Source organism: Homo sapiens, chromosome 16, assembly GCF_000001405.40.
Source record: "Homo sapiens chromosome 16, GRCh38.p14 Primary Assembly".
In the NCBI taxonomy this organism is placed as follows: domain Eukaryota; kingdom Metazoa; phylum Chordata; class Mammalia; order Primates; family Hominidae; genus Homo; species Homo sapiens.
The window spans coordinates 53,534,833-54,688,265 of NC_000016.10; the positions used below are offsets into that span (position 1 = coordinate 53,534,833).

General features: G+C 42.2%; 3 protein-coding genes and 9 long non-coding RNA genes across 70 annotated transcripts, besides 41 other annotated features; 5 read left to right on the forward strand and 7 right to left on the reverse strand.

Annotated features, from left to right (window-relative positions):
- Positions 309 to 468: an enhancer, noted in NCBI's record as "active region_10846". NCBI's record gives its function as "activates an Ori minimal core promoter by ATAC-STARR-seq in GM12878 lymphoblastoid cells {active_cell/tissue: GM12878}" and the evidence as "EXISTENCE:reporter gene assay evidence [ECO:0000049][PMID:35858748]".
- Positions 9,506 to 25,627, reverse strand: LOC105371269 (uncharacterized). The gene is made up of 8 exons (XR_933588.4): positions 25,401 to 25,627; positions 24,351 to 24,510; positions 19,895 to 19,950; positions 13,592 to 13,765; positions 13,434 to 13,490; positions 12,053 to 12,122; positions 10,652 to 10,856; positions 9,506 to 10,326 (listed from the first exon to the last, which is right to left on the reverse strand). It is a non-coding gene; the product is annotated as an uncharacterized LOC105371269 (long non-coding RNA).
- Positions 12,083 to 12,584: an enhancer, noted in NCBI's record as "NANOG hESC enhancer chr16:53580827-53581328 (GRCh37/hg19 assembly coordinates)". NCBI's record gives its function as "activates a minimal SCP1, AML or CMV promoter by ChIP-STARR-seq in primed H9 embryonic stem cells {active_cell/tissue: H9 hESC(primed)}" and the evidence as "EXISTENCE:reporter gene assay evidence [ECO:0000049][PMID:30033119]".
- Positions 12,142 to 12,321: a silencer, noted in NCBI's record as "silent region_7501". NCBI's record gives its function as "represses an Ori minimal core promoter by ATAC-STARR-seq in GM12878 lymphoblastoid cells {active_cell/tissue: GM12878}" and the evidence as "EXISTENCE:reporter gene assay evidence [ECO:0000049][PMID:35858748]".
- Positions 25,999 to 26,621: an enhancer, noted in NCBI's record as "OCT4-NANOG-H3K27ac hESC enhancer chr16:53594743-53595365 (GRCh37/hg19 assembly coordinates)". NCBI's record gives its function as "activates a minimal SCP1, AML or CMV promoter by ChIP-STARR-seq in naive H9 embryonic stem cells {active_cell/tissue: H9 hESC(naive)}" and the evidence as "EXISTENCE:reporter gene assay evidence [ECO:0000049][PMID:30033119]".
- Positions 26,622 to 27,244: an enhancer, noted in NCBI's record as "OCT4-NANOG-H3K27ac hESC enhancer chr16:53595366-53595988 (GRCh37/hg19 assembly coordinates)". NCBI's record gives its function as "activates a minimal SCP1, AML or CMV promoter by ChIP-STARR-seq in naive H9 embryonic stem cells {active_cell/tissue: H9 hESC(naive)}" and the evidence as "EXISTENCE:reporter gene assay evidence [ECO:0000049][PMID:30033119]".
- Positions 41,907 to 42,129: a silencer, noted in NCBI's record as "fragment chr16:53610651-53610873 (GRCh37/hg19 assembly coordinates)". NCBI's record gives its function as "represses an EF-1alpha promoter that drives an FKBP-Casp9 reporter gene in an ReSE screen in phorbol 12-myristate 13-acetate-treated (for megakaryocytic differentiation) K562 erythroleukemia cells {active_cell/tissue: K562(+PMA)}" and the evidence as "EXISTENCE:reporter gene assay evidence [ECO:0000049][PMID:32094911]".
- RPGRIP1L (RPGRIP1 like) lies at positions 63,321 to 169,027 on the reverse strand. Of its 32 annotated transcripts, XM_047433869.1 has the most exons (28): positions 168,723 to 169,027; positions 165,807 to 165,898; positions 161,319 to 161,463; positions 157,234 to 157,532; positions 153,031 to 153,133; positions 151,601 to 151,744; positions 140,185 to 140,290; positions 138,038 to 138,184; positions 136,678 to 136,751; positions 130,038 to 130,177; positions 124,383 to 124,394; positions 123,940 to 124,046; positions 123,582 to 123,632; positions 122,621 to 122,800; positions 121,640 to 121,757; positions 117,703 to 118,155; positions 114,132 to 114,283; positions 110,793 to 111,171; positions 106,453 to 106,643; positions 106,201 to 106,284; positions 103,478 to 103,579; positions 102,863 to 103,022; positions 101,607 to 101,680; positions 87,387 to 87,524; positions 84,193 to 84,376; positions 76,135 to 76,219; positions 70,649 to 70,782; positions 63,321 to 67,356 (listed from the first exon to the last, which is right to left on the reverse strand). In XM_047433869.1, the coding sequence occupies exons 2-28, from the start codon at positions 165,889 to 165,891 to the stop codon at positions 67,244 to 67,246; spliced, it is 3,960 nt and encodes a 1,319-aa protein (XP_047289825.1). In that variant the 5' UTR covers positions 165,892 to 165,898; positions 168,723 to 169,027; the 3' UTR covers positions 63,321 to 67,243. The 32 variants fall into 32 exon arrangements, 28 of the variants coding, with proteins under 28 accessions (XP_047289825.1, NP_056087.2, XP_005255925.1 ...); NM_015272.5 differs by lacking the exon at positions 124,383 to 124,394 and having other exon boundaries at positions 168,971 to 169,027; XM_005255868.3 differs by lacking the exon at positions 87,387 to 87,524 and having other exon boundaries at positions 168,971 to 169,027.
- Positions 90,871 to 91,389: an enhancer, noted in NCBI's record as "NANOG hESC enhancer chr16:53659615-53660133 (GRCh37/hg19 assembly coordinates)". NCBI's record gives its function as "activates a minimal SCP1, AML or CMV promoter by ChIP-STARR-seq in naive H9 embryonic stem cells {active_cell/tissue: H9 hESC(naive)}" and the evidence as "EXISTENCE:reporter gene assay evidence [ECO:0000049][PMID:30033119]".
- Positions 157,572 to 158,812: an enhancer, noted in NCBI's record as "VISTA enhancer hs59". NCBI's record gives its function as "enhancer in: branchial arch[8/8] | eye[8/8] | nose[8/8]" and the evidence as "EXISTENCE:transgenic organism evidence [ECO:0001131][PMID:17130149]".
- Positions 168,937 to 168,986: a silencer, noted in NCBI's record as "silent region_7502". NCBI's record gives its function as "represses an Ori minimal core promoter by ATAC-STARR-seq in GM12878 lymphoblastoid cells {active_cell/tissue: GM12878}" and the evidence as "EXISTENCE:reporter gene assay evidence [ECO:0000049][PMID:35858748]".
- Positions 169,022 to 169,522: an enhancer, noted in NCBI's record as "H3K27ac hESC enhancer chr16:53737766-53738266 (GRCh37/hg19 assembly coordinates)". NCBI's record gives its function as "activates a minimal SCP1, AML or CMV promoter by ChIP-STARR-seq in primed H9 embryonic stem cells {active_cell/tissue: H9 hESC(primed)}" and the evidence as "EXISTENCE:reporter gene assay evidence [ECO:0000049][PMID:30033119]".
- Positions 169,022 to 169,546: a biological region, named in NCBI's record as "H3K27ac hESC enhancer GRCh37_chr16:53737766-53738266".
- FTO (FTO alpha-ketoglutarate dependent dioxygenase) lies at positions 169,131 to 587,109 on the forward strand. Of its 25 annotated transcripts, none has more exons than XM_047434608.1 (10): positions 169,131 to 169,397; positions 275,308 to 275,385; positions 291,032 to 291,689; positions 309,323 to 309,466; positions 338,954 to 339,033; positions 345,012 to 345,155; positions 354,000 to 354,119; positions 399,153 to 399,277; positions 402,417 to 402,462; positions 402,877 to 403,058. In XM_047434608.1, exons 1-9 carry the CDS (start codon positions 169,353 to 169,355, stop codon positions 402,424 to 402,426), a joined length of 1,404 nt encoding a protein of 467 aa, XP_047290564.1. In that variant the 5' UTR covers positions 169,131 to 169,352; the 3' UTR covers positions 402,427 to 402,462; positions 402,877 to 403,058. The 25 variants fall into 25 exon arrangements, 23 of the variants coding, with proteins under 23 accessions (XP_047290564.1, XP_047290562.1, XP_011521616.1 ...); NM_001363905.2 differs by lacking the exons at positions 402,417 to 402,462; positions 402,877 to 403,058 and adding exons at positions 279,838 to 280,016; positions 576,930 to 579,635 and having other exon boundaries at positions 169,324 to 169,397; positions 291,032 to 291,659; NM_001363894.2 differs by lacking the exons at positions 402,417 to 402,462; positions 402,877 to 403,058 and adding exons at positions 365,808 to 365,870; positions 576,930 to 579,635 and having other exon boundaries at positions 169,324 to 169,397; positions 291,032 to 291,659.
- Positions 169,137 to 169,546: an enhancer, noted in NCBI's record as "active region_10847". NCBI's record gives its function as "activates an Ori minimal core promoter by ATAC-STARR-seq in GM12878 lymphoblastoid cells {active_cell/tissue: GM12878}" and the evidence as "EXISTENCE:reporter gene assay evidence [ECO:0000049][PMID:35858748]".
- LOC124903691 (uncharacterized) lies at positions 206,720 to 233,895 on the reverse strand. The gene is made up of 3 exons (XR_007065070.1): positions 233,677 to 233,895; positions 210,531 to 210,609; positions 206,720 to 206,920 (listed from the first exon to the last, which is right to left on the reverse strand). It is a non-coding gene; the product is annotated as an uncharacterized LOC124903691 (long non-coding RNA).
- Positions 292,786 to 293,463: an enhancer, noted in NCBI's record as "OCT4-NANOG hESC enhancer chr16:53861530-53862207 (GRCh37/hg19 assembly coordinates)". NCBI's record gives its function as "activates a minimal SCP1, AML or CMV promoter by ChIP-STARR-seq in naive H9 embryonic stem cells {active_cell/tissue: H9 hESC(naive)}" and the evidence as "EXISTENCE:reporter gene assay evidence [ECO:0000049][PMID:30033119]".
- Positions 346,645 to 346,939: an enhancer, noted in NCBI's record as "tiled region #10092; HepG2 Activating DNase matched - State 5:Enh, and K562 Activating non-DNase unmatched - State 11:FaireW". NCBI's record gives its function as "activates a minimal TATA promoter and a strong SV40 promoter by Sharpr-MPRA in HepG2 and K562 cells {active_cell/tissue: HepG2 | K562}" and the evidence as "EXISTENCE:reporter gene assay evidence [ECO:0000049][PMID:27701403]".
- Positions 379,457 to 381,102: an enhancer, noted in NCBI's record as "VISTA enhancer hs155". NCBI's record gives its function as "enhancer in: hindbrain (rhombencephalon)[3/5]" and the evidence as "EXISTENCE:transgenic organism evidence [ECO:0001131][PMID:17130149]".
- Positions 411,125 to 411,419: an enhancer, noted in NCBI's record as "tiled region #7594; K562 Activating DNase unmatched - State 12:CtcfO, and HepG2 Activating DNase unmatched - State 8:EnhW". NCBI's record gives its function as "activates a minimal TATA promoter and a strong SV40 promoter by Sharpr-MPRA in K562 cells, with weaker activity in HepG2 cells {active_cell/tissue: K562 | HepG2}" and the evidence as "EXISTENCE:reporter gene assay evidence [ECO:0000049][PMID:27701403]".
- Positions 417,886 to 419,449: an enhancer, noted in NCBI's record as "VISTA enhancer hs157". NCBI's record gives its function as "enhancer in: eye[4/10]" and the evidence as "EXISTENCE:transgenic organism evidence [ECO:0001131][PMID:17130149]".
- Positions 425,314 to 427,199: an enhancer, noted in NCBI's record as "VISTA enhancer hs156". NCBI's record gives its function as "enhancer in: branchial arch[4/5] | nose[4/5]" and the evidence as "EXISTENCE:transgenic organism evidence [ECO:0001131][PMID:17130149]".
- On the forward strand, positions 504,561 to 505,541 carry FTO-IT1 (FTO intronic transcript 1). Its single transcript, NR_103838.1, has 2 exons — positions 504,561 to 504,602; positions 504,714 to 505,541. It is a non-coding gene; the product is annotated as an FTO intronic transcript 1 (long non-coding RNA).
- Positions 505,705 to 505,999: a silencer, noted in NCBI's record as "tiled region #2551; K562 Repressive non-DNase unmatched - State 24:Quies". NCBI's record gives its function as "represses a minimal TATA promoter and a strong SV40 promoter by Sharpr-MPRA in K562 cells {active_cell/tissue: K562}" and the evidence as "EXISTENCE:reporter gene assay evidence [ECO:0000049][PMID:27701403]".
- Positions 513,315 to 537,705, forward strand: LOC105371271 (uncharacterized). Its single transcript, XR_933590.3, has 3 exons — positions 513,315 to 521,406; positions 521,762 to 529,110; positions 537,467 to 537,705. It is a non-coding gene; the product is annotated as an uncharacterized LOC105371271 (long non-coding RNA).
- Positions 513,979 to 514,913: an enhancer, noted in NCBI's record as "NANOG-H3K27ac hESC enhancer chr16:54082723-54083657 (GRCh37/hg19 assembly coordinates)". NCBI's record gives its function as "activates a minimal SCP1, AML or CMV promoter by ChIP-STARR-seq in naive H9 embryonic stem cells {active_cell/tissue: H9 hESC(naive)}" and the evidence as "EXISTENCE:reporter gene assay evidence [ECO:0000049][PMID:30033119]".
- Positions 514,914 to 515,847: an enhancer, noted in NCBI's record as "OCT4-NANOG-H3K27ac hESC enhancer chr16:54083658-54084591 (GRCh37/hg19 assembly coordinates)". NCBI's record gives its function as "activates a minimal SCP1, AML or CMV promoter by ChIP-STARR-seq in naive H9 embryonic stem cells {active_cell/tissue: H9 hESC(naive)}" and the evidence as "EXISTENCE:reporter gene assay evidence [ECO:0000049][PMID:30033119]".
- Positions 575,110 to 576,123: an enhancer, noted in NCBI's record as "VISTA enhancer hs52". NCBI's record gives its function as "enhancer in: dorsal root ganglion[3/5] | trigeminal V (ganglion, cranial)[3/5]" and the evidence as "EXISTENCE:transgenic organism evidence [ECO:0001131][PMID:17130149]".
- Positions 658,845 to 659,139: an enhancer, noted in NCBI's record as "tiled region #5065; HepG2 Activating DNase unmatched - State 8:EnhW, and K562 Activating DNase matched - State 8:EnhW". NCBI's record gives its function as "activates a minimal TATA promoter and a strong SV40 promoter by Sharpr-MPRA in HepG2 and K562 cells {active_cell/tissue: HepG2 | K562}" and the evidence as "EXISTENCE:reporter gene assay evidence [ECO:0000049][PMID:27701403]".
- Positions 659,343 to 660,235: an enhancer, noted in NCBI's record as "H3K27ac-H3K4me1 hESC enhancer chr16:54228087-54228979 (GRCh37/hg19 assembly coordinates)". NCBI's record gives its function as "activates a minimal SCP1, AML or CMV promoter by ChIP-STARR-seq in primed H9 embryonic stem cells {active_cell/tissue: H9 hESC(primed)}" and the evidence as "EXISTENCE:reporter gene assay evidence [ECO:0000049][PMID:30033119]".
- Positions 664,725 to 665,019: a silencer, noted in NCBI's record as "tiled region #10961; K562 Repressive non-DNase unmatched - State 22:ReprW". NCBI's record gives its function as "represses a minimal TATA promoter and a strong SV40 promoter by Sharpr-MPRA in K562 cells {active_cell/tissue: K562}" and the evidence as "EXISTENCE:reporter gene assay evidence [ECO:0000049][PMID:27701403]".
- LINC02169 (long intergenic non-protein coding RNA 2169) lies at positions 710,712 to 736,047 on the reverse strand. Its single transcript, NR_126340.1, has 3 exons — positions 735,683 to 736,047; positions 712,007 to 712,130; positions 710,712 to 710,969 (listed from the first exon to the last, which is right to left on the reverse strand). It is a non-coding gene; the product is annotated as a long intergenic non-protein coding RNA 2169 (long non-coding RNA).
- Positions 736,048 to 748,471: 12,424 nt separating this feature from the next.
- IRX3 (iroquois homeobox 3) lies at positions 748,472 to 751,955 on the reverse strand. 2 transcript variants are annotated; one of them, NM_024336.3, is made up of 4 exons: positions 750,952 to 751,955; positions 749,665 to 750,781; positions 749,414 to 749,480; positions 748,472 to 748,908 (listed from the first exon to the last, which is right to left on the reverse strand). In NM_024336.3, exons 1-4 carry the CDS (start codon positions 751,216 to 751,218, stop codon positions 748,854 to 748,856), a joined length of 1,506 nt encoding a protein of 501 aa, NP_077312.2. In that variant the 5' UTR covers positions 751,219 to 751,955; the 3' UTR covers positions 748,472 to 748,853. The 2 variants fall into 2 exon arrangements, with proteins under 2 accessions (NP_077312.2, XP_005256196.1); XM_005256139.4 differs by having other exon boundaries at positions 748,472 to 749,104.
- Positions 750,051 to 750,970: an enhancer, noted in NCBI's record as "H3K27ac-H3K4me1 hESC enhancer chr16:54318795-54319714 (GRCh37/hg19 assembly coordinates)". NCBI's record gives its function as "activates a minimal SCP1, AML or CMV promoter by ChIP-STARR-seq in naive H9 embryonic stem cells {active_cell/tissue: H9 hESC(naive)}" and the evidence as "EXISTENCE:reporter gene assay evidence [ECO:0000049][PMID:30033119]".
- Positions 750,971 to 751,890: an enhancer, noted in NCBI's record as "H3K27ac-H3K4me1 hESC enhancer chr16:54319715-54320634 (GRCh37/hg19 assembly coordinates)". NCBI's record gives its function as "activates a minimal SCP1, AML or CMV promoter by ChIP-STARR-seq in naive and primed H9 embryonic stem cells {active_cell/tissue: H9 hESC(naive and primed)}" and the evidence as "EXISTENCE:reporter gene assay evidence [ECO:0000049][PMID:30033119]".
- Positions 752,024 to 752,524: an enhancer, noted in NCBI's record as "H3K27ac hESC enhancer chr16:54320768-54321268 (GRCh37/hg19 assembly coordinates)". NCBI's record gives its function as "activates a minimal SCP1, AML or CMV promoter by ChIP-STARR-seq in naive and primed H9 embryonic stem cells {active_cell/tissue: H9 hESC(naive and primed)}" and the evidence as "EXISTENCE:reporter gene assay evidence [ECO:0000049][PMID:30033119]".
- Positions 752,525 to 753,025: an enhancer, noted in NCBI's record as "H3K27ac hESC enhancer chr16:54321269-54321769 (GRCh37/hg19 assembly coordinates)". NCBI's record gives its function as "activates a minimal SCP1, AML or CMV promoter by ChIP-STARR-seq in primed H9 embryonic stem cells {active_cell/tissue: H9 hESC(primed)}" and the evidence as "EXISTENCE:reporter gene assay evidence [ECO:0000049][PMID:30033119]".
- Positions 754,676 to 755,592: an enhancer, noted in NCBI's record as "VISTA enhancer hs51". NCBI's record gives its function as "enhancer in: dorsal root ganglion[5/5]" and the evidence as "EXISTENCE:transgenic organism evidence [ECO:0001131][PMID:17130149]".
- Positions 756,340 to 757,221: an enhancer, noted in NCBI's record as "H3K4me1 hESC enhancer chr16:54325084-54325965 (GRCh37/hg19 assembly coordinates)". NCBI's record gives its function as "activates a minimal SCP1, AML or CMV promoter by ChIP-STARR-seq in naive H9 embryonic stem cells {active_cell/tissue: H9 hESC(naive)}" and the evidence as "EXISTENCE:reporter gene assay evidence [ECO:0000049][PMID:30033119]".
- Positions 796,215 to 796,924: an enhancer, noted in NCBI's record as "OCT4-NANOG-H3K27ac-H3K4me1 hESC enhancer chr16:54364959-54365668 (GRCh37/hg19 assembly coordinates)". NCBI's record gives its function as "activates a minimal SCP1, AML or CMV promoter by ChIP-STARR-seq in naive H9 embryonic stem cells {active_cell/tissue: H9 hESC(naive)}" and the evidence as "EXISTENCE:reporter gene assay evidence [ECO:0000049][PMID:30033119]".
- Positions 827,669 to 828,172: an enhancer, noted in NCBI's record as "H3K4me1 hESC enhancer chr16:54396413-54396916 (GRCh37/hg19 assembly coordinates)". NCBI's record gives its function as "activates a minimal SCP1, AML or CMV promoter by ChIP-STARR-seq in naive H9 embryonic stem cells {active_cell/tissue: H9 hESC(naive)}" and the evidence as "EXISTENCE:reporter gene assay evidence [ECO:0000049][PMID:30033119]".
- LINC02140 (long intergenic non-protein coding RNA 2140) lies at positions 831,175 to 835,867 on the reverse strand. 3 transcript variants are annotated; one of them, NR_134923.1, is made up of 2 exons: positions 835,734 to 835,867; positions 831,175 to 832,827 (listed from the first exon to the last, which is right to left on the reverse strand). It is a non-coding gene; the product is annotated as a long intergenic non-protein coding RNA 2140 (long non-coding RNA). The 3 variants fall into 3 exon arrangements; NR_134924.1 differs by lacking the exon at positions 835,734 to 835,867 and adding an exon at positions 835,560 to 835,626; NR_134922.1 differs by lacking the exon at positions 835,734 to 835,867 and adding an exon at positions 835,470 to 835,626.
- On the forward strand, positions 835,415 to 839,896 carry LOC105371272 (uncharacterized). Its single transcript, XR_933591.4, has 3 exons — positions 835,415 to 835,665; positions 835,752 to 835,838; positions 839,153 to 839,896. It is a non-coding gene; the product is annotated as an uncharacterized LOC105371272 (long non-coding RNA).
- Positions 891,042 to 891,550: an enhancer, noted in NCBI's record as "NANOG hESC enhancer chr16:54459786-54460294 (GRCh37/hg19 assembly coordinates)". NCBI's record gives its function as "activates a minimal SCP1, AML or CMV promoter by ChIP-STARR-seq in primed H9 embryonic stem cells {active_cell/tissue: H9 hESC(primed)}" and the evidence as "EXISTENCE:reporter gene assay evidence [ECO:0000049][PMID:30033119]".
- Positions 895,497 to 896,061: an enhancer, noted in NCBI's record as "NANOG hESC enhancer chr16:54464241-54464805 (GRCh37/hg19 assembly coordinates)". NCBI's record gives its function as "activates a minimal SCP1, AML or CMV promoter by ChIP-STARR-seq in naive H9 embryonic stem cells {active_cell/tissue: H9 hESC(naive)}" and the evidence as "EXISTENCE:reporter gene assay evidence [ECO:0000049][PMID:30033119]".
- Positions 954,314 to 954,517: a silencer, noted in NCBI's record as "fragment chr16:54523058-54523261 (GRCh37/hg19 assembly coordinates)". NCBI's record gives its function as "represses an EF-1alpha promoter that drives an FKBP-Casp9 reporter gene in an ReSE screen in K562 erythroleukemia cells {active_cell/tissue: K562}" and the evidence as "EXISTENCE:reporter gene assay evidence [ECO:0000049][PMID:32094911]".
- Positions 1,007,134 to 1,009,181: an enhancer, noted in NCBI's record as "VISTA enhancer hs43". NCBI's record gives its function as "enhancer in: midbrain (mesencephalon)[6/6] | nose[5/6] | tail[5/6]" and the evidence as "EXISTENCE:transgenic organism evidence [ECO:0001131][PMID:17130149]".
- Positions 1,010,864 to 1,024,246, reverse strand: LINC02183 (long intergenic non-protein coding RNA 2183). The gene is made up of 3 exons (XR_933595.3): positions 1,024,214 to 1,024,246; positions 1,021,175 to 1,021,343; positions 1,010,864 to 1,011,301 (listed from the first exon to the last, which is right to left on the reverse strand). It is a non-coding gene; the product is annotated as a long intergenic non-protein coding RNA 2183 (long non-coding RNA).
- Positions 1,047,632 to 1,048,540: an enhancer, noted in NCBI's record as "H3K4me1 hESC enhancer chr16:54616376-54617284 (GRCh37/hg19 assembly coordinates)". NCBI's record gives its function as "activates a minimal SCP1, AML or CMV promoter by ChIP-STARR-seq in naive H9 embryonic stem cells {active_cell/tissue: H9 hESC(naive)}" and the evidence as "EXISTENCE:reporter gene assay evidence [ECO:0000049][PMID:30033119]".
- Positions 1,050,165 to 1,050,709: an enhancer, noted in NCBI's record as "OCT4-NANOG hESC enhancer chr16:54618909-54619453 (GRCh37/hg19 assembly coordinates)". NCBI's record gives its function as "activates a minimal SCP1, AML or CMV promoter by ChIP-STARR-seq in naive and primed H9 embryonic stem cells {active_cell/tissue: H9 hESC(naive and primed)}" and the evidence as "EXISTENCE:reporter gene assay evidence [ECO:0000049][PMID:30033119]".
- Positions 1,081,854 to 1,083,138: an enhancer, noted in NCBI's record as "VISTA enhancer hs37". NCBI's record gives its function as "enhancer in: forebrain[5/5]" and the evidence as "EXISTENCE:transgenic organism evidence [ECO:0001131][PMID:17130149]".
- Positions 1,090,087 to 1,090,333: a silencer, noted in NCBI's record as "fragment chr16:54658831-54659077 (GRCh37/hg19 assembly coordinates)". NCBI's record gives its function as "represses an EF-1alpha promoter that drives an FKBP-Casp9 reporter gene in an ReSE screen in HepG2 liver carcinoma cells {active_cell/tissue: HepG2}" and the evidence as "EXISTENCE:reporter gene assay evidence [ECO:0000049][PMID:32094911]".
- On the forward strand, positions 1,099,237 to 1,117,377 carry LOC105371274 (uncharacterized). Its single transcript, XR_933596.3, has 3 exons — positions 1,099,237 to 1,099,676; positions 1,101,255 to 1,101,924; positions 1,116,743 to 1,117,377. It is a non-coding gene; the product is annotated as an uncharacterized LOC105371274 (long non-coding RNA).
- Positions 1,117,378 to 1,153,433: the final 36,056 nt, after the last annotated feature.

The following is a 1,153,433-nucleotide window of genomic DNA, read 5'->3' on the forward strand; positions in this document are numbered from 1 at the left end:
AAAACTTGAAAGACAGCACAACAGCCTGTTGTAGAAGTTGTAACTGCCTACTCGGGAGGCTGAGGCAGGAGAATCGCTTGAACCCGGGAGGTGGAGGTTGTAGTGAGCTGAGATCGCACCACTGCACTCCAGCCTGGGCAACAGAGGGAGTTTCCGTCTCAAAAAAAAAAAAAAAAAAATTTACAACTGTGTCTCTGTCTTACTTCTAGGGAAAGTCCTGTGGTTCTTCACAAATGCACCTCATCCTTGGCACTTTGTGAGGTGGAAGAGACAGAGCATGCCACTCACAGTACTTGTTATTCACATTACTCATTATTCACATTTCTGGAAGCAAAATGTACTATTGTATTGAGTCAGCTGCTGAAAGAGAAGTGTCCTGTGACATAGCACAAGCTGTGACAGGCAGTGAGATAGCAGGGACTGGGGTGATCCATGCGGGGTTGCACAGCCAGAGTCCTGTGCTGGTTCTCCCACTGACACCTGTGTTTCCCCAGACTCTCAACACTTCATTCATTCATTCATTCATTCATTCATTCATTCATTTTTGAGACAGAAACTCACTCTATTACCCAGGCTGGAGTGCAGTGGCACCATCTTGGCTCACTGCAACTTCTGCCTCCCGGGTTCGAGTGATTCTTGTGCCTCAGCCTCCCAAGTAGCTGAGATTACAGGTGTGCACCACCACACCTGGCTAATTTTTCTTTTTTTTTTTTTTTTTTTAGTAGAGACTGGGTTTCACCATGTTGGTCAGGCTGGTCTTAACTCCTGACCTCAGATGATCCACCCACCTTGGCCTCCCAAAGTGCTGGGATTCCAGGCATGAGCCTTCGCACCTGGCCGCAGACCCTCAACACTTCAGAGCCTCAGTTTCCCTCACCTGCTAAAGTTGCGCCTAGGATCTCTAAGGTCCCTTCCATCTATAAATTGTTAGTCATCATTCTGTGATGACATACTACTTCTTGTGTGACAAGTTGGGAGCTCCCTCAATCCCTGAAGCACATGCCCACGCCTCTCCCAGGGTCATTTGGATACCACCTATGTGATTTATGCCACATCTGCTGGCCACCTGCTCTACTGGTCGTTTATCCTGTTCCTTCAAACGAACTCACTTTTTAAAACAAATTTAAATGGGTTTATTTTAAAAGTAAACTTTTGACAGGGCACAGTAGCTCATGCCTATAATCCCAGCACTTTCGGAGGCCAAGGTGGGTGGATCACTTGAGCCCAGGAGTTTGAGACCAGCCTGGGAACATAGTAAGACCATGTCTCTACAAAAAATAAACACACACACACACACACACACACACACACACGCCAGGGATGGTGGCGCATGCCTGTAGTCCCAGCTACTTGAGGGGGCAGAGATGAGAGGATTGCTTGAGCCTGGAAGGTTGAGGCTGCAGTGAGCTGTGACTGCACCACTGTGCTCCAGCCTGGGTGACAGAGAAGGACTGTGTCTCAAAAATAAATAAACAATAGTAAGTTTTTTTTTTTTTTTGAGACAGAGTCTCACTCTGTCACCCAGGCTGGAGTTCAGTGGTGTGACATCAGCTCGCCGAAACCTTGGCCTCCTGAGTTCAAGGGATTATCCTACCCCAGCCTCCCGAGTAGCTGGGATTACAGGCATGCACCACCATGCCTGGCTAGCTTTTTTATTTTTAATAGAGACGGGGTTTCACCATATTGGTCAGGATGGTCTCAAAGTCCTGGCCTCAAGTGATCCACCTGCCTCAGCCTCCCAAAGTGTTAGGATTACAGGCATGAGCCACCACGCCTGGCCTAGAAGTAAACTTTATATCACAGTGATAAATGGGGAAAAAATATCAGTGAGACCAGCTAATTAGAAGCCAACTAAAAAATAAATACCATGAAAGCAGAGCAATGTTGCCAATTTCTGGTTTGATACTATTACAGCTGGAGACTTGAGTCTGTCTGCTTGCTTTTTTTTTTTTTTAAAAGGAGGTGTGATTGAAGAGAGGTGTTAAAGACTTATTAGCTCCAAACTAAGACTTTCTGCTTGCTTTCTCTGAAGGCTTAAAAGATAATTGAAAAGGGAATAACTTTGTCCTTTGGTGACTCAGTGTTGTTAATGCCGTGTCTACCTAATACAATTTCCCATTACATACAGGTACACCTCCCACACTTTGAGAAACATCAAATTTGGCGTGCATTGTAATAATTTATATAGGAGCTGGTTCCTTTGCTTCCCCTGACTGAACTCCCAGAGGCCAGGTGCATTCTGGTTTCTCTATCTCTGCAGCCCTACCAGACGTCCCTTCTGACCTCCTGGCAGAGGGCTTGGCGGCATCTAGAGCAGGTCAAGCCTTATGGAGGTGTGATAAGAGTGAGTCAGGGAACGAAGCAGGGGCAGCCACCATCACCAGCAAGAGGAGATCTCAGTCCTGGTTGCTGTTGCACAAAATTAATGAGCTTTGTCTGACGTTCTAAAGAGTGGGGAAAGGGGCACAGCAAAGGAGGAGTCAGGCCTAAGTTCAAGTGCTGTTTTGCGATGATTTTCAGAGACACTCAAGTCTCTCAGTGGGTATAAGTCTACAAAACAGTAATTACAGAACGAATGCTTAAAATAAGTAAACGTTTTAGAGAATTTTTTAAATGAAAAAACACGAGGTTTAGCGTCTCTCATACTTTTTTCATGAAAAATTAGAGCCGAGCCACCCCTGCAATGGGACAAATGGAGGCCCTACCTGGACAGCTCATAGCAGACACCCTGGGGGTGCAGCTGGCCTCCATAGTTTAAAACCTCCCCTGGTGATTCTGACAGGCAGCCAAGGCTGAGAACACTGGATCAGAAAATTCACAAATAAAGAGAAAAACTTGGCCCAGATGAATGTGTTTGCTCATTACCACATCGGCCCCCTCTGTACCAGATAACTCCTTGTGCCCCAAAACACACATCTCATCTCCATTTTGTGGCCTTTGAAAATAAGTCAGCTATACTCTCAACGTCATTCGCCATTAGGGAAATGCTAATTAAAACCACAATGAGGTGCCACTTCACACCCAGTAGAATGATTATTATCAAAAAATGAAAAATAACAAGTGTTGGCAAAGATGTGAAGAAATTGGAACCCTCGGGCATTGCTGATGGGAACGTAAATGGTGTAGCTGTGATGGAAAATGTGGTGGTTCCTCAAAAAGCTAAATGTAGAATTATCATATGACCCTGCAATTTCACACCTACGTATATCCAGAAGAATTGAAAACAGGGACCCAGGCAAGTACCTGTACACACACAGTAGCCAAGTGGTAGGAACAATTCAAGTGTCCATCCACAAATGAGTGGATAAACAAAGTGGTGTACACATATACAATTATTCAGCCACAAAAAGGAATTGAGCATTATTCAGCCATAAAAAGAAACGCAATTCTGAGAATCCTACAAATGAGCAAATTTTGAAAACATTATGCTAAGTGAAATAAGCCAGACCCAAAAGGAAAAATATTGTACAATACCCCTTACAGGAGATATGTAGAATAAGCAAATTCATAGAGAAGTAGAATAGGTTAGCAGGGGCTGGGAGAGGTTGGTGTCTAATGGGTCCAGAGTTTCAGTTTGGAATGATGAAAAAGTTCTGGAAATAGGTAGTGGTAATAGTTACATGAAATCGTAAATGTGCTTGTAGGAGTCCATTCTACATTGCTATAAAGAAAAAGCTCTCCCTCTCCCTCCTCTCCCTCCTCTCCCTCCTCTCCCTCCTCTCCCTCCTCTCCCTCTCCCTCTCTTTCCACGGTCTCCCTCTCCCTCTCTTTCCATGGTCTCCCTCTGATGCCGAGCAGAAGCTGCACTGTACTGCTGCCATCTCGGCTCACTGCAACCTCCCTGCCTGATTCTCCTGCCTCAGCCTGCCGAGTGCCTGTGATTGCAGGCGCGTGCCGCCACACCTGACTGGTTTTCGTATTTTTTTGGTGGAGACGGGGTTTCGCTGTGTTGGCCGAGCTGGTCTCCAGCTCCTAACCGCGAGTGATCTGCCAGCCTCGGCCTCCCGAGGTGCCGGGATTGCAGACGGAGTCTGGTTTACTCAGTGCTCAATGGTGCCCAGGCTGGAGTGCAGAGGCGTGATCTCGGCTCGCTACAACCTCCACCTCCCAGCCGCCTGCCTTGGCCTCCCAAAGTGCCGAGATTGCAGCCTCTGCCCGGCCGCCACCCCGTCTGGGAAGTGAGGAGCGTCTCTGCCTGGCCGCCCATCGTCTGGGACGTGAGGAGCCCCTCTGCCTGGCTGCCCAGTCTGGAAAGTGAGGAGCATCTCTGCCTGGCCGCCATCCCATCTAGGAAGTGAGGAGCGCCTCTTCCCGGCCGCCATCCCATCTAGGAAGTGAGGAACGTCTCTGCCCGGCTGCCCATCGTCTGAGATGTGGGGAGCGCCTCTGCCCCACCGCCCCGTCTGGGATGTGAGGAGCGCCTCTACCCGGCCGCGACCCCGTCTGGGAGGTGAGGAGCGTCTCTGCCCGGCCGCCCCGTCTGAGAAGTGAGGAGACCCTCCGCCTGGCAACCGCCCCGTCTGAGAAGTGAGGAGCCCCTCTGCCCAGCAGCCGCCCCGTCTGAGAAGTGAGGAGCCCCTCTGCCCGGCAGCCGCCCCGTCTGAGAAGTGAGGAGCCTCTCCGCCCGGCAGCCACCCCGTCTGGGAAGTGAGGAGCATCTCTGCCCAGCAGCCACCCCGTCCGGGAGGGAGGTGGGGGGGTCAGCCCCCCGCCCGGCCAGCCGCCCCGTCCGGGAGGGAGGTGAGGGGGTCAGCCCCCCGCCCGGCCAGCCACCCCGTCCGGGAGGGAGGTGGGGGGGTCAGCCCCCCGCCCAGCCAGCCGCCCCGTCCGGGAGGGAGGTGGGGGGGTCAGCCCCCCTCCCGGCCAGCCGCCCCTACTGGGAAGTGAGGAGCCCCTCTGCCCGGCCACCACCCCGTCTGGGAGGTGTACCCAACAGCTCATTCAGAGCGGGCCATGATGACAATGGCAGTTTTGTGGAATAGAAAGGGAGGAAAGGTGGGGAAAAGATTGAGAAATCGGATGGTTGCCGTGTCTGTGTAGAAAGAGGTGGACATGGGAGACTTTTCGTTTTGTTCTGTAGTAGGAAAAATTCTTATCCTGTTGATCTGTGACCTTGCCCCCAACCCTGTGCTCTCTGAAACATGTGCTCTGTCCACTCAGGGTTAAATGGATTAAGGGTGGTGCAAGATGTGCTTTGTTAAACAGATGCTTGAAGGCAGCATGCTCGTTAAGAGTCATCACCACTCCCTAATCTCGAGTACCCAGGGACACAAACACTGCGGAAGGCCGCAGGGTCCTCTGCCTAGGAAAACCAGAGACCTTTGTTCACTTGTTTATCTGCTGACCTTCCCTCCACTATTGTCCTATGACCCTGCCAAATCCCCCTCTGCGAGAAACACCCAAGAATGATCAATTAAAAAAATAAATAAATAAAATAAATAAATAAATAAATAAATAAATAAATAAAAAGAAAAAGCTCTGGAAATGGGTAGTGGTGATACTTACATGAAATTGTAAATGTGCTTGTATGGGTCCCTTCTTGCTTTGCTATAAAGAAACCTGAGACTGGGTAATTTATAAAGGAAAGAGGTTTAATTGACTCACAGTTCCACAGGCTGTACAGGAAGCATGGCTGGGGAGGCCTCAGGAAACTTACAATCCTGGCAGAAGGCGAAGGGAAGCAGGCACGTCCTACACAGCCAGGCAAGGAGAAAGAGAATGAAGGTGGAGGTACTACACACTTTTAAACAACTAGATTGTGTAAGAACTCACTCACTATCACAAGAACAGCAAGGGGGAGATCAGCCCCCAAGATCCGATAACTTCCCACCAGGCCCCTCCTCCAACATTGGGGATTACAATTTGACATGAGATTTGGGCGGGGACACAGATCAAACCATATCACTGCTTAATGCCACATAATTGTACACTTAAAAAGATCGAAATGATAAGTCTTATGTTATATACATTTTAATCACAATCTTTAAAAAAACAAACAAACTAATAAACTGGAAAAAAGAAAAGCCAGCTACAATGGGCCTCTCTAGGCATAGGGAGATCTTTCTAAACTCTACAGGGAACAGACCCATAAAGTCAGCGGAGAGACCCATAGAGTCAGTACGCATCTCCTGGGATCAAACCCCATGGATGCAGGCTTCTCTCTCGATCTCTGTGCCTCCGTTCTCTTAATAAAGTGAGGATACCAACATTGCTCACCTATTTGGTATGTAACAAGACTGAGTGAAATATGTATTCATATTGCATGAACAGGCATACGTATGAACAGGCATATGTAAAGCATTCAGCACAGTGGCCGGTATACAGTAAGTGCTCAATGATATTAATAGCTACTGATACCACTATCATCATCACCCATGCATACAGGGAAGTGTCTACCTTGACCCTGATCTCCATTCCAAAGGCGGGATGTATTTTGAGGGTGATGAAAATATTCTGGAATTAGTGGTGATGGTGGCACGACCTTCTGAATATACTAAAACCCACTGAATTGTAGTATGCTTTAAAATGGTGGATTTTGTAGTACATAAGTTATATCTGTTTTTCCAAAGGAAGATTATACAGTCACATAAAGTTTTCTGTGATGTAGACAGAATTGTGTGTAGGCGGTACATATTTGCTAAGCCTCAAAGTCATGGACACCACACACAAGGGCGATTTGCCAGCATAGCAGAGAAAGGCTTGCGTGCTGCTGATAGTTTGTAAGAGCTCCCCTGGGGGTGTCGGTAAGCAGCCCGGCTCAGACCCTGGGAGGCCCAGTCACCTCTGTTCTCTCAGAAAAACAAGAAGCCGCAGCATGGACCCATCATCTTGCAACACGTGTGATAACCTCCTCTGAACCTCCAGGCCTGGCGTGAAGGATGTCACGCCTGTTTAGCCACCCGTGGGGGTCGATACCTGCCACACATGCAATTGGCTGGGAAGGTGGCCAGCCTGAGTCTGAGGTCTCCCCTTGACCAGGCAGCAACATTAGCATCCACAGCGGTGTCAACACCTGCCTCCCAGCAGGTACCATGCATGATAGGTGGCTTGTCTTCATGGACAAACTCTGAAGACCGGGGACCACTCACCTCCTGACCTTGCCTGTTTCCACCACAGCCTCGGGGCCAGCCATACCTGGCTCTTTAGTTACCTACTGAAAGGGAGGAGTGGAATCGGACCTTCCGGTGGCAAAATCCAACAAAAACCCCTGGCGTGTGGGGTATCCCGCTGAAATGGAATCAGGCTCACCAACATCCCAAATCCATAATCTCCCTGCCCCTTCCACCTTCACACACACCGCCTCCAGCTTTTGCCCTGCCTTGTCCCTAGAATCCCTTCTTACCTTGGTTCGTAAGATAAACTTGCAGGGCAAGAGGGATGGAGGAAGATCAGCCACGAACCAGCAATCCCAGCCTCACTTGTAAGCAGGGATAACACCGGCCTTGAAAGACAGCTCGAGCAGAAGGTGGGACGATGCCGATCACCTTGGAGAGGTCTCGGCCATCTTGAAGGAAATGCTCAGAAGGGGCACCTGCTTCACGGTGTTAACAAGAATGGGCAGCACCTGCTTCGGCGCCACGGGGTCAGCATCCGCGCGGGCCGCGCCCCGCACCTGGCAGCTGCTGACACAGCACCGGGACGCATTTCCTGCCTGGGTCACTCAGAGGCGCTCAAGCCTAGGATCCAAGCTGGAGGGCTGGGTGCGGAGAGTATTTGGCAGGTGTTGTGGGAAGGCGGGAGGTGTGAGCAGGGGACGGATTCAAAGTTTTCTTGTAACCCGGAGACTGGAATTTTGTGAATAAGTTGGAACTATTTCCTTCTGGGACAGGAGAGACAATTCCTGCTCATACTGTTTGTGTGATAAGACAGAAATCTAGCAACACCCAACCCGAATCCATCAAGAGAAGAGTTGGAAAATGTGTGGGCTCTCGGGACAGAGGAAGACAGAACAACAACCAACATTTCAGTCTGGAGGATAATCTCCAAGGCTCAAATATAGGTATTCAGGGAAACATTGCCCCACACACGAAAACTTCAATGCTACTATGATTATTTAGGAAAGATATCATGCTTAAATATTCACAGTGTATTGTCTGCCAATCATACCTCAATAAAGCACATGAAAATTTAAAAGATATTAGCCGGGCGTATTGGCTCACGCCTGTAATCCCAGCACTTTGGGAGGCCGAGGCGGGTGGATCACGAGGTCAGGAGTTTGAGACCAGCTTAGCCAACATGGTGAAACTCCATCTCTACTAAAAATACAAAAAATTAGCTGGGTGTGGTGGCAGGTGCCTGTAATCCCAGCTACTCGGGAGGTCGAGGCAGGAGAATCGCTTGAACCCAGGACGTGGAGGTTGCAGTGAGCTGAGATCACGCCACTGCACTCCAGCCTGGGCAACAGAGTGAGACTCTGTCTCAAAAAAAAAAAAAAAAAAAAAGTTAGATATTATTAGCGACCTGCCCCTTGAAGTTTAGGTATCAGGTCTCATTGACTTCTTGAACAGGGAGGAAGGGCAGGTGTGACCCACACTGTGGGGCGGAGGCTTCTGGTGTTCAGGTGATTTGTTGGAGGTCGGACAGGCAGAGTGGTGGAACTGGGCCTCTGCTAAGTTTCCACGAACATTTATGAGCTTGTTGTGGGCTGCTTGGTGGGAAAAGTGTCAGGGAAATATTACAGGGAGTGTTAAGAGAGAGTTCCTATTCAGGAGTTGCCCCTGACTCGCTGTGTAACTGAGCAGCTGATGTCTCTCTGGGCCTCAGTTTCTTTATCTGTAAAAGGGCTGCGAAAGGTCTCTGAGACCCCTTTTTGCTCTGGGAAGCCAAAGGTGATCTGTGAATAGTTTTTCTAACTTAAAAGCAACGTGTCAGGTGCAGTGGTTCATGCCTGTAATCCCAGTGCTTTGGGAGGCCAAGGTGGGCAGATCACTTGAGGTCAGGAGTTCGAGACCAGCCTGTCCAACATGGTAAAACCCTGTCTCTACGAAAAATACAAAAAAATTAGCCAGGCATGGTGGCACATGCCTGTAATCCCAGCTACTTGGGAGGCTGAGGCAGGAGAATTGCTTGAACCCGGGAGGTGAAGGTTGCAGTGGGCCGAGATCGCACCACTGCATTCCAGCCTGGGCAACAGAACGAGACTCTGCCTCAAAAAAAAAAAAAAAAAAAAAAAGCAATGTAACCTCTCCATCCCACCCAAATATTGAAAAGAAGGACCCATCTCCTTTCCCAAATTAAGCAGCAGTTGTCTTTCTAATTATAACTTTGATTCTGCTCTGAAATCGGCAGAGCAGCTTCAAACTTTAGGATCTCTCACTGAGGATCCTAAAGTTATGAGTTATCTAACTCCAATGTCTTAGTCATTAAAGTGCCAGCGAATTATGTGTATGTGAATCAAAGCATACTTTTGGGTTTAAGACTAAAAGGTTCGAATATCTGGGGTGTGTGTGTAAGAAAAACGACGAATATCAGCCATTAGAAAAATCAGCTCACTTTGAGACCTCCATGCCATTATTGCCTCCTTTAATATTGCTGACAGTCTCTTGCAAATGTATCACAAGTTGGCATTTATTAGTGCGAGGCACAAGTAAGGGGCATGTTATTTGATTTGAATAACAGCTTGGAGCTACAGTTTGAGTCCAGAAATATATTAGTCAGAAACAATCTCATTTAATAACACAGAAACTAATAAAAGAAAAGTATTCCAACTGATTCAGAATTGAATTTATGAATATTGCTTTAGCAGGATTAATGATCAAAACCCCAACCTGTTTGTCACGTTATAACTGACTTTTCCATTTAAATGCAAAACCAGAAGTCAATGAGTCCAAAAGATTGTATATTGCTTTGAAGAAAACCAGTTCATTTTACATGTAAGCTTCCAAATTGGCAATAAACTTTAATTACAGGGTCAGATAATCAAATTATAATCAAATAGCCTCACATAAAAATCTATGTTTGAAATTAACAAGACACAAGCCTGCCACTTGGTATCATTGCACCTCTGTAACTTACTAACAGACATTTCATTTTCATTTAAAAGTCACCTTAAGGACTTTCTCCTCAATTTCCACCGTGTAGCTTAATTTTATTTAGAAAACATTTCATTCTTAGACCATGCAGTCCTTCAGATTTTCATATTCAGCTCTACATTCCCCCGCCCCTTCTCACCTTGGGGAGGTCTGTTTTACAATTGATGATGGGATTTCCAAATTGGGATGATTGTAACCCTTTCCAACTGAGAGGTGTCTATACTGGGAAGAACCCTTGATCTGGTGTCAGGTATCATTGGACAGAGGCAGCATCCACACCATGGGACTGAGTGGCCTGGAAAATTTTGCCAGAGGAAAAAAATGTGTATAGCAAGCTTGTCCAACCTGTGGCACAGGATGGCTTTGAATGCAGCCCAAAAGAAATTTGTAAACTTTCTTAAAACATTATGAGACTTTTTTTGCAATTTTTTTTCTTTCTTTCTTTTCTTTTTTTAGCTTATCAACTATTGTTAGTGTTAGTGTATTTTATGTGTGGCCCAAGACAATTCTTCTTCCAATGTGGCCCAGGGAAGCCAAAGATTGGACACCCCTGGTGTATAGCTTAGAAATACTTAAGTTATTTTGAAATCAGCAAATGCATTGGCAAATGAATGGCATACCTGCTTCACTGTCTCATGAGATCCGAACAAGCAGAATGCGAAGTAATGCTTCAAAACCTCTTTTTATCTTTAAAAGTGGTTTCTTTGTCTTCTTCAGTAACAGCAGCGTTTTTTGTCGGCATGATGAAGAGCCGGCTGCCGAGCTTCCTCTTCCTGGCAAGCAGGCGAGTGGTGGCCACATGAAAAGAATGAGGAGCTGAGCAGCCTGCGGAGGGGAATCTAAGATGTGCACACTTCTACCATGGCACACTTTCTTCCTCTAAGGATTATACTTTTCTCCTAGCTCTCCCATAGAATAAAATAAATGGAGTGCAAAGCATCCGACAGGGTCACCAGATAAAAATATATTTTTTGTATATCCCAAATATTGCATGGGATATACTAAAAATAAACATCATTCCTTGTTTATCTGAAATACAAATTTAAGTGGACATCCTATATTTTTATTAGCTAAACTGGCAATCCTGGCCTGCAATAAGAATGGCAATAAATGCTTCTTTAAGTGTTCAGAGCTTGACATCTTCTGAAGCATTGAAGGATTTCATGGTGATTAACTTAACATTTCCCAAACTTGCCAATGATCACCCAATCATAAGAATCAGCTGGGAGCCTTATAAAACTATAGATGCCCAGCCGGCATGCTGGCTTACACCTGTAATCCCAGTACTTTGGGAGGCCGAGGCGGGTGAATCGCCTGAGGTCAGGAGTTCGAGACCAGCCTGGCCAACATGATGAAACCCCATCTCTACTAAAAAATACAAAAAATTAGCTGGGCGTCGTGGCGGGTGCCTGTAATCCCAGCTACTCGGGAGGCTGAGGCAGGAGAATCACTTGAACCTGGGAGGCAGAGGTTGCAGCAAGCCGAGATTGTGCCACTGCATTCCAGGCTGGCCAACAAGAGCGAAACTCCATCTCAAAATAAATAAATAAAACTACAGATGCCCAGGCCCATCCTACAATTACTTATTCAGTAAGACCAGGGTTTAGGCTGGAAGTCTGTATTTGGACAAGTTTCCCAGGTGCTTCTTGGCATCAGAAAAGTCTGGAAAACACTGCAAATATTGCAAATATCTCTTGTCTTGTCACTGCATCCCTGAGAAGCAAGTGGTGATGGGGTTTGAGAGTTGGGGCAAAATTATTAACTTTCACTTCCAGCTGGGGAAATAATGGCTTAGAAAAGTGCTCAGCTGTATTTGTAACTTGGACCGACTGAAATGCCAGCCTCAAAATATTTTATTTCATTGCCACATAAAGTAAAAGATCATATGGTTAAGAGATGGACAGACAGGAGGCATCTGACCCTGTAAGTTACTTCTATCAGCATAATTATGATCTTTGCTGTGTTGTCTGGTGTGCTCAAGGGTCCCACTGTGAGCTATTAAAGAATGAGGTATTGATTACCTCTGCCTTGGGTTTTTTATCTGCAGTAAGGAGATCCTCCCTGCCTCAAGCTTTCTCCATGTTTTTAACCCTGGAACAAAAAAAATAGAGTGCGGTGGACCAAAAACCCATGAGAAGTTCCATCCATCAGTGCATGGAGGGTGGAGGGAAGGTGCTATGCAGGTGAGCAACTCTGTCCCCTGGCGGCCACTTTAGCCCCTGTCCCATTGAACATCCATGGGCCCCAGACACACAGGGAAGGCGGGGACAAGTAGGAAAAACAGAACTCCCAAGACAGTCATTTGCACTCTCAGCATGACACACGTGCATTAAAGGGAAACTGCAAGGATGTCAGGGTGATGAGAACATTCAATACAAACAGAGAGGCCCCAGGGTTATGTCCACCCTCCCCCACTCTGCGCAGTTACTGCCAGGGCAGGAAAACTGGGTTTCAAGTCAACAATTTGTCTCCTTCTCCTGAGAGGTGTTTGCCTGCAGAAAGATGAATCAGAGAAAAGATTGAGGTCTGATTTCACCCTCCATGTTCTGCCTTACCATGGCCAAGCACGCAAGGGAACACATGGTGGGAAATTGTTTCTTCCCAAGAGACTCCAGCCTCTAGTAGGAGCCCTGCTGCTGGTTCCCCTTATGCAGTTGAGTGTCTTCTTGCTCTCTAACAACTAAGGCAGTCACATTTTACTTCTGTAGTTAAGTCACCCTCTTTTAAAATGATCACTGAGCCAGTAGGCAGAAAGGCAGCTTACACCCACCTCTTACCGTGACCATGACCTTGGGCAGCCCTTGTCTCTGCCTCAACTTCCAATAACGCTAGTTACATTAGGTGCTAACTTTATGGGATTCTCTGCCGACATTCTTCCTTTGTGTGTGACTGATGGGACATTGTCTACTAGGCACACAGTAAAATCAAAGCTTCTCTTTCCAAAATTAACCCAAAACTGACTTTTGCTGTGCAATCATACTCTTGTAAAATCTGCTTTTCATATCCCTTGAGTTGTTGCCACAACTCTATATAAACATATGGAAAATGTTTCAGTTCCAAAGAAAAAAGCTCAAGTCTTCCCTAAGTCAGTGTATTGAGTCCTTAGACCACATCTCACATCTGAGAGGGGCCAGGGTTTTTTCTAACACCCACTGGATGTAGTTACCACAGCTCTGTGACCTCAGAGGAACCCAGCTTCACCTTATAAGACATGGAGGAGAGGAAAGGGCAAAGTATCTGTGGGCACAAACTGTGGACAGAATGTGGGAACAGGAAAAATAAGCCAGGGGTGATATTAACCATGACAAGTGGTGAGGTTTGGGTGATGAAGATACATTAAAATAATCCTGTCTTTCTTAATCTCCTGAGCCCTTGGTAATGCTCTATTGACTAAATACTTACCAGGTTAAAAACATGTCTTGCTTCCTGCTTTCCTGGAGGCACTCCAGTCTAAATCATCTACAAGGTAAAGAATTTATCAAAAACCATTCTGATAACTTTGACTACCTCCAGCTGGGATGCCCTGCAAAGCTTCCCGAACACCAAGGATCACCACTTACCATCACACTCTTTCTGGAACTGTGAATGCTCTGGGCTCCTGAAGTTAGATTTTGGTTTCAGATGCGATGTTAAATTCTAGGAGGTTGACCCTGGATGGCAACTTGATATATGTCTCAGAGGCCTTGAAGGTACATGCCCTCTTTGATCCAGAAGTTCCAGAGCTAAGAGTGTATCTTAAGAAATGTCATCAGTACAAACCTTATCATTGTTAAAAGTCAGTAATCATGTGTGGCATAAGTAAATTATGGTATGCTCATATGAAAGAATACTCTGTAGCCATTCAAAATCATATAGAGGAATATGCAGTGACATGAAAGAAAGTTCCTCTCCTATGGGTTAATGAAAATTATAGTACCATGTAAAGTTAACAGTGGTCATCTTTGGTTGATAGGATTATAACTGAGATTTTTAAATTCCTTTTTGTCTTGTTTTCCAAATTTTCTGCACAAAGCAAATATTATTTATTTATTTTCAGCGACAGGGTCTTGCTCTGTTGCCCAGGCTGGAGTGCAGTGGTGTGATCATAGCTCACTACAATCTTGAACTCCTGGGCTCAAGCAATCCTTCCGCCTCAGCCTCCCAAATAGCTGGGACTACAGGCATGTGCCATCACACCCAGCTATTTAAAAATATTTTTTGGTAGAGACAGGGTCTTACTATGTTGCCTGGGCTGATCTCAAACTCCTGGGCTAAAGGGATCCTCCCACCCAAACCTCCCAAAGTGTTGGGATTACAGGCATGAGCCACTGCACCCAGGCTGTTGGTGCAGTGGTGTGATCTTGGCTCACTGCAGCCTCAACCTCCCAGGCTCAAGCGATCCGCCCACCTCAGCCTCCCAAGTAGTTGGGACTACAGGTGTGCGCCACCACACATGGCTAATTTTTGTATTTTTGTAGAGATGGGGCTCTCCCGATGTTGCCCAGGAAGGTCTTGAACTACTGGGTGCAAGCAATCTGCCCACCTCGATCCCCGAAAATGCTGGGATTACCGCACCTGACTTCAGCTGGTAACTTTTTAAGTAGGAAAAAACTAATTCCACTTCTGAGTAGGAAAAAAATAATAGAACAGGATAAAAATCTTACTGGCCTTTATGGGACTGACTTCCAGCTTCCACTTTGTCATGAAAAGATTCTATGTTCCTTGTGTTTCTAACTTGTCCCAAACACTATATTCACAGGTTGTCTCGGTTCTTCCTCTCTCACTATTCCTGTGGAAATGTTCCAGACATAAAGGACAAGTAGCAAAAATACCCTCTGATGAGTAAATAATAGGATGCATTCAGATCTGACTTAATTATTGCACTTAACACAGAGCCAGACACGCAGTAGGTGCTAATTAGCTGTTGAATGAATGAAAGAAAATGCAATCTTAGTATTTTAAGGGCTTTTATTTTTTCCATTGTTAAAATAGGGAAAATGTGTTAAAAAAAAAAAAGACATTTAACTCAATTCATAACAAACAGTGGTTTAAAATAGAAATTCCAAACCAATTTTGGCTAAAAGGATGCTAGTATATTCTGAACAGCTGCTGTTGTAGACACAGTCTGAAATAAATAACTTCCAGTGTGGTTCCAAGTCTGTGTTGAATAAACAGCACAGATACAGGAACGAGCTTTATTAGCGTTAATTGCAATGAGTCTGCGCAGCTCAAAGGCCGGATTCTTGCTCACGGCGAAATCTAGCAGTGATGATCCTTCCTCCGGCTGTAGATGGAGCCATAACATTACTAAATACGATCCCAGCACGTGCGTTGGGGGTTTTGTGCTGTAAAAGCCAGATGTTTGGAACTTTTCTGGCTTTAGTTTCTGAGTGTGAACAACCAGAAAACTCAGACCTCTATTTTCTCTGACGCTGACTGGGCTTGGAGAAGCCAAGAGACTCGCTGGGGTGGCTTCAGCTTTCATTCTCCCAGCAATTATCACCTCCTCTCACCTTCTTCTCTGACAATTTCTCTGCTTGAGGGCATCCCGGGGCTGTCAGTCCTGCCTCAGCTGGTGACTTTGTTTAGAAAAATCAGACCTGAATCCAACTTTTCCTCCCATTCTCTTGCCTTCTTTTCACAAAAGCCACTCACAAGCAAGGCGCCTGGGGCTCTCCAGACTTCCTGGGCCAGAGAAGTTCAGGATGGGTTTTCACACCCACAAACGGGGGCCTCTGCGAGCTGGGCGGGCGCAAACTCCACTGTCTCCCCACATCTGTTCTTTCTCCCCCTTCCTGCTCCATCTCTCCTCTTTCTGCACCACCCCAACCTCCCTCACTTCTTTCTTCCCCGTCTCCTCCCTCTTCTCTTCCCCCCTCCTCCACACACACAGCCCTGTAGCCAGAGTCTTGAGACAAAGGCCGTTTCTACATGTGTCTCTGCATGACTCCCCACTGGCCTGCGGCATCTCATCGTGTCACTCCTTCCTCCAAAATATTCCACAGCTTCCTCCCTGCCCTCATTCTGGGGAAGTCCAACCTCCTTGGTTGAGGTTCTAGGGTATAGATCTCCCTTCTGCCTTCCCCAATCCCAGGCTGGGGAGATGAGGCCGACCCAAGCTACCCTGATGCTTCATGCCTCGGGTCCCATTCCTCCTCCACCAGCTGAGATTTTACTCATCTCCCGAGGCCAGGTTACATGCCCCTGCCTCCTTCAAGCAGCCCTCTTTGCTTGCCTCCGGTGGGAATTTCTTTCTCTCTCCTATGGAAGGACTTTGTGATGGCACTTGATGGCATTCTAGATTCGCCTTGGATTCTGATTACTTGGGTGCACATCTGGGTGATGAAATGACGATTTGAAGGTTTCCCCATATGTCCTTCTGCACTGCAGTCTTTCCCGTTCACTCAGCGCATTCTTGCGAGGCTCACTGTTACAAGAGAAGGGAGCAAGGAATTTATACCATGGACAAAGTCTTCTCTTCCCTGGCCTTGGAGCTGCCAAAGTGACTCCATATAGCTTTAGGTGACTGTGTGCCTTGAAAGAGGATGTCGGGCCTGGTGCAGTGGCTCACGCCTATAATTCCAGCACTTTGGGAGGCCGAGGCAGGCAGATCGCTTGAGGTCAGGAGTTCAAGACCAGCCTGGCCAACATGGTGAAACCCTGTCTCTACTAAAAATACAAAAATTAACTGGGCATGGTGCCGTACACCTGTAATCCCAGTTACTGGGGAGGCTGAGACTGGAGAATTGCTTGAACCCGGGAGGCAGAGGTTGTAGTGAGCTGAGATCACACCAGTGCGCTCTAGCCGAGGCAACAGAGTGAGACCCTATCTCAAAAAAAAAAAAAAAAAAAAAAAAGAAAGAAAAGAAAAGGAAGAGAAAAGAAAAGAAAGAGGATGTCTTCACATCCTTGGGCTGGCTAGGAGGAGGGCAGAGGGTGAGTTGAAGAGGATAGGAGTGCAGATGCTGCTGGGTCCTGGAGAAGGTGCCCTGTACATGCCCCACAGACCTAAACCTGGGGGCACTGGGTTGGGAAACCACTGATTCCCAGACAACTTTGTTGGATCTGAGTAGCAAGCTCTGGAGTCTTGCTTCCTGGGTAGGGCTTGGAGAGGTGAACAGAGTCTCGAGGCAACCCAGCTACCGGATGGGTCTGGGTAAAAAAGGCCTTAGCTTCACAGAGTTTCCATCTCCCATGCTGGCACAGAGGGACTCAGGGACACAGAGTCAGGCCTTGTAGTAGAGGCAGGAGGTCCCACCAGCCCCCATGGCCCTGGGGCTGTGATTTCTCCTTGCTGGCTGGCTTGACATCAGCTGCCAGCACCCAGGTCTGTCTGCCAGAGAGGTTTCTCTAGTTGCCAGGGCCGGCCCTGCCCAAGCATGTGGCAGGGCAAAGTGTTGAGAAATTGATGGAACAACGGCCCTAATCCAATGACCGGTGGGAGTTGGTGTATAAATACCCCAGCTCTCTCACTCCTCTTGTGGGATAACTCTGAGATGCACGCACGCTCTGCAGTGTTTTCCAGAGCTCCCCCAAGAGATTATGCTCAGCTGGCCACAGGTAACTTGCTGAATAACACTCTCTCTGCCGGCTCTTCCTTCCCTTCTCTGTCTCACACCCCTGCTCGTTTGGGGGATCACTTCCTTGTAAACTATCTCATGCTATGTATGGTTCAAACTGATACAAACTCAAAAGAGGTTCCTGGAGAGGAACCAAGAGTGCTGCCATCGGAACCCATGGGGACTGACGACAGGGTGGGAGCGGAACTCTCTCAGCTGATTTCGTCACAGACAGATAATGATTGGGACCAGCTATGCCCCAGTTCCCAGAGCTCGCATCTGGTAAGCCCTCAAAAAATCTTCAGAACAACCAGAGAGAAAGGGAATGAGGGCATGTGCTTTAAATTAAGTTGACTTGTGGAAAGAGGAAACTTGTGCTTTAAAAAATCAGAGTTTGTGGGTGCCTCCTCCATCCATTGCTCTCTTCATCTTGCCCTCTCTTTTAGCTGCTTGAGGGCAGGGAATGGGCCTGGCTCAGTCTGTGGCCTCCCATACACCAGTGTCTCCCATGGGAGTTGAGCCAAGTTCAGCCCACCTGGCAATGGGACAAGGCAGGCAGATGGTCTTAAGGAGCTGAGAGTCCCCCACCCGCCCCCGCCAGCTGACCACCAGCAAGGAGACGGGACCCCAGCCCTACACTGGCAAGGAGCTGAAATCTGCCAGCAACCTGAGTGAGCACGGAGGCGGCTTCTTCCCAGAGTCTCCAGTTAAGAACCCAGGCTGGCCAACACCTCGCTTTTGGCACTGGGGAACCCTAAGCCGAGAAGCCAGGCAAGCCCAAACAGCATTCCGACCTACAGGACTGCGAGATCATGAATGTGGGCTCTTTTAAGCCACCAAGTTTGGAGTAACTTGTTATGGCAGCAATAAGAAACTAATAAACAGGTGGTTAGGGCCAGTGAGGGCCACTATTTGTGGCAACTTTGATTAAAATATTGAAATGCAAGCTCTAGAAATGCGCTTTCTATTTCTGTCCATCCTAAAAAGCACGTAGGTCAGTTATGGAGAACTTCCTATCAGGACAGCTTACTGAGAGTAACGAATAAGGCAGGGCACAGTGGCTTGAGCCTGTAATACCAGAGCTTTGGGAGACTGAGGCAGGTGCATCCCTTGAGGCCAGGAGTTTAAGACCAGCTGGGGCAACATGGTAAGACCATCTCTACAAAAAGTAATAATTAAAAAATTTAGCAGGGCATGGTGGTGCCTGCCTGTCATCTTAGCTATTCAGGAGGCTGAGGCAAGAGGATCACTTGAGTGCTCCAAGATTGGAGGGCTGAAGGGTTAGAGTTTGAGGCTGCAGTGAGCTATGACGGTGCCACTGCACTCTAGCTTGGGCGACAGAGTGAGACTGTCTCTAAAGAAACAAACGTAAAGAAGAATGAAGAAAGTTGACTCCTTTTGGATCTTAAGGGGAGAGAGATGGCTACATATCTAAGATGGCTTTAGGTAGGTTTGGTGTGATCTGGAGGTGAGGTGGGGATGAGGTGATCACTGGGATGACTTTTGCATCGCAGAGTTTGATGAATACCACCACGACTGACTACCCAGTGGCTTTTGGCAGATGCGGGCCCTGGGATTTGCCAGGAAGTCTGGTCGTGTGCACACAGGCAGCCTTCCATGAGCATGTTTGACAGTGCCCTGTCCTGTTTGTTTCTCAGTCTGGGTGGTGTGATGGGGCCGAGGTGCAGCTTCAGGCTCACTAATGCTCTTTTGCTCCTCTTCATCCAAGCAAAGGGTACTTGGAACTCAGGTTTGGAATTTGCTTTTCCTCCTCAATAAAACTTTTCTGTTTCAACAGATTTCAAGCTAATGGTAGCTACAGCTGCCAACTGGAGCTGTTCATATGCATCCTGGGGGTTGTGGTAGGGACAGGATTTCACACTTTGATCTTTGCAATGAGGATAAATAGCATTTTCCAGTCCCCAAAATGGAGGAAGTGGGAGCTGGTTTCCTGTCCTAATCACAGAGCTCTGTGGAATCTACTTGTCTGGGATGGAAAACTCTTGTACTGAGGCTTGACTTTCATGTCTCTCACTGGTCAATATAGAAAGATGGTGAACTGGGAAAGTAACCAAATATTCTGCTTTCTGTTGTGGAGAATGTCAACCCTATACAAAGACACAGCATGGAAATAATAACTGCCATGCACCGGTTACTCAGCCCCAATGATGATCAGCTCATAGCCAGTCTCATTTCGTCTGTATCCCCACCTACTCACCTATCTTCTACATTCTTTTAAAGTGAATCCAAGACATCACATTATTTCATCCACAAATATTCAATAAAGCATATATCAATTTTATAGTTAGAAATAAAAAGAATTACCTGACTCATCCTGAAACTGCATACCCCACACTCTCCTGTAGAAGCACCAGAACAGCCTGGAAATAAAATGTAGCTCTTCATCTTTGGGGGATTTCGAAGAAACGTGTTCTCTGCCCATGTTTGTTAACAATGTTTAGGCCAGGTGCGGTGGCTCATGCCTGTAATCCCAGCACTTTGGGAGGCCGAGCTGGGCAGATCACTTGAGGCCAGGAGTTCAAGACAGCCTGGCTAACACGGTGAAACCCTGTCTCTACTAAAAATACAAAAAATTAGCTGGGTGTGGTGGCACATGCTTATAGTTCCAGCTACTCGGGAGGCTGAGGCAGGAGAATCGTTTGAACAGGGGAGGCGGAGGTATTGGTGAGCTGAGATTGCACCACTGCACTCCAGCCTGGGTGACAGAGCAAGACTCCATCTCAAAAAAAAAAAAAAACAAAAAAACAAAAAAAACAGGCTGGGCACAGTGGCTCATGCCTGTAATCACAGCATTTTGGGAGGCCAAGGCGGGTGGATCATGAGGTCAGGAGATTGAGACCATCCTGGCTAACACGGTGAAACCCCATCTCTACTAAAAATACAAAAAATTAGCAGGGCATGGTGGCAGGCGCCTGTAGTCCCAGCTACTTGGGAGGCTGAGGCAGGAGAATGGTGTGAACCCGGGAGGCGGAGCTTGCAGTGAGCCCAGATCAGGCCACTGCACTCCGGCCTGGGAGACAGCGAGACTCCGTCTCAAAAAACCAAAAAAAAAAAAGCAAAAAAACCAAAAAAAACCCCACAACAACAACAAAACAAAACAAAAAATTAGCGGGGTGCGGTGGCACATGCCTGTAGTCCCAGCTACTGGGGAGGCTGAGGCATGAGAATCTCTTGAACTCGGGAGGCAGAGGCTGCAGTGAGCCAAGATTGTGCTGCTGCACTCCAGCCTGGGTAACAGCACGAGACTCCATCTCAAAAAAAAAAAAAAAAAAGTTTAATCCAAAGGAAAGAATCTCTAACAGTGGAATTGCCAATCTCTATGGGATGGGCTGTATTTTGGAGCAGTGAATAGGGGAATATGGTCAGTTACTCCTCCGGGCAATTCCAGTCCTGGTAGGAAAATTGCAATTCATTTTCTTCCCCCAAACCTTCTTGTACCTCAAATGCAAAATCCCTTAGTAAGTACTGGGAAAATTATTTCGAATGATCTCTCAGGAGTTCACCAGCCTCTATCCCCTCGTTAAACAGTGGAAAGGTTTGGCATTCCCATGGGTACAGCATGCCATCCCCCTCATCAAATTGTGCTCAGGCAATGTCCACTGGACTCACGGCCCTATCTGTTGCCCACTGGGCTCTCTCTTCGACTTAATATCAGGCCTGAATTGTCCTCCTGCTTTGTCCATTTGGATTAGAAACCCCATGCTGTTCAACTGGGCTTACATTTTCCTTTCCCTTTTTGAAACAATAAAAATGTTTTGGAGAGATTCTGGAGTGCATTAGAGAATCATTTTCAATTTTCATGGGAGACATGTGGAAAGACTCACCTTCACCTACAGCTCATCCCCGGAGATGGTCTGGCTGACATCTGATCACTACCAAATGGAAAAGACCTTCCTGGCAGTCGGTGTTTAAGTACATCTCCCACCTTCATCCTGCATTGACCTCAGCACAGTTGGGGTTCACAGGAACGCGGGACTTTAGCTGAGGATCCAGGCCATGGAACCTTTCAGGCCTGGGGCGCCCCCTCCTCACTGAGGCTGGTGCTCACAAAAACTCTACAAAATGAGATGGGGCCTGAATTTGGGGGGTGGGGGAGGGCATGGCGATGGTGCAGGTGTTTCTTTTGGTGGACAGAGAAAGACCACCAGGATTTGTTGGATTTGGCTGTGGTACTCGTTTTTGTCCACTTGAGTTAATGGAAAAAAGCCATTAAATGCTGTCTACCAGGCGCACTATATTTTCCTTGCAAATACAAATGTAAATTACACTAGCACAGAGAGTTTTAATGGCTGAGTAAATGTTTGACCTTCAGTAAGATTCCAGAATTGAGGTGTTTGCATCATTAGAAAACATGCGCTTGCACATTGACAAGTGACAGAGGTAAAGACAGACGAGATCATTCACACGGGCGCGGAGTCACAGGGTGGGGAGCTGGAAAATTGGGTGTCTGCTCTTGAGGGGTTCATGAGCCTTTTGTATGGGGATTAGGATTAGCTGCAGAAGGGCCTGCAGTAGAGAGATTTTAAAGGAATTTTTCAAATGAAGGAAAGAATGGAAGCAGACCCTGCTCTCTGACCAGGGGGTGGGGGTGGTTTGAGAGTGTGCATACAGCAGGGATGTCTAATCTTTGGGCTTCCCTGGACCACATTGGAAGAAGAATTGTCCTGGGCCACACATAAAATACATGAGCACTAACAATAGCTGATGAGCTTAAAAATAATCACAAATAAATCTCATAATTTTTTTTTTTGAGACGGAGTCTCAGTCTGTTTCTAAGACTGGAGTGCAGAGGCATGATCTCAGCTCGCTGCAACCTCCTCCTCCTGGGTTCAAGCAATTCTCCTGCCTCAGCCTCCCGAGTAGCTGGGATTACAGGTGCACACCACCACGCCCAGCTAATTTTTGTATTTTTAGTAGAGATGGGGTTTTGCCATGTTGGCCAGGCTGGTCTCGAACTCCTGACCTCAAGTGATCCACTCACCTCAGCCTCCCAAAGTACTGAGATTACAGGGGCGAGCCACTGCACCCGGCCTGGCCAAATCACATCATGTTTTAAGAAAGTTTACGAATTTGTGTTGGGCTGCATTCAAAGCCATCCTGGGCTGCATGTGGTCCACGGGCCATGGGTTGGACAAACTTGGTGTAGAGAGAAGATAAAAAAGAGACTTAAGGTTGTCTTGGAGTGTGGGGACTCAGGAGAAGATCGTGGCAGGATGAGAGAGACAGAGGAATGACTGTTGACACATTTTGCTGTAGAAAAGCCTGGAATCTTTGGGTGTCTCCCCAGGGACTCCTGTTGAGAGGGGTCTTCTCCATTGCTCGCAGTTGCCATAGTGACACTGACTGACTGTGATGCCGATGGAAGCCTGAGGTGGTCCAGATATATTTGGGTTACAGAAGATGTGCTGGCACACCCTTCTTGAAGAAGGGAGGAGAAAAGCAAAATGCAGCCTTGGTAGATTGGAATGGTTTTCACTAAGAGATGAACTGTGGGGCCAGGCACGGTGGCTCATGCCTGTAAACCCAGCACTTTGGGAGACCGAGGTGGGCAGATCACTTGAGCCCAGGAGTTCCAGACCAGCCTAGGCAACATGGTGAAACCCTAGCTCTACAAAAAAAAAAAAAAAAAAAAAGTGGCCTGGAACGGTGGCTTGCGCCTGTAATCCCAGCACTTTGGGGTGCCAAGGTGGGTGGATCACGAGGTCAAGAGATTGAGACCATCCTGGCCAACATGGTGAAACCCCATTTCTACTAAAAATACAAAAAATTAGCCAGGCGTGGTGGCGGGTGCCTGTAGTCCCAGCTACTCGGGAGGCTGAGGCAGGAGAATCACTTGAACCCAGGAGGCAGAGCTTGCAGTGAGCCGAGATTGCACCACTGCACTCCGGTCTGGTGATGGAGTGAGACTCTGTCTCAAAAAAAAAAAAAAAAGCAAATATTAGCCGGGCATGGTGGTGCGCAGCTGTGGTCCCAGCTACTCAGGAGGCTGAGGTGGGAAGATCACTTGAACCTGGGAGGTGGAGGCTGCAGTGAACCGAGATTGTGCCACTGCACTCCAGCCTGGGTGACAGAGCCAGATACTGTCTCCAAAAGAGAAAAGAAGAAAGAAATGAACTGTGGCCTTTGGTTGGAAGAGTAGAGCCCTCTTTCCTTTCTGATGAGGAGTAGGTCACAGGCCCTCTCATCCAGCTCCTGGCACTTGGATCCAGGACCACACAGCACATTCCGAGCAGCCTTTGGAGACCTGGCCCTGTAGGAAAGCACTGGTCCTTTGGAGCTGGTTTGTCCAGCCTAGTGCTGAGCATTGTGTAGATCCAGCCAGCTATGCCAAGACACAGTATAGCACGCAGGCAGGGAAAGGGAGGTGGAGAGCAGAGCAATGAAAGACGAAGGCACATGTCAGCAAGTCCTCCATCCCTTCAGTCCCGGGGACTTGGCGGGCCAGCCAGAGTTTCCTGGCATTTGGTTCTGAAGTAGGTGAGGCCAGCTGGCTCTGGAGTTTTGTAGAGCTTATGTCAGACTGCGTATTGGGGTCTTGTTTGCTGCCTGGGAGGTGATGATGTTGGCTGGCTGAGTCCCAGCAGTTCCTTGGGGGGCCCATATGGAGGCTCTGGACCCTGATAGGTTCTTTCAAGCCAGTAAAGGAAGGGGTACAGGAAGGTAGGTCTGGGGATGGAAAGTAGAGAGGATCTAACAGCCAGAGCTGGGCTTCAGGGCTTAAGCTCGTCATTGGCTGTTGCAAGAAGGAATTCTTACTGACCTGGCGGCTAGACAGGGAACGTTGCTTCTTCCCTTCCTACTGTGAAGGATTCTGCATGCATCTTAGGCCCTTCCTTGCGGGGACGGGGCTCTTCCCCATGGGTGTGATGCGTGCTTTGAAAAGGCCTTCATGACCCCAGTAGCCCCACAAAGCCTTCTTCCTGGAAATAAAAAAAAAAAAATGCACCAAAGCCCAAGTTTAATGCAAACCCTGAAGCAGGCAGTCTTTCTGCCTCTTTATATTACTATCTCTTCAACACACTCCACTCCAGACCCGGCCTCTGGGGAGAGAGCTTGGGGTTTGCCTCTGAAGCCATGGATCTGTTTCCAGCGATGTTTGTGTACTCTTGACTCCCATTGCTCAGGCCTTAAAGGTAACTTGCATGTAAAGTTTCTCCTTCTTTGGAGCAAAGAGATCTTTTTCCAGGGGCCTCCAATTCCTCTAATGCTACCGGGAATGAAAACACCCAAGGCAACCAAGAGTGAATCACAGAGTCCTCAGCTCAGTGTCTCAGACACACTAAGACAATCTGCCACTGTCTGCCTTCTCTATGCTGAAAGATAAACACCCCACAGGCCACGAGGAAATGAGAGTGGCTGATGTCCACTGAATGCTTATCATGTGCCAGGCACTCTTCTAAGTGCCTTGCATGTCATATCTAATTTAACCCTCATAACAGTAACCACTGGAGATTGTATTTTTTATGATCCTACTCCAGGGAGGAAGAAACTGAGGCCTGGAGAGACTAACACACAGGGTTGTGCTGCAAGGGAGCAGGGATTTTTCTTTTCTATTCTTTTTCTTTTTAAAACAAAACAAAACACAGGGCCTCAGTCTGTTGCCCAGCCTGGAGTGCAGTGACACCATTACAACTCACAGCAGCCTCAAGCTCCTGGGCTCTGTAAGATTCTCCCCGGGGCCTGAAAGCTTAAGGAGATGAGTAACTCCTCCCTTCTCAGGCCCAGGCCCAAGGCGCAAGACCACTTGCTTCGGCAGCGTGTGTCAGCAAGATAGCAGAAGCGGGAGGAGAGCTGGACAGAAGACACCCACCCTCGCTGGAAGACACGGACCCCTGAAGATCGAGAAAGAGGCCATCCGGGTGCAACGTAGCAATTACGTCAGACTAGGGCACTTCCCGTTTACAGAAGACTATAAAACCTTTGCCCTGTCCTCACTTGGGGCTGACGCCATTTTAGGCCTCAGCCCGCCAGCACCCAGTGCGTCTGCTCATTAAAACGGCATGTTGCTCCACACCGCCTCGTGTTGTCTGTTGGCTCAGTCTTGGGGTTAGAACCGTTACAAGAACCGTACAGGCTCAAGCAATCTTCCTTCCTCAGCCTCCTAAGTAGCTGGGATTACAGGTGCACACCACCATGCCTGGCTAATTTTTACTTTTTTTTTTTTTTTTTTTAAATAGAGACAAGGGTCTCACTATGTTGCCCAGGCTGGAAAATCCTGACCTCAAGTGATCCTCCCACCTCAGTCTCCTAGAGTGCTGGGATTATAAGCTTAAGTCACCAAGCCTGGCCAGGGAACAAGGATTTGTCAACAGAAAAATCAAATTCTGTAAAATATTTAAAGAGGTTTATTCTGAGCCAGCATGAGTGACCACGGCCTGGAGAACAGTCTCAAGAGGCCCTGAGAAAGTGTGCCCCAGGCGGCTGGGTTACTTTGGCTTTATAAATTTTAGGGAGACAGAAGTTACAGGTAAAGACATAAATCAGTACATATAAGGTATACATTGGTTCAGCTGGAAAGGTGGGACATCTTGAAAGTGAGGGGGAGTTAGTGGGGTAGAAGGTGAGGGGGTGGTGTTTAGAGGTCATAGGTTGATTCAAAGATTTTCTTTTCTTTTTTCTTTTTTTTTTTTTGAGACAGAGTCTCGTGCTGTTGCCCAGGCTGGAGTGCAGTGGCGCAATCTTGGCTCACTGCAATCTCTGCCTCCTGGATTCAAGTCATTCTCAGCCTCCCGAGTAGCTGGGATTACAGGCGTGTGCCACCATGCCCATGATTTAAAGATTTTCTGATTGGCAATTGGTTGAAAGAGTTAAGCTTTGTCTGAAGACTTGAAATCAATGGGAAAAAATGCCTGAGTTAAGATAAGGGGGCATGTGGAGGCGAGGTTCTTGTGATGTAGATGAAGCTTCCAGGTAGCAGCCTTCAGAGAGAATAGATGGTAAATGTCTCTTTTCAGATCTTAAAAGGTGTCAGACTCTTAGGTCATCTCTCTTAGATCCAGGAAAGACCTAGAAAGAAAAGCCGTGGCTGTGTTAATGGAGATTTTCTACAGATGCATGTTTCCTCAACAGAAGATGACTTTGAGGGCCATTTCAAAAGATGTCAAAGGAATAAATTTTGTGGCAAAATATTCTGATTTCCTTCAGGGTCTGCTATCTGTCATGTGATGCTATACCAGAGTCAGGTTGGAATTTGGTATCTTATTGCCACAAAGAGTCTGTTTTGTCAGTCTTAGGATGGATCTCTATTTTAATGTTAATGCTGGTCAGCTGTGCTTAACCTCCAAAAGGGAGGGAATATATAACAAGGTGTGTCCCATCACAGCCAGGAATTCAGTTTTTCGGGTTTCTCAGGGGTCCTCTTGGCCCACAGGGGGTCCATTTAGTTGGTTGTTGTGCTTAGGATTTTATTTTTGGTTTATAGATTCCAACCCAGGCTCTTCCTGCTTCTCTCCCCACCTCAGCAAACTCAGGGGCTTTGGTTTTGTGCTGTGGAATCAGGAGCATCTTCTGGGGAGGAGTCTCAGTGTGGTGGTTAATGGGGGTCTGGGGCACCAGCATACTCAGGCAGGATGGAGTAGAACGAGATTCTTCCTGGAAGGCCTTTGGGGCTCTGGAACCAAACAACTCAGAATGAGCCACATCATAGCTGTATGCCTGTCCATAATCTCCCACTCCATTACTGTCCCCTAGGCCACCCCACTGACCCACCCCTAGCAATGATGGATGTGGCAGCTTTGAGCATCTTCACCCAGCAATTTCTCTGTGCCAGGCCCAGCTCTCAGGCCTGAGGATGAAGATGAAAAAGACACAGCTCTTACAACTGGTGACCTTAGGACCTGTGCACAGGTGACTAAATCCTGTATGTGATAGGGAGGGAGAAGAGGGTTTGCGTTAAAGTGCAGCAGTTGCTGACAGTTGGCTTTGTTGCAAAATTCCACAGAAAGAGGGTCTCCTATATTTGGAGAGAGACTTTTTTTTTTTTTTTTTTGAAACAGGATCTCATCTATCACCCAGGCTGGAATGTAGTGGGTGGAATCATGGCTCACTGTAGCCTTGACCTCCTGGGCTCAGGTGATCCTCCCCCCTCAGCCTACCAAGTAGTTGGGACTACAGGTATGTGCTACCATGCCCAGGTAATTTTTATAATTTTTTTTTGTAGAGGCGGGGTTCACCATGATGCCCAAGCTGGTCTTGAACTCCTGGGTTCAAGTGATCTGCCTACCTTGGTCTCCCAAAGTGCGGGGATTATAGACGTGAGCCACCACACACAGCCTGGAGAGACCTTTTTAATGGGCCTGCTTGACTAAGAGAGGCATATGGCCCATGGGCATGACCCAGAGGAAGAAATTTAGATAAAGAGGTGTTCAATTATGCATTATGGAAAAGAGAAAGAACCTCTGGAATTATCTGCATAGACCTTGAGATGGGGTTTGAGGTCCCGGAAAAAAAAGATAGGAGTGAAGGGTTCCTCAGTATTGTCTTATGTTATTAGAATGTTGATGAAAAGAGCCACACTCTGTAAAACATTTAAAGGGATTTATCCTGAGACAAGTATGAGGGACCAATGGCCTGTAACACGGCCCCAGGAGGTTCTGAGAACATGTACCTAGGGTGGTCAGGCTACGGCTTGGTTTTATACATTTTAGGGAGACATAAGTGGGGGTTGCTTCCAGGTCATAGGTACATTAAAAGATTTTCTACTTATTTATTTTTGAGAGGGAGTCTTGCTCTGTCCACCCAGGCTGGAGTGCAGTAGTGCAATCTTGGCTCACTGCAACCTCTGCCTCCTGGGCTCAAGCAATTCTCCTCCCTCAGTCTCCCAAGTAACTGGGATTACAGACACCCACCACCACACCTGGCTAATTTTTATATTTTTAGTAGAGACGGGGTTTCACCATGTTGGCCAGGCTGGTCTCGAACTGACCTCAAGTGATCCACCAGTCTTGGCCTCCCAAAGTGCTGGGATTACAGGTGTGAGCCATCATGTCTGGCCCATTGAAATATTTTTCTGATTGGCAATTGGTTGAATGTTCATCAGAAGACCTGGCATCAATAGAAAGGAGTGGTGTCCGGGTTAAGACAAGGGATTGTGGAGACCAAGGTTCTTATTATGCAGATGAAGCCTCCAGGTGGCAAGCTTCAGAAAGAATAGACTGCAAATGTTTCTTATCAGACTGAAAGAGTCTGTTCTATCTGCCGTAATTCTCTGTTTTAATGTCAGTGCTGGTCAACTGTGCCTGAATTCCAAAGGGAGGAGGGTATCATGAGGCGTGTCCAACCCCCACTTCCCATCATGGCCTAAACTCGTGTTTCAGGTTAACTTTAGAATGGCCTTGGCTGAGGAGGGTCCATCTGTCAGTTGAAGGGCTTGGAGTTTTATTTTTGGTTTACAAGGAGGGAGCCGTTGGCTAATAAGATCTAGGAGAGGACTAGAAGCTTGCAACTAAAGCTGTTCCCTGCTAGCACAGCAATTATTTAGTATAGTCACCCACTGCCTTCCTGATCTCCACCCCAAGGATCTGAAGTACAAGTCAGTCATATGCAGTCATGTGCACTGGAGTTGATGGTGAAGTCCAGGCAGTGATGGGCATAGGAGGCCTGAGACAGGGCCAGGCAAGATGGTTAGGAGATAAATAACAGTAGAGGAAAAGGAACAGTGCCCACAGAGTGAGGAACAGATCTGTAACAAGCCCTGTCTTCCTCCACTGCCCTGGAAAGGTGAATCTTGAAAATGTAGGGTGGGGTGTGGTGGCTCACACCTGTAATCCCAGCACGTTGGGAGGCCAAGGCAGGCGGATCATCTGAGGTCAGGAGTTTGAGACCAGCCTGGCCAACATGGTGAAACCCTGTCTCTATGAAAAATACAAAAATTAGCCAGGCATGATGGTGGGTGCCCGTAATCCCAGCTACTCAGGAGGCTGAGGTGGGAGAATCACTTGAACCTGGGAGGCGGAGGTTGCAGTGAGCCGAGATCCATTGCACTCCAGCCCGGGCAACAGAGTGAGACTCTGTCTTAGGAAAAAACAAACAAACAGACACCAGAAGAAAGAAAGTGTGGGATGGAGGAGGGGAAGCTAGATCCTTTTAGTGTGTGTTGCGGTGCTGGGAGTAGGGGAGGAAACGAGGCACTTGCCTCAGGCACAACGTTTTGGGTTGTGCCAAAAAACTCATGCAGCAAGATGATCCTATTTTCATGCAATATTTTTTTAAAAAATGCCAAAACAACCCGTGATAAACCATCAAAATGTTAAATAAAGAGAGGACTGGCATTAATAATTTTTCCTTTTACCTCAGGTTCCAGGATAGCTGAGCCATGCTCTAAATCCTGTCTTTATTTAATGTTCTGATAGTTTATGCATTATGGTGTTTTGTGTTAATTTTGGTCTTTAAAATATTGCAGTACGACATGATTTAGCTTGATTGCCGAGTTTTGGGCCACACCCCTAAATATTGCGTCTCACTTGTCTCACCCTAGTTCTGGCCCTGCATTGGGACTCAACACATTTTATTTGACTATAAAGAAAAGAGTAATAGGGGCTGGGAGCAGTGGTTCACACCTGTAATCCTAGCACTTTGGGAGGCCAAGGTGGGCAGATCACCTGAGATCAGGAGTTTGAGACCAGCTTGACCAACATGGTAAAACCCCTTCTCTACTAAAAATACAAAAATCAGCTGGGCATGGTGGCACGTGCCTGTAATCCCAGCTACCCGGGAGGCCGAGGCAGGAGAATCGCTGGAACCTGGGAGGCAGAGGTTGCAGTGAGCCAAGATTGCGCCGCTGCAGTGAGCTGAGATTGCGCCACTGCACTCCAGCCTGGGCAACAGACAGAGACTCTGTCTCAAAAAAGAAAGAAAGAAAGAAAGAAAAAGAAAATCCTTGAGCCAGTAGGTTTGTGGGGATGGGCAGATACCTGAGTGAAGACACTTTCACAGAATACCTTCAGAGACCCTATATCACCTTTGACAAAATATGTCTCTCTTCCTGCCGGTGAGTGCCCTGACTGGGAACAAGCCCTGTGTTCACACATCACTGCAGGCAGCAATGCTGGGGCCTTATTGGGATTCTGGACCCAGATGGTGGGCACAGCGCCAAAGTACCCACTGGTCCAGGAGGGAAGTGTTTGGGGGGTGGCGGGTTGATTTGATTTTGTCTCAATGGGAACTTTCTTTGGATCTCTCTCCCTGACTTCACTGTACATTTCAAAACAACATTCTTTTATGAACAAGCACCAGGACATCAAATACTTCCACACCCTGTGCTAGAAGCGCTTCAGGCCATGTTGTTCTTTTTCTTTTAAAGGCGTCCATGTAAAATCAGATGTTAACTCTCTGAATAAACCCGAGTGGAACGGCTTTTTTTTTCTTTATTAACACCAATGACAATCAGAACAGTTGGGAAAAATATGTGCCTCCTACCAAACAACGTACAATAGTTTAGAAGGAAAACACTACGTAGTTACATGTGTAACAAACAGTTCTTATTTACTGATGGTGAGAAAAATGAACAACAAAGCTTCAAGGGAAACCAGCAGGAAATATATTAGCAGGGAGAATGATTTATTTCTTTGAACGAGGCCTATTTCTTTTATAAATGAGTTTTGTTTTGCATCTTGGTCAATGTCAGCATCCCCTCTCTTTTTATTTATTAAAGTTTATGTTGGGTCCATCATGTATTACAGTCAGAAAACCACAAAACAGACAAAAGAACTAGCATGTGGGACTTAAATGATGTGCGTGGACTCCCTGGAATTCCAAAATTATAGAATGCTGGGCTGCATGGTGTCTTGGAAGACGACTGGTCCAACGTTACAATTCCCACCTTGACCACATCTATATCCGTCCCCATTTTGTTGGGAGGAAAATGAGACTCAAGGGAAAAGGATTAAAGCCAGAATCACACAGTTGGCTGGTGGTGAAAATGGATCATTTTTCAAAGAGATGCTTTGTAGGGGGAGACTCAAAACCTAGAGTTCTGGTCTTTGTTCTTTCCTTTAATTTTTTTTCCTCAAGTACTGCATAAAAGATCAATTTCATTCATTGTTATTGATTATAGTATATGTGGCTTACCCAGAAGCAATCAAATCTTTGTCTCCCTCCAAGGATTACCTTATTCAAGTTAGTGTTCTATTATATTTTTCTTTTCCTCTCTTTTTGTTGAGAGACTCCAGCTCTGTCACCCAGGCTGGAGTGCAGTGGTGTGATCTTTCATTTTCAAACACTTGAAGTGCACACAGAGGGCTGAAAGGGGCCTTAAGAAGAACTCTAATTGTTGCTAATGGTGATCCAAGTGGATGATAAAATGCTGCATACTGGCTGGGCGCAGTGGCTCCCAGCACTTTGGGAGGTAGAGGGGGGAGGGTCGTGTGCTCATGAGTTATAGACCAGCCTAAGCACGTGACTGTCCCAGCTACTAGGGAGGCTGACGTGGAAGGATCACTTGTGCCCAGGAGTTGGAGGCTGCAGTGAGCTATAATTGCTCCACTGCACTCCAGCCCAGGCAACAGAGCAAGATCCTGTCTCAATTTTTAAAAAATGCTGCATACTGCTAAAAGGCAAGATGAAGCAGGAAGACTATCTTTCTGTCTGCAGCCCTGGGCCTGACAGAGCTCCAAAAATATTTGTCTTGAATATTGTTGAGTCTTGAAAATTTCATGCTAAGCAACTGCTTCCTGTTGCAATAACAAATATTCTTCTCTGAGTGAATACACAGGACCAGAGGAAAAAAAGTTCCTACTTGTATTCTTAGAATTCTCCCATGCTCTGAGGGGTGGCCTTCAGTGCCCACCAGGCGATTCAGCATATCATGGTTTTCTGCCTTTTTCCTAGACAGTGTTCATTTGATTCCTGCGTTTCCAGACTTCTTCCCCTTCCTATCTTTTGTTGTTGGGCTTGTTTTGTTTTAAAAACTTTTATTTCACAAATAAGATGTATTCATTTTAGAGCCAGAAAACACAGAAAAAGGAAGTAAAGAAATAGAAATCAGCCATAATCCTAGAGTAGTCAGTCAACTTTGACATTTTGAAATATTATTTCTAGCCTTTCGGTATTAATTTGTACACACTAAAGGTCTATGTTCTCTTTCTTTCCTTCTCTCTTTCTTTTTCTTTTTTTTGAGACAAAGTCTCACTCTTGTCCCCCAGGCTGGAGTGCAATGGTGCAATCTTGGCTCACTGCAACCTCCGCCTCCCGGGTTCAAGTGATTCTCCTGCTTCAGCCTCCTGAGTAGCTGGGATTACAGGTGACTGCCACCATGCTCGACTAATTTTTGTATTTTTAGTAGAGACAGGGTTTCACCATGTTAGCCAGGCTGGTCTTGAACTCCTGACCTTAGGTGATCCGCCTGCCTTGGCCTCCTGGGATTACAGGCGTGAGCCACCTCGCCTTCTGTCTTTCTTCCCCCACCCCCTTTTTTTTTGAGACTAAGTTATGCTCTTGTCGCCCAGGCTAGAGTGCAACGTCGCGATCTCAGCTCACTGCAACCTCCACCTCCTGGGTTCAAGCGATTCTCCTGCCTCAGCCTCCCTAGCAGCTGGGACTACAGGTGTGCCTCACCATGTCCAGCTAATTTTTTTGTATTTTTAGTAGAGATGGGGTTTTGCCATGTTGGCCAGGCTGGTCTGGAACTCCTGACCTCAAGTGATCTCCTCTCCTCTCTTTTCTTTTTCTTTTTTCTTTTCCTTTTTTCTTCTTTTCTTTCTTCAATAGCCCTTGTCCTAATGCAGGGGTGTATCTTTTCAACAACAAAGATGGGATTATCCTGTGCCCACTGTTGCACCGCTGTTCTTTTCACAGACTGTAACCTTGATTCAGAATCTGCCAGTATTGGCAATGGCTCTTCTCTCTGGGCTAGGCTTTTAATTTGCTTCAATACAAACAGAGTGAGGTTTCCACATACAAGAGTCAGAGACCCATCAAGTAGATTTTCTTCTACACTTTGCCCTTGGTAGGGGCCAAAATAAAATTTTCCCTTTGCCCTCTAAAGTTTCACTGAAAACATCAACTCACAAAAAGCAGACTCATTGGAGAAAAGGCATGTGAACCTATTTAATGTGTACACATGGGAGCCTTCAGAATTAAGACCCAAAGATACAGTGTCCATTTTTTTTGCATAGGTTCAACGAAGTCTGGACGGCCATACAGAAATACACTTGGACCAAAGAGCACTAGTCTGTTAGTCTAGTGCTAACAGACCGCGTGGGGAAGCCCAGCAAGGCATGTCTGAATTCTTCTTGGCCTCTCTGAGCATGCATTTCTTCCTTCTGGGTGTAGGGGAGGACCTTCTCTGGAATGGGGTCTTATGACCTACAGTCAAATAAGGAAGGTCAGATAACATCTTTATGGCCAGTTTTTACATAGATAGGCAGAGAGAAAGTTAAAGTAGTAATTTTAGGTTTCATGGCTGGCTTTGGGGAAAAGCGATTCTGGTTTCTATGACCCGCCTTGGAGAAGAGGAATTCAGTTTCTATGGCTAGCCTCAGGGGAGAATGAGACTGGGAGAGAGCAGGGCAGAGGATGATCAGAGAAAAACTTTAGCTTCTGAGGACTTCATTTGGGGTATTGTTTTTTGAGCCCTTAATGCCCTATTTATGACAATGCAAAGCATTGTTTTCAACCTTGTGCTGAAAGTGGGATTATATCCAACCTTGAGCAGCCATAGATATTCACACAGTCCTGGATCTTCCACTGCCTCCACTCTATCAGTACTAAGGGAAAACATAGTATAGTTTGCCCACCACTCCCAGCCACACTCTATGAATGTGACTGGATAAACTATCAGAGGCATTTGAACCAGAGCAACTTCATCTTGAGTAGGGACTGGGTAAAATAAGGCTAAGACCTGAGGGGCTATATTCCCAGGAGGTTAAGCCATTCTTAATCACAGGATGAGATAGAAAGTCAGCACAAGATACAGGTCATAAAGATGTTGCTGATAAAACAGTTTGTTTTTAACAGCAGTAGAAAAGCTGGCCAAAACCCACCAAAACCAAGATGGCAACGAGAGTGACCTCTGGTCATCCTCACTGCTACACTCCCACCAGTGCCATGACAGTTTACAAATGCCATGGCAACGTCAGGAAGTGACCCTATATGGTCTAAAAAGGGGAGGCATGAATAGCATAATCAATAAATGCTTGTTTAGCATATAATCAATAAATAACCATAAAAATGGGAAACTAGCAGCCCACAGGGCTGCTTTGTCTGTGGAGTAGCCATTCTTTATTCCTTTACTTTCTTTATTTTTGAGAGATGGAGTTTCACTCATCGCCCAGGCTGAAGTGCAACGGCGTGATCTTGGCTCACTGCAATCTCTGCCTCCCGAGTTCAAGTGATTCTTTTGCCTCAACCTCCCGAGTAGCTGGTTATAGGAGCCTGCCACCATGCCCAGCTAATTTTTGTATTTTTAGTAGAGATGGGGTTCCACCATGTTGGCCAGGCTGGTCTTGAACTCCTGACCTCAGGTGATCTGCCCACCTCAGCCTCCCAAAGTGCTGGGATTACAGGCATGAGCCACTGTGCCTGGCTCCTTTACTTTCTTAATAAACTTTCTTTCACTTTACTCTATGGACTCGTCCTGAATTCTTTCTTGTGCCGAGATCCAAGACCCCTCTCTTGGGGTCTGGATCAGGACCCCTTTCTGGTAACAAAATGACCCAAGGAGGGAGTATTTAGTGCCTCTTTTTGTGGCCAGAATGGTTTGGCTTCTGCTGCAGTAACAAACCTCCAAATCTCAGTGTCTTAAGAAAGGCTTATCCCTCATGTCCATCATGCTGTACATGCTCTGACTTTGGAACACATGTTGGTAGCACATTCACTATCTTGAACATTGCCTGCTGGATTCCATGTCAGGAGGAAAAAGAGTTTTCATTGGGTGAATTTTCTGTCTTCCAAGTTATCTAGGAGTTATCACCTTCCAAGTTTTACCAAGTTTTGCCACTGCAAACCTGGATCATCGACCTTCCAGGCACCAATAGAAGTCTCCATGAAGTTGGATGCCTGCGTTTAAGCCTGTGCCATCTATTTTCTTTTCTTGTTGTCACCATTTTCTAGGTACTCATCTTGGTATCAGTCAGGATAGCCTAAGTTATGCTGTGGGAAAAAACAAGTCCCCAAACTCACTCAGACTATGCTCATTGAAGGTTGGCTGGGTCTATGCTGTCTCTGTGCGTTCATAATTGCGATGGTTGATTATATGTGACAATTTTACTAGGCCATAGGGTGCCCAGGTTAAATGTTATTTCTGAATGTGCCTGTGAGGGAGGGTCATTCTGGATGAGATTAGCATTTGAATCAGTGGGCTCAATGAAGTAGGTGGCCCTACACAAGGTGGGTGGGTATCATCCAATCTTTTGAGGACCTGAATAGAACAAAAGGTGGAAGAAGGAGAAATTTCCCCCACTTTTTCCTGCTTCACTGCTTGAGCTGGGATATCTCATCTCATCCCCTTCTGACCTTGGATACAAATTTACACCATTTCCTCTAGGCCTTTAGATTCAGAATGAATTATATCACTGGATTTCTGTGTCTCCAGCTTGCCAATGACAGATCATGGGCCTTCTCAGACTTCATCGTTGCATTAGCCACTTCCTTATAATATCTCTCTCTCTCTCTCTCTCTCTCTCTCCTCTCCTCTCTCTCTTTCAGCTTTTTGCCTGAAGTCAGGCTTCAATCAGCCACCACACAGGTGACTAAAGCGGAGAAACCCTTAGCCTAAGAGGCACGAATAAGCAGAGGAGTTTAGGGTAACCACAGCAGCTGGAAAAAAAAGGAAGGGGGGAAATATGACAAAAGAGATGCATAGATGGAGAGCCCTAAATTCGGTGTATATACTGGCTGTCCCCTGACCTACACATTCTTAGGGAAGATTTCAAGAAGTGCAACATGAGGAGAAAAGAACCGAACTGAGATTTCAGTTGCTGCCCACCACAGAGGAGATAGAGTTTGGAGTTTGACTACACCCAAGTTAACTGCTCATTAAACAAACAAAAAAAGTCAATAATCTTCAAAAAATATAATGAATCCAGAGTCTTACAACATATCATTCCTAGTATCTAGGATATTATCCAAAATTACTAGACATAGAAACACACAGGAAGACAAGATCCATACATAAGAGAGAAGGTCACCAATGGAGACTAACCCCAGGATGACCTGGATGCTGGAACTGGTAGACAGGATTTTTAATACAGCTACTATAACTGTGCTCAATGATATGAAGAAAATATGCTTGCAATGAATGACCAGATAGGAAATCTCAGCAGAGAAACAGAAACAATTAAAAAGAACCAACTGAAAATTTTAGAACCAAAAAATGGCATGTCTGGAAGATGCATCAGGAGAAACTAACCTAAAGAGTACAGAGAAAAAAAGATTTTAAAAATGAACAGATCCTGAGTGATCAGGGGGAAAATACAATAAGGTCTGATATACATGTAATTGGAATTCTAAAAAGAGGAGAGATATGATGGAGCTGGGAAAAAATGTTTCAAGAAAGCAAAAAGGGATAAGAACAAAGTAAACCATAGTTAGCCACATCCCAGTCAACCTGCTGAAAACCAAAGACAAAGAGCAGCCAAAGGGAAATGACATCACATATAGGGAGCACTGCCACAAATGACTTCATCATTAGAAACCATAGAGGCAGGGAGATACTGGAAACATATATTTTAAATTCTGAAAGGAAAAAAAAACCTGTCAGTGCATAATTCTATACCCAGCAAAAATACCTTTCAAGAGTGAGACAAAATGAAAACACTTTCTATAAATAAACAGTAAGAGAATTTGTTGCTGCAAACCTGCATTACAAAAAGTGCTAAAGAAAGTTCTTCAGGCTGAAGGGAAACAACACTGGATAGAAACTCCATTAAACCTGCCACTAATAAGGTAAAAGATTTACGAATGAATATCCCTGTGGGCCCATTTCTTTGCCTATTCAGGTAGTAAAGTGTGAGGTAATCACTAGTGCTGTTCACCAAAGATGTCTGGTTTTCCTTCTTTCAGGCATATAGTAGAATTGCCACTCCACTTACTGGGGTGGGGCATGGCCATATGATTGCTTTAGTAAATGAGACGTGGCAGAAACTTTATCAGAGGGTGCAATTTGCCTCATTACCTTTTTTTTTTTTTTTTTTTCTGGCTTTAAAAATCATTGTATTCGGGTTCTCCAGAGAAACAGAACCAATAAGAGAGTTGGGGCTCGGAAACCAATACCCCCAAAATATGGCATTTTGACCTGTTGACCTGAAGAAGAATCCCCCAGGTCTCTCTGACCTCTGCCTACTCCTGTTTCAATTCTCTGTCTCTCCCAAAGTACAGGATGAAATGGTTCTCTGAAGTTCTCTTATCTGCCTAATGTCTGGACCTGCCAAAGAAGAAAACAGTTACCTCTGGTCACTTTCCTGATCATTAACTAAAGTCACATCTCAGGAAGAAAGACTGAAATCTGTCAACACACCTGGACAGACTTGTTGCAAATTATTGTCTGTTCTTTTGGCCCAGCAGACTTTGTTTCAGGCCACTGTATGTTCTTCAAGCCCATTGAATTCCCCTAAAAATCATTTAGTATCCCCCTAAGATCATCCATACTTCCCTATCTTCCTCTCCCCTAAGAAGAAGGGTATATGCCATCTGTACCCCATTGTGTGGTGGGGCAATGACTCTGTGATTCTCCCCTGCGCATGTTAATGCATTTGTATGCCTTTTTTTCTATCAATCTGCCTTTTGTCAGTTGATTTTCAGTGAACCTTCAGAGGGCAAATGTGAAGTTTTCTTCTATTTTGTAAAAATCTTCTTCACGTATCTTTGGTTCTAGCTGTGTCCCTTCAGAATATCCACAGTGAATCATTCATTTGAGTCTTCCATACTGGGGAGAAATCTGGCCTTGAGAACCTCTCTATGTGAATCACATGGACCTTCCATCAGCTCTGGACCCTTCTTCTGTGAAGGACAGAATACCCCCAAGTTTGCTGCCTGAAGTCTCCTGATTCTGAATACATTTTTTTGCATAAGTCTCTGGGCCTGCAATATCTTTCTTCCTGTTTATTCAGTTCAAGTCACTACCTGACTTCCAAAGTTATGCTCCCTCTAGCATCATTGGGTCCACTGTGACAATAGTCTTGAAAACTTACCACTTTATCACTATGGAAATAAAAATGGAAAATGAAAATAAATGAATCATATTTTCAAGGTGGAAGTGGTCCAATATTCTCATATTCACATTGAGGTGCAAGATCCAAGGAAGCTGGCCTAATTATGGACATGCACTTAGTTAGCAGTGAACCTCAATCAGTGGACTCAGCTGTTTCAAACTCTTTTTATATGGTTTGAATTCACATGTTTCTACTGTCACCCAAGAATCTTATATGAAAGAGCTTTTTAACATCCAAACAGCTTCAGTGCTTCAAAGAGGAGGCATGTGAGGACATATGTAAAGCTCTTCCGTAGTTCTTTTTTGTTTTTGTTTTTGTTTTTAATAGACTTTGTTTTTTACAGCAGTTTTAAGTTTGTAACCAGGAGTGGTAGCTCACACCTAGAATCCCAGCACACTGGGAGGCCGAGGCAGGTGGATCACCTGAGGTCAGGAGATCAAGACCAGTCTGGGCAACATGGTGAAACCCTATTTTCACAAAAAATACAAAAATTGGCTAGATGTGGTGGCACGTGCCTGTAGTCCCAGCTATTCAGGAGGCTGAGGTGGGAGGATGGCTTGAGCCTGGGAGGTCGAGGCTACGGTGAACCATGATTGCACCACTGCACTCCAGCCTAGGTGACAGGGCAAGACTTTGCTTCATAAAAAAAGAAAGTACAAAAGTACATAGAATTCCCATAAACTTTCTGCCCTCACCCATGCACAACCTCCCCCACTGTCAACATGCGACACCAGAGTGGTACATTGGTTACAACTGGTGAATCTACACCGACACATCGTTATCATTCAAAGTCCGTAATTTACATTAGGGTTCACTCTTGGTGTATGTGTACGCACTATGATAGTATCATATGGAATAGTTTCACTGCCTTAAAATGCCTCTTTTCCCCTAACTCCTGGCAACCCCTGATCTTTTAACTGTCTCCATAGTTTTGCCTTTTCCAGAATGTCAAGTAGTTGGAATCATACAATATGTAGCCTTTTCAGATTGACTTCTTTCACCTGGTAATAGGCATTTAAGGTTTCTCATGTCTTTTCATTGCTGGATAGCTCTTCTCTTTTTATTTTTATTTATTTATTTTGAGAGGCAGTCTCACTCTGTCACCCAGGCTGGTGTGCAGTGGCATGATCTCAGCTTGCTGCAACCTCTGCTTCCCAGGTTCAAGTGATTCTCATGCCTCAGCCTCCCAAGTAGCTGGGATTACAGGCGCCCACCATCACACTCAGCTAATTTTAGTATTTTCAGTAGAGACAGGGTTTCACCATGTTGGCCAGGCTGGTCTCGAACTCCTGGCCTCAAGTGATCCACCCGCCTTAGCATCCCAAAGTGCTGGGATTACAGGTGTGAGCCACCGCATCCAACTGCTCTTCTCTTTTTAGTGCTGAATAATATGCCGTTGTCTGGGTATGCCACAGTTTATCCACTTACCCACTGAAGGACATCGTGGTTGCTTCTAAGTAGTGACAATCATAGATAAAGCTGCTATAAGCATCCATGTGCAGGTTTTTGTGTGGACATAATTTTTCACCTTCTTTGGGTAAATATTTAATACCAAGGAGTATGATTGCTAGATCAGATGATAAGAGTATATTAATTTTGCAAACTGTCTTCTATAGTGGCTGTACAATTTTGTATTCCCACCAGCAATGAACGAGAGTTTCTGTTGTTCCACATCCTCACCAGCATTTGGGGTTTTAGATTTTCTCCATTTTAAAAGGGGTGTAGTAGTATCTCATTATTTTTTTTATTTTTAGTTTATTTATTTATTTTTTTGAGATGGAGTCTCACTCTGTTGCCCAGGCTGGAGTGCAGTGGCATGATCTCGGCTCACTGCAACTTCCACCTCCCGGGTTCAACTGATTCTCCAGCCTCAGCCTCCTGAGCAGCTGGGATTACAGGCATGCACCACCATGCCCAGCTAATTTTTGTATTTTTAGTAGAGACGGGGTTTCACCATGCTGGTCAGGCTGGTCTCGAACTCCTGACCTCATGATCTGCCCACCTCAGCCTCCCTAAGTGCTGAGGTTAAGGCATGAGCCACTGCGCCTGGCCTTATTTTTATTTTTTGTAGAGACAGAATTTCACCATGTTGCCTAGGCTTGTCTCGAACTCCTGGGCTCAAGAGAGCCACCCTACTTGGTAACCCCAAAGTGCTGGGGTTACAAGCATGAGCCACCATGTTTGGCCTTGTTTTTTATTTTTTAATTTGCATTTCCCTGATGACATATGTTTGTTGAGCATCTTTTCATATGCGAGTTTGCCATCTTATATCTTCTTTGGCGAGATGTCTGTTCAGTTCTTTTGCCTATTTTCAGTCAGGTTGTTCATTTTCTTATTGTTGAGTTTTAAGAGTGTTTTGTCTATTTTGGATAATAGCTCTTTATCAGATACCTCTTTTGTAAGTGTTTTTTCTCTGTCTATGGCTCATCTTCTCATTCTCTTGACAGTATCTTTTACAGAGCAGGAGCTTTTAATTTTAATGGAGTTCAGCTTATCAATTATTTCTTTCATGAATCCTGGTTTTGCTGTTGTATAGTTGATTCCAATAACAAAAACAATGACAATAACAAAACTGACCCAAAGTGGGATGTTAATTGCCTCAAAAGCAGTCATTTGGTATCAACCTGAGTTTTGTGGTAATGTTTTATTTGGCATGTAAAGATCCTTTTATGCAAATCATTTCCATGGACCCATAATATAAAAACATAAGTATTTCCAATTACTTTATCAGTGTAGCTATTCCAAATGAAATGTCTGCAGTAGCAACAGAGCAGACTGCATATGTCAGTCCTGACTGGAGACTAGCAGGCAGCAACCACTCCTCAAGCTGCTTCTCCTGACATCTTGCTTGACTCAAAGCCAGGAATGATCAACAAAGGCGTTTTTCCATCCCGTGGGAGTCTAGTAATGGTGTTCTATAGAAGAAGCAGCGGAGACTACTGCTGCTAATGACTGTAGACATGTTGAACATTAGAATTTGTAGCAGGAGTTGCCCTGCCATAGCAAGAAATGACAATGAGCAGACCAAGACGGTCATGCTCCAGGCAGGTGGACTCCAGTGAAACATGACTCAGGAGACCTTTGGGAAAGGGGACTGGCAGCCTTGTTTTAGAGATACCACTTCAGGCTGGGCGCACTGGCTTACATCTGTAATCCCAGCACTTTGGGAGACCAAGGCAGATGGATCACCTGAGGTCAGGAGGTCAAGACCAGCCTGGCCAACATGGCAAAACCCCATCTCTACTAAAAATACAAAAAAAAAAAAAAAAATTAACAGGGTGTGGTGGCAGGCGCTTGTAATCCCAGCTACTTAGGAGGCTGAGGCAGGAGAATTGCTTGAACCCAGGGGTGGAGCTTGCAGTGAGCCGAGATCACACCATTGTACTCCAGCCTGGGTGACAGAGTGAGCTCTGTCTCAAAAAAATAAAACAACAACAAGAAAAAGAGATACCACTTCATTCTGTTGATCTGAGGCCTGTGTGTTTGTCAGCCAATATGCTCAGATGGGCAGGTAACTGCAAAGGAACTGAAAGGAAATGGGGGACTTCTTGAGGGCTACGCCAGGAGTTGTCATAGCATCACTTCCACTGTATTCTCTTGGTCAGAGCAGCCACACAGCACAGATTCAAGGCGGAGGGAACGCAGATCCCACCTCTTGTCGGGTGCAGTGACAAATAATTTGTGGCCATGTGTAATCCACTGCCTGCAGAAATTCTTTTATTCTTTTCTTTTTTTACCTATTGCTCCATTGGCATGAGGAGTCCAATGAACACACGCTCGTTGTGACTTTGGTAGCTCTTGGGTGAAATGGCTCTCCTATCAGAGACCAGGACCTTACAGAACCTATGATTGTGGGGACGGGAAGCACATATTCTGCAAGTAACTCACTAGGAGTGGTGGTAAAAGGGGCATTCCTTTCAACTTTTGGTTTCTGGACCCATATATTTTAGTTACTGGAGACAAAGCACCTTACCAGCTATAGACTTAGCACAAAACTTGCATCCTGGTGGCAACTGACCAGTGCCTCAACTTGCTCAGTTGTATCTGAGCAGGCATTTCAACTGAGCCTGTAATGGGCCATTCCACCATTGTCTTTTTTTTTTTTTTTTTTTTTTTTGAGACAGAGTCTCACTCTGTTGCCCAGGTTGGAGTGCAGTAGGCTTATCACAGCTCATTGCAGTCTTGACCTCCTGGGCTCAAGTGATCCTCCCACCTCAGCCTCCCAAGTAGCTGGGAGTACAGGTGTGTGCCACCATGCCCAGCTGATTTTTAATTTTTTTTTTAGCTCACTATTTTGCTCAGGCTGGTCTTGAACTCCTGGTTTCAAGCAATCCTCTTGCCTGGGCCTCCCAAAATGTTGGGATTACAGGCATTAACCAACATGCCCAGCCCATTTCTTTTCTTTTTTGAGACAGAATCTTGCTCTGTCACCCAGGCTGGAGTACAATGGTGTGATTTCGGCTCACTGCAGCCTCCGCCTCCCGGGTTCAAGTGATTCTCCTGCCTCAGCCTCCTGAGTGGCTGAGACTCCAGGCACACAACACCACACCCAGCTAATTTTTGTATTTTTAGTAGAGACAGGTTTTCACCGTGTTGACCAGGCTGGCCTCGAACACCTGACCTCAAGTGATCTGCCTCAGCCTCTCAAAGTGCTGGGATTACAGTCATGAGCCACTGTGCCCGCCCAAGCCCATTTCATCATTTTATTAGGGTGGCTGCTTTGGGCATGGCAGTGTAGGGTAGAACCAATCACATGTTCTCTTTCATAACAGGGGTCCAGTGATCTGAGGCAATGTTACATGGGATCTCATTGGGTAAATCAAGCCTTTGTTATCCCTCTAATGGTAGTATTGCTAGAGGCATTCTGGACCAGGAAGGCAAACATATCCAGAGGAGGTATCAATTCCAGTAAGAACAAATTACTGCTTTCTACAGAGTAGAAGGAGTCCAGTGTAATTAACTTGGCATCAGATGGCTGGCTGATCTCCTTGAGGAGTGGTACCATAACAAGCAAGGACTTAGTGTTAGTTGAGTTACGCTGGGCATTCAGCAGTGCAGTAGTTAGGACCAGCCTTGGGAGAGGGAGTCCATCATATTGGGCCATGCATGTCTTCCAGCTGTGCTACCATGGGCACTCCATTCACGGGCTTGTTGAGTTAGCACTAGAGTGGCCAAAGAAAGAGACAAATTAGACCAGTCATCCCATCTACTGGATTGCTGAGGGCCTACTTCTGGTGAGCATGGACACCAGACACAAAAATAGGTGTTCTTTGTGCCCCTTCCCATGCTTCTTCTCCAGACCTCTTTGTTTGGAGGTCTGCCTATTTGTTTCCCATTCTGCCTCTTCCAGGTCCTTGACCAATCAACCAGCCATCTGTCACTCTCTAGGAGTCTGTGTACCTCAGGCCACTTCTTCCTCCAGCAGAGTGAATGACCAAGGGTGCTACTCACAGATCTGCCCACTGGTCTCCACTCCCTCCCATCACTGTCCTTTGGAGCCATCCTTGAGTGAGGCTGTTGTGTGTTGCAATCCATTTTCAACTTACACCAACAAATCAAGACTATGGATCCGTAAACAAAGCCTGAATTTTTCTTCCTCTGATATTTGGATGTGGGTAATACCTTTCCTGTCCCATGAGACCACAGGTGTGAGCTGAGAAAATGGAATTGGTATAACACAGTCGGGTGGCATGGCAGTGTGAGCCATCTGCTTGTTGATCTTACCAGCGCTCTTTGGATTTCTCTCTGGATTGGGCTGTTAGACCTGATCCTGACTGTTCCATTTCCATCACATAATAGCTGGCTGTGGCATGTGTACAGGCTGAGTAAACTCCTACTGTTGTGCATAGCTTCAGAGAAGTCCTAGTGTAGAAAGCAAAGTACACAGTATGCACCTGAGGCAAGATGTTGTTAGAGTGAAGTAAATGGACACTTTTGCAGAACTGGCCACCAAACCCACAGCAGGAATCTGAGATGTGGCAGAGGGGATGAAGTAGGCCCCTGGCAGTACCTAACATATCCCCCATCTCCTTCGGTTCTATTGTTGCGGGATCTTTGGGTGTTGCTTTTCTGGCTGGAAACCTCTGTGGCTGGTGGTGCCTTTGCCCAAGTTCTTGTTTTGTGTCTAGGAAGAATGAAGTATGCAGACAAGTGGAGGGTGAGCAAGACGAAGAGGAGCTTTATTGAGGTTAAAACAGCCCAGAGGAGACCTGCAGTGGGTAGCTCCTCTCTGTAGGCAGGTCGTCCTGTCAAGTGTTCAGCTCTCAGCAGAGAGGAGGTCTGGAGTGGGTGGCTCCTCTCTGCAGACAGGTCATCCCAACAAGTGTTCAGCTCTCAGCAGAGAGGGTAGCTCCTCTCTGTAGCTGGTCATTCTGATGTCAGCTGCTCCCAGGAGAGAGGAGGCCCTGGAGAGGGTAACTCCTCTCTGTAGCTGGTCATCCCAATGTCTGTTCTGCTTTGGCTGAGTCTGGAAACTTCATGGTCTTCAGAGGAGGGAGGTGCGTGCTGCCATCGGTGGGCCCAGGAAAAAGCAACAGAGTTCCCTCTTCAGTCTGCAGGAATGGCAGCCCGGCCTCCAGGCTTCAGGCCTTCCCCCTGAAGGTGGGGCTTCAGTGGGCACCTGCCCCCTTCTGCCCAAGAGCCTGTCTGCCTCCTGCTGCAGTCCATGGTACCTAGGCTGCTTGGGCCAAGAGGCACCTGCAGGCCACCGCTGACCTGCCTTCAGCACTCCCAACCCCCAGCTTCCCTCCCATGCTTGTTGGTACCCAGAGTCCAGACGGGGCTGAGGCAGCAGGGGGCTAGCATGTCAGCACTGCCCTGAGCATGTGTCCACCTGGCCAGGCTGCGACAATACCTGGGCTCAGCCGTACCCTTGCTCCACAATCAGAGCGAGCTCCGTGAGCAGGGAGAGGCCAGGCAGTGGCAGCAGGCACTTCTGAGCCCATAAGGGGTAGGGGGACCTTCTGGGGCCCCCAAGAGCACCAACATGCCCTGGTCCACAGCTGGACTTAGGCAGCTGCAGCAGCACCCAGGGAGGGCAGGGCTCCTGCCTGCTGTGCTTTGCTCTGTGGTGCAGGAGCCTGGGCCGTGCCACCCTGCTGCAGCCGGCATCTCGGCAGCAGCCACTCTAGATGGGTTGCTGCTTTCATCACTATTATCCAAAACTGGTTTAGATTCTCTGCCCTCATTCTCTTACAGGTTTTGGAGGAAACACAATGATCAGAGTGGGAAGCAGAGCGAGAGATCTTGACAGATCTTTAGGACCACATGACAGTATCTAGACCGCACCCTCTGTTAAAACACTTGACATTGAGTTTTACTTTGCTGTTTGTGGCTCCCTGCTTTTAGGGCTATTCTTTCTATACATATGCCCAGTTTACCCCTTTCTGTATCCCTATAAAATGATTTCAAAGCTTCAAATTGTACTTTTTAAAGTTCCTATGAATTTTTTTAAATTGAACAATCTGTTCCATTTATTGTATATCATTATATTTATCAGTATATTATTATATATTATCCAATATAAGCCAATGAATATTCAGAGGGTTCTTGACATCAATGTCCAACTCTCCAATTCCTCATTCTTAAGAAACTGATATCACTGCTGTTTGTTTGGTTGGCTAAAAAACTAAAAAGCAGTCTGAGTGCGGTGGCTCACATCTGTAATCCCAGCACTCTGGGAGGCTGAGGAGGGCGGATCACCTGAGGTCAAGAGTTCAAGACTAGCGTGGACAACATGGTGAAACCCTGTATCTACTAAAAATACAAAAATTAGCCAGGCATGGTGGTGGGAGCCTGTCATCTCAGTTACTCGGGAGGCTGAGGCTGGAGAATTGCTTGAATCTGGGAAGCAGGGGTTGCAGTGAGCAGAGATCATGCCACTGCACTCCAGCCTGGGCGACAGAGTGAGACTCTGTCTCAAAAAAAAAAAGAAAGAAAAAACAAAGAAACTGATAAAACTCTAAACCTGTGTTACCAGGAGATTGGTTATGCATCTTCCTTTAGTGTATCTCACGTTGGCCTCAGTGTATTCAATGTATGCTAGAATGTGTCCTGCTTTCAGGGCTTAATTGCTGAGTCCTCAGTTGATATTTTAATTAATGCATCACTGTTTTACTTCCTCCCCCTTACCTGCCCCGTGTGTTCCCTCCACCCTTCCAAACCATTGTTAGCACTCTTATATGCATCCTTCCATACATGTCTCCATGCTCATACAACCATCTTTCATTTATGTGTACATGGTGTCTGGCAGTCTTCCCATTCCTCCTTGCTAGCAGAATCCTGATTTGGAATGCAATGTGCTTAGCCCTGGCAATGGGTCATGACTGGGTTCAAGTCAGTAATGATAATTTGTACCCCATATTTCCTGGCCTATTCTGCAGCTAGTGGTAGCCATGTGACCCAGTTTTGGCCAATGAAATATCAGTGGAAGTTAGCTGAGTGGACATTTTTGCTGACTCATTTAGCAGGGTCTCTTGCCCTTCGCTCTTCTTCCTGCCTAGAATGCATAGATGATGCTTAGTTGGTGCTGCAGGCAGCGTGTAACCATGAAAGGACAAACCAATACATTAAGGATGGTGGAGTCAAAATACAAAAAGAATCTGAGTCTTTCAGGGTCCTACTGAGCTGCTGAACCAGTAGCAGAAACAGAAGAAATCTTTAGGGTACCAATAATAGGAAAAAACCCCTATTTGTTCATACCACTGTTAGTGTGGTTTACTATTATTTTGTATCCAAAAGCACTTATAACTGATACAAAATGCATATGAATGCACACACACAAGTTTTCTGGTGTTCAGTTTACAAAAATACAGCCATATTACTCTTATTATATTTTTATATATTTGTCTCTATAGTACCTTGCTTCAGATTATAATTTGTAATGGAAATCTCTCCAAGTCAGTGAGTATAGCTCTAATTTATTATTTAAACAATGTTTTATTGATTGTCTTGGATAGGTAATACCAGAACATGGTTTAAAATTCAAAATGTATAAATGGAAAGTGGTGCGGCCACTTTGGAAAACTGTTTGGCAGCTCCTTAGAAATTTAAACATAGAGTTACCATATAATCCAGAAATTTTATGTGTAGGTATATACCCAAGAGTAATGAAAACACATTACTTCACACAAAAATTTGTATAAAATGTTTATCAGTTTCATTAATAACGCCCAAAAAGTAGAAAAACTTAAAATATCTATCCACTGATGAACGGATAAACAGGTTGTGGTATATTCATATAATGGAATATTATTAAACAATAAAAAAGAATGAAATACTGATGAATGCTACAGTATAAATGAACAATGAAAACATTATGCTAAGTGTGATGGTTAATATTGAGTGTCAACTGGATTGGATTGATGGATGCCAAATATTGTTCCTGGGTGTGTCTGTGAGGGTGTTGCCAAAGGAGATTAACATTTGAGTTGGTGGACTGGGAGAAGCAGACCCACCCTCAGTCTGGGTGGGCACCATCTAATCAGCTGCCAGTGCAGCTAGAATAAAGCAGGCAGAGGAACGTGGAAGGACTAGACTGGCTAAGTCTTCTGGCCTCCATCTTTCTCCCATGCTGGATGCTTCCTGCCCTGGAACATTGAGCTCCAAGTTCTTAAGCTTTTGGACTCTTGGAGCTACACCGCACCAGTGATTTTCCAGGGGCCCTCGGGCCTTCCGCCACAGACTGAAGGCTGCACTTTCAGCTTCCCTACTTTTGGGGTTTTGGGACTCAGACTCGCTTCCTTGCTCCTCAGCTTGCAGACGGCCTATTGTGGGACTTCACCTTGTGATCGTGTGAGTCAATACTCCTTAATAAACTCCCCTTCCTATATACATCTATCCTGTTAGTTCTGTGCCTTTAGAGAACCCTGACTAAGACACTAAGTACAAGAATTCAGTCACAAAAACCACATACTGTATAATTCTATTCATGTGAAATGTCCAGAATAGGCGAATCCATACAGACAGAAAGATTAGTGGCTACCTGGGGCTGGGGGTTGGGAGTTGGGAATGGAGAATGACTGCTAATGTGTTTGTGGTTTCTTTTTGGATTGTTGAAAATGTTCTAAAATTAGATTTTGGTAATGGTTGCGAAAGTCTGTGAATACATTAAAAACCACTGAACTGTACATTTAAATGGGTGGATTTTATGGTATGTGAAATATATCTCAATAAAGCTGTAAAAAAGGTTTAAATGGAAATGCAGTAAAAAGTAAGTTTCTCTTCTACCTCTTCCCCTACCTACCCAGTTCCCTTTTCCAGAGGCGATCACTTACCAACTTCTTGGTATGCTTTCAGAAGTATTTTATTTATATTCACGCACATGCTCATAGGTGGTTTTACGTACTTTCTTACATATACCATTCACCATTTTTTCCCTTACTTTTTCACTTAAAAATATATCTTGGAGACACACACAGACAGAGAGGAGAACGCCCTGTGAAGATGGAGGTCAATTGGAGTGATGGCTCTAAATCAAGGAGTGCAAAGGACTTACCAGTAAGCATCAGAGCTGGAAGACAGGCCTGGAACAGATCCTCCCCTCGGCCTTCAGAGGGAACGGCCCCGTGACACCTTGATGTTGTACGTCTAGCCTCCAGAATTGTGAGAGAATAAATTTCTGTCATTTAAAGCCAAACAACAAGCAGACAAAAATGTATCTTAAATATTATTCCATATCAGCACATTTAAGGTGGATATCTTCAATAGCTGCATAGTTTCATGATTGTTACATAATTTATTTGATGAGTTCCTTATTGGATATTTGGGGTGTTTCCAATGTTTGCTTTTTCAAACAATGCTGAAATAATAACCTTGTCCATGCATAATTTCTTACCTTGGCAAGTATACTTTCAGGACAAACTCTTGGAGGTAGAATTGTTGGATTAAAAGATAATTATATTTCTAGGCTGGGCGTGGTGGCTCACGCCTATAATCCCAGCACTTTGGGAGGCTGAGGCGGACAGATCACTTGAGGTCACGAGTTTGAGACCAGCCTGGCCAACATGGTGAAACCCCTTCTCTTTCAAAAATACAAAATTTAGCCAGGCGTGGTGGTTCATGCCTGTAATCCCACCCTACTCGGGAGGTTGAGGCAGGAGAATCACTTGAATCCAGGAGGCAGGGGTTGCAGTGAGCTGAGGTTGTGCTACTGCACTCTAGCCTGGCCGAAGAGTGAGACTCTGTCTCAAAAAAAAAGAAAAAAAGTTAATTGTATTTATTATTTTAATTGTCAAATTGATCTCCATAGTGTTTGTAGGAAATTACCCTTCCACCAGCAATGTATGAGTATTCCTGTTTGCCCACTGCTGTGCGAATACCATATGTCATATAATTTTTGATCCTGTCAGTCAGGTAGTTGAAAATTCTATATCATTGTGGATTTAATTTGTATTTTTCTTATTAGGAGCATGTTAAGCATCTTTTGTATATTTTCATAACATCGATCATTATCATCATACTCAATAGTATTAATGTCACATTAACTTCATTAAGTCATTTGAATTTTCTTTTCTGAACTTTTTTTCATATCCTTTACCCATTTTTCTGTGAGTTGTTGCTCTTTTTCTTATTGTTTTCTTTAGGAGCTCACTACATATTAAGAAAATTAGGTTTTGTTCCAATTTTAGCAAATATTTTATCAAGATTTTTGTTTTTTGACTTTATAATTTCTTTTTTTTTGCCATGAAGAAGATTTCATTTTTGTGCAGTCAAATTTAATACTATTTTCCTTTATTGCTTCTGGATTTTTTCTTATACTTAAGTCATCCTCACTTGAGACTGTAAAGAATTATGTTTATTTCTAGGGCTTTTATGGTTTCATTTTTTACATACAAATCTTTATAAAATTTATTTTGCGTTGTTATGGGGTAGAGATCAAATTTGTTTTTTTCTAGGTGTCTTTTTAATGGTTCCAGCACCATTATTGGGTAGTCTACTTCTCCCCACTAATTTGATATGCCACTTTTCCAATTTCCTGTATGCATTTGCATCTGTTTCTAGACTTTCTGGGCCACGCAGTTTGCATTCCTAAAATAAACACCTCTTAATCATAATGTATTCTATTTTTAGTGAGGTGTTCAATTCTATTTGTTAATATTTTACTTAGGATTTCTGCTTCAATATTCACAAATGAGTTTAGTCTATAGATTTATTTTGTGTATGTATGTGTAGTGTTTATTGGGTTTTCAAATCAATGATATAGTCATTTTATTAAAAGGTTATAGAATCTAGCCTGAACAACATAGTGAGATACTTGTCTCTTAAAAATATCTATCTGTTGTTTAAAAGCCTGTTAGAATTCCCCTAAAAAATCATCTGGGCCTGGTGTTTTTTTGGGATTATCTCATTAATATCTTTCTATCTTCCATGGAAACTGATCTTTTAGATTTTCTATCTCTTTTAGGGTCAGTTTTGGTAAGCTGTATAGAACTGTATAACTGAGACATATGATATTTTAGAATATCCTCTGATTCAATGGTTACTCTCCTATTATCATGTTTTTTTTGTTTGTTTTGCTTTTTTTTGTGTGTGTGTGACAGAGTCCTACTCTGTCACCCAGACTGGAATGCAGTGGCATGATCTCAGCTCACTGCAAACTCTACGTCCCGGGCTCAAGTGATTCTCATTTCTCAGCCTCCCAAGTAGCTGGGATTACAGGCACATGCCACCACACCCAGCTAATTTTTGTATTTTTTAGTAGAGATGGGTTTCACTGTGTTGGCCAGGCTGGTCTTGAACAACTAGCCTCAAGTGATCCACCCGCCTCAGCCTCCCAAAGTGCTGGGATTACAGGCATGAGCCACCAGGCCTGGCTCCATTATCATGTTTTAATTTGTGTGTGTCCTCTCTTTTATAATGATTAGATCTATTATTTTGATTATTTAAAAGAATTTTTTTTTAGTTATAAGTTCTATTATGTGCTTTTTAACTCAATTAACTTCGATTTTTTATTACTTTCTTCTCTCCACTTTCATTGGATTTACTTTTTGTTCTTTTTCTGACTTCTGAGATAGATGCTTAATTCATCTATTGTCACACTTTCATGTTTATTTTTATAAATATTCTATGTATTTTCTTTTAACCTTTGCTTTTTAAAGTTTTAATGTTTAATTTTTTGAGATGGGGTCTCACTGTGTTGCCCAGGCTGGTCTCAAACTCCTGGGCTCAAGTGATCCTCCTGCCTCAGCCTCCTGAGTAGCTGGAATTATAGGCACACACCACCACACTCAGCTGAAACCTATGCTTTAACCATATGTCAAGATTCTGATATGTATAATCATTATCTTTGAAAGAAATTATACAATTTCACATCTTTGACTAAAGAGTTGCTTAATAATTTAAAAAATTTCCAGATGGAAAAGACTTCTCACCTTTTAACTTAATTTTATTGCATTGTGATAAAACGATGTTTGCTTTATTTCTACTTAATTGAAATTATTAAAGTTTTCTTGATTACCTCATATATGACTAATTTTCATGTATTTGAAAAGCAAATATATTCTCTTTGATAAGGCTGAAGAGTTCAATATATAGCCATAAGATCTACTTTGGGGTTATGTTGCTTATGTTTTTTATTTCCCCATTTGCCCTGTCTTGAACTGAGGGTGGATCTTAGTCTTCCCTAATTAATGTACTTCCACGTGTTTCTCTTCTTATCACCTGTATTTATACTTTATGAAGGTTGCTGCTGTGTTGATGCATAATTATTAATTATGGTGTGTTATTTGATGCATAATTATTAATAACTTTAATATTTTCACTATGAATTATGGACTTTAGTAGTATAAAGTATCCTTCTTTGTCTCATTAAGGACTTTTTTTCATCCATGAATATTTCAACTTGTCAGATATCAAGTTCACAATACCTGCTTTCTTTATGTGTTTTTGCCTGGTATAATTTTATACTTTCTTTTAATTGTATTTATCTTTGTTTTGGGAATGTCTCTTAGAGTACAAAGTTGGATTTTGTCTTGTAAGCCAATCTGAAAATCTTTTTTCTTCTCATAAGTTAGTTAAGACCATTTACATTTATTGCTACAAATTAAATGCCTGGTCTTAGATATGTTCTATTATTCTATGTTATATTTACTATGCATGTGAAATTTACCATGTGTTTTTCACTCTGTAGTCTGGGTTTTTTTTTCCTTTGCTTCTTTTAATTGAAAAAAATTTTGGTGACTAGAATGATTTGTGTTTTTGTCTTAGTAATTATCATTCCACTAATGTATTTATATAATGCTGACATTTTCTTTACTTAGGCTCCTATGATATGGTTTGTCTGCTTTAAATGAGACATTTGACTCTCACCTATGGTTTATGTGAAATCAGTGAATATATTCAATTTCCCATTTCTTTTTTCTTTTCCCCTCATTTAAAAATTTATGTTGTTTCTACTTTGTCAGAGTACACAACTACAATCTTTTCTTTCACCCTTACCCCCATCTTTGATTTGTTTAAGATCTATAGTTAAAATAGTCAATGCTCGCTACCAGACCAGTCCTTTTAAGTTTCCTCATTCATCTCTTAGTTGGATGAAGTTCAACCTCTAGTGAATGTTGTAGGAAGGACTTATTAGAACAATATACACTGAATTTTTTCATGTTTCAATTTTTTTAAAAAAATTATTTTTCTATGGCTAAGCACATGACAAGATGCTCAACATCATTAGTCATTAGGGAACTACAAATCAAAATCACATGAGATACCACTTCACACGCATAACAATGACTATTTTTTAAAAAACAGAAAATAAGTGCTGCAAGCACGTGTTGAAATTGGAACTCTCATACATTGCTAGTGGGAATGTAAGATGGTTTAATTCCTATGGAAAACAGTTTGGTGGTTCCTCAAAAAGTTAAATATAGAATTGTCACGTGACCCAGAAATTCCATTTCTAGATATATACCCCTAAGAGTTGAAAACAGGTACTTAACCAAATCATTGTACTCAAATTTTCATAGCAGCACTATTCATAATAGCCTAAAGGCAGAAACAACCCAAATGTTCATTAGTGTGTGAATAAACAGATTGTGGTATATTCATACAATGGAATATTATTCAGCCATAAAAAGGAATGAAGTGCTATTACATGCTACAATGTGGATGAACTTTGAAAACGCTATGCTAAGTGAAAGAAACCAGAGGTCATATATTGAATGATTCATGTGTATGAAATTTCTAGAATAGATAAATAGAGAAAAACAGGTAACAGGTTGGTAATTACCAAGGGCCGAAGGGAGAGGAGATAGGCAGTACATGCTTAATGTTTATGGGGTTTCATTTTGAAGTGATGAAAATGTTTTGGAACTAGATAGATACACGTGAAGTTTGCACAACATTGTGAATGAAGTCGATGCCACCAAATTGATTTTAAAAGCTGTTTTAAAATAGTTAATTTTATGTTACCTGAACTTCATAACAAAAATTGTTTTTCTATACTCTTAATATTTGAAGGATAGTTGAGTTAGATAAAAAACTCTTTCTTCACATTTTTTGACAAGATTGTTTCACTACTGTCTTGCTTTGTAAGTTACTCTTGAGGAATCTAATGCTCACCTGATTTTATTTTCTTTATAAATGTCTTGATCTTTTGTCTTTTTATCTTTTCTTAAACTGTAATGTCTAGTAGTAGTTTTAATAGGTTGTTTCAGAGTTGATTGCTTTGAAGCAATTTTCCTACATGGTGGGCCTTTTAAATATATAGGTTCAGGTTTTCTTTTATTTCAGGAAAATTTTCTTGAATTATAGTTTTATATATTAGTTCTATTTCAGTGTTTTTTTCTCTTAAGCATCTCCAATTATATTATGTTTTGTCTGACTACTATATCTATCATTTTCTTACTGATTCTTTCTACCTCTTTCTTTAATTTCATTTTCTTGGCTTTTTTTTTCCCACTTCTATCCACTGTCTTCCTTCTTCCTCAGTCTACTTTTGATCATACTTACTTTCTCTTAAGCACCTTACACTTTAATAATTTCAAGGTTATTTATTTATTTATTTTTGAGGCAGAGTCTCACTCTGTTGTCCAGGCTGGAGTGCAATGGTGTGATCTTGGCTCACTGCAACCTCTGCCTCCTGGGTTCAAGTGATTCTCCTGCCTCAGCCTCTCGAGTAGCTGGGATTACAGGCACCCACCACCACACCTGATTAAATTTTTGTATCTTTAGTAGAGAAGGAGTTTCACCATGTTGGTCAGGCTGGTCTCGAACTCCTGACCTCAGGTGATCCACCCGTGTCAGCCTCCCAAAATGCCGGGATTAAAGGCATGAGCCACCATGCCCGGCCAAGGTTATTTATTTCTTTTTCTTCAGCTTCTTTCCTAAAATCAGTTTCCCACTTTATAAGTTCTAGTTTGTCCATTTCTATTTTGAGTTTTAAAATCCCTGATGTGTTTTTCCCCAGTGCAACTGCTTAATTTTATTTAGTTCATTTTGGAATACTGTGTTACATTTTCTTTTCCATAAGGGCTGGTTTTATTTCTTCTGGAGTTTCTTATCTACTGAAAAGTTTATTTTTATTTTTTAGAGACAGGGTCTTGTTCTGTCACCCAGGCTCCATGGAGTGCAATAGCATGATCATAGCTCACTGCAGCCTCAAACTCCTGGGCTCAAGTGACCCATGTCAGCCTCCTGAGTAGCCTGGACTACAGGCATGTGCTGTCATGCCTGGATAATTTTTTTATTCTTATTTTTGTAGAAATGGGGTCTCATTATGATGCCTAGGCTGGTCTTGAACTCCTGGCCTCAAACAATCCTCCTGCCTTGGTCTCCCAAAGTGCTGGGATTATAGGTATAAACCACAACAACCTGCCAAGTTTTTTTAAACTTAAAAAAAATTGAAGTATAATAAATTCAGAAAAGCAAATAGCTGATAACGCAGAGCTTCTTTCCCCCTGCATTTATTATACCTTACCATTTATCAATCTTCCACCATTAAGAATCTAACACATGACAGGGTTTAATCTCAACACCACTTACCATAAATAATGTCATTCTTTTTTTTTTTTTTGCCATCTGATTAGTGAGTGACCCAGTTTCGAGTCCCATTTTGATGTCTACTTTCTAGGGCTATTCCTGATTATCTACTCTCTTAGCCTGGGCTTCCTGAAAGCAGAGCCTGAAACAAGGGCTTGCATGCAGGTGGCTTATTTGGGAAATGATTCTAGAAAGAGTGAGGGACTGGGAAGAAGAAAACAGAATAGATGGAAAAGCCAACAGGAACCTGTATTACCAAGTTGATCATCTCTGTGAGTGAGTGTGGCTTAATCCTGCTAGACCCTCTGAATAGCTATACAGAATGCACCTCAATTTTCCATTAGAGGATGGAAAGGAAGAGTATTTATCCACTGGCTCCTGGTTTCATGGGTGAAGAGGATCCCTGGGGTGTTTTCTCTGTTGTGTTTGGATAAAGATGGGGAAGGGGGATGTGAGGTAGTGTCCAAGAGGTGTTTCATACTATTTTCTAATGGCTTCCATTGTTGCAGTTAAGAAGTCAGCTCTTGGGCCTGGCACGGTGGCTCATGCCTGTAGTCCCAGCACTTTGGGAGGCCGAGGTGGGTGGATCACCTGAGGTCAGGAGTTCGAGACCAGCCTGACCAACATGGCGAAACCCCGTCTCTACTAAAAAATACAAAAATTAGCTGGGCATGGTGGCAGGTGCCTGTAATCCCAGTTACTCAGGAGTTCAGGCACGAGAATTGCTTGAACCTGGGAAGTGGAGGTTGCTGTGAGCCAAGATTGTGCCACTGTGCTCCAGCCTGGGCGACAGAGCAAGATTCCATCTCAAAAACAAAAAACAAAAAACAAAAAAAAAACCCAGAAATTTCCACCTGGATCTTTAAAAAAATAATGTCCAATTTGATGTAAAATTTCTGAAGTTTGTCTTTGAATTCCATAAACATATCAAACATATCAAACAAAACATTGTTATTTTGAAGTTCATAGACAATGACTATTATCTGAATTACTAACGGATGTTTCACTTGTCTGTTATCTTAGTCTTCATTCATGTGATCTTGTCTCCTTATGTGCCTAGTTATAGTTAAAATGTGTAGCAAACATCATACATTAGTGTAGTGAGAATTTGAAGGCCTGGATATCTTCTTCTAGAGGAGATTTGTCTTTGCTTCTGACAGATGGCTAGGCTAGTTGTTCTAGCAGTCTCAGATCACCTTAATCCATTCAGAGATTGAGAAGGTTCAGAACAGGGCTTCAGTGTCAGTGAGTGCTAGTCTATTTCCTATTCACCGTTATTCTCACGGTTTAGCCTTTCAAAGTCACAACTTAAAGCCTGGGCGGTTTACTGGGGTCTCCACCTTTGGTGTGCCTTAAATTCCAATCTTGTCCCTCAAAGTCCCATGAGTCTGTGGAAAGCTCTATTCAGCTTCTCTCACCCTTGCTTTCAGATTGGCAGAGCCTCAAAGGGAAAATCAGCCTAAGTATCTGGCTCACCCTCTGGGCTTTCTTTGTTCCTAGATCTTGTTCCTGCAATTTACTACTGACTTAAATAGCTTGTGGGCATTCACACCGTTCTATATATAATGTGTATTCTGGTTCTTCTAGTTGTTTTCAACAGGAAAGCTGGTTCAAACCATCACATTTACCATTACTGAGGGAGAGCTCCAAACTGCTGAAAAGGTTTTTCTTTCTTTTTAAAAAGAAACATGGACTAATTTATTGTAGAAATTGTGAGACATTGGGAACAACGGTACATTTCAAAAACATTGCTTAAAAAATTGAGTGAAAAAAGGCCGGGTGTGGTGGCTCATGCCTGTAATCCTAGCACTTCGGGAGGCCGAGGCAGGCAGATGACCTGAGGTCAGAAGTTCAAGACCAGCCTGGGCAAGATGGTCAAACCCTGTCTCTACTAAAAATACAAAAATTAGCTGGGTGTGGTGGTGCATGCTTGTAGTCCCAGTTACTTGGGAGGCCAAGGCATGAGAATCGCTTGAACCCAGGTGGCAGAGGTTGCAGTCAGCTGAGATTGCGCCGCTGCACTCCGCACTCCAGCCTGGGCGACACAGTGAGACTGTCTCAAAACCAAGAATGAAAAAATGCAAGTTGTATAAATAATGCCTACAGCCTGACATTTATATAAATAAAAAACAAAACAATTCTATGAATATTCTGTGGGTACATGTATATACACAGAATGGTAAACTCTTGGTGGGGAGCAGATCTGGATTAAGGGTGGTATTATTCAAGGGGATTTTAACCATCTGCATTATTCTGATTTTTAGTGAAAACAGGGTCATGTATTACTTGCTATTTTCTTTTATTAAAAACATCATTATTATTAGAGACAGAGTCTCACTATGTTGCCCAGAGTGCAATACAATGGCTAGTAACAGGTGTGATCATAGTGCACTACAGCTTTGAACTTCTGGGCTCCAGTGATCTTCCTGCCTTAAACTTCTGGGCTTCAGTGATCTTCCTGCCTCAGCCCCCCAGTAGCTGGGAATACAAGTGCATGTGCCTAGCTACTTGTGTTATTTTAAAAAATGTTACTTGCACATAAGAAAAAGACAGGAAGCAAGCATGCCAGATGTTAATGACTAATTCTGGATGGTGGGGTTATGGGGGTAACTTTTTTTTCTTTTTCTTTCTTTTTTTTTTTTAAGATGGAGTCTCAGTCTGTCTCCCAGGCTGGAGTGTAGTGGTGTGATCTCAGCTCACTGCAACCTCCGCCTCCCAAGTTCAAGTGATTCTCCTGCCTCAGCCTCCCGAGTAGCTAGGATTACAGGCATGTGTCACCATGCCTGGCTAATTTTTGTATTTTTAGTAGAGATGAGGTTTTACCATGTTGACCAGGTTGGTCTCAAACTCCTGACCTCAGGTTATCCGCCTGCCTCAGCCTTCCAAAGTGTTGGGATTACAGGCATGAGCCACTGCACCCAGCCAATTTTCTTACATAGCTTTATTGAAATATAACTGACAACTGCTGAAAAGTTTTGACCTTCGTTTTGTTTTCTTACAGAATATGGATGTAGGATTCTCTTTTTATTGAAACTTATTTGTTTTGGATTTTTCTGGACCAGGTCAGATATCACATGGGTGATGGAGGGATTTGGGTGGCTTACAAGTTTCTTTGTTTCTTTTTTTGACAGAGCCTTGCTGCATTGCCCAGGCTGGAGTGCAATGGTACGATCTCCGCTCACTGCAACCTCCACCTCCTGGGTTCAAGCAATTCTCCTGCCTCAGCTTCCCAAGTAGCTGGGATTATGGGTACCTACCACCATGCCCAGCTAATGCTTTGTATTTTTAGTGGAGATGGGGTTTTGCCATGTTGGCCAGTCTGGTCTTGAACTCCTGACCTCAGGTGATCCACCTGCCTCAGCCTCCCAAAGTGCTGGGATTACAGGTGTGAGGCACCTCCCCTGGCCAAGAGGCTTACAAGTTTCTTAGCTCAACAGTGTCCTCTGCTGTTGTTAGTAAAGGGCCATTTCCTTTAATAAAAAATTGTATTTATTTTATTATTTATTTACTTTTAAAAATAGGTTTATGGGGGAACAAGTGGTATTTGGTTACTTGAATAAGTTATTTAGTGGTGATTTCTGAGATTTTGGTACACCCATCACCCAAGCATTTTACACTGTGCCCAATGTGTAATCTTTTATCAATCACCCACCTCCCACCCTGATATGGTCTGGCTCTGTGTCCTCACCCAAATCTCATCTTTAATTGTAATCCAAATTGTAATCCCCATGTGTTGAGGGAGGGACCTCGTGAGAGGTGATCAGATTATGCAGACTGTTCCTCCATGCTGTTCTCATGATAATGTTTGAGTCTCGTGGAATCTGATGGTTTTATAAGGGGCTTTCCCCTCTTCATTCTGCACTTCTATTTCCTGCTGCCATGTGAAGAATGTTTGCTTTCCCTTCTGCCATGATTATAAGTTTCCTGAGGCCTCCCCAGCCATGAGGAACTGTGATTCTATTAAACCTCTTTCCTTTATAAATTACCCAGTCTCAGGTATTTCTTCATAGCAGTGTGATAACATACACCCTTTCTCCTGAGTCCCCAAAGTCCATTACATCATTCTTATGCCTTTACATCCTCATAGCTTAGCTCCCACTTATGAGTGAGAACATACAATGTTGGGTTTTCCATTCCTGAGTTACTTCAGTTAAAATAATGGTCTCTAATTCCATCCAGGTTGCTGTGAATGCCAATATCTCATTCCTCTTTATGGCTAAATAGTATTCCATGGTGTACACATACAATACAGGCACACACACATACACACACACACACCCCACAATTTCTTTATCCACTCCTTAATTGATCGGCATTCGGGCTGGTTCCATATTTTCACAATTGTGAATTGTGCTGCTATCTTGTGAATTGTGTGTGTACAAGTATCTTTTTCCTATAATGGGTTCTTTTTCTCTGGGTGGATACCCAGTAGTGCAACTGGTGGATCAAATGGTAGTTCTATTTTTAGTTCTTTAAGGATTCTCCATACTGTTTTCCATAGTGGTTGTATTAGTTTACATTCCCATCTGCAGTTTAAAAGTGGTCCTTTTTCCACCACATCCATAGCAACAGCTATTATTTTTTGATCATGGCCATTTTTGTAGGAGTAGGGTGGCACTGCATTGTGGTTTTGATTTGCATTTCCCTGATTATTAGTGATGTTGAGATTTTTTCATAGGTTTGTTGGCCATTTGTACATTTTCTTTTGAGAATTGTCTATTCATGTCGTTAGCCCACTTTTTGATGGGATTGTGTTTTTCTTGCTGATTTGAGTTCCTTGTAGATTCTGGATATTAGTCCTTTGTTAGATGTATAGATTGCGAAGATTTTCTCCCACTCTAGGGGTTGTCTGTTTACTCTGCTGACTGTTCCTTTCGCCATGCAAAAGCTCTTTAGTTTAAGTCTCACCTATTTATCTTTGTTTTGTTGTGTTTGCTTTTGGGTTCTTGGTCATGAAGTCTTTGCTTAAGCCAACAGCTAGAAGGGTTTTTCCCAATGTTATATTCTAGAATCTTTATTGTTTCAGGTCTTAAAGTCTTTGATCCATCTTGAGTTAATTATTTGTATAAGGTGAGAGATGACGATCCAGTTTAATTCTTCTACATGTGTTTTGCCAATTATCCCAGCACCATTTGTTGAATAGTGTCCTTTCCCCACTTTGTTTTTGTTTGCATTGTCGAAGATCAGTTGGCTGTAAGTATTTGGCTTCATTTCTGGGTTCTCTATTCTGTTCCACTGGTCTATGTGCCTATTTTTATACAAGTACCATGCTGTTTTGGTGACTATGGCCTTATAGTATAGTTTGAAGTCACGTAATATGATGCTTCCAGATTTGTTCTTTTTGCTTAGTCTTGCTTTGGCTATGTGGGCTCTTTTTTGGTTCCGTATGAATTTTAGGATTGTTTTTTCTACTTCTGTGAAGAATGATGGTGATGTTTTGATGGGAATTGCATTCAATTTGTAGATTGCTTTTAGCAGTATGGTCATTTTCACAACATTGATTCTGCCCATCCTTGAGCATGGGATGTGTTTCCATTACTTTGTGTTGTCTATGATTTCTTTCACCAGTGTTTTGTAGTTTTCCTTGTAGAGGTCTTTCACTTCCTTGGTTAGGTGTACTCCTAAGTATTTTATATTTTTTTGTAGCTCTTGTAAAAGGGGTTGAGTTCTTGATTTGATTCTCAGCTTGGTCACTGTTGGTGTATGGCAGACCTACTGATTTGTGTACATTAATTTTGTATCCTAAAACTTGCTGAATTCATTTATCAATTCCAGGAACTTTTTGGAGAAACCTTTAGGGTTTTCTAGGCCTATGATCATATCATCAACAAATAGTAACAGTTTGACTTCCTCTTGACCAATTTGGAGCCCTTTATTTCTTTCTCTTGTCTGATTGCTCTGCCTAGGGCCATTTTCTTAATAAATGGCCTTTTATTGATATTGATACCACTTGATATTGTCTTGTTGCACTGGGGCCCATAGTTTCAGGTGGTTCCTTCTTTCATTTCACTACCATGTCTCCAAGAGATAGATTCACCTTCTAAAATGCCCCCTTTTTCTTCCAGAAGTGCCTTTCCAAAGCTGCCACCTCTGGTCCTAATCTATCTTTCAATCCCCTTCCTTTTACTTCCCCTGTAGCTAATGCTCTGGTCCACCAGCCCTCAGATCAGTTCTCAGTATTTCCCCACTCAGAGTGGCCCTTCTCCTTCTGTGGGCACCTTAGTTGATATTATTTGTGTTCTGCCATAACTAGAATGCTGCCACACTCTCCCCTTATGCTCAATCCTTACCTTGCCTCCCCATCTGGTGTGGGCTTCTGAGCTGATGTGTATTTCCCCCACTTACACATAACGCTTATAGAATTTTGTCTCCTAGTTATGTTGTAGGAGAGGGCTATTTCTTGTCCTATTAGGACCCAGAATAGTAATAATACATCCATAAATATATATAATTTTTATCAACTAAGAATATAAAACACAAATATTTTTAACTTTTAGGCATGATTGTTTTAGCTATCCTCTTTTGCTATTGATTTCTAATTTTGTTGCATTTTGCTTAGAGAAATATATATTGTAAGATTTCAATTCTTTGGAAATTGAGACTTCCTCTGTGGCTGAATACATAGTTGATTTTTTCTTTCCATGTTCCATGTGCATCCCATATTCATTTTAGTAATCATGTTAAGCAAATCTAGACTTTTTCTTACATTTTTGATCTGCCACTGACAGTGAAAAGCTATTACTAAAATGGATGTAGCCGTAGTATTTTTCCATAGTTCTGTCAGTTGTTGCTTCATGTATTTTGAGGCTATACTGTTTGGTGTATATAAGTTTACATCCATATATCTTTAACTTGTTCTTCCCTCTAACAGCATAAAATATCCTTCTTTGTCACTTTTTTTGACCTTGAGTTTTGTCTGACATTAAAATGGTTACCCTGTCTTAATCTTTACATAGTCAATATGCCTTTGCTTTAAAGCTGTCTTTCCTCTCTGTTAGTAAAGTCTTCCCAACCTCTAGGTTGTATGTACAGTCTCTTACATTTTCTTCTAAAATTTCTCTTTTTTTTCCACCAACCTGATGAACAAAATTAAAAAATAAGTAAAAAATTTCTCTTATTTTCATTGTCGTTAATGATGATATGTGTAACTATGACAAAACATTTGCATCAAATCTAGCTGGATTTTAATGACATATATCCTTGAATTTTTAAAAAACTTCCTTATGCTTCAGTTCCTTACCAGTGATTCCTGAGAGCTTTCTGAGTTCCAGCCTCTGTTACTTCACTATAAAAACGTATAAGAAGCAAAGATACAAAAATTAGCTTGCTGTTTCCTCAGTTTCATAATGGCTAAGAGTGCCCCTGTCATGTTAAATTAAGACAAATCTTAACACAAAGGAACGTTTTGGGAAGGCCACTGGTCACAGATGTCGGTATCTCAAGAAGTGGCTGTCTCACCAAGAAAAGAAACAGTAAAGAGAAAGGAAAAAAACAGCAAAGAGGAAGGAAAAAAAATGTGCTTTGACTAGATAAAAATAAGCAGGAGAATAGACAGATGGGAGGAGATGTTCAGTTGAATATAGATGTGAACAAATTAGATAGTAGGAATATAAAAATCAAGATGTTAAATTTTATTTAAAAAGAAAACAAATGGTGCACAGTGAAGACAGAGGTAATGCTGTTCTAGGGATGAAAAAGGTGACTCTCAATAGAGTGAGAAGAGGCAAAAAGCAGAAAAGTCAAACAGCATCTACCTCAGAAAACAGGTCATGATCGAAGTCTAAGAGTACCAGATTGCACTTCCAAAAGCCTGAAGGAAAAACATAGCTTGATATATTAGTGAATGTCATATGGAAAATGAAAGGGCAAGAACAAAAGGTATAAGAATACCAGTAATATGGGTCCAATTTTCCAGGCGGTCAGGCTGGAGGGTGCAGTCCACTGGTGGCACTTTGAAATGGAAGTGAAAATTCTACCTTGTAAGATAAAAGAGATTAGGATGAGGAGATGTTTTCTAATTCTATATTTTTAGTTTTAAAAACACTTGTTTCTCTTGCTTTGATATTTTCTAGCTTTCTGGTTGACCTAGAGGTTGTTTTTGTTCTGAACAAAGGGGATGTAAATCTGTTTGTTCCCATTCATGGATTTAATTAGGCATGTTGCCCAATCTCTAATAAATCACGGGTTTAGTTTTTCTTTGTTAAGGTAGTCAGAGGCCTTCAGGCATGAGTGACTTATTAAAATGTACTCTGATAGTTGGGGATGAATTATCATCCTGATATTGTCAATCACTTGATAATTTTTATCCCAAAATCTCTCTCCTGGTTGTTTTGTCCTACACAAAGATGACATTTTATTCTCATATTTGTTCACAGACATGATTCACATTTTTCTATCTAGTGCATAAGGAAATCATTCTACATTCAGCAATAGTGCCAGTTTGACTAAAAAAAAAATTTTCCATATCCACAAAAATGTTAATCAGATTCTTGTTAGAACATGTGTAAGAACTGGTTTTCATTTTCACAGCTCTTGATGTCAGATTACTAAAATAATTTATGTTTTGTTGTGGGAACATGAGTGCACGCAAAACCTCTCCAATCACATGACCACTTCTCAGCCCACATGTCTTCATAACACATAGAAATTATTTGTGTTTTGTGGTAACGAATGAATGGCAGGAACAGCAGAATTTCAGTGTGGCCTTTCTTTATTTGATTAAACATATTCTTTATGTATTTTTAAAAAAACTAATTTAAGTTAAATGGCAGTAAACCATGATAATTTAGAAAACATGGTGAAACTGAGAGTGAAGAGAAATGTTCTTTACGTAAACCACACTGTAAACCATAAAACTTATTTTTGTCAACTGCTTTTCATGACAGTGGCTGGGAATTTGACATTTCTACTACAGTAGGCAAAAATACATGTAAAATACACTCTCCCACATACCACATCACATCTCTATTTGTATTTCCAAACTAAAAGCATTACAGCCCAAAAAAGTGCTGCGTGCACTGGTCTAGTTACACCAAGAAGTGTATGTTCACACCAGCAACACCTTAAGCTGGTATCTGTGTGGCAAGGCCACTGCTGGTGGCCCCTGACGCCAAGCCCTCTTCAATGGATCCAGTTTGGCTCACCAAGAGAAATCCACTGCTCTTTAACCCAAAAGGTGGTAAGCTTTTCAATGGCCTCCAGTTACCACAAGATAAAACAAACAAAATTCTCAAACAGATTATGAAACCCAACTGAAGTATCCACATGACAGCGTTCAATACTACCTCGCCACTTCAAAATGTGTCAGCAGCAATTAGCTATGAAAATGAGTGTTGTGAAAATTCGCAATAGTTTGAAACTGAATATTTTAAAACTAGATATCTTTAATATGACAGTAAACAATGTGACAGAAACATGGCTGTTTCTCTCATCTTGTCTGAGATATACATTCCATACAGGTGACTGGGTCCCATAAGTTTTCTAAGAAAAACTTTTCCTTTCCACTTAATGATCCTAAGAAGTCAGTGCAATCTGGTTCTTCTCCCTGCAGAAGGGTTATTTAGTTTGGGATGTAACATTTTACAACAATAATACAAACCTCCTGGGAGAATACCACAATAAATGTCTCAAAAACCACTCAGTTAATCCCAGGGTATAATCTGGCTGTTTTAAATTACTGCAGGGAATATTATGGGCCTTAATGACACTGTAACTGCATAAAGCCAAAGAAAGCTAGAAAAAGGGGCCAAAAAAATGAGCTCAGAGCCAGCCGAAGTGACAACAAACATGTGGTTGTTTACTAGGACTGGAGAGGTTTAGTCTGCAGATGTTTGTGGTCTCCAGAAGGTTCCAGAGGAACGAGTTGTTATGAAGATTTGCAGAGTTGGATGAGAGCAAGATTCTTCTCGGAGATGGCAGGCCCCAGGACAGGGAGGCCCAGTGGTATAGACAGAATTTATAGATTTCTGTGGTCAGATCATACTCTACTGGTCCCACAATGTACATCAACAAATTAATATTGTACGGATGTCATTTCAAAGCCTTCTAAAGACGAGAGTCATTATTGAAGCCATTAGAGCACAGATGGTTCAAACTATATGCAGATATTCATACTTGCATTTTTGCATTATAGCTGCTTTTTTTTTCTATTGAACTGTAATGAATTGTCTCATAATCTATTCCATCTTCTTGCCATTAGCAGGCTTTGAATGTTCACAAATAGGAGCAAAGAACTCATTTTCCAGAGCTTTAATCACACAAAGAGGGAATGCCTAATTCTCTAAATGAAATGGTCTGTGATCACTGAAGCAGAGATTTAATATATCACGGCAAATTAGGTAGATTTTAATAAATTACTTATCTCCCTGAATACTTTACATATGCTTAAGAAGGAACATAGCCTGTTTGCAAACAGTGAAAACCCACAGCCTATAAAAATCCTTTGAAGAAAATGACAAATAAAAAAGTAAATTAAAAAATGAAATGCATTATATCCTAGACCTCTAGAGACAATTCCTTTGCAGCATTGATTCACAGCTCCATTAAAAATATCAATTAAATCCTTCAGTGAGATTGGGTAAAAGCTAGAAAATTAACTTTCAGAGCTGCTTTTCGAGGATCTGGTTACCCAGATACACCCTGGCACTGTACTGGCTTGATGTAAATTTAAAAAATGATAAAAAGATACTCCTTTCACGTCTAACTAAGCATATCAGAATTTGAGTTATACTTTTCATAATTTCTTTCTGTGTCATATACTAAGTTTTCAACGTGTAAATTTCACATCTATCTATATAACTATCTCCTTTTTATATATACATCCCTGGGTCACCATTACAAATGTATGAAAATAATACAAATAGAATGAACTTTTAAGAAAGAAAGACAAAAAACTTGCAGTCATTGAATAAGTTGGTGCTAAGTTTCATTCTTTATATTTAATTGATAGAAACTGCATGCATCAAAGAAAATGCATACTGAGCTTTAATGTGCATAAAATGGATATTAGCATTTTAAAGAGGAAGATTAACACATTAATCCAAGTAATTTTCATATATTGCTTCTAATAAAATCTTCACAGTATAAAACTCTTAATGAAGCTAATCATAGGCATTCCATTTAGTGGGACGATTAGGGATAACATAAAAGTATTTCTTTTTCATAGGTTTTCTAAGATTTATGCTTTTGCTTATTAAAAATAAAAATGGGAATTGCATTTCGGTTCTTCCTAAGAAAATGTTGAAAATGCAAATAGACTTTCTCACGCTATCACGTAGGTATAAATTATTGAGAAGGTACTGCCCATTATGGAGAACTTAAGTCCTGAGGGGTGGCAGTTATGAGAAGGAGGGAATAGAGAAATAAACAAATGAAAAAGTATACAAAACTTCAACACTTCAAACCCAGGTCTCCCCGCTCCCAGCTTCCCATGAATTATAGATTATATACACCAGAGTAATTACAAAAATCTCATGTAGGAACTTTCATGTGAGCATTTACTGAGGAGTAGGAGATGCCTCTGGAGCATTTGCTTTCAAGCCTCCAAGTCATCTCTGTATTGCTTGTAGACAGACTGGAGGGCATGGAGAGCTTCGACTGTTACCCTGAGCTTGCCAATACCTTCACCATCTGCTCGTGCATCAAAAACTAGGGAGAAAAGAGCAGGAAAGTGTTAATATCATTCAACAGATTTTTCTTTGGAAAGGCTCGCAGACAGAAACAGTAGTTGAAAAGATGAAAATAGTTCTACAGAAGTCCAAAGTTCACTGGCATCTTGGGTATCTAAAGAATAAACCTTGTCACGTGTGCATGGAGATGTGCATTTGAGACGTACCGCATGGACCTGTACATATTGTTTGTGGAGCTAAAACTAATAAGCTAATCCTGAAGTTTACCTAGTGAAAGCGTCTAGGATAATGACCCTCACACACAATCAGAATTTTTAAGCTACTGGACGGGCATGGTGGCTCATGCCTGTAATCTCAGCACTTTGGGAGGCCGAGGTGAGGTGATCACCTGAGGTTGAGAGTTTGAAACTAGCCTGACCAACATGGAGAAACCCTGTCTCTACTAAAAATACAAAATTAGCCGAGCATGGTGGTGCATGCCTGTAGTCCCAGCTACTCAGAGGCTGAGGCAGGAGAATCGCCTGAACTCGGGAGGTGGAGGTTGCGGTGAGCCGAGATCATGCCACTGCACGCCAGCCTGAGAGACAAGAGCGAGACTCCTCAAAGAAAAAAAAAAAAAAGAATTTTTAAGCTAGTAAGGAGTAAGTCTAAAGGGAATTTATGATAATCTATACAGTGTTTCAGAATGGCAAACCACTGTACAGATGTTACATGATCATAGCTTGAATTAGTTATTTAACTTTCTGAGGAAAACATTTCATTTAAAATAGATTTTATGTGAAATTAGAAAAGATTAAAATGGCAGACCCAAGAATCTTAAGATCTGTGGGTTTGAGTATATGTAGGATTTTCTTGGAAGAGGGACCACTACTTTCAGTGGTGTCCCAAAGGTAGATCTTGGGCTCAAGTGATTCCCCCACTGTGGCCTCCCCAAGTGTTAGGATTAGAGGCCTGAGCCACTGCACCCAGCCCCGAAGGTAGACTATTTGGCTGGAGCCATGGGCATTCTCTGAGCTCAGTGGTGGAAGCCAAATGGGATGCCGATTCAATACCTGAGACTCCATCCCTCTGTGGACAATGATAATGGCTAGTGACTCAAGGCCAGAAACCTGGATTTTTGTAAGTCTGATAGCACTTATCACTTATGAGTCTTCATATAGTTTCTGTTTTTTTCTTTTAGACAGTATCTGGCTCTGTCACCCAGGCTGGAGTGCAGTGGTGCAATCTGGGCTCGCTGAAACCTCTGCCTCCAAGGGTCAAGCCAACCACCCATCTTAGCCTCCTGAGTAGCTGGGACTACAGTTGGGCACCATCATGCCCAGCTAACTTATATATTTTCTTGTAGAGATGGGGTTTCACCATGTTGCCCAGGTTGGTCTTAAAACTCCTGAGCTCAAGCAGTCCACCTGCCTTGGTCTCCCAAAGTGCTGGGATTACAGGTGTAAGCCACCACACCTGGCTTAGTTTCCAATTTATAATTCCTTATGGTTTTCCTTGAACTTTAATGTGTGTGTGTGTGTGTGTGTGTGTGTGTGTGTGTTTAATTCCAAGAAAATTTGTTAGAAAGCCTTAAAACTTGATACACAAAGAGTTAGGTGCAGAAACTGAGCATTGGGTAAGTGAAAATGGCATGAGTGGTCCCCAGCTCATTCCCTGGAGCTGTCATCTCTGCTTTGGGACTTCTCACTTCTATGGTTGCTGCAGAACAAAGCATTAAAATCCCAACCTCACTTATACCTAATCTTTTGGCTCTTTCCCAAAACATGGCCACAATAGCTGATTATGTCAGATCAGTGGGTCATATGCGGTCTCTCAGAAGAAGATGGGTTGCTAAACAGCCATTTGGAAAAAATACGAAGAATATAAAGCAAAGATAATTTTGGTATTTTTGTCAGACTTTCTTGGTCCTGGTAGTCTTTAAAAGGGTTCAGGTTAATATTTCAATCCTCTCATCTTTTTCTCTGTGCCAAAGTTGTGACCAACTGCCACGTGGTTAGAAATGTATAGTTTATAAAGATTTCCCAGAAGAAGTTTTTAATTTGGTTATTTGGTCTAATTTGGTTAATTATCTGGCTTGAGCCTGACTTTTCAGCACTTGACACATACCTAGGACAAGCAGCTTGACAATGAACCAGGGCTGAACTACAGCGTAAGCAGAATGCCTGGCACATAAGAGGTGCTCCCTTCAGTGTTTGTTGAATGCACAAGTGAATATGTAAACAAGTCATGCACATTTTTCCAAAGATGGCTCTGCTAACTTAACAAATGGGACTAGGAATCAGCCTTATTTCTCTATTTACTACATAAAGCCTAGGCCATCCCTGATTATGATTTTTAAAAGTCTGATTAATAAAACAATTTAGCACGTTCTAAATACAGAAGAATAGAGAGTAGAAATTAAGCATTGTTGGGAATCACAACTAGTAAGTTAAAAATCCAGGACAGCACATTTGTCAGGAACAGATCAAATGTCATTACTCCTCACAAAATCCTGGTGGGAAATAAAGGATCAAAGCTACTTCCTTGCTTTGACTGTATCACTACATTGCAACACTGAATTAAAGAGAAGCCTTGAGAAAGACATTATCAGGATCACTCAGAATAACATGCTTAAGGTTAAGTACCTTAACAGAAATAAGGCTTCCATAAACATTAACAGAATAACATCCTGAAGGTTAAGTCTTAGCTGAAATGTGGCTTCCATAAACAACCCTAGAAAAACATGTGGCCAGGCGTGGTGGCTCACGCCTGTAGTCCGGGCATTTTGGGAGGCCTAGGTGGGCAGATCACTTGAGCCCAGGAGTTCGAGACCAGCCTGGGCAACATGATGAAACCCTGTCTCTATAAAAAATACCAAAAAAATTAGCCGGGCATGGTGATGCACGCCTGTAGTCCCAGATACCTGGGAGGCTGAGGTGGGAGAATTGCTTGAGCCTAGGAAGTCGAGGCTGCAGTGAGCCAAGACTGCACTCCAACTTGGGTGACAGAGCAAAACTCTGTCTCAGAAAAAAAAAAAATCCAATGGCCAACTTTTTTTCACGCCTTCACTCAATACTAACAAATGAATAATTCCTTGTGAAGCTAAATTAATTATTTTACAATTGCTGTTGATTCAAAGGAAAGCAGGGGGGAGGACAGGAAAAGGATATAGGAAGACGCTTCAGCTTCACCAAAGCGTCAACTTGAGTTGTAAAGGATTCAAGTAACGTGTGACTCAGCACCCTTGGAGCCAGCAAAAAGAAGGTTTTAATAAAGAGTTTGGAGTTCAGCAATTGTTGGTTGCACAAACTGAGCAACACTTTCACCCATACCATCGATATTTTGCTCAATGAGGTCCCTCCCTTCCTGAAACATGTCGGCAAGGTCGACGTGAGCCACGCCAATGTCCTCACACTCCAGGTCCTGCTCGTCCTCTGGAGGGTCACTGACCACGGTGAAGCGAAGGCTGGTAAGGCAGAGATCAGAGAAAGTCACCACCAAGTGAGAAGAAATCACCACGAGACAAAACTCCCAAATGGGGTGTTATCACTAGGTATAAAATGTTAAAGTTTCCAATTATCCCAATAAAAAGAAAGGTACACTAGGCTAGATAAGTTATTATATGAACTATTAGAATTGTTATAAAACACCCAACCTTCAAATGAACACTAATCCACTTTCTAAGCACTGATTAACATTTATCTCTATAATCTGAGAAAATTACTAGGCAAAGAGAAGGACCAGATGTTCACTCAATTACATACTATCTGATTATATTTTGACACCTCTACTTTTAAGGCTAAAAGGATGAAGTGAATAAAGACCATGGAGGTTAAATGGTCAGCATTTTCCATAGAAACGTAACATTTCCTATAGAAACACACAACTCTGGAGTTGCTACTAAGGAATTTAACAAAACTGTATGTGTTCTACAAAATGCAGAGATCATGCTCCCAGGGTAACATTTTGAATCATGTTAGATAAATGTTGTAACTCTGCCCAACAGCTATATCAAATGTTTGTATTACTTGAGCAATCTTTAACTTACAATCATAGCATCCAAGTTTTATTTTACTTTAAGACATATAATTGTAGGGTTCTGATGGAACTGATTTGAATTAGTGGCTTGTGCGGAGGCCAAATGCACTTGGATTGACCAAATGACAGGAATTTACAGTTAAGTACTCTTTTGATATGTCTTGGCAGCATAGCTTAAACCATAGATGCTTGTAAACTTTACCATTTTAAACTTTTCAAAATGTATCCATCCCAAATCAGAAACAAAACAAGAAACATAAAAATCTACATCTCTGAGAAATCATGCCTTGAAAAACACAAATAAAATCCTTTCCAAATGCTTATAGGTAAACATGACAATACATTTAACCAACTTGCTGAAAGTAAGTATTCTATATTGAATTCCTTTACTAAGTCTCTGTTTTTAGCTAGCAATAAGAATTTTTTTGTTTGTTGTGTTTTTTTTGAGATGGAGTCTCGCTCTGTCACCCAGGCTGGAGTGAAGTGGCGCAATCTTGGCTCACTGCAACCTCTGCCTCCTGGGTTCAAGCAATTCTCCTGCCTCAGCCTCCCGAGTAGCTGGGATTACAGGTGCCCGCCACCACATCTGGCTAATTTTTGTATTTTTAGTAGAGATGAGGTTTCACTACGTTGGCCAGGCTGGTCTCCAACTCCTGATTTCAGGTGATCTGCCCACCTCGGCCTCCCAAAGTAATGGGATTACAGGCGTGAGTCACTGCGCCCAGCCTGCAATAAATTTTTATTAGAAAATAGAAATCCTTTAGGTCAAAATCAAAGTTAACGCCTACTCACAAAATAATTATAAAGAGTACAGATCTTGGCCTTCAAGGTGGTACGAAGGAATTTTTATAACATGTATAAGATGGAGGGATTAAGATGGAGTGGTTAAGGGCATTCATTCTGGGCTCAAATTCCTGCTTTCCTACTGCTTAGCTGTGTGACCTTAGACAAGTTACTTTAACCTCTCTCATCTCAGTTTCCTTACCAGTGGAATGGGGATAATTATACTTATCTTACAGGGCTCTTGTGAAGATCAAATGAGATGATACAAGTGAACAGTTGCCTGGAACACAGTAAGCACTGAGTAAATGTTTGCTCTTCTTTTTAGTAGTATTTTTAATATAGATAGAGTTGCTTATGCTTCTACATTTCTAAGGGGAGAGAAAAACTTGGCATCGGAAAAGCTTGTTTCAATTGAAAATTTAGTTAGATTCCCAAATTATACATTGACTATATCATTCAATTAAGTAAGAGGAATGATTATGAAAGAAGTTTTCCTAAAATGAATTAGGAAAAGAGGAAGAATTAAAACTGCTTGGAAGAGGAGGAATTAAAAGTAACATATAATGCACATATTATAACACAAGACTTACAGAAAAGACTGAGGCTATGCAGACTGTAATAATAATGTTAAGTGTTATCTTCATACAGTGTCTCATATCTAAGGATCATGTCTGTATCACTTTACAAATGCAGACAATTACCTCCACTGAATATATGAGAATTCTGTGGCAAAAGAAAGCCTTCTAAATGCCAGAGAAAGAACTCGAAATTTAAAAATGCAATATTTCTGGCTTTAAATTCTATATAGAGAAAAATGAGATGTCAAAAACAAAATTAAGAAACCAGAAAGTTAAGCTGAAAAGGGAGGAAAAGTACACTAAAATCATTTAAGAATTAAAAGTAATTTTTAAAAAATAACGAAAAGACACACACACAAATCTTTTATCTTACTTTCAACACTGCCAAAACAAAAAGGCCAACTTTGTCCCATGTCTGGAAGAACGCTTACAGTCTAGTCTGAGGACCTGGATGGACACAGGGGGCAGATGTCAAGCACTCAGGTGGAAGGAAGAACAGGAAGTGCTACCTGAGCTACTCCTGCCTCCTCTTCCCACCTCTTTCTCCTGCCACTCTCTACTTCTCAGTGAGACCAGCCTTGCTAACCACCTCTGCCTGGTCCTGGAACACATCTCTCTATACTCCTTCATGCCTGGAGTTCCCTTTGCCCGAAATGATCTTCTCTGAGCTTTTTGTGACTTGACTGAGTCCTCTTATCCTTCATGAACCAGCTTACGTGTCACCTCCTCAGATTCACTACTGAGGATTCACTGAATTTGATTCAGCTTTCACTGTTACTTTCTATTTTGGCATTTAACTTTTTGATTTTCTCTTAGTCTTTGTAGATGTAATTCATTTATCTGTCTATTATCATCATCTGTCTTCCTCAGGGGTGGATCTGTTCAACAGAACACTGTTAACAAGAAAAAACTGAATCCAAAAAAGGACCTTAAGTCAGTGTTAAACTATGACTTCAAATAAATACTGTTTGAAGGCACATTTCAATATGTTACCTCCCTTTTAAAGTGACACGTGTATATTTGCAAATATAGCATGGGGTGGCATGCAAAGGTACTATATATAATTTATTATACAATGTCTATAACTTTAGACATGTCGGGGAAGATACATCAAACTTCTCTAACTGTCGCTTTGTAGGTTATCACCAATATTCAACAGGGTTGCTGTCTGAGAAAATGGATTCTCATAAACTAGGAGCTACTTTAAATAATGTGACCTCTGAGTATTTAAAAAAGGTGAGAACATTTGCTGGAATAACAATTGGCTTTTGGCTGTGGAAAAACATACATGTAAACGCCTCTTTCCCTTAGGACAATGATACTGTTGAGGGAGAACAGTCAATGGGGCCATCCACTCCCATGGTTGTTCGAGGAGTGCATGGCCAGCACTGAAACACTCATCCATGGTTGGAAGCCCTGAGCCAGTCACTTGGCACCTGCAATACCTCTCTATCTTTCTCAAAAATGACATGAACATTTGTTTCTTTGGGGGGTGTTTGCAGAAACAACCATGGGAGAGTGGGAGTCATTATAGTTACTGTGGACTTTTCTCTTTTTTTGAGACAGGGTCTTGCTCTCTCACCCAGGTTGGAGTACAGTGGCACAACCATTGCTCACTGCAAGCTCGAACTCCTGGGCTCAAGCGGTCCTTCCTCCTCAACCTTCATAGTAGCTGGGACTACTGGTGCATGCCACCATGCCTGGCTAATTTTTTCTTTTTTAATTTTTAGTAGAGATGGGGAGTCTCACTATGTTGCTCAGGCCAGTCTCTAACTTCTGGGCACCAGGGATCCTTTTGCCTTGGCCTCCCAAAGTGCTGGGATTACAGGTATGAGCCACCACACCTGGCCTTTTTAAATTTCTTAATCTATTCTGGTACAAATAAGTGGGTCCTCTGAGGAAAGGCAGGTCTAACACAAAAGCAGAACTTGATTTTAAATTTTTTAAATAAACACTTTTGGGGTAAAAAAATGTTGTCTCCCAATATGATCTCACATTTCAGAAACAAAGCGAACACAGAGGCAGACAAATAAGACTGAATAGGCTACTGAATCGCAGCCCAGGACTTGTCCATGGGAACTGAGCTCCATCCTAGACAGCCATGGCGCAGCTTGCTGACTGGAGGGAAGCAGATGCCATGGCCAGTGCTGTTTATTCCCTCGTCACTCATGACCTGGGATAACCCTGGGGGACTGGTGGCTTTGAAGGGGGCCCTGAAAGAAGCTGAAGCAAGTCAAACCTGAGTGATTACCATCCTGGGAAAAGTAGAGCCTCAGAAAGCTAGTGAAAGAATAGTGATAAAGCTATATTATCAGATCCTGAGAGCTAAGCATTCCAGTCTCTCTTCTTCAAACAGAAGATAAAATGCTAGTTTGGAAGCTCTTTTGAAAAATATGTCTTTAACATTCACTTTATGGCCCTCTGGAAAGGAAAGAACTTGAGTCTCCTAAGGCGGCAGAGTCAGCACTGTTTTTGAGGCAGTGAGAGGCTGTGTCATCAGTAGGTCATAAGGCAAGGAGAAGTGGGCAATGGAGACAGAAAAGGGGTACTCAAGCCGAGGGAGGACGGCCAGCAAGGGGCACTGGAGAAACCAGTTTGCGGTTAATAAGCAGCACAGAGGTAACTCCTCAAACTCTGCGGCAGAAGCTCACACAGAAGCACTAACTTTTTAAGATCAGTTTTTTTTTCTTTCTTCTGAAAATTATATACATGTATTTTCTCTACTGAACCAGAATTGCAAGGTATCCTATTTAAATTAGAAAAAAAATGCCTTCAAAAAATAATAATGAAATGATGGCTTATTAAACAGTGATAGTAAGATACAAATTAGTCTGAAAGGCTGATGAGCCATTACAAACAATAATATTAATGTCACTACTTACAATGATTGCAATTAACACTCACTGTGTGCTATGTGTCAGGTACTATACTATCTGTGTTACATATATTATCTCATTTAATCCTCACACCAACCCTCTATGGTGTTATCATCTCCATTTTAAAGTTGAAGGAAGAGAGGTGCAAGAAGGTTAGGTAACTTGTCTGAGGTCAGTCAGCTAGTAAGCAATAAGACAAGAATTTATACCCAAGGCATGTGACTCCAGAGTGTACCCACCTTTCAACCTGTTACAGTCTTTACAACTACAGGAGTGGCAATAGGATACTTTATACATGTTGTCCAGTCTTTGGTGTTCCAAGTCCTATAGGATCATTACAATTACTTTGTATAGTAGGAAGGACCATTAAATTTCTAGGAGGAAGGCGATCTACAGAGATCCCGTACTCATTCGAGGGTACAGAGTGAGTCAGAGAACCCCGATGTTCGGCTTCCTCATCTTGTGCCTTTTATTTTAACCATGTCCTGCTACAGAGATCTACTTTATGTAAACCATTAGATTATTTGGACTGCCAAAACATACCTTCTATTAGGCATCTCTTGTTTTTGTAGTATAGCTTTTAAGATGTCTCTCTTTGCTTTGTTGTTTTCTTTATCCACGTAGATCACTATACCAAAAGAAAAAAAAATGCCAAAAAGGAAGTCACTCAGGAATAGGCTACATTAGTACCATTCTGTATTTTTAAAAATACCTGTTTTTAAAGACACAAGTCATGCCACCTCACTTGCATGCCTGGGAAAAGAAAACAGCTCCAGAAACCAGAATCAAATCTGAGTAGTCATGTGATCTAATGTCATGTCACTGGCAGGTTTATGTGCACACTGTCAGAAAAGATACAAGCAACATCTAAGAGTGCCACATCACCGTCACTGCCTGTTAATGGCACTGGCAGTCATGACAGTAAAAGTCAACGGTCTTTATTGCTTTGTATTTGAGGGATTTACTGCATTTTCTTTCACCCAAGAAGCAAGTGATAATGATAATGTATGGCAGACTGCTTGTCCTTCCTGACAGCCTCAGTAATTTAATCCTTCTCTTCTGCCACAACATGCAATAAAAGAGGCATCTAGTGTATTGGGTTGAGGAAATCCGCAGGCTGACGCCTGCTGGGGAGGGGTATGGGAGAGAAACGTGCAGGGAGAGAAAGGCTTTTTAGGGTGTGAGGTTTTTGGTTTTAAAGGCACATGCTGGCATCGAGGAATGTGGCCAGACTTCACTGGGCTGAAGCATGAGATTAGATAACTGACCTCAAGTCTCAACAGAAAGAAGACGGTGAACACTTGACATTGTAAGTAAGCATCTGCACTTTGGGAAAATGGCATTTCAATGTGCGAACAGTACAATTTTCATCCTGATTATTTGTTCTCAGTTCGGCAGACTTTCAGCCATGCATCAGCTTCTGAAGACATTTCTTTTTCATAGGCCATTTTGGATGTAAAGGCTCCCCTGTGACCAGATCTCAACTTAGAGATTATTCCTGGCCAAAAGCATGCAATGGGTGAAAGATATCACGATAGTTCTAAAGCCAGTTCTCCTTAGGCTCTGCCAGGAACAAACATCTTTTATGTTGAAAATGTTTCCCTGAACAATTTTAGTTCAATTCCAAATTATGATGCTATCAACTCATTTGTTTGGCTCAGTTGAGCAAATATTAACTGAGGGCCAAAGGCACTGAGTAGGCACAAGGCGGGAGAGACATAAAGGTGGCGGGAGAGACATAAAGGTACCGGTATAGGGGTGGGTTAGTGGTTTCAGAGAAGAATCATCCAAGACATAATAACCAAGTTAATAATCAACTCTGGATAGCCAAAGTCAAACACCAGCTCCTAGCTTACTGCTCTTTGCATGAAACCATATTAGTAAATGTGGCTAGTTATATAGGTTACTGAAGTTTATAGAAATCAATACAGATTCAAAGGTTCAGAGTATTTTTTTTAATTTATCAATGCCAAAAAGTCATGCTAACAGATCACTGGAAGATAGACTTCGTTTTTTAGAGGCTGCCAGTACACAACGCTAAAGGGGAACTTTTTTTCCAAATGGGATTTTTTTTTTTTTTTTTTGCTGTTAATTACCAATTCAAGATGTGGCACACCATATTGTTTTTGACTTCAGAGTTGTAAAGCTTTTATGTCGTACTGGCTTCCATAGTTTGAAGACAAGGGTAATCTCAGTGGTTAAAAAAAAAAGACTGAATTTCAAATGCCAGCATCCAAATAAAGGGTCTTCCAATTAAACCTAGACCAGATTTGATAAATTTCAATAGCTTAAATCATTTTTTTATTGTGGTAAAATACACATAACATAAAATTTACCATCCTAAATTAACAATTAATATTTAAGTATTCAGTTTAGTGGCATTAAATATCTACATATTGTGGTACAATGATCACCACTATCCATTTCCAGAACTTCTTCATCTTCCCAAACTGAAACTCCATACTCATTAATCAATAACTTTCCATTCTTCCCTCTTCTCAGCCCCTGGTAACCACCATTCCATTTTTTGTCTGTATGAATCTGACTCCCCGAAGTATGTCATATAAGTGGAATCATACAGTATTTGTCCTTTTGTGTCCAGTTTATTTCATTTAGCATTGGTGTTCTCAAGATTCATACATCTTGTAGCATATGTCAAATTTCATTCCTTCTTAAGGCTGTATAATATTTCATCATATGTATATACCACATTTTGTTTATCCACTTATCCTGTGATAGACATTTGGATTGTTTCCACCTTTGACTATTATGGATAATGCTGCTCTAAACATGGGCATACAAATATCTGAGTTCTTGATTTCAATTCTTTTTGGTATATACCCAGAAGTGAAATTGCTAGACCATACGGGTCATTCTAAATTTACCTTTTTTTTTTTTCTTAGAGATGGGGGGCCTTGCTCTGTTACCCAGGCTGGAGTGCAGTGGTGTGATCATAGCTCACTGCAGCCTCGAACTCCTGGGCTCAACTGATCCTCCCACCTTAGCCCTTAGCCTCCCCCTGGTAGCTGGGACTACAGGTGAGCACCACTATGTCCACCTAATTTTTAGTTTTTGTAGAGATGGAGTCTCACTATGTTGCCCAGGCTGATCTTGAACTCCTGGCCTCAAGTGATCCTACTGTCTTGGCTTCCCAAAGTGCTGGAATTACAGGAGTAAGCCACCATGACTGGCCCAATCTTTTCTTTTTCTTTTTTAAACATCCTTACCATTGAAATTGGTTTTAAAAAGTGGTGTCGTTGGGGATTCCCTGTGCTTCTGCTTTATCGAGTTGGCCAACATGCTATATTTCCTATTCTCTTAATAAAGACAAAAATGATTGCCACTATTTACTGGGTACTATTTATGTGCTAGGTACTACACTAAATACTTTTACTGTCATCATGCAGGTTAAGTACCTGACCCACATTTTACAGATGATTAAATAGATCCAGAGAAGGTTAGGAGTTTGCCCAAGACCACCTACTTAGAATGTGGCAGAGCCAGAATTTGAATCCAGCAATGTTAGCCTCAAGAGTCTGCTCTCTTAACCTCCATGTTACATAACCTCTCCTCCTTCCATATGAAGCCAAAGTTTTCCTGTTTAAGCTGTAGTTATTTTGTTAACACAAGACCAGAAGGTAAGAGAATGTTCCATAACAATATCAAGGGAAGTCACCTCATTTTCTTTTGTTTCATAAAGGAATAATTGCTTAGATATACCTAGTCTAGGTGTGTCAAATCATATTTCTTGGCAGAAAACTTTCAAAATACTCTTTTTGAAAATACTCCAGCTACTTACCAATAAGCTTAGTTCTCCAAAAGTGTACCAAGTTGGAACTATGGCTCTCCTGCTTCCACAAACAAGGCCTAGATTGGGCATCTTTATCTAGCCCAGTGGTTCTCAGTCTTTATTGTGTATCACAACCCCTTAAAAGGCTTGTTAAAATGCAGATTATTGAGTTGTATTCCCAGAGTTTCTGGTTCAGTAGCTCTGGGTTAGGGCCTGAGAATTTGTAATTCTAACATGTTTCCAGTTGATATTGCTGCTGGTGGTGGGGGTTCTACACATTGAGAAACATTGTTTGGCCCAACATTCATTTGCCAAATTTTTAAATGGGATCAGGAGCTAGTGAACACTTTTGGGTTGAATACCGTGGGAAACAGGAACACTTTGGCTGCCTCTGATTATGTCATGATATCCTATGACTAACCATGGTTCATTTAGTATTCTAAAACCCTAGATGGTTAAAAAAACTCACAATTTCAAAACTTGAAATACATCCTATAAAAAGTGACTCTAGTGATTATTAAAAGTATCAGAACTCTCCAAAAGTTAAGGTATTTACCTTTCATTCTCCTCAGAAATCACATTTGTTTAGGACTTGTATGATTTTGACATAAACTTACTGAAAGCATATGTCTCAAAAAGGATACAAACTGGTAGTCCAAATACTTTAGTTGATCTTCAGTCATCTACCATTAAAAACATATCCTTTACTTCTGCAAGCTGGATAAATCCTTATATTCTGTTATCAATGTCATATGGCAGAAGAAATGCAGATGGCTTAATTATAAGGAGTCGATAACCCTGAATCTCAGATAATGTTTGTATTAAAGAGTAATCATCTGTATCATCCTTATCTTTGCCAAATTTCTCCTCCTATTAGTCACAAAATCTGATGTTTCACATCATCTTCATCTTTTGAATTAAACTTCAATTGTTCCAAAAGACAGACTGTTCCATCCCTAGAGGCTAAGGGTCCAGACATGTATAAGTCTCATAAAAACTTTGGATGATTTCATTAATCTTTTTCCTTCCACTGTCAATTCCACTGTAGGCTTTATTCAGCCCAGACAACATTCTTCAGACCTACCATTAATCTTATTTTTTCCCAAACTATTTTCTTGCTTTCTCAGCATTCTCTGAGCAAAATTTTCAGGCCCAATAAAATACAAATGTTTTGTTCCTGCTACCACTGTCTGGCAAGTAAATTCAATTTTAGTTTTTCAGTGTTGGTATTTCTAAGAATATATATATATATATATATATTTTTTTTTTTTTTTTTTTGAGATGGAGTCTCGCTCTGTCACCCAGTCTGGAGTGCAGTGGCGCGATCTTGGCTCGCTGCAACCTCCGCCTCCTGGGTTCAAGCGATTCTCCTGCCTCAGCCTCCTGAGTAGCTGGGATTACAGGCGCCTGCCACCATGCCCATCTAATTTTTGTATTTTTAGTAGAGATGGGGTTTCACCATGTTGGTCAGGCTGGTCTCAAACTCATGATCTGCCCACCTCCGCCTCCCAAAGTGCTGGGATTTCAGGTGTGAGCCACTATGCCAGGACGACTTTTGTATTTTTAGTAGAGGTGGGGTTTCACCATGTTGGCCAGGCTGGTCTCAAACTCCCAACCTCAGGATCTGTCCACCTCAGCCTCCCAAAGTGCTGGGATTACAGGTGTGAGCCACCACGCCCAGCCAGGAGATATATATTTTTGTGTATGTAGGTTATACTGGTTTTAACACCTCTTAATAAAGACTGAATTCAATTATGAATAATCTAGGGAATCACTAGTCTGCATCTCTCATTTTATGTACCTAATTTGGGCCTGAACATACAAGTCTCTTTTGTACAGATTCAAGTCACAATGCAGGGTAAAATCATTGCTAGGTTCAGCTAACCTCTCTACTGCATGCTGTTCAAACAGGAGACAGCATGTACTAATTGTCCTCTAAATTATCCATTTGAATTAAAAAGTCAGTTTGGAAATAAAATTACTTCCATTAATATTTAATGAGATTTGGAAGATGTAAGTCTACATTATATTGACCTTCTGTATCAGGTAACGAGTGAATGGTAAATCATTACAATAATATACAAGAGATAGTTACTTATTAACCAAAGACTCAAGGAGATCCCCCTGCAATGGAGATGCAAATATAATAATTTTAAAATAAACATTTTCATTATGTCATACTTAAATGAAAAATGAAGCATTCAACCAGGTTAATATTAATTATTTCTCAAATTTGCTGATGACCTAGGAGCTCATTTTTTCAGATATAACAGATATAAAACAACATTAGTTTGCTTCTAAGCACGGAGTACATTCCTTTCCCCTCCTCCCAGAAAAATATCCTTAAAATTATTTTCAATTAATCTTGAAAATTCTACACAGTCAAATTTCATTAGATAGGAAGAGAAGCTAAAAAAAGTATAGTAAACAGTTTTACTGAATTCATTTCTAATAGATTACTGGTTTTCTTGCTGCTATCAAATGATTGATTCATTAAAAACATAACTGTTAACATACCAATTAGACAATAAAATACCCTGCAGTAAAGGGAAAAAACAAACCAAAATGCACAACCAGGCTGGGCATGGTGGCTCGCACCTGTAATACCAGCACTTTGGGAGGCTGAGGCAGGTGGATCACTTGAGGTCAGGAGTTTGAGACCAGCCTCGGCAACATGGTGAAATCTCGTCTCTACCAAAAATACAAAAATTAGCTGGGTGTGGCTGCGTGTCCCTGTAATCCCAGCTACTTGGGGGGCTGAGGTGAAAGGATCGCTTAAACCCAGGAAGTGGAGGTTGCAGTAAGCCAAGATTGTGCCACTGCACTCCAGCCTGGGCAATAGCACCAGACCTTGCATCACAAAAAAAAAAAAAAAAAAAAAAAAAAGCACAACTAACAAAACACCCCAAACAGACCTAGAGGTAACCATGTGAGAATGCACAAAATTTGGGCCACTTGAGCATATATCACAGTTTGAGCTAAAGAAAGATTTGTATTGCTCTTCAAGCAAATGGAAACATCTACTCCTTGACATGGCCAAGTTTCTCAATAGACAATTAATCTCTAAAAAACAATGTTGTTGCCAGTCCAACCAAATATTCTACTCCTGACCTTTACAAAGAATAATACAAAAGCCAAAGAGTTTGTCATTTTTCTTGGGGTATCTTTCTTAAAATTAGTTGAATGCAACTATTAATAATATTTTGATATGGTTTTCTTTTCTGGTACTCTGCAACTGATGATTTCCAAGAAGCCTGAGAAAATACTTTTGGAAATGTTTTCTTTATACCAAGTGCATGAAATGAAGGAGGAATCAGATTCTTGTCCTGTCCACACTACTTATTTCACATGTGATTTCTTAACACACCTGTTATTGTAGAATTTAAGCTGAAGTAGATCTTAGAAAGCACCTTACTTTTCAAATAAGAAAACAAGGAATCATGAAATTTAAACATCTTGCCTTAGTTCACATAACAGTAAAAATTGGGGATAAAGGGAGGACTAGACCACTAGGCCAGATCTCTGGATACTTAAGATTACTGTCTTGAGGAATGAACGTATTTCTAAAAATGCCAGATGGGGGAAAAAAAAGGTAACTGTGAGCATTTGTAATCCTGCTGATACAACAGCATGGTTATACATGTTGATTAAAATGCAATTTCTAAGATTAGTGAGGAAAAAAATAGTAGTGATGAACTAGCATGAGATGGCCCATTTTGCTAAAAATAACACAACACTCCATTTTTATGGTTTGTTTTAATGTAGAGCTCTAGGAGAACATACTAAGCTGTTTTAGCTTAGGGTCATGGTAGCCTGATATTATTTTTTATTCCTCTCCAATTATATACTAACAATCACACAATAAAGTTGATTGATCTCAGAATTTATAGGGTGTCTATTGGGTCTGTGCTGGTCCAGTAAACTTACATGTCAACTGGCTGCTAGATCAAGCCCTAAGACAGAAAACCTGCCTGCTGCTATGAATGGATGTGTGTGCTATATGATGAAAGGTGTAGTAAGAACTTATGCTTCACTCAATTAAAATCTTGAACATCTAGACACTGAGAGAGATATATACACGTATTGTAAAAACATCCATGTGATGACATTGATCAGAAAGGTAGACAATAAATAGAACATTGAAAGCTTCGAATCATATGATTAAAAAATGACTTCTTTGAAAGATATTTCTTTGAAATATCATATATTTAAATTAAATTCCTAATTATAGACCTAGCTGACATTTTTCTGTTGAACTATGACATAGCAGGACCATCTTAGAAATATTTTTTCACATTGTTTTGTTTTCTCTTAACTGTGGTATTACTTCAACTTTCTCTTCTTTTTTGAGACAGGGTCTCACTTTGCCACTCAAGCAAGAGTGCGGTGGCAAGATCAGAGCTCACTGCAGGCTCACCCTCCCAGGCTCAAGCAATCCTCCTGCCTCAGCCTCCTGAGTAGCTGGGACTACAGGAGCGCAACACCATGCCCGGCTAATTTTTGTATTTTTTTTTGTAGAGACGAGGTTTTGCCGTGTAGCCCAGGCTGGTCTGGAACTCCAGAGCTCAAGCGATCCACCCGTCTCGGTCTCCCAAAGTGCTAGGATTACAGGTGTGAGCCACTGTGCCTGGCCCAACTTTATTTTCTTAATCTTTATGCTACTGGTTTGACTTTTATTAATCAATTCTGACAAGACTTCCATGAATTTATGTGAATATTAGAGAAATAAACTTTCTCTCTGTTCTTTCCACTTCTTTCATAAATAAAAAAGACAAACATAAAAGTCTATATTACAAATGAATCATACATACCATTGCTATAGTTATAGTAGACCCACTGCCCACTCTTGGGTTTTGGAAGTGACACGGGTGTCTCTTCAGCAGGAAGACTGTAGAATCGACACTCAACAAACAGCCGTTGGATAGTGTCATCCATGGTTACTTGAGAATCATTAAGGCTTAGAGCTATGATCTCAATCCGAATTTTTTCTGATGGCTGTTTAAAGAGCAAAAACAAAAAACAACAAAGAAATAAAATAATTGAACAAAAAGATCCACTATTACTTTCCACTATCAATTTTAAATAAAACACGAAGGCCAATGGGCTTCTTTTCTTGAATGCAATGTACACTACTGTATGTTACACATGATAGATTATTCATGACAGAGACACAGAATGAGATGCTAATGCCCCAGGGTTTGAAGTTAACAGTGTCATGGCAATAGTCTCCTGATTTACATTTGAGGCTATAAATACCCCACTAGTAGTCTATCAGGAGTGAAGATTATGAGATCTTCATCTCCGATTGCTTTCAGAATGACAAGTTGGCCTTGTTTCAAACTATGTAATGAAGTACATGTTTATCACTGCCTTTACTTAATCTACAGTACCTGAGAAAGTTTCAGTTATTCGGAGATCAAAGCCTGTTGAACACTTTATAGGTATTATGCTAATATATGTAGCTATATGAATCAATATTAACTAGAGCAGAAACTACAGTTCATTCTCTTATATTCTGTCATAATATACTTTGTTGAATAAATAATACATTTTCAAGCAAAAGAAACAATTTTATGTCTAATTTGAACATTTTCTCATAATTTATCTTTAATTTTATTTTTACAAAATTAACAACTAAAATGGTGTTTGTTTAATTTTCACCTCAATCCTTGCTTAATAGATTTTGGTGTCATAGACATTATCACAGGAATTACAAATGTTTCCTTGAGTAATGATTTCAAATAATTAATAGACTAGGATTAGAAATTATATCACACCAAGGTAACTCCTCAGTTAAATCTGTTTTTTACAATTTAAAGTTTGTCCTTTAGTATCAAAATCCTATTTTACTAAATTCAGAGACATGCTATAAATTATATAACTTCAAATAATAATTAGAAAAACCTGAAAATAAGACCTGTTTATATGACCAGCTTTTAGGAATTCATTGTTAAATTTAAATCAGTGTGTAAATTCACCATAGTGGTTACTTAGATATTTCAAAGCATATAATATAATTAATCAAATTGAAAAGCATAAGTATCCTATTGTAAAAATATTCCCATAAAGAACAATTTCCATTGCTGTCAAACCCTCTCAATATTTGATGAAGTAATTTTACCCCCTTCTTTCAAAAGACATTTTCTTTTATTATGTATTCTAAGACACTTTAACTAAAAACCCAAATCTGAATATTTCAATAAGGTTATTTTATTATTCAGTAGATTCATGGAAATTTTACTAGGATGACAGAGAAAATTCCACACCATTCTGTCTCCACTAATACAGGTACAAGGCTGCAGCTGGCAATATTACTAGGATTAGCATAGTATGATGAAATATTTAAAGGAAAATTTTTTCTAAAACCTAATAAATCAAATGACTGCCAAATGTCATTAAAGTGATGGTCTTTGACTTGAATATGCTTTTCATATTCAAATTTGAAAAGAAAGAGATGAAAGCCTGGAAAGGTTACTCGGTTTCAACTAATAACCTCAAGCCCTCTCCGTTCACGTGCATAAAAAATGAAGTTGGCTCTATTGTCTAATCTCACTTCAGAAAACCCCTTCTCTGCTCGCTGAAGACTACATGGTAAAGAAAATATTTTAAATGATATTTTTTTTCCTTAAAATGTATCGTGGTAGTGAAAATACTGTAATACATATATTTTATAATTCTGCTCCAACTGTAGCATAATGTATAGTTAAGTCTTCTACATAAGTTGGAATTTGACAAACTTAGAATTATAGCAATAACATCTTATACAACATTTATGTTTCTGCACAAAAGAATTAAAGGAAAATAGCTATAAAAAGAAAAAAGTGCTATACATACTTATTTCTACTCTGTGAAAAGAGGAATTTAAAATTGTTTATCACAGAACCTAATGAAGAAGTAAATGAACTTGTAAATAGCAGGGGAATCAAATTTATCTAAGTGGTTATTTTATTAATAATATATTAGCTCTACAATCCCCATATGAAAACTTGCATTATTGTAAGAACCAATTTAGACTGTCAAATATGACTACATGCAACTCTTTAAAGTTTAAAATACAATCCTAGATAAAACTATTCACTTGGATCCTAGCCAAAACACAGAAACAAAATAACAAAACCCCAAACACCAAAACAACAAAAAAGAAAACTCACTGTATTATCAAAAAAATAAAATAACTTTAAAATTCTTTTTATGATGTCTATCTTATTTCTGGTCAATTTTTTTTTTTTTTTTTTGGATCTCTACACTACTGCCATTACTTCGATCAAATGTCCTTTTTAATTCTCTGACCAATACACCTGGCAGAAATGATCAGTTATTGTTTCTTCATTCATTTAATGCTACATGAATCAACTTGAAATAAATCCTAAAAGGGGTACATTTTAAGCAGCTTTTATCTAAGAAAGTAAGCTCTAAATAAAGAATTTTCCAAACATAAATTTTGACAAATGATGCTAGACAATTTATTTTTCAATGCTGGAACAATTCTGGTTGTGTTCAAGCCCCTCTGATTAAAAAGTTCAACTAGGCCGGGCGCAGTGGCTCACGCCTGTAATCCCAGCACTTTGGGAGGCTGAGGTGGGCGGATCACGAGGTCAGGAGATCGAGACCATCCTGGCTAAATATGGTGAAACCCCGTCTCTACTAAAAATACAAAAAATCAATCGGGTGTGGTGGCGGGCACCTGTAGTCCCAGCTACTCGGGAGGCTGAGGCAGGGGAATGGCGTGAACCCAGGGGGCGGAGCTTGCAGTGAGCCGAGATTGCGTTACTGCACTCCAGCCTGGCAGACAGAGCAAGACTCCGTCTCAAAAAAAAAAAAAAAAAAAAAAAAAAGTTCAACTAGATTTTGTATAAAGATCTGAAGATTGGCCCGGCGCAGTGGCTCATGCCTGTAATCCCAGCACTTTGGGAGGCAGAGGTGGGCGGATCATGAGGTCGGGAGTTTGAGACCAGCATGGCCAACATAGTGAAACCCCGTCTCTGCTAAAATTACAAAAAATTACCTGGGTGTGGTGGCAGGCACCTGTAATCCCATCTACTTGGGAGGCTGAGGCAGGAAAATCGCTGGAACCCGGGAGGCGGAAGTTGCAGTGAGCTGAGATCGCGCTACTGCACCCCAGCCCGGGAGACAATGCGAGACTCTGTCTCAAAAAAAAAAAAAAAATCTTAAGATTAAGAAGCACATTAAATGCATAATAGACAACTTCATCTCAGCATGTCAGAAATGAACTCATTCCCTCTCCTCTCCCCCAATCCTATTCATACTGTGTTATTTCCTATCTCAGCCGATGACATCACCATCCACCTAGTCCCCTACAACCAGAAGACATAGCAGCATCCTTGCCTTTCCATTTTTTTCACACCCACTATATCCTAAAGGTCACCCATTCCTGCTCATTTTACTTCCTAAATATCGCCACAATTGGCCAGGTGCAGTGGCTCATGCTTGTAAATTCCAGCACTTTGGGAGGCTGAGGAGGGGCAGATTGCTTAAGCCCAGGAGCCCAAGAGCCCAGGAGTTGGAGACCAGCCTGAGCAACATGGTGAAAACACGTCTCTCCAAAAAATAAAACAAAACAAAAACCACACACACACACACACACACACACACACACACACACACACACACAAATAGCCAGGCCTTGGAGTGGCATGTGCCTGTGGTCCCAGCTACCTGGGAGGCTGAGGTTGGAGGATTGCTTGAGCCTGAGAGGTTGGGGCTGTAGGGAGCCATGATCTTGCCACTGCACTCTATGCACTGTAGCCTGGGTGACAGGGTGAGACCCTGTCTCAAAACAAAGAAACAAACAAAAAAACCACTCAATGATTCACTGAATTGTTGAAAGCATATATTTCAGACATTGTTTTAACTGTTGGGGAGATAAAGAAAAATAAGATGTTGTTTCTTTTCCATTTTTTATCTCTAGAGAAAATACTAAGTTCTCATGGGGGTAACTAATACAATAGCTTCCTAGTTATCAGAAGGTAGCAATTTGACAGAACAAGGAGGGAGAAAATAGAAGGAACTGACGTAAGAGATTTGAGAGCGAACTGGTAGCCGATTGATGAGCGTTATGAGACTGTAAGCTCAGTGACAGTAGGGACTATTAGATTGCTCATTGCGTTATGTAGTACACAATAAATGAGTGGATCTACTCTCATGACAGAGAGAGGTGAGGCACTCATCTCTAATCTCTTGTCTGCAGTCCCAACCATTCTCCTTATTGTAGCAGAATTCTCTTCCTAAAAACCAATCAAATATCATCTTTCCGCCTGAAAATATTCCTATTGCCTTACACTCTAGCCACTCCTTTAAACTCATGGTGTGCTGTTTTATATTGCTCAGTTTTTGCATCTGTTATTTATTGTGTGAAATCTTTTCCATCAGAATTCCACTCCTGTGAGGCCCTGAACCACACATCCTCTCCTTTATGACAGCAATACTGATCTCTAAGAGCAAGTTGGTTGTTTCCTCCTCTGGGCCTTTACTGCACTTCTCCATCACATTGTACTACATGGAACTGTTCACATATTTGCCTCTGTCTATAGACTCTGGGCTTCAGGAGGGCAGGACCAATATCTTACTCATTTTTTGCTACTTCACATCCTCCCCAACATAGACTGTCAATAAATATTTAATGAAATAGTGGAGACTGTGTATCTTTTATATATTCAGAATATCTTTTTTTATTTTTCTTCAGGTTCTTGCTTTGTTGTCCAGGCTGAAGTGCAGTGGCAAGATGACAACTCACTGCAGCCTCAATCTCCCAGGCTCGAGTGATCCTCCCATCTCAGCCCCCTGAGTAGCTGGGACTAGAGGAGCATGCCAACATACCCAGATATTTTTTAAATTTTTTGTAGAGACGGGGTTTCACTATGTTGCCCGGACTGGTCTCAAACTCCTGGCCTCAAGCAATCCTCCCACCTCGACCTCTCAAAGTGCCAGGATCACAGGTGTGAACCACAGTGCCCAGCCTAGAATATCTTTTATTTATTGCCAGAACTATGTGAAGCTGCAGGTATTATTGCCTTCTCATTTAAAAAATATTTATTATGGCTGGGCGCACTGGCTCATGCCTGTAATCCCAGCACTTTGGGAGGCAGAGGCAGGCAGATCATGAGGTCAGGAGATCGAGACCATCCTGGCTAACACGGTGAAACCCTGTTTCTATTAAAAATACAAAAAAATTAGCCGGGCGTGGTGGCACGCGCCTGGTACTCGGGAGGCTGAGGCAGAAGAATCACTTGAACCCGGCAGGTGGAGGTTGCAGTGAGCTGAGATTGCGCCACTGCACTCCAGTCTAGGTGACAGAGCGAGACTCCACCTAAAAAAAAAAAAGGAAATTATGTGCTACTAAGTTTTGGGGAGTGGTTATTATTAACTGCCGAGAAATATATAGAACTCTTGCTGTTATAGATTTTAATGAAATAAGACTATCTCAAGACAGGTGAATATTGTTGAATCTAGGTGGTAGGGTACTATTATTTCTACTTTTCTGCATGTTTGAAATTTTTCATCATAAGAAAATGGGAGTCCCTCCCCCTCCCCCTCCCCCTCCCCCTCGTCTCAGTCTCCTGCTTTCCACGGTCTCCCTCTGTTGCCCAGGCTGGACTGTACTGCCGCGATCTCGGCTCGCTGCAACCTCCCTGCCTGATTCTCCTGCCTCAGCCTGCCGAGTGCCTGGGATTGCAGGCGTGCGCCACCACGCCTGACTGGTTTTTGTATTTTTGGTGGAGACAGGGTTTGGCCGTGTTGGCCAGGCTGGTATCCAGCTCCTGACCTCGAGTGATCTGCCCACCTTGGCCTCCCCAGGTGCCGGGATTGCAGACGGAGTCTCGCTCACTCAGTGCTCAATGTTGCCCAGGCTGGAGTGCAGTGGCGTGATCTTGGCTCGCTACAACCTCCACCTCCCAGCCGCCTGCCTTGGCCTCCCAAAGTGCCGAGACTGCAGCCTCTGCCCGGCCGCCACCCCGTCTAGGAAGTGAGGAGCGTCTCTGCCTGGCCACCCATTGTCTGGGAAGTGAGGAGCCCCTCTGCCCGGCAGCCCAGTCTGGGAAGTGAGGAGCGTCTCTGCCAGCCGCCCATCGTCTGGGATGTGGGGAGCGCCTCCGCGGCTGCCCCATCTGGGTGGTGGGGAGCGCCTCCGCCCGGCCGCCACCCCGTCTGGGAACTGGGGGGGGCGCCTCAGCCTGGCGGCCGCCCCGTCTGGGGGGTGGGGTGGGGGGTGCCTCCACCCGGCAGCCGCCCCATCTGGGGGCTGGGGGGGGCGCGCCTCCGCCCAGCGGCCGCCCCGTCTAGGGGGTGAGGGGGGGGCGCCTCCGCCCGGCAGCCACCCCGTCTTGGGGGTGGGGGGGCCCCTCTGCCCAGCCGCCATGTCTGGGAAGTGAGGAGCCCCTCTGCCCAGCCGCCACCCCGTCTGGGACGTGTACCCAACGGCTCATTGAGAACGGGCCATGATGAGGATGGCGGTTTTGTCGAATAGAAAAGGGGGAAATGTGGGGAAAAGAAAGAGAGATCAGATTGTTACTGTGTCTGTGCAGAAAGAAGAAGACATAGGAGACTCCATTTTGTTCTGTACTAAGAAAAATTCTTCTGCCTTGGGATGCTGTTAATCTATAACCTCACCCCCAACCCCGTGCTCTCTGAAACATGTGCTGTGTCAACTCAGGGTTAAATGGATTAAGGGCGGTGCAAGATGTGCTTTGTTAAACAGATGCTTGAAGGCAGCATGCTCGTTAAGAGTCATCACCACTCCCTAATCTCAAGTACCCAGGGACACAAACACTGCGGAAGGCTGCAGGGTCCTCTGCCTAGGAAAACCAGAGACCTTTGTTCACGGGTTTATCTGCTGACCTTCTCTCCACTATTGTCCTATGACCCTGTCAAATCCCCCTCTCCGAGAAACAACCAAGAATGATCAATAAATACTAAAAAAAAAAAAAAAAAAAAAAAGAAAATGGGAAAAAGTCTCAATCAGGTGAATTGGAAGATGTCCTAAATAATATACTGATTCAAATGACAGTAATTGAAGCAAAGGCTTTTAAAGAGATGAATAATAATTGTTCAGAATTACTAGAGCAACATGACCGGTCATTCCTCTGCAGGCTACCAGCATCCTTTGATACAGGAAATTGGCCAGACAGCACAGGCTTTAGACTTTTCCTGTTTTGTTTCCCCTCTACGTGTATGAATTTTTGTTACCAGGTAAGATGCTTCTTCTCAGTTCTTTTTTTCTTGTTCACCAATTACCCTATTAGCATCCTCAGTATCACCATGTAAAAAGAACATTTATAAATTTTGATTGTGGGCTGGCCGTGGGGACTCACGCCTGTAATCCCAGCACTTTGGGAGGCTGAGGCAAGTGGATCACTTGAGACCATGACTTCAAGACCAGCCTGGCCAACATGGTGAAACCCCTTCTCTACTAAAGATACAAAAATTAGCCAGGTGTGGTGGTGTGTGACTGTAATCCCGGCTACTCGGGAGGCTGAGGCAGGAGAATCGCTTGAACATGGGAGGCAGAGGTTTCAGTGAGGTGAGACTGCACTACTACACTCCACCCTGGGTGACAGAGTGAGACCCTGTCTCTCAAAAAAAAAAAAAAAAAAAATTTTTTTTGTGGTGAACAGAAGTCATTCAAATCAGAACTCCATGCAACTTATTTTTAGTTGTCTGTATAGATGGACACTATGTGTTATGTGATTAAATGATCTAGAAATGTGATGACAGCTTGTATTGCTCTAAAAAAATAAATTATAGCTCTCGTGATTTTGGCTCAATTCCACTATTGCTTCCTGACTGATGATAATTCATACTTTGGATCATATTTTTCTATGTGATCTAAAGTGTTTACTTAGGCTTATTATTGGCATGCTTAAAATTTTCACATCCTACTTCACAGGATTGTGCTGAATTCTTCCTCTGGTTTCAGCCACTACACGCAGCCATACTGGAGTTGAATTGTTGGGCTTCTGAAAACTAATTCAACCTGACAACCCTTAAAAATAGTACTGCATAATTGAGAATGGCCTATGATAAAGGTCTTGCAACTTGTTTCAGTCAGTTACATTTAAATCTAATTATGGTGAGATTACAGGTGAGCTTAATTTTATTCCAAGTTTCTAAAATGAATAGGCATTTCTTTAATTTTTTATTATAAAACATTTCAAACATGATAAAGTACAGAAAATAATTTGGCATATTCAATTCAACTAGTCAGCCATCTCAAACAGATGTTACCATTTTTCTATAACCAACTTAAGTCTTTTTATTGTTGTTTTTGAAGAAATAAAATATTTCAGATACAGGTAAAACTACCAGCTGCCAAATCCTTTCCCCTCCCTTCCTCATTCCCCCATGGTTACCACTATCTTGAAGTTGGTTGTATCATTCCCAAACATGCCTTTATATTTTCTACTGCATGTGTGTATATCTATAAACAACATACAGTATTATTTTCTGTTTTTTGGTTTTATATTTGTGGTATCATATTCTTATTAATCATTCTGCAATTTCTGTTTTTTTATACTCAATACTATATTTTTGAGATTTATCACATTTATTTTTCAAATCCAATTTATTCATATTAACTGTTGTACAGAATCCTATTTATATTGCATATATAATCTATAGTACATTTATTTACCTGCTGATGAACAATTATGTTGTTTACCATTTTTTGCTATTACAATGCTGCATTAAATATCCTTTTATGTTACATTGTTTACAATTTTTTGCTATTGCAAACAATGTTGCATTAAATATCCTTTTATGTTTTCTTGTATACATGCATGATTCCCTTAGGAGCAGAACTGCTGGGTAATAGGTAAGAGAATTTCAACCATAAAGTATTATCAAATTAATCTCCAGATAATTATAAATTGGTATTATTTATAAAAATACTGTGTGTGTGTGTGTGTGTGTGTGTGTACATAGATACAAATAAAGCCTACCTGTAGGAGCCACAGTATGTAGAACTTGTTACTTTGTAACAAAACAACAGAGACAAAATGGAAATAGAAGGCCAAGATCTATGTCAATGCTTTTGAAGAGTACAAATTTTAATTGGGGTGAGCTCTAAGACAAGCTCAAAACAGTTGGTTAAAACAATCAGACTCAACCACTGGTATTGACAGAGCCATATGTAAGTAGGGTAGGAATGCATATTAATTAATGGTGATTCTTACAAGTTCCCTTCTTCAGGCTGGGCATGGGCAGAGACATCCTCTCAAAGACTCAAAAAAATCCCCTTCAGTCCTTCACATCAGGCTCCAAAGCTTCCTCTTACATTGTGCATCAAATCCACTCCTCATACAAGTTCTGATTAAAGCATTTTGATTGTTTAATAACTGTTTAACTGTTTATTTTAACAACTGTTGATTATTTAAAATAATAATAATAAGTACATACAAAGGTGATGTCTCCAGAATCTCAAGCTGTCAAGGTAATAAGGTTTTTAACAAACAAAAGAAAACCACCCAGTTTTCGTCCGTGGCAGTAATCTATCTTTTCTAACATGTTCTGTTAAAATGTACTATATTAAACAAATAAGGTAAACGTTGCAAACTTCAGTGATGGGGATCAAAACAGTGCTAGCTTTAACAGTACTTATTTTTAGAACATTGTCACGGTGTCCTTATATGCCCTATAAATTACTATGTCCTTGCAGTGATTTGGATTATTTTTTTCCTGCCCTAATATCAAATTAATCTCCAAATAATTATGCCAAATAATTATAAATTGGTATTATTTCATCACCATAGAAATGGTGTGTGTGTGTGTATAAATGTGTATAAATAGATACAAACCTGAGGGATATGACACATTGCAGCAATGTGAAGCAAGGAGAATTTTAAAAATCACCCTCAATTTCAGGTGATTTTGATATGCTACTCTCCTTTCACCATCACTGAGAACAGATGTTGCAGTGCAGTGGTTCTTGATTTTGGCTGCACATTAGAATCACCAGGGGAGCTATAAACAAAATTCTGACTTAATTTATCTAGGTGGAGCCTGGGCCCTGGCATTTAACAATGCTCCCCAGACGATTCTCATGTGCAGCCAAGGGTGAAAAGTACCACTTTTTTCTAAAGCTATGGTTCTTGCATTTTAGCATACCCCAGAATCACTTGATAAAACACGGATTGGTGGACTCCATAGAACTTCTAATTCATTAGGTCTCTGGTGGGGCCAAGGATTTGCATCTCTTACAAATTCTCAGGTGATGCAGATGCTGATGCTGAACTCTGGGGATCACACTTTGAGAAATATTGCTCTAAACCAAAAAAGATTCATCTTCCATCCATGGAGACTTCTAACATCTTTATAGAAAAGCTTTCACAATATTCATGTTAAACAGTTCTTTTGCTATTATTCAACATTTTAGTACAGAATTAGCTAACTACTTCCTTTTTTGAGTCAATCGATGCTCACCATTAAAAATAATCCAACAATATAAATTACCAAATGTCAAATATGAAAGTTCCTTGTTTCATTCTACCACCTAACTCATGAGTTGGCAATTTTTTTTTCTGTAAAAGGATGAATACAAATGTTTTTGGCATTGCAGCTATATGGTATTCAACTGTGCCCTTGTGGAGTGAAAGCAGCAATAGATAATATGTAAACGAACGGGTGGCTGGGTTCCAATAACAGTAGAGGGCTGGATTTGGCACAGGGGCCATTGTTTGCTGACTCCTGCCCTAGAGATATTCACTGCTAACGCTGTCAGATGTACATTTTCCCAAACATTTTCTTTGCTTACATAAACCTAAATGTCATGTCTGTATGTGCAAATAAAAATATATATATAGACCTTTTTGTATTTCTTTTGTGTGTGTGTGTGTTGCAGCGACAGGTTCTCCTCTGTCACACAGGCTGGAGTGCAGTGGTATGATCCCAGCTCTGCAGCCCTGAACTCCTGGGCTCAAGCGATCCTCCAACCTCAGCCTTCAGAGTAGCTAGGACTACAAGCATGTGTCACCAGGCTTGGCCAATGTAAAAAAATTGTTTTTGTAGAGATGGGGGTCTTGTTACATTGCCCAGGCTGGTCCTGAACTGCTATCCTCAAACAATCCTCTTGCCTTGGACTTCCTCAAGTGTTAGGATTACAGCTGTCAGCCACCACATCTGGCCCCATTTGTTTCTTTTTAAATGAAATCATCACTAAGGCAAAATTTATTCATTAGTTTGGCAAAGAGTGTAATAGGAGAAAACATGAATTTTCAAACATTGTTATATATAATAATGTTCATCTTAAGCAGATATATTTGTATTAGCAAAAAATCATAGAAACACTTAAGGGTCCATCAAAAGGGGCTTATTTAAATAAATATAGTATAGCCATATAATGGAATATTATAGGTATGTTGAAAGAAATAGAGTATACTGTTATGGAAAAATGTTGATGGTATATTAGTAAGAGTTAGTTAAATTGCAAAGCATAAAAAATAGTTTTAAAAGCAATTTCTACTAGGAGAGTATGTCAACATTTCCAGTTTGACATAAAATATATTTTATTTTTATTTATTTATTTTTGTGACAGAGTCTTGCTCTGTTGCCCAGGCTGGAGTGCAGTGGTGCAATCTCGACTCACTGCAACCTCTGCCTCCCAGGCTCAAGGACTGTCTTGCCTCCCCTCCCGAGTAGCTGGAATTACAGGTGCCCGCCAACACGCCCGGCTAATTTTTGTATTTTTAGTAGAGACAGGGTTTCACCATGTTGGTTGGGCTGGTCTAGAACTCCTGACCTCAGGTAATCTGCCCACCTCAGCCTCCCAAAGTGCTGGGATTACAGGTGTGAGCCACCGCACCCGGCCAAGTAAAATATATTTTAAAACCTACTCTCTATCTAGCTTAAGCTTCCACATGTAAAACATTGAGAGTGGCTTATTTTATCCACTGATAAGATATCATATTTGATTCCTAAGTGATTTAATAATTTTTCATATGCGAATTCTAAAGCGAGTGAATTGATTTCTGCATTGTGCCTTTCAAAGTTTTAAACATACTTTGCTGAACATCGTTATTGTAATCACCTGGGAATGCCAGCTCATTGTTCAGAGAACCTAGTTTCCAGGTGGAACTGCAATTTAGTCCAATTGAATATGGCAGTTTTCACACAACTGCTAGGAGTAGGAACAGAGAAAGAGAATGATGTAAATATGCACTGCACAGAAGAGTCCATTGCTCTTTCAGCCTGTAATTTCCCGTTCTCACCTGTGGGCACATTTTAAGACAGCTGTGAGTTCATGGCAATACATTTTGTTGTGAAAAATGAAAGCTGCACTATTGAATGATAAAATTAGAAATAATGCAAAAGATGGATTGTTAATTTTTTTTAATGCCATGGCAGATGCAAATGTTCAGTTTTGATGTCTGTTTTGAGGACCTGAAACAAGGCTTTTAATCAATGTATTATACATCAAATTTATACTGTTAACTTCTGATTATTCAAATTAATAAAATATTCATAGAGAAATGTCCAAAGTTTTACATCTCTCAGAATTCTGTCCCCCCACACTCGCCATTAATTATCATGCCTAGAAGCTTTTTAGTAAAAGCAGCAGTTGTCAGGCTGACGGAATCTGACAGGCCAGCAAGGCCCAATTACACTTGCGCTATGTGGCACTTTGATGTCCGGGAAACGAAGAAAGATAGGGGCAAATTGGGTGGCACATTATGTTAATGACTTGATTTAATCCAGCCACTAAACTTTATGTAGCCTGTTAAAAAAGATGCTAACACTAATTACGCCACTTTGGAAAGGAAAGGAGGGGACAAGCATTTCATACTGACAAAGTGAAGCTCATAAATGTTGTAAATGAAATGAAACAAAATGAAGTAATCTATGATTAATTATACATCACAGACATGAAGAAAAGAGAAAGAACCAAGTAATACGTAGAAGTACTGGGAAATCTGTTAGATTCCTTTTAAGGATCAACATTTCTAAGAAATAACTAGGAACTGTCAGATTCTGTAACATGAAGAAAAGAAACTGATCTTAAATTGCTTACACAGTATATCAGATAATTCAAATTCACAGTGTAACTGGCATAAATGATACTTATCTAGGACACTACTTCTAGTCCTAATTTTGTGACATTATAAAATAGAGGCAATTTTTTAAAAAGTAGGGATAACTATAGAGTAGGGTTATCTAATTCCTTTCTAACTAGTTTGTGCCTCTAATCTGTTTTTTACATTATTGACAGCATGATCTTTCAAAATGTGATCAAGCATGCAAACTCCTTAAGATCAGGAGCTTAATTTTTTGTATTCGTGGATCTATTCCCAGTCCCTAGAACAAGGCTAGGAACACAGCAAATGCCCACTACATATATATCTGTTTAATGAATGGGTGATCTTCTATCCCCATTCCTTAAAAATCTCAGAGGCCTCAACGCTCTGGATTATGCCTCCCTTTTCAGCCTATTCTCCTGGGCTCCCTAAGCATACCATAATAGGCTTGGCCCATCCTGAAACCATTCTGAATTCCAGAACAAGCCATGCACTACGTTCTCTCAGATTCTCATGCTTTTCATTCCTTTGGCCTATGATTTTCTCACCCTTTTCATGAACTCCTAATCATCTTCAACACTGGCTCCAGCTTTACTGACTCTAGGAAGTCATCCTTGATGAAGGGAAGACCCCTCATGCTGACTTAGGGACCCCTTCTGAATGCTCCCATAGCACCCCATGCATTCCATTCTCCTGGTGCAGACCACTATGCATTTTAATTGTGTTTCCCCTACAGACTATGAATTCTTTGAGGGAAAGAACTGCTTCTTTTATGCCTGCCTGACACACGATGGATGCTAATAAATAAAGAATTGTTGTGAGGAAATATTAACATAGGATGTACTTAGCACATAACAGGCATTCAGTAATACATTCCTTCCTATGAAAGCTATGTTTCACTGTTCTGAGATTTTTACCAGAAGCAGTTCTTAGAGAAGACAAAAGAAAAAACTAATGAACCACAAGTATTTTTAAGCTTACAAAAGGATTTATGAAACAACACTTCAACCAAAGTTAACACCATCAATAATTAGGCAAAATGACATTTTCTACCTCCTGATATGATGCAATGAAGAGCACACAGTATCGCTTCTGTATTCCTACCAAAATGCATAACTGGAATCTGATCTTGAGGAAACACCAGACAAATCCAATGAAGAATATGTTACAATGTAAATGGCCTGTATTAAAGAGTATCACTGTTATAAAACACTACAAGAAAGCCTGAAGAAGCATTACAGATTAATGCAGGCTAAAGAGGCATGAAAACGAAATGCAATGTGTGATCTGGATTGGATCTTGGACCATATGAATAAGATGCTATAAATGGTATTACTAGGACAACTGGCAAAATTCTAATGAAAACCGTAGATTAGATAACAATATTATATAATTGTTCTGAAGTGTTTAGAATTAAAGGGGCATGATTTCTGCAACACTCAAATGGTTCATAACAATTATGTATGAAAGAATGTATGTTTATAAGTAAATACCTAAGTATGTGCACTATATGCATATATAGGAGAGAGACTAGAAATGATAAAACAAATAGAGTAAAGACTTAAAATCTATGAATCCAGGTAAGGAATATACAGAAGTTCTTTGTACCACTTTTGCAATCTTTAAAGAGAAAGGTTCTATTATTCATATTAAATGATTTGCTAAAGTAGTACACACAAAAACTGGTAAAATCAATAGAAAATCCTGTATTTCACTGTCTTAGTCCATTTGTGCTGCTACAACAAAGTATCACAGACTGGGTAATTTATGAATAATAGAAATTTATTTCTCAGAGTTCTGGAGACTGGGAAGTCCAAGATCAAGGTGTCAGCAGGTTTGGTGTTTAGTGAGGGCTGCTCTCTGTTTCCAAGATGGTGCCTTGTTGCTGCATCCTCTTCAGAGGAGGAATGCTGTGTTCTTACATGGCAGAAGAGCAAGATAACTTCTCTTCAATATCAAGCCCTTTCAAAAGGGTGCTAATCCCATTCACGAGAGCTCTGTCCTCATGACTTAATCAACTCCTGAAGGCCATATTTCTTAATAATGTTGCATTGGGGATTAAGTTTCAACATAAATTTTGGAGGGGACACCTTCATTCAAATTACATCATTAGCCATTATGATTTCTTGAGTTTTGTTCCCAGGCTTTCAGATGATACCATTTTACTAAATTTGGTATATAATTTACCAAGATTAAATTTCACCTGTTAACAATATGCTATGGTATGAATATGGTTTGTTCGTCTCCACCAAGGTCATGTTAAAATTTAATCCGCAGTGTGGCAGTGTGGGGAGGTGGAGTCTATTGGGAGGTGTTTGGGTCATGGGAGCAAATCCCACACGAATAGATTAATGCCCTCACTCTGTTAGTTCCCTTGAGAGCTGATTGTTATAAAGAACCTGGCAACTCTCACCTCTCTCTCTCCTCCTTCCTCTCTTGCCATGTGATCTACACATGCTCTAGCTCCCCTTATCCTTATGCCATGAGTGGAAGCAGCTTGAGGCCCTCACCAAATGCAGATGCCAGTGCCATGCTTCTTGTACAGCCTGCAGAACTGTGAGCCAAATAAACCACTTTTCTTTGTAAATTACCCAGCCTCAGGTATACCTTTATAGTAACACAAAACAAACTAAGGAAACATAGGATGCTGGTCAGTGACTGCTGCTGAAAATAGAATTTTTTAAAGCCCATGGGAGCTGAAGCATGAAGAACTGCTTGCTTTAAATGATGTTCACATTTGAGATAGCATCTGAAACCATTATAGGAAATCAAATTTTGGAATGGTAGTGAAGACCGTATCAGGCTGTAGCAAAGTAAGACAAATTATTTTCCCTTAGGTAATGAGAAAAAAATCCAGTTTATTAGAAAGAAAAAATATATATGTACATTAGAATTATTGGAATATTTAGAGAAACAGTTATTTATTTTGCTAAACTTCTTTGTTAAATTAAAGTTTATTCTACCTTAGTTAAGAGCAATGTACAACTTCACTGAGATGCTAGCCACGTTGCCAACATACACATGGTTCTATTGCAGGTCTAAGTAGGAGTTTTCATAGATTGGATGCTGTTATTGTAATTAATAAATATATAATAATAATGATAAAACTTTGGACAGATAAAATGTTCTATTTGTATTTATCAAGAACAGAAACGATGGGTATCTCTATTTCATGGAGGAATCTGTGACAACAACTGAAATGTTCTGTTCTATTGTTTTGCTTTATTTCTTTATTTTTTGAGAGACAGAATCTCACTCTGTCACCCAGACTGCAGTGCAGTGGTGCAGTCATAGCTCACTGCAGCCTTGAACTCCTGTGCTCACATGATCCTCCTGCCTTGGCTTCCCAGAGTGTTGGGATTTCAGGTGTGAAGCACTGTGCCTGGTCTGTGGTTTTGTTTTAAAGAGAGATTAAACTAAGAATGTGTGAAGGAAGAGTTAAAAGAAATATTCCAATTCTTATCAATAAACTAAAAATTCTACAAAAGTACAATTAATCACTTAAGAAAAATTAACATAGATGAATAGAAAAAGCTAGAGCTTTTTACTCTACTTACATTTACTTTATAAAAACTTTTTCCCTCTTACAATAAAAAATGCTCTGGTAAACAGTATACTTCCCATATATATTTTAAAAAATATAATTTTCTTCTCAAAATTTCAATTTACATACTACTTTTCAGCCATGTGCTCTAAGAAAAGCAAAGTATACCGGCACAAGATTAATTGCTTTCTAAGAAGGCTTCACTTGTTTTGGCAGAAATGAAATAACTGTAACATATTATCAGTGGATATATCTAGGTAAGAGTAGTCTATGAATTCACATAGGCAAACTATTATAGTTTCAAAGAGCATCTCACATTTTGAATTCTTTAAAGTTCAAATCTTCTTCAACACATCTTGGTATGCTAGTCTTGAAAAGGAGTCAAGAAGTCAGCTAGTTTCAGCAAGTAGCTATTGGAGGTACAGATTTAAGGTACTCTTTGTGAAAATAATACTTACATGTTATAGTCCATTACATAATGAAACCATACATAAAAATTTCTTGTAGTAGATGACTACTTGGTTAAGATTATGATAAACATTAAAGTTTTTCCAGAAATAGTTTTCCTTAAGATTTTTATATATGAAGACTACATATGTACTGTGAATGAAAGGCAGCCTTATTTCAGAACATTTCTAGTTGGCATCAAGTTACTGACCTGTTTGATATTCTTGGAGATAGGACCTGGAATAATACAGTCATCACTGTCAGAAGCTGACATGTCCTCTTCAACTGTTTAAAAAATAAAAGGGTAACATTTACACAAGTTAAACCAATTCTACTTATACCCTGTAAAATAAAGAGAAACAAGCACACACCATAAGATAACCTTAAGAAACATGGTAATTATACCTAGATCTTTTTTAGTAGCAAATTTGTTTACAGACACATTACATTTTAGGGAAAAAAAAGACTAAAAATTTCAAGGTTAATTTTGGTAGAAGCAAAGGAAATGCCAATAAAAATACAGCTTATTGTGAAATTTAAGAAAAAAATTTTAAAAAGAGAACCATAGGGTAATAGATGTTTTTTAACAGTCTGACCAGTAATGTTATGTAAGTCAATGCTATTCTTATTATTTTAAAGTTTTAAAATTTTTATTGCTTTGTTGAAATAAAACTGACAGACAATAAACTACACACAATTAAACTGCAATATTTGACACACACACACACACACACACACACACACACACACACACACACACTCTTTAATTACTTTTAGAGACAGGGTCTTGCTATGTTACCCAGGCTGGGGTACAGTGGCTATTCACAGGCACCATCATAGCACACTGCAGCCTCGAAGTCCTGGGCTCAAGTAATCTTCCCTTCTCAGCCTCCCAAGTAGCTGGGACCACAGATGTGCAACACTATGCCTGGCTAAAATTAGATGTTTTGACGTAAGTGTAACTGTGAAACCAACACCACAGTTAAGACAGTGAACATGTCCATCACCTCAAAAAATCTCCTCAGGTCCCTCTGTAATCTCTTCCCTTCTGCCCCTCCCCATTCCTATTCTTACAGATTGTTTGCTTTTACCAGATTTTAAAAAATACAGTAAGTGGTCATTTTTGGCTGGATTTCAATTTTTAAAAAGTCAAGACCTCTACGCTAATGCAAATAATAATACTGAACTCAAAGAGAACACAAAACTGTTTAAAACATAAATTGGGAACATGGTCAGCAATAACACTTGTATTCTATTGTGGAGCTCCAAGTTGAAATAAGAAGAGATACAACAATTCCACCTAACTACAACTAAGAAGATGGAACTATATTCTATCATTTCTGTCAAGAAACAGGTATCGTGAAGTAGACGCTACCATTAAATGAAGATGTTCTATGATGCATACTCTAACAGATAAAACAAAGCACAGGGTTAACTAAACAATGTTAGTTTAAATAAGAAAGTCACCTTCTGGTTCCAAGTCCTCTGTTATTTCTGTTTCATCTTCAGAAGATGCCAAGCTTTGTTCTGCAAGCTGACCTTCAGATAGTAAAGACACATCATCTTTTCCTTGCTGCATTTTCTCAGTATTCTCTTTTACCTCATCTACACTGCCTTCTTGTGAAACCTGAAGAAATCAAAGCACACTGGTATATTTATAATTGCTTAGATCACATTTTATAGCATTATTGCTGGAACAGTTGAATAATAAAGCATGTAAATTTGAGACTTAAATATACAGATATGTAATATGTATGAGACTCAGAAAACAACCACTTCAATTTGTACAAATGATAATATATAGATAAATGGAAATCTGAATATGTACTAAGAATAAAAAATGTATTAATCTCAAAATGAATTTTACATTAAGACTTTAATTCAAATATTCATATATTACCTGTCAATAGCAGTATAATTATGGCTGTTACCCTTGTCATATTTTTGACTTTCTATTCCAAGGAAGTCATATATAAAAATAGGGGAAATGCTATGACTTCCTGAGTCATGTCAAAACTTATAAGACAAAGTATTTAAGAACCAAATTAAACCTTCCAAAATAATTTTAACACAAATGCATACCTTGGGAACATGTGGAACAGTCAGCATATTAATTTCTATTTCTGGTATATGCTCTACCTCTGGTGAAATTTCCTTCCTATCTTCAGGAGGAGGAGAAGTCTCCTTATATTAATGTGAAAACACGCATGTATGTCATTTTTTATTTATTACTAAATCCCAAATCATTCTATCATATACATATTGAACTACTAAAAATTGGCAGCAAATGTAACAGTTACTCATATGACACTGAATTTACTTAGTATATTTCAATAAAATGGTATTTATATTCTTTAAAATATAAATATATATGTAATTTAAGAACTGCAAGTTTAGTTCATTGAAGCACTGTTTACAATAGCAAAAAAAAACTGAGAGCAATGCAAATGTTCAACAGGGCATTAGTTAAATAAAATATGCTATATCCAAATACCTGAGTTCTGTGTAACTGTGAAAAAAAAATGATGTAGACCTGTGTTTATTAACATTACAGAGAATACATAACATAGTGTTGAGTAAAAAAGCTACTTATAGAACTATATATATAGTTGTATTATGTTTGATTAAAATACAAACAAGCAAGCAAACACACATATGTGTGTATTTCCATGGGAAAAAGTATGAAAGGAAATTCATCCAAACAGTATCTCTGAGTTTTAGATTTGGGAACATTAACTTTTATTTTCACTGTTTTTTTTTTCTTCTTTGTATTTTCTAATATTTCTATGATGATTATAAACTACTCATGTGATTTTAAAAATGTCATATGCTAGCATAGGTATGTATTCCTTAAAATCAATGTCATCTTTTTATTTCATCAAATATGAATTTATAGTTAGCTATTATTCCTGGGTTAACAAACGAATGTTTAGTTTTAAAATACAGCTTATGACTTTTACTATTTTTAAAAGTAAACATGGCCAATATAGGAAATGTAAAAGATAAATATAAAATAAATCAATATAAATCTAGTACTCAATGGTAATACCTATTAAACTTCTTAGATTTCTATTTCTTTAAAACTAATTTTTGATGGAAATAAAAATTTTGGTTACACAATAATAACTGCATTATAAATACAATATATCCTGTTGCATTTAAAAAATTTAATATCATAACATAAATATTTTCTCCTGATATGAAACTTAGAAAAACATAATTTTAAATGACAATAGAATATTATATTCATGGGTGTGCCATGGCTTAATGAACCATTTTACTATTGTTGGACATTTAACTAGTTCACAGTTTTTAGGTATCATGACTAACATTGCAACAAACACCTCTATGTTTATGTCTTTTTAATGTTAGTGGTCATTTACTTAGGAATCAGGCTACTGTGTTCAAATCCCAGTTCTAATACTTGGGCCATGAACAAGTTACTTAACCTCTCTAAACATCACTTTCCCTATCTTTAAACGGGAATAATTCTAGTATCAACTACATAGGGTTGTTGTGAGGATTAAATGAGTCCAATGTATATAAAGCACATAACAAGCACTCCATAAATACTAGTGATAAAACATCTACTGAATTATAATTATTGAATTCATTATTTATCACATACATATTAAATGCTCTGTATGTGCCAGGTATTATTTTAAGCTCTGGAGAGACAGAATATTTTGATGTGGGTGGTAGTTACACAGGTGTATACATATTTAAAAATCCATTGAGCTCTATGCTTAAGATTGATGTCCTTTACTATGTAAGTTATATGTGAATTACAAAGAAGATATATTTTCTAAAAAGTCCACCACAGAGAATGGTAAAAATCTGAATACAGTATATATTTTTAAAGTACAGCTGACACCTTTTGTGGATGACCTGGGTGTAGGGGTGAGAAAAAAGAGGAGTCAAGAGGATGCCTCCAAAATTTCATGCCTGTGCAATCAAGTGAATGATTATGTCATTTACAGAGAATGGGAAACAGTGAAAGAGGCAAAAATTTTGGAAGAGGGTTGGTATAATCAGGAGTTTGGTTTCTGACATGTTAAGTTTAAATTCCCATTAAACATTCATTGCACATTAAATAGGTAGTAAGAAAATGAATATGAAATTCAGCAGTGAGGTCTAGACTAAAGATTATAAATATGAAAGTGTCAGCGTATAGATGCTTTTTTAAAGCCATGTGACTGTATAAGGTCTCTTAATGTAGATATGGATTGAGAAGACGTCTGAGGATTGACTGCAGAGGCACGACGATATTTAAACATATGATCAAGGAGCATGAGAAGTATAACAGTAAAGTTGGAGGCAAGCTAGGAAGGCATGGTGTCCCAGAGGCCAAGAGAAGAGAGGCCCATATTTCACTGTCAAATGCTCCTGGGAGATGAAGACAGGCACTGAGAATTGACTACTGTATATGGCAGAGAGAAAGTCGCTGTGACCTTAGTAAGAGTAGTTTTATGAGGATAAAAGCTTGAATGAAGTGAGTCCAAGAAACAATGTGAAGTGAAGGAGACAGAATTTAGACAATTTTTTGAAGACTTAAAAAAAAAATAGGAGCAGAGGATTGGGGCAGAAGCTAGAGAGAGGTAAGGGCCCAAAAAAGGGTTTAGATAAAAAATTTGAACAGTTAACACTTATATATAGTGCCGAAACACAAAGCAATCACTTTAATGGGAAAAGACATACTTTATTCACCTGTTTCCATTTAAATCAGGTAGGGAATAATATGCCTATATAATTTATTTCAAATATTTGTTATGAAAAAATCAGTATTTTCAGTGTCTACTACTTACATCACTCTGATGTGGCATGATATCCACGAAAGATACCTTCTTATCTACAGGTGTTAAACGTTGTCTTGGTTTAGGTCTTGGTGCCTAAGACAAACCAACCAATGTGTCAGACTGAGTATGATGACCATTAGATTTCAGATAAGACTTTAGCTATTATTATTATTTTTTTTTGGTGGGGGTGGCAGCTTAGTTCTTAAGCTTTATATTCAAAATTTTATACTTGTAAAAAAATTAAAAGTCACTGATACTCACTAAAACTAGTGTGCTAACAGAGGATGCTGGAGGAAGTCTTTGAACAACTTCTGGCTCTTCGCTGCGAATGAAATTTCCTAAGTCTTCAGTTGTTATTGATCCACTTGGTGGAAGGTAAGCAAATTTCCATTTCAATATAACATGGATGGTGCCAGCAGGATGCTTTTGATGGTCTGTTAACTCAAATATTCCTGTCAAATTACAATAATTTTAATTAATGCTAGAGTGAAGTTTTATTACTGTAAGAATTAAAGAACAAAGAACTACTCCCTACTTTAAGAGACTCATGCTCTACCATGTGAACTAGCCAGGTGGTTGTACCCCCTACTTTAAAAATAATTTTGGCTTTCACTCAGAATTCAGATGGCTTAGAGAGTAAAATAAAGACAAAATGATCTATGACAGGCTCATCTCTCAAGTAGATCTCCTTCAGAAGTTAAGACCTCAAAGATAATACTGATTCAAAGATGAGACAATTAATTTATAAATAACTTAATTCACTGAAATTAAATTCAGACATTATTCAGAATTCTTAGCCTTCCTTCGTGAAGGCTCAAGTATCCTCCATTTTGACTTGAAAGTTTTTGTAAGTCTTTTGGCTTGTCTCTAAAGAAAAATATATTAATACTTTAAAATTTCAAATAATTTACACATTTAAAGGAAACTGTATGTTACCATATAATTCTATTATAATTTTAAATATATTTTGTTGGGATTTGTTAAATCACTCCAAATTAATAGTAGCACAGAAAAAGCCCATAAAATAAATGGACCATCTACAACAAATAGCAGTAACAAAAGAAACTTGAATCTGTTATATTGAGTCTCAAATTTTAACAGTTGCACTGGATTTTTGGGTATAAAAAAATCTCTGACTTAAACAAAATCTATATATCTTTTTATTTTTTTTTTTAAATAGACAGGTTCTCACTACGTTGCCCAGGCTGGAGTGCAGTGATTATTCACAGATGCGATCATAGCACACTGGCCACCTTGAACTCCTGGCCTCAAGCCATCCGCCTACTCAGCCTCCGGAGTAGCTGGGACTACAGGCACCGGCTCAAACCTAAATTTCAGGCATTAGCTTTTGCTTAAGAGTATCCTTTACTTTGCTCTCAAGTGTTGATACTCCTTTTAATGGCTGGCTGGAAAAAAAAAAAACCTCCCAAACTCTAGACTTTGGGTAGGATAAAAGGACATAAGTAGAACATGAGGTGATAAACTTTTATAGGCATAGCAAGACTTCCAGAATGGCTAAGTAAAAAGCTCAGCAAATCTTCTCTAAAAAAATGATAAAACTGGACAAAATGGTCAGAAACAACCATTTAAGGAGTCTGGAAATTGATCAAAGATACTGGATAAATTGAGAAGCATTTACTCAAGAAAATCAACTGCACCTCAGTAAGAACAGTAGGAATCTGTGGGACTGCTCTCATCTTACCCTTTCTCCCCCACTCCCATTTTGGAGAATTTCTGCCAGTCTAGGATAGGCTAAGAGGACTGGCAGCCTCTGTTGTAGGGTGCTGACTATATGTGGAGCAAAATATAGATAATTTCATGCCCAGAGGCATCGTTAAAAACAACAGCAACCTCAATGGCAAACAATCAGAGAAGGTCAACATCACAGACAGCCTGAGGTCTCAATACTGGTTGGGGCAAGCCAAAACACCAGAAGGCCAGCCAACAATTTAAAAGGGAAATCCAAGGAATAAGATATCAGAAGTGGGCGTTGGCTGGGTGCGGTGGCTTACCCCTGCAATCCCAGCACTTTGGGAGCTGAGGCAGGTGGATCACTTGAGGTCAGGAGTTTGAGACCAGCCTGGCCAACTGGCCAACATGGTGGTGAAACCTTGTCTCTACTAAAAATACAAAAATTAGCCAGGTGTGGTGGCGGGTGCCTGTAATCCCAGCTACTTGGGAGGCTGAGGCAGGAGAATTGCTAGAACGTGGGAAGAGGAGGTTGCTGTGAGCCCAGGTGGCACCACTGCATTCCAGCCTGGGCGACAGAGCAAGACTCCATCTAAAAAAAAAAAAAAAAAAGAAGTGGGCCTTGACAAGAGCCTATTTATAGCTCATGATGTGGAAGGCTATGGGCACACACACAAAACTGTGTAAATGCTCAGGAGAAATCAAAGAGGACCCTGGTAAGCTATCTGTCCCTGGGTGAATGAGAGGTCTAGTCAATTCGGAAAGTAAAAGCTGAGGCAGGCTTGTAGACTGAACTTTGATTTGAATGCATCCTCCATGCCACACACTGACCCATAGGCAAAAGGTGGAAACCTACTGGCTCAAGGTGTTTAAGCACACCTTTGAACAATCACTGACTGACCACTAAGCTATGCTGACCTATGGTTAAAAGTGAAACAAAAAGAAAAAAAGAAACAAAACTTAGCTGAAACATCAGTGGCTATACACAGCAGAGGAAATAGATTCTACAGAAATAGTCCAGGCAAGTCACCAAGCAAAAATAGCAACAATAACCACCTAGGAAATGACGTTACAATATATTATCCAAAAATGTCCAGTTTTCTACAAAATACTTATGAGACATGCAAAGAAATAGGAAAATGTACTGCATACACAGCAAAAAAACCCATCAATAGACAGTTTTTAAGGATGACCACATGTTAGACTTGGCAAAGATCTCAAAGCAGCTATTATCCATATGTTCAAAGAACTAAAAGAAAGTGTGTTTAAATAATTAAAAGGAAAGTATAATGATAATGTTTTATCAAATAGGGAATATAGTAAGAGATTATAATGTTTGGGTGCGGTAGCATGTGCCTGTAGTTTTAGCTGCTCAGGAGGCTGAGGCAGGAGGATCACTTGAGCCTAGGAGTTGAAGTCCAGCCTGGGCAACATAGCGAGACCCCTAATTCTGGAGTTGAAAAGTATAATTACTGCAATGAAAAAATTCAATAGAGGGTTCAGTAGGAAATCTGAACTGGTAGAAGAAAGAATTAATGGACTTGCAGGTTGATTAGAACAGATTATTCAATCTGAAGAATGGGAGGAAAAATGAACAAAAATGAATAGAGCCTCAGAGACCTGTGGGGAAACCATCAAACATACCAGCATATGGTACATGTACTGGAAGTTCAAGAAGGAGAAGAAAAAAAGAGGAGAAAAAAATAACTGAAAAAATAATGGCAGTAAACTCCCCAAATGTGGTGCATAACATTACACTACACACAGGAAGCTCAATAAATTCTAAGTAGGATAAATGCAAAAGGATCCACATTTAGACACATCAGTAGAACTGTTGAAAGCCAAAACAAATAGAAAAACCTGGAAAACAACATCAAGTATGAGAGAACCACAATAAAATTAACAACTGATTTCTTATCTGAAACAATGGATGCCAGAAGTAAGTGGTCTGATGTACTCAAAGTGCAGAAAGTTAAAAACTAAACTGTTGACCAAAAATATTATATACAGCAAGACCATCCTTCAAAAAACAAAATCAAAATAAAAACATTCCCAGATAACAGAATCCTCCCAGACTGAGAGAATTCACTACCAGTAGACCTAACTTACAAGACATGTCATAGGAAGTTCTTCAGGCTGAAGGAAAGAGACAGGAAATGGTAACTCAAATCCACACAAAGGAATAGAGACCAATAAAGGTAATTACATAGGTAATTACAAAACACAGTATAAATATACATTTTATCTTTTCTCCTCTTAACTGATTTAAAAGATAACTGCATACAACAATAATTGTTGGGCTCATAACATAGGAAGACCAAATATATGGTGACAGCACAAAGGAGGGGAAGGAAATGGAGCTATATTGGAATAAGAAACTGATATCAGACAGTAACTCAAGTCTACAGGAAGAAATAAAGAATATCAAAAATGCAAATATGTACGTAAATATCAAAGTCTTCTATAATTATATATTTTCTCTCTTCTCTTACTTCTCTTAACCTCTTTAAAGAATATAAGATTTTATAAAGCAATGATTATAACATTGTACTGTTGGTATATAATACATAGAGATGCATACTATATACATATATACAATAATAATTGCAAAAAGGAGATGAGAGAATGAAATTATATTAGATTTTCTATATTTTAATTGAATTAAATATTTAATTAAATACCTTAAGTATTTAATTCCATTAAGTTAGTATTAATTTTAACTTAATACTGGGATAAGATGCACATAGAGCGACTAGTAAGAAAATAATTTTTAAAATATAGTAATATAGGCCTAAAGTTTAAAGACTGAGAAGAGGTTAGGGTGATTAGTTATAAACGAATCATATCCATAACACTAAGGTATAATTTTGTTTTGTTTTTACAATTTTATAGATTCAAAAACATAGGCTTACCTGAGATACACCTGTCATGTGCCAACGAAATCAGAGGCACATTGACTTTTCCTATGTAAATATTCTCCTGGGTATCACTATCATCAAAAACATAAAAACTCAGAGACTCTGACTTAAGGTATCGATCCAAGTCCATATTCATTGGCACTGGGAAATACATATGATCATCAAACTGTGGATCATTGCTACTGGGAATGATAGCTGTATCATGGTCTGCAAAATCAAAAAACTTGTACACAACATATGGGTGTGGCTGCAGGTGGCTTGCTCGGGACTGCAGGTGGTTGCAACATCTTATTGTAATGTGAAGTTCATTTAAGTTGCCATCTGTGGAATCTGTAGAACTGAGTTGAGCAGTTTTGGGTGCTTGCTGACTTAACTGGAAAAACATACATATTTATATTAAGGAAATAACACAGTTAAAAGATGAACAGCAGCTGCCAAGCCCCAAATAAGATAATTTTGTCAATGACAAAAGCTGCATATTTTCACTTCATAATTTCTCAGTAAAATAAACTTTTATTCTAATGGAAAATCAATATTCCCTAGAACATGTATGAATAGATGATCCTGTTATTAGCAATAAACCTTGGAGACTGAGCATACATGTAGCGATTGGTGCTAAAATCAAATAAAACCAAGAAAAATGTTAATCTGATGTTCTTCAATTCTGTTAGATAACTAAAGACTATAGTGAGCAATGGGTAGATAGACGAATGTCCTAACTAAAATACATTCACCCGCCCACCCAGAGTAATGATTCTGTTATATTTGGGTTGGCCCTCATCCTGAAACTGTTGGGATTTGAGGAAGCAGATACCTGAGGCCAAATTAGCCAGTATAACAAAGTCTAACTGTTACGAGAAAATGAGAACAGAGTCAGAGACAAACCTTGAAGGGAAAAAGAGCCAGGACCGGGAGGATACTTCAGGAGAGAGATGAACAAAAGGAGTTATTAGGTAGAGTTGGAAACTACTCTACGGTTCCTTTGGAACTATTATGGAGATGGACGGCACACAGATATTTTAGAAAAGTATTGTGCTGACTGTTAAATCTTCCATGGCTGATGTAATCTGGAACAAAGAAAATGCTAGTGTTTCTGTGCTTTGTTTGGTTTAGTGCTGGAGTCTCTACATTCCACAAAGGCATCCCTCTGCATTTCTGAATCTGGATTGAGCATCTGGGACCCTGACTCCATGAGAAGTTTATTGGAGGAGGAAAAAATAAAGCTGTTGTCATAATCTCCTTAGTGGACAAATCTGGTGTGTGGAGAGGAGAAATCTAAGACGTGAATCACAATATTGCTTTCCCAGGGCTAGTTTGCCCTCAGCAATAGAAGGCTGAGAGGAATGACTGAAAAAGTACCTCCACTTCTCCCCTTCAATCTACACACCAGAGCTGAAATTCCACCAGGAAACAACTTATTCAAGTCAGAATCTGGGAGTCTAAAAAGCTTTAAACTACAAAACCAAACAATGTGGTCTCCTTATCTCTAACTCCCATCCCCATAACAGCATTTCCCAAAGTATGTTGTAAGGAATACTGGCCAGAAAGATGGTCTCTGGAAGCAGGTGCACTCTTTCTTAAGTTTGGGAATCAGTGTGATATTAGTCACGCTTCTTTAACTGAAAGTCATAGAAACTAATTCTATTTAGCAAAAACAACAAAAAAGGGACTTTAAGGTTACAGGCATATTTCACGGAATACATAGTAGAAATATGGCTGGACCTTCGGAAGGCAGTGGCCTAGAAACCAGCAGAATGTCCTCTCCATCTGATCTCCATTTTTTTCTGTATGTTTGTTCATTACTCTCTTTCTTCAGACTCATTGTGTTACCTTCGCTGTTTAACATGGTAGATGATGGCTGCCTACAGCCCCCAATTTTACGTGTCCAGATATGTCTTGCTTTCTCCTGATCTCAGAGGGCAGAATCTGATTGGCTCAACTGGGGTCAAGTGGGTATTCCCAAATCATTAGTTATAATAGGGTGGGGAGTGAAAGAAAATGGGATCTGCTAACGCAAACCTGGCCACTGGGAGCCCAGCTCCATGGATTGGAGGTGAAGGAGTTCCAAATAAAAAAAGAGGTAAGATAATTATGACTTGAACAGACATACCAAATGTTTCTACTATATCTTATCCCTCTGTTACTCAATGTGAGTGCATACTTTACATTGCCTACTAAAATTCATGTTATATAGACTGGCTGCGGTGGCTCATGCCTGTAATCCCAGTACTTTGGGAGGCTGAGGCGGGTGGATCACGAGGTCAGGAGATCAAGACCATCCTGCCTAACACAGTGAAACCCCGTCTCTACTAAAAATACAAAAATTTAGCCGGCTGTAGTGGCAGGTGCCTGTAGCCTCAGCTACTTGGGAGGCTGAGGCAGGAGAATGCATGAACCCGGGAGGCGGAGCTTGCAGTGAGCAGAGATCACGCCACTGCACTCCAGCCTGGGTGACAGAGCAAGACTCCGTCTCAAAAAAAAAAAAAAAAAAAAAAAAGATTCATGTTATATATGAGAACTCCTAAAGTAAAGAATCCTATTTAACCTTGCTCAATTCAAGGCCTTCTGCATTTATTGGATCATGGAACTAATATGAAAATATGGTCATTAAGACTCCATGAAACATTGGGAAATGCCACCCTGAGGAATTGCATTTAAATTCCAAGTTCCCAGAAAGAGAATATTAATTTTGTATCCTACTTTGCAGTTCAGAAACTTAACATGAGGAAATAATTTGGAAGCACAATAACTGATAGTCCAATAACGGCTGTTTATTTCCTTAACAGTAGAAATTTTTAACAAAAGTCTTTTGATGTGTGACAGCAGTATTGTGATGATTAATTTTTCAAAAGTGTCCTGAATAGCACGGGGCAGTTTCTTTGTGTTGATGGAACAGCTCTGTATTTTGGTTGTGGTGGTAGTTATATGAATCTATACATGTGATAAAACTGCAAAGAATAATTGCACATATACGTACGCGCGTGCGCGCGCGCGCGCACACACACACACACACACACACACACACACAAAAGTGCATGTAAAAACTGACGAAATCTGAGTAAGGTATGTAGCCTAATTAATAGTATTGTCCCGATTTTGAAATTATTCTATAGTTATGCAAGACGTTACAATTAGGAGAAATTGGGTTAAGGTTACAGGGGATCTCTTTGTACTATTTTTACCACTTCCTGTGAGTATATGATTACTTCAAAATAAAAGTTAAAAAAAGACACTTGATGGCTGTGAAAATGATTTTAGTTTAAAGCACGACACATAAATAAATATTATAAAATTTCTATGTCATAAAAGGGTCTTAAAGCCAAATGAGCTTACCGACTGCATATGCTCTGGCCCCTTAAAATTTGATGTTATATACCCCAAAGCCTTTGCCCTTTCTCGATAAAGTCGAATTGCTTGATCCATGGGAACTCTTAATCGGAACCAGTATTCCACTGTGCCAAAATTTGGGATGTCTCCTTTTGTTCCTACAAATCAGTACATAACCCAAGGTTAAAATAGTTTCATACATTAAAATAGATAGCAGTAAAAATACATCAATGGCATTATGCATTAAAACTATACATTTTATGCTGAGTAAAATAATATGACTTGCACAAATGATGTGAGATTGGCAAATAACAGATGAAGAAAATAGTTACTTCTGAAGTATGAGTTTCATTGTATATTAAATATTATTAAAGAACTACATCAAACTATGTTTGAGATATTCCAATTTGTACTATTTCATTCCTTCTGAAATATATTTTAAAAATCTAAACATTGGATCAAATACTCCACAGATTCTTTTTGATGCTATAGTATAATACTTTTTTTAAACAAGTTGCACTCAATGTTGTCTGACATTTACAATATGAAACCTCAAAAGTATAAATATGACATTCCACATTCTAATTCAAGTTTCAAGACATCTTTGGCACCTTCCCATTTCTAGACTATCTCACAAGCATAAGGGAAAATGTCATAGCTATGCCAAATACATGTCCCATGCAGTACACCCTTGCACGATGTTTGCCCTGCACACCCTCAGTACTCCTCTCAACTCAGGCAGCTCTTCATCTCTCTTCCATGGGGAAGACTTTCTGTGTGGCTCCCAGGAGAGTAGAGCCCTGTGCCTCCTTCATGGACATCGTATGTCCTTGTTAGGGCACTGACTTCTTTGGCCCGTCTGTTTACCAGCCTATTTCTCTAATACGCCATAAGTTTCTTGAGAGCAAGGGCCATAATTTCCACCAATATACTCCTACTACAGGGACTAGTATATAAAGGCTACTTAATATTTGTCAAATAGAGAATATTCTATACATAAACTTTCCTGAACACACCAGATTATTACAAATATTACCCCTACTCTCTCCTACTTTATCAATTTTTTCCCTGCTAATGGATCATTCTCATCAGCATACAAATGTGACTTACTATCTGCCTGCTATAGTTTGAATGTTTGTACCCTCCAAGAATCATGCTGAAATTTAATTATCATTGTTAAGAGTATTACGAGTAGGACCTTTAAGAGGTGATGAGGCCACGAGGGATCCACCCTCATGAGTAGGATTGGTGCCATTATAACAGGCCGAGATTGACCCCTTCTTGCTCGCTCCCACCCTCTAACCTTCTGCCATGTTGCAGCAAGAAGGCCCTTACCAGATGTGAACACCTTGATATTGGACTTAGGTATTCTGTTACAGCAGCACAAGACACACTATGACAGAAGTCATCATTTAAAAATAAGTCCTAAAAGAATAATATTAATGTAATATATATTTGCTTGTATATGCATAAAAGATCTTTCAAGCTGGGTGTAGTGGCTCATGCCTGTAATCCCAGCACTTTGGGAGACTGAAGTGTGGGCACTGCTTGAGTCCAGGAGCTCGAGACCAGCCTGGGCAACAGAGTGAGACCCTGGCTTAATGAAAAAACACCCCAAACAAACAAACAAAAATCTTTGAAAGAATCTGCAGCCTTTGGTGAGGGGACCCAGGGTGGCTAAGGAAAAGGGGAGGGAGGTAGACATTGAAGTCTTTTTGATTTTTGAGTCATGTGAATATATTACCTCAATCAATCACTCAATTAATAAAATAAAATCCGTCCTGAGACCCTAAGTCACCCTCCTTCCTTCTTCAAATACTTTCTTCACTTGGTCTCTGGGGTACCACAGACTCGTTTTCCTCCTACATCACTGGCCACTCCTCAGTTTCTTTTGCTGGCTTTTCCTCCTCTTCCTGAAGCCTTAATTTTGGAGTTTCCCAAGGCTTGGTCCTTGGCTACCTTCTTTCCTTTATTTACATTCACTCTCTATGTGATTTTATCTATGCTCATGGCTTAAAATATATTCTATATGCTAACAACTCCCACTTTTATATCTCTATCCCTTACTTTCAGATTGGTGTGTCCAGCCACCAGCCTGACATCACCACTTGGATGTCTAATAGGCGGGTCAGTCTTAACTTGTCCAAACAGAATTCTTGATTTTCTTTATCAGATGTGCTCCTTTCCCAGTTTTCCCTATCTCAGTAAATGGCATCACTATTCTTCTAGCTGCTCATGCCAGAAATTCTTACTTCATCCATTTCCCTCATTATCACACATTCAAGTGATAAGCAAGTCTTGAAGGAGAAGTTAATAAAATATGTACTGAATATGACTACTTTTTATCGCCACTTTCATTACCATCTTAATCCAAGCCACCATCGTCTTTCCTTGATCAATACAATAGCCTGAGAACGGTCCTATTTTCCCTCTTGCCTGCTTCAGACTATTCTTTCCACAGCACTCAGGGTGATTTTTCTAAAAGCTCAGAAAATCCAAACTCCTCACTCTGACCTACAAGGCTCTGCAATATGATCTGGCCCCGCCTATCACTTGAATCCCCCCTTTGCTGCAGGCACTGGGCTTACTGCTGTTCCTCCCACTGTCAGGCTTGCTCCTCCCTCAGGTTTTTGCACTTGCTATTGCCTCTGCCTGAAACATTCTTTCCCTGGATCCTGGCATGGATCTTCATTCTTTACCCCCTCAGAGAAGCCCTTACCTGAATTTGCAACCTGCCATTTCTCCCTTTAGCCTCTTTCTCTGATTAACTGTTCTGTATTGCCTGTATTCCTCTCTAGAAGGTAAGCTACAGGGGGTAGTTTTGTCTGTCTTATTTACCACTGACCACCATATTCCCAGTGCCTACTAACAGTGATAACATAAGGTCTTAAAAAATTAATAATTTCATAAATAGCTTATATTATTATTTATAATAGTTATAACTATTAAACCATAAATAATTTAAACTATTATTATGAACTTAAATTACAGTTCAATACATAAATTAATTTATTTATAAATAAATTACATAATTTAGCCAAAAAGAGTATCAATACAATAAACATCTGAAGTTACAAGTTTTAAAAAATTAATAGCCATTGTACTGACATCATCAATGACATTTTTTTTTTGAGATGGAAGAGCGAAAGCTCTTGTTATCCAGGCTGGAGTGCAGTGGCGCCATCTCAGCTCACTGTAACCTCTGCCTCTCGGGTTCAAGCAATTCTGCCTCAGCCTCCCAAGTAGCTGGGATTACAGGCATGCACCACCACACCTGGCTAATTTTTGTATTTTTACTAGAGACGGGGTTTTGCTGTATTTGTCAGGCTGGTCTTGAACTCCTGGCCTCAAGTGCTTCACCTGCCTCGGCCTCCCAAAGTGCTGGGATTAAAGGAGTGAGCCACTGTGCTCGGCATCAGTGACGTTTAAGATAGTCCAATTAACTGTGGGTAAAGAATGTTGTCCTTGCTCTAAAGGCACCTTTAATATACAAGAAAAGATAGTAATGTAGAGTACCATAACGATATATAAACCAAATTAGTAATTCAAACACCCAAGGCTTATACATTGTACTTACCAATCAAACTTGCTGTACAAAATATTCGGCCGCTTTTTTCAAGAATTTCGTGAAATTTTAATTGACATGCTGCAATTGTTTCATATTCTGTGCTATAAGCCTGGTGGACCTCAAGGGTGATAGTATTCTTCTGAATATATTGCAAAAATAAGTCATTAACATGAACAAGATATTGAGAAGTGAAGTTATATTCGGGATGAAGGCCTCGCACTACGGGAGTTGTCTGTAGTTCAAAATCATAGAAAGCATAGGTACAGAAAGTGACAGGCTCTTTATCTCCAGATGCCTGTAAAACTTCAGAAGAAAAGGTTACTTTGTTGATATGGATTTCAAATAGATTTTCGCCTCGTTCTAAGTGGATGGTTTCATCAAATTCATCAACAGAGTCATCTGGCATGATTTCTGGTTTAAATTTGTACTGCTTGGTGCCATAGGCAATATCCTTTAATTGGGCTGCAAGAGAAGACACACAGTTTAGAGATTTCAAAATATTGACATGAGAAAATGAAAACTGGCTTTTGAAGTGTAAGAATGAGTACTTCTGGTGAACAGTCTCTATTTTAAATTCTATGACTACACTGTTTTTCTGTAAATAATACTTTATCGTACAAAAATTTATCATTTCTGTTTTGACATCACTTATTAGGCAGCAACAAAATTGCAACTTCAGTTTTAATATAGCCTAAGCCAGGAAAAAGGGGAGAAAAATATCAAAAGAAGAAAAGCGCTCTTAATGAACAGCTGAGATAACTACCTGGATTTCACCTGCTTCCCTGTCTCTGCTCCACCCATTGTCTTCACTCCTATAAAGTCAGTCTCTCTTTCTGCTGCCTCCTTTCCTTTAACTTATTAAGATTTATACTTTTCTTCTTCGTGGGGTGATGGATAAGTTTATTATCCTGATCATGATGATGGTTTCACCGTTATATACAGAGGCCAACCAAATATCACCAACGTGAATATCTGCCTTGCTTTTCTGTGAAACTGCTCCAGAAAAAGCCAACAATAATCAATTAATTGCTAGACGCAATGAACGCTGGTCCTTGTATTACTTGATTTCTTTACTACATTTGACACTGATGACAATCTCCCATTAGTGAACTCTGTCTAACCTGGACTTCCATGTATGTCATCATCTTCTCTGCTTCTCCTCCTATCCTTCTTCTCATTCTTTTGGGATTTCTCTTCGTCTGCTAGTTTTCTGGGCTTCTGTTTTTAATTATTTTCTTAGTCTACATATTCTCATGAGTGATCTCATCAACTTTTATGACTTTTGTCATTATTAATATGCTAAAGGCTTCCATATTACTATTTTAAATTCATATTTATCTTCTCAACTCCATTCCTATATTTCTAAAGTTTTGTTTAACCCTCTATGTATCTAGATATCCCACACAACATATTCAAAACAGAATGTATCATACTGTCTTGTTTTTTTGTATGTTTTGAGACAGATTCTCACTCTGTCACCCAGGCTGGAGTGCAGTGGCGGAATCTCGGCTCACTGCAACCTCTGCTTCCCAGGTTCAAACGATTCTCCTGACTCAGCCTCCCGAGTAGCTGGGATTACAGGCACCTGCCACCACACTCGGCTAATTTTTAAAATATTTTTAGTAGATGGGGTTTTGCCATGTTGGCCATGCTGGTCTTGAACTCCTAGCCTCAAGTAATCCATCCGCCTTGGCTCTTCAGGTTAATAAGCTTCTACCTCATCAATCAGGGTGAAAACAGGGCCTTCACAATTTTGTTCCTTATAGCTTTCTCTCCAGGTTCTCCTCCTTTTTTTGACTTTCCTGAATTCCAGTTGGATGGATCTACAGTGCAGTTTCTCAAATGTACTGCAATACGTCATATTTAGGGCATCTTTCCCTGCTTTACTTACTGCCTGGAATGCCTTATATTACTTTTACTTAGTAGTGAATTCTGTCATCTTTAAAGACTCCATACCTACTGTGTGAAGTCTTGCCTGAATCTTGAGGTAGAAATAGGCATTCTCTCCTCAATGTTTCCTTGATACCTTTAGATTTTCTTAGCTTTACACTCTTCATAGTAAAACATAACCATTTATTTACTTGTCAACATCTTAGGAGTTCCATGAGGGTAGTGCCTCAGTTTTTCCTATTTGTATTCTCCCTGCCCAGCACTTTGCTTAGGATGCATTAGGGGCTTGATCATGTTTATGGAGTCAATCAATGAATTGAGGGGACAGATAAAATATGATGGTTAAAATTTAGTAAAACTTGAAAGGAATGAAAATCCCAAACACTGTGACCTCCCTTTTAACCAAGAAAATTCCATTAAACAAATTTTTATTGAGTACTACTTGGAATAAAAGGTACACATTGCTCCTTGACTTTTGGAAAACCCTGCTTCGTCAGATAAAGATATTTATTGAGCTCTTCTGCCCAGATCAGAGTTTCTGAAAGTGTGGTTTGGAAACCCCTGATGGTCTCTGAAACCATTTTGGGGATCTGTGAGGTCACAACTATTTTTATAATAATGGTAAAGTGTAATCTGCCCTTTTCATTTTTATCCTCTCACAAGTGTATAATGGAGTTTCTTGGAGGTTACATGATGTGTGATATCACAACAGATTAAATGCAGAAGCAGATATAAAAATCCAGCTGTTTTCTATTAAGCCAGTCTCTAAGAAGATTTGCGAAATGTTAAAAATTTAAAAAATTTTAAACAATGTCCCTCTTCTTGAAGTATTTTTTTGTTTTGGAAAATATAACTTAAAAAAGGTACTTTAATTTATGTTAACACGCAATAAGTTTATTATTATTTTAACAAATTAAAAATATTTAAACATTTTTTTCACTTTTGTTATGATAAATATCAATTAAGTATAACTCATGAATAAAGGCCTTCTCGAACCTCAATAAGTTTTAAGAGTGTAAAATTACTGCTGGCATAGACCACTGAAGTAAATATGGTACGTAGTGGACGTGGACGTGAAAGAGAGACAAAGAACTTATCACTGTAGAACTTACATTTTGGTTATGGAGAATATGCAAAACTCCAACAGCTGAAGAACACTTATATGCTCCCCAAACTTACAGCTTCTGAGTGCATGAGAAGAAAACTGGGTTGGTAAGTGCTGAGCTAGTTTTTTTCAACATGTAGTCTTGCACCTCCATCTGAATAGCTTGCAGTTATTTCTAAATACAATATAAAAAAGCATGGGCCCCAGAACCTCTAGGGGTAGGGCCCAGGAAACTACATTTTAAACGAGTTCCTCAAGTGATTTTCCTACTTGCTAAAGTCTAAAAATCACTGTAAGGACATTTCAAGTAGAGGGATCGCTAGGAATAATTAGAACCAGCTTCCTAGCACAGGTGAGTATTATGTTAGGTTTCAAAGCAGGGAAGCGTGTATCTTGGAATCATGGTAGAAAGGAGGTTTAGGCAGAGCAAACAGCAAGAACAAAGGCATGGCAGTGGGCCTGAGCATGACATATCTGCAAAGAGCAGGTGGAGGACCTGTTTGGCTGAGGTGCACAGGTTGCTTAGAAGAGAAATTAAAAAGTGGTAGTAAATTTGAGTTTGTAGTAATTTATGAAGTAATTTGAAATCTTGCTTGCAACACTGAATTTAAAAAGCAGTAGGGAATTACTAAAAATTCTTGAGTAGAAAAGAATCAAGGCTTGGTGCAGTGTCTCACGCCTGTAATCCCAATACTTTGAGAGGCCGAGGCGGGAGGACGATTTGAGCCCAGGAGTTTGAGATGAGCCTGGGCAACATAGGCTCTACAAAAAAATTAAAAATTAGGAATACTGCTGGAACCCAGGAGGTCAAAGCTGCATTCATGAGCTAGCTATGAATTAGGCGTAAACACAGCAAAAATACACTGTAAGTGCAGATTTGGATGACATTATCAACTGTTATAAAATCCATTCCTCTAGTTACTGTGGACCAAAAAATCGTATATGTTGTACCTTCTAGTTTATGGATACGTGCAGCCCTGATATCAAGAAGATGAACATACTGTTCCACTTTGAGTTCATAATCTTGCTGCAAATTTTCCATCTTACGGGTCACTGCCTCAACCTCCATCTACAAAATAAGGGAAAATAAGTTTTAATACTTATGATTAGTTCTATTTTCATTATTCAAAGCAACTATGATTCAAGCATTTTCTAGATCCTGGAAATAGTAGGAGCTATGAACCATGGTTTCCTGACCTCAAGTAGCTTACACTTTAGAAAATTATGCTTGGCAATATTCACAAATCAGAAGAAAGATAAAACTCCAGATTCCCTTTTATGGAGATGTGTTTTCATTTTGTTAAAAGCTAAGACAATACAGTTATGGCATGACTTCAGGATAACTATAACTCACTCGCAGAATGTGCTAAAGCTAACAAAGGTGATTTCATTGCCACTACTCATTCCCTAAAATCAGGGACTTTAAAAACATTATTTGTGGCAGGGCATGGTGGCTCAGGCCTGTAATCCCAGCACTTTGGGAGGCCGAGGTGGGTGGATCACTTGAGGTCAGAGTTAGAGACCAGTCTGGCTAACATGGTGAATCCCCATCTCTACTAAAAATATAAAAATTAGCTGGGCATGGTGGCGGCACCTGTAATCTCAGCTACTTGGGAGGCTGAGGCAAGAGAATCACTTGAACCTGGGAGGCGGAGGTTGCAGTGAGCCACGATTGCGCCACTGGATTCCAGCCTGGGTGACAACAGCAAAACTCTGTCTCAAAAAAAAAACCAAAAAAACCCCACATTATTTGTTTTAAAACTATTTATTCTAACTAAGTACCTAGTTATAAGGCTACATTCCAGAGATGTGATATGTTAGTAGATTACAATAGATGTTAATAGATAACAGGTGATAACATACAGTATTTAGAAAATAAATCATCAGAATATTATAGAAAACTTACTTTCCCCATTTAGTGTATTACATTACCTGATAATCTTTATTAATTTTGTGTTGCATAATTAGCATGTTTCTTGTCTTTTCCAGCTCTTGCACCGTTTCTGCATGAGTTGCTTGCAGCTCTCTCATAGAGCGTTCTAGATCTTTATTAATTTCACTATCTACTTTCACTAAAAAGGAAAGGTCTCCATTTTTTTGTTCTTTTTGAGCCTAAAATAAAAAACATGTTTTATGACTGAAACAAAAATTTCTAAGATGTGATTTTATGAATTAATATAGATGTATCAATAAATAATTCATTGATTGATCAATTTTCAATTTCATTAATTGAAAACAGACAAAGGAAGTCCTGATATATATATCAGGACTGCTTCATTCCTGATGGAAAAAATGAAATTTACCTGTTAATCAAATTTGAATATTTGGATAGACAATTGGAACAGTTATAGAGAAATCAAAAAATAGTTACTTTATGACATATAAAAGAATCATGTACATTTATTTTTATTTCATTTGATTAAAATCTATGCTGTGATGTAAAAGAAGTGTTTTTTTGTGTCTTATAAATAACAGAATATTCTAGAATTAAAAATTATCTTCTTGAGATATTTATAATTCAATATTTTACTTAGGGTGTGCATCAAGGTCTCTTAGGGCAGAAAATCGATGAGTTAAATAGTGAAGCAGATAAAAGTAAAACGTTTGTTATAATTAAAGAAAGTGCTTTAAATGAGAGTTTTTGAGGTCTGGTTTAATGTAACTTTGATGTCATTATGAAATATGTATATGCTATAACTAAATGTCACCTGATCACTTTCCTGAGTCTTAGTAGTGTTGACATGTTACATACATATTTGTAAAGGATGTACTAAGTTTCAGAAGATGCAAGAATAATTCATTCTCCAAATGTAAGGGTTACAGATAAGGGTCATCATTATGCTGAAACAGTTGTATGCAGACATGAAAATCACGATGAAGTTCAGAACCTTACCTTTATAAGTAGGAGAGCTTCACTCAATTCATCAGCATTAATATCATTCTCCTGCAATAGATTAAGTAAAAGCTCACAATGAGTTATGAATGGAAAATACAAGAGACATTCCAAGTATTCAAATTATCCCCATGAAACATAAACTGACTGATGCCATGAACTAACAAACTAAGTCTACAAGACATTCCAGTGCTTCAAAATGTCCCTATGGAACATAAACTACCTGATAGCATGAGTTAATAAACTGAGTAATTAATATATCTGTATGCTTTCGCTTTGTAGTATAGTGCTTTCTCTATGCATAAAATATTGAGATAAAAATTCTGAGTTTTATTTCTTAAATAAGGAAATAATTCACCTGGTTGTACAATTTTATGCGTTTTTTAAGTTCATCAAGTTGTTGCTTTTGTTCCAGATACTGTAACTGTAGTTCTCTATTCTCTTGAACGAGTTTTTCATTTTGATCTTAAAAATAAAGTCCACACAATTGGAAAGGTAAGTAAAAATCAGGTTTAAGGACACATTTCAAATTACTTTAATTCCTGTTCCACACCAGTCTTGATCTAGTATTGTTCTGGTCAGAAAGGAAACTGAGCTAGCACCTCGACAAAGACAGCAGGGGAATGAGGAATAAATGAACACTATCATGTGTCTACCATATGATTCACTTGCTCATCAAAAACCCAAGACATAAGTTCACAGTATTAATATAAGGAAATTGTGGCCTCTGGGACTTCAAAGGAATGTTCTATTTAAAATACCTGAGAAAATGTGTTTCAAAATCTGTGATTTTTTACTTACTTATTAAGGCTCCTGAAAAGCATGTGGAAAAAAAATTGTCTTTTAGTTTTTTAATTGACATCTTTGAATTTTATTTTCCCAACTTAGCATATAGTATTTTTATTAAAACAAGGTAATTTCCAGAACATGGTAGGGGGGTGAGGGATGAGAAATTACCTGTTGGGTATAATGTACATTATTCGAGTGATGGTTACACTGAAAGGCCAGACTTCATCACTACCTAATATACCCATGTGCACTTGTACCCTCTAAATCCATAATAAAAAAATTAAAAAGTAAGGAAATTCTGAATCTGTATTTAGTCAACCATACTTCCAACAGGTCTATTACATTAGGAGGACTGGATTCTTAAGCCATGCATGGTGGTATCAATAATAATTCATATGGGTTGGGCATCGTGGCTTATGCCTATAATCTCAGCACTTTGGGAGGCTGAGGCAGGAGGATCCCTTAAGTCCAGGAGTTTTGAGATCAGCCTGGGCAACACAGGGAGATCTCATCTCTTAAAAAAAAAATTAAAACAAAATTAGCTGGGCATGCTTGTAGTCCCATCTACTTGGGAGGCTGAGGTGGGAGGATCTGTTGAGCCTGGGGAGTTGAGGCTGCAGTGAGCCATGATTGTGCCACTGCATTCCAGCCTGGGCGACAGAGCAAGACTCTGTCCCCCCAAAATAAATAAATTCATATGTGTTCTTTATTCACTGAGTTCATGCTACTAATCAGTCGGAATGGACTTGGAGCTAGTGCTAAGAAATGGAATAATGGTTATGCTTGTCTAGGTACTCAGTTGCTATGACCCACAAGCAGGAGGGTAGAGTAGAATTTAGAAGATAGCAAATTCATAAAGAGACTAATTTTTCACTCCCTGCATTAAACATGTTTAGCTTTTTTTAAAAAAAGCATAATAGCTAGCGAACAAATCCACAGTATTTGATAATCTCACGTACTTAAGTGTACTCTTTGCTAGAGCTCACTGTCACACTCAGGTATCCTCCTTTGTTGACTCCCTGTGGACTAACTCTAAGCCATGTCATCTAAAGTATCTCTACCAATTTCATCCTGCTCTCAACCATTTATGTTTATCATAAGTCTTCAATTTATGTTGTACATTTTTGTTTCCTTTTCTTAAAAAAATGAACACATTTGCCAAGAATTCTTTGCACAAAGGCATTTGCATACTGACTGCATTTTAAACAAAAATATGTTTCTGACTTTTATAAGGCATTGTGTTCTCAAGCTATAAATACTACATATAAATAAAAATGTTAAATTACACAGTTAGGAATAAATTTGGATGTTTTTAATGTCATATAATTCTTGGCAGTCTAAAAAGTAAAAAAATAAAAAAATAAAAAAAAAAAACCTGTGATCCTAGGCAATACAGAGACATTTTACATCAAGGCTGGCGCAGTGGCTCATGCCTGTAATCCCAGCACTTTGGGAGGCTGAGGCAGGTGGATCGCGAGGTCAGGAGTTCGAGACCAGCCTGACCAACATGGTGAACCCCGTCTCTACTAAAAATACAAAAATTAGCTGGGCATGGTGGCACGTGCCTGTAATCCCAGCTACTCAGGAGGCTGAGGCAGGAGAATTGCTTGAACCCAGGAGGCAGAGGTTGCTGTGAGCCGAGATTGCGCCACTGCACTCCAGCCTGGGCAATAGAGTGAGACTACATCTAAAAAAAAAAAAAAAAAATCAAATATACTGTATAAACACTTTTGTCTTATTGATAGAAGGTTACAAGGTTATCCTAGAGTATAAATTGCTTATATCTAGTTTACTAAAGAAAAGAATATCCAGGCCGGGCACGATGGCTCACGCCTGTAATCCCAGCACTTTGGGAGGCAGAGGTGGGTGGATTATGAGGTCAGGAGTTCAAGACCAGCCTAGTCAACATGGTGAAACCCCATCTCTACTAAAAATACAAGAATTAGCTGGGCATGGTGGTGCATGCCTGTAGTCCCAGCTACTCAGGAGGCTGAGACAGGATAAGAATTGCTTGAACCTGGGAGGCGGAGGTTGTGGTGAGCCGAGATCGCACCACTGCACTCCAGCCTGGGCAACAGAGCGACACTCCATTTCAAAAAAAAAAAAAAAGAATATCCAAATGTGAACAATACTTAAAAATTTTGAAGGTATAGGTTAAATACTTGTCTTTAAACTAAAAATTCAGATGAATAATAAATATGGATTTATATGAGATAAACTTTTTTGTTAGAGAATAGAATAAGTAAGTGGGACTCTGTATGTTGATTAAATTAAAACAACATCTAGATAGAATGGTTAGGTAACAAAAAGAAGGCAAATATAGTCCGAAGTATGTAAAAACAAAGGTACTGAGGATAATATAATTTTATTCTCTGGCCAGTAAAACATTTTAGGGTTTCTAAGGGTGAGCTAAAGTGTAAAGGGCATGACTGTTCCATCTTTATCCAGACACACTGTATTTTGATTATCATTTCTATGTTCTGGTTTTCCTTTTCTTTCAATTTTTCAGAGCAGGGTTCCTATATGTTATTAGGTAGAAATAAACTTATTTATTTAAATGTTTCCAGCCTTTCCTAACTGTTGTTTCAACAACGATATCTCCATTCACTGATATTTTTTAAACAAGGGCATTATTAGTGGAAAAATAACTTAGTGTGAGAAGACATTACTGAGTACCTGTAACTTACCTTCTACTGAATTTTATTTAGAATTATCCACTACATTTTTCCTTTCTCAAACTGTTTATTTGGGACATAACTCCTGGGTCTTTAAAAAGTACTGAAATGCTATAGTTCAAAGAGGAAATATACTTGCTGAATTATAATAGGCAAAATCAAAGCACTCTGTACAAGATGAAAAATAACCTCCTTACCTTATGATTTGACAAAAAGCAGGTCAAGCTAAACAGCATTTTATTCAAATGAGATAACATTTCACTCTTTTAAAATTATGTTCTTCCAGCACACCATTAATAAGCAGACTGCAGAGAACAATTCAACTAAACAATTTTCAGAGCGCCTTTGTGCTAATATCTTCAGCTGTGATCAATATAACCATATGCATTATGCTGAATTATGCATTTCAGCTAAAGATAGAAAGGAACTTTCAAAAGCAAGCCCTTAAACACATGCAGTTAATTTAAGCATTAACCAAATGCAAACTGCATTTACATATCCTTCCCCCACATATTCACACAATCTGAAACTAATTTGTACCTTGAATAAAGAGGTGAGTATTCTTTAAAAATAATTTGCCAGTTAGATGAATGACTACAAGAAGCCAGGGAAACATCTTCTGGCAAAGAACACTTGATACATGAGAAGGTAAATGTATGAAGACACTTCAAAGTAAAATTAAACAGTTTCAAAATCTGTAATACAAAATGGAGCTTTCTAAATATTAAAAGATTTTCTTAAATAGACAGTTTCGGTTTTTTTGTGTATTATTTCCTTGGAAGAAATGGTTAAAGGCTGTAATATTTTTCTTATAACCCATTGTAACATTCCCACAAAGAAACGAAAACTTAAATCCTTAGACTTGCAAATCTGAGGTATTCAAACAAAAATAACTGGAAAGTAATAGTTGCATTAAAAGTAAGGATTCAGTTCTAGCAATTTTTCTTTAGAAAATAATCGGATAAATGTGTAAAAATTTGTGTGGAAAGATACTGTTTTATGATACTTAAACTGAAGCTATTTAAATATTCAATAGAAGATTGTTAAATAATCCATGGTACATACACACACTGGAAAACTGTAACAGCCATTATAAATGATTGTGATGTAGATTTATATTAAGGAATGATTTTACAATATAGCAAAAAAAGCACATTGTAAAACTACATCTATCATTTAGAAATAACTCTGAAAGGACATAAATCAAATATTAGCAGTGATTATTTTGCTAATATTTTGTGGGTTGTGGGATTGATTTTTCTAATTTACATACTGGACTTTTTCATAATGTACATGAGTTATGTTTATTATTAAAAAAAATTCCCAAATGATAAAAAAGCCACTAAAAAAGATGAGGAATAAATTAGATAAATTAAAATAAGAACTGTAATACTTAGTAAGAACCCTCAGAATTAATTCAACGACAATAAACAGGTCTAACAAAAAAACCAAGATTTTACCCCCCTTAAGAAAAGCTTCTTTGCAAAGATCAGTTCAGATATCCAAAAGATAACAGCTTTAGGATTCTTGATATCTAAGTAAACACAGAAAGCACAGAAATAAAAATGGTTTATTTCATTTCCTTTCCGTTTAAGAATGGGCAATTTATCTGCTCTTGGAAAAGAGAGAGGGAATATAGAGCACTTCCACATTTTTACCTAAACAATAATTTATTGAGCAATTACTAAGGCAAAGCACTCTGTTAGGTATTTGATACTGCACGTTAAAATCAGGAACTGTATGTATTTCTGACATGAAAACTTAAAAAAATCCACCAGGTCAGAAAACCTGTCATCACCATTTTATTCCACTCACAGTCTTCTAAAGAAAAAGTCATAAAAAAAATCTATCATCAAATGTAGTCACTTGGTGAATAAACATTGCCCTAGTGTGTTTCATTGAAATTAAGACTCCATTGATTATGTGTTCCAATTTCAGACTTGCTAAAATGTGAAAAAAAGGTCACACTGAAATTTAAAAATGCCATCACTTATAAGATGCAACTCAATATTAGAGATGTTAAAATATGAAAAGATAATGTTCCTTATAGTCAGTGAAATATGGCATTGTGGTCTAAATAAAAACATAAGAATACTAACTAGAAACGTAACTGTTTTTTAGTGAGTATGTATTAAACTTTTAAACATTCTCATGCAACTGAATTGCAAGTTTTCAAAAGCAGCAACCTTCTTAGCACATGACTCGGTTTATCTAGGGCATGAGCAAACAGATATAACAACACTTAAAGCAAATAATTCATTTCCCCTATTGTGCATTTGTGTGTATATCTATGTGTGTGTAACACAGTAAAATTCAGACTTCTTTAATTATAATTCTTTTACTTCTATGAGATCTGTTACTTATACTGAAACTTATTAGTGATTATTATTTTAGCATGGGGCACAAAACTTTCTGGTATTTAAGGTCACTGTCACAAAGTAGAATTAGACATCTCATCAGAGATTTTCCCTATTCGAACTCTCAAAAACGGCAAGCTACTATTTCTGCCACTCTCTGTCATCTTACACTAGTTTTTGTGCCATTACACTTGCCACCACCTCACGTATTACATATTTATTTAATTGTTGTTAGTTTCTCCCTATTAAATTCATATTTCATGAGGGAAAGACTTTTGTTTCTATTCATTGCTGTATCCCCAGAAATTAGAACAGTACCTAGCACTAACTGGTGCTCAATAAATACTTCTCAACTGTTGAGTAAAGAAAGGCTCAGAATTTAGGAAAATTGAACAATTAAAAACAACCTAAATAAGAATAGCTATGAGAAAAAGCAATTCTTTTGGCATATACACTAAGCTGAGTATGAGAAATTTTGAGCAACCACTGAATTCATGAGAGTGGATGACTGTGTCTGTCCCTCATACATTGCGGGGATACTGGCAAACAGTAGGCACCAGAGTAAGTACTGACTGATTCAATGAAGAAACATTAGATGTCTGAAATGAGTAAGGCAGTGGTTATTTCAAATGTACCTCTTTCAGTTTTTAATCTGTCAAGGATTTCAGTTTTGTCTGTTAAGTCAGACTTCAAGGCAGTCTCGAGCTGAGCAATCTGCACTTTCAGCTGTTGCTCCTTTAACTTCCATTGCTCTTCATGGGCAGCACTGAAGGCACTGCAAAACACACGTGACATGCAAGGAAAGCTTGGAAATCAGCTTCAACCGAAAATAATAAAGAGAAAAGCTTTTAGTGGCGCAGAGACCACTGTCATCATGTCTTAGGAATTAAGTAAACATATGCTGGTCTGCTGCTGTTGAAACCAAGGCGCCTTTCTCAGGCTGCGGTTAGGGAACATGAAAGAGTTTGTGGGATGAGCAAAGGAACTGGCCTTAATTTAGAGCTCTAAAGTCAGAAAAGTTGGCAGTATGCAGCTTTTGTGGGACTAGTAAAGGAATTCAGATACTGTACATACTCCAGAGGAATCCACAATTCCAAAACTCAGCAATTGACATCGGACAAAACCATTCTCTCCCACATACAAACCTCTTAATACAGAGAAAATGGACTTTCCACCTGATCTTTAATTCTGTGAAACTTTTAAAGAGTCTGTGATAATAACACGTTCACAAAATATTGGCCACAAAATGATAGCATATTGAACCACCAGACAATACCTCCGATATTGATTAAGAAGTAGTGATAATATAGTTTTTGTTAAAAAACAAAAAACAATAGGCTAAAAACAGTTTTAGATGTAACACGATTGGAATGAAAACCAGTGCTCTGTGCCTGATAAGAATGACGAAAATAGAATTACTATTCCTCAATAAAAGTACAGCAGTTTAAACCATGGTTAAAATTTGCTAATAATCAAGACCCAGCATATCAGAAGAAAGAACTGGTTGAAAAATAACTAGACAACGTACAGAAAGTGTACAATCAACATTCGTTTATGCCAGTGGTTCCTAAACGCTGACCTAAATACTGGTAGTAGGCCAGCTGCTACGTAAGGACACTTAGGGAGATTTTAAAATGAAGATCCCAGGGCCCAGGTATTCATATTTTTAGAAAGCTCCCCAGATGATAGCCAGGTTTTGGAAAAACTGATCTTGATCTGAATTTCAGCAGAAAACCATTATCTATGAAGCTTGATATGACTGAATAATCATCAGCAGCTTTGACCATTCTATGTATTTTAAGCCCAGTAAATACAACAAAAACTTATAAAATCTTGTTTTATACGATGATGAAGTAAATGGAAAAGAAACATATTACTGGAAATTGCCCTTAATGTTGCTCCCAACTAGTCTTCAGTTTTTATCCCAAAAAAGATACTTTTCTGGGAGGCATAGCTTCTCAAAAGAGAAACATTGTGTATTCATTTCACATTTTGAATATTTTACTGCCTTTAAGATAACATGACCTTGAAAATAAATGGAATTATGGAAGCTTCTCTAAATATGACATCTGTTTCTTCTATTAGTGTTCTCATTTCACTTATGGAAACTTAACAAAATATAGGATCTATATATCAATTATTTAAGTTGATTTTATCAAAGGTACAATGACCAAGACTTTAATGAAATCCAAATAAAATATGTATTTTAAATACTAAATAATATTCCTTTTTATGTTTGTTTTTAAAATAAAGAACAAATATAATTTCTATGTATGGCCAAATTGTATATATCAAACACATCCACATATATGCATGAATGTGAGTACATCTATGTGTGTGTGTGTGTGTGTGTGTGTGTATATATATATATATGTATGTATGTATGTATATGCATGTGTCTTATTTTATTAAAAACATGTACCACCCGGAAAAAAAAATTAGCATGATGAAATAGGCACAACATACATTATATCAGATGCCAAAAATTAGAAACAGTAGTGTTCCAATAGCATTAGTACCAGCAAAAAGATCACCAACAGCTAATCTGGCAGAAACATCAGAAGCTGTATGTGTTTAAATTAAGAACAATTTAGCGGCCTGGGTTTTCCAAACCCACAAAATACTAGTGTAAATCAGCATAAGTCAATCTGAATTTAGTCCACTGCTATCTTCCCTCTAAATTTAGGATTACATTCCACTGGAGTTTCATGAGAAATTCCTTTTGAATTTACTGTATTCCGCTATGCTTAGAGCCATCTGTGTAACTATAAATGGTGAACCACATCTGGCTCCATTTTCTTTGTAAGGGCTGTACACATGATTAAATCTGCATATGAGAACAGTCTTTGAGAACTTTTTATTCATGAAAATGTTTTTGTATATTGCCTATAGTGACAACTGAAGGGGGATCATAGTTAGTCTTTGTACACATTTCACTGTTACATGATGTTGCAGGACTGATCAAATGTCAGCCTGCAGTGGAATGCCCATTGCTGCTTGTGGTCACCGGCATGTCCACTGGCAGACATGGGTCAGCAAACTGTAAATACACACCCTTGACCAAAAACATGATAAAGATCTAAATAAAGCCAAAGAGTTCATCTGCTTCCTAAGATCTTTCCTTCTACAGAAGAAACTCCATTTGTTCAATGTTCAAGGGCATCCTAATGTGAGAGACAGGAAAGAATATACTCTAAATCATCCATAAAGAAATCCACAGTGGCTGGGTACAGCGGCTCATGCCTGTAATCCCAATGCTTTGGGAGGCTGAGGCAGGAGGATGGCTTGAGCCCAGGAGTTCAAGACCAGCCTAGGAAACATAGAGAGATCCCATCTCTATAAAAAATAAAATTGAAGACCCAGTGTGGTGGCTTGTGCCTGTAATCCCAGCACTTTGGGAGGCCGAGGTGGGCAGATCACTTGAGGTCAGGAGTTCGAGACCAGCCTGGCTAACATGGGGAAACCCCACCTCTACTAAAAATACAAAAATTAGGCAGGTGTGGTGACAAACACATGTAATCCCAGCTACTCAGGAGGCTGAGACAGAAGAATCGCTTGAACCTGGGAGGCAGGGGTTGCAGTGAGCCAAGACCATGCCACTATGCTCCAGCCTGGGTGACAGGGTGAGATTCTGTCTCAAAAAAAAAATTAAAAAATAATAATAAAATTAAAAATTAGACAGGTCTTGTGGCACATGCCTGTAGTCCTAGCTACTTGGGAGGCTGAGGTGGGAGGATTGCTTGAGTCCAGGAGGTCGAGATTGCAGTGAGCTATGATTGCGCCACTGCCCTCTAGCCTGGACAACAGAGCAAGATCCTGTCTCTCTGTCTCCTTTTTTTTTTTTAAATCATAGGTACTTTATTTAGGGCCTAATGAAAATTAAATTCATATTTACATCAGGATATTTCACTTACTGAAAGAAGATGATGCCCCAAATGTACTTGGAGTTTGATTTCTGGGAAGCATAAGCTGCTCATATTTGATCACATGAGATTTTATGGTTTCTAGAAGGTTACAGGGCACAGATGCTCACTTTACAGAAACAGAACACAGAGCATCTATGGGTGTCAGTAGTGCTCTTTTACATTTTGAGAAGTAGATGACTATCACATAATAAAAACTTGATCCACCCAATTCTTAAAAAGGTTAATATCATCTTAAAAACTAGATGAATACCTTTTAAAAACAGACATTAGTGTCTCTCAAGGAGTTAATACCTCAAAATCACATTCAACAGATTTTTTTGGACCCAGTCTCAAATTAACTGAATCAGAGTTGGATGGTATGGGGGCAGAGGGAGGGGTGCAGATGGATAGGCGAAGAAGCTCTGAAGAGGTGGTGAAATCTACATTTTAATAAGTTTTCCAGGTTATTTGCATACATTATAGTTTAGGAACCATTGCATTTATCAGTTACATGGCCCCAACACTAACTAACTTCAAAAGTGAAGCACAGCATTACTAAATTATAGCATACTAATATAATACTGTATTACATACCACAGTATAGAGTTTCTCTCTGACCCAACAGAAAGATATAATTGCAAAAAATGTATTCTCAACTTTTAAATTGAACATTTATTAAAGTTATACTTACTTCTTGGCAGTGTATCAAAAGTGTTTTAGCATATTAAAAAATGCTCATACTAAAAAGTAACATGAGGGTTTTATCTTCCCACATGATTCTCTAATATGTCATATGTCAAGTAATAAACACATTCAAAATTTATTTGAAAAAGAAAGATGAGAATGCAAACTGCAAATCATATTTTTCTCCTGAAAACTAGTCAATTTTGAATAACAAACAAATGCTGTCCTTTTAAAAACATGTTATCATTATGACTAAGCAAACAGGGAGTATGTGCAGTTTTTGATGAACATTAGTTGTTGGCAATAACGAATAACAGTGTCATGAAACAAAAGAGCTGTAAAGAATCTGAGAGACAATGTAGACTTTTGTCGAATTTCTCCAACTATACTTCTAAAATGTATCATATATTTCAAAAACATTATATTAGAGAATTCTGTAGTTCTGTTGACTATTATGTGTGTTTGCTGGGTTTTGTGCTTATGTTACATTAATTTTTCTTTTGACATTAAATGTTTTGACACTCATTACACACATTTACTTCCATATATCTCACATAAACTTCACGTGTGAGCAGCATAACGAAGTCTGCTTTTAGTGTGACAGGAAAAAAATGTTAGTGCAAGCATAAAACATTGAAAAAAAAAAACCCTTCAAATTTATACTCTTAGATCATCTTCTAATATGGAAAGATAAAGTTTTATGGTGGGAAAGTAAATATGAGAAAAACATGACTTTCTCAAAATTTCGTTTATACATTATTCCCAGGTAAGTTTGATTTTTTTTATTCCAAGTAAGTATGTTCAGCAAATTTTCAAACTGGGGAGAAGTAGAAAATTTGGAAGTAATGGCCATATGGCACTATTTTCTTCTATTTAGACTGTGTAAATTATTTGAAATTACAAGATACTGAAGACATATGTAAATCAGTAAGAATTTCTGGATGTATAACAGTTCTGTTATTCCATGAATGTTTCCCTTCCACATATGCAATTTTCCAATGCAATTAAAATCAGATAGTGAAGCATAACAAAAAAAGAATTCAAGTTTTAGAGTTTAAAAAAATCTGGGTTTTAGTTCTAAACTAGAGTCTCAGCAATGCTGTGTGACTCTGCACAAGTCTTAATTTTTCTGGAATCCCAATTTCCTCATTTATAAAAGAGGGATGATATCTTCTCTAATAGGGTACTGTGCAATTTGTATACTGACATTTAAACTTTTCAAACACACATATGATTTTAACTGGTGTCTGAACCTACTGTTGGTAACCCTTAATATAATCAGTCACTGTACAAAGATAGTCCCAAGTAGGTAAATAACATAGATGATACAAACTACTGAAATAATGCCTATGTTAATTTAGGTAACTTTCCAGAAGTAAATCAAAATAAAAGCCTATCCCCACACTCCTTGGGTATAATTTGTTTAATTTACAAAATGTAAATTTAATTTATAAAAAATAAGACAAAGAGCTAAAAAGTTAAAGATGCACTTGTAGCTCAAATGGTTATTTTCTGAGGTTTCAGCACATGACCAGAAGTAGTAGCTGTTGAATATCAGCTATAACATATGTATTTAAGTATATATTACATTTGCTTTCATGTAAACCTGTATTTATCATTTATCAGTATCATATACTAAAAAGACTTAAAATTACACACACAGACACACACACACACAGATATCTGTATCACTTAACCAAACTTAGATGTGGGGTATAATTTTGTTTCTAATACTACCAGAAGGGATTAATTTCTAAAATACCATAATTATGAAGTAGATTAAGAAACAAAATTGAAGCAGCCCTTTAAAATGTATCTTGAGATAAAGATGCTTGTGTTTCTCTTTATAAGGAACAGAGACAATTGTAAGTGGACACCTTTGCTTTTCCCTAACAGAATAACTCTCAGTTAATAAGCTGGGGAGTCTAAGAAAGAGACCAAAAGAGGTTCAAACACAAGCTCTATTACTTTATACATTTAAAAGGTATGGGCTGGGCGCAGTGGCTCACCCCTGTAATCTCAGCACTTTCGGAGGCTGAGGCAGGAGGATCACTTGAGCCCAGGAGTTCAAGATCAGCCTGAGCAACATAGAAAGAACTCGTCACTACCAAAAAATTAAAAAAATTAGTCTGACATGGTGGCATGTGCCTGTGGTCCCAGTTGCTCAGGCTGCTGAGGTGGGAGGATTGTTTGAGCCCAGGAAGTTGAGGCTGCAGTGAGCCATGATTGTGCCACTGCACTCCAGCTTGGGTGACTGAGACACTGTCTCAAAAAAAAGAGGTGGGAAGTGCCTCTTAATGTTACTTAATTTTGCTTCATCTTCCTTGTCTGCAAAATGGGAATTTGTAATACATACATTTCAGGGTGCTGTGAACAATTTATAACAATAAATGTAGAGTATCTAGCATGGTGTCTGTTAGTTTATAGTTAGTGTTCAATAAATGATAGCAGTTTACTGGCAACAAAGTGATATGGTTTTCTTAGTAGTGATAGGCTACTGCTCAGGTTAAATAACTTATTACAATGCCTTTAAAAAGCTTGTATTTCCTTTATACAGTTTGCATATTTCTTGCTATCATTTGTTGCTAATTCTTTGATCAACATGATCTATTCTGACAACAGCAAATGCTTACATATAAAAGAGCTCAAACAAGACAATGAAAGAACACATGGAATCACGATTTACCTGTCATAAAGTTTATCATAGTTTTCCTTTAAAAGTTCCCGTTCCTTTTCTAAATCATTAATTCTATCCTGCAGCTAAAATGAAAATAAAATTACATATTAAGTAAATATTATATAAAACCACTTGGGGGTAAAAAAAAACATTAAAAAACTCTATATGAGAGAAGGTTAACATGTTTTAATCTCGATTGCTAAATGGTAGCTGCTAACCAGACCACTTATATTGTCTGCATTTAAGTCAGCATTGATTTTTCCCAAGTTGTTAAATAAACGTGAAATTAATATTCCTGTTTTAATTTAGTAGAAACGTATGCACTGCTTTATGCAACATGTGCCAGAAGTCATTAAAGAATATGTTAAGAGCTTGCTAAGTCCCGGGAAACATAGTATTTTTTACTTTTCACCATGATAACTTCTGTCATTATATTCATTTTGTATTAATTTACAATTAGCCCATAAAGAATTAAAAGAGTTAACTTTTTTTTAGGTTCATGGTTCAAATTGTGTTGTTAATCACAATTTACTCTGAAGATACAATTTCTCACATTATCTGAAATTTATAAATAGCTACTAGCACCTTTTGTGAATAAATGAATAAACAAACTTACATACTGTTTTAGCCCATGAACAGTATTTTCAGAAATAAACGGAGTAATAATTACATCCCTATGGCTAAAATGTAGATTTCTGTACTCTAGTATTTATTTTTAAGTTTTATTCATAAGTATATTTTGCAGTCACAACTTTTTCCTGTGGATCAGATTACTCTTTATTTCCATTTTCAGAATTCTCTTTTGATGCTAGTATGAGACAGTAAAAGATTCTCCCAAGATCAGAACAGAATGCAGGCATCTTATTTCACTTCCATTCTCCTTGGGAACAAACTTAACAGGCTACATAAAATACTACGATAATAGGAAGATGAGTTTTCAAAGAACTCTCTAAAAAAATTAGATAATTTCACAAAATTACTGATAATGCAGAATACAACAGCCATCTCCTCAGAAACAGATACAGTCCTGTTATTTTGTTTCAGTATCTCAAATGATTAATAAGCTGTTACAGTTGAGAAAGTTAAGTTCCATAGGTAATCTGGCATCAGTTTCAAAATGCTGGTTTCATTTTACTCAAGGATCTTTAATCCTTTGGGTAAACAGTGGATCTTGCCACATTTGCAAGTACAGTTAAACACTGATTTGCCATTCATATATTAACAACTATATTTTGCTGTGCTCAAAACACCATGTACATAACTTATAATTTTAAATAAGTACAATTTTGAAATATCTCTATTTTACTTTTTCAAAACAGTTACCAAGAAGTTGTAATGCAACAGATGGCTAAACTCTTTGGGAGCTTACCTCTTCTATTCTTCTTTCAGAAAACTTCATAGAATGTAATTGTTTCTCAAGACTGCAGCATTTTAAACGCTGCTCTTTAAGTTGCATGTTTAATTCATCCCCATTTGCCATCAAAGCATCGTGGCTGATTCTGAGAGTTCTTTGCTTCTAAAAGATAAAAAGAACATCTTTCAAACATTATTTTTGACTAAATGATTAAATTTGACTAAATGATTTGACTAAATGATTACAATTCTATAAATGAATTTACTCCCGAAGTTCACCTTATACAGATTATTTTTTACATAACAAATGATGTATACGTGCTACTTATCCGTAGGAGACGCTCTGAACATGTGTGTGACATGAGGAAGAAAATACAGGGTTATCTTAGCATAGAGTCACATATTTTATTTCCTCCTAGTTTTTGACTTATTGATGGTGACCAGCAAGTAAATTCATTTTAACAATAACTTTTTTTCTTTTTGCTGTGGTTACATTGGTTGGACATGCTGTCTAAAAATGCTGTAGCATGGGTCAAAAATGCTGACCACAGATATTCGAACTGAAGGGATTCGCTGCCACATCGTATAAACAGCCTTGGATGGTCAGCTTTTAATTTGCATACAATTAAGTTAAAATTTCCAATTTAGTAAAAGTTATGAACTTTTCTTAATTTTTCAAAAATGGTCTATTTATGACCATGCTGTAAATTCAATTTTATATACTTTAATGTCACATAGTTTTTTTTTAAAATAAAAAAAGGTAAAGTCTTTTCATATAGACCATATAACCATAGCATGCAATGCCTCACCTGCTAACTTAAATCTCTCAAGTCCCACTGAAGTTTTTTTTCACTCATTTAAATGACACATGGCTATTGAGCCATTCAGGTCAATTTTCGTTTATCTTGGTATTATTATAGAACAGTATCTTCAGCCACCTTTTTCTAGGCTCCACACTTCACTGAGGCTGTTGGGCTTAACCTCTCAATTTTTTACCCTATGTCAACTTCCAAAAGAGCTGCCTGTACTACAGCAGACACCTGTTATTGTTGGTATTTAAACTAATACCTGGGTTCACTGTTAAATAGAAATCAAAATTGTCAAAGTGATAAGAGAATGTAAAATCATTTTTCAATTCCTTTCTTAATTCTTAATCTTAGAAATGGCTTTCAACTACAGGGATTTTTAAAATTTCCTTCTTCTAACATCTGTAGATAGCACTATCATTCTCACTCTCTCATCAGTCTCCTTTTACAAACTCTCATATTTATGCAGAAGTAATTACCACTTGGCATTTAAAGAGGTTCCTGCAGGATGGAAAACAAAATCCCCAGAGCATGGCTGAAAAATATTTAACTATTGAATTCAACAGTGAATTTAGGCTTCAGATGACCCTTTGCTTTGCATCAATCTACTGCCCTCCTTGTCTCGGGACTTCAAAGAAAGTGTTACTTCACATAAATTCTGCTCAACTGGAATGTCTTGGAGTTCATTAATTCCAGAACCTATGTTAATTATGCAGTGCCAACAAATAGAAGCCCTCAGATGGCATATTCCTGTGGGGTCACAGTCCTTGTTAAAACAACCATGGGCATAAAGAATCCCAAGTATTGTCAACCTGAAGGGTTAAGGTTTAAAATAAATACACTGATAGTTGACGTTAAGAGTAATCAAATATTTTCAGGTAATGGTAGTGACCAAAAAAGAAAAAAAAATTCAAATAAAAGAAAGTTTTAACAGAACATGATTACTGACCTATTCATTACTTTGGTCTATTGCCAATAATTTTATAAATGCTTAAAATTGAAGATATATGCAAATATGGCAAAACTTCAGTGCTATGTGTCCATAATAAATTCAGATAAAAGGAGTTAAAAATAAATTTCCTTGGTAGAAGATAATTTATAATAAATATGGTTATTATTTTAAGATGACACAGATATTTATAAAAAGTCCAAGCAGTTAATTATTTCTTTAGTGCTTGAGTTATAAATAATAAACAATATATTAAGGGAAATGATACACATTTGTGAATACAAAGAACAATCCTTCAAAATTATGTTCTAGTGTTATGATAATTCCATGTTAAAAAAACAACTTGAATACTACTTTTGAATCCTTTGCATCTCTGTAACATTGTAATAAAATAAATTATCACTGTACCTCTTGAAGCTGAATAAATTTTCCTTCCATTGCTGAAAGAGCATTGCTTTTCTCTACTAGCTGTTTATGAAGCTTAATCATTTCTACATTGTCCCGAATATTTGACCTTCAGAGTTGTGTTTAAGAAAAAGAGAGACAGAAGTAAAAAACGCAAGTTAGAAGAAAATCTATGGTGGAATCACAATTTTTCAACTAATGTTACATAGAAAATATTTATATACTTGTACATCAGTCAATGAGGTTTTTGGATTATTATAAATGCAGGACAGATTAATTATTTAAAACAAACCAATAATCATTCCTGAACTTTCATAACCTTGAACTCACAAAGTTTGAAGGGAGCCCCCAAACTTCATGACTATGTCACCTCTACAATTGATAATATGGATTTAAAATCATTTTATAGTATCCTGAAAGATGGCACAGAAACACAATAGTTTTTAGTATAGCAATGGTACCATTACCGAACTTCACACTTATTTTAAGGAGGACTATCACGCTACTTTTCCCTAAATGAAAAATATGCAATACAGCCATTCATCTTTCTACAACTCTCTCGACGCAAATGGCATCATAAGATTACCATTTATTGGAGTTTCCTCTTGGAGTTTTAAACTTTTCAAAATATTTGCAAAAAAAGTGACTTAGCATTTTATACTAACAATGTCCAAAGCTGGCATTTAAATATGTTGCAGATGTGCCTTTAGCTGTAAGAGATCACTTGATGTCCACAGGGTATATAGAAACCTTATATGTTACAATACTATTTTGTATTTTTCCTACTGAGATTAAAGCAAATGTAGAATTTAACAGGAAGATCTTGTTAAAGGTTAATCATAGATCTAAATGAGTACCTGTTTTCAAAAGGCATTTATTTTCTTGACAGAGAAAAGTTCCTTAATTTAATACATTTTATATTAAAAAATATTTTGTTAATTTTGAAGCTTCATTTCAGAGTTCACTTTTAGGAAAAATAAATGTAAAAAATTTAAAATCAGAGTTCAATATTTAAAGTAAGAGATTTTACTTTTAAAACTTATCTAGTGTACACATATTGGAAAAATTGTCATAATGCCCTACTGGAACCAGAAAATGGACTACAAAGCTCACACATCTGTAAACCAGCTGAGGACTTGAAATACTTAATTTTCCTCTTTGATATTTGAAAGTTCATTGTATTTTGGCATTGGACAGTTAGTTGTCCTCACACAGAAGATAAACAAAACCATGAATCCAAATTTTGCCCAGGGTACAGTCTTAACACAATGTTAAAATAATTATATGTCTAAAACATGTTATCTAGTAGTTCTGAGCACATATTCAACAATATACTCACTAATATTCACTCAGTATTACCTTTAGCCACTAAAAATACATATATATATAATATAAAGAGAAAAATACATCTTAAAGTCTAAAGAAAATATTCTTTTTTTCATATTTAGAAGCCAAAATATAATTTACTTATTTGCCCCAGAATTACCTGGTTTGACCACTCAGCAGTGAATGACATTTATTGATATGTAAGGACAGAATGTGATTCAAATAATTTAAAATCTTTTCATATATTTCCAGTTGTCTCTGATATTTTATTTTTGTTTTAAAGTATGATAATTTATTTATTTATTTTTTTTTGAGACGGAGACTTGCTCTGTCACCCAGGCTGGAGTGTAGTGGCGCGATCTCGGCTACTGCAACCTCCGCCTCCTGGTTTCAAGCGATTCTCCTGCCTCAGCTTCCTGAGTAGCAGGGACTACAGGCGCGTGCCACCATGCACAGCTGATTTTTTTGTATTTTTAGTAGAGACGGGTTTTCACTGTGTTAGCCAGGATGGTTTCGATCTCCTGACCTCATAATCCACCCGCCTCGGCCTCCCAAAGTGCTGGGATTACAGGTGTGAGCCACTGTACCCGGCCGCAGTATGTTGATACTTTTAAGAAAATTAAGATATATTTGAATAATAACCATTAATTACAGTAACACAATTAAATCTCTATAATCCATTCGGGCACATAGGGTGATAGAAATAACAGTTTTTAATTTTAAATTTTTTTGTAAGGCAGAAACCAGTAAGCATATGTCAAAAACTTTCAGTGGTTTAATCGGTGGGTGCTTTCCTGAATATTTTCCTAAACTCCTTGGAGTTTAAACTTTTCAAAATACTGCCAAAAACAGTGACAGGGCATTTTAAACTGGTAATGGCCAACAGGTAGGTATAAATACAACTTACGTAGTATTTAGACAACAGCAGTAATGTACTTTAAACAATACCTTAAGTAACAACGTGGTATAATAATGTTGTACTTCAAATAAAAAGTCAGTTTGCTGCAGAGTACACCTTTCCTGGGACAATGCTAAACTTGTAAGTCTTTAATAATTACTTTTACGTATCAGTTTTAGGGACTTTATTATTATGACTTTATTTTTTTTTCATGTAACAATGAGAAGAGGAGGATAATCTGTTAAACTAAAAGTGCTAGGTCAGTGATAACATAAAAGTTCAAATCAGCAATGTGATAAATGTGGTCTAGCCTTTAAGAAGATGTGCAATAAAAATTACTTCAAACCTGACAATCAACTCAACATTTTTATATAGACGAAATATGGTACAAGAATAATGGGAGGAAGTAAGAGAGAAAGAGGGAGAGAGATGTCACAAAAAGATGACAAGAAATGTGAGAAGGATGTTGTAGGCAACACGGAGCTAGGGTGTTTAGCTAAGTGACCAGTCCTAGACCTCTGTGCTTGTGGAGCAAGGCCTCAGGTTGGTATTTGAAGAATAGACTTAGGGCTAATTTTATGAGTAATATTTTAAGTGACCTCCACACAATATTTTTTTGCCCTCTTCTACACACTATGACAGGAATACCAAATCTTCAGGATGATGACATTCTAACAGAAAGAATAATGCATGGTAAAAACATTCAGACATTCGGATGAACTCTGACAGTCATGGACCAAATCACACATGCTGCATTACACATGGTGAAATGATCTGCAAACAGATATCAAGCATACTAATTAAGTGCTTTGTAAAAATAAATTTCTCAAAATTTTCATCAAGGATTTTGAAAAAGTCAGGAATGATTAAGTTGGAAAATGCAGTTTCTTTTCTCTTTCCTTTTTTTTTTTAAAAAAACCATGATTTTAAATTATGATCAAATCTTATAAAACTATGAGAAGAGTTGCTGGCCCATCTCTAGATTAAGAACAAACTGAAATAAATTAGATTTCATGTCCAAAAAAAAGTAATCCAGCTCAACAACCTGTGTGCCAAGTTTCTCTCATATAATTTGAAACAGTCAAGCAATAAACTCTGAAAAAGGAATTTCTAATGGAAGCCTTGAAAACACTTGACTCCAGCTTTGCTACTGGGTGCCATAATAAATCCAGAAACCTAAAACCTCAGATACACTGGAGAAGTAAAAACTTTCAGCGGAGCTATGTAATGTATAGTCTAATATGAAAGCTTAAGAAGCAAAAACTTTGCTCCAGTGAAAGTTTCATATACTTTATTCCCCAGGCATTCAATTCCCCTCCCCCACCCTTTGCCAACATTTCATTCCTTGCTACCATATTATGAAAGCTAAAAAAAAGCTTCCTGAATTTTTGAGATAAAAATGTCATAGTATTTAACGTCATTTAGAAGAGAAGGCTTTAAAACACAAAAGCTAGGCTATGAGATTCGGGGAAGTAGTTAGGTCAAATATTTACGACACAGAATGGAGAGACTGTTTTGAGTAATAGTTACAGGCTGACCAAATTTGGGGCATAAGGTTGAAAACAACCTTAGGGTTAAAAAAAGCACTCTAGATTTTCTTTTCAAACAGTGGCAGACATTCTGTAGCTGTATTGTTGAAGGAAATGTAGGTCATTCATAGTTTTTATTAGGGATACACAGATAACAATCAGCAGCAAGGCTATCCCCTATGACTAGGGCTACAGAAGGCTGCTAGTAAACTGAATAGAATAAGCTTCACTAAAATAGCTGAGGAAAGTCTATTTGAAAGATAATGATTTTGCTCAAAATTGCTACTTGACTTCATAGGTGAAAACAGTGCTCTCTGATTTAAGATTGCTCAAAGGAAAAAAACTGTCTGTGTATATTTATTTGCCTCTGAATCATTACTTTCCTGTGGTGTTGGGTCAAACTATAAATCAGAACTCAGTATTTTCTTACTCTTACCACCCACAGGAATGGAGGGGACAGTTTTGTCAGCTCTCTACATGCATAAAATCACACTCAGTGGAAGGGTACTCCCAAAGGCTGGTTGGGAACAGGAAGAACTCAAATCCTGGCTCATCTTCTTATAGGGACCATTTTTACGGTCAAGTTTAATGGATTCCAACTTGAGATTTACAGTAAAAGAAATGGGAATCTGATTTTTTTTTCCTTTTTTTTTTAGATGGAGTCTCACTCTGTCACCGACGATGGAGTGCAGTGTCGTGATCTCGGCTCACTGCACCCTCTGCCTCCTGGTTCAAGTGATTCTCCTGCCTCAGCCTCCGGAGTAGCTGGGACTACAGGCATGTGCCACCACACCTGGCAGGAATCTGAACCTTACAGTCAATATTTCAGAAAGCCCAATAAGAAACATACATTTACTGGCAATGAAGTTGCAAAACTGAACTAATGGTTTTGTGTTGTTTTCATTTCTTGATAGAATTGTGCCAATCCAGTGTCATAACGCAGGTTATTTAACAATTAGCAGAAGGAGGGATTGGCATGATACAGGTCTCTTTGAGGAATACAAACAGCTAATTTAGTAGGCCAAATCTTTCTGAACACAAGGTCCCTAGAGAGAAAAACAGCTGTTGTTTAAAGGCAGGGAATCATTTACCCATTTCAATCTAATCATTTTACAGTTCAGGTGGTTAACTGAGGCTCACAGAAGTAAAGAATTTGGCCAGAGACCTTAAGTAATGGAAACAACACTCAAATCTCGCTCTAAGAGTTAAATTCTTCCCACTCTTCAAAGTTAAATTCTTCCCACTCTTCTAAGTTTTTTCCTCTAAGATCTTCCTAAGTTTTAACTTTCCCTCCACTATCATGCATACACTCATATACTAGTAACTATTATCTGTGACAATTTCTGTGGTTTGTATAAAGTGGCAGGAGGCTATGTTAAGTCACTATCAAGGAAATATCTTAATGTTAATAATAAAAACATGAGGATAAAAGAAATGGTATTTCAGTGTGAAAATTTTCATTGGGTGAATTCTAAACTGTTCAAAATAACAGTCAGAGCATGGTGAATATATTTTAAAAAATGACAGATCACTCCCCTGTGTAACAAGGTCTGCATGGCTATCCCTGGTCCCAGTTACCCCTCCATCAGAGAACCAGATGTGCCCTTTAAATTAGGGGGTTGGGCAATCAGGCAAATCCAAACTGAGGGACATTCTGCATACAACTGTCAATGGGCTATAAAAGAGTGGGGGACCATTTGAGAACAAAGGATATTTAGAAGACATGATAACTAAATGCAACAACACGTGACCCTCGACTGGATCCTAGATCAAAAGAAAATAAAACAACAACAGCTATTACAAAAAGACCAAGCTGCAAAAGACATTATTGGGACAATTGGGGAAATTTGGATATGGACTGTGTATTAGATGCTGTGGCTGTATCATTCATTGTTAAGTGTTCTGAATGTGATAGCTGTATTGTGGTTATGTAGGAGGATGTCCTTGTTCCTAGAAGATACTTACCCGTAACTGTACAGAGGGTGAAGTGATGTATGCACCTAATGGGAGTAAGGAAGGGAGAGAGGTGAAGAGAAGGGAAGTGAGGAATGAGTGAAGAGAAGAGAGAGAGGGAGGGAGAAGGAGAAATAGGAGGGAAGAGGAGATGAGAGATGTTGAGAGAAGAAAACAGGCTGAGTGAAAGAAGGCTTAAGCAAGAGCAGGCCGAGTGCAAAAACAGGCTTGTTGTACCATTCAAAAAATATGCTAAGGGGTGAAAGGTTATGTGAGTGCTCACTCAACTATTCTTTCCATTTTTCTGAAGGTTTGCAATTTCTCAAAATGAAAAGTTGGGCATAACCTAGAGTGCTAGAAAGTAATCTTGTATCTGTGCAGAGGGGAAAGAGTGAGCCCTGAAAGCCAAGGCATGGCGCAAAAGGCCTCTCTGTTGCGAGATTTGACAGTCGGCTGTCCGCCAAAGGGAAGGCAAGTCAGAGTGTCTGAGATACTTATGGGTTAAATTTCCTCCACTGGGACATTATGGCAGTTACATGATTTCTAATTAAGAAGGTAAACACCCTAACATTTATTTTAAAAAAACACTTAGTACAAACTAGTTACACATTTGTAAGAGTATAAATATTTTTGGAGTTGAAAAAGGTCAGTAAATGGTAAAATCATTCTGATTTTAACGTTCATGTACATGTGTTCACTGGTTACTGCTTTGAATTTAATTTAAGACGGCCTTTTTAATAAGCAGAAAATGTGCATTTTTATATTGTTTAAATTTAATATGGATTTTTCTTCAAAACAACACAGACATTCAGGCTACTTGTAAATGATATAAGATTTTTTGCTAATGAGGCATTATGTAGAACATATGCAAAAATCACAACTCACTCTCCCAAAATAGACCACAACAACAGGAAAAAACATGATTTTAATAAAAAAGAGCAGCACTGGGCTTTGACTTCAAAGCAATTAAGGGCTTTGGATAACCAAAAGTTTATGTCAAGCTGATGCCAAACCAAACTGGTCTATTAAACACATACTATGAAGAGTTTCTGTAATATTCTATGAAAAGGCTCTTTGCCATAAATATCAAGCACTGCCACTCTGAAGATTACAACTACGTTAGGTTCATGTTTGAGAACAAGGAGTCCAACATCCAGATCAGACTTCTAGAATTTCAAATCTGAAATAATGTATCCGTGAAAGAAAAGTTTAAATATGTTTCCCATTTTGTGATTTTTCTCTACAGTAAATTATACCAAGTTTTATATTCTCCCTAACATTTTTTTCAATAGTTTTCCATTAGTCTCAAAAAAATTGCTGTTACATATAAAATTATAAGCTATGTGTAAACATTTAAAAAAGGCATTGAACATCCTTATTTTAAGCTATTTCCTCAATTTCAACAACTGTATTTCAAGCAACAATATGCTATTCACTATAGGTATCTTTCCTTCTAAGCAAATAACATGTAAATTTTCAATTTTATAAGATCAAGTGAGGTAGGGTACACACTGATTTATTTCTCTGGTCTCTGCAATAAAAGTTCCTTTGCCTGTAATAGCCATTTTGTCTCTGCTTTAATTCTTGATGTGACAAAAATAGACTGCTACAGAGTAAATAATATAGCCCCCTAAGGAGGGACTTACCTCTTCTATGTATACATGTTGGTGTCTCTTGTTGGTAATATTTATAGTAGGAAAGTATGTACCCTTGTCTATCACTCTATTTCTTCTGTTGCTCTAGTTTCAGGATTGAAGGACTTTTGGGTTTCCCTTTCAGTTAACACTAGCTCCTAAATGATTACATCCCTTTGGAAAAGGGAATGGCCAATACAGTGTCCACCTTACACTAAACTTGAGAAATGTAACAGGGAAAGCAATCCTTGATAACCTTGTACTCAGTGGTTCAGTAAAGATGGGGACTGCCCCAAGCTTGAGCTTGGCCCCTATATGAATTTTTATATTCAGACAATGTCTTAAACATGGCTGTTGGCATTTACTAAGATCACCATATTCAGTGTTGAGAGGTCTGGTCCTTTAGCACTGTTTCTCACAAGGAACCATTCTTGGTTTTTAAAGTAGGCCAAATCTAAATCTTCTTCCTACAGAAATATGAATAACTCATAGGTATTCAAGCTTATGCTTTAGCCAGAGTTCAAATTATATCCCCTAATTTAAATATGATTCTCAAAAATATTCATGTTTCTTTTGTCTTGCACTTAGAAGGGTATATAATGTCACTAGACATATAGGATTTCTCATATAATTTAATTTTACACATAGTTTTTTAGGAATAGAATTTTTAGAGATAACACTAATCTGATAAATCTATGAAATATAAAGCTTCTTATATATTTTTAGCCCACTTTTTTTTTAACAAGTCTGATATTAAGCATCCTTTCTTAGCTTCTTCATACATTACCACATAAGTTTAGTTTGTTAAAAGATGAATAAACTCTGAATCTGAAATGAAAAGCCAGAAAATCTTACTTGGTTTTTCTAATAAGAACCTAGGCATACAAGTATGATATCAAACTTGTTGGAAAGGAGAAAAGTAAGTACAGCAACTAGGTCTGGTTTAAAAAAAAAATCCAGGGAAATAAAAGAGACATAATAACCAAATGCTATGTGTAGAACTTATTTGGATTCCAATTCAAATGAACAGTAGAAGGACATCTTCACAGAAGTTTGAATATAAACCAGTTATTAGACGATATCAAAGAACTACTGTGATTTTTGTTAGGTGTGATAATGGCATGGTAGGTATGTTTTTAAAAATTCCTTTTCAGACAGAAATAGAGGTTGAAGTATTTATCAGTGAGGTGACATGATATCTGGCTGGGGATAATTCGAAAAATAAATGTGAGGGGATAGATGAAACAAGATTGGTAAGATGTTAATAGTTGTTAAAGCTGAGTGATGTGTATGTGGGGGTTCAATATACTATTCTCTACTTTTGAGTACACTTAGTTCAAAAAAAAAAAAAAGAAAAAAATCCAGAAAGGGAAAAAATAATTCAAGAAAGAATATTTAAAAAGATAAAGTATTGTTGAAAGCACAATGTCAAAGCAGAAAATGAATGAACAGGTACTAGGAACCAAAAAATGGCAAAGAAGAATGGGAAATAAAATATCGTACATTATAAAATGTCAGAGATGACAAAAACAAGCAATCCCTATTTAATAAGTGGTGCTGGAAGAACTGGCTAGCCATATGCAGAAAATTGAAAACGGGCCCCTTTCTTACAACTTATACAAAAATCAACTCAAGATGGATTTAAGGATTTAAATGTAAAACCCGAAACTACAAAAACTCTAGAAGAAAACCTAGGTGATATCCAGTTAGAATGGTGATCACTAAAAATTCAGGAAACAACAGATGCTGGAGAGGATGTGGAGAAATAGGAACACTTTTACACTGTTGGTGGGACTGGAAACTAGTTCAACCATTGTGGAAGTCAGTGTGGCAATTCCTCAGGGATCTAGAACTAGAAATACCATTTGACCCAGCCATCCCATTACTGGGTATATACCCAAAGGATTATAAATCATGCTGCTATAAAGACACATGCACACGTATGTTTATTGTGGCACTATTCACAATAGCAAAGACTTGGAATCAACCCAAATGTCCAACAATGATAGACTGGATTAAGAAAATGTGGCACATATACACCATGGAATACTATGCAGCCTTAAAAAATGATGAGTTCATGTCCTTTGTAGGGACATGGATGAAGTTGGAAACCATCATTCTCAGCAAACTATCGCAAGGACAAAAAACCAAACACCGCATGTTCTCACTCATAGGTGGGAATTGAACAATGAGAACACATGGACACAGGAAGGGGAACATGACACACCAGGGACTGTTATGGGTGGGGGTTGGGGGGAGGGATAACATTAGGAGATATACCTAATGCTAAATGACGAGTTAATGGGTGCAGCACACCAACATCGCACATGTATACAATGTAACAAACCTGCACGTTGTGCACATGTACCCTAAAACTTAAAGTATAATAATAATAAAATTAAAAAAAAAAAAGAAAACCTAGGTGATATCATTCAGCATATAGGCATGGGCAAAGTTTTCACAACGAAGATGCCAAAAGCAATTGCAGCAAAAGCAAAATTGACAAATGGGATCTAATTAAACTAAAGAGTTTCTGCACAGCAAAAGAAACTATGAACAGAGTAAACAGACAACCTATAGAATGGGAGAAAATTTCTGCAATCTATCCATCTGACAAAGGTATAATATCCAGCATCTATAAGGAACTTAAACAAATTTACAAGAAAAAAAAGCCAAACAACCCCATTACAAAGTGGGCAAAGGACATGAACAGACACTTCTCAAAAGAAGACATCATGTGGCCAAAAAAACATAAAAAAAAAGCTCAACATCACTGATCATTAGAGAAATGCAAGCCAAAACCACAATGAGATACCATCTCACACCAGTGAGACTGGCGAGTCAAAAAACAACAGATGTTGGTAAGGTTATGGAGAAAAAGGAACACTTTTACACTGTTGGTGGGAGTGTAATTTGGTTCAACCATTGTGTAAGACTGTGTGGTGATTCCGCAAAGACCTACAGGCAGAAATACCATTCGACAAGGAAATCCCATTACTGGGTATATACCTAAAGGAATATAAATCATTCTATTATAAAGACACATGCACACGTATGTTCATTGAGTACCAGTCACAATAGCAAAGACATGAAATTGACCTAAATGCCCATCAATGATAGGCTAGATAAAGATAATGTGGTACATACATACCATGGAATACTATGCAGCCATAAAAAGGAATGAGATCATGACCTTTGCAGGGACATGGATGGAGCCAGAGGCCACTATCCTTCACAAACTAATGCAGAAACAGAAAACCAAACACTGCGTGTTCTCACTTTAAGTGAGAGCTAAATGATAAGAACACATGGACACATAGGGTGGGGGGAACAACACACACTGGGGCCTGTCGGAGGGTGAGGGGTGGGAGGAGGGAAAGCATCAGGAAGAACAGCTAGTGGACGCTGGGTTTAATATCTGGGTGACGGGATTATCTGTGCAGCAAACCACCATGGTACACATTTATCTATGTAACAAACCTACACATCCTGTACATGTACCCCTGAACTTAAAAGTTGGAAATTATAACAAAAAAAGTTTTTTAATGTCATAGATGAAAAGGCAGCAAGGAGACTATCTACAGGACCAACTGTAATCTTATCACAGCCAACAGATTGCAATCCAAACTTGGAATATTAGGGATCTTTTTGGGATTACAAACTGGTACCATATTATGGAATTTACTATCTTTTAAGGTTGAAAAAAGTAATGCTGGACTTATGTACAAGATATGCCAACAGTTGAGTTCTTGTCACCCATATTTCTCTCAGTAGTTATAATCAAATGGTATCAGAACTTCCTGCAATCTTGGCAAATGGGGTAAATGAACATAGAAAACAAGATGAGGGTGATTTCCACGCATCAGAAGCTGCTTAAAAGCACAGCAGGTTAGGGAAAACTGTCTTTAGACTAGAGTTCTTGACAGCAGTTAGTAGGTCGAGCATAGGCTTATATGAAGAATGTTAAGTAAAAACATGATTTTTAAATAGACTAGATAAACTTATCCTTTTATGGCACATGATAAAGTATTTTAAACTAATTTTGACCTTATCAAAGTGATATTTCTGTTTTAACATACCTTTGATCTGTAGCTTGCTGTTCTCGAAGCTGAAGAAGAGATAACTCAATTTCATTTTCTTTTCTCCTCAACTGAGTTTTCAGGATCTCAGCCAAGTGCTCTAACTCCTCTATCTGGCCTCTTTGTGACTGAATAACGTTTTCTCTGAAATAAAGAGCCTCTGTAAGAACTTGTAGTTTGAGGAAAATTTTTCAATAGTTAAGATCAGTGCAAAGAAAGTTCTTCATGAAAAAGAGCAAGCAGAAGTTAAAAAATTTAGCTTAAGTGCCTCTGCACACAGTGAAATAGTAGCAGATTAAATGTGATGACTTGGAAATACATACGGAACAATGCAAGATACTGCTTTTTATAAGATAATGTCCTAGGCAATGGATTGGACTTTGGTTTGATTCAATTGAGTAAGTATTTATTGTGGAGTACACCTACTATGTATGCCACAATCTGGTCTTCAGAATATTTATATGTCTTTGTTCTTTCATATATGCACATCTGCTTATAACACCCAAATTAACACTTCAGAGAGAGAGGGCAGGAAATTTGCCAAATATAACTTAGTGGTCTCTGGCATGCATTTATCTCTATCATGTCTGGCAGCATCACACTGTAATGAGTCTCAGGAACCGGTATAAACGTTGGCTTTTCAGGTGATCATCAGGTAACAAGGTTATGTCTAGTCTTTTATTTTCCTGCAGGCTAATCATTACTGTAGCTGCTATTTAAAATATTCAAAAGGAAACATTTGAAGACCATATTATTCTTAAGCAACTATCTTAAGTATGATACTGTGCGCCATGTTTTCTTTTCTCATGAAGTATTGTTACTTTTTGATGATCCAGGTGAAGGCTTAAAGTGGAACCTTACCTTCATTTGTGTAACTCACAGACACTGAAACCATGAGGCTTGGATTAACTAGAAAAGTAAGCTAAATGTGGCAGAAGTAACTTTTTTGAAACCATATGATGAAGAATGCAGTGCCATAGAATCATACGAAAACAAAATCTGAAATCCATATGTATCTGATAACTCCAAACTTTTATGCCACTCCCCAATTCTTTATTTATTTTTTTTAACCAAGAAAAGGGCTAATTGATTCAGGATCTAAAAAAATTACCTGTGATTTTCTGGGAATAAAAATGTTGCCTCTAAATCTTACACTATTCTAACTGACTGGACTTTATGCCATTCCTCTGAGGGTCAAATTATAATAAAGAAGACTATTACATAAATCCTTCCATTGAGGCAGCTGGATAAGTTCTTCATTTTCCTTTTTCTGAGAACATGTTATATAACATCTGTTGTTACCCTACAGAACATAGCTGTATTTCAGTGGAGCAAACTGTTTACATATAAATAAAGGAAAGGGAAGGATAAAAAAAAAAGACATTATCAATAACCAAAGTTCTCAAATTACCACAAAAAAGAACACATACAAATTTCTTATTTCTCCTCTGGCTTCTTCAAGTAAACTGTTGCCATATTTTGTAAACATGGGATGTGGAGTTTCTGCTACATCTGCATCTTGGAATTTTATACCTAAAAACAAAGTAATAAAATATGATTACAGAATTGAAGTTAGAAAAGAAGGATCTTTGATTTGCTATAATAAGGATATTTATAATAAAATCTCTTAAGTATTAAGAGGTATGTGTTTTATAGTACACAGAATTATAAATACACTGCCAAAGGGAATATGTGATCTCAGCCACCAGTAGGCATTAAATAAAACACAGCAGCAAGTATTGCTCATTTTACAAATCTACTGTAGAAATCAAATTACCTAGAAATAATTTTATTCAACTTAAGATTTAGACTCCTGCAGTAATTTCTGAAATAAATCAGTCTTCTATTCAAGTTTTAACAATGTAAATAGGTTATAAAAACCTGATTTTTTCCCCAGTGTTTGTGATAAGGGTTTTTTAAATTTTTAAATTATTCATATTCCTTGCCCTTAAATGTTTAAGTAAAAATGTTTTCTGTATTTTGATTTATTCCACCCCAATAACAAAATCCCTATTTATGAAAAGGTACTTTGAGAATGGATCATCGCAAGAATTCCTTTAAATAAAACATTTCCCTGCTGCACTTAAAATATAATTTTTCTTATAGAAATCTGTAGAATTTTACAAAGACAGTCCCATTGTTTAAAATAAGGCATATTCTTAATTATGTGAGTTATTTTACATTTATAGAATAACTAAATATTAGAGTTTAAGGTAGATAAAGCATCACAGATGATTAAGGTTTTTAAATGGAGAACAAAACAACAAATTTATTCCTTTAGAAAAGTTAACTTTTTAAACGTGAGATTTCATTGCTCTGCATATTCTCAGTAAAGAGAAAATTTAAATAAAGAAAAAAGAGAATTTTAACTAGAACAATGGAACTATTACTCGCTCTTTCCAAAGTAGTCAATATCTATTGCTGTAATCCAGAAGAATAGAAAAGGCTCTGCCTAAAACATTAAAATAGTTTACTGTGTTAGAATTTGCCAATTGTATTATTTTGGCAGTAATGCTAATTCTTACGCTTTTCCTACATATACCATGAAAAAATTCAACATTACTAGTGGAAATAAAAAATAATCAAAACATATCTTAAAACTTACAGTCTCATGGTGATTTGCCAATGGCTATATATATATATATGTTATATATATGTTATATATATATATAAAACCTTTTAAAGATTGATACATAATATTTGTACATATCACTGGGGTACATGTGGTATTTTGATGCATGCATACAATGTGTAATGATCCAATCAGGGTATTTAGGATATCCATCACCTTGACCATTTATCATTTGTGTTGGGAATATTTCAAATCTCTTCTGGATATTTTTAAATATTCAGTATGCTGTTGTTGCCTATACAGTCTACTGTGCTATAAAACACTAGAACTTTTTCTTATTTTTTCTATCTAACTGTATCTATGTGCCCATTAACCAACCTCCTTTCATCCTCCCCAGCGCCCCATACTCTTCCCAGCCTCTAGTAACTATCATTCTACTCTCTACCAATGGTTACATTTCAAAACCTTTGCTTTACAAAAATCTTTGTTCCGTTGTTTCCTCATAATAAGTATTGTTTCTATATTACATTGATCACACATTTAGCCAGTGCTTTCCATCCTTTATCCTGACAAGGCACAAACAGAAAACAGTAGTATTTGTATAGCACCTTGATGGTAAAGGTTGCTTGTGGCCAGAGAGGGGTTTTAGGGTTCTTAGCCAGCCATCCCAGGCTGAGATATTTTCCTGACAAGTCTCGCCTGTCTCAGCCTCAAAGGTAGTCCTGGAGAGCCTGTTAAAGTGTCAGTTTTGGTAATGATGCTTCAGGTTTACTCATAAAGACGGATTAAGAAAGTATTCATCACTACTTAATGCTTTGTGTCACTTCCATGTCCTGAACTCTATCCTGAACAGTGAGAAAGGTCTGAATCACCAAGAGAGTACAAATGTAAGGAGAAATTAAAGTATGTAGTCATGTTTTTAAGAGTCTGCTGATCTGTGGCTCTTAATTTCGCTATAGGGAGAAACTTCCAGCAAACTCTCCTGTCTGAACAGCAATTTATAGCACTAGATTAGCTTGCCATTTTAATTAACATTGACAATATTATGATTTTATCAAAGAGAAAGTCAAAACTTATTTTTCTCTTCCTAAAGACACTTAAAAGCATGAATAATACAGAAACAAAACTTTTTTTGTGTTAAATGATCTAATTAGACTTCAGTTTAGATTTAATGTAAAATCTGGGCATTATAGACTTATTTATTTATTTTTGAGACTTAGTCTCCTCTGTCGCCCAGGTTGGAGTGCAATGGTGCAATCTTGGCTCACTGCAAACTCCGCCTCCTGGGTTCAAGTGATTCTCCTGCCTCGGCTTCCCAAGTAGCTGGGATTACAGGTGCGTGCCACCAAGCCCAGCTAATTTTTTGTATTTTTAGTAGAGATGGGGTTTCACCGTGTTGGCCAGGATGGTCTCCATCTCCTGACCTTGTGATCCACCTGCCTTGACCTCCCAAAGTGCTGGGATTATAGGCGTGAGTCACTGCGCCCAGCCTAGACTCACTTATTTTTAGAGACTGTGTCTCACTACGTCGCCCAGGCTAGACTCAAACTCCTGGGCTCAAGTAATCTTCCCACCTCAGCTTCTCGAGGACTTTAGGTGTACACCATTGTGCCTAGCTTGAACATTATTTTTATTTAGTATAAAAGATCTTGCAGACTTTAGAGATCATCTTGCCCAGTTCCAGTTCCAGATGGCAAAACTAAGGTTCAGAGAGGATAGGTCACTTTAAAGGTAAAATATATTATTGTGGGAGCCACCATCTCCTGATCTCTTATCTAAGCTGGATTATTACCACTCCATTTTATAGATGGGGAAAATGAGGCTGAGGTCAGTATTATCTTCCATGTAAAACAGTTACTCAGTGGCAGAATGTACTTTCTAATTTATAATTCATTATGCTTACTTTAGTTGTATTCAGAGTCTACTGCCAATCTCACATAGCTAGGAGTAGCCAAGCCCTTTCATCCTGCAGCTGCCTCCTGCCTGTGTGGAGGCCTTATTGACTTCAAAGGAACTCTATCTAGGGAAAAGATAGTGCTAACATTTTGGCTTCAAGAGCGAACTACAACAAATTTTTCTCCCTTTCTGTTCATAGTGGTTTTTCGTTTTTTTTTTTTTAATTCCTCAAAGAATTGAAACTAAAGTTTTACATGCTACTTTACATCCCTAAAAATGTTTGGTCTTTATGTAAAGTATAGTCTAAACAAAAACCAATTAGAGCTAAAACCTAATTTCCTTTCCTACTAGTTGAAATTTTAAAAACGTTACTTAAGATATTTATTGAATTGTGGTTCCATTATAATAAAGTTTCTCTGTGGGTGAAGAGAATTGAAAATTTTTATTAGAAATATTTATGTTCTATATTGAGTCTTGTCTACACAATTTAATTACTTTGCAACTTGGGTACATTTTAGGTTATTAATTTTTAAAGTGAACAAAGTGATTGGCCTATGATCATTTTTAGAGATGGAAGAGACCTTTATCCTTACTTGTTTCAATCCTTTTACTTTACATGTAAAGAAAACTCAGGGTCAGATTGATTAGGAGACTTGTCTAAGGTCACCAGCCAGTAAGTGTAGAAATAAGGACCCAACTTTTTAAACCCCTGGTTACATGCACATGCCATGTCATGCTACCGCCATCCAATGAGAAAGATTTCAACACTTTTGCAAATTTCGAAAAGGTCTTTGGATGAAGAACTTAAATGTGATCATTCATTACAGTAAATGTGGTCATATGTAAGCAAACTAGCTAGTTTCCCCACCTGCCTGAGTACAGTGGGTTTAACCAACCCAAACGCAATTCAACTCATTTTACTTAGTTTCACACATCTCTTACATTAAGGTTATGTGGAATGTTTTTACTAAACAAATTTGAGACTGATCTAGTGATTCTTAAATAATCTTCACTGACAATATTATTTTATCAAAGTAAAAAATTATTTTTCTCTTCCTAAAGACACTTAAAAGCATGCGTAATACAGAAGTAAAACTTTGTGTTTTTTTTGTGTTAAACAATCTAATAAGACTTCAGTTTAGATTTAACGTAAGCTTTGTTTTACCTTTCCTGGGGCATTCCTGTAAACCAGCATTTTCATTTGCTTTTCTACGCCCAGTGTTAATACGAGATTGTACATTATTGTATGGAGTTTGCCTGTAACCCTGGGTTTGAAGTTGCTGTTTGGCTGAAATCAGTCTGTTTTTGAGGGTTTCATTTTGTTTTTCAAGCTCATGAACTTTCTCTTGCAGCTGCTCAATCATTTCTTCCATTTCCACATCTCGTCCCAGCCGCTTGGGGCCGCCACCAACCCGCTCATATCTTTTCTTGTCATTAACTAGCCGTATTAACTTGGTGGCCATTCTGGGGAAATAATAAAAAGATGAAAAGGAATGTGAGAAGTCAGCATAAAATCCATTCTGTTGAAAGGAACATAATCACTGTGAAGACTTCAGTGCAGAACCTGAATAATAAATTTCAGGTTTTGATGTAACTATTACTGCCTGTGAAGAATCCTTTGATGATAATTGAAACCACTGGGCAACAATCTGCTTTATAGCACTGACAAATAACAGTTTCCTAAGGCTTATCATTTAAGGTTAGTAAAGAGAGGACACATATTTACTCCATATGTTCCTGAAACGCAATTTTTAACGCATGACCTTATATAGGAATGCTGTACGCACTTAAGTGTAGTTACAGATTGTGGATGTGGTGGGTTATATCTGCAATCCACAGTAAGTTAAAACTTTTGAAAAGTGTGTTAAGACTGTGCAGCATTTAGGTAATATATTGTTTTCAGTTTCTCCAGGATTAAGACACACTATAAATATAAAAATGTTAGAATGCATAAATGCACACATATAAAGCCCAATGAAAAATTCAAAAGAAACCAAAATGCACCAATAAATGTTGCTTAGTGCTCAAGAAACACTTGTGTTTAATGGTAAAAAATAATTAGATGCAAAAGTATCATTTTAATGCTATCTTTAAATTTGGACATAAATTGTGCTTTTGACATCTCAGGAGTTTATACCTTTGATTCTTTTAAGTTTTGATAAAAACTGGTTAGAAAGAACAAAAGACAGAAAGGGCACATGGGGGTGATGTAATATACACGTACGGAAAACATGCCTGACAGTGAATGGAAAAATCTTGGCAGGACAAGAAAGAAAAGGTGGCTTTGATGAGAGACACAAGTTCAAGACTTTACAAAATTGGTCGCACATCTTCAATAGCTGATTCTAGTTTATAGTGAATCTATTTTTATAAAGACCCAGACAGGAGATTGAAAATAAAAACACACTTCATTTTTCTTTAAATGGGTTTTGCTTTATTTTAGCGTGGTTATGGACAGAAGCTTTTACTTAAGGGAACAAAAGTGAAATAAAAAAACCTTTAATAGCTTTGGGATGTCATAGAACAACCTTTTTTCTGCCCTAAGCAGAGTCCGCTGTAAATGCGGTAGTAATACATGTCTATCCACACTCTGGCTACTCGGCCTACAGCATGTGGCATCAGGGAGAGCTATGCATAACATAATCAGTTAAGATTGTTTTCTCTTTCCCTTGAGGCACATCCATTAAGCATGCTTTATAAAGGATACAGGATAATAAAAACCAAGATCCAAGAGTACCACAAACACTCTAGTAAAATAATCAATGGATTAGTTCCTTTTCCACCTAATTCCGAGAATGATATATCACTGGGAAATTTGGCCAGGTATCACAGTCCAAGAGGGCCACACACTCTACCTGGCCCTTTAATGAGTTTAGGGTCCTAAGCCCCACCCAATGGCCTGTGCACAAAAGTAAGGTTGTCATATGAATGAGACGTCAACCTAAATATCTGAATTTTCTGTTACAGAGAGACTTTCACACAGAGATGTAGATTACATTCAAAAGAAAGACACAGATTTAATATAAAAAGGCAGTTAACACCCAGGTAAAAATAAATGACCCTAATTTTTAAGGCAGGGTATCTTTAAATTCTTCAAATGATATTCAAATAAACTTTGTCAAGAAACATGATTGCATCTGTTTGTCTCGTAATAGCCATACATTCCATTTGCTGGATTTGATTATTTTATCATATTAATGAATCATACGTGATCTGGCAAAGTCTGAGTGCTTATTTAAAAAGGTAGTTTTGGCTAGACGAGGTGGCTCATGGCTGTAATCCCAACACTTTGGGAGGCCAAGGCAGACGGATCACCTGAGGTCTGGAGTTCATTTGAGACCAGCCTGGCCAACATGGTGAAACCCCGTCTCTACTAAAACATAAAAATTAGCCAGGTATGGTGGCAGGCGCCTGTGATCCCAGCTACTCGGGAGGCTGAGGCAGGAGAATCACTTGAACCCGGGAGGCGAAGGTTGCAGTGAGCCGAGATCTTACCACTGCACTCCAGCCTGGGCAACAAAGACTTCCTCTCAAAAAAAAAAAAAAAAAAAATTAAAAAATAAAAAGGTAGTTTATAAAATCTACATTTATAGAAAATAAACTATTTACTTTTTTGTTTTGTTTTGTTTTTTAGACAGAGTTTCGCTCTTATTGCCCAAGCTCAGTCCAATGGCGCGATCTTGGCTCTGCAACCTCTGCCTCCCGGGTTCAAGCAATTTTCCTGCCTCAACCTCCGAGTAGCTAGGATTACAGGCTTGTGCCACCATGCCCAGCTAATTTTTTGTATTTTTAGTAGAAATGGGGTTTCATCATGTTAGCCAGGCTGGTCTTGAACTCCTGACCTCAAGTGATCCGCCCGCCTCAGCCTCCCAAAGTGCTGGGATTACAGGCGTGAGCCACTGTGCCTGGCCTATTTACTTCTAAAAGATAAATTTAAAGACAGTTCTACCCATGTATCTAGGTCACAGTCAGTGGTGTGAGATCGAGAGGCATTTAGAGCTTTTGGGTCATAGTGTTCATTGGATCATTATTCTCGTAGCTAAAGTAAAACGAACTTTCAGGAGGTTAAATGGCTTGAACATACATACCACAGGCTAGTGGCAGAGAGATAACAGAATGCATACATACAACTTGATTCCTAGCTCAGTCCTTTTCCCATTAAACTACATGGCTCATTATTCAGTTGTTTTTTATTTTCTGGCTATGACAAATTACTAATGAGGTCAAGGATGTGAATTCGATTCTTTTACTGACCAATTAGGCTTACAAAGAAAAAAATTGTTAGGTGGTCATAGCAGACTACATGCCTCATTCTGACTGGCTGATGTGTGTGGGATAATGGTCAGAAAAGGAATCAGGCAAGTGAGTCACAAATCTTGAAAACAGCCATCATCATGACTAAAACCCAACTCAAAGTAAAAGGCCTGCACATAGCATGCCAGTGGGTTGTTGAAGTCCACAGAGTAGAAACTGAACTGGAACCACCTCCTTAGGATGGATTCTAAGCAGAAAAACCCTATTTTCATTCTTCAATGGTTGTCTCACCTTTTCTTTGAACCTAGAACATAAATATGAATACAGACCTGCTCATGATTACACATCTGAACACACTTTGTTTTTAATGCCTTCCCCTCAGAAAATAGGCACAGCATTTCTGAATAAAAAAGAATGAAAGAGTATCTACTCTTAAGAAATCATTTTTGCCAAGATTTTTTGCACATAAATCAAAAGTGACAATACTGTTTCTTCAGAAACAGTAGAGACTCTTTGAAATCAATATAGAATCTAGTATAACCCAAGCAAAGTTAAATATGTTCCAGAGACTGAAGTGATGTTTTCATTAGTAAACCCCAAATCTTAAGGGAATGTGCATTCTAACAAGTTAGAATAGTTAGTTACTTTTTAAAACTTTCATTTTAAAATCAAGACATTTAAAAAACAGATGCTTTGGCCATTTGCTTATTAAACTATAAATATTAAACCAAAAGTTATTTATAGGTATGATATACTAACGGCACTCTATTAGCTTTTTTCATTTAAATAGCAAATTCAGACATAATAAACACTCATAATCTTTTTGGTTTATTATTCTAGTTTGCAAGATTTTCCATTTTTAAAAATTGTACTTATTTACATCCTGCCTTGTTCCAAACAAGATTCAAGGTGGGGTATTCAATTAAGTTTATAAAATACCATACCCTCCAAATTTTACTGAGTCAAGAAAAAAAGCTAAAAGCTTTTTATCATAACCTTTTAATTTTATCCTCCTGCTTGCGGGCATGCTGTTTAAGTAAAATGTTCTCATCATGCAAACGCAAAAATCTGTCTTCCAGTTCCTCACGACTGACACGTGACACTGCCTGGCGAGACTTCATTGTCCGTGTTGTTGAAGTTTCTGCAAAAATGCCAAGATAATTAATTGTGAGGTTACTTAAAATAGTCTCTAGAAACTCTTGATATTAATATAATCTCTGATGCACTCATCTGAGATTTTTTCCTTTGTGACCTACAGTTAAGATTGCTTTAGAAAATGTTGTACCATTGTTTACATCAATTATTTAAGGTGAGAATAAAAATCTTTGCTATTAATACTTTATATACAGTTTTAGGAATTTGAATAACAATAGTATCCATTCAAAAATGTATTCAAGTGCCGTTCTTTAAGAATATAAGATGGAATTCTGATTCAATAAAGACTTTTGAATTTACCTGCTGAATGTTGTGACAACTAAAAGAGTATCCGAAGCTTATTTTTTTACAAAGGCAAGAGTAAGAGTAATTTGGTAAACATAATATAACTAAGATATTTTTCTGTGCTATGAGTGTCTTAGAAAACAAACTATAAAAGTTGTAAGACCAAATCAAAAAACCCCTAAATTTAAAAATTTTCATTTAAAAGCTTCACAAATAATTTCTCTTTACACTACCTTATATAAATTTTAAGAACGTTTATACTCTTTAGCATGTGTTTATGATTTCTTTTTACAGACGCTTAAATTTGGTATTTTCCGAGCCAGGCTTGGTGGCTCACGCCTGTAATCTCAGCACTTTGGGGGGCTGGGGCGGGTGGATCACCTGAGGTCGGGAGTTCAAGACCAGCCTGGCCAACATGGTGAAACCCCGTCTCTACTAAAAATACGAAACTTAGCTGGGCATGGTGGCGGACACCTGTAGTCCCAGCTACTCAGGAGGCTAAGTCTGGACAATCGCCCAGGAGGCGGAGGTTGCAGTGAGCTGAGATTGTGCCACTGCACTCCAGCCTGGGTGAGAGAGCGAGACTCTGTCTCAAAAAAAAAAAAGAAAGAAAAGAAAGAAAAAAGATGACTCAATAAAAAATGAGCAAGCTGCTTGAACAGGAACATCACTGACAGAAAATTCATATGATCATTAAACATATGAAAAGTTTATCAATCTCCCTCTCCCTCTCCCTCTCCCTCTCCCCACGGTCTCCCTCTCCCCACGGTCTCCCTCTCCCTCTCCCTCTCTTTCCACGGTCTCCCTCTGATGCCAAGCCGAAGCTGGACTGTGCTGCTGCCATCTCGGCTCACTGCAACCTCCCTGCCTGATTCTCCTGCCTCAGCCTGCCGAGTGCCTGCGATTGCAGGCGCACGCCGCCACGCCTGGCTGGTTTTCGTATTTTTTTGGTGGAGACGGGGTTTCGCTGTGTTGGCCGGGCTGGTCTCCAGCTCCTGACCGCGAGTGATCCACCAGCCTCGGCCTCTGGAGGTGCCGGGATTGCAGACGGTGTCTGGTTCACTCAGTGCTCAATGGTGCCCAGGCTGGAGTGCAGTGGCGTGATCTCGGCTCGCTACAACCTCCACCTCCCAGCCGCCTGCCTTGGCCTCCCAAAGTGCCCAGAGTGCAGCCTCTGCCCGGCCGCCACCCCGTCTAGGAAGTGAGGAGCGTCTCTGCCTGGCCGCCCATCGTCTGGGATGTGAAGAGCCCCTCTGCCTGGCTGCCCAGTCTGGAAAGTGAGGAGCGTCTCTGCCCGGCCGCCATCCCATCTAGGAAGTGAGGAGCGCCTCTTCCCGGCCGCCATCCCATCTAGGAAGTGAGGAGCGTCTCTGCCCGGCCGCCCATCGTCTGAGATGTGGGGAGCGCCTTTGCCCTGCCGCCCCGTCTGGGATGTGAGGAGTGCCTCTGCCCGGCCGCAACCCTGTCTGGGAGGTGAGGAGCATCTCTGCCCAGCCACCCCATCTGAGAAGGGAGGAGACCCTCCGCCCGGCAACCGCCCCGTCTGAGAAGTGAGGAGCCCCTCCGCCCGGCAGCCGCCCCGTCTGAGAAGTGAGGAGCCCCTCCGCCCGGCAGCCACCCCGTCTGGGAAGTGAGGAGCCTCTCCGCCCGGCAGCCGACCCGTCCGGGAGGGAGGTGGGGGGTCAGCCCCCGCCAGGCCAGCCGCCCCGTCCGGGAGGGAGGTGGGGGGGTCAGCCCCCCGCCCGGCCAGCCACCCCGTCCGGGAGGGAGGTGGGGGGTCAGCCCCCCGCCCGGCCAGCCGTCCTGTCTGGGAGATGAGGGGCGCCTCTGCCCGGCCACTCCTACTGGGAAGTGAGGGGCCTCTCTGCCCGGCCAGCCGCCCCGTCCAGGAGGGAGGTTGGGGGGTCAGCCTCCCGCCCGGCCAGCCGCCCCGTCTGGGAGGGAGGTGGAGGGGTCAGCCCCCCGCCCGGCCAGCCGCCTCGTCCAGGAGGTGAGGGGCGCCTCTGCCCGGCCGCCCCTACTGGGAAGTGAGGAGCCCCTCTGCCCGGCCAGCCGCCCCGTCGGGAGGGAGGTGGGGGGGTCAGCCCCCCGCCCGGCCAGCCGCACCGCCCGGGAGGGAGGTGGGGGGGTCAGCACCCCGCCCGGCCAGCCGCCCCGTCTGGGAGGGAGGTGGGGGGGTCAGCCCCCCACCCGGCCAGCCGCCTCGTCCGGGAGGTGAGGGGCGCCTCTGCCCGGCCGCCCCTACTGGGAAGTGAGGACCCCTCTGCCCAGCCACCACCCCGTCTGGGAGGTGTGCCCAACAGCTCATTGAGAATGGGCCATGATGACAATGGTGGTTTTGTGGAATAGAAAGCGGGGAAAGGTGGGGAAAAGATTGAGAAATCGGATGGTTGCCGTGTCTGTGTGGAAAGAAGTAGACATGGGAGACTTTTCATTTTGTTCTGTACTAAGAAAAATTCTTCTGCCTTGGGATCCTGTTGATCTGTGACCTTACCCCGCAACCCTGTGCTCTCTGAAACATGTGCTGTGTCCACTCAGGGTTAAATGGATTAAGGGCAGTGCAAGATGTGCTTTGTTAAACAGATGCTTGAAGGCAGCATGCTCGTTAAGAGTCATCACCACTCCCTAATCTCAAGTACCCAGGGACACAAACACTGAGGAAGGCCTCAGGGTCCTCTGCCTAGGAAAACCAGAGACCTTTGTTCACTTGTTTATCTGCTGACCTTCCCTCCACTATTGTCCTATGACCCTGCCAAATCCCCCTCTGTGAGAAACACCCAAGAATGATCAATAAAAAAAAAAAAAAAAAAAAAAAAATTGGTATTTTCCATATCATTGTGAAGAAGGTCGATTTTCAACAATTCTCCAATAGAAACAAAGAACAACTGATAGAGACTAAGGTCCTGTGATAGGTTACTGAGCACAAGAATTGAACTTATAGAGTATCAAAACCCAATAAATCACTTTGCACACTTACAAGTTATTTGTATAATACTTGATACTCCCTGAAAGATCTGCAGAGCAAAGCTTACACATACTTTTTACTTCTAACAATAAAATCTGTGTAGCCAAAAATTAGCCGGCATGGCGGCGAACACCTGTAAACCCAGCTACATGGCAGGCTGAGGCAGGAGAATCGCTTAAATCCGGGAGGCGGAGGTTGTAGTGAGCGGAGGTCGCGCCACTGCACTCCAGCCTGGGCGACAGAGCGAGACTTCGTCTCAAAAAAAAAAAAAAAAAAAAAAATTTCTGTGTAGCCAAATTTTATCTTTTTCAATAAACAATACATTGACCACTTTTCTGGTTTTCACAGTGGCCATTTACACTGTTCTGATTGAAAAGTGTATGTAGATTCCTAAATGGAATGTATCTTAAATCCCTAGCCTTCTCAGGCTAGAGGGGGATTTTACGTTTTCTATGAGCTGTTGATAATCGATACATGCATGACAGCATAGCTGACACAATGGACACACAAAGATAAACACAGCTCTCTGTTCTAAATTGTTCTTTAAAGTAGTGCTTTTCTTTCTCAATTTGAAAGTGCTTTTTAGCTCTACAGCAACTACTAAGTGATAAAAGGATAAAGAAAACCTTTAATCCATATTAATTCGATAAAAAAGTCACTATCATGTGAGATATTCCACTTAAAAGGCAAAACACTTAAAATACGGCCTTTCCTCCCATATAAAATTTAAACACAAAGAAATGTTTTAACACTGAATGTAATTTAAACCAGGCAATTCAGTTTGGAGGCTTGATACTCTCTATGTAGTTTCTACTGATGTGAGGAATTTTAAAAAGATGATTTATGTTAATTCTTTATCAGAACAGAGGGGGGACTGTACATTTTCTATGAGCTGTTGATAACTGATGCATGTAGTAAAATACCATATGTGTTCTAAACTCTCCATCTTTTTGTTTAGTCCAATCAAGGACTATATAGTTACTTAAATGGTTTGGTTTGTATGAGTATAAGAAATACTTTAAATTAAAAGTAGTCAGTGATCAAAGTTCATAACTGTAATAAATAACAGCTGGCCATACCTTGTAACCCTCCCATTCCAAAGAGGTTTAGACCTGTATCTTTCACAGGCAAGTCTCCTGCAGTCTCATCAGTTGGACCAGACATGGCCTAGCTGTGGAAAAAAGAAAATTCAAATAAACTCTTTCCAAATTATTACATTAACTATGCAATGGAATGAACCAAATAAAACGAAAAAGGGACTAGAACTTTAATGGGCATCTTATTGTCCACATGTGCTGCTTGGAGAAGATGAAAGCTTCTATTCTAATAGTACTACTACATTCAGTCATGGAGACAGTGTTCCTTTCAACAGTGTATTTCCTATAGTTTGCTTAGGAAATGAAGTAAGATTATCATTTAAGAAATACCTCCTCTCCATCCCTTTCCTCTCCCCAGCCTCCAAAAGAAAGCAGATATCTTGGAAAAAACTCAGGTCAGGAACTTGATTCAAATGGTTGCTCTATCATTAACAAACTAGTCAAGCCACCTAAACTCTCTGAGTTTCAGTCTCTCAGTTTTAAAAATGGAGAAAATAATACCTATCTCAGAGAGTTATTCTAAGGGTAAATGGGATGAGTAAATTAAAAGCACTGATCACATGTGCCTGGGATGTCAATATTACTCAAATATTGTCTGCTTGATGTACAAATGAGTGGGCAGTTCTGTGCATTTTGTGAGTTTTGTGAAAGAGGTTTCGTTGCATAAATTTACCAACTGGGTTTGTGTTTTTTTGTGTGTGTGTCTTGCCTTTGTTGCCATGAGGCCTAGGTCTCACCCAGGGTTCAACTACTTCAACATATAGGCTCTCTAGCTAATTCTAGTATTTTTGTAGTTTCTATTCTTTACAGAAATACACCATAGTAACTCTATTTTGAGTATGGATGTGAGTGGTCCACACAATATCTAGTATGCAAAAATAAAGGATTTTATATTTTCATTTCAATCTACCTAGTAAGCTACATGCAAACTGTGAATGAAGATACTCTAAAGGGCAGAGTTCTTAAGCTCTAGGATATTGGTTCTAGAATGTAAAGACCAAGACAGTAGCAAGCTTCATTGTCTTGTTCAGCTCTGTATTCTTGGAGGCTAGCATAGAGCGTGGTGCATTCTGAGAGCAGGCATTCATTAAATAGTTGTTGAGTGAGTGAATGGAGTCCATGGGGTTTCAGGGTCTGTGAACCCAGAGATGGTTTACCAAATTTTGTATGTATATGTATATATGCAATATCTTTTAAAGAGGGTTCATAACTTTTATTACAACTCGCAAATGGTGGAGAACCATTGCATTTTGCTTTTACAGAAACAGCTAACAGACAAATCCTTGGGAGATCATCTACTTCTTTTGGAAGTACTCCTATAGAAAAGGTCAATTTTTAGGATCCTGTTGACACATAGGCCCGTGTATGAAAATGATTAGTTTTCCATGACAGAGTTAAGGTCACTTTAAAAATAATAATGATGATGATGATGATGATGGTGTTAACATTCATTGAACGCTTACTATGTGCCAGGTACTGTTCTAAGTGTTCTGTTATAGGAATGAAGTGTCTCACCATATCCTTGTGAGGCTGTTACTCAAATGATTCCTGCTTTACAAATGAGGAAGCTGAGACACAGATTAGTTAACTCACTTAAGGTGGTAGTTGAAAGTATTAATAGTTGTGTCTGGTGATATTTTTGGTTGTCACAACAAGGAAGCGGGATGCTACTGGCATCTAGTGAGTAGAGGCCATGGATGATGCTAAATATCTTACAGTGCTTAGGAGACATAATAATGAATTATCCAGCCCAAAATGTTAATAATAGTGTAGAAGCTGAAAAACCCTGCACAATGCTGCAATGCCTCTCCAACACCATCTTATGTTATCCTTCTTTGCTCACTATGCTTCACTTACATTATTCTTTACTTTCCTCGAACCCCCCATACCCTTGTCTTGCTCAAGGCCTTTGTATTAGCTGGTTCCTTAATCTTTGGAGCTCAGTTCACTTCCTCAGACAGGTTTTCCCTGACCATCCTATGTTAGAGTAGTCTTCCTTACATTTCTTCACTGTTTATTTCTTTTCTTTTCTTTTTTTTTTTTTTGAGACAGGGTCTTGCTATGTTGCCCGGGCTGGCCTTGAATTCATGGGTTCAAGTGATCCTCCCACCTCAGCCTCCCGAGTAGCTGGAACTACATGTGCGTGCCACCAAGCATGGCTTGTATCTCTTATAGCAACTGCCTCTATCTGAAGTTATCAGATAAAATTATTGTTTGTCTCCACTAAAAAAGGATAAACATCTTGAGACGGGTATTAGTCTTGTTCACAACTGTTCAGGAACAGTGCCTGGTACAGGGTGGGAACCAACATTAATATTTATTGAATGATTGGCTGTGCGTGGTGGCTCACACCTGTAATCCCAGCACTTTGCGAGGCCGAGACGGGCGGCTGACTTCAGGCCAGGAGTTCGAGACCAGCCTGGCCAACATGATGAAACCCTGTCTCTACTAAAAATACAAAAATTAGCTGGGTGTGGTGGCACACGCCTGTAATCCCAGCTACTCGGGAGGCTGAGGCAGAAGAATCGCTTGAACCTGGGAGGAGGAGTTTGCAGTAAGCTGAGGTCTTACCACTGCACTCCAGCCTGGGCAACGGAGCAAGAACCTGTCACACACACAAAAAAAAGAATAAAGAAAAAATATTTATTGAATGAATAAATGAATATCAGGTACTGAGATTAAAATGGCAAGCAAAACCCCCGCCTTTATGAAGCTAGCAAGTTATGGAGGTAATCACATGATAAACAAATAATATATAATTAAGCAAACAATAGACCACTCAGGAGGTTTAGGGTCTACCAACCAACTCCTAATCCAGGGCAAATGAGCAAACTGTGTTAGGGACCTACAACTTGCAGGATCTGGATAGAGATGGCAATTAGCAGCATCAACTCTCACCTTCATGGCTGGGATATAACATTTCAAATTGGTCCTGGACGTGGGGATAAAGGGCGGCCTGTGATTCAGGCCTGAGGATGTGGAGGTGTCTTGGGCTGGGCTGCTTTCACGCCAGCAGAACTCCAGGGCCAACTCCAGGGCCTTCTCCAGGCGGCAGAGCGGACCCTAGGACCCCGGCCCGCGCTGCAGTGGGGAGGGTCAGCAACCTCCACCCACCCTCATCCTCCCCCATCCTCCCGGGTACTCACCGTGCCACTGGCCCTGCAGCTAGCTACCGTTGCTATAGCGCCGACAGCGTGGCGGGCGGCTGGCCGAGAGGAGCACGGGAGAAACATGGCAGGCTCCCGTAGCCTCCTGGGAAATGTAGTTCTCCTTGGACTCTAGCCTGTTTGCTCGCGGGGTAGCGGACTACGCTCTTCCAGCTGTCGGACCTGGGAAATTCTCCTGTGCTAAATCCCGTGGCGCTCGCGGGTGTCGCCGCGGTGCATCCTGGGAGTTGTAGTTTTTTCTACTCAGAGGGAGAATAGCTCCAGACGGGAGCAGGACGCTGAGAGAACTACATGCAGGAGGCGGGGTCCAGGGCGAGGGATCTACGCAGCTTGCGGTGGCGAAGGCGGCTTTAGTGGCAGCATGAAGCGCACCCCGACTGCCGAGGAACGAGAGCGCGAAGCTAAGGTATGTCGGGCTCCCGGGGCCTGGAGATCTTCGTGCGCTGTGAGCAAGGATCAGGGAACCGGAAGGGCTTGGTTTGATGGCGAGCGGATGCGCGGTGTTAAACTAAGGGATGACAGGGCCTTGTCAGCAAGGGACCTGGAGATATTAGAGGGGATGTTACAAATTCGTGCTCTTCAGGATGCAGGCCGAGTCTTGTTGGATCGGCTCAAAAATGAGAAGCAAGATACCCATTTCCTTGTCCTTCTTCTGCATCTATTCCTTGGTTAAATTTGTCGCCATCCCTGTGCCTCAGTTTACCGGATTCTCAGATGACTGTGATCATACCAGCTGTGCTTTCTCATAATGGTCTCTGAGGACTGAGATCGGCTTAGATGAAATATCTGTGCAGTCAGCTGTGTTTCTTTGGAACAATTGTCTCCGTGACCGGCTGATAACAGTTTGTGTCTTTTAGCGCTGTGGATATGAATCTTTAACTACATTGCTCCTCTCTACCTTTGATGTTCAGCTTCTGGTAGTTGCCATTCCATGGGATGACCATAATAATGGCAACAGAGATTTTAAAAAGCATTTATTGTGGGTCAGGCACTGTATTAAGTGCATAATATTTAAATTATTTCATATCATTGTCACAGCAGATTGCAAGATAGATATTATACAGATGGAGTATAAATAACAGCCCAGCTTCACAGATGAAGAACTGAGGCTCAGAAGCATTGAGTGTTTTCCTTTCTCTCATTCCCAAACTCAGATCCTGTTGATTTGTCTACGTATATTGGGAATATGCCCACTTTTTTTTTTTTTCATCTCCACTACCTTGGACCAAGCTACCATTATCTTTTTAATAGACTGTTGGAATAGCCTATTGATTGGCCTACACTCACTCTACACCCTAACTTAACTCTTCTTCCACCTTCTCTCCCTTCCCTCAACTACCATTCTCTTCTGCACACCATAGAGTAAGATCTTCGTGAAATGCAAATATAATTATGTCCCTTTCCTTTCTCCTTACTCTGCCAACCACCTGTTTAAAAATATTCCATGGCTTTCTGTTGCTCTTAGGATAAAGGCAAAACTTCACATTGCCTACAAGATCCTGCATGATCTGGACCCTACCTGCTTTCACAACCCCATTGGATATGACACTCTGCTCTCTGCCTACCAGTCACTTTGGCCTTCTTAAAAGTCACTCTTCACTATACTTTATCGGGCTTCAGGGCCTTTGCACATGTCATTTGCTGCCTACTCTATGTTAGGCAAATATTGGCAGTGAATAACAGTGTTAAATAACGTAGACACAGTTCTTGCTTTCATAGAATTTCATCTTACACGTGAGTCTGTTTAGGGCAATACACCTAAGGATTTAAAATATAAAATCTGCTCTATATTGACCTGAGTTATTGCAGTATTTCGTAAGGGACCAGAAGTTTTCATGCTTGAGTCTGCATATGATGTGGATAATATATTAAAGATAAGCACAAAGAGGGCGACCCTTCTGCTTTAGTCTACACAGTGCAAAGAAACAAATGTCACCTCATGGTGTTGTGCATGATGTCTTTCTCATCTTTCAGGTTTATTTTTAAAGTATTTCATTTATTCTGTGAAGATTTGTTGAGCACCTATTATTTGCCATAAGTTGGGATTATAATTTTGGCTGAAATAGAATCACTGCACCAAAGAAGCTCTTACTCTATTGAAACCATAACCATTGCCTGTGAGGGAGTTACTAGTGTCATCCATATTTTAGAGATTTAGAAACTGAGACTTGTAGGTAAATCGTGACTTGCCCAAGGCCACTTGGTTGCTAGGTGAAACTAGTGCTCTGAGCCAGGTCTTCTGACTCCAAATTCAAGGCTTTTCCCATTTTCTGCTTGTGAAACATGTTGAATTAGTAGAGCAAATTGTCTTCCTTTTTTCTTTAAAAAATTGGCTGTTCATTTAAAATTTGTTTGCTTAATATTATTTGTTAGAACAAAGTATAAGTAGTTGTTTTAAATCTTAAATGTAAAGTGTCCAATGGCTCATGAATTATCTTCTCTTTTTCTAATCAATTTTATTGAGGTATAATTTACATACAGTCATTTGCAACCATTTTTGTGTACAATTTGATGCCTTTTGACAAATGTATATACCTGCAAAACCACCACAGTTGGCATAGCGAACATTTCTCTCCTAAGTTCCCTCTCGTTAATTTGTGGTTAGTCTGTCCCTCCACCTTGGCCCCCAAACAACCACTGATATGTTTTTTGTCTCTGTAGATGCATCTGTATTTTCTAGATTTCATATAAATGGAAGCATACAGTGTATACTTTTGGGTCTTTTTTTCATTCAGCGTAATGATTTTTTTTTCAAAATAGAGATGGTGTCTTGCTGTGTTGCCCAAGTTGGTCTGGAACTCCTGGGCTGAAGCCGTCCTCCTGCCTCTGCTACCCAAAGTACTGGGATTATAGGCGTGAGCCACTGTGCCTGGCCAGCATAATGGTTTTTGAGATTAATCCATGTTGTTGTATGTATCCATAATTTGTTCCTTTTTATCGCAAATTAGTGGCCCACTGTATGGAGATACCACATGTTGTTTATTCATTCACTTGTTGCTGGACATTAGGATTGTTTCTGGTTTTGGACTCTTATGAAAAAAGCTGTTTTTACCATTCATGTATGAGTCTTTCCATTTTCATTTCTGTCAAAAAAAGCTGCTATGACCATTCACCTAAGAGTCTTTACATTTTTATTTCTGTCGGGTAATGCCCAGGAGTAGAATTGCTTAGTTATAGGGGAGTTCTTTGTTTAACCTTATGAAGAAATTACCAGTTTTCCGAAGTGATTTGACCATTTGTTTTAGTTTCTTATGGCTGCTGCAACAAGTTACCACAAACTTGGTGGCTTAAAACAACAGAAATTTATTATCTTACAGTTCTGGAGATGAGGCATTGAAATCAAGGCATCAATAGGGCCATACTCCCTTTGAAGGACTCTAGGGGAAACTCCTTCCTTGCCTCTTCCAGCTTCTAGTGTCCCTGGTGTTCCTTGGCTTGTGGTAGCATCACTTCATAACTTCTCTGCTTCCATCTTCACATGGCCTTCTCTCTGTTTCTGTGTCTCAAATCTCTCTCTCCTTTCTGTTAAAAGGATGCCAGTCATTGGATTAGGACCCGTCCTAAATCCAGGATGATCCTGAGATCCTTAAGAGCCTCAACTTAATTACATTTGCAAGGACACTTTTTCCAAATAAGGTTACATTCACACGTGCCGGGTTTTTGGATTCGGACATATCTTTTTGGGGAACAATATTCAAATGCACTGCACCCTTTTACATTCCTACCAACTGTTAGTAGGAATGTAAAATGAGAGTTCTACTTGTTTCATATCTTTTCATCGCTTGTCAGTCTTTTACATTTTAACCATTCTAGTAGGTGTGCAGTGATATTTGATTTTAATTTGCATTTCAGTGATGACTAATGAGGTTGCATATCTCTCTTTTTGTAAATCTTTATTGAGTGAGGTATAATTTACATACCATAAAATTCACCTGTTTTCAGTGTAGGACTCAATGGTTGGTAGCATATTTGCAGAGTCGTGTAACTGTCACCACCGTCTTATTTTAGAACAGTTCCATTCCAGAAGAAACTTTGTATTCATTTGCAGTTATTTCTCAATTCTACTTCCTCCCTAGGGAACCACGAATCTACTCTGTTCTTTAGATTTGCCTTTTCTGGACATTTTTATATAGATGGACTCATACAATATGTGGTCTTCTTTCACCCAGGATGTTTTTGAGGTTCATCCATGTTGTAGCATATATTGGTACTTTGTTCCTTTTTATTACACAGTGGATAGAATTCCAGTGTCAGGCCGAGCATGGTGGCTCATGCCTGTAATCCCAGCACTTTGGGAGGCCAAGGCAGGTGGATCACCTGAGGTCAGGATAACTTAGATCAAGACCAGCCTGGCCAACATGGTGAAACCCTGTCTCTACTAAAAATACTAAAATTAGCCAGGAGTGGTGGCACATGCCTGTAATTCTAGCTACTCGGGAGGCTGAGGCATGAGAATCACCTAACCTGGAAGGCAGAGGTTGCAGAGAGCCCAGATTGTGCCACTGCATTCCAGCCTGGGTGACAGAGTGAGACTGTGTCTCAAAAAAAAAAAAAGAATTCCAGTGTCAGGATATACCATATTTTGTTTATCTGTTCACCAGTTGATGGACATTTGATTTGTTTCTACATTTTGACTATTATGGAAAATGCTACTGTGAACATTTGCACCCTAGTTTTTGTGTGGACGTGTTTTCATTCCTCTTTGGTAGATACTTAGGAGTGGAATTACAGGACTTATGGTAAATCTATGTTTAACATTTTAAGAAACTGACAAACTGTTTACTTGTGTGGCTACACCATTTTACATTTCCCATCAGCCATTTTGAGGGTTACAATTTTGTCACATCCTTGTCAACACTTGTTGTTGTCTGTCTTTTCTATTGTAGCCGTTATAGTGGGTGTGAAGTAGTATCTCATTGTGGTTTGATTTGCATTTCTCTGATGGGTAATAATGTTATGCATCTTCTCATGTGCTTATTGGACATGTGTATATCTTCTTTTGTGAAGTGTCTGTTCAAAATCTTTGCCCATTTTTTTGTTGGATTGTTTGTGTTCCTATTATTAAGTTTTATGAGTTCTTTATATTTTCTAGATATAAATCCTTTGTTTACTATGTGTGTTGCAAACATTATCTTCCATTCATCTAGGTTACTTAATAGTTTTTAAGAAAGGTCCACTTTATCAATGTTTATTTTTATGATTCATGCTTTTTGTGTCATATCTATGCAGTCTTTATCCCAAAGTCACAAAGATTTCTTTTTTGCTTTTTAAATTAAACTTTGTCATCCCCATAATGGGCACTTAGTTTTTATTTTTCTTTTCTCTTTGAAATAACTTAGATCATATTTTCTCTCTTGTGATTGCTTATGCTATGGACTTTTATGCTGTTTCCAAGTCTGGAGGGTGAATAAGAAGGTTGGACCACATAGCTTTCTACGATTAACATTTATTTAATTTGTGTTAAGCACATGAGAATACTATACGGTATTCATGCATTTTTAAAATGAACTTTTCTTCTAAGGCATATAATAGAACAGTCCAGATAAGTATTTGATGGTTTGAGTTAGAACCATGGCGTCTACTATTTCCTTACTGTAGGGATAGGGGATTCATACCCCGTGCCTCAGTTTCTCCAGTCATTAATGAGGTTAAGAATAGCTGCTTCTGTGGGTTGGTGTGAGGACCCAGTGTGATGAGGTCTAGCTACTATTCCAGGGGTAGAGTAGCATGCCCTTGATTGAGTTTGGTGGCCTGAGGGGTCCTCTGCTGGGGTGGGGCTGGCCCTATGCATTTTTTCCCAGATGTTATAATTTATTATTTTGAAATGATTTAAAACTTATTGAAGAGCAAGAGTAGAACCTAGAGCTCTCATAGACCTGTTTGTCCATATTCACAGGTTAACATCTTGCTGTGTTCACTTTATTGCTCTCTTTCTCGCCATATATATCCACATGAACAATTTTTTTAATGAACCATTGCAGAGTAAGTCGGAGACATCAGTCCTCTTTACCCCTAAATAGTTCAGCATATATTTCCTAAGAACATGGACATTCTCTTGCATACAAATATAAACACAATCAATTGTTAATTTCAGAAAAAGTTAACATTGATATAATGCTATTATTTCATCCAAAGTCCATATTCAAATTTTGCTAATTGTCCTAATAATGAATTTTATAGCATTTTTTTCCTGGTCCAGGTTCCATCTGGATTGCATATTACCTTTCATTGTCAGGTCCCTTTGGTCTCTTCTCCTTTAATCTGGTGTCCTTTCATGTCCTTTAAATTGGTTCCTCATCCTTTTTCTTTCAAGACATTGACATTTGTGATGTGTGCAAGCTATCTTTTATTTATTTATTTATTTATTTATTTAATTTTTTTGTAGAATGGCCCTGTATTCTTATTTGTCTTATGTTTCCTTATGATTAGATTCAGATTTTGCCTTTTTTTTTTTTTTTTTGAGACCAAGTCTCGCTCTGTTGCCCAGGCTGGAGTGCAGTGGCGCGATCTCAGCTCACTGCAACCTCCACCTCCCGAGTTCAAGCGATTCTTCTGCCTCAGCCTCCTGAGTAGCTCAGACTACAGACACGTGCCACCACACCCAGCTAATTTTTGTATTTTTAGTAGAGATGGGTTTCACCATGTTGGCCAGCCTGATCTCGAACTCCTGACCTCGTGATTCACCTGCCTCGGCCTCCCAAAGCGTTGGGATTACAGGCGTGAGCCACCGTGCGCAGCCCAGATTTTGCATTTTTGCATGTATATTTTTGAGGAAAGATGGGGCCTCTAGAGGTCACATATTTATAATCCACATATGCCTCCTGGCTGTAGGTAAGTTTTATTTGGCCCAAACAAACTAAAAGTTGTTTCAGAATTATTTTCTAATATTTAAAAGTTGAGGGATTTCACATAAAGATCTGGGTGTCTGACTCTCTTGAAAAACTTAAGTATCTGGTAACAGTGGGCATGCATTTTCCTAACTAGAATTGAATAGTGGCTTCCCTTTTAGGTGGGAAATGTGCTTTCCATTTTGCTGTCATCCAGTTTTGCCCCTTAAGTTACAATATAGTGGTGTAGTGTGGAGCTTTAGATGCAGACTCCTGAGATTGAATTCTGCTCCCTCATTTACTTGCGCAAGCAATTTAACTTCTCTGAGCCTCCATTTCCTCATCTATCAAATAGGAGTGATATGGTTCTGGTAGGGATTGAGATATTATATAGCACATAAAACATTGCTGGCATACAGTAAAAATAAACATTGTTATCATCATCATTATCACCATCATCACCACCACCTTCACTACTGCCTATCTGACCCCAGTAGATATATATTCTGTATGTATATATATATATATGTATTCTGATCCCAGGACGTTTATTCTGTAAACTTATGTTGAGTGTCTAGTCAAGTGGATTTTCTCAAATGGGGTTCCATTAACTTATTTCCCATGCAGCCAGAATGGTACTAGTTTTGTACCACCTTTCAGAAAATTGAGAATATAGTCACTCAAACCATTTTCTGTGTTCTGTGGTTCAGATAAGGAACCTGATTAAGTGTCGAGTAGTGTACTCAGCACCAGGGTAAAGATGGCAGACACAGTCCCATGGAACTGGCTGGCTGTCCATGGAAGGTAAGTAAGTACCAACAGCAGAGTGGTGAGTTTTATCACGGGAGGACACGGTAGCAAAGAGGATCTAACATGGCCTAGTAGTCATGGAATTCCTTCCTTAGAAGATCTGTTTAAAGGTGTATCCTTATGAGAGGCCTGGGATTCCTTACGGGGTTTTTCAGAAACATTAAAACTGTTTCATTAGTCATGGAATAAAAAGCTATGGATGTTGAAATCCAAGTTAGCTTCAAAGACTCTTATGCTGGCTTAGGTTAGATAATCTTTTAAACTATTAAAAATAGAACTAGTTTATTATGGAAATGGTTATATACCTAAGAACATTTAATAATTTTGTTTGAGTAATGTACATTTTTATCAATGAAGGAAAATATCCAGAATATGTAACCTACCGTTTTAAGTAACATGATTTAAAAACTCTTCTGCTTTTGGTGATAGTTGTCTTATCAACTTTAAATGATAAGGTTTATTGAGTTATAAAAATAATAACTTGGCCAAATGCAGTGGCTTATACCTGTAATCCCAATGCTTTGTGAGGCCAAGGTGGAGGAGGCTCACTTGAGACCAGGAGTTGGAGGTTACAGTGAGCTGTGATTATGCCACTGCACTCCAGGCTGGGCAACAGAGTGAGACCCTGTCTCTAAATAATAATAACAATAACTCAACAAAAGAAAGTTTGTTATTTATGTTTTTACTGACTGGGTATTTTTACCTTATTTTATATTTCAAATTTGGCATTTTATTGAGGTCCTGAGAAGGTTCTTTTGGAGTCTACTTTTATTATGGGCCATTCTAGATTATGTCACCAGTTTATCTAAAGTGGACACTAAATATAGGACAGTTTTGGTGTTAGGCCAAAGACCAGGGGACTTGAAAAATGAAAACCTCACCTGACAGATTCTACTCTGTTTTTTTTCCTTCTTCCCGAAATCCATTATTATTTTTTGCTTAATCTCTCCTTCAATATATGGGTAAGCCTTTAATCACTGTTTCGGAGGTTTAGTTGACTTCTGTAAATAGAAGAAGAGTTAGTGTATTTGATCATAGTTTCCAAACCACTTTTAATACTGTACCTTACTTGAAAATTAACCAGCTAAACTATCGAGTAACAGTGAGTTCTTGTTGCTTTCTGTTATTTCCAGGCTGTTTCCTAACCCTCCTAGTACTGGTTTTGAAAACTAAATTAGCCATTCAAAAAAACTCTTAGACACTTTGAGCAAACAGTAGCTTCCTTGAAGATAGCATTTGTGTCTAATTCATCTTTTCATCTCTCCATTGTACCTGGCAGGATGTCTTCCACAAAGGAGACATTAATAAGTATCTGGTGAAGAAAGATTAAATGGTTGAGAGAGTCCAGCATCTGTTATGTGATATATGTGACCCTTCATAATTATGATTCTGGATCCTTGGCTGCTAATGAGATTTACTGTGGCTGAGTTTAGTGATACAGATTTTGGCATGTAGATGATAGTCTCCAAAAAAGTAGAGATCATGTTTTTTTTTTTTTTTCCGTTTTGTCATTCACCATTTTATCCCTAGCCCTTAAGATTTTGCCAGACACATGGTAGATATTCCATACTTGTCAAACAATGAATGAATGAATTCCCAAGAGCATCACTTGTTATTGGTCAGTAGACTTTCTAATAGTGAGAGATGGAACCGGAATTTGAAAGAAGTAATGGAAAATGGTTAAGTACCTTATGAATTTTAAATTAATATACCATAGGTGTGGGCATTAATTTTGAGAAACAAGACTCTTCTGTTCAACACATACTTTAGCAACTGTCAACACTTGTTTTCAAGTGTTCTCTTCCAATTTTAAAATGCCAGTTTACCTTTCAGATTTAGAGTATTTTGTTGTTGTTAGTTTATTATGGCAGTTTTCTTGCTAAAGTTATATTTAAAGTGTGACTTTCTAACTTCTAGAGGAGAGGAACTTTTGTTAAGGTGGTACTTTTGGAACCTTAATGAAAAACACACCTTAGAGAAGGTGAATTTAGAGTTCTGCTAAGCACATTCATTTACTCTTCTATTATAAACTGGTTTTGTAATATTTTATAAAATTGTCTCACTGGTTGATTTCACAATGTAAACTGGGAGGATTCTTAGGATTCCTTGGGTTGGATTAGAACAGGTTCAAGAGATGAAGATTTGTGTTGGTAGGGGCTTGTTTCCAAACGTTTGTCCTTGGCATGCTCTTTGTTAAGCCATCACATGTTTGAAAGTTAAACCTTGAATTGGTGCCATGGTTTGCATTTAAAAAAATGTATTTTATTATGGTAAGAACACAACATAAGATCTACTCTCTTACCACATTTTTAAGTGTACAATAAAGTATTGTAAACTGTAGGTACAATGTTGTATAGCAGATCTCTGGCACTGATTCATCTTGTATAATTGAAACTTTATGCCGCTTGATTAGCTCTTTCCCATCCTCCCAGCCCTGGTCATCATCTTTCTACTCTCTGATTCTATGAGTTTGACTATTAGACGTACATTTTTGTTTTTGCTATAAGCATCTGTCCTGTTGCTATGCTGATCATTTATTTACTCTGTAGTTTTGGAAATGACCTGCTTACAAGATAACCATGCCTCCCCTTATGTTAAAAAACTGCCATATGGATAAAGGGCAGTTAAGACCTTTACAACTGGTAGAAACCAAGTAGAAAATTCAGTTTGAAGGACCAAATTATGTTGCAGCTGCTCTGAGGAGGAGATTTGTTGCCAGAGCATGAGTGTTTTCATAATTGTTTGTGATCAGAAAATTCAGAGCTCTGATTTCTGCATTAGCCCTAAGTCTGCCCTTTGGCACCTTCATTTAGTGATTGGATCATTCAAGGCTGAGCCTCAAGGGCCAGCATTTCTCCAGTAATAATATAAAATGGGCTGATGTTGCAACCTTAACTCACTCTGCTGAATTGGGCATGATTAAAGTCTCAAGGCTGCATTAATATGGATTTTCTATTTCTATGTACAGCCGTCCATTATCTCACTATTTTCCAGTTTGCCATTTTTTGAAAACAAAGATGGAAAATTCTGCTGATGAAATTTTTTTTTTGTCTGTCAGCACAACAGCATTTTTTGGGCTTAAGAATATGAGAATAGCACCGGGCAAATGAATGCAAACATTACAGTTTATGTGGACTCTAGCCTGTTGTCATGTCAATCTTGTTATTTAGGTAAATAGTGTGCAATTTTTCACCAAATCAGCAGCCAATATGCTGCGAGCCATTTTTGTTTTAGTTACATTATTGGCTGGTAACACTATTAATGAGACAATAATTGGGAAATAGTAGTCATTGTTCTCATAAAACACGATCCTTGTGTTGGAACCACAGCCAGGCAGAGGAGTTGCATATGCAGACTGCAAGGGAGGAAAGGATGAGTAGCCAGTGTTCCCAGCTTTTAAAATCATCAGACCCCTGCTGCTTAAATTGCCCCAGCTGTTAATGCTGGAACCATTACAGTAATGGACTCAGCAAATGAAGGAGAACGAAGACACGCACACTTTATTACCAGAGGGGCAATTTTCTCTTCATATGTAATAGCAGCGGTGCCTCATATTGATCAGACCATCAAGATACTAATCCTCTGTAAAATTACTTTTTATAACTGAAAATGTGTTAATCCAAATCAGTCTGTGTCCTGACTGTCTACTTACTATTGAATACGGACTATTAGATGCTTTATTTTTCATGATTTAAAGGCTTTGCCCTGAAAATGGTTGGCTTTTCCCTTGCAACACTGAGTGCTTAATCTTAGCTATAGCCCAGGGTTGTCTTTTTGTTTTAAACAGAACATCACCCACTTAATTAAGGAGTGAGTGTCTGTCTTGCTGAGTTATGCTGGTGTTTTATGTTCCTCTGGATTTATTAAGCATCTTGTTTTACATTCAGTCTGCGGTTTGTGCTGTAAATAAAAATAGGCCCATCTTGCACATATTAGAAATTTGCAGGTAGCAAATGTCAATAAGTACCAGGGATGTAAGGTTCTTTGATTTATACTTCAGGCACCAGGTTGTGGTTTGTCGATTGAACCCATAGGCAGGATGCATCTTGGTGTCTTCTGTGGAGCAGATGTGTTTTTGCATCGTTGTCTGAGAAAGTTTATGTTTATTTCTGCATCCTTGGTTCAGTAGATTGCTTTTCAGACAATGAGGCATATCCGCTCCGCCTCTTATGTCTTGTGAGAAATGACTACAGCTAAACATTATTATGAGAAGACCCATTAAAAACTGATTTCTATCTTCCTGAATATTTGGAATTTTGGGAACTTTGTAAAATTCCCATTTTTTTCATTATAATCTCTTTCCACATACCTTATATGTTTATTTGTATATAGACTCAGGTGCCCTCTTGGCAGTATATTTATTCTAATATGTTGTTATAGCTGAAAGCATTTGTGTGACATTCTCTGTAGAGTTCATTCAGAAATACTTAATTAGTGTACCCTTTGTGTACCAGGACTTGGATTACAGGCTGGAGACTTGAGGAAGTGTAAGATATAATCTTTGCTATTGAGGACCTCAGTTTAGGAGGAAGACAGGCATGTAAACAAATAATTATAATAATGCAGTATAGTAAATACTAGTCTACTGTGAATGTGTACTTCTTGGGAGCATGGGCGCAATAGTAAAATCAGCCTCATTGGTTTTTTTTGCTGTGTTATCAAAAGCAGAATTCTGACATCCACTTTGAGACTTGTTTCTGAATGACTCGTAGCTGTTTGAAAGAAATCTCTTCCTTCCTCACTGGAGACATGTTTACCACCCTAGGGGGATAGTCAAAGGAAAGTTTTCCAAAAATGTTTTGATCAATGATCACATCTTTGGATATGTATAGAGTTTCCCAAGGAGGCTACTTGAAAGGAGATAGTGCTTATGTTGTTTATGTTCTGGCATTTATGTATAAATCAGTCTTATTGCTTTAGAGTATAGTTTATGAGGAGAAACTGTAGCCTGTGGTGGTTAAGAACGTGGAATCCTTTAGCTCTATTTACTGGCTGAGTGATCTTGGGCAAGTCACCTATTCTCCTTGAGCCTCAATCTTCATCTGTAAAATGGGGATCATAATAGTTGTGAAGATTAAATGATTTAATATATGTAAAGCATTTAGAATATTGTTGGGGTAAGTGCTATATAAGGTTATTATTATTATGCGTGTGACTATTAATGAAATTATTTTTCATATGTAGCTTATGAAAGTCAGCTTCGTAAATATAGAACCACACTGTATATATAAGTATATGGTATGTGAGATAGAGAAGCATTTCTTAAATTTCTTAATGAAATTTTTTTTCTGATTACATAATAATTTTTTATTTTAGAAAAACTAACAAATATGGAAAAATATGAGGCAGAAAAAAGTCTCATACTCTTCAGAGATAAATACTGTTACTTTATATTAGTGTATTGCTTAGAATATTGTTATTATGCTTATATATAATATATACAGTATGACTAATTTTAAATATATTTATGATCTATATTTATATAAGATATATTTTAAACAAAAATTAGAAAGATAACTTGCATATTTTTTACTCTGCTTTTTTTTACCATCCAGTATATTATATTTTTTTCATATAATTCCAATTGTATAGTATTTTATGGATTTTTTTCCATCCTATCATAGGTTATCCTTTAGTGAACATTCTTGTACATAAATCTCTGCAAATCTTTGGAATGTTTCATAGGGTAAATTAAAAGGAGAATTGTATGGGCTAACTTTTGTTAAGATTTTTGGTTCTCATTGTCAAGTTGCCACCTGGGGAGGTAATGCCAGTTTCCAATTTAAAGAAGCAATATGTCAGAATGCTTATTGGTACATCCACTCTAACACTGGGAATTATCAGAAAACAAAAATGTTTGCTGATTTGGAGGAGAAGTAGGAACTTGTAGAACTAATTTGTATTTTCCTAATTATTATATTTGGTTGAATTTCCTCCCACCATTTATATTGGCCAAATATAGTTCTTTTGTGATTTGTTTATTCATATAGGCTTTGTTCATTTTGCTAACGTGTTCGTCTTTTCTTACTGATTTGGAAAAATATTTTGTAGATTAGGGATGTTATTTACTAATCATGTGATAGAAATATTTTTCCAGTTTGTTTATTGCCTGACTTTTATATTTTTGTTATTCAAAAGTTTTCCTTTGTTTTTAATTAGAAAAACATTTTCCCTGTCAGTATTAGATTAACAGTCATGCATTCTTCTGGTTATTAATATTTTATGTTTTTTTCATGTAATTGTTAAAATGTGTCTAGAATTTAGTTGGTGTTATGGTATGGAGTAGATGTGGAAATTTTTCTTCCCCAAGGCCAATCAGATATCGCTGCCTGCATTTATTGACTTATCTTTTACGTACTGATTTGAATGCTTAAATAATCAGATCTGCTTTTTATCCTGTTTGTTTTTACTTTGACACATCATTTTAATTGCCATCGATTTATAATATCTTTCTAAATTTGGCAGCATGAGGCCCCTATAATTAGTCTTTACTTTCAAAAATTCTGTGGCTCATCTCTTGCTTTGAGAAGACAACCTAAATTTTTTCCCAGGTAAATTTAAAAATCACCTTTTCAAGGTCCCCCATGTGCCCCACCAGTCTTTTGGTATTTTAATTGTTATTGCATTAAATTTATACATTAATTTGGAAATAACTGAAATATTTGTGGTAAATCATTTTTCTCATTCAATAATTATCTGTCTCTACATTTATTTAAGTTTTATGATCTTCAGAAAGCTTTGTAATTTTGTTCAATTGGGCACCATTTATTACTTTATGTAAAATACGTGGGTATTTTATATTTTTGATTACTATTTTTTGGTTACTATTGAAAATGGGATATTTAAAAATTGTGTTTTTTAAATGATACTTAAGAAAGTTTTTTATGTGTTTGCTATTTTTGTATTTGGCCACAATACAGAATGCATTCTTATCATTCTAATAGTTTTGGATGATTTTCTTGGGTTTTCTGGATATTTACGAGGTTGATAATCTACTTATCTGCAAATATAATTTGTTTTTTCCTCTTTCAGTAATTATACTCTCCTCTCCTTTTTTTTTCTTCTATTATTACCTTGTCTAGAACCTCCAGTTGGTAGTGGTTATAGCAGATAGTCATGTCTTCAACAGTTATACTTCGGGATTCTAGTATTAAGTAAAGTGGTAGTTGTTGGCAGTTATCTTTGATTCTTACTTTGTTTTTTTCAGGGACTGAGGTTGAATTTTATTGAATTTTAGGAACATTTTTTGGACATCTCTTTAGATGGTAGTATCTTTACTTCTACTGATAAAATGTAATTTATTAGACTTTCTAATAATGGTTCCTTGGGATAAAGCCTACTTGGTTATATTATATAGGTCTTTTAATATATTGCTGAATTCAACATTTTAGTATATTTCAATTAGGAAAGTAAGATGGGTCAGTATCAGGGATTCTTATGGAAACCGCAGAGTGGTACTCCAGGGGTTGAGGGTATATCAGAATCTTTGAATGGGGCATATATAACATACATGTTGAACATAATTCAAGCTACAGTTTGTAAAGCCTAATAAAGCATTTTTGGCTGATGGGGATAAGATCACAGTAGAAGAAGGTAAAGTGAATAAAAATATTGAGAAACTCCTTTTTGTGCTTTCTTTTGTCAAATTTGGTATCGTATTATGCTAGTATCATAAAATGACTTGCAGAGTTTTCCTCCTCCCTGTCTTCTTGGGAACCATTTACAAAGCATTAGGATTATTTGCCTGTTGGAAGTTTGAACTTTACTTCTTCTTCTTCTTTTTCTTCTTCTTCTTTTTTTTTTTTTTTTTTTTTTGAGCAGAGTCTTGCTGTGTCACCCAGGCTCACTGCAGCCTCTGCCTCCCGGGCTCAAACAGTTCTCCTGCTTCAGCCCCCCGAGTAGCTGGGATTACAGGCGTGCACCACCATGCCTGGCTATTGTCTATTTAGTTTTCTTCTTGAGTAAATTTTGGTCATTATATCTTAGAATGGGAGAGTTTTACATTTATTGACATGGCATTGAGCATAACATTCTCTGGTTTACTAGGGTAGAATTGTGTATAGTTTTATAATTTAAAAAATTCCATATTCACTTTTTCCATCTTCTTTTAAATTATAACTTTGTACATTCTTGTCTTCTCTTTAAAAATTGACTATATTTGCTGGTAGTCTGTTTTTTTTTTTTTTTTTTAAACAAGCTCTTGAATTTGTTTATGCTCTAATTCATTAATTTCTACCTTTGTTTTTATTGTTTTCTTTGTCCTGCATTGCCTAAGCTTCTTTTGGCAACATCTTGAGATGAATGCTTACTTATTCATTTTTATTCTTTTTTGTTTAATATGGAAAGTATTTCAAAATCTTAAAATAGTTTTATCTTTTTGGTTTCTGTAGCAATTTGTGCATGTTTTTGTAGCACTTATTCAGTATTCTAATGATTTTTTTCATTTTCTTTCTCATACCTTAGTTATATAGACTATACTTTATTTTTCTTTGTACCCCAATGTCCGCAGAGTCTTGAACACAATAGGTACTGAACTAATGTTTCCTAAATGAATACCCTGAATTCCCCCATTCCCCTTTCACTCCACACAAATAGTAAGTAGCCTGCTATAGTTAGTGGAAGTTTAGCTCTCCAACTACCAGTGCACATCACTGGTGGTTGGAGGGCTAAACTTGTAGTCTCACATTCCAACTACCAGTGCACATCACTAGTAGTTGGAAGGCTAAACTTGGAGTTTCACATATGCCACTTACTACGTATTACCTTGTATGAGTCCTCCAATCTCTGTGATGTTTCATCTGTAAAATGGGGATAATAACTCCCTTCCCTGCTTCATCTGAGATGTCATCAATAAGATAATAAATGTAAAAGAACTTTGAATACTAACAATGTTATGTAGATATAAATATGATTTAAAATAGGTTTTTAGCATTCTTATCTCATCCACCACTTCTCCCCCTCCCCACCATGTAGAAATTATCAAGTTCTTAGGAACAGAAACTTATTTTGAAATAGACAATATTGTACATATTCATGGAGTACATAGTGATGTTTTGATACATATCGTGTATAGTGATAAGATCAGGATAATTAGCATTTTAATCATCTCAAACATTTATTATTTCTTTGTATTAGGAACACAGAAACTTAAAAAGATATATATATATCTTTTATATATATAAAATATATATATATCTTTTATATATATATAAAAGATATATATATATCTGTGTCTTCCGAAGTATCTAGCACAGAACTTTGTTGACAGATATACAGTAAATATTTGTTGACTGGATGTTTTCTGAGATGTACTTTTCTTTTTCTTTTTCTTTTTTTCTTTGAGACAGAGTCCTGGGTCCTGCTCTGTCACCCAGGCTGGAGTACAGTGGCACAGTCATAACTTACTGCAGCCTCGACCTCCTAGGCTCAAGCAGTCCTCCCACCCCAGGCTCCTCAGTAGCTGAGACTACAGGTTTGTGCCACCAAGCCTGGCTAATTTTTGTACATTTTGTAGAGACTGGGTCTCACTATGTTGCTCAGGCTGGTTTCAAACCCTTGGGCTCAAGCTATCTGCCTGCCTTGGTCTCCCAAAGTCCTAGGATTACAGGTATGAGCCACTGCACCTGGCCTGAGACCTACTTTTCAAACATGAAGTACTAAGTGATCCTCAATTGGACCAAGACTTAGGAGCCCTGCCCCAATCACGTTGCTTCTCCCAGTTTACTCGGGGTGACCTAGACAGCTACATCAACACACAGTCTGGTGAAATGCACATGCGTAACTTGAGGATGTCAACCTTTTGGCACAGTCTCATTTCCTCTGCAGAAGAGCGGCTAGAGACATTATACTCTGTTCCCGAAGTATATAGACTAATAAAATAGTGGAGTTGATTTAGATTGATAACAAATTATAAAATTGATAAAAAATATTTTCTATTTTTATACCATTTAGAACAGCTATTAATATTTTTAAAATTTTTTTCTCAATTGGATGAAAAATAAATGTATGATTATTCCTTCCCTTTCAATTGCAGTTACATTACATTTTCATTGTTTCTCTTGCACTGAGATTTATTTTTTATTTTTAGTTTATTTTGTTCATTGCTATGGAAGGGTGATAATTGTATCAAGTAAGTCTCTTTTACTTACCTGAGAGTTCCCATGTTCTTTGGGGAAATAAATGTCATCATATAAGTCAGTCTTAGGTTAACAGGTTGTTTTAAAATTGCTAACCACTATCCAAATGCAGAGTGATAGTATTTTCTGGGTAGGTATTTCATACTCTCTTTTCGAATATTGGTCACCGAAGGATTTCACAAACCACTGACATTTCAGCATTATGACAGTGCAATGTGCTCCTGTCACCCTCTGACCCCATATTTTTTTTAAACCATTCATTTCAATCGGAAAAAGTATAATTTTTTGAAAAAACAGAGATACTTACCCTTTGCGCTGCTTTTAAAGATTACTGGGAGACTTCATATCTCAGATAATTGATGGTAAATTCTGCTTGGTTGTTTATAAGCTCAAACTTTGGAGATCTACAAAAAGAGTTTCATCTGAGAAATAAAAACTATTTTAATGATTGTATGATCCACCAGACTGTGAGGTCTTTTCTTCAGTCCCTCCTCTTTCATGAAGCGTTTGAGGATTATTCCATTCATCTCTTTCCTTACCGACTTTATTTCCTGTGTCAAAAAGTATGATACTAACGGTAAGTTTGTGTATGGTACATTTACTGGTGTATGGTACCGTATGTGGTTGACGTTAGGTCATATTAAATTTTACATTTTGAGATTGCTTATACATAGTAGTGTTTTATACACAGTAATTCTCTTTTCCCTATGGGGATTATAAGATCCCTCTGGCTGACAACACTGCTATAAATTTGTTTTTTGTGTCTAGTAAGATGCTACAAATGTGGTTGACTCTCAGCATTTCTTGTCAAATGGAAACATGTATAGATTGGAAGTTAAGCTTTTTGTTTTTTGTTTTTTTTTACTTTACTGAACAGTTATTTAACCTTAACTCTTAATCTGCTCTCCATCACCAGTAGAAAATATTTTGTTTAGAAAATGTTTTGTGTAGGCTAGGTGTGGTGACTCACGCCTGTAGTCCCAGCACTTTGGGAGGACGAGGCAGGTGGATCACAAGATCATGAGTTTGAGACCAGCCTGGCCAACATGGTGAAACCCCGTCTCTACTAAAGATACAAAAAATTAGCCGGGTGTGGTGGTGTGTGCTTATAATACCAGCTACTCGGGAAGCTGAGGCGGGAGAATCGCTTGAACCCGGGAGGCGGAGGTTGTAGTGAGCTGAGGTTGCACCACTGCACTCCAGCCTGGATGACAGGGTGAGACGCCACCTCAAAAAAAAAAAAAAATGTTTTGTGTAAAACCATATGACAGAATAGATCTGAGGAAACTGCATTTGTAGCCATAGGAGAAATCATAGATTTTGGTGGCTCTTTACCTATCACTGTGTTTTTTAAAAGAGTTATGTCTGAACCACCTATGTGTCCCGATTCATTTTGCCATTTCATCTACTGCTCTTCCTCCTGTTTTTATTTAAGACTATGAAGTTACTTTAGTGTAACTGCTGCTGTCACCTTTGCCCTTAGCTAATCAAATAGTTTACCTTGAGGGAAGCATTTATCTCCCACTTTCATTATTATTATTTTTGTAGCTGTAAAGATATATATTTTATGTCTGCAGAAGGCTGTAACAGTGAAACGAGGTATTGATCTGCTGTATTTAGCAATTTCTTTCCACCTTGCCATCAATAGCATGTCAGCATCTGTCTGTACCGTGGTTGACCTCACAAATAGCTCTTTATGCTCCCATTGGATTCAAATGATATAGTATGCTGAAAACTAAATCAATGAATGATTATAAAGTTTTTAGTATTATTTCATGACCTGGAGGCAACTGGTACTCCTTGCACTGACAGTTCAGTGTACAATGAATATGGTAAAATGAGTGTGTCTGGCCTTTGTTCTACTGAAAGGAGGAAAACGGGTCACCTGGTTGGGTCAGCTCATACTTCTAATGATCTCAAAGCACTTAGGCACTTCAGTTAAACATCTCACTTTACAGAATCAGGCAGAGAGAAGAGCAAGACTCCTATTTAACTTTATTCCCCATGCCTCATCACAAGTATGTAGCAAATGTTTCTAAAATTATTTGAGCTATAATCATATAGGCTTTTGCCTTCATTTATAAAAGAAAGACAAAAACCCAAAACTAGATGCTTTGTCACTGTCACCAAGGACCTAACGAAAAGGCACATGGTGGAAGGAGGGAGAGTGGTAACCTAGGTTTAGGTCTAAGGGGACTCTTGCTTGCTGTCAGCACCTGGTACAAATACCAAGATAGGGTTTTTGGGGCCACATTTTCCATTTGAGGGAGTTCCTACTCACCTCCACTGATCTGTGGAACACTGAAATAGCAGGAGTCACTAATTTGCCTGCTTTTGGATGTTGCTGAATTCAGCATCGTCTTGAAAAGTTCTTGCCGAATCATACATTCAGATGAAAGATGTTTTAGATATTAAACTTGACATTTGGGATATATGGAAAGATAGAACCAGGTGATGGTGGGTGAACAGGGAAAGTAGAACCCAGCAGTTGTCATCCTGATCTTTTGAGGATATGAATCAAATCTATTTATTTCTAAGAAATGCCATCCTGATGTACTCCTTTGTCCATCAGCCCAGTAGGAAGTTTGACAAGGAGTATTGGGGAGTTCACATACTAATTCATTCCCCAGACATTTGTTGGATGAATAATGTCTGAAAAATAGGGTATCTTGGCTGTATTCCTTACAGATGACGGGTTATCTCCTTTCCCCAGGGTCACTTAAGGAAGAGTGGATGATAGTGATCAGAGCTTAAAGGTGTTGGTCTACACCAGTGCTGCCACGAAGTCAGGAGTTTGAGACCAGTCTATAGTGCTGGTGTAGACCAACACCTGTATATAATGTTTATTTTCAAGTTCATTTGTACCACTAAATACTGTCTCTGATGGGGGCCACTAGGGCTCTATTTGTGATTAGAAATCCTATTGTTGAGAATTATTACTGTGTCCTGGGTTAGAGAGAATAGATATGAGGGCTAGCTCCTCCTCTTGAATGTTCATGGGAAACTGTCATGCTTGGCTTTAGCAAATCCAGAATGTGTCTACCTGCCTTTTTTGGCCAATTGCCATTATTCCCCCCAGTAAGATATTTGAATAGGGGAAATAATGGGTGGATTTTATGACCATTTCATGTCTGGTCAGTTTCTTTTCCTACATGAAAGGATGAAGTGGGGACTCTTCATGTAAAGCCACAGAGTCGGAAGCCCCGAGGAAGAAATTCAGCTTGGTCCTCTGAATCTGGGATTGAGAACAACAAACTGAGGCACCATACCCTCTATTTCCTGTAGTATAGGAAATTGCTGATAATTAATAATTTTAGCATTGAACTTATTCAAGTCCAGTAAAATTTTCTTAGGATCTGCTCAGGGATCTGCCTCTCCTAAATTCTTGGGTTACTTTTGTTATTCATTATGGATATGTGACTGATTAATCAGCTAAGCTGTTTTTGAAGTCATTTTAACTTTTGTTCTGTATTATCCTTTAGGAATATGAGTACCATTAGTACTTTGTGATGTCTACAGGAGTACTTCCTTTTCATTTGTCCTGTGGTGTCTGAAGGAGAACTTTCTTTTATCTTTCCTGTATTAGTTCACGTTATACTGTGAGGTTTGCAACTCAGGTCTAAATACAGGATTTGGGAAAGATGTTCCTGTCTCTCAATTCAGTCTTTGTGATTTTATGTACATATATGCCTGAATATTAGATAAGGAATTTTCCCACTCAGATTATGCTGCTGGAAAGAGAAGTCACTTCATATTCAAATCTTTCTCAAGTCTTTTGTATTGTAGAATGATCTTCATTGTGAACGGCATTATTTGGTCAGCTATCCAAATAGTATGTGAGTGTGTACTTATGGCTTGGAATATTTTTCTGGATCAAAACTATATGTAGTAATCTGGATTTATGCACCATAATTTCTATTTTTTGCCTAAGAGTGGAAGGTTGCTACATGCTCATATAGTACTTAAAATAATTTATGTTTTGCTGTCTGCAGATATATATTAGAAACTAGCTATATTCTTGTTGGTAGAGAATAGGGCAATTAGTTGACCTTTGTTCATATAAGCTTTGATAGTGGGATGTCTTGGCTTTGTTCCTTGTAGATGATGGGTTATTTCCTCTCCCCAGGCTCACTTAAGGATGGGTGGGTGGTAGTGATCAGGAATTAAAGAGTGACTAGTGTTGCCTCTGGTGTAGACCCACACTTTTATATAAAATCATTTTCAAGTTCAAACCTCTAAAGGCTGTGTCTGATGAGGGCCACTTAAGGCTCTGTTTCTTAGAAATCCTATTGTTGATGAAAAGGCTGTAAGAAGACCTGTCCAACTTAATTCTTGATCCTAGCTAGTCACTTAATGACAATCATGTGGCCTGTAAATGAGATAAGACATTTCTTTTTACTCAATTAAGATAAAGAAGAAACCTCTTTACAGGTTATATGTTAATGCACACACATCTTAATACAATCATGTATTTCTACTACATAGAAAAGCAATAAGAGCCCGAACTTAGAATTGTATAAGGAGGTATTTGTGTCATATACTGGACTCTGAATCATTTGTGGACTACGATTTTATAAACACTCTAAAAAAATATAAAACGTGTCGATGAACTACTGTGTACCTAAAGTTACATTATTTTTCATTAAATAAAATTCTATATACACACACTAATATTCACAGTTCTCATAATAGTATGGTTATATTATGTTGAAACTCGTCCTTCTTAAAGATTATTTTGTTTTGTAGACATGTAGGAACTTTCCTAGAAAATCTGTATCCAGTTTTTTTCTGTGCCATTTTGAATTAGAAACTCCCTAAAGAAGAATAAATTAACTTTGCATTTTCTTTCATTTTTTTAGGATCTGAGAATGTGTATGTGTCTGAGGCTACCTCTGTGTCTAAAAGCAGAGCATGCTTAAAACCATGGCTGAGGAGTTATGCTTAACGGTATACTTTGCATGCATTTGTGATTTGAAATAGGAAAAAAAGTCAAATTTGAGACAGCTTGAATGGCATGCTGTCAGTTTGGAGCTTCATGAATTGGCAATGGTCTCATTTAGGACCTTCAGATGTGTCTCTGCCTGGACAGAATGAGAACATTTTGCATGTTCAGAAGGAGACAGCCACTCCTTGCTGCTTCACAATAGGCAGTGGTGCATGACAGTTGCCCTTCATTGCTGGCTTCTTGGAGCTTAACCTCTGACCCTCCACTTAGTCACTGTGCAGCAGTTGGAGCAGGTTGGAGATGTTGGTGAATGACAGGCATTGGCCTGCAACATGCTTGTCATTATTTGACTGTCAAAAGGAGCCTGCCATTGGTTTCCATCAAGGTTTGAAACCTCTGTGCAGCAGTCCATATTACTTAACTTCCAAGGCTGTCAACAGGATGATCAAATGTGCATAAAAAAATCAGAGTGCTGAATATATCTTCAATCAGGAGAAAGAAGTTTCCCCTCTTCTTTTCTTTCTTTCTTTCTCTCTTTCTCTTTTTATTTTTCTTTTGGCTAAATATATTCAGATGACTTTCACAGGGCCAAGAGGTTGAATCTGTTGCTCCAGTGAGAAAAGTGAACTGTTGTCTCAAGTGGTCTAAGTTTCAAATAGCACAATTTAAATCTGAGCAGCTCTGCTGGCTAAATTCTCTGACTTGTCTGGCATATTCTATCAGCTTTCAGCTGTTAGTTTAAGGGACTAGATGCTAGTCCAGTGGTGCCTGGTGTTAGCTCACAGGATAAAACGTTTACTTTGGTCTCTATGTAGTGTTGCAAAGGGATGCAGACGTCTGTGTATGTGACTGCGAATGAAAGGGATGATTTTGGATGTATGATTACTATCTCATTTAAGACTCTTTTTTCCACATGGTAGGGTTCAAACTGGAATTTTAAGTGATCTGATCAAGTCTTAGAAACTTAACAGGTCAGTCTTATGCAATTTATTTTTTAGACATAGAAAAATATGACAGCAAAAGCCATTTTTTTTCTTGTAAATTTGAAACTTTGGTTTGAAAAGCATCTTGAAGTGGAAGAGGATGAACCTAACAGTATTCTGGAAGTGTATGGAAAGTGTTGGTTTGCTTCTAACATTGTGCAGTGGATGGTGTGGGAGTCACGAGACCTGAGTTTTAGTTTTGCTTCTGCCATTTTCCAGCAGTGTCACTGTGTGTAAGTCACTGAACCCCTTAGTCTCAGTTCTTCATATGGAAAAATAGAGATACTAATATGGTGAGGATGGAAGGAGGTACTGTTTGTAAAGTACTTGCTTTTGTTAAGTACTGTAGTCACTCAGTAGGCATTCCCTGATCTCCTTTTTATCCTTTTCTTTTACATCCAGTGTTAGCAGGAAAGACATCAAACAGTAGTAAGGGGCCAGGTACAGTGGTTCATGCCTGTAATTCCAGTGCTTTGGGGGGCTGAGGTGGGAGGATTTGAGGCTGGAAGTTCTACACCAGCCTGGGTAACATAGTGAGACCCTGTCTCTACATGAAATTAAAAAATTAGTCAGGTGTGGTGGTGTGCACCTGTAGTCCTAGCTACTTGGGAGGCTGAGGCAGGGGGATCCCTTGAGCCCAGGAGTTTGAGGTTACAGTGAGCTATGATCACGCCATTGCACTCCAGCCTGGGCAACAGTGCTAGACCCTGTCTCTTAAAAAAAAAAGTCAGAAGACAATACTTGAGCTGAATAAACATTCCAGAGCCTGACACAGTCAATCGTTGTGTTCCAACTCTTTTCTTCTCCCATAGTTCTGATTCTTGCTTATGACATCACGTTTTAGTCAAGCACTCAAACTACCAATCTGAGTAGGCTGCCTGCCTTCCTTTTTTCTCCTTCCCTTCCTTCCATTCATTCATTCACTCAACAGATATTTATAGAGCTCCTACTATGTGCCAGGCCCTGGTCTAAGTTCTAGGATACAGCCATGAACTAGATAGGTATCATTTGGCTATCATTAGGTATCTGGAGAGAGAGACAAAAAATAAACAAACAAATAATGACTTTTTGATAGTTCTAAATACTATTAAAAAATTAGTGTAAGAGGATAAAGAGTTATTTTGGTTGGTCACAGAAGAGCTTTCACTGTAGAGTTCTTTCCAGCAGAGAACTGTTTGAAGGAAGGAGAGGGCCCTGGGAAGATGGGGACAGTCTTCCAGACAAAAGGGGACCATACTTCTTTTTTTTTTTTTTTTGTCAGGGAGTCTCGCTCTGTCACCCAGACTGAAGTGCAGTGGTGTGATCTTGGCTTATAGCAACATCTGCCTCCTGGGTTCAAGTGATTCTCCTGCCTCAGCCTCCAAGTAGCTGGGACTACAGATGCCCACCATCATGACTGGTTTTTTTTTTTGTATTTTTAGTAGAGACAGGGTTTCACCATGTTGGCCAGGCTGGTCTCGAACTCCCGACCTCAAGTGATCCGCCCACCTTGGCCTCCCAAAGTGCTAGGATTACAGGTGTGAGCCACTGTGCCTGGCCAGGAGGCTGCACTTCTGTCTCCTGCTCCTCATCCAGTTAGTCACCTTTGTCCTAATGTCTTTCCTTCTTTCATCTCTTCATCTTCAGGCCACTGCTGTGTTCAGCCCCTTTAGATTTCCGTAGGCTCTTGGCCTGTTTCCATTCCACCCACTTCTACCTTGCCATCTTAAAAAATGTAAAATGGGCCAGGAGCCGTGGCTCATGCCTGTAATCCTAGCACTTTGGGAGGCCGAGGTGGGCAGATCACAAGGTCAGGAGATGGAGACCATCCTGGCCAACATGGTGAAACCCTGTCTGTATTAAAATACAAAAAATTAGCTGGGCTTGGTGGTGCGTGCCTGTATTCTAGCTACTCGGGAGGCAGAGGCAGGCTTGAACCTGGGAGGTGGAGATCTCGCCACTGCACTCCAGCCTGCGTGACAGACTGAGACTCCGTATCGGGGGGAAAAAAAAAGTAAAATGACCGTGTCACTCCACTGTTCACAATTTCGTGGAGATTTGCCACTGGCTGCATGTTAAAATTCAGACTCCTGGGCTTGCTGTATAGGTTCCTGTTTTTTCAGCCTTATTTATTGTCAGCTGGTAACCACGCCCCCAACCCCCAGCTTTCACCCCCATAATTTATACCTTATACTCCTACTGTTGGAAAGTGGTGACCCCTGAACATATGCCTCTGTCCTTTTCTCTTTCTAGACTCTTCTCCTCCCTTCTCATTGGCACCTAGAGAATGATGTATCTTTCAACAATGTCCACAAATGCCACCTCTTCTGAGACTTCTGTGATTCTGCCATCCTCAATGTTGTGTACACTTCCTTAGCTTTCCCCTCACTATAGCTGTTTGTCCATTACTTTCTCAGTCCCTGAGCTCTTTGAAGGCAAGAACTGCGCTTTTATTCCTCTCTTGTAATTGCAATATCTGGCTGAGTGTCTGGCATACAACAAGCACTTTATAAACTGTCACCTGTGATAGCCTAATCTTTAGAAATATTTAGGGATAGATTTATCATGGACTTCAAATGTAGATATAATCAGATTGGACAGTATACATTTTGAAGAGCTCTTCAGTCAAAATATTCCATGATTGATAGAGAGACTTCTTTCCTTAGGCCTAATTTAAATAAATATCATATTGAAAGGAGAGTGATGCATGAAAACATTAGAAACTAATAGAAATATTATATATACTAACTTCCCAAGAACACCAGGATATAGTGTCACTGAGCAAGTTAGCTTCAGATAAACTTTTATGTTGCTTTTTTTTTCTATAATCCAACATGTGATGTATCTTTTTTCAAAGAAGATAGTATTAAATTTTGTATTTCAATTCAGTAAGTAAATTTCATATTTTTTCTATCCATCCATTTATCTCTACATTTTTCCAATTATACTGTATAGCATTGTCATGATTTTTTTTGTAGTTTTCATTATTTTAGAAGGCTTTTTTTTTTGAGACAGGGTCTCACTCTCCTTGCCTAGGCTGAAGTGCAGTGGCACGATCATGGCTCACTGCAGCCTCAACTTCCCAGGCTCAGGTGATCCTCCCAACACAGCCTCGTGAGTAGCTGGGACTACAGGTGTGCACCACCATGCCCGGCTAATTTTTTGTATTTTTAGTAGAGACTTGGTTTCGCTATTATTGCCCAGGTTGGTCTTGAACTCCTGGGCTCAAGCGATCTGCCTGCCTTGGCCTCCCAAAGTGCTTGGATTACAGGCATGAGCCACCGAGCCCAGCCTATTAGAAGCAATTTAATGCCAAACCACAGTAGATTTGTCATATGAATAGAATAATTTATTTAAATAGTTTCCTCTATTGTTGACCAATTAGCTTGTTTCATTTATTTTATCAGCATAAATAATGCTGTGTTGAGTCAGTGGGTTTAAACATTTGTATGTGCATTTTTAAATGAATAAATTCCTAGAAACAGAACAACGGAGTTAAAGATAGGGATTTTTTAAGGCTCTTGATGCATATTGCCAAGTTGCCTTATGGAAAAGGTGTCCAGATGTTTGTAGAGATAGGTTGTAAAAAGGATCCTGCATTAGAATGTGTTTCTTAGATTACTTGTATGTGAATTTGGGATCTAACTGGGAATTTTATATTTGAGAGGACATTGGAGAGTTCAGTAATGGGCATAAAGAGAAGAAAGAGATAGAAGGAAAGGAAGAACAAAATCTAGTTTTGAACTTCTCAAATGGTGTGTAGGCTGTGGTTTAGTGATTTTCAGACTGTGTCCTGGCTACCTATAGGGATCTGCTTCTCCAGGTGGGGGCCTGAGAACAGCTTAGCTTCTGTTGATGTATTTGTTTATACTTTTGGATAAAAGTTCCTTCATATTAATACTTCCAAATTTGAAAAGTTTGAAAGCCACTTGGTAGGTCTCTATGTTTACTACTATCATTTTCAGACACATGATTCAAAAGGGAATTATCTTGTTCATGCCTCTGTTGTTTGAGATGTCAGCCTCCTAGTTCATTGTTACCTTCTTTTTTTAAAATTTAATTTAATTTAATTTAAATTTTTTGACATGGAGTCTCACTCTGTAGCCCAGGCTGGAGTGCGGTGGCATATCGGCTCACTGCAACCTCCGCCTGCCGGGTTCAAGTGATTCTCATGCCTCAGCCTCCCGAGTAGCTGGGACTACAGGACTACAGGCCTGCGCCACCACGCCCAACTAATGTTTGTACTTTTTTTTTTTTTTTTTGAGACGGAGTCTCCCTCTTTTGCCCAGGCTGGACTGCAGTGGCACTATCTCGGCTCACTGCAAGCTCCTCCTCCTGGGTTCACGCCATTCTCCTGCCTCAGCCTCCCGAGTAGCTGGGACTACAGGCTGTTTGTACTTTTTGTAGAGACAGGGTTTCACCATGTTGGCCCGGCTGGTCTCAAACTCCTAACCTTAGATAAACCGCCCACCTCGGCCTCCCAAAGTGCTGGGATTACAGGCGTGAGCCACCGCGCCCCAGCCCTCATTGTGGCCTTATTTTTTTTTTTTTTTTTTTTTTTTTGAGACGGAGTCTCGCTCTGTCGCCCAGGCTGGAGTGCAGTGGTGCGATCCCGGCTCACTGCAAGCTCTGCCTCCGGGCTTCATGCCATTCTCCTGCCTCAGCCTCCTGAGTAGCTGGGACTACAGGCGCCCGCCACCACGCCCGGCTAATTTCTTTTTGTATTTTTAGTAGAGACAGGGTTTCACCATGTTAGCCAGCATGGTCTCGATCTCCTGACCTCGTGATCCACCTGTGTTGGCCTCCCAAAGTGCTGGGATTACAAGCATGAGCCACCATGCCTGGCCCATTGTGGTCTTCTTAAAGGAACCATGTTGCTAACCCGAATGAGAGAGGAGTAACCTCCTGAATTAGGAGTTGTTACTGCACTTTACAAATATCCTGTTACCTCCTTCACCTCTGTATGGTTAAGGAAATGTGGTATCAAGTCACTTTCCAGTTCCTACTTCAGTGTGGGAACTGTGAAGTATCTTTTAGGCAAAGTAGAGGTTAAGGCACCTTAAGGGCAGGAACTTCTTATCTTGCTTTTATTAGCAGTCGTGTCAACATGCACTAAAATGTGATGACCCACTTTCCCTTCTGATAAAAGGAGAATGACCTGCTTGGCATGGATGGAGAGAGGTGCCTGAGGCAGATTACATTGTTACCGCTCATAATAACAGTAGGCATAAAGGAGGGGGGTGGTGGAAAGGCCAGCAGATTTCTGTTTACCCATGGAAATGTTTGACGTTTTTGGCTTCTGATGAAATGTGCTAAGAAGAGGGGGAAAAAGGAGCATTGTAGCAGGGGAAGGAATGAATGAGTAAGGAAAAGAAGGAATCTGGCATCAGGGAAGGAATGAATGAGTAAGGAAAAAAGGGAATCTGGTGTCATGTGAGACATGTGAAGCCACGAAGGGCCTTAAATCCCAGCCCTGTAGCCATCTATTGGCAGAGCCTTAAGACCTCAAACCATAGAGGGAGCCCCCCTTTTCTGTCTTTTTAAATTTAACCTATATTTGTTTAGAGCCAAGATCTCTGACATGGCTTGGCTGACTTTTCTAAAGATGAACTGAGGCCAGGCACAGTGGCTCACGCCTGTTATCCCAGCACTTTGGGAGGCCGAGGCGGGAGGATCACCTGAGGTCAGGAGTTCGAGACTAGCCTGCCAAACATGGCGAAACCCCTGTCTCTACTAAAGATACGAAAAATTAGCCAGGTGTGGTGGTGGGTGCCTGTAATCTCAGCTACTCGGGAGGTTGAGGCATGAGAATCACTTGAACCTGAGAGGCGGAGGTTGCAGTGAGCCGAGATCGCACAACTGCATTCCAGCCTGGGTAACAAGAGCAAAACTCCGTCTCCAAAAAAAGAAAAAATAAAAAAGAAGAAGAAGATGAGCTGAATACAGGGCGACCTGTACAGTTGATAGGCTCTGAGGAGATATCAACACGGAAAATTAGGGACGTAATTACCCACTCCTCAATGAAGGAGGATTCTTCTCAGTTAAGTTTATTTACTTACTTGGCTTTGAGACCAGAGTCTGATAACTCTGGGAAAAAGTTGTAGTTATTTTGAGATGGTCGATATAATTTAAGGCTTTTTTAAGAGAGTAATTGTGTGGTTTAACCTGTCATCTTGAAATATGAATTATACAGAGATAACATTAAAAAAGGTTATATGTGACATTTCTAGGTGTCTCAGAAAAAGATTTGAGTTTGTCTCATGTCTACCATGGCAACACTCTTGAGTTATTATAAAGAACATTATATAAGGATTTCCTCTAGAATTTTTAAATCTTAAAATGTAACTTACTTTAGCCAGAATAAAAAGAGGTTTAAATTAATGGAAAACTGACTGGAAGGAAGATATAAAACAAGAAACAATAACACAACAAAACTTCACTAAAGTACACAATTCTACAAATTATGCACACAAGCACACACATTTTACAAATTGAGGGTATTTGTAGAAATTCAACTCTCATTTGAATCAACTCATGACAAAACGTATTTACAAAGTAAGTAGAATGGAAAAGTACCAAAAAAGCATTTCTTGGGTTAATGGTATTACCCAGGTCAAATCCATTAAGGAAATTCTCTGCCAGACCTTTTCTTTTTTCTTAAGACATGAAGTTTTGCACTTGTTAGTATAATTTGGGAGTGGTCAAGAAGCTAGGTGATAGAACAACTTCAGATTCTGGATTTCTGGTCTATTATTTGGTTTTTTTTATGAATAAGAGATTCACTCTTTTCTTTAAAGGAAGTAATTTAGATTCCTAGCACTGTCATTTCTGTTCTGAATGTTATAAACTCTCTGTACAAAATTTGAAAGGAACAGACATGCTCTGATGATGTACAGAATCTTAATGTTTCAAAAACGATAGTTCTCTTCCCCTAGAATAGAAAAGTATAGCGTTCACCTGATTGCAGATCCCAAATGTCTACATCTGTGGTTGGGTGGCCAATATCACATGAAAGAGTTTTGTGCCTTTTTGCTCAATATATAAGTTTGAAAAATGTTGGCTGCAAGTAACAGAATTTCCATGTAACAGTGGATTAAACAGTAATGACATGACTTTTCCCACATCATAAGCTGTCTGGAAGGAGGAAGTTCTCATGGAACAGTGGCTTAATGATACAGTCAAATGCAGGTACTTTCCAGTTTTCTGCTCTGCCATTCTTCAGCACGTTGGCTTTTTCGTCTTTTGACTTGTAACCTAGTGATCACTGGGTTATAACAGTGCCAGGTATCATGTCCTCATGTAACTGTGTTCAGGGTAGGAAGAAGAGGATGGGAAGATAAAAGAGAGTTTTTATATTAGGAGGGAAATCCTTCCTGTAAGTCCCCTAGCACACTCCTTATTATGTCCTATTGGCCAGATCTGGATTTGTTGGTCATTCCTAGTTGCAAGGGAGACTGGGAAAAGAAGTGTCTGGCAAAAGGGAATGCGATTCCTACGCTTGGCTTAGAGAGCTCATGATCCATTCCTTGGAACTGGGCTCATGGCTGCCCCTGTTAGCAGGGAAGCAGAATGAATAGCTGTTGAGTAGGCAGCCAATGGCTTCTGCCATACTCAATTAATGTGTGACTGGAAATGAGATTTTTATCTTTTGTTCCACACTGGCCAAGGGATATGGCCTCTGTTACCATGTAATATAACCCTTTGAGACAAATACATTTAAGACCAGAATTGGAACTTTGAATTATCCATCCAATACATTTAATTAGCACTGACAGTGTTCTAGGTTATTGCTAGACACAGGAGATACTGCAGTGAATAAGATGGACAGTCTCTGAACTCATAGGGTTGATAGTCTAGTAGGACTGAGAGATTAGGAAGTAGTTTCAGTAGATATGGGGAAGGCACAGTTTGCTGTGCGGTGAATGCAAATCAGCTAACATGGACTCGGAGAGTCAGGGAGGGCCTCTTGGAGGAGGCTACATCCTCGCTGACTCCAGAGACACAGGATTCAGCTAATCTCAGAAAATGATGAGTTGATCACCCTCCTTTTTTAGGTATTCTTGGAAATCCAAGCAAAAACAAATCTGCTCTTAATGTGGAAACTGTGGCAACTTGAGAATTTTATGTGCTTCACGGAGTGAGTAATTCCAGCAGCAGCTCAGGAAGCAGCATAGCAGAGTGTAAATGGCATTGTCTTTGAAGCCTAGTTGGATAAGCTTTCTGCCTCAATCTATCTGTGTAAGGAACAGGGTTTCTCTGAAGGTATCTTTGAAATACTCTACCATCAGTTCATATTTCTACTTTCACCTAAGTCAATATTGAATCCTCTTTGGAAATCTTGGGGTCATCCTTCCTTTCTGTCACCTTCTATCTTCAGTCACCAAGTCTTTCTGTCTGTTAGCAGCTCTAAAATCTGACCCTTCCTTCTCCTTCTTACTGCCTCTGCTTTAGTTTCTTACTCTATAAAATGGAGATAATATATCACTGTGTAGATGCCATAATACAAATAGCAAGCTCTTATGGCACTAATAATTTTTTAATACATGTTAACCATATGAATAGGTCTTATTATTATTATGTCCATTTTATGGATGGAGAGGTTAAGTAATGTGTTCAAACTGCTCCAGCTAGCAGCTGGTAGAGTTGAGGGTTTGAATATAGGCTGAACATCTGGCTCCTGAATCTGTCCTCTGCATTGTACTGAGAACCCTGTATCGTACCGAGGTACGTCATCTGTGTTCTTCTGTACTCTCCTATTTTGGGCTAAACCAGGTCAAACTCCTATCTTAGTGTCTTTGAAATGCTCAAACCTGCACGTTGTGCACATGTACCCTAGGACTTAAAGTATAATTAAAAAAAAAAAAAAAGCTCCACCATCAATCTGTAGTTTCTGCCCTCACCCAAGTCAATATCGAGTTCTCTCTGGAAATCTCGGGGTCATCCTTCCTTTCTGTCACCTATCTTCTGTCACTCACCAAGTCTTTCAATCTGTCAGCAGATCTGAAATCTGACCCCTCCTTCTCATTTCCACTGCCTCTGCTTAAGTTTAGGGTGTCTCAAAATACCTCCTTCCAGCACAGTTGCAATAGTCTCAGAACTAATGTTCTTGCCTCTATTTTTCCCTTCTCCCCAACATCCTCTCTTTTTGCCAATTTCTGTTTCACATTGCTGACAAGTGGTTTTTCTTATTATTTAACTCTGGTTTGACTTTGATTCAATGTAGGTCTTAAATGTATCCCTTTTGGCTGTAGGATAAAAGGCCAAGTGCCACAGGTTTCCAGAGCACTATCTGACGTAACCAGCGTCTCCTCCCAGTTCTGACACTTTCCATCTCCCCGCTACCAGCTCCATCTATTTGCTGTGTAGTTTGTCAGGGATGCTGTCTTCCATACTCATTCCCCTCCCCCAGATTTATGTGGGGGAACTCCTTTTTAAGATTTAGCTCTAAAGTTTCTGCCTCTGCAAATCCTTCCCTTCCATTGTGCCCATTTATCACTTCAGCTTCTGGTCACTTTGTACTTGGCCATTGCGTTGGTATACTTGGTGTCTCTTTGATGGTGAGTCCTTGGAAGGCAGGAACCCTGTGTGCGCCTGTTTCTGCAGAGCACAGTGCAGTTTCTGCTAACAGAGGGCCTATCATAATACTTATGGAAGGGTTGATTGATGTCCTGAGAGTATGTTTTTAATTTTGCATGGTGGACACATTTTATATATTTATCTGTGGGAAGGAGATTCATGAATAAGTGTGTATATATCTCTATATACATACACACATATACAATCATGCATTGCTTAATGACAAGGATACATTCTGAGAAATGCATTGTTAGGCAGTTTCATCATGTGAACGTCATAGAGTGCACTTACACAAACCTAGATATGGTATAGCCTATTCTCTACTGCATCAGTACAGTTGCTGTTTCGTACAGTAACTTGCTATACAAGTAACTTGCTATACATTACTGTACTGAATACTGTAGGCAATTGTAGCACAATGGTAAGTATTTGTGTATCTAAACATATAAAAGGTGCAGTCAAAATACATTATTGTAATCTTATGGAAGTACTGTTGTATATGCGGTCCGTTGTTGTCTGAAATACCATTCTGCAATGCAAGACTGTGCATATGTGGATGTAAGAAGGATGCTCCTTGTCACCCAGCAGTAATATGAGCCATCACTTATTTTGCCTGTATAGTGCCCTCTTGGGAAACATGTTTATTGGCTCCCTTAGATTAACTTTATGACGAGAGAGTATGTACCCTTCACTCTACTCCTCCCCCCAGCCTACCCAATTAAAGATGACTAGTCTTTTAAAAATAGCGTTATTGAGATATAACTTACATCATATAAATGGAATCATACCGTGTGTGGTCTTTGTGACTGGCTTCTTCCACTTAGCATGATGTTTTCAAGGTTCATCTATGTTGTAGAATGTATAAGTTCTTTCTTTCTTTTTTTTCTTTTTTGAGACAAGGTTTCGCTCTGTCACCCAGGTTAGAATGCAGTTGCACAATCGTAGCTTTTTTTTTTTTTTTTTGAGATGGAGTTTTGCTCTTGTTGCCCAGGCTGGAGTGCAATGGCGTGATCTCAGCTCACAGCAACCTCCGCCTCCTGGGTTCAAGCGATTCTGCCTCAGCCTTCCGGGTAGCTGGGATTACAAGCATGCGCCACCACGCCCAGCTAATTTTGTATTTTTAGTAGAGACGGGGTTTCTCCATGTTGGTCAGGCTGGTCTCGAACTCCCCACCTCAGGTGATCTGCCCACCTCAGCTTCCCAAAGTGTTGGGATTACAGACATGAATTTCTTTTAACTTTTTATAGAGATGAGGTCTGGCTATGTTGCCTAGGCTGTTCTTGAACTCCTGGTGTCAGGCAGTCCTCCCTCCTCGGCCTCCCAAAGTGCACGGATTACAGGCAATACTTTATTTATTTTTATGGCTGAATAATATTCCATTATATGGACACATCCCACGTTATCTCATTCATTAGTTGATGGACATTGGGTTGTTTCCACTTTTTGGCTATTATGAAAAACGCTTCTATAAACATTTGTAAGGAGGTTTTTGTGTGGCCATATGTTTTCATTTCTCTTGAGCATATACCTGGAAGTGGAATTGCTGGGTCATATGGTAAGTCTATGTTTGGCAGTTTTTGAGGAACTGCCAAACTGTTTTCCAGAGTGACATTCCCACTAGAAATGTATTAGAGTTCCATTTTCTCTACACCCTTGCCAACACTTGTTATTGTCTATATAACACCATGTCACATTCCCACTGGCAGTGTATTAGAGTTCCAGTTTCTCTACATCTTTGCCAATACTTGTTATTGCCTATTTAAAAAAAATTTTTTTTTTGAGATAGGGTCTCACTCTGTCACCCAGGCTGGAGTGCAGTGGCAAGATCATGATTCACTGGAGCCTCAACCTCCGGGGCTCAAGCAGTCTTTCCACCTCAGCCTCCTGAGTAGCTGTAACCACAGGTGTGCTTTTAAAAAATTTTTTGTAGAGATAGGGTCTCCCCATATGTTGCCCAAACTGGTCTCAAACTCCTGGGCTCAAGTGATCCTCCAGCCTCGGCTGCCCAAACTGCTGGGATTACAAGTGTGAGCCATCGCAATCTGGCCCTTGTCTGTCTTTTTAATCTTTCTCATTTGATTCTTATAATTCTATTAGCCAAAGAAAAATATTCTTACTATTACTATTTATTTATTTATTTATTTGAGACGGAGTCTCGCTCTGTCGCCCAGGCTGGAGTGCAATGGCACGATGTCGGCTCACTGCAAGCTCTGCCTCCTGGGTTCACACCATTCTCCTGCTTCAGCCTCCCCAGTAGCTGGGACTATAGGCGCCCGCCACCACACCTGGCTGTTTTTTTTTTTTTTTTCTATTTTTAGTAGAGATGGGGTTTTACCGTGTTAGCCAGGATGGTCTTGATCTCCTGACCTTGTGATCCGCCCGCCTTGGCCTCCCAAAGTGCTGGGATTACAGGTGTGAGCCACTGTGCCTGGCCTACTATTACTTTTTAGATGAAAACCCCAAGGCAACAGACAGATTAAATGAGATGCCTCATATATGTGTGAATGGAAAGAAAGAAGTGGTGTGGATAATTCAAAACCACAGATTATCCAAAAGTAATTTAAAAGTTTTTGAATCAAACACTAAAGTATGTTTGATGTTGGAGATCATATTTCCCACTCCCACGTTAAAAGACAATTAGTATGATTGTATCTTTTTTGTCTGTGTTTTTTTTTAATCATTGAGGTATAATTCTCCTAATATAAAATGAACCATTTTAAAGTGTTTGAAATGATTACTCTGAGGATGCCTATTTTTTAGTGATTGTAATAGTTATATTGTCTTCAAAAATATTTGCATGTACTTAAAAACACTTAAAAAATAGAAGCAGTATAAAGTTTGATCTCCCAAGGAGCCATCATAGATCTATAGAGGGAACAAGAATAGAAGTACCACGAGGCAAACTGGAAGTCACTTGTTTTAAAGTAATTAAGATAACCATGTTGACTTTTATCCATACTTTATGTATAGCCTTTTCAAAATTAGAAGGCTGTGTCTTCCTTGTTATTCTGACATGAATATTTAGCAGTGCCATCTGTAACCCTAGGATCATATGGTAAATGTTAACAAGAAGCACCAGAACTTGTGTTTTCCCTGTCCTATTGTTTTTCTACAAGAATGCTGACAGCTAGAGTGGCTTTGTGACATTGTGCCCACAAAGCTGAATATTACATGTGTAGTTACCTGGGTAGGTGTAGAGTGTATTTTTTTTAAAGAGCAGGACATAGTGACTGGATGTCATCAGTTACATCTGTTTTATCGTACTAAAAATTTTACGTATATTTTGAAAACAGTTGCAAATTAGAATTTTCTAACTTGTATCTTCATGTTACGTTCCTGCTAAGTGAAGAAAATATTTTCTGAAAATATGAAACTTGTAATGTGCATACAGGATTGAAAATGTGCTGATAGAATATTTTCTGGTTTTTCTTGCCTTTCTGCTCAGTGTGTCATAATCTTATTTTTTGAGGGAAAACATGCACATTTTACAGTAGGTTCTCCCCATCTGTTTCAATTCTTCATCTTGTAATGCTTCCTTTCAAATAGCTACATGATTACCTTCCAGTTTAGGGGCACTGAAAATGTTATCTCTGGCTCAGTTGACAGTTTTTATTGATGATCTGGTGGGAACCAGGTCTGTGGCTTTTTCAGCACATTTCAATGTCCCAATACCACACAAGAAGCTTTTCTCTCTCCCCTGCACACCCCAGATGAATACAACTTTACTGTATATTCTAATAATAAAATACATAACCATAAATTAAGACAAGGCTGAAAGGTTTAAAGAAGAAAGTAAAAGTCAACCTTAATTTTACTTTCCAAACAACATAATCACTCCGGACATTTTGGCCTGTAACAGGGGTCAGCAAACTATTGTCTGTGGGCCACATCTGGCCTGCCACTTGTTTTTTAATCGACCTTGAGCTGAGAATGGTATTTACATTTTTGAATAGTTGAAAAACATTAAAGTAACAGTAACATTTTGTCACATGAGAAAATTGATATGAAATTTAAAATTGTTTCCCCAAATAAAGTTTTATTGAAACATAGCCATGCTCATTCATTTACATATTATCTAGACTGCTTTCATGCTAAAATGGCAGGTTTAGTAGTTAGTTATAGGCCTTCAAAGCCTGACGTGTTCATTATTACTATCTGGACCTTTATAGAAAAAAAATCTGCTGACCCTTGGTCTATACCCTTCAAGACTTTTTCTGTGCATTTGCGTGTGTGTGTTTACATTTTGAAACAATGAGGTTATTCTATGTGCTTTTGTAATTTACCCTTTTTGCTGAATAGTGTTTACAAGTAACTTCTATTGCATTGTTTGTTTATTCCATTGGATTATAATCTGTGAACCACTCTGTTGCTCTTTTATTTGTATTGTACAAACCCATTAGATGTTACCTAGGAACAGTAATAATAATAGTAGTAGTAGTAGTACTTACTATATGAATTAAAATTGATTTTAATTGTTTAATGAAATAAAACTTTATTTTTTTCACATAATCTGAATCATGACCTAGGTAGTGGTCAAGCTGCCCAAGAAGGTCATTGAGGAACCAGGATCTTTCCAGTGTCCTCTTCTGCCATTCTCAGCATGCAATTTCATAGAGAGAGGGTGACTAAACTCTGTTATTGTTGTGTATCAAGTTACCACAAGTCTTAGCAATCTGAAACGACAAATATTAATTACCTTACAATTTCTATGGGTCATGAGTCCAGATACAGCTTAGCTAGTTGTCTCTGGCTCAGGGTCTCACAAAGCTGTTGGCTGGGAAATCGCTTATTTCAAGACTTGACTGGGGTGGAGGGGATCTGATTCCAAGCTCACTCATGTAGGTTTTGGGAAGTGACAGACCCATACTGGCTGTTGGCTGGAGAATCAATTCCTTGCCACGTTTCTGTCTCCATAGGGCAGCTCACAACATGTTTGTTAGTTTCTCCCAGAGTATCTGGGGAGAGTGGGGGGTAGGTTACAGACTTTTTGTAACCTACTCTGGGAAGTAATATTCCATAACTTCTGCGGTATTCTGTTTGTTAGAAGTGAATTTCTAGGTCCAGCCTATACTGAAGGGGAGGAATTCCAGGAGGGTGGGAATATCAGGAGGCAGGGATTATTGAGGGTCTTCTTGGAGGCTGCTTTACTATGTGGTTTCATTTAAATGTGGTGGGTAGACCTTCAGGCATTGGCCTGGCAGGAAGGGTCAATACCAGCCCTTCCAGTTTTTCAATTAGAACTATGCCATATGGCCACCCCTAGCTGCAAGAAAGTCTGGGAAGGCAAGTTTTTTTTGGTGACACATTGTTGCCCAGGTCAAAATCAGGATTTTGTTGATAAGAAAAATTTCGATAATAGACACTGGGTGGACAACAGAAGGTATCTACTATCCCTGCCTTCTAAGGTGGTTATAAAGGTTCAGTGAGGCAATCCAGCACTGGTCTGGCTTATAATATTCACTCAGTTAAACAGGAGCTATGATTATTGCTGTTACTTAAAATCACATAATATAGCTTTGTAAATTAGCTTGTGACAAAACAGGATCCCTATGTGTTGATACTAAAAGAAGTAGCATAAAAGGAAGAAAAAAATACATTGATTGGGTGCATAGTATGTACCAGGCATTTTATTTACATGCAGTATCTGAGTTAATCTTCATCATAAACCTAACTGGGTATTGTTTGCCACACTTTATAGATAAAGAAAAGAAAGCCCAATAAGATTAACTAGGTTGTTGAAGGAGCGCTTTCCACTAGTGTGCCTTGAGTGGGTTATAGTTTGTGGAGATATTGGTTCCTTTAGTTCTTGGAATGGGCAGATGGGGACAGGGGTAACTGGAGCCCCTGGTCTCTTCATCTCTAACTCTGGGCAGCCTCTTCTGATTACTCCAGTGTGCCTTAAAAAATATAATTTTCTGCACACTCCATGATGTGGAAAAGGTTAGAGTGTATAACTCTATCCATGAGTAAGTGAATCCAGGTATGTATAATTCCAGCTGCCTGTCTCCTTTCCACTGTCAGGCTCTCAACAATCTATAGAAGCCTTGAATTTTCGTTAGCCTAAAATTTGAAATGCCCCTTCATTTGCTACAAAAATATTATATTTCTACATTTTCTTGGATTATAAAGTGATTTAAGTTAACATGATTTGAAGCTTCACTGTGGTCGGAATGAAAGCTTGCTTGGCCACTAGGTGGCTCCTTTTGGTTCTTTCTCCCAGTCGATGGTTGTGGCTTTGTCCTGTGCCACCTCTTAGAAGGAACCTAAATTGGACATAAGGAAGCCTAGACAACAAGGAGATCTGAAATGAATGGGACATGCACTCTGATGATTGCAGTTACCTTTTCATCCTTTACTTTCCACTCCTGTTCCTCCTGTGCTCATACGCTGATGTTTAGGTAACAGATCTAGTCCCTGGAGCCTCAGATGAGTCTTTGATATCTCTTTCTCACTTATAAAAGTGGGAAAGTGGGGTAAAGAACTTTTGTCCTCATCTAGTATGTTAGGTAATAAAATAATTGTAACATGTTTGCAGATAATTTTAGGCACAATTTTTAATACAGCTTATTATCGTGGGAATACTTGTGTTACTACGCAGATAATGATTGCACTATTAATATTAATTTCCCTATTCTTTAATTTAATAATACAAGCTTTAACTTACATGTATTATCTCCTATAATCCTCATAGGAACCCTGCCTAGTTACCATTTTTTTCCCCCTGATTTTAGAGATGAGGCAATTGAAGCTTAGAGAGATAGGTTAATTTGCTCCAAGTTTAATAGAGTTTGGTTGCTTTCAGATTTTTTCCTCTCCGTTTGGAAGTTGTTAATTCATTATAGTTGTGGGCAGAGTTTTGACTTAAGTCAATATATTTAAAATTCCTATGAAATAATTCAGTAGAAAGTACTTCTGGAACCATAGTTTGGTTGCAAGTACAGACATCATTTTCTCCAGTCGTCTTGTAGAAGTGAGCAGTAGCTGGAAGTGGGCTCCCTTCAGGAAGGCTACAGGCTCTTTGCAGAATTACAAATTGTATACACTCAGGGATCACTTCCTTTCTCTTGCCTACAAATGCAGCACCCATTATCATAGAAACTGCAGGGCATTTGACAGCTTAGGTTCAGACTCGGAGCTCATAGAATGGAACATTCTTCTTCTTCAATTAGAGACACACTAAAAAGATGGGAAGGCACCTAGGCCTAGGGTTTTCTTTGAGACTGCTGACTGATGTGTTCTCTTTTACCCAAATTTAGATTCTGCATTAATTTCCAAATTTCTCTGGTTGCCTTGAAAAAATAAATCGGCTCATGCTAGGTTTTCTTTAGTCACGAATAATTTAACTGTGCTTAGTATCTCTAGTTGACTCCCCAGTTGTGGTGGTGATTTCTGCAGACCATAGGAAAATGTATAACAAATGTGAGATGAGAGAGCCTTGTCAGGCAGGGGGCACTTACTCTGGGAAGTCAGAGCTGGCAGTGGGAGCAGTCCCCAGCACTAACAGGTACACCCACAAGATCTGCCTCCTACACTGTCACTTCTACCTCTTTGTTCCCCTTCCTGACTCACTTCCTGCCAGTGATTTGTGACATATTTCGTAGCTGATCAAATGAGCCCCTGACACCTGATTGCCGAGTGCTTCTTGTTTACAGTTGCTTTCCAAGGACACCTAGACAAGATGGAAAGCTTAACGTGAAGTAATTAAATTTGCATCTGCTCTGTGACAGGACTCTAAGGACTTTTCTTCCCCCCCCCCATATATGAATCTCATTGTAGAGCTCCTACCGTCTTTGACCATACAACATCTAAAAAAGGGAGGATGTGGACAGGTAAACAAACATTGGTTCAGTCTACTGCCTGTCATTATCATGATAAATATTAAATAAGATCACTGATATCCCTTTCTTATTTGGCTTTCTACTCTTTACCTACTTGTTTTGCCAGATTGGTAACTGATTTTCAACATAAGAACTGTAGCTTGGAGGTGATTTAAAAAGATATTTTTAAAGGAAAGCAAATATTGCCAAACAATCTGGTTTGGTTTAACACCCTTTGGATTGTACATTTCTCACAAATGCTTATGAATAATTCAGCAAAGCCAAATGCAATCTGCTGGTGGTATCTAGTGTTATTCACACTTGCTAATGAATAATTCCCTTTGGCTTTTATAGGGCGGCTCTAAGGAATGACTTCTGAGACTCAGATGAGTTATTATTGGGCTATTTGTCAGTGTCCTTGGGGCATTGCGAGCCAAAGCCCAACTTGGCTACCCACTCCACATACCTTCTGCAATTCTTCTGGGAAACATGCAGCTCTCTCTGTCCCAGCTTTTTAGCCCCAGAACGTTGCTATGAAAGAGACTCTAACAGAAGAGGAAATAAAAATGACAGAATTCAGCTCCACTGTGATTGCATTGGTTCAGTTCCTTCATTGTTTCATTCATATAAAGAAATGTTTATTGAGCACCTTAAAAGCATTGTATGTCCACAAAGATAAGATAGATTTTTATGTGCAATGTCCTCAAATAAACTAGAAAGTGTAGGGTGTATAGGAGAGGCATAGGATCCCAGAGGAGGATGGTCAGGGTCTTTTGTCAAAGTGATCAGTTACCATTTTCTCATCATGTTCTCAGGTATGCACTTAAATGCATATTTGCCATTTGTGGTGTTGGGTGAGGGTTCCGTTGCTTTGGATAAACCTAAGATTTGACTAATCTTGAAACTGCTTAAAGGATAAGCCCTATAATGTGATCCCAGATATGACTAAGTGGCCGTTGTTCATTTCTGTTGCTCTGAAGTCAGGAATGTGGTATGACCTGGCTTTACCAGCCTGGGCAATCTAAGGATGGTGAACGTGGATTTATTTATGCTTGGGTGGTTATATACTTATACCTTAGCAATCATACTGCATAATGTATAACCCTGAGGTCAGTGAGTGCATTCAGCCTTGGTGAGGTTGTTTCTGGCAGCCTGTATCCATTTCAGTTTTCTCTATGCAACTCCTAAGTTTTCCTCTAGAGGAGTGTAATCTTCCTCTGAGCACACTGGAAGATTACAGTTCCCAGCTTCCTTGCAGTTAGGTAGGATCATGTGATTAGTTCTAGCCAATGACGTGGAAGTGATGGGTATTATTTCCTGGTCAAGACATTAGGAGCTAGTGTGCCACTTGCATTCTTTCCCTTTCCCTGCCACAGTGACTTTGGGGGCCTTGTGTTTCAGATGGTGGGGTCTCCATTGGGCTGATCCAGGAAGGACTGAGTGGAGTAGAGTCCATTCCCTTCCCCCATCAACATATTAGACAGGTAACTTGAGCAAGACAAAGACCTTTGTTGCATTAAGTCCCTGAGATTTGGGGGTTTATTTATTACCACAGTGTAGCCTGGACCATTGTCACTAATATAGAGGGATTAGTACAGGAATAGCTGTGTGCTTGTTATTCAACATGATTTAGCCAGCTTTAGAGAATGTAGTTTCTTTTTTTTAAATCATTTTTTATTGTAAATTGCCAAATCATAGTTGTAAATATTATGGGATGCAAAGTGATGTTATAATTTATGAAAACAATGTGGAATAATTAACATATATATCAGGTCAAATACTTACCATTCCTTTGTGGTTAGAACATTTTAAATGAACTCTTGGTGATTTTGAAATATATAATATGTTATTATTTACTATATTCATCACACTGCAGTATATCTAAAGTAGAAAAAACCTCCCAAACTTACTCCTCCTGTCTAATTGAGGCTTTGTACCTTTTGGCCATCATCTCCCCAATCTTCTAACACTCCTAGCCTTGGGTACCCACCATTCTATTCTTTGCTTCTTTGAGTTCAGTTGTTTTTGATTCCACATGTAAGTGAGAATATGCAGTATTTGTCCTTCTGTACCTGGCTTATTTCACTTAGCATAATGTTCTCTCATTCCATCCAATGTTGCTGCAAATGACAAAATTTCTTTCTTTTTAAAGGCTGAGTGGTATTTACGGGCTGTGTATATATGTCACATTTTCTTTGTCCATTCATCTGTTGATGAACACTTTGGTTGATTCCATAAGTTGAATAGTGCATAGTGCTGCAGTGAACATGGGAGTGCAGACATCTCTTTGACATACCAATTTCAAGTATCCTGGGTAAATATCCAGAAGTGAAATTGCTGGATCATATGGTAATTCTATTGTTAGTTTTTTTGAGAACTCCATAATTGCTGTACTGATTCACATTCCCACCAACAGATTGCAGGGGTTCCCTTTTCTCAACATCCTCACTAAAACTTATTTTTATCTCTTTGACAGTAGTCCTTCTGGCTGGTGTGAGGGGATATCTCATTGTGGTTTTAATTTGCATTTCTTTAATGATTAGTAATGTTGAGCATTTTTTTCATGTATCTGGTGGCCATTTGTCTTCTTTTGAGAAATGTCTATTCAGGTACCTTCCCCATTTTTTAACTGGGTTATTAAATTTTTAATGTAGAGGTATTTGAGTTTAGATATTAATCAGATGTATAGCTTATAAATGTTTTCTCCCAATCTGTAGGTTGTCTCTTCACTTTTTTAATTGTTTCCTTTCTTGTGCAGAAGCTTTTTATTTTGATGTAATCCCATTTGTCTATTTTGCTTTTGTTGCCTTTGTTTTTAGGGGTCAGATATAAAAATAATTGCTCAGACGAATGTCCTGTAGTTTATCTACTATGTTGTCTTCTAGTAGTTTTGTAGTTTCAGGTCTTATGTTTAAGTCTGTAGTCCATTTGAGTTGATTTTAGTATATGGTGTGAGATAAGGGTTCAATTTTATTCTTTTGCATATGGATATCCAGTTTTCTCAACACCGTTTATTGAAGTGACTGTCCTTTCCCCAAAGTATATACTTGGCACGTTTGTCAAACCCACATACATGCATGGGTTCATTTCTGGGCTCTATTCTGTTCATTGGTTGATGAGCCCATTTTTCACTAGTACCATGCTGTTTTAATTACTATTGCTTTGTAATATGGTTGGAAATAAGGTAGTGTGATGCCTCCAGCTTTGTTCTTTTTGTGCATGATTATCTTGGATATTCAGGGTTTTTTCTTGTGTGTGTGGTTCCATATGAATTTTAGGATTATATTTTCTATTTGTATGAAAAATGACATTGGAATGTTGATAGGGATTGAATTGAATGTGTAGATTGCTTTGGGTAGTATGGACATTTTAACAATATTAATTCTTCTAGTCTATGACATGGGATATCATTTACTTAGTTGTATCATCTTCAGTATCTTTCATTAATGTTTTATTGTTTTCAGTGTATAGGTCTTTTACCTCCTTGGTATTAAATTTATTCCTAAGTATTATTTTTTCACAACTCACTCTTCATAGAACTATTTTTTATAGCTATTTTATTTATTTATTTATTTAGAGACAGAGTCTTTCTCTGTCACCCAGGCAGGAGTGCAGTGATGTGATCTTGGCTCACTGCAGCTTCCACCTCCTAGGTTCAAGCAATTCTCGTGCCTCAGCCTCCTGAGTAGCTGGGCCTACAGGTGTGCACCACCATGCCTGGCTAATTTTTTGTATATTTAGTACAGACAGGGTATCGCCATGTTGGCCAGGCTGGTCTTGAACTCCTGACGTCAGGTGATCCACCCACCTTGGCTGGGATTACAGGTGTGAGCCACTGTGCCTGGCCTGTAGCTATTTTATTTTATTATTTTATTTTATTTTTTTGAAACGGATTCTTGCTCTGTTGCCCAGGCTGGAGTGCAGTGGTGCGATTTCAGCTTACTGCAACCTCCGTCTCCTGAGTTCCAGCAATTCTCCAGCCTCAGCCTCCCCAGTAGCTGGGACTACAGGTACATGCCACCGTGCCCGGCCAACTTTTTTGTATTTTTAGTAGAGACGAGGTTTCACCATGTGGGCCAGGCTGGTCTCAAACTCCTGACCTCAGGTGATCCACCCGCCTCGGCTTCCCAAAGTGCTGGGATTACAGGCATGAGCCACCGTGCCCAGCCTTGTAGCTATTTTAAATGGGATTGTTTTCTTGATTTCTTTTTTATATAGTTCACTGTTAGCATATAGAAAGACTACTGATTTTTGTGTGTTGATTTTGTATCCTGCAGCTTAATTGTATTCATTTATTAGTTCTAACAGTATTTTGGTGGAATTTGTAGGGTTTTTAATATGTAGTGTAAGAGCATATCATCAGCAAACAGCAATAGTTTTACTTCTTCCTTTCCTATTTGGATGCTTTTTTTCTCTTTTTCTTGCCTGATTGCTCTGGCAATACTCTAATACTATATTCCACTTCTGTACTGAATAGAAGTGGCAAGAGTGGGTATCTTTGTCTTATTCTGAATCTTGGAGGAAAAGATTTTAATTCTTTTTTTCTTTTTTTTTTTTTTGAGACGAAGTCTTCGCTCTGTGGCCCACGCGGGAGTGCAGTGGCGCAATCTCGGGTCACTGCAAGCTCCGCCTCCCGGGTTCATGCCATTCTCCTGCCTCAGCCTCCCGAGTAGCTGGGACTACAGGCGCCCGCCATCACGCCCGGCCAATTTTTTTGTATTTTTAGTAGAGACGGGGTTTCACCGTGTTAGCCAGGATGGTCTCGATCTCCTGACCTCGTGATCCGCCCGCCTCGGCCTCCCAAAGTGCTGGGATCACAAGCGTGAGCCACTGCGCCCGGCCAAGATTTTAATTCTTTACCATTGAGTATAATGGTAGCTGTGGGCTTATGTATGGCCTTTATTGTGTTGAGGCACATTCCTTTTATACCTAAGGTATTGAGTGTTTTTATCATGAGAGGATATTGAATTCTCTCAAATGCTTTTTCTGCATCTAATGAGATGACCATCTGGTTTTTGTCCTTCATGTAGAATGTAATTTCAATTGGGAATCAAATGGCAGATCTAATTTAGGGGCAGAAAGAGAGTTTGTTTCATCAGTTATCAAAGAATCTGTGCAAGAAATAACATTGGTGAAAACAGAGTCATGGAAGTAAAAGAATAAGTAGTAAGAAGAGACAGAGTTGAATTGAGGCTATCATAACTGATATTAATGAATTTTAAATTGCATTTGGCATGTTTAATTGGTAAGATTATGAACCTGTAATTTTTCTCTTTGCTTATAACTTATATCAAAGTCTGGCCCTTGAGCTAAGAATGGCTTTTTTCTTTTTCTTTTTCTTTTCTTTTCTTTTTTTTTTGAGGCAGAGTCTCACTCTGTTTCCCAGGCTGGAGTGCAGTGGTGCGATCTTGGCTCACTGCAACCTCTGCCTCCCAGGTTCAAGCAATTCTCCTGCCTCAGCCTCCTGAGTAACTGGGATTACAGGTGCACGCCACCACACCTGGCGAATTTTTTGTATTTTTAGTAGAGATGGGGTTTTGCCATGTTGGTCAGGCTGTTCTCAAACTCCTGACCTCAGGTCATCTGCCCTCCTTGGCCTCCCAAAGTGCTGGGATTACAGGCATGAGCCACTGTGCTCGGCCAATAATGGCTTTTAAATTTTTAAAAGATTATAAAGAAAAACAAAGAAGAAGAAGAATATTTAATAGGGGCCATATGTGGCCTGCAAAGCCTGAAATGTTACTAGTTAGTCCTTTACAGAAGAAGTTTGCTGACCTTGGTAAGTTTGCTTACCATCTCTACAAACTATTATCAAAAAGGATCACACTTAACCAAAATGTGAGTTCCTGGAGAATTGGGAACTCATTGCTTTTATTAATCTCTGTGTCTTTCAGTCTAGCATGGTACATGGCAACACAGTAGAAGATCACAGCAATTTTACTTGATTGAATTGCACACAGAACATGGGCAATATGGAAGACAGTTTAGAGGATGAAAACCAAAAACAAATTACGAAGGTTGTAGGTCTAAAGAAATAGAACTGTTCTTCCTCTGTGCTTGTGGGTGGTGACATTCCTGGTTTGTTTAAACCTAAGTATGGACGTTTATTTAATTTTCATATTCATCTTCAAATAAAAGGAAGGTTTTAAAACAGATGTGTCCAATCTTTTGGCTTCCCTGGGCCACAATGGAAGAATTGTCCTGGGCCACACATAAAATACACTAACACTGGTCAGGAGTGGTGGCTCACACCTGTAATCCCAGCACTTTGGGAGGCCAAGGCGAGAGATCACTTGAGCTCAGGAGTTCGAGACCAGCCCAGGCAACATAGTGAGACCCTCTCTCTATTAAAAAAAAATTTACCATCCTGGCTAACACGGTGAAACCCCGTCTCTACTAAAAATACAAAAAATTAGCCGGGCGTGGTGGCCGGTGCCTGTAGTCCCAGCTATTTGGGAGGCTGAGGCAGGAGAATGGCATGAACCCGGGAGGCGAAGCTTGCAGTGAGCTGAGATCATGCCACTGCACTCCAGCCTGGGCTACAGAGCGAGACTCCATCTCAAAAAAAAAAATTTAAAAAGAATGAAGTATTGGCACATGCTACACCATGGACTAATGTTGAAAACATTATTCTAAGTGAAAGCCAGATATGGAAGACTAATATTATATGGTTCCATTTATATAAAATGTCTATAACAGGCAAATCTATGAAGATGGGAAGTAGGTGAGTGATTGCCCAGGGGTGGGGTGAGAATCAGGAGTGAGGGCTGATCGGTGCAGGGGTTTCTTTTTGGAGTGATAACAAAGTTCTAAACTTAGAATATGGTGATTGTTGAACAACTCTGTGGATATACTAAAAACCATTGAATCATATACTATAAGTTGGTGAATTTTATGTTACGTGAATTACATCTCAAAGATACTAACAAAAATAATGATGCAGTGGATTGCCTATTTCCTAGTGATGTTGCTGGTTATTTTTCTCTCTGATTCAAGCTGCAGTCAGGATTTGAATCGCTTACATTTTACCTTCTTGAAGTAAGATCTTCTAAAAACAAAATTGACTTATAGTCAAATCCTCTTTGACCCAGCTATGTTCTACTTACATGAATTTGCTCCATTTTTTGTACTGGCACATGGGCACAAAGACATATGTATAAGAATATTCATTGTGGCATTATTTGTAGTGGCAGAACACGAGCAATCTAAGTATCCATCAGTAGGGAACAGTTTAAATACATTAAGGGAGATGAAGCTAGTGAAGATGAAACTGTCTTCAAGACAATTAAAAGAACAAGGTGTAGAATACTGTTACTATTTGTGTAAAATGCTTGCATATAGACAGAATATGTTGTAAAGATTCAACAGTGGCTACCTCTTTGGGAGGCAAAGATTGGGCTGATCTAGTAATAGGAGAGGGACAGCCTATTGCAGGGTTGCACTTTAAAAAAAAATTATACTTTCTTTTCATGGAAGCATTATTCATAATTAAAAAGTGGAACCAATGCAAATGTCCACCAGCTGATGAATGGATAAACCAAATATGGTATAGCCATCCAGTCACGTAAGTAGGGTCAAAGGGGATTTGAATATAAATCAATTTCATTTTGAGGAAATCTTAATTCAAAAGGGTAGTGTTCAAATATTATCTTTAAAATTAAAAAAGTTGACTCCTAGACTATATCTCAGCAATCAATCTTGCATATCTTTTTGCATACTTCTTTTCAATCCATATGGAATAATTTGTCTTAAGACTCATCCCTTCAATTCACCCTCCAACCACTAATGATGCAGCAATTATGTGGTTCCACTGTAATTTTAACACTGTCTTCTAACCCAGCTGTGTGGCAGCAGTGTATCTGCAGGGCAAGAATGTGGCTTGCAAGGGTCAATATCACACTGCCCACAATTATTTTAATGTCTCCTCTGAAATGATAAATGAACTTTATAGTTATAATAAAAAGTAAACCCATTCCCCCTAAGGTATAAAGGGTGTACAATTTACATAGTCAGATATGACTGCCTTTTTTTTTTTTTTTAAAGAATCCTTCGTTGAGGGCTTTAAAAAAAAACAGGGTTAGGGATAGGAATAGGTGGCTCATGCCTGTAGTTCCAGCACTTTGGGAGGCTGAGGCAAGTGGATCACTTGAGCCCAGGAGTTTGAGACCAGCCTGGGCAACATGGTGAAACCTTGTCTCTACAAAATATTTGCTGTGCATGATGGCGTGCACATGTAGTCCCAGCTACTCAGGAGGCTGAGGTGGGAGGATCACCTGAGCCTAGGGAGTTGAGGTTGCAGTGAGCCGTGATCGCATCACTGCATTCCAGCATGGGCAACAGAGAGAGACCCTGTCTCAAAAAAAAAAAAAAAACAAAACAAAACAAAATGCAAAACCAGAAAAACCAGGGATGGGTTTTCAGTGTGGGCATTTATTTGATCCAGCCCAATAAACATGATTAAAATATGAAAATGTTATAGGATTTATAGCTGCTCCTCTAGGAACTTACACTTTTTTTTTTTTTGCTGTTGTTGGCATAATTGGAAGAAATTCTTCCAAGTTTTGCATCTGCATTGCTTGTCTTATAACACTAACTTCATGTAACTTACAAAATATTTGCTGGAAGTTTTCCTGGCCCTAGGAGGACCCATAATTTATAACTCCTGCTTTTTATTATTTGGTGCCACTTGTGGCTCGTGTCCTTCCTAATTATTGCAAATCCTCTAGCCTGCCCCCACATTCACTCAGTAAGACTGCCACCTTGAGACATGAGCTGTTGGTGTTTGCAGTATTTAACATAGCATCTACTACCATCATTTAGCTATCTCTGACAAAGAGCTCATTGGGCCCTCTTGCACCATTTCCTCAGCTGGGAAGTGTGGGATTGTAGAAGCTGCTTCCCTTCTCCCCACATCTGAAGCTTTGTCCTATCACATGAAGCTAGGATTTCCACGCTTTCTTTCTAGCTGCAGGAGAACTGGCTGCTCAGGGGTGCTGCGTTTTCTACCTTCTGACCCACAGCCAGAGGCAGCTCCCACTGCACTTTTTCATTTGCATTAGATGGCACTTTGCTTTATACAATTGACGTCTCCATTTAATTTTTATATCTTGCCTGTATCGTTAGAGAACGGGGTTTGGAGGTGTTCATGACTTATAGAAGCCCCACAGTTAGCCCTTTTATGATCCCTCTTTTAGCTAGGCCCTATTTACAAATTTTGTAAATTTAGATGGCTTCTTATTAAATGATGTAAACCCATCCATTTGTACTGTTAAAGCTGTCATGAATGGTATGGCATTTTTGAGTCAGGCCGTCCTATAGCACAGCTGAAGCACACTGAGGCCCAGAGAGTTTATTGGCTTCTTCAAGATTACAAAGCTACTTAATTACAGAGCTGAATTTGGAATTTAGAATTCCAGGTCCAGAACTTTTTCCATAAACTGAACTGAAGTAAAAGCTCCAGGCTGGGCGCGGTGGCTCACGCCTGTAATCCCAGCACTTTGGGAGGCTAAGGTGGGTGGATTACTTGAGCTTAGGAGTTCAAGATCAGTCTGGCCAACCTGGCGAAACCCCATCTCTACTAAAAATGCAAAAATTGGCCGGGCACGGTGGCGGATGCCTATAATCCCAGCTATTCGGGAGGCTGAGTCAGGAGAATCACTTGAACCCGGAAGGTGGCAGTTGCAGTGAGCTGAGATCGCACCACTGCACTCCAGCCTGGATGACAGAGCGAGACTTCGTCTCAAAAAAAAAAGCTCCATGATACCTTGAATTTAAGGGAAAATTAATGGTGAGTTAGGAAAGGCATGATACACAATGCACCAAACAACACTCCATGAAAATACCTCAACAACGAAGTACTTTGGAAAGAGATGACGCTGAGGTATTTAAAATTTTATTTACTTTCATGATTATCCAAGAAGTAACAAATCTTTTTTTAGATTATTTCTGATAGTCTTTACATGTTCTTCCAGGTACTTCTGTAGCAACTTAACAGATCGTATGACAATATGCTGATAGTGATTCTTCCTTTTGATAACGGTATTAGAGAAGACAGACAGTGCTAGGACAACTGTACAAACACCATTTCTCATCGCTATAGGCAAGCCAGAAGCCACATGTTTCCTAGGGAAAAGGGCTGACCTGTTACCATTGCTAGTTGTGTGTAAAACATGTGTTAGAAGAAGTAATTATGTTTAGCTGACTGACTATGACCAAGATTAATAGCTCTTGAAAGGGCTGTAATGAAAGGCTGCCCCAACTGGCTTCCACATTATTCTTTATTTATCCCGCTCTCATCCCTGTCACCTTTGGGCACCAGCCAAATGTCATTTATGTGAGATTTGCCCCTTGGATGTGAAAGGCCTCTCTTTCTTAATGATGGGAGGCGATTGGGCTGCAGGGCTGGAGAGCTTGGACGGTTGACATGACCCAGAGGAGATGCTCCAGGTCTGTGGGAGTCAGAGGCCTAGGACTCTCCCTCCTGAGGGAGAAAGAACATGAGGATATTCAGCTGTCTGATCCCGTCCATTGAGGTGTACTTGAGGGATTACAGGGAGTACTTCAAACACTCTGTTGTCAAGTCCATATATTTCGGTGGCTCTTCAGTTTGGAGCACTTGGAAGTTTCTTATTTTGAAGACCATTTGTTTGAATGAAATCATCAATCATTTCTAGTTTCGTAAAACTTGGAAGTCTCCTTGTGGTAGAGACTGCACAGATCCCTTCTTGCTTCTTTGAGTCATGGACTTTTCAGGCTGGACTGCTGCCCAAAATGCAGATTGCATTTCCCCAGCCTCCCCTGCAACGGGGTGTGGCCATGTGACTGAGAGAAGGTGTACTATGGGAGTCTCTGAGGTGTTTCTTTAAGAGAAAGCTGGTGTATGCCCTTTGCCCTTTGCTTCTTAGGCCCTTGCTTCTGTCCCGCTGCCTGGAATGTACATGCTGGACTTGGATCTTGAAGGTGAAGCCCAAGCCTTATGGGCTAAAAGGGGCCGGGCCTCTGAGAACTTCAGGAGAACCACTGTCCCAGCCTGGTTAAGCCACTGTTATTTTGGATTTTTTGTCACTTGTAGGCAAATCTAAACTTAGATAATACACTGTTTCTACACTTGCAGAAGATGAAAACGCCAAACCCTTGGATTGCCTTTTCCCTTCCTAAGTATTAATATCAAAACTTAAACAGGTTCCTTTCCCCTTCTTTCAACTCCTCTAAATTAAAACAACCTACAAAAAGATCATGCAGTAATTTATTTAAAAACTAAAGACATGAGAGAGATCTCAGTAAGAGAGATATATGAGAGGGAGATTAACAAGAAGGCTAGAAAGGAAAATAACACATTTAGGAAAATGATAACGAGGACTGGTCTTCATGGCCTTCTGTAATAGGTCAGGGAGCTCTCACTCCCTTCCAGTGTTGGTGGCAGCAACAGCTTCTTTTCTTAGATTATTAGAGGCCCTAGGGATTCGATTTCACCTGCTTTGTTAAGGCCATAGGAAGCTTTTTAAAATTTCAGATTTCAAATGTCAAGTCTCTATTCAGTGCTTTTGGGCCCCTTGCATCAGAGTGTTTATATTTTGCCTGACTCTTTGGTTTCCGGCCATAAAGTTTGCATGTTGTCATCTTTTCTCTAACATTATGTGTATTAGATAACATGTACTACAATAGCTATAGTGGGTTACAAAAGATTCTTAACACAACCCTTTTAAAAGAGTTGCAGAGATGCGTAATTATTTTTCATGATTTTCAAAACTTTTGAAAGAGAAAAGCAGCTGTTTGGTTCACTGTTCTCATTAGCATTTATATAGTAAACTAAGAGAGAGGTTTTCTGTGCAGTGTTTTTCCTTGCTGTTTCTTGCCTTTTAATTTGAAGAATAGCAGGATCTTGTCTTTTGTTCACATGAGTAGAAGTCCATTCAGCTGGAAAAAGAACAGTGCACTCTTTGTGTACTCAGAGCATTTGAATGCTTTTGGTCACACACTAGTTGCTGTTTAACTACAATAAAATTGTGACCAAAGGAGATAAACATTTAAAGGATAAATGACAGGCCTGTTAATCTGAAAGCAAGTTTTGTAGCGTTGTTGTTTTTAGCTAATAGGTGTATAGCCAGGAGTCACGGTGATGACTTTTAAATCTGAAACTGAGTGAAGTCTGTGTTTTCAACCAGTTTAAAAAATGTTGCCACTGGACCTTTTTAAAAAAATATTTTTAAAAATACGACAAAAATTTTATGTATTTATGGTATATACTATGATATTTTGACATGTATACATTGTAGAATGGCTAGATCAACCTAATTAACATATGCATTATCTCACATACTTTTTTGTGGTGAGAACACTTAAAATCTACTTTCTTAGCAATTTTCAAGTATATAATACATTGTTATTAACTGTAGTCACCATGTTGTACAAGAGATCTCTTGAACATCACTGAACATATTTATGGCTGATCATTTTGTGTTTTAACAATCATTTGAACATGTCTAAACTGTCTTTAGAAACTGGTAGGGATTTCCTTGCTGTGTTTGCTAAGCTTGGCCATGTCATCCACATAAATATCTGAATATATTCATATATGAATACATACTGTATATAATATGTGTGTATATATGAATACATAATACCTATATTTATATATAATATGTGTGTATATATGAATACATAATACCTATATTTATATATATAATATGTGCATATATAAAATGCCCAAGTATATTATCTAAGAAAAGAGCCACTGGGGCTTTTATAAGTCTATGATTTCAGAACTATGTCCATCTTTACACCTCTAAAGCGTTATGATTTACCTGATTTGGTGGAGGAAAGGTATTTTTGGTAATTTTCTGTCCCTATGGGAATTCAAAGGATAAATTTCAATCTCTTTTTCTTTCTTTCTCTCTCTGTCCATCTTATGCAGCTGAAAACTGGCATATGACTCTTTGAGAAGAGCTCAAACAGTTGTGGTAAGGGTGCTTAGATGTTGAGTGCTATCTGTTTTCTGGGGTGTGAAACATACAGGGTTTTACCAGTCTGTTGTTGCAGAGTGCTGGGTGTATTTTGCTTTAGCTGACTGTTCCGTTGGAGTATTCAGCCTTTCTTTAGGATAACAAAAAATAAAATTAATCAAAGGCATAATCAAGGACGTTTTCCTTTTGTACAGTCACATCTCATTATACAACATTAGTCTTAAGCTTTGCCCACCTGCCAGATAGGTGTAAGATGATTAATGAAAGCTGAAACTCTCAGTCTAGAGGAGACAGCAGGGACTGGTGGTGCTAGTGGTGAAGTAAGAAGTACATATGCTGCCTAAAGGGACTCTGGTTCAGTGTGTGAATGTCAGCCCAGTGTTGCAAATATTCTGACTTTTCAAAAGAAGCAGGACATCTAGATTTTTATTTGAAATCTCTTTATTTTAATAAGCCATCGACTAATTGAAATTTAAAACCTGTGTAGTCCAAATAGACCATATCTACAGGCTGGAAGGAATAGAGGGCCTGCCTTTTGTGACCTCTGTTGTTTGGGGAGGTTATGTAACCATTGTAACCAGGGAAGGATACATGAGGATTCCTCTTCAGGGAAGCTGACCAGCCCAATAAAAAATATATAGGTTGACATTTGGAGATATCTTAAAAGACGGCCAGGTTTCCATCATATCGCTCTGTAGTGAGGCCCACCAGTTGACAAACTAAGCTTCTGCACATTCAGCTTCTGATCTGTTTCATATTCCCTCACTGGAAATTATGAACTGATGGGCAAAGATCATTGAACATCCAGGAATGCCTCAAATAGGAATGACAAAATACAGAGCACAGAAACAGAAGAAAAGGAACCCAGAGGAACAGGAAAATGTGGAGAGCAGAAAACAATTTCAAAACAAATTATAATTAATATTCCCAGAGAGATGAGAGAAAATACACGAAACAGGAACAAGATGCTAATAAAAAGGAACCTTCACACTGTTAATTTTGTTAGTTGTGATAATGTATTGTTATACATTTTTAAAAATCTTATACATTTAAAAAAAAGTTGTCCTTAGTTATTAGAGATTTATGCTAAATAATTACAATTTGAATATTGTGATGTCTGGGATGTGATTTGAAATAATTCAGAAAAAAGGATAGAGTCGTGTGGGAGATAGATAAAATGAGATTGGCAAAATGTTGGTAATTGTTGAAGCATGCTGCGTAATGGGCGCATAGGGGTTCATTATATTATTATTTGTACTTTTGTGTGTTTGAAATTTTCCATTATACAACCTTAAAGAAAGGATCATTTAGAAAGCAAGAAAGAGCTTGCAAATTGAAAATATGATAGCAGAAATTAAATTTTCAACAGAAGTATTAGAAAATACAGTTGAAGACATTTGTCCAGAAATTAGCCCAAAACAAAGCAATGGAAAATAAGAAAGGAAAAATATGAAATTAGAGGATCAGTCCAGGTGGTCCAGTATTTAACTCTGGGAGTTACAGAATGAGAACCAAAATATCAGAAGGAAAGAGATTATCAAAGAAATAATACAGGCTGGGCACAGTGGCTCATGCCTGTAATCCCAGCACTTTGGGAGGCCCAGGCAGGAGGATCAGCTGAGGTCAAGAGTTCGAGACCAGCCTGGCCAACATGGCAAAACCCCATCTCTATTAAAAGTACAAAAATTAGCTGGGCATGGTGGTGGGCACCTGTAATCCCAGCTGCTTGGGAGGCTGAGGCAGGAGAATCACTTGAACCCAGGAGGTGGAGGCTGCAGTGAGCCGAGATCGTGCCACTGCACTCCAGCCTGGGTGACCGAAAAAGACTCCTTCTCAAAAAAAAAAAAAAAAAAAAAAAGAAAAAAGAAATAATACAGGGTCATTTCCTTGACCTAAAAGACATGAGTTTCCAGATCAAAAGAGCCCAGTGACCGCCCAGCACAACAGATGAAAAATGATCCCACTATGGCATTTTATCATGAAATTTCCTAACCCCAGAGGAAAAGAGAAGATTCTAAGAGCTCTCATTTGCATCCTGAGCTGGTCTAGGATCCAGGGTTTCCTTGGGCCAATGCTTCAGATAGTTAAACTCATCTTTTGCTTGGTCAGGGATGTGGTGGTTGCCTGGCTGTTGGGATTGAGAGAAAGAATCTAGGGTCTAACCTCTGCTCTTGACTTCCAACTAGTCTTCCTGTTTTCAGCTTCATGGTTGAAATGCACCTTCCTTCAGAAGTTCCTGGTTATTGTATTCCTGAGCCTTTCTGTAGATGGTGGCATGGGAGCTCACTTCTTATTGGTCTTCCCCTTTTCTCCCTCAATCCTGTCTACCAGTTAGTCTTCAGCTTTGGTGTGTGTGTGTGTGTGTGTGTGTGTGTGTGTGTGTGTGTGTGTGTGTGTGTGTGTTTTTTGGAGACAGGGTCTCACTTTGTCACCCAGGCTGGTGCAGTGGTGCGATCTTGGGTCACTGCAGCCTTGACCTCTGAGGTTCAAAATCCTCCTGCCTCAGCCTCCCAAATAGCTGGGACTACAGGTATGTACCACCATGCCCAGCTGATTTTTGTATTTTTTGTAGGGATGGGGTTTTGCCATGTTGCCCAGGTTGGTCTCAAACTCCTGGACTCAAGCCGTCTGCCCGCACTGGCCTCCCAAAGTACTGGGATTACAGGCGTGAGCCACCACACCTGGCTTTAGGATTCAGGTTTTGCTGTTACATTACTTGCCATTCCTTTTTCATCTTTTAACATCTCTCATCTGCTTGCTTTCTTTTTTTTTTTTTTTTTTTTCCTGAGACTGAGTCTGGCTCTGTTGCCCAGACTGGAGTGTAGTGGCATGATCTCAGCTCACTGCAACCTCCGCCTCCCAGGTTCAAGCGATTCTCCTGCCTCAGCCTCCCAAATAGCTAGGATTACAGGTATGCACCGCTATGCCCAGCTAGTTTTTGTATTTTTAGTAGAGACAGGGTTTCACCATGTTGGCCAGGCTGGTCTGAAACTCCTGACCTCAAGTGATCCACCTGCCTTGGCCTCCCAAAGTGCTGGGATTACAGGCGTGAGCCACTGCGCCTCATCTGCTCTTATCTTTCACATTGACTTTGACGATTTATTTTTATTGTTGTTATTGTTGTCTCCTTTTCTTTTTTCTTTTCTTTTCTTTCCTTTCTTTCCCTTTCCCTTTCCTTCTCCCTTCCTCCCTCCCTCCCTTCCTTTCTTCCTTCCTCGGTTCCTTTTCTTCCTTTTCTTTCTTTTCTTTTTTTCTGGAGACAGGGTCTTGCTCTGTTGCCCAGTCTGGTGTGCAGTGGCACAATCATAGCTCACTGCAGCATAAAACTCCTGGGCTGAAGGGATCCTCCTGCCTCAGCTTCCCAAGTAACTGGGACATCAGGCGCACACCACCACACCCAGCTCATTTTTTTTTTTTCAGTTTTGTAGAGATGGCACCTTATTATGTTTCCCAGGCTTGTTTCCAACTCCTGGGCTCAAGAGATTCTCCCACCTTGGCCTCCCAAAGTGCTGGGATTGCAGGTGTGAACCACTGCACCCAGTATATTGTTTTAATTTCTTTACAGGCGTTCCAGTGAGGTTTTGGGAAGGAGCCAAGTGCATGTTTTGAATCCACCATGTTAGAATGGAAGTTAATTTGTTGTGTTAATCATTAATTTGTATGTCAGAGTTTCTTTTCCTGAGGTTTATTTGAAAATCAACGTAAGAAAACAAAATTTAATATGGAGAAAATAATTTCCTCCTTCTTAAAGTCTCCTTTGACTATCCTCACGGAAATTGGTTTGTTTCTACTTTCTCTGAAATACTGTGGCCCTGGGAGACTCCTGCTCAGTTTAGCAAAGAATTCTCTACTGTTTTGGGTCTTAATCTAAGCACTGGATGTGTGCTTTTCACCCAACTAGATTATGGAGTCTCTGTGAACCTAGGGAGATATCTTAGTCTGCTCATTGATTACCTTACGGCTCCTTATGGATATGAATTGAATAAATACTTTGCTGATCAAAGTATACTACTCAAATTTGTATTACTTTATTTTTATATGTGTTATATGTGATTCTTTTAATGCCTTCTCAGCCTGTTGCTCAGAGATTAGTGGGAAGGAATAAATGTAACAAGTAGACTTTGGGGGTAATACTGATAAGTTAAAAATGTCATTGGTTTATAGCTTCAAGGGTATTTTACTGAAATTGCAAATGTTCTATTATATTTAGAAAGAGAAGGAATGGAAACCTGACTAGTCATTATACTGAGGTTGGGAAATCTGGAACTTGAGTTCTGAATCAGTTTTCTGTAGATAGCCTGTTTCACAGTGGATTTGCTTAATGTTTTACCGGTAAACAGGCACTCCTGTTTATTTTCAGCTCTTGCCTTTCAGCACAGGATAGCTACAATTGTTCAGAGTATGCCTCTCTTGTATAAATAACAATACTGTCATTTTCTCTAAAGTCATCCTTTTTATTAAAGAAACCCTTTAATAGTCCCACATATTCTGTAGTTATGCATTTCTGTGAGTGCTTACTGACCCCAGCACAGTGTTTAATAAATTATTGAACTTTGAAGAACCTTTGAGAAGCAAGGGCTTTATGTGACTGAGCAGCAGACATGAAAAAACGTTATCCTCCAGAGTATCTAACAGACAGAAATAGAGGCTTGATCAGACAATATAAGCACCGAGTGAATGATGGTAATACCATGAAATATTTACACCCATAGAGCATGCGAGGGTGGGGAGGAGAGTGTGGGTTTTTATCCTTTTGGGTTGAACCTGATGCCATACAACTCACCACTCTATGATCTTAAAAGCAAAACAGAAAGAGAATGAGAGAAAGAAAGGAAGAAAGGAAAAGGAAAATAAAGAAATGATGAATATTGATTTGGTGATATTTTGTTGTTTGCATTATCTTATCACAAAAGCAAGGCTCCTTTTGTAGACAGGAACCTTACTAAGAGTCAAGTTTTAATCAGTCCTTAACAGAAACTGAAGATATCTGAAGTGATTTCTTGCCACTACAAGTTTAAAGTTTTAATTTAATCAATATCTCATGATTTACCATGCCTCAAAAGCTGTCATTTTATTATCTGTAATAAATAGAGATTTGAAGAGTAAAGAACTGAATATAGCCTGATACGATCTTACTTTTAAACAGAAGATGCAATTTATTTATTTTTTCATGGGATGCTATTTTAAAGTGACTTGTGATTTCTTTAATAATGATCCACAGAGAAAATTAACATAAAGGAAGAAGTGTCTAATTATTTAGGAAAGGTTTGGAAGATGTTTATCCCGGCTAATATAGATAGAGAGTGTCTAATATCTTACAGCATAGAAAGGGGCTAAAACAAATGTGCCAACCAATTTGTTTTGCCCCTGTGCCCAGTATTTTATATATCCATTTTTTTAAATAAGGATGAACCTTTTAAGATTTCATGGTGTCATCTAACATTATTAAAAGTAATTATTGTTGATGATAAATAAAGGTTGACAATGATGTGCTTTATTGAATTTAATTTTACTCGTGGTTTATTTTAAAAACCCGCAGATTGTGTTTGGGAGATATTTTAATGTAGTATGTCTGTTTTTTGCTTTCTAGTTGTGGAAGAAAGAATCAAATTATGTATTAATAAGGAGGCTCAGATTGACCATAGACATTGGCCTTTCAAGGGGATCATCTGGTTTTAGAGGCTTTAGTCTCCTTTGAGTACCCTGGATGTTTGCTATGTATTATGCTAAACTAACGCATGATTACATTGACCCTATGATTATAGTGACCTAAATTGGCAAGTTTCTGTCACTTATAAAGTCAAGGTAGTAATGTTGGAAGGGAAACTGTAGTGAGACTCTCCTTTGCAACTGTAATGTTTTGTCTGTAGATTGCAAATGAGGGAATTTTATAAAGGCTTTATTATTTGTAATGTAGGAACCCATTGCATACAAAGAAATTTTTAGTCTAAGGACCCAGTATTAGTGAAATGTGACATAGATCTATTTGTGAAAGGGTGTACCCAGTTGAAACAGCAGGGGCAAGATTTTATTTGTATGTTTATTATTTTTGTTACCAAAGCGATGCCCTGGAAAGAATCGGGATTTTTGAGTGAGTGATGTGATGTGGATTTAAATCCTGTCTTTGCCACTTAGTTCTTTCACTTCCAGCAAGTCCTGAACCTAAGACTCAATTTTTTCTCTCAAAATGGGGCTCATGATGATTTACTTCGCAGATTTGTTAAAGCTTGTAAGCATTCAGCACGGCACCCAGAGTGTGGGAGGCACTCAATGAATATTAGCTCCTTTCTCCTTCCTTTTCAGCTAAACCAAAAAGGCTTTATCTAGGAGGTGAGACTTGTAGAAACTCTTGATTGATGGAAGGAATGAGTCAGTGAACTAGAAGAAGGGTATTCGAGGCCTGTGGATAACCATGTGAGAAGGTGAGAAGTGAGTGTGTAGTGATGGGAGAGTGTGGCTGGACAGATGGACAGATAAAGAAAAGAGGGTGTGGCTGGGCGCGGTGGCTCATGCCTGTAATCCCAGCACTTTGGGAGGCCGAGGCGGGCGGATCACTAGGTCAGGAGATCAAAACCATCCTGGCTAACATGGTGAAACCCCATCTCTACTAAAAATACAAAAAAAAAAAAAAAAGAAAAGAGGGGCTGAATTAACTGACTTGTAGAGGCAAATGTGATATTGGTGTTGGGACACATCATCTGAACTTCCACTGTCATTATCTGCTTCTCAAAATTGGAGTTGAGAGCATGTGCGAACTTGAGAATTTATTCTTCTTGTCTACTTGAACATCTCTCTTTTAAAAAATGCAAAATGTTAGAAATGTTTGATCCAATATAGGGCAAATAAAAATTGGTCTGTTCTTTTTTTTTAAATTTTTTTTTGAGACACAGTTTCACTGTAGCCCAGGCTGGAGTACAGTGGCATGATCTTGGTTCACTGCAACCTCTGCCTCCAGGGTTCAAGCAATTCTTGTGCCTCAGCCTCCCGAATAGCTGGGATTACAGGCGCATGTCACCATGCCTGGCTAATTTTTGTATTTTTAGTAGAGACAGGGTTTCACCATGTTGGCCAGGCTGGTCTCGATTTCCTGACCTCAAATGATCTGCCCGCTTCGGCCTCCCAAAGTGCTGGGATTACAGGCATGAGCCACCATGCCCAACCTGTCTGTTGTTAAATTCTACCTCTGATCGTAATACTTCGATGGAGAATACATTGCTATTACTTTTAGCATGATGGGTACCAATATGAGATTTCCAGTTGCTTCCCGCATGTTCATTTTGCAGATTTTAACTGAGGCTTATATATGCTCAGGGCTGTACTGTACTCTGGGGATTCAGTAGTAACAGACGAGAGTCCCTCTTCTCATGGAGATTAATATTCTATTAGAGGAAGAATGCTAGTAAATAAGTAAACAGTGGCTGGGCATGGTGGCTCATGCCTGTAATCCTAGCACTTTGGAAGGCCAAGGCAGGTGGATCACCTGAGGTCAGGAGTTCGAGACCAGCCTGGGCAATATGGTGAAACCCGGTCTACTAAAAATACAAAAATTAGCTGGGGGTGGTGGCAGGTGCCTGTAATCCCAGCTACTCGGGAGGCTGAAGCAGGAGAATCGCTTGATCCTGGGAGGCAGAGGTTGCAGTGAGCCGAGAGATCACGCCATTGCACTCCAGCCTGGGCAACAAGAGCGAAACTCCGTCTCAAAAAAAAAAAAAAAGAAAGTAAACATATTTAAGGTCGTAAATAAGGCCATGTCTAATAGTGATAAACAGTATGTTGTGTTAATGACTGAGGGGAGGGGACTGCTTTAGATACAGTGGTCTGAGGTCACCTTTGATGTGAACTCCAAAGGATGACAAGGGCATACATTTCAGCCTCAGAGACAAAGCTCTGAGGTGCTAAAGAGCTTAGCATGTAGAAGGAACAGAGGTGGTCAGTGGCCAGAACTTAAAGAGAAGGAAACGAAAGGGCAAAGGAATGAGGCCAGATCATGAGGGTAGGGACTTTAGACTGCGGTAGATTTCGATTTTATTCCAAGTCCCATTGGAAATCACTGGAGTGTTTTAAGGTAGGGAGCGTGTGTGTGGAGTGACTTACTCTGATTTGATTTCTATAAAGATCACTGTGGCTCTGCGTGAGGAATATTGGAAGGCCAGAGTAGAATTAGGGAGAAATATTGGGAAAGGAATGTTCTGATGGCTTGGCCCAGTTGGTGACTGTGCAGATAGACTGAAGGGGAAGGATTTAAGATACATTTTGTAGGCAAAGCTGCCAGGATTTACTTTTAGACAGCATAAGAAGTTTGAAAGAAAAGAACAATCAAGGAAAATTTCCAGGCTTTTAGCTTGAGTAACTAGATTGGTTTTGTTTGCTTGTTGTTTCTTTTTGGAGATGGGGTCTCACTCTGTTGCCCAGGCCGGAGTGCAGTGGCGCGATCGTGGCTCACTGCAGCCTTGACCTCCCAGGCTTCAGCGATCCTCTCACCTTAGTCTCCTGAGTAGCTGTGACTACAGGCGTACATCACTACTCCTGGCTAATTTTTTCGTTATCCGTGAAGATGCCTCACTGCATTGCCCAGGCTGGTCTCCAACTCCTGGGCTCAAGTGATTTACCCATTTCAGTGCTCCAAAGTGCTGGGATTACAGGTGTGAGCCTCTGCCCTGGCCTGAGCAACTAGATTGTGACCATTTACTGAGATAAGAAAACTGAGGACGAAGCAGGTCTGGGGTGAATCAGGTGCTATCCCTTTGGACAGTCACATGACTGGTGTCTGTTCAGCACCCAAGGGACCATCAAAGAGGCTGTTGTGGAGAGGGAATCCGAAGGTCAGGGCCAGAGATAGAAATCTGGGGAGTCATCCACTATATAGGTGATGGGTTAAAGCCTTAGAACTCTTCTTTTCATGAATCATTGTTGTTCTTTAGGTTGTAATGAAGTTTTAGGCCTCAGCTTCCCTGAACTGGAGTGTTTTTCCTTCACCTTTTCCGGTCTCTGGGTTGCATCGCCAGACTGTCTCTAAGCCCAACAAACGCGTTCCTTCCAGGCAAAAGCAGGAGATGACACACACCATGAGCCAGATTTTCCATGGCAGACTTGTAAGGAACAAGATAATCTCATTGTTCCTCCTGCTACTTAAAATAAAGGTAATATTGATTTTATAGTAGCAGTTCAGGTCCTAAGGCATGATATTGATTAAGTGTCTGATGAGAATTTGTAGGGTAGTCTCCCAGACCTGCAGCTACAGGGCATCTCCCCACTGGGCCAGGCCTCTGTGCTGACCTCCACTGTTATAAGTGGTGTTTTTCTTAGGAATCCTTAGCCCTGTTTAGTCTACGCACTGTCCAGAAGCATTTATTTAACCTGATGGATGGCTCAATCCAACCCATCACCTTAATCTGACCTTAAAGATGGGAACCTAATGTTTTTGTTCTTAGTAAATGTGAAGACTAATTTTGACACTGTTTAGAATTATTTTCTTATTAGTAGCAGTAGATTTCATGAATTTTCTGCTGTGAAATTTCCTATTAAAATACTATAATCTAATGTTAAATGACGAGTTAATGGGTGCAGCACACCAGCATGGCACATGTATACATATGTAACTAACCTGCACGTTGTGCACATGTACCCTAAAACTTAAAGTATAATAAAAAAAATAAAAAATAAATAAAATACTATAATCTGACTTTTTTATTTTTACTTTTTTACTTTGGAGCCTGGCTTTATGAATTTTTTTTTTAAACAGGGGAAGGTACCTCTTTTCAAGGTGTCATTATTAAGCCCATGGGACTCTTCAATTTTAATGTTATATCAAAGAGAGTAAATTTCTTGTGATTATTGTGATATGATGCATTCAACTTGCAGGTCAGGTTTTATATCATTTATAGATCAGATTCTGAAGATATCTTCAGTCAAATTTAATAACAATCAAGGAATATATTATTCACCGGCCTGAAGTATAGAAAGAGTTCCCAGAAATCATCTAAAAATAACTGTTTCATATAAAACATTTTGACTTTCTATTGTAATAAGATTAATATATTTTTCTCCCATGTCTAATTCTGGCTGGATTGTTCATGGGGTTGATGTGAGGATTCAGTGAGTTAATATAGGCTAAGGTGCATAATATAATGCCTGACACATAGTAGATGCTCAATTTATGTTAACTACTGTTAGCTGCTTTAGCCTGTTGTTAACTGCAAACTCCTTTTACATTACCTAGCACAGGCCTGGGCACAAGTATGATATTTAAGTAGATGCTTAGTGACTGATTGATGTCTCCAAACATTTGGGATTTCCTTCCACATTTGCCATAGCACAGCTTGTTTTATGTCTTTTCTAAAATGGTCTAGGTACCTGACATCCTTTGATCCTTCATATGGTTACACTCAAAAGGAGCCATATGAATTTTGACCATTTGCACATCTGCCTGTCTTTTTGGTTAGCTGCCAGATAGAGCTCAGGTTTTAAATCCTTTGCAGTTAAAAGAGATAATAAATGTTAACATTCCTAGTACAGTGCCTGGCACAGAATGTGTAAATATCATTTGATTCGGAAACATGACTGCTGGTCAATTCGGCCTCCAGGGAGACAAAACTAAGGGGTGGGGTTGTGGCTTTTTTTGAGGTAGGGGATGGAATAGATATTTCTTACCCGAGTAGAAGATGATGCCGGGGGATCTAATGCTTCTTTTAAATTTCCCTTTTGATGCACAAAGGGGCAACTCCGTGTAGCAGGACCTTGGTGGGATGGATAGGCAGCTTTGTAAGTGGAGAAATGGCCTCTGTTTAGCTTATGAGCACAGAGTCATTTTGGGGGTGGTTTATGAGTCATCTGAAATATGCATTTAATCTAGATTTGTGGCCTGCTTGGTGAGGCTGCTGCTTTTTTATGATCTCAAGTGTCTTGTCCATGTCAAAACTTGCCTTGTTTTTTTGTTTACTTTGAATCAGAAAAATGTTCACAACCACCCTTGGAATTCCTCCTCAAGTGTGCGTTTGGTCACATCACCCCTGGCTACCACCAGTACATGACTGTTTATTTTGGATGTCCTTTTCTGATGTTCAGCTAATTTAACCCACAATGAAGTTAATCCTTGCTTCTTTGGAAAAGTACAGATTTACTTATTAGCTGCCTTCCAGAGACATTTGCATTTTCATGAAAGCGAGTATATAATTACATTGACTTTTGGACTCATCTACCCACATATGTGGTGGGCGCCTTTTGAAAGTCAGGATTCAGAGTAAATCAGAACTGTCTTGAGTTAGCTGAAGTTCTCTTTAAGGTTAACAATAAATGTATCTATGACAAACATGGGGATGTGGTATTGCATATTCGATTATGTCCATTTATCTTTCCTTCTTCTGGGTGAGAGGGGAGATGAAAATGGAGCTACCTTGGAGTTCATGTTTTCACCTTGATTCTCCGCATTTATAGCATACTGATTGAAAGCATGGCTGCCAGAACCATATTACTTGGGCTTGAGTACTAGCTCTGTCACTTACTCATTGTTTAACTTTGGGCGGGGTACTTAATTTCTCTGTACCTCAGTTTCATAATCTGTCAAGTGGGGATAATTATGGTAACCACCACTGAGCATTGTTATGAAGATCAAATAAGTTAATTCATGTAAAATATTTAGAGCAGAACTTAGTATATAGCAACTGCGATACAAGTGTTAGATATCATTTTTATTAGGGTTTAGTAATTGCATAAATAAAAGAGATGAAAGTCTAAATTATTAATCAGGGCCATTTATCTATGAGACACTACAGGCATTGTGTCTAGCCCTGTGGGTTTACATTAGTTAGGGTAGGTTATTGCTGCAACGTACCCTAACTTGATATGATTTTTGCTGCAAAAATCATATCAAAATAGTCTATAATGGCTTAAACATAATAAAATGCATTTCTTGTTTATGTAACAGTAATGAGTAGGTAAACAGGGTGGTAGGACATTTTCCTCTCTGTATTCATTTAGGGATCTAAGCTGAAGGAGGCTCTGCCATCTTCCACACAAGGTTTCTAAGGTCACCTTAGGTTATCTCTATTCCAGCCAGCAAGAAGGGGAAAAGAGCTGCAGAAATGTGTTTAGGGGTTTTTTATGGGCCAGACCTGGAAGTGGCACTCATCACTTCTGTTCACATTCCATTGGCCAGAACTCAGCAGGAAGAGGAGGAAAACAGCTGCCACTCATCTCAGCCACAGAGTTTTTCAGGGGTCTCTAAAAATGTATGAGACTTGAAAAAAATGTATTGACTCCAAACTCCAGACATAAAATTGCAGAATTGAAATGAATAAATGTTTAACTAAATGCTTATAAAATGGAGCCTTATATCAGCTTCCAAAGTTGTTACAGTTTGTATGGAAAAAAATGTAATTTCTTCCTAACGAACCTCCTTGCTTCTTTCCCTGCCTTCTCTACTATATTTGAAAAGATTTTGTAAGTTGGAATTTGGAATTTCCAAGAATTCCCAAGTACTATCCAGTGATTGCTGAGAAATTATAATTAGTCATAAATGAGTTTCTCAAGGCCAAATAAATTCAAACGAAAAATCTTCTCAAATTATTTTGCATTGCAGAGAAACCTTTTAATGTGAAATATGAATACAATTTAATATGTTTATTTTGATGTTGAGTGAGGCCTTCAAAAGTAGCAGGATCATGGCCTACAGAGGTCTTAACATTCCTATTGTATGCAGACACATTTCAATTGCTTTGAAAAGGTGTATGTTGAAGGTAACTAAACACATTTTGCATTTCAAGCTCAGAAAATTTCCCCTTTAGATTCCCTTTTCTTTTCTCCTTTTATTTTCTAATAAAATATTTACTGCTGTGATATCCAAGAACATGAATGATACTGCATTGAATAACCCAGGTGCTTGGTCTGGTGGATGCCAGTGCCAGAGAAGAAAAGTGCCCTATTTTTTCAGTTATCATGTTTGAAGGCGAGGCTTTGGTCTGCCTTCTGAGTCATTCTTGGCTTCTTGGATGATAGATTTCTTAAATTCTTCTATTCTCCTAACTCAAGGCACTTCTGAATGGGTGTTTGCGAGACGTTGTTTGAAAAACCACTTATCGTGATGGATTTTTGTTCTTCTATTTTTTGCTCTCTTACACACTTTGCTGTTGTCCTGCCAATTGGAATTTGATTTGTTAATTACAAAAGCAAACTATCCAGGATGGCTCTAAAGGGACTTCGCTATAGGTTGGGGCTATGATAGAGACTTTCGCGAAAGGGATTGGCAATTAAGAAATATAGCAACTGCTTCTGATGATTAAACATTTCAAGCAACTCTGAAGGTAGAATGTGGGGAATCTCCAGAGAAGGAAGGAAATAGAGAGGGAACTAATATTTATAGTTACTCCTATAGTCATCTCCATCTCAGTACAGGACATCTTCATCCTTCCAGTTGTTCAGACCAAAAACCCTGGAAACATCCTTGACTTCGTCTTTCCCATTCCACATTTCACCCATCAGCAAATTCTGTTGCATCTGTCTTCAGAATATATTCAGAATCCAACCACTTCTTACAACGTCTCCTTCTGCCATCCTTCTCCAAGCCACTAGCATCACTCTCCTGGATCATCGCAATTTCTTCCTATCTAGTCTCCTTGCTTCTTTCCTTGCCTTTCCCTACATAGCAATCAAAGTTTAGTCTTCAAAACACAACAAAACAAATCTCTTTTCTGTTCAAACTCTTTTATGTTTCCTCAAAATGTTATACGTAGAGTTACCATATAACCCGGCAATTCCACTCCTAGTTACCCAAGAGAAATGACAATGTATGTCCACACAAAACCTGTACATGAATGTTCACAGCAGCGTTATTCATGATAGCCAAAAGTGGAAAAAACCCAAACGCCCATCAATGATGAATGTACAATTAAAATGTGGCATAACCATACAATGGAATATTATTTGTCAATAAAAAGAATGAAGTACTGGTACCATGCTATAAAATGGTTGAACTTTGAAACCATATGCTCCGTAAAAGAAGCCAGTGACAAAAGGCCACATATTACATGATTCCATGTACAGAATAGACAAATCCATAGAGACTGGAAATAGATTAGTGATTGCCAGGAGCTGGGGAGAGAGGAATGGGGAGTGACTGCTAATGGATGCAGGGTTTCTTTTTCTTTTGTGGTAGTGAAAATGTTCTGAAATTAAGTAGTGGTGACGATTGCATAACTCTATGAATATACTTTCTGGCTTGTATACTTTTTTGAAGGGGAAAATTGTGTGGTATGTTAACGATATCTCAATAAAGCTGCTATTACAACAAAAACAACTTCTTTGGCTTTCTTTCTGATCTTTTTCCCTGAATCGTTTCTGACCTCTTCCCCTACTCTTCTTCTCTTTCTTTTTAACCCACTCAGACTGGCCCCTATTTTGTTCCTCTAACAGGGCAAGTGCTTCCTGCCATGGGCCTTTGTATTTTCTCTTCTCTCTTTTTGTAGAACTTTCTTCCCCCAGGTATCTGCGTGGCTGGTTCACTTGCTTCCTTTAGCTCTCTATTTAAACATCCTATTCTCAGGAGACTTTCTCTGATTACCCGAAAATAGTACTCCCTACTTCATGGCCTGCTGGCGTTCTCTGTTTCTTTCATCCTGTTTTATTTTTCTCTGTATCATCAACATGTGATACACTGTTTTCTTGTTTGTTTTTTATCTGTCTTCCAACATTAAAATGTAAACTCCATGAGGCAGTAACTAGGCTTTGTTTGTGACTGTATCTGCAGTAATACATACCACACCTCTTTTCACTAGACCATTAGCTTGAGGAAGACATGGATTTCCTTGGCACTGGTGTTGAATTGGGACTAACTGTATTTGCAGGAGGAATATTCAGTGTGTCTATTAGATGCTACATTAGAAATCATCAGCTTGGAAGCAGTCTCCATGGGAAAAGTAATTTTGATTCAAAGGGTAGAATGGAACTACTCAGGTTACATGGTCTTTTATTGTCATATAAATCTTTGTACAGAGTTCCTACTTTTTAAACCATTAGCATTATGCTAATATACAAAGTTTGCTACTTTTCATATTTGTCTTACAGATTCAAAGCCTTTAGTTCTTTTCAGTCTTAATTTACCACCTGTCTGCTCTCTCCTTTTCTCCCTTGGAATGTTCTTAAGATTTAATTTTGAAGGAACTTTCTGTCAGATGATTATTGGTAAAGTAAAATGTATTTCTGGGAAGCAGCTGATTACTTGGGCCTTTGATTTATTTATTTATTTTTTTTTTTGAGGAGTTCATATTGCGATATACCTATTTGGTGGTTATTTAGAAAGGCCAAGGTAGGGAGAAAAAGGAAAGAATAAAATATATGTATGCTTTAAAAAAAAGCAAGCATTTAGTTTGGGGAGCCCTCCAAATGTGATTTCTTCTACTCCTGTTTTCCTGCTTCCAAGCATAGGTGGAAGATATTGTCAGTTTCTCTGAACTCCTAAGTTGAAATGTGCAAGTCACTAGGTGGCACTGAAGTATCATTCTCCACACAGCCACGCCATAGAACACTTTTGTTATCTTGCTCCAGCTGACTGGATTTCTAGGTGTCAGGGAAATTGTTTTATTGGTACAGGGCATAGTGTAATATATTCCTCTCCACCCTAGGCAGCTACTTAACGCCCTGAAACATGCACCTCTTGTGGTCATGGCCTGTTAACTATGCTTATTTGGTGTAATAATTAGCAGAATTTCTCACTAACAGGGGTACTTACCAACACCTCACATCTTCACTGTGTTTTTGTACGTGATGGATTGTACATTCTGTGGAGAAAGTTGGGAAGGTCAAAGCTTAACCTCTGCCTAACAGGACTAGTTTTCGCACATTTGTTCAGAATAGGTTTATATTAACTGGCTTTTGAGCTTCTTCAGACCAGAATTGTGTGTAACGTAAACATATTTGAGCTTTTATGTAAGGACCTAGTGAAGGTTTGTAAACACAACACTGTTAATTTTCCAACTCATAGAATGACAGAAAAATAAATGAATAGCTGCTGGAATAATTGGACGACACTTGTTACTCAGAACTGTGAGTGTTGGAAGCGTGTCATAGGAACAGTGGGCCTGCCACAAGCACCACATTTTAGGTTAAAATCGGAGAAGAAAATTACACATGGAATTTTAATTTTTTCCATGGTCGTAAGTTCGGCCCCATTTAATTCTTTGTGGTTTTTACAAGCCCTCTTAGGCTCCTAATATTTCTATAGCAACAATTTCAACGTTTATTTTAGAATGTGGTCAGAATTAACCGACAGAAGACCAAACAGGATAAAATAGGTTTAAAGCAGGAAATACTTTAGCTGGACCACTAACTTACCCTCTATGACCTTAGGCAAACTGTTTGCCGTCTCTGTGCTTTGATTCTCTCATTTCTTAAAATGGAGATTATAATACGCACCCTTGTGTGTCTCCTCCACCAGGTAAAAGTGAAACAATAACTTCTCAATATACCTTTGCTTATATTCAAAGCTCCAGGTAAATATAAGATGTTGCTATAATTACCTAAGAAAGCTAGGAAGATTTTTCTTTGTTGATTCCAAGGTGAGTTGTAGAAATTCCAGAAGATGGATTAATGTAGTCTGAGGGCTCAGACTTCTGCATCTGTGTAGATAGTACCTATTTTCATATACTGTGGCCTGGCTCTGTTTCTGGCCTGGCTCTGTTTCCAAGGTTTAAGTTCCATTCTTTTAACTGTGTATCAACTATTTTCACTTGGTTGTTCTACTTTTACTTAAACCCTTTATATATGTCTGGATTTAGTTGTAGGAAACAGAAACTATGTGAGATAGGGAAATAGGTTGATATAAAGTCATCAGGAGGACCAGAGAAATGGGCTGAAGGTGGAGCCTCCAGAGATGGGCTTCTGAAACAATATTACAGATTGGCTTGCCAGGGTAGCCGCTCATCTGTCACACTCGGGAAGGGCTAAGAATCAGGAGTCATTCCTAGAACTGTTGATTTGTAAGAACACACAACCATAGTTGTAGTTGGGATCAGGAAGGTACCACCATTACAACTGGCATTTGAGAACTACAAAGTGAATGGCCAGATTCTGGAATGTTATTGCCTCATGACTATGTTGCCTGCAGAAAAAGTTGAAACAGCAAGGTGATGGCCTCCATTTTATTTTTGACTTCTGATTCTCACATGCCGCCATTAAATTGGTGAAGCTTATTTCTCATCCAGAACTCCTAGCTGCAAAAGGGTCTGAGAAATAATAGTGTTTACCTTTTCATCCTCTGCACCATAGGAAGGCACAATAAGAGGAGATTGGAAGGGTGCTGAGTGCCACCATATCTACCTCTTCCCCCAGCATGTTTAAAATAAAATATCTTTACCTCCAACTCATATTGCATTTTCTGTCCAGCACAGCAACTAGCTTAGTGGGCCCTCAGTAGATGTGTTAATGACATTGACTTCCTTATTTCTTATATGGCCCCACCTTTCCTAGTCACGTGTCTTGGTACTATGTGAGATTTCAGATCCACCTGCCTACCTGTAACTCTTGATTCCTTTTCATTTCCATTGCTGTCTCCTTGTTCAGGTCCAGCTCCTGTCTGCCTGGGCTTTTGCAGTAGTCTCCTTATCTGGCTTTTGGTTTCTTTCACCGTAACCATATTATAAGTAGATTGGTGTTTAAAAATCAGAACAACAAATAACAAACATCCTTCCACTGTGCTCCTGTCCTTCTCAAAAGCTTTCTGAGGCTCCTCATTACATGCAGGATAGAATCCAGACTCCTTAGCTTGACTTTCAGGACCTTCCATAATCAGGGTGCAATCTATCATTCCAGGCTTATCTTTCATTTTCCCCCTGCTGGAACTGAATTTTAGCCAAAAGGTCTAATCACTGATGTCAGAGTGTCTTGTCCTTTACTAACTTTTCAGCTCTGCTATCCTTTTGCCTGCTTTTAATAGTCTGTTTTCTTTCTCATTTGTTTATTCCTTTGATCACTTAGGCACAGAGTTTTTTTCTCCTTTCTTCATACTTATAGCATGGTTTACTAAGGCATTTTAATTTTATTACCTATATCGTTAGTTTTCTTTTTATGACTATATACTCTCCGCTCCTTTTTATGTCGACAATGTAAATATTTGTTGTGGATTGATTTGTTGATTTTTCATGGTTTAGACATCTACTTGCTTGGGAAAAAGGGGATGGTGGAGGGTCAATCTGGGGGCTGAAGCGGTACTCTAGCTGTGTGATTTTGTCTTTTTGATTACTACTGAAATTAACTATTTGCTTTGAGCAAACTAATGCTGAGTTTTGTGGATTTAGTGTTTGAAAAGGGCCCTGAGAGGGAAAACCCTGGAGTTGAGCTCCTTATCCCCGTTTGCCAGGCTGGATGAGCTCCATGTCCATACCACTGCATTGCAGTTTGCTGAAGTGTGTGTTGTGAAATAGCAATGGAATTTGTCTGTGGTTTCTTGCCAGCGAGGAGGAGGAAGAAGGATTCTGAGTAAATCAGACATGTAAATTAGTAAGGCCCATGGGCCTTAAGCGAATTACACAATAAAGCCCAAAGAAATTCACTTTGGCTTCTTTCTGCTTTTTGTGTGTGTGAGAAGGCAGCTATTATGTGTTTGCTTTAGGCCAGAGGTTCACAAATTTTTTGGCTTCAGAACCCTTTTATACTCCTAAAAATTGTTGAGGACTCAAAAAGCTTTTGTTTATATGGGTTAAACCTATCAATATTTACTGTACTGGGAACTAAAACAGGAACTTTTAAAAGCCTTTATTGATTTAAAAATAGCAAAACCCCTTCATTACAAGTTAATGTAACATTTTTTATGAAAAATAACTCTTTTCCAATGTAAAAAATTAGCAAGAAGTGTGCCATTGTTTTACTTTTCTGCACATCTCTTTACTGTCTAGCTTGATGCTTGATTCTTATACTTTTTTGTTTAGTTGTTGAAATATGTTGTTTTGGTTGAAGTATATGAACAAAATCTGGCCTCAGACATTAATGGAAAAAGGGAGTATTTTAATTGCTTCTTCAGCTATTAAATGTAGATATTCTTCTTTGATATTATTCCAAAACTTGTCAAGTGATAGCTTCTATTTTAAAACATTTTTGTTTTTAATTGACAATAATTATCTATATTTATGGGGCATGCTGTGATGTTCCATGTACACATTGTGGCATGATTAAATCAAGCTAATTAACATATCTGTCACCACACATACTTATTATTTCTTTGTGGTGAGAATACTTAAAATCTACTATTTTAGCAAATTTGAAATATACATTACTGTTTACTAGTCAGCATGCTGTGCAACAGATCACTAGAACTTAGGTCTCCTGTCAAACTGAATTTTTTACCCTTTGACTAACATCTCCCCTTTCTCTGCTCTATCCCACCAAACTCTGGCAATTACTGTTCTGCTCTCTACTTCTATGAGTTTGACTTTTTTAGATTCCATATTTTAGGGAGATCTGTACCTGGCTTATTTCACTTAGCATAATGCCCTCTAGATTCAAGATTCATCCATGTTGTCACAGATGACAGAATTTCCTTTTGTAAGGCTGAATATTATTCCATTTTCTTTAGACAAGTGATAATATCTTAAAGCTTACTTGCAGTGTGGAATCCGAAGCTATCTCAATTAACTTTTCTTACTTTGTTATATTAAAATCTGTTGATCTCTTTTGCACTTTGAATGCATCTTTTACATTCAAATGATTTTGTAACATTACGTTTTGATCATTTGGAAAATTATCATGTCACTGAGTTATACAGATCTTCCAAATGTTGATGCATTTCATTATACAGTGTAAAAAAAGGTCACACTCATCAGTATCACCACTGATCTTATACAAGTTTTTAAGTATTGAAAAGCCCCAAGCTCAAGGTAGCAAATACAAATTTTCTAAATTTCTGATTTTTCTTGACAACCTGAAGTTTATCATTGGCAGCAAATATGGTCAGTTGTTTTTCTTGAAGTGGCAAGCTCACTTGATTAATTGTTGAGAAAAAGTCTGCCAAATACTCAAGTCCGATTAACCAGAAAAATGTCAGTCAGCTATTTTTTCAAGTAAAAATGGTGTTCCATGGGGCAAATTCAGCCCAGAACTCAAATCACACATGTACTTTTGTTTGAGACAACCATTTTACTTTAGTATTTATCAGAAGTACTTTATGTATGTTTACTATTTTGTCACACAGTATAGTAAAAAGATAGCTACTTAAAGCTCAAGATTTAATAGAATTAATAATTTTTCCTGCTTCACCAAGGACATGCTTAAGTGAAACTAACTTCCTTTTTCTTTCTCTTTTAAATGGAATGCATGGTAAAGAACATAGCAACTAGTAAGTTTTTGAGGTCTATTAAAACAGCCTGCTCACTATAGTTAATAATAATGTATATTTCAAAATTGCTAAAATGGTAGATTTTAAATGCTTTCACCACAAAGTATGTGAGGTGATGGATAAGTTAATTAGCTTGATTTAATCATTCCACAATGTATACAAATGTCAAAACATCACATTGTACTCCATAAATATGTATTACTTGTCAATTAAAAATAGATGTTAAAAAAACTGAATACTAGTTTAGTTTGGTACCGCTGGCTTGATTAGTGACAAGGCACCTGCAGTTTTACCCAGCATTCTTTAAACCGTCAGTGGAAATGTCCACACGGTGAAAAAAGCAAGTAATAGTATTATTCTGAAAATAGTATTGATCTTGTGGAACCTTTGCCAATCTACTGCACTATGCCAATTAGGAAGATTTGAGTAGCTAAAAATTCCAAGAGTGGAATAATAGTTTTATTAGTTATATCTTGAAGGCCAATTTCCTTTTTTACCCTGGAACTTAGGCTAAGTGAGGCAACCTGGAGGAGAAAATTTCTCTCCTGTCCTGAGATTGCTGTTAGCCCAGGGTCGGAATTCCTGGGGCCTGATTTTTTGAGTTTAAGAAGCACAGGGAGGATTTTTTTTTAACCTGCCTTTGGTGATAATAAATGTTTAACCTAAATCAATGTGATTGTGGATTTTTTTTTTTTTTTTGAATTGTTGTTTCTGTTAGAAAAATAATGAATGACAAGTGCCGCAGAGATCAGTTGTTTGTGAGATGACTGAGAAGGTAATAGGACCTCCTATTTGGGACATTAAGGAAAGCCTTCTCTAAAAAAAGAACCCATTTTGAGCAACATGCGAAAATTCTTTGAGTCAGTTGGCCTCATTTGTAAGCCTTTGATTGCTTTATTTGTTTGTTTGCTTGCTTGTTTATTTATTTATATTTGGAAGGCAATCTTTCTGCTTCCTGACTGGCTGTCAGATCTCCCAAATAACATCATCCCTTTGCTGGTGTGAATATAGCCTAGACTTGAGGCAGCAATTAACTGATCATGTAATAGAAGAATCCCAATCTTCCAGTTTCTTTTTTTAACTTCTTGGGTGGTTGGGGCACATCATTGCAACAATTATTACATTTACTCAAGAGTTTGTCTTTTCTATTAAAAAAAAAATTCCATCTAAGTGCCTTACGGTGAAGAGGAGGAGATTGTGTAACTGGAGTCTCCCCTTAACTGGTCTTTATTGTTAAAGAAGAGTGATCCCTTTGTGTTTCAGCTTGGCACACAGAAACTGTTTTAATTTAACAGTCCAGCTCCTTTAATAGATCAATTCTCTATTGTGGTTTGAATTTGGTGCACTCCCAATTTACTCTAAACTTCTACGGGCTTCCTTGGAGAAACTGGGGCAGAGATGCCGAAGACTCATTTCGGGTACAATTTAGAGTTTGTTTATTTATATAAATGTAAGGGGTACCAGTGCAGTTTTGTTACATGGATATATTGTGTAGTGGTAAAGTCTGGGTCAGCTTTTAGTGTAACTCATCTGAATAATGCACATTATATCCATTAATTTATAGTTTTATCTCAAACCTCTTATTAATTAATGCTAGCCATGGAAGCTAGCTAGCGCTTGTAAATGCCTGCTGTGTGTTAGATGCTCTAGTAGGTGTTTTAGACACCCTCATCTAATCTTCATGGTGATTTTCTGATATATCCTGAACCTGTACAATTTTCTCCACTTCTGTCACTACTACTACAGGCCAAGCCACCATCATTTCTTGCACAGACTTCTGCACCCTCAATGTGGCCTCCCTACTTCAAGTTTTAACAGTCTTCTCCCTCTCATAATCCACTTTCCAGACATAAGTTGGATTTATTTTAAAAATATATATCAAGTGATGTCACCTCACTGCCTATAAGACTCTTCAGTGACTTAATGACAAACAGAATGAGATCCTTCTCCTGCTCTGGCTGACAAGACCAGAACAACCTGGGTTCTATAGCTCTGAGAGCTCACCAGCCACTCTGTCCTTGCTCGTTCACTGTGCTCCAGACTCACTGGCTTGCTTTCTGTCCCTGGAAGCCACCAGACTGGTTCTTCCTTAGGGCCTTTGTACCAGCTGTTCTTCCTGCTTGGGACACTCTCTCCCCAGATCTTTAGTCTGGGCCTGGCTTCTTGTGATTTGTGTCTTGCCTAAAATGACACCCACTCAATGTGCCTTCCCTGACCAGCTGAGCTACAGCGGTTTCCCTCTACCGCATCACTAGATTTTACTTTCTTTCTTTTTGTTTGAGATGGAGTTTTGCTCTTGTTGCCCAGGCTGGAGTGCAGTGGCATGATCTGGGCTCACTGTAACCACCTCCTGGGTTCAAGCGATTTTCCCACCTGTAGAGACGGGGTTTTGCCATATTGGTCAGGCTGGTCTTGAACTCCTGACCTCAGGTGATTCACCCACCTCGGCCTCCCAAAGTGCTAGGATTACAGGCAGGAGCCACTGAGCCACCACATTCAGCCTAGATTTTATTTTCATTAAATCGCTTGATGCAGTGCAGAGTGAGTTTCTGCTATTAGACTGTCTGGATTTCAATCATGGCCTCGTCATTTACTGGCTGTGTGATTTTGGAGAAGTTACTTAACTTTTCAGGACTTTCATCTTCTTCTTTATAAAATGGAAATATTATTATATCCCTCCATTGTAAGAATTGAATAAGGTAGTACTTAGCATCTTTTATGGTTTCTGACACATTGTACATAATCAAAAAATGTTAAATATTGCTATTTTAATGTAATGTTATTAAAATCATTGCATATTTTATAGCTTATTTATTTGGCTATTTTTCTGTCTCTTCTACCAGGAATATAAGCTTTATGAGGGAAAGAATCTTATGTGTCACATTCCCAACTGTGCCCCTAGAGCTTAGAACAGTGCTTAGCACATAGTAGGCATTCACTAAATCTTTGCTGATTATTAAAATCTGAGATATAATTATCCCTATTTTTCCAATTGAGTAATCAGGGTTCAGAGAGGTAAAGTAACTTACCCAAGGCTACGCAGCTACTAAATGCTAGTAGTTCCTGGTATTTGTACTGAATGCTGATTACAAAGACCATGTTCTTTCTGTTATGCCACAATACATAAGTGGATCTTTATTTCAGATTCTGTCATTTATAGCAGATGATTTTCAGGTTGCCTTTTTATGTAAATGTAACATGACTCATGAAATGTAAACAGCCATTTGTGTGAACATGAAAGGTCAGAGCCAAGAGTTAGGCCACAGGCAAGTTAGGAAAGTGAGATATAGCACACCCACCACATTCAGTGGTGGAAGAAAAGTTACCTGATTCCTGCCTTGGAGATGTGTAGGGTAGTGACCTTGGGGTTGGGCTGCCTGAGGAGGTTCCTATGCTTTGATTTCTGAATGGACAGGATCCCTAAAGTCATCGACCCTAGTTTGGGCTCTTGTACTTCTTCTATCATCTTATTCTAGTTGGTGGAGGCAGAGGTTGAAAAATCAAAATGTTGGCTCCTTCAGCCTCTAAAAAGTAATAGGCTTGAATTTGCTTTTGTCACTAACATGATTATGGTGCTTGGTCTGTGGGGGCTTCACTGATGCATTCTTTTTAACAGCCCTGTTTGTTTGTTTGTTTGTTTGTTTATAAGTGAGCATAGCACAGAGGAAAAAATATAGGTTTTGGAGACTGGCACATCAGGGTTCAGATTTCTGCTGTGCTACTTCTTGGCTGTGTTTTGGCACGTGAACTTCTCTACACCTCAGTTTCTTTGTTTATGTAATGGGGATTCATATGACAATTAAAGAGAGAGCTTGTCTAAAGTGTCTTATGTAGTAGTATCCCCAGTTTGACCCTTTTGAGAATCTGATGACAGTTATGGAACCCTCTCCCCAGACAAGTGCCCGTATACCCAGAACTTTGTATTTAATTTCATGGGGTTCATGAAGCCTCTGAAACTCAGCTTAAGAGTCCATACCAACCAAGGTCCTTATAGGAAGAGCTTGTGTTTTTGTTTTGTTTTGGCTTTCTGCAGTCTCTTAATAATGTTTATTGAATGAGAGAATTTAACTAATTTCCGGTTTCCATAATCACTTTAAACTCGGTATTTGATTTCCTTTTCCCTGGGACCTGTGACAGTGCCAGCTTCATAGCCTAGTCTAGGCATGCCAGTTGCCCACTGTGGCAATCAATATCTGAGCCTGTGGTTTTTGCCTTAGGTAAACTGTAGAGATGGACTCATGGAATGCTTGGAAAATTTTTCAGTTTATGATAATGTGTAAATGTCGAGAGCCAATTATTGAGGAATGGCACCTCAAAGTATTTGGGTACTCTAGATCAGACATGACCATCTTGGTGTGTGAAATTTTGCTAATGCATCTTTCCTAATAGAATATACAATCTCAGGGCTAGAAAGTCTTAGAGATCATTTAATTTAATTCCTCCAGATTGATTAAGTGGTTTGTCCAAGGTCATTCAACTGGTATAGTGGCAGAGCTCAGGCTGTACAAATCAGGTGAGTATTCTTCAGCTCCTCAGAAGCCAGTAACTTCCACTCACTTGTGTGTGTCTGAAATTCATTAAACCTTCGACACAAAGTGCAGCCATTTTAATGCTGAATGATATTCATCACTGTCTGAAATGGGCTTATTTATGTACGAATGTTTATTCCTATCTCTTCCTCCATTCTCCCAAAATGTAAACCCCATAAGAACAGGAATCTTGTCTGTCTTAGTCACACTCAGTATCCTTAGAGCCTTGTGTGTAGTAGGTGTGTAGTGAATTTTGGTTGAATGAGTGGCAGTTCTAATAATGTCAGAAGAATTGGAATTTCTTTACAGAAATCTTTATCAGTAATTTAACAAACATCGATTGAACCTATTATGTATCAGGCACTATACCAGGCACAGGTACGAATGAGATATGGTGCTCAGCTTCAAGGAGTTACAGTCTAAATACCAAAATAACAGAATCAAGAGCAGCAGACTAAATTGGGCCCACTGTATTTTTTAAAAATTTAATTTGACTGCTGGGTGCGGTGGCTCACTCCTGTAATCCCAGCACTTCGGGAGCCTGAGGTGGGTGAATCATGAGGTCAGGAGTCCGAGACCAACCCGGCCAAGTTGGTGAAACACTGTCTCTACTAAAAAAAAATACAGGCCAGGTGTGGTGGCTCACGCCTATAATCCCAGCGCTTTGGGAGGCCGAGGCGGGCGGGTCACGAGGAGATCGAGGCCATCCTGGCTAACACGGTGAAACCCCGTCTCTACTAAAAATACAAAAAATTAGCCAGGGCGTGGTGGCGGGCGCCTGTAGTCCCAGCTACTCGAGAGGCTGAGGCAAGAGAATGGCGTGAACCCGGGAGGCGGAGCTTGCAGTGAAACGAGGTTGCGCCACGGCACTCCAGCCTGGGTGACAGAGCAAGACTCCATAAAAAAAAAAAAAAAAAAAAAAAGTAAAAGAAAATTAGCCGGGCGTGGTGGCACGTGCCTATAATCCCAGCTACTCGGGAGGCTGAGGCAGGAGAATCACTTGAACCCGAAAGGTGGAGGTTGCAGTGAGCTGAGATCGCGCCACTGCACTCCGGCCTGGGTGACAGAGTGAGACTTTGTCTCGGAAAAAAAAAAAATTAATTTGAATGCATGCTCCATTATATCCTATGTCTTTTACCTTCCTGCTTTGCTCATTTAACTGCCTGATTTCTGATGACATTTAAGTTCAGGTCTTAGGTTCTGTAGATCAGTGGTTTCTAAACCTGGTTGATCATCACCTCACCTCACTGGCCTTAGAAACAATACAGACCCTACTTCTGGAGATTCTAAACCAGGGCTGAGATGGGCCCTTGGAAACTGTATTGAAAAACAGTAACTCTATAGTCACTTACAATGAGCAGCCAAATCTAGCTAGATGCCCCTGCTTTATGGGTGAGTGTTGAGCATGAGGGTTTCGTCTTAAAACCTGGACTTGATATTCTATATTCATAGCATCTTTCATATCCTTAAAGATTCTATGTACTTTTCAGCACATTGTTCTGTTTCAAGGGGCTCTGCAAAGTATACTTGCTGTCTGTACATTTCCACTGTGAAAACTCCTTGAAATCATGTAGACAAATGAAAGCTAAACATCAAATAAATAACCTAAACTGGTAATACTCCCATTTGGCTCTCCTTGTGTCTTTTCATGTGGGTTAGCTCTTCAACCAGATTCAGCATATAAATTGAGTATGTATGGTTATATGGTGACTTTCAAAAGTAAATACTTTTTCTGTGGAACAAAAGAGATGGATTTGTGGTTTTCCAGGATTCCTTTTCCCTGACTTGGTAGAAAGATAGCCAGGCATAGCTCAGCAGACCTGAAAATAGGTGAGCTGTCAAGGTGTTGGCAGGGAGAGGCTCCTCTGGGTGGGACTTGGGGCATCCTACCAGCGAAAAAGAGACTAAGTTTAAGTGATTTCACATTTGGGCTTTACTTACTATAATTGCTGAAGTGCTAAATTGAGTGTGACAAATCTAACAGGTAATTGCCAAGTAGGTTTCATTACCAGTCATTGCATAGATAAATGATGTTCCTTATGTTAAAAAATAAAACCAAACTAAAGAAAAAAAATTGGACTATATTTGGAGGTAGAATTCAGATATTGCAGATATGTTCATATACATCAAAGCTGTTTCAATGTGTCAACGAACTCAGTTCATTTACCTCTGCCAAGGTGGTATAGTGTATGTGGGAGTGCAGAGTGGGGGAAAGTGAGGAGGGGTTGTGATTTATGAGAAACTGTAAAAGAGGTTAGAATTGGGAAACAAGTTTTTTTCTTAGAGGAGTGGCAAATAGTAAGTAGCATTTGGACCTCACTCAGCTCTAATAGTTAAAGCTAAGCTTTTTGACATTATCATTATATATTAATAATATATATGTGTGACCAGCCTCAATAGATTTTATTCATTAGTAACTTGGTTGATTTAATGAAAATAGTTTTAAAAGGCATACTGAAGCACAGTAAAACCTAAGGCTCACATCACTGTCTGGGGAGTCAGTGAGGAACAGGGCAGAGTGCCAGTGCATATGAAGAGGGATTTTTTTGCCTTCTTGGTTCACTGCATATTCCCAGTAATTGGAACAATGCCTGACATGAAGTAGACATAAAATAATTACTGAATGAAAGTGGAAAGGAAAGTATACTTAGTCTCTGCTTTCATGGAGCTTATATGCTAGTGGGAGAGAGACAAAAATTAAGTACAAATAAATAAACAGAATATATGATAGCAACTAGGGTGAGAGTGCTGTTTTTGATAGGATGGCAGGGATTGGGCCATTTGGGGAATGAATTGATGAGAAAGAGAAAGTTGTGCAAAGCTGGGAGAGGAAACATCATTTGAAGGACAGAAAGAAGGCCTACATGATTTGAGAATGGTGGAGAGAGAGATTTGAGGGACAGACTTGCTATGATTAAGAAAGATAGCTGGGCGCGGTGGCTCATGCCTGTAATCCCAGCACTTTGGGAGGATGAGGCGGGTGGATCATGAGGTCAAGAGATCAAGACCATCCTGACCAACATGGTGAAACCCGGTCTCTACTAAAAATACAAAAATTAGCTGGGCGTGGTGACATGCGCCTGTAGTCCCAGCTACTCGGGAGGCTGAGGCAGGAGAATTGCTTGAACCCGGGAGGCGGAGGTTGCAGTTAGCCGAGATTCCGCCGCTGCACTCCAGCCTGGTGACAGAGCGAGACTCCATCTCAAAAAGAAAAAAAAAAAAAAAAGAAAGTCATGATAAAGAGTGTGGATTTTATTTTACGCAAAGTGGGAGCTCATTAAGAAGGTAAAAGTTTTTAAGCAAGGGAATGACATGATTTGACCTACTTTTTAAAGGAGGTTGCTCTGACGGCTGTAGAGGATAGACCATAGGCAGGGGACAATAGAGAGACCAGGAGGAGGCTGTTGGAGTGTGTTAGGCGAGATATGGTGAGTGGTTTCAGAGGCTTGTGTGAGAAAGTTGATACACTGCCCCTACCCCATGCAAACACACACTTTCTTTTCTTATGATGACCTTTCTTTAAAAGCATTTGTTGGAATATGAGATTATAGGCCATAAGTGAGAAAACAACTCTTTTTGAGCTGTGAGGAATACTAGGAGAGGAGAAAGTGAGCTGTGTGTGCTGCCCATGGTGGTACGCTGCTATGGTTCTACAGTTCCAGTCATTTTTGACAGCATGGATTCAATGCAAAATGGCAACACACACTCTGTATCTTTTGGCAGATCAGAACATAATGAAAATAAAATAAAAAAATTCAAAACTGGCTCTTGAATGAAATAGGATTCAGAAGAGATGATCTCAAATCTACTTTATGAGATAATGTCCTTTTTAAAAATAAACACTAACATCAGTTATGCATTTAGAATGTCTGAATTATTATTCTAGGTTCCTTGCGACTGCTGTGAATTTTGTGATGCACTTGGATAGTCTCTGTTACTCTAAAGTTTTAATAGGTAACAGTCAGAAATGGAGTGGGAGAGCATAAAAGCAAACTGAAATGCAAATAGCTGGTACCCTGAAGCCATTAACTTTAAGCTGGTTATTCCTGACCTACTGTTTGGACATAAGATGGTAGAGAGGCTGAGTGTGACTTGAACATTTGTTCCTTAGAAACACCATCCTTGGGCTGGGCGCAGTGGCTCACGCCTGTGTTTCCAGGACTTTGGGAGGCTGAGGCGGGCAGATCATGAGGTCAATAGATCGAAACTATCCTGGCTAACACGGTGAAATCCCATCTCTACTAAAAATACAAAAAATTAGCCAGGTGTGGTGGCGGGTGCCTGTAGTCCCAGCTACTCGGGAGGCTGAGGCAGGAGAATTGCTTGAACCCAGGAGGCAGAGGTTGCAGTGAGCCAAGGTCGCACCACTGCACTCTAGCCTGGGCAACAGAGTGAGACTCCTTCTCAAAAAAAAAAAAAAAAAAAAAAAAAAAAAAAAGAAAAAGAAACACCATCCTTGTAAAGAGAGCGCATACACCTTCAATTTCTAGGGCAGCAGCGTTTGCTTTACAACTTCTATGTCTTGGTGGGAGTAGCACTATCTATCACCTTATGGGCCAAAGGGAAAAAGTCCAGTGAAAATGGCTCTGATGTTGTTGGAAGTGGGAAAGCAGGTTAATAGGTTCTTCTTAATGGAAAATGCAGCCAATATTGGCCAACTTACTTTGATTTCGGTAGTCATAACACCACCCTGGAAGGCACCCTAGATAGAGGTCACTTGCTACCACTCATTTTACAGATCAGGATACTAAGGATTTTCCTGATTTTAAGCATTAAGTATGGATATCCCTGTTGGTTGAAGTTAAATTGGTCAACTAGAATTTAAAAGCAAAAATTAAAAAAAAATTATTTTGTATTAGGTTTCAAAGGAATTGTTGTCAGTAGGAGAAGCCTGATTGTTCCTTTTACGCTGACTCATACAGTTTCAGCAGATTACATTTGAGGCCTAATGTTGAAATCTCATCTGTAAGTCTGGTATATCTAACTAATCATATAAACATCTTTCATCTTAGACTGTGTAGCATGTCCCTAGTAGACCAGGTGGGCCAAATGACATTATAGTTAAATCAAGCCAATAAATATATGAGAAAGAAGGCAAATGAGCGTAGACTCCATAGTGAATGATGGAGGTTCCGACGAGTCAAAGACACTGAACTATTCATTGCTATTGGTTTATGGAAGAGCAAACCCAGATATGTGTTATGCTGATTCTGTGTGATTGGCTACTTCCAGGATTGACCCTGTTCTCCTGTCCTGCTCAAGTCTCCTTCCTTCACTTAACCATATATTGTGGGTACTCAGAAATGCCATGCTTTTGTTTAGAGTAGCAGGATTGGTGTTGAAGATCAACAAGAAAAAGCAAAATGGGCTTGTCTGTCCCATCAAGTGATGTGCTGTCAACATATGTAGAATATGTGCCCTGAATTAGGAGAAAAAAGTAGAGATTCCTGAGTTTAGGAAATTATAATCTGATGCATCTTCTTCAGACTCAAGCCTTACCTAAAGTTTGTAAATTCTTTCTCTTTCGTCTTTATTCTTTCTCTACTCTTAACATTTTTTTCCCCCACCTCTTTGGCTATATGCTGTTCTGCTTTTGATACAGAATTGACCTTATTTGGCCAGATGGGGTGGCTCATGCCTGTAATCCCAGCACTTTGGGACGCTGAGGTGGGCGGCTCACTTGAGGCCAGGAGTACGAGACCAGCCTGGCCAACATGGTGAAACTCCGTCTCTACTAAAAATACAAAAATTAGCCGGACATGGTGGTGGGCGCCTGTAATCCCATCTACTAAGGAGGCTGAGGCAGGAGAATTGCTTGAACCCGGGAGGTGGAAATTGCAGTGAGCTGAGATCAGGCCACTGCACTCCAGCCTGGGCGACAGAGCTAGACTCTGTCTCAAAAAAAAAAAAAAAAAAAAAATTGACCTTTTTCATGCCCAACCTCTATCTCCATTATCTCCTAGCTTTTTGGAAAATATTTAGTACTGGCATTTCTTCTTCACTGATTTTTCATTCTACCTGTCTTTAGTATCATAGGGGTAGTTACCTCAGCGGGGGTAGGGAGACCTTGGGTGTCTCTTACTTGTACATACTCTGTCCTCTATAAGTAAGTGTGTAAATACACTGTATTTTCCCATTCAGACATATTGTGTAAGTAATAGGAACCAGGTGTTTGAATAAATTAACCAAGTGCCAAATTTCATTTTGGAAATGAAATATTTTAGTTTAAGACTCTAGGACATTTATAAAGCTGAAATACATTGCAAAGTGATGAAAGCTTTCTTAAATTCTGTTATAGTCATGCACCTTAAAATTATTCATTGTTACTTATAGTTATTATCTGTCTGTATATGCTCATCTACATATGTAAAACATGAAGATATTCTCTCAAGTGAGGACTTCATGTGCCAGATTTTTCAGCCTGGATTGAATTTTATGGATGAGAGAGATACCCTGGAAATGGAACCATTGGCATAACCTTGTGTCTAATATAATAACAGAGCTCTAATGAACTGCAACATGAGCTCAGATCTGCAAAATATTCAGAGGATATAGGCAAAGAGCAGTTTTTTCCTCCTTATGAGCTAGGTTGTTCTCCAAAAGCAACAAGTACTACTTGTCTTTTCAGAGCGCTGTCATGGAGCTGTAAGTCTCTTTGTGGTTTAGACTTAATGTGAGTAAGATTCCTCTGCATTCTCAGCCTAGAAAAACTTGACCGTTCTCTTGGAATTTGGTGAAAGTTTCCTAACTTTGAAGCTAGAGAATACTCTCATTTCAGATTAGGCAATTATTAACATTTTTTTCTGTTCTAATTTCATGATGCCAAAAAATCATGTATGGTTGATCTATTTGGAGAACAATATGTAGCCTCAGACACTTAAGATCATATGTAGTTTAGAAATAATGTCAATTGCATATGAATGTTTTGATGTTTTTCCCCCAGCCTTTCTGAATTTTTTGATTTCTTCAAATTGTACCTGGTTTTTTATTTTTGTTTCTGTTTTTGTTTTTGACTTTCACATAAACTGTTTATAGTGTCTGGAACATACATATATATATATATACACACACACACACATATATGTATGTATGTATACATGTGTACATGTATATAAACATGTATATGTATGTATATTCCAGACAAATTATATAAATGTATGTATATATATACAAATTATATATACATATACGTATATATATACAAATTATATATATACATATACGTATATACACAAAAATTATAACACAAATTATATATACATATATTTTGTACATATACAAATATATAATATGTTTGTGTATGTATAGTTATATATACACATAAATATTTTGTATTTTGTATATATGTATACATATACATTTTGTAATATATACGTATATATTACTATATGTATTTTTAATTGTAAAATACACATAGGATAAAATTTATAATTTTAGTCCTTAGCCATTTTTTTTAACCATTTAACAAGTGGTATTAAGTTCATCCTCATTATTGTGGAACCCATCACCACTATCCATCTTCAAAACTTTTCCAGCAGCCCATACTGAAACTGTACCAATTAAACAATAACTCCTTGTTTCTAGCTTCCCCCAGCCCCTGGCAACCACCATTCTATTTTCTGTCTCTACAAATTCAACTATTTCAGGTAACACATATAAGTAGAATCATACAGTATTTGTCCTTTTGTGGCTGGCTAGTGACGACATTAAGATTAAAATCAGGAGAAACAGGGTGGGCATGTTGGCTCACACCTGTAATCCCAGCACTTTGGGAGCCTGAGGCAGGAGGATTGCTTGAGCCTAGGAGTTTGAGACCAGCCTGGGCAACAGAGTAAGACCCCCATCTCTATAAAGAAAACAAAACCAAAATAAAGCAAAAAAAAAAAAAAAAAAAAAGGAGAAACAGATTTAAGACAGTCAGGAAAGAAAAATATTGACTTTGATTTTGGTCTTATTGAATCTTAGGTGCTGGCAGGTGAGGACTTTCATGTTGTAATATCCTGAAGACAGTTTCAAATATAGGTTTGGAATGGAGATGAGGACTTCAGAGTTATCGGTAATGAACTCATTTTAAGAAGATGAGATTGCCTAAAGGAAGAATGTTTTGTAGAGTTAGAAGAGTGGGATTTACCTGATGATCTTAGGAATTCTGGACATTTATCTTAAATTGCTCTTTAGGAAGTTTAGTAGAAAAAGAAAGGATGCAGATAGTGTCTGCTATTAAAGGCAGAGGAAGAAAGACCTGAAACAGAGACAGAGAAGAAGGGAGCTTAGGTTATAGGAATAAAAGGGAGAGGATGTCATAGAAACGAAGGGAAATGAGGATTTTGAGAAAGAGATGCAAGTGACTGTGCCCAGTGTTTCCCTAATGACCAAGAGGATAGTTCTGGGTTTTAGCAAGTATGAGTTGGCCATTGGCCTTGGGAAGAATAGTTTCAGCAGAATGGTAGTGGTTGAAGCCAGATCCTCATAGGGGTTAGGGCCAAAAGAAACAGTAGGAATTCTAGGCATTTATCTGAAATTGCTCTTTAGGAAGTTTGGTGGGGAAAGAAAGGATGCAGATAGGGAATCTCAGGCACATAGAGGTTAAGTAACTTGCTCAAGGTCACACAGTAACCTTAAGTAGGCAGGATAAGCTCTGGTTCTGGAGCTGGTGCTCTTCATCATTATTTTAGGCTGTACTCTCCCACCTTTTTTTCTTTGTGGTTGTAGGTGGTTGTAGGCTACTTAAAGAGATACCTATACACCTGCAGTTAAAATCCAAGTAACTCAGTGGAGAGCCTGGTCCTTCGTTATTATGTCTCAGATTGAAGTTTTATATTTTACAGCATGATGAAATTACATATATGATGGTTAGGTTAGGTTGCAAGTCTTGGAATATATGCAGAGGAATAACTTTATTACAATGACTATTTACTTTTTATAAGACAATCCAGCAATGGTAATTTTTCATTAGTGATATAATTGCAAGAGGAAACTTGAGAACAGAAAATGGACATATTGAAATAAGATTAAATACATGCTGATGAAGTTACAGAGTTTTATGCAACGTTTCAATCAAGAAAGCATGATAATAAAGCGTGTATAGGCCGGGCGCGGTGGCTCACGCTTGTAATCCCAGCACTTTGGGAGGCCGAGGCGGGCGGATCACGAGGTCAGGAGATCGAGACCATCCTGGCTAACACGGTGAAAACCCCGTCTCTACTAAAAATACAAAAAAAATTATCCGGGCGTGATGGCGGGCGCCTGTAGTCCCAGCTACTCGGGAGGCTGAGGCAGGAGAATGGCGTGAACCCTGGAGGCGGAGCTTGCAGTGAGCCGAGATTGCGCCACTGCACTCCCGCCTGGGCCACAGAGCGAGACTTCGTCTCAAAAAAAAAAAAAAAAAATAAAAATAAAAAAAATAAAGCGTGTATATTGACTTTCCAGAATCTTGAGAATGGATAAATGGAAACAAAGAGAAATACCTATTTTGTATTATAAACCTCTAAAATAGTTACTAAATAAGTTATTCTTTTAGGTATTTTTCTTTCACTTTTCATCGCTATTAGGCAAAACTGATAGTCGATGTAGCTGTGTCAGTAGCTAAGGGATTTTTGTTGTTGTTGTTAAACTAACATGTCATATCTTGTATAATTCAGCTGTGACTATACAGGGGAAAGTATTTAATGTCTGATGATTATACAGCCTGTGCTTTGGAAACAGCCGAAAGCCAGACAGCGACAGTAGAGGGCAAAGGATTATTAAATGGATAGTCACTGAGGTCACTTATAGTGACTTTACTGCAACACCGTGTGCATCTCCTTTCCCATGGCAGGTTGTTTGATCATGGCTTAATGGCTAAAGCTTTGTAAAATTATAAAAAAAGCCAGAAATCCTGCTGATCTCAAGTGTTATTTACAGTTGGATGCTTGGCAGGAAAGTGCTAAGTCTGATCATACTAATGCTAAGTCAGGCAGAACACGTGGTGAAATCTCATGGAGCTCTATCCTCTGAACCTTGAGAAGACTACCAAAGTATAAGATTTCAGGGTGGAAAGTATGCTGCAATATGATTGAGAGAATTTGGCTTTTTCATCTGAACAGGTGTGGCCAAGTGGAGGAGTTTCTCCTCTTGGAAATGTCAAGGGGTGTATCATTAGGTCCTTGGAGCTAGAATGTAGGTAGAATGGCAAGGAAGGAATTTTAATTAGTTCTGTTATCTTTCTTTTATGGTTTGGAATGGTATTTTCTTTGGTCATCTATTCACTTACAAAATTATGGACAGTATTTGATTGTGAGGAAGAATCTTGGGTAAGTGTTATCTTTGTTTTCAGTAGAATTACTTGGAGCTGGCTCAAGGAAATTATATTAGTAGTTTGCAAGTGAGTTACAGCTAATGGAGTCAAAAGAAGTTTGAAAAGGGTCAAAAGAAGTTAGAATTGTTCCATCTGAGTCTTTGGCCCTTAGTAAAGGATCCAGCATTTTGTTTTGTTTTTGCTTATGTCTTTGATATTAATATATTTTTCAGAATATTATAAACCACCCTTCCCCAAAGTTTTATTTCCGCAATCACTCCCTAATCTTTATTTCTTTTTTGCTTCGCATCATATACATTTTTCTCTTCAGGACACCTTCTTTTCCCTTTTGAAACTTGGACTATGTTCTTAAAATTGACGATTATAGGTAAGAAGACCAAGTTTGTGAGACAAATAGAATTTGATATTCAAATTATCTGAAGAACTGAAGTACATTATTTTGTACTTGTTTTTATTTATTAAAAAAAATTTCCCTTGGAAAAGAAATTGGTGAGATTAAGGAATGCTATAGCTAACTTTGTAGGATATTTGGAAAACTATGAGTTATAGTGAAAGGTGCTGTCTTAGGGAGTACATTTTAAAAGTGCTAGAAAATATAATATTACAGCTTGAATCAAGAGAAGTGAACTCTGCTAGGGACTAAGTACTTTGTTAGAAAGGTGCTCATAATAGAATGGCGTGAACGCGGGAGACGGAGCTTTCAGTGAGCCGAGAGCGAGACTCCGTCTCAAAACAAACAAACAAACAAACAAACAAAAATAAAATAGAAAGGTGCTCATAATAAAATGAGAAATAAAAAAAATTCTAACTGATCAAATGGGACAAAACCCAGATTCACGGTCTTTATATGCAAATAAAGTATAGATTCTTAGATTCAGAACAGTAAAAGAAAAATACCTAGAAAACAATAAACAAAAGGCATGAACAGGCATTTCACAAAAGAGCTACTGCAAAGTCACAAACATATTAAAAGTTACTCATCCTAACTAACAATCAAATAAATGTAAATTAGAGCAAGCAAACTTGTTTTTCCATTTATGAACTTGCCAAAGATTTAAAAGTTTGATAATAATGAATGTTTGAGTATATGAAGAACTGGGTATTATTTGTTGATGGACATGTACCATAGCATTTTTCTGGAGCGTAATTTCACAATGTGAATCAGAAGTCTTAATAGTGCATACGTTTTGACCTAGTGAATCTCCTGCTAAGACTTTTTATCCTAAAGAAGTCATCTGTGCCTTCTTGTCAAGATGGTACTGTAAGCTCACAGTTTGTACATACCTTCTGCTCTAAATTCATAGGAATGGCAGATATAATGCATTAAAAGAATTAAAGAAAAAAGTCGTAGCTGGGCTTACAGACAAGATAGTGTTGTAGACCCGAAAGCTAACTAAACATAAAGGGCTAGTAAGCTGGATTGAAGCGATGGTGCTGCAGAGGCTCTGGATGGAGAAACAGAAAGCTAGATTTAGCTCCCATAGAGTGCTAGGACTGAAAGTTTACCACTTGAAATGGGACCATAACTAAGCTCACTGCTTAAAGCCAGGGGCAGGGATGAAGTTGTCAATCCTATAAAAGGAAACTAAATAAAGGCTCCACATGGAGGCTCCAGTTTATATGGAGCTGTGGGTCTTGAGGGGCAGGAGGAGATAGATTCAATTTCAAGAATAGCAACTGAATCAGGCTGACTGTGAGGAGACAATAATGAGAAAATGTGGTGTTCCATGTTACAATTATGAGGTTTGGTCCTGGACAGTAGCACAGGGATCCTGGTGGAGGCAGCTGCAGAAACACTATGGAGGGAAAGGTGAGCACAGGTGGAGAGAAAGGGGAGTAAGAGAAGCAAAGAAGAAAAGCCTTTCACTTAGAATTAGCCTTCAAAATGCAATACCAAAATACTGGAAGAAAATAAATACCAAGAAAGATAGCTAACAAAATCAACAATGAGAACAAAAATTTATCCCAGATGAGATGAATTTTTACAGAAAAGTCAGTCAAAAATTAAAAGAATCATGTTCAGAATACTCAAGGGGATAAATAAAGGCATTACATTGATGAAAAATGATGTTTAAAAATACTCCCAAGATATGCAGAAATGGAAGAGGAACAACGACATGAAAAAGAACCAGTTACAAATTTTGGAAATGAAAAATATGGTCATAGAAATAATAAACTTAATAGAGGGGATGGACTTTAGACCTCACACAATTAAAAAGAGAATTGATGAATTAGAAGAGAATACTAAGGAATTCATTCAGAATGTATCATAAAGAGACAAAAGATTTTTTAAAAGGCATTTAGGAGATTTGAAGGATAGATGGAGTTCCAACATATGTCTAATAAGAGAACACAGCCTTGAACTTTTGGCCTCAAGTGATCTTCCTGCCTCAGCCTCCTGAGTAGCTGGGACTACAGGCACATGACACCAGACCCTGCTAATACATTTGTGTGTGTGTGTGTGTGCGTGCGTGTGTGTGTGTGTAGAGACCAGATTCTCGCGATGTTGCCCAGGCTGGTCTCAAACTCCTAGGCTCAAGCCATCCACCTGAGGTCTCAGCCTCCCACAAGTGTTGGGATTACAGGCATGAGCCTCTATACCTGGCCAAGAAGCAAAATGTAAAGAGCCAAGAATTGAGAATTTTCCTATTTAAAGAATGATGAGTTTAGATATATTGAGTAGTATCATCATGTTGACGTTGTAGAATTTAAGGGATATAGAGGAAAAAACATTTTTGAGATACAAAACAAAAAAATGCCAATTACCTACGAAAGAAAGATTAGCAACAATAGATGCTAGAAGACAGGAGAATAATATACTAATATATTCAAAATGCTAAGGGGAAGTTATAGTTAATTTTGATTTTTAAACCCAGTTAGTCTTTGATTCAAAAGTGAAGGAAAAATACAGATACTTTCAGATATAAAGAAAGACCAAGAGAGTTACCATCCATGGAATCTCACCAGGGAAACTGTTAAATGCTGCTCTTTAGCAAGAAGAAAAGTGAAACCAGAAGTAAGGTTTTGTTTTTTTTCTTTCTTTCTTTCTTTTTTTTTTTTTTTTGGAGACGGAGTCTCACTCTGTTGTGTAGGCTGGAGTGCAATGGCGCAATGCTGACTGCAACCTCCGCCTCCCAGGTTCAAGTGATTCTCCTGCCTCAGCCTCCCGAGTAGCTGGGATTACAGACATGTGCCACCATGCCCAGCTAATTTTGAATTTTTAGTAGAGATGGGGTTTTGCAATGTCGGCCAGGCTAATCTGGAACTCCTGACCTCAGGTGATCGGCCCGCATTGGCCTCCCAAAGTGCCGGGACTGTAGGAGCGAGCCACTGCTCCTGGCCTAGTTTTTAATTAAAACAAGTGAACAAACAAAGGTGGGCATAGAGATTGATAAAGTGTATTGGAAAATTCACTAAGTTATTGGTTTAAATACTACTTTTTGTTCTAAAATGAATATAAAGCTAAAACTCTGGAGAATGATGAGAATGTAAGAAGGGAGAAGTAAATTATGTGTGATCCAATATTAGGGACACAAAAAGGGACATACTACATGAATTACTAATATCTAAGAAAATATGATACATTTGAGAACTTAGATGAAGTTGATACATACCTAGAAAGATAGGCATTACTTAAATTGCTTCAAGAAGTAGAAAATCTGAATAAAACAATGAACGAAATTGAATGATAATGAAAAGTCCATCTGTCAAATGACAGCAGGCCCAGTTTTATAGGCACGTTAAACCAAATTTAAGTAATCCTTACTTACTCTTCTTCCCTTTTTAAAGAGTTTTATTGGGGTATAATTGATATAGAATAAACTGCACATATTTAAAGTTTTGACATACGTATATACTGGTTAAACCACCAAAATCAAGATTAGGAGACATGTTCATTATCACTCCTAATTTGTGTCCCTCAGAAATCCTTTTCTCCTTCTCTCCCCTAGTGGTTCTGGGCAGCTACTAATCTGCTTTCTGTCACTATTGACTAGTTGGCATTTTCTCGAATTTTGCATAAATGGAATCAATCAAACAGTATGTGCTTTTGCACTCGCTCTCTCTTTCTCTCTCCCTTTTAAAAAATAGATTCTGGTTTTTTAGAGTAGGTTTAGGTTCTGGCAAAATTGTGAGACAGGCACAGAGATTTCCCATATACTCCCTACCTCCACACATGCTCTGTTACACACACTCCACTATTATCAATATCTGCCATTAGAGTGGTACATCTGCTACACATCATTATCACCTAATGTCCATAAGTTTAATAAACCATTAGGGTTTACTTTTGGTGGTATATATTGTTGCTTGGGACAAATGTATAGTGACATGTACTTACCACTGTGTTATAGTATCACACAAAGCAGTTTCACTGCCCTAAAGATTCTCTGCACTGTGTGCTCTTTTTTGGAGGTTTAGGGGGAGGCCTGTCTTCCGTCACTCAGCATTGTGATTTTGAGATCCATCATGTTGTTGTATGCTTCACTAATTCATTCCTTTTTATTGCTGATTGGTGAGTTATTATATGGATATACCATAATTTCTTTTTCTTTTTTTCAATATACTGCGATTTCTTTATCTGTGCACTTGTTGATGGACATTTGGGTTGTTTCCAGTTTTGGGTAATTACAAATGAAGCTGCTGTGAACATTCATGTGCAGATTTTTATGTAGACATGTGCAATCATGTTGTAGGTGTTTAATATATATATTTTTATGAAAGTTCCAGATTGTCTTCCAAAGTAGTTGACCATTTTGTTTTCATGAGAGCAGTGTATAAGAGTTCTAGTTTTGAGAGCAGATTTTCTTAAATTTCATGAAGTTTATCCTTTTTTTCTTTTATGGATTTTACTTCTGGGTTCATTTCTCTGAAATCTCTGCCTTGTGTAACTTAAATACTAAAAGAGTTTCGTATGTTTTCTAATACTAGTTTTATAGTTTTAAGGTTTTATATTAGGTTTTATATTGATGTATTTATTAATTTTGAGATATTTTTGTGTATGCACAAGGTGTGGATTGGAGTTCTTTAAAAGATATAGATATCTAATTCTTCAAGTACTATTTGTTAGGACTCTTCTTTCTCCATTTGAATCTTTGTCAAAAATCAATGAAACATAAATATCTGGGTCTATTGTGGACCTCTATTTTGTTCCATTTATCTGTTTGTTTAGTATTATATCAATACAGCACTGTCTTGATTTCTGTAGTTTTATACTAAGTCTTGAAGTTAGGTAGTGAAGTCCTTCAACTTTATTTTACTTTTTCAAAGATGTTTTGTCACTTTAAGTCTTTGCGTTTCTAAGTGAATTTTAGAAATAGAATGTCAATTTTTACAAAAAAAACCTGCAGGGATCTTAGTTTGAGATTGCATCAATTTGGGGACAGTGAAATATTTTATCGAGTCTTCCAGTCCACTAACATGGCATATCTCTTTGTTTAATTTCGGTAGTGTTTTTTAAATTTTCTTTGTATAAGTGTGGAAAACCTTTTGTCCAGTTTATCTCTGAGTACTTTATAATTTTTGTTAAGGTACATGGTATTTAAAAAAACTTCAATTTCAGATTGTTGGTTGCTAGCATATAAAAATAATTTTTGTATATTGATATTGCAGTGTAGCTAAACTTATTTATTAGCTCTAATAGCTGTTTTGCAAATTCTGTAGAATTTTCTACATAGATGCTTATGTCGTATTTAAATAATGACATTTTTACCTTTTAAAAATTTATTCTCAATCCGGATACTTTTCACTTCTTTTTCTTGCCTTGTTGCACGGGCTAGAACCTTCAGTACAATCTGGCATAGAGGGGGTGATGGGAAACATCCTTGGCTTTTTTCCTCATTTTAGGGTAAAATCATTCACTCTTTTACCACTAGGTAGGGTTTCATTGATTCCTTTATTAAGATGAAGAAATTCCGTAGTTTACCGAGTGTGTTTATCAGGGTCATTGTTGGGTATTGTCTAATGCTCTTACATCTATTCAGGTGACCCTCTAGTTTTTCTTTCTTAGCCTGATAATATGATGGATTTATGTAGATTTTTGAATGTTAAACCAACCTGGCGTTCTGGGGGTAACACTTGGTTATTATATATTGTCCTTTTTATGTGTTGTTGGATTCAGTCTGCTAACATTTTGTTAATACTTTTTACATTTATATGCATGAGGGATATTGGTCTGTAGTTTTCTTGTAATATTTCTGCTTGCCTTTGGGATTGAAAGCCATTAATTTTCTGGATTAATTTATGTAGAATTATTATTATTTCTTTCTTAAATGCTTTGTAGACTTTATCAGTGAAGGCTTTGGATTTGGAGTTTTGTTTGTGGGAAGTTTTTGAAATACAAATTCAATTTCATTAATAGATATAGGACTATCTATGTCTACTAAAAAGGGGCTATCCTTTTCTTTTTCTTTTTTTTCTTTGAGAGCAAGGCCTATGTCTTGATCACCATTTTGTTCCAAGCATATCCCTGGCATATAGTGGGTCAGGAGTAAATGTTTGGTGAATGGATGAATGAATGAGGCAAACTCAGGGAGAGGAAGTGGGGACTGTGTCTGTTCTTGGCCCAGTGTGGGGTTGTTTGTGGATGACATCTCATTCTCATCCTGTAGTAGAGGGATAACACAAAAGTATGGAGTCTCAGGGCTCCAGAGTCCTCATCCTCTGAGCTACATCTCCTACTTAGCCGAGGTCTTTTCACTCTCTGGGCAAGTCTCCTCACTTTGCTGAAATGGCAGCGTTCCTGGTACATGCCCGGTTTAGCCTAGGCTAACCTCTTCTTGAGTGAACCTAGGTAATTTGTGTCTTTCAAGGAATTTGTCTATTTTATCTAAGTTCTAGAATTTATTAGCATAAAGTTTATAACATCCCCTTATTATCCTTTTAATTGGTATGTTGAAACTTCTGTGTGTATTTTTAAATCATTCTGGCTAGGGATTTTAAATTTTCTTTTCTCAAAGAACTAGCTTTTGGCTTCATTTTTTTTTAACTTTTCTGTTTTCTATTTCATTGATTTCTGTTGTGGTCTTTTATTATTTTCTCCTGTGTATTGTATTTGTTCTTCTTTTTCGAGTTTCTCCAAGTGGAAGCTAAGGTAATTGATTTGTGACCATTTTTCTTTTTTATTATAGGCATTCAGTGCCATAAATTTCCCTCAGTTTACTAGTTTAGGTGCATCCTACAAATTTTGAAATTTGTATTTTCATTTTTGTTCAACTTAAAATACTTTCTCATTTCTCGATTGTTTTCTTCTTTGACTCATGTATTATTTAGGAATCAATTATTTAGTTTTCAAATATTTGGGGATTTTCTAGATGTATATCTGTTATTATTTTAAGTTTAACTCCATTTTATCACAGAATATATTTTTTATGATTTCAATCCTTATAAATGTATTGAGACCCAGAGATGGTCTGTCTTAGCAAATATTGTATGTGTATTTGAAACAAATGTCTATTTTGCTGTTGTTTGGTGGAGTGCTATCTACATGTCAGTTAGTTCAAGCTGGTTGATGGTGTTGTTCAAATCTCTTATGGTGCTTTTGTCTACTTGTTCTACCAGTTATTAAGACAAGGATATTGAAATCTTAGACTATTAATTATGGAATTACCTATTTCTTTTTGTTCTTTCAGTTTTTGCTGCATGTTTGAAGACCTGTTATTAGGTGTATATATGTTTAAGATTTTTATGTTCTTGATGATTTGACTCCTTTATCATTATGAAATGACTTTTTCTCTTGTAATATTTTTTGTTCTGAATTCCATTTTGTCTGATATCAATATAGCCACTTCAACTTTCTTTTAATTAGTATTACTGGGTAAATTTTTTTCCAACTTTTTACTTCTTTACAAATCTTTTTTTATTGCAGTAGAATGTACATAACATATAATTTATCATTTTAACCATTTTAAAGTATACACTTATGTGGCATTAAATACAATTTCACAATGTCTTGTCCATCCTTTTACTTTAAATCAATTTGTTTCTTTACATTTGAAGAATATTTTTTATAGGCAACCTATGGTTGCATACTGCTTTTAAAAAAATCCAATTTGACAGTTTCTCCCCTTTAATTGGGTTATTTAGATCATTTACAGTTATTGTGATTGTTTCTATGGTTGGATTTAATTCTACCACTTTTGTCTATTCTTTGATCCCTTTTTTTCTTGATTTCTGCCTTTTTTGGATTTTTTTATAATTCCATTTTATCTCTTTTGTTGGCTTATTACTTGTAATTTTTTGGTTTTTTTTTTATGTTGGTTTTAGGGTTTCTGGTATCCATCTTTATCGTATCGGAATCTTTCTTGAAGTATTACTGTGCTTCACATGTAGCATAAAAATTTTTACCACAATATACTTTTCATATCTCTTTGGCCATTGTGATGTTGCTATCATACATTTTATTTCTACATATGTTATGAATCCCAGAATGTACTACTCTTGTTTTTGCTTTAGTCAATTATCTTTTATAAAGACTTAGTGAGAAGTCTTTTATATTTCCCATATAGTTACCATTTCTGATACTCTTCATTCTCTTAAGTATTCAGATTTTTATCTATTGTCCTTTTCTTTCCACCTGAAGATCTTCCATTATCAGTTCTTATCTTGAAGATCTGCTGGTGTTGAATTCTTTCTGCTTTTGTGTGTCTGAAAAAATATTTATTTCTCCTTTATTGTTGAAATACATTATAGCATTTCCCCACTGTCTTCTGTCTTCCGGCAACCATTTTTTTTTTTTTTACAATGAGCTATTTGGTGTTATTCTTTTTTTTCTTTTTTTGAAACAGAGTCTGACTCAGTCACCCAGGCTGGAGTGCAGTGGTGTGAACTCGGCTCACTGCAACCTCCACCTCCCAGGTTCAAGTGATTATTGTGCCTCAGCCTCCCCAGTAGCTGGGATTACAGGTGTGCGCCACCACACCCAGCTAATTTTTGTATTTTTAGTATAGACGAGGTTTCGCCATGTTGGCCAGGCTGGTCTTGAACTCCTGGCCTCAAGTTATCCACCCGCCCACCTCGGCCTCCCAAAGTGCTGGGATTACAGGTGTGAGCCACCACACGCAGTCTTATTTGGTTTTATTTTTATAGTTTTTTTGGGTACATAGTACCTTCATCTCTTGCTATCTGTGGGGGATTGGTTCCAGGACCCCTGCAAATATAAAAATTCATGGATTCTCAAGTCACTTATATAAAATGGCATGTCGCATTTGCATATAACCTATGCACATCTTCCTATGTACTTTAAATCATCTTTAGATTACTTATAGTACCTAATACAATATAAATGCTATATAAATAGTTGTTATATTTCATTGTTTAGGGAATAATGATAAGAAAAAAGTCTGCACATGTTTGGTATAGCTGCAACCATCCATTTTTTTTTTCAGCAATATTTTTTATCTGACATTGTTTGAATCCATAAATGGGAAACCCATATATATGGAGGGCCAACTGTATTTTCTTTTGTCTGACTGCTTTTAAGACTTTATCTTTTTCACTGGATTTAAGTAATTCGATTATGTTGCGTTTTAGTGTTATTTCCTCTTGATTTTTGTGATTGAAGTCCTTTGAACATCTTAAATCTGTGGATTGATGGTTTTCATCAAATTTGGAAAATATTTGGCCACTTCTTTTTCTGTCTTCCAATCTCTCTCCTTTCCTTTGGTAACTCCAATTACATGTATTAATCTGCTTAAAATCATCCCATAGCTCACTGATGCTCTGTTAACCTTTTTCTCCTGTCTTTTTCCTCTCTGTATTTCATTTTGGATAATTTGCCTTGCTGTGTCTTCAGGTTCATTATTCTTTTCTTCTATTATAACTAATTTGTGTTGAATTATTATTATCCAGTGTATCTTGCCTCTCAGATATTGTGGATTTACTCTAGAAGCTTGATTTAACGTTATTTCTGTTTCTCTACTTACCATGCTCAATCTTTTCTCAACTTTTTGAACTTGTGAACTATAGCTATACTTACTGTTTCAGTGTACTTGTCTACTCATTTCATCATCTGTTCTGTTTTTGCACCAGTTTCAATTAGTTGATTTTTCTCTTCATTATCAGTCATATTGTCTTGCCTTGTAGTATTCTCTTAGAAACTTCCATGCCTTGTTGCTTTTGATTGGATGACAAACATTGTAAATTTTTAACATTTAAGTGCTGGATTTTGTGCTTGCTGTTCCTTTAAGTAACTCATTTATGTTACTTGGAAACAGTTGAATCTTTTCAGGTGTTGCATTTAATTAGAAAGGAACAGTGTGACATTGAGTCTAGGGCTATCGCACCACTGCTGAGGTGAAGTCCTTCTGAGTGTTCTTCCTGATGTTTTCTAAATTATGACATTTTCTATCCAGGCTAGATTTTTTTGTATGTTGTAGTGTTGGCTCCCATTATTGGAAACAGAACAAGACTTGCTAAGTATTAATTAAAAAGATCTCTTTTGAAAGCCTTGTGGAGCTACCAAAGCAGCCAGGACTTGAGGGTCCAAGAGCAGTGGCTGTAAGTATTGGTTTTAAAAATTTATAAGTAGGATTGATTTTAATTAAAAACTTTTAAAAAAATGTTGTGTATGTTGTTTTTCAGTTAAAAATTAAACAATTCTTAAGAGAGATGATTTCTCTTGCCTCAGGGATGGTGTGGTGTAGTGGGTGTGGCCTTGTACCTGGGAACTAAGAATGTGAGTTGTGATTCTTTCATAAGCAGCAGTATAGTCTCTTGCCAGTCACTTCATAGCTCTGGATGGGCCTTAGTTTCTTTATATGTTCTAAAATTATGCAATTTTGTCATATTAAAAAGTAGGTGATCACCACAACATAGTTAATTGACACATTTTATATATGTAAACTTTTATGGGAAGTTTTTATACATTTCTCCTGTAGATCACTGAGGCTAATTAATATCTGGATTCTTATTAATCCAGTGGCATTAATCTGTGGCCTAAAGTATAATTTGATGTGGTACACATAGATTCCTGTATAAGTAATTTATAACTAGGAAATAAAACTGTCCTTTCCAGACATGAGTAAATAACAACAACGAATGGTTGCCAAAATGTATTGAGGGGCTGTTTATGTGCCAGACACTGTTCTTAGAGCTTTATGTATTAATATCATTTACATCTCACAGGGAGATAAGAAACTAGTTGCAAATCATGCACCTAGACTGGTAGAACTGGCATTGGAATTCAAGAGTTTGGCTCCTTAGGCTATACACACATAACAAAGGAGTTTGCTTTGTTATACAGACCCCTGCCTCACTGTTTGAATGCTATTTGCCTAATATCTGCATAGTTTATAGTTTGCAAAAGGCACTAATATGTATGAATAATTTTATTTTATCATCACAACTCTATGAAACAGTGTCCTTACAGATGAGGAAATTGAGAATGAGCGAGTTTGCTTCCGATGTGGTACCGCATCGAGGAAGTGAAAGAGTCTCCATTCAAAATTCTACTTTCGCCTCCAAATCCAGTTTACTTTTACTGTGCCATATTTTCATGGAGAGGGAAGTTTTTCGTAGGACAAGGAATGCTAAATTTGTTGAAATGGTTGAAATACTTTTTTTCTTCTTATCTAAAGCAAATATGGTATATGTGAAATATTTACACTTTTTTGGTTTAGCTACTTCTTATTGATCTTTTTTTTTTTTTTTTTTGAGAAAGAACCATGCTGTGTCACCATGCAGCGGTGACTCACTGCAACCTCCATCTGCCAGGTTCAAGCGATTCTCTTGCCTCAGCCACCCTAGAAGCTGGAATTACAGGTGTGCGCCACCATGGCCGGCTAATTTTTGTATTTTTGGTAGAGACGGGGTTCCCTTTGATGGCCAGGCTGGTCTTGAACTCCTGGCCTCAAGTGATCCGTCTTCCTTGGCCTCCCATAGTGCTGGGCTTACAGGTGTGAGCCACCGCGCCTGGCTCTTAATGATCTTTCTAGTGTTAGTTTAGATATGTCTTCCTTGCCCACCAAGCACCCTGCTTAAGGACTAGGTCATTTTCCCACTTAAAACCCTCATAAGATCATGCAGTTATTTTCACAATGAACATTCATTAGCCATTATTCATCACTGTATTTTGAAAAGACTCAGGTAACAAAATTAAATTTTTACTGAACCTGACACAATAGGATGCATAGTTGAAGAAGTATTATGTGGAAAATGATAAATGGATAAAGAATAAGTGTCATTAGCAGCATAATCTTGACACGGCTGAAGAGTCAGGAGTGGGATGAAAAATACACTTCATTTGTAGGTGAGATACACCCTTACATGATGAGTCATAATCCACTTAATCTTTTTATGTAATTACTGTAAGACTCTCAAACCATATCTCTATGTGACAAGATATACAAGCTCAGATACAGCTTAACTTTTTCACAGTAAAGCAGAGGCTTAGGGCTGGTGTAGTTTCTGATATCTAACTTTAAACCCTTATGAGTTTGAGTTGTGGTTTTTTTTTTTTTTTTTTTTGAGACAGAGAGTCTTATTCTGTCACACAGGCTGGAGTGCAGTGGCGTGATCTCGGCTCACTGCAACCTCTGCCTCCCAGGCTCAAGTGGATCCTCCTACCTCAGCCTCCTGAGTTGCTGGGACTGCAAGTGCACACCACCACGCCTGGCTAGTTTTTGTATTTTTTCGTAGAGACGGGTTTTTACCATTTTCCCCAAGCTGGTCTCGAACTCCTGAGCTCAGGTGATCGTCCTGCCTCCACCTCCCAAAGTGCTGGGATTACAGGTGTGAGCCACTGCAACTGGCTGTGGTGTGTTTCACATAGGTCTTTTGTCCTCTTTTACTTTGCTAGAGCTGTGGAAATGGGTGGTAGCCTGTGTGCAGGGGTCTTCATCTGCCCCTCCTGCCAGGTAGGAGAGCTGAGGCTTCACGCTCTCTCTGGCTCTCCGTGTGGCATTTGTGAGCAGCTTGATGTATTTGACACAAGTGTGACAGCAAAGAAGTGTGTGAGCAGAGCAGTGTGCTGCAGGGCCCAGCTGTGTGGATTTATCTGTACATCAGGCTGAGGAGCAGCAGTTAGCCAGATCTGACAGTCAAACGTGAGCTCCTTCTACCTGTGCTCCAGAGCGCATTTTAATGTTGTGTGTTTTTACTGTGGTTGGCATTTGACACAAAGAAAATTGTCAGAGCTGTTTTTTTCCTCTCCTCTTTAGTGTGCTAGTCTGCAATAGTTTTCCAAATAAATACTTCATTGTACATGGACAAAAGAAGGCACTTTCTAAAACAATGCCAAAAATCATGTTGTCTTCATCTTTATACTGAATTTCATGTGAGGAATTAGTAGGTTAGATGTTTGAATTGGTAATAGGTAAGACGTTTACATAGTGCAAAAATCAAAACAATATAAAATGGAATATTTTGAGTAGTCTTGGCTCTGCCTTGCTCCTTTCTAGTCATTTCCCACCTCTATTGACAGATAATCACTTTAATAGTCTGTCATTTATCCTTTGTGTTTCTGTATGCAAATACAAGCAGAGTTTTGTGCCTTGCTTTTTACTTCCCAATATCTTCTGGAGAGCTTTTTAGTTCATAAACAGAGAGCGTCCTTGTTTTTGTTTACTGTTGCTTTATACTTCATCATGTGGATGTCCTGTAGTTTATTCCACTGTCCCCTGTGGCTGGAGATTTGCATTGTTTCTAATCTTATTGTTTTATTGAGATAATAATTTCCATATCATAAAATTCACCATTTTAAAGTGTACAGTTCAGTGGTTTTTAGTGTGATTCCAAGCTTTTTTTCTACAAGTAATGATGTAATGAGTATCCTCATGCATATATTCTTCTGAACATGGTACAAGTGTATTAGAAGGATAAATCAGAAGTAGGATCACTGGCTCACATGGGAAATGCATTTGAATTTTGAAAGGAGTTGACTGGTTACCCTCTCTAAGTATGGTTTTGTTTTGCCCTCCTGACAGCAGAGAATGAAAGGGCCTGTTTCTCTTAGTCTTGCCCATAGTGACCTCGCTTTTCATAAAGCAATCTTAATATTTGTTTTTTTATAAAGCAGTTAAGAATTTTTAATTTTGATGTTTATGAGCTACCAATTTACTATTGATATCTGATTGATTTCACCGATGTAAGCATGACCAAAACTTCTCTTTATGTTTGTAAATATTGTTATTTAATACTTGATCTTGTCAGTTACTTCGTAAAATTGCAAGTACTGAGTGTTGGTGTTCAGAGCAGATTTTTATCTGTAGGGTCTTAAGCTGGATGATTTTCTGGTCCCCATTCTCTGCTGTCATGTAGATACAACAGTACTCACAGGATTAAAATGAAAATTCCTAGTGGAAGATCAATTATATGCTGCTTGCTCTAGAGTAGGAAAAATCTTGTCAAATTTTATCCTTTTGATACAGCCTTATAAGTTACAATGTTTTATACCTGTCTGATGCTCAGTTCCGAAATGAACTGAGAAGTGGTGGTTGTTACAAGAATTTAGCTGAAGCATTAATTATAAGCAGAGGTTCAGCCTACATTGGCACTTGTCGACCTATGGGACAGGTCTGTTGCTGTTTCATCTGATTTAGGTGGAGTATGTAATTACTTTTGGGAATCCATGCTTTTGTGCTCCTCTTTATATGTAGATTAGCTTTACTGATGGACTCTCATGAAGAGATCTTAAGGTGGTGTTTGCAAGGTGGAGACATTTCAAGGTTTGAGAAATGTGTGTTTGAATTATTCAAGGCTTACCTTTTTTGGCATTTATAAATATTCTGGCACTTTGTGTCTATAAAAAAGACTAAGAATTGATAAAATATTCATAGGAAAATGGAGGCTTTTCTGAGCTTGAAGTAAAAATTGAGGTATAGATTTTGATTAAATTTATGATGGAGTGGAGAAATGTACAAGTATGGCATGGAAATATCATTGGTTCTTTCTATGGCCCAAATAATAGTTAATACTGAAAAATAGATAAATCAATTAACCAATAGTGAATTATCCAAACTGGTTTGTCGATTATCTGTAATGGTGTGTGTTACATTAGTATTATAACTATAAAAGTATCATAATTTAGGCCAGGTATGGTAGCTCACTTCTGTAATCCCAGCACTTTGGGAGGCCAAGGCGGGCAGATCATTTGAGGCCAAGGCGGGCAGATCATTTGAGCCCAGGGGTTTGAGACCAGCCTGGGGAACATACTGAGGCCTCATCTCTACAAAAAAAGTAAAACAAAACTAGCCAGGCATGGTGGCATTGCACCTTTAGTCCCAGCTACTTGCGAGGCTGAGTTGGGAGAATCATCTGAGCCCAGGAAGTCAAGGCTGCAGTGAGCTGTGATTGGGCCACTACACTTCAGCCTGTGGGACAGAATGAAACCCTGTCTCCAAAAAAAAAAAAAATTTCTTTGTTTAACTGGTAAGTCAACCTTTTCGTTGTAAATGAGAAAACACCTATAGTCAAAACAAAGGCTTTGACTAAATAAATATAATAGAATTATGCCTAAGAGTAGAATTTGGTTTTGTGTCTCTCAGGGTCAATTGGTTGCTATACTTCTATTCCCTTTCTCTTTCCTCACTTTTAGGTAATGATACAAAAAAGGTCCAGAAAGAATTTGTGTTTTACCCAAAAGGAAGTTTCCTCTGACTACTCTGATTGTGATGGGTTTGTGAGAGAAGGCTGCTATTTGGGGTGGGAGAGGGTAGTATGCAGGGCTGCCACATCTGGTTAAGTAGGTTGTGCACTTTATAAAGACATTGGGCATTGGAGCAGGTGGAGCCTGAAATCCAGTTTGTGTTTACCAAGCTATATTCTTATTGAGTGGGACTATATCGGCCCAGAGCAAAGTGTACCGTTATCTAATTTTTATAAATGTGACTTACTGGCTGACAGTAGCTTTGGTGATGCATTTAATTGCATTTTTATTTGAAACCCAGTTGTTTCTGCTGTTTTTGCTTTCTTTCTTACAGATAATGTCTGTTGTATGTACCTGTCTATGTGTATATGTGTCTGTGAGTGTATATGCACATTTATGCCTTTTATATGCCACGTACACACGAAAACTCCATATATTCTTGAATGTAAGGTCAGATATTCTTTGAAAAATATCCCTCAGAAGGACGGAGGTGCCCTATATGTATCTGATTTCTTATAAGATACTTTATAATATGAGATCGTCTTTCAGTTACTTTGTTTGAATAGCACAGTACTGTTTGGGGAAAACATAGTCTCTTGAAACAGCCTCAGACAATGCTGGCTTTGAGTGCTTAAAAAGGCTGCTTCATGGAATTGGAAAAGAGAAGAAACAAAGATGTTTAACACAGATTTATTAATTATTGTAGAGATGATAGATCACTCTAAAAAAGCAATACCGTAAGTGGATATGATCTCAAATAAATGTTTACAAGATGAATAACTCTTCCACATATGCTGACATTATGCAAATGGATACTTGTGGCTTGGTTTGGTATTTCCAGTGATAGTACCATAAAAGGATTTACAAGCTACTATGTCTCAAGCAGATTATACAGACAGGCGTTTGCTCTGGAAAACTGTGTTGGATGAGTTGTAAGCTGACTCTAGTGATGAAAAAGACCCGGTTGTCAACAATACATGTGAAGAGTGAATCAAATTGTCTCATGAAATGTGAGAGTGAATAAAATTATTTCTAAATTTATGCTTCATACCGTGTGTAATTTAGTATATATGTAATTGACTGGGTGCCATGACTCATGCCTGTAATCCCAGCACTGTAGGAGGCCAAGGTGGGAGGATTGCTTGAGGCCAGAAGTTTGAGACCAGCCTGGGCAACATAGCGAGACCTTGTCCCTACTAAAAATAAAGACAATTATCCAAGCATGGTGGCACCGCTGTAGTCCCAGCTACTTGGGAGGATGAGATGGGAGGATCACTTGAGCCCAGGAGTTTGATGTTATAGTGAGTTGTGATCACACCACTGTATTCCAGCCAAGGTGACAGAGCGAGACTCTGTCTCTAAAAGAAAAGAAAAAAAAAGATGTATGTAATTTAATTAATATATTTTATAATTGAGATTTGACTAATTTCTATCTCTAAAAGATTATAAATTCAAAGTTGGCTAAAATTTGTTTGTATTCTCTTATTGGAAAAATAAGAGAGTGTCTTACTTTGGGTTATTGCATATTCACTTATATGTAATTATTATTTTCAAACAGAAACTGAGGCTTCTTGAAGAGCTTGAAGACACTTGGCTCCCTTATCTGACCCCCAAAGATGATGAATTCTATCAGCAGGTAAGGTATTTTAATATTTTTATCAGTTTCAGTGATGTGTTCTGATCAACCTTATTTTACCTATGAGGAAGCTGGGCTAGAGAGGTTAAATGACAGGTGAAAAGGTCAAATTAGATCACCCATGACTTCTCATGGCCTACAGAGCATGTACATTTCTTCAGAATCGGCTTTTTGCTGTGAATTTAATGCTTTAGCATAGTGACTGTTTTTATTTCCTCGGACATTCCACACTTCCTTGCCTCTGCTCATGCTGTTTCTTCTGCCTAGCTCCTCCTCCTTCCTTTTGCTCCTTATCCTGTTGCAGATGGCTAATTCTTCAAGAGTTCAGTTAAACATCACCTCCTTTGTGAACATTTTCCCAGCTTACCCTACCTACAAGTCAAGTTGATTGCACTCCCGGTAAATAACTCTATACCACCTAGCACATGGTATTGCAATTACAGAATTCCGTGTCTCTGTCTCTGAATTAGACACCACTGTTTCAATTACAAATGACAAAAACCCAAATCAAACTCACAGTGGCAAAAAATAAGGGGAATTTATTGACTTGCCTTAGAAGTCTAGGAGTACATGGCTAAATCCAACTTTACAAAAGATGTCACCCGATCACTGTTTTTTCCTATTTTTCTTGGCTTAGCTTTCCTCAGTGTGATCTCATGCTCAATAGGCTCTCATCTGAGAGCATAGCAGGACTCTGACAGCCCAAGGGGTATGTGGCCTTTGGCATCTGGGATCTTAGAAAAAGTTAGTGAGTTCTTTTTCCCTGGTTCCATCAAATTATCCAGGAAGTAATCCTGTTGGCCTGGTTGGAGTCATGTGCTTATTACTGAACTAGTCATCATGTTCAGGAGAGTCAAATGCTCCTGTTTGCCCAGCCTAGTTCATGCACCTACTCTTGGAGTGGGGTTGGAGTGAGAGTACTCCCACCAAACTGTATGCACTATGTGAGTTAGACATGGGTGGCTCTCCCAAAGGAAAATCAGAGTCCTGTTTCCAAAGAAGGAAGAGTAGGCCCTCTGGGCATGTAAAAATAATAAATTTTCACCTCTTTTTTCCTACTACAATGTGAAGTCTTGAAGCAGAGGGTTGCCGTGAAAATCAGAATAGGAATTAGGTCACAGCATCTTTGTATCTCTAGCACCTGCATGTACATAGCTGACCATCAGTAACCAAGGAAGGAAGAGAGGAAGGAAGGACTTTACCCATCTAGAATCCAGGTCAATATGATTTCTGTGACTTCTAGCTCAATATTATTTCTAGGCCACTGTCTCTTATCTCCATTCCCATTTGATCTGCACCATCTTTCCTCTTCACTGTCAGTCCTCTTATAGGTCTGTCTAGTTTTCCTCTTTGCCCCCCTTCATCCTTGAAGCTATAGTATTTTCTAACCAAGATGTAAATCTGAGCATGGCAACCCTCTGCTTCAAATCCCACATCATTGACTGGCTCCTACATTTTCAGCCTCATCTCCCCTGCTCTTACACCTTTTATCCACACTGGATTTTTGCAGTACTTTAAATTTGCTATGAGTTTCATCTTTGGGGCCTTCTTGCTACGTCCTCTGCTGACGTACCTCCTTCTCTTTATCTGTCTCTTCTTTTTTTTTATTTTTTGACAGAGGATCTCACTCTGTCACCCAGACTGGAATGCAGTGGTGTAATCTGGATTCACTGCAACCTCTGCCCCCTGGGCCCATGCGATTCTCCCACCTCAGCCTCCCAAGTAGCTGAGACCACTGGCATGTGCCACCACGCCTGGCTAATTTTTTGTATTTTTGTAGAGACAGGGTTTCACCATGCTGCCCAGACTGGTCTTGAACTCCTGAGCTCAAGCGATCCACACACCTTGGGCTCACAAAGTGCTGGGGTTACAGGCATGACCCACCATGCCCAGCCTGTCTCTTGTTTCCTTGGTGAACTTCTGTGTTACCTGTTAGTAACAGCTCATATGTCATCTCCTGTAGGAAGCTTCCCTGACACCTCTACAACCAGAGAGTTGTCTCTGCTTCCTCTCATACTTTATCTATACCTTTATCAGCACTTAATCTCACTTAATTTTTTTTTTTTTTTGAGATAGAGTCTAGCTGTGTTGTGTGCAGGCTGGAGTGCAGTGGCGCGATCTGAGCTCACTGCACCCTCTGCCTCCTGGGTTCAAGCAAGTGCATCTGGCTAATTTTTATATTTTTAGTAGAGACATGGTTTCACCATGTTGGCCAGGCTGGTCTCGAACTCCTGACCTCAAGTGATTTGGCGTCCCAAAGTGCTAGGATTACAGGCATGAGCCATCACATCTGGCATTAATCTCACTTAATTGTAATGAATTTTTGTGTGTGCTGGCTTCCCTTATCCTCTGTACTTCGTTCAGTGCCGGGTACCTATCAGGTGCTGAATGAGTTTGCTTCAATGCATGCACCCAATAGTTAATTTGGAAAACCAGTTATATATAATAATAATGAGTTTAGTATGATTTGAATTTTGCTTCTACACACGTACACACTTCCCCAGGGATTTGGCATCTGGAAAGATTTGACAGATGTGTACAGAAATGTCATACTGCATAGTGATAGGGTGGGTGTTCTCTTTTGAACTTTCCCAGTTTTCCAGATTATCTGCAGTGAAGGTATATTCTTTTGCAATCAGGGAAAAAATAATTTTTAAAAGTACCCTTAAGACAGGTAAACCCACAAAAATGCAATTAGTTCTGAAATGCTTACTAAATTTTCATAGCTATAAGCCTTCTGGTGCATGATTACATGCATTGTCACAAAGCAACTGCCAAGCCATTTCAGCTTTTGTCGTGTGAAAATGGTACAGGAAGAATGAGATACAAAAGGTTATCAGCCCACTGTGCTCTGAACCAGCCATCCACTGAGGGATAAAAGGAAACCCAAATGCAAACAGAACAACTATCAAGACTTCTCTGTTATCTTTCCAAGGCCCGCAACAAACCCTGATACTAATATCTAATCACTCTAAGTGCACCTTGCTGTTTTTCTTTTCTTTTTTTTTTTTTGAGACAGCATCTCACTCTGTTGCCCAGGCTGGAGTGCAGTGGTGCAATATCAGCTCACTGCAACCTCTGCCTCCCAGATTCAAGCGATTCTCCTGCCTCAGCCTCCTGAGTAGCTGGGATTACAGGCACCTGCCACCATGCCTGCCTAATTTTTGTAAGTTTAGTAGAGATGGGGTTTCACCATGTTGGCCAGGCTGGTCTCAAACTCCTGACCTCACATTATCCACCTGCCTCGGCCTCCCAAAGTGCTGGGATTAGAGGTGTGAGCCACTGCGCCTGGCCAAAGTACACCTTCTAGGAAGGCTTAGTACTTCAATAAAACCTTAGTAAAAGTAAACCTCTTCTCTTAAAAGATGAAGTGAAAATACTTTTTAATGACATGAGTAAATAGAAAGTTCAGACCTGACACTGGGTCCCTTAAACAGGCCCTCACCACAGGAATGCCAATCCAGCTGCCAGTCATAAACACAGGAGTCTGTTCAGCTTCCATTTTGGGTCTGTCGATTGATCCTTACAGTGTGCTAGGCTTTGTGCTACATGTTTTATGCATGCTCTCACATGCAATCCCCACAACAGCCTCATTCATTGTATTCAGCAACTACTTTTCTTCAGGCTTGAGGTACTTGAGGTAGGTATTTCTGTTTTAGAAATCAAGAGAGGAACCAGGCACAACTGTAAGTTCCACCTACTTGGGAGGCTGAGGTGGGAGGATCATTTGAGCCCAGGAATTGGAGTTCAGCCTGCCTCTCATAACAAGATTAAAAAAGGAGGAAATCAGGAGAGACTAAGTTAGTTATCTGAGTGGGAGAGCTGGAGTTCAGCCCATATTTGTCTGACTCTGAAGGCCCATGCTCTTTCTGCTGTATTGTCCACCTCTTGGTCTACCATGCTCCAATTCAAAACACCTTCAGAGAAGTTTTGCAGTTTCTTTTAATAGGACCGTAGAGAAAAGCAAAACCAAACCACCAAGGGTCAAAGCAGAAAAGCAGAGAGAACTTCTGTTAGCTCATCATGGAACACAAGGAAACGAGGAATTACATAGTCAGAAAACAAACTCTGACTTCCAGAAATATGAATGCAGCCCCTTTTATCCAAAGAAAATGAGACCATCCTCAGTAACCCCCTTGCTGTCACTGATTGTGTGCTAGCTGTGTGCCAGGTTGTTCTGCTGCTACTTTAAGTGCATTACACGTGTGAGCTCACTGAAATCTTGCTATATGCTTCTGAGACAGGTGTTACTAAAACCCTATTTTAGAGATGAGGAAACCGAGGGACAGAGAGGTTCAAAAATTTGTTTAAGACTTATGTGCAGGATATGTTGGGACTAGGATTTAAGTCTGGGCTGTTGGCTTTTGGGTCTCCACTCTTAAGTCCTATACTGCTTCTCTCTTCCCTTGTGTCTCTTCATCCTTCTGAGATAACTCTGCTCTTGTCTCAAAGGTTCCAGACCTCTGTCCCCATCCCAGCTCTCCCTGTGACCTCCAGCTCTCCACTTCCAACTGCCTACGGAGTGGCTCTACCTGAAAGTCTTCCAGCTACATCTAACTCAACATGATTCATATTCATTAAGTTACTTACTCCATTAAACAAATGGATTTCACTCCCCGACTCTGTGCCAGGTACTGTTTTAGGCATTAGAAATGAAGTTGTGAAAACTGACAAGAGATTCGTGTCTTCTTTGAGCTTATTTCTTGTGGGGCAGGTGATGTAGGAGCAAGCCATGTAGATACTTGTTGGAAGAATGTTCTGGGCCTACAGAACAGCAAAGCCTCAGGTATACTTGACAGGAAAAGCACCCGAGGCCAACATACCTGGAGCAGAGGGAGACAGCTGGTGAGAGCAGGGGAGACGGTCAGAGAGAGAGAGAGAGAGAGAGAGAGGCCCGGTTATACGAGAACTTATAGTCTGTAAGTTCTGTAAGAAGAGCATTGGCGGTTACTCTGAGATGAGGAGGCATGAGAAGGCTTGGAGCAAAGCGTGACAGGATGTCACTTACATTTTAATAAGGATTCTTTCTACAAGGCTCTTCCCATTCAGCCTCTTCTCTAACGGTATCCCCTAGTCCCATTCTTGAGATTAGAAAGCTCACCACCCTCAACTTCTATCCATTGCTTTCTTCCCTCATTTAGTCACTGGGTCCCTGGTGGTTTTACCTCTTTAGAATCTCTCAAATTGTTTTTTCTTTTTCCATCCCACAGACACTGCCTCAACTATGTAGGCCACATTGATCACTTTCTGCCTCCGCAGTTTTAGCATCCTCCTGATTAGCGTTCCTCATGCCCTCCCCAGTGCCATCAGAACTGACTTGTACCTCCTTGTTTTATAAATTTTGTTGAGTCGCCTTTGCTTCCAAGATCAAGTTCAAATTCCTCAGCATATCCACCCTATAAGGCCATTGACTTTCTTGTTTTTTTTTTTTTTTTTTTTTTTTTTTTTTGAGACAGAGTCCCGCTCTGTCACCCAGACTGGAATGTAGTGGTGCGGTCTTGGCTCACTGTAACCTCCGCTTCCCAGGTTCAAGCGATTCTCCTGCCTCAGCCTCCCGAATAGCTGGGACTACAGGCGCGCGTCACCATGCCTGGCCAATTTTTGTATTTTTAGTAGAAACAGGGTTTCGCCTTGTTGGCCAGGCTGGTCTCAAACTCCTGACCTCAAGTGATCCGCCTGCCTCGGCCTCCCAAAGTGCTGGGATTACAGGTGTGAGCCACTGCACCCAGCTGCCATTGACTTTCTGACCCTAAACTACCTCTCTGGTGTAATCTCATCCCATGGCCTAAAATGGCGCCCAATCATAAACTCTCGTCATAGGGAGTTCTTGGTTCCACCCTGACTCTGCTGTGCCCTCTTATCCTTCCTTGCCTTTGTGCCCACTAGTACTCTCTTCCCTTTTCTGTCTGGTGAGCATCTACTCTTAAAGACTTTACTTAAACACTACATGTTCTGTGAAGGCTTCAGAAAATCCCTTCTGTTCTAAAATGTATGAAAAATCTGACTGCTTCTCACCACCTCTGCTTCTTACACCGTGGCCAAAACTGCCATCATCTCTGTTGCAACAGCCTCCTGACTGGTTCTGCCTCCTTCCCCTGGTCTAGTTTAACACAGCATCCGGAATGATCTTTGAAAACATAAATCAGCTCATTACACTTTCTTGCTCAAAGCCCTTGAATAGCTTCCCATCAGCCTAGGACCTGACATGCACCCACAAAGCTCTACATGCTTGGGTTCCTAACTGCTTCCCTCACCTCATTTCCTGCCCCTGCCCACTCCCCACCCCCCCTCACACTTTTCTTCCTATTCTGGCACTTTACTCTTCCTGGAATAAACCAAGCTCACTCCTGCCCCAAGGCCTTTGCACTGAATGTTCCCTCAACCTGGAACTCTCTCATCCCCCCAGGCATCTGCAGATATTGTATCCTTGTTTCTTGCTTTCTTCTGCTCTGATGTCACTGTATCTAGAGGCCTTCCCTTACCACCCTGTGGAAAGTAGGCATACTTACCCCAGCACTCCCTATCCTACTTTCTCGGCTTTATTTTTCCCCGTAGACTTATCATCATCTAAAATACCGTATATTTTACTTATTTATATGCTTATTGTCTGGCTCACCTTGCTAGGACATGAGCTTCTAGAGAGAAAATAGACGTTTCGCTCTCTTCCATATTCTCAGCACCCAAGTGCTTTGCAAATAGTATGTGCTCAATACATATGTATTCAGTACCTAAGGGTTTTCCAGCTTTTCCTTCCCAATTATTCCCTGCTCCCACAGCAGTATACTCACACTTCTATTGTAGGACATTCTTCTCTTTTGGTTTCCATTTTGGTTTATACTGTTAAATTATGAGATGCTGTCAAATAGGACCTATCTTCTTTTAATCCTTGTATGTCTGGCACTTTATACAGTGCCTGGTACATAGGAAGTATTTGAGAAATGTTAAATAAACAAAATGAAATGAAGTATTGAATGAATGAATGAATGAATGAACGAGGATCTCTGTGTCATTTTGTAGCAAAGCACATGTTACCTCAAGTCTTGTGATAGCTGTGGCAGAGTCTGAACAGTGACTCCAGAAGTGTATCCCTTCTGGAGCTCTAGTTTGCATCATGCAGGCAGAGTCTGGGTCAGACGAGTGTTTAGCCCGTTAGTCATCGGATGGCTGCCAAGTCGCAAGCATTTTACAACAAAAATTATATAGAAAATGAGTGATAGGGTGCAAATTGCTGAGTGCAAAATAGAAAGTGTTAGGAGCAAAATCTATTAACAGCTAGATTAGAAATACAGTCCTCTAAAATCAGAATATTCTAGTACTTCTAAGTGAAGGGTATTTCCCAAGTTACTTGAATATTTAAATTTTTTTTTTCTCTCTACCCAAGGTTGAGTTCCACTGGGCTTCATTTAAGTGAGCCTCTGGTAAACTGGTATCTTACTTGTTTAAAAACCATATCTGACTTCCCTGTGTGATGAAATCTTTCAGAAGCATCTCTTGATATGGGAGGAAAAGGTAGAATTTTTATATAATGGCTTAAAATAGACAGAAAATGAAGCCTGATCTCCAGAGAGCTTAGCTTTCCACATCTTTCAGCCATTGACAAAGGCCTGGCATGCTGGCATTTTATATCTAAAATACCTTTCCAAATACTTATTAAACTATATAATCATCATTTATGCCACAGGATCATTTGTGAATCTCAAGAAATACAGTATGTGACCAGACAACTGCTAATATAAATTTCATGACTGCATACTCATTGGAAAAAACTCTAATGGGATTAAATGAAAAAAAGCCTAACATATTTGAAAATCTGCCAACAGCTGTTCCAAATTATTGTGTGATATCTGATGTTCTACATGTACCTGTCCAAAATGGAAAGTGAACTTATTTGTTTGACAGAATGAATTAATATTAAATTACTTAATGTTCACTTCTTCTCCAAAGTTACTTGTTCTTTTTTTTTTTTTTTAAAGAAAAATTGAACAAATGCTTCATAGTACGTTTATGTGTCAGGCACTAATTTAATTACTCTATAAACAATAAAAGAGGGCATTTAGGTTGAGATTTTTTTCTCTTACATTTTCTTTGAGATAGTGACAAAATTAGCCAGTTATTATTATTTGTTTTCACTGTGGTAGACTGAAAATTCCTCAGTCTTGAACAACAGATTTAAATAGTACCAGAAGTTCTCTTGAAGATTTTTGACCATTTAGAGCCATCAGAAAGAATCTCTTGGCAAATATAAGAAATGTCATGAAAATTAAGAATTTTTTTAGTGCAGCATCTTCACTCTGATTTTTCTGATTAAAAATATTTTACATTTATATTGGGAAATTTGAAAATAATATAGATGTCTAAAGAAGAAAATCAAAATGATGCTCAAGTACATTACTCAGGGATAACCACCATAAACTTTTGGCTATCTTTTTATCCAATTTTTTTTTTTTTTTCTGTGAGCTTTTACATATGTACTGTTTTTCTTTTAATGAAACTGAGATCTCTTGTCTATCTTGTTACTAATTTCTTCTATGAGTATAGTTTCCTACTGACTTCCAAACAGTTAAGTTTGTTACTTTAATATTCCATCACGTGGTTGTACCATTTTCCCTTCTAAACCCTTCTTGGGCATTTTGGTGGTTTTCAGTTTTTAATTATTATCAATAGCAGTATGATGAATATTCTTATAATCTTGGTGTGTTTAATAACTTCCTTATGACAAATTCCTAAAAGTAGAATAACTGCATGAAAAGATATGGGCATATTTAGGTTCTGATAGATCTTGTCCAATTGGCCTTAAGCAACATTGTAATAATTTGCATTCCTAATTGCACGCTATCAGAATATTGAATTTTGCCATTATCAACAATATGTATTACTATTATAAAATGTTTTAATGCAAATTTGATAGACAGTAACTAATTTAAGTATAATACAAATTATATATTTTCCAACTTTGATACAGTTAATATTTATTTATTTATCTATCTTTGAAATGGGGTCTCACTCTGTGGCCCAGGCTTAGGCTCACTTCAGCTTCCACTTCCTGGGCTCAAGCCATCCTTCCACCTCAGCTGCCCAAGTAGCTGGGACCACAGGTGCATGCCACCACACCTGGCTAATTTTTTTGTATTGTTAGTAGAGAGGGGATTTCACCTTGTTGCCCAGGCTAGTCTCGAGCTCGTCAGCTCAAGCAATACACCCGCCTGAGTCTCCCAAAGTGCTGGGATTACAGGTGTGAGCCACCACGCCCAGGCAGTTAATTTTTTTATGTGCTAAGAGGCTTCTCTATTAATTTGCTTGTGAATGGGTGTGTGTGTGTGTATTTAAATTTTTAATGGTTCTGCATTAATGTTTCTGCATTCCTGCCATATAGGTTGTACTTTTTTTTTCCAGTTTGTTTGCCTTTTAATTTTATGATTTATTTTATACAAAAATTTAAATTTTCAGATATTCACATCTATCAATCTTCTTTTTCAAAAAGTTTATTGATTAACTGTATATGTGTATAATTTACATACCATAAAATGCACGTTTTGAAATTGTACAATTCAGTGATTTTTGGTAAATTTCCAGAGGCATACAACCATCATCACAGTAGTTTTAGAACATTTTTAGCACCCCAAAAAGATCTCTCATGCCTCTTTACATTTAGTTTTCTTTCCTGCCCCAGCCAAGATCTCCACTCATCTGCTTCAGTCTTTTAAAGCTTTTATTCTTAGAAAGGAGTCTTGAGCACTTATGTGGAACCAAGTGATGTGGCTATAACAGATACTAATGCTATTTTCTTCTTCTTCTTTTTTTTTTTTTTTGAGATGGAGTCTTGCTCTGTCACCCAGGCTGGAGTGCAGTGGTGTGATCTCGGCTCACTGTAACCTCTACCTCCCGGGTTCAGGTGATTCTCCTGCTTCAGCCTCCTGAGTAGCTGGGATTACAGATGCCCGCCACCACGCCCAGCTAGTTTTTGTATTTTTAGTAGAAACAGGGTTTTACCTTGTTGGCCAGGTTGGTCTCGAGCTCCTGACATCAGATGATCCAGCTGCCTCGGCCTCCCAAAGTGCTGGGATTACAGGTGTAAGCCACCGCTCCAGGCCACTAGTACTATCTTCTTTTAGGAGCTTGTGATCTTACAGGACAGATTATTAAACTAATAATAGTTTAAATAAATATAGTTACAAATAGATAAGTGCTACAAAAGAGAAGTAAAGCGTGGGGAGTGATAACAGAGGGCACCTATTTGAGGGTGGAGATTCAGGAAAGGTTTCCTTTTTTTTTTTATTATACTTTAAGTTTTAGGGTACATGTGCACATTGTGCAGGTTAGTTACATATGTATACATGTGCCATGCTGGTGCGCTGCACCCACTAACTCATCATCTAGCTTTAGGTATATCTCCTGATGCTATCCCTCCCCCTCCCCCCACCCCACAACAGTCCCCAGAGTGTAATATTCCCCTTCCTGTGTCCATGTGATCTCATTGTTCAATTCCCACCTATGAGTGAGAATATGCGGTGTTTGGTTTTTTGTTCTTGCGATAGTTTACTGAGAATGATGATTTCCAGTTTCATCCATGTCCAGGAAAGGTTTCTATAAGAAAATGACCCAGGGATGGGAAGGACCATCCAGGTGTGGAGTTGGGGGAGGAGCCTGGGGGAAGTATTTAAGAGCTGGACACTTGAGGACTGCAGGAATAGAAGCACATATGGTCAGAGAGAAAGGGGACATGATCTGAGTGGGAAAAAAATGGAATATTTTCCCATGCCATTATTTTCTTTTTATGCTGTTTTTTATGTCAAGGTATTTACAGATGATATTTATGTGGTTATATGTTTTTCCTGGTCTATAGGGTTATAATTTCCCCATATTAAATATATCTTATGCAGTGTTGAGACCCAGTGTATGTTGAATAAGGGCAGCAGAATTTTAATGGGGGGTGGGCAGGCGTTTGTGCATATGAGTGCATTATTTTCAGTATTCCTTTCTTAGTCCCAGAGGGGAGTGTGTTCAGAAACAGAGTTCTTGGGAATTACCATACTTTTCTTTATTGTTTTATACTAAGGACCATTCAGAGAGTACTGGAGGTGTTAAGACAGTGTGAAGAAATTACCTTCTTCATCACTTCTTCATCATTGCTTTGAGTATACTGGGGCCTCAGGGACTTGCTAAGAAAGTAACCAGTATAGTGATAGAATTAGAGTTGCTGCTCATGGCTTCAGAATATTTGGTCTCTGCTTACAGGATTGCATTGCTTTCTTCATAAGCTATGTAAATAGAAAGTACGATATCACTGTTTCTGTTTTCCAATGGGGATAACTAAAATATGGAAACTCAATCCTTAATGGATCCCTGACAATCTCAATGACAATCCATAGTGGTATGCCACATGACTCTTCTCTTTGTCACTTTCAATTCATGGTCAACACCTCAGATAGGCATTTTGAGAAGCAGGGCAGTCCTACCACACTTACCTAGTAAAGTCATTTTTTCACATTCAGACTTGACTCATTCATTTTTCTTCTGCATACTTCCTCCCACTTTCTGCATGTCTTCTATAATATCTCCTGCACTCTGCCTCATTCAGAACAGGCTAGATTATGCTATAGTAACTGATAACTCTCAAATCTCAGTGGCTCCACACAATAATATTTCTTGTCCATTTTATGTATCATTTGTGGGTTGGCACAGAGTCACTACCCATTAAAGTAGCTCAGAGATCCAAGCAGCCACCAGCTGGTTGCTGTGGCAGAGGGGTGCAGAGTATGCTGGAGGGTCTTGCAGTGACAATGACATGTTCCAGGCTGGAAGGGATGGCCATCATTTTTCACTGGACAGAAGTAATCCCATGTTTCATCCATCCTGAGGGGACCAGGAAGTGTAATTTTACACTGGGCCCAAAAAGCTGGGTGGCAGAGGAGGAATCCAGAACTATTTGGCAAACAGCTCTAATGACCAGCATACATTCTTAGCTAGTGATTCACCTTAACTTCATTGAGAAAGTCAGAGCATTCTCTAACTACCACCCCTCCAAAAGAAACCCTAGAACGTACTCATCTGCCTACTATTATTACATTTATCATCCTATCTGAATTCATACCTTCTTTTTCCTTCTAGCCTATTCCAATATAAGAAGTATCTTCTCTCCTATCCACATATTTTTGATCACATACTCTTATCAGTAGATAAGCACATACAGTGACATCCTAGAAAGTGTTTAACAAGTGGCCTGTAGGGGGAAAGAACCAGCCTTGATTTTTAGTGTTTTTTGATTTCCGCAGTGTAAATACTCTCACTGTGGACAGTTTCAAGCCACCGTCACGGTGTTACTGAATGTGCAGTTGGAAAGAGATGCACACAGTGGGCTCTCATGAGCCAGTGTGGACTGACTCCAGCACACCACCAGTAGTGTGCTGGTGGTAGTACTCATGTACTCGTGTCTGTTTTATAATAATATTCATATTAAACCTATTTGTGTGTATATGTGTGTGTGTATATATATATATGCATACATATTTTAATAATGCTTGAGTTCTTTCATTTTATATTAAAAATAAAGCAGTTCTACCTCTCCCCTGTGCCCCACCACTCTTCCAGATGGCCTTACAAAGCCTTGCATACCTGACTTGGGGGCTACTGCTCTAGACACTCAAGGTCTCGACTTCTTTGGTTATTCACTCTCTCTGCATCGTCAGCCTCTTTCTCTTGTATCATTCTCATGAGTGTACTGAGAAACTCTGGTGTTCTCTAGCGTCTTCCATCATTAGAGATTGTCCCTTAGTCTAGCCTTCTTCTTTATCAAAAGCTCCATTTTTCTACTCCCCTTCATAGCAGAACCATTCAGAGACATCTCTACATGCCATCTCACTTCCTCCTCTTTCATTCCATCTTCGCCTACTCCAATCTGACTTTCACCCCCAGCACTCTACTGAGATTGCTCGTGTCATTGCCATCAGTGATTTTCATGCTGCCAAATCTACTGGATCATCTGTCTTCATCTCACTTGGCCTCTCAGTGTCAGGTGACATAGTTGAGTACCCCGCCCTTCTAGAAATGCTCTCCTCTTTTAGCTTCTGCAATAATACACTCTGCTGGTTCTCCTTTGTTGAGGCTTCTGCTGCGACTCAGGAAATAGCTTTGGTCTCCTTTTGATATTTGTACTGTTTCCCTAGGTGATCTCATTCATTTCTAGGCCTTTAAAACCAAGCTGTGTGCTGATCACTCCCACATTGCGTTCCTCTGCCCTGCTTTCTCTTCTGAGCTCCAGATGTGTACATCCAATTCCCCTCCCCCCGCCCACCATATTTTCACCTGGAGGTTTCATAGGTATCTTCAAGGCTGCAGCTCTACAGTGAACTCTTCATTTCCCCCTTTTCTTCTTTCTACTATTTCTCTTTTGCCTCAGTTTTCCTTATTTCACAGAATAGTAAATTGTTTATTTAGTTGTTAAATCCAGAAATCTGGAATGTATTCTTAACTTCTATCCTGAGCAACAGGGAGAAACCCCGTCTCTACTAAAAATACAAAATTAGCCAGGTGTGGTGGCGCATGCCTGTAATCTCAGCTACTCGGGCGGCTGAGGCAGGAGAATCACTTGAACCCAGGAGTGGAGGTTGCAGTGAGCCAAGATCATGCCATTGCACTCTAGCCTGGGCAACAAGAGCGAAACGCCATCTCAAAAAAACCCAAAAAACCCCAAAAGACTTATATCTTTTTTTATCCCTTACATCTAATTCATAAGCACATCCTTTAGTTCTACCTACAACGTATGTATTTCATCTGTCCACTTATCTTTGTCTCTATTTTAGTCCAGACCATCACTTTTCTTCCAGATGATTGTAATAGCACATTCCACGCTCACATGTGCCTCTTTCCAATCTGTGCCTGATATTATAACTAAGAGCGATTGTATAAGATGTAAATCAAGTTATTTTTCTCCCTTCTACATCCTCCAGTGCATCTAGAGTTAGCTTCAGATTCCTTACCACGACCTCTAGGGCTATGTGTGATCTGGCCTCCGCCTTCCTCTGCCTCCTCGTAGCATGCCACTCTGTCTTTGGCTCTTGTGCTCTAGTAAAACAAGCCTTTTTTTGTCCCTAGAATAGGTTGGTCTTTTTCCTGAGTGCCTTTGGCTTCTCTGGTCTGTCTTTCTGGGAAGCACTTTCTCTGGCTTGTCATATTTCTGGTGCCTTCTTTTCCTGAAGATCTCAGCTTAAATCCCGTCTCCTTAGAGAATTCTTCCTGTTCTAATAAGATTTCCTGCTGGTTTGTTTCTGTCTTAGTACTTAACACAATTTGGGGTTGCTTTTCTTTATTTATTTACTTGATTTGGTAGAAAGCTTTGTGAGAACAGGGACCTTGTTTCCATCTGGTGGTAGGTGCTCAATAAACAGATGCTGCATGAAAAAAAAAACGTTTGGAAGAATACTGGTCTTGCCCTGCCTATCATGTGAATGGTAATTACTAAATGAAGACAGAGAAGGAAGGTATCTTAACAATGGTGGGCAACACAATACAGGGAGGACAGGTTAATGTGTTGATCATGTCTGACTCTTTCTTTAAGACAGCCTAAAACTAGGGAGGAACAAATCAGATCAAACGTTACAGAGGTAAATGTAAAATCCTGTGATTTGGTTACAAATAAATCAGTTGCATTTTACAGAATCAGGAAACTCCAGTCTGACACCGATTCACATGCCAAGTCCTAAGGAAAGTGGTAGCCGAAAAGCTAATGCAGCCCTAACCTACATTAATCATTCCATGTATTTCTGTATTAGGGAAGGGAATTGACCAATATTACTCTCCTCCAGTGACACCAGTAGAATTATTAGAATTTTGTAGAATTACAATGTAATAATACCTCATTCATCCATGCACAAATCCATTTATTCATTCCTTTACCATTTACTGAGTAAATTCTGGGCACTCATATTATAGTCATGAGCAAAATTGCCATGGCTTTTGTGTTCATGGAACTTAATGTCTAACTCCTGAAGAGAAGTGAGTTCTCTTTTTGTGAAAGTGTTAAGCAGAAACCAGTTTGTCATTTATTGAGACAATGCATTCTCATGGTTAAGAACTCGTGCCCTGGAAGCCAGGGGTTGGTGTCCAGGGGCTTTAAATTCCAGCTCCAGTATTTGCCAGCTGTGTGACTTTGGGCAAATTAATGTCTTTGGTCAGATTAATGTCTCTGTGTTTCAGTGGTCTCATCTATAAACTGGAGATAATAATACTATGCCTAGAGTTAAAATGAGCTAATGCACACAAGTAACTTACAACAGTACCTGGTACGTAGTAAGCACTTAATAAATATTTTAGATAATAAGCAGTTAATAAAATGGTGTTGAGATTTAGGGTGAGAAAAAGTGGTCACAGAATAATCCTGGTGTATCAGGACACACATTATTATTTTTTGTTTTTTATTAAAGATTGTTAGTAATTTGAGCTTGAACTTGAAAATCTTGACTTTAGAGTTTGATGACATTTGTTTTATTTGGTTTTCTGTTTTGGGCTAGGAAGATGTGACTCCTATTTAGAAATAGCCACCAGGTAGTCCCCCCACAACTCCCCAAATGCTTACAAAGAAACACACCTTTGGAAATAATACAATTGTAGCTATATATCAACGTCTGTTTTTGCTTTGGTTTTGTTTTAGTGGCAGCTGAAATATCCTAAACTAATTCTCCGAGAAGCCAGCAGTGTATCTGAGGAGCTCCATAAAGAGGTTCAAGAAGCCTTTCTCACACTGCACAAGCATGGCTGCTTATTTCGGGACCTGGTTAGGATCCAAGGCAAAGATCTGCTCACTCCGGTATCTCGCATCCTCATTGGTAATCCAGGCTGCACCTACAAGTACCTGAACACCAGGCTCTTTACGGTCCCCTGGCCAGTGAAAGGGTCTAATATAAAACACACCGAGGCTGAAATAGCCGCTGCTTGTGAGACCTTCCTCAAGCTCAATGACTACCTGCAGATAGAAACCATCCAGGCTTTGGAAGAACTTGCTGCCAAAGAGAAGGCTAATGAGGATGCTGTGCCATTGTGTATGTCTGCAGATTTCCCCAGGGTTGGGATGGGTTCATCCTACAACGGACAAGATGAAGTGGACATTAAGAGCAGAGCAGCATACAACGTAACTTTGCTGAATTTCATGGATCCTCAGAAAATGCCATACCTGAAAGAGGAACCTTATTTTGGCATGGGGAAAATGGCAGTGAGCTGGCATCATGATGAAAATCTGGTGGACAGGTCAGCGGTGGCAGTGTACAGTTATAGCTGTGAAGGTACAGTCTGCTCTTGGAAAAAGCAGCCCTGTATGTAATAATATGACCCGAGTTGTTTAGGCTCTGGAGATACACACGCATATACATGAACATGTTTGCATGTGTGCTTGCGTGTGTACATGCACATGCGTGTGTGTGTATCATGTGTCCTTTTTAGTCTTGTCACACCTGTATGTCTGCAGAATATGCCTCTTTCTCATCTGGCCATGCTAGCTGGCTCATTGTTATACTGTACTCAGAATATTTTCGCACGTAAGCACTGCTGTCATTTGTCTCTCTTGTGCCCAGGAGAGCAGCCTCTTGGTTTCATACAGCCGACTGTCTTCTCTACAGCTCAGAGGAGATTGTACAGTTGCTATAATTAACTTGCTGATAAAGAGCTGGGAAAACAAAAATCTGTCAAATCTTTCCAGGTTCCCACAGGTGCACATTTCCAGACCTGCCAAAATATTTTATTATGGTTGACATCACTATCTTGATGGGTGTGATTTGTCAAATATGGACTTGTTCTTGGCTTCCTATAGTTTGTAACTACTGTCCTTCCTTGCCAGAAGCAGTTGAGGTAGGTTTTGTAAGCAGACAGTCCTCTATTTTCAGGAAACTCCCTAGCTCTTTACCCAATTCTGCAGTTTTAGACCTTGTTGGGTGGCTGTGGTAGACTTGTTCTTGCATTTTCTGATGTATAATCCCCTTGAAACAGATCGTAGGCTACCTCTTAGTAGCCCACCCACATTTCTCTTCTTCTATTATTGTTTCTGTGTGTTTATGGCCCTCATTTTTCCTTAGAATAGAATTACAAAAATGGTAGTTGAACAGATGGAGGAGAGCATGACCTCTGTTGACTTTCTTTTGTGTCTGATTATTTGGCAAAGGGATACAAGACATAGTATTAGCTCTCCTGTCTGATTTACTGAAAGATGTTTGGAAAACCAGAATTCTGGATATCCCATCAGGGAATGACTGGAACTTTCCAGGGTCATTATTTTCTGACAACTCTAGTTATTTGATTGGATTTTTGTTTGTTGTTGTTATTTGTTTACTAAAATTACTGTTTTGGAAAAGAGATTTAAGAAAAAAAAGATCTTTAAAGTACTCTTTAAATTTCTTACAATTTCCCAGTCTCAAAAATTTCCTCAGAACTACTAATATTTTTTCTAACTTTATCTTATGTCTTCAGTCTGAAACAAGGAACTAGTTTAGCATTTGGAAATTTCACCACTTTCTCTGGCATCTCAAATAATGATGCTGACCTAAGAAAATCGCTTGAAGGGATTTAACGCTGTCCTAATGGAAAGAACGGAGATCCTCTGATCTTTAATAAGGACTTGCCAGGGATTTAAGAACTATCACATCCAAGAACTCTGATGTGAACGAACAATGGAGTTAGTTTCTTTCTTAAGGAGACAACTCTCCAAACCTGAAGCAGTGGTATGTGATAGTACAAAGCTCTACAAAGATGTCTTTGTGCTCCCAATTACTCTGAGCCCTCCAGTTTAATAGTCCTATTGTACTCCCTTCCCGTGGGTGATCAAGTAGTTTTTGAAACCTAGAATATCTTTCAGAAAGGAATTTAAATGTCTAATGAATAGTTTCTATGCTCAGGAGTAATTAAGACTGACAAAGTATACAAATATAAATTACATATAAATATAGAAATGTTGGTACTTAAAGAGGGAACTGTAGAATTTGAATCTGTAAGAGCGGTGTGCAAACTCCTTTGTTCTCTTTTTTTTCTTTTTTTCTTTTGAGACGGGGTCTCGCTCTGTCGCCCAGGCTGGAGTGCAGTGGTGCGATCTCCACTCACTGCAAGCTCCGCCTCCCAGGTTCACGCCATTCTTCTGCCTCAGCCTCCCAAGTAGCTGGGGCTACAGGCGCCCGCCACCACGCCCGGCTAATTTTTTGTATTTTTAGTAGAGACGGGGTTTCACCGTGGTCTCAATCTTCTGATCTCATGATCCGCCCACCTCGGCCTCCCAAAGTGCTGGGATTACAGGCTTGAGCCACCATGCCCGGCCTCCTTTGTTCTCTTAACTGCAGAAATTCTCAGAACTCCATCTAATAATAATAGCAATACTGGGAATGCTCATTTATTGAGCACCTACTACGTGCTACATGCTGTTATAAGCATTTTACATGCATTAACTCATTTTGTCTTCCCAACAATTCAAAGAACAAAATAGTAATGAAGTACTATTGCTATCCTCATTTTACAGATGAGGAAACTGAGTCACAGAAGGTTGATTAACTTGTTCATGGTGATGCAGCAAGTAATTAGCAGAGTTAGGATTTGAGGACAAATATCCAGGCTTCAGAATCTTAACACCTAAGGCTATGTGCATTATGAGCAGGTATTTCTTATCCCAGCAGTGTAGCCGTCTCAGGGATTTTATTTTATTATTTTACTTTTTTAATTTTTTGAGACAGAGTGTTGCTCTATCTCCCAGGCCGGAGTGCAGTGGCACGATCTCGGCTCACTGCAACCTCCGCCTCCTGGGTTCAAGTGATTCTCCTGCCTCAGCTTCCCGAGTAGCTGGGATTACAGGCATGCACCACTACTCCCAGCTAATTTTTTATAATTTTAGTAGAGACGGGGTTTCACCATGCTAGCCAGGCTGGTCTCAAACTCCTGACCTCGTGATCTGCATGCCTTGGTCTCCCAAAGTGCTGAGATTACAGGTGTGAGCCACTGCGCCTGGCCAGGGACTTGGATTTTTAAAATGTCCACCTTCTGGAAAGGTTAAGGGGACATTCCACTTGCTTTTTCTTTCAGGTCCTGGTGTCTTCCTTTCTCCAGCTTTACTTCTCACCCACATCTGCTGTAGCTTTCCAGCACATACTCTCAGATGATTGGAATGCATCAGATTATCTTATTCGATGAAACAGAACCTTTCTGTAGGTGTCTGGCTGTGTGTCAGACGGCATACAAAGCATGTGGCTCTGGGTCAGATGGTGTACAAAGCATGTGCCTTGAAACTCTATGGTGGGCGCATGTCTTCTAAGTGACAAGTGATATCTGTTTAGTTTTCTGGTCTTATAATCCTTGGCAGAATGCCAGAACTATGGCAAAGGTGGACTTGAAGAGAATCATTTGGTTTAAAATTTTGGTTGAGGTTGAGAAGGGCTTAAGGAGGTCATAGAGAGTGGACACTTCAGAGAATTGTATTTTTTTCTGTGTCCTTGAACTTGTTTGTCAATGAGCTGTTCTAGACAGTATGGGAACTCCAAAGATAAATCAATGGCTTTCTCACTTTGAGGTAATAGGGAGGTAATAGGTGGGCTCTCGTGATTATAATTATGAAATGATGAAACATTGGGTTTGAAAGAGACTTTTGAAATCACTTGATTCTAGCCTTTCATTTTACAAATGAAAACACCGAGAAGGGAAGTGGCTTGGCCAAGGTCACATTGCTACTTAGTGATAAGAGCAGGGATTTAAGTTGGAAAGTGTTCCTTGCCACTGGAGAGGTTCACGTAAAATGCACTGGGAATTCAGATACAGAAGTGATTGCTTCCTGCTGAAATTAAATTCAGTTGAAGCTTAAGATCTTTCAAGACTCTGCTCTCAATACCTTTTCCCAGGGAAATCTTCTTGTAGATTTATAATGAGCCAGTCATCCCTCTTTGGTTTATTTTCATGAGTAGAGGTCATTGAGAAGTAATTTGTATAGGATACGTGTAATTATATACTAAATTCATTGGCTTTCACATGCCGTTCTAGTTAATAGATATCTCCAGTAGGAAGATTGAAATGGTACAATTTTTAATCAGGAATGGCTTCGGGGAACCATATGTAAATAGGCAGAATATTTGATTTTCCTATTCCAGCTTTGCTGGCAATTGCTTGTTACTCCTAGCTATAAAAAACGAACTTTAGCGGGGAAGGCATTAAAAACCCAATGTTTAATATGGTCCAGCACCTTGTTCTTTGACTGGAACACCTTCAGAAACATCACTTAGATCAACAGTAACTATTGGCTACCATTTTTGTTTCTTTGTCTGGAAGGAAACATTTTCTGTGAAATTGTCTTTCTAGAAAGAAAAGCAATTCTTAAGATTTTAAACTAGTGCCAAGTATTGCATATTCTTGACATTATTTTCCAGACCTCCCACAAGGAGCCAGGAAGGCAGCTGGGCGCGGAGGCTCACAACTGTAATCCCAGCACTTTGGGAGACCAAGGCAGGTGGATCACAAGGTCAGGAGTTCAAGACCAGCCTGGCCAACATGGTGAAACCTTGTCTCTTAGAAATAGAAAAATAAGCTGGGCATGGTGGTGCGCACCTGTAGTCCCAGCTACTCGGGAGGCTGAGGCAGTAGAATTGCTTGAACCTGGGAGGCAGAGGTTGCAGTGAGCTGAGATTGCGCCACTGTACTCCAGCCCGGGCGACAGAGTGAGATTCCGTCTCAAAACAAACAAAGAAACAAACAAAAATCCAAAACCCAGGAAGGCTCACAAAAGGAAGAAACCGATCCATGTTTCCTGTTGAGCATGTGATAGGCTGGAAAGTAGAGACTTTGCAATAATGTTCTTGGAATTCTAGGATTTCCATTCATGTCTTTGATTTGGGAAAAATTGCATCCCCTTAAGGATGGAAATTTGTTCCCGTAATTCTTGAATCTCTATTTTAACATGACTTGCTCTATATTTCTCAGCTCATCACTGAGACCATGAAAAGCTAGTTTATAATTACAGCTTGGAGTTTTGGAGTATTCATAAAAACGCTGTGATGTTTAATGTTATCTTAGCGTCCCAGCATCCCTGTCTAAAATCTCAAAGCTTATTTGACCTAGCTTTTTTTTATTGTATCATGCTATGCCTTGTCAGTGATTTTTGAAATCACTTATACTGCTCAGTAAAACTTGTTTGGTCTTATAAGTCACATTTTTGGGGGTGACCATCCAGTTATTTATTCATCTAACAATAAGGTCTCCCATGAAGAGCCAAGAAGGCTCACAAGAAGACCAAAGGGGGGGAAAAAACTTATTTGATCTACAAAGTTACATTTTTTTCATGCCTATGCAATTATTTTTTCATTTAACAATAAGCATCTACTATTTGCTAGTCAGTTGTCTAGATGCTGAGCATGTATCAGTGAACAAAACAGACAAAAATCCCTGCCCTCATCAAGCTCACATTCTAGCAAGGGAAAACAGAAAATAAAAGTAGATTGTGTAACAAGGGTGAGGGATAATCTTACAATTTTAGGTAGGAGAGCCAGGCAAGGCCTTGTTAAAGGGGTAACATTTAAGCAGATTGGACGGAGAGAATGAGCCACTGAGAAATTTGAAGCGGGAGCACATAGGCGGGAAGATAGAACATGATTGGGATGTTTCAGAAGCAACAAGTGTGGATGGAATAGAGTGAGAGAAGAGGAAATGAAATGAAGACAAAGGGACAAGTAAATGGGTGGCAGAAGGTAGGGCTTTGTCATGTTAGAATACAAAGTAGTAGGTTTGGATTTGGAGTGAGATGGGGAGCCACTGAGGAGTAGAAGAAGGGAAGCAACACCAGAAACAGGAGAGCTCACAGAGGTGACCAAAGTAATCCAGACTAGGGATATGATGGTCCAGATCAGAAGAGGCAGAGCAGGGGAGAAATGTGTAAATACAGTCCTGTAACTTTTTACCAACAAAGAGAGTGGCAGTGTTTCAGCACCAGTGAGAAAGGATAACCAGCAGTGGCATCTCCCATTTGTCAAGAGAAGGCTAAGCCTGTAAGAATGGCTACATTTTCTCCCCTCTGTGAATGGCTTTATTCGGGAATAACTGACATACAATAAGCTATACATATTGAACATTTATAGTTTTATAAGTTTCAACACACCTGTGAAACTATCCCCACTATCAAGATAATGAACATACCCATTATTCCAGAAGTTTCCTTGTGCCCCTTTGCAATTCCTCTTCCTGACATATCTGTTTTCTTTTTTTATTGTTTTTTATTTGTTTGTAGAGACTGGGTCTCAATATGTTTCCCAGGCTGATCTTGAAATCCTGGCCTGAAGAGATCCTCCTTGCTCAGCCTCCCAAAGAGCTGGAATTACAGGTGTGAGCCACTGTGTCAGCCTGGATTTGTTTTCTGTCACTAGATGAGTTGGCATTTTCTAGAATTTTAACCAGATGGAATTATATATGTGCACGGTTTTTTTGTCTGGATTCTTTAACTTAGCATAGTTATTTTGAGATTCATCCATGTTGTTATGTATATCAGTAGCTCATTCCCTTGTATCCTTTTTTATTTCAATAAAATATACATAAAATTAATCATTATAACCATATTAACTGTACAGTTGAGTGGCATTAAGCATCATCCCACACCAAATCTCTGTACCCATTTAAACAATTACTCCCCATTTCTCCTTCCCTCATTTCCTGGTAACCACTGTTCTGCTTTCTGTCTGTATTATATTTGACTATTCTAGGTACCTCATGTAAGTGGAATCATACAATATTTGACCTTTTGTGTCTAGATTATTGATATGGTTCAGCTGTGTCCCTGGGCAAATATCAACTTGAATTGTATCTCCCAGAATTCGCACATGTTGTGGGAGGGACCAAAGAGGAACTGGTTGAATCATGAGGCCGGTCTTTCCCGTGCTATTCTCATGATAGTGAATAAGTCTCACGAGATCTGGTGGGTTCATCAGGGGTTTCCGCTTTTGCTTCCTCCTCATTTTCTCTTGCCACTGCCATGTAAGAAGTGCCTTTTGCCTCCTGCCATGATTCAGAGGCCTCTCAGCTATGTGGTACTGTAAGTCCAATTAATCCTCTTTTTGTTTCCGGTTTCGGATATGTCTTTATGAGCAGCATGAAAACAAACTAATACAACTATTTTACTTAACATAGTGTCCTCAAGATTCATCCATGTTATGGCATGTATCAGAATTTAATTCCTTTTTAAAGATGACTAATATTCCATTGTATGAATATACCACATTTTGTTGATTGATTCATCCATCGGCTATTCATAATAGCCATCTTTTGGCTATGGTGGATAAAGTTGCTGTGAACAAATATCTCTGTATACAAATATCTGTGGGAATCTCCGCTTTCAGTACTTTTGTGTGTATACTTTTTTTGTGTATATACTTTTGTGTATGTACTTTTGCGTAGGATTGCTGGATCAAATGATAGGTCTATGTTGACATTTTTGAGGAACTGCTGTACTGTTTTCTACAGCGACTGAACTGTTTTATATTCTCGCTGGCAATGCGCAAGGGCTCTAATTTCTCCACATCTACGCCAACACTTACTGTTTCCTGTTTTTTGATAACAGCCATCATAATGGGTATGAAGTGGTATCTCCTTGTGGTTTTGATACACATTTTCCTAATAATTAATGATGTTGAACATCTTTTCATGTTCTTAGCCATTTATATATCTTCTTTGGAGACATGTCTATTCAAGTTGTTTGCCCATTTTTGAATTTGGCTGGTTTTTAGTTGTTGAGTTTTGTGAGTTCCTTATGTATTCTAGATATTAATTCCTTATCAGATATATGACTTGCAATATTTTCTTCAAGGATAGCTGAACTTTTTTTTTTTATTTTTTTTGAGACGGAGTCTCGGTCTGTCACCCAGGCTGGAGTGCAGTGGCGCGATCTCAGCTCCCTGCAAGCTCCACCTCCCAGGTTCACGCCATTCTCCTGTCTCAGCCCCCTGAGTAGCTGGGACTACAGGCGCCCACCACCACACCCGGCAAATTTTTTGTATTTTTAGTAGAGGTGGAGTTTTACCATGTTAGCCAGGATGGTCTTGATCTCCTGACCTTGTGATCCACCTGTCTCGGCCTCCCAAAGTGCTGGGATTATAGGCGTGAGCCACCGCGCCCGGCCTGAACTTTTGATGATATATTAATGTGATGAGCACGGGATCAGAGAACAGTGGAATAGACTTTACTGTCCATGACATTGATGAGGCACTTAAATTCTATACTACTGAATGACATCATTCATATTGGTATTAATTAGCTATGGGACCTTAAGCAAGTTACTTAAATTCTTTGTGACTCAGTTTTCTCATCTGTAAAATAGTGATCAGAGCTGTATCCACCTCAAGATTGTGAGAATTAAACACTTGTAAAGTGCCAAGAACATAACAGCAGTAATTAGCACATAGTAAGCATTCAATACTGTGTTATTTTTAGTTTTTATCAAAATTATTCATTCATATCATTTTTACAAGTCAAATATTTTTATAAGGTTTGCTAAGGAAAAAAAAGCAGGAGTTTTTACACCTTTTCTTCCCATTTTCATTTCCACAGGCAATCATTTCTACTCTTTTCTTTCAGGTAATGCTTTTGGTAGTTGATAACATACTTACATTGTTTTGAACATTATATATTGGCTTCCTGATATGGAAGGTGAAGATTTACCTAGCTCTCTTCTTTCTCCCTGCCTGCCTACACATGTACACGCTTCTGATTCCCATTATAGATTTACTGTAATTTTGATTATATCACTATTCAGCCTTTATAGTTATCATATATATACATGAGAATGCCTTCCAAAACCTGTGATCTGTTATCCTTTTCTTTTCAACTTTTTTCTTGCATTAATGGTAGTCTTGCTTTTTGTGTATTTGTATAGTTTTCTATGTAGTTATGACTAATTAAATCCCTTGCTATCTACCACATCTCCTCTTAAGAGCTTCAGAACCATCAGATATTCTGTCCATTTCATTTTCTTGGAGCACTGTCTTCCAGAGTCTTCTTGTCTGCTCCAATCTGGTGTTCTATGCCTGATGCATGGGGATCCCTTTCTGTGACCTCTTCATTGTAATCCAGCGGATTCCTTTACTTCTCTCTTTTGTGAACTCCTCACGTTCCTGCATCCTGGCCTTGCTCTTTCCTGACTGTTTTCTTATTTTGGTGGAGCATGTCCTACAATGTTTTCTTCAGAAAGATGCTTAGGAGGTAAATTTTTAAGACCTTAAATGTCTTCAATCATCTTTATTCCACCTTGGTATATGTAGGTTCTTCCAGTATGAAAACCTTGTTAGGAAATAATATTTTTTTTCAGAATCGTAGTGACATTGCATTACTGTCTTTTATCTTACAGTGTTCATTTTAAGAGTTCTGAATTTTTCTTCAGCTTTTATGTCGCTTTTTTTGTTGGATCTTTTTTTGAATGTTTTACAATTTCACAGTGATATTTTTCACTCATTTTACTGTCATTGTGTAGGGCTTTCAATCATGCCCTTCAGTTGTTGGACATTTTCTTGAATTGCTTTGTTAGTTATTTCTTCCTCTCCAGTTTTCTCATCTCTTTGGAATCCATATGATTTAGTTAACCTTCTGGACTCTTCCTCTAGTTTTCTTGTTTATTCCCTTATTTTCAATCTTTATGTTTGTTTTTTAGTCTAATATCTGGGAGATTTTATTAACTTCCAACCTGTCTATTGATTTTTTTTTTTTTTTTGAGATGGAGTTTTGCTCTTGTCACCCAGGCTGGTGTGCAATGGCACAATCTCAGTTCACTGCAACCTCTGCCTCCCAGGTTCAAGTGATTCTTCTGCCACAGCCTCCTGAGTAGCTGGGATTACAGGCGCGGGCCACCATGCCCAGCAAATTTTTGTATTTTTAGTAGAGACAAGGTTTCACCATATTGGCCAGGCTGGTCTCGAATTCCTGACTTCAGGTGATCTGCCCGCCTCAGCTTCCCAAAGTGCTGAGATTACAGGCATGAGCCACTGCGCCTGGCCTGTCTGTTGAATTTTCAGTATTGAAATATGACATATATCATAAACATACAGCTTGAAGAATTGCTGTAAACATATCTGTGTACCTAGCACCCTGGTCAAGAAATGAAACATATCAGCGTCCTAGAAGTGCTCCCTTCCAGTGTCTGCTTCCCCACAACAGTAAACACTCTCCTGACTTCTAAGGCCATAAATAGTTTTATGTGTGTTTGAATTAGACTTGTAAACTTGTAAGCTCCTAAAAGAAGTAATTTGTGTCTTCATCCTTCTTTGTATCCGTATATAGTGGCAAATGAGTATTTTTTGCCCCAAATCTGTTAAGTATTTGTTGTTCTTGAGGAGCTTGTACTATTCAGTTACATTGTGGCCACTGTTCAGTAACTCTTTGATTTCTGCAACTGCAGTCTCTGTTTAGTAATAGGATTCTTTTGATAGCAAATAATAATTCCAGACCCAAAGAGGCTTAATTTAAAAAGGTAAGGAATTCTCTCACTTCATCCTAAGAACTGGCGTCTCACTGGCTTCAAGTGGACCTTGTTCCAACAGTAATGATGTGATCAGTTTCAAATTTCTTCCCCTTCCTCTTTTGGCCATTCTAAAGCTCATGGCCCCCAAATGACTGCCCCCAGCTTTTGTGGCCACTCTCTCTTTCTTTTTCCTGAGCTTTGGGGAGGAGAGAAACTGGGTATTGGGTGTGTACTTTGAACTCTGGATCAAGCTTTACCTGAAGCTAGATGAACAAATAATGACCCTCTTTTGATTAACCCAGTTCGGTTCTGGTTTCTGTGTTATTTACAACGTAAGGGTTTCCTGTGAGTCTCCACAACTCTCTTTATACCTTCCTGAGGTTACCCAAGGAATTGAAACCTCTACTGTTAGAAGCTCTGGTTTGGAGAATATTGTTTGAGAAGTATCTCTGCTTCCTTACCTGATTTCATATTTTACTTCAGATAATATAGTGATTTTGAAGCTTTAGCTAATGGCCCGCATAGCAGTTTTTCTCTCCTTTTCATACTTTCAATTTTTCTCCCAAGTCCGTGAAACATGATGTAATGAGGTTCTCCTCTGTAATGTAAATATTTTTATCTTAAATTTTTTCCCCAAATGCTTAATCTGAAAGCTGACAGAGCCAGACATGATGTTGAAGGGCTTTAGATTTTTCTGTAAAGAGTTTTCAATATTTCACCTGAAATCCTAGAAAACTTATAATTAATTTTACAATTTATCTGTGTCAAGGGACTATGTTTGTCTTGAATTGCTTGTTTCGAGGCATCTGAGAGCGGCTTCTTGTTATAGATTCTGAGCTGGGAATGATTAGTTTGTTTTTTTTTCTCACCCCTTCAGACTTTTCTAAATTCTCCATTTTTTCAGACCATTCATTGCTCCGTGGCTGAGAAGGAGTATGTGCTGTGTCAGCAGCAAGCTTTTCTTGCAACCCGTCAAGGAAAGCATTTCTAAACTCTAGAACTCTGGCAGGGAGGCTTCTCCTTGGCTAATCTTTCTTTCCTAGTGATGTAGTCCATCAGCTGTGTTTCCTAAATGCTCTCTGGCTTATACAGTACCCATTTGTTGCTACGCTGGGAACGTGTCTAGAAAAAGTGTAGTAATTATGCACGAAGAAGCTGGTACCTTCTAGAGAGATCATTCTGAAAACAGATCTGACTGGTGAAAAAGGCTTTAGTGTCTGTCAGTAGTCTCAGTGTAAGTTCTAGATTCTTTCCTATGGTTCATAAACCCATGTCCTGGTCTCCACCCACCTCTCCAGGCTCTTCTCTTGCAAGTCCATGCCATTCATGTGACACTATTGCAGCTGGGAATTGATTGTGCTCTTATACACACACCATGCCATTTCCCTCCTAGAATGTGCCTTCCCTATGTCACACTTTCCCCTTTTGCCTTCTGTCTCCTTTCGTTCTACAAAATGGATTTCCCATCCCAGACATGGGAATGTCGAAGATCAGCACTGGACAGATGAGGCATCATTAGACTCCATGGTACCAGCTGGCCATCTACAACTTGTGAGTTTCTCCTGCCTCAAGATCTGTGACATGGATAGCAAGGGACCAGCCTTTTAAAGCTCCTCCAGGTGTGGAGTTAAGGAAACAGAGGAAGTAATCACAAGGGTGGGAATCTTCTTTTTTGAGATGGAGTCTTGCTCTGTCACCCAGGCTAGAGTGCAGTGGCACTATCTTGGCTTACTGCAACCTCTGCCTCCCAGGTTCAAGTGATTCTCCTGCCTCAGCCTTCTGAGTAGCTGGGATTACAGGCATGTGCCACCACACCCGGCTAATTTTTGTATTTTTAGTAGAGACGGGATTTCACCATGTTGGCCAGGCTGGTCTTGAACTCCTGACTTCAAGTGGTCTGCCTGCCTCAGCCTCCCAAAGTGCTGGGATTACAAGTGTGAACCACCACACCAAGCTGAGAATCTTTTGTATCTTAGCTCTTGGCTAAGGAAATAGAAAGTAGAGAATAAGAAATAGGGCTGTTTTTAACAAAAAATTAGCCACGTGTGGTGGCACATGCCTGTAATCCCCACCACTCAGGAGGCTGAGACAGGAGAATCACTTGGACCTGGGAGGTGGAGGTTGCAGTGAGCCAAGATCACGACACTGCACTCCAGCCTGGGCAACAGAGCGAGACTCTAGTCTCAAAAAGAAAGAAAGAGGGCTATTTAAATGTATGGTGATGATGAATATGTACTGAACCTGTGAGGGAAGTTCTTGACATACACTATTATGTATGTTATTAAATATGGTACAAAATTTTTTGTGATATATTTTATTTGAGTATCACTGTAATCTCTACTGTCATACTCTGGCTTCTGTCTTTGTTTCCTGTAGAGCCGTGGTTATAATTAGAAATGTAAACAAAGTATTTTGTGCTTTATTAAATAGAATTTTTTCTCAAAAACTAGCTGGCATAAAACATTGAATGGGTTAATTTTGGGGGGAAGTTTTGGACAATTTAAACTTGACTTTTAAACTTAACAGTCTTTTGTATGTTGTCACATCTTCTACTTATTTAACAGTTTGGTTAGTGGGAGCTGGGAGCTGGGAGTGCACCAAACACACTGAGGTACTTAAAATCTTTTCAATTTTATTGAGGCTTAAAGGCAAGTAAGAACCTGTTGCCTCTGCTTGTTGCCAAAATAACATGGGGCAAGAGTAATCAGTTACAGTTGCTATAGGTAATTACAAGTTGATTTCACTGAGAAGTAAGAACACTATATTTAACAATAAAAAGTTTATCAGACGTGAAACTTTCCTCCTCCCTACACAGCCTAAGGAGGGGAAAAACTCTCACCAAACTATCATTTTACTGAGCAGATTTCAAAGGTGTTGGATTTTTGGGAGACATCGAGAAAGACTAATTGCAATTATTGTCTCTAATTGTCTTTATTGATGCCAGCTTGAGAAGAGTACCAGGATGAAAGTTAGAAGGGAAAGTAGTCAAGCAGACTGTTACCCTATGAAGATTCCCACTTATTAGACTGTCCACACGCAGTGGCATTAAAACTTCATAAAAACTGTTCCTTACAGTTTGAAAATTATTTTTTTCAAGTCATTATAATTGGTTTTCTTTTTTTTTATTTATTTATTTATTTATTTATTTATTTATTTATTTATTTATTTTAAGGTGCAGTGTCACTATGTCACCAGGCTGGAGTGCAGTGGCGCGATCTCGGCTCACTGCAACCTCTGCCTCCTGGATTCAAGCGATTCTCCTGCCTCAGCCTCCTGAGTAGCTGGGATTACAGGCACGCACCACCACACCCAGCTAATTTTTGCATTTTTAGTAGAGATGGGGTTTCACCATGTTGGCCAGGATGGTCTCAATCTCCTGACCTCGTGATCCACCCACCTCAGCCTCCCAATGTGCTGGGATTACAGGTGTGAGCCACCACACCTGGGCCTTTTTATTTCTTTTTAATTTTGTGTGGACTTCAATGGTAGAAGTTATAGTTGATTTGACCAGAAAGGGACATGTGAAAAACCTTCCTAAAATATTTCCTTTTTTTTTCTTGTGCTGTTTGCTCTATCTGTAATCATTAGTGCCCCCCTAGAATGAAGCAGCCAAGTCTTGGGTTATCACAAATATAAACATAATTTTTATATCATATTCTTTTGCTAAGGTGATCTGGATATCAATTAATTTAGCATTAATTATTATACTGTATGCTGTCATTAGTCATGTTACATTATTAGGTATTAGTCACATTACATCATAATTATTTTATGCAGCCTCAACTTCTTTACTAAAATGTGCAGTAGACATCAGATCACAAATATCAAGACTTTCGAACAGGTGTTGGCAAATTTTTTTTGTAAAGGGCCAGAAACAAGTACTTTTGGCTTTGTGGGTTTTATAGTCTGTGTCTTATCTACTCAACCTTGCTGTCTGTGTGAAAGCAGCCATTTATGTAAATGAATGGGCATGACTGTGTTCTAGTTAAACTTTATTTTGCAAAAGCAGGTCACGGGACTGATTTGCCTGTGATCTCTGCAACCCAGCTCTTGAGTAAGGGTCACAGACTTTGCTGTGGTTAGGCAGGTACCTCAAATGAGTAAAGTGAAGTGGCTGTGGGGACTGCGACTAGCAAAGGTCACGTCCTTGTCTAAAATGGGCAGCTACTTCTTCCCTATAGCCACTGTGACTGGCTCAGTGATACCAGATCTTGTAATTCAAGGGTAGCTGGGAATTTGGATTTTTAGGCAAAGTCCTTTTATCAGTTGGCAACTCATTTAGATTTGTTAAGGAAATATGGTTGAGGTCAAGCTACACACCTTCGTGAGTTCTTTTCTGGTCCATGAACTCCAGTTTAGCAAATTCTGGTATTTTCAAGTGTAACAGTATATTATGTATGAATAAGAAGTGCCTGTAGAATGTCATCAGACATCGATAGCAACTATCTAATGCTGGTGCTGCCACTCACTAACCCTTGTAGTGCCCATGACAGACATCAGTAATTGATCATAACACTCTTTCCTGCTGAGCTAGGAGAAAGTTTCAGATTTCTTCTCCACTAGGGCTCTAAAAAGCCGCAACCAGCCAATCAGTCATGTCCCCTGATATAAAGGTATTTATCATTCTCATTCTAGAAGGTTTATAAAAAATGTTTTTTTAATTAACCTAGGAAATGGCTTTGGACTTTTATTGTTATTCTGTTAAAAAAACCTAATTAAAAGATGTTCTTAATTAAAAAGTACTGGAGAAAACATGTATTAGAATGGCAGGTATGAAAAAAGGTAAGATACTGTTAATATGGCAGTGTTAGATTTCAGACCAAACTTAGGGGAAAGAGTATCCAAAGTCAGATGTATCCTTAAAAGTCACTTAGCAGCATTCCTTCCTTGCAGAGACCATGAACTTGGCTTTCTGATGTGTTCATTTTCACCATGCCTAGTGCAAATTAATGTGAATGAATAGTTACAAAGGGGAGTTTCTTTTTTTCCTTCCTTTCACTGCCTTTGACCCTTCTGCACATTTGGCGGTAGAGTACGACATTCAGAATTTAGGGATTCTGTGTGTGCCATCTGGGATGCATGTATTTTTTAAATTGTTTATGTGATATATACATGATACAGCCCAGGGAAAACATGCTTTATTGTGCATTTTGAAAGCTTTGCATCTTTTTGTCTTCCTGCATTACTTCTCATTTTACCCTCTGCCAGTCTAAACACTGTTGTCTTTCACGTTTGACCTTCTCTAAGAGTTCTGCTCTAGTTCTGTCGTTGAACCTCTCTCCTCTCTAAACTTCTTTAGTACTGAGGACTGTACTAGTTTAGCAGCAATGCCATGCTTTCTTATGTCCTTTGGTTGTAAATTTGAGGCATTTTTGTTTTTTTCTTCCAAATTAACATTTTCTTTCCCTGCCATCTAGCACAAGGACTGTGAATGGAGTGAACTAAAAGAACATTTTGTTTAAGCAAGCCATGGTGTTCATTGAATGCCTTCTCTGTGCCAGTCACTAGGGCTATAATTGTGGATGAAATAGAAAAACAGACTCTGCCCTGGAAGATCAGAGTCTAGTACAGCAGTTTAAAGTGTGATGGAATTTCAATTTAAAATGTCCCCTTCATGGTAATCAGTGATGCACATTTACAGCTCCACTAAAAGGAGAAGCTCCAGTGGGGCATAGCTCTTTGTTTCAGTCACTGACATATCCCACATGCCTGGTGCAATGACCAGTAAATAGTAAGTGCTCAATAAATAATTATTAAATTAACTTTTAAAAGTTTTTATGTAGAGTTATTCCTGCAGGGCTGTGATTATAGGCAAATCATAGTGTGTATACCTTCTACCTTTTTTAGTGTATCTCCCACTCTTGTACCCCAGAAAAACTAGTCTTGAGTATCCTTCCAGAAATGTTGTATTCCAGTCTTGTGTATCCTTCCAGAAGTATTATAAATATTATATTATTATCCTTCCAGAAAAATCAGTCTTGAGTATCCTTCCAGAAATACTATATGTGCTTGATATTTATTTATTTATATTTATTTTGAGGCAGGGCCTCACTCTGTTGCCCAGAATGGAGTGCACTGGTGCTATCACAACTCACTGCAGCCTCCACCTCCCAGGCTCCAGCAATCCTCCCACCTCAGCCTCCTGAGTAGCTGGAGCCACAGGCACGTGCCACCATGCCCCACTCATTTCTTTTACTTTTTGTAGAGGTAGGGTTTCACCATGTTGTCCTGGCTGGCCTCGAACTTCTGAGCTCAAGCAATCTTCCTCCCTTGGCCTCCCAAAGTGCTGGGATTAGAGGTGTGAGCCACTGCGCCCAGTCTGTACTTTGTTTTCTATATGAGTATAGCCTATTTATTTTTTTCTCTGAAAATATATTAGATAGTTCCATATCTGTATATAGTCATATTATTTTTGGTGACTACATAGTATTTTATTGTCTGGAGAGATCATAATTTATTTAACCAGAAACCTACTGATGAACATTTGAGTAATTTCTGATCTTTTGCTCTTACAAGCAATACTACAATAAATATACTTGCTCAACAGTCATTTTACAACCCCTGAATGTAGGACTTTTAGTATACATTCTTAAAAGTGTAATTTCTATAAGAGTCAAAGAGCTTATGCGTTTGTAATTTTGATAGTATTGCCAAATTGTCCTCTACAGAGAGTGTGAGTGTGCCATTTTACTGTACTCTTACTAACACTGTGTTGTTTTCAAACTGATGTTTTCTGTTTTGATAGGTGAAAAAATTTCTCTCTTTTGGCTTTAACATGCATTTCTTTTATGTGAATAAATTGGAACATATTTTTATATGTTTATGAGCTAGTTTTATTTCCTTTTATGTATTGTGCCTTTATAACATGCTCAGTTTTAAATTTGTCTATTGGCCTTTATCTTACTGATGTATAGTTGCTCTTTATATATTTAGAAAAACATTCCTTGGCTGTTCTTGCTTGTTTATATTTCCATGTGTATTATAGAAACAGCTTTTCTAGTTACTAACCCCATTCATCTAAAAAATGATCCCTTTGGTCTTTTTATTTATATTATGTCCAATTTCTAGATGAATTTAGAAAGTACTGACATTTCTGTGATGTTCAGTCTTATTTCCTAAGAACATAATTTCTCTTTACATCTGTTTTTTATTTTTAAAAAGTAATTTTTTTTTTTAATAGAGATGGGGGTCTTGATTTCTTGCCCAGGCTGGTCTTGAATGCCCGACTTTAAGTGATCTACCACCTTGGTCTCCCAAAGTGCTGGGATTATAGGCGTGAGCCTCTACACCTGGCCTATTTAAGGTTTCTTGATGAAAAAATTAATGACATGTTAAAAATAACCTAGAATATCTTTTTAAAAATATGACATAAAGGGAAGATATATTTCATTTAATATTCATATTTTATTAAAATATCAATTCTTTCTAAAATAACAATTATAAAATTCAGAAGCTTAGATTAAACATTTCCTTTCTGATCATTTTCTTCTCTTTTGGCAGGCCCTGAAGAGGAAAGTGAGGATGACTCTCATCTCGAAGGCAGGGATCCTGATATTTGGCATGTTGGTTTTAAGATCTCATGGGACATAGAGACACCTGGTTTGGCGATACCCCTTCACCAAGGAGACTGCTATTTCATGCTTGGTAATCTTTGGAAAATCAAAATTATATTGAAACTCTAGTGTCTAAATTTAGATTATAGGATTTATATTTTGAGTATGTCTTATGAAATAAACTTTTGGAGTATTTTATATTAAGAGCGAAACTTCTTTATAAGAACATGTAACTAGGTTTTTCTTTTTTGAGATATTGCTGATTTTTTGAGATGGAGCTTCACTCTTGTTGCCCAGGCTGGAGTGCAGTGGCACAATCTCTGCTCATTGCCGTTTCCACCTCCTGGATTCAAGCAATTCTCCTTCCTCAGCCTCCCAAGTAGCTGGGATTACAGGCACACACCAACACACCCAGTTAATATTTTGTATTTTTAGTAGAGATGGGTTTCACCACGTTGGCCAAGCTGGTCTCAAACTCCTGACCTCAGGTGATCCACCTGCCTCGGTCCCCCAAAGTGCTGAGATTTACAGGACCATGCCCGGCCCAATTAAAAGTTGTTTTTCTTTTTATTCTACATAGATGCAGAGTTCCTCAAATATGCTAAACAATTTTCTGGATTCTTTATCAGAGATATTAAATCATCCAAGTCAAATTATAACTTTAAAAAATACTTTCCTGTCCGTATTAGTTTTTAGTAGTGAGAGTTTTTTTTTTTTTTCTTCTAGTTTTGAATGTTGTTTCTTCTCAGGAACAGCTGACCTGACAATGGGGCCTTTCTCTCGACTTGTCATTTAGTTCTTTGGGAAGCAGTTTCTCAGTTGTGGTTAGGCCAACTGAAGCTGTGGAGTTTGTGAGGCTTTGTTTTTTTCTTCTTTGCTGTAAGTTTTTAATTTTATTTTTGGACTTTCTACTTGTTTTCTAATGCGCAATGTGTAAACAGTATCATTTTTTACTCACAAAGCTTCTCAGGGTTTATTCTCTACTTGGCTCTTGTTCCTGATTATTTGGGGTTTATCTCACTCCTATCTACCTGGAGAAATCTACTCATATGTTGCTTTTGGAGCCAGGAAGAACCAGGGCTGAAGCCCAGTATTTATGATAACAGTTGATTCCCAGTTAATTGGGTATTTTAGAGTCTACTATGTTCCAGGTACTGTGTAAGGTTCCAGGGGAGATATTGGAGGTGGATGAATCTTGGTTCTTGCCTTTTGGGAATTCGGAGTACAGAATAGCTCTTTAGGCCATTCTGCCACTAAGCATTTTCCAAATTTTAGCTCATTGCCTATGAACTTCAAGGTTTTGGTCACAATCATGTACTTCTGCCTAAATAAAGTAACTTTTAATCTTTCACTGAATTGAATTTATTTTAAAAGGAGATTTTACATCACTATCTTAAATGGGAATCCAGTATCACTAGGTATAATTAGAAGGGCTTTAGAAATATAAATATAGAGAAACCAAAACAGTACTAAGGGCCTGCTACTTTTGTTTGCCGGAGATCCTGAGTCTGAGTCCTATTCTGTGTTTGTTAAAAGAGGAGATTAGTAACAGAGAGGTGTTAACTGTATAGTGGTACCAGTCTGAGACTTTCTCCTTAATGTCTGCAGGAGGATTGGGAGATCATTATGTAGGGTCTCTTTCAAATAGTGTGATTTAATGGCACTTAATGTGATGTCCCTTTACCTCTTAAATTCTTCTCATGGGGAGATTCCTGCATTTCTTGAACACTGATCTAAGTATGCCCTTCATCTCTTGCCTTCCATGTGAACATTGCTTTGCAGTTTACACATCAGTTTCACACAAGCAGCCCCAATCTCCTGTCAGCTTTGTGAGGGAGATGGCAGAGATTGTTCTTTTTTTAAGTGATCTTCCTAAAGTCACTTAGTTATGAGGTAGAACAGGGACCAGAATGGGTGGCAGGCATCTTATGCAGTGCTTTTCCTACTCTAAATGGGGCTATTTCAACCTGATCCCAATATACTGAAATCTCTATGTGGGAATGTTTTCAGTGTTAAGGTTCTCTCTTCCCCACTGTCTCTCCTGCCTGATCTCAGGAAGTAAGTTTATTTTTTAAAGTCCCTACCCCATCATTGAGTGTCATTTGTAGGTAAACATTGTTTCATTTTTTTTTGTACCACGCAAATACAGATATTTGGCCTGAGTCTTAATAGATGTTAGTATCAGCCAGTAAATCACTTTCCTTTGGATACTTTGTTCAGAAGTTTCTATTAGCAATGTATATCTTTCAAAGAAATAAGAGCCAGAATGTTATCTTTTAAAATAGCTTTTACTTTTTAAAAATATAAAAGTGGCTGGGTGCTATGGCTCACACCTCTAATCCCAGCACTTTGGGAGGCCGAGGCAGGTGGATCACCTGAGGTCAGGAGTTCAAGACCAGCCTGGCCAACTTGATGAAACCCCCCGTCTCCACTAAAAATAAAAAATTAGCTGGGTGTGGTGGCACGTGCCTGTAATCCCAGCTACTGGGGAGGCTGAGGCATGAGAATTGCTTGAACCCGGGAGGTGGAAGTTGCAGGGAGCTGAGATTGCACCACTGCACTCCGGCTTGAGCAACAGAGCAAGACTCAGTCTCAAAAAAAAAAAAAAAAAAAAAGTAAATAAGTACTCTAAAAATTCAGCTATATTCCATATATTTAATAACATCTTGTGTGTTCTTTTCTGATTAAAAAAGCAATATGTGCTTATTTGAGAGAAAAGAAACTCTGGAAAAAAGAGTCTGAAATGAAGAAAGAATATAAAAATCAGGTTAATGCCTGATTTAATATATTTCTTTTCAGTCTTTTTCTGTATATGTATGTCTGGAATTATAGTAGTAATATGAATAAAACCAGATTTACTGGGAATTAATGACAAACATTCTTTTAATCTTCTCAGCAATCCTGAGAAACAAATATTAGCTATACTGCAAAAGAGGAAATTGAGGTTAAATTTATGTAGTTACTTAACCGTGGCTGCACAGCTAGTAAGAAGCATGGATTGTATCTTGTCATCTTATCCCACTCGGGGTCTGACATCCCATGTCAGGCCAGCCCTCCTTCTCCCGTAGGGATGCCCTCCTCACCCTACTCAGCGCTGAACGCTGCTCAGGGTTCCTGTGCCTTCTTCTTCCCACCTGGCATGATGCCTCCGCCTCACCTAATGGCTTTAAGACTAAATTGTTCAGGAAGGGAAGAAAAGAAGTTAATGATATTCTGTTTGTTTCTTTTCTGTTCTTCTTAAGGTTATGGGTTTCTCAGGGTTTAAGAACTGGATTATAGGCCAGGCGCAGTGGCTCACACCTGTAATCCCTGCACTTTGGGAGGCTGAGGTGGGCGGATCACCTGAGGTCAAGAGTTTGAGACCAGCCTGGCCAACATGGTGGGACCCTGTCACTACTAAAAATACAAAAATTAGCCGGGTGTGGTGGTGGATGCCTGTAATCCCAGCTACTCTGGAAGCTGAGGCAGGAGAACTACTTGAACCCGGGAGGCAGAGGTTGCAATGAGCCGAGATCACGCCATTGCACTCCAGTCTGGGCAAGAAGAGGGAAATTCCATCTCAAAAAAAAAAAAAGCGCTGTATTTTAATGAAAATATTAAATAATGACATTATTCATTGGATTTTGGTGTTATAATGAGTATACACTGTAAAATATACATTGGGTCCCTTGAGCTATTGTACATGATAAACAGAAGAAGTTAGCATTATTTTATAGGAGCTGATATCCAAGACATAATATAAAATCTACTCTTGATTTCCCATGTCTTATTTTTAGATGTAGGTGATATAGTTGGTATCCTACTGAACTGTGCCAAACACAGCACAATATATCCCAAAGTCTGCACTTAGAATATATATTTTTATTAGGATTTATTATTTTTATTTTATTTGATTTCTGAAATGAATCTTCCTTCATCTCTTTTTTTTAAAAAGTCAAAAGTAAAAGCAACCATGGTCTAATGCTGCCTTTTCTCTTTACTTTTAAATCCAAATAGCACAAGGAGCCCCGTAGAGGGAGGGACTTCGGCCCCGTGCTGATATCTGAAATCTGAACTTCATAGCACTTATGAAAAGGAAACAGTTTAGCTCAATTTATAATAATATATTGGTCTGCAGAGGAAGTGCAGGCTGAACCCTGCTGTCTCAAGTAAATACTCCAGGGGTGTCTGATGGGGAACGTGTCGGGTGCCTGTAATAAATCCACTGCCCATGGAAGTGAGTGAAGGCCTTGTTGGCAGTGCCTGAGGACATGCTTAACTAAGGTTGTCACGGTTTTACTTTTAAATTGGAATCTTTGCCCTAATCTCAGAGTTAGACATGACCAGATTTGCAAACAGATTTACAATTTTCACTAATTTTCCAACCAGGACTTCAAAACACACTCAGAGAAAAAAAAATACACTCTGGTCTTTCTCAGAGTAGGATGATTTACTTTGCCACAGATGTTTTCCATAGACTGAATGTAACCAGGGAGTTAGGGACTTAAAAGTGGCTTGGAGACAAACCATGGGTTTGTTTTTTGTGGAACAGATTATACAGTTCAAGGGACATCAACACAATTATGTTTATTAACCAGGAGCTGGGTGTGGAGGTGGGATGTTTCAGGACAAAGGTGAGTGCTAGGTAAACATTTGGGGCAAAAACCCTCTCTTCCTCCCTTAATTTGTTATTGTTATTCTTTACATGTCACCATTCATGACTCTGTTCTCTCTGCTCTATTTACATTTGTTTCTTAAGCACAACTAAATCTCACTTTCAAGTATTTGTTGTTACTATACCAATCAGCAGTTTCAAAACTTAAGTTGCCAGGTAAAAATTCCACTGCAAAAAAAGAAAACTGCAATAGAAATGTAAATGCATAGCCCTTCTTTTTTGGTTTTTCTTTACCTTGTCAACAGTTTAGGGTAGAGTTGTGAAAGGACCATAGGATTTCTATCAGGTAACCAGGTCCCAGACTCACCGCATTGTCAATTGCCTGTGTATTGCTAGTGCCTCTCTTAGTCTCTGCCTTCACTGTAAAATGGGAGCTTAATGATACTTCCTTCTCAGAGTTTTTGGGAGTACAAATAAGAAAATGTATGGGAATAGGCTTTGCAAGCTATAATTTGTAAGTGCAGACTTGTGAAGAGTGGGAACTGGACCATGGCATATTGGAGAACCAGTGAGACGACTGGGTGATAGAAGAATGCTGAATGCTGTGTTCGTATCCTGCTTCATGCCCAGAGTTTTGTCACCTTCACAAAATACCATTCCATACGTATATTTGCTACATATAGGAACTACAAGAAAGGGAAGTTTTACCAATGGATTCTTGAGGGTGAGGAGAATTAATATCTGGTCCATTGGTTATCAGAGCCCTGTAGTAATCAGTCTTACTTTGGTGGAGGCCAGCTTTACTTTTAGAGCCTGGCCAGTAGTTTTTTATAGATTAAGTTCACCTTCCTTGAAATACCTATGGCTTAGAGGCAGCAAGACCCAGAGCACAGAAATATTTGATGTGGTCTAAACTGTAAATTGCCATGCTTCTGTTTTTTGACTCAACATGGCCACTCCCACTGGAGTCTGTAGCCCTGTGAGCAGGAAGAACAGAGGTCTCCAGGAGTTTAGACTCTTAAGCGGGGGCTCCCTTGGGACTGAACATGGAAACTGTGGTATCTTTGTAAATCCTCCAGGTGTCCCTCAGTTTTGCCCTGATTTAGACATTTTATTCAAAGGAAAAAGCTTTTGTTATTTCTTTCTCTGACCCCATTCCCTTCCTCACCAACCTCTGAATGACCAGCTAAAGTAAAAAGTACACATAATTTATGGCTTAATCATAAATTTAAAATAATTATACTTTATTACCTCTCATGGGTCTTGAAATGTAGGTGCTATGTTCTGCTTTCTGCCGAGGCAAGGGAATAATACAGAAACCAGTAATAAATTATAACTTCAGGCTGCAGTTGGTAAGCTGGAGGAATTGCTATTTAAGTGGAAAGTGCTTGAACAGCCAAATGAGCACCTGTCATGTTTATTTTCACTTTGAAAAGTAGAAACATGACAGTATAGTTTCCACTGCCTATCCAATATGAACTTCTGGCATTCTTGTTATCTTCTCAGGAACTGCACTGTTTGCTTCTTGTGTTCAATTTTTTTTTTTTTCCAGGGATGAGGATGTATCTCTCCTCCTGAAACTTTCACTCTAAAATATGCCCCCAAATACTGACATTTTCAAGCTTGTGCTTTTTTACTTGATATCTGATTTTTTTTAAATTTTTATTTAATAGGGAGAAGGTCATGACTTATGGAATTTACTCTAAGGATAGGGATCTGAGCAGGTTCCTGAGTACTTGAAAGGCTTTATTTACCTCTTACACTTTTTTGTTACATCCAGGTTTTTGCTCATTTCTCTATCATTTGTGTCTTGAACTTTACCTGAAATGCATGTCTTGAGTGCCTACTAAGGTCCAGGCATTGTGCTGGCAGATTTGATATATTTTTGTTTATTCCTTATTACAGGACTATTACATAGTAGACTCTCATTCTGACACTCACTTTTTTTTTCCAGAAAAAAAAATTAATGGAGATTGATTGCTAATGGGTACAGGGCTGCTTTTAAGGCTATGAAAATGCTCTAAAATTAGTTTGTGGTGATGGTTGCACATCTCTGAACGTACTAAAATACATTGAATTATATACTTTCTTTTTTCTTCGTTTTGCAGCTTTTGCTCAAAGGAGAATTAGATATTTAAAATGAGTGAATTGTATGGTACATGAATTAGATCTCAATAAAACTATTTTAAAAAAAGAAACTAAAGCTTAGAGAAGTATAATATCTTGTTCAATATGACACTACCTGGTAAAGCTTTTGTCCAAATTTTTCTGAGACCAAAGCTATTCTTTCTTCCACTGACGCATGCTATCTCTACTAATTATATAGCCACGGTATCCTTTTTCTTTAAAAATGTAGGAAAAAATGGCTGGGTGCGGTGGCTCACGCCTGTAATCCCAGCACTTTGGGAGGCCAAGGCGGACGGATCTCTTGAGGTCAGGAGTTTGAGACCAGCCTGGCCAACATGGTGATACCCCACCTCTACTAAAAAAAAAAAAAAAAAAAAAAAATTAGCCAGGTGTGGTGGCGTGCACCTGTAATCCCAGCTACTCGGGAGGCTGAGGCATGATAATCACTTGAACCTGGGAGGCAGAGGTTGCAGCGAGTCAAGATTGCACCACTGCACTCCAGCCTGGGCAACAGAGTGAGACTCCGTCTCAAAAAAAAAAAAAGGAAAAAAAATAATTGGAGAAATAATACATGAACACACATGTATTCTCATTCAAACTTTGTGGAACTATATGAAATAAAATGTAGACATTCTCTTTCCCCTTGCTTTCCCATCTGGTCCTTTGTAAGTGTTAGCGTAAAGATAGTTATGTTGACATATTTAAATATATGTTGCTGCTGCTGTATTTTTAAAAAACATAAATGATACTTTATTATAAATATTACTCTAGTGTTTGTTTTTTGTACATAATATGTGCTGGAAATTTTTTTATGTCAGTATGTCATTCATATTATTATTGTTATTATAAAAATACTACATGCACAAGGAAATAAAAATTGAAAGATTTAAAATGGAAAGTTGAGGAAGATCTAAAATGGAAAGTGAAAAACTCCACCTATCCCCAAGTTCCATCCCTTAGAGGTAACTGCTTTTCACTGTATTTGCGTTTTATTCTTTGATTACCTCCCTAACCCTTAAACATATATATACTTGTACTTTTATTTCTTTAATAACTTTAAGCATTCTTGGTTGTTGATCAGTTAAGAATGACAGAAACAGGCAGATTGCTGGAGCCCGGAAGTTTGAGTCCAGCCTGGGCAACATGGCAAAACTCTGTCTCTACAAAAAATACAAAAAAAAAAAAAAAAAAAGCCAGGTAAGCCAGGTATGGTGGCAAACACCCGTGGTCACAACTACTTGGGAGGTTGAAGTGGGAGGATCAGCTGAGCTCGGGAGGTTGAGCCTAAAGGGAACTGTGATCGCGCCACTGCACTCCAGGCTGGGTGACAGAGCAAGACCTTGTCTCAAAAAAAAAGAAAAGAAAAAGAAAAAAGAATTATGGAATTAGTGCTCTGATACTACCTCTCACTCTTGCCAAATTTGGCTAGTTAACCTTTACTTTTAGGGGTTTATTTCCTTAATTACTTTCCTTAGAACCAGTTTATAGATACTTTCTCTTGAATTTTAGTGTGTAATGTGGGGAATTAAAGTTCTCTTTCAGCCATGTCATTACTTTGACATGATTGAGGTTTACAACTTTACATACAGATCTGTAATTTTGATAAGACAAGCACGCTTATAAGTTGATCTGAAATTAGAAAGCCAGTACATAATGATGTTGATGTAAGTGTTGTTTATTGCAAAATGAGATAGAGTGATGGAATTAATAGGTAGAAAATGTAATCTACTGTAACTATCCAACCTGCGCCAATGAATGAAGAATACTGCACATGTCAGGTCAAGATTTTATACTTAATCAAAAGCTCAAAATTATGTACATTTTAGCTTGCTTTGTATTTGAATCATGACTTTGTTGCATAGTTTCCCTCTCCCCCTGGAGACTTATATTCGTCTTTTTTTTTACTCTTACTGATAGAAGAAGCATGCTATAATGATTGCTCAATATCACTAGATGTTTCGTCATGTGACTTGTTCAGTGTTTGATAAACACTGGCTTCTTCATACCCCACCTACCACAGTTATCATACTGGGATTTCTTCTCATTGGACACCTTTGCCAATTCCATTAAAAAATCATTTTAGGCTAGGTGCGGTGGCTCACGCCTGTAATCCCAACACTTTGGGAGGCTGAGGCGGGCGGATCACCTGAGGTTGGGAGTTTGAGACCAGCCTGGCCAACATGGCGAAACCCCATCTCTACTAAAAATACAAAAATTAGCCAGGTGTCGTGGCAGGCACCCGTAGTCCTAGTGCCTGTTTTAGTTACTGGGGAGGCCGAGGCCAGAGAATCCCTTGAACCTGTTAGGCGGTGGTTGCAGTGAGCCAAGATCGCACCATTGCACTCTAGCCTGGGTGACAGAGCAGGACTTTGTCTCAAGAAAAAAAAATGTATTTTAAATTTCAGTAGCCTTAGGGATATAAGCAGTTTTTGGTTCCATGGATGATTTGTATAGTGTTGAAGTCTGGTATTTTAATGTACCTGTCACCTGAGTAGTATACATCTGATAAGTGTTTTGTTTTTTTTTTCATCCATCACCCCCCTCCCATCCTCCTCTCTTCTGAATCTCCAGTGTCCATTGTACCACTCTCTACACCTTCATGTGCCCATAGCTTAGTGCCCACTTACAAGTGAGAACATGCAATATTTGTTTGTCCATTCCTGAGTTACTTCACTTAGAATAATGGCCTTCAGTTTCATCCACGTTGCTGCAAAAGACATGATTTCATTTTTTTTAATGACTGAGTAGTATTTCATGGTATATATACATGCCACATTTTCTTTATCTACTCAACAGTTGTTGGGCACTTTGGTTGATTCCATATCTTTGCAATTGTGAAATGTGCTGCAATAAACATATGCGTGCAGATATCTTTTTGATATAATGACTTCTTTTTCAGGTAGATACCCAGCAGTGGATTGTTGGGTCAAATGGTAGAGTTACTTTTAGTTCTTTGAGAAATCTCCATACTGTTTTCCATGGAGGTTGTAGTAATTTACATTTCCACCCCCAGTGTATAAGCACTCCCTTTTCACTACATTTCTAGCAACATCTATTATTTTTTGACTTTTTAATAATGGTCATTCTGGCTAGGATAAGGTGATATCTCATTGTGGTTTTAATTTGCATTTCTTTGATGATATGTGATATTGAGCATTTTTTCATATGTTTATTGGCCATTTGTATATTTTCTTTTGAGAAATGTCTATTCATGTCATTTGCCCACTTTTTAGTGGGATTATTTGTTTTTTTTCTTGCTGATTTGTTTGGATTCCTTATAGGTTCTTTGTCAGATGCATAGCTTGCAAATATTTTCTCCCATTCTGTAGGTTGTCTGTTTACTCTGATAATTATTTATTTTGTTGTGCAGAAGCTTTTTAGTTTAAGTAGGTCCCGTTTATTTATTTTTTGTTGCATTTGCTTTTGGGGTCCTATTCATAAATTCTTGCCTAGCCCAATGTCTAGAAAGAGTTTTCTTCTAGAATTTTTATGGGCTCAGGTCTTAGATTTAAGTCTTTAATCCATGTTGAGTTAATTTTTGTATATGGTGAGACACAGGGATCCAGTTTCATTCTTCTACATGTGGCTATCCAATGTTCCCGCACTGTTTTGAATAGGGTGTCCCTTTTCCAGTATATCCTTTGTCGAAGATCAGTTAGTTGTAAGTATTTGGCTTTATTTATGGCTTCTCCATTTTGTTCCATCAGTCTGTGTATCTACTTTTATACCAGTACCATGCTGTTTTAGTTACTACAGCTTTGTGGTATAATTTTAAGACAGATAATGTGATGCCTCCAGATTTGTTCTATTTGTTTAGGATTCATTGGCTATTCAGGCTCTTTTTTGGTTCTGTATGAATTTTAGGATTATTTTTTTCTAATTCTGTGACAAATTACATTGGTATTTTGATAGGAATTGCATCAAGTCTGTAAATTTGTTTGGGCAGTATGGTCATTTTCATGATATTGATTCTTCCAATCCGTGAGTATGGGATGTATTTCTATTCATTTGTGTCATCTATGATTTCTTTCATCAGTGTTTTATAGTTCTCTTTGTAGAGATCTTCTACTACCTTGGTCAAGTTTATTTCTAGGTACTTTATTATTATTATTTTTTTTAGCTATTATCAAAGGGATTGAGTTCTTGATTTGATTCTCAGCTTGGTCATTGTTAGTGCATTGCAGTGCTACTGATTTGTGTACATTGATTTTGTAACCCAAAACTTTACTGAATTTGTTTTTCAAATCTAGGAGTCCTTGGAAGTGTTGTTAGGATTTTCTACCTACACAATCATATTACTGGCAAACAGAGATAGTTTGACTTCCTCTTTTCAATTTGGATGCCCTTTATTTCTTTCCTTTGCCTGGTTGCTCTGGCTGGGACTTCCTGCCAATTCCACTTTTACTTGGATCATTTGTATTTCTCTTTCTTAGAATTTTCTAAAAATTCTGTTATATTTAAATTTTCTAAAAATTATACCATATTTTAGATTCTTCCAGGCAAGGACTGTTTTAGCTTTGTATCCTGTACAGCACCTAACACAGTACTTTGAATATGGCTGGTGCTTACTAAGTATTTGTTGAACTAATAAGTGAATGAATGAACCAAGAACTGGCTTTTTTTTTTCATTTCATGGTAGTGTGTCTTGGTTATACAAGCAAAAGGAAGTATTAATTCTATCCTTGAAAGCCCCTGCCTGGGAAAGGTTTTGAAATTCCTTCTCAAACAGATGGCCATTCACCTAATGCTTGGAGATTACCAGAGACAGAATTTAGAATCTTCCATGGCAGCCTATTCTTTTTCACAGTAACTCATGCTTCTTTTCCTTACATCTAGTCTAACTAACCACGTGACATCACAGAACTTTCTAAAGAGACACAGTATCTGGATCCATCTGTACATTCCCTTCTAAATTTTTTTATAAGAAAACCATCAAAGATAAAAATAATGTGTTGGTTTCTTTTAGGCTGAGGAGGAATGTTTTACTATGCATTTTGAAATTTTTTTGTTCTCTCATATTTCATTCAATTAGAGTCACCCTGTTTTGGGGTAATTCTGCATCTGAGTTTGGTGGTGGAATTTTTCCCATTGGCTAACAGTCTTCATATGCCCTCTTTGGCCACCTGTCTATTGAACATAATTCCCAAAGGCATGAGCTATAGAAAATTTTTTTTTTTAGGCCTTTATGTAGGTTGTATATCCTGTGTGTGTTATTTGCCACTCCTGTAAAGACAGTGGAAGAATGACTGTGAATGATGCCATTATTTTTTTCAGTCGATCTTTATTGAAGGTTCGAATTTAGGACTAGGCCGGGAATGAGTTTGACTTTCCTCATCTAGTCAGTCCCAGCAGCACGTTTCAAGGTCAGACTATATACCTCATGCTGGAAGGTTCCTTAGACTTTGTAATCTAAGCCCAATAAACATCTTTTTTTTTTTTTGGGGGGGGATATTTATTTACCAAATAAATAGGACAGCACACAGCCATCCGTGAAGGTGATAAGAGCTTTGACTAGTTTTATAAATCTTCCCCTAAATATAATTTTCTATGGGAGTGAAAACTCTTTTATAAAAACAATTGAGAGACCGAGGCAGGTGGATCACTTGAGGTCAGGAGTTCGAGACCAGCCTGGGCAACATGGTGAAAGGCTGTCTCTACTAAAAATACAAAAATTAGCTGAGTGTGGTGGCGTGTGCCTGTAATCCCAGCTACTCGAGAGGCTGAGGCAGGAGAATCACTTGAACCCAGGAGGCAGAGGTTGCAGTGAGCTGAGATCGCGCCACTACACTCCAGCCTGGGTGACAGAGCCAGACTCCATCTCAAAAAAAAAAACAAGCATGGAGGTGAAGATGATCTCAAGGTACATAAGATACATACCTAAAGGTACAAAGATATAAATCATAGTCCTTGGTCAATTCATTATAGTGGTTTTGTAGTCTGTCCTACAGTTGGTTGGGGTAACAACCTCTTTTCTTATTTTTGTTCACACTGCTCTCTCTACCCCCTCATCTAGGTATGTGTATAGCTCATTTATTTAGGGGTGATGTTAAAAAATTGAATGCCCTTAATGGCAAGGGAACCAACCAATCAATGTGGATGCCACAACTTTTTCCCCTGTTGACTGTTGTTATTGGTATGGAAGTATTTTTTTTTTCTCCCAGCTTTTATTTCAGGTTCAAGGGATACATATGCAGGTTTGTTACATGGGTAAATTGCATATTGTAGGGGTTTAGTATACAGATTATTTCATCACCCAGGTAATAAGCGTAGTACCTGATAGATAATTTTTCGATCCTTACCCTCCTCCCACCTTCCACCCTCAAGTGGGCCCTAGTGTCTGTTGTTCCTTTCTTTGTGTCCATGTTTACTCAGTGTTTAGCTCCCACTTATAAGAGAGAACGTGCAGTATTTGGTTTTCTTTTCCTGCGTGAATTCACTTAGGATAAGGGCTTCTAGCTGCTTATGTCACCTACTTATGTCACCTACTACTACTAAGCTTTTTGAGAACCTGGTCTCTCTCTCTCTCTCTCTCTCTCTCTTTCTATATATATATAGGAAGTCCTGGATTCTGGGGCTTCGAGGGCTGACCTGGAGCCTGAGTCCACAAGGGCATACCTGGTGCTAGAGTAGGCTTGGAGCCTTCGTCTTTGGAGGCCACCCTATCACTGGGGTTCACTGGGGTGGACCTCTGCTTGGTTTACAGAGAAGTTGGGTACTCACTTCATTCTCCTTCCCCCACACAAAGGGTATCCCTCTTGACACTGTGCTGCTCAGGCTTCAGGGAGAGGTGACGTAGGTAATTTGAAACTGTTCTTCCTACTCATCAATGTGTCTTTTCTTATTTCTGTGCTCCATCCAGGCAATGTAATCTTTAACCTGGATTCCTTTGCTCTTATAAAGGTATTCTGTGCATGGATAGTTATTCAAATTGATGTTTCTACAAGGAGACAAGTGCTATTCTGACATCTTGCTTGAAAGTAAGGGATTAATTTTTAAACCAGTTTTTAACAATTATTTTCAAGAACTGTTTAGTGATAAGAAAACAATGCTCAAAATATAAAAGTATCAGGGAAAAAAGATGCAAAATGTTTGTACAACATGATATTAATTTTATATAAACAAAGGATAAACATATTACTAAGTATAAAAAAAAACTAGAAGGAATTAGACCAAATAATTATAAATAATATTTTCTCTTCTTTACACTTTTCTATAGTTTGCAAATTCTCTACAATGAGCATGTACCCTAATTCATCAGTTCCAAGGTAGACATTTTTTCTTCATATTTAACATCTCTGAAATTGGAATCCATCTTAAACTGATGCCTTCTTTGACTGGATGATATATTATTACTTTTAAATTAAGCAATACAAACTTTAAAAATAAGTATCCTTATGTTTTAAAGCTTCAAACGGAAATGTTCAATAAAGAGATTCTCAGGAAAGAGGTATTCATTCACCAAATAAATAGGACAGTAAACAGTGATCAGTGAAATTGGTAAGAGCTTTGGCTAGTTTTGTAAATCTTCCCCAAAATAAAATTTTTCCATGGAAGTGAAAAGTCTTTCAACAAAACAAGTATAGAGATAAAGATAATCTCAAGGTACATAACTTCCCCTCTCCTTCTCCCCTTTTTTTAGAATTAACTTTTATGGAATGCTCAGTTTGTTGATGGGTTTTGAAGAGAATAGATTCTTGAGGTTAATAATTGATTTTTGCTTTGCTTTCTTTTCTTTTTTTTTCCTTTTTGTGAGACGGGGTCTTGATCTGTCACCCAGGCTGGAGGGCAGTGGTGGGATCTCGGCTCACTGCAACCTCCGCCTCCTGGGTTCAAATGATTCTCCTGCCTCAATCTCCTGAGCGGCTGGGACTATAGGCTCGTGCCACCACGCCCAGCTGATTTTTGTATTTTTACTAGAGACGGGGTTTCACCATGTTGGCCAGGATAGTCTCGATCTCTTGACCTCATGATCCGCCCACCTCGGCCTCCCAAAGTGCTGGGATTACAGGCATGAGCCACCTTGCCTGGCCGATTTTTGCTTTCTAAATAAGCAAAAAGATCTTTAATCCACTTTAGCCAGGGCTACCTTTCTCCTTTATTCTTCCAAGTTGTAACTCTTCCCAGGAGACTGCAGAGTATAGCGAGTTGGGGAAAAGGAAAGATGAGAAGGGAGAGAGGTTAGATTGACAGAAAAGATAATTAAATGGTTTTCTCCATTTTCCCCTTTGTATGTGCAGAGCCCATCACTTCTGCCCACAGTTCCACTAAACTGTGAAGACCAGAATCTCTCAAAGTTAATGAATGAAACAGAAGAAGCCACTTCAACCTCCAATTTCTGTTTCTATGTCTTCTGACCTCCTTCTTTACACATCCTATCTCATATCCAATTTTCCATTAGCAATTAAGAAGGATAGCTATGGTTTCTGGCTAATACCTGGGGAGAGAAAAAGGATGTTCTCTCCAAATATGTGGTAAGTTTCTAGTATGTGCAAGGTTCTACATGCTGTGTGTAGTATAAAAATATATATCACTATATATCATATCAATGATATATATATTTCATTATATGATTTATATATCATATAAATATATATCACTGTATATTAAATATATTTTAATGATATTTATATATATATCATATATAACTCATAAAACTCAATAGCAGGTTAACAAGTAACCTGACCTAAAAACGAGCAAAGGACTTGAATAGACATTTCTGAAAAGGAGACATATGAATGCTCAACATGTATATGAAAATGTGCTCAACATCTAGTCATCAGTGAAATCTAAATCAAAACCACAATGAGATATTACTTCACACTTGTTACAATAACTATTATACAATAGACAATAGATAACAAGTGTTGGTGAGGATGTGGAGAGAAGGGAACCCTTGTACACCATTGGTGGGAGTGTAAATTGGTATAGCCATTGTGGAAAACTGCATGGAGGTTTCTCAAACAGTTAAAAATAGAACTTTCATATGACCCAGCGATTCTACTTTGGTATACATATCCAAAGGAAATGAAATCAGTATCTCAAAGAGATATCTTCATTCCCATGTTCATTGCTGCATTATTCACAAAAGCCATGATTTAGAAACAACCTAAATATCTGTTAACAGATGATTGAATAAAGAAAATGCAGTAGGTATATCTATATCTATATCTACACACACATACCCACACATATCCACACATAATGAAATATTACTCAGTCTTAAAAAAGAAGGAAATCGTGTCATGTGTGACAGTGTGGAATATGTTATGCTAAGTGAAATAAGCAAGGCACAGAAAGACAAATACCACATGATCTTACTTATATGTGGAATCTAACAATGTTATACTCATAAATGCACAGAGTTGAATGTGGTTTCCAAGGGTTTGAGGGATGTTGGGTAGATGTTGGTCAAAAGGTACCAAGTTTTGTTTATGCAGAATGAATAAGCTCTAGAGACCTAATGTACAGCATAGTAACTGTATTAGTCTGTCACATTGCTGTGAAGAAATACCTGAGACTGGGTAATTTATAAAGAAGTTTCATTGGTTCACAGTTCCCCAGGCTGTTCAGGAAGTAGGACGCTGGCATCTGCTTGGCTTCTAGGGAGGCCTCATAAAATTATGTTGGAAAGCAAAAAGGGGGAGCCAGCCCTTCACATGCCCGGAGCAGGAGGAAGAGAGAGTGAGGGGGGATGTGCCACACACTTTTAAACCACCTGATCTTGTGAGAACTCACTGTCATGAGAACAGCACTGAGAGGATGGTGCTAAACCATTCATGAGAAACCGCCATGATCCAATCACCTCCCACCAGAACTCATCTCCAACACTGGGGATTACAGTATGACATCAGATTTTGTGGGGACACAGATCCAAACAATATCAGTAATTATATTTATTAATACTGTATTACATATGTGAAATTAGCTAAGAGAGTAGATCTTAAATGTTTTTAACACACACACACACACACACACACACACACACACACGTTTACTGTGAGGTCATGGGTATATTAATTAGATTGGTTTTAGAAGTCATTTCACAATGTATATGTATATTAAAACGTTACATTTTACATTGTAGATATATAAAATGTTTGTCAATTATACTTCAGTAAAGTTCAGAAAATGTTTTAAATCACAAAATAATCTTCTACTTTGGTTATTCAAGTTTTTTGATATTATATATATTGCTACAGTGAACATCTTTGTACATATATCTTTATTTCCATAGGAAAAATTGCTAGAAGTTGAATGCCTTGGTGAGGTATTATGGTGTGGACATTTACACAGTACATACTCTGTTGTCAGACTGTTACTTAGAGAGATTTTCATTTTCATTCCTACCTGCAATGTATGAAATGTGATCATCAGTTACTTCCACCAACCTCCTTTACCCTACTGTATACAGTGCTAAGTGTTCCAATTTACAAATATTTTTGCCGATTTGATGGGTGAAAATATGCTATTATTTTAAATGTCATTTATTTATTCATGAGGTTGAACACTTTGTATTTTTGTTGGCCATTCTTCTTTCTGTTATTCATTGGCTGATCGTATTTTGCTCATTTTTCTGTTGAGGTGTTAGTGTTTTTCTTAACATTTACTTTATCCCTTCTGCCTTTAACTTTATTGCTTTAACCCTTCTGCCCACTTCCCAGATATTTTCTTATACCCAATTTTCAATTTTGTATTTAGATTTTTAATATTTATTTTAGGTGAAACATCTTTCCATTTAAGTCTTAATCGCAATAGTTGCATTAAATTAAATAACAATATTTGAAATTATTTAACTGCGTTTATGCTTACTGCTAGCCTTTTTGTACTGTGATTTAAAAAAAATTCTTGATTGTTCTCTTGGTCAGCCAAAATGTAGTTTCTAATAATATTTATGAAGACTAATGGCAGGGGAGTGGTCGTGGCATATTCTTTGAGTCTTTGCATTATAGAAGAGTGACTTCCTATCCTTTCACTTGTGAATATCTGCTTGATTGGCTATAGGATTCTTAAGTATCAAACTTCCCCCTTAAAACTCTGTAGAGGCTGGGTGCAGTGGCTCATCCGTGTAATCCCAGCACTTTGGGAGGTCGAGGTGGGCAGATCAGGAGGTCAGGATTTCAAGACCAGCCTGGCCAACACAGCAAAACATCATCTACTGAAAATACAACAATTAGCCAGGTGTGATGGCACATGCCTGTAATCCCAGCTACTCAGGAGGCTGAGGCAGGAGAATCACTTGAACCCAGCAGGCAGAGGTTGCAGTGAGCTGAGATTGTGCCACTGCACTCCAGCCTGGGCGATTAGTGAGACTTCATCTCAAAAAACAAACAAACAAACAAAAAAACCACCACCAACAACTCTATGGATATCGTTCTGTGACCTCTGATATTTGATGTTGGGAGATGTCTGAGGTGATCTACATTATGGTTTCATTTTGGTAAGCTGTATTTTCTGTTTGGACATTTGTAGTATTTTATATTTAATTTTTTAACAGAATATGTTTATGTCCTTGCTCAACCATTTTATAGTGCAGACTCTGGTCTTTTCACAACCTTGGAAAACATTCTTCTAGTGTTTCTTTGATTATTCTTATATCTTTCTGTATCTTACTTTTTTTTTTTTTTTTCAAGATGGAGTCTCTCTGTCGCCCAGGCTGGAGTACATTGGTGTGATCTCGGCTCACTGCAACCTCTGCCTCCCAGGTTCAAGCAATTCTCCTGCCTCTGCCTCCCGAGTAGTTGGGATTACAGGCGCCTGCCACCACACCCAGCTAATTTTTTTTTTGTATTTTTAGTAGAGACAGTGTTTCACCATGTTGGCAGGGCTGATCTTGAACTCCTGACTGGCCTTAAGTAATCCATCTGCCTTGGACTCCCAAAGTGCTGGGATTACCGGTGTGAGCCACCATGCCCAGCCTGTATTTTACTTCCATTCTGTGATTCCTGTTAAGTACATTTGGATCTCCAGGATCTGTTCCTCATGTCTAAGGTTTTCCATCACTCATTTCTTGTATTTTCCCTGAGTTATAGGAGAATCTCTTGAGTTCACTCATCCAGCTCAGTAATTTGGTTTTTCTGCAGCATGTTTTCTGCTGTTCACTCCATCTATTGCCGTGTTAAATGAAGAAATGCTATTAAAAAAGTCAGTTGCCAGTGGTTTTTTCTGATCTCATACTGTTTCAGCTTCATGTCTGCTTACCGTATTTTCACAGATGCAGTGCCTTCTTGAATCAAGTGTCTTCTTGAAAAACTGAGAATTTTCTAAAATTTTATCATGTCAGTTCGAGTAAACTTTTTTCAGAAAAGACAGTTTTGATCAAAGTGCCTCCATTCCTTTGAACTGTAGTAATTTTGCATAGTTCTGGCAATTACTCCTTGCCTCTTTATCCTCATAGAAAGTAGACTAGTACTGGCTGATAGGCAAGTAGCTGAGATTGGTTCTGTGAGAGATTAGTATGGATTCCTGGCCAAATCCTTTACTTGAAGGTGGAAGAAGATGTGTCCTTACACAGTCATGTAGAGATTTTATAAATTGGAGTGTGCTTAAGAACTTGTTTTTGTCTTTATGTGGATGCTTGCAGTATGAGCAAACCATGGTAGGTTTTGGCCCACTCCTATCATTGCTGATTGCTCCAGTTCCTTGTTTCTGCAATGCCTGGTACTCAGAGTCATGGCTTATAACAGCAGCACATCCAGGGGTCTGTGAGTATCACAGGTTATGTGCACAGAATTCTGGCTACAGTGAGTATCACAGGTTGTGTGCATAGAATGCTCGCTACAGAGGCAAGAGCCTTGCTCTCTGAGTGCCCTGTAAGCTTCTCTTGCCCTCCTGCTCTTTGCTTTCTGAGTTAAGAGGTGAGCATTTTGCTCAGGATTTGATTGGTATATTTATCAGGCTCGCTGCTCTTTTGGAGAGACAATCACCTGTCAGCCTTCTTTGCCCTTCTTTAATCTAATTCCACCTATACTATATTCAGCGCAATCATTTGCACTTCTGGCATATTGAGCACCTTTCTCTAATATATAGTGCCAAAAGAGGTTTTGATCCATTTTTATGTTCCATTGATTGTCTCATTGAGAATCTAGGAATGGGACGGGGCCTGTGTCTATACTGGCATCTTGCCAGGAACCTTCCCCTCCCCCTTTCATTGGCTATCAAATTCTGAAAATGTTTTCAGCCATGGGTGGCCCACATCTAGGAAAAACAAGGTCATAAATATTAAGATTGAGAGATGAGAATGGACAGGTAAGTAAGAATGAAAAGCTTCAGTGATTGTTTGAAGCTGGGAAGACTGGATTTCAGTACTGGGCTTATTTACCCCAAGAGTGCCTTTAGCAAAAGTCATGATTGTTTCTCTAAGAAATTTGGGTGAAATGGCCCTGGTAATGTACGTGACAGCAAACCCAAGGAAGTAAGGGCTGGGGTAAATTTAGGGTGACCAACTGTCCTTTTCGAAAAGTCTGTGGGCAAGGGGATCTCAGGATGCAGGACTTTCAGTATTAAAACCAGGAAAGTCGTGAACATGAATTGGTTACCCTAGCATAAATTATAGCATTGCTTCTGTGGTCTTTTATATATGAAATGAGATTTCATGCTACAGTGAATGTCCAGAGCTCTCTTCTCCACTGCCAGGGCACGCAGCATTCAGCCAGCAAAGAGTGAGAGCGTCTTTTCTTTTTGTGTGTGTGTTGTCACATCATCTACAAACTCTTACTCCAGTTGGATACAGTGTCAGTCAAGTTTCAGCTGTATTCTGAGATAGCTGTGGTAAATAGACATTCTTTAATTTATTTTTTCTAAAAATTATTAGGAATAATCTTTTAAAGCTGGGAGGGTCTTAAGTATATCCTTTGAGATGCACAATCCATGAAGCTTGTGTCGCTTTTATAGATGGAGTTTTCGATAAATTAGAAGCTCTTAAATGAAAATTACAAGTTTCTTTTTTTAAAGTCATAAAGGATTAGATACAGTTGGAAGCAATTTCAAAAGAATTGTTTGATTAGAGAGTTGCCAAGGATTTAAATGAAGGTGGAAGCCTCAAAGTATACCTTCTAGTGTTGTGTTTGCCATTTGGCCTGAGTCACTAGGTGACTCAGTGTTCCCCTCAGTGGAACAAAAGCACTTAACAAACCTACTCATTAAGGTGGTGATTTTTCCCCTAATTATGACTGTGGGTCCCAGTATTAATAGCATAGGAGTAATAAGGCTTTTATTTGGGTAGATGAGACTGGCATTTATGTATTTCCTAGACATTGTCCCAGTCTTTTATGGGAATTTATCCTGGGAAGCCCCCTTCAAACTCCACTTTTTATTATTTTGCTTGACTCTGAAACCTCCTTTAGGCAACATAGTCAGGATCAACCAAAACTGCTCAGGAATGTCCTCAGAGATGGCAAACGGGAAGAGAGAATGGCCACTTAGCCTTCCTCATTAGGCCTTACAGCCACACTTCTGCTTTTTATCCTCTATATTGTTGTGTTTATATTTGGATTTAAAACTCCAAATGTATCACTGATGTTTTCATCCTCACCTCTAATTGCATTTTGTAGTTATTATTTTGCAATGTCCTAAGGTTTTGTGACTTATTCACCTTCAGTCAGTTGTTGCTGTGAAAACCCCAAGAGTTGTTCTTGAGTTTATTTTTTCCTGACTTGACTCATCCAGTTCATTAGCATGTCCTATTGTCTTTTCCTAGAACATTCTGAATCTGTTGTCTGCTTATCGTCTCCTCCCCTGTCTCTGTAGTTCAAGTCACTGTTAACTCCTGCATGACTTACTGCAACAGCTTCCTGACTGGCCTTCTGCTGCCATTCTTGTTTCCCCTTTAGTTCTTCCTCTTTCCTATGAAACTGCCAGTCAGATTAGATTATTGATTCTTTTGAATTTGCTACACAGACAATAATATAATCTGTGAACAAACATACTCTAATTGTTTCCTTCTCTATTTGTATACCTTTTGTTTTCTTTTCCTGTCTTACTGTGTCAGCCAGGTCTTCCAATATGATACTGAAAAGGAATGTTGAGAGGAGACATCCTTGTCTTTTTCTTACTCTGAGCAGAAAAGTTTCTAGTTTCATACCGCTAAGTATGATATTTGCTGCAGGTTTCCTTACACATTCTTTATATGTTGAGGAAGTTCTTCTCTATTTCTAGTTTACTGAGAATTTTTTATCATGAATGGGTATCACATTTTGTCAAATGTTTTTCTGTACCTATTGGTATGATCATATTTTTTTTCTTTGTAGCTTGTTGGTGTGATAGATTATATTAGTTGATTTTTGTATGTTGAATCAGTTTTTTATACCTGTGATAAATCTCACTTGGTCGTGGTGTAATTCTTTTTATACATTGTTACATTCAATTTGCTAATATTTTGATGTGGATTTTTGCATCTATGCTTATGAGAGAATACTGGTCTTTAGTTTTCCTTTTTGTAAGGTCTGTCTGGGCAATGCTGGCCGCAAAGAATGAGTTTGGAAGTATTCCCTGTGTTACCTTCTAGTAAAGAATGTTAAGAATTAGTATAATTTCTTCCTTAAATGTTTGGTAGAACTCAACAGTGAACATATTTGGGCCTGGCGCTTTGGAAACATGTTAATTATTGATTCAATTTCTTTAATAGAGATAGGCCTATTCATATTATTCATTTCTTCTTGTAAGAGTTTTGGCAGATTTTATTTCTCAAGGAATTGGTTCATTTTTTATAGGTTTTCAGATTTTTGGGTAAATAACTATTGACATCATTTTAAAATTATCCTTTTAATGTCCATGGGATCTGTAGTGATGTCATCTCTTTCATTTCTGACATTAGTAATATGTTTCTTGTCTCTTTTTTCTTAGTCTGCCTAGAGGTTTATCAATTTTATTGATCTTTTAAAAGAACCAACTTTTGCTTTCATTAAGTTTCTTTATTAGTTTTCTGTTTTTTATCTCATCGAGGTGCATTAACTTTTATTGTTTCTTTTCTTCTGCTTTGGATTAATTTGTTCTTTTTCTTTAATTTCACAAAGTAGAAGCTTAGCTTATTGATTTTAGATCTTTCTTCTTCTAATATAAGCAGAATGCTATATTAATGCTATACATTTGTGGCATTTAATGCTATAAATTCTCCTCTAAGCAGTGCTAATGTTGCTTCCAACAAATTTTGGTAAGTTGTGTTTTCACTTTCATTTAGTTCCTTTTTTTTAAGATTTTTTTGACCCACAGATTATTAGAAGTATATTGTTCTATCTCCAAGTATTTGGGAATTTTCCAACTATCTTTCTGTTATTATTTTCTAGTTTAATTCCATTCTGGACTGAGGTCAAATATTTTTTAAAAAAATGTTTCAGACAAATAAAAATTCAGGGAATTTGTTGCTAGTAGACGTGTATTGCAGGAAATTTGTCAGAAGAAGAATGATATAGATCAGAAACTCAGATCTACATAAAGAAAGGAAGAGATTTTGAGATGGAATAAGTGAAGGTAAAATAAAAACCATTATTTTTCTTACCCTTAATTGATAGAAGAGATAACAATTTATTCACAATAATAACAACAATGTATTCAATTATGTACGCCACATATGTGTGTGTGTGTGTGTGTGTGTGTGTGTGTGTGTTTGTGTGTACCTATGTATGCTTATTTGTAAGTGAAAGTAATGATAACATTCTCTTAAATTTGGTAATACGTGTTTTATCGCCCAGAATGTGGTCTGTTTTGGGGAATGCTCCATGTGAGCTTGATACTAGTGTGTATTCTGCTGTTGTTGAATGAAATAGTCTATGTATGTCAGTTATATTCAATTGACTGATGGTATTGCTCAGTTCAACTATGTCCTTAATGATTTTCTGCCTGCTGTATCTGTCGTTTTCTGATAGAGGGATGTTGACATCTCCAGTTATAGTAGTGGATTTGTCTGTTTTTCCTTGCAGTTCTATCAGTTTTTGCCTTATACATTTTGATGCTCTACTATTAGGTGCATACTGTTATATCTTCTGGGAGAATTTACCACTTTATCATTATGTACTACCCCTTTTTCTCTGTGATAATTTATCTTTGCTCTGAAATCTGCTCTGTCTGAAATTAATATAGGCACTCCAGCTTTCTTTAGATTAATGTTAGCATAGTATATCTGTCTTCTTTGTTTCTTTAAGTTTAATCTGTGTGTTTCTTTGTATTTGAATTGAGTTTCTTGTAGATAGCATATGCCTTGTTTTTTATCTATTCTGATAATCTCTTATTTTTTAATGTGTGTATTTAGACCATGGGCATTTAAAGTGATTATTGATACACTTGGATTAATATCTACCATATTTGTTAATGTTTTCTATATTTTGTCTTGTTTTTTCCCCTGTTTTTGTCTTCCACTCTTTTTCTGCTTTTATAGTTTTGAGTATTTCATGATTTCATTTCATCTCCTTTCTTAGCATATCAATTACATATGTATTTTTTTACTTTTTAAGTAGTGACCTAGAGGTTGCAGTATACATTTACAGCTGTTCCAAGTCCACTTTCAAATAACACTATACTGTTACACAGATAGTGCAAGTACAGTAAAATAAAATATTCCTAATTTTTTTCTCTCATCTCTTATACTCATTGCTATCATTAATTTCACTTACAAATAAGCATAGATAGGCACACATACATATATATATATGTGGCATACATAATTGAATACATTGTTGTTATTATTGTGAATAAATTGTTATCTCTTCTATCAATTAAGGGTAAGAAAAATAATGGTTTTTATTTTACCTTCACTTATTCCTTCTCAAAGTCTCTTCCTTTCTTTATGCAGATCTGAGTTTCTGATCTATATCATTTTTCTTCTGACAAATTTCTTGCAATACAAGTCTACTAGCAACAAATTCCCTGAATTTTTATTTGTCTGAAACATTTTTTTAAAAAATCCTTTCTTTCTTTCTTTTTGTTTTTTTGAGACAGAGTTTCACTCTGTCTCCCAGGCTGGAGTGCAGTGGCGTGATCTTGGCTCACTGCAACCTCCGCCTCCCGGGTTCAAGCGATTTTCCTGCTTCAGCTTCCCAAGTAGCTGGGATTACAGGTGTGTGCCACTGCGCCCACCTGATTTTTGTATTTTTAGTATAGACAGGGTTTTACCATGTTGGTCAGGCTGGTCTTGAACTACTGACCTCAAGCGATTCACCTGCCTTGGTCTCCCAAAGTGCTTGGATTACAGACATGAGCCACCACACCTGGTCTGTTTCTCCTTTACTTTTAAAGGGTAGTTTTGTAGGATCCACAATTCTAGGTTGCTGTTTTTTTTTCCTCTCAACACCTTAAGTATTTCACTTCACTTTTGTATTGCTTGCCTCGTTTCTGAGGAAACGTCAGATAGCTTTTTTTTTGCTCCGTTATAGATAAGCTGTTTTTTCCTTCTGGCTTTTTCAATATTCTTTATCTTTGACTTTCTGCAGTTTGAATATAATATGCCTAAGTGTAGGTTTTTTTCCTGAGCTTCCCGAGTCTCTAGTTTGGTGTCTAACATTAATTTAAGAATATTCTTAGTTATTATTGCTTCTAATTTTCTTCTGTTCCTTTCCCTCTTTCTTCGCCTTCTGTTATTCCATTATACATATATTACACCTATTGCAGTTGTCCCATAGTTCTGTTTTTTTTTTTTTTTCAGTCTTTTTTCTCTTTGCTTTTCAGTTTTGGAAGTTTCTCTTAATATATCCTCATGCTCAGAGATCTTTCATCTGCCTTGCCCAGTTCTCTAATGAGCCCATTAAAGGCATTCTTCATTTGTGTTACAGTGTTATTGATTTCCAGCATTTTGTTTTTGATTCTTTCTTAGAATTTCCATCCCTCTGCTTACGTTCCCCATCAGTTCTTGCATGTCGTCTACGTTGTCCTTTAGGGTCCTTAGAATAGTAATCATAGTTTCAAAAACATTTCTGATAATTAATTTCTGCCATTTCTGACTCTGGGTCTGATTTTTGCTCAGTTTTTTCAAATTGTGTTTTTTTGCCATTTAGAAGGCCTTGTACTTTTTTCTTGATAGGCAGATGGGATGCACTGGATAAGAGGAACTGCAGTAATAATGTGGTGGTAAGGTATGTTGGGAGGGGAAGCATTCTATAATCTTATGGTTAAGCCTCAGTCTTTTAGTGAGTTTATGCCTGTGAATTGTGAACCTCACAAGTGCTTCTCATTTTCTTTTTTCTCATTCTTAGTTCCAATAGGATGGCTAGCAGGGGCTAGGAGTTCTAGGTGGCATTGAAGTATGTTCATGCCACTACACTCCAGCCTGGATGACAAGTGAGACCCTGTCTCCTGAGAAAATAAATAAATAAATAAATAAATAAAGTCGCTATTTTTTCCCTTCCTTCTGCCAGAAGCATGAGAAGATGTTTTTGGATCTTCACTGTGAGAACCTGTTAGAGCTTTTGGAGATAAAACTCACAAAAGTGTGGGAGTTCCCTAAGATGGAGCTCCCCTGGACTTTTTAACTCTCAGTCCCGTCTACGTTGAATCTCCAGCAATTCAGTAGTTACAGTTACGGTTTTTCTATCCTGGAACTGGTTCCCATGTGTGTTTCTGCTTCTTGTTTTTTACTCTGATAAATTGTCATCTCTGTTTCCAGTGTGTCTCTCTCTCCAGAGTGAGGAATGACAAAATTACATCTCATTGAAAGCCACTGCTCTTGGTTTTATAATATCTTTACATCTTTGATTTACCACAATGTAACTTTGAATGTTGTACCACTTTTCCTTCCATCCTCTTTTGTGCTTTTTCATGTGTTTTACGTCTGCATATGTTATAAACCTCAGAATACATTGTTATTATTTTGGATTTAAAAAGGCATTTATTCTTTCATGATATTTGTTACTTATGTTACTTTTTATTCCTTTGAGCAGATCTAAATTCCTTCTGACATTATTTTTCTTTTGCCTGTAGAATTTCATAACTATTCTTATAGTGTAAATCTACTGAATATAAATTGTTTCATTTTCTTTCTGAAAAGTCTTTATTTCACTTTTATTTTGGAAAGGGTGTTCACTATGTATAGAATAGTAGATTGACAGTTTTTTCCTTTAGTATTTTGTCACCAGTTGTCTTCTGAGTTTTATAACTTCTGATGAGAAGTCTGCTGTCATTCTAATCTTTGTCCCTCTGTATTTAATGTCTCTTTTTCTGACTGCCTTTAACCTTTCCACTTTATTACTGATTTTAAGACATTTCATTATGACATGCTTTAGTTTAGTCTTATATCTTTTTTTGCTTAGAATTCGTTGAGCTTATTGGATCTCTGGGTTTATAGTTTTCATGAAATTTGGTGAATTTTGGCCATTGTTTCTATAAAAATGTGTGTGTTTTTGTCACTCTTTCTTCCCTAGAATTCAAATTAAATTTTCATTAAATGGCTTAATATTGTCCTGGCTGTCACTCATGCCCTTTCATATTTTTGTAGTCTTTTTTGTTTAGCCACTTTATTTTGCATAGTTTTTATTTTTCATGTGTTCTAGTTCACTGATCTTTTCTTCTGCAGTTTGTAAATTGCTGTTCATCTCACTTAGTGTGAGTTTTGTTTCAGATACTGCATGTTTAACCTTTAGAAGCTTCACTTATATATATATATGAAAGGGCAGATATGTACATTTAGAAGAAAAGAGAGATGTGACTACCTCGCATATTTTGTGTGTGTGTATGTATCTTTCATTTCTCTGTTACTTTTTGAATGGATGTTGGGTATTGCACATCGTATTTGTTGGGTGCCTGATTTTGTTATATACTTTTACATACTTTTGGCTTTTGCTCTAATGAATAATTAAATTACTAAGAAGTTGGATCCTTTTTTTTTTTAAATTTTGAGATGGAGTTTCACTCTCGTTTCCCAGGCTGCAGTGCAATGGCGCAATCTCGGCTCACTGCAACCTCTGCCTCCTGTGTTCAAGCAATTCTCCTGCCTCAGCCTCCTGAGTAGCTGGGATTACAAGCACCTGCCACCATGCCCAGCGAATTTTTGTATTTTTAGTAGAGACAGGGTTTCACCATGTTGGCCAGGCTGGTCTCGAACTCCTGACCTCAGGTAATCCACCCACTTCGGCCTCCCAAAGTACTGAGATTCCAGGCATGAGCCACTGTGCCTGGCCAGAAGTTGGATCCTTTTGAGGCTTAGTTTTAAGCCTTGCTAGGTGGGACTAGAGCAGCCTTTAACCTAGGACTCATTTAGCCCTACTTCTGCAGTGATGCTTTCCTAAGGATTTTCTAGTATCTCATGTAGTGGGAGCCATTTTGGCTGCTGGGATCATAGAATACTCCTGGCTGTGTGTGAAATCTGAAATTGGTTCCACCTGCTGCATTCTGGTGCTTCTTTTTTTGGCCCTTGGGAAATTTTTATTCATACATGCACAGGTCAGTGCTCTTCCAAATACTTGAGGGAACCTTCCTGCAGTCTGTTTGCTGTCTCTCTGTATAGCTGTTTCTGTTCCAGCATTCTGCCTTTCGAGGCCCTGTGGCCTTGGCCTCCCTATACTCCAGTCTTTGTCTTCTCAACTTGGCAAGAAAGAAACAGAGACTCTGGGTTTTGACTTCCTCTTCTCTATTCTGTGGCATTGAAACTGTTTCCATGGAGTAAGTTAGGGCAATTGTAGGCATCTCTCACCTATTTTGTTTCTCTTCTCCATGGGATTATATCTTGCTGAAACCTTTGATTCATATTTTTGGCTTGTTTTGTAGTTGTTTAAGACAGAAGGGTAAATCTTGTCACTGTTACTTCACAATATTCATAAGCAGAAATCCTGTCTTAATATCTTGCATTTCTTTTCTATGTTTAGAGATGATATTGTAGGTTGTTTTTGCTGATACATAAGGGGCCTGGTGGCATTTGCCTCTTGGTTTAAGTCATTATCTTTTTTGGTATCTTGATAAAAATCTTGTGTTGCCTGTATAGGATGCCATTGCTGGAAACATTACAACTCTCTTTTTTTGTAATAGAGGAAGTCATGTCCTGAGCAGAGGTTGTATAGATTTTGCCTGACTTGTGGTATCATTTCTTAGGATATATAACAACTTGGTCATTGGTTTTTCTCCCACTGCTTGTGGTTTTAGGAATATTCTTCAACTGATGAATTCACCACCTACTTCATTCTTGGGTTGTGAATCCCTACACTTGAGTTCTGTTCTAAGAGCCAAACATGCAACATGCTGAGTTGGTTGGTTTATTGCCTGGAAAATTGTTAGGGCAAAATTGATACTTTGATTATGGAGGGAAAGAGGCAGATTTTTCAGATGAAAGGTGTGCAACTCCAAATTCTGGTTTATTCTAAAGATAAGGGTAGAAGTAGATGTGTCATGAGAAAGTGAAAGAAGCTCAATTCATATATAGTGAATTTTATAGTGGGTGGGCATAATAGGACCACAAATAAGTAGAGTGACCCTATATCTCATTTGCTGAGGACAGTCCTGGTTTATACTTGTTGTTCTGGAATAATTGTTAATAGCATCCCCTTTCACTCTTCAAAGTGTCATACTTTGTATGATAGAATATATACATATTTAGTTATATACATATGATTATATATATCTACTTATATATACTTGCATATGTATAAGTATATATAAGTATATCATATTTATTGTATACTTATATTTATATTATTATACTTGTTATGTATCTACATATATATAATGTCTACTTATAAGTAGATACGCATATAATGGAATATATATATATGTAGTCACCTACTTATAAGGGATTGATTAAAGAATACAAGGTAAGTATTGATTCCTTGGTTATTGTTATTTCTTGGAAGATAGATTTACTGTTTACTTTGTGTTTTAGTTAAATAATATATAGTATATACTGACTAATAAATATGGTTTTATACATTTCTGGTGTTTTTCCTGTAGATGATCTCAATGCCACCCACCAACACTGTGTTTTGGCCGGTTCACAACCTCGGTTTAGTTCCACCCACCGAGTGGCAGAGGTAAGTGTAAATAAAAATGTGATTCACACCTAATTGGATGTGACAGAAGTGGTTGAATGAGCAATTTACTATAGAGCTTTGGAAGAGTATTTGATGGGAAAATTGCTTCCATCTAACTTGACTTTCGTCTCTGTTTACTTGCTTTTTGAGCTTTGGATTGTGTTGGATACAGTTTTAGAAAGCATATTCATGCCATGGGATAAGTGTGTTTTGCTTCTTGGGGTTATGTTTCTTGGAGAAGGAAAATGCCGTTGACAAGTGTTTATAGTTAGAGGTTTATTTAGAGGGTTGTATCTGTCAAGGTCAAGGGCAGGAGATGACCAGAAGAATTGGGGCAGATTTTTATGCTTGTGCATGTGTTAGCTGTGGCTGGGTTCAGATGTTGAGAATTTTCATTTCCCTTAACTTTTTGGTCAGACTTCTGGGCATGTGAATGTAAAGAGAAAGTTACAGGGTTGCCAAGGAGTTTCTGAGCTCCACAGTTGTGTTCATAACCCAGACTTTATTGCTAAATTCTGCCACCACTTGCAATGGCCCATGGTTAGCTGTTCAGACTAGTTCAGAATGGAAAACTAAGAAATGAGAAAAACTCATATTAGTCATGTTGGGGTCCCATGTACTCAGTTAAGAGGGGTTCCAGAGAGCAAGGCATGAAAGGGATTACAAGTGACCTTCTACCTAAGCTTGCTATCCATGCTTTGCTTTATAGCTTGACCTTTCATGGAACTACAGGGGACAAGTGTGAGAAAATTGGGCGGAAGTGGTACAACAAAGTGAGAGGTACAGGTGCAAGGTCTTCCAGTGGCAGTACTGCGTGAGTCTATACGGCAGTGTTGTGTCTTTTGGTCATTAAGTAGCTTTACCAGTGGAACGATCATATTGCTGTGTGGCAGAGAGAGAATGAATGAGTATTTAAACCAAGATGCCAGCAAGCCCATCCAGCACCTCTTTCTTCCTTTCTCCCCTTTCTTCTCTTTTCCATTCACTCATTCATTTAAATATTTGAGTGCCTGTTATGTGTCCAAAACTGTAGGCCTGGGAGATAGAGCCGTCAACATGCCCATGATGCCCACCACTTTTGTGAACTTTAGTTGGGGGGGACAAATTTTAAACAAATAAACACAGAAATAATTGTCTTAGAGACCTAAAGGGAGTTCTGTTAGAAAAGAGGGAAGCGAGGGAGGAAGGTAGGTAAGGACGAACAGAGGAAGAAAAGAAGGGAGGGAGGGAGGAAGGAAGAGAGGGAGGGAGGAAGGGAGGAGCAAGTATTTATAGAGCATCTAATATGTGCCTTGTATTATACACAAGGATTTCATTTCCCCAGTTATAGGCATCTGTCTTTCTAGCTATAACCCTCCTAAGAATCCCTTTCTTGTGGATCACTTGAGTATATGGCTACTTAAGTGCGCCCTTCTACGTCTTTCCTAATCTAATCCAGAAGAGTGGACAGTCTCATTAGTGCTGGGTTCAAAGGGCTGTACAAAATGATAAATAAAAAGCTTGGGAAATATGTTCATGGGGATAAGAATCGTACCTAATCGTAGTGTTCTTATGAGGATTAAATTAGTTAATACATGTAAGTCTTTTTAGAACAGTGACTGGTATACATTCAAAGAAGTTTGCCACTACTATTATTAAATTACTTCTACTGCTACTACTGTCTTTTCATTTTATTCTGTTGAAAAACTAATAGGAGATGGGAACAACTAAAGTTCACTGTGTGGAAGGTTATTCTGTCTTCATTTGTACACTACAGTGTACATAATAAAGCAAGAGAGATTAAATCATCAGCAAGTTTTGATTGTAGGAACTACTATTCAGAAGGGATTTCAGTTTGTTCTCTCTTCAAACTTTTATTGAACTTTATAGTGTTCAAGGTATTCTTGTAGGGACTTGTGAACAGGAATGGTTATATTCAGTGTCTTCAAGATGCTTATGGTCTAAAGAGTATGTACAGTGCAGAATAGAATGTAGCAGATAGCCCGGCTAAATTTTGTATTTTTAATGGAGATGGGGCTTTGCCATATTGGCCAGGCTGGTCTTGAACTCCTGACCTCAGTCGATCCACCCACCTCGGCCTCCCAAAGTGCTGGGATTACAGGCGTGAGCCAATGCTCCCGGCCTAGATTTTAGTTTTTGATAATTGTGTCAGAATATTCTTGGGATTCAATACAGAATGTCTTTTTAAAGAAATTTACATTTTATGAATAATTATATTTTGAATAGGTAGTTAATGCAAATGGTTCAAAATTAAAAAAAATACCTAAAGGTATACAGTTAAAGTCTCTTTCTCCTCAGGCCAACCAGCCCCTCATTCCCAGAGGCAACCAATGTTTAAAGGTTCTTGTTACTCTTTTGGTGATATTTAATATATAAGTAAAAATGTATGTAATTTCAAAAATATTTTTAAATATAAATGGTAGCCTACTATATATATGGTTCTGTAGTTTTGTTTCAGTAAACTTTGGTAATAATTACTCATCAATATATAGCACTTAGCGAGGAGTAGGTAATGGCTTTTTAGATATGACATCAAAAGCATAAACAACTGAAGAAAAAAACAGATAAATTGGCCTTCATCAAAGTTAAAAACTTTTGTACTTCAAAGGGTACCATAAAGAAAGTGTAGAGGACCCATGGAATGGGAGAAAATATCTGCAAATCATATATCTCATAAAGCACTTGTGTCTCAAATATTCCAAGAATTCTTAGAACTCAATAATTCAAAAGAGAAATGATCCAATTTAAAATGGCAAAGGAATCGAATTAACATGTCACAGGCTGGGTGCAGTGGCTCATGCCTGTAATCCCAGCACTTTAGGAGGCCGAGGTGAGTGGATCACTTGAGGCCAGGAGTTCAAGACCAGCCTGGCCAACATGGTAAAACCCCGTCTTTACTAAAAATTCAAAAATTAGCCAGGTGTGGTGCCACATGCCTGTAATCCCAGCTATTCAGCAGGCTGAGGCAGGAGAATCGCTTAAACCTGGGAGGTGGAGGTTGCAGTGAGGCAAGATTGCACCACTGCACTCCAGCCTGAGCAATAGAGCAAGACTCCGTCTTCACACACACACAAAAAGAAGGTATACAAATGGCCAATAGACAAATGAAAAATGCTGAACGTCATTAGTCACTAGGGAAATACAAATCAAAACCACGACGGGATAACATTTCACACTCACTAGGATAGCTAGAATAAAAAAGACAGTGACAAGTGTTGGTGAGGACATGCAGGAAGTGGCACCCATGTGCACTGCCAGAGGGAATGGACAGTGGTGCAGCCACTTTGGGAAACAGTCTGGCACATCTTCAGAAGGTTAAATCCAAAGGTACCCTATGACACAGCAATTCCATGCCTAGGTAGTTTCCCAAGAGTGATGGAAACTTCTACAGGAATGTTCATAATCACCAAAAAGTGGAAACAACCCAAAGGTTCATCACTTAATGAATGGATAAATAAAACGTGGCATATCCATACAGTTGAATATTATTGGGCATTGAAATGGAATACAGTAATGATGCATGCTACAACATGAATAACTCTTGAAAACATACGAAATGGAAGCAACCAGTCACAAAAGATACATATTATATAATTCATTTATATGAAGTGTCTAGAATAGGTCTCTCTATGGACATAGAAAGTAGATTAGTGGTTGCCTAGGGTTGGAAATGTTGGTAGAAATCAGTTGGGGTTGGGGGTGACTGCCAAATGGCACAGGGTTTCTTTTTGGGGTGATGAAAATGCTCTAAAATTAATTGTAGTGATATTTGTATAACTCTGTGACTATACGAAACAACATTGCATTATATGCTTTAAATGCTTGAATTTTATGACGTGAATTATAGCTCAATAAAGCTGTTACCAAAAAAAAAAAACCTATCTCAAACTAGGCCTGATTATAGATTATTTACATAAAACAAAACACTATACATCCAGAAAAAAATTATTCCACATCCCACCCCTCTCTCTTTTTGTTTTCTGCAACCATACGTCATTAAACTAGTTTTCCTATTGTTAAGAAATTTAGGTTGTTTCTAATCTTGCATGAAAATGCAATTAATAACCTATGTAGCTCACTCCATACTTGGGAAAGTAAAGGTGCAAGTAGGGAAACTTTCTAGATAGAAGTCATTTTAAAAAGATGTTGTAGGCTGGGTGCAGTGGCTCATGCCTGTAATCCCAGCACTTTGGGAGGCTGAGGGGGGTGGATCACTTGAGGTCAGGAGTTCGAGACCAGCCTGTCCAATATGGTAAAACCAGTCTCTACTAAAAATACAAAAATTAGCTGGGCGTGGTGGTGCACATCTTTAATCCCAGCTACTTGGGAGGCTGAGGCAGGAGAATTGCTTGAGCCTAGGAGGCAGAGGTTGCGGTGAGCCAAGATCATGCCACGCCACTGTACTCTGGTCTGGGCCAGAGAGTGAGACCCCGTCTCAAAAAAAAAAAGTGTTGTTGTAGAGGTTGCTGTGGGACAAAAATGAGTGGTCATTCACCTTTATTCTTTGTGGGGTTTTTTTTGGCAGGAAATTGGAGCTGCCTGCCCTTATGCACCCAGCACTCTGGGATCTTCATATTAAAATACATTTTAGTCAAGCTTCTGTTTCTTGGCACAGAAACTTTGTTTTTCCCAGGCTTGTTGATGTCGCATTGTATAAAATGGCAGTAAATGTGCAAGGAAATTTTATATCAGAGGATTAGCCTTCAAGGTTATTTACAAGGGCTCAGTTTAAATTATAAATAATAAAACCAAAATATTTTAGGGATACATTTTCCTCATTGGGACTGAAGGGTATTTATAGCTGACTTTTTATTATTCTAGGAAATCATTTTAATATCAAAACAGGCAGATGCACTGCCCATGTGCATTGGCCTCTTTTCCAACATATGATCATTTATAAAAAGGAGTTTGTCCATTTGACCTCTGTTTTGCTCCCACGGACTCAGAGAGGGATGAACTAGTTATCTGTGTCCTTGCTGAGGCCCAGGTACTAAGTTATGCCTTTGAATGTGCCTTGAGGGCTTAAGCCAAATATTCTCCATTATTTGAAGAATCTATTCTGCCAAGGACTGCCACTGCCTAGTGTATGCTTTTTGCAGAAAAGAGAAATGAGTTCTTTGCCTTGTGATTATAACTGCATTTTTCCCCGCTGTCATTATAGAACCATTTATTGTGCTTTTGAACCAGCTTTGCAGCCTGGTTACCTTTCTTTCCTATCTTTAGTCTCAGGGCATTTGAGATAAAAAGTCAGTGTCCTTGACTTCTTGGTTAACCAGTTATTCATCCAATAATTATTTATTAAATTTCTTCCAGTTTTCAGACTCAGTTCTAGATGTTGTAGTATATATAGAAAATGTATTTAACATATATAAATAGGGCGTTAGCCTCCGGGACCCAAATGTTTAGTTAGAGATATGAGGCCCACGTAAAAGAAAACCAGCAAACTAAGTGGCCCAAGTGAGGCCAAACTGGCAGCACAGAGCCCAGTGGAACAGGCCACTCTAGTAATTCTTGAGTTCGTGAGTATAGGCCGGGCACAGTGACTCACACCTGTAATCCCAGCACTTTTGGAGGCTGAAGTGGGAGGACTGCCTGAACCCAGGAGTTTGAGACCAGCTTGGATAATATAGCAAGATCCTGTCTCTCTCTACAAAATAAAAATTTAGAAAAATTAGCTGGGCAGAGTAGTGCCTGCCTGTGGTACCAGCTATTCAGGAAGGTGAGGTGGGAGGATTGCATGAGCCCCAGAGGTTGAGGCTGCAGTGAAACATTATTACACCACTATACTCCAGCTTGGGTGACACAGCAAGACCCTATCTCAAAATTAAAAAAAAAAAAAAAAAAAAAAGGAGTATAGACTGAGCCATGGGGCAACAGGTGAATTCACAGCCAGGGACAAATATGAACAATCCTAGGAAGGATGGTAGAGTAAACTTAGATTTTGCCCATAATTGTGATTGCTGGTTCTGTCTCAACAGTGCTCAACAGGAACCTTGGATTATATTTTACAACGCTGTCAGTTGGCTCTGCAGAATGTCTGTGACGATGTGGACAATGATGATGTCTCTTTGAAATCCTTTGAGCCTGCAGTTTTGAAACAAGGAGAAGAAATTCATAATGAGGTAAGGACTTTCTTTTTTTTTTTTTGAGATGGAGTCTCGCTCTGTCACCCAGGCTGGAGTGCAGCGGCATGACCTCGGCTCACTACAACCTCCATCTCCCAGGTTCAAGTGATCCTCCTGTCTCAAGCTCCCGAATAGGTGGGACTACAGGTGCATGCGCCACCACTCCTGGCTGATTTTGATATTTTTAGTAGAGACGAGGTTTCACCACGTTGGCCAGGCTGGTCTCGAACTCCTGACCTCAAGTGATCTGCCCGCCTCAGCCTCCTGAAGTGCTGGGATTACAGTCATGAGCCACTGTGCCTGGCAAGACTTTCAAGAATTGTGAAAGATCTGAGATTCTACCCTACTTGCAAGCTAACAAGTTAATCTGCCACAATTTCATATTGTTATAAGACGTGAGACTCTTAGGTCACAGATGGAGGACAGGTTATTACGTATATCAATAGCAGTCACCAGAGTCTCCGTATTTTTGTGTTAGTTCACGAACTTATTCTGTTCAGGCTGCAGTAACAAAATTGCATAAACCAAGTTGCTTCTAAACAACAGAAATTTATCCTCACTGTTCTGGAAGGTAGCAAGTTCAAGATCAGATGGCATCAAGTTCAAGATTTGATGTCTGCTGAAGACTTGTTTCGTGATTCATAGATGGCACCCTCTCACTTTCCTTAGACGGTGCAAGGGCCAGGCAAGCTCCCTGTGGTCTCTTTTATAAGGCTACTAAAGTCTTTTATGAAAGCAGAGCTTCGTGATCTCTCACCTCTGAAAAGCCCCACCTCTTAATGCCATTGCCTCGGATGTTAGGATTTCAACATAAGAATTTTGGAGGGACATGGCCGGGTGTGGTGGCTCACGCCTATAATCCCAGCACTTTGGGAGGCTGAGGCAGGCGGATCACGATCAAAAGATCGAGACCATCCTGGCTAACACAGTGAAACCCCGTCTCTACTAAAAAAAAAAAAAAAAAAAAAAAAAATACAAAAAATTAGCTGGGCATGGTGGCGGGTGCCTGTAGTACCAGTTACTCGGGAGGCTGAAGCAGGAGAATGGCATGAACCTGCGAGGCGGAGCTTGCAGTGAGCCAAGATCGCGTGACTGCACTCCAGCCTGGGCAACAGAGTGAGACTCCGTCTCAAAATAAATAAATAAATAAATAAATAAATAAAAATAAAATAAAAAAGAATTTTGGAGGGACATACACATACAGACCATAGCATTCTCCCAGCTTCTGTTTCTATAGGGCAATGCAAAGGAGGCTAGATAACATGTACATATTGAGGAGTTACATTATAGGAGAGGAACCATGAGCTATGGGAACCTAGTCTTTTTCAAAGGATAGTAAGCATGCCTGTCTTTTGCTGTAGGTCAAGACACTGTCTTCATCTTCCAAGCCTATATGCACACCTGCCCTTTGTTCTAGAGGGAGAAACTCTCTCTGTCAAGGTTGTTGCTATGTAAACATCCTTGCAATGAGAGTCTGTAACACAGGACAGTCATTGCTTACTCACAAGACACGCAGAAGCACAAGAGACTCATGAAGAATAGTCTCCCAGCAAAGACTGCTGGGAATTGAGGGTAGGCCCTGGGAGCAAGTGTCACTGCCTTGCTTTTCACTGATGAAATCAGTTGCAATTCTGCAGTCTGTGAGACCAGCAGGTCTGGATCCCATGGGTCAAAGTTTCGCAAACTCTACTTTTCCCACTAATACCCTCTCAATATTTGCTTTATCTTTGGACTACATACATTGTTTAGTTACTTAATATTTTACTTTAAATCAACTCTTTTTTAACATGTATACATTTCTTTAAAAAGGGAGCTTTATATTGCTACTTTAAGTGGAAATCCAGTATCATTAGCCAAAAGAAAAAGTATCCAGAAAAATAGATCCAATGAAAACAGAGTAATGTTATTACATTCCAGCAGATATTCTTGTCTGGAGGAGGCTCTGAGCCTCAAGTTTCCTTTCTTCATGTTAAGAAGGGAGATTAGTGGTAATGGTTGCACAGCTTTATACATTTTCTAATAATTATTGGATTCTGCACTTACAATGTGTGAATTTTATGGCTGATAAATTATACCTCAAAAAAAACCATTAAAAGAAAAAAAGGAGACACTAAAATGTGGTTGAGAACTGAAGTTCATTCACCAATCTGAGACTTTCTTTTTGATATAATAAGAAGGATTGATGGGGAATTTGGAGTTAAAAAATGTTCTCATGCATCCTTTCTATAATTAATTACTGAGCACGTGCCAGACACTCTTCTGGGCGCTTTAGAATATATTGGTAAATAAAATAGACATTCTAGTACAGGGAGATGATGGTAAGTAATACACTTAACACACTGGTAAATTATACAGTATGTTAGAAGTTGATAAGTGCTACAGGAAAAAAAAAAAAAAACAGAGCAAGATGATAGAAATTGAGAGAACTAGAGAGCCTCCCTGTTGAAAAGATGTCCTTTGAGCAGAGAATTGAAGGACATGAGAAACAGCCATGTGGATATCTGGGGAATTGCATTTTGGGCATAAGGAGCAGCCACTGCAAAGGCTGTGTGGTGGGGGAATGCCTGGAGTCCGTGGAACAGTCCAGGAACAGTATGTTTGAGTGAAGGGAGTAAGGCTGCTACTTGTAGGAGAAGAGGTCATAGAGGTAGTTCCATGAGACTGGGGAGCAGCAGATTGTATAGGTCCTTGGAGGCCCTTGTAAGGACAAGGCCTTTCCTTTTTACTCTGCAGGAAATGGGGACCCATTGAAGAGTTTTGAGCAAAAGGAGAAATAATGTCGTCTCCCATGGCAACATATAATATCTTTTCAATGCCTTTATAAGTTATTTAATATCTTGTGAGCTGCTCCACACTTTGTGAAACATTGTCATAATCTCCAGAACCACAGGGGAAGCAATTCTGCCTTTCAGGGGAGTAGTAACCACTTTTGATGCTGAGCTCAAGTCTGACTTGCTGCCCTTCATTGTGCCTGATGGGTGTTCTACTTTCTCTCTTATTAGTCCCTGCTGGAGACATTGCTGATAGCCAGAACTTCAGGAAAGAATACATTTATGGGCCTGATGACCTCCCTGAATTAGAGCAAAGTTATGTCTTTCTCCATATTTATAGTATAGAAATTCTAATCTCAAAATGTAGTTATTTCCTTCGCAAAAAATCTCACAATTTTCAGTGTCAGACTAGCAGAATGGGTGCTTTCTTTAACATGCATATGGGCTGTTGTATTTCCCTATCCTTTCTCATCTCTTGTGACTGACTGTGATGTTTTTTACCATCAATGGATGGGAGAAATCTGTAAAATCACACTGTGTATATAACAGAATATCGTCATCTAAGTCTGTCTGCTTCAGGCTGGGTGCGGTGGCTCACGCGTGTAATCCCAGCACTTTGGGAGGCCGAGGCGGTGGATCACCTGAGGTCAGGAGTTCGAGACCAGCCTGGCCAACATGGTGAAACCCCGTTTCTACTAAAAATACAAAAAGTTAGCCAGGTGTGGTGGCGGGCGCCTGTAATCCCAGCTACTTGGGAGGCTGAGGCAGGAGAATCGCTTGAACCCGGGAGGCAGAAGTTGCAGTGAGCCGAGATTGTGCCATTGCACTCCAGCCTGGGCAACAAGGGCGAAACTCTATCTCAAAAAAAAAAAAACAAAAAAAAAAAAACAAATTTGTCTGCTTCAGAAAGTGACTGGCTGCTTTTGATATTATGTGTTAGGGAGGTGGGGCAGAGATGTACTGTATCAGAAACCTCGGCCCCCTGGGGTTGAATAGAGAGATTGATCTTGAATTTAAATAGCGTGTGTGCCAGTCTTCACCATCCCCCCAATCTCTGATTCTTCAAGGTCATCTCCTTACTTTCACAATTAATTCCATATGTCAGGGCACATTGTCAGATATTGTTCTTTTGCCATACAAGTTGGCCTGGGATTTAGCAGTTGCATGCTCGCTCTCTACTTTGTCCTGTTGTTCAATGAAAGCCCACGTGTCTGTAAGAGTTCTCCCAGTTTCTTTCTTGCTTGCCTCTTTCTGCAAGGCCATGTGTCTTTTCTGGACAAATCACAGGATGAAGCCCTTGGTTTTACATACTGCAAGCTCTCAGTCTGTGTGGGTTGAAAAGTGGTTTGTTTTCCTTGTCTAGGATGGTTTCTAACTAAGCAGTTTCGGAAGTTTGGGCATATGTTTTGGAGTACCTTATGGGAGATAGTTTTTCCAATTTAAGATGCTTAGGAAAGGTTCTTGTTTAATTATAAGCAGAATCTTCTTCCATGTTATTAAATGGCCCACTTTCCTTTTTAAAGATAGTAAAATGTGGAATTCAGCCTCTTCTCTTAGTAAATGTCCCCTAGAAGAATGGAATGTTTGATGGTATTGTTTGGCTCTCATTTTCTTCTGATCAGACCTGTGGCTTCCTTATAACTACTGCAAAAGGGCCTTCATAGGGTATCTCTTTGTAGGCAGAGCCTTACCATGTCTTCCTGGTCTAATTTCTTTCTCAGTGAAGTAACTTCTTTCCGTTATTACAGTGAGACATTAATCCCAAGGGGCGCAGTCACACATCTCATAAGGGAGCTCTATGGCTGACTTGGGACCAAATCAAGAGCCTAAATAAACTTGGTAGAAGAAAAGTAGGTGACGTTTGCTGACCCGTTGGAATGATGGATATGATTTACAACTATATGGTGATAAAGTGGCTCAGAAATATTCTTTTGAAGTCTTATTAGCTTTGCTCTCCAATGCCTAAGTGCCCAATGACTGAAGTCCAGATATGTGGGTTGATTCCATTTCTTTCTCCTCTTCTAGGCTTATTTCCATTAAGTGCATGTTCAAAATCAGGGAGTTTGGTTTGTAAGTATCATGAAAACTTTGAGAGAACCCTGAGAGCTCCTGCAGGTTGTTTCCCTGCTATTGAGGTCTTCAGGGATGTGTCACCCGTGGAATGTTCCTTGGCCCCAAGTCAGCATTTGTCCTCCTGACGGCTTGCCTCTTATTTCTGCTGTGTTAGCTATGAGCATCCTTTGGCGGCCTACAACTCTGGAGAAGGGAGGAAGACCCAACTCCTGTCATGGTTACCACTTCATCAGTCAGTCAATATGGTTAGACATTGATGTTTGTTTGGTTTTTTAGCCCCAAAGTAATAAGGACTCACTGTATTTTGCGTTCTGACTCTTTGGTTTTGTGCAGTGTCCATGCTGTAGCTTTCCTTCCTAATTTCCAGAGTTTATTACCTCAGACTCTGAATCAAGCAGGTGGAGATTTTTTTTGCCTTCTTAATTAAGTTTAAGGAGAGAGTCAGCTACTTCTTTCTCTTGGCAGTGGGGAAACTGGTAAACGTGGCATTTGATTAAAATCCTGTAATAGTTTTTACCCACAACATTGAAATGAAAAAGTCAGGTCATGGAGTTGAATAGAAGGCATGCCAGTGGACTTGATGTCCAGAGATTGTATCTCATGGGCAGTACTTCAACTCATGAATAAAATTGTGTTGGGAGAAGGTCTTCAGTGCTGTTGAACGTTTCTGACTGGCATTAGTGGGAAAGGGTGGGCATGAATTGACAAGGACATTAAAACTTTTCCTGGTCAGAAAATTGGTAAGATTGTGAGATGCTTGAGGACAGGAAGTCCAAAGCCTTGTGGTCTTGTTTAGTATGCATTCTTGACATCTAGCAAGTGCCTAACAGATAGTAGGCAGTAATTGTTTCTGTCTTACAGATGACATAGCTATTCTGTAGTGGTACCCACTTTTGAACTGACTCCAGAACCCATATTCCTTTTTTCTTTTAGAGACATGGCCTCACTGTGTTGCCCAGACTGGAGTTTAGTGGCGCGATCATGGCTCACTGCAGCCTGGACCTCCTGGCTCAAGTGATCCTCCTGCCTCAGCCATCTAAGTAGCTGGGAGCACAGGCGCGTGCCACCACAACCATCTAACTTTGTTTATTTGTTTATTTTGTAGAGATGAGGTCTCACTATGTTGCCCAGGCTAGTTTCAAACTCCTGGGCTCAAGTGATTCTCCTGCCATGGCCTCTTAAAGTGCTGGGATTATAGGTCAGAGCCCTTATTTTTAACCATGATACTATCTGCCTCAAAACATGGTTGGGCATCCAAGGGAAGATGAAGGCATTATTTATTAAAATAGCCAGGGCTCTCTCTTTGCTCTCTTGTCCAATAGCAGAGCCCCTAGATATAGCCTTCTCCTTGCTTCCAAGTTTTAATTTACTGAAATCCAGTTTCTAGTGTACCCTGATAGACTGGATAAACTAATTACATATGATAATCTATTTCCAGAGTCACCATGGTTGGCGAGCCTTATCCATTCTGTCCTCTTCAACAGGCATAACCAGCCCAAAGACTGGAAAATCTTTTAAACCTTTTCAACTCTTTCTAACATAGGGCTTGATGTTTTGCTAACAGGCTCTTTCCATAGTGTGAACAAATTTTATGTGAAATCCATCAAAAAGAACTCATTTTTTTCTTGAAGTAAGTATGTTGTTAAACCAGTATCTTCACAGAAGTTGAACCACACTTGTATTAATTCTTCTTTCAAAGTACTCAAGGTTACATCTGTTAACCACTGTCTTTTAATAGCACAGATAAGTTTTAGCAACTGTTGTTTTAATATTGTCTACATTCCTTTTTTGTTTTGTTTTGTTTTGTTTAAACAACTTTAACTGAAATCAGTCCTACATAGCAAACAAACATTTAGTTAATGTAAACTAAAACCTTTTCATACAACTTGGTATTCTCAGGTTACTTATTTGAGCCATTTCCACCATCGTTAAATCTTCACAAGTTGCTTTTGTTTGCCTCATGAAAGTTCAATATGGATAAACACACAAAAAAATTCTTTGCGGTAACAGGTGAAGATTATAATAGCTCCATGTCTATATATGGAACATGATCACCTTAGCAAAGCCAGACAATCCAGCCTGAAGCTGTGGTGGCTCCACGTTTCTTTAGCGGGCAGTGGTAAAAAGAGTATTTAAGATCGGTAGCATTGTACCTTGATTTTCAAGTTGATGAATGATAGAAGACTTAGAAAATGGATAGAAAACAATTTTATATATTTCCATAGGTTAACTCAGCCTCTCATCTAAATATGTTGGGATTATTTTAGTTGCAAGGGGCAAAACGTTCAACCTGAACTAGCTTAAGTAAGAACAGCTTCAGGAATAGTTCGATCAAGGGTCAGTTGATGTCATCAGGATGTGGTTTTTGTCTTTTCATCTTGCAGCTACCCCTACTATGTTGGCTCCATTCTTCCCATTGCTGGCAAAATAGCTGCAGAGTCTTCTTCCTGTAGTTTCTGATAGTCTTGAGACTCATTCTGATGGGACATATTCCTATTCCTCTCAATCCTAGTTCTGTGACTAGAGAATCTAGTGGGCTGATTGGCTTAGACCTGGGTTGCATATTCCACCCCTGGCATTGGAGCTGGAGCCTCCTCAGACCACATGGGCTGTTTGGGGGAAGGGATGGGTGGGATTTGTCTGGAATAGGAGGACTGCCAAGGTGGCAAACAGTTGAAGTTTACCATAGTAGATTCATCGGAAGGAAAGTCAAGTTACTTGAGTATTTCTGATCTGAAAATCTGAAATCTGAGGTGCTCCAATATTCAAGGCTTTTTGAGCATAAACATGATGCTCAAAGGAAATGTTTATTGGAGCATTTCAGATTTTGGATTTGAAATGCTTGGCCAATAAGTATATAACACAAATATTCTAAAATCAGAAATACTTTTGGTCTCAAGCATTTCAGATAAGAGATATTCAGCTTGTACTAATATGATTGCTACTCTTGTTTTTAACCTATTGTCACCTGCCCTGAGTTGACAAGTGACAATTTGAATGGCTTTGTCGGTTTAATGTATGCCTCCATAATTAGTTTTATATATATAGGTTAAGATTATCACCAGCTCCTCCTGGCCCATGGGTAAGTTATTTTAATTTATTGTAATTTAAGAAACTTATAATTAATATTTCCTAATATATATTGGTGTTTTGCTTGTAATACCAGCCTTAAATAAAGACATTTAATAAAAACGTATTCAGTTTATGCCTTTCCCATCAAACATAGTACAGCCTGCTTTATAATTAGGATCTCAGTATTTGTTGTTGATTGACTTATAGTTTCCTCACATCTGACTAATAAATGTGTTTGAAAACCCCTCTCTGGCGTGAGCTGGGTTGTGTAAGAGAATTTCAGCTTTTTAATTGTTTTATTTTATTTTATTTTGACACAGAGACTCTTGCTCTGTTGCCCAGGCTGGAATGCAGTGGCACAATTATAGCTCACTGCAGCCTCAAACTCCTAGGCTCAGGGAATCCTCTTGCCTCAGCCTCCCAAGCAGCCAGGACGACCAGCACACACCACTGCCAATTTATTTTTAAAAATAAAAATAAATTGGCCAATTTATTATTAAAAATAAAAATAAATTGGCCAATTTATTAGTAGCTTGGCCAATTTATTTTTAATTGTTTTATTAGTAGCTTGGCCAATTTATTTTTAATTGTTTTGTAGAGACAGCATCTTGCAATGTTGCCCAGGCTGGGCTTAAACTCCTGGCCTCAAGAGATCCTCACGTCTCAGCCTGCCAATCTATTAGGATTATAGGCATGAACCAACACGTCTGGCCAGACCTCAGTTTTAAGACTACTCTTTTCTTAGCTTTGCAGATATGCTCTGGAGATGCCAGCTTACACTGGGAACTGGTTAGGCTGACCTTTCTCACCTTTTCTCATCCTATGGCCATCAAGTTACTGGAGGAGAATTAAGAGACGAAGTCATTGTCCTCGCTTGTCTATCACAAGGGTATTAAAACCACCATCTTCTCTTTATGGTCCACAGGTCGAGTTTGAGTGGCTGAGGCAGTTTTGGTTTCAAGGCAATCGATACAGAAAGTGCACTGACTGGTGGTGTCAACCCATGGCTCAACTGGAAGCACTGTGGAAGAAGATGGAGGGTGTGGTAAGTCCATCAGACCTGGGACCGTGTTTTCTGGGCTGCTGTGTTATACAAATCCTCCACTGCCTCATTTGCTTAGGCAAATGTAGATTTAATTATTCCTAATTATCAAGTTAGATTCTTCTTGGTAAGGTGATGGGTATAGCCAGGATTTTGTCAGTACAACCTCAGTTTAGTTCAATAAGCATTTATTGAGTATTTTCTCCTCATAGGGCATGTGCTGGACATATACTATGAAGTGGTGATAAGAGGATAACAATTCGAAAATAATATTTAACATTCATTTGCATTTTTATATGCATCAGGTGCTACTCTGTTTTCTCAGTATTAACTTTAAAAAATTTTTACAGCAATGCTAAGAGGTATAGAAACTTTTCCAGGCCTTAATTTGTGGATGTGAAAACTGAGGGGCAGGGAAATGAAGGGCCTCCCCCAGGGTCACTGAGTAAGTGGCACAGCAAGGTGGAAACTCAGGCAGGCTGGCTCCACAGCTTATGCTCTCAACCACTGTGTCCCAACAGTTGAACAAGGAGAGGGGCACGAATATCACCAGGTATGACATTAGCTAAATTGAAATCTGGTAATAGATGTGAAACGTTAAAAGAAAATCATAGTTCCAGAGGAGGGAGTATTACATTCAGACCACTTGAGCCGGCTGGGATGGTGGTGAAATGGCAGATGTGGTTTTTGGGGCCCTTGGATGCTGAGGAGTATGATGGGATGGGGGATCTGGGGAAGAACATTAGAATCCAGAAACTAAAAACAAGGCCAGAAGTCAGGTGTGACCAGAGCAAGTAGTGCAGATGATGTGGGAGGAAATGTAGCTGGAAGGCAGGTTGAAGCCACATGGAGGTCTTGCATTAAGTCTTAATTTAAATAATAGTAATAATAATAATAATAACAAACACTTACATAATACTTATTAAGTACCAGACATTATTCTAGGTGTTTTCTGTAAAACTTCTTTAACTTTTATGACAACCCACAACATAGGTGTAATATATTCCCCATTTTTCTAACGAGGAGACCAAAACACAAAGGGTTTGTGTAACTTCCTCGAGGTCACCCAGCTAATAGGTGAGGGAGCTGGAATCTGAACTCTAGAAGGCTGCCTCTGGGGTCCTTGCCCTTCACCACCTCACTGTTCTGCCTTCAAACAATTGGATTTGGAATGTAGTAGAAAAGTGGTAAAAGCCTGCAAACTCTGGAGATAGTACCTCTGCACAGAATTTGAAATGTACTGGAAACAATGAACTAATCTGCAAAAATGGATAGCTATTGCTAATCCCTATTTTATTTTTTTAAAGCCATTTTATTGGGGTATGATTGCCCTACAAAAAGCTGTACGTATTTAATGTGTACAACCTGAGTTTAGAGATACATGTACCTTCATGAAACCATCACAGCAGTCTATGCCATAAACCTATCCATCACCTCCAAAAGTTTTCTTCTGTCTTATTTATTATAATTATTATTATTGTGATAAGAACACTTAACATAGGATCTACCCTAATTCCTACTTTATAATAATGAAAATGTCAAGTCACAACTTTGAAGGCCCCAGTTTAAAAGTCTGGATCAGAATCCAAAAGTCCTTGCTTTCCAGACATCTCAAATCTTTAAATCATACCTTTTCATGGATATACGTCTGGGGAAGGAATGTTATAATCCTTTTAATGTATTAATAGTATCACAAAAATTGATTTCTCCAAAGACCTGAATCGATGCAAAACTGAGCATTGTGAAACTGAATTGGAGTTAATGAAAAGTCTGTGCCTAAATCTCCTTAGTCAGTTCTGTTCCTAAACTAAGCCTGTTATGAGTACTCTCCATTTTTATGGGCTGCTTATATAAAGGCAGCTTCAATTTCAGGGCAACATTTTTTCCCCCTACTGTGTAATTCTGATTTTGTCCATTTACATATGAGTTAGAACCTCTTAACTTGATGAACCTTGGCTCTAAGACATCAGCTTGACTTTGAAGTTGTAATTTGACAACTCTGTGAATTAGAGTTGAAGAGCAAATAAGAAAGGAGCTCTTATTGATTTTTTTTTTTTTTTGAGACGGAGTCTTGCTCTGTTGCCCAGGCTGGAGTGCGATGGCGCGATCTCAGCTCACTGCAACCTCCGCCTCCCGAGTTCAAGTGATTCTCCTGCCTCAGCCTCCCTAGTAGCTGGGATAACAGGGGCCCGCCACCATGCCTGGCTAATTTTGGTATTTTTTAGTAGAGATGGGGTTTCACCATGTTGGCCAGGCTGGTCTCCAACTCCTGACCTCAGGTGATCCACCTGCCTCAGCCTCCCAGAGTGTTGGGATTACAGGCGTGAACCACCATGCCTAGCCCTTGATTTTGTTTTTTAAAAACCAAATTAAAAAAAAATTGTTTTTGTTCAAGAGCTTTTTTTTTTTTATTTTTTTTAAGTAAAATCTGGCCCAGCATGGTGGCTAATGCCTGTCTTCTCAGCACTTTGGGAAGCCAAGTTGGGAGGATTGCTTGATCCCAGGAGTTTGAGACTAGCCTGGGCAACATAGTGAGACTTTGTCTCTACTAAATTAAAAAAAATTATCCATGTGTGGTGGTGCATGTCTATGGTCTGAGCTACTTGGGAAGCTGAGGTGGGAGGATCATTGGAGCCCAGGAGTTCAAGGCTACAGTGAGCTGTGATCGCGTTACTGCACTCTAGCCTGGGTGACAGAGTGAGACCTTGTCTCACGTACACACACACAAATAAAAAATAAAATATTTGGTATTGTGAGCTTACAAGTGATATTCATTATGAATTCATTTAAGGAATTTAGTTATATCTATGTAAATTTGTGTATAAATAATTTGAAGGTGGTGGCACATGCGTTAAGAGGAAATATCTGTTATTTGTTTTGTCGCTCTTGTATAAAAAATACTAAAAGGAAAAGCAATTCTGCGAACTCTCTGGTGCTGGTTTCCCAGAAGTTGGCGTGTCATTTCTAAGTGTTCTGAGGGAGATCAGTGGCCTCAGTGTCTCTCCTCAGCGTGTCTTGGGATGATCTTTATCAGCAGAGTGAAGATTTAGGTCCAGATAAAAGGGATGTTTCTTCCAAATTAAATGTAAGCATTGCTTCAAGCCTTTTACAGTGACTTTTTACAAATTCATAGTGATTTCTTTTTTCTATTGGACAAGACAGAACAGAATAATTGTTGGATGAATCTACGGTTCTGTGGTTCTGTTCGTTTAGTACCATCTGGTATTTGTATACTCGGGTGGAATTGGCAGTGGCTGGTTAGATTTCTACTTGGTACCAGCCCACCTCATATTTTCTCAGTTGCAAGCAGTAGGGGGCAATGTTGAGCTACCAGATTGAGGCCCCAAGATGTTAGCCTTTCAGGAAAACGCATACAAAAATACCATTAACTGTCAAGAATTATCCCTGTTGCTTCAAGTTAGCTGTAATCTCCAAGATTCCATAGCACAGGATATCAGTTGTGGGTTAACAAATTCAACAGCAATTTAACATAAAAAGTACAGTGTTTGGTGCACATTTGGATTCTATAGCATTAGACTAATCCAAATGGAATTTCTGAGTGTCCTCACTTTGCTTCCAGGGACTATCTTACTCAAAATTATTATCATTTTAGACAAATGATTCTTTTTTATCTTTATACTTTTTTTTGAATTGTAAAATCGTGCGTGTTGTGGAAGGATTTCTTTAAATCAATGCATTTTGTCTGTTCTGCAAAATAACATCGATCTCTTTTGCTGAGAAAATAAAAAACCTCAGGGAATATGTGCATTACTTTTCCCCTTTTGCTTATGAGTAAAGCAACCTTTATCGGCCCTCGTACCAGGGAAGAGACTTGCGCTGTGATTTCTGTCTTTGTGCTCTTTTTTCACTTTGTGGCTGCAAGGTGTAGTCTCAGGAAGGATATAGAAGAATGGAAAATGAGCTTTGAAATCGCTTTTCTTCCATTAATGGTAATTGCTTCACATGTCATAACCAGTCACATATTTCAAAAAGTTTAGTCAGCTGTCTCTAAAACTCCCCCATCCTCCACTTCCCATTTCCTGTCCCAGAAAACACCATTTTTATCACACTGTTTATTCTTGCCATTTTTTCTCCCAGCGGATAGTTTTACTCCATCCATGCTCTTGTGATGTAAATGTTAAACCTTATATTTGAATGACATTCTGATAAAATATCACATTTTCCCTGAATATTACCTCATGAATTTATGAGCCATTAAGCCCAAAGCAACATAACCCTTTCTTATAACCCAGGAATTTAGTCTGGCCTTTCCCCTCCTCTTTGCTCCCTATTGAGGATGGCATTATAACACTATAATACTATTCAAATATTTGTTTTTTATTTTAATTTTTTTAAAACCCGATGCACTTCCTACCCCCACCGCCCCTGCCATCCAAGATGATTGTATTATGAGAAGACTCTTCAGGATAAGAGAGAGTTACCATTTGAAAGAAACTGTACAGCTGCTTTGCTTTCTGGGTAAAGAGAAATATGAAAAGCTGAAGTCTCCTGTGAGGTGGGCAAGTCTTGCTGTAGCCAGAGATTCAATGGATAGGCCATTTGTCTCTCAGGGTCTGGTATCGCTCTTTGCAAAACTGACATTTATTTTACCTATAAAAATGTTTTAACACTATCAAATTCACAATGATACAGAAAAGAATGCTAGGTGCGAAATCCTCTAAATTGATGACATTTATTCATTTCCTATTGACCTTAAAAAAAAAAAAGGTCAATTTGGTATAATCCAGTGGAAATATTCGACAATCGTTTCCAGAGTAAACATTTTCGAAAGTAGTGATGATTTCGATACTGGAGAGAAATTCTTCTTGCTGTTTTCCTTGGTTTTTTCTTTTAGAATAAAAAGTAGATCCTGATGGTTTTGAATGTTTTGAATTGCGTTTCCTGTTCTGACAATTCCTTGTGCTGTTATAGCAATGCATTTATATGGCAGTTGGCCTTAATAACCTTTATTGACTTTAGTGGGTAGGAGCCAAGACTGGATTATTTTAATGTATCCGTTTGGAAACAGTGTAAAACACAACATATAATTATGTTAGGTAAGCTATAGGCTACATTTAATTCTATCCATTTATGTTAAAATTTGGCACAGGAGAGCAGAGACATGTGGAAAATGAGTAGGTGTTTTATTTAATAATGTAACCAGTTTCTTGTTGTTAAAGTTTTAAGAGAGAAATGTACTTAAGAAGGTAAAGGTTGTGCCTGACAAGTTAGTTATAATAGTTTAATTTTAAGATGAGTCATGCCTTTTCCCCTGCTATTTTGGCCTATGTAAATCATCTGGGAAGGCCCTTGCCAGGAGCCTGCCCATGGCTGTGTGGATGAGTCTTCCTCAGCATAGGTTACACTTCATGTAGTTTACATAGTCATAGGGAATGACTGAGCCGAGCAGTAGTTTGTTTATTTTTGGAGAGATTAATGAAGTTCTCATCACAGTGCTTTAGATTAAATTCTTTAAAACTGAATACAGGAACAAGGCTGCTTTTTCATTTACTGAAATTTTTACTGAGTATACTGGTATTTGCTATTGTATTATAGTTCAATTAGCTAAGTTTATTTTAAACTTCCTTCTAGGATTGAAGATTTTTGGGGATGTGCAGAAGAAAGTGATGGAAATATAAATATCGAATTTTTTTGTTTGCATTAATGGGAAAGTCACCAATTTTTGTGTGTGTGTGTGTGTATAATTTTTTTCACCCTTCTTTTCAGTGTTAATGTGCACATTAAGTTACATCAGCCAACATAATCCAGTCTCCCATTTTTCAGGGTTAGCATTTCTGATTTAAGAGCAGAGTATATTATAGTAATTTAGGATCAGATGTGAGATGTCTAGTGGTTTTAAATTAAAATGTAAATTCTCTTTTTTGACTGGGGCAGTGCTGAGTGACTCAAGATAAGCACAGATTAGAGGTGGATAAAGAGTCATAAGCATCCAAAAATTCAGTTTCTGAAACTGGTGTGCAGGCACTGAGTTTTAGGACCTTTACGTTTAGCTTTGAAAATCTGGAAAAACGAAAAAGTCACTTGCAGCTGGAGCAGCTTAAAATCTTTGGTTTAAATCTTTGGTTTTTGGTTATCTTAAAGGTGTTCAGGGAAGCTCGGTTCTTTCCATTCTCCTTCCTACCCACCCACTCTAATTCCCCACCCACTCCAATTCCCCACAGCTATATTGTTCTATTAAAAGTAAAACATCTGGGGAGAAATTTTACATGTAATTTAGCAGTGAATTTCTTATAAGTTTTTATTCCTTTTTTGATTATCTTATGAATTTCAGAGTTTTCCATTTTTTTCCCTGAGTGTCTGTACCTTTAGTAAGGAATTTTACAAGAAAGTGTTGTGTATCCTGTCTTTTTGGGAAAAAAGAATATACAATTCCAAGAGAATTCAGGCTTAAGCCTCAAAAACACAGTGTGCTTCGAAAGCACAAAGGACTGTGTTTATGATTCTCTTTGAAGTGTTTTTGCAACTGGATAAGGAAAATTTTAGAAACCGTCTGATAGTGTTCAGGGTAAATACTTAAACCCCTTTAGAGAATTTCACACACAGATACTGTGCAGCAGAAAAAAGGGATACTTATGTTTCTTAAAGCTGCTACAGCCTACAGCTTTGTACTTAAAGACAGAGGTGTTGAATAGAATTCTACTGAGGATACATCCAGTGACAGTATCTCCAGGAACATCAGAGCAAACCAGTGGGTAGGACTTTCTGTTTTTAACCCTTACATGAGCTGTGTGAGAGTTGAGCTTTACTGGTACCAAGTCCTAGGATGTGCCTGGTACATCTCAGGAATGTTAAGAGGATCGTTCCTAGTGCCTCTGCTCTGCACACAATAGGAACAACACTAAAAATGCTGAAGATGCTGAGACAAAGTGACAGGAGCTAGGAAATTCCAAGTGACAGCCTTGCCATCTCTCTTAACTCTTAGTGTGTGGAGAGAAAAACTGGAGTAAACAGCCAGGGTTTGTGTTTTAACCTTGTTTCTGTAGGATTTGGCTAAATTTTGACAACCTTCGTTAAATATACACACGCACATGTGCACACACACACATACACACATTTCACACATTCTATATGTAAAGAAAAAAAAGATGAATTCTGCTGCTTTAAATAGTTTTAACCACCCTGAAATTCAAATTGATGTAAAGGTGTGAAGATCCTGCTATTTTCCCTGGGGTGCTATTTTAGCCTTGGCTGCTAGAATTCATTTTGGATTGCTTTGACTAGCAGACTATCATAGCATTTCAGATATGAATTAAGAAACCCTGGTGCAAGATTGGAATGTCAGAAATTTCTCTTTTTCCTGGAAAAGATATAACATAAAACAAATTATGTAACTTATTTCATCTAGGGTTTTTTTTTTTTTGTGGGGAGCATGGTAGAGGGATTAAATTCAGCTCTAGTCTGTTATTTACTTTATTATAATTACCTCTGAAATATCCTAGAAGAATCTCAGTCTAGAAGAATGAAGTAGTGTACAAAATAATAATAATAATCACCAGACCTACAGATTTGAAAGGAAAACAAGATTTCCAAAGGATGTCGTGCCATTTATTTGGAATATTATCAAGATGTTAGAATCTTTTTCCCCCAAGTTGGTTAATGAATAATCACTAAAACTGTTGCCTCTTGAAAAATATTGTTATGATGATCCAATGAGAAAGTTTGTAAAATATAAAACATACATAAATGCAAGGTATCACCAGTATTGATTTTAAAAGGAAGCGTGGAGAGTCTTCAACTGAGGAATCCTTACTTCGAGGCCGGTTGACCGAGTCTTCCTTATTGACAGCATCCCTTTCCTTTCCTAATTTTCCTTCCTCTGGAGCTGGGGTTCAGTCCAGGAGCTAAAGGGACTCACAACAATTTGGAACTCAGCGCTCCTCTTGCAATGCGTCTATCCACTGTGGGTTAAATACTTTGAGAGGCTGGGCTGGGAATCTTTCCATATTGTACAGAAATGTCTCTATGGAGAAATGTACTCCCAGTGCCAAAAAATGACTTACAGAGAGCCCCGGGAACACATTAAGTTGGCCCTTCCGTGCCTTATGGTAACATAACCACCATCCTGCTCCCTCCTCATTGACATCTGCAAAATAATGACCCTTTTTTAACCAAAGGGAACTGTGATCTATTTTTTTTCTGTATTCCTGAAAGGATCTCTGTGATTATTTGTAGATGATATTTTTAATAGCATGTTTTCCCTAACAAGTTAAATGTGATTGACATTTTTTTTTGCATTTTCTTTGCATGATCTCAGTCCATCTGGAACCACCTGTGACAGTCTCAATTGTAAATTTTTCCTTCATATGTATAAAAATCTCAGGCAGATCATCTCCTACTTGTTTCTTTTAATACCGCTCAATAAATCTCCTACTTGTTTTTGATTGACAAAATTAGCTTTCAACTAAAAATCTGGAGTCTTCGGGCACTATTCATAATTAAATTTTAATGTTTTAGACATATCTGCATAGCCATATCTGCATTGGTTATAAAGACTTAGAGCTGGTGGTAGCTTGAGCATATATAGCCCTCTTATTAAATATTATTAATTGAAATGACAAATTATGAAATATCCAGAATTATGCGTCAGATGTTCTTTAACAGATGTTGGGGGATTAAGAGGTTTCAAATTTTACTTGATGACATAAACTTTTCATGCAGTTAGCAGTGACATTTTTTAAAGGATGGGAGTGGTGGCATATACCAATGCTTGTAATACATTAATATGTTCTTGATACTGAAGTCTCATGTCCTGGATACCTGAACATTGTTTGGGAAGGGTGGGCAGTATTCAGCCATCCAGTAATAAATATCTCAAAGGTACCAAATCCAAAACCCAAGTTTTGATTTCTGTAGTCCCTAGTGTTTCACAGTTCAGTAATTTGAACTGTCCAGTTGCCCAGACTAAAACCTTGGAGTCTTCTTGATGTATCTCTTGATTTATCAGTGAATCCAGTTAGCTCTACTTTCAAAATATACTCATGACCTGACTACCCTTCACTACCTCCTGTGCTACCACCTTGGTAAAAACTACCATCGTTTATAAAATAGCCTCTCAACCAGCTTTCCTGCTTCTACTACCCTATGTCCATCCCAGTCAGAATGTTCCTTTGAGATACAAGTCAGGTCGTCGTTTCACTCCCCTGTTTCAAACCTACTATCATGTTTAGAAATCCACCTTCCTTGCAGTGGCCTAATGCCCTGCAGGATCTGTCCATTCCTCGACCTCCATCAGTGCTCCCCCTCTTTCCCTCCCCTAATGTCTGCCTTACTATGTCTAGAACATGCCCAGCCCACTCTTGCCCAGGATTTTTGCATGTGCCGCTGCCTTTGTCTGGAATGTCTGTCCTTCTGTAATTTACATGACTCTCTCCCTCATTTCATTCAGATCTCTGCTCATGTCACTTTCTTGGAGAGAGTTGCTCTGACCAAGCACTCTCTCATTGTAGCAGGGCCTTACTCTTTTCTACTGTACTCTTAACACTTTCCACCAACTGCAATTATCCTATATATCCATTTGTTGTCTGCCTCTACCTGAAATAATCTCCATGAGGGCAGCAGGGACTTGGTCTGTTTTAGTCACTCTTATTTCCCCAGCCTCTAGAACAGCATCTACTGCATAGGAGGTACTCGACACATGTTTGTTAAAAGAAAGAGTTCACGTGAGGTCTGTGTTCTAGTCCTGCCTTTTCCTCCCACCCATGTTGATCAGTGTGGCCTTAAATCTTTTTTTGGGACGGTCTTACTCTGTTGCCTAGGCTAGAGTACAGTGGTGTGATCATAGCTCACTGTAGCCTCAAACTCCTGGGCTCAAGTGATTTGCCCACCTCAGCCTCCTGAGTTGCTGGAACTACAAGCCATCATGCCTGACTAATTTATTTTTATTTTTGCAGAGACAGGTTCTTGCTGTGTTGACCAGGCTGGTCTTGAACTCCTGGCCTTAAGTCATCCTCTCACCTTGGCCTCACAGAGTGCTGGGATTACAGGTGTGAATAACAGCACCTGGCCAATAAATTCTTTTTAACTTTATACATTTTCCTAAAATATTACCTCTTATTACCTGCTTCACAGGAATATTTTTGGGTTAGTTTTATTCTTAAACAAACATAACTCTCACAATAATACCCCAAAACGTCTTTAACTTCTTTTTAAAAACAAAATAATACTGAGGGCACAGAGGACAGTCTTGTTTTATGCCTCTGGCATTTATAGCTGAGAAGATTGAGCAATCACAGGCAAACAACTTATGCAAATATGGAAAATCTTTTTTTTTTTTTAATGAGAGGCTTAAGTAGGTTATTAGTTTCCCAGAGTACCAGTGTTGCTAAAAGTTAGAATCATAGTGTTTTGTCTTATTTGTGATCATCCTTCATATTTTAGATTTCCCTCTTCTGGAAAAACTTAGTAAATTGTCACAAAATTAAATGACTTCTCCAACAAAGCTTGGACTTTCTTGTTACAAATTTTCAAAATTATATAGAGAAAGCAGCATGGACTGGACAGGTTTTGGGCACAGGACTAGGGAAGTCCCTGAGGAGTAAACTGACTTCCTCTAGACAAGCTGAAAACTGATTAAAATATTTATCATCCTTTGGGTATGCAATAGCTTTTGATGATGGAAGGCATATTAATATTCATCTTTGCTGCTTGTCTACACTTCAGACAGATCCCAGGAAAGGATGTTCAGATGACCAGTTTTCTTTCCTCACCAGGAGTCCTTGAGAAACCAGTACAGCTTGGAACCAAGAAATGCCTTGTGATGTGGATTGAGCTTTTCCTTTGGGGGACGGGAATAGGGGAATACAAACCAGGGGAGACCTTTGGACTGGAAAGCTTTAAAGGATGACTGCTTTCACACAGGAAGTCTTTTGCTAGAACAAAGGAAAAAGTTTGGTTGTAATTCTATAAGCAGCAGAACTATTATTGCTTATCTGAATACATGAAGCTGACTTCATTCCTTAGGTAAAGTCGGAAGATTGAAGCCTTATAAAAGATTTTGATGTGAATGCCACTGGGGGCTGAAGATTTTTCTTCCTCCCCACCAACCCACCCCACCACTTTGTTGTAGGAGAGAAATCAGTTGTGTTTGTAGCCGATGCTCAGGTCTTCTGACTGGTTCTAGAGTGCCCCATCTCCCTTTTGTCCTGAGACAGAATTCGAATGCATATGGCATCCACATAGCCTGGCATAAGTAGCACAGGGTGGCCTTCTGGGATTCTCAGGATCTGTCTTTTAATTTTTTTTTCTTTAATGTGAGAAAGAGTCTGGCTTTATTAGTTGAGTTAATTAAGCAGTGTTGTTTTTTGTCTAGGTTGAAATAGCCTTGATTACATTTTTGGATGCAAATAAGACCTCTGAAAGAACTCGATCTTTATATGAGCAGTCTGAAAAATCTGAAAGTTAAATAGAATATTCTCAAAAAAAGGGCAATGTGTTAAGACTCTTGGTTTCCGTCTTTTAAATCTGAAAATTCAGAATCCTCTTCTCTTGCATTTCAGTTTTTATTATTCCACACTACTGAGATATTTTGATGAAAGCTAGCCTTAAACATTGGATAATAATTATATTTGAAATCTATTTTAATATAGTGACATCAGAAGTGCTCTTTCTTCATCCCAGTCATTTAATCATTCATCTGCTCCTTTTTTTTTTTTTTTTTTTTTTTTTTTGCAGATAAGTGTGGAGTTATACAAAGAGCTAGGACTTATGTCTCCCAGGTTGATAAGGCACAAGGCAGTAAGTAATTCAGAGGAAGAAAAAGGAGAAGAGCAGATTCTGACAGAGGCCTTTGGGAATACGAAGGATTTTGATAGATGGAGATGGGTGGAGAATATTCAAAGATGGCAGAAGCAGGGCCATCGCAGTGGGAAAACACAGACCTGCTCGCAAACTTGATTAGACTGGATGGAGTTTGGTTTGTGTGAGTCCAGCAGCTAGAGATAAGATTAGGAAGATTAGCAAGGACCTTTTTTTCTCTAATGCATTTCTTTGCAAGGTATGGCACTTTCACCCCTTAATGACTGGCTTCCTATCAAAGTCATGGGAAGCAAAGTGCTAAACATGTGCAACTAAAAATAAAATGAAAACCGTTTGATTATCTTGCACTTGCAAAGGTTTTACTTTGAAAGCAAGTCAAATTCAGTTATTTGCACTACTTTCAAGACCTGTCTGCTTTGTGAGTACAGCAAACAAGCAACACCATACATTTTTAGAATGAGAATTACAAATGAGATTAGGTAATTTTTCTACCAAGATTCTTTGTTTTTCTCTGATAAATTGAATACCAGCTTAATAATTTTGGACTTTGGTCAGAAGCAGGTCTTCCCATGTATGAACCACTTATGATTCTCTTCCTTGTTAGGAACCCTAAGTGTATTTCATTTGATCTTTTGCTATTAGAGTTGTGGTTTGGAAGAAATGACATCTTCATTGCCTCTTGTCCAGGTGACAGTCTTGTGAACTCAATACTTGCATAAAAATTATTTTGAAATAAAGCCAAAGTGTCATTCATGAGCTATTTGATTTGGTTCAAGAGAGTGGATGTGGTCTTCTCTCACTTCCACTGCTGAAATAGAGTGGTTTCTTTCCCACACATACCTCTCCACTCCTTGGCTAACAGTCCCACATTAGTGATTGTGCACTCTCTGCTGTCTCTATTTGCCATTGCACTTCAGCTTGTCAGTCACACCAATTGAAAGACTGAGTAAATGTTCAGAACGTAAATGGCCGTTGTTCACTCTGGTCTTTCCCACCTTTGCACATAAATTTCTGCTAGACCCTCATGTTTTCCCTCTCTATGTGATGCTGTTATTTTCCAATGACTGGTTTTATTACTTCTAAGGCACAAGATGTTAATTGTTGAGTGAGTAATAACTCTCAGTTTGTTCTTCAAACGTGGGCTTCTGAAAGATTGCCTTTACTTTGATTCTGCTTAGGAATCTAGGGTCTTGGGGTAAATTTAGAGGCCACTATTCTCCTTAAATGATAGTGACATAGAGAAATGATACTATGGGACTACTGTTTCATTTTACCAAAGAAACTGAAGAAAGTCACACCAGAGGGTCATTGCTCCCCTAGAGAACAAATGGGCTTCAGGCTTTTTAGAATGCCTTCTTCTTTGATATCTCATTATTGCTCATAATGCCAGAGAAACAGGTAACGTCGGCATAGTGATATTGGGCATTGCTTAATTTCTTTCAAGGCCTGAAACATTTATCCTCTCTTCTTTATATATTAGGTATTCACCCTAATGGTACTCAAACTGCTAGGCTCTGACAAGCTGAGGTCCAAGTGCCATGGCATTCAGGAATGTCAATGTTGGAAGGGACCTGAGAGGTGATCATCTTCTCTTCCTTTTTGGAAAGGAAGGACTCAGAAGGATGTAGGCTTTTCTGGAGGGCATAGAGCCAGATAATATAGAACCCCAGATTTCCCAGTTCCCAGTTCAGTGCTTTCTACTACTCCCTAAATATCCATGGCTGTGCTTGGGATATTTCTCTGATGCATTCGCCAACTTTCAACGGTGTGCCAATAGCAAAATAAGATAAACTGAGTGTTTCTCTGGAACTTTTTCTCTACCCTGTGTTTGGACCTGGCATATCAAAATGAGGCTCTCTGGTGTTGAGATGGACACTGTTTTTGCTCACCCAGCATTCATTCCTCCTTCTCTGGCAGCATCCTCATGTTGCCTTGTGGAGCCATTTTCTTCATTGGCTAGAGGGTGAGGTGCATTGTCTTATTCTGGCTACTCCATGAGCATATGACCTGAGCCAGATCTTTCACATGAGCTTTCTCAGAGCTGTTTGCTTATAAATATACATACAATATCATAGACACAGGATGCAGAATTCAAAAGTTATCAACGTGGCCGGGCATGGTGGCTCATTCCTGTAATTCTAGCTCTTAGAGAGACTGAGGGGCGAGGATCACTTCAGACTAAGAGTTCAAGACCAGCAACATAGCAAGACCTTGCCTCTACAAAAAATGCAAAAGACTTAGCCAGGCGTAGTGGCACATGCCCGTAGTTCCAGCTACTCGGGAGGGTGGGGCAGGAGGATCACTTGAGTCTAGGAGTTGGAGGTTACAGTGAGCTGTGGTAGCACCACTGTGCTCTAGCCTGGGTGACAGAGTGAGACCCTGTCTCTTACAAAATAAAAATAAAAACAAAGTTATAAAAGCCTATGCTGTGAAAAGTGTGTTTCTGTCCCCTCAATCCTCCAGCCACTCATTCCCTTCCCAAGAGGCTAGCACTATTCTTAGTTCTTTCCATACCTTTCTAGGGATATTCTAGTTTTTTTTTTTTTTTTCCTTGAGACGGAGTCTTCCTCTGTTGCCCAGGCTGGAGTGCAATGGTGCAATCTAGGCTCATTGCAACCTTTGCCTCCTGGGTCCAAGCGATTCTCCTGCCTCAGCCTCCCGAGTCGCTGGGATTCCAGGTGCTCGCCACCACACCAAGCTAATTTTTGTATTTTTAGTAGAGACAGGGTTTTGTTATGTTGGCTAGACTAGTCTCAAACTCCTGACCTCAAGTGATCTGGCCGCCTCAGCCTCCCAAAGTGCTGGGATTACAGGCGTGAGCCACTGTGCCCAGCTAAGATATTCTATGTAGTTACAAACGTTTATGTGTTTTTTCCCCACATGGATAACACTATGTCTTAGAGATTGTTCCAAATTTGTATGTTCTTTTAAATTACTGTGTAGCTTTTTATTGTATGGTTCCATAACTTATGTAACCAGACTTCTACTGTCTTTAGTCTTCTGCTTTTACAAATAATATTGTAGTGAGTATCCTAATACATAACGTTTTTCACAAGTGAGATCTATGGTAATTAATACCTAGGAGTAAAATTGTTGGATCAAAGGATGTGTGCATTTTTAATTTTAAGAGAGATGGTCAAATGCCTTCCATAGAGTTTGTAGCAGAGTTTATATGTGTGTGTGTGTAAATGTGTGTATTTGTAGATATATATACTATCTATATGTATGTATGTAGAGTTTATATACATATATAAATGTGTATATTTACATATAGATTAGTTTATTTACATATATAAACATAGACAATATACATATATGTTATCTATATACATGTGTATATGTATCTATATTTACATATAGATATATGTATATACATATACATATATGTACATGTGTACATATGTGTCCATATAATGCCAGTTTCCCAACATCCTCACCAGTGCAGTGTATCATCAGACTTTTTTGCAAGAATGATTGGTGAAAAATGGTGCCCCATTTCCATTTGCATTTCTCTCATTCCTGTTTTACTGAGAAAGAAACTAAGGCTCAGATGTATGAAAAGATTTGTCAGGTCATAGGAGTAGGGAGCAACAGAGCTGGGGTTTGCACTGAGGTGGGAGCAACTGTTCTCTTAATTGCTATAATAATCTTTACCCAGGCTCCATTCTGTTACTGCAACTGAAGAATCCCAATACATATAGCGGTTCCCATGAGGAACACCCATCTGTCCTTGACTGGTAAATGTGGGAAGGTTGTTCTCTTTCACCATGGACTTGTGCGTCAAATCAACTGATCAGTCTGGGTGATGGGTGCGGTTAGCGTGACATGCAGTGATGTTATTACGTGGTGGAACTGAGTTCCACACGGGATGTAGGTGGCCCTTTATGTACCCTGCTGAGTTCTAGGCCTTTGTGCTATAACTATTTTTGGCAATGGAAGGTGAAGGGAGGGCTCCCCATCCCTGGAAACATGGCACTTTGCCTGATTTTCTGTTTAAAGTTATGTTCCTGTTGGAATCTGTTCAGGTCTGAGTTTCAGTTGTCACCTTCTGATATGATGAGCCTCCTTGGCCTCTCCTGCTCGCCTCGTTCTTCCTCCACCTGTCAGTCTTCATTAGGATCATTTAAACACTGACTCATTCTCTGCTCTGGGCCTTTTCCTGCTTGGCTATGGAACTGCAGGTTGAAGCCTTTACCTTGCACACATAGTTTGTTAGGTAAGAGTTTTATTTCAAGAAGACTTTGCGGGGAACTGTGATGACTGGGGAGTGGTTAGAACAATATTTTCTAATAAAGACAAGGACGAAAAGAGATCTCAGCAGGGGAGGAGAGCTTTCTTTGACCCCTTACTATATTTGAGTGGGTGGACACTAATTCTCAGGAGTTGGGGGCCTTACTAGACCACATCTCTTGCTGTGTTATCTCATGCTATGTTGTAAAGTGAGCATCTGTTGCTGGCTGTATGACCCATGTGATCAGCCACTCCATCACCTTTGAAGTGGTCAGGCTTAGATATTCTTGGGTTAAGAGCTTTAGCTTTCAAGTTAATCAAACTGGGGTTTGGGCCCTGACTTCATCATTTTGTTGTGTATGACAGTGGCAGTCATATGGAGAGTCTCAAGTTTCTTCATTTGTAAAATGGGGATAATAATAGTATCTCCCTTAGCAGATGGTTGTGAGATTTGCCTGAGATAATACATGTAGTGTTTTGTCCATTGCCTGGCATCTTTTGCATTTTTGCTTTGAATCTACTTCTTTTATTCCTCCCGCCATCCTGCTAATTTGGTGACCCCTTAACTTTCACCTGAGTTCCTGTTGCTCCTTAGACTCTCATCTTAGGTTTGTGCATATGTATAATCCATGCTTTCCATTCAGTTCTCTGTTCAAAAGTCACCTCACAGTGGCCCTTTCTCTTTTTACCATGTTTTATTTTTTTCCTGAGAGTATTTATCACTGTCCGAAATTATGTTTTATGTGTTCACCTATTACCTGTGCTATTCTATAAGCACCTTGAGAGCAGGGACTCTGTCTCACATACTGCTGTGTTCTTGGTGCCTGAAACAAAGTCATAACACAACACATATTGGATGAACAAGTGAAGAAGCAAATGTTTCATGGGTGTACGCTCTCTCTGAGGTGCACCCTTTTATGCTAGTGGTGCTTTGTTTGTGATATTTGTTGAATGCCTTGCTCTTCCTTCTTTTTGGCGTAATCCATTTGAAAAACTCCCTTATTTTAAAAGATTCAATAATTATCCATTACTAACTGCAGAAATCTTATCTTTTTCACCTTCTCTGGAATGTAATTTCTCTGCATTAGACTCTGTCAACATTAGCATCTATATCAAAGACACTTCATGCAACTTTTTAAAGACATAAGCACCAGCTCCAGGCATCGGGGTTCAGTAGCCATAGCTCTCGATCTTGGCTGCATATTTGAAACACCTAGGACAATTTTTAAAATTTTTCATCAGTTAGGTCCCACCTCCAGAGATACAGATTTAATTGGTCTAAGCTGTGGGTCCCATGTGATTCTAATGTTTCACCAAGTTGCAGTATGGTTCAAAACCTCCCAAGTAATCCTGACATGTGTTTAGGGTTGATAATTACTGTTCAACAGGCACCTGACTTCTCACCAAGTTAGATTTGATTGAACGGACGAATATATGAACAGATTAGCGAATGAACAGGAAGGCTCCCTCACTTTAAACGAACAGAGAGGTATTGAGTGCCTGCTGTGTTTCCTTCATTCTGTGGGGGACTCGGGAGGGAAACAGCTATGTTTATGATTCTTATGTAAGGTGGAAGATGATGTTGATAACTATAGTAGAAACAGACTATGAAAGCTTGGAAGATGGTAGGATACATTTAGGTGGATCCGATTTCAAAGCTTCACAGTGAAGCATTTTGAGTTGATTCTTATAGAATGGAGAGAATTTTAACAGGAGGATGGACATGAGAAAAGAGTGGCTATTTCCTATGGAGAGAATAACGTGTAGAGTGGTAGAAGCAGGAAGATGCAGGTTATATAAGGCTTCTAAAGTGGACCAGTGGCTGTCCGTTCCCCCAAACTAGCCCCCTTCTAGAGTTCCCTAACTGAAGAAGCAGCACCACTCCACATCCAGGTCTTCATGCCAGAAGGAGAGGAATCCTTCTTGAAACTTCCCTCTCTCCACCCCAGGTACCCTGTGGGAGAACTCTTACCTTTGAAATACCTCTCAAAGTTGTCTGCTTTTCATCTCTCCTGCTACCAGCCTTCCTCTGGGCTATTGCAGTAGCTTACTCTATGGTCTCCTATACTCTTCACACAGCAGCCAGGGTAATATTATCATATGCAAATCTAATCATACTCCTCTCTGTGTAAACTCATTAATGGGTTCCACTTGCTCTTAGGATAAAGACTAAAATATAGATGCTCCTCAACTTACGATGGGTCTGTGTCCTGATATACCCATTGAAAGTTGAAAATATTGTTAAGTTGAAATTGCATTCAATATACCTAACCTACCCAACATCATAGATTAGCCTAGAGTGACTTAAACATGCTCAGAACGCATTAGCCTACCCTTGGCAAGATCATCTAAGACACAGCCTATTTTATAATAAAGTGTTGGATATCTCATGTAATTTATTGAATACAGTACACTGTAGAGTACAGTATTGGTGGTTTGCCCTCATGGTAGCTTGGCTGACGGGGAGCACAAACTCTCTGCCACAGCCCAGCATCGTGAGAGAGTATGGGACTGTGTGTCGCTAACCTGGCCAATGATAGAAATGCAAAATTCAAAGTATGGTTTCTACTGTGTGCATATAGCTTTTGCACCCTAGTAAAGTTGAAAAATTGTAAGTCAGACAAACCATCATAAGTCAAACTGTCATAAGTCAGGGACTGTCTGTCCTTTATCCTCAGCCCATCTTTTCCTCCTCACCTTTCCTCCAACCCCTTCACTCCCTGTATTCCTACCACAATGGCCCTTTCTCAATCAGTCTAATCACATCATGCTCCCTTCTTCTTCAGGGCCTTTGCACACGTCATTTGTTCTTCCTGGAATGTCTTCTCTCACCAAGAGAGGAATATATTTCTACTCACTTTTAAGATACCAGCTCAATTACTCCTTCCTCAGTCCAGACTCCCTTGATCTGTCTGACTAGATCAGGTCCCTGCACTATACTTTACCATTACTCTCATGAAAGCCATGCTTGAGAGCTCAAGCTTTATTCTGGAGGCACTGAGATTCTATGGCAGATAGAGTTTGAGAGTACTTACCTGTTTCGTGAAGGTCCAGTGCTGCTAGAGACATTAAAGTTGCTGAAGTGGTTTTTGGTCATATAATTTGTGAATCTTATTAACCATCCCTTGACAAAGAACTGAGAATTGTTGATCATATTGTAAAATAGAATGTAAATGGCCATGCAGTTTCTTTGTATAGATTCTCCAAATTATTGGAATATGAGCCAATTCCATGGGATTAATTTAGGTCCTATTATCTGCAATAAGACATCCCTTGTCAGATTTTCGTTGTCAGGGGCAAGTCTAAAATGTCCAACCATTGCATGCAAACTCGTAGTAAAGCCATTGTCTAGTTATTAACAAATGATGAGCAGGTGAGTGAATTGACAGGAATTATTCTTTTGGGATGTTGCCTCTGGCAGAACCTCAGTTATGGCCTCTGTCATTCTCCCTTCCTAATTTCATTATCTTCCAAATATTATTGACCTCAGATGTTAAGAAAGGTCCAGGTTCCTGGGGGTCGGCACATCGTTCCTTCTTTTGCCAGATATAAGAAACTTTGGGGACCTTGGCTACCAGCCTTTTCCTGTCAGGAAGGTCTGGTGCCATCCTCTTTGATATTGCCCTGTGCCTGTCTAGGTTGGCAGTCTTGTGACAAATCAGTACCTGTCATGGCCCGTGGGTACTTTGGCACTTCAGAGCCATGCAGAATGTGGACAGTGGGTTTGGAATTGTCATTGAGATGCCACTTTCTTATTCTTCTTGTGTTGGTGCCTAGAGTCACAATCCGGCCTGAAGGGCCAGGAGGTTTTCTGGCCCAGGGTAGATCCCCCTTGGCCCACGTACAAGAATCTTCATGCTGACTGAGTTGGAATCTCCTGGTGAGAAGTGATTTGTTGTCCTGATGAGAATGTAAACACTTGCTAAAGTTGAGTATCGTTTCTCATGTGAGTTCTATTATAGCCTTCTGTGTTTATAAACATGTCTTGAGCATGAGGGAGAAATGTGGTAACCTTTGAGTCCCCAAGAAAATGTTCATTTGTTTTCTCTGTGGGCTGAAATTAAGATAACTCAGCATCCTTCTCTGAGCATCCCATATCCCTCTTGCTTTTCCTAGCAGGCCTGGGATGATGCCCAGTTTGCCATTTCCTAATTGTTCCATCCTCTTCCAGTAGAGTCTGTTATCTTTTGAAAAAGTACAGTTCATATTCAGCAGGCATCTACCAGCGGGGCTCAAAGTCCAGGGAAGTCCTCAGTCCAGTCTAACAAACTGTTATTAAATTTTTTTAAAGGTTTAAGGTGTCGAACATTTGAGAAAACAGAGTTGCTGCCCTTGTGCTGCTCACATGTGTGTTAGCACATGTAACAGACATATACATGAATAAGGCATGATGTGCAGTGGCAAATGAGGGGGTAGAAAATACATGTTCTGAGGGTGCTGCAGAGAACAGAAGTCAGATTCAGAAAACTGGGCAAGACTTTATGGAAGAGGAGTGCCTTTCAATTGTGCCTTGAAAGGTGAATTAGATTTTAACAGGCAGAGATTTGGTGGGTGAAAAAGAGGGACAGAGAGCCCCGCCTTTTTTTTTTTTTTTTTTTTTTTTTTTTTTGAGACAGAGCCTTTTTTTTGAGACAGAGTCTCACTCTGTCACCCAGGCTGGAGTGCAGTGGTGCAATCATGGCTCACTGCAGCCTCCGCCTCCCAGGTTCAAGCGATTCTTCTGCCTCAGCTTCCCAAGTAGCTGGGATTACAGGTGCCCGCCACCACGCTCGGCTAATTTTTGTATTTTTGGTAGAGACAGGGTTTCACCATGTTGGCCAGGCTGGTCTCGAACTCCTGACCTCAGGTGATCCGCCCGCATTGGCTTTCCAGAGTGCTGGGATTACAGGTGTGAGCCACCACGCCCAGCTGAGAGCCTCTTTTTTTAAACAATTTTTTTTAAGGGACAGGATCTTGCTCTGTCATTTAGACTAGAGTACAGTGGTATAATCATAGCTTACTGCAGCCTCGAACTCCTGGGCTCAAGCGCTCCTCCTGCCTCAGCCTCCCAAATAGCTGGAAGTATAGCTCTACCACCACACAGTCTAGCTACTATGCCCGGCTAATTTATTATTTGTGGAGATGGGGTCTCACTTTGTTCCCCAGGTTGGGACGGAGCCCATTTTAGACAGTACAAACAATAGGCACAAGAGGGATGGCTCTGTAACGTTAGTAGGGCATATTTGCAGAAAAGTATGTGGTGCCTTGTAACCAGTACTTCCGGTACCTAGGTGGGGTAGAACTAGAGAACAAGTAGAGGGGGGAGAATGGGGCCAGCTGATGAAGAGCTTTGAATGATACACTTAGAAATTTGGCCTTTGTTCTGGAGACAGTGGTTGGAGCTGGATTCAAAGATTTTTGAGTAGGAAAGTGATCCAATCGACCCATTCTTCAAAATTAGAACTGGTAGCAGCATTGTGGATAGACTAGAGAGGAGAGGCTGGAGGCATGGGGACCTGCTGCAAAAATTTTGCTGCAAAATTATGAGGTTCTGAACCAGGGCAATAATTGGAGGGAATTAAAAGGGGTGGTAAATTCAGAGTTTTTGTTGATTGTTAGTTTGAGACTCAGTCTTACTGTGTCACTTAGGCTGGAGTGCAGTGGTGTGATCTCTGCTCACTGCAACCTCCGCCTCCCAGGTTCAAGTAATCCTCCTGCCTCAGCCTCCCAAGTAGTGGTATTACAGATGCGCACCACCATGCTTGGCTAATTTTCGTAATTTTAGTAGAGACGAGGTTTCGCCATGTTGGCCAGGCTAGTGTCAAACTCCTGACCTCAGGGGATCCGCCTGCCTCGACGTCCCAAAGTGCTGGGATTACAGGTGTGAGCCACTGCACCCAGCCTGTTTTGTTTTTAGATAGGTACATAGAATTCACCATCAGTCTGGATGACAGAGCTGAGAGATGATGAAGTCACAGGCAATTTTACAAGATTTCTTCTAGTCTTAGTTATTAGATGGATGGTGATACCATTTACTGAGCTACACCCAAGAAGGAAGTTTAGGGGCAAATGAGTTTGAGCAGCCGGTATACCGAACATCTCAGAAGAGCTGAAAATACCAGTTTGGAACTTGGTAGAGACGTCAGAGCCAAGCGTAGATTTGGGAGTTTGATTTATGTCTGCAGTAGGCATTCCTTTCATGCCTATCATGTGCCAGGCAGTGTTCTCTCATATGTTAACTCAGGCTTGAAAGCACTTAGCACATGGCAGGCATCTCCACAGAGACAGTGGCTGAGCGATTGGAGTGAGTAAGAGAGAATGTAGTTTCAAGAGTAAAGGAGAACAAAGTAGGGTGACCTAGTCTGAAGGACAGGCGCAGAACAGTCAGTGGAACAGCCAGAGATAGCAGCGAGAGAGGTGAGAAGAGGACCAGGAGTAGGTGGTAGAATGGAGTGGAGGAAAGTCAGCGAATGTAATAGTGTCGAACCCTGCAGGGAAGTTAAGAAGTGGCCATACCGTTGCATTCATCATGGGAAGAATTTCAGTAGAATGGTAAGGACAGGAGGACAAGGTGGGGGAAGATAGGTGAATCTATAGATGCATTTGTGTCATCTGATCTGAGGAGACATTTCTCAGAAACCATTCTGTGTGGCACTGATGTTTACAGGTCAACCTGGAGGTTCCTGAGAGGAAGTGCACTGTAGCCAGACATGTGGTATCCCAGCTAGCTTTACTCTGTTCTCCAGAAATCAGCCTGTAAACATTCAGTTGCCTGGTAGCTGACTAAATACAGGCTAACCTAAAGCCTTAAACATTTTAATTTGCAAAACCTTTGTTGTATTAAATCACAAATGGGAGGCAATTTAGCAATGCATCTCTAAAATTGCACTGGGCTCTGGCCGTGGTTTTGCAATTTATGTTGAAAACGAAAATTGAACTCTGTGGCATAAAAACAGATTGTTGATTTTGTGATTAATTTGGTCTCTAAGGCCAAGGAAACTGTTAATGCTGTATATCAGTTATAAAGTTGTGGTAGTATTTGTGGAGCAAAATGAAAAATCAATATCGTAACTACAGGATAGCTCTTTTAAAATCCAAGGTGCATTTTGTTGCAAATTGCATGGAAGAAACTGTCCCCCAAAGGGACAAACATACCTTCCTTATTTCACAAGTGTGTGTCTGTTGTGGAAAAACAGAGGAAAATGGTTGGGCATTATTACAGTATAGCTGGGGGTACTAGGAGAAGGATCAAATTGTTCAATTTAGAGTAAAACCTCACTTACAGTTACCTGTGTCCTAAGGCAACCTCCAGGAGTAATCTCTAGGAGGGTTGTGAGTCAGAAGTCCAGATACCTGGGTAACACTTTAGCCTCTGCTAATCACTTGCTGGTATCAGATGAGCCTCTTCCCCTCCCTGGCGTGTTTTGTGGTTTTATGTGTTAACTTCAGAGATGCACTGACATGCGTCAGTGAAAAAGGAGTGTCTTCCATTAGCATCATTATGAATACTACACCAAAGGGGTTTGTTTATGTTTTCCATTCCTAGAAGTGAATAGACTTCTTTTCTATTAAGCTTGTGTATTTAGAGAGGAGTGTGGGGAAATTCTTTCTTGTTTTGCCTTTTGTTTTGATAAAAGCAAATGGTTCCCACTCGCCGTAGAATCATCATCAACAGATTGCATGGGGAATGTTGAGGTTGGAGCCTCTTCTTAATGGGGATTTTGAGAACCAGGACATGACTTGTTCACCGGTTCATTTCTGCTGGCCATGATGCTTAGATGAGAAGTAGATCTCTCAACATCCAGGCACATTTGTTCTGCGATTCCACCTACCATTTTCCTGGGTAGTGCTGGGATTAATTAAGTCTGATACGCCATCCAGTTGAAATTTACTACCAGCTTCTTAGCCTAGTATATATTATCCTTACAAGTCAGGCCTCACCTTGAGGTCAGAAGAAGATGCAGCTTGTTCAAGAAAGAAGTGTTAGTGGAAATACGAAGAGTTCCTTCCAGTGAACTGTGCCTCAAGTGGCCTTTGTAAACTGCTTCTGTTCTGTGTGACTTATAATTATCTGAGAGCTGGGGGTTTTGTGGTAGATTTTCTTTGATGTATGGGCAGTGGTGGTAATTTGTTTCTTTCTTCCCCCTTCTATTTTGCTTTGCCTCATTTCAACTTAAGCAATGAATTGTGTGGTCTTTTATAATATAGAGATTAGTGTAGCCATTTTTAGCCAGTTTTTATCATCTCCCTTAGGAGCTGACTCTATGCAAAAGAAACACTTCTGTCTTGTCAGAATGACGGTGATTACCCCACAGTTTGGATCATCTCCAGCAGCTTTGTTCCCTGAAAAGCGAATTTGATTTGATGAATAAAAGTTTGGTGTATTTGATGAGTCAGAGGGCAGGAGAATGTCCTTGTCTCTGATGAGGCTCTTACAGTCAGACACATTGAACATCAGGGATAAAATAAACCTTAATCTCTGAAGGAAAAACCCTGGAGCATGAAACTGTTCCCACTAGAAATGCTGTAAATCTTGCAAACCATGTAGGTTTTCTGTTGGGGGCAACATCAAAGCCCAGTGACTTTAGAGATTAAAGTGTATTTGACAAGCAAAACTTTCCCTGTGCCTTGCTCTTTATGAGATTTGGCCTGTCTCTTGCCTTTGTTTCACCTCGCTATGACTTCCTTTCTTCCTGAGAAGTAGGAAGTATCACCTCAAGTCTGGGGTAGGCGGCCATGGTTTGTTCATTTAAAGCCACTCGTAGACCTGGCGCAGTGGCTCATGCCTGTAATCCTAGCACTTTGGGAGTCTGAGGTGGGTGGATCACCTGAGGTCAGGAGTTCAAGACCAGCTTGGCCAACATGGTGAAACCCTATCTCTACTAAAAATACAAAAATTAGCTGGGTGTGGTGGCGCATGCCTGTAATCCCAGCTACCCAGGAGGCTGAGGCAGGAGAATTGCTGGAACCCTGGGGGCGGAGGCTGCTGTGAGCCGAGACCACACCACTGCACTCCGGCTTGGGCGGCAGAGTGAGGCTCTGTCTCAAAAAAAGAAAAAAAAAAAAAAAAGCTGGTCATAGGCCCTGGCCACAGTCCCTCGGCCTTCTCGCATTGTCCTGCCCCAGTGGAGGACAGCGTCTTCTCACGATCACTTCCCAGGGACTCTCTTATTTGTGGAAGAGTTTCAGAGCCTTTTGCTGACTCGAAGAAGATCAAAAGACAGGAAGACAGTGGTTTGCCTCAGCTTGGACTTTAGCATTTCTGTTTCTTTTAAAACCATCTCCTGTGATGTCTTAGAAGAAATACTTCTTCTTTCTTTCTTTTTTCTTTTTTTTTTTGTCCTGTTTCAAATTCTGTTTCGGAGTTCTCAGTGCTTTCTCTTTCACACATTGGAAATAAATGACTGCATTTTTGTTGAAATAATTTTTTTTTTGCAGATAAATAATTGTTTAACAGAATAGAAACTTTTCTTCAGTAACGTCTTTTTTTGGAAAGTAAGTTACAAGATTTTGCTTTAAAAATACAAACTATTTTTAAAGAATTGTACTCTCTAAAGTCAAACATTCCTGCCTCCTGTCAAGTCCCTATAAGATCTGGTCTGTGGCAACTTCTCAGGGTGGTCAGATAGCAAGAGGAGGACAGATTGGGAAGGCAAAATGGCTTTAAGGGTAAACCCCACAGCGTAAAATCTCATTACTGGAAAAGCGCTTTGTGTTTAAGGATAGGTATTCCCGTGTGGAAGGACGGCCATGGCGAATGCTTAAGGGACTCACTAAAATATCTTAAATTGTCTCCGTTAAACATGTAGCATCCTTAGAGGTCAGACAGAGCTGAAACTTGAACAGCTGTACAACAAGCATCTGAGATTGTTTTTAATTGTGTTTCCTTTCTCTAACAGCAGTAATTCTTGTTTATATTGTCAAGAACCTTTCCACTGAGCACAAGCGCACCATACTTGAAGGTCAAATGCTTAACCCTTCTGCATGGTTACAATGAAAATGGACCCTTTTGTTTTCATTAATGTATACCCCAGCCATGTCTACAGGGAGAATGGGGGCCCCAAGCGTTCACCAAGCTGAAGCAACTTATTGTAAAAGAGCCACAAAGAGAGCATATTTTTGTTTCCATACAACAGTTGTTTAGCTTTTGCCTTGTGCACCCAACCATAAGACGGTATGCTTACTTATCAATGGGCAGAATTTTGGGGGACCATTTTGTTCCTTTGACCTGTGTTACTTTTTACTGACCCAACCAAATTGCTTAAAAATTTTCCCTTTCTGCTGTCAGTGTTTAAAGCTGCTTAATGTCTCTGAAGTGATCCCTTCTTTCTTTTTAACACTTTACATTCCTGTTTATCACAGCACCTGTTACTATAGTGAACCATGAAATCACAAATGCTATGCAGCTCTTATTGACCAATAATACTTTATTAAATATAAATAGAGTATCCTCCCAGCTTCTGTATGGTGTATAAAGGTCTCAGTATATGAAGACAAATGCACATATGTCCATAGGTGCACATGTATTGTTTGGTGGGCAACAATCGGGAAAGGAGGATGTTTTATTTATTTGTCAGGCAAGAAATGTTTCTTTTTCTGCTCCTTAAGAGTTAACCAAAACTAAAGGGGCCAGTTCAGCAAACACTAAATGTGAGCCTCCAACATGAAGGCATCTTTGTTACTGAAACAAAAATACCACAGCAGGTGGTAGACTCGAACACAGGAGGGAGGAGGAGGTTCAGTTGTTGCCCATTTTTCTAATCCTTTCAGAATACCCATTGTCTGAACCCCAAAGTTAACATGTTCCTGCTCAGTCTCATGGAGACAATTTCAGCGTGAAAGGGCTGTGCCCATCACTGGTTTTCGACAACAGTTTAATCTTTGGGTATGGAATGTGTAACCACTCAACAAGGCAGGAGAGGCAATTGTCTGTCTGAGATGAGCCAATAATATCTGCTTATCAAAGCATAAAACTATTCTGGATGTGGCAAGTCAGAGTTAAGTAGGAATTCATGCCAACCGCAGCAGTAGTTTGCAGGTTTTAGACTGTATTAATCAAGACAGAAACATGACTTTTGTTGTCCTTGGGGCAGCTCAAAGCAACTTTGTGGCAACCACACTGGCTTTCTAAAGCTAAGGCTAAACTCTGCACAGTCTGCATCTATTTATATCAAGGTGCTTCAGTGGGGATATAGCTTTTAAAATGGATTCATAATTGAAGTTGGAATATTGTTTTCATTCCCTAAAACTGAATGAAATGTAGTTTATAACTCTGGACCTCAGAGTGCCCTACCTAAGTGGGAGGCATTAAAAGATGAGTTAAGGGGCAAAGGCGGGCTAGCAGACTGATGCCTATTACTGCTTATGATGAAGGGTACCACTATCCGGTTCATATGCTTGGGTCTCTCTGTGTTCTCATTGAGCCATCCACAATCGTTTCTTTTATTCTAAATCACCGTTGGAATGATATAAGAAAATGAATGCAGTATAATGAGAATTAAAAAAATAAATTTGTAAGAAGTATAGAGTTGGAAATCTTGTTCCTATAAACGTAAGACACAAATTCTAATGAGCTTATAGATGGTCCGTAAATCACGTTTTGCTCATGTGAACATTGAACATTGGGTATTCTTTCCTAACCAGAGAGAAGCTACGATTCTGCTGCCTATGCCACACTTTAGATGGAATGATGGCCTCTTTTAGTGGCACTAAATGTATACACAGAGCACTAAACATATACACAGAGCAGTATCTGCAAACTTAAGGACTTGTGTGATCTTCTGGATAATACTAGCACTCAGAAGTTAACATTTCATCTGACGCATTCCTTTCATATGTAGTATTCATAAATGTGAAAATAGCCTTAAATCATTATTTTCACCCTTGACCTGGGACACTATAGCTAGGGAGAATCTCTGGGATATCTGGAGGGGAGCTAAGGCTCATCAACTATTTGGTGGTTGTCTTTCTGAGTTTAAAAAATGATGCTGTTTACTGTGACCTCAGGTGTCTGTCTGTGTGTCCAAGTGAGACTGTAGTCGGGGAGAGTCCCTGATTGGAGTCTCAGTCACCAGAAGTCCAGTCACCACTTCTTCCACCAGTGGAGACTGTCTGTGAACCCTAGTCTGTCAGTGAAACCATGGTCAAGGGCGTAGCATCATTAACCCCAATTCTGCCAGCCATCCTTACTCTGCTACCCCATGAGAATCTGGGCCACTCATTGAACACTCCAAGCCTGGATTCCTTCACTTGGAAAATGAGTTTGCTGAAGATACCAACCTGCCGTGTCAGTTTGTTAAAGGGAATACATGAGATGCTGCATTCCTGCCTCACAGAAAGTTCCTTATAGTTTGTCATTTCATAGTTTAGGAGGTAAGAGAGTGAACTCTACTACCCACTGGGTTTAACTCTTGTCCCCACTACTTATCAGCTCTGTGATCTGAGGCAAGTTACTTAATATCTTTGTGCTTTGATTTTCTTTTCTGTAAGCTGGGATAATAATAAAACCGATTTCACTGAATTGTTATAAGGATTTAAATTGGGGTTACATGAAAAGTGATTAGGACAGGGCTTGGCACACGGTAAGTGTAAAATAAGTAATAGTTATTGTTATGTTTTTGTTATTGTTGTTGACACATTTCTGATTATGTGTTTTAGGTAGTCATTGTGATGGGTTTTTTTTTCATGGCTACTATTAATATGTTAATAAATGCACTGATATTTCCAGTTAATAGGTCCTGAATTCCTATTTGAGAGCCATACCACAAAATTGAGTGAGTGTGTGTGTGTGTGTGTGTGTGTGTGTGTGTGTCCATCTGTCCATCCGTCGTCCATCTCCTCTGGGTAAATATGTGCCGAGTAGCAGGTAGTTCTGACATTGAAGACTCTGTAGACAGTGGCGTTTAGGCAGGGACTGCATTTGTCTTAGGTAGATATTATCTAAGGACAAGTACAGCAACTCTGCCCGTGTGATTTTCACTGAATTATCCTTTTCTACCAGATTGTTATTTTATTTAAGTTTTAATCGTTACAATGTCAGTAGCATGAGCTTAGTGAGACATAGCTTTGACCTCAGGAATCTTAAGAAAAATAAGATTATTCTTATCTTAATAATAATAGAAAAATAAGTTTATTAAGAGTGGGCCGGGTTTGTGGTGATATTTGTTAGTTATATCTTTGTTCCTACAGGTCTACATTTTAGTTCCATTGTCTCAAAATGAAAAGATAATAGCACAGTCATGTGTTGCTTAATGATGGGGATATTTTCCGGGAAATGTCTCATTAGGTGATGTTGTTGTTGTGTGAACATCATAGAGTGTACTTACACAAACCTAGAAGGTAGAGCCTACTACACACCTAGGCTATATGGTGTAGTCTGTTGCCCCCAGGCTATAAACCTGTACAGCATGTTACTGTACTGCACACTGTAGGCAACTGTGACACAATGATAAGTATTTGTGTATCTAGAGATATCGAAACATAGAAAAGGCAGAGTAAAAATATGGCATGATAATCTTATGAGACCACTGTCATATATGTGATCTGTCATTGACTGGAACATCATTATATGACACACAACTCTATTTAGCGAATCAGTATTAAATGATAACATGAAGATTATGATAGGCAAGGAACAGGACATTCTAGTAGAGCAGAGTAACTATTTTATAAATCAAAATCAACCCTAAAAGCTTAATCAAATTTAACAGTTATTTTATGTCCCCCTTGGTCATCCTCCACCCTGTGTATATGTTGTATTTCCCAGCATAGATTGTAAGCTCCTAGTGGCCAGGTATTGTGACCTTCTGGATGTCTTCTGTATAGCAGAGACTCAAATGTCATTGATTGGTTTATCACATGGCAGTTTACCTTCAGTATGTTCCATTCCATATGTTCTGTATAAACCGTGCTGGGCCTGGAGTTAGAACACCTGGTTTCTAGTCTGAGCTCAACTTCTTTACAAACTTTGATATTAAAGAGTTACTTAATTTAGCTAAGCCTCAGTTTCCTTGTCTATAAAAATGTGATTAATACTTGCTCTACCCAACACACATAGTTAGTATGAGGATCAAATGAGATGAAGTTAATGAAAGCACTTTCCGAACTTTGTCAGTTTACGTATATGTTAGTTTTGGGCACAGGCGCCTGATGTCTGGGTTAGATTTGGCTCTGTTGCTTACTAATGATATAAAATTTGACAAATTACTTAACCTTTCTGAGTCTCAGTTTTTTCATTTGCAAAATGGAAATGATAATACCTTTATCTTATAGACTTATTTTTAGGATTCAGTAACATAGTATATGTGAGCAGCACCTGGCATATAGAAAGCACCCAATAATGTTGGCTGCTGTATCATTATCATCATTATCATGAGTCAGAAAGTGTCGAGGTTAAGAGATATCAGCTTACCTGATATCAGTGCACTCTGCTACCCCATGAGACCCTGGGGTAAGACTGAATAGGGGTTGGAAAACAGTGTGGAGATGCCTTAAAGAACTAAAGGTAGAACTACCATTTGATCCAGCAGTCCCACTACTGGGTGTCTACCCAAAGGAAAAGAATTCATTATACAAAAAAAGATACTTTCACATGCATGTTTATAGCAGCACAATTTACAATTGCAGCAATACGGAACCAGTCCAAATGCCCATCAGCCAACAAGCGGATAAAGAAATTGTGGTATATGTATATATGTATACCAAATGGAATACTATTCAGCCATAAAAAGAAACAAAATAATGGCATTCACAGCAACCTGGATGGAATTGGAGACCATTGTTCTAACTGAAGTAACTCAGGAATGGAAAACCAACCATCGCATGTTCTCACTCGTAAGTGGGAGCTAAGCTGTGAGGAGGCAAAGGCATAAGAATGATACAATGGACTTTGGGGACTTGGGGAAAAGGGTGGGAAGGAGGTGAGGGATAAAAGACTACACATTGGGTACAGTGTACACTGCTCAGGTGATGAGTGCACCAAAATCTCAGGAATCACCACTAAAGAATTTATTCATGTAACCAAACACCACCTGTTTCCCAAAACCTACTGAAATAATAATAATTTTAAAAAGACTAAATGGGGGAAAGAGAGGAATAAAGAAAGGCTTCATTTTTATGACTCATTTTAGTAGATTTAATGTGACTCTGACTGGCTGGTACTTTAGATTTATCCTAAATCTCAGTAGCAAAATTCTAGGGAGAAAAAGGAGCTAACACTTACAGACTGGCTGCCATGTGTCAGGTACTATGGTAAGGGCCTTATGTGTAAAAACTAAATCCTGTGAGCTCTCTGAAGTAGCTGCTATAAATATCCTCATTTTACACATGAGGAAACTGAGGTCCAGAGAGGATAAGTAACTTGCCTGTGGCCAGCTTGGTCGCTAAGTTGGCCTTCAGGGCCTTGGTTCTTCCTTCCTGTGCTAAAGTCCTCAAGTACAAGGGAGACCTCCTGAATCACCAAAAATAATTTTTTCTTCATTGCAGCCAAAAGCAGAGAAGTTTATGCATCAGCTTTGCTCTAATTTGAGTTTTTGTACTGTCCAGATCGCAGCCTACATAGGGCACATATAAAGTGTAGAATTTGTGTGTGTGTATATATAATTTTCCCAAATCTTTCATTTTTAGCTATACATTTCTCTCATGTTCCAAAATGCTGTCTGCTTAATGTTCCAAAGCATCTCCAACTCCATGTGTCTAGTATGGAACGCGTCCCTTGTGACTTTGCAGTGGCAGGGGTTGGCATGAGGGATATACTGTCTTTGTGCCTCAGTTTTTTCATCTTTAAAATGGAGATGCTTGATATATGGTGATTGCTGGATGAAGTGAGATAATGTTGATGGAATGGTTGTTGGCATGGCAGGTCGTAAGCACTAAATAAACATAGCTGTTGTTCTTATTGCCACTCTGGGGGGACCAGTTCTCTAGGCCTGGGGGCAGTAGTAAGGTCTCAGTAGGACCTTCTGGCTTCACTCTCCTGAGCAGATAAAATTTCCACTAGGGCTTTGGTTTGGGTATTGCTGAAAGAGGAGTTGGGTGGGTAGGTGGGTGGGGGTAGATATATACAAAGGAGTGAATTATAACAAAGAGCCTTTTCTGCTTCAATTCTTGTGTAGAAAACATATGTTCAGTGATGCAGGCAGCAGTTGGGTTAAAGACACACTGTAGGGCCGCAGACAAAAGGCCTGTGCCCTTCCTGCATTCACAATGTTTCCAAACATATTCACTTGTCTCACTTGTTAGGGACTGAGCTGTCAGCTGGATCCTCTTGCAAGTGTGATTTCTTTTTCCCGTCCCCTTTCAAAGGCCATCCCTCCCTTCCCCTCTCCCCCAGTGTTTTACACTTCATATAATCCAGTGTGCCCGACAGACCACTTCAGCCTTTGTGCTGCTGATGTTTAGGGGAAGGAGAGAATTGATCTGATGGAGATCTTGGGTAACTTTTCACTTGTCCAAGGATCGGAAAGTGCTAAGCCACTTTTAGGCCAAACATCATCAGTGGCTCAATTATTTCGTACTTGGTATAGTTAGCCGTTCTTCACCTTCAATTAACAGTTAGGACAACGAACAGATTAGTGCAGTGGAATTCTTAGAAGTAGCGTCTGGGAATTAGGGGCATGTGTGTGTTGTGGTGGGGTTGGGAGAGTTCTTGCTTTTATTTATAAAGTTAATAGTTTTTGATAAAAAGATAAAGATAAGGCAAGGCACCGTGGAAGTATTTGGAGAGAAGTCAGCTGTCATTCTAGTATTAATTATGTGAAATGTACAGGTATGTCCATGTTTAATTCTAGATTCAGGTAGTATTGCTATGTGCCATGGCTGCAGTTTGAGCATTTTCATTTTCTTTATTGAAGGTTTTGTGGCTCTGATGGTTTTATTTTCATCAGTGAGACTTTAAAAAGATATATTTATGTATATTACTTTTTGTGATATATATATATAGCATAACAGTATTAGGTATAATACTTTTATGTATAATCTACCAACACTACTATTGAGGTAACAGCGAGCTAGAGATTTAAAGAATTAGCATGCTAAGTACTTCCATCACTGATTACTCTTGGGCATTTCACCCTCCCAAAATGGACAAGTGAAAATCTGCAAAATGGGAATTACATGATCATCATACTTTATAAAGCGTACCATAGTAAAATAAAAACAGTTTTATCGATGATGGTCAACAACAACAATTTTCTTGTCTTTGTAGAGATCTTGGATTGTGTCTTCATTCCCATATCATTGAGTCAGTTTTAATGCTCTCATTTCCTTTTTTTCCCCAAGAGTTTTGCTCTTGCTTTCTGTTTCATGCTATTGTTTATTAGTTGGGTTGCTCATCCTGAAAAGCAGCAGCATATCCCAAGGAAGGAGAGGCAGTAGGCAGGCAGAGAATTTCCCATTGGCTTAAAGCTGTAAATGGGTTGTTAGCTCATTTTAGCAGTGGAGCAATTATAATCCTGCTAATGAATACGCAGGCAAGTGGAGTTTCCCATATATGGTGTCTTCTGGTGTGAGGATAATTTCAACACCTAAAAATCCACAGACAAAAAAAAATGTCATATAAGTATTTTTTAACAGAAAATGCCAACAAAGTCATCCTCCCAATACGTGTCAGAACCGACAAAGGAAACTACTGATGGTGTTATAACTTTTAGTACTGTCATCTGAAAAATCCTTGAAAGGAAAACACTGTGGTAACGCATACATATTCCCCTCAGACTGAAAGTAACAGCCTGCAAAGATCTTAGTAGTGGGTGAAGCTAATAGACTGCAAGTTGGGATGAATTGCACCTAAGGTGGCACCTTTCTCTTGTGCCTGGAGTGGAATGTCACCCAGAACCAACAGTAGAACAACTGGGAAATAAGTTGATATTCTTTCCAACATCGAATGGATTCATTTCACAGAGTTGGGGAGGAAGTGAGGGTAATAAGAGTGTGTTTCTGAGGCTCTTCCTTCCAGCAGATAGGTTTTGTTTTCTTGGTTGTAAAAGAGGCTAATGCTTCAGAAGCTAGAGTGATTCCTGGACTCTCTTGGTAAGACTAATTATGCTGTTTCCTGCTCCCGTCTGTGAATCAGCTTTGTTACATAGAATGCACGTAATAGTGACGAAGAGTAGACTCTACTGAAGCAAACCAATCTATTAGGCTGCTTGGAAAACAGAGGGAGAAAGAAGAACAATGATTTTGTAAACTCCATAAAGGCCAAAAAAAGGCTTTCAGTAAGTATGCAGAGACTAGAAATCAAATCCCATTTCCTATCATAAGAAGCCTGTTGTTTCAGCCGTAGTAGTTAATGTACTGTATGTGAAAGATTTAAGACTGGTTGGAAAGCTCTGCTTCTGTTTTATTAGGCTGCTATTGAAAAGCCAACAGCATAACTTCGACTAGGTGCTTTGAGATTTCTTAATGGGCTGTCAGGGGCAAGACACCAGGGCTGTGCTATACTAGCTCTTTCCTGTACATTAAAACAACAGGGGCCAAACGATCACATACAGAAGTATGAATTACTTGATGCTTTCTCTGTTCCATATGGCCAGCCATGTCTTTGGCAATTAATCATGTACAAAATCAGTCGAGTGCTCTCTGAAGCATTGAAGTCAACATTTAGTTGTACCTGTGCCAGTAGGGGCAGTGGGGTTGCAGGCGTAAAATAGCAGGATGAGGGGCTGCTGGCGCCAAGGCCCAAGCAGCTGGCTTCTATAAACAACACTTTTTTTTCCTCTTTACCTTTCTCCCCCACTTTTTCTTTCTTTCTATTTTTTTTTTTCTTTCCTTGACAAGTACATGGGGCTGTTTTTCACCATCATCTGAAACACCAGCGTTGCCAACTGGAGCTCTGAGGTCTAGCTTTCGTACATTGCCCCAGCATCCGAGCTTAAACGTATGGGGCAGGCCATCTTTTCCCACAGCAGCCTGAACATTCCAGCGGTCGCCCACATGACTGTCCCCGAGAGTTTCTGCAGTGGCAGGCAGGCTGCTGTGGCTCCATGGCTTTTTGTCAAACAGAGGAGGCAGAGTGATTTCTCTACTCGTAGAAGGAGAGAGATGGGAGATATGGTGTAAGTGCTTTGGGGAAAAAACAAAAATAAGTAGTCATTCATAGTCATGGCTGTGATATTTTAGGATTTTGGGTTTTGTAAATCAATATCCATATCTTTTCTTCTGTGATATTTCCCCCAAGACTTCATACACATAATGCTGCTGCCAATAGTCCTAATACCAATTTCTAACATTTATCAAGCATTTTGTGTATGCTGAGCACTGTGCTAAGCACTTTACATGGATTATTTCATTTACTCTTCACAAGAGCTTCACGAGTTCGGTGCTATTACTTATACCCCTTTATGGATGAGGAAACTGATCAAAGAAACATTTTCCCTGAATTCTTTCCTCATAGACATTCTTGATTACTCTCAGCTAGCCCCCTTAGCTCAATAGTACATGATGGAAAAACACTAAAATATGTCTTACTGGCACATTTTTGAGGAGTCATGTGGTGAACTCTGCGGAGATGTTCAGTCAAATAAAGTGGGTCTTTGAGATGAACTGAACCAAGTGTGTCTTTAAGGTGGGAATGAAAGCCTGCTTTGTTGGCAGCCTCTTGAAGACTTCTGCCTTTGTGCCTTCCTTTCAAGACAGTGGAGTTTATCTCCTGCTTTCCTGGGTGAGTAGACTATGAAGGGCGGGGGAGGGGAAGGAAGGATGAAGACAGCAGCCTTAAGTAGTCCAGTAGACGTGGCACCCAGTGGTGACTTGGTGTTATCTCTTAGCCGAGGTCATCCAGGATGCGTTTTCTCAAATTCAGGAAACAGGGGAAAGAAAGTTTTAACATTGTGTAAACATTGGCACCCCCAAAACCTCCTCCGGGAGATAAGGTAGGCAGAAGGGCTGGGAGGAATGTTTATTTGTTCTGCCACGCTGTGGATCCAAGCATGCTGGAAATCTTTGGTGGTGCCCAGTCCAGTTTAGAAAATGTGAAGGCATCACTCAGCATTGAGCCAAAGAGGCCTCACAAAAGAGCCATCTTAAACTGACAATCACTAAATGAAGGAAGACCTGAGATCGACCTTTCTTTGATGGGACTAAGGCTATCTCAGTGGGTTCTGTGCCTTTCTTCTTTTTTTTCTTTCTTTCTTTTTTTTGTAAAAAAAAAAAAAAAAGGAAGGAGAGAAAAAAAGTGTTCCTGGACTTTTGAAGAGGGGAGCCCTGGTTGGGGCTTTTGACAGCCTGTGGCAATGTTGATGTGAGGAAATAGCTTTCCCAGCTGATAACATCTTAAACCAAGTTTCTTCACAAGTTGAACCTTTAGCCCTCATTATCAGTCAGAGCATATCTTTGTAATTTGTGTGTGCAGAGGGGAAATACAGCCCTAACATGAGACAGCTATGTATATAAAAAGTGTTGGGGGTGACATTTTTCCCGTAATGACAGTATTACTTCTGTGGTGGTAGTGAGGATGGGTAGATGGGGAGGTCAGAAAGGTACGCAGTTCTGGGATCCTGGTGTTTAAATGCCTTTTGAAATTGCAAGAACAGTAGTAGATTTTTTTTTTAATGAACTCTGAAGAGGGATTACCAGCCATATTTGTAGAATGCCATCCTGTTTCCATGCATTTCCTTAGACAACATTCTTTGATTTGTAAGACGGAGAGATTAAGTCTGAGTTTTGGGGTTACAGGCCTATCAGAAGCCGTTGCATCATATCAGAGAGGAACCAAAAGGATTAAAGACTTGTATAGAATTATTAGTAAAGAGTAAATGGTGTAAGTCTCCTTTTAAATTTCAGAGTGGTTCCTCTCTGAAAACCCTACATGCAACAAATTCTGCTATGATACAGTGGAATTAGGACATACTGAAAGTTACTGACTGTAGCAATATGCCCCACAAGAATTAGGTGAATTGCTGAGTTTTAATTGAATCCGTTCAGAATTGGGAGACTTTTTCCAAGAAAGACAGGAAACTTAAGCATAAAATTCAAGGCTCCTTAGAGTTCTTGGCTTTTCTTTTCTAATTTGCATTCAGTCTCTCTCTCTGTCTCTCTCTGGCTGTGGATTTTTTGCTTTGGTTTTATACATGAAGTTTTGAGCCAGGAGAAATGAAAGACTCTGGGAAATTCTTAGGGGTCCTTAATATGCTGTGTGTTGCCAGAATCCAAACTAGTTTTCTCTACTGAAATGGAGAAAGTGGGACTTCTTCCTCCTATACATAACCTCATATTAGGAGGGTATATTTTTAGGCACGTCCATCCAAATGAGTATTGTCCTTTTAAGTAGTCACCTACCAAGGGCATATACTCATTTTTCTTGATTCTGTTACTTAAAAATAGTTTTTCCGACCCCGTTCTTAGACTCATCTTCAGGAATAGTTTGAATCAAATCACAGATGGTTTCACATACTGTTTTTGACCTTGAATAGTGCTCTCTGGCCTGATCATTAGCTTCACTCCCCAGACATGTTTCAGCATGTCATTTGGCTTCATTTATTCCAAAGTATCCATCAGGAGTCCACTTCCGTGGCATGTTGCCATATTAGGCACCTTGGAGATTATTAAGAAATGGTCATGGACCCTTCTGGTCTAATGGAGCCCACACTCTGGAAGAGAAAAATTTAAATGAATATGTAAGTGCAATGGAGTACGACATGGTGGTGCATAAAGAGAATGATCAGCTCCATCTAATTTGGTGGAAGGACGTAGTTTGTGGAAGACTTCACAGAGGAGGTGTTTTTGAGATGTTTCTTGAAGAGTGAGTAGTTACTGGAAAGTTATATGGCAAAGGTACAAATCGAAGTATAGTATAGAATAGCCATGTGTTTTTAGGGAATTACAGTTTTATATGAAACAGAAGATGATAGAAGATAAAATATGAGAAGTAAGCAGGACCTGTATCAAAAGGGTTTTTTTTTTCCCCAGGCTAAGGAATTTGGATTTAAAAAAAAAAATCATTTTTTGTGTGTGTCCTCCAAATGCCAATAACCGAAGCATATATAAACAAAGGTGCTCTGGTTTAGGTGGGATTTTGAAGCCAAAGCTCCTTGTCTCCTTGGTGACCCTAAGAAACTTCGTGGAAGCACTGGGGCTTCATGACGAAAGCCTAAAAACCACTATTATAGGTGATGCTGAATTATTTAAGAGGAAGTAACATGTTTGGACATATACTTTTAAAAGATCACTCTTGAAGCAGGAAAATTAATGAAAGGGGTGAGATGGACACAGACAGATCAGTTTGGAGGCCATTACATGGTCCAGAAGAGAGATGGGCCTGAACTAAGCCTATGGCAGTGGGGAAGGGGTAAGTTTCAGTCATATTGAAGAGAGAAGAATCACAGGATTTTTTATGTTTAGGTATAGGCAGTGCAGGAAAGGAAAGGGAAGAAGATTAGGGTGATTCTTAGGGTTCTAGTTTGGGTTATTGCATTGATAGTAGTGCAGTCACCACTCTAGGGAAATACGGTGGAAGGAGAGCAAAAATAGTTCAAATGTGGACAGGTGAAGGTCAAATCTTATGTTTGAGGCAGTGTGTTTAAGGAAGATAGTCAGTTGTTGGCTGTATGGGACCAGAGCTTAGTGGAAAGGTCCGCTTGAAGGTAGAAGCGTAGAGATGTCCGCAGTCTACAGGGAACCCTTAAAGCCATTGGAAGGGCAGATCACCCAGAGAGAGAGCAAACCGAAGAGATGAGAGGAGGATGAAAGGTATGACCTTGGGATAACAACAGTTCCTCATCCTAGAATGAGGAAAGGCATACAGGAGACTGAGAAGGACCAGCTTAGTGTCGGGCACTGGCCCAGGAGAGAGAGGTGTCCACTAATGGAGAGAGATCAAGTGAAATCAGAACTTGTTCTAAAAATAAAACCCACCCTCAAAGGATAAAGAGATAAAGATTTTCCACCACTAGGGATATGCAAAAAGATATGCCTCTGGCTTCTGGTACATAAAAATTTTATGGTTGTGATTGTTCAGTGGTTGCCTGATTTCCTTTAAAGTTTTTCCACTTAAAGTAATAGACATTTTCAGGAATCCCTTTGTTAAACTAGCATAACCTAGCACAAGGTAGATTGGCAGAGTTTAAGATGAAAGTAAACAATAATAATCATGATGGCATATGTACCAGGCAACTAATACAAGAATTGTGGAGAGGTTCTGTTATTATCACCATTTGGAGTTATGGGAAAGACCCACAGCTAGGAGGTGACAGCGGGGATTTGAGCAGCCAGCACTCTAAAGAATATATTAATACTTAGTTCTTTCTGATCTGGCCTGCATTTCCATAGATTTCTATTGAAAAAAAGTACTAATAAAATGAAATTTAGCCACCAGGACACGTTTCCTAATGAAATGAAATTTAGCCACCAGTGCACGTTTCCTAAACCTGTGGGGGTTTTCTCCTGTATTTTGGGAGGAGGGGAGGGAGAATGTGTTTTTGGTAATAGGAGACTGTTTAAAAATTGTTACTTGTTTGAAGACAGTTCTATGTTACTACTAATGGGAAAATGGTCTATAAACATTTCCTGGGGAAGTCAACCCTTGAAAAGCCGACACTATTATAAGGAGTAAAAATATCACATTAATTGCCCTGTAAAAAGAATGCTCTTTTGACACTGAAATTTCCTTTTGTGCAATGATTTCTTTTCACCCTAAATTTTAGAGTTTGAATGTTCAAAGTTCACCCTTCCTTTTCTAATATTAAAATAGTTTTTTGTAACAGAATTTGTTTTTGTCGTTAAGTTATATTTCTTTATATTTTTACTACTTATTTGCTAGATGTGTTTACTTGAAACTTGTTTTCTGCATTCTTTCTTGTTTTAAAAATGTGATGCAAATGAAGTTTTTGAGTTAAATTAAATTTTATAAAATTTACATACAATAAAATTGGCCTTATTTTGGTATACAACCCTATAGGTTTTTTATGGTTTTTATTTGTTTGTTTGGGTTTTTTTTTGAAATGGAGTCTGCTCTGTTGCCCAGGCTGGAGTGCAGTGGCATGATCCCGGCTCACTACAACCTATGCCTCCTGGGTTCAAGCGATTCTCCTGCCTCAGCCTCCCGAGTAGCTGGGATTACAGAAGTATGCCACCACACCTGGCTAATTTTTGTATTTTAGTAGAGACAGGGTTTTGCCATGTTGGTCAGGCTGATCTCAAACTACTGATCTCAGATGATCTACCTGCCTCGGCCTCCCAAAGTGCTGGGATTACAGGCATGAGCCACATGTCCTATGAGTTTTAACATCTGTATAAACTCACGTAACCACCACCACAATCAAGGTACAGAATGGTTCCATCATGCTCAAAAATTCCCTTATGCTGCGTCTTGCCCAACCGAATCCCTAGCAACCAATGTTATGTTCTCTGTCCCTACAGTATTGCCTGTTCCAGAATGTCAAACAAGTGGTTTTGTTCACTGAGCATAATGTCTTTGAGATGCTGAGTGATGGCATACATCAGTTGCTCAGCCCTTTTTATTGCTGTAGTGGTGTTCTGTTGTATGGATGTACCACCGTGTATTTATCCATTTACCCTTTAAGGAACATTTAGATTGTTTCCAGTTTTTGGTGATTATGAAGAAAGTTGCCATAAACATTTGTGTACATGTTTTTGTTTGAACATAAGTTATCATTTTTTTAGATAAATCCCTGTAAATGAAATTGCTAGGTCATATGCTAAACGTATGTTTAACTTTATAAGAAATTGCCAAACCGTTTGTCAGAATGGTAGTATTTTGCATTCCTCCTAGTAGTGTCTCAACTTTTAAAAACTTAAATGCTATTTTAGATGCTCTTGGGTTGGGGTTGGCAAATTGTGTTTCGCAGTGCCTTGGGGCTTTGAGAAGATGCCCCAAAACAAAGGGAGGACTTCTAGGTCCTCCATACCAGCTTCAAAGAGAACTGTTCCAGTTTTGTTTGTTGTATATATTGGGAGTTGCATGTAAGGATACATTTGGGGAGAAAAGAGTTTTATCTGCAAAGTGTTTAAAAACCATTGCAGTAGGGAAGTGCACCCACAATGTGAGATGTGGACCACAGGTGATACAGGGTGATGCTAGGTGGCACTTGGGGACTCTGCACATGAGGACCACACTGTGAGGCAGTGATTCTCTCTTCAGCTCCATCTGTTTATGTGATTATGTCAAGGAAGTCTTCATTTAAATCTGCTGCATCGTTATTCTCCACCACTTGTTAATATCTTCCTTTACAAAGAGGGAGCATGCTTTAGTCTCAGAGCCCTCAGCAAGCAACAGTATCTCTCTAGAATGAAATAAATATATAGTTTTGTTTATATTTACTTTTATGATTATCTTCTTTTTTTTTTTTTTTTTTTTTTTTTTGAGACAGAGTCTCGCTCCCAGGCTGGAGTGAAGTGGCGCGATCTTGGCTCACTGCAAGCTCTGCCTCCCGGGTTCATGCCATTCTCCTGCCTCAGCCTCCTGAGTAGCTGGGACTACGGGCACCTGCCACCACGCCCGGCTAATTTTTTGTGTTTTTAGTAGAGACGGGGTTTCACCGTGTTAGCCAGGATGGTCTCGATCTCCTGATCTTGTGATCCACCCATCTGGGCCTCCCAAAATGCTGGGATTACAGGCCTGAGCCACCGCGCCAGGCCAATTATCTTCTCATTTATAAGTACCATTTTTCTTTTGAAGTGAACTTATAGTTTTAAAAAATGAGCCAATTATCATAGTATCATTTTTTCTTTTTTTACTTTTATCTAGAAATTACTACGAAAAATGAGTCAATTTAAAGAAAAATATTAAATACTGTATTACATAGTTCATATACAAATGTGGCAAGAATTATGAGGATGTGCTAGAATAACTGAAGTTTAGGAAACTCTTGAACTTCTAGAGGATCTGGTTATTTAAAGAAACCTTAGAGTGAATCCTTTTGTGAAGTGAAGAGCTCCTTGATAAAGCACATAACTATTTCTTAGTTTATCCATTTTATGAGTTTATAATTTATGTAATAGTTCTTAAAAGAAGATAGCCTTCATTGTTCTTTGTTTTTGTAATACTTATTTTTCAAGTCCCTTCTTTATTCACTGATTTGACAGATATTTTGTGGGCAATGGGGATACGGTGTTGAACTAAACAGGCGACATCCCCTTTCTTTGTGAAACTTTCTTTCTTACATCCTTCCCCTCTTAGAGGCTGTTCAGAGCCTATGGAAAACAAGGGCCCCTGGATAAAATGTAAATGATATGAAAGGCAAGGAAGAGGTAAATGACTTTAAAAAATAAACATTTTAATAGATTCACAGGGGGGAAAAATTTTGTTTTGATCATGTTAGCTAGCTAGATGTCTACTTTGTCTTTCATTTGATGCATTTTTGCATTTTGGTAAAATAATATGTATCCACAGATATAACCACAAACTATGTGACTTTTTTTTTTTTTTTTTTTTTTTTTAAGACAGAGGTTCACTCTTGTTGCCCAGGTTGGAGTGCAATGGCGCGATCTTGGCTCACTGCAACCTCCGCCTCCTGGGTTCAAGCAATTCTCCTGCCTCAGCCTCCCGAATAGCTGGGATTATAGACGCCTGCCACCACACCCAGCTAATTTTCTATATTTTCAGTAGAGACGGGGTTTCACCATGTTGGCCAGGCTGGTCTTGAATTACTAACCTCAGGTGATCCACTCACCTTGGTGTCCTAAAGTGCTGGGATTACAGGTGTGAGCCACTGCACCTGGCCGATAAAGTACTTGACTTTTTGAGGTTCCTTTCAACTTTAAGAACATGAAGTAGGGTGTCACAGACAAGGAGTAGTACCGTTGTTAGAATACCCGCTAATGCTCAGACCTCTCTGAAATTAGACATCTTTTAGATTAGAGATCACAAATTGGTAGCTGCCTAAGTTCTATTCAGCCCATTGGTGTTTCTCATTTGACCCACATGGTATTTTTTTAAAAAATTTTAATGAGTTTACAAGATTTACAAAAATCAGTTTTTACATTAAACACACACACACACACACACACACACACACACACACGCACATACCAGATTTCTTGTTTATTTTGAAAATTCATGAATCTAGCATCAGTGAGCCAGCTTTTCTGAATGTCAGAGCTGGCTGGATCTGAATAGTGCGTGCCTTTTTTAGGCAGAACATGTGCTGTCTTTCAGTAACCTCTGCTTAACTCATTCATGTTATGTGCCTGGCCCAGTGAGTATTTGAATTTGCAACCTGTGGATCCTGGGTTTCATGCACTGGAATTACCTAGAGAAGCTGAACATTCCTCCTTGTGCTGGAGGGCTGAAAATGTTGTTGCCACAGAAGCTGCTTGAGTGTCCAACTGGGCATATCTTCCAGCACAGTAGATGGAATACTGGGATAGGAGGCAGAATCAGGGTCCTTTTCCTGGCTAGTGTCAGGTGGATTATCCAGGCTTCTTCACAATGGAGGTACTATTTTCTGACTTACCTGTTTGTATCAGTTAACATTTTTGATAGCAACAGAAACAGATTCTGATGTGGTTTTTTTTTTTTTTTGAGATGGAACCTCACTCTGTTGCCCAGGCTAGAGTACAGTGGTGTGATCTCAGCTCATGCAAACTCCATCTCCCAGATTTCAAGCAATTCTCCTGCCTCAGCCTCCTGAGTAGCTGTTATTATATGTGCACGCCACCACGCCTGGCAAATTTTTGTATTTTTAGTAGAGATGGGGTTTTGCCATGTTAGGGAGGCTGATTTCGAACTCCTGACCTCAAGCAATCTGCCTGCCTCAGCCTCCCAAAATGCTGGGATTACAGGCATGAACCACTGCACTCAGCCCTGGTGAATTTAAACAAAATGGGACTTTATTGAAAGGATATTGGGTGACTGACACTATCAAAGGAAAAGCGAATGATCTGGCCTCGGAAAGTTCTGGAAACTAGAGATACTCTGAGGACCATGGGTGGAAGGAATTAAGGGAATTGATAAATTGCCTCAGCATTTTCCCCCGTTTCTTTATCATTCCTCTCAAGAGTCTGAAATCCTGGAAAAGAATCAATTTGGTCTGGCCCACATCCTTCATAGGGGAAGATAGGACACCTTGGTTGACAGTCCCTCTAAGACTTTATACCATGAAAGAAAAGACTTTGTAAGAAGAGATTTAGGTGATGTTGCCAGACAAAGGGGATGAGGTATGGATTTAAGCAATAGAAACAACAAATGTTCACTACTCCTCTTCTCAAGGTTGTCATGAAGATATTAAATATGCGCTGTCAAATGCTATCAAAGAGTAAGGGAGTAGTGTTTCAAGTTACAGGAGAACCAGGTTATGGGTATGCTCTTTAAGTAAACAAATATATTGGCGTCTGTTAGATAAGGAATATATTGAATGACTTAGAACACAGACAATTTCATTGAAATTGTAGTGGCAATTTCATTCCTTTTAGCAATTGCTTTGGTTATAAAATCTCCAAAGAAGCCACACTAACTTTAAATTATAAAACAACATCTATAAAAATCTAAAGATGTTCTTTGAGATACTCATTCAAAGAAATGGTCTTTCTGATTTTTGTGTTCCCATTTTTTTCTTTGCAAGATCTTGATTTGCAACAGGCAAGGAAAATGAGTGAATCTTCCCCCTTCTTCCCCCACAAAACATTGCTGGCATGGGTAGAAATTTAAAGTAATGATTCAAATAAGAGAGGCAGAGAAAGCCTCAGCTGGGTGGCAGGAAACAAGAGAGTGAAAGTCAGAGGCTGCTCTTTTTTAAAAAGGCAAAACAAACAACTCACAGTGAAGTGTACGTGAAAATCATTTCTAATAATAGCTCATGGTAGGCAATTCCCAGGAAAAAAAAAATCGTTGGTGTGCTGAGAAAATTAGAGTAAGAATGCGCAGTATCTTGATGTGTTACTTAAGGCAATGGAGCTTTAGAGTTTACCTTATGTGCCATGTACATTGATTAAATACAAAATATATGCCGGCCATTTTTGGCCATCATTTACTGCATTGATTTGTTAGCAGGGGAACTGTAATAAAAAAGCCATTGATTTACTGTCCTTATTTGCTTATGGGCTTTTTTTTATTATTAATTTTTCACTTTTTCTTTCTCTGTTTTGGATCATTTCTTGTAGACAAATGCTGTGCTTCATGAAGTTAAAAGAGAGGGGCTCCCCGTGGAACAAAGGAATGAAATCTTGACTGCCATCCTTGCCTCGCTCACTGCACGCCAGAACCTGAGGAGAGAATGGCATGCCAGGTTAGTTCTGTTGTGAAATGGGATTTGTTGTTCTTGACAAACAAGAACTATATTTGGCCAAGCCCTTCCTTATGGCTGGCCTCATCCCTTTCCTTTGAGGGCCCATGAAAAATAAGCACGTTTAAGATGCTTTCAGCTAAAGTTAGCTTTCCTGCCCACGGCACCTACATTAATTGTAATGATCCATTGACGTCATCAGTATATTTACACAATTTGTTCCCAAATATAACATTTAGCATAAGTGTTTGCATTTTGAGCATAATGTAATATAAGTACCTGATGCTGAAGAACCCTTTTTAATCAACAGTGTAAAAGACTAGCATTGCTATTTCATTAGAGCAGATGTCTGAGAAATCCATATAGTGCTCCTATATCACTCTATGCAGGGCAGATTACTTGAAAGTATAGTCATGCATCCCTTAATGATGGGGATAGGTTCTGAGAAATGTGTTCTTAGGTGATTTTGCCATTGTGTGAACCCCGCAAACCTTGATGACATAGCCTACTATACACCTAGGCTATATGGTGTCGTCTGTTGCTCGGGGGCTGCAAACCTGTACAGCATGTTGCTGTACTGAATATTATAGGCAGTTGTAACACAACAATAAGTATTAGTGTATCTAAGCATAGCTAAGTATAGAAAAGGTACTATAAAAATATGGTGTTATAATCTTATGGGACGGGACCACTGACATATATAAGGTTCGCCGTTGACCAAAACCTCAAAATGTTGTTACGTGGCGATGACTGTAGCCTATTTATCAACCCGATTTTTAGGGTTGACCAACTAGGAATGACTCTTGTTTCAACCTGGTCTCTTTCCATAGAGTTGCCTGTGCTTAGAAACGGTGTTACTGGTGAAAACTTTCTTTAAATCATCAGTTTTTACAGAACTGATGCTTGCATAGTAAATATCATGTGGTCCTATTCTGTTTTGAAAAACAGTTGATATGTGGGAGGCTAGAACTAGTTCTCGCAAATGTTAGGATTATCTTTTAGATCTGTAGTTTGTAAAAATTATTGAATTGTCATCCGTCTCTAAGCCAGAGGGAGAGGAATCAGGAAGCGTATGGCATATTTTGTCTCAGAGTCTTATTTGGTGCTTAAAAATTCTATGTGCCTGGAAGTCAAGAACATTTATTGATAGACATAATATTCTCCAAATGACTTCATGCAACAGAATTTATAATAATTGATAGCTTTACTAGTAATAATTATCATAAAAATAAGTTTGTCTGAACAAGGCTGAAGATGAGCATTTTCCAAGAAAGGAGACAGTATGAGTATTTATTCTCATTGGATATCAGAAAGCTGCTTTTTCAAATATGTATTATCTTTAAATTCAGACTTGTATTTAAACAGTAATTTAAAAATTCCCAATGATATTCACCCTCCCCTTCCCCCATCTTTTTGGTGGTGTGGTCGGAGTAAATGGCAGACAGTTTCTTTTTTTTCTTTTTAGAAAAAAATGTTTATAAAAATAGACACAGGATCTTGTCATGTTGCCCAGGCTGGTCTTAAACTCCTTGCCTCAAGCGATCCTCTTGCCTTGACCTCCCAAAGTGCTGAGATTACAGGCGCGAGCCACCATGCCTGCCCAGTGGCAGACGGTTTCAACTAAAGTAATGACTAAATGATTTCCAATTTACCTTTCAATAATTAATTTTAAAATTTTCTCTGTATTATAAGTTAAGCATGTATATTCATTAAAGTATACATAGTAAGGAATGGAATATCAGTTTGTGGACATCTAAGGGGTTTCTTTGTCTCTGTTTGATGTCTTATGTCGCCCTCACGATGATTCCAATTAAATAGAAAGGGAGGAAGAAAGAATTTCCCTGTAATATCTCCTCTGCTTCCCTTCCGTCCAAAGACCGTGTGGCCCAGTGAGAGCATAAATGGATGTCTTTTGTTGAGTGCATTTGGTTTGTTAACAATAATTTTTTAATACACCAAATCATTAGACAACATGGTCAAAGTGGCCTGTTTAAAAGGAATCTGCTTTCAGCATTTCTGGCCCTTACTGCTAACAATTTAATCAGGAGCTGGAGCCAGTGTTGAAGTTGATGTAGTCTAGCAACTGAAACAAAAATTCTCAAGTCCTTTGTGTTAAGGGAGGAGGAAAGAAAGAGCTTAACAGCTGACACTGTGCAGACCCCCTTAAAACTAAACACCTGAAAGAAAATTTCAAGAGGCTGGTGTCTTGAGATCTCAGAAGGAAAAGTGTCCTCAGAGTATTAAATAACCATAATCCTTCTCCCCACCACTTCTCCACCTCCATTTGATGTTTCCCATCTTAGTGACCTATCTACAGACTCATCCATGCGATCCGTATAAACAGACGGTTACCATACACCTTTCTTTTCCTCATCAAAGTGTCATCTGGCTGTCTGGAATTGGGCATTGCCTCGAGTAGCCGTCAAATGGGTGGTGGTGAAAGTTATAAAACATCCACTGCAGTGCTTACTAAGCAGCCTGTGTTTTAGAGATTGGCCTATTGTGTACTTCGGAATTACACAAGGAAAAATGTGCTTTGACAGAAAATAATTAGCACTCACCAAAGGCCAAGCAATAGGTTACAGTATTTTACTTTCATCAAAGCTATCAGGGGATCAGTTAGATTAGATAATAGAAATTTTTTTCCTCTGAAAGTTAAATACACATGACTCTAATTACCTTATATTGCACATTAGAGAGTGCATTATGAATTGTACAACTTCAAGAAATTTAGGTCAACGGAGCCGCCGCAGCTGGCAGTAACTTTAGTATAAGTCTTTTGTAATAAAGGTTTTTACCTCTCTTTAGCAGGTTCATTTGCGATCATATTAGGGAGAATTTTTAAAGTAAAACTTGTAACCTGGTTGTAAAATATTTGTCTGTCTCTCAGGTCAGGCGCCAAGCCATTGTTTGGGACTCACTGAAGTCTCTTAAACTGAAGCATATGTTCCTTGTAATTTAGCTTTTTGAGGAAAGTGTCAATTTTGCATGACTTGGGGTAACCGAGTTTGTCACAGTGTCACACAACCCAGCGACTCTAGAGGCACATCTGAGTGCTGTGGGTTTCCTTCTCCAAGCTTCGTAATCCCATAAACAACCCTCTCCAAATAGGCTTATTAGGGCTGTCTATTCACTTCCCCAGAGTTGAATGATCCAAAGGACATCGGGAGAAGCTGTGTGAATGCAGGGTAAGTGTTAACAGAAGTGGGACAGAATTTCTGAAGATTCGCCTTTGTTTATCCAGTCCCCTCTGCCTGATGGACAGCTTGTTATAGCTTTTAAAGAACTGGGCGAGCCCTCTGATCTGACCCCTTCTTGACCTGCGTAGCCCAAAGGTCAGTCTGCAGCTAATAAACTCTGAGGTTCTTAGGGTCTACTGTAGGAAAAGGCAGAAAAAGAGCAGCTGCAAGGACCGGGTGTCCCAGGATAGGCTACTTTAGGGTCACTCTCTGATAATGAAAATGATTACCAAATTATATGGAAGTTTAACTGCAATCGTGAGTGAGAGGAGGGTGGGGCCCGGCGTATTAGGTTTGATAAATGAACTGTGAAGAGGCCCATCTGGCTCTCAACATCTTTTCTCCCCCTCTTTCCCTACCAAGGGGAAACATTTTAAAATAACAGCAGTACATATAGACTCAATGACCCATGCAAGGAGCTGGAATGGATTAAGATTTAATGGTGACAGTGGAAGAAATTATCATTTGAAAAGTGCTCCAAAGAAAAGGTACAGTTCAATGTCCACACCCGAGTTGTCTTTCTAAATAAAATATAATAAAAATCAGCGCCTTGTTTATTTTCTACAAAGCCCTGGCGTCTTTCCTAGATGGCTGAAAATTTTGAGGGTGTTGTTTATTATGGGATAATTATTCATAGTTTAGCTTCAGGAACGGAATGGGCTTCCTTTGCCTTGAAGAAGTCAGAATGAGAATCAAAGATTTTGTTCTGCCTGCCTGCTTCATTTCAGTGATGTAGGTAAATCAAGTGTTAGAGAAAATGCTTTTCCAAAAAAAGTGTGTCCATGTCAGCATCTGACCACTGATTATTGTGCACTCTTTAGTACTAAATATATGTGTGACTCTTGAACAGAGTCTTATTCCTACTACAACCTGGCAGTTTTTCTGTAAATATAAGAAGAAAGCACATAATGTTAACTGAGTAGTTACGTTTGGTTCTTTCTTTGTTCCTTTTTTCAAAGAAACATCATGGTGATGCTAATTATTGCCAACAATGGATGGGGTCACTATACGCTATTCGTCTATTTATTTATCGCTAATTGATAAGATTAGTCTATTTAAAGCTCTCCCCCAGTTTCTCATGAACATAGAGTCTTGATTTCAGACCAGTGATGATGGAGGCCATGTAGCTCTGTTCTTTTGCAGAGATGAGTGGCACATGCCATGAGTCCACTTTCTGAAGGGAGAATGATTTCATTCAGTGAGCATCTTTTTGTGTATTTTGTATACCTACTGCATGAGATGCTGTGCATAATAGGGAGTGAGCTAAGTGGCCAATTTCAGGGTTTATCTGGGGATGAGAATGTAGAAAGTTCCTAGAAAGAGGCTGTGGAAGGCAGTGGCAGGGAAAGCAGTGGAACCATCGTTACCACAACAGAGCGGCAAGTTCTCTGACCCACTCAGGAAAGTATTTAATGGTAGATGTCTTGGAAGACTAGAATTGTTGTGTTACTGAAAACCCTTTGGCTGGGCATGGTGGCTCACGCCTGTAATCCCAGCACTTTGGGAGGCCTAGACGGGCGGATCATGAGGTCAGGAGATGCTGACCATCCTGGCTAACACGGTGAAACCCTGTCTCTACTAAAAATACAAAAAAAAAAAAAAATTAGCCGGGCTTGGTGGCGGGTGCCTGTAGTCCCAGCTACTCGGAAGGCTGAGGCAGGAGAATGGCATGAACCCGGGAGGCGGAGCTTGCAGTGAGCCGAGATGACGCCACTGCACTCCAGCCTGGGAGCGAGACTCTGTCTCAAAATAAAAAAAGAAAACCCTTTATATTGAACTATACTGACTCGTAATACAGGCCTCACCCAGACAATAATTATGTTAAAAAATCAAAACAGAAGGCTTCTAAACATTATCCAAAGTTAGCATATTTTTCATCAAGGTTTTGGCTTGACTATCTATGTCTGGGGGCATTTCGAGTGAGCAGAAAGCCAGGTAGAGGATAATTCAGGGAGATGGCAAATACTTTGAGAATCAATTGTGCTTTTTAACTTTAAAGCCATGGCCCTAAATTTTTGCTAAGTGAGGTGTAAATACAAAAAGCAAACCAAAAAAAGAGATGAAAGCAAGGTCATTAGGGTTTTTAAAAAATTGAGGTACAAGTCATATATAACGTAAAATTGCATATAACAAAATTTATCGTTTTAAAGTGTACAGTTAAGTGATTTTTTAGTATATGCACGAGATTGTGCAACTGTTACCACTATCCAATTCCAGAGCATCTTCCTTCCCCAGAAATGAAACCCGGCATCTGTTAACAGCCACCCTCCATTCCCCCTTCTCCCCACAGTCCTGAGCAACCACCAGTCTACTTTTTATCTCTACAGATTTGCCTATTTATAACATTTCTTATAAATGAAATCATACAATACGTGACCTTTTATGTCTGGCTTCTTTCATTTGGCATACTGATTGTAGGATGCATCCATGTTATAGCATATAAGTACTTCATTCTTTTTTACTGCTGAATAATATTCCACTATATCGATGTGCCACATTTTATTTATCCAGTAATCAACTGATGGGCAGTTGGGTTGTTGGACAGTAATAAATTGATGGACATTTGGGTGGGTTGACTTTCTGGCTATCATGAATAATGCTGCTGTAAACATTCATGTACAAGTTTTTGAGTGACATATTTTCAGTTCTCTTGGGTATATACCTAGGAATGGAATTGCTGGGTCATATGGTAATTCTGTGTCTAACTTTTTGAAGAACTGTCAGGCTGTTTTTCATGTCTGTTACACCATCTTATGTTCCCACCAAGAACGCACAAAGTTTCCCATTTTTCTATGTCCTTGTCGTTACCTGTTATTTTCATTTTTTTGGACTGTAGATATCCTAGTGGTATATTATTGTGGTTTTGAATTGCATTTCCCTATTGACTAATGGTGTCGAGCATCTTTTCCTGTGCTTTTTGAAAACTATTGCTTTTTCAATCGGACATTTTAAAACATGGCGGACTTAAGGACTTACCCCTCTTGTTGGTGATAAAGAGCTCAGAAGCCTGTTAAGAATATTTGGCTTGTAGAAGAGGTGAGGTTCCAAATGGGGCTGTCATTAAATTGCAGCAGTGCACGTTTCCCCGTTACCATGGTCAGGCCTGGCTCTTTATTTATTTGCATGTGGCCCCACTTATTTTTTTCTAGAGATTACCTACTTATTTCTCCTACCATTCTCTTACATTTCATTCAACATTGCACACTGGATAGGAATGTAGCCTGATTAAATGGAAACTCGGTACCTTTATAGCTCTTTAGCTTTTAGGCTCAAACAGGAGTTACTGTACTCCCATAGGAGACAACTTCATTTGGGTCGAAGGAGCCTTAAAAATGGTGCTGAGATTCATTTCAACTAATGTTTATGGAAGTTTCTTCGAAAAGCTTTTAGAACTACTTGCTTCTACTTAAAAGTGACTCTCTTAAGATCCAGATAACTTTATGTAAAAATATCTTCCTCATATTGGTCTAAGTTCCCATTTTTTTCTGGACTGGTAAAACAACGGTCTTATTATTAGTCATCTTTCTATTCTCTGTGACCCCAGCCATCCCATCACCACCTACCCCCAGAATGGATCCACTCTGGACATCTTTGTTAAGGCTGTAAAATCTGGTTGTTGGAACCTAGAATGTGTAATGAATAGGATTTACTATTCCAAGTTAATCAGCTTTAGAACTTTGATCGGGGCTCAACAAGTATAACACTTTGTATAAGTTACTTATATGGATCAACTAGCACACTGAGGTGTTCTCCACCGGTATCTGTCTCCCCTTCTGCCTCCTAGCTAGTCACGGATTATATGCAAAACCGACAAGTCGGCACCGTCCAGTTTAGCAATTAACTATTATTTATTGAGTGTTTGTTAGGTGCAAGTAACTGTGCTAGACACTGTGGGGAATATCAAGATGAGTATGACGTGAGTCTCAACTGTGGAATAATTTACTTTAATGTGGAGGTGGTAGTTAATAAGAATACAATGGCTAGCACACACCCTTTAACTCTTTTTTCTATGAGGCACTGTGAAACCATAAGGTAATTTAGCAATGGGGTCTGCCCTAAGGGAACTTATATTTTGATAGAAGCTTAAAAAATGAAGTAACCTGACATTAATTATATATGGACTTGATTCTGTGTTTACATTTTTATCTCTCCTACCAGAATGAAAGTTTTATGAGGATTGGACGTTTGTTTGTTTACCAGCCGTAAAACATACACCTCAGGCCAGGTGCAGTGGCTCAGGCCTGTAATCCCAACTCTTTGGGAGGCTGAGGCGGGCAGATTGCTTGAGCTCAGGAGTTCGAGAACAGCCAGGGCAACATGGTAAAACCCCATCTCTGCAAAAAGTGCAAACAACTAGCCAGGCACGGTGGCGCACACCTGTAGTCCCAGCTACTTGGGAGGCTGAGGTAGGGGGAAGCACTTGAGCCCAGGAGGCAGAGGTTGCAGTGAGCCGATTGCATCACTACACTCCAGCCTGGGTGACAGAGCAAGACCCTGTTTCAAAACAAAAGAACAAATTTGCACCCCAGATCTTTGTAACATTAAGCTATCTCTTCCATTTGAATAATGCCCTCTATCAAAGGACCTCATTGCCTGTTTACCACATATCCCTGGCATCTAGAAGAATGCCTGACACTCAGATTTGTGAAATACCTTTCCTCTCAATCTATTCCAGTGTTTATAAGTACTTTGTCTGCTTTATTAATTTTGAAGAGGAATGACCACTTGTGATATTGGCCTGTTGCTTTTTTTGCTCTTTTTCTCAACCTTGCCTGGTGTGGAAATCTTGAAATTCGAAGTCAGGATGGATCTCTGATATTGGAAGTAAGCACTGGTTATTCATCTAACCTTGCCAGGGGTGGAAGCCTTGAAACTGGAAGTAAGGAGAAATCTCTACTATGCAGTTCTCTGGTGTTTAAGCCCCAACATGGTACCACAGGCCCTTATTCCAGCATGAGCAAAGAGGGATGCCATGTGCACAGGCTGACTCCAGTGTACTTGAGGAAGAGAACACCATGGGACTGGGCTAAGACCAGGACAAAAAGACATGGTCTCCTCCCTGAGCCACCATTCCTAATTTGTTGACTTTCCTAGAAGTGAAATGGAGCTGGGTGAGAAGAGGAAGAACTGGCATGGCGAGGAAGAAGAGAGTTATAAAGACAGCCCTGGGACATGCCTCTGAATAAAGGGATGGGTTTTAGTTCAGTAGGGATAGGAACAAAGCTGAGGCTAATATGGCTTCCAGTCTGTAGGCAGCTGTTTTTTCCTGGTCACCTGCTAATGTCCTCGTCTGCTTTAGTGATATCAGCACAGTTATGAACTTTAGCGTTGGTGATTCGGCATGTGGACTAGAACTTGGAGCTGTGTTCACAAAAAGTGGAGCTCCTCACCTTGAGGATGGGCTGTGGGATAATGAGACTGATGCAGTTATCTGCTGAGACAACCTGTGATTGTGTCATCGGACCACGTCAGCTGCTATCATTCATGCTAAAGAGACTGGCTGCTTACTCCGGCACAGCTGGTTAGTTGGAAACTAGAAGTTGTGGCATCTGTAGTTCGGTAGCTGTCAGTTGCTACTAGGTAAACTTGTTTGCAGTGTTGGGGTGGGCATGAGGAATAAATGGAAGAGATTCCAGGGAGAAGCAGGGAGGCACTGGCCTGCTAGTTGCCATCCGGGTCTTTTTTAAGACATCTGTCCCTTCGCTTTTAATAATTACAGTCTCTGCTTTTTGCTGCCCTTAGCAGAAGAAAGTTCTTTGTGTTTCTGATCCAGATTACTCCATAAAACCTGATAACTCCATAAAACCTCCTCAAAAATGTGTAGGAATTGAAACATTGTATAAATTTAGAGCAAAGATTAAATGAGTCTAGAGATAGGGTTACTTTTTTCCCCCAAGATACAGCAACTTATCTTAAGGAGGCAAGTGTTGTTAATGTTATTACCATTGTTACTGTCATTATTTGAACAGTTTTATGGGGGACAAAAGCCAATTGACTTCTGTGCATCTTATTTATAAAATCAACACATGGGCTTTAGCATGAACTCTGTTTCTGGCAGGTTTCTGACTGTGATCAGTTGCTGGCTGGCTGTTTCTTAGGGGCAGTGCTTCTTAAACTTTTTGAGAAAACATTGATTCATTTATTTATCCAACATACATTTATTAAGTGTCTATTGTTTTCTAAGCACTGTTCCAGGTTCACAGCAGTGAACAGAACTGATGACAGTTCTTTCATGGAGCTTATATTCTAGTGGAATGACAGATATGAACTCTTTTCCTAAGCGGAACTCTGAAAATTTCTTTTATAAAATGTGCATATAGTTGCTATGCCCTGTATATTCACCAGCACTCAACAGTGACCAAAATAAAGTCATTCAGTTGAGATAAAGATACACAGTTCTCTTTTCTGAGCTTTGTTATAAAGTAATCACTTGTTATAAAATTTACATTTCAAGTTGCAGTGGGTCATATTTGGGAAGTAGCCGTGGGATGCCAGTTTTCTGAGGAACACCATCCTAGGGAATCCGTAACATAAATTCTCCTTCAATTATCCGTACCGTGGTTCCCATTTACTTTTCCAAGACCTGCGTCACTTTAAAGGTCTTCATTTGAAGGAAGGCTTAAATTCAGGCCACATTATATTGACAAATCTCTCTGAAGAGAGAATGGGCAAAGCCATACCTATCTCATAGGTGTTGGGGGATTACCTGTGATAATGCACTCAAGTACTTCATAAATGCTGGGTTTTGTTGTTGGGAGTGATCTGTCAGTCATGCGTTGGTTCTGCAAATATTTCTTAAGTGCCTACCTGGTATGAGGAGCTATCTTAGGTCCTGAGGTTGTAGAGATGAGTAACATTTGATTAGGGGAAATGTATTACACAATGTAGAATCATAAATACTATGGAAGAGATTGAGTCATGATTCCATAGAAACCCACATCCCAGGGAAGAAGACAGGCTCTCCTTAAGTGTTCTCATAAGACTCTCATTATGTGCCCAGCGACAGTGAGAAATACTGCTCCATTCCCCAATTGTGTTGGCTACCAGTAGATAGGTAGCTATTTGTCTCAAAGCATGAGTGAGAAATAGGAGAGAAATTTATACGTGAGGATAGGTCATTGTATAAAAGTTGTGCTACCTTCTTTCCATTGTATAAAGTTTGTGGAGGAAAAATGGTTTTCTTTCAGAGTAAATTTAATTAATATGTTTGGGGGCATAGATTCTGAATCAGATTGCCTGGGTTTGAATCTTGGATCCACTTCTATAACTCCAGGCAAGTTACAATTGTGGATTGTAACTAGATGAGTTACTTAACCCCTCTGAGCCTCAATTTTCTCGTTTGTTATTTGCCTAGGGGATGATAATAATAGAACCCATTTCATAGGGTTGATTAAGTGATTAAATGTAAAACACCCAGAGCAAGTACCTGTAACGTATTAGGTGTTCAATAAAAATGACCTATCATGATCTTCAGATCAAAACAATAAAGCCAGGAATAAACCCAGCCACCCTTATCCAAATTGGCCTCTCCTTTGAGAGAATGCCTCATGAAGTAAATATCCTAGCCTCCTGGTAGGGGCCTGATATTGCAAAATTGGTGCAGGGAAGAACACTAGACAGAGTTGGTGCTCTGTGCTCAGCAGTGTCACACAGAATTGACAGGTGGAGGGCTGGACTCCAGTTTGAATCCCATCATTAGTGACTATAGGACTCTGGGCATGTCACAGACACTCTACGCCTTAGCAACTTTATGTAAGAAAGAAGCGACTTGATCTCGATCGCCCCAAAAGTGGGAGGCATCTTCCAGCTCTCACAAGGAGTGGCTCCATACGTGAGATCCCCGGGAGCAGGGAAAAGTGGATGTTACTCCTGATGGGTTTCACTCCTCTACTTCCACTTTCCCTGAAGTCTGCAATTGTACTAATTTTAACAACAATAGCAGCTGACATTTATTGAGAAGTCACTGTGTTCCAGACAGAGTTTTAAATGTTTTATATGATGAGAAAACCGAGGCACAGAGGTGCAGAGTAACTTGCCCAAGGCAACAGCTAGTAAGTAGTGAAGATGGAATTTAAGCCAAGACGGCCCAGGTTGGCCAAGAGCAATAACAAAGCTTTAGTTTTTAATCAACCACTGATACGATTCACTTAGTATTTTAGAGACCTTCTAGGATCCTTCTCAGTGTGGAGATAGGCAGGTATGTATCTTTACATATTTATTTCCTCTGGTACCTAACATGTTTTACACTTTTTAGTTGTGGGTGCATCTCTATAAGGAAATAGTATCCAGCTAATGCATTATCAATCTCCCTGCCATGGATCTTTTAAAGGAAAGTTATCACCTTTATATGCTCTGTCATTTCTTTTATATTGGTTACAGTCTTTTAGAAGGTGGGAGAGTAGGGGTGAAAATTAGAACACCAAAGTTTAGCCTCCAAGAATCTGTAAATCTCTGTAAATCCTCTAAGTCAAGTAATTTTGGGGCTGCGTTAGTCAAGGCTGATTTCAGTGGGTGCCCTTAAGGTGAAAGGGTAGCAATTTATCTACTCCATAATGGGTTAATCACCAGCTGTACAGTTTGTTTATATCTAGGAAACAATTTACCACACATGAAGAGTAGTAATTTTATTCTATCTCAGGGGTATCCCCAGTGTATTTTACAAATTTACTCTGTAATGTTATAGATAAAAGTTTAACTCTGGCTTTCAGTTGAGGAAGTCATGGTGGAGGAGGATGGGGGAAGGGGAAGGAACAGCTCTACTGGCCTGTAGGGGACACTGTTGCATCATTTATTAGAATTTTCCAGTCTATTGTCCCAGGACAAAAAAAACAAAACCAAACAAATCAGAAAACAAAAAAAAATAGTTGAATCACCTTGAAAATGCTTATTAGAATTATTTGAATCGTTCCAATGTGTTTAGAATGTTCAGGACTTCTCAGGTATTGGTCAGACTGTTCAGTATCCATGCGTGAAAGAAATAGGTTAGTGGTTCTTTCTGAGACAGGAGTGTTTGATGGGACTCTTCTGATTACCTTTCTCTCCATAGTCAACTTTGGATAGGGTGCTCAGGACGTTACTTTTTAGTTTAATAAACCTTTAGGTTTAGTTAACCATCTTCATTTTTTATTAAGATATGCTCATATTAAGTTGTTTTGCTTCCAGAATGTATGCTAAATAAATGTCCCAATCCTTGGAAGGGCGTTTTGGAAGTTCCTATTGTCTTCTTTTTATTCTTATATTTTTTTTCACTGAAAAAGTTGCTGTTTACTGAAAAAATGAAGTCATATCTACAAGGAAGGCTTATGTAGGGCCTGGTCTGAACTCCAGGAAGCATATGACCAGATGCTGTGCTACGGCTCTCTTTCCAGACTGTTGACAGCCATTGTATCTGTCCAGGTACCCCATGGCCTGGCCAGCAAAACCTCCACCCCTCTGCCCAGCTCTGGCCTCTTTCCTACCAGAATACGGGCCTGGGAGGCAACTGCAATGAACCCTCGGAAAGCATAGGTTTTGCTAAGGCAGCCTGCACAGTAATGATATTGTTAGCTTGCTTCATTTCCAGTTTCACCATCAATTACGCCATGTGTTTCATCCAGTTGGTGCTACCCTCCCAGTGTTAATTATAACCTACAAGACTGTTACAGTTAATTTTATGGCAAGCATATTGTCTCTTCAAGGCTCCAGAGCAGCTCATAAATTATCTTGAAGGTAAAATGTAACTTGGGGAACTAGTTATGAAAATTCCATCCATCTCGCTTAGGAGCTGCAGCTGCTACTGTCAGCTGCCTTGCTGCTGCACTGTGAAGGAATTATGGTGGGTCAAGTTTAAGAGGGTAGGCCCAGGCTGTCACTGAGGAGAAAGGCTGTCCTGGCCCTGTCAGACAAGTACCTTCTGCCAATCCCTGGTGGTTTCACTTTGCAGGCAGGAAGAGGCAGGCAGCGCAGGTGGATGGTCCCCAAGCTGTCTGTATTCATTACTTTACAGAAACTTGTTGTAGGTAGGCAGGTCCAGAGACCTTTCCTCTTCTCTGTTGTCATGATGTTAGGCATCATCTGCAAAGTGTGAGATAGATAACTCTATAACTAACTCTGGGCTTGGTTCAGGAGAGGAGGAGAATAAGGGGGCGGAAGCTATTAGTGGCAGCACTTCCCAGCCACCCCTTACTGGTCTCCTACTTGGTAATTTCTATCTTGCAAAAGCCCCTGGCTTGAACGAGCATTTTATTTGTGGTGGTGATTTTTCATATAATCTGATAAAGCGAGATTTCACTGTGGACGAATGTACTCGAAAATTGCCTACTAAATAAATTAACAGGTTATCTTATTGGGATAATAAACACACTCCTTTTCTATTTCCTCACACGAAGTCTAAGCTTTACATTTCAGCCCTCGGGGCTTTAGCATTATTATTTTTAATGACTGAACACAAGTCTTTCATTTAGCTTGTTTGTATAGTTACTGTAAATGATCTTTCTGCTGTTGGTACTTCATTTGAAATTCTGCATGTTATGCTAGCTTTAAAAGCTTTGAGGGGGCCTTGGAGAATTGGGAAGCTGTATTAAGCACAGCATCTTCTAGTGGCATTGGAAACGGGCTATGGCAGAAAAGTCAGAGAGGGTGTGTTAAGAAAGTACGCCTGCATGTATAAATCAAAGTCTGAGTTTGAGTGACGCGTACACAAACAGTGGTGGTTTCGGTGGCAGGTTGAGAACTCGCCATTGTAAAGTAAGAGAGCCATTCCCTTAGCTGGTGATTTCTCCTTGTGTGTTTCTGAGCACTTTTATTGCATTCACACATCTACTAGTTTTTGTACGAAGAGTGCCTCAGATCATTACACTGCGGCTGTATAAGAGACCTGGTTTGGAGGGATTTGAAGGACACATGGAATAGTGAATTCATGTCCAAAGAGGCACCGGGCTTTCTGAAGGAAGTATTCGTCTGAGCTTTTGATGATGGGGGCATGAGAGTTGGATATTTGTGAGTTTTCTAGTGAATGCTAGTGAACTCAGACCAGGGATTGCAGATTCAGATGTCTGTAGGCCATGGTAATCATGTATGTAGATAAAGCCAGAGAGGTGAGACACTGTTAAGTTCAAGGCAAAACACACGTGTGTGTGTATGCCAGAATCTGCATAGAGTAGAACAATGTTACAAGGTCACAGAGGCAATACCCAGATTGTCTTCTGGTCTCCTGGCCAGCGGACATTCACACTTTGTCTCAAGTGGGCAGCCAGGCAGCTGCTATCCAGCCTTGCGAGGAGGCAGGATCTATGTTAGTAGGTCTTCCACATTTTCAACAGAAGTGGAACATTCATATTGTATGTGTATGCTTCCGAAGTCTCACAGTGATTTAAATGTTAGCATGAATTCAAATATTTGTAACTGTTAGGCTAATCAAAACATGTGTGGAGCCTGGACATTGTGGGCAGGATTCTGCTATAGAATGAAAGTCCTGACTGCTTTGAATTAAAAACCTTCTCCATCTTCTCACACTTCTCAAGAATAGAAGGAATGACCCTGGCTGGGAGACCAGTACACAATCTGTGTATTGCCTCTGTGACCTTGTGACCTTGTAACATTGCATTATTCCATGTAGGTTCTTGCGCGTGAGTGTGTATGTGTGTACGTGTGTGTTGCCTTGAACTTGGCACTATTTCATCTTTCCTTTTATAAACAAAGTATATGAGAGTTTCCAAAAGTGAATGAGGTGTATATGGTGCTCATTGTCACCATAAAAAGGTGTCCACAAAAATGTTGGCAGTTTTGAATTTGATAAAGGGTTTAATTCTCAGAAAGGAAGGACTGGGACTTATTGCTAGTGAATCACCATTTCTCCTGTTACACCCTTGAGCTCCTGCTTTAGCTCCCATCTCCTCCATGGGGGAACCCAGCTGTTCTTTCACTGTAGAAGTGAAGCTTGAACAAAGATGTCATGTGGCCAGAATCATCTTTTAGTCTCACCACTCCACACTGATGGTCACATAGAGGTGTGAGTTGGGAAGTTGTTAAATACAAGAGGGTTTGAGCTTCTGGAGAAGAGGAAAATGTAAAAATATTTTTTCCTTTAAGAAAGATAAAAAGGTAAGCCTAAACCTTGGCGGCCACCGAAGTCAGCTGTTACGCATGTGTAGTTAAATTTCACTGTAAATATTTCATAAGGGTTCTTAGAATGGAGCCAGGTTGACATCACAGCCCCAACTGTACCAAAGGAACCATTTCATTAAAATAAGCCAACATTTCCAAAGAAACACGAATGTCTATGGCAGAGTTAACATAAGGTCAGAAAATCCTCTGGAAGAAATTTCGGTATCAATGTTTATAATCTCTGCATTTATGGATTTGCAGTTTGTGCAAAAAAAAAAAAAAAAACCCAGTGAGACTTTATTTTGGTTAAATAAGACTAGCTTGTGAAATAGTCTGTATATCCAGATCCATCCTAACCCAATGCCTTGGCAGCCTTTTGGATAAATAATGTCTTTTCCAAAATGTGTGTATTTGAAAAAGGAAGAGGAAAATTAAGTGGCAAACTGTGTCTCTGGGTTGCCATAAACGAACAGAATCCAGAAACAGAAAGCAAAGACTGACAGTTCATTCGTTCTTTAAACAAATTACATAGCTGTACGTTTATTTACTGATGCATGAAGGGTTGCAGTGAAGAGCAAAATGTTTACCCTAACTACTTTCATTTTCTTTTTTTGGGGGGGGAAAGTAAAGGTTTATTTAAACATTTTTTTTTTTTTGGTGTGTAACACAAAATCTATATGAGGTTTAGAGGCATTTGGCAGGAAAAAAAAAGATATTCACATTTGTAAAAAAAAAAAAAAAAAAAAAAAACTTAATCCATGCTCACAGATGGTCCTGTTCAGGTGCTATTTTAATTATGAGGTAAAAAAACAGCCCCACACAGTAGGAAGTCGTCTTAATAAATGGACTGGAGCTTTTGTCTTCAAGCGTCAAAAAGCCTCGTTACTGAGAAATTTAAATACTTTGTATTATAGGGGAGAGTCTCAAAATGACCAGGATACTTGGAGAAAGCAAAATGATGGATTCTTCTAAAGATCAAATGAGTATACGAGAAATGTTTTACAATTGTATAGCTTTGAGCTTCCTTAGTATTGGTCATTTTAGTGATATTTTTTCCAGTGATAAATGTCGTAGATATATTCATGCAGCCAGAGGAAAAATAAACAGAACAAATTACAAATACATTTAAAAAATTTTAATCCACGTGGAAGTATTTCTTTCCTGTTCTTAAGCGCAAAGGGCTGCTTTGCCCTTCATGTGAGAGAGTGCCCAGAAGAACTAATAGTAATTCAAATGATGCGGTAACTTACAGCTTGCATTAATAACACACAAATAGAACAGTCTTCTTACTAAATATTAGTAATATAATAATGTTTTACTGTCTTTCCCATAGTGGGGAATTATGAGGACCTCATGTTAGGACCTCAGTGTCCTGACATAGTTAATTATCCGTGGATAATGGCTTCAGCCACCAGAGTTCTCAGTGAGGCAGCTTTGTTGTTGAGGGCTTATTAAGTGTTTGCAGACTCAGGTGCGGTGCACCTAGGCTCTTTCCTACAGAAGCAAACAGCTGTGTTGGCTTTACCGTATTATACATCACATAAAGCATCTCATTTATTATAACGAAGCTAATGATGCTAGTGGAAACCTTTATGTCCCGTTCTATATAGTGATAATATATTTGCTGTAAAGTTGTTAGCTTGTTTTTCGTAAGTAATTAATCTTTTCTTATACCAAATGTATCACATGAAAATGGGTTAGCACAGGGTCAAAATACATTTAAACCAGTCTGCAGAGATTGGATAAGACCTTTGAATAGAGCATCACTTTTTTTCTTTCACAAGGACCTCACCCCGTCTCCAAGCTACCCCCCAACACAATGCTCACATTACTAGGAACTTAGGCTAATAACAGGGAACTGCTTTCAGTTTTTTAGTGCTGAGATAGGATTCAGACCTGAATGTGTACTAAGCCAAGTAAGCTTAGTGACAGTCATCCATGTTCAGTCCCTTAACAAGGCTGTGTATTGTCCATGTGGATAATTTTGGTGGTGGGTTTCTGTCTAATCTACAGTGACTTTGAGTTTGTGCCTAGGGAGACTCTAGTGAAATGTGCCAAGGCCTAGTTCAGAGAGTCCTGAAGTAGTGCGCTGTGCGTGGCACACAAGATGATTCTGTGAGACACTGATGAATACTTTTTATTTGAAAATTTATATGCTTTGCTTTTTGTGTATATAGGGAGACATTTGAAATTCACTCTCAGCAATTTTGAAATCATGCACTCTATTATTATTAACTGTGTTACACTGCTATGCAATATATCTCAAAAACTGATTCCTCCTGTCTAACTGAATATATTTTACGTTAGGTTAGAAAAGCATAATTAGAATATTGGATCCATGGTTTTCAACTAATATTATTGAGGACAAGACTCAAATCAATCTTGTTTTTTTTTTTAAGTTGATTTAAAGAAAAATGCTAGAAATGCAATAATGTGGGTGGTTCATGGATATGGCTAAAATCATGATAGTGGATCACATCATCAAAGTTTATAAAATGCTGGCCTTATAAACTGGAGGGGTGCAGAAACATATGTTTCAATCATAATTATGCTATTGATTATGAAGAAGATGCTGATCATCATCATCATCATAATAATAGCAGCTAACCTCCACTGAGTCTTTACTGTATGCCAGGTACTATTCTACGTGTTTTGCCCATATTCCTTACTTACTCCTCACACCAACCCAGTGAAGTAGTTTTGTTTTGTTTTCTTTCATTTTATAGTTAAGGTGACTAAGACCCAGAGAGGTTAGGGAATTTACTCAGGATAGCACAGGTTGTCAGTGGTCAAGCCAGGATTTGAGCCCAGGCAGTCAGCTTCTGGTGTCTTCTTCTTAATCTACTTCCTTTTGTGATAGATTAAGAAATATTATTCTCTCTCTGTTCTCTAAAGAAGAAAGGTGGAGAAGCAACATGGAAACATGCAACATAGCATATGATAATGCCATGATTATCCATGTTTTCTGAAGGGCTCTAACCTGTGCAGCTGACTGGACCCTGCTGAGCCTTTGGCTTCCTTATGTAGCATCCTGGATGTGTACTAGAGCAGATGACAAGGGTCAGTGGAGCAAAAAAAATCTTTGGCAACTTCCCATATTTTCGTACTTAGAAAAGTATCATAATTCTTTTCCCCAGTCACTTTAAATATATGCAAGCAGTATCTAATCTTGTGGGAAACTGAAAGTGAAACTCTCTAGCAAAGAGCATGGTTATATTCCAAGGCAGAAGAGACAGAGTTAACCTATGAAAATTAACCTTGACTGTCAACAAATGTGCTGAAATGGGTGGAAGAATACAGCCCACAAGACTGAGATGTGGGTGGGAATTGGATCTGCCAGGTCCCAGAGCTAGACCTAATGCACATGTTTGAAGTTCTTCTGTGACTCTCGATTAACCTTGATTTAAAGTTCCAGAAAAATGCTCAAGCAGGTGAGAATTCTCATACTGTCTTTCTCATTTGATATTTTTCTGAGCCAAAGTGCCTACTTTTTTTGAGCGGTATTTATGACTAGTTACATTGCACAAGGAAACTTGACTTGGGTGAGGTGTTAAGGTATGGAGAAATGGATAATTGGGAAACTTAGAAAACCCGTCCAATGAACGTTTCCAAGTCACCCTCCCCACGGGCCTAGAGTCATCATGAACAATTACTTGAGAATTGTGAAGGGCTCAAAGAGGAAAACTGCAGAACAAAATGGGTTGAAAGAATGTATACTTTTGTCATTTCGACTTGAAGCCAGGGGCTAAAACTCATGTCTTACACCATTGTAGTCTACAACCATTTAATTTGCTAACAAGACTTAACTGATCAGGATCTGCAACCTCCTTCTCCAGTATAATCAAAACAAGAAGCATTTGGCTCTGGAAAGTAAACGTTGTCTATCTTTTATTGTCTGGCCCCACCATTTTCTTTCTGGCAGGCTGAGATGAAACAGAAAGCTGATATTTGGAGCCACTGGAATTGTAGGCCTTGTAATTTAGAAATATCCATTTTATCCCGTGTAATTTCTTCCCTAAGATTCCTCAGTCTAAATCTGATACAGGTAGGAGCCAAGACAAACAGTAACCATTTATAGTCACCCAGACCAGTTTGAATTTCACTCTAATGTAAAGCAAAAAGAGTTTTTGGCTTCATTTCAGGTGTGTAACAGGGGTAGAAAATGCATTTAAAATTTAGCAGCAAATGTTACCATATGTTTCCATAACAACTGCAAACTTTTATGTTAGAAAAGCAATAATATAAACACGTAGGAATCTTGGAACAGCAAACTATTAATTTACCAAATATAAAAAAATCCAGCATGAAGGGGCTTTTATAGCCACAGAAGCCATGAGGGGCCCAGCATCCTGTGAATTTCTCCATTATGTGGCAGAAAATGCTGCTGGTTCATTTAAATGAGCAAATCTTTTAAAATTATAGGTACAGTGTCCATTCTCCACAGTGCATTTTTGTGAAACAATGTGTGGTGATGCCAGCTATGGCTGAATTCTTCTTACCATATTGAACTAGTAAAATACGCTTCGGAAGCTACTCCCAATGTATATCTGTAAAACAACAGCATTTTCTACCTTCACTTATAGCTTCAAACTTAATGACGAAGGCTAGGGTCCTGCAGAAAGTGTAGTGCCCAGTAGTTGGCCCTAATGCTTGGCAAGGAGTAGATGTTCATAGATTGTTGATAGATATGAACAAGGTTCTCAGTTTTCTCACCTACCCATTTTGAAATATAAAAAGACAAGGGGAAAAGGGGAAAGGTGGATCTATTTAAGCACATCTCGAGAATGAGGAGTTAGTAAGAGTTGTTGAAATCAAATTCTCTGTTCTCTGATTTCCCTGTGGAACAAAGAAATAATCTTCTTTTAACATGGCTACCTGTGGATGGGCCTTTCATTTAAAAGGAGGCAGAACTTTTTTTTTCCCTAGACCTACCTCAGAGGGTACATAGGGTTTTGAATCTTTACTACAATAAAACCAACAATGTTACCTTGTCATTTAAGGCAGATGGCGTACCTTGACTATTCCTGAAACTTGGGTTCATGATGTCACTATCATTAAACATATACCAATCAATGAAGGGTAAGTAAAGTCAAAGAGAAAAGAAGGTCAAAGGGAAGTGGCTGACATAAAACTTAGGTGCAGAACTCTGGGTGCACAGGGGATGCATTCAGGAAGGGTGCTGGTGTGGCTGCAGGGTAGAGAGAAGGGTGAAATCTTCAGAACTTTAGAAGGCAGAGTAAAGAGACGACGGTTTCAGCTGTGGCAGGGTTTTCACCTTGGCCCCTCTTTAGCTTTCACAGTAGAGCCCATGGGCTGTTGAGCCGGAAGTGGTGCAGCAGGGGCATTGGTTAGGAAGGCTCACGTCGTTAGTGGGCCAAAGGAGATGGACGCTAATGTTTAAGGAGCCTGAATGGATCTGAGAAAACGTGGCCAAGCAGAAGCAAGAGTGAGTGGCATGATTTAGAGTAGCAGAGATGGGACTGGCAAAAGAAGAGCTGCTTTGTGAAGACCTGATTCATTCCCAACTCTTTGGTGGACCTCTATTTTTAGAGCAGAAACCTAATTTCACCCAAGTTACCACCGTCTCTAATTAGACCAGTAAGAAAGTTTCTCCTGTTTCTGTCAGTGCTTGACCACTTCTGGAGTGTTTTATCCCATAAAGCATTCTTTAAGCATTAGTGCCATTGGAGTCTAGCATTGACCATATGGGTCCTTAATTTGTATCTGAGTATCCAGTTGCATGAAGATGGATGGTTAAGAAAAAAACCAAGAGCTATTCATTTATTCCACAAATATTTACTGAACACCTAACAGTGTCCCTGGAACTGGGTATACAAGAGTGAACAAAAAAACCACAGCCTGTTTCTTGTGCTGGTAGAGCTTACAGTCTAGTGGCAGGAGGCTGACTAAAAATAAGCAAGCAAGTAAAAAAGAGGATGTCAGATAATGACATGCACTATGGAGAAAGGCAACAGGTAGGCAATTGGGGAGGGGAATGGAACTTTTTAGGGAAGCCTCATTTAAGCTGAGATGAGGGGGAAGAGAAGGAACCAGTCAATATGACAGAGGGAGAAGTAAGTGAGATGGGATGAGAGAGGAAGGAGGGGTCACATTTTAGGGTTGGAGTAAAGACTTCATCATGGAGTTTGCTGACAGATGAAACATAAATCCAAATTCTATTTACAAAGTATACGGAAAGTTTCCACTGTGTGGCCAGTGCTGTGTTAGGTGCTGTGGAAAACACAGTTCCTCTAATCAAGGTTATAGTTTAGTTGTTGGGAAAGAGACATAATTGATTGTGAGATAAATGCCAAGTTAAATAACATTGACCATAAGTACATCATGAGCTCTTTGAAATAAGTAGTCAGTGTGAATTGGGGAAGTCTTTATGGAGAGAAAGAGGGCATCAAAATTGGAGCTCAAAACTATTGAGGCTGGGCGTGATGGCTCATGATTGTAATCCCAGGGCTTTGGAAGGCCAAGGTGGGAGGATTGCTTGAAGCCAGGAGTTCAAGACCGGTCTGGGCAACATAGCCAGATCCCATCTCTACAAAAAAATTTTTAAATAAAAATTGAAAAAAAAATCTATTTTGCACCTCCTATGTGTTGATGGTTTGTGTGTATCTTTAATTTTTTTCCTTGTAGTAATCATACAAAGGTGAGTGGTTTCATCCCCATGTTATAGATGATGAAACTGAATTCAGAGAAAGTTAAAGATAACTATTGACAAAACTTCAGCTCAAACCATTTAACATCTGAGAACCTAAAAATCACTGACCACTAACTAAAAATATGACGGGCTTTGAGCATCCCTGTGATATTTCTCTCCCTGTCTCTTTCTCTGTTTTGCCGTTGATATGCTAAATGTCAGAACCAAGAGGATCTGTGTGCTTGTTTTTAGGGCTGTGGGGAGGAAAGAGTGCTCTGGGGAGTGGATGGTCTATTATGAAGCCTGTCTTTGGGAGAAAATTCTCCAAATCGAGCAGGTAGTGGCAGCTACTAAGTGATGAAGAAAGCAGATCTAGTCACTGGAGGAGAAGAGGAAAATTAGTGGAAGAAGTAGGTACTTCTTCCTTACCTTGTAAGGTTCAGGAGACCATCAGGATGAAAAGATCATGAAGACTATTGCAATTAGAACACATCTCACCGGTGTATTTCCCACAGACAAGCAGAAATGCTATAAAAGGAGGCATAATACAGTCATGAAACATCTAAATTTTCCTTTTTTTTTTTTCTTCTTTTTTATTTTTTAGATGGAGTTTCATTCTCGTTGCCCAGGCTGGAGTGCAATGGCACAATCTTGGCTCACTGCAACCTCCACCTCCCGGGTTCAAGTGATTCTCCTGCCTCAGCCTCCCAGGTAGCTGGGATTACAGGCGTGTGCCACCACGCCAGGCTAATTTTTTTTTATTTTTAGTAGAGACGGGGTTTCTCCATGTTGGTCAGGCTGGTCTCGAACTCCCGACGTCAGGTGATCCACCCACCTCGGCCTCCCAAAGTGCCGGGATTACAGGCATGAACCACCGCACCTGGTCCCACTTTGGTTTTAGAACTAAGGCAACCCTATTTAAAATGTATTTCTATAATATGTAGATGTTTGCTTCAGGGATCCTTTCCTTAGATTATCTTTTTAAGGGTTGGCCTGGGCATAGATAGGTCAACTTTAAGATGATCTTTTTTCAATTGAGGGCATATCCCAATAAAATTTTCTTATCCCCTGGCTTGCCCGGGGCTGGCATTTCTGACAGACGTGTAAACAGATGCAAGCATTGTTGCTAATGACAGGTGATTATAAGAGGCATGGAGGCCAAGGTAATTAAACCACGATTTGACAGGGACATTTGGCAATGTGATATTTCAGCATTAGAACTCTCTTTGCAACGCACTTCCTCCACTTGGCTTGGTGAATATAATTCATTTTTATTCTTCAGAGTGTGTTGCTTTGAGATCTGAAACTGTCCTCTCTGAATTTCTTCATGGTTCATTGTAGAACGCTAGAAAATGATTACCATTGGACGTTGTGGGAATCTAGTCAGTATCTAAGACCCTATCCAAGGTTCGTCCAGTAGTAGTGGAATAGGGTCTGTGACCCTACTGCTGGCATTGTATTTGAATATTATTATGCCCTATGTGATAGTGATAGTGCCTTTGGAGAGAAACATGAGTTATTTTCATACCACTCTAATTTCAGTTTCTCTGTTACCTGGATTTACTTGACGTTGTTCTCATGAATCAAAAGATAGCTTATTCAAATCTCTTCTTCCCTAAATTTCCACTACTGGCAGTAGGAGAAATCTCAAATTATCAGTAACCTGGTATTAGGAGGAATGATAGTAGAAATGATCATCAAGACATGGAATTTATTTATTCATTGGAGTTGAATGTAATTTTTTTAAAGTACCTTCTTTTTGCTATCAGTAACAATGCCTCTTTAGGCATTTAGAGACCACCTCCTGCTAACCGCTAATGTGGCAAACTTATGAATATATATTTGGGGGAATCCTATCTTCTATTGTTTAAATAGCAGACCCTCATGGACTGAATATTTATAGTTTTGATATTGACTAGCTACATGAATTATATTATTTATAGTGAACATAGTAGTGTGGTTTCATCTAATAAAATAACAGGTCACATTTACTATTTGTTATGGTCCTGGCACTTGTCTAAAATAGCAACTTTTCCCAAGTAGGTCAATCCATTCCTTGACTGCAAAATCAGCTTTTTAATACTCTTGGTATAGGGCATGCGTGGCCATTTTAAGAGATCAGTGAATCGGCCCACTTAGAGAAGGTTAACCACTAGCTAGATAGCTGTTACTTTTCCTCGACCAATTTTGATTTTCCCCAGAAAGGGATGTAGAGGGAAATGAACTTGTGAGTATAGTTTCTTATGGCAGAGGAGTGCTGAGTGATTGTGCCTCTTCCTGGGTTGCCTCCTCCAGCGTGGAAAGCTTGGGAACACTTCGGCGGGCAGCCTGGGAAGCTGGCGGCCGGCTTTTACATTCTGCTTCAGGCTGCAGTCTGTTTCTAAGCAGAGGCTTTTTTAAAGCTTTGTCAGATAGGTTAAAAGGTGTCCCACCCCCGGTGTATAAAAAAGAGAGAGCGAGATTAAGCTTACTAAGCCTGCCATGTTCCCTGTAAAATATCAAGTCAAAATGATTTTGAAATCCAAAGTTACCAGGCTTAGGGGGTGTGACCTTGAGTGGAAGCAGCCTGGGAACTGGGAAGGAGAGATCTGTGCAAAAGACAATTGGCCACAGGCTGGTGGCCTCGGGAAAGCTGCCGAAGCCAAAGTGAATTGTCTCATTTCTCTGCCTTGCAGCCAACAGAGCACAACCCCAAATAAATACTCAGCCTGACATCTAGGCCGGTGGATTCACCATGGAGCTCCAGGCAGCCAACCTTTCTCAGAGTGCCTGCTTAAAGCAAAGCCTGGGTTCAGCTCCAGCAGCTGATGGGGGTGAATAAGACAGGGTCTCTGCCCTCAGGAAGCTTAAACTCAGAAGAATACCACTAAAAATTAAAATCCTCATTGAACCCCTACAAAAGCATCCAAATCCTTTGCATGTATTATGAATGTGTTTAATCCTAAATAATAATAATACTAACTAGTACATATTAAGTGCCTCTCTGTGCCAAGTACTTTTTAAGTGCTTTATGTGAATTAACTGTTACAATGGTAGGTATGTTTATTATCTCTAATTTTAAGAAAAGGGTACGTGGAGCCAAAAGATGTCAAGTAACCTTCCCAGGGGCACAAGGCTGGGAGGCAGGGGAGCTGGGATTCCCAAGCAGGAAGTTTGGTTCCAGAGCCCATGCTCTAGGCCAGTGGTTCTGTAATTTTAGCATTAGAATCACCTGTGGGCTTGTGAAACACAGATTGCAGGCCCTTCCTGAATGGGCTTGAATAGTTGCAGTCCTAACAAATTCTCAGGTGATGTGGATGCCCACAGCTCTATGCCAAGTGGGAAGAGCACAGTGGAAACCAGTCACTATAAAACAAGGAAAAGTGGAACATCCTGTTACTGATGTAAGCAGAGTGCTTTGAGAATGTCAGTAGTAGCTAATAATAATATTATTTATTATTATTATAATTATTATTGTCATTATAACTGTCATTTATTGAGTGTTTGTACTGGACACTTTTGTAACCATGTAACCATTATAACTGTTACTGTGGGTAATCTCATTTAATCCACACAACAACCATATGAGGTGTTAACTGTACTGTACAGCTCAGGAAACTGAGGCACAGAGAGTTTACAAACTTGCCTAAATGACAGGCCAAGGATTCAAACTACCCCAGCCTAATTCTGGAGCCTAAGCTTTTAACCATGAAGAAGATAGTGAAAAGAAGGGAATCAAACACCCATCCATAGAGCAGGTAGGGTACAAGCTGGGTCCTGAAGGAGGAAGATGCCCAAAAAAGGCTTCCCAAATGGAATGGATATGTGCAAAGGCCCAGGGGCATGAAGGTGCAAAGTGTGATAGAGAGTGAATAACATGGAGACTCGTGTGTAAACTGCATGGCAAGAAGTGATGAACCGTAAGGATGGGAAAGCAGGTTGGTTGAACAGCCTTGAAAATGAGGAGTCAACAGTATTCAAGACTGGACTTGGGGATTTTTGAACCTGTCAGGGACACACTCAGCCTCAAAACTCATTTTTTGAGACTTCCAAACAGAATGACAGTCATACTTTGTTAAAGATGCAATGGGGTCATCTCTTCTCTCCTTTACATAGTTTGAGAGTCTCAAAATACGTTCAGAGAAGAGCTGGATGTCTAAGGTTACTAACCCTGTGACAGTGAATCACACCCTGCCAGGGGAAGGGTATTTTGTACACAGCCACATCAAAAAACCAGTGGGATCATGTGTGCCCAGCTGTGAGTGTATCCGTGTATAAATCCACTCACTACACTTAGAAAATGCCTGCCGTGCGTGGCACTGGTGCAATGGTATCGTTGGAGCTGCCAACTTGTTTTATTTCTGATAGTGCTTGGCAGCCCCTGAAGGAGGGAAAGTATGAATTTTTATCTCCCATTTACTAGACTTTCATTGTATTGTGCTTACAGACACAGTGTCAGCACATAAAATGTTAAACATCACTGGTCTGAAAGAGGCTCCCATTGTCTTACCTCTGGTGCTGGGGGAATCTTGCTAGCTTTGCTGTAGTGGTTCTGTCAGTGTAATATGACATGAAGCATTTCTCAGTAATGACAGACATTGAATATGAGTGACAGGAACCCTGACCACAAGGAATGGGTTCAATTACCAGAAATGGGGGTGGGGGGGGCGCGGTTACCTGAGATAAAACCAAAGGGCCCAATTGTGCTTGGTTTTGACCCCTTGACTCCCAGATCCAGAGCAAAGACAAATGGCTGATTAACCAGCCCCTAACCCTCTTTTTCAGTGATAAACTTGTTTGGATTTCTCTGTCCGAAAAAAAATCTATGGGTGGCATGGTTTCTAAAGGAAATATGATCAGAAACAGGAGGACTGGTGCTCGTCATTTTTGTCTCTTGCAAGCACAAAACTGAAAACTGTCATTCTATCTTGGACTGGATCTAGGACGGTGTCCAGAAATCAATACAAGATAAATGATTGCTCTCTTCACCCCACCTTTCTTCTGCTGCAGTGCCTACATTGCTCCAGTTCACCTGTAGCCAACCTGACGCCAGTGTAAATGAGAGATCCTGCCATCAGAGGCTCTCCTTTTTTTTTTTTCCCCTCTCCTGCAGGCTGTTCTGCTCTGCATCGAGTGCAGCTTTGTGCTTGTTTATAGTCCACTGCTTACAGCCCCCAGATAGAGTTATAGCGAGCAGACCAATTAAACTGTCGCAGGCTGCCCTCACTTGACTAGCTCTGCAGAGTCATTTAGCCAGCAGACATTCCTGACTATTAAAGCTAGTAGCAGCATGTCTCCAGTGCTGGAGATAAAATGAATGAAATTTGTTATTGTGGGCTGACACTTGATCCTAGCTGTTGAACTAATGCTGTTGCACCTGAAGTTTTTCTTTATGGTAATTGCTGTCTATGTTATTATTTCATATACTAAATTGGAGAAAATTGCAACAAGTATTAAATTCTTTGAGCTAATTCACGAGAGTTCTATTGTGCATTCTTCCAAGGTAGATCCCAACTTCTGTTGAAGCCTGGGAAGACAGATGTAGCTAGCCAGATGCACTGGCTTGTGTTTCATCATTATCAGAGACATTTCAATTTCAGATCTGGCCAGGCATTTATCAGCTTTACCTGAAATCTCTTTTAAAATACACTTTCGCTTCTAATTCAGTCAGCATATGTTGGGATCTACCCTGGGGAATTCAGTTATGATGACCAACATTGACAGTGATTTGCGCTAGTCTGGCTGATTCAGTGACAGATACTTGGTGGTATCAGTAAGTCTCTGGCACAGTATACGCTTAGGTAAGTGGGCAGTGTGAAATAAGACTTCCCACCGGGCACCTTTGGAATCCACAGCTCTAACTGGGAGTCCTTGAACACCTCAGGTAGTACCACTTCAATGAGAACCCATCAGAACAGGTACATGCAAGGTACACCGCCTCCCAAAGCATCCGAATCACTAGTCCTCACTGCCCTGCCCATCTCCTAATTTCTGTTAACTCCTTTTACCAGATCTCTTTCCAGAATTAGGGAGATTATTTTAGACTTTTCAATATAAACCATATTCAGAGTTTAGTGAAATCTCTGAGGCCTCTGTTTCTGTGGTAGATTGCATAGAAGATCATTTCTTTTACAGCATTCATTTGTATGCTTAGCTTGTGGTCAGAGCTCGTGGTGAAGGCTCCAGACAGGACCCAGAATAAGAATTCAGGCCTGGTTTGTGGTAGAAGTACTATGCTTGCTTTCATGTTAATGCTTTGGGAAGACACTGACCCCAATCATAACGTTACTTTAATTTCTACCTGAAGACCACACCTGACAGACATAGCAGGGCTCTGTCAATTACAGGGACATACATCTCTAGAACCCCAAGACTTTGTCACCTCCCTACTAGGAAACAGTAGGCTGGTTGTACTCCATATTTTGATTAGAGGCAAATGTGAGAGGCCTGAACGTCGAAGTACTAGAAGAGAGACATGGGGTTTTGTTATTATGTTTCATCATTCTGCCCCCAAATTTAGGGACAGTCCACAGATAATGATGCGTCCTGCATAAGTGCTTTCTCTCTTGACATAGACAACTGTAATTTGAATGATAATGGCTAGCATTAGTGTCTGTGGTGGAGGATTTAGATTGCAAGTTGAAGTCCATATAGTTTGTGAGGTCCCAAATATACTGAATGTATGTTGGTCTGCATTATTTCTGATATTCATAACCTTTGTTTAATAAAGAAGCTCTTTTAACAACTCAAATCTGCTAAAATTGAATTACTGTAATTTGCAGCAAAGTTCAGCATGAGAAATGTATATTTTCTTTCCCCACTGAGAAAATGAAAGAAGCATTAGTCTTTCGTTTATATATGAGATGGGTAGATTATGTATAGAGTATCAAGTTTAGAAGATTTATTTTCCCACGCTCAAATCCAATAGGAAAAACTGGCATTTTCATCAAAACTAAACTAAGACTAATCTTTATTCTATTTTCTGAAATTGCCAAATGTACAAGTTTTAGGTATTTTAAAACAGTATAGTCACAGGCAAACATTAACTTGTTCCCAGCGGTCCTTCAGATGCACATTCATTCTTGTCTTTGGTATTTGAGGATCCTAATGATACCATAATAACACAAGTAAAAGTTGCTGTATAATAGCTGCATGTGTGCATTTCAGACCCAGAACTAATTCTCCATGTTTCTGTCTCTGTGTCTCTCAAGCAGGAGTGGTAAGCTCTTCTCTCCAAATCTTACCTGGACTTACTTTTCTGTATATTTGTGTTATTGTTGGGGCCTAGATTGACCTCTTTTGTGTGGACAGCACAGAGAACATAGGGAAGACCTCAGCATGCAAGCTGATTGACATCATTTGGATCTGTGTCTCTGACCAAATCTCATGTCAAATTGTAATCCCCAGTGTTGGAGGAGGAGCCTGGTGGGAGGTGTTTGGATCGTGGGACAGAGTTCTCATGAATGGTTTAGCACCGTCCACCCTTGGTACTGTGTAGTGAGTGAGCCCTTGTGAGATCTGGTTGTTAAAAAGTGTGTACCACCTCTGCCCCGACCCTTGCTCCTGATCTGGCCACGTGACGTGCCTGCTTCCCCTTTGCCTTCCACCATTGTAAGTTTCCTGAGGCCTCCCCAGAAGCTGAGTGGATGCCAGCATCATGCATCCTGTACAGCCTGCAGAACCATGAGCCAATTAAACCTCTTTTCTTTATAAATTATCCAGTCTCACTCTGTCTCCCAGGCTGGAGTGCAGTAGCACGATCTTAGCTCACTGCAGCCTCCGCCTCCCAGGTTCAAGTGATTCTCCTGCCTCAGCCTCCCAAGTAGCTGGGATTACAGGCACCCGCCACAATGCCTGGCTAATTTTTATATTTTTAGTAGAGACAGGGTTTCACCATGTTGACCAGGCTGGTCTGAAGCTCCTGACCTCAGGTCATCCTCCTGCCTTGGCCTCCCAAAGTGCTGGGATTACAGGTGTGAGCCACCGCGCCCGGCCTACCAATGTATTTCTTAAAATTTAAACTTTAAAACTGTTTTCCTAAGTGTGGATAATTTAGAATGGGTTGAGCTGATATGGTCCTTCCCATGTGAATTATAGGCCTTTGTTCAGGTCAGGGATCAGCAAACTTTTTCTTTAAAAGGCCAGATAGTAAATATCTCAGATTTTGTGAGCCATACAGTTTCTGTGACAACTGTTCTCCTCTGTTGTTGTAGTTCAAAAACAGCCCTGGACAATATGTAAATGAGTAAGTGTGGCTGTGTTCCAGTAAAACTTTATTTACTAAAAGAGGTGGCAGGATTTGACTGTCAGGCCATAGTTTACCAACCCCTAGTTGAGGCCAGGAGGAAGGGTTATGTTTAAGGGAACCAGAACACAACCAATATGTTGTATTCTTTTTTCATTTGTTGTTCATGTAAATTGCTGGTGAGAGAGATGTTCTCTCAGCAGAACTTGAAACCATTTTCATTGGCTGGGGTTTAATATTTTTTTAAATCTCTTGTTTAAGCACATACTAAAAGTGTCCATGTTCTTTCCATTAAATGTGTTGGTTGCCTTCCCAGACTTCAAATTGCAGTGAATTTATCCCCAAAAGATGTTTGGTATCAATTCTCAAGATGCAATTTGAATGTAGTCTGCTTCTATAATGGAAACAGTATTCCAAATCTTCATTATTTAAGTTTCATAGAAAATAATGAATCATTGAATTGGTTATTACTCAACATTGTTAAGGCATATACTGAATTCTTTGTTTTCTTGTCTTATAGCCTTATATCAGCTCAAAGGATAAAATAGTATGAAGATTTCATTTTATGGATACATATGAGACATTAGATTATTATTTTCTAGCTAAATCGTGGTAAACACAAATTATATTATAATGAAGCTTTTTTCCCAATAAGCATTTTATAAGAGGAAAACCTGAAAACAAACAACAATCAGCAAAAAGTTTATGAGTCATTCACCCTAACAATTGTAATAGTTTCCTTGTTACTCCATTCCTGTAGTGATGAACCCCCCGCCCTTTTTTTGTTTTGAGATGGAGTCTCCCTCTGTTGCCCAGGCTGGAGTGCAGTGGCGTGATCTCGGCTCACTGCAACCTCCGCCTCCTGGGTTCAAGCGATTCTCCTGCCTCAGCCTCCCAAGTAGCTGGGACTACAGGCATGCGTCACCACGCCTGGCTTGTTTTTTTGTATTTTTAGTAGAGACGGGGTTTCACCATATTGGCCAGGTTGGTCTTGAACTCCTGACCTTGTGATCCGCCCACCTTGGCCTCCCAAAGTGCTAGGATGACCCCCTTTTATAAAACGTCCCATCATGTTAGCTCCATATAGTAGGGATTAGTGACATCAAATTCTTTTTGGGAATTTATAGTGGCACTAGGGGTAGCAGTATCATTTAACTGTGTGGCATGTTTGGGTAGGTAGCTTTTCTGTTTAAAAGTAATCACCCTTCCCCACCCAAGGGCAACTGTACTGGGGATGGAGGAGAGGTGTCAGCAGAAATTGCATTCTCAACATCTCAACTTCCTTGCTCCCTGCCTAAGTGCCTCCTGAACCATCAGCTTACTATAACTAAAGTTTCTTGTGTTCTCTTGATTTATCTCATGCTGTACCTGTGAAATATTTAGTTACCCTCATTCTCTCTTTTCTCTCTGTTTTCTAGAGCAACGACATAGGGCAGTGGAAAAAGAATGAGTTTTGGAGTCAAAACCCCTGTTATCTTGGAAAAGCCATTTAACTTCCTTGACCTTCAGTTTCATCTTGTGTAAAATCAGAATAATAATGCCAACCTTATAGAGTAATTTTGAAACTTTTTTTTTTTTTTTTTGAGTTAGAGTCTTCCTCTGTCACCCAGGCTGGAGTGCAGTGGCACGATCTCGGCTCACTGCAACCTCTGCCTCCCGGATTCAAGAGATTCTCCTGCCTCAGCCTCCTAAGTAGCTGGGATTACAGGCATACGCCACCACGCCTAACTAATTTTTGTGTTTTTAGTAGAGATGGGGTTTCACCATGTTGGCCAGGCTGATCTCGAACTCCTGGCCTCAAGTGATCCGCCCACCTTGTCCTCCCAAAGTGCTGGGATTACAGGTGTGAGCCACCATGGCAGCTGTAATTTTGAAACTTAATGAGGATGTATATTTAAGTGCTTTGCAAATTGTGTTTATAATGTATTTGTTATTTTTACTGTTTAATTGTCTGCCCCTACCCTGTTCTGGAGAATCTTGTACCATCATTAAAATAAGTAAATCCATAGTGCTATTAATCTTGGAACATTCTATGTGGAATTGCCCATATGAAAAGCAGTTTGATTATGACAGAATGCCAGGCAGCAGTGTTCCCATTGTGTTGAATAAATGGCATCCCCACAATCACAATCTCAAATACCAAAATCAACAAGGAAAATTCCAAGCAGCTGCCTTTATAACTTCTGATTTGTGGGCCACATTTGAAACCACAGTTTGATTTCTCAGTCTACAACATTTTAATTCATAGAGCAGGTCTTTCTCTATTAGCACATTCTCAAGATCTTTTGTTGATCTTGGTTTCAGTTGCTCTGGAGAACAACTGCCTTCCAAAGCTCCCTTTTAAAGTAAATTTTCTTTTTAATAGCTAATTCTATTTAGAGGTGGACCAAGCCAAGAATAGCCTCCAAGTTCAGTGACCATCTTTGCAGTCATATACAAGTGATGCAATCACAAAAAGAAAGAAACTTAATTTTATGCCGCTAGATATGAAAGACAGGTAGCTATGAATGCATGGCTCCAGGACCTTCTGCCATGTCAAATGAGCTAAACCCTTCCCCGAAAGCCAGCCAGGAAAACGTATGATACCATTTGCAATGGTAGAATGTTGCATGCTGTTCTTCTGTAATTATAATGGCCTGATCCGTGTGGAGTGGGTGAGTCCTGCTTAACAATCGTTAATCTACTGAGTCTTCGTATCAGCCTCCCATCTTGAGGAGCAGCAGTTCTTGGCTGGATGAGTCGGTCTTTGATTTCATTATAATAAGGATAGCTTTGTTAAAATTCCGCTGCGCAGTGGTGCCTAAGGATTCTGGGAAAAGGTTTTTCTTTTTATTTTCCCCTTTTTTTGCACGGTGGGGATGAATTGTTTCTCTCTCTTCCATCCCCTAGGTTACTGTTTGTGCTCTCCCTTGATCTCCTGCTTGTCCCTTTATTTCTCCACGTTGTGAAAGTTTCTTTCTGTGTGACCAGGAGTCTGTTTAGCAGACCATATTGTGAGTGAAGGGCCAGCGTTTGTTGCCTGATTTTGGCAACGCTGGGTAGTCAGCTGGGATGTAATTAAGACTCTGAGAACAGGCTGTCTTCTCCACGGGAAGGGCATGTTAGATGGTGCTGGGATTTGGGGCTGTCAGTTTGGCCAAGGATGGAGACAGAGAGCTAGGGACAGAGATATTTCCTTTCATTTATAATCCCTTTATGTACAGTGTGTGCACTTGGCAAAGTTTACATATAACCTAGTGGCTAGAGCTTACAAGCCAACGCAGTGAAATTAGCATATGTTACATGTATTTTTTAGTAATATTTTAAAGCAAGTGCATATTTCCAAAGTGAATTATGCATGGATGACAGCAATAGGGTTGTGTTGCACTGGGTGTCAAATCCCACAACTTTTTGTCGAGACTGTGGGTTTTACACTAAAAAGGCAGAAAGACTAAACGAAGTAAAACAGTTTTAATTTTTAACAGTTTGGTTCGGCCCAAGGAGCCGGGCTGTGACAGATATAACTGACATTTGAATAATTGGATTAATTTAGAGAAGGGCAAATCCGGTTTTGACGGTTGTGCTTGTGTGTACATCTTTTTTTATTATTATTTGCAGGAATGGAGTTGTGTGGTTTAAATATACACTTTTTGTGCTGCCTAGCAAATCTTGAGAAAACATCACAAAATTTATGAAATTATCATTTAATTAATTTGTTTTAATTTATATGTATGTATATGTGTGTGTTCACATATTATGCAGCCTTCATATGTATATAAAAGAAATTCACCATATATACTTGATTCGGGTCTATCAGTGATATACATATATACACATTGCACATACAAGCACATTGTATGTGCACTTAGGAACTTAGTAAATCCAGCTTGAGATAATGTGCATGACTTCATAGGATGTATAGAAAATGTGCAGACAAGGAAGCTCACTGTGACATTGGCAAGCCCCTTTCCTCCCCATATCAATGTGTTGCAAAACATCACAGTGCAGAAGCAGAAAAGCCTAATTTGGTATCTGGGGTATCAGTAGCCAAATTCTACATGGTTGATTCCTCAGTCCTAAGTTCCTTCAGATTCATATGGCTTTTTAAGTTTCATATATGAAGATAATCTTGGCAACATAAAACCAAGTACAGCACCATCATCGCCACCCTCCTCCAGAAATTCTGGTAATGAAATACACCATCTAAAATCAGCAGGCCAAGTCTAGGACTCGTGGCAGGCAGTCTTGAATTGTGGCTGTGGGCTGGCTCTAAGAGCCTTTTCCCCAGCAGGACATTAATAGACATTAACACTCTCGGACAAGAAGTGTTGATGTGTGGTTTATAATGTTAGCACCCAGTTAGGCAGGTATAACACATGCTGTAGGAATCTTGTACCAACACATGTGTGTGTTGAGTCAGATTAATGAGAACCATAAAAGGAGAGACATTTCACTTGAGCTGGGGACCTCATCCTATCCTTTTACCAAGTAAACCAGTGCTCAGCTGGGTGGCAGTGTCCTGGTGGGATGTTTTCAATATTAGCATAAGGAGGATATTTGAAAGTTTTGTTTTGCTTTGTTGTTATGTGATCATGAAGCCCAAACTGTTAGTCAGTACAGCACATTCAAACTCCTTTTCATCTAGTACTGTTTGGCTCAGAGGAAAGGAAACTTTCACGATATTCACAACTACACTATGGGGCAAAAGTTATTATTTTCCTCTCTCAGATTTACCTGACCCTTCTTCAAGTGTTTCTGAATGATTCTGAGACACTTTCTGGTTTACTTTGTAAATGGGGCAATGAAGCATTCTTATCTCCTGACTGGTTCTCCTTAGAGAATTCTCAAAGCCTTTTAAAATTGTGTGTTTTTCTGGGGCAGCCTTGAAAGTCCCAGGAGTGAAGTTGCCATCTGTCCTTTATATTAAAAGAATCTTCTGTATTGTATACCTGATGTGCTTGTCCCAGAGATAGATATTGTTAATTAAAGGACAGCATTTGTCCTTTATCTGAAATAACTCTCTTGCCTGAATAACAGTTTCCCAAGCCTTAGGAAACAGGTAAGGACATTCGGCCCAGAGCCCTGATGTTTACTAAAGGTCCTTGGTCCAGGAGCTGTCCCTCAGCCTTCACTAGATCAGACATGTAGACTAGAAAATTACTTGCTTATTTTTTGGGGGGGGCTTGTTTTCTATTAATTCATCTACCAACATTATGGCCTTTTGCATGCGTGTAAGTAAATGAACATAATATATACTGTCATTGGTAGTTTGTGCTTTTTTTGTGGCGACTCACAAACAGCGAGTTCCCAGACATTCTCACCACACTGCATCTTTATGCAATAGATGTGACAGGACCTATATCCTCCAGTGTCACCTCTCTACTACTGCACACTCTCTGTTTCTATACCTTCTGCCCCTGGGAAAAGAAAAATGCAAACATCTGCCTACAGCAAACAGAGCCAGAGTTCTGCCAGGTGATAGCTAGAATATGTATAGGGAGAAAGAAAGCCTCGCCCGTAACCTGCTCTATCTCTGTCTCAGGAAACGCAGAAAATAATTTGTCTCTGTAATATAGAAAAGCAGTTAGGGTAACGTGGCTGTGAACTGCTGCCTAAAAGTGTGCTGTGTGCTCGCCTCTGTAGTTGCTAAGCACGGAGGAGGAGGCTAGCCAGGGCCTTGCCACAGACTAACTTCAAGAAAAGAGGAAAAGAGTGCACCAGCAGACTCTGGACTGAGGAGCATGTCCAACGGAGGAGGCGAGGTGTGGCCAATGGTTCTTTTGTTGATAAGAAAGACCCTGAAATTGCCTGTTGCATGGTGAGGAGAGTAGTAGATTGGACCGTAATTTTCTGGTGACCTAACAAACCAAACTAAAGCTCAAGTTTAATAGGCAATGATTCCCGTTTAAAAGGGAATTCAAATTATTTACAGTTCTCCATCATCATTTGCCTCCCTTAATCATATGGACTAGGAATTGGGCAGGTGACATACAAGAGGGAAGCCGACTTGGGTGAAAAACAACAGGGGCTGGGCGCGGTAGCTCAAGCCTGTAATCCCAGCACTTTGGGAGGCCAAGGCGGGTGGATCCCCTGAGGTCAGGAGTTCGAGACCAGCTTGGCTGACATGGAGAATCCCCATCTCTACTAAAAATACAAAAATAAGCCGGTTGTGGTGGTGGGCGCCTATAATCCCAACTACTCGGGAGGCTGAGGCAGGGAGAATTGCTTGAACCTGTGAGGCAGAGGTCATAGTGAGCCGAGATTGCACCATTGTACTCCAGCCTGGGCAACAGGGCGAGACTCCATCTCAAAAAAAAAAAAAAAAAGAAAAGAAAAAAGAAAAAGACAACAGGGATGGTGGTGGGTATGGCAAACAGGTGGGCACTTATGCTGTCTACAAGGGACAGTTGCTTCCAACTCCAAACAGTTATTACCTTACAGAGGTGTGGGCCCAGGATTGCAAGACTAGATTTTTCGGTGAAAGCCGCCAGTGTGACACTTTTTGAGTTTTCAGTGTTGGCAGATAATTCACTGTTTTAAAACATGCAGATAAAACTCAACTGTAGTTGGATGTACTTTACGGGTTGCTAGTTTGCACACACTTATATACATAATGCAGAACATAAGTGGGAATATTCTAAATAATAGACAGTGTGGAAACTTTTCTTAATAATAGTAAGAAACTGAGCCCCAAACAACTATTAATATGTTTAGATGTTTCCCTTTGGGTCTTTATTTACTGCATATACATTTTATATACATGTTTTAAAATAGTTGTAATCATAGGAGCCTGTGATTTTTCACTTACTGTTAGAAGCAGTTTCTTTATATGATTTATAATGGCTACTGGATATTCCATGTAGAGGATGTATTACAATATGCAAAATCATTTCCTTATTGTTGGACCTTTAAGTTGCTTTTGATTTAACATAGTTATAAGTAATGCTGCAATTACATATTTGCTTATACCGCTTTCTCCTTTTTTTGGATTAGATCCTTAGAATCTAAAAGGAAGATTACTAAGTCAAAAGATATGAACGTTTTTATGGCTTTTGGTACATATTACCAGATTGCTTTCCAAAAGCGTTGCACCAATTTACACTGCAATCAGCAAAGTATACATTTATCCTTGAAGCATTATTATATTTTTGAGGTTTTTCCTTCTAAACTGGTAGGTGAAAATTGGACTTCATTGATGTTTGAGTTTGCATTTCTTGAGGTTTTCCCGTTAATCTGTCGACTAATTGTATTTGTTCTTACAACATCTGTATTTTCTAAGGTTAAATTTTGTGGAGGTTTTGTTTGCTTTGTGTATATGTGTGTATTTTTAAAGTTCTCTTTATAACAATTGATAAATAATTTGGGAACAGCCCCCTTGGCAAGGCCTTCCTCTAGGGGACCCCCTGTCTCAGCAGTGCTGCAGCTGCTACTTTTAACTGTGTGTTAACTCGGAGTTGGGCCAGGGCCTAAGCAGGATCCCCTTCCCGAAGAGGGGCTCTTTTGTGTCTGGTGAACCACAAGCTCAGGGCTGTATCTGCCAATATGTTTTTGGCAGAAGCCATCTAATAAAATCCCATCCGCGCTGTTCTATGAAATGCAGTCACAAATTTGGATGATGATTGCCTGATGCCATATTTTGGTAACAGCTAATCTCCATGTCTTAGATGGTTTTTATTCATTGCCTCCCCCCTTCCCTCCTTCACCACTCTGCTTGGTGCATGTTTTAACGACAAATGATGTATAATCTGAGTTTCATGTAGCATGGTCTAATGGAAAGGCACTGAGCCAGTCATATGGAGACAGGGGTCCTATTATTGGCACTGCCCTTTGCTTAATAATAGCTTAACAACTACAACAAATATTTATCCTGTGCTGAAATGCTCTTTCAGCATTCTTCATGTATTCTTGAATCTTCCTAACAGTCCTGTTAGACAATATTATTATCCTCGTTTAGGTGAGGAAACTAAGGCTCGGAGTATTGGAAATTTCCAGTACTTGTATTGGAAAGTATGATATTGGACAAGTATTTTCAATACGTGTGTTGAAGATATTGGAAATACTTGTCCAATATCATCCTTCATCTCTCTGAACTAAAAATGAGTTTTTTATTTCTAGTAATCTGTCTCCCCATCTGCAAAATGGAGTTGCTTCTCTTCAACTCAGAATGGTGGCATGGAACTAAAATGATGCCATGTAGATATTAAGTTGCCTTGAGTATTGAAATCCAAGACAATAAATTGGTAATAATATGTAGTTATTAACTAGTTCACCTCTGTGACTCTCAGCTTCTTCATTAATTAAATGTAGGGACTGAACCAGATTCATTTCATTGGTTACTTTCAGCTATCACATTTTCCCATCAGCCACAGACTCAAATGTTGGTGGATAAAGCCTGCGTGGTTCCCAGAGGCTGTGCATACTGCCTACATTTCAATCAGCTCTACATTTTAGGTACATCCATCCCTCTCAGCTAGTGTTCTTAGGAAGAAAATGCAAACTTTTAGGAAGGAGAAATCTCACTCTTCAGTGTTTGTGGAGAGTGCAGGGAAATTCTCTTAATGGAATAGTAGAGATACCATTGTCTGACAGCCACTGTAAAGCCATATGGAGCTGCTTGCTTTTGGCTCTGGAGATATTGTGACCTCTTAAAATATATTTTTCTAAAAAAGGAACATGCCTTATTTCTGTTTTTCTTTATACTTCATCCCCAGGTAGGAATTTAACCAAGATGGTTAACGGAGAAAGTAAGGCATTGACTCAGCTCCATACAAAAATGCATTCTGGCTTGTTTGCATAAATATCACAGAAAAATAGGGGTTCAGGATCCCATATGGCACTTAGCCTCCTAAGCAAAGATCATCAGCCATAGACAAGAAGCAGGTGGCCTGGCATCGAGAGCAGAGGTTATTTTTGCTGCTGGGCTCCCGCCATTTCAGAGTTTAACAGTGGCAAGTCTACTCAGCAGGAGGCTGACCCCAGATGCTCTCCCCTTGTCGGACATGGAGCCGTCCCATGTCCCACCTCCACTGCTGGGAGTAAACCTGATCAAATCTAGGCCACAGTTAGACTCCCAGATAAGTCTCTGTTTAAGCTTATTCCCATTTGCTACTTAAATACCACTTCCAAATCTGATTCATTTGGGGTGAAGTCACAGACTTAATTGTTCACCCATCCTGGGTGGCTCTTGAAAGCCTGTGATAATGATATCTTGGCATTTTCTTTTAGGTGAACCCTAGTGCAACAGGTTGGAAAGGGCTAGTTTTGAGGATAGTGTTAGAGACCAGAGGTGTGGAAACCTGGATTCTGCCTCTGGTTCTGCCTCTCCCTAGAGCTCAGTCTCACTGTGTGTAATATGAAGAGATTTGGACCGTGTCTGGGGTTTCAAATTCAGTTGCCAACAGGGAAGTATAAAAAATGAATGAGAAGGGAAAAGAAAGGAAGAGGGAGACCCAGTGGAAAGGTGCATGAGGGAACTTTGGGGCGAGTGTGAAAATGCATATCGTGATTGGTTGATGGTTATATGGGCATATACATTTTTCAAAACTTGTAGAACTTATACTAAAGATCTGTCCACTTTACCGTATGTAAAATAAGTGTAAAATGAGTGAAATGGACTAGGTAGTAAACTGCAGAGCATATACCTCATTTAAAAGGGGCGAATGATAAGCTCTAGCCAATGGCTTCTCTTCAGAATAGAGGCCCAGTGTTGCTACATTTTCAAGTAAAGCCAGAAATTCACATATTTATATAAAATCTCAGGATATGTAGATTTATGGGCCCTGCTTGGTCAAACAAAATGCCAGTTTTGTGATCTCTGAACTTTGGGCTTCTTAATTTGAGTCTGAGGATCATTTTAGCTTCAACATTGGATGATGCCGACTTGCGGTGAGACCTCAGACAAAAAGATTAAACTTGCCTACACCTCAGTTTTTTTCACCTGTAAGATGTTGATAATTCATGACTAATAGTACAGGGGTCTGATGAAGAGCATATGAGGTACCTTGTACAAAGCCACTTTGAAACATGAATAAATAACATAAAAATGCAAGTCACTATTACCTTTTTTATTATTATAAAGAATTATTTCCGTTTTTAGAATTGTTATTGTTCAGAATTGAAGCACTAAACTTAGTAAAGATGGCTAATAAAAACATCAAGATTCACCATGAGTAAATGACTTGCCTGCAAATGATCATGCAAACCTTTCACTATCCTTAGAGGGGAATGTTTCTGTTGTGTGTGACAAGAAGAAAAGGCATTTCATTTGTACAGCTACTCATATAAATTGCAAAAACCATGGGAGCTGAAGTCCAAGGTACAGCAATAGCATATAACGAAATGAACTTGATGCTGTATTAAAGATTCTTTGTCACACGCACTCACTGCCTAGGAGTCGTAATGCTCCCAGCCTTGTCACTGACATTTTGTGAACAAGCAGCCTGTATTGGATGGTGATAAATGGATTATCTTAAATGTCATTCTGCACTGTTTTAGAGTTGCAAAGAGAGTTTTGATATTGAGTTTTTGGTTAGTATATTCTGTATCAATCCTTTCTGATGAAATAATCTCCTCAAGTTACATCCAGAAATGTCAAAGTTGCTTATTTCTTCAATCACCCATAGCAATGTTTCCATTACAACGTATGCAGAGAAGATTGTGTAATAATGTCAAACTATTTATAGAAACATTTCCTAGGAATCTCTACTCTCCTTGAGTTGTTTGTGTATTTAATACTAGAGATTTGTTTTTATATGTATATATATATTTCTATTTCTAAATTGACTTCAGCTGAGGATGTTGTACTTTAGTTTTTATATAGAGCACATTGAAAACTTGGTAATATTAGCATTCGACAACTAAAACTAAAGCCACGCTAACATTTTGTAAATAGAAAGAGTCACGTATTTTGGTTTTAAATATTGTAAGTTTTTTTTTTTTTGGTGTTGCAGTTGCAGCTGTGTCCTAAAGGTTGTAAGGTTGTTATATTCATAACAAATTTAAACCTATTTATTTAGTCTAAAGTAGTATGGAATACTTTGCCCAAAGAAGTTTTCATATTTATTTTATGCTAATTTCTCCATTATTTTATCTTTAATATTTTTTGACTTTCCAAATTTAATACAATTATTGCTATTACACAGAATTTAGTCATTTGTATAAAGATTTGGTCTGGTGGACTTGTGTGGAAAGAAGCACAAAATAGATTTTGAAAGCATATCTCACATTTTACTTGGCAAAGTTATTCTAAATATTGGCTTTCTTCCCTAAAGATAAGATCTTTCTAGATACAGATATTGAAAATACTCAGTTAGCATATACCGAGTGGCTCCCTTCAGACTCTCTGTACTCTACGAATCTTACCCTCATCCTGTCATTCTACAGTCCTCAAAAAAAAAAGACATGTAATTTATATTTTAAAAATCCAAACAATATAAATAATATTAGATTGGACCATATAAAATTACTATTTTTTGTAGATCCAAACAGTCACATAGGAGCAATTTTATGTGGCTCACCCAAGCAATGAAGATTTATATTGTATTTACTACATGCCAAACATGTGCTGGATGTATATGAATTCATATACTGATTATAGCAACCCTATGAGTAGGTGCTATTATTTCCCCTAACCTACAGATGAAAACTTTGAGGCACAGATTGATTAAGTAAGTATCAGAACCAGGCAGCCTGCCACCAGAGTCTTTGCTGATCATCAGGACTCTGTGCTACCTCTCCAAAATAGCAAAGTTCCCTGGCTCTCCCACCCCAGTGTAGTGCTTTTCACTGTAAAAATTTAATGATGTCTTTCATCTTACATGTCTTAATGTGATATTCCTTTCAGCTATTCTAATCAAATATATTATTCTTTTCTCTTACAGTTTTTGTGCATTATATCTTTCTTAAGATCAACTTTCTTTAAAAACTATGTTTTTAAAGAAATTCACTTTAATGGAATTCTGATGCTTTCATAGTTTTGTTTTCAGTGTTTACCTATTTAATCCACCTGAACTTTACTTTTGTGACTGGTTGTTGAGTAGGGATTAACTTTATTATTAGGTTTTCAAATGGACGGGCAATTGGCACAACACCTTTTATGGAATAAACCATTCTTGCCTCCACTGATTTGAAAAGACACTTTTATCATATACTAAATTTGCAGAAATTTATGTGTCAGGTTTTTTTTTGCCTAATTACCAAAACTTTGTGTGTTTTTAGATATTATAGGGCCTTCCCTCCTCCATTTTCTTTTTAGAAAATTTCGTTAACTGTTTTCATGCCCTTTTTGTCAGATGAATCTTAGATTCCGATAGTCAGATTCCATAAAAAATTTTAAATCCTGTTGGCATTTTAATATAAATGCATTGAATTTATAGGTATATATGTTGGAGAATTTTTTAAATGTCACCTCATCTATTAACATGTTTTATTTCTTCATTTATTTATGTCATCTTTTGTGTTCTTAAATGAGTTTTAAAATTTTCTTCACATTCTCCTTTATTTCTAGATATTTGTGTTTATTGCTGTTGTAATGGAATTACAGATATGTCTGGTAGCTGTTGAGTTTTTGCATTCATATAGTTACCTTACTAAATTTTATTAGTTCTGGTAGTTTTTCATTTGATTCTTCTGGAATTTCTAAGTAAGGAATTAAATAATCCAAAATAAAATGATGTTGCCTTTCTCTCTCCAATGTACTTTTGTTGGTCTCTTTTTCCTGTCTTGGCTGATATTTTTTGGAATAATGTTAACTAGTAGTAGGGATAATAGGCACCCTTTGATTTTTTTTCCTGTTGTTAATTAGGATATTTCAAAAGTTTTGCAGTTAACCTGGAGATTTGCTGAGATTTCTGATCAATATCCTTTATTAAGTAAAATAATTCTTATTCTCTTTAATTCTCTTTAATGGTTGTTGCATTTAATCAGATATTGTTTTGAGGGGAGGAGGTTATCTACTGAGATGATGACATGGGTTTTCTCCTTTGTTCTTTAAATGTGGCCTATTACATTATTGGATCTTATATTGTTGAATCATCTTTCCATTTCTGAAATAGAGCTTACTGTATCTTGAGGTAATATATGCAGGAACTTAATTTGGTGACATTTTATATATAATTTTCTATAGGTGATATTTTTCTATAGCAGTATTTTCTGATGCTCTCTGACCCTGGTTAACAGGTCTCAGTAGAACTCATTCATTCCTAACATTTCTGTGATGTTACTGTTTTGAAGCTTATCCAAAGCTTGATTGGCTTTTGATTATTTTAGCATTAAGGCTTTTGCATGCAATTTCCCTCAAATCTTTGAAGTTTATTTCTGTTTATAGCTTTCCTTAGGAAAGGCATGAGTTTACTCTTTCAACTTTTTTGCTCTTGCCTCCTATCTTCTTTATGGGGAGAGAGTATACATATTTCTTTGAAGCATGATGAGTATAAATATTTCTTTGACATCTTTATGAAACCTGGAATTGTCTCTTTTCATTTGGAAAGAAATAAACTTTTCTTGCTCATCATTCTTTATGCATAAAACTATAGTTTTAGTTAGTCCTGATTTATATGCAGTGTTCCCCTAGAAAGAGATATTTATTTATTTATTTATAGACAGGGTCTTGCTTTGGTGTTCAGGTTGGAATGCAGTGCTGCAATCATAGCTCACTGCAGCCTCAAACTCCTGGGCTCAGAGGATCCTCCTACCTGTCTCCCAGGTAGCAAGTACTACAGGCATGCACCACTATGACTGGCTAATTTTTAAAAAAATTTTTTTTGTAGAGATAGGGGTCTCACTGTATTGCCCAGGCTAGATATTTAGTATTTTATAATGAGAAACAGTGAGGTTAGAGAAGACACTATTGTTTCATTTTATGCATGTATGTCACCCTTGGCAAATATCACTAATCTCGATGCACATTTTCCTTCTAAACTTGTATATAGCCTTCTTAACATGGCACACCAAATAGTTACTACCAATTGATTGGTACTTGCAATTTAAATGAGACCTATTTGCACCCCCTAGTATGGAAACAGCAGTCTTTGGATGCCAGGAGTCCTAAGCTTTCAGTCTCTAATTTGCAGTGTGAAACATCAAGCTATTTCAAAATTTAATCTTAGTTTTCACAGCTATACAATGAAGAGATTAAACTGGATAATATAATGGATTTTCTGATTCTGTTTACATATGCTCCTTCATTATTTCAGGGCCAAACATCGTTTTAGGTTTTGTAAATTACGACTAAACTGTGTATTTGTAACTTTATTATTACTATTTTGTTGTTTTCTTGTTCATTTGTGGTTTTGAGATTGTAAATACATCTGCCATTTAGCTAATTCTCTTTTGTGGCCAAGTACTTTTTCTTACTTTTAAAATTAATAAAGGCTCATTGTAGAAAATTTGAAAATTGTAGAAAAGCACAAAAGGAAAATAAAAATTACCCATAATCACCGGGTGCGGTGGCTCACATCTGTAATCCCAGCACTTTGGGAGGCCAAGGTGGGTGGATCAGTTGAGGCCAGGAGTTTGAGACCAGCCTGGCCAACATGGTGAAACCCCTTCTCTACTAAAAATACAAAAATTAGCTAGGCATGGTGGCACACGTGCCTGTAATCCCAGCAACTCGGGAGGCTGAGGCATGACAATTGCATGAACTCAGGAGACAGAAGTTGCAGTGAGCTGAGATCATGCCGCTGCACTCCGGCCTGGGAGGTAGAGCGAGACTCTGTCTCAAAAAAAAACCAAAAAAGTACCCATAATCCTACCACCCAGAAGGTTAACATTTGGTTATGATTAGAAATATTTCTGTTTTTAAAATCGTTATACTCTTTTTCATAGAATATTATTACATACATCACTGAAAAATAATTTTCCTCAATATATACAATCATTTATTTTTATCATATCTCTTTAGGGTTTCACTTTTAAATATTATGACAGACATCCTTTTATAAGAATCTTTGAGGCTTTCTTGAACAGATTCCTAGATATGGAATTACTAGGTAAAGGAGAGTGTACATTGTAAGTTCCTAACAAATTACAGGTTCTTGAAAAATATATCTGGAATGGATGTTTGAATAAAATATTGCCAATTTGATTTCTAGAAAGATGGACCAATTTACAGATTCATCAAGAGAGAATGCCTCTCCCATCTCAAGTTTGGCAGCATGGAATATTACAGTTTGAAAACATCTTTTCCAATTTTATGGACTAAAAGTAACAGAATTTCTTTATCACTACTGTGATTGGATCTTTTTTATGTTTATGGCTGTGTGTGTGTGTGTGTGTGTGTGTGTGTGTGCGCGCGTGTGTGAATTTCTTGTCCTCTACATTTTCCCCTTCCTTTTGTGGCGTACATGTTAACTGTTAACAGCTGCAGTGCCTATGAGCTCATTATCAAAGTGTTGCTCCATAATTTACAATTATACCTAACTTTGGGGGCAAAATCCCAATTTGGAGGTCAAAAAGAGACCAAAGTCTCTGTACATCTCACATGACTTTACTTGCATTAACTTTGCCTTCCTAAATTACAGTCTATAATTAAGAAGTGCTAGTCTCCTGGCCAGCTCTTATGGTTATTTTTGAAGCTCCTTGGGTGCTTGCACCCTTCCAGAGGGCTGTTACTTTGCCCCCTCTCTGGAAGCTCATTTGCTTCCACAGGAAGCCTTAAGCCAAAGCACATTGGCTTATTCAATCTGGTGTCTGGATCTTAAAACCTGGCTTCTCAGTTTATGATGCTCACCAGTAAAACACTCATGGCTCTTCTTGCCATGAAGCGAACCAGGCTTGCTTAGCTTAGCTTCATGTGTGGCCTTCGTGAATCAAAATAAGAAGAAGGTAGAACTAGTCCCACCCTTAAGTCAAGAAGAACTGGTTAGTCATGAAGTGAAGCCACATGACTTTGCTCTTTTCTATTATGTCTTCTAATTGTTTCTGACAAGAATCCCTGGATTTCTCTCACACTCTTCTAGCTTGATGCTATTGGGCTCCTTTTACCGAACAATTGTGAAATTAGTAACTAACCTCTGCTTGCTGATGAGATTGTTTGACAGCCGTTTGCTACCTGGAAACCAGAATGGCTGGAAAGAGACCTGTTTATGCATTTTTCATGTTAAATGCTAGGCAAAGAGGTTATACCCTACATGTGGACTCTAAGCTAAGGAAGCTGACACGTGGGGAGGGAAAAGGGCTGAAATCCAATGCATACGCCCCTCTTCAATCCTGGGAGATTGTATTTGCCCGTCAGAGGCACCTTTTTCTAATTTGCCCAGAGGTGCTGAAAAGGCGGCTGAGGCCCTGCTCAACTGCCTGAACAACTTACAGAAGCACCTCTCCTTCCAACCAGGTTAGGATCCAAAAAGCTGTATGTAAAACCTCTTGTTTATAAATCCAAGGTGGCATTAAGCAGCCACTGGGAGTATGATCTGTTAGGGACAGGCTTTTGCTCCAGTATTTAGGCTTGTTCTTATCAGTAAATCTAAATAGAAAGTTCCTAAGTAAAGAAGCTTCCGTATTTAAATAGCTCAAAATACGACAGCCTTATTTTTTTAATAGCGGCATTGTTTCTCTTTCCCAAAGCAACCATAACTGAGACAGGATTAGATGCAAAAACCACTTGCTGATACAGTTTAGAATTGCAAAATTCTAAATTCCAACAGATTCATATTATACACAAGTATAAACAGAGTGTAGCCAGTTTTCCTCAAAGAGATAACATGGGTTCTCCACAGTATTTTTGACCCAACAAGCCATTATTAAATTTGGAGAGAAATTTTTGCCTGGGAACCTTGGCTCACACCTGTAATCCAGCATTTTGGGAGGCTGAGGCAGGAGGATCACTTGAGGCCAAAAGTTTTGAGACCAGCCTGGGCAGCATAGCAATGCTCTGTCCATACAACAAGTTTAAAAATTAGCTGGGTATGGTGGTGTGTGCCTGTAGGCCCAGCTAATCAGAAGGCTGAGGCGGGAGGATCGCGTGAACCCAGGAGGTTGAAGCTGCAATAAGCCATGGTTGTGCCACTGCATTCCAGCCTAGGCAACAGAGCAAGACCCCATCTCTAAAACAAATGGGAGTAGAGTTCTAATGGCATCCAAAGGTAAAGGCCCATATTCCCTGGTGTTCCCCAAATCATTGCAACAAAAAAGCAAAGCCATTTACCCTCTAAGTAATGTCAGTAAACAATGAAGGAAAACCTGAAGCCTTCCTGCTTAAGAGCCATTCTGAGGCCTGGCATGGTGGCTCACGCCTGTAATCTCAACACTTTGGGAGGCCAAGACGGGCGAATCACCTGAGGTCAGGAGTTTGAGACTAGCCTGGCCAACATGGTGAAACCCCATCTCTACTAAACATGCGAAAATTAGGTCCGGGTGCGGTGGCTCACACCTGTAATCCCAGTACTTTGGGAGGCCGAGGCGGGCAGACCATCTGAGGTCAGCAGTTTGAGACCAGCCTGGCCAACATGATGAAACCCTATCTCTACTAAAAATACAAAAAATTAGCCGAGCGTGGTGGCAGGCACCTGCAATCCCAGCTCGTCATGAGGCTGAGGCAGAAGAATCGCTTGAACCTGGGAGGCGGAGGTTGCAGTGAGCCAAGATCGCACCACTGCACTCTAGCCTGGGCAACAAGAGTGAAGCTCTGTTTCCAAAAAAAAAAAAAAAAAATTAGCTGGGCATGGTGGCATATGCCTGTAATTCCAGCTACTCAGGAGGCTGAGGCGGTAGAATCATTTGAACCCAGGAGGTGAAGTTTGCAGTGAGCCAAGATTGTGCCACTGCACTCCAGCCTGGGCGACAGAGCGAGACTCTGTTAAAAAAAAAAACAAAAAACAAGACATTCTTAGCTTCATTTCAATATCTCCATCCTAAGCCTTAGAGAAAACTTCAGTCCTCACCTCACCACATTCTGTTATTAGAAGGCATTAAGAAGGAGGTGTTCTAAGTTCTTCTCAACCTTATTGAGGATGAAGGTGAAGGGTTGTACCCTTACAATAGGGCATGGTATACCTCCAATACACCTCTTTTCTTTTGTCTGCCCATGTTTGTGACTATGATGTCCTAAAGCACTTTATGTGAGACTTAGATTTTCTTTTTTCATGGTGTAAGTTAAATATGAAGTAATCTTGATTAGGCCTTTTGTTCACAGAACCAATGAACTGATGAAAACCTTGATGATATTCATGTGTCTAATGTTATCATCGGAGGGGTTTCAGTGAAACAGCTTAACTTTAGGTTCAGAGAGGTTTCATTCTCACACCAGATCCAGAAGTTACTATTATAATACCTGCTTGCATGAACTTGTTCATGGTACTCACTGGTACAAATTTATGGCTTCAAGTGATAGAATGCTCAGTAATATTGCCCTCTTGGAAGCTGTGCCCAAGAAACTTAGTTTCCTAACTGGGCTCTGCAGCTGTTGAAACTTCATCACCTTTCACCTGAATCTCTACAATGCTTTGCAAATGAGGAGCTGGTGAGAAAAATATGCAGCTCGAAGCTGGCAAAGTTTTAAGTGGGTAAAGCTTGCAGTGTTAAGATCATAGCCCCAAATTACTTAAGGGCTTCTGCTAACATGAAAATAAGACTCTTGACTGCTGAGAGATTGGATATTCAGATAGATTTTTTTATGAAGGAAATAAATATTTCAACATGCAAACACTACCCAAGCGGGTAGTGATGCTTCAAAACAGGGTCAGAGGTCAGGTTTTTTTCTGTTTGTGTTTTTTGGGATGGCTCCAAGTTTAAAGGTATTACACATCACTACCTACCCCGAGCCTCACATGGTAAAGTAATTACTGCTAGCTAGCGGAAAATATGTACATTCATTTTTATTTCCAAAGATCCTGAGATTTCTCTCTGCGCTTTTTGTGGTCCTCATTATAAAAAATATATCATGAAGAATGATGGTTTTTCTCCATCCTAACGGTAAAAGAGTCAAGCTGAAAATGCATGTCTGATACTCAACTTTTTTAACAAACTTAATTTTGGAGGAATAAATAAGCATAGAATGTATTTATTCTTTAGAGAATAGTAGAGTTCATTTTTATAGTTTGCCTTTAAAACATGCAACAGACCCCTAGGGTATTGGATAATTTTTAGAGGAGATGCTGACCTGGTGGTCAGCCATTTTGACGGAACTGGGGCCCAGGATATCTTCAGGCAAGCATAAAGATGTGTGGCATACATTGTTCTGAAACTTAAACACTGACTTTCTCAGTGGAGTGGAATTTGGGTGACTGTTGGAATTGCTAAACAGGACTTAGAGTTTCAGAAACCCTTTTCTCTCTGCCTTCAAGTAGGGAAAATAATTATTTGCTGAGCAATTAATTCGAATTCACAAACACACACACACACACACATCAGATATGGTAAGCTCAGATCTCTGCAGAAGCCGGCAGGTAATGTCAACGAGTGAAGCAGGGGTTGGTGTAATACATTAGGGAGTTGTGGGGACAAGAAAGAACTAGAAAGCACACCCCCGGTCTAAGAGGACAACCAGCACTCTGCTCCCAGCCAGCTGCTGCCATGAGAGAATATGGGCCCACTGTTGTGTACGGCTCAGGGTTTTTGTTTTCTGTTTTTCCAAAAGAAGCCAGAAATCCAGATGTTTGTATGAAAGGTATTTTTATAAAAATTTTGACAACTAATATAAAACACTATTTGAAAATGTATTTGAGGGCTAGCTTTGGCCTACAAGCCACTAGGTTGTAACTTCAGCTTTCAAAAATTGCAAAAGGTAGAGCCAGCTGCTTAGTGGCCATACCTTCTCATTCTCCAAGGGAGGTGTTTGGAGCCTGGTGCATTCTAAACAATGACTGTTCTGTGGCTTAAAACCCTATTGTGAAGAACACAGTTACTCTGAAATTGAGGGCAGCTTGTCTCATTTATATCATTTCTTTTTAGTGACACAGATCCTTCGTTAAGGCCAACTTTTAAGGGAGTCAAGTTGCAGAAAAGTTTACAGGGCATAACCACCCTCACCTTGCTTTTCTTACTGACTTTTAACCATCACAAAGTAATTACTTTCCCTCCTCTATCCCTCCCTTGGAATGGGTCTTTTTTTTTTTTTTTTTTTTTTTTTTTGACTCACTCTCTCGCCCAGGCTGGAATACAATGATGCCATGATGGCTCACTGCAGACTCGACCTCCCCAGCTCAAGTGATCCTCCCACCTCAGCCTCCTGAGTAGCAGGGTCTACAGCGCCCACCACGATACCTGACTACTTTGTATTTTTTTGCAGAGACAGGGTCTTGCCATGTTGCCTAGCCTGGTCTCAAACTCCTGGGCTCAAGCCATCCTCCTGCCCCAACCTCCCAAAGTATTGGGATTACTGGCGTGAGCTACTGTGCCCATCCAGAATGTGTTACTTTTTAAAGTACATTGTGAGGCAGGACAGTATTCACATTGCCTTTCCCAGAGCCCCTAAAGCATCAACTGAAGATGGTGTCCCTACTGCAGTCAAACAGAAATGCTGAGTAATGACTGGTTTAATAATGATCAGATAGACGAGAAAAGGCCTTGACTAAGTCAGTGATATTGGGATATGATTATTTTAATTATTTTAATATTGATTCTTTTGGTGTCTTTTGGATTGTTTAGCTGTCGCTTTTTCTCTTGGCTTTTGAGGTTTCAGGACACGGAGTAAAATGATGGAAATGTGTTTGTTTTTCAGGGCAGAGAGGAGTGTTGGTAAGTAGAGAAATTACATTGTGTCCTCAGCTGCCATTGATGTCCTTCCAAATAGGTGAAGTTTAGTTTAAAACCTGCCGTTAATTTCTGGCCTCTGGCAAGAGTGGTACAAGGTTACCTGTTTGTTCCAGTATGTGTAGGGAGGGGCTGGGGGTTGGGGAGAGAGAAGGGTGGCAATTAGTCAATGACATTTATGACCCATTTATAAAATACAAATGAAATAATTGGTTACAAAATCATGACAAGCCTTCACTTGTCTTTTACAAACTTGTTCTCAACACACTGTGAAACTTAATGGACACCCTTTGTAGAAAGTGAGGAACAACAGCCATTCTGAAGAGACCGATTCAAAGCGTTCAACCTGAGACTAGCTGTGGTGGCGAAGATTCTCTGAGTATGTTTCTCATTCTCATCTCAGATACCCGCATTATTATCGCAGATCCAGAGGCAGGGAATTTGTAGATTCCTCAGCCAGGGAATTGCCACAGTTTTGGTGTAGGATGACCAGACATGAGAAAGAAAAAAATTTTCCCACAAATCTTTAAATGCATGGGACCCTTTGGGGTCTTTGCTGAGATTAGAGCACTGTGTGTTTATAAATAAAAGAAGAATAAACAAAGGCAGCATGCACTGGCAGTCCCCTCCTTCCTGCCCTGTTAAAATGCTGTGTGAGGTGGCATCGAGAAAATGAACGCCAAGGTTGACACCAAATGTAGGGCCCGAGTGATTTTTCTGTTTTTCAAATCCGCTGTCAGTTCTCCACCTCTGACTCTTAGTCTTTTTCTCCTTCCCCACCTCTAGAGAGAGGACATTTCCTGAGTAAAATGAAAATCAAAGCTAGGAGCTAATCATATTTTTAAAGTCAGATATGTTGGGGGTATAACTGGAAGCTAATTTTTAAAAGAATCCTGCCATATCTTTGATAAGGAAGTTCTATGGCTTAAAGAGTGTAACCACTAGTTTTAGCAGAGATGTTTCCTTTAGTTTTGAAACATTCTTCAACATTTCAGGTTCATGATGAAAAATGGCTGACTGGATTTAAGTCCTTTATTTTCTATACTCCTGAGCAAAATTCTGAAAAACTGGCTGGTCTAGTTTAGAGAAGAACGCTGATGTGGGAGTATTTTCACCATGCATTCCTGCTCTAAATCCTTTGCTTCTACTGATAGACTATTCTACTTTCGAAATAAGTTCACATTGCTCTAACACTTCATAAGTTCAATCTTTTTCTCATTCTGTTTAAAATAACCACCATGACCACCAAACGCCTGAAATTCACTGTAGTTAAAATTATGACTGAAATAGACAGGGAAAACCTGAGAGTGAACGTTACCCAGCAAATCTGGGTTAAACAGGTTCGAGTTTTTCCAGAGCACACTGTTTAGGATTTCAGCTTCCTGTTCAACCATCTCGGAAACAGGGTGTTTCTCTGCTCCTTTGTGAGGACTAACCATGTGTCCCCGCCACTTTGCACCAAAGCTGAATATCATCCCAAACTCTGGATCCTTCTGACGGGCATTTGTGTGGTACACAGGAAGGGGTGCATTATGAATATGCAATTACTGGCATGTAATGCTGTCTTCTGCTAAAAATACAAAAAGGGTACTCTGATCTCAGAGTTGGGAGCTGATTTCTGATTTCAGCCTAGACAGGTCTGCTTAAAACTATAATCAAGCTGATTGTATTGCCCTGGAATTCTAATTTCCAATTTAGGGTTTTGCTATATAATCTCTAGTAGAGTGTGTCTAATCTTTATGAAACCCAGAGTCTTTGTATAAACTCTATGGATTTTCTTCCATGCGTCTAGGCTGAGCTGAGCTGTGTCTTTAGGCTGAGCTGTAGAGACATTAAATTACTGAGTAAATGAAGGTAACGTTGTTATGTCACTCTGTTTCTGAAAGACCAACTCAAATTCTGTCTGCTGTAGCTTTGATCCTTTTCATTTAATTCTAAGTACACTTGTTATTATAGTAACTGTTGTTTGTATGTTATTTTAGCTTTTTACTTAAGTAGCTATTTAGCAATTTAAATGAAAATGTAATTAGGTTACATCTGTTTTACATGCATGTAATACCACGCAGATGTAAACTTCTATTAAAGCCATATTTTCTTTTTGGCAAGAAAAGGCAGAAACAAAATCGTGCCAGTCGCTGGAATACGTCTTGCTCTAAAAAAATTAAAAAAAAGGATATACAGAGCACTGTGCCATTATTTATATGGTGGTTAGAGTACATCACTTCTATTTTTTGAAAATTAAAAAAAATATTAACAAGTGAAAAACAAGCATTCTATTCCATGTTCCCTCTTACAGTTTATCTGGATACGGTGTTTAAAATGACAATACAGCCAGGCGCGGTGGCTCACGCCTGTAATCCCAGCACTTTGGGAGGCCGAGACAGGTGGATCACCTGAGGTCAGAAGTTCAAGATCAGCCTAGCCAATGTGGAAAAACCCCATCTCTACTAAAACTACAAAAAAATTAGCTGGGCATGGTGGCATGCGCCTGTAATCCCAGCTACTCGGGAGGCTGAGGCAGGAAAATTGCTTGAACCCAGGAGGCGGATGTTACAGTGAACCGAGATTGCGCCACTGCACTCAAGCCTGGGCCACAGAGAAAGACTCTGTCTCAAAAAAAAAAAAAAAGAAAAGAAAAGAAAAATGACAGTATGGCTTCCCCCCATTCTATGGGTTTGTGCACACAGAAATACACCCATCCTCCCATCATAAACACTGGTTCTTCCAACTCCACAGATAGTGGAAAGAGTCAAGAAGCAGCCGAGATTCTAACCTAGCTCTGCTTTATGACTTTGGTAAAGCCATTTTACTCTTCAGTATTATTATTTTTTAAAACCAAGAGTAATATTTGCCCAGTTTGCCTCATAGACATGTTGTGAGGCTCAAGGGAGATAATGAATATGTAGGTACTTTGAAAAGTATAAAATGCAATTGTTAGAAAGTATTATTAGTATATTAGTCTGAAAACAGCATAAGCAGTAAGCCCCCCAGATACCCCCACATTTTTGTGTGTACAATGGGGATTGAACTTAGAAAATTAATTCTCCTGTTTTGGGAACCATTGCCTCCCTTATAGCCTGTTAATAGGATTTATAAAACATCATTTCAGACAAAGTCATTTATCTTATTTGCTAATGAGACACAAAATTTGGACTGTCTGGAACCAGGTAACATTTTAAGAGTTGCCCATTTGTTTCATACACGTTCAGCTTTTCAGTGCAGTCATTTTTAATGGTGGTTTTTATAGCATCAATAAAAATATTTTCATATAATTCTTCCTTGTAAATATGGTTAAACTTTTAGCTTTCTACTACTTGGTGACCTGTTAAATAACTTAATGTACTTTGAAATTGATTGTTCAGTGCCAAGACAATAAGAAGCCAGGAGGAGCCAGCTTTATTTTTTACGTTGGGGCCTTAAGTTGGGCTATGAAGAAAAAATTCTGGCAGGGTTTGCCACATCCAACTTTTAAGGGTTTTTTTAATCTGTAAGAGGGAACATGGACTAGAATGCTTGTTTCTCTTTCCTGTCTGTCTTAAGTAGTATCTTAGATGGCAAGGAAAGGAAATATTCTACCCATGTCATAACATATCTACCATTTATTGAGCACCTACTATGTGCCAAGTTGTATTCTAAATGCTTCATGTATTATCTCATCTGATCCTTAAGGCAGACTCATAGGTAGGTACTACTGTTATCTCCTATTTTATAGGTGAAGAAATTGAAGTCTAGAGAGGTTAAGAATTTTCTCAAGGTAAGATAGCTAGTAAATGGTAGAGCTAGGGGTTTAACCTTGGCCATCTGGCAACCAAGACATAGGTTTGAACCCATTATGCCTCATCATACCTCATAATACCTAGTATTATAAGGGGTTTTGTTGTTTTTTCTTTGTATTGGTTTTGTCATCTGAATCAAACGTCTTTGACCTAGAAAGAATCTTAAAATATGCTTCTGCCGCCTCCCTCTTTTATCCCAATTCAGAAAACCATTTTTTGGGAGACCTAGGTGCCATAAAAATGAAAAGAAATGAGGCATGGTGCTCATGGTACTCACAGTTCAGTTAGTGAGGGGGGTTGGTAAGTAAAGGGGTATGGCTAAGTAGCCCGCCAAGGAGGATGACATGTGCACTAAGCTGATACTTGGCTGATGTGCTCTGAGAGGCCAGAGCAGGCAGCAGTCAAGGTCAAGCAAAGCTTCATTTGACCTGGGCGTGAAAGAATGTGCAGGACTGTGGTAAGCAAAGGAGACAGGTGGCATTTCAAGCTTCAGGAATAGAATGAACAGGGAGTTGGAGGAAAGAAAACACAAAATGGCCTGTTACAATAGTTAAGGCAAGAGATGGGGAAACCTTCAACCTGGTCACCAGCAGACGACATAAAGCAGGAAATAAAATGACATTGCAAAGGCAAGGTGATGGGATTTGGCAATTGATTAGCAGTTGGGAGGGAGAGCACTGGAGGCAGGTACTGGGGTCTCGAACCCAGTAGGATAGTAGGAATGTTAATCATAAAAGGCAACTCCGATTTGGGAACACTCATTGTAGTTGGGGAGGTAGAATAGGGTAGACGGCAAGAACTTGGACTCTATATTCAGATGGTCCTGGGTGGCAATCTGTGCTCTCCCACTTACTGGTAGAGTTACTTTCAGCAAGTCACTTGTTTAGACTCTAGTCTCCTCATCTATAAGGCGGGAATAATATTAACACAGCTGACACTTGAGCAACACAGGTTTACACTGTGCAGGTCCACTTATACGTGGATCTTTCAAAATAAAAGCTGCACCAAGTATGCCTGCCTCTCCTGCCTCCCCTTCCACCTCTTCTGCCTCTGCCACCTCCAAGACAGCAAGACCCACCCCTCCACTCCCTCCTCCTCCTCCTCCTCCTCTTCAGCCTACTCAAAGTGGAGACAATGAGGATGAAGACCTTTAAGATGATCCACTTCCACTTAATGAATAGTAAATACATTTTCTCTTCTTCGTGATTTTCTTAACATTTTCTTTTCTCTAGCTTACTTTATTGTAAGAATACAGTATAGAATGTGTGTGTACATATAAAAAATATATGCTAATTGACTGTTTATGTGAATCAGTAAGGCTGCCGGTCAACAGCAAGCTATTAATAGTTAAATTTGGGAGGAGTCAAAATTTATACATAAATTTTAGCCTGCAGGGGGTCGAGTGCCCCAATCCCTACACTGTTCAAAGGTCACGTATAGTGACCTCATAGTGTTATTGGAGCTCAGGTAGTACCTGTAGCATGCATAGCACAGTGCCTTATAGCATACATTCAATAAATACCACTTAGTAGCCTCTTGGCTACTACTCACTCATTTGGGTGAGTAGGATTTTATCCCCATTTTATAGATGAGGATGCTAAAATTTGAGTAGGTAGAGTAGCTTTCCAGAGTCCTAAAGCCAGTAAAGCCTGGCAGGGGTGAGTAGAGACCCAGGCTCCTGCCTTGTGGTGTAGTTTCTGACTTCAATTGTAGGTCACTTGCTGCCCTCACACCAGACAGCGGCAGGCCAAGTCTTCTGGTGCTGTTACTTTGACCTTCCTCCCATAAAGGCTGGATGTAGCAGAGGCAGGCACTGTCTCTTCTCTTACCTTCTGTGGCCATTTACTGAGCATGTATGGTGTGTCTCACATGCTTTTACATGCTTTGCATACATTTCTTTTTCCTTTTCTTTTTATTTTATTTTATTTTATTTTATTTTTGAGACAGAGTCTTGCTTTGTTGCCCAGGCTGGAGTGCAGTTGTATGATCTCGGCTCATTGCAACATCCACCTCCAGGGTTCAAGCAATTCTCCTGCCTCCGCCTCCAAAGTAGCTGACATTTCAGGTGCCCGCCACCACGCCTGGCTAATTTATGTATTTTTAGTAGAGACAGGGTTTCACCATGTTGGCCAGGCTGGTCCCGAACTCCGGACCTCATGTGATCCACCCGCCTCGGCCTCCCAAAGTGCTGGGATTACAGTGCTTTGCATACATTTCTAATGACTGAGTATAGGTTTTCATTTTCTCCCTTTGCTTTCTTCCTATAAATCAGACAGTCATTTTTTTCTAGAGTCCTTTTCAGCACCCCAGAGGGAGTTGTATCCTTTTGTGTGTGCCCTGTGGAATTTTCATGGCAACATAAGTTGTATTTCTTCATGACTCACTGCCATAGGAAGACCACCCAAAACATACCCTCTTCTGTAACCCAAATCTCAGCGTGTGTCCTTATTTTCCTTGTTTTCAGCATGTCCAAGTGAAGCCATTAAGTAGGTAATATACTGTTAGACACAGATCGTGGTGCTTGGGAAAACAACACCCAAGCCTCGTGATTAATAAGCACTGTTAATTGTTAAGCTGCTCTTGCTGGTGTCTGACCTCACGGGGTTTGTGCTGTGACAGCTCTTTCATGTTGATGAGGTAAATGAGTCTCTGCCATGATGGCCGGGAGAAGCCAGGACAGAGTATCAGATCGTGTTTCACCAGGAAAACAAGGTTGATTTACTGTGTTACACGAGGGTGAAGTGGACCCAGCACCACTGCACCCCGTGCTTTGATTCCCTTGTATGCTAAATATGCAAGCACAAAACAGCTTTAACACAATTTTTTACCTAGAAAGGAGCCTGGGGCTGCATCCAAGTACATTTAACATGTGAAAATTGAGCTGCTTTGAACTTGTATGTTTTTGATAACTGCTTGGTATGCTTCCTGGAGGATCACCTGTAGGCTTTTCTTTCCAAATCCTAATCCCTTTGATTGAGTGCCAGGACAGATAGCTCTCATTGAATAACTCCAGTCTCATAATTCTTCCTTCATTCAGAGTTGAAAGGGAACAGCTCCAGATTCAATAGGCACATCCTCAGATTTAGCTGAAGTCATTCAAACACTTTAAAACTGAAATTGTTTTGTTCTGAAGTAGGGTTCAGTTGGGCTACTGAATGTTTACACAAGCCAGTTGCTGCCAGGAACTGTAGGATGGGGAAGAAAACCACACTTCTCCCCGCCTCCACCCAGCCCCCTTGCCTTGCTTCTCTCTGCCTCTGTAACCAAGAAGGATTACAAGGACGACTTTGAGCGTTAGAAGTTTCAAAGCAACCTGGCAGGATTGTTTGTAAACGTGGGCATAAGAACGTGCTTGACTCTTCTTGTTTTCTGTCCTCCATGAGACCAGGCTGAACACTCCTCCCCTCTCCTCCCAACCCCCTTTTGGAGGAAGGAAAACAACCATGTTCTTTTTATCTTTACAAATGTGCCTGGTGGGGACTAATCTAAACCAGTTCAAGATGCTTTTGCTTAAGCCTGTTTAGAGGAACGGAAGGTGCTGCAGAAATGGAAATAGAGTGGTATATGGGCCTCTTTGCCACCCCGCTCCTGAGCTCGCTGCCTCTTTTTTGTTTTTGTGGGTTTCTTGGCACCTACCTAGATTTCTGCTGAGATCTCTGTTTCAGGTCTTTTCAGAGATCATGTTTCCTAAAAGATGGTTCCTTTCTGCTGGACATCCTGTCTCTGTCCTATTTGGCCAGATAGTACTTCAGTTGGGAAAAGCCATCTTTCTCTTCGTGCCTGGTGCCCTATTTCAGAAGGAAGCCTGAAAAGTCATTTCCATATTCTGTGTGTGATTGCGTCCTGCCTAGCTTATCACAGTGGTTGTTCCCTCTCGGATGAACAATTCCTACCCTCCTCTTTGCCCAGCAGATGAAGGCAAGGATTGTAACCCATTATTAGAGTATTGAGGACCTGAGTTCCCCACTCATGTTGAACTTGAGGCAAGACTGGGCGGTTTATTCCCCTCTGGCTACTCTCCCACTTGTAAAATGAGGCGACATCTCTAATCATTGACACCAAACAAGAACATAGCCTAATAATAAAATGAATGGTGTTATATGGTCATGAAGAAGGTTCAAGACTGGAATCTACTCCATAAGGAAGGACACAAAAAGATTCAACAGTGATTTAGACAAATCTCATCTGAACACATTTTACAGATGCCTGTTGAACTAAAAGTTCTGTCTAGGACTGTAGTAAGATTTGACCCGGCTTAGCCTGGGAATTTTGACCCACTGATGGTAGAAGTTTATTAACAGCCCTATTCATTTAGATCCTTCCCTGTTTCTACTTTTCTCGTTCTCTCCCCGGAGGGTTTTTATGACGTTGTAATCATTTATAATTTTAAAATGTCTTCAATCGTGCTTAAAAACAGCACTTGATTTTAATGGGTACTGCTTAACCATAGAAAGATTGTGTCTGTATTACTGTCGGTTCTTACAACAATACTTTGGAACGAAAGTAGAAAGTTTATGACACATTTTATTATATTCCTAAATGTGAAAGAGGATTCTAATTTAAAAATAAGTGGCCATACTTTTTAATTCTTATTTAGCCTCTGTAGCTGTTTTAATATCCCTTTTATGGTTGACTGGTCGATGTTTTAAAACAAGTTCTTCAGGGACTCTGCCCATTAGTCTTTGGCAATAAAATCTGAACTTTACTAAAATAAAACATGAAGCCATGGAGTAATTAAGAGGGGAACTTTCAGAGATGACCGTGAATATGAAATACAGTGATTTGTATTATTAATGGATTTGGGGAAAACCAGCCCACCTCTTTTAAGCTCAACTATGTGTATTTGGGGGGTTTTATATTTTTAATTTATTTCTTTGTTTCTCTCAAGGCAGTAGGGGTTCCATCGCAAGCTCTTAAGATCTACCAATCCTCCTTTTGTAGCCTGCTGCTTCTGAATATGAGCCTTTCTTTTTTCATTTTATTTGGAAAATGGGGTGATGTCACTTAGGAAAGCATTTTTCCCAAAAGTGGTTTCAGGAACCAGAATCTGGTGAAGTGTTATTTAAAAGCGATAACATAGTAAAGCTCTGCTTTGTGCTTCAAATAATTGTAGGATTTACGGGATATATCCCTAACCTGTTCAGTTTTATGGAAGGACAAAATACAGGGATTCATTTTATCATAGTTTCTTAAAAACTTTGAAACCCAGTTGACAGTCATTTCTCTAGCATTATAATAAGCTCTTTGTGTTTATAAACCTAGTTCATAGTAATTTTTGGAGTGCTGCAATTTGGTAGTTATTTAATTTGCAAATGGGATTGGCCTCTCTAACCTCTAAAGGAACTAGTTCCTTTTAATGCTTTAAAACTTTCATTGACTCTCAATTGCCAACTGCAGGAAAAAGTTCAGGTTTTAAAAGTCCTTACATGCGTTTCAGCCTCCTCTCCCTGTTTCCTTTATGAACAGCCCCCTCCCACTCCCTTTCTTTCAATGGTAGGTCTGCTGCAGAACATTCTGCATCTCTTAAACTTTATATGCACTGTATTTTTCAGTCTCCATTCCTCTGCTCATATTGTGTTCTCTCCATGGATTCTTTCTTTTTATTATTTAATTTTTTTTAAGGGATAGGGTCTCACTCTGTTGCCCCAGGCTGGAGTACAGTGGCACCATCATAGCTCGCTCGTAGCTCACTGTGGCCTCCAACTCCTGAGCTCTAGTGATCCTCCCACCTCAGCCTCCTAAGTAGCTGGGATACAGGAACGCACCACCATGACAGGCCAATTTTTAAATTATTTTTTGTAGAGACAGGGTTTCACTGTATTGCCCAGGCTGGTCTCAAATTCCTAGCCTCAGGCAATCCTTCTGCCTCAGCCTCCCAAAGCGCTGGGATGACAGGTGTGAGCCACCAGGCCTGGCCTCAGGGATTTCTTCTTTACCATGTCATAGTCTCCAAAATTGTGCCCTTCCTTTCTGTCAACTCAAGTGTTTCCTCCTTTTTTTTTTTCTGAGACAAGGTCTCGCTCTGTTGTCCGGACTGCAGTACAGTGGTGCAATCTCTGCTCACAGCAATTTCCGTCTCCCAGGTTCAAACAATTCTCGTGCCTCAGCCTCCCGAGTAGCTGGGTTTACAGGTGGACACTACCACTCCCAGCTAATTTTTGTATTTTTTGGTAGAGACGGGTTTCACCATGTTGGCCAGGCTGGTCTCAAACTCCTGACCTCAAGTGATCCGCCCGTCTCGGCCTCCTCTTAAGAGGTATTTTTTACTCTGTATCCAGAGCTTCCTCATATACCCATGCAGCATGTGGAAAACAGCCTGTACTGCTGTATGCAGTGGCCCTGTTGGAATCCTTCTGCTTCCCAGCGAATTGCCCACACCCCAGACCATGGCACTGTCTCCAGATCTTCAGCATTGCAGTTATCATGTTAAACTTAGCTATTTGTGTATATGATTGTCTCGTTCACCAAACAGTGAGCCCGTTGAGGGCGAAGTTGTCTTAAATGGCTTTGTGTCCCCAACTGCCACCAGGGAGATGCATAGTAACTAGCCAATGAATGAATGTTTTCTTCCCTTAAAAAATACCAACAGATGCCTAACATAAGCAATTAAGTGAGGGAAAGCTTTTTTGCCATTTTAAAAGTCATTCGTCAGCCCACACGATACCACTGAGGAAGCCTCATGTGAGAGCTAATGAACATTAAACCCAGACACCATCGGGAGCTCACCAGAAACCCATGGCTGGCTAGTGAGAGACCCGGGGCTAGAAACTTGATATTTTGGTTTCACAGCCAGGTACCCTGGCAGCCACACCAGTGTTATGCTGGCAGGCATGCTTTGTCTGCTATCTGTGGCGTGAACTTTACTAAAATGAAACATGATGCCATGGAGCAAATTAAGAGGAAAGCTTTCAGAGATGACCATGTATATGAAACACAGTTCCTACTCCGCCTCCTTCACCCCAATGAGAGAATCCAAATTTTATTTAACTGGTGCATAGAGGTCTCTTGATTTGGGGGAAGATGGGTCCCTCTGCCAGCCTGAGATGGTAAATCACGCTTGGGTTAAGCCAGTCATCGAATTCCTGTTCCCCTTTGCTGGATGCTCATTTTCCCGGGTTCCCTTGCAAGTCAGGGGCTGTGTGACAAGTTCTGACCTGTGAGACACAAGGCCAAGTCCACTAGGAGAATTCTGGGAAGGATTTTCTTCCTGGTAAAAAGACAGAGCCTCATGTTTGCCAAAAGAGCCTGATTCTCTGCCCTTTCAGAGGCTTCCTGCCTTTGCACACAGTGACAAGACATGATGCTGGGGCTTTAGCAGCCACCACGAGGTGACAGGTAGGAGGACAAAAGTGATTACATTGATGTTGGTGAAGCAGGATAGAAAGAGCCTGGGTCCACAATGACCAACCTTGAAACCTCCCATTTCCAGACTTCTGGTTCAATAAGAAGCACCCCGATGGTTTCATCTTTTGACGGTTGGTTTTTTGCTGCTTGAAACAGGACACATCCTAACTGATTCAGTTACTTTTAGAAGGAAAAATAAAAGTGGAGACAGCATCCTAAGAGGAAAGGTGGTGACTGGATAAACTATATGGAAGTCCTGACAACATCATATTTAAGAAATTTGGTGGCTGGCCTCTATTCTTCTGTTAGGTGTAAGGAAGACCCACTGAGTAACACTGGAGCATTCATCATTCAAGAAACATTATATTTTAATCTTGGATATTCCTAGCACTATGCAGGATTCTGAGGATGCAGAAATAAAAGGCAGTTTCTATCCTTAAGGAACTTGGAGCCTAGTAAGGGAGACTAGTGAGTAAACAATTACCTGAGAGTATGAGGATCACTCTCTTTTGATAGGGGTATTGTATTAGCTCTTATGCTGCTGATATGCCTGAGACTGGGTAATTTATAAAGGAAAGAGGTTTAATTGACTCACAGTTCCACAGGGCTGAGGAGGCCTCAGGAAACTGACAGTCATGGCAGAAGGAGAAGCAAACACATCCTTCTTCACATGGTGGCAGCAAGGAGAAGTGTCGAGCAAAAGGGGGAAAAGCCCCTTATAAAACCATTGGATCTCAGGCCGGGCACGGGGGCTCACACCTGTAATCCCAGCACTTTGGGAGGCCGAGGCAGGCAGATCACCTGAGGTCAGGAGTTCAAGACCAGCCTGGCCAACATGGTGAAACCCCGTCTGTACTAAAAATACAAAAAAAATTTAGCCTGGCGTGGTGGCGGGTGCCTGTAATCTCAGCTGTTCAGAAGGCTGAGGCAAGAGAATCACTTGAACCCAGGAGACAGAGGTTGCAGTGAGCCGAGATTGTGCCATTGCACTCCAGGCAATGGAGTGGAGCAAGACTCTATCTAAAGAAAAAAAAGAAAGAAAGAAGGAAAGAAAGAGAGAGAGAGAGAGAGAGAAAAGAGAGAGGGAGAGAAAGAAGGAAGGAAGGAGAAAGAAAGAAGGAAGGAAGGAGAGAGAGAGAAAGAAAGAAAGAAAGAGAAACCATCAGATCTCGTGAGAACTCAATCACTATCAGCATGGGGGTAACCGCCCCCATGATTCAATTATCTACCACTGAGTCCCTCCCACAACACATGGGGATTTGGGGAACTACAATTCAAGATGAGATTTGGGTGGGGACACAGCCAAACCGTATCAGGTGTGTTTGGGGTACTATCGGAGATCAGATCAGGACCACAAAACCTGGATAGGCTGGGGAACAGGAGAAATCAGGAAATGTTTCCTGGCAGAAATAATGGCTAAGTCAAATCTTGAAGAAGGGATAGGATTTTGCCAGACCAAGAAAGACAAGGAAAGAAGGGGCGGGGCGGGGTGGGAGTGGGGGGGTGGTGCAGTATACAAAACAGAGGGGACGTGTTATAAGGCAGAGAGGTATGAGAGAAATAGAACATTCAGAAACTGTCCTTCTTAATATTTTTGCCATATTTGATTTGGATCTTTTTTTTTTTAGGAAAAAGCTGCTGATGGCTACAAATGTGTCTGTTATGTTATTCTCTATACTTGTTATTTCAAAAATATTTTATAAAAATTTGTGAGTGAATAAATGAGAGGGGAGAAAGGAAGGCAATGAGTATGAATCATCATTCTGATTTTAAGCATAATAAAAGCAGGAGGTGACTTCCACAGTCAAATACATTTGGGAAATAATAGAAAATTAAATAGTGTTCATTATTGTGAGAATTCCCAGAACCCTTAATATTCCCATGTTGATTGTTACTGTCCAAGATGGGGCCACTGTCTAGCGCACTTCCTAGGATAGATTTGTCCATAGGCCCCTCTTTTATGTAACCATCTGCCGAACTGAGGCCTTGGAAAGGCTTGATGTAGACCGCTCTTTCAGAAAACTTGACCGAGAAGGGAAGTACGCTTCTAGGGTAGCATCAGAGCAGAACATGGGGAAAGGGAGACATTTCACAAGAAGGGAGAGTCAAGATCATGTGTATTTATTTGCCAAGGGCAAAAAGCAGTAGTGAGGAAAAGCAAACAAAAACCAGTTGAAGACACAGCAACAGAGGAGAATGATTGACAAAGTAAGCAAGGTGCTTGAGGTTACAAAAGGGATCAGCTATTAAAGGACTTCTGCTAGTGTCTACTTGTCATCTTCAAGATGGCACAATTTTTACAGTACCATGTATCTGTGTTGCAGGAGAAGGTAGGCCTCTCAATCAGAGACTTAGCCTATAAACCAGCATCTACATAGTGAATCTAGGTATCCCTCAGTGTTCTTCTATTTATAAGGAACAGAAAACCCAACTTAAATTGACTTACGTAAAAAGAGTTTGTTGGTTGGTGTAATTGAAAAGTACATGGTTAACTAGCTTCAGGCATAGCTTGATCCAGGTATTAACTATGTCACCAAGATCCATCTCACTGCTCATAAGCCCTCTCAGTTGGCTCTATTCTTATGTTCCTCATGGCTCCTGGAAACTTTAGCCTCTTTCCTTCTGGTTGCAGGATGGTTGTAGCTCCATAGACATCACATCTGCCCTCACACTGCAACTCCTATGAAGAGGAAACACCTTATTTCTCAGGAGCCCCACCCTCTTACTATTAGTCTGATTGAATTATATGTCCATCCTTGAACCAATTCTTATGACCAGGAATAAGGCATAGTCCCCATGTATGTAACTTCTTTCTCCTGAGTTGTACAAATTATCAAAGGAAAACCAAGAGGATTATATCTCAAGAGTGGATTATGTTAAGAAAGTAACCCTTTCCCTCCAAAAAAGGAAACTTCCATAACAGAACCCTTAGATTTTTACCCAGTGTGATTTTAAACTCTAAATGCTGGAATGTTTAGGGTCCCAGGTCTGACAGCATGAATTAGATCCCTCCATGTGGAGCACCCAAGTAAGTGAAGGGTGTTGACAGCCATCATGGGGAATGCTGATGCTTACTGAAGAAGCCATGCAATAAATCCTCTTTAGAAATAAACAAAAAGCAGCTTTTGAGAACCCGGCTTTTACCCAAGACCAAAACCTGTCAGCCACAGGCAGAAGTCATTAGGCAGGATTTATATGTGCTGGTATCCAACACTGAGTCAAAAGGAGATCCGTAGAGGGGATTTCTCTCTTCCGGAAACCCAGCAGAGGAACGGGGAAGACTTTCCGGGTAAAGTTTCAGAGAACCTAATGCATAAATCCCCTTAACAAACACTGGGATTTGGGTTTGTAACTCATCTCTCCCAGCTTAGGTCCTGTGGAGACAAGCTGTCATAGGGCTGACACAACCAAATCAAGAAAGGAAAGAGTAGAATTTATAGTGAAAATCAGGAAGCTACTTAAAATGGTGGGTTTCTCAGAATGTGGTACTGCACATTTTTTGCTTGGTAGTCCCTGAACAGTTATTAAAGACCCCATGGAAGCAGATGGATGCTGGCCAGTAGGCATTGTCCCCTTTTATATTTATAACTTCACTGACCTTCATTTTACCTCTAATAGAGATTGTACCATTAATTGGCTGGATTCTCCCAAGCTCTGTGGCAAGTAAGAATGGAAAAGTGGATTTTCTCCGTACTCCATTGCAGAGGATATCATTAATTTGCTAGGTTTCGTTCCCACAGGGAAATGTTAAAAACCAGTACAGTTGGTTCTTCGCCACTCTGGATTGACAGACATTCTTTGTGTAGGTGCCTCTGGCTTTGAGAAACGAGGCCAGAGTCTATATGCAGACAGTGAGCAGTGATCTTCCGTTTCCTACTTGTTGCAGTAGACATAAAATCAGGGCAAATGGTGAGTTCCAGAGGAAAGGATCCAGCATGCAGCCTGCTGAATAAGAGAACAGGAATGATCTCGAATGATGATAAATGTTTATACTCTATTAGAGCTTTGGCCATGGGTTTGGCCACCATTCAATTGCCTCTACAGCTGATTTTTTATGTGGCTTTTCTTTTCTTTCTCCTGTTTGGTTGCAAACTTATTTTGACTGAGGATTTACTTGTCACCTCATGTTGACATTTCAAGTTATTGCATTGAGAAAAACATAGGAGAAAGCAAACAAGCAAGTATATTCCAACGGTCAACAGGCACAGAAGTCATACTCACATTTCAAAGAAAAACAGGAGAGTTGAAATAGAGAATGGAGAACAGATGTATTTATGAGGGGGGAAATCTTCTTGGCATTTGAGCTCAAGTCAGATTCTGGATTCTGGATAGTTTTCTCAGCTAATGGTGATTCCTAGGACTGCTAAGCGGGGGACATTCTGGTCTAACCGAAGTTGCCATGTAATTCTGTGGAATCATACTAACATTTTGATTTCTCTGATTATAAGTGACTGCAGCAACAAAGAGAGTAACTCTGTTGTAAGAACTGTTTCCACAGTGTCTCTAGGGACAGTTTTGCTTTAGTCTGTAAATTCTCCAAAGGCAAGCTGAGACTATGTAAATTAAAGAAATAGAGCCAGTGACAACCAACCCTGTGGTTTTATTTGATTTTCCAAAACACATGTCCATCGGTATGTCTCAGACAACACGATATGATTAAAGCACGGTAATAATCACCCATATATTGCATTTTAATTGGTATAATGTATGATGAATAGTGAAGTTGGAACCATGGGGCATACTTTCACATTTAAGGTATTTCTTTGATTTATCAGAATTTCTAAGAACATAAAATAGAAGTCAGAAAGTCTGTTTTCTGAGCTGGGACCTGCCATTCATCAGCTGTGTGATCTTGGGTATGTTACTTTATTTCTCTGGGCCCCATTTTCCCCAGCTATAAAATGAGGGGTTTAAACTAGATGAGCTCTAAAGAGCTTTTCACTTCGGAGTTTGGCTATTCCAAGACCTTTTCTAGTCTTGTGAATTTAATTACTGAATTCTGGGATCTTAAGTCTCTTTATCAGTTGAGTCTCCTCCTTTGTGGTCTTACAGCAAAGATGACTGTTGGCCAAACTTTGGATTTCTGAGACTGATTTCAGTGAATTGCATTATACATATTTTTAACTAGCTTATATTAAATGAGAGAAAGTGCAAGGAAGGAATTGCAACCACAATTTAAATAGTTTTTTCCGTGCCATTCTATTCCGTGAGCACCTGCCTTGGAGTAGGTGTGAAACGGGAGTCAGGAAGTCTGTGCATGCCTCTCAGAGGGTGGTATCTTCGTCTTCTGAGTATGATTCCGTACCATGAATATGTTGGTTGTGGATTTTTCTTTTCTGTACAACATGAGGCCCCTAAACATAAGGAAACTACTTCCTTTGGTGCTTAACCTAAGAAGCATCTATTCTAATGATGGAGGAAAACCTAGCTGTATTACACATACTGAAAGTGATATAGTGGGTTACAAAGTGACAGGTAAATATTTGTGTTCCATTTAAGTGGTTTGTGAGTATAATTTTGATTTTTCCTAACTGTTGCTTTCTCTAATGATTTTAGAACCGGATAACCCCTCCCCTTTCCCCTACTCTCCAAGCATAGGATAGAGCTCATCTATAAAATTCATTGGATTTTGTGTTTTTGCTCTTCTAGTTGGTCTCTGAAATGGTCAGAATGGAGTTGGAAATGGGACAGCCTATTAGTCCAATCTACTTCTAAGGCTCCTGAACAGCCTCACAAGACTCCATGCATCCCAGCATCCCTTGGGACCTGGGTGATTAGTTTGTGATCAACAGATTGTACTCTCAGAAAACGTGCAAGCCACCAGCCTCTCGTTCAAACTGTTTATAGGCCCCAGAAGGGGCTTCCTTTGGGCCAGATGATTAGTCACATTTTGTTTCAAACACCCGAGGAAAGGTACAGCAGCTTTCTACTTGAATGCATGCTTTTACCACCTAAAGGCAATTGGTTGGGAGAAGATTTGGGAGAAGACATTGACAGTGTCCAGCAGTCCTTTTATCTGTTATAAAGCTAAATGCATGTTTATCAAGTTTTCAGCAAAGATATATGTTCCACTTTAGCCTCCTTATTCTTATTTTCCACTTAGAGGTAGAGACTGGGTCTCACCATGTTGCCCAGGCTGGTCTTCAACTCCTGGGCTCAGGCTCAAGTGATCCTCCGACCTCGGCCTCCTGAAGTGCTGGGATTACAGGCATGAGCCACTGTGTCTGGCCACAATACACACTTGACTGTCATTTATAAACTCAAATGACTCAGCTATCAAGATGCCAAATTGGATTTTAGAGAGCCTCCTCCTAGGCACCTGATACTTTCATGCTTGGCTTATTGTACGAGGTAACTCCACTTTCTGTTCATCTCAAAAGTGTTGGGAAGTGTTTGCAGGTTACCTTCCTAGCACCTGCCCAACCTTCTAGAGAAGTGGAGAAACCTGTGAGGAAAGCAGCACAGGCGTTGCCACTTAGGGACAGTTTCATGGAAAGAGATCTCTACTTCTTGATGTCACATTACCCTTTAGAATTCCAGAATCACTTCAGATCTTCAAAGCTTTTAATAAGCAGCGATGGCCTTTTACAATTATTTTTTAAAGCAGCAATACTTAAAATTTTATTAAGTGCTGTCGTAGAAACTTGTGTCTACAAAAGACAGATAAAAACAAGTGTTGATGAGGATAGAGAAAAATTGGAGCCCTCATACATTACTAGTGAGGATGTAAAATAGTGCAGCCACTCTGGAAAATAGTGTAGAAGACCCTTTTTAAAAGTTAAATATAGAATTACCCTAAAAAGCACAGGCTTTTGTTGACTTTCCCTGGGGGTCAGGTGGGCTCACCTTGGTGCATCCTCCCCTGGGGGGCTCTGGTGTGGGAAGCCAGCTTTCCTACCATTCTGCATGCAGCCTTGTACTGGGTCCTTGGGGAAAGAGAAAGACTGTGAAATAGATGTTTCCCTTTTCCCAGAAATACCAACCCAAGATCCCCAGCAGTGACCCCTTATGGAATTCTGGGAAGAACTAAAGAGATAACAGTATTCTTTCCTGCCTTTTATCAACTCTGGATGGCAGGAGGGACTCTGGGGCTTGGGACTGGCTGCCCTCAGGAGTTCATGGCCTAGTACTGATGCCAAGGGGCAGAAATTTGTGAGAAAGAAGGCCTCCTCCAGGAGCTGTTGGTATGAGCCCCTAATGGGATCATGATATCCTACATATGCAACTATGGGAAGAAGAAAGGATCTAGCCAACATCTGTTATTATATTTTAAAAAGTAATTTAATTTGTTTACATTACTTGTCATTATTGTCACCCACTTATATTTGATTATTCTTTAAGCACATATAGAAAGATGAGGTTTATGTTGATTTTTCTGGTATTACATTTCCCTAGGCTACATCTCCATATAGAGCTTTCCTTTTTTAAAATCTGTTCTTTATTTTTTATAGAGACAGGGTCTTGCTATGTTGCCCAAGCCAGTCTCAAACTTCTGGCCTCAAGTGATCCTCCAGCCTCAGCCTCCAAAAGCTCTGGAATTACAGGCAAGAGCCACTGTGCCCAACCTCCCCATATAGAATTTTCTATAGCAATCTTGTCCTAGGAAATATCATAGAAATAGTTTAGGTTTTAAAAAGAAGGGCTGTATGTCATCTAAACTCTTATTTAACCTATGGTTGACAGCCTTGCTATTAAAAAAAGATCTTAAGTTGTTTTACATTTTATAGTCTTTTTAAAAAAAGATGATGAGACATCTCTTTAGTGGTTGCCATGTTTAATATTGTTACTTTCTAAGAACAAATATAATTTTTGTGAGAACATTATATTACTCTGAAACAGAGAACAGTACTCTCTGTCCTTTTAGTCCCTCAATTTTTGATAAGGTAAAATAAGATTATCTTATATGACTAGTGTATACTACCTTATATTTGTATGACACTCCATGTTTTTCAATGACTTTCTTCCAGAGTTTTTGTTGAAACACAAAAGGATTTGTACCCAAACTGACTTTACTTTCAATTCTGGATAATAGATAATTATTATTGCATTACAACTTTTAAAAATAATTAAGAAATCAGCTTAGAAAATGCTTGATGATTTTTACTTAGCATGGTACGTCTTTAGGGAAAAGACCGTATTATGAATTTAGCAAGCAAGTTGAGCATGGTGACATCCGCCTGTAATCCCAGCTACTTGAGAGGCGGAGGGGGGAGGATCACTTGGGCCTGGGAGTTCCAGACTACAGTGAGTTATGAAGGGACCCACTGCACTGCAGCCTGGGCAACAGAGCAAGACCCTGCAAATAAATAAATAAATAAATAAATAAATAAATGTCGTGGTTTTTTTTTAATTTAGCAAGTAAAGTAGCAGAATATCCTATGTTGGATTAGTCAGTGGAAAAAAATATCTTTCAAATCGCATTTGATGTTTGCTCACCATTATTATGAACTAAGCTACTCCATGGAACTAGAGCATAGCTGTCAAGTAATTATGAAGCGCCCATGCTAGGGACCGCATGCCATTTAATGAGTTTACATCAGTAAAAAGAGAGGACAGATTCAAAAATGGGACATGTCACACATACATGTGAGAATTTTCCCATAGGCCAAAGGGCCTCTTTCTTGGTTTTGATATCAGGCACCAACTCTAATAGGATGAAGCTATCTGTGTAGCTTGATGAAGTAGAAATTCATTGGAGTGGCCGGGCACAGTGGCTCACACCTGTAATCCCAGTACTTTGGGAGGCTGAGGCGAGCGGATCATGAGGTGAGGAGATCAAGACCATCCTGGCTAGTACAGTGAAACCCCATCTCTACTAAAAATACAAAAAATTAGCCGGGCATGGTGGCAGGTGCCTGTAGTCGCAGCTACTTGGGAGGCTGAGGCAGGAGAATGGTGTGAACCTGGGAGGCAGAGCTCACAGTGAGCCGAGATCGCGCCACGGCACTCCAGCCTGGGCCACAGAGCGAGGCTCCGTCTAAAAAAAAAAAAAAAAAAAAAGAAACAAATTCATTGGAGTACCTTAGCATTATGGGATATCTCTAGGCAGCGCCAGGTTTCTTGTCTTCATAGCTAAGATAGATGTTAAAGGAAGGGGAACCTTTTTCTATCCCATTTTTCTAGTGGCCTTTATAGGACTTGGCTTAATATTTTTATTTTATTTTATATTATTAAATTAATATATTTTTATTTTATAAAATAAAAATATTAAGCCAAGTCCTATGAAGGCCAGCAGATTTTATTTTATATATATAAATTTTTTAAAATATGAAATAAATATATAATACATATATAAATATATTTTTAAAATATGTAATATACATATATGTATGTGTACACACAGTGTGTGTACACTTGTTATATTATTACTTATCCTAGTATATTAATGGCTATATAACATAGCTGTGTCCCAAATACATGTAATACATATTACTTTTCATCTCATTTAAACCTCACGAGAGTTCTTTGGTGAAGATATGATTACCATTTTACAGATGAGAAAACCTGAGAAGAATAGAAGTTAAGTAGCATGCCAAGCTTACCCAACTAGCTCTCATTCATTCATTCATGATTCATGAAGTATTTATCAAACAACTACTATATACTGTCATTAAAGATACAAAAAGGATCAAACATAATCCTTGCCTTCAAAGAAGCCACAGTCTAAGGTTAACAAGTGGACTGGAGCGGAATTTGGTTTTATCATTTCAAAGGCAAAGGAACCCAGATTGGAGAGTTTTCTGGCAACTGCCTTAGGACTTTTTGGCCAAGATTAATGTAATATATAAAGGTAAGCATCAATGTGTTGGTGGGAAGAAGTATCCTAGAAATGTTTTTTGTTTTTTACTGTATCTAGGACTCTTATGAACTACTAATTCATTATTAAGTTATTTGATGACACAGATTATTGTTCAAGAATTTCCTCCCAGAGCAATTGATAAATATCAAATAATTTTTATGATGAGCAGTTCCAGAAAGGGTTAAAGTTAGCTTCTCTGGGACATATGATGGGAAAGTAGCTGAACATGATTTCAAAGGGATTTTTTAGGAGAAAATTCCAATTAACAGAGAAGTAATTTCCCTTTCTAGCTTACTAAGCCCTATTTCAGACTAATGCAGTTTCAAGATCATCTCCCTTCTCCCCTTATTTCAACAGATATTTTGAATATGAAAATCTTATGTCAAAACTTAGCTGAAGCCTTCATCAGGCTTTTGAAAGGCTAAGTAAGAATTCTGTTTCTAGGAATAAAAAGATTTGGATCAGAAAGATTCTTTGCTGGCTAGAGTTCCTTTTCGGATGGTAGTTCAAGCAGTCTTTAATCATATTTTTGTTGATTATTTATTAGTTTCCCTGGGAAATCAAAGACTCAGTAACGTAAAATGTGTTTTCCTTAAGATATTTTATGAATCAGAACCCACAGTAAAGAAATAATGGGAAATACATTTCCTTTGCTGATATGGACTAATTGAGAATTAAAATCCCTTTCTCTAGTCATTATCCCACATGGAAATGCTGAATGACCCAACTGGCCCAATTGCACCAACCACAGTTTCTGCCTAGACAAAACTCTTATGCCACTAGTAGATAAAGAGAGAGCTTTCTCAGTAAATCAAAACTGCAGAGAACTAGAACTAATTTAAGTGAAAGGATAGGCTCCAAGCCCGCTGTTTGGGTAAACCCACACTGAACCAAGTGAGCGATTGATGAAACTTAATATATGTGTATTCCAGTCATCAGCCTGGAGTATGTGTAATGCAAGCCCATGGTGTTTGTCACTGTGAGAAATGGAAAGGCAGACCTTCATTCTCAACTGTGTGGGGCTGCTAGCCTGTGGCAGCTTTGGTCAACATCGGGCTTGCTTTTGGGTGAGCCAGACTTTGGCTGGTTTCCTGATGGAGGTTAGGGGAATTGTGAAATGTGTCTCCTTACACAGATCGTCCTGATCAAATGAAATAAAAAGGTATTTTAAAAATAATTTGCTTAGTGAAATACAAAGGAAATAGGATGCATTTCATACTATTAAGGCCGATATGGTTTTGGGGGATACGAGGTGTACATACGTGAAAAATTTGAAAACAATTCAGAGTGAAAAAGAATGGTCGTATAACCTAATGTAAATGACGAGTTAATGGGTGCGGCACACCAGCATGGCACATGTATACATATGTAACAAACCTGCACATTGTGTACATGTACCCTAAAACTTAAAGTATAATTTAAAAAATAAAAGAAAAAACAAAAAAGAATGGTCGTGTAGTAGAGACAGTGGTGAAGAGCAGGACTCTGGAGCCAGGTGTTCTGAGTTCAGAGCCCACTCTGCCACTTACTAGATCTGAGACCTGGAGGAAGTTATTTGCCCTTTCCCTGTTTGGCTCTTTTGTAAAATGGAAATATAAGAGTACCCACCTCCTAAGGTGGGCTTATGAATTAATAGATATAAAGGTATGTAAAATTATTGCTATCATTAGTTACTGTTATTAATAGATCAGAAGTCACAAGCTCCAATGCCTGCAGTGCCCATGCATACCAAAACAGGGATCACTGGCAACAGAGACATGGCCCCAGTGGCGTGGAGATAAAAGAAAGTGGTAGGGACAGTGGCAGACAGCCATCACCCTACTCCCCATTGATTGTGACCCTAAGGGAATGCTGGTCCTGTGTCGCCAGAGCTTCTGGTATTGCCAAAGAAGCTTGAAATCTGGACTTGGTCAAAAAATCTCTCAACTTGTAAAGGTGGTTGCTTTATTTTAAATTACTCTACAAGCCAAATAAAACACTGTCTCCAGGCTATTGGCCACCAGTGAATGACCTCTTTGGACTAACAATTAAACTCAGCTATGGAAATTCATCTGATTACTTTATTGTCACACTGTGAAACAGGGATTCATTGTCATTCCAGAAACAGCCATTGAGTCCCTGCTTGTGTCCACCCCTGTGCTGGTGCAAAGGATGTGCCCAAGAATCAGGCAGACAATCCAAAGAAGCCACCTGCTCCTTTACAAGTTGTTGACAATTAAGAAACACCTAGCACTTAATAGATTCTCCATAAATGTAGGTTCCAACTCCTTCCATTACCTTTGATACGTCTAGACCTGATCCAGTGAGTATTTGAGGGCCAATCTCAGTTTCTAAGTAGGAATAGTGATATTGTTGAAAACTAATGAACCCACCGACAACATCACAGAAATACTCCTATACTTCTTCAATGTGAGTTTCCTGCTTTTTGTGTCATTTATCATCCCCTTTTATTTGATGTCTCTACTCAGGACTTAGGACTCGGGCTGTGATATTGTGTATGTTACCTCACAATTTTTTTTCTGTTTTTTTTTTCTTTAAGTGTATAAGCTTCGTTTATACTTCCAAAGGATCTTCAATGGAACTCTACTTCTGTGAGCTAAACCAGTGTCATACTGCAATGAAAACTGCAGGTGATAAACATTGTCTAAATAAAATTTCCAAAAAGTATTTGACCAAGAAATACCTTCCCCCTGCATTCCCCACTTAATGCATCTTAATATGCCAAGTTACTGATATTGTTTGACCTATTTGGGGAAATGCTGGCTTGCCAAATTATTGCCCTTGTTAGGAACTACAGTTTCTTGTAATTTCTTACCCACTCCGGCATCCACACAGGTATCTTCCAAAGCTCAGACTTTATTTTCAAGAGGTCTATCTGAGACCAGTCTGGGTAACCAAGTGAGACCCTGTCTCCACAAATAATAATAATAATAATAATAATAATAATAATAATAATAATAATAATAATAATAAATTAGCTGGATGTGGTGGCATGTGCCTGTAGTCCCAGCTACTTGGGAGGCTGAGGTAGGAGGTTTGTTTGGTCTCAGGAGTTCGAGGTTGCAGTGAGCTATGATCATGCCTTTGCACTCCAGCCTGAGTGACAGAAAAAGACCCTGTCCCCCCCCCAAAAAAAAAGTCTAGCAACTTGAGTGTGGCAGTGGCCAACTTGATGGTAACTAACAATGGGATTGCAAACTCTTTGAGGAAAGGAACTGTCATCCTGAACTCGGCATAGCACCAAGCACTGGGTTGTTACATGGTGGGTGTTAAGCAAATGCCATGGAATGCAACAGACCCCTTTTTCTGCTGCTGTAAACTGTGGTGTTTGAACCTAGTAGTGAATGGCCCAAGGAAAAAAATACTGCAGGAAATATAGTAATAGATGAATTTGGATAAAGGGTATATGAGTGTTTTGGAGTATTATTCTTACAACTTCTCTGCAAGTTTAAAATGATAATCTAAATTTTAAAAACTTATTTTCCGTTCATCAAACTACTCTTAAAATGTGTAAAACTATACCTGAATTTAAAAGCAACAAAACTCATATTGCAAGTCTTGGCAAACTGAGAGATAGGAGCAGAAAACAATGGTGGATGCCTATAAACGGATCAAGAAAAGGGAGTGAGAATTTACTGGAAAGAAGGACAAATGAGCATCGAATTCAGCAGGTTTGGGTTTTTCCAGAGATCAGTGCCTGATACTGGTTCCCAGATGATATCTCCCAAGAGCCCGGTTCCCAGGGTGTGTTCCAGCCTCTGTCCGCCAGGCTTCCCACCAAGTCTTGTGCCAATAGTAGTTGCCAGCACATTCTGCCTCACAAGTTGCTGGCTCCACCACTACTACCCTATCCCACCTACGTCCAAGATACGCATCTGGCTTTTCTGCTTTGAATTCAGCAAGTCATCTCCTTTCCTGTCATGTAACTCCCTCTGTGACTCGGCCTACCCAGCCACACTCCTCAGTGCTTTGTGGCAAAACTCAACCTGACCCCCCTTCAGAGAAAGAGAAATAAGTGTCGGGGTTGAAGGTTCAGCTGTAAAGTGATGTTTCCCATACTCATAAACTTACATAGCAATGAGGAACTGGAGTCTATTTTTGACTGTTGTAGTGACCTTTGTGCATACCCTAAAAGACAGAGGAACATTGAGCTAATGTAGCCATCCCATGAAGCCTCAGTAGCTCTAATAGGTCCTTTTAGTTGTTGCTAGGGTGCCAGTTCTTGCACTTTAATACAATTCTTGGCTGGGCACCATGGCTCACGACTGTAATCCCAGCACTTTGGGAGGCCAAGGCAGGAGGATCACTGGAGGCCAGGAGTTCAAGACCACCCTGGGCAACATAGCAAGACCTCATCTCTGCAAGGTAAAAAAATTAACTGAGTGTGGTGGTTCATGCCTATAATCCCAGCTACTCAGGCGATGGGAGGATCCCTTAAGCCCAGGAGTTGGAGACTGCAGTTAGCCAAGATTGCGCCACTACCCTCCAGCCTGGGTGACAGAGCAAGACTCTGCCTCAAAAACCGACCAGCCAAACAAACAAACAAAAAATGCAATTTCTCCCATCCTAACTCTTCATATTAGTAAATCTTCAATAAAATGTATATGGGAAATCAATATGGCACCCTCAAACCTAGTTGTAATAGTCAGGAGAAGACCATTCTAGCCTTTAAAATCAGTCCTGTTAAAAAAAAAATCAGTCCTATTGACATCAACGTTTTTACCTCCAGTTCCTCTCCACCCTTCTCTACCTCCTGATTTCATGTAGGCGAGCAATTTAGGACAATGAGAGTCACAGGATTTTAAATAACTTAATTCCTAGGTGTGTTTGGTACGGAAACAAAGATAACCCTGTTCAACAGTGAATTTGTGCCCCTGGGTGAACGGCCAGGTGTTCTTTCAACTGAACTGTGAGACTAATTTCTTCCTGGCCTCTGGAAACCAGCTGAAGCAGTGGGCCAGCTGGTCTATCTTCAATCTTGCATACCAACATCTTTCTCTGATTCACAGATTTCCTTTATCCCCAGCACTTCCTCTGGTATGTGCATCCCCGAAAGTAAGTGATATCTATTATTGGATTTGGGCGTTTTAAAATCATTAGCCTTCTGGAGGGGAGGGGAGAGGAAGGAGGCTGGATGGTTACATTAGAATATTTCCAGAGGGAACCTCACTTTAATCTCATCCACCTCTGACTTCTGCACCCCAGATAACCCCCATATTTGGGAGGGATGACATCACAGTAACTGACAATGGAATTATCACCATTGCTCTTTTTAATATTTAAATGATACACAGACTCAGAGAAAACAAAATGAGTTTACATATAGTCATAATATCCATAACTAGAGATATAAAACAAAAAGCTATGGAGATTCTTATCTAGTGAAGAAATCTCTTTTAGAAAGTTTCTGATGACTTTCAGTTGCAAAGCATAGCTCTTTCACAATATATCAACCCACTTTCAATGATTTGAGATTTGGAGAGGGCCCAGCCATAGATTTACCTGGTGAGTCACAGAGTAGAACTTGATATGAGAAAGCAGGACCCTATATCTATCAGCCTAATGGTTCTCAGAATACCAGGTCATATCCATCATTTCTTTTCCCAAATAGCTGTAACAGGCATACCTCGTTTTACTGGGCTTCACTTTCTTGTGTTTTGGAGATGGTATGTCTTTACAAACTGAAAGTTTGTAGAAACCTGCATTGAGTAAGTCTACCAGTGCCATTTTTTCAACAACATGTGCTCACTTCGTGTCTCTGTCACATTTTAGTAATTCTTGCAATCTTTCAAAAGTATTTATTAAGATAAAAAACAAAAGAAACGATATAAAAATAAAGAGAAAAAGGAAGAAAATTTGTTATTATTATACCTGTCATAGTGACCTGTGATCCGTGATCTTTCATATTACTATTGTAATTGTTTTGGGGCACAATGACCCTCATCCATATAAGATGGTGAACATAATAAATGTTGTGTGTGTTCTGAGTGATCCACCAACCTGCCATTCCTTCATCTCTCTCCCTCTCCTCAGGCTTCCCTATTCCTTGAGACACAACAGTATTGAAATTAATTAATAAAGTTATAGCGTCCTCCAAGTGTTCAAGTGAAAGGAAGAGTTGCACATCTCTCACTGTAATTCAAAAGCTAGAAATGATTAAGCTTAGTGAGGAAGGCATATCAAAAGCAAAGACAGTCTGAAAACCAAGACTTTTGTGCCAAATAGCCAAGTTGTGAATGCAGAGAGAAAGATCCTGCACCAAATTAAAATGTGACTCCAGTGAACACATGAATGATAAGAAAGGGAAAAACAGCCTTGCTGATACGGAGAGAGTTTGAGTGGTCTGGATAGAAGATCAAACCAGCCACAACATTCCCTAATGTTTGTAAGCCAAAGCCTAATCCAGAGCAAAGCCCTAAATCTTCAATTCTATGAAGGCTGAGAGAAGTGAGAAACTGCAGAAGAAAAGTTGAAAGGTAGCAGAGGATGGTTCATGAGATTTAAGAAAAGAAACTGTCTCCATAACATAAGTGCAAGATGAAGCAGCAAGTGCTGATACAGAGGCTGCAGCAAGCTATCCAGAAGATCTAGCTAAGGTCATTGATGAAATGGTTGCACCAAACAGCAGATTTTCAATGTAGACAACCTTCTATTGGAAGAAGATGCCATGTAGCATTTTTATAGCTAGAGGAGAAGTCAATGCCTGACCTCAAAGCTTCACAGGACAGGCTTACTCTCTTTTTAGGGGCTAATATAGCTGGTAACTTTAAGTCGAAGCTATTGCTCATTTACCGTTCTGAAAATCCTAGGGCACTTAAGAATTATGCTAAATCTATTCTGCCTGTGCTCTATAAATGGAACAACAAAGCCTGAATGATAGCACATCTGTTTATAGTATGGTTTACTGAATATTTTAAGCCCATTGTTGAGACCTCCTTCTCAGAAAAAAAAAAAAAGATTCCTTTCAAAATATCAGTGCTCATTGACAATGCATGTGGTCACCCAAGAGCTCTGATGGAGATAAATGAGATTAATGTTGTTTTCATGCCTGCTAACACAACACCCATTCTACAGCCCATGGGTCAAGGAGTAATTTCTGCTGTTAAGCCCTATTATTTAAGAAACACATTTTGTAAAGCTATAGCTGGCATTCCTCTGATAAATCTGGGAAGGATAATTGAAAACCTTCTGGGAAGGATTCACCATTCTAGACACTGTTAAGAAAATTCATGATTCATGGGAGGAAGTCAAAATATCAGCATTAACAGGAGTTTGGGAGAAGTTGATTCCAACCCTCACGGATGACTTTGAGGGGCTTAAGACTTCAGTGGAGGAAGTTACTGCAGATGCGGTGGAAATAGCAAAAGAACTAGACTCGTAAATGGAGCCTGAAGATGTGATTGAATTGCATAATCTCATGATCAAACTTAACAGATAAGTAGTTGCTTCTTATGGATCAGCAAAGTGTTTTTTTTTTTTTTTGAGATAGAATCTACTCTTGGTGAAGATACTGTGAACAATGTTGGAATAATAACAAAGGATGTTGAATCTTACATAAACCGAGTTGATGAAGCAGTAGCAAGGTTTGAGAGGATTGACTCCAATTTTGCAAGAAGTAAAATTGTGAGTAAAATGCTATCAAACAGCATTGCATGCTACAGAGAAATCTGTCATGAAAGGAAGAGTCAACTGTTGCAGCCACCTTCATTGTCTTATTTTAAGAAATTGCCACAACCAGCCCAGCCTTCAACAACCACCACCCCAATCCATCAGCAGCCATCACTGTTAAGGCAAAACAATTGTGACTTGCTAAAGGCTCAGATAATTGTTAGCATTTTTTAGCAATCGAGTATTTTTAAGTATGTACATCGTTTTTTACACTATATTGTAGTCTGCTATGCATGCAATAGCATTATGTCTAAAAAACATAATTTTTATATGCACTGGGAAGCCAAAAAATTCACGTGAGCTACTTTATTGCTATATTTATTGTGGTGGTCTGGAACTGAACCTGCAATATTGTCAATGTGTGCCTGTATAAGATTCTCCATGCACTAAAAAGGACATTTGAAAGTCATGAGTAAGTTGTAGAGGAACTCTGGTGACTTGAAGCTTGTTTACTTTTAGCAGTGTGTACCTGTTGACACTTCTAGTATAATTTATATTCTTTCTCTCATGAGTATTTTACAGGAAATGCGTTTTCCTTTGCTAGTGATATATGCACTTTGGTTTTCAGGAAGCTGTGGTGCTTTGGTTGAAGCTCTCTGTCTGTTTTAGAGAAAAGACTTACAATGACCTCCTGATATAGTTTGGATATTTGTCTGCTCCAAATCTCATATTGAAATTTGATCCCCAATTTTAGAGGTAGGATATAGTGAGAGGTGTGTGGGTTATGGAGGCAGATCCCTCATGGACAACTTGGTTCTGTCCTCTGGGTAATGAGTGACTTCTCACTCTATTAGTTTTTGTGAGAGCTGACTTTTGAAAAGAGCCTGGCACCTTCCTCCCCTCTCTCTCTCTTGCTTCCTTTCTCTCTCTCCGTGTGATGCCTGCTTCTCTTTGCCTTCCACCATGAGTGGAAGCTTCCTGAGGCCCTCAGCAGAAGCTGATGCTGGTGTCCTGTTTCTTGTACAGCTTGTAGAACTGTGAGCCAAATAAACTTCTTTTTTTATAAATTACCCAGCCTCGGGTGTTCCTTCATAGCAAGGCAGACAGTCTAGGACACCCCCCAAATGTGAGCTGCACCATAAGGCAAACTGGGAAACCTCCTTTAGTTTTGCATATGTGAGAATTTTGATTGACTGAACCAAGGAATCACCCTCCTAACTCCACTGCAGAAGGCCATTCTCATGTCATTTGCACACGTTTAGCTTGCCTGAAGTGTGTTCTATAAAATGCACCCAGATTTTCAGGCATTTAAAATTATTATTATTTTAAATCTCCTACTTTCTCTCTCTCTCTCTTTTTTTTTTTTTTTTTTTTTTTGAGATGGGGTCTTGCCCTGTCATCCAGTCTGGAGTGCAGTAGTGCAATCACAGCTCGCTTCAGCCTCCAACTCCTAGCCCCAAGCAATCCTCCTGCCTCAGCCTCTCAAGTAGCTAGGACTATAGGTACACACCACTGCACCTGGCTAATTAAATTTTTTTTTTCTTTTTAGAGACATGGTCTCACTCTAGGTCTTGCCTAGGCTGTTCTCAAACTCCTGGCCTCAAAAGATCCTCCTGCCTCAGCTTCCTAAAGTGCTGGGATTGCAGGCATGAGCCACCATGCCCAGTTGCATGTTTTAATGGAGAGAGATGTCCTGGGCATTTGAACTGCAGATTCCCTTAAACTGGACATTGTCAGCTATTTATGTATTACAAAAACAATTGTGTTTCATGTAAAGTATTAAACATCAACATTACGTCACCACAAGGGTGATTACAGCAACCTTCACTCCTAAGTGTGCGTCACCTACACAAACAGAGTTGTTTGTCTGCAGCATTGTTTTCATTTGGTAACAATTGTAAGAGTTGAAGTAGCACCTTAAGGAGTAATTTTCAGAGGTGAAGCAATCAGTTTTCAAAAGTGAACTCCTTATAGTTAATAACTAACCAATAAAAAAATAAAGCTATCTCCATGGCACAAATGCCCATGGCACAAATGCCCATGGCAAAAGGAAATAAGACGAGTCGTTTTAAAAGGTAGCTTTGAAAAACAAAAAAGGATTTAAAATTCAAAGACTTTGGGAAAATTCAACTTAACCAATAACATGAGTAACGACTATTACTATTTCCTGAGTCCTTACCATATGCCAAATACCGTTGTACATTGTACCTGCTTCACATAAATTATTTCATCTCATTCTCACAACATTCTGTGAAGCGCGGGTACTTTATTATCTATCCCTGTTTGCCAGATAAGGAAGCTGAGACTTCATACAGTGACTTACAAGTTCGGACAGCCTCCAGCAAACACAGGAAACAGGATTCGAACCCATGCAGTCTGCCTCAGAGCCAAAGCCCTTGGCCATTTTTCTATCCTGCCTTCCACAGATCATTTCTGCCTACAGCAGAGGTCAGAAACTGACAACCGGCTGGCCTTACCTAGCCTTAGGTAACAGTAATGGCTATTGAACACTTACTATGTGTCAGGATTATTTTACACACATTCATGTGTTCCTTCATTTAATCTTCAAAGCAACTCCATGAGGTAGGTGGCAGTTATTATCCCCATTTTACAGATGAGAAAACTGAGACCAAGAGGAAGTAACACTTCCCAAATGTTAGCAGAACTAACATCCAAATCCAGACTGTCTCATTCCAGAATCCCCTCCTCTTCACCATTATGCTAAAAATACAGTTGTCTGCCAACATGACAAACCTGGATGTTTCCCCAGAAAATGAAGGCTTCTGACTTGTCATGAAAAAAAAAAAAAAAAAAAAAAACTGGAAGACTTGTCCTCTTGGACCGAGCAACAGTCACTTGTAACAATGGGCAGCTGCCCATTTTAGATGAGGTATCTCCTACCTAGTTGCTACCACCCCTCATTTAGGCTGCTTTGCTCTTTGATTGCCGGTCTGAACTTTGGGGACATTCTATTTTGCAGTCTCAGTCTAAGGTATCCTTAATACTGGATCTGCCTCACTTAACAAGCTAAATGTCTGTGTGTTTTATGTTTTTTATTGTAGCACAAGTTGTTTAATGTTCTCTAAAAAGCATTCCCCACAAATAGCAGTAAATGCCTCTTTCCTATTTTCTTCCCTGTCCCTTGCCCCGAAAGTAAGGCAGCTCTGCAGAACTAGTATTTGTGCCCAACGAAGTGGGAAGATATGAGGCTGATAGCCTTTTCTCTCTCTTCTTGGTTGGTGGCACTCTGGTAGTGCTTGGTTAGCGATAATGGAGCATCTCATGGCTTTGTTATGTGTCATAGTAGGCTATTGTGTGACATAGAGACACCTGGCTTTTGTACACGCCAGAGCAAAATTCAACTACAACATCCAGAATTGAAGAGAAGGATATTGGCAGGTACATGCCTCCTTCTCAAACCAGAGATTTATATATTTAAAAAGGGCTTTTCTAAGAACTCAATCTTGATTATTTGTTCCATGTTGGGCCAAACCAGTGCATTATTGGGAAGATAATGAGTGGCATTCACCCAAGGGTAATCCTTTCAGGGATTTTGATGATGCAGTAAATCATGAGTGTAAAGCCTGAGTGGTTTATGCCATTAAAACCTCAAGATAGAATTAGACTTGTAATCACCACTTGCCCATGTTTTGTCATTTATGATAATTATAGTAGTAATAATCCATGTATTGTTGAGAAGTAGCAGTCAGAAGCATCCATCAATTTTTTATCGACACCAAATCAAGTTGATACTTCATCTTTGCTGCAGAAATGTAGATTGAACCAATTAGTCTAAAGAAATTGGGCAGTCATTAACAATGAAGCAAGCAGTTAATCTACAGAACATTTCTGGCCCCTCTGATGCCAACAATTCCTCTTAATTATGTGGAATATCATGAGCTTCTTTGGGACTCTGTCAACAGTGCCATTGTTGGCTTACATTAGAAGGAGCATCTATGTCCCTGCTTTTATTTAAAAGAATGCAGTGCCTTCCAGCCCCCACCTTGCACTCTTAGGCGCTTCTAGGCAAATGTATTCTGAAGCAGAACACTTGAATCAAAGCACTTCGCATTTTCTTTCTTATTTAGAAATAAGAATTTTCCCCAATGGGCTTCTTTCGGTGATGGCACGTTAGCTCACCATCCCATATGTGTTAACTATTTTTGTTCACCTTACCCAAATCATGGAATAATCATCTCCTTTTAAAAAAGGAAAGAAAAGAAAAGTCAGAGTTTAAAAGAAAAATCCAACTATTTGTGAAGAAATCCTGGTGCTAATGAGCTTTCTGCATCTGCCTCAAGTCTTTTCCCCAGGCTAGCCCAGTCTCCCTCTCTAGACATTTTCAATCAGCCTCGCCCGCAAATTGTACTAAGCAGCTGAATAATGCAGGGTAGAAATTTCAAATATAAATATTATTTCCTATTTAGGAAATTTGGAAAAGAAAGCAGGAAAAAAATAACTCACCCCCTGGTCCCCCACCATGACACTACCTCTGTGAACATTTTGGTAGATATTCTTTGGGCTCTGACACGTACACACATGTTGACTTTTATCATCATCATCATCATCATCATTATTCTAGTACTCTCTTTTTCACTTTGCTAAAGTTTGAATCATCTTTTGTAATGGATGCGTAATACTCTACCAAATATAGAGTATGTATTTGTCCATGTTTTGAATTATTTCCCTAGGAGAGCTTACCCAAGGTAAAATACTTGGTCAAAATTTATAAGCCTCTTCATAGCTCTTGGTACATACTGACAAACTCTCTCCAAAAGGATGGTACCAATTTTTAAAATCTCACCAGTAATATATGCAGATACTGGTTTGATGTTATTGAGATTTAAATTCAGTTGTGTTGGCATGGTTATAGCTTAGATAGATAGATGATAGATAGATAGATAGATAGATAGATACATACATACATACATACATACATACATACATACATACATTCATTCATGTGTTTGTGTGTGTGTATGTGTGTGTTACTCCTCCTTAATGGACAAATGGTGATATGGATTGGCTGTGTCCCCACCCAAATCTCATCTTGAATTATAGTTCCCATAATCCCCACGTGTGATGGGAGAGACCCAGTGGGAGGTAATTGAATCATGGGGGTGGTTCCCCCATGCTAGTCTCGTGATAGTGAGTAAATTCTCATGAGATCTGATGGTTTTATAAGGGGCTTCCCCCTTTACTGGGTTCTCATTCTTCTGCTTCCTGCTGTCATGTGAAGAAGAATGTGTTTGCTTCCCCTTCTGCCATGATTGTAAGTTTCCTGAGGCCTCCCAAGTCCTGTGGAACTGAGTCAATTAAACCTCTTTCCTTTATAATTTACCCAGTTTTGGCCGTTCTCTATAGCACTGTGAGAATGGACTAATACAATGGGCACAGTATCAAATTGTACCCTGACTCAAATTACTGTAAACAATGCCAGTTGTTATCTCACATCACAGGAAGTTCGGAAATAGGACAGCTGTAGGTGTGATATGATCATAGGCCCAATGATGCGATTGGAGACTTGAGTTCTTTTCTTCAGTTTCTGCCATCATCACCACCCTCATGCTGGCCTCCTTTGGGCTTCAAATGCCTACAGTAGCTCCAGGCACCACATCCAGATGTAGAAACAACAGAGATAGAAGGAAATCAATTCTTCTTGTGTCTCCTTCTTAAGAGTGAGGAGATCCTTCCTAGAAGCTCCCAACTGAAACCCCTAAACCAAGACTGGCAAGGGAAATGGAAGCACCATTATCGACTGATTAACTAAGATTTACTCCCAATCTGGCAATGGAGTCAACTTCCTTTGAGTGCTGAATACCTGAATAAAATAGATTCTGTTAACAAGGAAGAAGGTGGGAATGGTTGTTGAGGCACCAACAGTGCCTCCCATAGGCATCATGATTTTTTTATGCCTCTGCCATACTCATAGAACCATATACATTTCTTTAGTAACAGTTGATGCATTTAATGGGCATATGCAAAAGTTGTTGGCATATCTACCAAGTACTGGGCTTTGTCCAATGTGGAAGGTCCTCCCAGGTAGTGATCATCCTCCACAATTCCTTTACATTTTCCTAAAAACCTATCTCAGTGTTGGGCCCTTCAGGTAGAAACCAGGAACACCTCGGTTTCTAGATTCCTTTGGCATATAGGTTTCCTATGGGAAAGAAATAGGAGAGCTGGCTTTCCTCTTTGAGAATCTTCTGTTTGGTGGAGATTTGACATCCAGGATACCATTGTTAGGACTTCCACTGAGATGAAAGTTTACAGCCTGATGAAACAAGTCTCACTTTCCACTTTGAATTACTCAGGCTCTGTGCATCTCTTTCCACTGCACAGCGTAGCATTTTGAACACTTCACTACTCATTAGCACCTCCAGTGAGAGATCAGAAAAGAAGGTGGCTGGGAGGGGAGGATTGAAGAATGCAGATTAGTCAAATTGTTTTTTGTTTTATCTAGTTAGAGAAACAGCTGAAATTACTGCCTCAAAAAAATTTGGAAAATTATCTGGCTTATAGTTTATTTCTATAGTTATTTTCCCACTAATTGTAAAAATTAGGAGTATTACATTTTAGAGTAAAATAATAAATAAACAATAACAAAAAATGGCTACAACAGAAGAAAACATGTTCCTGGATTGAAGAAACCAACCTAGAAATTATACTGTATGCCTCAGAAATTTAATACTATTTTGTCTTTCCTGTATGCAGTTGGATTATAGAGTACAGATATTGTCTCTTTATTAATGCATGATTTATAAATATTATTTGACACTAGGGATATCAAAGTGATTGTGGATCAAAGCTGCCCATCCCTTCACCCTGGTAGATGAGAACACAAAATATATCCATTTCCTATACACCATGAAGACATTGCTTCCAGTAGGTTTTCTTGCTGGAGACAAAAAGAAAAACAGAAGCACCTACTGTACTTGTGCACTTTCTGTTTTACAGTTTCATAAGGATTTTTACAACATAAGTACATGCTCTATGATATTACATACCTTTCCACCACTTATATAATCAAGTGCAATTATACTGACTGCTTGAATAGATGATGGGAAAAATGACTTGAATCAAAAATTACACAACAGAACGCTGTTTCAGAAAGGCTTTTGGAGTGTACGTGCCACAGACCCCAAAAAGAGATGGATCAAGATGATTATAATAGCCTTGAATTTTCCTAGGTTGGTTGAGTGTGGTGGCTCATGCCTGTAATCCCAGCACTTTGAAAGGCTGAGGCAGGCGGATTACTTGAGGTCAGGAGTTCGAGTCCAGCCTGGCCAACATGGCGAAACTTCATCTCTACTAACAATACAAAAATTAGCTGGGCATGGTGGCACATGCCTGTAATCCCAGCTACTTGGGAGGCTGAGCAGGAGAATCCCTTGAATCTGGGAGACAGAGGTTGCAGTGAGTCAAGATGGCACCACTGTACTCCAGCTTGGGCAACAGAGTGAGACTTTGTCTCAAAAAAAGAAAAAAAAAGAATTTTCCTAGGTTATGGCACCAAGAATAACTTGTACCATTTTGGAAGATTCATCTTTTTTCCCACATAACACAATGTAGCATGTAGTATATGTGACACATACCATAGCTACCTGTGCAGGAGCTTGGTGAGTTCTGGTTTTGTCTTTCTTCCCCTCAATTTCTATCCCTTCTTTTCTTTGTGCTTCTTCCACTCTCCTCTTTCTATTCTTCTACCATCCTCATCTTTTCATTTAGAGGCTTGGAGAAGAGCTTAAAACAATAGGTGATGGGGAGAAATGTAGTTTCTTCATGCAACATAATTTCCCCCTGCAGTAATCCATGGATCAACACATTTGAGGGCAGCTGGTTTAGAAGAGGCCCTTACAATTGTCTTAACTTACTCCTCAGAGGGTAGGCTGGGTGTATAGCCTACATGGCTATACATGGCCATGTAGGCCATGTAGGCCATTAGATTACATGGCCTTTACAAGGAATTTTTGGGTGGTTTTATTGTTTGTTTGTTTGTTTGTTTGTTTTTGAGACAGAGTCTCCCTCTGTCACCCAGGCAGGAGTGCAGTGTCGCAATCTCGGCTCACTGCAACCTCCGCCTCCTGGGTTCAAGCAATTCTCCTGCCTCAGCCTCCTGAGTAGCTGGGACTACAGGAGCACACTATCACACCCAGCCAATTTTTGTATTTTTAGTGGAGACAGGATTTCCCCATGTTGGTCAGGCTGGTCTCGAACTCCTGACCTCATGATCCGCCTGCCTTGGCCTCCCAAAGTGCCAAGATTACAGGTGTGAGCCACCGCGCCTGGCTTGGGTGGTGTGATTCTTATGTAGGAGAAAAAAGAGGAACATAAATGCAGAACACAATTATGCAAAATTAGGAGCCTTTAAAATGAAATATGATATTGTAGGTAGTTTCTTCAAAACAACATACTAGTTTTTTATACTTGTTTATTCATCACTGAAAACAAAACATATGGAAAAGGCAATTTTTCTCCCAGCCAACCCCTTTTCCTCGGATATTTTTTCAAGAAAAATTTTACAGCAGATGTTTTCAAATAGATTTCTATTTATTTGTGGGCTACCATTATATCAGTAGGATTTCTCTAGAACCTTTCCATCACTTCACCTGAGTTTTCTTTATCGGAAGAAAAAAACAAAAAAACAAAAAGAAATGTCTGATCACCTGCCCTAAGTCTACAGTTGAGAGCAGTTTTGGGGACTAGTAAGTCATGTTCTCTTAAGGACAGCGTCTCCTAGGTGAGCGGCTCGTAGTCCATATGGAGCAAATTAGACAGTGAAAGAATGGTGCTGCTACTGTTTCTGATTGGTTACGGTAGTATTAAAAAAGAACAACAACCGACTTGCCCAGCTCTGAAGAAGAAAGATGGATAAAATGCTCTTTGAACACACTAGTCTTTTTTTTTTAATGTCTGTACAGAAGGGTTGCATTTATATTTGGCTTTCCAGACCTGTCTCTTGACCTTCTAATTACTTTATTTGAAACAGCAGTGAGGGTATAATAAACCTGGAGGTTGTCTCTCCTTTGCTTTATCATAAATTAAAGCTGCTGGTTTGTTGAGGTGAAAGTGGAGGCTGAATGTTCATTACTGCTCAAGTGACGGCTTGTCAATAGCAGTGCTTTTTAGTTTGTTCTAGTCAGCACTTGCTGTGCATTTTGTTGGACCACTGGGAAATAAATACAACAAGATTATACATTTGGAATACCACAAGAGTTCACAAAAAAAACCACAAATGATAAATTATACACTTGGTAGAAAGTGACATGCTATCTTGTGCTATTAACAACCAAAGATAATTGCAACGAATTGTAATTGCAGTTTGCAACTTACAGTACAGTGTGTCCAACATCAATCTTAATAGTGAACAAAGCAATTTATATTAAAACTTAATTCACTTGGTAACTTTCCGCTGTATACACGGGAGCTAACAGATGTAGCTTTTCAGAAAGTTCAAAGGCATTTGAAACGTGGAGAGAAATGCTAATGCAGTAAGCCTTGGAGAAATATTGCATTACTACTTGTAATGAAAACAAATGTATGTCATTATCTCCTAGTTTGTGTTTATTTAATAAAATATGCAGTTTGCACATTGGTGAATTCAGTGTTTCTGAATGGATATGGAATAATGTTCTGTTCAGAATCAAAGGCCAAACAGGACTAGCAATTACGCATCTTCTGTAAATAGTCTGCTGTAGCATGCACCTTGATGCTTGAGTGGGTTTTGTATGAGGTGTAACAGCAAACCGGGGTAACTTTATTCATGACTTTCCTTAGATTGGATGTCTTTGAAGCAAGAAAGGGAGATCTCCTGGAATTACTTAAGAGAACAAGCATATTTGTTTTGTGAGCTTGACTGATGGCCGGTAGAGCAGTTGAGTGAAATCTCTAAACTGATTAGGGCTTTCGTTCAAATAATCTTCTACCGTTTTCATTAATTTATTCCTTAATGCTATTTTGCTGCTCTTCTACCAAGGATAATAATCTCACACTCGCTGACCTCCATGAGTGGATGACCTGGAGCTCATAACTAATCTTATTTACTCTTCTGACCAGCCCAACTTCATTTACCTTGACTGGATAAAGAGCCTTCCGTTGCTAAGCCTCCGTTCCTTCGTAGCATTCTCGTTAATCTACAGTGAAGGGGGAACGATGGGCTTTCCCAATCAAGATCCCAAAGCATGCTGGGGCACTGGGAACTTCGTGCGATTTCTCTTCCTTTCTTGAAAACATGTTTCCACTTTATTGTTCCCCCTTTTTGATTTGAAAATAATAGAGAAAAATGGGGGAGTGGGACTTCACCATGGTCCCACTCTCCTAATACAGCTATTTTTACCTTGAAAGTTAATTTCCAGCCATTGACCATAGGAATGTGTGGGTTAATTTAGGTATTGTTGTTGAGTACATGAAATTTTGTATCATGCTTTTTTATTTAATGCTACATTGTTTCCTGTGTTGCTTCATAATTTTATAATTATGCATTTTAAAGACTGATAATGCGTTGTTTATATACTATTTTGGGTTTAATTGTTCCCCAGTATTGAAGTTAGGTTACTTCTACTTAGTTATGCTATTAGGAATAATGCTGCAATAAAAATCTCTGTTTTCTTCAATTAGATGGTTTCTCTTGAATATAATATTACAAATGGAATTATTAAGTAAAAGGTATAAGTGTTTGTATGGCTTTTACTATACATTACCAAAAAAATGTCTAGGCTGTTTTTCTGTTTGTTTGTTTTTTGTTTTTTGAGACAGTCTCACTCTGTCACCAGGCTGGAGTGCAGAGGCACTATCTCGGCTCACTGCAACCTCTGCCTCCCAGGTTCAAGAGATTCTCCTGCCTCAACCTCCCAAGTAGCTGGGATTACAGGTGCACACCACCACGCCCAGCTAATTTTTTTTTTTGTATTTTTAGTAGAGACGGGGTCTCACCATATTGGCCAGGCTGGTCTCGAACTCCTGACCTTGTGATCTGCCTGCCTCAGCCTCCCAAAGTGCTGGGATTACAGGTGTGAGTCACCGCGCCCGGCCTTGGCTGGTTTTATGTTAGTTTGTATTGCCACCAGCGATAGAGAAGTATATAATTTTATCACAGTAGCTTTGAGAATTATCCTGACTCTTCCACTTACAAACTACATGGCATTGGGCAAATTACTTAACCATTCTCCCTCGGTTTTCCCATCTGAATAAAGGGAATAATAGCAATGCTTAACTCATAGGTTATTATAGGTATTATATTAGTTTATATATTTAAATATCAGGGAGTAGTGTCTGCCACAAAGGAAACACTCCATAAAGGTAAGCTGTTATTATTCCCAAAATTTAATTTTTCACCCAGTTTAATATTACCTTCTATTTAAGCTGCAGTTTTTAGAGTAAATGTTTTAATAGTCCATTGAAGCTAACTAGTCAATAGATTTTATAATCAGTAACTTCTGTATTTAATGAAAAATTTAAATCACTTAGGCAATAAGCCATTAAGAAGAACTTCTCAGTAAGAAATGTTCAGTCTGTAAGGTAGAGGCTTTTAGAAATTCCATCTCTTAATTTATAATAAAACAGCTTTTATTCCAGAATCATCTAAATGGGTCTTGAATCCTTAATGAAAGTCTGAAGGAGTTTAGTCTGGATCTCATACCTGCTCCTCCATTAGGGGAGGCCAGAGCCCCTTGATGACAGTCCCACTAAGACTGCACACTATAAGGGGAAGAAATTTCCCAGACGAAATTGGAGCACTGTTAATACTAGAAGATAGAGAAATGGAGGCTGGACAGCTAAAAATCACAAAGGTACACCAAACTTCTTAAAGACCTTATTACTACAGTATTCTCAACACTAGTGATTGGGAAAACAACTAAATGATTGTAGACACCTTGAAGTATTTGGGTCACCCAGTAACCACTGCCTATGACATTTATCCTAGAGATAAATGTTACTTATTTTTGGCCAGGTGTGGTGGCTCACACCTATAATCCCAGCACTTTGGGAGGCCAAGGGAGGAGGGTCACTTGAGGTCAGGAGTTCAAGACCAGCCTGGCCAACATGGTGAAATCTTGTCTCTACTGAAAACACAAAAATTAGCTAGGCTTGGTGACGCGTGCTTGTAATCTCAGCTACTTGGGAGGCTGAGGTGGGAGGATTACTTCAACTGGGAGGCAGGGGTTGCAGTGAGTGACCGTGCCACTGCATTCCAACCTGGGTGATAGAATGAGACTCCATCTCAAAAAAAAAGGTGGCTGGGCGCGGTGGCTCGCGCCTGTAATCCCAGCACTTTGGGAGGCCAAGACAGGCGGATCACCTGAGGTCAGAAGTTTGACACCAGCCTGGCCACCATGGTGAAACCCTGTCTCTACTAAAAATACAAAAATTATCCGGGCATGGGGGCGGGTGCCTGTAATCCCACCTACTCTGGAGGCTGAGGCAGGAGAATTGCTTGAACCCGGGAGATGGTGGTTGCAGTGAGCTGAGATCACGCCACTGCACTCAACCTGGGCAACAGAGCAAGGCTCTGGCTCAAAGAAAAAAAAATTACTTATTTTTATTAGTCAGCACAACATTGAGAACTCATATAATTAGGCATTTTGCTGGAGAAATGGCTCATGTTTGGCTGCAAATATCAAAGACCAGAAAAACGGTAACTTAAACAATATCAGGATTTATTTTCCTTCATCTGAAAGAAGTTCACAAAGAACAGGGTTATTCTGGTGGCTCCACAACATCACCAATGTTCATGGCCCCTTTGGTCTTGAGGTTCTGCTATACTTTGACTTGGCTTCTGGCTTCAGGTTTCCCTCACGGTCACAAAAGAACTGCTGTGGCTCCTAATGGCTCACCTACATTACAGGTAGGAAGAAGGAAGAAAGGGAGGGAAGGGTATAATGTGCCTGGCAGCTGAGCCAAACCCCAACCCCTTTTTAAGGAACTTCCCCAGAAGCCTTGCCCAACAATCTCTACCTAGACTCCATTACCTAAAACCTAATCACTTAGTTTCATCTATAGGTAAGGGAAAACTGAGAAGTGCTTTTCAGCTGGGTACATTGCTGCTCTCAACAAAATCAGGCCTGTGTGAGAGAGTAGAAAGGGAAGAATGGATGTTAGGAAGGCAACCTGCAGTTTCTGGCACAACTCCCTTGTGTGAAGGAGACAGTCTTCAGCTCTGTGAACTCTCCTGGCAGCCCTTGATGTTGGCCAGTATTATAGACGAGAAGCCAGGAGAGTCATAATGAAGCACTTCCTGGGGCAGAGAAAAAAGTAAGTGGAGTGAATGATGAAAACTTTAGGTCATTAAATAAAGTTCCAACATTTTCTTCTTGCCCAAAACATTCACAACAAACTCTGTGGAGTAGGAATTGAAGGAAAATGTGCCATGCCATTTTTCTTTAGCCTTTTTGCAATGCAACGCACAATCAATACAAATCTTTGCAGTAATCATATATTGATTTTCCTAGAATATAACTCCATTTAAAGCACTTTTATCCCCAAGAGTAGAAACATTGGAGGCTATCAAAGGAGGAAGTAGATTTCCTTGACCCCATCTGCAGTGCACAATTGATTAACAGGATAGTTATGAGAGTGTGAGAGAGAGACAGAGAGAGAGAAGAGAGAAGTCACCGAAAGGTTAATACCAGCTAAAGAGAAACATGATTATAGGACATTAGGCTTTTTGTAAAATCATAAGGTCAGGATAAGATAATGATACCATCTAAAATTACACAAGATTTTGAGTACTTAGTATCCTCTGACTGCCCCAGCAACCCAACCCAAACCCCAACAAGCATAGCTGAATTTTTGGGGTTGGCAAAGCCATGAATGGAATGATAGGTTTAGGTTCAGGCCCCATGAGCTGGCTTGATAAGGGAATGAGTAATACTGATTCGATTTATCCTGAGTCATAGCTGTGTACTAAACTAAAACTTTAGCATACATCACATCGAATGTTTCTTTGCTTCAGACAAAGCGAAAAGAAAAAAGGACATTAGGAACCCTCATTTTTATTCCTTTTCTTAGGAAAGTTAAACACTTCCTTTCTTCTACTTTCCCTCTTCCCTATCACTTTACTCCCTAAAGATTTAAAAAAAAAAATCTGCTTTCTGAAAATCCCATGAGTTTAGGTCTGCTGGGTATTTCTATGCACAGATGTCTTCATCCCAGAGACAAGAAGAGTAATTGGATGGTAAGTTGCAAAAAGCATGCAAGTTCTGCTCTGCCTCTGGCCTGAGTAACTGGGATGTAGCCAAAATGGAGAATGGTACCCCCTGAAGCAATCGTGAGTTAATGTCTCTTACATACTCCTTGCTGAAAAGGCAGAGAGTGTACTCTTGTTTATAGTGTATTGTTCTCACTGTATTTCTCTCCCTAAGTCCCTCTTGTTTTTTTGTATCAAGACTGAGTTCTCACAAACAAGCTCTTTATTAAATTAAATGGTTCATGTAGCCTCATTATCCTTCTCAATGTGCAATACTTGATAGTTTATTTTACTAGCAACTTCTGGAGTTTGTGTTTTTTTTTGTTTTGGGGGGCTTTTTTTAAATTTTGGCTTCGGGCAAAGCAACTAGTACACATTGTTAGATAAAGTATCTTATCTGTCAGCAGCACCCTTGTGAATTAATCATAATTCAATAGGATTACTAATCAAGATTTGAGATGAATGTTTTGATAGAGCTATCAGATTTGTCTAATCTGTCATTAGTTGACAGTCGCTGCAGGCAGAGTGAAAACTTGGCAATAGTAGACCTGTTTCTGATCCCTTTGGCTTGGCCCACCAGTTGGGTAGCTTCACTGATTATAGCAGTGGACCCAGGCATTGCAACTAATTAAGTTCTGTTTCTCACTCTCCAGGATCCTCCCTCCTCCTCTCACCGTTTTCAGAATATGTTGGGTGGAGTTCAGCTCTCATGAACCTGCCCATGTAATGAACAGATTTGGTAACAAGGTGTTCCTTTTGGTCATTTTCACTTGATAACAAAGATGTGCCAAGCCAAGTGACAAATCTCAAGGGTGATATGGTGTCACTTGCAAAAAGTGGTCAAAGAAAAAAGAGAAACTTAATCTGTTGTTAAACGATACTACCGATTACAACTCTTTCCATGTCACTAAAATCTGTGTCCCATTTTACCAAGTTGTACATTCTTGGAAGTAATTTATAGCATATCTTGCACATTTATTCAGTTTGATTAGATAAATGAAAGCTAGTGATGTAGATTGGTATTTTATTGTATACACTATATACAGTATTTAAAATTATATTAAATTTTGAAATAATAATAAATTATACTCTGCATATTATGTAGTACTCATTAATACAAAGATGGGATCATTTTATAGAGGAGTCCTTTACCAATTTTTCTTCCTCTCTCTACATTGTTATTAGTATAAAGATATTTCTTCATTATAGAAAACTTGGAAAATTCTAGAAAAGTCTAAAAAATTTTAATTTATCATAATCTTGTCATCTCAGAATGATCAATATTAACATTGTATCATCCTATTAAAATTAAATAACAGCACAAATACCTTAATTAGTAATTGCTTGACAGTATTGTCAATAAAATATGATTCTACCTGGCATGGTGTCCTGGAATCTGTAGGCAACACAAAGGAATCCAGAAAGATCGTACTTTCTCTCAAGGCTTCACTTTCTACATGAAAACCATATGGGAAAACTCATTTAGGCTGTTAGTGTATCCCATATGTTAGAAGTGACAACTTTTTAATTTCACAAGCATGTCACAGGCCTCACTAAATGAATGCTAGCCACACTGAGAGATTTGTAGCTTGGATGATTTAGACAAGGGATAGTTGAGAGTTACCTAATTAGACTCCAGGTGTAATTATGTAAGGCGTTCCAGGCAGCAGTGTGCTGTGTGTTAATTAACTTTCATGCTGAACATGCAGTAGCCCCTGAACAAAGAACAGTTCATGGAGGAAGAAAAGCTTCCTTACTTTGCCCTAGCTTTAGTTATTCTCCTACTAAAGTTAACCTCTCACACTCCCCCTTTTTTCTAGTTGAGAGATGGGCCATAAACACAAGCCACTTTGCAAAGTGTTCATTAGTCCCTGTAACTCTCTTCCTACCGTCTTCCATTTCCTTAAAACATTCTTTGGAAAGATCTTTTAAAAAATAAGAGGTGTATGTATTTATTTATGTACAACTCTGTTACTGGTTTTAAAAATCCAAGTGACTTCTAATCCTGATTTTTTTGCTGCCCATTAAACTCCACAAGTATCTTTCTGTGGTGACGGGGAGAATGATATTTACTGAACTACAAGATTAGCTAATATCCCATCAATAACTGAGTGCCACAGACTTCCTCAGTTCATCCCATTCCTGTCTCTAGGTAGCAACAGTGAGAAAAGCACTTATTAAAGAATATTTTTTCTTCTACTAAATTAGTCCATGACTTCATTTGTGCTGGTCTCTGTTTGTCAACTGCTGCCAAAAATTTTTAACTCATGCAGTAAAGTAAGCTTCGTAAATCTATATAATTCAACTCAACACTTGCATGAGAAAATATTTCAGGTAACCAGTTAAGCCCTGTGTATGGATGGTAACTGATTGATTGTCCAGTCCTCTCCCAGTTCTCAAGTGAGAAAATCCCATTTCGAGGTTCTCTCTTCCTCCTAATCCTGTCACCTTGACATCTGCAGGCTTTAGTTTTCTACTAATAACGTCTAGAATGACACACAGGACCACCTTGTTCATATGGAAGATAAATAATAGTTCTAGAATTCTGTCTACAATAGCATGAAATTAACGTAGATTAAGGATTTGCCTGAAACGTTAAGAACAGATAGGATTCAACATTTTTTTCTTCTAGTACCTCTTACCAATTATGAGAAAGAAACTACTTACTAAAACAGTCTTGATTTTTATTGTCTGTTGGAAGAAAGGTAAAATAAGGACTTCGTTGTATAAAAAGCATTATCTGGCAGCCCTTATAGCTATATGGGAAATGCCTCAAAGAGATGCATCCTAGTGAAGATGAGGAACATTTGGACAATTTGAGTGTTCTCTTTCAGTTGGATAATTTTCAGTTGGATATCTAGCAAAACTTAGTCCTCATTTTTTTTTGTTTGTTTTTCCTCTGATATGCAATGTAGACTACATCAGGCCTTTATAGTCAAAACCAGACCAACCAGTTTTGACCAAGCACTTCCTCTCTTCAAGGCTATGTTTAGTGCATCAGGAATCGAAAGACATCTAAGACATAAACCCTATCCCCAGAGAGTATACTATCTGTTAGGGAAGATTAGACATTAAAAACATGAAAAGTAAAACTCTAATAAAGGATTTAAAGAACAGTTCAAGATAACAGTAGGAAAGATATGCCACATGACAATACATGATTGTCAAATGCATTTACAGATTCCCTTTAGAACAAAAACTGTTCTTGAATCCTTCTAATAGAAGGGGTTCGTAGAGACCATTATGAAGCCTTAAAATATTAAGAAACTGAAGTATTATTCCATAAGAATGCCTTTCAATTTAGAAATTTCAATGCAAAGGAGAAATCTGGTTTATGTAACTGGTAAAGTCATTATTTTAGGTTATCACTGAATTGAAAGTGTAAAATGTGAAAATTCTTATATAACCAGTAGATCTCTGAGAAAGTGCCAGTGGACAACCCCACAGAGCCAGGAGAGGTAATCAAATCATTTCTTTTAGCAAGTTCCAAATATGATGAGGTTGTTTTAAGCTACATACATAAGATCTTAGGGAAAAAATGGATTTTTTAGTTGTCTAAATGACACTGCAATTTGTTACAGCCCAACGGATACTTCTTGCTTGCTGCACAGAAAAGCCAATGCACTGAAACAGTGGTGTTGCGGCAGAAAAACAGTTTAATAATCTCAGGACCAGCTAAGTGAGGAGATGGGAGATATTTCTCATATTTGCCTTCCCAAGAATTTGGAAGCTAGGGTTATTAAGGAAATTTGGTGGGCTTGGGGCTAGGGAATGGATACTGCTGATTGGGTGGAGATGAAATAGCACGGGCGTCAAAACTGTCTTTGTGCCTGAGTCAGTTTCTGGGTGGGGCTTACAGAGCTGGTGAGTCAGTTCCTTGGTGTGGGTCACAGATCTGGGTGGCATCGTTGGCTCATCAGAATGCAAAGTCTGAAAAATACCTCAAACACCAGTCTTAGGTTTTATGATACTGATGTTTTCTATGAAGCAATGGGAGAAGTTACAAATCTGTGACCATGAGCTATGTGACTCCTAAGCTGTAAGCAATTATAGAAAAGCAAAGCAAAGCAAAGCAAGTTATGAAACAATAACTGGTTATGATTTAACTATGCCCATACCTTAGCAAACCTTAAGTCCTTATCACAATTCTAACCTTGTGGGCTTTTACTAATTTTTTTAAGGTGGTTTTATAAGACATGGGCAGACAGATGGAAAGAGGTCATTCCAGTTAGGTAGAATTCCATATGAGAGTGGGAATAAGGTAGTGTACAGTAGGTTTAGTGTGTTAAGCTATCTGGCTGAAACAGAAAATTCAGGAAACTTAGACCAATATATGGGAGGCATCAAAAGATGGCTCCATTCTGGGAAGCCTTCAAAGGTTTCCGAGGCTAACAGTGACATGATGCTGGTGATATTACAGGCAGATTAGTCTAGTGGGCAGTGTCTACAATGGATTTGAGTTGTTCTTGCTTGAGGCAAAGGGATGTACCTAGAGAAAAGCATTGTTCCTGAAATGAGGTGATGTAAGCATGCATCTGACAGAGCAGTTATAATAGAAAAGACGTGAATTTCAGAGGACTTCTAAGTTGACAGAACTTTGTAATCAATTGGTTTGGAGGATGAAGAAGAGGAACGAGCCAAGAGTGATTCTCTGATATCAAACCCAGAAACAAGTGGACATTTGGAGGCTCCAAAACCAATTTGAGTATGGGAAGAGGTTTTAAAGATACAGCCATGTAAATTAGCTATTGGGAAGACCTAAAGTGCACAACATTCTTCTGGCTGTGAAAATTATGAAATTATTCCCCAAAGGACTACTTAGATCATTATGTCTGCTCAGTCATCTGAAATATATTGATATCCAAAGTACACATCCAGTAATTAAAAGGAAAAAGAATCCAAACAGTTTGTTGATTTTGATATTTTGTTATGGGTTAGTAATTGCCTTGACTATCTTCTTGCAGAGCTTGTAGTTAAAGGCTTGCTTATTTCTTCATCAAGTAACAGCTGAATTTCTTCTTTCTTCCTATTGATATAGTTTAGATACTTGTCCCCCTAAATCTCATGCTGAAGTATGGTCCCCATTGTTGGAGGTAGGGTTTGGTGGGAGGTGTTTGGGTCCTGGGGATGGATCCCTCATGGCTTGGTGCTGTCCATGATCTCATGGACAGTGAGTGGGGTCTCACAAAATCTGGTTGTTTAAAAGTGTGGCATCTCCCTCCCCTCCACTCGATCTCTCTTGTGCCTGCTCTGGCCATGTGACATAACCGCTCCTGCTTCACCTTCTGCCATGAGCAAAAGCTCTCTGAGGCCTCCCCAGAAGCCAAGCATATTCCAGTATCAAGCCTCCTGTCCAGCCTGCAGAACCATGAGTCAATTAAACCTCTTTTCTTTATAAATTACCCAGTCTCAAGTATTCCTTTATAGCAATGCAAGAATGTTCTCACACACCTATTTAGGTTAAAAGGTTTTCTTATCATCTTGGTTTTCAGAAATGGACAAATTGCCAAGGGCCTGTCAATTCTGGACTGACATTTTTTCACCTGCTTGAAGAGATACTGTTTTCTCTTAAGAACTAGTGATTTTCTTCAGTTGTGTGACTGACTTACATAATACTAGCAGAATTGGCCACTTAGTGTCCAACAGAGAAATGAAGTTGAGACTGTGGGGCTGGGAAGTCTCTGGGGCAATAGCTTCAGGTTTGAAAAGTGAGGAGAAATGAAGCAAAAAAATAAAAACACTGTACCTTTTGTCAAACCCTTTGCTTAGATCAAGGAATCTAGATTTGGCCAAAAGGTTGAATTTAATGCATACAGTTGTGTGGTATAAATTTGTCTTTGTAAAGGTCAGACTTGTCCAGACACAGTGGTTCATGCCTGTAATCTCAGCACTTTGGGAGGCTGACACAGGAGGACCCTTGAGGCCAGAAGTTCAAGACCAGCCTGGGCAATATAACGAGACCCTGCCTCTACAAAAAAGAGACAACTTAACAGGGTGTGGTGGTTCATGCCTGTAATACCAGCTATATGGGAGGCTGAGGTAGGAGTATTGCTTAAGCCCAAAAGTTCAAGGCTGCAGGGAACTATGATCATGCCATGTACTCCAGGCTGGGCCACCGAGCAAGACCCAGTCTCTTAAAATAAATAAATAAAGCTCAGATTCATCCCATTCCAGGGAATAGGGAAAGTTCCACATTGATCAGAACTGAGTCCTGTAAGCTCCAAACAATATGACTCGCCTTTAAAGTCCTTCTGACGATACCTTTCCAAGTGTCTGACTTATGATGTGTTCCTTGTTGTATAGACTTGTACGTACCTGGGCTATGTAAGTATCACTTCTGAGGGTACAGGTAGGAGGGTTGCTGCGAGGGCCCACTGTCACTTCGGGAAAGTGTAGCAGTACTTGCCAAATTTAAAAGCCATTGAAACAACTGAAAATAAAAATTAAAGGTGGTTATTTCCCCCATTACTGAAAGGTATATGTGAAATCTTGCATTTACTTTTTTTTAAATAGACTTTAAACATTGATTTTCCTTTCTCTGGGAAGGCAGATGTTTGTGTAACCAGGAAAGAAAGCTGCTCTCAACAGCAGTTTTCTAATAAAAGGCCTACTTGCTTTTCCATTTTAAAACCAGTGTTTAAGAGCTTTATGATTCTAAAATGAAAAGAATTCCCTTGCTATACAAGGAAAAGGAAGAGTGATGGAATATTTTTGCAAGAAAAACGTACCTTAATTTGCCACCTTACAAGTAGCCTGTTGGCATGAGTACATTGGAATGAGGAAGCTTTTATTAGGAAATAATCATTTCCAGTTCTGTTATAGTCATTATCCCAAAAGTTTCCCAAATTCTGTGTACAGTAGTGTGTCCTGGAACCTGTTTAGTCACACGTGGGGAATGAACTGAGCTTTTGAGACCAATAGGATGGTGTGAACATAAGACCAGGTAATAGAGCTGTTCTCCTAGTAGTTTTAGGGTCTTAAAAGGGGTCATTAATGCTTTCAAGTCACAAAACAATCTTTAAAGTTCTGGAACTATACTTTCCTACAATCATATTTCACATTTGCACATAAGTTAGCTTGAATGAATGTTTAATAAAAAGCTGGCTACATTCACAATGTTGCGCAAAAATAAAATAAAAAATTAAAGCTGGTCTCTGTAACTACTTATATGAGGTTCTCAGCCCCCACTGACAGTGTGTGTTTTAGGGAAGGAAGCACATTGAGTCACTAGCAAAACATAATTGGGAAAGTGCATCCCTTCCAAACTAATGATGTATGGTCACTACTCTAAATAAATAGGGGTTGGGATTATCCATTTTGATAACCTGTTTTGTGTGCTGTAACTGTTCAGTTTAGAAAATACAGAGTTGATTCCAAATTTTTCCTGCTGGTTTGAAAGAATTCATACATCTTTCAAAGTGTGACTGATATTCAGCAAGGAAGTGCCTTACTAGTTGAACAGGATCTGATTTGTCATTCTTGTTTTTGCTGTAAAGCAAAATCTACTTTTAGTTAAATCAGTAATTTACAGGTATATAAACTAAAGCATCAAGAAAACAGCAAAGAAGTTTTTTCCAAGATCATTCACATCCAGAAATGAAATGAAACCCCTACGAGGCTCCTTCTTCATTTTGATGGGGCCATTGTGGTTCTGGCCCCTCAGTTTGGTTGAGGGCAACATGCGGAGTATCTCAGCTGAACACAGATCCTTCATTTGATGTCCTGTCTAAACGTGACTTCACAAAGATCTTTTAGTCAGACACTGGATAGCAGAACTCCTCCCCTGGGAGAAAAGGTCTTTAAGGTATTTTGAGGGGAGGAGAAGGGTTAAGAGGTCTAATCCATAACTCTAAATCCCCATGCTTGGAGGAACTCATTGACATTGTCGGTTTTAAGGGCTCCTTTGGAGCCATTATGGTGTGTCACGCTGAGACCCACTGGAGAACACTTAATTGTAGATCATTGTCCCAGTGTGTTTCAAGGCCTTTTCAGGGTTTTGACAAAGCAGCCTCCTCCGCCACTTACGGGAAACCTTGGGAAAGTTTCGATACTGACAAACCCAAGAATATTCTTCAGGTTTGTGCTTTTAAATTAAATAACTAGAATTATCAGAGGTTTTTCTGTCTTCCTTTCACCCGCTTCCTCTTGAAATGAAACCTCAACTGGACATAGACCCCCTGGCTGCTGGATATGTGTTGGCTACATTTCTTTCCTTTTCTAATTTCTTTGGTTTTGAGGTCGGGATTTTGTTTTTGTTGGTGGCAGAGGTGGTATAATGAGCAAACACAGTTATCACATGCAGAGCCTGTAAGCTTTGATTTCAAAATGTAATCGAAATCACATCATTTCATGTGGAACCAATTTCTCCTTGCCTCCTTCCCCTGAGGAGTGAAGGAAATATCTCTGGTATATCGTTAAATACCTGATAGATTAGACCTTCAGATAGGTTGGTGGATTAAGGCAAAGCACAAAAAAAGCTCATGTTTTCAACTGTCTATCCTATTTTAAGGTTCCTATTGGCCCTCAGTATTCTGAATTTACCACATTAGTCCTAATCTAATATTTAGCCCCATAATGTTTTAAACATTTTGACCAGACTCAGTTCCCAGCTTCCATGTTGCCTATCTCTGTTAACATCTCTGCATGCATACGAGGGTGTTCATTACGGCTGGATTGAGGGAAAACCACCAAAAAACCAATTCCCATTTCTTGGGCCTGGGAATCCGGGGCCCTAACAGTGAGCTCAGAATGAATTGAGAGAATCCCTCTGGGTCATAAAGATAGACTGCAGGGTCAAAACTCAAAACCTTGAGGTTCTTTTTGCTTAAAATTCCAAACTCAATCAAAAATGAGTTCATTTCTAAAAATGCTGCAATGCCTTCTCATGGTTTTTCCACACTGTAAAACAGAAGTTAAACTCTAGGGTCAGAAATAGTTAACAAAGAGAGCCTTTGTGCTAAGCAGGAGTCTGTGGATTGAGTTCTGGCTCAGCCAGTATATTTCTGTGTCATTTGGCTTTTTATAAGCTCATTGCCTCAGTTTCTCTTCCATAAATGGAGGCAATAATATTATTGCATTTCTATCTTCTAAAATTACCAAGAGGTATAGATGTGTAGTAATACAGAGGACACTTATGAAGACTGTTAACTGTGAGTCCTTTTTGCTATGTGAGATATACCAGTAAAATAAGGGACATGATTGTTTTGGTAGGCCTCTGTACGGATACAGGATAGCTCATTGAACCCGATCTCAGGAATTATAGATTAGAAAGTTGTCAGTCTTTGATTTCTGCATCTCCCCGTGTGTCCACTTGCTCCCCTCTTTCAGCAAACCAACTGCCACTGTATCTTTGGGCCACGTGACCAAAAAGATGGTTACCAATGGGTTTTGAGTTTTCATGTCTCAGGTCCAACAACCTGGGTAGAGACAGAATCTCTTTAGGATCTCAATTCCAGATTCCCAGGGAGAGAATTCTGATTGTTTCACCCACTTCTGGAACTAACAGCTGTGGCTAGGGAGTTCAGGCCACCCCGAGCGAGCATGGCTGCCTGGAACCTGCTACTTAAATCATATGCATATTGGGGAGGTCAGTTCCCAAAAATGGAGAATGTGGCACACATCCAATGTATTTCCACTGGACCACTCCTTTAAAGAGTAAGTTGAAGTACCCAGAGTTCTTTGTATTCCTCAGAAGAAAGTTGCTTTAAGGAATAAACATAAAACTTTAAAGCAGGAAGGGATTTAAAGTTCACCCAACTCTACCCTCCTTGTCACGTTGATGAAACTAAGGCAAATGAAAGAGATTAGTTTTCCAGAGGTCCTAAAGCTACTTAATAGCATCCAGTGCTCATGCTTTTAGTTAAGAGCATCTAGTGTATCTTTTATTCAGTTTTCTTCTGCCATCTCACAGTTGTGCGTATTTCAGATGTCATTTTTTCCTATTGCCTAGACGTGTTTCAATTATAAGAGATTTATATTTATAGTCTCTCATTTAATAGGTGGTTTAAATTTTATAGACTCTTCTACTTTAGAAAAACATAGATAGTATTTACAAAGACAACATAGAAACATGGAGAAATGCATATGATATACCATTACATGGAAAAAGCAAATGAATGCTTATATATAGTCATTATGTTAAAAAATATGTAAAAATTACGTATGCATATATCAACTAGGCTTGTTAGAATAGTAGTATTACGTGTAACTTTAAATTTTCCTTAACACCATCATTAAATTATTTTAGCAGTTAATTTTAGAAAACATATTTAATACAAATACACCCTACACTACTTCTCATCTTAGAGCTACCTGAACCTGTATACCTAATGTTCTTGTGCAGGAAGGTGAACTTTCTCTAATGTAAGCCATATATATTTTGGGCACAGCTGGAACCTTTATTCCGGCAGTGAACACATTGAAAATGGAGTCCTCATAGCTGTGGCTAAAGCTGCATTAAATTATGATCTTAGTAGAGACTTGGCCCCAGACAGGATGACCCACTAGAGGCAATAATCAGAGGATAAGATGTTTTCAAGCATGAGTAGAGTCAGACTCTAGGAGCTGGGAAGAACCTTACCTCCTGTAACCTGACCCTTGTGGGCTTCAGAACTGGCAGTGGAAGCATAGAACGTTTCCAGTGTTTAGAGGTGGAACTTGGCTAAAGTACAGAGAGAGGACTCTCAGTGAAGTTCCTTCTGCTGCCATAGCAGCTGCATTGTGATTATGCCCAACCTGGAAAGTGCCTCCCCCACCTTCCCAGGAGCCTCACTGTCTACCTCTGATGGCCAAAGCTGGGGAGAAAATCAGTGTCTCAGATACCATCTGCTATGGTTTGGATGTGTGTCCCCTCCAAATTGCATGTTGAAATGTGACCCCCATTGTTGGAGGGAGGCCTAGTGGAGGCTGTTTGGGTCATCTGGGTGGATCCCTCATGAATGGCTTCACACTGTCCTTGCAGTAATGAGTGAGTTCTCACTCTATTAGTTCATGAGAGAGCTTGTTGTTTAAAGAGCCTGGCACCTCTCCCCTCTCTCTCTTGTTCCCTCTTTCGCCATGGGACATGCCTGTACCCTCTTCGCCTTCTGCCATAAGTAAAAGCTTCCTGCGGCCTCATCAGAAGCCAAGTAGATGCTGGTGCCATGTTTGTACAGCCTGTAGAACCATAAGCCAAATTAACCTCTTTTCTTTGTAAACTATCCAGTCTCAGGTATTCCTTTATAACAACACAAAATAAACTAATACATCATCTGACTTTGAATCTGCCCTCATGTAAATACATCTGTTCACATGTAAAGCAAGACAGGGACACAAGAGCAGCCAGCAGGGCTTGTAGGGGCAGGAGCAACCCGAGAGGTGGGCGGCCTCCTGTTAACACTGCTTTCTTTTTCTCCTTGAAAAAGGCAAACTGGGTTTTCAAGGAGAATGAGAATTTCAGGGAAGGGATCAGAGAGAGTGGGCACTACATGTGCCACATCTGTCAGATGTCTTCAAACCATTAACTCCCAGACCCCAGGAAGCTGCTGCTCTTTCTAGCATTTTCTAGAGCATCTAGCAGAGCACTAAGTGGTAGTGGCTTAATGATATAATGTTTTGTGAACTTTGATGAGGAGGGAGATTTTCTCAAGAGCAACTTCAGAGGTGCCTATACTTCTCTGTTTCAGAGTGGATATAGAGGGGTGGAAGAAGGAGGCCAAGATACTTTGCTTTCTGCAAGAAGCTATAGAGATCAAGAAGGAAACATAGGGATGGAGGTAGGATTTCTACCTATGAAGAGTTATCAAGCATTTAAGTCCTATAGGGCCCATGTGGCCCATTCATTCATTGACCAGTTTATTCATCCACTGATGTTTTTCATTCAACAGACTACTACTAAGCATCTTCGACTATGCTAAGTCCTGAGCAGACAGTGAAGAACTAGAAAGACATGGCCCCGCCCTCATGAAGATTACAAGTTAGGCCTATTCTCCACACTTGTTCTAACTCAATCTGCTACATATACCTTGAGTACCCAGTATGCGTTAGGTACTAAAAGGAGCTACAAAGATGAACCAGACACAGTCTTCAAGAACTTCAGGGATCAGGGAAGGTTTATCCTGATTGTAATCCCTCCAGAGGTTTTGATCATTTCTCTAATCACTTATTAGGCCTCTTGCTTCCTGTAGGAATTTGTTCTCTATATTAGATTGAAATCTGCCTGTTCTAATTTCAACTTCCTTTCTTCTGGCCCTGGCTAGTCCTCAGTGTACAGAATTGCCATTGGTACCTGCTGGTCAAGGCCAAGTGTTGTGAGCCAAGGTTTCTAACCTTGGCTGCAGTTACACTTAACTGCTCCTCTCCGAAGCTGGATTTAGCAGAGATTTGATGGAAGCCCTGCAAACCTCGATTCAAATCAAAGTTCAAACCTAGTGACTGGTTGAGTGAACTGCTTTAATAATAACAGTGCAAAAATTGAATTTAAAATAATCCTTTTAGGGATGCAAGATGCAGTGGTTTAGCCTTTTATTAATATTCTTTTCTTTCCACTAATAAAGATTTTAAGTCAACATCTCCTTAAATTTGATTAATTCCATTAGGATCACTCCAAAAAAAGGTTTATCAGTGGCTTTGAAATCCAAATGGGATGAAGAAAAAATCATTTATATGGCAAAATCTCAGTTACACTAACTAGATTAAAGACCTTCTGCTGAATTAAAGAAAAAATCAACACACAGATTATTTGAAACAAATGTAAATATGCAACTTTTAAGCACATAGAGAAATCTACCCTAAAGTTGATGTTTTTTCAAGTTCTCTTGGAGCTTACATTCCAGTGGGAGAAACCCGTGTTAAACAAATACATAGAAGACAATTTCAGATTGTGAGCTAGGAAATCAGGGTAGAGGAATGGGTAATATTAGAGAGATCAGGGAGGCTTCTCTGAGAGGTGACATTTGAGCTGAGATCTGAAAGACCAAGCCACAGTCACATGAAGACATGGAGTTAGCGTTACATGCAAAGCAAACGGTTAAGTGCAAAGTCCCTGAGGCTGGAATGGGCTTAATGTCGTGGAGAAACAGGAAGAGAGTGGAGGAGTGATGCGAGATGAGAATAGTCAGAGAGGAAGGTAGGGCCATAGGAAGAAGTTTTGATTTTTATTCCAAGCACAGAGAATACTTTAGAAAGCTAAACACTGACTTTTAAAAGCCATCAACAAAGGAAAAATATGCCTAAGGTGTGTGTTTTATATGGGACCGAAGAAGAAAATACCGAGGCTTCTCCCCATTTTATTCTTCCACATTGAGTGTACAGCTATTAGTAAAATGAAATATTATTTGCAAAAATGCTTTGAAAATGTTAAAGCACTATTCTCCTTAAATTTAAGAATATTGTCCTGGAAAGATTTAAAATGACTAAGGGTACTATTACTTTATCACAGAAGAATCATGCTGTGTTAGTCCATTCTCACAATGCTGTAAAGATGCTATCTGAGACTGAGTAATTTACAAAGGAAAGAGGTTTAACTGAGTCACAGTTCCTCATGGTGGGGACGCCTCAGGAAACTTACATCATGGTGGAAGGCGAAGGGAAAGCAAGACGGCAGGAGAGGGAGCACAGGGGGAAACCACCACTTTTAAACCATCAGATCTCGTGAGAACTCCCTCATTATCACGAGAACAGCATGGGGGAAACCGCCTCCATGATCCAATCACCTCCCACCACTCCCCTCCCTTGACACCTGGGGATTACAATTCCAGATGAGATTTGGGTGGAGACACAGAGCCAAACCATATCACATGTTAAACTTTAAGCAAACTCTCCCTAGTAGACCCACCTAGCGATTCAAAGAAATACATGGCTATGAGGATTCCGTTGCCATTTTCCTTATCTCATATAGGTCTAAGGAAGGAAGATTTCCACTGTTTAGACCGGAAGACCCTGAGGACAGTATCCTTTCTGGCTGCCCTGCTGTCATATGAGTCCATAGGGGGCAAAGGTGAGGCTTTCCTGGGCTTGTGATTCCCAGGATGTCTCCACTTCTAGGGCCACATTAGCTAAATGGTAATTATGAAAATATCCAGGGCAAGAAGCTAATAAATAAGAACTGACAGGCATTGCATAGTAAAGAATTGTTGTGCACGCTGGCTCTTCTGCAAGACACACGATGGAGGTTGAGAGTGTCTAACAATCCTCCTGAAACGTGCTGCCCGATGTGCTGATGATACAAAAGGAAACCTGCTCGAATAGAAGAGCACGGGAGAAGATTTATGTCCTGCGGATGGCTGTTCCTATTGTCGTGGATCCCTGGGATGTTTCTGAGAGCTTTCTTGTGACCTTCGGTTTCTAAATGTAGAACCTGGCTGTGATCTCTGGGAAAGAGAAAGGAATATGTCCTAGGTTTGTCCAATGGTATCAGGAATAAAGAAGCTAAGATTTGGAGGAGCCAAGATGGCCGAATAGGAACAGCTCCGGTCTACAGCTCCCAGCGTGAGTGACGCAGAAGACGGGTGATTTCTGCATTTCCATCTGAGGTACCGGGTTCATCTCACTAGGGAGTGCCAGACAGTGGGCGCAGGCCAGTGTGTGTGCGCACCGTGCGCGAGCCGAAGCAGGGCGAGGCATTGCCTTACCTGGGAAGCGCAAGGGGTCAGGGAGTTCCCTTTCCGAGTCAAAGAAAGGGGTGACGGACGCACCTGGAAAATCGGGTCACTCCCACCCGAATATTGCGCTTTTCAGACCGGCTTAAGAAACGGCGCACCACGAGACTATATCCCACACCTGGCTCAGAGGGTCCTACGCCCACGGAATCTCGCTGATTGCTAGCACAGCAGTCTGAGATCAAACTGCAAGGCGGCAACGAGGCTGGGGGAGGGGCGCCCGCCATTGCCCAGGCTTGCTTAGGTAAACAAAGCAGCCAGGAAGCTTGAACTGGGTGGAGCCCACCACAGCTCAAGGAGGCCTGCCTGCCTCTGTAGGCTCCACCTCTGGGGGCAGGGCACAGACAAACAAAAAGACAGCAGTAACCTCTGCAGACTTAAGTGTCCCTGTCTGACAGCTTTGAAGAGAGCAGTGGTTCTCCCAGCACGCAGCTGGAGATCTGAGAACGGGCAGACTGCCTCCTCAAGTGGGTCCCTGACCCCTGACCCCCGAGCAGCCTAACTGGGAGGCACCCCCCAGCAGGGGCACACTGACACCTCACATGGCAGGGTATTCCAACAGACCTGCAGCTGAGGGTCCTGTCTGTTACAAGGAAAACTAACAACCAGAAAGGACATCTACACCGAAAACCCATCTGTACATCACCATCATCAAAGACCAAAAGTAGATAAAACCACAAAGATGGGGAAAAAACAGAACAGAAAAACTGGAAACTCTAAAATGCAGAGCGCCTCTCCTCCTCCAAAGGAACGCAGTTCCTCACCAGCAACAGAACAAAGCTGGATGGAGAATGATTTTGAAGAGCTGAGAGAAGAAGGCTTCAGACGATCAAATTACTCTGAGCTACGGGAGGACATTCAAACCAAAGGCAAAGAAGTTGAAAACTTTGAAAAAAATTTAGAAGAATGTATAACTAGAATAACCAATACAGAGAAGTGCTTAAAGGAGCTGATGGAGCTGAAAACCAAGGCTCGAGAACTACGTGAAGAATGCAGAAGCCTCAGGAGCCGATGCGATCAACTGGAAGAAAGGGTATCAGCAATGGAAGATGAAATGAATGAAATGAAGCGAGAAGGGAAGTTTAGAGACAAAAGAATAAAAAGAAATGAGCAAAGCCTCCAAGAAATATGGGACTATGTGAAAAGACCAAATCTACGTCTGATTGGTGTACCTGAAAGTGATGTGGAGAATGGAACCAAGTTGGAAAACACTCTGCAGGATATTATCCAGGAGAACTTCCCCAGTCTAGCAAGGCAGGCCAACGTTCAGATTCAGGAAATACAGAGAACGCCACAAAGATACTCCTCGAGAAGAGCAACTCCAAGACACATAATTGTCAGATTCACCAAAGTTGAAATGAAGGAAAAAATGTTAAGGGCAGCCAGAGAGAAAGGTCGGGTTACCCTCAAAGGAAAGCCCATCAGACTAACAGCGGATCTCTCGGCAGAAACCCTACAAGCCAGAAGAGAGTGGGGGCCAATATTCAACATTCTTAAAGAAAAGAATTTTCAACCCAGAATTTCATATCCAGCCAAACTAAGCTTCATAAGTGAAGGAGAAATAAAATACTTTATAGACAAGCAAATGCTGAGAGATTTTGTCACCACCAGGCCTGCCCTAAAAGAGCTCCTGAAGGAAGCGCTAAACATGGAAAGGAACAACCGGTACCAGCCGCTGCAAAATCATGCCAAAATGTAAAGACCATCGAGACTAGGAAGAAACTGCATCAACTAACGAGCAAAATCACCAGCTAACATCATAATGACAGGATCAAATTCACACATAACAATATTAACTTTAAATATAAATTGACTAAATTCTGCAATTAAAAGACACAGACTGGCAAGTTGGATAAAGAGTCAAGACCCATCAGTGTGCTGTATTCAGGAAACCCATCTCACGTGTAGAGACACACATAGGCTCAAAATAAAAGGATGGAGGAAGATCTACCAAGCCAATGGAAAACAAAAAAAGGCAGGGGTTGCAATCCTAGTCTCTGATAAAACAGACTTTAAACCAACAAAGATCAAAAGAGACAAAGAAGGCCATTACATAATGGTAAAGGGATCAATTCAACAAGAGGAGCTAACTATCCTAAATATTTATGCACCCAATACAGGAGCACCCAGATTCATAAAGCAAGTCCTGAGTGACCTACAAAGAGACTTAGACTCCCACACATTAATAATGGGAGACTTTAACACCCCACTGTCAACATTAGACAGATCAACGAGACAGAAAGTCAACAAGGATACCCAGGAATTGAAATCAGCTCTGCACCAAGCAGACCTAATAGACATCTACAGAACTCTCCACCCCAAATCAACAGAATATACATTTTTTTCAGCACCACACCACACCTATTCCAAAATTGACCACATAGTTGGAAGTAAAGCTCTCCTCAGCAAACGTAAAAGAACAGAAATTATAACAAACTATCTCTCAGACCACAGTGCAATCAAACTAGAACTCAGGATTAAGAATCTCACTCAAAGCCGCTCAACTACATGGAAACTGAACAACCTGCTCCTGAATGACTACCGGGTACATAACGAAATGAAGGCAGAAATAAAGATGTTCTTTGAAACCAACGAGAACAAAGACACCACATAACAGAATCTCTGGGACGCATTCAAAGCAGTGTGTAGAGGGAAATTTATAGCACCAAATGCCTACAGGAGAAAGCAGGAAAGATCCAAAATTGACACCCTAACATCACAATTAAAAGAACTAGAAAAGCAAGAGCAAACACATTCAAAAGCTAGCAGAAGGCAAGAAATAACTAAAATCAGAGCAGAACTGAAGGAAATAGAGACACAAAAAACCCTTCAAAAAATCAATGAATCCAGGAGCTGGTTTTTTGAAAGGATCAACAAAATTGATAGACCGCTAGCAAGACTAATAAAGAAAAAAAGAGAGAAGAATCAAATAGACACAATAAAAAATGATAAAGGGGATATCACCACTGATCCCACAGAAATACAAACTACCATCAGAGAATACTACAAACACCTCTACGCAAATAAACTAGAAAATCTAGAAGAAATGGATACATTCCTCGACACATACACTCTCCCAAGACTAAACCAGGAAGAAGTTGAATCTCTGAATAGACCAATAACAGGCTCTGAAATTGTGGCAATAATCAATAGTTTACCAACCAAAAAGAGTCCAGGACCAGATGGATTCACAGCCGAATTCTACCAGAGGTACAAGGAGGAACTGGTACCATTCCTTCTGAAACTATTCCAATCAATAGAAAAAGAGGGAATCCTCCCTAACTCATTTTATGAGGCCAGCATCATTCTGATACCAAAGCCGGGCAGAGACACAACCAAAAAAGAGAATTTTAGACCAATATCCTTGATGAACATTGATGCAAAAATCCTCAATAAAATACTGGCAAACCGAATCCAGCAGCACATCAAAAAGCTTATCCACCATGATCAAGTGGGCTTCATCCCTGGGATGCAAGGCTGGTTCAATATACGCAAATCAATAAATGTAATCCAGCATATAAACAGAGCCAAAGACAAAAACCACATGATTATCTCAATAGATGCAGAAAAAGCCTTTGACAAAATTCAACAACCCTTCATGCTAAAAACTCTCAATAAATTAGGTATTGATGGGAAGTATTTCAAAATAATAAGAGCTATCTATGACAAACCCACAGCCAATATCATACTGAATGGGCAAAAACTGGAAGCATTCCCTTTGAAAACTGGCACAAGACAGGGATGCCCTCTCTCACCGCTCCTATTCAACATAGTGTTGGAAGTTCTGGCCAGGGCAATCAAGCAGGAGAAGGAAATAAAGGGTATTCAGTTAGGAAAAGAGGAAGTCAAATTGTCCGTGTTTGCAGACGACATGATTGTTTATCTAGAAAACCCCATCGTCTCAGCCCAAAATCTCCTTAAGCTGATAAGCAACTTCAGCAAAGTCTCAGGATACAAAATCAATGTACAAAAATCACAAGCATTCTTATACACCAACAACCGACAAACAGAGAGCCAAATCATGAGTGAACTCCCATTCACAATTGCTTCAAAGAGAATAAAATACCTAGGAATCCAACTTACAAGGGATGTGAAGGACCTCTTCAAGGAGAACTACAAACCACTGCTCAAGGAAATAAAAGAGGACACAAACAAATGGAAGAACATTCCATGCTCATGGGTAGGAAGAATCAATATCGTGAAAATGGCCATACTGCCCAAGGTAATTTACAGATTCAATGCCATCCCCATCAAGCTACCAATGACTTTCTTCACAGAATTGGAAAAAACTACTTTAAAGTTCATATGGAACCAAAAAAGAGCCCGCATCGCCAAGTCAATCCTAAGCCAAAAGAACAAAGCTGGAGGCATCACACTACCTGACTTCAAACTATACTACAAGGCTACAGTAACCAAAACAGCATGGTACTGGTACCAAAACAGAGATATAGATCAATGGAACAGAACAGAGCCCTCAGAAATAATGCCGCATATCTACAACTATCTGATCTTTGACAAACCTGAGAAAAACAAGCAATGGGGAAAGGATTCCCTATTTAATAAATGGTGCTGGGAAAACTGGCTAGCCATATGTAGAAAGCTGAAACTGGATCCCTTCCTTACACCTTATACAAAAATCAATTCAAGATGGATTAAAGATTTAAACGTTAGACTTAAAACCATAAAAACCCTAGAAGAAAACCTAGGCATTACCATTCAGGACATAGGCGTAGGCAAGGACTTCATGTCCAAAACACCAAAAGCAATGGCAACAAAAGCCAAAATTGACAAATGGGATCTAATTAAACTAAAGAGCTTCTGCACAGCAAAAGAAACTACCATCAGAGTGAACAGGCAACCTACAACATGGGAGAAAATTTTCGCAACCTACTCATCTGACAAAGGGCTAATATCCAGAATCTACAATGAACTCAAACAAATTTACAAGAAAAAAACAAACAACCCCATCAAAAAGTGGGCAAAGGACATGAACAGACACTTCTCAAAAGAAGACATTTATGCAGCCAAAAAACACATGAAGAAATGCTCATCATCACTGGCCATCAGAGAAATGCAAATCAAAACCACTATGAGATATCATCTCACACCAGTTAGAATGGCAATCATTAAAAAGTCAGGAAACAACAGGTGCTGGAGAGGATGTGGAGAAATAGGAACACTTTTACACTGTTGGTGGGGCTGTAAACTAGTTCAACCATTGTGGAAGTCAGTGTGGCGATTCCTCAGGGATCTAGAACTAGAAATACCATTTGACCCAGCCATCCCATTACTGGGTATATACCCAAAGGACTATAAATCATGCTGCTATAAAGACACATGCACACGTATGTTTATTGCGGCACTATTCACAATAGCAAAGACTTGGAACCAACCCAAATGTCCAACAATGATAGACTGGATTAAGAAAATGTGGCACATATACACCATGGAATACTATGCAGCCATAAAAAATGATGAGTTCATGTCCTTTGTAGGGACATGGATGAAATTGGAAACCATCATTCTCAGTAAACTATCGCAAGAACAAAAAACCAAACACCGCATATTCTCACTCATAGGTGGGAATTGAACAATGAGATCACATGGACACAGGAAGGAGAATATCACACTCTGGGGACTGTGGTGGGGTCGGGGGAGGGGGGAGGGATAGCATTGGGAGATATACCTAATGCTAGATGACACGTTAGTGGGTGCAGCGCACCAGCATGGCACATGTATACATATGTAACTAACCTGCACAATGTGCACATGTACCCTAAAACTTAGAGTATAATAAAAAAAAAAAATTAAAAAAAAAAAAAAAAGAATTTCCCTAAGTCAACAAGACAAGGTCTAATAAACTTCAGGTCTAACAAAGACTTCTGCTGTTTAATGTAAAAAAAAATAAAAAATAAAAAATAAAAAAATAAAAATACTTGAAAAAAAAAAAAAAAAAGAAGCTAAGATTTGAGTTGCTTGGGTGGAGTAGGTACAAGTTGGTGATTACCATTCAGGTTGGCTGCCATCTGGGTAGGTCTCCCTTCATGGAAGGCCCCAGCAGGGAAGCTGTAATCATGTGCTCAGTGAAGGCAAAAGTCGTTTTGATATCTTTTTAGTAAATCATTCCACCAACGCTGTGCAAGCCATAAATGTGGCACAGATTAATTGAGCAAAAAAAGTGACTTGCATACAGTTGGCACTTCTGTTCTTATTAGGATCAGAAAGAACAATTGGGTGAAGATCACTTCAGGAAAAAGAAAAAAGCATATGTTACTTATTGTTTTGGGTGAATGTTTTTATGGAAACAGGGATGCCACGTCATTAATAACTCTGGCATGCCATCCCAATTCTGGTCGGCCTGATAGATTAAACATGAGCCCTCTCTCATTATTCCAGCAGCCGTAGAGCATTGACTTTGCCTCCAGCCTGATAAGTATTCCATGCACATTCAAGCCTCCGAGTTGACATCTTCTTCTAAAATTGTTTGGCTGTAATAAATATAAAACTTTCACCACTGATGTAAAGCATTGCTGGTTGGCATCATTTCCTACCCCCTTTTAATTATTCCTGACACTGTGGAGAAACATCTAATATAAATCTGTAATGTGCACTGATGACAAACTACACGGTTGAAGGACCATGTAATTTCTCCACAATTAATTAAAGTGCATGGAGATTTTTTTTTTCTCTTTCATTCTTTCTTTCTTTTTTTCCCCCCAGCAGCCAGATGCCACTGACTAGCTCAGATAACACTGCTGTCAACTGTAAAAAATTAAGATCCAAACCGTAAGAAAGGTACTTAGATAAAGAAACCAGATGCCAGGTTATTTGTGATACTACCACATACGTCTTGATGGAAGCCACCATTGTTCAACATCTGTAGTTCCACAGCCTTAATTACGCACTTAACTCAGCAAGCCTGTCAGCAGTTTATTTCTACAAGTACCGTCACTTTTGTAAATCTTCCCTTAAAAATTGAATGCTGCCAATCAGCACAGGGAAGAGAGACAGAGACCCTGGAAGACCTTGTGCAAAAAGAGATGGCTGCCCGTTTATGCCGGTAGCACATGCTGGTGTTTATGGGCATGTGTGTGTGGTCACCCAGAGAGGAAAAAATGCTCTGCTACCATTTCAGGCTGATCTACCACCTGGAATTGATCAAAAGCAAATTAATTTTCATTTTCAATTAGGAATACAATTAAATTCAAAGTGGTGAGGGGGGGAAATGGCCATGTTTACATATAGCTCCTGCTGGTGGGAGGGCTTGAGGAAATACCAGATGAAATGAAATACTTGTCTTTGTATCTTTGCATTTAACTCATTCAAGTGTTAAGGTGGTGGCTGGGGCTGCTGCTGCTGGGACTGCAGTTTACCTCCCCTGGAGCTGCCCCTCCTTCCCTTCAGGCAGAATGTAGGCAAAGGGAAGAGGGAGGGCAGTCAGAAGGTGGCCACTCTGAGATGCCCATTCATGGGCTCTTTTCCCAGGATTTGGCCGTGGATCCAAGATATGGGTGTTTTCATGTAGAGCCTGAATGAGGAAGCAGTAGTTTGGCTTTGCATTCTGCTGGCTCTCAGCGTCAAAGCATTACCTGGCAAACGGATCCACGTCTGGCCATCATGAGAGATATTGAGTGATTGTGTGAAAACAATCTGGCTGTTGAATGCCTCATGTCACAGGATCCCGGCCCTTTTCACTTGACTTTTCTCTACATTCAACTGCTGCCTTTTGTTGGAGTAACTGAGTGGGGGCCTGTGGGGCAGACAGGATTCCTCCTGGCTGCCTGGGGAACAGTTGACCCAGTGTGTTCATCACCAAGGGTGGTAATTTGGGGAGCTTTGACCCTGATTTTAAGGAAAGTCAATTATTTGTCAATTATGAGTCCCAGAAATCCTGATATGGGACTCAGATGTTAAAGGCCCGGCTCTCTGGTTTCGGGAGAGATCACAGTGGATCTGAGAATATGAAGCGGTCATATTCTCCCAGAGCAGTGCATGTTGCTTGCCATAAGCCTTCTGTCATGCTGATGAGATTCTTCTAACTATCCATCTTGGAGATCAGCTTCTTTGAAAAAGCAGAGTGGGTGATAAATATTTGGTCATATGAATAACAATGAAGTAGCTTCAGATAATAGCTTACATCTTTATAAAATCCTCTGGGTGATGGATGAAGAGGAAGAGAAGGTTCTGGGTCATGGAAACAGCTGCTTTGGGTGAAAGATTATCCAAAGCAGGGTGGTGACCAGGAATCCTTGCTGCTCCAGTCCATACTTTACCTCCTACCCACACCCCCAACCACCTTTCTTGTCCTAAAGCAAGGGTTTACGTTTCCTCCCTGCATGGTATTTGTGCTTTAAAAGAAGATTTTATTACTTCTGCTACAGTGGAATTTCTCTTTTTACTAGACAGTTGGCATGACCGCAGCCTAAAACCGCAATGGAGTTGTTAACACACTGGGATCAGTTTTTCCCCCTTTAAAGCTATTCTTTTCTTTTCTTTATTTTTTTAAAGAGGAAAAAAATGCTCCAACAAATCAACAGAACTATTAACTTTCTGATTTATTTGCTAGAGAGAGCAAAAAAAGTCAATGTGAACTGACAGAAACGCCAGAACAGACAGTATGAAAACATTCTATGTGAAAGTTTCCAACTGAAATCGCACCACAAGCAGTTGGTTATCTGGAGATAGACATCTTCAATTTCCTGATTGCATAATAGAAATGGGATTTCTTTTTCCTCTACAAAAAGCGTTATCCATAATGTTGACATAAAGTTTTCTGTGCCTTGAGTTCCAAAGAGTACTCTTCTCAAGAACAGCCCAGCATCTTCTCAACTGCTAACGGTTACTGCCATTTCTCCTCCTTCAAGGGAAAGGGTAAATGTTGCTAACATGATGAAGGCCAGAAGAAGAAATCTTCAAGAGCCTGGGAGATTAACTCTGCCCAGCTGGCCGGTGTCATGGCATCTAGTAAACAGGCCGATCCTCCACTATAAGGAGAAATAGCCTTGAGAAAAATTAATCTGGTTATGGGTTGGCAACCCAATAGCTGCCTAGCCAGTGCACGTTTCTCCCTTTGCAAGTATCTCAGGGTTAGAAGTGTCTAAGGATTTGAGACTGTGATTCTGGGAGGTTCAGGACAGTTGTCCTGGCTGGGCCTGAGCCAGGCTTTGCCGTGGATCTGCCCACCTCAAGAACTGGCACAGGTGATAGGTAGTCTTCAAATCTACATGGCATCCCAATACAGTTGGTGACAATGCACTGTATTTTCCTCCCCCCTCAGTTTCTGAGGACCCATTTCTGAGATGGAAAGTTCTTGGCCCTGGCCTGTAGCTTACATCACTTTGGTATTTTTAAATGCCCATGATCTCAAAAGCAGTCCTCATATTAAAATCACCCTTTATATCAATACTTCATTTTATGTAACATAGTGTTTTAAAATTATATTTAAAAGGCAGCTTCTTTTGTCTTATGTGCCCTTGGCTAGGAAACAAAGGAAGTCTCTTTTAAGAGGTGTTTTACATTTTATGACTACTGAGAGAGAACATAGTTCTTTAATAGGTAGATATCTAAGAGAGTTTCACATTATAGGTTTTCAGAGATTAGAAGTTCTGGAACAAGGTTGTTTGATAACATCTCTGAAGGGCAAAGGAGCAAACGGAAACCTCAGAGGACTGGATGCCAAAACAGAACACTCTCTAGACTTGTGGGCAACAGGAGCTTTTCTGAGATCGTATTATTCTCACCGATAATAGCATCCTGCCTTGACTGAGGGTGAGGGTGTGCAAGATGGATCATTCGTGTCTTATACTTCATGGTTATGGGCATGTAATATGTTCTTCATTGAGCCAGGCAATTGACAGAGACGCCAGTGCATTTAAGACTTGAGTCTACTGGAAATGAGACTTGCTCTCTTGCCAGAAATGGATGCTTTTCTGTGTCCACCACTATCAGACATCTTGACTTTTTTTTAATCCTGACTCTTAAAACAATAATATCAAACAACTCGAGGGGGAAAAAGTTAAATATTTCCATATGAAGAGCTGATTAAATTTGTATGGTTTTCTTTTCAGTAAAAATTGATATGTGATGAAACACAGTGCAGCTGGATGGCTGGTTTGGGTTGATGCTGTCACATCCTCTGATCTCGCTACCCAGCTGTAAGGGCCAGCACCCGGTGAGCTGCCATGCTGCTCAGAATGCCCATTCCCAGGCACTAAACACCAATCACTGATTACCTGGCTGAAGTCTTTCCTCTTAAGTCTCATCGTTCTTCTGTGTGCCTTCCTTTTCAAGGGCAGGCTGAGTCCATGTGGAGCATTATGGTTGATAGGCATGTGATGCCCATCTAAAATACGGATAATAAGAGGAAAGGGCTTCTCAATTATTGGTGTGGATATGAGAACTTGACTTTTTTTTTTTGAGACAGGGTCTCGCTCTGTTGCCCACGTTGGAGTGCAGTGGCACTACCTCTGTCTCCTGGGTTCAAGAGATTCTCCTGCCTCAGCCTCCTGAGTAGCTGGGACTACAGATGCATGCCACCACACCCAGCTAATTTTTGTATTTTTTTAGTAGAGACAGGGTTTCACCCTGTTGGCCAGGCTGGTCTCGAACTCTTGACCTCAGGAGATCCACCCACCTCAGCCTCCCAAAGTGCTGGGATTACAGGTGTGAGCCACTGCACCCGGCCAAGAACGTGACTTTTGATTTTCCCAGTATTTGGAGTGGGTGGGCTGCTTCTGCTGTTGCCATTGGTGGCCAAAGGTAACAACAGTATATTTTGCTGTAGCAGATTTTACAGAGATGAAACCATCTTGCCACTTCTATTCTTAATAACTGTGTCCATCTTTCCTCTCTGCAGAGATGAAATTGCCAAAGAGTCAGAAGCTCCTCCAGGCTTAGCCAGCTTTCACCTTTGCTCATCATACATCTATGGGGCTCCTCTTAACTCACAGATGGGCTAGCGCCTGTTTTCAGCCTTTATCCTGATCCTTCGTATCTCCATGCCCGCTCCATGTCTCTCTCTCCAATGTCTCTTATCTCTGTCTTGCTTAACTGGGACCAGTTCTTCCCCCTCCCTCTTTCAGTTTCCAAAGATCATCTCCTGCCAGATCTTGGCCTAAAGTTAACTTGATTCTCTGGCCTCGCTTACAGAAGCCGAACTGCTCTAAACCACCTTTGGTGGCAGTGACTCCTTCCTGAATGAGGTCAGGCACTCGAAAAATTGATAGGCGACACTCACTCTGGGGCTTCTCACATATATTCCTCAGTCGGGAATGGTAAAGGTCCCCCCATTCAGGGACTTCAATTTTGTGACAGAGAAAAAGACAAATTTGACTGTCAACATTTGTTGGGCTCCAAGGAAGTTACACGTGTAACTGAGCTATTTCAGATCTCTATTTGTCAAGCCCAGTGTTCACTGTGGGTTTCCTTACATCCCTCCCCTGCCCAAACCCCTGCCTTCGAGAAACAGTCTACAAAAAAAGCATTTACCCTCTGAGGATTGCTTTGTAATTAAAATTTTACAAATGCCAAATAAACAAGGGCATTTTTGAAATGTAAATTTGTCATTTTTCGTAAGCAACTTAAATCAACTCCACCTGCCTTGAGACTGGTTTCTCCTTCAGCACAAAGCCACGTGCTCCTAGGTTCTCTTTTGGCTCCTGCAGCTCCGATTCCCCGTGCACTTAGATCCTGGTGTCGGTTTTTTTTTTCCTTGAACACTTTCTGCAGTTTAGTTATTTGTTGTAATTATCAAGTTCATTTTTCTCTAATAGATGTGATTAAGTATATTTAGCACTGTGTAATGAGTTTTCTGCCTGGTTGCATCTTAGCTAATAAGGAATTCCTTAGCGGCAACTCTGACAGCTGCTACGAGTCCCAGGTCTGCGCTGCCACAAGAGACTCCTTCCATGAACTGCTAGCATTAGAGAAATTAACTCCATTACACTAACCATAAAATTGAGGCTGAAATTTGATTACTAATAGATCCTCAATTCAACTAGAAACTGTAGAAACGGGGTGGTGCCAGTGGGGAGGAAGGTGAACGCGTGTGAAATGCCAGCATCCACATTTTCATCAGTGTGTGTGTTCACCACACTTCCAATTTATTTCCTGGGCAGGAAGGAGAGAATAGAGCCAAGCTGATGGAATTAAAACTGCGTGATTCAGCCGGTATAAGACTGGAAATCTTTGTTACTGCCATGATGGTAATACCTTGTTATTAGTGCCTCTGTCTTCGCTGAGCTGAGAAACCTCCCGGTGTGTTTTTGGCCATCAAAACTACTTGCCATTGTCACCGGTAGTCCAGATTTGTAAGGCTAAAGTGCTGAGGACAATTAGTAATTGGTGACTGGCTGCTATGATGTATAGTTGCTTAGCAACGGTGCCTGAATTAAGTCTCTGGAAGTGGCATACAGGAAGAGACAAGACAGGAAGATGAAATAGGTACCATTTCAATGTGTAGGTGAGTCAGTAATGAAAAAGGAGTGAAAGATATTTGTAATCATAGAGACGGCTGAGTGGAAAATTGGGGCTAAAGGAAAGAAAAGGCGGAACTTAGTTCCTCTCTTGCGAAGTAAAATAAGAGTAAATGGCAGTTGAATCACCCCATTGATACAAGAGCTCATTCTCTTTCTTTGACACTATACTGTGAACCCAATGCTAGCTGAACTCAGGGTGCATTATTTACCCAAAAGGCAGCATGAAAATTCATGGAAGGAAGAGATGGAGAATGAAGTTGCACTGGCTTGAAGTCTTTAGAACAAGATTAATTTAGCTTCCGTTAGTTCATACCAGCGAACTAGGATTAAGTGGGCGACAGGGCCCAGGTTTGATTCAGCCCTGCTTGCAATACTGGGTGGAACTGGTGCTCTGATATACTGATGTTCAGTCTTGCTCTGTTTGGAGTAGAGAAGTATCTTGAAGAGGCCACGAACAGCATATTCATTTCATTAGACTTGGCTGTTTTGAGACTCTGAGCAGACTAAGATATCACCCTGAACTACATGATTTAGTGAGCTGGTTTAGCCTCTGGAAGGCCAGATGAGCAAAAGAAAGTGGAAAAGCAGTACAAGACCTTGATCCAGATACTGAGCCTTGTTAAGGGACTGCCTTATCTATGGCAACGAGCTATGTCTAGAGGTCTGCAAAGGTGCAGGGGCTGTTTTGCAATTAGTGTTGAAACACTGAGATAAAGAAAGGATATATAGGAATTAAAAAGAGATAACGTAAACACTAACAAAGAGTCTTAATCCCCTCGGCTGAGTGTTTTGCATGTTTACCTCTGATCAGAATTCTTAATAATTTTGAGTGTGTTCCAACTCAATAAAAATTCCCTAGGAAGAAACAAGTCGATTCTTGGATTAAAAAACAAAACAGAAACAGAAAAATGTATGCCCATGTCTATTATTTTAAAAATAAAAATTAAGGAAATTAAATGACACAGGAAGGTTTTGTTTGGGTTTAGTTTGGTTCAGCCTACTCATGGGCACAATTCAGTCCCCCATTATCTACTGATTAGCAGGATATCTTTAGGGCTCAGAAAGCAGGTTTTCTGTCTCTACCGATGGCTTGTTTTCTGGCTGAAGAATGAAGGTGTTTTGATACAAAGTTATTATTGTTCAATTGAGAAAGTCTTTGCCCTCCTGGCCTGAAGTTCCCCACTGGAGAGAGGAAGCTGATAACAATCTCTGGTTCTTTCCTAGTACCTATAAAGGGCTCATCCTCACTTACAATAGAGCACTGTATTTTCAGGACAATGTATAATTATTTGGGAAGAAGCCAAAATGATGACTAGTGCGTAACAATAGCATGCATGATATCACAATCTGTCTAATGGCTGATGGTTCCAGTTTAAATATCTTAAGCTAAGGGTGCTCCGTGCTCTCACATTCATTCCCACAGTCCCACCACTGCTGTCCCTTAGGTAAGTAACACTCAAACTCTAGTTGTTTAATACTCAACTTTCCTGTAACTGTAAACTCTGTGAGGGCGGGGGTCATATACCTTGCTTCCCACTGACCATTTATTCCCAGCACCCAGCACAGGGTTTGTGGCCCAGAGGGCACCCAATAAACGTTGGTTGAATTAAATTGTTAGAATTTCCAAGATGGCCCCCAGTGAGCCCCACTTCCTGATATTCACAGCCTTGTGTAATGCCCTCCCTGTCAGTGTGGGCTGACGCTTCTGATGAATTGAGTAAGGGGGAATAAACTAGGTTACAAAAGGCAGTGTGGCCACTTATGATCTCTTTCTGTCTGGACTACTCACGCTGGGAGAAGCCAGTTCTACATTGTGAGCAACCCTATGGAGAAGCCCTTAAGTTGCTGAAGCCTCCAGCCAACAGCCATGTCGCTGATTTTGGAAGGCGATTTTGGAAGCTTATCTCCCAGACCAAATCAAGCCTCAGGTGACTGCAGCCCCAGCTGAAACATTGATTGCATTCTTATGAGAAACCCTAAAACCAGAGCCATCAGCTCCCAAATTCCTGACCCACAGAAACTGTGAAATAATAATGTTTGTTGTTTTAACCTGTTCATTTTTGGAGGTAATTTGTTACCCGGCATTAGGTAATGAATATACTGGCCAATTACCACATGTATCGATTCATTTATTTATTCATTCAGTAGGCATTGAATGACAACTTTGCCAGGGACTGTGCTAGATGCTAGGGATACCAAGACAAATAAAGCAAGGTCCCTGCCTTCAAAGAACTCACAGTCTAGGAGAGTGAGATGGACACGGAGTCAGAGAACACTGAAGGTTGGTTTATGAGCAGCAGGCATACAAAGGAGGAAGCTGGAGTGGAAGGAGCCGTAAAATTGACAAAGTGGTCTCTAATATAACCCTCCCCAGACACACATACAAATACAACACTTTCTTCCTAACTTTCACTTAGCTTAGCTGTAGACAGTTCCAGCAAACCTTGTTTAGCACTGCTCCGTGCTACATTGACTCCTTATGGAGCTGGCTGACCACTGTGGAAGAGAGAGCACTATCCTACATTCTCAGCCCTTGGCTGTGGGCATCCCATGATCAACGTGACTCAGTTTGAGTGACTCTTGCCAGTCTGTCAGTTTTCTTTCCTCTTCCCTGGTCTCTCTGTCATTAACACCCTATTACCTATGGATGTCTTCATTAGAAGCAAATGTTGTTTTTTGTTTTTTGTTTTGACACGGTCTCATTCTGTCGCCCAGGCTGGAGTGCAGTGGCACGATCTCGGCTCACTGCAACCTCTGCCACCCAGGTTCAAGTTATTCTCCCACCTCAGCATCCCGAGTAGCTGGGACTATGGGCACGGGCCACCACGCCTGGCTAATTTTTTTTTTTTCTGTATTTTTGGTAGAGATGGGGTTTCACCATGTTGCCCAGCTGGGCAAATGGTTATTTTTTAAATGACCAAAAAAAATGAGATTATTTTAATGCTTTGTATGCTCGCCCGATATATAAATGCAAGTTTCACTGTGGCTTGAGTCTGAACATGGTTGGTAGATGTGAGTCATACCCTGGGCCCAGCTGCGTCCACCAACAGAATACTTCTAAGGAGCACCAGGAAGATAAAGACATCAGCCCAAAACGCTCTAATATGTTGCTGGTGAGCAGTAAATCACAGTGGTAAGAACACATCTCCATGGGGACCCTGCTATCATGGCCCTTCTCATGGCTGATTCTTTAGAAGACTCATTCCCACGGCCTCTTCCTGTGGGTGACACAGTGCCCTGGACATGGGTGGTACTGTGTGGTTGACATAGGGCCTGAAGGTGGGTGACAGATGTTATGGAGGAGAATTTATTTTATTTTATTTTTTGAGGGGGGAGACAGAGTCTCGCTCTGTCGTCAAGACTGGAGTTCAGTGACACAATCTCAGCCCACTGAAACCTCCGCCGCCTCCAGGGTTCAGGTGATTCTCCTGCCTCAGCCTCCCAAGTAGCTGGGACTACTGGCACACACCACCACGTGTCAGTAGTCCCAGCTAATTTTTTGTATTTTTAATAGAGATGGGGTTTTGCCATGTTGGCCAGGCTAGTCTCGAACTCCTGACTTCAGGTGATTCACCCACCTCAGCCTCCCAAAGTGCTGGGATTACAGGCGTGAGCCACCACGCCTGGCCGGAGGAGAAACTCCAGCGCAGTAAAGAAACAGCCCTGCTGGTACTGGGTCCTTTACCCTCCAGAGTGGGGCTCAGGAAGAAGGAACAGGACCAGGTACCAAAAGCCCCAGTAATCCCGTCAAGAGGTGCCCAGGTTTAGAGATGACTTCAAGGAGGAGGAAAGCCTACACACTCTTTTTCCATCTGCTGCAGGCCACAGTGGCAAAGCAATAAAATGCTGATACCATCCTCCTGCAGGTATAACTGATTTAAGTGGGGAAAGGCAGACAATCTGTGAGAGACACCAAAGATTACTTGGCTTTTCCCCCCACCTCCTGTGCATGAACCGGAGAATGATGGAACAATTGGTTGTGTTTGGGGCCTTTATTTGCTTTTTTCCCTCCTCTCTTTAAAAAATAAATAAATAAATAAAAAATCTGCCTTTGTCTGCTGCTACTGTGTCTATTTTTGTTGTGGTGGTGGTTGTTTTAAATAGGAGAACTTGTGAAATGAGACTGCATAAAAGATGGACTTGTTTTATATATGGGATATTGCCTGTCCTTCAGATCTATGTGTCTCGCTTATGGAATGAACCAAAGTAGGAGAGATAAACTAATATTTTGTATCAGCTCAGCCAGACAATACAGATGATAAAGATGTTTCATCTTCTTATGCATGCAGAAAATATGAAAAATCGTAGTTTACACACATTTGCTCAATTCAAGTGTAAAATTGGGCCCCTCGATTGCCCTGGGCCACAGTGGCTGTGTTAAGGAAGCTCGATTTACCTTGCAGCCGAGTGAAAAATGATCAGAATATTAGACTCATCTAGCCCACATTAAGGAGCCATTGCATTTCCCGACAATTGTATGCTATCTCAATATGAAAACAGAGCAATTTCAACTCATATCAGGTTATGATCGGCAATTACAGTTGCATAATTCACCTAGTCATCTCTTTGCAGGGCCTTTATTTTCCCTCTTGGTGACATTCCTGAGAAAGTGCCTGATAAAAATGTCATATATCATCCCAGCTTTAGAACTCGTGAGGGGGTAATCTGCTATGCCTTGCTGAGCCCATATTCATCACTGGATTTTTGACTTGGAGGGGTCATGGCACTCATAATTTCCTGTTTGATATTGTCCTCACCAGCTCTGACAAGGGGCTGTAAAAGCTCGGTTGTAGGCAGTGGTTAAGCGCTGCTCCAGTGGGGCCCATCACCAGCAATAAGAGTGCATTACTGTGGCTCATGCTGGAGTTGGCCGTTTCGAAGATAATTAGATTTGATGTCAACATTTCTTTATCACCTGCATCCTTTTGTGCATCTGTGTGTCAAGTTGTTCTTTCCGGATTTATTAGCACCCTCAGAGCTACTCTCTATCTGTCAGCTTGTGTGCTGTTTGTGTTGACAGTTGTAAAGTTAATTACTAGTACTAATGAGCATCGGGCTTTTGGTGGACATGGCGTTTTGGACATTTAAAACTATAATTAGTTTTTTTTTGTTTTTTGTTTTTTGTTTTCTGTGTGTGGTGCTTCAGTACAAAATAAAACGTGTTTTAAAAAAATACGTCCCTTCCATTGCATTTTGACATTCTGTGTGCAGTCAACTTATCTTTTATTCAAAGGCTCCAAAAACTCAGTTCTGTTTCTTTTTAAAACAGACTTCCTTTTCATTGTAACTCCATGAATAATTTCTTTTGTTCCTTACTTCTCTTCCAACTTGATAACGTGACCATTTCATATGCCTTGAGAATTAAGGATAGTGATGGTGGAATGATCAAAAAATGTGCTGGGTAAATGTTCATCTCTGCCCAATCGGTGGACTACAAATTTTCCACTTTTAACTCTCCTCTTTTCAAATCGTACTCTGGGTTCAACCGAAAGACTCAGTGAATGAAGAAGATTGGATAAAATGAAAAGTGTAATAAATCGTTCTCTGAGTGGCTGGCCCCAAAATAATAGTGATAGCTCATATTGGTGTAATGTTAACTCTCTGCCAAGAATCATGGTAATCTCTATATACAGATTACCTCATTTAATCCTTGCAACAAACCTAAGAGGTCAATACTATTATCTCCATTTTACAGACGGGGAAACTAAGGTTTAGAAAGGTGAAGGGTCTAACAACTAGGAAGTAGTGCTGGGATTTGAATCCAATCAGTGTAGCTCAGAGCCTGTGCTCTTAAACACTATTCTATAGACACAAAGTATGCTTTCAAGGAAAATTAGCAGACTCCTGGGGCATGTATTCTAGAACAACAAAAAACAATCACTTACTAAATCAGATCGGCTCATTTGTATTTCACTCCCAGCCATACTGGGACGCTAGTTTCAGTGTAATGGCAATTATCTATGGCATGTACTTTATGGAGGTATTTTGTTTGGTCTATTGCGGCAGCAAAGCACCACTCCCTTGCTGCTATTCATATTTACTTTCTATTCATCATTATCTGCCATTTTGCTAAATAACTATCCTTCCCAGACATAAATCATCTATAAAAAATACTCTGGCTCAGAGAAAATTTCGCCCTGGCCCTGCAATGATGAGATAACCATTTTCATCTCTTGTTGAAGCATTGAGATTTATTGGCTTTCGATGGGCAACAGACCAGGCATCACTCTCTGCTAAACAGACTCCCACTTGCATTTATTCTTATTGCATTTAGTGATTCAAAATGGAGCTCTCGGAATCCCTTGAGGGTCCATTCCCAGCCTGGGTGGGGTGTTATTACTTTATATTAGATAAGGGAAGGACACACAAAGAAACATGCGGTGATTCGGATGATTTTTTATTTCCGTTTAGCAGTGATGACAGAATGTCATAGTGAAATGACTTCAAAAGTCATTTTTCCCCACTGCCCTGGTTCTGCAGCCTTGTCCCTTGAGGGCTCTTCCATTGTACAGTGTTATTAATTCTGCTAACTTTCAGACTTCATTGCTGACAACAGGCCTCTTGGCTTTCGCAGCCTATTACATTAAATTTCCCATCAAACCATGTCAGCCTCTGAGGTCACAGATTTCAAGAGAAGCTTTAGATATTTTGCCATCTGACTTCATGGGCAGGTGTTTTCTAAATTGCTTTTAGGTTTGTTTTTCCAGTGTCAGAAATCAGATTGAACCTGTTTAAAAAAACTCAGACAGTGAGTGCTCATCAGGATAAGAACAAAGCGGAGTTTGAGGCACGCCTGAACTGGCATGTGTGTTTGTGTGTGTGTGTGTGTGTGTGTGTGTACAGCCGCACGCATGCACTTGTGTTTCAGTTGACCTTCCAAAGGCAGAGCAAAGCCTTCCGACTCAACTTCATCCCCGGCCCCACCTGGTGAGTACAGTGTCTTGTTGACTATCTATTTTTCTAATACTTAACTGAAGCCCCAAAATATAGTGTGACTGCCCTGGTGAACAGAGATATGCTCTACTGACCTTGACTTTGGAGGGCTCTGTGAAACTGTTGAGTAGCATTAGAAGGTCACTTTGGGCAGGCCAGTGAAATGACAGAGGACCTGGTCTAGGGCTAGAATGCCTTAACATGGACTCCTCAAGCAAGTTCCTGGCGGCAATAAAATTTCAGTGTGTCCCTTGATGCCTTTATTTTGGTGTGCTGTTGTGGGATCAAAATAAAGGAAAAGCAGAAACCTTCCTTCCAAGTAACATGGCCACAGGCATCACGTTGCTGTCAAAATTACATTCTGAAGGAAGCCTGCACAGGAACGTGCAACTGGGGCTCCATTTAAAAACAGAAAAGAAATGAGATGTTATTTTTGAAGCAGTCAACTCGTGGAAATGATTACAAGTCATTTGGCAAACCCAAAGTCCCCTTGAAATTCTTATTTATTATTAGTTCCGGTTAATATTTCTGCTCTGAAAATGACAACATTCAAATCTTGGCTTGCCGTGATAGTTCAGATTGACAGGCTTGGCCGTTAACACCTTTTTGGTCTTCTGAACTGGGTATTGTAGTGTGCTTGGCAGGGGGGTGCGGCAGGAAAGTGACAGACCTTGGAAGCTGAAGAGGAGGGAGGACCCACACGCTGGCTTCCTCAGTGATGGGTATCTAAGCACTTCAGTGCCTCACCTAAGAGCAGGTGACAAGAGCTTGGTGGCTTGCAGGAAGCACTGCAGTTAACTCTAGCCCCGCCCCCTTTTTTTCTTTATAATTTGTAGAGACCTCGGAAGCTGCTGTTATCTGAACCCATCATTAGCCAGCTCTACCTGCAGGAGGAGATGCTGAACCAGGCTAGGACCAGAGAAAGATGAGTGAGGCGAGGTAGTGTCACTCTGTTTCCTCCTGCTAGCAGCCATAAGGAGAGAGAATCATTTGTGGCACTCTGGGGACAGTTTTGTCACCCTGACAGTAATGCTGTTATGCGCTGGCTTGACACACAGGATGAATCCATAAAGACAGATAAGTAACTGTGAAAGTGGCTGGGGATCAGGCTGAGTGCCACCACTCACCTGCAGTGACAAATAGATAGTCATGAAGGATTGGAAATCCTGCCCAACACAGAGATCTGTCAGCAGAGAGATGGACTGCAACCCCAGTGACACAGGCAGCTGGAGCAAAGTGTGTGTGTGCACACATGCGCCCCCGAGGGGTGTGCGGGGAGGTTAACTTCAGAGCCTTGTTTCCGAGAGGGTGTGTGTGGTGGTGCAGGTGGGATGAGAAGATTTCGACACTTTTCCTTTATGAAGTAGAACTGTGGATGTTGTGTCTTTTTGTTGGTAAGTTCAGGCACATTTGGTTTAGAAGGCTGTGCTTACTTTCCGTTTTCCCCGGAATTTTTCTGATACCAATAGGGGTCCCCATCTGCAAATCAAATGAATCCAAGTTATGAGAGCAAAATACTACTGCTGAACTGCTGATGTTGGTGGCACCAGGCAAGGGACAAGCGGAAGCAGGGGGGCCCTTATTTATCTTTTATGCTGGAAAGGCTTGTTCTTCCTGGCTGGAAATCTGCTTTTCGTCAATGAAAGAAATTCCAAGGGAATTGTTTGAAAAAACAAGCACAAGGCTGGAACTGCTGTTTCCCACTTGGGCTTGAGATCCGAACAGCGCTACGTTTTACAGTTTTGAAATCTGTTACTGTTATTATGCAGAATAGATCATCTTTGTTGTAATTATCCTTGAGATCACAAATGCCGTATGGTGTTCTATTGTCTTTCTGGGAAGTTATGAAATAGATTTGAGGCGAAAAGTAAACATAAGCGATAAGAGTCAAACCTCATTGGGTCACTGTCAGCCATTTGGACAGAAGCCCTAAATGGCCCAGAGGCACAGCCATTTAGAACTCTTTTCTTTTTTTTTTTTTTTTCAGTAGAATATTTTGACCCCCAGAGGTATGCGTAGCTATATCGGGGATCCAAAGGTTTCACACAGGATGAGTCCTGTGTCTACATGCAGCGTAGCAGGAGCTGGGAATGGAAGCAAACCAATATTCCAGCATCTGCTTCTAGAACAGTGATCAGGATCGCTATCGTTAATAAGATGGGTGTATGTGGGACCCAAGACTCATCTGTCAAGCCCTTCTTCTGACTGCTTTTAAGGTAATATTTTTAAAAAACAAGAAATTACAATAAGCTTTTTTTTTTCAAATGAGTCTTCTTGTCCTATTCCTTTATTATTTTGCCACCTACCTTTGTCATCGGTGGAATTGTACTTCATCTATTTCAGCTTTACTTATCCTGCTAGTTTTACTTCTAGGAGCTTAACGTAGGGTACTGGTAATTCTAGAACTGGTTCCTGAAAAATGGTACATGTAGCTTTAAACTATTATCACCACTGTTGCTGCTGCTATTACTATTACTACTTCTACTTGAGTGCTATATATTTAAACATTTATTCTTTCTATGTAGGCAAGCCCTTGCAACCAGATATTTCTTTCCAAAGCCCTGGGGTCTATTTGTTAGCTTTAAGATTCTTTATTTTAGTTTATCATTTTGTGAGACTAAGAATATTTTAAAGCAGTTCAGCTGTAATGAAAACATTTTCTTTTTGACCCTGGGTTCTGAGTTTGACATGTTTTGACCCTATCATTCTAACCATGATTTAAATTCTGAATTTCCAGAAGCCTTATTAAAGATGTCAATTTGTGCACCAGAATGGTAAATGTTCCTGTGAACTTTGACTCCTAAAGGAAACTCTATTTTAAAAGAATAAAAGATTTTCCTGATAAATATGTTCCTCATTTTGGGCTAATACTTTCAGTCTGAACTGGGGAATGGGGCAGGGAGAGACCATTGCCTGACCCTACTTGCTCCCTCATTCTGTAATCCAAAGCTATTTTACAACCCACAGCATTCGATTTTTATTTTGCCAAGAACACGTTGGTAATGGGATGTAAATCTCCCGGTGCACACCTGATTAAACAGGCCTGTATACGTGAATTAAAAAAGAGGGTGAGCCCCTTGCCATCACGGGGTGACAGGGAAGCACGCCAGATAACCGGAGCTCAGTTGGCTGAAGGGAGCTCGGTGGCTGTTTTTATTAACTTGAGAGCTAAGGTCATGCGGCTTCTTGGGGCCTTGGTGAGGAAATGTAAGTGAGAGGTCTTTCCCTGGCTGCAGATCTCCTCATTCTGATGTGCAAGGATGCTCCTGGAAGTGGTCTGGCCCCCACCCGCCTGACTCTGGTCACAATGGCCACTGTCAGGCACCAAGGCACGTACCACTGAGGCTGGGGACAGCTGAGTGTTAGCATAACATTTTATTTTATTTTATTTTATTTTATTTTATTTTATTTTATTTTATTTTATTTTATTTATTAATGTACTGATTTTTGACCTGGGGTCTTGCTCCATCATCCAGTCTGGAGTGCAGTGGTGCAATCATAGCTCACTGCAGCCTCAAACTCCTAGGCTTGAGCCTTCTTCTGCCTCCGCCTTCCCAGTAGCTGGGACTAGGGACTACAGGCGCACACCATCACACTTAGCTAATTTTTAAACTTTTTTTAGGAATGGGGTCTTACTGTGTTGCCCAGGCTGGTCTCGAACTCCTGGACTCAAGCGTTCCACTCACCTTGGCCTCCCAAAGAGCTGTGATTGCAGGTGTGCACCACCGCATCCGGCCCACAGTTACTCATTCTGCTGACCTCTGTTGCTGCTCTCCTGAGTATATTCCGGCTTTGTAGTCAGGACATCAGATACTAGCATTTGTCAATAAAAAGTGTCAAATGATGTGAACTTCCTCAGTCTTACCACCAAACCCTACTTTTCAGCGAGAGTGCTTGCAGAGAGAAATTTCTTCTAGAGGGTTTGGCTTGCCTTGTCACTTTCTGGTTCTCCCTGTCTTCACCAGATCAAACTATTCGCAGAGAAAACCGGGCCACCTCTTGGACCTTTCTGGGAATGGAAAAATTATTTTGGTGATAAGATGTTTCCAGCCCACTGTTAGGGATCATGGCACTGTGCCCATCAACACTTGGTATTACCCCAGCCTCCTTGGAGTCCTCGTCCCCATCTCCCTCTGACCTGAGTAACTTTGAGGAACTTTAGTATATTTGGAACCCGTATGCCAGCAGCACTGTTGGAAGCTATCAGGAGGACACCTGGTAACTAACTAACTTACTAGCTAACTTACTAACTTATACAGCTCAACTAACTTATACAGCAGAGCTGTTTAGACTAGCCACTTTTGCACACAGTACTTCTCTTGATCCTCCTAACCCAGTGAGATGAATGAGGTAGATATTATTGGTCCCGCCTTGCCTTGGGGACACTAGCATCTGAGGAGTTACCACTACTAGTGAGTGTTGGGACCGGGATTCCCCATAGCATTTTTGCTGTCCCAGGAGACTTTCATATGCATTGTTTTCCTGGGTCCTTACGGTAGTCCATGCAGTAGGTGAGACAGGTGATGAAGTTTTGGTCTGCAAATGGGGATGCTGAAACTCAGAGAGGCTGACTGGCTTTCTTGGGGACATGGCAGCTGACAAGTGACACAACTGGAAACGTATCCCAGCCCTTCCAACTTTTAGACCGACACCCTTTCATTACACGAGGACTAACTCCACAATTATGAAAATCTCAAAAACAAAGCTACTCTGAAGTCTCTATATAGCTTTGCCCTTCATATGATTCCAAATTCCCATGCCAGTGAAGCTGCAGTTCCGGGGAAAATCCCGTGAAAGGAAAGTCTTCTTTGGCTAGCTATTCAGACCAGGCCAGGGAGGGCTTAGCAGTGTGCCCTACACCCAGCGCATGTGCTCACCAGCCCATTGGTATTGAAGGTGCTAACAGTCTGGACTCAGATCCTGGCACTGCCCACCATTTGCTGACTCATGTCCCAGGCATTTGCAAAGTGTATGGGCTGTCATACAGAAATAGAGTGGATGTTTGGAAGAAGAGTATCAGGTGTAGCTCAGGACCAGTAGGAAAGGTGTCCCTGCCAGTGGGGACAGAGAGCAAAAGCAACGGGACAAACATTGAAGGCACAATACTGCACTGTAGAGGCCTCCCATCTCTGCAGCCCCAGCTTGGATCACAAGGGAAGTTACTGCACAGCCAAGTATGCTGCATTTGCAAAGGTCAGGCTTTAATTACATGCACAGTTAAATGGAAATACTGTAGAGAGGTCACACTCATATTTCTTTGGCTTTCATTAATGTTATTGCTCTGTCACTTTCCCTCTCCTTAGGTTTGTAAATGAAAGTTCCTTTAGTACATTTAAAAGCATTATTTATTTTTAATTGTCTTACCTCTGGAGGGAGAGGTTACTTCTTTTTGGGGTGTTTTTGGTTGTTGTTGTTTTTTTTTTGTTTTCTTTTTTTGAATAGACTTAAAAAAAAAAACTTTGCCTATGCATTTCTGGTTAATTTATTTCAAACCTTTTGCTTTTTATAGTCTTATCTACTAATACTTTTGATTAAAACACAAGCAAAAACCAGCCAACATGAACAGGTTGAATGCCACATCTGTGCAGAAGATAGCAGCTCACTTATTTATGGCTCAGAGAAATGGAGCCTAAATTAAGCTAGCTATTGCTGGAGAGTGGATAAGCGGCCATTATGAATTATCCTTAATTATAGCGATTTCCTAAACTAATAAACCTGCTAAATCTTTATTGCAAAGGTTAGTTTACGCAGTGCATATAAAATCCGCATGTGCTCCGCATCAGCCACCAGCTGTCTGACAGTGTGTTGCTATTGCAGTGAGTGTTCACATAAATTTTATGTTGGTTATATTAACAGTCCGTCCATATCACTACCCACAGATGCCAGTAGACATAAAAATTGCTCTCTAGTGAGCCTAAATATCCCTAGAAGCTAGTTGTGTCTAATGTTCCATGTAGTATTTGAACGTGAAAGCACCAGATTGGAGGGTTATTTACAGATGAATATTTCAATCCACTTAGTTCATATAGGCCTACTTAGCCTTCTTTGCTGGTTTATTTGTATGCTAAATAATTCACCAAAGGTTCTTGTTTACTTTCTATAGTAGTTTCTATGAAATGCAAACAAGGGAGCCAAGTTGAGGTGTTCAAAAGGCTAAGCAGCTCTGTGTTTAAATGCAGGTCAGAGCAGCAAATGCAGTCTTACTGACGGGCTGTCACTCAGTTTTACACATTCCTCTCTCCTCTGTCTTTTTTTTTTTCTTCCTCCTCCAGATATAACTGGGGCTTGCTGCTTTCATAGGAATTTTTGGTTGGACTATCTTCTAAATTTGTCTTTTTCAATACCTGCCTGTGTGCTACCTTCAGCTTGCACAATTAACCACCCAATGCCAGCAGCAAAGAACACATCCCTGGCTTTGAGAAGCTTCCCCACGGTCCTCTGGGCTAACAAGAACAGGTCAATCCTCAGCTCTTGAAATGTCCTTGTTGTCTTCCTTTTTTTCCTTTCTCATTTTCTTATTTTTCTTTTCTTTTTCTTTCATTTCTCTCCCATGGTTTTTTCTAGTGCATTTCCAGATCTCAAGATTTGAAAGGACAGCAAATAGGACTTTTTTCCTTGAGAGCCCTGAGCTCGCCCAGCCTCTGTCAACCTGAAAGCCAGAAGGGCAAAGTCTAGCTCTAAAAAATGCAGCCTTGAGAAGCCCTTAGAATATATGTTCACCCAGGGGTGAGAAGGATCATTGTTTTCTGGCAAGGTAACAGTTACCTGGCCCTATTGTTCACATGTCCCCATGGCTGAGGTTATGAATGAAAAATACCTATCTGCCCCCACATTTTGCAAAGGTTTACGATCCTAAACATTTGCCCCCAAAGAGATGGGAAAATAGCCTCCTCCATTTTCAGCCAGGCACTGCCAAGATCATGGGCGAGTTCAATAGCAGTGCTAACTTTTTATTTAATAATATTGATTTTATCATTTTTACTACTTACAATGGGGATTGGTCGGCTGATAGTTATTTGACCTCCCTTTGTGCATGGCTGTGGAGTGCTTCGTTAAGGCTATTGACATATATCTCTCTTCCCCACTCTTCTTCCAGCAGCCCATCTCGGCAAATAATATTGAGATGCGGTAACTGTTCCCTGATATTGATTTCAGATTGTGTTCATCACACCCTTCTCGGGGCCAGGCAGAGAGCAGCAGCCCCAGTTCTGCAAATCCTTGATGGCTGCAGGCTGAAGTATCGTTTCCATCTTTCAAGCAAGAATATCAACCATATATATTTCCAAAACATTACCCAAGAAAACGAAAGCATTTTTTGATCATGATTATTTTTTTACACATACATAATTAAACTGATCGCTCCAGTTTTATGTTGGGCTTTTTCTGCACTTTTCTTTTTAAGGAATGCTAGAAGATCCATGGGTCCCTGAGCTGGTAGAAGGAACTCTGATTACATTTTTAAGCTTCAGGGATTCAGGATTTGGCACACTCGGCCAGACCCAGGGCCTCGTTGACCTTCAGTTCTCAGCCAGCTGGGGCCGTCTGCACCACCTGGGCCTAAAAAGTTCCATGTTTGGCCCCTGTGGAGTCAGTTGAGATGGCAGGGTATTTAAAAGAACCAGAGGTTTAACATTCAGGGAGAGCCTACCTAATCTAGTGATTACAATCAGACGTAGGAAGGACATGATGCAGAGTTTAGGTTTGCATATTTATTTAAAACACCAAACACCAAGCAAATACTAATAATATTGGAAATTATACGTTCCATGGGGAAAAACAAAAAGGCAATAGAGAATCTATACCAAGAGTGATTATATCTGAGCAGTAGAATTGCAGGTTATTTATATTTTTTCTCTTTGGGCATTTCTATGTTTTCTTAATTTTCTTTTGTAATTAGAAAAAAAGAAGCCTATTCATAAGTATTATTTTTTTTTAATGGAAAGATTAGTTGGATTGGAGCTCCAGAAGATCCCTGTCCACCAAAGTGAATGCATTAGCCAGGGTTGAAATTGACTCACTGGCCATGCTAATCTCTGCCCCAAGGGAAGTGGGACAGACATCACTCCTATCATTGTGCACCTGCCAGTTTTCATTTTGTAAATCCAGTGGGGGTTGTGCTAGCCCTTGCCGCTGAAGCAGACATACAAAATGGTTAGGAAGAAGGGCCATGGAGTCAGATAAGCCTGGGTTTGATTATTGGTTCTTTCTCTTGCCAGCTATGACTTTGAGCAGGTTACTTAACTTTCTCTATGCCTTGGTTTTTTCATCTGGAAAGTGGATTTTTGACAACCCATCTCATTTAACAGGTTATCTCATTAAATGAGATAGTGTATAGTAAGCTCTTAACCTAGTGCCTGGCATCTAGTAAGCAATCAATACGTGTTAATTATCATTACTGGCATCGGGCATCTGTAGAGCAATTTCCTCTTCAAACTAGACTCATAATGAGAATTAGCCTAAACACAGTCTGCAGAATGGTCATTTTTTTCTCCTTAAGCACAAATGAGACTCAGTTGAGATCTGCCCCAGTGTCTAATACATATAAGATTTTCTAGGACATCCTGATTTTATATAGCATTCTTTGATTAAAGGCAATTCATTTTAAAATGTATATCTAAATGGAAATTTTTTGAAGATTTTAAAATAAATAAATATATGTATGTATCAGGAGAAAACCTTAGAGGTCTTTATTCACGATTCTGAACATATGATCACCATACTGATAGCTCTTTGACATAGAAGGTGCTCCTCCCCACACCTTCTATCCAAAGCAAGTATTATTCCAGAAAAATACTGGAAACCTATCAGGAATCTTTAGAATATCGTCCATTTTTTTAGAGTCAGTTTTGCTATTCTCATGCGTTTCTTACTTATAGGGTCAAAAACACTTTCTAATACCACGGATGGCATGGAATTCTTCCCTGCAGGCAGCCATCTTCAAGACTGAAAGCAGAATTTAAAAAGCAGCTAAATTAGAGACTTTACACAGTTGCTGGATCCTGCTTAATGAGAGACAGCGAACATTTTGCAGGCTACTGAACTTCTGAAATGTGACAATCCAAGCAAATGAAATCATGGTACCTTTCATTGTAGTTTAATTGGACTCAAACTCGGCAAGAGGGGCTGCTGAAAGCTGTATTCAAAGAGACAGACAGGAATTGTACAACAACTAATTCAGCCCACACAACACATCTTACAACTGTCCAAGCTCCACACTTGCTCTCAAGACTGACTCTTTTGGTCAAGAGAGAGATAGACCTGCAGTGAACAAAAGCACAGATTGTAAGGCAGGCCAAATACTGGCATTGGGAATGGCATAGCTGTCACCCCAAGTTATGCATTTGAAATAGCTCAGTCTCATGGCAGCCAGTACAGGCCAATTTATTTTAAAGAGGAAAAGAGAAGTGAAACAAACTTAGGCCCTCTCTTCTGCCTGTTAGGGTGTCAAGATATCAGTGTCAAGGAGTCCAGTTAACAGAAGGGTGAGGATGAGTTGAGCATAAACACTAACAAGAGAAGAACTTAGCACAGGCCTCCTGTTGAGTGGAGCTAAATGGCAGTCCCAGTTGAGTAACCCAAAAAGCAGAGAATTACCGTAGCTGTCAGGAGTGGGACCAAAATCCTGTCAGGCAGCGGTAAAGGGGATGGGAACGGTTTGAGGGAAAGGCGAGTTTTGTGGGGGAGTGAGGTCAAGAAGTAGACTGTTTTAGGGCATGCATGTCTGAACTTAGGAGGCCCTTGGACTGTTTAGGAGGGTGTCTTGGCTTCCTTGTTTTGTTCTTGTATCATTTGAGCTCTGTGGCCTGAAACTGATTATATCATCTCAGCCCCTTCTGGTGTAACCATCCCGCCTGACCACTTGAGTCCACGTTTACTGTTATTATGGCTGTAGGTTTAGCCAGTAAGGCTAAAAGAGTGGACAAATTGGGTGCCTGCATGTAACAGGCCATCCTGGACATTGATTTTTGAAGGTTCATTAGATAAATGCTGACATCACAGATTGATGTCTCTTTAAACCAGTACCTAGTGCAGGACCGTCTGGGGAATCAAAAATATTGATGTAAACATGTTTGAGTAGAAGGCCCACTGGAGAATTCCACTGCCTAAATGGGATCCATCAATTTAGGCTTTCTTTAATTATTCTAATTCTATGCATCACATCAATAGGGGAGTTTGTCTGCAGAACCGGTTTTTATAGGGGGTGCCGCCCCTACGTTAGGGGCAAAGGAAGGCCGGACAAGGTATCCACATCTATTTTTCATTGTTGTTTTGAGTTGCTGTTTAGTAATTAAAATTTTTGATCATAGACTAATTTTCCCATACCATGTGGCCGTGCGATTGACAAGGGACTGATTAATGGGCTGACCCCAGGGCCAGGAGGCTGCTGGGCTCTTCTCTTGTGGAAGGCATGCCGGCAAAATAAAGTTGATGGTTTTGTTTGTGTTTAACCCTTCACCTTGGCACTATCAATAGATTGAAGACATCATTTGTATCTGCAAGTGTTTCTTTAATTAAGACCTCCTAAAAATCTTTCCTATTGATTCATTCCATTATCCTATTGATTAACTGCAGTGGATCATGTACTTGGTCTTCAGTGGAAGGCAACAGCCTCAGCCGTCTGTCATGACTACAGATGCAGACCACAGGCAGCCAGCAGCCAGCGCCCAGGGCTGGCAGGAGTGTCTCGCGTTCTAATGAGGCATCAGCGGTGGCTCACTGAACACCACAGAGAAAGCCAGTTGTCTCCTGCTGAAGGGGTGGCCAAGCATAAAGCATTCCTTCCAGTTATTTATACTGCAGCCACTTAGCTAACAGTATGTACGGGGCTACTGGCAGTCTTGAGCTGGGGGAGGGGAAGGATTCTGCTGTGCATCTGAATTTGAAAATCTTGAGCTTTGAAATAAAAGCAGACTCTGAAATCTAGGTGCAAGGCATGGTTCAAAGGCTGACTGTTCGTGTTCCTTTCCCCAGGCTGTAGTTTTGTGCCCCGCCCCATCCTCACACTGTCCCCCATCCTATCAGCCTCCTCACTAGGATGGCTAACTAGGAAGTACCACAGGGGGCTTCCGTTTTGGAAGGAGCTTCCCTCTGACTCGGTCAGAAAGAAGGGCTGGCCCTTGTTTTTACCATCTGCCACTGGACATACATCTAAATCATCCCCTGCTATTAAAAAATGAAGAAACCTGTGGCTGGACTAGTTCTTAAACTTCATGTTTTGCAATATTCCTTAACATTGACAGTTACAAAGAATTATTCTGGTTGGAGTTTAAAGAGAGAAGGACCTTATTAGGCTGTAGTTGGGTATTCTGGGATATGCGAAATCAAGTGAGTTAAAACACTAGGCACATAGTAGGTTCTCAATCAATAAACCAATAATTGTTGATCCACCAAAAATTCACCTTTCTTCCTCTCCTACGTGTCCTGTTGCGTCCCTATTCAAGCATTCTCTGCCTCCCCATCCATCAAGTAGACTCAAGAAAATGGCCTTCTCAAGGGATGGGACACCTTTCTTCCCAAATGGAATCCAACAGGAAAGAGAAAATATAGAAGTGAGGGTACCAGGCAGGAGGCAGATTAAGTTCAGAGAATCTGATGTCTCTCTTCTCTGACTCTTTAGTAGGCAAATTAATTAAGTTTTACTTTTGGAGTGAAAAATTCTAAGACTTTGAAACATCTCTCCTCAGCAAGTTTATAATGGTCTTCATCTTCAGGATCAGGCTTGGCGTGGGTTTTCAGGAACGTGTGTGGCCCTGAGTTAAAGTCAGTGGCTTTTTTAAAATAGTCCCCGAGAAAGGAAGGCAGAAAGTCCCACCTCCCCCATGTGTATTTTGGGATTAGGAAAGCTAGTGGTTACTGGGAGGAGCTCTCTCTCTTCTCTCTCTCTCTCTCCCCTTTTTTTTTTTGAGGAGGGAGGTAGAGACTGTCTCAATGTGTTGTTCTCAAACTCCTAGCCTCAAGCTCTCCTCCCACCTCAGCCTCCCAAAGTGTTGGGATTACAAGCATGTGCATTGCACCCAGCCCAGGAACTCTTCTTTCTAATATGAGTATTTATAGAATACTCATGTACAGAATTTTCATTCTATAGATTTAAAGAATAAAAATTTATAGAATACTCATTTATAGACTCCCATCTATAGAATATTAAAATCAAAATTGAGTGCAAATTCAGGGCCGATTTGTGTTTCTTCTATCAGCAGTTGTTAACAACCAATTGTTTGCACCAAACCCAAGGGCTTGATTTCCCTTGGCACTAAATGTTATGTTTTGGGTGTCTTATAGTCTGTCCTGTGAGTTAACATTGTACAATAAACTGTTTTATCAGGACTTGCTGATCATCCTGCCTGCTAGTTCTACCCTCGAAAACTGTTTTTTTTAATGCTTATTTCAATACTTCTGTGAAATTTGACGTTATGAAGATATCCCCAAACTCTTCTCCAAAAAAAAAAGCAGAAATTTACTTATATCTAAGGTTACTTTTCCTAAGCCAAGTGATTCAGAAACTTTTAGGAAATAATTTTGAGGCTAAATATTTCTGGGTTTGCTTTTTTAATTAACATGTTTTAAATTAGCATGTAATCTGTCTTCATTAAAGACATGTTTTGAAAATTCAGAGAAGTATAAAACAGAAAGGAAAAGTCTCCTGTAAGCCTACCACCTTGGGTACCACTAGGAATATTTGAGCCTGTTGCCTCCCAGTCTGTTTTTAATGCATATATACTTGTATATATACTTTTTAAAGCAATATTAGGATCATAATATTTTATAACTTTTGCCTCTTTTCACTTACTATATCATAAGCAGGTTTTCTTATCTTTAAATATTCCTTGGGAACATGATTATTAAGGGAAACTAGAATTCCCTTGTATGGATATGCCATAATTTATTTAACTTTTCTCCTATCATTAGACATTTAGGTTGTTTCCTATTTTTTTCCCTATCATATAAAATGCTGGGATGAATATCCTTGTCTAAAAATTTTGTGTGAATCTTTATCACCTAAGGATAGATTCCTAGAAATTGAATTACCGAGCCAAGGATTCACACATTTTTAAGGCTCTACCACATACTGCAAAATGTTCTTCCAAAAAGTGCAACAAGTTATATAGGCTCCCCAAGTAGCCAGTGAGCATACCTGTTTTTCTGTAGCTTTAACCAGAACTGGAAAGAGGGAGAGAGAGAGAGAGAGAGAGAGTGTGTGTGTGTGTGTGTGTGTGTGTGTGTGTGTGTGTAAACTGTTTTAGTTTGATAGTTTAGAAAACCAGCACAGTATCTTTTTGATTTAATTTGCATTCTTTTGATAATGAATGAGGTAGCAGTATTTTCTTATATTTAAAGGCTATTTCTATTTCTTCGTTTGTGAAATACTTGTTCATGTCGTTTGCCCATTTTGGGGGAATGCTTGGCTTTTTCTAATTGATTCAAATATTTTTTTCTTTTTAATTAAGAATTGTGGCCCTTTTTCATAGAAGATCAGATTAGATTGTTAGAGATCATTAGATTGGATTTTTCATGTAGACATGAAGTTATACTTGGAATATCTGTTGGTAATGGCAATATTATTAACGTACTTTTTACTTTTAAAAATGGTTTGTTCGCCTCTGATAAAAAAGATATATGAAAAAGAATCTGACAGTGTCAATCCAGCTCTCGTTAACTATCCCAGGACGCTACCAGCATTTTATTACAGTTGTCAAGAAAAAAGAAAACCAACAATTTTATTGTTTTGATTATTGAGATCCAGCCACAGATCAACTGAGCAATTAAAATCTCTAAATAACGTTCTCTGAATTGTCAAACAAAGGATTAGTTCCCGGTGGAAAGGACTTTTCTAAAAGATGATAGTTTTCTCTGTAATGTCTGTGCCAGTAAATGGTTGCACTAATTGGAGTATACAGAAATATTTTACTAGTTTAACAATGCATGACATCCTAATAAGATTGTGATGACAAGCTTTTCTTTTTATGAAAGGTGATGTCACCGCATGCTTCTAATATACATGGACTCATGTGTCTTTTTGTGACATGCTATAAATGAAATTTTTCGATGAAATTAATCTGTTTTACTAAATCTTTACTGTATGTGAAATTATTTCTTTAAGCAGGGCAACAGAGTCTTGATGCTTGTTTTTATTTATAGTTCTTAGAATAATATATTTTAAGGAATCTTAGAGTTGAGTAGAAAGGATCACAATTAAATGCATATTAAAATGCTTGTCCCAAATCCCATGAATCTGTCACTAGAATATGCGAGGCCGGATTCCCCATCTTCCCCTAGCTCAGGTGGCTAGCCGAGTGCAGGCTTGGGACGGTTAATGACAATCCTCCAAGACAAGCAGGACTTAACATCAATATCCCTCTTCCTGATAATCTGTATACTCTAGAGGTGGTGAGCTCTGGCAGGGTTTTGATGATTTTATGATGGCTTGTGTATATTTATAGTGTGTTTAAAATACTCTTTTTAGTTATCATTTGAGTGACACAACTTAATCTTTCGATCTTTACCTGCACCTCCTGGTGATGTGTGTTTGTTAGGTAACTAAAAAGAGGAAATTAAGCAAAGCCAGAGCTTTATGCCAGCAGTAGGACTGAGGAGTCAATAGATGATTAACCTGCCTTTCTCCTCTTCATGAGAATAAAGGAGTCACTTTTTCAGAGCAGCACCCTAGAAACATATAATAGCTATGCAGAAATGGGCAACATTTGAGTTCCACAAAGCAAGTATACAGGGAAAAGAATAGCAGGAAATCATTTGAATGCTGTTCTTTAAACACACTGATCTATACCCCCGTTGAAACTGTCTGTGACAGTCAGTGTCTTTTGCGTTTTATATACACATATGTGTTTGTATGTATATGCATATATATGTGTATACATATATGCCATATATGTATATATTATGTACATATAAATTATGTGGGTGTAAGCAGCATACGTGATTGGATGCTGATATTTTGTTAGATTTTAGGGACTTAAATAAACAGGATATAATCATAATCTTAGTCTATCAAAGCCACACCTTAAATGCATCCCTGTATCATTTCATTTGAAAAGGCATGAAAGGCCAGGGTAATTAGTCCTTACTGCAGATGAGTAAAGGCATCTGTGTTAATAATGGATGCTTAGGATTTTGAATTAAATATTGAACCTCTGGCTTGCTTTTCCCAAACGATGAGGCATAACCACCACTCTTTTTGAAAGCTCTTATTTTTTATATTATGGGTCAAAATTTTAAGCAAAAGCTGAGGAAAACAACTTCAGTTAATCGGCCTATGTGATTATTTGACATATGTGATTAACTGACTGAGGTAAGGAGCGTCATTATTATATCATAATCATCATTATATATAAAGGAACTCCAGGCTAAGACTGCCCTCAAAGAAATCTTAAAAATCATGGATTGATTTGCAGATTTAGTGGGATATGAAAAGCTGATGTTGTGCCTGAATAAGATAAGCATTCTTTATTAGATTGTAGTGGAGAAAGCCCTCACGTGGCCATGTGATTTTATTGACAGCTCAGAACCAAAGACCATAAATTCTGTCAGGCAATATACTGTCCTAGGAAATGGACATCACAGATGCCAAAGCGGCCTTTGGGGGCCCAGTAAACGCTGTGTGGAGTCAAGTGAAGAATTAAGCCCCAGACCAAGCCCAGTACCTGCATGGTTATATTTTTTAGCTGGTATTGGTGAGGCTTGGCTGTCGTTTGTAACACATCCGTGCCCCTGGAGCAGCTTTTCTCTGACATCACCTGTGAGTCACAGTAAAGGCCCAGTAGTCATCCTGAAGCCGCCTCCCCCACCAAGCTACTAACATCAAAATGATGTTTCTCATATGATTGCCACCTTAAGACACGGGCAGCGGTAGGACAATGTGAAGTTTGTGCCCAAAGTTCAGCCAGACAGGAAAGGAAGCTTCCTGAGTCCCCTCAGTCAGGCAGGCAAGTGTTCATGTTCAGAGAAATCATCAAATGCAGAGAGGAAAGAATGGTGAGCTGAAACAATCAGATGGCAGGGGGGCAGGTCAGGGTGGGGAGCTGAGTCAGAAGGAAGAGGTAGGCAAGGCCTGGAGGCCAGAATGGCAGGCAGTCGGATCAAGAATCCAGATTAGTGGATTTGGGAAGAGAAGATCAGAGACTCAGAAGGGGTCAGGAACCCGGACCAGAGTGACTTAACCATAAAAAGTAGAAATCTGGTTAAGAGGTGGGCCCTTAAGAGAGTGACATACCAAGGATGGGGCAGTGGGGGCAGTCCATTTTAGCTCCCCGGCCCCACCCCCATCCATGCTGGTGACAAGGGGGTGCACTGTCTGTCGAAAAACTTCCAAACAATAATAAAACTAAGAGTCAGTCTGCTTTTTATTATCCCCTTTCACCATCAGTTGTGATCAATGTAAAAATCCTTCCTAACAAAATCTTCCGTTGGTCTAAATTCTAAACAGTGTTCAAAGTTACATCTAAAGTTTACATATACAAATACACATATATGTATATGTAAACTTATATACAAATACACATATATGTATATGTAAACTTATAAACTTAGTAAAGGATATGTTACTAAAATGTGCTAATTTGAAGTGTGTGTGTGTAAATATATATATTATTTAGTAAAATAGTATATAATTATATATAATATTCTAAATATATATTAGTAAAATAATAAATATAATATTTATAATATACATAAATTATAAATATATATTTGCACACACACACTTCAAATTAGCACATTTTAGTAACATATCCCTTACTAAATACTGTGTTCTTCATGGATGCAGAGTTCTCAGTTACACAGTCAGCTGCTGACACACACACAGTCAGCTACACATGCTCGTTTCTGGAGTCAATTCATTACCATTTGGATTGTTTTGAGTGCACTTCAGATAGAGTTTGTGTCTCCAGTGACTGTAGTGCCACATCTTTCTGCATCTGAACAGTAGATTCAAAATCAATAGTGATTAAGATGAAGAAACAACATTTGGGGTATTTCAGCTCTTTCCTACCATGTGAGCACTTGAAGTTTTTCTTTTTGTTTAAACTCTAAAACAGAAAGGCCAGGTATGGTGGTTCACGCCTGGTGGGTCACTTGAGGCCAGAAGTTTGAGACCAGCCTCAGCAACATGGCAAAACCCTGTCTCTACTAAAAATACAAAAAATAAAATTTAAAAATTTAAAAAAATCTAAAACAGAGAAACAGTTTATAAACTACTCAGTGTAATATTTTCATTTGGTAAATGAACATGTTCTTCTCTACATAAAATATTTAGCTGAATTTCAATAATGTTTTTAAGTTGAAATTTATTTTTCAATAGTTAAGAAAATTGTTTTTTAACAATTAATTTGATTGTTAAAACTAAATAATAAATTTTAGAAAACATTATTACTGACTATTATGTGACAGTTATTGGGAATAATTTGTTATAAAAGACAGATAGGTAAAAAATAATCTGCTTCAACTGTCAGATATGCTAGGTACGCCCTTAGAGATGGGGTAGTATTTATGAAGATCTAGTGAGTTCAGTGCCTGCTGACATAATCAGTGGTAATAAGGTAATACAAGCACAGGATGGCCAAACCAAGAATGAAGCTTGATTCTGAGCTTTATGAACTGGCATCGTCCTACGTTTTCTGGGTCTGAACTGGCCTCAAAGTGAAGCCAGGGCTGAAGCCACAGAAGAAAATACATAAGTAAATTTTACTAGAGTTAGGGAATAGAAACAAACGACGAACAGACTTACTGTTGATGGCAGCCACTAGAAGAAAAACACATAGATGCTACCCAAGTAATTGCTGCGGGATTGGGAAACGCATGAGACTATGGTAAAGCAGCTCCAAGGCCCTGAACTAAAACTGCAGGAAGTGCAATAGAGAGGCAACCCACGGGGTGAGGGGCCACACTAAATGGGCAGGCTCTATTATAGCCCAATAGACCGAATAGGACCTGGTGATAAATAGGAACGAAGCAGGCCGCACAGAGAGAGCCTGGACGAGTTTCAAACTGGAACGTGTATGTCCTATCTAAGGAGGCAGTCGCGACTCGGCTCTGGCCAGTTACCGTCATGGCAGAGTATTGGCCCAGATAAGCAGATCTTCCCATTTTTCAAGCAGAGTCAAAAATCTGGACTTTTTATTAAGATCTCTATTTATTTTTCTCTTCTTTTTAGGAACTAATTCACATTTTTTAAATATTGCAAGAGTCATTACTATTTAGGCCAAAATAAATACCTGTAGATTTAATGTAGCCCCTGAGCCACCATTTTGTCTCCTCTGAGCCAGAGCCTTAACCTGTTCCAGTTGAATCTGTTGGTCGCTCTCCATACCAGTCATAAGATAGTTTTCATGCTTTAGGCTATTAGGTTTAATAATCATAAGAAGAGTAGGCCAGGCATGGTGGCTCACGTCTGTAATCCCAGCACTTTGGGAGGCTGAAACAGGAGGATTGCTTGAGGCCAGGCATTCAAGACCAGCCTGGTTAACAAAGCAAGACCCTGTCTCTAAAAAAAGCAAAGAAAAGTAGAAGCATTCCTGAATATTACAGACAGTAACAGAATGGCTATCACAACAGTCACAGCTTGCAGACACCAAGCTCCTCAGAAAATATTCTACTAATAATAATAGTTGTCATTGGGCTAGTCACTGAGTGCCAGGCATTGTGCTATACATTTTGCATTCACGATCTCGTTGAGTCCTTACAGTAGCTCTATGAAATGGATACTTGTGTCTGCATTTACAGATAAAGAAACTTAGCAAAGTTTTATAATTTTCCCACGTTCAGTTGTACAGTCAGGACTTCAATCAAAGCCTCTCTTGAACTGAGCCTAAATTGCCGATGGTGAGGGGACTCTGTTAGCTAAACTGAGGAACCACAGGCAGGGTGGCCTTGAATTTCAGGCTGAAGGACCCATCACCCAAGAGTCTTGGCAGCTTCCTCAGCAAAGATGAATGGGCTTGTTAGGTGGTTTTTGTTACCTGATCAGTAATTGTTTCAACACTAGAGTTTGTCGTTACTGTTGTCCTGTTATGAAGAATTCTCTTTAACAAAACTCATGGGAAAAGGGACTGACTCATGTGCAGTTTGGCCTGAAGCATTTGCGTCAGTATTCTGCTCCTGGAAGAGTATACTTTGACTTATGCATTGCTTGCTTAATAGACCACAAAAGTCAACATCCCTCTGGAAGAACAGCTCGTGCTTGGAGGCGTCACAAGCTCCAAAAGATCCTGTTAAGGCAGGATGTAGTGTGAAACCCACAAGCGAAGCAAAACCCCGTGTCCCCTAATTATAATGTTAATATTTAAGAAAGCTTCAGAGGCTGCCTCTGTGCTTTATGCCTAAAAAGGAGTTGGGATTTTTTTTCCCCCTTTTGCTTTTCAGACCTGGAATCGCATCAATATTTTTTTTCAACAAAAGAATGTGTCTCTTGTCCCCAGGTATGGCAAGGGTACAAAGAAGCCAACTTGTAGAGGGGAGAGAGAAGAGGTAACTGACAGAGTCAGAGCACGTTGGAAAGTGATACGAGAACAGGGGCTTATGGTTACAGCCCTACCCCCTTTCCAAAGAAGGCGATTAGATATTATTTCAGATAGTTTCTCACTGTGTCCTAATTTCATTTTCCAGCAACCCTGTGGCAGGTCCCCAGTTTTTCTTGGACTTATGTGATTAGCTAAACTAGCCATGCAGGTATTGGCATTACACTCACAGATATGAAATCCAGCCTGACACCCAATCAGGACACATTCTTGAGTGGCTGTGTGGCCCCAGAGTCTCCCACTGTCTTCCACTTATGCACAGTGTATCTAAATAGACACTGGCCATGTTCAGTCCACCCTAAACCCTTGTGTCAATAGCCAAAGAGGAATCAGATTTGAAGCCAAAATAACAAGCACTATATATAAATTACTAAACGCCCCCAAACACTATGGCATTGTTTGGAGATAGGGCATGTGTAGGAATAGTAGGAGGCACCTAATCAGAAATTCAAAATGAACAGCCTCACCGAACAGATGGGCAGAGTCTATGGACTTTCCTTCCTTCAGGAGAGGATGGGCCATTATTTAAATTTATATACAGTGGAAGCCACTAGAACCCCATTCTGATGATTAAATCTGGATGATCATAATATCCAGATGCATTAAACAATGACCTTCTCAAATCATAACGGAACAGAGATGTCACGTGGCTCTGGCCAAGGACGTAAGTGAGTTCGTTCAACAGGCATTTTAGTTCTGGTGCCAGGTCATTGGGGACAGAGCAGAGATACAGCCTGATTTTCCTCAGCATCTACCGCCCCGTCAGACAGGGGGCAATAATTCTTCTCCCTTAGTTAAACTCTGCCCCACACCCTGTTTATCTGAAAAATTACTCCAGTCAGATTCTCCTACTTAAATATTCATGAAGATGTTATGAGGACTATATGATGTCAAGTAAAGGGACATGGCTTTTGTGAAATTCTATTTAAACTGTTGAAATGAGGGTGGTGTCACTCTCTCCAAACTTTCCAGTTCCCTCCAATAAACCTGTAGAAAGCAGACCACCAGATGTTTCAAACAGTTTGGATCCCAATTCCACTTGATTCTTGCTCCAGAAGCTGAGAACTTAGGAGCAACTTCCTGTGGAAACCAACATTCCCACCAATACCAAAGTTTTATAATATGTAGAAAACATGACCTCTAAGAAATGCATGTCAAGTGCAGCCTGGGGCTTGGGGTGTCCAGTCCAGAAATCTGCCTTTGGTTAAGGTATTAGAAGATTAGGGAGTTACTCAAATTGTCCTTAACATTGTTTTCATATGTGTTATGGGCCACGCATGCTCCATGACTTTTATAACTTATGTACTCTCATAGACCTACAGGAGAGTCCTTCTTCCACCTCAGGGTTTGCTGATAGCCTAGATGGTAGAATTGCAGTAAGGTTAAACAGATGTAGGGCCTCATATTGCTTCTCATACAATTTTAAGAATCCTTAAAGTCAGTTTTCATGGTAAGCAAACTTTAATTTAAAAACTTTGAGATAGGAGGGATCATTCTTCATTCAGTTCATCCAGGTTCAAGGACTCCTTTTGGTTGCAACTGACCCGCCATGCTGCTTCAGAAGAAACCCTTTAAAAACAAACTTCCTGAGAAGAGAAAAGGGTTACAATTTAGGAGCTTTTTAAGAATTACCTTTGGGTTTTTCCAAGCTCTCCTCTTGAGTAGAAAACAGGACATGTCACAGATATATATTTTCTTAATTGTAAAAAGTAAATACTCTAAAATGTATTTTTTTCATTGTGATTATGTTACAGTGGTTTCTATGTACCATAGATTAGATTTTTATTAAGGGTTTTATTAAATAACTGGTGTTTCACCAACATCTAATTAAATCTTCTATCTAAATTGAACAGAAAATTATGGGGGGAAAAGAAAGCATTTGTAGCAGACTTTATTACAGATAAGACTATTATTTGTTCATCTTAAGAATTTGAGATCAAATTTACAAGCAGCATCCTCATCGAATTTCTTTTCTGGGCTGCTGAGCCCTGGCCCCTTGAAAGCAGCCCATTATCTCCTCACCTCCCCCCATTTTATTATAGTGTCCTGGTTGTTGGCAACACGCCCGCTGTTTAAGGTTACTTTCATTAATTAACCGAAAGTTAATTTCTTTGCAAGCAAAATCTCTGATCTCATTATGTTGTCTTTAAAGCCGAAAGCTTCAGGTTTTCTGGTCTCCTTTGATGACACAATAAAAAGCATGCTCTTTATCTTAAGGGAAACTGTCTCCAGGGTTTCATTTAATAGTCCTTGAAATAGTTACAGCACAGCCAGGCAGACTACAATAATATGCCAGTTTTAGAAAACCTTGGCTTTGTCATGGTTAGAGAGCCCAGTGACTGATGTGAGCTACGGTGGATCCATTTCCGAAGAAGTTCTGCACTTTGCCTCGAGTCCCATTTTTACACACGACACCGCCCTCCCTACCGCCATTATGGAGCCTATTTGAGAACAGACCAACACCAACACCAGCATCCTTCCAAAGTGCACCACTGCCCAGCCATTTTACTCTCTGGGATTTTGGAAAGTTTGCGGGGGCTGGCATTTTGTCTGTTTGCCTTTACTAAGCTATCTTTTGTTCCTCTGGTGGAAGCAAGGCAACATTGGGTGGTACCAAGAGTTTGGGGTAGTGCTTTTGGAGCCTGGCAGGCCTGGATTTGAATCCCAGCCTTTCCATGTACAGGTTAAGCATCCCTAATCCAAAATCTGAAATCCGAAATGCTCCAAAATCCAAAACTTTTTGAGCACCAGCATGATGCTGAAAGGAAATGCCCATTGGAGCATTTCAGATTTTGGATTTTGAATTAGTGATGCTCAGCCAGTGAGTATAATGCAAATATTCCCAAATCTGAAAAAGTCTGAAGTCTGAAACTCTTCTTGTCCCAAGCATTTCAGAGAAGGGATATTCAACCTGTACTGGCTCTCTGTCCTTGAACGTGTTATTTAACCCTTCTGAGCTTCAGTTTCCTCATTAGTAAACTTTAAATGATTATGTAAAGAGAATTAAATGAGATAAAACAAAGTAGCAGGTACTTGACAAATGTTACTCCCCTTCCTTTGACAGTCCTGTTCTAGTCTTTTCCAAGGACAAATGTGTTTCTAGAGATGGAGTTCATCCTGATATTTGGGGGCTGGCCTACGTACAGATTGCTATACCAGAAGGAGCAGTTTGGGGGAGACAGTCAGATTCCACAGAGCATGTTTTGGTGTGGATTGGATGAGTTAGGTTCTGTATTGCCCCACATGACCTTTTACAGACATGGGGACTTAAACAGTGTATTTTCTTTGTCTCTCTGCGTTAGCTTCATCTTCAGTGATGAAATCTTGTTGCTTCCTGAAGCATTAAATTCAGTGAGTTGAGAGTGGCCAAAATGTCTTTTCAGAGCCACCAGGTGTAGGTCACACAGAGGGGACAGAACTCTTCAGGTGGCTCAAGTCTCAGGAGCAATCTAGATACAGGGAGAAGCCATTTGTATCCCACTGAGTCCTGTGATGCTGCACACACACAGCTGAGATTTACAGAGGCCGGGCGGGGAGGGCTGCTGAGAGGGGGTAATGGCATGACCTGCCATGCTGCTTCAGATGCCTGGGAGACTGGGTCTGTGCCATTTGCATATGTCCTCTGTACCCATTCCTGATGAAGGATGCAATTGACTCAACTCAAGCAGGTCAAAATCACTTAGGCAGAAAATCCCAGGCCTTGGGAAGAAAAGTCATGTGCCTCTTGGGCCCTTGGCAGAAGTCAAAGGTCCAAGGTAATGTATTGGCAAAGATCCTGTCTGCTTTGGTGCCTTACTTACTGCTCCCTAATGCTTTTAGGTGGAAATATTGTCAACGCTATTGATTAGTTGATCTGATAATCCAGCAGGCTCCCTGATGTGTTAAATTTCCTACTTTTGGAGGACTATAAGTATGGGCAGAGTGTATACTTCTGTAGGAAAGAACTCTCAGTGGACCTTGCTAAGACACTGCTTCTACAGCGAGATTGCTACAGGCATGACAATTCCAATTATTCTTTTGGCTGTGACATTTAACCCTTCCCAAGACAAATTTTCTATAGTTATCCATTTTTTCCAGCCTTCCTTTAGATTTTGGAAAAACACTTTGTCTTCTGCATTGGGCCTGTAGGGTCTCTTGATTTATTAGCATGGTTTACCTGTACGTTTTTAGATTTTTATTTTTTAGTTTATTATGAGTACATTCCATTATCTAGATCTTTCCCTCCTTCACATGCCCTCCATGGCCAAAATCATATTTGCCTTTCTCCTTGTCTTTTACCATCTTTAAACATTCCATCAGCCATGTCCCTCATTTTTAAAGTATATAGCAACTTCATGAAGGATATATAATTCATAATGTGTAGATATCAAAAGAAAAGGTGACCTTAGGCCAAGGCAGTGGAATTTTCTGTAAGTAAGGAGCATAGAGATGATATATAAACATAGTGATGACAAATAAGCATTGAAGTTTGTTTGCAGATTGTTTGTTTAGAGCTTGGTCTGGAATAGCAAGAAACCTACATACCCTCCGACTCGTCTCGCTGTAGTTGTTGGTTATTCACCGCACCCTCTCTCTGGCTTCAGTCTCCAAGCCCTTCAGCCTTGTTGAAAGGGTCTAGAGGTACCCTTGCACATCCAAAGGCCACTTGGACAAATGATGCCTTCAGCTTTTGGGGTCCACAGTGCCATTTCTTCTACATCCCAGCTTACTATGCTTGACTTCAGTTATATTCCCCAGTACCAAGAACGCAGGAGGACTACTTTAATCCCCTTTGCAAAATAACAACAACAATAAGGCCTCCAGGCAGAGCACATTGAGCCTAATTCAGATTTTTTTTAAAGTGGAAAACAAATCATAAATACCTGAGAAATCAGGTTCATAATGGAAGCCCCACGAAACCCCTTAACCTGGGCAAAATCCTATAACACAATTATATAAAATTTCACACCTGACTGAAGCTGTTATTGGAACAAAAATAACCATTTTTCTGCTCGTGCTAAATGAACCACAAGACCCATGTATCCAGCCACAGAAAAACACAAGATTGCCCATTCCATCTGCATATAATCAGCATACTTGCTGGCAAGGGCACTGCAGGATCAAAAGAGTTAATAATTGGATCCTGCCCACAGCAACCACACAATTAAGGACAAGATTAGCAGAGATGAGGAATTTATGGTGAAAATGCAATGATAGTCTGAAAAACAAAATGATTTCACCGAGCAGTTGTTCTGTTGCCATAATCCTAATGATCAACTCTATTACACCAATAATAGGAGAAAAACTAATTGCAGTGAGGACAGGACAAATCTTTTTAAATCTGCATTGTCTTCCCAACTAAGTCCCAACCCATTTGTATTAACCTTTGCTGACAGAGTCACATGATGGACATAATTTCTTATAATTTACCAGCTATGGATCTAACCTTTCTTCATCAAATATTCATAAAGGCAGGATTCTCAATGATTTTCTGTCTCTCTTCAATTTAGAGCTTGTTGTCTTCTTTCTTACAGTAATTTGGACACAATTGAAGTCAAATGGAATTAAAGTTAAATGCCTTTAGCAACTGAGGTGCCTAAAAGCAAACACTTAGGGGAGGGGTCGTGAACTGAACGGGGAGAGCTTGTATTCCCAAGACCCTCCACGTCCCAAAGGAGTTCAGTGGGCTGCCGGCCCCCATAAGGAAAAAGCAAACTCAGCCAGAGAATGAGATGCCATTGCTTTCTCTTGGACTTGCTTGGGCCTCTTGTGCTGGGTGCTCTGTAGCTGAGTTAAAACTGAGAGCCCAAGGCCTTCCCCTGTCTTCAAGGCTTGCCAGGAACTTAGGCTGCCATGACCAGGCCCTGTTTGAGCATGTGTGCCCAGCAGGGTGCAAGGAACATGCCAGGGGCTAGAATAGTGGACAAGAAAAGTTGGTTGGTACAGTTACTTAGAAAACAAGCGTGAACACCTAAAACCATTCCTGAAAGCGTTTTTGGTTTCTAGAAAAACATCTGTTTCCACTTTGCATCTTTGTTGCTTTGACACTTTTCTTAACAGGGATGTAGATAGGAAAAAGTCTTCTAAAGCTTAGATGTTTAAAATAAGTATAGTAAATGGTCCTTTACTCTTCCCGTCGCAAGGCTTCAGTTTTACTGGGATGGCAGAAGTTTGGGGAAGGTGAGATAGACAATCAAAAGAACTCCCTTTTTCTACTCCAATCCTCAGACAGCCCTACCTTTACTACAATGGCAAGGAATGTTGTAAATTCTCCCTCAAGATGCAAAGGAGGCCAAGCACAGTGGCTCACACCTGTAATCCCGGCATTTTGGGAGGCCAGAGAGGAAAGATCACTGAACCAACAAGTTCGAGACCAGCCTGGAAAACATAGCAAGACCCCATCTCTACAAAAAATTTAAAAATTAGCTGGATGTGGTGGCATGCTCCTGTAGTCCTAGCTACTCAGGAGGCTGAGGCAGGAGGATTGCTTGAGCCCTGGAGTTCACAGTGAGCTATGATCACGCCACTGCACTCCAGCCTGGGAAACCGAGTGAGACCCTATCTCTAAAAAGACAAAGAAATTTACAAAAACAAGATGCAAAGAAATTGTTTCACCTAGTTGACTTCAAAGTACTGTATTGACCAAGCCAAGAATTTACTTCTTGCTAAGTTCCCAGAATTTTATTAGAAAGGAAATGAGAATTGAAGGCAGTTGTAATCTTTAACAGCTGATTCATGTCTGCAGCTAAGGTATTTAGTTCTAGTCACCACCATTTTTAGCATCTTTATCAATTTTTAACTGTACAAGTAATGCACAATACATTCACTTTGTAAAAATTAAAACTTTATAGATAAGGGTAAAGTCTTTTGACCACTGCTTCCAAACATAGACCTTCTTGCCCTTCCAAATATTCTTCTATGCATTTACAGACATACATGTATCCAACGACAAACATATGTTTTCCTTATTTGTTTTACATAAGTGGTTATTATGCCATACAAATCAATACCCACATTGCGTTTTTACTCAATAATATGCCTTATGTTTAGAAATCTTTCCATGTTAGAACATATCAATCTATTCTTTCAGAGAAGTCCATATACTGTAATTTAGTATCATTCCTTCAGTGATGGATTTTGCTTCCAGGTTTTCAGATTATAAGCAATTCTGCAAAATGTCATTATCTGGTTGGAACTAAGTTCATATAATTGTCTTAATGGCATGCTTAACTAGCTTTTGCAAGTACAGTTTTCTTCAGTATGTTTCTACTGACCTGATCATTCAAAACACTCTTTTAATGTTTTCTACCAAGCCACACCTCCTTCTTGATGGTAAGGACAAAAACAACTATGAGATATTTCGTATTTTGAATGCCCCACAAATAAACAGATATTCCAAATACGGCAGTGAATTAAATGTTTTCAATAGGGGGAAAATGAGAATCTCCTGTCAGAAATGCCCAAGGAAAGGTTGTTATGAAAGGAAAACATCATTATGGCAAGTTTCTTGTTACACAAATTCGGTTATACAGATCAGACCATGTCCCTTGAACTACCACTGCACACTGGGAAAATTCATTCATTCATAGTAGCGTCCTTCCACACAGTATTCAGTTTTCCATTTACCTTGTTTGCTAACACCCACGTTATAAAGAGTTGTCACTGATTACATAAAGGATGGTTTGCCAATCAGGATATGCATACATGGCCTCGATAACCATCCTTCAGTCCAATATAAATCTCTTACAAATCCAATAGGAGATGGCAGGAAGTTCTTTTGAAGAATGAGAAAATTTTTCCAGGAAGGTTTGAGGGCGAATTCCGTGAGAAGTTTTTCACCAGGGATCTCAGGTACTGTCATTCCTCTGGACAGGAATTGAGTAGGTGCTGAGATACTCACCAGTTAATTGCCTTTGGGTTAGTGGAAGAAGTAAGTCACCTAGCCAGATCTTATGCATTTGCACAAGTAGAGAATGGAAACTTCCAATCTGAGTGAGTTTAATTAAAGATTCTAGAATATTTTTAAAACAGTTCACACTAATTACTTTTAGTTTAGGGAATAACTCAAAGTTGGGTTAATTGTGTTGTCAGTTAGTGAAAACCAACAACTGACTTGAGAATGGCAGAGATAGGGAAACAGTCCTTCCAGAGTGTAAGAGATACTGGATATCTCATATTCCTTCAGCTCCAATTTGTGCTGTTAATTGGCTCAGTCTTTCATTCTATACTGAGCACTCATATCTGCATCTTATAAAAAGGGAAGTTGGGAGACACGGTTAAGAGTTAATGGAAAAAACAGATAAATTGGACTTCATCAGAATTACAAACTCTTATGCATCAAGAATGCTACCAAGGTGAAAAAAATAGCGTATAGAATGGAAGAAAATATTGCAAATCATATAATCTGATAAAAGTTTAATGTCCAGAGTATGTAAAGAGTGCCTAAAACTCAATAACAGGAAGACAATCTAATTTTTAAAATGAGCGAAGGATTTCATTAGACATTTCTCCAAAGAAGATATATAAATGGCAAATAAATACATGAAAAGATCCTTAACATCATTAGTCAATAGAGAAATGCAAATCGAAACCTCAAGGAGAGATTACTTCACACCTACTGGGATGGCAATTAAAAAAAAAAAAAGAAAAGAAAATAACAAGGCAAGCATGTGGAGAAATGGGGCTCCTCCATTATTGGTGGGAGCGCAAAATGGTGCAGCACCTTTCAAAAACAGTTTGATGGGTCCTCAAAAAAATTACACATAGAATTACCATGTGACCCAGCAATTCCACTCCTAGATGTATACACAAAAGAATTGAAAGCAGGGACTCAAACAGATACTGTGCATCAGTGTTCATTGTAGCATTATTCACAGTGTTCTAAAGGTGGAAACAACCCACATATCCATCAACAGAGGAATGGATAAACAAAATGTGTTATATGCATACAGTGGAATATTATTCAGCCATTCTAAGGAATGAAATTGAAACACGGGCCACAGTATGAATGAACCTTGAAAATATTATGCTACGTGAAATAAGCCAAACACAAAGGACAAATATTGTATGATTTAACTTACATAGAATATCTAGAATAGGCAGATCCATGGAGACAAAGTAGATGATAGGTTACCAGGGGCTGGGAGAAGGGAAATGGGGAGTTTGTTGCCTAACACGTACAGCATTTCTGTTTGGTGTAATGGCAAAGTTTTAGAAATAGATAGTGGTGATGGTTGCACAACATTGTAAGTGTAAATGTGATAATTCCACTGAACCGTATACTTAAAAATGATTCAAATGGCATATTTTTGTTATATATATTTTGTCATAAAAAAAGTTAATGGAACCATATACAGAATTAAAGCATGTCATCGACAGTTACAAAGGCATCCAATGAAAGATCTCATAATATGGAAAACGCTATTTCAGTTATGCATTGCAATGTAACAAATCACCCCGAAATGTAGTGAGTTAAAACAACCACAGTTTATTATTCCTCATCTAAGACTCCGGCCTTCTGGGGTTGACTAGGGCTCAGCTGGACAGGTGGTTCTTCTGCTGGGTTCACTGAGGGTCTTACCCGTGACTATAGTCAGGGAGCAGCTGGGACCAAAAAGCTGGTTCTGCTGTGACTCTGAGATTTCTGGGCCTCTCTTTCTCCTTGTAGTCTCAGGGCCTCTTTCTCTCCAAGTGGCCTTTCCATGTGGGCTCTCCAGCAGGGCAGCCATGCTCCTTACATGGCGGCTCAAGACACCTAAGAATACAAAAGCAGAAACTGCCAGGCTTTTTTAAGGAAATGGCCCAGAGTCACCTGTGCCGTGATCTGTTGTTGAAAGCAAGTCACAGAAAGGGCCAGTCCAGGTTGAATGCAGGAGTGAGTGCTGGAGGTGTGGTCCGTTGGAGGCCATGTTTGGAGGCTAGTTACCACAAACACCATGGACATATGCATGGAACAAGTGAGAGCAAAATCCTCATGAAACATTATAGGAAACCAACAGATAATATCTAAAATTAATCGATCAAGAAATGGTATGCCGGTACAGTGGCTCACACCTGTAATCCCAGGACTTTGGGAGGCCAAGACAGAAGGATTGCTTGAGGCCAGGATTCAAGACCAGCCTGAGCAACACAGTGGGACTCTGTCTCTACAAAAATAAAATAAGCCGGAAATGGTGGTGAACACCTGTAGTCCTAGCAACTCAGGAGGCTGAGTTGGGAGGATCACTTGAGCTTAGGAGTTCAAGGCTGCAGTGAGCTGTGATCACACCACTGTGCACTCCAGCCTGGTGACAGAGAGAGACCCTGTGTCTTAAAAAGCAAACAAAGAAATCAGGGTACATGCATATTAGTTAGAGATACAGAAGGTAACTACCATATGAAACAAATCTGCGGGTTGGATGGATGGAGTGGAACAGTCTTGCTTTTTCGTTGTGAACCCTTCTACGTCATTGGATGTAAACCTGTGAGTGGGCCATGTTTCCATCATATTATAGGGGAGTGATTTGGAGCATGGGCTCTGGAACCAGACTGCCTGGGTTCACATCTTGGCTACCTCACTCACAATCTTTGTGACCTTGGGCAAATTACATAACCACTCAGTGCCTCACTGTTTGCATCTGTAAGGTAGGGATAATAATCATAGCAACCTGATGGGGTTACTGGGATTATTACATGAGTAAAGCACTTACAGTGCCATCTGGCACATAGTAGATGCTCAGAAAATGTTGGCAATTAACAATTACAACATTAGAAAAAAGAAAAAGGGCTGGGCACTATAGCTTATGCCTGTAATCCCAGCACTTTGGGAAGCCAAGGTGGGAGGATCCCTTGAGGCCAGGAGTTTGGGACCAGCCTGGGCAGCATAGTGAGACACTGTCTCTACAAAAAGTAATAAAAAAACAATTATCTGGGCATGATGGCACATGCCTGTTGTCCCAGCTACTTGGGGGGCTGAGTTGGGATGATCACTTGAGCCTGAGAGGTCAAGTCTGCAGTGCACCATGATTGTGCCACTGGACTCCAGCTTGGGCAACAGAGTAAGACCCTGTCTCAAAACAAAACAAAACATTAAGAGGAAAAGGGAAAATTTGCAGGCAGGCCCATAGTGAACTAAGGATCTCAAGACCTGGATTCTAGTCTCCTGACTTTGACACAAATGGGTTGAGCAGTCTATTAAACTTGCCTTTAAACTGAGGGGGGTAGGAGAGAAGATAAGAACCTCCCAAGAACAGAGTCTCTACCAAATCTGAAGTCTAAAAGAGCAAGTCATGGCTGTCCAAAATTACCTTGCTGAAAAATGAGAATTCCTTCTCTTTGAGGAAAGATCTCTAGATTCTTTACAGTTGAACCTGTTCCTTCATCCTCACACTGTACCCACCATGGAGAAATAATTCACAGACCCACTCGCTGCCTCCCCAAAAGACCTTTCTCCTGGGAAAGAACTTTATAAATCACTTTAAGTTAGCAACCGTAATTCCCAGACGCTTACATGAGACCCACTGAAAAAGGACGTTAACTTGGAACCAGTTAAATTGCTTCTAGTCTTTATTTGCTGGCCTCCTGTACATCTCTCTCTTGCAGAAGGCTATTCACGTGATCAACCCTAGGTGAGACTGTAAGGAAGTTTACCTCTGCTTCTCACCCAGGGACTGCAGAGGTCATGGGATTCTCCCTTCTTCACACCAGGAAGCAGCAAGGAAGCAGCATGCTCTATCCAAGAGGTGGCTTAAACTATTATCCTCCTTAGAGGTAGTTGCATTGTAAAAATACCTTTCCCTCCTTTCCCCATACATTTGAACAAAATAAATTAATGGTAGACTTCCTGGCATTAGTTGAAAGCCAGAGCAAGAGTGTTCCTGGAGGGACAGGAACACTGTCCTGGGACCCATCCATTCATGCCACACAGGCAGGCCACTTGCTGATGGCACTTACGCATCCAACCCTGGCCCCGGAACTTACTGGCGGATGCCTTTGGGCACTAGGACCTTTGCGAGTCAGTCTCCTGCTAGAAAGAACAGTTTAAATTAGGAATAGCAAGTTCTCCAAGTCTCACAGTCTCGCCCGAGCTAACCTATCAGCTAGCGCGGCAGAAAACGCATAATGGAGCCTCCGTAAAGTATTCTGTGCCAACTCCCAGGTGGTCTCAGCTGCAGAACTGTTCTTCCAAAAAGTGTAAATTCTAACTTAGCAGTCTGCTGAGAAGCCCAGCTCCCTGGCAGGCCGGGCACGGGGCAGGAGGTCACAGCAGCTAATCAAGTCCTTGCTGTGTTCTCCTGACTCACCGCCGAGCTCTGGCCCAGTCCCAGCTGACCCCACTCCTGTAATGCTCAGTGAGGAGCCGAACTTCTCCATTAATCGGCCTGTTTGCAGGAGCTGGAAAGGTGACTTGTAACAGGCCTCTTGTTCCCAGACTCCTCTATAATGACATTCTGCACAAGCAGATGTCGTCCTTTGATTCCTTATGACCTTCTGAATTTTGGCAAATGAGAAAGCATCTGGGATCCGCAGTGAGGGCCTAAGGGTGTCTTTTCTACAAAGAGCTACTGTCGTCCTCCACCCCACCCTGCCTTTGCCCCCATCTCTACCAGGCACGTGGCAAGGACATGGCCTTGCTTATTTTCCCTGTTGGAAAAAGCCTTCTTCCCAGAGCCAGGGGGCTTTGAGATGAGGTGGCCCAGACTGTCCCATGCTTGAGCATTTACCAGACGTGACTTTGGGTCCCTGTGGCTGTCTCAGTTTGACAGATGAGAAAATGCTGTTGCTAAGGGCCCTTCCCAAGGTCACCCCACAAGCAAACATTGGTGCTGGGAGAATGAGATCACCCCCAGACAGTGAAGGAATGACAGACCCACGCTTTCAAAGCCCCGAAATGTGACACTCCACCAGCCCGTTGACCAGAGACTACAAGACAGTAAGTAATAAATAGATAATGGCCTGTCTCTCCTCTTGCTTTCTCCTTAAAGATGCCCAGGTGGGAAACTTGTGGTTGTGATGATTAATTAATAAGTCCGCCCAGTTAACCTGAAGTTTGCAGGCCATACTGCAAGCCTAAGGCGGTCTCTTTGGCAACTCATCCTTCTTTTCCGAGGCTCCAGTGGGCTTTATTCAGTGGCGGCATTGCTAGCAGCACCGCAAAAACTTCAGTCGGAGGACTTCAGAATTTGGCCTGCTCTCTATTGAACTACGATGTTTTAAAACTCCTTTCTAACCAAGTCATTTCAGAAGCAAACCTTGCACTGACTCAGAAGGCCTGTTCAGTCTTCCGTGGCTCTCAGCATATAGGATTACCCTCCTTCCTCAGCCTGAATTCACGGCACCAAAAAGAAAAAGAACAGCATAAATTGGATGTGTGTTGAGTTCTGAAGATACACATCAGGTGGACTTGGGAATCCAGGGAGGCTTTGGCGTGATTCCTTCTTTTCTATTCCAGCGCAAAGGCGAACAATACATCAAAGCCTTGAAGGATAAGGTTTACAGCCTTCCCTCCCTCCCAGCCCCAGAGCTGGAGTGGCCTAGGACGCCACCGAAGAGGCGTAAGATATTTTGCTTCATCAAACGAATACTGTGTGTAGGTAGAGCATAGAAGTTTAGTCTCATGAGATGACTCCATTCCTAAGGGAATCTAGAGGCTTTCTGCGGAGCACCGTGACATAGATCATATCATCCTCCTGCTTAAAACCCTCCGGCGGTTCCCCATCTCACTTAGAGTAAAATCCAGTCTCCACAGTGGCTTCCAAGAGCTCAGACTTCACTGACCCCATCCTCTCCATCCCCTCTCTTTGCCCCCTTCCTCCAGCCACAGTTGCCCCCTTGCTGTCCCCTGGGCATGCCTAACTCTTTTTTCTTTCTTTTTTGGCAGAGACAGAGTCTCGCTATGTTACCAAAGGTGGTTTCAAACTCCTAAGCTCAAGCAATCCTCCCACTGCAGCCTCCCAAGTAGCTGAAACTGTAGACTTATGCCACTGTGCCTGGCTAATTTATTTATTTTTTGTAGAGACAGAGTCTCACTCTGTTGCCCAGGCTGGTCTAGAACTCCTGACCTTAAGGGAGCCTTCTGCCTTGGCCTCCCAAAGTGTTGGGATTACAGGCGTGAGCCACTGCGCCCAGCCCTAATGCCTAACTCATTCTCACTTACAATACCCTTCCCCAGGACAAGCGTCCATCACAACCACCCCAGCCTAGTCTCTTCCCTCAGCCTCTCTATTCACTCTTTTTTTTTTTTCATTTCTCTGCTTGATTTGCTCCAGAACACTTATCTCTAGCAGAAATTATCTTGATATTTATTTGCTTACATTGTGTGGCAGGCAGAGAATGTTAGCTTTTCATCCTGTCTCACTTTTTGCTTCTTCCTTGAAGTCTTGGTTTTGACAGGGAAAGGGAGCAACGTCCAGCTAAAATCTCACACTTCCCAGTGACTAAGTTCTAATCAGTGAGATCCAGATGGAGGGGGTTACTTGTCCTCCTTTCAAAGAGGAGGTAAGGGGATATTATAGCCCTCTGTCTTTTCTGCTGCCCCCCGCCTGGGACTCAGATATGGTGGTTGGAGTGTCCTGGCCCCAAAGGTGACTTCGCAGATGGCAGCCATGTGCTAAGGATGACAGAGCAGAAAGGTGGATGGAACAGCCTGGGTTGCAGACGTCCATGGTCTGCTTCTGTGTGATGGTCCTTAGACTTCTTTAATGTGAAATAAAAATAAGCTCCCATCTACTTTGACCACTGTTATTTCCAGTCCCCCTTGCTAGCAGCTGAATACAGTTTATAACCGATACATGTGTTTATTACCTGACTTTCCTGCTAGCATGTAAGCGCCACAAAACCTGGGACTTGGTGTAGTTCTCTACTGGATCTCTAGATCCTGGCACCTAGTAAATATTTGTTGAATGAATGGATACTAAAAGCACAAAAGTCACAGAAGTCCTTCTGCCCATATCCTGGCTTTATCAGTGGACACTTAGCAAGCATCTTCTTGATCACTGACCCAGCGGCATAGATATTTATGTGGGACAAAGCAATGTTAGTTTCCAAATGTTAGCTGTAGAAAGAGTGTCATTCATTTCCTAGGTGTACAAAATGCAGACTTGCTTTGGATTTAAGGCCAGGACACTATGACATCTTTGGAGTTCAGGGGCTTGTTAACATGACAATCCTGATGCTGCAGTGGCCTGGACTTCTTCCCTTTCTACAAAACAGCTGCACCAACATATAATTGTGCTCCTGTCATAAAACATCCATAGGCAAATGGAGCAGTTTATTATCTGTAACCTTGGAATGAAGCGGCAGCTTAAAGACTCCATAGGTTCTTTGGCGAGAGTGAAATAGCGCCCAGGAAGTACTGGAGTCAATGACACATATCGCTCAGAGGATTAGAACTTGCCTGCAAAAATAGCTTTTGAATCAGAGTTTAAGAGTGAGTGGCAGTAATCCCAATTTTACCAAGTTCAGTTTAGTTGAAAAGTGTTGGACTAGTGAGTGACCTAAGTTTCAGCCCCAATTAATATGACTTGTTATTTATGTGGTTGTGTGACCTGGAACAATGCTTTCACTTAAGGGCACTAATCCCTTTCATAAGGGTACCACCCTCATGACCTAATTACCTCCCAAAGGCCGACCTTCAGATACTGTCACATTAGAGGCTAGGAGTTTAAGATATGACTTTTAGGAGGACACAGACATTTAGTCCGTAACAGATGATTGTCACTGCTTCAAGTGGTGTCAGCTGTGTTGTCCTAGGGCTGGAGGCCCCAAGATGGACTCATCTGTTAAGGCCTTGGCACTAGCTGTGGCCTCATTTTCAAACTGGGATTACACCTTTCTTTGCTGCCCTAGTAGTGAGGATCACATGGGATAATGCATATGGACGTAAGCCATACTGTTTATATATATAACTACAGTTTTTTTAGAGATGGGAAGACCTTTAGGGATTGTCTAACTCAAGCCCTCATTGTACAGATCTAAGTAATGATGGCCAGAAAGTCACAGTTTTGCCCAAGATCCTAGGGTAAAGTAGTGGCAGAACTGGGTCTTTAACTCTCAGACCAGTGCTCTCCCTACTATACCATCTGGCTTGTTAGGTTGTTAGCTTGCTCTTTTTTTGTTTTTTTTTTGTTGTTGTTGTTGTGTTGTTTTTGGTGACAGGGTCTGGCTCTGTTGCCCAGGCTGGAGTGCAGTGGTGTGATTACTGCTCACTGCAACCTCGACCTTCTGGGCTCAAGTGATCCTCCTGCCTCAGCCTCCCAAGTAGCTGGTACTACAGGGTACTATTACTTTTACATGCCCAGCTATTACTTCTTCTTATCACTGTTATTAACTTGCTGTGTAGCAGGGAAATCAGCTCCCTGTTAAGGAGATACAATTCAGATGCAAGATGCTTTCAATCCCTTGTGCACTCCACAGTATTTATTGCTGCTACCATGTGTCAAACTCTGCTCTAGGCTTTGAGGATATAGCAGTGAGCAAAACAGACAGAAATCCCTGCCTTCAGAGAGCTTAGCTCATGTGCGTGTGCACACACAGACACACACACGCACACACAAATGGCATCAAGTGCTACAGAGAAAAATAGGACAGTGAAGGAAGATGGGGAGTGCTAGAGTTGGGGGACAGGGAGGGGAGATGTTTGCTGTCCTGAGTAAGGCGGTCAAGGAAGGTCTCCCTGATTGGATTAAGGAGTGACCTGAAGGGGTAAGGGGAGGAAGCCATGTGGATATTTTAGGGGAGGAGTGTTCAAGGGAGAAGGAGCAGCAGGTTCTAATATGCTGAGACTGCTCTTGGCCCCTTCAGGGTGAGCAAATAAGCCGGTCTGACTGGAGCACAGTGAACAATGGGATGAGTGCAAGGAGAGGGCAGAGAATCGGGGTCAGGAAAGGGTCCATCATGGAGGGCCCTGTGGACCACTGTAAGAATTTTGACTTTGACTCAGCTTTTAAATCAGTTTAATTCATCAGAAGACTGATATGATCTTTATAAATTAGCATTTTTCTTTTGACCCACCATTTTCTCCCTAATCCTGAATTTGAACTGTGTCACACAGTTGGTATTAGATGCTACTGAGTTCCCTACCCTAAGTGACCTGTTAGTGAATGTTTCTAAAGAAGAGAAATCCAGAAAGACCCAGGAACCTCATGTTCCAAATAAGGTTAAAATGAACTTGTGAGGTGTTTCTTGGCATCCAAAAACCAATTAAGCAGGTTACACGGAAGTAGTTCTAAAAACAGCAGTTCAGTGGCAGGAGACTGACAGGTGAGCAGATGGAGGAATCATCAACTCAAATTTATTTCATAGCCTACAACTCAAATGAGCATTCCAAAGTCAGAACAGCTGGCCTTTTATTCTGTAAGCCATTGTCCCTTGCTTTGCTTATCTCTCAGGAGTATGAGTGGATTATACTCACTGGCAGTCTGTCTGTCGGTCTTTGACTTTGCAGGGGAAAATCCTTTGTAGAAAAACAGGCTGTTTGTGTAAATCAGATTTTTCTGTAATGTCTGCCGCTTCCTGCAGATTGTGAAGTTTCTAGATATGGCATTGGCCTTTTAGCTTTTATTTTCATAACTGTATTCGTTACTTACATGACTGCTATTATTTACTCAGAATCAAGTTGATTCTGAGTGAATGGAATTGAACCACATAGTCAAAAAGCACAGTCTTCCAATTTGCAAGAAGAAATGTTTTTTAGAATGTTGTAGTGCGTTTAAAAATCACAGCCACCTTGGATTTCTAATCAGAAGTTATTCTGGAATCTTTCTGAAGTTTGAGACTGTCCCATGCAAACGTTACTTAAATTTCAAGCAACAGGGAAGTCATGAGATTTGGAAAGGGTTATCTTTTCTCAATCATGGTCCTTTGTGGAGTTCTGTGGTGACAGAGGACAGCGGAGAGACCGTATTCTGTGGCTGAAAGGAGGGCTTGATACTACCCGGTGGGGATTTTGTTCCAGTAATTGCATCAAATTGGACCTGCTGCCATGTCGTAGGTATAGCATGAATATCATTCATTAAGTCATGCACCTATATGCCTTCCCTCCCAATGGCTGAGTCACTAGCAGAATATATTTTCTTCCAAAGTGTTTGTTTTCATTGTTGCCCTTTAAAAATAATGAGTTCATTCTATTCCCTTGCAAGGAAAGTTACTCTAGACTGCTTTGAAATTGTATATCTTTTGTTGAGCACATTTCTGCAGTGGTTCCATAGCATTGTGTGCTGGGGAACCCAACCCGGCCTCTCTTAAAGCGTCCAACCAAGCGGCCTCCGACTTGATACATATAATCGTCCAGCTCATTTGACCTTTATATTGTTACCTTTGGGCAGGTAGAAGTCATGCAAGTTTCGGGTGACCCTATCATGTGACCAGAGATCAAAGGTCAGCAGCTCCTAAATGTTCGGCTGTCAAGATAGCCCATTCATCACTATCATTATGTAACTGACAAGCCCACAAATGAACTGGGGGATAAAATTATTCTCAGCCCTCTACCTCCTGGGTTTACACCTCAGTGGTGGGCCAAGCAGTCTCACGTATTAAGTGGTTCCAAGGGCCTGCCACAGTCCCTGAAGTAGGGGGAGGACTTCAGGAGACCTATTTCATGTGCCAGACCCTGGGAAGTCACCAGCTGCCTGCCTGGGGAGCCAAGTTGCCGCTCTACAGGACTCTACAGCGGCCTGAGTCTGGTTTCCTCTGAAATGGAGCTGAATTGAATGTTAGTTCTTTCTGGACCCAAAGACACGTATGTCTCCCCCACCGCAACCCACCTTTAGCATCTTTGTGGTCCTTTGTGGCAGGTTAACACAGTGCAGTGTTTTCACCAACTGGCCTGATCTTAAGAGTCACCTATGAAAATGAAGATTCCCAGGACATTCACCTGGAAAGTCTGACTTAGGACCAGGTGCCATTAGGAAACTCAGTTTCTAACAAGGGCCCAAATGATTCTCGTGATGTCTGTATTTTGGAAGAATGCAAAGAGATTTCGAATCAGACAATTTTGGCTTCAAATCCTGACCCTATCCCTTGTTTGGCTGTGAAATCATGGATGGGTTAGTTAATCTTCTGGGCCTCATTTTCAATTTTGAGGACAAACATTTTAATAGAAGATGTATAGAATCCTAGCACTCATCTTTATTATTGTGGGGTTTTTGTTTGTTTGTTTGTTTGAGACAGGGTCTTGCTCTGCCACCTAGGCTGGAGTGCAGTGGCACAATCACGGCTCACTGTACCTTCAGCTTCCCAGGCTCAAGTGATCCTCCCACCTCAGCCTCCCAACTAGCTAGGACTGCAGCTGCCCGCCATCATGGCTGACTAGTCTTTTTAAATTTTTCGTACAGATGGGGTTTCACTATGTTGCCCAGGCTGGTCTTGAACTCCTGAGCTTACTATCTGCCTGCCTCAGCTTCCCAAAGTGCTGGGATAACAGACGTGAGCCACTGTGCCAAGCCTTATTGGCTCTTTTAAATGTTTTTATTAGTATTCTTATTATCCCTTTGGTGTGAGAGGAGATGTCATCGAAAGAGCATTGGCATGAGGTACAATGTCTTTATAATCTCTCCCATGTCAACAAAAGTCTCTGATAAACCTACAGGGGCGGTTTTGAGAGGGACAGGAGAAAGGCAGTGCTGTGAGGATCACACATGCTCATCACATGGCTTGGGAGGTGCCCTGGTGGATCCCGCACACTGTAGCAGTAAAGGGGAAAAGGCAGGGCACTCCTCTGGACCCCTGAAGAAAGCGTGGAGATGCCTTTGAGCTATTTCATGACCATAAGTGGCCCTGACTTCCAAACCAGCAAGGGGCTCTTGCATCCCTTATCTCCTCATCTTCTGACCTCCTGGAGGTACGATCTGAGCACTTTTACCCTCACCCCATAGAGCCTTTACCATAGGCCAGAGGAACTGGGTTTTTTTCTTTCTTTTTTTTTTTCCACTTTTATTTTAGGTTTAGGGGTATGTGTGGAGGTTTGTTACATAGGTAAACATGTGTCACGGAAGTTTGAGGTACAGATTATTTCATCACCCGGTTATTAAGCCCAGTACCCAATAGCTATCTTTTCTGCTCTCCCCCTCCTCGCACACTCCCTGCTCAAGTAGACTCCAGTGTCTCTTGTTTCCTTCTTTGTGTTCATAGGTTCTTATCATTTAACTCCCACTTAAAAGTGAGAACATGCAGGATTTGTTCCAGGGTTAGTTTGCTAAGGATAATAGCCTCCAGCTCCATCCACGTTCCCATAGAAGATACGATCTTGTTTTTTGTTATGGCTGCATTGTATTCCATGGTGTATATGTGGATCTTGTTGTTTTTTATGGCTTTATTGTATTCCAGGGTGTGTATATTTTCTTTATTTAATCTTTCATTGATAGGCATTCAGGTTGATTCCATGTCTTTGCTATTGTGAATAGTGCTGCGGTGAACATTTGCATGCATGTGTCTTTATGGCAGAATGATTTATATTCCTCTGAGTGTATACCCAGTAATGGGATTGCTGGGCTGAATATTAGTTCTGCTTTTAGCTCTTTCGGGAATTGCTATACTGCTTTCCACAATGGCTGGACTAAATGACACTGCCACCAACAGTGTATAAGTGTTCCCTTTTCTCCCCAACCTCGCCAGCATCTGTTATTTTTTTACTTTTAATAATAGCCATTCTGACTGGTGTGAGATGATATCTCATTGTGGTTTTGATTTGCATTTCTCTAATAATCAGGGCTATTGAGCTTTCTTTCATATGCTAGTTGGCTGCATGTATGCTTTTTTTTGAAAAGTGCCTGTTCGTGTTCTTTGCCCACTTTTTAATGGGGTTGTTTTTCTCTGGTACATTTGTTTAAGTTCTTTATAGATGCTGGATATTAGACCTTTGTCAGATGCATAATTTGCAAACATTTTCTCCCATTCTGCAGGTCATCTGTTTACTCTGTTGATAGTTTCTTTTGCTGTGCAGAAGCTCTTAAGTTTAATTAGATCCTACTTATCAACTTTTGCTTTTGAAACCCTGGAAGACAAACTAGGCAATAGCATCCTGGACATAGGAATGGACAGAAATTTCATGAAAAAGACACCAAAAGCAATCATAACAAGAGCAGGGGAGCTCTTAACCATGATTTACAGTGAGACACTCTGGTTCCATAGCCAGGATGATGGGAAACCTTTACCAAAACAAATCTCTTCTTGGAATCCCAAGTTGGAACTCTGAATGTTCTATCTCATGAAAAATAACAATCAGCTGGGCATTGTTTTGCGTGCCTGTAATCCCAGCTATGTAAGAGGCTGAGAAAGGAGGATCACTTGAGTCCAGGAATTCTAGACCAGTCTGGGCAACCTAGAGTGACCCCATCTCAAAACAAAACAAAAAGCCCTGATGTTCATGGCTATTTCACTTTATAGTATTATTAATATTATATTTCAGACAAACTGTAGGTCATGTAGGTGCTGAGGGAAAGAATTGGGAACTGTGAAAACCATTGTTTATATAGAAGCTGTCTTTTGAGTTCCAAACAAATGTGGAGAACGTAAGACATTGACAGCAGCTGGGTACCGCCTGCACTGTCTCCTTCTCCAAGGCAGCAGGATGGCATAGACCCACAGGAAGGACTCTCTAATTATGCTAATTGGCCAAGATCCAGGCAGCAGAGTTATCTATGCTAAATGGAAGAAAGATTTCTTGTCTGTGCATGGTGGCTTATGCTTGTAATCTTGACCCTTTGAGAGGCCAAGGCAGGAGGATCACTTGAGCCCAGGAGTTTGAGACCAACCTGTGCAACAAAGGGAGATGCTATCTCTACAAAAAACAAAAACAAAAATAGCCAGATGTGGTGATGCCTGCCTGTACTCCCACCTACTTGGGAGGCTGAGGATCACTGGAGCCCAGGAGTTGGAGGCTTCAGTGAGCTATGACTGTGCCACTGTGCTCCAGCCTGGGTGATGGAGTGAGACCCTGTGTCGAAAAAAGAAAGAAAGAAAGAGTTCTTGAAAAATGGATGGTATTTATGTGGCTGAATGGCGTTATGTTGGTATTCAAAAGCACTTCAGGTATATTTGGCAGTCAAAGGGTTTTTAAAGCACCTGAACAGCCTATCTTATATAGGACTTCTCACCTCTTCCCAGAAGCGTGAGGCCCAAAAGTAGATGTATATACAACTGGAAGTTAAGCCAAACCCGGCTTCTCAAGTGGTCATGGTTGAAGAACACTAACTACTAAAAAGGTGTATTGACCCGGGGGAAAAAAAGCTGACCCCTAGGGAGAAGTCTGGCTTTTCCTCACTCTCTGATGTGTGTTGACTTTACTGATCTGGAAACATTAACGTGGGGAACAGAGGCAAGAGGTTAAAAGCCTTTCAAAGAAAAAGTGAACGTGTCTTTTGTCAAAACTCATTTAGGAATTGGTTTGGTTTAGTGGTTCTACAATAGGTAAACTGAGTTATTTGACATGCTGACTTGATAAAGCCACCTTTGTCCGAGTAGACCGTTATGATAGCTGTAAGTATGACTGGGTGACTATTTACTTGTAAAGTTGTCCACAGTGTCATGATAGCAGTGACAAAAGTCCAAAAAGACACATTACAAATTCATTGACTTGTTCTTTTCAGAGGATTTAGAGTGTCAAGGGAAAGATTATTATAAACTAGACTGCAAATTTTTTTCACCACTCGCTATAACAGATTATTTGGAGCAAAATATGGTGAGACTATGAAAAACAGTGCAATGGAGTGTCCTCTTCCATGAGGTTAGATTTTAAATGTAGCGCTTAAGGTAGGCATCATGGAGGTGAGAATTATACATGGAAATCCCTTCAATTTGTACATCAGGTACTGGCAGGGATTTAGATACCATGTTAATATGAAAAATACTTATCTTTACACCCTGGAATCACTCTGTATGGCAAGACATTTGCCACACAAATACACATTAGAGTGAAATGAACCCTCAAGATACTGAATTGAACAGAGGACATTAGGGTCCCATATTGGTCTCACGCTCCCTTTAAAGCAAAAGGCCATTGAGAGGATTGTTGCCCTATGACATCATTATTTCCTGCTGATCTGGCAGGTGGGTTTTGCAGGTTCATGTGGACTTGATGTAACACCAATGTTTTCTACCTGAGGCCTCTTTTTTTTTTTTTTTTTGGGATGGAGTTTCACTCTGTCACCTAGGCTGGAGTGCAGCGGTTCGATCTCGGCTCGCTGCAATCTCTGCCTCCCGGGTTCAAGTGATTCTCCTGCCTCAGCCTTCTCAGTAGCTGGGATTATAGGCGTGCACCACCACACCTGGATAATTTTTATATTTTTAGTAGAGACAGGGTTTCACCACATTGGTCAGGCTGGTCTCGAACTCCTGACCTCGTGATCTGCCCACCTCAGCCTCCCAAAGTGCTGGGATTACAGGTGTGAACCACCTTGCCTGGCTCCTGAGGCCTCTTAAGCCTTGGTATTGGCTTATGCTATTGCACATTAGGAGAATGCATTATCATGTAGCTGATGCCCTCAAACAGACTCCTACTCAGCATTTGGCCAAGTGACTGTCAACTCCTTAAATTCAACTTCCAGAAAAAACACTGACTTAAAGAAGAGGAGACTTTTAAACACTGGGTATTTTCTGATGAAGCTGTCCATTTAAACTGCTCTAGTCTTTAGAAGTGTGATGTCTTTCGTTTTTATTTGCGAGCGTTACAAGCCCTTCTGGCCAGCGTTGCATGATCACTAGATTGATCAGCGAGGTTTTAAAAATAGGACTTGTATCACATAAGAAGAGGGATACTGAGGCATAATTATACATTTATATGGTAGTTTACATATTTTAGAGTGCTTTTATATGTGTTATTTGATTTTATCTTCACATAACCCGGTAAAGCAGAGAAGCATTAACTTCATTGTAATAGTTGAGGAAACTAAGAGATTGAGATATTTTTCTCAAGGTCACCCAGGGAATATATTAATAATTAGAGATAGTTTATGCCCTCAGAAGCTGAACATGTATCTTTTATTTCTATAGACTGTAGATACTTATGCTGTAAGGGCCTCACAGTCAAAAGAATGAAAAGAAGAAAACTAGGTTTTGTCAGTCATCTGACATAATAATAGTCCTTCTAGAAACTGGAGGTAAAAACAACATTTGCTTCTTTCCTCTGAAATGATTTGGAATGTCCTGCATATTTAAATTTGACAAGAATAGCTGACTAGTCAATGGACAGGATCCATTTTAGTCCAAATGGAAATCCATGAAAAAGATGGAACGGAGTGAAAAGGGCAGCCAGCCAGATGTCCAGGGGTCTGACCCGCCCTGGCTCACTTGCACACCGTTCCATCAAACCTTGAGTAAGGCAGCCCTCACTCAAACTGGGGATCCAAATACCTACCCCTGCCATCTCTCCTAGATTATTAGGAAAGTAAGAAGCAGTGCTGTGGATTGACATTATTCGGGACATTTAAACATTGTACAAAATGTAATTGTTATTTTAATTAGGAGTTGTTCTCCTCTTTCCCACTGAAGAATTCCCTCTTAGGAGTTCATTTCTGTTATCTCTTCAGTGGCCCATGCTTGGTAATATTTCTCCATCAAGTTCTAGTCTGTGTGTGTGTGTGTGTGTGTGTGTGTGTGTGTGTGTGTGTGTATGTTACATTTGCTTATTCTGATGAATCTTTCAGCAGAAACCATTTCTCCTGAAATCTTTATCATTTCATCAAGAGTAATGGAAATGTTACCTGTCCTTTATTTGTTGCAAAATTTAGGGACAAGGAAGAAGACCGTGTATGTTTTCTTAAAATCAATGGCCAGCACATTACTGTAAAACCTATTGATTAAAAACACAAAGTATAATGTTAGTCATTTAGTCTGTGAAGTGATGCAATAAGGGAAGAAATTTATCCTTTGACTTTTGCATTAACCTTTTATTGACTGCTTGCATACCCATAATTAACACACACTTTAGCTAAAGTGGTTAATTTTAGCATGGTGACCAGTGTTCACTAATGTAGCTGCAATCCCGATCTTCTAAATGTAAGTGCAGCCCTGGGGGAAATCAGCGGGCAGTGACGCCCTTCATGAGTTACACCTTGGTCAGGAGGACCTCTAGACAATCTGCTAGCAGCCAGCCAATGTGACACCTTTCGGCTGCTTCCTGTTACGTCACTAGGTCATTCAGGGAGAACCACTCCTAAGTAGCTGAGAGTTTTAGGAGGTGGTTTATAGAGTGCTTTGAGTCAAAATAATGTGAATTTAGGAAGGAGAGAGAGAAAAAGTATATATATAATATATATACTTTATATACACATATAATATGTAATATAGTATATATTGTATATAATTATATGTATTTATTATATAATTATTTTATATATTATATAATATTAGATATAATTATTCTATATATTTATTATATAATTATAATAATAGTTATATCATATAATTATATAATAAATATATAAATTTATAAATTACATATAATAGTTATATCATTATATATTATATAATAAATATATAAAATTATATAATTGTTACAATTGTATGTAATAGTTATATAATTATATATTAAATATATAAAATATATAATTGTATAATAATAAATACATATAATTGTATATTTTAATAAATATATAATTACATATTATATATACTTATTATATATAATTTATGTATATCATTATATATAATAATTATATATAATAATATAATAAATATATTATTGTATATAAATATATAATACACGATATATAATATATTAAAAGTATATGTACCTACTATATTATGTATATACTTTATCTCTCTTCCTCCTAAATTTGTATTATAAATTCACATTACATATTATATATTATACATAATATATAATAAAGTATATAGTATAAAATACGTATATATAAAATATTTGTATTTATTATATTTAAAATATTTATATATAAAATAATAGGTATACATATAAAGCATATGTTTACAATATTTTATGTGTATATACATATTATTTTCCTTTGCTCTCCTTGAACTGCTTCATGAAAGGGGCAGTATTTTCTGAACAGATCCAAGTTTATTTGCTAACCCAAGAAACATTTTAAAAAATGGGATTTTTCCTTAGGATAGGATTAGAGAGGACAGGATTGAAAGGGGAAACTGTAACTTTCTAATTGTTTAGCTGGGTTCAGTAGGACTTGGGAATGACACTGAGAAGGGAATCTTGTTAACTTTCTTTAGCAACATTATCCAGCCCTAGTCCTGAAAATTGGCTTATTTTCATGCAAAGGCCAGTGTGGATGGACCAGCATTCTCTTGTTTTCTGGGCAGAAATTTGTCCCAAATAGAAATACTATTTGAAACAAAACCAAATGTCAGTGTTTTCATGGGTTCATACCCAGGTATTCTCTGCACACACTACGCTGTATCAACCACAACATCTCAGTTTGGAGAGACTATCTGCATTCACTTGGCTAAGGCAATGGATGTTATAAAAGGCAGGAAATAACTGACAGCAAGGAAGCATGGCCGGCATATCAGCTAGGATTCTTTACAGAAAAACCTAACTCAGACAATAAAGTCTCATGAAACTGAAACATCTAAGTGAAGCATGACTCAGATACTCAAACAGCATCGTACAGGACCCACCCCTTGCTGGACGGCAGCAAAATGTTGATGGCAGTTCCACATCACACATCCTAATTGTTCATAGGCCAGGAGAGGAGAAAGTCTTTTCCTTTAGCTCCCATACCAGTCCTCTGATTTATTCTCTTGATTTTGCCCCATATTGGGTCATGTGCCTCCTCTTAAACCACTCCCTGTGGCTAGGACAGCGTGATGTACTGACGTAGCTTAAGCCAATCAAGGCTCTCCCCTGGCTGTAGAGGTGGAGCTAGTCCCACCCACATCAAGTCATGAAGCATGGGGAAGGGACAGGTACCCCACAGGAAAATTAGAATCCTGTTGGTGGAACGGTGGGAGTAAATACAGGACAACAAATTTCCATCACAGTCAGTATTCCTCACACATTTCGTAAGACAATTTGGGGCCCCTTTATTTTGCAAGAGACTATGTAGAGTATTGTGTGCTAAGAAACAATCCAACTTTATTTCCTGTAAATACAAAATCAGTCTGGAACAACCACCATTTGGAAGGCCAGACGACAATGCCTTTTATCAATCCTAGGTCTTCAGGAATAACTGCTGATCCCTTCTGAATCTGAACATTTTAGCCTGACACTGGAAAGTTGTAGCAGCTTGAATACATAAGCCTCAGGGTCTTGGAATGTCAAAATGTGATAGGATCCAGCCTTAGGTGCAATTTGATTCAAGCCAGACAGAGCTGCTCCTGTATCCCCAGAGCTTCCCCTAGAAGGAGTCTGTCTAGAGGCTACGCACCCAGTTAGTATGAAGGAAGGAGACTGCCCAAGTATAACAGGCAACTCTCTCATTGGCATTTCTCATCTGCCACTGGTACCTGGAGTAGAAGTAACGATAGTGGTAATATTATTTTATAGGTATTGGGCGCTTGCTATGTGCCAGGAAATGTTCTAAACACTGCGTATAATTCATGTAATCTTCACATCAACCCCATAAGTAAGATACTATTATTACCGTCACCACTTGACAGATAAGAAACTGAGGCTCAGCGAGGTAACAAAACCTGCCCAAGACGTCATGCCCCTGGAGAGCAGCAATTCCGGCAATCAAGAGAACACACTCTTTACCACCATGCTGCAGTCTCCCTGCTTCCCATCTTTGGAAATTAAGATCCAAGAAGGAAGAATGAGTGACCTGAGCAAAAGAAATGAAACCCTAAAGGGGGACAGATGTGCCTTCCAGTAATTCCCAACCTTCTCTTTATCAGTTCCATAGTCTGGCATGATTCTAAATCACAAAATATCATTTGAGTTGGGGATGTCTGTCCTTTTTCATGGGTGACTACATCACCTCCAATAACGAGCGCTCTGCTGGCCCCTATTACTATCATTTGGAAATTGGCAAGGAACACTGGACATTAAAGAAAAAACTTTAAAGTAATCTTGAAATTTCTGAATGAAGGCTCTGAAGAAACCCAACAAAGGGTTCTACTCCTGGCCCAGATGGATGCAGTGACTATGTGCAGCTTGTCTGTCAGAGCTTGCATGCAAAGGAGCCACTTCCCATACCAGCCAGTCTTTGTTTTTTTCTTCTTCTTCTTCTTTTGGAAAGAGTCTTGCTCTGTTGCCCAGGCTGGAGTGCAGTAGCACAATCTTGGCTCACTGCAACCTCCGCCTCCTGGGTCCAAGTGATTCTCGTGCCTCAGCCTCCCAAGTAGCTGGGATCACAGGCTGGCACTACCATGCCCAGCTAACTTTTGTGTTTTTTAGTAGAGACAGGGTTTCGCCACATTGCCCAGGCTGGTTTCTGACTCTTGGCCTCAAGTGATCTGCCTGCCTTGGCCTACCAGGGTGCAAGGGATTACAGGTGTGAGCCACCACGCCTGGCCCCAGCCAGTCCTTTGATGAGAAGAACAACAGCAGAAAACTGTGAAACAGCTTCGCCCAAAAGAAAAGCCATTGGGATTGGGAAGCTTGTACAACACAGCATAAGCAAACCTCTGCAGCAGGCTTCGATATGTTTCATACTTTCTCAAAGTACGGAGGCAAAACCCATTTGACAGGTGAAAAAGCATCTCTATTGACTTTCTACAAACTTTATGATATTCTAGGTGGATCGACACTTATCATAGCCCTTTAATCTGCCAGCCAGGATAATGTGTGCACGGACAATTTATCCACTGTGAGATTGAAATGCTCAATTTGGAATAACTTTCCCTACCCAGTAAATTGAGCATTACTCTAGGATTCTGAGACAGAGAGAAAGCACAATTTTAAAAGCTTTGCAGAGTTCCTTTGTAATTAGTCGCAGCTTTCCTTGAATATTAATTTTCCCTGCATCCCTTTCAAGTGGTTGAGAGACTGTCTCTACAACTACAGAGATGCACCCTCAGAACAACGACAGCAAGCGGCATGGTCTCAAACACCTATGATTAAGTAGTCTACAGAACGCACCCTCTGTTCTTCAGTGCAGTGTGTAGCTTATCAGTGCAAACAGTTTAATATTTATGCTAAGAGGATTGTCAAAAGCAGCTTCTGTTGCTTTAATTCTTGTTTTAAATAAATAATGAGAACATTTAAACACATTACTCTTCTTGGGGCCCCGGGGTCAGCTAATCTTATTATTTATGAAGTGATGTGCTACATAATAGTACTTAGTGCATGTTAACAGACGCTATTATCAGGGCCGGATGCAGAGAGCTGAAGATATATTAGAATGTTATGTGTAATGTACGACGGATTGAGTGCATAGGATGCCGGTGTAGCAATTAACCACACTCGAAAATAGGTGTAAAGTTGAAGTATGTTTTCCCCGGGGGGATCCCCTCACCATTAATAATTCCCCAGAGAAGAAGATGTCTTTCAGTTAGGAACCCTCTCTACCATCAGGCTTGGAAATGGGGCCAGGATATTCCATTCTTTGATCTCTTCATAGTCAGTCCTACACAGTCAGAAGACAAATAGTGAGCATGACCACTTTTTAATTGATTTAGACAAAAATGGAGAGAAGGCGGGGGTGGAGGGAGGCACATGTGCAATGCTCCCAAGTGTCCTCATAGTGTTTGGTTTTGATCCACTCGTTTTCACTGCCACGTACTCCAGGAGAGTCGAGAAATTGTTCATTCCTTAATGCAATCTGTTTCCTTCTCTCTGATCCTCATTTTGCAGATAAATAAAGCTAAAGCCACTGAGTTTTCCCAGGTCACTTTTTAAATAAGCCAGTCTCTCTGAGAGATAGATGCCTGCCAAGGTGTAAGAACGTTGCCCCAATTTTTTTCCTGTGAGGCTATAATTTAGCTTCATATGATAATTAATTTCTCTACTATTGATGAATAATCCATTCAATAAAAACCGTGATTTAAGTGTTTTCCTTAGGGACTAACTCTTGCTGGCCTCTTAATTTAATTTTGTGCAAGTTTTTCCCACCTCTTCATCAGTGGAAATGATTATTAACCTCTATTTGCATATATCCTTATAAATCGGTCTCTCCTTGGAGTGCCTTTTTCTGAGCACAGCAAGCTGGGACACTTGTAAATCTCCAGGATCTCCAAAGTCAATCCCGGCCTGTAATATTGTTTAATCTATTCTTGGACGTTTTAATGCAGTAAATTCAATTTAATCTTTCCCAGTAATCTAGTAATACATTGAAATCCCACAAACATTTAAATCTGATAATGGCTTAATCACACACTTTAAATAACAGTTGAGATAATGAAAAAATAATTCACCATTTTAAAGGCAGAGTAACTGAATTTCCCTGATGATTGGCTTCTACGAAGCCACCTGAGATAATACAAATCTGGGAGTCAAAGCAAAGGAAGTCCCAACACCATCAGAAACAGTCTTCCTTCTTATAAACACCTGCGTTCCACCTGTAGATTCATTCAGTCGTCACCATGACCTTCACCCCCGAGGACTGTCTTTGGAGCATTGGCCAGTGTTGCTCCAAGCTTCCTGTGGGTTGGGGTCTTCTGGGGGTTTCCTCCCGTGGATTAATTTCCTATTTTTACTCTTCCAGGTGCCAGTCACGAATTGCCCGAACATTACCTGCTGATCAGAAGCCAGAATGTCGGCCATACTGGGAAAAGGATGATGCTTCGATGCCTCTGCCGTTTGACCTCACAGACATCGTTTCAGAACTCAGAGGTCAGCTTCTGGAAGCAAAACCCTAGAAGGAGCACAAGTCTCAGGCGGAGGAGAAAAAGAGATCGGCTTTTCTCCTCCAACGTTGTCATGGGCTTAAGCAAGAGCAGTGGAGACTTCTCTTGGCCCCTAGATTGTAGCACCCGGGTCCCAATCCAAAACAGCTAGGAAATGGTGCCCATGAAGTTTTAAATGTTTTAAAATGACCCTGTGTTATAGTCTGATTTGGTGTTAAACAGGACCTTCTTCCCCCAAAATTGTTCAGATTATAAAATGTGAGCCATTCAGCCCCCAAGGTCCAGGGCAGGCGACAGGAACGAGCCCAGCGTGTGACAAAGCCTAACCTACTTTCCTCTTTCCCAAGCTTTTTCAGAGACTCTGGAGTGGACCCAGCCCTCTGGGGAAAGACAGAACTTAGAGACATCCCAGTTACTCACCACACCCATAGTGCTGTCCAATATGGTAGCCACTAGCTAGCTGTGGCTACTTCAATTTAAATTCAGTTTTAATTTTAATTAAAAATGCAGCTCTTCAGTCGCCCTGGCCACATTTCAAGTGCTTAACAGCCTCATGTGGCTAGTGACTGCTGTATTGGACGGTACAGATATGGAACATTTTCATCATCGAAGAAAGTCCTATTGGACAACACTTCTATAAAAAGTTTGAGAGCAGGAATTCTCATTTCCATTCGTCTGTAGCTTCTATCCCCAAAGGCAAAGAAACTAAAAGAGAAATGACTCATTGAAGATTGGCCTCTTTCCTTTCTCTAAGACAAACCTAAGTAAAAGCCTGAGCTTTGAGTCCTATGCTCAGCACACGGGAAGGAGATGTTAATAATTAAAATAAAGTTGATATCCTGTCTTTAGGGAGTTCCCTTGATCTCTTGAAAGAGACACAGCCCCATTTACATTATTTCGTGGATTTCACCAGCATAGTATAGTTTTTTTCTGTAAGTCCCTCATTCTTATGTAATAACAGGTGGAACTGAGGTTTGAAGAACCTCAGTGGCCCATCCTGATGACATTGGAGACTCAAAGAGACAAGAGAGAGTAGGGTTTAAAACCTGAGCTTTAAGACTCCCACTAGCTTCGTGTCCTTTGGCATGTTAACGTGCCTCAGTTTCCTCATCTGTATAATGGGGATATATGAAAGGCACCAGTCCTAAGGTGAACATTAAGTGAGATGATTCTAGTTACAGACTTAGAACAATTTCCAGCACATAGTTAAATATCCAGGAAATTCTGGTACTGTTATGTGTGGGTGAGCTGACCTGGATGTAGATGTTTTCCTCTCTCTTGCTGACCCCTCCGCCAGTTTTGTCTTGTGATGCCATTAACACATCTCTCCCTTTCTGACCTGGCTCCTGCCCATTGGTGTCCCAAGAAATCGTGAGAATAGTTAGCCCCCCGTCTCCCCAGCCTGTTGCTTTCTCGTGTAGTTGTTCACAGTAGTTGAGAAGTTGAAGAGCTTTTGCCTATTGAAGGTGCACTGAGAATAAACTCTTTCCTGCCACCAGAATTGCAGTGGTTCACGGCCTGCACTCATTCCCATGAATGCAGTTAATAGCCACAGAAATGTCACATTAAGCAAAGCAGCCAGGGTCTCATCGTGTTGAGACTCGAGTCTCTCAGACCTTGGATTCATTCCCTGGTGTCTTTGAGCCTCAGTTTCCTCATTGGTAAAAGAGAAGTGAAGCAGTGTCTCACAGGGTCATTACAGAGATTAAATGAAATAAATGAAATAACATAGACCAGGAGGGCGTGGTGTTTAAAAGTCACAGATGGGGCACCCTCGGGCCATCCAGCCCAGTGTTTTCTTTAGCCCCTATGATGTTCATTTTTTGTTATATCCCATTAGGTGCCCATATTTAAAAATTGGGAGATTTCACATAAAATTAAAAGGTCTGCATTTTCTTTTTTCTTTTCTTTTTTTTTTTTTTTGAGACACAGTCTCACTCTGTCACCAGGCTAGAGTGCAGTGGCACGATCTCAGCTCACTGCAACCTCTGCCTCCCAGGTTCAAGTAATTCTCCTGCCTCAGCCTCCCAAGTAGCTGGGACTACAGGCACGTGCCACCACGCCCAGCTAATTTTTGTATTTTTAGCAGAGATGGGGTTTCACCACATTGGCCAGGATGGTCTCGATCTCAACCTCGTGATCCACCCACCTCGGTCTCCCAAAGCGCTGGGATTACAGGCGTGAGCCACCGCGCCAAGCCAAGGTCTGCATTTTTCTTTAGAACTCAGAACACCCAATAGTCCTAGGCCCCCATCCTCGCATGGCAGCAAGCTAAATAAGCATCTTCCCACTGCGAGTTGGGGCATGACCCAGCCTATGGTTTGCCATACTCCCTCTTTTTCTCCGTTTTTTCATTAATTGTGAACCTGACCTGCATCACCCTTTCATGTCAGTGCTCTCCAAACCTGCTTGCTTGCACCCCTCTAGTCGAAATATTTTGTGCTTACCCCAATATATGTGTGTGACTATTGAACTCTATTCGTAGACTGCTTGTACTAATGTCATTTGCATCATAAAATATTCATATCCAATAAACATATTAAAAGGATGAGATAAGAAACCGAGAGATTTTGCTGTTTTTTTCCTTTTGCATGGATGAGCCAGCTTCACTGTCCTGGGTGGGGCCCAGGTGGAATTAGTTCTCAAAGTCCTCCAGGTGGAGTCAGGGAATGTGCAACAGGGTTGGAGAAATCACTACTTTAAGTGAATCCGAAAGGTGAGATCACATTTGCTCTAAAGAAATGGTGATCCCAGCACTTTGGGAGGCTGAGGCAGCAGATCACTGGAGGTCAGGAGTTCGAGACCAGCCTGGCCAACACGGTGAAACCCCGTCTCTACTGAAAACACAAAAATTAGCTGGGTGTGGTGGTGTGTGCCTGTAATCCCAGCTACTCGGGAGGCTGAGGCAGGCAAATCGCTTGGCCCGGGAGGCGGAGGTTGCAGTGAGCCGAGATCATGCCACTGCACTCCAGCCTGGGCCACGGAGCGAGAGAAGAAAGAAATGGTGACTTTCATTGATCATGTGTTTGAGGATTTCATGTGCTCTCCAGGGAGGTTTCAGGTGGGTAGAAGGAGGTGGGCAAGACCCAATAAAAAAGCAGCTGGTGCGGGCAATGACAATGAACTCGTATCCTGCAGGGTCAAAGGAAGGCTTGCTTCTGCTGTGAATTGGAGAAGGACTTTCCTGGAAGCACAGGCCCAGAAATCGCACCCTTCTCCCCATGTGTGCGGATAAGGGACCACTTCCATCAGCAGCAGCCCCCTCCTGCTTTCCTGCCAGTCCTCCCTGTGGTCCCAGGTCTCTTGAGAAAAGTGATCTAAGAGATCCCTTTGCAATGAGGTGCTACTGACTGCCCTACCTCCCTCCCTTCCTCCCATGAATGTTTCTTGGTGCTGACCACAGCCTCAGCAATGAGGCAAGCCTGGGGACCCAAGACAGATCTCTGCCTCCCAGGCTAGTGGATGCCCTGGGATATGTAGTCACCAAAATAGGAACTTACCCCATAGTGGGGAAATAGACAGTAAGCAGCAAATCAATAACAAGAGTGTTCCAGATGGTTGTAAGTGCCAGGAAGGGAACCAACTGGGAGAGGGACAAGAGGAGATGGTGACTGACCAAGGGGACCTTGATCAGGCTGTGGGGAAGGGAGGTGGTTGGGAAGAGCTTCCCAGGAAAGGGGACGGCGGGCCCAGGCAGGAGAGCCTTGGGAGGGGGTGCCCAAGGAAGGAAAAGGGCCCTGAGCCTGAAGCCGAGAAGACCAGGAGGGGAGAAGGGGAGATGTAGGGCAGAGCAGACGGGAGCCGCTCGGGTTTTATTCCACACACCCCAGGAAGCATGAGAGGGTTTCAAGCAGCAAGGGCATGGAAGTAACTTGGTGAGATATTTTTATGCATTAGATCATCGCTCTATCTGGATTCCAGAGGGTCTCTGAGAGAGCAAACAGCTTAATCCAAAGGAGCGGCTTTCCAACTGGGAATGTCCCCCTGGCTGGGTGAGATCTCAAGATGGCCTGCGGCCCCTCTAGATTGCCTGCCTACAGAGTTCACTCTAAACAGCCCCTCCCCTCCACACCCCAGCAGATCCATTCCTGACGCCCTCACTGGCAGGCTCCAGCCCCACAGAGCTTTCTAGACATAAAAGAGCAGGGTCATGGCATCATTGGTGACACAATTTTAGTAATAAGCTTCAAAACCCATCACTCCACTGAATCCAGGGATGCCAGAATTGAGAGTCCATAGGACCCGTTTAACGGATCCCACATTCAGTAGACGGTTTTTTGTATGCTTCGAGGGAAGGAAGGTATTTTCAAATGCAACTTCTTTTTTTTTTTTCTTGCTCTAGTTAGGGCTGATTTTACCACTGGGCAAATTGCATACATTTGGATCCATGCCACGCTAAAAACTGTTTATTTTGGAGATCTGTCAGAGGCAAGCACATGGAAGACAAGGGGATTCTGGTTTGAAAAGGCAATTCTCATCCAGACAGATTCAGATGGAGAGGAGCGGTGTGGATTAAAATGCGCCGAAGTGGTAATGCCGTTTATCCCGTTTGCCTTTGTTACTCTGTGATTAAATGGTATTTTTAATTAAGTTTCATTGGGAGCCATAGGTATCGCGGTGGTGAAATCAATTTGACAACCATAAAGGGGAGAGACGGCACAGGCGTGTTGTGATGATTGCGGCTGTAGGGAAAGCCGGGCAGCTTGCAGAGGATGGGTGGGAGGAGGGGAAGCCGGCTAAGAATGACTTCCTGCAAGACAGCAAGGGCACCCCTGGGCCACTGCTGTGTTTGGGAGGCAGGTTTTGGGGGTTGTCAGAAGGCATTCACCTGGTTCTCTCGCTCACCTGAGACACCCGATAGATTCCTGGAAACTCCAGGAAAGTATCTGAAGATCTGGTTCTCCATTCTCTCTTATTAACAAGGAGAACCACAAGTGCCCCCCAGATCCCGGCTAGAAGGACCAGACAGCTTTCCACCCCGGTTCCCAGGCAGCCCTGCTCCCATAGTCCTGTGTCCCATCGGCCCCATGCTCCCAGGACAGTCCTAATTCCCACCTCTCAGAACCTTGTCAGCCAAGTTCTTCCTGCTCTCTGGCCCAAATCCTCCTCCTACATTGGAAACTGAGCCTCTCTGCATCCTCTGCTCTTTCTATCCCGCTGTCATTCATCAGATTTTCCAAATCTTTGGATTCCTGAGTGGCAGAAGAGGTTTTCTGAGTTTAAGTTCTGATTCTGTGTGTGATTCTCACTCTACCACCTCTTCAAACCTTTGTTGTCTTATCTACAAAATAGAATAGTAGTAATCCATCACCTAAGGTTGTTGTGAAGGTTCAATAAGTTAATGCGTATTTAAAATGCCTCCCACAGTACCTGACATATACTGGGCTTCAGTGAGGTACTAGCTATTATTATTAACCAAGTTTCCTGTGGTAACAGTTGTAGCTTTGTGACTGGGCCAAATCACTTAACCCCTCTGCGCTCCAGTCTTTGTTTCTATAATGGGGATGATGATAATGCCTAGCTCATTGGATTGTTCTGTCCCCTACGATCAGCCATGTTAAGTGATTCATATCATGTCTGGTACTTAAAAATCACGCCACGCATGTACATTATTATGATGAAAAATATGATCCGTGATATCCTGACCAAAATATTAAAGGGACTAAAGATAGCTGTGGCTTGTTCAAGAAGAATATTGTGTCACTATCCCATATATTATCCCATTTGCTCTTCACAGCTTCCATTTTTCGCTAGGCGGATGGCATGGAACTTTTTATAAATGAGATATTATGAAAAATGATGTTTTAGGACTCTCATTTCTACAGTGGGAGTAGGTCACCCATTGCAATTTTGGATTTGCTTAAAAAAATTCTTGCCATCACCTTCTAATGGATGATCTGTGTACAACAATTGTTTATTGACTCTGAATGTCTAAGTACCAGGGTCAGTCTATTTCAAGGGGAGGGAAGCATTAATTAACCTCCAGCATTAGATTCAGTGATTCTTTTCCAATGATGCAGTTCATGACTTTGCTCGCATTTACTTTTCATCAATCCTGAAAGAATTGAGGTAAAATAGTTCCTCTGCACATGTGTGTCAAGCTAAATGGATAACAGCAGATACAGATCTGTTTGCCTGTCTGCACTTGCCTTTAGACAAAATTCATCAATTTTACAAAAGCCACTGACTAAACATGGCACCAATACAAATGAAGCACTTCTAGCAGGCGGAGATTCCCTTTGTTTCTGATCTGGTAAATGCGGTAGTTTCCTGCTGAGAGATGGGAAGTGCTGGCCTAGGACAGCAAGGTGCCCTACAGGTGGGGCCAAAAGGGTCAAGACCGTTCTACAGGAAGTTTAGGAGAAGTTCAATGGTTCCAGATCCTGTGTGCTTCGGGTAATTCTGACCCTCTTCATTAGTGATAATGGCATGAAGCTCTTTCACACAGTCTTTTTTTTTTTTCTTTTTTTTTTTCAGACAGGGTCTCACCCTGTCACGTAGGCTGGAGTGCAGTGGTGAGATCACGGCTCACTGCAGCCTCGACTTCATGGGCTCAAGCGATTCTCCTGCCTCAGCCTCCTAAGTAGTCGGGATCATAGGCACTTGCCACCACATCCGGCTAATTTTTTTGTAGAGACAGGATTTCACCACATTACACAGGCTGGTTTCAAACTCCGAGGCTCAAGTGATCTGCCTGCATCGGCCTCCCAAAGCGCTGAGATTACAAGCGTGAGCCACTACGCCTTGCCCTCCACACAGCCTTGCTTGGTGTTAAAGATTAAACAAAGACCACAGGTGATCACTGTCTTCGTGGTGCCAGTTTCAAGGGCACCCTTCTTCCCTTCCCAGCCTCCGAGAGAAGGAGAGAGGGTCCACAAGCCAGATCCATCCCCATCCACACAGGTAAAACCACGACTGTGCAGCTAGCAGGTGGAGATAACATTTGGAAAAAGGCTTTGTAAATGCTAAAGTCCTACTCAAGTCCAAGGGAGAGAAATTATTATTATTCGTTTTGTGAAACCAATTTAGTTTGGCTGGGTAATGGAAGAATTTCTACATACATTCATTACTTCTGATCAGGCAAGACCAGTCTGACACAGGAACAGTCTATGGCTCACTCTTAAAGCCACAGCAGGCTGCCAGGGCTTGGAGAAATAGAAACCTCTCTTGCACAAGAATAGTCTCAATGAATCATGTTAAGGCCTCTTTAGGTTTTTCAGACTCCATGCACCCTGTGGAAACTGCCTTTCTTGAGTAGAGGTACGTTCAGCACTTCATAAAATAATCTTGGAGCCTCCAGACACACGGATGGAGGAGCATGATTTCATTTGTTTCTTTGCAAAACTGCTGTCCCCAACTGAAAAACCTGATTATCCTTTCAAATAGGGAATTCGGCTTTCCACGTTGGAACCAGAACAGTTAACCTTCAAACCCCCAAGGCTTGCAAGAGATGAATCAGTTTCTCAGACAGCCAAAGCCGTGGCTTATAACTCATCCAACCCAGAAAACTGGACCGCTGGTCACCTTCCTTCCCCCTGCCCCCAACTCTGCAGACAGAGGTTTCCCGTTGATTATGCCTTGATTAGAGTCAGGAGAGAAGCAAACCAGGTATATAGGATTCCATTATCCTTCCCTCCTCTGCTCCCAACCAGGGTCACGCTGAGAGGGATCTCGGTGAACATGTGAACAATCAAGCCATGTTTACCATGGACGTTTAGTTTTCTTTTCTCAAAATCAAAACAGAGTTTAGTAGGCAGCGTATTTCATACATGCCCCTTGATCAATGGAATGATCTGTCAGAAGCCATTAAAGCCCCCATTAGCTTGAATGCATTCAAAGCTAAACTATTGGATCATTTAAGGGCTGCAGTGATTGTTTTTAATATACCGTACATTGATTTCTCCCTGTGAGCAGCAACATAAGTTTGAAACTAACTGTGTATGACTAAGGCTCCATTTGCTGTCTCCAACCCTCTGTGAGAAGCATGGTTTCACTTCGACCAGAAATGTCTGTGTATAGTTTTCAAAGAGATGCAGACCCTGTTCGATTTCCCAAGATTTAGACTGGGTCGGGTTGTTATTTCTTTTTTCCCTGAGCTTTCTCCCATTTCTTTGTGCCCATTAAGTGAGCTGTGCGTGCAGAATGGGAGAGGCATCCCTGCCAAGGACTTCAAGTGAAAGGCGGTGGGAGAAATTGTTCTGAAAGCATGAAGCCCAGCTGAGGCCAAAATCAAAGTGAATTTGACAGCCTTGGGCCAGCAAAACTCTGTACCCAGCAGAAAACAATAGATGTGTGGCTGTGTCAGGGGCATCCTCACTGGGACATAGCTTGGGGAGCTGAAGGTACCTTGGAAGGGCCAGATGAGGAAGCTAGCCAAGGCCACAGGCCTTCCTTTGACTGCCATATTGCCAGCTCTTCATAGTATTGACTCTTCAGTCTTAGCCAACACACACTTGTTGATTCCTTCCGGAATGTCAGACTCTGCTAGCAACACAAGGTCCCTGTCCTCAAAATCCTATTCTTAATCAGCATTTCTAATTTCTGCCCTTTGCTCATTTTAATACAGAGCCTGAGGATAGGAGAGCAGCGTGGTGAAAGAAGCAATAGTTACCACATTTGCAAAGGCACATACCCCAAAGAGAAGTTTTTAATATGTCACACCCATATTTTATAGATGGGGCAATGGAAGTCCAGATGGGAGAAGTTATTTCAGGTGAATTATAGAAACTGGATTTCAAGTTTCTGATAAGTATTGAATTTGGGAAGGCTGTGAACATTCTTGAGCCCCCCTCCCAAGTTCACCTTCAACATCCTAAAGCAGGTTGAAGAGGAAGATGGTTCCAGGTCACTTACAAGAACAGGAACAGCCCCTCCCTCCAAATTTGAGCCCAGAAAGGAGAACCTTTGTTACTCTAGAAAACAGTGTGTGTGCTATTGTTTTCTCCATAGGTCACAAACATCCACAAGATATTGGTGATTTTACATATTATTAGAGCCACTGAAATTTATGATGCAGGATATTAACGTCAAAGAGGCCAAGATGCATCATTCAGAACACTGGCAGGTCAAGCAGAAACCACCGTAGTAAAATTGAAAGCTGGAGTCAGCAAAGTATAGCCCACAGCCAAATCTGGCCCATCCCCTGTTCTTATAAAGTTTTATTGGAACGCAGCCATGCTCATCGGTTTATGTATTATCTATGGCTGTTTCCAACTACAGTGGCAGAGCTGAATAGTTGCAAAGGACCATAGGGCTATCAAAGCCCCAAATAGTCATTGTCTGACCCTTCATAGAAAAATTTTGCTGAACTGTAGTCTAGCTCCAAGGATTGTTGTATCACCTGTGATCGTGCCTATTAAGCAATTAACGTCATGTCTAGTACTTAGTAATGACTCAGCATGTATCAATTACGATGATAAATATTATCATGGCATCCAAACCAAAATACTCATGCCAACATCTCTCTGTACAGAAACATGGAAAAAGAGCGATGCTATTAAGGAGGAAAATGGAGCCAGGAGCAAAACCTAAGGCTATTTCTGAACTAAAGAGGCCTGAATAAGGTAGTGAAAGGACCAGGGAAAGCCTTCCCACGGGGATGGAGAGCCACCTCCTCCCCGGCTTTCTGGTTCAGATGTCTTGTCTCAACAGACGGCAGATTCGCAGGGAAGCAGGCCGAGCCTGATCTTTTCTCCGCTAGAACTGCTCAACAGGTGAAGAATCTTTTTCCAGCACTCCTGAGCCCTTCGGGTCGCGGAACAGTGCGAAGATTATTCCAATGCCTCATTCGGAGAGGTGATAATCTGGTCTGTGGTTTCTTTTTCGGTGGGGCATGGGGTGGGGGTGAGTGTCATGCTTTCTAAGGCACAGGGCTGACTAAAGGGTGTCCTATTTATAAGTCAGTAAAACACAGCGGCTTCATACTCTGTGCTTATTACCCAGAAGCCCCGGCTCTTAGAGTTTCTATTAAGATGTACCTCATAAATATATACGCCTCCTATGTACCCACAAAAATTAAAAATAAAAAAATTGAAATCACTCATTTATGCTTGGTGTTATGATTGTAACTAAGAATCCTGGAGTGAGCTGGTTACAAAGTGAGCCCGACTTTCCATGGATGCACCATCCTAGAGTGCACCGTGAGCCCGGCTTTCCGCTGATGCACAGTCCCAGGGTGCGCCGGGAGCCCCGCCGTCCATGGAGGCACTGTCCCAGGGTGTGCCGTCGCCCTGAGCCCCGCCGTCCATGGAGGCACTGTCCCAGGGTGTGCCGTCGCCCTGAGCCCCGCCGTCCATGGAGGCACTGTCCCAGGGTGTGCCGTCGCCCTGAGCCCCGCCGTCCATGGAGGCACTGTCCCACGGTGCGCTCCTCCTTAGAGGTCTCTGCACTCTGCCTTTGCTGCCCACACTCTCCAGGAGCACCTTAGTTGGATCTTTACTTCCTTACTGCCTCTCTTGCCACGCGAATCCTTGAGTCACTTATAAGACACTCCACGTTGATCATTTTCATTTGTCCTGTTTCCAGAGTGTTTATGAACACAATTTTACTTGCCAAATCTGGTTTCCATGTTGGACTAGAGGAACTAGAGGGCAGGACTTGCTGGATCAAATTTTTACTTCCATTTTATGACATCCCACAGGACTCATAAGACTTCATGTCCCCCAGATTATTTGATCTTCAACAGCTGTCAATCCAGCTAACTTTTATCTGACACATAATAGGTGCTCAATAAACATTTGTTAGCTGACTATCTGCTAAAGCAAAATTGATCTGATCTCAGCATCCCCTGCTTTAAAATCTCCTCTAGTTCCCCCTTCTCTTTGGGTTCTGACCACAGCTTGCAAGGCTGTTTGAAATCTACCCCCGCCTCTTACAATTTCACCTCCCAAAACTTGCTTCTAACCTTTGTTCCAGCTACACCCAATTTTGTACCACATCCTGAGTTGTTTCTTGTCACTGGTGCTGTATAAGGTGAGTTGACCATGATCCTAGTGGAACCTTAGCAGCAGGTAAGAGGAGAAAGCTGATAATGGGCGAAGCTGGGGGGAATTTGGTCAGCGAAGTTAGTGTCTCAAAGCAACACTTAATTGGGGAGGTACTGATATGATAGACAGGTGTCTGAGCTGGTGCTTGGGGCAGGGCAGCCAGTGGGATCTGCAGAAGGTCTTGGTGCTGTCTTGATTAAAGGGGTACGAGGAAGCACTCCAAACAAGGCACTGCAAGGCCACAATGTGGGGACAGGGCCCAGGCCAGCCCCAGAGAGCAAAATCACAAAAGACAAACTGCTTTGGCCAATGGAGTTGAGGGAACGCTGGAAGAGCTTGGTGGACATGGACTTGGGGCACTGGACTGACGTCAGATCCCCCTGTGCTACTAAGATAGTGGTGTCACTTCATAAACTTTTTTTTTTTTAGACAGAATCTCACTCTGTCGCCCAGGCTGGAGTGCAGCGACACCATCTCGGCTCACTGCAACCTTCGCCTCCTGAGCTCAAGCAGTTCTCCTGCCTCAGCCTCCCGAGTAGCTGGGATTACAGGCGCCCACCATGCCCGGCTAATTTTTTGTATTTTTAATAGAGACAGGGTTTCACCATGTTGGCCAGGCTGGTCTTGAACTCCCAACCTCAAGTGCTCCACCCACCTTGGCCTCCCAAACTGCTGGGATTACAGGCATGAGCCACCGCGCCTGGCCCCATCGTAAACATTTAACTCACGAATTCAGTTATCTGTGCTCAGCAAACATGCACAAAAAGGCAAAAAAGCATAAGGGTTCCATCCCCAAACTGCACTCAGGGATTGCACAGCCTAGAGTGTGGGAAGATGTGAGAACAGAGAATCTGTTTTCTCATTTGGGAAGCTACTACATGGCTTCTAACCCAAGCCAGAGACTTCACGTCGTGCTCAACTGAAGAACAAGGATGTTTTCCTGTGCCTGATGAAGAACTATCCAGACAATTCACTGAAGAGGATAAACAGGTGGCAAATAAGCACATAAAAAGATTATCAACACCCTTAGCCATTAGGGAAATGCAAGTTAAAACCACAATGAGAAATTACCACACACTTCTGAGAATGGCTATCATTTTTCTCTATTGAGAATGCAGAGATGCTGGATCACTCACACATCGCAGGGGGAGAATGTCAAATGATATCACCACTTCGAGAAAATCATCTGGCAATTTCTTCTAAAACTAAACATGCACTTACCATTTGACCCAGCAACTGTACTCTTAGGCATTTGTCCCAAATAAATGAAACCTGTATCCATGCAAGACCTGTACATGAATGTTCATAGCAGCTTTCATAAGAGCCCCAAACTGTAAACAACCCAAATGTCCTTCAGTGAGTCATTAGTTAAATTTTGATACATCCATATCCTGAAATACTAGTCGGCAATAAAAAAGGATAAACTATTAGATGGATAATAGAGAAAAAGATCCAGACTCAAACAGGTATATGCTGTATAATTCCATTTACATAACCTTCTTGAAATAACAAAAACATGGAGCTGGAGAACAGAATCCTGGGTGCCAAGGCTTAGGGAAAGGAGGGAGGGAGTGGGCGTGGCTATAAAGAAGCAGCAGCACAGGCCCCTTGTGATGAAACAGTTTTGTATCTTGATTGTAGCAGTGGTTGCATGAATCTACATATAGGATAAAGTCATATAGAATTGTGCATGTGTGCACACATGCACACACACATATATGCCATGTGTGTAAAACTAGTGAAATCTGAATCAGCTCTATGGATGGTCCCAATGTCAGTTTCCTGGTTTGGATATTACATTATAGTTATAGAAGATGTTACTGTCTGGGGAAACTGGGTGAGGGATACAGGGGACTTCCCTATATGTATATTTTTTGCAACTTCCTGTGAATCTATAATTATTCCAAAGTAAAAAGCTAAACAATGAAACTGGCCAGGAGACAGCCTGCTGGCTTCCAACCTGGCAGCTCCCTAGGGGATTCTCATGAGTAGTTTCCACTGTACATAACTTCATGCATGGACCCCTCATAAGATGGGACTCCTCTTTTGAAGCACAAGTGCGTATCCACGCTTTGTTCAAGCGGATTGACTTCCCTGGGATGCTGCTGCCGTGTCCTCATGCATCCCGCTGGGAGGACACTCATTTCCCCATTCACTGGGAAGAGACTCTTTTGGACGAGGTCAGGTGTTTGGTCACAGGGACCTTTGGTAATCTGAAATGTCCTTTTAGTTTATTTAAAACATTTTTGTGCAAACATGTAGTATTTAATTTCTTTCTTTTTTTCCTTCTTTTTTTTTTTTTTTTGAGATGGAACCTCACTCTGTCATCCAGGCTAGAGTGCAGTGGCGCAATCTCAGCTCACTGCAACCTCCACCTCCCAGGCTCAACCGATTCTCCTGCCTACAAGCGTGTGAGCTGAGATTGCGCCACTGCACTCTAGCCTGGGTGACAGAGTGAGATTCCATCTCAAAAAGAAAAAACCCCGTCACAAGTGTGAGCCACCGCACCTGCCCAGATCTCCTTTTTAAGAACAGCAAAAAGACAGGGTTTCACCATGTTGGTCAGGCTGGTCTTGAACTCTTGACCTCATGATCCACCCGCCTCAGCCTCCCAAAGTGCTGGGATTACAGTCGTGAGCCACAGCACCCAGCTACATTTAATTTTTTATTGATATGCAACATGCATATAGAAATGCACACGGAAACAGTCACGAAGGCTTGATGAGATTTACTCATATAACTGAGAAGTAGAACTAGCTTCACTCATGCCCAGACGGTAACTTTCTCCTTTCCTTCCTTTCCAAAGGTAACCAAGTTAACATTGTAGGTGAATTGTGTCTATTTATACAAGTATTTTACTGCACAATTTTTAAGCATAAAAATAAAATCATAGAATAGACCTGTCGCCCAGCTTCAACAACTGCTAACCCTGTGTGAAATGGCCTTTTAACCAAACATATTTGTAATACGTTGACCTAGGCTATGTTCCTAAGTGTCTTTTGAAACCCAGGGACAGAAACTAGGCTTCCAAATGTTGAGAGCTGTCTATGTGCCAGGCAAAGTTGTGAGTGCTTCACACCGCTGTCTTACATAACTCTCCCAACAACCGTATGTGGTCATTACTCTTCTCTCTCTTCCAGGTGATGAAATTTAGACACAGAGAGGCTATGTAACTTGCCCCAGGCCACACAGCTAGTATCTGGCAGAGGTGGGTTTCAAACCCAGGCACTCTGGCTCCAGAGCCTGAGCATTTAACCTCTTAACCTTAGCAACACTTTCAATTTCATCCAAGTGATTGGTTCCATCAAGCATAGAAGATACCAGATGTGGTAGAGGGAGGAGACAGAATTCTTTCCAGACACTGCCATTTGAGAGCAATGCACCATAGCAAAGTGGTTAGATACTTGAACTTTGGGGTAAATTGCACCTAGATTCTAGTCCCCCACTACACACACAGACAGCTGTGTGACCACAGGGAAATTGCTTAACCTCTCTATGCCCCAGTTTCCCTTGTATAAAATGAGGCTACTAACAGCGCTGTTAACATAGGATTGCTTGAGGGTAAAAAAAAAAAAAGTGCACAAAGCTGTTAGCATAAGTGAAATACTTAGCATAGTGCAATACTCATAATGCTCATTGCTCATAAATGTTAACTATTATGATTAATGAATGGACACCTGGCCCTTCAAGAGAGAAATTTTGCTCTTGGGTTCTGGGTGGTAGCTTGGGGAGGGGGGCCGCTTCTGCATGAGCACTGTTGTATAAAAGAGGGCAATTTCTGATCCTTGGTGAAAAACAAAGGTGCCATCTAGGAGTCCCATTGTTTGAAAGTAAGTCCGTGCCCTTCAAAGCTTGGAAGCCATCTGATTAACATGTCACCTCTGAAACCAAGGCGGAGGAGGGGACTGTTTCAAGCATTCTACCTATATGTGACAGGGACCCTGGGGAGGACCGCCTGCAAGGATGGCAGAGATGCCACGGCAAACTCATTCTTAAACTATCCAAGAAGCTACAAAGGAGGGTTTTGGAGTGAAACTGATGGATAACCCTACTCTCTCCCAATATTCTTCTTAGGAATATGTTGAAGATTTGGGTTCAGCTTCCTAGAAAACAAAAGGAAACTCTTGTTTTTTCTGGCACCTCTCTGATCTCATCACCTATGACCTACCTTCCCCACCCCCACTTCCTGCCATCTCTGTCCGCACCATTCTCTCTGCTTCCCCACACCAGGCACCCGCCCATCTCGGGGCCTTTGCACCTGCTCTTCCCTTGGCCAGAACTCTCCTTTCCAGGCAGCCAGGGGTTCGTTGCCTTAGGTCTTTCCTCTGTTACCTCCAAAGTGAGCCTTGCTTGACTGCCCTCTACAACAGTGAGCATTAGGATTTTTCAACATTAAACCCAACAACACTTTTAATAACACTTTATTTAGATGTAGTTCACATACCATAACCAAGAGAACACCTCATCTAGTTTTATGGACTGTATTTTGTGGATTCTAAAGTGCATTTTTTTCTGGTTTTTTTTTTTTTTTTTTTTTTTTTTTAAGACAGGATTTTGCTCTGTTGCCCAGGCTGTGGTGTAGCGGTGCAATCATAGCTCACTGCAGCCTCGACCTCCTGGGCTCCCCGCTCAGCCTCCTGAGTAGCTGAGACAACAGCCATGCACCATGACACCCGGCTAATTGGTTTATTTTTTGTAGAGATGGGGTCTCACTATTTTTTGCCCAGGCTGGTCTCAAACTCCTGGGCTCAAGCGATCCTCCCACCTTGCTCTCCCAAAGTGTTATAGGTGTGAGCCACCATGCCCAGCCTTTTTGCAGTTTTAACGTCTCTGACATCAGGATGCAGCTTACAGTGATAGCATGTCATAGTCTACACGGCAGTGTTTTATTTTTTCTTTCTTAGTGATACATAAAATGATGGTGTACCTTAAAATTGAAGGACTCTTTGAATCAATGAAATATGGTACCCAAAGTCTTCATAATCATTTATTCTCAAGAACTCCAAGTACAGATTTCAGCTGGACAGTTAGTAAAGATGTAAAGTACATTCTTGAACCCCCATTTGGGGTTAGATAACACTGGGGTGTGTTGTAAGGTATTGAATCTGCAGTTGCTTCTAAGTTCATGTGTATTGGACGGTGGGAATTTTTTTCATTAATGTATAATTCTTACCATTCTTTTTAGAATTGCCTTTCTTCTTTTCTGTTCCTGCTTCTCTAATGCTTGCTGGGGGATTTCTTTTCTTTTGAGAATGTTAAAAACAATAATAATGAAAAAATTTCACAGTGACTCCGTCTTTGAACACTGCTATCAAGGTGAGCGTCTAGTGGAAATTTGGGGCTTGCTGGGCTGCCACAGGCAGTTTGCATTTAAACAAACTGTGGCTTTGATTTAAGAATCTAACTTGATAGGTAATATATCTAAAGCAGAAAATAATATATACACTGTTTCTATCCGAATTATCAAGTTCTTTGTGCAACGTGTTTATTTCTCTGAGTGATTATGCATTTAATAAATAATGTGTTTCAATGGGTATTATTTTCATTTCAGTGTTTAATACTTCTACAATATGTCTCAGGTTCGGGGTTGAATGGCACCTGATAAATTACGAGCTGTTATTAGCTGCTTTCTTGTTGCATCTTAATTATTAGGTTGAAAAGAAAGGGCAGACTTTTATAAGCATTCATATTTTCTGTTTACAAGGCTTTTACTGACGTCTACTAAATTTAATTACCTCTAATAAGAAGAGGAAATGAAGTTCTATTTAGCAAATCCATAGCTTTGAAACTCATCTTGTAGCTTTATGAGCATGGCAAGCTCCAGGAAGGTGAAAGCTATTTAAGGAGCTGTTGCTGGGTTAAACTAACTGCAAAACTGTTAAATTATTTTTGTTTCCATTTTATTGCTTAACCTCCAGGGTAAACTTCGGACTACCTGATAAAGCAGCCACTCCGGAACTTTAAACTTTACATGCTTTACCCCACAGGGCCAAAGCGGGCTCCTGTATTAAAGGTACATTTTTCAAACATAATTTTAAATTTGGAAATTGATTGTGTCTTGACCTACTTATTTCCAAGAGCTGTTCATTTCTGACTCCTTTGTTTTGCTCATATTATAAATCTATTGTTCTTTCAGGAGGGCTCCCAGCTGCTGAGGGGGTGGAGGGAGGAATCAGTGCAGGGAAGATGAGCTCATTCTGCCAGCACCACCATCATTTGAATCAGACCCACAACTAACTGGGACTCCAGCTGCAGATAAAACACCTCAGGTCTGCGAGCGTCCACTTCTGACAGAGGGGCTAGGACAGAAAGAAGACTGCTGGCTTAGAAGGGTTGTGTTTGGGGAAAGAGGGATCCTACAAAATATTTAAAGGCTTATTTTATAGGGCATCAGATAGTTAATTTGGATTTATTTTTTGGTCCAATATCTTCCCAGATAATACTTTATAAGTGTCTAGGTTTCCATTTATTGTAGTCTACTGGCAGACAGACCCTTGGCAGAAAAACCATGCTACTTAGTGATAGCTCTTTCTTTTCGTGGTCTTTCTTTAAAACCTAAAAACAAGCCAGGTATTAACAGGAAGGTCTTGTGAAAGAATGATCATCTCTGAAAGGTGTCCCCAGTCCTGAGGCCTGCTCTCACTGGGACAGCTGTTCTGCTCTGAGGAGCTGCCTGGGGGCTGTCCTCAGCTCCTTCTTGGTCCTCATCACACGCTCCCCTTCCCTCCAGCCGAGGGGTCGCATCCTCCAGGAGTTTAAGATGAGCCTAGGCATCACAGCAAGACCCCCATCTTTAAAGAAAATAAAAATAAAAATTAGCCCAGTGTGGTGGTCCCTGCCTGGAGTCCTAGCTACCTAGGGGGCTGAGATGGGAGGATCACTGGAGCCTAGAAAATTGAGGCTGCAGTGAGCTACGGTCGCACTGCTGCACTCCAGCCTAGGCAACAGAGTGAGACCTTGAAAAAAAAAAAGGTAGAGAAGAAAAAGAAAGAAGAAAGAAAGAAAGAGAGAGAGAGAAGAAAGAAAAAAGAAAGAAAAGAAAGAAAGAAGAAAGAAAGAAAAAGAAGGAAAGAAAAAGAGAAAGAAAGAAAGAATGAAAGAGAAAGAGAAGAAAGAAAAAATATACAGAAAAAAATTTATTTTCTTTAGAGATGGGGTATTGCTTTCTGCCTATAAGCTTCTGGCCTCAAGTAATCCTCCTGCCTTGTGCTGGGAGTATAGGTATGAGCCATTGCACCTGGCCTTTGAGCATATGCATCTTTGCCATTTCAATTTCTTTTTTTGAGAATTGCCTGTTCAGATCTTTCAACATTTAAAAAATCTCACTCCTTTTTTTATTGATTTGTGGGAGCACTTTGTATATGGTGGAGCCACTGCACCTGGCCTTTGAGCATATTTTAAATGCATATTTGCCATTTCAATTTCTTTTTTTGAGAATTGCCTGTTCAGATCTTTCAATGTTTAAAAAATCTCAGTCCTTTTTTTTATTGATTTGTGGGAGCTCTTTGTATGTTGTGGATATTATCCCCCTCTCTGTTATGTGTCACAAGTATTGTTTTCCAGTCTATTATTTGTCTTTGAATGCTGTTCATGGTATCTTTTTATATTTATAGTATCTTATACAAGCATTTTTTATATAGTCAAATCTGTTCATGTTTTCTATTATTGCTTCTTGTTTTTCTCTTATAAGATCTTTCCATCACAAATTACTCTTTGTTTTCTCTAGGCATTTTTTTTGTTTTATGCCTTTATCTTCAATTTTTTAATTCATCTCACATTGATTTTGGTGAATAATGTGAGAGGAGGTTCTGGTTCTTTCTCCCCACCATGTCCCCCACAGATATATTTAGTTGCCTTAACACCAGTCAATGGATGATCAATACTTCTAAAACTGATTTGGAAATTTCTCTCTTTAATATTTTAACTTCTTTTTTTAATTTTTGAGACAGGGTCTTGCTCTGTCACTCAGTCTGGAGTGCAGTGGAGTGATTATGGCTCACTACAGCCTCAATCTCCCAGGCTCAACTGATCCTCCTGCCTTAGCCTCCTGAGTGGCTGTGTGTACCACCATGCCTAGCTATTTTTTTAAAAAAATATTTTTTGAGAAACAAGGTCTCACTATGTTGCCCAGGCTGATCTTGAACTCCTGAGCTCAAGTGATCTTCTTGCCTTGGCCTCCTGAAGTGCTGAGATTGCAGGCATGAGCCACTGTGCTGGCCCTAACTTCTAATTTTTAAAGGAGACTCATCTTGAGCATGCTTAAAGATCTGGAAGAAGGATCCAGTATATAGCATGAGGTTGAAGAATTCAGGAGAACTCAAAGAATGCTGGAAGAAGTCTTGGTTCTAGAAAATGGGAGGGAATTAGACCAGAGAACAAAGATTCATCTTGAAGGAGGCTGGAGGGAAGGAGGTGAGGATGGATGTCCCATGGATAACACATAGGTGAGATGATGGGAGTTGGAGGAGTTAACATCTAAAGACTCCATTTTTGTGATGAAGGGGCATGCGGCCATTTGCTGAGAGCAGCAGGAGAATTGGACATTTGTAGAAAGCAAATGTCTGACTCATCACGGAGGTTTTCGTTAAAGCAAGATGGGAAGGGTCCAGAAGAATGGTGGGGTTTGTCAAATATGTCTAATCTAAGTGTGTTTCATCACCTCCACCAATACACCCCAGTGCATCCTCTTACGTGGATTGCTGCAGTGGTCCCACACAGGCAGGGACGGGTGTCTGTCTTGTTCACTGCTTCATCTCTGCAATCTAGGACAGTGCCTAGCACATAGGAAACATTTATTAAGCACTTATTGAATACATGAATGGATACTGGGAAGCTTTTTTGCTATGGAACGAAGGTTCTGGAGGACACAATGGAATGAGTGTGGAGATGAGAAGATAGGCCGGGGAAGATACAGATGAGAAGCATGCTGGGACTTTGGGCAGCTACAAGGCAGAGCTGAGGTGTGATCACAGTCCTGGGGAAGCTACAGATGGGTTGCCCCAATTCAGCATGTGCTCAAGATTCCAAATAAGAGGCTGCCAGAGACAAGTTCTTATTCCTCTTTTAGCGGGGCAGGAAGGGGACTTGCTGGCTCTGGGGGCATTTGTCTTCCCTGGGTTACCAGTAGATCCTCAGAGCCTGGCTGCCCTGGTCATCATGTGAAGTAGCTGAAGAGTGTCTTAGGTGGCAAGTGACCAGGGCCCCAAAGAAGCCCTTGCCTGGGTGGCTGGGGAGAGAGGATTGGCTGCCATGGAAGACCACACACCATGATAGTGGTGGACAGGCAGGGGTGACTTAGTGACTGAACCTTCCCTTGACAGAAGCAGAAACCATCTGTGATGTCGAGAAGTGACCGAGCCCACAAAGAAGGCTCTGTCTAGATTGTAAACCTACAAAAACATTTTTGGAATGAATGAGTGATTAGATGGCTGAATGAACAGTTGTATAACAGATGGACATTTTCCATTTCAAAGGGAATGGAGTCCAATGGGATTTCCTCTGGACTATCCCACTTACTTCTCCAGTAATCATTAGTGCGGTTTGTCAAAGACTTCTGTCTTCCCACCTTCTGAGAACATGGTAAGATTGCACTTCCCAGCCTTAGGTAGGACACATGATGAGTTCTGGCCCAAGAGTTTTGAGCAGAAGTATCGTGGGTTGTGTTCAAACCAAAGAATTTACTTGCTGGTGCAAGAACTTTGGACATCTTTTTCTCTGTCGTGTGCTGCTCTGTTAGCTGGAGTCCCTGGATGAGTAGGAGGAGCCCCTTTGACAACCCATGACGGACCAATAGCATGAGTGAGAAACATGGGGGGTGCTTGTTACCTAGCATAACTTAGTCTAGCCCAACTGACACACCTTCTCATCTAATCTGAACTCCAATTATAACTATTCCTAGAGGAAAGAAAAAGGAAGCCTAGTTTTCAGTTACCAAATTTCTTTTCTTTCCTTTGTAAAAAATTTTTTTGTGGTAAAAAATATGTATAACATTTATCATTTGTTTAGGCCGGGTGCAGTGGCTCATGCCTGTAATCCCAGCACTTTGGGAGGCCAAGGCAGACAGATCACCTGAGATCAGGAGTTCAAGACCAGCCTGGCCAACATGGTGAAACCCCATCTCTACTGAAAAAACAAAAAACACCAAAATTAGCCAGTCATGGTGGTGGGCACCTGTAATCCCAGCTACTCAGGAGGATGAGGCAGGAGAATTGCTTAAACCTGGGAGGTGGAGGTTGCAGTGAACTGAGATCGTGCCATTGCATTACAGCCTGGGAGACAAGAGTGAAACTCCATCTCAAAAAAATATATATATCATTATTAATATTTTTAAGTGTACTACTCAATGAAATCAAATACATTCACATGGTTGTGCACCCATCACCACTATACATCTCCAAAACTGTTTTTATCTTCTCATTCTGAACTTTGTACCCATCAAGGAATAATCCCCATTCCCCCATCCCTCCAACCGCTGGTAACCACTGTTCTCCTTCCTGTCTCTGTGAATTTGTCTATTCTAAGCACCTCATGTAAGTGGAATTGAATAGTATTTGTCCTTTTGTGTCTGGCATATTATGCTTAGCACAATATCTTCAAGGTTCCTCTCCATTGCAGCATGTATCAGAATTTCATTCTGTTTTAAGGCTGAATCATGTGCTACTGTATATTTTGTTCCATATACTACATTTTGTTTGTCCATTCATCTTCAATGGACATTGAGGGTTGTTTCCATCTTTTGGCTACTGTGAATAATGCTGCTATGAAAATGGGTGTACAGAGACTTGTTCGAATCCTTGCTTCCAATTCTTTTGTGTATGTAACCAGAAATGGAAGTGCTGGGTCCTATGGTGATTCTATGTTTGATTTCTAAGGGTCCATCGTACTGTTTCCCACAGCAGCCAGGCACGTGGGTTCCAATTTCTCCATCCTCACCAACATTTGTTTTCTGTTCTGTTTTGTTTTTTTATGATAGTCATCCTAGTTGACATGAAGTGATGTCTCACTGTGGACCTGATGGTGTCTTCTCAACCCTTTCTTTGCCAAGTAGGAATGAAGCCATAGTTATCCCTGTCTCTGCAGGTCAGAAAAATACATCCAGTTTGACTCTAGGTAGAAAAGCACCCCTTGACACAATTAGGTCATGAATGAATTCAGGCTTTTCTACCTCTTCTTCCTGTGTCTTATGCTCCTTTCCAAATGCCCCTTTGAACAATCCCTGTTCCTCACTGAGGACCTCATTTACACTAACAAGAGACTGAGACCTCCCAGAAATGTTTGCTGTTTAAACACAGGGAGGGAGGAATACATTGCCAATGGCGCAAGTTCAAAATCCCATGAGGAAATATTTTGGGGGTGGGAAACCCCTGAAATTGAATGCCATGGATAATAATGCCTCCCAAGAAGGATGCCCTATCCCCACAAGCCACATCCTGAGTCACAGCTCTACCTATTCCTCGTGCTGCTGTTTGATTTACTGTATTTGGAGTTAGGCTTTCCTGGATGTGCTATTTAAGTGACAGCATGATTCTATGACTTTACCCAGAAGTTTCCCTGGGAACCCATAAAGCCCGACTATAACATTCAGCATCTTTATTGGAGTTGAGCCTATAATAGGACTGAAATGGAGTTCTAACATTCTGGAATGTTCTTAGGCTCTGCCAAGCGATTGCTGCTTGCAGGATCTCAGAGGCTTGATGTGGGCACTGTGAGGCAAAGGCGTCAGGATATAGACTCAGGCTCGGCGTGTCTGGTTTGTCAGGCCTTGTCAGATTCCATCTTCAAATAGGACAACCATTAACCCTGGAAGCACCCCAGAGTGACAGCCAGAGTGGCCCCAGAGCTCTTAGCTGTGTGCCTTTGGACATGGAAGCTGGGGGCTGCCACTTCCTGTGCCCGTAGGAGGTCGGGGTGTGGAGCTGTGGCCAGTGAGACTGAGGCTACAGGAAAGTTGGCCTCCCCAGCTCTGGTCAGTGATTTGGTCCTAAGTAGCTCTGCTTGACTGTTACAGGAGATAACTCTGATAGAGCCAGGGTCTAAGGAGTGGAGATAGTGGAGGTGATTTCTGAAAAGGTTGGCAGCTACCAGGATAGGCAGCGCCCCCTCCTCTTTCCTCTTGAGTACTGTGGGCAAGAGCCATGCTGACCGTGCAGCCCCACTGTCACCGGCTTCTCCTCTCTCCGCTCCACCTTGGATGCCTCTCACTTGGCTGCTGGGCACCTACTGAGGCTCTAGGACTACATCTTTGCCATGAAGAAGAACCATCATGGGGAAAAGACAATTTCTTTTGGTCCCTGCTCCAAAAGGAGACAAGACCCCACCCCGTAATTCCTCATAAGAAAGCTGAGACCACACAGCAATGATGGCTGAAGGTTGAGCGCGGGTTTGATGACAACTACAGGGACCTACAACATCCAAAAAGAAAACCAAACGCTAATACTCAGACTCTCTCCCTAGAAACCAGGGGTCCTTCCACTTCACAAGGGAGGCTATGTCTGCCACCTCTTTGTTTATCCCCCACCTTGCTACCAAATGCAAGAACCAGACAAGAAGTCTCTTCCTGATGGTCCTCTCTTTCCTCACTCCTGGTCTGAAGTCCTCACTGTTGAGCTCTTGTAAGAAAATGTTTTTTTAAAAATCAGATAACATCGTAATAGTTTCTGCAGAGATAGGCATCGTTCTTTGTGAAGCCAGCCTTTGACATGCTTAGCGTCTCATCTGTGATATGTGTCTCTGGATGACTGTACTACCTCAGGACAGTGAGGGAGGGTCTTATCCTAATTTCAGCATGAATTAACTTGCCCCCCACAAGGGGCTCCTCCCACAGTGGGAGTTACCTCAAAGGCCAGCCCAAAGACCTGTCCTTGGAACTGCCAAGAGTTTAGAAACACTGGAGTCGAGTTGCAAGCCACCCTGCTAATACTTCCTATTTCTCAACTACAGAATGGCCAGTTGCCCCCACAGCTGCAAGGAGATAGCAACCAGATCATTAGATTGGATCCCAAAGAACATTCCAATCCATTCTCCAGCAGGCTTTCATTGAACACCCTCACCTCCTGCTACATCCTGGGAGGACCCTGGCCCAGATAAACCCACTTTAGTAGAAAGAAAGAACACAACAGAAATAGCACAATGTGATTCATAATCAAAGACTGACTCAGAAAAGGAGACTTCAGTTAGCAGGAAACGTGTCATAAGGCCATATTCTGGAGTACATTTGCTCTGGGAATTTGTAACACAATCTTAGAATTCCAGAGCTGGAAGGATCTTGAAAACCAACTATTCTAATTTCTTCATTTTCAAGGAAGGAGGCTGAGATCTCAAACAGTGATATGACTTGCCCAAGGTCAAACAGCTTAGTGAGGTCACAACTGGGCCTGGTGCTTGGGTTTGCTAACTTCTGGTTCTTCATGTGTATCACGGCAAAACTGATGCTGTGTGCAGGAGTCGGCTCCTGAGGCTTTAAAGGAAGGAGAAGGATTAATCTTACCTGAACTCACTGGGGCTTAAGTTGGCTGGAAGCAGCATGAGCTTCCTCTGCCTCTGAAGACCCAGGCCTGACTCATTTGTGACTGGATCATTTGCCTGGCAAGCCAGCAGCATCCTGGCTAATCTCTACCCTCTCCCTCTCCCCTTCAGTCCACCAGCAATCTCCCTTACACCCAGCTCTAGTTGGTGCCATGCCTCCACTCAGGTCCTTCCAGTGACTCCCACCACCCTCTTGGGATCTGCTAAAGTTAGTGGATGCACTTTTTTTCCTTGACTAAGTCTTTCATTGATCCTTTTCATCACTGCCAAAAAGGTTACTTTCTAAAAATGGAGATATATTTCATACACCAAAAAATTCATCCTCTCAAAGTGTTCAAGTCAGTGATTTTTTTTTATTTTTTATGGATACATATTTGTACATATTTGTGAGGCATGTGATTTTCTGATACATGCATACAATGTGTAATGATCAAATCAGGGTAATTAGGATATCCATCACCTCGAACATTTTTCATTCTTTGTTTTGGGAACATTTCAAATCTTCTCCTCTAGCTATTTTGAAATATACAATAAATTGTTGGCAACTGTAGCCACCCTACTGCACTATCAAACCCTAGAACTCATTCCTTCTACCTAATTCTGTTTGTACCCATTAACCAACCTCTCTTCACCCTACCTTCCACCCTTCCCAGCCTCTTGTAACCATCATTCTACCTCTACCTCCACGAGATCAACTTTTTTAGCTCTCACATATGAGTGAGAATATGTGATATTTGTCTTCTGTGCCTGGCTTGTTTCAATTCAGTGATTTTAGTACATTCACAAAGCTGTAACCCCATCACCGTTATCTAACTTTAGAATATTTTCATCACCTCCAAAACAAATCCCATACCCATTAGAGGTCACTTCCCATACCCACTACCCTACAGCCCCTGGCAACCATTTATCCATTTTCTGTCCCTCTGGACTTCATTATTCTAAACCTTTCATATAAATGGAATCATACAATATGTGGCCTTTTGCATCTGATTTCTTTCCCTTAGTACAATATTTTTGAGGTTCCTCTATGCTGTAGCATTTATCAGTACTTTGGTGCTTTTTTATGGCTGAATAATATTCTGTTACATGGCTAGACCACATTTTGTTTATTCATCAACTGATGAACACTTGTTTCCACTTTTTGGCTATTATAAATAATGTTGATATAAACATTCATGTACAAGTTTTTGTGTGGACATATGTTTTAAGTTGTCTTGGATGTACACCTAGAAGTGGAATTGCTGGGTTCTATAATAGCTACATGATTTAACTTTTGTGGGAACTGCCAAACTGTTTTCCGAAGTGGCTGTGCCATTTTACATTCTCAATAGAAGTTTACGAGCGCTCCAGTTTCTTTGTATTTTCACCAACACTCATTATTGTCCATCTTTTTTATTATAACTGTCCTATAACTGGCATAGGACTTGTATGCCAGGAAATGGGGATGAAGACCAAATATATATTTCACAGCATGTTTTCAGGCACTTATTTGTCATTTCTATATAATCTTTGGAAAAAATGTCTATTTAAATCCTTTGCTTATCTTTTTTTTTTATTTTTTTGACAGAGTCTCATTCTGTCACCCAGAGTGTAGTGGTGTAATCTTGGCTCACGGCAACCTCCATCTCCTGGGTTCAAGTGATTCTCCTGCCTCAGCCTCTTGAGTAGCTGGGATTACAGGTGTGCACCAACACACCCAGCTAATTTTTGTAATTTTAGTAGAGATGGGGTTTCACCATGTTGGCCTGACTGGTCTTGAACTCTTGACCTCAAGTGATCTGCCCACCTTGGCCTCCCAAATTGCTGGGATTAGAGGCGTGAGCCACCATGACTGGCCCTTTGCTTATCTTTTAATTGAGTTGTTTCTGTTTTTATTGTTGAGTTGTAAGAGTTCTTTATATATACTGGATATTAGTCCCTTATCAGCTATAAATATTTACTCTCATTCTGTGGGTTGTCTTTTCGCTTTCTTTATAGTGTCATTTGAAGCACTAAAGTTTTTAGTTTTGATGAAGTCCAAGGTATCTGTTTTGTTTCCTTTGGTTGCATGTGCTTTTGGTGTCCCATTTGTCCAAGGGTTTTTAAGAGCCCCCTTTATTTTATTTATGTCCAAGACGATATGGAGTGACATTGCGATGGTAATGGCACATCTCTGTAGGAGTCACCTCTTTTTGGTTGTGCTGATCAGGGTTCCCAAAACGGTCTTAAGGGAGGACACAGAGGGGTTACACTATGGGTGCACAGCTGAGCAGCTGCTTCCAAGGGGTAGGTGGGAAAGCATTCAAGGAACAAATTGTGGGCTATGATGAGATCCAGTTGCAACGGTCTTTTATTTCATTTGAGAGGAGCAAGTACCTCCTATTTGCTTTAAAACATTCAAAGGATAGATAGACAGAGACAGATGTCAAGCTCTTCTCTGGGGGCTTTTTTGCATATTTGGCTGGTCTCTTGGCGTGCATTTGATTAAGGTTTAACCAACTGACATCTTCTTCTCCATGGACAGCAGGCTTTGGGTGCGGAAGTGGCAGAAGGGCCTTCCCACTTGGCCCTTGCCTCTAGTCCTGCAGCAGACTGCTAATCTTGGTGGCTCAGGGGTATCTCCTCTGTCCCGCTCTCTGCAGGGTAGACTGTCTGAGCCCTTGTGTCAGTGATAGGTTTTGCCTTCCTGATTCTAACAAAGCCCATCTGTAGGTCCTGGTGGATGTCACTCAGAGAATGACTCAGTCCTCACAGGGTCCTTTGGTGAACCTAGTCTGTCCCAGAGCAGGAAGGACCCAATGGGAGCACTGACAGATCTTAGCACTCTGGAATTTGGGGGATTTCTGTCACATGTTCAGGGAAGTCATCTTGCTTTCCCCATTGGGCTAAGATCCCTGCATTCTGACATTCTGATGTGTAGGGTTTAAAACCAGATGGTTGCTTTCTTCTATCTACGTTTTTGTTTGTTTGTTTGTTTGTTTTTTAGAGTCTCACTCTGTCACCCAGGTTGGAGTGCAGTGGCACAATCTCAGCTCACTGTAACCTCCGCCTCCTGGGTTCCAGCAATTCTCATGCCTCAGTCTCCCAAGTAGCTGGGACTACAGGCATGCACCACCACACCCAGCTAATTTTTGTATTTTTAATAGAGACAGAGTTTCACCATGTTACCCAGGCTGGTCTCAAACTCCTGGCCTCAAGCAGTCCACCCACCTTGGCCTCCCAAAGTGCTGAGATTACAGGCTTTTGGTTCTCTCCCTTCCTGGTCCAAGTCCCTCTGCCAGCTTCCAACCGGCAGCCTGGGCATAGCCAGAGTTCCAAATTTGCTATGAAAATAAATGAATAAGGCCTTTGAAGAGGAAAGCCCTGGTGGTTTTTGAGTGAAGTCTTTAAGTCCATGGCCTTGTGGCTTGGCCAGTGGGACGTGCCATTGAGTAGATCTTAGAAAGAGGAGAGCTAAGCAGGGGTTGGCCGAGAAGGCACTTCGAATGGCGAAGGAGGCTTTGATGGATTTGCCGCCTAATGCGATGGATCTGTTATGCTCCCAAGCCTCACGCCCACATCCCTAGGATGGATCATGCAGTTGAAAAGTGAGAGATGAAACACCCTGCCTCCTTCTCATTTATTAGGACTTAGAGAAAATGAATCTGATCTGGTGCTCTCCGGGGTCAGCACTGGACTCATTCCTTTTTAGCTGGGAGATGGTGGGTCTGGAAAGGTTAGCATCCATCTAGTTCCCCAAAGCTGTTAGCCAGCAAGCTCGGAGGCCCAGGAAGTAGGGCGGGGGAGGTTTTGGGGGAGGGGCTCAGGGAACCACAACATTAGGGAATGAAGTTTGCTGTTTGACCCTCCTGGCCATGAAGGTTAAGGGGCTCGTGACAACTGATGATTTCTCAAGGGCATTTTGTTTGCAGATGGCTTTCTAGTGATTTAGGCAGGTTGTGAGTGGATCAATACTTTTCTTAGGAGTTCCTGAAATCCCTGACTGCTTAATAGTTGCACCTAAGCAGTTATTTCTAGCAATTGTGCCCAATGGTAGAAGAGCCACCTCGCTATTTGTAGCTGCCATCTGACAGCCTGCTATGTGACAGACACTACACTAGATGTTTTGTGAATTTGTATCATTAGTTTGTATCATTTTGTAGATGAGTCAACTGAAACTCAGAAGGATTAAGTCTCTTCAGCACTGTCCTATGATCAAACTGCTCAAGCTGGAATAGGCCCCCTGCTTGTGAGCTTATATAGGGCACCCAAACCTGCTAAGCCTCCATTTCCTTATCAGTTAAATGAGATAAGACATGCTAAGTCCTTGGCCCCATGCCTGGCATAGAGTCAGCACTCAATAAATGGCAGCTAAGGTGCAGTGCAGACCCCCTGAGTCTGCTCACTTGCTTTCTTTCTCTTTTCTCTTTTCTTTTCTTTTTTCTTTTCTTTTTTTCCTTTCTTTTCTTTTCTTTTCTTTTTTTCTTTTCTTTCTTTGATATAAGGTCTTGCTTTGTCACCCAGGCTGGAGTACAGTGGTGCAATCACAGCTCACTGCAGCCCTGAACTCCTGGACTCAAGCCGCCCTCCTGCCTCACCCTCCTGAGTAGCTGGGACCACAGATATGCACCACCACGCCTGGCTAATTTTTTCTCTTTTTATAGAGACAGGGTCTCTTTTTATTGTCCAGGTCAGTCTCAAACTCCTGGGCTCAAGTGATCCTCCCGCCTCAACCTCCCAAAGTGTTGGGATTATAGGCGTGAACCACTGCACCCAGCTAGAGTCTGTGTTCTTTTCGTAATATCACAGGAACCTTGAGATAAGAAGGAAGATGTGTGGTTGGATTTTGCAAATGTGTATACTTCTAAGTCACACTCAACCAGAAATACACAACACTAAGCCACTGACCTGCTCAGCAGAACACAGCGTGCCCAGGCTCTAGATCCAGGCCAGGCACCCATCCTGGGCCCACCACTCCCCAGCTGTGTGACCTTGGCAAATTAAAGAACCATCCTGTGTCTCTGATGCTTTATCTATAAAATGAAGATAATAACAGTACCTACCTCATAGATTGCTGAGAAGATTAAATGAGTTAATATACAGAAACGCTCAATGAACGTTAGCTGTTATTTTTACCATACTTTCACAGGCAGGGAATGGAATCACAGCCATTTGCTGTGCCAGATTTCTGGTAAGTCAATGGTTAAGTTCATGGGGGTATAAGCTGCTGCTTCAAGGCTACAGAGTAGACATCGGGAAGAAGCTTCTGATATTGCTGGATGTTAAACACAGGAATAAATAAAGAAAGGAAACTGAATATCTTAGAAAGAGGGGAGCAGGTGTGAGGCAGTAGAGGAAATTGCTGGATGGAGTCAGAAGACCTGAGTTCCTGTCCAGGCTCTGCCACTAGCTAACTGGGGTCAGGGGGAGGAGGTCTTGGCTGGGTATAAACTCCTTGGGAATTAATTCTTTCATCCATAAAATGAGAAAGTTAAAGTGAATCCATTTGTTTGGACATTTATTCAACAAATATTTATCAATCACCAATGTTCCAGGCACTGGGGATACATTAGAGAAGACTTCTCTCCTGGGGCTAACCTTCCTGTATAGCGTGTAAGGCGAGGACAGAAAGCAAGTAGACTAGGCACAGTGGCTCACGCCGGTAATCCCTGCACTTCAAGAGGCCGAGGCAGTTAGATTTCTTGAGCCCAGGAGTTCGAGACCAGCCTGGGCAACATAGTGAAACCCCAGCTCTACCAAAAATACAAAAAACAAAAAAAATTAGCGGGGCATAGTGGCACACACCTACAGTCCCAGCTACTCAGGAGGCTGAGGTAGGAGGGTCACCTGAGCCTGGGGAGATTGAGGCTGCAGTGACCTGTGATTGAGCCACAGCACTCCAGCCTGGGTGACAGAGCAAGACTCTGTCAAAAAAAAAAAAAAAAGAAAAAAAAGAAAAGAAAAGAAAGCAAATAGACCACCAAACAAGATAATTATAAATGGTGATAAGTGCCTCTAATGCACTAAAATAGAGAGTTGGAGGAGGGGGGGTTGGCAGGGGTGGCCTCCTGGAGGAGGTGGTGTTTATATTGATCCTAGAAAAATGGCCAGATCTGAGGAAGAACATTCTAGGCAGAGACTTGGGGGTGGCAAAAGAATCGGCGTGTTAGGGGAAGAGAAAGGAGGCCTGGGTGGTAGAGACTAGTGAGCGTGGCGGGGAGAAGTGCAAGCTGCAGAGACGAGTTGTGCAGAAGAGCTTGGTCAATGGAGGCCGTGCACAGGGCGAGGGGCTATTTTTCTCTTAACAACTATGGGGAGTCTTGGGGGCTTAAGCTGGGGAGTAGCATCATCAGATTTTCCCTGTTTGAAACCCAGTCCAGCTGCTGAGTAGAGAAAAGATCGGAGAGCAGCAGGAAGGTAAACTCAGAGCAGAGTACGGGAGTGGTTCAGGAGCTGGTGGGGACAGCAGGGATGGGAAAGTGGATGGATTCAGATGGAGTTTGGTGGTAGGATGGAAGGATGGTCTAGATTGGTGTGGAAGCTGAAGGAAAGAAGGTGTGAGGGATGAGCCCCCACTGTGGGGCCCAAATTCTTGATTTGATTAGGTTCTGCTGCAGTAACAAACACCCTGAGTAGCTTGTAACACAAAGCTTCATTTCTCGCTGAGATCACATGTCAGCTACAGTTTGCTGTGGGCTGCATGTGGCATCTGCTCCACGTCTTTTTCATTCCAGGATCCAGCCTGAAGGAGCAGCTTCTATTCTGGATAGACTGAAAGACAGGAAGAGAACCGGCAGAAACATGCAATGGCTCTGAAAGCTTCTGCCAGCTGGGCATGATGGCTCGTACCAGTAATCCCAGCACTTTGGGAGGCCAAAGTGGGAAGATTACTTGAGCCCAGGAGTTTGAGAACAGCCTGAGTGACATAGCAGGACCCCGTCTCTACCAAAAGAAGAAGAATAATAATAAATTAGCCTGGCTTAGTGGTGCATGCCTGCAGTCCCAGCTACTTGGGAGGTTGAGATGAGGGTATTGCTTGAGTCCAGGAGTTCAAACCTGCAGTGAGCTATGATCGTGCCACTGCACTCCAGCCTGGGCAACAGAGTGAGACAAAAAAAAAGATGAAAGAAAGAAAAAAAGGAAGAAAGAAGAAAGAAAGAAAGGAAGAAAGAGAAGAAGGAAGAAGCAGGAAAGAAAAAAGAGAAGAAAGAAATAAAGAAGAAGGAAGGAAGGAGGAAAGAAAGAAAGAAAGAAGAAAGAAAGAAAGAGAAGAAAGAAAGAAGGAAGGAAGGAAGAAAAAGAAAAAGCTTCTGCCAACATCATGTCCACTCATATGCCTTTGGTTAAAGCAAAGGCCAAGCCCAATGTCAAGGGGAAGGACTGCAAACTCTTCCCGCAGGATGCATGGCAAGTCGCAGGGCAGTGAGCAGAGACGTGGGATCCTCCTACAGGGAGGGCAGTGATTATTTAGGAGCAGCAACAAAATTTACCACAGGGCCCGGGCCACCAGGTGAACAGCGGTAGGGGAAGGGGCTTCATACAGGGCTAATACGGACCTGGGTGGAAGGTAGAGAGAGGAGGTTTGGAGCAAAAAGTATGGGGACAATGTCCATGTCCGTAATCATCCCTTCACCTTTTGTCATCTGAGTTCCCAGCAGGGTTTGGATCAAATGTTAATTGAATGTGTCAGGCCTGGGCCGGCCTGAGAACAGCATGCCCCAGAGGGGGCGATCCTATGTGGTTAAACTGTTTCAGAGAACACACACCAGGTGTTCTAGAGACCAGAGGGCGTCCGGGTTAACTTCCCTCAAGAAAAAGGCAGTTAACCCAAGCCCTTCTGTTTTGTCCATCCACTCATTTCAGTCGAACCACCGAGTTCTTGGCAGGAGAAGAGGGGCCCCCTTCTTTGTTTTCTCTTCTCGACTCCAGGCTCAGGATCTCAAGGGCCTCTGGGAAGGTCAAGCGCTAGTCCCCTACTTTCCTTTTCAGAGATCAAAAAATGGTTCCCTGATTGAACAATGGCCTGGCCATCTGCGAGATGTTAACTGCATAATGGAATGTAACTTGAAGGGCTTTTGAAAACACGAAGAGAGATTTTATTGTAACTAATCGTGATGGATGGTGAGTGTGGTCACACTAGGAACATAAATCTTGGTGCCAAGCCTGGGACTGAAAAAGCCAACTAACTCCGGAGTTCAGAGAGCCTTGTCCTCAGTCACGGGCATGTCACATGTTAAAGGTTCTGAGACCTCATCCGGGGTGAGAGAGGGTAGATGCCCTCGCTTTTGGTGGCCTTTGCCTGGCCGGTTCTCGGCTTCTCCACCTGTGAAGTCACTCTGGCTGCCCTTGCTTGAGGGATAGGCTGCCTGGTGCACCCCCTCTCAGCTCCCATGAGTGGACAGGGAGTCAGGCTCCCTGGGAAGGAGCTGGATAGAGCTGTGGAAGCTCCGAATCCTCTTCCATTTACTAAAAGAGAAGAATGAGTCAAAGATTAGGGCATGCTCTTAGCAGAAAAGTTCATATGTAATAGCTGCTCCTATTAGCGAAGTTCACTCTTTTAGAACCATCTCAGCTCCCATGAACATGGCCAGGACTCTTCCTTCATAAAGTTTGTCAATTAATCAGGTCAAGGTTTTGTGGCTTTTGGTGAAGAGCAAGAACACAGGACCTGGACTTGGAGGTTCTGAACCTGTTTTCCCCTCCATAATCTGTTAAATGGGTATAATAATACTTAGGTTACCTAATTAAAAGGGTTTGTGTGAGGAGCATATGAGATGTATGTCTGAAAGTGTTTTGTAAAACATTAGAATATATTATTTTTGTTCAATTTGAATTTGGAAAACAACTCAAAAAATATCCTCAGATATCACTGTTATTTTTTTTTTCCTGAAAAAACATAGAGCAACAAAACACAACAAAACAAAAATGCCAAAAAGGAGATGGGAATACTGGATTAGCCTCTTTTTCAAAATGGAGAATGTGGCTTGGCTTCCAATTCCCACCTCCTACCTCCAACTTTTAAAGAAAAAATTTCTGAAACTCAGCACTTTGGAATCTGATAATGCTATGGTCTTAAAGTTTGTGTCCTGCCCCTCCCCATCAAATTCATACATTGAAAACCTAATCACCAAGGTGAGCTTTGGGAGGTGACTAAATCATGGGGACCACCCTCCTGAATGGGATTTGTCTCCTTATAATAGAGGCCGCAGAGAGGTGCCTTGACCCTCCACCCTGTGAGGACTGTATTAGAAGGCCCTGTCTATGAGGAAATGAACTCTTTACCCGATGCCGAATCCGTGTTCATCTTGGACTTCCCAGCCTCCAGAGCTGTGAGAAACAAATGTCTCTTGTTTATATGATTATGGCATTTTTGTGACAGCAACCGGAATGGACGAAGACAGAGAATATTTTGCATTTTTCCTATGGAGACTGTGGCAAATCTTGCTCTGAAAAAAATACTCTTTCTAGATAACTTTTCTGTGGGTCTTTGCCACATGATGTTCTAATTTGTATAACACTGTGCTGAGACTAGGCCAGCACTTTCTGATGCTGAGTAATGCACCATCTTCAGGGCAAGGGACCAGTGTCCAGGGGCCACAGAAAGCATCGCAGACCAGGAAGAGCACACGGCTTTCACCCAGGTGACTGTTCCCATCCACTGGTAGTAGCTGGCTTGTCATCTGGAAGAGCCGGGATCAAAGCCAAAGAGGATTATGCCTGAGCACCCTATGAGCTGCCCAGGCCATCTGCATACTAAGCCCTGCTCTTCTGGGATTGGGGGTTCTCCTTGAATTTCCAGATCCTTCTCAGGGCTCCTCTACGTCTGGCATTGAAAATGGCCTCTTTGTCACTCCTTGGATTATTTTTCATTTTTATTTCTTCAGCTTCCAGAAGTACTTTAAAATTTGGGATCCATTAGTTGTAGTCTTTTAAGTCTTCTAGAATAGTTACAGACTGTATTTTATTCTTAGAAGCCTTTTCTATGTAATTTTGAAAATTAGGAGGAGATAACTGTCGGACTCAATTCTCCATGTTAAAACCACCTCTCTGGAGTTATATAGTTCTTTCTGAATGTATTAAGGTCATCCTTAGAACGTAAAAGATAATTTTTTGGGTAAATATTCTATGAATAATTTTTAAAATATAATCTTTCTATGGGATACAATTTGATACATAAATATTATTATATTGTTACCTAATATAATAGCATATTATTATATAACAAATTATATATTATATATATACAAATTATATATTATAACATATATGATCACAAATATATACATTTTATGATCACATATTATATATAATAGCATATTATTATATAATATGCTATTATATATAATATATATTAACATATGACCTTATATTATCCAAATAGTCTATATTCTTATTCTTGAATCCTTTTGTTTTAGGGTTATCTACCTAAATAGCATTTTTTTTACTTTATTTGAGAATCTCTGAATTTAATAGGGTTAACTCATTTGTATGGGTTTGTATTTAATAGTTAATCCATATATTGTGACAGTAATGTTTGGTTTTCTAATGTTTTGTTTTGGTTTTTAGGTTTATTTGATTTCCCTTCATTCCTTTTTAAAAAATATGAACTATGTTTTCTTCCTTCCTTTTATTAAAAAATAATTTAGAGGGACAGACCCCATTTTTGTTCTGCTAACGACAACACAGTTTTTCACATGTGTCTTTGATCATTTTTCTCTATCACTGTAAATCAGTATCTATCAAACTTTCCCATGTGTATAATGGAAAATGTCTTGAATTTGTATTTTACCTTATTAAATTGGTTTTCTGCAGTCTCCAACCTGCTGTTCATATGAGGGTTTTTAATTAATCAATTGTGTTTTCTCTCCATTCACTCTCCCCTTATCTCGGATGGTTTCTTTCTTACCCTGCTTGCTCTAGTTTCTGGATTCAATGTCTTCTTGAATATTGTTGAAAAGGCAAATCAGAAGTTTCCTAAGGCTGTGTCTATTTCCTGCTGTAAGTCTGTATGGCAAGAGAATGTTTTCTACTGCCCATCAGGCGACCTCCTTCTGCAGACCTGCAGGCCCTCCTAAGGTGTAGGGAGTTTTTTATGTCCGTGCAGCAGGAGCCCTGGCTCTTCCTGCCATCTCCCTCCGAGCAAGGACAGTCCTATGGGCTTTTGTCAAGGTCTTCTCCATTTGCTTCCTGGGTAGGCTGCTCTGAAATTGACAGTGATCGTGACCTGCTCTTCTGCACCCCTCTCTGCCACGCTAAGATCACTCCTAAGAAGAGCAGTGGTATTTGACTGATAGGATGACAATAACCAATCCTTACTGGGTTTTCATTGCCTTGTGGGAGACACAAAATAAAACCACATAATGTCACTCAATCAATGTTGGGCCTGTCCCTAGATTATAGGTAGTCTCTGATCTCATACAAAAATACTAATAACCAATTTCTTTCCATGAAAAATTTGATCTTTTAAAAAAAAGTACATTAATAGATACAGCAACTCCTGTTCTTGCAACTGATCCATCAGCAATAATTGCGGCTGTGTACAGTTGGTCTGTGATGCTGAAGGCAGAGTTGTCTTACATTAACATAAAACTGTATATAGACAAGGGGCCTAAAAATGAAGGATTGATTGATTGATCGATTGATCAACTAAGGCCTTTTCTTGCAGCCCTTAAAAATAATGTAGGAATATTTAATGATGTGGTGATAGTTTCATTGTTTAGCAAATAGAGTCGCAAATCCTTGTTTGATCCCATTTAAAAAAAATAATATTCATGGCTAGGCATGGTGGCTCACACCTGTAATCCCAGCATTTTGGGAGGCCAAGGTGGGCGGATCATATGAGATCAGGAGTTTGAGACCAGCCTGGCCAACATGGTGAAACCCTGTCTCTACTAAAAATACAAAAATGAGCTGGGTGTGGTGGTGGGCGCCTGTCATCTCAGCTATTCGGGTGGCTGAGGCTGGAGAATTGCTTGAACCAGGGAGGCGGAGGTTGCAGTGAGCTGAGATAGTGCTATTGCACTCCAGCCTGGGTGACAGAGAGAGACTACGTCTCAAAAACAAAAACAAAAAAAACCCAAAACAAAACAAAAAACAAACAAACAAAAAATTCATAAGAGTGTATGAGTGTGTGTGTGTGCGTGAAAGAGAGAGAGAGGGAGAGAGAGAGACAGAGAGAGAAAGAGAGGAGAGAGAAATAACTGTACAACAATATGCCAATACATTAATATTAATTTCTGGATAAAGTAATTATAGAGATTTAGACATTTTCCTTTATTTTAGTTTTCTGAATTTGCCTACATTACCTTCAATACATATGTAGTACTTTAATAGTAAGAAAAAAGTGGTAATTTTTGAAGAAGCAGTTCATTGGAGGAATTCTGGAAACCGTTATAGACATTATCTCCTTACTACATGATTTTCCTATTGTTTTATTTTTCAAGTAACAAAATGAGAAAAAGCTGGATATTCTGGACACGCTATTGACGAGAAATCATATTAATATTCATTTTTATAATCCTGTTACATTGGAAGGTTCTGAAATAACTTCTGAATTACAAAAAAGAGGTGTAATTCTCTTCTGTGTATGTGCATTTAAATTTAAATTTAAATTACATTTATAAACTCATGGAATTCTTGAACTTTGGAGGATCTTAGAGGCAGCGGTCAGCTGGGGCTGGTTCAAGGTGGCTTGAGGCATCTCCTCCCAACTATGCACTGAGTAATGTCAGATCGGTAGCTTGAAATCAGTTACAGTCACAGTATTTACACCACGGCAATCGGCAGATGCTACAAATTAGGACTCCCCTCTCTGGAGCTGGTTGCTAAACATTTACCAGCACACCATTACTTTAGGGGTGATCTAAACCATGAAGAAACTGGGGCTGGGGGAAATGAAGTGATCTGCCCAAGGTCACTTGACAGCTAGGGGACAGAGCTGGCTTGACAGTCAGGCCTCCCTACACATTCCAGCTTCCAAGGGCTCTGCTAAAAACAGCACAACTCAATTTTTGCCAGTGCTGAAGACAAGTGTGTTTATTGCTTTTAGGAGGAGGGAAAACTTCACTTCTCAAGTCTCAAGAAAAATGAGCAGGGTGCTCATAACCATTATTTTGTTTTATGTGAGTTCACAGAGAGACAGAGCGATAAGTAAAGACAATTAATCTACATGTGAAACTAAGCATTTCCCAGATAATTGTTTTTTTTATAGCTTAAATCCCTGTATTAGACAACACAATATTCTTAGCGTTTGTGCAATGATTTGTTAATTAAATTGCTGCTAAAACAATCTTTATTTTTCACCTTAAAATCAGCAGAATATCAATCTACAATCAATACAGTGTTGCCTGGAGGCATCTCTTGCTTCAAATTTGCTTCACAAATCTGCTGCAGGTAATTTATACCCAGTCAATAAGACATGTTTCAAAAGCCACTTTTCCCTCCCAACAGGCAACCCTGGTCTAATTTACAATTGGATAAGAACTGGCAAACTATACACACCTGAGTTAAATGTAATTTGTAATAGGATTTTTTTTTTTTTAAAGCAGTAGTGAAAGATTTGATTTCGTCTGTTCGGTATGCAAGTAATCTTTGGCTATTTCCAGGATGATAACCAGAAAACATAAATTGCTTTGTTTCCCTTTCAGGCATAATTTTTTGTTGTTGTTGTTTAGGTGGGGAGTCAGGGGGAGAACTTCAGGGACACGGAATGTAATGATTTCTGTCTGCGGTACACGTTTTCAGAGTCCACGGGTAATAAGTGGAAAAGACATCATGATTGTTTAGGTTTTTGTTTTAAGGAAAGGAATTTTTTAATTCCAAGGCAGTTCTCTCCCTTGTTCCTTTATATTTTAGAAGCAGCAAGAGCTGTCAAGTTTCAGCTGAATGAATGACTTACAAATTAATCCCAGGGCTTGAAATCTCAACAAAGGCTGAAGTCTATAATTAGTGTTAGAAACTGCAATTAACTTATTAGGAAGCCCCGTGCAGTTTGGGTACCTCGTCCCCCACGGGTGGGTACCATCATTAGAGACATTCTCCAGGAAGTGGGTCTCTTAGGTCTCACCCCTCCATTTCATTCTGCCAGCTGCCAATTTGATTGGTTAAGTAGTTTGAAGTGCTCAATCCTCTCCTTTTCTTTTGGATTGATGTGTTTATTACTTTTTGTGACAGTGGCTCCCAAGGCAGATGTTCAATAAAGAAAAGAAAAAAATCTGATACAGACCCAAGTCAAGAGAGAAGCAGTGGAGATTGCAGAAAATTGGGAAAGTTATCATAAGCATGGAGCTGTTATTGGAGATTTTGCTTCCAGCGTTTGTAGCAGTTGTGTTATTTACTCTTCAGCAGACGCAAACCTAGTGGGGAATTATTGAAAGCCGAGTTTCCTGCGTTTTAAATTGCACTCGTTTTGTGCACATCGTGGCAGCAGCTCATCAAAGGGAGGGCTAAATTGAAGCTCGGAGAAACAGGAGCTGTTCAGCCTCCGTCTCTCCCTCTTTTTCCAGAATGAGAGGAATGGACTTAGCTGCTTGATGATTAGGTGGTGTCTATTTGGTGGCATCGGGGAGCAGGGTCGCATTTGGACATGACTGAATATGGAACACTGTCTTTGGGGTTCTCTGGGAGCTCCTGACTCCTCACTCCCCGCCCACCTTTGTGGCTTTGCCGGGCCCCGGTGCTCGGTTCTGCTGGCTCCTCTCCTGCTTGTCCTCTGTCCCCACGGCCCTGGACGTCTGCTGCTTTGCTGGGGACCTGGAGACAAACCCGTGCAACTCGACTTCCTCTGGAGCATCTCCTCTGTCTTTTCACACCTTTGTCTTTTCCACCCCTGATGTAACCAAAATGCCTTGACTCGGGTACCTTCTAGAGGCAGGGCCTTCAATCGGCAATGGGCTTCAAGACGTCCAGGTATCCAAAACCTCCAGATTTCATGTCTGGGCAGCTTCTCCTCAAGTCACCCCAAAGGCCATTTATATCAGGTTTATGCTCCTTCTATTTCCCTTTAGTGTCCTTCAGCACAATGGATGAAGCTCTTGAATCTATTAAACTACTCTACCGTAGAACAAGACCACCTCAAGCTGCTGGTTAACTGCATTTCAGAATTTTAGATCCAAATACACTTGCAGAGCAGTTCTTTTTCTTGACATTTCTTGAAGTATGTTCATTGACTGAAGCTTTGAGAAAGCCCAAAGTAAGAAAACTGACTTAATTTTGGCTTTTGTCTGGTGTTTCCCAAGCATATCTGGCCATGTAAACCATCATTCTATGTAGATGCATTGAATATACTATGCGGCAGGCCTCGTGCTAGGATCTGGGAAAACAAGGTGTAAAAGAAAGATGTAACTCCTTCCTTCTCTTAAAGAACTCTTTCTACTGCCCCCAAGATATTGATTTATGTGAACCCAGTGTTCCTTCGAGCCCACTTTGAGAAACAGTTACTTAAGTCAAAGGAGTGGCTTTAATGGCACCTTTAAAGTCACACAGAGCAAACGTCAGCTTTCTTTTCTTTTTTTTTTTTTTTTAGAGGCTCTTGCTCTGTCACCCAGGTTGGAGTGCAGTGGGGTGATCATAGCTCACTGCAGCCTCAAACTCCTGGCCTCAAGTGATCCTCCTGCCTCAGCCTCCTGACTAGCTGGGACTACAGGCACATGCCACCATGCCCAGCTTTTATATATATATATTTCTTCTTTGATTTTTTTAATTTTTAATTTTTTGATAATTTATTCTATTTTGTTTTTTTGTAGGGTGAAGTCTCATTATGTTGCCCAGGCTGGTCTTGAATTCCTGGCCTCAAACTCCTGGCCTCAAGCCATCCTCCTTCCTCAGCCTCCCAAAGCACTGGGATTACAGGTATGAGCTAATGCCTCAGTTCTGAGATCAGCTTTCTTTTTTTCTTTTTTTTGAGATGGAGTCTCACTCTGTCACCCAGGCTGGAATGCGGTGGTGCGGAGATCAGCTTTCTTGACTTACAAAAAGACCTATCCCTGAGAGATAAAAAGCTCACAATGATAAGAATTCAAAACACTGGAAGATATATGTTGTAGGAACACAAAAACCCACTTTCCTCCAAGCCACCTGTCCTGACAAGGCTACTCCAATCTTTTCACTGAATCCTTCAGAAGGCCGGAAGATGAGTGCCGGGGAGAGACAGTTGTGCTGACATTACTGCCCGCATTCTCTCCAGATGAGCTGAGACACGTGCAGCCCAGGGCGGGTCGTCTGGCTGGTTTTGGTTATTCATCGCAGGCTGAAGAGTGGCCTTGGAATTTCAGAGCAGAGACTAATGGCTTTTCTCCTGAGAACATGCAATGATGTGACATTTTAGAGAGAAGTCAAAACACCACAAACCATGGGGACTATCAGTGTTTCCACCACTCGTAAGTGGCAGATGAAAATCATGGCTAATCCCGTTACTTCTTTTTCTGTCCAAAGTGGCTTCGTAGGTAGAGAAAGGTGATCCGAGGGAGGTGATGTTTGTGGGCTTTGCGCATACAAATAAAATAGGAAATGCATCTCTGAGATAGCAGGGATGACGGGCACGTCTCTTAAACATGATTCACGCATCCTTGGCCCTCTTGTTGAGGTTTAACGATGTCTTCGTGGATCCACTTCTCCACTTAGCAGCATTCCAAACACAGTGAGGGGCATAAAAACCACCTGAAGACACACCCCCTTTGTTAGCAAAAAGCTTAGCATCTAGCCTGGGAGGATGTTAGGGACTGAACTGTGTCCCCTCCCACATTCCTATATGGAAGCCCTAACCTCCAGCACCTCCGAATGACTCCAAATGAGACTGCCTTTGGAAATAAGGTCTTTAAAGAGGTGATCAAGTTAAAATGAGCTCTTTAGGGTGGGTGCTGATCCGGTCACACTGGAGTCTTTATGAGAAGAGGAAAGTTAGATGCCAGGCGTGTGCATGCACTAAGATTAAAAAAAATAGCCACACAAAAACACATTGGGAAGGTGGCCGCCTGCAAGCCAGGAGAGAGGCCTCAAAAGAAACCAGCCCCGTGGACACCTTGATCTTGGATTTCTGGCCTCCAGAACTGTGAAAAAATAAATTTCTGTTGTTTAAGCCACACAGTCTGTGGTCCTTTGTTCAGCCTAAGCAAACAAATACAGAAAGGAGTCCGGATTCAGGTGTGGAAAATGATGATAATTCAATGTCAAAATGTTGCAACAGAAAATAAGTGTCTGGACAAAGAGGAAGGAGAGAGAAAAGAGGGAGTGGGCTTAAGCAAGGATCCTGGAGTTGGGAAGGACCTTCACCGATGTCTCCCCACAATCTTCCCTCCACGGATCCTTGCGTGACCGATGCCCCCTCATCCTCATGAGAGGCCCTGGCTGAGCAGAACCGGCCCAGGGACCTTGAGGCAGAGCGTGTGGGGAGCACAGTTTGTTTTTTAAGAGATGGCAGTGGGTTCATTTGATCCTATGCTGCTGAGGTTGATTTTCGTTTTTTGGGTTTTTTCTTAGATGAAAAGTGAATTTTTGAACTTGCCGTTAGCATTGCCCATGAACTGTTTCCAGCTATTTCCACCCTCCATGCTTGGCTACTTTAGGGCCTGAAATGGTGATGCTGCTTCCTGTAGAGATGAAATGATGGAAGCGAGATGAGGTAACCTCCATGTACTTATTTCAAAATTTTTTATTTTAAATCAAGAAACTGCCATGCAGCTGGATGATCGGCAATGGAATGGGTGTTTGATTGAGTCTCAGAAGAAATGCTCTAAATAGCACTGGAAAATGACCATTAAAAAAAACAACCATAACAAAAAAAAAAAAAACCAAACCTCTCTCGGAGTCTGCATCATATAAATCTAATAAGACAGAGCGAAAAATATTGGATTTATTTTTACAAGTTAGCTGTGACCTTTCCAACCTTCTGAATGGATTCACTTTGCACGGTTCCTCTTCAGGGCCTTAGGGTTATAAGTAACTCATAAAAATAAATCCAATATTTTCCCCTTAGCCATGTCATAGCCAACGTAGGAATTCAGATGATGGGGCAAGGGAGGTGGGTTTTCATTTCGTTTGACCTCCCATTATGAGAGGTGCTGAGTCCTCAGCCCTGGCCGGGCCTCCCCAGAACCTGTGTACAAAGAAGCAAAAACAAGGTATTCATGTCGAGGCCAAGCCCAGGGCAGGGCATGGTGGGGACATGGTGGTCAGATGAGATGGCCCATGTGCAGTTGGATAGAGACACGGGATTCCTGGCCTGAGAGGCATGGGGAAGAGGGTTGTTAAAGTGGCATGTTTTCAGTGAGAAGAAAAATCTCAGTGTTGAAGAAGGGTCTTCCCCATGAGAGGGATTCGGTCTCCTTGGGGATGCTCTCTGAGATAGCAGGGATGACAGGCACGTCTCTTAAACATGATTCACGCGTCCTTGGCCCTCTTGTTGAGGTTTAACGACACAAGTCTTCGTGGATCCACTTCTCCACTTAGCAGCATTCTGAACAGGGTGAGGGGCATAAAAACCATCTGAAGACACACCCTCCTTGTTAGCGGAAAGCTTAGCATCTAGCCTGGGAGGATGTTAGGGACTGAACTGTGTCCCCTCCCAAATTCCTATATTGAAGCGCTAACCTCCAGCGCCTTCATTGAGCCTTCATTGGGCAGGAAATGCCACCTGGGTCAGAGTCTCACCCTTTGTCACCTGCAGGGACCTCGTTCATGGGACAGATGTCTCTTGATTACCTACTGCATGCCAGGCAGTGAGGGCCCTGAGGATATGGGGTGAACAAAACCAGCACTGTTTCTGTCCCAGAGGAGCCTGTAGGCTAACACAGTATTCAGACACCAATCAAATAAACAGCAATCCGTGTGTAATCATAAGGTAAGTCCTAGGGAGAAGACACAGGAGTCTTATGGAAGTGAATTGTGATGGGACGGTGGCTGAGTGGGAAGGAGGAACAGTCCCAGGGGGCTTCCTGGAAAAAGTGGCGATTGAGCCGATCGATGACTGGATTCTAACAGGTGGAGGAAGGGGTGGAGGAGAGATTTCCGGAAAGAGGCATTGGCATTCCTGTAGCAGGCTGGGCTCCCTGCGAGTGACTCTGAGGCAGGAGGGGTTTATCAGGCAGTTCACCAGTGATCAGCGTTTGTGGAAAGAAGGAAGGAAGGAAGGAAGGAAGGAAGGAAGGAAGGAAGGAAGGAAGGAAGGAAGCAGAGCTGGACAGAGGGAGAGATTGAGTATGAGTGGATCAAAGGAGGCCTCAGCCAACCCCAGAGAGCTGGGAAGCTGGGATGATCCCTGGTGTATTAGTCCATTCTTATGCTGCTATGAAGAACTGTCCGAGACTGGGTGATTTACAAAGGAAAGAGGTTTGATTGACTCATAGTTCAGCATGGTTGGGGAAGCCTCAGGAAACTTCCAATCATAGGGGAAGCAAACATGTCCTTCTTTACATGGCTACAGGAGAGAGAATGAAGGCCGAATGAAGGGGGAAGCCCCTTATAAAACCATCAGATCTTGTGAGAACCCGCTCACTATCACGAGAACAACATGGGGGAACCATCCCTATGATTCAATTATCCCCACCTTTGACACGTGGGGATTATTGCAATTCAAGATGAGACTTTGGGTGGGGACACAGCCAAACCATATCACCTGGGATGACCACAGTGACTCATCCCTGAATGCAGGCCACTCTGGGGGGGGATGCAGGGGCTTGAACAAGGCAACTCTCTTTCCTGACACAATCTTTGAAGAGGGTTGACTGTGGATGGCCGTCAGCCACTAGATCAGAGGCACATTCCAGCATCCACTACAATGTACAAGGGTCTTTCAGCAGGAAGAAACGTGAGGCCTTCTAAAAACTGGAAAGAGGCCACTGGGGAAGAGAATGAGAGTAAGGTGGGCCTGGAACATGCAGGTGTAGGGGCACCACCAGGATGTCAGCTGCAGAAGACTAGAAAAGAACCCCACAGCACCTGGCTTCCCAGAATACAAGCATCATGTTGAGCCCACGTGATTGACAAGTACTAATTTTAGGGCTTCTTCTGTGTGCTGAGTATGAGGCAGAAAACTAAGAGAAAGATCCCAGCCCTCCAGCAGCTTGCACTCTTATGGGCAAGAAAAGACACACATGCACACATGCACACACACATGTACACACAGGCACACACACATGCATGCACACACATGCACACACACGCACACACACATACACACAGGCACATGCACATTCACACATGCATGTACACACACATGCATGCACACACATATGCACACACAGGCACATGCACACATGCACACACATGAACCTAAGAAGATAAGTCAAGAAAGGAGCATGACAAGCATTCAGAAGTGGGTAAATTTCCATCTGTACTCTCAATGTCTACAAATTCCTCCCCTCCCACTCCTCCTAAATCCATTCCATTTGGGCCAGTCAACAGCAACTATGCTCACCAAAGACCCAATGACCAGTATGTTGCTCAATCCAATTCTCAGTCCCCAGCATCCTTGACCTATCACGTCCCACTGGACACATGGGGTCATTTCCTCCTCTGCAGAACACCTGCCCCTGGCTTCCAGGACCCCACACCTCTGGGTCTCTTCCTACCTCTAGGGCCGCTCTTTCTCAGCATCCTTCGTGGGCCCTGCTTCTCCCAATCTCTTCACTTTGTAGGACCCCAGGACTCAATCCTTGCACCCCTTCTCTCTTCCATCCTCATTCTTTCCCTGGGTCATTGAATCCCTTCCCGTGGCTTTAAATTCTTTTTTTGTTTGCTTGTTTTACAGATGGCGCCTCCCTCTATTGCCCAGGCAGTAGCGCAATCTCTGCTCACTGCAACCTCCACCTCTGGGTTCAAGCTATTCTCCTGTCTCAGCCTCCTGAGTAGCTGGGATTAAGGGTGCCCACCACAATGTCCAGCTAATTTTTTTGTATTTTTAGTAGAGACAGGGTTTCACCAAGTTGGCCAGGCTGGTCTCAAATTCCTGACCTCAAGTGATCTGCCCACCTCGGCCTCCCAAAGTGTTGGGATTACAGCCACCATGCCAGGCCCGTGGCTTTAAATTCTATTAGCAGACCATAAGAACCCTAGAAGAAAACCTAGGCATTACCATTCAGGACATAGGCATGGGCAAGGACTTCATGTCTAAAACACCAAAAGCAATGGCAACAAAAGCCAAAATTGACAAATGGGATCTCATTAAACTAAAGAGCTTCTGCACAGCAAAAGAAACTACCATCAGAGTGAACAGGCAACCTACAAAATGGGAGAAAATTTTCGCAACCTACTCACCTGACAAAGGGCTAATATCCGGAATCTACAATGAACTCAAACAAATTTACAAGAAAAAAACAAACAACCCCATCAAAAAGTGGGCGAAGGACATGAACAGACACTTCTCAAAAGAAGACATTTATGCAGCCAAAAAAACACATGAAAAAATGGTCACCATCACTGGCCATCAGAGAAATGCAAATCAAAACCACAATGAGATACCATCTCACACCAGTTAGAATGGCAATCATTAAAAAGTCAGGAAACAACAGGTGCTGGAGAGGATGTGGAGAAATAGGAACACTTTTACACTGTTGGTGGGACTGTAAACTAGTTCAACCACTGTGGAAGTCAGTGTGGCGATTCCTCAGGGATCTAGAACTGGAAATACCATTTGACCCAGCTATCCCATTACTGGGTATATACCCAAAGGACTATAAATCATGCTGCTATAAAGACACATGCACACTTATGTTTATTGCGGCATTATTCACAATAGCAAAGACTTGGAACCAACCCAAATGTCCAACAATGATAGATTGGATTAAGAAAATGTGGCACATATACACCATGGAATACTATGCAGCCATAAAAAATGATGAGTTCATGTCCTTTGTAGGGACATGGATGAAAGTGGAAATCATCATTCTCAGTAAACTTTTGCAAGAACAAAAAACCAAACACCACATATTCTCACTCATAGGTGGGAATTGAACAGTGAGAACACATGGACACAGGAAGGGGAACGTCACACTCTGGGGACTGTTGTGGGGTTGGGGGAAGGGGGAGGGATAGCATTGGGAGATATACCTAACGCTAGATGACGAGTTAGTGGGTGCAGCACACCAGCATGGCACATGTATACATATGTAACTAACCTGCACATTGTGCACATGTACCCTAAAACTTAAAGTATAATAATAAAAAAAAATAAAAAAATAAAATAAATTCTATTAGCAGATGGCTCACTGATCTGTGTCTTCTGTCCAAACCTTTCTGCCAGCCTGCAGACCCATCTATCCAATGGCCTCCTCAATGTCCCCATTTAGCTGTCTAATAAATCTTCAGGTCCCACAAGGAACTGCAGAGCTCCCTGGTCTGCCAAACTCAGACTTCCCCATCTCAATGGGGGCAGCCCCATCCTTCCAGTTGCTTAGTCTATGAACCTTCGCGTCATCCTCAACTTCTTCCTGTCTCTCCTCTCCCACTTCCAACTCATCAGCAAATCCTGCTGGCTCTCAGCTTCACACATGCTCACCAGACAGTCGCTCCTCACAGCTCCCCTGCGGCCATCCTCATCTAAACCATGGCCATCGCACTCTTTGTCAACTTGGTAGCTTCAGCAGCCTTATCTTGGGTCTCCCTGATCCAACCTTTGACCCCGCCAGATGGTCTGATCTTAACACTGATGCCTGACCATGATTCTCTGCTTAAAACCCTCAGTGGCTCCTGTTTCACTCAGAGTCAAGGCTGAGCTTGCATAGTGGCTCTGGAGGCCCACTGTGACCTGCCTTGGTTCCTCTCTGAGCTTTTCTACTCTCCTCATCACCCATTCTGCTTCCACCACTAGGGCCTCCCTACGGCAGCTGGCAACACCCAGGCTCACCCCACCCCAGGGCCTCTGCACCTCCCTCCACTATGCCTGCTGCTTTCTCTCTCGACATTGCCTCATGGGTGAGGCTGCTGCCACCTCTAAGACTTTCTTCCAATCCCACCTTCCCTAGGAGGCTCAACCGCCACCCTCCACACTGCAGGCTGCTCCCCCTCCCCGTGCTCCTGGTCCCTTTGCCTCTATCCACTCATCCTCTCTCCTAGCACTTAGCACTTTTCTAACATACTTTTGCGGGGTGCAGTGGCTCACACCTGTAATCCCAGCTACTCAGGAGGCCAAGGTGGGAGGATCACTTGAGGCCAGGAGTTTGAGACCAGCCTGGGCAACGCAGTGAGACCCTATCTCTACACAAAATTTTTAAAAAATTAGCTGGATGTGGTGGTACACACCTGTAGTCCCAGCTACTTGAGGGGCTGAGGCAAGAGCTTTGATTGAGCCCGGTGGTTCAAGCCTGCAGTGAGCTATGATTGCATCACTGCACTCCAGCCCGGGTGACAGAGCAAGACTCTGTCTCTTAAAAACAATGAAAACCAACCAAACAAACAAACAAAATCCCCACACTATATGATGTTCATATTTGCTGTCTTTGCTGGTCACTATCAGTATCATACTAGAGGTCAGGCTGCTGGGGCAAGAATCTTCATTCACTGATATACCAAGTGCCTAGAATGCCGCTAGGTGCTCAACAAATATTTGCTGAATGAATGAATGCTGAAAACCAGTTTGAACTGTTTCTATTCTATCTTCCCCTTGTAGTCGGCAGCCTTCAAGAAAGTTCTCCATGGTGTCTGCTCCAGTTATTCTCACCCTCGTGCAATTCCCTCCACCAGGCTGAACCTAGTGACTCACTTTTTATATATTGTAGTAAAATATGCATAATATAAAATTTACTATTTGAATCATTTTAAAGTATACAATTCAGTAGCATTGAATACATTCACAATACTGTGTAATCATCACCACTATCCATTGCCAAATTTTTTTCATCATCCCAAATAGAGACTCTGTAACCATTAAACACTGACTCCTATTCTTGAGGCAGAGTCTCACTCTGTTGTCCAGGCTCATTGCAGCCTCAAAGTCCTGGCTTCAAGCAATCCTCCTGCCTCAACCTCCCAATAGCTGGGACTACAAGTGAGCACCACCATGCCCAGCTAATTTTTTATGTTTTATTTTTGTAGAGGCAGAGTCTTGCTCCATCACCCAGGCTGGAATGCAGTGGTAGGATCATAGGTCCACTGAAGCCTCAAACTCCTGGGTTCAAGTGGTCCTCCTGCCTCAGCCTCCTGAGTGGCTAGGTCTACAGGCATGCACCACCATGCCCAACTAAGTTTTACATTTTTTGTAGAGGTGAGATCTTGCTATGTTGCCCAGGTTGGTCCCAAACTCCTGACCTCAAGCGATCCTCCCACATCGGCCTCCCAAAGCACTGGGCATGAACCTCTGCACCTGGCTGGTAAACTCACTCTTAATGAATATAATACAATGTAAGTGGTGGATGTCACGTCTGACATTAGGTCATAAAAGATGGTGACTCCCATCTTGCTGGCTCTCTCTTGTTTTTCTCCTGACTCGCTCCGAGGGAAACCAGCAGACCCCCGTGGGGAGCTGCAACAGTAGGCGAGGTTCTGAAAGCTGTCATCAGCCATGTGAGTGAGCCTAAAAGTGGATCCTCTTCGCATCGAGCCTTGAGATGGGATCACAGCCCTGGCCAACACCTGAGTATAGCCTGTGAGATGCTGAGCGGTTGCACCCAGCTAAGCCCTGCCGAGATTCTCAATGTGCAGAAACTGAGATCACACAGGTGTGTTGTTTTAAGTTGCTAGGCTGTAGGGTAATTTGTTTCACAGCAATAAATAATGACTACATCCTTGTTCCTGGAATTAATATAAAGCAGAGGACTCCGATGCTCACGCTCCATCCTGCTTAAGGCCACATGACCTCCGATGACCTGGAACGCCTTGTGGGAGAGCACGGGGCTCCTCTGAGCCTAATGCCCCATCCGGACAGAGTCCAGCTTCCTGCAAAGCTGTGTATGGTTCTGACATTTGGAATCATGCCCATGTCCTCCTTGTACCTGTTTATTTTTTCTGCTACCACCACTCTGGACTTGGGGAGCATTGGAAGTGTAGGTGTTACCTTGTGAAAGAGTGTTAGTTTCTTCTTTGGACTAACCTTTCCTTGTTCACCAAGTCCTTGGAGGACTGAGGGTGGAGTGTGCTCTCCGTCTAAGCGGGGCCTGTTGCCTCCCTCTCAACAAGCTCCGGGATGATTGCTGCTGGGGTGGAGGCTACTAGAGCATTCCTACCACTGCCTCATGGCCATCAGTAAAGTCTGGGATAGTGATCTTTAACTCCTCAGGGACCTCTTTGGAGTTCTCCGCATAACCAGGGCTCCCTTTAAAACTACGCCATTTCAACACAGCTGGGACATATAACAATGCCTTTATTTGGAGAGGTTGTGGCTAAACTCCCCAACACTATCTTGCACAGGTCATGCTTGCTTTTATTTGTCCGCAAACAACCTCTTTCAAGCTTCAGGGGCAGCCCTTCCTGTGGTGCTGGCGAGCAGAGTGACTTAGTATTCACATTGCCATGCGTTTTCGGATGTTGCATCCTTTGATCACGTCTGCTCTCAGACGCATCTCCTGACTGATGACACCTGCTTTTGGGTCTTTCATCCAGCAGAAGCCCCTTGACTCCTGGGCCTTCCCTGCATCTTCTCTTGTTTGGCTGTTGTTTTCCTTTTACTTTTAAAAAATATCTACCCTTTTCCTAATTAGAAAAATAAACCACTTTTTTTTTGGTTTTGGTAAATCTTTAAATAATTCAGGATTGTATAAACAACAAAAATGAAAGTTGGTGTCTCTCTTAGGATGGATAATAAGAATTGCATGCAGCCTCCATCTAGGGTGGAAACAAATAAGTTTTCCTCCAAGGCGAGGTTGATGAGAGGTGGCGTGGTAGAGTGGTCAGTATCCCAGATCTCTGTGTTCGAATCCTAGCTGTTCCACTGTTCTAGCTCTTTCCATTCTCTCTGAGCTCCACTTAAATGGTGTATTTGGCCTTTTGTGCATTGCTACAAAGAAATACCTGAGACTGGGTAATTTTTTTTTTTTTTTGAGATGGAATCTCACTCTGTCGCCAGGCTGGAGTGCAATGGCATGATCTCAGCTCACTGCAACCTCTGCCTCCTGGGTCCAAGTGATTCTCCTGCCTTAGCTCCCAAGTAGCTGGGACTACAGGCATGCACCACCACACCCAGCTAATTTCTGTATTTTTAGTACAGACGGGGTTTCACCATGTTGGCTAGGATGGTCTCGAACTCCTGACCTCAGGCAATTCACCCACCTCGGCCTCCCAAAGTGCTGGGATTACAGGTGTGAGCCACCACATCTGGCTGAGACTGGGTAATTTATGAAAGAACAACGGGTTTCATTGGCTCACGGCTCTGCAGGCTGTACAGGAAGCATAGTGGCATCTGCTTTTGGGGAAGCCTCAGGAAGCTTCCAATCATGGTGGAAGGTGAAGGGGGAGCAGACATCTCACATGGCAGAGTGGGAGCAAGACAGAGAGAGGGAGCTGCCACACAATTTTAATCCACCAGATCTCAAGAGATCTCTCTCATTATCACGAGCACAGAACTAGGAGGATGGTGCTAAAACATTTGTGAGAAATCCACTCTCATCATCCAATTGCCTCCCACCAGGCTCCACCTCCAACATTGGGGATTACAGTTAAACATGAGTTCTGGGCAGAGACACACATTCAAACCAAATCAAATGGCTCGGTGAGGACTAAATGACATAATGGACTGGGTGCAGTAGCTCACGCCTGTGATCCCAGCACTTCGGGAGGCTGAGGTGGGCGGATCACTCGAGGTTAGGAGTGTAAGACCAGCCTGGCCAACAAAGTGAAACCCCGTCTCTACTAAAAATACAAAAATTAGCTGGCTGTAGCAGTGGGTGCCTATAATCCTAGCTGCTAGGGAGGCTGAGGCAGGAAAATTGCTTGAACCCAGGAGGTGGAAGTTGCAGTGAGCTGAGATCACTCCATTGCACTGCAGCCTGGGCGACAAGAGCAAAACTCCATCTCAAAAAAAAAAAAAAAAAAAAAGAAAGAATGGAGGTCAACCCTGGACAATGGTGCTTGGGTCAGGGTGAGCTCTCTGTAAATACTACCATGGCCAGCACCCAACTTATGGGCCAGCCACAAGCACTGTCCTCTGCAGAATGTCTGCCTCAGGGACTGGTACCACTCTCCACCCAGAAAGCCAGGCACGTCCTTGACACAGCTTTAGCCCTCGCTCCCCAGGGTCAATGCCTCGGCAAGTCACAGGGACGTCACTGTCTGCTGTGGAAAATTTACCTTTGTGTCCCTCGATCTCTATCTTGCTGCTCCCTGCAGGGTGGTGTGCACCTGTAGTCCTACCTACTTGGGAGGCTGAGGAAGGAGGATCGTTTGAGCCCGGGAGGTTGAGGCTGCCATGGGCCATGATCGTGCCACTGCACTTCAGCCTGGGTGACAGAGCTAGACCCTGTCTTTAAAAAAACAAAGTTCACCATAGAATTACCATAAGATCCAGCAATTCCACTCCTAGGTATATACTCAAATGTGTCGAAGGCAGGTATTCAAACAAAAACTTATGTGCGAATGTTCATAGCAGCTCTATTCACAATAGCTGAAAGGTGAAAACAACATAATATTCATCAATGGATGAATCAATAAACAAAATATGGTTATCCGTACAATAAGCAAAATATGGTTATCCCAAAGACCTCTTGGACGGAAGAGCTATGATGCTGATACTGACCACTGCACCGCCATACCAAGGAATGAAGCACTGATGCAAGCTTCAACATAGATGAACCTCGGAGACATGATACTAAGTGAAAGAAGCCAGACACCAAAGGCCACATACCATATGATTCCATTGGTATGAAATGTCCAGAATAGGCCAATCCATTCAGACAGAAAGTAGACTCAGGGGAGGGGCAATGGGAAGCGACTGTCTAACGGATCACTGTTTAAGGTGATAAAGAAAGTTCTGGCTGGGTGCGGTGGTTCATGCCTGTAATCGCAGCACTTTAGGAGGCCGAGGCGGGCGGATCATGAAGTCAGGAGATCGAGACCATCCCGGCTAACACGGTGAAACCCAGTCTCTACTAAAAATACAAAAAATTAGCTGGGCGTGATGGCGGGCGCCTGTAGTCCTAGCTACTGAGGAGGCTGAGGGAGGAGAATGGCGTGAACCCGGGAGGCAGAGCTTGCAGTGAGCTGAGATCGCGCCACTGCACTTCAGCCTGGGCGACAGAACGAGACTCCACCTCAAAAAAAAAAAAAAGAAAAAAAAAAAAGAAAGGAAGCTCTAAAACCAGTTGGTGGTGATGGTTATGCAACATTGTGAATATACCTAATGCCATTGAATTGTATATTTTTAAATGATTAAAATGATAAATTTTCTAGTATGTGTAAACACATACTACTACAAAAAAATTGTGCTGTTTCTCTGCAATTGAAATTTAACTGAATCCCATGTATTTTTTCAGGCCACCCTGTCCCCAGCACAGCATGGCTCACAGGACTGTTTGAAGGAGCTCTGATGTCTTCTGGCAGGGTCATCTTGATGGGTCCCCTGTTTCCTGGAGGTTCCCCCAGGGCAGGGTGTCCCCTCCTGCACTACCCCTCCCTGTACCAGCAGCCTGGATAGCATGGGGTGCCTGGCTGAGACTCTGCCCAGCTCTTCCTCTTCTGTTTATGCCCCACCCTTAGCAGTGGCCTTGTTGCATGGTGGCCCAGGCTTTGCCTGCGAGAAGAACCCCAACATCACTGAGAACCTCATGCAATGTCTTTTGGACTGGTTAAGTGGTTCATCTTGGTGCACGGGGTTGGGGGAAATTTTGACCTTCTAGAAACCACGGCCCCTCCCTCCACCTCCTGTGTGTCCTTCCAGATCTTCAATAATGAGCTCATCTTTCCTAGCCGTCTGCTCCAGGTGGTCGTCTCCAGCTGTACCGCTGCAGGTCAAAGCTGGTTTCTCCCTCCATTCTGATCTTTAATATAAGCAATATCCTCCCAGCCGGGGCTCCTACGACAGCAGTTTGCTTCAAGAGCACAAATTAAAGTGATGCCACCAAGGGCATGAATGGTCTTAGCAGAGTCAACATGGGGAGCATTGCGCATTCCCTGTGTAATATTAAGAATGACTAAGTGGAGGCACTGCCCTTCCAGCCAAGCCTGGTCTGAATACCAAAGAGTCGGGCTGGGAGAAGGGAGGAGGGGGGAGCCCAGGGCTGCCACTCAACTGCAGAGGCCCAGCTCATCTGCTGGCCCCGCGGGGCTGAAGGACAGAAGGTAAAGGTCAGGAACTCTCAGCAAATATTTAGAGGGCTGTTCTCATGCCCAGTGGGTTTGGACACAAGGTAATCCTCTCTTGGAAGGGCCCAGTAATCCCTGAGCAAATGCACGGCCTAACTGGTAACTATGGCTGAGCCAGCCCAGTTCCTCTGGGACAGTCAGTGAGGGAGGTGGTGGGCCCAGCACCCAGGCTCAGTTTTATATGGGAGTGGAGGAAGCCTCAGCTCCAAGAAAGAGCCCACCTACTGGCGAACGCTTCTGTGTGAGACCTGTTGCATTGAGGTGTACAATGTTTTGTTATCTATGAAAACATTTATGTAGGTTGGGTGTTGTGGTTCATGCCTGTAATACCAGTGTTTTGGGATGGTGAAATGGGAGGATTGCTTGTGGCCAGGAGTTAGAGACCAGGCTGGGCAAAATAGCAAGACCTCATCTATACAAAAAAAAAAAAAAGCCAGGCATGGTGGTGCATTCCTGTAGTCTCTGCAACTCAGGAGGTTGAGGGAGGAGTATCACTTGAGCCCAGGAGTTCCAGGCTGTAGTGAGCTATGATCGAGCCACTGCACTCCAGCCTGGGCAACACAGAGAGACCCTGTCTCTTTAAAAAAAAAAAAGAAAAGAATTATGGAGCATGTACTGTATACCGGGCTCTGAGCTAGGGATGAGGCTTCAGAGATGAAAGACATGGTCGCTGTCAGGAGCCCAGAGTCTGACTGTGGAGCTAGTCCATACGCTCTCTGAGGACACTCTTGGATCCCCGCCAGTTAACATCATGAATAAATGAATAAAGAAATGAATGGGTGACTTGTAATACACTGGAGCCCTTTACTTCTCCCATAGGACTCAAGGATGGCTTCCTGGAAATGAACCTAAAGGGAGATCAAAGAGCTGTGCAGAAAAGTGAAGGAAGGGTGGGCCTAGGCAGAAGAAACAGCATGTGCCAAGACATGAGGGTGCAGGGGGTCCTGGCACAGCTGGGAGGTGCCAGTGTGTCTGCACATCTGGCATGTGGAGCCCGTTGGGTGCAAGACCTAAAGCTGGAGCCACCTGCAGGATCTGGATCTGGAAGAACCGGCTCTGGTGAGGAGCTGGGATTCCTTCTTGAAGCTCCTGAGGGATTTTACATAGCAAAGCAACAAGATCTGACTTGCATTTTCCATCATCCACATGGAGGATGAGTTTGCTCATTACATCTATTAATGCATCTTAAAAACAAAGTCTCGCTACTTACCAGTGTTGTGCTGGGTCTAGACTGGTGCAGTCCAACAGAAGCATAATGTGGGACACATGTGTAATTTTATATATTTTATTTTATTTTATTTTTTTCTTGAGACGGAGTCTTGCTGCGTTGCCCAGGCTGGAGTGCAGTGGCGCGATCTCGGCTCAATGCAACGTCCGCCTTCTGGGTTCAAGCGATTCTCCTTCCTCAGCCTTCCAAGTAGCTGGGACCACAGGCACGCGCCACCATACCCAGCTAATTTTTGTATTTTTTTAGTAGAGACGGGGTTTCACCATGTTGGCCAGGCTGGTCTTGAACTCCTGACCTCAAGTGATCCACCCACCTCAACCTCCCAAAGTGCTGGGATTACAGGCATGAGCCACCGTGCCCGGTGTGTAATTTTAAATTTTCTAGTAGACACATTTAAAGAAGTAAGAAAACCCAGGTAATATGCTTTAATGTATTTTATTTAACCCAATATATCCAAAATATCACAATACATTTTACATTATCGTTTTCATTTGAAGTTTCTGAAATCCAGGTGTATTTTACTTTCATAGCACATCTCAATTCACGGCTGCCTCACTTGAGTACCCAGTTGCCACACGTGGCTCATGGCTGCCATTCTGAACAGTGGGTGCAGGTCTAGACAGTGGTGCATGAGGCCAACAGGACCTCTGTCCTCACAGTGCTTAGAGCCTAGCAGAGAAGAACCTCAATTAAACGAGCAAACAAAATAGTGCAACAAAAGTCACAGTGGAGAGAAGGGTTGGAGAGGGGATCATAACAGCCAGGGGACATGGCAGAGGGACCTAATTTAGAGTAAATATGAGTCTTTAAGGATGAATGGGAGGGGTCAGTGAAGTGAGGGGCAGGCGTTCCTGGCAGCAGAATTGAGTGTATGAATGGCGGTGGCCATGCTTGATGAACAACCCTAAGCCCAGGAGAGTTGGCCTGACGCATCTGGCAAGGCTAGCAGGGCCAGATCATGCATGCCTGTAGCCATGGTGGACAAGTTGGGCTTCATTCTAAGAGCAATTGGAAACCAACAGAGGGTCATAAGTGACCATGGCCAGGTCATTACAAATCTATTACCATGGGTGGGTGTTGTGTACAGGTGGATCAAAGTGGGCAGGACGGAGCAGAACAGCCAGTTGTCTAGTACAGTTGTTCTAGCACAAGATGCTGGTGGTTTGGACAAGGATGGTGGCCATGGAAACGGGAAGAAGTGGGTGGTTGCAGGAGAATGAAATTACAACCAATAGGCCTTAGTAACGGATTGGAGGGGTGTGCTTGTATGCGTGCGGATAGGGCTGAGGTTCAGGTTTTTGTTTGTTTGTTTGTTTTGAGACAGAGTCTCGCTGTCACCCAGGCTGGAATACAGTGGCAGAGTGGCAGGATCTCGGCTCACTGCAACCTCCACCTCCTGCGTTCAAGTGATTCTCATCCCTCAGCCTCCTAAGTAGCTGGAATTACAGGCACCCGCCACCACACCCGGCTAATTTTTGTAGTTTTTGTAGAGATGGGGTTTCACCATGTTGGCCAGGCTGGTTTCAAACTCCTGACCTCAAGCGATCCACCCACCTAAGCCTCCTAAAGTGATGAGATTCCAGGCACTGGGGTACAGTTTGAAAGAAAGGAAGTGATAAAGAATGACTCCCAGGTTTCTGCCGCTGTTTCTGGGATAGGGAATGTGCAAGAGGAATCGTAGCTTTAAAGATCCAGGGAGATGGTGGGATCAGTTTTGAATCGTTGAATTTGAGGTGATTGTGAGATCTTCAAGTTTGAATTTTTAAATGACAATATATAAATTCAAACTTGGGAGAGAGGTCTGGGCTGGACAAGCAGGTCGGGAGAAGGGTTGGTATCTGGATATGTAGCTGGTAGTTAAATACATGGAAATTGGTAAAAATCATCTAGAGCAGTGGTTCTCAACAGGGGGCAATTTTGCGCACTCATTCCCACACCACCAAGGGGCATCTGGCAATGCCTGGAGACATTTTTGCTTATGACAATTTTGGGGGGCAAGCTAGCATCAAGTGAGTAGAGGCCATGGATGCTGTTAAACACCATGCAATGCACAGGACAGCCCCTGCAGCAAAGAGTGATCACCCCCAAAATATCAGCAGTGCTGAGGTTGAGAAATCCAGATGGAGGGAGACAGAGCCCTGAGAAACTCTGGCATCTAAGGTGAATCAAGTAGGTGTGAAAGGAATAATCAGTGAAGTAGGAGGAAATGCAGATGAGAAAGGAGGAAGACATGAACAAACAGGGCACAGCGGCTCCAGTTAGGAGACTGCGAATTCAGTGATAGAGAACGATCACATTATTGTATCTTTTTATTTTTTCCATTTTCATTTTCTTTCTGCAGGCGAGACCTTATGGACGCCCCAGATTTCAAGCACCTGGACTACAGAACCGCACATGAAGCAAGCCCATGGCAGGGTGGGAAGAGCCCAGGCTCCTTGCTTACTTGTTAGCTGTGTTTGCTTGGGCAAGTGGCTCACTCCTCCCAGCCTCAGTTTTCTCATCTGAAAAATGGGTTTGTGGGACAGTGATCAAGGGAGAAGATAATACATTTCACACACAGTCAGTGCTCAATTAGTGGTACTTACTTTTCTTCCTTTCATTTAGCATCTTCTGGCAAGGCTTGCCAATAGGTTAGTCTTCTCTCAACTCTGCCAAAGTCCGCTGAAAACAGGACTTGTTTTCGGATGAAGCCTCTGGCTGCTCCCTTTCCTTACAGATACAGTTTGCCTGGTTGTTTTCTAGGCTGTTGTGTATGCTACTGGTGAAGAACAACTTCTTCCACCCTCTCCCCTCCTGCCCCAGCCTTTTCTTCTCCCTCATTAAGGTCCTTTGTATTAAAGATGACCTGATTGGCAGATGAGGTCTGCTGCTGTGACATGGTTTGGCTCATTATTTATCAGACTAGGAAGCAGGAAATGATGAACCAGACTGGAAACTCTTTGAGGGCCATGAGGATCCCAGATCTTTTTAAACTTTCTCACTACTATTACCCAGTAAAGGACAGTAAACCTGAACCACCTTTCACTCAGCTTTCCAGGGTTTCGGGTATGATGGGGATGAGGATTTGGCAATGTACTCCAATAATGTTTTTTCTTTGAAGTCTCCTGGTTTGTCTTAAAAATTTAATAAATTTAAAGTCCTAGTCCATAGTGTATCATTTTTCATTTTAATATAATAATACCATTTTGGCCAGGTGCAGTGGCTCACACCTGTAATCCCACCACTTTGGGAGGCCTAGGCAGGTGGATTACTTGAGCCCAGGGATTCGAGACCAGCCTGGCCAACATGGCAAAGTCCTGTCGCTACTAAAAACCCAAAAATTAGCTGGGCATGGTGACAAGCAACTGTAATCCCAGCACTTTGGAAGACTGAGGTGGGCAGATCACCGGAGGTCAAGAGTTCAAAACCAGCCTGGCCAAAATGGTGAAACCCCATCTCTACTAAAAATACAAAAATTGGCTGGGCCTGGTGATGGGTACCTATAATCCCAGCTACTCGGGAGGCTGAGGCATAAGAATCACTTGAACCTGGGATGCGGAGGTTGCAGTGAGCAGAGATTGTGCCACTGCACTTCAGCTTGGGTGACAGAGTGAGACTCAGTCTCAAAAAAAAAAAAAAAAAGAGAAGAAATCATAATACCATTTTATTCTCTTCTAGCTAAATTGTAGAGTCTGCCCCTCCCTCACTGGTTTTCCCAAGGCTCCTGTCACACCACCCCCAGGAGTAGGAGTATCTCAGCTTGAGATCAAATCCAACTTGAACGTCATAAACACCCAAATGCTCTTCTTGGGTACCATGTACCCCTTTGACATCTGACAAATTTCTAATGATGTAGGGGATGATAATCTATGAAGGCAAACAACCACAGAGAACCCAATTGTGGAATAAAGAATTCTCTCGGGAAATGAGAAGATTCCTGAATTCTCCACAGCTTCGAAGATAATTAGATTTTATTTTTCCAGTGTAGAAAAAATGTTTCCAACTGATGTAGGGAATCTATGGAAGGCACTTGATGATATTTATGTTTGGTGATGGTTTGGTCCTCGAAGGTATTGAAGTTGGAGGTGTTTGTTTGCTTACTGTGAAGACATTCATTATAGACATTCTCTATGTTAGCAGGCACGGTCTAGCAAACTGGCTGTCAGAGCCTCCCAAGAATGGTACTGAGAGAAACGGAAAGTCAAAGACAATGTCCTATTCTTTGTGTCTTGAGAAAGAAGTCATCCCAAGACCCTCAGGGAGGGGTGTAGTTGACTTCTCTGACATATCACACATATTACAGTTAAGTTTGCAGAGCTCCCAAACAGGGATTAATGTTCCCTCTAAGAAAAACAGTCTGCTTATATTTTGCTCCTGTGAACAAAATGGCTCTGAATTTACATAATTAAAATTCTGGTGTCTTTTCAGATCATAATAATGGGTAATTAACATTGTTACCTGTCAGCTGGGAAATACCTTGAGAGGAGGCTATCAGAGCCCAGTGGTTTTATTTTGGGCCACATCTCATGGACAATCAGGGCTAATTGAATCCCTCCCCGTCTCATCGAAAATGAATGAAAGAACATTGAAGGCTGCTGGCCAGGCTCACAATCAACCCAGAAAGGCCGTGTGTTCACACAAGCTAGCTCGAGATCAGAACCTCAACCCTGCATTGAGGATGGCTGCCTGACAGTCTAATTTAGAAGCGTTGCTTAAAATCTTAATCAGCGCAGTAAAATGAACAGAGGCGAGTTTCGACACCATGTTTGTTGTTTATGGTTATCATTTTAAATAAACGTTAAAATGTTTTCACAGGTGTGGAAAAAGGCACGTCCCTGAGACATCGCTCTGTTAGGTCTGTACTCTCTATCAAGAAAAAAAAAATGTCATCATCAAGAATGAAGACGTAACGTATTCATCAGAGCCTGCCTGGTTTTTATTTTGTGATTCCCTGAAAGCTATCTGCACTCCTAAGCCTGAGTCCATCTTCCCTGTACAAGTGATATCTTGATTGACACATCTCCAAATAAGCTCCTGAATAGCTTTCCGTATTAGCCTCAGAATAATTCAGATGTCAAATTACGGCTCGCAGACTCCCTGACTCCACTCAAGCCCCAGAATGAATTTTTTAAATATTTGGGAGAAAATATTAAATTTTGTTCAGGTTGGGTCAAAGTTCATATCATTTGGTAATAAAGAGCCACAGAGGGTGTTTGCCTGGGGTGGGCTGCGTTGATTTTATTTTGTGCAACAGCTGCAGGTAGAGCTGACCCTTGGTAGGCGGTTTGGAGTCGGCTTGCGTGCCTGCGGCATTTACGCAGTTTGCTGTGGGTTTCCTTTGGACAGAAAAGGGAACGGGGAAAGGAAGAAAGAAAAAAATGCAACGAGTTTTTCTCTCTGTGCAGGATTCCTGGCTGATATCATCTCTAAATATGCAGCCTTAATTGCTCTTCTGCAGCAATAAGGGAAGAAGAGATCTTAGTTACTTGTTCTCATCACTGTTGAAACCGCACTGCTGATTCAGCCTGGATTCTTGTCTTGAAACCCATGCAGCAGCATTCCTCGCAAGCAAGACGGCACAGCAGTGTTTGCCGGGCTGATAATGACCACTTTTCATAGTATTCGTTGGGTGCTCTGTAACGTGAGGCTGAGAAAACTCTCATTATTACCGGCTGTTTGTGCAGCTGTAAATATTTAACCAGGAATGCTACCTGCTTTGTGGAAAGACTTGCTAATTACACCTGCTTCTCTCTATAATTACATATTGTTGTAAAATTCTATGATAATGACACAACTGTGTCTTCCTCTTGCAAAGGGTAAATTTATACCAAGCGCGGCACCTGAATTTCCATAAGCAATTAGCCTACACATTTACATCCCTGTGTTTTCCTGTGATTTTATTGAAATGAAAGATAATGAATTAAATCCAATTATAGCAGGAAGACATCTAGTAACTTGATGTTTGTTTTGAACCGCAGCTTCACTTCATAAGCAAAGTGAGGAGAATTAGGCTGCTGCTTAATATAGTTGAAGCATCCCGATAAATTAAAAATATCACTCTGATAGCAGGGACCCTGACGAGCAGCCCTTATTGGAGACTGGGGTTCCCTTGACAAAATGCTTCTATAAAAGCTGCATATTTCTAGTCTGATGAATGTGAAGTACTGCTTTTGGCTTGTAGCCTGATTATTGGAGGAACATTGCTATAAAAAATAAGTTTCACTAGATGCCGTAATAAAACCCAGGGCTATCATCCATAGTTCACAGGGTTTTTTGAGAGGTGGGTGGGCGGTAGGGCCTTGGAATTCTGGAACTAGGAGATTAATAATATCTGTATTTTATTATTTTAAAACATGGGCATTCCTATTCTTTTGGAAAGCTTGGCTCTCCGGGAGATGCAGAGAAATATAGCCCCTATCTAGGCTACAAAAAAAGCTTCATTTGCTTTAATCAGGAAACTGCATTTTCAAAAGACGTGGACCCAAAATTCTTGAAAAACAAAAACAAAACAAGTGGCACATACGTACGTGTTTCCAAAATGAATGTCTCTAACGTCTTTACTGTTTTTCCTTTTTGCTCTCGTTGCAGTCGTTTCTCTCCAGCCCTCTTTCTCCCTCTGTACAGATGCAAACATCTCAAAATGTCAAATGCAGAGGGGTGACCCATCTTCTCATGACACGGGACAATTTTGCTCTGATCTCTGTGTGATTTCAGACACAAACACTATTCCCAGATTATAGGCTCTCCAGCACAGTTTTCAACCTGGTGATGAATTTACTTACTTTTTAGTGGTCACGACTATTCTAACACTTTGGTAACTATGAGGGTGATGGCGTCGTCATGCCATGCGGGGAGAAGAGCCGCAGCCTGGGCTGGGATGATCAGTGACAGTGACCAGGAGCTGATAGGCTGTCCTGCCTGGCCCGGCCAGGGAACTCTTCTCTTCGATTTCCTCTCAGTGGCTGGGCTGGAGTGTGGCTGCCTAATGGTTTGCTGTCGATACAGTAAAAATGCTAACCTGTCTTTACATATAATCCATTCTGAGAGGGCTCTTTACATAAATGGCCTATTCCATTTCTTCATTTTCAGAAAAGGCAATCAAATAAGATTGAACTGCACAGGCTGTTGGTACAGGATTTGTGTGTGTGCGTGTGTGTGTGTTTAAAAAGCACGTTGATTAATTTGGAGGCACGGCATTTTGTGTTGTCTCTATTTTCTTCCCCCTTCTTTTTAAGGGCTCTGAAAATCAATGCTATGCTTCACTCCCATCCATCTTTATATAGTAATAAATTAAGTGGGAGGTATTGATATTTTTGACTGAGCTTTTAAAATTTACATGCTAATGACAATTAGACCCTTGTGACTGTTGATTTCTGTGGCTGTGTACTCTTTGTGACTTGGGAAATGTCTCGCCTGTTTCGCCTGCTATTCCTGAGTGTCTCAGATCCTAGACTAGCTGGAACTGTAATTCTAACAAGGGATGAGCTCAGAAAAGCTGATCCATCTGCTGTCTTTCTCACTCCCAGGAAGAGGCACTGCAGAGGGTCACGGCATGAGAACCCAGGACAGGCCAAATGACATCAGGCTGGGGCACCCATGAGGATGTGAGCTAGGGGTAGAGTCAAAATATTTAGCCACTGCTGGCACTGACCACCCCCCCACCGCCACCAATCAGCACTGGGGTCGGGGTGCTGGGAGTTCCTGCTGCCTTAGATATTAACCCTTTAGGTGCTGAATTAAGGAAAGGGGAGGAAGTTCTGAGGAAAGGCCAGAGCTGTGGGCAGCAGAGGGCTTGGGGAGGGGGGCGATGACTATGTTTCAACTGGCACAAAGCAGACCAATATTTAATAGTGGTGCAGACTGGGTGAGTTTTACCTCTAGATATGAACCCCCCTCCCCCAACTCCTCCCACACAAACTTAGGGATCTTGGAAGTCACAGGAGTATATGTGCCCTTTATATTCCTTAAGAAAAACTAGAATTTTGCAATCTTGACATTGAGTGCCTTGCTTACCCCAAGCTTCCAAACTACTTCTGCTAAACTTAAGGGTTTGGGCAGCAATGTAGACAATCACTGCCTACTTCTCTCTTGCCTCCTGCCTCCCTCAAGGTAGGTGAAGGGCAGGCATCTTCTCAGCATTTGGCAAAAGTGTTTGTTCTGAAGCCAGGACAGAGCTCTAGCACTGAGGGAGCTAATGGAGCAAGGTCAGGGCCACTGTATGATTTTATTTTATAAAACCAATTCCCTCTGGACAACCTGAGTGCTACCCACAGGTAGATGACCAGAAAAAATAGCTGCAAACTGGTGAAAAGGCCTCAGCTTCATTTAAGCAATTATTCTGGGTACTGGGACAGCCTTGAAGCTAACAACAGTTTATTTGCCGAGATTAATTTATTTGTCAGTAATATTGATTGTCGGGGGCCTGTTTCATTCTACTTAAGATTCCACAAGGCACAGACAGCAGCAACTCGTGCGTTATTTTTCCCTCTAGAATTTCCAGGACGTCGAGGAGACGCTGTGCAGCAAGTTCTGTCAAACTAGATCTTGCCAGGCTGATCCCCAGGGCAAGGTGCGTGGGTTCTGTTTACATTTTGCCAAGGCAGCAAAAAATTGTTTGTTTACACAGAGGGATCTTCCCCCCACCCTCGCTTTTTCTCCCCCAAAGCAGGTCACCCAGCAGTCTGGGCACCTAGTATGCATAGAGAAGCTGATAGAGCATTCTGTGACTTAACCCTGAAATCATTATGCAGGATTATCCAAATATTAAGCCTGCTGAAAGTTGGGCTTTTCTGGTTTCCCGTTGCACGGAGATTGCTCAGTTATATCCAACTGTCCAGGAAGTGCCTGAGCAAGAGTGTCTGCAAAGAAAGGACAGAACAGAGGAGAGGTGTGGAGGAGAACTCACTTTCATCAGAGGATCGACTTTCAGGATGGCCGGGGAGCCCAGAGCATTATTGTATTACACATTGCACTGAAATGCGCCTTGTTCTGCCCCCCCCCCACCCCGCCCCCTCTTTCTTTCTTTTCTTTGAGTGTTTTCGAAATGAAAGAGTTTCTTCTTCCAAATTGCGCTGGGAGGCAAATTCTTGAACGGTGTAATAGAAAATGTTAGACAATATTCCTTACTGGAGCTATTGACATTTTGGATAGTTGTGACACTTTGATTTTTCTCAAAACATATGGATCAAGCCTGGCTGCATTATTGGACAGGAAGTCCTGATGAAAGGCCTGCCTTTATCTTTCTTTTTGTTCCCCCCTCTCTGTTTGCTCATGGCTTTCTCTCTGAATATAATCGTGGATTTCTTAAGCTGTCCGGGGAGTCGTTATTGCCTTACTAAATATTTCATGGTGCACAGCACACCGTACCTGCCAAATGCCTCTTATTTGTTGTCAAAAATAAAGGGTTCGTCCTTCGGAGGGGGAAAGAAAAAAGATAGAAGGTTTCTTCTATTGTTTTTATTTTCAAGTTTCTCGTATGCGCCAAATGCACAGAAACGCTGGAAGCCTAGGAGGGTGTGCCTTTTTATTTGCCGGGGAAAAGGCTGGCCACTTATTTATTTGTGGCTTATTTATTTATTTGCTGCACGCTTTTTTCTATGATTCCCAGCACTTGTTTCCTTGCAGTTTCCCTTCCTATTTGTTCAGAAGGGAAAAGTTCAAAGCGGCTCTGTCAGCAGAGGGAAAAGCTTTGCTGAATACTAACCCTCCAGCGCCCGCCTGCGCTGACCTTGAGCAGCGGTAAACGGTCCCATCGCAAACCGGCATGTGTGTTTGGTTAGGCCAGGTCGGCAGGGGTCAGGGCTCACCTGAGGCCAGCGGTGCGGGGCCGACCTGCCTGAGCGAGGAGTAATGCATTTTTAAAAGGGACATTCTCGCCTTCGAATGGGCCTAATATGGTCTCTGTTTAAAAACCTGTCAGAATCCCAAGCACACACTCCATAAAATATAAATAAGTACTTACTGTTTGCAGATGTTGCTTGTTTTTCATAATGTTTGTATTTGAAGTTTCGAATCCTCACTTCCTGTCAGCCTCCCTCGTGCCTCCCCCTCCTGCGTCTCTAGGAACAAGGGGGAACTTCAGATGGCAATTTCTCAATGAAGACACTTTCTGTCAAATCTGTCAGCGTCCTTAGCACAATTAGCATTCTCTTTTTCTTTCTTTTTCTTCTCTCCCTCTCTCTCACTCTAACACAGAGGTTTATTTCTCACCACGGCTTTACCTGTGCCGGGGGAGAGCCACCTCTCGTGTTAGTGGCATTTGAAAGAGGCTTAAGTCTCAGCGAAGTGTGATTTTCTAGGCCCTGAAAAGCGATGCTTTAACTCGAGAGGCCTGTGATCTGCACACTTAGATTTATTGGAAAGAATTAGGAAGGGGACCACGGGGAGCCTCCGACACCATTCCTGGGGACATTCATAGATGAGGTCTCATACATCTTTGCCACCTCCACCCTGGGAGCCCTGTTGATAATCCATGGTGTAGGTGTCTGATTAATTTCGATGTGCCTTTGGCTGCATTGGGCCATTGGGCCCCTGTCTCTGACCTACGATTCCTAAGCTAGGCAGTGGTCTTCCCCCTGTCTCCGCCACTCAGCCTGTGACTCACTCCACAGCTCCAATCTGTCTCCAAAGAGGATCATCTGGGGGCCTGGTGGAGAGCCTCATCTCTTTCTGTGTGTCTGGTTTAACTTCTTCCGCCACTCCTTGGCTTCCTTCTTGGTTACTATCTTCTGCCTCGATGGGGACGGTGCGGGATGGCTGGATGGGGCCACATCTTTTTGCATGACAAAGTCAGCAGGTCATTTATTCCAGCGTTCCCGTTGGACGATGCGTGGAGAGGACTGTGGAAGTCGGTATTTGTTCCGCAGCCCTCCCACCATCCGCCCGAACATTTTAATAACGCGCTCTCTAGAGCACCCGCCACAGGATGCGTCAGCTCTCCCTGCAAACCTGTGTACTTGCTGACATCGGCAGTTTATGCTTGTATTTTTAAAATATGCTTATTTCGTACTGCTTATGCAGTCCTCCAGCTAAAAAGGCCAGCACAGCCCTTGTTTCTTAGCCCTTGCCACTTCGAAAGTGGTGAGTGATGCTATTCAGGTGCTGGGTTCGCTAGACACCCAAACTCCAGCATTACGCAGTACGCCCATGTAACGAACCTGCCCATGCACCCTCTGAATCTATTTTTAAAAAGTGGTGGATTACAGGGGCCCATGTGAGGGCCCGCTCTCTCTGTGAAGCTCTTATTACTTAGTTGTCCTGTTTTGAAGCCAATGGTCACCAAGAACCTCAAGAACTTAGACGACTGCCAAGAATCAGACTCCTCTTCGCCCACTGTAGCCAGGAGATTCATGACAAATGTTATTCTCTTGCAATTTGCCATAATACCTATTATTTAAAAAAAAAAAGAAAGAAAGAAAGAAAGAAAAAGAGACACACACCAAGCCCTCCCTCATTTCTAGGCAGTTTTGGGAGGATCTGATTATAAACACATGCCCAGGACGGCATGTCTGCATGCCTGAATCAGGTCAGTGGAGTTTGCTTCTTCTTTAAAGCACAGAAACCATAAATCAAGATGAAAATCCGTCATCCCAAAAGCCTTACCAATTGATACAATTTGAAAATGGGCAGCTGGAGAGGCTGGAGAGAAAGCTGACATGATGACTTTTATAATAGCAGAACGTTTAAGGTTATAGAAATAAAAGGAAGAGGATGAAATCAGGCCCGTTGATCTCTGCCTGCAGGCTCTCTCAGCTCACTGGAAGCTCCAGCAATTATTTCTGCTCCGGTTTTCCCCTCCTTTTTTTCCAGCAGACTGTTTGAAATGAAGCAGAACCAGGCATGGCAGGCTTATCAGTGTCGTTAGCTGACAGGGCGCCCAGCACACCTGCTTTTACTTGCTGCCGTTTCAGGCACTAATGCCACAGAGAATGTTGCTTGGGCCCTTATAATGTGTAAAGATTCATTTATTTCACCTTTTGAACCTGCCTGACCCCGTGGGCTTGTGTTGGGGAGGGGGTGGAGGGCTGCAGAGGGCTTTTTTCCTGGCACTTAGAAGAAGCTGGCAATTAGGGGTCTGGCCCTGGGGCTGTTGCTATGATAGAGGCTTAAAAGAGAGGTAGGAGCTCAGCCAGGGAGGCGCTGGGAGCTGGGACTGGGGGCTGGTGCAGGGCAGAACTCCCTCGGCCACTGCTTCCCTGACTCCACTGTGTCCCGTGTGCAGAGCTGTTTAGAGACCCAGGCACCCTGACTTTTGGAGACCCTACCCCATATCATCACATCATCACAGGAGTTAAAATGCATCCACCTCTCATTTTCACTGCGATTGATGAAAAGATTTTTAAAAACCATTTTACCTTTGAAACAATTTGGCTGTGAGTAACTCATTTCGTTGATGATGGCTGAGTTTTCTTGGCAATCATTGTGTGAACTTCAGAATTCCTGCAAAGTGGACACTATCTACCCTTCAATTGTTTTTAATATAATGAGATTTTTAATAAATATTAAATTTAGCCACTAATAAAGTTGATATAGTATTAAGTTTTGCACACATTTAGACATTCAATTACACACCAATTGATTTCAAGTTTATAGCTTGGAGCCAAATATATATATATATATATATATATATATATATATATATATATATATATCTCAAACATTTTTAATAGGCCACTGGAAAGGAACTGTAGCCAGATATCTGATACCTCAGGTGCCTAATGGTACCTTTTTTCCCCTTGCCTTATTTTGATAAGGGTTTGCTTCAAATATTTTCCCTTCTATAAGTTTTAGTTTAAGGTCTTAGTTTCCTTGGAATATAAAAAGTAGTTTTTACTGGTGGACATTAAACTCTTTCAAGCCTTTGGTTTTAGTTCCTTCAGTTTCTTTTCTTTTCTTTTCTTTTTTTTGAGACAGGGTCTCACTCTGTCACCCAACCTCCCAGGCTCAAGTGATTCTCCGGCCTCAGTTTCTCAAGTAGCTGGGACTACAGATGCACACCACCATGCCCAGCTAATTTTTGTATTTTTTGTAGAGATGGGGTTTCACAACATTGCCCAGGCTGGTCTTGAACTTCTGGGCTCAAGTGATCTGCCTGCCTCAGCCTCCCAAATTGCTGGGACTACAGGCCTGGACCACTGCACCCAGACAGTTTCTTCAATGTCATACGTCATGACTAGTACTGGAAAGAGGGGGTCATATTCCTCAACCTCAGCCTGGAAATCTGGAACTTCCTTCATTTCTTAATTTTCCTTCTTTTAAAGAAGTTTACTATATTGGGCTTCTGTTGTTTATGCCTCATTAGCATGTTCTCCTGTTCTTCTGTGAATAGAACTCAGATTTCCCTTGGGAAAGCCATTCTTCCTCACTGGTTCAGTCCCTTTGTCTCTAGGAATGGGCACTTGACTCGGGCCTGGCCAAAGGAAGCATCTTATTGCCCGGGCCACGGTTATTGGTTCAGTGACTTCTATACCTATTTGGGAAAAGGAATTTTCTTTTTATACAGAGATTATTAGTTTATAGAGCTTCTAAGAGAAACACCAGGTAGAAAGACCCTGCCTGACAAGTAAGTCAATGCAGAGAAAAACAAAGTGGTTGAGAGAGAGAGAAGCTAAATCTTAATAAATATCATGAGGGCCCCTGGATTCAGCCATGCCCAAAGCCGTAAACTCATACCACCTCTAATATACTCAGTCACATGAATACTTTGCTTAAGCCAGCTTGACTTGAGTTGCTGTCACTTGCAACCAAAAGCATCCTGACAAACACATACTCTGGTATCACTGAGGGGCAAGTCCTACTAGAGAGATTTCATTTCAGCTGTTCTGTTAAGAAACAATTTGAATTAGAATGTGGGAATGGTGGGTGTAGGAGTGATGAGAAGGAGACCAAGGTTAATAGCAAGGAGGATAATGTCATGGAGAGCGTCCCATGCACCAAGCACTGTGTTCATGTTTCCCAGCAACTCTCAGAGGTTTATTATCCCCACTTTACAAATAGAAAACTGAGGTCCAAAGTTACTTAGCTCATAAGAATACAGCCTAATTGGCTTCAGATTTATCTGATCCTAAAGTGGAGCCCATTGACACCTAGACCAAAAGGTTGGGGTTCACATCTTAATCCTTAGGGCACAAGGACCTGGAGACTCAGAGCCTAATGTTGGTCCTATGGTCTTGGGTTAGATGTTCCATAAAGTTTTTTGTATCCATTACCTCACTTTGTTCTCTCTGCAACCTGTATGGACTTTGAACCATGAAAAATTCCATTCCTTTTAGTTCTGAAAAATTTTATGCAATAGTAGTTAGAAGCTCTTACTACAATGCAAATTCCAGTTAATATTTAGGTAATCAGACTGCCTGGAATGTGTGAGGGGAGGTTGGGGAGGATGGGGGGTGGAAGTAGCTATCAAAGGAAAACAAACTTTCCTCTGTCACAATTATTGCAAGATTTGGGCCTGTCAAAGAAAAACAGGCCTATGTGTGATACAAAAAAGGTAAGGGTCTGGAATAAGTGGGTTTTGGATTATTTCTGCCAGTTTTGTGTCTCGATGTGAGTAAATTTTATGTACATTCCTCCCTTTTCTCTCCTCCATCGTCCCAGCTGTCCTTCTGCTGGGTCTCATGCCTCATCAAAGTGAAAGGATCTCAAAACCTATTTCAGGAGGTACTTTATTAAAACAGATGGATTGGGTTTCTGGGTTCCTCTCTTGCCAAACTCCGAAGAAAACCCCACCAAATCTTTGATCTTGCAGTGTGTACAGGTATATGTGCAATTAACTCCTGTTTCCCAAACTACCCAATGAGGCAGGTACTAAAAGGAGGGTCCCAAATAAGAGTAACAACAATCCCCTGCCCTAAGTATGCTTCTCCTGGTTCTGCGGACTCTCGAGCCTGTCTTATTGTTTCTGAGACAAGGTCTTGCTCTGTTGCCCAGGCTGGAGTGCAGTGGCATGATCATGGCTCACTGCAGCCTTGATTTCCTGGGTGCAAGTGATCGTCCTGCCTCGGCCTTCTGAGTAGCTGGGACTACAGACATGAGCCACCATGCTTAGCTCATTTTTTAGTTTTTGTAGAGACAGGGTCTTGCTATGTTGCCCAGGCTGGCCTCAAACTCCTTAATTCAAATGATCCGACTGCCTCAGCCCCACAAAGCACTGGGATTACAAGCAGGAGCCATGATACCCTGCCAAGAATTCCCTCCAACTTCTTCTTCTTCTTTTTTTTTTTTTTTGGAGGGCGACGGAGTCTCGCTCTGTTGCCAGGCTGGAGTGCAGTGGGGGCAATCTCAGCTCACTGCACCTCCACCTCCCAGTTCAAGCAATTCTCCTGCCTCAGCCTCCTGAGTAGCTAGGACTACAGGCGTGCACCACCACCCTCAGCTAATTTTTGTATTTTTAGTAGAGATGAGGTTTCATCATGTTGGCCAGGATGGTCTCGATCTCTTGACCTTGTGATCCACCCGCCTTGGCCTCCCAGTGTTGGGATTACAGGCATGAGCCACCGTATCTGGCCATTCCCTCCAACTTCTTAAACTCATTCCAACTCATGCTGGGAGGTGTCTCCTCTGTACATACTCCCCAGTCTTCTCAGCTACCATCAAGAGGCCATCATTTTTCTTGTTTCCCACCCTCAATTGTTTTGCAGCCACTGCTGCTGCTGAAACCACCCCATGAAGTCCTCTCCCATTTCTCCACCTGGTACGTGTCCTCTTCTGTCTTCTGAATCCATTTACTGCTCTAATATTAGATCCTTCCTGTACCCCCTCACTCTGTGCATCAGTTACAGAACAGGTCTGACTTGTGCTCTCAGTATTTTACAGAGATACCAGTGAACCAGCTCTTCGCTTTTAATTGCTCTTTCTTTTGGCTTCTTCTTCCTAGAAGAAGAAGAGTCCTGGGCTGGGCAGGCTGGCAATCTGAGCAGTAGACCATCCTCTTCTCTCACACCAGCCCACTGTCCTAGCACTGCAGGTCCACAGCTGACTTGTCACTTCCTATAGGATGAATGCTTTCCCAGGAAGTCTTAGGGCTCAGTGCAATTTACCCTCCCTGCTCTGCTGGACTCATGTTGGGTTTTCTTTCTTTCTGCTTTTTTTTTTTGAAACTGAGTTTCCCTCTTGTTGCCCAGGCTGGAGGGCAATGGCGTGATCTTGGCTCACTGCAACCTCTGCCTCCCAGGTTCAAGCGATTCTCCTCTCTCAGCCTCCCGAGTAGCTAGGATTACAGGTGTATGCCACCACGCCTGGCTACTTTTTTGTATTTGTAGTAGAGATGGGGTTTCACCATGTTGGCCAGGTTGGTCTTGAACTTCTGACCTCAGATGATCCACCTGCCTCAGCCTCCCAAAGTGCTGGGATTACAGGCGTGAACCACCGTGCCTGGCTCATGTTGGGTGTTCTAACTGAGGGCATCAGTATTCTAGATATTGGAGCCCCCTTGAAACTCCAAAGCATCTATGCCAGAAAAGAGCCTGTTCCTCAAACATAAAATGAACTCCTTTGTCATTCTCAAAGCTAATGATTTTAAGGGTTTAGCATCTTTTGTGAATGCATGACTTTCCAATGGTTCTGTTTTTCTACTCTTGATGGCAAAATATTACTGGATTTGTGATAAGATTTGTTCTGTTGTTTAAAGAAGCAAATACCAAGTGGAACTATTATATCAGTTGAATTCTATCTGAATCCCTTCCCTGGTGGAATTTCATTCTTGCAGACATTGCACAGTTCAAAGTTCATAGACTTGAAACATGAAGATTCTTCTAGAAGGAAATATCTCAGCTCATAGTCCTCGAAAGTGAGTAGAGCTTCACAGAATCTGGGTATGTACACGGCTGCACTGAGAATTAACACATATCAGGCCTTGCTATTGTGAAATAGCTGTGGCGGGTAATGACCATCATTCATTCTATTTTATTAGTTTTTAAATGTGATTCCATTTTGGCTTTGGCAGAGGTGAGGGAACTGACTTGTATTTTCTCTTTATGCTTGATATCCAAAAGCCCCTTTGGGGAAAATGACACTAGCTAAAATCACGTAAATTAAAGAGGAAATTTGCTAAGACACCTTGACAAACTCAAAAATGAAAATACTGAGCTTTAACTCTTTGGTCATCCTGATTCTTGACTCTTACACTCATAATTAGTGAAGGAGGTGTGGAGAGGGCATGGAGCCGGTGTATTCTTTGTATGAGTGGCTTTTTTACACGCAAGTGAAATGATGGTTAAGGTTTAGTGTCCATAAGCAGAAAAGCTAAGCCTGGCATCGCAGATACTTTAGAATAGGAAGCAACTGAATGATGAAACTTCAACTGAACCTAAAAATCCTCCTTAGATCTGTTAAAGTACCTACAATTATGAGATAGGGCACTCAGTGAGGCCAAGTAGTTGGGGGTATTCCCAGGGAAAGAACCCATTCGTTTTTTTCTTTATTTTTAGATGGAGTCTCTCTCTGTCACCCAGGCTAGAGTGCAGTAGCTTGATCTTGGCTCACTGCAACCTCCGCCTCCCAGGTTCAAGCGATTCTCCTGCCTTAGCCTCCCAAGTAGCTAGGATTATGGGTGCACGCCACCACGTCCGGCTAATTTTTTGTATTCGTAGTAGAGATGGGGGTTTCACCATGTTGGCCAGGCTGGTCTCGAACTCCTGACCTCAGGTGATCCACCTGCTTTGGCCTCCCAAAGTGCTGGGATTACAGGCGTGAGCCACCTTGCCCGGACGGAAAGAACCCATTCTAAGTGAGGACTTAAGAAGAGACATTTGGTGCTGAGACAGGAGAAAGCATGGATTAATTGGAAGCACTATGAGTTCAGATCTCATCTGACACTTACTAGGTATGTGACTAATTTTAAAATAGATTGTTTTATCTCTTATTACAAAAGTTTTATAGTTTTTTATAAAAGCGAAAGAAGGGAAAAACACATCCTCAATCTCATACAGAAAACAATTTACTCTTAATTCTTTCATGATTTTCTTTCTAAATCCTCTTTCATGTACAAACTACCTACTCATTACAAAAATAAGATTGTACATGGCATTTAGTAACCCTCTCTTTTATCTTATATATTCTGTACATTGCCGACATCATTTCTGATGGCTGCACAATGTCCCATCTTATATATATGTTTTAATTTGATCAATTCTTCTATTGTCGAACACATAGGTTGTTCTAACTCTTCACAATTACAAAATGGCTGTGATAAATAATTGTAGGTAACTGTTCACCCAAGTTCAAGATTGTAGTATTTTCTTAAGAAAAAAATTCCCCAGAAGTCATATTTCTAGATGCATGAGCACATTATAATTTTCCTACTTGGAGTTTGTTGAGATTTTTGAACATATACATCCATGTTTTTCATCACATTTGGGAAGATTTTGGCCATTATTTCTTCAGATAATCTCTCTGCCTCTTTCTCCCTCTCTCTCTCCCTTCTCTCTAGGGCTCCCATAATGCATATATTAATCTGCTTAATGGTGAGCCGTAGTCCCTTAGGCTCTTTCACTTTTCTTCATTCTTTTTTCTTCTCAGACTTGATAATTTTAAATGACTTCTCATTAAGGTCACGGATTCTTTCTTCTGCCTGTTTGAGTCTGCTCTTGAGTGAATTTTTCAACTCAGTTATTGTTTGTCACCTTAACAATTTATTTGGTTGTTTTTGTTATTTATAATTTATATCTCTTTGTTGGTAATTCTGAATTTGTTCATATATTGTTTTCCTGATTTTCTTTAGTTCTTTGTGTTTTCTTTGAGCATGTTTAAGGTACTTGTTTTAAAGTCTTCACCTGCTAAGTCTGATACCTGTGTTTCTCAGGGACTGTTCCTGAAGATTTACTTTGTTCTTTTGAATGGGCTATGTTTTCCTGTTTCTTTGTATGCTTTGTGATCTTTTGTTGAAAATTGGGCATTCAAAAAAATCAGCTACCTCTCTCAGTCTTTGGAGATTTGTGGATAAGGCCTTCACTAATTAGCAGGACATGTTCTGAGCTTTGGAATCAGCCTAGCATAAAGGCTTAAAGTCTTCCAAGGCCTTTTCTGAATATATGTCTTACCTAGGCCTGCATGTGTGATTTTTTTCCCGCAATCTCCTGTATACATGGTTGCTTTTAAATATCTTAATTTTCCCAAGAGTCTCACCTGTTTCTTCTCTGGGCCTTAGCTATTTTATTAGACTTATCCATCAGTCATCTTTGTCTCAGTTGTCTGCAGGCCCCGCTTGCTCCCTTGCTGTTTTCATGAGCCATTCTAGCTACTTCCTGCAGCCCCTTCTAGCCTGAGGTCCAGGTTGTACCGTTGTTGGCTTTCTGAGCTCCAAATTAGGTGATACAGACACCGATCCCTCAGGCAGCCCCCAGATGGGTTAGACCATTGCAAATTAGATCCACTCTGCTCTCTCTGGTTTAAAGTCAGGAACTGGGGATTAAGGTGTCATTTCTCTCAAACCATGCCATGCCACACTAGAGAGGCGGTAAGGAAAGAATGAGTAAAAACACCATGACATTTCCTTCCATCTGAATGTAGATTTTTCTTGATTCGGCATTTGCTTGGTTGTTGTAGATTTTTGTTCATTTCCAGAACTCCTATAAAGTTATTGTAGCCAATCTCTAATTGTTTAATGTTGCCATGTAAGAATAAGTGCCTGGAGGTTGCAAGTCTGCCATCTTGCCAATGTCATTCCTGAGCATACGTATTTTTAAGGTTCTTGATAAAATAAGAAGTTTTGAGGACTGTAAGAATCCTGTATCCTTTGAACTAGCATTTGCCAAAGTTTGGAACACAAATTTCTCAAGATGCTCTGGAAAAGAGGTGGGGAGGAGGAGGGTTTCCTAGTAAAACAAGCTTGGGATTTACAGTAGACTATGTTCCCCTCTGTGATACTGCCTGTGGACAGAGGCATATCGAAAGCTCTGGAAAGTCCTGCAATAAAGAAACCCATTCGATTCTATTAAAGCCAGTATTCTCAGACTTGATTGATCATAAAGTACTTTTGTTTTCCAAAGGATCAATCTCCTCCAGAACTTATGTTTCTGAATAAAATGTGGGAAATGCTGCTTAAAGCTTACTGAGAACTCATGAGGGCTCCTAATTTTCATGTAGCCAAGCTGAAACAAATTTCGTGATGTTTTCCCAAATAGTCAAGGGGCTAGAGCAAAGCCATAGTGAAACCCAGGTCTAAAATCCTCGTGAGTGCAGCTTGCAGCCCTGCTTCATTCATTTCACCTGTTTCTAGAAGCCCCTAACCCCCAGTTTCCAGGAAAGGAAGATGTTTCAGACAAGGCAGGATTAGACAACACCAGACTTATGACAATGACTTCTTCTGGAACGTGTAAAGAGATTGTCTCAAATATAACATCTGTGTTCTTAGAAAACATTACACTATTTTCTCATTGACTTTTGTGTTTTGATACCAAAAAAAGGATTCTCAGGCAATTGTTTTTGGTTTTTTGATATTGTGTGTGTTTGTGTGTGTGTGTTTTAGGCATTAGCTTGCTTCACGGTCTGCACAAATCAGATTCCATGGGTCAGTTTCAGTCCCCGGCATGGGCTTATCATCTTCAACACCTGCCACCAGATCTGTTTGTCTTCTACTTTGGACTCTCATGAGACTTGCTATATTGTATGAATTTCACTTTCTTAATTTTGATGAGAGCCAATGACATTTTCTTTCATTGTTTGGTGTATCTGTGTCTTTTCTCCTCAATTAAGGGAATAGAATGCTCAAAGACAGTTTACTTAGCCAGGAAAACAGAAGTCATTCTATGTACTCAAGGTATGGAGGCTTTAATGTTGGGATTCGAGGGATGCACAACGATTGGAAGAGCTGGGAGAATGAAAGTGAGATCCTCAGCCTGAAGCACTTAAGTGAGTGATTCTCCAACAGCTTGCTAGGAAGGCTGGGCAATTCTCAAGAAAGTCTGGGAAGCTCCTAACACCTCCTTCTACAGCACCAAAGTGAGTTATTCTCAAAGTTCTTCAGAAAGCTGCTGAAAACCTCCTGTCATCTTATGCACTTGGCTATAACTGCCTTCAAAGAAAAATGGCACCTTCTCTTTCACTTTCCCAATATCACACCTGTGCTTCTCATAGGCAAATTCTAACCTAGAGCCACATGGGGAAGAGGCTTCTGGGAAATGTAGCTCCTAGCTGCTCCCTGCTACAGGGAGAAGGAGACCCTTCTCTTGGAAGGAGAATGTGGTGATGGTGAGTTAACAACAGACAGCAATAGTGGAGCTAAAAACCACTCTTGGCACAATAATTGGCACTAACTAATTACCTGATGGAAATGAATGGGTGGAAGTCAAATCATTGTAGGTGTAGTTGGCCAGTTAGATCACTCTATCTAAACATCGCTGTCTTGATTGATGTCTTAACTTATATTTGAGCACTATATTATTATTTACTTAATTCTTTTAATCTAAATCTTTACTCTTTTATTTAAATAAATTATTTCAAGAAACTTTATGTCCATTCCACAAATGAAAAAGCAGTATTATTTTTGGCAGAGAAAAGATACCTGTTTTACAAAATGAAAACCAAACGATGCTGTAATTTCCCACTAAATACTGTTGCTCTCACCCAATCCTATCCCCTCACCATCACAATGCCCCACCAACTCCCATTTTGACTGGAGTAGGTTTGTTTTTATGTGATTTATAGCCTAGGGGTTTCCTCCTCAGCTAAAAATCATCCTGCTGTTGACCAGTAACTAAAAATATCAGAGACCCAATCACATTGATACATTTGAAGGTGCTTTAATGAGGTGAAAGCAATGAAACTTCTAGCTGGAGCTTCGTTTGACTGGAAGGCCACCATCTCACTTGAAGTAGATGAAGAAAGTGACTCCATGCTGTTCTGAAAAAGGAGATCTAGGGCGAGTGCGGTGGCTCGCGCTTGTAATCCCAGCACTTTGGGAGGCTGAGGTGGGCAGATCACCTGAGGTCAGGAGTTTGAGACCAGCCTGGCCAACATGGTGAAACCCTGTGTCTACTAAAAGTACAAAAATTAGCCAGGTGTGGTGGTGCACGCTGGTAGTCCCAGCTACTTGGGAGGCTGAGGCAGGAGAATCGCTTGAACCCAGGAGGTGGACATTGCAGCAAGCTGAGATTGCACCACTGTACTCCAGCCTGGGTGACAGAGTCTCTGTCTCAAACAAAAACAGAAAAACCAGGAGATCCACCTTGTGTAGCATCCTCCATGCACAGGTCTTGGGATCTTTTAGGGGAAAGATTTTACAAAAAAAACCACAACAATCTGTCAATGGGAATTTTCCATTTAAGTGAAGTCACAGCTGTTATGGCATTTCAGAATGGCCAATATGGCCAGCCCATTACTCTCATGATGGCTGTGGGTGGGCAGGGAGGGTGTGATACCCTACACTTGGGCTGGGGAACTTCCTTACCACCCTTGCTTCATACAAACTTGGAAAGGTAAAGCAATGTATCCAGTTTGTACAGGTAGCCAAGGGCAGAGCTGGGATGGGAACTCAGGCTGGTCTAACCACTGTACCACGTGGGCTCTTGTTGAAGGATTCCAGGAGGCAGCGACCATGCTTTGTGGGGTCAGCTCAACTGGAGTGAAGAACACGAAAGGCGAGAACTTCTGGAGCTCTGTGATACACTTCAGGGCATTGAGCAAAGCTGAAAGACTGTGACCTAGATTTGTCAGCCTCTGAAATTGTGCTTTATAAACTGGTTTTAGGAGATACTCTTTGCTCCTGGTGGAATTTAAGCTCCAAGACCTATTCGGCAACTTGTTTCTTCTCAAATAGCTCTAGTTCAGGAATCCTTGCTCCTCAGATAACTCCCAAGTCTGCATTTGTTGTGGTCACTCACTTCTTCTCAGGGAGTTCTCAGGAGAGAAGAGACCCAGGCCACAGACAGGGACAGAGGTGTAGTCTGTGAGTCACCTGGCATGGAGACGAACAGGCAGGTGATGGAGCTGGTGCTGGCTGACACACTGGAATCTGCCTTTGCGTACACAAAGGAGTCTTTGCTTCTAGAGCCCATGACTGGCTTCCAGTGTCCTTTCCCCTCAGTGATATTGTTATTTGAGCTGAAGCTTTAAGTAATGAAATTTACAAACATAGATGAGGAGGCTACTGTGTTCCAGGCACAAGAATAGGGGCATCAGTATGTATTTCTTTGGCCAATGATGATAATAGCCATAAGAGGATAACATACCCATTAACATGGTTATCATCCAAACAAAACAAAACACAACAGAAAATAAAAAGTGTTGGCAAGGATGTGGAGAAATGGGAACCCTTGTCCATTGCTAGTGGGAATGCAAAATGTGGTGGCCACTGTGGAAAACATTATGGCCATTACTCAAAAAATTAAACATAGAATTACCATGTGATCCAGCAATTCCACTTTTAGGTATATCCCTAGAAGAATCGAAAGTAAGGACTGAAACCTACATTTGTACGCCAGTGTTTATAGCAGCATTATTCACAATAGCCAATAGGTAGAAGCAACCCAAATGGCTATCAATGAATGAATAAACAATATGTGACATATACATATAATGAAATATGATTCAGCCTTAAAGGGAATGAAATTCTGATACATGCTACAACATGGATGAACCTTGGAAACCTTATGCTAAGTGAAACGAGCCAGACATAAAAGGACAAATACTATGATTCCACTTATACGAGGTACACAGGACAGTCAAATTCAGAGAGAAAGACAACAGCATGGTAGTCCCCATGGACTGGGGGTGGGGAAAAGGGGAGTTGTAGTTTGGTGGGTATACATTTTCAATACGGGAAAATAAAAGTTTTAGAGTTACTTTTGGAGACAGATCACGTTGCACAACAATGTGAATGTGTTTAATGCTACTGAATTGTACACTCAGAAACGATGAAAATGGTAAATTTTATGTTATGCATATTTTACCACTATTTTAAAAAAGTTATTTACTCTTTTTATAATTGACGAAACAGGCTCTGAGAAAGGGAGACAGCATAAAAGTTTAACCTTTTGAAGTCTGGGCATGTCTTCCTTGTCTCTTTGCTTAGTCCCTTATCTAAGAACTTCTTCAAAAAGCATTTATGGATTATCTTATAAATGCAAAACACACTCACCCACACTATGTGCTGGGGGCTGGGAGAGCCTGGAGGACTCACATTTAGCAGGGGATGTGTTAGAGAGTGGGGGAGAATGGGGAATGAAGACCTGGGTATGATGGTACCTCGGAAGGCAGAATGTCATCAGGGCTGAGGAAGGTGGAAAGAGGGGTTGGGAAAGGCAGGGAAGTGGAGAATAACTTCTAGGTGGGGAGGCAAGGAGATCCAGAAGCACTTTACAGAAAGAGTGGGCAGGATGTTCTAAGAGGAGTTAGGGATTCCAGGAGGAGGATACAGTGTTAACATGGCAACAAGAATGAGAATATGAACAGTGCTTACTCCATACCAAGTGGTGTTCTCAGCACTTGATACGCATTATCTCCTTTTATCCTCATAACCTCTCAGAGAGGCAGGAATTTTTATTATTCTCATTTTACAAAGGAGGAAAGAGAAGCCCAGAAAGGTTAAGACACCTGTCAAAGGTCACACAGCTAGTTTTAGCAAACATGCAGTTGGGTGGGTGGTGTTCAGGGATCTTTAAGTCATTGAGTTCAGCAGGAACATGGGATGATAGAAGGGAAGTGGTAGAAACAATACAGGAAGTTATTAGAGTCATATCCTCTTAAATCTTCAGTGCAGAATGATAGGGTGGACAGTGTTTTAATAATTGAATTAACCAGCCAGACGCAGTGGCTCATGCCTGTAATCCCAGCGCTTTGGGAGGCTGGGGCAGGAGGATCACTTGAGGCCAGGAGTTAGAGATCAGCCTGGGCAAAATACTGAGATGCCATCTCTACAAAAAAATTAAGAAAAAAATTAGCTGGGTGTGGTAGCACATGCCTGAGGCCCTAGCTATTCAGGAGGCTGAGGCAGGTTGGTTGCTTGAGCCTGGGAGCACAAGGCTGCAGTACGCAGTGATTGCGCCACTGCACTCCAGCCTGGGCAACAGAGCAAAACCCTGTCTCAAGAAAGGAACCTGTCAAAGGTCACACAACTGGCTTTAACAAACATGCTGCTGGGGTAGGGACTGACCTCCGTTTTCAGGGATCTTTAGATCACTGAGCTTAGAAGAACATAGGATGATGGAAGGGAAGTGGTAGAAACAAGACAAGAAGGTATTAGAGCCAGATTCTCTTGGATCTTCAATGCAGGATGATAGGTTAGATACTGTTTTAATAACTGAATGAACCAAATTACACTCTCTTCTGTTCCGAAAGGAGTTAGGGAAGGAGTAGCAAGTGAGAATCTTCATGGAACAGGTGAGGGAATGGGAGGCCAGTGGCTAGGAGAATGAGGGTTTAGAGTCAGGAATGGTGGTGTTCAGTGCTGCTGATTATGAATATTCACCACATAATATCAGGAGGTGGGGCTCACTGGGGCCATCTTGAAGGTAGTAGCCAGCTTTCAAGATGGCACCAGTGAGTGCCACCTCTTGATATTCATGCCTTTAAGGACATCCCTCTCATACTGAACAGAGATGATGTGTGTAGCCAATAGGATATGGGGCAAATGATGGCATACAACTTCCAAGGCCAGGGCATACAAGGCATTGTGGCTTCTGTCTCGCCTCCACTTGGATCACTTGCTCTGGAGGCAGCTGGCTGCCATGTTGTAAGGACACTCAAGCAGCCCTATGTAGAATTCCACCTGGAGAGGAATTGGGGCATCCTGCCCACAAACATGGAAGTTAGCCACCTTGGAAATGGATTCTCCATCCCCAGTTGAGCCTTCAGGTGACTGCAACCCCACTGACATCATGACTACAACCTCATGAGAAAGCCCGGGACTTACATCACTCCAAATTCCCGCTCTCAAATTCCTGACCTAGAGAAATAGTGTGAGATAGTTACATGTTGACTGTTTGTTTAAGCCACTGCATTTGGGGCTTAAAAATTACCCCAAGGTAATTTTTTATATAATTCAGATGAAATAAATAGCTACTGTAATAGCCAAAATGACTCCTTCTTTGGCCTCTGTCTAGACAATAATGTTTCTTTCAGAATGAAAAAAATGCATGGGTCATTAGTACCTGAACTTTAAGCTTAAGGAATATTTCATTCTAGCAAGGAGTAGAGGAAGCTCACAGAATAATTTCTACATGCTGACACTCCTGATACTGTACTCTACACTTCTTTAACTCATGGTTTCTCACCCTGGGCTGCCAACTGCCTCACACAGATGTGGCTGTGCTCTCTGGCTGAAGGAAACCTTCAAGGGCCAGAGGAAGGCATCCATGGAGAAAGGATAACATATAATGCTGGATAGAGATGGGATAGCAAAGAAATTCCTTTCTTTTCCAGAACTGCAGGTGCATTCCCACCAGGATCCGTTAGTCTGCCTGCCTGGCCGGCCCCTGTCACTGGCCGGCCCATGAGCTCCTTGGGGGTAGGGGCTGAGCCTCATTTTCTTTATGATTCCAGACCCTGCTGTGTTGTTTAATCTTGGGTGGTATATGACCGTGGACTCAACCAGACCCTGGTGATGGACCCTGGTTTCCAATTGTTTTGCTGTTATGAAGAATGCTGCTAAGAACGTCCACTGAAAAGTTTTGTGTAGTGTATCCATAGTGTAAAATCCTGTCAATAGACATCTACATAGGGTGCTCTAGTTCTTCACTTTCTGAATTTGAGGAGATACCCCTTAGGGCAGGAGACGCAGGAGTCGTAAGGGGAGGGCAGCAGGAAGATAGACCCCTCCTCCAGAGGAGGACAATCGTGCCCTGAGGCAGGGGGATGGCAGAGAGGCTTCCTGGAGTTCCTTCCTCATTGCCAGTGGGTCTCGTTTTAAGTAAACAAAGGCTGTTGGGAGAGGGTGGAGCCAGGTGGAGGGGCCCATGTGGCTTGGGCAAGACTGCCAGCCGCACGCCATTGCCAATCCTGGCTCTAGGGGGTGTGCGGTGGATGCCAGCCTTCAGCCCTCCTCTTGGTCCTCTGCTTCCGGCCTTTCCCTCTGCAGTGCCCCCGAGCGGCCTGATGGTGTCACCAGAGCGCACTTCTTCCTGGAAGGGGCCTGGGCCCTAGAGAAGCGGCCACGGAAGACCTGCGTGGACCGGGCGCCCATGGCACCTGGAAAGGAATCGGAGGCAAGGACACAACGGGGGTGTTCTGAGCCGAGAACACAGGAAGGAGTTCCGGCCCAGGGTCATGAGACGTCCTTGTCCCCTTTTTTCTCTGTTGGGTTTAGTTTTGAGAAGCCATTCATTGTCAGGAGGGAGTAACATGAGACTCTGAGGCCAAATGTGTAACAATTTGCGGCTGAGTGTTCTCTCTCCCCACTCCCTCCCTCCTACTCTGCCTGTGCTCACGCCCCTTTCAGAATGTGCCTTTGGCCCAGCGATCTGGCCTTCCCAGTCTTCTGGGTGCTGCTGGGCACTGCTGGAGGAATAGGAAGAGGACTTGGGCAGGCGCCAGCCCCATGCAGTATGCGCGAATGTGACTCTAAGGCACACAGCATGTGCCCCCGACAGCCCAGACGGGTGTGGGCAGCCCCGGGCCACACGGGCCATGGCGGAGAGTTGCTGCCCCTCCCTACCCAGCAATTAAGCCGAGGCTGTGACAGCGACGTGGGCCGGGTGCTGTCTGGGGTTTCCTTCCCGGGCCGGTTGTGTGTCCAGGCCCCCGGGGAATCTGGGATAAGACACTGGGGGCGCTGCCGTGGGAAAGGCCAAGGGACACCGTCTGGACGGGTTCCCCGAGACCACGTGCTCTAAGCCCCGAGTCTGATCCCAGGCAGGGTGCCCCGCCTCTCCCAGCTCCGTCTCTGCTCCCCACGGGACCTGCTGTCTCCAGCAGACCTGGAGGTGAGCCCAGCCCCTGGCCGCGGAACTGGGAGAGAAAGGCCTTCCTGGGGCCTGGGAGGAGCTTTGCGAGTCAAAGCCTCTGCACAGGCGCTGGCCTCCTTCCGCTGTCTTTGTGTGGCCCCCATGGGAATGGTGTCCTGGGAGAGCTGCGAGTGCCAGTGTGTTTTCAGACAGAATGACAAGGAGGAGAAGGAAGAATGGGAGAAGGAGGAGGGAGAAGAAGAGGGACCGGAAACAAAAGGGAGGAAGGGGCAGCTTTGGGCAGCGTGGGCGTAGGCATAGGAAATGCAGCCCCATGCAAGATGACCTTCTGGAAACCATACTACACAGTGTAAAAACGCCTCAGCGCAATGGCAATGGGAAGGAAAGAGCGATCCCTGGGGCAGGCCACAGGGAGGCCTGCTGGGGTCTCAGTGGCCAGAGCTCAGCTGGAGACACCCTGCCTGAGAAGCCAGGCCTCTCCGTCTGGCAAGGGAAGAAGAAAAGACTCTCCATCGGCCGGGCGCGGTGGCTCAAGCCTGTAATCCCAGCACTTTGGGAGGCCGAGGCGGGCAGATCACAAGGTCAGGAGATCGAGACCATCCTGGCTAACACGGTGAAACCCCGTCTCTACTAAAAATATAAAAATTAGCTGGACGTGGCTGCGTACACCTGTAGTCCCAGCTGCTGGGGAGGCTGAGGCAGGAGAATGGCGTGAACCTGGGAGGCGGAGCTTGCAGTGAGCCGAAATCGCGCCACTGCGCTCCAGACTGGGCGACAGAGCGAGACTCCGTCTCAAAAAAAAAAAAAAAAAAAAAAAAAAAAAAAAAAAAAAAAAAAAAAGAAAAGACTCTCCATGATGGTCGTGCGGGCAGAAACATTTGCAGCACGTGCAATCCCTAACCCGCACTGATCTGCCCTGTCTACACTAGGCTCCCCATCCACCCTTACAGCTCACCCAGAGATGTGGGACAGGCGAGAGGGCAGCCAGAGGGAGCGGTCCTTCTGTGTTTTTCAGCTGGAAAGGTCTCTCGCGCTGCTTGGAGTGCACTCAGAGAAGAGGATTTGTTCCCTTAATTGATAATGAATATCAGAAAGGTCATCTTTACATTATGAGCGGGGTGGGAATTGTGTGTGTGCAAAGGGTGGGGAAAAAAATCACAAAAATAAATGACATCCAGCACTCTGTGTTTGCATCTCCAGAAGGGGCAGGGAGATGATGAATCCAGGGGGACTGAGAAGCTCGAAGCGGCAGAAATAAAGGGGAGATAATAGAGGGGGAGCAAGAGAGGCAGAGCAAGAGGGGAAAGTGAGAAGAGAGGGAAGGAGGAAAGACAGGCCTAGGAGAGGAGGTCCAGAGAGGGAGGGAGGCAGGATGGAGGGGAGAGGTGGCCAGGTGGGCTGTTCCCATCACAGAAGCCCATCCCGCCTCCTGGGGCATGAGGGATCATTTCTCAAATACTGCAAGTGGCCAAAGTGAAGTGCACATAGGATCATGCCCCTCTGCCTTGTTCAATAGTTCCGTGGGTCCCCATTGACCTCAGGAGTCCAACAACACAGTTCCTCAACATGGTTCACTGGACCCTGGATGGTCCAGCCCACCTGGACCTACCCCTGCATTTCCTTGACTAGGCTCCTCCTCCAAAAAGTCTTACCAGATTCCTAAGAGCTTCCTCTATGTGCTGGCCTCCCTGTCTGAGACATCGCGCTGTGCTGTAAGTGCCTGTTAGGTGTCTGTGTCTGCCAGGAGACTCCATGCTGCCCGAGAGTGGGGACCCATCTTAGTCACCATCGCATGCATGCACAGAGTCACCTTTGCATGCATGTTAGTCCATTTTTCGTTGCTACAAAGGAACACCTGAGGCTGAGTAGTTTATAAAGAAAAGAGTTTTATTTTGCTCATGGTTCTGCAGGCTGTACAAGAAGCATGGTGTCTGCATCTACTTCTGGTGAGGGTCTCCGGGAGCTTTTACTCAAGGTGGAAGGTAAAGGGGGAGCAGGTGTGTCTCCTGGAGAGAGAGAAAGGAGGTCCTAATTTCTTTAACAACCAGATCTCATGTGAACTAACAGAGTGAGTGAGAACTCACTCATCACTAAGGGGATGGCACCAAGCCATATGTGAAGGATCCACTCCCATGACCAAAACACCTCCCACTACAACCTACTCCAACATTGGGGATCGCATTTCAACAGGAGATTTGGAGGGGACAAACATCCAAACCATATCAGTGTGTATCTGGGCTGTGCATGTAGGACATAATTGTTGAATTGTGTGGAACCATTTAACCTCTTCTAGTAGAATCCCCACAAAAGGGTGTTCTTCCTTTTTCTTATATTTGGGGAAAAGGCCTTAAGGAACAGAGCATCTAGTTCCTGCTGGAGGTTCAATGTGGGGAGCGGATAAACCAGCTGAGCCTCAGTTTCCCTGAGAGTCATATTTTGGATGGAAAATAAAACATCCACAGGAGAGGTTCCTTGTGCCCCAGGGCATTGGCAATGGGAGAGTCCAAGGGCCTCCCTCTTCTCTCCCACTGACCTCACTCCTGACCCTGGGCAGGACAGGAGGGCAGGTAGCTGCACATGGGGATGAGCCTGTCATGCGACCATCACAGAGAGGGCCCTCCACTGAGGCTGACACATGCCACCTCAAACAATTTGGTGCTTCTTGATGTCTTTGATGACAAAAGTCAAGAGCTGGTGACTTGGGAACACTGCTTCCAGCTGGCCCCCTGACTGGGAAGCCTGGCATGGCATCAGTGGGTAGAGGACTGATGAACATCAGGGATAACCCAGTTTTCCTCAATATAAAAAGGTGGGAAATTATCAGTGTAGGAAGAGAGCTGTGTATGTGCAGGTGTGGGTGTGTGTATGTAGATCTATGTAAGTTGAGTGTGTGTAAGAGTGTGTGGTGTGTGTATGCACATATGTATGTGTATGCATGGGTGTATAAGTGTGTGTATGTATATTTGTATATGTGTGTACGCATGTGTGTATGTGTATGCGAATGTGTGTGAGTGTGTGTGTGTGTGTGTGTGAGACAAATGAACACCTGGGGATGGTGATGGAGGAATATGGGGTTCTCAGACTTTATTGCTCTCCAGACAGAAGAGGGGAATTATTTTTTTTATTTCTATGAATGCTTTTATCACTTTTCTTACAAAAAATATAATCTAAAAATTATTTTTGTGTGTATTCCTTTCCATAAGTGGTATCATATGACAGCCATTTGTTCCTGTCAAAATAGATTTGGCAGCGGGTGAGGGAGAGAGAGCCACCCCTCTGGCCATGCCGATTAAGTGGGCCAGTTGAGGGCACGGGGGCGCCCAGCCTGCTCTGCAGGACGGCTTGGGAGGCAGAGGCTCTTCCAAGAGCCCAGACAGGGTGGTGGAGTGGAGGATGTGGGAGATTTGAACCTCCATGTAAGTGACCATGTTTATTCTATGTTTTCATTGCAGAGTCAGGTGGGGAAGGCACAGTGTTCAGAACATTCACTGTGCCATTCTCTGTGCCCATCATAGCAATTCCTTCTCCATGTTCATGGAACACCTCCTATGGGCAGCACAGTTCCAGGCACTGGGGACACAGTGATGTATAGAGGAGACAGTCTGCTTATTATAGTTTATAACAATATTCTAAAATTATAAACATATATGAATACAATTTGGCTCTGTGTCCCCACCCAAATCTCACCTTGAATTGCAATAATCCCCACAGGTAGTGGGAGGGACGCAGTGGAAGGTAATTGAATCATAGGAGCAGGTTTTTCCCATGCTGATCTCATGATAGTGAATAAGTCTCATCAGATCTGATGGTTTTATAATGGGGATTTCCCCTGTACAAGCTCTCTTGCCTGCCACCATGTAAGACGTCCCATTGCTCTTCCTTTGTCTTCCACCATGATTGTGAGGCCTCCCCAGCCATGTGGAATTGTGAGTCCATTAAACTTCTTTCCTTTATAAATTACCCAGTCTTGGGTATGTCTTTATTAGCCACATGAGAAGTGACTAATACATGTATTGAGTAGTATATTTTATAATAAAATACGATATTGTCTATCATAAGCATTTGTTTATTGTTTTATTTAATGGTAATAATAATAATGGCTTTCATTAATGAACCTCTCATTATGTTCAAGGCTTTACCTCCATCATTTGCTTTAATCCCCACAGTAGCCTTTTATGGGATATTCAATATCTTCATTTTACACACATGAAAACTGAGGCTCCTGGAAATTAAGTGGCCCAGGCTGAGACTGAGTGTAGGACCAGACTTTCAATCTCAAGAAGTCTAACCACCATGTTTATTATGCATCAGAGTGTCTCAGAGTGTAAACTCTAGGCCCTCCTCTGAGCGTGCTGGCATTCAGGGGCTGACTGCTCTGAAATACCTGAGTCCCAGGGAGGATCACCGCACACATCAGGGAAGCCCGGTTTCATGCAAGACGCCCTGCAATTAGTCAGTCCCTGCTTTTTGATTTAATTCTTCCCCTAATGTGTGTTCATCATGTAACTCAGGAAAGATTGGTATTCAGGGAAGGAGCATCAAAGATGGTAATTAAACTGTCTCTGCTGATGCGCTCAGTCTCTGGGAACAGACCTGTTTGATTCCGCAAAGGAAATCATTGGTATTTTAACAGGAGGCAGGAAACTTTTGATTAGCGAGTGATAGATAAACAGATCGATGCCTTTTCTGGCGACATTTTCAGCTTCATTATTGTCACTGGAAAAGAGATGGGGGTGGAGGGAAGATGAGAAAAGTCCTGGTGGGTCCTCCAGGGTCTGAAGGCGGGGAGGGGCGTGCAGGGGAGGGGGCAGTGCCAGGCTGGGCACGGGGCCTGGGGCTGGCAGGCTTGGGGCCTTAGGAAATCAAGGCTGGGCCCCTGTCCCTGAATCGGGGGTGGTGGGAGGGGAAGACTGCAAAGGACACTGCTGCGCGGCTTTAGAGCTGCCCCAGACAGGGGCCTGATGAGATTCTGCTGGCAGCGGAGCTTTTCCGTGATCGTCTAAACCTGTGTTCCCAGCCTCTGCAGCACCCCCCACTTGATTGCTGCTCTCTCAAGGTCAGGGGGAGTTAAGACCAGAGATTATGCAGTGTCAGTCGCGCCTTTTTGAAATATGACTCAGTGTAATCTCTTTCCACACCAGAGGAGAGATGCCAAAATCGCACTTCAATCTCTAGCTCGCAATGGGCTTATTGGGATTTTAGCGGGGCTCTGGCTAGATAAGATCGTTTCTTCTCCCAGGGTGCCCTTTTACAAACTTTGGATAAGGAGACCATAACTTAGCGAGGGCAGATTTCCAGGTGTCGGGGACCCTGTGCCCAGCTGACAGAGCAGGGGCCGGGCCACCCAGTACCATTGGTCCCGACACCAGGGCAGGAGGGACAAGTGGGCTCTTGCAGTATGTGTCTCCCCCTGACAGCCACACACGTGCAAAAATCCCAGCTCATCTTCATCTTTCTGACCCTCATTGTCCTCGTGTGCAACATAGAAATCAGCAGGCTCCCCTCTCAAGGTCATTCTGACGTTTAGCAATGACATAGGAAAAGCCTCTGGTTCCTTTATAGGTGCTAATCAATGGGAAGTCCATTCTGTTTTCCCTGGTTTTGACCTTTGTATTTTTAGATACCTTGTGGAGGGTGGGGGAAAAGTAAAAGGCAGCCAGAAAGTTTCATGATGGTACCTGGGACACATAGGTAGCTGGCAATTTGCCAACCCCTACCTTCCCCAAGCACATTAGAGACATCCACCTGCAATGCAATCCTCCCCAGAGATATCGAGTCTCTGTGGTGCAGTCACTATATGGCCCATGTGTCTGCTACCTTGACTGATTGGCTAAGCTTGACTCGCTGCCCAACTTCTTGGCCAGGAGAGACAGCGTTCAAACAATTGGAGGATCTCATTGGCTAAGCTTGACTCACTGCCCTACTCATTGGCCAGGAGAGACAGTATTCAAACAATTAGAGAATCTCATTGGCTAAGCTTGACTCACTGCCCTACATTGGCAGAGCACTTGATTGGTAAAAGGAAAGGGGTTGGGGGGAGCCAGATGGTGAGGAGGTGCTTGCTGGCAGCAAAAGAGACAATGTGTATGTTGTTCTGGTGCCAAGATTCCAGGCTTTGGGTTCCTGCTTCATCATGTTGGTGCCTTGAGTTTTCCCCTAAACTCTCTCCTTCTCTTTTCTCCCTCCTCCCGTGTGTGCTCCCACTCTGCCTTGAGAATCCATGTTGTGGAGAGTTTGACTGCACAGGCCTTGGAGACCAACAGCTCTGCAGTCACATCCTGGCTCTGGGAGTGGTGAGCTCAGTGCAGATCCCTTAGCTGAGCCCCACCTACAAAGTCCATTGCCTTGTATGGCTGTTGGGAGGTTGAAATAAGATCATGGGTACAACATGCTTAGTTCACTGCCCAGCACAAGGTGAGGGCTCCATAAATGTAGGTATAGCAGCAGCTGTTCCTACTGACCCATTTCCCTCCTTAGGGCTTGGAGAGATACTTTCTAGTCATTTGATAGGGCATAAGTAGATACAGAGTAAAGTGGGATTCTTAGGAAAATCATCTTTCTTGACCTCGTTGATGACCCTTGTCGTGGCCAGTTATTGTTTGTCCATCCCTCCTGCCTCCCCACTCCATTTATGGTAAGAACAATGAATGGCCTTTCCACAGTCCTCCTGTTGGTAGGGCTGTCAATCAAGTGCTCTGCCAATGGGCGGGGCAGGGAGTTAAGCTTAGCCAATGGGATTCTCCTATTGTTTGAATGCTGTCTCTTTTGGCCAGTGGGTGGGACCGTGAGTTAATCTTAGCCAGTGAGATTCTTCTATTGTTTGAACCTTTCTCTCTTGGCCAATGGGTGGGGCAGTGAGTCAAGCTTAGCCAATGAGATTCTCCTATTCTTTGAACCTCTCTCTCCTGGCCAGTGGGTGGGGCAGTGAGTCAAGCTCAGCCAATGAGATTCTCTATTGTTTGAGCCTCTGTCTCCTGGCCAATGGGTGGGTACCTGATAAGAGCTCAGCCATTATGATCCACTGTCTCAGCCAGGCGCTGTGGCACATGCCTGTAATCCGAGCACTTTGGGAGACCAAGGCAGGCAGATTGCCTGAGGTCAGGAGTTTGAGCCCAGCCTGGCCAACATGGTGAAACCCCGTCTCTACTAAAAATACAAAAATTAGCCAGGCATGGTGGTGGGCACCTATAATCCCAGCTACTCGGGAGGCTAAGGCAGGAGAATCACTTGAACCTAGGAGGTGGAGGTTGCAGTGAGCCGAGATCGTGCCACTGCACTCCAGCCTGGGCAACAGAGCAAGGCTCTATCTCATAAAAAAAAAAAAAAAAAAAATTCACTGTCTCAAGATGAAAAATGAATGGTTGGAGCTTGGTTCCAATCTTAGCAGACTTTGTACAGGCTCTTGCTCCCCAGGTCCCTCACACCTGCCCTTTTTGAGCCTAGCACTTTGGCTGATTCTGAGAGCTACCCCACACCTTTCAAGAGAGGTCCCCTCTGTGCCTAGGCCAGCCAGGGTTGGTTTCTGTTGCTTGTCTCCAAAAAGCCCTGACAGGCCCAGCCTGTCTCCCTCAGGTGTTAAAAAAGGGCGGTGGAACCAAGGGCGAGGGAGCACTCCTTGGGTTATCCATGATGAAGAGAGGAAAAACAATCCCCTGACTTTCTCTCCCTCCCCTCAGTCACCCTCTTCTCTCTCATCCTACAGTGATGGGCTGACCCACAGGAAGTCATCATGGGAAGGGGGTCAGGAACGTTGTGTGAGCAACCTCAGACCCCTGAAAAGCTCTTCTAAGAGGGTCCTTAGCTTTGCCCTCTTAACGAATCCCCAATCCGTTACTCAAGCCCTGGTGCTAAGATTCATCTTGGATCTCCTCCTGCCTTCACTTATATTTTGTTATTGTTCTGTTCTCTGTCTTACCTCCCAGTAGCTATTTCCCAAGATTCACTGAATTCAGACATTGGCAACTTCCTGGCAGGAGCTGCCTCTGGTAGGAGGAGGGAAGCTGCCACGGCCAAGCAGACTTGCTGCGACTTTCCTCTTCTCCCAAAGTTCTCCCAAACCCTCAGGGGCAAGCAGAGTGTATGTAGGTGGGCGGGGCCTCCCACTCCTTTTCCCTTTGGTCTCTGAAGGCTTCCAGATCCTCATGGCACCCAGATCTACTTGGGTCAGCTGCACTAGCCCTGACCCTGGGTCAGAGTGAGGCTTGGGGGCGAGAGGGGGCTGGTCTCCCTTCTGATTGCCTATTGACCCCTGAATCATTAGCTGCTTGGAATCAAATGTTCCTGACCGGCCGGCTCTGGTGGGCACACAGCCATGAGATCAGTCAGGCCTGCCTGATATATCTGTGGCCCAGCTCATTCAAAATCAATGCCATGATCCTCTCAAATGGAGGCTCCCTGGGAGGATGCATTGATTTCTGGGCCACAAAGAATCACGTGCCTCCAAACTGCAATGCTGAAATTCCCATTGTCTTTTTGGCTCCTGCTGGGGGCCAGATGCAATATTTCTCCCCACTTCTTTGGGGAGTGCTCCACTGTTTTTAGAATACGGTTCTGGCTAACACTAGACCACCCCATGAAGGAGAGGGAGAAGGCCATGACTCTGTCATCCCCTGCTAATCTTAGCACCAGGGCTTGAGTAACAGATTGGGGATTCATTAAGAGGGCAAATCTAAGGACCCTCTTAGAATGGGACATGGGACAGGCTGGGCTCCTAAACATCCTCCAACCCTATTTCAGAATTGCTATTATAATGTTTTTTCTCCTTCTCTCTGTTGTAAAAAGCATTTTCAAGTCACCAAACCCAAATCAAGTAGCAAGGAAGGAAATATTTTGGCTTGGGTAACTTGGAATTCTGGCTTTAGGAGCAGCTACATTCAGGAGCTAACACAATGTTGTTCGTCAATGGGTGGGGCAGCGAGTCAATCTTAGCCAATGAGATGCTCCTATTGTTTAGACCTCTCTCTACTGGCCAATGGGCGGGCACCTGATCAGAGTTCAGCCATTAAGATCTGCTGACCCCTGTCTCTCTCTCAGCCTCTCAGCTCTGCTCTCTGTTGCTTGGTGCCATTCTTATAGTAGCAAGATGGTGGCCAGCTGCCCCAGGCTGATCTGTACCCTCAGGTTTAAGTTCAGTGAAGAGAATGTCTCTTCCCTGATCATGCTAATGATAATCCTGGAACAGACTCTGTTTTTCTCTGATTTGCCACGATTTGGACTCGTACCCATCCTTAAATCAACTATAATATCTGGAAAGATGTGATGCTCAGATTGGTCAGACCAAAGTCATATGATTGTTGAGAGTTAGCACCACCCAAACCATGTGGACCGAGTGTGTGGGGGGTGGTTCCTTAAAGCAACACCTGTTGCTTTTCCAGAAAAATGGGATGGGTGCCGGGCAGGCAGAGATGTCTGCTGCACACCTTAACTCCAAAGCCTAGCTGTGGGGCAGAGGGGGTTCCCAGCGCTTTCTGATACCATTAGCGCTAGAAGAACCTCATTCAACTCTTCAGGGGACAGGTGGAGCCCCACTGACAAGGAGCAGTGGCTGTATCTGAGTCCAGCTGGGCTGTGCGCTTTCCTTTTTCCTCATCTGACTCTGTCCTGGCCTCACCTTGCAAGCAGCCAATAATGACAGTTTCTCTCATGCCTGGGGTCGGGGGGTGGCCATTGGTCAAAGAGTGCTCGGGGCGCTTGGCAGAAAATGGAAAATGCCTTTGATCTGGTGGGAAGAGTCGAGCATTTAGCATCAAGTTACAGCCAAGGGCTTTGAAGTTAGGCTAGTCCTGAGTTCAGATCTCACCTCTGCCACTTCCGTGGGCAAGTGTTGTAGCTTCTCTGTGGCTCAACATTCTCACGTGCAAGGGGGTAATGATGGTGATAATGATGGATAACACAGAATATGCTGTGTGCCTTCAATACTGTGTGTGTGTGTGACCTTATTGAAACTTCATAGTAATCCTATGATATAAGGTACTGTTATTTGCATTTTACAGATAAGTTACAGGAATTTGAGGCCCAGGAAGTCTAAGTCACTTGCCCAAGGCCACACAGCTTGAAAGTGGCAGAGCTGAGATTTGAAACCAGGCAGTCTAGCTCTAGAATTCAAGCTCCTACTACTAAACTATACCCACCTGACCAGCCTAGTGTGCAGAATAAATGAGGCACCATACGCAAACAGCTTATCATGGTGCCTGGTGTTTGAAAGTGCTCAGGGGATGACTGCAGTCCCTCCCTCTCTCTGCTGACCTGCAACCTCACAGGCAGGGCTGGCCATCACGCGCCAAGTCCACGTGAGCTGGATTTGCTGCATTGTAGGGTTTCCATGGCAGGCTGGGCAGAGCGGGCAGCACACTGCCCTGCAGCTCCCAGCTCCTGGCCACACACACCAAAGACTCATTGTTGGAAGCTCCTGTTTGCCCATCTCACCCATCACCAAGCAACAGGGGTGCTGGGGGGAGGCTGAATAAGTGAACGGAAAATGGAAATGGCTTTGGAAACAAAGAGCCGACTTGAGAGAGGTGTTTATCTACAGGATCTTGTGATTTATAGGTACCTGACAGGGTGGGGATAGTTGGCTGTCCGCAGCTCTAGTGGGGAGTTAGCATCAGGCAGGTTATGGAGGCCTCAGGAGGCAATGTCAGGGGTCCGGAAGCTGATGACTGCCCCACCGGCTTGCAGTGGCTGCAACCGTAATGGGGCTGAAGACCATGAAGCCGGTCTTTAAGCACATTCAGATCATGAACTCTCAAAAGGGACAGTCCGATTTCTGAGACCATCTTCTATGACCTGGGGAGGCTCTGAGCTGGAGAGAGACCCTTTTAAGCCCCCACTCTCTTTTTCCAAGGTGACCCTGGCCTTGAATGGAAGCTCTGTCTCCTTCTACCCATGATGGAAGGTGGTTATTAACAAAAGTGGGACTCACTGCTGATTACCTTCCCCACCCCATTAATTTTCATTTTTCCTGAATCCTTTGAGGCAGGCTGTGGGCCGAGGCAGTGGGGACTAGATTGTGCACGTTACACTGAAATGCACCGTGGTGACTTGCTTCTGATTTCTAAGTTAGAACATCTTACCCTTTGGCCAGGGATTTTTCTGCTCAGTGTTCTGGCCACAAACCCACCCTCATTTCTCATCAGCTAATTTTCCTCTTTCCTCCATATAACCAGAGCCCTTAGCTCCAGCCCCTCTGACAGGGGCATTGAGAAACCACAGGTTAGAGTACCTTCTCAAACCTGGCAGAGAGAGCTCAGCCATGGGAGAAACCAGCACAGCCCCCAGTCTGAACAGCAGCTGCCTTCTCCTTTGGGCAGTTTGCTCTGGGGGACTGAGCAGCAGGGTGTCTCCTGGAATAATATTTCAGCAGGTAAAGTTGTATCCATGGAAATTCTCAGCACTCACATCGCATCGGAGAGCATTTACTGACTTCAGGTCCCTGGGTCCAGTCTTCAGAGGCTAGTTTCCATTATTCCAGACTCTAGAATCTAGAATATGGTCCAGGTATTGGGTATCTTCTAGAAGTATCTCAGATGATTCTAATATGCAGCCAGGGTTGAGAACTCTTTGTCCGTAGCCTCTTCTCCTTTAAGTGGGTGAATGCATGACTTAAATCATTTAATCATTAAATCATTAAAAGCATCCAGGGAAGCTTTTAATACTGTACCTGGACATCACAAAGGAATAAATCCCTAATGGTGAAATACAGGGAAAGTCAAAGTGGTATATTGGACAGAGTGGTGATGGTTTGCTTATCTCTTGAGTGGCATAAGTTCCCCTGCAACTCACGAGGCAAGCCCTCGTTGCCATAATTTGCGTTCCTGCCTGTCTTTAGAAGGCATGTGCCCTGATAGGGAGGGATTAGACTGTGTTTTTTCCTTTTCTTCACTGGGAAGAGTTCTCAGGTACATGGACAGACAGTCCCCTTGAATTAGTTGAGAGTAGCCTTCACCCTATCTTTCCAAAAGATGCCTAGAATAGAGTCTAGAAAAGAAAAAATTAAGCCAGAGTTGGGTAGTCAGCATGGGGGAAGGAGGAGGACAGTGGGTCTGTGAGGGTAGTTGAGGGAACTGCCCCAGCCTGGGGATCATGGAGCCACATTCCAATTCTGAAGAAGCCAAGTGCTCAGATGGCTGGGTGGACACATGGGAACTTGAGCATCTCTTGATAGGCCTAAGATGGGTGCTTCTCCTGCTTTGCTCTCTTCTGCATGGAGGCTGAGAAAAGATCTCTGATCCTGTTTTGAGCCCCTCATCTTTGAGGCCTTATTCTCAATATCTGGTGGCTGTGAATCTTTGCTTCTGTTTCCTGAGCTTGTTGAGGGCACTCTTTCACGCGTTCTCTCTCTTCTCCCCGCCCCCCGACCTGTGATTGGAAATCAGGACCATGCCTCACCTCCTGGGGCCTGCAGAGGGTCTGCATTGAGCTGCGAGGAAGATTTAGGGACCTGGGCATGCCTGGATTTCAGGGGATAGTCCTTGGGCTGATGGGCCCCAGAAGACATACTTGCTCCTTTGTCCTTTCAGCAAGCTGGGTGCTAGAGAATGTCCAGAAGCAAGAAGACATGGTCCCCATGCTTATGACCCTGTGGTCCAGTTTCTTTCCCCATGGGGGCTCTTCCCAGTTCCTCGGGTACCCTTGGTTCCCGTTGGGGTGTTCTCACTGTGATTCCCTCCGCTGGAACACTTTTTCCTCTGCCTTTCTCTTGGCTGAGATTCTTTCATTCCCTTCTTGCTTTGACACAGCCCCACCTGGGGACCCGCCCTGAAGGCTCTGGCTAAGCACCGACCCCCTCCTGACCTGGTGCCTCAGTTTCCTTTGTCTCTGTACCCTGCATGCCTCCTTCATGACACACATTCCATTTGTTATCTATTTACTTGTGTGTTTCCTTCTCTCGGGTCTCTTTCCCCCACTAGACTGGAAGCTCCAAGACGGCAGGACCCACATCTGACCCATACCCCATTGTGTCCTTAGTATCTAACACAGGGCCCACATAAAACAGACCCTTGGGAGATAATTATGATATTAAATAAACAGACGAATAGTTAGAATCACTCAAGAAAAATTCAAAGATTAAAATACTGTAATGCTGAAAGATTGAGAATTTGTAGCTGTGGGGAAGCCGAAGAGTTCTGCTTACACGGGGGCACCAAATATCACAAATCAATGCTAACAGGAGAAAATAACAGAAATCTAGTGTGTGTGTGTGTGTGTGTGCGCGCGCACGCGCGCGCGCGCGTAAGTGTGTGAGTGTGAATGTGTGTGTGTGTCTTCCTTTATACTGAGCAGTATGTTGGGTCATTATTTTACAAATACCATGAAAACGACCTTCGTTTAAGTGTTAATTATCCCCATTTTAGAGATGGAGAAGTTGAGGCTCAGAATGGTTAAGTAACTTGACCCAGGTCACATGACTAGTAAGTGGGAGCGTTACCTGGGTAGTCCTGGAGAAATAGCTGAGACAGCAGAACAGCTGCAAGAGCTCATTATTTTCTTAAGCAGAAGATAGCTGAGAAAGCTTAATATTGTTTGAGAAACAGTTTCTTTTAGCGTCTTTATCTCTGGATGTGCTAGCTTACAAGGACTGCAGATGGCCCGGGAACCTCAGGACCCCTTGCCAATTATCAGAGGAAGATAAGTCCTGCTCAAAACCAGAGCTAACAGGAACCAGTGACCCCTCATTACCTTTAGATCATTAACATATCATCATAATCCAAAAATCCCCGCCCATAGAAGAAAATCGCTGTTGTTTTCTGAACATGAATCATAAGAAGGGACATGCTAATGATCTGTGCCAGCACATCTAAAGTTCTTTCTTGCACAAACTTACAAACCTCCCCGCCCCATATCTAACGCCTTAAAATCCTCCAGCTTCCTGCGGTGTGGGGAGGAGGAGGTGTCTTGGGAGCAAGAGCTCACTCTCTTTCTCTGGCCAAAGAGTAAATCTTGCTTGCCTTTCCCTGCCACCAACTGGGTGTTCTTTCTTTCTGGCTGATACAAAAGTAGGGAAAGAAAGGAGTCTACCAGTGACAGAAGGGCTGTGATTTGAATTCTGCTTGTTCTCTGATTCCGGAGTCCATGCTCTTAACTGTCATACAATTTAGAAATCAAACACAGAATAACTGATGCTAGAGAAGTGGCTCTCATCCATTGGGGCCATTTTTGGTTGTTTTGTTATCAGCAGTGGGGACCAGAGATGCCACGTGTGCAGGATGGCCAAAGAGAGCTGAGGATGCCAGAGAGGCTCGCACGCACTGGGGCAGTGGGCAGTAGACTCTCTATGCAGTGATGACTATGTAAGTAAAGGCAGTGTAAGGGCTATACACTACCGTGGAAGCTTTGGGGCCAGGCCTTCTGTAATAGACCAGACACCTTGGTGGTGCAAGTGATATAGGAGGCTGCATAGGTCTCAAGTTCGCCTCCAAAGAGCATCAGATTGAAGCCAGCAGAATAGAGGTGCGAGCAGGCCGAGCAGGACAGAGCAGAAGCGCAGGCCTGGAGGTGAGTGTTCAATACCACCGACATCTCTGCTCAGGGTCGAGGTGCACAGCTCGGGGGTTCCGTAGTAGGACTGACAGTCCAGTGGATAGAGTCAGGACCTAGACAGAGCAGATGGGTGCCCAGCCACAGAGCATCCGTCTTGGAGCTCATTCATTCATTCATTCACCACATACTTCTTGAGCATGTACTGCATGCCTTGCGCTGCTCTAGATGTGTGGGTAGAGCGCTGAGCAAGGGAGATGCTCCCTGCCCTCATGGAGCCAACGTTCTGGTGGGAAGGGGACAATAGCATGAACACAAATGAGATCATGCTATGAAGAAATAAGTCACGGTGATGTGGTAGAGAAGGACTGGGGTGAGATGGAGAGAGAGGCTGGGAAGCAACTTTGGTGGGAAGTCAGGAAAGGATTCTCTGGCGAGGTGACATTTGAGCTAAGGCAGGCATAAGATAAGATATCTTTAGCTATAGTTATAAATATAGATAGAGATAGAGATATACTTAGTCAGCAGTGCAACCGTACATGGGGCTCACAAAGAGCAGTCCAGGCAGAGGAACAGACTTGGTAAACTCCCTGAGGTTAAAATAAGCTTGGCGTGCAGGGAACAAAAAGAACACCCTCTCTAGAGCACATGTGGGTGTGAGAACAGCCTAGGGGACCACGTCCTGCAGAGGCTTGCAATTCCAAGTTCAACGGGAGGGTTTTAAACACAGGTGTAAGAAGACCTGATTTATCACTCGTTTTCTTTTTTTGTAGAGACAGGGGTCTCACTATGTTGCCCAGGTTGGTCTTGAACTCTTGGGCTCAAGTAATCCTCCCACCTGGGCCTCCCAAAGTGCTGAGATTACAGGCGTAAGCCACCGTGTCCAGCCTGATTTATAATTTTTAAAAATCACTCGGGGCTGGGCATGGTGGCTCACACCTGTAATCCCAGCACTTTGGGAGGCTGAGGCGGGTGGATCACTTGAGGTCAAGAGTTCGAGACCAGCCTGGCCAATATGGTGAAAACCCCACCTCTATTAAAAATACAAAAATTAGCTGAGCGTGGTGGCACATGCCTGTAGTCCCAGCTACTCATGAGGCTGAGGCACAAGAATCGCTTGAAACTGGGAGGTGGAGGTTGCAGTGAGCTGCTATCGCAGCATTGTGCTCTAGCCTGAATGACAGAGTAAGACTCCGTCTCAAAAAAAAAAAAAAAAAAATCACTTGATTGCCTTGTGGAGAATGGACTGAGGTGGGTGAAAGTAGAAGCAGGGAGACTGACCAGGAGGCTCTCGGGAGGATCTCCCGCATGTCCAGGCTGAGTGCTGCTGGCTTGGTGCGGCAGTGGTCTTCAGAAGTGAGCCAATTCAGGATGCGTTATTGGTGGAGCTGCTGGCTGTTCTGGGATCCTTCACCTCTAGGGAGGCTCTTATTAGCAGGAGCAACTCCAAAAGGGTCCCTAAAGGTAACAGCCTCCCCTTCCATGCCAGCCTCCCTGCAGGCCCTGGCAGCATCCGGAGTTAGCAGCGCCGCCTTTGTCTTCGGTCTGCTCTGGTGTTAGTGATTAAATCGATCTGCACATAATTGATGTTGCTTCTCGCCAACCTGCAAACTGGACCCATATCACTGAGGCTGCGCTGCTCCCCACAGCACGACTGCTCAACAGAATCCTCCCGCTTTCTCTCTCCCAGACCAAGAGGGGGGAAAATACAGCACCCTGTAACAACAACAAAACTCTTGGCCCCTATAATTTTTATGATTTCGAAAGAGTGTCAGCCAGGGTTTCAAGACAGCACATGTTCCCAGAACATAGCCCTGGCTTTCAGATGGTGCAGGCGTTATCTTATTCAAATCACAAACAAATAAATCATCACTCCTCACCATCTCCAGTTAGTCGCAATGGAAATTAGAAGAGCTTGCATATTCACTGTAGTCAGGTTCTGTCAAATTAGAAATGCTTATGATAATCGCGACGCAGCATAGATGCAAAGTTGTGGCATGTTAAATAACCAATTATGAGGTTTTTAAAGGAGAAGCTTGTTTAGTTCTGAGAGAGAGATTCTCGCCAGTGGAACTTGCTTTTGCCTTTGCATAATATGGATGTAATTTAAAGTATCCCTGGGTGCTCTCCTTGTGCTATTTATTTGAGGTATTTATACAAGAATAAACTCTATCGAGATGAGGCAGCGTAGCTTGAGGAGGGCTCCGATAAAGCCAGAGTGATATTGATTACAATTGCAGAAGATTGTGGTGTCAGGTCACCTTCCCACCATTGATTGTTGATTGCTCTGTAACGCACGCCCCCTCCCTGCTGCTAGTCACAGACACATTAATTGTGGGGACAAATTTAATCATTGCTCACTTGGAGTACTGTTGCAATTCCAAGCCATTTTTCACACACAGTAAACTTGTGGTCAGGATGTAGAAAGAGAATTGTGAGAGCAGCATGCTACTGCAGAGAGACACAACAGATTTCCATCCTTTAATGAATAGAGTTGGAAGGATAGTTAATTCTCTCTGATTAAGCTATGGCTGTGTCTGAGTGTTGGGCTAGGCAGAAAAATGCAAGATTGACTCTTTTTCACTGCTAGGAAAATTCTCCTGTCTTTGTCAAGTTCAGCTGCCTTCTACCCTCTGGGTGATGATAGCAGAAAATAAGACAGCCTTGCAGGTGATCTACCTGCTTCCTTGACCATGATTATTAACAGCAGGAGCCAGGCCAGCAATTACCACTGTGGTCACTGTTAATTTGTTGGGGAAAACACACACACACACACACACACACACACACACACACACAAACACTTTTGGACTGCAAAGATTTTAATCTTGCCAATATAGATAGCTAACTGAATTCTTAACTAACTTTGCAATGTAGGATTTAAATCCTGACCAGTCCAAGTTTTCTTAGTGTAATGAAAACAGCACCAACATCATGTTGTAAGCAGTCATTCATTTTTGTATAAGTATTTTGGTGCTAGGTCCTGGAAATTTAGGAGTGAACAAGATGTTTAAGATCCCTGCCTTCACAGAGTTTATGTTCTAGAAAGAGGAGTGGTTTTCAAGTTTTAGCCTGTTTCAGAATTACCTGCAGGGCTTGTTAAACACCCCAGTTTCTCAGGTACAATCCTTGAGTTTCTGATTCAATAGGTCTATAGTAGGATCAGGACTTTGAGTTTCTAACACGTTTCTAGTTGCTACTGATGCTGCTGGCCCAGGGAACCCCACTTTGAGAACAACCACTCTAGTTTGGACAGTGGATTTCAAGTCTGGTTGCACATTAGAATCCCCTTTGGAAAGCTTTTGAAAAATACCAATTTCTGAAGGCATTTACTTGGTCTGAGCTGGGGTCTGGGCATTGGTGTCTTTTTCAAAAGAGCACCTCAGGTGGTTCTATTGAGCAACTGGGTTCAAGAGCACATTTCTTAATCTAAAAATAAGGAATAGAGGACGGAGGGATTTAACATAGGAGCTAAGAGTATGACAGCTGTCGTTCGGCACTCCAGTTCCATTCCTAGCCCTGGCAATTTTCTTGTTCTTCCTGCACCTCCATGTCCTCATCTATAACAGAAAGAATGTCCAATTCATAAACTATTGTAAGGATCAAGTGCAGTAATATATATATCTGGCATAGAGCAAGCCCTCCGTACGTGCTAGCTTTTAGTATTATTTTTAGAGTGGTGCACACAGCAGGGCTTTGCCAATTTCAATTTAATTGCTTGGTATATTTCCAGCTAAATATACCTGTTAAGGTACCAGCAGAGGTTTTTCTCTATTTGTCTTTCTTAGACCTGCCATTTGCCCTGATGAGGAATCCTGCCTGGAGGAATCCCTGCCACCTTCCTTCTCTTTCATTATTCAAACACCATATATAATCAGGTCAGCAGCCTTCTCCAACAGCCCTAACTTCTTCGCAAAAGTGCCTTGTTTGCAGCTGTGGAAACATTCGTCATCCAGTGTAACTAAGCAAAACACCCCGCCCTGGGACGTATCTGATACACACGCTGGCGGTGCAGTGCCAGGAGTGAAAATGGTACCCGAGAATAATTCCCTAAATGAGCCACGGGCACGTAGTGAAAGCCATTGGATGCCAGAGGACCCATTTTCAAAACTGTGACTGGCAGTGAAGTTCACTCCTCTCTCCATAGCTTTCTCATGACCCGCTGTGGTTTGTGCTGTGTGAGATTTTAAAAAGTCATTCATTTGGGGGTTGTTAGGGAGTGGGGGTGAGAGTAGCTGGGTATTGGGATTGACAGGACCCTGGGGAAAGGGGCTGTGTGTCTGTGCCCATGAGGGTGGCATGCAAGACAAGGCAGCAACCCTGGCTGGTGCGGGAAGGTGATTTGGGGCAAGTTCAGGGTTCAAGAGGGAGGGGCAGGGAAGAGAATGTGCTCTCTTGAATTAGCCTCATTGGATCTCACATAAGCTAAATATATACATGGCAACAGCCCGGACCAGGAATCCAGGAGAGTCTGGGGGTGGGGAAGGCAAGGAAGTTCTTACAAAGACCAGTTGCCCAGAAGCTCTCATAACACAGATCAACTTGCCTTTGCCTCTGGTTAGCTCGGGGACAGGACACCCTCCTGGTGGGTTATCCACTCGTTTAGCCTAGTGGTGGAGAATGCCGGCTCCAGGGTCAGAAATGACTCTGGGCTTGAGTCACTGCCTCCTCTGGATAGGTTGTGTGCCCTTGGGTAAGCGCTTTACCTAGTTAAGTTTGTTTCATTTGTAAAATGGGTACACTGTAATAATTGGACAGGGTTGTCACAAGGAGTCAGTAAGATTATGTCTGTAAAGTACTTCATGTCCTGCCTGGTGCTTAGTAACTACTATGCTTCATCCAATCTGCAACAATTTATTTGTTGAGTATAGCTCAACAAATATGTGCCTATCCCTGCTCTGGGAATTGGACACACAGTTGTGAACAAAGGCAGGCAAGACTTCTGCCTCAAAAAACTTACATTCTGGTACGGAGAAGCTGCATAAACAACAACATAAATAAATAAGGGAAAAAGATAGCACTAAATGCTCTGCTGATCATCACAATCGGGTGCTGTCAAAGGGAATGATGAGGCCCACTTTCCATTGGGTGGCAAGATAAGGTTTCTAAGGGGAGGGGACATGGAAGCTGAGCTTCACATCATAAAGAGGCGGCCATGCAAGTAACTGGAGCAATGGCATTCTAGGCAGGGGGACCACAGTGTGGAAAGGCTGGAGTCTGGAGTGTGGAGGGACAGAAGGGGGCCAGAGTAGCTGCCACAGAGGGACCTAGGGGAAGAGTGGAGGGATGTGACATGATGGGAAGAGGCAGGAACCTGCTGGTGTAGGGCCCCGTGGGCTCTGGGATGGGCGTTGGATGCTCTTTTGAGTGCAGTGGGAAGCCATGGGAGAGTTTGAACAGGGAACAAAGGAGAGAGTGACTTGGTTTGATTTCTATTTTTTTAATTCAAGTTTTAATTTTGGGTAGTTTTAGATTCACATGCAGTTGTGAAGAATAATACAGAGAGATTTTTGTACCCCTTACCCAGTTTCCCCCAATGGAAATATCTTGCAACTAAGTATAACAACTATACTTGCAATTATAGTATAACATTGGGACTAAGATATTGACATTGATACAGTTGAGACCCAGAACATTTCTATCACAACCAGCATCCCTCATGTTGTCTCTTATTCCCACACCTGATTCCCTTCTCCCTTCCTCCTCCCTAACCTCTGACAATGAATCTGTTCTCTATTTTTATAGTGTTATCATTTAAAAATTATTTATTTATTTTTATTTCAATAGGTTTTTAGTTTTATCATTTTAAGATGATCCCTGAGGCTACTGTGGGACAATGAATGGCAGGGGGCGGGAGTGGAACACGGACTCCAGGGAGAGGGATCCTGCTACCTTCAGAGTAAGGACCTGCTGGCAGCTTGGGCTGCCCCTGTTGACTTCTCCTTCCAGCCCACCCTCACTTAAGGTGAGAAGCAGAGAGCAAAGCACCCCGTTCAATCTCCCCACCATGGGAGTCCTTCTCACTGTGCCTCCTCCTGCTTCAGTGAAGCCAGCTGAGATACAGCTGGAGGGAAGACCCTCCTGTTCACAGGTGCTCAAAGCCCCCGCTTTCCTTCAGGGAAGCAGGACCCCAGCCTTGAACTGCCCAGCCTGGAAAGCAGCTTCCTGAACAAGCAGGTTTGCCTGGGGATGGTGCTGGGGCCAGTTTCCAGGGGTTTTCTGGATCACTTCTGCTCTTGGAAGCAAGCACATCGCCAACATGTGTAGGAAACATGCACGCTTTGCCCGATGCCCAGACCCCTGGCCAACTGTTAGGAAGTTGCTAGGAATGTTTCTCCCATCTTGCTAGGTCCATCTGCTTTGGATACTAGAGGAGCTCAAGCCCAAATGTCTGACTGGCTCTGTCCTCAGCCCTCTGGCTCTCCTGCCGGCTAAGGTCTCTTTGAAGACCAGATCATGGGCCTTTGGGATAGACAGGATTTAGGAAGACATGAGGAGGAATGTGGCCATTGGGAAAGCGTCTCTTGTCCAAGCCGGGTGGCACAAAATTCCCTTGGCAGGTTGTCAGGCTTGGGTTTATCAAACCAGGCTTCTGGGAGCTCCCACTCCCTGGCCTGGCTCATGTAACCAGAGAATTTGATCTTCCATTAAAATAAATTTCTGCTCCTCATCTGGTCTCCTACATGAGCGCCCCCTCCTGCAGCTTGAAAAATATCCCTCCCCACTCTGTGCTTTTTTGAGCCAATCTTTGTATTTCTTCAATTTTTATAGCTGACCATTTTGTACGTGAACTAAGTACTAAACAAGCATTATTATCGCTTTGTGCACAGTGCACCAGAGGCATAAATCCCACATTAACCTCATCCTAAAGAGCGGCTGAATGCATTTTAATAAATGTCCCAAATGGTTTCAATGTCTAGTAGCCAAACGAAATAAAAAATGCACACACATTATAGGATGTTATGAACCTTTCTATCAAAAGTAATAATAAACAGACTGCTTGTTGGGCTGGGCGATTGGGTTACATTTTTAAACAGTATATTGAGAGACAAATCAAAGTAGAGCTGAGATGATTATGTGATATGATCCAGGGAGGCCCAGCAATTTCCAGGGGTTTGCTGTGAGCAGGTAGACATCTCTCTTGCCTCTTGATACGATTTCATTCTAAGCCCTCATTCTACATGGTGCCGAGAGAAACGAGCAAATTAAGAAATCTTTGCTGCACTCAGATATTTAATATAAGCAGCCAGATAAAGGCAGAGATGCACGTCATTTGTCAGCTGAATAAAAATTCAGATGAGGTATTTTCCTGACGCTGTGCCAGGCACCATTAGGAAAGCATTTTATTTTCATGTGTTAGTGACGGCATGCTGCTGAGGCCAAACTTCATCAGCCTACAAGGTGTTACTTGAAGTCAAGCACAGCATGGCCTCCTATTTTGGACAGCACGTCCGGAAGACTGCCACCGGCATGGCTTTTCCTCCCCTAGATGGGATTTCCACTCTGAGAGTTTCAGAAGTTAATTAGCCATTTCAGTTATCAACCCGGAGTAGATAAAAAATAAAAAATAAAAATAAAAAAAATACCATGCCAGTGGCCTTTTTGGATGTGCAGATGTTTTGGTTTGGGCACATCTGTAGGCAATCACTCTGTGTTCTGGGCAGGCACGGTGTTTTATTATGGGATTATATGTGTAATCTTGGATAAATAGTAGAAATTGGAGTTCAGTTGGAAGACTTGTTTTCTCTCCCAGAGAGCAGTGTAAATAGCAAACCAGAAACCATTTGCTCATTATTGAAGCAATAATCTAACTTGCCAGCCTTTTCCCTTATGGCTGGACATCCGAGGTCAGTGTAAAACTCTTGGCAAGTGAGAGGCTGTGGGGTGTCAAGCCAGGAACAGGGGCCAATGACTGGGGCTTCTGCTGGGTTCTAGCAACAGCCGTTGACGCAGTTGCCCACCCTGCCACCCCTCATTGTGGTGGAAGCGGTTGCTGGTATTTGGTACCTGGCCACCAGGGAATCCGGACTGTGACTCAGTACCTCTTTGCATTGGTGGAGGGCAGCTGTCTCCCCAGGCCCGGCCAAATGTCTTCCCCACCAAGTGTGAGGAATGCTGAAAAGTGGAGGTAGCGTGGAGGCAGCCCGGGGTAATACTGATACTTTACCCCAATTCTGGTAATACATATAATGATGTTACTCAGTTTTGTTTTTCATTTCCAAAACAGATGTACCAAATCCCTGTAAACTGATCTACAGTAATGCACTTAATTTTAATCTTCAACGTTAAAAGTAAAAACTGATCACTTAAAGCAGAAACATGTGTCACTTCACCCTCAGTTGGCAGAGGATGCAGCCTACCCCCTGTGCCTACAGCCTACCCCCTGCGCCACTGAAGGCTCTGGCTCTGCTGCTGGCCTTCTCTTGATTTTGTCCTCCTTATGACTTCTGCCCCTTCTCCTCCACCTTCAGGCTCTTCTCTCTAGGAGTCTCTCAGCCACCCAGTGTCCTCTCTGATGCCCATTACTTGCCTTGGATATTTCCCAGTACTGCTTAGCTTGTGGCTTTGGGCTACAATGAGTGAACTCTGCAAAGCATATATCCAGTGTGGTTTGGAAAGTTAGAAAGACATGTCATCGTAGTGCTGGATTGTGGAGAGCCATTGTACGAGGCTCCCTGACCAAGACATTGGCTAAATATTAAACCAAACGGTGTGATAATGACCACACATCTTTATTCATAAATAAGGACTGGGGTACAACTTCTGAATTTTTATTTCTAGAACATGCATTGTAGCTTTTTTTTTTTTTTGAGATGAAGTCTTACTCTGTCACTCAGGCTGAAGTGCAATGGCATGATCTCGGCTCGTTGCCACCTCAGCCTCCTGGGTTCAAGTGATTCTGTCTCAGCCTCCAAAGTAACTGGGATTACAGGTGTCTGCCACCACACCTGGCTAATTTTTTGTATTTTTAGTAGAGACAGGGTTTCACCATTTTGGCCAGACTGGTCTCGAACTCCTGACCTCAGGTGATCCGCCCACCTCGGCCTCCCAAAGTGCTGGGATTACAGGCGTGAGCTACCATGCCCAGCCGCATTGTAGCTTTTTGATAATGAGGTCAGTGCTACTCAGAGGCTCAACATTGGTGGCAATTAAGAAAGTCAGCCTGGACACAATGAGGGTTTTGTTGGGGTATAAAAATAGAGGCAAACACTAGTGATATATCACAGCGGCTTGAAATGGTAAGATGCAGGGTAATCATTTTTCTTCTGGTGTAGACCTCAGACCTCCAGACTTTGCTCATTATCTGCTGAGAGTGCCACACGGTGCCAGGTTTTTTTCTGAATAGCCCCTGGTGGCAGTCACTGAATGGCATGGAATTGCTGAAACTTTCATTCTTTGACCTTGAGGTTAGGAAGACTCAAAGGCAGATGGACATCTTTTGCACTAGAGTTGGTTGGGGGGTGGGGTGGATGGAACAGACTGCCGTTGACCCTTGGGGTTGACCTCTTGGGAACAGGTGCCTGGAGACATCCCTGTAGGTGAATAAGCCCAGGCAGTAGGAAGGGCTTATTAACATGGACAAGACCAAATGTGGAGATCAGAGACAGCAGGTGCAGTGGGGGAACTGGACATTGCCGGTAGTCTTGGGGTGCTCAGCGTTAGGTGGGCGGGGGAGGAGGCTGGGGAAATAGCAGGGGCCAGGTCATGAAGAGTCTGTGCTAGGCAGTCTTAGACTTTAGCCTGAGGTCAGTGGGGAGCCTCTGAAGGGACTGGTGTAAGTGACCTGTGACTTAGATCTCTTTGACAGCTTTGCAGGCAGAATTGAAGGATCAGAGACTGAGGAAGAGATGTTGGCTGGTTCCTTTCAGTTCTGACATTCTGCCTTTTGCTCACCTGTGGGGATTTATGGTACTGCCTGGTCATCACATTCTGACTCAGTTTCCCTTTTTGCTCCTTGTTCTTCCCATTCCATCCCTACCTTTCTACCTGATTTTCCATCCAAGATCCGGACAACTCCCTTCCCCTTCTTGGATCCCGAACTCCTCATTTGGCCAAAATCAGGGTGCACTCTTTCCTTCAAGAATTGAATTCCATCAAGGGAAACTGCAAAGGCTGGTGCTGGACAAGGCTGGTGACAGCAGGGTCTCCTGGAGGGCTAGAGAAAACACAGATTTCTGGGCTCCACCCCCAGAATTTTGGATTCAGTGGTCTGGGGGTGAGCCTGAGGATGGAAATTTCTAACAAGCCCTCAGGTGTTTTTGATGTTGCTGGTGCAGGACCACACACTGAGTAGCAGTGACCAGACTCTTGGTGTCTTCAGTTCCTCTTTGTCTTCACCGGTGGGTTTGGGAACCTGCAGAGGGGTGGCCAAATGTCCCTGGATGGCACAAGTGGAGACATTTTCCCAAGGGAGCTTCAGAAATTAAATGTAGAGGTCGTGTCCTGTGTGTGAGCTGGGCTCCAGAAAGCCCGTGTACCACTCTTGGGGACAGACTTATCTCTGCTCTAACCTTACATGGAGGGCCCACTTATTCATCCAAGAACAATACGGCGAACAAGAAATTCAATTTGGCAGGGGCACTGTCTGTTTCAGCATACTTTCTCTTAATTTAATCACCCATGCAAGAGCTTTCCAGACATTTGAATGTACGTTTTTAGAAATTTGGCTTATTTTCTCAGATATTTTCATTCTTGAACATCTGGTGGGGGATGGAGGGCAAGAGGTGGAGAGAGATGCAGTGAGATGGAGATTATTCAAATAGGGTTAGGAATGCAGATGGAAGGATTTTTGCAACATAAAGTTGTGGAGAAGACACATGTTCTGGAGCCAGGCCCAACCGGTTGGAATTCCAGCTCTGCTGCTCATTGCTGTGTGGCCCTGAGCAAGTCACCTGACCACCCTGACCCTCAGTTTCTCATCTGGAAAATTTTGTTCTCTCATTCCATTGCTCATGGGTTCTTTCATTCCATCAACACTCTTGGTGAGTCTACTTGGACCAGGCACTGTTCTAGGCATTAGGGACAGACCATGAGTGAAATGAAAGGAGTCCCAGACCCAGCCTGGTGGAGGTGACAGTGATCAAGGAGTCATATGCCGGTGACAACTGCTGTGAACCAGCAACCGGCACCAGAGGAGGAATTGATGGGCAGCCATGCCTGACCTGAATTTGGGGAGTTGTAAAGAAGGCCGCTGGGACGGAGGGACAGTCCAGCTTATCCTGGGTAGAGCCCATTCTTGGGAACAGCAAAATAAAATGGAAAATGTCACATAGCCTGGAGAAAAGTGGACTCTCTCTCCTCCTCTCCCAATGATGGTCTGATCCAATCCATACCCTCTGCAACTGCGTTTCTGTCTGCTGGGAAGAAAAGGGATGAAAAGGACTTTTTTGCAGTCAGGCAGACCCGCGTCAACTGCGGAGTGATCTTGGGTAGATTGCATGACTTCTCTGTCTTGGTTTTCTTGTCGGGCAGGGAGACGGATGAGATGAATGCAGTAATTATAATCATGGCTCACCTTTGGGCACTTGCTATGTGCCTGTCACTGATTTACATGCGTCACCTCATTTAATCTTTGAAACAGGCCGGGCGCGGTGGCTCACGCCTGTAATTCCAGCACTTTGGGAGGCCGAGGCAGGTGGATCACCTGAGGTCAGGAGTTGAAGACCAGCCTGGTCAACATGGTGAAAGTCCATGTACTAAAAATACAAAAATTAGCTGGGTGTGATGGTGGGCACCTGTAATCCCAGCTACTGAAGAGGCTGAGGCAAGAGAATTGCTTGAACCTTTGAAGCCAGGAGGCGGAGGTTGCAGTGAGCTGATATGGCACTGCTGCACTCCAGCCTGGGCAACAGAGTGAGACTCTATCTTAAAAATATATATATATATATTTGAAACAATCCCCATGAGATTGGCACTATTTTCTAGGGCTGAGACTGGAGCGAGGTAAGGGAAACATTTGCCCCAAGCCCCAAATCTAAAGAGGCACCCCAAAACTCAATAATGAGGACAGTATTTCATTGTAATTTAAAAAAATCAAAGTTAATGCAAAAAAATTCATGTTGAACAGATTATCAACGTTTAAAATAAAGACACCATCCTTCCCTGTACTTGCAGGATCTGACCTCACTCATCTCACCTTAATCCTGGCCCAGCATCACCCCCGATTTGCAGAAATTGAGGCTTGGGAGGCTTCCTTTGCTCTACCTTGTACTTCAGGGCCTTCTAACTGCCTTCCTCCTACTCTGGATGTCGCTCTGAGGGCCTCTGTTCATCCATCCCTCACAGGAAGGACAAGAAAAGGGACAGTAAAGGGCAAGAAAACAGGGGCAGCTGGCCATTTCTGCTGTGACCTTCGTTACTGTTTAACATGCATTAAGAACCTGCAGTGTATTTTGAAATCGAAAAGTACCAGGAAGCGTCTTGTAAAGTTAGCTCTGTAGTCTTTTGGGGGTACCTGGCTGTACTTCAGAGAGAAATCAGACAAAGCAAAGACAAGACCATTGTCCATGACCCTAGATGGGAAGAAAAGAGAGAACTGGATACCAGAAAAGAACACGTGGGTGCTTGAAAGAGATCGCCGGGCAGACGGAAGGAGTGGCACATCATGTTTTTTCCTTTTTTAAAAATGACTTTCACAAACTTTAGTTCATTGTCTGTTCATGACAAGATAGATATGATGGCTTCCATCTTACTACTGAGAAAACTAAAGCAGAGAGAAGATGTGGAATTAACTTACAGTAACATGGCTGGTTTCTCTTTGGGGGATGGAGAAGACCAGAGTACAGGGCCTCTGCTTTCATTCCTGCCCCGTTTCTGGTATTTCCATTTCATCTGCTACACAGACAATTAAACTCATTACACAGGACTTGTTTGTATTAAACTCACAAACACAGCACTAAACTCATTACGTCTTTCAGTTGGAAGGAAGCAGTGGTTCTCTCACCCAAAATCTATGGGCCCCAAGCACACTCACTGTCCCCTTCCTATGCAAGTTATTCTTTGAGTCAGTGTTCTGGACTTGGTACTCAAAACCAGTTAAATTTCACTGTACTTCTGCCAAGGTCTTTTTGGACGTCCCTGTTGTCATTTGGTTCTGTAGTACATCTGGATTATAAAATGGCCTCCAGTGAATCAGGTCTTCCTGCGTCCTTGTCCCTTAAAATGTGATGTTGCTGCTCCTCTCATCAATTGATGGAGTCTGTATCACTGACCTCTTGAGTCTGAGCTGGCCTTGGGGCTTGCTTTATCCCATAGCACATGGCAGAAAATGAGGCTGGATTAAAGAACTCAAGTGCCCATCAACAGATGAATGGATAAACAAAATGGGCAGTATGCTTACCGTGGAATATTATCCAGCCATAAAAAGAAAGGGCATTCTGACACATGCTACAATATGGATGAACCTCAAAGACATTATGTCAAGAGAAATAAGTAAGTCACAAAATGACACATACTGGATTATTCCATTTTTATGAGGTATCTAAGAGTCATCAAATCCATAGACGGAAATTACAGTGGTGGGTGTGAGGGGCTGGGGAAATGGGGCATGGGGAGCTAGTGTTTGATGGGAACAGAGGTTCGGTCTGGGAAGATGAACAAGTCTTGGATGTGGATGCTGGTGATGGTTGCACAACAATGTGAATGAAGTTAATGCCACTGAGCTGCACACTTAAAAATGGTTAAAATGGGCCAGGCATGGTGGTTCATGCCTGTAATGTCAGCGTTTTCAGAGGCCGAGGCAGAAAGATTGCTTGAGCCTAGGAGTTCAAGACCAGCCTGGGCAACATAGGGAGACCCTGTCTCTACAAAAAATAAACAAAATTAGCCTGTGTGGTGGCACACACCTGTAGTTCCAGTTACTCAGGAGGCTGAGGTGGGAGGATGGCTCAAGCCCGAGGAAGTTGAGGCTGCAGTGAGCTGTGATCATGCCATGGCACTCCAGCCTGAGCCACAAAGCGAGACCCTATCTCTAAAACAAAGAAACACACAAAAATGGTTAACATGGTAAATTTTATGTTCTACATATTTTACCACCATACAAGTAAATTTATAGAAAAAAGTGAGGACGGGCGAGTTTGGAGTGTAGGTTTTGAGGCCTTGCAACTTCTGCCTGGGCCCTTGTGAAAGGCTGCCCTAAGACCAGCAGGTAAAGAAGCCCACCCAGACTTCTAGAGGCTGCGGGACCACATGGAAGGCCTGTGTGAGTGGGGCCATCTGGGACTTCCCAGCCCAGCTGATCCTCCAGCTGACTTCAGTGGCAGGACTGAGTCCAGGCAGAAGCCACAGGAGAATTGCCCAGCCAACCCACAGAACTGGGAGAAATCATGAACTATTGTTGTTTTCAGCCAGTCAAGATGGCTTTCCTTCCAGTTACCCAGACACTCCTCTTCTCCAGTTCTCTCCTGTTGCGTTCATGGATTTCAGGAGGATGTATATTATGTTATTCCAACCAATTCCTTCTATTTGATATTTTTTTCTTCTAAACACAAAACAGTATCTTCCCTTTCATTGTCAGATCTCAGCCAGGAGTTTGCGTCCTACCAAATTTTAGTGATTCCCGGAGGATCAGAAAGTAAAACCTAGGCTGGGTGTGGTGGTTCACGCCTGTAATCCCAGCACTTTGGGAGGCCGAAACACGTGTATCACTTGAGGCCAGGAGTTCAAGACCAGCCTGGCCAACATGGTGAAGCCCTGTCTTTACTAAAAATACAAAGACCATTAGCCAGGCATGGTGGTGTGGGCCTGTAGTCCCAGCTGTTTGGGAGGCCGAGGCAGGAGAATCACTTGAACCTGGGAGGCAGAGATTGCAGTGAGCCGAGATCACACCACTGCACTCCAGCCTGGGCAACAGAGTGAAACTCCATCTCAAAAAATAAATAAATAAAAATAAAATAAATAAATGAAACCTAAAGATACTAAGGTAGGCCTAATATCACCCAAAAGGCTTACAGGTGTCACATGAATATCTCTTTATGAGCTATGGACTCTCTCCCCCATGAACTCTCCCCAGTTCCTCCATTAACTAAAGGTGCTTTTTTTCCTATTGCCCCAGAAGGGCCCAACCTCCCAGTAAATCCATTGTCTACATTTCTCCTAGACTGAGCAGCAACTAACTTATCAGAGGCTTTTTTCTTTCTTTCTTTTATTTTTCTGATCAAACTTACAGCAAATGAGGTTTTTCCTTAACCAATTAAGTTAGGGCTCAGGTCAGTGAAACATGGAATCTCACACACTGATGATGGGGAGAGGAAGTGGTGCACTCTTTCTAGAGAAAATCTGGCAATATTGACCAAAATATTACAAATATTTATATCTCATGACCCCTACATTTCACTTTTTAGGGATTGCCCTAAGTAAGTAATTGTGAATAGGAGCAGCTACACAGATGCACCTCGCAACATTAATTATATTAGTGAAAAATTCAGAACAACCTAAATGTCCAACAAGAGGGGATTGGAAAGTATTTTAAAGTACAGCCAAAGACAGGAATACTATGCAGATGTTAAAATTATGTTATAGAAGACTCTGACATAAAAAGACGCTCATAATCTGTTGTGAACTAATATATCAATGTATTAGTCCGTTCTCACATGGCTATGAAGAAATATACCTGAGACTGGGTAACTCATAAACAGAAGAGGTTTAATTGACTCAAAGTTCTGCATGGCTGGGGAGGCCTCAGAAACTTACAATCATGGCAGAAGGTACTGCTTCACAGGGCAGCAGGAGAGAGAATGAGTGCAAGAAGGGGAAATGCCAGACACTTATAAACCCATCAGATCTCGGGAGACTCATTCATTCTCACGAGAACAGCATGGGGGAAACTGCCCCCATCATCCAATCACTTCCCACTGGGTCCCTCCCTTGACACGTGAGGACTGTGGGGATTATTGGGATTACAATTCAAGATGAGATTTTGGGTGGGGACACAGCGAAACCATATCATCAATCAATAAAATAATTGAGTATGCTTTCACTTTTATAAAAACATATACAAAACATGTTATACATATGATAGTTATATGTACAAACAATGCAGAGGGGTTTATGCCAAAACAGTATGAAGAGAACCATTAAGAATGGTTACCTCTGTGGGGTGAAATCAAGGTTGATTTTAATTTTCTCTTTTTTTTTCAGCTCGTCCATTGTTCCCAAATATTCTACACTCAACTGTTATTACTTTTGTATCTAGACGAAAACACAATAAAGGAGGTGGTGGCACATCCAGTTAAATATACCTATCTATTAATCCCAGTGCTTTGCCTGGCTTGAGCCCAGGAGTTCGAGGCTGCAGTGAGCTGTGATTATGCCACTGCACTCCAGCTTGGGTGATTGAGTGAGACTGTGAAAAAAAAAAAAAAAAAAAAAAAGGCCGTGCTTGATGGCTTATGCCTGTAATCCCAGCATTTTGGGAGGCTGAGGCAGGCGGGTCACTTGAGGTCAGGAGTTTGAGACCAGCCTGGCCAATATAGTGAAACCCTGTCTCTACTAAAAATACAAAAATTAGCAGGGCGTGGTGGCGGGTGCCTGTAATCCCAGCTACCTGAGAGGCTGAGGCAGGAGAATTACTTGAACCCAGGAGGTGGAGGTTGCAGTGAGCTGAGATCACGCCACTGCACTTCAGCCTGGGCAACTGAGCGAGACTCTGTCTGAAAAAAAAAAATCATCCAAGAAAACACTTTTTTTTTGTAATCACAGGAGAGAAGTTTTCAACATGTATAATTTGGAAGCAGTAAGACCAGGCATCTGAGTCTCTGCTGTGGGGCAAAAGAGTGAACTAAAGACCTGGTCAGAATCACTGAGGGACTTTCATTCACTCAGATTCCTGGATATCCTTGTTTAGAGAGTATGGCTCATGAATTCTAAATGTAGTCTCTACCTGGGTGGCCCAAGGCAACTGGATTAACACTGTGGCTCGTGGAAGCAAATCTGCTGGATTGGAATCCTGCATTTGCCTGCCAGCAGCTTTGGACCCTGGACAAGAAAGGAGACCCCAGTCTTTTGTTTACAGGGAGCCAGGCTCAGTCACCCTGCTTGCACTGGTCCTTCCATCAGTAGAGCGTCCTGGGCAGCTACGGTTGATGAATATTTGAGGAGAAAGCACTGGAAGTAATTTAAAAATATCCAGGATCAAAGATTGCTTTCTGGATGAGTTAATGCTTCACTCCTTCCTGCTCTTACTGGAGCCTACTGGAGTTGGCTGTCTGAGATTTCCAGGGTGAAGATGGACAGTGCCCTTGGAACACACCCATTCAGCCTGAGCTCTGTTCTTTAGTCTGTGTCAGATGCTGAAACCTCAAATGGCTTCCCCAGGCGGGGAGGCACTAAGAAATAGCCTATCCACATGGAGAGGCCAGAAGGAAAGACAAATGTTTCCTTCTCAACCACCCAGCCTCCTGTTCTTGATGTTTCCCTAACATAGGCTAACATATGCTTTCCTCAAGAACTTCAAAAACATGCTTTTAGCGGCAATGAAAATAGGACCATGCGTCCAATTCAACTGTAAGCTCCATCGTTTCCCTCTAATACCATTACCTCATGTACAGAGGAAAATGTAAATCTGAAATATGCTGGTGATTATAACCTTTCTTCCTGACAGACATTGTAATATAAATGCACATAAATTGAATTTCTTCTTTAAAGAAATTTGAATACCTTTGGAGCATTTTAGCGAATCATCTGCAGCCCTTATGGCACCACATTAATGCTCTGTGGAAAAGTGATCTCTCTGTAGCATGACTTCTGCAATAGAAGGACGGAGTGGGGCTGGGACATGCCAAGAAAAATAGAACGCACTTTATTGATATTCAGAATTTATTTTATTAACCTTGCACAAAAGACAGAGACGTGGGGAGCTGGTGCTATCAGGGAAGGAGCTTCACGTATTAACTCCCTACGTCCTGCTCATGTCATCCATTTGCCAGAATGGGGGAAAAGGAAGAAAGAAGGGTGATTGTAGATTTGTAGTTTTGCTTCGTTTTGACTTTGCTTGCTGAGGCTGCATGTGGAGGCCTTGTGTTAACTATCGAATCAGAAATGGGAATAGCACTGAGTGTTACTGGGAGGCTGCAATGCATCAGATAAGAGTGCTTGGGCCCAGATGTCCCTTGAGGGCCAGGGAAAGAATGTTGGAGCAATCTTGTGCTCATCAGCTTGCATTTGGATGAACATGAGAATGTGGGAGCTAAGACGTTGTATTAGTTAGAGTTCTTCAGGGAGACAGAATTAATAGTATATAAATATATATAGTATATACATATATACTGTATATATATAATGGTGTATATATTGTGTCTATGTACACAGTATATATATAATAGTGTATATGTACACACTGTATATAATAGTGTATATTTAGTGTATAGGTATACTGTATATATGTAATAGTGTATATATGTATACACTATTAGTATATATGCTATTGGTATACATATAGAGTATTGTATATATGTATATTATATATACATATACAGTACACATATAGTATATAGTATATACATATATTATGTAATATGTGTATATATAACATACACATATATTATATTATATATTATATACATATATTATATAATATACGTATATACTATATATGTATATATAATATACATATATACAATATATACTATATATGTATACTAATAGTATAGATAGTATATGTATATAGTATGCATATACTATATACATACAGTATATATACTATATACTATATATACACTATACTATATACTATATATAGTATATATATACTATATATACTATATACAGTATATGCATATACTATATACATATAGTATACAGGTATATACTATATATGTATACTGTATATGTATACTACTAGTATATATACTTAATTATTAGTATATATACTAGTAGTATACATATATGTATATATTATGTATGCTATATATGTATGCTAATAGTATATATACTAATAGTGTATTTGTGTGTATTATGTACATAGTATATAATATGTAGTATAGAATATATATGTATTGACACACATATGCTCTTCATTTTATTTATATATATATATATATATATTTAATTATCATAAGATATTGGCTTCTGCAATCATGGAAGCTGAAAAGTCCCATAATCTGCTAGTACAAGTGGGAGACCTAGGAAAGCTGATGTCTAGTTCAAAGGCCTGAGAACCAGGGGAACCAATGATGTTGATGCCAGTCCAGGAGTCTGAAGGCTTGAGAACCAGGAACACTGAAAGTAGAAGAAGCAGATGTCTCAGCTCAAGCTGTCAAGCAGAGAGTGAATTCAACCTTCCCCCACTGTTGTGTTCTATGTAGGCCTTCGGTGAATTGGAGGATGCCGACCCACATTGGAGAGGGCAATCTGCCTTACTCAGTCCACCAATTCAAATACTAATCTCTTTCAGCAACACCCTTGCAGATATACTTAGAAATGCTGTTTAGCCAGCTATCTGGGCACCCCATGGCCCAGTCAAGTTGACACATAAAACTGACCATCACGGACATCTTCTGCATCTCAGAGGCTGAGTGCAGGGCTCCTTGGGGATTGATTGGTGATTGTCATGGCTAAGCTGATAGAGTTAAAAATCAAAATAAAAAGAGCATCCTAACTCTTAAAGCCCTGACTTGACCACCACACAACCTATGCATGTAACAAAATTGCATGTGTACCCCATAAATTCATACAAATAAATAAATTTTTAAAAGAGCATCTGGACCTCAAACTTCCAAGCTTCTACAACCACTGGTCAAGCCCTGGTCCTGTGCCTGGGTTCCTCGCTCACTTCTGGGTGGGCATCTTTGCCAGTGGCGAGTGCACCACGAGTGCACCAGTCCTAGTGCTTCTTTGGTTCTGTGCCCAGTGGGCATCCAAGGACTCTATTGCTGTGGTTTGGTGGCTTAACCTTGGCCTGGAGTTACCCACTGTCTAGTAATCTCTGGGGTGTTAGGAAAGAATCTGGCAAATTTCAGCCAGTGGTGACTTTTTTTTTTTTTTTTTTTTTTTTTTGAGACAGAGTCTTGCTCTGTCGCCCAGGCTGGAGTGAGGTGGTGCAATTTTGACTCACTGCAGCCTGGACCTCAAGCAATCCTCCCACCTCAGCCTCCAAAGTAGATGGGACCACAGGTGCATGCCTCCATGCCCAGCTAATTTTGTTCATCTTTTGTAAAGATGAGATCTCACTATGTTGCTCAGGTTGGTCTCAAACTCCCAGACCCAACAGATCCTTCTGCCTAGGCCTCCCAAAGTGCTGGGGTTATAGGCGTGTGCCACAATGCTTGGCCAGAAAGTTTAAGCTTGGGTGTCCCTCATCTACAAATGTTGGGAGAACCAGAGAACTACAGAACCCTGCTGTCCTCCAGAAGCAAATGTGGTCCATGCTCCCTTTGGCCACCTGTCCTGAGTGTGCCACCACATAGATAGTGGGTGTATCCACTTCCACCATCACCTCCTGACTATAATAAATAATTTATTATAAACAAATACATATATTTATATAAAAATTATGATATAATTTATATTATAATGTATAATATAAAAACACAGAAAGCACTTATAATAGTGCAAAGCACATGTACGAGCTCACTAAATGTTAGCTGTCTGATGTGTATTCCTACCTGTCCCTTTCTTGCTTGATGGAGAAATAATCCCTAGAGGGGCTAATTTTTCTGGGGGTTTTCTGGACTCACGGTGAAGAGAGAGGACACAGTTGACACCCCTGTACTCCTAGCTGCTCCCATTTTTCTCACCTGCACTTAACACCAACACCTAACATGGCAGCACTCTGCACTTGTCTAAGGTTTGGTCATCTTGCCACAAATGCACGCATTCATCCAGCCAGGGCTGAGATCAGGGTAGACAAACAAGACCAAATTTAAATAGGCACCAAAAATCCTCAGTCATCAGACTAAATAAAATTTTAATGCAATCTTTCAAAATATCAAAATTAATACTAAAAATCCACACCGATAAAAATATCAACATTTTAGAAAAGACAGCACCCAATATGGTGGGGATTGGTGAGGAGGGGAGTGGGTGAGTGCAGAGTGGGGAAGCAGTAGTCAGCCACGTGGGCTGGGGGAAGGGCATCTGCTGCTGGGGGAAGGGCGGCCTCCTCCCATTTCCTCTTGAGCCAATCATTATTGCTATGCCTTGTTTTCCATCTGTTACATTCAGTTGGAGCTTTATGTTATTTTATTTTTCATGAATTTTGATGATTTATTTTTGTTTGAAAAACAACGACGACAAATCTAATGAAAAACAACAACAACAAATCTAAACCATCTGATGTGCTGGGTGAGCAGAACAGCCACAGACCCTGGTCTCCCCCTCAGACAGTACTGGTTGCGATCACATAATTACTTGTTAGACTGATCTGTACTGATTTACAGGGGGTCAATCTTTCTGCTGGTCTCAGTTCCGCAGGGTCCCATGCCAGGAGCTTGTCAAAGAAGCTCATTTTACTAGAATACAGAAGACAAAGATGGAGAGCAAGCACACTTGCAGATGTGGAGGCCAAAGAACATTCCACTTCCTATACCTGTAATTATTCAAAAGCCACAGAGCCAGCTGGGTGTGGTGGCGCACCCCTGTAATCCCAGCACTTTGGGAGGCCCAGGTGGGTGGATTGCTTGAGCCCAGGAGTTCCAGAACAGCCTGGGCAACTGGAGGAACCCCATCTCTAATACCAAAAAAAAAAAAAAAAAAAAAAATTAGCTAGGTGTGGGGCATGTGCCTGCCATTTCAGCTACCCCAGAGGCTGAGATGGGAGGATCACTTGAGCCCGGGGAGGTCAAGGCTGCAGTGAACCCATGATTGTGCCACTGCACTCCAACCTGGGTGACAGAGGGAGACTCTGTTTCTAAAAAATAAATAAATAAAAATAAAAGCCACATAGTCACAAGCGAGGATGGGGGATCTTCTGAACAAGTCCAGACTCTTTCCCAGGTCACCCAAGTTTCCACCGAACTCTCCTTTCCTCTGGAACACATAAAAAGATTTTAAATTTTAAAATTGCAGCTTCCCAGAGCTGTTCATTTGCAGACCCTGGGGAGAGTTAACCAAGAGGGATTTGCAAAGCTCTTAACTTTAGAAGGTCAGGAAGGCTCCTGTGGGGACTGGTGAGAGACAGCTGGTCCCAAGGGGGCATGGCAACTTGGAGGCTGAAAATGTGGACTCTGAAGTCAGAAAGCTTCCATGGTAATCCAGGCTCCAAGCCTTCCTAGCCATGTGGCCCTGGACTAGTGAGTTAACTTGGCCAAGGCTCAGTTTTCTCATCTGTAAGATGGAACTTTTTCACTGGGCTAGTGTTTGATGGAAAGAATTGACATGTGTAAAGCAGTAAGAAGAGTGTATAGCACATGCTTAACAAAAGCTGATTGATACAGAAAGGTCACAGTGCTGCAGGAAGAATCACGTTTCTCTCCCCACTTCTACCATTCTCAAGAGTGAGCTCTGGGAGACAGGGGCATGTTTATTCTCTTCTGCATCCAGCACAGTGACTTATATCTGTTGGGCATCAAGAAACAAAGTTAATAATGAAAAGTTGGGATTGGGAGCTGGGAAGTCTGACTTCTAGTCTCAGCTCTGTGGCTTTGGGCAAGTCTCTTCCTCTCTCTGGGACTCAGGGACCTGGGAGATGAAGCCTGGGTTGGAATTAGCGTTTCTTGAAGTTTGCCCTGGGACTCTAGGAATGCAATCATGTTTTATGTTTCAGGGCAAAGGAAGAGAGAAGAAGGGTTCTGTGGTCAAATAGGTTTAGGCAAGGTTAGGATAAACAGCCAAACCAAGTCTCTTTGCAGAGCTTCTCAGAGCCCTTACACATCCAGCATTTCTGAGATCCTTGAATTTGGAGCCCATCTTTGGCAGAGCATCTTGTGGAACTTACTTTGGGAAATGCTGGGCTCTATGAGATCTTCTCCAAGGTGTTTCTGCATCTGGATGTTTTATAAGGGTGGCCCAAGAACAGGTCATTCTGCTTTGTTGGGCTTATGGCTCGGTTTCCTAAGAAGGGAGGGAAGTGAGGGAACAGCTGGGAATCCTTCAGGACCGGGAGACTCTCCAGCGCAAACAGGAGGTCTTGGCAATCTCCTCCAAGGCAGGGATGGATGGGGGAAATCTTTTTATTTTTATAGGTTTAGGGGGTACACGTGTCATTTGGTTCCATGGATTTATTGCATAGTGGTGAAATATGGGCTTTTAGTGTAGCCATCACCCAAAGAATGTTCATTGTACTCATTGCAAAAGAAATCACTATGTAAAAAAGATACCTGCACTGGTACGTTGATCTCAGCACTATTCATAATAGCAGATATAAAATTAGCCTAAGTGTCCATCAGCGATGCTTAGATAAAGAAAATGTGGTGTGTATACATATACAATGGAATACTACTCAGCCATAGAAAAGAGTGACATCATGTCTTTTGCAGCAACATGGGTGGAATTGGAGGACCTGGGAAATCTTTGAACCCCTGAGCTCCTGGTCTGAGCATAGGAGTCTTTGTGGAGGACAGTGAGAACGACTTTGAGAGCCCAGGAAGTTACTTATGCCAAGGAATGTGCTAAGCCCAGCAGAAAGGCAGGCCTCCCACTATGTAGATGGGAACCCTCTTTGGGAGGCTAATGTCCATGATTTCTCTGAGACTCCAATACTGAGGGGCTTGCTGGGGCATGGCAGAGGCTGCCTGACTAGGGAGGGAGTGGAGGAGATAGGAAGAGGAGATAGGATGAGGAGATCTGGATGGAGTGAGGGAGCCATGTGATTATCCTAGGAAATCCAGTTCTAGGGAGAGGGAAGAGTAGGTGCAAAGGCCCTGGGGCATGAGTGCATTTGGTGTATTCAAGTAACAGGGAGGAGGCCATAGTGACTTGAGTGGAGTGAGCGAGAGAGAGAAAATGAGAATGAACTGAGAGATGCAGCTATAGAGCAGTGTATAAGCCCTTGTAAAATGTGTGAGAACTTGGATTGTATTTCTTAAAAAAAAAAAAAAAATTGGCCAGGGATGGTGGCTCATGCCTGTTATCCCAGCACTTTGAGAGGCTAAGGCAGATGAATCACTTGAGGTCAGGAGTTCGAGACCAGCCTGGCCAACATGGTGAAACCCCATTTCTACTAAAAATACAAAAATTAGCCAGGTGCGGTGGCATGGACCTGTAGTCCCAGCTATTCAGAAGGCTGAGGCAGGAGAATTGCTTGAACCTGGGAGGCAGAGGTTGCAGTGAGCTGGGATCACACCATTGCACTCCAGCCTGGGCAACAGAGCGAGACTCCATCTCAAAACAAACAAACAAACAACTTTATTGAGGCATATATTGCATATTATGGAATTCACCCTTTTCATGTGTACAACTCAATGCTTTTTTTTAAGTAAATTTACCAAGTTGTACAACCATCACTCAAAATCCACGTTGGAGCATTTTCATCATCCTGATACGATCCTTGGTGCACATGTACGATTAATCCCCTTTCTGCTCTGCCCCCATCCAAACAGCTGCTAATCTACTTGCTGCCATCTTTGCAGCTTTGCCTTTTCTTGATCTTCCCTGGAAATGGAATCATATAATGTGTGGTCTCTTCTGCCTGGCTTCTTCCACTGAGTATAATGTTTTTGAGGTTCATCCAGGCTGTGGCACATACCGGTCGTTCATTCCTTTTTATTGCTCAGTGGTATTCTGACTTGGATTGTGTGTTCAGTGGTGGCAGGAATCCAGAGGTGATTCTGGAGCATGAGGGAGACTTATCATGACAGCGCCTGTGCTTTATCACAGGGAAGTGTCATTCCCGGCAAGGTGAGCCCCAGGCTTTGCAAGAGTGGGGTCTGGTTCTGTCACTTAGGGGCTGGTGTCCTTGGACAAGTCCTTTCACCTTGCTGAGTCTTAGTTTTCTCATTTCTTTTCTTTTTTAAATTATTTATTTCTGATTGTGGTAAAATATACAGAACAGAAAATTTACCATTTTAATGATGTTTAAAGTGTGCAGTTTTTGCACGTTAACATTAAATACATTCACATCGTTGTGCAACCTATCTCCAGAACTCTTTTCGTCTTGCAAAACTGCAACTCTGCACCCATCACACACAAACTCCCTATTCTCTCTTCCCTCAGCCCCTGGCAACCTCCATCCCACTTTCTGTCTCTTGAAAATGATTGCTCTATGCATCTCACACAGTCTTCAAGGGCCTATCTGCTGCCCTAACAGATGAGTCTCTGAGTTGATTCTCTTTCTCTCACTTGCTTACTCCACTCAAGTCACTATGAGGTATTCCTACAGTATCATCTGTCACTTTGTGATTGTTTAATTCAGCGTAAATCCTCAAGGTCCACCTATGTCGAAGCATATGTCAGAGCATCCTTCCTTTTCAAGGCTGAGTAATATTCCATTGCATGGATAGACCACTTCATGTTTATCCATTTTCCTATCGATGGCCACTTGGATTGTTTCCACCTTTTGGCTGTTGGGAAAACTGCTGCAACATGGTATATATGCAAGTTAAAGACAGGAGTGAGAACATTCACCTACTTGATACAACTGTGGTGAGGATTAGGTGAAACAATTCACACAAAGTGCTGAGCACAGGGCCTGGCACATGTAAGTGCTGGGTGAACACCTTTCAACAATGATGCAATGACCATGGAGCCCTTATTATGAACGGGATCTGTAAGCCAAGCATTTGATAGAAAAATGTCACAGGATGGGGAGCTCAAAGAGAGGGCAAAGAGAGTTTTGTTTTTTTAATATAAACGGTAATGTGACCCTAATTTTTAAAATTTAGAAAATCGAGAAGAAAAAAACTTCACCCATAATCTGGCCTCTTTAACTGAGTTTCAATTTCCGTCTACTTCAGAAGGATTAACCAGACCTTCTGGTTTCAGAAGAACAGAGGAAAACTGGAAGGACCTGGGGTGTGGGGGCTGGCTGGGGGTGATGAGGAAACACTGCAGAAGGCTCTCCTGCCAGAGGAATCATGTCCCTGTTTTGCTTTGGAAACCCCGGGGCCCGACTGGTTCAGCCAAGAGGGGTCTGCATTTTTTGGCTTCAGCACTGAGAGAGAGAGAGGAATCAAAAAAAGGAAGTATCATTTCCTTAACTACTAGGTATTAATATCCTGTTTAATTTAATTTCGGCTTTCTGCGCCGGTGAGCTCTTTTCCCTCTAACATACAGTGTCAGCTTGGCAGGGAGTTTCTGACAGTATCAAAAGAGGATTTAGCTCTGAACCCTTGCCATGAAAGTGTCTCTATCTGCGCACAGAAGAGAGCATTGTGTCCTGCGAAGACGGTAATTGACTGAATGAGGCCTGGCACCTGGGCCTGCCGTGGAGCCCTGATAAGGACATAAAGACAGGCTTAAAGGGCTTGCTTGCCAGAGGCAGAGACGCTCACACATCCCTGGAAGGAGGGAAGCCCAGCCATCCCTGCCATCCCAGAGGAGAGCTGAGTGCAGGGGCTCAGCCCCTGCAGCCCTGCAGAAAGAGGGTCCTGGGTGGATGCAGGCTGGGAGCATTCCTCACTTCAGCATGGTGAACTGGCACTCTTCGTGGGAGATAAGCAGGGGGCAAGTGGGCAGGGCTGGCCCCAGCTGGCTGATGTGCCTATTTGCCTTCTCTCTCTTTCTTTCTTTCTTTCTTTCTTTCTTTCTTTCTTTCTTTCTTTCTTTCTTTCTTTCTTTCTTTCTTTCTTTCTTTCTCTCTCTCTTTCCTTCCTTCCTTCCTCCTTCCTTCCTTCCTTCCTTTCTTTTCTTTCTCTTTCTTTCTTTCTCTTTCTTTCTTTCTTTTTTCTTTTTCTTTCTCTTTCTTTCACTTTTTTTTTTTTGGCAGGGTCTCACTGTCAGGCTGGAGTGCAGTGCTGCAATCACAGCTCTCTGCAGCCTCAAACTTCTAGGCTCAAGCAATCTTCCCACCTCAGCCTCCCGAGTAGCAGGGACTACAGGTGCATGCCACCATGCTTGGCTAATTTTTCTATTATTTGTAGAGGCAGGGTCTCGTTATGTTGCCCAGGCCAGTCTTGAATTCCTGGGCCCCAGTGATCTGCCCACCTCAGCCTCTCAAAGTGCTGGGATTACAGGGATGAGCTACCGTGCCTGGCGTTAAGCCCCCTATTTTTTGATAAACACACCCTATTCTTATTTGGCTGGCCCCCATCTAGCAAGATCTAGCCTCCATTGTCTGGACTTGTTTGTCTTTAGTCTTCTTGTCTTGAGCTACACAGCCACTGTAGAAATTAATCAGGATCCTTGTGAGTCTGTGTGGTTCATTTCCCTAGTGATTTCAAGATGCTCTGTGCTCTGGGAGGCCCTTGCTCAGGCCTCACAACCTTGAACAGGATTGTCCATCTCTCTGAGAACTCTGGGTTGATCACATCGCTTCTTCCCACCTTTCAAGAGAAACAAATACTTTCTGGTTCTTCCTCTGTAAACTGGTGGCAATTTCGCCCGTAAGTGACCACAGGGTCATTGCCCACACACCCATCCATCCATCCATCAATGAATCTATCCATTCACCCATTCATTCATCAGTATATTCATCCATTCATCTATCCATCCATTCATTCATCCATTTATCCATTCACCCATTCATTCACCAGTCTATCCAGCCAGCCAGCCAGCCAACTTTGGAGAGCTTATTATACTTCACATAGAGGTGGACAGTATCTTTAATAGACTTTTAATGGTGAGAGCTGTTGAAGCCTGAATTCCTAACTGTGTGACCTTGGCTAAGTCACTGGCTTAGAGTTTGCCATAATTAGAGCCTGCATTAGTCAGAGGCAGGCTAACTTTTAAAAGATAGCTCCTAATATCAGTGGCTTAACATAATATACATTTATTTCTAATTCATGATCCAAAACAGATGTTTTTGATTAATGCACGTCATTACTCCATGCAGTGACTCAGAGATCCAAATTCCTTCGATGCTGAAACTCAGCCCTTCTCTAGTCAAAGGAGTCTTTTCATTCTGCTGGTGCATTGAGTAAAAGTGAGGATTAGCTATGGGAGGCCTAGACATGGTGCACATTCACTTCTGCTCACCTTCCATTGGCCAGAACTCAGTCAGGCCACATATGACTGTAAGGGTGGCTGTGTACCCACGAAGAGGAGGAGAGTGTGGACATTGGTGGGTGCCAGCTGTCTCTGCCACTGGGCTTCCAGACGGCTTTTAATCACAAAGAAACAGTAAAATGTTAGAGACCAAGAGAAAGAGGTTAAAAGGCTTTCAGATATCCTTTATTCCCTAAGCAGAAAGTTAGGTGTTATCTACATTGCCTCTGACTGCTGCCAATACAGGGAGATTCCTCAACTGTCCAAAAAGCTTGAGGAATCGCAGCTGGTGGAGTCAGGAGTGGATAGCAGAGTTTTTCTGGAACCTGAACCCAGAATACAATATGACCAGAATACTACTCCAAAATGGAGATGGGGAGGTCAGGTTCTGACCTCTTTAAATTTTTGACATTGGGAGGAAATGAAAGGCCCACAATACAACCTGATCATAATCTTCTGTTATCTTGTGTAGAATTCTGATGGACAAGATTACACCTATTCTTTCCTAGAAACACATAAAAGTGTATATTTCAAAATCACCACCACCACCACCATCATCATCATCAGATTTACTGAGTGTTTACTATGTGCCAGGAACTGTTCTAAGAGTTTTATATAATTATCTCATTTAGGCTGGGCACAGTGGCTCATGCCTGTAATCCCAGCTCTTAGGGAGTCTGAGGTGGGTGGATCACTTGAGGTCAGGAGTTCGAGACCAGCCTGGCCAGCATGATGAAACTTCGTCTCTACTAAAAATACAAAAATTAGCTGGCATGGTGGTGCACATTTGTAATCCCAGCTACCCAGGAGGCTGAAGCAGGAGAATTGCTTGAATCTGGGAAGCAGAGGTTGCAGTGAGCTAAGATCACACCACTGCACTCCAGCCTGGGTGACAGAGGGGGACTCCATCCCCACCCCAAAAATAAAAATCTCATTTACTCCTTGCAACAACTTTAGCAGGCAAGTATAATTATTATTCCATTTAAGGAAATTTGCAACAGGAAGACTCTGCTCTAGGTCCTGCAGCTCCTAACTGGGAGGACAAGCAAGAAAGATCTTGGTGATCTTACTTGAGCCCAATAGTGTCATGAGTGCCATGGGTGCCTCGGGCCCAGTGCTGGAGGTTCCCCTTAGGGTCTTTTTTATGGCCTTTTAAACTCTGTGTGTCACTCATGTAACAAATCTACACACATACCCCTGAATCTGAAATAAAACCTAAAATTGTTAAGAAATTAAAATAATAAAAGTATTCAGATAGAAAAGACAAATTACTTACAAAGAATAACAGGTGGGTTGACAATAGCAATAGCAATAAGAGTTGCATATTGTAGCAATAAGAATAGTAATCAGAATCCAGAAAATAGTAGAATAATATCCTCAAAGTTCTGGGAGAAAATAACCGCTCATCTAAACACATAACAAGCTAAATCGTCTTTTAAGAATGAGAATGAAGCAAAGACATTTTTAGGAAAACAACAAAGAAAATTTTCACCTTTCTCTCAACTAAAAACTTCTAAAGGTTATACTTCAAAAAGAGAGACTATGAGATATGCAGGGAGGGGTGGTTTCAGAAATATTTGAATTTTTAAATTTATTTGTCCATCTTTTCCAACATATTTATGCATATATGAATTAATACAGTATTTGCCTTTCTTGTTTCACAATTAGCAGCGTACTATATATACTCATCGTCACCTTGTTTGGTTGCTGTTGCTTATTAACATTACAGCCTGGCAATATTTTCATAGCAGTATAAAAATTGAATTCACAAAAGAAGAAGGAAAAAAAAGCCAGGTATGATGGCACATGCTGTGATCCCAGCATTTTGGGAGGCCAAGGCGGGAGGATTGCTTGAGCTCAGGAAATTGAGACCAGCCTGGGCAACATGGTGAAATCCTGTCTCCACACACATATACAAAATTAGCCCGGCATGGTGGCATGCACCTGTAGTCCCAGCTACTTGGGAGGTTGAGGTGAAAGGATTGCTCAAGGCCAGGAGGGCAAGGCTGCTGAGAGCTGTGATTCTGCCACTGCACTCCAGCCTGGCTGACACAGTGAGACACTGTCTCACAAAAAAAAAAAAAAAAAAAAAAAGAAAAGAAAAGAAAAAGAGAAAACTCTGTATGCCAGTTAGTTTTCTCATCCATAAAATGGGGAAATGGGGATGCCAGTCACTGTCCTGTCTTTTGGGGTAGCTCTATTGAAGGGATCATATGAAAATGTGTTCGGAAGCATTTGTCCCAATAGATGATGTCCCAAATGTGTAGAATCATCGCTTTGGATTTACTATCATTTGTTTGCAGGACTGCTTCTGCCCCTGGCCTCAAAATTGCTAAAAGGCATCAAGTGAGTTATTCAGCAAAGAGCTTATGACAGAACATGGTGTTCAAATGAAGTCCTTGCCCTTGGAATATTAACCTCGGGAGGCTGGGGTGAGCTAGGAAGTTCAGAGCCTTCCCCTCGGTCTTTGGCAGCCTGCTCAGCTGTGTGTGTTTTTCCAGCTCGAGGAGAGACAAGCCTCATCTCCACACTCCAGATGTTCCCAGCCCTGCAGAGCCGTCATCACCTAAGCCAGCTGTCGGGCACTGACTCTCTGGGCTACATTCTCCCGTGGGTTCTCTTTAACCCGCTTGGTTTCACCGCAGGGGAATGCTGAAGAGACACAAGTGTTTTTGTTTTCTCTCTTAAAAAATACAGAAACTGTAATCTGTTTTACATCTGGGTCTGACTGCAGACAAGCAAGAGCGGGCGGAATGGAGTGATGGGCAATCCAGCTGCAAGAAGAGGTGCATACCCCTCTGTAGACAGCACATCTGTGCAGGTGTCTAACAGCCGCCTCATGGAAGGAGTCATGGAAGACGTTAGGCCCCTCCAGTTGGGGTAAGGGGATGGGTTGCTTTTCTTTTTCAGTGATGCTGGAACCTTTTCTCTTGGAGCATATCTGGTTCTGTCTAGGTTCTCTGGAAACAGAAGAAACAGCCGGATGTTTGAGGGAAAATGTCTAATGTGCTTAACATCTTTATAAAGCCGGTTCACATTTAGAGAAATGATTTATCTGAATTGATTCTCCCAAACCAGCTCTATTCTCCCTGTGCAAAGGGGCTTTCTTGAAACTCCCAAATGTTTATAGGATGGATGAAACAAACTTGAGGTCCTAAAGTGCAGCTGCTATTTAAATATAAGCGTCTAGGGCCCAGGCAGCTGATTATTGATGGGTGTTGAGTGCCACATTGCAAAGTGCGCAGCCGGCCTGCCTTAAATAACTCTAACTAGGCCCAAACAGTCCTGAAGAGGTTTCTAGAATTAGGTCACAGCCTGGAAAAAGCAGAGAAAGTCTGGAAAAATCCTAGGAGGATTTAAACAGTTTTTTCCTTTTGTTTCAATCTATCAGATCAAGCAACTGATGCAAGCTTTGGACCAAATGAAACATTTCAAGAACTCAGATTGTAAAATCACAATCAGCTGGAGGAATTCGGATCTGCATCTGGCCCAGAAGAACATTTTTGAGGATCTTTTGAAAGTATCACTAAGAGCAAGGCTGGTGAATTGAATTACTGCCATTATTCCCCAAGGAAAGAAGGATTCATTTCATTCCTAACTGCAAGGCATTCAGCAGGTTAACTGGCAAGTGGAAAAGAGCCTAACCAAATTATCCCTTGGGACCATCAAAACATTTAATAAACCAAGACACAAATGCCTCCCAAAAATTCCATCTGCAAGAAACATTTTCTGCATCAAGAAGCACAAAGGAGATAAGTGTTCTATTCATCCACGCAGGCAACGCTGTCACCCAGGAAGTGTTGCTCAGGGGGCCTTACTCCACAGCTGGCCTCCGATGTGTAGGCAGGCCTGGAACAGAATCAATTGCAAAAAAAAAAAAAAAAAAACAGAAAAAAAAAAGAAAAAAAACAGCATCGTCTGTGGGATTCTCCCTCAATGTCTGTTCCGTGAAAGATGCATTTTGTCCTCTGGAGCCTGGTGTTGGAAATAAACTTGGCTGCACAGGTAAACTCTTAAGAGGCTGGCTAATGCCAGGTGATACTCTCAGCTTGTGAAATCTCAGCCTTTTACTTGGTCATATTTTCAAAAGAGAAGACAGCTAATGGGAGTAAGTTCCTTACATTAAAAACATACTTCCAGTTAACAGCACCAAACCACTTAAGTTGGAAGCAGACCAATTATTAATTAGATGAATGGCCTTTTATAAATCCCTCTGCAGGCTCAGGACAACTGATGGGTTTATGGTCCATGCATTAGAGAACATGGTTCCTCCATGGTTATAATTATCTATAGTTGCTGGCAATTGGGGGTTATTGCACCAAAATCAGATGCCCCATGAACATGCTGGCCTGAGCTACCATGGGGTGATGGGGAGAAAGCTGAAATAGCAGAGGATGGTTTATTCTGTTGTCCTTCTTAAGCTGTTTGATCTTGGGACAATTCCTAGAGGTTTTTTTCTTGGTTTCCTCATCTGAATGTGAATGTAATTGATATCTCTAGTTTTTCTCTGCCCGGCATCCATTCCCCCTTTCTTTTGATAGCAATCTCTTGGTTTCCATGGAGAAACCATCCCTTCTCCACTCCCAGTGCATTTGGTTTGGGGGAACTGGCTGCACTCTTAGCTCTAGGGATGGGCATGTGGCCCAAGCCTGGCCAATCAGAACACTGCATCCTTCTAATCCCAGCGATTGGTTCAGATCTAATCAGAAACAAAGAAAGTCAATTTCCTGGCACCACATAAACAACCATTGTTCACGGAGACCAGATCTGACATGTTTTGACTCCGGCGCTCAGCTTCGTTCAAGTCTGTGAATGTTTGTAAGTTGAAAGTTTGGGGAGTTCATACGTTTTCTGTAATTCTTTTAAAAATATTTGGAAGACTGTAAAAGAAATCCCTTGCTTTTATAATGCAAACTACAGAAAGTAGAGCCACACAAGATCTTGGTTGGTGGGGTTGAGAAACACTGATTTAATGGAGAATCCCCTGGACATGGAGACATTAGTCAAGAGTATAACTACTGCTGGAAAGTATAGCTCACCATGCTCAGTGGCTTCAGATGCACACAAAGTTTAGTTTTCCTTCATGTCACCGTCCTGCTGACAGTGGGTAGGAGGGACTCTGCTCCCCCAGACATTCAGTGTCAGGTTCCTTCCATCTGGTGGCTCCAGCATCCCCTGTACCTGCTGAGCTCCCACTGGATCTTTGCAGTCTGACAGCAGGTGGCAGGAAGAGAATGCTGGGGTATTGTGCTGAGGTTTGATGGGAAGACTGGCAGCGATGCATTTATTCTGCCTACGTGCCATTGGTCAGAACACAGTCACATGGCCCCCTAACTGCAAGGGATGCTGGGAAATGTAGTCTAGCTGGGTGCCCAGGAGGAAAAGGGGAAAGTATAGGTGGACAGCAACCAGATCGCCTCTGCCCTGCCATGGTAACACAATTACAACTTGGTGGTTAAGTCAAAAGCATGCTTTATTTTTGTGACTATGGATACCACAGGTGTGCTGTCTTTTGGGGATAGATGATATAGAAGAAAATAACAAAAACTCAAATCTGGCTGGGCCTGATGGCTCATGCCTGCAATCCCTGAACTTTTGGAAGTCAAGGCGGGAGGATCACTTGAGCCCAGGAGTTTGAGACCAGCCTGGAAAACATGGCAAAACCCTATCTCTACAAAAAGTACAAAAATTAGCCACTCACGAGGGTCCACTTGTAGCCCCAGCTACTCGGGAGACTGAGGTGGGAGTTTAGGGTTGCAGTGAGCCATGATTACACCACTGCACTCCAGCCTGGGTGACAGTGAGATCCTGTCTCAAAATAAATAAATAAATAAAACTCAAAGCCAGCCATTTCTGGTGTATTCTGCCTCTATAGGATGGAAATTATTTAGACATAACAAGCTTCTTGTTTATCATTTAATGTCACCTTCGTCTTAAGTGATTTATTTGATGTTAGGAAACAGAGTTGAAGGGTCCAGTGTTGCTCTAGTCAGAACTGGGTTTTCCTATAACCAGGCATAAATCTAGTATCCTATCTGGTTATTTGTTTGTGACTGTCTCAAAATCTAGTCCCCAAGAAAGCTGAAGTTTTAAATATATCAAATCATCTTAAGGCTCCACACTCGTCCTATGGGTGACATTATACGTGTTCATGAGAAAATCATTTCAAGGGCTACAAATGAGTCCTTTAGTAATACCCAGGAGTCATAATGTCTGTGACATAATGAACCTTCCTAAATTACAACCTACAATAATTAGATCACTTATTGCTGCATTCCAGGCCCTGAAACAATTTGCTTAAAGTGATAGTTACGTCTAATGAAAAGATACATAACGGAAAATGTCAGCAACCTTTTAAATCCTCCACGACTTATCATGAGAACTGTCTTGTGCAAAGTGCCCATGGAGAAACATCTGTGTCACCATCTCCTCCTAAATTAGGTGAGCATTTTATGGCCGCTTGGAAATGGAGAGAATTCCCTAGGGTGGTAAGAAGATTAGGTAAGGGTTAGCTGCCTCTTTCAGCCTTTTTCCTACCCTGTTCCACCTCTGCCTCTCTCTCTCCCTTCCCCAGCATTCACTGTGGCTGAAATGCCTCCAGAATCTTAACTAAAAAGATCTACGGTTGGGCTGGGTGCTGTGGCTCATGCCTGCAATCCCAGCACTTTGGGAGGCCAAGGCAGGAGGATTGCTTGAGCCCAGGAGATTGAGGCTGCAGCGAGCTATGATCATGCCACTGCACTGCAGCCTGGGTGACAGAGCAAGACCCTTGTCTCTTAAAAAAGAAAAGAAAAGAAAAATAGATGGGATGGTTATCAGCTTCTCGTGAGGTGGGGTTTCCTTGAACTCCTGGAGTCCCTGGCCACGTGGCAGATGGGAGGTTCCTAATCTCCCTCCAAGCCCTTTCCAAGTGGGCATACTTCATAGCCACCTCTCTGATGAGGCTGGAGGGGGTGCTCCATTCTGGGGGCTGGTGGAGAACGTTGTCTGGAGATGGCTGGCTATGTCTAGCAGTCATGCCCTCAGCAGGAGACAGGATCATTCGAGGAGGACTTCAAAAGGCACTGTTTACGGAGATGTGGGCAGGAGGCAGGGAAACCAATGACAGTGGAACCGTTGCTCCCCTCTAGACCTAAAGCCACAAGGGGAGGGAGCAGTTATCAGAATCCAGAAGAGACAGGCGGATAGAGGGGGCCACCTAGAGCCATCTGCTAAAGCCACAGCCTGTCCTAGGTGCCCCAGAGGGAGGGAGCCCGGGAATAGACACCCGCTGGCTTTCCTCCTTCCTCTCTGCCTCCCTCTACTCTCTTATCAGGGCTCCCTGCTGGCTCTCCTGTAAGCTGTGTGGGGAGATGGGGTGGGAGGAGGCATGGGAACTCTGATTCTTTCCAGGGATCAGCCTCCTGGGCCACGGAGCAGGGGGAGAAGAGGGGAGAGCAGATCTGGGGCAAGGGACACACAGATGTCTCCAGGTCAGGTTCTGCCTAGAGTCCTGTTTGGGAAACCATCTTCCCTGCCTGCCACAACTCTGACTTCTCCTCCATGCCCTAGGTCCCCGGGCTGTCACGCTCCTCTGGGTGGGTGGGAACCAGCCTCTGGGGGCTCCAGCAAGGCCAGCAGCTCACTGACTTGAGGTCCCTGACCCGGGGCTATGTTCCCACCCTCAGCTTTGGCTCTTTCTGGAGATCAACAGGGCTGCATGTCAGGGGCATCTGATGACAATTTATGGTGCTCCCCTGCCCAGAAGGCAGACAGATTTTGTTTGTTTGTTTTTGTTTTGAGACAGAGTCTTGCTCTGTCGCCCAGGCTGGAGTGCAGTGGCATGAGCTCCACTCACTGCAATCTCCATCTCCTGGGTTCACATGATTCTCCTGCGTCAGTCTCCTGAGTAGCTGGGATTGCAGGCATGCACCACCACAACTGGCGAATTTTTGTATTTTTAGTAGAGACAGAGTTTCACCATGTTGTTCAGGCTGGTCTCCAACTCCTGACCTCAGGTGATCCACCCTCCTCAGCCTTCTGAAGTGTTGGGATTACAGGCATGAGCCATGGTGACTGGCTTAGCAGCCAGAATTTGAGGCTTCCTTGACTTTAAGAGCCCACCCTAAAAGTCTGAGGATATACCCTCATGGGAATGAAGGAGTTCCACCATAAAAATAATTGATAACCACAGCCTTCTAGAAAAGGAGTTCATTCGGCTACACTCCTAGTTCTTGAGAAAAAATAGGAACTGAAAGGAAATTATTATTGTTTAGACCTTCTGGCTTCCAGAAAATTTATTTGAAAGCACCTAGGGTGGCATCTGGCACATGGTGGGTGCTGAGAATTCGTCAGGGGGATCTGAGTTCAGGGCCTAAAAGCTAGTTCTCGGAGCAAAACCTTCCTTGACGCCAGCCATCCAGCAGAAAAGAACAGGATCCATTTTGCAGCTAAAAATCATTTATTTGCCTTCAGGCTTAAGCGTCAATAACAATTGTGCCAATAATAACAACTCATTTTAATGCAATAGGTAATTTATTGATGTGTTCCCATTGTGAGCCTCAGGACAACTCTGTGAGGGAGCTAGAGATGAGGAACAAGCCTCGAGAGCCAGAGGCACCAGGGCGCTGGGAGTGCAGCCTGCCCTGCTTGACACGGAAGCTGGTGCTCCAAGCCACCATCCCTGCTTTGCAAGCCTAGCTGGGGAAAAGAAAAATCCAGAATTATAAGATGTCATCCCTCAAGGGGCCAATGGCCTAGTTGAAGAAACAAGCAAACCCTTAGGGAGGAGTTGCAGATACTGTAGGACTCAGATGTCAGTGTAAATGTGTGTGCGAGTGTGTGATAGTATGTGTATGTGAGAGTGTGTGTGCAAGTATGTGTGTGTGAGAGTGTGTGAGTGTATCTGTGTGAGTGTGTGACTGTGTGTGAGAATGTGTGACTGTGAATGTGTGTGTGAGACAGTGTGTAAGTATCCGTGTGTGTGTGAGAGTGTGTGTGCACACGTGTGTGTGTACAAGTGGGTGGGAGCAGGCTGCCCCGCTGGGAAGAAACAACTACATCTGTTCTCTTTTTCTCCCATCCTCTGTGACTTCACTCAAGATTCAAAGTCCCAGGGAAGATTCTGATTGGTTGATCTGGAGTCATGTACACACCCATTGGGCAGGGAAGGGGTGTGGCAACTTGATTGACTGTCCTTGAAAACTACACACAGTGGGGGAGTGTTAGGTAATTCCCCCACACAAATCCAATTACTGTTATGGAAAGAAGATGGAATTTATTAGGGGAGGTTGAAAAATAAGCAAGCATCCACTATGCAAGACATTGTCATGCCTGCAGATGTTTACCCCACCCTCTACAGCCCCACAAGCCAGGCAGAGCAGGTGGCATTGGAGAAGTGGAAGCCGAGAGAGGGAAGTGACTTGCCCAGGTAACACACAGCATTCACCTTACTCCCATGCCACCACCTGCCCCACCTTGCTGTCTCTCAGGCTGCACAGCCTGTGTGTACCTGCTCTGGCCACCCAAGGCCTGCTTGGCAAGGTAGGGGCTGAGGTGAGCCCAAGACAACAAGGGACATGCCTTACCCACCCCAGGCTGGAGGCAGAGTGGGCCATGGGGTCAAGGCAAGAAGAAGGCGTTCTTTTTAATAGCTTCCGAACAGGGACAGGCAGTCACCTCCTCCCACCTGGAGACCATGGATCTCCGCCCAGTGTGGTACCTGCTGTGACTCTTACTTGCTGGAAGAAGAGTCTGGAGATGAGGGCATGGGTGACAGTGGGCTGGGGCTCCAGGTGAGCAGAGCAGGTTAGGAAGGTCTGGTTCCAGAACCCAGGAGAAGAGCAAAGTTGACCTTCCATCCTGCAAAATTATCAGCAGCTGTGAAATGTTGGCTTCCTAAGACAGGGAATGAACTTTCCAAAGTCCCTGCCTATCTAAAGCAAATAGCCCTGAGTCGGAACTTCTTCCTTCTCCTGGCTCCAAGGGTGGGTCAGAGGCCAAGAGAGTTCTGTTCCAATTCTAGTTCTGTCACTGACTAGCCGTAACCTTGCGCTCAACTCCCTGGATCTCATTTGTACAATTGGAAGGTTGAATTAGAAAACAATTACAGTTAAAATAATATTAATATTAATGAGTAACACTGCCCTAAGTGCTTGAGGCGGAGAACAGCTACCTGTCCCCCAAAAAGTTGAGCTTTTTCTGCCATAGTGTAGAGTTCACCCTGGGAGGCAGTAACCCAGCCAGGGTCTCCATTTCCCAGGCCCTTGTGTACAGGCGCAAAACAGTAGCGTTTTCTGGCTTTTGGCTACTATGAACAGTGCTGCTATGGACATTTGTGTACACATTTTTGTTTGCACATCTATTTCCCATTCTTTTGGTTATATATCCAGGAGTGGAATTTCTAGATTGTATGATAATTCTTTTTTGGGGGTTGTTTTAGTTATTTATTTGTAGTAGTCCATTTTCTTTTATTTTTTTTTATTTTACTTTAAGTTCTAGGGTACATGTGCACAAAGTGCAGGTTAGTTACATATGTATACATGTGCCATGTTGGTGTGCTGCACCCATTAACTCGTCATTTACATTAGGTATATCTCCTAACGCTATCCCTCCTCCCTCCCCCCACCCCATGACAGGCCCTGGTGTGTGATGTTCCCCACCCTGTGTCCAAGTGTTTTCATTGTCCAATTCCCACCTATGAGTAAGAACATGTGGTGTTTGGTTTTCTGTCCTTGGGATAGTTTGCTCAGAATGATGGTTTCCAGCTTCATCCATGTCCCTACGAAGGACATGAACTCATCCTTTTTTATGGCTGCATAGTATTCCATGGTGTATATGTGACACATTTTCTTAATGCAGTCTATCATTGATGGACATTTGGGTTGGTTCCAAGTCTTTGCTATTGTGAATAGTGCCACAATAAACATACGTGTGCATGTGTCTTTATAGCAGCATGATTTATAATCCTTTGGGTTTATACCCAGTAATGGGATGGCTGGGTCAAATGGTATTTCTAGTTCTAGATCCTTGAGAAATTGCCACACTGTCTTCCACAATGGTTGAACTAGTTTACAGTCCCACCAACAGTGTAACAGTGTTCCTATTTCTCCACATCCTCTCCAGCACCTGTTGTTTCCTGAGTTTTTAATAATCATATGGTAATTCTATGTTTAACTTACTGAGGAACCACCAAGTCCGATTACCACTTTGTTCCAAGATGCATACACCTTTATCATAAGATATTTAGAAAATGCATACACACATAGCAAAACATTAAACATTTGCAAAAACAGGCAGTGGGCTGAGTTTGGTCCACAGGCCACAGTTTGCCTCTGGTATAGGGAACGCCTACAATATTCTTTCTCCAGATTGCCAAGTAGTAACATTTACTCATCACTCATTTAGGAACATTCACTAATCTGTACCTGCCCTGTTGGGGAATGCGGCAGGGTCCTGGATTTTACTGTTTAAATCTTCCAGCCAATATTTATCGAACCTCTCTTGTGTGCCAAGTGCTGAGTTCTTCTGTTCCGTGAAAAATGGAAGTCCAGGCTGTGCCCACAAAATTACATTCCAGGGGCCGTGGCTGATGCTGGTAAGCACAAGGCTATGGCAGCCAGTAGGAGGGCGTCTAATTCCAAATGCAAATTTTTGGCGGGTGGGAGGGTACAGACACACACAGAGCAAAAGAGGCCGTTTCCTTAACTGATCTCTCAAGTTGGAGTAACCTGTGAAATCTTAATCATCTCTACGTTCAGAGGACCCAGCCCACTGCCATTTTCTCCTTCCTGAGACTAGAAGCAGAGACATTTAAACCCTGGGAGATGACAGTCGTGGAATGGATGGATTCCAAACCACCCAAATCATCACAGGGAGAAAAGTTGCCTGCTGACTAGGAACACCCTCCTTGAATTGTCAGGCGAGGGAGAAAGGTTTATTGTGTTCAGCCACTGAAACTGTCAGGACTATTTGTTACAGCATCTAGCATTACTCTAACTAATAAAGTGCTTTTTGCACATTGTCTCACTGAAGTTTCTCAAAAATCATATGAAAGGGCGATTTGAATCATCCCAGGTTTACCTACAAGGAAGCTGAGTCTCAGAGAGGTTAAGTGGCTTGTCCAAGGTTGCACAGCTAGTAAATTCAAGAGCCTGAACTCTAACCTGGAGAAGTCTATCCTCAAAGCCCATGCTTTGGGCGACTCTCTCTGTTAACAAAGGGCTCCACTGGCTCTGATTCTGATCGATATATCACCCAGCCCTGCTGTCCAGTTCATGCAGTGGAATCCAGGAAGAAGAAGGAGGCAGCCCTGTCCTGGGAATTGTATTAATGGGATGAGACAGGATTTCCCCAGGGCAGGGGCCTGAAAGCCAGAGGCCAGGCAGAAAGGGGCAGTCATCCTGGCTTAAAGAGCCAGCTTTTCCCGGGGTTTGGAGACTGCTGTCTGCAGACCTGGGCAGAACCACACACCCCAGACCCCAAACTCTTCCTTTACAGGCTGTGGGAGAGAGATGGCAGGCAAGCTCCAAGCAGGAGGACTCCCAAGGTACCTTCTCAGTTCCTGCTCCCTTGAAAATGTTTTTCTTTGCAGGTCGGAGAGGTACCTCTCTCTTTGTAGCCAACATGTCCAAGGCTGACAGGCTAAAACTGCTTGCTTGCTTTTAAGTGTCAGGAGATGTAAATAGTTTTAGTCTTCAGTGGTTTCTGATTGAATATCCTTTTGAAGTAATGATAGCTATAATTTAAAGCAACAGTTACCATATTTTCCTTGCTGGCTGGCCTTCTTTGAAGCACTAAGTATAAATCTGCTTAAAATCTTAAAATAGCTGTAGCTCTGTCTCAATATTCTACCAGGAGCCAGAGAGATTCGGCCCCTAATTGCCATCATCTGTAACTAATATCAGCAGCACAGCGGGCTTGTGACAAGGTGGCTGGGAGAATTGCTCTGACATAGACAGGAAGGTGGAGGCAGAGACATGGTCTCCCTTTGGGGATCTTGGCTTCGGTTGGAGTTCGGAAGAAACCCGTTCTGAAATTAGGGCCAAATGGGCTCTGGCTGTTGGAGATTTTTCAGGATGATTTTTTCCACCGCCAGCCCCCTGCCCTTCTGGGAGCCTGGGATGGAAATGACGGGGCCTCCTTGCAAAATCAAACTCAGAAAGCTCAAGGATTGGTGATGACCTGGTTCTAGCCAATAGGATTCCCAGGGACCATATTTATGTCTCGGATAAAGCATTTTGAAAAAGAATGAGGGCCGTGGAGATTCCAGTGCGGATGATCACCAACAGGAAGTAATGCACAACCATTTCTACTACACATCGGCAAATGCATTTGAAATCCAGTTTAAATTTTGACTTGGTTGCCTTTTCATTCATTTAAAAGTATTAATTCACTTGACAAATACTTACTGCATCTCTGTGTGCCAGGCATTGCACAAAACAGTCAGCAATCCCAGCATTCCCAGGGTTTATGATAAGCATGATATAGATGAGATGGAGGATGATAAATGCCAGGGAGTAAAATCATACTGGGAAGGAGCAGGAAGTAGTGAGGTTTGGTTTTAATCAGGTTTGTCGTTGAGAAGGTGGCATTAAAGTGTGACATTAAATGGCATTTCTATAATCCCACTTTTGTACAAACTTTTAATTATATAGTAAATGTATATATTTAGGCATTCTAAACAATTCTAGTAGGAAACATTCAGAACAGTTGACAATGTTTATCTTTGAGTGCCATGACTATTTGTGATTTAATGTTTTCTTATGTGTGTATGCATTTTCTAGATGTCTTATGATAAAGGTGTATGCATCTCAGAACAAAGTGATAATAGGACTTGGTGGTTCCTCAGTAAGTTAAACATAGAATTAACCATATGATCCAGCAATTCCACTCCAAAGAGAATTGGAAATAGATGTGCAAACAAAAACGTGTACATAAATGTCCATAGCAGCGCTGTTCATATAGCCAAAAGCTAGAAACAATACAAATGTCCGCCAATGAATGAATCAATGACTTGTGGTATATTCATACAATGAAGTATTATTTAGCCATAAAAAGGAATGGAGTCCTGATTGTGCTACAACACAGAAGAATCTTGAAAATATTAGGCTAAGTGAAAGAAAGTAGACACAAAAGGTTGCATACTGTGTGATTTTGTTTCTACAAAATGTCCGGAATAGGCAAGTCCATAGAGACAAAAAGCAGATCAACAGTTGCCTAGGCTGAGGGTGGGAGTTAGGGGAGGGGCGAATGGGAATGGGGTATGGGATTTCCTTTTGGGGTGATGAAAATATTCTGGGACTTAGGTAGTGGTGATGGCTGTATGACATCGTGAATGTGAATGTAGATGTCACTGAATGATAGACTTGAATGAGAGATAATGGTTATAATGGCACATTTTCTGTCATATATATTTTACTACAATAAAGAAGTGGTCATTGGAGCAGTTACTGGAAAGACTTGGTGACTGTAGATGGCAGGTAACGGTTGCCCGGGAGGTCTTTGCCAGGTAACCAAGTGTCAGGTGCAGGGAGACTTGGCAGAAGCCCCGTTAGAAACATTCATGACTCCATTGAACCAGTATTTACCAACCACCTCCTTGATGCCATGCAGGGAGGCCACAGCCGTGGGCACCCATAGGCCTGCTCTGCTGTGATTCCAGTGGGGAGCTCCCCTGGGGACCAAGAAGTCACCCCATGTGGAGGCGTGGAGTTGGAGTGAAGCTATGTGGGGCTGAGCTGTGGACTCGGCAGCTTCCACCCTAGCCCTGACATGCTTCTCTCGGCTGAGAACACACATCTTAGAAGAGAGTCCAGACAGACACGCTGAGAGGCCACACAAGTGCATGATGGGAGCCAGCGGGAAGAATGCTGGGTGGCTGTGGAGCCCATTCAGGCGTGGGTCTCCAACCTCCGGGCCACGCGATCGTTGCTTCTTAGGAACTGGGCCACACAGCAGGAGTGAGCAGTGGGTGAGACAGCAAAGCTTCATCTGTATTTACAGCTGCTTCTGATCACTCACATTACTGCCTGAGCTCTGCCTCCTGTCAGATCAGCAGGCATTCAATTCTCATACGAACTTGGACCCTATTGTGAACTATGCATGCGAGGGATCTAGGTTTCCTGCTCCTTATGAGAATCTAATGCCCGATGATCTGTCACTGTCTCCCATCACACCCAGATGGGACTGTCTAGTTGCAGGAAAACAAGCTCAGGGCTCCTGCTGATTCTACATTATGGTGAGTTGTGTAATTATTTCATTACATATTACAATGTAATCATAATAGAAATAAAGTACACAATAAATGTAATGCACTTGAATCTTCCTGAAACCATCCCCCCACCCCAGTCTCTGAAAAAATTATCTTCCACAAAACTGGTCCCTGGTGTCAAAAAGGGTGGGGACCACTGCATTAAGGGATTAATGTTTTCCCCAGGTGATTTGCAGAGAGGGCAATCTGGACATCAGTAATTGAGAAAGAGCCTGTGTCCCTAAAACCAGGGCACTCCAGTCTTCCTTAGAAGACGTTTCCAGGCTTTTTAGCATGGTGGCAGTCAAGATGTGTTTTTACATGCAGAGGGAAGGGAGAAGACAGGCCATTTCTTCTCCCCCAGTGCATGTGGCCAAGCCCTCTTTTGATATCTGCCTCCTTACTGTCACCTCCCCAAGAACCTGGACACCAGTCCCTGTGACTCTGCCTCCTCTGTGCACCCTGGGACTTCGCCTGTGCTCCTGGCCCACGAGAGCTTTCTGGGTCCTGCTTATTTCATGCTGAGTCAGGCCAAGATACAACAGAGTGAGGCCCCAGGCAAGCTGAGAGCCCTTGGCCCATTCCCCTGTTGTCAGGACTCCTAGAAGGCCATGGTGCAGAATTCATTTATGCAGGGGCAAAACACTCAGCTCCAATGAGAAAGGGCAAAGCCTTGCTCCCATCTGGGTTCCACAGATGTGGGCAGGTGCTGGACCCAGTGGGGGCTTGAAGCCCGCTCTGGCCCCAAGAGAAGCCCGCTCTGGTCCCTGTCCTGGGACGTAGCTGGATGAAGCTGTCCCACCACACTAGGGGTGCTCCCCTGTTGGCCTGTCCCCAGCCAGTGCCTCTCCACACTACCTTCTGTGTACGTGCTCTGTACCCCAGCCAAAGCCAGCTCTACACTGTCCTGGAACAGCCCCTGCCCTTTCCTAGCCCCTGGCCCTTGTACTTCCTGTTCCCTCCTCCTAGCATGCCCTCCCCCAAAGTGCCACCTGTTGAAATCCTAGCTGCTTCTCGTCTCATCTCAAATGCCACCTCCCTGTGCGCTCTTCCTCCCTCCCAGTGTGTTCTTGCTCCTGTGCCCCATCCAGCGCACCTCTTACGGATGCCCCAGGACTCTGCCAAGTACAGACTTCATTTGTGCTATTCTTGGGCCATAAACGAATCCCACAGAGCCCCGTGGGTTAGAGCATAGCTTTAAAGTTGGATGGCCTGGGGTTTAAGTCTGGACCTCAACTTAGGCAAATCAAATCACTTTACCTCTCTGCACCCCAGTTTTCCCATCTGTAAAATGCTAATGATGATAATCACGATACCAGCCTACAACACAGGCTTCTTCTGAGGATTAAATGAGATGATATATGCAGAGTGGAGCCACGACTAGGGTGAGGCAAGCGAGGTGCCTGCAGTGCAAAATGTAAGGATGCCCTCCATGAAAGCACCACCTGAAGGCGCTTGGCCACCTGAGGGCACATGAGGATGCCCTCCCCCAAAAGCATCCTGGGGATGTGAGAGTGCAGAGTGCCTTCTGAAATTTTGCATCTCAGGTGCCTCACTTGATGCATTTGGGCAGCAATTTCATGACAGTGTTGATGACTGGAGATGGAGAATGGTGCCATATTCCACCGCAGTGGTGGGTCTGGCACGGTGGAGGCAGCAGGTATGAGCAGGACTATTAGAAGGCCATGGTGCAGAATGCTTTTATGCAGGGACCAAGCACTTAGCTTCTGATGCGGTATTTCCAACCTCAAATCCTCCTGCCACCGCTCACGATATATGTGACCTTGGGCAAGTCACGTAGCCTCTCTGTGCCTCAGTTTCTTGATCTTCAAAATGGGAATAATATTAGAATTAGAATTAAACAAATGCCTGGACTGGAGCCCATGAGTGACGGAAGCACATATGTGCATTGAGAAATCTTTCTATTTGCAGGGAGTAAGATGAATTATAGAGAAATAAAGGCAGGAAGGTGCCTGGGGGCAAGAGGCCAGATTAGTCACAGGGAGAAGGAACAGGGTGGGAAGTGTTGAAAGACATAACAGAGATAAGATCTAATGAACTTGGCAACTGATTAGATGGAGAGGCCAAGGCAGCGCAGGGATGGGGTGGGGTGGGGGCCGGGAGGGGTGAGTAGGGGATTAATAAGTGGGGGAGGGAAGAACCTAGGAAAAAAGTGGTGATGTTATCAGAGAGCCGCATTCTGTAATGAAATTGGGCTCAGCATATTGAGTTTGAGGGACCGTGGGAATTGAGGCTGAAATCCTGGAAATAGGAGGGTGTGGCTCTAGTTAAAGGTAATTGGTATAAGCTTGCCTGTCACCTTTAACCTAGGCTTCTGATTTGTACATCCTGAGGTCTTGGAACTGGTTATTAAAATGCAATCTCATATTTTGCACAGCTGCCTTATCCTAAAGATGAGGTAAGGCCGGGCGCGGTGGCTCACGCCTGTAATCCTAGCACTCTGGGAGGCCGAGGCGGACGGATCACGAGGTCAGGAGATCGAGACCATACTGGCTAACACGGTGAAACCCCGTCTCTACTAAAAATACAAAAAAAATTAGCCAGGCGTGGTGGGGGGTGCCTGTAGTCCTAACTACTCGGGAGGCTGAGGCAGGAGAATGGCTTGAACCCGGGAGGCGGAGTTTGCAGTGAGCCAAGATTGTACCACTTCACTCCAGCCTGGGCGACAGAGTGAGACTCCATCTCAAAAAAAAAATTGTTTATTGTAAAGATGGAGTCTTGCTATGTTGCCCAGGCTGGGCTTGAACTCCTGGGCTCAAGGGATCCTCCCGCCTTAGCCTCCAAAAATGCTGGGATTATTGGTGTGAGGCATGTGTTGGCCTCAATGAATCAAATCTGAATGAGCAGCCTCTGAAATGACATGCTGACTGCCCACCTGTCCTGTAGATGGATTCAAGGTTGTGGGCAGATGTGAGTGTGGCACCGGGTTGATATCGAGCTCAATTCTGGAAATGGTGCAGAGGTTCTGCCTAGGGCGGAGGGGTGAGTGTGTGTGTGTGTGTGTGTGTGTGTGTGTCTGTGTGTAATACTTTTTTCAAAATGCAAAAATCATCTTAATTAAATTTAACAGCCCTCCCATCCCTTATTTAGAATGGAATGTGGGGCCCAGGCTCTGCTTTCTTCCAACATGGGGAAGCAGGGCAATGAAAATAAACTTTGCTTTTACTGTGGCTGAGAAGCAAAGGGGGAAATCTGCATCTCAACCAGTGGATGCTGTGCGCCAGCAGCTGTCTTTGGACATGATCGAGTCTTTTGTAGGATGAAGGCTTCTGGGGACTTGTGGAAGACCCACACCAGAGGACACCTTCCCATGCAAGCTGCACTTTTGAGCTTTTGAAAGACCTTCTGCCAAAGGACCTGACTTTTTTTTTTTTTTTTCTGAGACAGGGTCTCACTCTATTGCCTAAGGTGGACAGTGCAATGCAGTGGTATAATCATAGCTCACTGTAGCCTTGAACTCCTGGCCTCAAGCAGTCCTCCTGCCATGGCATCTCAAAGAGCTAGGATTACAGGTATGAACCACAGCCTCTGGCCCACACCCAACTTTTTAAGACTATAGATTTGGGGTCAGACAGCACTATGTTTGGATCCTAAATCTGCTATTTGCTGACTCTGTGACCTTGGGCAAGCCTCATAACCTCTCTGAATCTCATCTACAGCAAAATGGGGATGATAATAGCTGCTTCTCACACCCATGGAATGGTTGTAAGGGTGAGATGAGAGAATGCATATAAAGTATAGGAACATAGTAGGTGTTCAATTAATGGCAGGTTTTTTTTTTTTTGGTCTTATCCAAGAATTTAATGAGTAAGAGCTAAGATGCTTACTCAGACACATTTGTTTTGTCAAACTGACCACTTTCTGATACTTCAAACATCCAGAGAAGAGCTTTTATGGGCATCTCAGCACACCCCAAGGGGAAAGGGAGGGCAATTTCCAGAGACTGAGACGTGTCCAGGGCTGCACAGCCAGTGGTCACTGGGACAACACTAAATTATAGGTTGACATCACTGGAGTCCTGAGTGTAAGGAAAGTGATTCCTTAATGAACAGCCCTTTGGGGACAAAACTCCTTTAGACCCAGCATGTTAGGGCATGAAAAATGGAAACTTTCCATATCTTGATGTGCGGTGGCCTCTGTGGGCCCCTGGACCTGTCATGCTGTCTGGTTCTACCTAACAAACGGTTAGGAGGATCGACCCTAAGAAGCGTGGAAAATCCCTTACCTGTGGTTTTCTACCCTTTCTCCCTGGGGGGCTGCAGCTCGGCATCTCCCAGAAAGGTGTTTGCCCTCCTCCTTTCTCTAATCCTCCGTCCAAGTGGGAGAAGGGTCTGGTAACCAGACATGAACACTTAGGGAAGGACTGACTGAGAACTTTCATACTAAACGATATGATAGTAACTATTTTTTTAAAAATTGAGGCAGGGTCTTGCTCTGTTGCTCAGGCTGGAGTACAGTGGCATAATCATGGCTCACTGCAGCCTCAACCTCCCGGCTCAAGCAATCCTCTCACCTCAGCCTCCTGAGCAGCTGGGATTACAGACGTGCACCACCACACCTGGCTAGTTATTTTTATTTATAGAGATGAGGTCTTGCTGTATTGCCCAGGCTGGGCTTGAACTACGGGGCTCAAACGATCCTTCAGTCTCAGCCTCCCAAAGTGCTGGGATTATAGGAGTGAGCCACCACACCCAGCCATGGCAGTAACTATTAATGATTAATAAACGCCTTGCTGAATCTTTAATCTATCCTTTAATTCTCCCCACAGCTCCATGCTAGAAAGAAGACTGTGGATGAGAAAGCTGAGGCCCAAGAGGAACAAAGTGACTTTATGGTTGTCACACATAAAACTGGGGTGTGAACTCAGCTCCATCACACTCCAAAACCCTAGCACTTTTCACTGAGCCACTGTGAGAGTCCCATTTTCCTTGTTCTGGAGCAGAAATCCAACAGCTCAGTCCCACTCCTCCTACCCAACTGAACCACATCCCTCTGCAGCCTCCACTCCCAAACTCACACATAAGCAGTTTGCCTTTACTGGCACTCCTGACATCATTCTTTTTGTATGTAATGCCATTTTGTAAGACAGTTTCTATCCCCTCTGGGATTAACCTGGGCACTTTTTAAAGTCTCTTGATACATTTGCTACTCTAGATGACATTGAGTACATTGTTACTTTCATCTCTGGTGAAAGACAGTGGCATCTGGCTTTCGGGTTTATCTCCTTTGCTTGTTGAAGGATCATTGCTATGGTTTGGCTGTGTCCTCACCCAAATCTCATCTTGAATTGTAGCTTCCATAATTCTCATGTGTCATGGGAGGGACCCAGTGGGCGGTAATTGAATCATGGGGGTGGGTCTTTCCCATGCCGTTCTCGTGATAGCGAATAAGTCTCACGAGATCTGATGCTTTTATAAAGAGGAGTTTCCCTGTACGAGGTCACGTCTCTTGTCTGCCTCCACATGAGACATGCCTTTCACCTTCCACCATGATTGTAAGTCCTCCCCAGCCACGTGGAACATTGAGTCCATTAAACCTCTTTCTTTTGTAAACTGCCCAGTCTCAGATATGTATTTAGCAGCAGTATGAAAACGGACTAATACAATCATTGTATTTTCCCTTCTCTTGAAAACACCTGTCCCTCCTTGTGGCTTGTATAACAGCGTGGCCCTAGTGAATGCATTCTCCTGGACATTTCCCGTGGAGCCGGCGGCCATCACTCCAACTGGTCCCCAAGTGGGGAGGGCCCTATACTGGTTCAGAACTATGAGAATGCACCTCAAATTATCCCAAAGTACTCCGGGGAGAGAGGTGACTTTTTAGGTCACCCTCATAAACAAAAGGTATACTGGTTGTATAGTAGTGATGGAAGGAGTGAAAATTTAATTGTAGTAACGTGGTAGGGATTGCTAGTTGCCCAACCAACACACATTTTCCCCCTCCTCCTCAACTAAAGAACCCTAATCATGGTTCACACCTGTAATTCCAGCACTTTGGGAGGCCGAGATGGGTGGATCACAAGGTCAAAAGATCGAGACCATCCTGGTCAACATGAAGAAACTCCATCTCTACGAAAAATACGAAAATTAGCTGTGCATGGTGGCATGCGCCTGTAATCCCAGCTACTTGGGAGGCTGAGGCAGGACAATTGCTTGAACCCAGGAGGCAGAGGTTGCAGTGAGCCAAGATCGCACCACTGCACTCCAGCCTGGTGACAGCAAGACTTCGTCTCAAAAAACAAAAACAAAACCAAAAACCAAAAACCAAAAAAACACAAAAAAACCCTAATCACTGAAGGTAGTGGTGTGACCAGCTACAAGACTATTTTCCCCAATCTCCCTGTAGCTATGTGACTGAATTCTAGAAGATAAGACGTAAGTGAAAGTTGTTGGGAGACACTTTCAGAATGTCTCCATAAAAGAGTAACAGCTGAAGAAAGCCCTTTTTGATCTTACATCCTTTCCCTTCCTGGAACACGAGTGTGATGGTGGGAGTATCAGCAGCCATTTAGATCATGAGGTAATTAAGTATGGAAATAACATACTAAGAATGGAAGAATAGAATGACAGAAGGAGCCAGGCTCCCTGATGAGTCACAGTGACAACCTGGACTTCCTGCTTCTGGATCTTTTTTTGTGTGGCTAGCAGTAACCTATTATATATTTCTGTTATTTTGAGTTTTCTATTACATAAAGTTGGATCTAATCCTTACTGATACGTAACATTTAAAAGTAGCTAACCTTCCCATAATGTGAAAATATGTATGTGCAAGGTATTAATTGCTACATTGTTTGTAATTGCAAAACACTGGAGACAATCCAAACACCCACACACATGAGAGTAGTGAAGTGATTATAGTGTATTCACCCAATGGAGTTCTATGCAGCTGTAAAAAAGAATAAGAATGATATCTATGGACTTACCTGGGATGACTCCAGGGCATACTGTTAAGGTAGGGTGCTACCTTTTGTGTAAGAAGGGAGGGGAAATAAGAAAATATACACATATTTCCTCATTTGTGCAAGAAAAAAACCCAGTAGAACTAGAAGGATATGACAGAAATAATGAGATTGGTTAGTTACAGGGGTAGGTGGTAACGAGGCTGAAAGCAGAGAAGTAATGATAGGGAAAGGACACTACTCTGATTATATTTTTTCATATTTTCTGACTCTTGGAACCCTGTTAAGATTTCATGTATTCAAAAAGAAAGAAAGAGAGAGAGAAAGAGAGAAAGGAAGGAAGCAGGAAGGAAGGTATGAAGGAAGGAAGGGAAGGAAAAAAGGAAGGGAAAAGACAACAAGGAGGAACAAAAAAAATCTTAAAATGAGATGTAAGTAGAAACAAATGAAGTCAACTGTATTTCAAATGAAACACGCAACCACATTGAAAGGAAGGTGGAGGTGGGAGGGGGATTGAACCAGTGACTGGAACGCAGTGCTTGGAATAAGGACTAAAGAACCCTGAGTTTTGTTTGTTTGTTTTTGTTTTTGTTTTTGTTTTGAGACAGGTTCTCCCTCTGTCACCCAGGCTGGAAGGCAGTGGCGCAGTCACAGCTCACTGCAGCCTCAACCTCCTGGGCTTGAGACATCTTCCCACCTCAGCTTCCCGAGTACCTGGGACTACAGGCACATGCCACCACGCCCAGCTAATTTTTAAATTTTTTTGTAGCGATGGAATCTCGCCATGTTGCCCTGGCAGGTCTCAAACTCCTGGGACTAATGAGTCTTAAATGCTAGATGGGAGGTTTCTTTTTTGCAAACGAATAAATGATGAATTCTGAAAATACTGACTGTATTCTAGGATTAAGCAAAAAGTAAATATATTGTGCATAGTGGGAGCCAGGTTTCTCACTGATGGGAAGAGAGTTACCAATATGGGAAGCAGAAAGATCTAATGAGCTCTGCAGTGTTGAATAGGAACTGTGAGTACCAGTGGTTTTTAATGTGTATGTGTGCATATATATATATATAGAGAGAGAGAGAGAGAGGGAGAGAGGGAGAAAGAGAGAATGTATGTATACCTGTGTATGCATATATTTGTATATATGCATATGTATCTATTTGTAATGCTTGTGTATGTTTATGTACTCATATATATCTGTATCTGTCTATCAATTGAGAGGGAAAGATGATAAAATGTTTACATTTAGGGCATCTGGGTGAAAGGCTTATAGAAATTTTTTTTTTGTTATTAAACTTTAAGTTCTGGGTTACATATGCAGAATGTGCAGGCTTGTTACATAGGTATACACGTGCCATGGTGGTTTGCTGCACCCCTCAACCCGTCTCCTACATTAGGTATTTTTCCAAATGTTATCCCTCCCCTAGCCCCCCACCCCCCGACAGGCCCTGGTGTGTGATATTCCCCACCCTGTGTCCATGTGTTCTCATTGTTCAACTCCCACTTATAAGTGAGAACAAGCAGTATTTGGTTTTCTGATCTTGTGATAGTTTGCTGAGAATGATGGTTTCCAGCTTCATCCATGTCCCTGCAAAGGACATGAACTCATCCTTTTTTATGGATGCATAGTATTCCTTGGTGTATATATACCACATTTTCTTAATCCAGTCTATCATTGATGGACATTTGGGTTGGTTCCAAGTCTTTGCTATTGTGAATAGTGACACAATAAACATACGTGTGCATGTGTCTTTATCATAGAATGATTTATAATCCTTTGGGTATACACCCAGTAATGGTATTGCTGAGTCAAATGGTATTTCTAGTTCTAGATCTTTGAGGAATTGCCACACTGTCTTCCACAATGGTTGAACTAATTTACACTCCAACAGTGTAAAAGTGTTCCTATTTTTCCACAACCTCTGCAGCATCTGTTGTTTCCTGACAAAATTTTTAATGATCGCCATTCTAACTGGCATAAGATGGTATCTCATTGTGGCTTTGATTTGCATTTCTCTAATGAACAGTCATGATGATGAGCCTTTTTTCGTATTTCTGTTGGCTGCATAAATGTCTTCTTTTGAGAAATGTCTGTTCATATCCTTTGCCCATTTTTTGATGGGGTTTTTGTTTTTTTCTTGTAAATTTGTTTAAGTTCTTTGTAGATTCTGGATATTAGCCCTTTGTCAGATGGATAGATTGCAAAAATTTTCTGCCATTCTGTAGGTTTCCTGTTCCCTCTAATGATAATTTCTTTTGCTGTGCAGAAGCTCTTTAGTTTAATTGGATCCCATTTGTCAACTTTGGCTTTTGTTGCCATTGCTTTTGGTGTTTTAGACATGAAGTCTTTGCCCATGTCTATGTCCTGAATGGAGGGATTGCCTAGGTTTTCTTCTAGGATTTTTACGGTCCTAGGTCTTACATTTTAAGTCTTTGATCCATCTTGAGTTGACTTTTGTATAAGGTATAAGGAAAGGGTCCAGTTTCAGTCTTCTGCATATCCCTAGCCAGTTTTCCCAACACCATTTATTAAATAGGGAATCTTTTCCTCATTGCTTGTGTGTGTCAGGTTTGTCAAAGATCAGATGGTTGTAGACGTGTGGTGTTATTTCTGAGGCCTCCCTTCTGTTCCATTGGTCTATATATCTGTTTTGGTACCAGTACCATGCTGTTTTGATTACTGTAGCCTTGTAGTACAGACTGAAGTCAGGTAGCGTGATGCCTCCAGCTTTGGTCTTGTCCAGGATTGTCTTGGCAATGCAGGCTCTTTTTTGGTTCCATATGAACTTTAAAGTAGTTTTTTCCAATTCCGTGAAGAAAGTCAGTGGTAGTTTGACGGGGATAGTATTGAATCTATAAATTACTTCGGGCAGTATGGCCATTTTCACAATATTGATTTTTCCTATTCATGAGCATGGAACGTTTTTCCATTTGTTTGTGTCCTCTCTTATTTCCTTGAGCAGTGGTTTGTAGTTCTCTCTGAAGAGGTCCTTCACATCCCTTGTAAGTCGGATTCCTAGGTATTTTATTCTCTTTGAAGCAATTGTGAATGGGAGTTCACTAATGATTTGGCTCCCTGTTTGTCTGTTATTGGTGTATAGGAATGCTTGTGATGTTTGCACATTGATTTTTTATCCTGAGACTTTGCTGAAGTTGCTTATCAGCTTAAGGAGATTTTGGGGTGAGACGATGGGGTTTTCTAAATATACAATCATGTCATCTGCAAACAGAGGCTATTTGATTTCCTCTCTTTCTATTCAGATACCCTTTATTGCTTTCTCTTGCCTGATTGCCCTGGCCAGAACTTCCAATACTATGTTGAATAGGAGTGGTGAGAGAGGGTATCCTTGTCTTGTGCCAGTTTTCAAAGGGAATGCTTCCAGTTTTTGCCCATTCAGTATGATATTGGCTGTGGGTTTGTCATAAATAGCTCTTATTATTTTGAGATACATTCCACTGATACCGAGTTTATTGAGAATTTTTGGCATGAAGGGGTGTTGGATTTTATTGAAGGCCTTTGCTGCATCTATTGAGATAATCATGTGGTTTTTGTCATTGGTTCTGTTTATGTGATGGATTATGTTTATTGATTTGCATATGTTGAACCAGCCTTGCATCCCAGGGATGAAGCCAACTTGATTGTTGTGGATAAGCTTTTTGATGTGCTGCTGGATTCGGTTTGCTAGTATTTTATCGAGGATTTTGGTATTGATGTTCATGAGGGATATTGGCCTGAAATTTTCTTTTTTTGTTGTGTCTCTGCCAAGTTTTGGTATCAGGGTGATGCTGGCCTCATAAAATGAATTAGCAAGGATTCCGTTTTTCTATTGTTTGGAATAGTTTCAGAAGGAATGGTACTAGCTCCTCTTTGTACCTCTGATAGAATTCAGCTGTGAACCTGTCTGGTCCTGGACTTCCTTTGGTTGGTAGGCTATTAATTACTGCCTCAATTTCAGAACTTGTTATTGGTTTATTCAGGGATTCAACTTCTTCCTGGCTTAGACTTGGGAGGGTGTATGTGTTCAGGAATGTATCCATTTCTTCTATATTTTCTAGTTTATTTGCATAGAGGTGTTTATAGTATTCTCTGATGGTAGTTTGTTTTTCTGTGGGGTCAGTGGTGATATCCCCTATATCATTTTTTATTGCATCTATTTGATTCTTCTCTCTTTTTTTCTTTATTAGTCTGGTTAGCAGCCTATCTATTTTGTTTATTTTTTTCAAAAAACCAGCTCCTGGATTCATTAATTTTTTGAAGGGTTTTTGTGTCTCTATGTCCTTCAGTTCTGCTCTGATCTTAGTTATTTCATGTGTTCTGCTAGCTTTTGAATTTGTTTGCGTTGCTTCTTTAGTTCTTTTAATTTTGATGTTAGGCTGTCAATTTTATATCTTTCCTGCTTTCTTTTGTGGGCATTTAGTGCTATAAATTTCCCTCTAAACACTGCTTTAAATGTGTCCCAGAGATTCTGGTACATTGTGTCTTTGTTCTCATTGCTTTCAAAGAACATCTTTATTTCTGCCTTCATTTCGTTATTTACCCAGTAGTCATTCAGAAGCAGGTTGTTCAGTTTCTATGTAGTTGTAAGGTTTTGAGTGAGTTTCTTAATCCTGAGTTCTAGTTTGATTGCACTGTGGCCTGAGAGACTGTAATGATTTCTATTCTTTTGCATTTGCTGAGGAGTGTTTTACTTCAAATTATGTGGTCAATTTTAGAATAAGTGCAATTAGGTGCTGAGAAGAATGTATATTCTCTTGATTTGGGGTGGAGAGTTCTGTAGATGTCTATTAGGTCCACTTGGTCCAGCGGTGGGTTCAAGTCCTGAATATCCTTGCTAATTTTCTATCTTGTTTATCTGTGTAATACTGACAGTGGGGTGTTAAAGTCTCCCACCATTATTGTGTGGGAGTCTAAGTCTCTTTGTAGATCTCTAAGGACTTGCTTTATGAATCTGGGTGCTCCTGTATTGGGTGCATATATATTTAGGATAGATAGCTCTTCTTGCTGCATTGATCCCTTTACCATTATGTAATGTCCCTCTTTGTCTCTTTTGATCTTTGTTCATTTAAAGTCTGTTTTATCAGAGATTAGGATTGCAACTCCTGCCTTTTTTTGCTTTCCATTTGCCTGGTAAATATTCTTCCATCCTTTTATTTTGAGCCTATATGTGTCTTTGCACATGAGATGAGTCTCCTGAACGCAGCACACTGATGGCTCTTGACTCTTTATCCAATTTGCCAGTCTGTGTCTTTTAATTGGGGCATCCTAGAAATTATTTTTACAATTCTTGCAACTTTTCTGTAGATCTACAATTATGTCAAAATAAAAATAAATAAAAGAAAGAAACCAAAGCGGTGGCCCATTAGAGTTGGTGCTGAGACTTGAGCTAGTCCTTCTGGCCCCAGTCAATGTCCTGCTGCTGCTTCTTTTTTTTTTTTTTTTTTTTTAAGATGGGGTCTTGCTCTGTTGCCCAGGCTGGAGTGCAGAGGTGTAATCACAGCTCACTGCAGCCTCAAACTCCTGGGCTCAAGTGATCCTCCTGACTCAGCCTTTTGAGTAGCTGGGACTACTGGTACATGCCACCATGCCTGGATAATTTTTTAAATTTTATGTTTGTAGAGATGGGATCTCGCTATGCTGACCAGGCTGGTTTCAAACTCCCAGCTTCAAGTGATCCTCCTGCTTCAGCCTCCCCAAGTGCTGGGATTACAGGTGTGAGCCACCGCACCCAGCTGATGTTCTCCTTCTTGTCCCACAGACTTCTCCTCCTGGCTCAGTGTGGATCTACCAGGAAACTTCAGGTTAAATCTACAGTGGGCAAATGTGTTTTCCAAACCTGTTCTTATTAATCTATGGGTAGGATCCCTGAATGGAGTGCAGGGAGAAGGAAAAGAGAAGGAGGCGGCGCCCTTCACAGGAGGACCTTTTGGTTGCTGCTGGAACATGAGGTGAGGGGTTTCTGTCTGTGTTCTGGAGTAGACTAAGGTAAGGAGACCTGGACCAGTCTTTGAGGGGCATCTCTGTAGTCTTATCTTCCTCACTCACTCCTTTTCTGTCTTCCCTAAACATGTGCAGAGAGGTTTTTTTTCAGTGCGATATATCCCTCCTCCAATTTCTTTTCTCTCTGTATCTTGGATGAGGATATTTCTCTTATATGCTTCTCCTATTCAGAAATGTTGCCTCTCAAGAATTTCAACAGTAATTCAATGCTACGGCTGAAGAAAACAAGGAACAAGCTTCTCCCTTCCTCTGCCGTTCCTCCCCTCTTGGCGTGTAAGCCTGTGTTCAGAGCTCTTGCTTTTGAAGCATAAGTGATTACAACTTGGCAATGGTGTCAGGCAGAACTGGGTTCACAACTTCATCTGCCCCCTTGGACCTCAGTTCTCCACCTGCAACGTGGTCGTGATGATGGCATTGACCTCATTGAGTGGTTTTGAGGATGAAATGAGATAAGCGTGTAGGTATTTATCATCGCGCTCAACAAGTGTCAGATGTCACTAGTGGCAGCACAGTCAAGTGTGGTGACAGTGTGCAGCAGCACAAAAGATGAGTCATTGAGCGGGCCACATTGTTTTCCTGAACCCAAACTCATCTGCCCTGGAATTGCGTTTAACCAGTGAGTGCATTTGTTACTTCAGAGGCCCCTCTGAGAAAGATGGATTTATTCTGCTTGGCAAATAGCCTTCCCCCATGTCCCCACACAGTGTATAACTCAGGGCTCCCTGTCATGGCCTGGGTGTGAGCCACAAGGCCTCCATCTTTCCCAGACATGGAACTGAATCACTGCATTGTAATTTCCCAGAGAGTATCTTCTTCCACTCCCTCTCATTGGTTGGTGTTAGGCAGAAGCAGTTTGCTGGTGTGGCAGGGAGATTGTCTGCTTTCTGAGGGGGAAACAGCACCAGGATTTTATAAGCTTCGTGCAGGTGTCTCTTCAAATATTACCGTTGGGAGTCCTATTTCTGTAATGATAGGGATACAGGTACAACTCCTAGAAACTGCCCAAATAAGAAAGTTCTAGAACATAATTATTTGAGGGTACAAAAGCTTCTTATTCTTTTGGGGAGGTAAAATTATATATATTTTCAGCAGGACATCCTATGCCAAAACTATGCAGCAAGAATTCACTCTCCGTGGCCACCCTTGTGAAAAGCATTCACAGCCATTCGTATTGATCAGTTTCTCTTAATTTCTTCTTCTCCTGTTTGTGTCTGCTTGGGGTGTGTGTGTGCACGCACTCATGCACACTCATGTCTGCATTTTTAAACAGCTTGTTTGTGTATTGGCCAATGTGGCACATCTAGTGACTTTCCCAGGATAGAATTAACATATTATGCAATTCACCCATTTAAAGTGTACAAGTTGTGCAACCATCAGCACAGTCAATATTAGAACATTTTCATCACTCTAAAAAGAAACTCTGTACCCATTAGCAGTCGCCCTCATTTCCTCCCAGTCCCTGTGACCCTAGGCAACCACTAATCTTTCTGTCTCTGTGGATTTGCCTATTCTGGACATTTCACATAAACAGCATCATATAACATGTGATCTTTTGCAACTGGCTTCTTTCATTTAGCATGGTTTCAGAGTTCACTCATGCTGGAGTATGGATTGGTGCTTCATTCCTTTTTATGGTTAAATAGCATTCCACTGGATGGCTATACCAACATTGCTTATCTATTCATCAGTTGATAAACATATGGGTTGTTTCCACTTTTGGCTATTATGAATAATGCTGCTATAAATATTTATGTACAAGTTTTTTTATGTGGACATATTTTTATTCATTTGGATATATATGTAGAAGTGGAATTTCTGGGTCATAAGGAAACTATGCTTAATTTTTTTAAATAACTGTCAAACTGCTTTTCAGAGGCATTATATTATTTTGCATTCCCATCAACATTGTATGAGGGTGACAATTTCTCCATATTCTTGCCAACGCTTGTTATTTTTCATTTTAAAAATTATAGCCATCCTAGCGGGTGCGAAGTAGCATCTTATTGTGGTTTTGATTTGCATTTCTCTGATGGCTAATGTTGTTGGACATCTTTTTACATGTTTCCTGGCCATTTGTATGTTATCTTTGGAGAAATGTCTATTGAGATCGTTTGCCATTTTCACATTTGTTTGTCTTTTATTTCTGAGCTGTAGTAGTTCTTTCTGCATTCAAGATATGATTCCCTTATCAGATATATAACTTGCCAATATTTCCCTTCATTTTGTTGGTTATCTTTCTGCTTTCTTGGTGCTAGCATTTGCACACAAGTTTTGTATTTTGATCTATTTCTTCTCAGGTTTCTTGTGTTTTTGGTGTCTAAGAAGGCTTTCCTTGGCCCAAAGATTCTAAAGATTTTATAGTTTTAGCTCTTATCATTAAGTCTATGGTACATTCTGAGTTAATTTTTGCATATGGTGTGAAGGGATGCAACTTCATTGTTTCATATGTGGTTATTCAGTTGGCTCTGTTTTTATTTTTAAATTATTTTTATTTTATTTTTTTTACTTTTGAGACAGAGTCTCGCTCTGTCACCCAGGCTGAAGTGTAGTGGCAAGATCTCAGCTCACTGCAACCTCCGTCTCCCAGGCTCAAGTGATTATCCTGCCTCAGCCTCCCTAGTAGCTGGGATTACATGTGAGTGCTACCACACCTGGCTAATTTTTGTATTTTTAGTAAGACAGGGTTTCACCATGTTGGCCTGGCTGGTCTCAAACTCCTGACCTCAAGTGATCCGCTTGCCTCGGCCTCCCAAAGTATTGGGATTACAGGCGTAAGCCACCGTGTCTGGCCTCTCTGTTTTTAAAATAAAGAAATAGTTCCATGTCAGTTGGTAAATAGCACTGCCCTGAGATCCACAAGTGTCCCCTCTTCTGCCCTGGCTCTTCCCTGGGACCTCCTGGAGATTCCCATGACTCATAAGCCAACCTGTCAATGCCAGGCACAGGAGAATGTCTCAGAACCTTGCCCCCTTGGTTCTGATTGCTGGTTGGTTGCTGGTTCTGATGCAGCTGAGGCCCCAGTCACTAAATATTTCCCATGTCACATCTATGCATTGGTGTGTGTTAGGACACATTCTCAGGGTTGGAAATAGTCATAGCAATTCAGAGATACCCCAAAACTTGTCATTAATAATCATTTATTCTATATTGTACGTTGATGGGGCATTGTTCGAGCAAAGACGAATGCCAGCTTTTCTGTAACTATCACACCAGTGAGGACTGGCACAAGAGTGTCACGTGACCTGAAATGAGCTTAGCAGTTGCACAAAAGCCTCTGGGTCAAAGATCTCAGCAAATATTCCGCTGTAGTTTCTCCACAGATGAGCTTGTAGCCCACCTTTTGTTCCCATCCCCTCTGAGGATCAGGGAGGTTAGTTTTGCCTAACACGGACTGGGCAGAGGAGAGCTGGGTGGGTTGCTCCTCTGCTTCTGTTTGGGGAAGACGGCCTGATTCTTCCATTGCAAAGTGACCATTCACAATTTTGCAGGATGGAAAGGGCTTCTCTCTTTCCAGAAAGGTTAGAGAGTCAAGCCAACTTCCTTAGAAGCTTCTAGTTTGCAGATCCATCTTCCTTGGTGCCTGGGGCCTCTTATTCCCCAGCCGCAGCTCACTGGGCCACTGAGAAGGACTCTATCCGTCCCTCAGGACCAGCCCTACTTCCTCTAGCCTCTCTGTCCCTCCCCCACTGTCCCTGCTCAGTCCCCTCTGCTGCATTGTCTCGGTTCCACATTTCTGGGTAATTATATTTTTGGCAGTGGCCCTTGTGCGTGCTGTGGAGCAAGCAGTTGAGTCTGTGGTCTTTTCCCAAGTACTGTGTCCAGCAGGGCCATGCCATCCTGTTCTTCTGCTGTATTCCAGGACACAAAAGGTCAGGGGCACTGCCAGAAGAACAGAGCCTGGTGTGGAGACCTCTTGGCCTGATCGTTATGTAGGCAAAAAAGGAGCATCTTAGGAGAATCAGTGAGAGTATATAACAGGGCACCCCAGTCCCAGCCTTGCTGGCTGACCCCATAAATAATCTCAATCGTGCCTGGTTTTGTTTGTTTGTTTCTGAGACAAGTCTTGCTCTGTCGCCTAGACTGGAGTGCAGCGGCGAGATCTCGGCTCACTGCAACCTCCGCCTCCCGTGTTCAATCTATTCTCCTGCCTCAGCCTCCCGAGTAGCTGGGACTGCAGGCATGCACCACTACGCCTGGCTAATTTTTTTGTATTTTAGTAGAGATGGGGTTTCACTATGTTACCCAGGCTGGTCTCCAATCCTTGAGCTCAGGTAATCCACCTGCCTTGGCCTCCCAAAAGGCTAGACAATTGTGACTTAATATTTGGGTAGGAGTCAGGAGGAGCTGGATCTATATTTAGGGCACTCAGTTGTGGCAAGGAGAGGATATAGGACAATTAAAAATAGAGGGACTGCTGTCTTCAAATCATACTCTCATACTGACCTCATATAGGAAAACACAATGCCAAGTCTGTCACATGGAAAAGCTGAACAAAGGACAACTCTTACCATCTTTCATAATTGCTAAATTTTATAATTGTATATAAACAGTTACAATATTTGATAATTATTAGAATATTTTTACAAAATTATATTTTTTATGAGTGTAGTTGATGATTTATTCTTATTTTATGAAATATTTGCAAAGTGATTTTCGTAAAGACCTAAAAGACATCTTTAGGAAACACCTAACTTTATTGCTGAATTCTGAAGCAGCAATGCATTTGGTAAATATCTATTGAGTACTTATTAATACTGGGTCCTGGGATGTACTCAGCACCACGATAGTCTCTCAGCCCCGAGATGCATGCCCCCGCAGCTCCGGTTCAAGTGTGAATGAAGGACAGGGATGGAGGGTCAATGAAGAGAAGGGGGAATGTCAAGCTGGCTCTGGGCAAAGTATGAATCCCCCAGGAGTGTCCCATATCAATGCCATCCTTCTGCCCTTTGCCACACTCCATGCCATTGGGGTCTGGATTTGCCAACCATATGTGCCCAAGCTTCTTGAATCAGGGTACGGAGAGCTCTATGGTACCCAGCAGCATCCCAGCAGCTACCAAGGCCACAGGGTGAATATAGGCCCTGAATTAACCATTTTATTTGAAGATCTTTACAGGATAAACTACCTTTATAACAAGACACACAGGAAAATATCATGGAGTGTGATGCAAACTCCTATATGTTTAAGATAAAAAGTGAGACCAAAAAGAACCTTTCTGCCAGTGAGGGGCTACTTTGTGTCTTACCTCAGATTCTTCAGGCCAGAAGTTCACCCACCCCTTTTCCTAGGGAAAGCTTGAGAAGTTGTGGCATCTTCCATGCCCATTTCCAATACAGGATCAGATGGAGACTGCTAGGCCTGGAGGGCTTGAGAAGGGCTGAGAGGTAGTCCAACCTTGATTTCAGCCTGTGCTCAGTCCCAGCCCTGCAGACTGGCCTTTGGAAAAATGACTGATTGCTTTCCCTTCTTAACTCCTCCCAAACCTCTTCACAGATCTTCTTCCTCTAAATCTCCTGTACTCTCCTCCTTCAGTGATTGTGTCTGCCTGATCTACTCTCCCCCACCCCTTTTTATGATAGAATCACCCCTAGTTTCTCCAAGGAACTGCCACTTCCTGCCACTCCCTCTGGCCATTGTGGTTGGCCCAGTAATGAACACATGACCAAAGCTGAGCCAATCAGAAGTTTTCCTTGGGATTTTACGACTGAAACTAGGCAAGAGAAACCATTTCTTTCCCTTTGGATCAGCAACTCTCAGGCCACAGCCACTGGGTTAATGACGACTGTATACCTGCCACCTGAAGGAGTCTAAGAGAAGATCAGCACTGGGACAGAAGCCGAAATGAAAAAAGAAGGTACCAGTGCTTTCAAATCCCTGGATTGCTTCCTGCTTTACATTCAGTACCTAGCTCATAAGGTCTTTATAAGGATTAGGTGAGTTAAAACATGTGCTGAGCATGTAATATGTGCTCAGTAAATGTCAGATATTATTTTTCCACCTTTGTTTTCCTCAGCTACATGAACCAATAAAACCAACAAAACCATCCTTTTAAAAGGAGGGTTTGAATCAGGTTTCTGTCCTGGGCTCTTAGGCACCCTGTCTTTTGAAATTCCAGAAGTATGTTTTCCTAGAAAGGAAAGCAGGAACTAAATTAAGCTACATAGATTATCAGTGACAAGTAGCCAGCCTCCAAGATGGCCCCAATGACCCCTGCCTCTTGGCATTAGTGCCCTTGTCTAGTTTTCTCCCATATTGAATAGGGCTGATTTGTGTAACCACAGTAGGATATTGCAGAAATGACAGAATGAGACTTCCAAAGCTAGGTCATAAGAGACGCTGTGGCTTCTATCTTGTTCTCTCTTGGATCACTGGCTCTGCCATGTTGTGTGGACACTCAAGCAGCTCTGTGGAGAGGTCCACGTGGTAATGATCAGAAACCTCCTTCCCACAACTGTGTGAGTGAGCCATCTTGGAAGTGGATGTCCCAGTCTCAGTCAAGCCTCCAGATGACTGTAACCCTGTGTGACATCATGACTGCCACCTCATGAGAAAGCCCAAGCCAGAACCACCCAGCTAAGCTGCTCCTGAATTTCTGAGGCACAGGAACTGTGAGATAATAAATGTTTGTTGTTTTATGCTACCAGGCTTTGGGATAATTGGTTATGCAGCAATGGATAATTGATACAGTGCCTTAATGTGTAACTCCCACCAAAGCAGGTCAGTGCTTTGCACAGCATCATTTGACTATTTTTTTTTTTTTTTTTTTTAGTAAACAGTCCTTTGTTAAATAATATCAACTATCACTTATGGAGCTTACTGATATGGTGTCTGTTGCTATACTAAAGGCTTTGCATACATCATTGCCTCAGTGAAATTCTCCGTAGAAATCCCGTGTAACAGGTACTATTGCTGTGTTCATGGCAGTATAGTGATTTTTGTAATAGAGTCTTGGGAACCAGACTACCTGGGTTCAATTATGCCTCCTCCCATTTCCTGGGGCTGTGGCTTTGGGTGAATTATATCTCCCTGAGCCGCCGTTTCTCCAGCTGCAAAATGGAGGTAATTGTAGTACCTACCTCATAGGACCTTGTAAAGATTGGATACACTGCTATACGTGCTTAACACATACAAGCTACACAATAAATGCTAGATATGATTATTTACAGAGGACAGCACTGAGGCTTAGTGTGGCTGAGCTAATTTGCTGAAGGTGCCTTAACTGGTAAGCAGTGGTGCTGGAATGTGGACTCCTGCATCTCAGTCTTTTGAGGTCAGTGCTGGCCACTAGAAACACAACATGTGCCATGTACGTCATTTAAAAATTTCTGGACGGGGGCTGTGGCTCATGCCTGTAATCCCAGCACTCTGAGATAACAAGGTGGGCAGCTCACCTGAGGTCAGGCATTTGAGACCAGCCTGGTCAACATGGTGAAACCCCATCTCTACTAAAAATACAAAAATTAGCCGGGTGTGGTGGCTCACACTTGTAATCCCAGCTACTCAAGAGGCTGAGGCAGGAGAATCACTTGAGAGAATCTTGGGAGGTGGAGGTTGCAGTGAGCTGAGATTGTGCCATTGTACTCCAGCCTGGGCAACAGAGTCTCAAAAAAAATTCTAATAATTGCATTTAAAAAGTATAAAGACACAGATAAAATTAATTTAAATAATAGTCAGTTCCAAACTTACGATGGTTCAACTTACGATTTTTTGGCTTCACAATGGTGCAAAACCATTGCAAGGTAATAATTTCTCAGGCTGGAAATATGCAGTATGAGAGATAGTCAATACTTTATTATAAAACAGGTGTTGTGGCCGGGCGTGTTGGCTCACGCTTGTAATCCCAAGACAGGCAGATAACTTGATATCAGGAGTTTGAGACCAGCCTGGCCATCACGGTGAAACCCCATCTCTATTAAAAATATAAGAATTAGCCAGGCGTGGCGGTGCATGTCTGTAGTCCCAGCTACTCGGGAGGCTGAGGCAGGAGAATCGCTTGAACCTGGGAGGTGGAGGTTTGCAGCGAGCCAAGATCGTGCCACTGCACTCCAGCCTGGGTAACGGAACGAGACTCTGTCTCAGAAATAAAATAAAATAAAATAAATAAATAAATAAAACAGACTTTGTGTTAGATGATTTTGCCTAACTGTAGGCAAACGCAAGCGTTCTGAGCATGTTGAAGGCAGGCTAGGCTGAGCTATGGTATTCGGTAGCCTAGGTATATTAAATGCATTTTTGACTTATGACATTTTCAACTTATAATGCGTTTATTGGGTCATAACTCCATAGTAAGTTGAGGCGCATTGTATATCTTATTTAACCCTGTATGTTCAAAATACTGTCATTTCAATATGTAAAAACACAAAATCATTGTGATGCTTTCCATTCTTTTTTCTTTTAATATCTGGAGCCTTTGAATTCCAGAGTGTATTTTGATGGCACAGCTCGGTTAGGACCAGCTGCATTTCCAGTGCTCAGTAGCCATGTGTGGGCAGCGGCTGCCATGTTGGATGGCGCAGGTCCAGGGCCTTCCTCTTCCTCTTTCCCATTGTGCTGCAGGCCTCCTTTGTGTCTCCAGGCCCATGAATGCATAAATCCTTCCCCATCCCAAACTAGGCTAAGTCCTCTTCATCATGCACACTTACAGCATCTTGTTCTTATCCCTCATATTCCAGCAAACACATTATTGCTGTTATTTTTATAAAACCACTTCCAGTAGACTGAAGGCACCAGGAAAGCAGGGACTTTGTTCACATGTTGTCTCCCTGTGTGATATTGTTGAATAAATGAATGAATGAATGAAAAGATGTGAATGAGGCCTGGCGCAGTGGTTCATGCCTGGGAACCCAGCACTTTGGGAGGCCAAGGTGGGAGGATCACCTGAGGTCAGGAGTTCGAGACCAGCCTGGCCATCATGGTGAAACCCTGTCTCTACTAAAAGTACAAAAATTAGCCAGGCATGGTGGTGGATGCCTGTAATCCCAGCTACTCGGGAGGCTGAGGCAGGAGAATTGCTTGAGCCTAGGGGGCGGAGTTTGCAGTGAGCTGAGATCACAGTACTGCAGTCCAGCCTGGGTGACAGAGTGAGACTGTGTCTCAAAAAGAAAAAGTGAATGACACAGTCCTTGCCCTCAAGGGCTCCTACCAGTTTCGTGCCTATCCAGGATGACCTTCCTTCCTTCCTTCTTTCTTTTCTTCCTTCCTCTCTCTTATTCTCTCTTTTCTTTTCTCTTCATGAGACGTACCCAAGTTTAGTGGGGATCAGCTGTGATCTTCGATGCGTAAGAAATCGGCTGCTATTAATAAAGTCCTAAGTTTGTCTAATTAGGTCTCCTCCCTGTCACTATGCTGTGAAGTATCTGGAAGGCCATGTGGGCAGAGGCTATGGCTATGGAAAGCCCAGTGTTACTCACAGCCAATCATGAACATGTTTAAAGGCAGAGAAAGAGGCCGAATCCATCTTCCATCTTGGTGTAATCAGCCCCGGGTTGGTGCTTGGCTCCTTCCCCTTTGACCTCTCTCAGTCTTTCCTTTCCTGCCTCCCTCCTTGGTCTCCCCCACAGCATCCCAGCCCCATTCTGCATTTCCCATGGAAATCCAAGTCTCAGAGACTGTTCCAGCTCCATCCTGGTGGGGCCCCAGGTTTTACTGAGGAGTATCTAGACCAGTATTTCTCACCTTTTAATATGCAACACGCAGCAGGGCACAATGGCTCATTTCTGTAATCCCAGCACTTTTGGAGGCTGAGACTGGAAGATTGCTTGAGGCCAGTAGTTTGAGACCAGCCTGACCCCTTTTCTACAAAAAATTTAGAAAAAAAAATTAGCCAGGTATGGTGCTGTGTGCCTATAGTCCCAGCAACTCAGGAGGCTGAGGGGGGAGGATTGCTTGAGCTCAGGAGTTCCAGGCTGCAGTGAGTTATAATCATATCACTGCATTCCAGCCTGGGTGACAGAGCGAGACCCTATCTCAAAAAAAAAAAAAAAAAAATAGCACTTGCATCACATAGATACTCCTAGGAAAATGCAAATTCTGATTGAGTGGACCTGGAAGGGGTCTGAGAATTCACATTTCTAACCAGTTCCCAGGCTGATGCTGTGGGTGCTGGTCCAGGGATCACACATCGAGGAGCGAAGATCTAGAAAGAAGGCAAGCCTTTTTCCTGCTAATGTGGATGGCCTCTCACAGCAAAACTTTGATGTGCAATTACCCCCAAAGCCTCCTTCCACCAGGAGTGAAGCTGAGAAGGAATCAAAGGAGTGGACAGAGATCTTCGTCCTGTCCTATACCTACTGAAAAAATAAATGAGAGGGCCAGGTGCAGTGGCTCAAGCCTATAATCCCAGCACTTTGGGAGGCTGAGGCTGAGCAGATCACCTGAGGTCAGGAGTTTAAGACCAGCCTGGCCAACATGGTGAAACCCCATCTCTATTAAAAATACAAAAATTAGCTGGGTATGGTGGCAGGTGCCTGTCATACCAGCTACTCAAGAGGCTGAGGCAGGAGAATTGCTTGAACCTGGGAGACAGAGGTTGCAGTGAGCCAAGATCATGTCCCTGCACTCCAGCCTGGACTATAGAGGGAGACTCCATTTCAAAAAAGAAAAAAAAAAAAAGAGAGGGAGGACAACAGATTCCAGGGTATTCCTCTGACACAGCTCTCAGATGCCCTTGCATTCTGTCTTCCACAGTGGAGGCAGGTGGATGCGATGTGCCAGGGCTGCACGTGACCCTGGCCCATCCAAGACAGTGTCATGCCCGTGAACATCAGGTAGGTCAAGTAGAGGGATAGCATGGGATTAAAGTGGGCTCACAGCTGCAGAACACTCCACTCCAAATCTTGATGCATGAACTAGTGTAGATTCTAGCACAGACGAATGCATGCCTGTGCCTTCTGGAGTCAGAAAGGCCTGAATCAGTGCCAGCTCCACCCTTGATTGGCCATGCTGAACAAGTGGCTGAGCTTGGATTTACCTACGTATAAAATGGGGACAATTACGCCTATGGCCTAGGGTGGTTGTTATAATTAATAAAAATAACATTTGCAATGTATTAGTTAATGATTATGCATGAGGCCAATCATTATGCCTGATGCATTGCTTTTGGCATGAATTCATTCACTTCATTTTCTCAGCAGCCTATGAGAAAGGTAATATAATTATTATTTCTGTTTTAGGAGGGAGCCAAGCTCAAAGAGGTGCAGTTGGTACCCCAAGGTCCCACAGTTAGAGAGTGATGGAGCTGGATTTGAACAAAGGCAGTCTGATTCCGGGGCCCATCTTCTGGAGCACCACACCTGAGGTGCATGTTCCTACACAGGTGCTTTGTGAGTATCTGTGGTGTCCAATGAGTGAGTCATTTTCAACTTTGCTGAGAGATCCAGGGAAGGTGGTTTGTTGCCTTTCTCTTTCTTTCTCTCTCCTCCCCCACATGCATTTTAGTTATTTTAAAACAAACAAAATAGGCCAGGCACGGTGGCTCATGCCTGTAATCATAGCACTTTGGGAGGCCAAGGCGGGAGGATTGCTTGAATCCAGCAGTTAAAGATCAGCCTGGGCAACATGGTGAAATCTCGTCTCTACAAAAAATAGAAAATTTAGCCGGGCATGGTGGTGTGCGTGTGGTTTCGCCATGTTGGCCAGGCTGGTCTCAAACTCCTGACCTCAGGTGATCCGCCCACCTTGGTTTCCCAAAGTGCTGGGATTACAGGCCTGAGCCACCACGCTCAGCTCATTTTATTTTTTAAAACAGGCCAAAGAAGTGAGCACTGAAACGGCCTCCACTCTGCGCAGGCCACTGGGGCCAAAGCCAGCTCCTGGAGGTGACAAGATTTCCTGTTGGTGTTTGTCCACAGATAACAAGCCATTCACCCTAAAGACAGGAAGGGAGGAAGGAAGGGGCAAACAAAAATATGGACAAAGAAAACTTTAAAGCCACTCTAAGAAATAGAAACAGAGGCCCCCGGACACCCAACAGTCCAGGCCAGCTCTCCCGCTCCATGGGCCTCACCAGCACTGAGGTGGACGCCATCTGGCTTCAGACACTTTTCCTCAGCGTCCCAGCATCAAGCAAAGTGGGGCGGTGGAGAGAAATCAGTGGGGCTGGTTCACATGGAGCCTCCAGCTTCCATGCTCCAGTGATAAATAATGTACCAAACCCAGAAAACCCCGCTATGTGGAGCCTGGGCCTCTTATTCCAGAGGTGTGAGGAAGGGAGACAAGCACTTCTGCTCAGTTTGTGGAGCTGTGGATTCTAGGGGCACAGCAGGGGCCTCGGGTGGCCAGACCAGTCCACTGCCAGCCTGTGGGCCAGCCAGGCTCCTGCGGGCCTCAGGCTTGACTAGGGTGCACCCACCATCCAGGCAGGAGGAGTCTGTCTCCTACTATTCTGAATCTATTTCTCCCCTCCTGGTCATCAAAGTCCTTTAAAACACACACACACACACACACACACACACACACACACACACACACAAATAGTAGTAACATTTTAATCTATATGCATTTTTATCATCATTTAAAAGATTTTTTCACATTACCTCTGGAAACTCTTGCTATCTAATAAATATCAGGAAAAAAAGAGGAAAGGGAGAGGAGAGGAGAGAGAGACCAGCAAGAGGCAGGGCTCTGCTTTGTCAGGGAGAAGAAAATAAAGAGAAATCAGCCCAGCTTCAAAGGGCGCATTTCCATAATTGCCCTGTAACTTTGGCAAAATAAATCTGAGCGGCGGGGAAAAGCACAATCTCTCAGATGAGTGCACTCCAAAGGCCCTGGAGGGCTGCGGGCCCACTTGTTAGCGGCCTGGTGCAGTGAGAGAGTGCAGGCTCGCCTCCCAGTACAAAAGCCATGAAATCACAGCCTTCCCGTCCTGGCCGGCCAGGCCCCAGAGTGTGAACTTACCCTTCCTTTGTCTCCCTCCTGCACCCTGACACGGGACACACACAAACACACACACACGAGTGCACACACACACACACACACGGAAAATAAGCAAGTAAATAAATATACCCGTACAAGGCAAAAACCACACTAGTTAAGTTTTCATCTGCTAGAATCTTCTAGTAACCTGCACCTGACATTAAGATTCAAGGAAGACAGGCCCCAGCTTTCCAGACACACATCTCGTTGGGGGTGACTCCCACTCTTTCACCCCAGAAGGTTTTGCCTCCAGCCGCTCCAGCCTTGGGCACCAGGCTGAGTTGAAACCCACTCTTTTCTTTTCCCCAGGCTCACACAATTTCCTGTTTGCTTTCTCTCTCACCTGACTTCCCCGTTCCAGGGCCAAAAGCTGTTAAAGAACAAAAACGCTCTGCTTAGCACCCTGTTTTAATGTTTCTCTCAACAAAGCTGTGGCTGTGGGAGAAAATACTTACTGTGGCTGCCTTAGACACCTCTCCCTGCGTCAGCTCTGTGTTTCTCAACCTCAGCACTACTGAAATTTGGGGCTGGATAACTCTTTGTAGTGGAGGATTTTTCTGCAGCACCCCTGACCACTACCTATGAGATGCCAATAGCACCTTTACCCTCGTTCTGATGATCAAAAATTACTCCAGACATTGTCAGATGTCCCCAGGGAGGGGGCAAGGGAAAAACACAATTGCCTGGTTGAGGACAACTGCTCCACTCTTAAGACCCTTTCCAGTCATGCCTTTACCACGAGAAGAGATGCCTTCATGGTAGTTTTCCATTCAGACCATTGGGATGGCCTTCGGAGGGGCCAGAGCCCCCTCAGAGGGGAGCAGCAACTGCATCAAAGCTAGGTTGTTCACACACTAGATGGGCATTTTTTTTAACAGAATCTCACTCTGTCACCAGGCTGGAGTGCAGTGGCACGATCTCGGCTCACTGCAACCTCCGACTCCCTGGTTCAAGCGATTCTCCTACCTCAGCCTCCCAAGTAGCTGGAATTACAGGCACGTGCCACCACGCCCAGCTAATTTTTGTATTTTTAGTAGATACGGGGTTTCACCATTTTGGCCAGGATGGTCTTGATCTCTTGACCTCGTGATCTGCCTGCCTCGGCCTCTCAAGGTGCTGGGATTACAGATATGAGCCACTACGCCAGACAGGCATTTTTAATTGGTCAAGTTGGCTGGCTGAATCCAAGGACAGCAGCGAATTAGGATCAAGAGGCAGTATCCAGAGAGGTCAAAGGGCCCCCTCACCCCCAACGATTATCTTTGAACTCATAGTTCTTTCCTTTATGCCTAATCCTAGACAACACTGGATTTGGAAGAAAGCTTGGATAAATTCATCTAATCCAAACCCTCCATTGCACAGATGTCAAAAGTGGGCCTAGAGAGAGTATGAGACCTGCCCCCACTCAAGCTGGTGTTAGTTCATCACAGACACAATTTTTACAAACAATTGTCCATTTTCACTCGAAGTGGGTGAAGGGTACCTGCAACCAGAAATTGTAGGATCCAGAGGACATTTCTAGAAGGATACAAACAATTAGGCCCAAAGCAAGTCCCCGGCAAAAACTCCCAATAAAACTAAAACAGAAAATGTCTGACATCCAATTCTTACCCAAGCATTCAATCCCTATGGCCAACCTTGCAAAACTCAGGCAGTGGAGTCTCTGAGCCCGGCTGTCCTCAGTGTGCTCAGAGAACACCCACCTGGTAGGTGGGGACCCTGCCTTGTCCTCATTCCTCACCTGGGACAGGTGAGTGACTTCCGTTGCGCCTGCCCTCTGGTCCTTCCATGTTGTTTTCTAGGTAGACCCCACCTCCCCCTTCCTGTATTCCCCTAGAAAGAGATTCAATTGGAAACCATTAATATGCTGGTCCCAGAGGTGGACAATCACTTAGGGAGATAATTTCATTCTCCTCCGGCTCCCTGGCTCCGGGATGCTCCCCCGCTCCCCAGCTCCACGCAGATAATGAGGGAAGCAGTGCCACACTTTCCCTCCTCTGACCTAATTGATTATCCCCACACACCTTGGAGTGCTTTGCATAACCAGCCCCGACAGCAGGAACCCCTTCCAGGAGGAGTGATTGACATATTTTATTTCTAATTGAAGCTTAATCAGAACCAGGGATGAGATTCCCATAGTCTCTCTCCTTCTCTCCTTCCTGGTTTCCCTTTAAGATTTTAAGGACAGACAATAAGGGATGGAGGCATTCCAGGGACCCCTGAGAGGAGGGAGATGAGGGGAGGGCTTAGGGAGGAGGTTCTGGGAGGAAGAGAAGAGATGGGAACTCAGTCAAGTGAAAGAGATGCCAAGAGGACTATCTCCTCTTCCCTCTTTCAGCTGAGAAGCTGAGATTCTTTTATTGTTGTTGTTTTGATTAGGTTATCTTATTGGGGTCAACTTAGGACCAGTTGAGGGCTCATGTGTTCTATGGGATAAGAGAAAATACGGATGCATGGGGACTGCTCCTAGGTTTATGCCAAGTCTCCTCTGGTACCTAAATATACTGCTTTATCAGTGGGGACAGAAGGTGGCTCATGCAAGGACCATTATCCCTGGGATGTGGCCTGAGAAGCTGACCTTACTTCACGGTCTCCACCAGAGAAAGACCTAGAGACCCACACTCAGGCATCTTCAAGCCCCGCCTGCTTCTCCATACCATCTGGCTGTGAGCAGATCCCCTGCCTCCTCTTGGGTGATGTTCAGTGTAGTGAGGCCACCTAACCTCTGCTGTCACCTCCCTCTCTGCTGTGCCCCTGCCTGGGAAGTTCCCCTCTCTTGCTTAGCTGAGCTGGAGTTGCAAAGGATCCTGGGATGCCTGAATGCAGACACCTCACTTTTATGACTAATGAAAGGGGTGGAGTGGAATACTGCTGGGAGTTTAAGAAGCGAAATGGGAGATTCTGACATGTAATTTTAATAGTAAAATGACCAGGTTCTGAGGATCAAGCCTGTAATCCCAGTGCTTTGGGAGGCTGAGGTGGGAGGATTGCTTGAGGCCAGGAGTTCAAGATCAGCCTGAGCAACATAGAGAGACCCTGTCTCTAAAAAATAAAAAAAATAGCTGGGCGTGGTGGTGTGTGCCTGTAGTTCCGGTGAATAGAAGGCTGACACGGGAGGATCATTTGAGCCCAGAAGTTTGAAGTTGCAGTGAGCTATGATTGTACCAGCTGGGGCAACAGGCTGGGCAATACTCCAGCCTGGGCAGCAGAGTGAGATCCTGTCTCTAAATTAAAGAAAAAAAGAGTAAGATTGCTTCTGCCTACCTACCTCGTGTCAGCCCTGGACATGCTTCCTCTCAGCCTAAAAACTGCCCCCTTCGCCCTCATTATTTCCATTTTGCAGATGAGGAGATAAGGGCTCAGAGAAGTGAATTGTCTGCCTCGGGTTTCACAGGGGGTAAGTGGGAGTAGAGTCGGTGCCACAGCTAAGCTTGTGAGGCGTGAGCTGTTGAGGTGTCGGAGTGCTCTCCTTGTAAAGTCATTCAATGTTCCGGCCTCAGGTCCAAGTCCGCGAGGATGGGCGGGCTCCACGTCTGGGGGCGCTGTGAGCAGGGCCAGAGCGAAACCTCAGTCTGAGTTTACGAACTGGGAAGGAGCCTGAACCCCAGAAACACCGTTAACAAAGAGGGCGAACGCTAGGGAGCCGAGGAGACGTCTCCTTGGCCTCTGGGGAAGGGGCTGGAGGAGCGAGCCAGCTGAGAAGCGGCTTTGCCGGGTGTCCACTAGCGGTTCGCCAGCCCTCTGTGCGCCCGCAGAGTGACGCAGAGGCCGACACAGTCCCCTCCCCACTCGCCCCTGGGGCGCCGCCGCACCTTGATCACCCCCTTCGCGGAGGGAACTCCCAAGGCGCGGCGCTGGCCGCTGGGTCCGCATGGCCCAGTCCTGTCGGGCTCCGCTCTGCTGCCGCCGAGCTTCGAAGGTGTGCAGTGTTGAGCCGTGTCTTGTTCCGTGGCTTCGAGGGGTGTGCGCGCTTCCTATACCTCCCCGGAACGCGCGAGATAGTCACACGCGCCACTTTGAGGGTCAAACACCCCGCATCTGGCCACACTGTACCTTTACTAACGTGGGGAGGGGGCAAAAAAATGTGTCTCTCCTTCTTACCCCGAGGTGTCACTCGCCCAAACACTCCCTACAACTTCTTCAAGTCAAACTTGGGCAAGGTTGGCTGGCTGACTGCGAGAGGAAAAAGAGGGCGCGGAGGGGGCGCGGCGCGCGGCCGGGTGTAGAGGCCACGGAGGCGAGGCGCCGAGCGTCCCCTTTGTCCTGTAGAGGGAGCTCCAGCCCCAAATTTCCCTGCTGCCTCCCCCGGCCCGCCCACCCCAGGCCCGCCTGGAGCCGGAATCCCGGCTGGAAAGGTGCGGCGGTCTGACACCCCCGCAACCCCCGCGCCGGGGCCTTAGCAGGATGCCTCTTCTAGGGCACGTGGGAAAACCCACCAGGGTGCCAAGACGCACAGATGCTCCCAGGACCCGGGCTCCCCAACTCTCAACTAGAGCTGGGCAGTCACACATCATCTAGAGGATTATGTACCCCTAGGCGACCCTCTTCTCCATATCCGCCTCCACCGTCACCCCACACCCTGGCATCTATAAAGAGGGAAGGGGGGCAACCGGGTTGGAAGGAGGATGGAATCTGGGCTTGCACAGCCTCTTATAGGTAACAGTGAGAAAGCCTCAACTGTGTCGATCAAAGAATGGGGACGAAGGGAGTGATGAGAACACGACCCCGCCACCCGCGCAGGCTAACCCCGTTGTGTCCAGACCCTTCTCTAAATCTCTTGGCAAGGTCACCAGAGAAGGATCCAAGCCCCCGCGGTTGCTCCCGTAGACAAGCGGGTCGGGCCCAGATTCCCGGCTCTCAGCAAAGAAGCTTGCCGGGGTCTCCCACCTGTCTCCTGCTCCCGTTTTCTCGGCCGCCCCAGGTACTTTTCCAGCCACCTCTCCTGCTGCGGCGCCCCCAGCCCCGCCACTTCTGCGCCTCCTCAGCTATTGCTGTCCTTTGACTACTCGGTCCCGATTCGTCTCTCGTCCTTTCCCGCGAATTCTTCAAACAACCGAGGGGAGAAAAAACCCAAAAAACAAAAAACCACCAAACAGATCCGTCGAGGGGGCAGACAGGCGGGTTATAGTCAAAGTGGCAGCAGCTCATTTATTTAGCCAAAAATAGATACTTTCTCGTACAATTTGGTTCACACATATGTACATTTCTCTGTATATATACACACACACAAAGGCAGACACGTTTATTCTCACTGAAACTCCACCCCCCAAAATCAACCGGACAAACAAACCTCACAGCGAATGCGGGGTGCCACAGAAGCGACTTGGGGAGGGCTGAGGAGGACTGGTTTTATTTCTTTTTCTTACTTTCTTTGTTTAGTTTTGCTTTTAGGTATTTATACACGGACATGCTTACAAGTTGTAACTATACAGAGCGATTTTTTTTATACAATTATTACAACGATTAAAAAAAGTTTTTTTTGTTTTTTTGTTTTTTTTAAAGAACTAGGATGAGGAGAGAGCCGATAAGACCAGGGCGGCGTCCAGATGGTTCTGGGGCCTGGAAGAGAGAGACAGTAGTAGCAAAAGAGGTGAGATTCAGGAGCGCAGAGGCTGCCTAGGGCGGGGAGATCCTACTTGGATTGGGGCCGATCGTCAGGAAGGTGTCGCAATGTAAAATTATGTCCAGTTGTAGATGTGTGTGTTGGGGTTTAACTGTAGGGTGGGCACGAGGCGTCAGGACCCGAGGTCTGGGGCTGGAAAGAGGTGGGCGTCAGAGAACCGCCACCCGCCCCAGGGGCCTGTGGGCCCAGCCACGCAAGGCTTCCCCTAGAAGGTACAAGCGCTGTACCCTCCGGCCGCGCCTGGGGTGCCTGGGCTGGACCTGGAGAGCTGTCGCAGGGCCGACAGGGGCGACTGAAAAAGTGACTTTCGTCCCCTTTTACAAAATGCGTCCCAGCAGGGTTCCCCCCTACCCCGGGGCAAAAGGCCGTGCGTGGTGCTCGGCGTCCTCTCCTTTCCCCGCCAGCCAGTCCCCCTGGCCCCTCAACCTCGGGGTTTCTTACCGCCTGGGCACGGGCTGGAAAGCTGTCTTGAGTAACTTTTTCTCCACTTCCAAGGCACTACAGCGATCTAAGGGAAGCGGGGGAAGAAAAAGGAGGGCCTTTAGAGCGCTCGGTGCCGGCGCCCAGGGCCGCAGAAAGCAGGAGTGGAGAGGGACGCGCGCCCTGCGCCCCCCGGGCCCTGCCCCTCCCGGCCAGCTCCGGCACTACCCGCAGAGCCCGCCCCCGCTCCGCGCCCAGCGCTCAGCAGTCACCTGTTCCGCCTTCGGGCTCCGCTGGCCGAGCGAAGGCGGCGGCGGCAGCCGGGTGGCCCGCGGCTCCGGGAAGTCCCAGCAGGTGCGGAGGGGCAGAGCCCAGCAGGGAGAGCGGGTGCAGGCGGGGGCCGGGCGGTGGGCCTGGAAACGGCCGGTTGGTCCAAGCCGGGAACTTGCCCAGCGGCGCTGAGACCAGTCTGTGAGCGGCGGCGGCGGCGGCGGCCGGAGAGAGCTGCAGGGCGGAAGGCGCGACCGCTGCCCCCGGTGGAGACCCCCCCGCGCCGGGAGGCGAGCGGCGCGGGTTGTCCGGGCTTGTGGCAGTCTCCGCGAGGGACCAGATCTTGGGCTTCTGCAGGGCGGAGGCGGGGGCTGGTGCGGGAGCGCAGGGGTCCAGGCTCACGGGGGGCGACGGCAGAGACGGCGAGGCCACGGCCACTGGTGGTGGCGCTGGAGCCAGACTCAGGACCGGTAGTGGCCGGTCCTCTAAGCCCTCAGAGCTATCTTCCGAGTCGCTATTTTTGGAGTCCGAAATGGGTCCCAGGCCTAGGTCGCCATCCCTGCGCGCCGCCCCAGCCAGGGACAGCTCAGGCTCGGTGGCCGCGCCGTCTAAGTTCTCCAAATCGATCTCCTCGTCCTCGTCGTCGTCAGCCAGGCCCTCGCCCCCCGTGTCCTCCTCCTCCCCCCCGAGCTCCTCCTCCTCCAGCTCTAGCTCGCGTTTGCCGTCCTCCTCGTCCTCCTCTTCGTCTTCCTCCTCGCGCTCGCTCCCATAAGCGTTTCCCTCCTCGTCAGTGCGGCTGCGAGGCGCCCAAGTCATCTTATTCTCCTTCTTGAGGCGCCGGCGCGCGTTGGCGAACCAGGTGGACACCTGGGTGAGGGTCATCTTGGTGATGATGGCCAGCATGATCTTCTCGCCCTTGGTGGGGTAGGGGTTCTTGCGGTGCTCGTTGAGCCAGGCCTTCAGCGTGCTGGTGCTCTCCCTGGTGGCGTTCTTGGGACGGGACGGGTCCCCGAACTGGTACTGGCCATACGGGTAGAAGGCGGGGTGCGGGTGCGGAAACGCGGCAGCCGCGGCCGGATGCTGCACCCCGGGGCTGTCCTTCAGCTCATACTGCGCGCCCTGTACGCACATGGAGAAGGAAGGGACACGCGCGGAGGGAGCGCGAGTGAGCCCCAGCCATCGCTGCCTCCCCCCTCCTGGCCTGCACCCCTCTAGTCCGGCCCCCGCGCGCTCAGCTCGCCCTGCGCCCCAGCGCCAACCCCTCCTTCCCTGGCTCCGCGGGCTCTTACCAGCTGCGGGAAGATGGGCAGCTCCGCGGCGTAGGGCAGGAAGGCGCCGTAGCCTTGGGCGGCGGCGGCCGCAGCGGCCGCGGCGTAGGGCGCCCCGTACACGGACGAGAGCACGTTGGACAGGGACCCCGAGGCGTTCAGCTCCGAGGCTCCGGCACCCAGGCCGCCCCGGGCCCCCGCGCTGCCGCCGCTGCCGCCAGCGGCCCCCGGGCGCTCGGACGGGTAAAGCGGGCGGATGTATTGGTATCCCAGCTGGGGGAAGGACATGGTGGCCCGCGGGGCACGGACGGAGAGGGGGGCCGACCCCCGGGCCGCCCAGCTCAGCGCCGCCCGCGGGCTCCGGCGCGCATCGGGGGCTGGGCCGGGCTTGGGGCCGCGCTGCCGCCCGCGCTGCGCTGTGCTCCGCGTTCGCCTATTGATCTGCTCCGCGGCGGCGACGGCGGCGGCGAGGGCGGCGGCGAGGAGCCAGGTCAGGTCCGAACAGATTGGCGGAGATTCCCGGGGCTCCGGGCTCTGATTGACATTTCTACGGGGCGCAAGCCCCTCCTCTCTGCGCCGCGCTCCCTCCTCTCGGCCGCCGGAGCTGCCTCTGCCCGCTCCTCGCTCCTCACTGCCCTCCTCTCCCCAGCAGTGTCGCGCCTCGCTTCCTTCGCCCTCCTCTAGTTTTCACTCCCCCTCCTCGCCCTTCCTCTCCCCTCCCCTCTCCGCACTCCTCTTCCCCCCAGGATCGCTTCCGCTGCTTCGGGCTCCTGCACTGCCCTGGACGCTATGAAACTCTCCTTTCTCCTCTCCCCTTCTCTTTCCCTTTCTCACGAGGGCTTTTGCTCTCCGGTCCGTTCCCTTCACTTCTTCCTTTCTCACTACTTCTATTTTGTAAATCTCTCTCTTTACTCACACGATACTCCCCGCGACCTTTCCAGCCTCTGCGCCCTGGGCTAAGTAAGGCAGCCAAAAGTTGTGGACACTTAGGGTGCCGCGCGGGGGGTGTGTGTCGGTGTCTGTCTGTCCATCCCCGCCCTTCCACCCCCTCCCTCGCCTTTCCCCAAATCTCGGGTCTGACGTCGCGCCCTCTTATTCGACTTTTCCCCGCGTCTCTTCCCCGAGTCGCCAATCGCCTGGGCGCCTTACGGGCGAGGCCGCCCACCCCCGCGGATCCCGCGCGCGGGGCGGGGCGGGGCAGGGGCGGGAGCCGGAGCGCCGCGAGTCCCTGCCCGCCCCCTCCTGCTCGCGCCGGGCGGGGGAGCGAGAGGCGCGGGGACTGGGTGAGTGCAGGGTCAGCTCGCCCCTCCCGCCTCCCGCCCCTCCGAGCCTGTCCCCAGGCTGAGGCGCGGGACCTGGGCCGAGGCTGGCTCCGGGAGCTCCCCTGTGCCCGGGCCCCTTTTACAGCTCGCACCTCTCGACTCCCGGCCACTTTCAGCAGCTTAGGGAGGGAGCTAGCAGCCGGCGTGGGGGTGGGGAGCGAGGGAGTGCGTCCTAACAGAGTCTCCAGAGGCCACCTCGCTGCCTTGCGGGGGCGAGGCAGCCCCCAACCCAGCAGGACCAAACCCAGAGATTAGCCACTTAACGCCGCCCCCGGGTCCGTGTGCGAATCCCTTACTAAAAATGGCGGGCTGGCTCCGGGGGCTGAAGGGTGGCAGCCCGGGGGCACTGGAAGGGTAGGGAGCCGCCACAAATCGGTGAAGCAGGCCCGCGCCCCAGGCGGCTGGGAATGGGGGAGGAGCAGGGCGCCGGGGGACGGAGGCCCTAGGAACTTTTGGAGAGCTCTTCGAGAAGTTTCTGTATTGGCGTTTTTGTCTGTGGAGAACCTTCCTTGCGCGACCCCTACCCCTTCTCCCGGTCCCGGCGCTAACCTCTTTTCTCTCTGCAAGGATCCTCCCACCGCCTCCGGTGGGGATGGAAAGCAAGAGTTTTGGTTTAATGATGGGATATTTCCTAAATCAAACTTGAAATCTCAGGATCGGGCGCCCACCTTCACGGATTAGGGCGTGCAGTCGATAGCGGCATTGAAATTCCCAGCATTGCCGCGGCTGGGGGCTCAGAGCTTTAGGCCGCGGCGGCGACCCACAAGCCGGCCAGGCCTGCAGTGGGCACGCCCCGGAGACAAAACGGGGGTGGTGACTCTGCCGTGGAGTGGCCAGCCCCAGCTCGGAGGCGGAAACCGTCACCTTGCATGGATGGATCCAGGAATCGAATTCGAATTCCACCAGAGTGGCGGGATCAGAGGAGATCAGAGGGTCTTGGCCCCGGCTGTCTCTGATCACAGCTCTGGGGAGCCCAGCTCTGGAATGAAAAATTCTTCCACCTCCACGGCAGACACCCAGTTTTGATCCCACCCCCACCGCCCACCTCCCACTTCCCACCTCCCACCTCTTTCCGTGGGTCTTGGCACAAGCCCACGGCCCTAGTAGGTGTGAACGCCAAAAACCTTGCGCGGGCGGGATGGGGGCGGGGAGGAAACAAGGGAAAGTTTGGGGAGGACCAGGTTTTGGGGGCAATGAGGGAAAGCGGGGTATTCCCAGACTGCATCTGAGTAGTTTCCCTATCACCTTCTCTTCCGCCTCTGCCTGGTGCTGGGGAGCCTGGTGCCTTCTCAGGAGCCTCGCCGGAGGAGGCGTCATCAGGGGCCGCCCTGGCTTTGAAATATCTCTTCGACGCCTGATTTCGTTTCCCGTTAAACCTCACAGAGAGTGGCATAGGGAATGTTGGGCTCACTTTCACGCGAAGAAACTTGGGGTTACAAAATTGAGAGTAACGTTATTTTCCGGGATGTTTCCTAGGTGTCAGACCTCGAGCCTCGACGGCCCTGAAGTCATAGTGTTTGTACAAAGTGGTGGCACCAGACCAGGAGGAGCTGAGAGCGAGATTCCGAGGTGGGGGGAATGGGGCTGCGCTGTAAGTGACCGAGTGAGACTCCCGATATTTAATTTAGCTTTTTTCAGAAGGAAAAGAAAAAACAATAATGAGCCTCGGAGATGCTCCTTCTGCATTAACCAGCTATCGACCTGTCTGCGTCGGACTGCGGGCGGCGAGAAAGAGGACAGGGAAGGGCCAGGCGGCTCTTAGGGACTCAGTCACGCCGGCGGGTGGGGGGGGGGGGCGCCCACAGCCCAGGGGATGAACCTCCAGACCGAGACGTGCACCCAAGAACCTCGCATATTAGATCCCTCCAGGCTCCCCAGGCCTCGAGCAGAAGCGGCCTCCTGGCTACCCTACTTTCCAATTGAGAACAGCCCTGGTCTGTCCGGGCCATCTGCGCGCCACGTCGAGACTCAGCGTCCCAGGCAGCCGCGTCCCAACGTGGCGCTGGTCCCCCAACTCGACAGGTCCAGTGGAGCCCGGCTGTGGGCTGAACTCGAGGGTCCGAGGGCAGCTGAACCTTTTCCAGGGATTTTTAATCCAACAGATTAAATGGGTCAGAGTGACACACTCGCACAGGGAAGAAAAGCAGGTGCACAGAAGTAGATTTGGGAAAGTCGCGCGCACGAACGCGCTTCACGCAGAAGCTTCTCCATCATCTTGCCTTCTTTCAACATTCCCAGCGCACAAAGCGCTTTGGAGACTGACTGCAGGCCCTCTCAATGCAGCCCAGGGAGCGGGGAGTGTTCGGAGAGGGTGTCTGTCCATCGCACACGCTTGGCGCGCGTGCGCCGGATGCGCACCGGGAACGGCTGCCCGACGTGTGCCCAGGGCCCGCGGCCCGCCAGGTTCTGGGGGCTGCGCCTCGCACTTCACAAGAGGGGAGTCACCAGGCCCGCTTCCTGCCCCCTCCTCGCCCAGCCTCACGGTGCTCACACGTCCCCGTCGAGGGGAGCCGCGGCAGCCCTCGGACTCCCAGCCCCGGCTCATCTTCTATCCTTCCCTCCCAGGCCCTAAGTCCCCGGGCTGCGGTGCGGGCCGGCGATCTCTGAGCTTCCTGCAGGCGCTGCGGCGCGCGCTCCCACCGTTCCCTCCCCCTCGCGCTCGGGTTACAGGTTAATGAAATGCTCGTTTTCCTCAGTCATTTGTTTTGTTTTCCTGCAAAGTTCTGATAAGTAGCTAACCAACGAAGCTTGTAATTACAATCTTACAGAAACCGGGCCGATCTGTATATAAATCTCACCATCCAATTACAAGATGTAATAATTTTGCACTCAAGCTGGTAATGAGGTCTAATACTCGTGCATGCGATAATCCCCTCTGGATGCTGGCTTGATCAGATGTTGGCTTTGTAATTAGACGGGCAGAAAATCATTATTTCATGTTCAAATAGAAAATGAGGTTGGTGGGAAGTTAATTTCTCTCCGCTCTGTGAAGCGTAGACAAGAATTTAATGATTTAATTACAGTTGTAAGCCCTTTCCATGAGACTTAAATTGAGCTGAGAATATTTTTTTTCCTTCTCTCTCCCTCTCTCCCACTTTCGCGTTCTCTTTCTCCGCTATTAGCAGCCGCGGACTCCTGAGAGCGTGGCCTGGCGTCCGCACAGGGTGGAATTCGTATTTGGCCAGGAATCCGGACTCCGATCATCCCAGGAGACGCGGACCGGGGGCCTCCAGAGCTCTCCGGAGCGTGCTGCCGCTCCCCACCAGCCACCAGGGACTCGGAGGCCCTTCCTGGGTCCGGAGAAGCGACGGGGACACTTAGGGGAAAACTTTGCCAACTTCGCTCTTGGCGCGGAAGAGGCCGCTGGCCGGAATGGTGCAGCAGCGGCGGCGGGCCGCGACGCGCAGGGTGGGCCCCGGGCCAGTGCTGGGCACCCTGGAGCGCGTCGGGATGCCCAAAGTGGGGCGTGAGGCCGGTGGGCTCTTTGCTCCTCCGCTTCGCCCCTGCGCCTCCCGCGACCCGTCTCACTTCCCTGCGTCTCTGAGCGGCCCGAGAGGCGCAGCGCTCAGAGTGGCCTTGATGGAAGAACCTGGCCCTCGGCGGGAACGATTTTCTTTTGCTTTACCTCTTCTGGATCAGCCGTTTTCCACCTGACTTGAGCAGCCCCCTCCCCCATGCCTTTTTTTTCTCGTTCCCTCCGTCTGTCCTCACAATTTCCTCTATCTTCGATTTCTAGATCATTCGCTTTTCTTCTCTTTCCTCCGCTTCCTCATTGTGCTGTTTTTATGCCTTTGCCCTGGACCACTTTTCAGTTCACTTTTCTCCCTTCTGCTCCCTCCCTCACCCCCTTCTTAATGTCTCTTTTTTCCTCGCCCTGAGTCTGTGACTGTGTCCCTTTCCCCCATCTGCAGTTGCCGTTTTTGATTTTCTTTCTTTCCTCCCCACTTCCATCCGGATCCTCTCCTATTTCCTCCTTGGATTTCTGTCTCTCAGGTTCTGTCTCTCAGGTTCTCCTCTCCGTAAATATTCTCTCCTCTCCCTCTCCGGGATCCGTCCCCTCCCCCACGTGGATCTGCCTCCCCGGCGCCCCCTCCTCATTCATCCTGGGAGATGAATTTGTCGCCTTATTGGACGCCGAGGCCAGAGCCGTGTGAGGGGGCTCGGCCAGCGCTGTGCATTTTCTTCATGCATATTGAGGAGATGGTAATGAGCGCGTTTGCATTGTTGCTTGGAAATGTTGTGTTTCCTGCCGCAGTTCGCAGTTCGGAGTGGGCGAGGGTGGTGTGGGCCCAGGACAGCCCCTCAGTAGGCACCCGGCCTGGCGGCCGCCGCTGACCCTCTCCGGATTCCCGGGCTCTGGGGGCCGGGGGAGGAAGCGACCTTGCCGAGCTCCTGACCCGGCCGCCGCCTCCTCCTCCGGTTTGTCCACAAAGGCCGTCGCGCTCCCCTCATTAAAGCCTCGTTACAGGAACCCCCGGCTGGCTCGCGACGGCTCCTCCGAGCCCCCCTGCCCACCGGCCTCTGAGCCCCTCCCCTGATTTGAGAGGCCTGTGATGGAGCGCCACCAGAAAATTAGTGCCTGACAACGTCGTCTATTGGCAATAAATTGAGATTCCAAGTGACACGTCGCGGGATCAAACACAGCCACATTGTTGTGTACCCTGCTCCGCTCGCTCCTCGTTAATCTTGGAGGGCGCCTTGGCATCGCTTGGCCAGGGGAGGTTGTAGGCAGGCCTTTCGGCTGTCAGGACTCGGATCCTGCCTCTGCCCTGGCTGAGCCCACTTCAGTCATTCAGGAGGGACTGACTGCCCCTCCCTGATAAGGTCCAAGGCGCTCAGGAGGCGTGACCCAGGAACGCCTTTCAATAAGCTGAAGGTTTATTAAAGTCAGGAGCTTCGAGGGGCAAACTCTGAGTTAAGCTTGTGGGGAATCGACGTGAGCCTTGCTGGGAATTCAGAACATCAAGGTCTGGCCTTGTCTGGAATTGTCTGGTGTCGAGTTTCCCAAACTTCAAGCTTCCCGCTACTACCTTTATTATTTACTTAACATTTTTCCTTAAATTGACTCATTTTTAAAATCAAAGTACATATTTTTGGAAAGAAAATCTGATACTACCACTGTAAATTGAAAAGTAGCTGTTACTCACCAGAAAAGGAAGTGGTAAAAGATAAACACAGCTAAAACCAAGCAATGTTAATACATGTTAGCCGTTTTGCTGGCTTGGAAAGACTCCTAGAGGCTCAGGTGTGTGTGTGTCATTAGCAAGTGTTGGAAGTGTTAAATACTGAATCTTTCTCGGAAGAAATGAGACAATTGAAAAGAGAATGTTTCTCACTATTCAATGTTCATTTAATTCAGTGTTAATTTAATTCTCTGATCCAAGACTGCACACTACCTAAAATAATGTTGACAACCTCAAGAGCTAGGACTGTTGAGGAGCGTATAAAAAAATTAAGATTAGGCTGGGCGCGCGGTGTCTCACACCTGTAATCCCAGCACTTTGGGAGGCCGAGGTGGGCGGATCACCTGAGGTCAGGAGTTCGAGACCAGCCTGGCCAACATAGTGAAACCCCATCTCTACTAAAAATACAAAAATTAGCTGGGCATGGTAGCAGGTGCCTGTAATCCCAGCTTCTCAGGAGGCTGAGGCAGGAGAATTGCTTGAGCCCAGGAAGTGGAGGTTGCAGTGAGCTGAGATCGCGCCATTGCACTCCAGCCTGGGGGACAAGAGCGAGACTTTGTCTCAAAAAAACAAAGAAAAAAGAAAAAAAAGATTAAAAACATAATGTTGATTTATTATTATTTACCAAATAATTGTGTTAAGCATTTTCAAACTGTATCATATTTAATTCTCACTATAAGTCTACAAGCTAGAGGCTATCCAGGGTGGCCATGTGTGGTAGTACAGGATGTTCATTGAACAAGGGCACCGACGGGCTAAAAGGGTGTGAAGTCTAGCCCTGCTGTGTTCACCAATATGTGTACCTTGGCTTGGGGCCACACTGGAGGAACAGTACCTTTCTCTCATGTACACAAATTTTATACAAAATTGGCACAAAATTGGGTTATGACCTAACCCTAATCTTAGAGATGGGGAAACTGAGGCTTAGAGAGTTTTGCAAAGCCCAGGCTGAAATCCTGTCTGATATTTTTAACTATGATCCCTTTGGGAGGGAGAGCAGTCCTTTTGGGGGCTTGGGAGGAGATGATGAGAGTTTGGGGGAGAGATGCTGAAAGACTAGTCCCTGGTTTGACTGAAGGAAAGGGGCGATCAGGCTGCCCAACTTTACCTCCCCCTGAATCTTCACACTTCCCACAAATATTGGGGAAGATTTGGGCAAAAATACAACTGGGGTCAAGGATCCATTATCCCTGCTAATGACTAGGTTGAGGGAGAGGAAAAAGGTGTTCTGGTCTGCTTAGGCCTAACTCTGGATGTCTGGAACTGTTTCTTGACTTTGTTGTTTTTGTTCAGCTTACCTGCATGAGTCTATGCACCAGAGTTCTGTCTTGTTCTCATTTACACTGTTTGGAAATTTCAGATTCTTAAAGACAAACTGACAGATTGCAGTGCACCAGCGGTTGTGAATCAGTGATTGCCTCTGATCACAGGCTCTTTTTTTTTTTTTGGTTTGGCCTCCATAGTGGCCTTTCCCCCCCCTTTTTGATTGAATTGCTTGCTAACACTTGCTACTTAGGTGATTTCATTTAAAAATCTAGGCCTTAGGGTTTGTTTAAAAAATTGGAAGGCTAAGAAATACAAGACTTCTTTATGAGAACAAATACCCAGATTTCATAGCTGCTGCCCTTCTACCTGGACACACTCTAGTTTGCTCCAGTCCCCATCTGGCCCACGTCTCTCAATTGCTTTCAGGCAGCTGAATTTGTTATCCCTACTTTGTATCATCAGCTGTGATAATGGGACATGCTTGCAAGTAGACACTGTCCTCCAATGTGAGGGACCTAGCACATGCTAGGTCAGCATGGCAAGTGACTCTTCTCTCTGCCATGCTTCTGGTTAGCTGGGCAGCTGCTTTGCCATGGTGGGGTAAGGGTGAGGGTAGGTGTCTAAGAGTGACAGGAATGAATAGTCCTGACTCCCCGGAGACTATCCAGGTATCACAGCTGGGCCTATTCTCAAGCTCCTGGGAAGAGAATGGGAAGAAAGATCCTGCAACAGGAATTAGGAGGAAGCCCCAACTTTTTCTTGATTCCCCCACACCTTAGGCCCAGCCCTCCCTTGAGTCCCATGCACCATCTTAAACATGTCAAGCCAGAAAAGCTGCATTTTCCCTTCTTTTCTCCCTCTCTCCTTTTTTCTTTGCAACACGTATTTACAGAGTGCCTTCCATGTGCCAAGGAGCAGTGCTAAGTGCTGGGGATAGAGTGGTGAATTAGAGAAGTACCTTGTTGTAATAGAGCTTAGATTTTAGTGGGGCAATTAGATACTGAAAAGGGACACACACAGGACAGCTGAAGATAGCGTTACATTCTACAAAACAAACAATAACACACCGTGTACTGGTTGGGATAGCGTCCTCCCCAGATTCAAGTCCTTCCCAGAACCTCAGGGTGTGATCTGATTTAAAAACACGGCCATTGCAGATGCTGAAGTTTCATCTCATGCTTGAGTGAGGTGGACTCTTAATCCAATATGACTAGTGTCCTTCTAAGAAGAGAAAAGATACAGAGACTGTGACCCAAGGGAGAAGACAGCCACCTGAAGACAGAGGCAAAGATTGGAGTGATGCGGCTATAATCCAAAGAATGCAAGGGGTTGCTGGCAGCCACCGGAAGCTGACAGGGGGTGGGAAAGGCTTCTCCCCTAGTGGCTTCAGAGGGACCAGAATGCTGTCAATACCTTGATTGCAGATTCTGGCCTCCAGAACTGCAAGATAGTGAACCTCTGTTGTTTTAAGCCACCTAGTTTGTGGTAATTTCTTATAGCAGCTCTGGGAAACAAATGCCCAAGATGACGTGAGAGGAGGCAGGAGGGCCGCAGCTTTAGATAAATGGCACAATCACAGGAGGCATTTGTGAGGAGGTAACAATTTAGTGGAAGTGGAACAAGTCACGAAAAACCTGGGGAAAGTGTATTTTAGAGCTGCTATGTCCAGTGCAGTAGCCACTAGCCATATGTGGCCATGGAGCCCTTGAAATGCAACTGGTCCAGACTGAGATATGCCAAACATGTGAAATACACACCAGATTTCAAAGGCTTGGGAAGAACAGAAATAATGTAAAATATCTTTATTTTATTTTATTTTATTTTATTTTACTTTTTTGAGACAGAATCTTGCTCTGTTGCCCAGGCTGGAGTGCAGTGGTATGATCTTGGTTCACTGCAACATCCACCTCCCGGGTTCAAGCAATTCTCCTGCCTCAGTCTCTTGAGTAGAGTAGCTGGGACTACAGGCTCCTGCCACCATGTCCAGCTAATTTTTGTATTTTTAGTAGTGATGGGGTTTCACCATGTTGGCCAAGCTGGTCTCGAACTCCTGACATCAAGTGATCCGTCCACCTCGGCTTCCCAAAGTGCTAGGATTACAGGTGTGAGCCACTGTGCCTGGCCTCTTTTAATTAATTTTAAAATATTGATTACACATGGAGATGATTGCATGATGTGTTAGTCTACTTGCATTGCTATAAAGGAATACCTGAGACTGAGTAATTTATCAAGAAAAGAGGTTTATTTTGGCTCATGGTTCTACAAACTGTATAGAAAGCATGGTGTCAACATCTGCTTCTGGTGAGGGCTGCAGGAAGATTACAATCATGGTGGAAGGCAAAGGGGGAGCAAGCACATCAGATGGTGAGAGAGGAGCAGTAAAGTGAGGAAGTTCCAGGCTCTTGTTTTTCTTTTTTGTTTGTTTGTTTGTTTGAGATGGAGTTTCACTCTTGTTGCCCAGGCTGGGGTGCAATGGCACGATTTCGGCTCACTGCAACCTCTGCCTCCTGGGTTCAAGCAATTCTCCTGCCTCAGCCTCCCAAGTAGCTGGGATTACAGGTGCCTGCCACCATGCCTGGCTTTTTGTATTTTTAGTAGAGACAGGGTTTTACCATGTTGACAGGGCTGGTCTCAAACTCCTGACCTCAGGTGATACGCCCACCTCGGCCTCCCAAAGTGTTGAGATTACAGGCATGAGCCACTGTGCCTGGCCTCTGGCTCTTTTAAACAACCAGATCTCGTGTGAACTCATAGAGTGAGAACTCATTCATTACCACAAGGATGGCACCAAGCCATTCATGAGGGATCCACCCCTATGACCCAAACACCTTCCACCAGGCCCCACTTCTGATATTGGGGATTACATTTCAACATGAGATTTGGTGGGGACAAACATCCAAACAATATTAAATGAGTCATCTATTGAATGTCACTCTTTGGGGTGGACAAGGGAAGAGGATGTGAAGAGGAACAAGACATGGGTCCCAGCCTCAAGGAGAGGGGCCATCCGGATATATTGGGCTAAACAAAGTATGCTATTAACATTTATTTTACTTTTTACTTTTCTAAATGTGGGAACTAGAAGATTTTGGCTAATGAAATATGAGCAAATTTTTACATTTATGGCTCCTATTATATTTCTACTGCATTATATTATTCTAAACAGAAGATACAGCAAGTGCAAAGGCCCTGTGGTAGGGACCGAGCTTCCTGTGTTTGGTGGTTCTGTACTCAGTCTGCATGTTGATACTTACTTGCTAATGTCACTAGACCTGGAGAGGTGATGTGGGAAGCCCTGTTGAACTTACAAGGGGGAGTCTATGAGTCTTTGTCCTTTCTTCTCAAGCAGAGAGCAAGGTCATGAAATTCAGCCCTTCAGACTGATGCCTCCTTCTTACTTGCAAATCTCACCTGCTCCTTTAGACCTCAGATGGAGAAAGAAGACAGCCCCAAACTTCCTGCTTAGTATGTCGATTTAACCATCTCCCTAAGCTTGTCAGTGTGAAGGACATGGAGCTAGGACTAACTCCAGAAGTCTCCTTGTGTGCTGATGGCTGGCACCAAGGCCATGGTATTACAGTATAGAGCAGAGACTCCCCAAACCCACAGCTTGCAAAGTGAACTAGAAGGACCAGGTTAGTTCATTTATTAAGCTAGAATTTTGTTCTTCTAAGACAGAGTTTACAAAAGGGCATCTTGGGGCTAACTCCCACATGTTTTGATCATTTTGCGTGGTTTCACAATTCTTTTTAGGTGTAATTGAATTGCTGCATCAGTCAGGTTGGGCTGGGCTTTGCTGCAGTAACAAATAAGCCTCGTATCTTCATGGCTGGTAGTCACCCACTCTATATGTTGTTTGCTATGACATTACTCCATGCCTTCTGCACTTCAGGATCCTGTCTGACAGAATAGCTTCTATCTGGAGTGTTGCTGAATGCCATGACCAAGAGCAATAGGGCACGGTGTACCACAGACTGGCTCTTGAAATTTCTGTTTGGCAGCAACCCATGCTACTTCTGCTGATATTTCATTGGCCAAAGGAATCTTGTAACCATGCTTAAAGTCAAGAGGGCAGGGATGCATATGCCCCCTGCAGGGAGGGGCACTCTATGGGTCACCTCCTGTGCATCCCTTCAAATCCTTTTAGGCCCACCTTCTATTCCAGCCACTGTTTCAACAACCCTTGAGCAGGGCTAGCCTGACAGTACCCACTACATACCTCTTACTTTTCTGATGCAGTGCCCTGGGTACCAGCAGGAACCTGTGAGCACTCACACACATGCCACCTGCAAGTGCAGAGGAACTTTGCAAGATAGGCCAAAGAGGGCTATCTTTGGCCAAAGGGGAGGGCATGGATGAATAACTGTCCCCCTCCGTTCTCAGGGCAGGCAGTTAGTTCTGAGATGCTAGCACCTAGAGCAGCACTCACTCCAATTACCCGTCCTTACCCATACTTACCCATCCTTACATGGCTTACCTCTCATCCCTGTCTCACTCCCTGGGCCTGCACTTACTCCTAGGGATCATTTCCCCAGTAAACGACCTGCATGTAAGCCTTTGCCTGGGGACCTACTACAGAGGGAAACCAAGCTGAGACAGACAGGAAATTGGTGGACAGTAACACAATCTATCACTATTGCCCATACTGCAAAGTTAGAAGGTTTAATATAAAATTTCAGTGGTAAGCTTTTCTTGATAAATCAGATCTGGCAGCACATAACTGAAATTCTGGCAAGTCCACAAGAGGCTAGACTTGAATAGGGGCAGTGGCTTCCTTGAGATGGGATCCAAGCTCTTTCTTGATAACATTTGCTATCTGAGAAGGAAAGTCTTCACTTTTTCATGCTGTCTACCTGGCTCCAGGAGTCTTTTGGGTTTTTTTGTTGTTGTTGTTTATTTGTTTTAAATCTTTGTTATAGGAACTGTTGCTTGAGCTAGATATCTATGAATCCTTGGAAATTTTTTTTTTTTAATTATATGGAGAATTTTCTCATTTTGGGGGGGTTTTATTTACTTATTTTGTTTCTCTTTGTCTGTTTTATAACAAAAGGATCAATTAAAAAAGAAAAAAAAACAACTTAGACTGGCAGTGCCAGGCTGGCAGGGACAGCCTGTCTGGTCACCACTGTATTCTCAGTGGTATATAGTAGGTGCATAAAGAATCTTTGCTGAATGGATGACAAGATGAGTGACTGAGGTAGCCTGTTCCCAGTATGATCCTGAGCTCCTGACTCTCATGTCCTTGTAGCGCCTACTCTCTTTGAGTACGGGCTAAACTTATTGTTTGCCTCTAATTTAGCAATAGGATGCCACTTCTGAGATTAGGTTATAAAAAAGACTATGGCTTCTGTCTTGTCCCTCTCTTACTCTCTCTCTAACATCCACAGCTGTGATGCCACGAGAATACTCAGATAGCACACGGACAGGCCCACATGGCAATGAATTGCAACTTGCCAGCAACCATGTGGGTTAGCTTGAAGTGAATTCTCTAGTCCTGTGTCTTCAGGTGACTGTAGCCCTGGCTGACCATGTGACTGAACCTGAGGAGAAGCTGAGCCAAAGGCACACAGATAAGCTGCACCTGGATTCCTGACTACAGAAACTGTGAAGTAATAAATGTTTGCTGTTCAAAGCCAAGGGTTGGCAAAATATATTCCACTTGTTTCTGTAAATAAAGTTTTACTGGAACACGGTAATGTTCACTAATGTGCCTATTGTTATGGCTGCTTTCATACTTCAACAGTAGTAGCTATTGAGTAGTTGCAGCAAAAGACTATATGTCCACAGGACTAAAATATTTACTATGTGGCCCTTTAAGGAAAAGTTTGTCTATCCCTGTTTTAAGCTGCTAAGTTTGGGAAAAATAGTTACCTAGCAATGGATGACAAATACAATAGCTTTCAAATCCAAAACATTGGTCCTAACTGGGCTTGCAGGTCTTGAGGTAGGGCATCTAATTTCAGTTTAGCTTCGTTTAATAGATATTAACTGAGCACCTAGTGTGTGCCAGGCATGGTCTCAATAATATTGCAGAATGCCACATTCAGTTCTTTCTGCACTGTCCCCTCCAGCATTTTCTTGGTCTGTGGCATGATTTGCCAAATATTTGTGGATTTAAGTTGGATTTTAGAGACTGGAATTAGCAAGACGCTCTTTGGAATGCAACAGATAACTCTGTAATCATGGGGAGGTGAGCAGGGAGCAGGAAGATATTTAGCTGGTATTTCCATGCAAAGTTCTGATAGTTGTTAAAATATGGAAATATTTCCATCCCTCCCTACGGAAATACAGGGCCCCAAAGGCCCTACCTCCAGTAACCAAAGGGGTGAAGTGTAGCACAGCAGGGGCCACCCACAATTCTGAGGGCCACTCTAATTTGTCAGTTCCCATGCCATGCTAGTGATTAAATATTAGCACATGGTTCCAGGACAAACTTCTGGCTTGTGCAGCAGGGGTGCTCAGTAATGTTGCCTGCATGATGGAATTCATAGACATCTATTGAATATTTGCCCCTTTTTGGCGTGCACAGGGAAGAGGATGCAAAGAGGAACAAGATGTGGGTCCCATCCTCAAGGAGAGGGGCCACCTGATCTCTAAGTGTGTCTAATCCTCTCTTGGCAGGAGGGTCTGGAGCCAGACCTTCAGGGTTGAAATCCAACCCCACTTCTTACCAGCTGTTTGACCTTGAGCCAGTGATTCAGCACCCTGTGTGCCTCAGTTTCCTCCTCTGTGACAATAATAGTTCCTACCCCACAGCATTTTAGGGATGTGCTAACAGTAATGCCTCGTACCTGGTTAGCACTCAGAAAATGTTAGAAAAAGAATGATCACCGTTCAGGAGCCAAAAGAACATTCTCTGACGGGTCATTATAATATCAAGATGTACATTCAAGAAGAGTTGTCAGTTTTTTTGTTTTTTTAATTGAGACGGAGTTTTGCTCTTGTTGCCCAGGCTGGAGTACGATGGTGCGATCTTGGCTCACTGCAACCTCTGTCTCCAAGGTTCAAGAGATTCTCCTGTCTCAATCTCCCAAGTAGCTGGGATTACAGGCATGCAACACCATGCCCGGCTCATTTTGTATTTTTAGTAGAAATGGAGTTTCACCATGTGGGTCAGGCTGGTCTCGAACTCCTGACCTCAGGTGAACCACCTGCCTTGGCCTCCCAAAGTGCTGGGATTACGGGTGTGAGCCACTGCGCCCGGCCAGGAAGAGTCAATTGATCATGGACTAGATTTCTGGCTCTGGTCTAGGCCCCATGCAGGCAGACAGGGCTGGCTTCATGGGCATGTGGCCTGTGCACAGAGACCTTCCTTTGGTTTAATGCTCTGCTGTTGCCATCTTGAGATGCTAAAGAATTTTCGAACAAGTGCCTTGCAGTTTTATTTTGCACTGGGTCTCAGATTATGTAATTGGTCTTGCTTACAGAGGTGGACATGGCAAACTTCTGATCATCAGGAGCTTTGCAAGTCTGCCCCGGGGAGCTAATGGGCCCGCCCATCTTTTCATCACAGAGCTACAGGCATTCTGGTGCAACACTGGGCCTAAGGCTGGCTCCCATGCGTCTTGGTTGGGTTGAAGCAGCCAAAGAGACCTCCCTGAGGCCACAAAGGAAGCCGCATCAAGGGCCTAGCATGTCTTATACCACCATCAAAACCTGGAGAGGAAAACCGATAAGGAGATCAGGTCCCATGATGCATCCGGTTAAGGGAATGCTGCTTGGATTTATTTTCCGCAAGAGGAGTAAGGCCTTGAATTCTGAAATATTTTTGAAACCTTTGGAAAATCCCCCTTTAATCACTGATGACAGGTTGACATTTTTCCAGCTGTTTAGAAGCACTAGACAAGTCAAGTTGCTTGGCAGGGCACAGGCTGGCATGCTGGGATATGTGTGGGTTCTAACCTCCTTCCCTTTCCCTGGTTCCTTGCAGCTCTGAGGAAAAAGAAGAGAAAAATAAACCAACCAAAACAAAAGCCAGGCTCTTGCAGTGTTCATGCCAGTCTATGCCATCTGCATTTGGGGATTTGCTCCTGAAAGTAAAATCTTAATTGGGTAACTTTTTAACTTTTTCCTTCTTCTTCCCAGCTCATGGATTCACCTTTTCGGCAGCGTCCCACTACAGCAGCTTGTATATCTCTCTGTCATTAAATCTACTTCTAGGTTGAGAGAATTGTTTTATTGGCTCATCAGGTGCCAGCGTGAATCCTTTATTTGCTTCCATCCCCAATTCCAGGTGTGATCAAGACCTGGGTGTGGAGTAGAATCCAGGTTCCACCATGAGCGAACCTGTTGGTTACGGGTATGTGCCCAAATCCCAGCTCTGCTTCTCAGTCTCTAGGGGGCCTTGGAGAAGTGACTTGGCCTCTCTGTGCTTCTGTTTCCCCATCTGTAAAATGCTATGAGAAGAATGACATGACTTCACACATGTAAAGCTCTTAGAACACATAATTAAGTGCATAGGCACATAATCATATATTTAACATTGTATATATATATAATGGGTGATATATATATATATAATGGGTGATATAGATACATAATGGATGATATAGACATATATATATAAAATGGGTGATATATATATGATATATATATATATATATAATGGGTGATATATATATATGTGTATATATATATATTCCCTTAACAGGATGCATATATATATATATATATATGGTGATATATATATATATATATATATATATATATATATATATATATATATATATATATAACAGGATGCATATATATATATATATGCATCCTGTTAAGGGAATGTGTATATAGATATATATATCTGTCACCCAGACCGGAGTGCAGTGGCATGATCTTGGCTCTCTGCAACCTCCGCCTCCCAAGTTCAAGCGATTCTCCTGCCTTAGCCTACCAAGTAGCTGGGATTACAGGTGTGTGTCACCATGCCTCTCTAATTTTTGTATTTTCCATAGAGACGGGGTTTCGCCATGTTGGCCAGGCTTGTCTCAAACTCCAGACCTCAAATAATCCTCCCATCTCGGCCTCCCAAAGTGCTGGGATTACAGGCGTGAGCCACTGTGCCTGGACTTAAACATATTTTAAAGGCATCTTTTCCATTTATTATTATGGATGGATACAGTACTACCTCCACCATCCTATTCCCCTATTGATAAAAGCTCACAGGTACATAACACTCAACATGTTCCAGGTGCAATTTTAAGCCTTTTGCAAATATTTCCAAGCTTAAATCTCAAAACAACCTTATGAGGCAGGGACTATTGTTTCTCCCATTTTGTAGATGAAGAAAACTGAGGCACAGAGAGGTTAAATAACTTGTCTGAAGTCATGCAGCTAGTAAGTGTCAGAGCCAAAGTTCATACTCAGAAATTCAGCCCTAGAGGCACCCTACTCTTAACCATGGTGCTCTGTTAATATGTATAACTTGTGCCTTGCTGAACATTTAGAGTTTTTTCTTTTTCAATAAAAATGTAAACTTACTGTTGAAGAATGCATGAGTATCAAAAGTGTAGGATGGGCTGGGCATGGTGGCTCATGTCTAGAATCCCAGCGCTTTAGGAGGCTGAGGCAGGAGTGTAGCTTGAGCCCAGGAGTTAGAGACCAGCCTGGGCAACATAGTGAGACCCTGTCTCTACCAAAAATCAAAAAATTAGCTAGGCATGGTGACACATGTCTGTGGTCCAGCTACTTGGGAGGCTGAGGTGGGGAGATCTCTTAAAGCTGTAAAGTCAAGGCTGCAATGAGCTGTGATCACACCACTGCACTTCAGCCTGGGCAGCTAAGCCAGACCCTGTATCCAAAAAAAAAAAAAAAAAAAAAGTGTAGAATGCATTCATTTTCACAAACTGAGAACACCGATGGAACCATCACGCAAACTTCAACACAGATGATAACACTCTCTCAGAAGCCCCTTGGGTCTCCTTGTAGTCACTCCCTCACCCCAAAGGTAGCTGCTAGCCCCACGTCCAACAACAGAGATTTGTGTTGCCTATTTTTGTACTTTATGAAAATGGAACCAAGCGGTATGAGTTCTTTCATTTCTGGTGTCTTTGGCTTGACATTGTGTTTGTGATTTATCCTTATCGTTGCATACGGTTGTAGATTGTTTATTCTTATTACCACGTAGTGTTCCACTCACAGTTTATCTATCTATTCTACCGTTGAGGGGCATTTGGGTAGTTTTTGTGAGTAATGCTGCTAGGAGCATTCTGGTGCATGACTTTCAGGGGGTGGATGGGTGCATTTCTGATGGGCGTGTCCCTAGGAGTGAAACCGCTGGGTCAGAGGGGATACATCTGCCAGTCAGTTTGCTGGAGGCTTTTCAGTGTGTTGAGCGATGGGGTAGGGGAATGAAATGGAGGGTTGGGCATTTTGTAAGTGATTTCTCTTGCTTCTGGCCATCGACTGGAAATAAAACATGACATTTGGACCTGGTGGAAGGCCGAGTCATCAAGGCATGCCAGGAGATTATTTATGGGGTTTTGTTGAACATCCCACCTTTCTTTAATTTCTTCAGGATATCCTCTTCCTGTAAAGTGAGCTGAAAGGGCAAACTGTGAGGGTTTCATGGTGTCACTGTTAGAACTGTGAGGCAATGCTGTCAGCTAAAAACAGTGGGGCCGGTGCAGAAACCGTCACCGAGGGAAGCCTGCGGGCATGGCACTAGCGCCTCTCAGCAGCCCCAGAATCCACCATGGATGATCAGGTGGATCATCTACTCATTCACTTGCCAAACCCTGATTGAGCACTCTGTGTGTGGCCAGCCATGTGCTGGGCGCTGGGGACAAAGCACTATACAAGGCTGGCCAAGTCCCTGCCCTGTCTGAGCTTACCTTCTCCTGGGGATATAAACATGAACATGAGCAAATTAAAAAAAAATATTTTCAGGCTAGGCACAGTGGCTCATACCTGTAATCCCAGCACTTTGGGAGGCCAAGGTGGGTGGATCATCTGAGGTCAGGAGTTGGAGACCAGCCTGACCAACGTGGTGAAACCCCGTGTCTACAAAAAGTATAAAAAATTAGTTGGGCATGGTAGTGGGTGCCTGTAGTCCCAGCGACTTGGGAGGCTGAGGCAGGAGAATCACTTGAACCTGGGAGGCAGAGGTTGCAGTGAGCTGAGATTGCACCAATGCACTCCATCCTGGGCAACAATAGTGAAACTCTGTCTCAATTAAAAAAAATTTTTTTTTTCAGAGCATGATAAGGAAATGAAAAGAATGAAATGGGGGGATGGGAAAATGAGTGCTTGGGGAGGGAGGCAGTACTGGAGACAGCCCAGGGAAAGCCAGTTTGAGGACGTTATATTCGTAAGCTTGGAAATAACGGTTGAGCAGGGCTGGCCTCGTGAGCGTGCACACCTGTGCACTTGCTAATGCTCTGCTGTTGCTGTCTTAAAGGTCATCATAATTTTTGAACAAGGGGCCCCGCATTTCCATTTCACACCAGGCTCTGCCAATCGCATAACTGGCCCTCTCAGATTGTTCAGGTTTCTAGAGAAGATGAAACCTCCCACCATCTCTTCTGGGATGGGGAACAAAGCAGCTACCTTGCAAAAACACCTCCAATGGCTAAACAATGAGGACAGCCTCTGTTTCCCCTGCCCCTTCCCCTTCGCCCTCATTTCTTTGCATCTTACAAGGTCTCAACCTGGCCTGGGAGCTTCAGTGAGAGCAAATCAGGATCCAAGTAGAGCAGGCTCTTTTGATGTGGGCTTTTCATGGCTTAGAAATCTTGCAGTTCCCATCCCTGGAGGCCCCTGGGTGATTAATGATAATGGGGCTTTCTCCGTTGTGCTAACCAGAAGGAAGGAAGGAAGAGTGCTTTGAAAGGAGAGGGTGTCCAAGTGCTAGGCTCTTGTAATTCAAGGCCCCTGGGGAGGAAAGTTTAACCTCTCACACAGGGCCTGGCTGGGTTGCTGGCTGGGGTGACTTTGGGGAGCCGGATGGGCTGGTGACCTGGATCGGGTCATCGGGCTATGACCCCAGGTCATCTCTGTTGTGCTTTGAAGATCAGCTACTGCATCAGGAACAGCTGAGGCCCAGAGACTGCTGCTGAGGATCTGAGACCCCTGCAAAATCCAAATTCTGGACTCATCCACCAGGATGCTGCCAGCGTCTCAGGAGCCCTGTGTTCCAGGCAGAGCCCCAGAACCCAGGGCATCTGCAGACAGAGGTCCAAATCTTCTACACATAACATGAGCCTCATAACACCCATGTCTCCACTTTTTCAATGTGCTTGTTGATGTCAGATACCGTAAAGTATGGGGAAAGAATAAAGGGTAGTGAAGTGTGGAAGCTGGGCTGGCTGATACCTGCCCTAGTGGACATTGACTGTGTGTACTATAAAAACAGCGCTTCCCTTCCCACTTGTGAGCACAGCATCCGCACCTTCTTGAGGAACTACATCTTTCTCAGCCTCAGGTCTTGTTTTGGATGGCAGGCTCCAGCAGTGAGGGTGTGGCCCAGGCCTTGGTAAGAAGCATACTAAGCATACTTGGTGTCACAAGACAGGGTCATGGGTTCAAAATTGAGCACCAGACTCAAAGGAGTCCCATGATGCTCAACTGTGTTGCTGCTGTTGTGTTTTACTCTGAAACCACTGGGCAAAGGAGACTCCTTTCCTGGTAGGAGTGGCTGAACTGGGGGGATATGGCGTGGAGCTGAGGATGGCTATCTCATCACTGCAGGGCAGACATTGAGTGAGATGGTGAAAAGAACACAGAGAAAGGCAGAGCTGAGACATGAGGAGGGGTTGGGGAGGAAAGAATGAGCCCGATTACATTATTACACAGAGCTAGAGGGCTTGGATCTAGCCATGCCTGAAATCCACATGGTTTCCTTATTTGCTTCAGTCGGTTTGAGTTGGGTTTCTGTTTTTTTATGACCAAGAGGCCCAGCAAATATATCTACTCAGATGTTAGGGGGTTAATATTTGGCTGAATATTTTTAATTCTGTCTTTCTAGCTAGTCCCCAGCTTTGGGGACTGTAAGTTCCCTAAAGGCAGGAACCAGGCTAGCTGTGGTCAGCAGGATTTGTGGTGTATGTTGATGGGAGACTGAGCAGAATGTTGACTGTGGTGAGGCAAAGACAAAATGATTGGAGCATTGGGGAGGGGAGGAGAGTGCATGGAGACAAGGCACGTTGAAGGCTCCCTCGTTCTCGCATGACTCTGTGCGATCTCTGGGCTGGAGGCTGAGGCTGCAGCAAAGGGCGGTCCACACACTGTGTCTGTCCTCACACTGTGTCTGCCCTCACACTGTGTCTGCCCTCACAGAGTTCACCATGAAGCAGGGCAAACAGGCACCAAACAAGACATCATAGTAATGACGTTTCATAGACACAGATAGGGGTCGTTTATGTGTGTGCATGTGTGTATGTATTTACGTTCTCTGTTTCTTTGTCTCTGTCTCTTTCTGTCTCTGCCCATCTCTCTTTCTAAATATATATGCAAGTCATATATATATCTCCCTAAGGTCCTCATAAATAAGCTCCTTAATGTAAAATTGTTGTGGGAAGCATGCGGTCACTCTGGGTAGCCCAGGGAGTGCCTGTCCCCAGGAGAAATAGAAGATTGTGTCAGGGCACCTGGCAGTGTTCAGAGCAGCCTGGCCATGACACCCCAGCCAGCAGAGTGCTTTTGTGGAAGGATGTGTGCCTGGTGCCTTCGGAGTCATTTGCTTATGACCTGCAATGGCCAAGATGGCTGCTGTGGTGAGTGCTGAGGTACTTTTCTAAATTCTGCAAAAGGGAGAAGGCAGAGCCTCATAGCCACCTGTCTTTACAAGTTTCCAGAGTCTTTTCCCTAGACTTGCTCTCTGCCTCTAAGGGAGCTGAGACTGGGAGAAGACAAATGTATAAACAGTATCGGCCATTGGGAAATGGCTTTTTCTCGTGTTGCCATGAGGCCTGGGTAGGAGGTGCTCTGTGGGTGAAGACAAGGGAGAGTGTCTCATACCTCTTTGGTGAATGGTCATCCAGAGTAAGGGTGTGTTCCCATGAGCTGAGGGCACATACCCAGTTGCTGTTTTGATGGACAGCCCTGCCAGATGGAGGCTTCAGCCTGCCTCTCTGTACCTGCTCTATCTGTGCCACACAAGAAACCAGGCCCCAGTGGTTGGAGCCCTGGAGAGACAGGAAAGGATGAGGGTATAGAGATGTGCAGAGCAGGGGCTTTGGAATCAGACTGGCCTGGATCCTGGCCCTGCCCCTTTCTATGCCAGTGACACTTGGGAAGTAACTTACCCCTCTGCATGCCAGTTTCCACATCTGTAAAATGGGGATTCTTGCAGGGTTGCACGCCCAGGATGGTGCTAATGATGATGATTCCTGGGCAGAGAGGTTTGAGTGATGGGAATTTTCTTTGTCCTTTTCTGTACTTTCCAATTTTTGTCTGATGTAAATGTAAATATTTTTAATTCAGAGAAAAACAATGTGTGCTATTAGAAAATAAAAACATTTTTTGAAAGATTGGAGAGCACTTGGTAAGAGGAAAGATAAGAAGAGAGAGAGTGGAATTTGGAGGCAACCAGCAGTCATTTTGTTGCATGGCTACCATGGACTGATCAGAAGCATGAGTCTCTTCTGGGGGCAACTTGGGAGCCCAGAGGTCTGCAGTGGGCCAGGGAAGCCTGGACTGTGATGCAAGACTCCTTGCCACACCCTGAGAAGGGGCTGACGCTGCACTTTCCATCAGGATTGGAACAGCACAGTGGAAGGACAACAGGAGTGTGAAGGGGTTGGACAAGGAGGGAGAGAGAACCAGTCCCCGTGGAATTGATGAGGGCAGAGGAGAGGCCCAGAGGACAGACACCCACACCAAAAGAAGGTCACAAGGTTTGTAAAAAGAAAAATAGAAAGAAGGCTGGGTATGGTAACTCACGCCTGTAATCCCAGCACTTTGGGACGCCAAGGCGGGCAGATCACTTGAGGCCAGGAGTTTGAGACCAGCCTGGCCAACATGGCAAAACCCTGTCTCTAAAAGAAAAACCCTGTCTCTAAAAGAAATACAAAAATTAGCTGGGCGTGATGGTGCACACCTGTAGTCCCAGCCACTCAAGAGGCTGAGGCACGAGAATCGCTTGAACCCGGGAGACAGAGGATGCAAAGAGCTGAGATGGCACCACTGTACTCCAGCCTGGGCAACAGAGCGAGACTCCATCTCAAAAAAAAAAAAAAAAAAAAAAAAGAAAAAGCAAAAGAAAAATAGAAAGAAATGATAATACCCTCAAAACCACAAGTATCTCTAATCAGTCCCATTTCCTGTTGTCAGCCTGCCCCTCTGATGGGCTTCTTGGTCTGTGCAGGGGCAGCCCTGATACAGGAACATCTCTGATTCTGATATTGCCATAAACCAATGCCTGGCGCATAGACAGTGTGCAACAAATCTTGTTCAACTGGTTTAACCCAAATATAACTTGGGGTCCTATGTGGCCCAGTATTACCTCCATGTAGTATTTAGAGAAAATAGAGTCCAAAGTAAAAGATATAATTTTATTGTTTTTGAAACAGGGTCTCACTCTGTCACCCAGGCTGGAGTTCAGTGGCATGATCACCACTCATGGCAGCCTCAACTCCTGGGCTCAAGGGATCTTCCTACCTCAGCCTTCTGAGTACCTGGGTCTATGTGCACGCCGCTATGCTCGGGTAACTTTTAATTTTTTTGTAGAGATGGGGTTTCCTTATGTTGCCCAGGTTGGCCTTGAACTCCTGGCCTCAAGTGGTCTTCCCACCTTGGCCTCCTAAAGTGGTAGGATTACAGGTGTGAGCTGCCACTGCACCAGGCTCATTTTAAAAAGATTCTAATCTTTACTCCTGACTTTGAAAGCACTTTATGTAGATCCATTTGTGATTCAGAGAGACACTTCCCCAAATCCCTCTCTTCTTTCCTTTTCCTGCATTCTGTGGTTGCCCCTAAATCTGTTCCTCATCTCCAGCCTGCGTGGTGCTTCTACTGCCTCCTTCCTCCTTCCCACATGTCACACTTTATTGTCTCTCTGCCAGAGGTCCCTGGAACGTCTGCTCTGGCCAAAAAAATACAGTAGAAGAGTGGAGAGCATGAATGCTGTTTGCCTCCAAGCCTTTCCTCACTCTATACAGAGAAATTCAAGCAGAGACGGCTGATGAAGTGAACAAAGGGGGACTTGGCTAACAGAGGATCCGGGTTCAGATCTTGGATCCTTTTCTTGGTCGCCATGTGACTTTGGACATGGTATGGAGCCATTTGGAGAGTCAGTTTCCTTGTGAGTAAAACAAGGAAAAATAATACACTTAACTGAGAGTATTTAGGTTTAAATGAGTTAATTGAGAGAGGAGTTAGATTTAAATGAGTTAATTCATTTAGATGCTCTAACAGGGCCTGATTTGGATTAAGTGCTAATAAGTGTCTGTTTTCCTCCTCCTCCTCTTCATTTGTTGTTACTGTCATTATCATTATCATGATTGTTATCATCATATGGGCACTGGAACCAGACTGTCTGAATTCAAATCTTGGTTCTACCACTTACTCGAATCCAGGTAAACTGTTTAACTTTTATGGACTTTCTTCCTCTGTAAAATAAGATTAATAATAGTACCTATCTTCTAGAATTGTTGTGAGGATTAACCTCTGCTACTAACATAAGTAGAAGAGGTTAGAAGAACATTTGGCATATGCTAAGTGCCCAACAGGTGTTAGTTATTTTGTTCTATGCAGAGTAAGAGGTAGAATCAGTTCTGTTTGACTGTAAAATCTGCGTCCGTAACTACTGTCCTGCCTCCTTCTCTCAGGCTTGCGGTGGGGTCACTTGAAGTTACAAAAATGTTTCTTCCGTATAGACCTGAAAAAACTGAAAGTAGAATCTCAAAGGGACATTTGCACAACCATGTTTATAGCAGCATGATTCATAGTCGCTAAAAAGTGGACGCAACCCAGGGGTCCCTCAACAGATGAGTGGATACACAAAATGAGATATTCCACACAATGCAATACTATTTAGCCTTAAAAAAGGAAGAACATTCTGACACTTGCTGCAACATGGATGGATGCTAAGTGGAATAAGCCAGATGGAAAAGAACGCATACGGCGTAATTCCACTTATATGAGGTTTCTCAGAGTAGTCAAACTCATAGAGACAGAAAGCAGAATGGTGACCACCAGGACCTTAGAGGAGAGGGGCATGGGGAGTTAGCGCTCATTAGTTTGGGATGATGAAAACGTTCCGGAGATAGATGGTGGTGACAGCTGCACAATGTGAATGGACTTAATATTGTTAAACTGTACACTGAAAAATGATGAAGATGATAAATTTTATGTTATGTGTATTCTACCACAGTAAAAATATTGTGGTGGTGCCCATGCCTGTAGTAGTCCCATCTACTTGGGAGGCTGAGATAGGAGGATGGCTTGAGCCGATGAGGTCGAGGCTGCAGTGAGCTGTGATCATGCCACTGAACTCCAGTCTGGGCGACAGAGTGAGACCTTGTCAATAAAAGAAAAAAATGGAAAAAAAGAGTTCCCTTCTTTCTGCCCCAGGAAAGAGAGGCAACGGGACTCAGTTTCCCTGAAGTCCTTTTGTTGCTTTTCTGGGGACTATGGTTGCCCCAGTCAGCAGCTCCATCTCTTGCTTATGCCCTGACCTTGTGGTGCAGTGACGATAGCAGTGACCACTGCCTCCTTCTGGGAGTGGGGGGTGAATGACCAAGACCTGTCCTCACTCCCACCCTGAGAAGAAGGTGAATGTGAGGGAGTCAGATAGAGCTGGTGGCTTAGGCAGCCAGGAGGTCTTTGAAATTGATTAATTTTGAAAATGTGGGGGAAACGTCTTAATTTATAATTGTCTGTGCAGTGTTGCGGGAAAGGGGAATCCCGTGTCTTTGGTGCAGCCCCATTGGTTCGTGCGTGTGTGTTGCTGTGGAGCCCTGATTCCCTCTTCCCCTGTCATGGAGCTTCCAGCAGATGGCCCGGCCACCTTCTCATTAGGGGCAGGTGGAGATAACTGCACCATTTCTTGTGGATCCTTTTGCTAGCTGACTTGCTAATGTCTGCTGGGGCTCTTTTAGCTAAAGTTGTGAGCTCTTCTCCTGGGTCAGCAGGTGGGAGACCATGTGCTGGCAGAAATTGCTTCCTCTGAAGGAGCCCTGATTGGAATTCTGAGAAAGTGGAGGCAATTTGGAACTTCGAAAGAGAGGCAAGCAGTGAGCTCACTGGGAAATTGAGGTTTTTTTTTTCTTTCTCCTCTTCTTTCTCTCTCTTTCAGCTTATTTTTTCTCCCTGTCTTTCCAAGGTTCCTTATCCCATTTCTCTCTGCCAAGCTATTTCTATTTCTTACTTAAAAACCTTAGTTCAGACCTCTGGCCCATCTAGAACTCTGATGATTTCTGATCAAAACCTTGTTTTAGCCTGGACTCCTTCAAAAGCAAATGCCAAGGCAAAGGCTGCTGCTCAGGTAGTTTATTTGGGAAAATCCCAGGGACCAGGAGTGCAGGCTGGGGCGGGAGTGCCGGGGCATGGGCAGGAGGTGCTGGCAGAAATGCATCTCAGGACTGCCCACCCAGGAGATGAAAGCAGAAGCGTTTTCCCATCAGTTTCCACCCCTGTTGGTCAACGCAGTCCCCTAGGCATTAACCCCCTTATATTCTTGGGGTGCACCAGTGAATGTTGAGTGGGTTTCTACAGGCCTGAAAAGTCTTATGGTGTCAGAGAAGCCCCAGGACAGGAAGAAAGAGGAATATGGTGGAGTCAATGCAAGAGGGTGTCTACCTGTGGCTCCAAGAAGCTGGTCAAAGCCCATATGGTGATAGTGGTCCCCAAGCTTTAAGCACCAGAGACCAGTTTCATGGAAGACAATTTTTCCATGGACTGGGAATGGGGGATGGTTTGGGGATGATTCAAGCCCATTACATTCATTGTGCACTTTATTTCTATTATTGTTACATTGTAATATATAATGAAATAATTATACAACTCACCATAATGTAGAATCAGTGGGAGCCCTGAGCTTATTTTCCTGCAACTAGACAGTCCCATCTGGGGGTGATAGGAGACAGTGACAGATCATCAGGCATTAGATTCTCATAAGGAGCATGCAAACTAGATACCTCGCAAGTGCAATTCACAATAGGGTTTATGCTTCTATGAGAATCTCCTGCTGCAGCTGATCTGACAGGAGGTGGAGCTCAAGTGGTAATGCAAGCAATGGGGAGTGTCTGCAAATACAGTGAAGCTTTGCTTGCTAGCCTACCACTCACCTCCTACTGTGCGACCGACCCTCAGTTCCTAACAGGCCATGGACTGGTACTGGTCCCTGGCCCAGGGGTTGGGGACCCCTGCTGTATGGGACTGACCACCCACCACAGCCATGGCTGGAGTAAGAAGTGGGCCAACAACTGCCCTGTATAGATCTTTAGAGGCCCAGCTCTGAGAATAGTGGGTGCCTTAAAACACACAGGAATGCAATTCAGCACAAAACTAATATGTAAAGTGTCAGGGGGTTCAGCAAGGGCCTGTGTTTTCCCCAAAGGCCTACTTCAATGACTTTTGAAAGAGCATCTATCAAATGCTTTAATTTTCCTCTCTAATTCTCAGTGATCCTGGATCCTGCTCCGCTCGGACCCTACATGCATGCTCAGCCTGCCTGTCAGGTGTGACTGATAGGCAAGACCACAGCCACTACTGACAGTGTGAACCTCACAGTCAGGCTGGAAGGACTGGATTCACTTCTATATGTAAAGTATTCAGAACATAGCAGCTCCCCAAACGTGGTCATTGGCTTTTTCAATTATATTATTATTATTATGTCTTTGTTTTGGAGTCCTGGATGTTATTGAGACTTGAGAGAAAGGATTAAAGAAAAGCCTCCTCATATTTGAGGGGCAGAGGGGAGTTCCTAGTCTAGTTGAAGTGTCTCTATATTATATGTATATATCTGATATATATTTAGTTGGACTCACGTCATGTTTCCTGGGTCACCAGCATGGGTTAAGCACTGTGTGGGACAGGCATGGTAGAATGCAGGACAAGAAAGCTGTTGCAAAGGCACATGTCCTCAGTGTCCACGCCAGAGGTCACCTACTGCCTCTGTAGACAATTGCACAGACAATGGCTTCCTAGTTGGAGCACCCAGCACAAGGGTTCTTTCTGGCATCTGTTCAGACTCTGGGGGTCAGGCTGGCATGTTGCTAAGACCTCCAGGAGCAACCCCCAACCACTGAGAAATAGGAGATGCTGCAGGAACACTCCAACTTCCTCGACCCTTGGTGGGGCGCTCTGAGTCCCACCTGTCTCAGGAGTTGCTAACTTACTCCTGTCTCAGGAGTTCCCCAGTGAGATGGGGACCATTATCCACTTTTCTAGGTTTTCTTCCCTATCTCCCCTGCATTCCTTCACTACACTTCTTGGGGTCATGGTGTCTACCTATGAGACTTAAAAAATAACTTTTAAACGTCATTCTGATTATAGCAGTGATTCTTGCTTATTGTAAACAGTGGTGACATCATTATTTATAACACAAGAAATGATAATTCTTCTAGATATCAGGTCCCTGCCCCTTCAGCCGTAACCACTCTTTATCGTTTGATGAGCACCTTTCCATACTTCAGCAAAGATAACAATTTTTGGAATCACATTTGATATGGTCTGGCTCTGTGTTCCCACCCAAATCTCATTTTGAATTGTAATCGGAACTGCAGTCCCTAGGTGTCGAAGGAGGGACCTGCTGGGAGGTGATTGGATCACGGGCATAGTTTTCCCCATGTTGTTTTTTTAATAGTGAGGGAGTTCTCAGGAAGTCTGATGGTTTAAAAATGGCATTTTCCCCTGCTCCCTCTCTCTTTCCTGCTACCTTGTGAAGAAGGCACTTGCTTCTCCTTCACCTTCTGGCATGATTGTAAGTTTCCTGAGGCCTCCTCAGTCATGCAGAACTGTGAGTCAAACCTTCTCTTTTTTTTTGAGATGGAGTCTTGCTCTGTCGCACAGTCTGGAGTGCAGTGGCGCAATCTTGGCTCACTGCAAGCTCTGCCTCCCAGATTCAGACCATTCTCTTGCCTCAGCGTCCCGAGTAGCTGGGATTACAGACACCCACCACCACGCCCGGCTAAATTTTTTGTATTTTTTCACCATGTTAGCCAGGATGGTCTTGATCTCCTGACCTTGTGATCCACCTGCCTCGGCCTCCCAAAGTGCCGGGATTACAGGCGTGAGCCTCTGCGCCCGGCCTAAAACTCCTTTCTTTATAAATTATCCAGTCTTGGGTATGTTTTTATAGCAGTGTGGAAATGGACTAATATAATGTTATATTAATATTCTGTAACTTTTTTCCATTTAATATGTCTTTTCCCATATAGTCCATACAGCACTACCCCATTTTTCTTAGTAGATGCCCTGTGTGTCAGTAAGAGAACACACAATGTTTCATATAACTCGGACCCTATTGATCGACCATTATGTTACATCTAGTATTTTGCTGCTATAAACAATGGGCAGTAAGTCTGTTTACAAACATTTGTTGTACTCTGCTGCTGACATGTCCATGGGATAAGTTTTTAGAAAAGAAATCTTGGCTAAAAGAGAACCCACATTAAAAATACTGATAGATATTATCTAATTGTGTTCCAAGATAATTGAACAATTTATACTCATGAGGTTTTCAGATACTGGCTATGGCCTAGGAGGCTGGTGTAATTGTAGGGCTGTCATGAACTGAAGAGAGGAGCAAGTGAGGACAGGCTCTGCCACCCCACATATGTACCTGCCACCCTTTCCTTACTAATCTGGATCACTGACTCCTACCCTCCAAAAGCCCCATTAGAAACTCACTTTTTCTTGAAGAGAGGAGAGTGCAGCAGTGCAATGTTGCGGAAGGCACAGGGGTGGGAAAAGCATTTTTGTGTTGGTTTATGTGTCTTTGGACAATCAGGAGGGAAACAGTGTCCAGAGTCAGATAATCCTGTGCTGGAATCCCAGCTGTGCCACATCCGAGTCTACTACTTTGGTAAGTCACTTACCTGTCTGGACTTACTTTTCTCACCTGAAAAACGGAGACCAACCGGAATACTTGCTTTATGCATATGTGATATCAGTTAGGCTAATGCTTAGCTGCTGTAATAGAAAGGCCCTCAGTCTCAATGGCTGAACACAATAGAAGCTGTTTCTGGTGAGTGGGTAGCTGTTCTTCATGCAGTGGGTCCAACTCCTTCTATCTCTGGTTCTTCAACACACAAGCTTCTAAGTTCCCCACCTTGCCCGCATCTGGCAGAGGAGGCAGAATGAGCATGAGGACCACCCGTGGGAAGTTGCATGGGCCAGGCTCAGAAGGGGTGCACATCAGTCCTCTGCACATTCCATTGGCTGGGCCTCAGCTATGAAAACCAGCCTCTCAGATCTCTTGCCACGGAGAGTGTGACCGACTGGCAGCCCCAGCGCCATCACCCTGGATTTACCATCACTTTCATGTAAAGAGAGGCCCTGCTTCTCCCCAGCTGCTCCCACCAAGAATGGGGACACCTTCAATGGGCAACTCTGGTGCAAAGACTCCCCACTGGGCTGGCAGAAACTTTCTTGGAAGTGTGATGCAGTGTGAGACTTCTGCTACGCAACCCTCTTCTCTCCCTGCTTTGCTCCTCCAGGAGTCAAACTTCAGGTAGCCTGAAAGTTCTCCCTGCTTTCTTCTGCTCTCCCCCAATCCCAATAAAACACTTGCACATCAAATCTCATCTAGGTGTCTCTTTCTCTGTCAGCCTGAACTAAAGCACAGGACCATACTTAACTGCAAGGGACACTGGGAAATGTAGTTCAGCTGCGCAGCTGGGTGGAAAAGGATGCAGGTTTGGTGAAGAGTGAGCCAGTCCCTGGCACAGAGAATTATGAGGATTAGATAATATGTAAAGTCCTCAGCTCTGGGCCTGACGCACAGCAACACAGTAAATGGCTTGTCACCATTGCCATTTGTACCAAGATAGTGAGTCCCTGCAAGCAAGCAGTGTGTCTCCTCATTACACATGTGTCTTGGCCCAGCAGGTGGGCTGACCACTCAACGAGGTTCCTCCAAATCAGAGCAGGGAAAGTCACAGGCACATGCCCCAGTGTTCCAAGGAGGAGACGTTAGCTGGAGAGGAGCTGCCTCCGGGAACATCTCTCTGCCAGCCGCTCTAGCTCACCATCCAGGGCCACTCTAATTGGCTCCCTTCTCAGATGACAGCACGGTGTGATGTAACCAGGTTAGCCAATGCTGGTCTTCAGGAGAAGCCCACACATCCCAAAGGGAGCATCTTCCCCCATCCCCAGCACCTCTCTCCATGCCTGCTTCCCAGCGCTTCCACAGCTTTAAGAGTTCCATAAATGCTGATAATTGCTACATTAAACTTCAGTTTATTATTTTATTTGGGTGCAGGTATGCGGATGATATGAGGCTTCGCTGCATTTACATACAAATTGAAGATTTTTATTAATCAGTCCAGTACCAGGAATCCAACGTTAACAGTCCATCAGGCCCTTAAATACATTTGGTGACATTTTTACCATGCATTAGCATGATAGGGCAAGGCGAATATAATGTACCAATGATTGCTTTTCCATTGAAAGCACAAACGGTTTCATTTTTCCTGTCATCTCAAATAAGTGTTAAAGAGGGTTTGGAGGCTGTTGTGTCCGCGCCGTATGCTCAGGACTTACAAACACTGATGAGCACATTAAATAACCATTAGCGTCTGGGCCTGGACCACAGCACCGTCCCTTCTCTTCAGAATTTATTCTTTGATTTAAAGTGAAGGCAATCTGTGGTTGCTTTCATAAAGTCCCGCGGCCCCTCCATTCTCCCTCCAACAAAATGCATTACAACAGTAATTTTATGACTGTTAAAATAACTGTCGTTAACAAGCACTTAATTAAAATGTACAATAAATAGCCGACTACAGCCTTATCTGCTCTCCGGAGCGGCCTCAGCCCGAGACTGCAATGCCCAGGCCTGCTGTTGCCCAGCTTGTTTGCAGATTAATTGCTTTTCGAGCTGGCAGGAGCTGCCTCTTCAGCAGCCAGATCATAAATGACCAGATAGGGACTTTATCAATCAGGCGAGTGCGTCTGTGACCACTGGTGGACAGGGAGGCCAGCTGGGGAGCGGTTGGAGGGCAAGTCTTGGATAGGTGGAGGTACTGACCGGGGAGGGAGTCGGAGTGGGCGTCGGTGGAGGTGGGTAGGGGAGAAAACCTGCAGGAAGGTGTCCCCAGTGGGCTGGCCTGCTCCAGACCTCATTTTGGACATCTCTGGCCGAGTCATTGCTTTGATAATAATAATAGCTAGTCCTCATCATGTACCAGGTGCTCTCTTTTTATCAACTTTTTTTCTTGTTTTGAGACACTGTGTTGTCCAGGCTGGAGTGCAACGGTGCAATCATAGCTTACTGCAGCCTTGAACTCCTGGGCTCAAGCTATCTTCCTGCCTCAGCCTCCCAAGTAGCTAGGACTAGAGGCACGTGAAACCATGCCCAGCTAATTTTTTTAAAATTTTTATTTTTGTAGAGATGGGGTCTCGCTCTGTTGCCCAGGCTGGTCTCCAACTCTTGGCTTCAAGCAATCCTTCCACCTCTGCCTCTCAAACACAGGCGTTGAGCACTGTGCCCACATCAACTTCTTTAATTCTCACAACTATGTCAGGTTGTTATTATCAGGATTCTCATTTATAGATGAGGAATCTGAGGTTTAGAGAGGTTAAGTGACCTACCCAGGGTCATACAGCTAATAGAGGCTCAGGTGGAGTTCAAACCCAGGCAGGATTGCTCCTGCGAGGGGCACTTAAGCACTGCACTGTGCTGTCTCTCAGTAGATATGAATTTATCATATGCCAGTCAAGTGCCTGGAGTTGCGCTAAACTCTTTATGGCAATGTTCATTCCTTTAATAAATACCTGTCTATTAATGCCTACTTTGTGTCGGGCCTGTGTTAGAGGTGAGAGGTACAAGGGTGAGCCTGAAGGATCTCATTTCTGCCCTTCCACAGCTCAGCAGCCAGTGGGGAAGGGAACTGTGGCTCAGGGGAAGGGACCTCAGAGCAGAGCACCTTTAAAAGGGTGTGTGTGTGTGTGTGTGTGTGTGTGCGCGCGCGCGTGTGTGTGTGTGTGTGTGCATGCTTGTGTGAGTAGGGTCCAGGAGAACTTTCAGGAGGAAGTGACTTTTCAGCTGAGGCTGAAACTGAGCAGGGACTAGCCAGGAGAAAGGCAGGGGAATAAGTGTTCCAGGCAGGGGAATGGCATTTGTGAGGGCATTGAGGAGAGAGAGCATTCAGCAGGGCTACAGTGGCATGTGTGAGTGACCAGAGGTGGGGCTCAGGAAGTTGGCTGGTGCTAGACCATGGAGGGTCTTCTGAATAAATCCAGGGCTTCGATTTGTGTTTTAGAAGGGGCCTTATCTGGAGAAGGTTCTCATCAACAACTTTGTAAAGTAGGTGTTATGATTCCGACTTTTACAGCTGAAGAAACAAAGGCATATAGCAGAGTTAAGTGGCTTGCCAAGGTCACTGGTTCAGAGGCATCAGGGCAGACAGCAGTGAGCTTGAGGCCAGCTTCCCACACAGAGGCCCACAGCTTGCCCACCTGCTCAGCTAACCCCAGGTGACTCATTACAGCCCAGGCTTGGGACTCTTCTGGGTTTTGGAGCTGGTATCTTGGAGCTGGAATTACTGAGTCATGAAAATAATTGTCCTAAGAATGTCAGTTGTCTTGCATTGCAAGTCTGTATTGCTATGGTTTTTCCTGGAGCCCCAGGCTGGGAAGTAACCATGGCTAAGAATGCTTTGGGCTGCAAGTAGCAGAATAAAATAGAAGACTCCAACAACATGCTGAAGCAATGCAGCCATTTAATCATATTCCAAAATGAGAGGTCTGCGGAAGAGCGCTTTCAGCTTGGCAAAGAGTCCACCCATATCAACGATGGCCCAGGCTTTTTCTATATTCTCTTCTGCTTTCTTCAGTATATTGGCCCTTTATTCTTAGGTATTTGCAGAATGGTCACAAAATGGCTGCCAGATTAAAGGTAGGAAGAGAAGGAGTTTACTGGGAAAGCGCACTTCCTCTTGGGTGCCATTGGTCAAATCTAAGTCACATGACTGTCTTTAGCTGTGGGGCAGGCTGGGAAAGGACTCTCCAGCAGATGACCTGTGGTGCTGGGCTGAGCAACAGGCACACAGCCACCCTGAACAAAATCAGAGTGCTCTCAGCAAGCAAGAAAGGATGGAGAGACGAGGGAAGGCATCAAACAGCCACTGCCACAGTACATAGCAGTTATTGTGTGTCAGGAACTAAGAAGGGCTTTGCATGGTCTCTCTCTTTCTCTTTCTCTCTCTCTCATTTCTCTCTTTTTAAAGACAGGGACTTCCTTTGTCACTCAGGCTGGAGTGCAGTGGCAAATCATGGCTCACTACAGCCTTGACTTCCTGGGCTCAAGTGATCTTCCTGCCTCAGCCTCCTGAGTAACTGGGGCCACAGGCAGGTACCACCATGCCCGAATAATTTTTAAATATTTTTTGTGAGACAGGCTGGTCTCAAACTCCTGGCCTCAAGTGATTCGCCCCTGCTTTAGCACCCCAAAGTGCTGGGGTTATAGGTGTGAGCTGCCTTGCCCTGCTATAGATTCTTTTTCAATTCTTGCACCTCTAGAAGGTAGCTGAGATAACTGAGGCTCAGAGAGGCCCCAGAGGGGTATCTCTGATCTGTCCAACCTCAGGATCCCTGCTCTTGACCTCCAGAATATAATTATGTGACCATCACAGCTCCTGGGGGTGTATGCAAAGGTGGTTCTCCCCAACTCTCAGATGCCTGTAGGCAGTAGCCTGTTGCCCCGCCTGTGCCAGGCACACTGAGCCTTCAGACTTGGGCCTGATTTCTGGTTCTTTCTCCCAAGGGCCACATTCATCTGCCCCTGATCGCCTAACAGGTTGACAGAGAGCAATTCTGTCAACACCTGGTAGTGAGCTCCTTTTGCGCAAATCCTAGATCTCAGACTCATTTTAAAAAGTCAGTTTCATTATAGTAAGGAATGCTCTGTCCCCAGAGAAGATGGAAGGCAATGGTAGATAGTTTTTAAAATAGGAAAATGGTCAAACTCTTTTTTGGGGTGTCTGTGTGTGTGATGACTCTGAGGCCAGCGTGTACAATCTGCCTTTCGCTGGGGAGGTGATTGGTGATCAAGTAAATGCAGGCAACTGAGGGGTCAGGCCAGGGGCTTGGCTGCATCCCGCAGCCAGAGATACATGAGACTCCTACTAATGTGGAAGCTTTATTCATATGGATCCATCCCAGCCTCACAAATAAATGGAGGCCAGCCAAAGAACTGATCTGGAAGCCACTGCAAACACACAATCAGCTGTCAGGGAGAGGGGGTGGCATGGAGCAAAATGCTTCCCCATCTTGGCATCTCAGAAGATGTTTAACTAAGGTCTCTACCTGGCTGTTATTTAAACAAACACAAAAGATGAAGGTAAGCAGTCCAGGGAGAATGCTTGAAACCCATCAGCAAACAGGGGAGCTCAGCTGGGAAGGAGATGCTCTGTGTGTGTGTGTCAAATCCATTTGCATCAGAATCCTGCAGGGACAGAAATGCTCAAATGCAGAGTGAGTATGCACAGCCATTTGCCTGTATGAAGGCCTGGGAAGGAGCTGAGCAGGCCCCTAGTGATGTGCAGAGGGGCACATCCTCGGGTGGCCAGCGTCTCCTGTGTGCATTCATTAAAGGGCCAGCTTGGTGGCTCCATGGCTAGAGAGTGACGGCGCCATTTATGCACCAGGAAGAGTGTTACCCAGGCATGCGCCGTTTCGATTTATTTTGATTAACTTGTTAGGAGTCCGCTTACTGAGTGTCGTCTGTGCTTGCAGAGCCACAGAGCAGCCTTTTTGCTTAGGGTCCCTGTCGTTCTTCATATCCTCTGGCTTTGCCTCTCCTGTTGCTTGCCCCATGGAAATCAGTAAAGTGGGGTGGGAAGAGCAGAGGATGGTGATTGGATCCATGAGTCCTGGGATGGGCCTATTGTGTCATTTTGGGTAAGTCACTGTCTTGCTGAGCTCTACATTCCTTTTTGGTCAAATAGGAATAGTCCCCATCTCTCAGCATTGTTGAGGGTATTGAATGAAATCCTGGACACTGGGAGGGTTCTCTTGCCTGCTTGCTTCCTCACCGTGTTAGATCCAGATGTTAAACCATGTGCTTGCTGCAAGACCTCAGATCTAGGAGAGAAACCTAGGGATCCTTTGTGCAATATTTGCAACTTGTGGGATGAATACCAAGGGTTTAGGCCATGCATGGAGAGGCATTGGGTAACATTGTGACATTGAGTCCCAGAGAGTGAACTGTACTGCCTTTCCCACTCTCTTTCAGAGCTAAGTCAAAATGAGTCTCCATTTGGTGTTAACAAGCCTTTAACATCTCTCCAACTCTTTTTAATCTCCCTTTAAAACAAAGATATCATGGGGACAGAAAGTAGAGGGGTGGTTGCCAGGGGCTGGAAGGAGGATGGTGGTGGTGGGGGGGTTATGATTTAATGGATATGGAATTTCAGTTTGGGAGGATAAAGAAAGTTCTGGAGATGGAAGGTGGTGCTGGTTGTATAACAATGTAAATGTACTTAATGCCACTGAACTGTACAATTAAAAATAGAATGGTAAATTTTATATTATGTATATTTTCCACACTAAAAACTAAAATTAGAAACAAAAAACAAAGACAGAACAGGCTTCAGGCACAGAGGCTTTAGTAAGCAATGGTGTCTAACCAGACTTTAATAACATTATTTTAAAAAATTAAATTGACTCTTTAGGTGGCTTCTATTTAGGACAAAGGATACTGGCTTTCTATTTCCAAATATCCACTTGATACAAAGTTTCCTTTTGAAAGACATTTAATTAAGCCAGGAGAAATGGTGAGGAAATAATAGTGCATGAATAGAGCGACGTCAGGAAGCTGGAACTTGAATGTCTGAAGTTGGGGAATTGATGCCTACGCCTCACTTTCAGGTGGGGCACCTGAACCCTGGAGGGCCAGTGCTGGGCCTGGGCCCTCAGCACACTGCTCCTTTGCATCCACTCTGCTCCCCCTTGATTCTTTGCCTTGGCTACCTTCACCGCGCACACCCCAGCCAGGATAGCTTAATCATGGCTGGGAAGATGGCTGAGCAGGCCCCTCTCTTGCCCAGCCTGAAGCTTCTGGGGCACTTACTTTGTCCTGAGGTCTGCTGTGGCTGCTCTGAGCTTTGGGGGACAGATCCCAAATATCCTGATAGCAAAGTGACAAAGCTACTTAAGTGACAATTGGGTAAGGTCTTCCAAGATTCTTTTTTTTTGTTTGTTTCTTTTAGAGACAGCATCTCCTCCGTCACCCAGTCTGCAGTGCAGTGGTGTGATCATAGCTTACTGCAGTCTCCTAATTCCTGCACTCAAATGATCCTCCTGCCTCAGCCTCTGAGTAGGTGGGACCACAGGCAAGCACCACCACACTGGGGTAGTTAAACATTTTTTGTTTTTGTTTTTTTGTAGAGATGGGAGTGTCGCTATGATGCCCAGGCTGGTCTCAAACTCCTAGCCTTGTGACCTTCCTGCCTCAGCCTCCCAAAGTGCTGGGATTACAGTAATGATCCACTATGCCTGGCCTTCTTTCAAGGTTCTGGTTGCAATTTAGGATTAACTGGATCAGGGGTTCCCAAATATGGCTGTACTTTAGAATCAGCTAGGCCCCACACCCAGGAAAATTAAATCAAAATCTGTGGAGGGTGAAGTTTGGCTATCTCAGATCTTCAAAGCTTCCCAAGAGATTCTAATGTGTGAAAGATTGAGAACCCGGATCAGAGCCAAAGTGTGATTACCTATCAATACCTTTATCTTCTGCCTGGAATGGCCTCTTCTTCCTCTTTACAAATTCCAAAATGTGTTTTAAGACTCAGCTGAAATGTTTCCACCTCCAGGAAGGCCTCCATGCTCTTCCCAGCTTTGATATCTGATGGTAACACCTTATTATACTATATTGTAATCCTGATTCTTGGACAGTTTCCACCAGTAGGTGAGATGCTTCTTGAAGGCTGGAGTTATGCATAATTCACTATTGCAGTCTCATGGCCTGGCATATAGTGTTCAATACATGTCTTTGCTTATAGAGTAAATGAACATACAAACCCTAAGAAACATATTCACTTGGGCAGCTGAACAGGGTTCCTTTGAGGTCAATGATGAGTTCTGGGGCTGGTCCTGCTTTGGGCCATCATGGATACCTTCCAGACTTACGCATCTTAAGACTTCTGCCTGATTGGGTCCCCAAGACTTCCCTGATCTTACCTGCAGTCACTCTCTCCCAACTCTTCTCTCCCTTGCTTTAAATTCTTAGGTGTTTTCTAGTCTCAGAACCTTTGCGCAAGCTGTTCTCTCTTCCTAAAATACTTTTTAGTCCAACATGGCCTGGCTTTCTCCTAAATGTCCCTTCCTTAAGTGACCTTCCTTGACACTTATCCCTAAAGGTGTTTCTCAGTTTTGATTTTTTTTTTTTTAAGAGTCAGGGTCTCATGCTGTCACTCAAGGTGGAATGCAGTGCCCCAATCATAGCTCACTATGGCCTTTAACTCCTGGGCTCAAGTGATCCTCCCACCTTAGCCTCCTAAACTGATAGGACTATAGGCATGGACTACCATGCCCAGATAATTTTTAAATTTTTTGTAGAGTTGGGAGTTCTCACTATGTTGTCCAGGCTAGTTTTGAACTCCTGGTCTCATAGAATCCTCCTGCTTCAGCCTCCCAAAGTGCTGGGATGACAGGCATGGACTACAGTGCTTGACTCATTTTTGATTTTTAATTGCAGCACATTCTTTGTTTATTTATAACACTAACATTGGTTTTTAATTATATATTTGTCACCCCCGTGTGATTCTTTGATTAACATCAGCCACCCCAACTAGCCTTGTTAGGGGCCAATAGTAAGTGTTCAATAAATATTGGTTAAATGAAGATTTAGGTATCATATATTGATAAATGAAGATTTAATCATTGTGTTATCCTTGAAAACAATTATGCCTGGGAGCCAGGCCAGCCTCCACAAAAAGCCAGCGTCTCCACTATCCCATGGTTTTTGGTTTAGTCTCAGCCTCCTCTTGTTGCGGTCTCTTTCAGCTTCATTTATTCTCAGGATGGAATGAGCTGAGTCTCCATTTTCATGCTTAGATAATGCTTGGGGACTGGCGAAACAGTGGTGAGCCAAGGCTAGTAGGGGAGGCTGCCATTAATGAAAGACTCTCATATGAAACCAAAATGGTGGGAGGGTGGCTATGGCTGCTGCCTCCACACCATCTGAAAGACAACACTGGCCCGCACTGTGACCAGTGGTGCATGGATTCTTCAAGGTGTCCTCAGCTCACTGTGCAGGGCCCCGCTGGGCACACACAAGCCCTTCACAGTGGCTACACTCCCACTTAGTGGTGCTTAGACTTCTCTTAGGCAAATATTTTCCTGGCCACAAAAATAAAGGGCAGGTCAGGTGCCAGTGATGTGGGAGCCTAAAGCCCAGAGGAAGCCACTGCAGTCTTCAGATGACACCAGCCTTCTTTCCCTTAATTCCACCTGAGGCAGAGCTTAGCTCAAATCCCAGGACTTTGGGAGGCTGAAGCAGGAGAACTGCTTGAGGCCAGGAGTTTGAGATCAGCCTGGGCAACATAGCAAGGCCCTTGTCTCTATGAAATGAAAAGAAATTAGCTAGGTGTAGTGACACATACCTGTGGTCCCAGCTACTTTGGAGGCTGAAGGTTGAGGCAGGAAGATGGCTCGAGCCTAGGAGTTAAAGGCTGTATGTAGTGAGCCATGATATCTCAAAAAAAAAAAAAAAAAAAAAAGGAAAGAAAAGAAAAATAAACTGAAATCAGGAAAAGAGCCAGGATCCTGCTCCCTGACCCCAGAAGTGGAGAAAGATTTGGAATAGAGAGGGAGGTGAATGATGAAGAACTGCATGGCCTTGTCTCTGCACTGATTTTCTATTGATGACACTTTTCAGATATCTCCTCTCTGTATCCTTCCTTCTGTATTTGCAGCCTTCTGGATCAGTCAGTTCCACTGTGGCTCAGCTACTTAGGACCAAATTAACAAACAGTTGACGGCCTAATACTGACCAGAATCTCATATCAAAACTAATAAATTAGACCAAAATATGACTTCTCTTCAGCTTTTGCAAACTTCCAGGTTTTATTTTTCATGTATGTGTAGTCCTTCAATGGAGAACATTTTCTTAGAGTGTCTCCTCTGTTTGGTACCAGCTGTCAGAGCCCCTGGCTATGGTGGGGAAGCAGCTGCTTGGAGGTCTAACCTGACTGACAGTTGGACACAGGGGGAAATCTTGGGAGAACAGAGTAGGGAGAGAAGACTCGTGGCCTTCCTCTCCAGCTAATAAGTTTGAGATAAGCCCGGAAATGGCATCTCCAAACTGATATTAGCAGATCCCAGAATTTGTTAGTTTTTGAAAGGCACAACTTAAAATTTATTGGTAAGGCAGACTTGGTGGACAAAGGAAACCAGATTGTGGTCAGACAACGGTTATGCTTGCCACAGGGTGGTGGTGAACTAGGAGGTAGGAGTTTATCCTGGTCCCAGCCAGATCAGCTCTGCATTTGAACAGAACATTGCTGCCAACACCTACCTTGGGGGTTAGTAACCACGGAAGCCATGGGGAATTTCTACTTCAACCTGTTCTGATGAGGGATCGTGTTTTGATATTTCTCTCTGCAGATAAGTTTCATTTCTAATTTTAATTTTAACATTTGGATTGTGTTCTGGCCAGATTGGAAAGGTCTCTCTGCTCATTTGCAGAAAGAACACGCTCTTCCCAGTGAAATCTTAGTAGCAATACTCTGCAGTTTCCAAGAATCCTTCCCTCCTCCTCACTCCCTACTCCTACTGATTGCCAGAGTGTCAGAGACCTGAAATTGCCTCTTTTCTCACATGACTGACCCACTCGTATGAGTCAGGAGTGCCTGGATTAAAATGTGGTAAAAAAGAGCCCCAAATGTCATATGTCATTGGCTTCAACCAAAGGTTTATTACTCACATGCACTTCACATCCAGCAGAGCTTGGTGCAGAATTCGGGGTGTAGGGGCCCCAGGACCTGAGTGACAAATGACTCCTCCATCATTTGTCACTCAGGTCCTGGGGCTGAGGAAGCCTCCTCCATCTCATGCCACTGGCGTCTCCACACAAAGCTTCCAGATCCTGGGAAGAGAAGGCTGGAGAGTCAAGCCGGCTCATACCTTACTGGCCATGACTAGTCAGAGAAACAAGGAATTACGACCCTCCACGTGTCTGGAAGTAGAAGAGAAGTGGCTTCAGGTGACCTGTAGTAACCTGTGCAGACTGAGCCTTTGCTTTTTGATCCTGTTGTGCGATTCCTTTCCAAGTCCAGGTGCTTTTGCTCTTCTTGGGAGCCCCTCAATAGTTCTCAAAGGATTGCTTTTTGAAGAACTTGTCTTTGATTCTCTTGAGAGAGAGAGTCTAACGTAGTGGTTAAAGGCACAGATTCTACAGCCAGACTTCCTGGGTTTGAATTTGGCTCCAAGCAAATGTTCTAATGTCTCTGACCCTCGATTTCTCATCTGTAAAATGGAGACAATGATAACACCTACCTTCCAGGGTTATTGTAAGTATTACACTGTGAATGTGTGTAACAGGCTTAGGAAAGTTACTGGGCACACAGTAAGCTCTATATAATAATTGTGGGCCGGGAGCAGTGGCTCACTCCTGTAATCCCAGCACTTTGGTGAGGCTGAGGCAGGTGGATCACTTGAGGTCAGGAGTTGGAGACCAGCCTGGTCAACATGGTGAAACTCCATCTCTACTAAAAATACACAAATTATCTGGGTGTGGTGGTGCATGCCTGTAGTTCCAGCTACTCAGGAGGCTGAGGTGGGAGGATCGCTTGAACCTGGGAGGCAGAGGTTGCAGTGAGCTGAAATAGTGCCATTGCAACTCCAGCCTGGGCAACAGAGAGACTCCATCTCAAAAAAAAAAAAAAAAAGAATTGTTTAACTTGACTATATTACCTGTAGCACTGAACACCGATTACATATTAGGCTGCAAGGTACACAGAAAAATAAGTCACAGGACAGCCTGAGGTTTGGGTGGGGGTTTGTGGGGTCAACAAAGTACTACCATGTCAGCTAGGCTGTTGCTCGTCTTTGTGATTGCTCACTAATCTACCAACTTCCTTGCACTTTATGGAATGAAACTCCATGACCATGACAAGGATGTTTCTTCATCCTCCTGTGCCTTCTAGAGTGAGGCCCAAGTGGGGCCTGGGCCTGAGGCCAGAGGCAGAGCAGAAAGGAAGTTTCCCTGAGGAGTGGCTAACATCTCTGGAGATGTCGTTCCCCCAGAGCAGCTTGGCTCACGTTAGAGGTGACCGTGGGCTTTCATCCTTTCTCTGTTGCTTATGAGCTAGGTGACCCTGGGCAAGTCACACGTCAGTTTCCTAATCTGTAAATGGGGGGTTACTATATCTATCTTACAAGATGGTTATGAGGATTCAAAGAAAGATATAATGCAAGAAAAACGCTTAGAGTTGGCCTGGCATAGAGTAAGTCCTCTGCATGGGGCCATGATTACTCATATTATTACCGATGTTAATCAATAATGTGTGGGATGGGGGAAGAGGAGGTGGAGAATTAAATAGGAACTTGTTTGGGCATGGCCTCTCTAATCACCTGGGGAATTTAAACTGTCCTGAGGACAATGGGTCACCACTGAAGGCTTTAATCAAGGTGTGACTCCCTTGGGGTCTACACTTTGGAAAGATCCCTCTAGCTTCATTATACAGAGTGGATTAATGGCTGTAAGATGGGGGCAAAAAACCATCCAGAAAATGCCCCGGATTAGGGGGATGTCTGTGGGGGATAGAGGAAAATAGATTCTTAATGTGTTTATCAGATACTATATTAATGCAAACTATTTATGCAGCATTAACTCTGTACCAGGTGCTGTTCTAAGCACCTTATACTATTTACTCATTTAATCATCACAGCGTCTCTTCCTGTAGGTTCTTCTACCATCAGCTCTCATTTTTAGATAAGGAAACTGAGGCATTAAGAGATTAAATAACTCACCAAAGGTCACATAGCTAGATAGGAGTGGAGATGGATTTGAAACCAGAAAGTCTGGCTCCAACATTGGCCTTTTAACAAGTGTGCTTCGATTTGGTGATTTATTGGGTATGCAGGAATATATGAGTTGTCTGTGACCACGAGGATGCTGTGTAACGATCGTGAAAACCTCAGTGGCATATAATAATAAACATTTACTGGTCATCACAAATCTATGGATTGGCTAGATAGTTCTGCTGCTCTGAGCTCCTTGGTGGAGCTCACTCACTTGTCTTCGGTTAGCCACGGGCTAGCGGGTAGCTTTGCCCATCTTGGGTGGCTTGCTCAAGCCTGAGGTGCCAGGTGGACTCAGCACTGCTCCATGTCTCATCCTCCAGGAGGCTAGCTAGGGCATGCTCTCATGGAAATGCAGAGGTGCAAAGGAGTGAGCCAAAACCCGAAAACACAGAAAGAGCGGAACACTGTCACTTAGCCACATGCTATTGGCCAAAGGCAGTCCCATGGCCAGCCCAGATTCAAGGAGTGGGGAAATGGACTCCACCTCTTGTTGGGCCAAGGGTGTGGGTACAGAGAAGGTGAGAGATTTAGGCTGTTTTGGCCATCAGTCCACCATGGGGAGTGAATCTTTCATAACTCCCAGAATTTTTGCTTGGGCAGCTCAGAGAATAATATTACAAGTTACCGAGAGGGTGAAGCAGAGGAAAAGCAGTTTATGGGAGAAGTCAAGGAGGCTGAGACTCAGTGAGGCCAGACGTCTAGCCCAGGGTCCCATAGCTAATATAATCAGGGTCCAGACTCCAGCTGCTCAGAACTGAAAACGACCCTTTGAACAGATAGGTGTGATCGTGTGTCTATAAATTACCTTGCTGTGTGTAAATAATTACTTGGAAGTGCCGAATATGAACACTTCTGCATTTAGAATCCAGGTTTTCTGCCAGTTCAGTTCTGAGAACCCTGCTTTCCTTTTCTATTCTTGGAGTTCTTTCCAATAATGTCCCCGAAGGGGCTTCCTTCTTCACACTGTAGGAATTGAATGTAGGTTTTCACCTCCAGGGAATAGTCTGGTGTTGTTCCTCCAGGTACTGGCCTCTGGGGACTGGAGCAAAGCCTTTCTCTAGGACTCTAGACAGCCACCATGCATGGCCCACTGGGGCTTGGGGCTGGGCCATGGCAGAAGTGGTGGCTGACTTTTTTCCACTATAATCACTGAATGACATTCCCTGCCACTGAAGGGGGCTTGACTGCGTGTATGCAGATGGAGGCCACCTCTGATAACGGCTCTTCTGAAATCACCAGCACCTGAATTCCTAAGCCCCTTCCCAACACCCAGAAGCCTCGCAGGCAGTGTCGTTAACTTCCCCAGTCATAAGAAACATCTCCCCTTCTCAGGTTGAACCAGCCCCACCTGCAGAACTCCTTTCCTCCACCTTTCAGGATTCCCAGACTCTGCAGGTGTTGGCACAGCCTGGATTCGAACCCAAGCTCCCTGCCCCTATACTACATTGACAATGGCCTCTGGAGGTGGGGGAGCTGAGACTCCCCTCTCATCATGTCACTCTCAGGGAAGACTGAGTGAGTGTGTGTTCCCGGGTGGCAATTGTTTCTTCTGGAAATGCCATGGGTGCGGCCTAGGAGACACCCCAGACAAGGGGTGCAGACAAGGGTAGGCTCAGAAGGGGCCCTCCTCATGAGAAACAATTCGAAGTACTCTGAATTCTCACTGGCGTTTATCATCGTATTGTTAGCTCTTGCAGTGATAACAGTCAATACTCCATGAATGCTTACCACATACGAAGCATTGCATCAATGCCCTTGCTTCTCCTACCCCCTCTTTCCTTTCTCTCTTCCTCCTCTGCAGAGGTGGGCTGTGGGCTTACCAGTGAAGGACTCTGGAGTCAGCCAGGCCAAGATTTGGGGCAAGTGACTACTTAACCGACTTTGAACTTCAGTTTCCCCCATGGGAAATTGAATGGGGCTAGCATCCATCTCCTGAAGGGTCACTGAAGGGATTAGGAGTGATGTGTGTAAAGGGCCTTGTACATAGTAGGTGCTCAATTCCTGGTGGCTGAGCTTGTTATTTTTGTCCTTGTTTGTGAGCCCAGGGTCCCTGTGGCTACCCCGGGGCCCTGCTTTCCTCTCTTCTCAGCCTGATTTCATCCCTCTGAGGCACTTGGGGGACACTACCTACCCTGCTGAGATGGGGAGAGGGGCTCATGCCTGTGGTCCACTCTGACATCTGATGGATAGATTTGAAGTCAGGGATATGGATCCTGGGGGTTTTTATTGCCCCCTGTAGAAATGACTTATCAGCTGGCAATAGGTTGAGTGTGGCCCGAACTGCAGCTCTGGTAGCCGAGGAATGCAGTGCCCAGCAGGGCCTGCCAGGTAACAGGATTGGTGGTGGCACTGGCCAGGCCTCAGCCGGACAATAATCTGCTGGTGGGTCAGCTCTCTTCCCTTCCTTTTTTTCTCCTCCAGGTCCCTCCTCCCTTACCTGGAGTGGCTAACTGGTCTTATTGACTTACTCTGCCATTTCTTCATAAAGCCCTGAAATTTATCCATCAAGCTGTATTTCCCATTAAAATGTGGTCGCAAGGTGGTATCCAATTCTGCAGAAAACATGTAGCCACAAGCCTCTCGTTGCCAGTTTATTATCAGCGCCAGGGTCCCTGGGGTCTGGGATGGCCAGGCCTGGCTCTGTGCACAGGATAACAGTGGGAATCCTCCTGTCGCAGCCCCCCTCCTCTGCTTGAGCCTCTGCCTTGGGGAGACCCGCCTGCTAATTTATCTTGGAATGTTTGGGCTTGATGCTTAATTGCTCTGTTTTCTGACTTGCTAAGTAGATGAGTGTGAAAAGCAAGTCAACAAATAAACATAAGCTTCTACCAGAAGACCCTGAAACAAAGCAAACAGCTGCCTGCATAACTGAAGCAGAGCAGAGTATCCCTGGTGTCACTCAGTAGGAGACAAATTCCACACACTGTCTTGGGGCTAGGAAAGACAGAACTGGGGCTTGTGTCATACGGAAACGAGAAGATCTTGGTTCCTCCCTTACTGGCTGTGAGACCTGAGAAAGTGACTCCCTCTGCTGCAGTTTTCTTGCCTATAAAATGGGGATGATACTGGTGCCTGTCCCACAGGATCATTTTGCAGATTACGTGAGATAAAACAGGTAAAGCATTTAGAATAATTCCCAATGTATGGTGTGCCTGATACATGTCAGCTATTTCAGTTACAATTCTTTTTTTCTTTTCTTTTTTTGAGACTAGGTCTTGCTCTGTGGCCCAGGCTGGAGTGCAGTGGTGCAAACATGGCTCACTGCAGCTTTGACCTCCCTGGCTGAAGCGATCCTCCTGCCTTAGCCTCCTGTGTAGCTGGGACCACAGACACATACCACCATGCTTGGCTAATTTTTTTGATTTTTTGTAGAGACAGGGTCTTTGTTCCCCAGGCTGGCCTTGAGCTCCTGGGCTTAAGCAATCTTCCTGCCTTGGCCTCCCAAAGTGCTGGGAATATAGACCCGAACCACTGTGCCCAGCTTCAGTTACAATCCTAATGGTTATTAATAGAGTGTGAATGGCTCTGTGATCTCAGACAAATTTCCCAAACTTTTCACGCTTGTTTCTTCATCTGTAAAAAAAAGAAACAACCATAGCTACATCATGGAGGTAGCTATAAAAATTATTAAGTGAAATAAATTTATGAAAATGTTAGCCCCATGGTTAGCACTTAGCAGAATCTGAATAAAATCACTTTCTTTTCTTTTATGTAGGCAGAACTCCATCATCCAGACAATTAAACTGATGAGGTTGTTTAAAAAATAAATTTTTTTACATTTATGCTTAAAACAATTTATTTTTATTTTTATTTTTAATTGACAAATCAGAACTGTATGTGTTTATTATATACATCATGTTTTGCCATATGTATACATTGTGAAACGATTAAATCAAGCTAATTAGCATATACCTGAAAATGGTACCTTCTTCTTTTGTGATGAGAAAATTTTTAATCTGCTTTCCTAACAAGTTTCAAGCATACAATATGGCCCAGCACAGTGGTTTTATAGAATCCCAGCACTTTGGGAAGCTGAGGCGGTCAAATCCCTTGAGCTCAGGAGTTCAAGACCAGCCTAGGCAACATGGCAAAACCCCATCTCTACCAACAATACAAAAAATTAGCCGGGGAGGTGGCAAGTGCCTGTGGGCCAAGCTACTTGGGAGGCCAAGGCAGGAGGATCACTTGAGCCCATGAAGTTGAGGCTGCAGGGAGCTTTGATCACGCCACTGCACTCCAGCTTGGGTGACAGAGTGAGACCTTGTCTCAAAAAATAAAAAAAAAAAGCATACAATACATTGTTATTAACAATAGTCACCATGTTGTAAGTTAGTTCTTCTGAACTTATTCCTCAGGTCTAAATGACATTTTGTATCCTTTGACCACTTCTCCCTCACTCCCAGTTTGTAATTATAGCACAACACATATAAAGTACCGAGTATTTAAGGGGAAAACTCAGTGAATTTTTCTTTTTTTTTTTTTGAGATGGAGTCTCACTCTGTTGCCCAGGCTGGAGTGCAGTGGCATGACTTTAGCTTACTACAACCTCCGCCTCCCGGATTCAAGCGATTCTCATGCCTCAGCCTCCCGAGTAGCTGGGACTACAGGCACGCATCACCAGGTCCAGCTAATTTTTGTATTTTCAGTAGAGATGAGGTTTTGCCATGTTGGCCAGGCTGGTCTCGAACTCCTGGCCTCAAGTGATCTCCTGCCTTGACCTCCTAAAGTGCTAGGATTACAGGTGTAAGCCACTGCCCCTGGCACTCAGTGAATTTTTATAAATGTATACATGACCCAGATCAAGATAGAGAGCATTTCCAAAACTCCAGAAAGTTCTGCTGCCCCTTCTCTCCAATACTCGACCCCTTACAGGTAGCCTTGATCCTTATCTCTAATACTATAGACTAGTTGTGCATGTTCCTAAACTTTACATAAATGGGAGGGTAGAATATGTACTCTTTTGCATCTGGCTTCTTCAGTTCAGCATCATGCTTTGAGATCCATCGTGTTATTTATTATGCATATCCACTGGTGCACAATTTGTTTTGTTTTATTTTGCTTTTTTTTGAGACAGTCTCACTCTGTTGCCAGGCTGGAGTGCAGTGGCGTGATCTTGGCTTCCTGCAATCTCTCCCTCCCGGGTTCAAGCAATTCTCCTGCCTCAGCCTCCTGAGCAGCTGGGACTACAGACACACACCACCACACTCAGCTAATTTTTGTATTTTTAGTAGAGACAGGGTTTCATCATGTTGGCCAGGCTGGTATCCATCTCCTGACCTTGTGATCCACCCGCCTCGGCCTCCCAAAGTGCTGGGATTACAGGCGTGAGCCACCGTGCCTGGCCTGTTTTGCTTTTTAGAAAGGATCTGTTGCCCAGACTGGAGGGCAGCGCCATGATCATAGCTCACTGTAACCTTGAACCCCTGGGCTCAAGCGATCCTCCCACTTCAGCCTCCCAAGTAGCTGAGACTACGTGTGCATGTCACCACGCCTGGCTAATTTTTAAAAAACATTTTTTGGTGGAGACAAGGTCTTGCTATATTGCCCAGGGTGTCTTAAACTCCTGGCCTCAAGCGATTCTCCCACCTCTTTCTCCCAAAGTGCTGGGATTATAGGAGTGAGCCACTGTGCCCAGCTGGCGCACAACTTTGTTACTTGTGAATAAAGCTGTTGTGAAGGTTCTCATACATGTCTTTCTATGGCTGTATAAACTTATTTTTGTTAGCTGTGTACTTAAGGAGTTGAATTGCTGAGTCATAAATAGGTGCATGTTTAGCTTTATCAGATCTTGCCAAAAATATATTTAAAGTGGTTATTCTCAGGTTACTTCTTGAATTGTTAAAAAAAAAAAAAAAAAAAAAGAGGAGGAGTTAAGTCTAGAAGAGATGGAATGTTGAACTTATTTGATTATAATTGTATTGCATTCTATTTTTCTCTTGTTTTATACTATTTATAATTCACTGAGAATTGCCCATCTTCTACAGGAACAGTTGCAATTGTAACCAAATACGTTGCTACCAAAATATTCATTATTTATAATGGAAAAAAATAAGAACAATCTAAATGTCCATCTATAGAGGAATGGCTTATAAATCACAGCATAGGTATATTGTGCAATTATAAGACAAATAAAAAAGTGCTAGTCTGGTATGGTGTATAAGCTATAGTAAGAGTTTAAAAAGCATGTTGGAGAATATCAGGCAGAATATGGACTACATATGATGTTTATTATATGTCAGAAAATTTTTATGGTATACTGTTTTGCAACTTGTTTAAAGTTACAAAATCTCTCTCTCTCTCTCTCTCTCTTTCTCTATTGAAACTGGGTAGAGCGTATAAACAGGAAATTCACACAAGAGCCACCTGGAAAGGCTAGTAAACATAAAAAAGGTGCTCAATGTCATTAGCACTTATGAAAATGCAATGAAAACAATCATGAAATATCAGTTCACATTCAATAGATTGGCAAAAATTTGAATGCTTGACAGCACTTTGTTGGCAAGGACATAGAGCAACAGGAATTTTCATGTAGTGAAAATTTGAATATTGTCAAATTGTTCTCTAAAGTGGTTGTACTAATTTATATTCGATGGTGGAAATATAAATTAGTACAAGCATTTTAGAGAGCAATTTGGCAATGTTTAGTAAAGTTGAAGATACTCATGCCATGACCCAGACATTCCATCTCTAGCTCTATACTCCAGAGAAACTCCTGCATAAGTATTTAAGGAGATGAGTTCACCACAGCACTGTTTGTATAGTGAAAAATTTGAAACAATTCAAAATACCTCTCAAGAGGAGAACTGATAAACTGTGGCATAATTACACAATGAAATATGACATAGTGTTCCAATGAATGAAATAATGCTACAGTATAACAACATGGAACATCTGGAAACAATGTAGATGGAGAAAAAGCAAGTTGTAGAAGAGTACATACGCTACGATACTTCAGGAGGAATAACATGTGAAACAAAGTTACATATTGTTATGGATACCAATAACTCTAGTAGAAGATTAATGGGTATGGAAATGATAACCTCTAGATGTAAATTACTTTTGGGGAGGGAAGGAGAACGTGATGCAAGAAAGAAACAGTGGCTTTCAATTTTGTCTGTGATGTTTTATTTCTTAAGCTGGGTGCTGTGTTCTTGGATGTTCATTGAATTAACCCCTGAAATACTTAATATAAAAAGTAAGATTTTTCTATCCATCCATCTGGAATGCTATATATCAAAAAGTTAACAGTGGTTATTTCTGAGAAGTAAGATTATGAGGGAGAGTATATTTCATTTCCTACTTAATATATTTCTGTATTGTGGGAATTTTAATGAGTAGATACTCCTCTAAATATATATATATATATATATCTGCTGGGCGCGGTGGCTCACGCCTGTAATCCCAGCACTTTGGGAGGCCGAGGCGGGTGGATCACTTAAAGTCAGGAGTTTGAGACCAGCCTGGTCAGCATACTGAAACCTCGTCTCTACTAAAAATACAAAAATTAGCTGGGCATGGTGGTGAGCACCTGTAGTCCCAGCTACTTGGGAAGCTGAGGCATGAGAATCACTTGAATCCAGGAGGCGGAGGTTGCAGTAAGCCGAGATCGTGCCACTGCACTCCAGCCTGGGTGAGAGAGCGACACTCCGTCTCGGGGAAAAAAATTTAAAAAAAAGGAAGGAAAAAGAACATTAGTAATCCCATGCACACTAGATGTGGTGATTTTCAGTTAAAGAGAATACCCCCATTTTCTAACCATTTTGGGTAAAGCCCGCCTAGAAATGAGAGTGGCTTCCTCTGTTAGAGTGGGGGTAATTTCCCCTGGGAGGGTCAGGGAGATGAATAAGAAAAGCCAGAGACACTAGGGGCAAGTGGGGTCATCTCAGGCCTCAGAGTGGCCCCGAGCTTAGCAGGAGGGCAGGAAGGTGGGGGAGGGATGGACTGCTGGTGTTTGAATCCTGTAATCCTCAGATATTCCCCCATTATCACAAAGCCGTGATCCCAGTGGACCATTTTAGGACCAAGACACTCCTTTAATGAAAACTCTTAAAAAGCAGAGACAGATCAATAAAACCCTTCTGGGTTATGGTCCGTTCACTTGGAGCCAAATGGTTTGCTCATTAATACCTTTCCCCTGTCAGCCTTATGACCAATTAGCAGCTATTAAGACCGGACTCATCCTGGCATGAAGCTTTTCCCCAGCAGCAGCTGCCACAGCAGTAAGGGCTTTGGGGACATGGAGGAGGAGGAGATGGAGGAGGAGGAGGAGGAAGAGAAGGCAGAGGAGGAGGAGAAGGAGGAGGAGGAAGAGGTGGAGGAGGAATAGGTAGAGGAGGAGGAGGAAGAGGAAGAGGAGAAGGAAGTAGAGGAGGAAGAGAAGGTGGAGGTGGAGGAGGAGGAAGAGGTGGAGCAGGAGGAGGAGAAGGAGGTAGAGGAGGAGGAGAAGGTGGAAGTGGAGGAGGAGGAGGTGGAGGAAGAGGAGGAGGAGGTGGAGGAGGAGGAGAAGGAGGAGGAGAAGGAGGAGGACGAGGAGGAGGAGGAGAAGGAGGAGGAGAAGGAGGAGGACGAGGAGGAGGAGGAGAAGGAGGGAAAGAAGATGGAGGAGGAGAAGGTAGAGGAGGAGATAGATACAGAGATCCAGAGAACTCAGTATCTATGACATCAAAGCCAGGGCTCTTTTTATATCCTTGTGTGGCCTTTGTTCTGAGTTGTTTTCATGGAAAGGACTGGAGAGAGTGAAGGCGATGTTAGTCGAAGGATCAGGGACAGTTTGCCACCCAAAGTGCTTGGTTCCCGGGGGCAGACCCCAAAGTCTGTCCCCTGCCACAGCACCCTGCAATTCTCAGTGGGCTGTGCTCGACACTAGGCATCCCTCCCTGAACCGGTCCCTGCTGTCTTTCCCAGCATCCCAGCAACCCAGAGCTGCATGGAGTCCCTGAGACCCCTGAGACCTCATCTCCCGGGTCAGGATGCCCGTGCTCAGCGTCCTGCTGAGACATCTCACTCCACTCTGAAGAATTTCTAGGGCGTGGTGGCTCACACTTTTAACCCCAACTACTCAAGAGGCTGAGGTGGGAGGGTCGCTTGAGGCAGGAGTTTAGGACCAGCTTGGGCAACATGACATAGACCTCATCTCTACCAAAAAATATATATTAAAAACAAAAAAGAACTTTTGGGAAATCCCGAGACATCCTCTGTACAGTAAGAGAATTCTCTGCTCTGCCCCAAGAAAAGCATGAGCTATTGGGCCTTGGGCAAATTATATGACCTCTTTGAGCCTCAGTTTTCTTATCACTAAAATGGGGTAATAAATCTCTGCCTCATAAGCATGTCCTGGGGACAAAATGAGATCATGTGGGTGAAACATGGGGCCCAGCATGAAGAAGCTTCTTGGCTATGATGCGTTTCTTTTTATGAAGGTGGAAGTCACATAAAATTAACATTTTATACTTTAAAATTCAGCATCATTTAGTACATCCACAATGTTGTGCAGCTATCAAGTCTTTCTAATCCCAAAACATTTTTTCTTTTTTTTTTTTGAGACAGGGTCTCACTCTGTCCATCAGGCTGGAGTGCGGTGGTGTGATCTCGGCTCACTGCAGCATTGCAAGCTTCACCTCCCAGGTTCAAGGAATTCTCTCATCTCAGCCTCCCAAGTAGCTGGGAAAACAGGTGCGCCACCATGCCCACCTAATTTTTTTTTTTTTTTTTTTTTTTTTTTGAGATGGAGCCTCCCTCTGTTGCCCAGGCTGGAGTGCAGTGGGTGGCATGATCCCGGCTCATTGCAGCCTCTCTCTCCTGGGTTCAAGCAATTCTTCTCCCTCAGCCTCCTGAGTAGCTGGGACTCCCACCATGTCTGGCTAATTTTTGTATTTTTAGTAGAGACAGGGTGTCACCCTATTGGCCAGGCTGATCTCGAATTCCTGACCTCATGATCCACTTGCTTCGGCCTCCCAAAGTGCTGGGATTATAGACATGAGCCACCGTGCCTGGCCAATTTTTGTATTTTTAGTAGAGATGGGATTTTGCCATGTTGGCCAGGCTGGTCTCCAACTCCTTAGCTGAAGGGATCCTCTGGCCTCAGCCTCGCAAAGTGCTGGGATTACAGGAGTGAGCCACTGTGTCCGGCCCCAAAACATTTTTATCACTCCTAAAAGGGAACCTCATATCCGTTGAGCAGTCACTCCCCAGCACCCCACTTGCCCACTCCAACCCCTGGCAATCACTAATCTGCTTCTGTCCCTGTAGATTCACCTATTCTGGATATTTCAGATAAACAGAAGTATGCAATCTGTGCCCTTTTGTGTCTGACTTCTTTCATTTAGCATAACGTTTTCGAGATTCATCCATGTTGTAGCATGTATCAGAACTTCATTCCTTTATATGGTGAATAAAATCCTGGTCTATGGCTGTATTTCATTTTTAAATCTATTCATCCATTGATGGACATTGGGGTTGTTCCCACCCTTTGGCTATTGTGAATAGTTCAATTTTCGTTTTTGTTTTTTGTTTTTTGAGTCAGGGTCTCACTCTGTCACTCGGGCTGGAGTGCAGTGGCACCTTCATAGCTCACTGCAGCCTCGAATTCCTGGGCTCAAGTGATCCTCCCACCTCAGCCTCCTACGTAACCAGGACTATAGGCGTGTGCCAACATGCCCTGCTGTTTTTTAAATTTTGTAGAGATAAGGTCTCACTGTGCTGCCCTGGCTGATCTCGAACTCCTGTATTGTGAATATCTCTCTTGGGAACATGCACGCATGTGGACTTGTTTAAGTGTCTGTTTTCAATTCTTTTGGGTCTCTCCCTAGGAGTGGAATTGCTGGTTGATATGTGGTGTTAATAATTCTATGTTTAACATGTTGAGAACCCACCAAATCTTTCCAAAGGGGCTGCAGCATTTTGCATTGTTACTAGCAGTGTAGGAGGGTTCCAATTTCTCCATATCCTCACAACACTTATTTTTCGTTTTTTGTTTATCATCATCGAAGCAGGTAGGAATCGGTATCTTATGGTTCATTTTTAAGCAGTGGCATGAAGGGAGATGGTTTTGGGGACCTGGGTAGTCCACAGTCCTGAGAAATGGCCCTGTCTTGCTGGTTAGCCATAGGCAGGGCTGCCTGCCCCCAGATGTGACCTGGATATCCTCTCCACTGCACCCCAAACTCTGGAAGGCAGGCATGCCTCTCCTCAGCCCCACTCCCTCTTTTCTCCATCAGAGCTGGGACCTCTGAGGGCAGCAGGGGACCACCCTCCCATCCTAGTCTGCCTTCCCTTATTCCTGAGCTGGAGAAAAGGCCAACTTTCAAAGCACTTCTACGAGGGAGGCCAGGACTGTCTCCTTTTGGTTTTGCATTTCCTCCACTGTGTTGCTGTCCCTAAGACGGTATGTGGCCTGGAAGGCCAGGCCAGGCTGGAGCTACTGGGAGTTTGGATATAAAGCTCTTGGGTCTCCTCTCAGTAGCTGCTGAGTTCCTGCCTTGGGGAGTAAGGAGACCCAAGACATGCTCACCTAGCAAGGGACCTGACCTTCTCTCAGGCCAGCTCCTCCTTCCTCAGCCTTCCTACAGAGCAGCAGGGCAGGGCCCCCTCCTCAGCTCTCCCAGCCCACTGGGTTATTCTGCCTCAGGATCAAGCCCAGCCCCACCACTAAGGCAGGTCTGGGTCCAATCCCAGCTTAGGTCCATGTGTTGCTTCCCTGTCTATGAGAAGACAAACCCTCTGCTCCCATCACTGGATCCATCCTGTGCTGAGTGGAGGTTGGTTTTGGATTTGAGGGCCCTAAGCCCTCTCCTAATCCCTAGGTGCTGCTGCCACACCCTATGTGACCCAGAAGACCAGGCTTAATTAAGGAGACTCAGCAGTACCCCACCGACCTACCCTGGCTCTGGGAAGTGGTGGCCCCCGTGTGTGGGGCTGGTGCACTTTTAGCAAATGGGCCAGGCCTGTGGAGCCATAGACTGTGTCTCTGACCTTGTGGGTTCTTCGGACAAGGCAAAGGCCATCAAATCTGGGTTTTCTGTAACTCTCTGGCCTCCACTAGCTCCTGGCAGTTCCCTTTCACTGGGACACACCCCACTGCCACTCCCCCTAAGCCTCAGGACCAGCATTCAGAGATCCTCCCCAATTCAGCTCCTCCTTTTACTTTGTTGATTAATTACTCTTTCCACCCCAGCCCTTTCTTACCCCACCCAGGGCTCTGACGCCTAGATCCCAGTTGGGGGTGAGATGGGTGCGGGGGGGGGACAGCTAGGGGAGGAGCCAGGCATATCGACCTTGTTTTCCAATAGGCATCCAAGAGAGTCCTGAGCTCTTTCGCCCTTCTTGTCTCGTGGGTAGGATCTATCAGAATGTGATCCTCACCTGTTGAGGTCACAGACTTCAGCTGAGTGATGCCTTTGACGCGTCCAAATTTCCTTCTTTAAAAGCAACAACTCCCTCCCCACGCCCCAGCAATTTTATCAGCTTCAAAGATTTTTTTTTTTTGGTCATCGCCATGGCAGTACCTTCTAGGTAGTAGACAAGGAAAAACAACCAAATATTCAAAGAGAAAAAGACCTATAATCCTTTCACCCAGAGTTAACCATTTTTACACAACAATAACAGTAACTACAACAACAAAATCACCATTTATTGAACATTTATTGTGTGCTGGGATGATACTAAGTACGTTACACAGGGAATTTTCTTTAATCTTTGCAACAGCCTCGTGAAGTAGGTATTTTCTGCATTTTAGAGATGAAAAAGCTGAAGCATAGAGAGGTTGTGTAACTTGTACACGGTCACAGGGCTGGGGAGATTCAAACCCCAAACCCATCTGTCTGTCTGCAGATCACACACACTACCTCCGTAGCACTATTCCAGTAAATATATTTATATAAAGTCTTTTAATGGAATTAATTCTAGTTATTGCTTTGTAACCTGCTTTTTCTCCCTCATTTAACAGCAGACGGTTAACATGTTCCCCATGTTACTGTGTATTCTCCTGCAATATTATTTTAAATCGTTGCCTAGTAGCTCCCTGTCTCCATGCTCCAAAGTTTGTTTAACTAATTCCCTATTGTTGAATAGGTAGGTTGTTTCTAAAGTTTTTGTTATTATAAACAACACTGCCAAACAGACCAATGCTTTTTTTTTTTTTGCCCACAGTTCACAGTAATTTCCTTGGGGGTAAGTTCCCAGAAGGAAGGGATGGGAGGGTGGAGGCCCATGCCCTTTGTTTTTCAAATGTCTGTAACATCTTTGGATCAATTACCTGTAATTTGTGAATACAAGTTGTGCCATTAACAGAGGGAAGGTTGACACCTTACCTAACTTGTTGGGCTTTGCACAACCTAGAATTACATGAGTTGTAAACAAGGCTTCTAATAGCCCTGGATTATCTGTGGCTATTGTCAGGTCATGTAAAGGTGGTAATTTATTAAACAGATTTTTAAAATGTATCTAAGTACACCTGGGAGGAGTGGAGCATGGGCGGGGCTCCTGGGGGAGGAGATGGGGTGTGGTGCTCCGGGGCTGGGGGCACCTGGTGGTTATTGGTTCTGGGAGCCCTCGTACCTGACAAGGGGTTGGCTCAGAGACTCCGCTCCCCACCATCCCACAGCCCCTCTGCCTAGTGTCAAGGTGCCCAGGAGTGGGCAGCCCTAGGGGTGAGGGGAGAGAAATATGGGACGATAGAGGTGGAGGCTGCACAGGCACGAACAGGTGACAAGTCATGCCCTGTTCCTACAAGGCCGTGGGTGCTGTTTCAACTGCCAAGAAATACCAGCTGGTGATGGCGAAATATCCCAGAAGAATTTCTTCAGGGAAGTTATTTAGCAGTGAAAACTGCCTCTCATTCCATGAACGCTGTGAGGAAGGAGGATCTCTGTGTGTGTGGGTCGCCCAGCCTCCTGCCAGTCCCAGGCAGCCCTCAGCCATCTGGTCACATTCTTCGGACATCACTTGCTGGACCACATTATGTGGTGACTTCCAGGCCACCTAGAGGGGTCATGGGGTGGGGCTTCATAGGCACATGCGCCAGCCCGGCCGAGGCAGAACCAGCTGGGACTTTAAGCCGATGAGCTGTTCGATGAGGTATATGGCCTGGTTTCCTGTGCAGGCAGGGTGGATGCAGTCCAGAAGCCAGTCCCTTACGGGCAGGGACTGTCACCCCTTCCAGTGGGGCGACACACTCTGAGCTCTGGAGGAGCCTTCCTTAGGCAGAGGTCAGTGTGGTGGGTGCCAACCTGCTGCCTTCTGGGTGTGAAAACTGAACAAACAGAAGCCTGTGGGCAGGTAGTGTTGTGGGAAGGAAGTCCCCTTAAATAACTCACCATTCTCCAGGGGCACCAGGTTTCTGCGTGTTTCCTGGCCACATACCTTTTCCTTACCCACCATTCCCCCTCTCCCCTTAGTAATTTTTCAAGAGTCAGTGTAGCATCATGTCTCAGATGCCATTTATTGAGAACTTACTGTGTGTCAGGCACAGCTGTAAGCACGCTTCATGCATTTTTTAAAATTTTCCCAATAGTTTTACAATGATATCATCTCTGTCTCACAGATGGGTAAACCCAGGCTAGTCATTTGCCCCAAGACACCCAACCAGTTAAGTTGCTGTTCACCCCAAGGTTTGTGTAACCCCAGAGTTCAGTTTCTTGACAGCAACAGTCCCGTACTCCTCGCTGAAGCTTTTCCTCACTCCTAGCATGTAGCTATGTCCCTTGTAAACGCAGAGCCTCCTTCTGGGGCCTTCACCACTGTCGTCTACCACATCGACCTTCCAGGTTCGAGTGATCTTCCTGCCTCAGCCTCTCGGGTAGCTAGGAGTACAGGTGTGCATCACCACACCCAGCTAATTTCTCATATTATTATTTACTTGTTCTTTTGTTTAAGTGTCTGTTTATTTGTTATGCTGGTTAGGAAACTCCCTGGTGTCAGGGATTGTTTGTGACCCATATTCATAGCCCAGTGTCTGGCTTAGGACTGGCATATAGTAGGTGCTTAATAAATGTTTGAAGAATGAATGCATCTTAAATTGTAATAACTCAGCTGGATGCCTGGGTATCTGTAGGTTTTATCTTCTAGAGACTTACTATGGAACATCCGGAGAATAGAGCAAATCCACAAGACAGACAGAGTCTCAGAAGGGCCCAAGTCAACACCAAGGTTTTGTTTTTGTTTTGTTTTGTTTTTACATTTTTCCTCTTGACATTCCTTCTTTTGATTTTCATGGCATTCTGGAACATTCATAGGCTTCCCGTTTGTGATATCTCTTGATCTTCACACTTACCCTGTGAGGTGAATAAATCAGGTGTACAAAGAGCCTGTCTCATAGATGGGACCCCTTGATGCTGGGAGATTCATTTCCGAAGCCAGCGTCTCACAGGAACTCACGTGGAATAAGAGAGGATTCTGGGCTACCTGATCCCCCAGCCAGGACCCTTTCCCTGGGTGCTGGAGATGCCAGGTGTCAATTAGGTTTCTTTTCTTTTTTTTTTTTTTTTTTTTTTGAGACAGAGTCTCAGTGTTACCCTGCTGGAGTTCAGTGGCTCGATTTTAGCTCATTGCTACCTCCACCTCCTGGGTTCAAGCAATTCTCCTGCCTCAGCCTCCTGAGTATCTGGGATTACAGGTGCCCACCATAACACCCAGCTAATTTTTGTATTTTCAGTAGAGACAGGTTTTGGCATGTTGACCACGCTGGTCTCAAACTCCTGACCCCAAATGTTCCACCTGCCTGGGCCTCCCAAAGTGCTGGGATTAGAGGTGTGAGCCACCACACCCGGTGTGATCAGGTTTCTTTACGGAGGCTCTGTGGTGACCTGGGGAAAATGGCAGGGTCCAAGGCCAACTACACATCTCTACATGGGGCTGGTGCCCTTTGCTTTTATGGTGCATCCTTTCCCCGATTTGATTGAGTCCCATTTGGGAACAACAGTCTTTGTGCTTAGGGTCCTTCATGGGTCGCTGTCAATTATTCTTGACAGTATCACTTACCAGGTTCAAAGACAGCTCATGTCAATATGGCATTCACCTGCCTTAAGCCTGGGTGCCCTCTCCACCCCCCAACCTTTGCCACAACATCAGATTTTCACAGCCTTGAAAGGATAGGAAGATTCTCACACAAGCCTGAGGGCTGAGCAGTGAAGGGCAGTGGCGCGTTGAAGAGGGAATGAGCAGAGCCACTGTAGCGGAGTACAAAGTCCTTAACCTTGGGAATGTGGGACTGGGCTTTTTTTCTAGCTCCCAGGAGAGCTAGAGAATAAAAAACGAAGATGATGCATCTATCAGGAAGGGACAAAATGATATTTAAAAGCGTTAGTGACGTCCACGGAGGACGGGTCTTGTTAACTGGCTTCCTAGAAAAGTGACCGGCTGAGGACTCCCTGGTGTTTCCATCCCAGCTTTTCTGCATGAAAGAAAATTCCACCTGGTCGCTTCTCTAACGACAGCATGATTCGCTAGAATAATTTTTAAAAGAAAAGGGAAAGGAACTGACGCTCGACCCCTTGGTGACTCTTACACGCAGGTGTGATGGCTCTGATGGGGGCAAGGGTCATGACAAAAGTCACCTCCACTGGCCCTGGTGGCTGCTCCGGGCTCTTCTTCTCTCCCCCCTGGGATCACACAGTCAGGCAAAGCTGGTCAGTGACAGGATGCTGCGGAGGCCTCTGCTCCAGTGTCCTTCCCAAGGACATGCCCACTGTCCAACATGGCTCCCTTGTCAGGCAATGAATTCAGGGCAGAGGAAAGTGGAAGGGAAGGTGTTGGTTGCCAGCGGCCAGTCCTCGGCGGGGTGGGCCCTCCCCAGCCCTGGCTGTCAGGGCCTGCAGGAGGCAGGCAGGGCTTTAGCATGCAGCACCAGCCTTCCCAAGGAGTTCGGAGTCGGCTGATGTCAGGAGAGACAGGAAGAAAAGAAGTCAGTCACTGTCCCTCCAGCTAAATGCTTGTTTCCTTATTGCAGTCAGAGCTGGGGAGGGTTTTTTTATTTTTATTTTTAAATTTTTTTGAGATATAGTTTACATGCTGTAAGATTTATTTATTTATTTATTTTGAGACAGGGTCTCCCTCTGTCGCCCAGGCTGGAGTGCAATGGCACGATCTCAGCTCACTGCAACCTCGGCCTCCCGGGTTCAAGTGATTCTCCTGCCTCAGCCTCCCGAGCAGCTGGGATTGCAGGCTCCCGTTGTCATGCCTGCCTAATTTTTGTATTTTTAGTAGAGATGGGGTTTCACCATGTTGGCCAGGCTGGTCTCGAACTCCTGACCTCAGATGATCCACTCACCTCGGTCCCCTAAAGTGTTGGGATTACAGGTGTGAGCCACCGCGCCCGGCCAGATCTACTCCTTTAAAGCATTTATGGTTTTTAGGAAAGTTGCAATGTTATGCAACCATCACTACTGCCAAATTCCATTACTCCAAAAAGAATTTTCATTACCCCCAGAAGAAATCCCATATCCATCAGTGGTTACTCCATACTCCCCTATCCCCTCCGCCTCTGATAACCATGAATCTGCTTTCTGTCTCTGTGGATTTGTCTGCTCTGGACATTTCATTTAAGTGGAATCATACTCTATGTGGTCTTTTGTGACGGGCTTCTTTCACTGAGCATGATGTTCTCAGGGTTCATCTGTGTTGTTGCATGCAGCAGTACTACATTCCTGTCTGTGGCTGAATCATATTCCATGTCTGGATAGAACTCCTTGTGTTTCTCCCTTCATCAGCCCATAGACATTTGGATTGTTTCCACTTTCTAGCTATGATGAACAACGTTGCTGTTAGCATCTATATACAAGTTTTTGTGTGAACATATGTTTTCCATTCTCTCAGGTAGATACCTGAGAATGGAACTGCTGGGTCCTATGGTAACTCTATGTTTAACCTCTTGAATAACTTCCATAACTTCCAGACCGTTTTCAAAGCAATTGCACCACTTTGCATTCTCGTGCTAGCAATGTACGATGGTTCTAGTTTCTCCACATCCTCGCCAACATTTGGTATTGTCTGTTGTTTTGATTATAGGCATCCTAGTGGGAGTGAAGCGGGGGACTGGAAATAGACACAGGGCAATTAGGATGACCTGAGTGTGGATTGCGGGGAGGAACTGGGGTGTTGGGAAAGTCCCAAGTAACATCCCTGTGAGATTTGGGGACACATCTCATGCAAGGTGAGGAGAGTTTGGCAGTCTCATGAAGGCTTGTAGCCCCAGCACCTAGCATGAAGCCTACACTAGTAAGCACTCCACTGTATGGTGAGTGAATGATTGACTGAGTTATCACATTAAAGTCCCAGTCACTGGGGACCTGGTGAGCATGAAGGGAGTAGGAGATGGGCCAGGCCACTCTCTTGTATATTCCAGGAAAGAAGTACCCTCTTTGTGTCACATCCTTAGTCTTTTTGTGGTTGGGATGGATGCAGCTAGTTCATTCGTTCTTTTTCTTTCTCTTTCTTTCTTTCTCTTTCTCTTTCTTTCTTTCTTTCTTTCTTTCTCTTTCTCTCTCTCTTTCTTTCTTTCTTTCTCTCTCTCTTTCTTTCTCTCTCTCTTTCTCTCTCTCTTTCTTTCTTTCTTTCTTTCTTTCTCTTTTTCTTTCCTTCCTTCTTTCTTTTCTTTCTTTCTTTCTTTCTTTCTTTCTTTCTTTCTTTCTTTCTTTCTTTCTTTCTTTCTTTCTTTCCTTTCTTTCTTCTCCTTCCTTCCTTCCTTCCTTCCTCTCTTTCTCTCGTTCTTTTTTTTTTTTTTGACAGAGTCTCACTCTGTTGTACAGGTGGGGTGCAGTGGCGCCATCTCAGCTCACTGCAAACTCCACCTCCTGGGTTCAAGCAATTCCCCTGCCTCAGCCTCCCGAGTAGCTGGGATTACAGGCATGTGCCACCACACCCAGCTAATTTTTGTATTTTTAGTAGAGACAGGGTTTCACCATATTGGCCAGGCTGGTCTTGAACTTCTGACTTCAGGTGATCCACCCGCCTCCACCTCCCAAAGTGCTAGGATTACAGGCATGAGCCGCCACTCCTGGCCTCCCCTCTTTCTTATAAATGAGGGAAAGAGGCTGGTGAGAAGTGCGGAGTGGGAAGGGCCGGAGCTTGCAGTGCAGAAGCAGCAGGCTGTGAATTGTGGCTAAAACAACCCTGAGCATGACAGCTCCACCAAGGCCTCAGTTGTCTTCTTCAGATCTCTCTCTGCAGACTGCTGTGACCGTTGCTTTCTGCAGCCGGGGAGAGGGCAGCTAGTCTCCTGCTGCACATCCTCCAGGGATGAACTAGCTGGCTCTTCCTGGTATGGCTATGTGGGTGCAGGGGAGACACCAAGCTGGAAGCCTGAGGGCTCTGTGTCTTCTGGAAGCTCATCACTGAGGAGAGAGCGTGTGCTGGAAAAGCCACCCTCTGTGTGAATGGCAGGACATTTAGCTTAGCTTAATCATAAACACACTTCCAGTTACTGAGTATTTTATATGTGCTAGATTCTGCCCAGAGTGCAGAGTGCTTTTTTATTGCTTTGTGAGACAAGGACTCTGTCACTCAGGCTGGAGTGCAGTGGTGTGATCATGACTCACTGCAGCCTCTACCTCCAGGGCTCAAGTAATCCTCCCACCTCAGCCTGTTGAGTAGCTGGGGCTACAGGTGAGCACCACCATGTGTGACTAATATTCAATTTTTTTTGTAGAGATGGGGCCTTGCTATGCTTTCCATCCTGGCCTCAAACTCCTGGGCTAAAGCAGTCCTCTTGCCTTGGCCTCCTAAAGTGTTGGGATTGCAGGCATGAACCACCACACCTGGCCCCAGAGTGCTTTATATAATTTGGCAACTGCTGTTGGTTGTCTCCCTGGAAGTCATTTTCCTACTTATTCCTCTTAATAGAAGGCCAGAGCATAAAGTATAATTGGCTTGTCTTCCTAGCATCCCTTGCAGCTAGGGGTGGTGGTCAAGTGATCTGGTTCTGGCCAATGAAATATAGGGAGAAATGTGCTGGGTGCTCTTTTAACCCGTTTTCCATTTTCCCTGAGAATACTGCACTGGCAATGAGCTGCACTTTTTTTTTTCCCTAAACAGGAAAGGGGTTTTAAAAATGAGAGAGATGTGGCAATGAAAGGCTCTATACAAAGGGTTCTGCACTTAGGGTTGCCACAGCCACCTTGCAAGCCTAAAGGAAAAGCCACGTTGATGGCAGAGCCACTGAGCTAACCCTGGTACTACCTGCCCCTGACATCTTGTTATTTCAGAAAAATAAATCTCTCTGTGTTTAAGTTGCAGTAAATGGAATTTTCTCTTCTTTACAGCCCCAAATCATAATCGACACGTGTATTTTCTTTTTCTTTTTTTTCCTGTTGAGACAGAGTCTCGCTCTGTCATCCAGGCTGTAATGCAGTGGCGTGACCTTGGCTCACTGCAACCTCTGCCGCTTGGGTTCAAGCGATTCTCCTGCTTCAGTCTCCCAAGTACCTGGAATTACAGATGTCTGCCACCATACCCAGCTAAGTTTTGTATTTTTAGTAGAGACAGGGTTTCATCATGTTGGCCAGGCTGGTCTCAAACTCCTCACCTCCAGTGGTCCACCTGCCTCGGCTTCCCAAAGTGCTGGGATTACAGATGTGAGCCACCGCACCTGGCTGACACGTGTATTTTCTGATTAATTCTTATTATTGCTGTGGGGGGAGGTATACTTATTTCCATGTTAGATGAGATAATTGATGTTCAGAGAAGGTAAGGTACTTGTCCTAAGTCACACAGCTAGAATAACTTGATGTGTCAGAATATGAACTCAGGTCTGTCTGTCTCCAAAGCCCTTGTTATTTTCATTGTTCCAAGCCTCTGCCCACTCTGGCTTCAGAGTGGAAAAATATGTGACCTACAGCCAGACAGAGGTTTTTACAGAAAGGAAAAACATGTCTTGACTTTTTTAACCCCAATACGTGCCCTGGGTGTCCCAGGCTCCTGGGTTTTTTTCTTGCCTTGTGGAATCAGTCTCTGGGCCCTTCCACACAGCAGGTGCACAGCGGTCTCTTGGGAAGGGATCTTGTAGGGGAAAACACTCTAGGCTTGGAATGAAAAGTCTGGGGCCTGAATCCCAGCTCTTCCCTATGACTTCATTGGCCCTGTGACCTTGGGTAGATGGCCTAAGGTCTGTGAAACTTGATTCTTCATTTGTAAAATGTATGAGAACTCATTTGGACAGAAAACCCGTGTGACGTATTTTGGATATTTGTCCCCTCCAAATCTCATGTTGAAATGTGATCCCCAGTGTGTTGGAGGCGGGGCCTGGTGGGAGGCGTGTGGGTCATGGGGGCAAGTACCTCATGAATGGCTTGGTGCCTCCCTGCAGTAATGATTCATATGAGATCTGGTTGTTAGAGACTGGAACCTCCTCTTTCTCTGGCTTCCACTCTTGCCATGTGACAGGCCTGCTCCTGCTTCAACTTCCACCATGAATAAAAGCTTCCCAAGGCCTCACCAGAAGCTGAGCAGATGCTGGCACCATGCTTCCTGTACAGCCTGCAGGATTGTGAGCAAGAGAAACCTCTTTTCTTTATAAATTACCCCGTCTCAGATATTCCTTTGTAGCAAGGCAAAAGGGACTAACGCACCATATCAAGCTATCTTGAGCCAAGGAGGGAATGTGTAGGCTTTTATTTACTGAAAAAATTTAAGCAGTGGACCTGGCTTTCCCCTTAGAGGTAGAGGTGTTAGCAGAAAGGGAAAACAGACCCTGCCTTTCCAAATTCCACTGCACAACTTGCTCCCATCTCCCCAGGTGAATAATGTTCCTTCTTCCCCTGCTGGGTAATGTTTAGCCCAGTGGAAAGAGCTTCCTGTCTCCCTGTGGCACTGGCGACAGTTCTACAGTGAATGTCAGTGGCTCTGCCTGGCTTGACTTGTCCACATGCCCTGTCTGGGAGCTGGTTCACCAGAACCTTCTCTGAAAGTGGGGACTGGTTTCCAGTGGAAAAATTGTTGGGGGGTGGGGGAAGTTGTCTTGGTCCATTTTGCTGTGCTATAAAGGCATACTTGAGGCTGGGTAATTTATAAATCAAAGATTTATTTGGCTCACAATTTTACAGGCTGTATGAGAAGCATGGCGTCAGCATCCATTTCTGGTGAGGGCTTCAGGAAGCTTCCAATCATGGTGGAAGGAGAAGGGGGATCAGGCGTGTCATTTGGTGAGAGAGGGAGCAAGAGAGATGCCAGGCTCTTTGTAAACAACCAGCTCTCGTGTGAATGAAGAGAGCAAGAGCTCACTTATTACCTCCAGGCAGGCACCAAACCATTCAAGAAGGATCTGTCCCCATGACCCAAACACCTCCCACCAGGTTCCATCTCCAACACTGGGGATCACATTTCAACATGGGATTTGGAGAGGACAAGTATCCAAACCGTATAAGAGGTCCTATATCCAGAAGTGAGGAACAGATGCTGGGCAGGTCCCCTTCTGCCCCTCAGGAAGCATTCAATAAGACAGCTACCTTCTATGTAGGTGCCGACCACAGTCACTGACCATGATAAACCCTTTGTAAGTGCCAGGAGAACTCTTCCCAGGATGTGATGGTGCTCTCTCCACCAATAGCCCACCAGGGAGGGGAACCAGGCCCATCTCCATGATGCATCCCCTATCCATCACCCCAGCCTTTGTCCCTGCACCCAACATGACGATCACAGTGTGGCTTGAGATGAGACTGTCTAATCCTATTACTCATTCATCAACCAGCGGATGAGAGCAGGCGCTGGATCGAACATTGCTGAGGAAGCTGGGAGATGCCTTCTCCACCGCTGTGAAACTGGGCTTAGCTCAGGCACAATAGGTGTGTAATTTAAGGTTTTGTTGAGGCAGAATCCAATCACATACTTGACTGGTGGATCACAGAGACTCAGAGGCTAAAGGAATGAGATAATTCCACCTCACACAAACACTGGCATTCAGCTTTGACTTAATGACAAATGTGTGACCAACCTTACACTGCTTCATTCTCTCTTTTTTGTTTTAATGCATTTCCACCTCCTTCCTCCCTCTCCTCTCTCCTGTATCCTCCTTGGTACACAGAGACAGAATGAGGCTTGGCAAAGTCCTAGAGCCAGAAAATAAAGGCAGAGAAGCAGGGAGAAGCTTTTTAAATGGCGATCGGCAGGTGGGATTCACCCAGTCCCCACTGCTCTGTGGCTTTCCCGTTTACAGCCCACATTGCAGTTTATATTCATAGCTTATTTAATGTCTGTCCCCACTGGGAAAACAGTGGCTGCATCTTCCCTCGATCCCCAGAGCTGAGCACAAGCACCTAGCACAACCTAGGTGCCCAGCGGATTTTTTGTTGAATGACTGCATGGAGGTGAGAGACAGCTTCCAGGGATGGATTTATTCTAATTCTTAGTGATCTTGGTTCTTCCATTCCAGGAGTGGTTCAGAATGAGGAAAGGCAGCGGGCAAGAGAGATGCATGGTCATATTTATTAGATGTTTTCTTTATTCATTTTTTGTCTGGTGGGGATTATTCAGTGTGGGATGGGGAAGGGTTGTAAGAAGAAATAGAGTATTTAGTTTCTGATCCCTGTTAAGTGGTGCTATAACTGTTTATATAGGCCGGACATGGTGGCTCACCCCTGTAATCCCAGCACTTTGGGAGGCTGAGGCATGTGGATCGCTTGAGGCCGGGAGTTTGAGACCAGCCTGGCCAACATGGTGAAACCCTGTCTCTACTAAAAATACAAAAATTAGCTGGGTGTGGTGGCACACACCTGTGGTTCCAGCTGCTTGGAAGGCTGAGGCAGGAGAATCACTTGAACCTGGGAGGTGGAGGTTGCAGTGAGCCGAGATCGCACCATTGTACTCCAGCCTTGGTGACAGAGCAAGACCCCACCTCAAAACAACACAAAAAAACCCACAAAAAACTCTGTTTATATTATTAGAGAAAACACTATAAATGAGTTCACCCAACTTTGTGAGTTTCTTCAACTTACATTTATTCATTCAACAATCATTATATAATGGCTACCACGTGCCAGGCACTCTGCTAGGAATTGGGTAATGCACTGGTGAAAAAAGGCATTAAATGGAACAGGCAACAAATAGTATGTAATGAGGAATAGTGAAGAGTGCTATTTTAGAAGTGAAAAGGGTGCAGTGGTGTAGAGAATTGCATCGGAAGGCAGTGGTTAGGGAGAAATTCTCTGTGAAAGGGACATTTGAGCTGACACCTGAAAGACGAGAAAGAGACATTTATTTCAAGATTTCAGGGGAGGCCACCAGGAGTCCAAGGCTAGGCCCCAGAGGAGAGACAGCAGGGTAAGCCGGGAGCCCTGGATTCAAGCTCCGGCTTGCTGTTTCTGTGTGCCACATCTCAGGACAGGTCATGCATCCTTCTGAGTCTCTTCTTAACCTCCTCTGCTAACTTCACAAGGTCTCTGTGAGGTTCCGCTATGATCATAGTGTGTCATTTTGTACAATGATAAGCAGAATATAATTGCCAGGAATATTATTAGATTCATGTTTCTTTGTCTGGTGGGCATATTGGGTGTGGGTGTGTAGGAAGGTGTGGTCCCTAGCAATGAAAGTGGTCTGGGACCCATTCTGTGGAATCAGTTTCCATTCAATTTTCTTTCCTGGTACTTCCTTTTATGTCTGCTCTTGGCTGGCATTGTCCATAAAAATGTTTTCCATTGGCAAAGAGCCGAACTGACCTATAAAACCAGAATCCTGGGTAGTAGCCTCTGTAAGTAATTGGAGATGAACGTGACTCTCATCACTCCTGCTCTCACCTCACAGAGGATGGATTTTGTAGCCAACATTAATTGAACATTTACTAAATGCCAGATACTTATATTATTTCATTTTTACTAAAACCCTATTTTAAAGACAAGGAGGCCGGGCACTGTGGCTCACACCTGTAATCTCAGCACTCTGGGAGGCCAAGGCGGGCAGATTACTTGAGGTCAGGTGTTTGAGACCAGCCTGACTAACATGACGAAGCCTCGCCTCTACTAAAAATACAAAAATTAGCTGGGCATGGTGGTGCATGTCTGTAATCCCAGCTACTCAGGAGGCTGACAGGAGAATAGCTTGAACCTGGGAGGTACAGGTTGCTGTGAGCCGAGATCATACCATTGTACTCCAGCCTGGGCAACAAGAGCAAAACTCTGCCTCAAAAAAAAAAATAAATAAATAAAGACAAGGAAACCAAGGCATTTAAAGGTTAAGTGACTTACTCCAGGTTCCTCAATAACACAGTGACAGAGCTGATTTGAATACTTCTACTACTATCATTACTGTTATAAGCACTAATAATAATAGTTTCTATTTATGCAATGTTCACTGAGTGCCATTACTATATTGTTGTTGAGATGTCAGTTATTATTGTAGTTGCTTTTCCTAAGCAGGTGATTTTTTAAAATGTCAAGATGCTTTTAAGATCTTCTCTTTGTCTTTGGTGTTCTTTTAGTAAGGTATGTCTAGATGTCAATGTTTATTTATTTATTCAGCTTGGGGTTCCTGAATCTCAGGACTGCTGACTTTCATCAGTTCTGGAAAATCCTGAGCCATTTTTATTGAATATTGTCCCCCCTCCCCACAGTCTCTTTCTGGAACTCAAATTAAATGTATGTTAGATGTTTTTCCTCTAACCTCCCTGTTTTTTTTAACCTCTCTTCCAAGTTTTTCACCTTTTTCTCACTGTGCTACAGGCTGAGAACAGTAGTCCTCCCTTGTTGGGGACACTAATGGAGGATACATTCTAAGACCCCCAGTGGATACCTGAAGCCACGAACAGTACTAAACTTTATATATACTATGTTTTATAGAGCATATACTGAAACTGTGGAAAGCAAACCCGCAGATAGGGAGGAACTACTCTAATTCCTTTAAACCTGTCATCCAGGGCACTATTTTCCCCTCAACTGTGTCTAATTTATCTAACTCATCCATTTCCTCTTTTAAATTGAAGTGTAAATTATATAGAGAAAAGTGTAAAAATCATAGGTTTACAGCTTGATGAATTTTCACAAAATGAACGTACATACAGGACCCTAACCAAGGTGAACAAACAGAACATGGTCAGCATCTCTGAAATGACACATGCTCCTCCTATCATCATCCACTTTCTCCACAGAAACCACTCTTCTTGCTTCTAACACCATAGATGGTTTTACCTGTTTGCAACTTTACATAAATGGAATAACATGATTGCACTTCTTTGTGTCTGACTTTACTCAATAGTATGTTTTTATTTATTTTTATTTTTTATTTTTTTGAGACAGAGTCTGGCTCTATCACCCAGGCTGAGTTGCAATGGTGCGATCTCTGCTTACTGCATCCTCCACCTTCTGGGTTCAAGTGATTCTCCTGTGTCAGCCTCCTGTGTAGCTGGGATTACAGGGATGCACCACCACACTCAGCTAATTTTTGTATTTTTAGTAGGAACAGGGTTTCACCATGTTGGCCAAGCTGGTCTTGAACTCCTGACCTCAAGTGATGTGCCTGCCTTGGTCTCCCAAAGTACTGGGATTACAGGTGTGTGAGCCACCACACCTGGCCAATAGTATGTTTTTGAGATTCATCAATGTTGTGTATATTATCAACATCTAGGAGTTTCATTTAGTTCTTAAAACATGCGGAACATGCTTGGTTTTGTATTCTGTTTGTGTTTCTTTAAATATCTGCAGACTTTGTAGGTCTTATTCTCATGGTGGTTTGTTCTCTTGTGGTTTTGTGATGTGGGGCTTGTGAAGCCATGTTCTCTGGCCCTTTATCTGCAGAACTTTTTTGAGGTCTAGTTTCTTGGGCATGACTCTAGAGAAAATTTGCATTTGTTCCTGCCAGACTTCCTGATTAGTCACCAGCAAAGAACCAAGTTAAAACAAATAGCTGGCTTAGGGCTTTTGATGCCATATACGTAGGTATGGTAAATGGATTCTTACCCCAAACCCAAGTTAAGCTTGTGAGTAGGAGTTCACAGTGGGGACTGGCAAAAATCCCATGATCTCTCCTATGTGGAATGGTGGCTTTTTGTTTTTGTTCCCTTTATTTTTCTAGTAACATCTTTATTGAGGCATGGGATGATGTTTTACATATTAATTAACTCACTGAGGGGGTCACATTTTTGGCTTTCTGCAGTGGGTCCCAATCTAAACAGCCACCTTGCTTAGGTCCCCAAGCCTTGTCTTCACCCCTCCACACATCAGAGACCCTTACAAACAAAGGCTGAAGTCCACCAGGTGTTAGCAGCTGCTCCCCAAGCAAACACTAGTTCATGCTTACTTACTCGCTTCTTTTGAGAGTACTTTCTCATTGTTTCTGGCCTCCAAGGGTTGCACTTGATTTTCCTACCAGCTCACCCATGCATTTTTTAAAATCTTTCTTAAAAGTATTGTATCCAACATGCTTGTGTATGTATGTCTATTATGTAGCAGGAAGGTTTTCCCCGAACATCTATTCTGCTATCATGCTGGACCAGGTAAACAAGCTCTTTATATGCAATATCTCATTTAATCCTGGAAACAAACCCTCAAGGTTAGTAATCAGGAATATCCCCATTTTACAGATGAGGAAACTGAGACTCTGAGAGGATGAGCAACACATCCAGAGTTGCCCAACTGGTACATGGCAGAAGCAGATTTAGATCCAGGTCTTATGGCCCTGGTGCCTATGTCACTTGCTGAAGTCAGTGTCCAGGATGGCTTGGGTTTCACTCCAGGTCTCTGGGCCAATAGAGCAATCACATTATTGAGAGGACCTGGTCAGTTGGCAAGGCTGCCTGCAGGACAAAGCAATGGCCAAGCTTTGGAGCTAGGATCCAGGCTGGACATAGGATGAGGCCATCACACTGGCTTCTTTGGGAGGTAGAGATGGCCACATGGAAAAGTGTCATTTGCTGAATTGAGCATCTTCAGATATCACAGATGTACCAGTTCAAACGCAGGGAACATCCCAGGGGAAGAAATGTGGGTGGATGGAACATTTCAGGTCATTAGGCTATTACAAAGGGAAGTTCTTTAAGTGTAGCTTCATAACTAGGCTTCCTGAGTCACCCAGGGAATGCTCCCATGGTATGCCTCCCCTCCTTTGGGTATTCTGATCCCTCTATTTTTCTCCCAGCCCCACTCCCCAACCTAGTTTGGTCTGGTGGGCTCCATGGTGCAGTCCCCTCTAGCCTTTTCCTGGTTGGGATCTGGACTCCTGGGTTCCAGAGCTGGGTGAACAGGAACTGGGGATGGGGATCTGGAGTGCCTTCATCTCTGCTGCGTTGTCCCACTTGCTGGGGAAGAGTGTGCCAGGCTCCTAGTTCTGAGCCACTGCCTTTTCATCCAATGCGTGGTTGGAAAAGAGGTTCAAAGAGTTGGAAGCATAGAAACTAACCCCTGTTGAGCATTTGCTGTGTGTCAAGCACTTGTTTCATGGTAATGAGACAGGAGTTATTTTATTTTGATAATTTTTTTATTCTTATTTTTCTTTTTTTGAATGCCATTAGAGTTCATTTTCATCTTCCATCATTTTTCATTGCATTGTGTTTGGAGAGTGCGACACGGGACAGGCGGTGGAGCCCACCAGGTCAGAGCCCGAGCTCAAGTCCCAGCTTTTCCACCTTCTACCTGTGTGACTGTGAGTCTCCCTGAGTCTCAGCTTCTCCACCTGCAAAATGGGGATACAAAGAATAGCGGCTTCAGAGAGCTTCCTGGAGTGCAGGAGCCATTGTTGGGGTGCTGACTATAACCCCTGGCCCACTGGAGAGGTCCCCTGTTGTCAGTTTCCTTACTTGCCAATGGCTTTGCATCTCAGGCTCTGCCTGAGAATGTTCTTGAGAACTGCAAGAGGAACAGTTTGGAAAGTTAAAGTTTCAGGAAAGACCCTCACCCAGAGAGGGCTGGGAGATGGTGGGTAAATGCCCCAGCTTCTTTGCCCCTGGTGGGACCATTCTGTGTTGTCTTCTGCAGCCTCTCAGAGGGTTGCCAGCAAGATCAAGCCCAGCTGTCCATCCTGGGAAACTGCTCCTTAATGCATCCTTCAAAGACGTTCTTTCCTCCTTGTCTCACTTCCTTGCTGTCTCACTGTGCTTCCCGAGGTCACCTTCCAAATCAACATGTGCACCTGGATTCTTGTCTTAGTCTGAACTGTTGGGGGGTAGGCCCAACCTAGGAGGGGAGGGGAAATAAGCTATGATGAGCCCTGTGCCTGGCATGCGTCCACCTCAATATCTGCCCTGTTTGGTTTGCTTCCCATTGTACATAGCCTTGGGGATGCTCCAAGCCCCATTCTGAGATGTTATTTTGTTGCTCAGGGATAACAGGACCCTGGGCTCATTGAGGTAAAAGATGTAGTATTGGAATCACACTGCTTGTTGTGTTTAAATAGCAGAATCCTTGTCTGGCGACATCAGCCCATGTGCCATCATGAAGCTGCCAGCTGGGTGGCAGTGCCTTCTTGACCTGCAGATCTTGCTCTGTGAAATGGCAATGAATTTTAACATTTTCTTCTGCTAAAACACTGAAACTTGCAGCCAGTGTGCTGGTGTCCCCAGATGGCAGGCTTTGGATGGCCTGAGTGGGTGGGAGCGCTTTTCCTCCCATCCACGCAGACATCTAACCCAAGCAGGGGCTCTATGACCTGCCCCTGAAATGGACGGAGGTGGGCCCAGCACAGCCAGACGTAGTCAGGACTTAGGCCATTGGTCTTCGGCTGAGCGGTAGCGGCCGGTTCTCCATGACTGGGACTTGGTACAATGCTGGCTTGTCCTCTTCTCTGTGATTTGCCACCACCTACTCTTTGTCACACTCTGCACACCACACTAAGCGCTCTGCAATCCACAACAACCTTGCCACGTGGGTATTCTTACTTCTCCCATTTTACAGATGAGAAAACGGAGGTTCTGGGCGGGAAAGTGACTTGCCCCGGCCGGGCGCGGTGGTTCACACCTGTAATCCCAGCACTTTGGGAGGCCGAGTTGGGAGGATCATGAGGTCAGGAGATCAAGACCATCCTGGCTAACATGGTGAAACCCTGTCTCTACTAAAAAAAACAAAAAATTAGCCAGGCGTTGTGGCGGGCGCCTGTAGTCCCAGCTACTCTGGAGGCTGAGGCAGGAGAATGGCGTGAACCCGGGAGGTGGAGCTTGCAGTGAGCCGAGATCGGGCCACTGCACTCCAGCCTGGGCGACAGAGTGAGACTCCACCTCAAAAAAAAAAAAAAAAAAAAAAAAAAAAAGAAAGTGACTTGCTCCAGTGGACTTTGATGGTAAGGGGAAGGCTGACTCGAAGCCAGGGTGGCTCTGAGGCAAGGAAGGAGATGGGAGTCTCGGGCAGAGCTCTGAGGACAGTGGTGTTGCTCAGGGAGCTTCCTGGTGGAAGTCCTTCTCCTTCCAGTTCCCTTGGAGAGAAGCAGCAGGACTCTTGGGAGCTTGACTTTTTGGGCAGTGGCTGAGTGGGCTTCTGGGGGAATAGTGAGGCTGGGGAGCCAACACAGCGGGGCGTCGTGTCCCCTTCCTTCCCGTGTGGGTAGTTCCTTCAAAACTGGCAGAGGGGAGAGGAAAGGTAGCCTTCGAAGAGGCCTCCAGGCACGCAGGAATCTGTTCCCAGCTGTGCGAGGCTGTGTGAGAGCCTGGGATTTACTGTACTCCAAGCAGTAGCATTCCAAATCTAAAAGGCATTGGGCACACCCCTGCCTCCTCCCATGCTGGGGTCATGGGGCCAATCTGTGGAACAGAGAATCACCTGGGGCTGGATTGCACCAGAATCCGCCTCTTGCGGGACAGGCCTCGCAATGATGTTGAAATTGAGTGGCAATTGGTGAAAGTGAACAGAGGAACGCTGAAGTCCTTCCTCTGGAATAGGAACTACATCAGCGATGTGACATTTCACTGACATATCATCATCATCACCATCATTATCACTGTTGTCATCATTGTCATCATTAACATCCTCATGCTAACTTTCTCTGAGCAGTTACCATGTACCAGATGCTACTCTAGTCCTTAGTTTGTATCGTCCAATTTTAAAGCTCATAGCCTCCTTGAGGTTGGATCAGGCTGCTAGCCACACAGCATCTAAGTGTGAATGAGATGTGGCCAAGTGATACGGACTGGATCTCAGCCCCCACTGGCCTTGATTGAGCACCTTTGGGCAGCCCACAGACCACACAACTATCGTGACCCTGTATAACAACAAACATGGTACCCATTGTTCAGATGAAGAAACTAAGGCCAAGGAGTACTTGCCTGAGGTCACACAGCCAATAGGTGGCTGAGTCAGGACTCGAATCAAGACCTGTCCAAGTCCAAAGCTGCTGGAATTCACAATGACACCACATTTTATAATCGCACCATTTTATAAACACACTTGGGTGTGCTGGGAGGGGGGGTAGGGGAAGGGGGGGGTCCATCTATAAAGATGCCTTTCATTAAAACCTTGTAATTACCAGACTTGTGTAAAAAGAAGATAATTTGCTATAGTTTTAAAGTCATCACTGGAGGGGAAAAAAACCCCACAACAACATGTAAATAGTATTAGCTGCTCTCCAACTTTGTTGAATTTAGCTGATGTTTTTGGTGTTGACTTTCCCAGCTATCAGCTTAACTATATAAATCCAGTTGACGTGTCTTTATTCAGATAAAACTCTAATACTGCAAGTGTAGCAAATTAGATGCAAATGCCCCTTTTTTATTTTAAGTATACTTAAAGCTGCCTTTCCAATGCAAATTTTATAGGAAATCTCAACCAGCTAGGACAGACGTCCTAGCTGTCAGCAGGCAAATGCTTTCATTTTGGTCTCAGGCAAGGGAGCTGCCTGCTTTTTTTCTTTTTGCCCCTGCAGACTGAGATAATTAAAACTACAGAGAAATAGTTTTAAATATACATGATGCACACAGTTCCTTAAATTATGGGATAATGCATAAATTCACCCATTACCATATTTGATAGCGGCCTCGCTGACCAAAGCTGGGAGGTGGGGGCAGCGGGTGAAGCAATTTTCTCCAACGACTTGCTTCCCTTGTCAACAACCTCGCAGCTCCTATCATTTCACCTGGTGTCCTAAGGAGCCCTGGTAAAGGTTCAAAGAGACGTTGTGAACACGCTCATTAAAAAGGGATTGCTATGTGTTTTTTTTTTTTAAGAAATAAAAACGTTAATGGCAACTTTTTTTTTTTTTCTTTTTCCCCCAGCAGTTCTCAGTCTCCTTGGAATACATATCCATTTCGGCTTTGATTTGTTGAGCTCCCTGAATGAGTTTATCCAAACAATGTGAATTTACTCAGATCTCTCTCAAATCCCACATCTCTTGTGGTTGATAAAGCTGACTTTAGCTAAGAAGGGCTGGATCAGTGTGATTTGAAATTCACATTGAAAATGATAAGGGCTTTGCTGGAAATAATAAGCACAGTCAAACGCTGTCAGGAGGAAACAGTTGAGCATGCGGGGAGAAATTTGGTAAGGCCCTGCCCTGCCCCCCTTCCCTTTCTAGAATCAAGGTAGAGAAACGGGGGGAAAGGTGACTGGGGCTCTGCTTAGACAGACACTTAAGCTTTGCAGATGATGGGGCTGATAGTTCTAAAGAGCTTTGTGCAGTAGCTTCATTCTTTATAATTAGAAAATGGCACTCATTTCTTGATAATGATGGACGGTCCCCTCTCCACATGGGGTTTGGGATGGCAGTGATCACTGACTACCATGGTGTCTGACACCAGTTGAAATTTCTCCCTCTCTCTCCTTGATTCCTTTTTGAGCACTTAACACATGCCTGGTAGTGGGCTAAACGTTTTCTCATTTCCTCTTTCCAACCCTATGAAGCAGCAAAATTATTACACCCATTTTACAGAGGTGAACATTGAGGCTAACTTTGGGCCCAGGAGCCTAGTCAAAGTTCCATCAGGATTTGCCACTAAGTCCTTGCTGCTGAGTCCTAAACACTCATCCTCTTTCCCTCTAGCTGGCAGACTGAGACCTAATGCCTTAAAGGAAGAAATTGGTTTAGAATGTCATTCTTAAGACATTCTAAGGGAAGATGTTTCTCTGGAAGATGTTAACCAGTGGCACTGAAGGGGAGGAGGGGAAGTGGGGTATGAGGGCAGGAACCGACATTCTGGGGACAGAGTGGAGCAAAGAGTAGGATCTTTACTCGGTGAGTGTGATTTGAGTAGACCAGGGCTTTTGACCTGGGCACTGCTTACATTTGGAGCTGGATAGTCCTTTGTCCTGTGTGTGTGTGTGTGTGTGTGTGTGTGTGTGCGTGCACGCTCAGGGGAGAGGGTGAGGGTGGCAAGGGTGTCCTGTGTATTGTAGGGTTTGCATCATCGTGGCCTCTACCTACCACATGCCAGCAGTACTTCATCCCCAGTTATGACAACCTCAGATGTCCCCTGACATTGCCAGATAGCTCACAGGGGAACAAAATCACCCTGGTGGAGAAACGCTGAAATAGACGTGGATCTTTCAGAGCTTGGATTCCTCATTTTCCTTAAAAGGCAGGTTCCATGTGGGTTATGGCTCCTCCTCCCCGTTTCCCTTTGTCTCAGAAGACCCCACTTTCACACGCCCTCCTAAGCAGCTAAGAGCAACCTTCCTTGGAAATAGGTGGATCAGAGGAGCTTTGCCATTGAAACCTTTTTTCCAATTACAGTAATTATTCCCTCTCGTCTTCACCATCAGGGCAGTCGGATAAGGCGCTGGACTTCTCCTTGCTGCCTTAATCTATACGATTCCAGTTCTGCCTTGATGAATGACTTTTCTGAATGCTTCTGCCTTGCCTGTGTGTGTGTGTGTGTGTGTGTGTGTGTGTGTGTGTGTGTGTGTGTTGGGGGGAGTGCTGTGGCCAGGCTGGGGCTGGGGGTGGGGTGCATTGATTCTTCCCAGTCCTTGTCCCTTGGATGCCTCGCAGGCCAGGGCGGCCCCACCGCAGCAATCCTTTTCCCACCAAGCTGCGCTCACAGCTGACCTCTCTCTTCCCCTTAGCTCGGGGCCTCCTCTCTCCCCTCTTCCACCCTCCACCTGGGCCACCTCTCCTGACCCCATGACTCCGTGTTTCCTAACCAATGCTGCTAATAGCCACTGATCACCGAAGGGCAGTTTAAATTCTATTTAGACTTAAAAAGGGGGTGGGGGAAAGAGCAAAACTTCAAAAGCTGTTTCCTGCAAGCAGGGCGGAAGCCAAGTCCGGCCATCATCAGCAGAAGCCGGATCGATATTTCAGCACCATCCCCTGGCTGGGGTTTCGAGGAACTTTTATTATGATTGCGGTTAAGCTGTTCTAAAGTGGAGCATCGTTTATAAAACAAACGGATCCCTTCCAAATAGGTTATTTTCCTGGTTAATGACCGATGGTCTGCCCTGGGGTCTGTCTGAGTTGCGATTCCAGATGGGAACAGACACTACCAGCCCAATTATCTTTATTAAGTGTTTTTCCTCCCCCTTTCTGAAAAACGAAATGGCAGCCAGCTCCGCTGTCCCCTCTTCCCCTTGCTCTCACCCTGCGCCATTTCCTGCATTCGCCTCATTATGGACAAGTATGTCCTTTAAGACACAGAGACTAATGAGGCGGTTTTATGAGACTAATACATTTTAAATTTTAACGCTGGAGCTAGCATCTTTAATTGTACAATTATACATTCATTTGGCACACACTCTCTCTCACTGTCTTTTTTTTTTTTTTGCGTTAAAAGATAACAAAACCACAGGTGACCAAAGGCATGTGAAAAGACCAAATTTATGTCATTCTTTAGGGTACTAAATCATGCAAGAATAAAAATTGTTTTTCTCCTGATAGATTTCTTAAGCAAAAGTAGTTAGCTACTGTTTCAATGAGAATGATTTTTTTAAAAAAAACTGGAGCAAGGAAGGATGGGAGAGGGTTAAATTATATCTTGTTGCAAACTTCTATCTTTACAGTCGTCTATTTCTACATATAGAGCCTGTAGCTAGAAAGCATTTTGAGAATGAAAGAAATCTTGATATTCTGTGGCCCAGCAGCTGGTGAGAGAGAGAAAGAGAGAGAGAGAGAGAAGCTACATATCCTGTCTCTAACAAAAGCCCTCTACATTCCCTACCTGACAGGACCTTATTGGGGAGTAATAAATAAGGCTGAATTATTGATGACGAGAACTGCTAATATTATTATGACCTCAATTAAGTGCTTTTTTCAGACACATTAGCAACAAAGGGTCTTCCCTCTCCTGGTTGCTGTTTCCCCCCACCAGGCCCCACTTTACATTAAAATCTAATTGATCAAACCTATTTGCCATTCGCACAAGAGTGATCACCATAAGGGGTCATCTATCAGCATGGACTCTTCATCCGGCGATTAACACCTTTTGTTGCCGGCCTCAGTTCTGTACCAGCTGAGAGGATCAGAAAGGCAGTGCCTCCCATCTGTGTGTGTGAGGTCTGACTTGTGGACCCTTTAATTACCTCCTTTAACACCCTTGCAAAACACAGAAGACATCCTTGCTTTTGAGGAAGTCCTGCCAGGCAGCCTTGGGGTTACAAGATGGCACCCTCCTTATCTGGAGCAGAGGTGTCCTGGTGGGGACCTTGCTGTCTCCACGCCTTCCGCTCACTGCCCACTCCCCTATCTCCCCGCCATCACATGGCCTGCTCCAGGGAGTCTCTGTGTCCTGTCTTCAAGAAGTTCGGAACTTGGTGATGAGTATGGGGGTGGATGAAGAGTGGACAGAAGCCCTTATCAAAACCCAAGGCTGGGGCTGGGCCGAAAATGGACACCTGCACCCTCCCACTCCAGGGAGTGGAGCCTCCCCATAAGTTCCCGGCCTGTGATCACTCAGGACCATGCACCACCCATAATCCCCTTGAAATGTATATAAATTTATGTTTACATGTATTTTTGTGGGAGAGGGTTAGAGCTTCCATCAGATTCTCAAATTTGTTCATGATCCCAAAGTGGGTTAGAACTATTTTCTCAGGAACATCTTTTTACATTTAATTTTATTTATTTTATTTTTTAATTTACACTTGGTCTTGCTCTGCTGCCCAAGCTGAAGTGCAGAGACACAATCGTAGTTCACTGCAGCCTTGAACCCTGGGCTTAAGCACTCTCGCCTCAGCCTCATGAGTAGCTAGGACTATAGGAACGTGCTGCCAAGTCCAGCTAATTTTTGAATTATTTTGTATAGATGGGGTCTCCCTATGTTGCCAAGACTGGTCTTAAAACTCCTGGCCTCAAGAGATCAGGAGCTTCTTAAATGGCAGAGGTCTTCCATGGGGTTGACTCTTAGACAGGATCTTGAGTCTGGTTTTGGGAATGTGAGTAAGCCATTGGGATGAGCTTGGCTCTTGGTGCATGGTGTGATGTTGGGTCAAACTCTCTCACTCTCTTCACTTCCCTCCTGGGTCTTTGTCTTCTCTGCCAATTTGGTCAAAAGAAAAAATGCTCATCAACTTTCTGCTTCCAGTAGTTAGTGTAAGGGTGGGCTTTCTAAATGAGTGCAGCTTGTACAGATCCTGCCACTGGGTGTTGGAAGTAATGAGAATGTAGGCAGTGCCTTGCACAGGCTGTATTGCTGCTGATGAAGAGGAAACAGGTCCCAATATGGCCCAACAGGAATACTCTTGGGGTGACCTTGTACAGCTTGGAGCACTATTTAAGGTCATCTTTTTGGCTCACTCAACTCCACCTACCCACCATGAAAATCACATTATCATTCGTTTCCTGATTATAAATCAATACATTCAGAAATCAGTCAGAAAAGATTGAAGGCTGGGCACATGGCTCACGCCTGTAATCCTAGCACTTTGGGAGACCTAGGTGGCAGATCGTTTGAGCTGAGAGTTCAAGACCAGCCAGGGCAACATAGTAAAAGCCTGTCTCTACAAAAAATGCAAAAAATTAGCTTGGTGTGGTGGTATGAGCCTATGGTCCCAGCTATTTGGGAGGGTGAGGCAGGAGGATCACTTGAGCCCAGCAGGCAGAGGTTGCAGTGAGCCGAGATCAGTTTGCGCCACTGCAAGTTAGCCTGGATGACAGAGTGACGCCCTGTCTCGAGAAAAAAAAAAAAGGTAAAACATTCTCAAATCTTCACATTTTGGCCTATCTCAATTTTTATTCTTTTTCCTATGCAAATAACAATAGAAAGATATCCAGAAAAACTAAAAAAAAATAAGAAGGGAACTATGTGTATTATTTCTTATTTTTCTTACTTACATAGTAACATACATTGTAAATGTCTTTCCACGTGAATAAATATTGTTCGGCATCATCATTTTAAATGACTGAATAATATTTAATAGACTAGATTTACCATATTTGCCAATCCCTTCTTGCTAGGTACTTAAGTGGTTTCCACTTTTGTCTATTAGAAACAGCGCTGCAATAAATGTCTTTATAGAAACATGAGGTACTTACCTGATTACGTTCTTAAGATGGATTTGTAAAAGTAGGATTTCTGGGTTAAAGGGTTTGTGTTAATATTTTTTATTTACAGTACAGATTAAAGGATAGGGTGCACCATTTTTGTAACTTTTAAGGCGTTGCAAAAGGGCATTTTCTGTCAAATATTTGTCCAAAGCAAGGAGGTTTGGAAGAGAGGAGAGTGGAGTTACATAAGGGCTGACTTAGTGAGTTTTCTTTCTCCAAGTGCAAGTCTGAAGGGCCTAGAGCAAATAGGCTTAGTTTTCTGCCCAGTGGAGGCTGAAGTAGAGACAGATCTTTGGCCTCTTCTGGAAGTGCTGTTGAATACACAGCCCCCTTTGATACACAGATCACCTCCAGGTCAGCAAAGAGGCTTCGAGGCTGGCAGTGGTGATGATCATGCCCTGGCCCACCCTTATCTCAGAGCTCCGATCTGACGCAACCAGTCCCCATGCCAGGCGGCCAGGCTGGGGTCGGTCTGCCCACAGCTCCTCCAGAGAATGGGGCTAGGCAGAAGGTGGCACGGTCATGAGACATCCTGCCACGAAGTGTAGCTTGTCCATTTAGCACTGCCTAGCGGCTTTTCAGCCTGCGTTGTCTTAATTCAAGTTGTCATTCATAGACAAGTAGAAAACTAAAATCAATAAATGGTGAAAATGGGCTTTAAAGGCAAACTAAAGTCACAGAGCAGGGAGAGAAACAGCATCCATTGCCTCAGTGGGTTATGTTTTTCCTTCCTATTTAGAATGACTGGATCTGGGGCCTGTGTTTTTTTTTAAAGAAAGGAAAGGAGGAATAAGACAAGTACATATCTCTTTTAAAGATGTACAGAGTGTTCATTGGATAAAATCTCAGGCCTGGAGCATCATTTGATTGGGCTACAGAGAATGATGAGGATGATGGTATTTGGGGATGGGTCTCTATTTTCTCCCAGGACCGTAGCAGGTATATCTGGGGATGTCTGTCTGTCCGATTGCTGTGTTACTTCCCTCAAGTCTGTGCACTTCTCTGGGCCAAGTCTTCTCAGTTGGAAAATGGAGTTGGACAAGGTGCAGTGATTTTGCAGACTGTTCTCTGGTGAGAAACCACAGCAGATGTGCCTCAGGAAGCATCAGGATAGGAGTGGGGGTTAGGTGGAAGGGGCTCTGGTCCTGCAGCTGAACCTTGACAGAACAGCCCTGGGTTCCTGCCAAAGATTTCATTTGAAGTTAGAATTTCATGGCAGAGACAATCATTAGAAAAAAAGTCACCGAAAGAGAGGGTTTCCAAGTTTCCTTCCGCTTCTGAGGGTTATAAACATCTGTTGCATGTCTACAAGTTATTTCTGAAAACCCAGCTTGGACTAATTCCACCTTCTTCCTGTGATTAGTGTAGAATTGACAAGAGTAGAGAGGGTGCCAGGTCCAGGTAGGGGATGGAGTGCTGGTTCCAACTATTCCTGGAAATACTGAAGGACTCCTTTGTGACACATGGGACATCTCAGCCTGGGTTGTCATCCCATGGGCTTGGGTGTCAGAGATGGAACAAGGGGAGACACAAGTCATACCAGGAATAAATTTCAAACCAAGAGGCGACAACACAAATATGGTAATACCATTTAGGTGGCACTCTGTGACCCAATCTCTGTGGCAAAACCAGGAAACAATTTCTTGTGTTTCTTTTGAAGAAACCAGGCCTTCTGTTTATTGGCACTAAATGGTGGCCTAGAAGGAGAAGGAGAAAGAAGGCTTCATTGGCAATCCCAATCCTTGACATCTTTCTCTCCCAAAGCCACTCCCCACCTCTACCCCCCTAAAAAAATCAAAGTAAGATGTGGGCTTGCCACACAGATCTAGACAGGTCCCCTAGCAGCCTCTTTCTATGAGTTTGTTGCCACTAGGCCCTTCCTATTTAGAAATTCTGGAGTCTCTGAGAGGCAGACTGATTTGCCCAGCTCAAATATAGAGAACCACTAAGGGTTAGTAAAGAAACTCATTAGCAAGAGGGTTGTCAGACATAGAAATTCGAGCTTACCTGTCTTTCGAACATACAAAAGCCAACATTTTGGGAAATCTTTCTAAGAAATGTAGTGCTAAAAAGTTGACTCAGAGCTAGAGAGCTGGTGCTGGCAGCCAGCTAGTTTCTTGAGGTGGGAATATACTGAGCCTTCTGTTGGGAATGGAGACCTGAAGCTCTGAGCAATTGTGGACCATCCCCCTATAACCAGCAGCAGCAGTGTTGAATCTACCTTCCTGTCAAACAGCCAGTATTCCAAGGGCCTGGGGCTGCTGTATTCACTTGGCTTCTGAGATAAGTGGACCTATAAGCGCAGAGAAAAATCTCTATCCGTGCCCTGGCCTAATTCAACAACCTTGGGGTGAGGCAGATGCAAAAGGTCCCACTTTTCCTTGAGCTCTTCCTACAAGTCAGTTTGATTAGGTGTTACCAAAAGGGGCATCCAGGTCGGGCGTGGTGGCTCATGCCTGTAATCCCAGCACTTTGGGAGGCTGAGGCGGGTGGATCATTTGAGGTTAGGAGTTTGAGAACAGCCTGGCCAACATGGTGAAACTCTGTCTGTATTTAAAATAATAATAATAATAATAATAATAATAATAATAATAATTAGCCGAGCATGGTGGTGCATGCCTGTAATCCCAACTACTTGGGAAGCTGAGGTGGGAGAATCGCTTGTGCCCTGGAGGCAGAGGTTGCAGTGAGCCACAATCACGCCATTGAACTCCAGCTTGGGCCACAGAGAGAGACTCCATCTCAAAAAAAAAAAAAAAGGTGGGGGGCATCCATCACATGCCCATCATAATATCTTCTTGTTTCATTTTAATTTTTAATTGAATTTCATATATATTTTTTGAGACAGAGTTTTAAGCTGTCACCAGGCTGGAGTGCAGTGGTGTGATCTCAGCTCACTGCAACCTCCGCCCCACCGGGTTCAAACAATTCTCCTGCCTCAGCCTCCCGAGTAGCTGGGAATACAGGCACGCACCACTACGCCCAGCTAATTTTTTTTTATTTTTAGTAGAGATGGGGTTTCACCATGTTGGCCAGGATGGTCTCTATCTCCTGACCTCATGATTCGCCCACCTCCCAAAGTGCTGGGATTACAGGCGTGAGCCACCCCACCTGGCCCCCAATTTTTTTTTATAGAGATGGGGTCTTGTTGTGTTGCCTGGGCTGGTCCCAAACTCCTGACTTCAGGCAATCCTCCCTCCATGGCCTCCCAGAGTGGTGGGATTACAGATGTGAGCCACCGTGCTCAAGTCATAATAGCTTCTGACATTTAATGAGCGTTTACCCTGGGCCACACACTGTTCGAAGCCTTTGACATGTACTCATTTCACACACGAACACACTGAGGCTCAGAGAGGTGAAAGTGGTAGAGCCAGGACTGGATTCTGACTTGAGTCTGGGTGTGTAACCCTGAGACAATTTTGTCTTTGAAATCACATCAGTCTACATTTAAAGGATGAGAGAGAGAAAAAGAGAGAGAAGCCTGAAGGCTGGAAACTTCGATGCTTGATCTTGGCCATGATCAATCCTCTATCCCATGGGGTCCCCAGGAACCATGCACTGAGAGCAGGCACAGGGCTGCTGTATTCATAGCTGAGGCTTCAATCCCAGCAGTCCCCAATTCAGTGTTCTGCTGGGACAGGCTGGGCCACATGGTACACTCCCTTTGCCCAGATTACAAGGAAGGCAAACAAGAGGAATGTTCTCTGTGGCTGAGATACAGGTCCTCTCAGATGGGGACAGTTAAAGGTGCAGAGGGACAGGCCAGCCCCTCTTAGGAAGGCACAGCCCGTGCTCCTGTGACTGGACAGAAATTCCGTGTTTGAGGGCCTGGTCCGTGGAGATGTCCTCCAACCTGACCAGTGATGGAAAACACCTGTGCCTGTCTCCTATGGGAAGAAACCCATCTTCTCTTTTACCTCCACTCTGCCTCTCACAAGCGGTTTCCAAGGTGGCAATGAGGATGGCTGTTCACAAATCAGCAAAGTGCAGAGCTCTTTCTGTGAGATGCTTAATTTTTGTGAGTTGTGGAACCCTATTTATTTTATGTGACAGTCTCTTCCTTCCCCCTACCGTGACAGAGTGTTCTGTGGCGTATGTTATGATCTTTAATTAAAGGGAACTTAATTTGGTTTTGAGGCAGCCTTTGTTCGTTGGCGACACCCTAGGGTGTTTTAAAGTCAGGTTTTGGAATCATTGCCATTGAAGCTTGGTGTCTAGGGCAGACTCACTCCTATGGACCGACTCTGGTTGCCCGGATATCAGGGAATATGTGTCCCCCTCACCCCCCTCCCGCCCCTCCATGGAGAAGCTGGAACTTTACCAGGCTTTTCCCACTTGCCTTGGGATTTTCTGCCCATCTTCCCAGGAACACCCGGCAGGCCCCATGAATGGACCTTGGGCCAAAATGATGTTTAAGAAGGGGACGGACCATTTAGATGACAAATGGGCTTCAGGGCGCTGTCAGAACTTCCAGGCGGCGGGGACTATTAACGGTCACATGGAGGCCGCCGCATCTGTGATGGCAGAGCGGGTCGGTGGGTCCCCACTGCTGTGTTTACTGCTCCTTAATGTGGTATTGTTTACTCACAATTAAACCCTTTACCATTAATTTAACTTTCAGATGCTGAAATTGGTCACACAGCCTCGAGTCCCAAGGCCCGGACAGATGTGTTCTATACACTTGTTTAAACACGGCGCTCATTAGGAGGTAATGCATGTATGGCAAGTTGATTACACCACAAAGCAGGATGCTTTATCATGGGGGCCTCTCAGGAGGCGGCGGGAGGGGCGGTCAGCTGCTGCTGTCACTCTTCCCCCCTCGGATCCTGAGTGACGGCTCGGCCTGCCACCTCCTCAGCCGCCTGCTCGGAAGTACACAGCTTCCCGTCAGAGCGCCGCCGAGCTGCCTGGGAGGAGGTATTAATTGTTGTCAGCCTCCATTTCACACCCCAGATAACAAACGAGAGCCACTCTGGCAGTGTTTAAGGAAGATAAACAAGTTTCCTGAGCCCCTGCAATGAAACACGCTTGCATATTTAACTGAGATGTTTCCTGTAAAAACGCAGGGCTGCCCTGAGCACGTTCGCACGGAGTGGCCCTTCCAGATGCCAGCAGCAGCGTCCTGTGACCTGGAGGCTGCCCACCCCATGTGGCTCAGAAAGAGGCCCCACATTTGCAGAGTCTCTTAGTAAACCACATTTCTCCATCTTGATTCAAACAGACATCAGAGTTCAGGGGGATGTGGAAAGAGCAGAACCTCTCTTACTATCTAGTAGGAAAAAGGTGGAGTACTGCAGTGGTTAAAAGAAAGGATTCCCGGGCTGGGCGTGGTGGCTTATGCCTGTAATACCAGCATTTTGGGACGCTGAGGCAGGAGGATTGCTTGAGTCCAGGAGTTCGAGATCAGCCCGGGGAACATAGCAAGACCCAGCCTCTACGAGAATGAAAAATAAATTAGTTGGGAGTGGTACTGAACGCCAGTAGTTCCAGCTATTCTAGAGGCTGAGGCCCGAGGATCCCTTGAGCCGAGGAGTTCAGGACCAGCCTGGACAGAAGAGCAAGACCTACAAAAAAATACAAAAATTAGCTGGGTGTGGTGACGCACGCCTGTAGTCCCAGCTACTCTGGAGGCTGAAGCAGGAGGATCCCTTGAGCCCAGGAGTTTGAGGCTGCACTAAGCTAGGATCTTGCCACTGCACTTCAGCCTGGGTGACAGAGAAAGTTCCCATCTCTTTAAAATAAAATAAAATAAAATAAAATAAAAAATTCTTGGAACCAGACTACCTGGATACAAATTCCGGATCTGTCTTTCTAAACTGGATTAGTTTGATCATCAAGTAACCCTTTGAGCCTCAGTTTTCTCATCTATAAAATAGCTATAGTAATAATACGTATCTCCTCTTCTGTTGTTATGAGCATTAGAGGCTTACATTATGGCACTGTGCCTGACCCATGGTAAACGGTGAGAAAATGCTAGTATTGTTAATAATTATGAGACTATAATAACCATCTCATAATAATAATGATGAGGTTATCAAATGTTACTTTTACCTTTCAATAAACAAAATTGCTTAGGAATAGATGGTTAAAGGGACTAGTTATAGGTCATCCCTAAACTGAGTGCTGTGACAGCAAGGTTTGCCTGTCACATCCCTCTGCTCTGCGGAACCGAGGAGGTGGCGTCTGATGAGCTCATGGCTGAAGTTGTTCTTCAGTGCTTTTCCTCAGGGCAGATTCAGCAGGCCCAGGAATTGGACAGACCTCCATCTTCCAGATATTTCTAGATACTTCCAGATATTTCTGCCCCAACCCCTGACAGGATTGAATCTGCTGGATAAACTGTTTGCTTCTCAAGTTGTTGTTATTGTACTTTTTTTTTTTTAGATGGAGTCTTGCTCTTGTTGCCCAGGCTGGAGTGCAATGGCACGATCTTGGCTCACTCCAGCCTCTGCCTCCCGGGTTCAAGAGATTCTCCTGCCCCAGCCTCCCAAGTAGCTGGGATTACAGGTGCCTGCCACCACTCCCAGCTAATTTTTGTATTTTTAGTAGAGATAGGGTTTCGCCATGTTGGCCAGGCTGGTCTCGAACTCCTGACCTAGTGATCCACCTGCCTCGGTCTCCTAAAGTGCTGGGATTACAGACGTGAGCCACTGCACCCAGCCCATTGTACTTCTTTTAATGTGGCTCTGCAGCAAAGTCCCGAATCCACCATTACATAGTAGCCTGTCCCTCCGTTCCCTGCCTCGGGTGCCTCCCCAACCCCAGCTATGCAAGGGAACTAGGCAGCTGGGATGGACACTCCCTGCTACCCTGTCCTGGTCACATAAAGGAAAGAATAAAAAGGCCACAAGGAAGAATACGGACTTTCCCCTTCTCCAGATTCCCAAGGAAAATGGTCTGATACTTGTGATCCACTGCAGTGTCACAAACATCTTTTTTTTTTTTTTTTTTGAGAAGGAGTTTATTCTTGTTGCCCAGGCTGGAGTACAATGGTGCCATCTTGGCTCATTGCAACCTCCGCCTCCCGGGTTCAAGCGATTCTCCTGCCTCAGCCTCCTGAGTAGCTGGGGTTATAGGCATGTGCCACCACGCCTGGCTAATTTTTGTATTTTTAGTAGAGATGAGGTTTCGCCATGTTGGCCAGGCTAGTCTCGAACTCCTGACCTCAGGTGATCCACTCGCCTTGGCCTCCCAAAGTGCTGGGATTACAGGCATGAGCCACTGTACCCAGCCACAAACATCTCTTGGGCATCTACATGCAGTGTTCTAGGTACTGCCATTTGATACTCTGTCCTGGGCATCTTATCCTTGTTGGGTAAGTCCAAACCATAGCCCTTTTATCACTGGGCCTTTCCACATGTCCCTTCTGCTGCAAGAGCCACTTCTACTGAGACCTACACCCTTTCTGCCTCACAGGCTCCCAGGACTTGGCTTTTCCTGACCTACTTGACTGTGGGGCAGATCTTTCTGTCTTAGGTCCTCAGAGCACTCTCTTTTTTCCTTTGTAGCATCTTTCAAAATACTCATTATCTGAGGAATTATCTGTTTAATTTCCACATTCCCAGTGAAGATGGGGGCTGTCTGTCTTGTTTACCCCATCACGCCAGCACCTAGGACTCCACTTGCAGATGCTCAAGAGATGTTTGTGACACTGCGGTGAATCATAAGAATGAGTCAGACCATTTTCCTTAGGGATCTGGAGAGAGGGAAAATCCTTATGATTCCTCGTGGCCTCTTTATTCTTTCCTTTATGTGGCTCAGTGATGATGACACTGCTCCGTTGCCTCCGTTTCCTTGTGGGAGAAGGAGGTAGGGAAGGGTTAAAGTGGACTTGCCCCAGATCAGGCGTTTGCGGTGCCCCTTCTGGAGGTCTGCAAGTCATCACTTTTGCCTTCAGCCGCGCTGACACCACCAACTGCCCAAGAACCCACGATGATTTGTCCTTGGACAATGCAGAGGATGTGGCTCTGTCTTGTGGGTACATTTCAGGGAGGTGGGACCTTCACTTATTTGTCTCCACAGCTGCTTCCTCTGGGCTTTGTGGTTGCCCATTTGCCGCCTTCTCATCCGATCGCGTTACCCTTAATAACCATCGCCCTGGCAGGAGAGGGGTGCCGAATTCCGTCTCCTGCGTGCCTGCGTGTGTAATGTGCCGAGCAAGTGATCCTAATGATGCATTCAGCACACCACTCCCCAAAGACCCGGCTTCCAGCTTATCCAAATCCATTTATATTCCCGCTCGGACCTTTGGGATCAAAATTCCTGACCCTTTTGTAAAAAGCAAAAACACCGTTTGAAAAAAACAGAAGAGGGAGGTGAAATTCCCCAAGCTTTCATTTCCCTTCATGGTTGAACTTCGATGACTCAAGTCATTTGCAGTCAATCTATTTCGCTGACTTGTCCTGCTGACTGCCAGGAGGTCAACATTTCTGACTTTGCCCCTCCAGGGGCAGCATGTGGTCCCAGCTGGTTGTGCTGTGCTGTGGTGGGAATGGGGGCTGGGGGAGGTGGCTGTGTCATCTGGAAGCTACGTTGGGGGCTCTCTTCTTTTGCACTGGAGCTTCACATTCTGCAAAGATGATACTTCCAGGATAGTGCTTTTGTTTGCTGTTTGTGTTGGGTGGGATTAGCTCTGATTACATATTAATAACCTAGAGCACTATCTAGTAATTAGATGTTATCTTCCAGATGTTTAAAAGAAACCTTTAATATTTTAAGCTGCTTGGAGTTCTCTTGGCACTTTATTAAAATGGATGGAATTTAAAATGGGAGTCGGTGGTGAAGGTTTTTCTAGATTCTCTTGTTGGTCTAAGGCCCCACGGCCCAGGGTATCTATGAAAGAACCCAAAGCATTTATTGTGGTAGCCCCTATTTGGGAACAATTGGGGCAGCCACCCATTCAGTGGGTGGCAGAGAGACGGCCACGGCACTTCTGGCCCCTGTCAATCGGCTGGGGCAGCCCATTGATTTCTTTGAACCACTTGAGTGAATCTCTCAGAAGTTCCCCTCCTCTGAATCCCACACAATCGCCTGTTCTCTCTTTATTAGGCGCTTTGAGGGACAGCCTCGTCTACACCTGCCTTTGAAGGGGCCCCCACCACGGTTTTAATGACCTCCATCCGTCAAAGGAAAAGTTCAGAGTTCATTCTTTTGTCCAAGTCCCAGCAACTGAGGAGTTGAGGGTGCTGGCTGGTCCAGGCTCTTTAAGTCACCCGCCTGAAAACTTTCCCTGTGACCCGGCTCATGTCAAAACAGCGAGCTGGCCGCTCTGGCCATTGTCATCGGAATAAGGGCTAAGTGATGCTGCTTGGTCATTACGTGTGCCCTGATTGGCAATCAGGGTACAATAGGGGGTCATTAAAGGCCATAAAACTGCCAAAGCTCTGAAAAGGGGATTTTGAATGGAGCCAGAAGGCTCTGGGAGCCTGCCTTTGCCGTGCCTTCAAGGAGAGGGGGTTTGAATTGATCTGGGGGGAAAAGTCAGCTTGGTCTAGATTAAGAAGTGTCTCCCCTGTGACATCAGAACGAACTGATCTCCTGGTGTCATCTTCCTAGTGCTCGTTCCTCCATTCTTAAATGAGATCCACCAGGAGCAACAACGCAATTCACACGTTGTGAAGTAAAGGCTGGCGGGATAAGGCTTTATACAAGGAGGTGAAAGTTAGTCATAAATATATAAATGCTTATTGGATTAAAGACTCATCATGGCCCGGCACAATGGCTCATGCCTGCAATCCCAGCACTTTGGGAGGCCGAGGCAGTGGATCACTTGAGGTCAGGAGATCGAGACCAGCCTGGCCAAAGTGGTGAAATCCATTCTCTACAAAAATACAAAAATTAGATGGGCGTGGTGGCACATGCCTGTAATCTCAGCTACTCGGGAGGCTGAGACAGGAGAATTTCTTGAACCCAGAAGCAGAGGTTGCAGTGAGTTGAGATCATGCCACTGCACTCCAGCCTAGGTAACAAAGCAAGACTGTCTCAAAAAAATAAAATAAAATAAAATAAAATAGTAATCATGCATTTATGTATGTATATAGCTCTCTATAATGAAAGAGGTAGTTCTTATGGAGCATTCATTTTATTTATTTATTTAGAGACAGGGTCTCACTGTGTCACTCAGGCTGGAGTGCAGTGGCGTGATCACCGCTCACTGCAGCCTCCAACTCCCTCCTCAGCCTCCTGAGTAGCTGGGACTACAGGCATGTACCGCCACGTCCAGCTAATTTTTAAGAAGAATTTTTGTAGAGATGGCGTCTCACTATGTTGCCCAGGCTGGTCTTGAACTTTGGCCTCCAGCAATCCTCCTTCCTTGGCCTCCCAACGTGCTGTGATGACAGGCATGAGCCACTGCACCTGGCGTGAACACTCATTTTGTATCAGGCCTTGTTCCAGGTTTTTACAGGTGTTAACTTAGTTAAACTTCACACCAACCCATGGAGGTAGGTTAGCATGACATATAACTAGAAAAGACATTCTTGTAAAACTGCCTCTGCATGGCCTGGCTTGAAAAGGAACCATGGAAAGAGAACGGGTGTCTTTTTTCTTAAGTAAAGATGATGGTAGCATTAAAAGTTTCGTTGTCTTGAGTCTACTGTGTGCTAGGCACAGGCAGTATCTCATTTAATCCTCATGCCCATGGAATCGATACTGTTATCATTCCTGTTTTATAAGAATTAACACTATGAAAACTGAAGTGCAAAGAAGGGTGATGTGGATGGCATGCAGGTACCGCCCAACCCCAGGGGGTGCCGGACACATCTATTAACTTGGGAGTGACATCTCCTGCAATTATGCAACTTTGTGGCCCTGCTGGGATTCGTGACAGCTTGACTGCCTGTGTCTTCAACCATCATGTCCCATGTGGCATAGGGATCCTAGATTAGGCTTCAGCCGGTGTGGGTCCTAGATCCTACCCTGCTGTGCAGCCTTGGACAAAACACTTTACCTCTGTGTCTCAGGCTTCTCAGCTGAAAGTAAGGCTGGGTGGGACTTGGACTAGTCTTGAGTTGCTCAAATTGGGCTCTTCTCTCCCTTGGGATAAAGCCAGGAGATACACATGGGTCATCTTTTGAGATTGTCTGTTTCATTCCCGGGCAAGTAATTAAAAACATTTTTCTGTTTTCTTAGCAACATATTTTGCAGTAGAATACAAAACCCCTGTGAATTTTTCAGATTAAAAATGAGTCTTTATGGAAGTTTGACATTTGCTCTGTATGCCACTGGGCTCTTTCCACGACCCCCAAGATCTCCCAGGGCTACTGCTCCCTCCCCTCTGCCTACAGGGGGGCTTTTGAATAAAAGTGTAGGATCCTGCACATCGCCTGGCATGAGGACAGCTTGAAATCTTTTTGAGCTAGCCTACTGGTTGGATAAGGACAGATAAGGAGCAGGGATCCTCTTGGTCTTCCAAATGGAGCTCCCAAACCCTGCTGGGGACATCAATGAGAAAATGCACTGTAAACTGTAAATGTAGTCATAAATGGGGGTGATATGGTTTGAACGTTTGTCCCCTCCAAATCTTGTGTTGAAATGTGATCCCCAATGTTAGAGGCGGGGTCTGGTGGGAGGCGTTGGGCCATGGGGGTGGATCCCTCATGAATGGCTTGGTGGTCTCCTTAAGGTAATGCGTGAGTTCTCACTCATTTAGCTCACACAAAGTCTGGTTGTTTAAAAGTGCGTGGCACCTCCCTCCTCTCTCTCTCTCTCTCTCTTGCTCCTGCTCTTGCCATGTGACACCACCTGCCCTCCCTTTGCCTTCTATCTGATCAGAAGCTTCCTGAGGTCTTCACCAGAAGCCGAGCCGATGCTGCTATGCTTCCTGTACAGCCTGCAGAACTGTGAGCCAATTAAACCTCTTTTCTTTATAAATTATCCAGCCTCAGGTATTTCTTCATAGTGATGCAAGAATAGACTAACACAGAAGGGTGAGCCCAAGCTGAGATGGCTGGGGATTCCCGAGGTTGTAGCCCCAAGTTCCATTTAGGGTTAGGAGGAGGGGCTCTAGGGACTGGGAGAGATTCTGGCTCCACACAGGACTAGCTCTGGGACCCTGTGCAGAAGATGAGTTCTCTGAACCTCTGTGTCCTTATCTGTACTAGAGGAATAATCAGAGTGCCCACTGCCTAGGGTCACAAGGGTTAAGTGAGAAAATCTATGCAAGGCACTTAGAACAGAACTTATATCATAAATGCTCAATAAACATCAGGCATCATGACTATCATCATCATGGTGTTTTATCTCTGCAGTTAAAACCATTCCTTTAAAGAGCTGAACACCTCTCCTCATCTGTGGTCCTTATGAAGTCTGCCCTCTGACTCAGAAAGATAAAAGAGAAAATAAAAGAAAGAAAAAGAGGAAGAAAGAGAGAAATAATGTGTACTCTTATGCTCTTTTTACTTTGTTCAAGATTCTTTCTTTCTTTCTTTCTTTCTTTCTTGGTAGAGATGGGGTCTCTCTATGTTGCCCAGGATGGTCTCAAACTCCTGGACTCAAGCTGTCTGCCCACCTTGGCCTCTCAAAGTGCTTGGATTACAGGCATAAGCCACTGCAGTCTGCCCTGTTCAAGGTTCTTTTGGAATTATTTTTTCCCCTTTAATTTTACATTTGGAGCCATTGAGAATCGGTCTCACTTTCTATCTCTTTGTTGGGTTATTTAGAGTCTGTGTGTCCATCTGTCTCTCAGACACGATCTTTCCCTCTCTGAGTCTCTTAGAATCTCCCTCCTCTCTCTCTCTTGGTTGGGGAGTGTGTGATTTCCTTTGAATCTCTGGGCGCAACCTTTCTTCCTCCTCATTGTAGGGTTTGGGGCCTCAAGGATGGAGAGAGGGGAGGCATTTTGGGGTGAAGCCATTCTCTGGTGGTGGGGAGCCTGGGGCCTCTGTGCCATGTGAAGCACCTAGTCTGCCCCACACTGATTTACCCAGGAGACTTCCGGAATGTGAAGGAGCCACCCTGGACCTTCTTTCTCCTGCCTGAGTGAGGCCAGACTTGCCTATGTAGATGGAGATTCCCCATGATGTCCTCCTTCCCTCCGGGAATTTTCCAAAGCACATTTGTCTCCCTCTGTGAGACAAACAGGATTTCCTGCACTCCAGTCCAAGTTATGAATGCCCAGAACACGACACCGTTTAAAATCTTATCAATCTTGCATCCTACTCCCTTGAATAAATGGGGATGGAACCTGGCATGGACATTTGCTTAAGTTTGCATTATCCCAATGATGCCTTTGGGAAAAGGACCAATCGACTTCCTGCTTGGGATAATCTGAAAATGGACTGAGCTTGCCAGTTTGCTCTTGGTCCTATCAGAGGGATGAAGATCTATAGATTCTGATCTGGTCTGGCCCCTTTCTTGCTGTGTGACCTTGGGCCTTTCCCTTTCCTTGCCTAAGCCCTAGTTTGGTCATCTGTAAAATGAAGAAGTTGAACTCTCTAAGGCCTCTTCTATAATAGCTTTAATAGTCAATTTTCAATATTCCTTTGTTCATTTATTCAACACATATTTACTTGGCACCTACTATGTGTTAGGCAGTGTAGTCACTGAATGAATGCATCAGTGAATAATAATAATGTTTCAGCTTCCATGGAAGTAAGGAAATCTAAAAGTCTAGATGGAAGGAAGGAGAGTTGGGGACAAGGAGAAGGAATGAGGAAAACCAGTGAGGAGAGTTTATAGGAAGGCAGATTTCAGATCAGTTATTAGACTTGCCCACAAAAAGAGCTATCCCAATGAGACGAGATTCCACATGAAGAGCTGAGTTCCCCAGCAGTAGAAGTGTTCAGGGATGTCAGAATGACAACCCACCAGATCTGTGCAGGTAATTCCCCCAATGAGAGGCTAAGAGCTGGCCAGGGGAAGGGCTTGGAAGGGTAGTTTTAGGCACAAGGAACAGCATGTGTGAAAGAAATCTGGGAGACCATGTGGGACCCTGCACACAGGGTCAGGTTTCATCCCAAGGGTGATGGACGAGTTTCAAGCAGAGTGGTGAAATGATCAGAATTCTAGGAAAGATGTGTTGACTGCAGAGAGGTGAGTGGGTGAGAAGGAGAAAGCCTGGGGCAGGAAGGCAATCTTTAGGAGTCTGATAGGGTAGTCTGGGTGAGAGATAACACTCTTTGAGCCAAGAAGGCATCTGTGTGATTAGAGAGGAGGGACAGGTGCTAAACACAAAGAGGAGGTGAGTGCCAGGGTGCTGGGTGACTGACTGATTGGCCAAAGGTTCAAGGAAGAGAGAGGAGTGAAAGACAATACATGGGACCAAAAGTTCACATGGGTAGATCATTGTGAACTGATTTTGATTTTGAAACAGTCACCTTTGGAAGTTAACTAGAGGGAAGTGGGTGATCTCTTTTTATAGGAAAAGGTGCTAGCAGGTGATAAGGAAAGTATTGACGAACTGGTACAAGGCGTGCGAGCCAAACTATCAGAACAGCTCAGGCTACCGTTGCAAAATACTATAGACCATGGAGGCTTCAAACATAGAAATGTATTTTCTCATGGTACTGGAGGCTGGAAGCCAGAGATGAAGGTGCTAGCAGGGTTGGTTTCTGTTGAGGTCTTTTTTTTCCCTCTTGTAGATGGTGCCTTCTTGATGCATCCTCATATGGCAGCCTCTTAAAAACTGGGATTCCTAGGCCAGGTGCAGTGGCTCATGCCTGTAATCCCAGCACTCTGGGAGGCCAAAGCAGGCAGATCACTTGAGGTTAGGAGTTCAAGACCAGCCTGGCCAGCATGGTGAAACTCCACCTTTACTAAAACTACAAAAAAATTAGCTAGGTGTAGTGGTGGGTGCCTGCAATCCCAGCTACTCACGAGGCTGAAGCCAGAGAATCACCTGAACCTGGGAAGTAGAGGTTGCAGTGAGCCAAGATGGCACCACTGCACTCCATCCTGGGCGACCGAGCCAGACTCCATCTCAAACAAAAACAAAAACAAAAACAAAAACAAAAACAAAAACAAAAACTGGGCTTCCCACTCCAGGGTTTCTCTTTCCCACCTACTCACCTCTCTGTAGTCAACACAACTTTTCTAGAACTCTGATCATTTCGCTATCCTGCCTGCCTTTTCTCTATATGTGGGTGGAAAGAGAGAAAGTACACAATCTGGTGAGTCTTCCTCATGTTATAAGAACACCAGTCTTGTTGGTGTCCCAATAGGACTCATTTATGTGTGACCCCATCGTTTTGACCTCATTTAATTATCTCCCTAACGGTCCTATATCTGGTCATATTGGAGGTGAGGGCTTCAACATACATATCTTGAGGTGGACACAGTTCAGTCCATGTCAGCTTGCCTGTCCCTGGAGTGCTGGGCATTAAGCACTTAGTTGCTGATATGGGCACCTCTGGAGATCCGAGGAAGGGTAGGGTGCCCAGGCAGTGGGCATGGGCACTGAGAGGCCAACATATTTACCAACTGGCATGGAAATATTTTAGCTTCTAACAACTTGGTAAGGCTTCACTTGTACAGACCCCACAAATTCCAGCCCTGTGTGGGCCGCATGGAACAGCATGTGGCAAGTTGTGCCAAGCCACCAGGAACAAGATGTCATAGAGCCAAAAATCAACTGGGGTGGTGGTGATGGTGTTGGGAGTGGCCTTTAAAATGCAGATTAAATATTTGCTTTTAAAAGTATTAAGACTCAGTGCGTGGTCCATGGTTGCCTTTTAAGAGAGTAACTTGGTATTTTTTTTTCTCCTTGGACTAAATATCTGTCTTGATGAGTGTAAGGGAGTCACCGCATTGAACATCAAAATCCTCATTACTAACAAGAAGGAAGCATTTCTTTCCCCTCTCACTCTGTCATAAGCCCAACCTTATCTGGAGGGACCTCTGTCCCCAGAGCTGTAAAACAAGCTCTTTTTCTAAGCTAACGGTGCACAATAGTGTCAAATTATGTATAATGATTTTGTAATGTGAACTAATGCCACCAGGGACCTTGCGGAAAGTACCACTTTCATTAAACTTATCCAGAAACAGGGTCTGAATATGAATTTAGAGGTGGTGGTAAATTGCAAGGCGCATTTATTTTAAGCATCTGCCGGCTGCTCTCAGATGCAAAGACTCATCGGGCAGAAATCAACAGCTCGGGTGCATCTGGGTTTCTTGGTGCGGCAGTGGGATGAGGCAAGAGTGATTTATTCCCTCCCTTCTCTTCACCCCGGGACCTCAAGCCTTGTGAGATTCTCCGCCAGCAGATGCTGGGGCTGCCGGCCCCTCTTTGTTTGAGACATGCTCACCTATCCAGGAAAGTTCTCCCACCCTTCCAATGGATCAGAGAGGGCATCTGGGCATGGCCTCAGAATTAATGAGACCTCCAATTACATTTATTTGCTCCAAGGAATTGTACTCAGCACTGACCCCATATATCAGATTTTCCCCACCCCCTTAGTGTTTCTTCAGAAGAAGTAGCTAATTATAAGAAAATCATACCCAGGAAGGACAAATAGAAGAGACCTCAGAAGAAAATACCAGGGAAATGCCACCTCTCCAGCCCAGAGCCTGGTCCATGAACCCCACTCTGGAAGTCGTTCTTGCCTTCCCTGTGACCTGATAGAGCCAAACTCCACCTGTGTTCAGGCCACCACCACCAAGAGATGAGAGAGAAGACAATACTAATCAAAACTAACCCATGCCATTTTTCCGACTCTGCTAATCTTAATTGAATCAATCTCCCAGCCTCTCTTGACAGTGAAAGATTGCTCAAATCTGGGAGGCCAGGCTGGACACGACTCCTAGAAGAAAAAAAATCTTCCTTAATCATTAATTTGTCCATTCCCTCCCATTTGGCCCCATTCTTCACTGTCTTGTCCGTGCATCCCCCACAACCTTCCTCTGTTATAATCACTCCTAAGTGTTCTTCCCAATACGCTCACATAGCCAGAAACCAATTTGCTGGAAAAGAATATGGCAGAGCAGCCCCAAGCCTCTCTCCTTCTCTCTGGTACACTCTTTCCCCTTCTTTCTATGAAGTCTAGTTTGGCTTTAATTAAGTCCAATGAGGTCTCTGGTACTATTTTCTGACACATTGGTAAATAGGCTTAGAGCGGACTTTTCCCCAGGAGCTAGAACTACTGGGCATCAAACTGGCCTTAGGTAAATTATTGGAAGGAATGCTATCATTGTAGGATGCACCTTATCCTAGTGAATGGATCACATGATGAAAGCAACTACACTATCCTTGACATGTCTCAAAAGGGAAAGGACTTATTTATATCCTCTGGACTTACAACTTTTCAGAAACTGCACTTTTTCCAAATTATCCAGAGCTCCCGGGCTGTAGGTTTAACTGCAATTTTTGTCTTTCTTAAAATAGGTTCAGTGGTTAGTGAGACACTCGTGGGGTGCGCAGAGTGAGTTGAGATTAAAGTAGACTGAGTGAGGGAATTTGTCATCCGTTGCCATTAGCTCTGGCTTGGACTATTGCAATAGTATGTTAACTGGTCTCCTAGCTTCTATCCTTGCCTTCCAAAATGTCTTCCATGAAGAGAGTGAGGCCTTCCAAGCATAGATCACAACCTGTTCCTCCTTGGCTCAACCTTCTTATGCTTCCTAAATCCCCTCCCAAAGCTTACAAGGCTTTATATCAAGCTTGTCCAACCCATGGCCTGTAGGCTCCATGTGGCCCAGCATGGTTTTGAATGTGGCCCAACAAAAATTTGTAAACTTTCTTAAAGGATTATACAATTTATGAATGATTTTTTTTTATAGCTCATCAGCTATCCTTAGTATTAGTGTATTTTATGCATGGCCCAAGACAATTCTTCTTCCAATGTGGCCCACGTGATACGGTTTGGCTGTGTCCCCACCCAAATCTCATCTTGAATTATAATCCCCATGTGTCAGGGGAGGGACCTGGTGGGACATCATTGGATCATGGGGACGAATTTCCCCCTTGCTGTTCTTGTGAGTGAATTTTCAAGAGATCTGGTTGTTTGATAAGTGTCTGACCCTTCCCCTTTTTCTCTCTCTCTCCTCCTGCCATGTAAGATGTGCCTTGCTTACCCTTCATCTTCTGCCATGATTGTAAGTTTCCTGAGGCCTCCCAAGCTATGCAGAATTGTGAGTCAAATAAACCTCTTTCCTTTATACATTACCCAGTCTCAGGTAGTAGCTTTGTAGCAGTGTGAATGGACCAATAGGCCAGGGAAGCCAAAAGATTGGACACCCCTGCTTTATGGGATCTGGCTTCCAGTTTCCTCTCTGATCTTGTCTCATATGACTCTCTCTCACTCATTCCACTCCAGCCACTCCCGTCTCCCTAGCGTTTCTTAAAGACGTCAATCTTCTTCCCACTTCCAGCCTTTGCCCTGGCTGTTCTCCTGCCTTCAATGTTCTTTTTTTTTTTTTTTTTTGAGATGGAGTCTCACTCTGTCACCCAGGCTGGAGTGCAGTGGCACGATCTCGGCTCACTACAAGCTCCGCCTCCCAGGTTCACACCATTCTCCTGCCTCAGCCTCCCGAGTAGCTGGGACTACAGTCACCCGCCACCACGCCTAGTTAATCTTTTGTATTTTTAGTAGAGATGGGGTTTCACCATGTTAGCCAGGATGGTCTCGATCTCCTGACCTCATGATCTGCCTGCCTTAGCCTCCCAAAGTGCTGGGATTACAGGTGTGAGCCACCATGCCCAGCCACCTTCGATGTTCTTACTCTCTTGTCTGCATGACTTCTTCCTTCACTCCATTCAGGTCTCTAATGAAATGCCACCTTACCAAAGAGACATTTCCTGGCCACCCTGTCTACTAAAGTATCCCCATCACTCTGCTTAATTTTCCTCTGTATCACTTCTTGTTATCTGATCTATTATTTATTTATTTTCTGTCCCCTCCATGAGGTGATGCACCTGCCACATAATAGATGCTCATTAAATATTTGGTTAATCCCCATGACAAGATTCATTGAGAGGGCTTTAATGACTACAGACTCTTGAAGACACATTTTCACATTTTCAAAATAACTCTTCAGGACAAATTTTCATAATTTCAAAATTCATAAGATGTTCATAAAAACATTTCATACTGACCTCAAATCTCCAAATGCCAACAGTGAAGATGGAAAAAGCCCATAATGTATGCTCTCTAATGCTAATGCTAATGCTAATGATAATAATAATAATAATAAATCAGCAGTGTTTAAAGCTAAGAAAGGCGTGGCTGTTGTTACACTGGACTTCTAATTCAACATTATCCTTGATCAGGATAAAGAATCTTCCACCAGACAGAATTACTTTGAGGTTATTTGAGACCAAGTTTTTACCCCAAGGGGTTGCCATTCACAGGTGGATTTATTGTAACCTTGTGGATTACTTCCCAACCCTCACAGGCCAACCCCCACAAGGCTCCTTCATGTGTAAATGTCAGGTGGTAAATAAAACACACTGTTCTTCTCTCATGCCTCGCCATAAATCGGTCCCAGCCTTACTTGTGGGGCTGGAGTCAAGCCTGATTTATGCAGTTTGTGAGATTTATACTGTAGTCACTTAACAAAAACAAAAAACCCTCTCAAACATTAGTTCTTACACATAAATTCCAGAGCTTGCAAATGTTTGGAAACTTTTGTTTTCTTTAAATGATGCTGAACATGCCTGCCTTATCTTGGGAATCATTTAAGGTGGGAACCTTCACTCCAGAAATTTCAGTAGAGAAGAATGGAGGATGTTGAGTGTGACCAGCATCATGCTTTGTGCATAGTAGGTGCCAGATAATGGTCTATTGAGTTGCTGTTCAAACTGGGGTCTAAGCTAAGCGTGGCAAAGGGTAACTTCAGCTTGGTCCCCAGTGCCTCAGACCCGCCTTAGTGGAAGATATGCAGATTTTATGTGGACATAGTTGACATCATCAATGGACATTGAATCTTCTTTGGTTGCCCTGGTAAAGTTGGTGGGCAGAAGTGGGAGCTTCTAGAAAGTTCCCTGCATTAGATATAAGGAAATGTAGATTTGAATGATTTTGCTATGTTTAAGTCTCAGTTTCCATATCTCTAAAATAAGAGAATAGACTACAATTGCAGAGTTATTTCACATTCTATTTTATGATTCTATGCTTTAGAGGGGGAGGAACACTCCTCAATTTTTCTTTGTATTGTCACAGGCTTTGACACAAGGAGCAATGCTAATATGTTTTTTGAATAGAATTTGATTTTTCACTCTGTAAGTTTGAGGTGGGGGTGAAGCTGGAGAAAGAGTTTTTTTTAAAGTTTGAAAATTCCTCATTGGCTCAGGAAAACAAAAATAGTTCTTTATTTGCTTTAGTTTGTGTATGCCATTTGAGAAATGCCTGAGAACTTCAGCTTCAAGAATCTTTAAACTGAAACATAGATCTGCACAAACCTTCCTTTGCTTAGAATTTAGTAGTATTTTTGGGATAGTTGGCTATCAAAAATTTTTTATTTACTTCTTTGAGGCCAATAATTGTCATTTTGAAAGCAGTTGGGTGTTCGAGTGTTTTCAACCACTCAGAAAATTATAAACCTCACCATATGCACATTTATATGGAATATATATATTTTTTCCTGTTTAGGTGACAGTTTTAGGATTCTTCTAAGCAGTGATAAAAAACTCGCAGTTATAACGTGTGATCATTTTGCCTTTCATTATAATGCAGAATTTCTCCATGCAAAATCAGGCCAAGATATAAGCATAAACCCAGGGGCAAAATCCATTCATTATGCATGTACATTATTTCCCCCAAATATTGATAATACTTTTCATAATAATTATTTTACATATATTAGCTTTTGCTGCCATATTAGTATTAAAGATACCTTTATTAAATAATCTTGAATATTTTGCTGAATAATAAATAGAATCTCAGAGGCTTGAGTTAAAAGCCGCTTTTAGCTAGAATGCAGTAAATCAGTTGTTTTATGAATAAAATTGGCTTTCATATTTTTTTTCCTGGGGATTGCTTATTTAAATAATTTTCCTGTTTATTGAATGTGTGTGTGTAGTTTTGTTTTTTAACTAGTGACAAGTCCTCCTGTTTCCAACCCTCCTTCGTGGCTCTCTCTGTTGGAGAAAAATGCAAAATCACATAAGCCTTCTTCTAAACCTCCATCTGAAAGGGCAAGTGCCCTGCGTTATTTAGCAGGCCATGGGCATGTTTGTCCCATCGATGACACTGGCTGAAGCTCTTTTGCAGTAGACGGACTCCACAGCAAAGGAATGCACTCACAGGGAACCGTCACTGATGAAACGTGAGACGCACCCTCTTGGATCGAAGCATTTCAACTTGGGCAGTAGGAGCAGGTTCTTTTCTCTCGGATCTACCAAGCAGAATTGACTCTGTTTTTTCTCTTTTCTCCAATTTTTTCTTTCTTTCCCTTTTTCTTTCTTTCTTTTTTTTTTTTTTTTTTTTTTTTGAGATGGAGTCTCGCTCTGTCATCCAGGCTGGAGTGCAGTGGCGTGATCTCGGCTCACTGCAAGCTCCGCCTCCTGGTTCACACCATTCTCCTGCCTCAGCCTCCCGAGTAGGTGGGACTACAGGCGTCCGCCACCACGCCAGGCTAATTTTTTGTATTTTTAGTAGAGACAGGGTTTGACCATGTTAGCCAGGATGGTCTCAATCTCCTGACCTCGTGATCCGCCCACCTCGGCCTCCCAAAGTGCTGGGATTACAGGCGTGAGCCACCGCGCCCGGCCCTCCAATTTTCTTTAACTGAGCATCTTCTCATTCCCTTTCCCCACAACCTTTGGCTATGCAGTACTGGAGAGGGCTGCAGAAAGAAAAGAATAACATTTACTGAGTATCTACTATGTGCCAGCCACATTTGTGTTTTCTCGTCTTCAGGGTAGGTGGTATACTTATTTAAATAGATAACAACAGCAATAATAATATATGACATTTATCGAGAGTTCTGTGCTGGGCTTTGGAAGTATCAGCTCACTTAGTGCTCACCCTGCCGGCTGAACACTGTCATTTTTTCCTTTTCCACAGGATGAAACTAACGCTTGGAGAGCTCAGGGTCACACAAAGTCAAGATTTAAACTCGAGCTGCCCTAACTCCAAAGCCTGTATAGTGCTGCCTCTGTGATGAAAGCTCAGGGAGGGGTGCTTGTGTGATTCTGAGGAAGGTGCTAGGCCATCATGTCTGGCCTTGCGGGTCCTTGAGTTCCCCAACTGGAAAGCCCTGTGCTGCCATTGGTGGGTGTGGATGTCCACAGAACAGAGATGTGGCTGTTGAAAGACAAACTTGGATGTGATGCACACCACCATATATCAGCCTCTTCCTTTTGCATGCAGTTCAATCTCTACATCTTTTGATTGTACCAATGAGCAAAGAAAGCTAATATCTTCTTAGATTTTCATAATTTCATCTGTGTAGAGGCCAAGAGCTAGTATACTAGCGCCTGCTCTGATGGATTGATAGGGTCTGCCTGGAGTTAGACTGAGTCTGAGGCAAGATCTCCATAGACTGGTGATGTCTGCCATGGGAACAGGCCGGAGACTTGACAGTGAGCTTATTGAGCATGGGCTAAACCTGGGCTAGATTGTGTAGCTATCAGACAACCTGGCTTTCAGAAAATTCCACATTGGGGACTTGGAATTATTGGCCTCATATTCCAAAGAGAAAAAAAGGATTCAGTAAAGGTGTGATTTTTTCCAAAGTCATACAGGACAAAAAAGGGAAGGGTGGAATACAGACTCCACAAGTGGCTTTTGTCTTTGAGCTGCTTTTCTGGGAAGCATCTCCTCATTGCTCTGAGAGGGAGAAACAAGACCAGCTCCATTTTCTTCATGGCACTTATGCCTGGCCTAAATGACCTTAGTTATTGTTTGTTTGTTCTGTCTGTTCTCTCTGCTAGGATGTAAACCTTAGGAGAGCAGGAACTTGGTCTGACCTGTTTACTGCATGATCCTGATGCCTAGAACTGCATCTGACATCCTGTACATGTTCTTTGAATGGATAAATGAAAGAACCAATGAATAGTTCTAATGATTTGCCCCAGGATCTACTCTCTCCTTTGAGAAATTCGAGCCACTCTCATCTTAGGTTCATCCTTCCCCAAATCCATCTTTTGCATTTGACCACTATATGGGGTTCTGGATTTTATTTCTCAATTCATCTAGTATCTTCCAATTTTGCCATTTAATCATGACCCACATGTCTTCCTTGGGAGCAGTCTAGGGCATGGAAACGTATTTCAGAAGTAATTTGTATTCTTAAATATGGCCTCTTCAGCTCCCGCAGCTAGGGGCAGCCTGGCTGAGTTGGTTTTTAGATATGCATATTATTATGTAAATGTAGTTGAATTGAATATAATTTCCTTAAAAATATTTTCCACTGGAAAATAGATCTCCTTGCAGAGGGAACCTAGCCAGGCAGTACCTGAAGAAAGCTTCATTGTTTGCACTAAGCATGCATGAGACATTTCAACAAGCTATTTTTAGAATTAATAATGATAATAACAATAGCTAGAATTTATTAAATACTTGCTGAGTGCCAAGCACTGAACTAATCACATTAAAAATGTTTTTTCATTTAAGTTTTTCAACAACCCTAGAGTGCTTACAATCATCACTCTCAGGTTACAGATGACTAAACTGAGGCACAGAGGCTTGAAACCTGTCCTAAGGTTATCCAGTTTGGAGCAAGAGCTGGCACATAATACAGGTCAGGATAACCCCAGGTTCCCTGGTTAACCTCTCTGCATTCCTGGCTCCAGGCACTAGCACCCCAACTTTGAGTCATCATCAAAGGCATCTCAGAGGAAATGTTTGAGCAAATCTGGAGGATTTAAAAGACAATTGACAATATCTATCTGTTCCTCATACCTTTTTTTCCCATTATTCCAGCTGGTTCCAGTGCCTCTCTCAGGGATAACTTGGAGAAGCCAGATTATTCCCAGTTAATAAACTATGTGAAATAAATCAGGAAATATCCCAATTCCAATACAACACACACACAGAATCAGACGCACTTGGTTTTCTAAATGGAAATTAGATTTGCATTAAAAGACTAAGTGTGTTGTTCTCTCTACAGAGCCTCTGGAGGAGACATTCCAGGGGGGATTCTACTCCTTTCTTTAAAAGGACATTTGAAATCCCATGCAAACATGAGCCCCATAGACTTTTTCTCCACATGACTAATCCAGTCTCCTGCGACCTCTCTTTAGTGTGACGGGGACACAGAAACGAAGCCTGCAGCTTCCGCCGACCCCAAACATTTGGTTACATTAATCACAGAGCGTTTTTGGACTTTGAGCATCCAGAATGAAAGACTTTCTGGGGAGACATTGATCAAACAGTCTACAGGTATCTGTACATCGAGGGACATTAATCATTTCTGCATTATCTCACTCACCAGTAGAATATGTAAATGTGATTCCTGTCAATGATAAGGGGAAGTGAAATTATTCTTAGAGATTGGTCCATCTGGAGCTGTTGATACAATCTTACCTAAGACAATAGGTTGTAAAGATAAATTTTTCAGCATTACTAATCCAGCCTTGCCAATACCCATGGAGAATGGAGAAATTTAAAACCAAACTAAGAATGTACAGTCAGTGGAAGAAAGGAAAACAAGTCCCAGTTTTGCTGGTTTTTTATTTTTTTTGATTTTTTAGTTCCTGTAATATTATATTAATTGGCAGCCTAGCAAGAAAGATGCTTTCAGATGCTTTCTGTTTAATTAAGGATGGCATTTTTGGAAGGGTCTTATTAGGCCTTTGGAGAGTGTATTCTGAAAGGGTTCACATCCGGCCAAAGGTTTAACTCTTAACACAAATAGGACAAAGACCTTAAAATCCAGGAAGGAATATCCATTATTTCTGCAGATTCTAAGTTCAGGAGTTTCATCTTCATAAGAGGAATCTCCTTAGACTCTTCTGACCCATCAACTATGCTTTATAAGATTAATAAAAAAAAATGTTCAGCATAGACAGGAACAGGAGGAAACGGGTAGACCTGTCTGCTGAAGGAGACCCAGGGTTCTAATCCCAGCCATGCAACTCAATAACTTTGCAACTTTGGGCAAATTCTCCCCTATCTCTGGCTCATTTTTTGCATATATGAAATGGAATGGGTTGGACAAGATGTTCTTTTCTGTATGATAGAATGATCAGCTTTCCTACCTGCTCCATCTTCTCTGTCAAGGTTGACTAAGTTAACAAGTTCAGTAGAAGGCCTTGGGATGCTGACCTTCAGAGAGGTCTCTTGGTTTGTCAATGTGTGACCATGATGCCCAGAAACTTAGGGCTGTTTGGTGCTGGTGATGGTGTGGGATGTCCTGTCATGAAAGAGGCCTCTGGAGAGGGGACATATATGCTTGAATATCTACTGTTTTAATAGAATTTATAATACTCAGAAATCGTTGAAAACAGAAGGGCATCATGGAGAGGTGTTAGAGTGTGAATACTGAGCACGTTTTGCTAAAAGTTCCAAAATTCAGTGTTACCCTGGAAGATTACTGAAAATCAATGGTAAGAGTGAGATTCCTTCCCCACATTCCAGCTGCCCTCCCCTCTTTTTATGTTGATAAATAAAAGAAGAGAAAACTCTAAATTATTATTTTTCAGCTCAGGTGGGAAGGGGAAAAGAAGGGGTTTTAGTGGGCATGAGAGTAATCTTTCTTGGCAATTAATGATGGACCAGCATGAGGAGAGTGATTAAGGGATCGAGAAACTCGCCCTTTGGAGAGGACTAAGTGACGACTTGCTTAGAAAGAAGGAACAAGGTGATTTTCTTCTATGATGTCAGCTTCCAAAAGGTCAGGAATGTTTTCTTCCCCCAGATCCTTAGCTTGCTTCAAATAATCCATTCTGAATCCGACATCCACAAATTAGCTTAAATGTTCCTTGAACTTTATGGGATAATGAGTTCCTTAACTTTGTTGTGCCCTTGTGAAGATTAAACGGTGTCCCTCAAGCTCTATGGCTGTCTACTTTATTTCAGGATATGGTAATCATCTTGCCCATTGAGTTATGTCCCCTTCATCTTCCCTCTTTCCAGAATGTGTGATCTTCATTCTCTTTCTTTTTTGAGATAGAGTTTTGCTCTTGTCGCCCAGGCTGGAGTTCAATGGCACGATGTCAGCTCACTGCAACCTCTGCCTCCCGGGTTCAAGTGATTCTCCTGCCTCACCCTCCAGACTAGCTGTGATTGCAGGCACCCGCCACCAAGCCTGGCTAATTTTTGTATTTTTAGTAGAGATGGGGTTTCACCTTGTTGGCCAGGCTGGTCTTGAACTCCTGACCTCAAGTGATCTGCCTGCCTCAGCTTCCCAAGGTGGGTCTTCATTTTTAAAGCTTGTTCTCATATAAAATTATTATATTATTTGCTAACAACCTTAATTCCTTTTTTTTTTTTTTTTAGTTTGTTATGTTTGCCATGCTGTTAGTAGAAGGATTATTGGATGGGAACACTAAAATTTACAATGATAAGATGATGCTCCTTGGCCATACATTAGACCAGATTCTCCAAACTTGTTCTGAAGAACTAGTTGGTTGAATCTCGAATAGGCATTACTTGAAGAAAGAATTTGGTTTGGCAAATTCTGGGTTAAAGAGCTCAGTGGTTCTAAATGGGATGCAAGTATTTTTAATGCTTTTAACATGTCAGTGAACTCTGGGACTCTCAAAGAAGGGGATGACAGTACTTAGCCATCTCCTACATTTATTTATTTGACCACAGAATCCTCTTTGCTCAGCTCACCTCCGGCAATGAGTGTCCAGAGAGCACATTTTGGGGAAAGGCTAAGTTGAAGGCCACATGCCTGGGATGTGTTTGGGAGAGTTTACTTGACATGATATTCAAGAAAGAGAGAATAGATTACATTAATGCAGGATATTACTTATGAGTTTAAAAATTCCTGATAACTGGTGAAATTTTCTTATTAAAAAGATCCTTTGTAGAAAAGAGATATTTTCCTAGTCTGCTGGTAGGATTAAATATTGGTACAGCCTTTTTGAAATTGTTTTCACAATGCTGTGAAAAAACATAAAAAAAAAAGTTAATGCTGAGTTTTACATCTGTGTAATAAAATATTTCACAGCTGTTAAAAATAACGTTATTTAAGAATACTCAATAGCATAAATACTGTTTCAATATTAAGTGGGGAAGACAGGCTAAAATTGTATATAGATAACGATTCTCTTTTGGAAATAAAACATATATGCATGGAGAAAAGATGGGAAAGAAACACACCCACATATTAACATTAGTTATCTTTGGGTGGTAAGATTCCAGGTAATTTTGTTTTCTTCATTTTATTAGTCTATATTCTCCATATTAAGGGTCAGCAAAGTATGGCTTGTGAGCCAAATTTGGACTTCCATTTGTTTTTATAAATAAACTTTTATTCAAACACAGCCAAGCCTATTCATTTATGGTTACTTTTACACTACACCAGCAGAATTGAGTAGGTGCAACAGAGATCATATGGCCCACAAAACCTGAAATATTTGCTACAGGAAAAGGTTGCTGGCTCCTCGTCTAGGTTATGTACAAGGAGCACCTTTTACTTGTGTAATGAAAAAGACTAAAATAGAAAACAATGAACTATTGGGTTTAAATATCAAAACTGCCCCTTTTTAAAGAAGAAAAGGCAAAGAAATAACACTCAAACATTTAGTAATATTTACTTCCAATATTCATGTCTCTATGAAAAGTTTCAAGGGGAGAATGTAACAGAAATCTAACAACCTACTAGATGCCATCTGAGATGGAAATTGAAACACAGAATGTGTAGATTAAAGTGTTGACGTTTTCAAGCAGGAATGTCTTTTAACCAAGACATCAGTAAGATGTATCCCCTCTGCCTATCCATTTTTTTCTTCTCCCTGTTCCCAATGACTTCCCAGAAGATCACAATAACACATCTGCCACAGACTAAATGTTTGTGTTTCTCCAAATGTTTTATGTTGAAATCCTAACCCCCAATGTGACGGTATTTGGAAGAGGGGGTTTTGTTGGGGGGCGGTGAATGGGATTCATGCCCTTCTAAAAGAGGCCCCAGAGAACTCTCCCTCCTTCTGCCATATGAAGACACAACATAAAGACAGCCATTTGGTGAGCAGGCCCTCACCAGACACTGAATCTACTGGTGTCTTGAACTTGGACTTCTCAGCCTCCAGAATTGTGAGAAATAAATATTTGTTGTTTAAGCCACTTGGTCTATGATATTTTTTATAGCTGCCCGGACTGACTAAGACATTACATTCAGAATATTCAGTTGTTGAACCTCTCTCATTGCTTAAATTCCCGTTGCTTACTCTCTGACTATCCCTCTGTTTTTTCCCCACTCTTACCCTTCAAGGGATCAGAAGATATTTTTTGGGAGAATAGGAATGTCCCCCAAGGAATGATGACTAGATATTGACTTATGGGGGCTCCTCAAAACAAAATATGGCCTCTGACCAATGATCAAAATACAAAGAACTTCCCATTTGCTTCTCAGCACCTCTCTCTTAAATATAAACAGCCAAGAATCTTCAGACATTCGAGAAATTTTCACCATGAAAAAAAGAGACACTCTGCTCCACAAAAATAATGAAGGCAGGAAATAAAGACAACACAGGATCCAGGTGATATAAAAAAACCTATAATATCTTTAGAGTTATATTATAATGTATTATAGTTATGAAAAAAGACTATAAAAGTCAACAAATATATAACAAGAAAGAGTTTTGGGGAACTGAAAATTTAACAAAAGTAAAAATAAATTAATAGAGAAGTTGGAAGATAAAGTTGAGAAATATTTCAAAAGATCAAGTTTTAAAAAAGAACAAAATTATGACTGTTAGGAGGAAAAGAGCTTTTAAATATAGAGGTCAAATCCATGTGTTCTTTATCCCACTATCAGGAAGCTTAGAAAGAATGCAAACAGAAAATACAGACAAAGAAGTTATCTAAGAAAAACTATAAGAAAATTGCCCAGAAGTCTTCAAGTTAAATGATCCACTGGTTTTTCAGTGCAATGAATGAAAAAAAAATTGACACTAGGCTCATAGTGGTGAAATTTAAGAATGTCAAAGATAAAGAGAATATCTTTAAAGATTTCAGAGGGAAAAAAATGTCCATACTTGAAGCCTTGGAGTAAGAATTGCATGAGACGTCTCAATTGCTACAGTGGAAGTGAGAAGACAATGGAGAACCCTGAGAAAACACTGAGACAAGATTTTTCTAATCCTAGAATACTATAACCAGCAAATTTTTTATTCAAGTTTTTTTTTAAAGAAGTAGAAAGTTGAAAGATACAATGAACTCCCAGGGAGCCACTTGAAGATTTATTTTAGCAAAATGAGGGTTGTATTAGTCACTTTGGGATTCCATAACAAAAATTGTAGACTAGATGTCTCAAACAACATAAATTTACTTTCTTACAATTCTGGAGGATAGAAGTTCTGGATCAAGGGTTGCCAGGGCTGGTTTCTGGTAAGGGCTCTCTTTCTGGCTTACAGATAGCCACTTTCCTGGTGTATCCTCACATAGTGAAGGGACCATGACTTGGTGTTTCTTCCTTTTCTTTTAGGGGCACCAGCCCTATCAGATTAGGGCTCACACCCTTATGACCTAACGTAATCTTTGTCACCTTACAGGCCCTATCTTCAAGTACAGTTACGTTGAGGATTATGGCTTCGACATATGAATTTTGGGGAGACACAAACATTCATTCTATAACAATGTAAACAAAAACAGAGAAAGATAAGGAATCTAGGAAACCAGAGAGAGAGGCAAAGGGAAGCCCAGGAACACATCTTTGTAGCAGGGCTGCAGAGCATGCAGCCTGGCCTAGACCGCAAGGATGGAGTCTTCAGGAGGGCAATATTCAGGAAAAGTACATGTTTGAGAATGAAAACCTGTATTGAGAGGCTGCTGGGGTTGGGGAGAGGTACGGTGGAGGAAAGAAGGAATATTTAGGATTGCATTTAGAAGACTGAGTTAATAAAAATGTCATAAACTGAGCCATAGCACGTGCCTTAGTTCCTCATTGGAAAATATTTGCATAATTCAAAATAATGTGAATATTGACTTAACAAAAGATTATACCATATCTCAGATCATACCAATTCCCTGTCCAAAATTTGACAGCTTTTTATTGCACCTAGCATAAAATCCGACCTCCTTTCCTGCCTCCCAGAATCCTGGGTGAGCTGGGCTGCCCTCTCTTCCTTATTCCGCTATCTCTGGTCACATAGGCTTCATCAGTTCCTCTCAAAACACTGAACTCTTGTGATCTTGTGATCTGTTCGTGTTCCTCCCTCTTCCTGGAATGTGCATCTCTACTTTCCCTTAACTAATTCTCTCTCTGCCTTTGGGGGGTCACCTACAGTGTTAACCTCTTCAGAGAGGCCTTACCTGAAGGAAGCACCAGACCGCCATTTTTTTTTTGAGGCAGAGTCTCGCTCTGTCACCCAGGTTGGAGTGCAGTGGCGCGATCTCGGCTCACTGCATGCTCCGCCTCCCGGGTTCACGCCATTCTCCTGCCTCAGCCTCCCGTGTAGCTGGGACTACAGGCGCCCGTCACCACGCCCGGCTAATTTTTTTGTATTTTTAGTAGAGACGGGATTTCACCGTTTTAGCCAGGATGGTCTCGATCTCCTGACCTCGTGATCCACCCGCCTCGGCCTCCCAAAGTGCTGGGATTACAGGCGTGAGCCACCGCACCCGGCCCCATATATGTATTTTTTTTTTCTAGTTCTGTCTCTTGCTGGTTTCCCCCATAACTCTAACTCTAACGAATAATTTTTGGGAACTTATAAAGGAAAAGCCTCCTCCTCATCCTTCCCTCTTTCTCCCTCTAAATGGAACCCTTGGAAAACTGCAGGTATATACCCTTTTCAGTGGAACAAAATTATATCTCAGCTGGGCTACAGTGCCCTCTCTCTTCAACTCAACTGGCGCTTCAGTGGAAAATGCAGCCTCTGCCTTGTGCTCTTGTATTCATCATCAGCCTAGAGCCTTGGGATAAGGAAGCCTTGGTTTTTCTCTGCAAGGCCCCAGCCTGCCGTCCTCCAGCAGATGAGAAGTTAAACTCTTCTGACTTCTATGGAAGCCCCCATATGGGATTGATAGGCTTTGGAATCTAATGACTGAGGTGTAGTTTTGCCCCAGTGCTTCCCAGTTCAGTAACATTTCTGAGCCTCCATTGTTCCTTCTTTAAAATGGATAAAATAATAGGACTTGCCTCATAGGGTTGTTCTTAGGATTCAAGAGATAACAGCTCTAAACCACTAAATACACCTTCTGGGAGGTAGTGCTTGCTACGTGCTTATTATGATTATTAGGACTATTATTGTGGAAGAACATGCTGGAAATAGCGACTGCCTAGTCAGGCTCTTCAGTGTGGGTGGTCTAGGAAGGAAAGGAAACGTAGGACAGAAAAGATATGAATCGTTAGCATTTAGTGAGCCAGACCATTTGCATTCCACTTATTTTCTCATGGTATTGGTGTCCCCATTCTACAGATGAGGAAACTGAGCCCCAGGAAGGTAAAATCACTCATGCAGCCAGAAGGTGGTAGAGGCAGATGTGGAAGGTAGGTTTTCTGTTCTGGGCTCCGAGAGGTGAGAATTCCGAGGGCTTCCGTCCCTGTCCTTTCTCATCACGAAACCCTGCTCCCCGAGTGCCCAGTTCTCCTGCATTTAGCCCTTGGGAGTCACATTGGGGAACTTTCAGGCCAAGTCCAGGGCAGGAAGTGAGATCATCAGCCATCTTTTAAGGGGGTAATTAGCTGACTATGAAAACAGCTTCTTTAACCACAGCAATTTGCCCCACCAGGGAAGAAGGGAAGTCGATGTTTTTATTATAAACGGAATCATAGTGGGGTTTAAGGCTTAGTAGTGTTTGGTTTAGTTTTGTTTTTTAAAGGCCCGAGGTGGAACTTGGAATCTCCTGCCCCATCCCAGAAGAAAGGAAGTTTATTTTCTGGGTCAGATTAAAAGACTTTGGCTCCCTTGATTTTTATTTTCGTGGAAGAGGAGTAACTTGTTGTGTTTGCTGAATCTCCCAGATTCCTTTTCTCCTTCTTGCACTGACCTTCTCCTGATTTTCTAGCCAAATGATGTGGGTCTTGGGCTAAGTGCAACAGGTAGGAGAGAGGAAGAGACTTGTAAGGTAGCTCTAAGGTCTTTGGATCCAGTGGGAACAGGGTGGAGCCCAAGGGAAGTGCTTCAGAAGCCACTTACTGCCTGCATGACTTTGACCAAGTTACTTAACCTCTCTGAGCCTAGTTTTCACATCCGTACAATGGGAGGGGTACCTGTGGCTTGTTCAGGAAACAAGTTTCCCAAGCATGATGTCGTGGTTTAAGGCATGGACAACCCAGCTTTGGGCAATAGCCCCTGACTTTACTTTCTGTATGAGCAAGTGCCTTGAGCCTTTGTTTCCTTGTCTATAAAATGGGAATGATATTATTAGCGTTGTGAGGATCAAATGGCAAAAGTGTTTAAAATAAAGTCTGGCACATAATAAGTGTTCAAAAAACACTAGTAATTTATTGCTATTGTTACTGTTGGCATTGTTAATAGGGTCTGTCTGGTTTTTGTAGGCGAGTAGTGGATACTAATGTTGAGTTGAAGGTCATATGATGGAAATATTTAAATGTTGAGCTAAGAAATTTGGATTTAAGGAACCAACTTTTGGGATAAAGGAACCTAAGGGGCCATTTCATTCAACTCACTCAAGCTTCGGGTGTAAAACCAGGGTCTCAGGCAGAGAATGTAGGTTGCTCAAGGCCCTACTGTGGCTGATCTATAACCAAGAAGGGGCAAATTGACAGGTACATCAATGGCCATCAGTGGGGAGGCTTTCCTCCAAGAAGGGCCCAGATTAGAGCCTTATTGCTTGTGTCTAGAATCCTTCCCAATGGACCTGGATAAAGGTACTTTTCACATTCCCATGCAAACACATTAAGCCCACGTAGGACCATTGACACTTTAGTATGAATTAGTTTATATGAAGATTTACAATGTGCTGGCTAGTTGAAGGAAGGGCCCTGCTGGGAAGGTCAATGGGCAGATGCATCATGATATATGGTAGAGGTTGAACCTTGGGTCTATCTAAATTAGCTCAGTGTGGTGGGGATAGGGCAGCTGAGAAGCCAGAAGGCAGCTTGAGGACTGTCCCTCCTAACTTCTCCGGGACACCAAATAAATGTCTCATACCTCCTTACAGTTCAGCCAAGACATTTATAATTTGGAATCTCTTCACTTTTGGGCAGAGAGTCCTCATCCTTCCTGATCACTCAGAACCAAAAAATGCTCTAAAAATGTGGTCAGTGGGGCCTTAACCTCAGAGGCCCATTTGCAAATAGGCCAGTGCATTGGGTGAAAGCACGTCCCCAACCCGCAGCATCTCTGGGTTACATTATTATTGCATTCATTTGTTCAGCTCTGCCTTCAACCAGAAAGGACTTTGAGCAATTTATAAGGAGAAGTTAAATAAAACAAGATGGTCTCCCTATCTCTCCTCTCTCACCCTCCTTACCTTGAAGAGCAAAGGAAGGGGGAAAAAATTAGAGTAGGGTAGAATGTTCAATGAGGACTGAGGCCAAAAAGGGCAGTCCATTAATTCACGAAGCTTACCTAACAGTACGCACATCTGACTTGATCCTGGGAGCAATTTCAGCCTTTCTGGAAACATTGATGTAATCTGCTTCCCTGACCAATCCTCTAAACACCATCAGTGTTATTGGTACTAATGAAAAAACAGCTGAAGTGGAGACAGAGGTGTACAGTTGTTTCCTCAGTCAACTCCACCATGATCATTGAACCTCCTTCTCCTAAGAGGCGGCTGCCTCCCAATGGGCTATCTCTTCATTTCATTGCTTTATTCTTTCCATGCGTATTTATAGGATGCCTACTGCGTGTCTGCATTCCTCTGGGCTTTGGGAATGCAAGGGTTAACAAAACTGTCCCAGATCCTCACTGGGTAGAGCTTACCGTCTAGTGTGTGTGTTTGCACGGCATCTATGAAAAGCTAAATGCTGGCCAGGCATAGCGGCTCATGCCTGTAATCCCAGCACTTTGGGAGGCCAAGATGGGAGGATTGCTTGAGGCCAGGAGTTCAAGACCAGCCCGGGCAACATGGTGAGACACCCACCTCTAAAAAAATATTAAAAAGTAGCCATGTATGGTGGCACATGCCTATAGTTGCCTGTAAGTCCTAGCTACTTGGGAGGCTGAGGTGGGAGGATTGCTTGAGCCCAGGAGTTCAAGGCTACAGTGAGCTGTGATTGCATCAGTGAACTCCAGCCTGGGTGACACAGCAAGTCCTTGTCTCAAAAAAAAAAAAAAAAAAAAAAAGAAAAAGAAAAAATATTAATGCTAAGAAATTCTCCAGGACCTCAGCTTGTATGAATATAAGAAAGGTGCTTTGGAGCGGGAGTGCAGCAGGCAGGAACACGTGAAGGCTTCAAGTATTTTCAACAGAGGGAAATTAACACAGGGATCACTGACAGAGAGAGGAAGAGCTGAGTTGCCAAGCGGGGGACAGTGAAGTCACTTGGAGATCAGTAGCAGCTGGATGCAGCCACCACTCCCATCCCTCCAGACTGGCGGGACAAAGGGGTGAGGCTATGTCTCTGAACTCCAGGGATCAGGATCAGCTTGTGGAGGCTGCAGGCATGCCTGGCTCTCTGGAAGGAGCCTGAGCCACAGATGGGATTCAGTTTCTTCTGAAAACCATCCAAAGCAAAGAGAACACTGGGAGAAATACCCTGACTTTTCCCTGCTTTCACCCTGCAGACTCCCACCGAGGCCTCTTATCAGCTAATTCCACTGAGAAGCCAGCCTTTCTGGGAGTCTAGGATCCACAGAAAGCTTGCAGGGTCAGCCCCCTCTCTCTTCCCCACTATGGGGTAGAGCAGGAGGATGATCCATAGATCTGTTTACGAAGCAGGCCACTGGCCATGGAAGGAATCACTGGACAAGATGTTATATGAGAGCCCGGTATAGAAACTCACCCTAGGCCAGGCGTGGTGGCTCACACCTGTAATCCTAGCACTTTGGGAGGCTGAGGCGGGAGGATCACCTGAGGTCAGGAGTTTGAGACCAGGCTGACCAACATGGAGAAACCCCGTCTCTATTAAAAATACAAAATTAGCTGGGTGTGGTGGTACATGCCTGTAATCCCAGCTACTTGGGAGGCTGAGGCAGGAGAATCGCTTGAACCTGGGAGGTGGAGGTTGTGGTGAGCCAAGATCACACCACTGCACTCCAGCCTGGGCAATAAGAGTGAAACTCTGTCAAAAAAAGAAAAAAAAAAAAGAAATAAAGAAACTCACCCTAATGGTCAAGGGGAATAGCAAAATTCAATGCCAGGTTCTCCTGGAAGAATAACAACAACGACAATGGCAATGATCACCACCACCACCATAGAACGCCTTCCCCAATTATAAATATCTATGTGTGCACACTTACTCAAAGGGCTGTCATTGGGCCATTTTGTAGATGAGGAAACTGAGGCTGAGCAAAGGCAACTCATTTGTCCAAGGTCATAGGGTGAGCAAGAAGCAGGACCAGAATGTTGAATTGCAGTCTGTCAACCACTGAGCCCTGAACCTTGATGCTCCTAGGGCAATGGACTCTAGAGCAAAGCCAGCCCCTAGCATCGGGCATCCTTGGGAAGAAAAGGCAGCTTTTGCAGGACTTAAGGATGAGATCAAGACCTATAGGAAAAGCCTCTTCTGAACACCAGTCCACACTCCAAGTAGCATCTGAGCATCTGGAGCTGGCCAAAGGCCTGAGGAATGGGCCAATGGGCTATTGGCAAGACCATGGCACGGGTGCCCAGAGGGCTCGAGCCAGTGATTCAAAGATCAATGTGTGCTCATTTCAAAATATATAGTGGGTGTCCCCAGTGCTGGGATGCCTCTGCTCTGCCTTCAGGCTCTGGGTGGCTGGGTTGGATGGGGCTGGATCCCTCCCTGGGATCTTCCTGGCTGGTCTCTCCTTTGGGGCCTTCAGATGTTGCTCTGAGGCTGTTTGGTGTCAACAGGGGGCCTGGCACTGGGGAGCTGAGAATGGCTCCTTTCCTGCCCCTGGAACTCTCAGCATTCCGCCCAGGTCTGTTAATTATCTAAACTGGGAAGGGAGGGGGCAGGCAGCATCCAGCCACAAGGATCAGGCATTTCTTTGAGGACACATCCTCATGGCCCCTGCCTGGAGGTCTTCAGAAATTCCTAGATGCCGAGCGTGAGCCATGCCATCTTGAGACTACCAGATTGTCAAAAGAAGAAAAGTCAAGTAAAGGTGGGGACCTGGGGGTGGGGTGGGGGCCTCAGCGACTTTCCTTGGAGGGCCATGTCACCAAGTTTCTGCTGTGGCTTTCACACTTTGTAATAGTCAGGCCTCCATATGTTACAGCGTTCTTTGCAGCCTGGGACCCTGGGTTTATCACTCCCTAATCTCAGTTTAATTGCTGTGGTCAATTTACCCTGCACTTAATAACCCACAGCTTGGTGTATTGTTTAATATGGTTGACACACACTTTGCTTAAATGTCAGCACTGGCCAGGTCTGGGGACTTGGCAGGCTCCCTGGGAGAGATGGCAGAGGAGCAGCGTCATCTGCCCAGCATCTGGGGCGCTGGTATGTTGGCTGCAACTTTTCTTGGCTTGAGGGCTCAGCCACTGCCCAGTGCTGAGCTATGGGATGGGAACTGCCATCTCTGCCTGGATCTGGGGCCCACTCAGCCCTGATCTGCTTTCCTCTTGCTGCCTCCCGTGTGGGGGCCAGTGGAGAAGGGGTGTTGGAAGGCAGCATCCTCAGCTTGGAAAGTGTGTTGAGTCCAGGCACAGACCGAGAACCCTGAAGCCCCAGAGCTATGTGTGGGCTGCTCCTGGTTGTGTGTTTGTGACAGAGACCCTAGGGGCAGCTGTTGGGTAAATATCACACTCTGCTTGAGGGACTGTAAGTGACATCAATGATGGCAGCTGTGCCACAATGCTCTGCTCACCAACCACCCTGCCATGGTTAGCATCAACTGGCAAACTGGATACGTTTTTGCCACTTACTGAACTTCCACTCCTTCTGCTTCTGATGGACTAAATGGTCGAAAAGATGCCTATTGAGGTGGCCTCCCAGCTCCCTGTGATGCCCCAATGCAACTTTCTATGGAAACTGCCCTTCAATCCACAGAGCAAGGACACTGGGTAGTGCTGTTGGCATTTGGTGTTTCCGTCTCCCTGGCAGGAGCCCTGACCCAACCGGGGCTGATCGCCTCTCTCCTGGAGATGAGGAATTCAAGTCCAATAGACAGCATGGCAGTATCTATGGGTGCCCAAGGCAGTATCTACTATGGGGCAGTATCTGTGATAACTCATAGACTTGGGAGCTGCATTTTGCCACATGGACCAGATTGCAGAGGAAGCTAACTTGCAGGGCATGTGCGAAGAATATGTGCAGAGACAGGCAGGCAAGAGGAAAAGAGAGAGACAGAGCTACTCTCGGAGGCTCTCTAGTTCCAGGTTCCAGTCTCTCCCAGAGGAGCAGCGTTTTCCTGTCTTTGGCTTCTCTGAGACACTCTGGAGCCTTGTGATAAATTCCCCCTTTTAAGGTAAGTAATTTGGGTTGGATTTGTCACTTTCAAGCAGAAGCTCTGCCTCAAACAACGATGTTGTCCTCTGCACTGAGCTGGCGTGTGCTGAAGCCTGATCCTAATACTAAGTTGTGTTTGGCATATGATTTTTGGGGAGAATGTGGGAGTCTGTTAAGGGCTGTATTGGCTTTGGGTGAGAGGAGTTTGTTCCTAGGGCTGGAGTGTTGCTCTGACTGCCTCATCTTGCATGAGTTCCTCCTGCCACCCCTGACATTCAAGCTATTGCAGGAATCCTGTGTCTGTGCCCTAGGCCATAGCCTGGGGAGTTTGCTCCAGTCTCTGGTCTGGTTCCACCATCCAGGTGATGAATGCCAGGTAATGAATGCCCCTTCCAGGCTGTTTTGGAAACTCGGGCTTATCCTGGAGTACCTGAAAGCCAGCTTGGGAGCCTCTTCTCCAAGGACATTTTCTCCTCCGGGCTCAGCCCCTGGGTACAGCCAGGCTGATCCTCTCCACCCTGAGACAGCTCATCCTTCAGGCCTGGTGGGCACAGGGTCTAGGCTTATGGTGCATCTAGGGGCCCAGGAAAATGTCTAAATGTTAATTTCTTTCAAAATTAGAAGAAAAAAAAGACTAAAATAATAATAAAGGTATAATAATGAATCCAGCCTGGAACCTATTTGTCCATTTGTCTTTATACCAACAGAGTTGTAAAATATGTTTTGTTATTATTTTTTTTAATGGAGGAAGAGGCTTACAAGGGCAAAAGTGCTTGAGGCCTACAAACAATGTTACAATGTGGCTCTGTCTACACTCCCCTGCTCCTAAGTGTATATGGAGAGATCAGCTTCCTGGGGACCCTAGATGGAGCCCTCTACAAAAGCAGGTAGACGTGCCCTGGATTGTTTGGGGGGGTGGGTCTCTAGGAAGGACAGTGCCTCCTGCTGCTCTGGTTGGGGGAGCAGTTGTCGAATAGGGGACCAACCTGCTGATCTGGGGTCATTATTTTTTATCAGCTTGGATTGAGCTGAAAGTTCAACCAAGAAGAGGCTTGAGCCCAAGGCCCGAAGACACTGAATTCTGAATCTGGAGGGACAATCAGCCCAGAGGTGTGACCGTCAGTCATAGAAGAGCATCAGGCACTTGACCCCTGCCCTGACCCCTTGCAGGCTGGAACTAGGCACTGCCCTGCCTCCTCTCTATCCCAGCAACCACAGAACTTCATGCGAGCTGTCCAGCGCTGAGCTTGTCATATGCATTCTTGCATTCAGTTAGCCTGGGAGTCCTGCAAGGTGGATGGGTGCTCTTAATGGTGCCATTTTATAGACACAGAAGCTGAAGCTCAGGGACAAGAAGAAGTTGGGCCCAGTTCAGAAAGCTGGTAAGTGGCAAGGCCAGGATTTGAATTCAGGTCTGGCTGACCCCAGAGCCTATGCTTCCCTCACACTCCAGTCCCCAACCAGAAGGCTGGCCAGAAATGGAGGGGCAGGACCCCCCGCCAAGGAAGCTGCCTGGTGTCAGGTGGCATTTCTAAGGTGAGGTACAAAAGTGGCATCCTGGAGGTTTGCCAAAAGGTGACTTCTGAGGGGTACAAAAAGTAAATTTTCTCTTTTCTTCCATATGTAGGCATATAAGGAAACATAGAGACTTTACACACCAAACTTCCTAGGTATTCCTGCTAGAGTATGGTCTATATGTTTTTAAACCTATAGATTTAAATGTATGATTTAAATAAAAAGATGAAGAAAATAAAGGTACAGATGACCTATAAGTAAAGCAAAAAACCAAAAACCAAACAAAACCAACTGTAAATACTGGTCTGTGAGAGACAGGTGTAAACCTTTAATCAGAATCTTTGGGTTTGAGTTATTTTATGAGCTGTATGGCCTTAGTAAGATTCTTCAGCTCTGAGACTCAGCTCCCTCATCTGTAGAATGGGAAGGGTCATTGTAAAGATGCAAAGGAGATCTTTGCATCTTCACCGTAGATGCTGTGCCAAGCTCTGTTTAGATCCATAGGGAAGTGGGTCAGGGAGACCCCTGGTAAAGTGTTTCTTGCTGCAACTCTCAGGCAGGCAGTGGGAAAGGCATTTTTGAATGAGAAAGACCGTGGAAGGGCTAGGTTTGGAACTGGGAGTTCTCTGGGCTGGATTCTGCTCAGGACCTACACCAGACTGGGCCTCCCAAGTAACATGATACACATCTGTTTAATTGGACATGAGTCTTAATGGCCAAAATTACCTGTAACATTAGCTTCTTTCACAGCTGTGCCCTCTGCTGGGGTTGGTGCCAGTTCCGAAGCCAGGCCCTGATGGGGTAGACTGTCAGCGGGCCCGAGAGCTCAGCACAGTGACTTGGACAGGGGGCGAGGTACAAGGGCTGGGAACTCACACATTGGTGCCATGACCTCTCAACTTGCTTTTCCCAGGATGGTCCTAGCCCCTTGTCTCAGCCACTCCAATTTCTCCCTGAAGAAGACTTCTCTGGTTAAAAATGTTGGAAAAAGCTTCATTTTCCTGAAATCACCTCAGGTCCTGGAAGGCAGGGCCTCTGCCCTCATTCCTATTATAACCCCCAACCACAGAGGTGGTGAGGAGCAACCAGGGGGACCACTCAGCATCTCCTAGGGTTTATGGTGACTGGGGGGACAGGAGGCATGAGATGAATTTTGAGGACGTCGTGACCACCATTGGGGGTGTGTTTTTACCTCAAATGATCTTCTCTTCATTGAATGACATAAGAAAATAAAAATGGCCAAAAGAAAGTAAGAAAGAAGAGATAAATGAGACCCACCAGTTATCAGGGAAATGCAAATTAAAATAAAAATTACAATTAGGGAATGGAGGGTGGGAGGAGGGAGAGAAGCAGGAAAAGTAACTAGTGGATCCCAGGCCGAAAACCTGGATGATGAATAAACTGTGCACATGTTTACCTATGTAACAAACCTGCACATCCTGCACATGTACTCCTGAACTTAAAAGTTCAAAAAAAATTACATACCTATGTTCACCCATAAGATTACAAATATTTTAAAGTTTAATCATTTCGATATTGTGTAATGTGGGAAAATGGACATTTTTTTTTCCAGTGGAAGTATGATGTGAGAACATTTGGCAGTATTTACAAAAATTAATAATGTGTATGGGGATCCTCCTTGACCCAGCAATTCCACCTCCAGGTATCACTATCTACCCCCAGGAAAGTCCTTGTACATGAACCAAGGACTCTTGGCACAAAGATGTTCATGGCAGCATTGTTTAGCCAGCAATTGGAAGCAACCTAACTTTTTCTCCAAAGTTCAAAAATGCACAGTCCTGTGGTAGCCATCACCTCCTCCAGGTTGATTTCATGTCCCCAGTCCCCTGTGGTCAACATGAACTTTCAGTGATGACTAAGGGATAGAACTCAATGCACAGACTTGGAAATCTCTCTAAGACTTACCATTTGGTGAAAATAATCAATACACAGAAAGATCCAGAATGAAATAAACTACGTAAGAGCAACAACACACAACATACAATCAAAACTATAGAACAAACCCAAAGCAATATAATGTATTCCTAAAAGTACATAGATACATAAAAGTCTATAGAAAAAGGACAGGAAGGGAACCCTCCAAATGATAGTAGTTACCTCTGGCATAGGGTGTGAGACTGGGGGAGGTGGTTAAGAAGATATTGAGCTTTATATCAACTGAAAATAATTTTTACAAATGAACGTAATCTTGTGCTATTTATGAAATTAAAAGTGAATTTACTGACAGAATTGGAGGAAGGATATGTGGAGGTGTGTTATTTTCTGTCAACTTGTGTATTTGTCCACATTCTCTATGAGAAAAATTTAAAATTAAAAAAATACAATTGATATTATAAAAGTCATTATCTCACTGAGATATGGCTCCTTCTGAGAGGTTCATTTGATGTGCCCAGCTCTTCCCTAAGGTGAACTTGGCTGACTTTGGCCCTCTGTATCATGGACAGAGACTGGTGGTCTCATTCACTGAATAAATAAATGAATAGATGGATAGATGGATGGTTCCAGTGAAGCAAAGCAAGATCTTGTCCCTTGATGACCCATTTCTGGTATTTCTGGAGGCTTCAGGGTGTGCCGTGACCTCTTTGGGCCCAGTAGAAAATGTGGCTCACATTCTTCTTCAGGACTAGAGAGGTGGGTATCTTGGAGTGGTGGGTATTTCTGACAGAGAAAAAAACTTTGCCAACACATAGCAGAAAAAAGGAAACATGTTTCATATGACTTGAACAATAAAAATTACCATTTGTACAGTCTGCAAAATGTTAAGAATATGGAATGTATCCTGCTCCCAACCCCATCTGCAACATGAGATTCCTGGATAGCAGCCCAAGCTGTTCCTTCATCAGGGCTCTGGGCTAAGTCCTGGCATGCAGAAGTGTTTTCAGGGATGGTTACTAGACGACTCAACAGGCTGAGCGAAGGGACTTGATGTGAAGAGTCCCGGAGAGGATCCATGTGTGTAAAATCCACCCTGGGGCAGGACTAGGATCCCATCCACATTCTCTTCCCATAGATAACTCCAGGGCAGCTATATTAACTGATAAGGTTGAACGTGATAATTAAAAATGTATTTGCCGTTCCTGCCTGATGGTATCAGTGAGAATCACCTTTCTCAACATCCAGTGTTTGAAAATGAAAATGGCAGGCCGGGCGCGGTGGCTAACGCCTGTAATCCCAGCACTTTGGGAGGCCGAGACGGGTGGATCACGAGGTCAGGAGATCAAGACCATCCTGGCTAACACGGTGAAATCCCGTCTCTACTAAAAATACAAAAAAAATTAGCCGGGCGTGGTGGCGGGCGCCTGTAGTCCCAGCTACACGGGAGGCTGAGGCAGGAGAATGGCGTGAACCCGGGAGGCGGAGCTTGCAGTGAGCCGAGATCACGCCACTGCACTCCAGCCTGGGCGACAGAGGGAGACTCCGTCGCAAAAAAGAAAGAAAGAAAAAAATAAAGAAAAGAAAATGAAAATGGGAGGAAGACGGGAAGGGTGTGTGTAGTTGTCTATGTGTGTCAGGGTGGTGATGGAGGCATGAGGTTGGAGAAGAGAGAAGTAGGGGACAGATGCAGAAAGAGGAATACAGGGCGCTGAAGGCACATTTTGGGTGCAAGCAGAAGGCACACATGTTCAATTATAAATCAGTCAGTTGTAGGGGCTACAAGAGAGACAGAGGTTCTTGCTGAGTATTCAGTCTTGGAGTCTCTGAAGTATCAGTTTGTAGGGAGATGCAAATGTCCTCAGAACACCCCTCCAGTATCTACAGAAATCTCTTTGTCTTCAGCCCCTTTGTGATTGTCGCATGTTCTAAACGTTTCAACACACCTGAGTAAGACAATTCAAATCAATTGCAAACTGAAATCACCAGTCTTGCCAAAGATGCAGGGTTTCATGAAGCAGATGAAAGCGATATTGCAGGACTACTTGGAATAGTTCACAAAGCCAGTGTTCAAAGAAGACCTGGCCATGGTAGAGTGTTGGCAAATGAAAAAGAGAAAAATCATCAGGGATAATGACACAGTAACTGCATGAGAAGAGGATGGGTTGAACGTCAAGGTATTGAGAGTTTCTTGAGAAAATGAATGAAACTCTTTGATAGGTTCACGAAATGATCTTTCTAAGTAATCCCGCTACCAAAGCCAAACATCAAACTGTCATATTGATTTATCACATAATTTTATAGGAATTATAAACAAAGGCCAGTTATTATTCCTTGTTAGTTCCAAAATTAGCACATAGTTGTGGTGGTAACTTAAATATGCTTAAAAATCAGATAAATGTATTTTGAAGTAATTTTCTATTCATTTATCAAGTTGAAATCTTAAGTCAAACCCTTTTTCGCTATTAACATGATATTTTGTTCATAACTTGTTTATTTTTTTATTTATTTTTGAGATGCAGTCTTGCTCTGTCATCCAGGCTGGAGTGTAGTGGCATGATCTTGGCTCATTGCAACCTCTGCCTCCTGGGTTCAAGTGATCCTCTCGCCTCAGCCTCCCAAGTAGCTGGGATTGCAAGAATGCACCACCACACCTGGCTAATTATTATTATTATTATTATTTTTTTTTAATAGAGATGGGGCTTCACCATGTTGGCCAGGCTGGTCTTAAACTCCTGACCTTAAGTGATTCACCTGCCTTGGCCTCCCAGTGTTAGGATTACAGGCGTGAGCCACCATGCTTGGCCTCTAATCATTTTGTTCATAATTTTAAAAAATAACCTGGAATTTTACCTAGTTTTAGCTTTGTGATTTTAAATGGAGGCACAGGTAGCACATTTCTGCTGTTTCAGTGCCTAACCCCATCCATGGAGGAAGAATCAAGGAAGGTATCTTGGGGAACTGATATTTGAACAAGCCTGGACACAGGAGGAGAAGTTTGCCCATCAATGGACAAGACGAGGGAGAGGCAGGACTGACAGAGGGTGTAGCATGGGACTGCACAGGAGCCTGAACGAGCGAGGTGCATCTGGGGGGCAGTCATGAGCCTGGCATTGCGGCATTATTGAGTACAAATGACAAATGGCAGAGCAAGTTGTAGAAATCGACTGGAGACAGATCACAGAAGCCCCTGGGGGCCATTGTGAGAGGTTCAGACTTCCTCGTGGGGAGAGTTTACAGCAGAGAAATGACAAGATCAGGGTCAGCTTTTAGAACCATCCCTCCAGGAGGCGCGGGGAAGCCTGGTGTGATAGTCTGGAGCTCCCCAGTGGTGAGGCGGCAACACTGTGCGACACTCACCCTGCTCAGTCCAGCAGTAACTCACCTAAACCTCACTGCAACCCTAGGAGGAACAGAGAGAGGTTAAGGAACTTGCCCAAGGTCACACAGCTAGCCAGTTACAGAGCTGGGCTTCAGACTCAGGCTCGAGTCCTCGACCAGCACATCATGTGGCCCTTGTTTTGCCCTATCTGCATGCTACAAGCTGCCTGTCTTAACTTTTCAAAATGTAAATGAACTTACTTCTTTTTTTTTTTTTTTTTTTTCCTGAGGTGGAATCTCACTCTGTCACCCAGGCTGGAGTGCAGTGGCACGATGTTGGGTCACTGCAACCTCTACCCCCTGGGTTCAAGCAATTCTCCTGCCTCAGCCCCCCTAGTAGCTGGGACTACAAGCCAGCTAATTTTTGTATTTTTAGTAGAGATGGGGTTTTGCCATGTTGGCCAGGCTGGTCTCAAACTCCTGACCTCAGGGGATCTGCCCGCCTCGGCCTCCATGCCCGGCGCAATGAACTTACTTCTTTATTTAGATATGTTTACTTGAAAAGATAGCTTTATATTACTACTATAAAATGAAAAAGCAACTTATTTTCTTCCTTTTTTTTTTTTTTTGAGACAGAGTCTCACTCTGTCACCCAGGCTGGAGTGCATTGGCACAATCTCAGCCCACTGCAGCCTCGACCTCCTGGGCTCAAGCAATCCTTTCACCTCAGCCTCCTGAGTAACTGGGACCACAGGCATGCACCATGACATTGAACTAATTAAAAACATTTTTTTTTTTGTAGTGATAAGACCTCCCTACATTGCCCAGGCTGGTCTCAAACTCCTGTGCTCAAATGATCTATCTATCTCAACCTCCCAAAGTGCTGAGATTACAGGCATGAGCCACGATGCACCACCCCAATTTATTTTCTATTATCCATTAAAATAAACATCTAAGTATAATATTAAAATAAAACATTTGCCCATGCTGGAGACTGAGAGAGGTGAAGGTGGGAACTAAGGTGGTGGTAGCTGCCAGATAAGAGGGGACACTCTGGATACCCATTTAGGGGGGTTTGGCAAGAGGGCGATGTAGTTGCTGGCTGGCATGTGGCAATGGCCTCCTCAGAATGTCTTGAGGCCTGCATGATTAGTGACACAGTTCACACACCTGGGTGCAGGCTGTGGGCATCACAAGGGGGCCCACTGTGCACATTCAAGTTAAAATTCTAAATAAAGTGCTTTGAGAGTTAGGTTACACCTGAGCTAGTGGGGCAGGGTGGGGCAGAGGACTTGGTCACTGACTTCCTGGACATGATAGAAAGGGCTATGGCTCAGGAAGCATGCAATTAACATCATGGGGACGTGGAAATTCCCAGCGAGTACAGCAGAAGAGCAGAGAGAAGACTGGGAGGGGGCTGTCTACTGGGCCCCTGTGCACAATCCCAACTCAGCCTGAAGCTGGAGCCCTGAGATCATAAGGAAGGTGACATCAGGGCTATATCCGCGGTGGCGCTGGACAGGAGGGTGGAGCACTTGTTACTTGACTGCTTTTCAGCACTGAACCAAGGAAACAGGATCTGTGGCATTGGCTCTGCCAACTCTGCTCCCACGGCACCGGCCTTTTTCCATTTCCCCTTAGCCTATCCTGGCTCCAGGTTAAGCAAGGCCCCTCTCCCCTCCTGTTGTCTTTTGTTTCCGTGGCGGAAAATTTGAAAGCCCAGCGTATTGCATTTCTTTTCAGCACACCGATAAGGCAGAGGAAACATCTGCGACTGGGGACAAAATGTGTGAAAAATGGGGGTGGGGTGGGGGGGCAGAAGTTTTCTGTCTTAAAAAACGTTTTATCTCCTCGCTGGACACCTCCTTTATTAAAATGAAATTGATAGGTTGAAATGTTCACGTGAACACAGAGGAGACAGAAGGTTTAAATCCAAGAGGAGGGAATTCAAAATGAATAAAAAGGAAATCCTGGAAACGCACACTTCCAGGACTCAATGCAGACACATTCGTCTCGGTTTCCTACGCTTCTCTTGGCCATCAGCTCAGAGAAGTCTACCACCTGTGATACACGCCTCAGATTTATGATCGGTTTCCAGGGACCAGCCGAACAGCCTCGCTGCCTGCCTCTTCATAAATCAGGCACTGAAAGCAGTTCAGATGCGAATTTGACAGAAGAGGCCCACGTCTCAGAGAAAGCAAGCTCTTGAGCCCCCAAGTCTGGCCATTTGCCCTTTTGCCTAATCCCAAAGAGGGAGAAGACCTGGTGGAGGATACGATGTGGTGTTTTCTGGAATTAGACCAGGAGTCAGAGACAGCTGCATTTTGCGGCATCTTTCCACCTTGCCCACCATTCCCTGTTTGCTGCCGTTCAGGTCCTGGGTGCTGCGAGTGAATCCAAAGGACCACGCTGGGCAAAACGGCTCATGCCTGTAATCCCAGCACTTTGGGAGGTCAGGGTTGGAGGATCACTTGAGCCCGGGAGTTTGAGAGAAGCCTGGGCAACATAGTGAGACCCTGTCTATTAAAAAATTTATAAAATTAGCCAAGCATAATGATGCACAACTGTAGTCCCAGCTACTTGGGAGGTGGAGGTAGGAGGATCTCTGGAGCCCAGGAGTTTGAGGCTGTGGATTGCACTACTGCACTCCAGTGTGGGTGACAAAACAAGACCCTGTCTCAAAAAAGAAAAAAAAAAAAAAGCAAAAGACCAGTAACCAAATGGTGCCAGGGTATTAGATGGGCAGGAGCTGCCAGCATGGTGCCAGGCTGTTAGATGGGTAGGAGCTGCCAGCTTCAAGAGGGGAAAAGCCTTGCTTCAAAATAGCCACAGTACACTCTGTAAGTGGGCCATTTATTGTTTGATGTGTTAGAAGTTTCGTCAAACCTCTGGGCATATTTATACAATTAGAGCAGCCAGCAAAAGAAAATAGCACAGTGACAAATTGGGCTCGTGGACTCTGATTAACTTGTTAAGCTAAATAAATTGCATAGGAAATGTGCCCCGTTTGAATTTATGAAATTGCTTCTCATCTAGATAGATGACTGCTGGGCCAGTCTGGGGCAGGCAGCTGGTACACACTCCGGTCGGAATTAGGTGCAAGTCCAGAAGGAGAGGGGAAACCATCCCCCTACTGCAAACAACATGACAAATGCCCTTTACAGTAGCAAGGCAGGGCTGCTGTTTTGTCCAAAGCGTGTAGTGTTGATTTGCTGCAATATTGTCAACTCCTGTTAGGGCAGAACCCAGGCAGCAAGCTGACGCCTGTCACCCAGTATTTGCTAGTTCTTGGTTTTTAAGAACAAGACAAGTAGCAGAAGTATAAGAGGACATCAGGGTTTTAGTTAAAAACCCTACAGGATCCAGCATGCATCTTGTACATCGTCAGCCATTGAGGATCTAGGAGGGTGGCCCCTGTGCCTTGCAGTGTTGAATTCTGTCCAATCCTAACAAATAGAAGCAATCATTTGTCAAGTACTTACTCTGTGCTGAGACAGAGGCTGAAGGCTTTTAAGTCAATTATCTGATTAAGTCCTCACAATGGCCCTAATATTATTCCCATTTTCCAGATGAGAACAGAGAGGGGATCATGGAAGTGTGCAGGGGAGCCAGAAAGAGGCAGCACCAGGATTTGAACCCAGGTGAGCCCGGTTCCAGGTTCTGCAATGTTAACCTCACGTGGTGCTGCCTGCATCAGGGACTCCCAGGGGATCCCTGAGCCTTGTTGGGTCTGAAACATCATTCTGACTCACCAAAGAGGTTGATTCTATTCCCTCCAGCTTGCATGTTATTTTATGATAGTGCATTATTTGAAAATTGATATGTACAGGGATTGATTGCCCCTTCATCTGGCCCAACCCAGAAAACTGGATTAATCCATTCATCTTATGCCTTGACCATTCCAATGCTTAAGGGGAGATGGTATTTACAGCATGTCAACACCACCAGTAATAGCGACGGCTACACCTGCAGCACTCATGCTATTTATGTGGCCCCGTTTGAAGTATTTGCCTGTATCAACTCATTTAATCTTATCATCGATCCTAGGAGATAGGAACTTCTTTTCAAAAAGCCCATTTTTCAGATGAGGAAACAAAAGCACTGGAGGTTAAATAAATTCTGAAGGTCACACCATGGCATGGGGACCCACATAGCCAGAGACTGGAGTCCACGTCCTGACAACTGTGGATGTGAGTGAGGCCATGGAAGTCCTGTGTTCCCCCCAACAGGAACTGTCCTGTGTGTGAGCCACCGCGCCTGGCCTGAGGTCATCATTTTCCTTGGTGATCTAGGACTTTAGCAGGTTGTTCATTCACTAACTCATCCACTCATTCAGCCCGTGTGGAGCAGGCACTCTGCAATGCACCGGGACACGGCAATGAATAGAACAGATGCAGCCTCTCAGGAGCAAATGATCCAGGCGACAAGGAGGCAGTTACAGCAGCACGTCAACAAGGGCAAAATGTGTTCATCTTCCGTGAGAACTGGCGAGGAGAGCAACCCAGTGCTTTGGGAGCCTGTAGGGCAAAAATCCCTGGTCAGCAAAGTCAGAAAAGGCTTCCCCAGGAAGGAGACACTGGGGCTGAGACCTGAAGCATGAGAAGAGCTCACCAGACAAGGGAGCGACAGGAAGAGAACATTCCCAGCAAAGGGAACCGCAAGTGCAAAGGATCCGTGGCAGAAGAGAGCATCGCAGACATGAGGGACTGAAGAGGCGTGAAGACTTGAGGGGTGGCTGGAGGACAGAGTTAGGGGTGGGTCTGGAGAGGTCCGCTTTGACCACACTAGGCTGGGCCATGTTGACAATGCCAGCACCATGTAAAGTGATGGACTTTATCCCAAAAGCAATGGGAAACCATTACATGATTTTAAGCATGTGGGGGTGGGGCGGTGACCTACCCATTTGTGTTTGGCAAAGATCACAGCGGCCTAACCTCCTTTTTTCAGGGCAGAATTTCAAGTAAGGGCTGGATGTTTCCAACACAGAAACTCAAGAGGCTAAGACTCTGGGTGTTACAATCTGGCACGGAGCCTAGGAGAAGACCCAAGGGCAAAAGGAGTGAATGAGCCAAGCAATGTGGGGAAAACCTCGACTTTTAGGCACAAAAGCTAACATGGGGGAATGTTTAGTGTGTGGTCACCAGCATCACACTCCGTTGTCTTTGGACCAGGTTTTGCTCTCCTGCAATAACAGAAGTTTATCCTCATGACCCCAGGGCTAGCCAGAAAAGATAAAATTATAGTAAGCATTATTTGTTTTAGAAAATACAATACTGGGCCGGGCGCGGTGGCTCATGCCTGTAATCCCAGCACTTTGGGAGGCTGAGGTGGGTGAATCATGAGGTCAGGAGACCGAGACCATCCTGGCCAACATGGTAAAATGCCGTCTCTAGTAAAAATACAAAAATTAGCTTGGCGTGGTGGCGCGCACCTGTAGTCTCAGCTACTCGGGAGGCTGAAGCAGGAGAATGGCTTGAACCCGGGAGGTGGAGGCTGCAGTGAGCTGAGATCATGCCACTGCACTAAAGTCTGGGGGCAGAGCAAGACTCCATCTCAAAAAACAAAAAAAAAGAAAAGAAAATACAATACTGAACAACAGAGTACATTGCAGGTGTATTGCCAGACAAAATGGTTAAGATAAAAAAGAAATTGGTGCAAAGAAGGAATACATCCCATAGCCTCTAATCACATGGCCCCTGAGCCTGCCAGATAGCCAAGTCTGACTGTATGACAAACATCTTAATAACTGATGAGATTTTCAGCTGGCTAAAGAAAGTGAGATGCCCCCGTGACACTGGCTGAAAACTGTGGCAGTGGCTTTGGAATTGAAGAATGGATAGAAACAGGAAGAATTTTAAGGCGCATGAGGGAAAAAACGCTAGATTGTCTCAATCAGGCTGTTGGCAGAAGTAATAGACATTCAAGGTACTTCTGAGAGGGCTCAGAAGAAGACACACACACAGAGATGAGGAGGTGAAGATGGAGGCAGAAACGGGAGCGATGCCGTCACAAGCCAAGGAACGCTGGCAGCCACCAGAGCTGGAGGAGCAAGAGAGGGAAAGCCTCCCCTGGAGTGTGGCCCTGCAGACACCATAATTTCAGTCTGGGGATACTAATTTTGGACTTCTGGTTTACCAAATTGTAAGAGAAGAAATTTCTGTCATTTCTAAGCCACAAAGTTTCTGGTAGTTTCCAGTAGCCTCAGGAAACAAATCCATTCTGAGCATCATTTCCTTCCTATGCCACAAACACCCACAATCTCGCGTGGCTGATGTGTTCTCTTTTTAAAAAACATTATTTATTTATTTATATTTACTTTTTTGTTATTTTTTTAGAGACAGGGTCTCACTCTGTTGTCCAGGCTGGAGTGCAGTGGTACAATTATAGCTCACTGCAGCCTCTAACTCCTGGACTCAAGTGATCCTCCTGCCTCAGCCTCTTGAGTAGCTGGGACTACTGGCATGAGCCGCCATGCCTGGCTAATTTTTACTATTTTTTGTAGATACAGGGTCTCTCTATGTTGCCCAGGCTGGCCTCGAACTTCTGGCCTCAAGCGAGATTCCCACCTCTGCCTCCCAAAGTGCTAGGATTATAGGCAAGAGCCATGGAGCCTGGCTGGCTGATGCAGTCTCATACTCCAGGGCTCAGACTAAATGACACCTCCTCAGAGTGGCCTCACAGACTTCCCTAACCAGAGCAGGTTAACTCCTGTCAACCTCGATTGCAGTATTGAGTTAAACCTAAATTCTTTCTTTAGTTTGTGTACTTGTATTTTGTCTGCCTTCCCCCACTAGAGTAGGAGCTGCAGGTGGTCAGGGACTGTGGTATTCTGCTCCCTGCTGCGCCCCCAGCACCTAGCAAGCAGACTGGAGGACAGCGAACACTCCATGAATGTTTGTTGATTGAATAACTGGCCTTTCACAATATTCTGAAGGTCATTTGAGAGTTTGACCAGTATTAATAAGACCAAGTCCTCTAGCTTGCCTTGATCAACAGGTGTTGATGGCTATTTAAATTCTTATTTTGGATCTTTAGTGTGCCCTAGTCAGTGAGGCTGTTTAATATTCAGTCACTCATTCACTCATTCAATAAATATTTATTTATTTGGGGCTTATGATGTGTGCGGCAGTCTGCTGATGATTCCTAATTGGGCTATTTTTTCCCCTGTTGAATTTCAATTGAGTAAGAATAAAGCAATTGCAGCATTTTTCAAGGCAAAACAAGCCATATAACAACCACAGACCACAAGCAACAAAACAATCTTTCATGAGGCTAATTAGTCCTAAGCCTTAAAAAAATAATAATTGCCAAATTCTGGAGTGGTCTTTGAAGGCTTTTTGAGCTGAATAGTAATCAGGAAACTACAGCTTCACGAAGCAAGCTCTCAGACAAAAACAAGCCACTCTAGAGTTGTGTACTTTTCGTGCCTCTGATTTAGTTGAATTTCCTTCTGATAAGGAAATTTTAAGGACATTGATGGGCAAGGCAAGCACATTTATTGCACACATGAATTCTTTCAACAGACTTCATGATACACAGCCAGTCTCATAATCAGAAGTATTTCTCTCTGTTTAAAACCCAGAAGGGTAGCTGACATCTTTTATCAAAAAGACAGACAATTCTTATCCCCTGACAATTCCAGATTATGGATCTCAGGAGGCTCTCCTTACACTGGTATTTTATCACTGGAATCAGAGAGACTGCTGTTTATTTTCTAAACCTCTGCATAGTTTTCAAGGTGTTGCCAGCAGGGCCTGGGCTGACAGTGACACGTGTTATTGTCACATTGCTAGATCTGAAAGAAAACAGAAGATAAATAAATATCAGTGTTTTCTTGGATCTCTTTTTTTTGCTATTGTGGGCACCGGAGGCACTGGTATTTGTTAATTCACATATCTGCTCTGTTTGATGAGGCCATTTTCCCTTTCATCTAATGGGGCACGGGGGGAGGGGGAGCACAGGCTGACCGACTGGTATGGACTAGGACAGCCAGTTCATCCAATTCCTAGTCTGTGTGAGGGACGGAGTGTGGAACTCTGGATAAAAAGTTCTATGGAGGATGCAGATTCTGGCTGCAGAATCTTGTTCACCAATTACTGGGGCCAGAAACCTAAGACCCATCTTGACTCCCTCATTCCTTCACACTCTGTATCTAATCCTTCAGCATGTCTGTCACCTCTACCTTCAAAATATGTCCTGTACAGGCCCTCGTCTCACCATCTGTACTGTCTCCAGCCAAGTCTAAGCCTCAAACATCTCTTGCTATCAAATCTACGTTGGATTCCTGCAACGGCCTCCAAATTGGGTTCATCTCCAAATGTGGTTTGTCTTCTGCACAGCAGACAGAGTGATCTTTCTGAAACTCAAATCCAATCACATCCCTCCCTGGCTTTAAGAAAAAGATTTCTGTTCCAACCAGAATAAAATACAAACTACTTAGAGAACTTTCCAGGCCCTGCATGATCAGGCCTTCCCTTAACCTCTCACCTCTGGCCTATTCTGCTCCTCAAACCTATGAACTCAGGGCCTTTGTACATGCTGTTCCTTCAGCTTGGAAAACTCAACTCACTCCACCCTTCTCCCTGTGATCCCTGTCTTTTCAAGGCCGCTTTTGATTCTTCATTATTGTTTAGGTCTCAGCTTCAGAATCTTCAGGGAGACCCTTGCTGATATAACCACATATACAACATTTCTTTGTATCAAATTATTCTTGTTGATCATTCTTCTAGCTCTTACTAGGAAGTGAAATTAGCTGATCTATTGTTTGCATGCCTGTTTTTCTGTCTCCCTCTGAGTACAAACTTCATGAAGGGAAGGAGCAGGCCTGTCTTTCCTTTTCTACCTCTGGGGATGCAGAGCCTAAGACAGTGTCAGGCCTACAGTAGCTATTTGACAATGGCCATTTGTTGACAGAATGACTCAAAACCTCCTTTGTCCACGGAGCACCTTCTGTACTAGCAGTTTACACTATCATTATAACAACAACGATTACACTTGACATTTGTTCTGCTCCTAGGTGTTTGCCCAAGAGAGGTGAAAGCATATGTCGACACAAAGACACATGCAGATATTCACAGCAATATTATTTATAAATAATAAATTTATTGTTTTAAATTCCCCAAACTGGAAACCCCTTAAATATCCATCAACAGGTGGACAGATAAAGAAATTATGGCATACCCACACGATGGAGAACTACCCAATAATAGAAAAGAACAAAATATGAAGGCCCACCATGACATGGATGAATTTCAAAAGTATATGATAACTTTTGGAGGCTGAGGCGGGCGGATCATGAGGTCAAGAGTTCAAGACCAGCCTGACCAACATGGCGAAACCCTATCTCTACTAAAAATACAAAAATTAGCTGGGTGTGGTGTGCATGCCTGTAATCCCAGTTACTCAGGAGGCTGAGGCAGGAGAATCACTTGAACCTGGGAGGCGGAGGTTGCAGTGAGCCAAGATTGTGCCATTAAGCTCCAGACTGAGCAACAGAGCGAGATTCTGTCTCAAAAAAAAAAAAAAAGTATATGTTAACTGAGAGAAATTAGAAAAAAAAGACTGCACACTCTATGATTCCACTTTTATGATCTTCTTAGAATAGGCAAAATGTAGCGACAATAGTTTGCTGGACCCTGGGATGAGGAGAGAGGAGTGAGATAAAAGAGCCAAGAAGCACTTTTTGGGGATGATGTAAAAGGCCTCTCTCAATGGCAGAGATGGTTACATGGGTATATAGGTTTGTCAAAACTCATGGAATTGTGCACTTAACATGGGTACATTTTATTGTATGTAAAGCATACCCCAATTAAGTTAATTGAAATAAGAATTTAAAGGAAATATAGGTAAATGATAAGGTAGGTATTGAATGAAGGGGCAAAACTCATAAAGGCAGTAAAGGAATGGCCAAGGTTTGGGAAGCCCTGGACTGGAGTTCCACCATCCCGACTGAGCAGGGGGTCTGTCTTTATTCTCCTGTTCTCTTAACTGTCATCAAAACATTCCTTAGCAATCTTTGTCAATCTTTTTTTTTTTTTTTTTGAGACGGAGTCTCGCTCTGTCGCCCAGGCTGGAGTGCAGTGGCGGGATCTCGGCTCACTGCAAGCTCCGCCTCCCGGGTTCACGCTATTCTCCTGCCTCAGCCTCCCAAGTAGCTGGGACTACAGGCGCCCGCCACTACGCCCGGCTAATTTTTTGTATTTTTAGTAGAGACGGGGTTTCACCGTTTTAGCCGGGATGGTCTCGATCTCCTGACCTCGTGATCCGCCCGCCTCGGCCTCCCAAAGTGCTGGGATTACAGGCGTGAGCCACCGCGCCCGGCCAATCTTTGTCAATCTTAATGCAATTGTGACTTTAACTCTGTCAACCTTTTCTTTGATGGATTCTGTATTTTATGTTTTGCTTAAGACAACAAAAAGCCCTTTCCCACCCTAAGATTATGACAAAGTAGGATCTCATATTATTCTCTGATGATCATATAATTTTTAAAAATATGACTTTGAGAAATTATTTTTTAAATTGTTGTAAAATACATATAATGCGAAATTTGCCATCTTTACCATTTTTAAGATGGTGAAACCCCGTCTCTACTAAAAATACAAAAATTAGCCTGGTGTGGTGGTGGGCACCTGTAATCCCAGCTACTTGGGAGGCTGAGGCAGAGAATTGCTTGAACCCGGTAGACGGAGGTTGCAGTGAGCCATCATCACGCCACTGTACTCCAGCCTGGGCGACAGAGTGAGACTCAGTCTTAAAAAAAAAATGTATAGTTTAATGGCATTAAGGACATTCACATTGTTCTGCAACCATCACCACCGTCCATCTCTGGAACACTTTTTCAAAAAACATCTTTTTGACATTGTGATGATGTTTTGATGCATATATACAATGTGTAACAATTGAATCCAGAACACTTTTCCTCTTATAAAACTGAAACTCTGTATTCATTAAACAATAACTCCCTGTCCCCATTTCCCCCAGGCCCTGGCAGACATCATGCCACTTTCTGTCTTCATGAATTTGACTACTCTAGGTAACTCATGTAAGTGGAATTTATTTAGTATTTGTCCTTTAGTAACTGACTGCTTTCACTAAATACAACAGTCATATAATTTAAAAAACCATTAGATATTGAATCCACCTGGAATTTATTTGTGTGTGTATGTGTGTGTGTGTGTGTGTGTGTGTATAGTGTAGGTAATAATTTAATTTTAGCCCTCCTGACAAATGATTAACCAGTTTCCCCTGTATTGTTTATTAAAGAGACAGTGTTTGTCACAATCCTTTAATATCCACCGGTATCATACTCAGTGTTCCACAGGTAAATGCCTCATGTTTGGGAGCCTCTTTTTTGTTCCCTTGATCTGTTTCATTCATTCCTATGCCAGTTCCACAGTGTTGACCACTTTAGCTAAGATCTCACCTACCTTAAGCAAGGGGCTCTGCTCTGGCTTAGCGCTTGTCAGCATTTTTGTTTGTTTGTTTGTTTGTTTTGAGATGAAGTCTCCCTCTGTTGCCCAGGCTGGAGTACAGTGGTGCGATCTCGGCTCACTGCAACCTGCATCTCCCAGGTTCAGATGATTCTTGTGTCTCAGCCTCCTGAGTAGCTGGAATTACAGGCGCCCTCCACCATGCCCAGCTATTTTTTTTTTTTTTTGGTGTTTTTAGTAAAGACAGTTTTTCGCCATGTCGGCCAGGCTGGTCTCGCACTCCTGACCTCAAGTAATCCGCCCGTCTTGGCCTCCCAAAGTGCTGGGATTACATGCTTGAGCCACTGTGCCTGGCTCTTGTCAGTTTTTCAACTGTTTACAAGGATACAGGATGCTCCCCAGGCTCCCTAAAACTCTCCCATCTCTCCTTTTCTCAAGGGAGTTTAGCATTCAGGGGTCTCAGTCTGAGTGGGTGAAGAAGGCCCGGGCCATGTTTGTCAGATTGCACAGAACCCAAGAGTGCTGGGCACCCCTGCCTGCTGCAGGGCTGGGGTACCAAGAGGCTATTTTGCTGTCCTTGCCTCAGAAAGATGTGTTGGGGGTTAAGGTGCCCTGGGATGGTCTGAATTTCTCTGCCGGCTGTGGAACTTTGCCATAACCCAGTTGACTGAGAGGCAGAATTCAAGATAAGGCAAGTTAATCTTGGTTCCCCTCCAAGGACATTTGGTACTGACATGCAAAACAGGATCCCTTCAAAGTTCATTGCAGCAGGAGACCCTGGAGGCAGTCATAGAGTGTCCCCTGTATTTCTACAAAGGGTATGTGGAGTGCTGCTGGGGCTACCTGTTGCAGGCTGTGACCTGGCATTGACAGAAGACAGAATAGGCCCATCGGGGCAGGGCTGGCCTGCAGCTTTGTGGGCCCACAGAGTCTGCAAGGCTGTGCTAGGCACACCGGATCTGGACATTTCAAACTCCTTTCTCAGGGCCAGAGGTGTGGGCAGAGAGTGGGAAGAGGTGATGTTTCCACGAACCTCTTGCCATTCAACTTCTGATGAGTCAGATCATGTTCATCAGTCAGCTCCCTCTAGGTTTCTGATAGGCAGGAGAGATAGGATGGGCCAAGATGGAGCTGAGATAACATGGGGAGCTTGCTGGAGAATCATGGACATCCCGTTCCCCCACCCTGCAAGCCTCCAGTGTCAGGGAGGCCAGCTGGAGAGTCTGGCTGTCTTTGGTAAAGGCCCTTGGGCACAAGGTATCACATGGGGACATACAGCTCAAGGAGAATCATGCTGGGATTGTGGGTATAGCAGGCAGGGAGACAGACTGACTAAACCAGTTATGTGATGGTTCAGTGTTTCCCAGATTACAGTCAGTTCTATACTACCTGTCCAGGCCTCCCATATCCTCCAGCTTTTGCACTGGCCTTCACATTTTATTTTGTTTTATTTTATTTTTTTGAGACAGAGTCCGGCTCTGCCGCCCAGGCTGGAGTGCGGTGGTGCGATCCCGGCTCACCACACGATCCCGGCTCACCACAACCTCAGCATCCGGGGCTCAAGCAATTCTCCCACCTCAGCCTCCTAAGTAGCTGGGACCGCAGGCATGCACTGCCACACCCAGCTACATTTCTTGTAGAGATGGAGTCTTGCTATGTTGCCCAGGCTGGTCTCGAACTCCTGGGTTCAAGCAATCATGGGATTACAGGCATGAGCCACTGCGCCAGCCTACATTTTATACACACACACACACACACACACACACACACACACACGCACACGAACACACATGCTCATACAATATACATATACATATATATTTGAACTTTTTCAACATAAATTTAGCATTTTTAAAAGCAATAATATCTGTAATAATCACACGTATCACTCAGAGAACACTTATGATATGCCAGGCACTGCTGTAGGTAATCAAATATATTACTCTGGTCAATATCGTCTCCCTTGAGGTGGTTCTATTTTGTGTTATTTCCTCCCATTTAACATATAGGGAAACTGAGGCACAGAGAGGTTACAAGTTACCTGCTCAGTCTCACTGATTCAAACCCATGCTGTGTCTGGTACCGGACCCTGAAACAGACTGCCTCTCAAGGAATGAGTCAGATATGGGTTAGGTTGAATTTTTTTTTTCCTAAGTCATATTAATAAATCACAATAATATATATATATATCAAAGTTTTTTAAAGCTCATCTGTGTACCGTCTGGTTCTTTCTGCACACTGCCCATTTTGGGCACCCACTTAGGCATTGCTGAGCCCAGGAGGTATAATGTATGTGCCCAGTCCAATTCTGGAGCCGTGACCACTTCCTTCCCCCAAATGGTGGGACCAGCAAGGCCACCATCCTCCTGACCCACGTGACTTAGCTCCATTAGCTCTCTATATAATTTATACCTGGCTGCCACCTCCAGCCACTGTGGGGATTTGGTGTGCATGTGTTGGACAGGAGAGTGGGAGGAGAGAAAAGCCATGCAGATTCCTGCAGATCCCAGTGATTCATGCCTCACTGTCATCTAGCACCTTGCCTTACTCACTCCTGAAAGGTGCTCCGTGAAGTCGGCAAGGAGCAAGTTCAAGGTCCAGCTCTGGAGCCGCCCCCCATGGCCAGGAGGGCATGACCTTCAGCACCAGCCTGTTTTGTGGTTTTCATGAGCAGTTGCAGCATTGTTTGTTGGGTCATGATCACCTCGGGTCATCTTATGGGAGAGCTGGGCAGCTCTTTGGGAAACCCTGGGGCACATTCCAATTTCCTTAGCTTCAGCCCATGCTAGAGTGAGATTTGAGAAATTATCTTGTCCTCTTTTGAAAGCAGCAGGTCACGTGGAGAAGGAATGGGCTTTTCCTCCAAGCCCTCACCTGTGGCCTGCCGCCTGTCCATCAGGCTGAGCATCTGGGCCTGAGATTTTAAAGGCCTGGACTCGTGAGCTCTCCTTTAAAGAATGACTTAGTCCTGTCCTCTGCTCTCAGCTGTGGATAATTACAGCCTTCTGTGCAGGTGGCTCTGGGTCAAATCCTGCTGCTTCTAATGAGCTGGTGGCAGGGCAAGTCATTTAGCCTCAATACAGGCTGGTTTCCTCATCTGTAAAATGGGCATGACATTGCCTATTCTGCAGTGTTGCAGGGAGAGTGGGATGAGTTAATTCATGGAGTCCTCAGCCCCTAAAAGCTGCCCAAGAACTGTTGGCTAATGCTACACCAGTGTGGTGCCTGTTGTTGGCTTGCTTGTTTGTTTCCACCCCTACATTCATTGTGTACCTCCTCTGAGCCAGGCTCTGTGTTACATGAAATTCAGTGGCAACTGACAACAATGCAGTTCTAGCCCTCATTGACCAAAATGACTATTTTTCCCTGGTTATATATCACTGATTTTTGCATCTCTTAAAGATGAGTCTTTTCTAAATCTTAGTGGGAAGGTCATGAACTCTTACAAAAGTCAGACAAGTGCACATAGGTACAAGGGACATAAATTTGCAAACAAGTTGTTGTTTTTTGCAAAGCAGTCAGGACCTCCTCTTGGTGCCAGGTTAAGAAACCCTAAAGATGGAATGGAGATAGGAAAGGTGTCTTCAGCAATTTATGCTCATTCTATTTTCCTCTTCCCAGCCTCCATGGGTGCCCAGGGAATGGTGAAATGCTCTCTTTAAAAGCCAAGTTGTTTACACTGACCATATTTACTCTCAACTTCTAATTATTGAGTCAATATCATTTTTCCTTCTCTCCTTCTGCCCCTTGGCTCACAAAGCAAACAGCTTTACGAAACCTACCTGACTGTATTTCTTTATTCTATTTTAAATTTCACCTGCACCAATAATTAAATTACAGAGGCCAGGAGGGTCTAGAAGAGAGCCACTGTCTAGGCTGATGTGTTTGCTTCTTCTGCTAACATTGGAACCTCCCTCTTCTCTTGACATAGCTTTCAGCCCCCCATGTCTTAGGTGAGCTTTCACTATGCCTCTCTCACATTGTAAAAATTTTTTCAAAGTTTTGCTCCCTAGCTATGACCTGAGACATTGCTCCAACCAACGTGGGAGGGTGAGAATTTTCTCCACATCTATAACCACCAGGGAGTTTCTGAACATACTGTGATTACAGGAACCAACCCTCTTATCGGCTCTCCCCATCACTGCCCGGGTGAGGCTTTCAGGCTCTGCCCTGCTACTGGGCACCCTGTACCCAGAAGTGAGCTTCCGAGCACTGAGCTGTACTCAGCAAACTGATTTGTTCAGTCTTATCTCAGATGCCATGGGCAGATGAGAGTGATAATACCTCCTCTGTTTTGCAATGGTGGACATGATTGAGATGGGAGATAAGGCGAGGGAGAGGTGTGGCACAACCTTGAACCAACTCCACGGACAGTAGTGAGGCCATACAAACCCTTTTTCTTGTTGAACAACATGTCCTATCTCCATTAGTCATCTTACCAATCATCCTGTAATTAACCATGCTAATAGCGTTCTCTGCGGTGCTAGCGCTCAGTGCTCTCCTAGGCCCCCTTAGGAACAATGCCCTGCAATTAGCAGCCGATGGGTGACTCAGATCTCCTGGCTGGATGGTGATGGTCCTCAGATACCATCTCAGGGCCTGCCCGATTCTGCAGAATTTCATCTGGGGCTCTTGCCCATCCTGAAGTGAAGGGAACCTTCTGTTCCCCTTCGAGCAATTCCTCCTCCTGCCAAAAAATGTGGGCTCAGCAAACTGGTTTGTATTTGTACATCTCTCTTTCTCTCCACAACAGAGCTTCTCAAAGCCTCAGTCTGTCTCTGGTCAGTTCACCTCTGGGTCCCCAGAGAGCCTGGTGCTGAGCCCAGCCTACTACTGACCTGTGACAAATGTTGAATGAATACATTCTAGAGAACAAACACACCCCAGCACTCCCCCGGGGTGCCAGTTCATTTCACAAGTCTATTTTCTATGCCACCTTCTCCTGTCTCCTTCCTTGGCCTAAGGACAAGTTGCAATCTATAAGCTGAAAGGAAGCTGAGCAGTTTAGTCCTGAGGTGTGAGTACAGCTGTTGCTGTGGGTGGATGAGATAAGGCAATAAAGACTGGTGGCTGTCGTCGCTTCCAGAGAGCTCTGTAGGGCACTGTGCATAGGTGCTCTTAATGAACTAACGTCAGCCATCCACACTGCAGACACATGGGGGCTGCAGTGTTGGTGGAGAGAGAAGTGGGGCAGGGATGAAAGGGGGTGTCATGGGTGAGGAGGTGCCACGAGTTCAGCCCTGTGGTATTTCCAGATACTAGGAGCTAGCTAGGAGGGAGAGGCAGGGAGTAGATATAAAATGACACACATATGTGTTGATGTATATCCATATAGATCTATATAAATTATTTCTTTAATATACATGACCATTTTCTGAGCTGTTATTGGATGTGGTTGGTCCACTGATTGGAGTCGCTGCAGGAAATACATTCCAACTCAGATGGCCCAAAGGTCTTTAAGGAAGGGCCTGCTTTGGGGGATATTAAGGGCATGACCAGGGGATGACAAGAACCCCAGAAACTAGTAGGGTGTTGTGACTACCTCTAGATCTGAAGGGGCACAGGAGGAAGTGGGACACCAGGGCTCTATGAGGGTGGAGACCATGGAGCAGCACTGGCCACCTGGAGCTGGAGCCTTGGAGGGATATGGCCACTGCTTGAAAACACCGCCTGAAGCAAGAAGAGAGCAACAGCTTGTCCCGTCCTCTTCCTGATTTTTTGTCGGGGCATCCCATTGGCCAACTGGGAAGAGCCCATGGAGGTCTGAGTGTGCCATCCACGGGACCAGCTTCATAGGACACAGAGTCGGGCAAAGCCGGGAAGAGAATGGATGTGGGGTACATGGCTAGTGGGGAGAGCAGCACAGTTGGGGGACAATGACATCATCGCCTGGCCCTGGGATGAAAGTTCCCCGTGGCCGTGTGAGTGATGCTGCTGGCTGTCCTCCTGAGTCACCTGTCTAGGAGATGCTAGCAGTACACAGTAGGTGCCACATTGTTTCATTTAACCCATTGTCTATTAACTCTAACGCACTGACTATTACTTAGCTGCTTTGATGCGTCCTCTCATTTAATTCCAGTACAGTGCCTGGCACCTGGAAGATGCTCACTAAGTACTTCTTAAATAATGAGTGGATGAATAAATTAATACATGAGTAAACAAATGGATGGATGTAAGTCACCTTCGGAGGGGATACTATGAAACCTGTTTGACACCACTAGAAACTTGGGTTCTGAGAGGTTAAGAGAGCAGCCCAAGTCCATTTTGTCACTCGATCCATTCCATAAATACAGTTGTCCTTTGGTATCTATGGAGGATTGATTCCAGGACCTCTGCAGATACCAAAATCAGCAGATGCTTAGGTCACTGATATAAAATGACATAGTATTTGCATATAACCTATGCACAGCCTTCTCTATACTTTAAATCACCTTCACATCTCTTATAATACATAATACAATGTAAATCCTATGTAAATAGTTTCTATACTGTACTCTTTAGGGAGTAATGACAAGAAAAAAGTCCACACATGTTCAGTACAGATACAGCTTTTTTGAGTATTTTTGATACCGGTTTGGTTGAATCCACAAATGTGGAACCCATGTACACAGAGAGCTCTGTATCTATTGAGACTATAGACTAACTGTTGAGCACGCACTCTGTACTAGTGGTGTTACATTTGACTGGAGGAGAAAAAAATACACAAACCCGTGTATCCTGTATAATATCTAAGTGCTACAGATGAATAAAGTAGACTAGAGGGGCAGGGAGCCCTGTGCCCGGCTTTTTAGAGTGTTGCCAAGGATGGCCTCTGTCACAAGGGACATTGGAAGTGAGACCTGAGGGAGATGAGGACATGTCATGTGGCTTTCTGAGACAAGAGCCTTCCTGGAGGAGGAGAGTGAGTGAAGAGGCTTCAAGTAGGAACATGTCTGGGGGATTTGGGAAAATGCAAGAAGACCAGTGTGGCTTGGGCAGGTGTAACTGACACTACTGTCTGCCCAGCAGCTGGAGGGATGTCCTGAAATGCCAGTCTGATGCCATCTTTCCTCAGTTGGAACCCTCTAATAACTTATCCTTTTACTTGGAATGCAGGTCAAACTCCTACCTGGCCAGGCCTACTTAGCGAGGCACGAACCGTTCCACCCAGCTCTCTGAAGCCACCCACGGCCACACTTGCAGCCTGCTTTCCCACCATCAAGCCTTTGCCCTGGCCATTCCTCCTGCTTGGAACACTTGTCCTGGCTCCTTGGCTGCCACTCCTTGGAACTCCATCTTCTGACTCCCACTCCTGAGAATGCTGTCCCCAGGCTCTCGCAGTCCAACGTGGAACCATTTTTGGTTGCTTCTTACTTGACATTATTATCTCCTATTACCTGGTGACAGAGGGAGGAAGGAGTGGGAAGGCAGTGACCCAGAAAATTTGCCCCACGATGATGGGAGTATAGGAGAGAGAGAGAGAGATGGAGAGAAGAGAGATGTCACTACCAGGTTATTCCACGTCACTCTGCCCCAGTGTGAGCATCTCGAAGGAAGGAACCTCATCAGTCTCATCAGTTTTGTTCTTCACAGGGAACAGTTCTGAGGGACATCTGCAGTCACCTGAGTGTCTTCTGTGCCTGGAGCAGTGCCGAGCACACAGCAGCTCTTCAGTAAATATTTATTGAATAATGAGTGACTGGGTGAACCAGCAAGCAAGCTTTGTTTGAGACACCAGAATGAGAAGTTTTCTTGTGAGACTTTAGGCTTCCCAGGGAAGATTTAGGCCAAAGGTCTACACTCAAATGTCCACATTTGTTGACCAGAAGAGAAAACTTGTGGGGATGCCAGGTGGAGAGGTTGGGGGAAAGCTTTCCTTTGCACTCTCCCCATATTTTCATCAAAAAGATGTTTTATGCAAGTTCTCCCCAGTGCCAGCAGCTCCTAGAACCCTGGGCAGCCCTTGAGGACCGGCTGTTATCAGCCATGCCACAGAATCTGCTGCCAGCACTCTTGTGGTGTTTTTCCTTTTAGCTAATGAACAGGAAACCACCCACTTATAGAGCCTAAAGCTGCCTATGAGTTTGTGCTTTCTACCTGGGAAGCTTTGAGAATTGCAGATTCTCTCACCTCCAGGGTGAGAGGTCCCAGATCCAAACATCTAAGCTTAGATGGGGATGGGCTTGGCATCCTGTCTTTAGAACAAGGTTCCCAGTGACTTAAATATACTTGGTCTGAGCACCATACTCTGAGGGTCATACACTGGGTCTTGGGCCCCAGGCTTGGTTTTGGGTATGAAGAGGTGGTGTATGTGTGTGGTGTGTGTGCATTAGTGTGTGTATGTGTGCAGTCTATATATCTAGGCAAGTTTTTAATGTCTGATAAAGACATCTGATAAAGTCTCATCAGAACACTGGCATAGAAGTCTGCCATCATCCACCTTATCCTATCACTTTCAATTATAATGCCTTTCCTGTCCTTTAAATTTTCTAATAGTGCTCTGTGGTAGATGGGGCCAGCATGTTTCTTGTCCCCATTCTACAGAGGAGGACATAGTTCTGAAGTTAAATGGCTTCAAGTCTCAGTCTCAGGATCCTCTCACCATGGACTAAGCAGTCCACCAATTTCCCCTACATTCATGGGGGACCATGTCATGACATGCTGGTGGCAGAAGGAGAAAGGACAAGGATGGAGACAACTCAGAAAATCTGTCCCACAATGGAAGTGGAGGAGAGAAAGACAGAGGGAGGTGAAGAGAAGAGAGGTGTCGCACATGGGGCTGTCCATCACCTAGAGTCCAGCCTGTGTATTTCAGAGAAAGCAAAACACCAAGAAACCGCATGTGATGAGAAGAAAGTCCTGGGAGCAAGACGAGCCTTGGTCCACGTCTCAGTGCTGTCCCCCAATTCTCTTGTCTTTGGCAGTACATCTCAGCCTGGGGCCAAGCAAATACCCCTGAGGAGGCTGGGCTCCGGAGAAGCCGGTATTTACCCACAATCTCTGTTTTGGAAGTAATTAATCTTCGAATGTAGGAGCCCCTTTGTGGTGGAAAGCGCACGCTGACACTTTTGTGTAAACACCCAGCTTAGCATATTGACAAACTGGTGGCTGTTACTTTGATCCCGGGCTGCCGGCTCTGAAAAGGCAAGCCAGCTCCGGGCTGCCCCACCGGGCACAAAGGCAGCTCTAATCCCCTCTACACTCCTCTGCGACCCATATTTAGAATTCGGAGTCTTTATTTTCTATATCCACTTAAGCTCTGCTTGGAGTTTGTTTAGTAACCTTCTTCCTTCTTCATGCTCGCTGGTGACTCAGAAGTTCGTTTTCTTAGCAAGGCATGCAGCAAAATGCCAAAGTAGCAGATGACCCGAATGAAAACCCTTAAACTCACATAGATTTAATCACTGCAGCAAATTGGAACCATTTGTGGTCAGGTTTTGATGGCGATCTATAAAGATTTCTCCCATTCTCCCCTCTGCTTTCTTTTTAAGTGGCTTAGTTAAGGTTAGTGAGAAAAGGAGGCATTGATGCCAAGGTCCGTGGGGTGGGGAAAAGGGACACTTACATTGTTTGTCATCAGCTCTCAGGACATCTGTAGCCACCTGAGTGTCTTCCAACAGCATGGGGCAAATTTTTAGGGTAGCCAGCAACTCTCTCACGCATCACAGTAGCCAGTACTGTGCAATCCAGAAAACAGGGAGGTTTCATTGCTGGGAGTTTCTGCCGAAGGCTTGGGGCCCTCTTAAGAAAATATTGTGTTTTGTGACTTTTGTCGCCTCCAGTTACCCTAATAAGGCAAGGGAAAGGTCGGTGTATTTTTTTTTCAGGAACAAAGAAGAAATCGAACCCGATCTGTTATGATTTCTCCTTAAGCAAACCAAACAGAGAGAGCTTTAATGAAGACGCCGATCCGGGACTGAGGCTGACCCAGGCAGCGCCATGAGAGTGTCAGATCTGTTTCTGATAAAATCGACATTGAGGTTTTGAAGAATGAATCAGAAAGGAAGTTCAATTCTATTTCACGACTGGGCTGAACTAAATAGAAGGGGAGACTCATCTGTAATTAAAGGGAAGCTTTTCTTAAAATTTTTTTCTCTGCAACATTTTTAGAAATTTCTAGAATTTGGATTGCTCTCAACAATCAGTTTTCAGGGTTCTGTTTGATTTCTTGAGAGCAGATGGGAAAGCAAATTTGCAAAGACTTCAGCAACAAATTTCACTGAACAAATGATGGAAAAAGTTACCCAATAAGGTCCTTTCCCCAACCTCCTTTTTTTTTCTCCCCATCTCTAGTTTCTACTATTACAGTTGGAGAGAAAATTCAGGCTGAAAGAAATTTGATATTTATTTTCTGTGAACTTTAATAAAGAAAGTGGTGGGTGCAGGACTTTTTTTTTAAGGCCCTTTGGACAAGTCAATTTTTAATTTTTTTAAATAGCACCTTTTGGCATAAAGCTGCCGGTGTGTGATTTATGGAACTGTGAAGGGGTTGTGCTGAGAGCTGTTCCCGGCAGGTTGGTGAGAGACTTTGAAGAGGCTTTTGACTCTGGGAACCCACTCTTCATGGGACCCGTGTTCACCCAGGCAGGCCTTTTAAAATGTTTAGTGCTCGAGCCTTCGCTTGAAGTCCATGTTTGTTTGGGTTTGTGGAATCCCTTTCCTTTCTTCAACATTCTCAGATGTCCTCGGTTTAGGCCCAGTGATCAGCCATAATCCACTCCAGCCCTGCCTAGGAATAGTCCACTTTGTTCATAAGCACATAACATAACTTCAGCCCCCAGGGACTCTGTCGTGAAATGGAATCCCAGACTCTCCAAGATGTCTTGGGAGATAAGCGCAGCCTTAATCCCAGGGTCACCCCGGCCCTGAGTGAGCAGGAGTTCACCTATACATCACGACATCGTTATCAGCCGGGGACCCAAGCAGCCACAACCTGCCACATTTTCCACAGGGTTTGGCGGTGTTAAGAAAATACCCTCTAGCCTGGTGTTATTTTAGGCTGAAACAAAAGTCGACATGAATGGCTGGGCGGAACAGAGGGGGCATTGTTCTCCCTGTGGCCGGGTGCTCAGAACTGGCCTGAAACTGGAATCCAACAAACGGAGAAGTAAATGCCATCACGTACAAATGAGCTCTCGAGTGTCCAAGGGATCAATTGAGCACAGAGGGCGGCCGGGCCAAGGATTTTGCCAGGCCCCGGGTCATGGGAAGTTTGGTTTCCAGAGGACAGACGGAAAGTGCCACCTGATTTGCAGTGGTATTACAACTGACTTCTAGGGGGAGCCACCTGCTTGTGAGAAACAGGAGAACCAAATATCAGGGGCTGGCTTTGGGGGGCACTGGCTGGGGCATGCCAGGCACTCTTGTAAGCCCCTCAAACAGATTGTCCCATTCAATCTTCCCAGACACCCTACGAGGCGGGTACTATCGTATGTCCCTTTTACAGATGAGAAAACTGAGGCAGAAGGTGGTAGACTTTCCCAAGGCCACATGACTGCAGTTGGAGGACCCACGATTTAAAGCCGGGCAATCTGGTTCTATAACCCACACCCCTTTGATCTGTGCCTGATCACCTTATTCTCCTTTTCCTTCTCCCTGTGTTTCTTATTCTTGGCACCTGGGTGATATGGCGGGTGCTGTCAGTACCCTGCACAGAAGACCTCAGCCCTTACTGTGTCAGTGTGAACTGGTGGCCCAACTTTCATCTGCCAGTATCTGCATGCTTTTGCTTGAAGGCTTTTTTTTTTTTTTTTTTTTTGCCATGGGAGTCTGCTCTGCCCATTTTTGCAACAGACCAGAAGTGCCAGGAAATGAACACCCTAGAAGTGCCGGGAAATTCACAATCAATGACAGTTGGTGTTTCAATACCACCATTTCCTTGTCTATCTGGTGGGAAAAATCTGAGGTGGGTGTTCCACGATGGTCCCCAGAGTTCTCTCCTGTGGTTGAGCCCACAGTGGTGACGTCCTTGAAAATGCATGTTTTAGTGGCCCCCTTTTCTTCCTGGCCTCACATCCTTACCCACCAGCAGTCATCCTGGTATTCCCGGATTCCCTTCTTAATGTCACCTTCTTTTTCTTTTTTCTTTTTTGACAGAGTCTGGCTCTGTTGCCCAGGCTGGAGTGGAGTGCTGTGGTGCGATCTCGGCTCACTGCAACCTCCGCTTCCGGGGTTCAAGCGATTCTCCTGTCTCAGCCTCCCAAGTAACTGTGCCGCCATACCTGGCCATTTTTTTGTATTTTTAGTAGAGACGGCGTTTCACCATGTTGGTCAGGCTGCTCTCAAACTCCTGACCTCAAATGATCCTCCCACCTCGGCCTCCCAAAGTGCTAGGATTACAGGTGTGAGCCACTATGCCCGGCTACCTTCATTTAAATCCTCATCTCTAAAACAGCTTCTGGAGGAACACAAGACAAGCCTGAGGATCGTACCTCTGTGTGATTATTTGATTAATATCTGTCACCATTATAAACCTACGAGTTTAACATTGTATTCCTGGGGACCAGCTGAATGCCTGGCTCATAGTAGGTGCCAAGTAAATACCTATTAAATGAAAGGATTTTGAAGTACAAAGTCTCTTTCTATCAAACAGAAGTTTATATTTTGATAGTTCTCTTATGACATTATCTTACATTTAAAGAATATTTATGTATTTATTTATTTAGAGACAGGGTCTCTCTCTGCTGCCCAGGCTGGAGTGCAGTGGTAAAATTACAGCTCGCTGCAGCTTCAACCTTCTGGGCTCAAGTGATCCTCCTGCCTCAGCCTTCCGAGTAGCTTGGACTACAGTAGGATGCCACCATGCCCAACTAATTTTTTAAATGAATAAAAATTATCCTTTTAGAGATGTGATCTTGCTATGTTACCCAGGCTCATCTCAAATTCCTGGCCTCAGGTAATCCTTCTGCCTCAGTCTCCTGAGTTACTGGGATTGCAGGCATGAACCACTGCATTTGGCTAAAGTAGTTTTATTTGAAGTAGTTTCATTCTTTATGGAGGAGCTACTTTGTGGGAGATTGGAGACCCCTTCCTATTCCTCTTCTGTCTCGCCTAGAGTTAGGGTGAACCAGCTTCTCCATTAGGGTCAGATTAAGACCTTTGGAGGTTGTTTCAGAGACTGGCCAGCTTTTACCAAATCTTTGTCCTCTTCCTAGACCATATTTCCCAGTTTCCTTTGTAATTAGCTGTGCCACGTGACTGAGTTTTAGCCATTGTAATTTGAGCAGATATATACCACTTCCAGCCCAGCCCACAAACATCCCCCACTGGCAGTCTTCTGTGCTTCCCCCTTCTCCACAGAAGGGGCTAAGGCCAATGAATGGCCCACATTAAATACAGCAGAGAACACCATACAAAAACTCTAGGTCCTGGAGTCACTGCTTGGAAGAGAGCTGCACATTAACCAGTAACAGTCATTTTGGACTTTACTAGTAGGAAATTTTCTATTGTATTTGAACGCTCACACATTTTGGGACTTGTTTGTTACAGCAGCTGATATGATCCTAATACTGAAGCTCTAAGTACTAACAAGAGTTAATGTTCTTTGCTTCTTCCCTGCTGTGTATAAAATAAGTATTAAATGTGTCCCACACAATTCCAATTTCCCTATGATAGCTACTCTCATTAAAAAACAAATCAATTAGCAAAGTCTTAATTATTTTCAGTACCAGTAGTGTCTTGCTTTACTGGCACCATAAGTAAATACTTATTTGGCCTCCTAGATAATCCCACAAGCTATTTTTCTGGAAGAGACTTGTCTAATAGGCTGGTCCACAGACACCTGCTCCATCCAATAACCTTGGGTTGAGCAAATGGAATTCAAGGGCACTGCTGTTTTCTACAGAGGTTCAAGGGCATTGCTGTTTTCTATAGGGGTTCAAGGGCATTGCTGTCTTCTACAGAGGTTTAGGCAGCTGTCCCCACCCTCCTATGGGCTCCAGGACCAAAGAAGGTGGGTCTGAGGATTAAGGGCAGAGACGCGCTGATCCCTCAGACTTGTCTTTCGGTTTCCAGGCTTTGGAAATGTTCTCCTAAGCTTCCATAGAACCCAGAGGGAAACACAGCCATGCATCCACCAGAAGGCTCTGTGGGCACTCTCCTCACCAGTTGCTACCTTTCTTGAGAGGAGCTGGGTGTGTTGGGAAGCTGGTGATTCTGGAACCAGGTGGAGATTAGTGTTTGACTCTTTGATCTGTCTTCTCCTTGTCATTATCCCCATTTTACAGATGATAGTTGGGGACAGATTTCTGGACCTACACCTTGACCCCAAATCAAGCCATACTTACATGGTGAGATGTGGCCCATTCTGAGGCAATGGTCTGGGCAGAGAGTGCTATAAGGTGCTTAACAAGCGTGGGCCTTCCCAGGCTTGCAGAATGGCTCTGCCTCCATGGGCAAGTTACTCAGCCTCTCTGTGCCAGTGTCTTCGTGTGTGAAATGGGATTATGAATAGTATCTATGTCAGGGGCCATTGTGAGGCTGAAATGAAGTGATGCCTGTGCATTTATGACAGTTCCTGCACATAGTATGCTCCTATACTTCTTATTGGAAGTCTATGGGGATTAGCAGACCCCATCCTTGTGGTCAACAGCCTTATAGCTTCTCCACAGAAGGAGCAGGTAACAGTGGTCTGAAGATATGTTTTCGGCCTGGCCTGTGAAGAGAATGGTCACTGGAGTGTTACATCTGGAGCCTTTGCAGTCTCAGGAGACCACAGAGCAGCACTTCCTTGACCTACTGGGTAGACACTTGATGCTCTGTCTGAGGGCTGAGCCTCCATCACAGGAAGGCGTGGGTCTTTCATTGGACCCTCCTTCCAAAGGCACAGTGACTGCTGAACAAGAGAGAGGAGCCCTTTGCTGGTTGTTGGGCTTAAAGAGGCTGTTTCTAGGAGGAGGACTGGGGAAGAACCCAGGAGATTCTGGTCTGAGTTGATCACCCATGCCAGAGGAAACGTAGCATTCCTCACGGTCAAGGACTTGGCCTTTAGCCACACATACCTGACTATGCCTTCCACACATCCACATAAGCAAGTCTTTAACTGTCTCTTCTCCAGCTTCTTAGCTGTAAAACGGGACTGTTGATAGTACTTCCCTGATAGGACGGACGGCTGTGAGGACTGTGTGGGATGATGACGTCCATATAGACACTTTGCATCATGGAAGCAGTCAATGTATCCCTGAATACATTTTTTCCCCAAGTGTAAAATTGGCATAAGACTTAAAGGATTCTAGCAGTATAAAAGGTTATGCAGCGAAGAGTAACTCTTTCCTACTCTTGACCCCTTAGTCACAGAGGGTGTCTACAGAGAAGACACTTGTTGTCAATGTCTTGTGTAAAATGCCAAAGATGGTTTCCATATACCAACATGGAAATGAGATATATATATATATAGCCATTTTTGATCTACAAAAATGGGAGTTTCATATGGTTCAATCCAAGTGGTGTGTGTGTATAAACAACGGTAGCCTGCTGTATACACTGTTCACATCTTGTTTATTTTTTAACGTAATAATATCTTTTAGAGAACATTCCATGCCACTTCTTACAGACATTTCTCATTCTTTTCAACAGTCGTGAAGTCTTCCAGCATGAAGGCATACCTTCCTTTATTTAACTCTTGGTGAATAGTACCTGGGTTTTTTTGTGTGTGACATTTTTGGAGGAGGAAAGGAAAGTCGTGCATTCAGGCATTCACCATCCCCTAGACCCCAGGCCAGCCCCCAGCCTCCAGCACCTGTTATTTCTTCTCCGTTCAGTAATTCCCTGGAGTGCACATTTTTCTCATCGCAACTGCACTAGACCCAAGTTTTGGGTTCCTGCTCTGTGCCTAAGCATGCCTTAGATCTCTTCATAACTCAGCTTGTAAGTTGAGGCCTCTTAATTTGGCCCACAGGACTCTTTAACGCCCTTTAAACCCCGTTAAACCCATGTAATGAGTTTCCCCTTGCTGTGCTCCTGGCCGTGAAAGCTGAGAGCCGGGACTCAGGCCTCCCACCTGTTCCAGAGATTAGGCTGCGCTGCAGAGGCTGTGGGGCCGGAGGGAAGGGACAGGGGTCGGCCATGAAGCGGGACTCCTGGTTGCAGTGGGTGTGTGTGTGCCCCGAGGCCATGGGCAGGCATTCACCGGAGGTGTCAGAGCATTAACCTGTGGTGGCTGGGGACAGTTTCAGCACCCAGTGTTCCCATGGTGTGGGGGCCACTTTGCGTGGACCAAGGGAGTGGGGCCAGAGCTGTCAGGGGTCTGCTGGGATGAGAGGCAGATGCTCGAGGTGGCTTCCTCTCTCTAGAGAATCTGGAGGCACAGAGACGGGTGTGCAATGAGTCTTCCTAAAATGCTGTCCTCAGCATGTCAGCACTGTTCTAGAATCTTCTTTCTATGGCTATGAGGGATGTCTGCTGGTTTACACGCATGGGGTCCTGCCTACTCCTTTCACTCTCACACACACAGTCTGCGTGAGTAGGGAGGGCTGACTCTATAGTTCCCACGTCCAGCTCTGTGCATGTGACCCAGGAGTAGCCAATCAGAGTATTCAAGACTGCTGCCCATCATGATTGGTTCAGGGGTAGTCCCTGCCCAGCCTGTGATTGGTTAAGGGGTGGGCCCATGACCCAGGTCTGGCAAATCAGAATATTTAATCCATTGGCCACAGTCACTGTTTTAGAGATAGATGCATAGTTCAATGGTGGTTCGAAGAGATTCAATCCCAGAATGCTCTGTGGGAATAATTAGGAAAGAGATACACTCTTTCCATGGAGGTAACTGGAGGTGAGAATGCCAGCTTAAAGGTTGGAGGCCAGCTTGTCAGCATGAGAGAAAGCCTGCTTGACATGGCTTAGACAGAGGAGAACAGGGGCTAGAGAGAGAAAGGGCAAGATTGAGGCTGCTGGTATCCTTGAGCATCTGGATCCACCCATACCTGAAGATGTATATTTACATGAACACATACACCTCTCTTTTTCACTTAAATCAGCTTGAACTGAGTTTGTGGATTTCTTTTAACTCAGAGTTCTAACTAAAACACCTCACCCACTACAGATACCACACTCTGCAATACGACTTTCAGAGTGACCTCAGCCTACCTCTCCTTCCTTTCCTCTCTGGGCAACCTTCCTTCACACAGCCCTAGAATTTGCCTTTGACACAACTTACTTTCAGTTCATTGCTCAGTCCTTTCTCGCTGCATTGTAAGTCATTTCCCACTCCTTCTCAACAAGTCGTTGCCAGCTAACATTTGGCTCCTAAAGCTCTCAGTCTGGGGAGAGCACAATTTTCTTCTTAACACACAAGAGTTTGTCATCCAGTTGCGGGTAGTTTTGCACAAAATGCATGCTCAATAAAGAACAAATGAAGTAATTGAATGAATGAGGAAGTGGGTCAAAGAGAGAGGAGGTGGGCTCATATTAATAATGTTTATATCCATCCAAGACAGACTTAGTTTCCAAATGAGAGGGACAGACAATCCAGGCTTCTGGGAGGGATCAGGAATACGAACGACAGGCACTAGGAAAGATTTGGAGGAAGCTGCCAGTCGAATGTCAAGCTAAAGCTTTTAGATGCTTCTTATAGGCAATGGACATCTGCTGAAGGTTTAGGAATGCGCGTGTAACATGCAAAGCTGTGTTTCAGAGATGCTAAGCAGACAATGGTAAGAGGGCTGAATTGGGCAGGAAAAGACCAGTGACAGTTGAACTAATGATGGGGGGATTTGAAATACATCCCCTGAAGTTTGATGGAAGCTTGGCGTATGGGGTGATAGAGATAGATCATGGGTGGCTTCCTAGGTTCCACTCTTGAAAAGTCTTCTTTAGTAGGTCTGAAGTTGGACATGATAATCCCCATTTCTAAAAGAGCTCACAGAGGATTCCAGTGCACACTTGTGTCCTAGGGTTTGGGTTCATGGGTACCACAAGGGTGATGGGAGAAAGAGAGACATAGAAGAGAGTCACTGGTTTGGAGGGAAAATAGCAAGCCTCCTATTTTAAAAAAAAATTTAAAGAAATGGCAGCATTTTGGGAATTGGTAGGATGTTCATGTGTAGGTCCCCAGCACATCCATGAAGAAAGACAAATAGCTAGAAGTCAGCAATTCTGGAAACCAGATCAGGAGGCTGTTCTTGTAGAGCTGATGGACTCATCAGAAATAGTTGCCAATAGTTTAAAATAGGAAAATATCATAAAACATTGGATTTCTGAATTTAATGGAAAAGTTAGCAGATCTGCCCTGTTGGAGCCACCTTCCCACGTGGTGTCCCTAGGTCAAAGCTGAAATGTGGCTGCCCTTCTTAGCAAGAGCCTGTGCTCTTAGCTTGTCACAGTTTCCATCATTCCCTAATACCTCACATCCAACCCATGCGGTTCATTGACATTACCTGCCTGGCATCTGTTGGCATTTATAATAGTGACCCTCAGTGTCCTCACATGTGGGGATAAGCATGTGAGTGAGAAGGCAGCAAGGGACCTAAAATGTGACCCTAAGAGGTTGAGTAAAATAGAGTCTTGGATGCCCTGGAAAAATAAAGGCAGAAGTTAACAGTGTCAAGGGAACAGCTCTGATCATGAGTAAATGATTACTTCACTGGTCCCAATTTCTTCTTCTTCTTCTTCTTCTTCTTCTTCTTCTTCTTCTTCTTCTTCTTCTTCTTCTTCTTCTTCTTCTTCTTCTTCTTCTTCTTCTTCTTCTTCCTCTTCCTCCTCTTCCTCCTCTTCCTCCTCTTCCTCTTCTTCCTCTTCTTCCTCTTCTTCTTCTTCTTCTTCTTCTTCTTCTTCTTCTTTCTTCTTCTTTTCTTCTTCTCCTTCTCCTTCTCCTCCTCCTTCTCCTCCTCCTCCTCCTCCTCCTTCTTCTTCTTCTTTTTTCTTCTTCTCCTCCTCCCTCCTCCTCCGCCCTCCTCCTCCTTCCTCCTCCTCCTCCATCCTACTCTTCCTCCCTCCTCCTTCTCCTCCTCCTCCTCCTTCTTCTTCTTTTTTCTTTTTCTTTTTTTTTTTGAGACAGGGTCTCACTCTGTCACCCAAGCTGGAGTGCAGTGGTGTGATCTCGGCTCACTGCAACCTCTGCCTCCCGGGTTCAAGTGATTCTCAGATTCTTGTGCCTCCCGAGTAGCTGGGATTACAGGTGTGCACCACTGAACCCAGCTAATATTTGTATTTTTAGTAGAGACAGAGTTTTGCCATGTTGGCAAGGCTGGTTTTGAACTCCCAACCTCAGGTGATCGGCCTGCCTAGGCCTCCCAAAGTGCTGAGATTACAGGCATTCGCCACCGTGCCCAGCCTCAATTTCTTATTTATAAAAAAAGGCTTAATAATATGTGTTAAAAGAGCTGATAGGTGCTTCAGATGTCTTAATGCTTGTGAGACTCACTTATAGCTTAGAAAGGGCTACAGAGCAGTAAGCTATTGCTGTGAGAGGTGGGGGGGTACCCCAAGGAAGGATGGGTTTGCATCCCACTTCTGCAACTGACTAGCTGTGTGACATTGAACTAGATAGTTGATCTCCCTCAGACTAAACGTCCTCCACTGTAAACTGGGACAATGATAGCCACACATCAGGGCTGTTGGTAAGATAAAATAAGACACAGCAGAATTTCATCTCTGGATGGGTGTTAGGTTCTGAGAGCCAGCACAAAAGCCAAAAATTGTGTATATTTAAAATTATCGTTGCAAATTCTTATTCTTATTCTTATTCTTATTTTTTTTTTTGAGACGGAGTCTCGCTCTGTCCCCCAGGCTGGGTGCAGTGGCGTGATCTCGGCTTACTGCAAGCTCCACCTCCTGGGTTCACGCCATTCTCCTGCCTCAGCCTCCTGAGTAGCTGGGACTACAGGTGCCTGCCACCACGCCCGGCTAATTTTTTTGTGTTTTTAGTAAAGACGGGGTTTCTCCATGTTAGCCAGGATGGTCTCGATCTCCTTACCTTCGGATCCACCTGCCTTGGCCTCCCAAAGTGCTGGGATTACAGGCATGAGCCACTGTGCCTGGCCGCAAATTATTAAAAATAGTCTTGAGCAGTCAATTTTGAGGATAGACATAAAATATGTACAATGATGGACACTGTATAAATAGTGTAGATACCAAATACACTTATACAGAATGCCAAGTATTTTAAAGTAAAATTATTCGGCTAAGCTCACATTGAAGATTCATGTATACTTACTAATGGCTTCCCTATATAGGTGAGCAACACTTGAAAACTTCCCGCAGGACTTGGGCTCATGACTGAATACTCTGTATGTTCTCACTAGGTGACGGTTTTAGGAGGTTATTAGGAGCCTTCGTAGTTGCAAACAAAATCTTTGAAAGCAACTGTTAGGGTTGCATAATGCTTTGTAATAGCTTTGATAGTCAAGAATAGTTGACTTAATTAATGATGTTTTATTTTAGAGAATATCATTTTAAATGCATGAAGTACAGTTAAATGAAGTGCTTACCATATACCAGATACTTTTCTAAGTGCTTTCATTGTGTTACTTCACATAATCTTTGCAATGACTCTGTGAAGTAGGGGCTTTAATTATCCCCATGAAGGCATTGGGACATGCCATATTAAAGTAAGGTCACACAGCTAGACAAGAGCAGAGCCATACCTGAGCCATCACTGCTGGGTCCCAAATCCTGATTTTAGTCACGTACTGAATTGCAACTTGAAGCAGGTGTGGAGGGAATGGTTTAAATATGTGAAGTATTTGGAATGTATTAGATGGAAAAAATGTGTGTTTAAATAGGTGAACATGATTGCTCCCTCCGTAGACCCTGGGTGTATCATCTGTTGCCAAGGGATAGGGAATGCCTTTGTTTACACATCAAAGCTCCTGCACATAGGAGGGCGTCCTTAGCATGGTGGAGAATTTGGTTACTTTCTCAATAAGAGCTAGTTTAGGGGCCCAAGGAAAAATCCCAGGAGGCTGGAGGTCTCCCTGGAGGTGCAGATGCTCCAGAAAGGACAGTGACCCTGAGTGCCAACTTTCTATTTGTGGCTACTCATTCTCAGGCCATGAACATCGCTACCTTGGGGGGAAGGCGTCCCTGGGGTTGTGGGGCTTGGGAAAAGTACCAGGGAGACGCACAAAACCTCTCACTACAGACTGAAGCTGGTGCTTCACCAAAAACAAGGAGAGCAAGAGAGCTGTTGGGTATGTCTTTGGGTCTGTGCATCAGGGGAGGGTAACGTGAGCACAGAGAGGCCTCCATGGAGCTAGGTTACAGAGGGGCCCTGCGTGCTGGCTCACCACTGGGAAATATGGACATTTTTATAAGCAATGGATGGCTCTCAGATCCCTCCTGAAGATCACTGTTTATGCTGGAAACTTGGTTGTTGTAGCTGAGGTTGCCGAACCTCAAATGAACCACTCTTTTATGAAGTAAAGAGTTGCGTTGTCTTTCTTCTAACCCATGGTTCTCAGAGGTGAATTGTGCACTCTTCATCCCCCACGATCCCCAATGCATCCCCTTATCATATCACACATTGGGCTTTCTTATCTGAAAGTGCAAGAAGGCCCACGATGCTGATATGACCCTGGAAAAGACAATCTAATTGAGACCAGTGGCAGTTTTTAAACCATGGTTCCCAGATTCTGTGACTCACCTCCCATCAAGAGATGGAGTCCCTTAAATCTGGTGAAGCTAGGGACTACTTCATCCAACAGGGGCTGCTGGAAGCTATACCATGTGACTTCTGTGGCGAGGACAGAAAAATGCTATGCAGCTTCCTCCTGGTCCTTGGGACTTTTCTTTTGGGGTAGCCAGACACGTGCAAGGAGTTTGACTACCCTGAAACCACCATGCTGGGGAGGACACATGCAGATGCTGGGATTGCTCAGATTGGTAGCCCAGCTGTGCTTCAACTATAAGCCATGTGGATGAGCTTTTTGGGAGGTTCAGCCCCCTCAAGCCCTCAGATGTGTGCAGCCCCAGCTGACAGTTGATTGCAGCCTCACAAAAGACCCCCAGTGAGAAGAACCTCCCAGCTGAGCCTTTTCCAAATTCTTGACCCACAAAGTTGTAAGCAAAATAAAATTGTTATTTTAAGCTGCTGTGTACAGTGTGTTGTGTAACAGTGGTAACTGGAACAGGACCAAAGCTTCATGAGAACCTTCTGGAAATCTTGAGATGCAATATAGACAAGGGGAAAGAGCTCCAGGAACAGACAATACCAACATCTTCAGGTGTGCCTGACTTGGAAGGGCTAAGTGGACTGAAGTGCATGGAGGAGAGGAAGCTTTTATCTCATGCATCCTGAGTTAGCGGCCTTCCTCAGATTGCACTCAGGGCATCTCCCCAGAGAGAGCCTGAGGCTTCACCAATCTCCTGGCTTACTGGCACACTCAGCACATCGGGCATAGTCTAGGGGTACAAGGGGAAGCCTGGCTCTCCTCCTCACCTAGCAGGCCTCATTAGGTGATATGTCCCTGGTTAGGCAGTATTGACCCATGGCTAGATGACTGACTCTGGCTTCAGACAGATCAGGTTCAAATTCCAGCTCTGCTGACACACCTATGAGCCCATGGTTGTGTAATTTACTCCCTCTATGCTTTACTTTGCTCTCCTGTAAAGTGGGACTCATAGATATGCCTACCAAGTATATGGCTAGGTGGAGAATTAAATTAGATTGTAAATAGCAAGAGCTCAGAACATATAATAAATGCTGGACACTATTTGTTATTATTTAATTCACCATGTTGAATTTAGGGATCTAGTTCTCAATCTTTTAGGATTAGAAACTCAATTGTATGGGCCAAGGGAGAATGAAATAGACTCACATTAACCAGCATGGAGTCTGATGTATAAACCTGAATGTTTATAAACTAAATGACAATCAGAAATACAGCTATCCAACAATGTGGTATGGTCACATGGGCAAAGCAGTGTACTCCTTTTACTTGTGGGAGGACTAATTCTAACGCTTTGGAGAGTAAACAGTGGGAAGAAATAGGAGTAGAATCAGATGTCAACTAATCTGATGCCTCTCACCTCTCCAGAGAGAGGCTTCTAGAGGGAAATGCAATGTTCAAGTCTGCCAGGCCCTGATGTCCTTCCTTTGGGACCCACAAACTTTTGGCTGCCTAGGTTTTCTTTTTCTGTGATCTAAGTAAGCATGGCCCAGATTTCAGTCATTTCTGTTAGGAGATAATTCTCCATGGGCCTCTCCCATTTCTGCATCTTGCAAGGGAGGTACTAACTGGCTTTTGTCATCTCTGCGAGGAGAGCAAGAGATGCTGTTTGTACAGTAAACAGCTTTGGAAGATGGAGATAATGTCCGCCTCCAAAACAAAGGGCAGGCATGCTTATTGCCCATTATAAAAGATTCTGGTTCCCTAAGCTATGGGTTTCTCTTCCATGAGGCAACCCCCTACATGTGCAGAAATCCATCTGGCCATCTGCATCAGTCCTGTGGGTTTCAGAACAACAGGAACTTTTGCAAATATGTGGTACTCACACTATTTGCTGAGCCATAAGTAATCAAACTCTTTGTCTCTGACCCCAAAGTCTTGTGTCTTCTGCCAGCATCCATGAAACTGGCAAGCAAACTTAACTTGCAAGTAGGATGAAATTTCAGATCTTTTCAAGTTCTTGATAATTCCTATCCACTCTTTCTGATTTTTTTTGCCATGTCTGCAGAATACCTATGCAATTACTACTTTATATGTCCATAAATCAGACCCCTCTTTGAAATTGTTGATTTATTTAAAAAGAAAACTTTATAGAATGCCTGTCTTTCCCCTCTTATCTGTGGTTTTGCTTTCCGAGGTTTCAGTTACCCACAGTCAACCACAGTCCAAAAATAGGTTAGTACAGTATAAGAAGATATTTTGAGAGTGAGACCACATCATACAACTTTTATTATAGTACATTCTTATAAATGTTCCATTTTATTATTGATTACTATTGTTAATTTCTCACAGTGTCTAATTTATAAATTAAACTTTATCATAGGTATATGTATAGGAAAAAACAGTCTACATAGGTTCGGTACTATCCATGGTTTCAGGCATCCACTGGGGATCTTGGAACATATTCCTCATGGATAAGGAGGAACTACTGTACCTTAAATTAAAAACCAGTTGCTATTTCATAAATCTAAGCTCAAGATAAGTACAAGATAAAAACCAAAAAAAGCGTACATATTGTATGACTCTATTTTTATGGAGTTCTAGAAAACACAAAACTATAGGGACAGAAAACAGATTATTGGGTGCCAGGGGCTAGGGAAGGGAGGAGAACTGACATCAAAGAGCATGGGGGAGGTATTTTGATGGTGGAAATCTTCTTTATCGTAATTGTGGTTGTAGTTTTTCTACTGCATGTGTTTGTCAAAGCTCATAGAACCATATGATAAAAAGGGTAAATTTTATTGTATATAAATTTTACTTTGGTAAACTTGACTTGCAGAAGAAAAATTAAAACCAAGGTCATTAAATTCTGGTCAAGCGTTGTTGCTTGCCCAAGGCCTGAGCCTAAAGTCTGTTCTTTCTTTGCCAGAAAGGGAGGTGATGATCACGTGTTGAGGTGGTATTAAAGATCTCTTAGCACCAAACTGAGACTTTGTCCTTGTCCTAGTCAGATGGACCAATCCCATGAATCATGGGATTCAGTGCTAGGAAAGACGCATCCTCAAAAAACCCCAAACTACCTCTGTACTACCTGGAACAACAGTGGTATGTTTTGGAAACTGTGCTTCTAAGCTGACATCTCTTCTTAGCTGTCCACTCACTCTCAGGTCTGTCTGCTTGAAATTACTCCCAGACAACCCAATTCTCCTGCCCCATTGTACACTGACAACACTTGGTTCCTCCAGAGGGAGTCTTGCATACCTGCTGCCTATGGAATGTATTCACCGCACCCTCTGGGGGAACTTGCCTTGGTCAGTGCCAAGTTCTTGGGATCATTTTGTTGTTGCTTGAACGAACAATTAATGCAATGAAACTGCATATACCTGTGCCTCCATTTCCCCTTCTGCCTCAGTCGACCCCCTCTCCCCACCCCCTGCTCCAGCCACAAATCCATCTGCCAGTCTCAGCAGTGCCCCACTGGGCCCACCAGTCAGTCTCCCAGACCACAGTAGGGGAAAATGGTGGCTTCCTTTCACTAGAGGGTGTGATAAATGCTACTGTGTTTTTCTTGACTGCTCCTCTATTTTTCCTGGCATAGGCCTGGAGCAGGGTGTGCTTTGTGGCTGTGTCACTGCCAATTATTAATGTGAACATCATCATCGGTGGCTGTTGCTGCTGCCTGGTGTTGCAAGCTAAGCTCAGCCGGGCTTTGCACGGCTCCGCAATGATCTCTATAATTAACTTAGATGATTCACTGCTGTACACCCATTGTGCTCTTTTCAAGGCCGGCGACATCCATTTACATGAGGAGCTAAAAACAAGTATTGCCTTCTCGTGGAGGAGTTTCCAAGTGCTCACCCACCCGTTCTCTCCCTAATGAAACAACTTGACCTCACCCTGCCCTCGCTGCCTGTCGGAAAACCTAGTACTTGAAACTAGGCCACTGAGGATAAACCAAGTGTTTGGTCCCCCTTTTTTCAAGGCTGGGGGCCACATGCACTCCCCCCACTCCCACGTTTTTTAGAGACAAGGTCTCATTCTGTCACCCAGGCTGGAGTGCAGTGGTGCAATCATAGCTCACTGCAACCTCAAACTCCTGGGCTCAAGCGATCCTCCTGCCTTAGACTCACAAGTAGCTAGGACAATAGGCACGAGCCACCACACCCAGCTACCCCTTATTATGGACCATGTTCAATGCTCAGCACAAGGCCCAGCAGAGAGTAGACATGCAGAAAATGTCTTATTTGAATTTTTCTCTCCCAAATTTCCGCTGTCCAAGAGGATAGAAGCTTAGAAGCGTGGTCCTCAGCCCAGGGTGATTTCGTGCTGCAGGGGACACTTGGCGATATTTGGGGACATTTTTGATGTAGGGGGGGTGCTACTAGCGTTAGTGGGTAGAGGCCAGGGATGATGCTTAGACATCTTGCAGTGCCTGCCCCCTCCATACACCAAAGAATTATCTAGCACCAAATGGCAGTAATGCCAAGGTGGAGAAACGTCAGCTTAGACGGTGTTGCACCAAGCTCATCTCGCCTGGATTTATTCCTGTTGGCATTTGGCTGGGCTCGGGGAAGCCCGGAGAAGTTTTTGAAGCTCTGGAATGATTGACATTTTACTGCCTGGATTTTATGTGAACTGCTGCTAATGAACACGGCCTGCCTTGATGACTCTGCAGAGGGCACCATTCAAACGAACCAATTATGAAGGATTTTTTAACGTAAACTTTTAACCAGGTAGCCTGAGGGCTTGCTGAGCATAAAAGTACAATTTAGAAAACATGAGGTTTCCTGAGGTTCCGGGAGGCCCCGGCAGGATCAATGCTGGTGCAGGAGCTTCGGGGTTGAGAACACGGTTCTCTGAAGTCCGTGGGAGGCTCCAGCCACTGGGCTGCCCCCAAACCTTCCCCGGCAAAGAGGGGCAGAGGGCTTTTTCTTTGGGAGGAGCTGGGTGCCAGGGCGGCTAAGTCTGGAGTGGGGCACCTGGAGGTTGGGGTCCCTGGCACACACTCCCCAGGCCGCTACCTTGCTCCAGCCCTTGCACTGAAATCACTGATTCCCAGCGCTTTGCTGACTCACTGCTTTCCTGCCTTTAGCCAGAGTGCTGGGGTTTTAAGTAATTTAATGATTCATTCCCTCCCTCCCTTGGCAGTTATCTGCTCTGACACCTTGTGTGTCATCCATCAGAAGCTGCGACTCAGCTCCCCCAAGATGACAAGAAGGCCAGGGGCCTCTCTTTGTTTTTCCTGGTTCCTCTTCTCTCTCCAGCCCTGATTCTCCGGCAAACAGGGGATGCTGCCCAGGAAAAGCACTTCCTTCGAGGAACCTGCTAAGGACCCTCCTGCCTGCCTCTGTTTTCTGCGGTGTTATTTCTTCTGTTGCTCCACACTTCTGGGCTTTTCCTGCAAAGTCCCCCACTCCCGTCTTCTTCATCCTCCCTTTGCCACTTGGTGCTGTGCAGTACTACCCCAGGCCCTTTGCTTGGCAAACTGACATTGGACCTGGTGTGGTGGCTCATGTCTGTAACCCCAGCATTTTGGGAGGCTGAGGCGGGATAATTGCTTGAGCCCAGGAATTCAAGAGTGGCCTGGGCAACACGGTAAAACCCTGTCTCTACAAAAAATACAAAAATTAGCTGAGCACCGTGGCACATGCCTCTGGTCCCAGCTACTCCGGAGGCTGAGGTGGGGGGATTGCTTGAGCCTGAGGATTGCTTGAAATAGAGGCTTCAGTGAGCTGAGATCAAGCCACTGCACTGCAGCCTGGACAATAGAGCAAAACCCTGTGAAAAACAAACAAACAAAAACAAAAATAACTGATGTCAACACAAATCACAGAGTGGTGCTGGTGTGACCCAACCATGGATTTTATTTTATTTTATTTATTTATTTTTTCTTGAGACAGCATCTAACTTTGCCACACAGGCTGGAGTGCAGTGGCACAATCTTGGCGCACTGTAACCTCCTCCTCCTGGATTCAGCGATTCTCATGCCTCAGCCACCTGAGTAGCTGGGACTACATACATGAGCCACTAGGCCCAGCTAATATTTTGTATTTTTAGTAGAGACGAGATTTCACCATATTTTGGCCTGGCTAGTCTTGAACTCCTGGCCTTAAGTGATCCACCCACCTTGGCCACTCAAAGTGCTGTGATTACAGGCATGAGCCACCACGCCGGGCCCCAACAATGGATTTTAGACCCAGCACTAAACTGGTGGCTTTAGATATTTTCTTTTCTAGATCTGTGGCCTTTAAAATGTCTTTTTATTTATTTGTTTTCCCTAGCAGGAGAACCTACTCATTCATTCTACAAATATTGAATGAGCATCTGCAGTTTGCCAAGCACTAGTCTAGCCACAGGGGACAGAGCTGTGAACAAGATGGGCAGGATTCCTGCTCTTCTGAAACTTACATTCTAATGGGGGAAAACCAACAATAAACAAATGAAAAACTATATAGTATGTCAGGTGGTGACACATACATTGAAAAGAAAGAAGCAGGGGAAAGGGTTTGAGAATGACTGGGGAGCACATTACTGTGGATGGGGTGCACAGGGAAGCCTCTTTGAGGGGAGATCTTACTTGAATGAAATCTTCCTTGAAATTTCAATATTTAAAATAGCTTAAGGCCTGTCTCAGTGGTTCATGCCTGTAATCCCAACACTTTGGGAACCTGAGGTGGGTGGATCGCCTGTGGCCAGGAGTTCGAGAGCAGCCTGGCCAATATGGCGAAACCCCGTCTCTACTAAGAATGCAAAAAATATTAGCCGGGTGTGGTGGCGGGTGCCTGTAATCCAGCTATTCTGGAGGCTGAGGCATAAGAATCGCTTGAACCTGGGAGGCAGAGGTTGCAGTGAGCTGAGATCACGCCACTGCACTCCAGCCTGGGCGACAGAGTGAATCTCAGTCTTAAAAAAAATAGCTTAAAAGGGGAACTACTCTGCAGGGAGAGAGGAAAAACAAGGGTGATTGTCATAGAGTCCTCTAGGAAGGCTGTGCCGAAGACTGCATTTCAGCTGAGCACTGAAAGGTGAGAAGGAACCAGGATATGAAAAATAACTTTATTTTAAAATTTAAAATGTAAGAAATGGCATGTTTTTTTAAAAAAAAAAAATCTAACAGCACAAAACAGTATACGGGGAAAGTATCCTAATTCCCTGGGATACTGGTCTCCTAGTCTTATTGCCCTCCCCTTCACAAATTTTATGTGTCTCCTTCCAGTAGCATTTTTTATTTACCTCAGCATTTATGTGTCAGTATCTCTGTCTCTATTATCCTTCATTTAAAAACCAGTAATACCATATTACATACAACCTTCCGCACTTTCATTTTTTTCATTTAACATAATACCCTGGAAATTTTCCTGTACTAGCTTGTAAAGGTTTTTTCCATTCTTTTAACAGTTAAATGGTATTTCCCTGTGAAACTGCATTTTCACTTATGCCACCCATCTATTGCTGGTATTAGGTGGTTTCCTGAATGATTTCAACATTGATTTGCAGATGTGTGACACTATATATATTATATATATATGTCATACATCATATCATATATATGGTATCATATATATCAGATAAATATTGGAAATAATTACATTTATTAAACATATTAATTGGAGATATCTATATAGAGAGAGATAGATAGATACGTGAAATTCTTAGAAGCAGAATTGCTGGGTCAGAGAGGATGTGTGTTTTTCATTTTAATAGGCATTGACAATTTGCCCTACAAAAGGATTATTTATATTCCCCACTGATTTACAAAGGCACCTTTTACCTCCAATACTTATCAACAGTGTGTTTTTAAATGTTTTCATCTCTCTTGGCTATACCGATTGGTGAAAAAAATCTCACTTTTGTTTTCATTTGCATTTTATTGACTCTCAGTGACGCTGAACACCTTCAGCATGTCTAAAAAGCCTGTTGTATTTCTTGGTCTGTGAACTGCCTAGTCATGGAAATGTCAAGTTGAGAGGCCTGTTAGACGTCCAAGAGGAGATGTCAAGAAGGCAACCAGATATACAAGTTGGAGCTCTAAGGATCTTTCTGGGCTGGGGCTATAATTTGAAAGTCAGTATTACATAGATGGTATTTAAAACCATGGGAATGAAGGAACTCACCTAAAGAGAAAATGAACTAAGAGTGAGAAGAGGGCTGAGGATTAACCTAGGGGCACCTCAGCGTCTAGAAGGTGGGGGCAAGGGTGGTCAATGAGAGACTGAGAAGCAGAAACCAGAGAGAGGAGAGGGCAGGAAAGCAGAAACAAGGAGAAGAGATGCCTCAAGGGGGAACAAGGGGTCCCCTGAGAACACAAAGAAGAAAGATTCTCTTGCACCTGAGGAAATGGAGCTCATTAATAAGCTTGACCGAGAACAGTTTCCATGGTGTGGTGAGGAAGCCAGGTTGCACTTGGTTGAAGAAATAGAGACAGGACTTGGATACACTTGTGAGATATTTTGCCAAGATGGGAAATAGCAAAACAGGACTTAAATGGGGAAAGATGAGGGATCAGGGGATAGTTTTTGTTTTGGTTTGGTTTCTTGAGATGGGAGATACTGAAGTATGTGTGATTGCTGGTGAGAAGGATCCAGGACAGAGGGGGTTGTTGATGTGTGTAACTGGAAGGGTGGAGACTCGTAGAAGGAGAGAAGGTTCCGGATACAAGTGGAGGGTAGCCTATGGTGGGAGGAAGAACATGTCTTTCACTATATGCAGAAAGATGAAGGAGAGTGGGGCGCAGGTGTGGGCAAGTTTGTGGCAAATGAGAGAGTGTGAATCTGATCACTTCCAGTCCCTCCATAAAGAATGAGGCAGGGGTGTCAGCCCAGGGTGAGGGGAGAGGAAGTGACACAAAATTTGAGGAGGGAGGAGAAGGCATGAGACGAGCATCTTGCTGAGCAGGACAGGGACTTCACCAAGGACCCAGCATAGAGGTGCCAGGCAAGTTTCAATGCCCGTTGGAGCCCTGCCCTAGGCAGCTCTGCAACCGAGAAATAAGTCTAGCCCAGTAGTAGGAGCCTTTGTGTTGCCGGGAGTGGTTAGTTTTGATGTGTCTGATCTCGACACTGTTCCTGGAATTATTTATGTCTGAAATGATGAAAATTCCCTCCCCACATAAAAAGCGTTGGGGAAGTGGCCAAAATACCAGCCTGCCTCTCTGGGTCGTGCGGATTACTGCTGTCACGGGCATGTTTCGCGCCCCCATCCATCTTCAGCCCAGACTCCCCAGCTCATGCCTGTCAGGACGGGGCACTGACCCCTGCTGTGGCCGAGGTTCCAGGCTTTGGGCACCATGTGGGCCTGAACACAGCTTGTGAGCAAGTGCTTTTAATAAGCATCAAGTTCCAGAGCCTCTTTTTCTTTCCTGGCCTCCTTCTCAGCATCTCAAGACAGCCGACCTCCGGCTCCCACTGAGTGTGGGATATGGTTTCCTACCTAAGTACACACTTGCCACGGGATGGGGTATGTCCTGAGGCTGTGGGGGTCATGTACACGTGGGTTTTGTGTTACTGTGTTCTACATTGTCCAGATTCAGGATCCTCATTTTCTGGGAAATCCTACTCAACGAAAAGTCTGGGTGGAGGCTTGTCTCAGACCCCACCCCCCGCTGTCTTGAGCATTGCCACATGCTTCCTAGTCTTACTGCATCAGTCCACTCCTCTGTAAAGTGGGATGATAATATCTGCTCTCAATATCTACTGTGTGTGTTTTTTGGGGGGGGCATAGAAAATTCAAATTAAAGAATGAATGCAAATTTGCATTCCATCAAGAATGATGATGATTATGGGAGGCCAAGGCAGGCGGATCATGAGGTCAGGAGATCGAGATCATCCTGGCTAGCATGGTGAAACCCCGTCTCTACTAAAAATACAAAAAATTAGCCGGGCGTGGTGGCGGGTGCCTGTAGTCCCAGCTATTCAGGAGGCTGAACAAGGAGAATGGAGTGAACCCGGGAGGCGGAGCTTGCAGTGAGCCAAGATTGCGCCACTGCACTCCAACCTGGGCGACAGAGCGAAACTCCGTCTCAAAAAAAAAAAAAAGAATGATGATGATGATTATTATTATTATTTTTGAGACAGTCTCATTCTGTCACCAAGGCTCGAGTGCAGTGGCAAGATCATAGTTCACTGCAGTCTTAAGCTCCTGGGGTCAAGCAATTCTCCACCCCAGCCTCTCAAGTAGCTGGGACCACAGGCACACGCCATCATGCCCGGCTAACTTACTACAACTATTTTTTGTAGAGAGGGGGGTCTCATTATATTGCCCAGGCTGGTCTCAAACTCCTGGCCTCAAGTGATCCTCCCACCTTGTCCTCCCAAAGGGAGAGCCCAGGAGTTGAGACCAGCCTGGGCAACATGGAAGAATCCCATCTCTACAAAAAATATTAAAAAATTAGCCAGGCGTGGTGGTGCACGCCTGTAGTCCCAGCTACTTGGAGACTGAGGCAGGAGAATTGCTTGAACCCAGGAGGCAGAGGTTGCAGTGAGCCGAGATTGCACCACTGCACTCCAGCCTGGGTGACAGAGTGAGACTCCATCTCAAACAAAACAAAACAAAACAAAACAAAACAAAACAAAACAAAACAAAATGGAAAAACAGAGTATCTAATGCCGAGCCAGGCCCATCATAGGTGTTCAATAAACATTGGGGAATGAGTGAATAAACAGAAGTGTAAATTTTCCTGTTGGTAAGTCTATGTATGTAATAATAGCTATAATTAATCAGTACTTACTATGTGCTGGGCACTCTGCTGAGGAGTTTATAAAATCACATCATTTATTCCTCACTGGTAGTAAATGGTCCTGTTCCCAGTTTATAAATGACAAAATAGCAGCTCAGTGAGGTGGACTTGCTTACCCAGTGTCTCCTGCTATGTAAGTCCTGGAGATGGGATTCTAACCCAGCCCTTTCTGGTTCCAGAGGCTACATTCTTAACCACTAGAGTAGATACTGTGTGTGACAGCAGAGGCACCAACTTAGAAAGTGACACCAAGGTCCTGTGCTGAAGTCACGTGCTTCTCCCTGGGGTTGGAAGAGTTATTCCCATGAGTCAAAGGCTGGCTTGTGAGAGCATCAATATGCAGGGATTGAATGGGTAAATGAGCAGCTTTCTGTTCAGAGGAAGAGGAAAAGGAGTTGTGTGTGGACACACCGGGGGACATTGTGCTGGTGTGGACACCCGTCAGCCACGTAGGCTCAGCCACCGCATGCTCAGAGCTGCCCCAGGTCAACCAGGACGCTGAATGTGTTGGATTACAGAATGAATCAGGATAAGCCAAAAGAGTTAATTTCTTGGCCGGGCGTGGTGGCTCACACCTGTAATCTCAGCACTTTGGGAGGCCGAGGCAGGCGGATCACCTGAGGTCAGGAGTTTGAGACCAGCCTGGGCAACAGGTGAAACCCCGTCTCCACTAAAAATACAAAAATTAGCCAGGCGGGTGGTGCACACCTGTAATCCCAGCTACCTGGGAGGCTGAGGCAGGAGAATCGCTTGAACCCAGGAGGCAGAAGTTGCAGTGAGATGAGATCGCACCACTGCACTCCAGCCTGGGCAACAGCGAGACTCCATCTCCAAAAAAAAAAAAAAAAAAAAAAAAGATTAATTTCTTGCTGGCTCTCTAAATCAAGTAGATTTGGATTGAATAGGGCTTGTTGGCTTTTGTATCATTTCCTTCTGCATCTCGGTTGGAAACAGGATGTGGTATGGTAAGGGTGGTGTTTGCGTCTCCTCTCCTTTCGACTCTTGGCCTACTGTGGCCATTTGCTACCCAAAGTGGCCCGTCAGACCAGGAGATCCCTCACCAAGCTTTGAGGCAACGGACCCCACAGGCTGAGTGGTCTCGACTCCCACCCTGTGGTCTATTATCCAGAGGATGAAACAGTGGGAGCAGGCAGGGGACAGTGATGATCATTTGAGGACCTGCCTTCTTCAGCTCTCTTCTGGCCTTTAGAGAATAAAGGGCTTAACCTCAACCTCGTGAAGCCAGGGTGTTTACTCCAGAGAGAGCACAGGGAGCTGCGATCTGAACTTGGGTGTTGTGGCGGTGCAGTGGGGCTGGATTCAGGAGGAGACCGGACAGGCTTCTTCCACCCAGGAATGACGGCCCCACTCTGCCGGCGGGCACGCACTCTGTGTACTCTGCTGGCTGGCTGCTGTCTCGTTCTAATAAATTAAATCTGTTATATCATCGCTGTTATATTCCTGAGACAAGCACTTCCAAGGCAGATTAGAAAGGAACTTAAGGGGATTAAAAGCTTCTCTTAGTGAAAAAACAATGTTTCAGATGGGAAATCCATTTACCAATATGAATTTCAGCAGAAATGCATGTTTTCTTTAATGCATTGCTACTGCTCAAAGAAACTGGGATTTCCCCCCATGCTGGCTGTCCTCTGTTTTGCATAAGTTATAATGCAGATTCTGTTGAGCGTGGCAAACCTCTCAGGGAGATTGATGGCTTCCATAAAGTTGCACGAAAACATTTCTCCTTTGTCCACAAGGGAAAAGAAAAGTGTCTAATGGATTTAGAGTATTAAAAGAGTGTTGGCTTGTACTGCAAACCAGGGGAAGTCTAGGAGTAAATACCAGACACCAGAGGAAATAGATTAATTGGAAATGGAAACAGTCAATTCTCAGTTATCTGCATGTGGCTTATCTGCAATAAGTTAAAAAAAAATAAAAAGGAAAGAATCCCGGTGTTTCAGCTCCCCTGCCTGGCTGTCTATCACTGTGTGCTCAGGGAATTGAAAGCCATTTTAATAAGCTGGACCCAATATAATTTGGAATGTAATTCTGCTGCTACAGCTATATTTTTAAAAATCAAAGAAGGCAGTCCAAAGGATATGTAATTAATTTTTTTTCTATTATTCACAGATTGGGATGCATTAACTTAAGATCATGAACTAGTTCCCAAAAGCCAATGTGGAGCTCCTACTTAAGAGGGACTTAAAAGTTTGGGAAACTGTTGTCAGCCCCCAACACTCACTTGCAGGGGGTCAGAGAGACGATTTCTCCAGGAGGTGGGTGGTACCCAGAGATCGTCTGTCTAGATCCATTGTAAGTCAGAACCTGGGCAGAGAGAAAGGCCAGGTGCTGGCTGTTGGGTTTGGCCACTGTTGGTTTGTTTTAGGTGATTCTCAGGAATCCTAGGGGTGCTGTGTGCAAACCCTGCTTCCCACTGCGCTCTGTGGAGCTGGGTGTCTGTGAACATGGGTTCTTTGCCTTGGTCATGCTGTGGAAAACCCCTCCCTGACACTTCATATGACTGCTCAGAGTGGCGGGTACAGCTCTTTTGGTGACCAAGGAACAGAAGCCCACTTATGATGATTCAAGCCAGAGGAAGGTTTGTGGCAGAGATATGACTCTCATGGGACCCAAAGTAAAGGAGCAGAGATGGGCTAGAATGTCGTGGACTGAAGATGGCTCGCTTGCTTTCTACCTACCTTCCTTCCTTCCTTCCTTCCTTCTTTCCTCCCTCCCTCACTTCCTTCCTTCCTTCCTTCCTTCCACAGGAAAGTTCCCTTGTCCTCCTTGCAGGGTGTGTGATGGGGGTGTGGCTTGCTTCTTCAGTGCCCAGACCTCTAGGGGAGCATGTAGATAGGCAGGTTATAGGGCTCTGACCCCACGGCAGTGTCTGGGGTGAATATTTACAGCTGAAGCCCCAGTGGGCGTGCATTACAGGGTGATCTTTTACTTTAGCCATCTATAGGCAGCTTATAGTAGTCAGCTCAATTAGACCCCTGCCTTATCGCAAGGGCAGGGGCTTTCTGTAACCTGGGGCTTCTTGTCTTGGGGTACTGGAAGAATCAGATCACACGTGGGCTTGGAGAATTAGTGCCGGGTTTTATTGAGTGGAAGTAGCTCTCAGCAGATGGGGGAGCCAGAAGGGAGGTGGGTTTTTCCTGGAGTCAGGCCGCTCAGAGGCCTGGGCTCTCCTCCGACTGCCCCGGCCAAACTCTGAGTCCTTTCGCCAGTCAATGGCCTGCCAGTGTCTGCCGGTGTGCTCTTCCACAGGTGCACTCCTCTCCTCGTCCAGCCGCTTGTGTCTCTGCCTGTTAAGGTCTCAGAGTTTTTATAGGCACAAGATGGGGGCGTGGCAGGCCAGGGTGGTCTTGGGAAATGCAACATTTAGGCAGGAAAACAGAAATGCTTGTCCTCATCTAGGTTCGTGGGCACAGGCCCCGGGTGAAGTCCTAGCCAGGGACCACACCCTTCTCTACTCAGCACTTCTCTACCCCTCTTCCCTATCACTTCCTTCTTTCCCTCTTTTTCCCCATCCCTCCCTCCTCCTCCGTCCCTCCTCCTCCCTCCCTCTCTCCTTTCTTTCCTTCCTTCCTTCCTCTTTTTCTCCTCCTAGTTCCTCTCTGCCTTTCTCTTGCCTCCTTTTTTTTTTATTTTTTTGACTGAGGGAGGCCAGAACAGAGTCTCTCTAAGTTCCCCAGCCTCCGCTGCACATTTGCCTGCCCCAGCTTCTTTGGGAGGTGAGCATGAGCCCTCATGCCTGAAGCCAAGATGTTCCTTTCGCAAAGCTCCCCAGCCTTGGCTAAGGGGCCCCATATTTCACCACCTAAGAACTTCCATTTTGTCTGAACTGTGCTGCTCCCACATCTGGAAGAGGGCTTTGCCTCTTAAAAGGAGAGGCTGAACTCCTGGAGTTAACTCTCCTAATTCTCAGCTCTAATAAAGAACAATATTTGCCCACAGTTATTGGGTGCAAACTAGGTGCCAGGCCACTGCTTTAAGCGCTTTGCCCAGAACATCTTGTTAAAGACTCTTGGCAACTGTAAGAACAAGGTGCCATCACTGTCCCAATTCACAGCTGGGAAAACGAGGCTCCAAGAAGTTAAAGAATCTGACTAAGGTCACACAGCTAGCACACGGAAAAGCAAGATTGGAACCCAGGTCTGCTGGCTCTAGAGTCCACACTGTTAACTGTCTTATTATATGGTCTTCATGATCTTCTAACTGGAGTTCTTGTGCACGGCTTTACAGAAGGTTGTTTTTTTAAAAGAATCTTTCAGATTAAAAATGCCAGTCTACAGACCAAGAAGCCAGTTTTCTTCATTTATATGGATGGAGGTGAAAATAGTAGATTAAAAAATAAATATTGTTAGCTGGTGCCTGGGGATTCTGAATAGCATCTGTAGGATTTCTTACCTATGTTGCAGGGAATCCCTACCCCTTCTCACCGACACCATCACCCTCTCTGCCCTCCTCCCCTGGGCCACCGCATGTTTCAGGATCCTACTGGAAAACCTGGTGCTAAAATGTTGCTCAATTTTAATTACACTTTCAAGTGCCTCGCTGTCAGCTGTCCTTCTGAAATTGTTTTAATTGAAGTTCCATGAATCCTGGCGAGTTCAGATGGAGTTCATCTCTGAGCCCATCCTGATTTCATTAAAGATTTGATCTTTCTTTTTTCACCAATAAAACATTTATTATCGTTATCTGTTTTGTAACCATTTTCTTTCACCAAAGTAGGGGAGAAAATCAACCTCATTTTCATGCCAATAAAACTAAGGAATCATCTGTTGATTTTTCCGTATGCAATAACAGTAACATTTAAAAAAACTAATAATTAATTATTTTTCTTGTATATGAAGACAATCCTCATTCAAGAGGATTCTTTAAGCCTGCAGGTGAATATTTATTATTAAACTGCACACAGGGCTTAAGAAAGAATCCCCTTCCTAAACATAGGTGTTTTGTTTGTTTGTTTATTTTTTTTATTCTAGTTGAGGAGATGGCAGGGTTTTTTAACAGCTGAAGCAGAGATGGTTCTCAAACACTCTGCCCCCACCATCTCCACTACCCCCACCACCCTTACCACCCCCACTAAGAAGTCAATTATGTGAAAAATAAGTAAATTATGGGAAAAAAAAGTTACAGATGAAACAAATAATACAAAGGTAAAATGTTACCCAAAAGTAGTAGTTTGTTGACCCCAAGTGTTAATAATTAACAGTTAATTACTATTAAATCATCATTGCCCAGCCTTGGCTGGGATGACAATTTATGCTCAGGAGTCAGGTCTCAATTTGTGTTTGTGATTATCTGCTCTGGGACATTCTCAGCAAACTCGATACCTGTCTCCTGCTTGGTGGATTTGAGTCACAATGTTTTTGTTAAGATTTCAGCTGCAGTTCCTTCTAGGTCTTTGTTTCATGTATGTAATATACTTAAAATGCACTAAATGACAGTTTATAATATCATTATCTACAGTTAAAGATATTATAACTTCAAAAATGAAAAGAAAGTGTAGCCATATGTGGAAATGGTCTATTTTGTGCCCTTTTAACCCTCTTCTCTCACAGTTTCAATAGTTTCGACGGGACCAGACAGGCAACAGCGCAAAAATCATAGGTCTGCAAAATCATTTTGCTCTTTTAGCCCACAGTTGTCATGAAAGGAAACTGGGTTATTTAGACAGTAAATAACAACGAGGACTAATTTATTTTTCTTTTCTTTTTTCTTTTTCTGTTATTTTTGTACTGGGTTTCAATATGTTGTTACATGGTTTGATAATTCAAGGATGGTTCAGAAACCCACGTTACCCTGCCACCACCCCTCAACGCCCGCCGACCCAGCCCCCAATAACATGGGAGTTGATTTAAAACTTCACTCTGAACAGCCCTGGGGTTATTAGGAACAGTGTGGACCGAGTATGGATTAGGTTTAAAAGTAATAAAAAAGTAGACCTGTTGGTCAGGTGAAAAATTCACTATCAGATTCTTGAGTGTAGCGTTCCTTTTCATGTGCAAACGGCACTAAATGAGGCATTTAATTCAACAAATCCAAAGTTCTGATCCGCCAGAAATAGAGACTGGGTTAGTTCAATTTGTAACAAACGATCTCCGTATGATCAAAGTCCTGAGCGCTGATTTCAACATGCTGCTTAAATTAGTCTAACACCAAAGTCTTTGGCTCAGAGACAGTATTTGGAATGTCTTACCAGAGGAGAAATTCCTTCTCACACATGGTTCTAATATCATGCCATGCCAGCTTTGCTTTTTAATGGGCTGACAAGGAGGCGCAGTGCTAACTTTCTGACTCCAGAAAGTTCTTGTGCTGTCACCCACAAACCAGCTAGGATAATTTTTCCTTGGCTTCCTTATTAAAGACTGAATGAAGGGATTGTGAGGCTTTCTTAATGTCACTTGGTCTGTTTGCCATAAATTCAGGCGCTCATGATGAAAGCTGCACTTATATTTCGCTGGGAAATGGAATCAAGGAGAATGCACCCGGGTTCACAATAAATAACTATGCATGAGTTATTAAGTGAATTTCATATACCAGGGCCTTATTACATCAGCAGTTTAGATAATGGCTTCTGAAAAACTGCATCTACGGCTTTCGCGGCCAAAGCTTGCGGGGGTGGAGTAGGGTCTCCAGAGGGCGCCAAGGTGGACAGACAGAGCCAGCTAGGGCGAGAATGGAAAAGGTGGTATTTGAAAAATAATATAATATTTACATTTTTGCATGCTGTTTGCCTTTTCAGCTCAGCAGGGAGACTAGCAGGCCTGTTGGCCAACATGACATGCATCACTGCAGGCTTCCTGCCTGCGATTGTTTGTTTTTTTGCAGAAGGAAGACTTGGGGTTGTTTAGACTATGAGCCTAATTTTAGAGGATGATAATTATGTTGCTTCTAAACCACATATTTTCCAGAATTTGCTGCCCCATGAAAATAACTCGCATGTGTGTCCAGCCTGGCTGGCAGCCAGCCTGATGCCCAGGGCCTCAGTCTCTGTCATCCTGGGGTCCTCTCAGTGACTGGGACAGGGTAGCTTGGTGTGATGAAAAGGCCTTAGTTTTAGGAAACAAAAAAGCTAGGTTAGGGCTCCCACCCCACCATCCTTTTAGGTCTTGGGGAGGGTCACGTAACTTCTAGGGCAGTGCTTTTTAAAGGGTGTTGTTCTGCAGAACATCAGTGCTATGCAATGCTCTGCAGGATGCCAGGATCAAAAACGCTTGGGAATCTTTGCCGTTACACTCTCTTTTCTTCATGATTTGCCATGCACATAGATTCATCCTCCATGCTGTCTTTAGCCTAGGCTTAGCCTACCCATCCATCCTCCAGGTCTCTGATTCTCAAATACACTCTTTCATTATGGTATAAATCACAAATGTAGCTAAGGAACCAGTTACTTGAGAAGTAATTTGTGGATGTTGGTGTCCACTCAAGACTAACTCCATGAGATCAGGTATGATTATCTGTCTTGTGATGAATCCCTAACGCTCGGCACAATGTCTGCCATGTAGTAGATCAGGGTTGTCCAATCTTTTGGCTTCCCTGGGCCACATTGGAAGAAGAAGAATTGTCTTGGGCCACACATAAAATAGACTAACACTAATGATAGTTGTTGAGCTAAAAAAAAAAAAAGATTGCAACAAAAAATCTCACAGTGTTTTAAGAAAGTTTACAAATTTGTGTTGGGCCACATTCAAAGCCATCTCAGACTGCATGCAGCCCATGGGCCACGGGTTGGACAAACTTGTAGTAGTTGCTCGATAATGATTTGAGAAACCATTGACTTAAGACAAAGTTCCTAAACTTCAGTGAACATTCAAATAAACTGTGGAGGGGGGACTTATTCAAATGCAGGTTCTGATTCAACAGGTATGAACTGGGGGCTAAGAGTTTGCATTTCTAATATGCTCCAATGTGATGCTGATATTTTTTGCATTTTGAATAGCAAGGAGTTGAAGAGTTTAACTGTGATTAATCCTAAATATATCAAAATCTGTTTGCCTTTTTCTGGTGCAACACCTAGTAACATCTATGAGCTGAACCTCAGTTTATTCATTTGTAAAATGAACTAAAAGCTCTTCAAGGACACTTGCAGCTTAAAACATTATAGCCTTTGGGTGCATTGCTTTGAAATTGTTGCTGGGGCAGCTCTGGGATGAGGGGAGCTCCCTCACCACACATGATCTCATGAGGTACATGGGCAATTTCTGAAGTTTACTGGGGTCCTTGGGGATGTCCAAAAGGGTGGGCTCAGTCTGACTGAGCTTTTTCAGGCTCATCCAGGACTCTTAGGCAGCTAAGTTGTGGTCACAGCTGGGGAGCTCCTCCTTTTTAATTCTCTGAGCTTTGGTATGCAAGGTTGGGAACATGAAACATTTCATGTATTCTAAACTCAGAATGATTCAGATGCAGGGAGGTAGGGACAACATGAGTGGAGCTGGCCCAAAAAGAATGGCAAAGATAAGAAAAAATAATTTATTAAAAATACACAAAGCACTCTTAAAATTGAACCGTGAGAAAGCATAATGACTCAATTTAAAAATGAGCAAAAGGTTTGAACAAATACCTTACTAAAAAAAGAGATGCAGATGGCAAATAGGGGTAAGAAAGAATACTTGGCATCATGTGTCATTATGGAATTGCAAATTAAAATAACAATGAGACACCACTACACATCTATGAGGAGGAGTAAAATCCAAAAACTGATGATACCAACGGCTGGTTATGCAGCAACAGGAACTCTTATTCATTGCTGGTGGGAATGCAAATGGTGCAATCCCTTTGGAAGACATTTTGGTAGGTTTTTTTTTTTTTTTTTTCAAGACAATGTCTTGCTCTGTCACCCAGGCTGGAGTACAGTGGTACAAACATGGCTCACAGTAGCCTTTACCTCCTGGGCTCAAGCTATCCTCCTGCCTCAGCCTCAAGTGTAGCTGGAACCACAGGTGTGTGGCTAACCAATAAGCCTGGCTAACTTTTTTTGATTTTTTGTAGAGCTAGGATCTCCCTTTGTGGCCCAGGCTGGTTTTGAACTCCTGGCCCTAAGCAATTCTCCTGCCTTGGCCTCTCAAAGTACTGGGATTACAGGCATGAGTCACTGCACCTGGCCTGGTAGTTTCTTATGAAGCTAAACCTAGTCTGACTATATGATCCAGCAATTCAACCCCTAGGGATTTTCCCAACTGACTTGAAGACACAGCTACACAAAAACCTGCATGCGAATGTTTATAGTAGCTTTATTCATAATTACCGAAAACTGAAAGCAACCAATATGTCCTTCAATAGGTGAATGAATAAATTAATTGTGGTACGTTCATACCACAGTTTTATTGTTTTCAGTAATAAAAATAAATGAATTAGCAAGCTTCAAAAAGACAAGGCAAAATGAAAGAAGCCAATCTGAAAAAGCTACATATAGATTTCTTCTATATGACATTCTGGAAAAGGTAAAAATAATAGAGACCGTAAAAAGATCAGTGGTTGCCGGGGATTTATGGTGAGGCAGGGGGATGATTGATGAGATGAAGCACAGTAGATTTTTTAGGTGAGAGAAACTATTCTGTATGGCACTGTAATGATGAACATGATATTATGCATTTGTCAAAACCCACAGACCTTTACAGTGCAAAGAGTAAACCTTAATGTCTACAAATTAAAAAATAATAATTTAAGAGGTTGGGGAATCCCAAGATGGAGTGCCGAATGTGAAAAAGGAACCCAACTGTATTACAAATGTATAAACCAACTTCACTGAAATAGATGGGAGAATAAGATGCTGGCTTAAGTAACTGAAAATGAGTGGAGTCTGTAAGACAAGGGAAATGTACATAAGCACCGTACTGTAGTTGATACAGTTGTTTCCTACAAAGGGAGAGGTTAGCAATTTGGAAACTACTAGACATGTGCATTGGAGCTGAAGTACTAAGTAAACAATGGCAGAGGGTGGGAGCCAAGGTTTTCATGGTTGGAGTGGTTGGTTAAAATACCAACCACTGTTGGTTGGTTGGAGGGTCTGAGGTTAAAATAAAGCCATATAGTAATGGTTTAGAGTTAGAGATGTCACAGTGGACTCATGTTTAGTTTGATATGGATACACATTTACATGTAGACATTTTTATACATATGTGTGTATTTATAGGTTAATATACATTCCTATGTCTTGTTGCACTGCCAGCTGAAAGGACTTAGAAGTAGTGACACCCATATCTAGTTGTGATGTCCATGTCTAGTTCCCTAATCTTGGTTTCTAATACCATTCTCCAATAAATGGAATCAGGCTTTAGAGAAATGGGTGATTCTAGGACTCTAGGTCTGGGGCAACAAATCTGTAAGTTGGAAGCATCTTATAGTGCTAGAAAGTAAGAAAGTGCTAAAAGCAAGACAAAACCAAACACAAATCTAGCCATCAGACCAAACCCACAATGATGGGACTATGTCCGAGGGATACAGGAAAGAGCTGCCAATGGCCAGAGCTAGAGCAATTTGAGTAACAAAATAAAGTAGCATTGGGTTATAACCTAAAGAATAAAATAAATATTCACAAGTTCATGATGATATGAATAAATGGTTGAGTAAATAAATAAATGGGGAAGAATAGATCAATCTTCTGTGCAGAAGAATACAAAATAATTTACGTAGATATTCTGCACTTAAAGAAGTTGAGGATAATTCTCCACTCCTCAAGTGTGGGCTGTACATAGCAACTTTAAGAGCACTGTATGAAAAGGGAGAAAAGAAAGAATCACTTCACAATGGTACTTGAAGCCAGATGATCGAGGTTAGCATCAACAGTGGTAAGTCATGTTGGCAGCATGGACCCTTGATATGATGTGATGGGAATGACACTTTATCTCTGTCATCTTCCTCCCCCAAACACATCATCCCACTCTAACCAAGAGAAAAATATCAGACAAATTTCAGTTGAGGGACATTCTGCAAAAACCTGACCGGTCCTCTTCAAAACTGCCAAGATCATCAAAAACAAGGAAAGCCTGAGAAATGGTCACAGTTCAGAGAAGCCCAAGGAGACATGAGTACTAAATGTCATGTGGGGTCCTGGATGGGATCCTGGAACAGAAAAATGACATTAGGAAAAACTGAGAGAATCTGAATACAGTATGAACTTTAGTTAATAATACTATATTACTATTGGCTCATTAATTGTGACACTTGTCCCATATTAATGTTAAAGTGTTAATAATAGAGAAACTGCATATGGAATATGCAGGAATTCTCTACACTATCATTACCGGTAGAAGGTCTGGACCGCAAGTTGTCCAGGTTCTTGGCGTTTTAAACAAAGAATTGGACAAAATGCACAGCAAAGAAAGGAAAGAGTGAAGCAATGAAAGCAGAGATTTATTGAAAGTGAAAGTACACTCCACAGTGTGGGAGCGGGCTGAGCAGCAGCTAAAGGGCCCCAGATACAGAATCTTCTTGAATCCAAATACCCCCTAGAGGTTTCCCATTGGCCATGGTGCTTACCTCATGTAAGTGAAGTGGTGGTCTGCAATCAGTATCAGAATCAGTAGCCTCTAATCCTTTTGTTACTTAGGCATGGAAAGTTGGGGTTTCCTTTCAATTTAGTTCTAGGAAGTCAGCGTGAAATGGTATTAGGTTCCCTACCTCCAGACCGTATTCTCCTGCCTCACTATCTTCATGATAACTCTGCAAATCTAAAAAAAAAAAAAAGTTTACTTAAAAATGTGTCTTCGTCAAAGAACAAGACTTGCCAGTTGAAATAGACTTAGAAAGAATGACGTTAGCTTAACCTGAGCACCCAGTATGTATCAGGTGCTGTGCAAGATTCGCTTTGCCCTGAGATCTTTTTAAATCTTTACAAGAGCTTTATAGGAAATGTAGTGTAATCCATGTTTTTCAGATGTGGAAAGGAGTAGAAAGGTAGGAAAATTGTCCAAAGTCAGATAGCTATTATGGGAAGAATAGAATTCTACAAAGTCTAGAGTTTGAAATACACTTCTTGTGCATTTCCACCAAAATACTCAAGAAATTATTGTGAACTCTCTGGCCCCCACTCTCTTCACCAATTATGTGGTGGACTGGGATGGGAGGATATTTCTGTCCACTATCTGGAAGCATTAACAGTGACTTTCAGCTGAACACCCTTGAGGTGGAGGCCTCATGTTTGGACATAGGGTGGTGTAGAGTCCCTGGCATAAGTTGAATAGCCAACTTGGAGGTGATTCCCGGATACATAGGAAGGGCCTTTTTGTTTTGATTATTTTGCGTGGTCAGCACAAGGGCACTACATTAGCAGACTCTTTGGCAGGTGAGACCATTCAAGTGCTGCCTGCAGATAGGTGTGGCCAGAAAGTCTTAGGGCCCTCTTGCATGGCCACTGTTGCTCATGAGCTTTCACAAATTCTTTAATAGGGTGTTCAAGTCCTTCCTAATTAGAAACCCAAACTCTGCCTTTTGCTATCATTTCTCCCACCAGGTGCTGTGATCCTGCAGAGAGCGGGACTGCAATTATGCCTCTATGGGTGCCCTTCTATGCTATGTGTTTGTGCAGCTGCCTAGTAACGAATGTGTACTGCTGCTGATCCCAGTGCCCACACAGCCACTCTAGCCTTGCTGGCTTTTCACCAGTAGGAATATCTGCAGTCAGACTGGGTTTGTATCCCTGCTCTGCAGTTTACAGGTTGAGTGACATAGGGAAAGCTACGTAATCTCTTGGAACCTCAGTTTGCTCATCTGTAAGATGGAGCCAACAACAGTCTCAATCCCATAGGTTGTGGGAGAGTTAGATGACACAGTACATAAGTGCATGGCTAGAACAGGTGCTCAATAAATGCAGACATTACCATAATAGCATTATTATTCCTAAATAACTCTGCCTCCTCTATCTGACTCTCTCACCATTTTGAAGGGCCATTTCTTCTCATCTTCACTCAGCCAAATCCTTCCCTAAGTTGGACCTTTCTAACTTGTGTTCTCTGCTTTGTCTACACATCACAGGGGCTTCAGGGACTATGGATGACTCCACTGAGAATAAGGATAAGATGCTGGGCTCCAGAGGAGGCAAATGGTAAATGAGGTAAGGGGAGGAATGTTCCCCAGGAGCTTGAGGGAAGGATGGAGGTGTAGTTTTGCTGCTAAGGTGGAGAACTGCTTTCCCCCTGACTTCTAGCCCCAGAGGGGGCTGCCTTGGGCATGAGTCACAGCTGTCGGCGTGGGGACAGTTATTCCTATCATTGGCTGCTGGTATGGGTCCCTGTCTGTCAGCCTGTGTGCTTGCACTGTAGCACAGAGCCTAAAAGACTTCCTCCTGCTTGCATGGGGTGACACTCATGAAGCTTTCTCACCCCAGGTCTCTGTCTCATCTTCCCTGTCTTCACAGTGGTGGCTGCTGTCTGAGGGACAGAGGGTTACCCATATGGTATTCCTAGAATTCCACTAGAAGCAACCCTGGAGCCCACTTCTGAAAATGGGCAGGAGTTACTCGGAAGGGGCTGTCCCACTCCATTCAGGATGCTACACATCTGGGCCATGACCATATCTCTACTTCAAGCCCTGCGTTCTGACAACTGCATCATCTTTTGTGAAATAGCCATGACAGGATTTGCTAATTTTCCTTTTCAAAATGTTCTTCTTTAGGAAAAAAAAGTAACTTTAGGGTAATCACCTCAATGAGCGTATGAAAAAAAGTTTAATGGCCAATGAACCTAAAAATCTTGGCCCATTCCCCAGGTCACACAAACCTTTACTCCATGAAATTTACTCAGTGGGTCAGAAACCAGAAGGCCATGACAAGGAGATCTCTGTATTGCTTAACCTACTTGCTGTTGAAAATAGACACTTATGTTTCTGTGGCTCTCTTAATAATGATAATGGTAATGATGATAATAATAATAATAAATAATGTTAAAGAATAAATGCCTTCCTCCTTTTCTTTTTTAAATGGTGGGGGAGGATTCCAGAGCAACAGGTTTTTGAATGCCTTTCAATCCGCTCTCAGGAGAAAGAGTTCAGAGACACTCTCGGTCAGATAAAGCTTCTCCTCTCCTTAAAACAGCCACTCGGAAGGCATTTAAGTGTCTTTGTTCCCTCTACTCAAGTTGCAAGAGATACATGTCATTTCGAGAAGTATGGAACTAATTGAGGAATATGTCCAGCTCTTGTAGAGGTGAACAGGGCAGATAAATAAAAACTCCATTGCACATAAATCTTTGGTCCCAACATCAAAGAAGCAGGATCCTGCTAAGTGTATTTGTATAATGCAGTAATTTATGCAAAAAGCAGCTTTGATAAATGTCCCCTAATTTATTGTCATGTATCTCAAATCAAAGTCAAACATTTACAGCCTGAGCCTGAAGGAAGCCAGGCCTCAGAGAGCCAAAGGGGTTTGAAGTAGGTAAAGCTATGTTGGGCAAAAGGTTAAACAGGATCTGGTTTGAATGTTATGAACTTTCTACCAATATGGTGAAAGAAAGAGGGGACTAGTTTGGCTTCTAAAAACAAAGCGAGGCAGAACTCTCAATGTTTTTCTTCCCAGTACAGACATGATCCATGCACTGAAATGGTCTTAAGGGAACAGAACAAAGGGATGCCCTATATCGTTTTATAGATAATGGTAATAAGACAAACAATAAGAAGAGCCAACGTTTATTGGATTCTTAACTATAGGTCAAGCTTCACGCTAAGCATTTTGCATTTATTATCTTATCACTTCTCAACACAACCCAATGAAGGGATAATCTTAGCATCCTCATTTTATAGCTGGGGAAATTGAGGCAGCACATGGAATGTGGAGTCAGAAGACCCGGGAAGCTGTGTAGCCATGTGTTACTGAGCACTGAGCCATAGACCCTTTTCTTCTATTGGAGTTACTCATTTCTTTTATGATTATTTATTCCGAGGGTGGATATTGTTCCATAGGTGGATGGGAATCACTATGAGTAGGGAAATATACCCAAAGGTAAAGGCCTAGGTTTTATCATTAGGAACACCTTGATTCAAATTTCCTCTCTACCAATTTCCAGGTGTGTAATTCTGGGAGAATCCTTAACACCTCTAAGCCTTAAAATACCCATCTATTGAATGGATCAAATATTGCCTACTTACACGGTTGTCATAAGGATTAAATGAGACAGCACCTGCTAAACACATGGCAACCATTCAATCCATGGTTGTTGTCATTGCTGTGCAATTCTCTCTTACTACCAACACTTCCTCATTCTGGCCCCAGAGTATAAAAGAGCCTAGGGTTCCCCAAGCTAAACTCCAGGGAGCAGCTACAATCCTAAGATGCTAGGAAGATGAACCAGCTTTTGTAACATGGTCATTTTGATTTTTAGTCTGAAGGGCTCTGTTTGTCTACAATCCCTATAAAATCAACTTACAACACAAGTAGTGGCATAGCCATAGACAGCAGCTGTTTAAAAGATTTTACTGCCCATCTGGTGGCTTGGCGTGGCCTTCAGGCTGGTTCCAGGAGAAAGGGCTTTGCTCTCTGATTCCACCAGCTGGTAAGTGGTATTGCAAACCCACAGTCAGCTCTCAGCCTTCTGGTTAATAAAATTGAGAAAGGAACGAACTTGTAAAGGGCAGGATTTTTTCCCTACCCAGGGGTTTAGCCTCCGAGGCCTGGATCATGATGCCGGGCTGGTTTCTAGCCAAGGCGAGGCCCTTGGCAATTGCAGATCTCATGGTTTAGGGCATGTGTGGGTTGGGAGGAGGTTAAGGATGTGTTTGCTATCGACTTGTTGGCTTTGCTCAGTTCCGGTTGCCATGGACGGCGTGGGAGGGCAAGGCTATTCCCACCCAGATGGTGGCTGGGAAGTTTCACCACTTGACTTTTGAAACATGCTAACAAAGAACTTCCTGTCGGCCAGGCATGGTGGCTCACACCTGTAATCCCAGCACTTTGGGAGGCTGAGGTGGGTGGATCATGAGGTCAGGAGATGGAGACCATCCTGGCCAACATGGTGAAACCCCGTCTCTACTAAAAATACAAAAATTAGCTGGGCATGGTGGCACGTGCCTGTAGTCCCAGTTACTTGGGAGGCTGAGGCAGGAGAAGTGCTTGAACCTGGGAGGCAGAGGTTGCAGTGAGCTGAGATTGTGCCACTGCACTCCAGCCTGGGTGACAGAGTGAGACTCCATCTCAAAAACAAAAAAAAAAAAGAAAGAAAAAAGAACTTCCTCTCCATTTACACCCTCATCCAGAGTGGGAAAAGGTTCCCTGTCCTTTCACATGGAATCTGGGCCTTTATAGATTAGCCCAGAACATACGCTCTATAGTGTCCTCACCTTGAGAGAGCAGCAGAATTGAAAGAACCTAGTTCTTGAGCTTGAATCCCAGGAATACCACTTCCTGGTTTTGTAAACCTTGAGTCTGCTCCTTGACTGCTCAGGACTCTAGTTTCCTCATCTGTAAAATGGAAATGAATAATAACAGCCACCTCACAGGGTTGTTTAACACATGAGATGAGCAAGCTATTGTATTGCTCGGGGGAGAGTTGACATGATAAATGTTTCTTTCTTGGCCTCAGTTTCTATAAAGCACTGGATAGTCGTGCTGTGAGAATTCCTTGATACCATGGTTGTAAAGCACTTAACTCAAACACCAGAGTGTCCCCGCCAGTTTTCACGTCATCCCTCTATCCCACGGTAAACTGGCGAAACTGGTTACTTCAAACCAAAATCAAATACCAAAATCCACACTTCTTCTTCCCCAGTTCTGGCGATCTGGGTAAAAGTCCCATCTTAAAACCAGGGACTTTTTAAAGGCAGTTAAAGAAAGGGTGGTGATATGGTTTGGCTGTGTCCCCAGCCAAATCTCATCTTGAATTGTAACTCCCATAATCCCTACATGTCGTGGGAGGAATCTGGTGGGACATAATTGAATCATGAGGACAGGCTTTTCCAGTGCTGTTTTTATGACAGTGAATAAGTCTCACAAGATCTGATGGTTTTATAAAGGGCAGCTCCTCTGCACATGCTCTCTTGCCTGCCGCTATGTAAGACGTGCCTTTGCTTCTCCCTCGTCTTCTAGCATGATTGTGAGGCCTCCCCAGCCATGTGGAACTGTGAGTCCATTAAACCTCTTTTTCTCCACAAATTACCTAGTCTTGGGTATTTCTTCATAGCAGTATGAAAATGAACTAATAGAGGTGGCCAGTTCTTTCTTGAAGAGGGATCCAGGCATCACACCTCCATTTTGACCCTCTCCTGGTGGAGAGGATGTAATACTTTATTAAGGGCATTGGATAAGAGTCCCTGGGGTCTCTGTTAGAAGTCAGATGTGCCCTTTGGCACATCTGGCTGGAATTCTGCCAGTTCCTGGGAAGTTGCCATTGAGCACCAGCTACCATTGTCCACAGAGTCGCCATGCCAGACTTCCAAAGGGAACAGAGAGAGGACTTCCTTCTCTTTGCTAGTGGTCATGGGAGGGTCCCAGCCGAAAGGAGAGGACAGATCCCTCCCAGCAAGTGCACCAGGGCTCAAAGAATCCTTCAAAGCCACACAAAAGCAAGGGCCAGCGAAATCTGGGTATCAGCTCCCACCCTACAAGCAGCCCACAAAGCCCCATTTCGATCTCAATCTGTACCAGTGTTCCCTCAGTCTTTCTGGCTCCCAATTCCACCTCCAAATAGATCCCAGAAAATTGCCACCACTGGGCCCTCTGCCAAGGTTTGAAGGAATATGTATCATGTCCTGGGGGCCAGCACGGGGAAATGAGCCACTCCATTTCCAGTTGCACGTCATGTACTGATAGCCACCGTATGTGGATTTCGCCGACGATCTTCATGTTTGTGTCTCCACTTGCCTCTGGGCAGTGAGCAGACCAGTCTAATTAGAAGAAGTGGAAGAGTGTTTGTTTTTTTGCATTGTTTTCTTCCTTTCTTTTTTTGCTTTTGGTTACACTCTTAAGTTCTCTCAGCTGCTTGGAAAGCTTCCTTTGTCTAAACTATACCATGCTTTTGTGCAAATTAGAAAATGATGCCCCCCTCCAGGCAGGCACATAGCTTCTCAAGCAGACAGTGGTGTCCTTTCTCCTGGCAGGTGCCTCCCTGTAATAAGTACACCGCATGGTAACTGCAGCACAGGCTGGATTTTAGTCCTTGCTCATCCCTCAGAAGGGCCTTTTGCAGTGTGTGACCTACACATCTGTCTGTGGCTGCCCTGTTCCTGGGCTCCCCTCCTCCTCTGCCATCCCAGTGGTTTCAAAGCTGTGGCTTTCTCGCTCATTACCCTTCTGAAAGCTCTTCATAATGTGACTATACTCACAAGTAATACCCTGCAAGGGGTCCTGGAGATGGGAAGAGTCCCACAGAGGGGTTTGGGAGCAGGAATGGGACCCACTTGGAACCAGTATTCTGGAGTATCTGGAAGGTGGGCTAAGAGGAAGAAGAGGTGCAGGAGAAAGTGCGGCCTGAACAGTGTCTGCTGAGGCTGGCTGCATGGTGTGATCCCCAGGCCTTGGCCATCTCAAAATAACTCCTCTAGCTGTCTACTATGGCTTTCCAGGTGGGGCTGGCTTCATGGGAGGGAGACCTGTGCGGTTGCATGGAAGGGTCCTGCTCTTGGTCTAATGCTTTGCTGTCATTGTCTTGAAATTTAGAATACTTTTGAAGAAGGGGCCCTGCATTTTCATTTTGCACTGGGCTCTGCCAATTATGTAGCTGGTCCTGTTCTCGGTTCTTGTCAGCCTTTTTGGGGAGTTGTTTTCATGTAAGTGTATTTGTTACCTATGCCTGCATACAACATGTCTTTGTGGTGCACTTACTGTGTGGCAGGTGCTTGAGATACAGCAATGAGAAAAGCAAGGAAGGTCCTGGCTCTTAGGAAGCTCATAGGCTGTAGGTGCACAAGGGAAAAAGAATCAATATCAAATGGGCAAATGGGACAGTGTCAGAGGCTGAGGAGTCAAGAAGGATGAAGAGCGGAATAACCTGGTGGAAAGGGCTTAGAGTGCGGCTCCTTTGGATGAGGCCATCGGAGCAGGCCTCTTTGAGAAATGACATTTGAGCTGACATCCCAATGATGAAATAAGAACCAGCCATGCCCTAGTGGGAGGCAGGGGAAGTGGGACCAACATCCCAAATGGAAGTAACAGTGAGTGCTAAGGCCCTAAGGTGGGACAGATCTCTGCTGCTTGGGGGCTGAAGGCACAGAAATGGGTTTGGATTTTAAATACAAGGGAACAGTAGTAAGTAAACAGCGCTAGTAAGAGCAGTAAGAACTACCTTTTGTTAAGTGGTTACTCTGTTCCAGGCATTCCACAAACATTCATGCTTCTGATCAGCCATGTAAGATGTAAGATATGTATTATACCCATTTTCCAAATGAGAAAACTGATATCCAATGGCCCAAAGTCAACCAGCCCGTGCATAAAAGACCTGTGATTAGAACGCAGATCTATCTGGTTCCAACGACACTGCTCACTCCTCTACATGGCAGTCTTGGTCCCACGTTGTAACCTGGCTGCCTGAGGGTGGGGCTCTCCACTGGGGTGATGGCTCCCTCCCTCAATGTCTTATGTCCCATTTTGGGCTAAGGGACTTGTGAACACCAGCCCTGGAGTTGATAGATGAAGGCAGTCTTTCGTCATGTTCACTGGTGATTGTGATGAAATTTTATCCCATGATCACTTAAACAAAGCCAGCTGGAAGTAGCTGTTGAGGAGACACAAACAAGAATTTGGTCCAAGATATCTTTGTTTAACACCATATTTTGGCTGTGCCCAGCTTCAAGTCCAGGAGAAAGGGAGAGACCAAAACATTAATTAGTTGTGATGGGAACTCTGCGTTTAAATGCGTGCCTTCCTTTAGCCCAGTGGTTTAGAAATGGTAAGTTGACTTGAATTTTATGGAAAAGCTCCGAAACCTCTTGATCTATGTATCTATGTTCCTGCCTCAACTGAATTTTAGAACCAACGTGGGCAGGATGTGATTCTAAGCACTGCTGCAGGTGCAAACACAGATGCCTTCAAAGGCCTTTAATCTGGTAGAAGGGGCTAGATGGGGTGGGATGGGGTGAGTGTGTAAGGCAGAATGCTAGTGCCATAAGGTGTGTAAAAGACAAAGCATGGAGGTTTTAGGGAAGAAAGAGTTGAATCCACAGTGGAATTCATTCATACATGCAATATACATATATATATGTATATATATATATATATATATTCATCTGTGTATATCTATATACCTATATATACACTGAGTGCCTACTGTATGACTGGCACTGGGAATTCAACAAAATGGTCAAGGTCAAGGATCCCTGTCCTCACAGATCTCACGTTTCAGAAAGTGAAAAAGACAATAAATAAGTAAACAGATGAATAACCACCATCATTTCAGACTGGGAAGGAAACAAGAAAGGTGACAGGATGTGACTAGGATGTGGTGGGGAGAAGGTAACTTTGGACTGGGTCAGTAGAGAGGGTCTCCTGACTGGTGACCTTCAAGCTGAGACTCAAAACATGAGCAAAATAAAAGAGAAATGGCTTCACAAAGGAAGCAGCCATCACAAGTTGAGGAATCCCAAATAATATTTGTCATTGTTTTTATATGAGTTTTTGGTTTATTTGTGTAATGCTTTGATGTTTGAGAATACATTCTCATAACAATTTCTCAGAATTAGAGTGGTACCCAAACCAAGCATGGTGCGTAAGTAGAAGTGGTGTGTGGTTCACCTTATTTCTTTGGCAACACTGACTGCAACATAGCTATTAATATCAAAGTGCTGGTTTTGACGCTGCTGTGGCTTCACTGTGTGACCTCAGGTAAATCACTTAACTTCTCTGGGCTACTACTCCTCTGAAAAAGGGCCAGGCAAAACCTAAAGATCTCAAACTTTAAAGATCAAGGATTCCACGATCTAATAGATCAAAACAAAACCTCCTGATGGGTCACTGGGAACACATGGATTCCCCCACTTTGGCAGAAAATTACATTACCAGGTTCTGACCTGGGATCACAGCAAAGGTTGTGAGCTAGGGGTGAGCTCTCAGCCTTGATCCCCAGCTTGGGCTGCCCATGAGCTCTGGGGACATGTCCTGGCCAGCACCCACATGTGTCTTGTATTAGTGTTATTTTCTTAATGGCAGCAGCCCTGAAACAGACCTATTTTACTATTGAGTTACTCAGCTTAGTCTTTGTATCACTTACACATAAATACCGGCTCTGGCTGATGAGTCCACTGTTTTGTTTTTACTTTCTCTGCCTCCTCCTTCCTCACACAGGTGTGTGCAGCAGTGATCAAAAATAAAGTAGATCAGTCATCTTGCTGCTTCTAAACAAACCAAGACATGTTTTTGAAATTTTGCTTTAAGACAGAAGAAAGGAAGGAAGGAAGGAAGAAGGAAGGAAGGAAGGAAGGAAGGAAGGAAGGAAGGAAGGAAGGAAGGAAGGAAAGCAGGAAAGCAGGAAAGCAAGAAGGCACACTTGTTGTGTGCCTTCAGTAATCTATTCTCTTGTCCACGTGGGATTCATGAAGAAAAACAGAATAGAGGGTGGTGTTTTGGACGAGGGCGGACAAAAACAAGGAAAATGAAAGAGCAGAGGGAACAGCTGCCTTTCTTTAACGGCTGCTTGGTCTGCAGCTGGAGTTCAGATTGATCCTTAATTTCAGCTAAATTATGCCCTTGGCAAGCACCCCTCCTGGAGACCTGTGACAGTGGCCTACACTGCCCTGCAGGATGGAAACGACCACTTTGGCTTTTTGTGGGAAGAGAGTATTCATTATTAAAACCAGCTTCTTGAAATAGCTTATCATACTTGAGGATAACAGGAAAATGGACACCACTTGAAAGCCTCTCCTAAGTGCCTTGCCTCAGTTTCCCAAATTTTCTTTCCTGCATGCTATTTCTACTGTGGGTTCCTTAGCTCACACCCTTCCCCCTCCCACCGGCCTCCTTACTTAGAAACACATTGTCCTAGGTGACCCTACGTTAGGGTTTCTCTCAGATTGTGTTTGTAGAGCTCCAAGTCAACTGTCACTGTGAAGCAGAAGAGTGCCCTAGCTAATTGATGAGTTCAGCAGACCATGCCAAATATATTGACCCTTGTTTTAAAATTTTGCCAGTTTTTGACAGAAAATACTCTGTACATCACCATCATACCACTCCCAAAGGCCAGTTGAACAGCCCAAGTCAATGGTTTCTTGTTTTTCTTTCTAAACTTACTGTATTTTCAGTTTTCAAATGATAACATGTTCACATAGCTCAATAATTCAACAATATAAAGTATTAAGTGAGAAGCCTCACTCCAGTTCCCTGCCCAATTATCACATACCCTGCACAGTTCCTTCATGTAAATATAAATACAAACGCATGACCTTGCATCTTCCCTTTGTTTCACTAAGGCAGCAGCTTACACAAGCTATTCACCTTCTGCCACGGCTTTGGAAGGAGGGCCCTTGTTTGAAGCTGTATCTACAAGGCTGCCAATGTTATTTCTAGGGTCTAATGACATCGTAGAAAAAGATTTTGAAAAATGATCAAGAAAGCCACACACACTCAGGAGAAGGAGGTAGAGGGTGGCTCCACACTTTGTTTGGGGAATTTTAAAAATGGAATACTTATATGTCAGAAAAAAAGGAAAGAAAGAAAGAAAAGAAAGTTCTTGAATCACAGCAATTCAAACTTAGATGGGCCTTTAGACCCAAATCAATGTTATATTAAGCAATCTCAGACAGTGATCATGAAATTTGAGAAAAAACCAATTAGGAGGTAAGGATAAAGTATTTTTTTCATTAATTTTGTTTTTGAGAGAAAGAGAGGGGAGACAGAGGGAGGGGGGGTGAAAGAGAGAGAGAGGGAGAATGAGAAAGTGGTAGATCCAGGCTTTGCCCACATAAAGAGAGGCCTGTTTGGTGAAGTTGAGCAGCTTGTTGATTTCTTTGATGTTTCTGTATAGAAATAACCACTGTTTCTATCTGAGACTGAATAGAGGAATGATGGAAGATGCAGTCATGTGCCATGCCCAGTGTCACAGTCCTTGAGATGGAAAGCCATGTGTCCATCCACATGTATTAGTCTGTTCTCATATTGCTATAAATAAATACCCGAGACTGAGTAGTTTATAAAGAAAGGAGGTTTAATTGACTCACAGTTCCGCATGGCTGGGGAGGCCTCAGGAATCTTACAATCATGGCAGAAGGGGAAGCAGGCACGTCTTACATGGCAGCAGGAGAGAGTGAGAGAGAGGAAACTGCAACCTATAAAACCATCAGATCTCGTGAGAACTTACTCACTATCAGGAGAACAGCATGGGGGCAACCACTCTCATGATCCAATCACCTCCCCTCAGGTCCCCTCCTTGACACGTGGGGATTATAATTCAAGATGAGATTTGGGTGGGGACACAGAGCCAAACCATATCACACAACTGTGTATAAAGTGGAGCAGGTTTAACTTAAGGATCCAGGAGTCTTCAGTGTGTATAAGTGCATGCGTACACTCCCCTAGACCCTTACCTGCATACAAGCACTCACAGGGCTGAACACCCAGCCCCAAGCATCAGGACACACAGGCATGGCCAGCCAGGGTACAAGTGATCCACCAGTGAGAACCTGAATACCTTCATGCCAGCTCAGAAGAGATGCTCCTTCTCTTTCTGTAAGGGTGGCATCCCAAATTACAGCTTTCCTCTGCTGAAGAAACTTGCTGTTTATTATGCTACTAAAGAAAAAATTGGAGAACTATGTAGTAGAAAGTTCGGGTGAATTACTAACAAGATATTTACAGACAACCTCTTGCTCCTGCAGATTCTCCTGTTCGTTTAAGAGCCATAAACTCTGAGAGAGGGAACTAACTATCGGCTTACTCCAAAATGAAAGAGTATCTCTAACAAAAAAATGAAGGCGATAGAGCCAACTTCTTTATAGGATGAACAGAACAGTGGGGCAGTTTTTTAAAATGTGATGTTCCAGATCAAGAACATTTGGGCCTGTTAATTACTTGAATGCACCTCTCTTTGTCGTCTGAGTTTCCTTGCAGCTGTTTTTGTTTTCTGATGTAGTTTGACATCCCTGGGGTTTTCTGTCCTGGGATTTGACGTGGAGAAAGATCCTCTCAGCATCGGGCTGCTTACCCAGTGTTTATTGTGTGCACAGATGAACCCCAGCAGCAGGCGTCCTGGCCACATGGTATTGGCAATGTGTTTCTAATGAGCACGGTGTTTCCGAGCTCTGGTTTTCATATGTTAGAGAGTGGAAAAGACCTCAGAGCTCTGTGCTCCATGGGAACTTGTGACCCAAACTCAGGGCAAAGCAGTAACCTATTTTGGGGGTGATAAATGCTACAAGTTAAGTTCCGCTAACTGGCCTCTTAATATGGATGGAGACTGCTTTTTAATTCTCTCTTTCTCAGAAAAATCAATGGAAAAAGAGTTTCTTTTTGCCTACCCATTGGTTGTCTCTCAAATTCCATAATCACTTTCTGAGATTGCTTAATACAACATTGATTTGAATTGTTCAATTGGCAATTTGGAGTTATATGACTGGGAAGTGTAGAATATTTTCAACCTCATGTTTCATGTTATATTAGTCGAAAACATATTTTTAAGATGTGTATTATTAATGATACAATAAAATCATCATTAATGGATGGGGTTGATAGATGTGGTTTATCTAACATTAAGCAGAAATTGACATCTTGAGGGTAGTATCAAGATTCTGTGATCCCAGAAACTGATATTGAACAAGCAGGGGCCAGGAGCAATCCACTATTGATTAGATGGTGCAAGTAATTATATTTACCGAGCCGTTTTATTGGGTGGGGCAGAAGGTGAGGTGGCTCTTCTTTAGAGTGGAGAGAGAGCAATCAACAAAGATGTTGACAGCAAGAGCCCCAGAGCCAGTGTGATTTTCTCCGGCTTTCCTCTGGCTTTTCCCTGGTCCTAATCATTATTTAGAACTGCAGCTTATGCTGGAAGGGTCCCAGTGGCTTCCATGGTTCAAACACTTGTATTTCCCAGCAATTTCCTGGTATGCCTCTGGTAGGGCTAAACCTTGCATTTTATTCACTCCTTGCCTCCACTCTCCTCCATACTCTTATTATTGCCATCACCACCATCACCACTACCACTGTGACCACCATTACCAACACCTGCAGCTCCAGCAGCATTAACATGACCACTACCACCATCGGGAATCATGGCACCACCATCACCACTGCTATAAGACCACCATTGCCCCTACCATCACCATGGCCATCACTGCCACCAACCTTACCAATGATGCCAACATCAACGCAGATATCATTAACCACTACCTCCACCACTGCTATTACCAATACTACACCATTGCTTCCACTAGCACCACTAGTATCGCCACATCCACAACCACCACCATTGCCACCACCATTTATCACCATCATCACCACTAATACCAATGGCATTCACACTACCACCACCACCACCACCACCACCCTGCAACCAGTGAGGAAGAAGTAGGCTTTGGGGCTTGACAGTCATGGGTTTGAGCTACTGCACTGTCCTAGAGTCCTCCTCATTGGTTAATTACCACCTGACTCAGAGGATGGTGGTGAGTTTTGAATGAGTTAAAGCTGTAAAGTAGCACACAGCAGACATTCAGTATATAAAAGGCATTGTACTATGTCTTTGATGAAATATTATGAATTCTTAGCTTTTTTAAGATGCTCCTTTCCTACTTCAAGGGAGGTTATGGGCTTTGACCTTCCCTCATTCTCTTCCATCTTCCCTCCCTTCCTTATTTTCTCTAGATTCTTTAGTCCTATGGCTAAGATGTTTGTAAAAATCTTTCATTCATCAGAAATACCATTATCCCAACTAGATGATGAGTTCTTCGAGGCAAGATTCATGTCTACCCTACCAGCATACCCTCACCACAGTGCCTAGTACCTGGTAGGGGGCTTAATACATGTGCTTTGATTAAATAGTCATGTGTGTGTGTGTTTATGTGTGTATATAAATGAGGCTTTTACATATATTGGGCCTGAAGGCAGATTTTATTTTTTTCCTATTCAAAGTTAATTCCACAAATGACAAATGCTCAAAAACATGCATAGAAAGAATTTTAGCACAACACTGTGTATAATAACCACAAAAAAGGGAAATAAGGTAAATGCCCATCAAAATCAGGAATTGGTTAAATGCATTTCTGTTCATCCGTATAACTACGTACTTTCCGGGTATTTTGAAAGGTAAGCTAAAAATATATTTATTGATAAGAAAATTGTTTGCAATATGTTATTAAATGTAAAATGAAGTTACAAAAACAGCAATATTGTAGGGACATTTTTTTTCCTGTTTTGATGGGAAATGCATCGGTGAACAGAGGGGTCTATAGACAAATAGCACAGAAACAGTCTTGGGGGACACAGACCAATTCAATAGCATGTTAATCTCTGGTAGGGGCAAGGTGGGATTACAAGCAGTTTTCTTCTTTACATTTTTCCGTTCTCCTATGGATTAATTTTGCCAATGAACAATCATTAGTTTAGCAATCACCAGGTAAAGAACTAATGCTAGAGTAATTAGGGCTTGACGTCGTCCCATTATTCAGATTCTAGGTCTGACTTCTTTGCCACAATCACACATATTCCCAACCTCAGCAGAAATGCGGTGGTATGCTCTGGGGGTTTCCAAGGAAATTCAAAGGGAAAGAAAGTGCCAGGTGGTCACAGGACTTGGGACTTCCCAGACAGGAGTAGTAGGAGGCATCAGAATTGTTTGCCCTTGCTGGGAATCGCTTGCTGGCTGTCAGAGACCCCCCCAACATGGAGTTCTAGCTGAGAGGCTGAGTCTGCCACTTGTGAAGTATGTCATTTAAGCTCTCTTAGCACTTCCAACACTTTAAGAAAACAGATGCCAGAATCCTAAGACAAGAACAGGAAATGTCTTCCCATAGTCTATCACCACCATGTGTGCCAAAAGGCGTCCTCCTCACCTTGGCCTCAGCCGTTTCCTCCTTCCCCACTGACCCCTGAGGCCTGGAGCGAAACATGTTTTTTGGACAAGCTCTTAGCTTCAGGTTGTATGAGAAAAATTGTCATGCTCCTACATTTTTTTTTTTTTGGAGATGGAGTCTCACTCTGTCACCCAGGCTGGAGTGCAATGGCACAATCTCTGCCCACTGCGACCTCTGCCTCCCGGGTTCAAGTGATTCTCCTGCTTCAGGAGACCCACCTGGCCAACATAGTGAAATCCTGTCTCTACTAAAAATACAAAAAAAAAAAAAATTAGCTGGCGTGGTGGCACTCACCACCACACCCGGCTAATGTTTTTTGTATTTTTAGTAGAAACGGGGTTTCACCATGTTGGCCAAGGTGGTCTCAAACTCCTGACCCCTGCCTGCCTCGTTCTCCCACAGTGCTGGCATTACAGGCATAAGCCACGTTGCTCAGTCCATGCTCCCACATTTTAATAGTCCGTGTGCTCTATTTGATGAATAGAGAGGTTTCCGCACCATAGGTTGAATTCGTTTGATTCATCAGAACATTCGCGTTTAACCCGCTATGTGGTAGGCACTGTAGTAGGGGTTGAAGGATATAGAATTTTATTCATTCATTCATTCATTCATTCATTCAACAAACATGGATCAGGCACTTTCACGAGCCAGGCTCTATGCTGGGAATACAAACAAGGACAAGGAGATCCCAAAGGAGGAGACAGACTCACGAATAGATCATCTCATTACAATAACCTTTCTCCCCGACATGTAGGAGGGGATCTAGTAAAAGTGACCAGTTGACTTTAGGGATAAGAAGTGGGTTCCTTGGTGCGGGACTGCCCTAGCCTCCATGGTGGCTTTGTGTTGATTAGAAAATGTTCCCAGTCTCAAGATATTTTAGTTCCATCTGTCAGAAAAGTGTCTATACTGATTTTTTTTTTTTTGAGACTGAGTCTTGTTCTGTCACCCAGGTTGGAGTGCAGTGGCCCGATCTCGGCTCACTGCAACCTCCACCTCCTGGGTTCAAGCGATTCTCCTGCCTCAGCCTCCCAAGTAACTGGGACTACAGGCGCATTCCTCCACGCCCGGCTAATTTTTTGAATTTTTAGTAAAAGCAGTTTTCACCATGTTGGCCAGGCTGGTTTCAAACTCCTGACCTCAAGTGGTCTGCCCGCCTCGGCCTCCCAAAGTGCTGGGATTATGGGTGTGAGCCACCGTGCCCAGCTGATTTTATTAAAACACATTATTGTCATTGTCCAGAAAGTTGTCATAATAAATATAGAAATCTACAAAAGCTATGATGTGAATGGCACCCCTTAAATATGGCCTCGTGTGCAGTGCACAACCTGCACAGCTGGACATATGACGGCTCTGTCTGGGTGGACCCAGGGGCCCAGATTGGAGGTGGGAGCATGTCCTGGCCTGGTTGAAAGTCAGGACTGACCTTGCTCCATGTGCCTTTCCCTCCGCATATGAACTCATGTCAAACGGTTTCTTGTGAAGATACTCTTGGTTTTACCTCTGTCCTGAAGCCTGATCTAACTAATCTAAACAGATTGCATTGATGAATGTACAGTCTTTCATTTCGTGGCTCAAATAGACTATGTGAGCCCATGGCTGGCATACTAGCCTCAAGAGACAGAATTGGAAGGGGGGTCCTGGAAAGGGGATTATTATCAAGTTCATGAAGGTGACAGATATTAGAGGAAGCAAGGAATGGATGAGGAGAGAGTAACAATTCAGCTACTTCCGACCCAAGGAGAAAATCAAAGACATCTAGCTCTTAACAGGTCCACAATTTATGGCCTCCCCAAGCTAATCTAGAAATTACCTTGGCATTGATTAACCCTGACTTATGCAGTCAGTAAATCTCCATTGGGCCCCCCAAAAGGTCCTGGGTTGAAAGGCACCTGCCAGGAAGAATGGGGGTGTGATTTAAGCCTTTGGGGGATGTGGCAATGAACAGAAGGCCCTCCTTTCTGGCAGGCCTGCCGTCTTTCCTCCTGGAGACCCAAACCTTTACCCCACTTCCAGTGGGGCCTGGGAAGGAAATGTTCCCCCTTTCTGGGGCAGGGAAGTGTCACACTGAAAACATGTCCTCTCTGAGTTGCCCCTGATGGGAAGGGCAACTCAGATAAAGGAAACAGATACATATCTGTTGTTGGGAAGCTTTGTTTCCACACATGATATATGGTTCCGGAGGAGGAGTTAGAAAACAAATTATTGTGTCTCTTCACCACCGACAGGTCTTTAGTGGTACCGACCACAGAGAAGAGATGCCAGAGATTAGCAGTTACCTCACAATAGGTCCGCAGTACAGGAAAAGTGTCTTAAGTTTATCTATTGTTAAGTGATATAATTTATCATCGCCAAGGGTTAAGGAGCAATTCCAGTCCTTTCCTACTTCAGGAACAGAGATTTATAAGATGATGCCCAAATTTAGACATTGAGGCACTGCTGGCAGAAACGTCCCCAAAGGCTGATGGCTTGTGTGTGCGTTTGAAGTCAAGTCATTCACAGAGCTAATTTGAGGCTCTCCTCGGAAACTATATTTGCTTTCTGAGTGCATGGTGAGTTTTCATTTGGGCCCTGACCAGCTGACAGCTATGCAAGTTTGTAGATACCAGTAATTGAATATAGATAACCTTGATGGTTGACCTCGTCAGAGCCAGGCCTGCCTGTTCCCCATTGTTTCTGGTTTTGCCAGTAGATACTAAACTGCTGCTGGATGAATTTATATATTAAGAATTCGCTGCAGTGAGAATTGCTTATCGTTCCCTGGTCTATCCTGTAAGCTTCTATTTACTTGACGTAGTGAGCTGGGAATAAAAGCCATGATTTGACTGTTCACTATTAGTGGCAAGGGGCGGTCTGTTGGAAAAGCTCTATTAATTTCTAAAAACAAAGGAGGCAGAGAGATCATGGTTTTGCTTTATCCAAATCGCAAAGAAAGGTTCTTATCTCCCAAAGCTGCCTGTGGCTGTCCGAAATTGGTTCCCAGCCATCTTTTTAGTGTTCAATTTAGCTTAAAAGCAGAGTTTGAATCAAACACTGTACTGTCACCCATGTGTAGCACTTGTGTTTTAAGGAAAGCATTTGGAAGAGGTTCAGAATTTATGTTTAATTCAGAGAGATGCTTTAAGAAGTCTCTAAGTGGGAAAGGTGACCACGATCCCCCTGGAGAGGGGAGAGCAGGTGACAGGGCCACATTCAGAGTGGGGTCCAAGCGAGGTGGAGTGTTAAGCTACTTGGATATCTAGGCATACGTTCACCAGCAGAATATTAACTGAGGGAATCTCTCCAAAAATGGCTCTGTAGCAATCTCTACTTTCTCCTTTATATCCTTCTGAGTTGTTGAAATGTCAACAGTGAGCACAGATCACTTTTGCAATCAAAAAAAAAAATAGATGAAGCTGCTGAAAAAAATATTTTCTGGAAACCATGTTTTCCAGCCTTCTGGAAATGGATGTGATGTGTATTTCTTGAGACTCGTCTTCCACAGGCTTTGAACTTTGCAGCTGGTGCAGACAGGGGCTTAGGAAAGGACAAGTCTGTGTCCCTGTCAGAGGTGTAGGGGTCAGAGGGTGGCTTGGTAGACAGGCAGGGAGGAAGAGGGATAAATGCAAGCTAAGGAATAGCCCAGGTAGCCACTGTCTAGCGAGTGGGATATTGGCCACTAATAACGCAGGGTCGATTCAGAGGGTCTGGGCTTTGAATGGTGGGGGTGGGAGCTCTGGAAGCCTGGCTGCCAAGCGACTGTGTGTCACTGCTCAGGTGAGGGGATCAGCCTTTGATGCTTTCAACATCAGAACATCAGAGCTGCTCTTCATCCTGAGAAGGAAGGTTTGGGTTAGTCAGCCAGGGCAAACAGCTCAAGGGAAATTTCATTTTCCCTTTGTTGGGCCCCTGGCTTTCATCTGCTGGCGATGTACATGTACATTCCCACTACCACACGGAGGGAAGGAGGCTCGCTGGACCCAGGCATGCGCAGCCAATTTGGGGCCTGAGCGGAGCAGGTGACTATCTCAGTGTTGGAGGCCTTGTGAAGAGCCAAGGCGCAGATTGAGCCTGGAGGAAGCCTGAAATTACCTCTCCACAATGTCCCCTGCCGTCACCAGCCAGCAGTGTGGGGACTGGCCGGGGAATTTTTCAACCCTGGCCAGTCCAACCAGTCTGACCTCCCTTCCAGCAAGGACATCCCTGTTTCTGTGTCTGCTGATTAAGACGCATTTACCTTGTAAAGAAGGGAATGAAAAGCATGTGAGTGAGCCAGTCGTCAGGGCCTTCCATAACTGTAGTGTGTGATGCCATATGTTCTGGGTTCAAATCTAGACTCTGCCTGTATGAGCTATTTAAACCTAAGCAATTTATTTCATCGTTCTCTGGCTTAGTTTCCTCGTCTGTAGAATGGATATGGTATTAGTATCAGCCGGTGAGGCCGTCGTGAAGATACAGTGAGTTAATATGCCTACAAAGCTCATTGCTCCACTAAAAAGGGCTCTTCAAGCATCAGTTGTCATGACAAACAGCCATTTGATATTCATTTGAACACAGTCCAGAAATCCTCAATATTTTAAAAGCAACTTCAAGAGATGACTGCTTTTTCCAACCGTGGAAATAATGGTTATAAAACAGGGTGGCTCACACCTGTAGTCCTAGCACTTTGGGAGACTAAGGCAGGAGGATTCCTTGAGGCCAGGAGTTCGAGACCAACCTGGGCAACATGGTGAGACTCCCCCATCTCTACAAAAGTAAAGATAAATTTAAAAATTAGCTGGGTGTGATGGCACACACCTGTAATCCCAGCTACTCAAGAGGCTGAGGAGGGAGGATTGCTTGAGCCCAGGAGTTCAAGGCTGCAATGAGGGATGATGGCACCACTGCACTCCAGCCTAGACCAGACAGAGAAACCCTGTCTCTAAAAAAAAATCAATAAATCAATAAAAATGAAAATATAAAGCAAAACTGAGATTAAACAAATGAATACAGCTTAGCAACCCTACCTTCTATTTTTTCATTTCCAAATGTGTATTGAGTGCTTTTATTAGAGTGACCTACACTGGCACTCAGTTCTTGGGAGCTCAGTACTCTCCAGCTAAGGCAGGGTTTGGAGGGAGGTAGGAGTGGGTGCAAGTGGGATGACAGCAGGAAGGGCAGGATTAAAGGCGATGGTGAAAATCAAGCCACTGACCAGGAGCCCTGCAGTCCAGGGAGAAACTGACTGTCACAGATGGGACTTCAGAAAGGCAGGAGGAGCCACCAGATCCTGAGTCCCAGGCAGGCCATAGCCTGCAAGCTTAAGAGGTCTGATGAGGCCAAGTAGAGTGGCTGCTGAGGTGAGCTTGACCTTGGACTGTAGACTATTTTCCTCTAGCCTGCTTAATGATGTCTGTGAAATTTGGAGGTCCCAGGTGTTTTCAGGATGAAAGCAGGTCCCAGGGTGACAGCAGGTGCCCTGAGGCTCCCTGGAGGAGCAGTAGATGGGACATCACCACAGGGGGCCTCTGTCTCCTCCTCTTGGGAGCCCAGTGTGGCATCAGAATGTAGGCTCTGAGAGCCACACTATGTGAACTGTGGCTGAGAGTGTCAGATGAGCCTCCATCTCTTGGGACCATGTGAGTGTGAAAATCCTATAACTAACACCTGAGATGCTTAATTTATTCAACCAACAATATTTATTGAATACTACATGTAAGGAACTATGCCAAGTACTAGAAATAATTTTCTCTAGAGCCAGAATTATCTACAGTCTCACACCCAAGGCCAAAAATGACCAGGGAAAGTATTCAAAATGCAGATTCCAGGCCTCCATCCAGGTAATTCTGATCCAGTGAGCTGAGACTGGGGACTGGTTATTTGCACTTGGACAAATGCAAAGTTTGCCTGCTGAGGCCAATGAGCCATGCATGACATGTATGTTTGTCCCTCTATCTGGCTATCATTTACTGAGCACTTGCTATGTATCAAACCCTGAGTAGGCACTGGGGATTGGAATAACCCTTGCACTCAAGTCACTCATGGTTATTGAAAAAGATTGGGTTCGGCAGCTGTAATGGTTCCTGCTATTTCAGATACTACAATCTTTAAAAGGTGCTTTTGCAAAAAATCTTAAGCAAGAGGCAGAAACGTATTCACTAACTTATTGGTCCAGTTGTTGTAAAGTTTATGGTGAACAAAATGTACAAGGCATTTATTATAAGCCAGGCACTTTTCTAAGTGTTATGCCTACTTAATTTAATCATTAGTCTTTGCATCAACTTTATGAGACCGATGTTATATGGGTATTCCCATTTTACAGGTGAGGACATTGAGATGCAGTAAGGATTAGTTACCAAGGCCTTGCAGCTAAAAAGGTGAGCCTGCTTTTTGAACTCAGAGAGTCTAACTTCAGAGCCTTCACATTTATCCGTTATACTACTTCCCAACTCAATGTGCTATTGCTGCAGTTTTGAGGCTGCAAAATGCTGTTGTAAAACTAGTTATTCTGGAAGTGGATCCATACAACCAAAGGAGAAAAGAACCATTGTTTGGAATTTTTTTTTTTTTTTTTAACTAAGAGACAGCGTCTTGCTGTGTCACCTAGGCTGGAGTTCAGTGGTTCAACAAATCATAGGTCACCGTAACATGGACTCCTGGGCTCAAGCAATTCTCTCGCCTCAGCCTCCCAAGTAGCTGGGATCACAGGCATTTGCCACCATACCCAGCTAATTTAAAAAAAAAATTTGTAGATACAGTGTTTCTTGCTATGCTGCTCAGGTTTATCTCGAGCTCCTGGGCTCAAGCAATCCTCCAGCCTCAGCCTCCCAAAGTGGTGGGATTATAAGGATGAGCCAACGTGCCCAGCTCTTGACTTATATTTTAAAGGACCTAGGGCATCTTTATTTTCTTGGGTGCTGAGGTGGGAGTGAGAATGTGGGGCTAAGAGAAAGGCTTAATTTCACAATGACAAGTTCAAGGGTTTAATTTTACGAACAGCTGAAAATCCTCACTTTGAAAAGTGCATTTGGATTGGCAAAGCTTAAAGAATTTGATGGTATCAAAATGTTGTCAAAGATGTGAGGAAAGAGCTATTCCCATATGCCATATAAATGTGTTCAGTGATCTTGGAGGGCAATTTGGCAATATCTAGAAAAATTTCAAGTGTGTGTGTGCCCTACGATTGTCCAAAATCACGTTTAAATATGTCTGTGTGTGCCCACAGAGAGAGGTAAAAGCATATTTATTAAAATATTGAAAAGACTGGAAACAGCCTAAATATCCACCAATAAAAAGGGATGGTTTAAAAAAAAAAAAGGTTTCAATCCATGGAACCCTTCTAGCCAGATCTCAGCTTGCTGTGCCAAACCCATGGCTTGAGAAACTCTAACTCTGAGAGACTGTGTTGGCTACCGGTCAGAACCAAGAGTTCTGGCTTCCATTGCCTGCCACGAATCTTGGCTCCTTCTTTTGCTCACAGTGTGATCATGGGCAATTTTCTAGGCCTCTTTGTGCGTTAGTTTCCTCATTTACAAATTAGAAGTGACAATATTAATATCTTGTTCATAGGTATAACTATTGTTATAAAGTTTAAAGGTATCAGTGCAAGCAAATCTAGAATGGTGTATGTTTCATGGTGTTTGTTGCATAGTATTGCTAAATAATCTCAATAAATGTGAGATAGGATAAGGTGATGGTGATGATGATGATGATGATTAGCTATGGCTTGGATGCATGTCAGATAGTAACTGAAAAAGTAACAACAAGCAAACAATGACAGAGAACAAAGTTCAGAGAAATGATCTAGGCTGTTACAAACCCAGGCAAAGATTTGATCCTTACTCACAAACTAGAGTAAGAAAATAATCAGTGGTGGCATCTAAAAAAGGGGAGATGGGGAGCCTTTCTACAAAAACGAGATTTTAAGGGTTCAACATGGAGGCACTGATGTTTATGAGGGGCGAATATGGTGGCCATATACATTCACATGACCGTGGTGAAACTAACAAAAGTTTAATCCCTGGGGGGCAGAGAGGCTATCGTGGCAAACACCTCCATTCTGGCTGCAATGCCAATACATTTTGTCATCCTAAGAGTCTGAAATGTTGTTCAGGATTTTCCCACAGTGAGAGAAATGTTTTTATTTCAGTCCCCAGTGAATCCCTTGGATCCAACAGAAATCTTGCTGCTTTCGAAAACATCCCTGAATTCCACTATCCAAATGCAAGTTCTTTCTCAGTGACCTGCTTACTTGCAGCCTTGCCTACTGCCTCCTGGGGTTCCTGAGGACTAGCAAAGGGGATTTCTTGATATTTAGCAATGAGCAATCTCTCTCAGGAAACATGAGCACCTGGCATGGAGGAGATCGCAGTTCCTCTTGCAGAAATTTGCCTAGTCTTCTTCCTCCAAGATAAGTGACAGATTCTTTGGGGTATTAAGGTAATACTGCACCTCCAGTTCCAGCACCAAGGCTTCTGCCCTGCCATGAAGCAATTTTCATTTCAGTGAAAGATGTAGGAGTCACGTTCCAAATTGCTGCTGAATAATTCTGAGACATCTGCAGAGATTCCAAGGCAGCCACTGTGCTCTGTTTACCAACACAATTAAACCTCGACCATTCCCTGCTGCAGTACAAATATAATCTTATCTACTTAACGTCAGCCGATTAAGTCATCGGGGCTGCAAAATGGTAAACAGATATTAATAACCAACCTATAAGTGAGTCATTTGAGTGAAGTGGAATATCATGGCAGGTTCTTAGGCCTTAAGGTGGAAAAGTTCACACCTTCCTGACACTGCTATAAAACACTGCAACATTACAACTTTTCAACCATATCTAAAAGGCCAATTTAGGTTTATTCCCATCCGCGTTTATGGCCATGGTTCAGCAGGTGTAAACCGGTAATAGCTGCAGTCCAGCTCTGGGTGGATGCCAGCACAGATGTGTTCAGTCAAATGACTAATTGAAAACCTTAGACAAAATCAGCAGCCTGGCCATTTTGCCTGCATAATAAAACAGTGCTGATAAAGGCAGTGGAGAAAAAAATCCACCCATCTCATCATCAGTGCCATTAACAATCATGAGTAAAGATGAAAACAACGCATGGTTTATTCTGCAAATGAAGGCATATAACTAGATGGTTTCCCAGGGGCCCATTACCCATTTTAATAATACATCAAGGAGCCTGAGCAAACAGTTTGTATGTGCAAACCAAACAGAACAAACTATTTACAGTTACCGCATACAGAGACAACTCCCAGCACTCTGGATTTAACAAATTTATAAAGGTACATAACATGATAGCTATTAGCAAAATTAAAAGAGAACCATTATAGACTTAGAGGCTGCCACGCTCACCAGTGAAGAAGGAAAGGCAACACCAACTTTCTATTGAGAAGAATCCACCTCCACACTTTTTTTTTCTTTCTTCCAAGAGAGCAGCCTGACTTGGACTCAAATTATGTGCATGAATAATAAAATACCATCTAATTAAAAACTGTAGTTAAATATGCAAAAATTAATGGTAATGAGATTGTGCAATACCTTCGAGTATAAGTACTTTATGAATTACTCACAGGAGTTCCTTTGCTTGACCTAAGCAGAAGATAACAGAAGCGACTTGGAACACTCTTGGTCCTGGTAGCCCATGGTACCCATAACACTCATGACCAGGGCAGTCAATGGACAACCTGGGGTGGAAGGTGGCTTGGCCAAAGCCTTCTTTTTTGATTACTGGAGATGACAAGAACTGGAAGGATTGAGGTAGGCATTGTTCAAAAGGCTGGGTAGCGGTCCAGGCTGGGGCAGTGGCTTTTCACCCTAGAGTAAGAAGGGCCTTCACACAAAATCATGATAGCTGGACAGAGACCCTCAATAATAAGAAACAGATGAAAATATCTATTTTTGGACTCACTTACGGGTGTTTTCCTATGAGCTATCCAGAACGTTGTTGCCTTCCTAGTCACCAGTGCAAAGTTTTACCCATACTCTGGATTGTACCAGATCATTCTAGGAGAGCATCCCCATGCCAACACTATTGCCCGGGACAAGAGCTGCTTCCAGAACCTTCTTCCCAGTGTGCAACCTGCTTTTCTCCCTTGTAGTCTCTGAAGCCTATGCGACATTGTCAGCACAAGCTCTTGTGCATATTTTCCTCAGCACCATTTGAAGAGGCCACTGGTCTCCTTTTTGCCTTTCAGCCCTTTGGGTACTTGACCATACATTTGCGACTGGCTCAGCCTCCGAGGGCCACCCTGACATTTGCTCTAGAGGCAAGGGACTAGATCTTACCCATTGCCTTTGCTTAGAGCTTCTGAATCTCAACTTCCCCTGATCTCTATCTTCCTATTTCTCCATGGCTGGCGATTCTTCTTGAGGAAAGTAGATGACAAACTGAACATGATCTTAGCACAGTAGACAATTTCAGACCTACTCAATATGACTCCAGTTTTTGCCTCTTCGTCTGTCAAGATGGAGGTTGACGTGCTGAAAAATAAGCATTTCTTTGGGGAAGTATGTCTCATTCAGATGAGGCTGATGGAAAAACTTCTCTCTCAGCACCTTCTTGAATATACATTGTCATCCTGCTTATGATAAGGGTTTCTTGTCAAGTCAGTAGTATCTGAGCTAATTGATACATTCTCAGCAGCCATGTATACCAGGCAGGTTCATCAGCTGTGCAAAAGAATAATCATTGTGATGTCAGCAGAGTGATCATTTTGTTCACTGCCAGCTGATCTTAACCAGTTCCCAGATTTGTGTTGTATCGTTTGGGGCTTATGAGAAAATGGTGAACTTGATCTACCTTCTTTTTTTTTTCTTTCTCCCATTGAAAAAGTCAGAATTTCTCCCTTCCTCTCTCATAGGTTCTACCTGACCTTCTCAATAGGTAGCCAAGTTTTAATGGTAGAAGCACAGCGAGCGGTAAGAATTGTTAGTGTCTCATATGGTAAAGGTACAAATTTAAACAGGCTGAGCCTTCTTAAAATCAATAAATAAATCCCGATTTATTTAGGAATCTTAAAAAGACTTGGTGTCCCAGCCTGCACAACATGATGACACCTCGTCTCTACAAATTAGCTGAGCATGGTGGTATATGCCTGTAGTCGCAACTGCTGGGGAGGCTGAGATGGGAGGATCACTTTAACCCTGAGAGGTCGAGGCTGCAGTGGGCCATGATTGAGCTGCTGTACTCCAGCCCGGGTGACGGAGTAAGACCCAGTATAAAAAAAAGAGACTTGGTGCCTAATAAATATATTTCTTATTGATATTGATTAATTGATTGATTTGTTATTTACATCTCCCAAATGAGTGGGAGATGTAATAAAGTTTAATTTACAGATTATACACGTAAGAGATCAACAACAATAACTAATAATAAAATAGAACAATTATAACAATATACTGGGCTAAGCATGATGGTTCACAATTGTAATCCCAACACCTTGGGAGGCCAAGTGGGAAGATCACTTAGGGCCTGGAGTTTGAGACCAGCCTGGGCAACATGGCAAGACTCTGTCTCTATAAAAAATTTAAAAATTAGCAAGTGTGGTGGCACGTGCCTGTGGATTAAGCGGCTCAGGAGGCTGAGATGAGAGGATCATTAAAGCCCAGGAGGTCGAGGCTGCAGTAAGCTGAGATCACATTGCTGCACTCCAGCTTCAGAGAGGAGCAAGACCCTATCCCCCAAAATAAAAAATACTCCCCCAACACCAATCTACTGTAATAAAAGTTATGTGAATGTGGTCTTTCTCTTGCAAAATACAGCAATAATTTTCTACCAGAGTTTGTCAAAGATAACTGAAACTGTGGAAAGCAAATCCGGGGATAAAGGGGAACCACTGTAATTATCATCCTTTTATAGATTTCCAAAGTGTTTTGTTTGTTTGTTTTTTGAGACAAAGTCTCGCTCTGTTACTCAGGCTGGAGTTCAGTGGTGCCATCTAGGCTCACTACAACCTCTGGCTCCTGGGTTCAAGTGATTCTCCTGCCTCAGCCTCCCAAGTAGCTGGGACTACAAGCATGTGCCACCATGCCTGGCTAATTTTTGTATTTTTAGTAGAAACAGAGTTTCACCATGTTGGCCAGGCTGGTCTCAAACTCCTAAACTCAGGTGATCCTCCCGCCTCAGCCTCCCTAAGTGCTGGGATTACAGGCGTGAGCCACCATGCTCGGCCTTTCGAAGTGTTTTGATGTACATTATTCAAAGTAACTAACGGTTAACATATTTTTGACTACAAGAAGTAGAATATAAACAGCTTAAAAGTTTAGGATATATGTTGTCCTACATAGCAAGAAGCCCAGAGGTTTCCAGGGGGTGTTTGGCAGTTCCTGGATTCCAGGGTTAGCTCCCCTGGAAGTGTCTTGGCTTCCTATTATAGTTCCAAGATGGCTGCCACAGCTCCAGCCCTAACAGTCCCACAAAAACCTCATCCCAAAGAAGGAAGACTTGGGAGCAGGGGATGGGGCTGATTTTCTCCCTGCTCATCCCTCATGGAAGAAATCTCTTCCCAGGCGCTCCAGCAGGCTTCTCTTTATGACTCATTCACCATAACTGGGTCACATGTTTATCCCTAAAGCAGTCACAGAGAAGGGAGAATGAGATTCTCATATCTGGCTCATTCACTAGAGGGGCATTTCACTACACTTAGCTGCGCAAAGATGTTAGATTAGAAACTTCAAGCTTGCTGGTAAATGGTGTAAAAAGACCAAGAAGATGAACTTGGTGGTTCACTTCCTTATGATCTGATCAAAAGGAGGCATACATTTATCTAGAGAGGAAAATTTTTCTTGGCGTTACATTCTTGGAGGAATTTATTGCAGGGATTCTTCCATAAGGGACATAATAACATAATGCATAATGTAAAAAAAAAAATGAAAACTGGCAAATGCTCTGCCATTATGAAAAAGAGCAGTGGTTTTTAACATTTTGTTTTCTGCTGGGATATACGTGAATGTCACGAACCCAGGTTTTGACTAACGTTAAAAAATTTGTCAAAGAAGCTAATCTCTATGGTAATGGAATAGATCAGGATGAATAACAGTACACTGGAAACAATCAGTACATTTTTTGGCAAAGATAAACTGGGCTTTGGATTATGTGTAATTCTGGTGTATCATAAACCACATCCTCTTCTCTCCCATTCAAACAGGCAAATGAGTGAGAGTGAGGCTGTTCTATTGATCTCTTTGATTTGGCTTTATTTATATATACAAGAGTCAATCACTTGCAAAACTTCATTGGCTCTTATTAGTTTAACTGTTGTGCTATATTCTATGTACCAGTCATAAAGTAGAGACAAGCCTCCCAGATTCCAGCTCAATCTTCAGAACAGTGAACAAATTCACCTTCATGAGAAAAGGTGCATCGTCAAAGAGAACATTCTGGGTCTGGGCGTGGTGGCTCATGCCTGTAATCCCAGCACTCTGGAAGGTCAAAATGGGAGGATGACCTGAAATCAGGAGTTCGAGACCAGCCTGACCAACATGGTGAAACCCCATCTCTCTACTAAAAATACAAAAACTAGCTGGGTGTGGTGGCGGGTGCCTGTAATCCCAGCTACTTGGAAGGCTGGGGCAAGAGAATCACTTGAACTCAGGAGGCAGAGGTTAAAGTGAGCCAAGATCGAGTTGGTGCACTCCAGCCTGGGCGAAAGAGTGAGACTTGGTCTCAAAAAATAAAAATAAAGAGAACATTCTGACATTTCCTGATGTTTGCCAAGTCATTTTTCTTTAAAATTACATTAACTAGATTTGTACACTATCTCAATAGCTGAGACTTATTCTATTGGAAAAGGATCATAGCCCACTTTATCTCTGGCTAATATTTTTTTAAAGCTCTGTAATCATCTGTGGTTATTCCTACTTATCCACATCTTCAAACCTGTATGACCTTCTATTTATTCATATAGAGAAGAGTTGGTTTGCACAGAGCATACACACAGCCCCGAGATCCCTGTAGTCACCATGGAAATACCATCATTGGCCCACATCATTGCTTGGGAGAGACTCTGGCCACCAGATACAGAGTAATCTCATGATTTGATCATGAGTGAGCACACTTACCTTTTAAGAAAATTCTTATACTTATTTATAAGAAAGGAAATACAATACTTACTGCTGTGGAAGAAAACTTCTGCATCAAAGTATTTGTCAGTCTGGTTCTAGAAACAGTAATTGTTAAAGCCTTTTTCTTTTTAAAAAAATTTTCATTTTTTGTAAACAAGTTTAGGGAGATACCTGATTGATTAAGGGGAATCCCTCATGCTGAGAAATTTCAAATTTTCATAAAAGTACAATACATGAGATTCAACAGATTGGTAATGAAGTGGGAAAATGCAAGGAACTTTATCCAATTGTTCTATAATTATTTATTGAGCACCTAATGTATGCCTGCTACTGAACTCAGTCTTGTATGGGATATGGAGAGGAGGAAGGCTTAGTACTTAACACCTTCTCTGAAATGGTTCCGTCTTTCAATGGCCAGCATAAATGAGTGTTGCAGGCCAGGAGAGGACCGGGCAAATGTGCGATCCCATGCGGTACCTTAAGGGGTGGATGTTACTCAGCTCCCATGATTTCCATCTGGGAATGCTATCCCGACAGAGTTAGATCACTTCATTTTAGAAGAATAATTGGAAATCTAAAATTTAATGTAATCTCTTTCCACTTTTCAATGTTAAGTCATTCATTTAAATAAAATAAAAACTGTGAAGGAAAACTAAAACACACCGTAAGTTTGCTGTTTTTTTCTGAAGAGATTTTTTGTTTGTTTGTTTTGGCAGCATGAAAATGCAACTCTTAATGGCATTCATTTTCTGTCCATTTTTTCTTGTGAAGAAATTGATTATACTTATGTCAGCCAAAAATACCTTTGGGACTTTAAATCACTTTTTTCTTACTGTTTAAAGAGGAGAATATTTCTATGTAATTGACCAGCACTTGCCCTTATGAGATGGTGGCCCTCATGAGAGACATTGAGAGATGGTGCAAAGGCTGTCAACACATTTCAGTGTGGTTTCAGCTGCCATTTGAGACTTGCTTTACTTCTTTTTACATAGGAGTGAGACTAATGGTTGAAACCTGATGGCAAAGGGGAAGAGTGAGAGAAGAGGAGACAAAAATAGAGAGAGAGAGTAGTAATCCTGGAGGGCTGGGAATGTGTAAAAGGCTGAAATTAACTATTCTTAGGTATTTATTGAGCATCTATTATGCAACAATCTTTGTTTTAGGTGTAGAGTATTTGGGTGCTTAGGAGCAAAGTCCCTGCTGTCATGAAACTTACATTCTATCAGGGGTGTGGAAAGGACAGACATGAATAAGTGAACAAACAGGGTCATTTGAAATGGCAATACAAGTGCTAATGAATGAAATAAGACAGGGTGGTGGGATATGACTGGGAGCTACCTTCGTAGGAGTGGTCAGGGAGGCCTCTCTGAGAAGGAGAAATTGGAGCCAAAACATAAACAGTGACAAGAAGCTAGTTAACTCAGAGGTGTACAGGGAGGTGGTAAGGAAGAGAGGGCCAAATAACCTGGAGTTATTACACACTGAGTCAGTTATTCCCATTTTCAGTTATTTTTGTAGTCTGTTTAACAAAGGGAAAACATCTCAACGTGGTGTTTGTAGGTCTTTTGATTAGCAAGATCTTTCTAACGGCTGTCTCTTTAACATAGACAGAGCAGACCTCAAGCCTAGAACCATCAGCAAGCACCAATAGCTGGCTAGCATTCATAATGTTATTTTATTTGTTCTTTATTTTCATACTTTCTTTTTTATTTTCCACTTGCCATTGTGATATCAAAATTCCTTTATGAATAAATGTAGTTAAGTGAAAAAAATGAATCAAATATGAAGACAAATATTTATTAAACCACAGCATAGGACTTTCCAGAATTAAGACAAGGGAGTGTTTTTCTTTCCCCTTCTCTTCTTGGGAATTAATTCCAAATATTCAGGACAATAAAAAACCAAAATGCAGCCTTCATCACTGCTGGAACTGGAAGCCATCTGCTTAACCATAATACATTAAAATGGAAAGCTAGTAGAGAAGAGGTGGCCAGGTTAGCAGAGTCAGGGTGATAAGCCGCAAAAAATAAAAATAGATAGATAAGTGAAAGCCTAGGTACATGTACACTAAGATGGCCCAGAGCACTTTGTTTGCCCAGTCTCCAGAATGCATCATCAGGCTTATAGCCCATAAATCGGAGGTGGAAGACTTGAGAATTCCTCTCTGGAGAAACTAGAACCAGAGAAAATATGCAGGAACACATTAAAAAGCTGGTTTGTCACCTAATTACCCACCAGTCAACAAGCTCTCTCAAGGACGTGGAACCGCCGGTCAATTATTATTTTTTAATTATTTATTTATTTATTTATTTTGAGATGGAGTCTCACTCTGTCACCCAGGCTGGAGTTCACTGGTGCGATCCTGGCTCACTGCAACCTCCGCCTCCCGGGTTCTCTTGTCTCAGCCTTCGAGTAGCTGGGATTAGAGGCACCTGCCACCACGCCCAGCTAATTTTTGTATTTTTAGTAGAGATCGGGTTTTGCCATGTGGGCCAGGCTGGTCTCGAATTCCCAACTTCAGGTGATCTGCCTGCCTCGGCCTCCCAAAGTGCTGGGATTACACGCATGAGCCACCATGCCTGGACTAAATGTTGCATTCTTAAATAAAAACTGGCTGCAAAGGATTCACAGATATTAAAAGAAAATTCTCAACAAGATAGGCAGAGATCAAACAAGAAATCAGAAGTAAAGAAATTCTAAGGTATCCAAGTTAATGCAAGGGATAGAAGAAAAAGTCAAAACATTATAATTAGTATTTTCAGGGAGATGAAAATGTATTGCATCCATGAAACAAGAACATGATACCATTGCTTTTAAGGTTCATAAAGAACAAACAATTAAAAACTATAAATTCAAAGTAGAGTTGCAGAAATAGCAAATGCAATTTAAGGATTAGAAGGTACAGTTGAATAGATCTCTCAGTTAATGAAACAAAAAGACTGAAAGATGGAAAGAAAATATTTAAAAATTACAAGCTGTAACAGGGAAGTCTGACTTCTGGCTATTGGGCATTCTAAAAGAAAAAACAGAGAGAAAAAATAGAGAGGACACAAAGTGAAAGAGTAAAAATTATCAAGGAAATAACATTAGAAAATTTTTTAGGACTAAAGAGCATGAGTTTTTTCATGAAAGTTGAAAGAACCCAGAGTTCAGCACAATGAAATTTAAAAGGCCCACCTTAGGCAAATCAGCATAGTATTTCAGAATGTTGAAGATAGATGCCCTCACAACTTTATGAGAGAAAATAAGAAATTATGCCACATGCAAAGGACTAGAGAGAATAATAAAATATGATTGTTAGCAAAACTAGGAGAGAGGAAATATGATCTTTAACATACTGAATGAAAATGAGTTTTCAACCTAGAATTCTATACCCAGACAAACTATCAAGGGTTGGGGTGGAATCTTATAGACAGAAAATTTATCTCCAATGGGCCCCTTCTCAGGAAGTGACTAGAGGATGTAATTCATCAAAGAAAGGAGCTTGAAACCCAGGAAACAAATCTAGTACATGAAAGTCCTAACAGGCAACCAGCCCAGATTGGAGCAGGAGGGCAGAAGACTCCAGGAGGAAAGTTGCCAGAAAAAAAAAAAGAGAGAATTAAACCAATAGATGATCTGATATGTTGAACACTTGGATAACTGAATCAAGAAGTTATTGGAGGAAATAGGAAGAATTTGAAGTACATATTTTGAAAAAGAAGAAAATGGTCACGGCAGCTTAGAGTGCAGGCTGGAGGTATGCATTGGATTCTGCAGGCAGGAGTGGAGTGAAGACCAGTTGGCTTGCTTACATGCTTTTGCATTCATTAAAGCCATCAGATGCCCGCCGTGTAGCTGTAAAGTGGGCGATTCTCTGTGGGCATGGGTTAAGGTCACCTTTCCAGTGGCCTGCTGGGCTCCTTTGCATCCTGGGTTCTGCTGTACTGGCAGGCCCTGGTAGTAGGATGACTGAGCAGGAAACCTGCAATATTCATTCCCGCACTCTCCCTAAGGAATTCTATTCCTCTAGGAAATGTTTCCTAACAGATAAATCCTCAGATGGTGCAAGGTCTCATCAAATGCATATATATAATAAACACATTTTTGTCAGTTTATCACTTTGTCATTTGTGAAATGTTTTATGACTGTTCATCTTTTTTCCAGGCAGGAGAAACAGGTCTGGAACCAGCTTCTGTGAGGGGCTTTTATTGCCCCCATCGAGCGAAAGGGTGTTTCCGGTCCACACAGACTTCACTCCACACAGCTGGGACCTGACCTTGGAGCAATTTTAGGGAAGGAAGTGTCTTCCTTCTTGACTGCCAGCTTCCCTCTGGGCAAAGGCTGGTGGTTGGACAGAGGTTATAATTGCACTTAAAGAATTAAGGGATGACTGGCGGGAAGGGTGGCTCACACCTGTAATCCCATCACTTTGGGAGGCCGAGGTGGGCAGATCACCAGGTCAGGAGTTCGAGACCAGCCTGACCAACATGGTGAGACCCAGTGTCTACTAAAAATACAAAAATTAGTCAGGCATGGTGGCACACGCCTGTAATCCCAGCTACTCAGGAGGCTGAGGCAGGAGAATCACTTGAACCCGAGAGGCAGAGGTTGCAGTGAGCCAAGATCGTGCCACTGCACTCCAGCCTGGGCAACAGAGTGAGGCTCCATTTCAAAAACAAAATAAAAAATGAAATAAAAAGAATTAATGGATGACCTAGGTAGAAAACGATGGAACTGACCCAGAGAAAGATTGATGGTAGTGCCAGAGTGGGTGAGTCATGCTTCTGATTTTGTCAACACCAGACTTGAAACTTGTCCCAGCTGCAGACAGGGGGACCTCGGACTGAGGTATGTTGGTAGCCAGGGAATCCTCGTGTGACCTTGAGTGTAACCAAATTCTTCAAGGGTCCCCTTTTCTTTAATATCCATATAAAAAGGCTTACACACCCACCTACTAAAGAAAGAACAGCCTCTTGGCAAGAAGTCTAAAGATTCCTTAGGTCAGGGCCTGTCTTCTCTCACTCTGAAGTCCTGCACCGTGCTGGAGCTCCATCAGCCATGGTGTCCCCACCACATCCGGCTCAGCACCTTCCTGCCATCTTCAAAGGGCCATAACCTGTCTGCTGTAAGATGCAGACCCTACTGAAAATTTCTAATAATGAGGGCAGGCCCACTCTTAACACTTGTATACCCTGGAAGACAAATGAAGGCCCACTCATCAGAAATCTAAGGATTTAAAAGTTTTCCTTGAATTTAGAATTCGTGGACTCCTCAGAGTTAGGCCCGTAGCCCATCCCTCTTCCCTCCATCACACAGTTCCCTTGCACACTGGGAGGTGCCTCTAGCTCACGGGTGTAGACCCTCACATCAGTCTCTGTCCACACTCCCTAAACACAGCCACCTCTTGGCTGCCTTCAGACCTAGGGCACAGTTAACCCTTGGAAAGCAGCCCCAGAAATGGACTTGGGGCAATGTGGCCAGGAAATTCAAGGGTCCTGGGTATGGGCCAGACCAGTGACAGATAAACTATGGCCGATGGGTAAACCCAGCCCACCATCTGTTTTTCTATGGTCTGCCAACCTCAGATGGTTTTCACATTTTTAAATGATTGGAAATAATATAGAAGCATAATATTTTGTGACACATAAAATGATGTGAAATTCAACTTTCGGTGTTTGTAAAAAAAAGAGTTATTGGAATCCAGCTACACACATTCATTTACATAGCAATATATCATCTCTAGCTACATTTGTGCTACTACAGAGGACTGGAGAATTTGTGACAGAGATGGATGGGTTGGCAGAGCCGAAAATACTTACTATCTGGAGGATAGTAAGTATTTACAGAGAAGAAAAAACTAGAAAAAAGGTTGCTGGCTCAGGTGGACACTGCAATCTCCTTGCCTATGGGGAGGGGCCCCAGGCAAAGAGGGACACTCTAGCACACAGCAGCCAGGACTGGGGCCCCTCTTGCCAGGGTCTGAGGGTACAGAGGTGGTGGAAAGAAGTCCCATCACAAAGCAGAAAGTGATCATCTTCAATTAGAGTGTAGACATTGCAGTATAATAGAACACCTGTCTAGAAGTTCACAGGCCAGCCCGTGGCACACAGAAAACTCCTCCCTGGATGGGATCCTCCTAGGGTCCTAAGTTGCTGTTCCCTCCCCACCTGCCCACCCCCCTACCAAGGACAGGATCTGTCTCCTCTCACTCCAAATTCCCGCTCCACACTGGAGCTCCACTGGCTGTCTGCCATGATGTCCCCATCCCAGTCCGTACCTTCTCGCCATCCTCCAAACCAATGATGTGGGACACAGACCCTACTGAAAGCTTCAGAATAATGGGGGCAGGGCCACTGCCCTGAGAGCTTCTCTCATCTCCTCCCAGCCCGAATTCCAAACCTTCTCTCAGGTCACCAGTGCTAGCGAGAAATTCCTAAATTCACGTTACTCTATTACACAGAGTCACAGCCTCTCTCTTTTTCTCACTGGCTTCTCACTAGAGCAGCCCAGATAACTTCACTTTAAAAATTTTTTTAAAAATTAAATTGTGGTAAATACACATAATATTAAATTTACCATCTTAACCCATTTAAGTGAACCATTCAGCAATGTACAGTCAATAAGTACATTGATACTGTCCTGCAACCGTCACCACTATCCACCTCCAGACCTCTTCCATCTTCCAAACTGAAATTCTGTCCCCATTAAACAATAACTCCATTCCCTTTCCCTGCCCTCATTCTTGCACTGCTATAAAGAAATACCTGAGGCCGGGTGCAGTGGCTCACGCCTGTAATCCCAACACTTTGGGAGGTCGAGGCAGGTGGATCACCTGAGGTCAGGAGTTCGAGACCAGCCTGGCCAACATGGTGAAACCCCATCTGTACTAGAAATACAAAAAAATTAGCCAGGCATGGTGGTAGGTGCCTGTAATTCCAGCTACTCTGGAAGCTGAGGCAGGAGAATCACTTGAATCTGGGAGGCAGAGGTTGCAGTAAGCCAAGATGGCACTACTGCACTCCAGTCAGGGTAACAGAGAGAGACTCCATCTGAAAAAAAGAAAGGAAGGAAGGAAGAAAGGAAGGAAAGAAGGAAGGAAGGAAGGAAGGGAGGGAGGGAGGAAGGAAGGAGAGAGAGAGAAAGAGAAAAAGAAAGAAATACCTAAAACTCGGTAATTTATAAAGAAAAGAGGTTTAATTGGCTCATGTTTCTGCAGGCTGTACAAGAATGGCACTGGCACCTGATCTGCTTCCATGGAGGCCTCAGGAAGTTCTTGCTCATGGCAGAAGTGAATAGGGAGCAGGCTCATCACATGGCCAGAGTAGGAACAAGAGAGAGAGTTGGAGAAGGTGGGTGGGGGGAGATGGGTGGAGGCCCACACTTAAACAACCAGAACTCCAGAGAGCTCACTATCATGAGAACAGCTTCAAGCTATGAGGGATCTGCCCCCATGACCCGAATGCCTCCCACCAGGCCTCACCTCCAACACTGGGGATTACAGTCCAATATGAGATTTGTCAGGAACAGACGTTCAAACTCAATCTCACCACCTCCTGGCAGCCACCATTCCACTTTCTGTCTATGAATTTGATCACTCTACATACCTCATGTGAGTGAAATCATACAGTATTTCTTTTTGTGACCAGCTGATTTCACTTAGCTTCACATCAAGTTTCATTCATGTTGTAGCACGTGTGGGAATTTCCTTCATTTTTAAGGCACAGTAGTATCCCATTACAGGTCCATACCACGTTTTGTCCATTCATCCGTTGAGGAACACGGAGTTGCTTCCACCTCTTGGCTATTGTGAACAGTACTGCTATGAACACAGGCGTATAAATATCCCTTTAGGACTCTGCTTTCAGTTCTTTCAGTTATATATCCAGAAGTGGAATTGCTGGATTATATGCTAATTCTATTTTTTACTTTTTTAAGGAAGCGCCATACAGTTTTCCATAGGGATCACACTATAAAATATTCCACCAACAGCAGGCAGCCTTACTTTTTACAACCAAAAAGGCTCATGGAGGTGTTTGCCCAACAAAAGTGTCACCCATCTTAAAAAAAAAATCCAATCTATTTTAAACAGTAGTTTTTGATGGTGGCTACATATGAGAATCATCTAGGGAGCTTCTGAAAAAAATACCAACATGAGTTGGTGTTGTGGGGGAGTACCTCAGGCCAGTGAAATTGGAATCCCTGGGGGTGGAGTCGGGCACAGGTATTCTTTTCATTCTCTCCATCATTCCCCAAAGCACAGGGTCAAGAGCCCCTGCCCTTGGACAAGCAGTTTGCCCTGCAGCCAGCTTTTAAAATAACTTGTCTTTTCTCTTGTGGAGCAAGAGGACCTTTCTAAGCACCCAGCTCCAGGAAGCAATAGACACGTCCCTGCACTCATGACGGGTGTTGGGCATGGAGGTGGTGACACATGGCTTCCTGGTGTGATAGCGGGTGTGTCAGAGACAGACGCCATCTGGAGTAGAGGGGAGGGGGGCTGAGATTGAGCTGGCCACACCCGGTCCCTTCAGCACCTACTCCCATCCAGGGACACTTCTAGGGCCTCTCTGTCCCAGTCTCCTCAAATCTGTCTTTCTGGGGGGACACTCCCCCTGACGCTAACACACAAATTAAGCCTTTGAGGATGAGGTCATCTTCTTGATCCCCAACTAAGCCCAAATTCTGAATCTTCCTCCCTCAAGTAACATTAAAATAAGCTCTCGGGTCACAGTCAAGAGACTGAAAAGAATTATTTTTACATTTTTCCTTGTGAATCCAAATAGCCATTTTATTCTGCAGTGGTAATTTCAGGAGCAGCATGCAGCTTGGATATCTTCCTAGAGAGGTACAGATGCCAAGAGAGATTTTGCAACATTGCTTTGGTGAAATAGATTGTGGCAAGGCCACCGTATGTGCTTAAATGATCTAAAATGATGAACACCGCACAGAATTTTTTTGCTTTACCAAGAGTGGCCCTTGTAGGTTTAATTGTAAAGTATAATTACTTCAAGACATCATAATTTGTTGTGTACAATATAAATCAGTAGAACTCCATGGAATCATGTTTTTAATGTAGACCCCAAATAAAATGTTCTTTTATGACATAGCAGATGTTTCTTAATTCACTAGCGCCATGCATTGGGGTATTAAGATTATTCCTTGGCATTTTATTATGAATAACATACTTGCTCCATCATTAAGTGGGCCATTAAAGACATAAACAAGCTTTTATGCCCTGGTTTTCAACAGCTGCTGGTGGTCTACCAAGTGATAATCCAGCTTTCAGCAAATATTCTTCAGCTCCAAGAAATAAATACATTTAATAGGGCAACCTCGGGTCAGTCAGTCCACAGCTTCTTGGATCCTGGCTTTGGGAAATTCTTTACCCAGGAAAATGGACTGAAGGGGTGTGCTTTGGGTGAGCTGTTTTTGAGAGCCCATTTTCTTGAGAATGTTTGTGTGTGTGTGTTCCTTTAAAATAAGAATTCAAACAAATAAAAAGGAAGAGAAACGTTAGAAAAAGACTACGCCTTGGAGAAGGTGCTGGGACTCTGAATTCTCACAAATCCTGGAACCCATGCTTTGGAGGAATCAGCTGAGTTGATTTTATGCCACGAACAAAGGGAGGGAAGGACAGTGTAGGTCACAGGCCTACTTTCGGTCACTGGCTCGAATCTGAGCGGATGTGACCCCTCTGTGACAATGTTCCCAAGGTGTACAGGGAGGAGCCTCGTGCTTTATAACTAGGATGGGAGCCAGATAAGCTTTCCCTCTTCGCCACCTTGGACTTCCTAAGGATAACAACTCCAGGCAGCCGAGAAGCAGAGCTGGGGAGAGTGCTGAGATAGGAAATGCCGAGGCCTGTATTATCGTTGGCTCCCCGTTTCCGTGTTTCCTGTGCCAGAGGTAGCTCCGAAGGGTGCTCAACTTTACAGCCCTAATGTACACAACAACATCCTCCTACAAGCAGATGTTAGAAGGAGAAAAAGAAGCCGGTGGGGGTGCATGGGGGCGGGGTGTTCGGGAGGGGAACCTGATGAAAATTTGCATTAAGCCTGCATTGCTCCCACCCCAGGAGACACTTGTGACAATGAAGGAAAAAGGGGGGAGGTGGAACTGACTTTCAAGTCTGGTCAATTCCAAATCTATTACAAGATCTGTCATCAACTGGAGGCTGGAGAAAGAGTTATAATTGATACAGTGAATCAGGTAACAGAGACCCACCTTAACAGGATGCTTCTTGGGTACCTGGGTAAACATGATTACAATACTGTAATTCCATAGGTTACAGGGGAAAGGACAGTTGGGGGAGATATTAAGCACCTCATCCTAAATGATGACAGCTACAGCAGAGAATGCAGAAAGGCCTTTCGTGTTTTGTTTCTTTTCTATAAGTAGGGTTTTAGTAATTTTATTTTCCTCTTTTTTTTTTTTTGGTTGCTGATGAGGGTTTATTTTTCTTTTTGTGTTCTATTTCGTTTTGTAGTTGGATGTACCATTGTTCTGGGCTGGCAAAAAAAATAAAAAGGAGAAGGGAGTGGGAGGCAGGAACCACATTGTGAGTGAAGCTGGCAAAAGGAGAATTAGGAGGTCAGCTCCCTATAAGGCACAGTCTCTGAGGTTTGCAGTGTAGCTGGCACATCAGTTCTTCCATGGGCATGTCTAAAATATTCCTGTGCCCTGGTGGAACCATGAATGTACATAGCCTGGTCTTTTTATTCTTATTTTTCTACTCACTTGATTGGAAAGTCAAGTTTGATACTGCTTTTCCATTATGTTAATTACACCTCTAATAGGATTTTATGGTGTCCTCGATGACATCACTTTGGAAACATCATTCAATTGGGTGGCCTGATTTCCTCTCGATGATTGTACAAAATAAACACGCAAGCCCTCTGTTCATAGCCACACACTGTGTTTCCAAACACACACACACGCGCACACACACACACACACTCATTTTTAACCACGTCAAAAAGGAAACAGGGCTGCCAACTTCTCAACATTCAACATGATTTTGAATTAATATTAGTCTATTAAAAAGAGCTGTAATCAGAAGAAAAAAACTTAGCCCGAGTCGCACAGCAAACACATTTCACAGTTGTTTTGGACAAATGCCCTCAGTGAATATGTTTAAAGTCATGTACAACAGGAATATGTTATCACAAGTAACCATGTTTTAATAAACACTTCATCTTCTTGTATTGCTTTCTTTTCATCACAATAATAGAAATACAACACCATACATCACTGTAAAACACATTTCCACATAAATGCTGATAAGCACAAAATATTTTTCATCATTTACATTTTAACTGTAATAATATATGGCAGGATTAAAGCTGCATCCATCATGTGTCTAACTAACCTTGCTGTAATGAATTTTTAAATGTAATGGTTTCTGTCGCAAAGTAAAATCGTACATAATGTCTAGTGACACAGTACGCTGGCGGATGGGTGGGTTTAAAAATGTAAATGCAGCTTCATTTTTAATTAGATTTATAAACTTCACCACCTCCCCTCCACCCCCCTTCCCAATTATTTAAAGTAAGAAATACAAGCAGCATGAAGATGTGAGGCACTGCCAAACAGCACACTCCTTGAGTTATTTAAAATCCCTTGCTTGTTGGAGATTTTGTGAAATCTGTGTGTGTGCGCGCGTGTGTGTTTTAAGAGTGAGGCACCCAATTGAAACAAAAGCTTATGAAAATCATAGTGAGGAAAGCTTTCTAGGGCGTCTGGAGGGGCTTCGCTACCTGGGGCATACTCTTTATGACAGTTCTCGGGATCACATTTGGGGTTGGGGGGGCATCAGGGGTGCGAGCTGGAGGGATCTAGGTCAAGGACAAATGCATTCCTCTCTCTGCTTGAAATAACAAATAAGCCGACTCACCAGAGAAGAATCATTAAAAATAATTTGCACAAGCTTTCGGTTGTGTGAGCTCTTTTTTGATACAATATTTCCTTCCATGATTATCACTGCGGACATGTCCCAGCCATATGGAAGTGAGCTGGGCTGGGAGCTTCCACAATACCTGAGTGGTTAATTAAGAGCCGTTGCCCGGCCACAAGAAGCAGGTTTGAAATCCCTCTTCAGTCTCCGACAATGAGTAGCTTTTTTAGCAGCAGAAGTCACCAGGGACAGCCAGAAGCGAGGGTAATTATTTGAGATAACATACAGCTGAAGAGAGTGTGTGTGAGTGCAGAGAGGGGCGGGGGATCTGGGGGGAGCAGTGTGCAGTTGAAAGAAGGGCAACAGTAGAGAAAAGTCTATAATAAAAAGGTCAACATCTCCTATTTTTCTGTACAGTGTCGACAGTCTGTAATGCCTTTTTAGCATGAATGACAACGGATTCTGTCTTTTTTTTAAAAAGGGGAATATCTTATTTTGTATTCAAACTTTGCAATTGTGAGTTCAGGCCTGCCAGCTCCGTGTGAATAAGCTATTCTCACTTTATCAGGGTTTGCTGAACTGACTTTGATTGCATTGTTGCAAAATAGCAGTAATTTTTCCATTAACCCATACAAACCCTCAGCGAGCAGGAGAACAAAGAAATATCAGAGGGATGAAAGCCATGGAGTGCCGGGAGGGAAGCCAGGAGTTTCCTAAATGGCTGTAAATGCAGCTGCACACACCAGCTTGGTAGCCTGGTGGGGGGCTCATGAGGGATGCCATTTTAGGTTCCCTTTGGGGTCCCTTGGGGTTTGAGTCCCAGTGGGCACCTTTCATCCTCTCTGCCAAATTCTATTGTTTCCTCTGTGTTAGGAGGTAAAGAAGGGTCCTGGGAAGCAAGGGGCTGGGTTTCCCTCCCTTCAGAGGGATAATAATTTTATCCTGTGTCTTACCCATGTCAGGGACCTCAGTCTTCATCTAGAACTCAACTCAGGAATACTCAAAGCCCTTTCAGAATCCAGGCTTATATCAGAACACAGAGGGGCCTTCCTCTTCTCCAAAGCAGAGGCCAGGAGGCAAGAGCGAGAGCCAGTTCCTTTGGCCCCTGGAAGTGAGCAAAGAACTCCCAAACTCTCCTATCTGACATTCTGGCAGGTTCAGAGTTACCCCCACAGGCTCTTGGGGCAGGTGTGGTTGCTAGATTTCTGGTTCCAAGGTAGCAATGGGAGACTGTTGTTTTGCATAAGTAGAGCCGCACTCAGCACTCATGTATTGTTTTAATGATAGGAGGAAATTGAGGACAAACTGGGTCTTCCATTCTCTTCTCCATTCGCATGGAGTGCCTTTGGGAGCCTCAGATAGGGCTGGGATGCTGTGTTTCTGCAGGAAAATCCCAAAGCCAACATATTGATGGTTACGTTGTTCAAATCAAAGCCTGCCTTTAAAAAAGAAATGTTGAAATGTCAAGAAGCGAAGCTCATTTATTTTGGTATGAGGCCGTCTGCCGTGGGACTGGGCAAAGAGCTAAGGTCTGCAACAGCTTTTGATCTCCCAGTCCCACACACAACCCCGCTCACACCGTGGCGGTTCCGGAATCCGCATCTCAGCTTTGTTTAGGAACTGCCCAATATGTTAATTTTCTCCTTTACCTCCGCGGCAGGGTACTGTCAAACCGTACACCAGTCTTTAGAAAATGAAAGCGGAGACGGTGCGCCCGCTGTACCCTGCTCCCTAATATCCAGTCCCTGACAATGCCTGAGCTGTCAGATGAGAGGCAGCGTCACCGGAATAAAGGTGGGCAGATGTGTGGTAATGAGACAGAAGTGTGCAGATGCTAATAGAACTCCTCGCCAGAACAGGCCTGCCTTAGTTAGACGGGGCAGGCAGCAGCTGCAGACTGTCAGGAAACCCGGATGCTACTTTCTCTTGATTCTCATTTAAGAGCTGCTTGTGCACTGCGCCTGTCAGTGAACTTTTCCCTCTCAGGAGCTCCAACCCCTAGGTGATCAGTCACATTTCGACATAACTAGATGTCAAAAGAAGTTTAAGTTGTATGACGAACTGTGATGCAGTCACTGCCAGCCTCTGGCCTCCAAGGTGGCTTCTTAATGATCCTCCTGGAAACTCTGGCGCCTTTTCCTGCGTTTTGTTTTCTTATTAAAATACTAGCTAAGTCTTTGTCAATATCCATGTCAGCAACTGTGAGCTCCAGACAATATTATCCCAAGCATAATTTAATTTTCAATGCAGAACTCAGACCCAAGCTGGCCGGGTAGCGGGAGGTATGTGTTAAGCAAACAGGAGCTCCCTTCGAACAGCACATTTTAGCATCATCCATTAAAATGAAGTCATTTGGGGATGTCTTGTCAGTCCCATTTGGGACATTGACCATCACAGAGGGAAACCCAGGACTAAATGAGGGGTGTGTCACTGTGAGCTCTTCCCCAATCCCGGGCATGAGAGTGAAGCTAAGAATGAAAGATTGGACCCATGAAAAGTGGTTCCAACCTGCAAAAGTCAGGAAACAGAAATAACCTGAGAATTGTCATCTCTCATTCCAGCAAAACCTTTGAACTCGAGTCTGAACTTTATAAGGTCCGTACTGGCCCCTGGGAGCCCTGGGGTCCCTCGGATGGTGCACTTTGGTGATGGGTTGTAGGGACGTTTACCAGAGGGGGCCTGGGGGCACTCAGGCATAAGTGAGACGTGCCATTGCAGACGCAGTGAAGCCCACCAGCTCTCACCCTTCTTTGTGTGGCAGGCATTTTCTTGGAGCATTTAATTGGGTCGGGTCAGTTTGTTCTCTAAATATTTTCATCTTCTCCAGCCACTGTTTACATTTCCATTGGGAAAATAAATACTGCATGTCGCTTCTGCCTGCTATATTTTCTTAGAGATTTTAATCCCGATTCCTCATGAAAGGTTTACACACACACACACACACACGCACACACACACGTGCACGCATACTCCAACCCTGGTGTGAAGGCACCGCAGTTCATAAAATGCTTTTCTTTCTTCTCTTCAGAGGCTGAAGGGATGTGCTAGGGAAACCTAATGCCGCGTTGACATAATGAAGCGTTGGGAGGAATCTCACGTTTGACAGTTCTCAATCAGAGAACCAGCCAGTCTCATCCAGAATGTTCTAAGCCACCAACACTGCCTTTTTCATCTCTCCTCGCCCCCATCCCACACCCGCTGCCTCTCCCCAGTGTAGTTCTTCCATAACATCTCATAGACTGGCTGGTATGTGGCCACAGGCTCTCACATGAAACAAGGCTTCTCCCCTAGATCTGCTATTTAGTAGCCTGAAGCTCATTAGTACTTTGCTCCTTTACCCTGGAGTTTTAAATTTTTAAGCAGCTAGGATTCCTCTAAGAGGTCTTAACCTTATAATTTGTAATAACTTAGAGATCACGTATCTAAAGTGTGGGTTATTAAAAAAATGCTCCTTTTCCTTCGCCAGTCATTGATTTGCTTCCTCTTGCAGTCAGAGTGAGCGCTATTAAATCAGGAGATGGAAGATGCTCATTTATTTCTCCGTAGTAAAACACAAGCAATTATGAGACATTTCTTAACATAGATTGGTCTTGCTTAAAATGAAAGCCCCAGCTGTCAGAAGCAACTGTAGGGGCAGCAGAGATGAAAGAGGTGAGGAAGAGAAGGACCAGTGAGTCCAAGTCCATTGAATGGGATAAGAATATCTGTGAACTTGAACCTTAGCCTTCCACCAAAATGTGAACAAATACATGCTGATTTCTGACTGTGCCGGGCTCTGCACTAAGCAAGGTGGCATGGTAGAAAGCACATCATGGTTTGAATTTGGACCTATGAGCTGTTTAATCCTGGTCAAGTTGCTTAACCTCTCTGGGCTTCAGACCTTTCTCTCTATTAAATAATAACAGAACCTGCTTCCTAAGTTTGATATGAACATCAAAGGAGATAGTATAAGTATGTCAATTATCCAGTGTCTTGCTGGAGGCCTTATAGCTAACAATAGAAAAATCACCCTCCAGGCACAACAGGGAGAGTACATACATGGTTTTCACTTGGCCCTGGGCCCCAAGAACCTTACAGTCTTGAGGTGGGGCAAATGGGACACGCAAAAATAGGCCTCATTGTAATGTACAAGGAACCAGCATGAGAAGGCAGATTTCCTTTTACTTTCGCTGCTTAGAACAGGGCTGGGCTCCTGCTACACTGACTAAACTTTGTCTAAAAATTATCTAAGGACCACCTAATGTGTGTCGATGCTGCACATGTCAGATGTGTCAGCCTCTCCCAGTAATGACTCTCTGACATAAACAGTAAGGAAGAAATATTACAATTACCGAGGGGTGCCAAAGCCAGGCATGCATTTTCATGAGAGGCTTTGGTGAACGGCGGCACGGCTCGGCCATCAGCTTTCCCTGCCTGCACAGCCGGCCAGAGAAAGCTTCTGTCCCTGCAAAGACAATTAAAATGGGTTAAATGAATTAAAAGGGCCCTCCCCTGTTAAAGTACAGTCAGAGGTTAGAAACAGTAGTATTTGGATTTATGGAAACGCCACAGCTGCCAAGCCTTAGGAATTGTGGGTCACAGGGGAGTCATTTCAATGGTAACCTAAACAGCTTATGAAATTGAAGGCAATATGCATAATTTTACATTTCTGGGAGGCAGTTTTCATTCCCTTGTTTATTTTGGCTTCTTAAGTCAAGAGAAAAATATTTTCACCTAGAGTCAGATTGAGAGAGAGAGAGAGAGAGAGAGAGAGAGAAACTGCATTCTTGGATTCATTAAAACAATGCTACAACTGAACAGGAATTTTTCCATTTCGAGACAATGGGAAGACCAGGCCTGGAGACAAGGTAGCAGAGGGAGGGTGTAAGATGCTTTGAAGCCCCATATCACCACTCACTGGTTGTGAATCACTTGCAAGGGACTTAACCACACTGTGCCTTGGTTTCTTCATCAGTGAAATGGGGTCGATCGTTTCAACCATACAGTGTGGTTATGGTAACTGAGATAAGGCCCACATAAGGCTTAGCCAGGTGTCTGCTGAAGTCAGAACTCTGCATGTCAGCTTTTATTGTTATTGATGTTATCGTTATCACCCTTGACTCAGGAAGACAGGAAGTTTAACCATGAAGGTATGGGAGAACGAGGGCCTCGGGACCTCCACACTTTCCCGAGTACCAGATGTTGACAAGCCATGGGGCCCCCAGGGGGCTGAGTATTAAAGGCCTTGCTGCCGTTGTCCCAAACGTCCCCGTCCCCTGCACGTCCAGATCTGATCTCCCGGACTCTTGACTGATTCCGTCAATTTCATAAGAAATTCTATGGAGGCTTCTGACCGCGGGGGCGTAAGAATGCAGCCTCCCCCGTCCTCCTCCCGCCCCCGAGTTGAGTATGTGTACTCTCTCACCCATTACAGGCACAAACTCCATCAGAAAGCACTTGTCTACACCCTCTTTATTCACTTTCAAAGGGTTAAACAGCCTATTTACTGGGCTGTCAACAATCCGAGGCCCAAATCGTGAAGAAAGCCCCGTCCAGTTTTGTGCGGCCAGAGGCCTTGTCTTTTCCTGGCCTGTTCTTGTTACTGTCATGTAATATCCATGACAATCGTGTTGGGCTTTTTTGAGGGGCTCTATGGGGCTCAATCTGAGGAGCCACTTTAAGCCAGGAAAGGCCTTTATTTATGTGGATTTGAAAGAGCCTGGAGACGGTCCTTCCCCTCAGAACCCTCTTCAGCAGGTCACTGCGGTTTCAAAAGGATTTAAATGCGGAGGCTGCGATCAGTACTTCCATCACGTTCTAATAGACTGACATGAGCGTTTGTGTCTGAAAGACAGGGGAAAAACTGATGCAGATTTTCCCTAAATTGGACTGACGCACAATGCAGGGAGAGCAATTGAGTGCCGAGGAAACCCCTCACACCCTTTTTTACACTTCTAACCAGCGCCGCACAAAGAGAGAGCCGTGGGAAGCTGCCCAGGAGCCGGGCCGGGCCATTTCCATGGGCCATATGGAAATTCTGTTTTGTGTACAGAGAAAGTGTCTGATAACAGTGACCTTAACTGCCATATGTGGGCAGTGAATAGACCAGAAGAAACCACTCAGCAAGCTGACCCTCAACATATGGACTCTCCGCCCAAGGAGATTTTCATTGCCATCTCGTTGGCAACCCGGGGGATTTCATTAGATTTGTTAATGAATTGCTCTATTGACTTATATCTGAGCTTGCCTCATTAGAGGAGAAGAACACAATTTTTTATCTATGTTTTCGCGAAGGGGACCAGAGCGTTCCTTCCTTTGTGGGGCGGTGGGTAATCTTCCAGGCTGTCATCGGCTTTGAACTAATTTATTGTGTCAGTTAAAGAAGGCCGTTCCGTGCTTGTGGAGGCTCGAGCCCGCTCCAAGCCTCTTGAAATCAATGTTTTCCTTGTGCGCGGGATGTTTTCTAGGCTCCTGCTTGGTTTACAAATAGTGGAACATGATGTTGTCCTGGTGTTGTGAGCCTTCAGGGTGCCGGCAGCAAGCTGATTCTGGGAGTCCCTGCAGCATTACCTGTCAGGAAGGGGCTTTTCAAGGCAGCTGTGAGCTTTGGGCAGCGGTTGCCCATCTGCCTTCCCCACCTACCACCAGTGGCTCGAGCAACGCGCCTTTGTCAACAAGCAGAGGGACTTTGTGTTGGAGCATGGCTGCCTGAAGCGCACACCCCTCTTCCCTGCCAAGTTGAGAATCCCACAGATCTTCCCATATTCGAGCCTTATTAGTAATGGCTTGATGGTTTGGGCTTCCCAGTGTTGGAAAGCTTGAGTTTTAAAGCCATAAGAGCTATCAATTAACATATTATTAGGGGTAAACCAATAAAGAACCCATTATGGCTAATAGTGAATGTGGAATCACGAGGAATTAGCAAAATGAGATTCAATAAAATGGAAACCATAAAGATAAGCTTCTGAAGATTGGATCTGGCTTTTTGAGCTGAAGTCTCAAATAAACAAATGAATGATACCCACCAACATCTCTCATTGCTTCCTCTTTCCCATGCCTGCTAAGGACAGGCGAACTTTCTGAGTGGGAGCTGGGAAGAAAGCCGGTCCACACTGCAACTCAGAGGTGGTTTATCCCACTGGGGAGGAAAGGAGGGAGAAAGCAGGTAATCTGTAGACTGTGCATCTGTTGGGCTCCATACTCCTGTAGGACCTCCTGTGATGGGATGTGGCATGGAAGTCCTCAAACTTGAGCACTGGCCGCTCTGACATGTATTCTTGACACATGGAGAACCCCAAAAGTTGGAAAAAGCAATAAAGCCTTCTATCAGTGTCACAGTGAAAACCCAGGACTCCCATAAGCCCCGCAGAAGCAGCAATGTCAGGGCAGGGATGCAGGGATGTTGCAGATGAGAGTGTATCTCCTCCGAGGGCTGGTGGGGCTGGGGTCACTGTTTATCTTCTACTGAGTCTCAGGGTGGAAATTAAGTTCTCTGGTTTAGCTAAGCCCCCTTCAAGTGCTTCATAGCAGTGTGGAGATATGCTCTGTTGTGCAGAAAGAAAAGCTCATTAGGAATATTGGTACCCGTGGGAGGCTCAAAGATAGAGGAACCCCCACATTGGGAGAAAAGGGTTCCACATCTGTTCTGGGCAAGACAAGTGTCCTTGGAAAGGGATCCTATAAGATCTGAAAATTTCTATATATGAGTATTGAATCCAGGGGGGCTATAAAGGAAGTACTAAAAGCTATAAGAGGATGAGGAAGAACGTGGCTAGATTTAGCCAAGCACACTGTCTTTATCAAGACAGGATCATTGGGGTGCTTGCCTTGAGTGCATGCATGCTTGAGGTTGACTGTGGCTTTTATAATTGAAATACCACTTGGCTGTGTCCAAGTCCACTGGGCTTTTTTTCTTTTGTTGATACATAATATATACATATGGGGTGTATCTGAGTGTTTGTTACAAGCATAGAATGTTTAATGACCAAAGTATCATTTTAAGGTATTTGGGATATCTACTACCATGAGCATTTATCGTTTCTATGTGTTGGTATCATTTCAAGTCCTCTCTTCCTGTGACTTTAAAATATACAAAATATTGTTGCTAAGTATAGTCACCCTAATCTGCTTTCAAACATTAGAACTTATTTCTTGTAGCTACGTGTGTGTTTGCATCCATTAATCAACTTCTTTTCATTGCCCATCCACCTTCTAAGTCTCCGGTATCTATTAATCATTCTATTTTCTATGTCCATGATGTCAAGTTGTCTTTTTTAATTTTAGTTTCTATTCACTTTTAATTTATGGATGCTCACATGAATTATCACGTTATTGTCTCCCACATATTCCCAGACTCTACACACCTCAAAGGAAGAAAAGCTCCTTACCTATCTTTGTTTCCTCAGATCCCAGTACATAATAGATGCTCAATAAGTGACTGTGGTATTATCGTGCACGTGACCTTGTCTGTTAGAGTTTAAACTCGATTTTAACAGAAGCCCAGAGCGATTGGAGGTTTTTGATATAGGTAGCAGTGGTTAACAGGACCTGACATGAACACACATCACTCCCAAGTATGGTGGGTTGGAGGATAAGGTTGGGGCTCCTGTTGAATGGTCGTGGTACCTGGTGCTGGACAGAGATATGCTGACTTAATAGGAAAAGTAGAGGTGGTGAGTAAACATGAATATTTTACACTCCTCCTAGTAGAAAAATTCAGACCAGTACTTCTGCTGGGAGAGCGGGTGGCTAATGGAAAGGAACATGGTCTTTGATTTCAGGAAAACCACTGGAAAGTTCTGCAGGCTCCTTTCCCCTTGGGGATTTTTCTTCTTAGATGTGTGATTTTTAAGTTGATTCCTGGCACCAAACTCCCCCAAAGATTGGCATATTAAATTTTTTTGGAAAGATTTTTGCATACATCAGAGTCTTGGCAGTAAACAGATGGCACATTCAGAGGACTTGTTTGAAGAGTTTGGTGATGACATGATGTAGTGAGGTGGGGACGGGGCTAAAGGCACCACCAAGGGATGCAGAGGCACTGGTAGGAAGGTGCTACCATCACTAAGCCTACAGGGACAAGGACAGAGAGTGGTGCTGTGGAACCTGTTGTGAGTGTTGGCCATTGAAGAGGGTGCTCCATGAAGGTTCTGTGCCCAAGGGCAGAGCCCTGCATTGCTTGGCTACAACACTGACCAGAACTCAGTGAGGCTGGAGCGACATCTCTCCTCCTCCCTGCCTCTGCTTTCCTCTTCATCCCTCCCACAGGCCAAGCCCAGCCAGAAGCCAGAGGCAAGGAGCCCGAGCGACGCAATCATCCACAGACATCAGCCTCCCAGGTCCTGAGCTGAGCGGTCAACAGCAGTGTGTGGATCTACAGGGCCCTGATCTACTCCAAGGGGAAAATCTTCCTCATTATCAAATAAACCAAATAATTAAAAAAACAAACTAAATAAATTCCATCTTTCTTCAATTAGATTTATAAGGATGGAAAAGTTTGAAAACAAATTCTATGGGTGAAGGTGTGTAGAGAAAGAGGCACCCTCATACATCATTGGTGAGACGGTGGTAACAAGGACAACCTCTAAGAAGGCATATTGACAACATCCATCAAAATCACAAGGGCACCCCCCCTTTTACAAAGAAACTCCACTTCCAGGAAGCCATCTTCCAGTTATTTTCAAACCTGGACACAATGCTATGCACACAAGGCTATTCATTACTATATTGTGTGTACTGGCAGAACATTGGCACAAACCCAAACACCCATCTGTGGGGGACTGGTTAAATAAATCATGGTTCACCCACACGATGGAATACTATGCAGCCATAAAAGAAGAATGAGGAGACTCTGTAATGATTTCTCATTAAGCATAAAAAGCAAAGTGTGGTCATTTGGATGAAAGGGTTGGAAGAGAAAATGGAGCCCTAGCAATACAATGTATTTTGGACCATGGATACACACGTGAAACTGAAGACACTGATCGGATCCAATAAGGGGATTGGGTGGCTGGGGAACAGCGTAGCAGGGAGGTTTCACTGGATGACCTTTTGGGTTTTGTATAGTAAAAGTATGTTTTACCTACTCAAAAATGAATAAAGTCAATGTGTTAAAAAAAAAATCTTATTTAAAAGCTCTTGACCATCTTTGAGCAGTGAGAAATTTGTATGAAAAACTGGGTGTGCGAAGTGAAGGAGCCTGGAATGAGAAGCTTCCAGACTCCCGGGGGACCTACTGTGAATGCTGCTCCTTAGCTGAGGCTGCTCCTGCCTAGGACGTGAGGATCTATAAAACAGTGAAATAATGGAAAGGACAGATTACTCACCCTGGAAGCTTTTTGGCTTTGAAATAGAATAGAAACAACCAAGGAATCCCTAGCCCACCCTCTCTCCTAGGATGTGTGTCATTGGAGAGGTGATGTTAAAGGTGGGAAAAGCCTCTGGGGGCTGCTACTGGGAACTTCCCCTCCCCTGTGTCCCCTTAAAACTCACTCATTCGAATCACCAAGTGGTGGTCTCTCTTTGTTTTATTCTGCCATGCCCCTTGAGCAACGACTTACATTGCAGAAGCTTCAGTCCCTCCCTGCCACTGACCTTCAAGGTTGCAATCTCCTTATCACTGGATAAGAAAGAAAAGATAGCACGTTTCATCATGGTAGCAAAAATGAGAACACTTGTCTTTCCGCTATTTCATATCCACTCTTATCGCACACCTCCATCTCCTGCCTTTCCATGCCTGTGTCCTCTTGTCAGAGGCTGTTGCATTCTTGCTGGAGAAGAGAAGCAGACACATCCTAGGAGCACCACCAAGTGTGCCGTGATGGACTATACTGAATAACCACCGTTGGAGTGCTCACTCCCCTTTGGCCACACTGGTCTTCTTGCTGTGTGTTCTTTGAGCTCAGCAAGGGGGCATCCTCTGTGATGCCTTGGTCCTGCTTGTTCCCTCTGCTTGGAATGCTCTTCCCTTTGGAAACAACATGTCACCTCCCTCAAACTCCTTCAGGCCTCTGCTTACATGTCACCCCCTTCCCCAACCAACCTAAAATGACAATCCCCCATTCCACAAAACCGATTTTACTTATTTATTTGCCCAATTATCTGCACATTATCTGGAATGTAAACCTCATAAGTGCAGGGATTTTTTTTTCCTGTATTGCTTGCTGATGAACCCTCAGTACCTGGAAGAGTGCCTGGCACATTACCAGGCTCTGTATTTGTTGAATGACTAACCAAGTGAGGTGTAGACCTTAATCTCACTATTTTTCTTGTCCCTTTACCTCTGCATCTCGATCTCTGGAAGATGAGCTCCTTCCACTGTTACAATCCCAGAACCCACCATGATGCCTGGTGGCCTGCTGATGCTCTATACATGTTTTTGACTGAATAAATGAATAAAGTCTTTTTGTTTTGCAACCTTAATCCCTGATGATTTTCACTCTGTGGATACAGGACTGGCATCAACCACACTCAAACACAGCAAAGGTCATGTAGGGTCCTTGGCTAACACTTCCTCTATTTGATGTACCTAGTTTTGGTTTTTTAAACACATTTCAGTTTAGGATGTGTGAATGAAATGATGAGCACAGTTCTAGGGATTGGGGAATTGTAGGCAGTGTCTAGTTGAAGAAATAGTGTCTGAAAGGTTGACTTCAGGGACTTATCCCATTTGCTTTTGGATTGTGAAGTTAGGTTTTTCTTTGAGAAAAGTGGTTGCTATGAAGGATCTTGTTCATATGAGAAAGAGAAGCCCCCACTTGTTGACTGTGTACCCTTGTCAGGAACTGCACTAAGCACTTAATTATAATACATAAATTAATCTAAACAGCATGACAACACCATAGGATGGTTATTGCTTTTATACTCCATATGCAGGAAAGGTAACTGAGCTTTAGAAAGATGGAGATAGACATAATTTGCTCAACATCTTAGAGCTAGAAAGTGATAAAACTGGGGCTTAAATTGAAACCTGATCATCTCTAAATCTTCTGCTTAATCTAAAATGTCTCTCTGCCGTCATCTTACTAACAGTAATGCACTGAGTAGGTTTGTAGTAAGGTGATACATTGGTCAGGGTAAGCTGACTGCTAAGCTAAAAAATAACCCCCATCCCTGACTTCAGGGATATAACACCATAATTATTTATTTCTCATTCATGACATGATCCCCAAAGGGCCTGTGTGCTCTCTCTCTCTCACTCTGTGTGTGTGTCTGTGTGAGTATATTCACTCTGCTCCATGCAGTCATTCAGAGATCCAGGCTCCTTCCTTCTAATGGCTCCCCATGCCTTAGGTCTTTGGAGTCCTATACTGAATTTTCTGCATATATCCAGCAGGTGGAGGAACTAAGAGAGAAAAGAACTGGAAGCACTGGGGAAGTTTTATAATCCAGGCCTAGAAATGGTGTGCATCACTTCTGATCACCCTCCTTTGGACAGCCCTTGTCACATGGCTGCCCCTACTACAAGGAAACTGGGAAATGTAGTCTATGTGCCCAGGAGGAAAAGAAGTATGCAATTTGGTGAACACAAAATTACCTCTGCCACAGAAGAGCATGGACAAAGATGTTCCAGAACTGAGTTGTGTAATTGGGTCTTAGTTTTCCATCAATTTTTTTTTAAAGGCAGAGTTGTGAGTCAGCCAGAGCAGAAGATAATTAAACAACGACTTATACTGTAGAATCTCACTTGATCAGGATTCTCTGTTCATGTACCATTTTTGTTAACATGATATTTTGGTTAAATGAGGGGTAACCAAGAAGTCTTTGGTTTCAAATCGTTTTGCTGAAAATCTTTGCAAGATGTGGTGTTGCACGTTCCTGCCTCAGCAGAATGTTTTTTCAGTGACTGAGGATCTCCCAGGGCTTCTGGGTTGCCATTCTGAATAAACATCAAGCCTCAAGATGCAGGCTGGAGTGTGTGAAGGGAAGAGGAGGCCACACTGAATCAGCAGTGATTGGAAAATGTCTTCTTCGATTTTTTTGATCCTAATTTTTGTTATTGTTTGTTTTTTTTAACTTCATTTTTTCTGATTACAGAAATCATTCATAATCGTAGAAATTCTGGAAAATATAGAAAAGCAAAAATTACAAAACAAAATAGCCTCTCACTTTACAACCTAGAACAGCCACGATTAACATTTTTGGTTACATTTCCTTTGTTCATCTTCATCCCTTTCTTCTCTTTTGGTACCATTGGTATATTTACGTAATTGAGTTAATATTGTAAATATAGCTTTATATCCTTTAGTTTGTCTTGTTATTAACTAGACAATGAGAATTTCTCTTTGTTATTAATACTGCTTTGAAAATATAATTTTAGACTCTTCATAATATTCCACCATGAATAACCATGGTTCTCTCAGCATTTTTTTTTTTTTTTGCAAATTGGGCTAATCTTTTTCTCCTTCAATATTATAAGTAGCAGTGCAATAGATATATTTGAACATAAACTTTTATTTGCTTCTCTAATTTTTTAAGGACACTTTTTCTGAAGCTATACAACCAGGACAATGAGCATAAATATTTTTATGTTTGCACCCTGACCAATATGAAAGGTTTTCATTGCATTCACTTGCCATGTAAAAAACTGAGTCTTTTCATTTGAGTTTATATTTCTTTGATTACTAGTAAGACTTTTTATGCTTATTAGCCACTGCATTTTCTATACCTAATCTATTCCTATCCTTTGCCTGCATTTTCCATAACAGTATTTTAAATTGATGTTTAGGGACTGTTTATTCGTTAAGGATAATATCTTTGTCATTCTTGTGGAAAATAGTTTCCCATTTGTTGCCACTGTTTTAAACTTACTGTTATCAGCCTATTAGCTTGCCATTTACCTTTTTTGCTCTACAATGAGTCGTAAAGGAACATGTTTCTGGTTAATTGAAAATTGTAATTAGTTGACTTCTGGTCAATTAACCAACAAAGATTTTTTTTTTGCTTTAACTCTGAGACATGTTGCAAAAGCAGATAAATTTGTGGACTGCAGGGTTGAACAAAGTTAAATAGGTTTCTTTATTGTAGGACTCACCAGAGCCTTTGATAGGCTAATATGCCTGTGAATCTCCAAGACAGGATATTCTACATTCTCACACTTACTTGACCAGAGAGCCTCCTTTTTGAGAAGTATCCTTAGAGAATATGCTTAGGCAGAACAGTCTTTGGAAAAGCGCTACCTTAACCCCAAACAATCATTCTAACTGTGTGTATTTCAGACACTGCAACAAGATGGTAGGGGAGATATTTTGTGGCATAAATAAATAATTAGGTAAGTATATTAACTGCTCACTCATTGTCAAGACCTTTTTTTTTTAACTTGTCATCTCATCTAAACTTCATAACAGCATTATGGGATGCCGTGTAACTACTGCCTAAGAGGTCTAGGATTGAATTCTGATTCCACTATAATCTGTGTGATCACAGGCAATGAACATAACCTCTCTGTGCCTTAGCTTCCCCATTTGTATCACTTGGATAATAATTTCACCTACCTTACAGAGTTGCAGTGAAGAAATACATTTATATGGAGAAATACATAAAATACATTTATGTGGAGAAATACATAAAAGAAATACATTTATATGACACTTAGGACAGTGTACTATATATACCATGTATTCAATTCATACTGGATGTTTTTATTCTCATATCATAGCTGAGTAAGCTGAGGCTCAGAGAGCTGAAATAACCTGAATAATATTGTACCAATAATAAGAGGGGAAGGCTGGCTTTGAACACAGATGGTCTGACTTTAGAATTTTGTTCTCTAACTTTATAATCATTTTTGCTGTTTGTCTGTGAAGAGCTTGGCATTCTGATATATCTTTCCATGCAGGCTATAAATAAAGACTGTGTCTTGTGCAGTGGGGCAGGGATGGGCTGGCTTCCTAGTAACATTCTTGCTCCATCCTCCATCGAGTGATATTGTTGAAGTAAGGCAGCTACCATGCCCAGGACTTAGGCCCCCTTGCAACTAACTGGTCGTGGCCATATGACTAATCTTACCAATTGAATGCATTACTCTGGGATAGAGTTTTATATAAAAGGATGTCCTCTTTTTTCTCTCTTTCTGCATTTGAGAAATGATGCAGATTACTAAGAAGCCCCCAGGCATGGTGGAATTACAAGACAGAAGGGTCTCCTTGGTCTCCAAATCACCACTAAGAAGAAAGATATTCTCTGATCAGGTTCACGTGCACTTGGTTAATAGGAAAGCAAAAACAACCCATTGAAATGCAAGAGTTTGTTTGTTACAGCAGCTATCATGAGATCCCCTTACTAGCATGACATTCATTTACTAGTGCAGTGACATCAGTGTAACAAAAGCATGCTTTACAGCTCTTTCTCAAAACTCTTCTGGGCAAACTCAGACACCCCAACTAGTTCTCTCGAAGTTATGGCCTAGTTGGATCATTCTATAATAGTCCTGGGTCAGACCCAAAACACAAATGCTGACAGGGCTGAGCTTGAGGTGGGAGGCTTGCTACCAAATGACCTTGCCTTTGAGAAACCTCTGGATAGAGAGAGAAAGGGAGTGGGGGAAGGACACTGGGACAGCAAGCATTTGAAGATGTTTCTGTTGCCTTTTGATCCCGTTGAGCACAGTTTGAATTTGTCATTTAATGTTTACTGCCAACGTAATAAAGAGTGTTAATAAGAGAAGGGACACCAAACAGCTGAGCATAAAAGCCAACACTGGCCATAAAGCTGCATTGACCATTAACGGTGTTTCCCTACTTGGGAGAAACACTTTTCCTGTACAAAAGATATAACTATATATCTTCCGATTTTATGGGCTGCAGATTACTCTAATTATCATAAAAAATTACTACTGCTAATAAAAATTCTATTATAAGTTACTTATAGTAATCTCTAGGGTACTACACTTAGCCGAGAAAAGGTTGTAATTACATTATACTGCAGGAAGAGTTTGTTTCTCAAAACTCCCGAAACATTGGCTGTGTCTTTTAACACCTTCACAGTTTTCCAGCCCCTTGTTCTTTCTCCCACCTCCTCCCTAGTTTTTGGTCAAAGGTCTCCTTGTTGTTTTCATTTTGCAGGATGTGGTTTGAGCCTAGAATAATGACCCATCTTGGACGCAAATGACGCAAATGAACTTTTAGAGCTACAAATATCTGGGTGGATTTCTCCTCCCCTGGGGCCCCCGGTATGTCAATGGAAGGATGTAAAAACAGGGAAGACTTGACAATCCCCGCCCAAAGGGAAATATGCTTTGCAAAATTGGTGGAAGCCACTGGGTGTTCATGCAAAACACAATAGTTAGTTTTTTGTTTGACAAGACAACAATTGGTATTTTCCCTTTTATAACTACTACTTTTTTTTTTTTTGAATTGTATCTGTGAGGGTTGATGACACTTCAATGACCTTAAAAACTCTTGCCAGTGATACCAATTCTAACTGGTGATTTTATTATCCTCCCCGCCCCCACTCCCTGCCTTTGAATTAAATATCAAAATAAGTCATTCTCTTGCCCTTCCCTGAATGATGAAGCAGTAAATAACCTCAAAGTCCAGGGGATGAAGCTAAAGTTGGGCCAGTGGTCATTCTCTTAAATAGGGCTTCCATTGCTTCTGCAAAGGGTGAATCAACATCTTAATGAATGGGCCTAGAAGATGAAATAGCCCATTTCAGTTGCTTTAAAATAAACAACTTATTTTGGCAATGACTTGTGGCACATTAATTGCTATCAGTGAGGGGGAAAGTATGTCTCAGAGCTTTTCTGGCTCATTTTTAAGAGACGCTTAGGAGCTTGGCTCTACAGGGAAACTCTGAGTGAGGATTCCTGTGGTCAGCTAGGGAGTAAAGGTGGGTGCAGGGGGCTTCTTAGGGCTCTCCAAATACTCCTTAGCCACCCCTGACCTCCTGGTAGGGGGCAGAGGGTAAGAATCATTACCCAGCTGGGTGCAGTGTCTCATGACTGTAATCCCAGCACTTTGGGAAGCCAAGGTGGTATCACAAGATCAGGAGTTCAAGACCAGCCTGGCCAACATGGTGAAACCCCATCTCTATTAAAAATACAAAAAAAAAAAAAAATTAGCCATGCATGGTGGCACATGCCTGTAATCCCAGCTACTCAGGAGGCTGAGGCAGGAGAATCGCTTGAAACCCAGGAGGCGGAGGTTGCAGTGAGCTGAGATTGCACCGTTGCACCCCAGCCTGGGCGACAGAGCGAGACTCTGTCTAAAAAAAAAAAAAAAGAAAGAAATCATTACCCATAGAGATTCATCCTAGATTAATTTGTTTCGATTTTCATAAATAGACTATAGAGGCTAATGGGGAGTTTGCTATTTCCTGCTTCTCCATACAATCTTGGGTGTTTTTCTAATTTGAGGAAAAAAGATATGTTTAGAAGAAAACTACATATGATCTCTATGTCTCTCCTCCCCTAGAATGGAGATCTCATGAGGGTAGGAATTTTGTGTTGTTTCTCAATGCATCTTGAATGACTACAATGGCACTGAAATGACATGTGTGTTTAGTAAATATTGTCAGATGAGTGAATAAATAAAGGAATTGTCAGGGACGATTGAAATAGACAAAGAAAGATGATTGGGTATCCTGTCTAGCACACTCCTCCGGGTAATTTGATTATGTAAGATTGTGGAATATCCATTGTTTTCCAGCTAGTTTACATGTCCACACCAACTTTATCTATTGATTCAAAATGCTAGTGGGTCAGATGTAGCTGCTTAGAGCTTTAAGTGCCAACCTCATAAGAACAGGGACAAAGAAAAAACGTCTTTGCCCATGAATATGGATACTCAACTTCATTTGGTCATGGAAGTGGTGTCTTGTGTTATTATTTATCTGATAACCAGCTCAAATCTATGGAAAAGGGATGGATCTTGGCCCTGGAAGCTCCTGGATTTAAGCTTCTGCCCTGCCATTCACTGGAAGAGAGCCAACCTTGGATGAGTACTCAGCTTCTTTTACAGATTTCTCATCTGTAAAATAGAACACATACACCTACTTCCTCGCACAGTGCCAAGCATGAATTAAGTCTCCAATAATTCTTGCTCTTCCTTCTCTATTTAAAAGCACTCTTCTTTCTTCCTGCTGTCATTATGCCTATGCTGTACCTCATCCCTGCCGAGATTCATGACTATCCCAAGCCACACCTTGCTGTTATTTGGCTCTTCAAATATGGAGGTATCTTCTATACAAATTCTATTTCTATTATCAGAGCTTAGTGTGACCAGGAGAAGGTACACAGCCTGAAGAGAGGCACAGAGGTTAACAACCTACTTCTGAAGCTAAAAACCCTGGGTCACTGCCCCAGGTTCTACACTTCCTACTTGAGTGCAACTAAGTCATGTATTTATAGAAGTCTCCATTTTGACATCTGCAAAATGGGAATTCCAAGAGAACCTTTTGTAATGGAAGTATATTTCATGGGCCTGGCACATAACCGTTGGTTAGTAAGTGGTAGCTGAAAGGAAAAATTAACACGATAAACAAATGTGCCTCAGAATTTGGAAATGGGAGAGCACCAGTGTCCTTTCCTCCTTTCTCATTCTCCACTCCTCATTTTTCCTTGGAAGTGAAAGGAATAAGATGTGAACTTGGCAAAGGAAGTGCTCTCAGTAGAGGCGTCCAGCTCCCTGGTGAGCTTCCCAGCACACATATTGGGAGCTGATTCAAGACCTGTCGGGAAGTGAGGCAGCTGATGAGGTGTGGTGCTATGAGATGTCATTTCTGACAGCTCTGCTTTGGAGTGAACTGAAAGCAATTTCTCCACTTTAAGCCAAGATAGTGCCTAACGAACCCCCTATTTTAGTTATCTATTGCTGTGTAACAAACCACCCCAAAACTTAGGGGTTTAAAAACAATGACCTTTTATTACTTGAGATTCTGTAGGCTAGCAATTTGGGCATGTCTTAATTCAGCAGGGATAGTTCATCTTTACTTCACATGGAGTTGGCTGAGGTGGATATTCTGGGCTGGAGATCCCAGGTTGCCTCATTCATGGGACGTTGGTGCTAGCTGTTACACAGGGCACCTTTGTTCTCCCCCATGTGACTTCTCTCTCCATGTGGTCTCCTAGCATTCGATAACCTAGACTGAGCTTCCTTTCATGGTGGCAAGAGTGTTCCAGAAGGAGAAACACAGGGTGCAAGACTTCTGAAAGCCTAACTTCAGAAGTTAAACAACGTTACTTCTGCCATATGGCAATGGTCACTGGAAGCCACAGGGCTTTCCAGATTCAAGGGAAGGGGAAAAGGGCTCCATCTCTTGATGGGAGCAATAGCTAACTCATATTACAAAAAGGCATTGAGGATGAGAAGGATTTTTGCAACTATCTTCAAAACCATCTACCAATGTCCTCCCTGTGGTCACAACAATCACATCTCTCTGGCATGCAAAATGCATTCTCTCCTCATGCACAAGTCATATGCTATTATAACATCAGGTAGAAGTCCAAGATATAGTCAGATAAATCAGGGCCAGATGCAGATGAAATTCCTCCAGAGAAATTCCTTAGAGAGCTGTAAAGTAAAAGTTTTCTGCACCTCTACACCCAACATACAAAGGTAAACATTGACAGAGTAACTGCAATAGATATTTCCTTTCAAAGAAGAGAAAAATGCAAAGCACACAGCACTCACTGGTCCATAGCAATTCTGAAATCCAGCTGGGCACATGCTTCCGAGCTCCATCCTCTGGGAGCATAGAATATTATTTAATCATGACCCAGTACTTTTCCCTAAAACAGGATCTCTAATTGTATTTTCTTCCCAGCTTTTGTATCAGCTCTCTGAGCTCTTGGCTGTGTCCTCTGAGGGCCTTCCTTCTTCATAAGAATTGGCTCATATTTGCAGTTAAGTACCTCTCCCAGCACGCTTACTGTCTATAAAAAGATAGGGGCCCAGAGACCACTTTTTACTTGGAATGTTTCGTGTCCCTTTTGATCCAAGCAGGTGGTACTTCCACCAATATAATTATCTTAAAATTTTTGTGGGTTATCCATGAATCTTAATGGTATTTATTTTATGTCCCCAAAGCTATGCTCATAGTTTTTTCTGAGACATGATTTAGGACAATGTTCTTACAATTTCCAATTTTGCAATGTTTAGTTTTATGAGGGTTTACTAGGTTTAAACAGCTTTAACTCTTTCTGAGTTCTTAACAAGGGTCTTATGGCTATGCCTTGATCTTATTTGTACCCTGGAGCCATTCCTTACTTTGAGAATTTTTTTTTTTTTTTTCAGCTGGAAAAACTCTTCTGGGCCTGCTATATTTTATGTAAATTCTTGAAAACGTATTAGTTCCTTCTTCAGCTCTCTTTTCCAATACTTTACCATAAACAGTTATAAGAAGCCAACTGGCACTTTTAACATCCTTCCTGGGGACCTTCTTAGTCAGATTCACACTATCTCAGTTATCTTTTGTTATGTAAACAAACCATTCCAAAACAGAGTCACTTAAAACAACCACCACCACCATTTACTCACTCATGATTCAGCAATCATGTTGGAGTCAGCTGGATAGCTCATCCCTATTCCACATGGTGTCATCTAGGGAGTTCATATGGAGCTGGAGGATCCAGCCTCAAGTAAGTCAAACTGACCATATTTTAAGAGAGCAAAAATGGAAGATATGGTCTACTTAAAACTTAGGCTCAGATTGGCACAACATCACCTCTGCTGCATTCCATTGGTCAAAGGAAGTCACAGGGCCATTCAAGGGGAGGGAAAATAGACTCCACTTCTTGTTAGGAAAAGCAGCATGCGCACACAAAAATCAGAGAACCTGTTTGCAGCCGTCCTTGGAGATGATCTACCATGCCTTCTTAAGCAGGCAGACTGCAGTTCGAGTAGGTATACCCTACATGTGCTGGGGAGACTGTACACGTTTTAGGCCCTTAGTAAATATCCTTACATGAATAAATAAAGGAGTTAATAAGTGACCATGTGAATGAATTAAGGAGATAAACAAATGAATGGATGAATGAATATATAAGTAATGAACGAGTGATCAGATAATTTTTTTTTTTTGAGACAGAATTTTGCTCTGTCACCCAGGCTGAAGTGTGGTGGCGTGATCTTGGCTCACTGCAGCCTCTACCTCCTGGGTTCAAGTGATTCTCCTGCCTCAGCCTCCAAAGTAGCTAGAATTACAGGTGAGTGCCACCATATCCTGCTAATTTTTGTATTTTTAGTAGAGACAGGGTTTCACCATGTTGGCCGGGCTGTTCTTGAACTTCTGGCCTCAAGTGATTCACCCACCTCAGTCTCCCAAAGTGCTGGGATTACAGGTGTGAGCCACCATAGCCAGCTGAATAAATTAATGGGTGAGTGAAGAGAAAGAATGAGTGAATAAACGGTGTGAAGAAGTGCCTCCCAAATAGAGTGGGAAACTCTTCCCTATTTGTGAAAAATATGAGGTGCAATATTTTCCCTAGAAACTAGGCACAATCATTCCAAGAGGCAAGGCCTCCTCCAATTCTCTTCACCTGGTCCCATTCTCTCATCTCAGAAAAGGGGAGGTCTTGGGTTTTCTGCCCTCATCTGAAATAGGCTCCATAGGTGAAATACCTCTCTAGCTCCCTAATTTGGCAAAGCTGACTCATGACAAGATCGTCATCAGGAATCTCAAACCCAGATACTGCAATAGCCAAGGAAATAATATAGATGCATGAAGTGGTCCATGTGGCCACCATGACAAACTGGAGATCAACTGTCCCTAATATTGCCATATGGACTAAAAACCCAGAGTCTTTCTAGAATTTCTCATTTACCAAGATAACTGGGAAGTCTAGGTTTTTATATGAAAACTCCCTATTTTCAAAGGTTGGCAAGAGTATTTTTCAGGATAGGCTAGCCATCCTGCTGCTATGCTTGAACAACAAAGAAGACCCAACTATAAGTGGCTTGAAACAATGAAAGTTTATTTTTTGTTCACACTTCGTGTTATCAGAGGCACTCTGGGGACTCAGCTCTGTGACCCTGTCACTCAGGGTCCTATGATGAAGATAATGTTCTCTCTCTCTCTCTGTTTTCCAAGGCAGAGAAGTGGAGACATGGTGAGTCATTCTCTGCCTCTTAAAGCATCTTCTTGAAGCAACAGATACTACCTTTGCTCACATTTCATTGGCCAAGGCACATCCTCCAGCCACTCCTAACTTTGTGGGGTCAGGGAACGGCGGCCTTACCATGTGCCAACAAGAATTGGGAGTTTCTCATGAGAAGAACTGATGACTACTGCAACAGCTAACACGCTTTCCAAAAAACATTGTTTGGACCAGAGCTGGTCAGTGACACCCCAGTCTCTGAGCCCGTGTCAGGAGGGTGAAATGTGTATCAGGGCCTTCCCTCTCCACCACCTTCTCTGGCTCCTGTCTCCTTTCCATCGTCCCCAAGCTCTACAGGTCAGGACACTTCAACTGGAAGCATCTACAAAGTAGTTCAGGGTCTCTCAACCACAACACTATATGGACATTTTAAGATGGATAATTATTTGTTGTCCTGTGCATTGCAGAAGGTTTTGCAGCATCCCTGGCCTCTATCTACCCTTTCTGATGCTGATGACTCAACGTGACAATCTAACAATGACTCCAAGCTTTGCCAGATGTCCTCTGCGGGGGGTGGGGGCAAAATCACCCCTGGTGGAGACCCACTGGGGTAGCAGAAAGACCACTGGGTTTCAAGAATTTAGGCAGGTCTAGAGCCTGACCTTGCCAGACTCTATGATCCCACAACAAAATGCTTAACAAATCTCCATTGTCTCATCTGTAAAATGGGAGTAACTATTAGTCTTTCCTGATTGGTAACATTTTTGAGAGGCTAGAATGAGATTTTGAACGGGAAGAGCCAGTGTAGCCTGTCCTATTAGGGTTTAGAGATCTGCTTATTATGGTCTCATCCAGGCAGCCTTTCATGTCCAAGGCCTTTCAGACAAAAATTGTGTTCTTAGGCCCTGTCAAATATCCATGGTTATTGATAATATTTGTGATCATAGTCATCACAGTAGCTGTGTATTGGGTGCTTTACACATGCCTGACACCACATGTCAATTTATATTCACTGTCTTGAGTGATGTTCACAAGAGCCCTGAAAGGGAAGGATTACTGTCCCTGTTTTGTCACCGTAAAAGGTGACAAAACGGGGCTTCAGAGAGGTAAAGAGATTTGCCTAAGCCAGGTAGCAAGTGGTAGAGCAAGCCAGATATGCTACCTCTTCTGGAGAGCATCTGTCTCTACCTAGTAAGAGTGTCAAGAGAACAGAGCTGCCTTAACAGATGGGGTGATGAAGTGGAAGGACGTGTTGAAGGTTCTGGGAAGTCTGCTTAGCCCTCAACGTGCAGGCCTAAACCTCCGTAGCCCAAACCTACATCGTAATTATGATTATACCAACAACAGCTTCCATCGATTGGGCATTACCTATGTGCTAGGAACGCTGCTAAGAACCCTCTGTGAATGTTCTCATTCAATCCTCATGAGAAGCCTAGGAGGCTAGTACTACTATTGTCCCATTTTACAGATGAGAACCCGGAAGCCCACAGGTGGGAAACAACTTGCCCAAAGTCAGAATAAGTGAGTGGTGGAGCCAGAATTCCAAGCTTGGTCTGTGACTCCACGTCCATCCTTAGCCTTCACACCATACAATTGCCCTGTGCTGCTCTTCTGCAGAAGTCAGAGCCCTAGGGATCTCATATGATACAGTCCCTGGTCTGCCTTCCTTCCCAGCACCCAACAATGGCAGATTCCCAGATGATTCATTTGGGGTTGCAATGACACCAGTTACAACTGCAGCAGGAAAATCCCCCAACCCTTCCCTCCCAGCACACAATCACACTTTGGATTCTCCTGACGTGGTATTCCTTGCCCTGCGAGCTCCATTCCGGCCCAGGAGGTAGTTATCAAGCATATAAACCAGGTGGTGGATAAAATTCCAGTGCTCATTCACTGAAAATTAATGGCAGCAGGCACTTACCCCACCCTGGCTGTCCGCTTCTCCTGGGTCATTGCCACTTAGCCCAGCCTAAGCCCTACCTACCCAGACAGGACTCACACTGCCACCGAGAAAAAAAAATATAATTGTATGACGCCTGTTAGGAAGGAAGGAACTGTGGGACTGTGCGGCTGCTTGGGCGATGAATAGGTTCTCTCGGCACACAAATAAACAATTTACAGTTCTGAAATCCTGTGTTTGATTTTCACACCTGCTCTCCCTCTCAAGATTGGCACTGAAGGCAGCCAACCTTGCCCTTGGAGCAGCGGTTGAAACTTGAAGTCAGCCTTTCCTCATCGACTCCTCCCCCTCCCCTTAGCTGTAGTTTTGTGTTGTTATTGGAGGGAGAGATAGAAGAGTGTGTTATAACTTATAGAGTAAATGTTGTTTGAAAAGGGAGACTTCCATTCCCTGACCCAACAAATCTCTGTTGAGGACCTACTGTGCACCAAACAAATCATCAGTGGATTCACAGGGTGACAGCACTTTGGTGTGGTGGAATGTCTAGTTGGACATGTATGGCAACCTAGTATAATGGGTGACTGGGATAAGAGACCATCCTAGTTAAAAACAGCGCTCTTCCAAATAACAGGTTCCCAGATGACATTCATGCTGATGATTTTTGTTTTTTTTTTAATTCATTACTTTCAAAGTAATATGAAAGAAAAAGTTTTCTGTTGACCAAGTCTAGGAGGTATAGTGGGCGTCCATCAGGCTTAGAGTTTGACCTTGAACAAGTGATTGTCCATCAGTTTTCCCCATCTGTATAATGGGAGGAGTAGGTCAGTATTGTTGTTATTTTTGTCCTTAAAGGAGAACCTTCCCTCACTTTTGTTTTTGCAAATGAAATTGTAGCAGGAAATCCAATATCTAAGCAGATTGAAAGGAGCAGCTTGGAGATGGGGGCTGGGATCCCAGCACTTGAGGTCTCGTTCATTTCTGAGAATCTTAGGGGAAGTTCAGAGCTTTGTGGAGCGTTGTGTGATAACCCCTGGAATAGACGATTTCTGAGTTTTCTTCCAGCCCTGATTTGAAGAGGTGAGAAGTAAAGGGGCAAATAAGTGTTTGAGATCAACTATTTGTACTGTGGAAAATGGCATGAAGTTTGCCTGTTGCCATTTCTTCTCTGTTCAAAGGGGCTCAGGTAAAAGGAGGGCTTTACTTGCTCCCAGCATCCAAAGAAGTTGGTGAAGCCCAGCTTGATGGAACAATGAAACCACAGGAGAAACAGAAATACATGTGGGCCCCCGAGACTTTCTCATGCTATCCCTTGTCTTGGCTTCTGCTTGGTGGATCCATTTTCTTTCTTTTTATGCCTCCTTCTACACTTGGTGGAAAAATGGCCACTGACAGGTCTGGGCCTCTCATCCCATCACCGGACACAGTTAGCTTTCCTTTCATGCTTCCAATACGCATATCCCAAGCAATGTCTCTGATAGGTCTAGCTTGGGTCAGGTGCCCACTTGTAGACCAAGCAACTATAACCAATGGGGCAAGGTCACATCAAAAAATGACTCCCTTGTGTGGTAAGGGAAGCCTTTCCTGGAGGGATTAGAGGGATAATGAGGCATGCAAAAGAATTAGATGTTCATGGGCCTTGTGGGGAATTTTGAAACACTAGTGCACACAGATTCTCAACCTTTGATCTACACAAAAACAGCTGGGGAGGGATGGGGAGTAGGGTGGTTAAGATCTGAACTCTTGGGCCACAATCCCAGAGGGGTTTGCTTTGGTAGGTCTGTTGAGGGCCCAGGAATCTTTCCTTTTAATATGCTCAGGGCATTCAAATTTCACTGATTCTCACACTAAGACTTGAGAAAGTCTTAGTGGAAAAGTGGAAAAATCTGAGCTTTTCTTGTGCTGAAAAAAAGGTGTTTATTCCTCAGCTCATCTTTATCCTCAGGAAACAGTCAGAAATGAGGACAAGCTAGAGCCAGTATCCAGAAAGCCACATCTGGACACCTGTAGCCCTTATGTCACTACACATCCACCTCAAATCTCTGGAAGCTCCAGAACATGCTGACGAGGAGGTTGGTGACATTCAAGGAGGAAAGGGAGGGGAGTTTGATGGCAATGGAGTCCTCGGCCTACAATGTGTGCACTTGAAAAGGCCCTGAAACACAGCCCCATGAACCAATGACATTGGCCCAGGTGTTTGTGACCAAAGAGTCAAGGGGTGGACTGTTTTTAGAGAATGAGACCAGACAGCCTATTGTGTGTCCAGTAGTCAGTGAGCAAAGATGGGTCTTCAGTGATGAATGTTGATGGGGTTAAGTGGGGGCATAGGAACTGGATCTATAGAGCATGGGTTCATAGGAATGGCCTGTGATAGCTTTATGTAGTTTTTGCTGGTTTATAAGGAGACTGAGAGACTTTGTAGCTGGCTCTCTTACTGCTCAGCATGGAGCTGTTGAAGCCAGTCTACATTCACATCAGGGGCTAGGTAGGGAAACAGGACACATATCAGGTCGTTCAATTAGGGGAATTTAATATAGTGAACCACATGTGTTGGAGAAAGGGTGGCAATCTGGGTATTAGCATGAGCAAGAAGTTTCTACTACTTTTGGAGCAGGAAGTGATGTTCAAGCCCAGGAGCTGGGGCCATGAAGCAGGAGCTGGAGCCAGCAAGGAGGTGCTACCCAGCGGGAACTGGAACCACAGTGGGAGCTGCTCAGCTGGAGCTGGGAGCATGGAAGGAAAGACTGCCCTAGAGGAGTTTGAGCCAGGTTGGAGGTGTAGCATCTGCCAGAGACACCGCCTGGGGCGGAGAAAGGAGAGAGATGCTCTGGCTTCTTTCTTTCTGTTGCTCTCCAATTCCAGTGCCTTCCATTGGCCAGACATTACTGGAAATGATCTGACACAGACTGACACTGGTCAGCCCATGCCATAGAGCAGGGGAAGGATGGGATGAATGAGGAATGAAGATGAGGGTGAACAGGCAGTTGACCTCCACATTGGGTCCTCCCTAATTTTATGAAACTTTTCTACCTTAGTATGAGTATAGGATGCTGAGATTCTATTGGCTTTAAAACATATTTAGGCTGGGCGTGTTGGCTCACAACTGTAATCCCAGCACTTTGGGAGGATCACCTGAGATCAGGAGTTCGAGACCAGCATGACCAACACGGCAAAACTCCACCTATACTAAAAACACAAAAATTAGCTGGGTGTGGTGGCGCATGCCTGTAATCCCAGCTACTTTGGAGGCTGAGGCTGGAGAATTGCTTGCTCCGGGAGGCAGAGGCTGCAGTGAGCTGAGATGGCGCCACTGCACTCCAGCCTGGGCAACAAGAGCAAAACTCCATCTCAACAAGCAAACAAACAAAATATTTAAAAATTTAAAAAAATATATGTATTTTTTAAAAAAAAAATTACAAAATTACTTTTTTTAAAATTTAATTTTTAAAAAAATATTAAAAATTTTTAATTTTTAAAAAATTAAAAATATAGTATATATACAATATTTAATTTTTTTAAATTAAAAAATATAGTATATATATAATTATATATATACATATATATGTAATTTTTTAAAAAATTAAAAATTATATATATATGTATACAGGTTACTTGCGACTCTCCTTGCTCAACTGTTGTCACAAATCCCTCTGCAATTTGTGATTCAATTTGCTTGACTCATTTGCTAAAGAAAGATTATTTCCATCATCTTGGTTTACTTTGCAGCTGCTTCATCCCAAACCCAAATTTGTATTGAAAAGACTTCCAGCTCTAAAGCAGAGGAGAGGTTGGCTCTTATGCATGGGCCATAGGCTGCCCTGGTCAGGAGCTTGTCTTTTGCTTCCTCTCTTTGAAGAAAAAAATAGGAAAAATATTTCAATTCCCCCTGTTTTTTGCCCCCGACTCCCCTTTTAAGATTTCAGCCTCACAATACTCAAGATATTTCCTGCCCCTCTGTTCTGCTCTATTACTTTTTCTTTAGGACTTACATCTATTTTATTTACAAATATTTCACTTAGTTATTTTCTGCCTTCTCAACTAGAATATACTATATGAGTTCCTTAAGGGCACAAACTTTTGACTTTCATTTTCCATTGCTGTCTCCCCAACACCTAGAAAAGTGTTTGGTATGCTATGGTACATACCAGGCACTTAACAAATAATTGTCAAATCAGTAAATAAATGAATGGAGAGAACTCTGGGCCATTGAATCCTAGTTGAGGATTACTGTGTTAGTCAATAGTTTTCTATTAGCAAACATGAGGTTCTAGGCCAACATCTGTGCTCAAAGACGAAGCTGATTGGTTGTGAATGTGAGTGATGGCCTGACAAGGTGCTGAATCTTTTTCTTCTAAGTTCATGTTGCCTAATCCTCAGTTACTTGAGATGAGATGTAGACATTTTTGGTGGTGCCGTGATATTATTCTCCACAATTATCCTGCTCAGATTCACATAATGTCTATCTCCCGAACATAAAATTCCTCAGCGATGGGAGGCTCTACAGTGATACTCATTCTCTTCTGAAAGGTCATGCATTTTATTCAGTAGATTAACTTTTTATCTCTTAATGATGTTAAGGAAAGGTCAAAGCATCTAACAGATGGGAGATGGAAAGCTTCTGGTGATGGAGATCAATGTTTCGAACATCAATCTAACTCCAGAAACTTCTTAATGATTATGGGTGGAGTTGGAGTTCATGGGACACTGCAACTAATGTGATAGCTTATTATGATAGTAAAAACAAAACTTGTGCAAAGCACTGTGTTATATCTGTCTCGAAGAAGGCTCTTGGCCTTCCTTCTGAAATCAGTGACCTCCATGGGCAGTCTATGCTTGTGGGATGATATTTATAAGACCCGATGGCTCCTACTAGGAAGAGAAGAGTTTCCATCCCTTGTTAGCAGGTAGTCAACTCTTTTGTGACAACTCTGATGTACATGATGGTTTTCTTTCCCCACACTCAGGAACAGAGGTACTCTGCTTACAAAAGGAGCTGAAGTGAGGCAGGGGGTTCCAACCTGAGGTTTCTGCTACCCACAGAGACAACCCACCCTCCCCAGGTAGGGGAAGGGAGGTACCAGGGAGCGTAGGTGCCCAGAGGGGTGAGGGTGAGGACCTCAGGGCTTCCATTCATTTATTTGATTATTTTCTTAATATCTTTCTCCCTCATTGGACTATGTAGTCCATGAGAACAGGGATTATGTCTGATATAGGGCCAGATATGTGTAAGGAGCTTAGTAAATTGTTCTTAAATGAATAAATGGACAAAGAAATAAATAAAGATCTCAATGCCAGAACTGTATTTCTCCAGCACCCATTCAGCCTTTGTCTAAGGTTAAGCCTTTGATTGCACTGAACGGCCTTGTGCGTGATCAGAGAGGCCTTCCAACCCTGTGTCCCCGCAATTCCATCAGCATCCTGTGTTTTCATATTTATGTGTCTTCCAGACAACTGGCCTTTAGTTCCTTGTGCTTCTTCTTTTCTTTTTTACCTTTTAGAAACAAAATCTTGCTCTGTCACCCAGGCCTCAGTGCAGTGGCACAATCATAGCTCACTGCAGCCTCAAACTCCTGGGCTCAAGCGATCCTCTTGCCTCAGCATCCCAAAGTGCTGGGATTACAGGCACGAGCCACCGCACCTGGCATCCCTGTGGTTCTTCTAACACCTCTATAAGAAATTGGCATGACACTGGCGCTAAGAGGAAATATTCGTCGAGACAGTCTAGGACCAGTGGAAATGTGATCTCCCACCCCCACTACCTGGGTCCCCAGCCCAGAGCTGTCTATTCTCTGGTGAAACGACCTCTCTGCCAGGAACAAGGACCAGCTCCTGGGTCCTAAAATGGACAGGAGGAAAATTCAGGTTAGAGGCTTGCGATCTGCTTTGAGCATTAAAATGAGGCTTTATGTGGATAACTTCAGAAACGGGAGGCTCAGAAAATGACTGAAGATGGATATTAGAGATGAAACAGATGGGTGCACAATGTCTCCATCAGTGGAAAATGTAGGGCAGCTGTCAGATGTGCGCTCCACAACTGACTGGCTTTTCAGAGAGAGCTGGGCCTCAGCCAGCCCAGTGACCCCTCAGAAACAGCAGGGGCTGTGGAGGGATGCAAGACCCCGAAGACCACGACTCCCCTCTCCCAATCACATTGTGAGTGCTTCTAAGACTGGGGCTCTAACTGAGACACTAGATTCTATGTAAATGTTAAATGGATGAATGAATGAGTCTTATAGGCCATTTCCACCCTGCCAAACCCCAAACAAGGATCCAAGGTAGAATAGGATAGATCCAATATTAGCACCTGCCTACCAATGTTGGCTTTCTGGTTTCTAAGGGGTTAACATTGTTCATAGGAGGTACCTGTCAACATACCACTCTCCTGTCCATCCCTTCACTATGCAGGTGGGGAAGGGGTCTGTGAGCTGTCTGCTTCCAGTAAGCTGAAGCCCTCAGCCTGATTCCACCCTTCCTGACTAAGTGATGTTGGTCAAGTGATTTAACCACTCAGAGTCTCAGTTTTCTCATCTGTAAAATGGGAGAATAATAATACTCAACTTGTGAGATTGTTGCAAGGATTAAGTGAACCATTTCAGCTAAAGCATTAGCATCATCATCATCATCATCATCTGAGGGTATAGAAACAAGGCAGGCAGGCAGCTGAAATTGGCAGGATGCCGAGAGAAGGATAAGAGTGAAGATAGAACAAGATAGGGGGTTGAGGGCTTCGGTTTTGCATCCAAGACACAGAAAAACTAATAAGATCCAGTCTCTGCACGCTGTGGAAACAGAGATGGCACAGTCCTTCCTGAGAGGTGCTTCTTGGGCTCCTGGGAAGTCAGTGGTGACAAAACAAAGTTGCAGCAGGAGTGCAATTCCCAAGAAACCACTCCTGCTCCCAGCAGTTTTTCCTGGGAGAGGAAGGTATTGCCCTGGATGCAGTTTTGATCCTTGGAAAACCCACAGTGAGATTTAGTAGTTTTTTTTTTTTTTTTTTTTTTTTGAGACAGAGTCTCGCTCTGTCACCCAGGCTGCAGTGCAGTGGCTTGATCTCGGCTCACTGCAAGCTCCACCTCCCGGGTTCACGCCATTCTCCTGCCTCAGCCTCCTGAGTAGCTGGGACTGCTAAATTAGCCGCCACCATGCCCGGCTAATTTTTTTTTGTATTTTTGTAGAGACGGGGTTTTACTGTATTAGCCAGGATGGTCTCGATCTCCTGACCTCGTGATCCACCCACCTCGGCCTCCCAAAGTGCTGGGATTACAGGCGTGAGCCACCGTGCCCGGCCGAGACTTAGTAGTTTTCCAAGTCTCCTACTAGCATATCTACAGTCTGGCCTAACATCTCAGAAAGCAGCTGCTTCTGGAACAATTGCTTAGAGTTACTGGTTTTCTGTCCTTACCTGAGCTTAGAGCATTTCCTCAAGTCTTTTGTTACTTAGCTCTTAATAAAGGAATGTCCTCTTCCAGCTGAGAGAACATTTGCTTTGTAGACATCCAGCTCAGGTTGGCTGTTCTGCCGTGGTTTCTCGAAAACATTATCAGTCCTTCACCTGGAAGAAGCAAACTGTCTATACGTACTGTCACTTTTAACCAGGGAAATCCAAGATGCGGCTGTGGATGCTTCAGAAATGACTTCCAGAGAATATTCTTTGCATGATGTTTTGGAAATAATATTCCAGAAAATAGTGGCAACTTCCTGGGAGAGGACATAGATAGGAAACCTTGGCCTCTGGGACATAACCCTTCTCTCCGAAGGCTGTAATCTCAGGGACTCTTGGTTTGTGGATGTTTCAGATTCTTCTGATCTGATTTTTTCTACCCTGCAGGGGACAGCATTGGGCAAAGAACTGCGGAATTCACATGATAAAAGAAAAAACATTTGCTTCCAATTATCCAAATTATTGTTTGCTAATTGAAGTACAAAAGGGGTATTTTTTTCTCCTCTGGTTGGTATAAGCAGCCCTTCCCTTAAATCTCTTTGATTGAACAAAAATGCTTTTGGAGTGTTTACTTTAATTCCATACATCATTTTCCTGATGAGTAGTTGTTCAGTAATGCCCTGTGCACGGAGGCAAGCTTCAACCAGAGAGCAGTTTGTCATCAAAGCTGCAGAAACTGATATATATATATATTACATATGCACCATTGTGTGTCTGTCACTCTGCCTGGATTTTTTTTTTTTTTTTGGCTTGGATATCAGTTTTGGGGACAAAAATTTATCTGCCGCTATCCTATTACCATATATTCCTTCTTATATAGGTGAACATTGCCTTAGGTCAAGTTTTCTGGAAGTAGACTCTTAGATGGAGATGTGCAGGAGAGTGTGCTCTCAGAAACACCACCTGTTGAGAGTTGTGGAATGCATGGGGGGAGCTGGGTAATATCCCAGTACCTATGTCCCCCAGGGCATCGAATGTTGCAGTTGCAACAGAGGCCACATTTAATGTGATGGGGGACATAGGTACTGGGATAATCTTTCAGAGTTGTCCCAAATTGAGACAATGAGGCTGAGCTTTTGTGCCCCAATCCTGACCAGTCTTTGGAAATGAGCTACCAGAAAAGAAATGGAACCTTGGGCGTGGTAGCTCCTTCATACCTAGGGAGGTAAGCAGCTGTGAACTTTCAGCAGCCATCACTTCAGAGAAGGATGGGGAGTGGGAGTTGGAGAGAGGGGAATGAGTATCCCAGTCCTAAGGGGGATTTCAGACAGTCTACCACGACACCCACCACGCCCACATCTAAGCAAGTGTGCTTTACATGGAAAATATAGATTGACATATGTTATTTCTGAAGATGCACATGAAAAGCCGCTGGAAACCTTTCTCAGCTCCAGCTGTTCAGATGTTGTGGTCCTCAAACTCTTTTTCAAATAGAGCTTTGCAAAGTCGATGGCATTTGCTTATTCTGGGCAGATGCAACAAAGTTATCTCTGAACTTCTGCCAGCGATCAAAGGAATCGATGATGTAGAACAGTTCCACGGGCCATCTCCTTCCTGCCCATCATCTATCATCCCAACCCTCAACCTTTTTTCTGAGTGATGATTGTACCCTAAACACATAAAATTAATCACCACTCCAGGCCAGCCAGGTGTCTTGCCTCCAGAAATTATCTCACTGCAGCAAAACAACAGCTCGGATCTGATAATGTCTCATAATTTCATTTAAAGAGCACCGTGGAGTCATATGGGAGCCACTGACAGGTTTGCAAAGTTCTGAGAAGCAAAGAGCTAGAGCTCGCTTCGTGCAAAGATCAAGTGGCAATTGTTTCAGGTAAAGCCCTGTTTCAGGTTTAAAAAAAAGGCTCACCTTGACTTAAAGCAGTACTAATTAAATCACCAGCTTCCAACAAAAGAGAATCCTTGTAGGGCAGAATCAGGTGCTCACCGAGAAGAATAGCTCTGATTTTTTCTGGAAACTTTACGGTGATGGTTTTGGAGAACTCAGGCACAGGCTAGGGAGAACCCCTTAAACTCCACACTTAGCAGCAGATCATTACATGATTCAATGAAGCTCTGATTTTGAAATTCCATATGACAAGCCCTGCTTAACTTAACAGGGGCCGATAGTGGCCTTCTCTTGTACCCTGTATGTATATTTTAACTATGCGGCCCTCTGGCAATGTCCTGTACCTTTCAATCAATCAGAAAGCCCCATTTGTCAGTTCCATGTGGAGTTCAGCGCTTCTGAGCATTTGGCAGAGAGAAAACAATCACGGAGCTAGATATAAAAATGATTGTCTTAATCTAATCATGTGGCATTTCCAATATCTAAATCCAGGATGGAAGCACATTCTTGCAATACACAGAATGATAGATCCACAAACAACAGGCGGGTTTTTACTGAGGAGCTTGGCCTCCGTTTTAGATTAGCGGCAAATCCTTATAACTTGGTTCTAATTGAGAGCTTAGCTGTTGCTATTAAATTCCTTTTCAGAAACAATACTGCCTACACGATTACCCTTACTGAGAACATTCTCCCGTTCTATCGGAAACTATCCAAATGACTGAGAATTAAGGCAAACACTTTATAAAGTAACATTCCCCAAAGACAGGTTGGAATGTTTGATTAAGAGAAGCCTCAGATAGAGTCTGTGAATAAAATAAAGCCGTTCTAAGTGTCTCAGGGCTTTGCCCTGCGTAAGTCTGCATTACAATTCCACTCCACCTTCACTCTCGGAGCCTAGTAAATATGTTCTTGCGACATTCAATTCCGAAGAGAAGGAAACTGAGTCTTAGGGAAGTGATCCGCACGCCTCTTCAAGCTCTATCATCTTATCTTTTTAAAATTTTTCAGAAAATCCAGACCTGCACACACAGCCAGTGGGTCCTGGGACAGCTTGTGCTGCATCCTGGCTGGCCTCGGTCCTTCTAATGCAGAATCCGCCCAGGAGAAAGGAACAGGTCTGTCCAGCCTCTGAGCAAACAGTAACCCAGCCTCCCAGCTGGTTAGTACGCTAGCAGCAAACAGCACCTACGATAAACAGGTGCCCTTTAAATAGGCCAGTACGGCAGGCAGCTGGATTACTGCAACTGAGGCAAAAGAAGCAACTCAGGAGACAGATCTGATAGAACAAGCAAGAGGGAAGAAAGTTCATATTATAGATACTCCTAGTTGAAAAGGTCCAACAAGTCGCCCTGTCGTCCTGAACCTCTACAGATGGCTCCTGGTGATGGCTGCGTGATAAATTGTGCATGGTGAGGTCACCAGTCCAGATTTATTTGACTGTATGTAAATATGGGACTGTAGCGTTCGGCTGCTGGCCTCGCTCAGGGCAGTAATGACTATATATTTAGCAAGAAAAAAAATGAAATGAAATAAAATCCATTCTAAATTCAAATCATCCTAAATTCCCAAATCAACATTCAGGGAAAAGAATCAATATTAGTTGTCTCAATATTCCATGATATAGTTTGTCATTTGACAATGGTCTCTGGCTTAAAGGAACCAAACATAAGCATTCGTGTGTGTTCTCAATTCAGGATTAGTGAGTGTTAACATGAGGAGTAATTTCACAGGGTTGAGCCATTCTCTCCTGGAACCAAAAATCACCAAAGGATGATGAATGCAACTCAATCCACAAGATTTTCAGTCATATGAAATTTTAATATGAATTTTCTGCCAGTGTTAAATGAAGAGACAGCAAGTTGAATAATGGTAGAATGCAATATGCTAGCAGTCCATTTTGTCTTAATTACAGAACTCTATGAAATGCGTTATTTTAAATATCCCGCAATGATTCTCTTAAGAACACTGGCATGGAGTGCGAGCCGTTTTCAGACCTTAACCATAAACATAGCTGCGAATGTTTCCTTGCTCTTTTATTTCTTCCACAAAAGAATTGTTTCTCTATCTGCTTGTTAATATTCTCACGTATGGGAGGCTCAATGAACTCAAAAATCCAGATAACTGAGTGTAGTACAAATTAGCAAATACGGGAAATGGCCGATGGAAATAGCACACATACTTCTCCCAATAAGTTTATATGCATCCTCTCATTGGGAAATGAATCTGTAGAAAGTCTGCCTGTGTCTACTCAGCCTGCTGAGTCCAGGGTAAGTTTGGATTTGAGTCCTCTCTTAGAGGATACCTATGGCATTTTGATTTATCCACAGGACCATTCAATCTTAAATGGAACACACTTAAAATAATAGAAAAACACAGTTAAGTTGGAATAATGAAAGTTGAGGACGTCAGGGAGATGAAATAAAGTTTACGAAGATATGCCCTATCATAAAAAGTTCACCCTCTCTGTAATGAAGCGTAGGAATATCAATTGACTGAAGTGACAGCTAGCTTTCAGAATATTCATGAAAAACGCAGCCTCCTCTCATAGATGTATTAAAGTATTACTTACCCCCTTTTGGGAAAGCCATGTCACCAATTCCAGGAGTGAATAGTGATGCATAAAATTGAAGGAGAAAATGTGGAGAAAAATAAGCACACATCAGAAGCAGGGTCAAGAACCTAATTTCACAGTGACACACTCGTAATTTGGCTTTGAAAATTTTTGTCAATTCTAAATTCATTTGAAAAAGCATAGCTCAGAAATGCCGGTGTCTGAATATGAGATATGCCAGTGTCTGAATATGAGATTCCAATATTTATAGTACAGTTTACAAATACATTACCCCTGTCACAGTGAAATAAGTCACATACTTACATGCTGAGTGGAGTCAGTCCAAAGGTGTAGGCATCAGGGAAAAAGATAAGGAGACAAGTAATTAGTACATTAATCTTTTTTATTATATCATTTTTCAGACATATATGATCGTAATGTAAATTAGAAATAAAGGAGGGTTCATGGAAAATAGAATTAATTTCGAGGAGGTCAATCACTCTACAGTAACTGCATTACAAGCATGGTGTAATTTACGGCAACATTTGTCCATTTTCCTGCGTGTGGCTGATTACGATGCTCTGCTCTTTGCTATCAGTTGAAAGTCAGCTTGTGCGATAACATTCTGCGTCCTAATGAAATTCATTTGCAGTACAAAAATTTGAGTGAATCCAACAAGGGCTGTTACAGGCCTTAATGGCATTCTATGGATTATTGATTTTTGATTTAGTTTCTGCTCAAGAGAAGCCCATTTTAACAGCACCATTACCTCCATAACGATTAGAGACAAAAAGTTAATTATGTAATTATAAAGCCAATAACAGACTTGTCTGGTTTACTTTGCTTTAGTCAGTTTAAACATTATCTCTCGTGTGCACATCATAACAGGCGGAGTGTGAGAAGAGAGATTAACGCCATGAAAGCAGATGTGAAATTTAATTCTCCAGGCCATCGCTGTCTGGGAAACCATTAAGTAATCACAGCATTCTCCCTCTATTAAATTCACGGCTGCCACTTCACACACAAAAGGTGGGAAAAGGTGCAGTGAGCCTTCCAGTCCTATTGGAGTGTAACACAGACCCACCCTGAGGCGCTGAGGGAGAAAACCCTGCTCAATAGGATGCCTCTGTCTATTTGAAAATGAAAAGCTTGGGAAAAATTAAGCGTATGATGTCGTTCCTAAGATAAACCAAGGGACTGTTTTCACCTTGAAAAGGAGCTAGAGCTACTGAAGGTTGGCGGGTTTGGAAATCAGAAGTCAGCCCTGGCGAAGGTCACTAGAACTTTCTAATGCCATGCCTCGTCTTGTGCCGGCTTGTAAGTGATGTTCTGAAACATAAACATTTTAATAACCATCATCCTTCCAAGAGCTTCCAAATGGACAGCCTCAAATGAAATCTCACACCTTGGTTAGCAGTGGAAGGTTGCCGCGCTCAATATTATTTGTCTTAGCATGTGTGTGTGTGTGTGTGTGTGTGTGCGTGTGTGTGTGTGTTTCTTCTCCCTCCTCTTAAGATCTTATCAAAATCATAGTTATAAACAACTACCCCTAGCTGAGAGTCTATATTTCTTCATAGGGTCTCATGACCTCATTTGGAGAATGCCTTTCTCCCGCCAAAAATCCACTTTAAAAATCTGTAGTAGGAATATTTTTTTTTTTTTTTTTTTTTTTTTTTGAGACGGAGTCTCGCTCTGTCGCCCAGGCTGGAGTGCAGTGGCGGGATCTCGGCTCACTGCAAGCTCCGCCTCCTGGGTTCACGCCATTCTCCTGCCTCAGCCTCCCAAGTAGCTGGGACTACAGGCGCCCGCCACTACGCCCGGCTAATTTTTTGTATTTTTAGTAGAGACGGGGTTTCACCGTTTTAGCCGGGATGGTCTCGATCTCCTGACCTCGTGATCCGCCCGCCTCGGCCTCCCAAAGTGCTGGGATTACAGGCATGAGCCACCGCGCCCGGCCTAAAAATCTGTAGTAGGAATATTTTATGCATCGGCTCGTTTCCAGAGAGAAGGGAGCATCCGAGGAAGATTCACTGTGGGTTATAATAGGAACCTAAAAATAGAGCTATGTTGAATGTAGCGATCATAACATGTTGCTAATAAGACTCTTGAGGTTAACAGCTCAGGTAAGCATGTAAGTTCCTGGGAACTCTTAGCGATGAAAATGATGTGGAGTGGGGAAGAGAGTAGAGGAACCGAGACACATTAAAGACACTGCGCATTCATTTGAGAATGCTGATTTCATGAAGGTTTAAACCAACTGAGTGTCCCTGGGTGCAGACATTAAAACTGCCCAGGGATCAACCTAGGAGTAAGGATCTGTCATCACTCACCAACTTAGTCCTGACACCATGGCCAGCTTTGGTGACCATCTCTGCCATCTCAAGATTGCTGTGTTTTGCTGAACGGGGAGGGCCATCCAGGAATTCAATGTCAGATTGTCAATCAAAAGGCACTTGTAGGATGTCAGTGCACTTCCTGTCCTTCAGCTTCTTGCAAGGATTTTTTTTTTTATGGAGTAGCGTGGAGTTGCTGGATTACGGCAAACAGGTTGAGTCGCAGTGCCAAGTCTGCTGAACACTGCTTATCTGAAGGGCATGTTTGCAGCACTCTGAGTTTGCAGTAGATTACAGCACCTTCCTGGAAATAAGAGACCCATGTTCTCTGGATAGATAGCTCTGGTTTTAGCATCACCTACCTATCCACAGCATCCAGTACTTTTGCAAAAGAACCCCAGAAAGATCTAGACACCAGAAAATATGCCAAGCTTGTCAAGAGGGTCTGAATCACATTTAAATATATCGTGGGCATGTTCATTTTTCCTTTGGGGACCTTTGCAAAGAAATCAAGCCTCATTAGTTTCAAAGACCAGTGTCTCGAGAGCATCTTCAGGTTTTTACCCAAATAGTGGGCAAACTCACCGGCCTCTAGCATTAGATGAGAAGAAAATAAACACCAAAGCTTATAGAACGCTTCTTTCCTCGAGGCTGCAGAAGGAAACCATTTCTCTCTTTATGGTAGAAAGCGTCCTCCATCCAAAGACTGATTCCACACCTTGGCATTTTATCCACCTAAAAATAAATAGTTGAAAAAGGAGAATATTTCTAGCATAAGGAATATGTGAAAGAATCTGCCTCCCTGGGTGCAGATATTCCTTTTTAACCTGACATCCTTTTTCACCAAAATCCACTGCTTTTAAACTCAAGATGAACAGAATCTCAAACCCACACTCCCCTTGTAGGAACCTGGCAGAGTGTCTGGCTTGTCACATCCCACTTGTCTGACGTATACCTGGATTTTCTGTTTTGTTTTGTTTTGAAAGTCTACTTCTCCAAAATGCCTAATCTTGATATTTTGACCCTCATTTGTCTCCCCAAACCAGTCCTTCATTTGCCTGCAGACACAGCCCTTCTCATCAGTCCCTTTCATTTCCCACTGACACTTGCTCTCGATGCTCTTTGCAGAAAAAAAAAAAATGTGTGCTGTGAACGCAGTTTGACATTTCCTGACATTTCATGAACTAATTACACTACAAATAATTAAGCATGTTCACATCTGTAACAAACGAAGGCAAAATGGTTGTCAGCGGGCGTGATTGATGACTTCCCTGAGATTTGATCTGATGAGATTCTCCCCATCGTGGGCAGAAGCCCGACGCCACGGTGTTTGCAATCATGCCTTCAGCCCTTTTCATGAGATCACACCGACGAGATGCTTGAAGAAAAGGATGGGAAAATTAATGACTACATTGAAATATTTGCATTTTTCCAGGGCTGGAAAAAACAATGAACAAGAGATGTGACAACCTCAATTATCTGGTGGTGCTAAGAGCTCGGAGACAGCTCCTGCTGAAGAGAGCTGTTGGGAAGCCCGGGGGTGTCAGCCTGGCTGGAAAAATGGCAGGTGACAAGGACAACATTTTTTTTACGCTACATAGGCCCACAGAAGCTCAGCTAAAAAGACAAATTGCAGGAGTAATTTCTTATGGAGGGGGAAATTTGTCAGCATTTAAGCTTGTTCTTCCACAAAGGTTGGACTGGGGTTTGAAAATAAGCTGGGAAAGCAGACAAAGGAATGCAATCTGATATCTGCCAATCGATTCAACTGCCAGTGGCTGGGTCTTCTTTGTTTAACATGGTTTGGGGCTTTCTGTGTAGGCTGCACACTGTACGGAACCGAACACTTCCTGCCCACTGGGAAGTCATTTGGAAGGGACCCCGGTCTGCTGGAGACTTAATCTGGCTTTTTCCAAAGCCAGCTCCAGCCCGTTTTCTGGGCAAATTTCCCTACTGAAGTTGCCCAAACAAATGGATTTATCATCACACACGATGCCAGCAAAGAGGCTCCAGGAGCCAGAATGCAAGCATAAAATAAAATAAATGCCTTTGGATAAGGGAGATGGCAAAGCATCTCTCTCTGTTGAGGTCTTTGCCAATGACACCCTGGCAACCCAAAATGGCAACATGGAGTTTTTGAAGATTAATTTTTAAAGTGCAAAGCACATTCCATTCTATGAAGTCCTCCCACAATTTTAATTTCTCAATGTATTTGTCTGTTGTTTTTAAATGGAATAAACAAGTCAATTTACAATCCAATTAACTGTCTGCAATTTTGGCTATAGCAATCCCTCAAGTTACAATTGGCCACACAGGGACATCTGTGTTGCCTTGATCACATAGGATGTATAGAGCTACCACTTTGTTGGATACCTACTGTGTGCTGAACACTGTGTGAGGTGCTTTACATATATTATATCTATTCTCTTCACTGCAACCCTGCAAGGTAGATACTGTTATCTCCATACAGATGAGAAAACTGAGGTTCAGAGAGGTTAAGTGACTTGCCCAAAGTCACACAGCTGTTATGTGGCAGAGAGTGGATTCAAACCTAGATCTGTTTGGCACCAAGGCTTAGGCGATCCTCTACTCCCTGCTCTTTGGGTCATCATCACTTAGATTCCGGGTAGGTCAATCAAGTTCATTCGTTCCTCTCAGGGCTGGTGCCCACGTCAATAGGATAGATGATTCATTGTCCTCTGAGAGGACCCATTGCCCTCTCCCCAGCCCCCAGCCACTCTCGGATTGAAATGAGCATCTTCTCCATTACTGGCCTCCAAACGCGTCCCGTGTCCTGCCCCCAATCCATTAGTGAGATGGAACTTTCTATCTGCACAAGAAAGAAATCAGCCTGCAGGTTTGTGGGGGTCCCTGACTCTTAAAAATCAAAATATTCCCAGCCCAGGGGCCTCAAGGCAAAAGTCAGTTATATCCCTTTATGCCTTAAAGGAATTTGGGCTTCAACTTTGCCGTTTTGTGTTTGAATTCTACAGGGAAGGTGGGTCTATGATCACACATTCTTTTTCTCTTAAAATCGGTGCTTAAATAGGCTTTCTAGCTTATTGCTCAAGGCAGTGCGGGGAAGCACAGATTAAACATAGTGGTGTGAGTCTTGGGTGAAGTACCAGGATTTGGAGGATGGATTTCAGTGTTTTTAAATTACTAGATCATAGTGTAGATTTAAAGCTTGAGCTGTAGCCTTTCTCCTCCTCTGGTATCAAAACTCGAATGTTTATCCACAATTTGCCCAGGTTTGGCGTTTAAAACAGCATCATTGTTGGTTGTAGTCACAATAAATCTGAGCATTTTTGACCTTCATTCCACAACTTGACTTCAATATCTGCTAATTCCTTTTTATAAAACAAATTGCATCAATCACGTTCGCATTTAACCAACTGCAGCTTAAATTGTTTTTGTTCTCTTTCATAAGTTCTTTCTCCAGATTAAATGCTGTTGCGCCGAACGAACTGCTCTCGGCTGAAGTGGGAAAGCATGATTCGATTAGTATAGATTCTGGAATCGGGTAAGTACTGTATCAGTGTCCTCTCTAGAAAAGAGGTGACATGTCTTGGGATATTAAGAATGGCCATTTAATGTAAAAACTCAGATAATACATGAGTTAAATGGAGAAAATGAGAGAAAGCTTTTAAGCATTCTCCCAAGACGGATTGCAGAATAATATTATTGTACACGGAAGCGGGGATGATCGGCACCGTCAGGAGGCTATTATAGAAGTGGGGTTTAAAATCATTATGGCAAAAAGCATTTCAGAGCTGCAGCGTGAGAGCGGCAACACATAATGAATTATCAATAGAGAACTGGTGATTCAGTTATATTACAATATGAACAGAAAACTTCCTGTTGCCTAATTTTAATCTGCCATGCTGATAAATGACTTGAGGATGGAGCCCCATCTCCTTTGTGAGAAGAGGGGAGGGGAGTGGGAGTTGGAGGAATGGATGCCAGAATGTTCTTTTAAATTAAGTAGTATCTGAACCAAGGATTCAGCCAATACCCTCAATTTATTAAATAACCCAAGTTTCATGAGTCGCTTGAAAGGCACCTATTTCAAAGGTGCTGAACTAGAGGCACTACAAAATCATCTTTAATTCCAACAAAACTGTATTTACAAAAGCAGCAGCCAGCCCATCACCATTTGCTGATTTGATTTTTTGAAACTGTATTCAACTTCTGTTTTTCTTGATTACTGAGGTTAGGGGCATGCCCTTGAATTTTGCTCCTCAGCTGAGTGTCTCAGTAACCTCACTCTAGCCTCTGCCCTGCTGCCTATAAATACTGCAAGATAGACCAGATTAACCCTAATTCACAGCCTAGGAAGCTGTGGTTTAGAGAGAAAGATTCAGAATTCAGGTTCTCTCTTTTTAAATGGTGGAGTTGAGATTCAAATCTAGCCTGTCTGACTCAAAATCCCAGCAACTCTCTACCTGACCAAGCTCTATCTCTTTCAATCTCTCTCTCTCTCAATCTCTCCCCACCTCTTTGTATGTGTGTATAAATCTTTCCTAGCCAGTATCACCATCCCAATGATAGAGTTTATATATATGCGTGCGTGTGTGTGTGTGTATGTGTATATATATATATATATACACACACACACACAAACACACACACACACGCATGCATATATATATATGAGATGAGGCCTCACTCTGTTGCCCAGGCTGGAGTGCAGTGGTGCTATCACAGCTCACTGTAGTCCTCTAACTCCTGAGTCAAGCCATCCTCTCGCCTCAGCCTCCCAAGTAGCTAGGACTACAGGTGGATGGCACCATGCCTGGATAATTTTTTTAAAAATAGAGATAGAGTCTTGCTATATTGCCCAGGCTGGTCTTGAATTCTTGGCCTCAAGTGATCCTTCCACCTCAGCCTCCCAAAGTGCTGGGATTACAGGCATGAGCCATAGCCCTCAGCCAGATAGGGTTCTTTATATAAAGTTCCAAAATGTTATTTGCTTACTAATTCTGGGACACATGAGTTATTTGGCTAGTTCACTTCTAAAAACTATTTGATATTTATCAAGAGGAAACGTGTTACATTAACTTACAAGACTTGAGGCACCCATTTGTACTGGCACCTGAAAAGCTTCACTTTATTTATTTTTTTTAATTTATTTTATTTATTTATTTATTTTTTTGAGATGGAGTTTCGCTCCGTCGCCCAGGCTGGAGTGCAGTGGCACGATCTCGGCTTACTGCAACCTCTGCCTCCCGGGTTCAAACAAGTCTCCTGCCTCAGCTTCCTGAGTAGCTGGGATTGCCATGCCCGGCTAATTTTTGTATTTTTAGTAGAGATGGGGTTTCACCATGTTGTCCAGCCTGGTCTCAAACTCCTGACCTCAAGTGATCCTCCTGCCTCAGCTTCCCAAAGTGCTGGCGTGAGCCACCGTGCCCTAACAGAAAGGTTCACTTTAAAAGGCACTCCCCACCAGTGTAAGAATGCTATTTTCATGATGGTTCATGAAAGGACCAAAACTTGGTAGGAATGGTTGGCCCCAGGGATGAGTACTGGTTAACTAGGGACAAAAAGGAACTTACTTTTCACTGCATACCCTGTTGTGCTTTTGCATTTTGTACCACAGGTATAAAATCACTTTTTTATTTTTTTTGAGGCAGGCTCTTGCTCTGTCTCCCCGCTGGAGTGCAGTGAAATTAGCTATTTACAAAACAAAACAAAAGTTTGGGGACGGCATGGATTGACAGACTTCTCATGCCCTGTTCACATCTGACCTGAAACACTCCTCCTAGGAAATAAATCATAACCATGGCCATTGTCAATGTCAGCAAAAGCAAAACATGGGAGACAACCAGCAAGAAAAGAATAGGCTGGTACGTTGCAGAACGTTATGCAGCTATCAAGAAGATCAACTAGGTCCATAGGCATTGGTGTGGAAAGATCCTGAAGATAAATTGCTCACTTTTTTAAAAGTCAAGAGTTATGATAGTGTGTATTGTGTGATCTCAATTATTTTGAAAGGATATATACATAATTATACGTGTATATATGTATATTCACATGTGTTTATCTATATATATGTTTTGCATGGTGGTATGTACACAGAAAAATATTAGAGGCCTAATAAGAATCTGGTGAAACTGGTAATCACTAGAGGGAGGGACTGGGAGTCTCAGATGGAAGAAAGTCTGAAATGTTCTCTACACCCTTTAATATTTTTCAAATTTTTACTATGAGCAGGTGTCATTTTATTATAAAATTTTAAGCCTCTGGTAATTTTATTTCATAATTATACCTTTCCATATTATCTAAGTGTTGTAGAATAAACATATCTAATTTATATTCTAAAATGGTATTTTAAAATGTTATAGTCTGTAACAACTAATGAAGAAGTACCTTGTACAGATTTTTTAAAATAACAACTCTAGGCTGGGCACAGTGGCTCATGCCTGCAATCCCAACACTTTGGGAGGCCCAGGCAGGAGAATTGCTTGAGGCCAGGAGTTTCAGACCAGCCTGGACAACGTCGCAAGATCTCATCGCTACAAAAAGCAATTAGCTGGGCATAGTGGTGCACACCTGTAGTTCCAGTTACTCGGGAGGCTGAGGCAGGAGGATCAATTGAGCCTGGAAGGTTGAGTCTGCTGGGAGCCATGATCATGCCACTGCACTGCAGCCTGGTCATCAGAGTGAGACCCTGTCTCAAAAGAGAGAAACAATAGCTCTATTGAGATACACTTCATGTATCATAAAAGTAACCTATTTAAAGTGTACAATTCAGTAGTTGTTACTATTTTAGGAGAGTTATGCAATCACGGCAATTTGATTTTAGAATGGTTTCGTCCCCTCAAAAAGAAATCTGGTACTCATTAGCAGTCACCCCAGTTCCCTGATCCTTCTCCCTTCTATAGATTTGTGTATTCTGGATGTTTCGTATAAATGGAATCACACAATATATGGTCTTTTGTGACTGGCTTATTTCACTTAGCATAATGCCTTCAAGGTTCGTCCATGATGTAGCACGCTTCAGTGCTTCATTCCTTTTTGTGGCTGCATAATATTCCATTGCATGGTTAGATCCGATTTTATTTATCCATTTATTGGTGGATGAACATCTGGTGGTTGTTTTCACTTTTTCACTGTTACGGATAATGCTGCTATGAACATGTTTTTCGGTGGAACTCCTGGGTCCTGTGGTAACTCTACATTTAACAGTTTGAGGAACCACCAAATTGTTTTCCAAAGCAGCTGCATCATCTTACAATCCAAATCCCAGTTTATTCAGACGCTAGTTGGTACTTGTTATGATCTTTTTGATTCAGATGCATTTACAAAAATAATTTAAATAATACATGAGTCCATTCTTACTGTAAAAGAGTCAGAGCAAACCATAATTCCACAGAGTTAAATAGAAAAATTCTCTTTTTCACCGTTCTCTCCATCTTGTTTCCCTCCCCAGAGGTAAGTGTGGTTTAGTGTGCATTCCTCCAGGAATTTTTTTGCACGTTGCTTCATATTTGTGCACAGGTAAATATAAGTCTCTCCTGTTTTTACATATGTGTGATCATACTACATGTACTGTTTTATGATTTTCCCTTTCCATTGTATACCGGATCTTGAAGATTGTTCAATATAATGTATAATACTTTTCAAATCATTTATGTTTTTTTTAATGCCCCTTTTTATCTCACTCAGAACACAGATTCTAGATTTGTTCAACAGAGGCTACTTGGCTTATTTTACATTATAGCAGATTGTCTAGAGGCCTGTACCCTCCTTTAAACACTTCTTTGTACCCTGGCTATTGTCCAATATTTAAAAAATTTAGTGACGATCATGGGGAAAGAGTTACTGAGAGAAAATCATGACTCTGCCATTTATAAGTTCAGTGGCTCTGAGTCTCTGTGCCTCAGTTTCCTCCTTTGTAAAATGGGGCTTAAAAATAACTCCTACTTCATAGGGCTGTTGGGAGGATTAAATGAGATAAGGGTAGAGCTTTTGGCTGTGTCTGGCATCCAGTAATGACTCCATACTGTTAGCTATATACACAGTCTAGAAACACAGGCCAGCAGAGAAGTCAGCTTCTTTAGTGCAATTCTTTCTGCCGTTAGGCTGTCTGGCTACTAAATCAGTTCCACGTGTGTTCGAGAGGGGCCCCCAGCCCAGGGAGTTAAGATCTCAGCCCTGGGGAGTTGGGTAGGGCCACAACCCTTAAGCCTTACTCTTTTGATTGAAATAAAATTGCAAAATGAATAGTAATCACAACAGCAGATCGTTACCCATTGGGTCCAAGCTGGGCCATCACGAAGGATATTGACATAGCCACAAAAATGAGCCCAGGTCCAGAGGCCAAGCCCCTGGAAGAAGCCAGTCTGAGGGAAAGAGTGAAAATTGCCATCACAATTGAAAACATCATGGCTTGCATTAAGATCCCACAATTTCTGATGCATTGCTGCTACTATTGTTCTAGAACAAAGGAGAAGATTGGTGTGTGCATCAAATTGAGTGTCTGCTGTTGAAAAAAAATGGTCAACTGGTCCTCTGTTGACACTTCTCATGCCTGGGACTTAACTGACCCTCACTTATTTTATTTTGGGCAGACTCATATATGAACAGTGATTATTGGGCCCTGTAAAGTGATCAATAAATATTTGTTGAATTGTGTAGAATCAAACGGACTTTTATTTACTCTTTAATTCCCAAAGCTAAGTGCTGGGTCCTTCGTAAACATCCCTTTGATATGCTAAAGAGACTGCAACGTTTAATGAGCTGTTAGTTTTAAACTGGACACATCAACTTGGAAAGTTTTGGATTTGCTGATGATTAATGGGCAAGAACTGGTTGGTAAATATCAGCCATGACTTTGGGGCTTGGTTGAAGAAGAGAAGAAACTGAATACAGCTCTGGCAGTCTGGACCCTTTCTTCTCTTGTGACTGATCTGAATGCAGGGTCTTGTGCACATTTGAGAGACGAATCTTCTAATGACTCATTCTGGTACTGTTGCTTCTCCTCTTGTCTTCTGTCTTCTCAGGGAAGATTCTGCTTAGCCTGATAATGCAAACCCTTTTAGGATCCCATGGGGAGCCATAAATCCACATGATTCCTACACTTTTTCATCCCTATTTCAAAACAGAATTAAATTTTATTGTTATTGTTTGATTTAAAATGGTCCTAATTCGTTTCGTTGGCTATCATGCATTAAAAATCAAAACCACTTTCCTGCTGTTTAAAAAAATACCAAGAGGAAAGAAGAAAGTTAGTGGCAAGATTGAGTTTCAATTGTTATATTTATTTGTTTGCTGTAAGATAATCAGGCTATCAATTTCACAGAACAGTGAAGACATATGTCTAAAGATGCAAGAAGAATGAGCTGAGTCATATAAATCTCATTATACATCTTAGGCAGCCTATGGAAAGAGAACGTAGTCCTCTAACAAATAGGATAGGCTAGGTTATGCTAAAGTAACAACCACAAAATCTCAGCAAAAGTTTATTTCATACTAATGCTACTTATCTAATTCATTTCAGCCAGGGACTCTGCTCATTGTAATTACTTAGAGACCTAGGCTACTTTAATTACCACAGTAGTATGAAGGGAACAAGAATTGCACTGGCTCTGAAATTTTTCTGCCCAGAAATCACTTCTGTTCACATTTTATTCGCCAAAATAAGTCACCTAGCCATGCTAACTTCAAAGGAGGCAGAGAAATGTAGTCTTTTGTTGTGTGAGCAAGGAGGACAGCTGAAAGTATTTGGTGAACAGCTAAAATGACTATCATAAATCCCAAATCTACAGAACTCAACACAGAAAAAGTCTGTGATTCCTCCAGGCAAAATGCAACCTGTATCCAGGAAAGCTGGAAGTAGGTCTCAGCCTTGTGAGCATAACTCCATGCAACTACTTTCCTATGCCAATCCCCATTTCCTCTCCTTCCTTCTCCTTCTCGGGTTTTTCATTCTCTCACCCCATCTATTCCTGAGTGTGCAAAGCACTTTTCAGCCTGGTGATCTTAACAGCCACGGGTTAGGGTGTACAAGGGAAAGGGAGCTCTGACTCACAGCAATCTGAAGTGTCTCCTACTTCAGAAATCAACAGTGTAAATATTCCAAAGCTCTTCACTGCCTCTGTGCTCCTAAAAGTTAAAACGACACACTCTAAAATCTATATCTGGCAAAGGACTGGTATTGGAATATATGAAGAACTCCTCCAACTCAAAATCAAATAGACAAGACAACCTAATGTTTTTTAAAGGACAAAAGGATTGAACAGATAGTTCACAGAAGATATGTGAATGCCCATAAACACATGAAAAAGTGCCCAACATCATTAGTTGTCAGAAAAATCTTAATTTAATGTAAATTAAAACCACACTGAGATACTACTACACAACTGCCAGAAGAGTTAAAACTAAAAAACTGACAACACTAAATGTTGGCCAGGATGTGGAGCAACTGGAACTCTCATACGTTGTTGGTGGAAAGGCAAAGTGGCCCAATCACTTTGGGGAAAGGCGCAGTGCTTTTCTTTTTTAATATATCTGAACATAACAGCCACCCTATGTCCCAGCATTCCCATCCTAGGTATTCACCCAAGAGAAATACAAGCAGATGGCCTCCAAAAGAATTGTGCAAGAATATTCATAGCAGTTTAATTCTTAATAGCCAAAAATCTGGAAATAGCCCAGGTTTTCATAAAGAGGAGAATGGATAAACAAACTGAGTTATGGTCATATAATGGAATTTGGGAATAAAAAGGAACAAACTTGATACATGTAATAACATGGATGCATCTCAAAAATATTATGTGGAATAAAAAAGCCTTACACTAAAGAGGACATACTGTATGAGTGCAAATTTTGGGAAGTTCTAAACAGGCTAAATTAATCCATGATGGACAAAAAAATCATTGGAAAAGTACTTGCTCCTGTGGTTTGGAGACAGGAATTGACCAAGAAGAGGCATGAGGAAACTTGATGGGCAGATGGTAATTATCTCTTGATAAGGGGTGTGCACTACAAAGGTATATGGATTTTTCAAAACTCATGGAGTGACAGGTTTAAGATTTATGCATGTTATGGATATAAATTTTTATCTTAAAAAAAAGCTGTAAACAAACACTAAACCCTAATGAATAATACGCAGGCTGATATGTTTAGGGTTAAAGTCAACTAATGTCTGCAACTTATTTTGAAATGTACACACACATAAATACAATGAAATAATGGATGATGGAGGATGGATGTGTGATAAAGCAAGTACATATTCTCCTTGACTTACAGTGGTTCCACTTGTGATTTTTCAACTCTTTGATGGCATGAAAGTGATCTGCATTCAGTGGAAAGCGTAACTTCATATTGTAAGTTGAGAGCTTTATGTCAGTTTTGACTTCTTTTTTGACGTATGATGGGTTTATCCAGATGTAGCGCCATCATAAGTCAAGGAGCATCTGTACAACAAAATATTAACTTCAGAATCTAGGTGCTAGGTTAAGTAGACATTCTCATATAATTCCTTCAACTGTTATGTGTGGAAGAAAGAAATCCCCATAGGTTCTGGAGCCCAATCATCCTGGACTGAGGCCAAGCTCTCTCACTTGCTGTGTGATCTTAGACAGGTTTCTAAACACATCTGGTTCTTGGTTTTCTTGATATCACCAACCTCCTGGGGTGGTTGTGAGCATTAAGCATATAAGAACCCTCATCTCCTAATACATGCCCAGGTCATCTCAGCTATTATTATTTTAACGTTATTCCTTTTGCTTCCTTTATCTGATATTCTGAGGATGAATCATTTAAGAACAGCTCTCCTGTTGTCATTCCGAAGCCCCAAATCAGAAAGATGAACCGAGATATCCCCTGTTCACCTACCAAGGTGCCTGCCCAAAACACAGGAAGTATCCAGGAAGGGTGGGTGGGGCAGAATTGATGGGGCTGCCCGGCTTATAACATCGTGGCAAACAACCTCTGAACACCTCTGGTCACTCACTGATGAGGGACTCATGTGATAATCTCGGTATAATCCAAACAAGAATTGGCTCTCTTAGCATTTCCAAGACATGAGTGCTCCAGATCTTGCAGGGAAAGGAATACCCAAACTGATGTTCCTCCATTCTTTTTCTTTTTGGAGAGGTTAGTAACCGATTCTATAGATTTCTTTAGATATATTTAGAGACAGGGTCTCCATCAGTCATCCAGGCTAGAGTGCAGAGGCATGATCACGGCTCACTGCAGCCTCCACCTCCTCAACTCAAGTGATCCTCCCACCTTGGCCTCCCAAGTAGCTGGGATACACAGGCATGTGAAACTATGTGAGGATAACTTTAAAAAAAATTTATAGAGATGCTGTCTTGCTTTGTTGCTCAGGCTGGCCTTGAATATCTGGTCTAGAGCAATCCTCCTGCCTCAGTCTCCCAAAGTGCTGGAGTACAGGTGTGAGCCACTGTGTGCAACCTAGATTTCTGATTAAAGCCCTGGTTCTCACCAGGGGAAATTTTGTTACCCATACCCCTCACTCCTCCCCAACCACTGGCAATGTCTGAAGACATTTTCAGTTGTCATGACTGAGGGAGCAGGTTTGCTCCCAGCATCTAGTTTGCAGAGGCCAGGGATGCTGTTAAACATCCTACAATGCTCAGAGCTGCCCCCCTGCCCCCCCAAAAAAAAGAATGACCTGGCCCACAATGTCAATAGGGCTGCAGTTAAGAAACCCTGGAGTAGATTGTAAAGGAAAGCTGGGCAGAGTGGCCACGTCAACATTACTTATTTGACAGTCCTTTCCTGAGCTTTCTCTGTGCCAGAGCTTGAGCTCACTTGGAAAGGGAGAGCCACAGACCCTTTCTCAATGGCAGCCATGAAGATGGGGAAGGCCACCACCAGGACATTTCTCTCCCAAGCCTCCTCCCTCCCTCCCTCCCTCTCTGCATGCTAGAAACACAATGCTGCTTTAAGATGTTCCTGGGGCAAACATCCAGAACTCTGTTTCTCTTTCACTGTTTCCAAAGCTGAAATGAGGATGCCCAAGAATGTCTTATTGATTCATGTAATAGATTTATTTAATACGCCCATTACCCTGAGGCCCAGGGGAGAGAGGGTCCAGGGGCAGCTTAGGACAATGCACATGGCCATAAAAACCACAACTACATTAAATGTAATCAAATGGCTAAAATGTGTCCCAGACCCACATTAGAGGAAGCGTGTCATAACCCTTCTGTCACAACATCAAATTTAAAAGGGGTCTCCAGAAATGGAGACTGTGACCCAGGCCAGCCGGCCATGCAGCCGCTTCCTGTGAGCTGTGATTGGAAGACCCAGAAAAGGCCTCTCTGGTCCTAATCTCTGCCACCAAGCCAAGTCATGATGCCTGGAATCCTACCATTAGATTTGTTCTTTTGGGTAAAGCATTGTTCTCTCTACTCAGTCCTCTTTTAAAGTATAAAATCATTAGAAAAAAAATGTGATTCATCAACAAATTCCCGAGGATGTGTTAAGCAGTGGTTAAATGCAGTGACTTCATTTATTATTAGTATTATTTTAGAGACAAGGTTTCTCTCTGTTGCCCAGGCTGAAGTGCAGTGGTTCAATCATAGCTCATTGCAGCCTCAAACTCCTGGGCTCAGGGGATCCTCTGGACTCAGGGAGTTCCTGAGACTACAGGCATGTGCCACCACACCTGACCAATCACTTTTTTAAAATTTTTTTGTAGAGACAAGGTTTCTCTATGTTGCCCAGGCTGGTCTTGAACTCCTGACCTCAAGTGATCCTCCTACCTCAGCCTCCCAGAGTGCTAGGATTACAGGTGTGAGCCACTGCCCCTAGCTGCAATGACTTTAAAGCCAGCTGGATTCCTCAGGTTGAGCCTGGGCTCTGTCATTCTGTAGCTGTGTAGCTTGGAATGAACCTCTCTGAGCCTCAGTTTCCTCATCTGTAAAATGGGGATGGTAATAATCCCTTCTGGCAGGTTTGCTGTGAGAATTAAATGCAAATAAAGCAAAGAAAGCAGTAAGTACAGTGCCAAACTCACAGGAAACTCTCAGTAGGATTATGAGTGTGCTAATAAGAGTGTTGATCAATGGTGGTGACTACGGAGGTGAATGAGTCTTTTTTACACTCGAATTGGAGGTCTAGCTTCACTCTAACTTGAGGTAGGAAGTTGTCAGTGATCTGGGAGATGTATAAACAGCAGTGTATTAGTCCGTTCTCTCACTGCTGTAAAGATACTACCCGAGTAGTATCGTACCCGAGTATGGATAGTTTATAAAGGAAAGAGGTTTAACCTGTTCACAGTTCCGCATGGCTGGGGAGGCCTCAGGAAACTTACAATCATGGCTGAAGGGGAAAAGGCACTTCTTACATGGCAGAAGGTGAGAGTGTGCGAGTGTGTGTCAGTGCAGGAAAAACTACCGTTTATAAAACCATCAGATCTCGCGAGAATTCACTCCCTGTCAGGGGAAAAGCATAGGGGAAACTACCCCCATGATCCAATCACTTCCCACCAGGTCTCTGCCTAAACACCTGGGGATTACAATGCGAGATGAAATTTGGGTGGGGATACAAAGCCTAATTATATCAAGCGGGGAGAAAGGCTATCAATTCAGAGGGGCAGTGTGAAGCCAAAAAGCCTTCCCAGAGGAAACTGCATTTGAACTGAGCCTTAGAGGATATGTGTGTGGCTTGGAAGGATAGGAGTGCAGGATTAAAAATCTGCCAAGATCAGGGCCCCCTGTGAGCAGAGGCCAGGGCAGGATGGCCACATTCAAGGTGCAGGGTGTTCAATAGAGGAGCGCAAAGGGCTGGAGGCAAGCTTCACATTGCTCCCAGACAGACCATGCTCTTTCAGGCTGGCAGCTGCCCATATGGGGCACTTTTTTCTAATCTGCACAGAGGCACCCTATGAGCCTTTAATCTACTTCCTGCCTGCTGAAAAAACAGCAGGGAAGTTTCTCCATATGGAACTCAGGATGGACCTGGGAAGGTTGCCTGAGGTTAGACGTGGAAGGGCCTCCAGACATGGACTTAAGTTAAGTCTAGGACCTCATGCATTAAAATGGGCCCGATTTCAATGAATGACTATTACCATCCCCATTTTACAGATGAGGAAACCAAGGCTCAGAGAGGTTTAATGACACTGAGTTCAAATCACTGCCCTGTCACTCATGAGCTGCATAACCTTGAACAAATCACTGCACCTCTCTGGGCTTTGACTACTTATTCACTAAATGGTATATAATTCCTGGTTCTTGGGAGATTTAAGGATTAAATGAGATAATCCAGGGCTTGTAGACAGCCCCGGACATGGTGACATGGTGCTGGGCACAGCACAGGTGCTGCCCAGAAGTTATCTTTAATGTTTCATGATCTAATAACAATAACCCCCATTCTGCTAAGACATGTTGATCAGGTATATTACACATTAGCAGGTATGCTAATCAGACAACTGACCTCAAGAAACAGAAGGGGAAGTGCTCTGAGTGGGACTAATAGAGTGAGTGGGATGGGGTGAGGGAGCACAGAAGGAAATGTGCGGTGGCCAGGAGGCGACGTGACGGTGCTGAGCCCACTCTTCCGGGGTGGGCCAAGCTCTGTGGTCTCCAGGGAGGATGATGCAGGGCATAGCTGGCCTTGGGACTGGGGCACAAACTCTAGGGCACAGAGAAGGTGTCTGTTCATGGTCTGCAGACAGGCAGGGACACTGGCTGCCTTGTTTACCACTGGTTTCCCAAGGCCCAGAGTTGACAAAGTGCTCCATAAATATTTGTGAATGAGTGATATGGTCTGGCCGTGTCCCCACCCAAACCTAATCTTGAATTATAGCCCCCATATATCCCCCACAGGTTGTAGGAGGGACCTGGTGGGAGGTAATTGAATCATGGGAGTGGGTTTTTCCTGTGCTGCTCTCACGATAGTGAATAAATCTCATGAGATCTGATGGTTTTATAAAGGACAGTTCTGTGCACACACTGTCTTGCCTGCCACCATGTAAGACATGCCACCTTTGCTCCTCCTTTGCCTTCCTTCATGATTGTGATGCCTCCCCAGACATGTGGAACTGTTGAGTCCATTAAACCTCTTTTTCTTTATAAATTGCTCAATCTTGGGTATGTCTTTATTAGCAGCGTGAGAACAGACTAATAGAGTGAGTGAATACGAGGATAGTATAAAAGACATATGGCAAGAGACTGCCATAAAGAGCCCCCAAACCAGATTCAGACTGCAGCCATTGTGTGGGCCTCAGGGTGCTGGTGCACAGCTGTGATGGGTGAGGTCATAAATACATGCACGTGCATGCACATACACTCTCAGACACATACATGCTCATAGAGAGACATGCATAGCCCCATGATCACACGGCACATGCAGGCATACATGCAAAGATGCTTCCCCCACATACACACATGTGTGCATGCACATTTGCAGGTATATACACATCCCTCCACACTTACACCACACACACACATACACATATTCACAGGTATACACACATTCCCTCCTCTTCTTACACACAGACACATACATCCAGAGATCTGTACACATTCACACACAGATATGCATTCACAAGTGTGCAGGCATTTGTATTAACATAGTCATATTCATAGATATAGTCAAATTTTCCCTATCTTCATATATGCAGATACATACATGCATTCACAGATCAACATACGTGTCCACATCTTCACACATACAAGTACACACCTTCCCCCACATTCACACACGTAGATGCATACATTCATAGATGGACACGTTTCCCATGTTCACAAACCCAGCCACACATTGGCAAGTATACACACATTTACACAAACACACTGACATTCATAGATATCTTCAAATCTTCTCCATCCACACACACACACAGACACACATTCACAGATATACACATGTTCTCACACTCACACAATCACACACATTCATACACATTCATCTCACATATACATACCTTCACAGATAAACACACATTCCCCCCATAGACACATTGTAAGTCTACATATATTCATAACACACTAATATTCATAGATAGATTCAAATTTCCCCATCTACATTCAGAGACACACACATATTCTCCCATATTCACACACAAGACATGCATCTATAGATGTACACACATCTCCTACATCCATGCCCACACATATTCACAGATATATACCCACTGGGACACAGACCCAGACACGCATACACAGATATACACACATTCCTCCTCATTCACAGTCACGCATGTTCACAGATAAACACATAGGTCCTCACATTCACACCCCATATACCTGCCCTGTTCTCAGCTGTTGAACAAATTCAAAGCCCTCAGTGCCTCCCAGGCTTGTCTGGAGAACCTCAGAGCTTTCTCCAGAGTGATATCTCAAGTCATATGTATCATCCATAACTATACAAGTGGGCATGCTGGTGCATTCTCCTGCCCTGCTCCAGAATGTGCTCCTGTTCCCCCAAGGGCCATGGAGAAGCCTAGGAGGCCCTGGGTGTGTGTCGGCTGTCATGTTTTTCTTTTTATCCCCTTGGCAAGCTTTTGATCGATGGCATTGGATCAAAACATATCCTCTTCCAATATTCTGCTTCTTGTGGACTGACGTTCATGATCCTCCCCCTTCAAATAAGAACCCGGTACACCCAGTCCTCTCTCCATTCACCTTAGGACTCCAAAATCCAGACAAGAAACCACCTTTTTGCACTCAATTAAAACAAGCTGCTTTAACCATAAATTAAGTTATAATGCCTGTGCCCACCAGAGGAGCCAGCAAGGTACCCCTTGCCCTTGTCATAAATTAACTCGTTGATCAAATTTTAAATGAATTATAAAAGTTGAAAATTAAATCTGGCTAAATTAGGGGCTTCCCCTGTTATTTTAATGAAGCGGAAGCCACCAGTGGCTTAGATCAGAGCTGTGACGGCCAAACGTCAGCAGCGGACTCCTTCCAGACTCCAACTTGTGCGTCTCTCCACAGCATGAGAGAGCAGATGTCTCAGTTCTTGGTTCTGGCAGTCCAACCTCGAGCCCAAGAAGTTCTAGTAAACCTGACAATGGGTTACTTCTCTGAATGTAATGGGCATAGGTAGTTTTACTTATTTATAGTTAATTCCTTAACATGGGAAAAAAATCCAATATCCACGTTTTACCATACTTTTGTATGGTACTCTGAGGTACTTTTGTATGGTAAAATGACTCCACATACCATCTCTCAGCTTCAACAAGAAAGAATGTTTGTAGAAATTAAAGCAAAGTATTGTTTTTGAGATAGGGTCTCACTCTGTTGCCCAGGCTGGAGTGCAGTGATATGAACTTGGCTCACTGCAACCTCTGCATCCTGGGTTCAAGCAATTCTCCTGACTCAGCCTCCCGAGTAACTGGGACTACAGGCACTCACCACCATGCCAGGCTAATTTTTGTATTTTAGTAGAGACAAGGTTTCACTCACCATGTTAGCCAGACTGGTCTTGAACTCCTGGTCTCAAGTGATCCACTTGCCTCAGCCTCCCAAAGTGCTAGGATTACAGACACGAACCACCACGTCCAGCCTAAAGCAATGTATTCTATACATGATCATCAATGATACCTACTTGCTAGTCTTTCCTTGGTTTTCCCATCCGTGACTTTATTGTTTCAGGGGAAGGCAAACTATGAACAAAGAAATCACTGATTAACTTTGTGTTTCAAATTAGACTCTTTCGAGTGCATAAAGAGACAATGATCAGTTGGGGAAAAGAGAAAACTTTCAAAACTTCCCCTTGTATGTCAAGAGCTAGGTTGAAGGTATGAACATGGAGTTCTAATGCACACAAAGCCTAGAGAAAATGGAGGTCATGATGTCAAAGAGGTTCCCACCTGACAGGAAGCATAAACAGCCCTTCAGTGCTTAGGGTTGACCCAGCACAGTGAGACATCATGTCCAACCTGGAGCACCATGGCCAAGGACATGGTCAAGGTGAAGAGGTCTGCTTGCCCACAGCCGGCACAATGGGGATCCCAAAATTCCCACATGTCCACATAAAGAGATGGAGAAGTCATGGGAAACAGTGAGGCAGGAGTTAAGGTCATGCAACCCCAGAGAGTGGGCTTTATGAAAAGAGGCCATGGCAGAGACCAAGAGCCTTAGCAGTGGACTCAAGCCTGATGTCTCCCAGACCAGAAGGAGTGGTCCACACCACCAGGTGTCAATACCAGATGCACAATCACCACGCACCAGGATGTAGGACCCCTCAGCAAGGTCCCAGAGAATAACCGAAGGGTCATCAGTGTCTTCTCTTGGCTGCCATGAGGCTGTGTAACCTTCCCTTGTACTCAGGCACCATATTGGAAATGACTGGGAAGGAGAGATCACTGGAGAGTGAAGAAACAGCTCTGCAGGAACCTTGAATAGGTTTCATATTTACCCAGAAGAGACTATCTTAAACCAGAAGTCACGGCAATCAATGAGAATAGAAACCCTAGGGAAAGATGAAGTCAGTTATAGAAAATACATCAAGTGACATCTGTTAATACATCTGAGTTCTAGTGTGTACATTTTAATGACGCTGTTTAAGGTCACAGAGGAGCATAAAATACTTGCAGTTTGCTGATCTTAAACAAAGCTCCAGGTGTGTATTTCCTAGTTTCCTGTTGACCTGATGTAATAATAGTGACTTAACAAAGATCTATGGTATTCTGAGCAGAGAAGACTATATGGTTGCTGTTACTACTCTTTGTGCGGGTAGAAACGTCAGATGAGATAAGGTCACTTGTCTTAAAACATCCGAATTAAGGTCCAAAGGGTTTTCTTCCTCTTATGGGAACCCCAGAGTCATGGGGAATGATTATTGGTGGGATTTTCCCAAATGCTTTCTCAAAGGAATCTTTCTTGTGCACTCTCTCCCTCCCAACTGTGCCTTGCATTAGGGATGTCAAAGGGAAGAAAAATCATGTCTGGATGAAAAGCAAGAAAGAAAGATGCTGGGGAAAGAGCTATTTTTAAATGAGCTTACTTTTAATGTAAACACATTTAAATCAGAGACAGGGAGGGCCAAAGAGTGGACCTCAAGCCCAGAAAACCCGATTTCAGAGGAGAAGATATTAAGATTACCAGTTCTCTCTCTCCTTCACATTTCCACCAGCTCATCACCCCTCAGAGGCAAGCCACCAAGCACTCCGGGCCACAAATCAGAAGTGCCACAGAAGACAGACCCCAGGGAATTGTAATGCCACAGCAGGGCTGTGTTGGGGAGCAGCAGCTCTAATTAACCAGAGCTGGCTTGCAAAGGTGCCAGGGCTGACTGGCCACTCAGCCCAAAGAGACAGAGAGTGGCAGGAGGGTTATTTAGAATTGAGCAAAGCCCCCTTCAATCAGGCTTTCAACGTAATTAGGAAGCAGAAGAACAATTCAGCAGTGGCCTAAGTGGATGTAGCACCAGCCTCGCCTGACAGTTTTTGCCTCTACTTTTATTTGCTCTTTCATTTCTGGACAAAGGGATTAAAGTTCTTTTCAAACTTTGTGATCGTGGCTCACAGTAAGAAATGCATTTTACATTGCAGTGTAGCATGCGCGCATACACACACACACACACACACACACACAGAAACAAAAGTTACACATTTGTACTGACCATTCTTTGTGCAATGGACTCTGATACTTTCTTTTCTTTTTAGAGATGGGGTCTCGCTTTGTCACCCGAACTGGAGTACAGTACCACGATTACAGCTCACCACTGCCTGGAATTCCTGGACTCAAGCAGTCCTCCTGCTTTAGCCTCTCAAGTGGTTGGAACTACAGACATGTGCCACGCCCAGCTAATTTTTTTATTTTTATTTTTATTTTTTATTTATTTATTTTTTTTAGAGACAGGGTCTTGCCATTTTGCCCAGGCTGGTCTCGAACTCCTGGGCTCAAGCAATCCTCCCACTTCAGCCTCTCAAAGTGCTGTAATTATCTCAAAGGCACACGAGCCCCTGTGCCCGGCCAATACTTTCTTTTCTATACTATTTTATTCCATATTTTTAAATGCTGGTCATGGTCCACTAAATTGAATTAGCCACCCACTAATGGACTGCAACTGAAAAATAGTGGTCTATAACTCTGTGAGCAGTACCTGCTTGTCTTGATATTTCATTTCTATCCAGAGAGTTTTCAGGTAGGCAATTTGTTTGGGATCTTACACTTTGATTATTTTGAGCCTCCTATATCTAAGATCCAAGACACATAGCTATTTTGTTGGGACTATTGGGATTGAGTTATTGCTATTATTACTAGTAGTAGTGTTTCAGTTATAAATAGGCCCATGAGAGATTTCTGGTTACAAAGTCAATGGGGATACAAAGACAATTTCTTGTCAGCTGAATGGAACTCCTGGAATTTCTAAAAAGAAAGTTCTTTCTCTGGGTTCTTTAGAGAGTTCTGCCTGTCTGGAAATGCAATCGTTACAAAAAGCTTGACATATCTTAGTAAAATTAGATCAGAGCTAGATATCACAACACTTGAGTCGTAGACTGGCTCTGATTAGTTATTTGATCTTGAGCAAGGCCTTTATTCACTGTGATGGGCACTGTTGGTTGCCTAATTCAGTATTAATGCCCACGCTTTCTTCTTTGTCATCTCCCGTGATACAGCTGGAAAGCAGATTACCCGCTCTCCCATCATCCTTTGCAGCCAGTGGTGGCCATGTGGCCCAGCTCTGACCAATGAGGTATCAGCAGAAGTTTGAAAGGAAGAGGGTAGACAGGGAGAGCTTTTGGTTGCCTGATTAAGGTAAGGCTTAGCTGGGGCCGACTCTTCTCTTCATTCTTCCTGCTTCGAGAGGACATGATTCGGGGAGCTGCGGAAACCCTCTTACAAACCATGTGACACACATGGAGATGAAACCAGCCTAGAAGGGATGACACAGAAGAATAATAGGGCCCAGGTTTCTGGTGGCATCACAGAGAACACAAGTATCAGCAACGGCCGGCCCTCGGATTTTTGGTTACTTGAGAAAAAGAAATGTCCGTTTTAGGCATTGTTGGTTGGATTTTCTGTTTCTTGGAGCCAAATGGCTTCCTAGGTGATATACCCTCTCTGGGCAATGTCCAATAAGGACACCATGTCATCAGTCCCCCTACTTTCCCCACAGAAATATTGTGAGGGTCAAAAATAGGGCTTCTCAGATTTGACACTTTTGACATTTGAGGCCATATAATCCTTTGCTGGAGGACCTTTCCTGTGCCCTGTAGGATGCTTAGCAGCTGCCCTGTCCTCTATACACCAGATGCCATGACCAGCCATCCCCAGTTGTGACAACCAAACATGTCTTCAGACATTGCCAAATGTCCTCTGGGGGACAAAATTGTCTCCAGTTGAGACCCACTGGCCTCAAGTAATGATGAATATGACTGCACTTTAACACTTAAGATTTCCAGGAGAAGGGAAAGCATTATTGTCAAGTGTATGGTATTTCCGTTTAGATTTTTTTGGTTGTTAAAACTACACTTAAAAAAATACATTGTATAACTCAGGGCCGGGCGCGGTGGCTCACGCCTGTAATCCCAGCACTTTGGGAGGCCGAGGCGGGCGGATCACGAGGTCAGGAGATCGAGACCATCCCGGCTAAAACGGTGAAACCCCGTCTCTACTAAAAATACAAAAAATTAGCCGGGCGTAGTGGCGGGCGCCTGTAGTCCCAGCTACTTGGGAGGCTGAGGCAGGAGAATGGCGTGAACCCGGGAGGCGGAGCTTGCAGTGAGCCGAGATCCCGCCACTGAACTCCAGCCTGGGCGACAGAGCGAGACTCCGTCTCAAAAAAAAAAAAAAAAAAAAAAATACATTGTATAACTCAGATAAAGGTTTTCTTGCTAAGTAAAGAAAAAGCAACAAAGTCTCCTGAAATCAAAGGAAAAATCCAGCAATATGTTCGACTTGACCCATTTCTCCCAGGAAGAGGAGTTGGTGGCTCTGGTATCTAATAGGGATGTTCTAGACAGACATTTTGGATACTGATTAAAAATGACTGCTGGGTGAGGTGACTCATGCCTGTAATCCCAGCACTTTGGGAGGCCAAGGCGGGTGGATCACCTGAGGTCAAGAGTTCAAGACCAGCCTGGCCAACATGGTGAAACGTGGTCTCTACTAAAAATACAAAATTAGTCCAGTGTGGTGGCACATGCCTATAATCCCAGCTACCTGGGAGACTGAGGCAGGAGGATTGCTTGAACCTGGGAGGTGGAGGTTGCAGTGAGCCAAGATCACGCCACTGCACTCCAGCCTGTGCGACAAAAAAAAAAAAAAAAAAAAAAAAAAAAGACATTGGAGTAAGGCTGTCTTTGCTTGCTCCAGAGTGACTGCAAGAGAAGAGTCTGGAAAACTTTTTCCTTCAGCAATGCTCTATCTCTTCAGTACCAGGAATGTTAAGACCAAGTGCATTATTAGCAAGTTATTGTAAAGGAGTTACCTTACGATGCCGCCAGATGTTTGGGAGGAAGAGGTTATCCTTGGGCAATGATTCTCCTTCTTTTGAACATAAAAATCTGAATGTCTTTTGAGGATCTCCTTAGCCCAAATTCTCCATCCATGTGATTTGGGAGGAACCATCCCCACTCTAGGTGCCAGGTATAAGATGTGACCCGGAGCCAAGACAGTTAGCACATCCCAGCATCTGGCCACAACATTTGGTTCACAGACACGTGACCCAATCTGAGCCACAGACCAGTTCTGACTTTTGGAAGAAGTACAGACGTGGGTGCAGGGCACATAAGCTAGGGTCACTGAAAGCCACTGTACCAATGAGCAGGTGCCCTGCCTGAAGACAGTAACAAAGAGGAAAGAAGAGGAGAGAGACCAGGCCCTGTAAACATCCTTAGATGTTGGTTTCAGCCTGAAGCTGGGGCTACCCAGGACTTCTTACTGAGTGAGCCAATAAATAAATTCTGGGGTTTTTGACTCTCACAAACAAAGCCACGCTTGGTTATTAAAAGACAGAATGGCCTCATTGAAGGTGGTCTGTCTTATAGAGTAGCCCTCCAGACAGGGAGGGAGGTGCTGATGTATTGGGATGATATATTTCACTTTATAATAAGAAACCTAGCAACATACTTAAAATATTGAAGAAAAAGAAGAAGAGGAGGAGGAGAAGAAAAACAGGAGGGGAGGAGGAGAGAGAAAGAAGAAGAAGGAAGAGGAGGTGGAGAAGGGAGAAGGAGAAGGAGGAAAGAAAGAGGGAGGAGGAGAAGGAGGAGGAAAGAAGAATCCAAACAATAAAACAAACGGAAACAAACCTAGGAGTCTGTGTGCCTGTGAATCCCTCCTCTCCCGGCAGAATATATCAGAGAGATGTGGGAAACTTGACTCTAAGAGGCCATACTCTGGAGCCGGACATTAATAAAGATGTCTTTGGGGGACTCAGAAACTCATAAAATAGAGTCTGGCTGAGCCCCGAGGTACGGGGTGGCAGCTTGCCCAGAACACTGTCAGGAGCCACTAAAGCTTCTGAAACTCCAGAAATATGGATTCTCTCTCTCTTTTTTTTCTCCCTCTCTCTCTCTCAGAGGAAAACTTGACCCACATAAATATTGTCTGATGACACGTGTTGAGGTTGCTGGCAGAAGTTCCAGGCACTCCCACCTGCTGTATTTTTGCCACCATGACAAATGAAAAACAACAAGGCCAGGGCTAGGGTGGCACCTGCTTCAGGGCACAGCAGCCTTGCTCCTTCTTGGAAACCCTGAAGGTGTGCGCAGGTCCAGACAATCATAGCTCAGGCCCATTTTCAGACACACTGGTTTCTCCTGGAGTGGACACACACGTGGACACAGCATGATCACATTAGGGTTTACTCTTGGTGTTGTACATTCTATGGGTTTAGACAGATGCAAATCTTCCTGATTCTATGGTTCCTTTGGCTCCTGAGAGGGTTGCATGTCCTCTTAAGTTGACACTGATTTTGTGACTTAGGCCAAAATCATTAAAAATGACATCACACAGACTAAGGGTCATGTGGCTCTCTGGGCAGTGAGGCTGAAAAATGTCCTCTTTGTCCAAAGGAAAATGATTTGGGGGCAAACAAAACAAAACAAAATCATCTCACTCATGACAACTACATGCCAGAACACCTTTCTTTCATATCGACTCAGGCTCAAACATTCACTCTGAGACCCTCAGCAAGTGAACTGGCTTCTTGGCTATCCACTTCTTTATCAGAGAAAAGTGGCTGATAATCTCCCTCATCCCTCATGTATTGTGAGAAATGTGTGCCTGGCATAGAAACATACAATAGTTGCCATCATCATAATCATCACTATTGTCATTGTAGCCACAGAGCAAAGTTCTGGGTTCAGCCGTTTGCCAACCTCACTGCAGAGCAGAGCTCAGAAGACAGCCCAGTGCCTTCTCGTGGTGCCTACTTCCTGAGGGCTGCCAAGCAAAATGAAATTTGGATTGGTGCTAGTTGGAAATATATAAGAGTTTCTTCCAAATAATAACCCCAGGATTATAAGAGATTACTTATTTTTTGGTATCTGTCATCATACTTTTCACACAACAGGGGCTCAACTGAACTTAGCAATCAAAAATTGTTGATTGATTAGAAATTACCTGTGTGAACCACAGAGTCTCCCTTTGCTGGGAGTGGGCAGTGGTGGCATTTGAGTATGTCTCAGAGCCCCCAGGTGTGAAGTGCTCATTCCCTTCTCCAACTAATGTCGGGCCACAGATGCCAAAACAGCCCCATCCAGAGCTCTGCTTCATAAATAATCGGTCAGACACAAATTTGACTTAATCAAGGAAGGCTATATAAAGCAGATTAATGACATTTTGATGAACTTTTCAACTCAATTTGAAAAGCCATGCTACGTTAACCACCATTTCCAATTACCCTCCAGGAAAAATTCTGGAGAAAGTTGAGACCCCTCTAAAGTACAAAATGTACTTGTAGAGAGATGGTGATCTATACCACAGTCATCTTCTAAGATCCCTTCCACATGAATGGTCAAGGAAAAAAACAACAACAACTGAACCAACCAAACAAAATGAGTTCTCTTTCTTCAGGGGAATATTCCAACATTTTCAAACAAAAGATGGAATTTAGCACCATTTGATTTGCATCTAAAAGGTACTTAAATGTGGGCAAATCAGGGCAAAGGCTGAGGCAAAGCCTTCTACTGGACATGCCTCAGTTTCCCCTCTTTAAAGGCACTAGTAGTGGAGTGGTTGCCTTTAAGGTCTCTCTCCTGGTATGGTAACAGGCACTGGGGGAGTGATTGGTTGACCAGCCTCCCCCTACTAAAGCCTAAAGCTCCCTGAGGAGAGGGACTTTTGACTATTTTGTTCACTGCTGTGAAACCATTGAGCAGGGATAGGATTTGACCTGATATATATATATATATATATATATATATATATATACATACACACACACACATATATATAGAGAGAGAGGGTCTAAACTCCAGGCTGGAGTGGCACAATCACTGCTCACTGCAGCCTTGAACTCCCAGGTTCAAGAGATTCTCCCGCTCCAGCCTCTTGTGTAGCTGGGACTTGTGTAGCTGGGACTACAGGCATGTGCCACCTCGCTGGGCTAATTTTTAAACTATTTATAGAGTTTTAAATATAGGGGTTTTAAACTATAGGGGTTTCGCTATGTTGCCTGGGCTGGTCTCAAACTCCTGGCCTCCAGCAATCCTCCCACCTTGACCTCCCAAAGTGCTGGGATTACAGGTGTGAGCCACCACATCCGGCCTAATTTGTATTTTTAAATGGTCTGTTTAAATAGTAAGTAAATTTGCTTTTAACTTCTAGCAAAAACAATGAAGGAATAATCAGGATCTTTTTTTTTTCTTTCTTTCCAATTTTGGCCCCAGGGGAAATGGTTAACAGAGTATTTCACTGTGTTTGTGGGTCCTGGTGACTTGTCTGGTTGAGATAATTCTGGTCACCCTTTGGCATGTCGACCTGTCCCAATTCATGTGGCAGAGCAAAGACGGGACTGGGCTTCAGCCTTTGGATGGTGGTGGTTGCATGGCGCTGCCTCTGTCCTTGTGGTTGCTAAACTCAAGACCCAGTGTATGGGCTGCTGCAGAATCATCTAAAGTTGCCTTCCCCACAACCTGTGGCCCAAAATGAGCTTCAGTAGGTACAGGGAGGACCACAGGAAGAACACATTGCATGTTTTTTATGACTACTTTTTTTTTTTTTTTTTTTTTTGAGATGGAGTCTCCCTCTGTCGCCTTGGCTGGGGTGCAATGGTGTGATCCTGGTTCACTGCAACCTCCACCTCCCGGGTTCAAGCGATTCTCCTGCCTCAGCCTTCTGAGTAGCTGGGCATACAGGCATGCACCATCATGCCTGGTTAATTTTTTTTTTTAAGTAGAGATGGGATTTCGCATGTTGGTCAGGCTGATCTCGAACTCCTGACCTCAGGTTATCTGCCCACCTCAGCCATCCAAAGTGCTGTAATGTTCAAAGTGCTGGGATTACAGATGTGAGCCACTGTGCCTGGCCCAGATTACTTTTTTAGAGCAGTTTTAGGTTGACAGCAAAACTTAGAGGAAGGTACAGAGATTCTCTATATGTCCTTACCCCCACACGTGTGTAACCTTCCCCATCATCAACATGGTTCACCAGATTGGTACATTTGTTACAATGATGAACCCACGTGGACACAGCATGATCACCCAAAGTCTGTAGTTTATTTATGTGAGGGTTTACTCTTGGTGTTGTACATTCTATGGGTTTGGACAAACGCATAATGACAAGGTTCCACCATTATAGTATCACGCAGAGTGGTTTCACAGCCCTAAAAATCCTCTGTTCCCCACTTATTCATCCCTCTCCTAAGGCCTATCCTTGGAAAGCACTGATCTTTTTACTGTCTCCATAGTTTTGCCTTTTCCAGAATGTCATAGAGTTGGACTGATACCGTATGTAGGCTTTTCAGATTGGCTTCTTTCACTTAGCCGTGTGCATTTCAGGTTTCTCCATGCAACCTTGATAGCTCATTCTTTATTAGTGCACCCTGCATTTTTTTTTACTCTGAAGAATTTTCTGAATTATGTTTCCCTTTCCGCAAAATTTTTTTTAAAGAAAATCTGTTTCTTTAAACTTTTTGCCAGCAAAGGTCACCCTGAAATATATCCAACACACTCCTGAATCTAAACCTTTGTGCCTAGAAATCCTCCCCCTGACTCCTCACACCATCCTCCACACTTGACCTGTTAAAGCAGAAGTTAACAAGTCAAATGTCTGCTGGTGCCGGATCAGAGCACAGTTGAATGAAGCACGCGTATTGTAAGACAGGACCCACTCCTTGCCTGAAGTTCCTCAATCCAAAAGGCTCTGGGCACTGCAGGTTTGCTGAAAATGATTTGTGGCAAAACCTGTTCTGATCTGATCTATTTGGCAGCAAAACCTGCCCAGAACAGATGAGAGTCTATTTAAAGCCTCTATTTATCCCCCTCAATGTGAGTATTTATACATTGTAGTATACAGATATTAGTGTGATTGATTAGGGGGGTACTGCCCTAGACCCACTTGGGGATAGAATATAATAGAATATGTGCACTGTATTACATCTCTAAAATATAAAAAATTGTGAATCTGAAGACATTGAACCCCGGAAGTTTGGATGAGGAATCAGGGACCTGCACAATAGGGAGTGGTGGGGACTGTGGAAAAGTGAATAGAATCCCTACAAAGTGCCAGGCAGCTAGGTGTCGATGCTCAGGAAGGTGGGCCTGGTGTTGCCAGATCTTTTAATGCTTCCCAAAAGACAATAAAAACGCAGATATTGACATGCTGTCTCTTCCTGTTTTAAAAATACTGTGCAGACCACACAAAACCAGCCTGTTCATAGTTTCTTTGTCAGAATAACTCATTCTTGGCCTGAATCAAATGCTACCACTTTCAAAAGTGTTCCCACATTCCCCATTTGCTATGGATTGACTGTGACCCTCCCACCCCAAATATTCATAGGCTTCAGCCCTAACCTCCAATGTGACTATATTTGGAGACAGGATCTTTAAGGAGGTAATTAAGATTAAATGAGATCACAGGGGTCGGGCCGTAATCCAACTGGTGTCTTTTTTTTTTTTTTTTTTTTTGAGACTGAGTCTTGCTCTGTTGCCCAGGCTGGAGTGCGGCGGCGTGATCTCAACTCACTGCAACTGCTGCCTCCCAGGTTCAAGAGATTATCCTGCCTCAGCCTCCCAAGTAGCTGGGATTACAGGCACTCACCACCACACCTGGTTAATTTTTGTATTTTTAGTAGAGACGGGGTTTTGCCATGTTGGCCAGGCTGGTATCAAACTCCTGACTTCAGGTGATCCACCCACCTCGGCTGCCCAAAGTGCTGGGCTTATAGGCATGAGCCACCGTGTCCAGCTGCAACTGGTGTCCTTCTAAGAGGAGACACTGGAGTGCACACTCTTTCTGTGCAAGCACACAGTGAAAAGCCATGTGTGGACACAGCTGAAAGCCAAAAAGAGAGGCCACATCAAAAAACCAACCCCAGTGGTACTTTGATTTTGGGCTACCAGCCTCTAGAACTGTGAGAAAAGAAATCTTTATTGTTTAAGCCACCCAGTCTGTGGTATTTTGTTACGGCAACACAAGTGGGCTAATGTAGCATTCATCATTGATTTTCCCCTACCCCTATCCTAAGCAATAATGGCTTAATTTTATTCCATATTTACAGTATTATTATTCTTTTCTGTTGTTTTATCTATGGTTATTGGGTAATTCACATACAGCCCTTAGCACAATGCCTGGGGCATGGTAAGGCATCTCTAATCAGTACTTATTAATATTCTTACCAGTTTTTAATTTTTATTTCTTTGAGACAGTTCTGTCACCCAGGCTGGAGTGTAGTGGCATGATCACAGCTCATCGCAGCCTTGACCTCCTGGGCTCAAGGGATCCTCCCACCTCAGTCTCCTGAGTAGCTGAGACCACAGGTGCATGCCACCACACTTGGCTAATTTTTATTTTTATTTCTATTTTTATTTTTGTAGAGACAAGGTCTCACTCTGTTGCCCAGGCTGGTCTTGAACTCCTGGCTCAAGCCATTCTCCTGCGTTGGCCTCCCAAAGTGCTGGGATTACAGGCATGAGCCACCGTGTCCAGCCTGTTGTCATTATTATTGTTATAATATTATCATTATATATTCTTCAGAACATAGACATGTCTTACCCATTTGTTATTTGATTATTTTTGGTAACAAACCCTTAGGCTCCAAAGTCACAGAAGGAGAATATCTCTTGTCTGGGGGTGTCTTGGAGGGAGGGGTCCACCCAGATCCAGAACTCTGGGCAAGTTCTTTGTGTCTTGGTTTCTCAGTTTTTCTAAAGGTAAATCATCCTGTTTCTTCTCTACTTCCCCCTACACCATCATCTACACCCATATACACAGACACATAGACACACACACACACACACACACGGAAATGCCAGGTAATAATGTAATTAACCAAAAACACTATTACAGAAAGAGATAAAGAACAGAGATGCAAGAAAAGAAATGGGACTAAAATTGGCTTTTGGTGCAAAGAAGGTCAATTATTGAGGAGGGTGGTGATTTCAGGGCATCTCAAGGGAAAACGCAGCCATCCCAAACCCAGGGTGGCTGGAACATCTGGACTGCATGTAGCCAAGTGGATGAGGGTTGATTCAGAGATCTCGAGTTCAAATCTCAGCATCTTGACCCTGGACCTCTGTGTCCTCAGCTATAAAATGAAAATAATCAGCCTACCTTCTTCACAGCGTAGGCATGAGGAATGAGTGGACACACTCAGTAAATAAATGAGTAAATATGGGTAAATAGAAAATGCTAGCTATTACTGTTAATGATAGCACACAATCTGTCACCTCTCACTAAGTCATGGAACTGATCTTCAATTTATAATGTAATATCTCAGTGTCTTCAACTTAAGGGCGGTCATGAGATTCAGCTCTATATGCAATTATAGTGCTATGTATATAAGAGAACACTGCTATTAAAGTGGTATTCTTGTTTGAAATATTTTTCTAAATACAAATTTATCATATAACTTTGTTGAGGAGGAGAGAAGACTTTATAGGGGCTAATTGGACACATATCCTCAAGCAGGTCAGCCTGCCCAGCTCAAGGGGAAAAAGAAAGGAGGGCAGATTGTTTATTTATTATTTATTTATTAAGAGCAGATTGTTTTGAGAAGTCTTTTCGTGGCCAGGCGCAGTGGTTCATGCTTGTAATCTCAGCACTTTGGGAGGTGCAGGAGGATTGCCTGAGCCCAGGAATTCTAGAAGAGCCTAGGTAACACGGTGAAACCCCATCTCTACAAAAAATACAAAAATTAGCCAGGCGTGGTGGTGCACACCTGTAGTCCCAGCTACTTGGGAGGCTGAGGTGGGAGGATTGCCAGGAGCCTAGGAGGCAGACATTGCAGTGAGCTGAGCTCTCGCCACTGCACTCCAGGCTGGGAGTGGACAAAGGGAGACCTTGTCTCAAAAAAAAAAAAAAAAAGAGAGAAAGAAAACTCTTCTTGGGGTGATTTCCACTTCCCAGTGGTTAGTTAATGTGTCCACAAGCAGATTTTTCCCTGGAGGGCTTAGTAATTTCTTAGTGCCTACACATATTGCTGAATCCCACTCCTCATTTTTCTCATCTGTAGAATCGGGATATGAATAGTAGCTACTTCCTGGGATAGTTGTGAAAATTAAGTGAGCCCATATGTGGAAAAGGCTGAGAAGTGAGCACAAATGCCTGGCTCCTTTTGGCGCCACAGCAATGTTAGCTAGCATTCTGTTATCCTGCCTGGGGCTAGGCAGAGGTTCCAGGAACTTGGCTGTCTTTGGGATCTTCGAAAACTCTGCAGCTGCTATTATGGGGACTCCAAGAGTTGATCCAGACTGATTGGAAATAGTCTTGAGAATTGGTTATTTTCATTTTTTAAAAATTCGCCTTCACTGGCCTTTGCCAGCCTTACCAATACCACTGAAATCTGCCCGGTGATTATCATAGGATAAAAGCTTTTATCATGAAAAGTTTTGTTTGAGAAAGCACGAACTGTGCTTCTCACTGTCGGCTTCCCTGCACGCAGGGATTCTGTCCACACTCCTACAAAGGCTGAGATTATCTCTCTCTGTTAAGGGTTTAAAATCCTACAAGCCAGCCATGCAAGTGACCAGTATCAGATTATGATAACAAGATCATGTTCAGTTATAAAAACAAGTGTCTAAACTTTTCTCATGTCACTTTCTCCCGGGGTCCCTTCTGAGAGGGAAGCTCAGCTCATTTTGAAGGCAGCGCTTTGAACTGAATTCATGGGGTATTTGCATAAGAAGATTTGAGGTTGAAGAATGGCTGCTATTGCATCTGCCCATTAATATGCCTGCTAATTCAGCACATTGTAAGCCTATTGACAGCTCACAAAGGGCTCAAATTCAAGGACAGTTATCCTATGGCCATTGTGAGGGCTTCAATTCAAGGAATATGTTCGCTCGAGGAATACAGTTGTTACAATTAGATATTTTTCATGAAACATTATAAAGAACTAATGACAACTAGAAGCACAATACTGCAACAACCACCAAAAAACATTCAGAACTCCATGAGCTTGACTCTGGTTCTCTCTCTCTCCCTGTCACATAATCTCCCCCACACTTATTTTCCTAGATGCAGTCGGCGGGTGATGGATAGAGATCTCCAAATTCGAAAGCGCATTTATCTTGCTCCCTAAATTTAAATAAAAAGCAAAATGAAATAAACAGATCTCGGCAGAAGGGGAGAAACCCACATCGCCGGCATAAATAGTGGTTAATTTAATCCCGTTTATGAAAAACGTCACACTGTCACCTCCGAGGAATATACAAAGCAATATTCGAGAGCAGAGATGAATTATTTGAGGGGGAGAAAGCTTATCTCTTTTCAGAGGCGGAGAAAAGGTGTTTATGTAGATCTAGGACAATTCAAAAACCAGGCAGAAAACGGTGCTCACGGTGGCCGTGTTCAGGCGGCTGGGGGCATTTTAAGTGAGAAAGTCGCCTCTCTCAGGAGGGAACTTGCAAAGGGCTGGGTCTGGAAGGCGGGCAGTGTAGCTGGGCTAGGGAGGCCGGCAGGAACTTTCTAAGAAACTCGGCTGAAATGCGGTTTCCAGCGGGGTGTTTGTGAGCGGCGTGCCCAGGGACGCCTGGGATTGGGGACATTGTCTCTGCATTGTGCTCAGCTCCCACTTGGCTGGCCATTGTCACAGGGGCCCATCAAGCCCCTGGCCTGAGCACCGGTTGTATTTTTCTCACTCTACATCCCTCAGAAAAGACATCAAAGACCAGAGAGATGTGCTTTTCGCTTTGTTTGGTGTCTGATTCTCAACATGTGGTTTCCCGGGCCAAACTTCGGCACCTTTTAACCTATTCTGTTCAGCTTAGGCCTGAGCTGTATTTGAGCATTAGGGAAACTATAGTAACCGATAATCTGCCTGTTGCTGAAAAGAAACTATGTATCTTGTCACACAAGAGCTGTGGGACGATCATCGTCCTAGACGAGACCCTTTAGGGGCTCCCAGCTTTCTTTCCTGGGGCTCAGCCTGTGCCACTGAAAAGGCGTCAAAACCCTTTGCCTTTCTGGCACTGAAGACCCGTGTTCATGTTCATTTATATTTAACAAATAAGGCATTGTCCTTTGCAACATACCAGCATTTGATTATGTATTACAAATGTTTTCATCAAGTCAGAAATGAGGCCTCTTAACAAAAGGTGGGGGGGAAACTTTGGTGCAGCCCAGGGGTGGAGCAGAGACTGAGATTTTCTTGGTGGGATTTTTGGGTTCTTCGGCAAGTAAGGCTGGACCTATTGTACACAGTACCAACTGAAATTTTTAAGAAGTGCCAGGGGACCCCAATGCCGGATAGTTGAAGATGTGATTTAAAGGACAAATCCAGACTGAGTGGCGTAGTGTGGGGTACCTGTTGAAAGTTCAGGCTCTGGAATCTCACTATGAGGGTGCAAATCCCACCTCTGGCTCTTTCTCGCTGTGCAACCCTGAGCAAGTCTCTTGGGGTCTCTGAACTTCCTGTTTCCTGGTCTTAAAAGAGGGATAATAACGGACCCTACATGGAAGGCCTGTTAGGAGGATTAGCTGAGCTAATCCCTGTGACAGCACAGGGCCTGGCACACAGCAAGAGCTCAACAAGGGCTGACTGCCAGTGTCATTTCATAGAGTACACTAATGAGCACAGGAGCGGGGACAGGCAACACCATGGCCAGGATCCAAATGGGTAAATAATTGCAGTAACAGTTATTATTATCACATTACATCTTTATTGATACTTCACTCTATTAAAGAAATTTGTGTTAATTGTCAAAATAACTAAAATGATGAAGAAATGTAGAGCCTAGTAAACGAAAGTTTATAGGATCTCACCCTTCTGAGCAGGCAGAAAATTGGAGTGGGGCAATTGATGCACACTGGGTGCAAAATTTTAGGAGACGTTGACTCTCAGAGTTGTGCAAGTGAAACTTTTTGCCCTAGGTACCTTGCTTGCCTCAACTAGTCCCGGTTCAGCTTCAGAGATAAGCTCTGGGAGAAGTTTCATTTGTTGGCTTGCAGAGGTTTTACATCCCATATACCAATACTGCATTATTATTGGCAACATGAGCTCACACCATGTGGACTGTTAGAGAGCTCACCCTTTCACTTACCCAACAGATTCTGGGCATCTTTCCCTGCTAAAAGGATATAAGGCCTGCCCCCATCTTTGTGTTGTTTTTCCTTCTTAAAAAAAAAAAAAGAAGAGAAGAAGAGGAAGAAGAAGAAAAAGAAAAAGAGGAGGAGGAGGAGGAGGAAGAGGAAGAGGAAGAAGAAGAAGAAGAGGAGGAGGAGGAAGAAGAAGAAGAGGAGGAGGAGGAAGAGGAAGAAGAAGAAGAGGAGGAGGAGGAAGAGGAAGAGGAAGAAGAAGCAGAAGAAGAAGAAGAAGAAGGAGAAGAAGAAGTCATTCTACCTCTTGTTTCTTTGTTTTGCAATTATGCAATACAGAAATGAGAGGTGACCATGGTTATTATTTGGTCTCTAGGCTGCCTGAACTTTTTTTCTTTTTTTCTTTTTTGAGACAGAGTTTTGCTCTTGTTGCCCAGGCTGGAGTGCAATGGCAGGATCTTGGCTCACTGCAACCTCTGCCTCCCGGGTTCAAGAGATTCTCCTTCCTCAGTTTGCCGAGTAGCTGGGATTACAGGCATGCACCACCATGCCCAGCTAATTTTTGTATTTTTAGTAGAGATGGGGTTTCTCCATGTTGGTCAGGCTAGTCTCGAACTCCCAACCTCAGGTGATCCGCCCGCCTCGGCCTCCCAAAGTGCTGGGATTACAGGCGTGAGCCACCACGCCTGCCTGAACACTTTTTTTTTAATGCTTCTATGGAATGAATAATAGCTTATGTTTTCTTGGATGGCTATTATGAGCTTGTGCTAAGAATCTTACACTGTATTGACTTATTTAATCTTTATAACAATCATATGGGGCTAGTAGGCATCACTTCATCCCCATCTTACAGATAAGGAAACAGAAGTTAAGTAACTAGCCCATATCATTAAGTTATTAAGTGACAGAGTCCAGATGAGAACCCAGCCCACTTCCCAGAGCTCAAACATGAACACATGTGTGTGCGTACATATACACATACATTTTCAAACCAGCATCGTGTTCTGTCCATTGTTTTGGGACATCTTTCAGTTAGTTCAATGTAATATTTCAGCACTATCCTGTTGTCTGGAATGGGGAGTGACAGCAGTTTCATTTTAGTCCCACCCCACCCCACTCTCCCCACCTCAGTCTTTGTCTAAAGGTGGAATCCCACAGTCTCTGAGGCCCCAGGAATCACCCAGTCCAACCCAGTTACAGATGGAGAGGCTGAGGCACAGAGAGGGAGGGCAAGCTGCTTGCCCAAGATCACTGAGCATATTAAGTGGCCGTTCTGGGATAAGAAAAGGCCCAGGGCTCCATCAGAGAAATGCAAATCAAAACCACAATGAGATACCATCTCACACCAGTTAGAATGGCAATCATTAAAAAGTCAGGAAACAACAGGTGCTGGAGAGGATGTGGAGAAATAGGAACACTTTTACACTGTTGGTGGGACTGGAAACTAGTTCAACCATTGTGGAAGTCAGTGTGGCGATTCCTCAGGGATCTAGAACTAGAAATACCATTTGACCCAGCCAACCCATTACTGGGTATATACCCAAAGGACTATAAATCATGCTGCTATAAAGGCACATGCACATGTATGTTTATTGCGGCACTATTCACAATAGCAAAGACTTGGAACCAATCCAAATGTCCAACAATGATAGACTGGATTAAGAAAATGTGGCACATATACACCATGGAATACTATGCAGCCATAAAAAATGATGAGTTCATGTCCTTTGTAGGGAAATGGATGAAGCTGGAAATCATCATTCTCAGCAAACTATCGCAAGGACAAAAAACCACACTCTGCATGTTCTCACTCATAGGTGGGAATTGAACAATGAGAACACATGGACACAGGAAGGGGAACATCAAACTCTGGGGACTGTTGTGGGGTGGGGGGAGGGGGGAGGGATAGCATTAGGAGATATACCTAATGCTAAATGACGAGTCAATGGGTGCAGCACATCAGCATGGCACATGTATACATACGTAACTAACCTGCACACTGTGCACATGTACCCTGAAACTTAAAGTATAATAATAATAAAAAAATAAAATAAATAAGTAAAAGTTATTACAATGGGGGGGGGGAAAAAAAGAAAAGGCCCAGGGCTCTCTTGCCATGTGCAACTGTGTCCACCCATTTGTTTGTTTAACAAGCACTTATTGAGCATCCACTGTATTCCAGGCACTGTGCTAAGCCCTGGTATACAAAGCCAACAAATCATGGGATCTACTCTAAAGAAGTTAGAGTCTCATTGAGGAGGTGGACACATAAATAAACAAGAATAGAGCACTCTGATAGGTTAATGTATTAACCAGTTTGGGCTGCCATAAAAAAATACCGTAGACTGGATACTTAGCAGAAATTTATTTCTCATGGTTCTGGAGACTGGCAAGTCCAAGGTCAAGGTGCCAGCTGATTGGTTTTCTGGTGAGAGCTCTCTTACTGTCTTACAGACTGCTGCCTTCTCACTGTCCTCATGTGGCCTTTTCTCCATGAACATGCATGGAGAGGGAGACTTTTTTCTCTCTCTCTTCCTTTACTTATAAGGCCACAAATTCTATTGAATTAGGACCCCACTTTTATGCCCTCATTTAACTACCTCCTTAGAGGCCGTACCTCCAAATACAATCATATTAGGGGTTAGGGCTTCAACATACATATTTTGCGGAGTATGCAATTCAGTCCACAGCAAAATAAAAATCGTAATAATAATAATAGCTTGCATTTGATAATAACTTCTTATGTGCTAGGCATGAGGCTAAGCACTTTGTATACATGATGTCATTCAACCTGCACAGCAACCAATGAGGTCAGAACTATAGTCATCCCCATTTTACAGAGGAGTTCATTGAGCCCCCATAGAGAGATTAGGTAAATTGCCTAAGGACACATGGAGTAACTCCAGAAACCCCCACTGTTGGCCAGTCCTTGGGTAAGGGTGGAAAAGTTTCAAGAAGGAGGCGATTCCTGAGAGAAATTTTGAAAGACTGGTAGGAACAAGTGTCCTCAAGCTGAGGCCAGCCTGCATTCCTTCCCTTTGGACTGCAACTACAAAGCATGATGTTTATTCCCCCAACCCACCTTTGCCTTTAAAAAGTTCATAACTGCAGCCCCGTTGGGGGAAATGCTGCATTTGCAACAAAGTCCCTAGGCCCCAAACTTAAGTTTGCCTGCATTAAGTGCTTTCCCAGTGGCCCGCCACCCCCTGGCAACTGGCCGCCTTCTGCTTTTGACAGCTTGGCATATTTGGTCATTTACCGGGTGCATGTGAAGATCAAATGGGTTAAGATTCTTCTCTTTAAACAGCAGGGAAAAGAACATCAAAAAGGTGTACATTTCATTTCCCCAGTTTTGATTAAGTCAAGCATGAAATGAAATGTAATACCCTCAAGTGGCCGGGGTTTATACCATTGAAGTCGTTACTTCTGCTTCAGGAGGTCCAATCAGCCCTGGGCAAGGGGAACAAGCTAACAGAGTTTTAGGGTGGCCAGATGGACGGGGTTTACCATGGTTGAAAAGGCAGCTTAGTGCTTGCCTCTTCAAGCCAACTGTGTGAAATCCTGGTGTGGGCCCTTCCCCTCCCGGCTCGCCCTCCCGCAGCCCCCGCCCCCTTGCCTCCCTCTCCGTCCATTCGGGGCCAGCGGCCCAGAGGCTGGAGTGGCCACCTCCTGGATGCCACACCATCCATGGCTGCTCTGCCTGTGATCCTCCTGCTGCAACAGGCCGCAGGGTGCCCCTGGAATGTCTGCTGGGACAGAGTTGGCCCAAGAAGGAATTGGAATTCTAGGCAAGATAAAAAGACTTGATTCTTGGATGACTCTTTCTAGAACTCATGAACAAATTATTATTGCATGGGAGGAGGGATGGGTACCCCTCTGTGCCTGGTCTGGTGCTAGGCCCTAAAAATGTAAACCTAGGCACCTGGCTTTATTTGGGCTAGCAAAATCCTGTGAAGTCAGACTCGAGTGTTAAATAAAGATATAAAGGCTGCCCCCCAGGGCTCACCAACTGACTCAAAGAATCAGAGAAACTCTTTGCAGGTAGAAGCCATTTTATCTATTGGCCCCAGGCCCACTTTTTGATGGCCCATGGAACGATTGTCCATCTGAAAACAAAATTACAGTATTGGGTTAAGAACATAAAAAGAAAAACCACAAGATTAAATTTATGAAATGGTTAATTAAATATCTAAAGAGGTAGGATTGTGTCTGTGTTACAGGAAAGGGGTCCCAATCCAGACCCCAAGAGAGGGTTCTTGGATCTCCGGCAAGAAAGCATACAAGGCGAGTCTGCAGTGCAAAGTAAACGCAAGTTTATTAAGAAAAGAAAGTGGTGGGCTGGGCGCGGTGGCTTATGCCTGTAATCCCAGCACTTTGGGAGGCCGAGGCGGGCGGATCACGAGGTCAGGAGATCGAGACCATCCTGGCTAACACAGTGAAACCTGGTCTCTACTAAAATTCCAAAAATTAGCCTGGCGTGGTGGCGGGCGCCTGTAGTCCCAGCTACTCAGGAGGCTGAGGCAGGAGAATGGAGTGAACCCAGGAGGCGGAGCTTGCAGTGAGCGGAGATTGCGCCACTGCACTCCAGCCTGGGAGACAGGGCGAGACTCTGTCTCCAAAAAAAAAAAGAAGAAAAGAAGTGGTGAAAGAACAGCTACTCCATAGACACAGTGGGATATTCCCTAAAGTAAGAGGAGGAACGCGTCCACCCTTGGTACAATGCTCATATATAAACAGGATAAAAAAGATCACGGGGAGATGTGTTCTGCTACAAGCATTTGTGATAAAGAATTAATTTTCTTAATTACTATATTTTGCAAGAATCAATACTATTATCTTTAAAGCAAAATTAGGAATGCCTTTGTTCTCAAGATATCGAGATATTAGGACATTCCCAAGTCTGGGTCTGTTTAGTAAACATGATCAATTTCTTTTCTTAAGTGTAAACATCTAGAGGCTAGGAATACCTAACTTTCTGGAATGCAGCCCAGCAAGTCCCAGCCTCATTTTCTAACCTTCACCCAAGAAGGAGTCACTCTGGTTCGAATGCCTCTGACATCTGAACCCTAACCCTTGGCTGATGACATCTAAATAATGAAGAATAAACCAGAAGAACAAAATGAATCATTTATTCTCACTAAAGCAGAACTGGAAATGACTGAAATATTCTTAAAATGGCCGGGTGCAGAGGCTCACACCTGTAATCCCAGCACTTTGGGAGGCTGAGGCAGGAGGATCACTTGAGCCCAGAAGTTCAAGACCAGCCTAGGCAACATAGCAAGACCCTATCTCTACAAAAAATAAGAAATTAGCCGGGTGTGGTGACATATGCCTGTGGCGACATATGCTTGTAGTCCCAGCTACTTGGGAGGCTGAGGTGGGAGGATCACTTGAGCACAGGAGGTAGAGGCTGCAGTGAGCCATGATCATGCCACTAGACTCTAACCTGGGCAATAGAATAAGACTGTCTCAAAAAAAAAAAAAAAAAAAAAAAAACCCACACACACACAAACACACATGCACACTCACCTTCTTAAAATGCTTATAGAAAAAATTTTGGAGTAAAGAAGGTTATATTTAATGTGAGATATGGAAGCATTTTATATATTTGATAGACTCTGAGAGGGAGCTCCCAGATTTAAAGTTTGGGGATCTGGTGGGATTTGAACACAACTCCACTAATTATCAGCAGGCCACTTCTGAGCAGGGTGCTGCAGTCCCAGGGCTGAAATAATCAACTAGGGTCTTTCTTAGGCTGGAACAGACCCATTTTCCAGAGGTGCCTTCGGGAGGTTCTACTCCACGCCCAGCTGAAATCTCCAGGCTCTCAACAGCTGGAGGAGAATAGCAGGGCTTTGGGAAGAACTTAATAGAATCCTTAATGCCGCTAACAATCCACTGCTATTGAACTGCATTAAGTAGATATTATGGAAAGACAAAGAGCTAAATAGCTCGACATCACCCTCATTCGGCATGCGGCCCCCGGCCGAGACCATTTTAAGGGCAGTGCCATTGTTGCTGCACTGCCCAGGTTAGCTTTAAATTGCAAATGATACCCTGAAAAGGAAAGAGAAGTGGTTTTCTTTTCTTCTGTCCTCGCTGTCTCCCTCTTTCTCTCTCACTCTGTCCCCACTCTCTCTCTCTCAAAATGGCCCTTGCAGAAAGAAAATCATTTTAGGCCATAAGAAAGTGAAAGGCATTGTTAACATGGCTCGGACCGTGGCAAATGAAATACATCATGAGCTCTGGAGCTGAAAGCTACACTCGAGCTGTTTTATTTTGATGCTTTGGAATGTGGTCCACATGAGAACATAAACAATGCCAAATCTGTATGAATTAATAGGCCGGGCTTGACGTATTTCTCTTTGTTTGAGGCCAAACAGGCGGGAGTTGGGGGTGCGGGAGGAGGAGGAGAAGAAGGGAGAGGAGAATCTTATTTGATTAAAAAAAAATCCAATATTCTAGCTGATAGGAGGAGTGTGTGCGGCAACCCTTCTTAAGACGGGCCTTTCAGAATCAATGGCCAAGCAGCCGGCCACCACTTGAAGTTTCATCGCTAGCTATGATCAAAATGCTTTAAAAAAAAAAAAAGTCTCCATAGAATTGTTTGCAAACTGCAAAGTGCTTCAGCGACTGACATGAAAATGCTGGAAGCTGGAAACCTATTCCCAGGCAGAGGCCTTCTCTGTCACCTTGGTGGGTGAATAATTGTGCCTTTTGCATACGCCTTGTCATCAGCAGCAGGAATGAGGGGGCCCCAAGGACCGCCCTGGCAGCACGGGCGTTGCACCAGCAGAGTAAATTAAAACACGGATTAGAGCAAGTATGATTGGGGATGACAAGCGGGGCGGGTGTAGCCGCGGAATGAGCCGTGTTGCCCATATGGTCCTCGGAAAGCCCACGCAGCGCAGCTCTCTCCCCAGCCTGCTCCAGCTGCCCGTCTGAAGGGGGCACTTAGGAGGCCTCAAGCCATTTTCTGGAACTGGGAAAATTAGTTTCCCTTCTTTACGAGTTCAGAAATACCACCAGCTGCTACCAGGTACTTGGAGATTTCAGTGGATTCAGGCTCTCAGTGGAAGGAAGTGGGGGGTGGTTAGTGGGGTATTCTGATGTGCAGGGCTACCCCTTTGTGGTTACCTTGTTTGAATTCAGAGAAGAAACTTCCTGGGGGCCTCAGGCCACTGAAAGTTGAGTAAAGGTGGCACCCTGGCCAATCTCGCTGCCATGATGATGGGGAAAGAGCCAGGACTGTCTTGGCAACAACCCTTAGTGATACTGGCTAACATTTATTAGGCACAGATCATGTTCCTAAAAATGCTATAGTTGTATTTCCAGGGATCATGTGACGGTTTGAGCAGATAATACCCTGCCAAAGTCACTGGCCCAGGAGGGGCCAAATGGGGCTAAAGTTGAATCCACATTCTGCTCACCAAGCCATTGCTCCTGTGCAGAGTAGTGTCCCCTGGGGAAGTGGTCCCTTTTCTACTTTCCACAAATGCATTATATAGACCAGCAGGGCCCCCATATTTATCACAGCCTTACTACAAAACTATCCTATGGATCTGACGATCAGCATCCCCATTTTACAGATGAGAAAACAGAGGTTCAGAGAAGGTCAACAATTTGCCTGAAGTCACACAGTTAAGAAGTGGGGAGCTAGGATTCCAGAGTCTTCTGAGTCCAGAGCCCACCCCTTTTAACCACTGTGTGGGAAGAAGGAGTGGGTGAGGCTAGGAGAACTGGATAGCTACCCCTTCCCCAGATGCCTTATCAGTACAGGGGCCTAGAAGCACAAAAGGATATGGTGACAGTCCCAGGAATCGTTCTGGGAGTTGAAAATCCCACAAGGAGACAAAGCAAGATGAACTCTCCAAGGGCAACTGATGGAGGGTCAGTTTCAGCAAAACCCAGGCGTTTCTTCTCACCCTCAGTGGTTTTCCCCACAGCCCACAGCAAAGTCCTGCAGTTCCCCAATTGGCCCAAACACACACCAAAACCAGAACACATCTTAAACAAGTACAAGTAAACAGCATGCTAGTCTGCCCCTCCACTGAAAAGAAATTGCTACTCACATTCTCAGTGACAAGGGACGGTCTCAGGGCAGCCTCACCCTCCAATGTCTCCAGCTAAACTTATTGCCTGCAATACATTTTATCCTATGATGTTTCATGTGGACACGACACAACTAGATTTCTTTCTATATGTCAAAAAGCATGAACCTATATGTGAACTGAAGCACCAAAGAGTCTCAAATTATACCTCATGGACTTGATTCCTCCATGATCCAAAACATACAACAGGCCAACAAGAAAATTCCTCATAGGAAATTTGCTTTAAAGAGGACAAGGATGCTAAGGGTGGATAATCGAGTATTTGACTTCAAAATACTCTAATGTCAGAATCTAGGAGGAAGACTCATCTCTCTCACCACTAGGATGTCTGATAAGGGTTTCACAGTGTTCAGAGATTAACTTCTGGTGTTCACTCTCATCTCCTCCTCTCACCAAAACCATCTCTGGCACATTCCCAATCTCTGTAAATGACAAGTTCTTCCTCCCAGTTGCTCAGGACTAAAACTGTAGAGCTATATTTGACTCTTCTCTTTCCCCCACACCACATCTCCAATCCGCCAGCAATTCATGGCAGTTCTCCCTTTGAAACTTAGCCACCCCCACTGCTACTGGTCCAAACCACCATTGTTTCTCACCTGGATTGTTGTAGTATCCTTCTAACTAGCTTCCTGGTTTCTGTCTGCTTCTACATCACATCCTGTAAAAGAATTCACTTCCTGGAGCCCTGCAATAGCCTCGTGTTAACTCAGAGTAAAAGTCAGTGTATTCCCCATGACCTACAATTCCCCATGCACCGTCTGTTCCCTGGCTGCCTCCTTTATTTCCTCTCCCATCCTCTCCCTCTTGGATCACTGTGCTCCACCCATGGTTAACTCCACACAGTGCCTGACACACACCCAGCACGCTCCTGCCATGGGGCCTCCTTTGCACATGCGGATGATACCTCTCCCTGGCTGCTCTTCCCTCGGATATCCACAGGATATCCATCATTTCCCATCTTCAGATCTCTTTTCAAATGGTACCTCATCAGAGAGGTCTTCCCTGACCTCCTAAGGGAAGTAGCCATGCCAACCCCATATTTGTGTCACTTTCTCACCCCTACTGTTTTTTATTTTCTTCCTTAGCATTTATCACCTACACCTTGTCTGTTTCATACGCTCCTGTATCCTAGGACTTAAATCCACACCCATGTTTCAAAAATATACGTGGAAGGAATGAATGTGCAATAACAGCTTGCTCTGGTTATCAGCATGGCTGTGATTCCCTCTCTCTCACTTTCTCCCTCCCTCCCTCCTCCTTTCCCTCTTTCCACAAAGACATCTTGAATGCCTCCTGGGCCTACACACCTGAGGGCCTTCTCTGACCCAATGCTGCCCAGCTTGAAATGGGGCCATTCTTCTGCTCACACAGCAGGCATTCAAGGTGCACATGCTCTTCAAGCCCTTAGCTCTTTCTTTTCTTTATTTCATTCATTCATTCATTCTTTTTTTTTTTTTTTTGAGGCAGGGTCTTACTCTGTTGCCCAGGCTGGAGTGCAATGGTGCAATCATGGCTCACTGCAGTGTCCACCTCCCAGACCCAATCCATCCTCCCACCTCAGCCTCTGGAGTAGCTGGGCCTACAGTTGTGCATCATCATGTCCGCCTATTTCTTTTTTCAAATTTTTTTGTAGAGACAGGAGTCTCACCATGTTGCCCAGGCTGGTCTTGAACTTCTGGGCTCAAGAGATCCTCCTGTCTTAGCCTCTCTCTTCCAACCTACTTCTCCTTTTAGCCCTCTATCATGTTAGCCTTGTGAGTCATCTCTGAATCTGTCTGGATGTTCCCCTTTCTGATGGCCCAGGTATTTTTCTTGTTCTAAAACATACTTCTCTGTCCTTTCCCCAATCCCTCCCCTTCCTGCCCACTCCTTTCTATCTGGTGAACTTCCACTATGCTTAGGCTGATGCTGAATAAATCCCAGTTAGCCAGGGTCTGAATTCCATTCCCACACTGCTCTCTTCCCCCTCCCCCAACCAGCTGCAATTTCCAAAGCCTTTTCCAAAGCACATCATCCCATTGGTGATAGAGAAATGATGATCACCACCTTCCATTGAAGTCAAGGCACTTCATACTTCTACAAGCCTCCCAACCTGTGCAGGGTGCTCACTGCCTCAACCTGGGAATGCACCACAAATTCATGGAGCTGGGAAACGGCTGGTGGACACATGTGCGTGAGCTGTCCTCTGTGCACCCAAAGCGAAAGGTTCATGCGTGCAGCAAGAGGCTGCTGGGGAGGGTGGGGCAGGGCGGGGTGGGGCCATAAGCCCTTCAAATTGGAGATAAAGACCGGGAGTGTGGAGCCTGCTTTATGCCTGGCACACAGCAAGGGATCAATAAAGCTTTATCATTATGGTTGTTGTTATTCTCTGATTCTTGGGTTCCATATACACCAATTACAAACGTTGGCAAAAACGTGAACTGTGGGTGGCTACATTAAGCATGGTATTATTTCAATATAATCATGTGTCTTTTTTTTAACTAAAAACATCCAAATGCTTACAATTCATATATCTTTAAAAACATTGTTCAACTCCTCCCCCGCCAAAAAAGCCATGACCACCAGATGTACATCTGATACTAGACCAGATCTTGTACTGCACGGGGGGAAATTCTATAAAGAACATTATTGGGTCAGTTGACAAAATGGAAACACAAATTATAGATTAGGTGGAATGCATCAAGGTTAATTTTACTAAAGTTGATGACTGTATTATGGCTGTGTAAGAGTATATCTCTGTTATTAGGAAATCCCCATGGAAGTATTCAGGGGTATGTAATTAATTTGACTTATGTAACTTACCACCAAATGGTTTAAGAAGCAAATTTGGGGTGTGTGTGTGTGTGACAGGCACAAATAATAAAGCAAAGCAATGGGATAAAATGTTAACAGTAGATAAATCTAGGTAAAGAGGACAGGGTGATCTTTGTACTATTCTTAACCTTTATAACTTTTCTGTAAATTTGAAGTTATTTCAAAACAGAAAGTGTAAAAAACCAAAATACTGCTTCTTGTTTAGAATTACAATTTTTGTGTTAATTTAAAAAGAGGAGTATAGGGAACTTGATCAAATTTGAAGAAAAAAATAGGAAATACATTTAACAACCTAAAACTAACAGAAATAGAATAATTCTGGCCTGTAACAAGCAAGGGTGTTCTGTTGTTTGTTTGATGGTGGCTTTTGTTTTGTTTTATTTTCGAGTATTTGCACGGCTCTCAAGATTCTTTCTGAAAAGTGAGATTTCATCTTAAAGTATCACAAAAGTTTGGAAGATTATTAAATGCAGCATGCTTGATAACTCTACATGCTTCTGAACAAGGAGGCTTCTTTGAAGTAGTTTAGCATTTCAGAGCATCACATGTTAATTGTATGCAAAGAAATAAAACACTTAAGCAAACTTCAATCTAAGGAGATTTGCATAAAGGATTAAGACTCATTGGCCCTCCAAAATACTCCTCCAACAGAAAATGGGTGCGCTGTGCTCTCAGATCCCCCCAATTTCTTTGTGCTCTCATTGAAGTCCGATTTAATCCTGCTTTCTTCATTCGCACCTTCTCTCTAAACCTCCCAGGCCTGTGCTTTGAGAGCCAGGAATCATTCTCCTCCCAAATTGAAGGGGGTTTTCCTTTCATTAATTTCTCTAAGAAGATTACCCCGTGCTTGTTTGTTGTTGTTGAAGCAACTAATTTCCCTAAAGCTCTTTGTTTTTTCAACTGGTTTACACTTTAATGCCCTTGATTGAATTTCAACAACAAGAGATCAACTTGACCAACAAACTCTCTTTAGGAAGAAAACAAAAAGCGAGAACTTAGTGCAAACTATTTTAACTGCAGGCCTGCTTTAAAAATATATATATTCAGCCATTTAGACAGTTTTCAAAGAGATGAGTCCTAATTAGCATATCATTCAGGCCTTGTTTCATTCCTAAAGTCAAAGTGACCCTCACTGAAACTGAATTCCTCTAATTACTATAGCTGAAGTCACGGGAAAAGTAACACCCCGCAACATTCTGTCAGTATTGCAGATTTTTTAAAAATTTGGCTTATGTTTTCGTTCCCTCTCTCTCTCTCTCATTTTTGTTTTTCCTTCTAATATTTCTTGTCTTAAAAGTCTGAGGATAAAACAGATGGCAGACCTTTCCCTAAGAACTTCACTGTATCTATACATTTTGAACGTTATCAAAAATTTTAGTATGATCTTGTTTGGAAATTCCTTTTTTTACCAGGATAATTGTGTGGAAGTTAAGTGGTAACCTCCTTCATTCGGATTCACGGCCATTTTAAACACTTGCGCCAGTTAATTACCATAATTGGTTTGTTCAATTAGCAGGAGGCGAACTGGCGCTTTCACACAGGGATGCCTCTATTTACTTGGAGATACCGTCACTGTCATGCACCCCAAGGACACTGGCCTGACTTTTGAGGGCTGAGGTTTGGCTTCAAGTCTCTGGGGAGTTTCCCCTGCCTTAAGCACCTTGAAGATTGACCCTTGAACTTTCTAAGCTGAAAATGCTATTGATATTCTGTACTTTGTCAGAAGAAAGGAGGCTGGCAGCAGGGGTGGGGGACAGGCAGAGGGCCTGGCTGTGGTGCCCGGTGGGAGGGTGGAGCTCAGCGTGGCATCTCCTCTCAGATCGGGAGCCTCACCAAACGGAGAGGCAGAGCTCCTCTGGGCCACGTCCAAAAGCAGGATCTGGGAGGCCCCCACGCTGTTCTGTTGAAGGACTGTCAGCCCACATGTGATGATCTTCTTCCACTGGATGGCAAACTAATGGCCAAATAAATCCCAGGAGCAATTACTGAGTGCCTACTATGTGTAGAGTTAATCTACTAAATGGAGCATCCCCACTGGGAGAGGCTGTAAATAAGTGATTCAAATGGTTCAGGCACAAGACCCAGCATCAAACCCCACAATGGGGAAGAATGGCAGAAAACATCACCAGAGAAGCCAGTGAAAAACATGCCATTCTTTCTCCTGTTAACTTTCATTTCATTGCAGGTAAAGACCTGCTAAGATGATTTTAAAATGTTGTGAGCCCTTGTTTCTGGATGGTGATGAATGTTAGACCAGGTTCCTGTTTAAAACGCTAGAAATGAACAGAGCAGTGGATTATTTTAAAGCACCCCAACAAAAGGAATCCCACATTCCAAAGGTGAAATATCACAGATTCCCAATGGATGACGACTGGCTTACCATAAAATACTCCAAGGGGAAAGCAGGAGTGTTCAGAAATCCAAATGGCTGAAATGTAAACTGTGGACAGAGCATCTTCTTAGGTGTCAACAACACAGGGTCTGAAAATACATATATTTTTAAAATGCCTTTAAGATAAAGAGCTTCAAGGACCTTCTAGAATGATCTCAATCTGAAATCTATCTGTAATGATTTGGGTTATTAAACACATTGAGAACCTCCAGTTGAGGTAGCTTTTGTCTCTTTGGGTGGGACCTAAATCACACACTCATTTTTTTTTTTAGTTGTGTTTTAACATTTTATTTGTTGTTATTATTTCTTAAAAGAAATCCACTGTTCTAATTTTGGCTGTAATGTGACTCAGATGAAGGTTCAAGGTGAACAATCACCTACTGTATATAATCATATAATTTAATGAAAGCGAACACACTCAATCTTTTTCAAAATGTGCACTAGTGCCCAGCTATTGATCTTACATTTATCCAGGCATGTCTTCTTGTCCAAGTGTTTTAATAATCTAATTTTAAAATAGGATTCGTCTCTGAGAATATCTGAGTTTGAGCCCCATGCTTCCTGCAACCTATAGTAATGTTGGACTAATAAAATCCAGAGGTAAACTGGCATATGCTTGCTTTAATGAGGAAGTGAGAGAGACTGAGGAATTATTATTTGACAATTATAACTTTAGGAAGAGTCTCTGTGTACTAGAGCTGTAGTAAATAATTAAAAGAAGTGTTGCAGTCCATTTTAATTAGATCTCAGTGCATTTTAAAATATATATGGGGAGGCCTGTGTAAACCAGTGACTGCACTGTGTGTGAGAACCAGAAATGTCTCATTTGGCCAACAGAAGATACTGGTTCTAGGAATCCTACTATTTTTATCATTCAGTGCTGAATTACCAATTTCTAGAAGGGGATGGCCAAGGAAGGCAACATCCATCTTTACTTGTCTTCTCTAAGCCTCATCTCCCTTGTCAGCATCATGGCTGTCAGCTCCTTTCCCCCCTTCTATCTCAGCCAACATCAAAATGCGCCTCTTTCTGGCATCATCATTGTTCTCAATTTGAGCAGACTCCATGTGAAAAGGAACGGCGAATAGGGCAGTGTTCGACATTACATCTTGAACCGGAATAAGCAAATAGGCAAGTTGAATCTTTGGGGTCAAGCTTTAAAGTCATGTTTCTGACCCAAGAAATCATTTTCGGTGACAGTTATGACAAATGCTGAACACAGGCCCTGTATAAATACATCTGTGATTGTTGCAACAAAAATACTTGGGGTTATTGTCTACCCTGGGGCACCCCCACCAAGACACCTACTGCTTGCCAAACACATGTCTCCCTGGAAAAAGATGGTGAAAAGGACAGGCATGTTGAGTTTAAGTTTCTAATATGATGCTTAAGAGCATCAGTGCACCCTGCTTAATAGGGCCGCTAATTAGTTTGTGACACTTTCAGATTGTCCTAATATTGTTATTAGCAAAGGATAGTTGATGGCAAAAGTTCTCACACCCGAGAACACATTGGAATAACCTTTAAAAATAATTCTTTATAAATAAATAATTTTTTAATCTGAAAAATAAAAAATAATTTCCCTGCCCAGCCACATCCATGACCAATTAAATGAGAATTCCTGGGAATAGGACCCAGGCACCGGAGTATTTTTCAAACCCATCCTGAAGCCCCATTGACGTACCAGTGGATTTAGAGACATCTTGGCATAAGATGCTAGCAGAAACACTTTGAGTTTATAACTTCACATTTTGATGGCTACATTATAGTTCTCCAAAACCAAAATCATAATAATCAAAGATGTCAACATTTAATAGCCTGACTACACAAATACTGTTGGTGACCTGACGTATTTGCTCAAGAGCCTCTGGCTTCTCCAACAGAGTGCATCTGTGTTGCTTAGAATGGAAGCCCCTCTCCCCTCCTTCCATCTATTGAATTTGCAGAGAGGGCCGCCCTTTATCTCATATTTAAAACACAAGCAATATCTGAAATTCATTTTCAATTTATTTTCCAATCATATGAAAGGAAGGGGGAGAAAGATGATTCTATCGAATCTTCTCCTGGCTGGTAAAAGGTTGGTAAGGCTGGCTCTGGATGCGTGGCGGAGAGCTCCCGGGATAGTCTACGGGGAGCAGAGTTAATCGAATAAACTAATCTTCGCTGTGGAGATTAACTCTCAGTAGCTGCAGGAAACCGGGCAAGGGAGAATGCAAATAGCAGAGACCTCAAGGTGCTGGAGGAGTTAGGAATCTCCCCTCCCTCACTCTAACGCTGCCGCCGCCGCACCCCGCCACCTCCCCCCCTCCCCACCCCCGCCGCCCACCCGCCCTCAGGTTTTAAATTTGGAAGATATTGTGGAAATGGACAAACTCGCCTTTGCCTGCTGACCAGAGCCCAGCCCCAGGCATGAAACTGAGAAAGTGAGCAGTTGCAAGGACGTGACGCTTTCTTGGGCTTTCCTGAAGGGCCAGGACTGAAGGGAGACGCGATCTTGTCCAGCTGAGGGGAGCTCACAGTGTGTGCGCGATGGAGGGAAATACTCCCTGGAGGTGAAGATGTGGTTCAAAGCTGCACCTGATGTGGCTTTAAGAGCAGTTCCTTTCAAACAGCCTTTGATTCCCTTTTGACAAGGGGGGCAGGCGGTGTTATGGGGGTGCAAGCAATTGTGTCAAAACACAGCTCCAAGAAGAAACATGCTCTCAGCTTTCTCGGTGATTTAGGAGAAAGCCTCAGCCTGGAGGGTGGGAGAGGGTGTCTATGAGGATTGTTTAGGTCTGGAGAGGGATTCCTGCCCCCTGGGAGGGCTGTCTCCCTGTTTGCTCAGTTCTTGGGGAATCAGTCTGAATGCTGGTCCCCTGGGATCTGCTGGCTCCTGCAACCCCCAACTCCAGGAGCAGGGGCTCCAAGCCCCTCACCCTGACAGCAGAGGCAGTGAGAAGTGACAGCAAGGTCCCTGGAGGGGCTGTCTAGGCTCTCTGGTGAGCTGACACCTCCCTCCCCTTAATGCTTAGTCAGTCAGAGCTAATTTTTATATTCTTCAAATAAAATTAAGGTAAGCACAAAGATGAGAACACCTCACATCTCTCAAATTGACCACTTCTCCCTACCTCTCCCAATGCCAGCCCAGCCTTGGCTCCTGATCTCTCATCTGAACACCTTCAAGGGGCTCAGCAGTGGGTGTCACTCTTGATTTCACTCTTGACCTCCTCCATCTATTCTCTACCAGCAGTCAGTGGAATCTTGTCGCAAGATGCAGATGAGGGTGTGTGCTTCTACTTAGCTCCTCTTGCTCTTAAGAGAATGCCTGGGGCCTTTAATAAATGCCTTGTGCTTGGGCAGTAGACAGATGGTTAGAAGGGGCACCTGCGGATGCCAGGCAGCTGGCTTCAAACTCCAGCTTTGCCAATGACTGGCTGTGTGACGTGGGCAGGTCCTAGCAACCCTCTCCTCTGCATCATCTATCAATTGGGAGGAAGATGCTCGAACTGACCATGTGGCTTGTTGAGAGGCCTGGGCGGCCGACCTGAGTGAGTGTGTGAGTGAGCAGCACTCAGCCTATCTTCTCTTGTTATCCTCTGGCGTCTTCTCCTGCTGCCTCCTCTAGCTTCCTGTTTTTCAGCTATGCCAAGTCTCTCTCCGCTCCTCCAGGCTCGCTCCTATGGCAGGGTCTTCGCACCCGCTGTTTCCTCCTCCATGCCTTGCCCCTTCCCCCAGTTACAGAAGGGACCGTGAAGTCCCCTTGGCTTCCCCATCAACAGCCCTGATTGATGCTTAAATAAGAACAGATTCTTCTCTGCCCCCAAATAAAGAGTGACTCTCTCCCTACCCAGAGTCTCTGAACCCACCATCTGTGGACTTGGCTAAACCTGTGCCAAGGATCATGGCAGGCTGACAGCAGGTCGTCTCTGGAGAGGAACCTGGGAAGTATCAACATCTCCAGAGGAGCAGGGCTCTCGGAGGGGGAAAGGGCCTCACGTGGAGGTGGCAGAAACACTTGCGGCCTTAGGATCCAACCCAGGACACCCACCTTTGGCTGTGTGAGTACTAACCTCTGCCCCCGGGGAATGCCTGTGCGTGCTGAGCCTTGGTCTGTGTGCTCCATATGCGGATGACCCTCATTTATACTCAGAAGAACTTTACAAAGAGGTATTATTATCTTTATTTATTTTTTTTTATAGGCAGAGAACGAAAGGACTCAGCGAGTCTAAATGACTTGCCTAAAGTCACACAGCAGAGCTGGGACTTGAACCCAGGTGTTCCTGATGGAGCCCATGATCTCTAACACTGCTCTGTATTCATACTTATGCTAGAAAATGGTCTTGCTACGATGGCCCACCCCTCGTGACTGAACTGGGAGACTCAGAATTAAATGCAACATTTTGTCTTTTAATCACAGAAACTTTCAGTTCTCAGTGTCTCAGGGGAAAAAAAAAAACCCAACGTTGTTTTCAAGTTTTCACTGCAGCTTCTCTTGTAAGTCTTAACTCAGATGATGGTTCTTCTAGAAAATTGTCTTGGGATCCCCCAGGGCAGGGCAAGCCTGTGTCATCCCTGTTTCCAGAGCATTTAAGCTGCCCCTCTTTGACCATGCTTCCCCCATTCCAATCTGGGACATAAACTTCCCACTACCCTGAGCCCCCTGATGGTAGGAACTGCTTTGTTTCAAACTTGTGCCTCCTGGTTCTCCCTCCTCTTATCACTGAAGTGCTGGGTACATGGAAAGTGCTTCATACATGCTTGAGACTCCAAATCAGGTTGTTGGGTAACCTTCTTCACATCTCCATAGCAAGCTCCCAGCTGCCAACCTAGTAAGTATGCCCTTCATAGCCACAAACTCAGATGTATGCAAATAGGCCATTATTCTCTATGTCTCAGCTAAACTTTGCTCTCCAGCACAGATTCTATCCAAGAACAGAAAACTTGATTCAGTAAACAGAGATCACTCTTGTCTTGATTTTTTCCCCTGTAGTCCCTTTTGAGTAAATAATCCAGGCAAATTCAGGGTGTCCCCTTCCTCCTCTTCTCCCCTCCTTGCCAAGGTTGATTTAAGTTCTGGGGGCCAGGGGCAATCACTCAGGCATCCAGAAAAGGCTTCTGGTCCATCCTTATCAGTGGTTGTCCTTGCTTGGTTCTTCCGTTGGCCATGGGTCATTGACAGCCAGGCCTGCTGTCTCCATGGAGATGAGCCTGTCTCACCATGGCCTGCACACGGAGATGTGGCAGCCATTTAAATGGTGCTGGCAATCCTGATCTCTCCAAGAATGTATGCTTGAGAGTGGGTATGAGATAGGAGACAGAAATCTATTTTTTACCTAGTGGTTCTTTTGTTTTTGCATATTTTCAAAAATATGACATGTATTTTTTTATATAGCTTTTCCTGTCAATGCAAAGCAACTGCTTCATCTGATGCTCAACCCAAATGTTCAATGAAGTTTTTAATATTCTTCATGAATTGGAAACTTCTCTAAGCTTCCAGTCTATTATTACCTGCCCCTGCTCAGCTTCTTCGCAATAAGGCTTTAGTCCCACTACTCTCTTGAAGTTTACAATATTGAGTACTTAGAGTGGGTCAGGCCCTGTGTAGGGTACTGAACGTACAATCATTGGATTCTCAACAACCCTATGAAGAAAGTTCAAATCATTATCCCTCTAACTTACAGATGAGAATCACTGAGGGAGGTTACGTATTAGTATCCAAGGCCCACAGTTGGTAAGTGACTTAATAGAGGTTAACTATTACTTCTCAACAGTGAAGAGCATGCTGGCAGCTCAAACACAATGTGTCCAAAGCCTACACCAAAGTTCTCCAGAGCATCTCTTCTGCATAAAACAGTTATTTGAGTGGTGTATTAATCCATTCTCATGCTATTAATAAAGACATACCTGAGACTGGGTAATTTATAAAGGAAGGAGATTTAATGGACTCACAGTTCCACACAGCTAGGGAGCCTACACAATCATGGCAGAAGGTGAAGGAGGAGCAAAGGCACATCTTACATGGTGGCAGGCAAGAGAGAGTGTGCAGGGGATCTGCCCTTTATAAAATCATCAGATCTCTTGAGACTTATTCACTATCACGAGAACAGCACAGGAAAACTTGCCCCCATGATGCAATTACTTCCTACTGGGTCCTCCCACAGTACATGGGGATTATGGGAGCTATAGTTTGAGATGAGATTTGAGTGGGGACACAGCCAAACCATATAAAGTGGCATCATGAACTTCCCACAGACTCAGATAGAAACAATGGCATCCTTTGTGGCTTTACCTGTATTTACTTCGAGTACAAGTCTCCATTCTATTTTCACTTCAACAAACCTGCTAACCAGCCCCCTGCCTGATTCATATTAGATCATCAGGACATAGGAAAGTAGCTGGCACATAGTAGGGGTGCCCTAATTATCTATTGAACAGATGCAGCACCCTGACCTCTCCATTCTATGTGCTGCTGCCTGATTAATTCTCCCAAAGCACAGTTCTGAGTATGACTCCTTTGCTGAAACCCCTTTGGTGGTCTTCATTGTCCCACAGAATGAATCCTTTGCCTTTCCCTCTGGCATTTCTTGAACCTGCAGTCCATCTTGAACCTATCGTTTCAGCCTCCTCACTCACTCTACTGCTGCACAAACCCAGCCTCCACTCATAGCCATTTCTTTAAGAGCCTCCAAACTGCCCCTTCTTGGCCAAGCTACTCCTACCGCCTGGAATTTTTGCCCTGCCTACCCCATTTTCCCTAAGGAAGGGGCCCTAAAATCTTCAAATACTGCCTCCTTGAGTCAGCTTTCCCTGATCTCCCTCTGGAGACCTGTGACATGCTGATGTCCTCTTCTGTGTTTCAGTAGTTAAGGGCTCCAGCACTGGTGTCCAAGAGTCCTGGGTGCAAGTCCTGGGTCTGCCTTCTTGGCTTTATAACTTTAGTCAAGTCATTGAAGATATTTGGGAACAGAAAAATGAAGATAATTCTCATAGAATTACTTGGCAATTTAAGAGAGATAATGCTTTTGAAGGGCTTAGCACTGTGCTGGGTGCCTAATGAATTGCAACTTACTGATTTCTCCTATTACTATTATCATCAGGATATCTTGTCTTCTCTCTCCCATTAGACCAGTGGCTCTCAAATTTGACACCAGAATCCCGAGGGAGCTCTTAAAAATTAGAAGCTCAGGATGTATGCTTGGGGATTCTGATTTAATTGGTCTGGGACATGGCTCCTGCATTAGTATTATTTATTTATTTATTTTATTATGGCAAAATATAATGTTTATCATATTAATCCTTTGTAAGTATAAAATTCAGTGGCATTAAACACACTGTTGTGCAACCATCACCATTATCTATACCCAAGACTTTCTCATCATCCCCAGCAAAAACTCTGTACCCATTAGATAATAACTCTCTCTTCCTTCTCTACCCGCCCCTTGGTAACCTCTATTCTACTTTCTGTCTCTATGAATTTGTCTATTCTAGGCACAGAGTATAAGTGGAATCATACAATATCTGTCCTTCTATTTCTGGTTTATTTCACTAAGCATAATGATTTCAGGGTACAACCATGTTGCAGTATATATAAGAATTTCTTTATTTTTTATGGCTGAATAATATTCCATTGTATGTATATACCACATTTTGTTTATCCATTCATCTGTTGACAGACATTTGGATTGTTTCCCCTTTTGGTTATTGTGAATAATACTGCTATGAACGTTGGTGTATAAATATTTTCTCCAGTTTCTGCTTTCAATTCTTTTGGGTATATACCTAGGAGTAGGACTGCTGGGTTATATGGTAGTTCTGCATTTAACCTTTTGAGAAATGATCAAACTGTTCTCCACAGCAGCAACACCATTTTACATTCTTACTAATAATCCATGAGGGTTCCAATTGTTCCACATCCTCATCAACACTTGTTATATTCTACAGGTCATTTCTTTTAAATTGTAGCCATCCTAGCAGATGTGAAATGGTATTTCATTGTGGTTTTGATTTGCATTTCCCTAATGACTAATGATGTTTATCGATTTTCTGTGTGCTTATTGTCCATTTGTGTATCTTCTTTAAAGAAAAGTGTATTCAAATTCTTCACCCATTTTTAGGTTGTGTTTACAATCTTGTTGAGTTGTAGCAGTTTTTTTTTTTTTTTGTATATTCTGGATATTAATCCCTTATCAGATATATCATTTGCAAATATTTTCTCCCATGCAGTAGGTTATGTTATTGTTTCCTTGATGGAATCCTTCAGTGCATAAAAGTTCTTAATTTTGATGAAGTCCAATTTATCTGGTTTTTATTTATTTTGTTGCCTATGTTTTTGGTGTCATATTCATTAAGTCATCGCCAAATCCACTTCACTTTCTCCAGTGTTTTCCTCTAAAAGTATAGTTTTACCGATTAAGCTGAAGCCTTTGATTGTTTTGAGTTAATTTTTATGCCTTAAGTGGTGTAAGGGTCCAACTTCATTCTTCTGCATGGTGGATATCACTTCCCCAACATCATTTGTTGAAAAGACTATTTTTTTCTCATTAATTGGTCTAGGTACCCTTGTCAAAAATTAATTGACCATATATGTGATGGTTTATTTCTTGGCTATTTATTTTTATTTTTATTTTTTTTTTAGAAACAGGGTTTTGCTCTGTCATCCAGGCTAGAGTACAGCAGTGTGAGCATAGCTCACTGCATCTTCATCCTCCTCCACTCAAGTAATCCTCTTACTTCAGCCTCCTGAGTAGCTAGGACTACAAACATGCACCACCATGACTGGCTAATTTTTTTATTTTTATTTTTGTAGAGAGGAATCTTGCTAGGTTGCCCAGGCTGGTCTCAAACTCCTGGCCTCAAACAATCCTCCTGCCTTGGCCCCCCAAAGTGCTAAAATTACAGGTTTGAGCCACCACACCTGGCTTTGTCTCTCTATTATATTCCACTGGTCTATATGGTTGTCCTTATGTCAGTACCATATTGTTTTTATTATTGTACCTTTGTAATATGTTTCAAAGTTGGATAGTCTGAGACTTCCAACTTTATTCTTTTTCAAGATTAAGTAGTTTGAGACCCCTTGCAGTCTCATATAAATTTAAAGATTGGCTTTTCCATTTCTGCAAAAAAGGTTATTGGAATTTTGATAGGGATTGCACTGAATATACAGATTGCATTACAGCAATGTTACATCTTTCTACCCATGAACAAGGGATATCTTTTCATTTATTTAGATCTCTACCTTATTACAGCAATTTTTGTAGTTTTTGGTGTACAAGTCCTTTATCTTCTTGGTTAGATTTATTTCTAAGTATTTTTTTAGGTGTTAATGGAAATAAAATTGCTTTTCTAATTTTTTAAATTAGTATTTTTTAAAGCTCCCCAAGAGATGCTAATATGTAGTTAAGGTTGAAAACCACTGTCTTAGTCAAAACTTCCTAAGGTAGAGGAAAGCTTATGTCTTTCTAACCTTCCTATTTCCTTCAGTGTCCGGCAAGATCCCTAGCATGGAATCACTGCTTAGTAACTCTTCTGATGTATGTGTGTATAGCTTCCTGCTTACAAAATACATTTTTAAACTTATTTGCTTTCAAATATGCTGCACTTGCATCCTGATACTCCTGGCTTCCCCCCACCCCTACCTGCCTTTTCCACATCTTCCCAATCAATTCCCAGAGAGAGGGCCTGTTTACCATTGACTCCTTTGTGAGAATGGACTTTGTGGTGAACACTGACTACAGGGCATCTCTTACTGGGATGTGATTGGGGACCTCTCACCTCCTGAAGGAAATAACAATACCTGATTTCAACCACATAGCATTGACTGGAAAATGACCTCTAGGTACCAGTAGTGGCAGACAGACCAAAAAGATGTAGCCAGACAGATGGGCAGGTCTGCCAGGGTAGGAGTCTGTTTTTAATTGAGAAGACCAGCACAGACACCTCATGGAGTCCACATAAGCACCCCCTGTCATCACCTGATCATTCCTTCCTTCATATTTATTATACGTGCCCATTAGGACTGGTACCCAAGGGGCTTCCAGCCCCAGACATACACTCAAGGACAAGTAGCTTCCCACTCAGGGTTTCTGGTCAGGAATTCACAACAATGAGGGCTCCAAGTTCACCAGCGTCAGTTGGCAATGCTCTCTGAGAAACTGAACAGATGGGCTCTAATTGCAGACCTGTTGTGGGGACATTGTTAACAAACACACAAGTAGCAGTATACAGAGCTTTTTGGAAACGAATGTGACTTGGCAGCTGGGGATGGCGGTCTAATTACTAACATCTGAGTTTCTTGTTTAATGAAGGGGAATGTGGAAAACGGCCGTGCTTGAAGCAGCTGGGATAGAGAAAGATGCCAAGGCAATGACTGCACAGTGCCTGCACACTCTGTTGGTGGCCAGGTGCCTCCGTATCATCCACAGACCCCTCTTCTTCTCCCTCTGGAATCTAGACATCACTTTTGGGAGAGGGGATGGAATTTTTGGGGTCCTTAGTTATCAATTGTAGACCACAAAAGAACAGCATGATTGGGACACGTTGGTTCATCATATTCATTATTAAGTTCTTCTTCTTAAATAAAGTCAAATTCACACTCCAGAAAAATACCATGTTTAACCTGTGACTCCCTGTATCCCCTTACACAATGCTATTTAACCTTAAAATACACATATCTTGGTTTCACAGTTCATGGATTTCCAATAATGCTTGTTCAGACTTGTGTAGACTTGCTTTGTCCAAGTACTATTTTAAGCACTTTCCCTGACTAGCTCATTTAACTCTTTCCATAACACTAAGAGATGGATATTATTATTATTTCTGGTTTACAGATGAGGAAACTGAGGCATGGAAAGATTAGGTAACCTGTTGGTGAGATGTTGTCCTCAGGTTAGTTTTAGCCTCAGGATGACTTGTCTGATGTTAGTGATAATTGGCACTCAAAAAGGGGCTTCCTAAATTCCAGGCACATTGTTTTACAAACTTGATCTCTCTTATTTAAGCCTCACAGTAACTTTATGAGGTAGATCTTGTAGAAACTAAGGTTTAAAAGAGTAAATAGGGCCAGGCGTGGTGGCTCACGCCTGTAATCCCACCACTTTGGGAGGCTGAGGTGGGCGGATCACCTGAGGTCAGGAGTTCAAGACCAGCCTGGCTAGCATGGTGAAACCCCTTCTCTATTAAAAATACAAAAAATTAGCTGGGTGTGGTGGCAGATGCCTGTAATCCCAGCTACTCAGGAGCCTGATGCGGGAGAATCGCATGAACCTGGGAGGCAGAGGTTGCGGTGAACCGAGATCGTGCGACTGCACTCCAGCCTGGGCAACAAGAGCGAAAATTCGACTGAAAAAAAAAAGAGTAAGTAACTTGACCTGGTCAATTATAAAGCTAGTGATGTGCTGAGCTGAGATTTCAATTCAGGATGCTTGTTCTGAGCTTCAATGGGCTGCCACTCTGTGATAAAAGCTCTGCAGTGGAACATTATAGAAACTGCAAGGATTCTTTTTTTGTTTTTTAGCTCATTGACTATCTGATCACAGAGTCCATTTAGGAGGGTCCATGGAAGAAGCTGCTCTTGAGTTTTAAGTCCAGGGAAAAGCAAATCATCACTGGAGGAATCAAATTGTTTTTACTGTATGGACATTGTAAAATCTGTAAAAACCAACCTCTCTAACCAGGGTGCAGGTTCCCTAAGCGGAAATGCAGGTATGTGTGGAGATTCTAAGTTTTTACCTTTTAGAGTTGTTGCAAAACCACCAGGTAAGCAGTATCTTCACATCCTCCCAGTGTCACTAGTCCTTTAAAAAAGCCATTCAGGCTCTGTTTGTAGGCTCCCCAGGAGTGTGCACATACATTTGAGAAGCACATTTGTAAAGAATCATGCTTCTCACCTTCCCACCTTACCTCAGTTACTAGGCTGCTCTGGAAGCATGGGGAGCAGGCATTTAGGACCTTGTGGCACACATTTTGTGTACAACAGCCTTACACCAAGTTTCTCCTTATTTCCCATTTGATCTAGTTTCTGTCTTCCTTACTAATATTTGTGGCAAATTATATTTTCTAAAATTGACAACAACATTTCTGGTCCCACAGGCACCTTCAAAACCTTGCTACTCTCTTCCCCTTGAACTAAGGTGGGTGTTTGTAGCTACCTTGACAAGTACAGTATGGTGGAAGTGATGCCATGTTACTAGCAAGGCTAGGTTATAAGACATGATACAGATTGGTTCCAGTTCCAGATAAGATGGAGTAAGCACACTTTTCCTTATGTCTCCCACTAAATGTAGCTATCAAACTTGGACACAATACAGGGGGCAGCTATTTGAGGACTCTGAGAAGTAAGAGTAGCAGGCAGATTCAAGAAGAGCAAAATGTAAAATATCACTGAACTGAGGGTGAGTTTATTTTTTCCCCTGGTTCTTCCACCACTTTGCCCTGGATACTGTTATGGAAGTATATGGCAGATTAGGGTAACTGGAGTCCCAGCTTCTTGGATAGAGAACTGAAAAGGGACTCCACAGTGTACTGGAAAATACTAGGGAGATAGAGAAGAGAGACGAGTTCCAGAAAGCAACTCCATATAGTTGTTTGTGAATTCCTGGACTCACCTCCAAGCTGAATATGTGAGGATCTGATCCAAATTAATATACCAAAGATGTTGAGAGTTGTACTGACTTACAAACCACTGCCCAAGTGGCAGACTGGCCACTGGGTAATGTACATGAAGACCAGATTCAATATTATTGTGAAGTCTTTAAAAACTGAACTGGAATTAAAACCCTAGTTCACAAAAGACATGTTGGAACTTACAGCCTGAACAGAGACAGATCAATTGCCTGCTAAAACGAAAATGTCAACCTTCTCCACAGGACTTACATAAAACCTAGTGTTTCATAATGTAATATTCAAACCTGTCCATGATAGTATCCAAAATTACTTGGCATATAAAGGGCCAGGAAAATCTCAACTTGCATGAGAACAGACAATCAACAAATGCAAACACTGAAATAACAAAGATGTTGAAACGATCTGACAAAGTAGCAATAATACAAATGCTCCAATAAGTAATCATGAATGTTCTTGAAATAAATGAAAATATAACAAAGCTCAGCAAAAAAAAAATAAAATAAAAAGTCAAATAGAAATTTTAGAATTAAGAAATGTAATAACTGAAATAAAAAGCTCACTAGATGGGCTCAAAAGTTTAATGAGATTACCTGGGAAAGAGTCAGTGAGGATGAAAGACATGAACCTACAAATTCAAGATGCTCTCAATCTCTAACAGGTAAACCCCCCAAAATCATAATTAAACTGATGAAAACTAGATCAAAGAAAAAATCTTTAAATGAGACAGATTAAAATGATACATTACCTAGAGGGAACAAACAATTTGAATGGTTGCAAATTTCTTATCAGAAACCATGGAGGCCAGGGAAGAAATGAGGTGGCATTTTTAAAGTGCTAAAAGAAAAGAAATACCAACCCAGAATTCTATAATGAGTAAATATATTCTTCACAAATAAGGAGGACATAAATAGATTTTTAGATGAAGGAAAAGTAGAAGAATTTATTGCCAGCAGTCCTGCTCTAAAATAATTATTAAAGAAAATGATAGCAGAAGGAAATCTGGAACATGAAAAATGAAGAACAACATAAATGGTAAATATCTGGGCTAACATAATAGACTACTATTCTCCTCTTAAGTTCTTTAAAATATGTTTAATGATTGAAAGCAAAAATCATAACATTGTCTGGTGGAGTTTTCAATGCATATAGATATGTCATATAAAACAATGATAACATAAAGGAAGGTAGGTAAAAGGACCTATAAAGTGATAAGGTTTCTTGCTACTTTCCACCTGAAGTGCCAAACTATAGATTCTATGTAGACTGTAAAAGTTAAGTATGAATATTATAATCTCTGTAGCAACAAATAAAGAGATACAGCAAAAAAAAAAAATAGAAAAAATGAGATACTAAATATACTTAAACAATGCAAAAGAGGGCAGAAAAAGTGAAAACAAAAGGGAAAAAATCCCAAATAGCAAACACAAAAAACAAATAATAAAATGTTACACCTAAATTCAAACATCAATAATTACATTAAGTGCACATGGTCTAAAGTCAACAATTACCCATTTATGTCTAGTGTTCCATTATTGGAACCATAAGCATGTGGGAGTTATTTATATCCTACTGCTCAAGGCCATCATGAAGGTCGGATTTTTCAAATTCAAAAAATTACAACCTCATGCATAAATGGGTTAAAAAAGAGAATGTCGGAATGGATAAAAAGGTATGACCCAAGTACATGCTGTCTACAAGAAACTCACTTCAAAGATAATCATATAGGAAAGTTAAAAGTAAAAAGGTAGAACAGAATCTGTCATGCAAACATGAATGAAAAGAAAGCTGAAATGGCTATATTAATATCAGCAAAGTATACTCCAGAGATATAAAAATTACTAGAAATAAAGAGAGATATTAGGTAATGATCAAAGGATCCATCACTAAGTAGATATAATGATCCTAAGTGTATATGTATGAGACAACACAGCTTCAGAATACATGAAACAAAAACTATTAGAACTGAAAGAAGAAAAAGACAAATCCACAATTACAGTTGAAATTTTAACACTAATCTCTCGGGAATATCTCGGGAATATACAGTAGACAGCAAAACATAAAGGATATAGGTGAACTAAAGAACATCATCAATCACCTGGATCTAAATTTATAGATTATTCTACCCACCAATAACAGAATGTATATTGTTACAAGTTCACATGAAACATTTATCAAGATAAACTGTATTTTTGCTCATAAAACAAGTCTTACCAAATACAAAATAAATTAAAATATAAAATATGTTCTCAGACCGTAGTAAAATTAAACTAGAAATTAGTAATAGAAAGACAATAGGAAAATACCTAAACAATCTGTAATTAAACAATAAAGTCCTAAGTAATCCATGAGTCAAAAAAAAGTCTCAAGGGAAATTAGAAAATATTTTAAACTGAGCAGAAGTGAAAAGACATTAATCAAAATTTGTAGGATGCAGAAAAAGCTGTGTTTAGGGATAAATTTATTTCATTAAATGATTATATTAGAAAAGAAGAAAGATCTTAAATCAAGAATCTAAGATTGTATTTTAAGAAACTAGAAAAAAAGAACAAAACAAAAACAAGCAGAAAAAGAAAATAATAAAGAACAGGAATCAATGAAACAGAAAACAGAAAAATGATAGAGAAAATCAATGAAACCAAAAGCTGATCCTTTGGAAATATCAAAAATTGTTAAACTAGGCTAGGCAGAGTGGCTTACCCCTGTAATCCCAATACTTTGGAAGGTCAAGGGAGGAGTATCACTTAAGCCTAGAAGTTTGTGACCAGCCTGGGCAACATAGCGAGATTTTGGATTCTGTCTGTATAAAAAATAAAAATAAAAAAACCATCCTGGTGTTGTGGTGTGCACCTGTAGACCTAGCTACTCAAGAGGCTGAGGCTGGAGGATTGCTTGAGTCCAAGAGTTCAAGGTTACAGTGAGCACTTTAGCCTGGGCCTAAGATCTTGTCTTTAAAATAAAAAAAAATTGTTAAATCAAGACCGACAAAAATAGAGTACACAAGTTATCACTATAAGAAATGAAAAAGAAGATACCACTGAAGCTCCCATAGATATTAAATTAATATATGAAATACTATAAATAAATCTATACACATAAATTAAGCAACTTAAGTAAATATGGACTAATTCCTTGTAAACCACAAACTACCAAAAATCACACAAAATAGTACTATATAACTGAGTAGGTATATAACCTTGAAAGAAATAAAATTCATAGCTAAAAACTTTTCGGGAAAAAAATCTCCAGACCCAGAGAGTTTCACTGATAATTTTTACAAAATATTTAAAGAAGGTGTAACACTAATTATTCACAATTTCTTTCAAAATATAAAAGAACATTTCTTAACTAAATGTGGAAACCAGCATCACCTTGAATTACCCTGATAGAAAAAGCAGATGGATTACAAGAAAACTATGGACCAGTATCCCTCATGAACAAAAACAAAGATTCTTAACTCATCAGTATGTATATGTTAAAAGAATAGTATGCCATAACTAAGTGGGTTTTATTCAATGTATTTCACCATATTAACAGGCTAAAGAAGAAAAACCACATTATATCAATTGAAGTAGAAAAATCATTTGACAAAATTTAACATATATTTATGATGAAAGCTTTTGACAAACTAGGAAGAGAAAGACACTTTCTTAATCAGATAAAGGGCTTCTATAGAAAACCTACATCTAGCATAATATTTAATGGAGAAAAACTAAATGTCCCCTACCCCAAGATGGGGAACAAAGCAAGATGTCCACTCTAACTATTCCTATTCAACATCATACTGAAAGTCTTAGCTGATGGAATAAGGCAAGAAAAAGAAATGAAAATCATAGACAGGGAATACAGACATAAAGCAATCTCTGTTTTCAAGCTATATAATTTTCTGCATAGAAAGCACCCCCACACCCACAAAATCTACAAAATCTCCTAGAACTAATGTAAATTTAGCAAGGTTATAGGATATGAGGTCAACACAAAAATAATTGTATTTTGATATTCAATTATCAGACCTAACAACAGACAATTGCAAACTCAATTTTTTAAAAAATGTATAATATACTTTCTCTCTTCCACTCACAGATGCAATACTTAAGTATAAACCCCACAAATCATGTATAGGTTCCATATGCTGAAACCTACAAAATGCTGCTGAAGTAAATAAAAAAGAATTGTAAGAATTAGAAGATTCCACATGGGAAAGATGCCATTTCTTCCTAAACTTATCTTTAGAGATAAAATGATTCCAACCAAAATCCTATCAAAATTTTTATTAATATAGACAAGCTGATTCTAAAATGTATACAGAAAGCAAAAAAGAAAAACCCCTAGAATAGCTAAAACACTTTTCAAATAAAAAAATGGTATTCAAGCAATCAGGCTACTTGATTTTAAGTCTTGCTATAAACTTTCTATAGTCAAGACAGTCTGATATAGGCAATAGGATAAACACACAGATTAACAGAACACAACAGAAAGTTCAGAAATACACTCACACAAATATGGGTCTGTTAATTTTTTTTATACATGTGAAAAAGTATTTTAATGGAAAAAGAACAGTTTTTCAACAATGGTGTTAGTACAATTGAACATCCATATGTGCAAAATGAACTTTTACCTAATCCTCACACCTTATTAAAAAAATTAACTCAAAATGGATCATAGACCTAAAACGTAAAGCATAAAACCACAAAACTTTTAAGAGGAAATTTTTGTAATGTGCAACAAGGCAAAGAATTTTTAGACAGGACACCAAAAACATAATTCATAAAAGAAAAAAATTGATAAATGGAACTTCAAAATTAAAAACTTTCGATTTGCAAAAAGCACTGCCAAGAGAATAAAAAGACAACCTACAGACTGGGAGAAAATACCCACAAGTCATATACCTAACAAAGGACTTGTAGTCAGAATATACAGACAACTCTTAAAACTCCGCAGTAAGAAAACATGTAATGCAATTAGTAAATGCGTAAAAGACGTGAACACACATTTCACCAAAGAGATATACAGATGGCAAATAAGAACATAAAAAGATGCTCATTACTAGCTACTAGGGGAATGCAAATTAAAATCATGATGAAATACTCCTATGTTACTATTAAGTGGTTAAAATAAAAAATATTGACAAAACCAAGTGCTGACAAGGATGTGGGGTAACTGAATCACTGATCCATTGCTAGTGAAAATGCAAAATGTTCCAGACACTCTGTAAAACATATTGGCAGATTCTTCTAAAGTTAAACATACACGTTTTCTATTTTTGTATATTTACCACAGGGAAATTAAAACTTACCTTCGCATTAAAACCTGTACACAAATGTTGAAAGCACTTCTACGCATAATTGCCAAAAGCTGAAAACAATGCAAATTTCCTTCAGTGGGTAAATGCATAAACCAACTGTGGTTTAGCCATACAATGGAATAGTACTCAACAAAATCAAGGGATGGACTATTGACACACACAGCAACTTGGATGAACTTCAAAGGCATCATGCTGAGTGAAAGAAGCCAGCCTTGTAAGTTCACATGGTGTGTGATTTATTAATATAACATTCTCAAGGGGACAAAGCTGTGGTGATAGAAAACAAACCAGCGGACACTGGGGGTTATGAGTGGAGGAGGGTGTGACTATCAGGAGGTAGCAGGAGGAAGTTTTTGGGGTGAGGAAACTGTTCTGTGTCCTGATTGTGGTGATGCTTACATGAATCTATACCTGTGTTAAATTTCATAAAATGTACACTAAAAAGATCAGTTTTACTGTATGATTTTTTTTTAAAAAAAGAATATTCTGATTTTTTTTCTGCTGCAGCTTCTAACTGTCCATCTTTCTTTGGATGTGCCCCTTTGGTGCCATGAACTCCCAGATGAGAACCTCCTAGTCTTAAGCCACCTTGCTGGAGAGACTACCTGTAGAGGCTACTTACAGAGAGATACCGACTTAGAGAGGCCACTTAGAGAGAGGCTTCCCAGCTGTTCCAGTTCCCATGTGGTCCAGGGTTCCCAGCTCAAGGCTGGCCACGGGAGTGAGCCAGCCTTCAGATGATTCCAGCCTCCAATGTCTCTCTGCAACTGCATGAGATACCCTGCGTGAGGACCACCTGGCGGAGTCTCATCAACCCTTGGTACTGATAATAAAATGATCACTGACGTTTTAAGGCCTAGGGTGGTGTGTTATACATCATAGATAACTAGAAAATTACTATTATTTTTAAAATTATTGTAAGAGAGATGGGTGCTAAGCAGCCACAAATTAATTTGAACTAGTGTATCAGTTATTTACTACAATATGTCACATAACAAACACACACAAAACCCAGTGGGTTAAACTTGAAAACGTTTATTTAGCTTGTGGGTCTGCTGTTTGGATGGGTGGTTCTTCTGGGTTGGGCTGGGCTGGACTCACTCAGGTGTCTGTGGTCAGCATTCAAGTCACGTGAGCGTCCGTTTCATGGATCTTGGCTGTGTTCCTCACCTTTTGGAGGTTGGCTGGCTATTGGCCCACTTAGGACGACTTCTCCTCTGCTTCTTGGGGGCAGTGGGCTAGCCTAGGCTGGTTCACTGCTGGTGGCATTGGCAGGGTCTGAGAACAGATGCATGTCAAGCTTTGTGAGGCCTAGGCTGGGAGTTGGCACCCTCATTTCTGCCGCAGTCTATTGGCCAAAGCCAGTTACAAATTTAGCCCAGGTTTACAGCGTTGAAGTCCTAACCCCCTAGTACCTCAGAATGTGACTGTCTTTGGGGAAAGTCTCTTTAAAGAGGTGATTAATGTAAAATGAGGTCATTAGGGTGGACCCTAATCCAATCCGACTGGTGTCCTTAGAAGAAGAGGAAATTAGGACACAGACTGGTACAGAAGGAAGAACACGTGAAGACACAGGGAAAAGACAGCCATCTACGATCCAAAGACAGAGGCCTCAGAAAAAAACTCATCCCACCAACGCCTTGATCTTCCGGCCTCCAAGAACTGCTAGACTCCAGGACTTCCAGCCTCCAGAACTGCAAGAAAAGAACTCAGCCTGTGGAACTTTGTTATGGCAGCCTGAGAAAATTAACACCCATTCGGATGAGGGAACAGACTCTACCTCTTTATGTAAAAAAACTGCAGTCCCATTGTGAACCATATGTGTTCAAGGAGGTGTAAAACATTGGGGCGATTTTTTTTTGCCATCAATTTGCCCTGCCTATAGAGGCTGGTGTGGGGAGGAGCTAACTCATGGGGCAGGGATAGGAATGGGTTGGAAATCAAGAAGCTTGGCTGGACTCCTAACTCTGCCTTCTCTGGGCCTCAGTTTCCTCATCTGTGCCATAAGAGTTCTCGACCAGGTCTTGCTGTGTTTCCTCCCAGCTCTGAGAGCCTAGGATCAAACCCCAAGCCAAGCTCTTCCCCACCTCTCCGACAACGTCTAATTCCAGAGTGAGTCAGGAGAAGCGCTTCCCTGCTTGGCCCTGGACACATCCTAGGACTTCAGCCCGCAGCCTCACCAATAACTGCTACCCATTTGAGGACAGAGGCCCCCTGCTAGGTCAGGTTTATCTAACAGTGCCTGGCAGAGACAGAACAGCTCTGCACAAAAGCTCTGCTAAAGAGAAAAGGCAGCAACTGTATCCTTCGTGTAGTCTCACGGACGACCCCTCGAGAGGGCCAGTTAATGAGCATGGATTTGGGGGAGTTTTGCCTGAGACCTGTAGAGAATTGGCTGACAGTAAAGATAAAAAGGGAAAACGTAGATAGGTAAAAATTAATGAAATCCCAGCAAAAAAAAAAGCTATGAAAGGGGGAGGAAACTGCTATGACGGGGGGCTACCTGGTAAATCTGGAAGCACATTAACCAGGTGGCCTGAATCGGCCAGGCCGCAGGCTGTGAGGACTCCCTCCACCAACATGGCGGGACCTATGATCCTGTGATACTGTTGATGCAGGAGACAAAGGGGCCACAACTTTTCGAAAGAGGTATGAATCAATGTCACAGCTACCTGGAAATAAATAAGTAAGATATCCTCCCATAATAATAATAATAATAATAATAATAATAATAATAATAATAATGGGAAGCTTTATTTATTTATAATTATTTATTTAATAAATAAATTGGGGATTTATTGAATAATCATTAGGATTTATTTATACATTTATAGAATTCTTTATAATATATATTTATAATTATAACATTTTGATAATTATGTAAATTATATAATTGTTTCTAATATTTATATAATTATATTTTTATAATTATTTATATTTATGTAATTTAAATAATTATATCTCTATAATTTAAATAATTATAATATCTATATAATTTAATTATTTATATTTATATAATTTAAATAGTTATTTATATTCATATAATTTAAATAATTATATGTATTTGTGGATTTATTAATTTATTATTATTATTTGGGGTTTTAACATTTGCCAGACACTGATCTACCTATTTTAAGATTGTCAACTCACTGAATCCTCACAAAAGTCTTATGAGGTAAATACTGAAGTACCATTAGCACTATTTTTACAGGCAAGGCAAGAGAAGCACAGGAAGATTGTGTCTCAAGCCAATGAGTAATAGAACTGGACTTCAACACGGGCAGGCTATGTCAAAAGCCCAGGACTTTAGCTACTTTTGCCATAAGGAATCTCCATATTTTCTGGAGCCTGTTAGGTGAGTGAAGGAAAAAGGACTCATTTTACAAATGGAAATATTGAGGCCCAGAAGGGGGCCTCCATGAATTGGATTTGCAAGTGTCTGCAATCCACTCACAGTGCTATATTCTATTCCATTTGAGTGCCTCATCCTCTCTGTTCACCTGGTGAACTCCTACTAATCTCTAAAATTCCACTCAGATGTCACCCGAGAATCTTCCATGCTCACCTCAGGAAAATCAGGTTCTTCCTTCTTTGGCTTCCACAAAACCCAGCATATATCCTTAATAGAATGTTTTTCATATGCAATATTTTCTCTTTTATTTCCAGAATTTTTTAAAAGAGAAAACCACATAATGATCGCCAATATCCATGTTCCCAAGCACTAGAATTTATGTTTGTTAACATTTTGCTATATAGACTACAAGTCATTTTCTAAGCAAAAAAACAAAATGTAACAAATGAAATTGAGATATTCTTTTTTACCAATACAAGAAATAAAACATTGAAGTTGAGGTATCATATCTGCAGTTCACTTCCCCCTGCCACTGTCAGGAATTTGTTGTGCATTCTTCTGCTATATTTTAAAATTCATATCTATCTATTCACAAATGTGTGTTTGTGTGTGTGTGTACATGTGTAAGGCAAGGACTGCATTTTATTCATCTCTCTGGAGCTCAAATGTAGCAAAACACCTGGCACTTAGGTAATAATGATGATGAAGAAGATGATGGTATCGATATAGTTTGGATATTTGTTTCCACTCAAATCTCATGTTACAATGTAATCCCTAATGTTGGAGGTGGGGCCTAGTGGGAGGTTTTGAATCATGGGGGTAGATGTCTCATGAATGGCTTGGGCCATCTCCTGCGTGATAAATGAGCTCCTGCTCTGAGATGTGGTGGTTGAAAAGTGTGTGGCATCCCCCCTTCTTGCTCCTGCTTCCACCATGTGACTTGCCTGCTCCTTCTTTGCTGTCTGCCATGATTGTAAGTTTCCTTAGGCCTCCCCGGAAGCTAGACAGATGCCAGCACCATGCTTCCTGTAAACCCTGCAGAACTTTGAGTCAATTAAACCTCTTTTCTTTATAAATTACCCAGTCTCAGGTATTTCTTTATAGCAATGCAAGAATGACCTAATACGATGATGATGGCTAACATTTTCTAAACCTTTATCATGTTGCAGAGCCAGTTCAAAGCTATTTTGTGTGAACTAACTAACAGTTTTCTCAATGATTGTATGGGGAAGATGCTATTTTCAAGCCCAGTTTATAAATTTAAGAAAACTGAGGCAAAGAGAAGTTAAAATAGGAAATATGAAAAAATTATTTAAACCAAGGCAGTCCGGCCCCAAAGCCTCCTGTGCCCGTGCACATGTATGTGAAATATAACCTACATCCAGAAAAGAACATAAAGCATAGATGTACAATTGGACAAAAACTTGATAACCACCACTGAAGACAAAAAAAATAGGGCATTGCAAATACCCCAGGGACCCTCTGTTCTTCCTTCTTGATTATAATCCTCTCCTTGTACCACCCACAGGTTCTTTTTTTTTTTTTTTTTTTTTTTTTTTTTTGAGACAGAGTCTTGCTCTGTTGCCCAGGCTGGAGTGCTGTGGTGCGATCTCCGCTCACTGCAAGCTCCGCCTCCCAGGTTCACGCCATTCTCCTGCCTCGGCCTCCCAAGTAGCTGGGACTACAGGTGCCCGCCACCACACCCAGCTAATTTTTTGTATTTTTAGTAGAGACGGGGTTTCACTGTGTTAGCCAGGATGGTCTCGATCTCCTGACCTCGTGATCCACCTGCCTCGGCCTCCCAAAGTGCTGGGATTACAGGCATAAGCCACCGTGCCCCACCACCACCCCACAGATTCTTAAACAATAAAATTTGCTTTCTTTGATTTTGAGCTGTATGCATGAAATCATTTAGCACATATTATTTTGTGCCTTGCTGCTTTGGCTTAATGTTGGATTGTGATATGTTGTTGCATATTTAGTTTGCCGTTGAGTGATATACCTTAATTTATTTACCCATTCTTCAGGCCATTTAGTTTGTTTCCAAATGGGGGCAATTATAAAAAAGATGTTGCCATGAACCTTCTTGCATATGTCTCCTAGTGTATGTTGCAGATGTTTTTCTAAGATTCACACCTAGAAGAATTGCCAGGGCAGAAGGTATGTGTAACTCCACTTGGAATGGATAACATTAAATTGCTTTCTAAGAGCTGGAACTCTTAACCACACTCTCAAATGACCTTACCAAAAGTATGTGTTGGAGGAATAAATGGATATTTTAAAAAGTGAAATACCAAATACAAGGAGGGGACTGCATTAACTAGTATCAGAGGCTGGGAATCCAAGCATCTGTCTACTGAAATATGCATCTCCTGGTGGCACACATAGGCTCTGAACCTGGAAATAGCTGAAATCAGCTGCCCTGGAGGATCGTAAGGAACACATCCCGCCCGTCCAGTGCTCTGCCTGGATGGCACCTGCTGACAAAGCAGAGGGATAGATGTGAGCAGTGATTTGGACTTTATCTCCTGACTAGTTAGTTATATCCTGCCCATATCAGCACTGAGGAACGGTCACCGGGAGGCGGCATAGAACTCTCTACGCAGCCAGAGCTGTACTGGGTGGTCCTGCCTCAGTTTCCTTTTTGCTTTTCTGGGACCTTAGGGAACCTGGAATAGTTGCTGTTATCACTATTTTTACAGACAAGGCAAGAGAAGCATGGGGAGATTAAGTCTCCCTGTCAGATCCAGTGTCCTCTTGGGGACTGCTCCGGTACACACCCCTTCCACCTTTATCCACAATATCCTCGAGTGGACATCACTGGGGTTCCTCTGAATGACTGAGTTGCCTCTTCATTATTCCGCCCAAGATGTCAGCTAAGGCTGTTTACAAATCCAAGGATTCTCTTGCCAAATATACAGTCTGTTCTCCAAGCTTTCATGTTATAACGAAATGAGTAACAAGCAAGACATCTTAATATCCTATTCTGCTAGAAAGTGAGATATTTCCCCTCCCTCGTTCTTAACAGATAAATTAATATCATCAAACATTCTGAAAAGATCTTTTATGAAAACATCTCACTTGCCAAAAAAGAAAAGTTGTATTATAAAACTGGAGAAATTTGTTTCAACTTGTTAAAAGCCCTATTCTCAGCCATGAATTCGGTTCCCGTTTTTTTTCCCCCTTCAATTAATTTCACACTAATCCATTTCTTTATCAGGCGTTGGAGTGAATGCATGTGGATCGAGTGATGAGGATGAGGGGGCAATGGAGGTGTTTGGCTCTGTAATTTCATCCTTGAATTTTGTGATTACTAACAGGACAACTTTTTTAATTTGCTCTTTTGTCTGGATTCCCTGGCTGACAATCTGCTCGGTGAGCTCGGCTTTTTAATCAATCACCTACATAATCAAATGTCACTGGCTATCTGCTCCGTGTAATTACTTTTGCAATTAAAAATCAACCTCAAGTTGCCTCATCTAATTAGAGGGATGGGCAGATTTTCATCTAGATTGATTTTTTAATAAATATTGACTTAAAATGCCATAATCTCATCATATTCTTTCATTTTCTTTGTACCAAAAATCAAACAAATGGAAGAATTAGCAAGCAGAAGGAATCGAGGGACTTCAAAAGCTTCTGCTGGTTCAGACACACAAAACTATGCTGTACAGAAGCCCAGCTTAGCTTGCCTAATAACAACACTCAATAGCTTCCACCTTTTATTGGAAAAAAGAACAAAGCAATTCAATGATTATATTTCACACCAACATTGTTGCAAGCCCACCATTCTAAGAGCTCCTAATTTCATTTATTGTACTGCCAAAGACAATCATTTCTATGAATGATATTATTTCCTTTAAAACAATCCCACACATGCTACTAGAATTTTTTAGCATTATGAGAAAACATATAATGCTTAATGCTGGAACCGCAACCACTGAGTTTTCTTAAACATATGAATGCCACTACAGCCAGATAACTTCCTTGTCTTTGCTGCCGTGTGTCTTTTATGTATTGTAATTAAAACATTGTCAATAACACAGTTCGTTGCTTTTTGGTTGTAGTGACTGATGTTGAACATGGAAAATCCACAATCTGGTAAGGGATTACCTACAGGAAAATAACACACTTTGCTTAGAGAACAATTGTCCCAAGATGAAATGTAATGGTATCTTGTATGTCTGTTTATTTTTTTTTAATCAAAAAAACCTGTCAGTGACCCTGACAAAATTCTATTTAAACCTCAGCAGATTGGGGTGATGATGAAGAGGTAATAATATTTCTAGCACCCCTGCTTTATTCTGGCACAAAGAAGATAAGTCTGTCTTCTTGTGCATTCACGGTACAAGGGAGAAATAGGGAATTGTCCACATCTGACTGCACAGTTCACTCTAAGAATAGAAAAAAAGGGTTGACCAAGGAAAGCCAAACCTTTAGGTCTTATTGGTGGCAAAACAAACAGGGGAGTAAGGACTGACTCAAACAAAAGAGCCAAGGACAATAAGAAAGAGAGCAATGATTCCACCCCTGCTGCCCTCCATGAGGCAGAGAAGTTCTCTGCTAGGGGGATACTTCATCTGCAGTTTCAGCCTTACTACCAACTTGGTGTCCAAATTGTTTTTCCCAAAACGATATGCCATGACCTACTAGTCATATAAAACACTGCTCCAAAGATAAAGTCTTTGTGGTCAAAGTACTTTCAAAAATGTAACATTCTCTACCTCCTTGCTGGAGAGAAATGATACACATTATCCTAGCAAGTTTTGGAAAAGCCCTGCCACAACAAAGTCTGTTTGGCCCAGAATTTATCAAATGTATTTGTCCATAGATTATCCTATTTATTGATTTATTTGTTTGTTTACTGATTTATTTGGGGGTACCAAGTAGAACCATTCTCTTAGTACACACTTGGGGAAACACTGGTAGTCACACTACACAGAGATCTCATTTTTCTGCACTATTGGCCCCTCTGGGGGACAAACCTTGTCTTCTGGAATGTGTCGTTGATTATGCTTTCTAGGTGTAAAGTCCTGTCTAGTATGTCTGAGTATGCTTATGTGGGTTGCCTATGACCTACAGCAGTGGTCCCCAACCTTTTTGGCACAAAGGACTGGTTTTATGGAAGACAATTTTTCCATGGACTGGGGTGGGCAGAAGGCAGGGAATGACGGCTTCAGGATGAAACTATTCCACCTCAGATCATCAGGCATTAGATTCTCATAAGGAGCATGCAACCTAGATCCCTTGCATGTGGAGTTCCCAATAGGGTTTGGACTCCTATGAGAATCTGATGCAGCTGCTGATCAGACAGGTGGTGGAGCTCACGTGGTAATCCTCACTCACCTGCTGTTCACCTCCTGCTGTGCGGCCCAGTTCCTAACAGACCACAGACCAGTAGTGGTTCACAGCCTGGGGACAGGGGACCCCTGACCTACAGGATATGAGGATGGCAGTGGGGATTCTGGGCTTGTAGTAACTAGGTGTTGTCTATGGTTCTTGCCAGAGGGAAATTCTGCAAGTATCTGCTCTGTCATCATAGAGCATAATGCAGGTTGAAAGAGTTTCATGGGTACTCCCTGCTGTGTGGAAGAGGGACAAAACTCTACCAAGAGTTTGAGGAATGAATAGAAAGAGGAAAGGAGAAGGGATGACAGTGATACTAGTTGACATTTCTTGAACATTTACTATGTGGCAGGCACTGTGCTGAATGTTCTACCTGCCTTTTTCTTTTAACCATCGTAATTGTGCTAGGGAGCAGGTACTGTTTGCAGTTTGCAGTATTATCATCATCCCCATTAAACAGATGAGAAAACTGAGGCTTCAAGCAGTGAAGTGATTATGAAAGGTCACACAGTTGGGAATTAGGAGAGTTAAGTCCCACACCCATGTCTGAAAGACAACAAACACTTTGAGTTTTGAACCATTTCTTCTAAGAATAAGATGACACAAGAGGTAGGAGCTGCTGACATGGGGGAGAGGGATTGTGCTGTTGTGGAAGAAATAAGCATTGGGGGCAGGTATATGACTTGTCTCTTGTCACAATAATTCTATGTTATGACCCACTCCAAAACTCAGTGGCTTAAGCAATAAGCATGTCTTTAGCTCCTGAATCTGCAGTTTGACTATGGGATTCTGGTCGTGGCTGGCCTAACTCATGAGTCTGTGGTCAAGCGCAGTTTGTCAGGGGGGCTCTTGCTGATCTTGGTTGGCAGGTTTGGCTAGAGAACTCTGCTGATCTTGGCTGGCACTCTCCCATGCTTCAGGATCATGGCTGTTGGTCTAGGATGGCCTTGGCTTGGACAACTGGAGCAACTCAGCTCTGTGCCATAAAACTCATCTTCCATCAGGTTGGCCTGAGTGTCTTCTTATGGAAAAGGCAGGGGGGCAAGAGAGGAAGTGGAAATGTATGAGCACATTTCACTTGCTGGATGTTTGCCAACATCTTGTTGACCAAAGCAAGTCACACGACCAAGCCCAGAATCAAAGGATGGGCACTGCCAAGTTACATAGCAAAGGGCATGAAGGTGAAGAATCTATCACAGTGGGAAGTGTTCTGATTGGTAAATCTAAGCCACAATTTACCCGGACTCACCTCATCAGACCACTTGTGACACAGGATGGCTCATTTATGCCATACCAAGGACCTAGCCCTGTCCTTCTTCCTGGATAATCGTGAGGCAGGTCATCATGTACTAATGGGTGATAGACTCCTTCTTCCAGAAAGACTAGCCAGCAGCTGGAGCTTCCCCATTCGAGGATACTTCATACAACCCCTCTCAGAGAAAGCCAGACAGGAGGGTTCATGCACAAAGGGGCATCTTTGGAGGTGGTCTCAGGCTCTAGAAACCTGCTTTTCCCCCGGTCCTCTGTGTCACTGGCAGAGCCCTGAATCTGAGTTTCCATAATAGGCCTGCTCAGAAGCCAGAGTGAAGTTTTATCAACACACAAAGCCTAGGGCAAAAACTCAGATACCAGCAGGAGCACTGAATAAATGAAGCTGAATTCTTTCAACACAGGTACCCTTTTATTTATATAAAATACACATAAATATTCTTTAATTCAACACAGAAATATGCTCTACTATTTTTCTTAAAAGGTGGTGCTCTCTTCATCTAGATTTTTTTCTCACTTTTGTTGCATTGTGATTACAGAGGTGTATTTTCTCTATGCTTAGAAAAAACGCTAATCAGCAATGCAAACATAAGGATAAATGACCATTTATAGTTGGCCCTGGTGTGGGGTATGTGGTAAGGAGTGGTGAAGATTGTGGAGAACTGAAAAGCACTCAATGCATATAAACCACGAGTCTGCTTCTTAGCTCCAGCCACCTCTGGCTGGGTAGGAATGTAGGTGCCATCTGTCACAACTTTATTTTGAAAAGAAGCTAGAAATCTGGATTTTTGATGTAAGCTCTTAAATAGTGGCTCTCTGCTTAAGAAAGTAATATGCAGATGAGAGGAAGCACATCTGTGGACCAGATCCAGCCTATGGGCCATTGGTTTTCAATCTTTGGTCAAGGCTAATGACTGCATTGCACAGATGGGGAAACTGAGGCCCATAAATGGAAAGAGACTTGCTTGAGGTCACAAACAGTCCATTTCAGAGATGTAATTAGAGTCAAACTCATTCATATGCCTCAGGGTTTGACCACAACTACTTTCCTAGCCTCAGTTTCTGGTGGCTGTATCTCCTCAGTCACCCAAGTACCCCACAAACTGGCCTCACCTGACTGACTTCTTACTGTTTGGTCAGACTGTTCTCTCTGCTGAAATGTCCTCCCAGGCTCAGGTCAAATGTCAGCAGCTCTTGGAGACCTCCCCCATTTCTTCAGGTGAAATTAGTCTCTCTTATGTATTGGGATTATAGCATTTCTTGCTCTGGGTTTTAATGTTTTAGTCATTTATTTGTTGATCCTAGTCTGAGCTTCTGGAAAGCAAGGACCCTGGGAATTTTATCTGAGGAATCCTAGAGCCTAGTTCAGTATCTGACAGATAACAGGTGCTCAATAAATGCTTGTGTAACAAATAGAGACATAAGCAAGAGGATAATGAACAGAGTATGTGAATGAAAAAAACCAGACTTTGTTCACCCAGCCTGCGTTCTTCACCACATACATTATCATCAGGATTTTTTGCAAAAGAAAAAAAAATGAGGTAGAAATATGAGGCCAGACACAGTGGCTCACACCCGTAATCCCAGCAATTTGGGAGGCCGAGATGGGAGAATGGCTTGAGCCCAGGAGTTCGAGACCAGTCTGGAAAACATAGGGAGATCCTGTCTCTATAGATAATAAAAAGGATTAGCCGGGCATGGTGGTGTGTGCCTGTAGTCCCGGCTACTCAGGGGGCTGAGGTGGGAGGATTGCTTGAGCTTGGGAGTCTGAGGCTGCTGTGAGTAGCGACAGTGCCACTGCACTCCTGCTTGGAGGGGATAGAGTAAGACCCTATCTCAAAAAAGAAAGAAGGAAAGAAGGAAAAAAAGAAGGGAGAAAGGAAGGAAGGGAGGGAGGGAGGGAGGATGGAAGGAAGGAAGGAAGGAAGGAAGGAAGGAAGGAAGGAAGGAAGGAAGGAGGGAAAGAAAATATGAAAAGGTAGAGCAGAGAGGCTGGGACAACAACAGTCCTGGTGTCAAATACTGACTGTCATTTACAGACTGCATGATCCCTGCCTGATGACATATTTAACATTGAAGCCCAAGTATTCTTGTCTGTAAAATGGGTTCATAACAGCACCAACATCAAATGGGCTGCAAGGATCAGATGAGGTAATGCGCATAAGTCACTTAGCACAGTGCCTGGCAGATAGTAGGTATTCACTAAATGCTAGTTAATATTATTATTATTGGAAAGATAAACTAAATGCCTCTTTTCTCCTTCAGTAGTTCCCAGCCTCTTCTTCATCCCCCCCAAAGATAAACAAACAAAACAGCAACAGCAGACAGGTAGAATTCAGAAGCTAGCACAGCACTGTGATGGGAACCCAGGGTTTTGGGCTTCCAGCCCAGCCTTCTGCCGTCTTATCTTTCTCCTCCCTACTCTGTTGCTTTGAAGTAAGACTCTCTGTAAAATCAGCATTTTCTTCAGCAAGCGGGGACATAGAGAAACGCAGCCATGGTTTGCTCAATGGAGCTTTTCCCGTCCCAGTAAACACGTCCCTGAGAGTACCTGAACCAACACGCAATATCAGTGCCGGCCTGAGGATTAGCAGGCAGAAGGGGCCGCAGGAGTGGGATCCCTTATATGTTTTCATCTCTCTCCTCTCCAGGAAAACAAACAGCTTCTGCAGACTCTCAATTGTCCATTATGGTAAAGTCTGTGATCATCGTAGGAAGCCAGCCAGCCCCTCAGCCATGTGCTTCTGGGATATGCTCTTACAAACCGACACCTATAATTTATGTCTCGGATCCAGTCAGAAAAAGAAACGTTCTCTTTCCAAATTCAATTATGGTCCTCATAATAATTAATAACAATAATAGTTGTTGCTGTTCTCATTTGAGTATTATATACTATAAGGCAACCCCCCAAGTTTAATTTATGACCAAATAAATGGGCTGATGGAGAGGAATGGCCCTGCATTTTTCAGTATAATATTTTGTTGCATTTGCATTTGGAGGAGGATTTGTGGTGAGCTGGAGGATTAAATCCCATGAAATCATTATACAAATTTCAAAATGTCAAGTACTCTGATAGAGATTATGATTTTATCTTCTTATTTTGACAGGAAACCGTGTGTGGCCACCTCTGTCTTAGAACAAGTGATGAAGGGAGGCCAGGGGAGACCAAATAAAGATAGAGGAGCTTGCGAGTTTCCTGATCAGCTGTCTTTTCATTCTGCTCGCTTGTATGACAGAGCGTAATAGACATTTTCCTTTGCACAAAATAATAAGAGCAGTACTTATCGCGCGGTGCCTCCAGCCAGTGGCAAAAGGAAATTAGAAAAGTCCAATGAAGCTGAGAAGTAATTAATCATCATACAGTGGAGCCTGTCAAATCAGAAGGGTCCTTCCAGCTGATAATGCTCCCCAACTCAATTTAGACTGATAGAAATTAGAATTCTTTTTTTCCTCTGGCAAAAACAAAAAGACAAGAGTTAGCACAAACACGGCCAACTGTTGGCTTTCTTGACTGCCTGACCCATTTACAGCAATGTTTGCATCAAGTTTAACTCAAGCCAAAATTGAAGCAACATCATTTACTCCTCAAGGCAATGGGAAATCATCACTATGCTGTTTTAAGACTCCCCCTCCAACCACCACCGCCCTTTCTTCTCCCCTTTACCCACACGAATAGCCATGGCTGCATAAGAAAAATTAAAGGTTGGTTCTATTGATCAGGTTGGCTACTCTCTCCATAGAGTTGTGGGAGGGCAGCATTTAACAAGGCCTGTAATGAGTCTGGACTCTTTGGAGATCAAGTGAAATAAATAAAATGGGTTCAATAGGAGCCACAGAGGGCTTTTGGCAGAGGGAAGTAGGATAACAAGCTGCTGTCAGATTTTTGAGTCTTGTGGCAGGCACCAGGGTGCAGGGAGGAGGGGAAGATGGCACCCCCTCAAGGAAAGACATCTGCTTGTTGGAACAGCCTATGTTGCTGATAGCATAGTCCAGTGCCTCCCTGCCCCTACTCACCACGACCTCCAATTTGGGTCTTGCCACGCTGTAAAGGCCAAGTTAATATTGTTATTGATTCCTCTAGGTACCCCTGAAGGTAGGGCCTCATACAGGCTAGGGCAGGGATCTTGAACTCAGACATGCACAGGGAGCAGGAAGGAAAGAAAATGAATGAAGCTGGCAGACAATGGGCAATAGGGAATGGTGGGGTCTGGGCTAGTTGGAGCTTGCATATCTTTCCTAAGGGGGGCAGCTTCTAGTCCATTCTTGGCAGTCATTGCTGGCGGGCAATTCATAAGGTATATTTCCAGGGCTTCTGATTTGCCATGATAAGCCTCAAGTCCAGAATTCAGTGGAAAATCTCCATACTTTTATTTATTATTTATTTATTTATTGAGATGGGGTCTTGCTCTGTCAGCCAGGCTGGAAGGCAGTGGTGCAATCTCGGCTCACTGCAACCTCTGCCTCCCAGGTTCAAGTGATTCTCCTTCGTCAGTCACCCTAGTAGCTGGAATCATAGGCACACGCCACCATACCCAGCTAATTTTTAGTAGAGACAGGGTTTCACCATGTTGGCCAGGCTGGTCAACCTGCTTCTGCCTCCCAAAGTGCTGGGATTATAGGCGTGAGTCACTGCACCCGGCCAAATCTCATAACGTTTAAATGCAGGCAACTAATTTTTTTTCTGAGACAGGTTCTTACTCTGTCACCCAGACTAAAGTGCAATGGTGTGATCATGGCTCACTGCAGCCTCCTTATTCCTGGGCTCAAGTGATCCTCCTGCCTCAGCCTCCCATGTAGCTGGAATGACAGGCATGAACCACTGTGTCCAGCCCTAAAGAAATATTTTGAAGTATGTGGGCATATCCATCATCGCCTACCATTTGTGGCTGGTCCCTAGAAAGGTGTGGGCCCTTAGCAGACAGTGTATTTCAAACAAGCCATTGGGTCCTAAAGACCAGTGTTTGAACTCTGGATCTACCCTAGTTAGTTGTGTAATCCAAAGCAAGGGACTTAACTCCTTGGTGTCTCAGTTTCCTCCTCTGTAGAAGGTAGGTAATATTTAGCATCTACCTTATAAGCTGGTTAAAAATGCAGAGTACTCACTGCAGTGCCTGGCATACGATAAGTATTCAACAAAGGGCACTGGTGAATTGAATCATCACACTGCATCAATCAAAGTGCATCTATTTAGACAATCTTGCCTGCCTGCCCTCTCTTTTTAGAACTCACACATCTATCTTTCTCAGCTCCTTACTGGGAATTTACTATTAAGACACCTAGCACCAGGCATGGTGGTTCATGCCTGTAATCCCAGAGCTTTGGGAGGCCAAGGCGGGTGGATCACTTGAGGTCAGTAGTTCGAGACCAGCCTGACCAACATGGTGAAACCCCATCTCTACTAAAAATACAAAATTAGCCAGGCGTGGTGGCAGGAGCCTATAATCCCAGCTACTTGGGGGGCTGAGGCAGGAGTATCACTTGAACCCGGAGACAGAGGTTGCAGTGAGCCGGGATCGCACCATCGCAGTCCAGCCTGGGCAGCAAGAGCAAAACTCTGTCTCAAAAAAAAAAAAAAATACAACTAGCAACTTCCTTCCATGGGAGAGGCAAACTAGAAACTCATCAAATTGTAAGAATTACAGAACTTCAGACTGCAATTATGCTGCTCAAAGCAAACACATTCTTACATAGAAAACGAAATTGTCACCTCCCTCAAGCTAATATGGCTGCCTACTTAGTTGCCTGGTCCTGCTTATCATTTGATGGATGTGGGTACAAACGAAGTTAGGGGACAGGCTGGGTGTGGTGGCTCACACCTGTAGTCCCAGCACTTTGGGAGGCCAAGGCAGGTAGATAGCTTGAGCCCAGAAGTTTGAGACCAGCCTGGGAAACAAATCGAGACCTTGTCTCTACATATAATTTTAAAAATTAGGCCGGGCGCGGTGGCTCACGCCTGTAATCCCAGCACTTTGGGAGGCTGAGGCGGGCGGATCACGAGGTCAGGAGATCGAGACCATCCTGGCTAACACGGTGAAACCCCGTCTCTACTAAAAATACAAAAAATTAGCCGGGCGTGGTAGCGGGCGCCTGTAGTCCCAGCTACTCGGGAGGCTGAGGCAGGAGAATGGCGTGAACCCGGCAGGAGGAGCTTGCAGTGAGCCGAGATCGCGCCACTGCACTCCAGCCTGGGCGACAGAGCGAGACTCCGTCTCAAAAAAAAAAAAAAAAAAAAAAAAATTAGCCCGGCATGGTGGCATAAGCCTGTGGTCCCAGCTACTTGAGGCATAAGGATCACCTAAGCCCAGGAGGTCGAGGCTACAGTGAGCCGTGACCGCTCCACTGCACTCCAGCCTGGACTAGAGTGAGACCCTGTCTCAATAAAATTAAAAATAAAAAAATAAGTGACGGGACAATCTGGGGGCTTGGAGGGAGGTAATCTCTTATAAGCGGTATTTCTCCATGGGTCTTGTATTCAAAAGGTCTCAGGGATTCCTACTTTTTTTTTTTTTTTTTTTTTTTTTTTTTACTTTCCCCATATCTGATAGCAGAGAAACAATCACAGCAGTGACACCTGTGCTGGCAGACAACCACAGCCATGTCTTCTACGCAACGTCTTCTACTTTCGTTACCTTTAATCCTGACAACAAACACTGCATGGTTAAGTATTGTCATTTCTTTTTCACAGGTGAAGAAATGAAGACTCAGAGCGGTAGAATACCTTGCTGATGGCCACACAGCCAGAAGGCAGCAGAACTGGGTTTTATGTTGAAGACTCAGGTTACATCTGCTATTCAACATTGCAAAGCTCACCCTGGTTTCCGTTTCTCCTCTCTCTTGATGTTTTTCTTTGACTCTCTTGCTCATTCATTCACTCATTCATTCAACAAATGTTTATGGAGTGCCTACTATGTGCCTGATACCTCTTTAGGGTGTCTTAATGTCGTTTCCAGCAACAGTGACTGTGGGGCCTGAGAGAAGGAAAGATGGCGGCCAGCGCTTCCAGTTCCATTTGAGGCAATTCCTAGAGAAGAAAGGGCACCAAAGAGTCTGGAGAGGGTGCTCTCTCTTCTGTCCCCTGGCATCCTGGGGAAGCCACTTCTGCTGACACTGGCTCCCTGAGAAACAGGCAGGGGGCTTTCCTCTAGCACAACAGATGGTGAGGGGAAGCAGAGTCCCAAAACTGGCCTCAGGGGAAAGACAAAATCCATCCAAACTGTCCTGGGCCTGCTGGAACGCCCCATGGTGGGCTCAGAACAGGAAGGGAGGAAGACCTCAGGGGCCTATTTCCTGCCGGCCACAGCCAAGTGGTTGAGTAGTTGCATGGGTTCCGGTGCTCTTTCCCCAGGGATATGGCATGGCCAGGAGGCAGCTGCATTCCCTTTCAGTGAGGTGTCCCTGAGCACAAAAACCTCCCATGTGCAAGCCTCTGCACTGGGCTCGATATGACCAGCCTAATCACAGCATATCTCTACATTTGAAATGTTGCCACCAGATAGGCTCTGCCATCCTTTGAATGCTAGGGGATTGAAGTGCAAAGGAGACACTGTGCCAGGCAGCACTGTCAGCCTGGCACCTGGGAGTGAAGCGTAGTAGCACCCACTGTCTTCTCTTCTTTGTCCTCAAGGGAATGAGGGCTGCCAGGCACAATGGTAGGAAATCCACACTTCAGAGGGCCTTGTCCTGGTCATGGAGGCATTTGTCCAAGGCCACACAGTGGAGAATAGCTCTTTCAGAGACCACTGGTATTCCAGCCAAACAACCCACAAAGCTTCCTGCATGTTAATAATCAAATAATAATAATAGTGCTGGCCAGGACTTAATGGGTACCGCGTGCCAAGCTCTGCTCTAAGTCCTTTACATATATATTTCATTTAATTCTCACAACAAATTTGTGGGGTGGGTGCTATTATTATCTCCCTTTTTACTGATGAGAAAACTGAGGCACAGAGAGGTTATTTAGATGGCCTAGGGTCACACAGCTAGGAGCCACACCACCAGAATTCAAACCCCGCCATCTGGCTCTGTATCTGTGTTCTCTGGCACCATGCTGTACTCTTTCTTGATCCATGAACTTGAGATGTCTACATAAAAAATAGAGCCAATTGATTTTCTTTTTATTATCTGGAAATGGCAGAAGGAAAGAAGGGAAGCAGGGAAGGAAAGCAAGATAAAGGGAGGAGAAATTGAAAGAGGATAGAGGAAGAAAGAGGAGATGCAGAGAGCGAGAAAGAAATAATGAGGCGAGATGGAGGAACTGGCATGCCTGAAAGTGAACCACACTCCAGGCTGCTGCTGAAATCTACATTTTCTCCTGGTTTATTTACAGATTGGGTGTTAGAGCCTAATAAACGGGAGGATTTTTAAAAGGTCCTCAGGATAGCAGAGCCAAGCTAAGCAAACGGCTCGTGTACACAGCCCAGGTGAGATGAAAGGCCCCAGCCATCAGGCGACCACTCAAGGTTCTTTATCGGTCGGCTGGGCCTCTGCGGGTTTGAGTAAACCCAAGTAGGCGGTGCTGGCGGAAAGTTCAAAGTCATTTTTTCGAGCAGATAACGCAATCAAAAGTTTGTTTATCTGTTGAAATATTTAGGAGAACAAGATATCACTTTGACCTGCCTACACCTGCGACCTTTGTGAATGCAGTTAAGATGTGTTTTAAGCTTGTTTGTAGTCTTAATCTTTAATGGGCTTCTGCATTTTTCAAAGGGTAGAATTTGGCATTAAAAAAAAAGAGAGAGAGAGAGATTTCTGTGCCATCAAGAGAGGTATGTTTGGTAACCTTAGCCGTTCCCACGCATTCTGGAAATCAAGAGAAAAAAGTGTATGGTCCGATCTCAGCCTTGGAATGGAAGCAGTGTATCTCCTTCCCTTAATCCAAAGCACCAAGACGTGGAGCTGAAGCTATCACCTGACTCCCCAGGCACTGGCCTTGTGGCCAGAACTGCACTTGAAGATCTCCTTAGAAGGGATGGGGACTCCAGAAATGGAGCTTTAAGTTAATCAGTAATTGGTTTGTGTCCTGGAGCCCTGGGTGTTTGAAGCCACATAGCACTACTTTGCACAGTCCATGGTTGATCCTGTCGAAGAAAATTCATTTTGTAATATAAACAAGGACGAGAATTTGGGACACAGAAATACTCAAATAAAAATGGAATATCCTGAGTCCTACTTTTTCCCCCAACCAGGCTTTCCCTGAGCCCACTTATTTATGGTTTTTCCAACCCTACTGGGACTGTAAGATGGAGATAATACTGTCCCCTTAACAGAGTTCTCAAGAGCTCTGAAGAGGACAGAGAATGTACATAAATGTCCACATGGTGTTTGGTATACAAAAGCAAAATATGTGGTAGGCTTCCTACTCTTTCTCCTCCTTCTCCTCATCCTCATTGTCATCTTCATCAATATCATTATCATCTGTCATCTGAATGACTCATATGTGCCTCCAAAAATATCTTCTTCCAGCTTGATTGCGGGAAGGAGGACTCAATTCTTGCCTTTCAAGATTGGTAAAGAAATCTATGGCCTTCAGGTTTCGGGGGCAGGCTGGAGGCAGGGAAGGGAGCACCTAAGATCTGTCTACAGTTGGTTCTGTGGAGACCTCATCTGCCTGGGTGTAATTCCCCTACTAGAGGGATGAACTGAGGTCGGGGTAACCAATGGCCAACTGTCATCTCCCCAAGCCACAAAAGGGAGCCCAACTTTGACTTCACATTCCTGTGTTGGGTCTAGATCCAGAGTGGGTATAAAAGTAATCCAGAAAGATGGGAAGGCTTGTTCAAGATGGCAGCCCCATTGAGCCTGCCACAGTCTTCCCATGTGTGATGACGCCAGCAACTCAGTTCTGAGTCACAGGCTGCTGGCCACCCCCATCATCTGCATGGGTTACATTTCTTCGGATCTAACATGTTTGCTAGTATGTTTCCAGATCCTGATCTCTCGCCTATGAAATAAAAGTAATCACTGTTTTAACTACCTCACAAGATTGCTTCATGAAATAGTCATAATCATAACTAACGTGAATGGAATCCTTTCTATGTGCCAGCCACTGTGATAAGCAGTATTACTTTGTGTGATCTCATTTCAACTTTGTTTATAAGCAAATCAATGCAAATTAAAACTGCTAGGAGATACCATAACATTCCCATCAACATTTGGGAGAGTGTGAAATTGCACAACCATTTTTGGAAAAGAGTTTGGCAATATCTAATCAAATAGAGAAGTGTCTAAGTGAATCAGCTACTCTTTCTCTATTATACACACTAAAAATCCTCTCATGTATGTGCCCCAGGAGATACATACTAGAATTTTCATAAAGCACTGATTGTGACAGCAAGAAAGTTGAAAAAAAATATAAATATTCATCATAAAATGGAATATTCTGTGGCAATGAAAATAACTACTTAGCACTACACATATCAACATAGATAAAGAAAGGCAGGGCTGGGTGTGGTGGCTCACACCCGTAATCCCAGCACTTTGGGAGGCCAAGGTGGGAGGACAGCTTGAGGCCAGCAGTTTGAGACCAGCCTGGGCAACATAGCAAGATCTCCTCTTTACAAAAAAGGGGGAAAAAAAAAAGAAAAAAAGGAAGGGACAGAAGAGTATAGAAAATCTTGTGTAGGGAAATATAATAAGTAGCTAAAGTTTACGTTTAAGAAGAAATACCTGGGAATGGCAAGGCAGTCTTACTCTCTGAGGAATGGGTTGGGGGGTGGAATTTGACAGAGAAGCATACATAGAAGGGGCCTCCTACTATATTTGTAATATTTTATTTCTTAAGGTGGGTGGTGGCTACATGGGTGTTTATTATATGACTTTTAGACCTCTTTGGGTGTTGTAAATATTTCCTAATTCATTGGTAAAAATAAATCAACTTTATTAAAATAAAATAAGCAAATGAAATTGAATCCAAACCTTGTGGAAGTCAGAACCCACTGGAAAAGACCTCTGGTCCCCCCTGGGACAGGCCAGTGGGACAGGAAGTCTGCCGGCTCCAGTTCCAGCCATGGGCCTCCGCAGAAGCACCCTGCACACAGCCTCGCGCTGTGGCATGAATTCCAGGCGAAGGAAGGGTCAAGATGACGGGACAAGAGCAGACGGGGATCACGAAGCCCCTGGATCAACCGAGGTCCCATCATGAGGTGGGAGAAATGATGGATTTATATATTTAATGAAAGGGTAACTCTGGAAGAGTAATAAAAATATGGTCAAGTAGGCAGGTATGTTTGGCGCTTTTTTTTTTTTTTTTTTTTTAAATCTACACTCTGGAGCTCTCACTCTGGTACAATTCTTTTGTTAGATCAGGTAATATTTTTGAAAAACAGCATTACAAAAGGTTAAATGTAGAACAGATGTAAGTTATAAAATACAAGCTGATCAAAGCTGAGATTTTGAGACAGATATGTTAGCAAATGATGATAAATCCGTCCCAGTAGGACTGTAAGAAGCAGACAAATGTAACTATGGGAGAGTGAAAGTCAAGGGTTGAAACTGGGGGAAGGGGAGAAAGAGTGAAAACAAATGTTGAAGTTAATTCTGGTGAACTCACGCAGAACATCAATGAATCTATGCCGAGATAGGACAGTCAGAACGGACACAATATGCTCCATTTTCCTGAAAAGATTCATCAGATTCCTGGGTTTTGAATAATCCAATTATGGATTCAGATCCCCAAATCTCAGGGATCTCTCTTTATACCAGTTTCTGACTCTAGATTTCAACCTTTTCAAGAGACAGAGCCTGGGTTCTGGCTTAAAGCTTTAAAAATCGGCTTTAGAGTTTGGGTGTCTAAACTTCTCATTAAAAAGCCAGATAATTTATAGTCATATCATTAAACCGCTTCCTCAGCCTACCGTGATAAACTTATCATTTTGGGGGGGGTAGATTTCAACAAAACATTATGAAGACTCCTTTCTTGGAAGGCGGCAGAGAAACAAAATTAAATAAATCAAGCCTCTCTGTGTCAATAAATGAAGCCCATGAGAAGTAAACTATTTACTGAGGCTTAAGTGAAACAGAAAACATTTAAAGATCAAGAAAAAAGGAGGTAATTGTTCAGCCTGTCAGCAGGGGACCGCTGTGATAATTTGATCTGAACTCTGCTAACAAATGACCGAGCCGTTCTTCCAACTTTAGTATCTGTTTATGCTCCTACAAATTGAAACCCCACAGCTCAGCTGCACAGAACAGGGCCCAGTACAATAGCACATTGGCCCGACGATTAGTTCAAGCTGGGGATGGATTAGCTGTCCATCCCAGGCCTCCAAACCCTCCAGAATATTTTGTCTTCCCTGCTGAGGTAAAAGGGTGCAGACATATGCAACTAATAAAGAAACAGGCTTCTATGGACTGGAGGTTGAGTGGAAGGAATGCAGAACAAAACTATAAAATAATAATAGACAAAGGGGCAGTGAGGACTGGGGAACTCAATACCCCCTCTGCTTACCCAGGCAGGACCGTAGCACCCACATCCCCGCAAGTTTTCAAAACGGAAGGGGCCTGGTGCATGTGTGATCTCCCAGCACATGGTTGTGGGCCTGGCGTGCCAACGTTCAGGGCTGACATGAGATCAAAAGCCTGATAAATGAGAGGAAAGGGAATGTTTGACCCACTAAACCATATTCTACAAGAATCTTGGGCTTTTAAAGTAATAAGAAGGGCTATAAATTACAATGTCTTGGGTATATTCTGATGCACATGAATGTTACTCACATGTAATGTTTTTAGAGAGATTCATGAGCAATTGAATGCTTAAGAATCCAGTCCCCTTTGACAATTCTGCATCTCCAGTCAGAGTCCACATTTGGGGAAAAGCAACTTATCATCTCTCTGGAGTTTCAGAAACTGAAAATCATAATTAGGTAAAAAAAATTCTTTAAATAAACAGGAGCAAATTCCAAGTGACACGAGACATCCATATAGTGCTTCCTTAGACCAATAATGTGTCACATTTAGAAAGGAAACCTCATGATTGAATGAAAGAAAAGATGAATAAATGAATGTAACAGGATAGCATAGGATTAGAAATACAGGCTATGAGTTTGAGGGCTTTCTCCCTCATCACAAGCTGTGTGATCAATTACTTCATTTAGCCTCTTCAAGTCTCAATTTCCTCATGTGTTAATAATAGTAATAGCCTCTGTGTCATACAGCTATTGAGAAGGAAAAGGAGGTTGTGTGCATAGGCACAGTGATTAGTACATTGTTAATTAAGGGTTCAGTAAACATTAGGTACGGTTCTGTTGATGTGGTTATTATAATTATCCACCAAAGACTGGATGAGTTTATAGATGGAAAGATGGAAAGGAAGTTTGGGTTAATCTACAAATAATAATAATAAGCTCTGCTGAGAGATCAGAATACATGTAAAAACAATGACTTAATACAAAGGAAGCCATCGCAAAATTTTCCTAATATTTGGATTGTTAAAACAACCCAGACTTCTGGTGTTTTCTAAATTTTCAAACCATTTGACCCAGCCTACTCTGAGGCAATGCTGACAAACCTTCCAGCAGAGGGCACTGGCCCCATTGAAAGATAGGGAGACCATTTTGAAAATGGCTGCCTTCGCTATTCCAAAGAAAACACTCACGCTAGCCACGAGGACAAAAAGCATTTATTTTTGTCTGGGCAAATTTGCCTTCAGACCAAAAGCTTCTCAAGATGGCAAATGTTCTGCCTGCTAGGATGTTGCCAGATAAAACAATTACTTACTAGAGTCAAAATAACTCCAAAAGCTATGCACTGAAGAAGGCAATGAACAATGAAAAGGGGTCAGGCGTGGTGGCTCACGCCTATAATTCCAACACTTTGGGAGGCTGAGGCCAGAGGGCGGCTTGAGTCCAGGAGTTCAAGGCTGCAGTGAGCTATGATTGCACCACTGCACTTCAGCCTGGGTGTCAGAGCGAGACCCTGTCTCTAAATATATAAATTAAAAAGAATGAAAAGAATACTTCACCTCAGACCTCAGCCTTTCATCCTTCAGCTGGTGAGTAGTTCTCTACCAAGAGGGATTTTACTCCTCAGGGGACATTTGGCAATGTCTGGAGATATTTTTGATTGTCACAATTCGGGGTAGGGGTGGTGAGAGGTGGTTGCTACTGGCATTTGGTAGGTAGAGGCCATGGATACTGCTAAACAGTCAATAGGATGGGAATATGTTTAAGACAGCCCCCACAACAAAAAAACTGTCCTGCCCAAAATGTCAATAACGACACAGTTGGTAAACCCTGATTTAGACAGAGGCACAATACTGATTTTCCACTTGGCTCAGCTTGGCTGGGGTACACATTAATTCTAAAGATGTGATGCTGTTGAGTCGAAGTCTCAGCAAATTTAAAATACTACTACTACTAATAATAATGATGAACAAAAGCGGCTCTTGGCTGACTAAGCTTCAATTAGGAAGTAGAGAAAACAGGTGCTGAGAACACAACTTCAATTTCCTAGCCCTAAACTTCAGAGAAATCAGCAGAATCAGAAAATTGTCCATCTCTTGATATCTTCCCAAAGTGGAGAAAGCCAATGGTTAGAGACTGAATACTCGCAGCTGTATTTAGAATCCCTAAGGGATGCTGAACATGCTGGAATTAAGCAGAGGTGGTAGGTAAGTGGATTGAGGGAGACGGGAGCCCAGAACCTAGTCAGTCCAATTTGTTCTGTCATTTGGCCAAGTTAGGTAACTTCTCTGGGTCTCAGTTTCTCATCTGCAAATCAAGGCTACCTCCATCTGCCTTGCAAGGCTGTGGTGAGGATTAAGATAAACAGTGTATCTAAGTGATATTTGTAATTTCAGGAATGAAATCCATACCCTAAAATGGCCAGGATATTTTACATTAAGTTCTAAAGTTAACCAACATTGATTTGGCATTCCCTAGATACCAGGATTCAAACGGGTTACCTCACTGTAGCCTTCTGTTATTATCCCCATTTTACAGACATAGCAACTGAGGCTCAGTTGTTACATAGCTACTTAGCAGCAGAGGCAAGGTTTGAACCCTAAGTAGTCTAATGTTAGTCTACAGTTTCAACCACTACCTTACCCCACCTACCACATTTAGAGGTGAGGGCTGGAAGAAACATTAGAGATCATTTGGACAACCCTTCTAATTTCTCAGATGTATAACTGAGTCCCACAGGGACTAAGCAGTTTGCTTGTGATAAAGCTGGCATGGAAACTGGGGGTGGGGTGGGGTCCTGACTCCCATTTCTTCCAACAAAGAACGGCTTTGCATTTTTTTTTTTCAAAATCAGATACTATTTTCCCAGCACAGGGTAAACACAGGACAAATCACTTAGCATGTGTATCTTAATAACCCGACTTGACTGAGATGAATGAATTCACATTCAGTCATCATATAAGCCTATTAAATATTCTGGGAGGCTGCTGTATACATTTTAATGGATGTTGAAACACCTAGCGTGTGTTTATGGCTCTTTTAATCTTGCCAGTTTTACTAATATGATTAGTTCAGGGACCATTTCACATTGAGACTTAGGTGTCAAAACAGAACACAGAAGTTTCTAGAATGTTTTCTTTCTTGATTTTTGTTTTTTTTTTTTTTAGAATGGAATATTTGGATCTCACCTATGAGCTCAATAAGAAAAGAAAAACACAAATGACTGAAAGCAGGACTTCAGCAGCCCTGAGAAATCATGGACGGGAATCCACCTTTGTTTACTACAAAACACCCTGCTTCACGGTTTCTCATTGTGCTACCTTCCTTCGGGGGAACCCCAGGATTTCACAGGCTGATATCCCCAGCTACATCCAAGTTTCCAGAAATGAGGATCCATAGGCACAAAGTGAGGTGTCCCCAACCCTCCCTTTTTACAGCCCATGCCTGATATTTATCGGAACGTCCACAAGGCGATGGTGAACGGTGGCCAAATGAGAAGCTCAGTGTCTGGGAAAATGATTGAAAATGGCCAAGTGCCACAGTGAGAGTTGTTTGTTCTGGGAATGGAAGGAGGAAATTGTCAGAGGAAGTGAAATAGGAAATGAAGAGATCAAAGGGAGGAGGAAATAAGATTGAATTGAGCCCTTTTTGGATTCAACTTTGCACTCTTAACCCATGTGAGGCAAAAAGATTAGCCTTTAAACAGCTGGAGTTGGGGAGAAACACTTTCCAACGGGTGCATCCTGGCGACTGTTAGCTCCCACATCCCACCCCACAAATGGACTGCAGCAGGGGAGCTGAGGGAAGCCAGATCCGTTTCCTACAGAAAATCCAGTGGTGAGTGCCCCCAGGCAATCCGCAAATGCTCATTTAACCCATAACACTCTAATATGTACAACCTGAGCTCAGACACTTGCCCCCAGAAAGAAGTGGGGCTCCTCTAGAACCACCCACTTTTGCAGCACTGATGGTGGGAAATGGGCCTTCCAAAAGGCAGAGTTTGTGATGGAAGAGTTAACAACTGGGATGAAGCTCCAGGGGGTGATGTGGTGATGAGCTAAGGGAACCAAGCCCTAAGAAAGATCCTTTGTCCAGGCTTGAATCTCTGGTCATCTGGGGGCCTGTCTCCTTCCAATCTTAGGGTTAGTACCTGTATTTTCCAATTGGGGTTTTGTTCCCTCAGCCCATGGGGGGACAAGTCTTTCAATAATAAATAGTTATTGATCACCTAGAGGGAGCCAGATACTGTCCTAGATGCTAGGAATATGGAAGTAAACAAAACAGACAAATATCTCCACTCTCACAGAGCAGATATTCTAATGAGCAGCAGGCCAATCAAGTCAGATCAATAAGTTAAATATATGGAGTTTTTAATGGTGATGAGGATTAAGAAAACTAAACCAGGGAAGTGAGAAAGGGAGTGTTTTAGGAAGGAGGCCCAGAGAGGGACCCTGAGGAGATGATATGTGAGCAGGCCCTGAGGGAGGTGAGTTAGGGAGCCTGGGGGAACATCTGGGAAGACAGCTTCTCTCCTACCATCCCCTCCTTGCAATGCGCCCGCATCCACATGGTTTTCTAAGAGGTTTTACTTCTAGCAAACAGAGAGAACTTGTAAGACAAAAACAACAAAAACAAAAATAGGTTTTCTCCTGTCTTCCCAAAGGTCCACCAAGATATTAAAGATGGGACTTGGGTGTCCATCTCTAAAACACTAAAACCAGACCAATCTGCATTGTAGAGACTCCAACCAGTGTCTTCAATTCCAAGCACTTTGCCTGAGGGAGAGGTTGGGCAGTGGGCAGGGATGGAGATGGATGAGTGGGAACAGCCGTGGGCTTGGAGGATTGTCCATGGGGTTGGAGGTGGGGTCTGTCCTTGCTCCACTACTTCTGCCAGGCCTCTGCAGACCCTATTGGGTTGGCGAGATGGTGAGACTTGGGGCCTGGGGTAGGGAGGGGATTATTCCAAGTGGTGGAGAAATTCCAAAAGGCAGAGCTGGAGATAGGAGGGTGATTCCCAGGGCCACTATTCTGGGGGGACCTTACACATATAAAATCAAAGGAATGAGTCTCTGGGTCACCAATGTCTACTATCCCTGTTCTAGGGATTCAAACAGCTGCTTTTAGACACCCAGTTTTTACTCTACAGCCGTATACATTAACCAGGAGGAGATTTGTGACATCAACAAGCAATGCTAAGATAACACACACATGGGCACGCACACACACATGCTGGATCCGAGAGATCTGACAGTCATTACCAAAAGCTGACAATTAGTTTGGTATCCAGCATGCAACTGGGGTCTGTAATTTCCAGGTCCAGAACTCTGCCATCTCTTGGTTTCTTGGCACCTGAATACCAGGTAAGGTTCAGACTTTGTCTGACACCCCCATTCCTTGTCTGAGGACAGCTTGCAACTTGACCTTTTTGATTATTTCTATTTCTCTCTGGAAATTCAAACAGATGTTGGCTCAGGTCTTGCACACTTGAAGAACTAGATCACGTTGTTCTATCTCTCAGCCCACACACTTTACCAAGAACACTGTCCTTCCGGGGGCTGACTCCTCATGATGGCTTCTGGCACTGAGCACCTGTTGCCAGAGCATCATCTCACCACCTGGCACGTGTGGTCCCCATGCCCCATGGTTTCCAGACTCAGAAATGGAACCAGCCCCACCATGATTCTCAGTCCCACCCTACTCCCAGCACACACACGCGTACACACACACTCATCCTGTCTGTACCTAGTAGACTTTGCTGAAGGTTTGGAATGATAGAAGAGGAGGAATGGCTAGAGATTTGGATTACAGCTGTGCAGATGACTTTTCAATTGCCACGTTTTTTTGTTCTTTTGCTATAACCACTTACCATCTATGCTACTGATTACTTAATATGTTTCTTCAAAGAGACTCTCTACTTAAACAGTTTATTTTATAAGAAAACTTTATATTATGATTGTAAATAGGAAACCTGGCATAAATAGAATATAAATAGACACACAAAAATAGTGTTATTCATAGAATTAGCTAAGATATATACCTAAAACTTGCTCTTTTCTTGTTAAAAGGAAAGCTGGCAAGAATTAGCAAAGTATTAAAGGCATATGAGCACCGAACTTAGACTTTCTCTTGTCATTATGATCATAAGAAGGATCAAAAGAGTTCATTTCCTCATTAGCTCATGAATTAGTGTTGTGCCCATGTGTCACCTAAAAATCACTTGAGTGCCACTGGAACTTTGGGAAATGCTAAACTAACCACTAATCAATAGTTATGCCCTTATATTTAATTTGCTCACTTTTTTTTCTCTAGACTGAAAGTCCCTCAAATGCAAACAATAGACTTGTATTTCTTAACAGTTTCACCCAAGAACCAGCAATTTTAGAGCTCATAATAGGCACTCAATAAATGTTTGTTGCCCTGGTCAAATCTAGCTGCATCTTAGGTTTAGAACTCTTGGCAGGCTGTGTTAATATATTTCTGGAGTTTTCTGGAGTATTATCATGCTCTTAAGAATCTCTGAATGACCCTGAATCAAACTGTTAGAAATATCAACTTCTTTCTAAGAATCCTAGAGAAGATACTTTTGAAGGTATCATCTCAGTTTCCACTCAGTTCCCGGGGTGCTCAAACTATACTATTTCTTTCTCTTTAAGAGTTCAAGGAGACAGATCAGCTCTGTGATACTGCCCTCACAAGACATGATCAGACAATCCAATTTTTTTCCTATGATGAAATTGATCTATAAAATGGCTCTCACACTCATGATGACAAATACTGAAATTTTGAATTAGCTCTTGAGCTCAATTTTCTTTTCCATGAGTATTTTATAGTGAGATCAACTTTCAGAGGAGAAGGTGCACAAAGACTCGTGAGTAACTTTGTCTCATTAACAACCTGGAGAAATCCCAAGCTTCTCTTCATTGTCCTTCCTGGTTTGTTTAGTGGCCTGAATGGATGGGTGGGGGTGGGGGAGGAAGAAAGAAAAATTGGTATTGAAAATTATACTTGAGAACATAAATCCTTTTTGTGAAGCAAAAGAAGAGCATGTTGATCTGTTCCAAAGATAGGTTTCTAGACTTCTTGGACTATGAATCCTTTTTTAAAAAATTAGCCTCATATTTAACATGTAAGGACAATGCCATATATTGCTATAGTTAAGGCCTGAGTAGAATCTCAATGAATCCCCAACAGAAGTGATTTGTTAGCAGGCACTTCAGATCACCAGCGACAATTCATTTCTGTAAAATAATGTAAACTAATTATCTACAATGCGGAAGCAAAGACTGCGCCTGCATGATAAATTGCAGAATATTGCATTATAAAAAGAAATATTAATTCACATAACATAAAATTAAAATTGATGACAAACTTTTTCCTCTTTTAATTGTTTAATTTTTTAATTACTATTGTCTTGCAGCAGCAGACATCACATACCTCAAGAGGCACACAAATGTATTTGCCTGAAAGCACATTCTTTGCAGAAAAAAATGTTTATTCAGAAAATGAGTGTTTATTAGTTCTTTCTTTTATTTCATGAAAATTTATTTTCTCTCCTGGGAAATAAATTTTAATGTGCTGTCTTTTTTTTTTGCAGTGGGAGGATTTTTTCCTAGCACACGAGTACATTTTTTATCAGAAAAAATCTTAAACTTTTAATAAAATGAAGGAAGCAAAACCATCAAGATAAACACAAAATTTTAAGAATTAACATTCTGGCTGGAGGGTTGCACTTTATACTTTCTCTCAACCACAAATTGTTATTTGCCACCATTTTCTCTCCTGAGCACTTAAGATAAACCCGAAAACCTGATGGAGAGATTCCTACCACTTAGTTCTCCTTATAGATGCAACAGGAAAATGCCTAAGTTATTTGTTTCTTTGCTGTTCCAAATGAAATTAAAAATATAGATCTTGCTAAGAATGCCAATCAAGCAGGTGGCTCTTAGGGCATTACATGATATGGTTTGGCTCTGTGTCCCCACCCAAATCTCCTGCTAAATTGTGATCCCAAGTGCTGGAGGTGGAGGCTAGTGCAAGGTGATTGGATCATGGCGGTGGTTTCTAATGGTTTAGCACCATGGGGGTGTTGTCTTGTGATAGAGTTCTAACGAGATCTGGTTGTCTGAAAGTGTGTAGCACCTACCTTTCTCTGTTTCTTCCTCCTGCTCCACCACGTAAAGAAGGCGCTTGCTTCCCCTTCACCCTTCTGCCATGATTGTAAGTTTCCTGAGGCTTCCCCAACCATGCTTCCTGTACAGCCTGTGGAACTGTGAGCCAACTAAACCTTTTTTCTTCATAAATTACCCAGTCCCAAGTAGTTCTTTATAGAAGTGTGAGAATGAATTAATACATTACACTAAGATTGGATGGTGGGAGAGACCATTTAATCAATGGGGCATTTCTAGGGCACCATCTTATTAGTGGTTCTTCATTCAAGCTACCAACCAACTTATCCCCGATCACTCCACAGCTTTCACTTCAGTGGCATCTGGAAATTTGGAGGATTTGAGTATTTAGACCCACAGCTCTGAATGAGTGGCCATGGGCCATGTGACTCTGCTCCCTTCCCTTCACAGCCAAGGCTGACTGGCCCAGAGGTCCTGACCCAAAAGTAACAGTTCTTTAGATAGCTGAGGACAAGTCTGGTACCAAGAGCTCTGCCTAAATCAAGGTGAGAGGGTCAATCAGAGTCCTCTCCTGGGAATATGAGCTGAGAGGCTGAGTTAGTTAGGGTTGTATAGATGGGCTGTGCTGTGTTGTAGACTGGTGGCCATCTTGAGTCAGATGGAAATCAAGAGGAGACAGACATAATCAGAACAAGAAAAAGCAGATACAATACATGGGGGTAGACCTTGAAGGAAATATGAAGAGTATTGATTCTTTAGCTTGTGACCATACTTGGCTCTATTGTTTTTGGATTCTAGACCTTAGCATCCTTGCAATAATACCCTCTTTTTATTTGCACTAGCTTGAGTGGGTTTCTGTGCCTTGCAAGCAAAATTGCCATGACCAGCATATCCTTTGAGGAAGCACATTGGCTGCTTCTCAATAGCCACCTCCTCTCACCTCTGGATCTTTACACGTCTTTTACACTCTGTCTGCCTGGAGCACCTTTCTTCTGCTTTCCTTTGCTGAATCAACAATTGCCTTTCCCTTATATCTGATGCAGAGACCCCCTCACCTCCCCAGATGACTTTGCAACCCTCCACAAGTTGGGTGGTCTTCTCCTGTTCCCACAGTCTCTCTGCTGTGGTCTTCACCACTGTGAAGTAATCAACATCTTATATGTCTGACTTTGAGCTCTGCAAAGCAAATGGAAAGACCATAACTTTCCATCTCTTTATTCTATGAAAACAGGACACCTTTTTTGTTGCAAGATGGAAAGCCTACAAATCAACAGATAATCTTGCAGATACGTTCTTTGACCTCGCATTCGAAATTCCTTCTCACCTATTTCTCACTACTGAGCCTCATATTCTATTCCATTCAGTAAAACAAAGATCTCAAAAGCCTACATGCAGGTACAAAAAAAAATAGAAAGAATGAAAGATCTAGTATTTGGTAGCAAAACAGAGTGACTATACTCAATAATAATTTAATTGTACATTTAAAATAACTCAAGGAGTATAATTGGATTGTTTGTAACACAAAGTATAAATGCTTGGGGTGACGGATACCCCATTTACCCTGATGTGATTATTATGCATTGTATGCCTGTATCAAAATAACCTATAGACCCCATAAATATATACATCTACTATGTACTCACAAAAATTAAAAGTTAAAAATTTCAAAAAGAGCCTACTTACGATGTGAAAAACACATGGTTGCCGATCTAGATGTCTGCTGTTCTTGAATCTTCCGCAGTAATTTCTTCACTTCAAGCCTTTGCTTGCAGAATTATTTCTATCATCAATGTCTCTCCTCATCCATCTCCAATTCTCAAAATCCTACGTCTCCCTCAGAACCCAGTGTAGGAACAAGCTCCTTCTCAAGGTCATCTCTGGTTTGCTTAATCGCCTCCTGTCTCCAGCAGAGAGGGGAATTGCCTTTCCAGGACCCCCTTGGCACTGTATGCCACCAGTCTTAAAACAGTCAGAACGGTCTGACCTGGATCCTGTCCCATGCCCCTCATTAAAATTATAATCTCCTCTAGGCCAGGAGCCCTGTCTTGTTCAGGGCACACCTGCCTTCCCCACTCCCCCATTAAATAAAGGATTTTTACCACTTAAAGTATCTTTGGGCTAGAAAAACCTTAATCTTCCAGGATATTTTCATCTTATCAGAGAGAAGCAAATGATAATAAAATAACATTGTGGGTTAAGGAAAAAAAGTCCCAAATTAATGCCTTGGATGTTCTTCCTCGTACCTGTTCTTCATCCACAGATTAGAAGGATAAAGGCCACAGTTTACAAATGATATATCTTAGATCACTCAGTTTTTCAGCCTCCATGAGAAATTTCAACTATGGTCACACTAGGTGTGATTAAGTGGACTGATCTGTCCTAGGAAATATTTCAGCAGCTATCAGACCAAAAAAGGTATTTTGATTTACTTAACCAGGATATTGATTACTGAAGTATGATACCTGCTGATCTATTGAAGTTTTATGGAAGTTAAGAAAAACTGGAGAGAAAAGATTTTTTTCCTTGCTCAGCTTTTTTATGTCTAAGCATTAGCACTTACTACTACTTATGCCTCAGAGACAGAATGGGCATCATCTCTGCAAAACAAAATAAAACAAAACAGGCTCGGTATGGTGGTGCATGTTTATAGTCCCAGCTACTTGGGAGGCTGAGGCAGGAAGATCACCTGAGCCCAGGAGTTCAAGGCCAGTATGGAGAATGTGGTGAGCCCCCGTCTCTCAAAATAAAAAAAAAATTAAAAATAAAAAAGCCAGAACTACCATAACATGTTACCATAAAACACTTATTGAACACCTACTATGTGTCAGGTATTGTTCAAAGAGCTAGGATCCCTGAGAAGTAGGAACTGTCATGTCCCCACTTTGTAGATAAGTAAAATGAGGCACAGAAGGATAAATGACTTGTCCAATACCAGACAGCTGGTATATGACGGAGCTGAGACTTGAATACCACCCGGCTGGGCCATTAAGCTGTTACTCTCAACTGTTGTGCTCTACTCTACAGAGTACATAGGGGATCAGGGTTGCCTGCAGGAGGGATTTTAATTTATACCTTCATCTGCTAATAACTAATCACTTGGCTTTGTATTATTGCAATGTAGGAATTTCAAAAGTGAATTTCCTTCATCTTACCTGTTCACTAATGAAATAAATCATGAAACAGAGCAGGTAGAGGATATTTGACTCATGGCACAAGTAGGGTAGGCTCTCAAAAGTCAATCCCTTTTCCTAAATTTCCATTTCACCCTTCTCTATATACTTTGGCAGGATCTCTCAAATTTCTGTGACTTCAGCCCCAGTGTTCTGTTATTTTCCATGTACCAACCCCGACTCCCCATGTACTCCCAACTCTTCTCTGACCTCTGAGGACTGCATCGTCCAGCTCTCCCTTGACTCTGGCTTCTGGCTAGGTTGTTGATAGAAGGCACCAGCAGGATGTTGGAAGGTGGAAGGAAAGAGAAGTCAGGGTATTATTTCCCTCTCCCTCCCGGCTTCCCAGTAGAGCGGCTATCTCCTGCCTCCAAAGTCCTAGTTCCCATTTGGTTCTGGGAAAACCATCCCTTCCCTCACTACTCGGCTGTAGGAGGCTAATGGCTTCTCACTGTTGCTAGTCCCTGGGTGCTGCCATTCCTGCTGGTTCTCCTAACCCCACCCACATCTGCATAACTCATCATCATTTTAACCTCTTTCCAGTTCAAACTCTTCAAGCATGCTGTTTTGCTTTATCCAATGATGACTAATTATTTACCAAATATTTTTTCCATCAATTAAATTATTTTATATTTAATTATTTACAGATATTCAATCCCTATTATAAATGGAACATCATGTTCATTTACCATAAATTGAATTACAACCATTAAAAAAAAAAAACAGGGCAAACAGGTCAATATCAGTCAACTCTAGCTAGCTGTTATTGCCTGCCTCCTCAGGCTCTGAGCCTGAGTTCTGCCCTCTCTGGTAAAAATCAACATGAACAAGAGTGAAAAAGTTGTCAGAGACATCCTACCACCAACCTGAGACTTCCCAGCTGGTACAATCAGAAGGATCGAGAGAGGACTGTAACAGGAATAACTTTCTCTTGGTGTGAATCTACGTTATTTGATACCCATCTGGAAGATAATTTGTGTCTCAGCTTTTGGGTAACACTGCCCCACAGCAACCAGTAGCAAGTAGCTATGGACTCAATTAATAGCCTCCAATTATGTCTTCGAGGTGAATCTCAAGGATCATAGAAGATACTAGATAATTCTAGAAGAGACTGGAAGATGATTCTAACGTAAGGAAGCATAGTATCCACTCATGTACTTGCATGAAACAATTAGTCCTCTCTTAACAACAACACTAACACCAACAAAGGCATATGCTTTTTGCTTCCAAGAGAAGTTGGTCTTTGCTAATACTCTTCACAAGGCAAACTGAACGAACAGGAACAAGTGGTTCGGCCTCAGAGAGTGCAGTGTCAACATGCATGTGTGCAGAGGAGCATGTTCCCATGAGGCTCTAAGTATGCGAGGAAGTTAAACTTTACCAAAGCAAACATTTTAAGATATGCACATTATGATACTTCTTATTGGCTGATGAGAATGATACAAACAACATCAACATGTTCCTCTTTCACAGTCTGATCACCATGAACTAATATTAATTCCACAATGTCAGCAGCAACAGTGTTCATCAGAGATACAGGTTGCTAGTCCCAGCTTGGTTGAAAATACTCATTTAAAGCATGTCCAGGGCCTTTTTTTTTGTTACATTCACCCAGCCCTGTTGTTCCTGCTGTGTTTTATTAGGCAAATATAAAATTAACAACACAGCAATAATTATTTCCTAAACTGGTTCCAACACAAATTTCCAATTTGAGGTCAGATGTATTGCCTAATAAAATTTTTACAGCTGCAGTCAAATCGTGGTAGTTAATTCCTGGAAAATACAATTCTTAATTCGCCAGAATTAGTTTTAAGTCTTGATTCATCCCATAAAGACGAGTGTGTATTACTGCAGTTTATACAAAATGTTCAAATAGTAATATCCAATATAATAGCTTGCATAATTTCAGCTAATTCAATGTTAGAGGTATTTGACCTACTTATACTTTCACTGAACCATACATCAGGGCTTTAAGATCATTGGGTCTGATCTTTCTAAATTGCCCTTTCCCGAACTGCGTAAGTATTGCTTAATGCCATGCAGCTAAACATGGAATCGTGTCAAAGAGGAAAGAATAATTAGAATATCCATGAAGTGGGGTTCTATTTATACTACTATTGCTACCAGCCATTTGTTACTTTAAGACCTATGCCTTAATCACAGTCTCTGAGCCACTGCTCTGAACTGCAAAATTCACACACATGTACCTGCAGAATTCAAAACTCATTTCATCTGCTCAGGGTTCCCAAAGAGTACTTATAAAACAATTAAAATAGTAAATGCAGGAATAATACTAATAGCAAATATGTTCAGCACCCATTATGTACCAGACCCTATTTTAAGTGTTTTACATATGGTAACTTTTTAATCCTTGCAACTATCCCAGGAGGCAGGTTTTATTTTACTCATTTTACAGACAAGGAAACAGGGGCAGAGATGGTAAGGAACTTCCCACATACAACAAGGTCACATGGCAAGTGACAGAGCTGGAGTTCAAATCTCGGAAATCTGGCTCTAAAGTCCCTGCTTTTACTAAATAGTATTATTACTTTATTTATTTATTACATAGAGACTGGGTCTCACTCTGTCACCCAGGCTGGAGTAAAGTGGTGCAATCACAGCTTACTGCAGCCTCAAACTCCTGGGCTCAAGCAATCCTCCCACCTCAGCTTCCCAAGTAGCTGGGACCACAGATGTGTGCTATCATGCCCAGCTAATTTTTAACAAATTTTGTGTAGAGATGGGGTCTCACTGTGTTGCCCAGGCTGAGCCCCTGTTTTTGACCATGCTACGATATTATGTAAAATAAAAAATCTTACCAAAAACAAATAAATTATCAGAATTCACCATGTATGGTAAGGATTTTTTTCTTCTATGTGCTGAGGGCAACAGAAGAGAAATTAGACTCGTGAAATATTTAAAAATAACAAAAACAAATAAGAGAATAGTGCTTGAGGTTCTGCTTCATGGGTTGTCTCATGCAAATATATTTTTTTTCTAAGTGTCTAAATCATGCTTTGGCATCAGCAAGGATCTAGAAAATTCGCCAAGGATAAAACCTACAGACTTCTGGAAGAGGCCGTCTTCTGCCAACCACATGCAGCCTGAGTTCTTAGTGAGGACCATGCAAGTTGGGTCATGCTTTCTTTGGCCTCTGGAAATAATTTGTTCCTGGACCAGAGTCTTGGCACCCGGTTGCAGGGTGGTGGAGAGGGCCAGACTTTTGTACCTTGATAGACCTGAGTTAATTCCTGTTTGGCCACTCCTTAACCATGTGCCCTAAAGCAAAGTACTTAGTGGGTTTTTGCCTTCATTTTCCACATTGTAAGTAGGGTTGTATCTTTTTTTTTTCTGTGTAGTCCATTCACCCTACTTTTAATGCTCTGATTTCTCTGGCAGTTAGAGTTCTTGAATTGCAAGCAACAGAAACCAAGTCTGGCAAACCCAAGGAAAATGAATTCACTGGAGAGACATGGAAGCCACATCGTGAAATGGAAAACCCCAGAAAGAGCTGGAGAAGGGACAAGAATGAGAGCTGCTTGGAGCTGCAGCAAAGACAGAAAGAGACAAAGCATGCCAAGTCCACGGTGTTGTGAAAGCACTCAATAAAGATTCATTCTTCCCCCTTCTGTCTCAAGCTCCCTTTCACCAAATTCTTCATCCATTCCAACACATACTGTGCGCCTACTCTGTGCAAAGCACATTGAGCAGTATGAAGAATGTAAAAATGAATAACTCAGTCCCTGCCAAAAAGTCAGCCATGCCCTCACCCAGGGTATTATTTTATGTTGTTGAGAAATACCCAAATGAATCATTCATCTCTGAAATAAATGGCTAATGTCAAAACATTTACTAATGCAGACAAAGCTGACTGAAATAAATGGTTGAATAACCCATTGTTTGGAAATCTACAAGAGTAATATATATTACAATCGGATAAATCAAAATTACAAAGGATTTTCTGCTGCTTTTCAAAATGCTTGCCAGAAGTCTGTCAAATGACAGTTGGAAGGATAATAAGTTTAATAAGTGGTTGCGGGTTACCTCCAGGGAACGAAACCAGGGAGTGGGGCTGAGGCGGGGAAGGGAGTGGCGGTCGGGGGGCAAGAAGGAAGGTCACTTCCCATTTTATAATTTCCTAAAGTGTGTGGATTTTTAAACTGAATTTATGTATTTATTTTATAATAATTAAGTAACTAGTTAAATAACAATATATTCATTAGGGTATTTTTAAAGAAATAAAAAACCAGCTTGAGCTAGCGAAGGCAAAAGAGGGAATTTAGTGGCTTAGGATGTAGGCAGGGAGGGAGTGGAGGTGAAACCAGGGCCTGGACATTCTCTCTTTATCTCTCCATCTAGGTCACTAACTCTTGTCTCTGCATTGTTCATCCATTCGCTGTTGCCGTGAACTAGAACCTCCGCTAATGGCTGTTCCTGGCCTCACATCCTCACAGCTTTGTGACTGGAAAAGAAAACAGTTTTTCCCTCTAGTTCCAGCTGGCAAATCCCCAGGAGAGGACCCGACTGACCTGGCTAAAGGCTGTTGCCTACCTATAAACTAGGGTTGAGAGAGCGTCATTAGCTCAGCGTGGGTGAGGCGATGACTCCTCACTAATCAACACAGCAGGGAGCGGGAACAATGTGGCTCTCATTTGATCCACACGCAGGGAGGAAAAGGAGCTGGGTAGAGCCAATCTAGAATGGAGGGAGTTGCTAGGAGCTGGGTGGCTCTTCCATTGTGTCCCCCGCAGTCTCTTACCTGACTCATCTGTGGACCCTGGTCCTCATACATCTCACACCAAGAGTCTTGGCTCAAAGAAGACCTCAGGAACCAGATCCTCAAGCTTGGGCAAGCCTTCTTATGAAAATGAAATAACTTGAGTGTCTGAGTCTTTTCCACTGAAGCATAAGCATTGAGTTATTAATTATTCTTGCTTTCCTTTTGAGGCAAATCCCATCAGATCAAGGACAGAACTATAAGCCCCTTGATTTCTTCTCATCTCTGCATTCCCAGCTCTTTGTATTTATACCATTAGTATTAACTGACCACTTACTATGTGCCAGGTGCTATTCTAGAGTCTGAGCATGCAATAACAGGCAAAACATGCCTTACAGAGCGTGTGTTCTAGTGGATGAGACAGCAATAAACATATATATATACACACACACACATATATATGCACACACACACACAGGCACACACACACAAACATCTTCAATCATTTCAGATTAGGATGTGGGCTATGAAGAGCCTTAAGGCAGGGTGTGGGGACAAAGAGTATTAGTGTGGAAGGAGGACATTTTAGAGATGTGGTCAAAGATGACTTCTTTGGAGAAGTGACGTTTGAACAGAGACCTGGGTGGAGTGGAGTGTTTTCCAGGAAGATTCAACAGTGTGGACAAAGGCCTAAGGTGAAAATGAACTTGACATGTTTGAGGAGCAGCAAGGTGGGCATCCCAGCCAGAGCAGAGGAAAAAGGGGGCAGATGGAGGGAATTGAGGAGGGAGAGGCTGCTGGCCCCCATCACGTGCCGCCTTCCAGGCCACAGTGAAGACTTTTCATGTTATTCTAGGTGTGATGGGGCGCCTTGGAGTGTTTCAACCCGGAGAGTGACATGATCTGATTTATGTTTATAAAGTGCCTGGCCAGTGGTAGGCTCTGAGTAAATATTTGTTAACAATTTAAAAAAAGAAAAAGAACTCAGATAAAAAAATGTTTTAATAGGCTCCTTGGCAGGAGAGAGCCCGTGCTCCCTGTTAATAATGAAAACAGACTGACATTTGTCCAGTGCTCTCTAGTTTACAAAGCTCTTTCACCCCGATGATCTCATCTGACCTCTCATTTGGAGGAAGATATATGACCGCACGACATCAAGGCTCATATGTGTCTCTACAGCTGTTAGAGAAGAGTCTAAGCTTAGGGCTCTGAAGATGCCACGGGCCTCCTCAGTGTGCTCTCCCAGATGGAGGCAGGGAGATTCTCACACTCTTCTCAGAACCATCCTGCAGGCTTAGTTTTGCCAGTCAGAGCCCCCGAGGAGACCAGATCAAGAGGAGATTATGTATGCTCTGGAAGATTTGCTTTTTTTTTCTCTCTTTTCTACTCAAACATGAGCGTTTCTTAGGTGGTTAAAAAAGAAAAATTATTTAACGTGCCCCTCAGGCCTGGGATTAAGGCCATTAGAAACCATGGCAGCAGGGGGCCCCTAAAGCACCCCTGATTTAAAGAGCTGGTGTCAAGGCCCTCAGTTACATCATGGGACCACCGTCCAGAGCAGGACTGGACAGCCACCACCCCCAGACTCATGGCGCCTCATGCCATGGCCTCAGAAATCACATCGTCCTCCTGGTCTCTCAGCTTTAGTTAAAGTCATCTTTCCTGTGCTATGCCTCCACCCAAATGGGGAAGGCGGACTTTCACCCACTTTTTCTGGGGCCGACCAAAGAGAGAGAGGGAAGGAAGAGAGGGGCTAGATTCCCCAGGTTCCCTCCCACTATTCTAACCTCTTCTCCAGGTAAGTCAGGGTGTCCGTCCCAGTTGTCTCACTGTCAATCCGTGACCTTGGGCAGAGGCAGAGGCAGCTGTCTGGTGGGGCAATAGCAGATTTGAAACTCAAGGGTTCCCGGTTCAAAGGACTGGCAAAACATTGAGCCTCTTCCAGCTCAACCCCCTTAATACAGTCCAGGGATTGGAGGCCCAGAGTTCAACAGTACTGGTCTTAGCGGCTGGCCTTTACCATTGAAATGCCATCTCTGCCACTTTAGATACAGTGCTTAAAACGTCCTTAGCCTCTGAATATTTTTAAACATTTCTTTGTGCCACCTTCAAGCTACGTCTTACAAGAATCATAAAACAGGGCCCTTAGAATTTGTGGAATGAATGCAATTGCTAACGGGCTGCCGTATAATCATCAGCAAAATACATGTCTGCGTTCTGGACGCCAATATACAGTCATAATAGAAAGAAAGTAAATCTACATTTTCTGTTGTCAATCATGTTTATTAAATTGAAAAAAAAGTCTCCTCTCCCAGGCAGTCTGAAAAGTGGGAGGAAGATGAATTTATTCTATGTTGGAGGACTAGGCTAAAAATGTAATTAACAGATGCAATTATGCATTCTGATGCAAAGCGCTCCAAGCTGACAGGGAACTTATAGTGGAGCTCCCAGGCCACAGGCTCCAAAACCTCTAACAACTTTATTCTTATACGCTGGCCTACGGTTCAATCTTGCTTCCTTTGAGTATCTTCTGCAAATAAAAGGCCCTATTCTTCAGCTTCCCCCAGCTTTATTCGGAATGAAAACACCACTTTGTGCCCACGTTGTGTTAAAATAACAGATTTGTGTTCGTTCCTGTAGGTTTCTGATGGCAGGAGGGAGGCGGTCTATCTTCACTGCGGATGGCGAGGTGCCTTTTGGAGGAGGAGGATGGAGAGAAAGGGTCTCCAACAGCGAACCTTTGTCCTGCAATGCAAATGAACCTCTGCAAAACAGGGCGCAGACAATGCCAGCCTAGTCCTCTGCGCGAAGCGATCCATCTGCAGCTATTTTGTTAACCTGATGTTTCTTACATTCTTTCTCTCATACAAAATACTTGATTTTGACAGCTGTGAATTTTAAACAACCATTCTGTGTATGTTTTTCTAATTTTGTGTATTCAGATTGTTTCTCCATATTGGGGGGGTTGGAAGCCAAGTACTTTACATTCCTTCGTTTAGAGATTTCATGCTTTTCGAAAGTCGTGGCGGTTCTGATCGCTAAACAAAGTAGAAATGAAGTGTGCTCACCAGCAGCATTGGAATGACCGGGGAGTGCAGAAGCACTTTTGAAATAAAAAAGGTTGCACAAGCGGACTGGAGGCAGGGCTCAGGAGTGACACATCACTCAGTCACACTCTGGTGGCCCCAGGAAGCTGCGTCTGCCCTCACTTACCTGTAAAATGGGGCTGCAACAACATTCTCACAAGGCAGAAAATAAAGATCTCATATATCCAGGTCCATCAACCCAGTTTTATTTCCCCTTTCCAGCTCTAGTTACATTGTTCTGGCAGCCAATCTTTCTTCTTAGGTAGCATGCAAAGGCATGGATTTGTTTTTAAGCATGAAGGAAAACAAAACGTGCTCTCAGACTGAGGCTAGCGTTGATAAGACACCACAATTGGGTGCATGGTTTTAAAACTGGTTTATTTATTTATTTATACCTTTGCCTCACCGATAGAAGGCAGTTCACCACCCAAACCACAAATGATAAAAACAAAAACTCTGGACAAGAAAAAAGGAAGCTGCAAATAGGGCAATTATAAGGCTCATTTTGTTTGCTACCACTGAGCTTTGAAATCTGACTCACAGCTTCCTGGCAGCAAGAGTGAAAAGGGGATGACGATTAATGACAAAGCCTCACTTCACTGGAGTATACAGTTCTTCAAAGGAGAGAAGAATTTTCCAGATGCTTCATTTTCAAATAAATTCTGCACTCAGGGCTCTTTATAACGGGTCAATGAGAACAGAAGTTCGCTGTCAACTGTGAGAGCAAACAGAGCTGCAAAATTGCCAGGGCCAGAGCAAAAAAGTGAAGCAAAGGGGCACCTGTCTAGTGCCCATTCCAGTTGTCTGGTGGTGGGCTCACAAAGTCTTATCTTGAGAAGGATTCAAGACCACATCTAAGCTGGGCAAAAAAGAGGCTACACTATGTTAGAGATGCCTGCCATAGGCAGAGGGCAGATGATGGCCCACACGTGTGCTGAATAACTCCTAACCTTGGCTAAATAAATACAGCACAAATGAGCAGGTTTCTGGTCTCCAACTTGATCCAAAGATAGAGCTCTAGGGGTTTAGTAGACTGGATGGCAATCAGGATTTTTAGATGTCCCTGAATAACACTTTTCTCAGCTGGGACTCTGAGAGGAGGTAGAAGGCTGATTGGAGTTTCTATCAATGCTTTGAAGGCAAAGCAAGCAGATGGTGGGCTTGACAGCCGAAACTGTAGAAGCCTGAGCTGCAAACACACCCGATTCAGGGCTGTACCACCTCCACACAGGCATGGACCAGATACTCTTTTTTTGTAATTTGTAAGATATTTTTTCCTATAGGATACACTTTAGGGAATTTCCTCTTTCTATATTTCACATTTCTCTATTATTTGAACTTATAACACAAATCAGAGAAGAGTATACTTATTTTAAATATTTAGATATTAAAATATTTAATATTAAAATAATTTAGACATTATTTTAAATTAGTCTTCCCTTTTTTCTTTCTTTCTTTTCCTTTTCTTTCTTTCTCTTTTTTCTTCTTTCTTTTCCTTTCTTTCTTTCTTTCTTTCTTTCTTTCTTTCTTTCTTTCTTTCTTTCTTTCTTCTTTCCTTCCTTCTTTCTTTCTCCCCTTCCTTCCTTTCTTACTTCCCTTCCTTCCTTCCTTTCTCCCCTTCCTTCCTTCCTTCCTTCCTTCCTGCCTTCCTTCCTTCCCTCCCTCTCTCTCTCTCTTTCTTTCTTTCTTCCTTTCTTTCTTTCCTTCACTACAAGTATGCCAACAACCTGTAAGGACTATCTTTAGAGTTCAGTAAAGCAAAAATTTGATCAATAGGAACTCATCTAATGGTTTCATTCACTCTACCCTTGGAAAGGAACAGATAATAAGAAAAGAAGCTCAGAGTCTATGGTGGCCACAGATCTTTCACAGACCCTGAAAATTCACTCCCTCTTACCCCGTCTTCAGGGTCTCTACTTGGACAGGACAACAGTCAACAGGGTATCCCGAAGGCCTGTCGTCAAGAAAACAAGTTAACAAACAACAACAACAAAACCATTCACTTCATCAATAATCAAGGCAGGAAATACAAAGTAATACCCTGGAACAAAAATGGTTCAAAAATGAAATGGGTTGTGCAGAAGGCAGAAAGTCCAGGTATCTTGGCTAGATCCAGAGGCACTGCCCTTTGTGCACCTAGACCTCAAATTCTCTTTTAGTTGCAAGACTCTGCCATCCTGAGAGTGTCTGAACACGTTTTTCAGAAGACTCTGTAACAACAGTGAATTTTTCAAAGCAGTTTTCTGGTGAGGCTTCAATTAACCAGAAAATCAGATTAATTGTGCATGAACTTCTATTTCTGGGAACAGTTTGACCCATGGAATATGCAAGTAAGACGTGTAAAAGTAAGACGTGTTAAAATGGGGCTCTCTGGTATTTGCTTTAGAGCATGGAAGAATGGGAAAACAAGACAGTGAGGGCTGGGGGCCAAAGAAAATGCTATATTTAGATGTGCAGGGCTTTGTTTGGCCCTGATACCATCGTAGACACAGTTAGTCGGGAACAAGGGGGCCATTCAATCAATCCACCTGACACGCTGTCGCCGGCCCGTGCGTTCCACAGGCACAGAGCTCAAAACCATCCTGAAAGAGGCTGTCGACTGAGAAGAGGTAACAGCTGCTCTGTGGCAATTAACCAGCAGTTTCTGTTGCTGAAGGAGATTATTTTGGATGGCGTAAAGAGATTCAAATAAAAATGTCAACGTGCCCATTATGGATGAAAGTTAGAAAAACTTAAGTGGCCCTGAATTAATCACTATTTGACAGGAAGGCACGTAAACGAGTACTAAAAATCCCCCACAAATCTATTTTCCTGCCTTTTTGGTGATTGTAAAGAAGCTCACTGGGGGTGGGGAGGGCATTTCTTGGCTGCAACCTTAATTCATCTTGGAGTGAAGATTTAATGACAAAGTTACAAGCCCTTAAAGTAGCATTTATTGAGGGGCTAATGAGAGTTCCTAAGAACTCTGAAAAAAAAAAAGAAAAAGAAAAAATAGCAGCCACTAACACAAGAGGCCTTTGAAAATACCGAAGAGAGGGGAGTTCATTAGTCTTTTTTTTCTTCCCCTTTCTCAACAATGAATGTTTCTGCTGCCAAACCTTCAGGAATAGGGTTGGTTTCCTTTCAAGTAATTGATGCAGACTTTGCTTGTGCATCGGAGTCCAGACACTCTTTCCAACAAGAAGCAGGAAATCTCACCGTCAAAGGGAAACTGTGCATTCCTTCCTCTCTGGCTGGGTCGGGGCCTTGCAAACAGTGGATTTATGCTGCCCTTGCCAAAAACACCGCCGATTTCCACGCCCTCCCATGGCTAAGATAACGAATGCTGCCTTCGGCCTCTGAGAGCTGCACTTATTTAAAACTCCAGCTATGCTGTAACAAAACCGGCTGCTGTCACCCCAAATCGAGCAAATGAGCCCCTGTCCTACAGCATAAAGGCTAAGAGAGTTATTGAATGTCCCCTGCGGAGAAGGCCCCATTTGCCCCTGCCGTCCCTTAGCATTCCCCCTCACCCCTCTTCTCGGCCCTCTCGCCTCCACTCCTCCATTCCAGGAGCACAGGAAGGAATAGCTGTGGCTGGTCTGTTCCGAAAGGATCGAGTTTTCTTAAGTCAGAATTTTTTTCTTTTAAAGAAAAAGCAGAAGTGGAAAGGAATGTTGTGAAGAAAATGGAAGCTGGCAAAGTGTTTTAACTTCAAATAATCTTCCCGTCAATGCTGACACCCAAACGTAATGCTCTTTTGTAAATGTAAATATAACTGAACAGTTATAGGAAGTGGAGAAGGAAGGAGAGGGGCTGTAAACCGCCAAATGTAAAACAGGTATCGTGACTTCTGGTCGCTCAAGACAGAGAGAAGCATTGCTTTTGGAGCTATTATCCCCAAGGAGTCTCAAAAATGATCTACAACATGTAATTAAACTGACATGCAGAAAACATGTGTATTTAGAAAATGCTCTCACTGTTGTTTATGCCTAACCAAAACATTCCATTTCTCTCAGGATACAAAAGGAAGGTTTTGCAATAAAAGTGCCTCCATTTGGAGAATACATTTATTAAAATGCTATTTTCCACGTCTGCATTAATCTGAGATCTGGGAGATGATTCCTATTTGTACAATACCCTCCTGCTTGGGAAGGTTTATGCCTCGTGGCACAATATCAATGGTTTAGTAGCCAGATTGCCTAATTCTCAAAGAACTGTTTGCTTGACATCACCTAGGGAGGAACTCAGACTAATTCACCCCTCATTGGGACACGTGCATATTTCTGAGAACATCTCTTTAAATACAGTCACACCCTGAAGGCTGCACATCATACGTTTTAATTCCTAAGGGTGACAAAATTCAGCACAGCTTAAATGGATTTTTTTCAGCTGCATATAAATAGTCTTCAGTTCCAAGGGTGAAGCTAGGTGCCAACTGTTGGCTAAAATCACAAGGGAGAAAACACACCTTGCTGTCTTCAGGACTCGTGCTGTTGGGACTGAGAATACTAAGGGTGACTATAATAAGAAGAATATTAATAGTAACCATACATAATGTTATTATCATAGTAGCTTTCATCTATGTACCAAATAACGGGGGAATACTTTGTATTCATTTTCTCAGTTAAATCAGGCAACATCCTTTCAAGACTGGTAGTATTAGCTTCACTGTAAAGATGAGAATTCAGGAGCTCAGAGAAGTTAATTAATGGCCCATGTTCACACAGTGAGTAGATGGAAGAAGGAGAATTCAAACCAGAACTGGCCTAAATACAAAGCTTTCTTTCGAATCACTACCCTAGTCTGTTCTTTCCACAGCTACCTGCGTGCACATATGACTGACTTTGTAGCCATCCTTTCTTCCTTATAAACTCTGGTCTGCCCAACATATAACCCTGTGCTTCACAAGGGAGGCTGTGTAATCTAGTGATTAAGAGTGCATGGACCAGTGTTAGATTGCTTGGCTCTGAAACCTGATTCTATCACTTACCAGCTGGGTGATCTTGTGCAAATTTCCCAGCCTGTGTCTTTACCTCTAAAATGGGAATATCAAACATTCTTATATAATATGGTTGGTTGTCGTAAAAATAAAATGGGATAATGTACTTAAATGTAGCATAATTTCTAGCACATACTAATTACTCGCTTAGTGTTCGGAGAGAAGAAAAGAAAGAAAGAAAAAGGAAAAAAGGAAGGAAGGAGAAAAGATAAAGGAAAAGAATAGAAAGAGGGAGAAAAAAAGAAGGAAGAGAAAAAGAAAGGAAGAGAGAGGAGAAAAAAAGAAAGGAAGGAAGAAGGAAGAAAAAACAAAAGCAAACCAGAGGAAGGGGACACGTTCTCACAGCCACAGAGGGAAACCATTACCAACAGGGGATGCTGGAATACAGACAGCACCTCAAGGCTTCAGACAAGCCTAGTGGGCAGGACCCAGGGCCAGTCATACTATTTATTGGCTCTACTTCCTTGGTGTTGGCTCTATTCAAAGGCTGACTCATCCCAGCAGGCTCCCAAGACTATGCTTACAGTTTTCCAGCTTCCCAGGAAGTGAAACCTGCAGGAGAAGTGAAACCACCTTGCCCCAGCATTCTCAACTTTGATCAGGTCACATGCTCACTTCTCAGCCAATCTCCAAAGCTTGTGGAATGCCACATGCTGATTGGCTTTCTCCCATCACATGCTTCTCTTCCGGCTCAGGAAACAGAGTCCAGTGTACCAGAAGCCCAGAGATGGAAAATGGAAGAAGAAATCATTTCCTAGAGGGAAATGGGGGTGCAATTACCAGGAAAAGAATAAATGCAGAAATGACAAGCTGATGTCTACCACAAGCAAAATTTGCCTTCCGAGTGCATAACCTCTTCTTGGCATTGCTTGTGTCAGTTGAGTCGGTGTGGTCAAGAACTAGTGTTCTAAGATCTGTTGACTTTGGCTTGAGCCCTGGCTCCATTATTTACTAGCTGTATGACCCTTGGCAGGTTAACCCAGCTCTCTCTGCTTCAGTTTCTTCATTTGTAAATGTGGTTAATAATATTACTCTTCTCATGGTTTGCTAAGTATTATATATGTATATATAAAGCACATAACATGATAACAGTACATGCTAAGCCCCCCAAATTTTAGGCATTTAACATTCAACAGATATTTGTTGAGCACCTACTACATGCCAACTACGTGTTAAGTACTTGGAATACACTGGTGAACCAAACAAAAGGATAACAACAAAAATCCCCTGACTTTGTGGAGTTAACATTCTAGTGTAGAAAGACAAATAATAAAAAATAAACAAAATAAGAAAATATATGGTATGTTAAGTGAAAACAGTGTAAAACAAAAGTAAGTCAGTGTAGAGGGGATTAAAGTAGTGGTGGTAAGAAAGGACAGGGTAGTCAGGGTAGGACCCGTTAAACTGGTGACATTAAAGCAAAGATTTGGAGGGGTCGAGTGAATTAGACAATAGGATATGTGGCGGGAGGGTGTTCCAAGCAGAAGGGCTAGGCAGTGCCAAGTCCCAAGGTGGGAACACACCTACAGTGTCCCAGGAGCAGCAAGGGACCAGTGTGGCTGGAAGGTTAGAGGTGACATCAGCAAGATAAGACAAGGCCAGATCAGGAAGAATATGGGAACCCCATGAAGACTTTGAATTTGACTCTGAGGGACATGGGAGGAGGGTTTACCTGAAATGACTTATTTTGTGCAAGGGCACTGTGTGTCAAAAAATAGAGTAACTCCTGATGATGATGATGACATATGCATTCACCTGTTAAAGAAGCAAGTGCGTTGCAAAGCTTACTGTGAAATACACCCAGAGCAAATGCCACCGGTGTGCTGTTTGGTTCCTACCTGAAGGTGAAGATGCACCTGAGGTGCTCCTGTGGCACATCTTCTTTTCCGCCAAAGCGATAAGTCACCGAGATTTGCAGATTCTTGACATTTCGTTTGCACTTGCTATTGTAAATGACCCCTTGGAAGAGGTCTCCTCTGTTCAAGCAAAACTTCTGTCAGGAACACCACTGGTCTCACGGAAACCATGGTTTTCTGAATCAAGAGCCACAGTGAGAGCTTGTTGAAGATTTAAATGGCTTCTGATTTCGGCCCAGTAATTCCATTTTAACGTAGGTATCTGGCAGTTTTGGCATTCAGCTTGTTTAGCATACCTTACAGCATCAGAAATTCTAAGAACTGCCAGGTGGAGCCTAACAAATAAGTCCCAGCAAGTAGATGAAGAGTGTCTATGGTGATTCTCAGGAGTGGATGGACTGTGTTTCAGAGGGGTGGGGCCAGATGGAAGGTGATTTATATGACAGGTTGTTTTAGGTAATTTAATGCAATCTCTTAGAAACTTCATGCTGCCTTGGTAAGGTTTGGGCTTTCTTTGCAGAGATGAAGAGAGAAGTTTCCCTCTATTAAACACCTAGCTAGAAGCATAGGACACAGTGACTGTAATCCTAGTTAGACTTGTAGATAGTTCACTGTGCTGTAAGGATGAGAGATCCCAGGAGACCATTCAATGGAGAAAGATGCCTATTCAAGTGTTTAGTATCCCCAGTCTCTTAGAAGCCATTAAGAAATCTCATTTGCGAATTGTCTAAAACCTTTTGGGATCCACTGAAGCTTTCAGTTAGTATTGTCTGTAAGACTAATAATTTCCTATGTTTGTTTGTCTACCTTTCGGTCTTTTTAAAAAGCTTTTTATTAAAGTACACCATTTATATAGAAATGTGCACAAATAGCATTGTACAGGTAGACGAATTTCCACAAAGTGAACATCCTGGTGTAACCAATGCCTGGAACAAAGAGAACATTGCAGGTCACATGCTTTCCAATGGAAACCACTTTTTGGACTTCTAACACCAAAGAGTAGGTGGGGCTGAGTCTTTAAAACTCTATATAGGCCTGGTGCGGTGGCTCACACCTGCAATCCCAGCACCTTGGGAGGCCGAGGCGGGCAGATCACAAGGTCAAGAGTTTGAGACCAGGCTGACCAACATGGTGAAACCCCGTCTCTAATAAAAATACAAAAATTAGCTGGGCCTGGTGGTGTGTGCCTATAATCCCAGCTACTCAGGAGGCTGAGGCAGGAGAATCACTTGAACCTGGGAGGCGGAGGTTGCAGTGAGCCGAGATCGTGCTATTGCACTCTAGCCTAGGCGACAGAGCAAGACTCTGTTAAAAAAAAAAAAAAAAAAAACAACTCTATATAAATGAAATGAAATGCTACTGTGTATCTTTTGTATCTGACTTTTTTCCTTCACTATTATGTTTGTGAAATTCATCCATATTGTTATCTGTAGCAATAGTTTATTTTTATTGCTATATTCCACTTTATGAATATACTACAATTTCTACGTCCAATTTACTAATGGATTTTTGAGTTGTTTCTAATTTTTTACCATTATAAATGAAGCTTCTATACATATGCTTGGAAAACAGGTATTTATTCCTCTTGGATATATACCTAGGATGCAAATTGCTGGGTCATAGGTGATGCATGGGGTGAGTAGCTATTGCCAAACAGTTTTTCTAAGTGGTTCTACCAATTTTTCCATGAAAGTTCCACTTACTTCACATCCTTGACAACTTTGGCATTTTCAGTCTTTTTCACATTAGCCATCTGGTGGGTGTGAAGTGGTAACTCACTGTGACTTTAATTGTAAACTATTATCTTGAAAATCAACTATTAAGCATTTTTGGATTCCTGCTCTGTGCTAGGTACTACATTAGACATCTGAACATACTTTACTTCATTCTTATGAAAACTTTAGCAGGCTCTGAGGCTTTATCTGATTTAGTAAGATCACACATAGGATGACCAATTATCCCAATTTGACCAGGACACAGAACATTCAGTGCCACAACTAGGAGAGTGTCAGAAAACTAGGATGGTTAATAAGCTTACAGGTAGGAAATGCCAGAGCAAATAATTAAACAAAGATTTCCTCACTTTTAGTCTCTCATTCTCTCTCTCTCTCTTTTTTTTTTTTTTTAGATAGGTTCTCACTGTCTCACCTAAGCTGGAGTGCAGTGGCTTGATCATGGTTCACTGCAGCCTTGACATCCTGGGTTCAAGTGATCCTCCCGCCTCAGCCTCCCAAGTAGCTGGGACCACAGGCATGCACCACCTCACCCAGCTAATTTGTAAAATGTTGTTTGTAGGGATGGGGTCTTGCCATGTTGCCCAGGCTGGCCTTGAACTGGGCTCAAGAGATCCTCCTGCTGCAGCCTCCCAAAGTGCTGGGATTACAGCCAAGTTTGAGGACAAGCGCTCTTATCAATATCATGCATCCTCAGGTGGTATCTTCTCAGGATTTATTAGCAAGTTTGTGTTCACCTTTATTGCATAGTTTAAAGCATTTAAAGATTTAGATAGATCAAAGATGGCCGAATAGGAACAGCTCCAGTCTGCAGCTCTCACTGAGTTCAATGCAGAAGGTGCGCTATTTCTGCATTCCCAACTGAGGTACCTGGTTCATCTCACTGGGACTGGTTAGACAGTGGGTGCAGGCCACAGAGGGTGAGCAGAAGCAGGGTGGAATGTCATCTCACCTGGGAAGCACAAGGGATCAGGGAACTCTCTCCCCTAGCAAAGGGAAGCCATGAGGGACCGTGCTGTAAGGGATGGTGCTGTCCAGCCCAGATACTATGCTTTTCCCACGGTCTTCATAACCTGCAGACCAGGAGATTCCCTTAGGTGCCTACACCACCAGGGCCCTAGGTTTCAAGCACAAAACTGGTCAGCCATTTGGGCAGACATCAAGCTAGCTGCAGGAGTTTTTTCCCATACCCCAGTGGTGCCTGGAATGCCAGTGAGACAGAATCATTCACTCCCCTGGAAAGGGGGCTGAAGCCAGGGAGCCAAGTGGTCTTGCTCAGCAGATCCCATCCCCACAGAGCCCAGCAAGCTAAGATCCACTGGCTTGAAATTCTCGCTGCCAGCGCAGCAGTCTGAAGCTGACCTGAGATGCTCGAGCTTGGTGCGGGGAGGGGTGTCCACCATTACTGAGGCTTGGATAGACAGTTTTCCCCTCACAGTATAAACAAAGCCTCTGGGAAGTTAGAACTGGGGGGACCCCACTGCAGCATGGCAAAGCCACGGTAGTCAGACTGCCTCTCTAGATTCCTCCTCTCTGGGCAGGTCATCTCTGAAAGAGGCAGCAGCCCCAGTCAGGGGCTTATAGATAAAACTCCCATCTTCCTGGGACAGAGCACCTGGGGGAAGGGGAGGCTGTGGGCACAGCTTCAGCAGACATAAATGTTCCTGCCTGCTGGCTCTGAAGAGAGCAGTGGATCTCCCAGCACAGCACTCGAGCTCTCCTAAGGGGCAGACTGCCTCCTCAAGTGGGTCCCTGACGCCTGTGCTTCCTGACCGGGAGACACCTCTCAGCATGTGTCAACAGATACCTTATACAGGAGAGCTCCAGCTGGCATCTGGTGGGTGCCCCTCTGGGACAAAGCTTCCAGAGGAAGGAGCAGGCAGCAATCTTTGCTGTTCTGCAGCCTCCACTGGTGATACCCAGGCAAACAGGGTCTGGAATGGACCTCCAGCAAACTCCAGCAGACCTGCAGGAGAGGAGGCTGACTGTTAGAAGGAAAACTAACAAACATAAAGCAATAACATTAACATCAACAAAAAGGATGTCCACGCAAAAACCCCATCCGAAGGTCACCAATATCAAAGATCAAAGTGAGATAAATCCACAAAGAAGAGGAAATACCAGTGCAAAAATGCTGAAAATTCCAAAAACCAGAATGCTTCTTCTCCTCAAAAGGATCACAACTACTTACCAGCAAGGGAACAAAACTGGATGGAGAATGTGTTTGAAAAATTGACAGAAGTAGACTTCAGAAAGTGGGTAATAACAAACTCCTCTGAGCTAAATGAGCATGTTCTAACCCAATGCAAAGAAGCTAAGAACCTTGATAACAGGTTACAGGAACTGCCAACTAGAATAACCAGTTTAGAGAAGAATATAAATGACCTGATGGAGCTGAAAAACACAGCACGAGAACTTCGTGAAGCATACACAAGTATCGATAGCCGAATTGATCAAGCAGAAGAAAAAATATCAGAGATTGAAGATCAACTTAATGAAATAAAGCGTGAAGAGAAGATTAGAGAAGAAAGAATGAAAAGGAATGAACAAAGCCTCCAAGAAATACGGGACTATGTGAAAAGACCAAACCTACATTTGACTGGTGTACCTGAAAGTGACTGGGAGAATGGAACCAATTTGGAAAACACAATTCAGGATATTATCCAGGAGAACTTCCCCAACATAGCAAGACAGGCCAACATTCAAATTCAGAAAATTCGGAGAACATCACAAAGACACTTCTTGAGAAGAGCAAGACACATAATCATCAGATTCACCAAGGTTGAAATGAAGGAAAAAATGTTAAGGGCAGCCAGAAAGAAAGGTCAGGTTACCCACAAAGGGAAGTCCATTAGGCTATCAGCAGATTTCTCTGCAGAGACCCTACAAGCCAGAAGAGAGTGGGGACCAATATTCAACATTCTTAAAGAAAAGAATTTTCAACCCAAAATTTCATATCCAGCCAAACTAAGCTTCATAAGTGAAGAAGAAATAACATCCTTTACAGACAAGCAAACGCTAAGGGATTTTGTCACCACTAGGCCTGCCTTACAAGAGCTCCTGAAGGAAGCAGTGAATATGGAAAGGAAAAACCAGTACCAGCCACTGCAAAAACATACCAAAATGTAAAGGCCATTGACACTATGAAGAAACCGCATCAACTAATGTGCAAAATAACCACCTAGCATCGTAATGACAGGATCAAATTCACACATAACAATATTAACCTTAAATGTAAATGGGCTAAATGCCCCCATCAAAAGACACAGACTGGCAAATTGGATAGAGTCAAGACCCATCAGTGTGCTATATTCAGGAGACCCATCTCACGTGCAAAGACACACGCAGGCTCAAAATAAAGGGATGGAGGAATATTTACCAAGCAAATGGAAAGCAAAAAGAAAGTAGGGGTTGCAATCCCAGTCTCTGATAAAACAGACTTTAAACAAAGATAAAAAAAAAAAAAAGACAAAGAAGGGCCTTACATATGGTAAAGGCATCAATGCAACAAGAAGAGCTAAGTATCCTAAATATATATGCACCCAATACAGGAGCACCCAGATTCATAAGGCAAGTTCTTAGAGACCTACAAAGAAACTTAGACTCCCACACAATAATAGTGGGAGACTTTAACACTCCACTGTCAATATTAGACAGATCAACAAGACAGAAAGTTAACAAGGATATTCAGGACTTGAACTCAGCTCTGAACCAAGTGAACCTGATAGATGTCTACAGAACTCTCCACCCCAAATCAACAGAATATGCATTCTTCTCAGCACCACATTGCACTTATTCTAAAATTGACCACATAACTGGAAATAAAACACTCCTCAGCAAATGCAAAAGAACAGAAATCATAACAAACAGTCTCTCAGGCCACAGTGCAATCAAATTAGAACTCAGAATTAAGAAACTCACTAAAAACTGCACAATTACATGCAAACTGAACAATCTGCTCCTGAATGACTACTGGGTAAATAACGAAATTAAGGCAGGAATAAGTAAGTTCTTTGAAACCAATGAGAACAAAGACAAAATGTACCAGAATATCTGGGACACAGGTAAAGCAGTGTTTAGAAGGAAATTTATAGCACAAAGTGCCCACATGAGAAAGCGGGAAAGATCTAAAATCGACACCCTAACATCACATTTAAAAGAACTAGAGAAGCAAGAGCAAACAAATTCAAAAGCTAGCAGAAGACAAGGAACAACTAAGATCAGAGCAGAACTGAAGGAGATAGAGATACGAAAGACCCCTCAAAAAATCAATGAATCCAGGAGGTGTTTTTTTGAAAAGATTAACAAAATAGACCGCTAGCCAGACTAACAAAGAAAAGACAGAAGAATCAAATAGACACAATAAGAAATGATAAAGGGGATATCACCACTGATCCCACAGAAATACAAACTACCATCACATAATACTATATACACCTCTATGCAAATAAACTAGAAAATCCAGAAGAAATGGATAAATTCCTGGACACATACACCCTTCCAAGACTAAACCAGGAAGAAGTTGAATCCCTGAATAGACCAATAACAAGTTCTGAAATTGAGGCAGTAATGAATAGGCTACCAACCAAAAAAAGCCCAGCACCAGATGGATTCACAGCTGTATTCTATCAGAGATACAAAGAGGAGCTGGTACAAAAACAAGAAATGGGCAAAGGATTCCCTATTTAATAAATTGTTCTGGATTTTCTACTTTATTTTTGTAGAGGTGTATATAGTATTATGTGATGGTAGTTTGTATTTCTGTGGGATCAGTGGTGATATCCCCTTTATCATTTCTTATTGTGTCTATTTGATTCTTCTGTCTTTTCTTTGTTAGTCTGGCTAGCAGTCTATTTTGTTAATCTTTTCAAAAAAACACCTCCTGGATTCATTGATTTTTTGAGGGGTCTTTCGTATCTCTATCGCCTTCAGTTCTGCTCTGATCTTAGTTGTTTCTTGTCTTCTGCTAGCTTTTGAATTTGTTTGCTCTTGCTTCTCTAGTTCTTTTAAATGTGATGTTAGGGTGTCGATTTTAGATCTTTCCCGCTTTCTCATGTGGGCACTTTGTGCTATAAATTTCCTTCTAAACACTGCTTTACCTGTGTCCCAGATATTCTGGTACATTTTGTCTTTGTTCTCATTGGTTTCAAAGAACTTACTTATTCCTGCCTTAATTTCGTTATTTACCCAGTAGTCATTCAGGAGCAGATTGTTCAGTTTGCATGTAATTGTGCAGTTTTTAGTGAGTTTCTTAATTCTGAGTTCTAATTTGATTGCACTGTGGCCTGAGAGACTGTTATGATTTCTGTTCTTTTGCATTTGCTGAGGAGTGTTTTATTTCCAGTTATGTGGTCAATTTTAGAATAAGTTCAATGTGGTGCTGAGAAGAATGTATATTCTGTTGATTTGGGGTGGAGAGTTCTGTAGACATCTGTTAGGTTCACTTGGTTCAGAGCTGAGTTCAAGTCCTGAATATCCTTGTTAACTTTCTGTCTCGTTGATCTGTCTAATATTGACAGTGGAGTGTTAAAGTCTCCCACTATTATTGTGTGGGAGTCTAAGTCTCTTGGTAAGTCTCTAAGAACTTGCCTTATGAATCTGGGTGCTCCTGTATTGGGTGCATATATATTTAGGATACTTAGCTCTTCTTGTTGCATTGATGCCTTTACCATTATATAATGCTCTTCTTTGTCTTTTTTTTATCTTTGTTTAAAGTCTGTTTTATCAGAGACTGGGATTGCAACCTCTGCTTTTTTTTTTTTTTTTTTGCTTTCCATTTGCTTGGTAAATATTCCTCCATCCCTTTATTTTGAGCCTGCGTGTGTCTTTGCACGTGAGATGGGTCTCCTGAATATAGCACACGGATAGGTCTTGACTCTATCCAATTTGCCAGTCTGTGTCTTTTGATGGGGGCATTTAGCCCATTTACATTTAAGGTTCATATTGTTATGTGTGAATTTGATCCTGTCATTACGATGCTAGGTGGTTATTTGGCACATTAGTTGATGCGGTTTCTTCATAGTGTCAATGGTCTTTACATTTTGGATAAGAAAAAGAGGGACTCCTCCCTAACTCATTTTATGAGCCAGCATCAGGCTGATATGAAAACCTGGCAGAGACACAACTAAAAAAGAAAGTTTCAGGCCAATATCTCTGATGAACATCAATGCGAAAATCCTCAATAAAGTACTGGCAAACCAAATCCAGCAGCACATCAAAAAGCTTATTTACCACGATCAAGTTGGCTTCATCCCTGGGATGCAAGGCTTGTTCAACATATGCAAATTAACAAATGTACTCCATCACATAAACAGATCCAATGACAAAAACCACATAATTATCTCAATACATGCAGAAAAAGCCTTCAATAAAATTCAACACCCTTCATGCTAAAAATGCTCAATAAACTAGGTATTGATGGAAAGTATCTCAAAATAATAAGAGCTATTTATGACAAACCCACAGCCAATATCATACTGAATAGGCAAAAAGAACAAAGAAGCATTCCCTTTGAAAACTGGCACAAGACAAGGATGGCCTCTCTCACCACACCTATTCAACATAGTATTGGAAGTTTTGTCCAGGGCAGTCCGGCAAGAGAAATAAATAAAGAGCATTCAAATAGGAAGAGAGGAAGTCAAATTGTCTCTGTTTGCAGATGACATGATTGTATGTTTAGAAAATCTCATCATCTGAGCCCAAAAACTCCTTAAGCCGATAGGCAACTTCAGCAAAGTCTCGGGATACAAAATTAATATGCAAAAATCACAAGCATTCCTATACACCAATAACAGACAAACAGACAGACAAATCATGAGTGAACTTCCATTCACAGTTGCTACTAAGAGAATAAAATACCTAGGAATACAACTTACAAGGGATGTGAAGGACCTCTTCAAGGAGAACTACAAACCACTGCTCAGGGAAATAACAGAGGGCACAATCAAATGGAAAAACATTTGATGCTCATGGATAGGAAGAATCAGTATCATGAAAATTGCCATACTGCCCAAAGTAATTTATAGATACAATGCTTTTCCCATCCAGCTACCACTGACTTTTTTCACAGAGTTAGAAAAAATTACTTCAAATTCCATAAGGAACCAAAAAAGAGCCCATATAGCCAAGACAATCCTAAGCAAAAAGAACAAAGCTGGAGGCATCACGCTACCTGACTTCAAACTATACTACAAGGCTACAGTAACCAAAAGAGCATGGTACTGGTACCAAAACAGATATATAGACACATGGAACAGAACAGAGGCCTCAGAAATAACATCACACATCCACAGCCATATGATGTTTGACAAACCTGACAAAAACAAGAAATGGGCAAAGGATTCCCTATTTAATAAATGGCGTAGGGAAAACTGGCTAGCCATATGCAGAAAACTGAAACTGGACCCCTTCCTTATACCTTATATGAAAATTAACTCAAGATGGATTAAAGACCAAAATGTAAGGCCTAAAACCATAAAAACCCTAGAAGAAAACCTAGGCAATACCATTCAGGACATAGGCATGGGCAAAGACTTCATGACTAAAACAACAAAAGCAATTGCAACAAAAGCCAAAATTGACAAATGGTATCTAATTAAACTAATGAACTTAGGCACAGCAAAAGAAACTATAATCAGAGTGAGCAGGCAACCTACAGAATGGGAGAAAATTTTTGCAATCTATCCATCTGACAAATGTCTAATATCGAGAATCTGCAAGGAACTTAAATTTACAAAACGAAACAAAAAAAGACCCCATCAAAAAGTGAGTGAAGGATATGAACAGACACTTCTCAAAAGAAGACATTTATGTAGCCAATGAACATATGAATATAAGCTCATCATCACTGGTCACTAGAGAAATACAAATCAAAGCCACAGTGAGATACCATCTTATGCCAGTTAGAACAGGGATCATTAAAAAGTCAGGAAACAACACATGCTGGAGAGGATGTGAGAAATAGGAACGCTTTTACACTGTTGGTGAGAGTGTAAATTAGTTCAACCATTGTGGAAGAGAGTGTGGCGATTCCTCAAGGATCTAGAACCAGAAATACCATTTGACCCAGCAATCCCATTACTGAGTATATACTCAAAATATTATAAATCATTCTACTATAAAGACATATGCACACGTTTGTTTATTGCAGCACTATTCACAATAGCAAAGATTTGGAACCAACTCAAATGCCCATCAGTGATAAACCAGATAAAGAAAATGTGGCACATACACACCATGGAATACTATGCAGACATAAAATGATGAGTTCATGTCCTTTGCAGGGACATGGATGAAGCTGAAAGACATCATTCTCAGCAAAGTAACACAGGAACAAAAACTAAACACCTCATGTTCTCACTCAAAAGTGGGAGTCGAACAATGAGAACACATGGACACAGGGAGGGGAACATCACACACCAGGGCCTGTCAGGAGGTGGGGGGCAAGGGGAGGGATAGCATTAGGAGAAATGCCTAATGTAGATGACGGGTTGATGGGTGCAGCAAACCACAATGGCACATGTATACCTATGTAACAAACCTGCATGTTCTGCACATGTATCCCAGAACTTAAAGTATTAAAAAAAAATATTTAGATAGATTATGTTCTCTTTAGACAACACTCTCCCAGTCTGAAGCATCCAGCACTGGTCTTTGCTCTCTCCTCACCCTTGTGCCCTCTAAAATCAGCCTTCTCTAATGCCATTATATCTCTCTTGAGATGATACAGAAAGGTCCTACATAGAAACAATGGCATATTCTAGACCTTCACACAATACAAATGATCATCTTGTCTGTTGCTAATGTATAAGTTCTTCCAAACCAGTGCCAGTTTTATACAGGTTTCACTGATCCTTTAGAAATTGCCAGTAAAGGTCCTGCTGCTTCCTGGGGCTGAAGGTTCTCAATACCACCACCTGGATGCAAGCCACAGCCTGGGATGGCCTGCAGGAGCCTCCCCAGGTCTCCCCATGTACACTCTAGTGTACCCTTCCCCAGTCTCTTCTCCGCACAGTGGCCAGAGTGACCCCTTAGGAACGTAAATCAGATGATGTACTTCCCTGCTGAAAGCCTTCCAATGGCTACCATCTCACTATGAATAAAACTTTTTACCATGAATAAAGCCTTATATAATCTACCTCTAATCCCCTGTATGCCATGCTTCTTGCTCATTTTAATGCAGGATTTTTCTCGACTCCTTCACTGGACTCATAGCAGGGGCATTCCATCTACTCAGTTCACCACACTCAGTCCCTTGCAGAAGGGAGCACGTGAATGAGTGAGTGCGGGATCTGGCTGGCTGCTCCAGGTGCTGACATAAGAACAAGCTCCATGCAGGGTCCACTGGCAGACCAGGCATATCGCCTTTAGGGGAATGCACCAGTGCCCAGGTGAGGTTGCCCAGGACCCTGAAGTCCCAGTGCTCTTGTTAGAGTGCTCTTTTAGTTCCACTGTTCACAGAATGATGGACAGCAGTGTGTTAGCAGCTCAGTTGGCACCTTGTCTGGTCACGTGTGGTGGCTGCCTTTTCTGGTTACCTGTACTCAGTGGGTCCTGAGCTCTTGTCCAACATCCAAGAAGAATGAGGTCATGTGGATGATTGAAGGATGGTGAAGGCAGAGAATGTTATTGAGTGATGGAAACAGCTCTCAGCAGAGAGGGGAGCTGGAAAGGGGACAGGAAAGGCAGGTCATCTTACCCAAAGTCAGGCCATCTTCCCTTCTACTGACTGAGTCTGGGTTCTTTGTAGGCACGGGATGGGGAGTGCATGCTGATTGGCTTGTGAGTATGCAAAAAAGGTTAAAGCAAAGACACCATTCAAAGGTGGGCACAACAGCATAGAAAGCCAATTAGGAAAGGGTAGGTATATGTTAAATAGGTAAGGGGTGGGGATCCATCAGAGGAAAGCATGCCAAACAGGAAGACAAGTTCTCAATTTGGTCCGAGGATTTAACTTGTAGCTTGGCTTTCAGGCTTTAAACTGTCTTCAGCTTGGAGGTGGGGTTTCACTGGGGACTCACCCCATCTACCTAGGCATTTTGCTTCCTCCTGTCACTACCAATTTCACTGCAGTCCACATGGGCCTCCTTATTATTCCTCAACCATACCAGGCATGCCCCTGCCTCAGGACTTTGCACTGGCTTTTCCATCTTGTTGAAATGCTTTCCCTCCAGATAGACAATAGTTCACGCTTCTCTTCATCCTGGCCTTTGCTCAGACAGCAACTTCTCAGAGGGTCATGCCCTGACCACTCTGTCAAAAATGGAAACATTAGTTATTCCCTCTCCAGTCCCTTGTTTTATTTTCTTCATTTTACCTTTGACATCATTTTATATATTTAGTTTGTTATCTATCTCCTTTACCAGTCCTGAGGCCAAAGACTTTGCCCAATGACCCACAGGGTTCAGCACAGCATAGTAGATACTCAATAAATATTTGGTGGATGGCTAGATCACACTGCCCTTTCATAATGAAGAAATAGATCAGTGGCTCCTAAAATTGGGCTGTTTATGTACTGCCTTTATGATTTCTGCTATATCCATACACTCACCTGTGCTACAATTACTTAATTGCTTTCTTTAAATAGGCACGTTTTTATTTAAAAACAACAGCAATAACGAACTTACACATGGCAATAAATGGAAAAGAAGGTAAACGTTAAAAGTAAATAAAAAGCCAGGCATGCCTCTAATCCCAGCACTTTGGGAGGCCGAGGTGAGTGGATCACCTGAGGTCAGGAGTTCAAGACCAGCCTGGCCAACATGGTGAAACCCCATCTCTACTAAAAATACAAAATTAGCTGAGCATGGTGGTGCATACCTGTAGTGCCAGCCTTCAGGAGGCTGAGATAGGAGAATCGCCTGAACCTGGGAGGTGAAGGTTGCAGTGAGCTGAGACTGTGGCATTGCACTCCAGCCTGGGTGATAAGAGTGAAACTCCATCTCAAAAAATTAAATAAATAAAATTTAAAAAAAATAAATAAAAAATGGTGGCTCATGCCTGTATTCCCAGCACTTTGGGAGGCCAAGGTGGAAGGACTGCTTGGGCCCAGGAGTTTCAGACCAGCCTGGACAACAAAGTAAGACCCAATCCTTACAAAATATTTTTTAAAAAAATTAACTAGGCGTGGTGGTGCACAACTTTGGTCCCAGCTATTTGGGAGGCTAAGGCAGAAGGATCACTTGAGCCTGGGAAGTTGAGGCTGCAGTGAGCCAAGATTGCACCACTGCACTCCAGCCTAAATAGCAGAGTGAGACTCTGTCTGTAAATAAACAAATAAAAAGCAAACAAAGCAATATTATTAAATTCAAGCTAGATTCTGTTGCCTAAGGAAGACTCCTAATCTTCGGCCACTGATCCTTGGTAATGAGGCAGGTTTGCAAGTGTTGGAGGGGTGTTGAGGACATACCAGCACCCAGATGAGACTTTCTCAGATGTAAGTAGAAGGATTGATGAGGCTAAAAAAGGGAGTCACGTTATCACTACAGCAGTCTCTATTGTTTAATGCCCCACTGCAAATCATTTTACCTACCCCCAGGGGCATGCATTCTGCACTCAGAAGCAACAACACAGGTAATTCCTACTGACCTCAGGTTATATCCTGGTGTTTGAACCTCTTTTTATTAAAGTTTTATATTTACTTGCTTCATGTTGTTGCTTTGACTCTTTATTCTAAAAAGCAGGATAAAAAAGAAAACAGTGCAGCTATCTCACAATTCCAAGAGTTTAACACACTCTGAGTGCATCTTGTGGTTTAAGGAGAAAAAAAAAAGATATGAACCTATGTAACAGAAAGTCAGAACTCAGCCATACAGACATTCCCCAATACCCAGATACTTGACAGCACAGACAAAACACCCACATTATTGACCATTTCTTCTTTTCATCCTAGTGATCTAAGCTCACTTAGCTGAAACCCAATTAAAAGCAAGGTTAGGCTAACAGCAAGTGGGCCGCACTGGCTCAGGGGAACACTCACTCAGAGAGCCAGCAAATCTTTGCTTTGCAGACCACAATGATTCCACCATGGTTTAACTTTTCAGCACATGCCCTGGTTTCCATGTAAGATGATAAGGCCTCTATGTTCTTTCACATGTGGACTAAAGACATCTGAATACTTAGATGAAGAAATCAGGTCCTAGTGATGGCAAAATATTTACACACTGATTTCAGCTTGTCCATGAAATCAGGGATCAGGAACATTTCCATCAGAGAGGGGAAAAAAAATCAAAGAGATCAGAGCTATGGTGACATTTCAGCAGTATTTATTTGGGTAGAAAAGGCTTTTCCTGCTTGCTACCCCCCCTTTTTTTTTCCTTTGGATAATTTTGGGAAATCTCAAGTACCCAGTCCAAAAACAACCAGCATTGTATTAGGAAGTGAGTATGTGTGTGTGTATGGAGGGGGAGAATCCAACAGTCTGGTAGCCGTCTAAAAAGTGGAATCACATCAATTGTCTCAAGACACTTTTCCCCACACCTACAAATCTTCTCAGTCTGTGTCACATTATGATATGCTGTGATTATACAAAGGGATTTGGAATTTGACTCATTATTTGCCATTGTTTGCAAAGGCGGGTTTGTTCTATTTCAAAATAACATTGTTTTGGAACAAATTCTCTCCTGTTTAAAATTTACAATATACAGTATTTTTTAAAGACTTACAAATGCTAAGAAGAAGATTGACAGAAGCATCTTTTAGGCTTTAGTAGGAGACATTATAGTCAAGCATTACTATAAGAATTTACTATTTGTTGACATCCACCGAGTGCATACTATGATCCAAGACTGCCCTGAGTACTTTATATATATGAGCATATTTATTTCCAAAGCCTAATAATAAATGTGTTATTATTCACCCTTTACAAATAGAAAACTGAGTCATGCAGTTAATAATTGGTGGAAGCAGGATTCAAAGCTAGACTCTGGTGCCCAAGCCTGTGACTTTCTGGGTTTTGGCCCTGGAAGTCCTAAGTCCTGGGCACCCACACTGGCAAACCAGGACAGTTAGTCATCCTACCTGTAATACTACCACTATACTTGACCTCTTCCTGTAAACAACTTCTTAGACTTAGAATATATTCATATACTTGCAACCTCAAGTACTAACCTCACTGTCCAATTTGATAGGCATTTTCAACCAACAGCTATGATCAAAGACCAATGCCAGGTGCAGTAGAAATACAGAAACAAATAAAAATGTAAACCCCACTCTTAAGGCCACTCATAAGCAACCTAAGGGGAAGGAAATATATGTTATTTCATCAAGAGATCATGCGATATCTTCTCGGAAGCATTGTAACTGTAAAAACACCAAATTTCTGTGTTAATGTGTGTATAACACAAATATTGATTTTCAACTGGCAGCACAATTATTTATTATGACAGCGTAACATCTTTTGTGAGAATGCTGTGGGCCTAGGGTGCTTGGAGCTGTTCATTCATGCAAAGAATTCTTGTCAAATATTTTAATGAGAAGAAAAGCATGGCAGTCAAGATGAAAATCCAAGGTGACCTTTAGCTATGCAACGCATTATAGATGACCTTGTAGTTTTTAAAGTTTTTTTGTGTGATGATGATGATGACGATGACGATAATTTCTTTACAGAATTACTCTCTAGGTGAAAGAGAGGAAGAGAAACAGATTCCAAGAGAATCTTACAGAAAGCATCTTTGTCTCAAAATTAACCCCTCAGTCTAGTGGATATTGGGTACCCAACATCCAAAGTCTTTTTTCTTCTTGGAAGAAATCCCCATTGACTCTGTCATGGTTGGAAATAGGGCTGGCCTCATACCGTCCTCTCCTCAATTCACAGAAGGCAGAGTGGAGGCTGAGCCTTGGCCAGCCTGATGTTCCCACCCGGGACTTTGCATCCCAAATGAACATCACAAAGATGGGGGCACAGAGGGAAACTATTCACAGTAGTGATGTTCGAACTCTGCAACAATGTCCTCCACAGAAGGTGTCATGAAAGATGGTGGAGGTGTCATCCCCACTGCTTGGGTTTCTGAATGTTTCTCCAGCTGGGTACTCTGTCCTCTCACCGAGCCAGTGCTGCTATTCAGCGGGTCTGCCTAGTGAGTCCATGCCAGTGACTAAAATGTTTAAGCACTTCTGTTCCCATCAGCAAATAGCCACTGTCCCTGATTCTCAACTGTATCCACCACTGCCCTAGCTTGAGCCCCTCCGTTAGAACCTGTTCAGCTTTCCCCATCTTCCAGAAACCTAAAACATAACTCCCAGAATAGCAGGGGCCACCAGGAATCTGCTCCAGCTCCCTTCCAGCTGGACATGGCCAGGTCCTGTGAGTTAGTAACCATGTTGAGTATCAATTCTATCCACTCTCATAAATGTTAAATAAATCCCCCTTTCTACTTAAGATAAAAGAGTCCACTTCTATGTTTGCAACCGAAAGCTCCGATGGATACATCCACTTAGACATATTTAATTTTATGCAGGCTGCGTGAGAAAAAAAGAAAATCTTTTTTTCTTTGACAGGTACAGAAAAATGAGTTATAGAAAGGCATCTTTGTGAGGGATGCATTAGGTGAGAGTACTACATGTTGGCATTAAAGTGTTAAGAAATGGAATTAACTTGCTAAAACCTAACATGTATTTAATGCTTTATGGTATGCAAAGGTCTTTTACACACTGTATTCTCATTACAAAAAACTTTGTTATACATGCTCTATTTGAGTTACAGGTGACTGTGTAATATACTTTATATTAGCTCAATTTACAGTGAGAAGACAGATTCAGCAATGCTGAGTGACGCCAATCTCACAGCCATGATGGGATAGAGCAGAGGTTGCCAGCTGGGTCTCCTGATGTCAATTCCTTCCCTGTTTCCTCTCTACTTTGTTGCTTTTATAGGTGAACTGTTTTCTATGGTTGAAAAATACAGAAGGCCCCTGCCTGCCATGATCAGAAATCCCATCACTTCTCTTCTTTCTTTGAATTAAGGTGTACTCTTCAGAACATGTTTTTCAAGCTATGTTTAAACGACATGAGTCTGAAATATTTCATCAAGGATTACTTGTAAAAATTAGCTAGCTCTTGCCTGAGAAAGCAGAACATTAAGGGTATGGGGGCCACAGGGCTTTTGCACATCCTATTTCTCTGTGTGAAAACTAAAATTGGTTCATGAACTCTGTTACAGGTCAGTGAAATTCTATTGTTTTAATTGTCTTTCCCCACCTACCATCATCAGTAACACTGGCTCCAGAACTTGGTGGAAAGAGGTGGATTAAGGATCAGAGGAAAGTATCAGAGAGAGGGTATAGTTTGAAAATTCTCCCCTGATGATTTGGATAGAGAATCATTTCCTTCCTTTCCAACTGAGAAACTGTTAACTCTTCAGTCTGTAGAATATACTTGCAGAAATTTTTGGCAATGTCTAAAAGTTAGTCTCCTTGAGTGAGCCAAATTAACCACAGTTATAGAAATTAATTTCATTTTGGCCAGGTATGGTGGCTCATGCCTGGAATCCCAGCACTTTGGGAGGCCAAGGCAAGTGAATCACTTGAAGTCAGGAGTTTGAGACCAGCCTGACCAACACAGCAAAACCCCATCTCTACTAAAAATACAAAAAATTAGCTGGGCGTGGCACACGCCTGTATTCCCAGCTACTTGAGAGGCTGAGGTGAGAGAATTGCTTGAACCCTAGAGGCAGAGGTTGCAGTGAGCCGAGATCATGCCACTGCACTCCAGCCCAGGTGACAGAGTCAGGCCCTGTATCAAAAAAAGAAGAAAGAGAGAAAGAGAGAGAGAGAAAGAAAGGAAGGAAGAAAGAAAGAAGGAAGAAAGAGAGAGAGAAGGAAAGAAAAAGACAGAAAGGAAAGAAGGAAGGAAGGAAGGAAGGAAGGAAAGAAAATTAACTTCATTTGATCAAGGTGGAGTGAGAGAGGGAGGAGGAGGCGAAGCAAATCACCTAACTTGAAGTAAACCAGATTAAGACCTACAGAGATCCCAAGCCATGAAAATGTTATGATGTTCCTTTGACCTACCACATAGAGTTCACAAAATTATAAAACCATAAAACACAAAACTTACATGTATGCTGACATAAAAGTAGTTCTTTGGAATAATTTCTTAATCCAAAATTCTAGCTCAGCTAATCAAAGCTGAAATTTTTATTGCATTTCTGTTTTTCTGGTGCCATAGCTACAGGTTTTGTTGGTTTCTTGAGATCTCTGGTACTCACCAGAAGTCAGAACCTTGTGTCCTGAGTTAACCTCAACATCCTTGAACAAAGGATTCACCGTGTCTATGTGCCTCCCACAATAAGATAGGACTGTGGCAGTGCTGGCCAAATGGCAAATGGCTTTACAATGTGGGTTGCTATTAAATCTGAAAGGTTGGTGAGAAGTAGATTGCAGGGGTGTATTCAATGCTCCCGAGAGCCTGAAAAAATTAATGACTCCAAAATATGGTAATGCCTATGGGGCAATAAGTGGGGGAAACTACAAGGGATTTTTATGATGTTTTGAAGAGGGGTTAATTGCAGCCTTGACATTTGCGAGTAAGGTTAGAAAAAAAGTCATTTTCAGTATCAAAACAGCAGGTATTCCATGAACCTACAGCCAGAAGTTGGTAGGTGAGAGCCACCAAAAGTTAGAGAAAGACATAGCTCCAGGAAACAGGAACCCAACCTAATACAGACTTCTAGGAAGGCAATCTAGAGGATAGCCAGTCTGGATTGAGCAGGAGAATGAGGTGGTATTGACGTCCAGAGGATAACTCCTAGAAGAATCCAAAATGGATAAGATGTGCTTAAAAATGCTGAGAGGAGAGTGACAGTTTTGACAGGGAGCCTTCAGGTGAATTACTGAACAATACACAGAAAACAAGGCTATTAGCGGCTCCAGGGAAAACAAAAAGTTGTGCAAGAGGAAAATGTAATCATGCTACAATCAATGGCTCAGCTGTGTGTAATATTTATATGATTTAAACACTGAATATTGAACTCAATACCAATTGTGACATAACACTACTGGGAGGAAGGTGGCAAGAAGTGGGCCCATGTGTTGCAAGGCATGTGTGTGTTAGAGGCAGTAGTGGGGAAAATGCTTTAAGAGCCAGGGCCTCATATTCTACGTTAGAAGTTCACAGACAATAGCTAGATTTAAAGATCTAGGAAATGCTATACAAACATTTTGTTTAGAAACAAAGCAATAAGTGCCTAAAGGGATATCAGAAAGAAATGAGTCACTTCTAGAAAGCAGGGGCCGGGCGTGGTGGCTCATGCCTGTAATGCCAGCACTTCCGGAGGCCAAGGCAGATGGATCACCTGAGGTCAGGAGTTTGAGACCAGCCTAGCCAACATAGTGAAACCTTGTCTCTACTAAAAATACAAAATAATTTTGTATTTTTATACAGGCATGTATACCTGTAATTTGTATACCAGGCATGGTATCGTGAGCCTATAATCCCAGCTACTTGGGAGGCTGAGGTAGGAGAATTGCTTAAACCTGGAAAATGGAGGTTGCAGTGAGCTGAGATTATGCTACTGCACTACAGCCTGGGGGACACAGTGAGACACTGTCTCAAAAAAAAAAAAGAGAGAGAGAGAGAACAAGAATGGGTTGGGTTAATAGGAAGCTGAGAGACAAGTGGAAATCTTTTAGAACTAGACATATGTATAACTTTGGGGGGAGATTTTTAAATTCAAAAGTAAAAGAGGGAGAATCTGGGCCAAGATAACCAGACAAGACAGTGGTGAGCAGTCTTCAACCACAAACAAGGAGGAATGAAGGGAGAGAGAGCAGCTGTGGGATTGAGGGCCGCCAGAGCTCTGTTTTGACTCTGTCTTTGCCTGGGAATTAATAGGTTGCAATGAACATCTCTACCTGAGAAAGGCCTGGCTGGCATGCAGGTCAGCACTCCACAAACACTGACAACAGCTATAATGAAGCTGCCAGTCCCAGGGGCACACAGGGGACACATCTGCCACAGTCCAGCCTTGTGGACCGTCAACTTTCCCAAATGCAGGTTGCTGGGCCCCAGGAAGCTGTCACTTGCTCTCCTGGCGTCTGCTTGCTGCTTACTGTGACTGCTCATTTTCATGAATTAGACCCCAGTATAGGTTTTCTTTTCTTTTTTCTTCTTTTATAATGGAGAAGGTGCTACTCTGAGTTATGCCAAAATCCTAGGAGAGCTCACTTCTTAATCTGGAAATACATTCTTAATTCAGGATCTGGGGAGGAAGATCTTGGGAGTTCTATGAACCCCCTGAAAATTGGTGCAAAATTGTCTATGTATGCAGGCATGCATTTATGTTGCCAGGGCTCAGCACCTGGCTGTGCAAAGGGGTGGGGTTTGTGACTTGAAGCACTCGACTAAAACTACTGTCTACCAGGCCAGGATAAAGTGATGTCACCTTTTTAGCGCATCCCATGTATAGAGACTATGGGGAAAGGGGAAACATTTGGGGGATCCCATAGACTTCTAGATGAGTCCTAGCATGGAAGTAGGTAGACATGTGGAGGCAGGAATGTCAGCTTAATGTAGCAGGAAAGGTGCAAGGTGTCATGGTCAGCCAGGAAAAAGGCAGAGGCACAGAGCTCTTTTTTAGGGGTTACGGGGAGCCTGAGATTCATCAAACACAGGAGGCCAGTAGGGGCACAATGCAGGTATTTGTAGTGAAAGCTTCACAGCTAAGTAGAGTGATGGTTAAGAGCATTGCTATCTGAGCCACCGGACTTGGGTCCCATTTGTACCATATTAGCAGATTGACTCAGGCAAGTGACTTAACATATCTAAGCCTCAGTTTCCTCATCTGTTAAACGGGAATCATTTTACCTAATTGATAATTCTTCCCTGATGACTGTATAATGATGTTAAAACATTCGATGCTGGGTAAATGATTATTCAATAGATGGTAACTAGTATTTTTACTTTTAAAAAATGTGTAAATAAACATCACAAAATCTCACTTTTTATTTTACGGAGAATGTAATTTAACATTATATTTACAATTTTCACTCCAACAGTAATCCTACATACCTCATGATAATTACCTTTAAGTTTCTTTAGCCCAGTTGTTTTCAACTCTGGGAGGAGCTGGAATTTTGTCCCCCAGGGGACATTTGGCAATGTCTGGAGACATTTCTGGTTCTCACAACTGGAAGGGAGCTCCACTGTCACATACCGGGCAGAGGCCAGCGATGCTGCTAAGCCTCCTGCAATGCACAGGATGGTTCCCCACAAGACAGACTTGTTCCACTCCAAATGCCAATAATTCCGAGGTGCAGAAAGCCTGCTAAAGCATGCTGCTAAATGTGAAACTTGCATAAGAAAAATATATTCTAAGGACCCTATTTAGGATTCCTTTGTTCTTGGAAAAGACAGTGGCCTGATTTTAGGAGCAGCATTTCCTGCTGCCCAGCCTGCCATTTCTATCACAATGGTAGTCAGTGAGGGTGAATGTAACATTGCCGTGACTGTGAACAGGAGGTAGCCCCATGCCCCTGAGTTCTCCAACAAAGGTGCAGAGAGAGTCACTATTGTCTAAGATTTTTCAAGAAACAAGAGAGTTTTATTAGTTATGATTTTGTCATGAATTTGAACTTTTGTTGAGAAATATATATATATATTTACATATTAGTCCACTTTGTGTTGCTATAAATTAATATGAGACTCAGTAATTTATAAAGAAAAGAGGTTTATTTGGAGAGATAGGGTCTCTCTGTGTTGCCCAGGCTGGTCTCAAATTCCTAGACTCAAGCAATTCTCCTGCCTCAGCCTCCCACAGTACTAGGATTATAGGTATGAGCCATTGCACTCTGCCCAGAGGTCTTAAATAGATACTACAGTTCTGCAGTCTGTACAAGAACGGCCACCAGTATCTGCTCAACTTCTGGTGAGGCCTCAGGAAGCTTTTACTCATGGTGGAAGGCAAGTGAAGAGCAGGCATGTCACACGGTGAGAGAGGGAGCAAGAGAGATCCCAGGGGCTCTTAAACAACCAGCTCTCCTGTGAACTGGTAGAGCCCAAACTCACTCATTCTTGCAGGGAGGGCACCAAGCCATTCACAAAGGGTCCAACCCCATGACCAGAATACCTCCCACTAGGCCCCACCTCCAGCATCGGGGATCACATTTCACCATGAGATTTGGAGAGGACAAACACCCAAACAATATCAATATATGCATGAATACATCTGTTGATATGTATCCATGTTTGTACATATATGTGTACAAATATACACATATGTGTATAAATATACACATATGTGTATAAATATACACATATGTGTACAAATATACATGTATGTGTACATATATGTGTACAAATATACACATATATACACATTTATACACATATGTATATATGTGTATATATATGTGTGTATATATATACACATATATGTACATACACATAAATGTACATATTTTGGAAGCTCTATGTGTATATATATGTGTGTATATATATACACATATATGTACATACACATAAATGTACATATTTTGGAAGCTCTATGTGTATATATACACACATATATGTACACACACATAAATGTACATATTTTGGAAGCTCTATGTGTATATATACACACATATATGTACACACACATAAATGTACATATTTTGGAAGCTCCTGAAGTCATCCTGAATAGGCTCTAGTTTCTACTGAAGGAAATGCCCTCAGAGAAATTGCTTTATTGCACTTTTTGTGTGTGTTTTATTGTATTGAGCAAATTTGTTTTTTAGGAGGTAAATTAAATGTTCAGTTTCCTCTTTATATACATCAATGTATATATTCAGGACAATACTTCAGTGTTTGGGTTTTTAATAGAAGAAAAAAGTGGGGCCTAGAAAAATCCTTAAGCCCTGACATTAATTAGGTAAATGAATGCTTAAGCTTATGTTGAAAGCTCAAGAGTGAAGTTTAGCAAGTGTTACTTTTTAATATTCAAAGAATCTTTCAGGCATCATTCTAAAATTAGGCTTGCTTTGATGGAGCTTGTGGACATCAGTAATAACCATTTTCATGTCATGGTTTATAAACTGTGGACCATCCTTGCAAATTACCATCTTGGAAGCCATTGCGCATGGACCACCCCCCTCAAAAAAGGGATCAGTTAAAGGGAGCTCAATTGGGTATGCAACAACACCCTGCCAGTTTCTGATTGGGCTTTAAAAGATGGAAAGGCTAAATTATAGAAATAATAACTTATGGACCACATTTTCCTTTCTCTTTTATTATAAATCCATATTCAGATATGTTAATATAAAGATGTACAATATTACAGAAAGGGCACCCAAAGTGACACGAGGCCTCCAATGGGTGAATGGTGGGTTTTTGTCCCGGCTCCAGGAGCCAGCCATCTTCCACACCCCTTCTCAGTCTTTTGTGTGTAAGTCTTTGCTAAAAGTCAAGTCTCAACTGATAAGGGCTTGGAGACATAATCATTTTCCATTGACAGCACCGTGCAACCAATTCACAAACATTTTCATATTAATATTGAGCAATTTCCCTACATTCTAATCCATCAAAGTAGGCTATTAATCCTTCCTGTACCATTCTCTATTCAAATGCTAACAATTTTCTTCTCACAAGCTAAAACATTTGTCCGACAGCCCCTCACACAAAGACCCTGCATTGTTAGTGATGATGGATCAGAGTGTTAATATGAAGGATGCAATGTAAATTATATCATTGAAACTGTACATACATAGAGGGAAAAAAATCTTTTTAAAAGATCATTTGTATGCTAAAGATAATGAAAGTGATCCCATGGTACAGCAACCTTAATTTTCTTTCCTAAGAGAAAAAAAAAAGATTCTTCATGGTAGAGAATATGGAAATCCATCATGATTTATAATAGCATGAATGCCATCGTTTACTTCCTGAAAAAAAGATAATATACACTGTTTATTTTAAAGAACTTACTGAAATGATGCATAAGAAACCTTGTTAAAATATCTCTTAAGAATTGTGTACCTCCTGGTTACCAGGAGAACAATGTTGATAACAGGGCTCTGCTTGGGATAAAAACAGATAAATATCTCCATTTGGGGATGGCAAGGAGGGACTGACAATTTATATTCATTATCGAAAGTCATTGAATGGTCTAGAAACTTGGGGGTTGAATACACTTAGGTCCTCTACACTGAGAGATGTGTTAAGGAATAGGCTGTAACCTGTAACTGTTAATATTAACACGAGTGATGTTTGCAATAATACCTGTGTTTCACAGCATTACAAATTTCCAAGGACAAAAGCTGACTATCTACATGGAGTCGTGACTTATGCTTCCAGAATACCTGGCAAGTCAGAGGGTTTTTTTTGTTTTTTTTTTTGAGATGAGGTCTCACTCTGTTACCCAGACTGGAGTGCAGTGGCACAATCATGGTTCATTGCAGCCTTGACCTCCCAGGCCCAAGTGATCCTCTCACCTCAGCCTCCTGAGTAGCTGGAACTACAAGTGTATGCCATCACACCTGGCTAATTTTTTTAATTGTTTGTAGAGAAAGGGTCTTGCTATGTTGCCCAGGGTGGTCTCCAACTCCTAGACTCAAACAATTCTCCTGCTTTGGCCTCCCACAGTGCTAAGATTATAGGCATGAACCATTGTATGTGGCCTAGAGGCCTTAAATAGATACTAAAATAATTATTTTAATGCTTCATTCATTTATATTTACCTTCCACCTACAAGTTTGCTGGTCTTCATGGTTTTCTTTCTATGTAAACGGCTGCTCGAAGCCAGAAATCAAGAATTTATCTTTGATATCCACCTTTTCTGATCAGTTCCTGCCCCTTCTCTGCAAAATATCTTCCATATTTGTTATTGCACTAGGCACCACAAACACCTTGGGCTGAGGCACCACCATCTTTCATGTGGACCCCAGCAAAGCTGGTCTCCCTTCCCACTCTGCTCCTTTCTTCTCAGTGCAGTCCCAAGGATATTGAAATACAAATTAAAATCAAGTCCCTTTCTTGCTTTAAAAAAAGGAAATTTAAAAATTCACTGTTTTCTCTTTGTTCTCAGGATAATGCTTCAATGACTCCATGACTGGCAAAATCTTGCTAATTTGGCCTCTGCCTATCTCTTTGATCCCATCCCTACCACCTAAGATGAACAAGCTTTCAGTTCCTTCAGCCACCAAATGTCTTCCCTTCCAACAGCCCTTGTATTTGCTATTGTTTGCCTGGAAAACTTTTCTCTTGCTCTTTGCTTGGTTAAGTTGCGTATGTCTTCTTCAGACATCAGCTGGAACATCATCTCTTAAGAAAAGCTCCTGTGCCCACACCTCCTTGTACCACTCTATTCCACCTCAAATTCAAATCAAATCTCCAGGTACAATCTTCGATTTCCTTCACAGCACGTACTGTGACTTATAATAATGTATACACATGTGATTATCTGCTGAATATCTGTCTTCCACTAGATTGCATACTTCCCCAAAGGCACAGATCAGGTGGATTTTCTTTTCTTTGTACCACCCACTGCCCAGCACAGTAGTAGTTGCACATAGTAGTTGCTCAATAAATAGTTGATGAAGAGAGGAAAAAGTAAACTTAATCTTCACCGGTCATTTTTCTAGCAGTTTAAAAAATAAATACCTGCGTAAGACACAGTACCAAGAAATGATCTTTTTAAATTTGAGCACGATTTCAAAAAATAATGCAGCAGACAAATGTAAATCCCAGACCCCAGACTTGCTGCCTGATTGTATTTGATTTCCTTTAGAATTTAAATAGTTTTACATTTGAAACAGCAACTACGATGGTGGCTCTTCTTTCTGTTAAACTCCATTAAACTCTATGATTGCTGTTTAAGGATTAAAACTTGCCCCCAGGGATTAGGGACCCCTGTGCTGGGCTAAACTGGAAATTGAGTTTCTGAGTCCCTAATCCAGGGAATAACATCCACGGAGTTGCAAGTTCTTCTGGCCATGAAGGAATCAGGCCTAATACGGAAGCAGGAGAGAAAGGAGAGGAGGAAAAGGGCAGAGGAGAGTGGTGGGAAGAGAAGGCCAGAGAACAAGTGACACAAGAGGAGTCCCAAAATGGGATGCTCCGTAGGCATGTTCAGATAATGCGTTATGCCCCAGGTCATTGCCTCCTCTACTAGCTTTCCAAAGCACTCCATGTGTCACAGAGAGAAAAGGACTCCTTTGCAGAACAGAATGAGGCTTGGAAATGTTCAGGAGTAGAAAGAAAACCTCGAATGGGGCCATGGCACCCTAGATCCTCAGCCTTCAGTGTGAGCTGAGTTCCTGCTTTGATAGGGCTGCACCGGGCTTCCATGCACACAGCCCACTGGTCATCAAGCATTCTGCAAGCAGCTAAAGATTTGCCCTATATTTCTTCCAATGCTACATCCTGATACATCCCTGAAGACAACAGGGATCTACATGGTGGGACAAAAGTTCCCATTTGTCTGCACAGGGCACAAAGAGACTGTGATAGGAAGGTTCACTCTTATTTTAATTCTTAAGGAAAAGACCTGTTTGCATATGGTGTAAATGCCACCTCTGTTCCCTGCCGAAGATTTGCAGCAAACACCAATCACTGTAAAACAAGGTATGGGAAATCTGGTAGATTTGCTTTCCAGAATATCACTCTTTTGCTCATTGATTTAATCTTTGTTTTCCTCAAACAAGGTGACTCTCGAAGAAAATGTTACATAGTTGCAAGAAAACGTGGTTTTTATTTTTCTTTTCCCATCAAGTATCTGAAAAGCTCCATTTTGGAAGTTAAAATAATATAGGATTAATGGCTCAATGAGTGACTCAGAACGTTTCCTGTACCTGCTGGTTTACTCTGCAGGCTGGACTCAGTGAAGAAGTGGAGATGTTAGTGGGAAGATGTCCAACCCAGCATCGTTTAGAATAACCAAACACTGGAAACAACCTACATGTCCATTGTTAGGGGAAAGCTTATGCGCATGATGGTAGAGCTCTGTGGTCATATATTATGAAGCCATTAAAGCTTGGGGAAATGCCTTTGAGATAATGGCATGAAAATTGATAGATACAAAATTATTCATCTAGTATTACCTCAGTTATTGAAAAACACATGAAAATAAGATCCAAGTTTTCTTTAACTGGGAGACAGGATCATGAACATCCCCCTACCCCTGCACCACTGCTGTCTTCTTCTCCTTCTGCTTCTCCTCCTCTTCCCTCTTCCTCTTCCTCTTGTTGTTGTTCTTCTTCTTCTCCTTCTCCTCCTTCCCCTTCCCCTTCTTCCCCTTCCCTTTCTCCTCCTCCTTCTTCCTCTTCCTTTCCCCCTCCTCCTCTTCCTTCTTCCTCCTCCTCTTCCCCCTCCCCTCTTCCCTCCTCCTCCCTCCTGCTCCCTCCTCCTCCTTCTCCTCCTCCTCCTTCTTCCTCTTCTTCTCCCTCTTCCTCTTCCTTTTTTTCTCCTCCTCCCTCTCCTTCTCCTTCTACTCCTCCTTCTTCTCCTCCTCCCCCTTTTCTTCCTTTTTTTCCCTTTCCCTTCCCTTTCCCTTCCCTTTCACTTCCCTTCCCTTCCCTTCCCTTCCCTCCCCTCCCCTCCCCTCCCCTCCCCTCCTTCCCTTCCCTTCCCTTCCCTCCCCTCCCCTCCCCTCCCCTTCCCTTGTCTTCCCTTCCCTTCCTTCCTTTTTCTTTTTATTGAGAGAGGGTCTCACTCGGTTCCCCAGGCTGGAGTGCAGTGGCACAATTACAGCTCACTGCAGCCTCGACCTCAAGTGATCCTTCCACCTCAGTCTCCTGAGTAGCTGAGACTATAGGCATGAGCCACCACACCTGGCTAATTTTTAAATTTTTTTGTAAAGAGGAGGTTTCACTACGTTGCCCAGGCCAGTTTCAAACTCCTGGACTCAAGCAATCCTCCCATCTTGGCCTCCCAAAATGCTGGGATTACAGCTGTGAGCCACTGCGTCCAGCCACCCTGACTTTTTTTTTTTTTTTTACAGTTTCATATTCTCTAGACTTTTTACAAGGAGAAATATATTGCTTTGGTAAACAGAAAATAGATTCCTATCTATCTGTCTGTCTGTCTATCTATCGTTGATCTATCTTTTATCCATCTATTGATTATCTATCATCTATCCATCTGCCAAACTATCCATCTATCCATCATCCATCTATTACGTATCTATTATCTATCCATCTATCATCTATCCATCATCTCTCTATCATCCATCTATCTACCACCCATCTATTATCCACCTACCTACCTACCTATCTAACCTATTTATCTGTCCATGTTCTTTAGGCAAAAAAAGTGTTTTACGGCTAACACCACACATTGAACTAGATTTAAAAAGACAACATCAGCCCCAGGCCTATCTCCCCTGCTACTTCCCCCATCTCATCACAGCCCTGTGCTCCAAAAGATAGGATTTCCAACCATTTTACCCACCATCCTAAATAGTCAGAAGGATACTCCTGAGAAAGCCAGATTTTCTCTGAGTGGCCATAGTGACTAGTGGGATCCAGGCCAGTTTAAACAGCAGATATTTCACCAAGCTTTCCGAAAAAACCGGATAGCCATTTTGGAAATTGGAGCAAAAGGAAAGAATGTCAGCACTTTATCCTGAAGCTTTCACCAAGGCCTTGTGCAGCTCCACTTTGCACAATTCACACGAGAGTACTTCCTGCGAACACTCACTGGCTAAGGGCGCTCACATTGATGGTACTGTCCACACACAACCAGACAGCCTGGGGGAGCTTTTCTGTTCCTGGTGCTGAAAGCCAGTGGGTAGATACTTATTCAAGGTCAGACTTTTAGCGTTAGATGCCAGGAAAAAAGAAAAAAAAAGCAACCATTAAAGGTTAGCCAGTACTTTGCAAACACTTGTTTAAGGATTTCCTAATTACTCTAAGTGGTTCCTCCAGCCTTTGCACTTAAAAGGCTAGTGTTTTGTATGATGTCATCCTTTGCCCATTATCTCTGCAGTCAATTTGCAGTATTAGGAGAGGCAGCAAGAAAATATTTGCAAACATCAACATTCTCAAGTCTTAAAAGATAATCCCCCTTTCAACTCCCTGTGAGCATATCAGCGGCACAGTTAGGTTTTCAGATTTCTCTAAACGGTAACACCACCAGCTGGATTGTACAGAAAACCTTTCTTCTGGGGAACTCAAAGAAATTTCTAAGTGGTATCACATCAATCACTGAGCAAGTCCTCAGAGGACTGGCCAGGGAAGTAGTTAGAGGGAAATTAGAAATGCAAATTATAACTCCCTTTAAAACAGCTCCCAGAGGTGGCTCTCACCTGAGTCCACCTGGTGTAAGATTTTAGTTTCAGAATAGCTGGAGAGGTTCAATAGGTTCTGACCCACTGGGCACTGCATGAGTTCATGAATTCTTTGCAATAACAGTATTATCATCATCATCTCCATATTGCAGATGGGGAAACTGAGGTAGAAAGAGGTTAAAAAACATACAGGGGTTGGGGGGGCACTCAACTTATTAAGTGACAACCCTTGAGTTGGAACTTGATATGTTTTGGCTCTGTGTCCCCACCCAAATCTCATTTTAAATTGTACTCCCATAATTCCCATGTGTTGTGAAAGGGACCTGGTGGGAGATAATTGAATCATGGGGGTGATTTCTGCCATACTGTTCTCATGGTAGAGAATAAGTCTCACAAGATCTGATGGTTTTTATAAGAGGTTTCCGCTTTTGCTTCTCTCTCATTCTCTCTTGCCACCACCATGTAAGAAGTGCCTTTCACCTTCC

Bases quoted from the DNA above. Each gene is read 5' to 3' on its own strand.
- RPGRIP1L (XM_047433869.1), bottom strand. From the start codon at position 165,891: ATGTCTGGTCCAACTGATGAGACTGCAGGAGACTTGCCTGTGAAAGAT. The intron at 122,801-123,581 runs GTAAGGTTCTGA...TTTTTATTTTAG, and splicing joins AAGCTCTCCTACTTATAAAG to GCTCAAAAAGAACAAAAAAA. The intron at 106,644-110,792 runs GTAAGCCTATGT...GTAATTTGACAG, and splicing joins ACATGACAGGTGTATCTCAG to GAATATTTGAGTTAACAGAC.
- FTO (NM_001363894.2), top strand. From the start codon at position 169,353: ATGAAGCGCACCCCGACTGCCGAGGAACGAGAGCGCGAAGCTAAG. The intron at 309,467-338,953 runs GTAATCTTTGGA...TTTTTCCTGTAG, and splicing joins AGACTGCTATTTCATGCTTG to ATGATCTCAATGCCACCCAC. The intron at 345,156-353,999 runs GTAAGGACTTTC...TATGGTCCACAG, and splicing joins GAGAAGAAATTCATAATGAG to GTCGAGTTTGAGTGGCTGAG.
- IRX3 (XM_005256139.4), bottom strand. From the start codon at position 751,218: ATGTCCTTCCCCCAGCTGGGATACCAATACATCCGCCCGCTTTACCCG. The intron at 750,782-750,951 runs GTAAGAGCCCGC...ATGTGCGTACAG, and splicing joins TGCCCATCTTCCCGCAGCTG to GGCGCGCAGTATGAGCTGAA. The intron at 749,105-749,413 runs GTAAGAAACCCC...ACCTCTTTCCAG, and splicing joins TTCCAGCCCGTGCCCAGGCG to CCCCAGACCTCGGGTCCTGA.